This window comes from Penicillium mononematosum (assembly GCF_028829835.1).
Source record: "Penicillium mononematosum strain IBT 11891 chromosome Unknown utg000002l:1.0-8112719.0:1.0-8118358.0, whole genome shotgun sequence".
NCBI lineage: Eukaryota > Fungi > Ascomycota > Eurotiomycetes > Eurotiales > Aspergillaceae > Penicillium > Penicillium mononematosum.
This window is the reverse complement of record NW_026643272.1, coordinates 5,396,908-6,460,505: the sequence shown is the minus strand read 5'-3', so window position 1 is coordinate 6,460,505 and position 1,063,598 is coordinate 5,396,908. Positions and strand designations below refer to the sequence as shown.

The 1,063,598-nt window shown below is 49.3% G+C and overlaps 403 protein-coding genes across 403 annotated transcripts in view, besides 6 other annotated features; 187 read left to right on the top strand and 216 right to left on the bottom strand.

Moving 5' to 3' along the window:
- N7519_004239 (transcription factor domain-containing protein) overlaps positions 1–1,974 on the bottom strand; it is a gene marked incomplete at both ends in the record, with an annotated part of 2,169 nt that extends 195 nt beyond the window's left edge. The window contains 5 exons of the mRNA XM_057291015.1: positions 1–219; positions 272–617; positions 674–1,253; positions 1,305–1,888; positions 1,943–1,974. The exon at positions 1–219 is cut by the window's left edge and continues 195 nt beyond it. Of these exons, the coding sequence (XP_057152217.1) occupies positions 1–219; positions 272–617; positions 674–1,253; positions 1,305–1,888; positions 1,943–1,974 (1,761 nt within the window). The remainder of the gene's footprint in view (positions 220–271; positions 618–673; positions 1,254–1,304; positions 1,889–1,942) is intronic.
- Positions 1,975–2,337: 363 nt separating this feature from the next.
- On the bottom strand, positions 2,338–3,423 carry N7519_004238 (threonine aldolase family protein; the record flags this gene model as incomplete). Its single annotated transcript, XM_057291014.1, has 1 exon — positions 2,338–3,423. The coding sequence occupies one exon, from the start codon at positions 3,421–3,423 to the stop codon at positions 2,338–2,340; it is 1,086 nt and encodes a 361-aa protein (XP_057152216.1).
- A 1,487-nt stretch (positions 3,424–4,910) lies between these two features.
- On the bottom strand, positions 4,911–6,908 carry N7519_004237 (uncharacterized protein; the record flags this gene model as incomplete). Its single annotated transcript, XM_057291013.1, has 3 exons — positions 4,911–6,533; positions 6,599–6,763; positions 6,819–6,908. 3 exons carry the CDS (start codon positions 6,906–6,908, stop codon positions 4,911–4,913), a joined length of 1,878 nt encoding a protein of 625 aa, XP_057152215.1.
- An 836-nt stretch (positions 6,909–7,744) lies between these two features.
- On the bottom strand, positions 7,745–10,079 carry N7519_004236 (uncharacterized protein; the record flags this gene model as incomplete). Its single annotated transcript, XM_057291012.1, has 3 exons — positions 7,745–8,324; positions 8,427–8,681; positions 8,743–10,079. 3 exons carry the CDS (start codon positions 10,077–10,079, stop codon positions 7,745–7,747), a joined length of 2,172 nt encoding a protein of 723 aa, XP_057152214.1.
- A 1,767-nt stretch (positions 10,080–11,846) lies between these two features.
- On the top strand, positions 11,847–13,686 carry N7519_004235 (ankyrin repeat domain-containing protein; the record flags this gene model as incomplete). Its single annotated transcript, XM_057291011.1, has 3 exons — positions 11,847–12,349; positions 12,456–13,104; positions 13,168–13,686. 3 exons carry the CDS (start codon positions 11,847–11,849, stop codon positions 13,684–13,686), a joined length of 1,671 nt encoding a protein of 556 aa, XP_057152213.1.
- A 313-nt stretch (positions 13,687–13,999) lies between these two features.
- N7519_004234 (ATP-binding protein) lies at positions 14,000–16,004 on the bottom strand (the record flags this gene model as incomplete). Its single annotated transcript, XM_057291010.1, has 4 exons — positions 14,000–14,314; positions 14,407–15,111; positions 15,146–15,918; positions 15,977–16,004. 4 exons carry the CDS (start codon positions 16,002–16,004, stop codon positions 14,000–14,002), a joined length of 1,821 nt encoding a protein of 606 aa, XP_057152212.1.
- Positions 16,005–16,910: 906 nt separating this feature from the next.
- On the bottom strand, positions 16,911–17,609 carry N7519_004233 (carbonic anhydrase; the record flags this gene model as incomplete). Its single annotated transcript, XM_057291009.1, has 1 exon — positions 16,911–17,609. The coding sequence occupies one exon, from the start codon at positions 17,607–17,609 to the stop codon at positions 16,911–16,913; it is 699 nt and encodes a 232-aa protein (XP_057152211.1).
- A 13-nt stretch (positions 17,610–17,622) lies between these two features.
- Positions 17,623–18,091, bottom strand: N7519_004232 (uncharacterized protein; the record flags this gene model as incomplete). The annotated part of the gene is made up of 2 exons (XM_057291008.1): positions 17,623–17,837; positions 18,082–18,091. 2 exons carry the CDS (start codon positions 18,089–18,091, stop codon positions 17,623–17,625), a joined length of 225 nt encoding a protein of 74 aa, XP_057152210.1.
- A 304-nt stretch (positions 18,092–18,395) lies between these two features.
- aarA (L-aminoadipate-semialdehyde dehydrogenase) lies at positions 18,396–22,729 on the bottom strand (the record flags this gene model as incomplete). The annotated part of the gene is made up of 3 exons (XM_057291007.1): positions 18,396–18,693; positions 18,748–22,328; positions 22,379–22,729. The coding sequence occupies 3 exons, from the start codon at positions 22,727–22,729 to the stop codon at positions 18,396–18,398; spliced, it is 4,230 nt and encodes a 1,409-aa protein (XP_057152209.1).
- A 1,089-nt stretch (positions 22,730–23,818) lies between these two features.
- Positions 23,819–25,676, top strand: N7519_004230 (uncharacterized protein; the record flags this gene model as incomplete). The annotated part of the gene is made up of 3 exons (XM_057291006.1): positions 23,819–23,944; positions 23,974–25,550; positions 25,607–25,676. 3 exons carry the CDS (start codon positions 23,819–23,821, stop codon positions 25,674–25,676), a joined length of 1,773 nt encoding a protein of 590 aa, XP_057152208.1.
- Positions 25,677–26,175: 499 nt separating this feature from the next.
- Positions 26,176–30,442, top strand: N7519_004229 (putative xanthine dehydrogenase HxA; the record flags this gene model as incomplete). The annotated part of the gene is made up of 4 exons (XM_057291005.1): positions 26,176–26,406; positions 26,473–26,676; positions 26,747–28,704; positions 28,759–30,442. The coding sequence occupies 4 exons, from the start codon at positions 26,176–26,178 to the stop codon at positions 30,440–30,442; spliced, it is 4,077 nt and encodes a 1,358-aa protein (XP_057152207.1).
- Positions 30,443–31,069: 627 nt separating this feature from the next.
- On the bottom strand, positions 31,070–32,833 carry prm1 (pheromone-regulated protein PRM1; the record flags this gene model as incomplete). Its single annotated transcript, XM_057291004.1, has 1 exon — positions 31,070–32,833. One exon carries the CDS (start codon positions 32,831–32,833, stop codon positions 31,070–31,072), a length of 1,764 nt encoding a protein of 587 aa, XP_057152206.1.
- Positions 32,834–34,960: 2,127 nt separating this feature from the next.
- On the bottom strand, positions 34,961–35,657 carry N7519_004227 (uncharacterized protein; the record flags this gene model as incomplete). The annotated part of the gene is made up of 2 exons (XM_057291003.1): positions 34,961–35,224; positions 35,601–35,657. 2 exons carry the CDS (start codon positions 35,655–35,657, stop codon positions 34,961–34,963), a joined length of 321 nt encoding a protein of 106 aa, XP_057152205.1.
- Positions 35,658–36,073: 416 nt separating this feature from the next.
- On the top strand, positions 36,074–40,018 carry N7519_004226 (uncharacterized protein; the record flags this gene model as incomplete). Its single annotated transcript, XM_057291002.1, has 8 exons — positions 36,074–36,156; positions 36,343–37,228; positions 37,281–38,304; positions 38,359–38,439; positions 38,499–39,114; positions 39,161–39,393; positions 39,529–39,687; positions 39,744–40,018. The coding sequence occupies 8 exons, from the start codon at positions 36,074–36,076 to the stop codon at positions 40,016–40,018; spliced, it is 3,357 nt and encodes a 1,118-aa protein (XP_057152204.1).
- A 444-nt stretch (positions 40,019–40,462) lies between these two features.
- N7519_004225 (kynurenine--oxoglutarate transaminase) lies at positions 40,463–42,347 on the bottom strand (the record flags this gene model as incomplete). Its single annotated transcript, XM_057291001.1, has 9 exons — positions 40,463–40,753; positions 40,830–41,253; positions 41,311–41,324; positions 41,376–41,529; positions 41,587–41,659; positions 41,723–41,828; positions 41,883–41,967; positions 42,041–42,109; positions 42,163–42,347. 9 exons carry the CDS (start codon positions 42,345–42,347, stop codon positions 40,463–40,465), a joined length of 1,401 nt encoding a protein of 466 aa, XP_057152203.1.
- Positions 42,348–42,739: 392 nt separating this feature from the next.
- Positions 42,740–44,359, top strand: N7519_004224 (ssDNA-dependent ATPase MGS1; the record flags this gene model as incomplete). The annotated part of the gene is made up of 1 exon (XM_057291000.1): positions 42,740–44,359. One exon carries the CDS (start codon positions 42,740–42,742, stop codon positions 44,357–44,359), a length of 1,620 nt encoding a protein of 539 aa, XP_057152202.1.
- Positions 44,360–44,877: 518 nt separating this feature from the next.
- On the top strand, positions 44,878–46,964 carry N7519_004223 (uncharacterized protein; the record flags this gene model as incomplete). The annotated part of the gene is made up of 2 exons (XM_057290999.1): positions 44,878–44,988; positions 45,087–46,964. 2 exons carry the CDS (start codon positions 44,878–44,880, stop codon positions 46,962–46,964), a joined length of 1,989 nt encoding a protein of 662 aa, XP_057152201.1.
- Positions 46,965–47,439: 475 nt separating this feature from the next.
- On the top strand, positions 47,440–48,392 carry cdc31 (putative cell division control protein Cdc31; the record flags this gene model as incomplete). The annotated part of the gene is made up of 2 exons (XM_057290998.1): positions 47,440–47,721; positions 47,892–48,392. 2 exons carry the CDS (start codon positions 47,440–47,442, stop codon positions 48,390–48,392), a joined length of 783 nt encoding a protein of 260 aa, XP_057152200.1.
- Positions 48,393–48,949: 557 nt separating this feature from the next.
- admB (uncharacterized protein) lies at positions 48,950–54,178 on the bottom strand (the record flags this gene model as incomplete). The annotated part of the gene is made up of 5 exons (XM_057290997.1): positions 48,950–50,427; positions 50,475–50,588; positions 50,653–51,270; positions 52,136–53,981; positions 54,065–54,178. 5 exons carry the CDS (start codon positions 54,176–54,178, stop codon positions 48,950–48,952), a joined length of 4,170 nt encoding a protein of 1,389 aa, XP_057152199.1.
- An 856-nt stretch (positions 54,179–55,034) lies between these two features.
- N7519_004220 (uncharacterized protein) lies at positions 55,035–55,994 on the top strand (the record flags this gene model as incomplete). Its single annotated transcript, XM_057290996.1, has 1 exon — positions 55,035–55,994. One exon carries the CDS (start codon positions 55,035–55,037, stop codon positions 55,992–55,994), a length of 960 nt encoding a protein of 319 aa, XP_057152198.1.
- Positions 55,995–57,070: 1,076 nt separating this feature from the next.
- On the bottom strand, positions 57,071–60,721 carry N7519_004219 (SMP domain-containing protein; the record flags this gene model as incomplete). The annotated part of the gene is made up of 6 exons (XM_057290995.1): positions 57,071–58,507; positions 58,570–58,862; positions 58,940–60,056; positions 60,115–60,489; positions 60,544–60,579; positions 60,632–60,721. The coding sequence occupies 6 exons, from the start codon at positions 60,719–60,721 to the stop codon at positions 57,071–57,073; spliced, it is 3,348 nt and encodes a 1,115-aa protein (XP_057152197.1).
- Positions 60,722–60,746: 25 nt separating this feature from the next.
- Positions 60,747–61,005, bottom strand: N7519_004218 (uncharacterized protein; the record flags this gene model as incomplete). The annotated part of the gene is made up of 2 exons (XM_057290994.1): positions 60,747–60,805; positions 60,831–61,005. 2 exons carry the CDS (start codon positions 61,003–61,005, stop codon positions 60,747–60,749), a joined length of 234 nt encoding a protein of 77 aa, XP_057152196.1.
- A 2,600-nt stretch (positions 61,006–63,605) lies between these two features.
- N7519_004217 (uncharacterized protein) lies at positions 63,606–65,978 on the top strand (the record flags this gene model as incomplete). Its single annotated transcript, XM_057290993.1, has 4 exons — positions 63,606–63,994; positions 64,047–64,158; positions 64,221–64,897; positions 64,946–65,978. 4 exons carry the CDS (start codon positions 63,606–63,608, stop codon positions 65,976–65,978), a joined length of 2,211 nt encoding a protein of 736 aa, XP_057152195.1.
- Positions 65,979–67,285: 1,307 nt separating this feature from the next.
- Positions 67,286–69,497, bottom strand: N7519_004216 (transcriptional regulator family TF; the record flags this gene model as incomplete). The annotated part of the gene is made up of 2 exons (XM_057290992.1): positions 67,286–69,342; positions 69,410–69,497. The coding sequence occupies 2 exons, from the start codon at positions 69,495–69,497 to the stop codon at positions 67,286–67,288; spliced, it is 2,145 nt and encodes a 714-aa protein (XP_057152194.1).
- Positions 69,498–69,717: 220 nt separating this feature from the next.
- N7519_004215 (Alpha/beta hydrolase fold-3) lies at positions 69,718–70,887 on the bottom strand (the record flags this gene model as incomplete). Its single annotated transcript, XM_057290991.1, has 4 exons — positions 69,718–69,876; positions 69,930–70,350; positions 70,379–70,672; positions 70,772–70,887. The coding sequence occupies 4 exons, from the start codon at positions 70,885–70,887 to the stop codon at positions 69,718–69,720; spliced, it is 990 nt and encodes a 329-aa protein (XP_057152193.1).
- Positions 70,888–71,710: 823 nt separating this feature from the next.
- On the bottom strand, positions 71,711–72,559 carry N7519_004214 (uncharacterized protein; the record flags this gene model as incomplete). Its single annotated transcript, XM_057290990.1, has 1 exon — positions 71,711–72,559. One exon carries the CDS (start codon positions 72,557–72,559, stop codon positions 71,711–71,713), a length of 849 nt encoding a protein of 282 aa, XP_057152192.1.
- A 2,602-nt stretch (positions 72,560–75,161) lies between these two features.
- N7519_004213 (alkaline phosphatase) lies at positions 75,162–77,250 on the top strand (the record flags this gene model as incomplete). Its single annotated transcript, XM_057290989.1, has 3 exons — positions 75,162–75,274; positions 75,328–75,530; positions 75,584–77,250. 3 exons carry the CDS (start codon positions 75,162–75,164, stop codon positions 77,248–77,250), a joined length of 1,983 nt encoding a protein of 660 aa, XP_057152191.1.
- Positions 77,251–77,577: 327 nt separating this feature from the next.
- On the bottom strand, positions 77,578–79,336 carry N7519_004212 (uncharacterized protein; the record flags this gene model as incomplete). Its single annotated transcript, XM_057290988.1, has 8 exons — positions 77,578–77,664; positions 77,715–77,830; positions 77,889–77,916; positions 77,975–78,178; positions 78,233–78,923; positions 78,976–79,048; positions 79,105–79,118; positions 79,185–79,336. 8 exons carry the CDS (start codon positions 79,334–79,336, stop codon positions 77,578–77,580), a joined length of 1,365 nt encoding a protein of 454 aa, XP_057152190.1.
- A 2,093-nt stretch (positions 79,337–81,429) lies between these two features.
- N7519_004211 (uncharacterized protein) lies at positions 81,430–83,578 on the bottom strand (the record flags this gene model as incomplete). The annotated part of the gene is made up of 5 exons (XM_057290987.1): positions 81,430–81,975; positions 82,060–82,156; positions 82,256–82,591; positions 82,629–83,362; positions 83,405–83,578. The coding sequence occupies 5 exons, from the start codon at positions 83,576–83,578 to the stop codon at positions 81,430–81,432; spliced, it is 1,887 nt and encodes a 628-aa protein (XP_057152189.1).
- A 1,787-nt stretch (positions 83,579–85,365) lies between these two features.
- Positions 85,366–85,788, bottom strand: N7519_004210 (uncharacterized protein; the record flags this gene model as incomplete). Its single annotated transcript, XM_057290986.1, has 3 exons — positions 85,366–85,578; positions 85,637–85,694; positions 85,748–85,788. 3 exons carry the CDS (start codon positions 85,786–85,788, stop codon positions 85,366–85,368), a joined length of 312 nt encoding a protein of 103 aa, XP_057152188.1.
- A 1,127-nt stretch (positions 85,789–86,915) lies between these two features.
- Positions 86,916–87,650, top strand: N7519_004209 (uncharacterized protein; the record flags this gene model as incomplete). Its single annotated transcript, XM_057290985.1, has 1 exon — positions 86,916–87,650. One exon carries the CDS (start codon positions 86,916–86,918, stop codon positions 87,648–87,650), a length of 735 nt encoding a protein of 244 aa, XP_057152187.1.
- A 1,315-nt stretch (positions 87,651–88,965) lies between these two features.
- N7519_004208 (putative NUDIX domain) lies at positions 88,966–89,508 on the top strand (the record flags this gene model as incomplete). The annotated part of the gene is made up of 1 exon (XM_057290984.1): positions 88,966–89,508. The coding sequence occupies one exon, from the start codon at positions 88,966–88,968 to the stop codon at positions 89,506–89,508; it is 543 nt and encodes a 180-aa protein (XP_057152186.1).
- Positions 89,509–89,785: 277 nt separating this feature from the next.
- On the bottom strand, positions 89,786–91,342 carry N7519_004207 (uncharacterized protein; the record flags this gene model as incomplete). Its single annotated transcript, XM_057290983.1, has 3 exons — positions 89,786–90,628; positions 90,655–91,065; positions 91,133–91,342. The coding sequence occupies 3 exons, from the start codon at positions 91,340–91,342 to the stop codon at positions 89,786–89,788; spliced, it is 1,464 nt and encodes a 487-aa protein (XP_057152185.1).
- Positions 91,343–92,710: 1,368 nt separating this feature from the next.
- Positions 92,711–93,934, top strand: N7519_004206 (NAD/NADP octopine/nopaline dehydrogenase family protein; the record flags this gene model as incomplete). Its single annotated transcript, XM_057290982.1, has 1 exon — positions 92,711–93,934. One exon carries the CDS (start codon positions 92,711–92,713, stop codon positions 93,932–93,934), a length of 1,224 nt encoding a protein of 407 aa, XP_057152184.1.
- Positions 93,935–95,322: 1,388 nt separating this feature from the next.
- N7519_004205 (uncharacterized protein) lies at positions 95,323–97,995 on the bottom strand (the record flags this gene model as incomplete). The annotated part of the gene is made up of 3 exons (XM_057290981.1): positions 95,323–96,960; positions 97,024–97,407; positions 97,459–97,995. The coding sequence occupies 3 exons, from the start codon at positions 97,993–97,995 to the stop codon at positions 95,323–95,325; spliced, it is 2,559 nt and encodes an 852-aa protein (XP_057152183.1).
- A 325-nt stretch (positions 97,996–98,320) lies between these two features.
- N7519_004204 (NAD(P)-dependent oxidoreductase) lies at positions 98,321–99,045 on the top strand (the record flags this gene model as incomplete). The annotated part of the gene is made up of 2 exons (XM_057290980.1): positions 98,321–98,776; positions 98,827–99,045. 2 exons carry the CDS (start codon positions 98,321–98,323, stop codon positions 99,043–99,045), a joined length of 675 nt encoding a protein of 224 aa, XP_057152182.1.
- A 1,007-nt stretch (positions 99,046–100,052) lies between these two features.
- On the bottom strand, positions 100,053–101,530 carry N7519_004203 (uncharacterized protein; the record flags this gene model as incomplete). Its single annotated transcript, XM_057290979.1, has 3 exons — positions 100,053–100,543; positions 100,620–101,171; positions 101,239–101,530. The coding sequence occupies 3 exons, from the start codon at positions 101,528–101,530 to the stop codon at positions 100,053–100,055; spliced, it is 1,335 nt and encodes a 444-aa protein (XP_057152181.1).
- A 765-nt stretch (positions 101,531–102,295) lies between these two features.
- N7519_004202 (Amino acid transporter transmembrane) lies at positions 102,296–103,727 on the bottom strand (the record flags this gene model as incomplete). The annotated part of the gene is made up of 2 exons (XM_057290978.1): positions 102,296–103,502; positions 103,567–103,727. 2 exons carry the CDS (start codon positions 103,725–103,727, stop codon positions 102,296–102,298), a joined length of 1,368 nt encoding a protein of 455 aa, XP_057152180.1.
- A 1,314-nt stretch (positions 103,728–105,041) lies between these two features.
- On the top strand, positions 105,042–106,819 carry N7519_004201 (homeobox domain-containing protein; the record flags this gene model as incomplete). The annotated part of the gene is made up of 2 exons (XM_057290977.1): positions 105,042–106,111; positions 106,171–106,819. 2 exons carry the CDS (start codon positions 105,042–105,044, stop codon positions 106,817–106,819), a joined length of 1,719 nt encoding a protein of 572 aa, XP_057152179.1.
- Positions 106,820–106,927: 108 nt separating this feature from the next.
- On the bottom strand, positions 106,928–107,996 carry N7519_004200 (uncharacterized protein; the record flags this gene model as incomplete). The annotated part of the gene is made up of 2 exons (XM_057290976.1): positions 106,928–107,748; positions 107,867–107,996. The coding sequence occupies 2 exons, from the start codon at positions 107,994–107,996 to the stop codon at positions 106,928–106,930; spliced, it is 951 nt and encodes a 316-aa protein (XP_057152178.1).
- Positions 107,997–108,378: 382 nt separating this feature from the next.
- N7519_004199 (putative diaminopropionate ammonia-lyase) lies at positions 108,379–110,646 on the bottom strand (the record flags this gene model as incomplete). The annotated part of the gene is made up of 1 exon (XM_057290975.1): positions 108,379–110,646. One exon carries the CDS (start codon positions 110,644–110,646, stop codon positions 108,379–108,381), a length of 2,268 nt encoding a protein of 755 aa, XP_057152177.1.
- A 455-nt stretch (positions 110,647–111,101) lies between these two features.
- N7519_004198 (M20 family metallo-hydrolase) lies at positions 111,102–112,643 on the bottom strand (the record flags this gene model as incomplete). Its single annotated transcript, XM_057290974.1, has 5 exons — positions 111,102–111,180; positions 111,229–111,745; positions 111,834–112,054; positions 112,113–112,430; positions 112,483–112,643. 5 exons carry the CDS (start codon positions 112,641–112,643, stop codon positions 111,102–111,104), a joined length of 1,296 nt encoding a protein of 431 aa, XP_057152176.1.
- A 3,064-nt stretch (positions 112,644–115,707) lies between these two features.
- Positions 115,708–118,054, top strand: N7519_004197 (acetate--CoA ligase; the record flags this gene model as incomplete). Its single annotated transcript, XM_057290973.1, has 6 exons — positions 115,708–115,746; positions 115,837–117,081; positions 117,141–117,401; positions 117,453–117,582; positions 117,643–117,914; positions 117,992–118,054. The coding sequence occupies 6 exons, from the start codon at positions 115,708–115,710 to the stop codon at positions 118,052–118,054; spliced, it is 2,010 nt and encodes a 669-aa protein (XP_057152175.1).
- A 1,605-nt stretch (positions 118,055–119,659) lies between these two features.
- On the top strand, positions 119,660–126,535 carry N7519_004196 (nucleoporin family protein; the record flags this gene model as incomplete). Its single annotated transcript, XM_057290972.1, has 6 exons — positions 119,660–119,750; positions 120,045–120,167; positions 120,477–124,246; positions 124,400–124,636; positions 124,694–126,355; positions 126,422–126,535. 6 exons carry the CDS (start codon positions 119,660–119,662, stop codon positions 126,533–126,535), a joined length of 5,997 nt encoding a protein of 1,998 aa, XP_057152174.1.
- Positions 126,536–127,555: 1,020 nt separating this feature from the next.
- N7519_004195 (uncharacterized protein) lies at positions 127,556–127,901 on the bottom strand (the record flags this gene model as incomplete). Its single annotated transcript, XM_057290971.1, is given in 2 exon segments — positions 127,556–127,778; positions 127,792–127,901. The coding sequence occupies 2 exon segments, from the start codon at positions 127,899–127,901 to the stop codon at positions 127,556–127,558; spliced, it is 333 nt and encodes a 110-aa protein (XP_057152173.1).
- An 810-nt stretch (positions 127,902–128,711) lies between these two features.
- On the top strand, positions 128,712–130,654 carry N7519_004194 (putative MFS transporter; the record flags this gene model as incomplete). Its single annotated transcript, XM_057290970.1, has 3 exons — positions 128,712–129,105; positions 129,149–129,890; positions 129,958–130,654. The coding sequence occupies 3 exons, from the start codon at positions 128,712–128,714 to the stop codon at positions 130,652–130,654; spliced, it is 1,833 nt and encodes a 610-aa protein (XP_057152172.1).
- Positions 130,655–131,076: 422 nt separating this feature from the next.
- On the bottom strand, positions 131,077–132,694 carry N7519_004193 (NADH-quinone oxidoreductase subunit NuoF; the record flags this gene model as incomplete). The annotated part of the gene is made up of 3 exons (XM_057290969.1): positions 131,077–132,234; positions 132,307–132,378; positions 132,437–132,694. 3 exons carry the CDS (start codon positions 132,692–132,694, stop codon positions 131,077–131,079), a joined length of 1,488 nt encoding a protein of 495 aa, XP_057152171.1.
- A 434-nt stretch (positions 132,695–133,128) lies between these two features.
- On the bottom strand, positions 133,129–135,403 carry N7519_004192 (SET domain protein; the record flags this gene model as incomplete). The annotated part of the gene is made up of 4 exons (XM_057290968.1): positions 133,129–134,342; positions 134,420–134,679; positions 134,754–135,302; positions 135,387–135,403. 4 exons carry the CDS (start codon positions 135,401–135,403, stop codon positions 133,129–133,131), a joined length of 2,040 nt encoding a protein of 679 aa, XP_057152170.1.
- A 564-nt stretch (positions 135,404–135,967) lies between these two features.
- N7519_004191 (SAPS family protein) lies at positions 135,968–139,877 on the bottom strand (the record flags this gene model as incomplete). The annotated part of the gene is made up of 3 exons (XM_057290967.1): positions 135,968–136,642; positions 137,125–137,799; positions 137,850–139,877. The coding sequence occupies 3 exons, from the start codon at positions 139,875–139,877 to the stop codon at positions 135,968–135,970; spliced, it is 3,378 nt and encodes a 1,125-aa protein (XP_057152169.1).
- Positions 139,878–143,632: 3,755 nt separating this feature from the next.
- Positions 143,633–144,649, top strand: N7519_004190 (uncharacterized protein; the record flags this gene model as incomplete). The annotated part of the gene is made up of 1 exon (XM_057290966.1): positions 143,633–144,649. One exon carries the CDS (start codon positions 143,633–143,635, stop codon positions 144,647–144,649), a length of 1,017 nt encoding a protein of 338 aa, XP_057152168.1.
- Positions 144,650–146,324: 1,675 nt separating this feature from the next.
- N7519_004189 (putative SNF7 family protein (Cta1)) lies at positions 146,325–147,045 on the top strand (the record flags this gene model as incomplete). Its single annotated transcript, XM_057290965.1, has 2 exons — positions 146,325–146,390; positions 146,461–147,045. 2 exons carry the CDS (start codon positions 146,325–146,327, stop codon positions 147,043–147,045), a joined length of 651 nt encoding a protein of 216 aa, XP_057152167.1.
- A 286-nt stretch (positions 147,046–147,331) lies between these two features.
- N7519_004188 (uncharacterized protein) lies at positions 147,332–149,182 on the bottom strand (the record flags this gene model as incomplete). Its single annotated transcript, XM_057290964.1, has 4 exons — positions 147,332–148,148; positions 148,211–148,290; positions 148,343–148,483; positions 148,541–149,182. 4 exons carry the CDS (start codon positions 149,180–149,182, stop codon positions 147,332–147,334), a joined length of 1,680 nt encoding a protein of 559 aa, XP_057152166.1.
- A 1,266-nt stretch (positions 149,183–150,448) lies between these two features.
- N7519_004187 (uncharacterized protein) lies at positions 150,449–153,144 on the top strand (the record flags this gene model as incomplete). Its single annotated transcript, XM_057290963.1, has 3 exons — positions 150,449–151,495; positions 151,553–152,127; positions 152,178–153,144. 3 exons carry the CDS (start codon positions 150,449–150,451, stop codon positions 153,142–153,144), a joined length of 2,589 nt encoding a protein of 862 aa, XP_057152165.1.
- A 550-nt stretch (positions 153,145–153,694) lies between these two features.
- Positions 153,695–154,546, bottom strand: N7519_004186 (uncharacterized protein; the record flags this gene model as incomplete). Its single annotated transcript, XM_057290962.1, has 3 exons — positions 153,695–153,802; positions 153,867–153,928; positions 154,039–154,546. 3 exons carry the CDS (start codon positions 154,544–154,546, stop codon positions 153,695–153,697), a joined length of 678 nt encoding a protein of 225 aa, XP_057152164.1.
- Positions 154,547–155,042: 496 nt separating this feature from the next.
- Positions 155,043–155,310, bottom strand: N7519_004185 (uncharacterized protein; the record flags this gene model as incomplete). Its single annotated transcript, XM_057290961.1, has 2 exons — positions 155,043–155,212; positions 155,289–155,310. 2 exons carry the CDS (start codon positions 155,308–155,310, stop codon positions 155,043–155,045), a joined length of 192 nt encoding a protein of 63 aa, XP_057152163.1.
- Positions 155,311–156,637: 1,327 nt separating this feature from the next.
- N7519_004184 (YdcF family protein) lies at positions 156,638–157,441 on the bottom strand (the record flags this gene model as incomplete). The annotated part of the gene is made up of 1 exon (XM_057290960.1): positions 156,638–157,441. One exon carries the CDS (start codon positions 157,439–157,441, stop codon positions 156,638–156,640), a length of 804 nt encoding a protein of 267 aa, XP_057152162.1.
- Positions 157,442–157,949: 508 nt separating this feature from the next.
- On the top strand, positions 157,950–159,575 carry N7519_004183 (3-ketoacyl-coA thiolase peroxisomal A precursor; the record flags this gene model as incomplete). Its single annotated transcript, XM_057290959.1, is given in 4 exon segments — positions 157,950–158,151; positions 158,265–158,715; positions 158,776–158,884; positions 158,904–159,575. The coding sequence occupies 4 exon segments, from the start codon at positions 157,950–157,952 to the stop codon at positions 159,573–159,575; spliced, it is 1,434 nt and encodes a 477-aa protein (XP_057152161.1).
- Positions 159,576–159,858: 283 nt separating this feature from the next.
- N7519_004182 (RraA family protein) lies at positions 159,859–160,882 on the bottom strand (the record flags this gene model as incomplete). Its single annotated transcript, XM_057290958.1, has 5 exons — positions 159,859–160,026; positions 160,111–160,209; positions 160,275–160,624; positions 160,695–160,770; positions 160,826–160,882. The coding sequence occupies 5 exons, from the start codon at positions 160,880–160,882 to the stop codon at positions 159,859–159,861; spliced, it is 750 nt and encodes a 249-aa protein (XP_057152160.1).
- Positions 160,883–161,838: 956 nt separating this feature from the next.
- On the top strand, positions 161,839–162,902 carry N7519_004181 (arylamine N-acetyltransferase family protein; the record flags this gene model as incomplete). Its single annotated transcript, XM_057290957.1, has 3 exons — positions 161,839–162,236; positions 162,292–162,337; positions 162,396–162,902. The coding sequence occupies 3 exons, from the start codon at positions 161,839–161,841 to the stop codon at positions 162,900–162,902; spliced, it is 951 nt and encodes a 316-aa protein (XP_057152159.1).
- Positions 162,903–162,961: 59 nt separating this feature from the next.
- Positions 162,962–163,583, bottom strand: N7519_004180 (NADH dehydrogenase [ubiquinone] 1 alpha subcomplex subunit 1; the record flags this gene model as incomplete). Its single annotated transcript, XM_057290956.1, has 5 exons — positions 162,962–163,096; positions 163,140–163,234; positions 163,315–163,318; positions 163,390–163,482; positions 163,536–163,583. 5 exons carry the CDS (start codon positions 163,581–163,583, stop codon positions 162,962–162,964), a joined length of 375 nt encoding a protein of 124 aa, XP_057152158.1.
- Positions 163,584–164,253: 670 nt separating this feature from the next.
- On the top strand, positions 164,254–167,771 carry N7519_004179 (uncharacterized protein; the record flags this gene model as incomplete). Its single annotated transcript, XM_057290955.1, has 4 exons — positions 164,254–164,735; positions 164,807–164,886; positions 164,945–164,992; positions 165,079–167,771. The coding sequence occupies 4 exons, from the start codon at positions 164,254–164,256 to the stop codon at positions 167,769–167,771; spliced, it is 3,303 nt and encodes a 1,100-aa protein (XP_057152157.1).
- Positions 167,772–170,623: 2,852 nt separating this feature from the next.
- N7519_004178 (uncharacterized protein) lies at positions 170,624–171,179 on the bottom strand (the record flags this gene model as incomplete). The annotated part of the gene is made up of 2 exons (XM_057290954.1): positions 170,624–170,764; positions 170,799–171,179. The coding sequence occupies 2 exons, from the start codon at positions 171,177–171,179 to the stop codon at positions 170,624–170,626; spliced, it is 522 nt and encodes a 173-aa protein (XP_057152156.1).
- A 1,848-nt stretch (positions 171,180–173,027) lies between these two features.
- vosA lies at positions 173,028–174,973 on the top strand (the record flags this gene model as incomplete). The annotated part of the gene is made up of 10 exons (XM_057290953.1): positions 173,028–173,074; positions 173,194–173,234; positions 173,291–173,423; positions 173,475–173,620; positions 173,677–173,761; positions 173,819–173,865; positions 173,919–174,027; positions 174,080–174,422; positions 174,487–174,633; positions 174,707–174,973. The coding sequence occupies 10 exons, from the start codon at positions 173,028–173,030 to the stop codon at positions 174,971–174,973; spliced, it is 1,365 nt and encodes a 454-aa protein (XP_057152155.1).
- Positions 174,974–175,478: 505 nt separating this feature from the next.
- N7519_004176 (uncharacterized protein) lies at positions 175,479–178,009 on the top strand (the record flags this gene model as incomplete). The annotated part of the gene is made up of 2 exons (XM_057290952.1): positions 175,479–175,598; positions 175,670–178,009. 2 exons carry the CDS (start codon positions 175,479–175,481, stop codon positions 178,007–178,009), a joined length of 2,460 nt encoding a protein of 819 aa, XP_057152154.1.
- Positions 178,010–178,786: 777 nt separating this feature from the next.
- Positions 178,787–179,900, bottom strand: N7519_004175 (ribosylnicotinamide kinase; the record flags this gene model as incomplete). Its single annotated transcript, XM_057290951.1, has 2 exons — positions 178,787–179,603; positions 179,722–179,900. The coding sequence occupies 2 exons, from the start codon at positions 179,898–179,900 to the stop codon at positions 178,787–178,789; spliced, it is 996 nt and encodes a 331-aa protein (XP_057152153.1).
- Positions 179,901–180,469: 569 nt separating this feature from the next.
- Positions 180,470–184,156, bottom strand: N7519_004174 (DEAD/DEAH box helicase; the record flags this gene model as incomplete). The annotated part of the gene is made up of 2 exons (XM_057290950.1): positions 180,470–183,228; positions 183,316–184,156. 2 exons carry the CDS (start codon positions 184,154–184,156, stop codon positions 180,470–180,472), a joined length of 3,600 nt encoding a protein of 1,199 aa, XP_057152152.1.
- A 387-nt stretch (positions 184,157–184,543) lies between these two features.
- On the bottom strand, positions 184,544–186,792 carry N7519_004173 (putative HMG box transcriptional regulator; the record flags this gene model as incomplete). Its single annotated transcript, XM_057290949.1, has 3 exons — positions 184,544–186,061; positions 186,111–186,256; positions 186,381–186,792. 3 exons carry the CDS (start codon positions 186,790–186,792, stop codon positions 184,544–184,546), a joined length of 2,076 nt encoding a protein of 691 aa, XP_057152151.1.
- Positions 186,793–188,460: 1,668 nt separating this feature from the next.
- N7519_004172 (Esterase SGNH hydrolase-type) lies at positions 188,461–189,488 on the bottom strand (the record flags this gene model as incomplete). The annotated part of the gene is made up of 2 exons (XM_057290948.1): positions 188,461–189,171; positions 189,252–189,488. The coding sequence occupies 2 exons, from the start codon at positions 189,486–189,488 to the stop codon at positions 188,461–188,463; spliced, it is 948 nt and encodes a 315-aa protein (XP_057152150.1).
- Positions 189,489–191,104: 1,616 nt separating this feature from the next.
- Positions 191,105–192,573, top strand: N7519_004171 (40S ribosomal protein eS6). The gene is made up of 5 exons (XM_057290947.1): positions 191,105–191,365; positions 191,481–191,553; positions 191,653–191,673; positions 191,782–192,199; positions 192,300–192,573. Exons 1-5 carry the CDS (start codon positions 191,261–191,263, stop codon positions 192,394–192,396), a joined length of 714 nt encoding a protein of 237 aa, XP_057152149.1. The 5' UTR covers positions 191,105–191,260; the 3' UTR covers positions 192,397–192,573.
- A 978-nt stretch (positions 192,574–193,551) lies between these two features.
- Positions 193,552–194,810, bottom strand: N7519_004170 (ribose-phosphate diphosphokinase; the record flags this gene model as incomplete). The annotated part of the gene is made up of 5 exons (XM_057290946.1): positions 193,552–193,705; positions 193,799–194,071; positions 194,151–194,523; positions 194,589–194,680; positions 194,740–194,810. The coding sequence occupies 5 exons, from the start codon at positions 194,808–194,810 to the stop codon at positions 193,552–193,554; spliced, it is 963 nt and encodes a 320-aa protein (XP_057152148.1).
- Positions 194,811–195,366: 556 nt separating this feature from the next.
- Positions 195,367–207,705, bottom strand: tom1 (E3 ubiquitin-protein ligase TOM1; the record flags this gene model as incomplete). The annotated part of the gene is made up of 5 exons (XM_057290945.1): positions 195,367–195,461; positions 195,521–199,054; positions 199,111–204,477; positions 204,548–207,596; positions 207,658–207,705. The coding sequence occupies 5 exons, from the start codon at positions 207,703–207,705 to the stop codon at positions 195,367–195,369; spliced, it is 12,093 nt and encodes a 4,030-aa protein (XP_057152147.1).
- An 834-nt stretch (positions 207,706–208,539) lies between these two features.
- On the bottom strand, positions 208,540–212,118 carry N7519_004168 (peroxidase/cytochrome P450 family protein; the record flags this gene model as incomplete). Its single annotated transcript, XM_057290944.1, has 9 exons — positions 208,540–208,866; positions 208,940–209,066; positions 209,125–210,690; positions 210,752–211,304; positions 211,364–211,556; positions 211,607–211,655; positions 211,719–211,816; positions 211,869–211,957; positions 212,016–212,118. 9 exons carry the CDS (start codon positions 212,116–212,118, stop codon positions 208,540–208,542), a joined length of 3,105 nt encoding a protein of 1,034 aa, XP_057152146.1.
- Positions 212,119–213,671: 1,553 nt separating this feature from the next.
- Positions 213,672–214,797, top strand: N7519_004167 (trans-2-enoyl-CoA reductase (NADPH) TSC13; the record flags this gene model as incomplete). The annotated part of the gene is made up of 3 exons (XM_057290943.1): positions 213,672–213,711; positions 213,801–214,016; positions 214,115–214,797. The coding sequence occupies 3 exons, from the start codon at positions 213,672–213,674 to the stop codon at positions 214,795–214,797; spliced, it is 939 nt and encodes a 312-aa protein (XP_057152145.1).
- Positions 214,798–215,225: 428 nt separating this feature from the next.
- On the bottom strand, positions 215,226–216,340 carry N7519_004166 (putative alpha-1,6-mannosyltransferase subunit; the record flags this gene model as incomplete). Its single annotated transcript, XM_057290942.1, has 3 exons — positions 215,226–215,456; positions 215,538–215,971; positions 216,049–216,340. The coding sequence occupies 3 exons, from the start codon at positions 216,338–216,340 to the stop codon at positions 215,226–215,228; spliced, it is 957 nt and encodes a 318-aa protein (XP_057152144.1).
- A 558-nt stretch (positions 216,341–216,898) lies between these two features.
- N7519_004165 (carbon-nitrogen hydrolase family protein) lies at positions 216,899–218,130 on the bottom strand (the record flags this gene model as incomplete). Its single annotated transcript, XM_057290941.1, has 3 exons — positions 216,899–217,158; positions 217,225–217,540; positions 217,654–218,130. 3 exons carry the CDS (start codon positions 218,128–218,130, stop codon positions 216,899–216,901), a joined length of 1,053 nt encoding a protein of 350 aa, XP_057152143.1.
- A 1,227-nt stretch (positions 218,131–219,357) lies between these two features.
- N7519_004164 (fungal specific transcription factor domain-containing protein) lies at positions 219,358–221,097 on the top strand (the record flags this gene model as incomplete). Its single annotated transcript, XM_057290940.1, has 6 exons — positions 219,358–219,411; positions 219,467–219,529; positions 219,584–219,916; positions 219,990–220,357; positions 220,397–220,439; positions 220,495–221,097. 6 exons carry the CDS (start codon positions 219,358–219,360, stop codon positions 221,095–221,097), a joined length of 1,464 nt encoding a protein of 487 aa, XP_057152142.1.
- A 314-nt stretch (positions 221,098–221,411) lies between these two features.
- On the bottom strand, positions 221,412–222,062 carry N7519_004163 (mitochondrial 54S ribosomal protein bL28m; the record flags this gene model as incomplete). Its single annotated transcript, XM_057290939.1, has 1 exon — positions 221,412–222,062. The coding sequence occupies one exon, from the start codon at positions 222,060–222,062 to the stop codon at positions 221,412–221,414; it is 651 nt and encodes a 216-aa protein (XP_057152141.1).
- Positions 222,063–222,386: 324 nt separating this feature from the next.
- rvb1 (RuvB family ATP-dependent DNA helicase pontin) lies at positions 222,387–223,966 on the top strand (the record flags this gene model as incomplete). The annotated part of the gene is made up of 4 exons (XM_057290938.1): positions 222,387–222,530; positions 222,609–222,828; positions 222,891–223,438; positions 223,502–223,966. The coding sequence occupies 4 exons, from the start codon at positions 222,387–222,389 to the stop codon at positions 223,964–223,966; spliced, it is 1,377 nt and encodes a 458-aa protein (XP_057152140.1).
- A 523-nt stretch (positions 223,967–224,489) lies between these two features.
- Positions 224,490–225,338, top strand: N7519_004161 (v-SNARE protein VTI1; the record flags this gene model as incomplete). The annotated part of the gene is made up of 3 exons (XM_057290937.1): positions 224,490–224,669; positions 224,771–225,177; positions 225,251–225,338. 3 exons carry the CDS (start codon positions 224,490–224,492, stop codon positions 225,336–225,338), a joined length of 675 nt encoding a protein of 224 aa, XP_057152139.1.
- A 350-nt stretch (positions 225,339–225,688) lies between these two features.
- Positions 225,689–226,642, bottom strand: N7519_004160 (DSC3 family protein; the record flags this gene model as incomplete). Its single annotated transcript, XM_057290936.1, has 1 exon — positions 225,689–226,642. One exon carries the CDS (start codon positions 226,640–226,642, stop codon positions 225,689–225,691), a length of 954 nt encoding a protein of 317 aa, XP_057152138.1.
- Positions 226,643–227,293: 651 nt separating this feature from the next.
- Positions 227,294–228,068, bottom strand: isa1 (Fe-binding Fe/S cluster assembly protein ISA1; the record flags this gene model as incomplete). Its single annotated transcript, XM_057290935.1, has 2 exons — positions 227,294–227,331; positions 227,396–228,068. The coding sequence occupies 2 exons, from the start codon at positions 228,066–228,068 to the stop codon at positions 227,294–227,296; spliced, it is 711 nt and encodes a 236-aa protein (XP_057152137.1).
- Positions 228,069–228,853: 785 nt separating this feature from the next.
- On the top strand, positions 228,854–231,265 carry N7519_004158 (ARMH3 family protein; the record flags this gene model as incomplete). The annotated part of the gene is made up of 8 exons (XM_057290934.1): positions 228,854–228,937; positions 228,989–229,111; positions 229,180–229,260; positions 229,314–229,467; positions 229,536–229,648; positions 229,704–230,038; positions 230,091–230,498; positions 230,557–231,265. 8 exons carry the CDS (start codon positions 228,854–228,856, stop codon positions 231,263–231,265), a joined length of 2,007 nt encoding a protein of 668 aa, XP_057152136.1.
- A 493-nt stretch (positions 231,266–231,758) lies between these two features.
- N7519_004157 (Histone acetylase complex subunit MRG15-2) lies at positions 231,759–233,120 on the bottom strand (the record flags this gene model as incomplete). Its single annotated transcript, XM_057290933.1, has 4 exons — positions 231,759–231,916; positions 231,996–232,383; positions 232,501–232,729; positions 232,963–233,120. 4 exons carry the CDS (start codon positions 233,118–233,120, stop codon positions 231,759–231,761), a joined length of 933 nt encoding a protein of 310 aa, XP_057152135.1.
- Positions 233,121–233,819: 699 nt separating this feature from the next.
- Positions 233,820–234,410, top strand: N7519_004156 (Cnl2/NKP2 family protein; the record flags this gene model as incomplete). Its single annotated transcript, XM_057290932.1, has 1 exon — positions 233,820–234,410. One exon carries the CDS (start codon positions 233,820–233,822, stop codon positions 234,408–234,410), a length of 591 nt encoding a protein of 196 aa, XP_057152134.1.
- Positions 234,411–235,313: 903 nt separating this feature from the next.
- Positions 235,314–235,589, top strand: N7519_004155 (Ctf8 family protein; the record flags this gene model as incomplete). The annotated part of the gene is made up of 1 exon (XM_057290931.1): positions 235,314–235,589. The coding sequence occupies one exon, from the start codon at positions 235,314–235,316 to the stop codon at positions 235,587–235,589; it is 276 nt and encodes a 91-aa protein (XP_057152133.1).
- Positions 235,590–236,220: 631 nt separating this feature from the next.
- N7519_004154 (4-hydroxyphenylpyruvate dioxygenase family protein) lies at positions 236,221–237,592 on the top strand (the record flags this gene model as incomplete). Its single annotated transcript, XM_057290930.1, has 3 exons — positions 236,221–236,894; positions 236,952–237,116; positions 237,208–237,592. 3 exons carry the CDS (start codon positions 236,221–236,223, stop codon positions 237,590–237,592), a joined length of 1,224 nt encoding a protein of 407 aa, XP_057152132.1.
- A 657-nt stretch (positions 237,593–238,249) lies between these two features.
- On the top strand, positions 238,250–238,762 carry N7519_004153 (Dabb family protein; the record flags this gene model as incomplete). Its single annotated transcript, XM_057290929.1, has 2 exons — positions 238,250–238,384; positions 238,550–238,762. 2 exons carry the CDS (start codon positions 238,250–238,252, stop codon positions 238,760–238,762), a joined length of 348 nt encoding a protein of 115 aa, XP_057152131.1.
- A 497-nt stretch (positions 238,763–239,259) lies between these two features.
- Positions 239,260–242,205, bottom strand: N7519_004152 (putative GTPase activating protein (Gyp5); the record flags this gene model as incomplete). The annotated part of the gene is made up of 4 exons (XM_057290928.1): positions 239,260–240,321; positions 240,375–241,052; positions 241,111–242,088; positions 242,161–242,205. The coding sequence occupies 4 exons, from the start codon at positions 242,203–242,205 to the stop codon at positions 239,260–239,262; spliced, it is 2,763 nt and encodes a 920-aa protein (XP_057152130.1).
- Positions 242,206–242,668: 463 nt separating this feature from the next.
- Positions 242,669–243,886, bottom strand: N7519_004151 (Rab geranylgeranyltransferase BET4; the record flags this gene model as incomplete). The annotated part of the gene is made up of 4 exons (XM_057290927.1): positions 242,669–243,033; positions 243,086–243,668; positions 243,719–243,826; positions 243,878–243,886. 4 exons carry the CDS (start codon positions 243,884–243,886, stop codon positions 242,669–242,671), a joined length of 1,065 nt encoding a protein of 354 aa, XP_057152129.1.
- A 633-nt stretch (positions 243,887–244,519) lies between these two features.
- N7519_004150 (WD40 repeat domain-containing protein) lies at positions 244,520–246,973 on the top strand (the record flags this gene model as incomplete). Its single annotated transcript, XM_057290926.1, has 4 exons — positions 244,520–244,811; positions 244,855–245,145; positions 245,407–246,464; positions 246,599–246,973. The coding sequence occupies 4 exons, from the start codon at positions 244,520–244,522 to the stop codon at positions 246,971–246,973; spliced, it is 2,016 nt and encodes a 671-aa protein (XP_057152128.1).
- Positions 246,974–247,622: 649 nt separating this feature from the next.
- Positions 247,623–248,436, top strand: N7519_004149 (uncharacterized protein; the record flags this gene model as incomplete). The annotated part of the gene is made up of 3 exons (XM_057290925.1): positions 247,623–247,900; positions 248,021–248,220; positions 248,381–248,436. The coding sequence occupies 3 exons, from the start codon at positions 247,623–247,625 to the stop codon at positions 248,434–248,436; spliced, it is 534 nt and encodes a 177-aa protein (XP_057152127.1).
- A 179-nt stretch (positions 248,437–248,615) lies between these two features.
- N7519_004148 (WD40 repeat domain-containing protein) lies at positions 248,616–251,150 on the bottom strand (the record flags this gene model as incomplete). Its single annotated transcript, XM_057290924.1, has 2 exons — positions 248,616–250,527; positions 250,585–251,150. The coding sequence occupies 2 exons, from the start codon at positions 251,148–251,150 to the stop codon at positions 248,616–248,618; spliced, it is 2,478 nt and encodes an 825-aa protein (XP_057152126.1).
- A 2,110-nt stretch (positions 251,151–253,260) lies between these two features.
- Positions 253,261–255,801, top strand: N7519_004147 (putative transcription regulator BDF1; the record flags this gene model as incomplete). The annotated part of the gene is made up of 3 exons (XM_057290923.1): positions 253,261–253,364; positions 253,418–255,413; positions 255,469–255,801. The coding sequence occupies 3 exons, from the start codon at positions 253,261–253,263 to the stop codon at positions 255,799–255,801; spliced, it is 2,433 nt and encodes an 810-aa protein (XP_057152125.1).
- Positions 255,802–256,454: 653 nt separating this feature from the next.
- On the top strand, positions 256,455–257,795 carry N7519_004146 (uncharacterized protein; the record flags this gene model as incomplete). Its single annotated transcript, XM_057290922.1, has 4 exons — positions 256,455–256,598; positions 256,681–256,779; positions 256,856–257,439; positions 257,516–257,795. 4 exons carry the CDS (start codon positions 256,455–256,457, stop codon positions 257,793–257,795), a joined length of 1,107 nt encoding a protein of 368 aa, XP_057152124.1.
- A 645-nt stretch (positions 257,796–258,440) lies between these two features.
- Positions 258,441–258,776, top strand: dph3 (CSL family zinc fnger-containing protein; the record flags this gene model as incomplete). The annotated part of the gene is made up of 2 exons (XM_057290921.1): positions 258,441–258,635; positions 258,720–258,776. 2 exons carry the CDS (start codon positions 258,441–258,443, stop codon positions 258,774–258,776), a joined length of 252 nt encoding a protein of 83 aa, XP_057152123.1.
- Positions 258,777–259,592: 816 nt separating this feature from the next.
- N7519_004144 (frataxin family protein) lies at positions 259,593–260,371 on the bottom strand (the record flags this gene model as incomplete). The annotated part of the gene is made up of 2 exons (XM_057290920.1): positions 259,593–259,868; positions 260,006–260,371. The coding sequence occupies 2 exons, from the start codon at positions 260,369–260,371 to the stop codon at positions 259,593–259,595; spliced, it is 642 nt and encodes a 213-aa protein (XP_057152122.1).
- Positions 260,372–264,038: 3,667 nt separating this feature from the next.
- On the top strand, positions 264,039–264,836 carry N7519_004143 (glycoside hydrolase family 128 protein; the record flags this gene model as incomplete). Its single annotated transcript, XM_057290919.1, has 1 exon — positions 264,039–264,836. One exon carries the CDS (start codon positions 264,039–264,041, stop codon positions 264,834–264,836), a length of 798 nt encoding a protein of 265 aa, XP_057152121.1.
- A 646-nt stretch (positions 264,837–265,482) lies between these two features.
- On the top strand, positions 265,483–266,985 carry N7519_004142 (uncharacterized protein; the record flags this gene model as incomplete). The annotated part of the gene is made up of 4 exons (XM_057290918.1): positions 265,483–266,087; positions 266,111–266,210; positions 266,286–266,463; positions 266,528–266,985. 4 exons carry the CDS (start codon positions 265,483–265,485, stop codon positions 266,983–266,985), a joined length of 1,341 nt encoding a protein of 446 aa, XP_057152120.1.
- A 387-nt stretch (positions 266,986–267,372) lies between these two features.
- N7519_004141 (uncharacterized protein) lies at positions 267,373–268,762 on the bottom strand (the record flags this gene model as incomplete). Its single annotated transcript, XM_057290917.1, has 3 exons — positions 267,373–267,423; positions 267,478–267,930; positions 268,016–268,762. 3 exons carry the CDS (start codon positions 268,760–268,762, stop codon positions 267,373–267,375), a joined length of 1,251 nt encoding a protein of 416 aa, XP_057152119.1.
- Positions 268,763–271,406: 2,644 nt separating this feature from the next.
- On the top strand, positions 271,407–271,823 carry N7519_004140 (uncharacterized protein; the record flags this gene model as incomplete). Its single annotated transcript, XM_057290916.1, has 2 exons — positions 271,407–271,639; positions 271,718–271,823. The coding sequence occupies 2 exons, from the start codon at positions 271,407–271,409 to the stop codon at positions 271,821–271,823; spliced, it is 339 nt and encodes a 112-aa protein (XP_057152118.1).
- Positions 271,824–273,852: 2,029 nt separating this feature from the next.
- N7519_004139 (cytochrome P450) lies at positions 273,853–275,481 on the top strand (the record flags this gene model as incomplete). The annotated part of the gene is made up of 2 exons (XM_057290915.1): positions 273,853–274,163; positions 274,221–275,481. 2 exons carry the CDS (start codon positions 273,853–273,855, stop codon positions 275,479–275,481), a joined length of 1,572 nt encoding a protein of 523 aa, XP_057152117.1.
- Positions 275,482–275,566: 85 nt separating this feature from the next.
- On the bottom strand, positions 275,567–277,109 carry N7519_004138 (fungal specific transcription factor domain-containing protein; the record flags this gene model as incomplete). Its single annotated transcript, XM_057290914.1, has 4 exons — positions 275,567–276,138; positions 276,193–276,419; positions 276,494–276,922; positions 276,979–277,109. The coding sequence occupies 4 exons, from the start codon at positions 277,107–277,109 to the stop codon at positions 275,567–275,569; spliced, it is 1,359 nt and encodes a 452-aa protein (XP_057152116.1).
- Positions 277,110–278,485: 1,376 nt separating this feature from the next.
- N7519_004137 (uncharacterized protein) lies at positions 278,486–279,399 on the bottom strand (the record flags this gene model as incomplete). Its single annotated transcript, XM_057290913.1, has 3 exons — positions 278,486–278,671; positions 278,741–278,973; positions 279,045–279,399. 3 exons carry the CDS (start codon positions 279,397–279,399, stop codon positions 278,486–278,488), a joined length of 774 nt encoding a protein of 257 aa, XP_057152115.1.
- A 34-nt stretch (positions 279,400–279,433) lies between these two features.
- On the top strand, positions 279,434–280,540 carry N7519_004136 (uncharacterized protein; the record flags this gene model as incomplete). The annotated part of the gene is made up of 2 exons (XM_057290912.1): positions 279,434–279,448; positions 279,575–280,540. 2 exons carry the CDS (start codon positions 279,434–279,436, stop codon positions 280,538–280,540), a joined length of 981 nt encoding a protein of 326 aa, XP_057152114.1.
- A 697-nt stretch (positions 280,541–281,237) lies between these two features.
- On the bottom strand, positions 281,238–282,671 carry N7519_004135 (uncharacterized protein; the record flags this gene model as incomplete). Its single annotated transcript, XM_057290911.1, has 2 exons — positions 281,238–281,725; positions 281,789–282,671. 2 exons carry the CDS (start codon positions 282,669–282,671, stop codon positions 281,238–281,240), a joined length of 1,371 nt encoding a protein of 456 aa, XP_057152113.1.
- Positions 282,672–283,830: 1,159 nt separating this feature from the next.
- Positions 283,831–284,933, bottom strand: N7519_004134 (putative LPS glycosyltransferase; the record flags this gene model as incomplete). Its single annotated transcript, XM_057290910.1, is given in 3 exon segments — positions 283,831–283,908; positions 283,927–284,727; positions 284,778–284,933. The coding sequence occupies 3 exon segments, from the start codon at positions 284,931–284,933 to the stop codon at positions 283,831–283,833; spliced, it is 1,035 nt and encodes a 344-aa protein (XP_057152112.1).
- A 6-nt stretch (positions 284,934–284,939) lies between these two features.
- On the bottom strand, positions 284,940–285,221 carry N7519_004133 (uncharacterized protein; the record flags this gene model as incomplete). The annotated part of the gene is made up of 2 exons (XM_057290909.1): positions 284,940–285,148; positions 285,209–285,221. 2 exons carry the CDS (start codon positions 285,219–285,221, stop codon positions 284,940–284,942), a joined length of 222 nt encoding a protein of 73 aa, XP_057152111.1.
- Positions 285,222–285,638: 417 nt separating this feature from the next.
- Positions 285,639–287,067, bottom strand: N7519_004132 (FAD-dependent oxidoreductase; the record flags this gene model as incomplete). The annotated part of the gene is made up of 3 exons (XM_057290908.1): positions 285,639–286,784; positions 286,838–286,875; positions 286,947–287,067. The coding sequence occupies 3 exons, from the start codon at positions 287,065–287,067 to the stop codon at positions 285,639–285,641; spliced, it is 1,305 nt and encodes a 434-aa protein (XP_057152110.1).
- A 432-nt stretch (positions 287,068–287,499) lies between these two features.
- On the bottom strand, positions 287,500–289,337 carry N7519_004131 (uncharacterized protein; the record flags this gene model as incomplete). The annotated part of the gene is made up of 5 exons (XM_057290907.1): positions 287,500–287,727; positions 287,781–287,904; positions 287,953–288,199; positions 288,253–288,863; positions 288,919–289,337. 5 exons carry the CDS (start codon positions 289,335–289,337, stop codon positions 287,500–287,502), a joined length of 1,629 nt encoding a protein of 542 aa, XP_057152109.1.
- Positions 289,338–291,280: 1,943 nt separating this feature from the next.
- N7519_004130 (hybrid sensor histidine kinase/response regulator) lies at positions 291,281–293,232 on the top strand (the record flags this gene model as incomplete). The annotated part of the gene is made up of 3 exons (XM_057290906.1): positions 291,281–291,418; positions 291,459–292,669; positions 292,752–293,232. 3 exons carry the CDS (start codon positions 291,281–291,283, stop codon positions 293,230–293,232), a joined length of 1,830 nt encoding a protein of 609 aa, XP_057152108.1.
- A 201-nt stretch (positions 293,233–293,433) lies between these two features.
- On the bottom strand, positions 293,434–295,227 carry N7519_004129 (uncharacterized protein; the record flags this gene model as incomplete). The annotated part of the gene is made up of 4 exons (XM_057290905.1): positions 293,434–293,469; positions 293,529–294,777; positions 294,855–295,005; positions 295,053–295,227. 4 exons carry the CDS (start codon positions 295,225–295,227, stop codon positions 293,434–293,436), a joined length of 1,611 nt encoding a protein of 536 aa, XP_057152107.1.
- Positions 295,228–295,622: 395 nt separating this feature from the next.
- N7519_004128 (Zn(II)2Cys6 transcription factor) lies at positions 295,623–297,238 on the top strand (the record flags this gene model as incomplete). The annotated part of the gene is made up of 4 exons (XM_057290904.1): positions 295,623–295,911; positions 295,965–296,248; positions 296,327–296,451; positions 296,503–297,238. 4 exons carry the CDS (start codon positions 295,623–295,625, stop codon positions 297,236–297,238), a joined length of 1,434 nt encoding a protein of 477 aa, XP_057152106.1.
- Positions 297,239–297,846: 608 nt separating this feature from the next.
- N7519_004127 (uncharacterized protein) lies at positions 297,847–300,608 on the bottom strand (the record flags this gene model as incomplete). The annotated part of the gene is made up of 6 exons (XM_057290903.1): positions 297,847–298,080; positions 298,147–298,296; positions 298,359–298,612; positions 298,902–299,708; positions 299,891–300,044; positions 300,105–300,608. 6 exons carry the CDS (start codon positions 300,606–300,608, stop codon positions 297,847–297,849), a joined length of 2,103 nt encoding a protein of 700 aa, XP_057152105.1.
- Positions 300,609–304,666: 4,058 nt separating this feature from the next.
- N7519_004126 (uncharacterized protein) lies at positions 304,667–305,249 on the bottom strand (the record flags this gene model as incomplete). The annotated part of the gene is made up of 2 exons (XM_057290902.1): positions 304,667–305,123; positions 305,185–305,249. 2 exons carry the CDS (start codon positions 305,247–305,249, stop codon positions 304,667–304,669), a joined length of 522 nt encoding a protein of 173 aa, XP_057152104.1.
- Positions 305,250–305,765: 516 nt separating this feature from the next.
- On the bottom strand, positions 305,766–306,236 carry N7519_004125 (uncharacterized protein; the record flags this gene model as incomplete). Its single annotated transcript, XM_057290901.1, has 1 exon — positions 305,766–306,236. One exon carries the CDS (start codon positions 306,234–306,236, stop codon positions 305,766–305,768), a length of 471 nt encoding a protein of 156 aa, XP_057152103.1.
- Positions 306,237–307,198: 962 nt separating this feature from the next.
- N7519_004124 (uncharacterized protein) lies at positions 307,199–308,065 on the bottom strand (the record flags this gene model as incomplete). The annotated part of the gene is made up of 1 exon (XM_057290900.1): positions 307,199–308,065. One exon carries the CDS (start codon positions 308,063–308,065, stop codon positions 307,199–307,201), a length of 867 nt encoding a protein of 288 aa, XP_057152102.1.
- A 1,193-nt stretch (positions 308,066–309,258) lies between these two features.
- N7519_004123 (FAD-binding oxidoreductase) lies at positions 309,259–310,951 on the top strand (the record flags this gene model as incomplete). Its single annotated transcript, XM_057290899.1, has 5 exons — positions 309,259–309,495; positions 309,551–309,767; positions 309,824–310,206; positions 310,264–310,640; positions 310,705–310,951. 5 exons carry the CDS (start codon positions 309,259–309,261, stop codon positions 310,949–310,951), a joined length of 1,461 nt encoding a protein of 486 aa, XP_057152101.1.
- Positions 310,952–311,043: 92 nt separating this feature from the next.
- Positions 311,044–312,569, bottom strand: N7519_004122 (transcriptional regulator family TF; the record flags this gene model as incomplete). The annotated part of the gene is made up of 3 exons (XM_057290898.1): positions 311,044–312,000; positions 312,082–312,208; positions 312,235–312,569. 3 exons carry the CDS (start codon positions 312,567–312,569, stop codon positions 311,044–311,046), a joined length of 1,419 nt encoding a protein of 472 aa, XP_057152100.1.
- Positions 312,570–312,938: 369 nt separating this feature from the next.
- N7519_004121 (uncharacterized protein) lies at positions 312,939–313,988 on the bottom strand (the record flags this gene model as incomplete). Its single annotated transcript, XM_057290897.1, has 1 exon — positions 312,939–313,988. One exon carries the CDS (start codon positions 313,986–313,988, stop codon positions 312,939–312,941), a length of 1,050 nt encoding a protein of 349 aa, XP_057152099.1.
- Positions 313,989–314,920: 932 nt separating this feature from the next.
- N7519_004120 (cation:proton antiporter) lies at positions 314,921–316,812 on the top strand (the record flags this gene model as incomplete). Its single annotated transcript, XM_057290896.1, has 3 exons — positions 314,921–315,176; positions 315,237–316,054; positions 316,105–316,812. 3 exons carry the CDS (start codon positions 314,921–314,923, stop codon positions 316,810–316,812), a joined length of 1,782 nt encoding a protein of 593 aa, XP_057152098.1.
- A 510-nt stretch (positions 316,813–317,322) lies between these two features.
- On the bottom strand, positions 317,323–319,018 carry N7519_004119 (histidine phosphatase family protein; the record flags this gene model as incomplete). Its single annotated transcript, XM_057290895.1, has 3 exons — positions 317,323–318,169; positions 318,234–318,363; positions 318,424–319,018. 3 exons carry the CDS (start codon positions 319,016–319,018, stop codon positions 317,323–317,325), a joined length of 1,572 nt encoding a protein of 523 aa, XP_057152097.1.
- Positions 319,019–319,579: 561 nt separating this feature from the next.
- On the bottom strand, positions 319,580–321,191 carry N7519_004118 (glycoside hydrolase family 15 protein; the record flags this gene model as incomplete). The annotated part of the gene is made up of 3 exons (XM_057290894.1): positions 319,580–320,030; positions 320,091–320,898; positions 320,966–321,191. The coding sequence occupies 3 exons, from the start codon at positions 321,189–321,191 to the stop codon at positions 319,580–319,582; spliced, it is 1,485 nt and encodes a 494-aa protein (XP_057152096.1).
- Positions 321,192–323,585: 2,394 nt separating this feature from the next.
- N7519_004117 (uncharacterized protein) lies at positions 323,586–324,036 on the top strand (the record flags this gene model as incomplete). The annotated part of the gene is made up of 2 exons (XM_057290893.1): positions 323,586–323,916; positions 324,008–324,036. 2 exons carry the CDS (start codon positions 323,586–323,588, stop codon positions 324,034–324,036), a joined length of 360 nt encoding a protein of 119 aa, XP_057152095.1.
- A 2,267-nt stretch (positions 324,037–326,303) lies between these two features.
- On the top strand, positions 326,304–327,483 carry N7519_004116 (tellurite-resistance/dicarboxylate transporter family protein; the record flags this gene model as incomplete). The annotated part of the gene is made up of 2 exons (XM_057290892.1): positions 326,304–326,798; positions 326,902–327,483. 2 exons carry the CDS (start codon positions 326,304–326,306, stop codon positions 327,481–327,483), a joined length of 1,077 nt encoding a protein of 358 aa, XP_057152094.1.
- Positions 327,484–327,843: 360 nt separating this feature from the next.
- N7519_004115 (uncharacterized protein) lies at positions 327,844–329,004 on the bottom strand (the record flags this gene model as incomplete). Its single annotated transcript, XM_057290891.1, has 1 exon — positions 327,844–329,004. One exon carries the CDS (start codon positions 329,002–329,004, stop codon positions 327,844–327,846), a length of 1,161 nt encoding a protein of 386 aa, XP_057152093.1.
- Positions 329,005–330,180: 1,176 nt separating this feature from the next.
- On the top strand, positions 330,181–330,387 carry N7519_004114 (uncharacterized protein; the record flags this gene model as incomplete). The annotated part of the gene is made up of 1 exon (XM_057290890.1): positions 330,181–330,387. One exon carries the CDS (start codon positions 330,181–330,183, stop codon positions 330,385–330,387), a length of 207 nt encoding a protein of 68 aa, XP_057152092.1.
- A 213-nt stretch (positions 330,388–330,600) lies between these two features.
- Positions 330,601–332,699, top strand: N7519_004113 (flavin-containing monooxygenase; the record flags this gene model as incomplete). Its single annotated transcript, XM_057290889.1, has 8 exons — positions 330,601–330,876; positions 330,933–331,198; positions 331,246–331,314; positions 331,372–331,629; positions 331,692–332,137; positions 332,185–332,272; positions 332,330–332,493; positions 332,566–332,699. The coding sequence occupies 8 exons, from the start codon at positions 330,601–330,603 to the stop codon at positions 332,697–332,699; spliced, it is 1,701 nt and encodes a 566-aa protein (XP_057152091.1).
- A 1,065-nt stretch (positions 332,700–333,764) lies between these two features.
- On the bottom strand, positions 333,765–334,701 carry N7519_004112 (Aminoglycoside phosphotransferase; the record flags this gene model as incomplete). Its single annotated transcript, XM_057290888.1, has 2 exons — positions 333,765–334,604; positions 334,657–334,701. 2 exons carry the CDS (start codon positions 334,699–334,701, stop codon positions 333,765–333,767), a joined length of 885 nt encoding a protein of 294 aa, XP_057152090.1.
- A 785-nt stretch (positions 334,702–335,486) lies between these two features.
- N7519_004111 (uncharacterized protein) lies at positions 335,487–336,451 on the bottom strand (the record flags this gene model as incomplete). Its single annotated transcript, XM_057290887.1, has 3 exons — positions 335,487–335,755; positions 335,808–336,390; positions 336,440–336,451. The coding sequence occupies 3 exons, from the start codon at positions 336,449–336,451 to the stop codon at positions 335,487–335,489; spliced, it is 864 nt and encodes a 287-aa protein (XP_057152089.1).
- A 338-nt stretch (positions 336,452–336,789) lies between these two features.
- On the bottom strand, positions 336,790–338,386 carry N7519_004110 (uncharacterized protein; the record flags this gene model as incomplete). Its single annotated transcript, XM_057290886.1, has 2 exons — positions 336,790–337,406; positions 337,468–338,386. 2 exons carry the CDS (start codon positions 338,384–338,386, stop codon positions 336,790–336,792), a joined length of 1,536 nt encoding a protein of 511 aa, XP_057152088.1.
- A 389-nt stretch (positions 338,387–338,775) lies between these two features.
- N7519_004109 (Zn(II)2Cys6 transcription factor domain-containing protein) lies at positions 338,776–339,922 on the top strand (the record flags this gene model as incomplete). Its single annotated transcript, XM_057290885.1, has 2 exons — positions 338,776–338,812; positions 338,865–339,922. The coding sequence occupies 2 exons, from the start codon at positions 338,776–338,778 to the stop codon at positions 339,920–339,922; spliced, it is 1,095 nt and encodes a 364-aa protein (XP_057152087.1).
- Positions 339,923–340,134: 212 nt separating this feature from the next.
- On the bottom strand, positions 340,135–341,851 carry N7519_004108 (tetratricopeptide repeat protein; the record flags this gene model as incomplete). Its single annotated transcript, XM_057290884.1, has 2 exons — positions 340,135–341,531; positions 341,569–341,851. 2 exons carry the CDS (start codon positions 341,849–341,851, stop codon positions 340,135–340,137), a joined length of 1,680 nt encoding a protein of 559 aa, XP_057152086.1.
- A 446-nt stretch (positions 341,852–342,297) lies between these two features.
- N7519_004107 (uncharacterized protein) lies at positions 342,298–343,143 on the bottom strand (the record flags this gene model as incomplete). The annotated part of the gene is made up of 1 exon (XM_057290883.1): positions 342,298–343,143. One exon carries the CDS (start codon positions 343,141–343,143, stop codon positions 342,298–342,300), a length of 846 nt encoding a protein of 281 aa, XP_057152085.1.
- A 428-nt stretch (positions 343,144–343,571) lies between these two features.
- N7519_004106 (Oxoglutarate/iron-dependent dioxygenase) lies at positions 343,572–344,905 on the top strand (the record flags this gene model as incomplete). Its single annotated transcript, XM_057290882.1, has 4 exons — positions 343,572–343,659; positions 343,761–343,862; positions 343,923–344,083; positions 344,144–344,905. The coding sequence occupies 4 exons, from the start codon at positions 343,572–343,574 to the stop codon at positions 344,903–344,905; spliced, it is 1,113 nt and encodes a 370-aa protein (XP_057152084.1).
- Positions 344,906–345,867: 962 nt separating this feature from the next.
- Positions 345,868–346,274, top strand: N7519_004105 (uncharacterized protein; the record flags this gene model as incomplete). Its single annotated transcript, XM_057290881.1, has 2 exons — positions 345,868–345,979; positions 346,096–346,274. The coding sequence occupies 2 exons, from the start codon at positions 345,868–345,870 to the stop codon at positions 346,272–346,274; spliced, it is 291 nt and encodes a 96-aa protein (XP_057152083.1).
- A 439-nt stretch (positions 346,275–346,713) lies between these two features.
- N7519_004104 (uncharacterized protein) lies at positions 346,714–348,748 on the bottom strand (the record flags this gene model as incomplete). The annotated part of the gene is made up of 7 exons (XM_057290880.1): positions 346,714–347,246; positions 347,300–347,354; positions 347,415–347,930; positions 348,002–348,140; positions 348,192–348,311; positions 348,368–348,566; positions 348,616–348,748. The coding sequence occupies 7 exons, from the start codon at positions 348,746–348,748 to the stop codon at positions 346,714–346,716; spliced, it is 1,695 nt and encodes a 564-aa protein (XP_057152082.1).
- Positions 348,749–350,394: 1,646 nt separating this feature from the next.
- On the top strand, positions 350,395–351,144 carry N7519_004103 (uncharacterized protein; the record flags this gene model as incomplete). The annotated part of the gene is made up of 1 exon (XM_057290879.1): positions 350,395–351,144. One exon carries the CDS (start codon positions 350,395–350,397, stop codon positions 351,142–351,144), a length of 750 nt encoding a protein of 249 aa, XP_057152081.1.
- A 260-nt stretch (positions 351,145–351,404) lies between these two features.
- Positions 351,405–351,701, top strand: N7519_004102 (uncharacterized protein; the record flags this gene model as incomplete). The annotated part of the gene is made up of 1 exon (XM_057290878.1): positions 351,405–351,701. One exon carries the CDS (start codon positions 351,405–351,407, stop codon positions 351,699–351,701), a length of 297 nt encoding a protein of 98 aa, XP_057152080.1.
- Positions 351,702–352,525: 824 nt separating this feature from the next.
- Positions 352,526–352,924, bottom strand: N7519_004101 (uncharacterized protein; the record flags this gene model as incomplete). Its single annotated transcript, XM_057290877.1, has 1 exon — positions 352,526–352,924. One exon carries the CDS (start codon positions 352,922–352,924, stop codon positions 352,526–352,528), a length of 399 nt encoding a protein of 132 aa, XP_057152079.1.
- Positions 352,925–352,979: 55 nt separating this feature from the next.
- Positions 352,980–354,118, bottom strand: N7519_004100 (uncharacterized protein; the record flags this gene model as incomplete). Its single annotated transcript, XM_057290876.1, has 2 exons — positions 352,980–353,047; positions 353,860–354,118. The coding sequence occupies 2 exons, from the start codon at positions 354,116–354,118 to the stop codon at positions 352,980–352,982; spliced, it is 327 nt and encodes a 108-aa protein (XP_057152078.1).
- Positions 354,119–355,384: 1,266 nt separating this feature from the next.
- On the bottom strand, positions 355,385–357,305 carry N7519_004099 (serine hydrolase domain-containing protein; the record flags this gene model as incomplete). The annotated part of the gene is made up of 6 exons (XM_057290875.1): positions 355,385–356,165; positions 356,215–356,427; positions 356,504–356,711; positions 356,778–357,039; positions 357,098–357,176; positions 357,202–357,305. The coding sequence occupies 6 exons, from the start codon at positions 357,303–357,305 to the stop codon at positions 355,385–355,387; spliced, it is 1,647 nt and encodes a 548-aa protein (XP_057152077.1).
- A 1,407-nt stretch (positions 357,306–358,712) lies between these two features.
- On the bottom strand, positions 358,713–360,391 carry N7519_004098 (peroxidase family protein; the record flags this gene model as incomplete). The annotated part of the gene is made up of 7 exons (XM_057290874.1): positions 358,713–359,043; positions 359,103–359,277; positions 359,343–359,663; positions 359,719–359,868; positions 359,924–359,954; positions 360,006–360,124; positions 360,178–360,391. The coding sequence occupies 7 exons, from the start codon at positions 360,389–360,391 to the stop codon at positions 358,713–358,715; spliced, it is 1,341 nt and encodes a 446-aa protein (XP_057152076.1).
- A 1,686-nt stretch (positions 360,392–362,077) lies between these two features.
- N7519_004097 (CFEM domain-containing protein) lies at positions 362,078–363,754 on the top strand (the record flags this gene model as incomplete). The annotated part of the gene is made up of 8 exons (XM_057290873.1): positions 362,078–362,176; positions 362,240–362,375; positions 362,432–362,616; positions 362,675–362,711; positions 362,769–362,836; positions 362,898–363,280; positions 363,338–363,405; positions 363,468–363,754. The coding sequence occupies 8 exons, from the start codon at positions 362,078–362,080 to the stop codon at positions 363,752–363,754; spliced, it is 1,263 nt and encodes a 420-aa protein (XP_057152075.1).
- Positions 363,755–364,883: 1,129 nt separating this feature from the next.
- Positions 364,884–367,030, top strand: N7519_004096 (GMC family oxidoreductase; the record flags this gene model as incomplete). Its single annotated transcript, XM_057290872.1, has 3 exons — positions 364,884–364,939; positions 365,010–365,426; positions 365,491–367,030. The coding sequence occupies 3 exons, from the start codon at positions 364,884–364,886 to the stop codon at positions 367,028–367,030; spliced, it is 2,013 nt and encodes a 670-aa protein (XP_057152074.1).
- Positions 367,031–367,351: 321 nt separating this feature from the next.
- N7519_004095 (uncharacterized protein) lies at positions 367,352–368,932 on the bottom strand (the record flags this gene model as incomplete). Its single annotated transcript, XM_057290871.1, has 1 exon — positions 367,352–368,932. The coding sequence occupies one exon, from the start codon at positions 368,930–368,932 to the stop codon at positions 367,352–367,354; it is 1,581 nt and encodes a 526-aa protein (XP_057152073.1).
- Positions 368,933–369,713: 781 nt separating this feature from the next.
- N7519_004094 (sugar porter family MFS transporter) lies at positions 369,714–371,264 on the bottom strand (the record flags this gene model as incomplete). Its single annotated transcript, XM_057290870.1, has 1 exon — positions 369,714–371,264. The coding sequence occupies one exon, from the start codon at positions 371,262–371,264 to the stop codon at positions 369,714–369,716; it is 1,551 nt and encodes a 516-aa protein (XP_057152072.1).
- A 2,573-nt stretch (positions 371,265–373,837) lies between these two features.
- N7519_004093 (telomere length and silencing 1 family protein) lies at positions 373,838–374,932 on the top strand (the record flags this gene model as incomplete). The annotated part of the gene is made up of 3 exons (XM_057290869.1): positions 373,838–374,187; positions 374,248–374,630; positions 374,694–374,932. The coding sequence occupies 3 exons, from the start codon at positions 373,838–373,840 to the stop codon at positions 374,930–374,932; spliced, it is 972 nt and encodes a 323-aa protein (XP_057152071.1).
- A 915-nt stretch (positions 374,933–375,847) lies between these two features.
- On the top strand, positions 375,848–377,495 carry N7519_004092 (actin family protein; the record flags this gene model as incomplete). The annotated part of the gene is made up of 3 exons (XM_057290868.1): positions 375,848–375,958; positions 376,087–376,558; positions 376,619–377,495. Exons 1-3 carry the CDS (start codon positions 375,916–375,918, stop codon positions 377,493–377,495), a joined length of 1,392 nt encoding a protein of 463 aa, XP_057152070.1. The 5' UTR covers positions 375,848–375,915.
- Positions 377,496–378,266: 771 nt separating this feature from the next.
- N7519_004091 (ADP-ribosylation factor-like protein) lies at positions 378,267–379,138 on the bottom strand (the record flags this gene model as incomplete). Its single annotated transcript, XM_057290867.1, has 6 exons — positions 378,267–378,540; positions 378,612–378,683; positions 378,735–378,797; positions 378,865–378,884; positions 378,933–379,005; positions 379,089–379,138. The coding sequence occupies 6 exons, from the start codon at positions 379,136–379,138 to the stop codon at positions 378,267–378,269; spliced, it is 552 nt and encodes a 183-aa protein (XP_057152069.1).
- Positions 379,139–380,113: 975 nt separating this feature from the next.
- Positions 380,114–383,918, top strand: N7519_004090 (DNA-directed RNA polymerase I core subunit RPA135; the record flags this gene model as incomplete). Its single annotated transcript, XM_057290866.1, has 2 exons — positions 380,114–383,054; positions 383,110–383,918. 2 exons carry the CDS (start codon positions 380,114–380,116, stop codon positions 383,916–383,918), a joined length of 3,750 nt encoding a protein of 1,249 aa, XP_057152068.1.
- A 332-nt stretch (positions 383,919–384,250) lies between these two features.
- Positions 384,251–385,879, bottom strand: N7519_004089 (MFS maltose permease MalP; the record flags this gene model as incomplete). The annotated part of the gene is made up of 1 exon (XM_057290865.1): positions 384,251–385,879. One exon carries the CDS (start codon positions 385,877–385,879, stop codon positions 384,251–384,253), a length of 1,629 nt encoding a protein of 542 aa, XP_057152067.1.
- A 994-nt stretch (positions 385,880–386,873) lies between these two features.
- On the top strand, positions 386,874–388,607 carry N7519_004088 (glycoside hydrolase family 13 protein; the record flags this gene model as incomplete). Its single annotated transcript, XM_057290864.1, has 1 exon — positions 386,874–388,607. One exon carries the CDS (start codon positions 386,874–386,876, stop codon positions 388,605–388,607), a length of 1,734 nt encoding a protein of 577 aa, XP_057152066.1.
- Positions 388,608–389,077: 470 nt separating this feature from the next.
- N7519_004087 (Zn(II)2Cys6 transcription factor) lies at positions 389,078–390,511 on the top strand (the record flags this gene model as incomplete). The annotated part of the gene is made up of 1 exon (XM_057290863.1): positions 389,078–390,511. The coding sequence occupies one exon, from the start codon at positions 389,078–389,080 to the stop codon at positions 390,509–390,511; it is 1,434 nt and encodes a 477-aa protein (XP_057152065.1).
- A 196-nt stretch (positions 390,512–390,707) lies between these two features.
- pre2 (proteasome core particle subunit beta 5) lies at positions 390,708–392,069 on the bottom strand (the record flags this gene model as incomplete). Its single annotated transcript, XM_057290862.1, has 6 exons — positions 390,708–391,043; positions 391,101–391,210; positions 391,277–391,325; positions 391,405–391,560; positions 391,637–391,744; positions 391,938–392,069. The coding sequence occupies 6 exons, from the start codon at positions 392,067–392,069 to the stop codon at positions 390,708–390,710; spliced, it is 891 nt and encodes a 296-aa protein (XP_057152064.1).
- Positions 392,070–392,532: 463 nt separating this feature from the next.
- N7519_004085 (Eisosome component PIL1/LSP1 family protein) lies at positions 392,533–393,591 on the bottom strand (the record flags this gene model as incomplete). Its single annotated transcript, XM_057290861.1, has 3 exons — positions 392,533–392,955; positions 393,038–393,539; positions 393,578–393,591. The coding sequence occupies 3 exons, from the start codon at positions 393,589–393,591 to the stop codon at positions 392,533–392,535; spliced, it is 939 nt and encodes a 312-aa protein (XP_057152063.1).
- Positions 393,592–394,456: 865 nt separating this feature from the next.
- N7519_004084 (uncharacterized protein) lies at positions 394,457–396,475 on the bottom strand (the record flags this gene model as incomplete). Its single annotated transcript, XM_057290860.1, has 3 exons — positions 394,457–396,031; positions 396,100–396,360; positions 396,440–396,475. The coding sequence occupies 3 exons, from the start codon at positions 396,473–396,475 to the stop codon at positions 394,457–394,459; spliced, it is 1,872 nt and encodes a 623-aa protein (XP_057152062.1).
- An 852-nt stretch (positions 396,476–397,327) lies between these two features.
- On the top strand, positions 397,328–399,207 carry N7519_004083 (putative MFS transporter; the record flags this gene model as incomplete). The annotated part of the gene is made up of 6 exons (XM_057290859.1): positions 397,328–397,523; positions 397,589–397,622; positions 397,691–397,855; positions 397,944–398,415; positions 398,487–398,814; positions 398,900–399,207. 6 exons carry the CDS (start codon positions 397,328–397,330, stop codon positions 399,205–399,207), a joined length of 1,503 nt encoding a protein of 500 aa, XP_057152061.1.
- Positions 399,208–400,296: 1,089 nt separating this feature from the next.
- thiA (thiamine thiazole synthase) lies at positions 400,297–401,366 on the top strand (the record flags this gene model as incomplete). The annotated part of the gene is made up of 2 exons (XM_057290858.1): positions 400,297–400,642; positions 400,720–401,366. The coding sequence occupies 2 exons, from the start codon at positions 400,297–400,299 to the stop codon at positions 401,364–401,366; spliced, it is 993 nt and encodes a 330-aa protein (XP_057152060.1).
- A 369-nt stretch (positions 401,367–401,735) lies between these two features.
- Positions 401,736–403,217, bottom strand: N7519_004081 (inositol phosphosphingolipid phospholipase; the record flags this gene model as incomplete). The annotated part of the gene is made up of 1 exon (XM_057290857.1): positions 401,736–403,217. The coding sequence occupies one exon, from the start codon at positions 403,215–403,217 to the stop codon at positions 401,736–401,738; it is 1,482 nt and encodes a 493-aa protein (XP_057152059.1).
- A 311-nt stretch (positions 403,218–403,528) lies between these two features.
- N7519_004080 (WD40 repeat domain-containing protein) lies at positions 403,529–405,199 on the top strand (the record flags this gene model as incomplete). The annotated part of the gene is given in 5 exon segments (XM_057290856.1): positions 403,529–403,697; positions 403,708–404,067; positions 404,128–404,291; positions 404,350–404,889; positions 404,921–405,199. The coding sequence occupies 5 exon segments, from the start codon at positions 403,529–403,531 to the stop codon at positions 405,197–405,199; spliced, it is 1,512 nt and encodes a 503-aa protein (XP_057152058.1).
- A 1,162-nt stretch (positions 405,200–406,361) lies between these two features.
- Positions 406,362–406,943, bottom strand: N7519_004079 (helix-turn-helix domain-containing protein; the record flags this gene model as incomplete). Its single annotated transcript, XM_057290855.1, has 1 exon — positions 406,362–406,943. One exon carries the CDS (start codon positions 406,941–406,943, stop codon positions 406,362–406,364), a length of 582 nt encoding a protein of 193 aa, XP_057152057.1.
- A 2,357-nt stretch (positions 406,944–409,300) lies between these two features.
- N7519_004078 (transient receptor potential ion channel family protein) lies at positions 409,301–411,514 on the top strand (the record flags this gene model as incomplete). Its single annotated transcript, XM_057290854.1, has 2 exons — positions 409,301–411,140; positions 411,213–411,514. The coding sequence occupies 2 exons, from the start codon at positions 409,301–409,303 to the stop codon at positions 411,512–411,514; spliced, it is 2,142 nt and encodes a 713-aa protein (XP_057152056.1).
- A 1,577-nt stretch (positions 411,515–413,091) lies between these two features.
- Positions 413,092–414,772, bottom strand: N7519_004077 (uncharacterized protein; the record flags this gene model as incomplete). Its single annotated transcript, XM_057290853.1, has 4 exons — positions 413,092–413,222; positions 413,351–414,353; positions 414,419–414,582; positions 414,643–414,772. The coding sequence occupies 4 exons, from the start codon at positions 414,770–414,772 to the stop codon at positions 413,092–413,094; spliced, it is 1,428 nt and encodes a 475-aa protein (XP_057152055.1).
- A 980-nt stretch (positions 414,773–415,752) lies between these two features.
- On the bottom strand, positions 415,753–416,137 carry N7519_004076 (uncharacterized protein; the record flags this gene model as incomplete). Its single annotated transcript, XM_057290852.1, has 2 exons — positions 415,753–416,035; positions 416,097–416,137. The coding sequence occupies 2 exons, from the start codon at positions 416,135–416,137 to the stop codon at positions 415,753–415,755; spliced, it is 324 nt and encodes a 107-aa protein (XP_057152054.1).
- Positions 416,138–416,559: 422 nt separating this feature from the next.
- N7519_004075 (GTPase-activating protein GYP1) lies at positions 416,560–418,782 on the top strand (the record flags this gene model as incomplete). Its single annotated transcript, XM_057290851.1, has 8 exons — positions 416,560–416,583; positions 416,658–416,673; positions 416,748–416,757; positions 416,837–416,953; positions 417,026–417,480; positions 417,532–418,412; positions 418,469–418,561; positions 418,618–418,782. The coding sequence occupies 8 exons, from the start codon at positions 416,560–416,562 to the stop codon at positions 418,780–418,782; spliced, it is 1,761 nt and encodes a 586-aa protein (XP_057152053.1).
- Positions 418,783–418,862: 80 nt separating this feature from the next.
- Positions 418,863–420,272, bottom strand: N7519_004074 (dimethyladenosine transferase; the record flags this gene model as incomplete). Its single annotated transcript, XM_057290850.1, has 5 exons — positions 418,863–419,553; positions 419,635–419,699; positions 419,756–419,977; positions 420,034–420,071; positions 420,128–420,272. The coding sequence occupies 5 exons, from the start codon at positions 420,270–420,272 to the stop codon at positions 418,863–418,865; spliced, it is 1,161 nt and encodes a 386-aa protein (XP_057152052.1).
- Positions 420,273–420,477: 205 nt separating this feature from the next.
- On the top strand, positions 420,478–423,475 carry N7519_004073 (U4/U6-U5 snRNP complex subunit PRP6; the record flags this gene model as incomplete). Its single annotated transcript, XM_057290849.1, has 3 exons — positions 420,478–420,857; positions 420,960–423,249; positions 423,332–423,475. The coding sequence occupies 3 exons, from the start codon at positions 420,478–420,480 to the stop codon at positions 423,473–423,475; spliced, it is 2,814 nt and encodes a 937-aa protein (XP_057152051.1).
- Positions 423,476–424,023: 548 nt separating this feature from the next.
- Positions 424,024–425,574, bottom strand: N7519_004072 (TADA1 family protein; the record flags this gene model as incomplete). Its single annotated transcript, XM_057290848.1, has 4 exons — positions 424,024–424,697; positions 424,794–424,902; positions 424,966–425,240; positions 425,367–425,574. 4 exons carry the CDS (start codon positions 425,572–425,574, stop codon positions 424,024–424,026), a joined length of 1,266 nt encoding a protein of 421 aa, XP_057152050.1.
- A 337-nt stretch (positions 425,575–425,911) lies between these two features.
- Positions 425,912–429,304, bottom strand: N7519_004071 (FUSC family protein; the record flags this gene model as incomplete). Its single annotated transcript, XM_057290847.1, has 7 exons — positions 425,912–426,012; positions 426,074–426,235; positions 426,289–426,382; positions 426,436–427,385; positions 427,445–427,853; positions 427,907–429,214; positions 429,263–429,304. The coding sequence occupies 7 exons, from the start codon at positions 429,302–429,304 to the stop codon at positions 425,912–425,914; spliced, it is 3,066 nt and encodes a 1,021-aa protein (XP_057152049.1).
- A 357-nt stretch (positions 429,305–429,661) lies between these two features.
- Positions 429,662–431,609, bottom strand: N7519_004070 (WD40 repeat domain-containing protein; the record flags this gene model as incomplete). Its single annotated transcript, XM_057290846.1, has 3 exons — positions 429,662–431,392; positions 431,453–431,541; positions 431,594–431,609. The coding sequence occupies 3 exons, from the start codon at positions 431,607–431,609 to the stop codon at positions 429,662–429,664; spliced, it is 1,836 nt and encodes a 611-aa protein (XP_057152048.1).
- A 1,033-nt stretch (positions 431,610–432,642) lies between these two features.
- N7519_004069 (MDR family NADPH-dependent oxidoreductase) lies at positions 432,643–433,713 on the bottom strand (the record flags this gene model as incomplete). The annotated part of the gene is made up of 1 exon (XM_057290845.1): positions 432,643–433,713. One exon carries the CDS (start codon positions 433,711–433,713, stop codon positions 432,643–432,645), a length of 1,071 nt encoding a protein of 356 aa, XP_057152047.1.
- Positions 433,714–434,331: 618 nt separating this feature from the next.
- N7519_004068 (putative MFS drug efflux transporter) lies at positions 434,332–436,145 on the top strand (the record flags this gene model as incomplete). Its single annotated transcript, XM_057290844.1, has 4 exons — positions 434,332–434,445; positions 434,501–435,332; positions 435,388–435,612; positions 435,682–436,145. 4 exons carry the CDS (start codon positions 434,332–434,334, stop codon positions 436,143–436,145), a joined length of 1,635 nt encoding a protein of 544 aa, XP_057152046.1.
- Positions 436,146–436,918: 773 nt separating this feature from the next.
- N7519_004067 (Zn(II)2Cys6 transcription factor) lies at positions 436,919–439,294 on the bottom strand (the record flags this gene model as incomplete). Its single annotated transcript, XM_057290843.1, has 4 exons — positions 436,919–436,963; positions 437,014–437,851; positions 437,913–438,350; positions 438,405–439,294. 4 exons carry the CDS (start codon positions 439,292–439,294, stop codon positions 436,919–436,921), a joined length of 2,211 nt encoding a protein of 736 aa, XP_057152045.1.
- A 2,804-nt stretch (positions 439,295–442,098) lies between these two features.
- N7519_004066 (uncharacterized protein) lies at positions 442,099–442,798 on the bottom strand (the record flags this gene model as incomplete). The annotated part of the gene is given in 3 exon segments (XM_057290842.1): positions 442,099–442,328; positions 442,339–442,603; positions 442,673–442,798. 3 exon segments carry the CDS (start codon positions 442,796–442,798, stop codon positions 442,099–442,101), a joined length of 621 nt encoding a protein of 206 aa, XP_057152044.1.
- An 861-nt stretch (positions 442,799–443,659) lies between these two features.
- Positions 443,660–451,363, top strand: N7519_004065 (uncharacterized protein; the record flags this gene model as incomplete). Its single annotated transcript, XM_057290841.1, has 5 exons — positions 443,660–443,927; positions 443,989–444,384; positions 444,447–444,642; positions 444,690–450,055; positions 450,120–451,363. 5 exons carry the CDS (start codon positions 443,660–443,662, stop codon positions 451,361–451,363), a joined length of 7,470 nt encoding a protein of 2,489 aa, XP_057152043.1.
- An 875-nt stretch (positions 451,364–452,238) lies between these two features.
- Positions 452,239–453,017, bottom strand: N7519_004064 (mitochondrial 37S ribosomal protein bS18m; the record flags this gene model as incomplete). Its single annotated transcript, XM_057290840.1, has 3 exons — positions 452,239–452,445; positions 452,538–452,773; positions 452,879–453,017. The coding sequence occupies 3 exons, from the start codon at positions 453,015–453,017 to the stop codon at positions 452,239–452,241; spliced, it is 582 nt and encodes a 193-aa protein (XP_057152042.1).
- Positions 453,018–453,246: 229 nt separating this feature from the next.
- Positions 453,247–455,674, top strand: N7519_004063 (uncharacterized protein; the record flags this gene model as incomplete). Its single annotated transcript, XM_057290839.1, has 3 exons — positions 453,247–454,968; positions 454,991–455,454; positions 455,506–455,674. The coding sequence occupies 3 exons, from the start codon at positions 453,247–453,249 to the stop codon at positions 455,672–455,674; spliced, it is 2,355 nt and encodes a 784-aa protein (XP_057152041.1).
- Positions 455,675–456,009: 335 nt separating this feature from the next.
- Positions 456,010–457,860, bottom strand: N7519_004062 (cytochrome P450; the record flags this gene model as incomplete). The annotated part of the gene is made up of 5 exons (XM_057290838.1): positions 456,010–456,467; positions 456,563–457,135; positions 457,189–457,568; positions 457,644–457,707; positions 457,761–457,860. The coding sequence occupies 5 exons, from the start codon at positions 457,858–457,860 to the stop codon at positions 456,010–456,012; spliced, it is 1,575 nt and encodes a 524-aa protein (XP_057152040.1).
- Positions 457,861–458,491: 631 nt separating this feature from the next.
- Positions 458,492–459,884, bottom strand: N7519_004061 (amidohydrolase family protein; the record flags this gene model as incomplete). Its single annotated transcript, XM_057290837.1, has 4 exons — positions 458,492–458,721; positions 458,774–459,323; positions 459,379–459,411; positions 459,687–459,884. 4 exons carry the CDS (start codon positions 459,882–459,884, stop codon positions 458,492–458,494), a joined length of 1,011 nt encoding a protein of 336 aa, XP_057152039.1.
- A 416-nt stretch (positions 459,885–460,300) lies between these two features.
- On the bottom strand, positions 460,301–460,639 carry N7519_004060 (uncharacterized protein; the record flags this gene model as incomplete). Its single annotated transcript, XM_057290836.1, has 1 exon — positions 460,301–460,639. The coding sequence occupies one exon, from the start codon at positions 460,637–460,639 to the stop codon at positions 460,301–460,303; it is 339 nt and encodes a 112-aa protein (XP_057152038.1).
- A 21-nt stretch (positions 460,640–460,660) lies between these two features.
- N7519_004059 (uncharacterized protein) lies at positions 460,661–460,843 on the bottom strand (the record flags this gene model as incomplete). Its single annotated transcript, XM_057290835.1, has 1 exon — positions 460,661–460,843. One exon carries the CDS (start codon positions 460,841–460,843, stop codon positions 460,661–460,663), a length of 183 nt encoding a protein of 60 aa, XP_057152037.1.
- Positions 460,844–462,808: 1,965 nt separating this feature from the next.
- Positions 462,809–465,272, bottom strand: N7519_004058 (Zn(II)2Cys6 transcription factor; the record flags this gene model as incomplete). Its single annotated transcript, XM_057290834.1, has 2 exons — positions 462,809–464,960; positions 465,034–465,272. The coding sequence occupies 2 exons, from the start codon at positions 465,270–465,272 to the stop codon at positions 462,809–462,811; spliced, it is 2,391 nt and encodes a 796-aa protein (XP_057152036.1).
- Positions 465,273–466,663: 1,391 nt separating this feature from the next.
- N7519_004057 (cytochrome P450) lies at positions 466,664–468,245 on the bottom strand (the record flags this gene model as incomplete). Its single annotated transcript, XM_057290833.1, has 5 exons — positions 466,664–467,112; positions 467,196–467,347; positions 467,412–468,020; positions 468,044–468,096; positions 468,123–468,245. The coding sequence occupies 5 exons, from the start codon at positions 468,243–468,245 to the stop codon at positions 466,664–466,666; spliced, it is 1,386 nt and encodes a 461-aa protein (XP_057152035.1).
- An 18-nt stretch (positions 468,246–468,263) lies between these two features.
- N7519_004056 (uncharacterized protein) lies at positions 468,264–468,508 on the bottom strand (the record flags this gene model as incomplete). The annotated part of the gene is made up of 2 exons (XM_057290832.1): positions 468,264–468,331; positions 468,388–468,508. The coding sequence occupies 2 exons, from the start codon at positions 468,506–468,508 to the stop codon at positions 468,264–468,266; spliced, it is 189 nt and encodes a 62-aa protein (XP_057152034.1).
- A 710-nt stretch (positions 468,509–469,218) lies between these two features.
- N7519_004055 (uncharacterized protein) lies at positions 469,219–470,300 on the bottom strand (the record flags this gene model as incomplete). Its single annotated transcript, XM_057290831.1, has 3 exons — positions 469,219–469,647; positions 469,704–470,183; positions 470,205–470,300. The coding sequence occupies 3 exons, from the start codon at positions 470,298–470,300 to the stop codon at positions 469,219–469,221; spliced, it is 1,005 nt and encodes a 334-aa protein (XP_057152033.1).
- An 843-nt stretch (positions 470,301–471,143) lies between these two features.
- Positions 471,144–476,548, top strand: N7519_004054 (type I polyketide synthase; the record flags this gene model as incomplete). The annotated part of the gene is made up of 3 exons (XM_057290830.1): positions 471,144–471,230; positions 471,304–475,423; positions 475,479–476,548. The coding sequence occupies 3 exons, from the start codon at positions 471,144–471,146 to the stop codon at positions 476,546–476,548; spliced, it is 5,277 nt and encodes a 1,758-aa protein (XP_057152032.1).
- Positions 476,549–478,067: 1,519 nt separating this feature from the next.
- Positions 478,068–478,696, bottom strand: N7519_004053 (uncharacterized protein; the record flags this gene model as incomplete). The annotated part of the gene is made up of 2 exons (XM_057290829.1): positions 478,068–478,167; positions 478,188–478,696. The coding sequence occupies 2 exons, from the start codon at positions 478,694–478,696 to the stop codon at positions 478,068–478,070; spliced, it is 609 nt and encodes a 202-aa protein (XP_057152031.1).
- A 1,160-nt stretch (positions 478,697–479,856) lies between these two features.
- N7519_004052 (NACHT and TPR domain protein) lies at positions 479,857–484,110 on the bottom strand (the record flags this gene model as incomplete). Its single annotated transcript, XM_057290828.1, has 2 exons — positions 479,857–483,696; positions 483,745–484,110. The coding sequence occupies 2 exons, from the start codon at positions 484,108–484,110 to the stop codon at positions 479,857–479,859; spliced, it is 4,206 nt and encodes a 1,401-aa protein (XP_057152030.1).
- Positions 484,111–485,665: 1,555 nt separating this feature from the next.
- Positions 485,666–486,551, bottom strand: N7519_004051 (uncharacterized protein; the record flags this gene model as incomplete). Its single annotated transcript, XM_057290827.1, has 2 exons — positions 485,666–486,141; positions 486,179–486,551. The coding sequence occupies 2 exons, from the start codon at positions 486,549–486,551 to the stop codon at positions 485,666–485,668; spliced, it is 849 nt and encodes a 282-aa protein (XP_057152029.1).
- Positions 486,552–488,528: 1,977 nt separating this feature from the next.
- N7519_004050 (uncharacterized protein) lies at positions 488,529–488,936 on the bottom strand (the record flags this gene model as incomplete). Its single annotated transcript, XM_057290826.1, has 1 exon — positions 488,529–488,936. One exon carries the CDS (start codon positions 488,934–488,936, stop codon positions 488,529–488,531), a length of 408 nt encoding a protein of 135 aa, XP_057152028.1.
- Positions 488,937–489,765: 829 nt separating this feature from the next.
- N7519_004049 (putative integral membrane protein) lies at positions 489,766–490,283 on the top strand (the record flags this gene model as incomplete). Its single annotated transcript, XM_057290825.1, has 2 exons — positions 489,766–489,925; positions 489,952–490,283. The coding sequence occupies 2 exons, from the start codon at positions 489,766–489,768 to the stop codon at positions 490,281–490,283; spliced, it is 492 nt and encodes a 163-aa protein (XP_057152027.1).
- Positions 490,284–491,767: 1,484 nt separating this feature from the next.
- N7519_004048 (uncharacterized protein) lies at positions 491,768–492,519 on the top strand (the record flags this gene model as incomplete). Its single annotated transcript, XM_057290824.1, has 3 exons — positions 491,768–491,777; positions 491,872–492,236; positions 492,298–492,519. The coding sequence occupies 3 exons, from the start codon at positions 491,768–491,770 to the stop codon at positions 492,517–492,519; spliced, it is 597 nt and encodes a 198-aa protein (XP_057152026.1).
- A 1,038-nt stretch (positions 492,520–493,557) lies between these two features.
- Positions 493,558–497,219, top strand: N7519_004047 (alpha/beta hydrolase; the record flags this gene model as incomplete). The annotated part of the gene is made up of 8 exons (XM_057290823.1): positions 493,558–493,679; positions 493,730–493,967; positions 494,014–494,058; positions 494,119–494,433; positions 494,486–494,844; positions 494,983–495,102; positions 495,153–495,394; positions 495,457–497,219. The coding sequence occupies 8 exons, from the start codon at positions 493,558–493,560 to the stop codon at positions 497,217–497,219; spliced, it is 3,204 nt and encodes a 1,067-aa protein (XP_057152025.1).
- A 44-nt stretch (positions 497,220–497,263) lies between these two features.
- On the top strand, positions 497,264–497,581 carry N7519_004046 (uncharacterized protein; the record flags this gene model as incomplete). The annotated part of the gene is made up of 1 exon (XM_057290822.1): positions 497,264–497,581. The coding sequence occupies one exon, from the start codon at positions 497,264–497,266 to the stop codon at positions 497,579–497,581; it is 318 nt and encodes a 105-aa protein (XP_057152024.1).
- Positions 497,582–498,615: 1,034 nt separating this feature from the next.
- On the top strand, positions 498,616–499,646 carry N7519_004045 (uncharacterized protein; the record flags this gene model as incomplete). The annotated part of the gene is made up of 5 exons (XM_057290821.1): positions 498,616–498,651; positions 498,700–499,017; positions 499,066–499,227; positions 499,281–499,473; positions 499,528–499,646. The coding sequence occupies 5 exons, from the start codon at positions 498,616–498,618 to the stop codon at positions 499,644–499,646; spliced, it is 828 nt and encodes a 275-aa protein (XP_057152023.1).
- A 319-nt stretch (positions 499,647–499,965) lies between these two features.
- On the bottom strand, positions 499,966–502,072 carry N7519_004044 (Major facilitator superfamily domain general substrate transporter; the record flags this gene model as incomplete). The annotated part of the gene is made up of 9 exons (XM_057290820.1): positions 499,966–500,007; positions 500,062–500,119; positions 500,174–500,384; positions 500,436–500,594; positions 500,651–501,309; positions 501,365–501,622; positions 501,686–501,738; positions 501,817–501,897; positions 501,959–502,072. The coding sequence occupies 9 exons, from the start codon at positions 502,070–502,072 to the stop codon at positions 499,966–499,968; spliced, it is 1,635 nt and encodes a 544-aa protein (XP_057152022.1).
- Positions 502,073–502,943: 871 nt separating this feature from the next.
- Positions 502,944–503,906, top strand: N7519_004043 (uncharacterized protein; the record flags this gene model as incomplete). Its single annotated transcript, XM_057290819.1, has 1 exon — positions 502,944–503,906. The coding sequence occupies one exon, from the start codon at positions 502,944–502,946 to the stop codon at positions 503,904–503,906; it is 963 nt and encodes a 320-aa protein (XP_057152021.1).
- Positions 503,890–505,682, bottom strand: N7519_004042 (Major facilitator superfamily domain general substrate transporter; the record flags this gene model as incomplete). Its single annotated transcript, XM_057290818.1, has 5 exons — positions 503,890–504,159; positions 504,254–504,586; positions 504,659–504,815; positions 504,869–505,378; positions 505,441–505,682. The coding sequence occupies 5 exons, from the start codon at positions 505,680–505,682 to the stop codon at positions 503,890–503,892; spliced, it is 1,512 nt and encodes a 503-aa protein (XP_057152020.1).
- A 928-nt stretch (positions 505,683–506,610) lies between these two features.
- On the bottom strand, positions 506,611–508,479 carry N7519_004041 (amino acid adenylation domain-containing protein; the record flags this gene model as incomplete). Its single annotated transcript, XM_057290817.1, has 1 exon — positions 506,611–508,479. The coding sequence occupies one exon, from the start codon at positions 508,477–508,479 to the stop codon at positions 506,611–506,613; it is 1,869 nt and encodes a 622-aa protein (XP_057152019.1).
- Positions 508,480–509,381: 902 nt separating this feature from the next.
- N7519_004040 (putative FAD monooxygenase) lies at positions 509,382–511,481 on the bottom strand (the record flags this gene model as incomplete). The annotated part of the gene is made up of 6 exons (XM_057290816.1): positions 509,382–510,265; positions 510,321–510,608; positions 510,660–510,819; positions 510,877–511,134; positions 511,201–511,372; positions 511,429–511,481. The coding sequence occupies 6 exons, from the start codon at positions 511,479–511,481 to the stop codon at positions 509,382–509,384; spliced, it is 1,815 nt and encodes a 604-aa protein (XP_057152018.1).
- A 1,055-nt stretch (positions 511,482–512,536) lies between these two features.
- N7519_004039 (Integrase catalytic core) lies at positions 512,537–512,761 on the bottom strand (the record flags this gene model as incomplete). The annotated part of the gene is made up of 1 exon (XM_057290815.1): positions 512,537–512,761. One exon carries the CDS (start codon positions 512,759–512,761, stop codon positions 512,537–512,539), a length of 225 nt encoding a protein of 74 aa, XP_057152017.1.
- A 232-nt stretch (positions 512,762–512,993) lies between these two features.
- Positions 512,994–513,777, bottom strand: N7519_004038 (uncharacterized protein; the record flags this gene model as incomplete). The annotated part of the gene is made up of 3 exons (XM_057290814.1): positions 512,994–513,312; positions 513,366–513,408; positions 513,495–513,777. 3 exons carry the CDS (start codon positions 513,775–513,777, stop codon positions 512,994–512,996), a joined length of 645 nt encoding a protein of 214 aa, XP_057152016.1.
- Positions 513,778–514,268: 491 nt separating this feature from the next.
- Positions 514,269–516,422, bottom strand: N7519_004037 (threonine/serine exporter family protein; the record flags this gene model as incomplete). Its single annotated transcript, XM_057290813.1, has 1 exon — positions 514,269–516,422. The coding sequence occupies one exon, from the start codon at positions 516,420–516,422 to the stop codon at positions 514,269–514,271; it is 2,154 nt and encodes a 717-aa protein (XP_057152015.1).
- Positions 516,423–517,522: 1,100 nt separating this feature from the next.
- N7519_004036 (uncharacterized protein) lies at positions 517,523–518,762 on the top strand (the record flags this gene model as incomplete). Its single annotated transcript, XM_057290812.1, has 3 exons — positions 517,523–517,853; positions 518,006–518,613; positions 518,709–518,762. The coding sequence occupies 3 exons, from the start codon at positions 517,523–517,525 to the stop codon at positions 518,760–518,762; spliced, it is 993 nt and encodes a 330-aa protein (XP_057152014.1).
- Positions 518,763–519,052: 290 nt separating this feature from the next.
- N7519_004035 (glutamate dehydrogenase (NAD(+))) lies at positions 519,053–522,452 on the bottom strand (the record flags this gene model as incomplete). The annotated part of the gene is made up of 3 exons (XM_057290811.1): positions 519,053–519,199; positions 519,257–522,087; positions 522,143–522,452. The coding sequence occupies 3 exons, from the start codon at positions 522,450–522,452 to the stop codon at positions 519,065–519,067; spliced, it is 3,276 nt and encodes a 1,091-aa protein (XP_057152013.1). The 3' UTR covers positions 519,053–519,064.
- Positions 522,453–527,510: 5,058 nt separating this feature from the next.
- Positions 527,511–527,729, top strand: N7519_004034 (uncharacterized protein; the record flags this gene model as incomplete). Its single annotated transcript, XM_057290810.1, has 1 exon — positions 527,511–527,729. The coding sequence occupies one exon, from the start codon at positions 527,511–527,513 to the stop codon at positions 527,727–527,729; it is 219 nt and encodes a 72-aa protein (XP_057152012.1).
- Positions 527,730–528,011: 282 nt separating this feature from the next.
- N7519_004033 (uncharacterized protein) lies at positions 528,012–528,603 on the top strand (the record flags this gene model as incomplete). Its single annotated transcript, XM_057290809.1, has 3 exons — positions 528,012–528,041; positions 528,294–528,404; positions 528,559–528,603. Coding segments are annotated over 3 exons (186 nt in total), but the record flags the coding sequence as incomplete, so codon positions are not given.
- A 503-nt stretch (positions 528,604–529,106) lies between these two features.
- On the bottom strand, positions 529,107–530,050 carry N7519_004032 (TFIIIC subunit 6 family protein; the record flags this gene model as incomplete). The annotated part of the gene is made up of 2 exons (XM_057290808.1): positions 529,107–529,943; positions 529,994–530,050. The coding sequence occupies 2 exons, from the start codon at positions 530,048–530,050 to the stop codon at positions 529,107–529,109; spliced, it is 894 nt and encodes a 297-aa protein (XP_057152010.1).
- A 479-nt stretch (positions 530,051–530,529) lies between these two features.
- N7519_004031 (uncharacterized protein) lies at positions 530,530–532,538 on the top strand (the record flags this gene model as incomplete). Its single annotated transcript, XM_057290807.1, has 4 exons — positions 530,530–530,596; positions 530,724–531,785; positions 531,836–532,044; positions 532,101–532,538. The coding sequence occupies 4 exons, from the start codon at positions 530,530–530,532 to the stop codon at positions 532,536–532,538; spliced, it is 1,776 nt and encodes a 591-aa protein (XP_057152009.1).
- Positions 532,539–533,279: 741 nt separating this feature from the next.
- Positions 533,280–535,250, bottom strand: N7519_004030 (WD40 repeat domain-containing protein; the record flags this gene model as incomplete). Its single annotated transcript, XM_057290806.1, has 4 exons — positions 533,280–533,431; positions 533,492–533,999; positions 534,028–534,846; positions 534,915–535,250. 4 exons carry the CDS (start codon positions 535,248–535,250, stop codon positions 533,280–533,282), a joined length of 1,815 nt encoding a protein of 604 aa, XP_057152008.1.
- A 666-nt stretch (positions 535,251–535,916) lies between these two features.
- Positions 535,917–537,056, bottom strand: N7519_004029 (STIMATE family protein; the record flags this gene model as incomplete). Its single annotated transcript, XM_057290805.1, has 2 exons — positions 535,917–536,564; positions 536,628–537,056. The coding sequence occupies 2 exons, from the start codon at positions 537,054–537,056 to the stop codon at positions 535,917–535,919; spliced, it is 1,077 nt and encodes a 358-aa protein (XP_057152007.1).
- A 923-nt stretch (positions 537,057–537,979) lies between these two features.
- N7519_004028 (putative pre-mRNA branch site protein p14) lies at positions 537,980–538,886 on the bottom strand. Its single transcript, XM_057290804.1, has 5 exons — positions 538,736–538,886; positions 538,568–538,591; positions 538,401–538,457; positions 538,216–538,343; positions 537,980–538,148 (listed from the first exon to the last, which is right to left on the bottom strand). Exons 1-5 carry the CDS (start codon positions 538,765–538,767, stop codon positions 538,048–538,050), a joined length of 342 nt encoding a protein of 113 aa, XP_057152006.1. The 5' UTR covers positions 538,768–538,886; the 3' UTR covers positions 537,980–538,047.
- An 854-nt stretch (positions 538,887–539,740) lies between these two features.
- jhd1 ([Histone H3]-lysine-36 demethylase) lies at positions 539,741–544,013 on the top strand (the record flags this gene model as incomplete). Its single annotated transcript, XM_057290803.1, is given in 3 exon segments — positions 539,741–539,954; positions 539,969–543,072; positions 543,135–544,013. 3 exon segments carry the CDS (start codon positions 539,741–539,743, stop codon positions 544,011–544,013), a joined length of 4,197 nt encoding a protein of 1,398 aa, XP_057152005.1.
- An 835-nt stretch (positions 544,014–544,848) lies between these two features.
- On the top strand, positions 544,849–545,688 carry N7519_004026 (uncharacterized protein; the record flags this gene model as incomplete). The annotated part of the gene is made up of 5 exons (XM_057290802.1): positions 544,849–544,855; positions 545,032–545,039; positions 545,085–545,144; positions 545,195–545,260; positions 545,311–545,688. 5 exons carry the CDS (start codon positions 544,849–544,851, stop codon positions 545,686–545,688), a joined length of 519 nt encoding a protein of 172 aa, XP_057152004.1.
- A 173-nt stretch (positions 545,689–545,861) lies between these two features.
- N7519_004025 (uncharacterized protein) lies at positions 545,862–546,563 on the bottom strand (the record flags this gene model as incomplete). The annotated part of the gene is made up of 3 exons (XM_057290801.1): positions 545,862–546,229; positions 546,279–546,347; positions 546,413–546,563. The coding sequence occupies 3 exons, from the start codon at positions 546,561–546,563 to the stop codon at positions 545,862–545,864; spliced, it is 588 nt and encodes a 195-aa protein (XP_057152003.1).
- Positions 546,564–547,888: 1,325 nt separating this feature from the next.
- On the top strand, positions 547,889–549,792 carry N7519_004024 (uncharacterized protein; the record flags this gene model as incomplete). Its single annotated transcript, XM_057290800.1, has 3 exons — positions 547,889–548,918; positions 548,988–549,418; positions 549,499–549,792. The coding sequence occupies 3 exons, from the start codon at positions 547,889–547,891 to the stop codon at positions 549,790–549,792; spliced, it is 1,755 nt and encodes a 584-aa protein (XP_057152002.1).
- Positions 549,793–550,288: 496 nt separating this feature from the next.
- On the bottom strand, positions 550,289–551,206 carry N7519_004023 (uncharacterized protein; the record flags this gene model as incomplete). The annotated part of the gene is made up of 3 exons (XM_057290799.1): positions 550,289–550,454; positions 550,520–550,597; positions 550,647–551,206. The coding sequence occupies 3 exons, from the start codon at positions 551,204–551,206 to the stop codon at positions 550,289–550,291; spliced, it is 804 nt and encodes a 267-aa protein (XP_057152001.1).
- A 1,011-nt stretch (positions 551,207–552,217) lies between these two features.
- Positions 552,218–554,227, bottom strand: abr2 (laccase abr2; the record flags this gene model as incomplete). The annotated part of the gene is made up of 7 exons (XM_057290798.1): positions 552,218–552,889; positions 552,915–553,266; positions 553,317–553,439; positions 553,488–553,658; positions 553,708–553,878; positions 553,934–553,989; positions 554,036–554,227. 7 exons carry the CDS (start codon positions 554,225–554,227, stop codon positions 552,218–552,220), a joined length of 1,737 nt encoding a protein of 578 aa, XP_057152000.1.
- Positions 554,228–555,853: 1,626 nt separating this feature from the next.
- On the bottom strand, positions 555,854–558,160 carry N7519_004021 (galactose oxidase precursor; the record flags this gene model as incomplete). The annotated part of the gene is made up of 1 exon (XM_057290797.1): positions 555,854–558,160. One exon carries the CDS (start codon positions 558,158–558,160, stop codon positions 555,854–555,856), a length of 2,307 nt encoding a protein of 768 aa, XP_057151999.1.
- Positions 558,161–559,329: 1,169 nt separating this feature from the next.
- On the top strand, positions 559,330–561,400 carry N7519_004020 (Dyp-type peroxidase; the record flags this gene model as incomplete). Its single annotated transcript, XM_057290796.1, has 7 exons — positions 559,330–559,379; positions 559,444–560,124; positions 560,229–560,318; positions 560,371–560,481; positions 560,542–560,633; positions 560,711–561,073; positions 561,153–561,400. The coding sequence occupies 7 exons, from the start codon at positions 559,330–559,332 to the stop codon at positions 561,398–561,400; spliced, it is 1,635 nt and encodes a 544-aa protein (XP_057151998.1).
- Positions 561,401–562,071: 671 nt separating this feature from the next.
- N7519_004019 (uncharacterized protein) lies at positions 562,072–562,266 on the top strand (the record flags this gene model as incomplete). The annotated part of the gene is made up of 1 exon (XM_057290795.1): positions 562,072–562,266. The coding sequence occupies one exon, from the start codon at positions 562,072–562,074 to the stop codon at positions 562,264–562,266; it is 195 nt and encodes a 64-aa protein (XP_057151997.1).
- A 3,602-nt stretch (positions 562,267–565,868) lies between these two features.
- Positions 565,869–567,835, top strand: N7519_004018 (inorganic phosphate transporter; the record flags this gene model as incomplete). The annotated part of the gene is made up of 6 exons (XM_057290794.1): positions 565,869–565,952; positions 566,013–566,220; positions 566,312–566,571; positions 566,612–567,250; positions 567,303–567,453; positions 567,513–567,835. 6 exons carry the CDS (start codon positions 565,869–565,871, stop codon positions 567,833–567,835), a joined length of 1,665 nt encoding a protein of 554 aa, XP_057151996.1.
- An 801-nt stretch (positions 567,836–568,636) lies between these two features.
- On the bottom strand, positions 568,637–570,325 carry N7519_004017 (putative hexokinase Kxk; the record flags this gene model as incomplete). Its single annotated transcript, XM_057290793.1, has 5 exons — positions 568,637–569,512; positions 569,578–569,985; positions 570,039–570,064; positions 570,114–570,236; positions 570,286–570,325. 5 exons carry the CDS (start codon positions 570,323–570,325, stop codon positions 568,637–568,639), a joined length of 1,473 nt encoding a protein of 490 aa, XP_057151995.1.
- Positions 570,326–570,819: 494 nt separating this feature from the next.
- On the bottom strand, positions 570,820–571,955 carry N7519_004016 (SIR2 family NAD-dependent protein deacylase; the record flags this gene model as incomplete). The annotated part of the gene is made up of 3 exons (XM_057290792.1): positions 570,820–571,782; positions 571,834–571,899; positions 571,932–571,955. 3 exons carry the CDS (start codon positions 571,953–571,955, stop codon positions 570,820–570,822), a joined length of 1,053 nt encoding a protein of 350 aa, XP_057151994.1.
- Positions 571,956–572,382: 427 nt separating this feature from the next.
- Positions 572,383–574,868, top strand: N7519_004015 (Golgi transport complex subunit COG4; the record flags this gene model as incomplete). The annotated part of the gene is made up of 2 exons (XM_057290791.1): positions 572,383–573,609; positions 573,660–574,868. The coding sequence occupies 2 exons, from the start codon at positions 572,383–572,385 to the stop codon at positions 574,866–574,868; spliced, it is 2,436 nt and encodes an 811-aa protein (XP_057151993.1).
- A 753-nt stretch (positions 574,869–575,621) lies between these two features.
- Positions 575,622–577,463, bottom strand: N7519_004014 (ammonium transporter; the record flags this gene model as incomplete). The annotated part of the gene is made up of 3 exons (XM_057290790.1): positions 575,622–576,887; positions 576,960–577,291; positions 577,352–577,463. The coding sequence occupies 3 exons, from the start codon at positions 577,461–577,463 to the stop codon at positions 575,622–575,624; spliced, it is 1,710 nt and encodes a 569-aa protein (XP_057151992.1).
- A 1,855-nt stretch (positions 577,464–579,318) lies between these two features.
- On the bottom strand, positions 579,319–580,919 carry N7519_004013 (glycosyl hydrolase family 79 C-terminal domain-containing protein; the record flags this gene model as incomplete). The annotated part of the gene is made up of 2 exons (XM_057290789.1): positions 579,319–580,851; positions 580,884–580,919. 2 exons carry the CDS (start codon positions 580,917–580,919, stop codon positions 579,319–579,321), a joined length of 1,569 nt encoding a protein of 522 aa, XP_057151991.1.
- Positions 580,920–584,974: 4,055 nt separating this feature from the next.
- N7519_004012 (uncharacterized protein) lies at positions 584,975–585,393 on the top strand (the record flags this gene model as incomplete). Its single annotated transcript, XM_057290788.1, has 2 exons — positions 584,975–585,170; positions 585,230–585,393. The coding sequence occupies 2 exons, from the start codon at positions 584,975–584,977 to the stop codon at positions 585,391–585,393; spliced, it is 360 nt and encodes a 119-aa protein (XP_057151990.1).
- Positions 585,394–587,924: 2,531 nt separating this feature from the next.
- N7519_004011 (uncharacterized protein) lies at positions 587,925–588,582 on the bottom strand (the record flags this gene model as incomplete). Its single annotated transcript, XM_057290787.1, has 3 exons — positions 587,925–588,094; positions 588,162–588,411; positions 588,454–588,582. The coding sequence occupies 3 exons, from the start codon at positions 588,580–588,582 to the stop codon at positions 587,925–587,927; spliced, it is 549 nt and encodes a 182-aa protein (XP_057151989.1).
- A 1,168-nt stretch (positions 588,583–589,750) lies between these two features.
- pmr1 (Ca(2+)/Mn(2+)-transporting P-type ATPase PMR1) lies at positions 589,751–593,085 on the bottom strand (the record flags this gene model as incomplete). The annotated part of the gene is made up of 3 exons (XM_057290786.1): positions 589,751–590,328; positions 590,380–592,867; positions 592,975–593,085. 3 exons carry the CDS (start codon positions 593,083–593,085, stop codon positions 589,751–589,753), a joined length of 3,177 nt encoding a protein of 1,058 aa, XP_057151988.1.
- A 996-nt stretch (positions 593,086–594,081) lies between these two features.
- N7519_004009 (kleisin alpha) lies at positions 594,082–595,898 on the top strand (the record flags this gene model as incomplete). Its single annotated transcript, XM_057290785.1, has 2 exons — positions 594,082–594,345; positions 594,399–595,898. 2 exons carry the CDS (start codon positions 594,082–594,084, stop codon positions 595,896–595,898), a joined length of 1,764 nt encoding a protein of 587 aa, XP_057151987.1.
- Positions 595,899–596,707: 809 nt separating this feature from the next.
- On the top strand, positions 596,708–599,328 carry N7519_004008 (MFS transporter; the record flags this gene model as incomplete). Its single annotated transcript, XM_057290784.1, has 11 exons — positions 596,708–597,120; positions 597,192–597,301; positions 597,363–597,397; positions 597,455–597,699; positions 597,765–597,797; positions 597,849–597,935; positions 597,985–598,394; positions 598,463–598,574; positions 598,691–598,824; positions 599,021–599,093; positions 599,262–599,328. 11 exons carry the CDS (start codon positions 596,708–596,710, stop codon positions 599,326–599,328), a joined length of 1,719 nt encoding a protein of 572 aa, XP_057151986.1.
- Positions 599,329–601,199: 1,871 nt separating this feature from the next.
- N7519_004007 (uncharacterized protein) lies at positions 601,200–601,442 on the bottom strand (the record flags this gene model as incomplete). The annotated part of the gene is made up of 1 exon (XM_057290783.1): positions 601,200–601,442. The coding sequence occupies one exon, from the start codon at positions 601,440–601,442 to the stop codon at positions 601,200–601,202; it is 243 nt and encodes an 80-aa protein (XP_057151985.1).
- Positions 601,443–601,590: 148 nt separating this feature from the next.
- On the top strand, positions 601,591–603,803 carry N7519_004006 (Zn(II)2Cys6 transcription factor domain-containing protein; the record flags this gene model as incomplete). Its single annotated transcript, XM_057290782.1, has 4 exons — positions 601,591–601,816; positions 601,878–603,319; positions 603,405–603,719; positions 603,786–603,803. 4 exons carry the CDS (start codon positions 601,591–601,593, stop codon positions 603,801–603,803), a joined length of 2,001 nt encoding a protein of 666 aa, XP_057151984.1.
- Positions 603,804–604,779: 976 nt separating this feature from the next.
- Positions 604,780–605,609, top strand: fmn1 (riboflavin kinase; the record flags this gene model as incomplete). The annotated part of the gene is made up of 3 exons (XM_057290781.1): positions 604,780–604,896; positions 604,946–605,212; positions 605,307–605,609. 3 exons carry the CDS (start codon positions 604,780–604,782, stop codon positions 605,607–605,609), a joined length of 687 nt encoding a protein of 228 aa, XP_057151983.1.
- A 408-nt stretch (positions 605,610–606,017) lies between these two features.
- On the top strand, positions 606,018–607,623 carry N7519_004004 (dienelactone hydrolase; the record flags this gene model as incomplete). The annotated part of the gene is made up of 3 exons (XM_057290780.1): positions 606,018–606,396; positions 606,508–607,137; positions 607,271–607,623. The coding sequence occupies 3 exons, from the start codon at positions 606,018–606,020 to the stop codon at positions 607,621–607,623; spliced, it is 1,362 nt and encodes a 453-aa protein (XP_057151982.1).
- Positions 607,624–608,417: 794 nt separating this feature from the next.
- N7519_004003 (uncharacterized protein) lies at positions 608,418–608,798 on the top strand (the record flags this gene model as incomplete). The annotated part of the gene is made up of 3 exons (XM_057290779.1): positions 608,418–608,526; positions 608,579–608,677; positions 608,728–608,798. 3 exons carry the CDS (start codon positions 608,418–608,420, stop codon positions 608,796–608,798), a joined length of 279 nt encoding a protein of 92 aa, XP_057151981.1.
- Positions 608,799–611,476: 2,678 nt separating this feature from the next.
- Positions 611,477–612,613, bottom strand: N7519_004002 (uncharacterized protein; the record flags this gene model as incomplete). The annotated part of the gene is made up of 1 exon (XM_057290778.1): positions 611,477–612,613. One exon carries the CDS (start codon positions 612,611–612,613, stop codon positions 611,477–611,479), a length of 1,137 nt encoding a protein of 378 aa, XP_057151980.1.
- Positions 612,614–613,155: 542 nt separating this feature from the next.
- Positions 613,156–614,391, bottom strand: N7519_004001 (uncharacterized protein; the record flags this gene model as incomplete). The annotated part of the gene is made up of 1 exon (XM_057290777.1): positions 613,156–614,391. The coding sequence occupies one exon, from the start codon at positions 614,389–614,391 to the stop codon at positions 613,156–613,158; it is 1,236 nt and encodes a 411-aa protein (XP_057151979.1).
- Positions 614,392–614,812: 421 nt separating this feature from the next.
- N7519_004000 (pseudouridine-5'-phosphate glycosidase/carbohydrate kinase family protein) lies at positions 614,813–617,580 on the bottom strand (the record flags this gene model as incomplete). The annotated part of the gene is made up of 7 exons (XM_057290776.1): positions 614,813–616,136; positions 616,207–616,507; positions 616,562–616,792; positions 616,850–616,891; positions 616,948–617,047; positions 617,098–617,306; positions 617,391–617,580. 7 exons carry the CDS (start codon positions 617,578–617,580, stop codon positions 614,813–614,815), a joined length of 2,397 nt encoding a protein of 798 aa, XP_057151978.1.
- A 287-nt stretch (positions 617,581–617,867) lies between these two features.
- N7519_003999 (dolichyl-diphosphooligosaccharide--protein glycotransferase subunit OST1) lies at positions 617,868–619,506 on the top strand (the record flags this gene model as incomplete). The annotated part of the gene is made up of 3 exons (XM_057290775.1): positions 617,868–618,208; positions 618,285–619,326; positions 619,381–619,506. 3 exons carry the CDS (start codon positions 617,868–617,870, stop codon positions 619,504–619,506), a joined length of 1,509 nt encoding a protein of 502 aa, XP_057151977.1.
- A 402-nt stretch (positions 619,507–619,908) lies between these two features.
- N7519_003998 (uncharacterized protein) lies at positions 619,909–620,703 on the top strand (the record flags this gene model as incomplete). The annotated part of the gene is made up of 1 exon (XM_057290774.1): positions 619,909–620,703. The coding sequence occupies one exon, from the start codon at positions 619,909–619,911 to the stop codon at positions 620,701–620,703; it is 795 nt and encodes a 264-aa protein (XP_057151976.1).
- A 333-nt stretch (positions 620,704–621,036) lies between these two features.
- N7519_003997 (uncharacterized protein) lies at positions 621,037–622,021 on the top strand (the record flags this gene model as incomplete). Its single annotated transcript, XM_057290773.1, has 2 exons — positions 621,037–621,102; positions 621,155–622,021. The coding sequence occupies 2 exons, from the start codon at positions 621,037–621,039 to the stop codon at positions 622,019–622,021; spliced, it is 933 nt and encodes a 310-aa protein (XP_057151975.1).
- A 72-nt stretch (positions 622,022–622,093) lies between these two features.
- Positions 622,094–624,713, bottom strand: cef1 (putative cell division control protein (Cdc5); the record flags this gene model as incomplete). The annotated part of the gene is made up of 6 exons (XM_057290772.1): positions 624,623–624,713; positions 624,534–624,567; positions 624,120–624,460; positions 623,679–624,067; positions 623,108–623,617; positions 622,094–623,055 (listed from the first exon to the last, which is right to left on the bottom strand). The coding sequence occupies exons 1-6, from the start codon at positions 624,646–624,648 to the stop codon at positions 622,094–622,096; spliced, it is 2,262 nt and encodes a 753-aa protein (XP_057151974.1). The 5' UTR covers positions 624,649–624,713.
- Positions 624,714–624,955: 242 nt separating this feature from the next.
- N7519_003995 (ribosome biogenesis protein NOP53) lies at positions 624,956–626,384 on the top strand (the record flags this gene model as incomplete). The annotated part of the gene is made up of 3 exons (XM_057290771.1): positions 624,956–625,089; positions 625,169–626,113; positions 626,168–626,384. 3 exons carry the CDS (start codon positions 624,956–624,958, stop codon positions 626,382–626,384), a joined length of 1,296 nt encoding a protein of 431 aa, XP_057151973.1.
- Positions 626,385–626,678: 294 nt separating this feature from the next.
- Positions 626,679–627,637, top strand: rex4 (putative 3'-5' exonuclease; the record flags this gene model as incomplete). The annotated part of the gene is made up of 2 exons (XM_057290770.1): positions 626,679–626,956; positions 627,037–627,637. The coding sequence occupies 2 exons, from the start codon at positions 626,679–626,681 to the stop codon at positions 627,635–627,637; spliced, it is 879 nt and encodes a 292-aa protein (XP_057151972.1).
- Positions 627,638–628,077: 440 nt separating this feature from the next.
- Positions 628,078–628,836, top strand: N7519_003993 (ribonuclease H2 subunit C; the record flags this gene model as incomplete). Its single annotated transcript, XM_057290769.1, has 4 exons — positions 628,078–628,240; positions 628,326–628,400; positions 628,490–628,707; positions 628,783–628,836. 4 exons carry the CDS (start codon positions 628,078–628,080, stop codon positions 628,834–628,836), a joined length of 510 nt encoding a protein of 169 aa, XP_057151971.1.
- Positions 628,837–629,264: 428 nt separating this feature from the next.
- On the top strand, positions 629,265–630,410 carry N7519_003992 (putative mRNA decapping hydrolase; the record flags this gene model as incomplete). Its single annotated transcript, XM_057290768.1, has 3 exons — positions 629,265–629,346; positions 629,409–630,089; positions 630,169–630,410. 3 exons carry the CDS (start codon positions 629,265–629,267, stop codon positions 630,408–630,410), a joined length of 1,005 nt encoding a protein of 334 aa, XP_057151970.1.
- Positions 630,411–630,649: 239 nt separating this feature from the next.
- N7519_003991 (putative integral membrane protein) lies at positions 630,650–632,045 on the bottom strand (the record flags this gene model as incomplete). Its single annotated transcript, XM_057290767.1, has 4 exons — positions 630,650–631,104; positions 631,173–631,237; positions 631,298–631,800; positions 631,893–632,045. The coding sequence occupies 4 exons, from the start codon at positions 632,043–632,045 to the stop codon at positions 630,650–630,652; spliced, it is 1,176 nt and encodes a 391-aa protein (XP_057151969.1).
- A 1,302-nt stretch (positions 632,046–633,347) lies between these two features.
- On the top strand, positions 633,348–633,962 carry N7519_003990 (ubiquitin carboxyl-terminal hydrolase; the record flags this gene model as incomplete). Its single annotated transcript, XM_057290766.1, has 1 exon — positions 633,348–633,962. The coding sequence occupies one exon, from the start codon at positions 633,348–633,350 to the stop codon at positions 633,960–633,962; it is 615 nt and encodes a 204-aa protein (XP_057151968.1).
- Positions 633,963–634,412: 450 nt separating this feature from the next.
- N7519_003989 (uncharacterized protein) lies at positions 634,413–636,269 on the bottom strand (the record flags this gene model as incomplete). The annotated part of the gene is made up of 5 exons (XM_057290765.1): positions 634,413–634,784; positions 634,869–635,201; positions 635,251–635,407; positions 635,472–635,981; positions 636,154–636,269. 5 exons carry the CDS (start codon positions 636,267–636,269, stop codon positions 634,413–634,415), a joined length of 1,488 nt encoding a protein of 495 aa, XP_057151967.1.
- Positions 636,270–636,817: 548 nt separating this feature from the next.
- On the bottom strand, positions 636,818–638,305 carry N7519_003988 (MT-A70 family; the record flags this gene model as incomplete). Its single annotated transcript, XM_057290764.1, has 1 exon — positions 636,818–638,305. One exon carries the CDS (start codon positions 638,303–638,305, stop codon positions 636,818–636,820), a length of 1,488 nt encoding a protein of 495 aa, XP_057151966.1.
- Positions 638,306–638,954: 649 nt separating this feature from the next.
- Positions 638,955–642,549, bottom strand: N7519_003987 (putative RNA binding protein Jsn1; the record flags this gene model as incomplete). Its single annotated transcript, XM_057290763.1, is given in 3 exon segments — positions 638,955–639,881; positions 639,893–642,263; positions 642,329–642,549. The coding sequence occupies 3 exon segments, from the start codon at positions 642,547–642,549 to the stop codon at positions 638,955–638,957; spliced, it is 3,519 nt and encodes a 1,172-aa protein (XP_057151965.1).
- A 2,131-nt stretch (positions 642,550–644,680) lies between these two features.
- Positions 644,681–647,061, top strand: N7519_003986 (putative signal transducer; the record flags this gene model as incomplete). The annotated part of the gene is made up of 2 exons (XM_057290762.1): positions 644,681–646,634; positions 646,688–647,061. The coding sequence occupies 2 exons, from the start codon at positions 644,681–644,683 to the stop codon at positions 647,059–647,061; spliced, it is 2,328 nt and encodes a 775-aa protein (XP_057151964.1).
- Positions 647,062–648,828: 1,767 nt separating this feature from the next.
- On the top strand, positions 648,829–650,064 carry N7519_003985 (uncharacterized protein; the record flags this gene model as incomplete). The annotated part of the gene is made up of 3 exons (XM_057290761.1): positions 648,829–649,037; positions 649,168–649,234; positions 649,366–650,064. The coding sequence occupies 3 exons, from the start codon at positions 648,829–648,831 to the stop codon at positions 650,062–650,064; spliced, it is 975 nt and encodes a 324-aa protein (XP_057151963.1).
- Positions 650,065–651,351: 1,287 nt separating this feature from the next.
- On the bottom strand, positions 651,352–652,053 carry N7519_003984 (uncharacterized protein; the record flags this gene model as incomplete). The annotated part of the gene is made up of 2 exons (XM_057290760.1): positions 651,352–651,368; positions 651,552–652,053. The coding sequence occupies 2 exons, from the start codon at positions 652,051–652,053 to the stop codon at positions 651,352–651,354; spliced, it is 519 nt and encodes a 172-aa protein (XP_057151962.1).
- A 2,001-nt stretch (positions 652,054–654,054) lies between these two features.
- Positions 654,055–654,261, top strand: N7519_003983 (uncharacterized protein; the record flags this gene model as incomplete). The annotated part of the gene is made up of 1 exon (XM_057290759.1): positions 654,055–654,261. One exon carries the CDS (start codon positions 654,055–654,057, stop codon positions 654,259–654,261), a length of 207 nt encoding a protein of 68 aa, XP_057151961.1.
- Positions 654,262–657,244: 2,983 nt separating this feature from the next.
- On the top strand, positions 657,245–657,740 carry N7519_003982 (uncharacterized protein; the record flags this gene model as incomplete). The annotated part of the gene is made up of 2 exons (XM_057290758.1): positions 657,245–657,348; positions 657,521–657,740. The coding sequence occupies 2 exons, from the start codon at positions 657,245–657,247 to the stop codon at positions 657,738–657,740; spliced, it is 324 nt and encodes a 107-aa protein (XP_057151960.1).
- Positions 657,741–659,301: 1,561 nt separating this feature from the next.
- On the top strand, positions 659,302–660,017 carry N7519_003981 (uncharacterized protein; the record flags this gene model as incomplete). Its single annotated transcript, XM_057290757.1, has 2 exons — positions 659,302–659,386; positions 659,677–660,017. 2 exons carry the CDS (start codon positions 659,302–659,304, stop codon positions 660,015–660,017), a joined length of 426 nt encoding a protein of 141 aa, XP_057151959.1.
- Positions 660,018–660,523: 506 nt separating this feature from the next.
- Positions 660,524–662,333, bottom strand: N7519_003980 (asparagine--tRNA ligase DED81; the record flags this gene model as incomplete). Its single annotated transcript, XM_057290756.1, has 2 exons — positions 660,524–660,661; positions 660,727–662,333. The coding sequence occupies 2 exons, from the start codon at positions 662,331–662,333 to the stop codon at positions 660,535–660,537; spliced, it is 1,734 nt and encodes a 577-aa protein (XP_057151958.1). The 3' UTR covers positions 660,524–660,534.
- A 1,812-nt stretch (positions 662,334–664,145) lies between these two features.
- N7519_003979 (putative differentiation regulator (Nrd1)) lies at positions 664,146–666,611 on the top strand (the record flags this gene model as incomplete). Its single annotated transcript, XM_057290755.1, has 3 exons — positions 664,146–664,347; positions 664,397–664,661; positions 664,691–666,611. 3 exons carry the CDS (start codon positions 664,146–664,148, stop codon positions 666,609–666,611), a joined length of 2,388 nt encoding a protein of 795 aa, XP_057151957.1.
- A 921-nt stretch (positions 666,612–667,532) lies between these two features.
- N7519_003978 (Iwr1 domain-containing protein) lies at positions 667,533–669,259 on the top strand (the record flags this gene model as incomplete). Its single annotated transcript, XM_057290754.1, has 3 exons — positions 667,533–667,599; positions 667,738–669,036; positions 669,111–669,259. 3 exons carry the CDS (start codon positions 667,533–667,535, stop codon positions 669,257–669,259), a joined length of 1,515 nt encoding a protein of 504 aa, XP_057151956.1.
- Positions 669,260–679,504: 10,245 nt separating this feature from the next.
- On the top strand, positions 679,505–680,285 carry N7519_003977 (uncharacterized protein; the record flags this gene model as incomplete). Its single annotated transcript, XM_057290753.1, has 2 exons — positions 679,505–679,690; positions 679,785–680,285. The coding sequence occupies 2 exons, from the start codon at positions 679,505–679,507 to the stop codon at positions 680,283–680,285; spliced, it is 687 nt and encodes a 228-aa protein (XP_057151955.1).
- A 2,804-nt stretch (positions 680,286–683,089) lies between these two features.
- N7519_003976 (uncharacterized protein) lies at positions 683,090–684,667 on the bottom strand (the record flags this gene model as incomplete). Its single annotated transcript, XM_057290752.1, has 4 exons — positions 683,090–683,168; positions 683,227–683,336; positions 683,395–684,026; positions 684,088–684,667. The coding sequence occupies 4 exons, from the start codon at positions 684,665–684,667 to the stop codon at positions 683,090–683,092; spliced, it is 1,401 nt and encodes a 466-aa protein (XP_057151954.1).
- A 677-nt stretch (positions 684,668–685,344) lies between these two features.
- On the bottom strand, positions 685,345–687,111 carry N7519_003975 (cytochrome P450; the record flags this gene model as incomplete). The annotated part of the gene is made up of 5 exons (XM_057290751.1): positions 685,345–685,446; positions 685,499–686,278; positions 686,333–686,451; positions 686,511–686,751; positions 686,803–687,111. The coding sequence occupies 5 exons, from the start codon at positions 687,109–687,111 to the stop codon at positions 685,345–685,347; spliced, it is 1,551 nt and encodes a 516-aa protein (XP_057151953.1).
- Positions 687,112–687,604: 493 nt separating this feature from the next.
- Positions 687,605–689,169, bottom strand: N7519_003974 (glycosyltransferase family 69 protein; the record flags this gene model as incomplete). Its single annotated transcript, XM_057290750.1, has 2 exons — positions 687,605–688,142; positions 688,202–689,169. 2 exons carry the CDS (start codon positions 689,167–689,169, stop codon positions 687,605–687,607), a joined length of 1,506 nt encoding a protein of 501 aa, XP_057151952.1.
- Positions 689,170–689,724: 555 nt separating this feature from the next.
- N7519_003973 (uncharacterized protein) lies at positions 689,725–690,318 on the top strand (the record flags this gene model as incomplete). The annotated part of the gene is made up of 1 exon (XM_057290749.1): positions 689,725–690,318. One exon carries the CDS (start codon positions 689,725–689,727, stop codon positions 690,316–690,318), a length of 594 nt encoding a protein of 197 aa, XP_057151951.1.
- A 2,091-nt stretch (positions 690,319–692,409) lies between these two features.
- Positions 692,410–694,466, top strand: mirC (siderochrome-iron transporter MirC; the record flags this gene model as incomplete). The annotated part of the gene is made up of 6 exons (XM_057290748.1): positions 692,410–692,630; positions 692,688–692,818; positions 692,874–693,608; positions 693,660–694,179; positions 694,230–694,320; positions 694,371–694,466. 6 exons carry the CDS (start codon positions 692,410–692,412, stop codon positions 694,464–694,466), a joined length of 1,794 nt encoding a protein of 597 aa, XP_057151950.1.
- A 2,166-nt stretch (positions 694,467–696,632) lies between these two features.
- cdc42 (Rho family GTPase CDC42) lies at positions 696,633–697,450 on the top strand (the record flags this gene model as incomplete). The annotated part of the gene is made up of 4 exons (XM_057290747.1): positions 696,633–696,652; positions 696,712–696,831; positions 696,932–697,310; positions 697,388–697,450. The coding sequence occupies 4 exons, from the start codon at positions 696,633–696,635 to the stop codon at positions 697,448–697,450; spliced, it is 582 nt and encodes a 193-aa protein (XP_057151949.1).
- A 1,271-nt stretch (positions 697,451–698,721) lies between these two features.
- N7519_003970 (agmatinase) lies at positions 698,722–700,086 on the bottom strand (the record flags this gene model as incomplete). The annotated part of the gene is made up of 3 exons (XM_057290746.1): positions 698,722–699,698; positions 699,774–699,900; positions 699,958–700,086. 3 exons carry the CDS (start codon positions 700,084–700,086, stop codon positions 698,722–698,724), a joined length of 1,233 nt encoding a protein of 410 aa, XP_057151948.1.
- A 228-nt stretch (positions 700,087–700,314) lies between these two features.
- Positions 700,315–704,181, top strand: N7519_003969 (putative beta-ketoacyl synthase (Cem1); the record flags this gene model as incomplete). The annotated part of the gene is made up of 11 exons (XM_057290745.1): positions 700,315–700,366; positions 700,803–700,969; positions 701,046–701,153; positions 701,206–701,277; positions 701,335–701,688; positions 701,747–702,115; positions 702,174–702,306; positions 702,700–702,786; positions 702,902–703,015; positions 703,071–703,709; positions 703,778–704,181. The coding sequence occupies 11 exons, from the start codon at positions 700,315–700,317 to the stop codon at positions 704,179–704,181; spliced, it is 2,499 nt and encodes an 832-aa protein (XP_057151947.1).
- Positions 704,182–704,990: 809 nt separating this feature from the next.
- N7519_003968 (mRNA guanylyltransferase) lies at positions 704,991–706,238 on the top strand (the record flags this gene model as incomplete). Its single annotated transcript, XM_057290744.1, has 1 exon — positions 704,991–706,238. One exon carries the CDS (start codon positions 704,991–704,993, stop codon positions 706,236–706,238), a length of 1,248 nt encoding a protein of 415 aa, XP_057151946.1.
- Positions 706,239–706,654: 416 nt separating this feature from the next.
- On the top strand, positions 706,655–708,605 carry N7519_003967 (NuA4 histone acetyltransferase complex catalytic subunit ESA1; the record flags this gene model as incomplete). Its single annotated transcript, XM_057290743.1, has 6 exons — positions 706,655–706,737; positions 706,824–706,851; positions 706,959–707,023; positions 707,087–707,121; positions 707,184–708,367; positions 708,447–708,605. The coding sequence occupies 6 exons, from the start codon at positions 706,655–706,657 to the stop codon at positions 708,603–708,605; spliced, it is 1,554 nt and encodes a 517-aa protein (XP_057151945.1).
- Positions 708,606–710,484: 1,879 nt separating this feature from the next.
- On the bottom strand, positions 710,485–714,552 carry N7519_003966 (uncharacterized protein; the record flags this gene model as incomplete). Its single annotated transcript, XM_057290742.1, has 4 exons — positions 710,485–713,027; positions 713,107–713,712; positions 713,772–713,939; positions 713,988–714,552. The coding sequence occupies 4 exons, from the start codon at positions 714,550–714,552 to the stop codon at positions 710,485–710,487; spliced, it is 3,882 nt and encodes a 1,293-aa protein (XP_057151944.1).
- An 870-nt stretch (positions 714,553–715,422) lies between these two features.
- On the bottom strand, positions 715,423–716,079 carry N7519_003965 (F1F0 ATP synthase subunit f; the record flags this gene model as incomplete). Its single annotated transcript, XM_057290741.1, has 5 exons — positions 715,423–715,448; positions 715,528–715,593; positions 715,649–715,802; positions 715,947–715,961; positions 716,032–716,079. The coding sequence occupies 5 exons, from the start codon at positions 716,077–716,079 to the stop codon at positions 715,423–715,425; spliced, it is 309 nt and encodes a 102-aa protein (XP_057151943.1).
- Positions 716,080–716,370: 291 nt separating this feature from the next.
- On the top strand, positions 716,371–717,154 carry N7519_003964 (ETC complex I subunit; the record flags this gene model as incomplete). Its single annotated transcript, XM_057290740.1, has 3 exons — positions 716,371–716,609; positions 716,672–716,782; positions 716,845–717,154. The coding sequence occupies 3 exons, from the start codon at positions 716,371–716,373 to the stop codon at positions 717,152–717,154; spliced, it is 660 nt and encodes a 219-aa protein (XP_057151942.1).
- A 1,089-nt stretch (positions 717,155–718,243) lies between these two features.
- N7519_003963 (deoxyhypusine monooxygenase) lies at positions 718,244–719,299 on the top strand (the record flags this gene model as incomplete). The annotated part of the gene is made up of 2 exons (XM_057290739.1): positions 718,244–718,713; positions 718,825–719,299. 2 exons carry the CDS (start codon positions 718,244–718,246, stop codon positions 719,297–719,299), a joined length of 945 nt encoding a protein of 314 aa, XP_057151941.1.
- Positions 719,300–719,431: 132 nt separating this feature from the next.
- Positions 719,432–719,931, bottom strand: N7519_003962 (DNA-directed RNA polymerase I core subunit RPA12; the record flags this gene model as incomplete). The annotated part of the gene is made up of 3 exons (XM_057290738.1): positions 719,432–719,450; positions 719,516–719,747; positions 719,817–719,931. 3 exons carry the CDS (start codon positions 719,929–719,931, stop codon positions 719,432–719,434), a joined length of 366 nt encoding a protein of 121 aa, XP_057151940.1.
- Positions 719,932–720,284: 353 nt separating this feature from the next.
- N7519_003961 (putative sister chromatid cohesion protein Mis4) lies at positions 720,285–725,793 on the top strand (the record flags this gene model as incomplete). The annotated part of the gene is made up of 4 exons (XM_057290737.1): positions 720,285–720,441; positions 720,502–720,691; positions 720,744–720,880; positions 720,938–725,793. 4 exons carry the CDS (start codon positions 720,285–720,287, stop codon positions 725,791–725,793), a joined length of 5,340 nt encoding a protein of 1,779 aa, XP_057151939.1.
- A 575-nt stretch (positions 725,794–726,368) lies between these two features.
- On the top strand, positions 726,369–728,628 carry N7519_003960 (putative NADH-ubiquinone oxidoreductase 64 kDa subunit; the record flags this gene model as incomplete). Its single annotated transcript, XM_057290736.1, has 4 exons — positions 726,369–727,188; positions 727,250–727,590; positions 727,650–727,800; positions 727,862–728,628. Coding segments are annotated over 4 exons (2,079 nt in total), but the record flags the coding sequence as incomplete, so codon positions are not given.
- A 608-nt stretch (positions 728,629–729,236) lies between these two features.
- N7519_003959 (glucose-induced degradation complex GID8) lies at positions 729,237–730,486 on the bottom strand (the record flags this gene model as incomplete). The annotated part of the gene is made up of 4 exons (XM_057290735.1): positions 729,237–729,746; positions 729,960–730,155; positions 730,340–730,419; positions 730,472–730,486. The coding sequence occupies 4 exons, from the start codon at positions 730,484–730,486 to the stop codon at positions 729,237–729,239; spliced, it is 801 nt and encodes a 266-aa protein (XP_057151937.1).
- A 410-nt stretch (positions 730,487–730,896) lies between these two features.
- N7519_003958 (uridine kinase family protein) lies at positions 730,897–732,650 on the top strand (the record flags this gene model as incomplete). The annotated part of the gene is made up of 8 exons (XM_057290734.1): positions 730,897–731,067; positions 731,132–731,259; positions 731,314–731,458; positions 731,514–731,556; positions 731,606–731,719; positions 731,781–731,822; positions 731,877–732,108; positions 732,167–732,650. The coding sequence occupies 8 exons, from the start codon at positions 730,897–730,899 to the stop codon at positions 732,648–732,650; spliced, it is 1,359 nt and encodes a 452-aa protein (XP_057151936.1).
- A 392-nt stretch (positions 732,651–733,042) lies between these two features.
- On the top strand, positions 733,043–735,271 carry N7519_003957 (pre-rRNA-processing protein ESF1; the record flags this gene model as incomplete). The annotated part of the gene is made up of 3 exons (XM_057290733.1): positions 733,043–733,109; positions 733,186–735,014; positions 735,083–735,271. 3 exons carry the CDS (start codon positions 733,043–733,045, stop codon positions 735,269–735,271), a joined length of 2,085 nt encoding a protein of 694 aa, XP_057151935.1.
- Positions 735,272–736,460: 1,189 nt separating this feature from the next.
- N7519_003956 (uncharacterized protein) lies at positions 736,461–740,084 on the top strand (the record flags this gene model as incomplete). Its single annotated transcript, XM_057290732.1, has 3 exons — positions 736,461–736,779; positions 736,824–739,532; positions 739,603–740,084. The coding sequence occupies 3 exons, from the start codon at positions 736,461–736,463 to the stop codon at positions 740,082–740,084; spliced, it is 3,510 nt and encodes a 1,169-aa protein (XP_057151934.1).
- Positions 740,085–740,473: 389 nt separating this feature from the next.
- On the bottom strand, positions 740,474–743,084 carry N7519_003955 (putative sugar hydrolase; the record flags this gene model as incomplete). Its single annotated transcript, XM_057290731.1, has 6 exons — positions 740,474–741,610; positions 741,676–741,953; positions 742,016–742,671; positions 742,739–742,802; positions 742,859–742,973; positions 743,052–743,084. The coding sequence occupies 6 exons, from the start codon at positions 743,082–743,084 to the stop codon at positions 740,474–740,476; spliced, it is 2,283 nt and encodes a 760-aa protein (XP_057151933.1).
- A 696-nt stretch (positions 743,085–743,780) lies between these two features.
- N7519_003954 (class I SAM-dependent DNA methyltransferase) lies at positions 743,781–744,799 on the top strand (the record flags this gene model as incomplete). The annotated part of the gene is made up of 4 exons (XM_057290730.1): positions 743,781–744,137; positions 744,193–744,296; positions 744,369–744,546; positions 744,611–744,799. The coding sequence occupies 4 exons, from the start codon at positions 743,781–743,783 to the stop codon at positions 744,797–744,799; spliced, it is 828 nt and encodes a 275-aa protein (XP_057151932.1).
- Positions 744,800–744,954: 155 nt separating this feature from the next.
- On the bottom strand, positions 744,955–747,921 carry iml1 (GTPase-activating protein IML1; the record flags this gene model as incomplete). The annotated part of the gene is made up of 1 exon (XM_057290729.1): positions 744,955–747,921. One exon carries the CDS (start codon positions 747,919–747,921, stop codon positions 744,955–744,957), a length of 2,967 nt encoding a protein of 988 aa, XP_057151931.1.
- A 79-nt stretch (positions 747,922–748,000) lies between these two features.
- Positions 748,001–750,469, bottom strand: N7519_003952 (uncharacterized protein; the record flags this gene model as incomplete). Its single annotated transcript, XM_057290728.1, has 1 exon — positions 748,001–750,469. The coding sequence occupies one exon, from the start codon at positions 750,467–750,469 to the stop codon at positions 748,001–748,003; it is 2,469 nt and encodes an 822-aa protein (XP_057151930.1).
- Positions 750,470–751,579: 1,110 nt separating this feature from the next.
- On the top strand, positions 751,580–751,768 carry N7519_003951 (uncharacterized protein; the record flags this gene model as incomplete). The annotated part of the gene is made up of 1 exon (XM_057290727.1): positions 751,580–751,768. One exon carries the CDS (start codon positions 751,580–751,582, stop codon positions 751,766–751,768), a length of 189 nt encoding a protein of 62 aa, XP_057151929.1.
- A 737-nt stretch (positions 751,769–752,505) lies between these two features.
- Positions 752,506–752,706, top strand: N7519_003950 (uncharacterized protein; the record flags this gene model as incomplete). The annotated part of the gene is made up of 1 exon (XM_057290726.1): positions 752,506–752,706. One exon carries the CDS (start codon positions 752,506–752,508, stop codon positions 752,704–752,706), a length of 201 nt encoding a protein of 66 aa, XP_057151928.1.
- A 986-nt stretch (positions 752,707–753,692) lies between these two features.
- Positions 753,693–756,124, top strand: N7519_003949 (putative C6 transcription factor; the record flags this gene model as incomplete). The annotated part of the gene is made up of 3 exons (XM_057290725.1): positions 753,693–754,084; positions 754,141–754,968; positions 755,044–756,124. 3 exons carry the CDS (start codon positions 753,693–753,695, stop codon positions 756,122–756,124), a joined length of 2,301 nt encoding a protein of 766 aa, XP_057151927.1.
- A 407-nt stretch (positions 756,125–756,531) lies between these two features.
- On the bottom strand, positions 756,532–761,182 carry N7519_003948 (MFS transporter; the record flags this gene model as incomplete). The annotated part of the gene is made up of 8 exons (XM_057290724.1): positions 756,532–758,542; positions 758,597–758,689; positions 759,500–759,572; positions 759,625–759,756; positions 759,815–760,211; positions 760,282–760,508; positions 760,573–760,633; positions 760,685–761,182. The coding sequence occupies 8 exons, from the start codon at positions 761,180–761,182 to the stop codon at positions 756,532–756,534; spliced, it is 3,492 nt and encodes a 1,163-aa protein (XP_057151926.1).
- A 1,095-nt stretch (positions 761,183–762,277) lies between these two features.
- N7519_003947 (uncharacterized protein) lies at positions 762,278–764,020 on the top strand (the record flags this gene model as incomplete). Its single annotated transcript, XM_057290723.1, is given in 5 exon segments — positions 762,278–762,379; positions 762,441–762,587; positions 762,668–762,866; positions 762,877–763,211; positions 763,295–764,020. The coding sequence occupies 5 exon segments, from the start codon at positions 762,278–762,280 to the stop codon at positions 764,018–764,020; spliced, it is 1,509 nt and encodes a 502-aa protein (XP_057151925.1).
- Positions 764,021–765,026: 1,006 nt separating this feature from the next.
- Positions 765,027–767,356, top strand: N7519_003946 (uncharacterized protein; the record flags this gene model as incomplete). Its single annotated transcript, XM_057290722.1, has 4 exons — positions 765,027–765,162; positions 765,246–765,555; positions 765,612–766,797; positions 766,916–767,356. The coding sequence occupies 4 exons, from the start codon at positions 765,027–765,029 to the stop codon at positions 767,354–767,356; spliced, it is 2,073 nt and encodes a 690-aa protein (XP_057151924.1).
- A 285-nt stretch (positions 767,357–767,641) lies between these two features.
- N7519_003945 (terpene synthase family protein) lies at positions 767,642–768,755 on the bottom strand (the record flags this gene model as incomplete). Its single annotated transcript, XM_057290721.1, has 8 exons — positions 767,642–767,674; positions 767,809–767,970; positions 768,021–768,054; positions 768,104–768,193; positions 768,256–768,412; positions 768,463–768,472; positions 768,526–768,671; positions 768,731–768,755. The coding sequence occupies 8 exons, from the start codon at positions 768,753–768,755 to the stop codon at positions 767,642–767,644; spliced, it is 657 nt and encodes a 218-aa protein (XP_057151923.1).
- A 3,070-nt stretch (positions 768,756–771,825) lies between these two features.
- Positions 771,826–772,329, top strand: N7519_003944 (uncharacterized protein; the record flags this gene model as incomplete). Its single annotated transcript, XM_057290720.1, has 3 exons — positions 771,826–771,988; positions 772,046–772,211; positions 772,275–772,329. The coding sequence occupies 3 exons, from the start codon at positions 771,826–771,828 to the stop codon at positions 772,327–772,329; spliced, it is 384 nt and encodes a 127-aa protein (XP_057151922.1).
- A 935-nt stretch (positions 772,330–773,264) lies between these two features.
- Positions 773,265–774,928, bottom strand: N7519_003943 (uncharacterized protein; the record flags this gene model as incomplete). Its single annotated transcript, XM_057290719.1, has 2 exons — positions 773,265–774,676; positions 774,736–774,928. 2 exons carry the CDS (start codon positions 774,926–774,928, stop codon positions 773,265–773,267), a joined length of 1,605 nt encoding a protein of 534 aa, XP_057151921.1.
- Positions 774,929–778,834: 3,906 nt separating this feature from the next.
- Positions 778,835–779,545, top strand: N7519_003942 (uncharacterized protein; the record flags this gene model as incomplete). Its single annotated transcript, XM_057290718.1, has 1 exon — positions 778,835–779,545. One exon carries the CDS (start codon positions 778,835–778,837, stop codon positions 779,543–779,545), a length of 711 nt encoding a protein of 236 aa, XP_057151920.1.
- Positions 779,546–780,402: 857 nt separating this feature from the next.
- N7519_003941 (uncharacterized protein) lies at positions 780,403–781,518 on the bottom strand (the record flags this gene model as incomplete). The annotated part of the gene is made up of 4 exons (XM_057290717.1): positions 780,403–780,659; positions 780,735–780,811; positions 780,961–781,210; positions 781,473–781,518. The coding sequence occupies 4 exons, from the start codon at positions 781,516–781,518 to the stop codon at positions 780,403–780,405; spliced, it is 630 nt and encodes a 209-aa protein (XP_057151919.1).
- Positions 781,519–782,528: 1,010 nt separating this feature from the next.
- Positions 782,529–783,690, bottom strand: N7519_003940 (uncharacterized protein; the record flags this gene model as incomplete). Its single annotated transcript, XM_057290716.1, has 2 exons — positions 782,529–782,889; positions 783,686–783,690. 2 exons carry the CDS (start codon positions 783,688–783,690, stop codon positions 782,529–782,531), a joined length of 366 nt encoding a protein of 121 aa, XP_057151918.1.
- Positions 783,691–784,314: 624 nt separating this feature from the next.
- N7519_003939 (uncharacterized protein) lies at positions 784,315–785,086 on the bottom strand (the record flags this gene model as incomplete). The annotated part of the gene is made up of 4 exons (XM_057290715.1): positions 784,315–784,362; positions 784,422–784,481; positions 784,537–784,755; positions 784,808–785,086. The coding sequence occupies 4 exons, from the start codon at positions 785,084–785,086 to the stop codon at positions 784,315–784,317; spliced, it is 606 nt and encodes a 201-aa protein (XP_057151917.1).
- Positions 785,087–786,750: 1,664 nt separating this feature from the next.
- N7519_003938 (dynamin family protein) lies at positions 786,751–787,823 on the top strand (the record flags this gene model as incomplete). The annotated part of the gene is made up of 2 exons (XM_057290714.1): positions 786,751–786,808; positions 786,976–787,823. 2 exons carry the CDS (start codon positions 786,751–786,753, stop codon positions 787,821–787,823), a joined length of 906 nt encoding a protein of 301 aa, XP_057151916.1.
- Positions 787,824–789,984: 2,161 nt separating this feature from the next.
- On the bottom strand, positions 789,985–794,073 carry N7519_003937 (ABC transporter ATP-binding protein; the record flags this gene model as incomplete). Its single annotated transcript, XM_057290713.1, has 6 exons — positions 789,985–790,422; positions 790,479–790,691; positions 790,746–792,945; positions 792,999–793,655; positions 793,704–793,891; positions 793,945–794,073. The coding sequence occupies 6 exons, from the start codon at positions 794,071–794,073 to the stop codon at positions 789,985–789,987; spliced, it is 3,825 nt and encodes a 1,274-aa protein (XP_057151915.1).
- Positions 794,074–794,880: 807 nt separating this feature from the next.
- On the bottom strand, positions 794,881–795,069 carry N7519_003936 (uncharacterized protein; the record flags this gene model as incomplete). The annotated part of the gene is made up of 1 exon (XM_057290712.1): positions 794,881–795,069. The coding sequence occupies one exon, from the start codon at positions 795,067–795,069 to the stop codon at positions 794,881–794,883; it is 189 nt and encodes a 62-aa protein (XP_057151914.1).
- Positions 795,070–796,067: 998 nt separating this feature from the next.
- N7519_003935 (uncharacterized protein) lies at positions 796,068–796,311 on the bottom strand (the record flags this gene model as incomplete). Its single annotated transcript, XM_057290711.1, has 2 exons — positions 796,068–796,237; positions 796,281–796,311. The coding sequence occupies 2 exons, from the start codon at positions 796,309–796,311 to the stop codon at positions 796,068–796,070; spliced, it is 201 nt and encodes a 66-aa protein (XP_057151913.1).
- A 228-nt stretch (positions 796,312–796,539) lies between these two features.
- N7519_003934 (Zn(II)2Cys6 transcription factor) lies at positions 796,540–798,140 on the top strand (the record flags this gene model as incomplete). The annotated part of the gene is made up of 2 exons (XM_057290710.1): positions 796,540–797,241; positions 797,316–798,140. 2 exons carry the CDS (start codon positions 796,540–796,542, stop codon positions 798,138–798,140), a joined length of 1,527 nt encoding a protein of 508 aa, XP_057151912.1.
- A 942-nt stretch (positions 798,141–799,082) lies between these two features.
- N7519_003933 (uncharacterized protein) lies at positions 799,083–800,703 on the top strand (the record flags this gene model as incomplete). The annotated part of the gene is made up of 2 exons (XM_057290709.1): positions 799,083–799,362; positions 799,427–800,703. The coding sequence occupies 2 exons, from the start codon at positions 799,083–799,085 to the stop codon at positions 800,701–800,703; spliced, it is 1,557 nt and encodes a 518-aa protein (XP_057151911.1).
- A 268-nt stretch (positions 800,704–800,971) lies between these two features.
- Positions 800,972–802,915, bottom strand: N7519_003932 (flavin-containing monooxygenase; the record flags this gene model as incomplete). Its single annotated transcript, XM_057290708.1, has 1 exon — positions 800,972–802,915. The coding sequence occupies one exon, from the start codon at positions 802,913–802,915 to the stop codon at positions 800,972–800,974; it is 1,944 nt and encodes a 647-aa protein (XP_057151910.1).
- An 815-nt stretch (positions 802,916–803,730) lies between these two features.
- N7519_003931 (uncharacterized protein) lies at positions 803,731–805,667 on the bottom strand (the record flags this gene model as incomplete). The annotated part of the gene is made up of 2 exons (XM_057290707.1): positions 803,731–804,861; positions 804,921–805,667. 2 exons carry the CDS (start codon positions 805,665–805,667, stop codon positions 803,731–803,733), a joined length of 1,878 nt encoding a protein of 625 aa, XP_057151909.1.
- A 566-nt stretch (positions 805,668–806,233) lies between these two features.
- On the bottom strand, positions 806,234–807,814 carry N7519_003930 (FAD-binding oxidoreductase; the record flags this gene model as incomplete). The annotated part of the gene is made up of 4 exons (XM_057290706.1): positions 806,234–806,998; positions 807,067–807,227; positions 807,290–807,710; positions 807,776–807,814. The coding sequence occupies 4 exons, from the start codon at positions 807,812–807,814 to the stop codon at positions 806,234–806,236; spliced, it is 1,386 nt and encodes a 461-aa protein (XP_057151908.1).
- Positions 807,815–808,360: 546 nt separating this feature from the next.
- On the top strand, positions 808,361–809,982 carry N7519_003929 (FAD-binding oxidoreductase; the record flags this gene model as incomplete). Its single annotated transcript, XM_057290705.1, has 3 exons — positions 808,361–808,405; positions 808,470–808,890; positions 808,976–809,982. 3 exons carry the CDS (start codon positions 808,361–808,363, stop codon positions 809,980–809,982), a joined length of 1,473 nt encoding a protein of 490 aa, XP_057151907.1.
- Positions 809,983–810,389: 407 nt separating this feature from the next.
- On the bottom strand, positions 810,390–810,806 carry N7519_003928 (uncharacterized protein; the record flags this gene model as incomplete). Its single annotated transcript, XM_057290704.1, has 1 exon — positions 810,390–810,806. One exon carries the CDS (start codon positions 810,804–810,806, stop codon positions 810,390–810,392), a length of 417 nt encoding a protein of 138 aa, XP_057151906.1.
- A 559-nt stretch (positions 810,807–811,365) lies between these two features.
- N7519_003927 (uncharacterized protein) lies at positions 811,366–812,798 on the bottom strand (the record flags this gene model as incomplete). The annotated part of the gene is made up of 2 exons (XM_057290703.1): positions 811,366–812,468; positions 812,525–812,798. The coding sequence occupies 2 exons, from the start codon at positions 812,796–812,798 to the stop codon at positions 811,366–811,368; spliced, it is 1,377 nt and encodes a 458-aa protein (XP_057151905.1).
- A 1,629-nt stretch (positions 812,799–814,427) lies between these two features.
- On the bottom strand, positions 814,428–815,199 carry N7519_003926 (dehydrogenase with different specificitie; the record flags this gene model as incomplete). The annotated part of the gene is made up of 2 exons (XM_057290702.1): positions 814,428–814,487; positions 814,564–815,199. Coding segments are annotated over 2 exons (696 nt in total), but the record flags the coding sequence as incomplete, so codon positions are not given.
- Positions 815,200–815,722: 523 nt separating this feature from the next.
- On the top strand, positions 815,723–816,102 carry N7519_003925 (uncharacterized protein; the record flags this gene model as incomplete). Its single annotated transcript, XM_057290701.1, has 2 exons — positions 815,723–815,960; positions 816,023–816,102. 2 exons carry the CDS (start codon positions 815,723–815,725, stop codon positions 816,100–816,102), a joined length of 318 nt encoding a protein of 105 aa, XP_057151903.1.
- Positions 816,103–817,770: 1,668 nt separating this feature from the next.
- N7519_003924 (aspartate aminotransferase family protein) lies at positions 817,771–819,309 on the top strand (the record flags this gene model as incomplete). Its single annotated transcript, XM_057290700.1, has 3 exons — positions 817,771–818,241; positions 818,306–819,046; positions 819,301–819,309. The coding sequence occupies 3 exons, from the start codon at positions 817,771–817,773 to the stop codon at positions 819,307–819,309; spliced, it is 1,221 nt and encodes a 406-aa protein (XP_057151902.1).
- Positions 819,310–820,913: 1,604 nt separating this feature from the next.
- Positions 820,914–821,210: a sequence feature (Protein overlapping with rRNA (N7519_003923, KAJ6189015.1) was converted to a misc_feature.).
- Positions 821,211–821,241: 31 nt separating this feature from the next.
- Positions 821,242–821,253: a sequence feature (Protein overlapping with rRNA (N7519_003923, KAJ6189015.1) was converted to a misc_feature.).
- A 514-nt stretch (positions 821,254–821,767) lies between these two features.
- N7519_003922 (uncharacterized protein) lies at positions 821,768–822,648 on the top strand (the record flags this gene model as incomplete). The annotated part of the gene is made up of 3 exons (XM_057290698.1): positions 821,768–822,012; positions 822,059–822,326; positions 822,382–822,648. The coding sequence occupies 3 exons, from the start codon at positions 821,768–821,770 to the stop codon at positions 822,646–822,648; spliced, it is 780 nt and encodes a 259-aa protein (XP_057151900.1).
- A 716-nt stretch (positions 822,649–823,364) lies between these two features.
- Positions 823,365–823,787: a sequence feature (Protein overlapping with rRNA (N7519_003921, KAJ6189013.1) was converted to a misc_feature.).
- A 73-nt stretch (positions 823,788–823,860) lies between these two features.
- Positions 823,861–824,055: a sequence feature (Protein overlapping with rRNA (N7519_003921, KAJ6189013.1) was converted to a misc_feature.).
- A 924-nt stretch (positions 824,056–824,979) lies between these two features.
- N7519_003920 (uncharacterized protein) lies at positions 824,980–825,672 on the top strand (the record flags this gene model as incomplete). Its single annotated transcript, XM_057290696.1, has 2 exons — positions 824,980–825,175; positions 825,326–825,672. 2 exons carry the CDS (start codon positions 824,980–824,982, stop codon positions 825,670–825,672), a joined length of 543 nt encoding a protein of 180 aa, XP_057151898.1.
- Positions 825,673–827,060: 1,388 nt separating this feature from the next.
- On the bottom strand, positions 827,061–829,946 carry N7519_003919 (putative C6 transcription factor; the record flags this gene model as incomplete). Its single annotated transcript, XM_057290695.1, has 1 exon — positions 827,061–829,946. One exon carries the CDS (start codon positions 829,944–829,946, stop codon positions 827,061–827,063), a length of 2,886 nt encoding a protein of 961 aa, XP_057151897.1.
- A 3,662-nt stretch (positions 829,947–833,608) lies between these two features.
- Positions 833,609–835,945, bottom strand: N7519_003918 (hydrogen/calcium exchanger domain-containing protein; the record flags this gene model as incomplete). Its single annotated transcript, XM_057290694.1, has 12 exons — positions 833,609–833,621; positions 833,676–833,764; positions 833,822–833,875; positions 833,936–834,169; positions 834,252–834,562; positions 834,642–834,677; positions 834,737–834,984; positions 835,041–835,082; positions 835,134–835,181; positions 835,238–835,301; positions 835,368–835,883; positions 835,942–835,945. The coding sequence occupies 12 exons, from the start codon at positions 835,943–835,945 to the stop codon at positions 833,609–833,611; spliced, it is 1,659 nt and encodes a 552-aa protein (XP_057151896.1).
- Positions 835,946–835,977: 32 nt separating this feature from the next.
- Positions 835,978–836,398, top strand: N7519_003917 (uncharacterized protein; the record flags this gene model as incomplete). The annotated part of the gene is made up of 2 exons (XM_057290693.1): positions 835,978–835,985; positions 836,023–836,398. The coding sequence occupies 2 exons, from the start codon at positions 835,978–835,980 to the stop codon at positions 836,396–836,398; spliced, it is 384 nt and encodes a 127-aa protein (XP_057151895.1).
- A 3,566-nt stretch (positions 836,399–839,964) lies between these two features.
- On the top strand, positions 839,965–841,575 carry N7519_003916 (glycoside hydrolase family 72 protein; the record flags this gene model as incomplete). The annotated part of the gene is made up of 1 exon (XM_057290692.1): positions 839,965–841,575. The coding sequence occupies one exon, from the start codon at positions 839,965–839,967 to the stop codon at positions 841,573–841,575; it is 1,611 nt and encodes a 536-aa protein (XP_057151894.1).
- A 792-nt stretch (positions 841,576–842,367) lies between these two features.
- N7519_003915 (mannitol dehydrogenase family protein) lies at positions 842,368–843,925 on the bottom strand (the record flags this gene model as incomplete). The annotated part of the gene is made up of 2 exons (XM_057290691.1): positions 842,368–842,679; positions 842,717–843,925. The coding sequence occupies 2 exons, from the start codon at positions 843,923–843,925 to the stop codon at positions 842,368–842,370; spliced, it is 1,521 nt and encodes a 506-aa protein (XP_057151893.1).
- A 1,114-nt stretch (positions 843,926–845,039) lies between these two features.
- On the bottom strand, positions 845,040–845,867 carry N7519_003914 (uncharacterized protein; the record flags this gene model as incomplete). The annotated part of the gene is made up of 3 exons (XM_057290690.1): positions 845,040–845,254; positions 845,317–845,668; positions 845,865–845,867. The coding sequence occupies 3 exons, from the start codon at positions 845,865–845,867 to the stop codon at positions 845,040–845,042; spliced, it is 570 nt and encodes a 189-aa protein (XP_057151892.1).
- A 428-nt stretch (positions 845,868–846,295) lies between these two features.
- Positions 846,296–847,787, top strand: N7519_003913 (uncharacterized protein; the record flags this gene model as incomplete). The annotated part of the gene is given in 4 exon segments (XM_057290689.1): positions 846,296–846,513; positions 846,563–846,778; positions 846,789–847,435; positions 847,604–847,787. 4 exon segments carry the CDS (start codon positions 846,367–846,369, stop codon positions 847,785–847,787), a joined length of 1,194 nt encoding a protein of 397 aa, XP_057151891.1. The 5' UTR covers positions 846,296–846,366.
- Positions 847,788–848,506: 719 nt separating this feature from the next.
- N7519_003912 (GMC family oxidoreductase) lies at positions 848,507–850,371 on the bottom strand (the record flags this gene model as incomplete). The annotated part of the gene is made up of 2 exons (XM_057290688.1): positions 848,507–850,111; positions 850,165–850,371. The coding sequence occupies 2 exons, from the start codon at positions 850,369–850,371 to the stop codon at positions 848,507–848,509; spliced, it is 1,812 nt and encodes a 603-aa protein (XP_057151890.1).
- A 633-nt stretch (positions 850,372–851,004) lies between these two features.
- Positions 851,005–852,108, top strand: N7519_003911 (uncharacterized protein; the record flags this gene model as incomplete). Its single annotated transcript, XM_057290687.1, has 2 exons — positions 851,005–851,648; positions 851,715–852,108. 2 exons carry the CDS (start codon positions 851,005–851,007, stop codon positions 852,106–852,108), a joined length of 1,038 nt encoding a protein of 345 aa, XP_057151889.1.
- Positions 852,109–857,002: 4,894 nt separating this feature from the next.
- Positions 857,003–860,281, top strand: N7519_003910 (uncharacterized protein; the record flags this gene model as incomplete). Its single annotated transcript, XM_057290686.1, has 4 exons — positions 857,003–857,284; positions 857,332–857,596; positions 857,673–859,831; positions 859,892–860,281. 4 exons carry the CDS (start codon positions 857,003–857,005, stop codon positions 860,279–860,281), a joined length of 3,096 nt encoding a protein of 1,031 aa, XP_057151888.1.
- A 236-nt stretch (positions 860,282–860,517) lies between these two features.
- N7519_003909 (uncharacterized protein) lies at positions 860,518–862,005 on the bottom strand (the record flags this gene model as incomplete). The annotated part of the gene is made up of 3 exons (XM_057290685.1): positions 860,518–861,392; positions 861,448–861,772; positions 861,826–862,005. 3 exons carry the CDS (start codon positions 862,003–862,005, stop codon positions 860,518–860,520), a joined length of 1,380 nt encoding a protein of 459 aa, XP_057151887.1.
- Positions 862,006–862,633: 628 nt separating this feature from the next.
- N7519_003908 (uncharacterized protein) lies at positions 862,634–863,137 on the bottom strand (the record flags this gene model as incomplete). Its single annotated transcript, XM_057290684.1, has 1 exon — positions 862,634–863,137. One exon carries the CDS (start codon positions 863,135–863,137, stop codon positions 862,634–862,636), a length of 504 nt encoding a protein of 167 aa, XP_057151886.1.
- Positions 863,138–863,632: 495 nt separating this feature from the next.
- Positions 863,633–865,470, bottom strand: N7519_003907 (uncharacterized protein; the record flags this gene model as incomplete). Its single annotated transcript, XM_057290683.1, has 8 exons — positions 863,633–863,889; positions 863,953–863,982; positions 864,041–864,155; positions 864,211–864,298; positions 864,352–864,616; positions 864,667–865,021; positions 865,072–865,160; positions 865,212–865,470. The coding sequence occupies 8 exons, from the start codon at positions 865,468–865,470 to the stop codon at positions 863,633–863,635; spliced, it is 1,458 nt and encodes a 485-aa protein (XP_057151885.1).
- A 3,867-nt stretch (positions 865,471–869,337) lies between these two features.
- N7519_003906 (GMC family oxidoreductase) lies at positions 869,338–871,278 on the top strand (the record flags this gene model as incomplete). The annotated part of the gene is given in 3 exon segments (XM_057290682.1): positions 869,338–870,390; positions 870,410–870,729; positions 870,762–871,278. The coding sequence occupies 3 exon segments, from the start codon at positions 869,338–869,340 to the stop codon at positions 871,276–871,278; spliced, it is 1,890 nt and encodes a 629-aa protein (XP_057151884.1).
- Positions 871,279–873,704: 2,426 nt separating this feature from the next.
- Positions 873,705–874,049, bottom strand: N7519_003905 (uncharacterized protein; the record flags this gene model as incomplete). Its single annotated transcript, XM_057290681.1, has 1 exon — positions 873,705–874,049. One exon carries the CDS (start codon positions 874,047–874,049, stop codon positions 873,705–873,707), a length of 345 nt encoding a protein of 114 aa, XP_057151883.1.
- Positions 874,050–876,031: 1,982 nt separating this feature from the next.
- On the top strand, positions 876,032–877,684 carry N7519_003904 (FAD-dependent oxidoreductase; the record flags this gene model as incomplete). The annotated part of the gene is made up of 4 exons (XM_057290680.1): positions 876,032–876,170; positions 876,290–876,858; positions 876,922–877,262; positions 877,372–877,684. 4 exons carry the CDS (start codon positions 876,032–876,034, stop codon positions 877,682–877,684), a joined length of 1,362 nt encoding a protein of 453 aa, XP_057151882.1.
- Positions 877,685–878,231: 547 nt separating this feature from the next.
- On the bottom strand, positions 878,232–879,924 carry N7519_003903 (uncharacterized protein; the record flags this gene model as incomplete). Its single annotated transcript, XM_057290679.1, has 4 exons — positions 878,232–878,420; positions 878,470–878,578; positions 878,641–879,764; positions 879,820–879,924. 4 exons carry the CDS (start codon positions 879,922–879,924, stop codon positions 878,232–878,234), a joined length of 1,527 nt encoding a protein of 508 aa, XP_057151881.1.
- Positions 879,925–880,941: 1,017 nt separating this feature from the next.
- On the top strand, positions 880,942–881,238 carry N7519_003902 (uncharacterized protein; the record flags this gene model as incomplete). The annotated part of the gene is made up of 1 exon (XM_057290678.1): positions 880,942–881,238. The coding sequence occupies one exon, from the start codon at positions 880,942–880,944 to the stop codon at positions 881,236–881,238; it is 297 nt and encodes a 98-aa protein (XP_057151880.1).
- Positions 881,239–882,260: 1,022 nt separating this feature from the next.
- N7519_003901 (uncharacterized protein) lies at positions 882,261–884,022 on the bottom strand (the record flags this gene model as incomplete). Its single annotated transcript, XM_057290677.1, has 5 exons — positions 882,261–882,487; positions 882,550–882,644; positions 882,706–883,249; positions 883,309–883,708; positions 883,771–884,022. The coding sequence occupies 5 exons, from the start codon at positions 884,020–884,022 to the stop codon at positions 882,261–882,263; spliced, it is 1,518 nt and encodes a 505-aa protein (XP_057151879.1).
- Positions 884,023–886,512: 2,490 nt separating this feature from the next.
- On the top strand, positions 886,513–888,065 carry N7519_003900 (purple acid phosphatase family protein; the record flags this gene model as incomplete). Its single annotated transcript, XM_057290676.1, has 2 exons — positions 886,513–886,645; positions 886,705–888,065. 2 exons carry the CDS (start codon positions 886,513–886,515, stop codon positions 888,063–888,065), a joined length of 1,494 nt encoding a protein of 497 aa, XP_057151878.1.
- Positions 888,066–888,299: 234 nt separating this feature from the next.
- Positions 888,300–889,087, top strand: N7519_003899 (uncharacterized protein; the record flags this gene model as incomplete). The annotated part of the gene is made up of 3 exons (XM_057290675.1): positions 888,300–888,749; positions 888,801–889,010; positions 889,082–889,087. 3 exons carry the CDS (start codon positions 888,300–888,302, stop codon positions 889,085–889,087), a joined length of 666 nt encoding a protein of 221 aa, XP_057151877.1.
- Positions 889,088–889,568: 481 nt separating this feature from the next.
- N7519_003898 (uncharacterized protein) lies at positions 889,569–891,033 on the bottom strand (the record flags this gene model as incomplete). Its single annotated transcript, XM_057290674.1, has 5 exons — positions 889,569–890,063; positions 890,142–890,350; positions 890,407–890,546; positions 890,603–890,829; positions 890,899–891,033. 5 exons carry the CDS (start codon positions 891,031–891,033, stop codon positions 889,569–889,571), a joined length of 1,206 nt encoding a protein of 401 aa, XP_057151876.1.
- A 685-nt stretch (positions 891,034–891,718) lies between these two features.
- On the top strand, positions 891,719–893,530 carry N7519_003897 (GMC family oxidoreductase; the record flags this gene model as incomplete). Its single annotated transcript, XM_057290673.1, has 3 exons — positions 891,719–891,749; positions 891,810–892,523; positions 892,581–893,530. 3 exons carry the CDS (start codon positions 891,719–891,721, stop codon positions 893,528–893,530), a joined length of 1,695 nt encoding a protein of 564 aa, XP_057151875.1.
- A 2,953-nt stretch (positions 893,531–896,483) lies between these two features.
- N7519_003896 (uncharacterized protein) lies at positions 896,484–897,839 on the top strand (the record flags this gene model as incomplete). Its single annotated transcript, XM_057290672.1, has 4 exons — positions 896,484–896,667; positions 896,724–897,232; positions 897,285–897,531; positions 897,589–897,839. The coding sequence occupies 4 exons, from the start codon at positions 896,484–896,486 to the stop codon at positions 897,837–897,839; spliced, it is 1,191 nt and encodes a 396-aa protein (XP_057151874.1).
- Positions 897,840–898,632: 793 nt separating this feature from the next.
- N7519_003895 (Zn(II)2Cys6 transcription factor) lies at positions 898,633–900,993 on the top strand (the record flags this gene model as incomplete). The annotated part of the gene is made up of 6 exons (XM_057290671.1): positions 898,633–898,937; positions 899,070–899,543; positions 899,642–899,886; positions 899,938–900,072; positions 900,124–900,223; positions 900,282–900,993. The coding sequence occupies 6 exons, from the start codon at positions 898,633–898,635 to the stop codon at positions 900,991–900,993; spliced, it is 1,971 nt and encodes a 656-aa protein (XP_057151873.1).
- Positions 900,994–901,190: 197 nt separating this feature from the next.
- N7519_003894 (PhzF family phenazine biosynthesis protein) lies at positions 901,191–902,174 on the top strand (the record flags this gene model as incomplete). The annotated part of the gene is made up of 1 exon (XM_057290670.1): positions 901,191–902,174. The coding sequence occupies one exon, from the start codon at positions 901,191–901,193 to the stop codon at positions 902,172–902,174; it is 984 nt and encodes a 327-aa protein (XP_057151872.1).
- A 145-nt stretch (positions 902,175–902,319) lies between these two features.
- N7519_003893 (cytochrome P450) lies at positions 902,320–904,043 on the bottom strand (the record flags this gene model as incomplete). Its single annotated transcript, XM_057290669.1, has 2 exons — positions 902,320–903,854; positions 903,902–904,043. 2 exons carry the CDS (start codon positions 904,041–904,043, stop codon positions 902,320–902,322), a joined length of 1,677 nt encoding a protein of 558 aa, XP_057151871.1.
- A 264-nt stretch (positions 904,044–904,307) lies between these two features.
- N7519_003892 (Cytochrome b5) lies at positions 904,308–905,806 on the top strand (the record flags this gene model as incomplete). The annotated part of the gene is made up of 2 exons (XM_057290668.1): positions 904,308–904,538; positions 904,601–905,806. 2 exons carry the CDS (start codon positions 904,308–904,310, stop codon positions 905,804–905,806), a joined length of 1,437 nt encoding a protein of 478 aa, XP_057151870.1.
- Positions 905,807–906,756: 950 nt separating this feature from the next.
- On the top strand, positions 906,757–908,751 carry N7519_003891 (3-hydroxyacyl-CoA dehydrogenase family protein; the record flags this gene model as incomplete). The annotated part of the gene is made up of 3 exons (XM_057290667.1): positions 906,757–907,421; positions 907,495–907,861; positions 907,942–908,751. The coding sequence occupies 3 exons, from the start codon at positions 906,757–906,759 to the stop codon at positions 908,749–908,751; spliced, it is 1,842 nt and encodes a 613-aa protein (XP_057151869.1).
- Positions 908,752–909,290: 539 nt separating this feature from the next.
- Positions 909,291–910,621, top strand: N7519_003890 (uncharacterized protein; the record flags this gene model as incomplete). Its single annotated transcript, XM_057290666.1, has 2 exons — positions 909,291–909,679; positions 909,784–910,621. The coding sequence occupies 2 exons, from the start codon at positions 909,291–909,293 to the stop codon at positions 910,619–910,621; spliced, it is 1,227 nt and encodes a 408-aa protein (XP_057151868.1).
- A 473-nt stretch (positions 910,622–911,094) lies between these two features.
- rfeD (uncharacterized protein) lies at positions 911,095–912,914 on the bottom strand (the record flags this gene model as incomplete). Its single annotated transcript, XM_057290665.1, has 5 exons — positions 911,095–911,775; positions 911,832–912,245; positions 912,320–912,471; positions 912,530–912,698; positions 912,801–912,914. 5 exons carry the CDS (start codon positions 912,912–912,914, stop codon positions 911,095–911,097), a joined length of 1,530 nt encoding a protein of 509 aa, XP_057151867.1.
- A 2,237-nt stretch (positions 912,915–915,151) lies between these two features.
- N7519_003888 (uncharacterized protein) lies at positions 915,152–916,151 on the bottom strand (the record flags this gene model as incomplete). Its single annotated transcript, XM_057290664.1, has 2 exons — positions 915,152–915,433; positions 915,492–916,151. 2 exons carry the CDS (start codon positions 916,149–916,151, stop codon positions 915,152–915,154), a joined length of 942 nt encoding a protein of 313 aa, XP_057151866.1.
- Positions 916,152–917,373: 1,222 nt separating this feature from the next.
- N7519_003887 (TauD/TfdA family dioxygenase) lies at positions 917,374–918,776 on the top strand (the record flags this gene model as incomplete). Its single annotated transcript, XM_057290663.1, has 4 exons — positions 917,374–917,676; positions 917,740–918,005; positions 918,080–918,327; positions 918,412–918,776. 4 exons carry the CDS (start codon positions 917,374–917,376, stop codon positions 918,774–918,776), a joined length of 1,182 nt encoding a protein of 393 aa, XP_057151865.1.
- Positions 918,777–919,086: 310 nt separating this feature from the next.
- N7519_003886 (anaphase promoting complex subunit 2) lies at positions 919,087–921,898 on the bottom strand (the record flags this gene model as incomplete). The annotated part of the gene is made up of 3 exons (XM_057290662.1): positions 919,087–921,350; positions 921,399–921,409; positions 921,468–921,898. The coding sequence occupies 3 exons, from the start codon at positions 921,896–921,898 to the stop codon at positions 919,087–919,089; spliced, it is 2,706 nt and encodes a 901-aa protein (XP_057151864.1).
- A 578-nt stretch (positions 921,899–922,476) lies between these two features.
- Positions 922,477–922,974, bottom strand: N7519_003885 (V-type ATPase assembly factor PKR1; the record flags this gene model as incomplete). The annotated part of the gene is made up of 1 exon (XM_057290661.1): positions 922,477–922,974. The coding sequence occupies one exon, from the start codon at positions 922,972–922,974 to the stop codon at positions 922,477–922,479; it is 498 nt and encodes a 165-aa protein (XP_057151863.1).
- Positions 922,975–924,140: 1,166 nt separating this feature from the next.
- Positions 924,141–926,057, top strand: N7519_003884 (sugar porter family MFS transporter; the record flags this gene model as incomplete). The annotated part of the gene is made up of 5 exons (XM_057290660.1): positions 924,141–924,632; positions 924,740–925,213; positions 925,272–925,617; positions 925,673–925,749; positions 925,812–926,057. 5 exons carry the CDS (start codon positions 924,141–924,143, stop codon positions 926,055–926,057), a joined length of 1,635 nt encoding a protein of 544 aa, XP_057151862.1.
- Positions 926,058–926,645: 588 nt separating this feature from the next.
- On the bottom strand, positions 926,646–929,269 carry N7519_003883 (uncharacterized protein; the record flags this gene model as incomplete). Its single annotated transcript, XM_057290659.1, has 4 exons — positions 926,646–926,919; positions 927,084–927,130; positions 927,196–928,623; positions 928,928–929,269. 4 exons carry the CDS (start codon positions 929,267–929,269, stop codon positions 926,646–926,648), a joined length of 2,091 nt encoding a protein of 696 aa, XP_057151861.1.
- A 433-nt stretch (positions 929,270–929,702) lies between these two features.
- On the bottom strand, positions 929,703–931,870 carry N7519_003882 (glycoside hydrolase family 15 protein; the record flags this gene model as incomplete). The annotated part of the gene is made up of 3 exons (XM_057290658.1): positions 929,703–929,912; positions 929,987–930,051; positions 930,106–931,870. The coding sequence occupies 3 exons, from the start codon at positions 931,868–931,870 to the stop codon at positions 929,703–929,705; spliced, it is 2,040 nt and encodes a 679-aa protein (XP_057151860.1).
- Positions 931,871–932,881: 1,011 nt separating this feature from the next.
- On the top strand, positions 932,882–934,739 carry N7519_003881 (putative nucleotide-sugar transporter; the record flags this gene model as incomplete). Its single annotated transcript, XM_057290657.1, has 2 exons — positions 932,882–933,331; positions 933,396–934,739. 2 exons carry the CDS (start codon positions 932,882–932,884, stop codon positions 934,737–934,739), a joined length of 1,794 nt encoding a protein of 597 aa, XP_057151859.1.
- A 457-nt stretch (positions 934,740–935,196) lies between these two features.
- Positions 935,197–936,973, bottom strand: N7519_003880 (DNA-(apurinic or apyrimidinic site) lyase APN1; the record flags this gene model as incomplete). The annotated part of the gene is made up of 5 exons (XM_057290656.1): positions 935,197–936,046; positions 936,096–936,230; positions 936,287–936,406; positions 936,468–936,504; positions 936,565–936,973. The coding sequence occupies 5 exons, from the start codon at positions 936,971–936,973 to the stop codon at positions 935,197–935,199; spliced, it is 1,551 nt and encodes a 516-aa protein (XP_057151858.1).
- Positions 936,974–937,400: 427 nt separating this feature from the next.
- Positions 937,401–941,198, top strand: N7519_003879 (putative checkpoint protein kinase (SldA); the record flags this gene model as incomplete). Its single annotated transcript, XM_057290655.1, has 4 exons — positions 937,401–938,390; positions 938,498–938,927; positions 938,981–939,848; positions 939,983–941,198. 4 exons carry the CDS (start codon positions 937,401–937,403, stop codon positions 941,196–941,198), a joined length of 3,504 nt encoding a protein of 1,167 aa, XP_057151857.1.
- A 2,112-nt stretch (positions 941,199–943,310) lies between these two features.
- N7519_003878 (uncharacterized protein) lies at positions 943,311–944,971 on the bottom strand (the record flags this gene model as incomplete). Its single annotated transcript, XM_057290654.1, has 2 exons — positions 943,311–943,746; positions 943,803–944,971. 2 exons carry the CDS (start codon positions 944,969–944,971, stop codon positions 943,311–943,313), a joined length of 1,605 nt encoding a protein of 534 aa, XP_057151856.1.
- A 2,093-nt stretch (positions 944,972–947,064) lies between these two features.
- N7519_003877 (cytochrome P450) lies at positions 947,065–949,047 on the bottom strand (the record flags this gene model as incomplete). Its single annotated transcript, XM_057290653.1, has 7 exons — positions 947,065–947,501; positions 947,583–948,194; positions 948,252–948,320; positions 948,390–948,416; positions 948,541–948,661; positions 948,727–948,851; positions 948,906–949,047. The coding sequence occupies 7 exons, from the start codon at positions 949,045–949,047 to the stop codon at positions 947,065–947,067; spliced, it is 1,533 nt and encodes a 510-aa protein (XP_057151855.1).
- Positions 949,048–949,802: 755 nt separating this feature from the next.
- Positions 949,803–950,664, top strand: N7519_003876 (putative pyroglutamyl peptidase type I; the record flags this gene model as incomplete). The annotated part of the gene is made up of 2 exons (XM_057290652.1): positions 949,803–949,916; positions 949,978–950,664. 2 exons carry the CDS (start codon positions 949,803–949,805, stop codon positions 950,662–950,664), a joined length of 801 nt encoding a protein of 266 aa, XP_057151854.1.
- An 846-nt stretch (positions 950,665–951,510) lies between these two features.
- N7519_003875 (MOSC domain-containing protein) lies at positions 951,511–952,639 on the top strand (the record flags this gene model as incomplete). Its single annotated transcript, XM_057290651.1, has 2 exons — positions 951,511–952,129; positions 952,218–952,639. The coding sequence occupies 2 exons, from the start codon at positions 951,511–951,513 to the stop codon at positions 952,637–952,639; spliced, it is 1,041 nt and encodes a 346-aa protein (XP_057151853.1).
- A 394-nt stretch (positions 952,640–953,033) lies between these two features.
- Positions 953,034–956,222, bottom strand: N7519_003874 (DNA-directed DNA polymerase POL5; the record flags this gene model as incomplete). The annotated part of the gene is made up of 5 exons (XM_057290650.1): positions 953,034–953,909; positions 953,976–954,275; positions 954,333–955,141; positions 955,208–955,787; positions 955,854–956,222. The coding sequence occupies 5 exons, from the start codon at positions 956,220–956,222 to the stop codon at positions 953,034–953,036; spliced, it is 2,934 nt and encodes a 977-aa protein (XP_057151852.1).
- Positions 956,223–961,586: 5,364 nt separating this feature from the next.
- On the top strand, positions 961,587–963,439 carry nimT (putative tyrosine protein phosphatase MIH1; the record flags this gene model as incomplete). Its single annotated transcript, XM_057290649.1, has 4 exons — positions 961,587–961,837; positions 961,907–961,974; positions 962,039–962,177; positions 962,329–963,439. The coding sequence occupies 4 exons, from the start codon at positions 961,587–961,589 to the stop codon at positions 963,437–963,439; spliced, it is 1,569 nt and encodes a 522-aa protein (XP_057151851.1).
- A 1,714-nt stretch (positions 963,440–965,153) lies between these two features.
- Positions 965,154–966,647, top strand: N7519_003872 (uncharacterized protein; the record flags this gene model as incomplete). Its single annotated transcript, XM_057290648.1, has 3 exons — positions 965,154–965,263; positions 965,457–966,276; positions 966,327–966,647. The coding sequence occupies 3 exons, from the start codon at positions 965,154–965,156 to the stop codon at positions 966,645–966,647; spliced, it is 1,251 nt and encodes a 416-aa protein (XP_057151850.1).
- An 859-nt stretch (positions 966,648–967,506) lies between these two features.
- N7519_003871 (CwfJ domain protein) lies at positions 967,507–969,282 on the bottom strand (the record flags this gene model as incomplete). Its single annotated transcript, XM_057290647.1, has 2 exons — positions 967,507–969,214; positions 969,269–969,282. The coding sequence occupies 2 exons, from the start codon at positions 969,280–969,282 to the stop codon at positions 967,507–967,509; spliced, it is 1,722 nt and encodes a 573-aa protein (XP_057151849.1).
- Positions 969,283–969,663: 381 nt separating this feature from the next.
- On the top strand, positions 969,664–977,520 carry N7519_003870 (uncharacterized protein; the record flags this gene model as incomplete). The annotated part of the gene is made up of 1 exon (XM_057290646.1): positions 969,664–977,520. The coding sequence occupies one exon, from the start codon at positions 969,664–969,666 to the stop codon at positions 977,518–977,520; it is 7,857 nt and encodes a 2,618-aa protein (XP_057151848.1).
- Positions 977,521–977,903: 383 nt separating this feature from the next.
- On the bottom strand, positions 977,904–978,509 carry N7519_003869 (DNL-type zinc finger protein; the record flags this gene model as incomplete). The annotated part of the gene is made up of 1 exon (XM_057290645.1): positions 977,904–978,509. The coding sequence occupies one exon, from the start codon at positions 978,507–978,509 to the stop codon at positions 977,904–977,906; it is 606 nt and encodes a 201-aa protein (XP_057151847.1).
- A 295-nt stretch (positions 978,510–978,804) lies between these two features.
- Positions 978,805–981,453, top strand: N7519_003868 (cullin family protein; the record flags this gene model as incomplete). Its single annotated transcript, XM_057290644.1, has 4 exons — positions 978,805–978,849; positions 978,911–979,297; positions 979,352–981,222; positions 981,282–981,453. The coding sequence occupies 4 exons, from the start codon at positions 978,805–978,807 to the stop codon at positions 981,451–981,453; spliced, it is 2,475 nt and encodes an 824-aa protein (XP_057151846.1).
- A 392-nt stretch (positions 981,454–981,845) lies between these two features.
- Positions 981,846–982,736, bottom strand: sld5 (putative GINS DNA replication complex subunit Sld5; the record flags this gene model as incomplete). Its single annotated transcript, XM_057290643.1, has 2 exons — positions 981,846–982,481; positions 982,560–982,736. The coding sequence occupies 2 exons, from the start codon at positions 982,734–982,736 to the stop codon at positions 981,846–981,848; spliced, it is 813 nt and encodes a 270-aa protein (XP_057151845.1).
- A 664-nt stretch (positions 982,737–983,400) lies between these two features.
- On the bottom strand, positions 983,401–983,957 carry N7519_003866 (resistance to Congo red protein; the record flags this gene model as incomplete). The annotated part of the gene is made up of 3 exons (XM_057290642.1): positions 983,401–983,659; positions 983,770–983,880; positions 983,932–983,957. 3 exons carry the CDS (start codon positions 983,955–983,957, stop codon positions 983,401–983,403), a joined length of 396 nt encoding a protein of 131 aa, XP_057151844.1.
- Positions 983,958–984,657: 700 nt separating this feature from the next.
- On the bottom strand, positions 984,658–986,581 carry N7519_003865 (uncharacterized protein; the record flags this gene model as incomplete). Its single annotated transcript, XM_057290641.1, has 3 exons — positions 984,658–985,635; positions 985,686–986,271; positions 986,322–986,581. The coding sequence occupies 3 exons, from the start codon at positions 986,579–986,581 to the stop codon at positions 984,658–984,660; spliced, it is 1,824 nt and encodes a 607-aa protein (XP_057151843.1).
- Positions 986,582–988,679: 2,098 nt separating this feature from the next.
- On the top strand, positions 988,680–990,674 carry N7519_003864 (uncharacterized protein; the record flags this gene model as incomplete). The annotated part of the gene is made up of 6 exons (XM_057290640.1): positions 988,680–989,142; positions 989,211–989,451; positions 989,514–989,529; positions 989,589–989,756; positions 989,808–989,961; positions 990,037–990,674. 6 exons carry the CDS (start codon positions 988,680–988,682, stop codon positions 990,672–990,674), a joined length of 1,680 nt encoding a protein of 559 aa, XP_057151842.1.
- A 413-nt stretch (positions 990,675–991,087) lies between these two features.
- Positions 991,088–992,860, bottom strand: N7519_003863 (unc-93 family MFS transporter; the record flags this gene model as incomplete). The annotated part of the gene is made up of 3 exons (XM_057290639.1): positions 991,088–991,355; positions 991,444–992,147; positions 992,237–992,860. 3 exons carry the CDS (start codon positions 992,858–992,860, stop codon positions 991,088–991,090), a joined length of 1,596 nt encoding a protein of 531 aa, XP_057151841.1.
- A 781-nt stretch (positions 992,861–993,641) lies between these two features.
- N7519_003862 (N-acetylglucosamine-6-phosphate deacetylase) lies at positions 993,642–994,993 on the top strand (the record flags this gene model as incomplete). Its single annotated transcript, XM_057290638.1, has 2 exons — positions 993,642–994,010; positions 994,079–994,993. The coding sequence occupies 2 exons, from the start codon at positions 993,642–993,644 to the stop codon at positions 994,991–994,993; spliced, it is 1,284 nt and encodes a 427-aa protein (XP_057151840.1).
- Positions 994,994–995,472: 479 nt separating this feature from the next.
- On the bottom strand, positions 995,473–997,161 carry N7519_003861 (GMC family oxidoreductase; the record flags this gene model as incomplete). The annotated part of the gene is made up of 2 exons (XM_057290637.1): positions 995,473–996,854; positions 996,915–997,161. The coding sequence occupies 2 exons, from the start codon at positions 997,159–997,161 to the stop codon at positions 995,473–995,475; spliced, it is 1,629 nt and encodes a 542-aa protein (XP_057151839.1).
- Positions 997,162–998,034: 873 nt separating this feature from the next.
- On the top strand, positions 998,035–999,596 carry N7519_003860 (betaine-aldehyde dehydrogenase; the record flags this gene model as incomplete). Its single annotated transcript, XM_057290636.1, has 2 exons — positions 998,035–998,516; positions 998,582–999,596. The coding sequence occupies 2 exons, from the start codon at positions 998,035–998,037 to the stop codon at positions 999,594–999,596; spliced, it is 1,497 nt and encodes a 498-aa protein (XP_057151838.1).
- A 565-nt stretch (positions 999,597–1,000,161) lies between these two features.
- Positions 1,000,162–1,001,257, bottom strand: N7519_003859 (glucosamine-6-phosphate deaminase; the record flags this gene model as incomplete). The annotated part of the gene is made up of 2 exons (XM_057290635.1): positions 1,000,162–1,001,031; positions 1,001,084–1,001,257. The coding sequence occupies 2 exons, from the start codon at positions 1,001,255–1,001,257 to the stop codon at positions 1,000,162–1,000,164; spliced, it is 1,044 nt and encodes a 347-aa protein (XP_057151837.1).
- Positions 1,001,258–1,001,266: 9 nt separating this feature from the next.
- N7519_003858 (uncharacterized protein) lies at positions 1,001,267–1,001,555 on the bottom strand (the record flags this gene model as incomplete). The annotated part of the gene is made up of 2 exons (XM_057290634.1): positions 1,001,267–1,001,360; positions 1,001,440–1,001,555. The coding sequence occupies 2 exons, from the start codon at positions 1,001,553–1,001,555 to the stop codon at positions 1,001,267–1,001,269; spliced, it is 210 nt and encodes a 69-aa protein (XP_057151836.1).
- Positions 1,001,556–1,002,799: 1,244 nt separating this feature from the next.
- On the top strand, positions 1,002,800–1,005,647 carry N7519_003857 (putative beta-N-acetylglucosaminidase; the record flags this gene model as incomplete). Its single annotated transcript, XM_057290633.1, has 3 exons — positions 1,002,800–1,002,914; positions 1,002,975–1,005,487; positions 1,005,537–1,005,647. The coding sequence occupies 3 exons, from the start codon at positions 1,002,800–1,002,802 to the stop codon at positions 1,005,645–1,005,647; spliced, it is 2,739 nt and encodes a 912-aa protein (XP_057151835.1).
- A 3,433-nt stretch (positions 1,005,648–1,009,080) lies between these two features.
- On the top strand, positions 1,009,081–1,010,949 carry N7519_003856 (NDT80/PhoG-like DNA-binding family protein; the record flags this gene model as incomplete). Its single annotated transcript, XM_057290632.1, has 4 exons — positions 1,009,081–1,009,229; positions 1,009,314–1,009,800; positions 1,009,856–1,010,120; positions 1,010,147–1,010,949. The coding sequence occupies 4 exons, from the start codon at positions 1,009,081–1,009,083 to the stop codon at positions 1,010,947–1,010,949; spliced, it is 1,704 nt and encodes a 567-aa protein (XP_057151834.1).
- A 724-nt stretch (positions 1,010,950–1,011,673) lies between these two features.
- On the bottom strand, positions 1,011,674–1,016,251 carry N7519_003855 (cleavage/polyadenylation factor CFT1; the record flags this gene model as incomplete). Its single annotated transcript, XM_057290631.1, is given in 9 exon segments — positions 1,011,674–1,012,757; positions 1,012,812–1,012,887; positions 1,012,940–1,013,138; positions 1,013,198–1,013,560; positions 1,013,616–1,013,783; positions 1,013,837–1,014,150; positions 1,014,210–1,014,442; positions 1,014,465–1,014,883; positions 1,014,897–1,016,251. The coding sequence occupies 9 exon segments, from the start codon at positions 1,016,184–1,016,186 to the stop codon at positions 1,011,674–1,011,676; spliced, it is 4,146 nt and encodes a 1,381-aa protein (XP_057151833.1). The 5' UTR covers positions 1,016,187–1,016,251.
- A 483-nt stretch (positions 1,016,252–1,016,734) lies between these two features.
- Positions 1,016,735–1,018,438, top strand: N7519_003854 (uncharacterized protein; the record flags this gene model as incomplete). Its single annotated transcript, XM_057290630.1, has 2 exons — positions 1,016,735–1,017,284; positions 1,017,345–1,018,438. The coding sequence occupies 2 exons, from the start codon at positions 1,016,735–1,016,737 to the stop codon at positions 1,018,436–1,018,438; spliced, it is 1,644 nt and encodes a 547-aa protein (XP_057151832.1).
- A 487-nt stretch (positions 1,018,439–1,018,925) lies between these two features.
- On the bottom strand, positions 1,018,926–1,019,588 carry N7519_003853 (uncharacterized protein; the record flags this gene model as incomplete). The annotated part of the gene is made up of 4 exons (XM_057290629.1): positions 1,018,926–1,018,990; positions 1,019,048–1,019,112; positions 1,019,169–1,019,227; positions 1,019,280–1,019,588. 4 exons carry the CDS (start codon positions 1,019,586–1,019,588, stop codon positions 1,018,926–1,018,928), a joined length of 498 nt encoding a protein of 165 aa, XP_057151831.1.
- Positions 1,019,589–1,020,020: 432 nt separating this feature from the next.
- On the top strand, positions 1,020,021–1,021,659 carry N7519_003852 (Atg14 domain-containing protein; the record flags this gene model as incomplete). The annotated part of the gene is made up of 2 exons (XM_057290628.1): positions 1,020,021–1,020,669; positions 1,020,722–1,021,659. The coding sequence occupies 2 exons, from the start codon at positions 1,020,021–1,020,023 to the stop codon at positions 1,021,657–1,021,659; spliced, it is 1,587 nt and encodes a 528-aa protein (XP_057151830.1).
- Positions 1,021,660–1,022,013: 354 nt separating this feature from the next.
- Positions 1,022,014–1,023,513, top strand: N7519_003851 (putative ZIP family zinc transporter; the record flags this gene model as incomplete). The annotated part of the gene is made up of 3 exons (XM_057290627.1): positions 1,022,014–1,022,059; positions 1,022,115–1,022,294; positions 1,022,357–1,023,513. 3 exons carry the CDS (start codon positions 1,022,014–1,022,016, stop codon positions 1,023,511–1,023,513), a joined length of 1,383 nt encoding a protein of 460 aa, XP_057151829.1.
- Positions 1,023,514–1,024,938: 1,425 nt separating this feature from the next.
- On the bottom strand, positions 1,024,939–1,026,381 carry erg10B (acetyl-CoA C-acetyltransferase; the record flags this gene model as incomplete). The annotated part of the gene is made up of 5 exons (XM_057290626.1): positions 1,024,939–1,025,454; positions 1,025,522–1,026,014; positions 1,026,073–1,026,148; positions 1,026,204–1,026,253; positions 1,026,317–1,026,381. 5 exons carry the CDS (start codon positions 1,026,379–1,026,381, stop codon positions 1,024,939–1,024,941), a joined length of 1,200 nt encoding a protein of 399 aa, XP_057151828.1.
- A 263-nt stretch (positions 1,026,382–1,026,644) lies between these two features.
- Positions 1,026,645–1,029,795, top strand: N7519_003849 (U5 snRNP component Snu114, putative; the record flags this gene model as incomplete). Its single annotated transcript, XM_057290625.1, has 4 exons — positions 1,026,645–1,026,664; positions 1,026,714–1,026,853; positions 1,026,913–1,029,141; positions 1,029,233–1,029,795. 4 exons carry the CDS (start codon positions 1,026,645–1,026,647, stop codon positions 1,029,793–1,029,795), a joined length of 2,952 nt encoding a protein of 983 aa, XP_057151827.1.
- Positions 1,029,796–1,030,063: 268 nt separating this feature from the next.
- N7519_003848 (iron-sulfur cluster assembly protein CIA2) lies at positions 1,030,064–1,030,737 on the bottom strand (the record flags this gene model as incomplete). Its single annotated transcript, XM_057290624.1, has 3 exons — positions 1,030,064–1,030,437; positions 1,030,528–1,030,608; positions 1,030,641–1,030,737. 3 exons carry the CDS (start codon positions 1,030,735–1,030,737, stop codon positions 1,030,064–1,030,066), a joined length of 552 nt encoding a protein of 183 aa, XP_057151826.1.
- A 2,106-nt stretch (positions 1,030,738–1,032,843) lies between these two features.
- Positions 1,032,844–1,032,899: a sequence feature (Short protein (N7519_003847, KAJ6188939.1) was converted to a misc_feature.).
- Positions 1,032,900–1,032,965: 66 nt separating this feature from the next.
- Positions 1,032,966–1,032,981: a sequence feature (Short protein (N7519_003847, KAJ6188939.1) was converted to a misc_feature.).
- Positions 1,032,982–1,033,189: 208 nt separating this feature from the next.
- N7519_003846 (fungal specific transcription factor domain-containing protein) lies at positions 1,033,190–1,035,843 on the top strand (the record flags this gene model as incomplete). Its single annotated transcript, XM_057290623.1, has 6 exons — positions 1,033,190–1,033,580; positions 1,033,642–1,033,989; positions 1,034,040–1,034,321; positions 1,034,379–1,034,932; positions 1,034,996–1,035,447; positions 1,035,516–1,035,843. 6 exons carry the CDS (start codon positions 1,033,190–1,033,192, stop codon positions 1,035,841–1,035,843), a joined length of 2,355 nt encoding a protein of 784 aa, XP_057151825.1.
- A 1,064-nt stretch (positions 1,035,844–1,036,907) lies between these two features.
- N7519_003845 (CDC26 family anaphase-promoting complex subunit) lies at positions 1,036,908–1,037,138 on the bottom strand (the record flags this gene model as incomplete). The annotated part of the gene is made up of 1 exon (XM_057290622.1): positions 1,036,908–1,037,138. The coding sequence occupies one exon, from the start codon at positions 1,037,136–1,037,138 to the stop codon at positions 1,036,908–1,036,910; it is 231 nt and encodes a 76-aa protein (XP_057151824.1).
- A 475-nt stretch (positions 1,037,139–1,037,613) lies between these two features.
- N7519_003844 (uncharacterized protein) lies at positions 1,037,614–1,038,465 on the top strand (the record flags this gene model as incomplete). Its single annotated transcript, XM_057290621.1, has 1 exon — positions 1,037,614–1,038,465. The coding sequence occupies one exon, from the start codon at positions 1,037,614–1,037,616 to the stop codon at positions 1,038,463–1,038,465; it is 852 nt and encodes a 283-aa protein (XP_057151823.1).
- Positions 1,038,466–1,038,666: 201 nt separating this feature from the next.
- Positions 1,038,667–1,039,579, bottom strand: N7519_003843 (ribosome-recycling factor; the record flags this gene model as incomplete). The annotated part of the gene is made up of 2 exons (XM_057290620.1): positions 1,038,667–1,039,014; positions 1,039,118–1,039,579. 2 exons carry the CDS (start codon positions 1,039,577–1,039,579, stop codon positions 1,038,667–1,038,669), a joined length of 810 nt encoding a protein of 269 aa, XP_057151822.1.
- Positions 1,039,580–1,040,003: 424 nt separating this feature from the next.
- On the bottom strand, positions 1,040,004–1,042,286 carry hscA (putative Hsp70 chaperone (HscA); the record flags this gene model as incomplete). Its single annotated transcript, XM_057290619.1, has 7 exons — positions 1,040,004–1,040,272; positions 1,040,334–1,040,814; positions 1,040,882–1,041,589; positions 1,041,648–1,041,813; positions 1,041,936–1,042,062; positions 1,042,129–1,042,179; positions 1,042,241–1,042,286. The coding sequence occupies 7 exons, from the start codon at positions 1,042,284–1,042,286 to the stop codon at positions 1,040,004–1,040,006; spliced, it is 1,848 nt and encodes a 615-aa protein (XP_057151821.1).
- Positions 1,042,287–1,042,614: 328 nt separating this feature from the next.
- Positions 1,042,615–1,043,205, bottom strand: N7519_003841 (uncharacterized protein; the record flags this gene model as incomplete). The annotated part of the gene is made up of 2 exons (XM_057290618.1): positions 1,042,615–1,043,054; positions 1,043,109–1,043,205. 2 exons carry the CDS (start codon positions 1,043,203–1,043,205, stop codon positions 1,042,615–1,042,617), a joined length of 537 nt encoding a protein of 178 aa, XP_057151820.1.
- A 139-nt stretch (positions 1,043,206–1,043,344) lies between these two features.
- Positions 1,043,345–1,046,729, top strand: N7519_003840 (alanine--tRNA ligase; the record flags this gene model as incomplete). The annotated part of the gene is made up of 6 exons (XM_057290617.1): positions 1,043,345–1,043,562; positions 1,043,642–1,043,786; positions 1,043,853–1,043,879; positions 1,043,949–1,043,984; positions 1,044,043–1,046,451; positions 1,046,543–1,046,729. The coding sequence occupies 6 exons, from the start codon at positions 1,043,345–1,043,347 to the stop codon at positions 1,046,714–1,046,716; spliced, it is 3,009 nt and encodes a 1,002-aa protein (XP_057151819.1). The 3' UTR covers positions 1,046,717–1,046,729.
- Positions 1,046,730–1,046,941: 212 nt separating this feature from the next.
- cyp3 (putative peptidyl-prolyl cis-trans isomerase) lies at positions 1,046,942–1,047,664 on the bottom strand (the record flags this gene model as incomplete). Its single annotated transcript, XM_057290616.1, has 4 exons — positions 1,046,942–1,047,133; positions 1,047,201–1,047,338; positions 1,047,391–1,047,536; positions 1,047,619–1,047,664. The coding sequence occupies 4 exons, from the start codon at positions 1,047,662–1,047,664 to the stop codon at positions 1,046,942–1,046,944; spliced, it is 522 nt and encodes a 173-aa protein (XP_057151818.1).
- Positions 1,047,665–1,049,603: 1,939 nt separating this feature from the next.
- N7519_003838 (E3 ubiquitin-protein ligase RNF103) lies at positions 1,049,604–1,050,997 on the top strand (the record flags this gene model as incomplete). The annotated part of the gene is made up of 2 exons (XM_057290615.1): positions 1,049,604–1,049,746; positions 1,049,830–1,050,997. 2 exons carry the CDS (start codon positions 1,049,604–1,049,606, stop codon positions 1,050,995–1,050,997), a joined length of 1,311 nt encoding a protein of 436 aa, XP_057151817.1.
- A 639-nt stretch (positions 1,050,998–1,051,636) lies between these two features.
- Positions 1,051,637–1,053,056, bottom strand: N7519_003837 (DUF3844 domain-containing protein; the record flags this gene model as incomplete). The annotated part of the gene is made up of 4 exons (XM_057290614.1): positions 1,051,637–1,052,224; positions 1,052,287–1,052,439; positions 1,052,490–1,052,668; positions 1,052,723–1,053,056. The coding sequence occupies 4 exons, from the start codon at positions 1,053,054–1,053,056 to the stop codon at positions 1,051,637–1,051,639; spliced, it is 1,254 nt and encodes a 417-aa protein (XP_057151816.1).
- Positions 1,053,057–1,053,701: 645 nt separating this feature from the next.
- N7519_003836 (uncharacterized protein) lies at positions 1,053,702–1,054,981 on the top strand (the record flags this gene model as incomplete). Its single annotated transcript, XM_057290613.1, has 4 exons — positions 1,053,702–1,053,712; positions 1,053,804–1,054,161; positions 1,054,208–1,054,302; positions 1,054,354–1,054,981. 4 exons carry the CDS (start codon positions 1,053,702–1,053,704, stop codon positions 1,054,979–1,054,981), a joined length of 1,092 nt encoding a protein of 363 aa, XP_057151815.1.
- A 1,206-nt stretch (positions 1,054,982–1,056,187) lies between these two features.
- On the bottom strand, positions 1,056,188–1,056,686 carry N7519_003835 (cyclin-dependent protein kinase regulatory subunit CKS1; the record flags this gene model as incomplete). The annotated part of the gene is made up of 4 exons (XM_057290612.1): positions 1,056,188–1,056,224; positions 1,056,276–1,056,334; positions 1,056,387–1,056,531; positions 1,056,583–1,056,686. 4 exons carry the CDS (start codon positions 1,056,684–1,056,686, stop codon positions 1,056,188–1,056,190), a joined length of 345 nt encoding a protein of 114 aa, XP_057151814.1.
- An 840-nt stretch (positions 1,056,687–1,057,526) lies between these two features.
- N7519_003834 (bromodomain-containing protein) lies at positions 1,057,527–1,059,455 on the top strand (the record flags this gene model as incomplete). The annotated part of the gene is made up of 4 exons (XM_057290611.1): positions 1,057,527–1,057,604; positions 1,057,801–1,057,985; positions 1,058,036–1,058,859; positions 1,058,938–1,059,455. The coding sequence occupies 4 exons, from the start codon at positions 1,057,527–1,057,529 to the stop codon at positions 1,059,453–1,059,455; spliced, it is 1,605 nt and encodes a 534-aa protein (XP_057151813.1).
- Positions 1,059,456–1,063,598: the final 4,143 nt, after the last annotated feature.

Here is a 1,063,598-nt window from a genome sequence, read left to right as displayed (position 1 = left end):
TGTTCCCCCACGGGCATGAGTGCTGTGAGTATCACGAGACTCAGAGGTTCGCGCCCTAGTCGCATACGCATCCCTGCTCGGACGAGATCGGATGTCACCATATTCATCCAGGGTACCCGCGAGGGCGAACCTCCTGGGACTGTGCATACCAGACTCCGAGTGAGCTTGGTTACTCTTGACTATTTCGTAGAATCGATTTGCTTCTTGGACCGTTCGCCACTGATTATTGTTAGCTGCGATGCTTGGTTAGAGATGTTTTGAGAATCCTCACCCAGCTGCGACCAACGGGCCAGAGTTTACCTAGTCGCTCCAGGTAGACCAGGTTTCGACCCTTTTCTTCCTCGGCCCGTTTGAGGCCGCCCGGATATCGCTGTGGGGCAATTGTTCCGTACATGTTGATGTGAGCGGCGACAAAGACGCTGAAGCCGGAATATGGTGACATGACGGGCGCACCGGAGGCATCTAGTGCATTGAGGATACCGCCGATCTGCTGAGCGGCTTCGAATAGCTGTTTGATTGTATCGGGTTCGCCTTGGGCGTCATCATTTGTGTCGTGGAAAACGTCGGAATGGGGCTTGAGGTTGGATAAGAAGCGGTCTCGGTGGAGAAAAAGGATGCTGAATGAGACGGAGTTAGTATCGTTGCCTGGAATTAGCTAAATAGAAACAAATACCTCATGTAATAAACCAGATTGATGTAGGCAAATAGCTCCCCATACCCGAGTGCCACGTGCGACTGAACGCTGGTAGCTGGGAACCGGACCGTTACATCCTGAAGAGACCTCCATTCATCCAGTTCCTCCTTGAGGACCTGCCAAGTCAAGAGGAGCGGGGATATAGTCGAGTCGTTCGAAGACAAAGAAGCCAATGCTCGTCGATGTTCATTCGCAAATCTTAGGATTCGTACGAATATGTCGAATCCTCGGGTGACGATTGTGAGGCCATGCTCAATTGTAAGGCCCCTCGCTAGCAAACAGTCTTTATTCATATCAGCAGGCATCAATCTGCTGGCTGGTGTATGATTAAATGTGAAATCTCGATCACTGATAGGGAGAGGAACTGAGATCTGGGAGAATGACAGGGCAAAGTGCTGACGGGCTCCGGAGCTCAGTTCGCAGTCCTGCGCAAAGCAGCACCAGTAGGTTCGGACCAGTTGTTCGTATTGTGTTTGGGATGCATGGAACTCCTGAGGATTGTGTTCCATGCTATCATCTGCCATCTTCAGAAGGGATTGAATCATGTAGGTCGCCATGCCTGATGATTGTCAGCTAGTGATATACGATCGGTTAAGGATTCGATACATACCGCTATACATCCACGCTTGATATGGTCGCCCAGTGCCCCACTCATAAAATGAGATCATCACGAGGGACTGGGCAAGATAGAGCGAGGGGGCCTCAAGCACGCGCTGGGCAAGGTTTTTACGTGCATAATCGGCATAGATTTCCTCCTCCTCAAGCTCATTGCTGTTCATAAACCGTACGCACAAGGAAAGGACCGAGGCCACAAAGACAGAATCCACCGACTGGACGTTGGATGATATGTCGGAGATCAAAGAGGGGTAATGAAGGAAATTAGTAATTGGGAACTTTTTTCTGTAGGTTTCCACTGCACTGATGACGGTTGCCGGTGACAGTGATGCTATGGGATCCTTGGACAGGTCTTGAGCCACGGGGACATTCTCAGGGGTGCTTCTTTCTGCATCTCCAACCACTGGCGATAGGGCGGATGATGCCTTTCGTTTTCTTGGGGTCCTGGATGTGACAGTATTGCTCCGCGTCCTTTGTCTTGAGGCGCGGGGATCTGTCAAATTACATCCTTGGTTCTTGGTCTTCAGGCAACGTTGACAGGGCGGTTGCCCTTCATGAACGCATTTGACTTTTGCCTGCCTGCATAAAAGATCAGATAAGATAATACGCCTAAGCCTTCCTATATAAACTTACCGACAAGCATCACACGATATTGACAGCCTCATCGAGTGTACATACGGGTAAGAGTGGAGTGGGCCGTATTAGAAAAGGCGGCTTTCAAGTATCGTGGGGTAAGTTAAGACAAACTCAAGCCCATCGGATTAATGTAGGAGCGCAATTGGACTAATTCAACTATTTATGTTGATTAATTGAACAGTTGGAGACATTCATGGATGTCTGAGGGAGCAAGAGTTACACGGATATCTTAGTATCCGAATGTGGTTAGCATGATCAGCTGACTTGGATCTATGAAGAATTCTGATATGAATTTTGATGAATTCTGATTTCTTGTTATAATTATATTAATCTATAGTGGCAATAACCGTATAAGAAATCGCTGTAGGAAAAGTCAATGGTGGCGAATTCCTTCAAATGTTGGTTGCCACTGTCCACTGCTGCACCCACGCATTGAACTTGTCAATTTCCTGCTCATCCGTGGCCCAGGACGTCACAAGCCGAATCACGGAGTCTCCATTATCAAGCTGCTCCCAAACATAGAATCGGAACCTGTCCTGCAGGCTCCGAACCAATTGTTGAGGAAGGATAACAAACACCTGGTTTGTTTCCGTCTCCGCAGCCAATCTATAACCTAACTTCTCGAAGCTGGTTGAGATCTTCTGGGCCATCTCATTGGCATGCGTGGCCAGTGTGAAGAACAAGTCTGATCGGAAGAGCTCCATGAACTGAACCCCAAGAATACGGCCCTTGGCCAGCAAAGCGCCATGCTGTTTGAGATGGAAAACGAAACCATCGGCCAGGTCCTTCTTGACGACGATTGCTTCTCCCATCAGAGCACCGGCTTTGGTGCCACCAATCCAGAAGATATCGGTCATATCAAAGATCTCCCGTAGGGTGAGATCGTTCTTCCTTGAGCAGATGGCTGTGCCGATTCGTGCTCCGTCCATGAAGAGCAGGAGATTTGATTGTTTGCAAATAGCCGAGAGGCTGCTCAGCTCGCGTTTTGTGTAGACAGTGCCGGTCTCCGAGGCATTAGAGATATAAAGTAGCCGGGGTTTGGCCATATGAGGGTAGAATTGATTTTGCTGGAGCGCCTTTTGGAGATTGGTGGGCGTCATTTTGCCGTCGACTGCAGGCACGAGGATAAGTTTGTGGCCCGTGGCCTCGATCGCACCTGCCTCTTTGCAGGCAATATGACCCGAGTCCAGAGTAATTACAGCCTCATAGGGCCTTAGGCAGCTGGCGATTGAAATGAGGTTTGCGGAGGTTCCGCTGGGAACGAAGAAGATATCTGCCTCGTCCTCGGTGCAACCGATCTTGTTTCGGATCAATTGCCGGGCACAAATGCTGTATTCATCATTTCCATAGGTGACTTGCTGTGTGGAATTTGTTCGCAAAAGAGCTTCAAGGATTTGTGGGTGAGCTCCCTCGCTGTAGTCATCCATAAGGCTGTATGGAGGGCATGCGTCATCTTGGCGTAAGCTTGTCGATGGCATGATGGGTATCAAATTGTGAATTTGGTTGAACACAACAAACAATGATTCCCAAGGTTTGAGCTTTAAACAAGTGACGAAGAAAAAAAGGAAAGAATTATTTGGACCAGTACTACATTGTCCATAATTCCATAACGGAAAAGACTCGGGAATAATTTTCTCGGGAATGTTGCCACATTATTCCCGAGATTTGTCAGTACCGGAAATCCCGTGCGGGCATTTCCACCTGGGCAGTTATTATCAAGTAAATTTGTGGGCCGGAACATGGGGTAGCACCGCTTTACTGCGGAACACCCCAATTGATGTTAATAGGTCTCAATTGAGACATCCGAAAGATATGTTGTGTGACATCCATCAAATTAAGGCAAGATAGGCTCAAGATTAGTGTTTCCGATCGACACCCGGCTCCCGGGCTCCCGAACGGACACTCTGGAATCAAAGGACACAACCTTGGAATGGTCAATTGGGATCCCCCCTCATGGAATACCCCTCACGAGGGGTGTTGTCATGAGGGGTATTCTCTAAGTTACTCTTTGGTTCTGTATCACCCCGAGAACAGCTTCGGTGACCGACATTAGAACCGTCTGTATCACGGCTGAAAGGACTGCATAAAGTCCAAGTACACCGCTATTGCGGGCAGATGTAGCCCTTCCCAACACCCAACGCGTGTAGGGGTAGCATGGTTCATGCTTTCGAGGCATAGGCCTCACTATAAACAGCGGGATCCACTCCCCGGTGTGGGTTCTCGAATGTTAAAGAAACACCAGCTTCCATATTTGGCATTTGGCACGAGGGGAGAAATAGCCTTAGTTTGGGGTTGACGCTTGCATGGAGGTCACTGTCGGTCATGACAAAGCGAAAGGGCGAACCTTGGAATGAGAAAGATCTGAAAAATAGAAGCAAGAAGATGTCAGAATTAGATTAATGGGCAAGAAAGAAGGATACCTGGGTAGAATAATAAACGTGTCGACACTAGCGTGTGATATTCTCATATAAAGACTCGGCGAATCAGACCAACTCATGCTCGGAGGTCGCCATTGAGCGATGATCCGAGCAACTTCCACTTGTAGTATAGGTACATACATGGCTGCCGTGCAAAAGTTAACAGATTATCTCTGCGTTAATGTTTCTACCCAAAGTTAAACTCATGGGCTTACTATAACACGCCACCTATAAGCGAAGCGAGGACATGAGCCTAATGGGCTGCACCTTGTCATACGCGTTGCTATTTCGTTCAGTTCCTTTGCCAGATCGTACCATAAAGCCTTTCCACATAGACGTATCTTAACCGAATCGCGGTTGATGTTCAGTGTGAACAGGTATATCACGAAAGCCAAAAACACCCGATATGGCCGGGTAGTCGATGAAGCCAGTAGCCAGTACTATATACACATTGGACTGGAGTCCACCAAAGACCCGAAAAATAATGTACAAAAACTCCCGCAAATAATGCAAACAGTGTTCGATGCCTTTGACGAAACCAAAGAAACTTAATCCTCATGCGGCGAGGCGAGATGCGCCCGCTCGTCTGAATACCCATCTTCCGTGCGAAGACGCTGGTAGAGGCGGACCCGCCAGCCACGGATGACCATATAGCATGCCATAACGCCGAAAAACAGACAAAGAAGCAAAACGAAAGAGAAGATACCGCTAATGCTGCGGATAGCATCGTATGTATGCTTGAGGACTTGGGTGGTCTTCTGTGTTTGGGTATCAATTGCACCCGGTGGCGTTTGACCAGACTTGTCAGCCGCATTGTCTCCTTCTGCGCCATTGTTTTCTTGGTGAATGGTCGATGGGTCAACCGGAATGGGTGACTTCCCTTTGTATCCGACAGACTTCCAGTCGGGGGACTTGCTTCGGTGCATTTCGGACCTGCCTAGGACGGTGCCATTGACATCTACTGCCTCGGCAGATACCCAGTCCAGGTATCCACGGGCAATGTACATGGTTTCGAAATCGGACCGAGGGGTCTTGCCGATAAAGACGGGGTCGTGGAACTCGTTGGCTCGCGCGTAGAAATGCCACCATGCAACGTCCGTCGCGCCGTTCCAACTGACCCAGAATGTGGTCACCATGTTGGTTTCATCGGTGCCGTAGACTGACGCTACCATGTCTGGTGGTGCCGTGGGGCGACCGGTGAATTCGAATTTGTACCCGCGGTAGGATGAATAGCGTGGGGAGGTGAAGTTGGCAGTCATCAACAGTTCTCCATCGCCGGCATGTTCGGAAATATATCCCTCTTTGCTCCAGCAAGTGAACACATTGTCATTTGGAAGCAGCTGGGTATTGCCGCGGAGTCTTGAAAGTTGGTGATCGGGGCGGTTGTAGCGCCGGATAGCTTTGGCGGTCATGGGCTTCACGCTGGTATCCAACTCGACAAATAGGGATGACGACATATTTTCCTCATTGAATTCCTCGTCCGAGGCATTATTCAAAAATGAGATAATGTGGTGCGTCCCATTGGACTCCACGAATTTCGCGTCGTGCTGCTTTGAAAACGTGAAATCTTGCTCGAAATCACTATATCTTCCACCCAATCGCCACATGATATTTCCATCCATGCAGGAGATGAGGTAGATGGTGTTCGTAAACCGGCATGATATCAAATAGTCCCCAATTTCATTCTTATCAACTGAGTTGACATGCACATAATCCCAGCCAGGGTGTCCCTCTACCGGAGAATACGGGCTGTAATGGACGGTCTCCGGCAAAGGAATGCGACCATAAGAGTCCCACCACTGGATAACCTCGGCAGTGTTCAAATCGATCTCAGCATACCCGCCGGACTCAAGCCAAGTCTTCTCTGTCGGAAGACCAAATTCCTCCAGGCTAATCTCATGAGAAAGGTAGACTGTGACCAGCGCAGTCTTACCGTCGTCCAGGATGTTGAACTCGTGGATGTCAAAAGAGCCGAGGTCTTTCCGCAAAGGAAGCTTTCGTTGGACATGATAATCATTGGTCAAGATCATTCCATACCCGGTGTCTATATTTCGATCCCACGAGTTTTGCAAGACCATCGAAAGGTGTGGGTCAGGGCCTAGGCTGTTGACGACTTTGAAATCGAAGACGTTCCGGTTCTCGAATTGTTGCGAGCCAGTCCAGATGAGGCGCTATTATACCGAAATATGGTCAGTTGTCGGGATTCTGTATCGCAGGGGGTTTGGTGTAAACGCACTCCTTCACTATCGTAGATATGGGGGCCGATCTGATATTGCTCGTACAAGGTCGACGGTGGATCGGGGCCAATGTGTAGGTAGGGAGCGACGAACCAGTAACCGGGGCTAACGCGCTCGCGGTTCTCGTAGTGGACATTGAATTTCACTGCGCGGACATCGGGCAGCTGGAGAACACGGTGTTAGCGCGATCGAACAAGTTCTGGGATATGGGGCACGGACTGTAACGAATGACATGAGATCATCACTGGAATATTGCGCCAGTGCGGTTTGGCACAGCCATAACAGCAATGAAACGCTGAAAAGTAGCATTCTTCAAAGAGCGTGGTATAGGGAAGTCATGAAGAAGAGAAAAGGAAAGGGGACTATCGCTGGGGTCTAGACAAGGCAATGTACGTGCGGATCGAAGGAGACGCCAAGACCCGTGGGCGAATGGCAGGGGCGGAAGGGCCAAGCAAAGGCTGTTATAATTGGATCCTCTGGCGCCGCGAAGGGGGGTTGAAACAGAGAAATGTGGTGCTTTCTTCCCGGTCAGGCTTAATGAAGATCTTCAAGTGGACCGCAAAATCCGTAAGGCCTCGTCAGCACTTCTCGCCTGTTGGTAATGTCACCGTCTATACGGCAACAACCTTGGAAATGAAGTATCAAATTGTTAGTCTTGGAATTCAATTGTTTAGTCTCGCCATTTTAGCTACGTAAGCAAAATTCTCCGAGTCTTTCGTATGATTGTCCACATACCTGGCACTTCCATAATGGATCTGCATTTCCGAGGGGCTTACCGCCTTAGATACTGCCAGACTGACTTCTATAGATGCGACATGGTATATTAATTGAACAGTACAACGATAGTGACTGTTCTGATGTGTTGACTATTCTATACGATAATAGTGGCCCTAGAATGGGTATGAATAGAAATAGCACAAATCATATCCTTTTTTATGTACAGCAGGTCTACCCAACCCGAATATTATACAGAGGAAGGGAACCAAACTATCTTACACTAATAAACACTGGGTAGCCAGCAATGAACCGCTTCAAAATAAATCGAAAACCGAAACCACATACCCCAAAATGCATGCTATGCAAGTCGCTCCAAGGACCAAAAAGAGAAAACAAAAGACGAGCTGTCCACTATCTTCAACAGCACCTCACTCATCAGGATCACGATAATTCCAAAGCTTCTTCCGCTCCGCAACCCACCAAAGGCCAACCTTCTCAGCCTTCTGAGCCCAATCAAAAGCCTCAGGCCCATGTTTGAAATGAACCTCCGCAGCAAGCGACCCCATAGTCCAGCCCGTGACAGGCTCAAGCTCGTACGGGTCCTTGTTCAAGTCCGTGAACCGGTACTCGAAGTCATTGTTCAATGGTAGGTTGAGGCGCCAGGGCACAGCAGCGGAGCCAACACTCAGCATCGAGCCACCGGCATTAATGACGCCCATGTTCCAGGCTTCGCGGCCATTGTGCGAGGTGCGGTATGGCCGGATGAAGGACTGGCCCTCATACTCGTTCATCAGATCCAGGGCAATTTCTGTGTCGTCTGCGTTGAGGGAGTTGGTGTTCACGAGGAGATCGAGGATCGTGGGGAGGATGGAGACGGCGCTGCCGTTGACATTAAGGTGCATGCGGGGTAATAAGGGGTGGTGGAATACTAGGGGCACGCGGAAGTTGCTGATGTGTGGGTTGTGGTAGGTTCCTGTGACGGGACAGTCTTCTCCAAATGCTTGGCCGCTGTTCCGTTGGTTAGATGCCAGGTTGGTCAGGTGGGTTGGCCTTTTGGAAGTTATACGTACTGGTCTCCCACGAAGACCGTCAAGGTCTCGTTGGCAATACCTGCCTCGTCTAGCATTCCCATTAACTCCCCCCAGCCAGGCGTCCACGAAGCGGTTTGCGTTGAGGAATTCATCCATAAGTTCGTGTTGTGATTTGTGGAGATCACCGAAATATTTATCACGGTTCCAGCCTTCGGGTGTACCCCAAGGGTGGTGAGTGGTGCTGGTGAAATGCGAAAGGAGGAGTCTCTTGTTCTGACGAAGTGTTTCGTCGATCATGTCTTTGATGTAGGGGCGGGCCTCAGTTTCGGCATAACTGTGCTAAGTTAGTATCTACACACGAAGAACAGCTGCAGGAATCCTGCTTGACAACGTACCCGAAATAGTTGATCTTTTCCATATCCTCATGGAAATATTTCGCGTCCTCCACATCAATGTCTTCTGAATACAATGCCTGCTTGAAACCGAGCAGATCCATAAGCCGAGTCTGTGCCTGAAACTCCCCAGTGACAGACTGCGCATAGATGGTTTCCCACTCCCGTTCCAGGTGGCTGTTGGTGGAATTTCCAGAGCTAGAGGAATTCTTTCGCTGGCTGAACAGATCCATGATGTGCATCAGACACGGCTGGTATGGAATTATATCATTTTCATGCATAAAGTCCACCGGGAGCGGCCCAAGACCGCAGTAGTTTACAAGACGCGATTTAGCAGAGAGAGTGCTCCCCGATAATATCCCGTCGAAGCTGAGACCACCTAGCCCGGAATTCGTTGAGTCGACTGAGGAGCCAAAGCCAGATTGCTCCCCTGTAAGCATTTCTGCTACGGGGGTTATCTGAGACAGTTTGTCGTGTAGATCGGCTTCGTCCTCCTCTCCGAATAATTCATATGATTCGCGAATTTGGTTATACAAGTGGGAATCATTTTTGAGAGGGAACAGATCCTTTCTGCCACTTTCCAAGAACACAAAGACGATGTGGTTGATCGGGATGGGATGGTCCTTCAGTGCCTCTTGCAGAGGGCCAAGTGGTTCCAGATCAAGGTTGCTTATCCTCATGGGATCTTGAACGGGATTATAGAAGTAGTGTCGCGGTTCGACTGTCTTGTTCTGGCTTCCAGAATCGGATTCGTTTTCGTCTCTCTTGAACACACTCTGAACAGTCGAATTAGATGGCTCCAAGCTAATTTCGGCCGTGTTCGGATCGGGATTCACAATCCATCTCTCAAACGCAGCGGGAAGAGGGCCTCGCGCCCAGTCTGGCTTATTATTTCCATAGGCAGTGTTACCCGAATCATCCAACGTCGGTGCCCACCCCTTATAGTGCCCGTTTGCAGGCTCCCAATATGCCTCCGCCAGCAATTCAGGTAGCGGAAATGTTTCGATGGTCATCCGACGAGCCCGAGACTGCTCACCGAGCATGGTGAAGGGTAGAGCTCCTGTCATATGATTGTATGGGATTGACGGCCGGATCAGCCAGAGTCCGATCGTTATTCCAGTGCCCACAAGCGTCCACAACCGAGATCTATTCGACACCAAACTTCTCAGATCCGAGGGGCCTGTTAACATGGTGTAAGTCTTGGTGTCTCCGATATTGGCGAGGGAGCATAGCCAGCGGGTCATGAGGTTCCAGATCCCTTGAGCCATAAGCCAGGAAGCCACCGTGATGACTGTTGTAGTGGCAGCCATGGGCATCAGTCCGCTCAATATCAACTTCATTCCCTGCCGACTGGCGCCCACGGACCTGGCTGCATCCCATCGAATTTCGCTGCCGGTCTGAGAATAGAAACTAACTTGCGAGGACGTTGCTAATAAATCAATGCATCTGAGGATAGAAGTCAATATAATTGTCCGTTCCATTTACAAAAAGGTGAACCCACGCGACAATCGCTGAAATGATAACGGCAGCCACTGACCACCGACCGGATGTTGTATATAAGAGAATCCATACTGCAACGAATAGGATAACCTCCTGGATAAAGAATGTTGGAAAATAGAGGGCCAAAAGGTATAGAGGAAGAGATCGATGTTGATATATATGAAGCAACTTGGAGCAGAGACCGGAAAGCACTAGAATGGACAAAATCAAGCGCTGCGGATGATGAAAACGAGTGACAATCATAATGGCCCGACGCAAAACGCGGCCAACATGAGGAAAATCTTTTGAGGCGGACTGTTTTTCAATCCGTTTATACTCACTGTACAATATAAGGGGCAGGAAAAAGAGGGAAAAGACGAGAAAAATAGGGAGTTAAAGAGATTGACTGCTCGCGTGCTCCACAACAGCATACTATCGGAGATGTGGCATGAGAGCGCCACATCGACTGGATTGGATTATAATTGTAAAACAGCCGGATCGTGCGGGTGCACTAGCCAACACAAGGTGGACCTGAGCCAGGGGGCCTTTGCCTCAGCCTTGGAGATGATGGGTGTTTTGATGTGTAGTGTGATTGGTGATGTGTACTTTCTTTTTCTTTTCCGACAATGATCGGCGGTCCGGGGAAATGTCATTCAGCCTTAAGAGGTCACATTATTAGTATTGTCTTGACATTGCAAGTTCAACGTATTCTCGTATGGAACGGAGTGGGCCTGTGTCTGTGTATCCGAATACGACGAGCCCCGTAGCCCTATAGGCGTTCAGGGGAACGGGCCCCCCCGGGGACAGCCGGAAGTACTTGTTGGAACGTTGGAACATTGGAGGTGAAATCCATAGCCTCTAAGCGAACTGTTGTATCGACGATACTGGAGAAGTGAAAGTCTTGGCTGATGTGTTTTGGGTGTTGACTGCTTTAGCCTTGTACTCGGACCTGTTGGCGGCAAGCGGGCGGCACCAGGGTGCAACATATCCAACACACACCTTGGCACTTGTGTATCAACATATTGGAAATCACATCTAGAATGGACGAAAATGACCCCTTTGAGGCCAGAAACGGTTTTCCATCTGTAACTTCGATGTACAGTGGGACCGAAATATTGGGCTAAACTTTTGTAGATATATACCGCCCTGTATACCGCCTCCATTTAAACATGCTGTCACATGAATACGTAGTCGGCCATAGTCTTCTTAGTCTCAGGTACCTAGGTAGTCTTCTCCGATAGTCTTTTCATGTGTCTTTTCATGTCTTTTTAGTGGTCTTTTTTTAGCAGTCTCAGGTACATACCTTTTGACGGCTAACCTCTCCTGGATCACGTGGCTATACGCTACCTATAGTAGGGGTTTTAGACTGGCAGAACTGGCGGAATTTGGAAAGCGGTATATCTGGGTACGAAGGCTTAGCCCAACCTTGGACTATTTCGGAGATCCCACTGTATTCTCCACCCCTGGCCCCTGGCCCCTGGGGCCAAGAGTTAGTCATCCTCTAATACGAACATGAGCGCTCAACTTCAACGCTTTTGCTCTAAGTTTGTGGACGCAAAACTTGTGACACCTTACCTAGGGAAAGAAATTGACATCCCAAACCGGTGATATTGACTGCGTTCCCCAAAATGGCCGAGGTGATTGGTACCGTCGCGGCAGTTCTGCAATTAACCCAGGCAGCTGCGACAACAGCTCTCCAAGTGTACGAGTTCTTCTCCGTTATTCACAATGCGCCCCAAGAAATTAGCATGCTGAGTAGAGACGTGCGCGCGTTTTACACCTTATTTCATAATCTCGAAACATCATTAGGCAGCGCCAGTGTGAAAGCGGCTATTGATAGGGATGTGGAGATAGAAACCGCGCTGAAGACATTGATCGATCCTATTTCCAACTGCCGTGCTGCGCTGAGTCGAATGAAAGATAAACTCAGTCCGCATCTCAGAGCAGATATTTCTTCGCTTCAGGTTTCTAAACAAGACTCGGAAGCTGGCCATCCCATTTCAGTTGAGCGATTGCGGATGAGAAGCGCGAATGTGAGCTGGTTTTTTAAGCGGAAGGAAGTCTTTGCGTCGGCCCTTGAGTTGGAACGTACGAAAGCCACATTCGGGGATGCTATGGGGAGTATCACATTGTACGTTGCATGATGGAAGTGGCAAGCGTTACTTCACTTCATTTGCTTTGATATTCGTTCCTTGCATTTCATGTGTCTGTAAGAATATATGGCTTATATCTGGCAGGCTTTTGGCACTTAAACAGTCGACTATAAAGAGCGAAAGCAGGGTCATAGCCCGAAACCATGACTTTAACGACGACGCGGGTTCAGCGTTAAGCAATTACGCCACGTCTATTGTCGACGTCCAGCAAGATGAATCATCAGCCAAGAAACCCCTAGGACGTTCAGTTGCAAGAAAAGAAAAGCCAAAGACCGACATCCAAACCAGAATCAAACTGGCGAGAGAATTGAAGGTCGGCATCGATGGCAACTCAAAGTTTGTCGTGAAAGCAGTCCTCCAACATGTGGATGTTGACGTTCGGGGTCGAAAAGGTAGAACTGCACTTTCTCACGCTGCAGAAGCAGGAAACGTGGAAATCACAAAGTTACTACTTGAAGAAGGCGCTTCGGTATCAGCTCGTCAGTACAGTGTCAGTGGCTGGGCCGGAGGCCACAATCCTCATCACTGCAGTGGAATCACCCCTTTGCACTGGGCAGCAAGAAAGGGACATAAGCAAGTTGTCGAGCTGCTCTTGCAGTATGGCGCCAATCCAAATGCGAGGGGAACAGCCGGTCGAGCCCCAATACAAGAGGCATCGTGTGGGAATCATATCGAAATCGTCAAGCTATTGCTGTCGAAAAAGGCAGACGTGAACGCGCAGAGCTACTACGACGTGAGCTCATTACCTTCTTCTGCTGGGAAATTGTTCTACAGTTCTAATTGCATATCGTCTTAGGGCTGGACATCTTTGCACGAGGCTGTGTTTGCTAAACGCATTCAACTGGTGCAGCTTTTAATCGCCAGCGGAGCTCTCCTGAACGTTCACATAATATATCCTGACGAAAAAGCACCACTCCATTTCGCCGTGGCTTTGCAATCACTTCAGATCACGAAAATGCTACTTGAAGCCCAGGCTGATCCTAATGTACTGATGGTGGAAGATATAACACCTCTGCATTTAGCTGCTGCGGCGGGATGGATTCCTGGTATCGAATTGCTCGTGAGCTTCGGCGCCGACCTGGATGCTAGGGACACCTTCACTCACGAAACACCCCTACACAAGTCCGCACGAAACCGCCACATTCGTGCAATTGAGAAGCTCTGTGGATTGGGGGCGAACCGAGAAGCCAAGAATTGTGATGGGCAGAGTTATGCGGATATTCTGGAATGCGCAACAGAGGACCCAAAGGAGTGGGCCGTCCACAACTCTAGAGCTTCATATTTCAGGCAACAGAATGCCTCGGCGCGTCCTTGACTTCAAATTCTTATACTTGCTGTTGGATCCACTTTCATGGAAAATAAGTGGAAATCTATGAATACAACGATAAGACTCACCAAGGAATCTTCCACTTCAGTAGGTTTATTGGGCCGCTAAACCGGGAGCGGTACAACTAACTGGGAAAGGGAAGACACCGATCTGTATACGCCGTCTAGAGCTATAAGAGTGAGCCATAAATTGAACTTCTTCTTGAATTTCGAATATCAAGTCGTCTCTGGACTGCTACTAGCTAGCTACTATCTCATTATCAATACGGAGTATGAAGTACGCCCCCTTGTCTCACGCGGCATTACTTTTGCAAATCTCTCAGAGCAAGCACCATCTTCAGATCTTCAAATCGAATCTCACGCCGTTTGGACCACGCCAGAAGACCGGCTGTCTTGATCACATTCTTGATCTGGCGACCGTTCAATTGCAACTCGGCTACCTGGTCAAGTTGTTCCTCCGTGAAGGCCTCAATGTTCAATGAGCGGCTTAGGAACTGTGTCCAAACCTGACGTCTGGATTCTGCATCGAGATCCCTGTAGGCGAGGGAAAGGTGGATCCGAGATTCGAAGGCAGGATCGATATTCTGTGTACGGTTGGTGGTCAAGAAGAGAATACCCTGAAGATAAAGATGGAAGATCAGTAACATGTAATTTTGAGTATCTCTTCCACATATCTTCCGGCCTTAACGATCCAAAGGTTGGAACTTACTTTGTAGTATTCAAGCATTCTCAAGAAGATGGAGACAAGCTCATTGCGATCGAGATTGTTTGAATCACGGGCTTCCATGAAGACATCAGCCTCATCAAGCAAAAGAACAGCGCCCCACTTAGGAACCAGCTGCAGGATGCTTTTCAATTTGGTTTCGAAGCCTCTAGCGTCAACTCCAAGGTCGCCCGCACTCATGACATAAAGAGGAACTCTCATGACCTCGGCAACGCTTTCGGCAGTAAGGGTCTTTCCGACTCCTGGGGGACCGCTGAGCTGTATAATGAAACCCTGGCCTTTTCCCCGAAAGACATCGTCAAATGCATCCACTTTCTTGGATTGAGCCTTTGCAACGGCCAAGATCACCTCCTTGAGCCCTTCCTGCTCGCGCGGTAGGACTAGTGACTCAAAGGCCGTATCATCCCACTCAATGTCTCTCAAATGATCCACGTGGAAAGTACCCCATTCCTTGTCATTTAGAGAATATCCATAGAGCATTGGGGTTGCGATGAGGCATTGTGCATCATCCAATTCCCCATCAATCTCCCTTTCAACGTGGACTGATCGCATGCGCCCATTTTGCCCATTCAGGTTGTATGCCTCCATGTCAATGATGACGCGACTCTTGGAATTGCCATCCTGACTTTTGGAGTCCGTGCTGGTTGAAGGTTCATAGGATTTGAAATGGTACCCCTTGTACGCTTCCCACTTCTTGCCCGCGCGAGATCAACAACTCTTGGACAGTATCCTTTTCCGGGTGATATCTGAGTGGATAGATAGGCAACGAGGTAATTGGTGTAGTGCCCGGGAAATTGGGTATTGTAATCAATGAGGATACGTATCCGAACTTGCTTCCGTCAAAGTCAACGTATTCGACCGCGAAATAATCAGTTGCGGATGGTTCATCTTCCGAAGATGCTTGCGCGAACGAATAGGCATGTAGTGTCCCGCCACTCGAAGAAAGGACCACACCTTGAGGTTCCAGGATCGTCCAAGCCAAGTCGTGAGTGATGACCCCTTTGGCAACCAGGTCATTCTTGCGGTCAATCACATCTCTGAGCTCCTCATCCATGATGCGGTAGAACATATCCACATGAGCCTTGGTTGTCGGGTCCTGCTCTTCATCTCGCAATTTGGTGATCGCTTCCCATCGATGAACAAAAGGCCGGAAAGGCGATGTGACCTCGAACCGCTTCAAGGTCGTTGTGATACCAGGATAATCTGTCAGTGCCTTTTTCAAGAACTCTTTGAGACGCTCGCTTTGCACTACAATGGAATGAATGGACAGACTCCTGCGTCCATCGTAGCACTTCTTTTTCCTCACGAGAAGTGCGTATTGTGCCGACTCTGCATCCTCGACGGTATCAGGCAAGTCGACGGGTACTTCTTTGGTCCATGAGTTCATGCCATAATGATCGGACTTTGTCTGATAGAGGGTGCGGAAATCACAGAGGGTGCCAGCAGGCTCGTACTGGATATCCATGGCCTCGGGCACTGTGGTACTACCACCAGTAGCTTTGATTATTAGCATGAGGTGACTGATATTCTAGTGTCAGAGGTTTGATAGACTTACCAGCTCCATCTGAGATATCGATCGCCATGATGGATGTCAAGAAAGAATTGGAAGGGGAAAAAGAAGTTTCAGCGAGAAGAAGGTAGAGGGAGACTTAAGTACTCAGAGAAGGAACCAAGGTTGGAAGGAATTACCCTTAGATGTTTGCCTACGTGTATATGAGCCACGTCTTATGTTACTATTACACCTTCTTCTATACATGTGCTTGTTAGCGTGATGTAGAATATCACTGGTATTATTCTTTTATTCCATGACCATTGTTGATGAAAGGATTAGGCGATAGCTACATATGTACCTAGGTAGTTATAGACGCATCAACATTATCTTGGATCACCATTGGGATATTGCTATAAGAGAACTGGAAAGGTAAGAGAAGTGTGCGAAGACTAAGACGAGCAGGACTATGTACATACCTAGGTAGAGTAGATGTGAAGTGCAATAATCAGGCCTTATGTTGTGTCTATGTACCTTTTGTATGGAGTTGGTATATAAAAGATACCTAATCCTTACAATTTGCTACCATACAAGTTGAGCTGCTTTGGCAAGATTATAGAATTACAGAAAACATCCTTCGTATAGAGCCGTAAATGCCTTAAAAGGTCTCTGATTGGACCCAGACACGATATCAAGGTCTTTCACAGCTGGACACTGATTGGTCTTGTTCATCGTTGACCTCGTTGGCCATTGCGGATCTCTCCCTTGCTCCACACATCATGCCATACGATCTTTCAAGTCCCAGTTTCTTCCCCCAAGGAAAAGAAAAGGAATCTTTTGTCTAACATTTATGTTTCATCAATTCATCAAACATACTTCCACTCTATCTAGAAATATTCTATCTAGAGATGTTCTATGTATCACTTTACGCTACGGAGTACATTCGCAATGAATCGGCCTTCGGCCGAAAAGTTCCCAACTCCGAAAAAACCCCGCTAACTCATTCCGTGTGGAAAGCCGTCAGACGAGCCCTGATAACTTCCTCCGAATCCTCAGTGTCCAGTTCACTGAGCACACCCGATCCAACATCATAAATCAAGCCATGGAGCTGGAGTCCTCGCTCCCGAATCGCATTCAACACGACACTCTTCTGCTTGACAATGTTTAAGCCCTCTCGAACGTTCAACTCAGCCAGTTTCCCTGCCGCCTCTTCACTGGGCATGGACTGCAGAAGCTTAAGGTTGCGCTCACGCAGCTGACGAAGGGGGAACAGCCACGGGTCCAAAATACCCAGGTTCTTGTTGCCCAGGGCAGCCGCCACGCCACCACAGGATGTGTGGCCGCACACCACGACGTGGTTGACGCGGAGGTATTGAACGGCGTATTCGATAACGGCGTATTCGATAACGGCGGAGGAGCTAAGGTCGCCCGGGTGGAGGACGTTGGCGATGTTGCGGTGCACGAAGACGTCGCCGGGCTCGAGGCCTAGGAAGGTGGTTTCCGGGCAGCGAGAGTCGGAGCACCCGATCCACAGAATCTGCGGCGTTTGGCCGGAGGCAAGGGTGGGGAAAAGCTCGGGTTGGTTGCGGGCTGTCTGTGCAGCCCATTCCTTGTTCAGGCGCAGGCCTGTTGCATATCGATCTGTGGGAGTCGCACCGGCGATGTCAGTCTGGGTCTTGGGATATGTGTCCAAGCTCATGGGTGATTATGCGCTAGTGTTTTGATGACTGGCGCAGGATAGGGGTGTGGAGGTTGAGAAGGGCTTGGTGTGAGGTGCTGCCAGAGCGGTCATGCTGCGCCTCACTCGAGACAGGGTCGTGGGCAGGGAACCAGGTGAGTACCGGGAATCGCCGAGTTCCCCGCTGCACGCGCAATGTGACCGGTTTGCCCGGTGAGTCAGGTGGTATGCCCGGTGAGTCTCGCAGCACTCATGGAGGGGAAAAAGGAGATAGGTGGGTTATGACAGGGATTGGGGAAGGAAACCGCCGACTGAGGGAGTCCAGAGGACTACACAGACGATTAGGGAGATAACTAATCCCAACAACCGGTGCGTGGTCACTTCTCACAGAGCTCCGACAGTTTCGGGTTGAATGACCGATAAGAGAGAAAGCGGGAAAAACTGACGGGGAAGTTGAATTGCCAAGAACGCGCATAAACACTCACACACTTACCTTCAGGCATGATGGAATACTAATGGAGAGAGATACAGAAGAAAGAAAGACAGAGGATATGTTGGGGACTATATAAACTCTCATGAGTAAATAAAGAGTGGGGAGCCAAACGGTGAGTCCGAGTATTACAGAACGGGCAGATCCGCGAATCGGGCTTTTTCGTTAAGAGTCGAACGACTCCGAACTATCAGGGTTGTATACAAATACAAGCCACGTCTTTAATGGCTCAATTTACTATACATTTTTTGGGGAGCTTGGAATGCAATTGCTTTTATAAAATCAGAATAAGTACATGAGATCTTTTTATAAATTTCTTAAGATGTACCGCCACGGCCACCGACGCTCAACAGAGTCTTCTTCTGTTCCTCACTGATCTGAGCAGCAGGCAGAGGGCGGGCTCCAGCAACCGTCGGCGCGGGCAGGAAACCGGTTTGGACAAGGTATGAGGCATATAAGCCAACTAATTCCTCAGTCACGCCAGCACCGGCTGATGCGTCAACGCCCGACCAGGTGGCATCGGCACGCAGAGCGGTCGCTGCGTTCACATCATCCAATTCGGGGGCCTTAGTGTTGGAGGGAAGGTCTGAGGTAACGAAGTGGTAAAGGGGCATACTAAGGAAGGTTAGTATTTATCCATTAAGGGGCCGAGAAAGGTGAGGGACTTACAGAGCGTGCTGAGACTCCTTGTCATTGTGCTCGCCATCGTTGACATACTGCTCAAGGGAAGTTGACCAGGGCACGTAGTCAACTTGGGGGACATTGTAACCGTAGAGCTCGAGCGCACCGAGGAACTGGTTAAAGCGCAAACGAGGGTGTCCAGTAACATGGGCGACGTTAACGCCCGTGGCAGGTGGGTGGAAGGCAGTGGCAATGACAATACGAGCCACATGATCAACAGGCACCATGTTCACGGTGTTGAAGATATTCGGGCGAAGGCCAATTTGAATGCAGCCCTTGAGCATACGGATGAGGAAATCATCAGTGTTGGTAGTTCCGGTGACTGAGTCACCAAGAACATATCCGGAGCGAACAATGGTTCCCCTCAGGCCCCTGCGGCCGGCCTCTTTGACAAGGTATTCACCGGCCCATTTGCTTTGTCCGTAACCGGTTCCAAGGCCAACTCTGCTGCCCTCCATATCGTCATCTTCGCTGATACCATTTCCGCCGGCGGCGATGATACGTTCGGATTCTTGAACGTAGTGATCCTTATCCAGAGCACTGGTCGAACTGACAAAGGCAAACTGCTTGGCCTTTCCGCTGGCGCACAGCTTGAGGGCATCGATTGTACCCATGACATTAGCCGGTCTGAGCGTCGCATAGGGGTAGACCCAGTGGACAAGGGCTCCGTTGTGAATTACAGCATCGACGCGGTTGGTAAGGTCGTCCCATACTGACTGGGAAAGACCAAACTGCGGCTTTCCAAGATCACCACAGACAGCTTGCAGCTTGGCGGTCCATGCTTCATCCCAGAAACCATATGCGCGGCAAGTGGAGCGAAGTCGCTCGAGTGCCTGCTCCTCGGTCTTTGCCCGAACCAGAGCCACCACCTTAGTGGAAGGAGACTTACGGGTAAGTAGATCTCGGAGGATATGCGCGCCTAGGAAACCAGTGGCTCCAGTAAGGAACACTGTGGGTTCACTAGTGAGCATAGCCTCGGTACGCTGAGGGAATGTCTTAGGCAATTCATTCACAAGCTGGACGGCATCCTTGGAGTACTCGTCGTCCGGTTCATTGGCAGCCTGCACAGCTAGAGTCTTGTCATCGCTAGTTGCGAATGATTCCATTGCTAGCAGACGGTCGATCTCGCTGGCAAAGCCCTTGAGGGTCGGGCTGCGGAAGATAGCATTCATACTGATATCAATAACACGCCACTTACGGCGAAGCTCGAAGAACATTTGTTGTGCGAGGATACTGTGGCCACCGAGATCAAAGAAGGAGTCATCCGGGCCAATCATGCGAGAAGTCACATTGGGAATGAGCTTGGCCCAGACTTGAGCCAGAGTCTGCTCAGTTTCAGAGAGGGCCTGCAACGCAGATGAGGCGCGGCGGGGTGCAGCGGCGCTCAGCTCTGCAGTATCTGGGAAAGGAAGCGCGGGCTTGTCGATCTTGCCGTTCGGGTTCAGAGGCATGCGCTTGAGGGGAATGATAACGGTCGGCACTGCGTATGTAGGGAGCTTAGTCCGGAGATGCTCACGAGCATCATCACGGAGAGGACGGAAGCGTCGCAACAGACCGACCATACCCTCAGAATCAGAGTCATCATCCTTAAGGCCCTTGCTCTCCAACCATGACGCCCACTTGTTCATATCAGGTACAAAGTAGCTGACCAATGTGGGCTCCTCGTCTTTATCTCTTCGCACCAAGGTCACGTTCTCACGAACCAGAGGGTGCTGAGAAAGATGGGTGTCGATCTCTCCAAGCTCAATACGGAAACCACGAATCTTCACTTGGTCGTCGGCGCGGCCAGAACATTCAACATCTCCAGATGGCGTGTAACGGCCTAGGTCACCACTGCGATAAAGGCGATCACGCGGACCAACGTAGAATTGGCGCCAGGGCTCATTCTTGGATTCGGCTTGATCTTTTTCCGCCCAGATCTCAGGGTTAACAAACCAGTTGTTAAGGAACTTCTTCGCACTCAGTTCCGGGGAGCCAAGATAGCCCTCTGCAAGACCTCCTGCACGAACATAGATCTCGCCGACCTCTCCAATAGCACAGAGACGAGTGGGGTCATAGCGGTTGACAACCAGCATCTGCACATCCAACATTCCGCGACCAGCCATAATGACATCTTTCATATTGTTCAGGTAGCCCTCGTTGCTGGCGTAGCTAGGGATTTCGTAGTAGCTGACAGCACGCTGGGTCTCGGTTGTTCCGTACATGTTCACAATGCTGACATTGGGCGCAAGTCCCTGGAGTGAGCGGCAGTCTCGCTTAATCAGAATGTCACCCACAAAGAAGGCGTGGTGAAGAGCAGGGAACTGAGCAGAGGCACCACCGACAAGAATTTGACCCATAGCAGGTGTAAGGTGAGTAATGGTAGCACCGTACTTCTGCATCCATTCGGCAAGCTTTTCGTTTTGGATGTCCTCACGAGCGGGCACCAGGAGTTGAGCACCCAAGAACAACGGGGTGAAAATGTCTCTCTGAATAGGATCGTGAGCGATGCCACTCAGCATAGTAAACTTCTCATCTGGGGTGAGTTTGAAAGTCTCAGACATCCAAGGGAAATAATAAGCCAGAGAGAAGTGTCGGCCACGAACGCCCTTCGGCCGGCCTTCCGAGCCGGACGTGAAAGACAGGGTCGGAATAGAATCAGGACCAACGACGACACCAGTAGGCTTGGACTTCAGCGCGACGTCGTTGGCGAAGACATCCTGGCCATTGATGGATCCACCAGCGAGAGTTCCATCATCGAGCAGGGCAAGTGCAGGAATTTCAGTGCGGAGCTCAAGATTCTCGTCAATGAAAGTACGCACGATATCCGAAAGTTCACCTGCATCCTTTGTAGCCTTGGCAATGTTCACCAAGGCGCGGGGACGGGCAACATCAAGGTAGATGTTCTGACGTTCCGGAGGATAGGCAGGGTCAATAACGGAGAAAGTCGCACCGGCTTTCAAGATACCCATGACAGCAACCACCAGATCCACACCACGGTAGGCATAAACCATGACAACCTCTCCCCGCTGAATGCCAGATCGTACTAAATGATGTCCGAGAATGTTGGATGCCTCGTTGATTTGGCGATAGGTGAACTCGCGGTGAGGGGAGCTGCTTGACTGGGTTTCAACTACACACAGCTTTTCTGGGTGGCGTTCGGCATTGGCGGTAAAAATGTCGTGGATGGCACCACGGAAGTTAGACCAGTTCAAGTTGCATGTTGGGTCGGGCAAGAGTGCGCGCTGATCTTCAGTCATCAAGTCGATACGTCCGATAGCCTCATCCGGATTGGCGGCGGCATTGCTAGCAATACTGGCTAGTTGCTTCAAAATGAAAGCAATACGAGCACTCGAGAAAAGGCGCTGGTTGTAGTATGCGCCCAATTCGACCTCAGCTGAGCCCGGTGCAACGTTAACCACCAAATCAGTAGTATCGAAGGTGTTCGCAGGGTAATCTTGCGAGGAAGCAGGGGCATCATATGCGGCGAATCGGAAGAGGACTGGGGTGCGTTCGGACTTGGACTTCTCTTGGATGTACGAGCGAAGGCTGCCCAAGGGCACGATTTGGGAAGAGCCCTCCTTATATGCCTGGAAGACCATTAGCAGTCAACCCTACAGCAAGAAACATGTATAAATACCTTGTCTACTTTGGCATAAAGCTGGGCAAAAGACTCCGAGGTATCAATGGGAACCCGAATGACGAATGCACGACCATCCTCGTTGGAGTTTGTGCCCACAGCGATGTCCTCGTCACCAGTCAACCGCGCTACCAGGATAATAAAGGCAGTCAAGAAAGTGATGAAGCTGGATGATGAGCCTGTAAGCTTCGCCTTGGGGAGTTGAAGAGACTCAAAAGCTTCAATGACTCTCTTGCTGTCGGTCTTTTGTGTATCGGGATAATCGCGAGTCAGTGGAGAGACAGTCAGGTTCTTCAACCTTTGTGCCCATGTCTCCAGGCGGTCCTGCAAAGAGGCCGTTCCCACAGCCATAATTGCAGTTTGTTTGAAAGTGTTGCAGAATGAAAGACACGATGACTCAATATTAAAATTACCCCCCCCATAGTGGAAAAGTCCGATCTCGCCGCTATTTCTGCCAATGAGAGTTGAGGCGCTGATTAGCTATTTTCCCCACAGAGTATTCACCGCCTTGTACATGGTGGGGTGGCGTCGGAGTTTAGGTTTCTCCAGTCCAGAGCGGCACAGATTGGCAGAACTAGGGAGTAACATCGTTGAACGGAGTACAAGGAGGTCTGGTTATTCCTCTTCGTCTGATCTTTCCACTGAATACTATTGGCATAGAGTCTACTATACTTGCCCTAGACAGCCACTTTTGGGGTGTCGAGAATAGAAGCCCAACCACTGCACATGTCTTATATTGGTGAAGAGATCAAGGTATATATGTACAGCATATGCTGGTAGTTCCAAGCTATGTATGTATAATTTAGTGGAATATGTGAAACATGTGGAGCATCCCTGATATATATATCACCTTATAGAGTCTTTACATAGTTCCATTGATCTAGGTCAACGTCTATAGAGACATAAAGTGTTCGTAAATCACTGCTAGTACCTAGGTAGTTGCTTGTAAATGAACACAAAACCTATATAGGGAATAGAAGTGCCAATTACATTAACCATGATAATCCAAAGAGGCACCGGCATATGTTCAACGTATATCTGGTTAACCAAGAGGCTTCATACTCCAGAGCCTCTACATGTTCACGGGTCACTCTTCCGATGAGGTCATCTCGAATAGATTCGCTGAGTCATCATTTGATCTTCAATCTCAGACAAGTAAGGAATCAGCATCCCCATCCTAGCTCGAAAGACTATTATCAAGGGCTCTATTTTGTATTTGGCTCAGCATTGGAAGCTAGGCCAGCTCAGCATATTCAGATACAAGTGCGTTGAGTTGCCTTCCTTTATACCTATCGTCATTTTCTTGCCAAGACTGCATTGGCCAAATCCGGTCTCGTTCGGGGCGGAGTTTCAGGAGAAGTGTCGCGGTCTGAAGCCACACGTGTTTCTTCAACTTTTGACGGGCCTCTATACAGGTCCTTTGGATTGAATGTTGGAAAAATGATTCCTCACAGGAGTACAGCCCTCCTGTCTGTAATTGTCTTCGTCGCGCTTTTGCTTTTCATTTTCTCGTCCTCTCCGGTCCCTGATACCGGCGAGCAATCAGCCACAGGCCCGGCCAAGTTTGTGCCCACACCGAAACTACCCTCATTAAGCAACTTCCACCTGCCTCGTTCCGCCCTCCCTCGCACGAGCAGCCCGAGGAACAGAACAACAGCACACACGGCGAGTCGAAATGGTACAGCACACTCGAGTGGTTGAACCCATTCTCCTCTGCCATCACGTTGGATGAGAATCGCTCCGTCCTCCCTCCCCTTCGCGAACGTCGACCGATCTACACGTACTACGATGCGAAATATAACCCCAACAAAGCCAATGGCAAGGATCTCAAGGATTTGCAGAATGCCGATGCGGAATTGCTTCTCGCATGGCGTCGGGCATGGTTTGCTCAAGGATTCAAGCCCGTAGTATTGACCCCGGGCGATGCGATGAAAAACCCCAACTATGAAGTTGTTCAGAAGTGGAAACTCGCGCCCAAGACACAGAACGAGGTATTCGCCTGGCTTGCGTGGGGGCACATGGGCACCGGCTTGCTGGCAGACTTCCACTGCTTCCCCATGGCACGTTACGATGATCCCATGCTCTCATACCTCCGCCGTGGGAGTGTCCCAGAATCAATTACCAGGTTCGAAAACCTCAAGAATGGCCTCTACGCGGCGGACAAGTCGCGGATCGATGCGGCAGTTCAGAGCGCAGTCCTGAAACTCGATGATAAAACTCAGTCCTTTGTCGATCTGATTGCACCGGAATCGTTCAAGGTCGAGCCGCCGAACGCTTTGGCGTTTTATAAATCTGCAGCCATCACCTCCCGCTACTCTACCGTGCATGAAAAGATGACCCAGAACCCTGCGAGTGGTCAGCTGGCTCTTGTCCAACTGATTAATGCCCACCTGCACAATCACTTCCATAGCTCCTTCCCCGCCGGACTAGCCGTGCTGAAACCGTTCCCTCAGCATACTACCGCGCTGGTGGAACCTGCCCTGCGACTGGCGAAGGCTCTTATTCAGTGCCCCGAGTCACCCATCCCCGACTCTTGTCCACCCAATGAACCTGAATGCCGACCGTGCGGGTCCGGGTCTGCAAAGCAACCCATGCGTATCAGCCAACCTTCGACTTATAAAAACACCACCTTCTTGTTCACCATCGGTACCCTTCCTCACCCCTACACTCTTATCAGCCTGCAGAAGAACTCAGAGGAGATCACAACACCGCAAGTTCGCCGGGAGACCGACCGCGACGCGTGGTTGTCTGAGGTGACCAAGGAACACCTTGGGCCCGAATTGGGTTCTTCATACCGGGGAGTAATTTTCAAGCAGGTTGTCGCAGGCGAAGATGCCGTCGGGACATCTTTGTGGATGACAGTGGAATCTCTTCCTGCACAGGCAGGTCAGAGTCTCCCCTCAGAACTCCTGGACGAGTTTGAATGGCAGTTTGGTTTCAAGATTCCCCGTGGGAGTAAGATTGATCCCGCAACTGAGAACGACAAAGAATCCGCCAAGAGCGCGCAGGATCGCACGCCAAGCGAGCAAGGCGTTGGCAAAGAATATGAACTCATCCAAAAGGCCCGCGAAGTAATTAAGACCAAGGAAACGAATCGCATCGGCATCAAGGATGTTGTTGAGGCTTGGAATCTGGCGGACACAGAGGTTTGGCGTTTTGTTAAGGCCTATCGGTAAGTTACCTTGTCTCTAAGGTCTCATGGACTCTTGTTAATTCAGTTATTTTCAGGGCCCGAAGCGTCGTTGAACGACAGAAGTGGGAAGAGGACGAGAAACCTTTCGCAGGCTCGAGGCAGTGAGCGTGCATTTACGGGATTACCATCTACGAACCATTTCTTTTTTTTTATATATATATGTATTGTAGCTATTTTTTTTTCCTTCCGTTTGGTGTAATTCAGATATAGAAATTTCACCAACTGGACAAATATTTAATTATTATATGTGGAGATAAGGAGATAAGGACGTAAGTACGGAGTAGTAATTCCAGCAAAACAACTGGGCCAAGAATCCGATGGTCATCCGACTTCTCATCGGACTGTGGCGATCCCCGCAAAGAGAACGGAAAGTCCCAAGTGGGCCTGATATCGAACTCTGGGGAACTGATCTCATCGGACTTCCCCTCCTTCGAAACTAACCTCTCGAAGACTTCATTTTAGTAATATATTCATGTTGCGGACAAGCTCCCCTAACTCGCCCGCAACTCGCCCGCAACTATCTTGCTATAAAACCAAGATGCACACCTGAACTCGCCCTTGAAAGCCTACCTCTCACTATCGCCACAATCGCTACATCTCCACCATGGCACCCGGAATCCTAGAGACGGGTTCTACGGTCGCGGTTGAGAAGCCGAGCAGCCTGTCTGCCTTGACCGAGGACTGGGATGACACTATTCGGTTCTATCTCAACGGCACAAAGGTTGCGGTTGATACGATCAACCCGGAAGTGACTCTACTCGAATACCTGCGGGGTATTGGTTTGACAGGTACAAAGCTTGGATGTGCCGAGGGAGGCTGTGGTGCTTGCACTGTGGTGGGTCTCAGTCAACTATATCGGGTTATGCACCTAGTGCTAACCAGAGGGTTATCTGGTCAATAGGTCGTCTCCCATATCAATCCCACAACGAAGAAAATCTACCATGCCTCCGTGAATGCCTGTATTGCCCCGCTCGTTAGCATTGACGGTAAGCATGTTATCACAGTCGAAGGCATTGGGAATATGAAGGACCCCCACGCCATCCAGCAGCGGATTGCGGTCGGTAATGGAAGCCAATGTGGTTTCTGCACTCCTGGTATAGTCATGGTACGCCTATGTGGCCCTTTTGCTTGATTCGCTTTTTGGAGGGAATCTGAAGTTGACTGATAGCTTCAAGTCTCTTTATGCCTTGCTGCGGAACAACCCATCTCCCTCGGAGCATGATGTTGAAGAAGCTTTCGATGGAAATCTTTGCCGCTGCACGGGTTACCGACCTATCCTAGATGCTGCTCAGAGCTTCAACTCGACGAACAACTGTGGAAAGGCCTCTGCCAATGGTGGGTCAGGCTGCTGCATGGAGAAAAACGGCTCCGGTGGTTGCTGTAAAGGGTCTTCCACCAACACTGGAGAGAACGAGACAGTCGATTATAAGTTCCCTGCGCCGGACTTCAAGCCATACAGTTCAGACACAGAGTTGATCTTCCCTGCCGCCCTCCGGAAACACGAATACCGACCCTTAGCATATGGCAACAAGAAGAAGAAATGGTACCGACCAGTGACCGTCGAGCAACTGTTGCAGATTAAGAACGTCCACCCAGACGCCAAACTAATTGGTGGAAGCACGGAGACACAAATTGAGATTAAGTTCAAGGCAATGCGATACGCGGCCTCCGTCTATCTGGGAGACATCCCCGAATTGCGACAATTTACCTTGCACGACGATTATTTGGAGATCGGTGCAAATGTGTCGTTGACGGACCTCGAGCACATCTGTGACCAAGCGGTAGAGAAATACGGCGATGCCAGAGGCCAACCTTTTAAAGCAATCAAGAAGCAGTTGCTCTACTTCGCTGGGCGACAGATCCGAAATGTCGCTTCCCCAGCAGGTAACCTGGCCACTGCATCGCCCATCTCTGATCTTAACCCGGTTTTGGTAGCAACGAACACTATCCTCGTGGCGAAATCCCTCGAAGGCGAGACTGAAATTCCAATGACCGAATTCTTCCAAGGATACAGAAAGACCGCCCTCGCCCCCAACGCAATCATCGCTAGCCTGCGCATTCCAGCCGCGAAGGCACAGGGAGAGCACATGCGGGCCTACAAACAGGCCAAGCGGAAGGACGATGATATTGCCATTGTCAATTCCGCCTTACGCGTGACTCTTTCTGAGACCAACGATGTGGTCAGTGCCAATCTTGTTTTTGGTGGCATGGCAGCCATGACCGTCTCAGCGAAGAATGCCGAGGCGTTTTTGGTTGGCAAGAAGTTTACGAACCCCGCTACCCTGGAGGGAGTCATGAGTGCACTGGAGCAGGATTTCAACCTGCCGTTTGGAGTTCCTGGCGGTATGGCTAGTTACCGGAAGTCTTTGGCTCTGGGCTTCTTCTACAGATTCTACTACGATGTACTTTCAGGACTCGATGTGAAGGCTTCGGATCTAGATCCAGATGTTGTTGCTGAGATTGAGAGAGCAATTTCTACCGGATCAAAAGACCTTGAGACCTCCGTCGCCTATCAACAGAAGATTCTTGGACGAGCAACTCCGCATGTTGCGGCGTTGAAGCAGTCCACTGGCGAGGCACAATACACGGATGATATTCCCGTGCAACAGAATGAGTTATTCGCCTGCATGCTTCTGTCTACTAAGCCTCATGCCAAGATCCTCAGCGTTGACACATCCGCGGCGTTGGACATTCCGGGAGTTGTGGACTACGTGGACCACACGGATCTCCCTAACCCACAAGCAAACTGGTGGGGGCAGCCCAAGTCCGATGAGCTTTTCTTTGCCGTCGATGAAGTTACTACTGCTGGTCAACCGATTGGTTTGGTTCTGGCGACTAGTGCTAAAATTGCCGAGGAAGGTATGAGGGCTATCAAGGTCGAATATGAAGACCTCCCGAGCATCCTTACGATTGAGGAGGCCATTGAAGCGGAGTCTTACTTTGAGCACTATCGTTACATCAAGAACGGTGACACCGAGGAAGCTTTCAAACAAGCTGACCACATCTTTACTGGAGTCTCGCGAATGGGCGGCCAGGAGCACTTTTACCTGGAGACCCAAGCCTGCGTGGCAATTCCAAAGCCGGAGGATGGTGAAATGGAGATTTGGAGTGGTACACAGAATCCTACCGAAACGTGAGTAGCGATATGCTTTATTTCTCATGCGGAATATAAACTAATCCTTTACAGACAAGCCTATGTCGCTCAGGTGACAGGTGTATCTGCGAATAAAATTGTATCGCGTGTGAAGCGACTTGGTGGTGGCTTTGGCGGCAAGGAGTCGCGATCTGTCCAGCTGGCTGGTCTTTGTGCCACTGCCGCCGCAAAAACAAGACGACCTGTGCGGTGTATGCTCAACCGTGATGAAGATATATTGACTTCCGGTCAACGTCATCCGTTCCTCTGCCGATGGAAGGTTGGTGTGACCAAAGAAGGAAAACTTCTTGCGCTTGATGCAGATGTATATGCCAACGGAGGTCACACGCAAGATCTATCAGGTGCCATTGTGGAGCGAAGTTTGTCGCACATTGATGGCGTGTATAAAATACCGAATGTGAACGTGCGCGGCCGGATCTGCAAAACCAATACCGTGTCAAACACAGCTTTCCGTGGCTTTGGCGGTCCGCAAGGCCTGTTCTTCGCTGAGAGTTATATATCGGAGATTGCAGATCACCTGGATATTCCAGCCGAAGAGATCCGGGCCATCAACATGTACAAGCCAGATGATACGACGCATTTCAACCAGTCTCTCAAGGATTGGTATGTGCCGTTGATGTACAAGCAGGTGCTAGAGGAGAGCTCTTACAAAGAGCGTCGGAAGGCTGTTGAGGAGTACAATGCGCGGCACAAGTGGTCCAAACGTGGGATGGCGATCGTGCCAACCAAGTTCGGTATCTCCTTCACAGCTCTCTTTTTGAACCAAGCAGGGGCTTTAGTTCACATCTACCACGACGGCAGTGTCCTCGTAGCACACGGCGGTGTTGAAATGGGACAAGGCCTCCACACAAAGATGACCATGATCGCCGCCGAAGCGTTGCAAGTGCCGCAGGCGAGCGTCTTCATTTCCGAGACAGCGACCAATACAGTGGCCAATACCTCCGCAACCGCTGCTTCAGCCAGCTCCGATCTCAACGGCTACGCCATATTCAATGCATGTGAACAGATCAACGAACGTCTACGTCCTTTCCGTGAGAAGATGCCCAATGCCACCATGAAAGAACTTGCCCACGCGGCTTACTTCGCCCGTGTCAACCTCTCCGCACAAGGATACTACCGTACTCCGGATATCGGCTACGTATGGGGCGAGAACAGTGGCCAAATGTTCTTCTACTTCACACAAGGTGTCACGGCAGCCGAAGTCCAGATCGACACACTGACAGGTGATTGGACGCCTCTACGCGCCGACGTGAAAATGGATGTGGGTCACAGTATCAACCCCTCAGTGGACTACGGCCAGATCGAAGGCGCCTTTATACAAGGACAAGGTCTTTTCACTACAGAAGAGAGTCTCTGGCATCGTGCCTCGGGTCAGATATTCACCAGAGGCCCGGGCAACTACAAGATTCCTGGCTTCCGTGATATCCCGCAGATTTTCAATGTGAGTTTGCTGAAGGATGTGAAGTGGGAGAACCTGCGCACTATTCAACGCTCTCGTGGAGTCGGCGAGCCACCCTTGTTTATGGGTAGTGCCGTCTTCTTTGCCATTCGTGACGCCTTGAAGGCTGCACGTAAGCAGTGGAACGTGAATGACGTGCTTTCTTTAGAGTCCCCTGCTACACCTGAGCGTATTCGGATTAGCTGTGCTGATCCGATTATTGAACGGGTGAGAGTGCAGCCCAAGGAGGGGGAGAAGAGCTTCTTTGTTGCCATATAGTGGCTACGACTTCATGGCCTACGATTTGTATGAGATTATGCCCTGTCTTGGAGCTTATGTTTAGTATATTGTAAGACAATCAAATTGAAACCTGTTCTATCATGTTTATACCGATTTGGGATGTGTTATACGAGGTCTAATTCTAGGATGATGTTTCGACACGACTCGCAGATGGGAAATATTGATTTTGGAATCAAGTGGTATTCTTGATTCTATAGAAGCGCTACCTTTATTGGAAATTATTATGACAGAACACCAGCCCCATATAGAAACAAATGACCAGGGGAAGTACAATGAAATGCCGGAGATGGCAGAAAGCGAAAGGGAGAATTCAGAGCACAAGTTCGTAAGAAAAGCGAAGATCAAACGAAAGATGGAGGAAGACAAGATTATATTTCCCGTCATCGCTTCACATCATATTCAACGTAGCTACTTCCCCTTAGATCAGGACCTGAGTCCACCTGCAATGCATGTCCATAATTCCTTTGCCCTGCAAAGCCAACCTTCTCATCACCATATGATGACTGTTCATTCCGTACAGGCGCGGACGCTGCCGCCGCCGCCGTGTACTGAGGAACAATGTGTCCATCTCCAGATATATTTCTCGGAACCGCAGTAAGCGGAACTTCAGTAAAGCCATTCGGATCTTGGGACGGTGGCCCGCCATCGGGCACGGGATCCAGGACATGACCCCGACCCCCCCTCGCCGCGGTGCTTGTCGCGGCTCCAGAAAAGCATCATGGCGCGAGTGATACCAATCAAGGCGATGAACACCCAGAGAAGGAGGATGACAGTGGCAATAATGGCTTCCATTCGTACGGCTTCTTCGAGCTTGTTGATCACGGTCATGACGACCTCGGTGATTTTGTTGGCTGTTTGGTCGCCTGCATCGGCGAGGAAACTATCAGAGGGGTTGGAGCTGTCGTTGATGCTGGAGGAGGCGCCGGCGGAGAATGTGTCGTTTGGAAGGGTGGGGAGCGAGATATGTGCGTGCTCAGCTACCCAGTTCAGACCCTTTTGGAGTGCCTCTGCTTTGAGGCCGATGAGGCACTCGTATAGTTCGTAGACGGGCTCTTGTAACAGAGTACCTTTGAAGGTCTCGTTTAGTACGCTGGATGTGTTGTAGATGAAGAAGTTTAGAGTCCCGTTTATGGCTTGCGTGCTGCTGTTGACCCAGCCGAAGACGTTGTGGTTTAGGTCGGTGTCGAGATCCATGATGGCCTTGTTGGCGTCGGTAGCCCAATCTGTCGAGGCACTCTCTAGTGAGTCAACGACCTTGTCTGCGAATTCTCCCACCTCGGCACTCAATGCTGGGACTGTTTGCTTCACCGAGTGCAGGAGCAGGTATTGGCACAGACAAGAGAATAGTGCTGCCAGTGCAAGAGCCAGCACGAAAAGAGCAGGGATGGATGTTGCATAGGCAATGGCCCATCGCACGAGGATCTGTCGGCGGCTGTTACTGAAGTGACTTGCTGCCTTGATACCCGCAGCCGCGGTGTATGGCCGAGAGACAATGTACACAACATCCATTGGATCATGGGCTTCCTTGCGAACCAGCTGGGAGCGCTCTTTCATTGAGCGCCATCGGCGGATTTCCTGCCATGCGATTGGAATGCACACCAATATGGCAGCCACAACGAGGACAGCAATGAATATTTTGCGTGCCTTTAGTGCTAACTCGGTGACCCCGTTAAAGAAATCGTTGATGCCTTTGTTGTCGTTGCAGAAGGCCAACTGTTTCTTGGCAGGGACCGGGAGAGCAGACCGATCGAAGCTGTAAGCGCCCAAAGTGCCGTTGACCAAGTCCTTGACTTCTTGAAAGGGTGTTTGAAAGAGGGTCTTGGTGTAATTCTGGATTTCTTTGAAGTTGGGAAGGACGACGCTGTCCAGCTCTTCGACCGTGTGGTTGACCGACGACGGAAGAGACAGATTCTCCAGTGCACTGATCGAGCTGTTGAGATTGATTGGGCTAGGATCGTCCGAGAACACACTGGCCACTTTGTTGATTGTCTCGAGGAATGAGTTCAATTCGTCTTTATATTCATCGACCGTACTCTCAATCTCGCCACTGATTGTCTGGAGGGTTTTGTTGATCCATTCAGTAGCCTCTTTGACCAATTCGATGCCGGCCCCTACTGTGCCGCGGACGGCCATTGTAATGAGACAGGCGTAGGTGGAGTACATCATATTAATGACAAACCAGAGGATCTCCCCAACGCCCGTGATAGTCAACAACAACACGGACTTTAGGGCAGAAACAGCCTCATCAACTGAGGAAGCCACAAGCTCATTGGTCCCCTTGGATAGGTAGTACGGCATTGAAGCCATCGCACTACCCATGGATTCCACTGACGTGCATGCAGAGAGCGCCTCACGCTTGGCGGATGCCATGTTGGACTGCAAGTCGCCGACTGCAATCAATACTCGGAACAGAATAAGCAGTAAAAGTATTGTCCATCGATTGATCCATACTTGTGAAAGTCGAGCTCGCAGACCGAGATAGGGAGTGAGGCCATCCGGATGTAGAGGAATTATCCGCCCCGTGCTTGAGTCGTGAGCTCCATAAGGCGGGAGCAGTGGAAAGATGGACCGCCCAGATCGGGAGAATACCATTGTAGTGTATTTTCTTTTTCTTTTCGAATAGATAATTGCCAAATGTTTCAGAGGTGATCTCGTCCAGCGAAGACCGGGAATGCTTGGAGGCGTAATTAAGTCAAGGGAAAATATGCAAAGCCTGCATCAAAACGGAGTGTTCTTAGATGAAGATAAAGAGAGCAAAGGAAAAGAGCCGGACTAGTGAAGGGACATGGTGTATATAATTTCTTATAGATGTTGAATGAATGGGGGGGGTCAATAGATGAATAGAAGAGAACAATAGAATGAAAATGAAAGGGACAATGAATCTTCAAATATAGCAGTCAGCAAGACGTCACCTGAAAACTGTCAGACATCTTGGGCGGCAGCAGACATTGCAATAGTCCAATGTTGCTCATAAAGAAGCAGTTGAATGGACCTTGGCAACCCCGTATAGTCGAGACAGCCCCAATCAGAGCGAACCATAACGATTTCGAAACAAAGAAAGTATAAAAATAAAGACTGAAGACAAGGAGTCTGTGCAATGGTTTGTTTCATGAAGCATCAGAGCGTCTCACTGGCTACTTTGAGTGTCAAAAGCGCCGGAGTGGACAATCAGCCAAATATAGCCATGGGCGCTTAGCCGCCCACGACTGAGAGCCAATAGGCGGACAGCAAGGGCCAGTCGATCTTAACATCATGCTTGTACAGATATTTGGTCCCTTGTCATGTGGGTAGACGATACGCATGTTGTTTGACATCCCTTGGGGTTTAGTCCTTGTTCTGGCTGTTGCCGCTTAATTCGGTGATTTCGTGTGATTCGATTCACCGACTCGCTCACTCGAGTGCAGAGCAGAATTTCCACACGCACAACTTTTGGTGATAGAAAGATAAGTAATCATATTGCAATATATTCCATTATTATTATAAGTTATTTAACAAGTCCACCAAAGGTTGAGATGTGTGAAAAAAGTACTTGATGCTTATTCGAGTTGTGGTCGCCGGCGTTAAAAGGGATGTGTCACGTGATATTCACCGAGCTCGTAAGAAACGTGACAGCACGTGACAAACTCGCACCCTAACAACTTGCAACGACATGCCGTGCATTCTATGATAAGAAGCCTGCAGGATTTGGAATTCTTCTTGTGCTGCGTTAATCTATGATATTTACGAATATACAACTGCATTACTGGCTTTTTGAAGTACAATTTCCAATCTCTTATGCATGCAAAGAAGATTGATATAAGCAAAGGTGAAATTGAATTCCTGAATCTGTAGCTAAAATACATTAAAGCCAGCGCAAGAACAGGTCTGTTAACAGGGTCAGAAACGCCACCGCTGTTCATGCGGCCTCCGATCCTTTATGTCAGTTCCTCGATTTCGTCTTTGGTTAGTTGGCGTTGCAAAGACAGCTCAATAACGAGGATGTCGCGAAAATTGACACCGTCTTTAATCAGTTGGTGGTGAATGGCTGCTCGATAGCGAGGAATATCACGGAAATTGACACCCGTCTTTCAATATATAACTTCAATGGCGAATATGATATCGACATGGTGTGGTTCAGGATTTGCAAGGAGGTGACAAGCAGCTTGAAGTCGTATCGTTTTCATCTTTCAACATTGAACTGCATGGTCAGGGCGTTTGTTCAATACGGCGACCTCGTATCACGTATTTTCATGCTCTAGGGACGGAAACTCACGGAATATTCCGGCCCAGACAAGCCCCAGTATGGTTTCTTGAGATGCACAACCGTACCTCGATGAGAACCATAAATACCATCGAGGCTACTCCATACCTCGATGTTTCAATTGATTTTGACAATATCGAAGAAACAAGTGCTCAGAAAATGCAAATGTATGTATCTTCATTTCTATCACGCTCGCCCGGTCAGTCGTGACTTCCGATTGAAGAATCTCTGACAGTAGCACGTGCATAGTGTTTGTCTCATCCATCGTGTCGAATCTTGAAGCTTGTCTCTTTTGAGTTCTTCATCTTCGACTCGTCCGAATCATTTTCTTTCAATCCTCTCTCCCACGCACAACAATTGAGGTTTTCAGTGCGCTCCTTCTCATCCCCTTGATCTCCTTGAGCTTCAAGCTCTTGGTCAAAGAGACAAAACTTGCCATCGTGACGAATGACCCAAGATCCACAAGTAAGTTGTCGCACATACTCACGCGTTGGGTCGCCACCAACACTTATGGACCTTGGCTGATTCAAATAGCCCACAACACGCACACCCATTTATCTGGTTGGTGCGCTGATTCTCATCCCCTTGATCTCCTTGAGCTAAAAGCTATCGGTCAAAGAGACAAAGCTTGCTTTTATGACGGATGACCCAGGAATTCGCGAAGTAAGTTGTTGCGCATATTCACGCGTTGGGTCACCATCAACACCCATGAACATTGGCTGATGATGCATGATTTAAATAGCATCCACAACACGCACACTCATACCTGTGACTTGTGTATGTCCCTTTTCATCCCTTTGATCTCCTTGAGTCACAAAGCCCTTTGTGAAAGAGAAAAAGCTTGTTTTGTCTCATGGTGCATGCGTGAGCCAGGCTTTGCACAGTAAGTTGCCGCACATTCTCACGCGCTGGGTCACCACCGACACCCACGGACCATGACCCAGGGACCTGCATGATTGAGCAGCATCCACAATCCTTTTTGTGAGATCAAGGCTCAGTGCCTTTAAGTGTTTTAAGGACCAATCTTGGTAAGTCGCTTGTCGTGAAGTCGTGTCTCTCATCATTCTGTCGACTGATGCATGGTCGGGGTAGTGCACATACAATCAGGCGCGTCCTCGACTTCCACCAACACACATGGACCTTGGCTGATTATTGCAATAGCGTCCACAATCTTTCATTTGAGAACAAATCTCGCAACCTCTAGTTGAGGCCGATCCCGGTAAGGCATTTGCGTTGAAGCCATACCACTCAAACGGCCCCGCCGACTGACACATGGTCAAGACAGTCCATACAGTCTCTTGCATGAGACCAAAACAATCTTGGACCGAAGAGAGCCCTGTGCCGACCAAAGAGTATTTGGTAAGCTCATCATGCAGCTCCTCCATGCGCCTCAACTGACACATCAAAAACCCAGTGAGCGGCAAGATTGCTGTTGGCTTTTGCCGATTGTCAAGTGAGTCCTCTTGTTAACTGTGGTATTGGATATCGATGGACCTCAACTAATGCAGAGTCAGTTAAATTCCAATACCGGACAGAGAACATCAAATACCTTATTCTTATTTCCACTCGGTATGTCTTCCAATCCAAGGGGAATCAGAACTCGATAGAGAGTCGCTAACCGACGAGATCAATTCCACAGTTTATCATCACCATCAGATGAAATGCCTACTGTCTTCAGCAAGTTTGCCGATGTTGAGATTTCGTCCCACGATCTCCAACCTACACCTGTACAGGGACAGGACGAAAAGTCGGAATCGCACACCCAGCTGCCCAGCTCCGATGTATATCAAGTGAGCCGAGCCGAGTTGGAACAGCTCAAGGCAATTCTAGGGGAGATTGTGACAGAGAGACGCCTCATAGACTCCCAGCTCGAAGCCATAAAGCAACATCCCACAGTCGAAGGCCGTGTGCCAGAACTGCTCAATCCTCCGTCAATTAGAGCCGAGATGGGGCCTACCGAGGCAAGCAGATCCCCAAGGGCAGACATCGACATGACTCAGTCCAAGTCACGAAATTGGACGGATAAACGGGCTGGGCTCACTCTGGACAATGGGCAGCTGAGGCTGAGGATTGAGGAGTGGCGGACCCGTGCTCCGATATTCCGCGTGGAGAACAACACCAAGGGTAACCCGAAGTGCGACCTTGATGCAGCGATTGAAAGCCCTGAGCTCGTGCGTGTTGACTTTAAGATCCCCATCGATTACCCAGAGGGCATGTTGGGAATCATGAGATCGATTGAAGCGCTCTTCACGTCTCCAAAGAGGATCGCCATGAGCAACGTCGAGACCGGTTCCGCACCGGCTTGCCGAGAGGCAACGAACCCCAAGCGGCACAGCTATTACATGAAATGGACAGCCCCATGGGAATCATCCGGCTGCCGAGTAAGCTGGATGAAGGCGAAAGAAAAGTCGTCAACCCTAAGGTTCAAGTTTGTGAGTGGCAGGAATGCCAACCCCGGGGAGCAGATGATGGTCACTGTTGACGAGCGTGACCATTTCTACCGGAAGATCTCTAAAAATGACCCTGTCAGTATAAAGACTTGACGAGTAATCATGGGATCTAACTAACATATCACAGAACACTTACGGCAAATGGATGGCACTTCCGGTCCGGATTTGGCTGCGCATTCAATGTCTGGTGTCAGAGACTAGCGGCGTAGACAACGGGCTGTTTGGGAAGTTGCTTGTCGATGACGTTCCACCTTCTTCTTCCAAAAAGAAGAAGAATAAAGGAAAGAAGTCATCAAAGAAACCTGCAAAGAGAGCCCGTGAACATTCCACGGCTGAAGAAGGAAGATCTGAGGACGAAAAGCCTGATGCGTCAGTTGTGCCAAGTCCAGGGCAGTCAGTGTTAGGGGAAGAACATACCATGGAGAAAGTGGGAAGTCAAGAGTTGACCAAGGAGTTGACCGAGGAAGAGTTGCCCCAAGAAGAGTTGACCCAGCATGAGTTGACAGAGCAAGAAGAAGAGTCAACCAGAGAGGAGTCAACGAGGGAAGAGTCGACAAAGGAAGAGTCGGCCCATCATAAGTCACCCCAGGAAGAGTTGACCAAGCGGGTCTCTACACTCACGATTGATACCTGGAAGAGCAACCAAAGGTTTAAGGGCAAGGAGAAGGGAAAGCGCACACCTTCTTCATCTGGCTCCGACACAGGAAAGAGAGACGCAGACCACGTTCCTGTTCACACCACACACAACATGACAGAGCAGAATGATGGCTTACTTCCAGAAATGCATGACATCGCTCCACAGGATGTCCTGACTGAGCAGCAACTTGCGGGAGTTGCTGGCCAACAAACAGTCAATGCCTCCCGGGTCCCTATTACCCCCATTGACTCGACTACCCCATTTTCTCCATCATTCGAGACAGCCCGAACCCACATCTCCCCCCGCACTCCCCTCCCCTCATCCTCTTTCTCGTCTTTCTTCACACCTACGACCGCCTTACAGAAGATAGACGAGGATCACGGGGAAGAAGCAGTGCAAGCGGAAGGAAACGAGCCAGCAAAGGTTTCAGATGAGCTGGGCTTGACTCCGCAGGGGGCTGAGGTTGGGCTTCGGTGTCCTGTCTCGGACAACAGGGGCGAGGTGTGGTTTTCTGGTAAGTCCCTTACTCTTTATACCATTGTTGATGCAGCTGCTAACTATTATTTAGACTCTGAAGAGTACCCTGGCGGCCACGAGGCGCAGGAGCCAGTCTTGCGTCGGAGTGAGTCTTTCGACGTGGCCAATCTAGGTATGCAATCACATTTTACGCATGTTTTGCTTCGAATACATGCTAACAAAAGATCACAGGGCTTTTCGAGGGCCAGGAAACCACATCCTCGTCCCAAACGGCCGACCCTCCATCGACCTCCTGTGCCTCTTCTGTCTTGTCCACTGCAGAGTCCGCTGGGTCTGCGACTTATGATTCCAGTTCATCTTGCACTGTCTTGGCAGATGACCAAACTCCAGCCGAGTCTAGCCAACATGACAAGAAGAGAGCATACAAGAAGAAGAAGCGTGAGAGACGGAAGTGTAAGAACTTGATGAAGCGTCAGGAAGCGCGCGATGCGGACGCCGAGTTCCCCGTCTCTAATGCTTCTTCCAAGGAAGATGGAGTGGAAGGTCGTTCTCCGTCTCCACCCGAGTCGTTTGAGGATGATGAACCGACTCCCACAGCCATGCAGTTCGGCAACATCGGGCCTCCAACCCCTCAATCACAGTGGGACTTGAGCATGATCGGGATTCTCTGCCAGAAGGCAGACTGCCAAGTCGCCTGTGGTTTCGGGGATGGGGGCTCCGTTGTTTGCCCTAAGTGCGGACCGTTTTCCTTGGTCCGCTACTGCGGCAAGGACCATCTGTGGGAGGATGCCAAGATGCACTGGGGGGGATTGCGGGAAGATCCCAGTCTTGTACCAGCACGTGGCCGGTTCGATTCCGTATGACGATCTCGTGGGTCCACCAATGCTTCCCAGCCTTCACCAGTGGGACAACCCTGAGCGCCATCGTCAGGCGTTGTGGTTCAGTTCCGCCCGCGACCGAGGTGACTACTTCGTGTTCGCGGAGTGGGACGACCTGGTGAGGGCTGAGGACGCTCCAGCCAGTCACTTGGCGCTGCGATGTTCACCTCGAATCGCACACATTGTGCGATTCGAGGACGCCGAAGAGAAGGACCGGTTCCGCCGGTGCCTTGCAATTTGTCTCTTCGGTAAGTTTCATATCACTTTTAATTTCTTTACACTTTCAGCTTCATCTCACTCTCAGTTTCCCTGCGCTTTGATATCAAACAACCCTCACCAATGCCTACTTTTTAGACCATATGCTAACCTTTCTTTCCTCCCAGCGGCGGTTGAACATCCAGCCCTTGTGGACTATCTTTACCGGCTTGTCCGGGACTGGATGCGGGCCCACAACATGTGGGCCAGTGACAAGGACATGGACAGCATGCTGCGGTATCAGATGGGACTCGAGATGGGTGGCACCATCGATGCGAGCAGTCTTGGTTTGCGGCATGCTTGTGAGACGGAGTGGATCGGTGCTGACCGACGCCACTGCGAGGATCCGACCTGCGCGAGCGAGCGTCGCCCACGTTGCTCGGTAACCACCGTATGGGGTTGGGCTTCCGGAGAGTGTGCGAAGCCCTAGAATCCAACTATTGGATTCTGAGGGCGCACCGAGCCACCCATCCTTCGGTGAGCGACGTGGATGCTCGCACGCGTGGTGGAGGATTCTCGGAGGTCCTCGCGAAGGACCGGCGGACATTCCGCCGTGGCGTCGGTTGGGACGGGGCGGGAACGGGCCCCATGGAGGTGGAGATTCCGTGGTCAGGGTAGGGAGCCGTCCCCTCCCTAGCCCTCTTTGTACCGGGGTCCTGGACCTGGGGTGGCTGGTTTGGAGAGAGATATCATCAGTATTCAGTCGGTGGATGCCCCCCCAGGTCCAGGATGCCCATTTTTGTATTATGCTTTCGGTGAGGGGGAGTTGATCGCCCCCTCCTTTGTTTATAGGAACAAAGACCGTCGCGTGGTTGTGCCTCTGTCCTACTGTGCCTTTGTCCTTCTGTGCCTGATTCATTGTTCTCAGGTGCTGTACGTTATGTAGACGTAGCTGTACATGAGTAGATCTGTACTAGTAGACCAATCATATAAGAGAAGTTTCATGGGGAATTAGTTTCTGTGGCATGTTTTGCATCTTTATATCCAATTTTCTATTGGCATCATAACACTTCTATGCATCTCTCGTCACTTCTCACATATCAAATCCCTGCATGTCTTTGTTTACTGGGTGATATACTTCTTCAGGCCTCTCAAACGATCCTTGGCAGTCTCAAGAACATCATCATTCTTGCACACCGCAAAGCGGAGATAATCCTCAGCAATGTTGGCATTGGCATCAGTGTAGAATTCAGTGGGAGGGATAGCAGCGACGCCAACCTCCTGGATGAGGAACCAGCAGAGCTTGAAATCACGAGGACGGCTAGCAACATGAGGCGGGAATGGATAGTCAGCCGGCAGCTTTACAGAAGCCATGTTGGCAAGCACAAAGTATCCACCCTCAGGATCAGAGTACTGTAGAGATTGTTGTCAGCAAAGTCAATGTATGGCAGAGTAGACTTGATAGTTAAGGGTTAGAGTAATCACATACCGGGATACCAAGCTCATCAAAGACCTCGCAGAACCGCTCAATTTTACCCTTCATATCTGTTCGGCTCTCGTCCCAGAAGCCCTCTTTTTCTGCCTGCTCAAAAGCAACAGCAGCAGCTTCCTGGAGAGGGGACACACTGCTGTAACAGATACGGGTGTGTGCACCGGCCACGTACTTGATCAGGTGTTCAGGGCCGATGAGGTACCCGACACGCCAACCAGTAGCGTAGAAGGCCTTGCCGGCAGAGCCCACGGTCAAAGTGCGCTCGTACAACTCTGGAGACAGAGTAGCGATTCTAGTGTAGGGAACATAGAAGAGGCGGTCGTAAACTTCATCAGACAAAATGATAAGGTTGTACTTCACGCACAGTTCACCAATGCGCTCGAGTTCCTCGCGCGAGAAGACCTTTCCCACGGGGTTATGCCTATGAACACACAGTTAGTTGAGACTTTATTCGCCTTTGTAGATCAAGGCTGCTTACGGTGAGTTCAAGACCTGTTACAATTAGCTTGAATATTCATGAAAGTCTTGGTGTTGCATGCTTACAATCATCTTTGTCTTAGGGTTCATGGCCCTCTCGAGCTCCTCAAAGTCAATAGTCCACTCCGACGCAGGAGATGTCTTAGTCGCACCATCCTTAGGTGGGTGGAGGGGAACATAGCGGATAGTACCGCCGGGCATCTCAATGTTGCTAATATATCTATTCCAAGTGAATTAGTATGCCTTGAATTCTTCTCGCAATATCGGGGCTCCTTACTGGTCAAAGAAGGGCTCGAAGATAATGACCTCATCACCATCCTCGATGAAGCCCATGAAGGCACTAAGCATGCCTTTTTTGGATCACTTGTCAGCGCCAAATGTCCATTTATAGGTGAATTATACCGATCTCTCACCTTCATTTGCGCCGGTTGTGATCGAGACCTCGGTCTCGGGGTTTAGCTTCTTGCCAAAGAAGGGCGAGTAAGCATCCGCAATAGCCTGCTTGAGGCGAGGGCGGCCCTATATTGTATGAGAACTCGTGTAACCATGCGCAAATCCGTTGGCGATCTCTACCTTTGTCGGAGAGTATTGGTTGCATTCCACTCGGTCTAGCGCATCTTTCGCAGCGTCAAGAGCGAACTTGGGAGGGTTATAGCCACTGCGTAGAAACATTATATGTCAATTCGTATCCATTAAAGTAATTGGGGGTCCTCGAAAATGACGTGACTCACAAGAACCCTTGGCCCATGTTCACAATCGGCTGAACTGGTGAAGCTGCAGCGGCTTCGTTGACGATTGACCTTCAGTCCCCATTTAGTATGTCTTTCCAAACCTGTTTCTCGAAACTGCATACCAAACATCCTGGCGCTGTCCTGCTACCCGCTTGGCGGGGCGAAATGGATCGGGTCGTGAAGCTGTAGCCGACATCGCTCTTGCGCTGTAACCAGGTCGGGGTGATGTCGCAGGGGCGGAGAAGAGGATTCTGGACCTGCAATTCTGTGATTGAGCAAGAATATGTCGATAAGAGCGGGAAATCATGAGTGTTGAAGACAATAAGAAGAGAGAGGACAAGACATGGAGAAGTTGAATTTCCCCACCATTGCGTGCTCCGGATTCGGCTCTGACGGCCCTCGGGAGTTGTGTTTTATTTCTCTTCAGGTCATTCGGAGATTATATTGTACCTTGCATGTCCTTACATGTATGTAGTACATATCTAAAGATTCTAGTACTTACTACCTATGTACGCAGTTATGTAGGTAGGTAGTTGATCTTGTTGCCCATTTTCAGGCACCAAGGCCTGTTACTTACTAATTAACGCGTTGAACGCGTCGTACCCGCGGGTGGAGGCTATCATTTCTACGTTTATACGTTTACCTCACCTTGAAGTCTTTGAGTAACCTAGTGAATGACCCGATCATTCTCCGGTCATCATGGTATCCTGCCCAATATGCGAGCAATCTGTCTCCCAGTTAAAGATCAACGACCACATCGACTCGGGATGCCAGAGCTTCATCGAAGAAGCGTCGTCCTCTCCAGGCGAACTGGCATCTTCCCAGAAGGGACCAGTCCCAAGCATGTTTCAACCTCCGTCCGCGCGCAAAGCTTCTGCCCAGTCGAATATTCCGAAAGATTCCCCGTCCCGTCCCACAACGACCCCACGCGCCCTCAACAGCAAGCGATCATTTATTGAGGAAGCAGAATCTAGACGGGAGGGGGATGGGCCGAAGCAATTAAATGGTGACTCAAAAGAGCCCCAAGCAAAGCGCCCGAAGATCAACGCTTTCCACAAAGCAGCACCTCTAGCCGAGCGCATGCGACCTAAAACGCTCGAAGAAGTTTGCGGCCAAGAGCTTGTCGGACCTAACGGCATCCTGCGCGGACTCATCGAACAGGACAGAGTACCGAGTATGATACTGTGGGGCAGCGCAGGGACAGGGAAAACAACAATCGCTCGAGTCATTGCGTCACTGGTGGGCAGCAGATTCGTGGAAATCAACAGTACGAGCAGCGGCGTGGCAGAGTGCAAGAAGATATTTGCCGAAGCTCGTAGTGAGCTGGGACTCACTGGGAGAAAGACGATTATCTTCTGTGACGAGATTCACCGATTCTCCAAGTCACAACAGGATGTCTTCTTGGGCCCGGTGGAGAGCGGCCAGGTCACGCTCATCGGTGCCACAACGGAAAATCCATCGTTCAAAGTCCAAAATGCACTGCTCTCACGTTGCCGGACATTTACTCTTGCAAAGCTTACCGATGAGGACATCATTTCGATCCTTCATCGTGCTCTTCAGGTTGAAGGCCCGAGCTATTCGCCCTCCGAACTGGTGGACGAAGAGCTAATCCAGTATCTCGCCAGATTCGCCGATGGAGATGCTCGCACTTCGTTGAATTTGTTGGAGCTAGCCATGGATCTGTCAAAAAGGCCTGGAATGGACAAGGAGGACCTGAAACGATCCCTGACCAAGACGCTCGTGTATGACCGTGCTGGAGATCAGCATTATGATACGATCTCCGCCTTTCACAAGTCCATTCGAGGGAGCGACCCAGATGCGGCACTCTACTACCTTGCTCGCATGATCCAGTCGGGCGAAGACCCCCTGTATATCTCTCGACGGCTGATCGTTGTGGCTTCCGAAGATATTGGCCTGGCGGACAACACCATGCTGTCACTTGCTATATCCACACATTCAGCCGTGGAGAAGATTGGACTCCCGGAAGCGCGAATTAATTTGGCGCATGCTACCGTGGCGATGGCGCTATCGAAAAAGAGTACTCGCGCGTACCGTGGCTTGAATAACGTCTTTGCCGCCTTGAACGAGCCGGGAATCGCGGGCTTGCCTATTCCTGTTCATTTGAGGAATGCCCCGACGAAGCTCATGAAGGAGCTGGGCTATGGTGCGGAGTACAAGTACAATCCAAACTATGTCGACGGCAAGGTTCAACAGGATTACCTGCCAGAGCAACTCCTCGGTCGTACCTTCCTGGAGGACTTGGATCTTGGCACGCGGAGAGACCCTGGGTTGAACAGTATATCATATCAAAGAAATTGATTGTCTTCACTGTTTGATCATATCTCTCTTACTATACATCAAGTCCAGGCCCATTCTATGGGGCTATGACATCGCAGCCTTCATACTTCCGTTCTTGAACCCCGGAAATTACATACACTAGGTAAACCTTATGCCTAGCGATGCGCTATACCGGATCTGGAATCGGCCTCATGGGCCTGGTCATGCCTGGTCGTGCCTGCTTCACCTCGAGTGACGCCGTTAGGTTCTTGCTATGATGTTGAAGGTTCAGAGCTAAGCCTCAGCCAAGGTTTGGCCTGGTTATCGATGGTACTAGTCCGTTTTGAGTAACTTTAGAGATGCCCAGGTGTATCCTCTAGTTCCGTATTTACCTCACATCACCCATTCTTTACCTTCGCAAAGGATCGACAACTCGTTCAAGTACAAACATCGGTTTGTTATTAGGCTCTGCCCTGAGCCCGTCCTTTCGCTCTCGCCCTTTGCTCGACGGTCTTTCAGAACCTCGCTCAGTGCTATTCCTCTCGTTTATCCTCGAAACCATGATAGCTCAAGCTGCTACACGGCATCAGCCATCTCAATTCTCTCCTCATCCGAACCGCGGGCGTAAATACGCACCGTCGACACCGCATCCACCGGATTCCATCTATCCTGTGAGTTCGATCTCCCATCTCGCCCTCTTACGTCCCGATGGGTTTCCTTCAAACCTGCACGTCTCGTGAATTTTTGATACTGACTACAGACCTTTCAGTCTGCCATGTCTCAACTCGCATCAACCATGCCTTACTTTTCCGATTCCAATATCGAGAGTTCAATGCCACAGACGTGGCAACTGTCGTCGACGACGACCATGGTATATGAGACCCAGCCCGTGGATCCAGACATGCTCGAAATGGTCAACGAACTTGACAACGATTCGATAAGCAGCCAACCTCAGGAGATTAGTGATCAACATCAGGAGCTGGTCCTGCTTGATGACCCATTTGGTTTTGATTCAATAATGACACCTGCCACAATTGAAGACCAATTACAAAACTCCATATCTCCCGCAAGCTCGAAGTCTCGACCCTCGAGATTCTCCAGCCCCAATGATCTCGGTTCCTGCAAGTCGGCTGAATATGAGCGTGCTCGAAGGGAACACAGCGGTGGTGAAACCCAACCATTTGCTGCGCCAGTACGTCCGCCGTCTCCCCCTCTCGACAAGATGTATCCCGATGGCTTCGTCCTATGGGATCCAGCGGACCCTGGGAAGTCTGACAACATCCGCGAAAAAATCACCCGTAACCAGGCCGAACTTCAGCAACAGAGAGACGATATCGCTGCACTCAAGAAAGCTGGCGGCTCGTGTATGGCATGCTACCGGGCTAAGAAGAAGTGTGGAACAGCTACACCCTGTCCTCCATGCTCTTCTAAGGGTAATCGAATCTGCTTTCGAAGTTGGGGAGATCTATGTCTGCTTGGGCCGCCTACAGGGGACTCCCTTACGATCCTTAGCTTCCCGTCCCAAGCGGCAAAGAATAATTTGCAACGTATGAGTGATGAGGTCTTCAAAGTTATGGATGTATTCAAAGCGGTTGTCAATATCCGCGAAACATATGGCGGAGCCTGCACTGCATGGAATTGGACAGTAACGAGGGCCAGTATCACGCTATCGAGTAGAACAGAGTGTCCCGTCGAGGATTTTATTGCTGGGGTTACCAGTGCCCTCCGCCCCGTGGATTTGGTCAAAATTGGAGATATAAACACAGAGAACCCACTCGTCTGGAACGCACTCAGATTGGCAGATCTGTTTATAGCCATTCGAGCCTTGGCGCAAGCTCAAATCCGTGCCTCCTGGTATGAAATTACTACCAGGCGACTCGTTTCGTTTTATCTTTTGATTCTCTCTTTTCGGAAGCTAGCGCAAGTGTCTGAGGATTTTTGCCCTGGTTTGTACGTGGCCCTGTGTGGAAAGGACAAGCAGAACCACAAGAAAAGCCGGCCACGGAAAGAAAATGAGATTGATCCTGCTTGGGCCGCCGCAGCATTGTATTACCGAGTTATATGTGCCTTGCAAGATCTCCTAAACAACCACCTCGTTGCGAGAATATTTGGCGCCTCCAGCTGTCATCTGAGCGGTGTTCGTGAAAAACTCGAAGACATCCTGTACAATGTATCCCCCGGACACGGGGCTACGGGCAAATCCAGATCGATCCTTGAGGAAGGAATTCCCAACCTCCAGCCATCGCCAGACGTGGACATGGCTTTCTGGCTAGGAGACCCCGAGGAAATGTCGTCTGTTCTGAGGCAGCATGACAATCCTTTTTCGACGCCACCCTACCAAATGCAAGCGTTCTTGGCTGATCATTTCCCTCGGCCTTGCGGTTTGGCGAATCCTGTTGAGCAGGCCGGTGGGCTCTTGCAACCGTCAGCGGCTTCTCACGATACGGTGATTGCCCAAGCACAGAATGGCCTTGATCACATGGCCTATGCCGACCAGATTGAAAGCTTCGACTCGAGTACTCTGTTTAACTTCCCCAGCAATGAGTATGGCAATGCATTCGATCCAATGACTGCAAACTTTGTCGATACAATTCCACCCGATACAATGCCAGTCTATGGCTTCCAGCAATCTCTGTACAATTGTTGAAGCTGTCTGCAACATCAACATTCGCTCACCACTATTGTTTTGTTTGTCTATTTCACAAGTTACTCATGGGAGGAAAATACGACACTCGTTTCAGGAACAAAGTTGCTGGATAGGAAGTGAGGTTTTGTATGGGTTGGGGGAGATATGTCCAATTGTTTGTGATTAGCACCAGGTTGTGCTGTGTCTAGAAGTTCGCTCACTCGCTCATCGAATGTCTTCTAGAAGAAATAAATTTGAATCCTGAAATTTCCCGAAAAGTAATAATATTTTTCGTTGAACGCTATATCTGTAACAAAAGCAAAACAGCGAGTCATTCCGCCCGCGTCTGGCGCGTCTCCAGAATCCTCCCACCGCCAAACACCCCGTGGACCTCATCTAACCACGCATTCTCATGGGCTACAAGCCCCTCCACTTGAATTAATGCTGAAGAACTCTTGATCCAGCCATCTAATTAAACCTGAACACGCCATTCACCATGGCCTCTGGCCAACCCTTCGCGTCGCGCTCCTACGCCGGCACGAAACTCCCAGAACGCTCTGTCAACACGAACGCGATGCCCTTCAGCGCCTCATCATTCTCACGGCATCGCGGTCTGGGAAATGCCAACCAAGGCGACTTCAACGGCCCCGAAGGCCAAAAGCAAATGCAACAGTCCGCGCCCGCGCCCGCAACAAACGCACAGTCCCATGGCCCAGCGCAGGACGCGAATCCGCTAAGCAGACTCACCGAAGAGCAGAGGGAAGAGATCAACGAAGCTGTAAGGGATACTCCGAGCCATCTAGACACCACTGTTCTCCCCATACTGTATTCTCCTGCAACTCCGCTTCTCCATCTCCCTCCAAGGAGGTAAAGAAAAAGAGAAGAAACCGCAACACCAACCCACTTCAAAACCCCGTCCAAACCCACCAGCTAACCAACTTCTCAAAGTTCACCCTCTTCGACCTAGACCGCGACCGCCACCTGGACTACCACGAACTCCGCGTCGCCTTCCGCGCGCTAGGCTTCACACTCGGCAAACAAGAGCTAATCTCCCTCCTAACGACCTACGGCGTCCCCCGACCACAAGTCCAGCAACAACAAGCCGCGGCAGGCAACCAGCACGGCCAAACACAAGCGCTATCAAACAAAGGCCCGGTGTCGAACCCGCAACACCCGTCCAACCTGCTCATGCCGCTCTCGTCGTTCCAGGCCGTTACGGCGCTGAAGATCCTCGAGCGGGACCCGCGGGACGAGATCCTGCGCGCGTTCGAGCTGTTCGATGAGGGTGCTAAGGGGTTTATTGACCTGGAGGATTTGAGACGTGTTGCGAGAGAGTTGGGGGAAACGGGGCTTGAGGAGGAGGAGCTTAGGGCTATGATTGAGGAGTTTGATCTTGAGGGTGTTGGTGGTGTTACTCGGGAGGCTTTTGTTGGGATTTGTTGGCAATGAGTTGGATGAGGGGGATTCTTGGTCACCTTGTTAAGGCTTGGATATGGTTGGATGGGCTCATTCTCTAAGACCGAGACTTGACTGAGGGTTGATTGTTTGTGCATGGGGTTTTTCCTGGTGTTGGGTTTTGAGTGTGTTGCTTGTTCTCTTGTCGTTTTACTCATGTGCTTGTTTGGGAGTAAGTGCCTGCGTTCTATTTTGGGTCAAGATCGAACTTCGAATGGATATTCATTCCTGTATATGATGTCTACATCTACTCTCGACAGTTACTATGCTTGCAAGGTGAGAATGCGGTGTGATTCATAGGCCAAAGGGCTTCGACGTAATCTACTCAAGAAAATGCATACAAATTCAGGAAGGCAAGTAGCCACAAGAAAGGAAAGCCCAAAAACACCAGATCGCGGGTGTTAGCATACTATACGGGAAGATAATAACCAAACATCGCGCGATGACGCCGATACCCAAATCCCCCAGACCGCAAAACCTAGAGGCTTGAATGCAAAGAAAAGGTTCAGTAGAACCCATAAACTAGAATAAAACAAGAAGCAGAGGGGTGATCATGAGTATCGTGGCGGGGGACCAGGAGGGGGAGGCACATTCGTATATCCGCCATTCCAGTATCCATGCCACTGGTCCATAGGCTGGCGAGCAGTAGGCTGGGGTCCATTATAGCGACGATATGTACCAGGGGGGATAGCCTTGCGCGCCTTACGCAGCTGTGCACTGCGCTTGCAGCGACTATAGATACAGAAGAAGATAGCGAGCAGGATGAACGAGCCGACACCGACACAGATGCCGATAACCAGCTTCTCGTGCTGGTGGATCCAGCCCAGGGCCGAGGAGCCCTTGCACTGGCCTGCGCTGCAGCGGCCGCCAGCGTCGCAGGGTGTACCGTCGAGGTAGTTCTGGTTCATCCAGATGCACTCTTTAACACCCATCGAGTGTTGGAGTGAGGGAGCGCCGCACACGAGACTGCAAGATGGCTTATCAGTGTTATCGCAGGCCCAGGTGTCGTTGGTGTTCAGCATCGAGCCTATCACCGTGCGGCACTGGTAGTCACGGCTGGTGCATTGGCCGCTGGCGCAGCTGAGACCCTGGCCCTTGGCGCCGCAGCTGGAACCGTCGTCTTTGTATTTGTTGTCGGGACAGGAGCTCGAGGTGCCGCTGCAGGTCTCGGCGATGTCGCATTCTCCGGTGCTGGCGCGGCAGACGGTGTCGGCAGCGGCGAACTGGCATTTGTCACAGCAGCTGTCATTGGCGTCGTCGCAGACGGCACTGCCTTTGAATTTGCAGGTCTTTGCGTCACAGCAGGAGTTGTCGCTGCAGCTTTTTTCGTCGCCGCAGTCACACTCCTCGTCGCCTTCAACGATACCGTTGCCGCATTGGCTGCCGCTGATGGTGACGACGCCGCGGTTATCGGACAGACAAGTGGACTTGATGCTGTTCTTGCCAATGGCAGAGCAGATGTTACCGATTGTACACTCCGAAAACTCGGTCATGGTGTTCTTAGCATAGGGGTTCATGATGTATTTCGCACCGGCATTGCAGGTCGACGAACTCAGCGGGCAGCATTGGGACGAGGCATCTAATTTCTCTGTGCATGCTTGATCCTCACAATCGTGCACTGCTCCGAAGGTGTGACCAGTCTCGTGGGCAAACACTTGCCAGGAGGAACCGGCATTGCGCACTACGACGTTGGCACCGGTCACAGAGTTCTCTCCAGAGCTCACTAGGTCGGAAGAGCATAGACGACCCATCCATGAAACTCCAACCTCGCTCCCTGTTGGGCAGTTTGTCATTAGAGTCCAGTAGGCATTGTCATCTGAATGAGATGCGCGCCACTTGGAGAATTCGTTCAGGCGCCAGGTGACATTTCCACCGTTGCAATCCACGTTCCATGGCGTAGCGGAGGAACCCGTGGTAGGGCAGCCTGTCGCGGAGACTGTAAGATTGCGCAAACCAATGGAGATATTGAAAGATTCCTCATAGAGACTTGAAGCCGTGTTGACCATGTTGATAAGCCAGTCCTTGGCCGCTTTTTCGGGGTGGAGTTGGTAGCCATGAACGATTCGGTGAATTCACAATCCGTTGCAATTCCGATCAAGGCGACTTTCTTCGTTTTAGGACATCCACTGTTATCACCGATGGTCGTTCTCAGATTCACACCACCAGTGTTGCCCGAGACACCGCCAATATCTGACGATGACTGTCGCTTGCCCAATCCAAACATCGAGTTCAACGAGGCAACCCCCCCACTGACCATCTGTTTCGTCCATGTCATACCCGAAGATCGAGTTAGACAGATCAGCATTGTACCCAAGTTGATCTGCCCCACAGCCCTCAGATACGGGAAGCGATCGCTTGAGCTCAGAGTGCGTATAGCCAAACATGTCGGAGTCACGGTAGACGACCATAGATTCCCCATCTCTGGGTTCCACATGGGCATCGATCGGGCGCTTCTTGTCGAGGTAGGTGGACTGCAACTCAATGTGATGCTTGTTATTGTCGACACTGAAAGCACCTTCAAAGAGAGGCTCCAGGCCATCCCTTTTGATGGTGATTCTTGCCCAGCCCACGGGCGTCCATCTCCCCGTTCCGGATCCTACCAAGGCACGGCCTTGGAACACTTTGTGCTCGTCTCGCTTGATCGGTTCCGCATGTTTTATTGTGCCGTCGACGCCGACATATTGCACGTAAGCGTTGTCGGCCAAGATATCATGATTGGGCTTGAGTTCTAGCTTTATGCGCTTGCCGTCTTGGTGTAAGGAGAAGGTGATATCAAATTCGGACAGGTGGTCTATCTGATGTGAAGGAGTACGGATGATGGCATTATCGACGGGCGTCACCCGTCGAATGGCCTCTGAGGCCTGTGATCGTGCTGGACGTTGTCAGCGGCTAGGCAACCTAGGCAACGGGGGTGCTCAACGGGCTGCAAGTGGGTAGTTACCTTGTGTTTGTTGAAAGAGCGATGAAAATGCACCGATTAAGGGCAGGATAGTGGAAAACCTCATCGCAAAATATCCTACTCTCAGGGTCCTTCCCCGGTCTTTTTGAGGGAATAGAGTTTCCACCTGAGGGGGGGGGATATCAACGGGGTCCACCAGGGGTTTAAAGGGGTCCAAGGAGAAAAGGATATTAAAAGAGAGGAATCAACGAGAGACTAAGAAAATAGAATCAGAAACTCAAGAAGACCAAAAAGTGAAGAGAGGAAAGTGAGAGACATCAGATAATCCCCGGGGCCTTACGGCTACAGGGCTATGCCAAGGGCTTAGGAATCCAAACTTGGCAAAAGTGGATTGAAACATTACCATTTTGGGTAATTTTCAATATTAATATTGGTATTTTAAATATTAGTAATAATGTTTAATATAATTTAATAGAGAGGATTGGTGGAGAGGAACTATTTTTATCCAGTTATGGTGCCTATTACATGGTATAATAAGGGGATAACCTGTTGGCTATATAACTACTCCGTATCATATATGTTACATATAAAACTTGTCTCTAAAATCGAAAGTTAATAGTTAACCAATTCCTCGTAGAAACAGGGTCTTGATCTTTCTTTTCTTCATACTATATTTGTCCGTCGGACGCGTAAGTGGCTCATCGCCAAGGCGCCTCGAACCTATCAAAGGGCCTTCTTGACGGCTTGGCATTTAAGGCTGCCGAATAATGGATGTCCTATTGTTCGGAATGATATATCTGATGTGCCAACTGCGCAAAATAGGGGATTGACACCCCACATATAGGGCAGTCCACATTCCCCAAGGGTTCATCATCGTCCCAGCCATCGTCCGACTGTGACTGTATCTCAGGGGAACCGGGCAACGGCATATCAGAGGACTCAGGTTCCCGCACAGTCCAATCCTTAAGTACTGTCTCCTGTTGGCGAAACATCTTCCCAATATCACGTCCACTATTCTGCTTCTGATCTCCTGCGCTCTCCACCATATTGGTAACCGCAACGTTCAATAAACTGAGGTTCCACCCCGTCTTTTCGGGATGTAGTTTGCGAAACATAGAAAAAAGGCTTTCCCGGACCAGCCGCTCGGCCAATGCATCGATATTCTCATCCAAGTTGAAAACAAAGGGTGGTAGAGGTGCCGAGCGAGAGATGCGATTGGAATTGTATGAACGCCCACCCGAATCTGGCGGAGGTCTTGGTCGGGTCGATAATCGCACTGTGCGAGGATGAGCACGCCATCTCCCTTGGGGTGCACTTTCATCACTCGTATCAAGCAGATCGGTTCTTACGCGGCGGATGAGACTTCGCGACAACACTACGAGCTCTCGTCGTACACCCTCGAGGGTATCTAACCGGCCATAAGAATCCTCGATGCTGATCTGGGTGGGCACATCGCGACCCTCGAGCACCTCGGAATTATCTACTCCATGGAGAATGCTCCACATGCGCATCCCGATCCCTTTCACTGAGCCTGGCCCGCCAAGGATCCTGTCCAGTAAAGGTGGGCCCATGCCAGGGAACTGTCGAACATCTTTGACTGTGATCTTCTCGTCGACGCTCTCTTGCCCTGTGATATGGGATTTCAGTTTCTGGGCAATCCGAGAACCGATTCCAGGAATCTTCCGGATCTCATGCTCATCAAGGAACTGGAGCACGTTGCTAGTATTATTTTCCGTTGCCGTATATGGCGGCAGAAGAGTCGTTTGGCCGTTGGGCTTGTGAACATTACCGACCAACTTTGCCAGCAGTTTGGAGGTTGAGATCCCGCCCGTAGCCGTAAAGCCTATTTCATGTTCCAGTTTACTCCGTATATGACCCTGTAAATGAGAGGCGACGAGCAACCTCATTTCCAACGAAGTCGTATCTTTCCGAGCGATGGAGGCTGCCTCCATTGCGGGAAAGGTCGATCCCTGGAAACGAGTGGCATTATAGGAAAAGCCCACGGTCGGATCATTCCTATCAAGATGGAAATATGAATTCTCCAGGTCATTTTGATTTAGCACACCAGTGTTGTAGTCAATCATCTCCGTGACATCGAGAAAGAGCTCGTCAAAGCCTAGCTTTTCAACACGGCCGCCCCAGACAAAGGAACGAACCAGCTGATAAAGCTCCTTGGAGGCATTCCGGAACTTGGTCAAGTCTTCACCCAGGACTATTACCACATCGGGACAGATGCGCTTGGCATCTTTGATGAGCTGCAACTTATGCAGACCTCGCCGTCGGGCTTCGTAGTTGCAGGTTACCACGATTTGCTTTTGTTGAACTGCCAAGGGTAGCGACCTCAATTCAGGTTGCTCAACCTCGAAGACAGAGGCATAGAAACAGTCATAATCCTGGATATGGTTAGTCACAAGGTAGCTAGTAACCTTGGATGAGTGGGGGAAGTTACCAAGTGGAGGATGATACGACTGTCGTTCCGCACTAGTGCAGCCATGAACCCTGAGCTGATGCAGACGTGTCCATGGGGACTTGATTTTTGGGTGCCTGGCAGAGGTCCAAAGCTGAAAACAGGAACCGAAGGCAACTTTCAATGGAACCCGTATCTGTGGCTGGTGTGTGTGTGGCGTCAGTGGCTTAGCATTATTAGCCTTGTTGCCTGGCAGTTGCATACATGCAACTCTATACTGTTATAGTTAATTATATTATATTGTATTGGTTCCAAGAGATTGCTTTCAATACAAGGCAGTATATATCTCTCTTTTAAGACCATAAGCCCAAACTGAGCCCGTGCAGCCTCATGGTCGATCAAATCCTTTAAGCTGTCCTCCGCCATCGCCGTCACGAAAGTGGAAATTTTAGGTAGCAAGGTCACCAACGCCATTGGGTGGAGGCGATGTCACACTGCCACTCCCAACAATAAGATCTAACTAGTCGATCTGGTGTAGATTGATCGTATTTCCTACCAATCATAACCTGGAAGGACACCCTCTTTGATGCTTGCGGCCGTCACGTGTGATATACTAGAGTGACACGGGTTTACATCAGGGCTTTCATATTAAGTACAACATATGTACGGAGTATAGACAAAGTATACGTAGAGAAGGGAATGTTAAGACATATTTCAGAATGCAGTTTCATAGACTTCTCCATATCCACCATTTTTAGGTCTTTGCCACCAAAGTACGTACCCGTATAGATGTAGATCGGAGATCCACCCTGTTCTTTTTATAGATGGAGTGTTTTTGCTCTCTAATACGAATATTGATCCTGATAGTATTTATTTAACAATATATTTATATTAAAATACTCTATCAAGTAAATAGAAATCAGAATATGTGTGTATGTTATACTACTATTTTACTAAAATAGAAAAAAGAGCAAAGGTGGTGGCGTCGATGCGCATCTCCACATGAGTCTGGAGTCACAATGAGACCGTGGAAATCTCTGCTCTACTTTTAAAGTACGTACTTCGTATATATGGGGTATATGGACATGTGTTAAATACTCTAAATACATGGATGTACTCCCTTAATCTTAAATCTTTCTTAATCTTCTTAATCTTCTTAATTTGTGACATGCATCTTTCATCACATCCAAGCGCCAACCTCCTCTATTCTTAGTTCAACCCCGCTATCCTCTTCTTTTTTTCTCCCTTTGATCTTCGATGATACGCGCTTGATTCTTTCTATCCTTGTTATTGTTATTCTCCTTCTTCCGCTTCTTCTCTAATTTTCATCATGTCGTGTCTGTCGCCAGATGCCACAACCACAATAACCTCCCGACCAAAACTCACCCTTCAAACCACCTCTCTCCCTCGCACATTCGGCACTTCAACCACCGGCCTATCCTTCTCCTTCGCTGCCGCACCAGCTTCATCCCCCACTGTTCGAAACACCTTCAAGAATGCCTACGAAGTCGCATCCCCATCTTCAGCGACTTCCCCTTCCAAATCTACCCGCTACAACAAACCGACCTCCCCCTACATCCTCCACCCGAACAATAATATCTTCAACCACCGCAGCCCCTACCAACTCCCCATCGGAGTGCGCAGCATTTTGCGCAACTCCCCACTAGAACCTTCAACCCGCCGACGATCAGGCTCCATATCAGCAGGCGGCAACGGACCCAACGGCGCGAGCTCACGTCGCGTCTTCTTCCCAGCAAAGAAACAAGTCAGCTACCGGTACCCACTGGAGGAAGAGATCCGAACAGAATGTTACACCGCGCAACACCTCGACCTCGTAACGGAGGAGGCAGTGCAAATCGAGGCAGACACCAAAACCCCACCTGAGACACGCCCCGCCCCCTTCTCGGACCTCGAACGCGAAAAAGACGACTCAGATAACAGCCCGTCCTTATCATCAGAGACAAGTGGCTCGGGCGATGATAGTGCTGATGAAGGCGTGCGTGGGTCGCTCTCCAAGACCGAACGCAAAAAGCGCCGCACCATGCGCATAGAGCGTCAGGTTCGGGCGGTGGCTCTGCTAGATGGCTTTGAGGCTGATGGCTCGTCTACGCCGCAGACTCCACGGCAGGGTCGGGCGAAGCGGCGGAGGGAATGGAAATGGACTCTCGGGCCCGTCGATACGGCCTCGAACAATGGCCCCGAGAATGTCTCATTATTGCACGCGGCACAGGGCACCTCTGGATCTGAGTCTCTCCGAGTATCCACCGAATTTGCACCTGGTGATGAATAATGCTATATTATTCATGGTTTTATGTCTGATGTCTTTTTCTTTCTTTCATAATCTTTTTTTTCACGCCATTTTTTGTTTCTTTTCTTGCATAACAATGGCGATGCATATATTTACCCACGAATCATGTTGTATAGAGGCGCTGTTTGGGTTTATCCGGTGGCTTTGAGCGCATCTGCGCTCTTTCTCCTTTTTTTTTCATTGGCTGAGTTTCAGTATCTTATTTTCTATGCATTAAGCATCATATCCTTTCGATGTATACATACATTGTATGCACCTCTTCCAATCTGATAAGGCACCGCAAAACAAACAGCGAGTGACTGGCAAGAAAGTTGACAGATCCAACTCATGTGTACAATGGCCTTGAAAGCCCTGGAGGTTCTTCGTGTTTACAATACAGTATCTCGCTGGACGATTCCAGGCCACGACACATACTATAGCCTGCTTTTTGGCTCGCGACGAAACATATCCTGCGACGGAGAATCTTGTCCTGCACGGTTGAATGGGCTATACCTGCGACGCTAGCCCTTAAAGTGTTTCAGCCACGCTGGCATGTGGTACATCTTCTTAATGGCTATAGTATAGGCCCCGAGGTCACTACGGTCACTGCCCAGGTGACCATGTAGACTTTAGCACTGGCTTATACAACATAGGAATCCACTACTCCTCTCCTCGTATACATATCAATTCATATGACCCCCATGGACGGATATGTCATTTGTATACTTGACTCCATTTCTTCTATACCCTCTCTCGCTATATGGGGCTTGATATCGAGACCTTTAAAATAGGTTTCATCGAATATTAGCTAGAGACTGAACTCCTGACTACATTTCATATGAGCACTGTATACGGCACTTGAGCGCGACCAGGACAGATGTAGGAGATGTACATTTCATAAGGATTTCATACACAACCTTGGAAGGTACATGATGGTGGTGAATAGTAGTCATGAGCGTTCAATAACTCGTGGTTAAACAGTAAATAATGGATATTCACATTTTATACAGTCAATTCATGCCAATGCAAATACATAACATACAAAGCGCCGAAAACAAATACAAAACATTCATACATCGTCAAGTCTCCGTCTCAACATCTGGCTCGCGACCAGTGAGGCCACCCGCTCCGATCTTCTTCTTCATCTTACGGAGCGCATACTTAGCCTCATCTTTGGCAAAAGCAGCATTCCGCGCAGGCCGCCACTGCATGAGGCCACGCTGCTGCCGCTGCTCACTGTGTTTGTTCGCCCTGTTTACCTGGCTGGCACTCATATTGCTTTGAGACAAAGACGACGAAGCTCCAGCACTGCCACTGATAGTCGAGGGTCCCTTCGACAAGGGCTCAAGCTCTTCATCCGATTCCGAGCTGTCCTCGTCGTGGTGCTCTCCACTCTGGAAACTGTCTCGCTGAGAAGGTTGATCCTTGAGTGGAGGAGGGGTGTACGGGTCATGGCGAGGGAGGTCGCGGCCAGGCTCAGCGACCTTGCGTCCGATGGAATCAGTATAGGCACGCGGGTCTTGACCAAACGCACCACTCCAGTCTCGACCGTCGTGGTCAATCCACCGCTGGCGCTCAGCAGGCGAAGCTTGCTTTAAGATATCCCGTCCGTCGATCAAAGACTGCTCGTGCTTTTCCTGCACTTCCGCGGGGACTTCGATGTCCACGGTGCGGGAACGGACACCCTGTGATAAACACGCTTCCCAGGTCTCGAAGGTCTCGCGGGAGTCGTTGTCGACCACGAAACGCTCGTGCGACTCGTCAATGCCCGGCGAGAACTTGCATCGGAATTGCAGACGTCCCACCTCTGTTAAGTCTTCGAGTCCAGGTACTTGCTTGGCCTTCCAGTTTTCCTCCGTGACGTAATTTTGCGTCAAGCGAGCACCCATCTTTGTCGTCCAGATGGGAAGGTCGATGTTTGTTTCCTCGTTGTCGACAAGATGCTGCAGCCACAAAACAGAGTATGCTGCCGGACCTCGCTTGCCCTGGTTATGGAGCTCGAACACTATCGGGGAGCGGTATCGGTGCTTCACGGGCATGCGTAGCGAGTCGCGGAATGTCTGATCGGAGGTATCGAATATCGCATCGCTGCCTTGCATGTGGCACTTGTGCCGGGTGACCTTGCCAACGCTGCCACCGGTGCGCATCTTGATCTTAATGTGTCGACCAAAGTTCTTCGCGATGATACTTTGTCCAGCAAATTCAAAGGTGCCAACATCCCAGCCAAGCATCGGAGGTGGCAACTTGGTCTCCACGTGACGGAACAAAAGAGAGATACGGATGCGTCCAAACCCGATGCCACCATCGAGGGGATACCAGCGGGTCACTTGTGAGCTGGTTTGAAGAATATCGGACAGTTTGAGGGGAACCACGCCAAGGATGGGATCGTGCTCGCGATAGCGTTGGTCTCGGACGGTGATGGTCACGACGGCTGAGCGCCAGTCGCGGACAAATCGTTCAGTTCCTGCGTTGAAAATAGGCTTGGAACTCACAGCCTTCGCACGGGTGCGATAGATCTGAAACACGCTGTCAGAATCACTCTTTTAAAGTAGAGGGGTATGTATCTACAGATACTTACTAGTTGATCGTTCAACATAACCTTGCAGTAACTCGTTGGGAGATCTTCACCCTCTTCCTCTGTATTCTCGCCATATGGCTTAGCTGGCTCATACTCCTTTCCCTTGCGGTTGCCATCACTGCCCTTGATATTGGCAAGCTGAAGGTTGACGATCTGGTGCACAACAATGTGCACAATACCGCTGGGCCAGATTGGATCAGGTGGTGTATGCATAACGGCATCCTCTTCGTCGTTGTTGATAGCTCCCTTTTCATCTTCGAAAGTCGGGTTGCCTCTTAGGTTTTCAGGAAGGTCTTTCTTCATGCCATCAGTACGCAGCTCAGGGCGGAGTTTTGGCTTCCCAAGTGTCCAACTTCCCAATGCAACTGACCAGGCATTTCACTGCCCTCATTCATACCCTGAAGCTTCGATATCTGAGGGTACATCTGACTGGGATGCTGAAGCATCTCACGGATAGGTAACTCAACCTTGCCGACAATATCATCCGCGGTGTTGCGGTCAGAGTCCCAGAGCTCGATGCTCAAGTTTTCATCGGCCTTGATCAATTCCGGTGTCACAAGAAGGGCAGCAGTCTCTTCCCAGATTGGGTTGAGGTCATCCGTAATCACACGTGTACAATACATCGGCTTGCCATACTTCGAGAAGGACAGGTTTATGTATGGATCACTGCCGCCACCCTCACTCCCGCGAGTATCCTGCTTACTCAAGCCGACGGCGCGGTGAATGCGAATCCACATCACACCCAGAGCCAAAGTATCTTTGTGGATATCGTCTCCTGTCAACATCATGCCGAGATCCATGGTCATTGACTTGGGAGCTGCAAGCATGCCACATGCAGTACTAATGGCCGAGTTGACAAAGTTGGAGATCAAGGGTAAGTTCAGGACATTCACTCCCGTTCGGAACATTGGCATGCAGCCTGCCCTGACGTGGGGAATTCCAACTAAAGTGAAGGTCACATCCTTCATGAACGGTGCTTCGGGCATCATTTGGAAGCGCAAGCGGACAGTCCCGACAAGTTCGATCAGCTCCACGAACACGGGAAATGGCACACCAAACAAGCCTCGAATACCAAGATAGAAGACCAGTTGCATATGCATATTGCGTGCCTTTGACGAGGCACTCTGACCAGTTGGGCTTGCGTGATAGGCAAAGGAGGCTTCCAAGTTGTAATAACTCCCTCCTTCTTCGGCAGCAGCAGCTTCCTGTGGGTCCTTGTTCTTCTTGTTTTCCTCATGGATGTTGTCCTTCAGGCCCTGCACATGGTCGTCGGGCAGAGAGCGCATGCTCAGAATCCGGAGTGGGTTGCTGCCCTGGTCGATTTCTGCGATGCGAACATTCTCTACAACCTTGGGCGCAGAGACCTGCATGATATCTTCGATTGTGTCGGCCACAGGTGTCAGCATCTCAGGGTTAACGAGTCCCCACACAACGCTGAGGAAAGTGTTCATCCACTCGACAGATTCAGGAAGAAGGTTGGCAGTTGCCTTTTGAGCACAATCAGTACTTATATCCGTTAGCAAGGTGGTACACTAGAAAACTTACCATCTGGCCGCGAAGTTGCTCACTGCTCCACTCCATCGCCCGACCACTGCGAATGACTTCCTGCATCCATAGCCATACTCCACTAGTGATGCATGCGGCTAAGGGAATGAGGCCCCAAAGAGATCCTCCGCACATCCGGCCCAATATAATGATGGCAATAGGTATGCCAATGCATAAGGTCGTCGCACGCTTCTGCAATGGATCAAACATGGGCTGGTATGACACAGTTGGCGTTGGGTGGAACAGAACATTCGTCTTTTCTCCTCGAATGGGAACATCGGAGGTCGTGCCTTCGGCGATGGGATCAGGGGGTGCGGTGATGTCTTGTTTTTCTTTATACTCTGCAAGGTCTTGGTCGGCACTTGTTTGGATATCCTGAGATACGTGTTAGTCGTATGCCCGGTGAGAGGTATTCGCTAGACAACTCACCGTGGGTTTCCCAATATTTGCATTCGGAACCGTCAACTGCGAATGAATTAGACTTCATTCATGATTTATTCGAGATAATCTCACATACCATTGGATTCTTTACAGGTTCCATAGACTTCTCGTCGAGGTCTTCAACACCGATGTCCTTGCCCGTGGTCGGGTCTGTCACGGTACGCATTTTGGCCTGAGAGACTTCGCGTGGCTTATGAGCGACGGCATCTCCTCTTTTTGATCCCTTTGCCTAGCTTGCCCTGGTTGCTCTCTAGAGGTTGCTTGCGCCTTCTCACGTGTAGTCCTTTCTTTCTTGGCTCTGTTTTCTTCGTCTATCCTGCGATCTCGTTCCTTCTTCTCGGCATCGATATGTTCCATAAAGTGACTAATGGTTGGAATGGGATTGGCACCACTCCAATGCTCCCCAACCCGATGGCTCTGTGGAGCCTTGGATTGCTGACCGGTAGCCATCTTGGAGGCCGGTGAAAGCAAAGGAGATAAAGCGAATTTCGGTTTTGTCTTCACTTATCTGTAGGGTTGGTTTGTTCTGACTGTACAACGTTGTAGAAGATGAGTGCGCCTCCTCAGCACCACACCGAGAATAGAGGAATGATCGAAGAGAATTTAAGAATTGCAGAGGAGAAACACAGGAAATTTCAAGATCGACGGATGATGGAAGCTTTCCCCAGAGTTACGTCATCGATAGGGAAATGGGACTACCTAATGACGATGTTATAAGAATTCGACCTATCATTTATCTCACACAATCAAAACTGCCCACTGCCATCATTTCCCCACATCCAATGCCAATCTCACATGGACCTGGCCAGGGGTTGCCTGTTTATCCCATCTCAGCAGAATCCCAGTCTTGGCACACAGCTCCCACTTTTCCAAGTGGGTTGGCACACAAGCTGTGCATTGACAGTACAAAGTGGATGCACTGAGTCTGAAAACTTGAATACATTGTTTCTGTCCGCACTTGCCATTGCTACAGGGATGAATTTTAGCTGAATCTGTGTAATATATAGCATATGATGTCATCGATATTGAATAACCAATTGAGTGCGATATAGGCATCTCAGGCTATATATCCTTATCATTTTTCTTACCGACATAAAGCGCACATCACAATCAGTTATCTTGATTATACCTGTATGTCGGATTAAATGGGAATTAGGCTAGGGAATGAGGTATGCGAACACATGGAGAGGCCCCTGGTAAAATATCGAGAAAATGCGGGGTATATTGCGATGAGGTGGGTAGAGGAGTGGCCTGACTGGGTAAAAAGCACCATATGGCAAGAAGCTATGTTGTAGGCAAAGGTTCGTAGATCATAGTAATGATGGGCACAGGGGTAGCCTGTTAGAGCGAATTATAAGGCTGATAGCGGTTTGGATCTCTTAGGTCACCTGATCCTCTTAGTAATGCCACAACCCCGGGCAGGGTGCCCACCTCGGCAGGTGCCATCCATGGCTCTGGGATCTCGGGAGAAGCTAAGAACCAAAATGCCGGGATTTGACGGTTGTAATCAGTTATTCCTTCAATATGCATTATATAGAATACTCTTTTTTTTTTTAAAGAAATACGGTATTCTTTTGGAACTGACTTTCAGAAATTCCCATATGTGTCCCAGCATTATTTCATCTCTACATGTAGATATTTTGATCTACATGTTCTTGTATATTTTACATATGTATGTTATCTATACGATCCCAGGTGACCCCGGGGCAGCACACCTGCATGATTTCGTCTACCAGTAGTATCTTCAACAATAGCCATGACCCTGAGAGTCGGAGTTGCTAACAGCTATGGTATATTGGTGTTAGTATGTGCTAGTTTTCTAGGCATCAAGAGATGGATAACTTATGCCTCTTCGGCTGAGTGAACTCGGTTCAATCTCTATTTATTGTTGTCTGGGAGCAACCTTGGAAGCTACACCATTTGAGGATTCCATCAGAAAGCATCCCATCAAATATATATACCCACCTTAAACTATATATTTACACCGCTACATACGTTTAAAAAGATACACATAATTACTATCAACGGGCACAGAATTGACTAATTAGTATTTATCATTAAGTCATAACTAGCTAATGCTTATATGCAAGGGCTTGACTCAAATGCAGGTTGTCACGTGGTCATGTTAATCAGACCAAAAATGCGCCTGATACTCTGTTCATGACATTATTTATTATTTTTTATCCAAAGGGGACGCACCTAGAACGAGGAACAATTGACTATTACAGTAACATGAATACGATGTTCACTTCTGGTCAACATTGAACCGAGAAGGGGAGGTTAGCCATACTATCTCTATATTTGGGTGGACCCGTTAAAAAAATGTGAAAAAAGGGGCATGCCAGATGGTCCCTGAGTACGAACTTGTATTATACGGTGTCCACGTGAATGATGCTTATTTTCAGGACGTGAAGCAATCCATGGGTGCAATGATATAAAACTGACAATATAGAATCGTCTATTTCTATTGGAGGACTCCTGGAGACCTGGCCCACATTACCCACTATGATTGGCTGGAAATTTTAGCAGCCATTCAGCGTGAAGCATACATCATATGGGGCTCGACCTTGGGAGGTTACAATATTACCGACTAAGACTTGGTGTTGAAGATGCTTGAACTCATGGAATCCATTCTATTCGTTTTGTTTTAATCAACACTTCATATTTCAGTAATCTTGAAATATAGCCAACACATAAAAATATGTGAGCATCAAATAATTACGGCAACGTTGACACATACCATGGCTTTCCTAAATGAGCCAACAGTGGGCCGTTAGGCTCTCGGTAAACTACAGGTACCAATCGTACCAAACAATGTTCAACCGGGAGAGTGAGCCCGCCAATCACAGGTGCCATATCTCCTGTCAAAACAGACTTGTTACAAGCTATACTCCGGCCATCGATACTCCCACCATTGGCAGGGATATTTCACTGCTGAAGGGGGCTTTTCTTCCCGCTTCATCACAAGCGCGTTGGTTTGTGCGTCTCACATTTCCTATTATTGTTCGCTTAGGACTCAGCACTGACAATGAACAGCGGGCCAAGTCGTAATGAGCAGAAGGCCATCTCTTCGTCACTCTTCGCGGTTTGAGCCCCTTCCATCTGCCCCTCACAATGATAATGATCATCTCATCTACGACACAGCCGAGTTCGAGAGCAGCCAAGCCTCCCCTTTGACCCCACGCGAGTCGACAGTCTTCGGTGCATACCCTTCCTGGAGCACACCTGGAATCACCGGGGAACAGCCAATGAACGCGAAAGTGGCCATTCCCCGACTCGAGCCCCCACTTGCAAACAGTAATGGTAGAGTCAGTCGAGCATGCCACAACTGTCGCAAGCAGAAGAACAAGTGTTCTGGCCATCGGCCATCTTGCATCCGGTGTCAGGAGGCCAACGTGCTTTGCGTCTACGTCGATGGGAAACGAGAGAGAAACGCTAGGTCTGTGACTTTCCTGAATATGGTGGCCCAAAATATTTACCCAAGCACTTAGACAACTCACAGTCATAACGAGCCAACTCCAACACTACGAATCTCTCGTGCGCGATATTTATCCGAAGTTCGACACCGAGCTGGCCAAAGTCGTTGACCAAGCTCTCGGAAAAGTGAGCGAGCACCCCATGATCCCAACCAAGATCAGATCTCTAATCAATCTAACAACCCATAGATATCTAGTCTCTCCCTCTCGTCGCCGACCGTCGCCAGATTACCCGATGAGGCAGAATCGTCAAGCCGAACACTTTCCTACGTTGATCACACCCTGGAGGACTTCAATGGAGACGTCTCACTACAATCGATTGGCTTTGTAGGAGAACATTCAGCAACGGCATGGTTATACAGGCTTAAGTGCTTGGTCGGTCAGAGAAGTCCCAAACCGCACGGTCAACTGGAGGAAGCAATCCGTCCGTCGATTTCATCCTGTGCATTATTTATGGATGATGCCGGAATCCAGCCGATGAAAGACCTAGATGTCCTCGCGTATCCCTCACAAGCGGTCGCCGATGAACTCGTGGAGAGATACTTCCAGGTTGCGCACGCCTCCTTCCCCGTCATTGGAAAAGCAATTTTTCTAAGCCAGTGTCGATCATTCTATTCACACTCAACAACCCACCCTGGAAATAAGTGGATGGCGTTATTGAACATGGTGTTTGCGATCGCTGCAAGACATTTCGAGCTTTCCGGAGACCAGCCTGAGCTAGATCACAATATCCACGGGGTGTACTTTTCCCGTGCCTGGCGATTACACACTAGCGAGAGTGTGCTATTGGAGAGTCCCAACCTGCAGCAGACACAGGTGGAGGGGCTAATATCCCTTTACCTGCTTTCCGTCGGACAGGCCAACAGGTAGGTTGAATACCGCGAGCCTTTACTTAGCCACTGATTTTGGTTTAGGGCATGGAGAAAATGTGGCATTGCAATACAGTCCGCGGTCGCGATGGGAATCCATCTTCGTAGCGAATGCCCCAGCATCACGCATGTGTCCAAAGAAACCAGATACCGGCTATGGTGGGCGCTGTACCTGTTGGACATCCTGCTCTGCGTCATGACCGGACGCATGCCCAGAATGCAGCAGGAACACTGCACGACCCCTTTGCCGGTGCCTTACAAGGAAGAAGACTTCCGAGACGAGCATGTAATGAGGCTTATCATGGACATCGGATCCAGAGGCCGTCTTATGACTTCTTTACTCTCGTTCGATCCCTCCACTGAACCGAACGATCGTCTATCCCACTCTCCTTCTCCATCCATGTCCCAGCAGGCATCAACCAGCCCGCATCTCCAGGCTAACGTCTCATTGTACTTACTTTACTCCATTGACTTGGCAGCTGTGATGAGAGAAGCAATCGAGATCTTGTATTCTCCCGAAGCGGGAAGAAAATCACGAAATGACACCGAACTGGCCATGACGTCGCTCAACAGCGCCGCCGACAACTGGTTTGCTCGGCTCCCTGCGATGTATCGTTTCATGGAAACCAGAGATGACCGAGCCTTTGTCCGTCAACGCACGAGTTTGGCTTTCCAATATTATTCAACCAAACTCGTCATTTCGCATCCTGCCCTTCATTCTCAGATGTGCGGTGAAGTCTACCCCACTGGTCTTGACACTCCAATGGCGACGATCTGCCTCAATGCAGCGGGCCAAATGCTTGATCTCTTACCCAATGAACCAAACATCGCCTGGCTCCTGGGTTGCTCACCTTGGTGGTGTGCTCTCCACTATCTCACGCAGAGCACCGTGGTGCTCATAACACATTTGCTCACCCAGTCTCAAATGAGAGCTGGTGAAAGAGAAGAGTCATTGCAAAGAGTCCAAAAGGCTCTGCGATGGTTGAGTGGGTGTTCCGCCAAGGATCCCTCTTGTAAGCGGGCCTGGGGTAACTTTACAGAGCTCTTGTCATCCCAAGGATTGAACATTCTACAATAACATCTCTCGGTCACCTGATACACCCTAGATCTCCTTGGGTCCTTTTCCCTTTGTTTACCTCACGTATACAAGTATTACTGATTTCCTTCACGATCAGCGTCTCATGCCCCTATTTCAGACATATTTATGAGAGTTCAAACCAAGGTAGAGTGCGATGTCTTGTTTGTTGGACATCTGGCGCAGTACGATACCTTAACCGGATAGAAACCAGCCATTTTGGAAAAGGGACGTCGATTGATGTATTCGAGGGTACACGTCACAGGGCAGTGATCCTGGGAATTCAACAGAACGACGAACCAGGCAATATCCAAATATCGACCACTTAAATTTCCTGGATATCGACTCGGTGGGGAATACACAGCCTCAAGAATAGATCCAGGTCAAGAGTATAGATGTAATAGTTGCCACTTGGATGTTTGGTGTATGGAGTCCCCCACACATGACGTCAGCATTCATGGCCCAAACAGGCATATATAGTCAAAAAGGTCATAGGATATGAGAATTGACTATTTCTCTCTTTCTATTCTCTCTATCAAAAAATTCCATGCAAATTGTACATACCCAATAATGGCCCCGAGATATATTGTAAATCTTCTTCTCCTTTTGTTACATGAACCCTACTAACCAATAAGGTAACCTTCCAAGACTCAGCCGCGACTGAGGAGATCAACGCCTACATACACCAAATCCACGAAGATGGAGGCTTTGTCATAAATAGATTCCCGGACATGATCGCCAGGGGCTTTCAGTACGTGTCTTTTCCACAGAGATCTAATGGGATATCGTACTGATTTATGTTCTAGAGCACATATAACGGACTCAGTCCTTCATAGGCTCGAATCGGACTCTATTATCGAGAATATAACGCCCGATGCTTCTTAGCTGGTCCTCGATCATCTCATCTGTCACGCCTGTACATCTTAGCATTCTTTCAATATTCCCTCCTCATTCATGTATCTTACGCATCTAATGATATAACATTCATCTTCCAATTCGTTAGCCTTGACCAAGAATCTCCGACATAAGACGAAGTAAGCAAACAAGAAAAGGAATAGCATTGACAAGAGACGGATCAAGGCCCCATTGCTGGGAGACCAAGGTATCTACCAATGACAGGACCGCCCAAGGCACGTCGGATAACTCCAAGGATACTTCGGATAGAAACCACACAATAGTATGCCAAAATACCAAAACCAAGAGAAAAGGAGAAAAAAAAAAAAAGGCAAGGCATGTATTCGGCAGAAACACGTCCCAACTGTACACGTCGTCACAGGCCCATATCCCAATAATCCCAATTAACATCATAATCAGCCAAAAATGGAGTCTTGAAACGTGAACTGAGAGTCGAGAGCCCAAAACTCAGCAGGCGGGTCAAAGCCCAAACCGTTATCCGCCAATTGGGCGGTTTCCGGAACCTGCCCATTTGCATAACCGAGGTCCGGGATCGTGCCCATCCACGAAGATGATGGGTAATATTGTCCAGGAATGGTGCTGGGCATTGTTGGCATCGCTGGCAGCGGTGGAGTAGCAGCGGCAATATGTTTCGATGCTTGGTCAACGACGGCACGACGTTCGAGGTATATCGTGCCGAAATAAGGAATATCAAGCTTGATGCGAATAGGCTTCTCATTCTCGTATTGGTGTCCTTCTGATTCGTCAAGTGGCGGAGGTTCCGTTCCCATTCCTATCGCCTTGATAAGCTTCAAAACGCGCAACGCCCGGGTTGCAATCTTGTCCGGAGGACCGCTCTTCGATACTTGCTCTAGGACAGCCACAACCCGGTCGAGAGCGAAGTAATCTCCTTTGGTAAAATCCTGGGGGCCAAATGGTCCGAGTGCATTGACAATGATAGTCATTGCCGTAGTGAAGGCTTGGAAATCAAGAATTTTCGAGTCAAACCCCTTTTCCGTGGTGCGTCGGATATTGACATAGCAAGCGATGATGTTGCGGCAGGCCTGGAGACAGGTTTGCCGATTATAATTATAGAAGTTATCAGTACCTGATGCTAGTAGGAGAGGCAGGTGTAGCCAAACCGTGAGCTGATAGTACCATAACCGATAGTAGAGCTCAAGGAAACAAGAGGATCGCTCAGTACACTTGCCTGGCGGAACGTTGTCGGGTGACGCCAAAGGAGGGGGATTGAACGCTTGAAGTTGCAGATCGATGCTTTGTGTCATCTGCATCATGGCCGGAGTGACCTCTGTAAAGGTCTGATTGCGCTCAATGATTGATCCGGCTATCCGAGCAAGGGGGTTCAGAACAGATGCATTGTGGACAGGCAAATCTTGAGGGTCGCTTGGGTTGGATTGATACAGATCTATTGCCGTATTGGATATAGCTCCATGTACTCCAAGGATCAGAGAAAGATGCCTGTCGGTCATGAGGATGTGTCTCCAAATGAACGTAGCCCGATGTTGAAACTCGGCGCTTTCACTGGGAGCTGGTTCAGCACGGTGGAACCCGATTAGCTGAGCGATGTTTGCAGCCCGACGATTGGAAAGCCATGCACTTCGTATCTTCCCGTCATTGCTAAAGAGCAACCCTTGCAGAACCAAGCACTCTAGCCCATCGATACAACTGACAATAGAGTCATCAGAGCAGACGAGCGTGGAAACGCGGGTGATGCATTCTTCAACTAGGACCCATGGGAGGCAGGGAATATCGAGAGAGGACGAATCAAACTCCGAAGGCAGCTGTTGGAGACACAATGCAATCCACAGGATTGCCTTACCAATCACAGTTGGATGACTAGTCGAGAGCTCTCCCTCCGAGGACGAAAGCAATGATTTATCGTAGTCTTCAAGTAACTGCACGCGCATAAGCCACCAGCTACTGCTAGCCTCTGATATAATTTCAACGTCTTCTGGGTGGGTATCAAGGCTATCAGATCGCGGCGCAGTTTGCCCCAATCCCGGTTGATCGTGCCATATGGTGTAAAATCGGGTCCAATGGTCTCTGATAGTTTGAAACCTAGCTATTAACCAGTAAGCGCGAGCTAGGGGAAATTGCAGATCCCTAATATGAGTTGCGACACGAACCGACTCGTCAAAAAGAGACAAAACTGGAGCATTGTCCGAAGCTGGTGCCACGGTCGGGGGATTCGATTCGGGACTGGTTTCCGCTGTATCTATGGGCGATTTCGAGTCATGCCGTTGATGGTTCCCACCGTCAACACGTATCAGAAGTTTTTCCAACAGGTTCTCCATTCGAGCCATCCGCTCGTTCACGTATGCGCGGTCCGACTCGCGGGGATTCTCAGGCTCTGGCAATTCTTGGCTGCGACATGGAAGTCCCCGGGCGAGACATTCTTTGCAGTTCTGGTCGGTATCAGACGCAAAAATGCAGCGGACTTTCCGGTGTTTGCCTGTGTGCGCAGAAAACAACCGTTAGGGATAAATCACGAATTCGCTTATATCAAGGGGCTCTTGTACATTGCCAGCAACTGCGGGTCCCCTTTCGGATCTTCTTCCGAGGCAGATCCCCGGGCCGCGCCTGTGGATCGTGGTTCGAGTGCATCATCTTGCAGGAGAGAAAGTCTTACTATTCACCCAGAACACGGGTGGTAAGAACTCTCAATAATTCGAATTATCCCACATAGGTTGTACAGTCAAGGTCGGGGAAGAACCGGGCAACCCGTCAAACAAAGCCCCCCAAACCTGATCGAGTTGGTGCCGTCTGACCGCCTCCTCCCTTCCAATTGTGGGATGCAATACAGCAATGCGACTTACTGTCTTCATCTTCATTCCTTTTCGGAGTGAAATGCGAAAAAGGTCCGGTTCAACCATGACGCCATCACCTTGAACTGCAACCCAGGGGGTACCTTCAAAGCAAAGTCCGTGATTGGCTCGACATGGAATTCTCGAGGCACAATACTAATGCTCACGCCGGGGAGTTCAGCCTGGGAATGACAACTTGTTAGAGAAAATACGAGGCTTGTGGAAATCGCCTCACCTTCATCTTATCGGCCGTCTGCCTAATCGGATCCAACAGGACTTCGTCTCCTCCCGCGCCAATAAAGATGTTTGAAACAGGAAGGTCTCTCCACCAGCCCGCTGGCGCGTCGGCGGGGCAGTTGTACTCATCTTCCACGGTTTGACCCAGAAATATCTGTGCCCAGCTATTCAAAGTCTGAGCCGATATAACGTCTCTATCCGCGTTTTCATTGGAGCTCGGGTGATCAGTTCTGAAATCAACCCAAGGGGACAACAACATCGTTCCTCTGAGGGGTCCATCAACCGAAAATCTCGGCACGAGGTCTTGAGGATGTGGGTGAGCAAGATGTTGATAGTAGCGCAAGTGCAAGATGAGCGCCTGCCGAGTCACCCTGAAGAATAATGTCTGACGGTTGTTTTCCCAGTCTCTGAATGGCATACTGTAGGACTGTAACGGCCTGTTGCAACTGACGAGGCCATCGGGCTTTGGGGGCAAGCTCATAGGCAAGGAATAGCACACCGATGCTTTTGCCATGTTCTTTTATGTCTGTGGAGAGAGCTCCGAGATAGCTAAAGTGGCCAGGTAGCGCAGGGAGGCAGTAGCCGCCACCGGGAAAGTATATTATCAACTTTTCGGAAGCAGGATCACCAAGCCAGAATGCCATTGTACCTTCAGGAAGAACGAGTATGTTGGGTGAGGCTTTTTGTAGTTTCATATGGGCTTCGTAACTTTTCTGAGCGGAAGCGGGGGGAAGAACAAGTCTGCGAGATGTTGTTAGAATTGTTTCTTTGTCATGCTAGGGGATCTGGGTCTGAGTATTTTCCTGGGCTTTTCTATCCCGAGGCAATATTTCAACTCACTGAAGCTGCTCCATGGATGCATTTTGAAAGAGGGTGCGCGTAAAAGTCAGGCAATATGCTTGTAGAAGGTGGCGCCCCCATTCTGACCACGGAATGGAGCAATAATGGCAGTCCATATAGCAATAACAACTAAATGTAAGCTGCATCAGATGTCATGTTTGTCAACTACAGTGGTCTCTCATTGGCTACTTACGGGATTTGGTCACTGCAATCCCTAAGCCTAATGGCAAGGGAACCGTAGGGTGCGAAGATGTCTGGATTGTTTCAAAGTCGGAAAATATTGGACTCATAAGATACTGTGATTCAAGAGCCCTATTCAAGAAGAAAAGAGATTTCGTTGGGTCTTGGTGCAGGGAGCTTTGAGTATAGTGTAGCAGATCCGCCGACTCGGCGAAACAAAGCCCCAACTTTGGACCAATCAGCCGATTTGTGATCTGCAAGCAAAGAAAAGGGGGATTAAAAGGAGAATGAAAGGGGAAGTTGGACTTGGTAAATTGACGGGAGTTGAAAGTGGAAAGTTGGGAGAACGTGGAAGGGTCCAAGGCTGTCCAAGGCGCCAAATTATCTTCGGTGAATTTAAGAGTATCTATGTAGTATTATGTTACTCCGGTTATTTCTGAAATTAATATGTATTTCTCTGATCTTAACTAGAGGGGCGTCAAGATCTACGAGAAAAGCTAACGTATTCGCAGACATAACAAAGTAAACTACAGATATTGCGGTCATCGTAAACAGGTCTATCGGTATATCTAATTTGGAGACAGAAGACGTAGAACTACATGTAGCATATAAGCTAATAAGTGTATTGCAAGATGAAGAACAATATATAAGAATTTCACAAGTTAGAAAAGTAGAAAAACACTAGATACCTAAGACCCGATGAATAAAGACAAAATACGAATAAGAACATATAGCTTGGCTCAGTCACAAATGCCCAACTCACCCTTTCTTCTGAGCTTTCTTCGCTTCAGTCTCTTCTTCCTCCGCCTTGCGCTTCCTCGTCATCGACCTTGTCACGCGAGTTGATATGGTCCTAATCGGAAGCTCAACTGAGGGGACAACAGGAGTAGCATGGTCCATCTCCTCAATAGCAAACCGCAACTGCAAAATTTCGAAGGTATGAAAGCTTCTGATTTGTGAAATCCGATGGGTTCCACGTCGGAAGGCCCCCAGAACCAAATGTGCCACAGTCTTCCCAATCTTTGTCCCTAGTAGGGCCTCGAACTCCGGGGTTCCCGATTGCCAATCGTGTATCTCCTCATCTGGCCAGACGAGGCCATTAGCCTCGGTATAGAGCATGTCCCTGGCAAACGAAACAGTATCCTTATTGCAAACGTCGACCATATAGACATACTTCAATGTATCAATCGAGAAGTGGTTCTGGTAAACGGCCTGGCAGATTCCGGACATGAACAAACCGGGTGTTTTCTTTATTTCTTCAACAATCAACACCCCGGGCGCTATTTGCCCTTCCCAGATATGAAGGTCCGGGTAGTCGATATCGTCTGTAGCCTCAGGTTCACCTATAGAGATCATTTCCCATGCTCCACCTCTTGGTCCCACTATATTGAGTTGTGCAAATTCATCTTCAATCTGGGCTGGAATATAGGGATTCATTTCCATATCTATTTCGAATCGATTGGACTTCCTGAGGTCTTTGAGTTCCAGCGTAGAAGGCTGAATTGGACATGCTGCCACAGACGTGTCAGATTCTGGGCGTTCCATCCATTGCTGTAGTAATCGGCCAGCGGCTTGTCGCTCGCCGTATTTGAGAGTGGTAGAAGTCATTGGAGGGGAGCTGGAAATTTCAAAATTGGATTGGTATGTAGATTGCTGTAGAAATGGTGATATCAACCCAAGGCCTTGAAGGGACATTGCTGCTTTATATATGTCAAATTTTGTTGACCAAGGCAACCTTTATGGATATTAGTGAATCAGCGACTTGTGGATTCTGTGCTTTGAACTAGTGTTTGGCCTTTCAACCTGAGTGTCATCAACAGACAATAGACAAAGACATAGACTCGAAAGAATCGAAATCAAAGGGCTAAATTTAAACCCTGCAGTATTTGAGAAGATGTACTATCTGTTTGATTGGACTCGAGTGTGTACTTCCGGTCATAAATAGTAACATGTGCTTTCAAAGACTGAGATAATGGGTATTTCATTGCCTTTGACGTCTTGTAAGCAGTGGAAACCATGGTTCCTATCCTCGAGAATAAAGAGTCGAAATACTAAGCAATGTTAAAATCCCAAAATTAGACATGAGAACAACGAAAGCAAAGGTTCATGACCCGTCAAGACCACATCGTTGGCTGATACAATGACAATAGACTTGCAACGAACACACAATGGGATAGTTAGAACAACAATGAATATCGATATTACCAGAACATCCTCACGTCGTATGAGAGTTAATAGCACAGCTTGCAACTGAAGAGTTTATGGCAAGCACGATTAGTCTTAAAAGGCTTTTCTTTGTCCAAGAATGGCAGTTATATTGAGGGTCTGATACTAGCAGTGGGTTCTTTGTCCATTTTGGTATTGCTTTCGAATCCTGTACCACAGTTCATATTTATGTCAAAGAGCTGGGGAAAAAAAAGGGAATACGTACCTTCTCGCAGATGCTGTAGGGCTAAGCGCCATTTTCAACGTCCCCTGCTGACGCGATGTGATCATTTCTTGGGGCCGTTTTTGCCGCAAACAACTGCGAACCAAACCGGGAGGCTAATAAGGCTAATAAATTGGATGAAGCAAAGTGCCGAGGCCAAGATGGTTAGAGCTGGAAGTTGGGGCCAGTCCTTTGAACTCGTCTTCTTCAATATCCCCTCTGCCTCTCCAATTTTGTATGCACTGCCCAACCACCACAACACCACAGCAGAAGTACATCTCCCACTAACGACAACCCTCACGGCGCCCAATGCATGTCTGAAGGACGTTTCTAGATGGCCAAGCCCTCAGGCTGGGACTGGGCGAATCTAGGTCTTATTAACACTACAGAATGTCTAGCACGTGATGTGCGCCACTATCCTACTATTCGCCGGGCTTGCAACTGGATCCTGGCCGCTAACTTTATAGGCGAGAAAGAGACAACAAGAGAAATGCTGCCCTTTTGTATGTATATGGCTTCAAATTTATGGAGGTTTGGTTCCAACGCTAATATGTCATTTAGTACACGAAGTGTGGAGGCGCCGGCGTCCGCCGGCGTGCCAAGCGATATCTGTCACTAGGAGTTGCTAATAGGCCGATCCGACATCAATATCGTTGATCTGTACCTATACCATGGATAGTTCTACAGAAAAGGAAACTAAGCTCGAGGGCACCACGAGGTAATAACTGAGCGCATACGGAGTCCAGCGTAGTTGAAATAAACCGACCGAATTTTAGTTCTGCCTTCCGCTTTCATGACGCCTACGCCTACTTTTATAACCACATAGGTGTAGCAGATCTGCCTACCACGATATCAGGAAATCAAGCCACTGCAGTGGAGTTCTCGGGCATATTAACGGGCGCGATGGTAGGAAATCCATGGATAGGGACACGTGCTAGAATATGGCGTATTCTGGTTGCATTGGCACTCGGATGGCTTTGCGGCTTCCACAGAAGGAAGGTACTATGGCTTACTAGGATCCAAGGAACCAATTTAGTTTATCGCAATATAGAACCGTGAGCCAATCCTCTATTATGAAAAGGATGGTTCGCAGATGAGAAGACAACCTACTGAACTACGGTGTAGCATGGATACAATGTCCTGATATTCTTTGGCGATTTATAGATGCACTATACGAAATCATATATTGTTTATTTATTTGGTTTTCGACTGTGTCTTTTGTCTCACATTGGATTACAGCCACCTTTTCTCGACCTCGGGTTACCGTCGGAGAGGTGTGAAATTAGCTAGTATCCTGTTATGCGTCCCACTATCCTATCATGCCATGGTAGATGGTCTTGTGGGATGATTAAACTGTGTAAACGGTCTTGATGGAGTAAATGGACTATCATTCCATCCTATCTCTCATCTGTCCCACGTGCGAGAGTTCGCCAAGACTTCTAAGCTTGGCGGACGACTGGGGTTGGCTGGACTGGCTTGGCATTCCGTTCCCTTGGCTTGGCAAAGGGGTTCAAGCTTCCCAGGCAAACTCCAGGATTCCGCACGTGCAAATCTGGCCTATTTCCTATTCGCTCCCAAACAAACCATGTATCTCGCAATAATACTCCTCTCGAGGTATATGGATATTTCGGAGATTTGAATACTCTGGATTATCTTGGCGAGAGGCTCTTGGCAGGAGGCTCGCCTGAAATTAGCTCTGAAGCTCGTTGTACAACGTACTTAACAGAGGTGCTTTCTCGCTGAGTGCAAATCTCTTGGTTTCATCACGTTCGCCCCATCAAGATGCGTGCCTCTTCAATCTCCGCGTTGGCATGCTTTGCCTCATTCGCGGCAGCCCAGACCTTCCAGCGTTTGGGCGGTTGCCCTGACTTGGGATGTATCTTCCCGCCGGACCAGTACGTGATGTTTCAATTGCGCCTGGTTACTAGCTACTAATGACTATTTCCAGGGTCGACTTCCTTGCTGGTCAGTACTTCGACATCCGTCTCGAGGTGCACTCCCCCGTCAATGGCTCCGAAGCTCGTGTTGGAGAGCCCGACGAGAACTTTACCTTCACCATCGCCAAGAAGGGAAAGGAAGCTGTCACCGCACCGGAATACTTTAAGATTGATGAACCTGAGCTGGAGAGGTGGAACTTCACATGGTTTGAAGGTAATACCCTCCTACCATGCAGCCCCGGGGAACAAATAAGCTAATAGAAACAGACCGATTCGCCGAGGACGCAGAGAAGCCCTCCCTTGTCAACGTGACCTCGAAGATCTATCGCAGAATTGCCCTCTATGAGCCCGGCGAATACGAGGCTACCCTGACCTACTACGGAGAACAAAAGACAGTCGCCAACTGGTTTGTTCGCGATCTCCCTACCAAGCGACGCGCGAAGAACGTCGTGATGTTCATCGGAGATGGCATGACAACCAACATGATCACTGCAGCCCGCCTCATTGCCCACCGCAGCGTCAACGGCAAATACATGACAACGATGGCAATGGACAAGTTCCCTGTGCTGGGACACCAGATGACACACTCCATGGACTCATTCATTACTGACTCGGCCAACTCCGCCACCGCTCTTTACACCGGCCACAAGACCACCGTCAATGCTTTGGGTGTCTATGTTGACTCCTCCGAAGACACTTTCGATGACCCGAAGTTCGAGACAATCGCAGAAATCTACCGCCGCAAGAACCCGAACGGCGGTGTCGGCATTGTCTCAACCGCCTTCTTGGCAGATGCCACCCCTGCTGGTCTGGGTGCTCACACTAGCGACCGCGGCGACTACGACCACGTCATCAGCGCCTACTACGAGAGTCTGACCGACTACGAGTGGACAAACTGGAACGGCCCCGATGTGCTCCTTGGCGCTGGTGCAGAGAACTTCGTCAAGAGCGAAGAAACCCGCGATTACTACAAGCTCTTCGCCGAGAAAGGTTACAACGTGGCCTGGAACAACACTGCCCTGAACAACGCCCCCAGCGACGAGAGACTGCTGGGCGTTTTCTCGACCGACAACCTGCCCACTTGGCTCGATCGCAACGTCTACCAGTCCAACCTTTACAACCAGAGCAACTACCCCGACGGTTCGGACCGCGACGCCGACGACCTTCCCGGCCTCAAGGAGATGACCCTCAAGGCCGTCGACGTTCTCGACAAGCGCCACCGCAAGGACGGCTGGTTCCTGATGTCCGAGGCCGCCAGCATCGACAAGCAGATGCACACTCTGGACTACGACCGCTCCCTCGGCGACCTCCTCGAGCTCGACGATACCGTCCGCGCAACCATCGAGAAGCTCGAGGAGCTCGGCGAGCTTGAGGACACCCTCATCATCGTCACCGCCGACCACGGCCACGGCTTCGACGTGACCGGCTCCGTCGATACCGAGTACATGGAGGCGCAGACGGACGACCGCAGCAAGCGCAACGCGGTTGGATACTACGAGAACTCCGGCTTGTCTCAATACACCGTCGCCGGCTCCAACGCCCTCCGCTACTCCGAAGGCGTCCACTTCCCCGCCCAGTGGGACCCGAGATACACCTTCCACGCGGGTGTCGGTGCCTTCCCTGACCACCGTGAGGATTACCGCGTTCACAGCGAGGGTCCCCGCACACCTGCTGTTGAGGACGAGAAGAAGGGATACGTTGCTAACTACAAGGATGCCGTCACTGGCTTCTTGGTCAATGGAAACATGCCCCTTGATTCGGGCCAGGGTGTCCACTCGCTGACCGACGTGCCGGTCTTTGCCCGTGGCCCTTGCCAGGAGCTGTTCGGAGGTGTCTACAACTCGATCGATATCTTCTTCCACATGGCGGAATGCCTGGGATTGTCGGAGACGAAGAGAGCTGGCCAGCCTCCCCATGGTGGAAAGCATGATTAAATTAATTGGGGACCGTTATGGTGTCAAATAATTCGAGCCACATCTTACGGCTCCTGTGTACAAGAGAAGAATATGATGTAGATGTAGTATGATGTATAAGAGAAGAAAATAAGACATTATGTCAATGAGAACTCAGCTTGTAATTTATCATCCTTTAAATATCAACACCTGCGCACGCAAGATATACATGTAAAGTTGAACACCAGTCTATTTACAATGGCCCAGCCAATTGATGCCATATATCAGTCAATACTTACCAAAACAAATCTATAAAACAACCATTTCTAACGCTGGAAACATAATATATGTTCACCGTGATAACCGAGTTTAGGTGGCGTTGTTGGCACAAGTCCAGCTAGCCTTGGACGAGCTCTCGTTGATAGCCAAGCCCGAGACGTAGAGTCCCAATCCGCACTAGTCTTGTCAGCAGGAAATCCAGAATCACGCGGAGAGACAAAACATACAATAGCAAAAGCAATTCCAAGTATGATCATGTTGACAATAGTCAGGACGATCTTTCCAGTCGATGAGAACCAGTGTCCCCAGTTCATGTAGAGCCAGAAAATGGCAGGGAGGCCGTCTGTTCTCGGTTAGCAATCGATTTTGCAATAATGTCTCAGTCTCAGAAATCGACTTACAGCTGAACCAGCTTCCAAATAGGGAACTCTGCACAACAAATTAGTACGCGTTTAGTAATAAACAGCAAGAAACCTCGGGAACATACAATCAGACTCAACAACTCGTTGAACACAGGAATGGACTCGGCGATGATCCACGCGACGGTCCAGGTACTCAGACCGATAGCGACCCATGTACCCGTAGCCAAGAAAGTCTTCTGGTGCATGTGGTGCGAACGCTCGCCGCGGAAGATTCGAACATAGATATACTTGCAAGCAACGTGGCCGAAAACAACACCGGCAACAATGACCTATGAAAGATTAGACATATTCCCGAATCAACTATAAGGAGACAAATAACACACCGTTGGGATGGCAAGACCGTAGGCAACCTTCTTCATCATAGGTCCAGCGGAAGACAGAGCCGGGGACGCGACAGTCGGGCCGGCATAGCAGTAGATGACCATAGCAGTCACGACGTACATAGTAGTATCGATAACCTGCAGCATAGCGAGGGCCTTGGGGAAATCGGCGGGATCCTGCATTTCCGACATGATACCGAAGAAAGAGACGTGGGCAACGAAGGCGAAGACGATGTTGGTGACGGCCAAGAAAGCATCCTGGAAGGTCGGGGTCGTGACGATATCGTTTTGGACATTATCGGGGGCCTGGACACCGATGGCAACCATCGTGACGACGGTAGCTACCAGGATACTGATGGCGGAGATGATGGACATCCAGAAGACCTTCTCTGCTGTACGCGGGAGGGCGGCCAGACAGCTGACGACCAAACCGACAACTCCGAAGACAATAGTGCAGGTACCGTGGTTCGTGATGGTGTTGAACAACACGGAGAAGGTGAGAATGTGACTGGCCATCAAGAAGATGATGAACAGGAGCTGGCCGACGAAGAAAATCTCGCGTCCGATGGGGCCGAGAAGAAGCTCGCCGGCATCACCCATGCTGTGTACCTGCGGGAAACGCTTCTTGAACTGGCCCATGGTATATCCAGTGTACCAGGAGATGCCGGACAAAAACATAATGATGACAAATGCCCTAAAAGATGGTCAGTCTTCTTCCTGCGTCGTCGAGGCAGATATTTTCTTACGGGACAATTCCGAGAGTTGCTACCGCAGACGGAAGAGATAGAATACCAAGCGAGATGTTTTCAGCGACCATCACTAGATGAATATTAGAAAGGGGTTCCTGTTGATTAGGGTTCATGATGGGCTCTCACGGGTTCCAGCTTGCCTGTATAAAAGTCAGAACTGTGCTCCTCAACACAAGAAAAACAGCAAAGCAGAGTGAGATACTTACCACCATGGCATAATGCGATACTTCACTTCCCCAGATTCTTCATTTCCAAAGGGATCATCATTGGGCTCTACCGGGTAGGCCTTCTTCTCCATATCGGTTGAGTCATTGTATACTTGGTCCTGAACAGGATGAGGTGCTTCAGGGAGACTCATGTTGAATGGTATATGATATGAAAAAGTGAAGAAAGGAAAACGGTCCGGGGCGAGAGAAAAAGAGACAGAAAACCGTGTGTGGAGGCCCAAAAAGGAACGGTTGGCCCAGATTTTTTGCTTGGCGGAGATAAAGGCCAAGAGAAGATTCTATTACCAGATATGTAATGCTAGTCGAGCTGCTGACTGTGGGGGGAGGCCAATCGTCTAATCACGAACTCGCTTAAGCACACTCTGGGGTGTCCTCCGGGGTAGAATGCCAATGAGGTTGCAACTCTGACGACGGCGTTGAAAAATGCGTTCATGGGTTTGGCTACCGAGACCGGGACAGGATTATCTAATCATATCTTCACCGGTGCGCCGTCCACATTTGTGGGGTATTCGGCGTCGGGCGAGCCAACCCCGTACGCGGTCTGCACCCCGATTATAGACTTACCGGCCCGGCGTACCCGGCCCGGCGTTGAATATCCTAGAGGCAACTATCTCGACGATAACAAGTTTAGAAAAATTTAGTCAAAGATTTATGTACTGTCCATGGATTAGGTTTACCCCAACTTCAACCCCAGATCATACAATTTGCCTGTCAAAGGCCAGTTCTCAAGGGAAGTTTTAAAGTAATTGTACATAAAGCTTGGAAAAAGTAGAATCCAACGGTGGCGTTTAGCTTTGCTGCAAGATTGGCACTAGAATTTTCTCGAAGCAAGACTCGGCTACCTATCAGACCTCGGGGCTGGAGACTCGGTCATATCACATTGTTTCCCAAAACCCCGGGTCTTGGCGGGTTGGGCTCCAGTGCTGTTTCAGGGGAATTGGGGTCGATGAATCCCGCATGGATCCGATCCATTTTCTCAGTTAGGATGCGGGGTGTGGGCATGTTTAGCGTAGAACTTGAGCTCTTTTTATTGAATCATAACGCGAAGACTAACTAGGCAGTTTAGTGCGAAGTTCTTGATAAAGTACCTTTTGTGTGGAGCCGCCATACAAAAGGTACCGATTATCTTTAAATTTCTTCGTTCTTTGGTCCTCCATGTTGTACTTTGATATAAGAGGGATCTTCAAAGATGACAGGGTTGGCTACTTTTGCAAATCATCGAGTATACTTTGACTATGACATCAATTTGCCTTCCCATGATGCAGTCTCGTTAAGAATGCGGGTGGCAAACCTTGAATATGAGTACATTTTGTACTGCGTTCACATACAAAAGGTACTTAATCAACGACCTCGGGAATTTGGCGTCGAGCCCGTGCGGCCGCACCCCTTAACAAGAACTTGAATCTGTCACCTCGGGCATCCTCGGAAGACCTAATTGTTAAATGGGAATACCATCAATTTCCCCTCCAATTGATTGTACGTTTGTCTTCCAAATTTTCCGTCTTTTCTCCAAGTGTGTCGGTTATTCAGAGTCTATGAATCCAGTTTGGGAACCCAGCCATTGTCCTCAAGAACTGAGAAAGGCCCTTGAGGAGGTTAGTACGAGATGTAACATCAGGCTGTCTGATGAGCGCCACCGTTTTCGCCAGGCAGAAGCCTCCGACTCTTTTCCTGGTTTGTCATCCTTCCGAATCGACCTCGGGAAGCATGAGGCGAGACGAAGTTCCGCAGTATCCGGTGGCATCTTACGATACTGATGTTGTAGAATTCGCTAGCCGCGGTAATTATCTTCCAAGTCCTCTATGTCCAATAAAGAAGGGGCGGATATGCTGAAAGGTCAGGGCGCGACAGGGGTTTCGCAGTGTAGTACTCCGTACTCCGTATATAACCGCTAGTTGATTTATCTTCCCCATAACAACTCCGTCGTATTGCATAAACATTGAGTTTACATTCAGCCCCTTTTTGAACGAATGTCGAGTAGTTTAGTTCTAAACCTGAATTTGTTATGCTACGTGGCAACAGTCTGATGTCGCTTCGTGAATCAATATAGCGATACTAAGAAGCAATGTCGCGCTAGAATGATACTGTGACCCCAGGGTACTGAGGCCCCGGTGGGGATCTTGTTGTGGCGAAAGACTCTTAAAAGCCTTTCTTGACCAAGTGCAATGAAAAGCTCATGGTCAAGGGTACATTTTGCTAATAATGGGGATCACTTTGGGGTATCTTAAACGCAGCCAACCGACGTTTCCTTCGTATTTACATGCCCGTTCTTCTCCAACTCCCTGTTTTCTTCTCCGGTGCCTCCCCGTGATTGGGGAAAAAGATCGGCATTACCCAAAATAGCCGACAGGCCACGATGTCTTCCTCGCAATGCAACTGCAATTAGCAATACCTTGCTAAATGTGTGCCACGCACCACAGAACGAATAGGTTTGGCCGGGACACCCAAAACTCACACCGACGTAGCTGTATGCAGACACGGCTTCAAAAATGATCCTAAAGGTAGAAAAGGCCAAGGGATCGGCTTCGAAGTGATCCGATTCGGTAATGGTTATGAGAAGAATGGCGAGGGAGAGCCACCAAATATCGTGGCTGAATTGAGAGCGAAGTTGTTGGTAAACGAAACGGGCATGAGGAAGACCTGAGAGGCTCGAGCGACGGGATTCTTTCTGAGGTAGGTCTGTGGACTGTGTTTTTGCGATGTTGGTGCTGCTATATATGTCAGAATGGATTTGCAAGCAGTGATTGGGAGTTGCCATACCTGATAGTGGCTGAGACGGGGAAAGCAGAAATATACTACAAACCGGCATGCGTGCTTAGCTACTGATATTTGGAACAGAAGAATCAGTTCTCACCATCATGAAGACTAAAGTTCGCTTAGCAAATTGCCTATTCAATGCGGGAGTTCCATTTTTGGGGAAAGAAGCACGTACCGTATAGAATAAGCAACCCCTGCGGCAATCGATCAAATGCCACAACAGTGAATCCACCGCCACGCACAGCTTATCCTGCGTCAGCTCTAATCCGTGGTGAGTGGCCAGAATTAAATACCTAAAGCCTGGAAGAGCCCATCTCAGGACCCGGAACTTGACCGGAAGAGAGCCAATCTCCTCGTTATTGATCGCAGAAACCTCGAAAGCACCCCACATGATGGCATTGAGAATCACGACTGTGCCCAATAGAAACCAAGTATGCCAAGCAGGGTATAAATAAGCGCAGGCCTTTTGGGATTGTGTGAGGGTAAAATCGAAAGATCGTCGCCACAGCTGCCAAGTGGGTTTATTCGGCAACATCTTTCTCAAACCCCAGATGAGGAATCTTAATAAGCAAGGAAAAAGGGTGTTTCCAGCAAGGATAAGAATGCCGCAGGCAAGAAGTGGAAAGGGTCTGTGGATCGTGTCAACGAAATACCTTGACAAGTAACTTTCTGCGACAAATCACCCACTCCTTTTGATAAGCGCCCATATTAATATCAATGAGGGACATGCCGTTGTTGCAGAGCGCAGATGTAGCAAGGAAAGCTCCTGCCCAAAAAGGGGAGGCTCCATCCTCCCGTGGAATGTCTGGGCGGACGAACTTTGACCAGAGGCCGATGCTCACGATACCGAGAATGAGGAAGCCGATGAAATATAGTATGATAAGTACTGCCGTTAAGACAAGTGCTCTGTACTCTACCTCGTCTAGTTCTTTGCAGTTGGTCGATTCCCTGCAGGAGAGGGGTTTGCCTGCTCGTTGCACAATGCCCTTTAGCCAGGAACTCAGGCGTGGCATAAGTACCTTGCGATTTCCGACGTCCTTCTCGGTGACTTGCCGGCTTTGCTCGGGACGTTTCGGGTCTGTGACAACGATAAAGCCATAGTCGTCGGACGATCCTTCAGGCTCACAGGGAGACGAAACCTCTGGTCGAACTTCTCTCACTACAGTGGTGGCTTTTGCGTTGCCTATGGCTTTGGCAGAAACAACACCCTGTTTGTTACAGGCCATTTGGTTTTGTTTTCCCCTGTTTGATTTACGTCGCAGAGCAGATCGTAGCTTCCAGACACGAAATAGAGAGATGATTGCGAAGATGGGAAAAGCATGTCCGAGGATAAGAAGGCAAAACAAGGTGCCCTGCTGTAAAGGGTTTAGTGTAGACAGGTCCATCTTAGATAAAGTCAGCTATTATATCAGGATGCAAACTATCAGTAATGGAGGACGTACCACGCTCAGTCCAGTCCCTGTCATAGCGCTGAAACACATGAACAAGGCATCGGAATAGTGGAGACCATGGATATGCGACGAAGCCGTGTAGAATATGACACTGCCAATGGCAGGTGTAAGAATAAAGTAGGCATAGTGCAGTGTGAGTGGACTGAATGCCAAAAGATCAGCCATGATCGGCATACTAAGGTGCGAGCCGTAAACATTGTCTGAGTTTAGGGCTGGGATACGCCCAAACTATATAAAGGATTATCGGATTGTACGGCCCAGAAGCAGCCAAAAAATAATTCTGCTTGAGTTTTTTGGTGAAGAACTCGAATTCTCCTTTCATTACAAATGTAACGGTGTTAGTGTCTCGTCCTCGCCAGGTCGTTTGCTAATTTCGTCAGGGACTATTCATTTCTGCACTTCAGCCACAGGGCTTAGCAGCGGTTTCTAAGGTACGGCACGCTGCATTCTGCGGATGCAAGGATCACATTTGTGGAACTGGGCTATTTGGGACCTTTTTGAGTTCTGACAAAAGGAAATGGCCAGATCGTGGCCGTCATAAGATTGGAGACAACCAAACGAACGAACCAGATAGTTGTCGCATTATAGAAGGTTATCGGGGAATGTACAGCTATACATTCTACCAGGATATCATCCACTTGCGTGATCACGTGGCTGGTCAAGCTGAATCTAGGGTAAAATGTATTAATTATGAAAACTTATCCTGTTGAATATTGTATTGACACTTGAATGACTCGGTGGTCCAGTTCACCACTGCCACCATTGTCTTCTTGAACACATGTCATGACCTCAATGAGATATGTTGATATGTTCCCTTGTCAAATACCCCCAAGTCATTGTTAGCAGACCAGCACATTGTTGCACTAGGGGTAGCCAGCCTTGCTAGCTATACTTGGACTATGGAAGGACTTGGATCCAGGGCATAAAGCTCCGAGTAATGACGATGCCTGTTCATGCCAGGATGCCGAGGTACCGGCCCAAAGAACTGACCAAGTCGCTGAAGCTTTTCCAGTAGAGCTACAGACTAGCATTCTTCAATTCAGGAACTTTACACATATCCTGGAAGGTTGGGGCAAAATTACCGAATACTAGGGTGTTATCTCAGCATATTCGCTTGGCACATTCCGTAGATATATGATGGCAAATATGAAGCTCGCCATAATTGTGTTATAGAAGATTGAGGAAATGTACCCACATCTGCATAGGGCTGTTGAGCGCACCGCCCACACAAGATGCTCAGGTAGCTAGGGTTAGCACCACCAAGACGGGATAACCGTTTCCAAGGAGACAGGTTCAGCTGTGGCCGTAACCGAATCCATACTTGCAGTGCTCCTCTCCTTCGTGACGCGCTCTGGTGCCCTTTCTAGATCCGAACTAGCGCATGGCCTATTAGCCAATATATATCTAGGCGCGTAGACTGAACTCACTTGGAGATGGCACCATGCCTACCCTATAGTCTCATATACCCAGCCAGATGCAGAAGTTCTCAATATGTATAATTCTGATTGAAGGTACCAATATTCATACCATCACCTGTCTTCCCGTCGCCTCCAATTATAATTTTATTACCGGAGACCCTTCCTTCCAACATTCCTCGTGATATACAGTAGGTATTAGACCTATAATATCTTATTATACTACGCGGACTGTATAATCCTTAGTTAGCACTAGTGATCCCTAGTTCTATTTGAATACTATTTGTCATATTATTCTATCAAGGATCTATAATAGTTACTAGTAAGCAAAGCTCACCTGATAACCTGACGACCTGAGGGCCATTTTGCCAGGGCTACATTACGAGTGACTGAACACAACAACTAAAGGAATGTAGACATATAGCTTCAGCCCAAAAACACAGCATCAGCCTAAATAAATTCAGCTCGCATCTGTTTAAATACAAAGTGCAACAAGTGATATCGTTTCCTCAAACCTGGCTGCTCTCCTCAGCCCTCTCACCAAGCAACGCTGTCACCTGCACCGTTTTGCTTGCAGTAATAGTTTAGCTCGTCTCCTCCGATGTGGGATCCCTTGGACTCGCAATAGTATAGCAGGTCTTTCTCGTTCAGAAGCGTGCAATCGGGGCATGTATCCCATTGCTTGCCACCAGTGTTTCGGTTCTTATAGGCAGTGCATGCCTTTTCAGTGGCAGCTCTGTTGTAAACCTCCTAGAATGCAGTTAGAAATGCTTTCGCCCGGTGGTACCAGTTTCCAAGTTGTACTTACCACTCCGTCGCCAGGGGTATCAATGCAAACACCTTGAGTGTGGACGTCCGCAAAAGCACTACAAAGTATCAGTGCCTGTTATCAAACATGTCAGGTTGGAGAAGGTCTTACCCAACAGCAAGAGCTGCGACAATAAGTGAAATAGACTTCATGTTGGTGATAATATTATCAGAGGTGATTATCAAACTGGCTTTCGAAGATTGGGTGGTAGACGTAAATTTAAATGATGCTTGAAAAGTCAGAGAAGTACATTAAAAAGGACCTAGATAGTACTTCTGAATTGAGTTTGCCTGTCGGAACGTCAGGTCATCCAGGTCCCCTTTCTTGAAGTGAGACAACTAAGACAAAATCCCCAAACAATCTCCATTGGAACGATGATCTCTGTTGTTCATTTCCCGAATTGCATATATGGCGTTTCATTGTCACTCCTGTCAGCCTGCAAGGTCATTAGATGTGGGCTATGTCTCAGGATGATGTCGATTTTCGAGTAGATCTGCAAGAGTTTAGAGTTTAGGTAGATAATTAAGTTACGGGACATCACCACGTGTAAGCTGCATATCCATGGGTCGTTAGGTTACCTGGTACGATGATCGATCATTCCAATCTTCATTTCAAGTGAACGTATATGCGCAAGATGGATTTCAATTTTCATAATCATGTTGGCTTCATAAAGCTAGTCAACAGCGCTGCTACTTTTCCGTATGGAGCACGGAGTGCAGTTCGAAGGATGAACTGGATTTGGCCCCCAAGGCGTTTGTCTCACAACCACACGTTTATCAGAGGATCAACAGGATCAGCAATGCGCCCCATAGCCGTTACACTCCCCAGGTCTCAGTTGCCTTAGTTTTCTTCAGGACCAATGGATTTGACCAGTAGATTCACGCACAGAGGCCCATGATCTACATAAATCCTTCGGACCTCTCGGGCGAAGTTAAATTGATTAAAATGTCACAATGTCTCTCCACCTTGGGTTGACATCCTCACCGGTAGATTCCCGGCTATTTTTCGGAAGTATACGAGTGAAACAAGGCGGGTTATTGCGTGAGTATCCTGAGCATCTATGTTGTTCGGAGTATGGTTATCGCAGATCTATTGCGGGAATATGGCTCCGGATGATGGATTCGTCTAGTCTGACAAAGTACACAATTTCTTGTGGCAGTCGGGACACCCGTTGCCTTCTCTGAGCGACTCTAAATAGGGTCTCCTTTCCGTCGCCGATTTTGCGATATCACTTTTCTCAAGATCCATTCTTTTACCAACCCTCTTCTTGTTGGACATCATGAAGTTCAACCTTGTCTTCCTTGCCTCTCTCTGTGCCAACAGCGCACTCGTGTCTGCCTTGCCAACCGATACGACCGATGCGGCCATTCTTCTTCTAGACGATGGCACCACACAGACTATCAACAAGAGAGACCTAGCTACCCATCTGCCTGGAGTCTCTCTGACCCCGCCTACCGAGACTCTCCCGAAGTTCATCGAGACCGGATCCGATGATTCCACCCTCTCAAAACGTCTGAGCAAGCGCGCCGGCGCCCAGTTCATCATCCCTCTTCCTGACCAGAAGTTCCTCAACTGGGATATCCCAATGTCCACCATCGTGCATGCCAACGGAGCCGATGCCACCGCTGCTATGGCATCAGGCCAGATGGTCGCCAACAGCATCTCGGTTGCCCAGTCGTTTACCGCCACCGTGGAAAAGTTCCTACAACTCGGCACCACCGTAACCTACCAGTACACCGAAACGGCTACTCTCACCGGCACGGTTACCATGACTATCCCGAAGAACAAATGGGGTGCCATTGTTAGCAACCCCCTGGTCGAACGCAAGAGGGGTTACGTATTCAGTGGAACGCCCGGAAGTGGACAGTACGAATACTACCAGGCGGATTCTTACACCCATGATACTTACAAATACGGAGCAAACTCCTTGTCCTGGGTTAAGGGTGTTGTTACTACTTGCTTGGGAGACGCTTACCCTCTGAAGCGCTGCGTCGGAGAGGGTGTTTTGGAGTAAATCTTCAACTTTTGTGGCTTCGTTCGCATTTCCAGGTTGTGAATTGTGGATAATTGCCACAATTCCACTTCGCAATATGTTCTGTGGGGCGCAGTACGATGCTTTCATGGCAGAGGTCTTGATTTTCTGTTACTTTATGTTGTATATATCAATCGTCGATTCTCAACTGAAGTACTAGTTCGAATAAATGTCCATTTACTGGTAGATATAAAATTGAGACTAAAAGGGGCTTGCTCTCTGATTTCGAGAAGCTAGAGGTTGGATCGTGTGACCGGAGGGCGCATCAAAAACCCTCACTTTTCCTTTCCCTCTCTTTGCATTCAATACTCCTTAGATGATTGCTTCGTCATACTCCAGCGGTGCCTGAATGTAAGACCAGCCATCACCCGTGGACGGGTCCACGGGTGGACTCTACGCGATAAGTCAACGGCTTGACGGGCCCAGGGGTCCACCTGGAATTCCTTCAAGGCTCCAGGGCTACAATATACAACATAGGAAGGATCATTACTTGTACCCTAGGGCCGACCTCGGAAGTATCTTCCAAGGTGCATATGTAATCTCCACTTTCTCCACTCGACTCCCGAACCCCTGCAGTTGGTCTCACAACTGCAGTGCAGATCCCACACCCGTCCATTCCGATAGTCCATTGCCTGGAATAGGAATGATTTGCGATACTTACACCGACAGACTATCCGGCAATGCTTCCATGACCTCTGCCTACATGCAATTTCTGCAATATTTCCAGGATCTGCTGGAAGTACTTTTCCCACGTGTTTGGGGTACATGCAGTGCAAGTTAGGGGGGAATCTGCGTGAGATTGGAACTGGCCTTATCTATCTGAAACATCGTCAAGTAGTGGCGTAACTTCGGTGTTGGGGACTAACAAACCTTCCGAGCAGACTCACCCTGGGGTCTGTTTTATCATGTCTTAGTCCCTTTTAAGGGTCCTAGCTATCTTCAGCGGATAGGCCAAAGTGACGGTGATCTGCGTGCGTGCCATTGAACGCGAACCGCTATCGCACTTCCTCTTTTGTTACACGCAGGGGTGACCGGCAACGCAGCTTCACAGGCAACGGGGTCTCCCTTCGATAGTTTGGCGGAGGTGTATGGAGAGAACCTGTCCTTAGGAATGAGGGGTAAATATCGTCTTCACCTATCTTACAATCCAATCTGCCTTTTGCCAGCAAGCCTCCTGTCCAACCTGCCCTTCACACAACCCCCCGAAGCAATTTGATGAATATAGCAAGTACATCCTATTCGATGTGATATAGTTATCCCCCAATCGAGACCGACCGACCGACTACGGTATCCATCCATGGCAACTTCACCTACCACCACCACACAATACACCCCAGAACAATTCGTCGAAAGCTGTGGAGCTATCCTATTCGACCTATCCACCCAAAACAAGACCCTGTGTCTTATCCATTACCACGCGAAGAACGAATGGCTCCTCGCCAAGGGACGTCGCAACTGCAGCGAATCCCGACACGAGGCCGCACTACGCGAAGTCCGCGAAGAAACCGGCTATCAAGCCCAACTCCATCCCGTCGCGATGTACACTCGTGCGCCTCCGATAGGTGAACAGAGACATATGCCCGATAAACCGCGCTCTTACCCGGATCTCACCGAGCCCTTCATGGTAACCATGCGGCTCTTGGGTGATAGTGTTGACGACGTTAAGATTATTTGGTGGTATATTGCTGCCCTGGATGAAGGGGTTGTTGCTGGATCTGCTAGGGCAGAGGAGGAATATACTGCGAAATTCTTCCCCTTGGAGGACGCGGTAAAGAAACTCAGCTTCCAGAATGATCGGACTGTCCTTCAGAAGGCGATTTCATTAGTGGAAGACTGTTAAATCAGGTGATGGGAAGCATGCATTTATATGGCCAAATTTCGAAGTCGGTCACCTTACAAACTAGGCAAGGTAAGCGCCCATCTGGGATATTCCCGAGAACTTTACGGTTGGGCTTCATACGAAAGCTTTCGGCAGTCTGAATCTACAGGTGAGGACCAGTAATTGAGGGATTGTTATGTAGCAATCAGGGTAGTTTATTTCGAGTCTGTGAGCATTTCACCTCATCTCGTATCTTGGGTATATCTATATCGGTAATGCTCCAGCCAAGCAACATTCCTCAGCCCTCAGATCTCTCCGGAGAGTCTTTCTTTTGACGCCACATTCCACAGAGCAACAACAGGAATGGGATTGTCGCTAGCAAGATAAATGCCACCAGCGTAAATGTCCATCCCCGACCCATGGCAGTCAACATAGGATCGATGGCAGCTGAGGCCCCAGCCGAGAAGAACGACCGCACCAAGTTGTTAGCAGCGGTGGCAGCAGCCGGGTTAGAGGTGTGTAGATCAACCAGCAGGGTAGACGTGGAGATAAAACCGCCAGTCTGCCCAACGCCAACGAAGAACAGAAGCACCTCTGGAGCCGCAAGAGGCGCACCGTACTTTAAAACCCAGCCAAACGCCAGCACGGTGACACTGCCGAGAACAACAAGGGGGATGGTAATCATACTCCGGGCCTTCTCGACGGGGATTGAATCCTGGGATGTGTCTTGTTCGGGAGTTGTGGAATTGGCGGCTTTAATGGCAGCCATGCGTCGGTAGTTCCAGTCCAGAAGGCGCCCTGTCAGAACGGAGGCCACGATGGACCCTGTTCCCAATGAGATATAGCATAGACCAATCTCAAGCTCGTCCAGGCCGTACTGCGATGTGTAGATCTCTGTGATAGACGAGAGAACCGTCATGTTTCCACCCATGATGATTCCCGTTACCAAAAGAATGATGATCGAGTTTGGATGGAACACAAGTTTCAGGGGCTTCAGGGGATTGGGGAACTGGAGTTTGTGCTCAATGGTTTTCTTTGGCGAGTCGCTGCTGTCAGGTCGATCAAAGCTATCCTTGTCGGAAGGATCCTGCTTGTCGCCATGATGGCGAGAGAAAAGGTGAATCAAGGGCCGATTCCATGGCTGGGCAGGGATGACCCGTCACCAACGACGTTTCGGGCTGTCTCGGGAAGGAAGAGGAGGAGAGGCAATAGGAATACGCCGGAGGCGATGGTTAAGAACCAGAAGATCGATCGCCAACCCAGATATTGGGCTAAAAGACCTCCGATAATCGGACCAATGGCGGGACCCATGAAATTCCCAGCCATCACAAAGCCCATCATCGATCCTCGTTCCTGCTTCGTGCTGATATCAGCCACCGTAGCCGCGGATAGCGCCACGCTACTGCTGATCCCGGAACTCTGCAGACATCTCAATACAATCAGAGCGGCGTAGCTATTCTGCAAAGCCAGTCCAATATTTGACGCGATGTAAATAATAAAACAAATGATATAGGCTGGTCGACGACCTGTTCTGTCTGCAAAGTCGCCGATGAACATGGGCGCAATTCCTTGGAAGATCTATTATAGTTATCCCTATCTGTTAACATATGGGTTATGTTATTTGCGTCGAATGGGGCATCCTTACCATGTAACTTGTTACTGTCAGGTTGATCATGGATGCTGATACATTGAGGTCGTTGGCCAGTGTATTCAGAGCTGGGAAATAGATCTGGGCCGACAAGGAGGAAAACAGACCAGCCCCGGCAGCTGTAGCAACGATGTATCTTTTTTTGGCAGTGCTAAAGGTGCTGTACGGTGGAGGCAGAGCCTCTGCAAGCGTGGTTTCCGAATTCATTACTGTTCGAATGGTTGGAACATGTGTAGAAAAGTCGAAACAGACTGAAAAGGTTGCAACATTTGACAATTATGGGATTTTTCTCGTCCCCTTTTCCACTCGAATCGCCGTGAACAAGTCATCGTCGATCCAGGCAACACGAAAAAGGCCACAATGCACCGTGACGTAAATTAGGAGAAGGGTTCCACTGCGACAATCGGAGGAATTTGGATGATGTGATAGAAAGTCTCGAACAGAATGATCGACTGCTCAAAATTGATCCATCGAAGCACTAGTCGTTACTTAGTGGTAGTATTTTCGGCGACGCGTAACTTTCGGCAATAGTGAGGCGTGGCTTTCGGTTCGGGAGGCATCGGATTCATCGGGATCCCCCTACTTGGTGGATTTGATATTCGGGAAACCCCTGGGCTGAAGATCTGCAGGGTTGAGACAAGCTCACATGCCGCCGATGGGCTTTCCTGATTGGTCAGATTTTCTCCATAGAGCCACCTGGGTCCCCTTGGGACCCACGTGCTCAGAAGCTTGTTGGCCCGTTAAATTTGCCCAGTTGATTTCCTAAGATGATCACTTTTATCAGATCGTTCGAGAACTTCCAGCATTTCGGCCATTTTTATGCAATGAAATCAATTGTCCGCCTTGACGTGCATTAACATTAAACATTAAACTCAACAAGCAAGTCTGAAAGATGCCAGGAGTATTAGACTATGAAGAACAAGATCCTGCAGATAATGAAACCCTAAACGCACATCCCTGATCTTCAATCGTGATGTGCTCGCTTAGATTTCTAGACTCGAATTATGTGATGATCTGCAAACCTGAGATTTCATTGTGTAATGAATTCACCTTTGTGGCCAATTAACCCGCTGGTCTGAAGGCTTGTGTTGACTCAAACTAGACAAGATGCTCGTGAAGATCCACATTTGTCGATTCTATCAAGTTATATTCTATTTTTGCAGCGCGTGCAGCGGATGTTATAATCACACCATCGTATATCGTACTCCGTACAGTGTACATTGTACACATGGTCCTCGTTAAGCGCATAGGCCAGAACATTCACATGACGCAAGCTGAGTGTCCCCTTAGACGACCTCTGGGTGGCATGCAACGGATAGGACAGGAGCCGGGATGCAATAACATCCGATATAGGTCAATCCTGCCTTCTTGGGCGAGCCAGTACGTGCAGTACAAACATATACTTTGTGCAGATCCATTGATCACTTGAGCCGGCAATATTTAAAGGAACAAGTTCCCCCGAATCGACCAGACAATCAAACCAATTGAAAATTCCCGGATATACTCTTTAAAAGCCTTTCTTTCCTCCAAGCTCAGCACCAACAATACCCTCAGCACAGATCTCAGACCAACATCATGGCTGAAAACTTCGATTCCGTGCCAACAGTCACTATCATCGGTGCAGGGCCCTGTGGCTGTGCCTTTGCGGCTGACCTGGCCAACCGCGGAAAATCAGTCATGCTATACGCCCACCCCGATCATCGCGGCGGGACGGATATGATTGAGAAGAACGATGGCTGGTTGAATGCAGCTGGGGAGATCAGTGGAAAATTCCAGATCAAGACCACCAGCGACCTCTATATTGCCATTCGACACTCTCCTTTTATCGTGACCACCGTACCCTCATATGGCCAAGACACCATCTTGACATTGCTGAGTCAATTTGACCTACGAAACCATACCCTCATCATCAACGTGGGCAATTTCTTCTACCTCTCTGCCCGTTCGAAGATCAACGCCCATGCAATCCTCGAGACTGACATCTCCCCTTACGCCACCCGCATCCAGGGTGACACTGTCTTTGTCAAGGGGTGCAAGAAGACTCTGTCAATCTGGGCCGAGCCACCAAACACCACACAAGTGGAGCGACTTGACCCGCAGGCTGAGCTTGGCCTCCGACACAAGGTGGAGATGATCTTCTCTCAGAAGCTAGTGTGGTGCCAGAACCTGCTCGAGGTTGGGTTGAACAACGTCAACCCAGTCGTGCATTGCCCTGCGGCACTCATGAACGCAGGCTGGATCGAGGCCACCAAGGGCGATTTCTACTTCTACGCCCAGGGAATGTCGCCCGCTGTCTCTCGCGTGACTGAAAAGGTGGACAAGGAGCGTCTGGCAATTTCCCACGCCTATGGACTCGAGATCACACCCATCACGACGTACATGAACCAGAACTATAACAACGATAGGGAATACACCGACTACCACGACTTTGCCTCAGGCTCCGTAGTCCACAACAAGACCAAGAGCTCCCCAACCTCCCTGAATCATCGATACTTGTTGGAGGATGTTCTCTATGGCCTGGTCCCCTGGTATGAGCTCGGTGTGAAGTGTGGCTTGGCTTCGCCAACTATCAGAGCACTTATCGAGATGGCGGCGGTTGTTAGCGGCTTTGACTACTTTGAGCACGGGAGGACGTTGAAGTCTGCTGGACTTGGCGATGCCACTAAAGAGCAAGTGCTTCATGCCTTGGGTGGACCAGTGGACAAGACTCCTAGTTCCCATGCACCCTTGCCAGAATCCCCTATTGGCAACAAGATGGAGCTGCACGCTCCACTGCAGACCGCTCGAGTCGGGGCGTGATACCCCAACGTTGTTAGGAAATAATCTCTTTGCGTTCCAAGTTGTGTGCTTACTGGATTTTCCTTGTTTCTTTCTGTCTGCCTGGGTCAATTTTTCAATTATATGTGGCCAAAATGTTGGAGCACATCTGTGGACAAATTGGTCAAGCCTTATCTCCATTTTTGAAAATCCGCCAGCTTATTACAATATTGTTGTACTTATGTGTTAGATATCCCATCCCCCATAGATGCCTGATTTTACGGGCTTTGTTTGCTGGCAGACTGAGTGGTTGTTGTTCCAAGCCCTGGAGGTTACCTATAAAAAGGCTTGCTTTTGCTAGTTTGAATCAAGATTTCTTCCCCTCTCTCTCTCACCCTTGGTAGCAGCCTCCATTGTTATGTTATATCTAATGACCTTTCTTATATCTATTTGATCAGGTAGTTGTCTAGGAAAGTGGAGGCCAGCTCAAACGATAGGAGACGAGCTGCTGTTCTGCTACCAAATTGGCCCCATGTAGGCCAACTGCCACGTTTGGAAGCTGGTCCAATGCTGCCGTGCTGTAAGTACAAATCAGAAATCGTTTGGAATTATGCTAATGCGATATAGAATATGAGCGTATCTACAGCGTCGCCTTGCTAAATAGGCTGCTAATAAATAACTATAGCGTTCCATCCCGCCGCTACCCTCCCCCAACCTGATACTGCTGCCCCTTGTAATGATGGCACAACTTTGTCAGCAATGTCCGATCTAGCTTTGAGATAATTTTCCCCGACGGGTTGCTTGTCAAAATGTACTATGGGCTTTCCGACCGACGTGGCGGAGTTTGACGACCTGCGCATCTCGTTCACCAGACTGGACAACAGCTCCCTGCTTGAGACTAGTGGCGGTCGCGAGTTCCTGTTCAACAGGATTGCGACAAGTCTGAGATTACATTCAAGACCGTTGTTAAATGCACCGCCCGGGCAGCTATGTCCTCTCTCTATGAGATGCACGCTGGTCATGTCTACCGGAATCAAATCTTTTCCTAGGCCCTCGCTAGAACCACCCTGATCAAATTCACATATATCAGACCCTTGTCCTGATCTTTGGATGTAGATGGGATTTTCGGCAAATTCAGACAAAGTTACCCTCCTAAAAACCTCGAAGAAGGAGAAATTGTTGAGGCTATGAAACAACAGCTGCCTGGAAACCCCAAACTGCTCGATTTGGAAAGGAACGCTCAAGTCATAGTATGGGGAACTCTGTTCTGCCCGTTCACGGCCAGTTATTCAAAAATGGTATTTGAAGACACCTAAGTACTAACTGTAGTTCTATATTGTAAGGTCTACGGACAGTGTTCTTGCCTTCTTTCATAAGATACCGCAAGGATTTGGCGAGGCTCACTATCACTGGTGATATCAGGCAATAGGCTAGGGCTGTCCAGTGCTGTATGTCCCTCCGTAATACTCCATATCCTTCGCGGATGCGGCCCAATTGTACCAGTTCACCTCCTCGCCCATTCCCATGTGACTATCGGCTTGGCCTTCAGAGGTACTGGTGAAATCAGTCGCCATGCCCTCATCAGACCACAGCCAAGGTACAACGGCCGGGGTGGCGAGGTGACCGTCCGCGGCAGGATTTATGTGTCCAGATCCGATTCTCGTATTAGCCTCCATAACTGAACTGAAGTTTGTAGGTCCTATGTCTGGCAATCCATACCCAAACTGCGGTTCCTCTGCGGCAAGATACCGAGGCCCAACGGTGAAAGCTGAGGAGTGTGTTTGAGATAAATTGGGAGCAGGATGCACAATTGACTGCGCTGCAGTCGGTGGATTCGACGGAGTAGAGACCGAAAATCCGGGTGTGGGTGCTATATCTTTGTTTTTATCCCGTTGTGCCACTAGCTGGCGCCACTGGTCAAGGAAGAGATCTGCAGAATCTGAACCAGGTGGAAATGGCCCAGTGCTCGACGGCAGTGGGGCAGTGCGATAGCCCTGTTCCAGCTGTTCGGCAGCACGAGGGTCGTTTCTAAGCCGCCCAAATTCCATATCTCGATACTTCCTGGCCTTGGTCATCAGCTTTCGGAGTGGAATCCAGACGCGTAGATTCCTTTTCATGTGCGATTGGTTCGGGATTAGCCAGGGACTATGAAGGGCTACCCAGGCCCGTTCAGAAAGAGGCGACCACGGGCGTCGAGAGACCTCTAGCATAATATAGACAATGGAATACCAATGGGTATAGGTTTGGAAAGCCCAGCGCCAGTGCCTACATGCTTGCTCATTGTTCAAGGCATGATTGTACTCGGCAACCTCGATACTGGAAACCAACAGTCTTGTTCTCAGCTCCTCCGAGAAGTCTTCATTCGGGGAGGAGAACAATAGAGGCAGGTGGATAAGCAGAGTCATCTTAGCCATAAGAAGCCGAGCGACCGTAACTACCACCCAGTATATAATGTTCCCTGGGTCGGTTGAGTATTGAAGAAAATCTCGTTCAAGACCCTGGTGTATCTGTTTCAATAAGCGACTTTGCTCCTCTAGACTCGGTGCTGCTTCTTTGAACCCGTAAGCCATCATCTGCCGCGTGACCTCGCACATGCCGAAGGAGACGCGCGCAACGGACATATCAGTCAAGGCATCGTGGGCTTGAGGTGTTTGCTTTGACTCTGGGTCGAGGTCAGCGTCATTGAGGTTAAGAGGGATTTTAGTATCGAAGCTCGCTCTTGTGATTGTGTAATCAGTTCCTTGATCTTCGGATGCTCTCACATCCAACATGCACAGGGTCCACCAGACTCTTCGTCGCATTTCAATCTCATATGGACTCAGATGATTGAAATGTGTTCCATCACGATGTAGTCCCAGGGCTTGACCCATTCGGATTGCCAGTCCAGTCATCATCCACACAAAACTCGGACTGTCATGTCGGCGAGCAAGACTAAGAAATATGGCAAATGCCTGCACCAGAACAAAGTCCGGTGCGTTCAGAAAATCAGCTCTTGCAAGTGCATACTCGAGGCCTTGGCGATATTTGAGATTGAGGTCGGCTTTAGTTGCTCCGAAATTAAGCACTACCTAAATGTCCCGGGACGTGAGCCAGCGGCCCGCAAGAGTCGATTGCTCAAGAATTCGGCTTACATCTTCTTCTTCCATCGATGTGACGGCAGCGTAGTAAATGGATAACATCAAAGCCTCATTGGTCGGTGTGAGTCCCTTCATTTCACGGCCGCGCCAATCGCGAACCATGTTTTTGACAGTGGGAAGGTGAACAATTTGAAATACAATGTTCACGTTCTCGGAAAACACGTCTAGAAGGAACGGAATTTGTGAGGGGAGTGGATGGAGGTCGGTTAGGTTAGGAGAAAAAGGACTCAAGTTGTGCCCAAACAAGAATCCGTGACGTTCTGCCGGGGTCCGGTCAAGCTCATGTGTGGAAGAGGTCATCCCTAGCGAAGCCTCGTCATCCGAGGTATCGGATTCCTCTGATAGAAGACCATAAGCGTCTGCCCTCAGGCTATCAATCTACAATGAAAGTTAGCTCGCTGTACACGTAAGCAAACCAAGGCGGCGTACCTCGTCATTGACTCGAGACCAGAAGCCACTGCTAACGTACCGGCTTCGGTTGGAATCCTGAAGCACCAGTCTTCCAAACTTGTTTTGCACATTAGCAGTACTAATGGAAGATGCGTTCGACTGTCGATCATGCGCGGAGCTTCCAGGCGAGCCGACCCCGGATGACCCTTCAGCGGCAGAGTTAGTTGCTAATTTGGCCTGTTCTAGCTGAACGCGTAGCTCTTGGACAAGGCTTTCGAGGTTGTGAAGTCTCTCCATCACGTCTTCTGCTATTGGTTCAGCTTCCTGGGAGGCGTGTAGGTTGGATACCGCGCTGTTGAGGCGGTCGAGACGGCGAGCCCATCTTGGTGGACGGTCTGTTGGCGGAAGCACACACGCGATATTTGCACGGCGGCAATTAGAGCAAGGCGCTCGCTTGTCGCAGCGGACTTTTCGACTTCGGCATACAACACAGCTGCGCGGCTTCAGTGATGTTGTGTTTCTGCCTGAGGCATCAGGTCTCGCGTTTTTCTCGGCATTAAGAGGCTCTTCGGGCATCTTGGGTCCGTTATTGGCTTATTTCGGCAAGTGATCAATCATAAATGAGTCGAACAAACCTTGGATATTCCAGTCCTATTAGGGAAATGGTAAGGCCTGGAAGTCTGACTCATTAGCGTAGGCTGGAGAACCAACGAGAGAAGGAGATTTCCGCCTCGACTTTTTAGCCTCGTACCCCCTCACGCGAGAAAAGACCGAGGCCTGTTGCGTTGGGGGGTTCGGATACTTTTTGCTTTCTCGATAACGCTTTGCCAAAATGTATATTATGAAGCCCATCGTCCGATCCAAGACACTTGAAAGGAAGGCATCCACCTCACTTTAGACGATGACTCCAAACACCAAGTCCGTTGCATTCTTTGGAGCCAGCACCGGCGTTGGCCTCGCTACCCTCAAACACACACTCGCTGCCGGACACAAATGCATCGCGCTGTGCCGTGATCCCTCAAAACTCACTGGCGTCTTCCCTTCAGGGTCAACACCAAATCTGAAAGTTATCAAAGGCAATGCACACGATATCTCCGCCGTATCGCAGTGTATCCAAACCGACGATGGCCGCATCGTCGATGTTATCGTGTCCACCATCGGCGCCAGGCCACGCGGAATGACTGTCGACGATCCGGACGTCTGCAAGAAAGGCGCGGCAACTCTCCTAGATTCTCTAGCCCAGCTTCGAAGCACTGGTATTACCGGAACTCCGCACATAATCGGTTGTAGTACAACGGGCTTCTCCCGCTTCGGTCGCGATGTTCCTATCGCTATGGTGCCCATCTATTACTTGTTTGTCAGTGTCCCCGGGCAGACAAGGTAGTCATGGAAGACAGTTTCGCACAGAGCGGGGAAGCATTCACAATAATTCGTGCGAGCCATCTTGTTGATGGCGAGTCGAACAAGGCTATCCGTGTGGGCATCGAGGATCCCAAGACTGGCCCGGAGTCTAGGGCTATTGGCTATACTATCTCTAGGGAGGATGCAGGGAGGTGGCTCGCTGAGAACCTTGTCTTGAAGATGGACGCGAAATTTTTGAATAAGAATGTGACTGTTACATACTGATGCGAACGATGCGAATGATGCCGGACTCCGATGAAGTAGCCGGGGGGGCTTCTCTTGCCGGGATTGGGAGATCTGCAGCTTTCCTCGGACATATACGGAGTACAATGCTTCGCACAATGCCCATAATACATAGCGTGAAATAGGTAATACACATCTCTTTCCAAGGTTCTATATAGATAGTCGTGACACTATGTATTCCTCTACGCAGTGTAACAGGTACATGTACAACATAGTTGTTGAATCAGCTGACCAACTCAATAACCCAATCTATACGTAAGAAAAAGGGAGCTGAGCTGGGCACCGAAATAAGGACCCATTTGTCAAATGATAGGCCGAGGGTTCTTCCTTCTCTGGAATAGCACAAAGTACTCAGTGACGACCCCGTTTGCCCAATCTTTGCCCAGCAACTTACAAAGGATTATCAAATCAAGCTATTTGAATAGTTTCGAACTGGTTCCAAGCACGTACCTGTTAGAATATGAAGCGCGAACTCTGCTGACCATCTAGTTCTTTCTGTTTGCTCGATAACACCGGCTCTGCCTCTACTTCACACCCTTCGCGAAAAACGCCTTCAATAATACATTCGGATCGAGAGGGGGCCTTTCGTATTTATCAAGTTAATTTATCTGAATATACTCTAGGCTGGCTGGGGATGTTATAATATAATCGAAAAGGGGTAGCCTCCCGAGGTCTGCTACTACTACTTCTGGGCAATTGGCGAGAATCAACTACAACTTTCACATATAACATATTAGTATATATCAATATATAGATTGATTGTCTTCTGTGGGAATCGAAAGCAAGTTATTCGGTAGCATATTACGATCTTGTAGTGGGTTTCAAGGTGCTTAGGCTGTTGGTAGGCGTAATTTATGTGATACTTCATCACTCTTGTCTATCCCTTCTCCTACCTACATGATGGGGATAAAATAATGCCTGCAATCTGGCTTTGAGTCTTGCGTAAGAAAATTTGAAGGCGTCTTGTGTGTTTCTGCTGATAATATCGACTATACTTCTAGGTACCAGTGATACTTCCCGGGTCCCGATGTTCCTCCTATTGCTTCATCGTCGCCTCCTCGGAATTCATGCACTCGGGTTAGCCTGCGCCCATGACCCCCATTGTCGGAGAGAATTGGGGATGCACTCTCCAAAGAGGTTGCTGTAACTTCCACCCATGCAACCATCCAGGCCAGCGATTGGAGCACGGAGCTTCCATTGGGACTACATACGGAAGGGTGTCGGTTCCAACCAGTGTGTAAGAGCCCAATAGGTCCAGGACCCTCTTGATATCTCTTCCCGGACTTCACGCAAACTATCCCATCGTAAGAAGTCATCGAAGTCGCGGCTATTACGGCCGGGAAAGCCGCAGAAAACCCAATCATGCAATATTTCGTCACCGTAATCAGCTCGTCGTTATCTTTGATCTTGGAATAGACGAAGTGCAGTAGCTCGAGGCCGCGGCATATCGGTGTCGTGAGTGACCCATCACTGTTGTCTTCTGATAGGGGGCTAAAATTAGTATTTTTTCAAACCGAAATGTCTCCAATTTTCAGAATCGAAGGATTCCCACTCACTGTGGGTATTACCATCATTTCTCCAGGGTCGTCGATCAAATCCGGGGCTCCTTTTACGCAAATCCCGGGTAATATTGTGGTCAATCTGCCGGCACTTCTTTTCAGAGAAGTAACTGAGACAGGATACATCGTAGCGTTGAAAGTGATATAAGAAGTACTTGAGAATGCGAGCAGGAGTGGCGATCCTGATATTAAGAGCGACAGAATCGAGCGATTCGAAGCCATAGACATTGCAACAGAATTGGAATCGATAAAAAGCCCCCATCAGTTGTGTATCGTTTGTCCTGCTCAAAGACTCTTCAATTCGGCGAATCCGTGAGATGTATCCTGTCCCGCTCGAGGTCTCTCCAATCTGGAATCCTTTCGTCTCAGTGAGATTACTCGATGCTCTTGTCACAAAGCATTGCATCAAGGGTTGAACATCGAGCAGTGGAATTTGACCATAGACGTGACATCTTCCATGCTGAGCAATTTGTAGAGAGGGCAGGGTTAAGTAAAAGTTGACCCAATATTGTGTTGTAGGAATGGAGGAAATCTGCAGCTGCTTCCGGACTATGTGGCGGAGCCAATTTTGAGGAGCTGAACATCTGAACAACATAGGCATCAGCAAGTGCATTACCCAATGTCAACTCCAGGCTTTGACAGAGTATGTGCTTTCGATCTAGTCGGTATTGATGGAAGTAGATAGGAGAGGCCTGCACGAGGGCCTTGAGACTGTCGATTGCCACCCTCAAAAGAATGTGACGTCGGAGCTCAGCTGGTAGGGTTTCCAACGAAGGAACCTGAGAGGCGTTCGAAGCCCGCTCTGTCTCAGCCACTTGAGGCAGGTTAGCGTTTCCATTTGGAGAGACGGCACGTCTCGCTTTGAGAAACAGTTTCTTCAAGTTCTTCCTGAGTTTTCTGAAAGGCATGGTCGTGGACTTAAAGTGGATGCGTGAGAGAGGCAGTGGCTGTTGTAGGCGCAAACAATAGAAAGAGTCACGTTGGCGTAGAAGAGTCTTCTTACTCCATCTCAAGTTCTAGTTACGTTCGACGTCAACGTCGAAGGTTGTTGGAGGCTACAAGCTTCCCACGCACTGGTAGAGAAAGAAGGAAGAAAGTTTTATCATTCAATCCAGCAAAAGTAGGCCTTTTATAGGCCGCATGTAGCAAACAAGCGCTCAGTCTGCCAGCAAAAACAGGCTTCTACGGAAGATGAGACCATCTCAACAAAGACGTCCAAAAGTGACATACAAATCTCGCTCTAAGTTCCTAGCCACCTCAGCTATACCGAATGACTATTTGGACTGGAATGTGCCCGATGCGCCGTCGAGTAAGTGAGCATTGCTATTATGACTTGTCATATAAGATCAATGTGCGGCGCAACCTACATTCAAGGTCAATTGCTTAGAGCAGTGGCCCATGAGGACTTCCATGTCAGTAGATACGAGGTGTATACGTATACATGGACTTTTTAGGTGGCACGGTATACCTTTCTTGGTCTTAAAGAGGTATAATCTAGGTACAGTTAGGAAAGGTAAGCATGTTCAGGATAATGTATTCTATTATTTATATTCCAGAGCCAGCCAGTGCGCTCTTGGCATAGTCTATATGCAGTGTATATACAGTGTGCGTGACGTCAATAAGATGAAGCAATAAAAAGCAGTATAAATCGCGATGAAGCAAGATGGAGTCATCTAAGTATCAGTGTTGGCGCAGGTGAAGCTGTTACTGTTGGCGTTCTTGCTGATAGACGTGCCAGAAGCATACAAGCCAAGAACGCACAGCGCCAAACCGAAGCAGGCAATGCCGATGTTGAGGATGGTGAGGAAAATCTTGCGGGGAGAGGCGAACCACTCGCCGCGGTTGAGGTGGAGCCAGTAGATACCGGAGAGACCGTAGCTGAACCAGGAAGCGAAAAGAGCACTGATCAAACTGTTCAGGTCGCTGAAGACAGGAATAGCCTCCGAGATAATCCACGCAACAACCCAGCAAGCCACACCAAGACCAATCCAAAGACCGACGGAACGCTTGTTGCGCTGGTGCATCAGATCCGATTTGGCACAGAGGCGGAAGTAGATGTACTTCAAGCCGATATGGCCGTTGACAACACCGGCACCAACAATGGTGGGGATAGCAACACCGTAGGCGATCTTGCTCATCAGGGGTCCTGCAGAGGTGAGGGCAGGGGAATGCACATCCGTGCCAATGTAGAAGTAAATTACAACGGCGGCGGACAGGTAGAGGGCGATCTCAAAGCCCTGGAGCATGAACAAGGACTTCTTGAAATCCTGGGGCGTCTCCATCTCGGCAATCAAACCGAAGAAAGCGACGTGGGCGCAGTAAGCGAAAACAATGTTTGAGACAGACTGGAAAGCGGTGTACAGGTTGGTCTCGACTGTGGCTTGGATGACACGTTCGGGGTGACTTTGGACTCCCACCGAAACCATGGTGATGACAACAGCGCTCAAGATGCTGAGGAATGATGCAAACGAAATCCAAGTCATGCCCTTCATTGTACGGGGGATGGACAGGAGGAGCGAGATAACCATACCGACGACACTGAACACAATGGAGCAGGCGCCATGGTTGGTGAGGGTGTTCATCATGACGCGGAAGGTCAGGATGTGGCTGCCCATGACGAAAATACAGAAGAGGAACTGTCCAGTACCGAACAGCTCACGGCCGAACTTGCCTGGCAAGATCTCGCCGGCATCACCCAGGTTTTGAATATGAGGGTACCGTTCGCGGAAGAGGCCAATATTGTAGCCAGTGTATGTTGCGAGAATTCCGAGGCCGACAATCAGGATGACACCAGGGACAAGGCCCAGGGTAGCGACGGCTGCAGGCAGCGACAACACACCCAGTGAAACTGACTCACAGATCATGAGCAAGCCACATTGCCTGAAGACACCACTCGTTAGCACGGTTGATAAAGACTCTGTTCCCAACGATAGACGATACATACCACCACTTCAAGGTTTTATACTTGATCTCAGCGTACTCCTCGTTGCCGAAAGCATCGTGGACCTCACCAGACTTGAGCTGGCCCTCCTCGTCCAATGGCAGATCCTTCCGCTCAGCGATCTTATCCTGCTCATAAGCAGGTGGTGCTGTATTTACCTCCATGTCTTGTTGATGAAAAGCAGAGGAGAGTAGAAACCCACGAGGAAGGAACGGGGGATCAGGCCATCTTATTCCACTCTCGTGCCTTCCCTAAGTGGAACTTTTTAAGAAATTTGCCCCATGGGAGTAAATGGAAGGTTCCACAGAAATTCGATGCAACCCCGGCGGATTCACCAATGACTGTGCCGGGTTAGGCTTGCTGACTCATTCTAATTGGTGATGGAAATTGGTTGCAAAAGCTAATTCTTAACCCCAAGTCCCACCCGTGGACCTCTAGGTACGACTCCGTACATTAGCGCACATTCCAAGGTTGCCTGATTGACACATACACTTTATTATTTGTTGGAGAACGATATATACCTAGGTATGTACTCACATATGTAGATATGTTATTGAGAGGCTGTAAGTTGTGGCTTTCATTCTTATATCGATTAGCCTTTTTTCTCGGGCCTAGTTTTCTTCAGCCGGACTCGGCGCTGATTCCGATTTTTTAAAGAATTTTGCCTTCTCACCGAGTCACCGAGTGGCGACTCAAAACGCCCCACCCGACCTCCGGAGGAGAGAGCCAACTCCGGTGTTGGCCCACCATCCTACATACCCGTACATAACTTACCCCGGAAAAAATCGACTGCCGTTACTGCCATATCAACCTCTACATCTATTCCAATTCGCTTGTTTATCCCCCAGATTATTGGCTGCCGAATTGATACCCATTGTTGTAGAAATTGATTAACTGGGCCTCGTGGGAACATATAAATTGTGTGTTAGACCAGGATATTGACATTTGTTCCATCTTGGCATGGCCTATCATCTCTTCGACTTGTTCAGTTGGGGTATCAAGTAAACACCGACAAGGATGCTTTCAGCCTCGGAGCAGACCTTGGGGAACTTTGGACTACCCCAACCTCATCGTGCATAATCTGAAACGAGAATTCACGGAGAACGATGCGGAGAAATCGGCAAGGAGAGTCCGGAGAAAGTCTAGCAGGCGCAGCGAACACGAGGCCACAGCACTGACCTCGAGATTCATTGATCACCCGAGACCGGCCCACGAGGCACTGGGGGCTGTGAAAGCTTAGTCATACGATGCATTTGGCAGGTGTGTACCTGCCGTTCTTGTACTAGTGTAGTGAGGAACGTTCGTTGGCCCAATTTGGATTAGCGTATACTTTTGTCAGCAACCCCATCGCAACCTTAGTTAACGGGCATGAACGCAACGGGTCTAGCCAAGCTATTCGTGGATTTTGGACTGTAATATCGATACAAGAAAGGGCTCACTCTATACCACCCCGGCGACTCTATGCATCGCTATATGGCATGTCTCCACAGCCGCCATCCATCAACCCTTTAACGTGGCAGCCGTCACCACAGCCTCTATCAGACATGGAGGGCATGCTGGATGCAAATGAGCCAACCGGGTTCATGCAAGAAGACCCTTATCTTGATACAAATACTGACTACGAATTCCAACCATTTCTCTCCGACATTGGTGATCCGGAATGGTCGCAGTGGACAAATTATGAGTCACACCTCGTATCAGCCGCCGATACACAACCCGGGCATCTAGAGCATGAAGAACTAGAGACTTCAGAAATTGTATACGATTCTGCTCCAGCTTTTGCAGAAGAAAAAGTTGACCCATCCTTGTCGCAACCAAGCCTTACCAATGTCTCACAGTGGCCTGATGGGGCATATCGTCCTCCTGTGTCATGCGACCATTGTCGTAGGCATCGACTGCAATGCCTGATACTTCGCACCACGCCTGCCAATCCAAATCCCAGAAATGCCTGCTCAAGCTGCGTAGCCCTTTTTAGAGAATGCAGCTTAGCAAAGGGAGAGAAACGCCTCCCGTCGGGCTTTGAAACTTTCTCTCCGGTGTTGGGTCATCTCCACGGTGTGCCAGAAGATGGAAACCCGTTGCCCCGTACCACTCTAGACAATGGTGATGAACGAAAAGAACCCAAACAGTTTCTCAGAAAAGGAGCTAGAGTTCTCCGTGAGTGGTTCTATCAAAATCAAGAATATCCTTATCCAACAGATGCACAAAAGAATCAGATGGCCCATGAGACTGGTTTTTCCCAAAAGCGCATATCAACCTGGTTTGCAAACGCCCGCCGCCGCCAGAAACAAAAGATCCAGTCTGCGGGACTTTCTTCGACATCCCGTACCCGCTCGGGCTCCCCCATGGTCAGCAGTACGCTGTCTTCCCTAACTCCTATGGAGCGATGGCAGGCTTCCCCGCCAGAAGATGAACATGTTCCAGAAGCGGCAATTCAAAATGCCATTGCCTCCGGCTCGATAGAGTCGGACGACAGCATTAACCCGTTCCAGCTCGATGGGTCTGCAATGGATTTCTTCAATTTCGACGAGAGCTCGTCACATTTGGCGTCCTCGGTATCGAGCATTGGCAGCAAGGCATCTGAAACATCTGATAGTGCCTCTTCAGCATGGAGCTATCATTCCACAGTAGACACGGGCTGCCATTCCCACTACTCCCCAAACGAATCAAACCCAAACGCATTCGAGGACGGCAACGAGCAGTCGTAGACTATCATTACCAGTGCACGTTCTGTACGCAGTCTTTCAAGAAGAAACACGACTGGGCCCGACACGAGAAAAGTGTCCATCTCACTCTTGACTCCTGGGTCTGCACGCCAAATCTTAACGATGTCCAACAAGCATTCGAACTCCAGTTTTTTGAATGCCCTTTCTGCGACGTCCTCTTCCCAACTGCCGCCCATTGGGAAGAGCATGAATTCCAAGTTTGTGCCGATAAGCCTGCTCAAGAGCGAACATTCAGTCGAAAGGATTATCTATGGCAGCATCTGCGCAAGTTCCACAGTTGCACGAAAGTCCCCGTGGCTGACCTCGGAGCCTGGCGCGGAACGGGCGTGAACGTCGAAAGCCGATGTGGATTCTGTGGATGTTCACTGTCTACCTGGCCAGCTCGGGCAGAGCATCTGGCCGGTCATTTCAAGAAAGGGTCTCGTATGGATCAATGGGAAGGTGATTGGGGTCTGGATGCATCTGCGTTGAGTGTTTTACGCAATGCGGTCCCACCATCTCAGCGAGCTATCGCAAACATGTCTATTTAGCGTCGATCAAAAGTTGTATACGAATAATGAAATAATAATCACATAATATATGCCATTGAAATGCTCATACCGCGCTGATCGTTAACGAAGCTACATACTCAAGCTACTCTAGTATGCCGTAGTCCGCCATTCGCGATTGTACCAAGTCCCCATGCCCAACATAAACAGCAGAAGGCTACCATCCCTCACGACATCTTTGAACAGCTGCACTGCCATTCCCATACCACCCGACTGCCCACCAAGCAACACCTTACCGCCAGTCAACAGCAACTCTCCCGTCATAAAGATCGCAAAGGGGTTCTGTGCCGTCGCAGGCTTGGGCGGGGGACTACCGAACAACGCAACCGAAGTCCCAATAATGAACAGCAGGTAAACAGCAACCGCCAAAGCAAAGACGGTGTGCAGCGTCTTCCAAATCCGAGCGCGCTTCTGCTCCGCCTCTGTCGGCGGCGTCCTTCCACCCAGCATATTGGCGATGAAAGGCGGCACGCCGAGCATTGATGCGATAGCAGCGGGTGAGAACCCGGGCGTGGCTTGATTGCCAGGTGCGCCTGCCGGGGCATTGGGGTCACCGCCGGGCATAGCACCCATGAGAGAGTTAAGGAGTTTGATGGTGGGGTCTTCGGCGTCGTCGGGCGGCTGGCCCTGTCCTTGGTCCTGTGCGGATTGTCTCAACATTGCGCGGAATGCTTCTTGCTGTGCCTGGATGTCATTTGGCGCTTGCGGGTCGGGATGCAGGCCCTGGCCTTGTTCCGGTGCGGATTGTCGGAGCATCGAGAAGAACGCTTCCTGCTGGGCGCGGATCGCTTCTGGTGACTGCATGTCTGGTTGAGGCGAGGGTGAGGGTCGGAACTGGGGATTTTGCGGCGCTGGAGAGGGAGACGCGGACATTGCGCGCTGGGCCTGAGGGGATGGAGAGACTTCGCGGTCTGTTGTAGTTGACTTTAGTTAGCATTGTTTGTACTGGCATGGCTGATGAGATGGCATGTCTGCTTTGCTATCGGGAGCTCCTTGACTAGAGCTGGGGATGCGGTTTTCGGTTCTTACCAGCTTGCGGCGTGCGTCCACTGAGACTGGTGATTTTGTCCAGGCGTGCTGAGCCTCCTTCCTTGATCTTTGCCTCGCGGCGCTCGCGGCGCAGACGGGCGGATCGCTGTGCTGGTGATTCGTCTGCCATCGTTTCGGGTTCTTCAAGAACAGATCACAATTGCTGGGAATTGGAAGACGACGAGATGGGTGTGCTAGATATTAGCGATAATAGGTGGGATGCCGTTCGGCGAAGGTGGCCTGGATGTGGCCGATCAGCCCCGGCTGTTTAGTCCTGTGGCGATAAGAACACCAGCCACAACACTTCCTCTACAAGCTTGGAAGAATCAACAACCACACCTGGCTGTTTTCATTAAAATTATTCACTTATCAAATGATGCACTTTCTCAAGCTGTCTTCGGCTGCATGACTTTGACAATCACTTTATCGGGGTATCAGCTTAATGACTACACAACATCAAGCATGCACAAGGAATTTTGCTCCGAGCTATACTTATTTACAGGCATCTATATTCAATAACAAAAGTCCTGCACAAGTCGAGTAAACACCTTCTCAAACTGTTGAAGACTCTCAACTTCAACCCATTCCTCCTTCGCATGGAGGCCCTCTCCTGCTGGGCCATACACAATGGACGGGATACCAACAGCGCCGAGCAAGGCCGCATCAGTCCAGAACGGACCAGCCTTAACAGCAGGCTTGCTGCCCAGCACAGCAGTTGTACAAGCAGTCGCTTTCTCCACGAACGGATGATCAGCAGCCACCTTCTGTGTAGGGCGCGACATGGTAATGCGCGGCTCAGAGTACTTGAACCCAGGCTTCTGATCGGCGATTTGTTTCAGCAGTGCGCCGATGTCTCCTAGGATGGACTGTTCCGTTTGGGCTGGGACAGTGCGGAATTCGACAGTGATAGTGCACTTTCCCGGATAGGATGAAGGCTCTTCACCACCCCGAATCAAGCCACAGTGTAGCGAACCCTGACCCAAGAGATCGTCTACTGGAAGCTGTGATTGGTACTTCCCCAAAGCCTGCAAAAAGGATCCGGCATACAGGATAGCATCTTCTCCTGATGCAGGGTCGGATCCATGCGCAGCAACTCCTAGGATATCGACTTCCACCCACACGAATCCCTTGTGGGCAGTAAGGATCGCGCCTTGGGTTGGCTCGGGAAGTACAGCGGCATCAGCACGCCAGCCAGCCTCAATAATATCCTGAGTTCCCTGCGAAGCATCCTCTTCGTCTGATACCGCAGCCACAATGACATCACCCCGAGGTACGAAGCCGCTAGCTTTGGTTGCTGCAAGGGCAGCTAATCCTGCAGCCAAACCCCCCTTCATGTCGAGGCAGCCGCGGCCAAAGACGACCTCTTTGCCATTTTTGGTCCCAATACTTCCGGACAGGGGATCTGCCTCGTAGCTGGAGAGACTAACTGTGTCTGTGTGGCCGTTGAACATGAGAGACTTGCCACCTCCGCTGCCTCGCAAGACTCCCACAATGGATGGTCGTCCAGCGACCTTCTCAATCCAGTGATACTCAATGTCTCGATGGGTGAACCAGGCGGCCAGGTAGTTTGCGATTTCGGTCTCACCCACGCCGTCTGTTACAGACAAGGTTGGGTTGGAAGAGTTGATTTGAGTGAGAGTTCGGGTTAAGCCCACGACATCGTCAACGGAGACGTCTTTGGGGACTGGATACTCGCGCGCACCTTCAGTGCTTAGAAGAATGACCACAGAATCCTTGTTGAGAAGTGAGCTAGCCTCTTTCGATGTAGCCAGTCGTCGCAGCGCAGCCAACGATGCACCTCCACATGGGCCAGCAGCCACAGACTTGGAAGTCAGGTATTGCACAGCACAATGGCTCTCATATGATGAGACGGTGAGGCAGGCATCAACCAAACGCTGCAGATCGGGCCAGGCAGTAGAAGATACTGTCCCACAATCCATACCATCCATAATCGTGGAAGAAGTTCGGACAGTAACCGTCTTTCCAGCAGTCAAGCTAGAAAATAAACATGCAGCCGTGTCAGGCTCAACGGCGACCACAGACATGGGCGTGCTCTGTGACTTGCAATGCTTCGCGACCGCATGCGCTAGGCTGCCCACCCCAGCAGGGGTGATCATCATACTACCCGACAGACCAAGCCGAGAAAGTTCATTCTGGACTTCGTGCATCATAGTAGAATATCCCTCGACGATCCACGAAGGGACATCTTCATACCCCTCAAACGCCGTATCCTGAATGAGAAGTACACCCTGTCCCACACGCGTCTCATCCACGGCCTTCTGCACCGCCTGATCATAGTCGCCCTGGACAACAATCAACTGAGCCCCCTCCCCGGCGATAAGATCCCGAGTCCACTGGTTCAGAGACCGAGGAACGAAGATCCGCGCCTCGATGCCGAGAAGTCGAGCCATGAACGCAACTGCCCGTCCATGGTTCCCCATCGAGGCTGTCGTCAGGACAATCGATGCTTCTTTTGCTCGGTTTGAGAGTTCATCGAGCAAGACCGTAGAGGGCAGGCCGAGTTGCGCTGCAATGGCTCGGAAACATCCCCATGACGCGCCCAAAACTTTGAACGAGGGTAGGCCGAACCGGCTGCTCTCATCTTTCACGAGAACGGTGCCAACACCTAGCTCGGCTGCGAGCTCTGGGAGTTGGACTAGTGGAGTTGGGGCATAGTTGGGGAAGGATTGGTGGAATGCCGTTAAGCCTTCGATTTGCGGGGAGGCACTGCTCGCATTTGTGGCCGCGGGGTTGAAGTAGATTGACCGTCGTGATGACATGTTGGTATACGTTCGCATATGCTTAATTGATCTGTGCACATTGCAGAGACTTTATTTATTGCCGTGTCATTGCCTGTACCGTGAGCCTTCTAAAGACAATCGCGCCTTCTGACGACACGTCGGGTTGAGTGATGTCGGGTTGAGTGGGCACTGCGCCTTCTCACGACACTGACGCCTTCAACTTTTTTCTTTTTGATTTTTGATTTTTGATTTTTTTTTGGTGGAAATTTAATGGAAATTTTCAAGGGGCTACATTCTCTTTGTTCCATTGGGCAGGATTCTCTATATCGGAATCTGCACTAGCGCTTGTACACAGTTTGGTATAAATGTACGACGGAATATCTTGGGGTTTTCAATCTCAGTATACTTGCTTTTGTCTACATAATGATGGCAGGCTTCCCATATAACATGATTTACTTAATTCTGCTTAACGCCAATACAAATGAAAATATTGATTACTTTTGCCCTTCAGCCTCTACCCTGAATTCATCGTAGTGAACAACAGCTTCGAGAAGAGCTTGCGTACCCATAGCGCTGCGATTGTCAGATTTCGAAAAACTCCATGGGAAAAAGAAGACTTACCAATCCTGTGGACTGCAATATTCTGTCGGGTGGTGGCTCACACCATCCCGGCAGGGAACAAAGATCATCGCAGAGGGACAGTGCTTGCTAGTATAAACAGTATCGTGACCAGCGCCACTGGTCATGAGCATCGATTTCTCACGACCGACCAGGTGATCCGCCGCAGCCTGAATAGACGCCACGCAGTTATCGTCGAACTTGACAGCCGGCGAGTCCGTATCCAATGTCCAGTCAAAGGACACACCCTTGCCATCTTGCAATGCAATAGCCTCAAATGCCTTGAGGCATTCGTCCTGCACGGCGTGTACCACACTATCCTGCGGGTGTCGGATATCAAGAGTGAAAGTCACCTGGGATGAGACGGTGTTCGTAGACGCGTTTGATGGAACCCGGATAATACCAGTCGAGGCTAGCGCATCGTGTCGCTTAGCAATATCATGCGAAGCGGCAATCATCCTAGATGATGCAAGCAATGGATCCTGGCGAGCACTGAAAGGTGTTGTTCCGGTGTGGGCATCTTTCCCGTGAACGGTCATAGTCAACCATCTATATCCCTGGGCACCCGAACAACACCAATTGACTTGTTGTTCTCGGGAGAATCGGACCCTGTTCAATGTGCAGCTCGAAGTGAGCTCCTAGGGGGTATCCAGTTGCTGGATCGCTGGAACAAGCAATATCGCCCAAATATCTGTGTCTTTCAAGCTCGGAGCGTAGAGTCACACTGGGATCGTGAATATCACGCAGGTCCCAAGCTTGTTGAATTGGGATGGCACCAGCCCAGACACCCGAGGAGCACATGGATTTGGGGAATCGTGCACCTTCCTCGCTGTGGATTCGTCAGTGACAATCCCGAATGGCACGATAAAACAGATTTCCATGCTTACTTGGTCCAGTTGACCACTCCGACATCATAGTTAGTCTGGAACCCACTTTCCTTCATCGTCCGAAGGACCTCAAGAGCAGCCATGATACCGAGAATACCATCGTACCGACCACCTCGAGGCTGAGTGTCCAGATGACTTCCCATTGCGATCATTGGGGCAGCCGAGTTCAGCCGCCCTGATTGCCGCGCAAACATATTTCCCATCTGGTCCACAGAAAGAGAGCAGCCCAGCTTCTGGACTTCAGCGGCGAACCACCGACGAACGCGGGCATCATCATCATTGAGAGTCAGACGAGCCATCCCTGTATCAGTTGGCTTTCTGTTATGTTGTTAGATTGTGTTCAATGGCCGTATGGGAGATTGGTACATACTCGCCATAGCGATGCTCAGCACCCCATTCACATGTCTCGTGAAGGGTGTTCCATAAGCGCTCCGAATTAATCTTGAGGCCTGATGCTTGTAGTCGGGTGGCAGTAGAGAACCGCCGGGCATTGGAATGAAGGGCGCGTGTTACGCCTTTTGTGCCGTACATTTTGCGGACAAAGTCACACCGGTCAGACAGCCGGTTCTATTGAAAATGCCTGTCTAACTTGAAGCAGATGGCTGGAGTTGAAGAGGTTGGATGTAAAAGGGCTTTATTGAGTTAGAAATCGTCTTCTTAAGGTCGGAGGCCACTCACCAATATATGACACTGACAGCGCCTTCTCATAACAGGTGTGGATACGGTCGCAGCAATGATCAATGTTGCTAGGCTGATTTTTGGATTAGATACTGGAATGGTTTCCACTCGTGCAAGTAATGGCCGAAACCCCTAAGGCCATTGGCAAGGGGTCATCGCCCGACGCCTTCCCGCAACATCTGCGAACCCAAAATCTCTTACTGGAACTAACCATACAGGAGGTTGAAGATAAAGCGCGGCAAAAATGCTTGCTTTATCGGATATTTGTTCAAAGCAAAATTTTTAAACACATTCCAACCATACCAGTACTCCCGTAGACTCACCGCATGGCCAACCAGTGTAGCTATACGCCACTATAGACCTAGAATGATACTCAAATCAACGAGCATGAGGTTAATAAATAGCACCAGTGGGATACCTTGAGCAATAAAAAGCAATGTTTTCCAATTGGTGATGATTGGAACCCCCCTTATAGCCTGTTTTTACTGAGCATATCCTTTACTCCGGTAACAAGAGCCAGTGAGTATATAACCACGGCATGCTGCTCAGGAATTATCGCCAACCCTCCCAGGTTTCCTTGACACCGCTCCTTCCATAGTCTGAAAGAGAGATGGTCGCACCTTCTACGTCTCAAAATAAGCTATTCCCCACTATAAGTCATAGCGGGCTACAAGTAGACCGTCTTCGTTTCGCATGTCCTCGAGTCGGAACTATGCGAACATACAGCGATCTAGCTGCGTCTATTCTTCATGTTAAAATTTGGTCGCAACGGTCTCGATTAATGATACTCCTAGTCCAGGCCCGTCTAAAAGTCATGCGATCCACGCCTTAGCGCGCCGTTAGTCTAAGTACATGTCACGACAGACAAGGGCGGCCGCATGATGAATTTAGCGCTTGTGTGATTTTAAGTGGACCGGCACTGGACGGGTTTGGCGCGAAATGCAGTAACTCCGTATATCTCCCGGCCCTTCCCCCGTGGAATTGGAATTTTCTTGTACAATATATGTTTTGTTGGGGCATCGAGCAAAGCGTGGAGTTAACCCGGTTTTTTCTCGGCCTCTTTCACTATATTGTAGGGACTCGTGGGGACTCGTCCCACAATAATCTTTTGTTCAAATTATGTTGTGCTCATTGGGCAGTTTGGCCTTTCTCCCCGCTGAATTCCAACGATCGTACTATTGTAAATAGTACAAATACAGCTTGATACCCCGTCGGATCGCCCGGTGTAGGCGTGCAGGTCTTGAGTTCGGGCTGCATGACCTCCCTTTTTTTTTTTGTTGGGAAACGAGTGGGAAAGGTGGATCTTAAACAACTCTTTTTTATTTTATTAGAGCAGCGACAGCAGTGTGTTCATTTCGTATCCCACTGATCTTCATGCAGTAGCAGTTACAGAGGGGCGAAGATCCCGCCGTCAAATGTACGATGCATATTACATCGCAAAGCTAGATGCCATCTAAGCCGTGTTAAGAGATTGGAATAAACTCCTCAACTTCGGTCTGTTTCAGATCAAAAATTATTTCTATCTCAAAAGTATTTCCACCAATGCAACTTTGGGAACTGCCCAGGTGAGTAAAAAGTGCAGGGTATATATGTCCTAGTAAGCTGCAAGGTACCCCCCCCCCCCTCAATCATTTTGCTCCCCACAAATACAATCCCATAAAAACCTGCTAGTTAGGTAACATTTAAAAGTGATGAAATAAATTAAAAAGATTAAAATTGTATAGTCTAGTAACTGAACAGTGGACCTACCCATGTGGCTTTAATATTATCCCTCGACTACTACTCCATACCCATACAACATACAACATCATTATTGTACTCACACAATGCCAAAGTTTCAGACGATTAAGATCAACAGCGCCAATAGCGCACAAAAAGATGGAAAAAGGTTTAGCTTACTCATCCACCCCACATCTCCAGTCGATCCCATGAGCCTCCAAGTATGGGGGAATATTCGGTCCGAGGGTCCCCTGACATCATAACATCATATTAAGGTCAAACTGAAAAAGGGTTCTACAATATGAAAGAATACACATATGTACATACTATGTATCTATACATAATGTACGGAGTCGAAGTAAGGATGTCTCCCTAAATATACAAATGCGGCAGCGGCCTGCATTGGTGGGGCAGGAGACGCTTGTATTGAATTGAAACTGACTTGCATTCCCCTGGCCCGCGACCCCGGACCTTGGCTAAAGTGCCTAGGTAGTATGGACTCGGACAAAGGGTTCGACGAGAACAACTGGGCCGTGATCGGTTGAACTTGGCGTTTCTTCCCGGCTATAAACGCCCCAATGAGGGGGCCTGATCTTTAGTCGAAATCTTTGGAGGGGCAAGCTTACCCCGGAGCAACGGAAGGAACCTCCCAACCCCCGCATGGCCGAACCCAAACTCGTATGGGACAAGGCAATTTACTGAATTGGATCGTATTCGGAATGTATCTTATTCCTGATTTGGAAATGGGAGTGGATAATCCGAATGTCCAATGTACAATGTACTTTTCCAGGCCGTCTGCGGCTAGAGGAGACAGCCGGAGTTAGGTACTTAGGTAGTTAGAGTGGTACTGTAATTTATTGTAAGGGGCACGGACCACAGATGAAAAGGGAAGTGGCACATCCTCCCGGGACAGCTGGACTACTAATATTCTCGTGAGTCCCCCTCCTTGCGTTTCTTTTCTCTTTCTCTTCTTAATATCTTCTCTTAATTTGCTATACATACCCTGTTTGATCATTACTCTTTATAACTTATAACCCCTCGACTCTCAGAGTAAGTTCCATTACCCCACTTATCTGCATTAAGAGCTCATCCCACTTTGCTCACTTTTCCGGCAATTCCATGTTCACTAACACGATCTCACGCAGAGTACATATATAGTTCATCCCACATTTATTATTCCCATTGGACTACCGCAATCATGTCGGACGGCCCAATTCAGCCTCCCAAGCCCGCAGTGGTAAGAATCACCTACCTCCAAGACCGGGATGACCCAGACCTGTGTCGCACCGGTGACCGAAGTATTATGGGCTAACAGTTGGTGGTATAGGTGCATGAGGCACACGAGGTCGACACTTTCCACGTCCCCAAGGCGTTCCACGATAAGCACCCCTCCGGCACTCACATCAAGGACCTTGAGGAGTACAAGAAGCTTTACGAAGAATCAATCAAGAGCCCCGACACCTTCTGGGCCCGCATGGCCCGCGAGCTCCTCACATTCGACAAGGACTTTGAAACCACACACCACGGCTCGTTCGAGAACGGCGACAATGCCTGGTTCGTCGAGGGTCGGTTGAACGCATCATTCAACTGTGTCGATCGCCATGCCCTCAAGAACCCAGATAAGGTCGCCATTATTTATGAGGCCGACGAGCCCAACGAGGGCCGTAAGATCACCTACGGAGAGCTGATGCGCGAGGTGTCCCGGGTTGCCTGGACTCTGAAGGAGCGCGGTGTCAAGAAGGGCGACACGGTCGGTATCTACCTGCCCATGATTCCCGAGGCCGTGATCGCCTTCCTGGCTTGCTCGCGTATTGGTGCCGTGCACTCCGTTGTCTTCGCTGGTTTCTCTTCCGACTCCCTCCGGGACCGTGTCTTGGACGCCTCCTCCAAGGTCATCATCACCTCCGACGAGGGCAAGCGCGGTGGCAAGGTCATTGGCACTAAGAAGATTGTGGACGAGGCCATGAAGCAGTGCCCCGATGTGCACACCGTGCTGGTGTACAAGCGCACCGGTGCCGAGGTGCCCTGGACCGCTGGTCGTGACATTTGGTGGCACGAGGAGGTCGAGAAGTACCCCAACTACCTCGCCCCTGAGTCGGTCAGCTCCGAGGATCCTCTCTTCCTGTTGTACACTTCCGGTTCTACCGGCAAGCCCAAGGGTGTTATGCACACCACTGCCGGTTACCTGCTCGGTGCTGCCATGACTGGAAAGTACGTGTTTGATATCCACGACGATGATCGCTACTTCTGCGGCGGTGATGTCGGTTGGATTACTGGTCACACCTATGTCGTGTACGCCCCTCTATTGCTTGGCTGTGCCACCGTCGTGTTCGAGAGTACCCCCGCCTACCCTAACTTCTCCCGCTACTGGGATGTCATTGACAAGCACGACGTCACACAATTCTACGTTGCACCCACCGCCCTGCGCCTGCTGAAGCGCGCTGGAGATGAGCACATTCACCACAAGATGCACAGTCTGCGTATTCTTGGCTCTGTCGGAGAGCCCATTGCCGCGGAAGTCTGGAAGTGGTACTTCGAGTCTGTTGGCAAGGAGGAAGCTCACATCTGCGACGTTCGTTTTCCCCTTACCCTTGGACCTTTTGGAATGACTTCTAATTTTTGGATCTGTAGACATACTGGCAAACCGAGACCGGCTCACATGTCATCACCCCTCTCGGTGGTATCACCCCCACCAAGCCCGGCAGTGCCTCCCTGCCCTTCTTCGGTATCGAGCCTGCCATTATCGACCCCGTCTCCGGAGAGGAGATTGTTGGCAATGATGTCGAGGGTGTTTTGGCCTTCAAGCAGCCGTGGCCCAGCATGGCCCGCACCGTGTGGGGTGCCCACAAACGTTACATGGACACTTACTTGAACGTGTACAAGGGTTACTACGTAAGACGCCTCGCAGCCTGACTTGCAGGATTGATACTAACTCATATATAGTTCACCGGAGATGGTGCTGGCCGTGACCACGACGGCTACTACTGGATCCGCGGTCGTGTCGACGATGTCGTCAACGTTTCTGGACACCGTCTGTCCACCGCTGAGATCGAGGCTGCTCTTCTCGAGCACTGTAAGTCCAACCACAGTACCTGCCAAAAATCGCAACTGAGCCCAAACTAACTATGAACAGCTTCTGTTGCCGAGGCTGCTGTCGTTGGTATTGCTGACGAGCTGACCGGACAGGCTGTCAATGCATTTGTCGCTCTCAAGGAGGGCAAGCTCACAGATCAGATCAGCAAGGACCTTGCAATGCAAGTTCGCAAGTCCATTGGTCCCTTCGCCGCCCCCAAGGCCGTCTTCGTCGTGGAGGACCTCCCCAAGACCCGCAGTGGCAAGATCATGCGCCGAATCCTCCGGAAGATTCTCAGTGGCGAGGAGGACAGCCTTGGTGATACATCAACGGTAAGCACTATCTCTCAGCAAGATACTACTCGCAATCGTAATTCTCCGAACAATAGCTAACAAAATATTCTTCACAGCTCTCCGACCCCAGTGTCGTGGACAAGATCATCGAAACCGTCCACACTGCTCGCCAGAAGTAAAGTGAAAGTCTATGAATATGATGATAATGACGTCGGAGAGCAAAATTTCTGGTGAATTTTTGGAAGTAGTCTGATGGTCCTCCTCGGATCATACGCCCCCGATCTCGGTCCACTTGGTTCATGCTGGAATCGGACTTGACCATGCGGGTAGTTTTCTTTTCTTTTCTTTTTTGGCCGGTTTCAGAATCACTGCTTGTACTTGAGATTCCCTTGGCTCGCTCAGAAGCGATGTGAATAGTTTTGTTTTTGGCTTCATATAAGTTTCGTGAACGGTCTTCTGAAGTTGTTGGATGTATGTTGCCACCCGCGATGCGAAGCTTTTGTCTGGTGGGTACCTAGTTAGCTTGTATTTTGTACTCTGCGGTTAATACTCGAAAAAACCCCAGGGGAATGTAGGTTTCCGAATGGTCTCTGCCCTTCATTGAATAAAGACTGACATGGATAAAGCTCTTCAAAAACTATCTTATACCAATTGTAGAAGAGATCCTTCAGTTACACTTAAAACGTCTCGCGAGTCACGCGGATATACCGTCTATCGTGAATTCGTATCCAATGGGTGTGATTTCTTACCTACATTGCCCTGGCTCCCATTGGACGCAAGTCAGCATGGACAAATTTTACATAGTACATACGTACTAGTACATATGTATAGTCGCTGCTGTTTTGCAGTGTACCGTTGTTATGCGTATCTCAACCCGCTTAATGGGTACAAGCCACAGCACTGGCTGGCGATCTCTCAGAGAATACGAACCTCATGAGTTCCTTTTAGCTTTTTTGTGCAATTTCTCGGAGATATTGTCTTATTCCCAATTTCTTTTTGGAAGATTGACTAATAAATGGTAGTTGACTCTATACCTAGGTAGTTGCCTCCGGGGCATGGATGTCCGACGGCCTACTGTGGTCCTAAAGTGCTGCATGAGACCAGCTGATATGCGCACGTGGCTGTAGCAATCTAAGATCCAAGGTGATTGGATGTAAATTATACACTATGATACTCTCGGTTACAAGGTGCTATGTGCTAGTACATATGTAGACATATCTGGGCCTATACCTTTTTCCATTTCAAACCTTGAAGGCTCTGTAATAATAGAAATCAATCATGTATACTCTTTGGAAGTAATTTACAAAACACGACAAATATAATAGGAACAATAAAAATAATTTCTATAAAGTAGGCTCGAGGAAATGTGTACATGTATACATCACCTGTGCGAGTGTGTTTCACCTTCGGATCACCTGTGAATGACAATACTCGTTAAACAATGAAATATTTCACCTCGAGCTGCCTTGACAATCAATGAGTCATTCGTCAATAAACAGACCGAAGACAAGTCTATTGTCCGCTAAGGACAATAGCTCTGAACACCGCATTCATTGGCGAAATCCGATTTAGGCAGCTATCACGTGACAGAGCATTGCCCGGACCTTACCTAACACAGGTCTCCAGCAAACTTAACTCTTCTTTTCTGTCGCGTCTTCTCCCTCTCTTCTTCATCCCCGCGCAACTACTGCTCGCAATTCTTCTTCTATTAATCTGCACTCTCTCGAAACTGCGCGCAATCGACCTATGACTTCGTGAACACCCGACAAACTCCAACCGACATCATGTCTTTCGGATTTGGAGGGTTCGGTCAGAACAACCAAAGCAGCGGCTTTGGCACTGGCACTGGCTTTGGATCTGGCACTAGCACTGGAGGTAGGTCTTTCCCTGTTCCCCTTTTCAAATTCCCCTTGTGTTTCCAGCCCCTATTCCCTTCTCTCTCCTACTCGTGTCCTCGGATTTTCCCTATCTCGACAACCGGTGCTCCTAATTCCGACCCGCGATGGTGCCACGCGCAAGGCGAAAAATATCAGCATAGAAACCTTCGCCGTGCGATCGAAAATCACCTGCGGACCATTTGGATGCATTAGCGACACCACAACAAGATAAGGAATGCAAGGGCTTCTTCGAATCCAAGTCTCTCTGACCGCGATCCCCTCCGTCATCTAGGCTTTGGCTCGACAGCATCCCCGTTCGGAGGTGCCACGTCTGGCACTTCAGGTGGTGGCGCCTTCGGCGGTGGCGCTTCCAACACATCTACTGGCTTCGGAACCGGTTCCGGCACTGGCGGAGGTACGTGCTCGATCGTATTGAGCTTGCGCTGCTCTCTCGATTTTCCCTGGCGAGATTCCCCGTCGCAGCAAATGGACTTGCGATTCAGACGCTCCCGCACTGATCGCGCACGTGGAATTCGTCAACTTGCTCTTCGGCCCCCCTCCCTGGAGTGATCGCTCGTGGCCCTCTCCTGGAATTGCCACTACCCTGCGACTTGCCCACATCTTGGTCGACATGCGCCTGAGGACCTCTCTTTATCAATTTGCACTTGCTTGATTGCTTCATTGAAGGATTGATCGTGTTTACTAACCACTTACTTTTTATTAGGATTCGGAACCAATACTGCAACCCAACCTAATGCCCTTTTCGGCGGTCAAACTCGCCCCGGTGGATTCGGCACCACCAACACTTCTAACAGCGGATCTCTCTTCGGAGGAGGCACTCAGACTGCTGGCACCACCGGCGGCTTCGGTACTGGCGGAGGATTCGGTTCTACCGGCACCACTGGCGGCTTTGGCTCAAATGCCAGCGCAGCCCCCGCGGGTGGAAGCCTTTTCGGTGGCGCCAAACCCACGGGCTTTGGCTCTTCGACTACGGGTACTGGCGGATTCGGCACCAGTGGTGGCTTCGGATCTACTGCTGCCACAACAACCCCCAGCACAGGCTTCGGTGGCTCGGGTACTGCCTTCCAAGGAGCTCTGCCTAACTGCGAAGGTACTGGCGGCACCCCGTTCAGTCCCTGGAATGAGAAGGATACCAGCTCAGCCAACACCACGAACCACTATCAAAGCATCTGTTTTATGCAACCCTACAATAAATGGTCTTTCGAGGAGCTGCGCCTAGCGGATTACCAACAAGGTCGTCGCTTCGGCAACGGCAGTGGTCAAGCCGGTGGTTTTGGCGCTCCTGCTTTCGGAAACACTACAACTGGTGGATTCGGTCAGAATACTACAACTACTCCTGCCTTCGGCGCTAGCGCCACTCCGTTCGGAGCGGCTGCCACGAGTGCGCCAACCGGCTTCGGTTCAACCCAGACCGCAGGTGGATTCGGCTCCACTCCTGCTAACCCATTGTTCGGTGGAGCAGCCAAACCGGCAACTTCCTTATTCGGCGGTGGAACTACTCCTGCAGCCTCATCGGGATCTCTCTTTGGTGGAGGCACACAAACCGCTGGTGGCTTTGGAAGCAACACCGGTACTGGAACTGGATCAGCCTTCGGCAACACCGGCGGATCTTTGTTCGGTGGCAGCAACCAGCAACAGCAGAACAAGCCCGCATTTGGTGCCGCCGGCACAACTGGCGGTAGCGCCTTTGGTGGTTTCGGCAGTACTCAAACAACTACTGCCGCGAATCCGTTCGGAGCTTCAACCGCCACAGCTTCACCATTTGGTGGCGGTACTCAGCAGCAAACACCAAGTGCCTTCGGTGGTTTCGGTGCAAACCAACAGAACCAGGCTCAAAATCAACCCAAGTCATTGTTTGGCGGCGGTGGATTTGGTGCGGGCACCCAGCAACAGGGAACTGGCACAGGTTTGCTCGGCGGCGCTCCCAGTACTACTCCAGCTGCAGGATCTTCGCTCTTCGGTGGAGCTCAGCAGCAACCCCAGCAGCAGCAGGGTAGCTCACTCTTCGGTGGTCAAAATCAGCAAGCTGGCACCGGCAGTTCGCTATTTGGCACTACACAGAACCAGCAACAACAAAAGCCCGGTGGTCTCTTCGGGTCTGCCCCAGCTCCCGCCGCAGGTGGTTTCTCTGGCTTCGGTGCCTCACAGCCCCAGCCAGCTGCCGGCGGTGGTGGCTTGTTCGGCACACAGAACCAACAGCAGCAGAAGCCCGGTGGCCTCTTTGGTTCGACTACGGGAACCGGCGGTGGCGGCTTGTTCGGCGGTGGTCAAACCACCACTAGCCAAGGCGCCGGCTCTTCGCTCTTCGGTGGTCAACAGCAACAGCAGACCGGTGGCCTGGGTGCCAGTTCTTTCGGCGCCACAACTGCCGGACAACAGTCTCAGCCCGCTCCTGGTAGCTTCCAAGCGTCACTCCTTGATGGAAACCCCTACGGAAGCCAGTCCATTTTCTCTGGTCTTCCTGCCCCTGGTGCATCGGCTCCCGGTCCCCTTGCCACGCCACTGTCTTCTAGCATGAAACAAAAGCAGCGAACTCCGTTGCCCGTCTACAGAATTACCCCCAACGCTGCCAATCGCCTCATTACCCCTCCGAAGCGTGGATATGGTTTCTCCTACTCTACCTATGGATCGCCCTCTGGCAGCACTGGTACGCCATCTGGTCTCGGTGGTAGCTTGCTGGGTGGTGCTGCCGGCAGTAACAGTCTCCGCGGCAGCGTCAATGGCAGCATTGGTCGTACCTTCAGCAAGAGTTACTCCACTAGCAACCTCCGAAAGACCTTCGATCCAGAGGCGGACAGCATCCTTTCTCCTGGGGCCCTGCAGACCGGCAGCACACGTGGCACCAGCAACCTCAAGCGTCTCACTATCAACCGTGGTCTGAGAAATGAAATATTGTCACCCTCTACTCGCGCTTCCCCGGCCCCTCTCCTCACCAACGGAGAAGATGCTGCTCAGTCTGCCGACAAGCTGAAGAAAAAGGTCAGCTTCGACTCTAATACCTCCGGTCTCAACGGCGGAGACCTTGTTCGTGTTGAACCCAACAGTCCTGAGCCGTCTGCTGAGGAGCTTGGCTTCCTTCGCTCTGTGCGCAAGAGCGGCAGCCTCAATGGTTTCGATGCTGCGGGTACTTCCGATCGCCCCGAGGCGGAGTCTACCCGTCGTGACCTTGCTGTTGTCCCCGAAAGCGCACCAGCAACCACCAACGGTGCTACCGTTAAACGCCTTACTTTCATCCCCGGCGGTGACCCAAGGCCTGGTGAGTACTGGATGCAACCTTCCCGTGCTGAGCTTAGCCGATTGAGCCGCGACCAGCTCAAGCAAGTCGTCGACTTCACTGTTGGTCGTCAGAACTGTGGATCTGTCACTTTCAATGGCCCCGTTGATTTGACTACCGTTGATCTGGACAACCTTTTCACCAATATTGTGGATATCGGTCTTCGCAAAATTACTGTCTACCCCGAAGAATCGGTCAAGCCTGCCAGGGGCAAAGGACTGAACGTGCCGTCTACCCTGCGGATTGAGAACTCCTGGCCCCGTGGTAGAGATAAGAAGAGCAACTCGCCTGTCACCAGTGGTCCTCTGTTCGACAAGCACATTGACCGTCTGCAGAAGGTTGGCGATACCGAGTTCGTTAACTACGAGACTGAGACTGGAACCTGGGTTTTCAAGGTGCCTCATTTCACCACTTATGGCCTTGATTATGACGAAGAGGAAGGTGAGAGTCTTGACCAGAGCACCATGAGTGCCCAAGGCCCTGACCACCCTACCCCCAGGGCTCACTTCGACAACCCCGCGAGTTTCGATCAATCCACCACTTTCTCCATCGACGAGTCCTTTGTCGGTTCTATGATTGGTGTTGAAGACGATACTTTCGATTTCAAAAAACGCAAGCTTGTTCCTGGCTCTTTCGCTAATCAGGCCATGCCTGCGGAGGATGATTATTTTTCTGAGGGTGAAACCGAGTCTTTTTTAGAGGAAGGCTCCACGGGTTCGACTACTGAGAATGACGACGACGTCGTCACCGAGAGCCAACAGTCTGGCGATTCGGTAGTTGGATCAGATGAGGCAGATGAAATGGATATGGCGGGTGCCTTTCCGACTCCTCATCGTACCGTGGAGCGGGACGACTACCAGAGCACCAACGGTGATCTGGACACCACTTACCCAATGTCGAAACACTTCGGCAGCCCTGCAAAGCCTCAGCTTGATCTTAGTGGCGACTGGGCCGAGCAGTTGCAGCGCACCATCAGTCCTCGCAAGCAGAACCGTGACGCCCTGCGTGAAATGCAGGCGAACGCTTTCCTTGATCGCAACCTCGTGAACGACGAATCTCCCACAACCATTGCGACAGCCCCTCCGAAGAAAGGTTTTTCGAACAGCATTGATCTTATGAACTCTTTGTTTCAGCAGCCGCGCAAGCAAGCTGCCCCTTCTCCGCTGAAGCCTTCTAAGGCACAGCCAAAGGGCTTTGAGGTTAGAACTCCCTTCTTATGTTCACACTGATTATCATTTCCTTTGTCCCTTTCCCTTGTGTCACTTCATCATGTATCTAGGAAATTGCACATCATCCCTCAGATAGTTTAACAAATGCGATAACCTGAGCTAAAACCTTCTTGTTCCTTACAGTGGCCTTACAACAAGCAACCCAAGACCTTTGCTGGCGATACAACACAAATGAGCGAATCCGATGCTGCATTCCATGACTCTTTCAAACCTCGCTGGGGTCCCATGGACTCCCTCGTCTGCGCGAAAAGCGATATGGAGGACACAATCTTGGGGGTGAACCAGACCTGGAAAGAAAGGTTCTCCATTTTCAGCGAGGAGCGTGATATTGCAGTGATGGCTTACAATCAATCTGGCGAGGTATGTTTAAGCTGCTTTGTTGGTGTTTAGGTGGACTTTATGCTGATCATGATGCAGGCCAAGGAAATGCTCGATGTCCAGCGGCTTCAGTCCTCTATCCAGCGTATTGACGGCACTCCTTTGGTTCGTATGGCCAAGGTCGACCTGTCACAGTTCCCTCTGTCTCCGTCTACCCGTTCCCAGTCGGAGGAAGAGCGCTTGGTGTGGCAGCTTCTCAACATTCTTTTTAATGATGATATTGAGGACGACATCTCAGCAGGTGTACCGCCGCGTCTACGACAGCAATTTGCGCACCGGATCAAGAAAGACCGACTCACCCGTCTTTGGGAGGAAATCATTCGTGAAAAGCACTCGCAGGACTTGGATCTGGTTCGCTCCCCCGTGGAACGCGCCGTTCATTTGATTTGTTCGCACCGAGTGGAGGAAGCGTGTAAGACACTGATCGACAGTCAAAATCCCCATCTGGCGACTATAGTCGCACAGATTGGCCGCGATGCTACCTCACGGGCAGACATAGCCAACCAGATCGATGTATGGCGTCAAAACAATATTCTTTCGGAGATGAGTGAACCCACACGGGCCCTTTACGAGCTGGTCGCTGGAAATGCTCTCCGCAGCGAGGGTAAATCAGGCGGCGCCCTTGAAGACCGGGCCTCTAGCTTTGGCTTCACTGAGCGGTTTGATCTAGATTGGTTCCAGGCCTTTGGTCTTCGTTTGTGGTATTGCACTGCTGAAGATGAGCCAATTGAGGTGGCTGTCACCAAGTTCCTTGCGGACTTGGCCACCGGACAAGAACCCGCCTTCCCCCACCCGTCCCACCAGGCCAGTACACGTGCAGTTCTGCAGCCTGGCTCTGATACCCTTGGGCGCGAATCTCCTCTTTGGGTTCTCCTCAAGGCCTTCTCCGCGATGCAAGGCCACGGCGCCCAATCTATTGAGTTCCCGGCCTCTCTCCTCCCCGAATCCGTCTCCGGTGCCCGTCTCTCCAACCGACTCTCCTTCCAGCTACACCACGTTCTTGCTGCGACGGTCGGACAAAACCAGGCCATCAAAGTCGACCAACATCAAACCGACAAGCTCGTCTGGGATTTCGCTTCTGAACTCAGCGCAGGTGGGAAACTTGATCAAGCACTGTTTGTCCTCCTGCACCTCTCCCAAGCCAACGACCGCAAGCGCGCCGTCCAAGAAACTCTCGCCCGGTTCGCCGCTCAACTCCCCGAGCCCTTCGCTGCCGACGGCTCCTCCCACCCGGCATGGCAATATCTCATCACTGAGCTCCAGCTTCCCGAGGCCTGGATCTGGGTTGCCAAGGCCCTGCATGCTCGCGATATCGGCGATGCCGCCCGTGAAGTCGACTGTCTTATCCGCGGCAAGCACTGGAACGACGCCCACGCCACATTCTGTCGCATCGTCGGTCCAAGCACCATCATCGAGGGCGACTACCGTACCCTGGAAGCTCTGGTCTCTGGCTTCGGCGACGGGCCCGAGCGTAAAATGCGCGGCTGGTCTTCTGGCGGTGGTGTCTACGAAGATTTCCTCCGCCTGGTCAACGCCCCCAGCGGCCGACGTGATCCCATTCGCCTGAACCGCCTGGTTAACGCTCTTGTTGCAATGGGCGACCGTGTCCAGGGATCCAGTTTGGAAGGACTGGAGGAGCGTGTTGCATTCAAGGAGATGAGCCGGGCTGTCGCCGGCTGGATTACGCACGAGGATGTTCATGTTAGTTTCCTCCCTTTTCCGTTGATATATTGTTTTTGTTCATTGCTGACTTCTATCTTTCTACAGTCTGTTGAATCCTCTGCTGTTCTGGGCCTGCCCTTGACAGGTGATGCTCGCATTTTGCAGACTGCTGAAATGAGCCGTCGGTACTACGGCGTCATCATGGCGGGTGGCTACTAAGTTTCGAGTTAAGGAAATCATTCAGTTTGCATATGTTCGTTGTGAAATTAGCGGGCACTAATTAGCCCAAGCACCTTGATCTTTTCTTTTGTTCTGCTCTTTTTTTTCCCTGTTCTGTTCCCAAATGATCTCAAATGGTTCCCATGACCCGTGTACTCTACCCTATTGCTGAAAAACTACTATTTGAACCAATTCATTTTGTCTGTCCTTTCTTTTCTGTAGACATGGTAGCAGAATAAAGAATGTGATCACTTACGGCTTCGCGCCTTGGTCGCAGCCCTAAATGCGAGTAAAAACGAAGCCGTCACGAGTCTAGGTTGTGCTCCACTGTATACTTTGTAAGATACTATCGGGTGTCTTATAGTATAGACACTCGAGGCATATAAATCCGTAAAATAGAGGTCGATCACCTAGGTCTTGAGGATATGGACCTCAGTGCCCACAAGTCTGACCAGCAACTGAGTTTCAGCGCCATGCATATTGAAGAGATTAGTATAAACCGCAGCAATTCTTACGAAAAGCACAATTATGGCAAAGTATAATCAAGACGTTCATACCAACAGATCCTAAAAGATCGCTAGGAGCCAGGCCACGAGGTTCTTGAAGGCTAATAAATATTAAAGATATAATCATTTGAGCTATAACACTAAGATAGTTCACAGAGAAGTATGTACAACCGTAACCGCCCTCCCCCTATGATACCGACGATGATAATGCGTCGGATGGGCTGCATTTCTCGTCCATACCCGTCTACCTGTGATTGTCGTATGGAGAATCTGTTTCCTCGTGTGTGCTCAAAGTGTCACACATACCCATGGACAGGTCAAACTCTCCATAGATTGTGTTGTTGAGCCAGGACGAGTCGAATGTTCAGATTTGTGCTTGCTTCGTCTAGTGTTTCCATCGATACTAGAGGTAGGTAGCCTTTAGTGAGGAACAGAGTTCGTATAGACCATTGGAGGCTCCAGTTCCGATTATTGGCTTCGCGTTGAGACGTCTCCTGGTTTAGGCTTGCCGAAGCTATCGGCTGACCGTCTCTCTTGATCTATGAGCTCGAAGTCGATGAAATATGATGTCGACTGGGATGTCCATGTTCCCAACAGTGCGAGGACCGTACAGTCTGGTGCGGAAATTCTGATAATAGAGGTATGCGTCTAACTGCCAGGTCAACTTGAGATTCGAGTCGATGACTTCCTCGGCATCAGAGCCGAGGAAGAGAGCCGGAGGCTCTGGGAATGACAAACTGGGATGAAGACGAAGTCCAGGAAGGCATTGTCACCAGGCGCTCGCGATTGTACGGGGCTTTTAGCTCTCCGGCTACCTTGAGCTCCTGGTTGATATTCTTTACATTGAGCCACAAACCCATTTTGTCAAAGAGAAAAAGCTTGTTGTGCCTCATGGTGTATGCGTGAGCCAGGCTCCGCACAGTAAGTTGCCGCACATCCTCACGTGCTGGGTCACTACCAACACCCACGAACCATGGCCCAGGGGCCGTCAAGTGTAAGGCCAATTGACTAGCCCTTTAGGACATGCCCGAGGATTGAGCCAGATGACTGTTGGAAGCGTGAGAAAACACGGGTGAGTACTGAACTGTCCACTGCACACTATCCGGATTGCGTAGGAATATTGTGTCGTTGTAATTGGTAAAGGAAGCGGACTTCCAAGGTTGGACTTCTTCTTCAGTATGCACCTTGCGATCTGGCCTAGGTTTTGTTTTGATTAGTACGTCCATCAATGTTATAGATTGTCCTTGGACGCCGTACTCACCTCCATATGGACTGAGCCTTTAGTACTTGTCTCATGGAGCAAAACGACTGTTGAGGTTGACATCCAGCTTTTGCACGTCAGGCTCGTTGATTTTCACTGTTTCCTCCTGATTATCGCGTGGCTTTTGGGTAGGCTCAATAGCCTGTCGGTTCCAGACCTGAGATATAGCTTCTACAGATAGGAAGCTTGACCATTGATCTAGAACCATGCTTGTGTAGAGCACTGGATTGTATGTGGTATCTCCCTGGCAACAGAGAAGTTTTGTGCGAAGTCGAAGTGTCCGGGGTTGTACAATTTAGGGAAGGTGCCATTTCGGAAAGAGCTATACTTTGCTACTTTGCTACTTCTCTCCTCTACTTCTCCTCTCTCCATCTGCTATTTATCTTATCCTTGCTATAACTTATTCATCATGGAGCTGCAACCGATTGAAGGAACTCGTGAGGGAAACACCGTGACAGTACCTGGTCCCTTCGAGGGCACCCCGGCAGATACCAATTTAAGCAGAGTCGACAGTGGATATGGCCCTGGCTCGACTGAAGTTTCCGCCCCAGCACCAGCCACGGATGCATCCGCCAGCGATGCCAACAACGTCCATAATCAGCTCGAAGCTGCTGCTGAGGGTGCCTCAGGTGTGCTAACTACCGAACCACATATCTCGACCACAGAAACAACACCGGACGATTTCCAGCCATCGTTTTCAGCATTCAGCAAACGTGAAAAGTTATTCATCGTGGTAATGGTGACTCTTGCTTCGTTCTTCTCCCCTTTCCGGCCAAATCTACTACCCCGTCATGCCAACATTGGTACGGAACTACCACCTCACCCCGGAGCTGATCAACCTCACAGTCACAACATACATGATCTTCCAAGGCCTGGCTCCCAGCTTCATGGGCACATTCGCCGACACCGGGGGCAGGCGCCCAGCGTATATCATTGCGTTTGCAGTATACACCGCTGCAAACATCGGCCTGGCCTTGCAGAACAGTTTCGCAGCTTTGCTTGTCCTCCGCTGTCTCCAGAGCGCAGGGAGCAGCGGCACCGTGGCCTTTGGGTATGGCGTTATAGCGGACATTGCGACAACAGCAGAACGTGGGAAGTATATCGGACCCATGGCAGCAGGTGTCATGGTTGCGCCCGCGCTGGGCCCTGTTATCGGTGGTCTTTTGGCCAAATTCCTCGGCTGGCGCAGTGTTTTCTGGTTCTTGGTCATTGTTAGTGGAGGGTACTTGGTGTTCTATGTGCTTGCTATGCCAGAGACGGCACGCAAGATTGTTGGCAACGGTCATTCAGTGCCAAACGAGTGGTGGCGCAGATCGGTCATCCAATGGTGGTCGAAGAGGCAGGCACAGTCGGATGAGGAAGGGCAAACTGGTGCAGAAGGATCCCAACAACATTCCTCGCATACTAAGCGACTTAGGTTCCCGAATCCTCTCAAGTCTTTTGTCATTCTGCTGGAGTGGGATGCCTTGATCATCATCTCATACGTCGGGATCGTGATGTTCTCGAATATCGCTCTGTTGACAAGCACTCCCAGTCTCTTCGGTCCGCTGTACGGATTCAACGAGCTCCAGATTGGTCTCTGTTTCCTGTAAGTTTATATTTCCCCCTCTTTATCTTTCCAACCCAAGGTTTCATTGACTAACACAAGCTCCCAGACCCCTCGGAGTAAGCTCTTGCCTCGGCGCAGTTCTATATGGGAAAGTCATTGACTACAACTACAAGCGAACAGCCCAGAGGCTCGGATTCCCGGTGGACCGGAAGAAAGGAGACGACTTGCGCAGTTTTCCAATCGAGCGCACTCGCCTGCAAACAGTATTCCCAACAATGGCCGTTGGCGTAGCAGCATTCATCCCATATGGCTGGGTCCTGCAGCAAAAAGTACACTTAGCTGCACCGCTGGTGCTGCAGTTCATCATAGGCTTTTGCTTCGTTGCATCCCTGAACTGCCTCAACACCCTTCTTGTCGACCTATTCCCAGATAGACCAGCCACAGCTGCGTCGGCATGCAACCTTGTTCGCTGCTGTCTTGGTGCTGTTGGGGCTGCTGTCATTAGCCAGATGCTGAGTGGCATGGGCTGGGGATGGTGCTTTGTTTTTCTGGGGTTGGTTATGGCTGTTGGGATGGGATTGCTCTGGGTCGAGAATGTGTATGGGATGGGCTGGAGAGAGAAGAGGTTCCTCAAGATCGAACGGAAGAAGGCAGAGAAGGAGGCGAGAGCCGCTGGGATTCAGGTCGAGGGGAAGGCTGACCGGAGAGAACAGAAGGATACTAATGTTCGAGAATTGGCTGCCGGTGCTGATGCTAGTGTCACTGAAGGAATTGAAGGAACTGATACTCGCTCAAACCAGTGAAGCGAAAGTTATCATCGCCCTGCTATTTTGAGGCGGTAGACTTTGTTGTTACTGCATTCCATCGTTTATTATGAGGATATTATTAGTCGCGTGACGGAAATGGAGAAAATGGGAATATGCTACATAGCACGAATGAAGACATCAAATGCATCAAATTTGCTACCGACTGTACAATAAAGGGAAACCTAGGCGCGATAGATGAACACGAGGGGATCGAGCAGAGTAAAGAAAAGAGAAACACCACCCTCCCTGGCCGGACCAGACAACAAGAAACAAGAAAAGACATTACCGGCCAGGGAGAGGGAGATATAAGAGAGGTCTAGATGTAAGAATCATCCCCAACCCGTTCCTGCTTCTTTTTGAGGGGGCAACAAATGGAGAAAAAGGGTTGTAAATGGAAAAAGGAAAGGTGGGAAGTGCGTTTACATGCCAGGGGAGATCAGCTTGCCCTCGGCACGGCTGTTGGGGTGCCAGCCACCGGCGAAGGGGGCAGCGCCAAGCTCCTTCTCGTACTGGCGGATGCGGGCCTCCAGCTCGGGACGGAAGTGGCGGATCAGACCCTGGATGGGCCAGGCGAAGGCCTCACCCAGAGCGCAGATAGTGTGGCCCTCGACCTGCTTGGTGAGCTCCTGAAGCATGTCGATTTCGCGCTCGCGGGCGTTGCCGGTCTCGAGACGCTGCATCATCTGCATGGTCCACTTGCTGCCCTCACGGCAGGGAGTGCACTGGCCGCAAGACTCGTGCTTGTAGAAGGTAGACAGACGGGAGATCGCGCGGACGATATCTGTGGACTTGTCCATGACGATGACGGCAGCGGTACCCAGACCGGTCTGGGAGTCCTTGAGGGCGTCGAAGTCCATGAGCTGGTTGTCGGCCACGGTCTTGGGGATGACGGGGGTCGAGGAGCCACCGGGGATAACAGCGAGCAGGTTGTCCCAACCACCGCGGACACCTCCACAGTGCTTCTCAATCAGCTCCCGCAGCGAGATGGACATCTCCTCCTCTACTGTGACGGGGTTGTTGACGTGACCGGAGATACAGAAAAGCTTGGTACCGGCGTTACGCTCACGACCGAAGGAAGAGAACCAGCTGGCACCACGGCGCATGATGGTCGGTGTCACCGCAACGGTCTCGACGTTGGTGACTGTGCTGGGGCAACCGAACAGACCGACGGCGGCGGGGAAGGGGGGCTTGAGGCGGGGCTTGCCGGCCTTGCCCTCAATGGACTCAATGAGCGAGGTCTCCTCACCACAAATGTAGGCGCCCATTCCACGGTGAATGTACACATCGAAGTCGTATCCGGAACCGCAGGCGTTCTTGCCGATCAGGCCGGCGGCGTAGGCCTCGTTGATAGCCCGCTGGAGGACAGTAGCTTCGTGGTAGAACTCACCACGGATGTAGATGTAGGCGGCGTTGGCGTTCATAGCACGGCCCACCACCAAGCAACCCTCGATCAGCTTCTGGGGGTCTTTGCGCATGATCTTCCGGTCCTTGCAAGTACCGGGCTCACCCTCATCTGCGTTGACAACCAGGTAACGGGGGCGAGGGTCCTTGTCCCAATCCTTGAAGTTCATGAAAGACTGTTGAGTAGCGGGTCAGCCTGGTTATCCCAAAACACTCGCGTTCGTCCGAATTGCGTGTAGGCCACTTACGTATTTCAATCCTGAAGGGAAACCAGCACCACCACGACCACGGAGGCCGGATGCCTTGATTTCCGAGATGAGCTGCTCATGGCATTAGCAATTGGTAATTCCCTAGCCCGTCAATTGTGCGACAACCCACCCAATCATCACCCTTCGAAATAATATCCTTGGTCCGGTACCAGTCACCGTATTTCATTGATGACTTCAAATCAGCTCCATGGTGTCCGTAAAGGTTGGTGAAGATCCGGTCTTGGTCCTTAAGTCCGCCATAGTGCTTCACGGGAGGCGCCTCCGAGACAGATGCGAAGGAGCGGGCGGCCGCCCCCTGGGCGCGGAGGGAGCGGGTCGAGAGGTGGGAGAGGGAGGAGGTGGAGGGAGCCGCCGCTCTGGATATCATGATGACGGGCGGGGTGACAATGCGTGGTGAGGGTCAAAGGGTCGTGGAGAAGGAGGGAAGGGAGTCGTGGAGCTCACGGCAATTCCTGCGCTTGCTGAATGATCCGCCTTTGGGCTCGATATGATTGGGTGGTGACAATGCACGTGACTATGTCGCTGAGTCAGTATTCCATATTTGGTCATGACGACCTCAAGTATGCTATATCACGTGACTAGTATACATAAAGACATGGTCGCTTTAAATGGCTTCTTTCTCTAACATGGGTTCGAATCTTTTCAAGACAGATGCGGATGACTTTCTCTCTTACCATCTTTTTTTCTTGTGTTATTTCCATCATCGAGCCAGTCGGGCTAAGATGACGAACGGACACGAAGTAAGCAGGCTAAAAACAGTGGACATCTCTTTCATTTCTATGTCTACTGTTTCCTCTTCATTTACTCCTGTGGTACATAGAGGCATGCCTGCTTCAGCATAGACATAGATCCCTCCATCTTGAGTATCTCAAATGGCTCAAGAGGGATCATCACCATTTCTGAGCCTGCCACTGTCCATGCCCATTGAAGCCACTGTGACTCCAACCAACTACTACCCTCTGTGAGCCAGTTAACTCCATCGCCGGGTGCAAATGAGCTTGGCTTTTCGGCCATAACATATTCTTGGAATTGACGAAGTGTTTCACTAGGTTCATCCATGCCAATGTCAATAGATTTGGAAGTGTCAAAAGGCAGAGGGTATTGCCCAAGCAGGAAAGTAAACCATCGGTTGAGACGCGACGATAATCTTGAACGTGCCTCAGGCGAATTATATGTGGCAACCAGTAAGCAAATAACCATTGCAAACAGAGTTTGTGGATCAGTGGATATACTCGGGACGACCTGACTCGCCTCTCCGAGGGCGTGCTGGAAGCATCTCTGAGCTGGCTCCTGCATTTCAGCCGGCAGAAGGCTGAAAAGCTCGCCTAATCTGAACAGCTCACCATTTTTAGTGATGAGTGATGGACGCTCCAGGATACGCACTCGGATCCGGGACATGATCTCGTCTGAGAGAAGCCCGGCCGGGACGCGTGCCATTAGTTCATGTAAGAGGACCTTTGTATCCTCCCAACTCTCACCACGCTTGTGTTCTCTGCCGCGTGTGATGGTCCAAGTGGCAATAATCAAGGCAGCTTGATCTAATGCTATCTGTCCGTTGCGGTAGATCTGGGAGTGGATCTGGTTCAGGGTAGTTGGTTGCAAAGGCAGATGCTCCGCACTGGCTTTCAGGTTTGTGGCATGAGCCATTAGCTCAAAGCTGATCTGAGCGAGGGCAGCATAGATGCTATGGCTGTTTCCATATCCCGGGGCAATGCGAATACAGCCCTCCGTGATCTCGACCATTTTGCGCTCGCGTGTGTTTGATTCCATGACCGTCAATGCGTCGAACAATGCCGGTGAGAAGATCGAGTTCTCCATCTTTGTTTCGGGAGCCAATAGTGGGTAAAAAGGGTTGAAGATGTAATAGTGGTCCTCGGTGTTCTTGGCAACCTGAGGGAACAGTTCTAGCTGGCGAGCCTTGGCTTCGCCGAGCGGGCTGTCCGGCTTCACACCCAGATGAACAATGCGATAATCTGTTGGATTGCCGGCAATGCAGAATCCATAATTTATCAACACTATGTTAAAGTCAGTCTCTGGGGATCCAGACGTTCAAAAAGCTTGAATATCACGGCATGGCAAATGGGATAAGTACATTGCTCATTATTACGAGGGCCGTAATTGTTGGAAATTTCTTGGCCTGCGGAGTGATCTTCAAGTACAAGGAGTCCAATATCCTCATCGCCCGCTCGCCACTCGACCTTCGCCATTGGTCGATGGTTGGGAAGGTCAATGAGCGGAAGCAGTGCCGAGACTCCATCCTCTGGAAGATCATCAGGCTGGACAGCCCCAGATAGGACCTTCGACGAGAATGCTCGGGAGGTAATGATAGTTGAAGCCCAGAGATACAGCTCCCTGCATATGAATCAGCATAATGTTTCTCCGGGTTGAATAAAAGTGACAGTTAATAACGAGTATCCCATACTCACCACGTATACTGTTCACAATCTGGGAATCCAATTTCATCCAACTTAAGATATCCCAAATCATACTTCTGCTCCCATATCTTAATCCTCTCGACGGCAGCCTCAGGAATGCCAGTACACTGAATCCAATCTACATCCTCCTCACCAAAGAACAACGGGGTGGTCAACTGACCCGGCTGAGGCAGGGTACGAAGGTACGGATACCAGAATCCCTCAGGCCCCCGTAGATACTGGCCCATGAGGAAGAAGGCAAAAGTCTCCTCCGGCCCGACCTCGTCGATCCATGTCCGCGGGAGGTCAACACCGTGTTTAGGAAATGAGCCCCGCGGAGACTCATAGCCAATGGAATTGAACCAAGACATTGACACTTTGATTGGAGTGTTGATCACCCGGGTCTCTTTCGGGATGGACTCTGGCCAGTCTTCTTTCACTTGCAAGTGCACGCCGCGCGAGGCGTCTTGTGCAATGCGCACGCTCTTGTCGACCGTGCCGCCATGCTGGGTGAACCAGTTTACTAGCTCTGTGTGGGCTTTTAGCCTTGGATCAACTTCTCTGTTTTGTCCGTGTTAGATATCTTTCATATTTCTTGGTTTGCAAATAACTCTTGAGAATGACGTAGCTCGAGACCGCACTTACTCTGAGGAAGCTGCCATTCTTGAAGCAGGTAGATTCTATTTGATCTTTATTTTTCCGCACAGGTAGGTCTGTTTGCCACTGACGCTGCTATCCAAGAATGAACTGTAGTTGTATCGGTCAAGGTCCTGAGGAAAGAATTGATGCGGGATGGTGGGGGCCCGCTTTTTTCTTCGAGTGAGCTTCAACGTTCTTTTTCACACATCCAAGAACGATCTATGAAATAATACACTCTCAGTCTGGTCTACCAGGATTTGCTACCAATTGCTCAAACTAAATCAATGCGCTTCTCCAGACTTCAACTATCGTACACAGGCGAATGCCTCAAAAGCCACGGACTCGTAAGCCGATCCCAGGCAGGTAGCATGCGAATACATGCAAGGAGACAAATAAAACATCAGATCAGAAAAGCTCTCCATGCAGAACTTGAGGACCATAAATGCAAAACCCCATGGCTACTCCATCGATGGAAAGTGTATATACAAACGCCATGCCGCGACGACGACTCGCGTAGAAACCCCCCACCGTTTCTCCCGGCAGAATGTACCGTCATGACCACGCAATCAAATGCAAAGAGTCTAAGTTTAGTTTGATGTCGAGGACATGCGGCCAGGAACCACGATTTCCACCAACCCGTCATCCTCGCCATCACTGCTGTCGTTTTGCTCGTCGTCATAATGGGAGCTCACGGCTCGGGATCGGCGGAAGTTGCTGTATCGGGCGGGGCCCGAAAGGTTGGAGTAACCAAGAGATTCATTTATGATAGCCTCGTCTTCTTCATCGTCGGAGTCCATCATGCCAATGCCACTCGGTCCGACCATCTCGCCCATCTCATCGTCGTCGTCGTCCTCGACTTCGAGGGGCACACGAACCTGGCGCCTCACGGACTCTGCGTGGCCATCACCTTCATCTTCAGATGAGTTGGTCGACAGCGAGTCTGGGGGGCTGAATCCCGATTCTGGGAAGGTAGGTGAGTGTTTGGCATTGGCCGAACCAAAGTCACTGTTAGGGAACGCAGAACTGCCACCCTCGGCATCATCATCGACCCCTGCAATTACGAATGGGTTGCTCGGCCAGTCTGACTCTCGGTCCTCACTTCCTCCGGCACCTCTGCCTTCTGCATCGCCCTCTGGTGGTTGTTGCTTTTGGGCGGCGAGACGCGCGGCTAATTGGCGGCGTGCTCGGGATGGACCGAGGCTCAATGGAGCAGGTGGTGGGGGTAATATGGGAATAGGTTGACTAGCTGAACTTGTCAACACCTATTAGAAAGCCGTGTTAGCAAAGATACAATACATATGACAGCCCACGGCCTGTGAAGGGGAGAGGAAGGGATAAGTGCATAAGAAACCCAGTGCAGAACAAAAGTGACACAGGGGAGATTCTTTGGGCTGGAAGTTGCAAGGCGTCGGCAATGAACATCAGCCAACAGGCATAATACCAGTTTTGGTCAGTACCACAGAGATTACATAAAAGAGGGAGGGGAGGACAGTGGATGTAAAACACAAGGGCAGACAAAAGACTTCAAATATGCGCGGCAAGTGGAACAAGCGCTAGCGATCCAGCAACTCTACCTGGAAGTACGGCTCGTCGCGTCTCGCTATAGCTTTTGATACATGGAAGGATATTAAGATAAAAATCTGGGGAAAGAAATGGAGAAGAAAGTGGGGGAAAGATAATGGGGGATGCACGAAGTCGGTTAAGAATCGTGCACCGTTATGTCAATCGGGAAGAGGCCACCCACATTGTCAGTGTCGCCTTGATCGGCATTGCCAGAGTCTCTGTCGTCCTGATCCTCCATTTCTTCGTCCTCGTCATCGCTTGAGCTGGCAAAGCCACTCAGAAGGGAGGTGCCACCTCCACCATATGCTCCACCAGAAACACTTCCTTGGCCGAGGTCAAAGCTCTGGAAGGTTGAACCGCCGATTCCTCCATTCAACCCTGCGTCCGCCAGAGCATTGGAGTTAGAAAAGCCTTGGCCAGAGATGGTGTTGTTAAGGCTAGTCTGGCGAGACCCAACCGACATATCAGGACGAACACCGCCGAGAATGGCATTGTCCCGCTCACGAGTCTCTGACAAAGTCTGTTCGACATACTCAATCCAATCAGGATTCAACACGCTCTCCATAACTGATCGTGAAAGCAACTCTGGCGGATGACGCTCGCTGAACTTGACAACTTCCTCCGCAACAAGAGTAAGATGTCCCATATATCCGAGGCGGATTTGCTTGGTCCGCTGGGTCTCATCGCTGCGCTTTTGTCCTTCGACAATCGCGGTAGTGATCCGGCCGGTGTCAAATACATTGACTGCGAGTGCCCGATTGTAGCCACGCTCCATGGGCCCATTAAAGACTTGTTGAATCACATCGTACACAACGTTGTGAAGGAAGTTATTCCATGGGAAACGGAAGAAGAAGCCCTATCAATGGTTAGCGTAGGTGTTCAGCGTTTTTCGAAAGAAATACAAACCAGGATTGTTGGGACCACTTTGTTCTCCACAAACTGAATCTTCAAGTAATCACCGACCACGGGTCGCCCATCAGTATCGAGTTGGATGTATTGTTCGGCCGAATCCTCATCGCCTCCATCATTCAAAATGCTGGTTTCCTCGGCCTGTGCAGTAACACTAGATGCTTCTTCCGATTGATCGGCAGTGGCGGGGTTTGACTCCGATGCTTGGTCCTTTGAGAAGAGAGGAGCTGGAACAACTTGAGAGAGAGAAGACACAGGTTCCTGGCTGTCCTTTCCGGGATTTTCCTGCTTGCCTTGTGGTTGTTCATTTTCAAGGTTCATGCCGCCAATTTGGTCAGGGAGACCGATAGTAGGCGACGAGGGGTCAATGGGTGCGACAGAACTTCCAGATGGGTTTGTGGTTTCTTCAGAAGATGCTGGCTCTGCTGCTGTAATTTCCGGCGGAGAAATTTCGTTGGCCGTCTCTGTTGACTGCGAGTTCGCAGTAGTTGTTGTGTCGGCACCAGCTTTTGCACCCACTATATCACCAGATGCACCAACATCCTCAAACCCTTCTTCTTCGCCCGCGTGTGGCACTTCTGTGGTCTTGATATCCTCTGGCGATCCAGAACCGAAGGCTGAATCGTTTGCGAAATCGGCCGTGGTATCATTACAATCAACTCCGGAATGCTCGTCTTGGTGCGAATTGAAAACCCCTTCACGGATCAACCGCTCACGCTCCTCATCCCTCTGCCTAACGTACTCATCACTGCCTGGTTCATTCAGAAGGCCCATATTACTGCAATGAAGAAGTTCTGCCATCAATTCACACGTCTTGAATCGGTCGAAACCGAGCGGCTCAATTTGCCCGCCCCATGCGGAGTTCAAATTTCCTCGCTCAACAGTCTTGAGCTTATTTCCATCATGAATAGTGTGTTGGGAACTTTGAATGAGAGCCATGAACTGGGGAATATGTTTGGCAAAGAGACGCAGCAACGTTCCAAGATAGATCGGGTCGTAAGTGGTGAGCATTGTATCGGGTCCACCAAGGGACTCCGGATCATAGTCGGAATTGTTCTTGCGAATTACCTCGATGACAATACCCACACCCACGGTCAGAGGATTACCGCCCTTGAGCATAGCATCGATGAGCTGCTGTACGCACTGGTTCGAGACAAGCTGACGCGTCAGGCTGTTAGGGCCAATACATGACTGATCATTCGGGCTTGCGTTTGCAGATATAGTTATGATCGCTTTCAGGAAGTCACCTGCCGAGGTTTGAACGGATGCCGGGCGATCGGGCGACAAGAAAGACAGGAGATTGGGTATCAAATCCTGGGATTTGAGCCAGTCGACTGTACCCTGGCCACCCTCTGCCTTCTCAAGGCTGATAATTTTCAGAAGAAGATCCATGACCATCGGGTTATCAACATGCTGCAACAATGCCGGGACAATTCCATCGAGGGTCTTGAGGAACTCCAGCATCTCCTCGGTCTTTTTATCAAGCAAAGTCTCGTTTACTTTCGTGAAGTAGCTTGCCTGCAATGAATCAAGTGGTGGTGGTCGTCGCAGGAAGCCCCAGAAGTCTCGCAAGTATGAAGGGTTGGCCATCATAGATTCGAGGATGGACCAGGTCTCTGATGAGAGAACCTCGCAAGCGATGTAGGCATGCTTCAGACGATTCTTCTCGACTTTGTCCAAGTCATCCGGGTCAAGAATATCCTTCAGCGGATCCCCTTCCTTCTCCTCGTCTGTGTTCGCCTGCTCCGCGGAAGCGGTAGCATCCTTGTCCTTCTCCGAAGCATCTTTCGCGTTATCTTCATCGTTCTCTTCGTCATCATTCACCAAGCTCGGTGCAGTGACATAGTCCATAAGCCGTTTCAAGACATGATCCTCGCGCAGGTATTCAATGAGTTTCGTATTAAGCTGTTTCAGTTCTTGAATGATTTCAGGCTCGTCTAGGAGTTCTTCAAGAGTGACATCGGGTTTGTCGAGCAGGGTATCGATGGTAGAGATATTCGCATATCCCCCGAAGCGCCAAAACATGATGGAGTATATAGCCGAGGGAAATGATTCATAAAATGGATTCGTTTCGTTCGTCTCCGAGATGTCGTAACGGAGCAGTCTATGGTACAAGGGTTGGTCGAAAGATCGGGCAGGAGGTTGCGCAACAGGCCGATACACCGGCAAGCCAAGCGTGGTGTCCACACACAGAGACCAGGTCGCGCAGGTCGAGTGGGGTACGCTCGACCGTCACGGCCGATAAATGACAGGAGCTAGAGAAGTAATCGATTGGAAATTGAAGCGATCTAGCGCTGTATGAATAGAGAATATATTAGCAATCACGTCCACACGCTTACATCACCAGCAGTCCCGATGATGTGTACCCGTGAAGCAGGCCGCCTTCACCGGGTAACAGACGGAGTTAGAGGATCTAGTCAGGGGCTTTGTAGGATCAGAAGATGACCAAGCCCTTGGTAGAGCATACCTTCAATCTGAGGGAATGACGAAGAAAGAGAGAAATCCGAACCTCCCTGTGGGTTTTGAGAGGGGAAGATGAAGAAATGGGGAGTGGAGTTGGAGAGTCAAAATGAGCAGACTCGAGACGCACACACACAGATAACAGGAATGTGGGCTCAACACCTGTCCATCAAGGAAGCAGTTGAAGAGAGAAGAGAGAAAGGTTCCGCTTCGGAGGAAGCTGTGCTGATCGATTACCGATCCCTGATGGCCACGAGCCCTGTAGAAGCAGGGGCGGAAACACGTATGTAATCACCGCGGGGATAAAAGCCTCCAAGATAAGAATGAACTACAAGATCCTTAAATATATCGGACTTTGAGAAGAATTACATGCTTATTATGTTCTTTTTTTTTTTTAGTCTTATTTATTTCTGTGCTTTTAAATTTCCATCTCATCTCATCATGGGGTCAGCTGCATGGAAAGGATGGTGGGTACTAGGTACGACGGTTCCCGCCAGATTTGTGTGCTACGTGAAGTATCGAATACTTTCAATGTCCTGTCTCACGTCGTAGCCCAAGTTAACCGCCACGGGAATACAAGGATCTAGATTCCAGCGGATAGGGCATCATTTGACGATTTCGCTGCATGACTTTCGCGAAATTTCATAACAAATACCTCCCCACTAAGGTGAAACTGGGCTAAAACTACCCCGTAGGTATAAAAACCATGAGAACTGAAACTTTGAATGTACTTGAAGATCACGTGGATATTGTGGCCTCAGGCGTCACATATTGCTAGGAGTATACTCGTAGATGGTTCTGGTCTCCTTTGCAGAATCATTTATATTTTTTCAAAGAACCGCTGCACAAGTTATGACATGAACAACTGGGCGAGAAAAAGTGACATAACTGAAACAATCCACCCTTCAACGCAAATGAACGCATACGTAATGATCCATATCCAAATTCTTATACGGAGTAGGCTGCGGTGATGTCCGTTCATGCGTACATTTATGCGGCACCAAAATTCAGATATCAATTGGTCTTGTTCACTCGAGATTCTCATCGTTACCTGGGGGAAAAAAATTCCATCTGCAATTAGTCCACGAAGCCAATCGGGCGATGCTTCGTTAAGTCCGCAGGGAAAAGCTCATACCAAAGGCTCTAGCCATCGAAGTAGGCCAACGATTGGAGAAATGTTGCCATATTGGAGCAATCTATTCCAAGGCGAGCATACGATACATTCTAGGTCATATAAAGGGCGAGCTTGATATGGTAATGTAGTAACAGGGATCAATATTCCAGCATTTCTTGTCTTGTATAACGCGTTTGAAAGCCACTTCGCTAAATATATATTCTGACAGTGGCTAAAGTAAGAGGGAGACTAACAGATCGCTTCCTAGGCATTTTGCGAAAGGGTCTAATTGCAGTTCTTAGTTGGCCCTCCATATATGGTAGATATCATACTTCGTCGAATATTATATCGTTTCCATTGGGTTGATAGAATCGCGAGGACCACTTCGACATTGTAGAAAAGCTTTATGTAGAGAAAAGAACTTGGTGAACTATTGCCACAAGATAATCACACTATTACCCCTCTCATATTTTCCCTTATTTCACAGACGTCCTTGCCCGTTTTAAGACTGGCATTTTACCTTGCGTTGTGGACGGGAAGAATGTGATAAACTGTAATAGATAGGTAGCTCCTATTTATCACCTTAACAAGACTACATGAAATCAAATTGACCACAAGATGCAATAGGGTCTCTCTTACAAAAGTACATCCTTGATCTTTCCTCTGTGAAGCTTCCACGGTACACGTACACCTCGTTAGTAAAGGGAGATTCAGCCCCTAGACGGAGTCACTTTCCCACTTCCACTGAAAGTACAAGAAAAAGTCAAGCACAAGAGAAAACGTTTTCTCAGACAGCGGACATACTCTTATCAACATCGACTAAGTTGCGTTGCAACCTTCCATCAAGATGTTTCCACCCCTCGAGCCTGCTATACAGAGTCTGTCTTGCGCTGCGATGCCGACTAACTTTTGTTATATCTGACATCAACAGCAACAGTGACGTTGCCAGAAACGCCACGCGGGATTCCAGGGTCTCCATCACACGGGCACGGCGCCACCCGCGTAGCGACCGCATCGTATTGTAGTCGATCTTTTTGTCGATGTTCACTTCTTCCTTCACCGGACGACTGATTGTGCTAAAGCACCGGGCCTTTGATTGACAACACACCAGCTTCTGCCTATCTCAAATTGCGACTGATATCACCTTGCAGTGATAAATGCAAAGTCGTCACACAACTACTGAGGTCGGCCTATCAGCTTAGGTAATTTTGATTGGTTTTATTGATGGATAGGTTTATGGATGACCAGCCTCTGTTTCAGATTTCGTTCATGCCATCGTATGTTCCTGCAGATCTGCAGATCAGCCTTCGGGTAACTTTGATAGCACTGTTGGCGCAATGCTAGAGAGGACCTACTCTTCCAAGATTACAAATGCCACATGGGGCTATACCGAAGGGGTTAAAGCTAAAACTGATTGAACAATTAAACTCAATGTAACTTCTTAAACCGATAGCACTGTGGGTTGCGTTAAATTAAGATTTAAGACATCTACCGAAAGGACGCGTACATCAAATATAAAATCTTTCTCTCCAGTCCACTACTCCGTGCACTGAACTACGCTTATATACAGACTGAATTCTATCAGCATTTTATGTCAAACCCTATCAGCACATTATGATGAATCCTGTTGGCAATTGATAACGAAGGGAGTGGTATTAGAAGCCACGCAGTAAAGATATATTGGTCGATTGTCGTTGTATAAAATATGTATTTAGCTTTTAACCGTGCCGTGCCTAAACCCGAAGAGGCAACTCGGGCAAGCCCCGGGCCCCGCCTTGATTGGACCTATCTAGGTAATAATCCCCCGGTCAGCCTCAATTGTACCCATCTGAGTAATAATTCTCCGAACAATCTCCATTAGAGGTGGGCCAACATCGAGTGTACAGGACAGGGTAGGTTCGTCTGCTTGAAACACAAGGGTGGGGTGGGTTCAAAGACATCAAGAACGATATTACTTTCTAAAGGATGTTCTGTGGATAAGATTAATCAAGAAACCGGCATATGTCGTAATGGATCAAAGTACCGTTTCATCTTGATTCCAAGGGTCCAAGGGTTCCATGGGTCTAGTACATATGAAGTAGAAAGATCAGCGACATGGTAAACTTATAAGAGAGGAACATGCCTCGTGCAACATTCTCTACACTCAACTGTCATTCATTCATTCATTCATTCATTCCTTTCTTCTTTCTAGCTCTTGTGTTCCATCATGTTCACCAAACTTTCGCTCTTTTCTCTTTTTGCCTCGACGCTGGCCGCCGGGTTGTCCTACGACAACATTGACAAGGCCGCCACTCCCCGAGCCAAGGAGCTTCTCAAGTATGTCCAGTCTCAGTACGGCTCGCACTACATCTCTGGTCAGCAGGAACTGTCCAGCCTAGAATGGGTGAAGGAGAACGTTGGTTCCACTCCCGCCATCCTGGGCACCGACCTCATGTATTACTCGCCCTCTGCCGTTGCCCACGGAGGCAAGAGCCAGACCGTCGAGCAGGCCATCCAATTTGACAAGGAAGGCGGCATCAATGCTCTTGTCTGGCACTGGTACGCCCCCAACTGTCTGCTCGAGACCGAAAAAGAGCCGTGGTACAAGGGTTTCTACACCGAGGGAACCTGTTTCAATCTGGCCAATGCGCTTGGCTACCGCGGAAACTCGACAGGCCACCGCGGCAATGGAACCGACTACCGTCTATTGATCCGTGATATCGATGCTATCGCGGCCCAGCTGAAGCGTTTGGCGGATGCAGACGTTCCGGTTCTCTTCCGCCCTCTTCACGAGCCCGAGGGTGGATGGTTCTGGTGGGGAGCTCAAGGCCCTGCTCCCTTCAAGAAGCTCTGGAACATCCTCTACGACCGCATCACCCGCGTGCACAACATCCACAACATTGTCTGGGTCTGCAACACTGCCGAGTCCAAGTGGTATCCCGGAAACGACAAGTGCGATATTGCCACCGTTGACCACTATGCCGAGGCCGGCGACCATGGTGTCCTCGCGGATAAGTTCCACGCTCTGCAAAATGTCACTAAGGGTGAGAGAGTCCTTGCGCTGGCCGAGGTTGGTACCATCCCCGATGCTGAGCTCCAGGCAAAGGACAACATTCCCTGGGCCTTCTGGATGACCTGGAACGACGAGTTTATCAAGGATGGGAAGCACAACTCCCAGCAATTCCTGAAGGATACCTTCAAGAGCGAGCGCGTCGTTACCATCGAAGATAAGAAGAAGAACTGAAGCGGGCTTGGGCCTTAGCCAGGAACTATAGATCTATTATCTGTGGCCATGTTTTTTTGCTAAGCTGTACGATTAGCTGGATGTGGATTGAGGTTCTTCTCACTTGTATTGTGCAAGGATACTATCGATTTGTTTCCTTGTATGTCCATTCCTTTGCTGTGTTTACACATTTTACTTTCTGTTGCGATGCCTCATGTGAGAGATTGCGTGTGGCAGGCTTCCCACCTTGGATATTCTAGTTAGAGAGATAGTTTCTTTAATTTTAAACCTCCCATCTCTCTCTGTGTTTTCCCTACTTCCTCTCCTGGGAGGTAACTTCGGTAGATTTCATGGCCCTCCTCCTTCTAGTCATAGTGAATGTAAAAAGACGGTTGTGGTTTTCATCTTCATATAGCCTTGACGACTATTCTTTTAGCATCTATCCGTGTATCTCGCATTCACAGCATATTTCGACGTCTTTCACCACGAGCCTATCCATAAAGGTTATGAACCCTCCATAGCTCGCTTTTCGGTATCTCTACCATCCCCATTCTTATTTCCCTGCATATTTTTGGTCCTCTAGTACCTACCTTTTTATTGACTTGTATCAATTTATATCGAGCCTCCATCCATTGAGGGCCTCTTGCCTTTCCTTCCATCTTCATTACGCAGAAAGCTGGACGGCCAACTCCAGATGGTTAGAGCCAAATATGAAGAAGACAAAGGAAATGGCTCCAAAACTATATAATTGTATGGCTGCCATATATATGTAATAGGAAACGGTGTGCGTACACTATGAACTAGACGTGAAGTAGGAGACAGGGAAGCATCGGCCCGCTGTGGGGAGCGGAGCAACCCTAAAGCTTCCAAAATTCACATGATAAATGGCACCGCCATAAGTGGATGAATGGATGGGCGGGCACTTGGCCTAGCGGTTGTCGTTGGCGGCATTTGGCGCATTGCCCTTGGATCCCCGTCCATCCTCAGCTTGAGTGCCGTTTGATCTCAAGTTGCCGGATCGCCTCCGGGCGATGACTTTTTTATTTATTTTACTTTGGTACTCTCCCAATCATAATGCAATGCTTCGATAGAAGAGTGCGTACACAACACGTGCACCCCCGAAGAGCTAGAGGTGCCCTGGAGGGAGTGTCTCTTCTGTAATGGCCAAATTTGACAAGCTGGAGAATCAGAGCCTAGGCACCTCAAATGACACCAGTTCAAGTGATGCCTCATGTGGGCAACCAAGGTCCACGAGTTCTCGAGCTGTTGTACCGGGCGTCTCGGCACCTCGGGACCTCGGGACTTCCCGAGGATCGGGCACCTCCTGGCAGATCAGTAAGCTTATATAATAAATGGTCGTGCCCAGCTTTACTTGGGGAGGCAAAAGCGGCAAGACCTGAGGACCAAAACGGAAAGGGAAAGCCAAGAAATGGACGGAAATCCGGTACCTACGTACATACACGTATGCACTTGTGTATATAGGAAACAATCAAGACTCGTCCTTTATTATATTCTATAATCTACCAGCTTTCATCAGAAGTGCTCTGTCCAACTATTGGTAAATTACCATCTCGGCCCACCGATCGCAGTTTTATTGAGCACTGGCCACGCGTGGTCCGGAATCGCTCGCAAGTCCGCTGCCTATTCGCCCTCACCTTCACCTTTCAATAATAACCACTCCACCCAAACCACCATCATGAATCGACTATTTGGAACAAAGAGTACAGGCCCCAAGCCGACTCTTGAAGGTGCTATTAACAATGTACGATGCCCGCACAAGCCTGGCCCAAGACACCCCCGCCCTTCAAGATACCCCACTAACCAAACAACAGGTCGACACCCGAGTTTCCAGCATAGATGTGAAGCTAGCAGCGCTCAACTCCGAACTCTCCACATACCAAACCAAGATGGCCAAGATGCGCGACGGGCCGGGCAAGAATGCCCTCCGACAGAAAGCGCTCAAGGTCCTTCAGCGACGAAAACAATACGAGGCGCAGCGAGACCAGCTCTCCCAACAATCATGGAACATGGAGCAGGCGGGCATGATGCAGGATAATTTGAAGAATGTGATGACGACGGTGGACGCGATGAAGACCACGACCAAGGAGCTCAAGAAGCAGTATGGCAAGGTCGACGTGGATAAGATCGAGCAGATGCAGGACGAGATGGCGGATCTGATGGAGGTCGGGAATGAGATTCAAGAAAGTATCTCTCGAGCCTATGATGTCCCTGAGGATGTTGATGAGGCCGAGTTGGATGCGGAGCTTGAGGCGCTGGGCGAGGAATCCATGTTTGAGAGCAGCATGGGCGAGAGTGCTATGCCGAGCTTCTTACAGGATGAGGTCGCTCTCCCGCAGTTTATTGATGAGCCGCCGGAGGAGCATAAGGTCAAGGAGGCCGCAGGCGGACTTGGATAAGACTAATGTTAAAGCGTGCTTTTGTTTAGCGGCAACTATGTGTTCTTCTATGTCAAGGCGCAGGCAGTGGAGTTGATTGGGTTTTTGTTTTAAGTTGCAATAAGCTACGCTCATATCATTGAAGCTCTCATTTCATTCTGCGTCATATCATAGCGATTAGCATCTATATTATTAACCTCCGTAGATCTGTTTTCGCTATAATCAGGGACGTGCTTGGCGGCCTCCCGTCCCAGGTGCGTGTGTTTAAGTGTCTGTGTGTGTTATGGAAAGGATGATCACATAGGGATCAAGATGCTTTGCCCATTCCCACCAGCACCAGCAGGGCGACATTCATCACAACGATGATAATCCACACAAGGACCGCAACCACAGAAGTGAGTAAGTTATTCCGCATCGGAACTGTCACCACATGAACTTCACCCTCTTGTCCGGAAGCTTCTTCGGTCCGAACTGTCATATAGCGATTGAGACAAGTGAACCAGATAAGTGGCGCTGAGACAAATGGCAGAATAACACTCAAAGCAACCTGACTTGCAGTCAAAGTCCTGTCAATGCCCTCCTTGCCAACAGCCGCGGCAATGATGATACTGGGAATGATACTGATCGAGCGCGTGATGAGTCTTCGGAGCCATGGTCGAATGCTCCAGTTCAGCATCCCCTCGCTCACCATTTGGCCAGCAATTGTGCAGACGATTCCAGCGGAGATACCAGACAGTAACAGGGCAAGAGCGAATACTAAGCCGGCGGCTGGTGCGATCGACTTGGAGAGCAAGCTGTGAATTCCGAATAGGTCGGCATTGTCTCCGCCAGGAACATCATAGAGAGCAGCACCCGCGACAATTAGGATTGCACTGTTCACAAACAGGGCGAAGGTGAAAAGTGACAGCGACAACTCGATGATGGAGTACTTCATGCAGCCGCGGATTGCATAAATCGATGGGCGATATTTTACTTCGCCTTCGGCATTCCCTAGGGGTACAGAGGTCTCCACGTAGCCACAGTTGACGTCGAATTCCTTGAGGCGGGATTGAACCACGCCGCTACCAAGAAATAGGGAGTGTGGCATAACGGTGGCACCGAGGATTCCACAGCTTTGGTAAAGACTGAAGATGCGTTAATAGCTAAATATTTGCGGAGGCAGCCAAACGGCAGATTACAGACTTACCCTTCCGATTGAACAATGGCTGAAGATGGCAGATAACCGCGGAAGACTTCACCAACTGACTGGTCCTTTATGAGAGAGAGCTGGATGCAAAAGCACACAACCACACCCAACACCAAAGCCATGACAAAGAACTCGAACAGTCGAAGCCCCCCACATCTTCCCATTGGGTCGGTAGAAAATGAGAATGAAGAGAACATCCACCAATGTGATAGCACAACCAGCTACCAAGGGGATATTCAACAGTAAGTTCAACGCGATCGCCGATCCAACCACCTTTCAAATTTGTCAGTATTTCAATAAGAAATCTCCATACCGAAATGCGACACTCACCTCTGCAATGTCAGTTGCGATAATGGCCGCTTCGGCCATGATATAGAGGATAATCACTAGCCATCTCGGAAGATGCTCTCGGCAGTTTTCAGCCAGATTCAGACCAGTCACAGAGCCCAACTTGATGCATAGAGACTGCAAAAGAATGGCAAATAAGTTGGAAAGGAGAACAATAAACAACAAGGCGTACTTGAAGTCTGCACCCGCTGCGACATCGGTAGCGTAATTTCCGGGGTCGATATAGGCAACCGCGATAAGGAAACCAGGGCCGATGAAACGGCTGAACTTAGCCAAAGTTCGAGCGCAATGCAGAGAATAAGACGTCAAACTGGTATAAAAAGGGTGGCGAGGTGATCCGCTGCTCCTTGGGGGTGTATCACCTCCCGAGTCCGCAGCGATCACATCGCCACCTGGCACCTTTTCCTTTCCGGGGTCGCGATCTTGCTGACTGTTTGGTCTGACATCGATGGACAACGGATCATCTCCTGCTGCATTGGCAGAATTGGCATGTCTGCGATGAACTCTGGAATTGGCAAGGCCATTGAAATCATTCCTTGTAGTGGTGTCGGGGCTAAAGGGTGGTGGGCTTTGATTCCAGCTCGGGTTTTCGAGTGTGTCGTCAGTCCGCGAGGGGCAATTCATGGCTGCAGGCTTGGCTCGGATGTAGGCTTGGCTGTGCTTGGCTGTGCTTGGCTCTGGATGTCAACGAGTTCACGTTCAATTTAAGCCTTGAGTTCTTGAGAGGTAAACATTCAGGTACCTTTGGATCCTGTAAGAGTCCGAAATTGCCCGATGTTCGTTATTCCCTCTGGAACCCGCGTATAAACCCGGACTTGTCTCACATTATCCAAATCCTTCCCCGCTTGTTATCATTTTACATTCTTACTCTGTACTCCGTACGTCTTTTTATGTTTGGGTCTGAGGTCTACTCGATTGCCTTAATTCCTCCGAAAGTCGCAAACAGATCGGATTTTACTCAAACAATCAACGGTCAGATACTTATATGCACGATCTGCATAAAATATGATCAGAAGATCTTGAGTGGCTTAGGAATCGGCATAACTACATGTAATACGATGTATTTATTTTCAATTGGACCTTGCCGGCATCGGCACAGGTGAGTTAGCTCAATAATAACAAAGATGATAATTGCAAATTATATCTTATAAGATAATTGAAATGTAGATATTGCTTTTTCATATCATTTTATATTTTAAAGTAGATGTATCGTCAATCAAGGATCTATCCAATATATATACAACCAGTCGGATTCAGGAATGACAGGTATAGCAATGAATAACAATGACAATAACAATAACAATCAAACAAACAAAAAAAACCCCCATGCAAGGACTATATGCATGCTTAAAAATAACAAAATGAATAGGCAATAATATGCAATATGACATGTCTGGCTCTCATAGGCACATTTCACTAAGTACCAACGCTAATCACCAATAAACCCCCCCAAGTTCACCGCCAAGTCCACTTCGTTGCCCCTCGCAACCTCTTTACCCGCACGTTGTTTACTCCTCCACCTTCAATCCAGCCAACCCCAAGGATCGTCTCATACGCTAAGTCGAGGCAAGTGGATCAACATCTTGATCCTCGATGACGGTTGCTGTTGGCAGCAAGAAGCCGTTGATTCTTCAAATTCCCCAGCTTGCCCATCTTGGTCTTTTCTTTTCCTTCCAACCCTATCTTCTTCCCCGCTTTTTTTGTTCTTTGTTGAGATTGAAGGGATATAGTACTCGACTATCACCCTTGTTGTTTGTGACTGCGTTGTTGTTCTATTCTGCGTTTGTTTGCACAGATCCCGTGAGTTCGAACTGCAACTACCCGTTCCCCTCCACCATCTACTTCACCTGCTAACAAAATGTACTTAGTTGCTGGTCAAAGAGGATAGCGATGGCTGCGAGTACCTCTGGTCCCCAAATCTTTGACGATGCGAACCGACCCCCTACCAAACAGTCCATGTTCCGGGCCATAATGTCATCCAAAACCCATAAACGAAATCAATCCGCCGACGATGCCGTGGCCCCGCGGCCTGTGCAGAGAAGCAGGCCAACCGAGAACATCCCTTTCCCATTCAGCGAGGAGCCTGGCTCCATTGCCGGCTACCGCCCGCTCAGTGAGATTGTCCCCAATCGTGATGCGGGTGACCATGGAATGGCGCCGAAGATGGGCAGCAAGGAAAACAAAGGTGCCCTGCATAAGAAGACCAAGAGTGCCGTCTCATTGAAGTCTCTGAGAAATTATATGGAGCGAAAGGATAGTAGGTCGGAGGATACACCCGAGCAAAGTGAGGATCTGTCGCCCAAAAAGGCCAAATCATCCAACAGTCTCTCGGCCATCCTCAAAAGGTCCCAGCGGGGAAGAAAGGACGGCTCAAAGCAGAGCCGGGATAAGGAAAACCGCAGCCCTACTGACCTTATCGACCACATGCCATCCCCAATCTCATCCCCAGTCTGGTCGCAGGACTCGGCCTCGGTTCATAAAGAGCCTACTGGTCGATCGAGGCCAAACTCCACCGCCGACATGAGGCGAACTGTGGCGGACGAAGTCTCTCTCTATACACCCAAGGGCTACGGGCCAAGCCAGCAACGCAACTTCTACGACTACCACCAACCCTCCCTTGGCAAATCGAATGACCCCAAGCCTCGCCCCAAGTCAGACATCATGGCAGGAAACCGCAAAGTGAAGGATATTCTTGGGCTGCAGCGCGCATCTTCGGGAGAGAGCGACCCTGTTGGGCGATCTGGCAGTGCTTCTTCTAAGAGCAGAGGGCCACCGAGTCCACGAAAAACATCCCCACCTACCATGGCAAAGGAAGAGCCCAAGCGACTTTCCCGTGTACAGGCTGCTATCTCTGCATTCAATGCAAAGGAGCGAGATGCTGAAGTTCATCAGCATCTCAACTCCAAGGATCTGGAAAGCGAGTTCGAGAAGCTGCTCGTATGTTGACCATACATCATACAAATAATCTGAATGGCAAGGCTAACCTATCTCAAGGATGCGAGGAATATTCCTCATAATATGAGAGACAAGATGCGCTCACTCGACACTAATATCAAGGCTGATTTTATCCAGAAAGATCGGACGGAGAACATCACTCCTCTCAGCGGGGGAACCGGTGATAGTCGTCGAGGACGCGGCAAAGAATCCAAGGAAGAGACCCAACCTCAGGATCGCAAAGGATCTCGATCACGATCTAGGAGCCGCGGATTCACCTTCAAGGGCCCCTCGTCACCTGGCAAAAAGTTGCGGCGGGATAGTGAAGCATCAAGCCGTCGGCCAAAGTCTGTGGACCTTTCCCAGCCTGTTGGTGTCTACACCACCCTCTCAGCCAATGTTTCAACGGCATCACTTGCTGATGCGGCCGCTGTCGATACCGCAGCGGATCCTTCCGACTTTGTGCATTACCTGAGAGAGATCCAAAAGCCCGAGATGGTTGAGGTGGGGAAGATGCACAAACTACGTCTTCTCCTACGTAACGAAACTGTCCAATGGGTCAATGACTTTATCGCTGAAGGAGGAATGGATGAGATTGTGCAGCTTCTCTACCGCATTATGAAGATGACCTGGCGGTATGTATCCTGTCTTCTCCATTCAGACCAGTAACTAACCCCTCCTACAGCGAGGACCATGAGGACACCCTTCTGCACGAGGCATTGCTCTGTCTGAAGGCTCTTTGCACTACATCTGCCGCCCTGGCACACCTCACTGCTATCGAGCATGAGCTTTTCCCCGCTCTACTGCATATGCTCTTTGACGAGGAAAAGAAGGGCCCGAGTGAGTTCACCACTCGAGGGATCATCGCAAATCTGCTATTCACGCAGCTCTCCACTGCTCCTGCTGGTGAAGAGGCGTCCAAGCGCGCCAAGCAGATCCTTTCTTATTTGAAGGACCCCGCGCCACCAGTGGACAATCAGCCGCTGGCCTTCATTGCTAATATCTACCAATCACGACCCTATCGGGTGTGGTGTAAGGAGATCACCAACGTGACCAAGGAGGTCTTCTGGATTTTCCTTCATCACCTGAATGTGGTTCCCCTCCCCAAGTCGGAGGACCTTTTCGGTGAAAAGACACCAGTAGACACCCGTCCCTACAACGAGCGTCACTTCCCAGTCCCTCGTCCTCCTGTTCCGGCTGCCCCATACGTTGGCGGTGTTGAATGGGATGCGACCAACTACCTTGCGGCACATCTCGATCTTGTGAACGGCTTGATTGCCATGCTGCCTACCCCTGATGAGCGAAACCAACTTCGTGATGAGCTCCGTGCCTCTGGTTTTGAGAAAGTCATGGGTGGTAGTCTGCGTACTTGCAAGGAGAAGTTCTATTCTTCTGTGCATGATTGCCTGCGAACCTGGGTCGCAGCAGCAGCCGATGATGGCTGGCCTTATACCTTTGTGCGCGAAGGCCCACCCCGGGCAGGCGAACCCGGCTCGCCCACCAAATCCCCTAAGAAGTCCGCGCCAGGTAGTCCTAGAAAAGGCCTGGTCGACGAGCGGCCGCCTAGGCTGGAGCTTGCTCTAGACTTCTCGGACAACCGTCCAGCTGCTGGTCCGACTACCCCGTCGAGCGACCTGCGCAGCTGGCTTTAAGAACCGGGTGCGCAACCCCCCGGTTCGATCTAACGAATTTCCCATTCCTCTCTTGTCTTTATTTCCTATCTTCTTCTTTGGGTTTCACATTATCATGACTCGGCGTTAGGGCTGGTCCTCAGCCCCACCCCAACGTATTTTGTTGGAATTTTTTGTTTACTTGACCTTTGGAGTTTATTGGTGGCCTGTTATCTCTGACAGGCGTTGGCATTCTTGGTGTTATTGGCATGTTGACTGCATTTCATTGTCCAAGAGAAGTCCTGCGGACATGATGTAACGAAGCCAAATATTGGCACAGGCGACGGAGCAGAAAGCGAGAAAGAGACTGTTGATATTTCCTGTCTCTTTTTCCTTCTCTCCATGGTACAGCAACGCCTGTTCTTCCGACAGGATTTCTTCATGACAAATGACCTATGAACAGATATGAGAATTGAATGAATCGACAGTTGTTTTATTGAATTTTGAGATTTTCTAGTAGGCTGCAGATGCAAGTAGGGAATCTAGTTGAATATTGTACAAAATGATGATATCAGACACAAATATGACTCGACTACGAGCTCTCCTCAGACGCCGCATTGTCCTTCTGAACCCTTCTCGGACCAGGAGGCGGTGCGCTGGAGAACATAGCCCCAACACCAGCAAAGAATTTCTCCCGAATCTATTAGTTGAAATCATGTTAGCCAAGATACAAACAAGCATGATTCCCAAGAGAAAGCACTTACCACATGGAACACCGTATCCTCCGTCTCCCACTCCATAAACAGCACAGAGTAGACAATAACAACTATGCATAAAAAGTCAGCATCCATCCTCGGAATCCATGCACATTATCCACAAGTCTACACAATCCGTCCCCAGTACCAACGCAAACCCTCAATCTGAACAAAAACTCACATCCAATAATAACCCACTGTCCCAGTGTAACAGCCTTCGTAAACTTCGGCCGCGCATACTTCAGCGCCGCACGACGACGGTACTTGCGCTCAAGCCGGAACTGGTGTTTCGGTGACAACTTCGACATATCCGGTGGCCATTGGCGCTTTGGCTGGTAGGGGCTGTAATAGACATCTTCGAATGAGGGCGGTGGGGAGGAGTCGGGTTTGTTTGCGGAGAGACGGAATGGTGAGGGGTCTTTTGTTGGTGGTGAGGCTTTGAAGGCTGTGGACGGGGTCGTGGTGAAGAGGCGGGGCGTGCTGGGGTTCTGTTGGTAGAGGTTTGTTGTTAGTTTTTGCCGGGTTTTTGGCTTGGAGATCTCCAGAGGCGTTTGGATTCTGGTTTGCTTGGGTGTGCGTACAAGGTGCCATGACGGACGGGTGAGTTGTAGCTTGCAGGATGAGGCGCTTGATAGTGTGCTGGGTGATGTGCGCGCTGATGAGGCGGCGGTTAGGGCGCGTCGGATCATGGGTGTGTGTGTCTGCTTCGTTTGGTTGTTTGGTTGTTGGGAGAGCTCTGTATATATTGGCTGGTGGTTCTGCTCAGGTGGGAGGGAATATCCATGAAGACGAGATGCTTTCCTTGTTTGGTAAGTGAAGTTGCTTACAATTCCTAAACCTGCAAAATACTCCAATAATTCCTCTGATAGCTCAGCTGGAAGAGCGCAAGACTGTAATTGACTCTCTCTTCGGAGAGCTTGTTATCTTGAGGTCCCTGGTTCGATCCCGGGTCAGAGGATTTTTTTTATTTCTTTTGTCTATTTATTGACACTAACTAGTGTAGAGTAACTAGGACAGTTTTAATTTAAGAACGTTCCCTCTCTCCAATATAACTGTTTTCTATTTTTCCTACCGCTGATATATTACTTGAAGGTAACGGATTGGGCATGGATTTTTGCATATATGTGGTTGTAAGTCGTGGGGAACATATAGGTGCGGATCCACACCCCGTGCGAAATATATACATCAACGCGGCCGGCTGGCGTTCTCCAAAGCTTTCGGTGACCAATCTGACCAATGTCCAGTCCATTCTGTATCCCCAGTGGATTGGAACCCGGGGCACAGCTCGAATTCTTTGTTTCTCCCTCCGAATCCGGAAGGCCTGAACAGCTGGGTAGACTCGCACGCCAGAGATACTACCTAGGTACTTACATGTGTTATACCGTCCACAAAGCCAAAACGAGACAGGGAATAGGGATGGCATCGACTCACTAGAGCCCAATGTTAAAGACATGATAGCGGATATACCACTACATGTCAATTTGATTTTAGATTTAACGGCCACTGACATCCCACCAGACACGGCCCCATATCTAAGGTTTCAACCCGCAGAGGCCTGCTTCTTAGGTAGACTAGTGCCATTGGATACCAGCGAAGTTCATGGTCCAACCCCCAAAGAAAAGTTGTCACTCTGCTAGAGTAAGTTGGAATGCGTGGTAAAGCTCTAGGGAATATATACTCTGTCACTCTAGTTCGTAGGGTTCCACCAGGGTACGTGGACTGTGGCTGCACTGAGCCATAGGCACGCGAAGAAACAGACAGCCATCGAAACTCCATATACTTATTTCAAACTCAACAACTTCTGTCAGTGGGTTTCGTCAGACAATCCTACAAAGCCCTGGTATAGATTCCCCGGCCCGGACAGTGACACCAGAAGTACCTGAATGCAGAATCTGATTGAGCGCGCTGGTGGACACTATGTCGAAGTGGGTCGCACAATCTGCTGTACATGTTGGATGACGAAAGCTGCGCGAAACTGCTGAGACTCCAGGTAGCTCTCCGAGTCAGTACCCAGAATGGGCAAGAATAGCGTGAATGGCATGAACACCGAGGCCAATGATAAGCAGAAGCTCAGCCTTCGCAATACTGCAGCTTAAATCAACACCACATGTCGTTCTTCACTCCGAGGGGTGAGATCATTGGCTTGTGGGTGTTTATACACAGCAACACCGGTACCACTTGCGGACGTTGGCGCTTCAAATCAAGCTGCGTTAGAGGGGTGGTTTATCGCCGGATTATCTTGATACTCCCGTGTCGACCAAGTAACCAGTCCATACTGTTAAAAGGATATTATTTTTGACAAGAAATCAGTATTTCAAGGTTGTGATTCGAAGTGGACACCGCTTGGTAGGAGCTACATACACATGTACGTATGTAGGTCTGGCAGGACTGCTTCATAATACTTAAATGTGCGAAGCAACCAATCAAATCCCCTGATAGCTCAGCTGGAAGAGCGCAAGACTGTAATTGATCTTCTCTTCGGAGAACCTGTTATCTTGAGGTCCCTGGTTCGATCCCGGGTCAGGGGATCATTTTTTATTTCTTTCCCGGTTTTCTGTTTTTGTCTCCTTGAAAAGGATATTTGAAACAACCCGGAAGTCCACTCTAAAACTCGTAAGTTATGCTACATATTGCAGTGGGGTTGTATGTACCGTATTTGCATTGCAGGTGCGTACGGACGGGACCTGCATATTGATGCCTCGGTCCCCAGACTCGCAGTCGAATATGTAGCTCTCAATGACATACAAGTCTCTGTCTGCCTTCTCGGTACCTCCATATCCCTATCTAGAGCTCAGAGTCACCACTTGAAGTCGAGACCAAGCTGTCTCAACATCGCTTGGAACATCCACGTGAGCAATGAAGCCACGCCCCCGAGGACCATAGCCATCTTTATCATCCCTCAACCTCGGTATCTCGCCCATAATCAGCTCCAGAAACCGATTTTGCGACCACAACTCTGACGGTGGCGATGCGTCTGAATACTCAATGACCCCGTTACGGGACAATTGCACCTGCGGCACAAACACCGGGCAACTAATAACCGAGACCGGAGATTCGATGTCCTCGTAAGCCTTCTCAAACGATGCCCTGGTCCTGAGCATCATCGTGGGATCCTGAATGACAATGCAAGTGGCTGGTGCTCGAAACCCCGCTCCGTCGAGGACCTCGCGAGAGAATGAAGCATTCTGACCGCAATTCGTAGATCGGGGTTCAAGCAGAACCTGACATCCTTCTTTGGTGATGAGAGATCGATCGAAGAACTCATTGAGAATTCGTTCGAGAACCTTGGCTTCAGGGAGACCTTGGACCTCATGGGCGATCCGTGAGAAGACTGGATGAGATTTCACTGCATGGTAAAGGAGCTCAGTTGAGTGCCCGATGCCGCCGCACAGTACGAGAGCTTTGGTAAGAGATGGCTTTTGCTGAAGAGTCTTGAAGAGGACCTCGGCACTGTGGAGAACGGCTGAGGCGCATATGACAATGCAGTCGACTGGGGATGTGGTGGAGAGATCGGGCAGTTGATTATCGCTGAGAAATTTAGACAAGAGGTTGATATCATCGACCATATAGGAATTTGCGGTCATTGCGTTGGTTCAAAGTAGTTCGTCGGGAAGACAGACCACCACCAGACAGGTAAGTCTTTTGAAGTGACACAAAAAGTACATGAGAAAAAAAATAAAAAAATCCTCTGACCCGGGATCGAACCAGGGACCTCAAGATAACAGGTTCTCCGAAGAGAAGATCAATTACAGTCTTGCGCTCTTCCAGCTGAGCTATCAGAGGATGTGATGGTGAAATTTCCCTTTTCTTGATCCATGAACCATATCTCAGTAGTTAAAGACTAACTATTCAGCTGTTCTAATTTCACATATCGATATTATGTTGAGATAGGCTCCGACATATGATGTTTGCATATGATGTTTGTGCATATAGCACCTGAAAACATATGGAGTTATGAACACTCCCAATGCCGAGCTGATCTTCTTACATGACGTCGTAAAGACGTCTGCATGTGATATACAATTTCACATGCCCCATGATCCACCACTCGGAGATCCCGTGACTGCCCCGGGTCAACAATGATGCGGCCAAATGGACCTCGGTACTTTCTCAGAATGCGACAGCGGCCAGCTACGGCCGTCCAAAGGGGGAAATACCACCGATTCCACGGCCCTGATTTATAAACCACCGCTTCCCCGGATATTTGGCCTACTTTCTTATCCTCACTTTTGCCCTGTTCTTCATCCTCATCCCTCTCCTATACCTCCATCACACATTGACGTCATGTCTAACGGTGAGTGATGTGCATGTGACAGCCCATGGCCATGTATTCAACAGAATACTGGCTCTCTGGTGGCTTGTTGCGAGTTGATCGAAACAGAAACAGCATACTAATTCCATCTATAGCCCAGCAACGTCTTAGCCAGGTTTCCTCCCACTTCGGCCCTGGTGGCAAGAAGGGAGCCGCCGCTATCACCGAGAAGCACCCCGATGACATTGTCGTGACATGTGCCCTGCGCACAGCCCTCACCAAGGGTGGTAAGGGTGGCTTCAAGGATACCGCTGGCGCTGACCTGCTTGCCGGTGTCTTTAAGGCTGTTCTAAACAAGAGCGGTGTTGACCCCAGCACTGTCCAGGACATTGCCGTCGGCTCCGTCCTTGCCCCCGGTGGTGGTGCCACTGAGTTCCGTGCCGCCGCTCTCGTGGCTGGTTTCCCCGAGAGCACCGCTGTGAAGAGCTTGAACCGTCAATGCTCTAGTGGTCTCCAGGCTATTGCTGATATTGCCAACGCCATTCAGTCTGGCATGATCGATGTCGGCATCGGTGCCGGTGTTGAGAGCATGTCCTCTCAGTACGGGTATGTTCCAGGCCACATATTCCTTCGTTCAATAATAATATGACTAACAACTTGATACAGACCCGGTGCCGTGACCGAGTTCTCCGACCTCCTGGAGAGCCACCCTGAGTCCGCAAACTGCAAGGTTCCCATGGGTGTGCTGTCCGAGAACATGGCCAAGGACCGTGGCGTGACCCGTGCTTCCCAAGACTCCTTCGCCGCTCAATCATACCAGAAGGCTGTTGCCGCCCAGAAGGCCGGTCTCTTCAACGAGGAGATCGCCCCTCTCTGACGTGAAGTGGACCGACCCCAAGACTGGCGAGGAGAAGACCATCACCGTGAAGGCCGACGACGGCATCCGCCAGGGTATCACCGCCGAGTCGCTTGGCAAGATCAAGCCCGCCTTTGCCAAGGACGGCTCCATCCACGCCGGTAACGCCTCCCAGATCTCCGACGGTGCCGCCGCCGTCCTCCTCATGAAGCGGTCCACCGCCGAGCGTCTGGGCCAGAAAATCCTTGGCAAGTACGTCACTGCCAGCGTCGTCGGCGTGAAGCCCCTGCTCATGGGCGTCGGCCCCTGGAAGGCTATCCCCGTTGCACTCGAGAAGGCCGGCATCACCAAGGATGACGTCGACATTTACGAGATCAACGAGGCTTTCGCTTCCCAGTGTGTCTGGTGTGTTAATGAACTCGGCATCCCTGCCGAGAAGGTTAACCCCAAGGGTGGTGCTATTGCTTTCGGTCACCCTCTTGGCTGCACTGGTGCCCGCCAGGTCAGCACTTTATTCACTGAGCTCAAGCGCACAAACAAGAAGATTGGCGTCACCAGCATGTGTGTCGGTACCGGTATGGGTATGGCCGCTGTCTGGGTGTCGGAGTAAACGAAACATGTTTGGATTGTATATTTGCACAGCGATTTGGCTTTTTAGCCCCTTTTTTCTATTTCATATACACAGATTTCTCGTTATGTATTGAATACTTCGAATACCAAAAGATTAGAACTGCATATATATGTCTGTGTACATGTCTGCTCCGTATTTGATAGCAGTATCGCTGTAGACTCCGTACAGGTGATTCTCTGAGCCTGGTCCAGGTCTTCCCAGTTTCATCACCCACTATATAATTCTGTTGTATGTATATACATTTGGCTGGAAGAGTAGGCTATCAGCGGAATTTCTTAAAAGCATCAGTGACACTCATTCCCTGCGCAACAGCCTCCCTGGCCTTGTCATCCATTGCGGTCAGTTTAGGCATCAGCTCAAGAACCTGACCAAGCAGCTCACGAGGAATGGCCACTACCCCTTCCAAGGGATCACAGAAGATAATGTCTCCCTATAATGCATTGCAATGATTAGATCCTGAACTCGACCAAGAAGCAAAAAGCAATCAGCGAACAGCACAGCAGCTAGAACTCACAGGCGAAACAGTAACACCCCCAATCGAGATTGGGACATCACGAGCACCAGCCTTAGCCTCGGCATTAGTGCCAACAGTAGAAGTAGCACGAGCCCAGATCTACCATCAGCCGGAAAAGCAATCAGTAACACGAACGAACAAAACCATGAGAAACCAAGACAAACCGGAAACCCAGTAGCTTTCAATTCCTTCAAGTCCCTGACCCGACCACCCACAACCGTGGCTTTGATCCCGAGGGCTTTCATCCGGGTCGCCATGATCCCGCCCGTCACGGCACAGTGCTGGTTCTCAGGCTGCTCAATGACGACAACGGATCCCGCGCCAGAAGGATCTGACGCTTGGAATTCGCCGACGTGGTCTACCCAGTGCTTACCCGGCGGGAAACCGTGCTTCTGGGGGTTTTCTGTCGCGATTGATGGTGGGCTGGCGTCTTTGGCTAGAAATTTGAATGTTGTTGCCGGCGCCGCAATCCTGGGCATTGATTCATTTCGTCCTGTTGTGGGGGAAAATGGTACTGGTGGATGTGTGTGAGTGGGATTATTGAAGATATAGATAGAGGCTTTGGTGAGATGTTGGTGGCCTACCTAGATCTGCGAGGTAGCCTGCTCTTGCTGTGCTGCCCTCGGGCGTCTTTTGTAATTTGATGAGGGCGTCTGATACCTGGGAATTAGAATGTTAGATGTACTTAGTGGTTCGATGGCTTATGTTGGCATACATCGCAGGGTGAGAAGTTCTCAATCAATGTCGCAAGTTGCTCGTTTAGTGTAGTCATTGTTCAGATGCGGGGTTCACGAGGGGTAATATGCTGTTCAATTGTATAGATAGTTGGACTGTACAAAGTAGAATTTAGACAAGAAGTAATAGAGGAACGTGCTGAACCCAAAGATCCATTCGCTGATCAGTCGAAGCACATGTCCGTAGGTCCGGATATCGGATGAATACTACATCATCGGAGATCTATAACTCGGAGTGTTTCAAGGCACATTTCACAAGGTTATTGCTTAGTTTGAGATATTGTGACACTGGCTATAATTAGAATCTATATTTACTACATTTCATGTACAAAATTGACTATTATGCCTGGAATGTAAGACTGTTCCTCACGAGGGTCATAGCCGAGGTGATGGATAATATCTCCCGCATGCACAACTCGCACAGCTTGCAGGAAACGTGGGGTATAAAGAGATTATTAGGACGATATATTCTTAAACACCAAAGCAAAGATAGATCCAATATTGCTCGTTAGTAGTATATATACTACTACTGCAACTACCGGGACTCGTGTCTTCCATTGCCGATCTTCTACTGGACCTATTTACCCCCACCAGTTTAAAGCGGGGGCATCATTTGTGACGCATTTCCAAGGTTACTGAGTTTCATTATAGATCCAATGTAGTATGACTAGTGCTACAGATAGGGGAAAATGGGCGCCTTCTAAGCTGTAGACTATGACTATATGTATATGCATTTTCAACCAACATTCCAAGTCTCTGTCTATAACAGCTGAATTGTGTGTAGACCACAGGTATTCTCTAGTATAGCCGAGCACTATAAAGTGCCGTCGCGGAGACAACCTTGGATGTGCGGAAAAATGTGGGGAGCCCAATATTGGTCATCAGAATGACAATCACATAGAGAGAATGGAATAATTCCGATCCTCGATCGTCGTAGTGGAAGAAAGACAATTCATTCATCCAAACACAACCAAAACAACAACGAACCCTGACAATGGCGCAAAAACCCACCTATACCGATCAACAACTGGAGTTATACTTGAACCGTATCGGGTACTCCAACTCCGCTCAATCCGAGAACAATCTTCAGCATCTCCGCCAGCATATCGAGAATGACGCACTTTCTGCGCTGTCTGAACTCCAAAGGCGACATCTCACTGCCATTCCATGGGGCAACTCGGCGCTGCATTACTCGCAACATCATACTATCTCTCTGAACCCGCAGAATCTCTTTGAGAAGATGGTGGAGCGGCGGCTAGATGGGTACTGCATGGAGAACACGGGGATCTTCTTTATCGTCTTGCGGTCCCTGGGGTACCTAGTTTACGCCACTGGAGGTCGAGTCAGTCATGCTGCGTCGAAGGGAGTGGATAATGGATTATATTTGTCCTTGTAAGTGCTCCGACAGTTTAGCATTCCGAGCGGAGCTGACATTGATCTGCCAAAGTGGACATATGATTCTGATTGTGGTAATTGACGGAATGAAGTACATGGTACGGCATGAAGATCGACTGCAGCTACCGCATGAACCATACTGACGGATATGGACAGGTTGATGTCGGCTTTGGAAACAATTGTGCCACTGCTCCATTATTACTTCAAGAGGGTGCTACTGCTACGGCTATCGCGCCATCCGAGATGCGGATTGTCAGAGAAAGCATTGCCGAGTTCACAGACCCAAATCAAAAGATCTGGATCTACCAAACAAGATACAACCCCGAGAGCAAGTGGCTGGATCAGATCTGCTTTTCCGACGTGGAGTTCCTACCCCAGGATTTCGGTGTCATGAACTTCTCCGTCAGCCAGAGCCGAACCAGCTGGTTTACCCAGGTGTTTGTCTGCATCCGGATGATTTTGAACCAAAGTGGCACAGAAATCATTGGCCAGTGCGTTATGTCGGGTAAAGAAGTCAAGGAGAGATTGCGCGGGCAAACGGAGATCTTGCAAGTGCTGGAGACCGAAGAGGACCGCGTCAAGGCACTGGCCAAGTATTTCGATATGCACCTTCGTGAGTCTGAGATCCAAGGAATTCGGGGAATGACCTCGGAGATCAAGTAGACATGACGGAGCGGACTACTAAGGAAACCCGAGAGAATAATTGATATGGTACAACGTTTCTAGAGAAATTGCAGTGGATATGTATGATCACGGAGTAACGAAGGCGCAGACATTGAACGTAAAGGAAAAGAGGTTGCAATTTTTGAAACTAGTAGATCCGGTTCTCGATCTATGCCTCGGGTCAGCGTTTCTGCCTGGGGCCTGGAATCCAAGGAACACAGAATCTGTTATTCGTACCTTCCATGGGTTGCTGACATCGAATCCGGTGGGCGCTTGGTGGTTGCTGGACTGCCCTCGGAATGAGCCTGTGATGCGCTGATCTCTCTCCATCACTATGGTTGGTTGTGGTTAGTCTCATGTATAATTCTTCTCAGGCGCTTTTTGGCCCGCCAATAAGCTAGCAAGCACTCACTTTGCTGTGAAATTGTTAGCCAATGTGCCTTATGCAAGTTCCGACCGCAGCCGACAAGGATGGAAACCAACTTACTCTATCCCACAGGTCGCGGTTCCAGCGCGCCTTCTTGCCATCGTTGGCAAAGCGCTTGACGTAGTGAAGACCGTAGCCAGACACACCAAACATCTGTAGCAATTGGTGAGCTAAAGTCATCGAAGGCATTGACCAATGGCACGTACGGTGATGATAATCCCATAGGGAAGCAGGGCCTCAAAAGGGACACCCATGGCGTGCGGTTGTATGGGTATGTAGACGATCAGAAAAAGGTGTTAAAGTAGAATCAAGAGCCGTCAAGCCTCTTGCGGACTGAGGGGAGGAGATAGGTCGCGGATAGTGTGGAGGGGAGTGTCTCTTCCTACAGCGACGGGCTTGAGGTCTCCTCCACCAAAAGTGGTTTAGCGTATGATGACTCAGCGCGCTGCAACGACACTCACAGGACAGGGGCGTGAAGGCCGCTGCAGATCGCATTCGATTGTAAAAGAGACAGGCCCCGGTGTATGGACTGTCTGTCGACGCGTCTGGTACGCTTTTGAATCAAAGATTGCACTGGTTTCTCTTGGGGTGAGTTTCCTCTGTTTTGCGACGCGCTTGCGATGCCTAGCCACTCCAGCGGCGGACTGACACCTCTTGTTTGTTTAGCTCCCACTTTGCGCCTGGAGACTTTGAGCGTCAATATCGACCAATACTTGTGTTCGTAAATATCTTCGGTGCCACTCCAACTAGCCTCGAACCCGCTTTTGATCCAGATGCGCTCCCGGATCAGCGCCGACGTCAGCGGGGTGCTTCTGTAACCGGATCGGTTTAAGCTTTCTTTCACGGAAAAAGATACCTCAGTCAACCTGAGCGTGTACAACAAGCACTGCTGTGCTCAACCTGGCGGTGGCGGTAACTTTCACTATGGCGGCGACGGCGCCGCCAGCAAACGATGAATCGGGCAAACTCGACCCGCCTGTGGACCCAACGGATAGCGACCTAGATGCGGAGGGCGAAGAAGAAACCGACTTGTATGAAATGGATCAACGGCTTCAAGATGCAGTTCACCGAGCATACACTGGAGAAGTTGATGAGGATGGCCCGGAGGAAGCTGTGGATGGAAACAACCCAAGCGTCAATGGGTTGAACGGCGAAGATGATGATGACAATGACGAGGCCGAACCAGTTGGAGCTGTTAAGCTACCTGACGATGACGCGGGTTCTGAAGAAGACTATGCGGAGTCTGAGACAGCCGACGCGGATGCCGATCCCGGGTTTGAGGCAAATGCCCGTGACGCTTCAGAACCCGAATCAAGTGACCACGAGTCAGAAGCCGAAGACTGGGAAGCTGAGAGCAATGAGCGCGAGGATGTCGAGACTGATATTCGTAGTAGCTCAAATTGCTTGTAAGTGGAAGGGCTCGATGCAGCACTTGGCGCAGAATGAGGAAGTTTAGGTGCTAACAACGGACAAACAGGGTTTGCAGTCAAGACGAGGAACACGACCCAAGCGAAGATTTTGAGGAATGGCTCACTTGTGTTGTGTGTGGTGATCACTGTCCGTTTGCCTTTTACCCCGATTATGCTAGACCATCGCTGACTCGATACCCCAACAGCTCATCGGCAATGCGCTCGCGAACAAGACGCATTTGATGAAACGGAAGGTACGCAAACACATGGTCATTGACTGCTACTTTATCACTCCTCACCTCTTTAATGCATTACGCGCTCTAACATCGCAACACCCCAGGCCCATGGAGATGCCCCAGCTGTGTTCATAACAATCTAGAGCCCGACACGATAACAAATTCAGCAACAGAAACCGGACTCGGAGCCCGGGCCCTTCCCAAAGAGCTTCTACCTGCGCACGCTGGCACACACGACGAGGGATTCCATTCTATCTTTAACACAGGCGTTGACGACGAGATGCTCAATAGCTCGCGGTCGCTACGCAAGCGAAAGGCCTCGTCAATCGAGGCCGAAGAACACACACCGGTGCTTCGCAAAAGACTTCGACAAACATCTTTCCGCTCCGATCGCCCCATTTTGAATGATGCGGCCTTGGAGGGCGGGGATGTCACTGCTGATGGCGATGTCCACTCTCCTGCTCGGACACGTTCTGTCCGCGTGCGACGCACTCGCGCAGTGGACCGAGAGCACTGCCGCGTGGTAGCTAGGCAGTACGGGAAATTGATTATTGGGTTCCGGCTGGAAGAGGCAAAAATGTCTAAAATAACTGGCTCTCAAATCCGATCGCAACGCAAGAAGAAGAAAGCACCAAAGCCGCCGCCTGTGGCCCCAGAACCCCAGGCACATTTCGTTCCCCTCCCCCCCATATCCTACAACTCCATGACTTTGTTCGACCGTGAGACCGACGACGCCAAATCAAAACCATATGGAGGCATTCTGTCCGAAGTCGACCAAGATACATCCAGAACACTCCCTACACAATTCGATCGCGACCGCTTCGAACAGGCACGTCTAAAAGCCGAAGATGAATGGCAACAGAAAGTGAAGGAAGCAGAACTCAATGGCGAAACCACTGTGCATTCATCACAAAAGGTTTCTGGCCCTCCTTCAAAGATCAAATCCATCAACTTCGGTGGCTACGAGATCGAAACCTGGTATGCAGCGCCCTACCCGGAAGAATACAGCCGCAACCGTGTTCTGTACATTTGCGAGTTCTGTCTCAAGTACATGAACTCGGACTTCGTCGCCTGGCGCCATAAACTTAAGTGCCCTGCAAAGCATCCCCCCGGTGACGAGATCTACCGAGATCGATCAATCTCAATCTTCGAAGTTGATGGGCGCAAGAACCCGGTGTACTGTCAAAATCTTTGCCTTCTCGCAAAACTTTTCCTAGGCTCCAAGACTCTGTACTACGACGTTGAACCATTCTTATTCTATGTCATGACTGAGTTTGACGATCTGGGCTGTCATTTCGTTGGCTACTTCAGTAAAGAAAAACGTCCAAGCTCAGCGAACAACGTTTCCTGCATTCTTACTCTACCAATCCATCAACGCAAAGGCTACGGAAACCTCCTCATCGACTTCTCATACCTCCTTACCCGCATCGAAGGCAAGAATGGATCGCCCGAGAAGCCGCTCTCCGACATGGGTCTAGTGTCGTACCGGAACTACTGGCGATTGATTTTATCATACCAACTTCGCGATTTGAAGACACCTATCAGCATTGCGGATCTGTCTGATCGCACCGGAATGACGGCAGATGACATTGTATCTGCCCTTGAAGGACTCCGAGCTCTTGTGCGGGATCCCATCACCAAGACGTACGCCATCCGTCTCGATCACAAATATTACAACGAGGTCATCAGTGGCTGGGAAAGCAAGGGCTACGTTCAGCTCAATCCAGATGCGCTGCTCTGGACACCTTACATTATGGGTCGTAGTAACCAGTCTCATTTCGATCGTGCTCCTATACATACCGTCGCCCCTCGAGAGGACCCAGATGAAGATGAAGAGGAGACCGAGGCAAGAGCGACCAACTATGAGGGCAATGGCCGAATGCCGAATGCGTCGAATGGAGACACTCTCGCAGACTCCGCTGGACCGCCTTCCACATTGGCTCTGCGGCCTAATGGCTCCAGCCATCATACAGTGAGCAACTCTGAAACATCCGCAATCCCCAACCCTGCTGCTGGAATCCCACCCTCCCGGTTCGAACTTTGGCCTCCTGTGCCTCCCGCAGCACCCCCCAAACGCAGACCTGGTCGCCCATCTGGTAGCACCAAACTGAATAGCATGTCAACGACACCTACGGCCGCTCGTAATAACGGCCGCAACACACCTCGACGACCCTCCGGGTTGGCAACGGTCACCCCCGGAGGCAGCGTTCGTCGCGGGAGAAGATCTATCCTTACGGACTCGCCCGCAGCTGAAGCAACACCTAGCCAGGCCAATGGCGTTGAACCGGAGAAGACTGAAGTTGCTGAGGAAGAAGCCGTCGTTGATGGGGATGCCGAAAATCTGGCTCCTGATCTTAAGGAAACTGCAGATGTGAGCGAAAAAGAACCGGAGCATGTTAATGGAGATGCTGCTCCCAAGGAGCCTGTCAAGACCAATGGCATTGCTGCTGCCGATTCAGAGCCGTCCGAGGACAAGGACACGGAGGCACCCAAGACCCCCGAGAAAAAGACCAACTCCATCTCACGGTCACCTGGAACAGCGGTCTCCCGTCGATCCAACGATAACCCCAAGACACCGCGATCAGTCAGCCGGAAGGCTTTGGTCGAGAAAGTTCACGTTATGATCCCTGCTGAGCCAGGATCTGCTTCCAAGTCACCAGCCAAAGGCGAGGACCAAAAGGCTGTGGCCAATACCAATGGCACCGACGCAGATTCAGACGCGGATGCAGACGCGGATGCGGATGCCGACATTGACGCCGAGTACGAAGTGGATGGGGATGTCGTGATGCAGACATGATAATCTTGAAGCTCATGATTCGAGGAGGTTCCTTTTTGCCTGCAAAGCAAGTTACGCATGTGGACAGGGCGTTTGTTTTAACGAAATTTTCTGATTCCTTTATTTCTCCCTTCTCTTTTTTTTCACGTGTCCCCGGGAACTGCATTGTCCCACCGTTTGATTTAATATCCTTTCTCCATTTCTTTTCTCGTTCGAAGGCTACGTACGTTACGCTAAGTGGGCATGCAGGGGCGATAGGGGTGTCGTGCGACACTCGTCAATCCCCTTTCATTCATTTACTACTAGTCGCCTTTTCAGGGATTTCATCCAGCACGGAGCAGGGATGGGGGTGTCTGGAGTTTACTTTTTTGCTTGGGTGTTTCTTTTCTCTTTCTATCTAGTTGCGACGAATGAGTACAGTGTGTGATTAGCATATCTTATGTCAATGTACCAATTACTGGGTAGCTCTTTTCTCTAGTGTCCATATGGAATAGATCTGTGCCTTGCATGTGATATATCAAAGAATAAGTGTCATGTCGCGCAGGACATGCTGGTAAACGTCAAAATGGGAGAGACCTGTTAGGTAAAGTGCCGAAACTGGAGAAAGAAGATTAAATTAAAAAGTCTAGACATAATAGCCAATCATATTCGCAGCACTTCCCTGTATACGAGGAACACAACGTCCCTGGTTACATAGAAAAGTGTACCATCCACAACTTCCCGCCTTCTTCGGCCATTTAGGTACATAGCTATAAAATGAGAAAGGGGAGAGACGAAGACTATTCAACATACTAGTAAACAGACTACTCCGCACTAAATATATTAATAAAGAGACTTGGCAATGCCGCATAAGCAGCCGACTATTCTTGTAATCCTTGATCTTGATAGCTGTGGCTGATCAGCGGCTATCTGATGTGTTCGACTGGGGGGGCCATACTGCGCGAACTACTCCGTATAATCCTTGCAGTACTAGAATGACAATAGTTTTAGACGACAGAAATAGACAGAAACATCGAGCAATAGTCATGAAAATCACAATTATGCCTGAGTCTATTGAGTATCCCACAACGGGAGGATTTCAGGCCAACCCTTTTAGGAAGGTGAGATTTGCATTGGGATACTCAGCCGGGGGACGGTGGGATCAGCTTACCAATACGGAGCACAGGTGATACCAACTGTCATTTTTAAGGAACATATAGATCAGAAGGATACGAGATCATACCTCTCGTTATAACAATAATATAGTAAGCAATGTATAGTCCCGACAAAGCACCGATCGACAAAAGATCGGCATGGCGCCAACACGGACACCTGGGCAGCTGTCAGGAAACACAACCATGGAACGGGCCCCAAACCACCATGGAACCATCACAGGCCAACATTTAAGCATAAACACACGCCCACTTAGCAGCTCCTAACCACTGGTTCTTAATGGAGATGCCGCTGTCATATATGCGCCCTTGATTTTTATGGTTGTTCGAGGTACTCCGTATAATAATTCACTTCACCGGTCTGAGTCTAAAAATTTCCCTATCCCGCCCCGTCCAGTACCGTGTTCAGAACTCCATAGTGCTCCATCGCCCCCCTTCTTCCTTTTCCCTCGGCCACTTCGTGCGTTGAAGTGCCGAACACGGGTTCGTTCGACTACTTGGCCTTTTTGGGTTCTCCACGGGTCTCTTTTCAGTTTGTTTTGGTCCTCTTATTACTGTAGTCAGTAGAACATCCCCGACACTAACAAGTTCCCGGTTTTTCCAATCGGGGCCGCAGTGGATTTTGGCCAGGGTGTGCGTTGTACTTTTAAATTGGGAAAAAAATTCGCAAAATTCGCTTCCTTTTTGGCGGTCACTTTTAATTTTTCGTTTTTCGCACTCGAACTTTCTTTTCTTCTTTTCTTTCTTCTTGTCCCTACTTGTTAGCACCAGTATCACATTCACCTTCCGCCCAATTATTCCATCCTGCGTCTGGACGAGTCATGATAGTTTTCACAGCCAAATCATGACCCTCCAACAGAGGAAATGGCGGCTTTCCCCGCCATGACCAAGATCAGACTTAGGACTTCTGTCCTGGCGCCGGACCCGAATCCCGGAAGTCAAAAGAAAGTGACAGGTCGTGCTCCCAGCGCTGGGGCTTGCTTGTCGCATAATGATGTGCATCTAGGGCTTTGGAGTTTTTTTCGGGCCTATCAACTGCATTCCCAGGAACTTGTCGCTCGGGCACAATGCAATGGACAAGAACCGCAGTTCAGGCCTAGCGAGACCAAACAATGCCCACACCCTGAATATGTCTTCCCGCTTTCGAACCCCTCATTTTACTTTTTTCTCTCTCTTCCTCCTCATTCGACCTCCCATTTTTGTCAGCTTATACTTATCGCGAATCGCAGACGCTATTCTCTGGGAGCTGAGCACTGGCGTCAGGAAACCCCACAGCGGGTCCCATCTGCTCCAGGGATGGACTTGCCAATACCGATATGACTCTGGCTGCATGATCAAATATTGGGGCCGGACTTTTGTCAGGCTGATCGGCGCTTTCTGATTGAAATGATTGAAATCGATTCCTGCTGTCCTCACCCTTGCATATGATCGCTGGTATCAAAGCTCCCATGATGTGGAGATAGGTGAACTGTGACAAGAATGCTTGTCATAGCCAACTGCACCTGCAGCCCTCCGTATCACATTGGCGGGCGATGATCATCGCTGTGATGCCATCTCGACCCTGACCCCAGAATATCTGCATGCAAGTTAGGGTTTGCGATGTCTTTTTATTCTGGTTAATCCTGCCAAGAAAAGGACCTGATAAACGAAGAGGACGAGCGATCTCCCAAGCCCAGACAATGTGGGATGCAAGTTTCTCGGCAGGACACAGCAACTAATGCCTTAGGATGGATCCACCTCTGCACAGCAGATGCAGCCATACCCATCTGGAAGGTGATTGAACTGGAGGGGAAAAAAGTACACATTCTCAGCCGCAAATCGAGGGCCAACGAGTGTGGCGGAAACCAGCCCCCGTAGTCCATACTAGAAAGTACCGGTTTATCTTTTTTTTTGTTACCACAAACTCCCGATCTGCGAGCTGCAGGACTGCCCCAAACCAGTCTCCGGTATTGATGTGTTCTTTCTTTTCGTTGGCTGATGCATGACCGGCTCTATAGCTTGATCGAGGGATTTCCGGTCGGTGCAACCAACCAGCGTCCACACTGGTCCCCAACTGCAGTCGATATACAGTAGCTTGCATGCGATCTTGGGCCTGCATGTCTCTCAGGAAATGTGACGCGTCACGAGGAAAGCCCTTGGTGCAGTGGTGCGTTGTTCGTTGCATTTCCCCCTTAAACTCCTTGTCCCAGTCTCCTGCACTGCGTTGTGGGTTTTCCTCCTTGATTCTCCTCAACTCCTTCTCTCCTCTCTCGCTTCCCGTCGCATCATGACCCGGCATGTATGGTTTCGTCGTCTCGGATCGGAATAAGGTGCTCGACCAGCGCTCTCGGGCTTTACGTGCCACTGCACGCGATTGTATCTGTGGGCATCATCTTTCTCGATCATCTTGTCTGTGACTGTACCGGACCTCTTTCGAATGCGTGTTGAGTGCTTTCACCTCGAGCTCCGACATTCGCGTCTTCAAGTGGCACACGCAAGCTCAAGCCTGCGATCGAAGAATTCACGATATTCGAATACTGGATTTATCACAGGAAGAATCATTCGCAAGAAAAAGGTATTGTCACTTCAATTATTTTTTGTTTGTTTAGGGGGATTTAGGGGGAGGTGCCCAAGCGAATGTGGGAGTCCTAGGGCCTGAAGGCATTCTTTGGTTCGGGATGACATAAGGAAGTTAGCCAACCATGGTTGGAAACCTTTGACAAGCGGCAGCGATATCCGCGCTTGTTGGGAAGTCCTCTTTGAACTTCCCAAAAAAAAAAAGGGATTCCTTGCTGTTTGAACATCCAAGCTAATCATTCCAGGATTGAGATCGAGTGTGGAGACACAGGCACAATCCCCAGACATAGGCGATGCGGCTTGATCGTGCATATCCCCACTTTTGACTGGAATGCTTAGACGCCGGACCAGGGCCCGAGTCCACCTGGCGTTTAAACACCCATTACGGCACGACAAGAAAACCGGGTCTGATCACCTGCATAGCCGGCGCCAACCCTTGTGGGTTTCTTTTTTATATGATCATAAAGAAACAGACGCGGACTAACGGACTAGCGGTTCGCCGTTTCTTCCTTTCGGACCAACGAGAAAGAGAAGTGAGCCAGAAGTTTACTGCGCATCCGGATCGCCATTCGCCCCCTCAACCGTGGGTAGCTGAACCTATTCCACTTTTCTTTCCGTCTACGGTTTTAATTCCTATTTTTTTTTCCCTTTTTTTCCCTTTTTGGTCTCTTTTTCCAAGGCAAAGTCCACGGGTTACACTTGGTCTTTATCCACCTCAGCTGCTCTCGTTTTTGAAGAGATTGCTACTGTGGTAGACAATTCGAGGATCTCTTTTTTTTTCGGATCTCCCTATTTTTTTGACTGCTTTTTATTTTTTTTTTTTGATTATAATCCTGGATAATTCATTGGGTTAGTCGAAATTTTTTTTCCCCCTTCTATTTTTCTTTTTGCTTTTTCTTTTGTGGGATTCTGGACTCTGATTTGTTCATGACTGAGAGATTTGGAAGCCTGTGATCCAATTGATTTTCTGAATTTTTTTTTTCTGAATTTGAATCTTTTTTTTTTCCCTTTCCCCCCCCAGTTTATTGATAAATTCATTTAGATTCCAATCTCGGAATATCTACTATCGGGGCGCCGTTATTCAAGAGAGAGCCGCTTAAGGTTTTTGTCTGGAACCGTGCTCGGTTGGCTCTTTCCGCTTGCAAACTGACGACACCACTCCGTTTTCGTCACGTTCGACACATCCATCTCTCACTCTCTCTATCTCTACAGCTTCGTCCTTCATTTGTCCTTCTCTTTCCATGGTTCGACTTTGAGGAAACAGAAAAAAAGAAAAAGAAAAAAACTCATTACCCCACTACAGCTGCCACCCCTCACGACATCGTGACTCGTCCAGGGTTCTTTTCCCTGCCTGTCCTTATCTTCTCTGACCACTGGATTTCTTTCGGTCCAAAGACCCGTTCCTTCTTTTCATTTTCCACTTTACTTTGTAAACCACAGATCACTTGAAACTGGTCTCTTGTATTCCCGAGGATCGACTCTTCGTATCTGCTGGTTCACTACCTGTCAAAGCAACCTCAGATTTTGGGGGCTCTCTCCACCTTTCCTTGTTTGTCTGTGACTCGTCTTGATGAGTGCGACATTCTCCGACGCCTCTCTCTCGCGCGAAGCTCAGGGGTGAGTCGTTCTTCCCGTGTCTACTTTGACAGGGTCGCAACTCTTACGCGGTCGTCCAGGGAATCCCACTGACAATGTTGAACAACACCAGTTCTGACTTTGACTTGATCATTCGCCAGCAGCCCAATAGGGCCCGCGTGGCGGGGGGGCAAGGAAAAAGGTACGTGGAAGCTTCTTGCTCTCCTCTCTCTCTCTCTTTGTCTTGTTCCTAGCTAGTCCCCGTGAAGCGGGGAGGCGCGGAACTGACAGAAAAGGAACCGGATCTAATGGCGCCTACAGAGCGCAAACCTATCGATCCGCCCCCGATCGTCCAGCTCCGGGTGCGGGAGGAGGGCACCTACCTCGCACAGTAAGTGTGCATTTCACTGAGGCTTTGCGCGGGTAGCTGACTTTGGCGCAGACATTACCTGCAAAGCCCTTACTATTTCATGTGCTGCAGTCTGTACGATGCAACAGAAGAGCGTCCTGTGCCCGTCGCACCGTCAACTGCGTTAGCAGGAACCCTAGTTTCGTCCCTTCACCGGTTGAAGGACGTGGACAACAGCGGTTAGTTCTGGCTGGTCTTGGAGTCGCGGGCCTTGTTCACTGACAGGTTTTTGTAGATGGAGGATTTTTCGTCTTTGGAGATCTCTCTGTGAAGATTGAGGGCGAGTTCCGCCTGAAGTTTACCTTGTTCGAGATGCGAAAGTGAGTAGCACGGTCGGGAGCCTAGCCCAGCTTCAATAGCTAACAAAGAGTCAACAGGGACCGTGTCTCCTATTTGAAGACTGTTATCTCAGAGCGGTTCACAGGTATGAATCTGCGTGAAGAGAGCTGGCACAGTTGAGTTCTGACAAGCTTGCAGTCTCCCCTCCTAAGAGCTTCCCCGGAATGATGGAGTCAACCCACCTTTCCCGATCATTTGCGGATCAAGGTGTGAAATTGCGCATTCGAAAGGAACCTCGGACCATGTTGTAAGTGCTATGAACCCATGGGAATGTGAAGGCGTGTAGTTAACAGCCGCAGGAAACGATCGACACGACCAGACGAGTTCCATCAACCAGTCCCCACTCGATCTCCGGAACGTCAGCCGGTGCAGATCCCTCCATCATCTAGCTATGGAGGCTATCCGCCGGCGGCCCGAGATTATGGGTACTACGGTCAGCAGCCGCCGGTCAAGCGTCATCGTACTTCGATCGACTATGGCAGACAGCAAGGCCTCTATGATGTGGATGGTCGAATGGCCCGTCAAATGGATCCATATGGCCAGCCAACAGCTGCTATGTACGCTGGTCAGCCAGCAGCCTATCAAACGCCAGCCGCCATGCAGACTTATAACACAGGACAGGTGGTGCCTGATTACACGGCGGTTCGTACTCCTAACCCCCGATTTGCAGATTTTGGGAGCTCTTTGAGCTGACCTCGGTGGATAGATGTACCCTGGCATGCAAGCGTCAGCAGGCATGCAAGCATCAGCTCCCATGTCCCAGATCCCCAATCCTACCGGTCAAAGCCGATCCAGCCAGCAGCAGCAGGCCGCTGTGGGACAACTGATGGCGATGAACCAGCCTGGCACTCCTGTACGACACCCCTCTGCGAACCAGTGAGAGTGTGGAATAGAACACCTAGCTAAGGATTTTGGAACCGAGACAGACCCCGGATTCGACTGGAGCCATGATGGCTCAGGGATATGCCCGTTCCGGATACCCTCCTAGCTCAACTATACTTCCTCCTCTCCAGCGGAGCCGCGACTATCCCCAAGGAACCAATGGATCCACGAGAGCCTATTTCGACCAAACTCCTCAGGCGAATACCCCTATTCTTCCATCTCAAATGGTCAACGAAGGCGATCGATTTGGCTCCGTGACCGGCCCGACAACCTTTGATCACCCCGATTCCCCAAATGGAACGCCACAATGATTTGCTTGACGTCCTCGATGTTCTGGCTTTTATCTTTTCTTTTTCTTCTGTCTCGATAGACTGGGAGGAGTGTTTCACTATTCTTTTTTTTTATGCTTGATGCTTTAACTGGGTGGCTAAAGGGTTTCATTTTTTTTATAGGCGCTGGCGGATATAAAAGGGGGAGGTCTTTCTTTCATGGGATTGGGAGAAAAGTGAGATTATTCTTAAGTCCTTCTTGTATATACAGGCCCTTTTTTTGAAAGCAGTATCACTGGCTAATTGCAAGTGCTGCTTTTCTTCTCTTTTTCTTTTTTAATTGACGATGTATGAGGTGGAAATTCAATGGCTTAATATCTTCACGTACCTTCCTAATGTTTGCTACCTTGATTTCCCTTTCTCCAACTTCTCTTCTCTTCTCTTCTACTCTCTACTCTCTTTTTTTTTGTTTTCCATCTTCTTTCCTCTCTATCAGTTTCCCTTCTCCATTTCCTCGTTCATCTCCATTCATCTCATGGAGCCCACCATGGAACCCACCATGGAACCCACCATGAACCCTAACGACAGCCCTCTCAGCAACCTCGATTTGTGGTGCGACTGGAGCGGCATTCCAGAGGAACCGGTGTCTATCACCATTGCCATGGAGGTAACACTGAAAATCAGGCAATCCTCGAGTCTTTGCTTTATGTCTCGGTACTGACTGTCGTCTGAATTAAGCTACAAACCTGCGGTCATCCCAACCTCAATTTACCAATCCTCAATGTCCAGTCGCCGAACATCGTCAAGTGCCCGTCTTGGGTTATCCAGTTGAAGCCTGACTTTCACTATGATACCGACTCCCCACCCGAGAAAGAAGCTTGGCGACCTGGCCAAGAATATAGTGACGAGACCGAGAGATACCCTGCCAATAATGACACTGTTGCGGAGTCTGCGAGTGTTGTTGTTCACGATGGTTCGCGGGATGAAGATCCCCAGGATATCATTCCTCGTACTGTGGATATCTCGGGGATGTACACCCAGGTTGATAGCTCCCATAGCTCAACCTCTTCTGACCCTCGCAAGAGCCAGGTCGCCAGCTTGGGCAGCCCACACTCTCCAAACCCTCGTAAGAGATCTGCCAAGGCTGCTTCTCTTCCAGACTCAATCCCTCCTGACGATGAGTACCAAGGCACCCGACACAAACTTACGATGACCAAGATCGATCCGTCGGAGCCTGTGTCTCAGGACAGCACCACCACCGAGGAGATCGTCACACCCATTCACAGTCCTTCCGCCAGCCTTGATGGAACCAGCGTGATGCCTGAGAACATTCCGTTGCCTCAAGACTCGACTCCGGGTACTGTGTCAGTTTCCCCGAGCGTTACATCTACATCTGAGCACCCCGCACTCAACGGCAAGGCAGTGGCGGTTGACAATGTACCTGAACTCGACGAAACACCCCCTTTGCACATTGCAGAAACTCCTAGCAAGATTGACTTGAGCGGTACTGAACCGCTCACCGAAGCGAACTTGCTCCAGCGGAATTATGATACACTCTCGACTCGTGGGTGCAACGGAAGCTTTTCTGACACTGGAGACAGTGACAAAGAAAAGGAGGACCTGCTTCTTTCACTTGAATTCATCGGATCGCCATCATTTTCCTCGTGTCCTGGGTTTACCCCTCCGCCCCGGACGTCCGCAGAAATTGCCGAAGAGTACAAGCCCCAGCTCATCTTGCACAATGATATTCTTTACGTGCAGACCCCTCCCATTGTCTACTCCGCGACATACCAAATCGCAATTTCCCTCAAGGTCAGGTTGCAGAAAGGAAAATCGAAGGATTGGTGGGAGTTGGCTGTGAGTGGACTGCCTCGACTCGCCCAATTCGAGTCTGGTTATATCTACTTCCGAACACCCCCGGGTCAGGGTATGGAATTTGTGACTTCATCTTTCAAACGGCATACCCTTGTGGAAAGCTGCTTGATGGCCCAGTTTGGCAGTGGAAAAAACCTCGTGATTGCGTTCCGTAAGTGCAATGCAGAATACTACGGACAACTCAAGGACTACAAAGTCAACACAGTCATACGGATGGAGGTGGCTGACGATCCATCGTCCTATCTGATCAAATACAATGCTGTTTGCTCCATTGATCTCATCAACCACAACTTCTGGGCCGAGACGTGCAAATTCCGCCTTTTCGTGCATGGCGGCCCAGAGGGCGAGTTTGACGCCGTTTTCACTGCTAAAAAACCTCTGGTCAACTCTATTCGGCTGCAGTCAGATGGCATTGGAATTTCACGCATCAATATCGTCAGCATTCCGCAAGCTCTGGACATGTTCATGGTGTCGTGGGAGGTCAATCTGCCACGAAGCAAGGCTGTCACCTGGCAGCCATGGATCAAAACCACGTTGTACAGTGAGGCTGAAATTATCCTCCAAGAAGATTACGCCATTTATGGTTCCAATCATGAAATTGTACCTCCGAAGTATCTGAATGCTGATACTAGGTGCCAGTTTTCATGTGGTCAACCAGGAGGTATCTGTGTTCCGGAGCTTAATCATTTTAAACCCCAAGTCACTCGGCCTCCATATGTCCACGATGGCTTCGCCATTCACAGGCCTAATCTGACAGGGCCTTTATCAGGCAGAAGTCGAGCTTCTAAGTCTACGAGTACACAGACCCTAGTTGCCGAGACTCCAGCTCCGGTCGCTAGGCCAAAGAAGCCACGCCATGTACGCGGACTATCCGTCCTGTGGTCCCTGGCCAAGTTATTTTTCTTCCTTCTCCATGTGCTTGGTTTTGTAGTCTCTGTGCACTTGATCTACTGGTCGTACTTGCTGCACAACAGTGTGTTCTACGAAGTCCACGTCTATGGCCCAGTGGACCTCGCAGAGAATTCCACTACCAATGCTCAAGAGGCCAAGAGTGTCCTGGCGGAGTTTAGTCTTCATCCTGAGCTGATTCAACCTGAATCTCAGCAGTATGTCAACACCACACCTGCTGATATCACCCCAATGCCCCTGAGAGACCGCATCGATTACCTTCTCGGATGGCGAGGACCAATTGCGCAGGAGTAAATTCCTTGGCGATGGGCATGGACATATGATCGTTTCAAAGGTTACGGTTGTCCGCACCCGTGGTGCTATCCAGAAGCTACGGATACGACTTCATCCAGAAGCTACGGATACGGCTTCGTCCGCACCCGTGGCGGAGGATAATACCGGGATATGAATAGGAAATCGCAGGATCAAGTGCCGCCATCGCTAGACTTAGCAGATAGCAAACATGAATACAAAAAGAAAATCTATTGATCAAGCCAATGTATACGTATTATACTACCTTGTATCCCCGATTCACATACAAAATTGGTCGTACTGGTTTGCACTTTTGACCTCTTTTCTGCCCTCTGGGACCAGACTGAAAAGGGGATATCTCCGTTGACCTCTCTCTCGATATGTAGGTTAACCTGCTCTATTCTTTGAATCCTTAGTAGGTCTATTAGAGAACATCAATACCTACAGACGGATGGGTCAAAGCAGAGGTTCCCTGATCAGGTACCTAGGTAGACCTCCATTGTCCATGAGTACATATGTAGCTTAGAACCTTCCGTTAAATACATGACTTGCATCAGACCGCATCGACTGCCTTGCAGGATGTCGAGGACCAATTTTGTAGGAGTAAGTGTTTGAGGACGGAGCTGACTTAGTATCGTTACGAAGAAGACCGGGGCTTGATGAGAAATTGCAGAAGGCATAGGTCTCTCTACAGTTACTAGACAAAGTAAGAGGCAAAAACCATTAAGCCACTGGATACGCACTTGTACAATGTCATTTAGTGTACACAACTATACATACCTACGTCCGATTCAAATAATATCCCAAAATCAACTCAACAGCCCACCTCAAAACAACATCCATCCCTGCACTCCCACAGCCCGGAGCAACCTCAACCCCAACATCCCTCCTAACCCTAGTCCCATCCCCAACCCTCCGAACAAGATCCTCCTCCGCCAGAGCACCGTCCCCACCCTTCCTATCCCCATCCCCATCCTCAGCAACCAACAACCAAGCATGATCCGTCACATACCGCGGCCAAACAACATCATCCACATACCCAGGCGGATCGACCCAGAAATTCTGCGGTGGCCGATCATCCTCAGCATCAAGATCAACCTCCGTGCTTGCCTTTCCATCCCCACCATCTCCCCCATTCGCAGAGCTCTGCACTGGCGGTTCCGGCGCCGGCCCAATAGTCACATATCCACTCCTCCCCTCCCGTCTAGCCTTAACAATCTCATACGCCGCAGGCAGGAAGAGATGAAGATGTATAGCGTCGTGCACGGAACGGAGGACGTGTTCTTCTCCCCCGGATTCGGACGGAGGCGCAAATAGCAGAAATCCCTCTAGGAATGCAATAGTCGGGTTCTCGGTGCTTTTCCTTGCTCCGTTTTGCAACCGAGAACTAACAATACCCCGCAGCTCCTGCACGATCTCGTCTGACACGCCGGAATCGGCTGCGTCGTTTTGGTCTTCCTTGCTCTGTAGTCGTGGTGGGAGGGTGCCGTTTTCGCGGACGTAGTTCAGTGCTTGGGAGAGGAAGGGGATGTCGATTGCGGAGGCTGTGTCCCAGTCTTGGATTCTTTTGCCGGAGCGGGTTGTTGTGTAGGGGATTCTGGGGTTTGTTAGTGTGGGGTTTGTTTGGGGTTGGAGTTGTGGTTGTGGTTAACGTGGGATGGTTTCGCTGAGACAAGGTGGGTATATGTATGGAGCTGAAGTAGATGTATACGTACTTATCGTCTGGGAAATAGAAGTCATCTTCGTGGATTATGAACGTGTTTAGACGGGAGTCCTTGGACTTAAGATCCACCCCGTAGAATACACGCTGCAGTAACCGCGCGAGGGTCGTCTTGCCGCTGCTCGAGGGCCCGGATATCCCTATTACCACGGCTTTCTCGTGAACTGGCTTCATTGTTTTTCTGGGGTGGAGGAATTGGAGGATTGAAGCCAAGTGAGGGGTGAGATATCGTCAAAAAGGCTTATCTTCTTATCGGGGTTGACCCCGCAGATTGCTACATGTATGTATGTATGCATGCGGACATAAAAGTGGTATTTACCTTTTACACCTAAAAAGACCTCGAAAAGACATCTGGAAATGACATTCAAAGATGTAACTGCTTTATATGACCTATTATTATGACAAAAACCAGATTATCAGTCTTATACCAAGGCCGTATGAGATTATTCTTGTCTCCCTACTCCAGATCACAGGTCTAACCTAGATCGGAAAGGTTACATACGTATGTACGTAGGGCTGATACATACGCAGTTTAACAGCTGGGCAGCTAGCTAGCCCAATTTTGAGGAATCACGCGCGCCTTAACCGCTAGTCTGCTTTATCTTATGTTACCACATGTATCGTTGGTGTATGAACTAATCCTTTTTTCTCTCAACTTGAATAAGCTAGGTTTCTATATGGGTATGGTGTACGACGCAGAAAATCCGACATGTCGCTAGAACGTAAAAAAGTGTGAATATGTATCATGACCCGAACGGCCCGAACAACGAGACCCGCCTCTCAACGCCGTCCCGGGGTAAATCTGGCCCAGAGCGCATCGGCACGTATTGCGCTGGACCAACGCTATCCCCAATAACCGCCGCACGCTCCCCAAAGCCAGCCCGCGGGGGCCCAGACACAGGAGCCCCAGCACCAAAAGCCGAATTCAGCATGGGAACCGGCTGCAGCGGCACAGGAACCGCACCCACACCCATGACCTGGTCATGCTCCGCAAAGCCAATCCGAGGCCTCTTGGCCGGTGACCCCTGAACACCAGTCGAATCGGAATCGGCATCTGACTCCAAGGTCCGCGGTATGCGCGCCGGTCTGGGCCGCGATGGCCCGCGCGCAGGGACCACCTCGTTATCAGGAATCGGCAATTTATGCCGATCGAATAGACCGAGCGGATGTGTCAGCGGAGCCATTCCGGCCGAAGCCTCGTCGGGCATGGGTAGGAATGGCTCGTTCTGAATGATCTCGCTCATAGTCTTATCGTCCACCGGGTTCTTTCCTGCGTGTTTCGTTTCCTCGGCGGTCATGTTTTTACTGCGGTTGAGCATTCGATGTTCGAGGGTATCGCCTAAGACGAGGGTTTCGACGTAGACTGGTCTTTTCTGCCCGATTCTGTGGGCTCGTTTGATGGCTTGGCTTTCCACGTTACGTTCCCAGATTGGGTTGACGATGTACATCCGCGAGGCTTCGGGGATGTGGAGACCATGCGAGGCTTCTTTGACGCTCATTAGTAGAACGCGGACTTCGTTGGTTTGGCGGAAGTCGCTCAAGTTCTCGCTTTTGAGATTGGATCCCATGCTTGCGGTACTGGCGTATGTGCGGAATTTGACTGCTATTAAGTCCAGGCCTTGCTCGACCCAGGCAGCGACGTTGTCGTGTTCGTAGAAGATGATGATTTTGTCGGTTTTCTCGAACTTCAGGACTTGCTCTAACAAGTACCGAAGCTTGGCTGATGCTACTCCTTCCAGCTTCGTTTGTGTCAAGGGCGAAGTCTCCGGGAGAGAGCGGAAGATCTTCTTCTCGAAGGTTTGATTTTTCTTCTTCTTTTTCGGGGTCGATCTGTTTACTGGAAGATTCGTCGACTCGGTGGAACCGCTGTGAGCAGAAGTAGCTGTCTGGCTGTGTTTAGTTAGCTCCCGACGAACTTTGATACCCTCTCCTGCGAGACCTTCAGCGGGATCCGGCGTGCGGAGATGGTGCATCACAAATTCTTGCGCGCGACGGGCCTGGGTCATACCCATGAGCAGAGGCTCGTGATCAGCGTCTGTGGCATCAAGGGCCCACATGTTGCGAGCATGCTCTGGGAAATGCCGAACAAAGACTCCAAGCTCGTGCATCTTTTTGAATCCATTCCAGCCAGAGGAACTCATCGCCTTTCGTGCGATCTGGATTCCTTGTTTTAATTGGTTGAAATCCGCCACTGTCATCTTCTCCTGGTTTTGCTCCAGATATTCCAGGGCAATGTCCACGGTACTTTGGACATCGTCATCGCCAGCCCACCAGAATCCAGCCAGACGTAAGTTTTGTATCAACTCAGTAAGCTTCTTCTTGTTCTTCTTGTTTGTCTCATCAAACATATAGTCAGGACCTTCACGTTCAGATGTAATGGCGTTGACTGCGAGAGTGAAGAGGAATATGTTGATGTACAGCCGGTCGTAGAAGGTCGGCTCAAGGTAGACCACCTTGTTATACAGTGGTGGAAGAGTAATCTCCTTTTTGACCGTTTCGTACCGGTGTCGCACAACAAGACTCTGGAGAGTGGCACGTAGTGATGGGGATTTTCGAGGCATTCCATCTTCGCCCACCGTTCTTGTATGAGTTTTCCAACAATCGTAGGAATTATTAGACCAAGGCTTGAGATCCAAGAAATTACGGACCATGAAGCCCAATTTATCCAGGTTTCTGATTTCATGTTCGACGGCATTTCCCGCATTTTTGCGGGGTTGCAAGAAGGTATGCTCGTCCGGTGACGATTCAGTATTGTCTGTGTCCATTTCCAGTGAAGCAATGCTAAGTTCCACGCCATATAATTCTGAGAGAGGGGTTCCTGAAATCATCCAGCGACGCTCAAATTTCAGCTTTTTGAGCAAGTCGACCATTTCTGTTGTTGTGCTGGCAAGGTCGTGCCCTTCATCGACAATAACTCGCAACCAATGAAGATTGAGAATAGGAGATTCCGGCTTCTGTCCATGTTTGTCCGGTTTTGGATTCTCTCTATTGCATCGGCCTTTGGAGAAAAGCACAATATCGAAGTTCAGGAGTTCGCCCGTTGATGGTGTCTTGTCCTTATTTCGTAGTACTAGGACATTCAGATCGGTGGTGTGTATAGCGATCTCACGTTCCCAATGGTCCAGCAAGTTATCCGGCACAATAACGAGAGTACCGGAGCAGAGAAGAATTTGGTTGGCCGAGCGCGTGTACGCTGAGGCTTCTCTTTGGCGTTTGCTTTTCGCCGGTTCGATGTAGGAACCACTGTTGGCCACACAGGCCTTCCTACAATTACTATAATCTTTCCCGTCTGCCAGCATCCGGTCAAAGTGATCCTTCCAGGGCAGGGAAAAGCGACCAGCAGTAGCAGCAGCCATTTGCATTAGTGATCCAGTCTTGAACCTGACGGGGTTATTGAGTGTCTGGTACTCCACCGGGATTTTGGGGAAGTGTCCCCGTGTAGCCAATATCACAGCAAGACTGATGAGAGTTTTTCCGCATCCCATAGACTCTGCCAGAATCCCTAGTAACAATCAGTATAGTTCACCAAGATATTCATAACCCGCCCGACAATCATTGAGAAGTCAGCGCCGAATATATAGGTACCCACCTCCACAGGCCTCGGGATACAAGATCTTGTAACTCAAAATGCTCCCAGACTCCTTATCATAATAGAACTCCGACCCAGTCGGACCCCGCCAAGGCTGGAATCTCGGATCAAGCGTCAGCGCCGGCGCTGCCTCCCGCTGAACCATCACAGCAGCGGATTCGCGCTGAAACTCATAAAGTGTTGTTTTAAGACCTCGAACCGAATTGCCAAGCAGTTCCTCCATGGCGTTCCGGGAGTGCAAATCTGTTACGTGGTTCAACTTCAGAGCGGGTTCTTGCAGCGTATTGAATATGTAATAGAGGGATTCTTCTTCGCTATCGGCTTGAGTGTTTGAATGTAAACCAGCACGAGCACTAGCCAAGCCGTTCCACGCTTCAGAGGATCTGTCAATCATGGACATGACGAGTTTGAGAGCGGACCTGACAGTCTTCTCGGAATCGCCACGTTTTCTTAGAATGGGCTTCTTTTGCTGTGCCTCTGGAAGCACGAAGACCTGTACATTGTTGCCGTCGCTAAGGGAGCGTGTTCGGATCCACTCGTGCTTTTCCAGCAACGCTATCTCGGAGTTCGGGTAGAGGTGCGTGCATGAGTATTTGCGCAAAATGCCGGCTGGGACATAGTGATCAATATGGGCATCCGTTGCCTCTCGGTTATGGGTTTCAAGAGGCCTGTCTGTCACATCTGGGTTGAGAGGCTCATCCATCGCCTCTGGGGCTTCAAATTTCACATCGGGCTGAGGACTACTGGACGGCGGCACGTAAGGAAGCCCGGGAGGTAAATCATTGACCTCAACAGGTGGTCTGCTCCAGCTGCCCAGGGTCCACTGGGTTAGCTCCGACATGGTAGATAGTTGCAAGAGAGAACAAGATGCGTGGATGAAACGATATTTGGAGATATTGGCAGAATAGTGACCGCCTCTGATAAGCGGCTCCGCCCTACTCCAGACCTGCCGGGTTGGCGTGTGGATCAAGAGGGTCCGAGCCCCCACGGGTTGGTTAGGACGTCCCGGGCTTTCTTTCTTGATTACATTTTACATCGCTCAATTGGCATATTAACCTCATTACAAAGTTTCCACTATTAATATTATTATTAGAAGCACGATGAGCCATCATCAAATTACCATCTAATCTATCGCAAGCCCAACCAATGAATCCAAGAATCCTTGAACAATGCACCTAATTCCATTCTCTGTCCAGCCCCCAAAGCAGGCTTCAGCCTGAGCCTGAGCTTACTGAGTCAAAAAGTCCTCAATCTCAAAACCCATCCGCTTAAGCGCCTTCTCCTCCAAATCCCGCCCAACAACCTTCCTCAGCACAACCGTGCGCGCATCCTGCAGCCGCACCTCAACCGGATTCCCACCCATGCGATCCAGCTCCTCCTTACTGCACTCACGAATGTAAACCGTGATATCAGGACCCACGCACGCGCGCCACAGCGACGCCATCCACTGCCAGTGATCAAGCGGCGCGTAGGAGTCGCCGATGGGCGTGGAGCAGGCGAATGCGTCTGCCGTGGTGAGCTGGTAGCGTGGGACGAGCGCGATCGGCACGCCGTAGTGGCTGCCAGTTGTGATGGCGCTGGCCTCGGAGCCGTTCTCGCTCGACTGGGCCGGGGAGTGGATGCGCAGGTTTGCGGTCTTGGGGATGAGGGTGCGGGGGGAGACGTTGGGGGCTGGGGTTTCCTCGTCTGTTATGGAGCGGGCGTCGACGGAGCCGGCTCTTGAGGTGGATTTCACGAAGCTGATGACTTCGTCGGAGATCCGGTGCCAGGCGGAGATGGTGTTGAGGTAGTCGACTGTGGCGTCGCCCATCTGGCCTTCTGCGGAGGTCGGGCGGGGTGCTTTGATTTCTGGACCGTCGAAGACCCGGACGTGGTACTTTGTTTCCTTTTTTAGGAGGTTGTTGAGGTATTCGACGGCTGTTTGGACGAGGTCTGGGTCTTGGCCGTCGATGGCGATTACGGGCCCCCGGGCTGGTGGGGTGCCGTCCCGGAATGAGGGGAGGAGTGGTGGGGAGATCTTGGCGAGGACTTTGATCTTGTTGAGGAAGGGGATTGTCATGACTGTTGCTTCGACACTGGATCCTTCTTGTGGGTAGGGTGTCATGGGTGTCATCACCGGCGTTGTGGTCTGGAGTGGCGGTAGCTTCAGACTCGGGTCCGGGTGTGGCTGTCCGGGAACACTTTGATATGGCCGTTGCGGTTGAAGCATGGGGAGATGGCGTGGCGGCATATCAGGGCGAGCACTCCAAGGGGTCATCGGGTGCGGTGACTCGGGGACGCCACTGCCAGGACTGCGGTCCCGGTAGGAGGGATGTAAAGTTGGCTTGAATGAGCCATGAGATACTCGGCGGCGTTTGTTATCAGGAGACCGACCACCGGGTTCCTCCCAGTGTCTTTGGCGAGAACGGGGATCGTGATCCATCTTTGCCGACTTTGGTACTGGATTGGGGTCCTTCTCGCGACCTTGTTGGTTTCTTGGGAAGCCATTTGGGTGTGCATTTGGGTGTGGTGACGGCGCTGAGAAGTTCGATGGTGGTCGATACCCAGGCCCACTGCTGGGTGTGAACGGAGTCATGGGGGAAGCGGGTGCATTCATCAGTCGACCACCACATCTGTTACAGTGTGATGAACCAGACGGGTTGTGCCCAATACCTGAGGCTGAACTCCGGGCACTTCCATCCCGACCATACCGCCGAGGCTGGTAGCGGTAGTCAGGGTATTGTTGCTGATGCCGAGCTTTTTCCTCCTGTGATTGTTAGCGGTTGATATCACATTCCTGGAGATAGTTGTCTTACCTCTGCAAGTGCCTTCCATTTACTCTTGTCATCCTCCGAAAGAGACCGCCACTGTTCCCCGATAATCTTGGAGATCTCGGGATTGGCCAAGCCAGGGTTATGAGCGACCACCATGGCCTGATAATGCTGACGATACAGGATAAAAGCTAGATTTTGCAGAGTATTAGCCATGTCCATGTTCGAAAGATCCGATCTGGCTAATGAAGACCAAAAAAGAAACAATCGAAAAGCACTTGCCAATCTCTAACGATGCGGACAATATCGACTCACCATTACGAGGCCGGGGAATTTTCGGATCCGGTTGACAGAGGCAAAACTGCGTAGCACTCTCTTTGTGTGATTTGGTGGGACTGGTACTGCTGGCTGAAGAGGAGGATGATCGGTCTGATCTGTCTCGCAAGGGCAGTTCCTTGGTGGAGATCATGGGGCCGACAGGCTTGATAGAGCCATTGGAGGACATCTTGTGTGTCTCTTTGGGTCCGTTTAGGGAGATACGGGGATCAGAGTATCTGACTGAAGCCCCAACTGGACCGTCGACAGGGTGTCTCATGGCCATGGCAGACTTGGGCAATTCGTCGTTCATGATTTTGTGATCGAGTAAATTGCTCGGTCTAGGCAGATTGACTTGAGCAGACTCATAGTGTAGAGCAACAGGGTTGGGGAGAACTCGATCGTAAGACATTTATCTAATACTTTTTTTTCTCAATGAAAGGGCTCGAAGGCGAAGTTTGAATGAAAGAAATAGGGTCACAAGAGAAAGGTAAAAAACATTAAAAAATAAAAATAAAAATAAAAAAACACAAGTATAACCTTGTGAAAGAGAAGAAGTGAATTTTGGGGGCGACCCCAAGAAATAACAAGAAAGAAAGAGGGGCTAGAGGCGAGCAACAAAGAAAGAGAATCACCACTGGAGGGGGAAAGGGAAATAATCCCAATTATCCCAATAAGAAATTGAAAGACCGGGGAAGTCCTAGATAGGACAAAGCGAAGTCTATGGGCGTTTGGACAGAAAAATAGTTCTTTGTCTTGGTGTTCGCCCCCAGAATCCCTGTCTAGCTTTCTTTGATAGCTCAGGATAGCTCTAGATTGCCCTTGATATTCTTAAGAGAATTAAAAAAAAGAAAAAGAAAAAGAAATATAAAAAGTACGAACAGAAAAAGAAAAGAAAAGAAAAGTTAACCAGTGGCTTTTCTTTGTTATAATTCTCCTATTCCTATAGGAACCTACTACCTAGGTACATGTATGGAGACTAGACTTGAAACCCTCACTTTCCCTTATACTTCCGACGACACGGTACCGTCCAGATTGTCCCAACCTTGGAAAGGAAAAGAAAAAAAAAAGTGAAAAATGAAAAATGAGGTGTCAACTAGAGAATCAAACTAAATCCCCTAATTTCCCTAATTTCGTTTCCCTAATCTCCCTAGTTATTTTAGCCAAGGCACTAGAGTCATTGTTTTCTTTGTCTCCCGGATGCGGCGACCCGTGATCTCAGGGTCCACCTGTCACGTTGACGTTGATTGGTTTTCTCGTAAAGAACAAAGAAAGTCCATCTTGGTGTATACGGGTATACATATGTATAAGCTACATATGTAACTAAACAATTATTTTCTGTGTTTAGACTTGATTAGTTTGATTGTCTGGCATTGTCTGGACTTTTCCCTCTAGTATTATCTACCTACATAGAATATATTCACATATTAAAAAAATGTAAAGGATCTCCGCCGATCCCTCGATCCACCCCCCCCCGTTACTTCGTATAGTCACTTGCTTTGACTTCGAACAATACCACCCCCCCTTATTTTCTCTTGTCTCGGGTAATCTGGATCTTCCCGTTTTCCACTGCAAGTTCCAGTCTACTGGTTTGACATCGGTACTACCGTGTTAATTCAGTGAGATCCACTTTTGTCCTGGAACCCGCATCAAGTATAGTGCGTTTGATCGGGTACCGACATTGCTTTACATAGACACTTTGCGAGACGTCATATTTGTCACTTTTCTTTTCTTTTTCTTTTCTTTTTCTTTTGGGTTGTTTGTCTGAATAATTAGAATTCTCATTGATCTGGACAATGTCTAAGCTGCAAACCCCCGTCGGGTGTGGCGCCGAAAACTTCCCACTTCATTCGGATTCAACAGAATATCAATCCCATGGTAGATCTCCGTAGCCATGAGCCGGTGAGCTAAAGGACCCAAATGCATTTCGTCCCTGAAGATCAACAGTGTCAGTGTCAGTGTCAGTGTCACCGTGGAAAATAGCATTTTGACATGTCGATCCCTTCCCCTCACGTTTCTTATAGAAAATGGTAATGACGAACGTTGAGGGAGAAAAAAAAAAAAAAAAAAAAGGAACCCCTTACCAGAACAGATACTTATCTGGATGCTCACACTGTTCCTTCTTTGACATCATGACCCGGAACCCACTCTCAACACAAGGCTCCACGACATTCTCCCATCCATCCAAGTTCCTGCCTAAACCATTCTCCTCCTCAATACCCGCCGCATAGAGCTGCCAGTCACGGATGCGGTCCATCATAAAAGCATTACTATCAAAAAGATACACAGTACCACTCCACTCCCTAGCCACCTCACCGAGTTTCCCATTCCACTCTTCCAAGATCCGCACCGTATCCTTATCCAGACCACCGGCCTTGAACCCAGGCAGGAAAGTCACGTCGACCGTCTGCATCAGGATGACCCTCAGCCCCGTTGTACCCAATCGCTCGGACAGCGTATCAAGCTGACCCATAAGCGTTGCAATGCGTCGCTCAACCGATTTGCTCGCTGCGTCGTAGTCCTTGCCAACCAAGCTCCAGAGGTCCCAGACGCCGAACGAAACGACGAAGATCGTGCGGTCCTGTCGGGACCGGGTCGCTTCGGCGGAAAGGTCCTTCGTCGCGGCTGTCTCGGCGTCTAGCCATTGCTGGAGCTGGGACTTGAAGTCTGCTGGGTGGGTCTGAGATAGTCGGTCTAGTAGATTGAGTTCTTTATTGTCGACCACTGCGCCTATGGTCTTGTCGTTTTGTGGATTTGCTGTCTGTGCTAGGTTCTCTTGGTGGCAGGATAACTAATCGTGTTTCAGTGGATCTGTCAGATACGATGCTTGTTTTCTCTGTGTTCTATACTTTCCCCCGGTGGTTATCTTACCATTGAACAAAGCCAGTCCGTCCATATCTTGTCTTGTGACGAGTTGGATTGGTTGTCGCTCCATGAGTCCCCGAATACGACTAATCTCTGGTCGAATGTGCTGACTACTTGGAATGGGTCTGATGCCAAAGGGACGATATCAGAGAAACTCCTTGACGTCAAAAACCATGCTGTGGCGAGAATCATGCAGACTGAGACAGCAGACAGTGCGTAGAAACAGTTGAAAAGGCGCGTCATGGTGAGTGAGCGGCCAGGTTAGAATAGCCCAGTTGGGCAGTGTCGATCTCAGGTCTTCTGCTTGTTTCGGATAAGACGTAGTCGACACGAACGTATGGTAAGCTCCAAGACAACAATATTAATGCGATACAATGCAATCAGAAACCAATGTCTCTCATATTCTGCGGGGAACCAAAAGATTATCCTCCAGAGAATTAAAGATCACGACGAAATCTCCACTCGGACAAGAAGCACTGACAAGGTCGGGTGTGTGGCGGTTTCTCCAGAAACGCTGCAGGGAAAAAAAAAATAGAAGATAGAAATAGGACACAATTGTCAAAGCCATGATATAGAACTAGAATACACAAGAAGTATCACCGACAAAAATGGAAATCCCATATTAGTCGTGAATTCGTCACAGCTGTAGATTGGCCGCGTGGCTCGGAGAGAACCGAGTAGCCTAACATCCGACTGGGCAAATCAGAGTCGCCGATTTAATTCCTTTCACTTGAAATGGGCCACAATTGCTTGATCTGGTCTGTTCTTCCGTATCCGAGCCTCTTGCTGATATTTGGGTTCTGTTCTTTCATATTCTTCGATCCGAATAGTGGAGATCAGTCTAGACTGACTTGCATCTCATACAAAGCCCAGCACACAAGGCCACGTCCGGTTTCTGTTTCGCTTTGTCTCAAGGGATTTGACGTTCTTTTGGCCTTGTCGTCTGACACGAAATTGTTCTGACACCGAAATTGTTGGTACTATGGATATGCCAAGACATTGTATACTGCAGATCGCTAGAGCGGAGAAGTGTGAGACATGTCTCTATTCGGAAATAGATAAGAGAGAATGAAGTATGGGGAAAAGGTATAAGGTGGATTTGCCCAATTAATCATTTTCATCTTTCTAGCTATAATACCGAAGGGGACAGACATTCAAAACATAAAAAACACACCGTCGTGCTATCATAAATATGACCTTGGAACGTCCCTAATATTGTTTTGAGCTAAATGGATCATATTTCTTGAACCCCCCAGAGCTTATCCATCTATCCTCATAAGATGGTGGTTCTTACAAATCCAGGGTTGTCTGCTCGATAATCCATGCACCGGCGTTTGCAGTGTCTGACATGCGAATGGTCCAGGTCGGGTATAGAGTCAAACATGGTTAGTAGATGCTGTTGATTTTGTAGTTGTACAAGGCTCGTGGTGGCTGTCAATGAGTCGCTTTGTGAGACCGTACTCAGTCTTGATATATAAAAGTTGGAGTTCGGCCGGTCGAGACCACATCATGACCCGAAACATTCATCAATCATTCCGTTTGTGAGTCCCCGTCGGTTGTATTCGAAAGTCGCACTGGGAGGTCTCACGCCTGAGTAAACGAGTACTGCGTTGATTCAAGGCGGAGCAAAAGCTGGAATTGTTGGCGGTCCTGGATATGTGTTGTCTCTTGGATGCATAGTTGACGGGAGTGAGTCGCATATTCATCGTTGGGTAAAGTTGTTTCCAAATTTTCAGCCCCTCTGTAGGCACCCACACCTCAACATTCTATGAACATGACTGAGTTGATGAACGAGGAAAAGAAAATGCCAGGGTGCTGATAGTCAGTCACATGACATGCTAAATTCTCACTAAACCCCATTAGGAAACAAAAGCCCTACTTCCCACACGTGACACGTGACTTGCACCTCGCTAAGCCGGCGAACTAAAAAAATCCACAATACGGACTCCTTCGACGACAATCTCACAAATCGACAACACCCGCGCTACCGTCTTGACCGCGCCGCCTCCGTCAAGATGAAGCTCAACATCTCCTACCCGGCCAATGGGTCCCAGAAAATTATCGAGATCGACGATGAGCGCAAGCTCCGTCCCTTCATGGAGAAGCGCATGGGCTCCGAAGTCAGCACTCCCTTAACCATCATCCTTCCCCGACTGTCCGACAATCCAATCGATGAACAACGTACACACACATACGACTATAGAGAACGACTGGCTAATTGGGATTTTTGATTAGGTTGCCGGCGATGCTCTCGGTGATGAGTTCAGCGGTTACGTGTTCAAGATTACCGGTGGTAACGACAAGCAGGGTACGCATACAATCCCCCATTCCCAGCGTCGACTTGATAATGGAAAATGGAATCCAAAGCACAACGAGGATCAACAATGCTGACGATTTGAATTTACAGGTTTCCCCATGAAGCAGGGTGGTACGTACACAGCCGCACAACAACCTGGGGAATAACGAAAAAAAATTATATCCAACCCCAGGGATACAACCAACAATCGACAGCATACTCATCGAATAATTTCTACAGTTCTCCTCCCCACCCGTACCCGTCTCCTCCTTGCCGACGGCCACAGCTGCTACCGCCCCCGCCGCACCGGTGAGCGCAAGCGCAAGTCCGTCCGTGGTGCCATCACCGGTCTGGACCTTGCCGTCCTTGCTCTGTCCATCGTCAAGCAGGGCGAGGGTGAGCTCCCCGGTCTCACCGACACCGTTGTCCCCAAGCGTCTCGGCCCCAAGCGTGCCACCAAGATCCGTCGCTTCTTCGGTCTCGACAAGAAGGACGACGTCCGCAAGTTCGTCATCCGCCGCACCGTCACCAAGGAGGGCAAGCAGGACTACACCAAGGCCCCCAAGATCCAGCGTCTGGTTACCCCCCAGCGTCTCCAGCGCAAGCGCCAACGCGTTGCTATCAAGCGCCGCCGTGCTGAGACTGCCCGTGATGCTGCGTAAGACTTCTCCCTCTGCTGTTTTTCTGTGCTTGATCAATGATCTACGGGTGTATTGGTTTGATTTTTGGAAAAACATCTTAAACTAACGGGTACATAGTAACGACTACGCCAAGCTCCTTGCCGGCCGTGTCCACGAGGAGAAGGCCAAGCGTGATGAGCTCCGCAAGCGGAGGGCTTCCTCCATGCGGAAGTAAACTTCCAAACCCGCGGTTTTATGATTTCGTTCTGCGGCGATGGGGTTTAATGGAGGAGCTTCACGTCTCTGGGATGATTTGAGGGGAATTCACGAAAAAATGAATCACTCTCAGGGGCGCGGAGGATACATGTGTGATAAAAAGAAAAGGGAACAAGAAAAAGACACGGGAACAGGTTTCAAAACGTACAAAGCAGGCTGAGTGGTTGATACTCCCTTGTGTTTGGCTACGGTGATTTCGGGCCTTGGGAGTCGCAATGCATATCTGTGTTGAACCTACCTTTTTTTTGATGACCCTTTTTTTTTGAATGGAGTGCATGCAAATTTCAATACTCAGTTCTGTCAATTGCTATCTTTCCAAGGAGTAGGCGTAGTTATGGTATATTGTATCGATTTATTTCCTCTTTGTGGGCTCTTAGTGTACTCCACTTGAATGAAGTCACTTACACTAGTCGATAATGCGATTACTTTAATTTCCCCCGCTTCTGCCGATTTCCCCAAGGTATAGACATCGGTCACGTGCTATATAAAGTCTCAAAAGGGGATGGAAAGACGTTCGGAAGTATGTTGTTCAAGGGCTATGACTGCAATTCGTGGTCAACAGTACGTATTTGGAGCAAGGATATTTAGAAGGATGTCCTCTATCAGATGTATTTCCGCTTCCTCTGTTTGGCTAGTAGTGCCAAAGCCGCGTGTGTTCCTGTTATAGTCCTATATATATGTAGGACGACAGCGAAACAGCCGATTTAACAACCGTAGCAGCACTACCTCAATAGAAAAACACCATGTCTAATTGAAACTTGCAGAACAGCCCCAGGCCTTGTAATAAAATATCAAGTACTCTGCATATAAGACCACACACATGCACGATGCAACCAATCCCAGCAGAGGATAACCAACTTCCGCCAGAGAGAACTGCATAAAGCCAACATTTAAACGTCGGTCTCTCTCTCTTAAAAAGAAAAAAACATAGTAAACAATAATAAAACACCCGGGGACTAACATCCTCGTCCGGCTAATAAAAAGGGTCATAAAAATCGTATTTTTTTGTTTCCCGCTCACTCCACGGTTTTGCGCAACCACAGTAGGTAATCACTAGGACAAACCGTAGATTTGATCCTCTGTCCTCATGCAATAATTCATTCCTGCCTCAGATTTACCCCACGGTGTGCGAGAACAAGAAGCTAACTGACTCGCCGTTGTGTGTACGACGACATGCCTCGGCCAATGTAGGGCTGATATCGATCGTATGGATCTTGTCGCACCGTTCTTGCTTGTCTCCCAGTGGCACAGTGTTGCTGACGATAATGCTGCAAGAGAGTTAGTCAAAATGAAATGACACCAAAAACCAAAATCATCCAAGAGTGCAATGACTCGTTGCTGGTATTCGGTCGTGTACATACCGCTTGAGGCAGCTACCGTTGAGGTTCTCAATCGCCTTTCCGGACAGAATACCGTGCACGACGATGGCGTTGACCTCGGTGGCACCGTGCTGCATGACGGTTTCGGCAGCCTTGGCGAGCGTGCCGCATGTGTCGGCCATATCGTCGACGATGATAGCGACCTTGTCCTTGACATTACCGACAAGGACCATGCGCGAGACCTCGTTGGGGCGGGCACGTTCCTTGTGAATGAGCGCGAATTGCAAGTCCAGGCGATCGGCAATGGCAGTAGCACTAACAGCGATCTAAATTAGCCCTTGAACTACCCCAGTATACAGATACACGTGTGGTATCGAGAGAGGGCAAAACTTACCGCTTGGCGCCGCCAGCATCCGGACTGACGATGACACAGTTGGCGACATCGAGGTTCTCACGAATATACTTGAGCATGCTGGGCTCGGCGTACAGGTTGTCGACGGGGACGTTGAAGAAGCCCTGGATCTGGCTGGCGTGCAGGTCCATGGTGATGACGTGGTTGCAGCCGGCGGTCTGGAGCATGTTCGCCATCAGCTTGGCGGTGATCGGAGCACGACTCTTGTCCTTCTTATCTTGGCGGGCATAGGGGAAGTTGGGGATGACGGCGGTGATGCGGCGGGCCGAGGCGGTCTTGCAAGCGTTGATCATGATCAGGAGCTCCATGAGTCCGTCGTTGATATCGTTGGGTTTCGTCGATTGGAGAATGAAGACTGCAACAAGTCATAGATATGAGTGGGGGGTTTCTAGTATCACGATTAAGGTGGGATGCCCGTACCATCTTCGTCCCGGACGCTCTCTCCGATTGTGACACTGGTTTCTTGGTTGGAGTATTGCAGGACCATAATCTTGGTCAACTCGATGCCGAGACTGATTCACAGCTCTATAATTAGCCGGTGGCCCAGTCTTGACCTCTCGGTAGCACATACCGGTCTGCAACTAGGTTGGCGAGCTCGGGATGACTGTTGCCAGTCAAGAGCTTAATGGAGTTGGTCGACATGATGCAAGGCCTTGTGAAATAGTAAGAAGAGAGAGATTCAATTCAAAGGAGCTCAAAACACACTCTTCTCTAAGATGACCGTGTTCGGCTCAAAAAATCGATTTTCCTCCGCGGCCCCGCATGTCCTTTTTTTCGATGTAGTCCCGTGACGGGCTCACCGCCCAATGACATAAGCACATCGCCAATCCATGGATGGATCCACCATCGCCCTGGAGGATCTATAAGTCGGACCTGCATATGAAATTCTACTCATAATGACTAGTAAAGAAGTACGCAGCGGATTTGAAGAAAAAAAGGAATAAATGCAGCAATCTAAGTACATAAATAGGGCTCTGGAAAGAACACGGTTGACCTGCACTTCAACCGCATCCCTTACCAGGCGCCTCAGTTTTCATCTTCTCATAAAGAAACTTCTCCTCGCTGGCTCATGCCAGCCTTCCATACTTTTCTCATTCGTCCCCGATAAATAGAAAAATCCCGTAACGAATCGAGAGAAACGCCAGACAATGCTTTGGCTTGATAGAACCATTCCCATGCCGTAGAGTAGGACAACAGTCTAGGCAAACCCGAAGTACTCACTGCCAGTTGTCACGGCCGTGTAAAGACGTTGACGGAGATCTTCGTAACTTTCGTACTCAGGAAGATCAAGCTCTGTTAAGAATAGTTAGTAAATTGCGCTAATGCAGCCAAGAAATGCGGAGAAAACTTACGGTTGAAACAGGTATGCGAGCTAGGAAGGCGATCCTTATGGCCATAGTCGCGATGGATGTTGAACTTGCTCACACCGTTCATACCCTCAAGTTCTTTGAAACCATTGAGAGGTACTTTACTGGTTCCAGTGACGAACTGCAAAAGCTTGGCACGTTCCTCCTTGTCGAATGAGCGGACGGCACGCCAGAACCACTGGATCTGCGAGGAGGACGCGGAGTAGTTGTGATACTCGGTGTTGTTCTTCCACTCGTCCACATCGATCTCAGGAAGACCAGAAATCAAAAGTTCCAGCTCTTGCTCGTTGAAAATGGAGATCAACTCGGGAGGAATGATTTCGTGGAAACCCTTGAGGAAGTTGTCTAGTTGCTCGCGAACCGATTCGACGAGGCGATATTCGACCACGCGCTGAACATACTCCTCCTTGTTCTCCTGTGTAACGGGAATGTCGCGACCACCGGGCTTCAGGTCGATGACCTGCTTCTCGCCAAAGTCATCCGTTTCAATGGCAAATGTCTCAGTAATGATATCGGTAATGTCGTTCTCCAGCATCCACAGAAGGGATTTGTAGTAGTCCAGGTCGAGCGTTTCCATGTCCTTGATAGACACGGATCGTCCGAGGATATTCTTGTAGACTGCGCGGCTGAAGTGACAGTCAAGAACACGGCCTTCGTACAAGGCCTTGCCAATGATCCGCCCGATGAATTTGAAGAACATGAGATGCTCCGAGTTGACGCCACTAAGACGATTGGGGTGGAAGGTAGTCCGGTCTGCGGCGACAGGGATGAACAAAGCATAGTTGGGGTTGAACATTCCGCGGGCAAGAACCTGGAACCATTCTCTGGTGACACCACCAGCATCGACACCCTCCTCGCCATGGAATCGTACATTCAATTTGCCATACTTCAACTCATCTGCGCTCTTGAAGTACAAGGACTTGAAAGAGTCAAGGAAAACCTCAGATCTGCGCACAGAGAGCTGAAGAGGAGGATGAGGGTGGCGAGGCTCGGCGCCACGGGAGTGCACACGCCGAGTAAAGTAGTTGCGCTTGTTGTCGAATTCCAGGACCTTGGGGTTCTTGACCAATAGGGAGAATGTGCCGCTCATCAGGCGAGGGTTCTGGCGGACGAGCTCATTGAGAATCTTGCGATGTTCTTCGGTGAACCTGAAGAAGATGTTTTCCATGCTGAGACCAGCATCAGTTGGGGCGCTGCTGTTGACTGACAATTCGCGGCTATTGCGAGACAGCGGCTGGTCCTTTAGCGTGGTGTTCTTGCAGACGACCATCAATGCCTCAATGAGAGGGAGGAGAATAGTTGCCACGTTCAGCATATTTTCCTTCTGCCGAATGACAGTCAAGCAGTCGCTCAGCTTGTTCCAAAGCGGACCGAAAGTAGCGCTTTCATAGAGCTTTTTGAGCACATCCTCCTTGGGAGCGGATGGCTCAATATCCTTGAGCTTGTCGGCTCGTGCCTGGTCAAACAGATAATCAAGCGCGGTCAGGATACGTAGTAATTTCGCCTGGTCTGAGCTAGCTGGGGAGAACTTGGCTAGAGCAAGACCTTGCATGTCGGTACCAGTCCTGGCCTGGTGGATATGAGGGAGAAGATCCTCCAAATCACCCAGGATGGTATCGCTAAGGGCCTGCGCTTGAGCAACCAACTCATTGCCGATCACGTCTCTAGCTCCAGGGATAGCGGAAAGATTGTTGATGGTGGAAAGTGTATCGCGGAATGTCTTGCCATTGCACTCACGAGCCGCGAGGATGTGGACGACCAGTCGGAAGTTGTGATCCGGAACGACAGGAGGCTCGATGGTTCGCTTCTTGCGCTTCTCGTCCACGGCGGGCTCCTTGGAATCTTCAGGTTGCTTGGCTTCAGCTGAAGTAGCCTCTTCAACCTCTGCGGTCTCTTGGCCAGGGGCTCCAGGGGTTTCCACAGTGGGAAGCGGAGCATCGGTCATGGATGTGTCCATACTGGAATCGGCAGCCTCGGCAGCTTGATCGGCAGGCGCTTCGATTTGAGGTCTCTCCGGCTCCTTGCCCTTGCCCTCTTCCTGTCTCTCCTTCTCACGACGGAGGAGAACGGTCAATGGCTGTGTGATGCTGCTAAGGAGGCTGGACAGTTGCTCCATACAATTAGGGCTTTCCATTATCAACTTGCGGTCAAGAAGAGAAAGCAGGGCATTCAGAGCAAACTTGTTAGCTCGGTTTTCTTTGCCTTTGCCCTTGCGCAAGGACTTGAGTTTACCAGCTGAGGCAGAGTCATGCTCTGTCAGGAAGAACCAAGCAATGTGGGGGTTGAACTGCGAAAGGAAAGACAGCGCGGCGATACATTGTTGGATGACCATAATTGGGGTCACTTCGCTGCTGACGCTCGAAGCCGTTTGGAGAGCGAGTGTTCGCTTAGCCTGCGGCGTCTTCTGTATTCCTGGTGCCTTTGCACGCAGAGAAAGATGAGAAAAGCTGCGTTCAATCGCAGTGGAATCGACGCTGCCATCCTGCAAGATCGAAAGAAGAACGCTGATCACTTCACTCCGGTTCTGGCGGTTCTCGCAAACATTGTGAAGAATATCATTCAATTGATGGCGAGCGTTGCCCTGGAGAGGCATAAACATCAGGCGTAGAAGGGTTGCAACGCCAGCCTTGTCGAGCATTTGAACAATTTGGCGTCTCTGTTCTTTCTTTGGCTCTTGACCTGCAGCAGGCTCAATTCTCTGCCGGGGATCAATGGCACTCAGGTCACCGAACTGGGCCATGCGTCGGCCGCTACCGCCCATACCACGGGCCTCGGTCACGTACTCTGGACCCAAGGTTGCGAGAACATCCTCGGGCTGATCTGCCAGAACAGCCTGGCGCAAAGAGGGATCGAGAGTGGCAAGGAAGCTGACAGCATCCATTTCTTCCGCCGGTTGAGTGCTAGCTGTAGCGCCAGCACCACCAGCAGCGGCCGCCTGTCGTCGCGCGGTCTCACGTTCCCGCCGGCGTCGATCGGCAGCTTCTTGTTGCAGCAATTCTTCACGGATCTCAGCAGGCAAGGCCTCAAGGAATTCTTGGTTTATCTCAGTATCCTCCTCACCCGCGGCGGCAGCCTGTGACCGATGTTCAGCAAGCTGTTGCATGATGACTTCCTCCCGAAGTTCCTCAGGCAGAGCCTCCAGATATTCTGAATCAATCTCAAGACCTGTGATATCAACTTGACGGCCCCTGATGTTCGTGTAGACTCGACGAGCAGGTTCAGCGGGCTGCGCTTCGGGTTGAGATGGGCCAGCTGTCTCAACTGCAGTATCGGTTTCTTGGACATCTTCCATGGGCTCATCGACCCCGGCAGCTCGACGCTCGGCTTCCTGTTGTTCTTTCTCTGCCTGTAGTCGGGCATTTTCTTCCTCCTCCTTTTGCTTAAGTTCGCGCTGTTTTTCTTCGGCGGCAATGCGATCCTGGCGTTCTTTTTCAGCCCGTTCGGCTTGAAGACGTTTGCGTTCCTCTTCTGCGAGCTTCAGGCGCTGCTTCTCCTCCTCCTTGGCAGGGGAACCAAGAGCTTCAGAATGGTGTTGATGATGCGCTGAGTGCGATCAGAATACGGGCTGCTGAAACTAATGCGGGCCTCTTCTTGCCAGCGGTTTCTGGTGGTACCAAGACCAAACTTGACGGCAGTGTGAGGGTCGTCGCCGCGAGTGCGAGTTGGAGGGCCTGCTCCTCGGGGGATTCCAAGCATATCTTGGATACGACCAGGCAAGACTGCCCGTCGGTCGACATGGACATGAATACCATCAGGGCGAGTGACAACGCCGAAGCCTGGTGCCGCCTGTCCACCAATGGCTTGCATAATGGCATTCATGAAGCTGATTGGGCTATCCATGGCAACAACCCGGCCACCTGCAGGGTCCATAGTCTGGCCCCAATCGGCGAAAGGATCAGCAGCAGCCCGAGGTGGAACGGCAGGATCTGGGCGGTCAGTCCGGACAAGAAGAGGATTAATGCCATCGTCGTTGGTGCGGGATGGGATCTGGTTTCGGTGGACACGGTGGTAAGGCTGGATAGGAACAAGACCAGATGGGCGACCCGGCATGATTTCAGTGACGGTAGCCCAAGCCGGTGGTGCGCCTCCGCGGAAACGGGATTGGGGATGTCCTCGGGCCATTGGAGGTTCATCGCCTTCCCATCCCCATGGCTCAAGAAGATCATCATCTTCTAAGCGAGTCAGCAATGATGCGAGAAAATCATTGGGAGCGTTGAACTCACCTTCCATATCCCCATAAGATCCTTGTTCCTCATCGAAGTCGTCCATGTCCTCGTCAAGTTCATCCATTTCATCTTCGTCTTCGACTGGACCGGATGTCAGCAACGTTGGCTGTGGCAGCGGGATCTGCGCCAGCAGAGTAAGGAGGAACAAACCGTCTTCATCGAGGTCATCAAGGATTTCTTCGTGAATGTCACCACCTAGGCCATCTCCATGAATATTATCGACATTGGAACCACTGAGGGCACGGAATAGGTCGCCAAGATGTTGGTCTTCACCTTGGTGTCGGGTGGATTGTCTCATGTCGGCCATTTCGTCTTCGAATTGGTTCATCATCTCGACCTCCTCTTCGTCTTCGGTCATTTCTTCACTTTCCCATTCGTCCTCTTCGCCATCTCCGAGGCTTTCGTTGTCTCGGTCACCGCCGATTTCTCCGTCATACATGTCATCATGCATGTCCGAATGGTCGTGGTCTTCATCGTCATCGTCCTCGTCCTCGTCATCATCTTCGTCGAGGATGACTTCGACTGCATCTCCGGAAAGACCTTCGATTGGACCCATGCCATCGTCATCTTCGTCACTGACGACTTCACCATCATCTTCAGCGACATCCTCGTCGTAGTCCATTTCTTCGTCGTACTCATCATCGTACATCTCATCGTCCTCACCCTCCGATTCTTCGGTGCTACTCTCTTCCTCGTCATGACGAGGTTCTAGCATGCCAAGAGTAGAATGGCGGAAGAGGTCAGGTGTTTCCTCGCGTTCATCTTCCATGTCAGAAACGGAAGTTGCCGACGAGATATCATCGTCCTCGTTATCACCTTGGATAGTGATGTCCGAGTTCTCGCTGAGAAGTACGGCAGTCTGGGTAAGTTTATTCAGTGGACGAAGAATATACTTGATGACACGCCTGGAGGATGGGAAATTCAAGTCGACATCGGCGACCGACGAAGTGAGCGCGGGGATAAAATTCTTTTCAAACATGGTCTTCGCGAGCTGCCTGGTTGAAGTTGGGAAGCCCGCGTCGTTAGTGAATGAGTAGCCGCTGAGCATTTTATCGAAGAGGTCAGCAAGAGACATGAGCTTAGAATACTTGGCATCTAGGGGTTCGGTAGAGGCCATAGCATCTTTGTAGGACCGGAGAGCATGCTCCAGCACAAAACGGCGGACAAAAGCAAGCTCAGGCTCATCGTCTTCATACTTTGGCTCAGTACGACGCTTGCCAACGCCGCCAAATTCGCCAGTCTTGGTGCAAAGCGCAACAAGCACTTGCATAGTCCATGTAGAGGTGATGCTGCGCTTTTTGAACGCCAAAGACTCATCATGCTCCATGGTACCGAGCGGAACAAGCACGTTCAACATGTAGTTGAGGACACCAGAGCGCGGTTTGGAGGGCGTAGTGGCCAGAGGATCAGCCTTGCGGGAAAAGTTGATGAACTCAACCTTGGTCCGGTTGTAAGAGGAAAGAAGTTCCGTCAAGCACTGAAGGAGCAAGCAGCGGTAGATGTAAATCGGATGGTCATCTGCCTTGAATTGGGGCTTCTCTGCCTTCTTGGCACCGCGAGATGCTTGTGCTTCGGCAGTGCTCGCAATTGAAGGTGTTGGCTCGTCCACAGCCATGTCAACGTCAGTTTGAGTATCGGATTGGTCAGCTGCCTGCTCTGGGAATTCAGGACCGGCTTCTTTGTCGTCCACATCCTTGTAGGATAGAAGCTCCGAAAGCAGGTAATGAATAACACCATCCGGGTTCTCCACAATTGGGGCTTTGAGTTCGGCACCCTTGATTGGAGCCTTGCCCTTGTCCTCTTTGCTCTTGTCCGCGTCCTCGGGAGCAGATGTGTCGCCTGCTGCAGATGATTCTGACCTGTGCTCTTCGAGAAGAACACCGGGCCTGCCTCGCTTTTGCTGACGATCTTTGTCGGCCTTTAATCCAAGAACCTGTGGACGTTGGTTGTCATATCGGAGTAACCGCAGCTTTTCGTTTGTAACCTCCACAAAGATATCAGGAGCTCTCAGCTCGAGGTGCTGCATCTGTCGTACATAGCCGCTCACGTCGATCTGACGGGTAGTCTTAGACTCAAAGAAGGCAACAATTTCGCTCCTCATGATCTGCCGGATAGTAGCTTCATCCTCGACGATGTGACGAAGGATCAGCATGAAGGCGCTTTGGAGTTTCTCATTTGTAGCACTGGAAAGTTGCTTAACCATCACAAACAAGCGCTGAAGGTTTCGCTTTTCACCAAAGCGGGCGGCAATGCTACGCTCGCGAGTGAGAATGACAAGGACACGGCAAATGCAGAGTGCCAGTGTGTCATCCTTGCCCACTCGGGGTAAAATCTCGACAAGAGCTTCAAATAGCCGAGTCTTTTTCTCGAGGGCAACAAAGGGCTCTTCAAGACGGGCTGGTTCATTGCCGGTGGGGTTGGGATCATCAAGACTTGGCAGGGGCCAGGCGACCTCAGGGGGCCGACAATCATCAGACAACAGCTTCTCAAGAATAAGCAGGACATGTCCAACCCAAGGGAAGGTTTCTTGTTCGGCCTTCTCGGGTGTTGGGAGCTTGATAAATCCAAGGAAGGTCGAGAAGCAATCTTTGAGCTCTTCAAGAGTGGCGCGGTACATGTCACGATCTTGAAGGGTCAGTGCGAGAATGTGTGCATAGGCCGCAATCTTTTTGCCAGCTGTGTGGAAGTCTTCCATCTGCAGGGACACTAAGGATTGAACGAGAGTCTCTCCAATGTCGCGACGGAAGTTAACAGGCTCGCTATGCTTCTTGATAGCTGAGGTGATCAAGTCAGACAGCTCGAAAGAGACATCATGGTGTTCGTTTAGAATGTCCAGGGCGCGATCGATCAGGTTTGACCGAATGTTTTGCCTCTCTGCATCCAGATCTTCGATTGTGACCATGTGGCGACGTCTGGCCGGTTCTGCCTGGGAGGCCCCGGTAGATTCAGAGGAGCTTGTCCCGATATTACGACTCTCGGACCGATGCTGGTTCGATGACTCCCCTCGGTCATCGCTATCCATGTCATCATTGTCGTTGAGAACATTGTCTAGAGCTCTAGCCAACCCGTCGTGCATGTCGGAGTCAACATCGCCGCCGCCGAAAGGAGAACGTTGCATCCCGTCATGTCTGCTTGCTCGAGCCAGAAGCATTTGGAGTGTTGCAGCGCCGTCTAACGGATTGCCGTTATTGAAAGGTTGAACCTCTCCAAGACCATGGTCCTCGATGGAGTCGAGGCCGGAAGGGGCCTCAGGTACTCCGGTTTTGATATCGCCGGGACCCGGCGGGACCCTGGGAGGGGCTCGTAGCCACTGTTGCGCCTTACAGTATTCCTCAGCCGCCATCAAAAGATTGTTGCAACGATAAAGGGCTTCCTTGTTAAGATCAGAATCCATGAACCCTTTCTCGAGCAAGGCAGTCGCTCGTTCCGTGTGCACGACGAATGGCTTCTTGGGCACCTCTACCAACATGGGTGGCGTATCTGCTCTACGAGCAGCGCCAGTCTCATATTCCCCATCCAAGGAAGACCGCATGATATCAATCAATAGTCGAACAATTGGACTCGATGATTGGGTCGCAAAGTCCGAGTTCCACATGTCTTTGGCCATGGGCAAAATCTCCATGCGAAGTTCCACCAAGAGTTGGCCTGGCTGGAAATAATCGGGACGGTCTCGGTCCCGTTCAGGGTGGGAAGTCAAGGCTTGTGTCTGGCTAGAGTCCACGATGAATTTCCCAGCAGTGAGGTCTGCGAACAATCCAAGAATGATCTTGATTCCACCGTACCCAGATGCAAGCCGGTCAGCAAGCTCTTTGTCCTGGTCGGGAATGGACTCCGCAGATGGAAGGGACTTGATGTCGGCCAAGAAAACGTCACAGATGTCCTTTAACACTTTAAGGCCGTTGTTCTTATTGAATGAGATAAGAACTGAAGTCAAGTAGTTAGGAGTTGGACGCTCTGCCGAGACTTCATAGAGAAGGTGCGAGAAGTGAGAAAGAATGACAATGAGATATGCGAACCGGTGCTTGGTGCTGTCACTCGAATTGGCAGGTTCGAACCGCAGTTGGCGAAGAATACCTTCAGCAATGGCGTCTGAGACCAGCATAGCATTCGCTTTCTGTTTCTGAAGCGGATCTGTTCGTCTCTTGCCGATAATACCGAGTCCGAGGTTGTGCAAGAAACCGGTAATCGAGGTAGGCAGAGCGCTTAGAATATACCGAAGCGTACGCGCGTTCTTGAAAGCAGGACACTGTTCATCAACTTCGGTGTCGTCTTCTCTCGAGCCCTGGCCCGGCTGAGCCGGAGCAGTCTCTGGTGCACCAGTGCTCTCCTGTTGAGGTTCGGCGCCAGACGTTGCTGAAGGCTCGTGGGGGTTCCCAGTAACAGGAGAAGCCTTTGACTTTCCAGAGCCATGCTTTTCAGCAGAGGCCTGTGTAGCTTTCAGCCACTTCTCAGGGATGTTCTTCTCTAGCAAAATTCCTTCCCACACGCAAGAAGCAAGAAGGTTGCTCAACGAGGAGATCAGGGAACAATAGTGGTCCGTAAGGTTGGCTTGGCCAAAGATGGAGGTAGGTTGACCAGCGCGAGTTTGGTACAGTGGCGACGCGAAAACCTCACGTAGGACGTCGGTGAGGAGAAGAACGGCATTCAAGTGCCTCACGAAGAATGTACCAGATTTAGCAGCAGCCGTAGGCTCAAGAGCCGGTTTCTTGGAGTCTGCTGGTTTAATCAATTCTGTGAAAAATCCGGACCCAGTGGGTGCAGTCCAAAAGGCCGAAAGATTGTCCACTGCTGCCTGTGCGCGTCGAAGGAGACGGGAGCACAAGGTGCGGCTTCGTTTCCGCGAGCATGTGAATGAGCACGGTGATCTCTTGGTTGGCGTTGGTGCTGTGGAAATCAAATGCCAAGCTTTGGAGTGTGGCAAGATCCAACAAGAACTCTGTGCCGCCGGCGAGGATGAAGGATGTGCAGTTCGTCTGGTTCTCGAAGAAAGCGCCCAGGAACCGCAAAGCTGGGAACAGGTAGTCCGTAGCCGAGAGACCATGGGCATCCTTCTCTTTGGGCTCGAAGTCGGGGCCCGGCGAAGGAAGAACATGGTCCAGATGCCCAACGACAAGCTTAGCGCCGTTAGGAAGAGTGTCCGCGTTGAGCTGGGGAGCACCAAACGAGGCGGGGTCGTCTGTGGGTGCATCAACGGCTGTACCGATCTCTCGGAACAATGAAAAGACATCTCCTAAAAGAGTTGTTTTGCCGTCCACATCTTGAGTCCACATCTTTGTGCCCATACCTAACTCCCATGCCTTGACTCGCCCAAGAATGTTGACACGAGTAGCCATTACGAGAACGGCAGACATAATAGAGGTCTTCAATGCCGGGTGGTGTCGGACAAGCTCATCAAAGGTTGTGCCTAACGAACGAACCAGTTCTGGGTCATCCTTCAGGCATTTGACATGCTCAGGGTTCTCAAAGATCTCGAAGAAGCTGTCCAGTGCGTCGGAGGACTGGAAGAGGTCCAAACCGGAGGAGTTCAAGCAGATGGCACCAAATGCACCAGGGATACAAGCAAGAGCATCGGCTGCGGGCATTATGCCAGGTGCAAGAGGGGTGTCCTGGGGTCTGACGATAGGATATTCGCGATCTTTCTGCTTTTCCTCAGACTGGATAGCGGCTTCAGCGCTGGGCGGTTGAGTGGCGGCGAGTTCGCCCTCAGTCTCGGGCTCAGTCTCGCGGTCTTCCGGCTCGACGGCCGGCGGCTTCTCCAGCACGTGGAGTTCACGGCCCATGACGGCAGAAAGAAGGCTCTTGCTGAGGCCAGCCTCGGCAATGACAGCATAACTAGTAGGCTCGTTGTGAATGAAGCTGCTGAGAATGTTGACAGCATTGCTCCAAACATGTGAGCCGAACACTCGAGCATTCTCAAATACAAGGCGAAGAGAAGTCAACAGCTGAGGCGAATCAATCAAGTTTCGTAGAACACGATCGAAGCCTCCGCCATTGTGTTGCATGATATGGTTCACGAAACGAAACATCCAGCGCAGGGTCTGCTGTTGGAAGTAAGGAATCTGATAGTCAATCGAAGGGTTCTTGTATTGAGCAGGGAATCCATCCCCGCGATTGACCTTCTCAAACGCGGTCTTGGTCTCGTGGTCAATCAGATCAGACATGGCATCAAATCCTCTTGCCGTTGTCAGTGTAGCCAGTGCATCCCGGACCGCATGCACAAATGTGTCAAGGAACTCCATGATGCGGGAATAAACTCGGCGGGACTTTTCAGTCCGCAGATTCAAAATATCAACGAACATGGGAATCAGACCTGCTGCAACCAGGGTCTCCGGTGTACGTGTGCTCGAACTTGGGAGAGTGCGTAAGAGTGCAAGCAAAGCATCTCGCCACTCATCGTAGTAGGCATCATCCGGGTCGTTGTTCTCAGGGCCTAGTTCGTTGACCATTTTACGGGTCAGGAACATGAGAATTCCATGGTTGACATTGACGCTCAGAGCTGCGCAGACATCAACAGCACGAGTCTTGTGCTTGGCCAACGCATCCAGTGCCTGGATCGCCAAAGTTTGAACAGACCGGGAGACCTCGAGGTCGCCACTGGCACCGAGATGAACAACTTCAGCAAGCTGGTAAGCAAGTTGAAGACGCTTCGGTTGTTCGAGGTCGGATTGTAGAACCTTTGACTGGAAGGTACTCTCCGGCTGCACATGGGCCAGGTTGGTTACTGCTAGTGCCTTAATGGAAAGGATCTGTTGTCGCGTGGCACGGGATGCTGTCAACGCCTTGGCGACTCGGAGTTTTTGAAGCAACTCATATTTTGATTCAAGTGGCAGATGAGGCAAGTTGGCCGCAAGAAGATCTTCCACTTTCGCAGTTGAAACCTTTGAATAGGGAAGCTCTAGGACTTTGCCTCGCGTGGCCTCTTCCACCTTGCCACCGGGAACAGCTGGTGATTCGTCTCCATTTGAGCCCTGGGTGGAATGAGGGGTGGGGTGTGTTGCACTTCGTCGCAATGGGGTTGGTGTGGTCGGAATGTGCGAGCCCTGCTCTATTTGGCCAGCTTCAGAGGTCGTCCTGGCCTGTTCGGAGCCCGAAGGATAGTAAAGAACTCGGACATCTCCCCATTCCTCCCAGCCATCGTCATCACGCACGAGGGAAACCAGTTCATTGGCGTTAACTTTTGTCTGGGCTGTATTTTCTTTCCCTTTGGCTAAAACCGCGGGGGACGCGGCAAATGGTGTTTTACTAGCGATGACTGGACGAGGAAAAGGAGCTGCAATCTTCTGCAACTTTTCGAGGTCAAGAGCATAGTGGGACTGCAATACGGACTGTTGATGGGCGCCACGCTGGCGAGAGTGGTACCGTTGGGCTAAGCAAAGAGACAGCCGCAATGTAGATTGTAGGAGAGAGAGTGAGGTGGTATTCAATAGGTCACCCAGGCGATCGCTGCTGCTGTATAGGCTGCGGTTCCCACATTTCTCGAGCAAAAGACGGGAGAAATCAAGAACTGCTTCCACAAGCTCTCTATCTCCTTCAGGGCCGTATCCTAGGGCATTTAGTTTTGCATCGACACCCTCTGCTGGCTTTTTGCTCTCATCGGCCGAGTATGATTCCTCCAGAACACTGCGGGTGAACAGCTGCGTCTGAGGGCCAGTATTCAGGAAGTATTTCTCCACAGCAGAAGCTAGAATCTCGTCGAATCGGTCCAGGACATTGATCCAATGGTAGAGATCACCGCGTGGGAACGGCCATAGCTTAGGGAATGTGCTGAGAAGCGACGGGAGCTCTGGAACGGGAAGACTTGTGGCATGCGCTATGAATTCTTGCAAAAAAGGTGACTGTGATGAAAGGAAAATTTTTTAGTTGGGTTGCACATCAGGCCGCCGGAGAGTAACTTACGATTGTAGCCTCATGCTTTTGGCTGGCTACCTTCTTAATTCTCCCCATGATAACGATCGGTTGACCAGTCAAACATGAGGGAGTTTAGAGATTCCAGGAGGGTTGTCTCCTAGATAGGGTGGTGTGAGAAGGTCGTAAAGACCAGTGTCGCGGAGGAAGCGCGAAGATGCCTTATGACGTTTTTGGTGATGCTTTGCTCCTCAACGAAAATCGAATCAACTCAACGTGATGAACACCTGAGCAAAAGTTCCACTGTCAATAAAAAGCAAGTCAAAGAGATGCTAGATCGAATTTACCATCCAATCGTGAAGAAACTTGAGTAAGAAAGCTCAACTGAAGAGCTGAGAGAGATATCGGAAGCTGGTCAAATTAAGGGAAAACGGGTGCAGGTCGTTATCCCTCAAGATTTGACGTAGAGCTATTAAGATGGATATGTCAAAAGGAAAAGATGGCACAGGAGGGGTTGATAGAAAGAAGAGGGAAAGGACGAGCAACGTGAAGAGAAGCTGGTCTTGCCGGCAGAAGGCAGACGGGCGGAGCGGTTCTCTGACTGATTCCCCGCTGGGCCTCAGGCATCGACTGTCTTTTCCACTTACATCTTCAAAATTGTTTTTAGGCAATCTGATGCAACCTTCAATGTTGGAATTGTCGGATTTTATCTTACAGAGAACTACAGTGAAATATACTTGAATACATTCTCCCAGTTATTTTTGAAGGAATGTGGGACTTCAGAGGAAAGAGCCAGCTCCAATTTTATTGATGCGCGGTGAGCCACATGTCTAAGAACAACGCATACATGCTATACAAACAATCAGCCCTAAAACATTACAAACATCTCTCAAACAAATTTCACATCCTCTGCAATTCTCAGATATACAGTTTTTACTCCCTCCTGGCAGGCAGATCTCCGTCCCATTGGATTTTCATAGTCATGGGGAACGGAGAGAAGCTGCTGTGCTCGGCATCCATATACATGGCGATTCCTCCCAGTCCATCAAGCCTCTTCAGATGGCCTTGTGGCCCGGGGGCACGACGGACATTATCCAGTCGCCCAAGAACTTTGAGCATAGTGGAAAGCGCGAGAGGGCACATTTTCACGCCCAGGCATTCGTGGGGACCGAAGCCAAAGTGAGTGTACAGGCTCATATCGCGGTCAAGACGGACCTTGTCGGGATCGGGGAAGGCAACAGGGTCGCGGCCTGCAACAACCTATATTTTGTACGGTCTATTAATATCTGGGATACCGAGAGGGAAAAAAGAAAAAGGACACCAAACAACTTACCAAGTTGCAAATAATCTCTTGGCCAGCTTTCAGAGTGACCTTCTTACCGTTATCGTCAACCACCGCTGGCTTAGTGGCAAAGCGTGGCAACGCCACCGAGCATCGGAGTCTTGCTCCTTCCATGAAGCTGTATCCAGTTAGTATGGCGCGTTAAATCCTGACTCTTGGTATGTGAAGAAACTTACTATCGCACAAGAAGCTCATCAGCCTCAGGAGTGTCCTCCCTAGACAAGCGCTGAATCTCGGCCAGATGCTCCGCCGCTTCTTCGGAAAGGTAGTAGTCGATGCATTGGGAGAAAAGCTGGCCTTGGTTGGCAACCAATGCACCAGCTGTGGGAAGAATGTGCGACCACACAACGTCCTTAACCGGCAGCTGGCTGTCAAGTAAGCGTTGGATCATGTGGATACCATATTCACTCAAGATGTCATGGCGGTGTAGGCGGTTGACCAGGTTGGAAATAAATCCAGTCTTAGCAACTAGTTCGACGTTGGCTAGCGTCAACTCGCCCAGCTGCTGTGCAACATTGCGAGCAGTCTGGCAAAGCTGCAACGACTTGGACACGTCAACGTCGTAGAAGATAGAAGCGAAGATGACGGCCAAAATCTGGTACAGTTCCTGCTCGCTGAACACGCCTCTTGGGTTTGACTCTGTCTTGAGAGATAGGGAGAAGACGTTGGCACAGAAGTTAACTTGAGCAAGAACGGCAACATCACGAACGATGTCAACCTGATTGACGCCAGCAACCTTGAAGGAGTTTCGCTCGAGGAGCTTCAGAGTAATGTCCTCGTAGAAGGCCTTCACTTCTGATTCCCACTTATCACGGTGCAGAGCAGCACCGATCATCTTTCGAGATGCTGCGTTGGCTGGGAGATCACCCGACAAGGCGAAGTCTCGGCCATAAGGGCGGCCGCTATTCTCCATCAAAAATTGAATCTTCTCACCCCACACTACCTTGAAGCCTTCTTGGTCCTTCAAGATCTTTGTGCAAGCAGAGTGGGAGTTGATGAAGAGGGGTGGGGCTTTATAAAATGGTCGGTCAAAGCTATAGGTTTTAACCTTACCAAGGCTGGTCAGAATCTTCTTATTCTCATCGGGCACAACCAGTGGGAAGTGTGCGTAAACCGAGTCGCCGCGGAAATGATTGGGGAAGGCCTTCAGGATCAGTTTGTAGAAGACTTGACCACCGTCAACAGAGACATCATTGTTGATCTCATTGAATGCCCAGTTTGTGAGATGCTTCGGTGTGAAGTCGACAGTATAGAAGCGATCGCCACGAACCAAAGCAACCGCATCCGAGAGAATGGCCCTCGAGGTGGTGAAATTGGTGCATAGACCACTACCCGGGGTCATAGCCTGTTTGGTCTCTTCGACAACGAGGCCAGGGTACAACTCGACAAGGTCGGGATGGTCATAGAAATGCTTAAGCTGGTTCGCGATGTACGGGTCTGGATTGATCTCCTCAAAGGTTTGATGAGCAGCCAAACCAAAGTACTGACGGAATTCGTTCAAGGTAGCCAAATTCCAAGAGCGTGCCTGCTTGATGCCGAGAACCTCGATGCCTCTGAAGACATCTGGCACATTCAAAGCACCGAAAGCTCCGGCAGGGTCCTCAACGCTCTCCTCGAAGATCTTGACCAAATCATTATCGTTGAACTTTCCATCTGTTTGGCGTTGCAATTTAGCGAAAGGACGTTCCTGGGGATCTGCAGGGAGTTTTGATTCCCATTGGCGAAGACCCCCCTGTGAATTGCTGCATGCTAATCTCCTTCGGATCTTTCCCGTCAAATATTTCTTTATACATATCCTCTGACCACTTTTCGTCCCTAGACGAGACACAAGAATGCCAGCGATAAACAAGATTGAACTCGGCAGATACTTGGTTTCCGGTAGCCTGGGAAGGTGCCTCGCCAAGCAAGCCATCTTTGATATCGGCACGGGGATCCAAACTCCACAGACTGTCAGTTCGGTTGACGTTGAGGATGGTCCGGACATAGTCCTTCAGAATGATGTTAATATAAAGGCCACAAGTAACCAGTCTTGCGGTCTGGAAGAGGTCATTATCCCAGGTAGCATAAGCTTCGGCATTTGACTCATCCGGTTTCGTGAAACGACCACCTTCATTTATAGCTGCCAATTGAGTAACAACTGAGTTGTGGAAGCGGTTGAACATGATGAGAATGACACCAACGCCAGGGGGGAATCCCAAAACGCGCTTGGTTGAGAAGCAGTCAGGCTTCAACTTTCCATCCTTGAATGTTCTAACTGTATCCTGTTCTTTCTGGTTGTTACCATAAAGCGGAGACAAATCCAAGTACGAGGATGTCAATGATTTTGTTTGATCCCTGGGATCCGTCTGGAACAAGTCTGGGATATGTTAGCCTCGGTTCTTCCGCAGATATCTCAACCAACGGACAATAACCTACCGTGGATGATAATAGAGGCAAGATGGAATAGCACGCTAGAAATCTTGTTCGGGTGTTCCTTGAAATTCTTCCGGGCCAAGAGACTATCAAAAAGAGCCTCCGGCTCCGGAAGAGCAACAGGCTGCATAGTCTTCGGTCGAACAGACCGTGCGTATGGAGTGTTAGCAGCACCGATCTGGGGCCAGAAAGTGTTCTAGGGTTGTTTAGCAGAGATTCTCAACCCATAAGGGGGGGGGTTCATACGTTTCCAGATCCATCAGCTTTCCTGTATGCCGCATCACGTCCAAGATAGCTGCATCACAAGTCAGTTACTGGACATTTTCCACACATACCAACATCGCTTTGCATGACTTACGAGATAGGCGGGTGCTCCAGATCACCCCACAACTGGGTGAGGAAGGTATTGGTCAGCTCCTTGCCATTTCGAGATGTCGAAGGCAAGCCAGAAGCAAGCTGCAGAAGAGTTAGAGTGTGAAAACGGCCAATTCCTCGCGGAAACACAAACCTGAATCACGCGCTCCATGATATAATCTCTGTCATCCACAGCCTTACCAGTCACAGCAGTTTTGGCCATGTCCGCCAAAGTTTTGGCATCTTTCAAGTCAAAATTGAGCAGGTCCTTAGCAAGGCCAGTCACGGTTGGCTCTTGTACGTAGCTGCCATCGCCAGTTTGAGTGGGCAGGGGGCAAGGCAGCAGCCACAACTTGCTCGAGCTGAGCAATCTTGCCGCTGGAGTTGGAATCTTTCTCAGCCATGGCGAAATCAGTTGATATGATACAATAGAATAGTACAGAAGAGATTCGAGTGCGAACTGTGAATAATCTGTTAGCTCCAATGTCATATATACCAGCGGAGTAGTATTCTGCGGCTAAGGGGTTTGGAAAACCTTGAGCCGGGGGCTGAACAGTGCAGGTAGAGGATGAACAAGAATAATGGAACGTCTAGTCGCCTACCGGTATATGTCAAGCACAGTTAGGTAGGGTGAGGTATCGAAGCAATAAGATGGACAACCGAGGAACCCCGTATATAGGGAAGCAGCAAAAGAGCACAACAATCACAAGGTGGTTAGGAAAAGAAGAAGTGAATCATCATGCGATCATTTCGGCGGAAATGGGATAGGATATAATTATAAGCCTCCCATGGGAATAATCACGGAGTAAGCCGAGGGCCATCAGCCGAGCAAAGCGTACGGCTGAATGCACATTCTGCTAGTCCAGCCGCGCCCCCATATATTGACCATTCTCAGCGCAAGGTGGACCTGGGTGAACGGGAATGCCCCACTGGCTGCTATGAGCAATCAGATATCTCTGATTCGTGCGTGCTATACGGGGTCGCCCCTGCCAAATCAAGTCTTACAGCATTTTGGCTTACTGAGTACGGAGTAGCGACTTATCAGATGGCTAGCGGATAACCCGGAATACTACTGCCTGGGTAACCTGATAGACATGAGCTATATTAGCATACTCAATGGTTCAATTTAGTAGTTTCGCAAGATGTGGTCAAACGGCACACTATGATTGGAGAAATGACAGCGGCTGAATGGGTCCGAAGATCTGCAAAGTAATGTTTTAGAGAAATAGTAATAGTAATGCCGAGGGGCTTGAAGGGGTTTGTTTCGATTGGCGATGCTGTTCGGCCAAACTCACCATGTAAAATGGAGCTGAGACCCGGGGCGATATCATTCGATTCTGATTTGACGTTACCATTTTGACGGGTACAGTAGCTTGTTTTTTCTCAGCTCCCACAAAACCCGACACTACCCAACGACTTTTCTGCCCCGCTATCGTGCATATTTGGGCCTCGTTAGCTCCCGAGGACGGGTCGTTTCAGCTGACACCCCAGATGACTTGGGAGGCTACGGAGTAAATATATAACTTTTGTTGTCCCAGTAAATTATAGCATTCAAGTTGGTCTTCTGAGGATATACTGCAATTAACAGAATGTGCCATTGGCGGGCCAGTCCAATTTCCAGTGAAGAAGACAAACGTCATCTGGGGCAACAGGCATAGCCACCCGCTGGATCGCCAAGGCGCACAGATTGTCGTACTTCTTACAAAAAACCCCGGTTCTCAGTAAGCTGCCAAGGCAGGTTGCCTTAGAAGGCCATCTCAGGAAAGCTGGGCTCGCCAGAAATTGAAATATTAGGCGTTGGACTTTTGGCCTCAGGTGTCAACACGTGATGCCAACCGAGGCCCGACCTCAGACTGCCCTGTTTTTTTTAGCCAAGTCGCGATTTCAAGTTCTCTTAGTGGTCCTAAATAACGCCCCATCGTTTAAGCATCATACCTGCTTGAGCTAATTTAACATCATGGCGGCTGATAAAATCACGCTCGTCGTTCAGCCAAGGGGTATGCATTCATCCATGGATAGCTCTTGTTTACCTAAAGCTCTCAGCAAGGCCAGAGAGCAAACAAAAGCATTGCTAATCTAAAACCAGGCAAACCCATCCGGAAGCTCCCCAAGGAAATTGAGATCCCTCTCAATGCGTCTAGTGAAGAATTGCATACTGCACTCTCCGCAGCATCCGGTTGCTCAACCCACCGGATGAGAATCACCAAGGGTAGCGATCACAGCGTGGTCCCGAACTCGATCAACACGACTATCGAGGACACTGGCATGCGCAATTCAAGCGTGATCTACGTCAAGGATCTCGGTGCGTGTCTATACCCCATATCATGGACAATGCAACTCCAACCCCTATCAGCGCACTATTCCCAACAGAAACTAACATATACTTCTTCAACCCAACAGGACCTCAAATTGCCTGGCGTACCGTCTTCATCATCGAATACCTCGGCCCACTCCTGATCCCCGCGCTCTTCCTCTTCCCACTCCGACCCTTCCTGTACTTCACCTACGACAAGCCCCTCCCCTCCCCCTCAGACCTCCAGCTCCTAGTCTGCGCGCTGCTGAGCGTGCACTTCCTGAAGCGCGAGTTCGAGACCATCTTCGTGCACCGCTTCAGCAGCGCCACCATGCCTGCCCGCAACATCGTCAAGAACAGCGCCCACTACTGGATTCTGGCCGGTTTCAACATCGCCTACTGGGTGTTCCACCCAGACGCGACTGCCGCCTCGAGTACCCCCAATCAGACTCTTGTGTATGCCGGACTGGCGCTGTTTGTCTTCGGCGAGCTAGCCAACCTGAATGCGCACTACATTCTGCGTAATCTCCGCCGCCCTGGTACTACTGAGCGAGGCATTCCGTCCGGATTTGGTTTCAGTGTCGTTACCTGCCCCAACTACTTCTTTGAGATCCTGGCTTGGTTGGGTGTTTTCCTCGTCAGCCAGTTGAACTGGAGTGTGCTGTTGTTCATTCTTGTTGGTGGATTGCAGATGTGGAGCTGGGCCTGGAAGAAGGAGAAGCGCTACCGCAAGGAGTTTGGTGACAAGTATAAGAAGAAGCGCGCTGTCATCTTCCCTGGCCTTGCCTAAGAAGTTAGCGGAGTGTTGAAGTCTAGGCTGGTATTGGCGAACCCATATGCTATGGCAATAGGCTGAGTAATTGAGTGGGTGGAGAAGAGGAAGAAAACCGATGCCTTGATTGACGGCTCGAAAGAGGTCCCAAGCAGCTTATCGATCGATCCTAGTTGTTATGATAAACGGTATGCGCTAATTACTGATATCATGAGGCGATGTATTATATTGGTATTAGACATAATAAGAGTGAATGATTATCGTGTTCCCTTTTGCAGCTATGCATACCAATCGAAAGCAAAAATAATGCCATATGTTGATGTCTCCAGACCACACCCCGACCAACCCTAGAACATTGTATCTGTGAACAGGAGAAAAATCCCAAGCAAAACGCCGACTCCCCATAGAAACAGTGGACTCCTAGATGCAAGCCACTTCAAGAACATTTAATCGCTCTGTGTCTTCTTCTCCCATTGCTTATAGTATGGCTCTAGTTCGCGGGCACAGTCCCGGCCCTCTGCATCATCGCATCCATGGAATTGGATAACGAGATCACCATCCTTGTACGTACCATCCAAAGAAGCACCCGGCGAGTCACTGCTATATGAGCTTAGAATGCGCTGAGGGACTAAGGCGGTTCGAGCAAGCACAGTTGGGTGCCACTGCATGATGTGATCCTAGCAGAATTTCGGTCAGAATCAAGGCCCTCAGAGCTCTACCTATAAAGAGAGTGCAATATAATAAAAGACTTGTCTTACCAGTCCATGGGTCTCCGCCTTAGCAAAGTTGTAGTTGCGGTAGAGCGGGTCAAACCAGACGTCCAGGAAGAAACGGGCGAACTCTCCATTCTTCAAGATAAAGCTCCCTGGGTTCAAATCTTCGCTGTCTTGGGTGATGATAAGGTCGACGTCCGCTTCCTGTTGGTGCGCAAACGTCTTGATGATACTATCTGGCGGCACAACGGGCACATCCTTCAACATCAAGTCTTCAAGACGGCCCTTCTCCAGAATGTGAGACTTGAGGGATTTAGTAGGGTTCATGATCAGAGCATTAGAGGCGAGATAGAAGAAATAAGCTGAGTGAGGATGTGTAGCCATGGCATGACGGGTGGCCGGTGCAACAGCCCAACTCATCGGGGCATCGCCAACGGCTTCGTCGTAATCCGACACGCTTGCGAAAAAGTTGGTATAGCCTGTCCCCGTGTCAGGGTTAGATCAAGTCCATTACGAAGGAAGCTCTTCCACACTGCTTCATAGAGGGGTTAATTACCATGACGCTTGGCATAATCCTCCCGGTTTGCGACGATCTTTTTGAGATAGCTCTCGCTGTACCGTTGACGGTCTAGCAGTGTGACGATTACCACACCAGAAGTACTCGCCGGAGCAACAACGGACGTGGAAGATGAGGAGTAGAGGTAGTGGAGGAGATAAATAATGGATAATACTGCGAATGCAAGGACAGCGATCGACTTTAATTGTTTCCTGCGATAGGATGGCATTCGAGAGGAACGGGAGAGTGGTAGAGGATGCGGGCTCCGCCGCGGAGGTAACGCGAACTGCATGACGGCGTGTGATTGTCCCTATGTGTTATACAATAAGGACAGTGCTTCTGGTTCAATCAAATCATAGTAAGAAAGAGGGCAAAGTCCAAGAGTATTGAAGAAAGAGACTTGAAGATCGACGCGGGTGCGAAGATCCCGAGACATGTGGCGTCCGAATGCGGTCCACCTTCTCGCCGCATTCCAACTTCCATTCGAGGTCCCGCATCCAGTTGGGAATTTATAATTAGGACATTGCAAATAATCGGGGATAACATAGTATCTATTACTTTCCTAGATACTGATTAGCTCAAATAGATTTCATTAGGCAAGGGTTATCAAAGAAAAAGAGAAGGCTGATATATTTTATAGATCGGCCCTGTCTAGTACTATGAACACATCTGAACACAACTACCTCCTTTGGCCATTTCTTATTTTTATTTTTATTTCCTTTCAAATACTAATGCTTAGGTATGATAAATAGAAATATATGTCCTAAAGATATTACATATACTAGTATCTTGTAGACTCTTCTGTACGTATTCAAAAGACCTCTCAGCCTTATGAGGGTTAATTGGCTCCCTAGAACGGAGGAGGGTTCAAGTCCAAGCCGTCAACCGTCAACCGGAATTCATCTCTGGAATAACTTCCGGCAACATCCATATCAAGTCGACCTCGCTCGCAATCCTCCAAGTCAATCTCAGAAATCACAAGCCCACTTTCGATGCTAGAGCCATCAGGTGCATCGTCAGTGGAGACTTCCCAGATAGGTTCAGCCACAACTTCGCCCATCGGTCCGACAATGCAGGAGCCACCACGCGATATATAGCGGTCTGGAGCTTCTAAGAGGTCATGAGTCATTTGAAGATCTAAGTACAACAAACTTGGGATAACCAAACACCACGTACCTTCGGTAGTTTTACCTTGCTCGGTGATCCAGGACGGCAGTTCATTGTAGCGCACGCACTGGTTGCAGGTAAGCACGAAAGTGCGGCCTTCAAAGCCAACAGTGCGCATGAGAGGCAACCAAGTGTCGCGGCCGTCAGCTGTTGGTGCGAGGTAGATGTTCACATTCTGCGAATAAAGACTTTGACGAAGCAAAGGCATGAAGCTTTCCCAACAGATAGCGGCGGCGATAGTAAGCTTGACTCCATTGAGCTCCGTAGTGATAGCTTTCAGGGTAGAAGGAGAGCCCTGGGCCCATACAAGACGTTCAGAGCCAGTCTTTTTCAACAATTCCAGGTCAGCATCAGTCTGTATCTTCCAACCCCGCTGCATTCGACAGCAAGTCAAATCGACTACAGTTGGTAGCAAAAGATCAATGGCCATGTACTTACTGGCATAACCTTTCGTCTTTTCCCCAGAACACCCCGCAATGGATCGACATACAGCGCGGAGCAGTACAAGCTTCCCCCGGCCCTCTCAATCAAGCCAGTTGCAATAAAGACACCCGTCTCGCGGGACACCCGCTCGAGGAACTCTCTTGTCCCGTCACCACGGTGGTCTCGACCTTGAGCCACGGGCAGCTTGCGCTCCACCCAGTCATCTCCTGCTCCAGCAGGCGTATCGCCGAGGTCAACGGCAGCACGGAAGTATTCAAGAAATTGATCCCGGCCATGGGGGGCACGGGCGCCAACAGCAGTTCCAAAGTCACAAGTGCGAGGATACCCGCCTAGATAAGCTTCTGGGAAGAGCAGAAGATGGACACCCTTTGAAGCTGCATGCTGGGTGGTTTGCTTGAGAGACGCGAGGGTCAATTCAAGTGTAGACAGAGTGCGGGCTTGCGCCACAGCAACGGTGATTTTTTGGGGCATTCTAGCGTAGTATTCTCTCCTGTAGTGAAGTATTTGAAGAGCAAGGTTTGAAAAGAGTCAGAATAAATAGTTACCCCTCTCAGCTTGTGAGTCAATTCGGGACTCTTTTCGGAGGCTGTAGTGTCCGCCGGACCTTGGCATGCCGATGAGCTTGCACCGCAATTTCACCAATACTTTGAACTTAGCCTTGAATCTAATCAGTTTGCTGTTTACGTACACACTCAAATAACGCCAACGATCAAATAATCATCTTTCAGCCTTCATCCTTTTGGGAAATGTCTAGTCACGTGGATAGATGGAGCCGAAGCGGAACCGTCATCGGACTAAGATGTCCGATGAACCTACTGAGCCGCTAGATACCAAGTCCGAATGGAAAGAAACAAAGTAGCACCATCTAGAAAGAGGCAGAAAGCATTGGCTTGCCGACGGTGTCGATTACGGAAGCAAAAGGTGAGAGTACTGGATTACAGCCTTGAATCGCGGACAGACTAACCAAAGCCAGTGTACGGGAAGCAGACCGTGTGATAATTGCACAGCAGCAAATACGGGTAAGTGTATAATGACCCAAACAACAAGACAATCTCATCTGATTGTATATAGAATGTATCTTAAGTGAGCCGGCGAGCCGAAAGGCTCGTGTCAGTACCGAGTAGGTCGAGTCAACCATGCCACAGGTGTCCTACTGACTGCCCTTATAGATACACCCGAGCTCTTGAAGAAAGAATTGTAGACCTCGAGTCTCAAATTACAGATAAGAGGTCAGAGAATCTCTCTGCCAGCCAGCAAACACCTACGCAGGAATCTCCACATCAAAGGGGCAATGAAACGGACCATGTTCCTCAGGCTTCTCTTGCGTCAAGGCCACCATACCCTTGCAGTATGCCTCATGCCGGCGCATCATTGGCTTTACCTTTCCCCCATGTAGTGGAGGGCCTGCCGGATACTCATGGCCAATGTGGACATTCCAGCTTGTTGATTGGTATACTAGCTACTCTCACAGGCACTGAAGCCTCCGGATTCCTCCAAACACAGTCTGAAGGTCCAAATGCCCCCATTTTCTCTCAAATCACAGAACAAGTGTCACAGCCGGGTCGTGTCCCACGGCTTTCAAATGAGACATCTGATCGTTTGGTTCAAATATATTTGGAACGAGTTAACCCACGATATCCCTTTCTTCATCTGGCTACTTTTCTTCGCTGGTATGAATCTTGGAAGTCTCGTTCGCAGATGGACAAGGCCAGACATCAGCAATCTCTATGGAAGGACTATTTTGTAACTATGGTATGGACAAAATACTTATTAGTTCGAATTTATATTAACCTTCGATACATTGCAGGTGCATGCTGTTGCCCTACTTCTAACACCTCGTGTCTCTGTCGACGACATTGCTACTTCTCAAGTACGTGCATATCAAATACTTAAAGCTACGACCAAAGGAAATCTAACAACTTAGTCCTTGTATAACACTGCCATGCAATATCTTGTCCATGTTTTCGCACAAGCCGATTCTGTTCTACATGCACAGGCATATCTTCTCCTGACTCTGCATGCACTTCACTCCCCATCCTCACAGATGATTGTCACAATTGTCTCTGCAATGATGAGATACTGTGTCATGGCCCAACTACATTTAGCGGAGAGCGAGCCGCAGGTGCCGAATCCCGCATTTTCCTTAGAGGTCCAAACCCGCCGTCGAGTGTTTTGGTCTGCTTATGCTTTGGATCGATTTGTCAGTTGGATTTACCTCATTCCCAACAATATAAACGATGAACACATTAGCGTGGAGGTAAGTCATTTCCCAAGAACCTGACCTCAGGATCTATACCTGAAAATAATATTGAACACACTGACAATGGTAGCTTTTTTCAAACGTCGGAGACGCCGACCTTTACCACGAAGGGTCAGAGGATAGCCGCATTCGAATAGAAACACCATCGCAGAAAACACATGTCTCACCAGCTCTTCACCTATTCCGGTGCAGACGTATACAGTCCCGGATCATCAGCACCATGATGCGGTCTGATTTCAAAGAAATCGACGCCTCAGCGACATGGCGAGAACATATGTTGGGTGAATTGGACTTCTGGAGGTCTCAATTACGGCTATTGAGCGATGTCGCCTCCAAAAGCTACACGAGTGATCGATGGGTTGGCATGGCTTACAACTATACAATCCTCCTGTTATATCAGCCAACCAAAGCAAACGTCAATAATGGCTTTGGTGACCGGTCAGTCCCAGCCTGTGTTCAGATTGCTATGACATTTAGGACTTTCCAAAAAGACCGACAGACAGCACAATTATGGCCTGGGGTATGTGCTGGTAACCCTCTATTCTTTCCTTCAACTGACTCAGTCCGGTGATCAGCTCCTGAGCCAAGTCGCCGTAGGTATCACCCTTCTATACTGCTTCTGGGCGACTCCACCCCAATATCAAACCATCGCCTACCGATCACGAGAAGTCCCGGACGCATTACGCGCTTGCTCAACTGCACTGGCCATCCTGGCCGAGCGATGGGTTCAAGCTGAACCTTTGCGTGATGTTTTCGATGTTCTAGCCAAAGAAGTTCCGCTCCACGGAATGACAGAGGAAGACCCGCCACCGAGGCGCATATCGGCGGAGTCTGCTTCCTACATTCAATCCCAGATGCCTTTGCTCACGTCGATCATCATGCATCGGGGTGTCCTGCGCATGATACGCGAGATGATCACGGAGGATTTCCCTAGGAGTCTGAACGAGGAATTCCACCACCAACTGCGGGCCTCGCATGACCAAACTATGCTTGGGACTTTAGGTAGTCACATATGCTCCGAAGAGTGTCCGTTTTTCCGTGAACCAGCTCATCCTGGATCGATGGCTGGAGTGGATGCCCAGGCTTTTCCTCCACTTGAAAACGGAATTGGCAGTGCCTATGGCGTTGACGACGACACGCTCATGTTTCCGCTCCTCTTTGGCTCGGCGGAATTTTGATTTCGGTGGAGTGCTATATTCTCTTTATATATACTTGTGATAGACATGGCATAAAAAATGGTCAGATGAAACGTCTTGATAAGTGAACATGAAGTAAGATTGGAGTATAATACACAGAAGACCCAATATGCAAATTTAAAAAGAGACCGCACCCAAATTAGAAAGCCGTGACCATCATTTCCGCCAGGAGAATCGAGGTAGCGTACAAAGATGGCACAAACCCCATGGTGCCCAAAAAACCGTCCATCGCTCTTCAGGATAGTGATACAAGCGCCTGCCCATTCCTCTCAGCGCTCAAGTTCGCCCAAGTCGCTCTACCGAGCAGGCAACTTGGTGCCTCGCAGAGACTTGCGAGGCTTGGTCATTGCATCAATGTCCAGGTTTTCGATTTTGTTCCTGATTTCCAGTCTGTGGTCCCTCATCCATTTGCTCAATGACGGGGGTTCAGGGACACCGAAAGCCTCGCGCTGCTTTGCAAATTTCTCCTTGATCGCCGGAGTCTGCATAATCTGGTGTCGAAGGTTCCAGCCGAAAGGACCGAGCTCCTTGAGGCGCGTTGGCCGATCAGACAGCAAATAGTTGTCTAGGCCCTTGGCCTTGTAGATTGATCGCAAGGCGCGACGAGTGACCTTGATATACACCGACTCGCCCAAAGCTTTACTCTCGATCTTCTTTCGGCGCACGTTGGGCTTCCAGCTTCGACGTGTCTTGCCTTCGTTGCGTCCCTTGGAGATCTTGTTACCGAATCGGATCGAAGCGCCTCCGTAGAGACCGGAGTCAGCCTGCTTGTACCACTGGGATGGTCCGTAGGGGTAGACTGGAGCGGTTTCCGGTAGTTTCGGAACCGATTGCGTTGCCGGCGTCGTTGAGAAGGACCGCTTCGGTATGGCGATGGAAAGACTGCGGAAGGCCGAGGCCAAAGAGAAGGGGGCGGCCATTGCGGACCTTGCTTGTAGGCCTGCCATTGTGTTCGACAGGTATCGGACCCTCGCAGAATGTCGAGTATGCAAAGAGTCGGAAGGTCGTTAATTGACAACGGGCGGAGGAGAGGTCCAACAGGGAAGAATTTGGGGCAGCTCACCGCCCTGGGGTCGGCGTTCTCATTCGACGATCCCTTGCTCGCGAATTTCGGCCAGAAGCATATCTCACAGAGAACCATCGCGTTTCCTTTCTTTTCTATCTACGCTATTCCTTTGAAGCTTTGATTTATTTTTACTCCCTCCTTCTCAACTGATTGTCTTATCTTTCGTTAATACCTGTGGCTCTACTCGGCCACACCTATTTCAAACATGGTCCAGATCAGTGAAGTAAAGGGTAACTCGCGCGAGAACAGGACCGCAGCGCATACACACATTCGGGGTCTAGGCTTGCGCTCTGATGGGACTCCGGAGAACAATGCGGATGGATTTGTGGGACAAGGAGCTGCCCGTGAGGTGAGTGGATAGCAATGCTGAATCTACCAGGGTATCTGGTTCGCAGTGACGATAACTAACGGTTCAAACCATGGGCAGGCATGCGGTGTCGTGGTGGACTTGATTAAGTCAAAGAAGATGGCTGGACGGGCTGTGCTTCTTGCTGGTGGCCCTGGTACTGGAAAGACTGCTCTGGCTCTTGCTGTATCGCAGGAGCTGGGAACCAAGGTTCCTTTCTGCCCAATTGTTGGCAGCGAAATCTATTCCGCAGAGGTCAAGAAGACTGAAGCATTGATGGAGAACTTCCGGAGAGCTATTGGTATGCAATGCGACATTAGGAGAAGCCCAACAAGGGTGGAAATTCAAGCTAACCTGTGACAGGCCTCCGTGTTCGCGAAACAAAGGAAGTTTACGAGGGAGAGGTTACAGAGCTTACCCCCGAGGAGGCTGAGAACCCACTGGGCGGATACGGGCGCACAATTAGCCATCTGATCATCGGGTTGAAGTCCGCTAAGGGCTCCAAGAAGCTGCGCCTGGACCCCAGCATCTACGAAGCCATCCAGAAGGAGCGTGTCACAGTCGGAGATGTTATCTACATTGAAGCAAACACCGGCTCATGCAAGCGAGTCGGGCGATCCGATGCCTATGCGACCGAATTCGATCTCGAGGCTGAGGAGTATGTGCCTGTCCCCAAGGGCGAGGTTCACAAGAAGAAGGAAATTGTTCAGGATGTGACCCTTCACGACCTGGATATGGCCAATGCCCGACCCCAGGGCGGACAAGACGTGATGAGTATGATGGGTCAGCTGATGAAGCCCAAGAAGACGGAAATCACGGACAAGTTGCGCCAGGAAATCAACAAGGTTGTCAACCGATACATTGATCAGGGTGTCGCGGAGTTGGTTCCTGGTGTTCTCTTCATCGATGAGGTACGTGGAGAAGTCTAACCTCTGGATTATTGGATCATGTCTCTAACCCCGCTTCTTCTCTAGGTGCACATGCTCGACATTGAGTGCTTCACATATCTGAACCGTGCCCTTGAATCGACCATCTCCCCGATTGTCATCCTTGCCTCCAACCGCGGTCACACAGTCATCCGCGGTACTCACGAAATCAGTGCCGCACATGGTATCCCCCCGGATCTGCTTGCCCGCCTTCTTATCATCCCCACCAACCCCTACTCCCCCGAGGAGATCAAGACGATCATCCGGCTGCGCGCCAAGATTGAAGGTCTCAATATCACAGAACCTGCCTTGAACAAGGTTTCGGAGCATGGCAGCAAGGTCAGCTTGCGGTATGCCCTGCAGCTGTTGGCCCCCGCAAGCATTCTCTCGCGCGTCAATGGCCGCCCCGGCGCAATTGAGGAGGCCGATATTGCTGAGTGCGAGGATCTCTTCCTGGATGCAAAGCGCAGCGCAGTCATTGTGGATCAAGATAGCAAGAATTTCCTGTCATAAATGGCTATGAGCGAGAAAGTTCCATGATCTTGTATACCAAAGGGGTATCTTGGATGTTTATTGAAAAGGCGAATTGTTTTGTGTGGGCCTGGTGTTACGCTAATGCTATGTATTAAATTCTATTTCCAAATTATTGCAACTTCCAGAACATAAAATGGTTGTAGATCCAAAATAGAGTGTATAGATGTCATCTGCCTGTCGCAAATGCAACCCCGGCTTAGATGAATCACGTGTGTCTCACCGTCACTCGTTCCTGTTCCAACGTTTGCGAATCCTAGCACCTTTGGTTATTTCAACTGTTTTCTCTTTGTGTTCCATAGTACTTCGGGAAAGGCAGTTTACATCGATCGCAAAGTGAAGCCACCCTAACAAGACCCGTTGACCGAACCGCCACTCAGCACTATTGAACAGCGTCACCCGCCCCAGATAAAGTGGAGCCTATATCAACACATCAACCATTACAGACAGCAGATCTTCGCTTCCCCTAACGACCCTAAGCCGATACACATATCATACAATCACCATGTCAAACCCACTAGACACAGACGCCGGCTCGGAGATGTTCGCCAGCTACGAGAACGAGTTGAAGCTGGTGCAAGCCGATCTGAACCAGAAGCTGGACCAGATCGCCGAGGCAAGCGGCGAGCAACGGAAATCAGCAATCAGCCACGCAACACAAGTCCTCGAAGAAGCGACAGAACTGGTGAGTCCAGCGAACCCCTAAAGCTTTCTCATGCGCCACAATGCGAGAACAACGACCAACTGCAAGAACAAGAAAAACTAACCCAATCAATCCCCATCTAGCTCGACCAAATGCGCATGGAGAAGCAAAACATCCCCTCAGCAACCCGGTCAAAAGTCAACATCCGCTTCCGCAACTACTCAACCGATATCGACGAGGTCAAGCGCAAGCTCAAGTCCCTCTCAGATGACCGGCAAGCACTCTTCGGCGACCGGTACACTGACGAGCCGCAGGATGAGCACCTGGAACAAAGACAGCAGTTACTTTCTGGTACGGACCGGCTGGAGCGCAGCTCAGCGCGGCTGCAGCAGAGTCAGCGCATGGCGCTGGAGACGGAGGATGTTGCCCGCGGCACGCTCGGCACCCTGTATGAGCAGAGGGAGCAGATCACGAATGCTCGGAATAACTTGCAGCAGAGTGAGGGTTATGTTGATACTAGTATCAAGACTTTGAGGGGCATGGCCCGTAGGTACTGACCCCCCTTTTCGTCCGGTTATGGTCCAGATATAGACGTGGTTGCTGACCTCTCGTGTGTTATTTAGGATGGCTACCAATCGGATGATCACTATTGCTATCATTACGGTTCTGGTTCTTTTGATTTTCGCTGTCATTTACAGCAAGTTCCATTAGCGCTTGGGTCTCGCGCTGGCGTTTGTATACTCGGTCTTATCTTTCGTGTCCTTTATTATCTGCTCTTATGTCTACACTAGCAAGGCTATTGTCTCTGTCTCTCTCTCAGTGTCGCATCTTTGCCATTATGTATGATAGCATCCGGCGAGTCTTATACAGCTAGACCAAGTCTCTGGTGCAAGCAATCCCGGTCTCTAATACGACAGTTAACAGCCCAAAGTCCCAAGTCTTTACATATGTATTGTAAAGTACCAAACAGCTTCAATTGGGGGGTATCTCATAACGCCAAATAAAGAGAAAGACATATCTCAACACCCTAGTTCATAATCCTCATCGCCCCAAAAACAGCATTAACAATAACACCCACACAGACAGCAACCCCCTTCCTCCAACTCCAAACCCCCCTCCTCCCTACGCAACCACATCGCACAACCAACAGGCCAAAAGAACCCCATAACAGCCCCCCAAAGCATATCATCCATCGCCCCGCGCGATCCAGACCCAATCCCGCCCTCATCATCCCCAACCCCACCCCCACCAAGACCACCCTGAACCTGCGCCGCCGTCGACCCCTCATCCATCCAGCGGTCCTCAAGATCCCGCAGCTGGTCCCCAGTAGGCATAGTGTCCGGCGTGCGGGAAACGGACTGCATGGCTAGGAACTGGGATCGCAGAGCGGTGACCTCAGCCGCTGTGAAGCCCGCCGAAAGGAGGCGGTCGAAGCCGCGGGGTGCGGGTGTGGTGGTAGTTGGCTGGGGCTGGGTTTGGGGGTGGCTGGGTTGCGCAGGTGTTGGGAGTAGAGATGAGACATCCTTAGTGGGAGCTTTCCTATCTACATTGGCTTTCTGCTGCTTCTGTTGTAGAAGGATTGTTGTTGACACGCTTGCTTCGTTGGCTAGGTCAGACTCGGGGAGTGCGATGTCGCCGATCGAGCAGTGGATGTAGAGGCGTGGGCGGGTATCGCGCACAGCCTGCTTGCCTTTTCCATTGTCGTCTGGTGTCTCTGGTTCTTCTGCTGTTGGGCGAGGGCTCCGGCTTGGTGATGGCGGGAGCTTTAGTGAGGCTGTTAATGCGGTTGTGTCTTCGAGACCGCGGCCGGCGTAGATTAGACGTAGTCGGTGGGATGATAGGGGTTTGGGGAGTTCGGCTCGGATTAGTTGCTTTAGGCCGGCGCCTGTTGTGGTCTCGGGCTCTGGGACGTCTAGTTGGAGGTCGGGGATTGAGGCGGAGAAGCGGACGATGATGAGGAGCGGGTCGGTGTCTGTTTCGCCTGCTGCATATGGAGAAAGGAAGGGTGAGGCCATGTTTTAGGAGGTAATATTGTGCTTTTATGTGAAATGGATTGAGGCCGCTCTATACAAGCAATGAGTATGTTCGAGTTGGAGATGACGCTTACCCCATTCCGGAGCCTCGGACCATATCCCGTCAGGTGACACATTCTAGACAACGGTACGGAGTATACTATCACTTTTCTACAACACTGGAAGGGCTATAGAAAGGAAAGAAAGACGAAAAATATTGAGGAAGCAGTTTTATGGTAAATGTTTATGATTTTTTGAGGTAAGCATGTCACATGTCATCATCAGTGTTCTTCGGACTAATCTATACACAAAGATACCTAGGTATCACCCGGTTGATCTTGCATCAAAAGAATGTCTCCGCAGACCAAAAAAAAAGCAATCAACAGTTCATTGGTTGAGCCTCTAGGCTGTCTCTTGACATGGCCCGCCAACTTGGGAGTCATAGGAACCCACAGTGACCACAAGACGCAATAGAAAATGCAGAAGGAAAGTGGATAAAGGTATCAACTGGATATCAAGCGTATATACTCAAACAAAAGGGTAGTCGTGGAATCCCCAAACCCCCCTTTGAAAACGCCGTCCGATGCACCGAGAAGAAAGACGCCGAAAGGTCCCGTAAAAAAACATATCAAAAGGAATGCTTAAGCTGTGTGCTTAAACCATGAAAGACTCGCCGCAGCCACATTCTTCCTCTGTAATCATGAGTCAGTAAACCAAGTCTGAGAAGGTGCTGCAAATTTTGCAGGGGTCACTTACTGATATTAGGGTTGCGGAAAACAAATCGTCTGCTCAGCTTATCCTCTTGCCAGTCCATTTCACTGCCAATAATACTGAACAGAGCCTTGCTGTCGATCAAGACCTTCACGCCGTCCTGTTCGACTGCTTCATCGAACTTCCCCGGTTTCTCTACGTACTCCAGGTGATAGGCGAGACCCGAGCAGCCGCGGTTCTTGACACCAACTCGAATGAACTTCGGCTCCGGCTGTGCCATCAATTTGCGAAGCTGCTCGACGGCCACCGGTGACAATTTCATGGCTGCCTTTCTTGCCCGAAGCGGCCGACGGGGTTTCGGGGAAGTCTTGGAGGTGGACGGAGAAGCGAAATTCGGTTTCGACTTCTGCGCTTCGCTTTCCCGAAGGCTCACATTGGACAATGCGCCTTGTGATGTGTTTTGGTATGATTTCATGTCGGAAGGAGGGAATTCAGCTGAGATGGAAGTGTCGGCGCCGCCGGTGCTTCGGGGAGGCGGGAAGGAGGATGGGAGCGTATGAGGACGGTAGGCAGTTGCGGTTTGCATGTCCCGCTTGGAGGATAGGTGGGCATTTCCATATGACGAGAAAGTGCGTAGACATCCTGCCGAAGGCTTTGCCCATCGGAGGAGTGTGGCGGATGATGTCACAGAACGTTGCATGGTGGTAGAGAAGCTCATGGTCGAGGAGCAATCAATGTGAGATGGGAGTGAGCCTCGACGAAAATAGCTATTGGGTCATAGGATTTTGAGAGAAAGATGGTGGAATGGAAGGATTGATTAACAAAAGCAAAGAAGAATCTCTGACTGTTTTGAGGATTCCCCCGTGGCCCCGAGTTAATTACGTAAGGCAGTTGCATGACGCAAAGGCAACCAATCAGCATCAAGTAATTTCTACACACCACACGGGCAGCAACGGCAGTTGTGGCGCCATTCGAATTGGTGATTTGGTAAGTATAGACTAATCAAGTGGCTTACTCGGCGGGTCAGCTAGTTTCCTCTTTGCCTATTCAATATATCTACATATGTAGTCAAAAATGACAAGATGACCAACTCACAGAATGATCTCAATGTCATCCAATGCGTTTTTCGGAAGCTGAGTCATCACTAACCGCGGAGAATTCCGTTCCTCGGAGGGAGGTGCTCACCCCTCATGAAAATGCCACACCTCCAAACGCAGCTAAGTGGCGGGGAATAGTATCAAAATGTAGATGGGCTGCATAGATCCACCAATTTAATATACGAATACGGTGTATATTGAAAATTGTTCCATTTTTATTATCCCAACGTGTAAACATATTGCCAAGTGTAGAGGACATGTGGCTGGATCCGCTGACAAAGTGGCTGGTGTCCCTTTTCCACCTCGAAGCAATTGAATCAACTCGACTCTAAATCAACCTTACTCTTTTGGTTTCCGAGGTCCAATGCTGGCGATCTAACCGTTGCAGATCATTCTGTCTGATACCATGGACGCCTCACCCCTTACCCAGCAGAGTAGACCAGAGTCCTTCAAACCTAAGATTGTCCAGCTCTATGAGAATCTCTTCAAAGTATGAACATAAACATGGCTTTATGTGATATTGCTAACATACTCTTCATAGGCAGCAGATGATGCAGAGCCCTCGGAGGGCTTTTGGAGAGAACTCTTCTTGCTACCTCCAGACCGGAACCAACTCCATGCTATCCTGGACAATTTGAGCCCAGACGATACTATCGGTCTACAGGTAAACCATGATTCAGAAAGCGTCCCGAAAAAAAAAAGGTAAACTCAAACAGCTGATGCAATAACTAGATCCAAACTCGGCGTTTCTTTGTCCGTGCCATTCGCGAGGCAGCAGCTGGGGTCGCGCCGGCGGATTCCTATGCCCTAGATGTAAGAACCCTCATGATCAGTATCTGGAGCATATTCTCTAACCTCTTTGACAGACATTGACTGTTTTCTTGACGAGCATTCTGAGCAAGAAATACACAAACCCAAGTTCGGATGTCATCACTGTTCTTGCAGGACTCGACGAAGTGGACCATGTCATTCCTGATTTCGTGGCCGTCTTGGACAGAATTATTCGCAATGGCAGTAGCTGTAAGACTTTTATCTGTTATGCCCTTAACCGAGGCTATGGCAGTTGATCCTAACTTTTTTTTTCCTAGTTGATGTGCGACTCAAGGCTATCAAGACGGCTATTGCTATGACCAGCGGAGCATACAAGACTAGCCTGGTCTCCTATCTTACACACAGGGATCTTTTCCCATCGCTTATGAAGGTTTGATTTACTCATGTTGCTTCTATGTGTGGAAATAACTGACAGTTGCCAATAGTATGTTTCTGATTCTGATAATCCCCTGCAAGTGTTCGACCCGTTCCTCCTTCTGGGATTATTGGCAAACTACAACAAATTTGAATTCCAAAATCCCTACCAGCTTCGACTTGATGATTTTGTGAACGAGTCAAGTATTGAAAAAGTTGCCAAGGGTGTCGGGCTGGCCTGTAATCGCCTGCGAAACGGCTACATTGCTGTCCAGGATGATATTCCCGAGGGCTGGAGCTTGACCAACACATTGATTTTCTTTGGACTACGAGCGTTCGCCCCTGGCGCCAGGGACAAAGCGAACCCTCCTTCAGCGGAAGAAGCCAAGGCCATGTTCGCTGATCTGTAAGTTATGTCCGCGGAGAATCCTTTGATTTGAAACTTACAATCCTGGCAGTCCGGCACAAGAAGCCGCAATTCTAATGGCGACATACGACTTCACAAACGCCAATAAGCTCTTTGGTTATCATTTGGTTCATCTGGGACCAGAAAACGGGGAAGAACCTCCTTTCTCGAGCTTCCTCTCATTGTCCTCCTATCTTCTCCAACATGCATATCGATCCCCGCGGGTCGGGCACTATGCCGAACTAAACCTGTTTACACTTCGCATTCTGGTCGAAGACCCAACCATCTGCAAGCAAATTTGCAGCGAAGATGTCAAGCGAAAGGTCCGCATCTGTCGACAGAGACAGCCCTACCTCCCGCTAGTCAGCGGAGACCGGGTCCTCGCAACCGTCATCTTCGATATCGCCATCGATACTATTACACATAACCTTCGCCGGCGCCTCGACGTCAACATCTACAGGTATGAAGCAACCACATATTGTATTCATTAGCCATGCCATAACTAACAATCCTCCCAGCCACACAATCGCAATCACCCTCCGCCTCCTAACATATCTCTCAAAAAACAAGATCCGCCTCACGTACCACTGGTCCGAGCTCTGGCGGACACTACTCTCCCTCATGCGCTTCCTAACAACCTACGCCTCCGATCTAACCAGCAACCCCAGGATCCAAACCCTCACCACCTCCCTCGCAGACCTAATCGCATTCTGCGTCTCAGGCGGCGACACCTTCCTCCCAGACCCAGCCTCCTACGACGACCTCTTCTACAAGCTCGTCGAAACAGGCCCCATCATCTCCAAGTTCCGCGGTGCATACTCATTGTCGCGCTCCGGTAATGTAGCAGGCGCCCCAACCTCTTCCAAGGCAGCCGATGCAATCTCCCAAAGCAACGAGGTGACTTCAGCAGCTATCGACACACTCCAATCTGTGTCTACTCACTTCTACACCCTCCTCTTCCATTCCGAGGGTGTGGATACCGCTGCTGCTACTGTTGCTAGTCCTAAAGCTGATGAGCCGGCGCCGGTGGCGTTGCCGTCGATTAGGAAGAAGAATCTCTCCCCGCGTGAGGTCCATCGTATCATTAAGCAGGGCTATGATACGCTGAGTATTCAGCCGCCTGAGGGTTTGAGTGCTTGGGCTAAGTGGCGTGAGGCGGAGTGGAAGAGTGAATTGAAGCGTGCGGCGCGGTGTGCTGTTGATGATGCTAGGCAACTGGTTGCTTAGGTGTCGGGTTTGTGGTTCTTTCTTTTTCTAGTTTATGGATCTGGGATCTTGATCTGGATTCATGATGGTTGTGAGTGGCTGTGGAAAGCTAGTTCACTATGTAGTGGTGCTGTCATTGACTTTTCTATGAAGATATCCAGTTAAGAATTCATATTTCTCCTTTTTCAGAGTAAAGTCAGTATTGCCTTGCTTCAATGATAACAACCAAGTAATATCATAGAGATTTCAGAGTTCGATCTCTCAACTCCCAGTACACCGTGACTTCGCAATCCCACGAAAACCTTGAAATACTCTACGCCTTGAAGATTAAGATATAGTCAAACAACGTATTTTGTATTCCGGGCCGCCGGGCCCCCGCTTCACGAATCGAAATTTAAAAAAACTAAAAAAAGAACAGTCGCTGCTGAAGGGGTGGCCACCCCCACCCCAACGCAGGCAACAAAAGAAACAGCAGCCCCCCTCCCTCCCTCCCTCCCCACGAAGAAAAGCTTCTTCAGCACTCAGTGAGTGCTCTCCCCGGCAGGTAGCTGGTGGCGAAGTACTTCTCCGAGTTCTTGCTCAGCCACATGGAGAGCTTGGAGATCTCCTCTCGCAGGCGGTTGGTGGCCTGCATATCCATGTTAGTCTGAGCAATCAGCTCAGGCATGGTGCCTATACAAACACAGATTAGCACGATCCTCGACCCTCACAACTGAACCCGAAGTAAGGTGAAGCGGAACGGGATACATACTGAACAAGCGGATCAGGTGCTCCGCTCCGTAGACATCGATGGGGCCCTTATCGGCCAGGTCCCCGGTGGCAGCCTCGAACTTCTTGCGCAGCCCACGGTACTGGGGGCGCTCGTGGCGGTAGAGAAGAATCTTGTCCAGACACTTGTCGAAGTACTCCTGGATCCCGGCGACCACTTCCTCCAACACGTCCTCGTCGGCAGATGAGCCCGCCCGCTTGGGAAGCTCTTCCTCGTGCCAGTCTTGCAGGATTTGGCGGACTGGGTACTTCGCCGGCAAAGAGATGACGCACTGGTTCTTGGTGACCTGCTCCCAGTCATCGACAAGTAGGGACTTCAGGTTGTCTGGCATAATGATGCGGACGGAGGGGCGGAGGTTGAAGCTCTCCTCCTGTTGCAGATTGTTAGTATGTGATCATAAATGTTATAGTTCCTTTGTAATCTTTTTTTTTCTTGGTATTGGTTCTATTGAACCAATATTTAGTAGACTGAGGTGGTAATTGTATACCTTTTCGATATCACTATCACGGGCTCGCTTGGTGCCACGGCCGGGCACGGAGCCGCGCTCCTCGCTGTCCCGCACAGAGTCACGGTCGGAACCGGCACGCTTCTTAGCAGTGCTCTTGGTGTTCTTCAGACGGAAAGAAGCTTCAGCCTCGCGACGCAGATTGTTGGCCAATTCGCGGTTGTCTTCAGTGTGCTTGCGAAGACGGTCCTCCAGGACCCAGTCATCCCAACTGGTCGAATGTTAGCAAATTGTTTCATGAATCGAATAATCTTGGACATATTGATTCTCAAAAACATGTGCAGTAGAAAATAGGAAACAAGAGGCATTTTTTGCATAACATAGAGTAGGTCCAATTCTTCCGTAATGGCCCGGACAAACTTTCCAAGAGTGGAGGGGGAGCAATCTCAACATCACAGCCAGGATGTAGATGAACAGGGAAGAAATGAAACAAGCCAGACTTACGTATTCTTCCAGCCCTTGTAGTGGACCTGGTATTCAAAGGGGCTCTTCTTGTCATTGGGATCCTTGTGGCGAACATCCAGGATCTTGGCATCGTAAAGGATCTCATGGTGGAAGCAAAGGACCTTCTCATCCTTGCTATACATAGAAATAGGAGCCATTTTTGTCGGAGAAAGGTGAAAGATGTGCGTGTTGAAGTTGGTATGACAGGTTGCAAACCTTCAAGCTCAAAGGCGTAGAGATGTCAAGATGTTCCCTGTCTTGCGGGAAAAGGGTGTGATACAGGCGGTAACAGCCACGATCAGAGGAATCTTGGAAGCCTTCAGAGACTCCAATAGATTGTAAGACTGCAAATAGATCTTGCAGACTTGAGCAAGGACAAGAGAGGAAGATGCACAAATGGCAATACAAGATGTGGCTTTTTTTTTGACAGCAGATTTGATTCAGCAAAGAAGGTGCAAGAAGGGAACAAGATTAGATCAGACGAGAGACCAGCTCAAGGAATAGAAAGAATCAAGTTTAGAAGAGAGAGGTTGAGGGTGTATGTAGATGTAGATGTAGATGTAGATGAAGTCGAGTGGAAAAAGAAGGAAAACAAGCGAAGATGGGCCAAATGGGCCCCTTGGAAGAAATTAGGCGCGGCAGCTTATTGTCACCTCTTTTTTACATTGACAACTAATTCATACAATTATTCTTATTTACAATAAGAAATTGATTTCCATTCTTCTATTCATCTTTTTCCCATATTCTTTGTTCACGTGAAGAATAATTGTCAACTTCGGTTCGCGACAAACGGAGTCTCCAAGGAAAAACATACTCTACATATCTGCATACTCTGCACTACTACATCTACATTCATCATGCCTCTTTCCGAGGAGTCCATCCTAAGCAATTTCTTGCTCTCTCCAGCCCCGCTACCGACAGTCATGTCGCTGCAAAAGTTCACAGAGCTCTTCCCAAAACGCTTGAGAGCCCATCCACACATCAGGACTATGTACCGGGAGTTACAACAGATCCGAGAACAGGACATGGACCGAGTCAATGAAAGCATCGACAATGAGGTCAAGCAAGGTGAAAGGCAGAGAGCAGAGCTCCGAAAAGCTATCACAGCCACTGGAGTCGAGTCCAATTCGGAAGAGCAGCGTGAGATAGACATGGATCTTCATCTGTTCGGCCAACCATCTACTGCTGCACCGGAAGATTATCACTCAGTGGCTAGTCTCCTGGCTGAAATGGAGACGGCTAGCACTAATATCGAGCATGAAATTGCTGGTATTGATCAAGAGGCTGCGAAGATTCTGGCTCAACTTAATACGACTGTTGGGGATATGAGCGATCTCCGTTACGGCAAATTACAGGGTCCAGCTGGGACTGCTGAAGATGTGGCTGCAGAGGCTATCAAGGGCCTGCAGAACCTTGAAGATGTTTGCTATAAGAGTAGCACGTCTTGACATGGGTTTGACTCATTATGCATTGGGCATTGTGCATTGTGCATTGTGACCATTCGTTATTTGCAATTGAATAAATACCCCTGAACTATTGGTACGTGGTTTCAATGTTGCCAATTAAAAGACCCTAGCTGACATATTGACGTCCAGATACAAGGCACAATATCACGGGCGCTGTGGTATCTGAATCCTAGTCTTTTTGAGCGTTGCCTGCCAATTCACGCATGTATCCTGGTTCTATCAAAACTGAACGCTGCGTCGTCGCCACTTTCTGCCTTCAGAGCTATATTGTAGGGAATCAAGATAACTGCCCTTTGCGACACGAAAATTGTTCTCTTGGAAAGGCCATCTATTACACTCTTATGATTTGGATGCTTCTATTACGCCAAAACTATGTAGCAAATCTACATCATTGTTACCTCTACAATGCATTAACTCACTGAATTTTTGGACTTTTGGATTCTTGGATGGCTTTGGACCAAGTATTGACTATTTTCCCAAGACAGAAACACCGTGGACTATTGAGGATTTATGTATCCAATTGGCATGTACATACTATTAATCCCATCAATTCTACGAATAATAATAGTAAAATGTATGCTGCGCTAAATCCAATGCCCAAATCTCGCGATAAGGAGTGTGGGGAAAGCCAAACGCGTCCCGCGTTCGCGTTTCCCTCCTTTCAACTTCAATTGAACAGCACTTGGGACTCACTAGTTACACCATGCCCTCCATAAAGCTGCAACCACACTGTTCAAGCCCGGTAACGGCGACAGCAACCGCCTCAACACCGAACAATCCCCTTCCAACACTCCTTCAAACACCCTCGGGCCTGGCCCTTCTCGAGCTCCAGGGCACAATCAATGTCCCCTCAGGAACGAAGAGGATGATATAGACTACTCCTCTATGGACAATCCGGCCTCCACCTTCGAAACTCCGATCGGAAAACTCATGTTCCCAGACTACTCGGTCCACAACCCAGACGACACAAAATGGATGAAGCGCGCTTACATGTATATTGGCCGGTACCAGCGGATGACTGGGGAAGTTAAGAAACTGCCACGGCCGATTGCCGTGCTACGAAAACGCCAGGCATCGGAGGATGAGGAACTGGAGGTTGTGGAGATTGTGCGCTATAAAATCTTCTTCAAGAGTCGGCCAGAGCCCGTGACTAATGTTTGATTGGGCTGGGTTGGAGGTTTTACTTTCTTGCATTGGAATGGGATAAACTGGCGAGATGGGGTCTTCTGCAGATGGCATCCATTGTTTACAACGTAAACTGGAGCCGCAGGACTTGGATGAAAGGTTACATGCATGGCCAGCTCAACTGAACTTGTCCTCGCGCTTGCTACGGAGAACAGCGGCTTCTCTCTACAGCATTGACCCTCTTTGGTGCGCGAAAACATCAATTCGGCTTCTGCGGGTATACAGGCCTGAATTCGAACCTACCAAGGTTCACCAAAGAAGGACAAAGCTCTGTTTCCCCATAAGGCCAACAGCCCGCACAGACAGCAGAAGGAATTGTCATGAATGGATGACTTCAGCGTTGCCTCATACGTTTATCTTAGATAGCCATCTCTCTCTATTCCAGGGTTGATCCGGAGATGCGGGCTTGGAATGTGACACGTCTGGGCAGGGATCCCCTCACCAGCATTCTATTTTTCTCCTCAATCCCGACCCAGCTGTCTTCAAAATCACTCATAAATAACTTGACCGCAACTTATACCGGCGCCAAGGACTGCTGGAGGGATGACATGCTTCTCAGTTCACACCTACACCGATACCAGCGCAGCCACAATCAACAGCACCAACCATGACCGTCCCTGAAAATGAAGATATCTTTCCCGCTAAGATGGGCCCCGAGTATGTCGGCTTTGATCACATCCATTGGTACGTCGGCAATCCCAAACAAGCCGCTTCGTACTGGATCACTCGCATGGGCTTCCGCCCCATTGCATACCGCGGCCCGGAAACCGGCTCGCCCTATCTCGTGAGCTATGTTGTAGCCAACAGTGGCGCTACTTTCGTCCTTACGGGGCCAGTTTGTGGTCCGCCGAACGAAGGCTCAGAAGACGGTCTCTTGCGCCAGGCTTCGAGTTATGAGCGGGCGACGCTGGCTGAGATCCATCAACACTTGACCGTGCATGGCGACGGGGTGAAGGACGTCGCTTTCCGGATCGCGGGCGATATACAAGCTGTATGGAAGCGGGCTGTTGCGAACGGTGCTCGCGCCATCGCCGAGCCGCGGACGTCTGCCGTCGAGGGACATGGGTTGATCGTGTCCGCAACGGTTGGAACGTACGGGGATACCGTACATTCTCTGGTGAATCGTCAGCGGTATTCGGCGGATGCTCCATTCTTGCCTGGGTATCAATTGCTTGATAGCGAAGATCCGATCACACAGCTTCTACCGCCCATCGAGATTCTCGAAATTGATCACTGTGTAGGGAATCAGTCGTGGGGAGGTGTGGACGGCATTGTCCAATAGTGAGTAGAATCAATGTCGTCCATGTTGGAATTGCCGCTCTAACAAATGAGCTTTAGTTATGAGGAATGCCTCGACTTCCATCGCTATTGGACCGTCGACGATAAAGACATGTGCAGCGAGTACTCAGCGATGCGATCAATTGTCATCGCTTCCCCAAACGAAACCATCAAGATGCCTATGAATGAACCTGCAACAGGCAAGAAGAAGTCACAGATTGAAGAGTATGCAAGGCGCCCCGTTTTTCGCTTCCTTTCCTCCTTTTTCTCTCATCTCCTCTACTCCACCCTCATACAACCCTTCTAACTCTCACAGATTCGTCGACTACTACCATGGCGCTGGTGTCCAGCACATAGCCTTCCGCACGCACGACATTGTGGCTGCCGTAACTGGGCTCCAAGCGCGCGGTGTCCAGTTTCTCAGTGTACCAGCTACATACTATGCCGATCTGCGGAAACGGCTGACACGAGTGTCATGGACGCTTGGAGCCGATGTAGATGTGCTGGAGCGGCTGAATATCTTGGTTGATTTCGACGAGCGCGGATACCTGCTTCAGATCTTCTCCAAGCATGTTGGGGATAGGCCAACGGTGTTTATAGAGGTCATACAGCGGAATTCGTTTGATGGGTTTGGGGCTGGGAATTTCAAGAGTTTGTTCGAGGCGTTTGAGAGGGAGCAGGCTCTTCGTGGGAATCTGTGACCATCAGTGGTTCCTTTTGTGATCTTGGATCTTCCATTTGCTTTTCCTTTCCAGGCGAGGGTTCTGTACTAGGGTTCTGTACTAGGGTTCTGTACACAGAGCATGGGATGATTGAACACGCATGGGAGAGAAGAGAAGCGCCATGTCATATCCAAACTAAGGAGTCTAGTGAAGCTAATAAGTTCCGAGACTGATGTCCTGTGCTTCTAGTAGGCCACATAGTGAGCCGTATAGATATATTTTGTGTAGTCTATTCTATAGCATGATGGCAATGGTCTAAATAATATACCGAGGCACTTAAATATCCATCGCACGCCTATATAACCCCATCATCCTCGACTATTCCGCACAACAAATACCCGAGCGGAAATTGCGCGCTCTCCAACCAACACCATTCCGCCCTATTAACAACCAAAAGAAACTCCCAATTGAAGAGATCGATATAGAAGACAGACAGGATATAGAAAACAATCAATGTCAAAGCAACTAACCCTAGAAAAAAGACATGCATTAATTAACGAAATCAATGAACGGATTCTCCTCCGTCTTCACCCCACAAGCCGACGGAAACCTTGGACTCAGGAAACCAGTCATAACCTTAACCCCGCCATATAAACCCCATAGAACATATAAATATCCCCCTTTACCCCGATATCCATGTCCCGACTCACCCTCCACACCCTCAAAACAATGGCCCCAATCGAACGAATCACCCTCTTCAAGATCCCCAACGAGGCGGATCGCGACCGCGTACTGGAGCAGTACAAGGTCCTCGCGAAGACCGCTACTAAGGTGAGTGCATCTTGTCTCTTCTATACAGTCTACATATAGCCCTGTGTAGTCCATGCTGCTTGGTTAGTACAATACATGTACGATGTTGCACTAGCCCTTCGGAAGGAAAGGGAATTATCGGGATGAAACGCAATTGAACGGTTATTAACGGGTGTTTTTTTTTAGGACGGCAAGCCATACATCCTCGCTGCTGCGGTTGGCGCTTCGATCCCTGATCCTCGTAATAAGGGGTACAACGTGTCTGTCAAGACGACTTTTGCTTCGATGGAGGATATGAAGTACTATGATAACGAGTGTGAGGCGCATAAGGCTCTCAAGGCTTGTGCTGGGCCTGTCAAGGAGGATGTGTTGACGAGTTACTACGAGAATATTCTGTAATGGACCTGAGAATATAGAGTGAGAGATCGGGATTTTGTGCATGTTTGAACTTCGTATAAAGAGAGAATAGAGATAAGGTAGGGAGCTGGTACATGCGGAAGCTACATGTAGATAATAAGAGAACACAGTCCATTGATGATGTACATTGCATACGTCTAGTACGCCCTGCCCGAGGATCCGAGATAGACATACACACTAAAGCAAATATAATTCAACAGGTAGCAAAACACCGATGCCTTCCAAAATGGGCATGCTGAGAGCTTGTAGAAGAGGGTCGTAAAGGGGGTTGCAAATCATAATATTGGCTCAAAAAGGGGGAAGCAGGTACCGGGAGGAAATCAGGACAGAAGCAAATGACCCGGCCCATAAGTATGGTGCAAATGCGCATAGGACGTGATCGCAGATCCTCGCTACCACATTGGGCATTCCAAATATACAGAACCGGATATTGTTATCCGGGATTGAAGGGTGGAGGGGTAATAGAAGCAACGAGATGATCAGTCAAGGGCACGACGAAGGTCGCTCCATTTCTGGCGGAGGTTCTCGTGGTTCTCGGAAATCTGTTCGAGTTCGTCAGTCTCGGCATCCCATGCTGAATATTGAAGGAGATATCTTACCTCTGCCCACTTCATTTTCGTGGCAACCAACTCCTTCTCCATCTCAGACATTGATTCTTCCATCGCACGGTTCTCGTTTTGCACTTCAATATTCCGCTTCATAATCCGTTCCATTTCCAGGCGGAGCTTCTCCTCCACTTCGGCCGGCTGCTTATCGACCACGTTCTTGAGTTCGGTGACCTGGAGTTGCAGCGCATCATTGAGGTCGCGCAGCTCCTCATTCTCGACCTTAACGTGTACCAACTCAGAGGCCAATTGCACATGCTCTTTGTCCGATGCTTCAGCACGTTCCTCAAGAAGTCGGACACGCGCGCCCTGCGTGCTCACGGTGTGCCGCAGGTGTTCTAGTTCGACTTCACGCTCTTTCTCGGTTCGAGTCTTCTCCTCCCATTCGGCGGTGTAGGTGGCAAGCATTTCTGGTGTGAGGGGAATGGCGCAGGCGTCCTGCACCATGATGTCGGATCGGTAGATCTCCTTATCAGAGGCACCGGAGCTTCCGAAGAAGCCTGACTCCAGAATTGACGAGGTGGATGGCTGCTTGTCGATGTAGGCGTCGAACAAACGCTCTTTCAAGAAAGTAGTGAGCACACTCATGTCTTTCATTTCAAGTAGTGCGTCCGCATTGCGTCGCATGATCGCAACACCGAATTTGAGGATGGTGGTCTCTAGTCCCTCCTCGAAGATCAGGTCGTAGATGCGAAGCACCAGCTGCAGCGGGAAACGGTAAGCGAACAGAGTCAAGAACCACTGTGTGGCATACAGCTGAGGAGGAACTCCACGGCGCCGGAGATGGCAGTAGAGAGCGGGTTCCAGGTCTTCTAGAAGTCGCTCGAATTGGTAGAGGCTACGGTGAAGCCCAGGCATATCCTGAATGAACATATCTCGTAGAGAGTACTTGTTCATCAGCTTGACCATCATGGCGAAAGCATCGACTTCATCCATCTGCGAAAATCGTTAGCCAATGAGCCAGTCAGCCTGATTCAAGGTATACTCACGTTAAACAGCAATGGCATGGCAATGAAGTTCATGCCTTGCGCGTATCCTACTCCCGTATCATACAAGGCGTATGCCTTGCACAGCCCAAAGAGGCCTTCTTGGCTGCCCTGGGAAACAAAGTATTTCGCGTAGCTAGTGCGAGCACCCAAGTCTCGCCTAATGGTCTTCTCCAATTTCTGCAGCGCAACAGCGTCTGTCTTTGCTTTCTTCAGGCGCTCGGCGTCATTGGAGGCCTGTTCCTTGGACAACTTATCTGTGTCCCCTTCGTAAGATGGACTAGGGGCAGCGCTGCTAGACCGCGACCCGGAACCCGAGTGGTGGGAACGGACTGAAGAGCGCGACGACGTAGTCTCAGTGCCATTTACTGTTCGTCCATCTTTTTCTTGTGCTGTGCCACGCGCAACGAGGTCTCGATAGATGTCCTCCATTTCAGCAGTCTGGCAATCCGCCAAAATTTGCCAGATCACTCCTCGGATCGTCTGAGGAATACCTCGTTTGATAGCGGCATTCAGTTCCTCTGAGCTTGCCAAGGCTTGGGGCCCGTTATTTACAAGGTGCTGCCACATCTCCCAGTCCACGGGGGTGGAAGCATCAGCCACAGAACCTGTTCTCCCAGGAGCGACCGGCGTTGAAGGTGAGATAGCTCCTGATGCTGCCAAGATACCCTGCTCTCCTTCCTCGGGGATGATAGGGGGGGCTAGCTCCAGACTGGCTGATGGCCTGGCCCGATCGCACGCTAGTCTGATCGACTTCTTGCGCATGGCTCTCCTCGCGCATGCGCAGCATCTTGAATTGATCCTTCAGGCTATTGCGTCTCGGCTTCTTCGAACCGACACTCGAGACGTCGTCGCCATCACGAGCGATCTGGTCTAGGTTGCTGCCAAGGGTCGATACGGAGGTGGCAGTGTTGCGTCGGCTGGCAGAGGCGGGTGGGGATTTGATGTCCTTCGCAGTGTTCGAGGTCGAGCTTCGAGAGAACCACGCGAAGGGGCCACTAGACTTTCGAGGAGGGGCTGGCGGGGGGATAGGCGGATTCTTGTTCACTGGAGGAGGCGCCCATGGGACTGAGGGCAGGCCACCAGACAGACCCATCAGCCCTACGCTTGCCGGAGGGGCTGATTCGTCCTTGGGAGGCAACGGAGGCGGTTCTGTTTTGTCCCCTGGGCGTTGTGCCTTGTCTGTTGGTTCGTCTTCCTTGCTGTTCATCAGGTTCACCTCGTCGAGCGATGACGATGTTGACAAACGGTGGGACGTGAGTAGAGGCGACTTCTGCAGTGGGCTCTTATCATGATCTTCTCCGTTCTTCTCTACCTCTGTCTGCGTAACCTCGGACCCTTGCCCCGGCTTGTCACCCTGGGTGGGCTCATCGGTCGCGGTGTTCACCTCATCGTCGGTGTCATAGCTATTTTCATCGTTGGTATCCGTTCCTTCGTCCTGGTTATTCCCCTTTCGCTTGTTCTTATTCTTATTTTTCGTGTCATTCTGTCCATCCAGGCCCTGGCCATCCTTGTCCTGCCCCTCGACGGTCTCGGTCTTCTTCTCGTCCTGCGATTCAGAAGGGAACGGAGGTTTCTCCGTCGATTCCGGAGACATATGTGAGCCAATTGGAGGGCTGTCGGTCAGCGATCGGGTGGAAGTGGACTTGGGGATGGTGACGTTGAGGTTGTTGTTCTCCTGGATTTCGGCTGTTTCAAGGGCGTCATCAAAAGACTCCTATTCGAATGGCGATAAGCTCGTGTCAAGGCAAGTTTGGGTTTTGGAAAGATCTGAGTCTTAACCACTTACCCCTTCATATTCGGGACTGTGTTTAGACGTAGACATGTCGGCCATAGCTGTTTAGATGACCCCACAACAATCAGGAGATGGAACACCCCATAGGATCGCAAGAGAGCAGAGGCTCAGAAGAGCTAAAAGACAGAAAATGGCAAGGGAGTGGAATTCACGAAAAAGGGCAAAAAAAGAAAAAGATGGAATGAGGAAGGAATTGAAGGGATTTTGGCGAGTTTCAAGTGATTCGACCGGCCAGGTACGCTGATTGGCGCCCCAGGGCGGAACAGGTCGAAGACGTTGGGAATGCATTTGCATATTCTACGCAGACATGTCTTAATATGCATATTATATTTATAGATTTACTACATATGTATGCTATAAGAATGTCTTAATGTGGTATTTTTGTTTTCTTTAGGAATTCAATGTCTTATGGTGGTATACTCCAGAGTGGGTAAAGGGGTCAATAAACAAATAGTCCTCTATTCATAGCCCTGGAGGTATGTAACTATTTATTTTCACAACCTTAAAAGGTCTTCTCGAAATCAAGCCATCTTTCTCGTCGCAATGGATCCAGCTTCTTCAATTCTGATAGCCAGCTCAGAATCTGGTCCCTATCCTCAGAAGACAAACTGCCTTCAACCTTAGATGCGAGAAGAGTGCACTCAATTAATGCCTGGTAGATGTATTTGCAGTCTTCAGCTCCATCCAACATCTCCTGGATCTCTTCAATCTCATTCCTAATGTACTGCAGCCGGTCGGACGAGCTCAAATTTGGAGCCATAGTTCGTTCCGCCATCGACGGGTCAAACACACACATCAAATTTTGGTGATAGAACCAAAGTGACTGATCATAAGGATCAATAAATGCTTGATGAATGAGGGATAGTTCTGAAAACCAAGTTAGCATAAGTCAGACTCTCCTAAGACAGGTGAGACCAACCATCATCCAACATTCTTCTCCGATCGTCATCGCTGGCAGATTGCTCATCCAAAAGGGATTGTATAAGCTTTGTCCGGTAATGCCACGCGGAGAAGTTGGAAAGATTGGCTCCAATCATCTTCTTGGCATATTCAAATTCCTTTTGAGTCATGCTTCTTGCTTCTTCGGCAGTGCCAAGCTCCTTCAAGGTCTCAACCACGAAGCGTCGATAACCCCACCCGTGGAAATTCCGGCTATCGAGAGTCAACATCTTACCCACAAGGGCGAGTTCTTGCTGCCAGATTTGCCGGGCCTCGGGAAGTGGTAGTAGACGGCGAGCTTCATCCAACAGCCATAAACGATAGTTCCAGATCCAGTAGCACTTGGGGAAGCTCCGGAGAAGGGGAATCAGAAAATGCAAATCATTCATGATTAACTCCGTGATTGAATGGGCAGCAGCCTCATCATCCGAGCCTCCTGCTTGGGAGAATTGATACTGCAGTACCTGCCGGCGGTAGTTCCAGGCTGTGTAGTATTCAGGATTGCTAGACAGCAGCTCGGAGATCTTTTTCAAGGTCTCGATTGTGTACTCATGCTCAGCCACCTGTATTGTGTGAGGCTCTGTTTGTAGGTGAAATCTATAAGATGACCAACCTTTTTGGATACGGAAACCTCAAGGTCCTTGTAATTTTCTATCTTCTGCAGCTCTTGCTGTCGTGCTTCGCCGGACTTCTCAACTGGTTTGTATCGTGGCACACCATGCTATCGCAATCGTCAGCCCGGAGCGGTACAGCCATGCGGAGTTGATCTCACACTGGGCATTTTTGCTCTTTGACAATAATAAATAAGCAAAATGCGTTACCTACATATGTAGACAGGTTGCTTCGTGTTAATCAGATGCCCCAGGTCAACTTGAATTGTCTCATTGGTGCACGAGGCGGTGGGGTGGTTTACGTAAACTCCCATTTGTATAGCTTCACGTGATCAGCACTCTTTCTACTTTGGGGGACTCCAAGGTTGTCTTTTGCTTCATCGTCTTTCTCGTCTTGCCGCTATGCCTTGGAAGAGAGGCCTCCTTATACATTCCTTTTCTTAGCTCTAGACCATTACTCATATACAGCTTATCGACCTGCATCCAGCACAATGGTAGATATGCAACGTCACTCCTTCGAGGAAACCTCTACAGGCAGTCACAAACATCCATTGACTTCACACTCTCGATCCGAGTCTTCCAAGGACAGTGAACCTGTCCAATTGACTGAATTTGCAACTATCAATTTGCCATTCTTTGAAACACCAGCTTCTCAATCATCATTGTCGAAGCCCAAGGCCCAGCCTGTTCTGACAGCCGTCCCTCATTCCAAAGAAAATCAGGTTTCGTCACCCAAAAGAGGTCGCAGCAGAGTGAGAAACGCTGGACATGCAGCAGTAACAAGAAGTTCTTTCCGAAGTCCGATGTCGCCTGATAGATTTATCCCAAAGCGAGACTTCGTGGAACCAACATCAACAACATTTCGTGTGGCCAAGCATCCGCAGCGTCTTTCGCCTCAAGAGAGACTGCTTCGACGACTTCCGCCCGGTGATGATCCGTTCCTACCCTCAATCCCGCGTAGGACTTATGCTGCCAACAGACCCCAGCAGCCAACTCGGCTTCAGCAGATCCCACATCAACGGCCTCGTCTAGTCACTGATGGCAATATCACGGACGACGACGCTACACATGAATCTTTGAGACACGTCAGCTCCGGTGCAGTCTGGAACGTAGGTGGGGCTTCTGCGGTCCTTGGTAGTTCCCCCTAGTGCGGCTCCTGATAACACGCCAACCACTTCGACCAATGGATCATCAGCTGCCCCGGTTTTCGTGGCTCGGTTCTTACCCAAGAAACCAAAATACAGTGAACAAGAAATCCATGAGTCGAGACTTGCGCTTGCTTTGGGAATTGACCCGACGACTCGACAGCTAGGTACTACTTGTCTGCGGTATCTGGATGCACCCCTCAATCCAGCCTCCCCAGACTTCGAGCGCCTCTCCCCGTTTGAGTGGAAGGACAGTGCTTGGAAGAAAGTTGAAAAGGAGCGTTGTAAGTGCAACTGTAGTTTGCAACCGCCATTCCCTGGCCCTACCTTTGGAACATATTTACTATTTACAGATAAAACATATATGATATTTTAATCCAACTTTTGGAAATCGTGAGACTGGCAGTATCTACAGCCTTCTCCACGGCATCAACTGACTCGGATTGTTACCCAGGGCCCAAATCTCCTGCCAGAAAAGAGGTTGTCCCACCGAAGCCTTTTCGAATCCTTGATGCTCCCTTCCTCAAGGACGATTTTTACTGCAGCACTCTTGCATACTCAACAACATCTGGGATACTGGCTGTGGGCCTGTGCCATCAAGTATATCTCTGGTCTGAAGGCCATGGAGTGGATTATCCCCCCCTTTCCAGATCTGCACCCCTCTAATTATGTGACCTCCCTGTCGTTTTCTTCTGAGGATGGCGAGCGAAGCATTCTTGCAGTGGCCCGGCGGTCTGGCCAGTTGTCTCTATGGAGCACATTCGAGAAGCAACCCCGGTTTGAGATCAGTCATCCCAGTCCCCTTACATGCGTGGCATTTAGGCCGAGAACATCACGGCGACCTTCAGAACGGTTCATGCATGTGGAAGTCGACGCAGAAGAGATTGTTGTCGGTGACGACTTTGGAAACATCTGGTACTATTCGGTGGAATGGTCTGACCAAGAAGACCAGGCTAAGTGGAAATGGAACGGGTCCATGACGCTTCTTGCCAAGATCTGTGCACACACTCAACAAATCTGTGGACTGGTTTGGTCACCCGATGACAAGTACCTTGCCACGGGCGGTAATGATAACGCCTGCCTTCTCTTTGAGCTGGCCGAGATTGTTCCACCACAACATTTAAATTATACGGTCCCAACCATTACGCCCCCGGATTCACCTAGCAGCTTCAGCCTCGGTGTATTTCCATACCTTCCTCTGGGCACCACAAGAAGACGAACGTTTCTTAGACGACCTGTTCTCCCATCGTGGCTTGCTGCTCCCATTAAGCCCCCGGCCGCGGCCGCGCTTTTAAACCATGCAGGCACTCTAATTTCCGGTGGTGGACGAACGATTCTGGTCCCATATGGCCGTCAGAGACATCGTCTGATGCACTCCGCTGCGGTCAAAGCAATTGCATTTGCGCCATGGCAGCCGTCTCTGCTTGCGACGGGGGGAGGTACTAACGACAAGGCTATACACTTCTATCACACCCGGAGCGGAGCCTGTCTCGCAAGCATCAATGTCTTCGCGCAGGTGACGAGTCTCATATGGAGCGAAACTCGGCGTGAGGTCGCCGCTACTTTCGGTTATGCGCAGCCAAATCACCCATTCCGAATCGCGGTATTTGCCTGGCCTAGCTGCGCACAAGTGGCCGTCATTCCCTGGGGGGCCCTATGGAACCACCTGGGATGGCCCGGAAACACCAATCAGCAACTTCGACTGCGGAAGAGCACTGTGGGCAATAAGATATCCAGGGAAAGTCCCTCGTTTCTCTGGTGTATACTCTCAGTAGTCCGGACAGTCAGTCATCCTCAGCTTCGTCCTCGTCCTCGTCGACCCAGTCTCGGTCTCCAGAACAAGGAGCTCCGACCCGTGGGCGCAGGACCGGCAACCGCAAGAGCGGTGCTCGGATGGTCACTCCTAAGGAGAAAGAAGGTGGAATGTGGTGCACACGAACAAAGGAGGAAGGGTGCATTATTGTCGCGTCTAGTGATCAAACTGTGAAGTTCCATGAAGTCTGGACTGGAAGAAGGGCAAGCACTACGTCTACTTGTGGACTCTTCGGCGGAAGCGAGATTCTCGAGGGCCTAGAGGGCATTGAGAAGTCCGGTTGTGAAGTCATTCGTTAGTATTGTCTCTTGGGTCTGAGTACTGGGTACTCTCACTATCATTAAACGCTTATATTTTTATTAGTTTAGTGCTGCAAGAGAGAACTTGGGTAGGTTTATTATTCTTTGTGAGGAATTGAATTATGATGTTCTCGTTTTCTACAGTGCAATCCAGGTGGACTACGGACTACATATGTTTAACATAGTAATATCCCGAGGTCGACTTTACTATGAAATATAGAACACTTGAACAGGTCTAGGGAAATTCCTACAACACACTTTCAATGCTAGAATGGCTGGCTTCGTGTGGTACCTTCTAGTTACTATACCTTTTGCTCAGTCGAGTGGCAAAATTCAAGATATATAACACATAGATATAATTCGCGCTCTTCGGTATATACAGAACAAACCTCTCCCAATCGGTACTCCGCACTGAATCTCACATTCCAGATTAATATGCAATACATTGACCTCTGCATTAGTGTCAGCCTATTATACCTAGGTACATAGGAATTATACACTAAAGAGAGAACGCTGATCCCACTCCACCTTTCTTCAGCTCCCAAAAACAGATCTCAGCTCTAAATCTTCTTATAGAGTATGTTGAATTCTTCCTAATTTCCTCTCTTCCTCACCCTCACCCTCACACAATCCATACCAATTCCTCAAAATGCGCCTTCAAACCCTCGTCCAATTCATCCTCCCATCCACAATCCTCGCCGCCCCCGATACCTCCCTCGGCTCCACCCTCAACGTGACCGTCCTCGGCGCACGGCACAATCGCTCCACTTTAGAGTGCTGGGCTCTGCAGTCGGGATTTGAAACTTCCGATAAACCCGGACAGGTCGGGTCCGCCGCGCTGGACTTGGGGACTATCGGTGGGAACGCGTCCTTTACGGTATTGCCGGCTGGGTTTGATGGTGGTAGACATAACGCGCCTGCTTTGCAGTGAGTGATTTTCTTCTTTCCAAGGATTCTGATATATAAATCTTATTTCAAAATCATCCATCTTGAATGCGTTGTTTTTATATGTTGTATATCATGTTTGTTTTAGCTGACGCACTATAGATGGGTGGTCTTCCTCTCCGGCTTAGCGCATATCACGCTCCCGAACTCGACAACCGAGGCCTGGATTGAAGGTGGAAAGAATGGAGCCATTCTGGCCCTCGATACTGCTGATGTCAGTGCATTGGGCCACTTCACTACCTATCCCTCGCAGGACCGGACGACATCCGTGGTGATCCCCCTCGGGGAGAAAGGGGTGCCGGGTCATCGGGTCCTGCATGAGGGTCCCTGTCGGGGGAGGAGTTGCTGGTATAAATCCCCAGTTATATATGGAAACATTGGATGTCCGGTTTTGTTCATGCTTTTTTACCGTCCTCGTATATATCTATGTGCCAAGGAAACGCTAATGACTATGTACTCGAGAAGTGTGGAGTACTCTATACAAGGAGACATCAAGATACCAAGGTGGAATTCAATAGACATTGATAGAGGCGCAGAGGCGCTTGGTAGAGGCACAAGATATCGAAAGCAAAAATAAAACAATGAAATGAAATGCAGACCCGGTCGGATGCATCGAAGTAAAAAATAAAATATGTTCTTTTATAGACCGTTACCCCCTTCTCCCATCTCTAATTCGTACAACTTCAAAGAGACACGCTTATTTCCTGCCGCCCTTGCTCTTCTTGCCGACGGATGTCTTGCTCTTCTTTGATGGCGGGGCCTGCACCTCAGCGGCATCGTCAGACTCGTCGTCTTCCGTGTCGGCAATGAAATCAACCATCGAGCCATCACTATCCTCATCGTCGTCCTCATCCTCATTCTCCTCCAACGATTCCTCAGCATCGGAAGAACCGACAGACTCAGCAGCCTCGATGTCCAAAATGGGCTCTTCGTCATCATCCTCGTCGTCACTTCCATCATCCTCATCGTCTTCGGACTCATCGACGCCGTTCATCATTGACTCATCCTCATCGTACGCCTGGTCGCGTATTGACTTCCGCGGCGTCTTGGCCTCGGTCTCACTGTCCTCGAGATCATCCTGACCCTCGACGTAGATAACATTATCCTCGTCCTCGCTGTCCATGCCCTCATCGCCTCCGCGGATCGATTGTCGCAGTCCCAATTGGGCATCGAGCATGTCAAGCTTGCCCTTGAGGAGCAGGAGGGATGGCAGGCTAGCAGAGCGCTGGTCCATGACCTTGTAGAGGGAAGTCATGCGCTTCAAGAGATCGGGGTGGCCAGCCAGGGCGCCACCGTGAGCGACGCAGGTCCACTGCACCCAGACGAGAAGGTGGCCGTAGCGACCAGGCCGGGAGGCAAGGCGCTCAGCGAGTTTTTGAAGCAGAGTTGCGGCCAGCGAGGAGTCGAGACGCTGGATGGTAGTGCGGATGATGGAGGTATCACCAGTGTGGAAACAAGACTCGAGCATGCCGTTGTCGTTGGTCTTGAGCGACTGCGTGAGGACAGTAGCAAGCGAGACACCGGTGGGAATCTGTTGCACTGCGGCTTGGGGCTTGCCGGGAACCAATGCGCCCAGGAGGACGTCGTCATCAAGCTCGGCCTCGACGTCGACTTCCTGGCCTGCGTTTGCACGCAGGAGTTCTCCGAATGATGGCTCTGCGCCCTCTTCTTCTTCCTCTTCCTCCTCGGACTCGGGGGCGTTCTGCATCTCAATGTCCTCGTTCGCTGCCACTTGCTTGGCGGGCTTTGTCTTCTTCTCGTTGGACTTCTTGTTGTCCTCGTCATCGGAGTCCTCCTCGCTGCCAGAGTCGGATGCGTCCGGTCGTGAGTCCTCCATCTCTACATCATCATCGACCAGGTTTCCCTGCTCGACATTCATGCGAGACTCGTCAACACGGGTCTCGCTTGCGCTCTTAACTCCATTCGTTGTGACGGAAGCAAGTGTTGAGCCAGACTTGGTCTTCACCACAGACTTGATTCCGGTGAACGAGAGCTCATCGGTGTTCTCGTCAAGGAACTTGACACGCTCAAAGACAGGGATGACACCACCTTCGGTGTATGCAACCACGAGGGTAGGGCCCTGGAATGAGACGGCCGCGACGGGAACGCAGGCGCTCGAAGACTCGGTGTTGGTGATTTTGAGGGTTGCGTTTGCTTTCTGGGTCATCTGTTTGCGGCTGGCCTTGGCACTTGCGGAGGGCGCACTTTGGGGCTGAACAAATGGCTTGGTGAAGAGTTCGACGCTACCATCTGCGGTGACTGCAGCAAGCACTTGCTTCTCCGGGGTGGCCACGCCATCTGTTTGCAGTGTAATCGACGAGACCTCCTGGTCGGCGACAAGGTTGCGAACAAGCTTCTGGGTGGTGGCGTCAAAGACGTTGACGAAGCGGTCACCATCGGATGCAAGGAATGCACCCACACCAGCAGACTCGGAAGAGGACGAAATGACAGTGTGGATAGGGTTGCGCATGGCAGGGAATTGAACCGGCTCATCGGCCTTCTCGGTGTCTATTAAGTACGGGGTCTGGGAAGCGCAGATGAGAGGAGGGTTCGAGGGAACGGGGCGGGAGAGAGCAGTGAAGACTGAGGATGCGGGGAGGTGGATTGTCCTAGAGGTATATCGTTAGTTAGGAGCTCAGTATAGCCTAACAAATACCCAAACTTACTTAGTGCTTTGTCCGGTGCGCAAGTCCCACTGGACAAGCTTATTGTCACCACCGATACTCCAAGCCTCCTCAGCGGGCCGATCGGCCGTGAACTTAAAGTCCTTGATACCCTTTTCATGCGCGCCGGTCAGAATGCCAACCACCTTATCTTCAGATGGCGAGTACATGCGGATATCCGAGGTGTTTGTGCCGAATGCAACCACGATATCCCCCCTGGTCCAGGCCATCAACAGCTCCATTGACATCGGAGCCGCGCTTGCGCTTTTTTTCGACAGGTCACGGCCCTTGCCCGAGCCACCGTAGTATCCCCAGTCCAAAGAGGTCACCGTTTCCTTCGGCCCCAGAGCATGCTCACACTGGAGGCGTCCTGTCTGTGTGTCGTGGACGCGAATGTGCTGGCCATCGAGACCTTGGATAACGGACGCAAACAAGGCCAATTGGTACTCGGACGGGGAGAATGCAGCGCGCAGGATGGACGACTTGCTGCCCGCATATGTCATGCCCGACGCTGGCGATGCGGCGGCCGAGACGACCTTGGTGGATGGGCGAGTCGTCTTCTTTCCCATCTTGGCTGTAACTTTTTTTCTTATCTTCGTTTTTTTGTTTGTCGCTGTCGAGGGTGCGGTGGTGTGAAGATAATTATCAATATAGCACACCCAAATAAAGACAGCAAATATTCCGATAAGACTCTATTTTTTTTCCGCCCCTAAGGAAACAAATGGGGGTTTAGGCTGGTGGTCTCGCAGTTGATCCGGACAGGAAAAAAAAATGTTCTGTAGAGCCTTGACGGGCTAGTCCTAAAGGGGTTTAGGCTATAAGAGGTTCTTATCTAATCATATCATCCCGTGATGCTTCAATGTCAGTCAAGTATGAGGCCCTGGGGTAACTCTACCAACTCTTTGATTTATCTTAGTCGAGTTCTCGGGCTTGTTTGTTTTTTTTTTTCGGTCCGGGCGAGTCTTCTTTTCATCTTCAATCCCTTTACTATCACTCTTTATTTCTTCATCTAGGGCGCTTTTGATGTCAGCATCCCTTTCATGAGCGACAAATATATAACAAATTTTGCAGGCCATCTCAACCTATACTTCCTGCAGCCACCCTCAATATTCATTTTGTAGAACCAGAATAAAATTCCAACAAGTTTCAAGTTCATTATGCGACCCAAAACAAATTCAATATGTACGAGAAACAGGACGGTAGTCAAATCAGAGCCTTCACTATAACGCCTGCAGGTAAATCTGAGCCATCTAAAATGCCTAGCACTAAAAATTATGCCCAATATATACATCAAAGCATATGGACTATACTGACTCCCATTGGGCAGATCTTCGAGGCCAAAAGTACCCCCCCAGGTCCCAAGTTAGTTACATGACATGTGTATATTTGCCTAACCTGTAAGGGTGAAGGTGCAGCTGCCCATCGATTATGTAGTAAATGCAAAGTGCTGATTGGGAATTCCAGGATGCTTAGCGGGGAACCAGGTAGTAACTAGCCTACTCTATCATATATGGATGTTTCAAAACTGTATAACAATGTTCCTTGCGCCGAATGTGTACGTTTATAGAATGGTGATGTTATTTCTTATCAACATACCTTCAACCTTGGAACCTTTGAACAATGTACAATACGTGTACTCATCATGATATAGTCACGTGAAAGTTGGAGTGGTGACGTGACTCAGACCTCCCAGCACACCCGGCCTAACCCGGATTTAGCCAGAACCCTAGGGCTTTGAGTCATCCGAGATATGCGTCCACTCGACCTCGAAGGTTTTACAAAACATGTCTAGGAAAAGTTGAGAAAAGAAAGCGAAAAGTAAAAAAGAATACAGAAAACTTCCATTGTAAATTGTCTAAGACTCGAAGGGAAAGAGAAAAGATGAGAAAAGAAAAGAAAAAAAAAAAGAAGTTCCAGGGGTAAAGAACCAATCAAGGGGTAAGAAGGGAACAGAATCGGGACTAGTGTGGCTGGTGGAACTGGGTAAGAGGAGAGTGCAAGGCGGCCGTTTGTACTTAAGGATTCTGGCATCCCCTCCCGACCATTTTTCTGCTTCCGTCCTGGTTTCTCCTATTTTTATTCTCCTGACCGCCCTACCCAATAACAAACGCGTCGCGTTCCCTTTTAACCGCCTTCAAGTCTCCCTTTTTTTTTTTATTATTTTCTTTTATCCTTTTATTTTTATTTTTTTTATTTTTTATTTTCATAATTCCCTTTTATTCCTGATACTTGCCTCAGGCGATAATCGGGAACTTGTTTAGCTCCATATCTTGGTTTACCAAGTCATCTAGACCTGGCTTCAATTCTACATCACGTGAGCGATTTTTATACCGCCTTCTTGGCAGTATAAATACCTCGTCTCCGATCGCATTCTCCACTCTTCCTATCTCTCGATCATCTCTGACCTCACTCTTCCCCTCCCCGCCCGTCGCGTTTTATTCGCGCCCACGCATTTGATATCAAACCTCATCAACTATTGAGTCCGTACTACGTGCCCTTGGTTGCCGTTAGTGTTTGTTCACTCGAGGTTATTTTTACGCGACAAGATTGTTTCGCGGAGAGATCCCACGGGTGTTTTCAGTTGATCACTACCTTTAAAAACACCTTGCCATAACTCTCACATCTTCAATACTGCCACCCTTTCCTAACTTGTATTCTTGTTTATCCAACGCGACTCCAATGGCGACTCCGCCTCCCGAGGTTCCTCCTGTCACCAAGGAGGACAAGCCTCAATTGCCCCCATCCCCCACTGGCCCTTCTGCGCCTGACTACCAACCTACCAGGTAAGTGCATCAGCTTAAGTATTGGACCTGTTCTTGATCTGACCAGTGTACAGCGCGCAAAATGACACAGTGAATCTCAAGACCGATGGTTCCATGGATACCGAGACTAAATCACCTGCGCTGAACGGCCACACTCCCGTCGCGCCTTCGAACACCAATGGCACAATCGTTGCCACCTCACCGCCAAAGTCCCCCGATCATCAGACCTCCCCAGAAATTGTCCAAAACAAGACACCGTCGGCCGCAGAATCTGCTCCAGCGGAGACAAAGCCAACTGAAGAAAAGATCAGCCCTCCGCAGGGCCAGGAATCTACCACTCCTGCTCCAGCCAACAACGCGGCTGAAAGTATCCCTTCGTCCGCCTCGGAAGCTGCGGTACACGCTCCCACGGTTCCTGCATCCACAATCCCTGCATCCACAGATGGTGCTAACGACAAAACTGAGCCAATGGCCATCGACACCCCTCAAGATGCTTCCACTGCCGTGAAAACCGACCTGCCTCATCATCCTACCCCGGCCCCTGCACCACCTGCGCTCACCGCGCCGCAAGACCATGAGATGAAGGACGCACCAGAGGCCCCGCTATCTCCTTCCAAGATTTCCCGACAGCGCGACGCTGATCTCAGTGAAGAACCAGCTGCTAAGAGAACTAAAGTGGAGGGCGACGACTCGGTTGTTAACTCCCAGGCACCGGGATTCAGCTCCCCAGCTGGCGCAACACCTGGTCCAACTCGCGGCGGACCGGGGCTCACTAAAATGCAACATAAGTTCATTTCAAAGAGCCTTACAAGCCTGAAGCGCATGCACGATGCGCGTTTCTACAAGGAACCTGTCGATGCTGTCAAGTTGAACATTCCGCAATACCACACTATTATCACCCAGCCCATGGACCTAGGAACTATGGAAAGGAAGCTCAAGAACAATCAATATTCTTCCCCCCAGGAAGTCGCCGATGATTTTGCACTGATGGTCAATAATACGACCATTTTCAATGGCGCAGATCATCTGGTCACCCAAGAGGGGATCAAGCTCAAGGCGACATTCGACAAGCAGATGACTAACCTCCCGAAGCCCGAAGAGGTTGAAGAGAAGAAACCAAAGAAGCAAACGGAGAAGACGTCTGCTGCTCGCCGGGAGCCTCGGACTTCTCTGCCAAGCCAGCCCAAGGCTTCTTCTCCCCAGTCTCAGACATTTGCGCTAGGACCCGAAGGTCTGCCTGTCATTCGCCGCGATTCTTCCAACCCCGATGGTCGCCCCAAACGGTCCATTCATCCCCCGAAGCGTGACCTTCCGTATTCCACCAAGCCAAAGAAGAAGAAGTTCCAATGGGAATTGCGCTTCTGCCAGGATGTCTTGGATGAGTTGCACAAGCAAAAGCACTACAACTGGGTGATGCCTTTCTATTATCCCGTGGATCCCGTTGCTCTGAACATTCCTACATACCACAGCGTCATCAAGAAGCCGATGGATTTGTCGACCGTTCAATCCAAACTCAAGACTGGCCAGTACGAGAATGCGAAGGAGTTCGAAAACGATGTCCGTCTCATTTTCAAGAATTGCTACCGCTTCAATATCCCCGGTGACCCCACTTACGTCTGTGGCGAGCGGGCTGAGGAGATCTTCAACGGAAAGTGGGCCCAGAAGTCGGACTACCTCGAAGCGCATGAGCCACATCCCGAGCAGAACACTGATTCTTCCGATGAAGACAGTGACGAGGATGCGGAAGAGAGCGAAGAAGACGACGAGAAACTTACGCTGCTTCAGAAGCAAATTGCTGAGATGTCTCGTCAGGTCGAGGCTATTACTAATAAGAAAAAGAAGACACCCCCTTCCTCCAAGAAGGTTGGCAAGACGAAGCTTGCCAAGAAGGATTCTAAGAAACTCAGTTCTGGAAAGAGAGACAAGAAGAGCAAGATCTCTCAGCCTGGCAAAACCCGCGCCATCACCTACAACGAGAAGCAGATCATCTCGAATGGTATCAGTAGCCTTCCTGACAAGAGGATGCAACAAGCCCTCCAGATTATCCAGAACAACGTTCCTCAACTCAAGGTAAGAATCTTATACGTTCATTGCACACGAACCAATTCTAATATACGTTCCGCAGAGTACCGATGAGGCCGAGATTGAGTTGGACATCGACGAGCTTCCTAACGATGTCTTGCTGAAGCTGCTTAACTTCGTGAAGAAGCACGTACCGAATCTCATGGATGATGAGGACGAGGATGATGTCCCTGCCAGCGCTATAGCACCTCCCAAGCCCAAGAAGAACAAGCCAATGAGCAAGTTCGAGCAGGAAGCTCAGATCAACATGCTCCAGAGCAACCTTTCTCGTTTCCAGGGTGGCGCTCACTCCCCCGACCCAGTGGCCTCGGTTGAACACAATGAAAGCAGCGACGACGAGTCCGATTCGTCTGAGGAAGAGAGCGAGGAGGAGTAAAAACTCTCTTCCGATTCAATCCCGCAATTCTTTTTTTCCCATGCGGGATGGCCCTTCACCCTGACTTGCGTTCCAAGCGTCGTTTTTTTTCCCTTACTGTCCTTCTGAATAATTTCTCGCCACATCTTTCTCTTTTCAGTCGCACCGCTGGATCCTGACGGGCTGGTTGCAATGCGCTATGCAGTCCCCGCCAGCAACGTCTGTACATACTTTGCTTTTGAATACCCCTGCACCCGGCGAGGTTTCTACTGCCACTACGAACCTTACGCTCAAGATTGGCCGAACAGGATTTTATTCACTTGATCCCTTGAATTTCCCTTCCCCTACGCCTGAGTGTGCACTTTTTCTCCCGTTTCATTTCACAACTAGGATAGGTGGATGAGGTTGCTCTATTTCCTCCGACGACGTTGCGGTTGGAAGAGGTGAACCGAAGCTTTGGCTTCAACTTGTATGATTACGAAAGAAACGCGGAAATGCAAAATGAATATGTACTTGTAATAGTAAAGAGTCTGATTCCCATTAGGTATGTAGTTCGAATGTACGGAGTACCAAATATTGTATTGCGAACATCTCCCTTATTAGGTCTGTCATTGGCCGTGACGCATCGGGTCTTCTTCGGCGGTGAACTTCCCCAGTATCTTTGCAACATCAACATGATTCCTCCCTGCGACCCCTCAATTCTTGATCAGAATCCTCAATTCAAACGGCTATATGAGAATTTAACGACCTCCCTCCTCAATCCGGATGCCTCAACGCGTTCTCACAGCGCGAACCCAGGCCGCATGGCCGTGGTTGAGGTAAGTCGTCGAAACGCCATTGCGCAGCACATACCCAACGGACCCAAACATGAACAGAGCTCTGACAACACTCTATCACTAGGAGCTGAAGCAATGCCAGACTCAAAATGCCAAAAAGCGGATCAAGGAGCACATGCTCCGGCAATTGGCCTTTGCCCCAGACAGCAATCTACCAGCGGAAGTCAGTACAACCCCCGCCACAGCCCAGCAAGCCATCAAGAGGAAAACCGCATCTCTAACAACCCTACCACATCCAGTGCCACGATAACCTCGCCATAATAACACTCTACCTAGAGACCCCATCCAGCGCAATCGAGCCCACCACCTCAAAGCCAGAAACGGAACCCAAGAAACCAGACGAAGCACTCAGCCTCCTGGGACCAGACATTGAAGCCTTCTACACCAATATCCCAGCCTTCATCCTATCCTTCTCTAAAGCCCTCTCGTCCGCCATTCGAGACCTACGCGCTCTATCAACCGCAAACACAGACCCGGCCACCGCGCCCGACACAGACGCACCAGCCACACAGCACTCGAACCACAATGCACGCGTCCGAGCGCGCGACCGCCGAGTCCGGACCTCGATGGCGCCAGTTCCACCACTCTCATCACAGCTGCAGGCGCGGATACGCCTGTTGCGCAACACACAGCTCTCCGAGCTACCAGTTGCTCGGCGGAAGATGGCTGCCACGGCGGCGGAGGTTGTTGCCGTGCGTGCGCGGGTCCTGGAGCGCACTGTTGTGATTCTGGAGCGGGCGAAGCATGGGGCTCTGGCGCGTGCGACGAAAGCTAAGGCGGAGCATTTGGCTATTGTTGCGCAGGGCGTGGAGGGAAAATTAGAGTATGTTTTTGTCTTCTGGTTCTCAAGTTTTGTTGTTATTTTTCTGGGTGGAATGGTCTTTTAACGGTTTGAACAGGGTTACCAAATTGGAGATTGCGGCTACGCTCTATACGCCGGAAACACTTGCTGCTCTTGCTCGGTATAGGCAGCATTTGAGGCAGACGAAGGAGCGCTTGCAGCACCGCCAGAAGATGACGGTTCAAGAGCTGAGAGCTTATGGTGATGTTGAGGTGTCTGATCCGGTTGCTGATATCGATGCGGATGAAGGGACTTATGCGGATATTGCCCGTCGGTATGGGGTTTTGGCGAGAGAGGTTGAAGAAGTAAAGATGGAAATTGCACGATTAGAGAAATGAGCTGCAACTACATACATACATACCTGAGAAGTACATAATAGAATTAATATGCCTTCAATATACGTACGTATGGTGTTCGTTAGATATGTGAATCAGTGGTCCCCCCCTAGATGTCCCAACTTCTTTCTGTTCCTTAATATCCCCAGGGCCAATTACACAAGTCTGCATCCTACAGCAGTCATAGAGAAAACATCAAATGGCCAACCTCAATAATCCCGAACCCAATCTATTACCAACCTCGATGTTTTACCAGCTGCCTCGCCATCGCAGGAACTCATGCTGGCACATCCTACAACATCATCTACGTTTGGTAGGCATCGCAACTCGTCTTTGCAACTGCTGACCCGGTGGACTTGTAGTGGACTTTGCGGTTGCGCTGGCTGAAATCGACGGGAGCAAGCTTGGGATGATTTGAATATCCCGGAGCCTTTCCTATCAGCCATACATGGCCTTTGGGAACCATGTTGTCCAACTAAGTTGTCAAAATGAAAGCCCAAAGTTCACCAAGTCTTAAATCCGGGGATGTCTGTATCTTAACCCCGCGCATCACATGACCGCGCCAAACTTTTTCTGCCCGAAAGAGTCAACGCTACAAGATCTACTCATTCGCCACATCTTTCTCAAACATACGAAGAATTATTCAAAATGGCCGACGACGGACTGAACATCTACGACGAAATCGAGATCGAGGACATGACCTTCGACCCGAATATCCAGATCTACACATATCCCTGCCCATGTGGCGACCGCTTCGAGATCGCGATCGACGATTTGCGCGATGGCGAAGAAATCGCCGTGTGTCCGAGTTGCAGTCTGATGATCCGGGTTATCTTTGACTTGGTATGTTTCCCTATCATATTACCCAGATGCATATCGCTTTATGTGGTCAGTGGGCTAATTATACACCCTGCGGGGTATCTACAGGCCGATCTTCCTAAAGCCGATACGCAGAGTACGAGCGAGGTGGCTGTTCAGGCTTGAGCGTGAGATAAAGGAGATTATGAAAGTATCCTCGAAAGGATCGAGTCACCATGCTGTTGATTTTGGAAGTCGACTCGCAGCCATTTATGTTGTTGTGGCGGAAGTGGTTCGAGCGATTGGATACTTTGCCTTTCCACTGCCCAGCTGTGTCTGCTCGGCAGTCCTTCGAGTCTGAGTGGTTGTGATCCACCGGAACTCACTTTACACGTCGGATCGCGCAAGCGTGTGTCTATGGTCTGCTGCAGGCGCCGTCTATAGGCATATTGCCAAGTGACTCGGTGTTCCCAAGGCCTATTTGTCTCGGTGACTCGCATTGGGGTACCCGCCGTACCTCGCTCACTCAACATATTTAATGTTGACTGGGGCTCAGCGACTCCTCAGTCCTTAGCGTGAGTTTCGCCTGGGACAATATCACTTGGCCTGTCAAGACACTGTTCCATTAATCGGGTTGAGACTGTATTTTGGCTATGTACATGTCGCGTTCATTCACCCAGAAAGAACAACACTTTGATGCACCTGTTCATTTGGGGCGATGTGATGCCCCTTCCGCTCAGCACTGCGTTACCGTTACACATACACATACTGTATACTCACCTAGTGCATTTGCTTCAAATGATACCCATAACTATGTTCCTAAATTACTCCTTCCCCTTCTTCTAGTAAATTATGAGAAAGGATCAGCACGCGAAAGATTTCAATGCAACCGCATCATAGAACGAACACTAGACTACAGTATGTAACAACATCCCAAATAAAAACTGGAACGGCAAGAATCTTCTTCTTCTAGGTAATCGATAGCCCAGTAAGACGGTCCATTCACTCAATGACCTCACTGTAGATATCCTTGGGCAAACGCAAGGTCAACTCGGAGTTCAGCAACTCGGTCAGATTCGAGCCATCACGCAGGTAGATCCACTGCCCATTAACGAAAGGCCGCGAGTCCTGCTTCTCATGCATATAATCGCCCTCGACAATCCAGTCATACCGCTTCGGCCCGGAGATGGGCGAGCTGAGCCAGATCTGCTTGTTGGGTGGTTGCTTGTTGAGTACATAGGTGCCGAGCGCGGGAACGGAGATGTTCAGAACACCAGCCTGGAGGAACAGAGTGGGTTAGTAACCTTTCACATTTTGGATACCGTGCCAACAGAAGGTCTTTATATAGACCGAAAAATTTGGCAAGGAAGAAGAAGACCGGGAAAAGACGATATATAGAGAAGAAGGAAACATACACTGTACTCGGCCTCAATATCAGACCCCTCCTCCTGTGCCTTCTCCAGCTCGCTCTGCAGCACGTTGAAATAATGCTCCGAGTACTCGTAGTACTCCTCCGGAGTCAATGGCGAGGGCTCAGTGATATGGGTAGCAGCTCCGGCAACGGAACCCGATTGGGGGTTCGGAGCAGGGGGGTTTGCTGATTCTGGGTGAATGCCTTTGCGGATTGCCGGGGATGACTGGAAGGAGCGGGTGAACTTTGAGGCGGAACTTGGGCGGATGGCGCAAGCCCGAGGGAGCAGAGTTGAAGTGGTGGGTGTTGTTGTGCGGATGGATGGGCGCACGGAGGTGAGCAGAGCTCGAGGGGCTGTGCGGGAGAGCATTGTTGTACGGGAGTATTTGTATTGGGAATTGTGGAAGGGAATGGTAATTGAAGGTTGGGGGAGCTCTGCTGACGATGCGGAGAGAATGGAATAGTTTACATCATCGTTGCTCACCGCCTGCTTTATTTGGAATGAGTATGGGCAGTATCTGTGATTGGATGGAGGTATAGATGACAGTTGCTCGATGTGGTATTTTATTTATAAAAAGTGGACTATAGATCTTGTGCAAATATAATGATTTAGAATCTCAAAATTTCGAATTGATGTATAGACATTTGAGTATTGGCCAGTGAGGATACACTTGTGCAATGAGTCTGTCACCAGCAACCACTAAGACTACCGCAATTAGTGACTCCAAAAAAGTAAGGATTGTAGAATATGTTCAAATCTATTCCCTTCATGACAAATTGTGTTGGAAGAAAGGTGGTACTGGAAATGACTTTACATTTTACTCCAAAGCAACCCTGACTACTTCGGCGTGGGTTGAGGATCTACCCTTGGAATTTGTATATCAGCATTCCGTAGTCATTTGGCAATGCAGGTGATCAACGAAGCCGCCGTATAGACCTCCGTATGCCATAGACGTTTATATGGCACCTACATTTTCGAGTACTGTTTAACGGGTGGTAAACAAGACAAAGATAACAGACTGGTGAAGCAATGACGTGGTGTATGCGGCATGATACCATTGCTCACAATAACGTTGACGTGCACACGGAGGTGATGAAATGTACCCAGGCAGCCGTGGAGGCCGGAAGCCTTGCTGTTGTAGAGGTTGTAGGGTCAGAATGACCACAACCAAGAGCCTGATGCCCGCAGGGAGGAAACTCGTGTGTAATAAACTGCCGATGCAAAAGAGGCCCTCGGGTATGCATAACTGCCCGAAATCAACATATATGATGTGTCGACACTGAGACTAGCATCGTCACCGATAGCGACATGTCGTCGTTCATGATGAGACCCAGGAGACTCGCATCCTGCTCTCGTCTCAGTCCGAGAAACCGAAGGAATTCCATGGGAACACGAGGTCGACTTGTTATATCAACCACAGACATGCGTTGTCTCGTACTTCTTTAAACCAATCAATGGCATCCATTTGAACACATCTTCGTATCGGCGACTGTAGCTAAACATATCGGACTTATTCAGTATCTCCGGTATATGGCCAGTGGCCTGAGTGCCTGACGATGAAGGCCATGTGTCACAATCTGAAAATGGTCTTCGATTAGGCTGCTTGATTGTTAAGGTTAGTCGAAACAGGTTTGCTGGGACGACAGCTTAAGCGAGAGAGTGGTGACCCGCTAGAACGAGACTAGTAAGTTATGAGCAATAAACCTCCCGTATGTTTCCTATTCATTTCTTTTGAGATGTGTATGGAGTAAGCCAGCAATCCTTCTACGCAGTAGGATGACGTGGGCAGAGCGCCGGAACTTTGGAAAGTGGGAACCGAGACAAGCCACATTACTTGCCAACGCGGCCAGAACAAGTGAGATTTTCTTTTCTTTTTTCCCCTCGGAGAAAATTATGATAATAATTGTCCGGGAATCAATAGTCCGAGAAAGTATGTTGAATAGCCTTGAAAACAAATTTAGAGTCTTGGTCCACGCTGGCGGGATCACAAAGAGATCGGTGGGATTTAGTCTGTTTCAGATGAGAAGAACCGTAGTCTTGGTCATGGCAATAGAGATGCAGACATGCATATCCCTCGGAACCATGTCCGGAATATTGGCTGCAGAGGCGGGAGGTGACTGAAATCTGATCTCATGGCGCCCTTGCAATCCTCTCTAGTGCAGTGGCAACTATTGGCTCGGGGAACTACAATGAAATCAAAGAATGAATGAAAACCGTAGAGCAAGTACCACAGGGCTGGATGATATGATTAAAAATTCTGAATCTGCTTGGTATGTTAACCTATGTACCATCGCATCCTGCAGGTATACTTGAGTACTATGTTCTAACAGCCTATAGGAGAACTGGGAACAAGAGCATTGATCCCCAGTCATCATTTCAAGGGAGACAAGTACAATTAGCAAATCACTATGAGTAAGAGGTGACACAAAGAAACCAGACCCAAAACCGACGAAAAAGAAAATTACGATATACCTTTGCTGGAGAACAACCGTAGAACATCGAATGGGGCGCCAATCCAAATGCAAAGAACCGGAAGAAACACCGGCGTGTAGTCCGGCAAGGCTTGTCCTGGCCGTTTTTCGGCAAGAGATCGGCAGGGGGCTTGAAGAGGGGTTGGTTTCAGACAAGCGCCCCTCCTTTCTTTTAGCCCTAGAACCATCCAGTCGATCCAGAAGTAAGGAACGCACCGGGATATCGGTGAAAGGGAGAGACGGTCTAGATCTTATGCTTGGATGTGAAACATGGTGTCGATCGGGGTTGGTGTTACTATGAGTGGTCGATTCGACCCATACTGTTGATGTGGTGGCGCCTACACAGTCGGTGTGTCATATTAGTCAGTTTCAGTTGACGCCTGCGATTGTGTGGTGATTGTATTCTGTCTGGCTGAGAGATATTATTTTCTTTTTGAACGTTGAAGTATTCCAGAATCCCACAGTGTTACAATCCACAGACCTTGGAACCAATTTAAATTAAATGTAGTGCAATGTTTGGGGTTTTCAGTGAGTTCCTTGGGTTATGTTCAATAACGCAATGATATGATAGGTCACCCAAGGACCCAAATGACGATGTATCCAAGGTGCGCCTATCAGAACGGCTCCCCTGACCGGGAGCCAGGGAACTGCGCGTCGGACTACATGGCAAACCACTGGATGATGCAATGCCATCCATGGTACGTTCTTGCCCCCCACATCACCTCAATTTATGTCAATTTCTTGTCATTGGGCTGTGAACTCTTCGGAGGTTGTTTCTCATTGCACACCTTTGTATTCTGCCAGGGGCGCGCCAATTATTGTTAACACAAAGTTACAGGCACCAGGAACAGAGTTCCAAGGCGTGTATTCCCCATTGCATGTCAATATCGGAATTCAATGTAACAAACCCCCATTATGGTCCAGGCTATTGTGGAGTGGTCTACAGATCTTGGCTGTGGAGTTAGACCAGATGCGAACCTACGTGATCCCGAAGAATTGAAAGAATTAGTGTCAATTAGCGCCTTGGAGAATGATTTTTCATTGCACATGTAAGAAATGTAAGAAAAGACGCTCGGTTCAAGCCAATCACCATGGTTCGACTTCCTGTCAATGGCCCATGAGGTCCATTAAGGTCCCCTGGTCTTCCCCGGCGCCAATGATATTTTGCATCCAGTTGATCTGGCCAAAGGCATGAGGTCGAGCCCGCCTCCTCGGTCCGCGAACATCCAATAACCACTTCCTATCTGCACTCCACCCGTGAAGAAATGCAATATCTTCCAGCCAGCGGGTTAGGCTGGTAGGTTTGACACACTGATGTCTGGGTGATTTAAAACCTCCGCCTCCCTTGATCTTTCTTCTTCTTCCTCCTCTTCCCCAACCACCTACCTTTCCTTCATTTCATTTCTGGTCTTCTAGTCCTGTGCCGTGCACGGTCTGAGCCTCACTTTCCTTCAAGTCTACATTCCTTATCATAAGGTCGAGAACAGGTTTCTCTCTTTTCCCCTCCTTTTTTCTATTCTTACAAGTCCACTCCTTTTGTGACTTATCTTTCGACTTTATTCAAAATGGTCTCTTTCACCAAGCTTTTCACTGCTGGCCTAGTTGCCACTTCTGCTATGGCCGCCCCCATGGAGGCTAAGCGCGCCTCATCCAGCAAGCGTGGTGCTGCCTACAACGACGTCACCACTGTGTCTTCTATGGCCAGTGGTGGCTCCATCTCATGGGCCTACAACTGGGCCGGCTCCCTCTCTGGCCTGCTTCCCTCTGGTGTCGAGTTCGTCCCCATGCTCTGGGGCCCTAAGATGTTCGGTGGCTGGGTGACTGCCATCGAGAGTGCTTTGTCCAGCGGAAGCACCTACATTCTGGGATTCAACGAGCCCGACATGGCTTCGCAGTCTAGCATGAGCCCCTCGGATGCTGCCAACTACTACATGACCTACATCACCCCGTGGTCTGGCAAGGCGAAGCTGATCTCGCCCGCCGTCACCTCCTCCACCCAGGCCGGATCCGGCCTGGACTGGTTCGAGTCTTTCATCGGTAGCTGCAGCGGCTGTGGTATCACCGGTCTGGCCGTTCACTGGTACGGCGACACTGCCGACGATTTCAAGTCCTTCGTCACCAAGGCCGTCGACACTGCTTCCAAGCACAGCCTGTCCGAGGTCTGGATCACCGAGTTTGCTCTCAACGCCGATATCAGCGGCGCCATGGACACCGCTACTACTGCTGCTTTCCTTAACGATGTCCTCCCTTGGCTGGATTCGCAGCCTGGTGTCACTCGCTACTCTTACTTCATGTGTGCCAACAACTACTTGCTTTCCGACAACACTCTCAACCAGGCTGGCCAAGCTTACGTCTCTGCGTAAGCCAGTGCTTGTTTGACATGTTGAAAATGAATTAAAACAATGAATCATGAAAATAAAAGGAAGGGTATGCACATTTAGTTTTTCTTCTATGGGTTCTGCTGGCGATTGGTCGCCTTGGAGGGTCATATCTATGGATTTTCTGTTCATATTTTCTAAGGAGTTTTAACGCAAATATCCACCACGTTATCTGATTTTAATTAACACCAATCTCTGTAATCGTAAGTTATCTGTATCAAGTCTAGAAGATTGACATGATAAAATCTCGCCATCCACCTTAGAATGAGGTGGCGGGTTGGCAATGGTCACAATGGCATAACCAGGCCCGCCACAATACATCACAAGTAGGCAAGTATCCCAAATCCCAACAAAGGCAAAGGTCCCATTGTTTGTCTAATAATAATGTCGACAAGAAACCTCGCTTTGATACAGTCTATTCTTTGATCCTAATTTAGTGTGTACCAGCATATTCTCGTCTTTATCCCTTTATTATCTCTTAGAGATACTAACAATGCATATTGAATCGAGATTCAAGGCCATAAGGTATGAATAGACCATCTTCAGTCACAAAAGGACCTTTCGAGTATTAAAATGGAGAGATTCCTCTCATGATCATTTTCAAGCACCATTCAAGCACCATTCAAGTATCATGGATCCGAACACCTCGAAGATGCCTACAATCCAGCTTAAGCCGCTCAAAGATTGGCCCCGCAACTACGATTCTGGATATTGTTACGACCGTCTTGGCATATCAGGACGTCCAGAAGACCAACAGGTTACCCTCGATTTAGCACAAGAAATCTATGATATCGCAGCGGCTGAGGCTTGTAGCAGCGGCAGAGCCCTCATCCACCTTTTCATGTCAAGTTATTCACGCGATCAAATCGGATCCGAGTTGCGCAAGCGCATACCGACGTTGCCAGCGATTATTAGAAATCACATCACGGACACCGACCTTCTCGTTGGTTCGCTGTATAAATACATCGCTTGTATTCAAGACGACTTGCAAGCGGACTTTGAACGCCGGCAAAATCAACTACCGGAAGGACCGACAGAGAGACAAGAGACGACACAGCAGCCCGCACAGCAACGGAAAGAGTCAGCACGACAGCCAGCACAAGAGCAATCGGAAGAGTCAGCACTAAAGCGACCAGAACAACAGATGGAATTCGATTATTCTCGGCCCTGCATAGTACCTAATGGTGATATCCAGATCGTCCGAGCAGATCGCCCGGATATGCCAATTGCAATTAGGTGAGTGATCTCTTAACTGACAGAGAAAACCCGCAGGATATAAGCCACGATGGGGACTGGGTCAACATCGCTAACATTAAATTCGAACGATTTAAAGAAAACCTCATCCAAGAAGCTTATCTGGTAGACGGAGAAACAATCTGACTCGACCATTACTCTCTGGGCCAAATTGACCATAGGTATATTGCTGACCCACAGGCTGGAGAGATACGACTGACTTCTCTGAATTTTGCATCTACAATTTTGCGAACTATCCGTGAGCATTGGTCCAAGTTTCGAAATCCCTCCCCTGAACCCTTCCAAGGCCAAGGTAACAGGCGCTCACCATTACCCAGACCTAATATGACTATCGTTATCCGGGACGGTAATGCAAAAGGTAAGGCGTCCTTCCCCACTCCAGTTCCATTGAAAGACCACATACTAACATTTTTCCTCTATAGGTGGTGCCCTAGTTGGTGAACAGCCAGCAGTGAATCGCCCCTCTGCAAAGACGGGCGGTCGCACGCTCATTTATAACCGCCGTGCTGAACAGTTCACCCGATATGCGACCACCAGACTCGCTAAAGGGAAACGCAAGAGGGCAGAGGCGAGAGCGAGAGCAACAGCAGAAGCAGAGGCAGAGACCGAGGGTCAGACAGATGCTCCACCGGCTCAAAGGAGAAGGCTACAAGTACCACACGAAACTGTCACTACTCCCTCTGCTAGTCCTATCTCTGACCCTGCACTTGCTCTCGCTGGACAAGGACCTCAAGAGGGAGATAATGGTGACGCTGCTTTTCTCAGGCTGCTAGATCCTGCACTCTTTAACGAAGCGGGACTTGTCGGCAATGATAGCGGCAACTTACAAGAGTTCTTCGAGCAGAACGAATGGGCTACAGACCCGATGGAGGAGGATTGAAAGGAGCAATGAGAAAAAGAGGTAAGTAAAGTAAGTGAAGTAAGTGAGGTGAATATCGACTGACCTGATTATTATTGTAATCTGATATCTCTATACTACTGTTCTTCGATTCACGTAAAAACAAAACTTATACAGGTACTTTCTTCTTCTGCGTAAACCTAATCAATCAGAAAGCCCTGGATCCCGATGTGTCTTCAAACATGAACTATCTCAAAGTATCGCACTTTGGCCTATGTTCCTTTGGACGGTACCTCTCTCAAAGTGGCATTCTTCTCTGTTGACTTGACTCTAACTGTGTCTAAACGAGCCCGCTTGCAAAGAATTTTCGAGTCCGATCCTGTTGTCTCTTTCCCTCTGAGACAGGTATACGAACGTTGCTGCGATATTTCAAGCGCAGGTAAATGGCTTACTTACCGACCCTGACTGGAACTTATCAACCTACGAAACATTGTCAGTTCCCTCGCTCGGATGATGAAAGGGGAAAAGGCTCACCAGTTCGGCGATGCTAGCATAGGTACCGCATCCAAAAACAATCATACCAACCAGGAAGACCACACCATTTAGAATGGCTGGCTTTAAATTGTGCTTTTCATACCATGCACCCTCTTTCAAAAGCACGTACCACATGATTGGTGGGATATAAAAAGAGAGACCAGACACGAACAAGGAAGAGATGATAGAGAGCAATTCGGAAAAGATGGGGATAGCCTCAGCAATGATCCAGGCTAGGATGGTAACAACAGAGACAAGACCAAGCCATGTACTCCAACCCTTCGCGGTGTTGACAAAGCGAACAACAGAGTCCCGGTATATCTTTCCGTGGATATATCGACAGACAACTGTTGTATTGATAGACCCCGAAATGAAGATGACTGGAAGCGCTATGCCGAAGACAACCCTTGAGATAACGGGGCCCGCGGACAGCAAAGCAGGTGATTGCACCTCCTGCCCAACAAAGGCATAGATGATCGACCCTGTCAGGGTGTAGATAACAATTTGTATACCCCCCTAGCCACCATAATGTTTTGACATAATCCTCGGGGGTATGCATATCTTCCATGAAAGACGGCAAGCAACCAGCAAAGGAATATGCGAAAACAATATTATTGGTGGCAACGATAGCCGCGGAGAAAGTGAGACCAGGCTTCGGCCAAGCAGACCACGGCGAGAGATCCGCAGCAAAGTCACCCGAACCATTCGAGCTCTGAATACCGGTGGCAATCATCGTAATCCCAATAGCCAAGATGATCGACGCGAAGTCGATATAGCCCAGTATCGCAATCTCAGCGAACGACGGAGGAATAGCGAGCAACATCAGGATTGCAGCAGATGCAACGCTAAATATAACCGAGCATGAACTGCTTTGAGTGATATTTTGGAACGCAATCGCGCCAGTCAAGCAATGCGACCCAATAACGAAGACAAGAAGAGCAACAAAGCTGCCGACGAACAGTTTTGATCCCAAACTTCCCAGTAGAAGCCGACCGACATCTGCATAATGCCCAACTTGTGGATATCGCAGTTTGACTGCGCCGATGTTGTAGCCCGCGTAGATTGCGACGAAGCCAAGCCCAATAGTCAGGATCACGCCTGCGACCATGCCGAGTGCGGCGAATGCGGATGGTAGGCCTAGGCTTCCCAGGGCGATTGCCTCAACTATCGAAATGATAGTGAGTCGTTTCCAGCCTAAACGGCGGAATCGGGCGTTTCCTGCTAAGATTCCTTGTAACTCTGGGTCGGAAAGGTTCTGATCCTTGGGGAGACCTTCGCTGGCCATTGTGTCGAGATATCGTGGGCAGTGTATCGATGATTTGGTGAACCGTATGCCAGACTTGTGTAGATGCAAGTGCGACCTAACAAATGTAAATGTCGACGAAAAGAAGTCAAGATCAAAATGAAGAAAAAGGCGGATCAGATAAGATCAAAGAGCCAAATCGACCGATGGTCGGACCTGCAAAGTGGACCTCGGGAGTAACCCCCTCAACATCATGACATTCTGGAGTACATAGTGTGATGAAGGCTGTCTAGATGTGGAGCACAGTGGGGTTAGTCAAACCAATGTGTATCAATCATATTGATTGAGCCGTGGGGGAGACTACTGATTCGCAAGATTCCTGGCGCTAGATTCGGTTCATTTGTATTCGGCAGGTAACAAGTTGGTCGTGTCGGACCAAGCCGCAGGAACAATGAGACAATGACATCCGCTAGGCTTATACTGGATAAGCACCGGGACTTTTCAGGGCCATGAGCGAAAATTTCGAGGTGTCACCCCCAACTCCCGAAGGTTGTACGTAATTGTCTCCCATAAACCCAGTTTGTGAAGAACAACTCTTGCTTTCCAGTTCATTTGGGAGGTAGAAATTTCTTATTCAGGTGGGTTTGGCAAATATGATAGCTGCTGTTCAGTTTTCTTCTCTCCATTTTTGTTTATGGGGCCCTCTTCTCGCAATGGGCGATTGGAGACATAACCGTGCCCCAAGGTTGGCTCCTGTTCGGCATAGTGAGTTATAGGTACAGGGATGTTGTCTCGGCAATAAATGCCGAATCCGATATCTGGACGCACAAGCAGTTGAGGAGCACATGGGAAGCCCTGTAGGGCGGGACCTCGGGCGGACCCGCGTGATCACGTGATATGCTTTAAGTTCCAAGATTCCAAGGTTCAGAAACCAAGCTAGCCCAGATAGGCATAGCGGATTGTTACTCGGTTGACTATATGTCCACCTGAGGAGCACCATGTGCATAAACAAACAAATAACCTCATACCATTGAGAGTGGGATAAGGTATATGTAATACTCACAATGAGCTGTACGGCTGGTCTTGTCATACCTGAATTTAATCCCGTAGGAACTCTTCATATGTCGGAAGTTTACAGTCCTTGACAGGATCTGCAGAGAAACTGCTGAGAAGGATAAAGGGTGCTCTTTATTTAGTTCTATCAATTAGGTATTAGAGATACCGGCCGTTATCAACGACCGTGCTAGTAGTATATCTTGAATAGCCCCCTACTCCCCTTCCCCACCTAACAGAACAGATTCTCTTTTTGCTGCCCCTTCTTCCTGCACCTGATAGACAAGGCATTTTTTTTTTCTATTTATCCGGATCACTGAGTTTCTAAGCTCCGCTCCCTTCTCCCGTGTGACTCGTCACATCTTCTACGACCCCGCGACTGCAGCCCGCGTTGCCTACCTTAGCTCCGATTTTATGCATAAATGAGACAGCCTTTCCCCCGTAACCTATCTGTTACATAATTGTTTTCATATTCTTACTAGTTATCCCGACCTATATTATCAAAGCCGCCTTATAACCGACGACCTCGTTGGCTTCACTATAAGTCGATATAGAGGACAAAATAGGATAAGGAATAGGCCATATAGGCTAGAGACAGAGCAGGTGTGTACTCCTGTGCTATTTATAGCTAGACGTATGGGTGGGTTTTACTACCCTAACCCCCCATAATGTAAAGAGATATGTAGGTTATACCAACTATGTATATCCCCGTACGTATATGGGAATCAGGTTATAGCCCATTGGTGATGGATACACCAAATATACGGACGTTCGGCAGCCTCAAAGCATGAGTCTAGCTATACTGGAAGATTTTTGTGATCACCTGCTCGAAAAACCCACCCTATAACTTGATGAGATGGCTATTTTTCTGTGGAATAAATATGATGTCTAGACACCAAAGCCCAGCATTAATTGCGTGCTTGCATCCAAACGCTTGTTTTTTTTCTTTTTCTTTTTTATATATATAAAAAAGAAAAAGGCTGACCGTGTCAAGGCCAGAGAAAGTGATAGCTAACACTGCCACTGGTCGGTCCGTATCATAAATGAGTGTAAAGTGGACCACAAGCAGGTGGCTTGCTACTCCGTAGTCAACATTCGAATGCACCCTAGCCTCTATGATGTATTATAGGGTTACTTGCGTGGAATGTGATCGGTTGCCCTGATTGAGCTGGTAGGAAGACATTGTATGTCACTAGCACAACTCCATGCTGATCTAACCCTAATACGTGCTGTGCAACCTTTCCAGTCCGACGAATGACGATTCGCGATGCAGTATATAAGTGTTGGTTTGTAGGTTTTTGAGTTGCTCTATCTGTTGATGGGGCATCACGCTTTCCAAGTCCTCCGCGCAGCCATGTGATCTACTTATGCAGCCTTTAGGCGGCCATGCAGGTGATCATCATCTTTATAATCAGTGGCAAGCTGAGATGATGCACGGTGGACTGGCTGGGTTGCACAGAAAGTACACCGACACAAAGCTGGGCAGTTAAGTAGACGTATAAAGTTGTCCACCCAGGGGAACTGGCCGACTGTTAAGCTCTGCACCCCAAGACATTTCCATTCATCACACATCACATCTTGATCTCTTGCTATACTTCTCCGGCTCAACTGCAAATTCGTATTCTCTCCAACAATGCGTGTTTACAAGGGCAAATTGGATACGAACACCCACTACCCAACCGAGAATGAGGTGATCATACTCGCAACCAATGGAGGTTTCCGCCAAGGGTCAACCGCTGTTATATCTGGGCAATTCACCAAGGCTGCGAACGGCACCCCCAAGTCAAACTTCTCAATCGCCGGCACTATCACCAAGTTAGCTAATGATAAGATTGAGCTATTCGTGGGTGAAGACCAGTATTACTGGTAAGTTCTGCCCAAATCTCTGTCGAATGTCTTACATTATCTTGCAATTACTATATACTAACCAAGTTGTGAACATAGGTTCGTGGGAACTGTATCGGGGGATAAAATCACCCTGACCATGAAGAGCCCGGAACTTGACGATTACGGAAAAGCCGAGCTGTCTCTTTTTTATTCGGAGACCTGATTCTTTATACGTCCCAGTGCTTAAGAGGTACGCGGAAGAACCTGAGGTTTACCATGAACTTCTTTCTGGGCTGAGCGTTAAAGCTACAACATGCATGTTGTGCGTTTTGAAAATATTCCCACTAGTACTCTGCCTTGGTATGGGTTTTCCCTGGCTACAGCAGGTTTTCCTATACTGTGATGCGAATGCAAAGGTCTCATGTCTATATTGTTAGTTTATATGATAAGCAAACGTACGTAGTATACTTGAATTAGGTTTCCCTACATTACCTACAGCCGTAGTAGGGAAATGGGCGTCATCGCCACTCTCAACGCTTCTTGGATGCGAACCCAACAAAAAGAAGAGGAAGGCCAAGAAAGCGAAGATTGAGCAGACCTTCCAGCAGAAGTAGTCGTCGATGAAGGTGGATGCACCACCGGCGGGTCGATTATAATGGAGCCCATCCATAACTGCCTGCCGATAGGGTCCTGGTCAAGAGCGAAAATGGCACCTAACTCTCTGCTCCCTCCATTATCCTCGTTGCCCACGCTGCTACTAGGCACGAACGACACATATACGTATATGATCGACGGTGTGACAGTACACCCCTTCGTTTGCAGGGACCTCCGGACCTACTAAACCCGGTCGACCGTATGGCAGAGTGTCGGAGGAGGACAGGCAGGTAGGGATGCCCTGCCTGCTATCCTCTCTATATCGAATGCCCACAGACGGTCCATGCTTGAGTCGACATGGATCTTTCCCCCTAATTGCTTCCGTCGGCCTTGACGGCTTTCCCGGGTGTTATGCACATATCCCATGTAACTTCTCAGCCCGTCTGCGTATCTGCTCTCACTTTCTAATGCCATGGGAGCATGCCCTCTATGGACCTGTGAGAATTTCTGGCACCGGCGCCGATCAGCTTCTGCGACGGCCAGAGAGCTGCAGACCTCAAAGAATCCTTAGTCCGCGGCAAACAATCCGTTCCGAAGTCGTTTTGTAGCCTGGGCAAGAAATGGCTCAAACTTGCGAAATGATTAGCGGAATGATTTTAAAACGAATGTCAATGCATATCGTACCTCTTTAGCTATGCCCATCCATATACTCCATCGCATAACTCCAGATTTGTGAAAATCCACCGAAGATCTCCTGGCTGGGACGGGTGGCCAAATATTTCCCGACCCGTGTCGGATAGGCCATGCATAGGCTTTTGTGCCGAAGACTGTTCCAGGCTCTGGACCCGTTGCTAAAGACCCGCGATAACTGATTTTGCATTTGGTGTTCGCCTTGGTTGTTAGCCATCATTTTGACCAGGAAAAAGCGAACGATAATGTGTGTTGCTACCGGTGTTAGTGTTCCTATCGCATTGGTGCAGGGGTTCGACGGCTGGCGATGATCTCTAGTACCGGGAATCATCTCTGGACGGATGAATATGTGATGATGGTAAAGGTGCAAAGTACCTAGTGTTGAGTGTCTTGAGGTGCTTTCTCGAGACTGCAGATAGGGACTTAGGCTGATCGCTATAAAGCCTGTATGTACATTGTGTGTGGACGGAGACACGACTCGTCCAAGGGTCATTTCGGTCATACCGGATTTTACGACGGCGACACTCAATGCAAGTCCGAGCTGGCCTTCGACGTCGACGGGGTTGGGACTCTACGGAGAATTTGTTTGGAAGTGGTTCGATGGAAAGAACGTCTGTGAGACCGGAGATTGGATTGCGGTACGCGAAGATGCCGCCTTGATGGCCGCTTACCTCCGTCGATAGTCAATAATCGAGAAACGAGCTTAGAGGAAATTGACCAATGAATTTACACTTAAATTATGCTTTATTCCCTTATCAAAAGCTTGCCGGGTCAATTATCTGCGGGTTCTTTGGACCTTGTACATCGATCCTGCATATCGGTCTCGTCTCCGACGGTGTTGCTTGTACTCCGTCGGACGGATGATGAACATGTGAAATGTTGAGTGCGACTGATTTCACTTAAAAAAGTCGAAGATAATGGATTGATCTTTAGTTCGCCAATTTATTCGAATTTGATTGCTATATCAAATGGCTCTTCTATCCCTTCTGCTTTCGCCATGGGCTATGGCCCTGGCCATCCCCGTGTGGGTCGCTCTCTACTACATATACCCCTATCTAGTATCATATGGGCACTTAAGTCGAGTCCCGGGTCCTTTTGTTGCCAAATTCAGCAACATATGGGTCGGATTAAGCGCCAAACGTGGCCATAAATATGCGGCAGTCGACGCGGCGCATCGAAAATACGGCAAAGTCGTCCGTATTGGCTTCAACCATGTGTCTATCGCCGATGAACGGGCATTGAACGTTGTTTATGGGCACGGAAACGGCTTCCTCAAGGAGTAAGTCATGCTCTCTACCTGGATTGAGATCTCTTAACGCTAACGAAGGATGCCTAGTCACTATTATGAAGCCTTCGTGGCACGAACCCCGGGCATGTTCAATGTCCGCGACCGCGCCGAACACACACGAAAACGGAAGATTATATCCCACGCCTTCTCTCCCAGGTCGGTCGCCGAGTTCGAACCGCTCATGGCGGAAAACCTACACCGATGGATAAACCAGCTGGACCGGATCGCGGCGTCTCAGCCGCAACACAATGGGAAGGAATTTGCTCGATACAACGCAATGCCCTGGTTCAGCTACCTTGCCTTTGACATAATTGGAGACCTGGCATTTGGTTCGCCATTTGGAATGGTAAACAAGGGCAAAGACGAGACTGAGACGCAGCTCGTGAACGGAGGACCCATTTCATACACCCCGGCAGTCGACGTGTTGAATAGACGAGGCGAGGTCTCTTCGACATTGGGCATTCTCCCAGCACTGCGTCCATGGGCTCGGTACCTTCCTGACCCGTTCTTCACCAAGGGCATAGCGGCCGTGGAGAACCTGACGGGGATTGCTGTCGCCGCTGTCGCGTCACGGCTGGATGCCGCAGAGAAGGGAATGGTCGACTCGCGCAACGATATTCTTTCGCGCTTGTTACAAGCAAGGGATGCCAATGGAAGGCCAATGGAGCGGGATGAGCTTATAGCAGAGGCCCTAACGCAACTCATCGCTGGCTCGGACACAATATCCAATACGGCCTGCGGGATCTTTTACTGGATCCTGCACGGTGAGCGCAGTGCGCCGGGCACGATAATTCCTCGTCTGCAAAAGGAGCTAGACCAAGCAATTGGACCTGAGGCAAATATTGCATCTTATTGTCAAATCAAAGGTCTCCCATTCCTGCGAAGATGTATTGATGAAGCCATGCGACTGCATTCTACTTCAGCTATTGGTCTGCCACGTTTGGTTGCTGGCCATAGCCCGGGTGTCGATTTCGATGGCTTCCACTTCCCCCCTGGGACGGTGCTTTCGGTGCCCTCGTACACTATCCATCACATGAAGGATATTTGGGGAGACGACGTCGAAGAATTCAACCCTGACCGTTGGTTGAACCTAACTGCCCGACAGAAAACTGCTTTCAACCCATTCTCACATGGCCCGCGGGCATGTGTCGGCCAGAATGTCGCCATAATGGAGCTGCAGCTGATTATCGGAACTTTGTTTCATCGGTACGAGTTCGAATTATGCCAGCCAATCATGGAATCACATGAAGGATTCTCGAAAAAGCCCAAGGAGTGCCAAGCAGGTCTAAGATTGAGGGAATACAGTTGATGTCCCGCACTTTTGAATATATATATGATAGGAGCGGATGGGTTATATCCACAATGGGGGCATGTCAATATTTGTTTAACTCATTCTAAATCACATTACCGAAGAACATATCTTCAAGCGAAGGAAATTCCTGTTCAAATCCCCATTCATTACAAGCCCAGGACTCACCAGAATTATGAGTTGGCTGCGCCATATGGATCCCTGTGTGATCCCCTGCCATCGAAGTCACACAATCTTGCTCAACCTTATCTGCAACGTATTGCTTCACGATGTTTAGAGACCACCGGCTCACAGGCTCGGCTTTGCCTCCACGTTGAATATGAGAGACGGCCTGTTCCATGAGAACAATTATACTGCACACGTCATCCAAATGGGCCACAAACTCGGCCAGTGTCACCATGGCAAAGGAACAAAGCACGTTTTCGTAAGCAGGATGGACATAAGTGGTCAAATCTGACATGGAGACAAATAGATTCAAGAGTTGATGCGACTGGTTAATCGCGAACCGGATTAACGGGAGGGTTGGTTCCTCCGGTGTAGTTCCGGAGGTGGTAGTTTCCTCGGGTTGGGTTTCGTTCATATGTTGGAGTGTGCGACGTGCCAGAATCAGGTAGGCGCAGGAGTATGCAAACCGCAATGGTTCGGAAGAATCAAGCTCTATAATAAACAAAATTAGTGTTTATGTAAGTGCTGCGATTATAAATTGCTTACTATAAATGTTCTCCTGCGCGTTTCGCAAGTTGTCGATCTCAGGCCAAACAGCACTTCCCTTTTGTATCTCGTTTGAGCTTATCATTTCCCAGAGGAGTCGATATAACCTGACTCCAGCCAATACAAGTTCATCCCGCGCATTGTATGATGGGAAGTCGAGGACTCGGATGCATTCGTCAAAGTACTGACTAGGTATGATCGGTGGACGGCCAGAGCCTACGGAAAACCTAAGACCGGCGTTAGATTCTCTTGATTTAGACATTGGAGGAATCGAAATTGGGTCATTGCAATTGCAACGTACTGTAACTGACAGAGGCAAATCAAGTTCCACGTGCGCATTATTTCTTGTGCATGGGCTCGTTCGCGTCCATCGGCATCGCTAGTCTTTGGAAGCTGCCCAAACGGAGTAGTCATAATCACCCGCATAGCCGCGGTGCCACTGAGAAGCCATGAGGTACTATGGTCAGGGCCCAAAGTCGGTCGTAGGTCCCACATGGAGAAAATCAACATCGACTGAATTGTGTCGAGTGAAGTAGTAGAAGAAAGATGTGCCTGGCCCAGCAGCCCATGAATATGACGATATAAAGCTTGATGAGTTGGTGACCCGTGCAAGGATGGGGTAATATGGAGACCTGCCAAGATACAAGTACCAAACAGGAGCGGTGATTTGGTGCGTAGCTGAACAGGGTCTGTACTCATGAATAACCAGCGGTTGGATAATTTCGAGAATCTGCAAAGTCAACCTCGGGATATTTATCCAGAGAACATTGCTGGGAGCGTTCTTACCCTTCAAGAAGCGTGACAGCAAGTTCCTCGGAAACTATGCCGTTGGTTATAATGTCTTCAGTGCTATCATCACTGCTCGAGGGTTGTTCATATGAAGTGATGTTCTGTCGGATCTCTTGGATAACATTCATGGGTGCATCGCGTGCAGTTTGTTCGATAGTAGACGGGGTGGCCTAGAGTATCCAATTAATTATATGGCTAGTATACCACGTAGGTAACTGAAATTTACCTCTTGTCTATTCCGGTAGTCGCTAGAACTGCGGACAGACAGGAACGCTTGAACTTGGCTCAAGGCGGTTTCCACCGCACAAAGTCTTTTTTTTCTCCCATCAGTATATTGATAGGGTTTAGCAAAATCAGCCATGAGAGGGTATACCGTGCATGGTAGTCATGGCTCGTCACAGAATCCACCTCCGCCTGTCCGGGATGGTTGCGGGAAATGCCCTGGAACGAGCATCTAATCCTACAGATTGTCAGACATGAAAGCTCAGTGACCCGACACAATTTTTCCAACTCTGGGTTGCTACCGAAGAACATCACAACGATGACATCGTTCATAATTTCCCGTTTCGCATCGCGTTTTCAAGCGCCGACAAGCTTCGCAGGAGCGCGCTTTGCTCACTCTTGGCTTTCCTGAGACGTTTCTATTTCGTCTTTGCTTCCCAATACATGGCTGGTTCAAAGACATGATCAGTTGATGAAAAATGGAGTTTAGTTTGGGGGATTTGGAGTGGAGAGGAACCAAGGTGGGGGTGTATCCCTTGAAGAGGACGAAACTGTCTTATGTTTTGCCTGCAGGTTAGGCTCGAGGTTATGAACTCATCAACTATATAACTACCTAGGTACGTAATTATCCTATGTGTGTAACATCCATTAAAAGCACATGTTCTATTATGTATATTGTCCATCTGGATTGCTACATACCTGACTTCTAAGGTTGAATCTTTTATAGCAGACCCATCTCTCCTCCCTACAGCAAGACTTGACTAGACCCGAAATCAGCTTACTGGAGTCTAAGTTAATACCATTGAAACTATTGACAGAACAGAATAGATAACCCACCAACTCTCGAGCAGCGAAAATCATTGAAGCCCCCACCTTTGGCTTGCTATCACACCGATAACTTCCACTACTCCACTTCAAGTCTTCAATCCAACTTACGTTCTTTATCAGATCCAATTCATTGTGTTGTCGTATTGGGTCTAGCAGTAAGATACATCGAACTAAGCATAAAAGACTGGAGTATGTGTGGGGCCAGACTTTATATCCGTTGCTGTGGGTAATATAAGGGTCTACTCGGGTATAACGTCTAAAACTGAGATCTGCTAGGTAGTATCGATTTATAGATTTATCAACTTGTTTCATGAAAATGACTAAATACATCACTGCGTAAAATGCGGCAGCACCGCCAAACCTTAGAAGATCAACCTCACCACCGTCGATATCCGATAAAATACAACCAAACTCCAAGCCATTTGCCGACCCAAGAAAAAGAGGGAACACCGGTTTACACCGTATTCCCTGCTAGATCGCCGAGGTAATACTCAGCGAGGGTCTTGAACGTTTTGGATGTCGACATCCGGTCGGATAATCCGTACAGACCAGAAGAGCGTACGATAAGGGATTGTGATCCCTCATCAAAATAGGCCTCCAATACGCGTGCACGCTTGCCTGCCAATGAGATGAGTAAAACCTGTAGAATACTCAGTCAGCAACACCCAAACATATAATAGAATAGGGAAAGGGGATCATGAAGAATTACCGGTGCTTTATGATGGTGAAGCAAGCGAATCTTTTTTAATTGACCCAACATTAGGCGAAGGATGATCAAGAGCTCTCCACGGAAACAAGTTTCATTGTCCGCCTCCAAGTCGTTGTATATGACTGCTTTAAAATGCGGAAATTGGCCCCCAGCAATATCGGTCGTGCTAAAAGTGCCAAATGCGGGAGAATCGTACTGGTACAGGCTCCCGCAAGGGGGTATAGTCACCAGGACTATCGACTAGTGTTAGATGATGGAGCCGACAGAGATAGCTCCATGTAAGGGTGGACTTACTCCTTCGAACCCCAAGGCGCGCTATCGAGGAAATCTACATCGTGGAAGGCATAAGATTGCCAGTAGATATGAGTGACATATGCACGATTGTATGGGTCTGTAAAAGCAGGATTCTCAGGTGAACAGGCCTCATCGAGTATCTCATCGCTGGGTTGCGGGATGTCGTGTCTTGGCGCAAAGAAGTGTGGCTTGAGCTCCGAGTTTTGATCGAGAGTCACACGGCAGAGGTTGACGTTCAATTTCTTGAGTCGAGTCACGTCAAGTTTGTGCACATCAATATTCTGGATGGAAGACTCAAGATCAACCAAGAACATACGTTGCTTCAGGTGCCGACTTGTTTCCTGAGCTTGGTTCTTTGGAGACATGTTTTGTAGAAGAGGGATGTGAATCTGTACGGTGATGGATAGCTTGAAGGTGAGTGATGAATCTGGACAAGGACGACTGGATCCCGGGCTTTTAAGTCAGATCCCTAGCTAGGATGAATGAAAGAACAAACAATAAGATGGAGTGGAGAGTCAATGTGATGGAATGTGACGAGAGGAGCTGCCGAGCGACACGCCAAGACTCAAAAGTGACCTCGAGGAAAAGACGATCCACGACCAAGAGCTTCTGTCTGCTTCTAAAATTGGTTATAAGCAGTTTCTGCTCCTCCGAGTGACTTGGAAGATACACAAAGCAGACACAATCGTCAATGAACTGGCCACAAAGGACAAGGATTGGATACAGAAAGCCAAGAAAAAGCTTCTCTCTTACCAGTCGTGGGCCACGTACTGTGAAAGTGTTGAGCTCGCAGAAGAGCGCTCTTCTGAGGGCTCAGGAGAGCCCTCAAAAGCAACACCCGAGGGAAACTTTGCCATTGTTCGACACTACCAGCGCGAGGTCACAAAGTCCAAGCCCGAAGTCAACCCTCAAGCCTTCGACACGCCTATCGCAGCTCGAACTCGTGGAAAGGTAAATGATCCCCTAGATAAGGAATGGCGAGACTTAGGTTGGATCCTTTTGAAACCCCGACCAAAAAGTCCAACCAGTCTAGCAAATTCAGCCTCGAAGATGATAGCCCAAGCCGCACCCCAAGTTCAGGCCCCAGTCCCCAGCCCTGGCCCTAGTCCGCCAAATACAATCTCACGGGAACTAGACAAAATCTTGTACCCTCCGACAAAGGACGAACAAATTGTGAATACTGCGCTGATAGTATTTCTCAATGCTTTGACAACCCACTTCGACTTTTACTCGAACTGGACATTGCACAGAAAGCCATTTGTTGCTACCTTTGAAAACGCTCAGTTCGAAGCAAGGACGGACGGGTATCTTGACAGTCCTGGCGAAAAACCCAGGGTCCTTATCGAGGTCAAACCTGTTCTAAGGTTTAGCAATCTCCTGGCTATTCAGATGCAGGAGGGCGCCGCCCAAATGGTCGCTTGGATCAAAAGCGATGGCGACCTAGCTCAGCGTACCAACACCACGTATGCATTTACCCCTTCTGAACGCAACTACGAGTACTACTAATATTACAATAGGCGGTTTCATTTATCGCAAGATCGGCATGAGGTGTTCGTGACAGTTGCTAAGTACAACCAGAAATATCTCGATTACCTGAACAATAAGCTGCCTTTATCTTTGAAAGAGAATCCATCATTCTTAACTATGCACCAATACGGTCCATGGAATATCTCAAAGGAATCGTCCATAAAGGAGCTAGGGGCGATCATGTTGGCAATCACCTTGCGAGCTGAGGAGGAGATCAAAAACGAGAAAAGAGCAGGATAGTTCGCACATCATTTCGTGTACTTATCATACGTTGTTTGCGATTTTAGACAAGGCGATTGTATTTATTGTTACTGCATGTGTTGTATGTGCTTCTTTCTGTTTTGGTATTTATGCGCGTTTATCGACAGATCTCCTGGCATATTCTAGAAAGTGCAATTCAAAGCATCATGTATCTATTCCCACCAATGAAAGTTTCATACATATACTATTCATTCATTTCAACTCAATAACACCATAAATCTTGGAAAAGGATCAAGACGAATATATCTCACGTAGCTGAAGCTCCGGGCACTTGAATTTAGGATCAAGTCCCTTCTCAAGCGACAGGTCAATTGATTGTCCATGCTGAAGAAGCCGAGCGACTTTAACAGCATCCAAGGCACCACGCGAAAGGGCAAAGATCTTATCCATTTCCTCAAGACTGCGCCCGGCAGTCTCAGGAAAACAGATAATAGATGACAGGTATCATCATTGCATTGCAAGCCGCGAAAATGACAAAGTATGTCTGCCCCATGCTGTTGAACGCAATGGGTGTCACGGCCGTGAGTAAAATGCTGACTGCCCAGGATATGCTGATGCTGAAGCTGTTGATGGTCGTGCGTAGATGCAAAGGTGCAATCTCCGCAGCGTAGAGATATGGAATTGCGCCAAATCCGATGATGTAGCTGAAATGAAACAGGAAAATGAAGAAAACAGCACCCCGCATTGCGAGTGGGTTGCCTGTTTGGGTTCCGAGGCCAGCTACTAAAGCCAGACAGACTACGTTTCCGATTGCACTGCCTAGAAGCAACACACGGCGACCAAGTCCGTCGATTTTGAAAACACAGAAGGCCCCGCCAATGGGACCGACTAGCTGATAGACTGCAGCTAGAACCGTCGATGTTGAATTACCCAGCGAAAGATTGTTTTCGAAGATTGCGGTTGCTAAAAGCGCAGAATAAGTCAATGCACTGTATAGATATGGGATGGATGGTTAAGGATACGAACTGTAAAAGGTGATGACCGTAGAGCCGGTGAGTTGCAAGAACAACATGGCCAAAGCAGCAATACTAGCTCGATGGAAGGTTCTTTGCGGCCCCATGTGGAATATTTGACCAAGTGACTTTTCCTCAAACAAGTCCAGCGATGTTTGGACATCCTTGATTTTTGCTTTCACGACTTGATCATCAACACATATATCTTCAAGAGCTGCTAGAACCTCACTAGCCTCACAGAGTCGGCCTTGTCGGACAAGCCACCGGGGGGATTCTGGTAACAGGTAGATGAACACCAAGACAGCAATGGAAAGCAGCACCACAAATGCGAAAGGAAATCTCCAGGCGACGCTGCCTTGTGTGAATGACATTCCAAAGTCGAGAAAAAGGGCAAGGGCACAGCCAAAACCGCTGAATATTCCCTTCATGCCAACATGAGCACCACGCTTGTCGGCAGGCGATATCTCAGATTGCCAAAGAGGAATTGTGGCCAGTAGAACACCCGTGCCTAAACCGAGAATAACTCGAGATGTTGTGAGTTGGGCGAGAGAGCCTGCGCTAGCCATAAAAACAGCTCCAACGGCTTGGACGACCGATCCAGCCATTATTGTGCGTCGCCGGCCAAGTCTGTCACCTAGCCATATACACGAGAGAGTTCCAAAGAACCCCCCTATTGTGTAAGAGGCCACAACAAGGCCTTGAACCGTTGATGCATGTGGTTTATCATCGGCAGCAGCAATATCGATTTCGGGGAATTGTTCTTCAAAGTTCTTCAGTGTCAAGACACCCCCAAGTAGTGAGGCATTGTAGCCTATTGTGAGGATTCCGGGCATGAGCACCCCGAGGATGGCTGCTACATGGAGGCTATTGCCACGAAGGCCAAGGAATCGTGGCATGTGTATAACTGGGTGAGGATCGGGGTAATATAATTATAATGGATCGGCAGGATTGGAGTCAACGTTGATCAACGGATCGACGAAGTTTTCTGTGCAAGTCAGACTTATCAGCGGCTGCCGACTTGATGAAATTTCCGAGATTTAAAGAAATTGGGGACAGTTGAGACCCGGCTATCTCGGCTCGTTGGTGTCAGGCTCTAGGCATTCCATTATTTTGTGCATCGTCTCCTCATTTCCAGCGGGCTCAAGTAGGATGTTTAAGCCACATGACCAGAAGGGAACATGCAAGGCTATTGGACTCATTCCTCTCAGCTTGCTTTAGGATCCAGAGCTTCCAATGGCCAGGCTGGCGATATTTGGAGAAGCAAAAGAGAAAGGACAGGACAGGCCCTTGCGACAGGGCTGAAGAATGCACAGAAAGGGAGATTAACAGGAGAGAATGAAGAAGTGGTAGACGGTCTGGTAGAATTGTTGAAGAAAATCCAATGTTTGGAGTAAATGGTACTCAAGAGCCGACGCAAGGGGAAAACTGCCACATAAGGGTCTAGACATCTCCAAGTCAACGCGCTGAATACTTGATGCGCTACAACATACGGAATATGAAGGAAATGGGACAGATACTTGTATGATAATCATAAAACCGCAATACAAGTGAAAGGAAGGTAACTTTTATTATAGACCACCTATTTTGACCACTTAAAGTAAACAAATATAACATCAGGAGCATACCTACATACGCATGTAGGTATTAGTCCTCAATCATCGATAAAGCCTACCGGGCCGACCCTAAAGGACTCCATTTTCTAAGCTCTGCCCTATCAAATCGAGCATAAAAGCCCGAAACTTAATCCCAAATGCCAAGGGTTGAGGAATTCCAACTATGGAATGATACTGTACAATTGGGTTACAATTCGATTAATTCGTTTACATGGCAGTGTGGCCATTTTACAAATGCAAACTATACATGTTGTGGCAACTCCTTTCAGGAGCAAGGAGTTATGGAATAACTTCTGAAGCCGAGATCTTAGATACCAAGTGTTGACCCAACCCTCTCCCCATCCAGCTTTAACAGGGCTTTACTCGAGAAAATTAAAGAAAGGTATTATGCGGAGGTCTATATATAAATGCCACATAAAGCTAACCAGCACTTGAGGCAAGGCTAATTGAAAAGGTATCCACCGGGGTAAACAAACTCCTTGCGCTCAATCGCTCTGCTCGACCATGGCACATCTTCATCCTTTCATTGTGAGTAAACAGTTTCCTCACCAGCGACCAATTGGTGGATATTACGCCTGGTGCTGTATACCATATTCCAAGCCTGCTCTTCGTGGAAGTCAGCCGCGTTGTTGTTCTCGATATCTGAATCCCGAGAAGCCGAGCCGGCCTTTCTATATGTACCAATCAAGTTGGGAAATGGAGCCCAGCATTCAATCTTGTGACGCCCATTAGCACCCGCGCACAATTCACTCAGGGCATCGTCTACCGGCTTATCCAGATGATCGATGGAAAGAGCTGAAAGAATGCTCCGAGCGCCCCTGGTCGTAACTGCATAGCCAAACATGCAGCAGCCCATTTCCGCCCGATATATAAATCGCGTCGAGTCCTCGGCCAATTCTGGATATTGTTGTTTCCACTTTTCGGTGGGCCCACCCCAGGTGGCTCGGTGGTGGACCCTTGGAACTGTGGGGTCCATGGGGATAGCGTAGAAGCTTGTTTCGTTGGCGTTCGGGCCCGAGGCACACCCACCGATCCAGAAGAGATCCCAATCTGTTCCGTAAGGAGCTTCTTTAGATACGTGATTGGTTCCTTTCAAAGCGTGCAACCCGCGCGCAAATTCCTCCAGCTGGGATTTGAGGCTCACGTCCCAGTCTGCGTCATCTTCCAAGATCAAAGCTGTCGAATAGTCATTGCTTATCACACTGTAGTTTTCGGATGTTAAAACGTCAGCATTGCCTTTGGACACTGAGAATGGGGTGGGGCTGTGCTTGACCAATGCATTCATGTGCGCACGCCAACATGCCACAACAGTGGGCTTCACGCGTGAGGGGTCCAGACCCTAAGAAAGCATAAGGAGATTGTTTGGAATTTATTGAATGGGAAGCGTACATCAGGCATGGCCTTGGGATGTAGATCATCGGGTCGCACTCCGTCGAGCCATTCCACCTTGAACCCTGATATCGAGGCTGCTAATGTCAAGAAATCGCGCTTGTCGGTCCGTTCTTTCATACTGATCGCATATATATGCTCAAACTGAAAATCCATGTTCAGTCAGCAACCAAATCGATAAGACGGTGGGCAATTTCTAACCCCAAGAGTGCTGTTTTGGATATGTTCAAAGACACTACCGCCTAAGGTGTTCCGAGAGAGTTCGGGAATCGAGATAGACCATGTTTTATCGCCAAAGCTTCTGACGAACGCCGTGCACAGCAGATAAAGTAGTAAGGGCCGCCACAGCGGCCATTTGGAGGATTTTTCTCCTGGCGATCATAGTGAGAGGCGCTAACAGCAATGAGGATTAATGAGAAAGGTATTCACACCACATCGCCACATTGAAAGTGTTGAATTCCAAGTCAATCTTTCAAATATCACACAAGGATCATTGAGAAAGAAACTTTTTTTTTCCCCTTTACATTCCTTAAGTGCCGAGAACAGCTTGCTATGAATGCATCGCATGTCCAAATGCGGATGTGACATACACGTGATGTGGGCCCATGGGTGTTTGTTGCCTTGTTTATCAGGCCTCAAATTGCAACTTCGGGAAGGTGCAACGACAATTAACCACCTTCAAACTCTTCCTGTATTAAAATGCATATCTCACGAGGTCTCAAAAATTACGAGCTATATGAATCACAAACCAGGATTGCTTAAACATCTCAAAATACCTTTAACGAATCCATTTCATCGCCAGCTGTTCAGGCATTGGCTTGTCGGGATTTATCCATTCTTAGGCTGGGCCCTTGATCAGATTTACTTAGACTTGACTGTCATTCCGTTTTGCACCAGGGGACTTTGCATAATTTTGGACCAATTATGCATTTTTAGAGTGGTCTCCTCGCTCAAACGAACTTCCTCCCCTGTCCGCATGATCATCTCCTTCTCGTACATCTGTATAGCCTTGGCACGTTCCTCCGTGGTGAAGTCACCCTTATTCCAGAATGACTCAATTGCCTTGCATGCAGTGTAAGCGTCCTTCATAGCGTGATTGAGCCCCTGGCCACGCTGGTAAGTCATCGGATGGGCAGCATCACCCGCCAGAGTTACCCGGCCTTGTTGATTATCCCACCGATGCTCCGGGAGACTTGGGTCCCAGTTTCGAAGCTTGGAATACCAGACCTCGTTATCGGGGGACATCCACTCAAAGGCACTGCGCCAGGGGTCGACAAAACGACGGGCCAACTCCTTCTGGTGGACAGCGTGTTCTCGCATGGTTCGTGTATTGACATAGTCGCGCGGTTCTGGGAAGGAGATGTAGTGGGTAAAAATCCAGTTTTCTGGATGGTCTATATCGTCTCCGTCATGGAGGTTCATCCAGCCACAATAACCCTCAGGATGAGGACCGACCTGGTGAACCGGATGGTGGGGATGGGCACGTAGAAACAGGGCGTGCTCACGCGTATGCTGAGTGAAACATATAGTTGCGGCGTAATCAATCGGTGTTACTTTGGCGGCTTCTTCGCCGAGCAGCAGTGTACGTGTGGTCGAGTGTGGACCGTCGGTCGCAATGAGAAGACTACCAATCACCTCTGTGCCGTCCGTGAACTTCGCAGTGACATGTTCGCCGGCAGGAGATTGAGTGATATCACAGAGACGCTTCCCCCAACGTACGTCGATGCCTTGAAGCAACATTGCCCGGAATTTGTCTCGGCGCAGACGGTACACTTTGGACGACTTCAGCTCGGTGATAAGAGCTCCACTCTCACCATTGATCATGGGCAGTCTGTCATTGTGCGTGGTGGGGATGTGCGGGTCAACCTGCGCCTGCTTGAGTCCGGCCAAAATATCCGCGGGTACGAGGTATTGCAGTGGTTCGTAGCCCCAGTGCAGTCCTATACTCCAGTTTCGTTTGCGAGTCGGTGCTTCTTCTTTTTCGAAAATTAAGAAAGGGATCCCGGCCTAAAGCGTGTATTGTTAGTGTGGTAGATTGAGACACGACCGCTATCTCCCACCTTTTTCAATCCATGGGCTAGCGCGAGACCAGCCGAGCCTAGGTAGATGTCAGTTATTCGCGAGGAATTTCCGATTTTGAAATGGGTCGGGAAAAGGAGGAAGGCTTACCAGCGCCAACGATGAGGACCTTTTTACGGTCGCTGACAACAGGTTGAGATGTGTTTGGAGGGGTATGAGTCGTGCTGTTCTCTGTACCCTCGTATTTACTCCGCTCCTCGTGTGGATTCATGACGGCGATTCTTATACTTCTAGAAGAGAATGAAAATCTGTCAAGGTTGAATTTCAATAATTTATGTAACTTCCTGTCGTGGCTCGGAATTCATCGAAATATATTGTTGGGCTACGCAACCGCAACAAGCGGTGTGATGCATGTACGGTTGCGGTAGAGCCCAAAGCAAGGGGTAAAGTACGCAATGCCGAGAACCACCTGGGCATGGAACCATGTGTTATGTGCTTAGATAGGCATGTCAAGTGTGCGATCATTTTGATATTGTGAGAAAATACCGTCTAAAGATTTATCTACCTCATTTCCCCGCCATGATAACCAAGCGCTAAATCCATCATATTTAAAGATGAATGCCAAACGGAAAACAAAAAGCAAGTCTATCTATCATCCCTCTATTAAAAAAAAAAAAGCCCGAAAAGAAGTCGTAACAAGGTTTTAGATAGCAACTGGGCCGGCACCCAATCTATCTTTAGGTCCGATGCCCTTGTGCCGAACGGAAACAATACCAATTATCAGCCCAAGCCCAGCTAGGCCGACAGAGCACCAGAGACCGGTAGCGTATTGTTCCGCGAGACCGTGTCCTTGCTGGATATCGACGGCATCGGTAACAGCAGCGGAGATAGCCAATGCAACGCCGGAGCCAATTTGGAATGCAGTGTTCAGCTGGTTTATGAGGTTAGCATATAGAAGCTATGGTGCAGGAAGGCAAAACCTACCATGCCGCCAGCAAGGCTCTTGACTTCAACCGGTACACTTGTGAGTACCACAGTGCTCGTCGTCACGAAGATAAAAGACACGGATGAGATACTGATAAGGGAGGTGGGGAGAACATTGAGCCAACTGCGAGAGTTAGTATAGTGTGGTGCAAAAGGAAATGGAGATACATACAAGCCTGATTCAGGATTAGAAGTCAAAGCACTCGAGATGGGAGCGACCACAGCCAGAACCAGTCCGATAATGAGAAGGTGCTTTCCATTCATGAATTCGAGGAGTTTTCCTGTTCCAAGAGAAACAATAAAGCCGATCGCTCCCATAGGCAAGAAGCGAAGGGCCGTATCACCAGCGGAAAGCTTGTCCACTTCCTGTGCCATAAGGACGATATAGTAAATAACGTTTTGGTAGGTGCCATAGCCAGCTGTGTATAATTAGCACTGCTCGAAGCACGATATCGGGAAATAGGCAACTCACTGAAACCAATAACCCAGAGACCGGCGAAATTGCGAATCTTCCACAAAGAAAGCGGCATGATAGGGTTGCTGACGTATTTCTCAAGGATTGTGAATCCAACAAGAAGACCAACTGCCAAGATCAGCAGCACAATAATGAACGGCTGGCCCCAGCCGTAGGTTCCACCGCTGGACAGGACGAATTGGAGCAGGATCAGGCCAGCTGTCGACATCACTGCGCCAATGTAGTCCATTCTTTCGTGCTTCTTTTCGGAAGGAACATCGCTTGGGAGGACGATAAAGCCCAAGATTCCCAAAGACCCAGTGATGATAACAATCAGGTAGAAGATGTATCTCCAGCCCAACGAAGAGGTCAAGAAACCACCAAAGATGAGACCGGTACAGAATCCCAGGGTTCCCGAAGCTCCATAGATTGACAGTGCACGGGTGCGATCAACACCACTGAAGTAGGAACTGATGATGCCAATAGCAGATGGCACAGTCATCGCAGCTCCAATACCTTGAATGCCACGGAACACCGTAAGTTGAATAAACGATTGGCCAAATCCAATGGCTAGGGTCCATACAGAAAGCCAGGCAAGACCTGGACAGAGGATCTTCTTTCGTCCATATCTGTGCAGGTTAGCATTATGCCAAAGTCTTGGGACAATCGAATGAAGTGTCTTACCGATCAGACAAAGCACCGGCTAACAAAAGGAAGCCACCAAACGACAAAGTGTATGCAGAAATCATCCATTGCAAGTCGGTACTAGACACGTCGAAGTCCTGTTGAATTGACGACAAGGCAATGTTGGCACTCGTCATGAAGACATTATCTAGAAACTGAGAGCCGGAGGTGACAAGCAAAATCAAAGACCCTTTCCAAGAAGCCAGGCGACCGAATTGGTGCGGGATCTTCTCGAAAATAAGGGTATCCTCGCTGCCAGCCGGAGAAGGGAGCAGTTGTGCAGGTGTAACAGCGCCCGAGAAGTCTGGACTCGAGATTATATTAGGCTCGATTACTTTTGGGGCTTCCATGGTTGGTGTTTCACCACCACCATGTGCCTGATGGCCACGCGGTCGACTGAAATAGTCGACAATGCCCATTGTGATTGTGAAAATGAAATTAAGATGGAAACGGATGGCCAGGGTAGCATTTGGTACCTACTTTCATACTAATATACGATTTACTATCAAACTAAAAAATCAAAATCTTCAATCGATCCAGTTTAAAAAGTGGAGTGATGCCTTTCGGATTACCCTTTTGAGCAAGATCTTAGAATGGAGCATGTTCTCTCGGGTTACCTCTTTGAGATGGAAGACCCACGATAAACCCACGAGGAGTGGAGGGGAGGAATCACTGGCCCTGTCGTTTCGCACATGCGAGATGGTATATGATTATCGTGATTAAAATATGGCTCTGACAACGCAATGCATATGCATCGCGGCCCTATTGCTCACACTTTATTGAGCCAACGCATCAATGGCGTTTTGAAAATGGCTATCGGCTTTGGAATCTACAATTTTGCTAAAAAAAAAAACTTAAAAGTTATCGGGCCGAGCGCTAAGACCCACGGCATGCCGGTAGGGACTTGTTGGCCAAGTTGATGTTTTAGGGCTACTCCAAGGCTGGATTCTTCAAAACTATATGGACTTAAATAAAAGTACCTATAAGATTTAGCTAGTATTTTGAATTTGCGCAATAGAAAGTGTTTTCTATGTCAACTATTTTTGGTATCTGGTCAAAATTCGGGATTCGCCACGCTGATTTTTTACTCTCCCGCCGCGACAGCTCATCCCACGTTCATCATCCACCGGCCGTCTTCTAGACCTCTGGTTCTCCCAGAGTGGGGGACTAGTCTTTTGCGCTGTCGAAAATTTCAAAATATCCTTAATTCTCCTTTTAGCAGGTTGCATATTCCGTGCTCCATACGGAGTACGACTCTTAATGTAGGAGGAAGCGCGCGGGCTCCACTCATCCTACAACGTGGCCATTGACGAATGACCTCTATTTACTGGACTTGTCAAATTGATGAATAATGGATAAACTACGATATGTACCTAGAAAGCAATGACTCCCCTCCAACCCTCGGATCACCTTTGCCAAGCCAAACGTGGTCAATGGGAACATTTCTCTCCTGCTTTTGCCAAGCTGATCGCCAGTCAAGCAAAAGCTCTGACCAAGATGACCAGCATGACCAACCATTGATGATTGGTGATGATCTATCTGCTATATCTAAACGTCTAAAGCCTGCATGGCGGAAGAATACCATGGTATAGAATTCGTACATGTGACTCTTCGCACTATAGTGTGCTTCAGAAACATATATTTCACTTTTTGTTATACTAATTCGCCGTTACTAGGTTGCAATATTCTATATATACTTCTGCATAACTGGAAAGGCTATGCTTCGTACAAACCCGCAATTTACTCTGTCCTCTGTAGTAATTATGAGATGTCTCCCTGTCAGACTAAATATACGTAGGAATTAGGACTATGCATACTTCACCGACATTATGAGTCGCGCACAAAGTCAAATTCATTAGGATTAAGATCACCACACACGAAATTTAAAAAGTCAAAGCAGAGCTCACTATATCCGAGGCTTCTCTCGTCAGGTAGGGCTCGGCTATTTGAAGTTCAATGACGTCACGATGCAGGCCATGTGCCAAGCCTTCAGGGTCACCCCCCGTGGACATCACTTTGGTCTCTTTTGCCAATCACAACGTTTTGGAGGATATTCACCTCCACATTGGGACTGAAGGGGAATCCACAATGACGTACAATATTATATATCGTCATAGCCCTGCCTTTGACTGGGATCTCATAAAAGCCAACACATATTGGCTTACACATTGGCTTATAATCATCAATTAATTTACAGACATTCGGGAAGATCGACGATCGCGGTTCAGCCTCACCTGCCATGCGCGCCACCCGAATCTTTTGCTGGTAACACTTCATTGGGCAGTCATCAAACATTTTCTATCAGTGTCCGACGTCTCTTCCATTGATATTGGAAGAAGCGCGAATCGGCGCGAAGAAATAGATGACTTTCACTTTCAATCAAAATGTCTCGGCACAACAGCTGGCTGACCTCCTACCTAACGGCGTCGCCATCCTCAGCCACCGATATGAACTGGTCTCTGTGAATCGCCGGTTCCGTGAACTCATCCCGTGCCCCAGCGTCAACTTCTCCGAGTGTTGGTTACGCTCGGTCCATCCAGACGACTACGACCGGGTGCTCTACTGGGTATCGGGAGGTCGCGACCTCCAAACTACCGCTACGTTTCGAATACCACACGCGTGACCCGGACTCAATTTGGTGTGTCATGACATTGGATCGACTGGATGATAAAGATGTACAATGCTTTGGACTAGGCGACGGTGGCGTGTTTATCTGTACAATCGCAGATATCACCCCGGAGAAAAAGGCGGAACTTCTACAGAGGCAGGCTGCGGAGGAGGCGCAGGAACGCAAGAAGCAACAAGAGCGATTCATCGATATGATCAGTCACGAAATTCGCAATCCTCTGTCTGCGATTGTACATTGCACGGAGGATATTCAGGAGGCCATCTATAACAAGAAGCCGGATGAAATCTCAGTCACGAGCATCACCGAGGCAACCGAGACAATCAGTCTCTGCATCAGGCATCAAAAGAAAATAGTCAATGATGTTCTCACCTTTTCAAAACTTGACGCGTCGATGCTGCCGCTGTCGCCACGGAAGGTCCAGCCACAGCGACATCTCACCATTCCGATGGCGATATTCCGACCAGAGCTCCGAAAGCACAGAATCCACTTCGAATACAAGGCCGATGTTTCCTATGCCGAATGCGGCATTGATTGGGTCATGGCAGATCTAGATCGGATGGGCCAGGTTCTCGTCAACATACTCTCGAACGCTATCAAATTCACCGCCCAATCGGAGGGCCAGCGATCGATCCGAGTCTCAGTGGGTGCTTCAATCGAGCGTCCAACTTCGTACCCGCCAAACATCGTCTTCTTCGATTCAGGTGAATCAGCACTCCGCCAAGACGGGACTAATAGTTCTGAATGGGGAAATGGCGAAGTTGCGTATATCATGGTCGCCGTCAAGGACTCTGGTATTGGGGTCACCGAGCAAGCCCAGAAACGGCTCTTCGAACGGTTCAATCAGGCAACTCCCAAAACCGAAAGCATTTACGGTGGCTCTGGCCTTGGCCTCAACGTATGTAGGAAACTCTGCCACCTGCATGGGGGTGAGATTGGCGTGAGCTCCAAGAAATGCCATGGAAGCACGTTTGGGTTCTTTTTCAAAGTACGCAGGACAACCAAGGAAGCTGGTGAAGGGGATCAGGGTTTCGACGTTTCTGCCCTCGACAAACTCTGTGTTGATATCGAGTCGCTGGGAAATGAAATGCGCGGTGTCAATGAAATGACAGAAGAACCCCAGATGTCAGAAAACCCCCCCTGAAGATATCATCTTTGAGGCACAGCCAGGTGGCCCAAAGGACGCAGACACAATTCGTACCCACAGTATAGCTCGCGAGGTCGAGAATGAACAGACCCAGCGGGCGGATCAAAGTCCTTCAGATGAAGAGAAACTAACCGGCGACGGCCAGCGTATTCTCTTGGTTGAGGATAACGTCATCAACAGGCGAATAATATCTCGCAAGTTGAGTACACTGGGTTTTAACATGTCGGTAGCGAGCAACGGACAAGAGGCTGTGGATGCGAATAGAGATAACCCATTCGATTGCATTCTCATGGACCAACAAATGCCCGTGATGGATGGAAACTGTGCCGCGAACGCGATTCGTGACATTGAAAAGGAAACTGGAACACACGTGCCCATTCTGGGAGTCACCGCGAATGTCAGAGACGCACAACAAAAGGAAATGATCGATGCTGGAATGGATGATATCATCTACAAGCCTTATGGGACTCATGAGCTTGTTGAAAAGATCAATCGCTTGCTTTCTAAGGAAGGGAACACCCGGGCCATGGCAGGATTCTGAATTTTTGTAAATTTTTGTCGCATGCGAGACGTGTATTTGTTTGTACGATAGCCTGAGAGAGATGAATGTACCAATATGATAAATCAACCGTATAGATTGACAGTGCTAAAGCTCTGTTCACAAAGGATACCATTTCATTGTGAAAGAGTCTAGGGCGGAGAGACTCAATTATATCCCGATAAATGCAAAAAGAAAATGGCTCTATGAACGTTTCGTAAACACCAACGGGCATCCATCCTGTGTCAAGAGTCAGTAAACGGTACGAACGGAGCGATACCAGAAGGTAGTGTACTAACCATTGGAAACAGTGTAGCAAAAACTCGAATCTCCTCTGATCTGTCCGTGGCATGATGTTCCCAGTCAAGTTCCAGCGCCGCTTTCCCTATCATACCAGCCATAGACAACGGCACGTACTTTCTTGCGAGGCAATCGTGCGGTCCGGCACCAAATACTAGCCAATTCTTAGTCTTGGACTCGGCATCCCCGGAGATCCAACGCTCAGGATCGAAGTTATCGGGATTAGGGTAAACATTCGGATCATGCAAAGCCGGATAACAGGATGGGATGATCATAGCGCCCTTGGGGACGGTATAGTTGGGCGTGACAGGGAAGTTCTTCGTTGCGAGATATGGAACCATAATAACAGGTGGACGGTGGCGCAAGAGCTCCTTGATGACCGCGTTGGTGTATGTGAGCGACTCGAGCATCGGAAGATCGAAGGATTTGTTCTTATCACCACCTCGAGCAGCCAGGTTTTCTCGACGCAATTTATCGAGCACGTCGGGCCGCTGGGCGAGGATTTGGAATAGCCAAGTTGTGGCACTGCTCGACGCATCCTGAGAGGCAAAGAGGAAAGTGAACAATGTCTCTCCGATTTCCTCGTTCGTGAACTCGCGGATCATGTTCGTTGGCTTCTCGGCGTCGGTCTCCCCTGCTGCGATTCGTTCCTGGTAGCGCTTGGATTCCATCATGTGGAGGACCCAGTGGTCTACGATGCACGTTGGCGTCGCGCCAGTCGCCATGTTGGCCTTGCATGCAGCTGCGCATTTTGAGAACTCGGCGTGCACAGCGTCGGCGGTTCGCTTCCCGAGCCAGGGCTTCGTGAATGGAATGTACATCGACAGAGGCACGTTGACTAACTCGAGGGCGGCTGTGGCGAGGTAGAAGTCGTCTGCAATCTTCTTGACCGCGGCCTGGGAGATATAATCACCGAAGAACGTGCGACATGAAAGTGCACAGTTGATCTCGCGAAACATGGTCATGAATTCCTTTGGTTGTCCCTTATTTTCCCTGCTGGCGGCAACGAATTTGTCAAAATAATCGGACAGAACCTTCTCTTGCACCGGTAGGTATGTAGCCATGGCCCTGTTGGTAAATAGAGGAGTCAACCCCCTGCGGTACTCGGCATGATCTCTGCCCTGGAGAAAGACCCATGCTTTGTGGCCTAGGATATCCTTGGCGATCGGTACTATACATGGCTCGGCGTATGCGGGTGACTTGAACACTTTGTGCGCTATGTCTCTGTCGGAGGCTAGAACGACAAATCTATAGTAAGTTGTGTTAGTTTGAACAATTTGGTGGGATGGATAGAGTCTGATGACATGACAGGTGTTCGTGCTTACTTGTGGAAGACGGATACACAGCTAAGTGGTCCACTCGCCCATTGTGCAAGATACCCTTCGAACCTCGGGTGCAAGGCTTGTATGAATGGTCCCATGAGCGGTATCTTGAGTGGAGGTCCAGCTATAGAGCCTTTTCGTTTGATATACATCACTAGAGACTGATCAGCAAATTCCTATGGTCTTGGTGGCTCTGCTTACCTTGGTCATAGACTAATATGGCAATTACGAAAGTTACTGCATACTGCCAGACTGAAAAACTCGTCAAGGAAGTCAAGTGGCCTTGAAACTTGAGTTGGTTGGAAGGCCATATTTGCGGCAGCTCATTCTGAGCGATGGAGATGTTGGGCATCTCGAAAGCCATGTTGGAGTTCATGGTGGTAGATGATAGGGGCAAGTTAACTAACTGACCCTTCTTTAAAACAGGCAGAAAACACCTAGGTAGTCCTGGAGGGCAGGTTTCTTTGTAATGGCATGATATACTGGGATACCCACGTTACCCGATTAGGACTAGACTCCGATGCCAAGCAGGGGTAAAGCGGGGTCTAGTCCTCTTTTGATTTGGGCTCGGGACATTAACCTGAGGTCCACATATAACGGAATAATCGCCAGGGAAGTTCAATATTGACCCGACTTCTGTCGAGACTTGCGTTTGGGACCTTCCAACTCTTTGATTCGCATCGCGATCCCAAAAGCGGTGTGGGGTTCCAGCTTGGGCTATTCTTAGAGCGAAAACATTCCCCACTGGATGTCCACGAATATCCTTGCAAAATGCGTCAATCTCTCCGCCGGTCCTGTGCTGCATGTGCCAAGTCAAAGTCCAGCTGCGATCTCCGCACACCGCGCTGTTCTCGCTGCATCAAGCGGCAAGTCGAATGTGCCTATGCGAACGAACCTTCGACGGGGCCGGCAACTTCCGGGTGGCAGAATGGGACATCAACAAGCCCACTAGATGGATCCGGGACTTTAACCAACTACAGATTCGGGTCTCTTGATCCGTTTGATTCGTATCCGCAGACTAGACTTCCTCGAGAACACGTTCAACGTCTGATCTACAGCTGTGTGTTGGCCTCCAATGAAGCATTGAGGATGAAACTTAGCTTACCCATTTAGTCCTCCACAAAATCGCCTTCCAATACTACCCTCTCGACCTTAATGCGACTTCAAACCCGTTCTTGGTCTCTTGGTGGCCACTCGCACTAGGGGATCCAGCACTATTTCACGTCTCTCTTCAGACGGCATGTCTTGACGAAGAGTTGCTGGCGCAGAAAGGGTTTCAGACCTCTGAACTTCTTATGGTAGACTCGGTGGCTCTACTGCGACGCAAAGTTGAATACATGTCACTGGCTGTTCAAGATGGGACTATGAACTCAGTCATCACCTTGGCAACCATTGAGGTGAGATACTACCATAACCACCCTCTTTTCTGGCTGTTTTGTAATTTGGACCAATCCCTGATTATGTATGACTCTTAGTTCGGTAAAGGAAATATAAAAGTCGGTGAAATGCATGTCAACGGATTAAAAAGGCTGGTCGACATGAGAGGCGGCATCAACGCAGTAAGGCAGACAAGCCCACTTACCGCGAGGATGGTCAGCTGGTAAGCCAAACCCTTTGCGACCTAGAGGACTGCTATTGACATATTCGAAAGGGTATCGATGCTCATCATGGGTCATCCTCAATTCGAGACCCAGGATGACTTCGGCATTGGAGATGGCATTCCTCCCATCCCCGAATGGCAGTTTGACTCAACCACGCTCGACGATCAGTTATTTGATCTCAACACCATTGAAATGGACTATGCCGTTAAGAATGTCTTCAGTCGTCTGCGCAACATCTTCCAGCGAGCGCGCAATATACCTTTACCTGCCACACAACTTCACGACCTTACCTGTTTTGTCATACACCGACTCCTACTCTCCGCTCCAGCTACGGCAATACCACCGTCATCACCGACGACGGAATCCATTCGCTACGGAATCATACTCTACATGTTCATTGCTCAGGGACCAACATATTACTCGCATGCAGTCATACAGAATACGATTGTGGTTCGATTTATGGAGCACCTTGAGCATCTCGCATCAACGCGGGTTTATGATTCACTTGATGTCTGGTTTGCTGCGGTCGGACTGGTGGCTTCGGCTGGCACGGCTCATCACGGGTGGTTTATGAAGAGGGCACAAGATATAGCTGCCGCTCTGCAACTGGGCAACTTCGGTGACACCCTCACCCACATCAAGACCATTTTGTGGTTGGAGAAACCGCAGAGTGAAGATCTCTTTCGATCTCATTGGGATACTATCTTCGATTTCAAGGATCAATCAGTACTACCGGACCTCTCGATATCGGTGTCACCATATAGCAGTAGCGTGGAATTTATATGAAATACAGTTTCATTCAACAGTTTCTATGGGCAAAGCATGACTTGTCAAAAGCCTGATCATTGAAAAGATCTTCATACATGACATTATCATAATGAGCATCGCGACCCAAAAGGAGATGGCTACCTGTGAGACGCGATCAAACCACAGCTAATTGGTCTGCCGAGCGGGCGTTTAATCAGCCATCGGCCAAGTCAGCCTTCTGTCAGTGATATGTTTTCTTCCACGCTAGAGGTAACTGTTGCATTGCCATAAGTATGAGGTGTAACCTATTAGAAATGCCACAACTACACAACCGTCTAAGGCCTGGTTCCGACCATGCCTATCACGCCATTGTTAGCGAGCGCAGAACTACACGATCGCGATTTAATTTGAGACCGCTCATTCTGTCAGTTAGACAGTCCAGATAACATGACAAGCGTGTTTTCCTTAATGGATACTGTGTTCCCAGAAGGATCGAATTATTTATAATTGTGGCCAAGATCTACCTCCGTGGCCATATCTGCATATATGTCTCGTAGAGGCAAGGCACCGCCGATGCCTTAACCTGAAACCAAAGGTGCGTGCACAAAACAGTAAATTGTGCGTGTGCACCAAATCCAGCCCCCAAATCAGGCTGTTTCAGCGCGGGCCTTCAGATCCCTGTGGAAGATATCGAAATGGGCACGCATCTTCTTCCCGAGCAGAGAAGGACTCATAATGAACGCAAGGAGACCCTTCAGATCCTCCGACTGTGTGAAAACAGTCGAAGCCCCATCGTTGGCCGGTTCGATATGGAATTTATGCAAACCAGCAATGGTAGCTACGGGCGGGCCTTGCCAAGAAAACAAGCTCTCGGTGTTGTCCTTTTTTGGTGAGAATCTTCAGCTTAAGTTCTTTTTTTTTGTGTTAGGGGAAGATGTTATTCTCACCTTGACTTCGGCGACGAATTTGAAGTTCTCGATGTTTACTTCGATTTTGTCGCCTGGGGAAAGTTCTTGTGAGGTCTTGGTGCTGTCCTTGAGCTCGATGCTCTTGAGCCATTCCGTATGCCATTCTGGGTATGCTGAGAAGTTGAGGAGCTGGTAGGGAGAACTGGTCAGTTCGTTTCGCCAAGGATTTGGGATTCAGGGCTTATACATACAATCTCGCGCACTTTTGCGGGTGGCGCGGCTATTTCGATTGAGCTTGTGATCATGACCATTTTGTCGGTGGTGTGGTTAGGGAGGTTGGATGCACGAGAAAGGGGATATAAATCAATGGTGTTCTTATGAGGGAAGTGCGTGGATGTAGGAGAGTGCATATCCTTGCTGCATCCATCGTGGACTTCCCCACCCGACCTCAACGCTCGCTCCTTTTGTTGGTTCTTGCGTCCCATCACATGTTGATCATGCGTTCCTAAATATGAGCACAGAATGATTATTTTGAAAATTGAATCTAGGTCGTCTAATCAACTTGTAATGATATATAGATCATAATCCAACCCCAAGATTATGTAGCGGTCATGAGATGGTCAATAAGGTCATTAAAAATCCCAATCTACCCATGACGAGTCATATATACATGACAGACGTGAAAACCAATATCTATATATATGCGCAATTTTACGTGCTTCGAATAATGCACCTGCATGTACAGACCAAAGCTCAATAATGAGGCTCCTGACTGATCCTGCTGACCCGCCGACCATTGTTCTGCTCTCTGTCCGCAGCAAGCGTGGAGGCGAATTTACTTTTCGCGCGAATCTGCGGTCCCTTCCAATAGAAAATATAGATAGGAACCACGACCAGACAAGAAAGACAAGCCAGAACGGTGCTTGCATACTCGACATGCCACTTGTTGCCGATGTTTTTGTACATAGGCGACGCATACATGGCCGAGATACCAGCAAGAAGATCACGCGCGAAAGCATTACCACCAGTCGCAGAAGCAGAGTAGACACCATAGGAAGCGACCATGTAATCAACAGAGGAAAGGTAGATGGCATAGTTGGCGATACCGACACAGCCGGAGAAAATCATTGATCCGATCCAGTGGACGTTTTTCGAGTCGCCGAAGGATGTCCAGGCGAAACCGAATAGACCGATGGGTTCGAGTGGCGCGAGGAAGAGAAGCCATTTGAGACGGCGTTCGGGTGGGATGGCGGCATCGCCATATCTGAGTCGAAGCCTTTGATCGCGCCAGAACCACGGGAAGTAGCTGAAGTAGGCAATGAAGTAGGCGGCGTTGATGGGAATAACTGCCCATGCTTGAGCGAGTGTACCGAAGCCCCAGCCTTGCTTGTATACTATGGCGAAGCTCTCGAGGAAGGTGAAGATCAGAGCATCGGAGAAACCGGAAAGAAGAGAGAGACAGAGGACGATGGGCTCGCGCAGAAGCATGTAGAATGGACGCGCCCAGATCCTGCCGGCTTCCTTGAGGGAGACACGGGGTTTCTTGAGCTCGTTTGGTCCGTAGATGTTCGGGTCTTCTCCGGTTTTGCGGCGGCGCTTAGCTTCGTTGTCCATGATAATGGTGGAACGACTCTCGGCGCATGAAAAATATAATGAACTGGGTAACTGCTCCGAAGATGAGTTGAATCCAGAAGAACCATTGCCAATCAAGGACTAAATATCAAACATAGGTGTTAGAAATAGGTCGGAAACCGGTACATGGGGAAAGGAATGGTTTGCTTACATCGCGCAATTGGTCCTCCGATAACACCACCAATACTAGTACCGATAGTAGAGGACAAAACGATGAATGCGAGAGGGAATTGTTGTGTTTCGGGCTCGTAGATATCGGCAATAAGACCGAGGGTGACACTGCCACCAGCAGTAGAAAGACCACCCTAGATATTATGTTAGTTTACCGAATTATGAAGACACTAGCTTGCCGAGGAGAAACCAACCAATGCACGAGCGACAACAAGACTGCCCCAGTTGGGCGCAAGGGCTGCAGGGAGTTGCCAAATGTTGATCAGGAACATGGAGAGCTGAAGGATAGGCCAGCGACCGAATTCCTCGGACCAAGGAGCCCACAGCTCACAACCAATAGAATAAGTAACCAGGTAAGCCATCTGGCCTGTGCGAGCATGCTGTTCGCTGATGTGGAAAGCCTCGGACAGACCCTTGACAGCAGCCGGGTAGACCGAGGTGTTGAAGTTCATAGAAACCTGAACGAAGGCGACCGCAGCCAGATAGGTCCATTTCTTCCATCGTGGCCAGCAGTATCCCAGGATTTCATAGCATTCTCCTTCCTTTAGCTCGCGCTTTCCGTCGGAGCGTTCAGTCTCTTTTTTCTGAAGCGCGGCGGATAAATCGACCGGCGCGTTGGACTCGCTGTCCGTGCCATTGGCAGACGATCTACTCTCGCTGTGAACAGCTTGCGCTTCTTGTTGCTCTGGGGTAGACATCCTGGGAGGGAGCAAAGAGTAGAGAGAAAAGGTTTGTGGACCTTCTCCAGGTGTTATATGTACAAACACGGAGCATGTACAAAGTATGTGCAGACTTTTTCGTCGGCTTTCTTGGGAGTCCACGGGCTGAAACCGGATTTATAGTGGATCTACACTGCAGAGTGGTGGCGCCCGTGGCGTACAACGTAGTATAGATTAAGATATAGGCATTGTGATTTTGATATAATTGAAGGTATTAAAGATCTCAGCATTTGTATCTGTATACAGTTACATAGTCACATTATCCACCATATTTGCAATCCTCCAGTATTTCAGTGATTATCTAGAAAGAAAAGACAAGAAAAAAAAAGAAAAAAAGACGTCGATTTGGGTGATCTGCCCAAGCTCCCTTCCTTTCTTGGCATTCCCCACTTAATTTGACGTCAGAGTCCTTCTTCTATTGCCCATCTCTGCATATTCAACAGTGGATTTGTCGAATATTCCAATGTTCTGATTGCCACTTAAAGACCTGGGGAAATCAATAAAGCTACCTATGAAGTCATTACGGGTTCCAAGGGTGGAATAACGTTCAATTAGGGAACCACGAGGACCTATATAACCAATTATAACCAATCAGGGAATATCTATCCCTATCTATGTCAGCCGGGAGATCTTCGGGCATAACCCGAATTCGTTCATAACTGATACACAGACCTCATTTAAGTCTCTAGTGATCGTCGCTGATAAATCTGTGTAAGGTACAATAGCTGGATACTCTCGGTCATACTCCATACCTAGGTATTATAGACCTCGTTGGGGCCAAAATGACATCATCACTTGATTGATTCTTTGGATAATTCCAAGGACTATTTAACTTTTAAACAATAAACACTAAGCACTCGAGGCATGCACATAGGTGGTCTTCAATCAACCTAGGAAATCTTGGTTATAGCATATTCTGGATATTGATGCATTGACGCAGTAGGCTGCTTTTATGCAGTTGCATCAGACTTCACTTTGCGTCTTTGTTTCTTTATCCCAATGAAGCTATATAGAGAGTTACATGTCAGTAGGTAGCGATCATCATCAGTTGTCCTCATTATTATCATTACACACTTTGTTGAAATTTTTTTTTTGTTCCTCCTGGTGTGGACTACGTGCAGATATTCCGGAATAGCAACGAGGCATGCGAAAGGGATAGAACGAGAAGAGTCAAGATAGTCGCGACACCCAGTCATGTGATGCATGTGATTAAGATATCTACTTTCTGAACGCGACGTATGTGGACTTCACTTCCGCGACAAGTCGTACGCACGCAGGGTTTATGGCATCTCCAACCCAGGTCTCATTTACACGCTTGCAAAGTTACAGCAATTCACCAGGCATCATTTCAAGTTCTTGAGATAGCCAGTTTTCGATATCGGGTTTCGCGGCACATTGACACGTTTTCGAATATTTTCTTCCCCCGCGATCGCATGCAATCCCTGTCATACAATGCGGAATCTCCACGACTTCGATATGGATAACCCTGACGCTACACATCGGGACGATGGCGTTGGGATGAGAAGGAACAGCTTTCTCGCCGCTGTGTCGTTTAATCTGGCAGAACTCGTCACAATCGCGACTCCGGAGACAGGGTCCATATCGTGCGTCGAACTGCAGAAGCTTCCAGAGGGAATTTCAACAAGGCTTTTATTCTTTGGATGAACGATTGGAAATAATTGATTGTAAAGCTTCCGAATCCTGATGGTGGACCTCAATACTTTACGACAGCCCGTGAGGTGGCGACGATGGACTATGTGAGAGTTGCTTGGCTTCGTGTTGCTAAGCGCTATATGATCCTGTGGTCTAATCCTATTTTTTAGGTTCAAATATACTCAGTGTCCCAACCCCAATGGTTTACCCCTGGAGCCCCTTTACCGAGGAGATTGGAGTCCAGAATATATTAATATATTAATGGAGAAGAGTCGGGAATTTGAACTTACCAAGTTATGGAATGACACACCGGGTCCTGACACGTGGGCAAACTTCAGGTTCTTCAACAGCTCGCTAGGTTTGAGAAAGCACTCGTATCCACCCAGCTTTCTAAATTTGGAAGCCTATATTATACAGATAACCTGCGCAATATCTATCCAAACCAGATGATTGAGCTTGTGGATTAAAGGGACGCTGAGTTGGGAATTTGGAGTTGGTCCAGCTACAAGTTGAACTTTCTTCGGTGATGGTATAAATGCTATACATGTCCATTGAGGGCCCAAAGAAAACCAAAAGGGGCACGAGAAAGGGTTCGTGGTTTTCTACTAATGGAGGAGCCTCTTGGTTTAGTGGGCATAAATCGAGGATGGGAAGTGTTTGCTCCCACTCGTCAAATTGTAAGTCTACATCTAAGCCTAAACCTTCCGGTGGAAAGTTCACCTATCCCGTTGAGAAATGTGGCACCAAGAAAGGTGTCCAAGCACTTCACAGTGCTGAAGCCTGCTTGGATGCTTTCTGGGCCACTGTTGACAAGACTATGATTACCTACACTTGTAATCGATGGGACATGGCTGTGGGGAATCTCCTATCTCAGCGGCGCATTTTACAACGCACTCCCAACTGGGTTCAGCCCACAGAACCTTTGCCTACGGAAACCGCAAATATTAAAGGAGAAGGCAATGTTGACATCTACTTCGAACACAATCCTATTTCTGGGGTCCCGACTATTCCACCAAAACAACTTCATGCCGCACGACCCAAAACAAAAATCAAGACCCGTGGCATACCTCGATACTCCACAGCAATGACAAATGCTGAAATGCTCACACAAGCCACTCCCGCTGGCCAGGAAGTAACCCTTCATGCGCGTGCACTGAAAGTGTTTCAGGTCATATTCTTTAACCCTGTTGTCACCTCCTTGCCGGGTGAAGCCCCATGGAACGACTTCCTACATTCAATGACTTCAGCGGGGTTTACGGCCACTAGACTTTACGGTTCCCTCTGGCAGTTTCAGCCGACCAGGCTGGATGCTCAGAGGAGTATCCAATTTTCGCAAGCCCCATCCGCGGGGCAAACTGCTTTTCAGACTTGCCCGCCTATATAGGCGTATGCTCAACAGAGCGTATGGTTGGGCCGGAGAAATGTTTGCCTTGGTGATAAATTACCTTGAGCTGAGACGTGAGAGCCGACTGGGAAATGAGGGTTGAATGAGAAGTGATCCCTGATTTCACTGCTTTCCCGGCGCGACTTGGCGAAGAACGTGTTGGATCGGGGCCCTGTTTGAGGGGGTGGACCATACAAATTTGGGACCCACACTTTCCCTGACCGGATCGATCAAAAATCAACAAATCAGAATTTTCACTGGGGATTTTGCACCCCACAACAACCAATTTTCCATCCAAAAACAGCATTCAGCTCATTTTCGATTCGACCAATCATATCGTTTCATTTCATACAATTTCAAAAACACAAAAACACCGCAACCGGAGACAGTGACAGGACACAAAGATAGCGGAGGACAACGGTGAGGGTCCATTGAGGACCAATACCAATTTCAACAAACCCGCGTTTGTCGGTATCGGCGCTCCAAGTAACAAAAACTGGGATGAAGTCGAGGACACTATTCAAATAGCAGGAAATCAAGGGGACGATCTGCAGGTATTGGAAGCATCTCGGGAACGACTGATTAGCCTGCTCGATGACTGGGACTACCCTTTCAGGTCCAATCTGACAGGGCTGCCGGACGTTGCAAGAGAAGGGTGAGGAATTGCCTATTCCGGATTTTGCCCTGCCCTATCTTAGTGAAGAGAAATACTACAAGTGGCGACGCAGTGCAGCGAGAGTTCCCGCATGGAAAGCAGCTTATATCTTCCCGAGAGTATATAGTAAGAAGGGCATAAAATAGCCACTGATTCATTATCAACGCCTTCACTGCAATGTGTCTGCGAGGAATCCCGCATGTTCTGGATCAATCTCACCTTGTAATCGACTTAAAAGGTCTCAGGGTCTATAGTGGATCTTGTAGAACCTGTAATTCAATATAAACCAACCGAATCCAAAGCCCCTCGTAAACGGCTACCACACTTAATCCAAGCTATACCCTTCTATTTTGATTTGTAGTATTCCTGATCTGATCCGGCCTTGCCATCTACCTGCATTTCGTATGGGTGGCTCTGATCGTATGGAGGAGGGTTCTCTATGGCCCTTGAGCACATTGACGGCTGGTGGGTTGACTGGGAATGTGCCTGTGGTAAAGGGTCGTATGGCGGAGGATTCTCCATGGTCCTTGTAGTTGTATAGCGTATTGACGGCTGTTGGGTCGACTGGGATTGTGCTTGTGGCTTAGGCTTGTTCACATTGCTGTCATGGTTTGAGCGAAGCCCGTGTAGAGGGTACGATGGTTGGACATGAGGGTTGTTCATTTGGCTACCATCCTTATAGCCCATTCGCCGCTTGTTATTAAGATAGTACTGTTGCTGGGCAGCATGTCGGAGCCTTTGGGAAGCTGGTTGGAGATTTTCCCTCTGCTTCTGCTTCTGCTCCTCGTGTTCAGTGGCGGCCCTAATGGAGGATATATGAGTATGAGAGTGACAAGCATGGGTAGAAGACTTGAAGAACGCACTTAGATGCGGCTTTAATGAGGCTATAGCCACCACCTAAAGCAAGACCAGACTTGATAAGACCCATGTTTTAAAAGGAGAGGGAGTTTCGGTAGAAGCTTAGTAGATTATTGAAAATGTGACGATTTGGCGGGAAACCGAGGGATATTTATTATTGTCTAGCGCCGGAGGCTGTGTCGTTTGAAAACCAGAGTTGGGCCCACACGGGATTTTGTAATTAACAATTTCCAATGGCTCCGCCACGATACGGACCTTCGCCAAGATTATACAACATACAACAACCCGGGCGCCCACTGCGCGTGGGGGCCAAACCTAGCGTCCAACAATATAATCGCCCCGCAAGGTCGCCTATATCGACATTTTTGTAGAACATGCATTCGCATGTATTATACGATGAGAACCACAAATTTTCAGCGCGGGAAATCCATTAGTTATGTATGCCAAATTCTAATTTACATAACGAAGTTGTTATGTCCAAAGTAACCAAACTCGGTCGCTCATCCACTCCAATAAGGAAAATATTACCAAAATACCCAAAATCTTCCCCGAACCAAAACATCAAGCCATCCTTGGATGATGTCATTCAAATGACAGCCATAAAGGCCGAACCGAAAAGAAGGGCAGTCAGTCCGAGGCCAGACTTGGAGATTGGTTGGTTCGTAGTGGCAGCGTTTGGGGAAGTCGAGGACACAGGCGAGGCCGTGCTAGTAGTAGTGTCCGAGGACGTGGACTTAGAGCTGCTAGTGGTCGAATTTGAATAGCCAAGAGTGCAGAAACTGTAGAGTCCGTAGGCGTTCTGGTCATGGATGCAGTCCCCGAGCTTGTAGGGGTCTTGACCATTGGCGAGACAGTAGATGCCACAGCCGTCCGCATACTGGGTGACCGACGCGCCATTGCAGCACTCTTCCATCACTTTGGCCATGTTCCCGGCGGGCATGGACGCACAGGCCGGAGCTTCCACGGGAATATGCCAGAAGATACCCCGATTGCGGGTGTTGCAGGCACCCCTGGTTCTGTTTATGGCTGCCTCATTGTCTGTAGATAAAAAAGCCATTTTGAATGGAGAATTGGAGGGACAGATTCGAACAGATAAATGAAAACATGACTTTGGAAGGTCAATTTATAATCCTATCATAAATTCATCACACACATCACGTGAATTCCCCTACAGTCGAACTCTGTTGAAATCCAGGGATCCTCGCAGAGTAAATATTTCGAAAGTAAAGGGGTTTCTAGTGTCTAAAGTGGTGAGGATCTTTAGGGCTTCCAATGACGCATTTTTGGGCTATGTAATAATGTGTAGATGCGGCTCAGGCGGGGCGGGCCCCGCCGACATTTCTGTATTACGTAATATCATTGATGCCCAGGTGCGTAAAACAGGCAGAATCTCGATTAAAAAGGCGGAAGATAGGGTTGAGCTACTAATATAATTCATAAACCTCTACTACCCAGGCGGTATGTTCTATAACTCACTTTCGAGAGGAAACCCAGGGGCAGCCTTGGCGTTCTTCACTTTGACCCATCTCGGCCTGAACCGTCTTTGGAAGCGTTCCCCCGCTACTGTACCAATTGTAATCTTTAGCTCCAAACAGCTTTGACACTGCAGCCCAAATGTCTACTTCGTAGGTCCTTTACCCAGGTGCAGTAATATCATTCCATATCAACAGCTCACCACCCTTGTCACTGATTCTAAACAAGATTGTGTTCCAAGACACCCTTCAGCCAACAGCACTGAGTGATCTGAGAAGATTCGGTAATTTGGGGGGAACGAGTAATGTGGAGCTTGTCCAAAGAAGAGCAAAGAGTAGCCGAAAAGTGCGGTGATCTCTGAACTTATCACGCTTTTGGGTGATCTTTCGGACGGCAAACGATTTAGAACCAATTGATCAAATACAAGAATAACCCGCCGCGTATGCGGCCTCTGTCCTTGACGACCTATTGTAGTTCTCTATTATAATTATTAAGTCAATATACATAAGAGCTATATCTATACCTAATGGATCCCCAAAGCTTTTTTCAATGTCCGTATCGAGTATCACCACTAAGTTCTGGACGGCCACCATCCTCTAACTCAGACACTTGGTTCAGTTTTCTTGAAATTCCAGAAACCTCATTAGCGCCTGGAGAAGTATTGCCTAAAGACGTCCCTGCGGCTACCGAACTAGTTGATGCGACGTTAGACATACTTTGTCTAAGTTCAGACTTCCATTTTCGCTCGAGCATGGCCCAAATCAAAAGGAGTAGCGCTAAAACGCCGAGCGGAACGCCGACACCGGCACCAATAGCAGCGTTATGACACGTCTGGGAGCCGCCTAAACCGCTGCTTATGTCGGTAGGGGACGATGATTGGGTCTCGGACGGTGCCTGGGTCTCGGTAGGTGCTGTGGTCGAGATGTTTGAGAGGAGAGCACGTCCGTAGACGACGTTGGCACTTTCGAGCTCAAAGGTTTCGGCGCCATTATCAGAGTCATTGAAACAGCCAACTTCAGCGCCGCCATCTTCAGAGTCAACCACTTTTGGTGCACCGCAGCAGTATTGAGAGGTTGAGCCCCAGGAGTAGATGATACTAAGGAGGGCGCCTCCTTCTGGTGACGAGTATTCTAATTGCATTATTAGTCGGGGTTCGTCACCGGTCGCTGCTTCGAAGGGGATATCGGGGAGATTTAGCTTACTGCAATGCGGTGTGCACCCGGTCCATTCTTTGTTTGTGCATGCTCCTCGCCATAAACTGTATGGCTGTTGCCCTACACTTATACAGAGGCCATTGTCTAGACAGATATCTCCGGGGCGACAGCACGAGGTGTTTTCTTCGGAGCCGCATGGTACATTATCTGGGGCCTCTGTCCCTAAGGGGTAGTAGCAGGTGCGGTCGTCTGTCACCATGGTCACGACTAGGTGTGGAAAGGGCGAAACAACTGTGTGCAGAGTACGGAGTGAAGAGATCTCAGGCAAAACCAGCTCAGGAGTTCAGGTCGCATATAAGCCCGAGTTGCAGGGACCAAGCGAGAAACTCCATTATGATATTTGGGGCTGTGTAGCGTTGATCGTATCTGTACGGAGTATACTTACTTGCTGATCACAATCCCTGACCTTGGGTTCTGCGATCGTTGCTTCGTTAGAACTACCAAGAGTGCCAGTCAATTACCTTTGTGGAAATGATCGATATTTTGCTGTTCGAAGGCGGGTCTTGCAGAGTGGGGAGGTCCAATCTTCATTCTAATCAAGTTAAAGATCAGCCAGCCTTGATGCCTGTACTTTGTACAGCAAACCCTTTCTATAACGATACAATTTAGACACGGCAAAAACATCGTTATACCCAGGTAATCGTTAAGTCAAGGTGCAATATATTAAATATATATTTCTGGTTTATATACAAATTTGGCCCTAAAAAATGCTCCTTATATCTCTCTGCTTCTGCCCTCCTATTCTCTTTGCTTCAATTAACCTCTTATGTCTATATAGAGTAGTAATTAACTAGATTTCACCCTGATCCTGCTGCTCTTCATATAACTAAAGGGGTTTAAAAGCCTGAATAGCCTTATGGTATACAGCCCGGGGCTGTTCAACCACTATTTCATCCTTATCAACCTCCTCAAAAAGCTTACTAAGTACAATAGTATCCATGGATCAATATCTTCCTACCTATGTTGTAGGTAGTATCAATACTATCTTACATAAGCTCGTTAACTACCTACCTATGTGGGTTGAGAAAGTAAATATAGTGGGTTCACGACCGGGGAGGAGGAGAGATCGGTAAGGCATTTTAATTGGCCAAGGTAGCTGACTAAGCCCTCGATATAAATTTGGGGCCTTGGAACGATTTTTTGTGTGTAAGAAAGGTGAATGTGCGATATTCGTAGTAAAGAGGTTTTAACGATTTTTATGTGGCAGATTAATTCGTGCACCGGATTGCTATCGTTATAACCGGGTTATCGATTTATCCGGTATCGTTATAAATAGGTTATACTGTAGGTAGAGCGGTCAGCTCAACGACCATCCTGTGAGTTATAAAAACCAGACTGGACACGGAATAAAGAGACCGGAACAGATTTGGGACCCAACTCCTGCTGGTCGACATGCATGTGCAAGGAACCATGGCTATATCTCCCCTGCTCTTTCTCCTTGGAGTTCTCTTCTCTCGAGTAGCCGCCTCTGATATCTCTACTCTTCTCTCCACCCTTTCCTCATCCACAGAGGTTTATTATCCTAGCGATGCCAATTGGACCAACACCGTCCAGCGATGGACCGCTTGGGAGGAACCCACCTTCTCTCTGGCCATTAAGCCTGCCTCCGTTGCTGATTTGCAGGCGGTGGTACGTTTTGTCTCTCTAAATGTTGCCTCTCCCATTTGACCGTATAATATCGCAGGTCAAATATTCTTCCAATCATAATGTCCCCTTTTTGGCCAGTGGTGGAGGCCATGGATACAGTACCTCTTTCGGGGCTCTTCAAGATGGTCTCAAGATTGACCTGGGCATGTTCAATAGTGTCGCTATCGATACAAATCAGAACACTATGACCATCGGTGGCTCTGCTAAATTCTCCCAAGTGGTTGGACCTCTCTTCAAAGCAGGAAAAGAGATTCGTAAGGATTCACCCCATACGGTGTGTTTACCATCTTCTCTAATGCCATTCGAACAGAAATTGGCTCCTGCCCTTGCGTGGGGATGGTGGGTGCTACCCTTGGAGGTGGTGTTGGTAGATACCAAGGCCTTCACGGCCTCATTCTCGATGCTTTGAAATCGGTCCAGCTCGTCACCCCTACTGGCGATCTCATCACCGTCTCCGCTTCGCATAACGAAGACCTCTTCTGGGGCCTTCGTGGTGCTGGGTTCAACTATGGCATCGTCACCTCGGCCACATATGAAGTTTACGACCTGACGAACGACGGCAATGTATTCCACGCCGACTTCATGTTTCCTGCCAGCCTCAACGAAACCTTTTTCAACATTCTGGCCAGTTATATAACCTTGCCGGCCGATCTGTCCTTGTATGCTTTGGCCATGAATTACCCTTCCGTAGGAGTATGTCCTCTTTCAACCAAGGAAAACACGATTGCCCATCTGACCCATTCCATTTAGCCCGTTATCCTCTTCAATGCCGTCTACCCCGGTTCCAAGCAAGAAGGGCTCAATCTAATTGCCCCCTTTCTCGACCTGACCTATATTCAACGCAACATCTCCATGATCAACTGGGATGCAATCAACGAAGCTGCCGGGTTTGGACTCGTCACAGAATTTTGCGCCAAGGGCCAAAAGCACGATATGTGGGCCGCTGGCGTACGCTCAATTGACGCAACGACACACATCAATTTCTTCGACAAGCTCGTCCAATTTTGGAATGACTATCCCTCTGCCTCGGGAAGTGCCTGGCAGGTGGAGTTCTTTCCCATCCAGGCCGTCACTGCTATTGCAGGTGACTCCACTGCCTATCCCCATCGCCAAATCAGTGCTCATGAGTAAGCCTTCTCCCCCTATTCGTATGTCCATGTGAATCTAGGTACACATCTAACGCCTGTCTAGAATGTTTACATTTAGCTTTACCGATAGCTCCATCGGCGATAAGGTAGACGACTTTGGCCTTTCCGCGGTTAAGGCCTTCAACGCTACCAGCGGATTTGATGATCTGCACATCTACGTCAGCTATGCCCATGGCACCGAGGGACTAAATGCTATGTATGGTGCTGAAAAGCTGCCTCGGTTATTAAATCTGAAGAAGAAGTGGGATCCCAAGGGTCTGTTCAGCTATAATAATGGATTGCCTCACTAAGGTTTATTGCCCTTGATAGATAGGGCTGCGGGGGAGTACTAGGTATTTGTACCTGTCATGACTATCTAATGAACAAAATCAAAGCGCTTAAATTATATAGCATCACTCGCAAAGTGTTCCCGCTGCATCACAGAAAACACTTCCCAAATCTGGGGCGAGCAATTGCCTTTTAATCGTTGCGCGATTTTATCTATCAATTCCATGACTCGACCTTTTAGAAACCACTCTTCCCGAAGTGGCTTTAGAAGGATAGCATAGTGGGCCAACAGCAGCAAAGCGCCTGGGTTGTTATGTTTCAATAGGGCCAGATACTCGGGTGAAACGCGCATTGGCCATGAATTTAGAACATCCCATATAGTTGGCGGTGAGCCAAAACGCTCAATAAATGCAAAGGCCCGTGCCAATTTGACCGCGGAATCGCGGTATATATAGTGGTCAGTCGATTCGGATTTATATTCCGGAATGACGGAGAGTAGTGTAATTAGTAGTGGGTCGTTTGGATTAGTAGGGACGCCGAGATCATCCCGCCAAAGTGCCGTGAAAGGTGCCAATGGACTAGTGGTGAGTTCCGTCCAGAAGGGGCATAGCATGGAGCAGCCATTACGGAGGATCTCAATCCATTCCAAGGAAGGCGCATCTTCTCCTCGGCTAATATCTTTGCTCAGAAACAACGGTTGGTCGTTCGACTCGGAGCCTAGCGTGTAGACGACGAGGAAAAATGCGAAAGCTAGCACCGCCTGACTGTTATTGCTATCCACATTTATAGTTGCCCATCGGAATGCAGGAGCCGCTTGATCTGCGTGTTGTATTGACCGAATCGTATAATACGGTCGATTTTTGGGGTCGATAGAAGCAAGGTGGAGCGAGGAACAGGATAGGATGCCATGGAGTAAGAAGGGAAACTGGTGGGCTAGCTGTGGGACAATGATTTGAAACGCATCGTCTGTCTCGGGGCCGCATGAGAGGGTTTTGTAGGTGTAGTTCCGATAATGGTCTAGTAGGCCTGCGTCGCTTGTGATCAACATTTGGTAAGGGCTCGATTTTCGATTCTCGCTTGAAGCCGGGGTTGTCAAAGTCAGGAGGGATAATCAGCAAGGAACGATGATGGGTATGGCTATTGATCTACTTACCGTGTTCGTCGGTCCACCTGATTTGTCAGACGACGACGAAATCAACAACGCGGGGTTAGTAAAGTAGTGGAGAGCATTTCCCCGAAAAATGTCTGCAGCGGTACTGGGTCCCAAAAATCTCCAAGACCTGAGGCAGAGATGTGGTGTACGGACATCCAGTGCTGCTTCATGCGCTTGGCGGTGACACAAAGATGGGCGCAGCCTGCAAACGAGCACGCTAGCCCATTTTGGACAGGCAGTAAAGGCACTGGAAACTGGGTTTCATCGGGCAAGACGACATCACTGGTCTGGCTTAGTTTAAATCCCGAGGCGTAGTCAACAAAAGGTCGGCGGGATAAATGGTGAAGATGATGGATTTCTTTGAGATGGCGAGCGACTGCACCAGGCTGAATCGCGTAGTTGCAACGCAGGCAGATCAGCACCCGATACGTGGGCAGATAATGTAATAGTTGGGATGGCTCGATCGCATGGACTGAGGGTGAAGTCATGATGCTGGCGATGCTGTAATCAAGTACGTACCTAGTCAGATTTCCTCCGTGGTCGGGATATGCAGCAGGTGGTTAGGTGGGACCTAAGCAGGTTAACCAAGGCTCAATATCGGGAGGAACCTTATTGTTAGTCAGCAACCGTGGAATCCACCATGGGTCGATCCCTGAGGCCATTGTTTGGGATGTTGACCAGGTTCAATCTTTCTCATTGAAAACTACAGAAGACGACCTAGGGAAACACAACAAATATTGGAGAATGTCACAAATGTCACAACTTCAATACCAGCCTCAGCCATGGCAAAAACAGGGCAAGAACCAAGAAACAAGACACCAAAATTGAACGAGAAAAAAAATCATCCTGAGAATTAATTAAATCTCCGACAGCAGCTTGTCAATATCCACCACCGGGCCCAACTCGGACAATGTCTCCTGCCACATCTGAGTCTGTATTATTCTACCAGAATCACTGTCTCCATATCCTGCAAATGGAGCCGGCTTGTTGTCACTCAGGTACTTGCCATTGGAAGGTTCACCGGCCAGCACCGATGAGTGAACCAGTGTACGCGCACCCATAGAGACAGAGCGACCAATGGCTCTCTTCATGCCACCAAGTACCTTACCAAAGGCACCCTCAGCTGTGCGATGCAACTCAGAGCCATAGCAAAAACCGGGGTTGACCAAGTTGAGAATGGTGCCCGTGGCGCGCTTGGCACTGGACCGTCTGCCGAGCAACTCGAGGAAGAAGAGCTGATAGAGCAGCTTGGAAGTATAGTACCGATCGCCCATGTCGAAGTGACTCTTGTCGTCCAATACGTCGATGAGTGGGAATCCCTGCTTGGTAGCCACCTGGGCTTCGGGAAACTTGGCCCAGGCGGCTGTTTCACTTCCGACGATGGAAATCACCGGGCGAGTGCGATTGAGGTTATTGGCAGCTTGACGGTCGAGTTCAGGCAGCAATAGCAGAGTTAGGAGAGCTGTGCTTAGCCAATTGATTTGGATACTTGACTCGTGGGAGGTGAGTTGGTTGACGGTGAAGTTGAAGTTGGCAACACCGGCGTTGAGAAGAGCAAAGTCAATCAGGATCTCGGAGCGCTTAAGGCGGTCGACAAACTCGATAATACTGGGGTAGCTGCCCATGTCCAATTCCCAGACCTCGACCATGGAGGGTTTGCTCGAAGCGGAGAGTGAAGCGAGAAGGGATTCTCGGGCAGCTTCGCCCTTAGAGATGCTGCGGACGGCCAAAATCAGATGGGATAGTCCGAGCCCGAGAAACTGGGCTGAGGCTTGATAACCCAGTCCAGTGTTGGAGCCCGTCACGATACCCGCCTTCCCGCGAAGGGAAGTGGTGGACGGGGCCTTAGAAGGGCAGACCAGGAACTGCCGATAAAGGAAGCCCGGGTAGGTGTTATAGAAAGGCATTTTGCGGACTTGATAGTGATGAAAATGGAGTGTGGGAGGCAAGGAAATAAAAAAAGAGCGTATCAATCTAGGATATATATATTCTGTTTTTTCATTTGATGGCCTTTTGTATACTTCGTTATAGAATTCTACCTAGGCGGGAACTCGACGGTGCCGTTCTACGCTGTGATTGGCCAACTCGGACTTAGCACGATCTCCGCAGAACGAAAGGTGCCGTTCCCATCTTGCATTCACGCTGAGAGCTAAACACAGGTGCATGGCAAGGGTGTCTGGTGTCTGGCAGGTCTGACAGTCAGGCTCTCGGTGCTACGAACGGGCTTAAGGGAATGGTCGGTTTTAAGGTAAATTGCAAGAAAAACGAGGTCTACCCTCGCACCTATTTTTTGGTGATTTCAATATAACGGTTTTAGATTGCAGACAAAGATAGACCTTCGAATATTCCTCATAAGACAATGCCCCTATTACGAATCTAGAATTCGGAAGCTGTCTGAGATACAAGAGCCTGATTCCATTCTCACACCCATCGTTATCAACCATATCAAGCACAACAAAGATGCCTGTCAGCCTCCCCATCCTGCATCCAGAAAATACCGCCACCACGCATCTCTTATTTTGAAGCATGCTTGGAACGTTTTCCAGTTTAACAGACCAGGTAGCGTCGGAAAACCCCCAATGACTGCCAAGACTTACCTCCCATATCTTTCACTTCCGCTGGGCGCCGCCACCTCTGCCAAGTCTCTTAGCCCAGCGTCAGAACCCTCCCAATGACTCTGCCAAGACTTGCCTCGTTCCATCTTGTCCGCCGTCGAATTCTTTTATTTCCGCCGGTCCGCGCCCACTTTCTCAATCACACCCGCCTCTGCCTCTTCTTTATCTACCGAGGGCTTCCTAAAAATACTCCCCAAATCAAACAGTCTTCCGTTCAAGGTGCAATGGCTGGGGATGGCTCAGATGCGGCATTTGCCTATCATGAACCACCAATAGCAACCGTACTCAACCAGACTGGGTTTCTTGTGGTTTTGAATCTCGTGAATGTTTGCCTTGACAAACTTTTATACTGTGGGCTCATTGGGCAGCTCTTCATCGGTATTCTTTGGGGTACCCCTGGAGCAAAATGGCTAGATCGCGAGACAGAAACTGTTATCCAGCAATTGGGATATCTGGGACTGATTATGTTAGTATATGAGGGTAAGTAGTTTCATATTCTTTTCAAGTTCTAAATTGTGCTCCCTGCTTACGTTCGATCAGGCGGTCTATCAACATCGATCAAGTCCGTGAGAGCAAACTTGATGGTTTCTCTCTGCGTTGCGATCACTGGAATTGGAGCGCCGATGGGCTTGTCCTTCATTCTTAAGGAGTTAGTCGGAGCAACCTCATTGCAAGCTTTTGCTGCAGGTGCCGCTCTAAGCGCAACGAGCCTTGGCACTACCTTTACGATCCTATCGACAACAAATCTGATCTCTACGCGCCTGGGTACAGTTACTACTAATGCTGCAATGATAGATGATGTCGTCGGTCTCGTTATGGTCCAAATCATTTCAAATCTTGGCGGGTCGTCCTTTACTGCGGTGACAGTTATCCGACCAGTCTTCGTTTCTATTGGTCTTGCCGTGGGTCTTTACCTTCTATGCGCATGCTTCATCAGGCCGGTTTTCAAGAGAGTTATCTCTGCTAAGCCGAAAATCCCTAATTTCATGGGAAGCATGCAGTTTGCATTTTTATACCAGACAGCCTTTCTGGTGGGAATTGTTGCCGGTGCGACTTATGCAGGCACGTCAAGTCTATTTGCGGCTTACCTTGCGGGTGTTATTGTTACATGGTTTGATGGCATGATCGCAGAGTTGAAGATACTACCTGGCACTGTTCCTCCGGACACTCCTCGCAAGGACCCTAATTCTTCAAACCCCGGAGCCCAAGACAACGGCACCCCTTCCCTGAGCGGACAGTGCCAGACTTCAGATGCAGCTTCTACAAGTACACGGTGTGATGAATCACCAACAGGGGGAAAGGTTTATGAGAAATATTATAAACAGCCAGTCGTTCGAATTCTGACACCGCTGTTTTTCGTGAGTGTCTCGTCTCATATCCGTCCTCACTTCACTAACGTAAAGAATAGGCATCGATTGGGTTTGCAATTCCTATCACCGAGATGTTTAAGGGAAATGTAGTTTGGCGCGGCGTCATTTATGCCCTTCTGATGATGTTCGCAAAATTGATTACTGGTATTTGGCTCGTCCGCTTCTCCTTGCGTCCCCTCTCGAGCTTCGCAAGTGGACTGAAAAGACCATTTTCTCGCATTCCCCTCTTCTGCGTGTCTAAGAGAACCGATAAATTACAGAAAGGAAAGCAACAGACCGCAGTTGAAACCCCCATTCAATCATCCGAGGATTCCGCAGGCGTCTCGAATAGCCAATCAAACACCCAAAACCAAATGACCAAGAATCATGGGTCTTCGCCTAGTGAGAAACCAGCCAGTCAGCCTGAGTCTCAAGATGAACCTCAAGCAACAACCTCACGACGAAGTTCAGCGGTGACATTCCCTCCGAAGCCGAAGTCGTTATACCCTTCATCGATTCTCGGATTGGCCATGGTTGCAAGAGGAGAGGTTGGATATCTCATCGCTTCACTCTCACAAAGCCAAGGCCTCTTCGCAAGCGGGTCCTCTGGTGAGATATCTGAGATCTATTTGGTTATCATCTGGGCGATATCTATTTGTACGCTTATTGGGCCAATTTGTGTGGGTACCCTCGTCAAACGCGTGAAAAAGTTACAAGAGTTGCGAGGGAACTCTGGCTCGGATCCGTTAGGCGCGTGGGGAATCTGAAGGCCCATCCTTCTATGCCAGCAGCGAACTGAATATATATGCTGTCTGTCCTCTAGGGCGTTACCATTCTTCCACCACAGACTGGCCACCCAACCGTTTCCGACGCTTAGGGTATGGTGAGCCGTGGAGGTAAATACCACGGTAGGAACCGCCAAACTCATAAGCAAAAAATGAAGGAGACTCAGCCAGCGCAAGCTTAGCTTTGGGCGAATTTGGATCAGCATAAATGTTAATGAAGATAGCACTCCACCGGGTATCTATTTATTGCCTAGGGAGACTGTGTTCATGCCTGACATGAATGATTAAAGCGATTACCCTGCAAAGGGCTCGTATATGCATGTTCATCATGCAACGAAAACCCATCCGAAATACTGTATTTTCTCAAGTTATGAGCTTAACTGTGATATTTACAAGGCTTATTACTCTTATCTGGTATAGTAAATGATATATGTACAGGGCATATAAAGATGGACTTATGTGCATATGTACAGATCGCCCTCTTAGTTCGGTCTAAGATTCAGGAGCACCATCCCCGACCTGGCTTCCGGTTGTATAGTTACCAAAGCATGCCTTCTGGAACTGTGCCTTGTCCTTCAGAGTGGGCACGCCACGCAAGAACTTATCGAGCTGGCAGAAACCATTGCTGGAATCCTCACAACCGATAAGTCCATCTTGCGGGAGAGGAGAATTGTTGAGCACAAAACGAATGTACTCCGTGGTCTTGGCAGTCGACTTGATGATAGGGTTGGTGTAGAGAACAGGATCCAAGTAATCGAATGACACGTCGTGAGGGCAAGTCCAGATCTCAGACACGAATCGTGCACCAAAGGGTGTCATCTGGCTGAGAGAGAAGTTGCGCTCAGGCGCATGGTCAATGTCCACGGGCAAACCCTTAGGACCGTACCTGAAGTAGTCGAGACCAAGGGCGTTGATCACGGACAAGATGATATCATCGTGAGACATGTCCATGTAGAAGGGCTGGCCAAATGGAAACTGGGCTTCGTTATTGGTGTAGGTGTAGTTGATGCTTGTATCGCTTGAGGTGATGAGCTTTTGCTCGAGGCGAGCGGCGAGCTCTAGAACGTAGCCGATTCCCTGGGCGCGACCGCTCGGCGAGCCATAGGCGTAGTCTCCATAGTACTGCACATCAATGTTGTATTCGTAGTCCTTCCATTCTTGCTCGGTGAAAAGAGAGCAGAATGATGAGCCACCAAGGCTGGTGTACTCGTAGACACAGAGGTTCTGCATAGCAAGAACGTCCATGGCGGTCAGGTTGAAGTCGGGAGGGAAGTAGGAGGACAGACGGGTGCGAGCATCCTTTGTGTATCGAGGAATAAAGATCTTAGCAGCGTTGTCGCTGTGGCTTTTTGTTAGTACGGTTTCATGATTACACATTCTTTGTCGGAGGACTTTTCGCTCACCCTTCAGTATAATCAAACGTGCACGTTTCGTAAGAAGCGAGAGTGTTGTTGAAATCAGCCTGCTCAGGGATCACGACAAGATCATACTGGTCATAAGAGCTGTTGGCTCCACTGTTGCCAAAGAAACCGCCTAGTCAAAGAGGTTAGTTGGTTATCCAGGACTGATCGGTGACATGATAGTTCCACTCACTGAGCCACCAACGTGCGCTTTCCAGAATACGTTCCTGGGAGGTAGTGCGAAACACCGGTGTCGGGCGGTCTGTGCCGTTGGGGTAAATGTTAAGAGATGGGCTCCAAGCAGCTACATTCTCACGTCCAGCACGGTACAACAGTCTTCCGTACTTGATCCAAAAGTTGGCACCGGATGCAGCCTCAGTTGCAGCACCATTCTCCATAAGTGTGTCCTCGCCAAGAACATAGTCCCAGTTATTCAGGAACTTCAAAGGACCCACAGCCACGGTCTTGTCTGGGTTAGCTTTGCTGTAATTGGTCAGCTTGGCTGCGAAGTCGGTCATTCCCTCGCCGTCCAACGGATAATCCGTGGGGAATCGCTGCGCATGGCGGTGAAGAACATGCACCTGAGACAGTTCACACCCTTGCGGCACACCACTCGGGACGCCAAAGCTATCTGCGTCCTTATAGGGGCTGAGATTGGCCCAGCTCTTGGTCATGTCAAAACCAGATGCATAGCTCGATCCAGTTGGGACCGGTGCAGGAGCAGATGCGCTAGTCGCCGTAGCTGTAACAGCTACTGTCACCAAGATGGCTCCGATGAAGTTCTTCATGGTTGATCGGAACCTCTTTTTTGTGGGGTAGTGCATCCACGGGTCACTTCAACCTCTCGTACTCGACGTGTGGAGATACCCGATTGCAACTGATCCTTACCGCGTAGGTAAGTACAGTTACTGTACAGATGTGATGCTACTGAACTGTCAATTTGTTTATCGAATTTCAATTCTCCAATTAACTTTCGGGGATTGTTGTTCCACGTGGTTTCCGTGATTGGCCGGTCGCCAGTCTTCCGAGGTCCAACCCGCCAACCCCAATTACTGTCAAATATTGCATCGGAATACAATGTCACGCGATACTCGGCAGTCGAATACTTCATGGTTAAACTCTCAATAATATAGATTTACTGTACTTAAATCTCCAGTACTTTTATCCTTTCACATCTATGGAGTGCATCACTTCCTGAAAATATATCGGTCAGCAGCTGCACATCTATATTCTAGCCTAGTCTACATAATATCCAATTTCATCACCGATGACTTTGCATCCCTTTCAGTACCGCTCTTCCTACATCTCTTAATCTACCCTGGAAATATCAGCCCCCTCGGTATAGTAGTTTACCACGAAGAAGGCGTGGCAGCCGCATAGGTGCCCTGGACAGTGGTGGGACCGCACTTTTGGGGAAGCGCAAGTGCGGAAGAAGACCCCCAGGACGGTGGCACGGAACCGTTGCGTCTAGCAATGGCAGTCAAGAAGGAAGCGTAAGACCAGGTGAGATCGGGAGCAGATTTTTGGACGCCGGTGTCGCGCTCATATTCTTCCGACAGGCCGCCATTGGCAGGGGTGTACTCTTGCACGACTGCGATGAAACCGTCCGCGTAGGCTCTCACAGCGTCAGTGATAGACTTGTAAGCTGGAGATGACTTGGGGTAGACGCCAGTGTGGACATTGGCCACGAGGTCGCGGAAGAATGGCAGGGAGAGAGTGGTGATAGTGATGGCACCCTGTCCGTCCCACTGGTATAGGGCATCGTAAAGCTGCTCAGCGGCCGCAAGGGTGGCCAGGTACCTGTTTAATGTTAGCTAATCAAAATTCCAAATGATGGTATATCCAGGCCGTAATACGTACCAAGGGTTGCCGCCCATGAAAATGTCTTCGGTATATCTGCCCACAGCGGCTGCCTTGCCAGTGGTTCTGCCCTTGTTGATGCCGTAGATAGAACGGAATCCGTCAATGAGTTTCTTGTGGTTGGCCAAGGCACGGGCGGAGCAAGGCTGGAAGGTGAGATCGTCACATGCAGCGGCAGGGTCGAAGGTGTTGATGGAGGCGAGAACGGAGTTGACGTCAATACCGCTGCGACCGTTGGTAGGCGAGTTCGAGATCAGTGTCGTGCCGTTCCAGAAGTCCTGGAGATGACACAGGATTTGCGGTGCCACGGTGCAAGCGGTGCAGGACTTACCAAGGGCGGTCGCAAAGGCTTTACCCTCAACAAGGGCCTTGTGCTGGACGGCGGTGGTGAAGAAAGAGGTGCCATTAACCTCCTCCCACAGGTCGAAGCCCGACTGGTTCCAGTACTGGCCGACGTATGCCAGGTCGTTGCTGACAATAGGCCAGATGTTTTCCGACACCTTAGCCTGCTGGCCTTTAGCAAGCAGATGGTTGCCGTACGCGATGAGGGCCGATGCACGCAGGGCAGGGCCATCGGGCTGCGGGCGGCCCCAAGGCTCGTTGAAAGCAGTGACGTTGATATTGTATTTAGGCTCACCGAGGCCAGCGCCGTCTGACAGGTCGCCCGACAGGTTATTGACGGTCTGCATCTTAGCCGACGTGGTGACGTATTGCTGGATGAGCTCCTCGAGGGACGAGTTTCCTGCGAGGAACTCGTGGATAAGGGACATCACAGTCAAGGCGGTATCACGGGTCCAGGTGTAGATGTCTGGAATTAGGAGATATCAGTCTCCGTTACACGTTCTTTGCGTGTTGAAATACGAAGTAAAACATACAAGGAGGGTTTATCTCAGAATTTCCGGCGATAGCGACACCAGGTGCTGCCCCCCGAGAGAGGTTGCCATTGGGGCCGAAGTTGTTGAGAACTCCCTGAAGGGCAATTGATTTCTCAGTCTGGATGAAGGTCCCGAGGTCGGTCTGCCTGGGGTGCAGAGCGGGAGCCGGAGATGCCACAGCTGCGCCAGCAAGCGCATTGAGGGCAACGAATGAATTGAGATGCATGGTGACTGTAATTCCCAAGAGATTAACTCTGTTTGCGAGTGTTGATTTTGCTTTGCTGTTTTGAATTGAATTGGGGGTTATGGACCATTTATATAGTTCACGGATACTTGATATAAATTATCGTCACCCCTATTTAACCTTGAAATCCCCTTCAATGATGAAGTAAATGGACAAGTCGCCAACACGAGGGTAGATGTGATCATAGAAGTGGACAAGACACCTATTAAGGTTTATATTTCACCGAAATTAGTCGATTTCTCCTAACTACGGAGTACGGAGTACATATGTCAAAACAGGACAAGGTTTCTATATTAGTTCACCGCAATCATTGAGTTTGACGACGTTGATGATCACTGTGATCAACCTCCGATCCATATACTTTGATCGTATCCCAGAAAAGGGCCTAGGGCGAACATTGATTTCTCGAGCTAGGAAACCGTTGAGTGATAGGAACTGGCGTGAACTAATACCAACACTTTACAGACAGAAGATTTAACAGTAAAATGAGTGTGAACGTAATTTATAAAGAGCAGCAATATGCTCACCTGGGCAGCTATTTAAGCTTGGGAACCCTGCGGGATTCGAAAGCAAGTGCTAAGCATTTCACCAAGCCATGCCAAGGCGGTTGCTACATATAGAAACGGGTCATGTCCGCGGGCCCACGGGTGTATTTCCAGCAAACAAAAAAATGAAATTCATCGAGAACTCCAGGGTTAGAGACCTTGGGAATCACCCTCACAGGCTTTGGAAGCAAAGACGCCATTTTCTCGAACCTCACTCCCTACATATGCACTTTGCTCATCCCGGCCATCACCGAAGAGTTTTAATGTTATAGTATCGATACATCAGGGAAGGAAAAATAGGACATGTTAAACCTGCCGAAATTCAAGGAGCATACATAACATCAAGCGTGGACTGGACCTTTGACGATTATCTCAACAAAGTTTCGTGTCAAAAATTCAAGGGTCCAATATTTAAACCTTAGAAGCTCCACACCACGTTTGGATTAATACTCTTGGTAACTGCACGTGGCTAAACCGCAAGACAAAGCAGGTACGTCTCTCTGTATACTGTGGTCCCCTATACGAGCCCTGGAGAAGGAGGTTTGTTGACTACTAGCTTGGCATGCCCGCGGACGATGTTTAGTGGGACTGATACCTACAAGGCGGTTTTGATTGGAGAATGGGAAGTGGGGGCTCGTGAATGATGCAAGGTACGTACTTTAAAGGTTCATAGATTGGACTGAATTCATCTATGTTCTAATGAGGCCAGCCCCCGATTTAAAATGGTGGGTTTGGAAGTTAGCAGCGTATTGCTAGGCGGTATAGCATATAATCTGATACCCTATTTTGGCAATGCTTGAACTCTTGTCTGCTGTAGAGCTACCTAAATGAAACCGTAGGGAGACATCAACTTCATAGGGGAAAGAGCAAGGGGATTCATCCATCTCAAAGCCCAGCTTGGGCCAGTTTGGATCACTTGTCTCGAATAGTGGAGACGTCCCGTCGCCTCGTAATCGAAGAGCTTAGAGATGCTGCGACTGGACTTGGTGTAGGAGGTCGGTGCTCATGGTTTGGGATGGGCTTGATAGCTCACGAGCACGGGAATTTGAAACAGTGTCCGGCTAATGCACTGTTCACACCCCAGGTAGAACACCATCGAAGTAGGGCTGTCTGCCTAAGTCGGTACTAAGTAGTCAACAACGGGGATATCTTCTGCTGCGCGAGTTGACGAATAGTCTAGCCCTGTTTGCGAATATAATCGGGCATGATGTTGAAATCCACGATACCATAATACACTCACAGTCTTGGACTTTTTTGCTGATAATTGGTCTAGCCGACTTCCAAAATAAGTTCAGGTGTTGGAGGTCACGTGACCTCCCCTGCGAGATCCCTAGGTCAGCAGAAATATTGACAGCTTTGCACGGGAGATAGTACTGTATCGCGAGTTTCTATCGAATAGTCACTATTTGTTGCTCTTTAACTAAATTTAATTGGTGGGTCATATGATTACGAGCTCCGTTTACCCCGCACTGGCCTCGGGACGTGCGAGATTTCCCAAATTTTTGATTAATGACATATATATCAATATTTAATAATATTTTGAACTTTCGCTTCCAAACAAGTTACGCTGACCCGTGCTGCTTTTGGTATGGCCGACCTGATGGTTCCATGGGGATTTAGACAAACCATCTCGGCGGGGGTGATTGAAATCGTGTTCTGAATCAAGCCAAGATATTTTTCGGGTAGATCAAGGCATATACCTACCTAGGTACCTACCTAGGTAGGTACCTTCCGAGGTCGTATTGCTGATTAATAAGCTTCACTGCTCACAGGCATCGGCTTTGAGCTTGGATTCACCTTATCATTCTTTGCAATTCTTCTACCGATCACCATGGATACCACCGAAATTCATAATTGCGAGGCCAGCGCATGGAATGCACTTTGCCAGTCCGGAGTCGCTCTCATCCCATTGCTCGCAAGGGACTGCGTGATGCTCTTCCCAGGCGGGATGATGCTTGCAGACGAAACTCTCCGATCCGCTCTGTCCGGCGACGCTTTTCAACCGTGGAAAAAATACACTATAACTGATGCTCGAGTGCTTCCCGTCGACAGCAATGGAACATGTGCACTGATTGTGTACAGGGTAACTGCTGAACGAGAGGTGGGAGACGGAGAAGATAAAGCGGTGTTCAATGCTCTTTGCTCCAGCATATGGCGCCGTTGTATGAAAAAAGAAGTACCGGAAGGTTGGGAAATGGTGTCTCATCAACAGACTCCTGTGTATGTTTCTGACTCTTTGACTATGCACTATAGTACTTTATACTTATGCGTCAGGCAGGTAAAAGTACATATCCACCTTCTATAAAGCTCTAAATGTCTTGTCTTTACGCCATACAGTATTAACGGAATTCGTCGCTCTGGAAGTGCGAGGTTGAATACGGAATATGTCTTTCTCGTCCAAAGCCATTAAATATAGTTTGGCCATACAGCAGAAATTATCATTTAATCCAGCCAAATATTAAATTACGAAGGCAACTGCCCGTCCTAAGTAGGAGTAATGGTGAACCAATCATGCGTTACCTTTCTATGAAATTTCTAGTTTGTTTTGTTTGCATCTAAATAGTGTAGGGGACGACGTCTCTAAAGGCTTAGGCCATTTTCGGTTTTAGTTCTAAAATTGGGGCAGTCTTCATTGAGATCGATCTAAAAATAGTTGCGAAGAATTTAGAGCCGTTATGGTTTTAATACTTACCAGTAGTTTTGATACCTACTAGTGGTTTTAAAACCTACCAATAGTCATAGAACCTGCCAGTAGTTTTATTACTATTATGGTTTTAAAACCTATATACCAGTAGATACAACGGTTTCGTAGTCATGGGCCATCTATTAACACCATATATTTCATTCCGAAACGGGATGATCTAACCAAATATACCATACATTTCAAAACCATACCGCGTTCCTATAAGCAAAACCCAGGGACGTAAACATAAGCACTGACCATGGGAGTAAAGCGAGAGGTCAGATGGGTCCCCCTGGTATGATTTCTGTTCAAACTGACCCCTAAGCGCTATACACCTTCGCAATCAACTCCACCCCTTATGTCTTTTCGGACATTGAGAGTACCGCCTTTTTTTGGTATGTCGGAAATTCGAGTTGCGGTCCCCATAAAGTAATAAGTCCCATCCGACTGATTTGATTCTTCTCGCCTGTTCCCATCCTTATCTTCGACACGAAGTCATGCTCACTCGGTTGCGTCTCAGGCTACCGAGTCGTATCCCAGTGAACTGTCACCACACTCAAGCCACAAATTTCCGAACAAAACAAGATGCTGTTCCTCGTGATACAACTCCGAGGCCGATGTCCCGAAAACCTCAGAGACCCATTGCATCACTATTTGATTGGTTTTCACACTCTCAAAGCCGACGACCATATATTACCCAACTGTGCCTTACACCGCTGATATTCTGTCTTGGTGATTTTTCAGCACAAATGATAGGAGACGATGATTTCGACTATCATCGCTCGCTGCGGAGTGTCATCATCGGCCTTGTTATCGCAATTCCCAGTCACGAATGGTTCCTGTTCTTAGGGCGGCGGTTCAATTACAGCTCATCCTCTCTGTCTTTGGGGGCGAAGGTAGCTGCCAATCAAACCCTTTACACCCCGATATTCAATGTCTGTTTTTTTGCGTTCCATGGACTCCTCGCCGGGGAGGGGCTTTGGGGTGCAATTGAAAGAGTGAAGAATACAGCATCTATAAGTATTCCCAGAAGCTTTCTATATTGGCCTTTGGTGACGGCATTCAACTTTTCATATATCAAACCCCAGTCTCGATCGATTGTGACATCGATATTCTCTGTTTTTTGGCAATCATACTTGAGTTGGTTGAATAGTTCTGCTGGGGAGGGAAAAGGAAAGCCCACACGCAATCCTGGGTCATCTGAGTGACTGCCTTGGAAGTTTTAGATCGTCAAATGCTCATGCTCGACGACAACTAACGAAATCAACGTCTTGCAATCATATTTCTCTGGATACATCTTCATAACGTCTTGTAAGACGTCTTGTGAGAACAAATTTCGAATGTAAGATGTAGCGGCATGTATAAGTAAAGGGGCGGGTATCGTAACCGGTTATTGAACAACCTTATTGGCACAAAACCTCTCTATCGTGCCAGATTGATTCGCAAGACGATGAATGTGCACACCAGTTTCACCTTTGACGCCCTTAAAAGTTCTATATATCAAGTTACTATGTTATAGTATAGGGGGTTCTAAAATCTGAAAGAATATGGGAATAAAATAAGCCCAAATGCTTTAATATTTTTGATATGTATCCTATTCTGGCGTCCGCGTAGGAATTTGGAGTCGTGGCAGAAAACTAGGCTAATTGTGCCGGGCGCCCGCGTAGGAATTCGGGGCATCCCTGTAGTGCCACCCGCCATTAGATTCTCGCTTAGGTACGGAGTACGCTTCCCTGCATAGCTACCCCTCGCGAGCTTTTTCTACCCCCGGCCATCTGCAACGTCGCACCTCGTTTCTTTTCATTCTTCGGAAATCAGCCATTTCCGCACAGTTGAGACCCTACCTTTAGTCCCTACGGAGTCGTTATGCCAGACGAAGAGCAGCATGAAGCCTCAACGAGGAACGCCGCTCGACCTGACAATGCGGAACCCAAAGACGAAAGCGCCGCTAAGGAGGTTCGACTGCTCAATCGCTTCACATGGGCTAACTTCACCTGCACTCAGTCTACCGGTGGCGTGGCCATTCTCCTGTCCGAAACCCCCCATCAATTTCGCGGGCTGCAGACCGCCGGTGTCGTAGTCTTCATCCTCAACCTAGTTCTGTTCGTCCTCTTCACCATAGCCATTATCTGTCGGTTCGTACAGAGACCTTCCAACTTACGCAAATCCCTCACCAACCCCCCGGAAGCCTACTTCACAGGCTCTCTATGGCTCTCGATGGCGACCATCATCATATGCATGCAGCGTTTCGGTGTTCCTCACGCCGGTTCTTGGCTCATCGTCGCTGTCCGGGTCCTCTTCTGGACCTATGCTGCTATCACCCTGGCGTATAATATCGTCATCTTCGTCGTCATGTTTGTCGTTTGCCCCCCTCGAGCCTGGCACCATGAGTCCACCAATGTTTCTGATGATTTATAATGCCATGCTGACCGGCACTGTCGCGTCGTCTATCGCAGCATATCAGCCTTTCTCACAACGAATGGCCATCATCGTTGCCGGCATTGCTTTTCAGGGTCTTGGGTGGATGTTGTGCATGTTGTTTCTTCCGCTCTTCGTGGGCAACATGCTTATCAATGGTTTCGGCCCGGCAAACCAGAGACCCGGACTCTTCATATCAGTAGGTTCATCAGGATACACCATTGTGGCTCTCATTGGGTGCGCCAAGGCGATCCCCAACGAATACGGATACTTCGCGAAGCACCCTACTGCTTCAGAAACCCTGAACGTCGTGGCATTGTGGATAGGCATATTCCTTTGGCTCTTCACATTCTGGCTTTTCGCGATTGCGCTGGTCGCTCAGTTGCCCATTATGATTCCCAAATACGGCAATAGTATGTCGCAGCCACAGATGAATTTCACACTTTCTTGGTGGGCCATTATCTTCCCCAATGTTGGCTTCACAATTGCCACGATTCGCATTGGCGAGGAGCTGGAATCCAACGCCATAGCCTGGGTGGCAACAGTCATGACTATGCTTGTCTTTGCGGCATGGCTCATGGACTTATTCCTGCATCTAAAGTATATATTTCAAAGGCGCATCATGTAACAAATGTTGGCAAATAGACAATACATCTCGTGTCAGAGTATCTTCAATGCTTCATGTTCCAAATCGGGCCAAGTGATCCTATATGATTTGCTATTACAGTGGCGATCAGTGGGCGAATTTTACTCGAGGTCGCACAGGAGAGCATCTCCTAATAAACAGCCCGGGTTAGGACAATAGAATCTTGAATATGGACTCATTTCAGAATAATCGTAATGTAACATAACTAGAATATCCTAGCATTTCCCCTTGTTGAAGAGAGAGAACAGCGCAAATAGCATTTCCCTTTGTTGAAAAGAGAGAAACGGTTTAGCATCCATTCACCTGCAATCCTGCTGGCTCGTGTAGGTTGTCACCAGCCTTCTAGGACTCGAGAACCGAAGGGATATCGATACACTTGGGGAACAGCTCGATCGAGCGCTGGCTCCACCAAGGGTTCTTCGCGGCGATCGAGATCAAGTCTCTCCCCTCCACGTCGGAGTATTTCCCTAGGTAATACGCAATATAAATTGTAAAAAAGTGCGTAAAGAAGAACTTTTTGAAGAAATTGTCCTGGTTAATGTCGATATTGACAAACTCGATGTTACGGTTCTGAGGGACTTCCTTTCTACCGAACAGCCCTTCCAGGGTCTGGATCTTACTCCTCGTGTAGTCGTCGGCATTGGAGTCGCAGAAGGTGACGATGGCTTGCTTGTTGGCCGGGTCGGAATAGGCAGCCACTTCGGTGTGGGAGAATTCGTGCAGGAGGTTTCTGTGAGTCGGAACCATGGCGATTTCGTTGAAAAACATGGTTGTCTGCTTGAGGAGGGTGATGTACCAGTCCGCCGTGCTCAGCAGGACGATCCGGCTACCCCTCAGCTTCTCGGCAATGGCCTCTGCTCGCTTGAGGGTTTCCTCGTGGAACTCGGCTTTCAGGAACTTGACCGAGTCCTCAAGCTCGGATTGGTATGAGGACTTTGTGATCTTCAGCTTGTGGAAGAGATCGAGGAATATCGAGAAGAACTGCTGAACGTGATAGAGCGGGTATTCCCGGTCGGCATGTCTTAGCTTATACTGGACCAACGAGGTGCCCTGCTCCTTGCACAGAGAGGCAATCTTCCCGCCTCCAGATAGAACAATCAGGTTTCTGTTTCCTGTCATCTTTCGCATGGTCTCGAAGAACAGGCACGGCTCGACCGACCAGCCGCTATAGCAGACGATGATTGTCAGCGTGGAATCGTCTTTCAAGGTGTCTCTGTCGATAAACCAGTCGCTGTCGTAGTCGTTGACAACCTGGACGTGTATCGGGATGCGCTCCGTCAGAAAGAAGCCCTTGACAATGTCGGACACCACCGAGGAGCATCCCATCCCATAGAACACAATCCTCTTGAACTGCCCGGACTCGATCTTAACACGCAGACTGTTGTTTAGTCCACCTAGGTCGTACTCGTGGCCCCAGAGTATGCTCTCGAAGAGAGGATCACCGAGCATTTTCTCGAGACGCTCTAGGCGTGGCTGCGTTACTGCTTCTTGTTTCTGCAACATGGCTTTGAATGAGAAAAACCCAAGGTAAGGAACGGCTTCTCAGTGGTATAATAGTTTAGCCTGGGTCTGTAGTCGAAAAGATTGCACCTTGTACAGAGGATATAGCAGTATAGCGATGTAGGAGGGAGATCAGGAACTTGAATCTTAATAAGGAGTCTATCTGGGGTTCTCATACGATTATATAGGCATATTTGATCCATTGCCTTGTTCTGAATGAGCAGTCTGCCTTACTCAGAAGGTGTCCCTTCCGCGACTCCAGACTTCGCCATCGCTTGCACCCTCGACCAATCGTCTCTACTATCCCGACTGGCCTCGCTATTACGATGATCACGTACCGGGAATATCGCCGACTCCCACATCCAGGCCCTCGAGCCGTACCGCCAATACTACCTCGGTGATATCGTGAAGGGTCTTGTGATACTAACTGTCGTCAAGCCTGTACATATCACGCATATTATGATTGCTCTATATGGATTTTCCCGCATATTCACTAGCCCTAGTGCTCGCTTGACCGCGCAATAATTGCCTGTCCCTCTAGATCAAAATTCCTCATACAAGGTCATGCATATCTACCTATTTAAGGGACCAATAGAGAAATATCTCATATAAATAACGTTGCATTCTGCTATACTATGCTGCCACATCCGAACCCCGCGTATTCCCCGCCCTAAATAGCTGGCCACAGCATGCATGGATCGCCCGGCTAGCTACGGGCATATCCGCCTACCTGCATAATAGACTAATAGAAACCTATCCTTATAGCCAGATGTCATGCATATCCACCTATTTAAGGGACTAATAGATAAATATCTCGCAAAAATAACGGCGCATTCTACTATACTATGCCGCGAACCCCGCATATTCCCCGCCCTACCCTACCACGACAGCCCGGCCGAGAAGGGACGCTACTATATACATACCACCAGTAATACGTATAGTATTCTTTCGAATCCATACAACAAAATAAATATAGAAAATGCAATGAGCTGTATACTAGAATCTGATTAGTAACAATTCTTAGTATTGGTATTACCAATAAAAAAAAGGCAAGTACGTGTATGTACATTAGCGTCCCTTCTCGGCCGGACTGTCGTGGTGGGGTAAATGGCTGGCCAGAGCATGCATCGATCGCCCGGATAAATATCTCATAAAAATAACGGTGTATTTTGCTATACTATGCCACCACATCCGAACCCCGCATATTCCCCGCCCGGCACCCTTGGACGGCAACCCACTACCTTTATTCCGGACCAATCACGCGTCCAGGCCGATAACGCTAGTGGTGATATTGGCTCCATCCCGGCCCGTGCCGCCCGCGGAACAGACATCGCCGCCCCTGCCATGTATCTGTGGGGCCAGCCTATTGCCACCCAACTATATTGATCCGGTTACGCTCGGATACCCTGTTCCTTCCAGTATAAACATAGTCAGGCGTAATACCATTGCCTGTTTAACGCCAAATACGGCTACGTGAGCCATTTCCCGCCATTTTCCGCCATTTTCCGTCCCAACTCTGCATTTTACTCTTTTTTCTCTCCTACACTTTCAACTAAAGCTAACCCCAAGTCCCAGTGAAAGCTCGCCATAGAGTCTAACATGGTGCCTGAAGTTAATCAACGCTCTCTAGAGGCGTCCAAGTCGGCGTTGAATCCTTTACACGATGCGAAGAATTGGGTTCCTTTATTGCAAGAGCCCGCATACAAACCTCGACGCATACGCATTGTGTGTGTCGGGGCCGGGTACTCCGGTCTGATGACAGCATATGAGGTTAAATACAATAAGGCTCTTGAAGGCTTTATCGATTTGACCATCTATGACAAGAATGAAGACGTTGGTGGAACATGGCTGGAGAATAGATATCCTGGAGTTGCGGTGCGTTATTCGATGATATATTCAACAGCCTTATTAACTGACGTTCGAGAGCTTAGTGCGATGTTCCTGCCCATATCTACACCTTCCCTTTTGAGCCCAACCCGGACTGGTCTACATTTTACGCTTCAGGCCCCGAGATCTGGTCCTATATAAAGAGAACATCAGATAAGTATGGTCTAGCTGAACATGTCCAACTTCAATCGAAAGTAGTCCAAGCGACCTGGGACCAGCCTTCGAGTAAGTGGCGCCTCAAGATTCGACAAGATGGCGAAGAAAAAGAAGACGAATGTAACATATTGATCGACGGGTCGGGCTTCATGAAGTATGAACAAAGCAACCATTGAAGTTTCATAAGACTAATCATACTAGTAACTGGAAGTGGCCTGGTATCGAGGGTCTTCATGATTTCAAAGGGGAGCTTGTTCATACTGCAAATTGGTGTGTCTCTCTGCCTTCGTGTCGGTATACCTCATTGGTCTAACAAAAGTGGCCCAGGAACACTTCTATCGATGTGGCAGGCAAGAAAGTCGCGGTGATTGGCAACGGCGCTTCCGCTATCCAAGTGTTCCCACAGCTGCAGAAGACCGCGGCTCAGTTGACCAACTACATCCGTTCCCCTACATGGATATTTTCTAACCATGCGGCTGAGCTTACAAAAGACGGAACCAATTTTGCATTTACCGAAGAAGAAAAGAAGGGGTTCTGTGATAACCCTGCCTCGCTCATTAAGCTTCGTAAGGAGATTGAGCGCAGGTACGTCAACACTTCCGGCAGCTGCATAATGATTCTTTCCCATCGTAGTAACACAAATATAGTGAAGACAACTTCTTCAACATCTTCTTCAAGGATTCGACAGCTCAAAAAGCTGCTCTTGCGCAGGCACATGCATCGATGCGAGAGCGGCTTGGGAATGATCAAGAGCTCTGCGACAAGCTGATTCCACACTATGAGCTTGGATGCCGACGCGCAACACCCGGCGATGGGTATCTCGAGGCTCTGCGTGAGAAGAATGCGAGGGTCAATGTCAACCCAATAGTCAAAATTACAGAAACTGGGATTCAAACAACCCATGAGCACACCGAGTTCGACATCATCGTCTGCGCAACTGGATTTGATGTTAGTTACCGCCCCTCATGGACCGTGCAAGGGCGGAATGGACATCAACTCGATCTCGCATGGAGTGACTCGCCAGAAGCATATTTTGGGATCGCAGCGGCCAACACTCCAAACTATTTCATCTTCAATGGTCCCAATAGTCCCGGTAAGCGTCCCCTCGCCAGTAAAGGGAAGATTACTCACGGCCAGCAGTGGGTCATGGCTCTCTCCTAGAGAACATATTCTGCGTGGCGAAATGGATATTGAAGTGGTGTCGGAAGATGGCAACGGAAGATATCAAGTATGTTTCGGAGTCTGGTTGTGTGATCGTAAAATCTGCTGACGTTGTCATACATAGGTCAATTTGTGTGAAACAGGAAGCTCTGGATGACTATAACACGTATTCACAAGAATTTCTCAAGGGTATGGTGTGGTCTGGGTCATGCCGAAGTTGGTACAAGAATGGTAAGTCAGACGGGCGCGTTACCGCTCTGTACGCTGGAAGCCGGCTTCAGTTTAGAGGTATGGCAAGATGAACCCCTAACTGTGAAATAAGAAAACCTTATGTTTGCTAATGCAAAGAATTCACGTCAGAAATTCTCGAAAGTTTTAGGACGGAGGATTTTGACATCGAATATAGATCAGTGAATAGATTTCGCTTCATGGGCAACGGAATGACACTAAGAGAGGCAAGAGGAGAAGATTTGCCGCACCGTATGGAAAATTGAAGCCTAGGCTCTAATAATCCGGGAGTCCGAGAGTGCTGGAAACAAGATGGGAAGTTCCACCGGTTATTTAAACCTCGAGTCTTGCTGTAATAGACAAGATGCTGCTGGTGTTTTTGTGGTTCGAGTATGGATTCTTACCTGTGCAGTTAATTTGATAACAAGCCATGTCATTCCCTTCGCCCACCATTCCAGCAGAATTCTGCGTTCTCCTTCTTCTCACAATGGATCTATATGTCTGCTTGCACCCATCCTTGTCCCAGTCAACGCGGTATCATCGATGCCCAATGAGTGGAGGATCATAGTGGAATTTGAGGACTTGTGTCGAGACTATCAAATATTCCAATGGGAGTGGCAAACCCCTTCCAAATATACTCCGAGAATTTACTCATGTATCTATGGAGCTGTGAATAGTCAATCTCAATCTTTTACTTTAGCTAAATGCATTCTGTCGATATAAATGGCATAGAGAACTATCAATCAGAGGTGGCAGGAATGCGGGATGTCAGGGATTCGGCACTTTAGTGTTTTAGCCTAGAAAGCTCGCCCCGCAGAGGTTGTATGTAGAATCCTGTTCATCAGACGAGTGGCAATCGCACTAGTGATATATTGCCAAAGATGTGGCACAGGATGCTAGTGTTTTCTTCGTATTTCGTATGGAGATCTATATATCCATTGATAGGTTTTATACGCTCAGTAAAGCAGTTGATGCTCTGGTGGGAAAATAAAAGCAAGAAAAAGGAATTGGGCATTGAGAAAGTGTTCAATAATATCCACTGACGCTGTTAACTTGATCTTCCCCTTTCATTGACGGGTCGGGCACTTCCACAAAGGCAGTGCGGTGTTTCTTCCAGGATTCATGCTCTTCTAGACTTGATTGGCCGGTGAGCAAGCTCCTGATGAGCAAGTCTGTACCCCGAACCCGACCAGAACTAGTAGTCATAGCTGGTCCAAGCCATTCAAGCCAATGTCGAGGAGCATAGCTTTTCAAAGAGCAACTGTGTGATGAGACCTTCCAGTGTTCCGGGATATTGTGCTGGAAGTTAAAGGGGACAGGCAAAGGCAGTCTTAGGCCAATGCCGCAGTGGTTAATCCATATGCAATAGCGTCAAGTTGCACTTTCTCCTCGGGATAACGTGGAATAAGGGATAACACCATTTCATTGAAATCAGTGAAAGACGGCTGAGTTAACAACGCAGCCCTTTCAAAAGCGGGAGGATATGCGCCAGAGTATGCCCAGTCAATCAACCACACTTGTTTATCCTGATCTAAGATCAGGTTTCGAGGACTGATATCCTGGTGCGTAACAACAAATTTGGAAAAATGGAATGGCGGCATGTCTTCTGGAGCTTGACGGACTATCTTGCAGATATCGAGCTTGTGGTTAAACCATGCTTCCATTTCAGCCGTGTCCATAAAAGTCCCTGCGCTATAATCTGTAAAGAACCAACCCCGGCATGGCCCTCCACTAATAGGGCCGGGTTGCGGAAGCTCAATAGACTGCATCTCTTTGCTAATTTCTGCAACTTGCGTGGCGATTTCCCCTTTGGTATCGAGTGATAGGCCGTTCCAGCATTCATCTAGAGGTAGGCCTTGGATGGAATCCATCACAATATACCCAGATGTACCGAAATATTGCGTATCATCTTCCACCTGAAATGACCGATGGACTCGCGGGATTTGGATGCTAGCTCTAGAAGCAATGAGACTGAGCATTTTCGCTTCACTGGCCAGGACACTTCCACCACCCTTCATTATCAACTTCTCTGAAAGCCGAACAACAGTTGTTCCATCTAGCTGATGGATAATAGGAGCAGTTGTAATAAGAGTTGCCAGAGCCTCATCTGTGACCGAGGCCAGATCCTTTCCATCCAGTGGAAAGATTCCATCGGTGTCACGACTTTGTGGCTGGGCGTTGTTATGTCAGTATGTCACTTGAGCGCGTCATGATTAAACATACATGGGTGATTGGGCGTAGAAATGGTCCCTTTTCAGTGACAGCCATGGCAGAGAATGTGTGATTATTTCAAACGAAGGAACCCGAGAAAGAGGGTTCATTCCTATGCCTTTCGCATGCGGGGAGAAGAATTCGAGCTTTCTGCCAGACCAATTGAAAAGCGGAAGAGGAAGAGTGGAAGAAATGCCCGCCTTCCAGGGTTTCTAATAGACTGCAGTCTTTTAATTTCTTCCAAGGTTGTGTCAGACCGGAATAACTGTACAATAATATACCCCCCAGGCCAGAAACAAGAACCTTGGTTTATTCTCCAACTCTGGCCGAGTCAGATACCACTTCCCCTTGACCAGGGTGCTTATTATCAATCAGTTGATAGCGACAAGGAGGAACACTGTGTATATATTCTTATGCGACTGATGGATGGGAGACGGAAAGGGAGAGAGAAAAGGGAGGGGGGGTAGGGAGGGGGGAAGGGAGGAGAGCTAGATATCTACTGCTAGATAGCAAACAGGTGCTGTCACCGGGTGCCTGATCCCTCATGTTACGCACAAGATAGGATTGAATGCTGCCGTGATATATTAAACCTTTTCTGTTATTGTTATCATTTCCCCCTAGCGGATGAATTGAATCCGGGTACTCTCTACGCTTTTCAGAGGATGTCCTTATGGCGAGCATAACAAATCAGACTTTTCACCGCCAAATCACGAAACGCACTAGGAGGTGTTCCTTATGGATAATAGGGAGTTTGAGTGAAATGTTAATTTTCCAGAGCCCAATCTTAACCCTCTTTTCCCTGGTGCTTCTGGTCTCCGATCTTCAATGAACCGACTCTCAAGTCACGAACGACTCTGCAGGGTATCTCTAAATATGGCATAATTTCCTTCGCCCCTAGAATCTAAAACCGCAAAGGTTATTTCTTCAAACACGCCCATGAATTCTTCTTCCTCCAAGACATCACGGAAAAGCAATGCGACCTGTAATGGAGGGTTCTGAAATGCGCCACACCCCATTGCGCCAAGTACGCAATGGGTGACATTGTTCACTGCGAGGACACGTAAAGTCTGTCTCATTTTGTCCCTGACTGTACGAATGTCTTGTGGACGCGCTGTCTAGTGTCAGCAACTAGTCGTACATTGTGTGTTCGTTTGGGGTCATACCAAAATTGCGCTTATCTGGTGTCAAGAGAGGTCGCCTCATTGCTGCTAAGCTGACAACACCCACAGTGAACATTTCTGCGGGCTCGTAAATTCGGGCGTCTGTGGCCACTTCGTCTCTGAAGACAACTACATTCGGAGACCAGACTGCACCAAGCACCGGGAGAGGATAGAATCGCTTATGTAGTGTCGCAGCCAGTGTGCTTCGGAAGCATAGCGCCTCTTCCTGTGCTAATGCCCCCCGAAGCCATCCTCCTCCAGGGTGCTTCTCGCTAGCCATATTCAAGACCCCAATCTTGGCAGTGGGATTAGTGTCCAGGATGGCTCTGGCGGCCGTAAAGCTATCGCTATTCTGGACGGTGATTCTTGGCCCTCTCGCGTTTGGAATTGGATCACGCCGTGGTAGCTGCGTTGGGTAGTAAATGACCTGTGTTGATGCATCTGCAGATCTGATGATTTGCGGAGTGAGCCTACGGGTTTCCTCCGCTAACGCTTGGCGTTGCGCCTTGTTTGGAGGTGTGGATGCAGTTGAAATTGTCATTCTGTAAAATCGGGGAAATGACGAGGTAAATTCCTTGGTGCAAAGCTGTCAGTTGGGGGTAACTGGGCCATTTTATATTTCTTGCATGACTCACAGTGACGAGCATGATGGTTAAGAAATACGAACAGGTGGGCCAAGGCAGACAGCGATCTGCTCCGCCTTAGCGTGTGGCTTTGATGATGAAAAGGGGTCACAGCAATCGAGGTTCCAAACTGCATATCTCAATCTTATCTCATACTGGTAGCGATGATGGAGCTTTTCTTCGCCTTTTTGCTTCAATATTCTCAAGCTGCAGCCACCAAGATGGCTGACGTATGGAACAATGCCAAGCTTTTCCGGGGCGTCATGCGTGCTCGGTAGGTAAAGCGGGGCCGTCAGATTTCTATGGGGTGGACTGACATAATCACATATTTTACTGGCCTAATTTCACCTGTGCCTACCTAGCTAGGTATTTAAGATAGGTTCCCACGCGAGACCCCGCACAACGTGGAAACATGCAACCCCGTCGTTCGCCAATTGCGCGACAAGCCCATACTCCCAGTCAAGATACCCCTGCATATCCTTGCGAGCGTTGCTTGTGCCTTCATACGGTCTCTTATACACGTCGATTGGCTGCGACAGCCATCGTGACTCTGTCTCGAGGGGATGGCCGGCAGCTACCCAGGCCATTGTCCCTCCCACCAAATACAGCACTTCTCGCGAGATTGACTTGCGTGCCTCGTCAATATTCATCCCCGCAACGTCGCCATCAGGCGAGGTCAGCACAATAGGGCAATCACCATCGAGAACTCCCAAATCTCGTGCAAGTTCGGGACCAGAAGCAAACCATGCGCCTGGGATGTGGCCTTTTTGATAGGATGGACTACGGGCGAGATCGACCACAGTCACTCCTGTGAGATTTTGAAGATCATTGATCGTGATAGAGCGATCCTTTGAAGGATGCCATGAAGGTCCTTTAGGCAACGGAAGTGCATCAGGCACCCCAGACCGCTCTTCAAAGACATACACCTCCCAACCGAGTTGTAAGAGCCAGCTGGCTGTCATGCGCGCTCGCACGCCATCTGTGTCGTACAAAACAATGCGAGCTCCTCGAACACCGACCCACTCATCGGTTGCTTGTACTAATTGACCCCCCAGGAGCATTGGAGAAGCCGGTCGGATGTCCGAGAGCGTACTCCTTGGGGTCTCTCACGTCTAACAGGTACAGAGTCCGATCTTGAAACTCCGCGGTAAATTGGGTGAGCTGGTCGCTGTCAATCAAAGAGACGCCGACGTAATTCGCCCAGAATTCAGCGTATTTTCGTGCCTTCTGTGATGCCTCGACTGAAGGACTCGGAACCCGCTCCGTCCTTTTTGTCTCCAATACCAAACCCTCCAATGTCCACCCGATCGTCCCATTTCGGAGCGCAACCACTTTATTCGGAATTCCAGAATTGATCAGAGATTGGGTGCCAACAATACTCCGTGTTCGACCTGCACAGTTGACGACGACTGTGGTCTGTGGGGATGGTACAGCCTCAAAAAAGCGATACAAAAGCTCTCCCCCTGGACAGCTGCGGCCGTGGGGAATGCTCATGGTATTATACTCCTCGAAACGTCTGGCATCCAAGACAACCACATCATCCTCTCTCTCCAGAACATTCTTGACGTCCCGCGCAGATAAGGATGGGGTGTGGTTGATAGATTCAACGAGCTCGCCAAATGCCTTGGATGGTACATTGACATCGCGATAGATCTCGCCAACGAGGGCGTACGCAGAAAGCCCGCCTGTCAAAATGGCAACATCCCGATACCCCAGTGCTAATATCCGGGCAGTAGCCCGATCTACATAACCCTCACCATCGTCGTAGACAACAATTGGAGCCGACAATCGAGGAACTAGTGGAGGTAGCTTCTTCTCGATTTCTGAAACTGGCACACTTAGTGCGAATAAAGGATGGGCCTCGGAATAGGGACCTTCTTCGCGGACGTCGAGGAGGGCAATTTCATGGTGATTTACCCAATGCTGGCGCAACTCGCGTGCGGTTATATATTTGGTCATGTTGTACAGATGCTTGGATGACAATCTCTTGTTTATTTAAAATGGAGAAGATGTTGATGGAAATCTCAGAGAAGCGGAGTTGCACAGAATCTCGGAGGTTTTTCTCGGAGGTTTTTGGAAAAATCCGCCACGACAGCTTCGAACATTGGTATTCAGAAAGACACGCAATACTTCGGTTTTGATTCTTTTCTACGATTGGTACATCCCATCCTAATTCCCAAGGGAAAGATGCATAGAATGCCGTTGCTCAAGTGCCCCTTCTGTACCCCGCTCGGAGCTCGGTTGACGCCATCTCAGCGCAGGATGACCAATCGATTCCACCTGCCCAGGTGCACGTCAGCTTTCGACCTCGGTCATGTCCGTTTACATAAAGCTAACACACTCATAGTATGTATCCTCGACAGCGAAGTTCCTGCGAAACATGCCGTAAGCTGAGCAGTTCTTCCGTCCCGCTGAATGTGTGGCTAATGATAAATAGGGGCACGGAAGCTCAGGTGCTCAGGCGAAAAGAGCGGTTGCTCTCGCTGCCGAGGCTCAAGAGTGCCTTGTAAATTCAAAGACAAAGGAGCCCCTGGAAGGCCGAGAAAGCGTGCACGGCAAGAAGAACCAGATCTCGATTTGCCGGACGGAGACGACCAAATAGGATCCTCAAGCTCCTCACATTTATCGGCTGTCGTTTCTCACTCGGCCTTTGCTCAGAATGACGCCGGCAATACAATAGTGGGAGCCGGTGAGTTCGACTCATTACCATACGAGCTATCCGGGAACTGTGGATTCGATTCCTGTCACTGGGAGACGCTCGGGAACGGTGACATTTATCCCTTCCCAATTGAGTTATTGCAGACAGAACGACGTAACGGATTGCAAGACCCTGAGATATCTCCAATAGCCTTGGATACATACGTCTCTCCCATGTCATTCTCACAGTCTTGTAAATGCGACGAAGAGGTCTCCGATCTAGTCCGGAAATTGAGCCGCGCGAGCGTGTCACACAGTATCGTCCCGATGTTTCGCACAGGGTTGTCCCTCACGGAGAGGCTACTGATCTGTCCTATGTGCTACGATGTATCCAAACCGCCTCGAGTGACCGTTCAAAATGTGCTCCTTATTGGCCAGCTGATGTTCGAAATAACATCCGGCTATCAAACGTACATCCGCTGGCTGAATAATCACTGTGCTGAGCTCGATACCAGCAACGAGACCAAAACCATCTATATTGGCGTCCCATCTGAACTGAATTTACAAATCAGCGGTGAAAAGCTCCGAGACCTTGTCGTGCACGGCCTCCAGATGGATATCGAAAAGCTTTTGGAGTTGGGTGAACAGTTTGCGCAGCGGCAACGTGATCGCCATATGGTGGGCCATGAAGCTTGCCCCGATTCTGAAGGCCGTTGTCGGACAAAGGAGGAGGCTGTTGATCATGATCCACTCGATCTCTGCCCGCACGATCCGGTAGCGCGGAAGTTGGTACCTTGTTTTCGTATCGTTGATGAGGTCAGCGGGATGATCAAGCAAGTTGCAGATGCCGTTGTGTAATACATACCCGTGTTTATAATCTATTCTTTTTAGGAGTTGCTGAAACCCATAAAAGCCTCGCATATTTGGTGCCTAATTTGGTAGGCATGAGCCATATTTTATGCCTCTCTACATGTAATGAGCGAGAAGCCAGTAAAGCATTGTTAATTTGGCCAAACCAAAGTGTTCATTCGTCTAGCTTCTGCACGTCGGCTCCACGCTCTGGCAACCATTCACTTCAGACTTCCCACAGGACGAAGGCAATTTCCCAAGCCGACAAAAGCATGAGGATGTGATTTCAACATCTGCCTCCACAAGAGCAAGGAAAGTTGCTTGTTGATAATGTTTGCCTCCGCATGACGACCCAACAGTTGAAGGCACTCGTGAAATCCATGCAAAGCCCAAACATTATTTGGGTGCTGATGCGCACGTTTCGGTGTAGGGGAGAGCCCTAAATCCTCAGCATAAGCCTGTGCCGCCTGCTCAACTCTGCCTTGTTCCAATGAGAGCGCAGCATATGCATGCCGAGCTGGGAGCATCCACCCCCATGGCTCTGCGAAAGGCAGCTCGTCTTCTAGAGTAATCGCTTCCCGTAATCTGGAGAATGCCTCGTCATAATCGCCTTTTCTATAACCGATTTCGCCATCGAGCATCGCGGATGCTACTTTGAGAATGTCGGTGATTTTGTTAGGGAAGTCGAGACGTGTGGGAGGGACGAGCTTAGAAGCGAGCTTGAAAGATTCTCGTTCTTTGTCCGCTTCCTCAAGCTGAGACGTGGCCGCATACGCGATGGCCTTTCCATAGTGTCTCATCACGTTCGTGACACAATAGAGATTTTTATCCTCGAGCGTGTCGAGCTTCTTGAGTTCCTCCCACATTCCAAAGCGAATCAGAACATGGACTCTGACGGCCTTGAAAAATTCCATCCAGTTTGCAAGTGCAGGCGTTTCGACCCGAAGAATTTCCTCCGTGATAGTCGCTTCCATTCGATCCGTGGCTGACAATGCTGCCTTGGACTTCCCACCAAGCATCGCAGCATAGATGAGGGAGTGATAGTCATGTAGACGATAGTAGCTGTAGAATGTCAAGCCGCCATTCTGTTGAAAGTATTTGTCGTCTGCGACGGTCGCTTTCAGATTGTATTCCACAGCGCGGCGATAATCACCCACGAGAACATCGATATGGGCAGGCATGTGGAAGGTATGGCCTGTATCTGGAAACATTTCACGGATCATCTCTGCTGCCGGCAGGGCAGCCTCGGGAGTCGCCGACATTTCCATCAGGTGGATATACATGTGCGCGGGACCTGGATGCAATTCGACTTTCGGCATCTTCAACGTCCGATCAAGTAGGTCTTTCACTTCGAATACCGGCGAAGACGCTATCGGGCGCCCCGTGGAGGCGTCGTATAGCTTTCGCGGAGCACAATTCATCAATGCGTCGGCGAAGAGTGTGATAATGTCGAAATCTTGGCGTCCGAAACTCATATACACCTCTCTCATGGCATCGGCGTACGCTCGGTTACATGCGGCAAGATCCCTACTTGGGTCATCGTTGGGGTACCGTTGTGAAAGAGCGTTGATGAGCGCTTGCTCCCACTCTGATGCATTGTTTGCCCGCCTCAGCGCTTCTTGAGAAAATATATAACACTGCTTGATTGCATTCACCCGATCTCTTTTCGTCGAACAGCGCCCATGTTTTATTGTAATTAGAGCCTGAGCAGAAGGATATCCCCCAGTAGGCCATGGCGCAGTTCTCGTCGTGGGCGATTGCCTGTTTATAACAGGCGATTGCTTCGTCATGGTTAAAGCAATAAGTCCAGACAAGGGCTCTGTCGAACCATATCTGGGCTTCCTGGGAGTTGGTACTGACTTTGCGACTGAATGTTCCCAGATCAAAATAGGGGTCGCTCGAGGCTCTTGCAGGCGGTTGGGTGTCGAGGGAGCCCATTTTCTAAGCTTGATGAGCCGAGTACAAATGCTAGTAACTGTACCGCAAATAGGGAGTAATGTTGAATCTAAATAAGTGCATCAAGAAGTTCCTACCAATTTGGGGGATGTAAGGAGTCGGAGGGTTTTAGTGGCGGTCAGGTCGGTTGGTTTTGATTCGACTCTCGGACCTTTTTAGAATTTCATGATCACGACAATCGGTCTAATCGGCCTTCATCCCACCTTAGTCCTTTTCCCTAACTCGACTTATACCTAGTACCTAGGCAGTACGCAGTATACAAGAATACTTAGCTGCTTACATGCCCTTGTCATGTCTGTTTTAGTAGTCTTCTTAGTGGTCTTCTTAGTGGTCTTCTTAGTGGTCTTCTTAGTGGTCTTCTTAGTGGTCTTTTTGGTGACGCCGTTTAAACAAAACAGACACCATGAGCCAAGTTTAGTTATGCACAGTTAGAATTCCTGCTCTACCCAAACCAGCGTGCCCATTTGTTTCAGAATGTCGTCGTCAAATATTATATCCGTTTCTTTCGAGGTACTAGGCGGGCGAAGAAAGAGCTTGTCGAATCCAATAATAAGTGGCTGGCCCCTGAGGTAGAGATGATTGTTCTCCCCTTTGCCGATTATAACCACTTGTGTGCGTTTGGCACTATCATTGTCATGTTCCCACGACTCCAGGACGATCTCTGGCGTGCTCCGACCGATCATGATCGTGATAACCATTTGAACTTCCCCGCTAGATTCCGTAAGCCAGAACCGCGCATCGGACATTAACTTAGAAGGCGATTCCGACAAGTCAGATTCTACCACAAGCGAGGACCATTTATCTGTTCGAGCTTTAGGGAGTCTCCGTGGCAAATATTGGCAGTCGGGCTGTTTAGCGGAGCCGTTTTCTGCAATGCAAGTGGCGGATCCAAGGGTTCGAAGAGAGTTGTCGAGGCCCATCGGCAGAAGAGACTGGAACAAGAGTCTTTCAAATTGCCGAGCGGCGGCTTCATGCGGGTGGGAAGCTAGCACCTTGACGAGGATGAGGTTTTCAAGAGAGTCATAAGAATTCCAGCGTCGCTCCATGCTTTCCGAGTTAAGGAAATCGCGAGTGAAGGCTTGGCTATTAACCTTCGTGAAGATCACCCAGTCACTAACGTCAACATCCTCTTGCTGGCGACATTTCTCGGTCTTCAAAGTGTGTAGTAACTGTGTTACTCCCTTGTATGGGTACCTTCTAATCGGTGGTCCTAGATCACCGAGAAACCTGCCACCCGAGATCTCAGTACCAATGTCAAGTTTTGTGTCTAGCATAATGGCCGGGGTTGCACAAAGGCTCCTTCTCATGCTAGTAGGAGAATGCGGTATACCAACCTCATGTGCCTTTCCTAGAACAGAGGTAGAAAGAGGGGTTAAAAGGTGAAAGTTCCACGCGTCAAGATGTGAGATCGACGAAATGATGAGGTCAATGTGGTCAACAACATCCCCGGGGCACTAAGTCCCCGGAAGAGCTCAGGCATCCAGGCCGCCACATCCCAACAATTTGCCCGATTTGGATAGATACATACAAATGTACACACGAGAAGATCAAAAGTACAGGGTATAAAACCGAGTATATACCCCATCTGCCACATGTAATGCAATGCAATGCACACCCTTGTCTCCATAATCACACCATACTGGTACAACTTGCTGCGATTACCTCCCATTCTTGTATTTTCTTCCAATATCTTGCATAGGCCATGGCAACTTCGGCTCCAGCTCCAGTCCCAGTTCCTGCAGGATCCGATATTCCTACCTATAGCCAGGTCCCCGAGACTACTTTTGATCGTAGGTCTTACGCATTCTCCACTCATGCACTACTGCAAAATCCAGGATCTTGGTGAGGCCGAGATTTGAGACACCGTCGCTAACATGTGAGTTGCATGCAGTGGACTGGGCGGACCTCGCAACCTTGGATCTATCTCTGTTTGACGAGCCCGGTGGTAAAAAGCAGTTAGCCAAACAGCTTTTTGGGGCTATCCAAAATATAGGTTAATACTACATGATTCCAACTCCCGTTTTGCACGCTTGGAATACTTATGAAGCCTTAGGTTTCTTCTATATTATCAATTTCGGCCTATCACAAGAGGATGTCGACCGCCAATTCTCTATTGGCAAGGAGATCTTCAAGCTCCCAATCGAGGAGAAGCTCAAGTTTCGTGCGGAGACTGAGAATGGTGGTTACAATGGCTACAAGCCAATGGGTCTCCGGGTAAGTTGAACCGATAATCTGTGACCCGGGAAATCAATTATCTCTAATCCTTCAACTTAGGAAACCAGTCCGGGTGTTTATGACAAGACAGAAATCTACAACATCCCGAAATTCATCCCAGCCCTTGAGCTTCCGCAGCCGGACATTGTGAACGACAATCGTCCCATCATCGAGGGCTTCGCACGCCATATTCATGACCAGATAGCATGCAAACTTCTCACGCTCTTCGCCATCATCCTCGAGCTACCCGAGGACTACTTCCTGAAGGTCCATCGCTACGACGAGAGAAGCGACTGTCACCTACGGTACATGAAGTACCACAGGCGTACAGAGGAGGAAAACGAGAAGGCCGGCGGGATTTGGACCAAGGGCCATACCGACTTTGGCAGCATGACCTTGCTGTTCCGTCAGCCCGTTGCTGCGCTGCAGGTTCGCACACCCGAGGGCGAGTGGAAGTGGGTCAAGCCGTATCCCGAGAGCATCACAGTAAACCTTGCGGACTCACTCCATTTCCTCACTAATGGGTTCCTCAAGAGCAGCATCCATCGCGTCGTTGCACCGCCGCCGGATCAGAGGGACGTAGACCGCCTGGGTGTTTTGTACTTTGTTCGACCGGAGGATAGCCTCGAACTGCGGCCTGTGGTAAGTGAGACGTTGCGTCGTCTGGGGTATGATCAGACAACTGACAATAGTGCGCTTGGGATCACTGCTGGCGAGTGGGTGAAGGCGAGAGTGATTGAGGGAGTTGACAGAGGTGTGGTTCAAAGTGAAATCAAAGATCAGCCTATCATTGGGGGTGTGGTAGCTAAGTACTATGATTAGAGAGTACATATTTGGTGTCTCGGATGTTTGTTTCTACTTGGTTGGGTGCCTTCCTCTGTTGTCAGCCTTCTGAAGAAGGAGCCAAAGCATTCCCATGTACTCCGTACTCACTTTACTCACTTTACTCACTTCTCTCCTTCGACCTTCACAACTCCCTTGCAAAATATCATTCAAATCCCAGTAAATCCCCTGGGCTTCCTTTTGGCGATGGTAACGCCACCTCTATCCTCTCGTGCCCCTAGTGGGTGGCATAGCCCCAAGATTTGGGACTTTTTGAGTACCAACTCGAGCGAACTGGTCCATCCAGTTTCGAAATTGATTGGAAATTCTCTGTGTTCGCTTTAATCGTACGTCAAAAATATTGACAACAGAAAATGCTATGTTGCTGACCGTCAAGTGAGTGCTTTTCCCCTTGTGATACAGTCTCAGATCAAAATTTCGGCATTCTGTCTGCACTCGACGTAGGCCCCAACTCAGACTCCTCTCATCCCAACTTATCCAGGGGTTGCTTCACCAGTCTACGATACGTCTACTCCAAGCAGAGTTAGAGCAATTATATCTACAAGCAGTGATATGGCAACAGTCCACAGAGATGGTGGCGTGGATCATGCACGATGAAAAGAATGGTCAAACTGGTGACTTTCATTGGTAAGTCAGATCTGATCATTCTCTCAAGCATTCTGTTCTAACCAATTCTTATAGACGCCTGCTTATCTCGCAGGACAACCATGAAATATTTCTGACCTATCGTCATGTGTGACAATAGATATGTCAAGTGCTTGGGACAAAAGGCTGATTCAATCGATTCTCGTCGAAGTCCGCCAATTGCGTGGTAGAAAACGGCTCCGCAAAGTCGAAGCCCCTAACCTCTCCCTACGGCTATCACTTTATCTAACGGCTAGCCTCTTACTCGTCAAAATGGTGGGAGAGTGCATTCAGAAATGAAGTCCCGATCTAACAACATGACCACCTTCGCTCTAACCGCTATGGGACTGCAATTTGCATTCCAAAACTACAACGGCAACCAGGCTGTTCTTACCCAAGATAATCTCGCGAGCCGGGCCAAAATTGGCCGTCGGTTGTAGTAGAGTCTGGGCTTTCGGAATCCCCTTCAAAGTTGATGTCAGATGTCCGCTATTGGCTTACCCTGTCAAACCGGGAAATCCAAGTTGCAATCTCCATCAGAATAGGTCGGAGCAACCCAGAGATCGTTCTGGAGTCCTGGAAGCTCGACAATGACAGGTTGAAACGTCAGCAAGAGGTTAAGGTCCACAAAGGCGAGAACAAGAAGGTCTACGTCGGGCCAGCCCCTTCGTTCTCGGCTTCCCAACCCCTCCCAATGGGTGCCGAATGGTGGTTCGGAAACTAACAACAACACCGATTGGTTTTACTGTTCAAGATCCACAAGAACCCTTTTTGGGTGGATGCTCTTGTCTAAGTCCCCTGAGTCTATGGGGCTTGACCATAATCAAATCCGAGATTGGGGAATGCCAATCTCTCCGGTCCGGCCCTTGCCGTCGCCGCAGAAGTGGCAGTCTCTGAGTCAAGCTCCCACCTCTTGCTTCGTTATGGTACCACAGGGACATTGGGACACTCTGTCATCGGGCATTGTTGGGTATTCTTAGTCGGACGCTTAGGTAGACAGAAAATATCATCCTTTTTTGCTTCTCTCATAACAATCATAGCGATCCCGGCCCATGAGAAGCTTAATTCAGCATCCACGATGTCTAATAGGCTTCTGCGCTATATAGTAATATTGTGGCTACAGAGAATGACTGTTGCTGAGACCCTCGGTGTCGAATAATATCTCAAAGTTTGGCCCGCATATCTTCCCTGTCGATGATATCAAAGGATGCATCTCCCTCAATAGTCTCGCAGCCAGCAACGAACGTCTCCCATCTCTCCGCTGAAAGTATCGGGGCTGTGATATACGGTTCCATCGTACCCAGTGCATTCAAAAGCTCGCCCACCTGCGGTACAAGAGCATCGGCTGCCTTGCTCTCCATTTCGAATTGATCTGCTCGACTGAGTCCCAGATTCTCGACATACCAACTAGAGTCAGTCTTGACCACACCGGCTTCGTACAGAGCGAGCAGGTCGGGATCAACTCCCTTATCCACCGCTGCCTCATATGCCATGCGATGGCCTATTGCCAGGATCAGAGACCGACAGTGAGGGAGCATGCGACTGTTGTATGCCTCGCTTCGGTGTCCTTCTTCGATATTCCCCAGGAGCATCTTCAGTTCCGCAATGTAACCTTCCTCGTGCTTTGCAATTAACGAATTCGGCTTGATGGCACTTGGGATTTCGTATCGACCGAGGAGGATTTCAGTGGCCAGGCCTATACTGTGTTAGCTGTATAATATGTGTATTCTGGAATTGCGGGGACATTACGAATGCAAAGGACCAAAATTTCACCTTCTGCGATGCCATTACAACGATTCAGAGCCTACACAGGGCGGTCAGTACTTCTTGTGTGATCTTTTGGGTTGTTCTTGGGTCGGCTTACCTCCATCTCCACTAGCTGATTGTGGATAAACACACCCTGAGCACCACATCGCTCAACGAGATTTGCAAAGCTCTTCTGGGTGTATTGCAGAACGGCTCCCTTGAAGATAACTGCTAGCCCATGTCTAACAGAAAAGTCAAGTGAAGTATCACTAAATTTAGCTGTGATCCAGTTTGCAAACGGTTCCATAACCGCACTCTCCGCTAGGGCATGCAAGATGGGCAGCTGCTGAGTACGGAAGGAGATGATCGGCTTTGGAGATCCTTCGGGGCCATGAACTATTCGACGGAGGCTGTACTTGCCCGCTATGAGCACGGCACACTTTAGGCCGGGTATTGTGGACAAGCTTAAAGCTAGTGTTCCAAATCCTAGACGGTTGATGGCCATCAAAAATTGAGTTCGCATGTCGTCCGGCTTTCGGTGACTGCCTAGCATGGCCGTTGATGGGAGGCGGACTTGGTTGAATGAAGTGATGGAGTGGTCGAGAGTTCGTCCGCAAGCGATGGGAGGGGTAACCTAACGATGTCGTTAGTCGGAGTTCAACTATTTTCTTTTTGGATATTCCATCTCACTCACGTTGTCGTTACCCCTTTGCACATCTCCTTCCCATCCCCGAGTCCGACTATGAACGGACGAATCCCTCTATCGTCGTCTCCAATCATGAGACGTGCGAAAACGACGGCGATGCGAGGGATACCAGCTATGGGCATTGATGGTGGCATAAATCTAGAAGTGTTAGTATAATATTCCTTCTGCTATCTTGGATTTTCAGCTTACTTTGCTGCTCCAGGAGTAGGACTGTGGAGGACAAAACTGCCATCGGACTGCAAGGTCGCAGTGGTTTCCAGATTCTTTGCATCACAGCCATGGTCAACCTCATTGAGCATAAAGCAAGCGCTGTAAGATGATTAGTGAGAGGGTTCCTTAAAACGGGGTTGTTGGATGCATCGTACGAGACATCAAAGTTCAGAATTTTCTCGATCACAGGTCGTAGGTCCGGCCTCTTCAGGGCATAAGGGGCGATCGTGCCAGCAACCAAATTATATTGGATTGAAAACAGAATATGAGCCACGATATCCCGGATGATTATTGCATCCATATGGGATTTCCAGAACTTCGGGGTGAGGGAGAGGATATCGTTAATCGTGAGCCCTATGATGTTGTTAGTCCTGATTTGGTAGTTTGATATTTTTCACCTAACCATGGTGTCTGCCTATCTCTCTGGCTCGGTAATAAGAACGTTCCAGAGTTTCATAACTCGCAGCCTCATATCCCTTTGATTGAAATAGAGGAGTAGATAACAGCGGAAGGCTGGATTCTGTTGGGACTCGCATGATAGAAGAAGATGAACGAAATTAATCTAAAATAGAATAGTTAGATGTGCGATCAAACACTTTATATACTTCATATTTTATATGCAATTGACTTTTTCAGCCACAATACATTGTCCAGGCACGAACCTTCTAATACGTCACGATCTGCGATCTGCGATCTCGTGTACCTAAAGATACCTCGCTGAAGCTTGCATATCGCTAGATTTGTGTTCTGTCCACGGGTACGGAGTACTGCATAGTGGATTAGCAACCTAGCAACTCAGGTTGTTACATTTGTTCCCAGCCAGCCACTACACCTCCCTCTCTGCAATATAGCGAGGGCGGGTCATCTGGGAACTCATTTTTACGAGGTTTACTATGCGTTATTTCCTCTGAAAACTCTATCGGCCTATCGGCGATCGCATTATGCAGGGTCCACTATTTGGTGATTTAATACAAAGCAAACTACTCCGTACTCCGTAGAGGAACTAGCTTGTAATACTAAACCGATGGGAACCCTTCTCCGCCCGCGGAGGTCTCGGCATGGACATGATACCTGTTTCGTGGCTGGTGTGGGTACTTATGCAGGTATTCCCAATTGGGATAACGCATCTCAATTTAGCGCTTACTGTAAGCCTTAGCTTCGCATATCCGCTCAGCTACCTTATTAGTAACTGCTATATCCTACTGTTGCTCGAACAATATTGCTCCCAAGACCAGTTCTGCTGATATTTCTGGATTACGTATTACTAAAGACCGGTAACCACGAAAGCTCCCTTGTTAAACCGATATTACATAGTCTTGAATCTACTGACCTCACCTGGGCACTTTTATCACGGAGAACTCCGCAGTTGCATCTCAATGCTACATGATTCACATACCTAATCTACGATCATTACTTGACTGGCCCAAGGTCCCTGGATGACCCCATTTAGACAAACTCACATGTGTCAATCTCTTTTCAGCTCCCCCACATCGGTGGGTCTAACGTAGATCGTGCAGTTTATGTGTCATATCAATTCTCTTTTAGTTAGGCAGAAACAGTCTATTAGTTTCTAGTCAATGATAACTTTCTGTCCATATCTGATCTGGTTCTTCCAGGTTTAACCAAATCCACATTGACTACTTGTCGAACCCACAGGTGTACCGTATCTGCACCATTGTAAATTCAATCAGATGCATGGCGCGGTCACATCTAGGACAATGTCTAGTCGGAAAGAACGGAAATCTCACGAGAGAGGCGCAGTTGATTAACTTGAAACATCTAGCTGGATATGCAAGTGTTATTCTGCTCAGTTTGCGACATCGTTCAGCTCACCTTCACTCATCATGCATCGTACATTGTCACGTACGGAGTACTCCGCGTGCATCTAAAGATGCATGAATTACGTCTAGTATGTTGATGCGTCTTGCATGAAGGATACTCAGCGCTTCTTTTAGAGGTGGCTAGAACGTGCTTGAGTATCCGAATCCTCCGAGGGAGTCATCTATAAAAGAGCTGCTATTTCCGATACAATCCAATTCATTACTCCAGTCGATCATCATCTCTTCCCTCAAAGGATCATAAAGCAACAATAACGTCCAACTTCGTTCACATACTCAGAACTGCAAGGTGAATAGCACCCCTATCCCAAAAACGATACAAATACTCACCATCTTTCCTCCAGATGGTTTACCACGTTTACCTCAATTGGACTGGAAACCAATACAATGGCCGTGAAATTCTCGTCTTCCCTAACAGACAATATGCAGACGAATTCTACAACCGATGCGTCACGACCACAGCTCCTGGCACTGTCAATCCGCTCAGCGATGTCGTGAGATACAGCCCTCAGTTCTGGACGTTCCCCGCCGCTACGCCGGAATCTCGCCCTTTCTTCTTCATTGATTCAAATGCGAAGGACCTCATGGCGACTACCATGGCTGCCCGAATCAGCGGATACGACAACAACCATGCCACTGGCGCCATGCCGGTCATTCCCAATGACGCAACATCTAACGTGGAATATGTCTCAGGTGGTGCTTATTACATTCGCACCAAGACAACACCCCACTTGTACTGGTCCGTTAGAGATGGGAACAATGGATTCATCACTCTTGATACCAGAAAGGCAACCAAGTTCCGAATCAACCGCGATGACTCGGGAAAGCCTTCACCAACGCCGGAAAATGATCGTCGTGTCCTTGAAAGGAAAGATGATGTCCAACTACTTGCACTGAGCTCTAGTGGGTCCCACAGCATCGGTGTGATGGGTCAATCTGTGTCGGTCAATGCAACTTCCTTCCGGTTCAGTTTTGGTAGCTTTTACAATGGAGACTTCGGGGCTAATTGGGATGAGAAACCCAACTTCACTGCAGACCCAACTCTCGCTTACAAAGTCGAGTACGCCGGTGAGGAGTGGGAGCTTGTGAACTAGGGTTGCGACGAAGGAATCGCTACGTTCAATACCTTTGATTCAACATCTTGAGGTCTGTGAATAAATTGTATCTAGGCAGATATTGACATACGGAATTGTTTACGCGTTGTGTTCATAAATTGAAATTTAAGGCTACTAGCTTCAGATTTATTGAGAGGCTACAGGGCTACTGGAGGGAGACTACGTCAAGAAAAATCAAAAAAAGGGGCATCACAACGACCGTGATGTGCCCAGAGGTGCATTCACTGCCCCGAAAAATCATGCTATCTGCTAGTCATAACCCCCCCACCCAAAATCTAAAGTCCACCTCCTACCTCCAACGACCGTTAGCGAGAGAGACGGGAGGCCATAGGAAGAATCTTCTCTGGGAACCGAGCGAGCCGCTCCTCGTACTCCGCCTGGTAGGCAGTGCCCTGGATGCCCTCCTCGACAATCAGCTCCACGCTCTGGTGGAAGCTTTGGATAGCTCCATACTAGAGGTGTACGTTACCTTCCGTGTCTATGGACTTGTGCTTGGACATGGAGGATCCTGCAAACTTTTCGGGACTGCCGTCTAGATTGACTGCAACGGGGATCGGCTGGTGAGTCAGGAGCCACTGCCGGTAGTGAGCTCAGCGGGAGCCCTGATACCAAGAATTAAAGGGTTAGCAAGCAAGCAGCTAGAAGAGGGGCCATTAACACAAAGAGTCATACCGAGCAGCCATTATGAATGCCGTGTTCGGTGATGTGGTTCCTCGCCAGCAAGCGGAAGGCCGAGCAGAGGTTTGCAAGGCGGGCCCCTAGCTCGGCGAGGAAGGGGGAAGGGAGAATCCAGGTCGGAACGAAATCATCGGAGAATGGGGATGGGGGTGTTTATGGAGAGAATCAAGAAGCAGAAACTAATCCATGCACTATGGAATAGCAGGGTGTTTATATACCCTGCATAAACAAAGAGAAATGTGAAGACATCCCATCTATGTCAACAAGATTCATTGGTACTTTCAAGAGATCGCAGGATTTTGATTCGGATTTCGTGAGCTCGGGAACCTTCTCATGTACCCAGAGTATTCTCGCTATATATAGAGAGAGAGAAAGAAGTTTTGCCAGTGCCGGTGGGGCCTGTGACGAGAGAAAGAAAGTCGAACCATTCCCTTCCATCGGAGAATGCGGATCGGATTGCGTCGATCTGCCTCGGATTCCGGGATCCCCGGATTCTATTGAGAAATTGACGCGTCTGTGGATCAAGCGTCTGTGGATCAACCCGGTCGTTAGGCCGATGGAACTCGATGGCTGAATTGTCGTGAGCTAACAGCAGACCTTTCATTTTACTGTCCCGTGCAACAGCAAAATGTTCGTTTCCCCACATCGCATATCTGATCGCTCGGCGTGCTTGTCCAATGGATTAGGCGAGGCAACTAGTGCGCGTTCCGATCTCCGAAGCGGAATCCCACCTGTAAAGGTTGCGGAAAGTGACAGAGTTGGTATAACTAGAAGAGGAATGCAGGGCATCAGCAAAAGGTAGTGGGTGTGGTGACGGCAGCAACTGTACCTCAAATGCCCCAACTACTTCAAGTTGTATTCGGACCTTTGTTGAGAGTGCAGAGGGCCGTCGTCCTGTTGCTTTTGGGTAGGTGCACTCCCACCCATATTCTCTGTGGAACTCTCCAAATACACTCCGTCTCACATTGTAGTCATTGTCGTTTGATGAGAGGTTGTAGGCTGAATTCGGGCTCCAGATGACACTGATGCCATCAACGCTGCCCACATGGGCCTCGATGTGGATAGTGTTGGTAATGGCCATTTTAGAGATGAGGTTATTCACATACAGGGAGCCCGCTCGAGAGATTTCGGACAATTCAGGCGCCATCTGCGACATCTGCAACGGCCTTAGGCTCTTCCACGCCGATATTGGGAACGGTCTTGGCTGGAGAGAACCTAGCTCGTCACACGAGTTTCTCGAAAGGGACGACTAAAATAGCATTGGAAACCGCAATGCTTCCCCCACTAATACCCTTAGCGATAATGATACGATGGGTCCCTTGTGTTTGCTGGTTTCGCCCGTCCCATTCCAGCTTACTCGAGGGTTGTGGACGGGTTCCTTTCGTTCAGATTGAGTGTTAATGCTGTATTGGTGTGGCTCTAGCCAAAACTCCGTACTTCAAATCCATGACATCCATGTACTCTGCAATCTGACCTAAAACTGTGTAAGCACAAAAGTAAGGTCTATGAACACGAAGAGCTTTACCAAGAATATTCCGCAGTTCACGATCATCAGATCGAGTTTGAGCGAGATGGAGCTTGGGTATTGGACTCCGCCATCGCTTGAGGGAGAGGGTATCACAGGATACTTGCAAGAATTCATGGTTGAGGTCATGCGTTGAATTCTTGCTGGCTTGTTCTCAGTCCTCTTCCAGAAAATAGCTTTGGCTGTTTAAGCCACTGAATTTCTCCTGGTCATTTCAGGGTTGATGATCCTCTCGTAGTCGTCTTCATCCCTTGAATGGCAAGGCATATTGTGTCTGGCAAATGCTGCTGTTGCTTGTTCCAGCTAAGCTTCCGCTTATGGCACGGGTAATGGGGTGTTGGAATTGCGCCTATTCCTTAGCCACGTCAGTTGTTTCAGTTGTGGTTGAATTGTTGGGTAGTGAAACAAGTAGAATGTGAGAGTGTAGGAAGAGTGAGGTTATGCAAAATCTGCAAACTGTAAAACGATTGAATCGGCCAACATCAACTCACACTTGGTGCTGTGAAAGAAGACGACCGCTTTTGAGCTCGCCACTGCATCCACCGCGAACGCAGGCTCCCAACATCGCTGACGGGAGTGATTATAGTGCTGTACCTGGCTCGGAGTGGGCATGATACGTAGGACGTCAGCGAAAGCCACGGCCTCGCGGGGATCGGTAGTCTTGACTCGGGAGGCGAGGAGTTCAAAGTCCCCACTTGCTGGGGAGTAACGGTAGGGGTGGTAGCTGGTGTCCCCGTCTTTTTCTGGCATTTATATAGCATTTCCTTAGGTCCACAGCTGCATTCTCCGGGTATCTTTGTTGACCTTTTTTATGGGACTATCCGTATGTCCTCTTTGAATGTCATCTCGAATAATTTCTCAGAAGTCTTCTGGAATCTCTGTTTTGTGTTCTGTTTTTGGATATATATATTGGGTTTTATAATTGTTGAGGGCTGCCACTAACAACCAGGGGGGAGAGAGAAGAAGAAGAAGGAAGAAATTATTATCACTTAAACTAACAAAAGCAAAGAATTTATACACCTGCAACAAACAAAATGCTCAATCTGCAAACAGGCCTTAGGCAGCTACAGGAATACGGCATCTCTTAATAGCAATATCTCCTTTGATCTACTTTTCCTGTATTTTCCCCCTCCTTTATTGATCATCTATCTCTCTCTATCTTTATTTTTGAATGGAAGTAATATACGGTAGATATCATAAGACTTATATCAAATGACTGTATTACTTTTGTAGTCTGTCTCACGGGCCCTTTCGCAACCCTTAGATCTAAGTACCTGCTCTGCACCCTTCAACATATGTATGTCATGAGACATGTGTACCTAGGTAAGCAATATGTTGGGTATAGTGTGGTGCCTGGACTTGACCTAGAAGGACTATATTGCAAAAGAGGCAGGTAGTCCCCACCCAAAAAGGTTACTCCAAGGTTCCTGCCCGATTTCGTTTCCACTTGCCCTGTGCCAAGATTGCCAAGAGATCCACGTCGAGTGAGTCGGGGCTCTTGGCAAGGGGCCTCCCCCTTTTCGTACTCCTTTCCCCCCCCCCACCGAACGGCCGCCGTCTCTGATCTTGTGTTTTAACGCAGCCACGGCCCATATCGCGTGCGTTACTGTTCTCGTCAAATTACACGACCCGTTTGCCTGATTCTTGCTACGGTCTCAAAGCGCTTCCACCGGACGTCCTCCATCCCCAGTCATCAAACGTAACGGAGACTTTCAGGCACAGCTTGTCTCCAAGGAGGTAATCAAAATAGTCTATTTCACCGTGAAACGCAAAAAGACACGCGCGACCTCCTCTCGACGAAGGAGGCCAGAACGCGACGCGTCGATATTGGAGCATGGTGTCCTATGGAATTCTTTTCCTAGCTTGGGCTCATGGTTCTCAAAAGTCCAGCCATAATTAATCGACTTTTTAGCGCTGGTACGTAGAGTAACTATGTACAGTAAGAAAATAAAACAGCCGCCAAGTTCGATGCATCATGACGAATCAACCGCAAACGAGATCTTCTCCCCTTAAACTCTAGGGAAGAGTAACACGCAACGCCCGAGGGGATAAGCTCGTCGCATAGCCGTCATGATTCAGTGCGAACTCAAACTCTGGAAGACCGACGTTGCCATACACCAAAGAGTCGAGCAAAATCCACGAAAAGCAGGATCCAACAAGGGGCCCAGCGTCTTTTGGTGCACTAAGTGTATAGATAACAGCCAAGAAGGAGATCTTCCCTGGGGTCTCCAGGCCGCTAGGCTGTAGACGAATGCTTATCGCAGAGCGATCGGTCACTCCTTGCAAACCCATCAAAGACTCGATCATGTCGACCGAGTTGCTGATCCATGATGAGACTACCAAGCCAGCCCCGTCATCGGCGGTGATGGTAATTGAGGAATTGGAGGAGTCGCTCGTCAAAGCATATGTGCCCCCAAAGCGTTTCAGAGCTTGGTTTCTGGCGACTTCGTCAAACCCGGGAAGCATAATATCAGCAACCATCTCCCCGATTGTCGATGTCATCACATGGGAGTTACCACCAGCAACTAAAACTGTAAAACCGGCATTGTGATCTGGCGAAAGACCAATGGAACTGGAGTAAAGCCCGATGTCTCCGGCCTTGGTGTACAGGTCGACCCGACGAGGTGTCAAAAATGTATAGATCTCCCAGGGCGCGCCTACGGAATGTTGCAGGGATGACGTGTGTGTTAGCGGCTTCATCCACCGCCTTGTCACGGCAGGGTCCACAAGGGTGCTGGAGAGAACGGCGCGTCCAAATGTGGCCATGTCATTTGCGGAAGAGAACATGCCTCCAGCTCTAGCAATTTGTAAGTTAGGTATACATCAAACAATGTATTAGCACTCACGGAGCCTCTTCGCCAATCTCATATCCAAACCAACTGAAAGTCTCATTGTGGGGAATCACCGCCAAGCTAGGGTCCGGGACCTTGAGACAGGACCGAGTCAAGTTGAGCGGCCTGATAAGACGGTCCCATAATATTTCTTCGTAGTTGGCGTTTTGCGATTGACTCCAACGCGTATCCCAGAATTTGATATCCTGCGTTGGAGTATATCGGTGTCTGTGAGGTCGAAGTCAAGGGATCTAATAGACCACGTTAGGGGTATACCTAGATTCAGTGGAATCACCCTACTCACGCGTTTTTAGAATGCCACGGAAAAATTCTTGAAAATGTCCCCTCTGTCAGCCAAATAATTCGAGCGATGATGTGAGCACACGAAATCGACTTACCTTGCCTATCGCACGGGTACTCACTCCCACAAGTCAGCTGCTCGTCCTCTGGAAGCGAAGGGAAGCCCATGCTTTGAAGAAGATCCGACTTAAATCCGAGGTCACCAAATGCATCTAGAATCCAAGATCAGTGTCTTTTCGCATTGCCCACTCGGGTCATCGGGGTATGGGTCGTCATACAGTCTCTTGCAAGGCCCGCTTGGTGACTAGCCAGTTCGCCGATCGTAACATCGCTCCATTGCAAATAATTAATCTTGTCCTTTGCTTGCGCTGGGCTGTACTCTATTTGCAGCTCAGGCACGTATTTCGAAACGGGCTCGTGGAAGTACCGCGTTCCTTCCAAAGTCATGAAGAGAAACATTGTCCACAGCTTCGATATGCTGCCAATTCGGAACATGGTATCCTCGTCTACCTCTTTAACCCCCCACAGATCCAACTTTAACTGGATTATCTGTGTGGTAGAAACCGAATGCCGAATGGTCCTCTTCGCTGCTGAAGACCTGCACTGCGAATGATATACCAGGTAGACTTCCATCCTCGATAGCTTCATTGAGCTTTGAGGTCAATTCCTCAGCTTTGCTGGAAAAAAATGGGATCCTCTGACAGAGCGGTAGGGGCAGGGAATGCTGGACCTAAAAGAGGACATCCTGTTGTTTTGATGGCTTCGGCTGAGAGCGCCAGGGCGGATAATGTCCACAGGGAGCGCATTATGAAGAGGAATCAAGAAGTTGAATGGATAGACGTGTAGTCCAGATCCAAACATCGAATGCCGGGAAATGCATCCTTATATGTAGGTCCAATCGTAAAATGCCAGTTTAAAGAAAGGGCATTACTGTTTTCCTTTCTAGGGCTCAGGAATGTCTTGGGTTACACCCCCGGCAGGTACATTCGAGGAGCCTAGGATAGTGTCGAGCCAGGGCTAAACTCAAGTTAATTAAACTGATATAGATTGGTACAATCAGATACGGGCAAATGCAGAGTGACAGCCTCAATGTTGGAATCACAGGGCAGGGCGCAAAGAACCCCGCATAGCTAGTACGGACACTGCCCCGACACTAAACAATCCTTGTCATCCTACCCATTATAGCCGACCATTAATGTGTAGATGCTTCTGACCGCTGCGTCCGAGCATTCGCTTCCTTGCGAGACGCGTACGATAGTTTAGAGCTATCGCTTAGTTGCATGAGCGTGGTTTGTCGTTGGTCTGTCGTTGGTCTGTCGTTGGCCGGACCGTCCAAGTAGTTCTCTAGACGATGCGCGACTTCTGTTTAATCGGGCCTAGTGACCTTGGCAGATGAGAGTTCTTTGTTTGATTTCGAGGCGTCTGATCGGAGAATTTCCCAGATCCCAAAGGAACTGGATCGAAGAAGCCAAATCTGCTACAATGGTATTGCAAAGAAAGGAAGTGCAGAGGTTCCGGGGTCAGAGCGATGAGTTCCAACCTTGGAAGGTTATTCATATCGAAGAGATTGAGGTTGGCTCCTTCCCTAAGCAGATTTGTACCTTCCTAACACGTGGTTATCCAAGTGCCGTGGTCTTGGCAGATTCTATGTATGTACATATATGTAAGCTACATATGTACATACTTGAGACTATATGCATGAGTATCGATAACTACAACTTCAAATTAATGCAGCCGCTCCTAATAGAGGTGTATGAGATTTCGACATCAAAAAATAAAAAAACGGGGCTCAGCCGGGAATCGAACCCGGGACCTCATCTATATTGGTAATTCTGAAACCAGAGATTTCTCCCGAAAGATGAATTATCCCACTAAACCACTGAGCCGCATAGTAGATAAGATCCCAGTTCTGCTTTCATGGAACAATCTCTGAATCGACTAATTCAGACAGCCCTACTTAGGAGGAATGCAAACAAGGTCTCTACGCAGGTCCCCATGAAATGCCAGCCTGCATATCCCTGCATATTCCCGAATCTTAATCCCCAACTAGGATTTGCACGTCTCGGTTCCTTGATATCCCCGTTTCGGGCTTTCACATGAAGACAAGTCAAGTCTGTATTAACGAAATATTAACGAAATATTCTACTAAAAGATCCTAACTCAACCGTATTATTTAATAGTACAGCCAATCCATCCAAGCGAACCCATAACGTCTAAAGAGCACGATTGCTCTTCATAGCACCGGGGAAATTGTCTTGAAGGGCTTCCCATAGTGGCTTCCCTCCCATCTGAAGATCCTGGAATGCCGGACAAGTAAGGTTGAGCAAAGGCACAGCGAGGATATTAGCGACGAACTCTAACGGCTTGGCCACGGTCGAGTATATCCCTGCAAGCGCGTTGGGGCTGGCGAACTTCAGTACCTCAGTCACGAAGCACAGTAAGTTGTTATCCTCCAGCAGACCGGCCAGGTTCAAGACACCACCTGTCAAATCCCCTAGATCAACTCCCGCAAAGCTGTCTACTTCACCCAAGTTCCCTCCAATGCTAGATTCAAATAATTATTAGAAATTTATCAGCGTGGGTCACCTAGCAGGGTCTCATACCTTCCGAGTTCTGGATATTTCAATATAAAGTCAATGACATCCAAGTTAAGTGAGATGAGTCCGTAGTCCACAGGAGTCTTGTACCAGTTTTCGGGAATCCTTTCCCATCCTTCGCGGTAGGTTAGGTTGTGTTCCGGGCCGTAAATACCATAGAAACTCCGGAGGTGGCTCTTAGCTAGGATGCGGGTCAGCAAATCTCGCATATTCAGTCGGATTTCACAATCTCTTGAATCAACTTACTCAGTGTTCCCTCTGGATTTTCAGCAGAGTGATTTCGGAACAGCCGACCTGGGAAGATGTAACCGGCGTTGCGCGCAATGAGCCCCGTCACAGGTCCATAGTAGAAATCCGGGTTTGTATGAATAGTCTCGTCCATACGGATCTTTGCGCGTTTGGCCATGAGACTCATGTCGTAGGTGCCGTCGGTAGACATATTGTACCAAGCCATGAACTTGTCCATATTCAGTGTCCAGCTGTTTCCGGTAACGTAGAGGTCGTCACGAGTGTTGGAGGAGTCTGCTTCGATGAAGTTGTGCGAGCCAATCAAGCCTTGGGGTTCGCCTGCAGGTGGTGTTAGCGATCGACCCGGATTTGCAAGCAAGTGAGGTGTTCGAACCGAGGACGCCACCCAAGTTGTTCAGCAGGTTGTTAACGCCAGTATCGGGACCACCGATGGAGAAGCTGGGATCGAGGGACAGTACGTCACCGGTCCAGACGGTGCCCATGATCGCAAGGATGGTGGCGAGATCGACGCCCATGCCATACACTATACGAAAGATGTTAGGATGCGCTGCATCGACAATCTCATGATGCAATAGTACCTTTGTTGATTGCTGCAACCACGTTTGTGAACTTTTCACGCTTAGCTTAGGATTCGACGCCAGTCACGCGGGAATAACCTACCGATACCACTCCGCTCCGCGGAATATACCCATGATTTGCCAGTGCATTGAGACCTGGACAGGGGCCTCGCTGGTCACCGTTTTCAAAATCAGGGGGTTGGAATGCATGTTCGCCGGTAACTAGAGTTAATTGTTACAAATGGTGACAGCTCGGGGGAGCTTTTGTGCCATACCGTCAACAGGCGATTTCATCAAACTGAAGAGAAACCGCTTTTCATGTTCCGTCTTCGGCTTGGCTTGGTCCTGAATATTGGCATATGGGCAAGGCTTGTGCAAGCCCTGATGATGTCCTGAGTGGCCATTGTGGCCATTCATTGATCCGGGGAAAGCCGACACTAGGCTAAGGAGCGACAGTGGCCAGACCAAGAGCCCTGGAGCGATGCGCATGATGATCGAATATGTTAGTCCTCCGCTAGAAATTCCAGTTTGCCCCGGGGTTCGCAGGGATCATGTAAAGAGCGACTGAAGAACACACTTCTAGGGGAATAAAATAATGAGTTCTTTAGATATCCCGCGGCAATTCTGTGCCTAGGTAACTCTTCGGATGATACGGAGCACACATGCTGAGAAATGTTGATCCCCTGAATGGCCCCGTCCTAGCGCTCGAGTCCACGGTACGGAGTAGACTATTTGCAATTATGGCCCAGAGCATCGTAGAGACAACTGGCCAGCTGTATGGTAGCCGTATTGCACAGAATACGTTTGTATGTATATCGTAAATTAAGTCCCACTTGATGTCAAACGTCAGCTTCAACCCCCCTTCTTTCTTTCGTGAAGCATTCCGCTGTAGTACATCTCGTTCTCGTTTAGCACCCCCCGTAAAAGGCTCTGGATAGCACGGTACGGAGTACACGCCCCTGATTTCTGCATGGCCATTTGTGTGGCTATATCTCGGCTGAATTATGGATATATTGGTAAGTTGATGCTGATCAACTCTGGTTTGGGAATGTGGGAAGGCTCTTGTGGCGGAGATGAAACTTGGCGCATGCCTCCGGTGAGCCGACTTTTAGCAAAGGTCCCCTTGATAAATTCAAATCTTAGTTCAATAACTTCAATAACAGCGCCTAACAGTGCCTATCACAGCACTACAGCACTAGGCTTTTGAGCTATACAACACAAGTCTTTGGATCTGCATTGCTCACCAAATCCCATCAAATCCCGTAGGTTGCGTGTATATTGTAAATACTTTCTATCGAAGCGATCTTTCCCTCAGATAGCAGGACTCTGGGCCCACTTTAGATAATAGGTATTCGGATCGTCTCCGGGGATTCGGAGAGACAAAGGGCTACTACGGAGTAGGGTACGGAGTACAATAGTCATTGTTCCGGACCATATCCCGCCTGTGGGTCTTTCTGGAGGCAATTAGGCTCAATTAGAGGAATTGGAACGCATAAGCCCGTTCCGAGTAGGGCCGAGTACGAAAGTCCCACAGCTTGTCAGGGTCTTTGGTTTGCTCGATGGACGTCCAGCCCGGTATTTGTGCCCATTTGTGGGCCCCTAAAACGTCTAAAGTGGGCCAAGGGTTGGGGAAGGCTCGTATCTGTGTAGATCCCAATTTTCTAATTTTCTAATTCAGCCACATTCGCGGCTGGAACCTTAAAAAGAGTGTAAGACCACCTTAGGCAACTCCACGATGGGTCCCAAGAGCCGTCCAAGATTACCGGCTGAATGGTTGTATGGAAAGTTTTTGTACTTGCGTCGTCTAGTTTAGGAAATCCCAGAGATGTGGACTGCTTCCAGGCCACACTTCGATGCTTGGCAGAGAGTCAAAACAGTTCCCGCAATGTTAATACCAGATCGTCTAAACATCTAGACAACTACGGTGTACTCTGTAGAAAGGCAATTTTTCGAGGATAAACGTGGGCCACTACTTAATCTTGAAGCTTGAGTTGTTCATGCGCTAACAATCCCAACGTTGGATGTACATCAAACTAACAAACTCTTATATCCTAGTCAAGTGATCGTCATGTATCTCATAAGATTAGATTCTCCTGACTCGCCTCGTCAAATTTAGTCCAAATCCTCTCTGTCAGTTTCTTGATCACGAATGCATCCTATCCTGTAGTCTTCACAATGCGTTTGTTCGGTGCAGCAGCCCTCGTGGCCGCCTTGTTCGCAACGACTGTTATAGCAGGGATGGAACAGTTGGCGGCCGTTTTACCCTCGTGTGCGGTAGGTATTTTCAATCTTTCTATTGCTCCTTTGGCGCGAAGTTGATAACACTGACCTATGAAGCTGAAATGTATGACGACTTCGGTGCCACAATCGTCCTGCGAGCCAACCGACCAGAAATGTCTATGCACTGATGCACATTACACGGCCGTTCTGCAGAAATGCGTTCTTGTCAGTTGCACAGTTAAAGAATCTCTAAGTGAGTCAATGTTTCGTCCTTCATCCCCACTGGTCATCATGGCTAACAACTGCAAGCCACAAAAAATGTCACCTCAACAGCGTGCGGAGCCCCTATCCGGGACCGCACAAAGATTGTTTCTCATGCAGGGGTTGCAGGTGGAATTGTAGCCCTTATCGCTTTCGTTCTTCGCATGCTGGCTCGATTAAGCTGCTGTGGTGGTATTTTTGGGGCGGATGATTGGACAATGATGTTCACGATGGTATATACAATCTTCCCTTTGCTCGAAACTGAAATCTCTTCTCACTGGAAATTAACAGGCTCTTCTCATTCCACTTTCTGCACTCTCAGTCGTCTGTATGGTTCCCGTTGTAGCTCGTTAAACCACCTTCACTTGACTAACAATCCCTATAGTGGCCGATTCAGGTTTAGGAAAGGATATGTGGACCATTCCTTTCGACAACATCACCCATATTCTTTATGTGAGTACTCCACAGTGCTGGCTTTATGCACCTGCCAAGGGAAGTTGTCTAATTGCACCAGGTCTACTTTTGGGATGAATTGCTCTACCTGAGTATTCTGCCGCTGACCAAAATATCAATCTGCTTCTTCTACCTTCGTATCTTCCCTGATCAGAGGTTCCGGATGGCAACTTATGTGGCTATTGCACTGAACGTCGGCTACTGGATTGCCTTTGTCTTGATCTCGGTGTTCCAGTGTCGACCTCTACCCGGAGCGTGGCACCGCTGGTATGAAGAAGAGAATTATAAGTGCAACCATATCAATGCACAGGGCTGGGCAGCGGCAGTGCTCAACATGGTCCTTGATATAATCGTCATGGTGCTTCCACTGCGCCAGCTATACGGTCTAAACCTTTCCGTGAAACGAAAATCATATGTGATGTGCATGTTCAGTCTGGGCATCTTGTGCGTTTCCCTATTTCATCCTGCTCCACAATGTCAATAACTAACTCTTGAGCTTAGTGTCACCCTTATCAGTATCCTACGGCTGAATTCACTAATTCACTTTGCTTCTACCACGAACCTAACATGTGAGTATCTCTTTTCTTCCCCTTCCTCTTTCAATCTGGGCAATTGTATTAACATCTATAAGGGGATTACGTGACCGTCGGATATTGGAGTACTATCGAATGCGACGTTGGCGTTATCTGTGCTTGTCTGCCTGCCATTCGATCTCTACTACGTCGTATATCTCCCGGACTCTTTGGCGATACTGCCAAAGTCAAATCTTCATACGCTATGGACTCTCATTCTCGCGGGAATGGGTCTCAATTTGCAGCTGTCCCCGCCCAGAATAAGAATCCTGATCGCCAATTCTACCCGCTGGATGACATAGACACCTCAGATGAAGCCCGGCTACACCACCCACACCCGGTGTAGTTGAGGGCGAAGAGGGGAGGTTGTTTTATGTGGGGCAATTACTTTCATTCCCTTGATTTCCTTTGCATTTTGTCTTTGTATTTACTTATGTAATTATTGGATCCCACCTGGGCACCGAACTACGATGTCTCTCTTTGATGTCTATATTTTTCAGATATGTATTCAACTGACCACTAACCACTAATTATTCAGAACTCACATTGTACTTTCTCTCATATGAAGTTAACCCCATATAATGTAAGAGGATAATTCAGCAGGCTTTGGTGGAATAGGAAGAAAGCAAGATAGCATCACTATGCTGTACATCCCCAGCTCTGCACCAACAATAAGGGGCTGGAGCTTTCATGGAGTAATACTTCACACGCTTTTACCATTTAACCGAAAAGTGAGACAACTCCCGGGAAATCAAGTTGAGTTAGGTTTTGGATCTCACAATGAGAGTGGATATCACCCCAATCCACTTAGTCGTTAATGTGGCTTACCTAGGTAGGGTCCGGACGTCTACGATGTACTCCGCAACAACCCCCCTGTATCATTGTTGCAAATGAAAAACATAAACACCCAAACAAGTCTAGCTTCACCGTTAGATTGGCGTTTCCTCGAGCTGTACGATCGGCATGTCAAGCGGCAGAGAAGACGCTAGCAAGTCGGCACGGGTGGTCAGGATTTAGAATATATTGATTGGCTGGCCAGTCCCCACAAGCGAAAAGTATCAATTTCCTTGTATACATTGCCAAGTTCAATACGAGTCAGAACCATTCTTACTTCGTATGTACATGAGTTATAGGAATAGTCTGTTACTAGGGCCGCAGTGGCGTGCTGCGGGATGGCTATCCATGCATGATACAGGCTAATGCAGAAAGTGGAAGCTTATGTCGATCGCCTTCACGAGGAAATTGAAGGAATATACCCAATAACGTGGCCAAATATCGTACTAGGCATGCCCGCCGTGCTTTTGCTTTTATGGTCTTATAATAGAGTCAGGAGAAGGGCTTGGTGGTCATTAATATACCCCAAATCGGTTCTTTCGTTGTCTGTTATTGCTTGATTCCATTTTGTTTTGTTTCGTTTTGTTTTGTTTTTTTGATTGCTTTTGATTTTCGGAGAACATCTCCGTCTTTTCTCCTTTATGCGTTTCTCTGCAGTAGTTGGACTATTGTCCACCCTTTCGGTTGTCTTGGCTTCGTAGGTGCACCTCCATGCCCCGGTGCCTGCTTGGATCTTGATGACACAGAAGACTAACGCCAGAATCCAGTGACCATGGACATCATAAATTGCACAAGCGGTCTTCGGATAACGAGAATTCCGCTACTGAGTATGACTATGTCGTTGTTGGCTCTGGTGCTGGAGGTGGCCCTGTAGCAGCACGATTGGCCATTGCAGGATACAAGGTGCTTCTTCTAGAGGCAGGTGATGACCAGGGAAATGCGACCCAGCAGATTGTCCCCGCCCTGCAGCTCCAGTCCACCGAATACGAACCGATGAGATGGGATTATTTCGTGAACCACTACTCCAACTTGACTCGTCAGGAAGAAGACTCCAAGATGACTTATCGGACTCCTGCTGGCGACCTTCATGTTGGAAGCAATGCGCCCAATGGCTCCGAGCCCTTGGGAATTTTATACCCTCGAGCAGGTACTTTGGGGGGATGCTCTGCTCACAATGCCATGATGTGAGCCATATCTTCTCGGTGTCTATCCAACGTGACTATCATATGCTGACCAGTGTCTCGATAGTACCATCTACCCGTACGAGAATGACTGGGAGCAACTGGCCAGTCTCACTGGCAATGATTCATGGTCCGCCTCAAACATGCGACAATACTTTACGAGACTAGAGCGCAACCGATACCTGCCCAGCAGCTTGGTGGGCCACGGATTCGACGGATGGCTCACAACGAGTCTTACAGACTTGCGTCTCGTCATCGAAGACCAAAAGCTTCTGTCCTTAATCCTGGCCGGTGCGACCGCCGCGGGTAAAACACTGCTGGGTAAACTGATCACCACGGTCACGGGCCTCGCAGAAGTCCTGCTGCGCGATCTAAACAACCCCTCTCCCTCGCGCGACTACGAGGAGGGTCCATACCAAGTGCCTCTCGCCGTGGATGTTCCCGAGTACAAGCGGACAGGCCCTCGAGAATTCCTCATGAAGACAGTCAACGCTGTGAACTCAGATGGTTCGCGAAAATATCATCTTGATATCCAGCTGAACACCCTGGTCACCAAGCTCCGGTTCGATACCACCGGCGCTAAGCCACGGGCTACCGGTGTTGACTATCTTCGTGGACAGAGCCTCTACCGCGCAGACCCCCGGGCTTCCCAGACATCGTCGAACGGGACACCAGGTAGCGTGAGTGCTACTCGTGAAGTGATTCTGTCTGCAGGCTCGTTCAACACCCCCCAGCTGCTGAAGCTGAGTGGTATTGGACCAAAGGAGGAGTTATCCAAACATGGAATTTCAACCCTGGTGGATCTCCCCGGCGTCGGTCGTAATCTTCAGGACCGGTACGAGACAGGCACAGTGGGCAAGTCACCCACCGATTTCGTCCTCACGTCCAAGTGTACCTTTTTGTATTCTCTTCCCGACCCCTGTCTGGAACAGTACGAGAACAATCCCCTCTTCAAAGGCACCTATACCACCAATGGAATCGCCATTGCCATCATTCACAAGTCCTCTGTCGCAGAGGACGAGCCCGATCTATTGATTTCAGGAGCACCTGCCAACTTCCCCGGCTATTATCCCAACTACTCATACGAAGGTCTCAAAAATGCCCAGCACTGGACCTGGATCACGTTGAAGTCGCGCTCCCGTAATAACGCTGGCACGGTTGAGCTCCGATCTACTGACCCGCGTGATACGCCCCTTATCAACTTCCACTCGTTTGATTCCGGAGTGACCACAGATGGTGCAGATGAGAAGGATCTTCAGGCTGTGTACGAGGCAATGCAGTTCTCCCGCACGATCTTTGATGACCTTATTCCCCTCGATGGCGGGTTTGAAGAGGTCTGGCCAGGACCCAATGTCACTACCGAGAGCCAGATGAAAGACTTCATTAAGCGGGAAGCATGGGGGCACCATGCCTGCTGCACTGCTGCTATTGGAGAAGATGGGGATCCTCAGGCTGTGCTGGATTCTGACTTCCGTGTTCGTGGTGTTGACGGTCTGCGTGTTGTGGATGCTTCTGTCTTCCCCAAGATCCCGGGGTACTATATCGCCCTGCCTATTTATATGATCAGTGAGAAGGCTGCTGAGGTTATCATTGCTGATGCTGTATAATATTGGTGCTGGCATCTTGTTTGCAATTCTCATCGGTTGCTTTTCTCTTTCTGCTGTCTGTGACTGATCATCTGCCATTCTTGTATAAGTTCTTTATTGAACGTTTCTGATGAGTGCCTGGAACCTTTCTGGTCTCAAGCCTTTATGCAAAGCATACCTGTTGGTAATTGTGTTTTGCGCAGGACGTCATCTACTATAGGACACACCTAGGACATTATAATAGTAAAATGATAATTTCTATCTCTAAGGCAATGCCAAGAACTGTATAGTAACACCAAATATATGCAAATTATTATCAGCCAATTATTCAAATCATATACATCATGCAGCTGTAGCCAGAGCAATAGGCGCAGCAATAACAGGTTCAATCTCAAATCGCATCTGCGGCGCAGTTGAATCACACCAAGTGACGATACGAGTGATCTGCATCGTGCCCCTAGGGAACGAAGAAAGAACAAGACAAGCCACTGCTTTACCCAACTTTGTACCGAGTAGTTCTTGATACTCAGCACTACCATGTCTGAATACCATACAGCCAACCTCTTCTGCCTGTGACCATCTAACACCAAATCTGGGGTAGAGTTCGTGACGTATATATGGACCTGTCTCTTCATTCCCGATATCGGTAAAGATAACATGCCTCAACGTTTTCAAGTTGAAATCAAGCAAGTATTGAGCCCGAGCAACCTCATTCCAATGAGGACCATCTTCCCTGTAGATCCTCTCAGCAACAAGAACACCACGAGCAACTCGATGTTCATATTCGTTAACCTCAGGCGTATTTGGTCCCGGCTCCCTTCGGAGATATGTATAGCGGTATCGCGGACCGCCGCGAGCAATATTCATCGATTCCACATCACCACCTTCTAGCGCCACGGGCTCGACTGCGTAGTACGATTCATCGATTGTCCAAGGCATTGGCTGTGCTCTGTCGGTCATCTCTTCTATAGTCAACATTGCCGGTTGGATTCGACACCCCGGCTCTTCGGGGTCGTCAATCCATGCTTGGTATTGTGCCCCTTTATTTCTGTACCTGGTGACGTCCTTCACAGTCGGCTCGGTCCCAGTTCTCACTCGCCCACCTGCGGTGTCGGATGAGCCAGCAAGACGCCGGCGTTTGCTGCTGCTGCTGCTGCTGCCCCTAGATCCATGAAGGCCCCTGTGTTCGGCATCGGCTCGTGCTTGGCTATCCAGAGATCGCCGACGTCTCCTGTCGCTTGAATTGCTCGACCCTGATCCGCTGGAATATTGGGGTTCTTCGGGTTCTACCGAGACACCGTGCATTTCCACGTCTTCAAGGTTCAGATCGAGACTGTCGTCGTCAGCTCCGTTATAGACCTCTTCGTCGGCATTGTATTCACCTGGACCAGACGCACTCACGAAAATAGAGCTTTCTCCTGGATCGGGGAATGATTCGTATCGGGACCCAATGAGGCTAGCATCCTTCATATCAGAAGTAATGTCTGTGTGTGGATTTCTTGCTGCGGCGGAGTAAGAGTCACCACCTGATGCAACCGCGTTATTGGAATCGGTATGGCTTACCTCGTGTAGACTGTCTGTATGGAAACTGCTGGTTGAGAGGGGATATGGGTTATCGTCAGACGAAGACTCATCGTCAAGTTTTGTCATACTCATTTCGGGTGTTATCCCTGTGTGAGACTCGCTGGCGGGGGTAGCTTGGGGGTAATAGTCATCGCTACTATCCTCATCTTCACTGCCTCGGGGCTGGTTAGCTGGACCCGCGCCTTTGATCACATTCTTAGGAAGTGGTTGACGCAGGGCGCGTCTTGGTGCCTTTTCCACTGGACGGTTAGGCCGGGCTCCTGAAGGTTGACTGTAGTCGTGACAATCGCATCGGCGTCTTGGAAAACACCTTAGTGAGTGACGAATCCTCTTCAACATTGTGGTGTTTTTTTGCGTAAGTTCTTGAAGTAAGATAAAATGTGGTACTGATGTTATTGTTGGATAATGAAGTTGGAGCGAAGACCAGGAGACATGCAGAGGGGAATTATATAGGCAACGTCGAACATTTGAATGGTCTTCGTTGAAGTTATTGTTAGTTCGTCGTGATCAAACACGAAATTCACCAAAAATAAGGCCAAAGAACAAAAAGACAAAGAATGAACAATCAACAATACCCCAGGGTCGTGGACGAGGGATCCAAACATAGCCTTGGAAGACAAAGGAACTCGAAGTGGAGCGGCTTATTTTGGGAAAACAATAAGTCCGAGAATATCTCAATAACAATGACATGGTATGTTAAAGATAGTAAGCTTGAAACCGACAGAGTTGCAGGAATAAAAGACAAAGAACCCGGACTTGGCGTTGGTGAAAGAGTTGCCAATGCCACCTTCTACAGAGACTAACCAATTACATTATGTTGAATTGGATGTGTAAACTGGTATATCATACCATAGGGGAAGAGGAAACTATAAGACTTATCGGTTGTTCAGCGGTGGGGAGTCCTCAGAGGCAAGTATTTACGTCTGATACCGAACTGCATTTACCTAGTGCTTATAGGACATCTTATAGGGAAATGAATGAACCAGTAGAAACTTGAAATTTGATGGGCTCATTCTAGTGGTCTCATCTATTTGAATTGTACTTTAGTACAACCCATTCCATCATCATCATCATCATAGTATATACAGTGGGCAACGTCGCAATAAATTTAATCCATAATTTAGGCATTCTCCTTCTGATCAATCGCACCCTTCTCTTCCGTCCGCATCCACACGTCCACCTCAGCAGCCTCACCCTGAGGCAGGTGACGGGCCATGGAGACAATGTCCCATGTAGTCGGAGCATCGCGGAAGACATGGTTAAGAGCCTCCAGGTTGCGGTTCATGGTCTCGGGGTAGAAGAAGTAAACCGAGATGGGAATGCAGGCAGAGATAACAGCGTACACAATGTAGTACTTGTACCCGATGGTATCAAGCGCGACAGGAGTGATCATGACAACCACAAAGTTCCACAGCCAGTGGTTTCCAGTCGAGATGGCGGACATGGCGACACGGAGACGCATGGGGGCGACTTCGGTACAGTAGAGGAAGTTACCGCCCAGGAAACCGACAGGATAGAACGAATTGAAAAGGAAGATGAAGACGGCCGAAACAATCGACGCGTTTCTGTTGTCCTCGAAGCTGTTGGTGATGGCGAGGACTATCATGCAGACGGACATACCAGTACCACTGATCATGAAGATCTTTCGGCGACCGAGTCGGTCGATGGCAAAGAAGGCGATGAAGCTGCAGAAGAACTTCCAGGTCATGGCGCATGAAGACAGAATGCGAGCCAGGTCGCTGCTCATGTTGAGGTTTTCTTCGAAAATTGTCGACACGTATGTCGAGATCAGGTTCCCACCACACATCTGCTGGAAGAATTGCAATGCGACGCACAGGCAGAACCGGTAGATAAGGCGCTCGTCGTCGGCCTTGCTGGAGGTGAAGATTTCCATGATGGAGGCGCTGTTGACCGTACTCTCGAGGGAGGTCTCGATACCAGCGATTTCAACGCGGACGGCCTCGTCATCGTCAGACAGACCCTTGTAGGCAGCTAGACTGCTAGTAGCCTCTTCAATACGTCCAACACGCACGAGCCATCGAGGAGACTCGGGAAGCAAGAAGACTGAAAGCACGACAGTGAGGGAGAAGAAGAAGGAAACGGCCAACGGGATACGCCACTGCAGTGCGCCATCCACTTTGCTCAAGCCGAAGTCAATCCAGTTACAGAGAACATAACCCAAACAGATACAGACACCGTCGACGACAACATGTTGTCCACGATGTTTGGCTGACGTGCACTCGGACTGCCAGACAGGAACGGCAACACTCAATTGACCGACACCGACACCGAGGATGACACGGCCGACGACGAATTGTGGCAAGCCATAAGCCGCAGTCTGCAGCAGTTGGCCGATGATAGTAAGGATACCACCCAGGAAGATAGTCTTGCGGCGACCGAGTCGGTCACCCAGGAATGTACACGACAAAGCTCCCAATAGAGCACCGATTTGGAAGGAGCCGATCACGGTACCCTTGTTTGTGGAGTGTTGGGCGTGCAGGGCACCCTCTGTGTTGATTGTGTCGATCTCGGGGAACACACTGACCCAGCTCTGCAATGAAGCCAAAGGGGCCAAACCAGACTGGTTATAACCGAAGACGATGAAGGCCGGTGCTACAATGAGCAATGCCTGCGCTACGCTCAGCGCCTTTCCTCTAAATAATGTGAACATGTTGGAGTGTGTCTAGGAAAGGCCACTCTGAGGGATGAGAGAAACAAAGAGAGAAGGGGCCTCTACATGGGTTTATACCCTGCTTTCGGTCAACCCTTCTCGTGGAGACCCCGCATCACAAAATTACAATTCTCTGTGGGATGGAGAATCCCACAGTGGATAGAATATATCATAGCTACATAAAGTATATCCACCATGGTGGCACCTTTTAATCAAATTTCGAAAAATGCCCGACTGTGACTCGGTCACAGCGCCGACTCCACGGGGTAGGTTTGGTCCCGGTGTACAAGGATCCCGCGCCTTCGCCACTCCCGACTCAAAAACACTTAACTCCATGCGCTTAATACCGAAAATGAGAGGTAAGTGGCGGGATGCTATAGCATGTCCAGGGCTGATTGGAGGGAATACCGAATATCGGAGACGGGTTTCCGAATCCACGATCTCCATGCTCAATTATAACGCGGGATGGGGAAGGTCAGATGTGTTTAGGGCAATAAGAATCTTCCGAGCAATGCCGGCATAAGAACTTCGGTTTGGTTCCGATGTCGCTCATTGCCTAACTCGGGCCGGGCTCGGCTTTGGTTGGCCACAAAAAGGCTTGAGCGAGCCCCAAATGCTTGTGCACCCCCTGCCAAGTGCCAAGATATAGTAAATTTGACTTCGAATCTCACCTGGGGGTGTTGAGGGAAATGCACCCCACCATCTCGGTCACTCTCCGGATTTGTCCGCGCACGCTTTCTTACAGATCGTGGGGATTGTGTCATCGAAACGAAAAAGAAAAGGGAAGTCTCAACCTCATCAGGTGAGCCATGTTCTCGCATATGATATACGTATATTGTACATCGGAGCATTCTTCCCTGGTGGATACCTTCCCGCGTTCTCGGTCTCCGAAAGATGTCCGGGAAATATTGTTGAGAAGACGTAGGCAAGATAGCTCCACACCGTGAACGTATTTGGCTCACCCGCAGAGATTTCAACATTATTTGCGGGGTCTAGTAGGTGTCGAGGATGATAAGGTAGAAAATCTGACCAATAATCAAATGGGTGAATTGTGTAAAGGTCAGCGGTTTTTCTAATGGCCAAATTGAAAGAATATGCTCCCATCTACACCGCATATCTAGGTAGCTTCCAAGGTTGGAGCCTCAACCAGCTCTAACCTACCCGAGTTACCCGAGTAGATATTCCTGGTGTTTCTTTCTCTCTCGTGAAGCGCTTTCATTATTTGCATCTATCAAATCCGATTATTGACCAGACCAGAAATACATAGACCCATCCGGCTAATCCTCGGTCATGTTCTAGAATTTTATTCACCTACGATGGATGCATAAGTCGGAGAAAACCCTATATCGGTTAGGCACGGATTGCATTTGCCGTCTGAGACGTTCCGGTCTCGGGAATTCTGAGCCCTTCCCAGAGGATTCATAGTTATTAATAATTCGAATTAGCCCTGGAGACTAAACGCGTCATATCCATGTGTGTTTTCTGTGCGTGACCCAGTTTCCCGCCCCCTATGGAGCACGACACTGGAGGTTCGACTTTCATTTCCCTTCAATAACTCAATGTACCATCTTACCCTGTCTCGACTCATCTGCAAGACAATATCGCCTGCTATAAACTTCCCAGTCTTGGAAGATATCGTCCAAATTGCATTACCCTTGGTGGTCTCTGCCAAGGCATGCATATAAGGCTATTCGGTTAAATTAGGTACGATTTGGGGGCTAATTAAGCACAAACCTTGGCATTTTCCCGAGAGTCAAATCCCACTTGGTCGGGGATCAGGACACTCTCAAGGTTCAAACTCTAATGTTAACTCCGATACTTTATTCTCCTTGCCTACAGCATACAATATATGGAGTACAAGTCTTGTATACCTCTATTCTTTAATTCATGTAGCAAAGGCATTGTCTGAGCTTCTCTTAATGTCAGACCACTTTCTGCTCCCTTTCCCCAATCTTGAAATTGAAGTACCCTTGTGTTGTTAGAAACAAAAAAAATATAAAACGAATATAAAACGAACACTCCATCTATGATTAAAGATATTACAACATTGAAAAGTAATGAGATCGGCTACAGGATTCAATTGTGCACACGAATATAACACCTAGCAGAAGAGATACCGCATGGTATACCGTTCGAGGCTCGAGAAAGCTGACATCATAGTATTAGCAGCCTGGTCCTGCACTCCCGAGGTCCAAGGCTAGAATTACGTGTTGGTCTACCTTACCTAGCCAGCGTGGCCATGTCAATATCTACCTCACCTATGCATCTCTCTTTGAGCTGATCTAGCTCTGTTGTGGGCATAAATTTGACTAGATCATCAACTATATTTGAACAACCATATTAACTAAACGCCGGTGTATAGGGCAAGTTACCACAACCAGTTTCATGATGTAGGCCTTGACCGCCTACTATATCTCTTCCATGCGCCTTCGTAAGCCCGATAAAGTAGGCAGAATAAAAGGCGGTCGGCGATCAACGAATTATAGTTTGTCTACTGCTGAAATGACCTCAAGTTGGCAATTAATTTCTCACTCGTCTTTACCCTACCACACGAGTTCACATTGTCGCAAACCATGATGGACCCTCAAGAAGAAGTCGTACCAACCGAGCCCCTGTTTCGCCCAGCAAAAAAGCGCAAGTTCATGCGACGACGTCCCGATCCTGAGCTCGCAGACACCGAAGAGGCCGATAATCAAGATGAGAATCCCAGCGCGTCACAAGCTCCAGGGAGCAGTAATATTCGACGCCGCGCAGTTCGAAAGGGTGGCATTGGGTTTTCTACCGCATCACGACTAGGAGATGATCAGGGCCAGCAAGTGGCGCTAGTACCAGCAGCCGGAGAAACCGAGGACGAGAAGATACGAGCAATGAATGAACGTTTCACAGGATATACCGGTCAGACAGTGGATGTTGACAAGCACATGTACGAATCCTTTCCTACAACTGGTCGTCCCGTTCGTTTGATGTGGGCTAACGAGATAAGGATGGCATTCATAGATTCCGAGATGGCTAAGCGCTACCAACCTGAATCAAAGGCGGATCATTCAGGTTCCAACCAACCAACCCAAGCGGAAGTCGCCGGGGGGCTGTCAGTGTCTGGACACCAGACTCGCGAACCTGCATCGCTAGGAAAACTCCACGAAATCGACCTCGGCCAAGAAGCCACATTGCGAAATATTGCGCGGACAGAAGCTGCGACTCGGCAAATGGCCGAGAAGGGAGAATTGCCGACGTCAGCGGATCATGCTACTTCAGAGACGGGTCGCCCTGGCCCAGATGGCAAGTCATGGCGCAATCGCAAGCAGAGGACAGAAGCAGACATCGCAAGAGATCGTCTTGTGGAGGAGGTACTGCGTGAGAGCAAATGTGTGTGGAATTCAAATGGAAATCTTACATGGTGTGTGTCTTTGCTAACACTAGCTGTTATAGTGGAAATTTATGATGAACATGAGGAGGAAACCCAGATGGATGACCAACAGGCTGCCGATGACCGCGTTGCTGAGCAGTTCAGGCGAGACTTTATGGATGCGATGCAGTCTCGGCGTCGGACTCGGCCCGCAGCAAAACCGGTGGCCAATGTTGAAGGGCCTCGGGGTCCGAAGCTTGGGGGCAGTCGCAGTGCGAGAGCTGCAATGCGGGAAAAAGAAGCACAGGCGGGAAAGAAATGATTGTTATTCTCGTCTGAAACGGCAGGTTCCTTTTGATATGTACTTCTATGTACTTGGTTCTCTGAGACATGTGATGTGTTTTTACTCGATATGCATACGATACCATAATGACTTTGCGCCAATGCTATTTCTGACTATCTTTTTGAAGGGCTACCGACCAAGTCACAGGCTGGTTCTAATCGCGGGTGATCTACAGTTTGCGGCCAATTATCTTTATCCTTCTGGCTCCCATCCCCAGGAAGGAATGAAGACATTGTAGTATTATTTCAAGCACAAGGTCTGCAGATTATCCCAAACCAACTAGATATTCAATTTAGCAAGGTCCTGCGTTGGCAAAGGCAAAAGTCGACTAAACGACTGACTATTTTTCGTATATATATTTTCTGGAGACATGCTAGGTGAGTGATGCATACACCCGAATAAGCCGAATGATTTTTTTTTTGTCCAGACGTCAAATTAACATACAAGCGCATCAAGATGTGAGAATAATCTTGAAGAAAAAAGTGAAATGGAAATGATATCTTCAATGTTCAATGTTGTTGTTGGGTACATATTGTTCGGTATAGATCATCTTTGCTTCGTTGCGAATTATAGCTCATCAGCTTACACTTACTTTCTCATGTGGCCTTCCAATATGGACATTCCTTTCAAATACTCTGTATATCTCCAATATTTAATCATAAAAATGATACAGGGCCCAGGAGGTGCCATATGTGAGGTCCTAGAACTACCTTAGTCAGCACACCAGTCCACCTGAGATGACTAAGCCTGATCGTGAACTGCCCGTTTGGGTGTCAAAGCCAAAGCTACACCCGCACCAAAAAGACCCGCCCTTCTCCTGCCTCCAACCAGCCCCTCTGATTGTCCGTCCAATACGCATGGTCACGTCTTGATTTGTCTCCAGGCGACTTAATTCAAAATATTCACATGATCCTTGTGACAGCTACCGCCCTTATCCTAGATATACCTGCACAACTTTCGCGATGAACCCTTCCAACCCACCTCAAGCTGCCGAGTATGGTGGAGGTATGTAATCCCAGATATGCCATCCCAATTGCGCCTGCTATTGCAATCCCAAAGAACTCTTACACGCTATTTAATGCGCAAGATACTAATGATCGCACTGTAGATGAGGTGTCGGCTATTGTCCTGAGACCCAGGATATTCAACCACCCGCGCGGGCTTTGCTGGTGAAGATGCTCCCAAGTCACTGATCCCAACCTGCTATGGAAAATACAACGCCGACGGCCAAGAGAAGTTCGTATTTGGCGACGACGTATTCGTTACCCCACGCCCCGGTCTGTCCATCCACAACCCGATTGGCAAGGATGGAATCGTCGAGGATTGGGATATGGCAGAGAGAGTCTGGGAGCACTCATTTACGTCGCGACTCACCGGCACAAAAGCGGGCAACCCCTTCCAGAACGGATTAAACGACGTTTCCCCGGACGAGCTCCCTGCGGAAATGGAGGTGGAGTCAGAGGAGAAGCCTTTGTCGGACAGCCCATTGTTGATGACAGAGCCTGGATGGAACCCGGCGAAGGCACGCGAAAAGACTATTGAAATCGCAATGGAGAAATGGGATACCCCGGCCTTTTATCTGGCGCGCAGTGGTGTTCTTGCTGCGTACGTATACCAGGCTCACTATGAGATGTCTACCATTTGCTGACCCAATTCCATGCGCAGTTTCGCTTCCGGCAAGGCCTCCGCCCTTGTTATTGACATTGGAGCTTCCAACATCTCTGTTACCCCGATCCACGACGGCATGATCCTGAAACGGGGCGTTCAGCACTCTCCGTTGGGCGGTGAATACATCTCGTCGCAGATCAGGGCAATCTTCAAGGCCAACACCCCACAACCCATCACAATCACGCCGCATTACCTTATCAGCTCGAAGTCGGCTGTCGAAGCTGGCCAACCGGCCCAAGCTAAATACAAGACCTTCCCCGCGGACAAGGCACCCGATGCGTCGTACCGTGCTCTCCTCGAGGAGCGCACACTGTCCGAGTTCAAGGAATGTGTTGTCCAGGTTTGGCCCGGGCCTACAAGGCTCTCAGCCCCCAGCCCCACGGGCGTTTCCAACGAAGATATGGCTCGAACTACCCCCGGTCGCCCATTCGAGTTCCCGGATGGGTACAACCAAGTCTTCGGTGTCGACCGTTTCCGCGCCGTGGAATCTCTGTTCGATGCCAAGGCTGCCATTCCCGACCCCGACTCGTCTTTCCCTCCCCCGACACCCGCGCAGACTATCCCGGAACTTGTCAAGGCTTCTTTGGCCGGTGTTGATGTCGACCTCCGGCCCCACCTGCTGGCTAATGTCGTTGTGACTGGCGGATCCAGCTTGCTTTATGGCTTCACTGATCGTCTGAACCACGAACTGATGCAGATGTTCCCTGGTCCCAGGGTGCGTGTCACTGCTCCCGGTAACACCTCCGAGAGACGCTTCGGTTCCTGGATTGGAGGAAGTATCCTGGCTAGTTTGGGAACTTTCCACCAGATGTGGATCTCTAAGAAGGAGTACGAGGAGCATGGACCGAACATTGTAGAGAAACGTTGCAAGTGATCCCATTCTTCGCATTTCACTTTGTTTTTGTTTTTGATGTTACGGGCGTTACTGCGCTACCTTGGGCGCTTCAAAGGGTTTTTGAGCAACTCCGGATCTGGCCCGTCTGCAATGAAGGGCTTACAAAACTGATCTAGATATTTTGTGTACGACTAATGCCACTTGATTTGATTTGTCTGAGAATAATCAGCAAGCCATGGTGTATTCCGTACAGCAATGTAGACCAGCAACATATGGTGTAGCTATGATATTGCAATTATTTACGGAATTATTTTTTCCGGCTTTCATACAATCATCCACAATATGTGTTTAATGTGGGATGCCCATTGGCGGGGATGCTTATTCTGCATCGATGCGTTGGCAGCCAACACATCAGTGGTCCGTGTTTCATTTATTTATGTTGGCCATGCCCAGATTGGACTTTCTGTCAATTTCTTCTCCTATGAACATTGCCGAAACATTCTATTACATATCGATCCAGGAAAGAAATCAGGGGAAAAAAGACGAAGAAAAAGAACAAGGATCAAACGAAGCGCACATGACCATTAACATACATCATCATCAGGGACTCGAGAATCCATGAGCAACAAGAAAAAAGGAAACTACATCGTCAACATCGTTACATCCGAGGCTGCGGGCCAAACATGCTAGAGTCTACGGGATATGAACACAATCAAAATGCGAGACAGTTGAGGGTATGAAAAACAAAAGGGATATCGCGAGTCGAGGTCGAAGGTCAAAGCTGGCAGACACAAGGGACAGACAGCATCCTTATCGGCTAGCTCGTGCAATGAGCCAGTGCAGGACAGCGTCAAGATTGGTCTCCTCCTTGGCGCTGATACCATAACAGCTTACTTCGCGATGAGTGATAGATTTCAGATCCATCGCCTCGATGATCTCATCAACAGACAGCTTGTCTGAAAGATCGGACTTGTTCCCGAGGACCAGGAGGGGGATGCTATCCAGCGTGGGCTTTTTCATCAGGTCGTGAAGTTCTTCAGTCGCTACTGGGAGTGCAGCGCGGTCTGCTGCATCCACGATATACCTTCGCTTTGGTTAGTATGCCAACCGGAAGGGAGAGAGGACACAGGAAATGAGGAAATAAGCCAGCCTTACACGATCGCGTTGACGCCCCGACAATAGCGTTCCCACATCGGCCGAAATCGAGGTTGCCCGCCCAGATCCCAGCTGCGGGGATAGATTAGCGCCGCCGTGCTTGATCGGGAAGGATGAACATACCATTTCAAAGTCACATGGCCTTTCTGCACTCTTTTGGTGTTGAATCCGATTGTCGGGATGGAGCTATAAGGAATAGGAATTAGGACATGGTCCAGATGGGATCTCAGCTGTGAGACCATCTATAACTTACTCGACAGTGAACTCCCCACCCTGTTATGGTCAGCCAGGACCCATGAGGACATTATCAGATCGACTTACCGCCAACACACGCAGCAGAGAAGACTTGCCGGCATTCTGAAGACCGATCATGGTGACATCCATCTCACTGGCCCTGTATGGAGTCTTAGCTGGGCTTCATCTGCGGGGACGGGCCGTGGTCTCCCGAGAACTGCATCTATCAAACGGCCCACTTACCAGAACATCCTCAGAAGCCAGTCATAGATAGCACGAAATATGCCGGCCATGACGAAGAGAGGGATGAAAAAGGAGAGGGAAAGAACAAGAAAAAGAGAAAAGAGACAGTATAGTAGAATAGAACTACCAAAAAAGAAAGGCCAAAAGGATGAAGAGAAAGCCTGTGTGGAAAAAGCTCAGGATGACAAAAGCCAGAGAGTGGGGTCAACCTTGTTAACTGCGCAACTTGATATTCAGGTTGATCTCTTGATTCGAGAGATAGAAAAAAAAAGAAGTAAGAGGAAAAGGTTAAAAGAAAAAAAGAAAGAAAAAGAAAGAAAGATCGTCACACCATAACAAACCCAGAAACAACAATTTAGGCCTATTATTAGAGGGAAAGGATGAGGATGTTTTAAGGGGATAACCGCCGGCAGATGTCAACACAAAAAGGATATTGGATCTACATATGTACTATTTTCTATGGAGAATTGACCGATCTACCTACACACATGACCCGAGGGCGCTTACCCTCTGGCCTCAAAATGGAGGGGGTTTGAATGGCGTTGTGCAGCATATTCAGCCCGTGTGGCGTTTACAAAAAGTTTCCACATTCCTGTTGGTGTTGGAAATTTTAATCTAAAGTTTACTGGGATTAGGGGTTCAAGAGCACGTCAGGAACTTGCAGTTGAACTAGAGTTTTAGTAGGGACAGATGGGATGAACGGGCATGAACCTCTGAACGTTCGAACTTTTGGGAACCTCATTTGGGCGCCTCAGGCCATAATGCATATCACCACGTGATGATAAGCATCCGGCTCCACCCTCGAAAAATTTCCCCAAGCAGAACAGACCTTCTCGTCTTTTGGCAGCCTGCCATTGTCGGTTCAATTCCTGTTGTCTCGTGGCTGTATAATATTGGGCGGAGGAATCGAACCGATATTGTTGCGTTTTTATCTTTACATTGACGGTCACATTTATTGTGCCGTTTAGTCCGTCTTTTTTTTTTCCTATACATCAATCGGCTTTTGAGAGCTGCGATTTTCTATCATGGCTCCCGCAGCCACAGATACCCAGTGGTCAGTCGAATACGACACCCTGCGACGGGAGAACCTGTTCAGGAATCCTCCTACCGATCACACGGCTTATCCATCACTGGCCGAGTCGATTCGACCGCATATCGATTCCTTCAATGCTCTCTTCGAGGACAGCAAGATCCTCGAGGCAGGATTGAGGGATATCGGTACCAAGACCTTCCTCGATGGTGAATTAGAAACCTATGAGCAGAAGAAGGCCCGTCAAGCAGAAGGCATTCGCCCGCCTAAGCGGAATCGCTTGAACGTCCGCGTGCGTGAAATCTTCCTCGAAAAGCCTACCCTGCCCCCCACCAACAAGTACACCACCCGAAATCGTGAAATCTACCCTTCGGAATGTCGAGAGCGCCATGCGACGTATCGTGGTAAGCTCCGCGCTCGCCTCGAGTACCAGGTCAATAATGGAGACTGGATGGAGTCTGTCCGCGAGCTGGGTAATGTCCCCATCATGGTGCGCACCAACCGGTGTCACCTTGAAAAGGCCACCCCCGACGAGCTAGTTCGACACAAGGAAGAATCGGAGGAACTGGGTGGTTTCTACATCGTCAACGGTAACGAGAAGCTCATTCGTATGTTGATTGTCGGCAAGCGCAACTACCCCATGTCCATTATTCGTGGTTCTTTCGTCAAGCGTGGTCAGACCTACACAAAGTTCGGTGTTCAAATACGATCCGTCCGTCCCGATCAGACTTCGCAGACCAACGTGCTTCACTACCTCTCCGATGGAAACGTCACCTTCCGTTTCTCATGGCGCAAGAATGAATACCTTATCCCCGTGATGATGATCCTCAAGGCACTTGCTGAGACCAACGACCGCGAAATCTTCGAGGCCATTGTTGGTGGTGCTTCCTCCAAGGGAATGAACAACACTTTCGTCACTGACCGTGTCGAGCTTTTGTTGAGAACCTACCACGCCTACCAGAAGCACAGCCAGTACGATTGTCGATCTCACCTGGGCAAGGCTTTCCGACCTGTGCTCGGAGTGCCCGCTGACATGCCCGACGAGGAAGTTGGCACAGAGTTCCTCCGCAAGGTTGTTCTGCCCCATCTTGGCAATGAGAATGTCACCGAGTCGCAAGATTGGGACAAGTTCAAGTTGATTACCTTCATGATTCGCAAGCTTTACTCTACTGTTGCAGGAGACTGTGCTCCCGACAATCCCGATGCCGTCTCCAACCAAGAGATTCTGCTTGGTGGCTTCCTTTACGGAATGATTCTTAAGGAACGTATTGAGGAGTGGCTCCGTTCATTCGGTCCCATTGCCCGAGACTGGTCCATCCGCAACAATGGGGCAAAGTTCACCGATGAAGCATTTGAGCGAGACTTCCTTTCCAAGATCGTCAAGCGATCAAACGAGAACATTGGTAATGCGCTCGAATACTTCCTCTCCACCGGTAACTTGGTCAGTCCTACGGGTCTTGATTTGCAACAAACTTCAGGTTACACTGTCATTGCAGAGAAGATCAACTTCTACCGTTTCATCAGTCATTTCCGCATGATTCACCGTGGTAGTTTCTTCGCTCAGTTGAAGACCACCACTGTCCGCAAACTGTTACCAGAAAGTTGGGGCTTCCTTTGCCCCGTTCACACTCCTGATGGATCGCCTTGCGGTCTGCTCAACCATTTGTCGCACAAGTGTTTAATCGCCACAGACAACCTGGATGTATCTCATCTGCCTCGCACTTTGGTTCAGCTTGGTGTCCGGTCTGAGTCTTCAGTGGCTCTGGACGAGAGCGTGGTCGTTCAGTTGGATGGCCGAATCATTGGTTACTGCTCGCCCAAGCAGGCCCAGAGAATCGCCGATACCATCCGGTACTGGAAGGTCGAAGGCAAAAACAACATCCCTCGTGAATTGGAAGTTGGATATATTCCCAACTCAAGCGGCGGACAATACCCAGGTGTCTACATGTTCTCCCAATCAGCGAGAATGTACCGCCCTGTTAAGTATCTGGCGCTGGATAAGCTGGATTACGTCGGACCATTCGAGCAGCCCTTCATGGAGATTGCCTGTGTGGAGTCTGACTTGATCCCCGGTCTTTCGACCCATATCGAGTTCACGCCCACGAACATCCTCTCCATCGTCGCGAACATGACCCCCTTCTCCGACTACAACCAATCTCCACGTAACATGTACCAGTGTCAGATGAGCAAACAAACCATGGGTACGCCAGGTACCTCAATTGCTCACCGTACCGACAACAAGCTGTACCGCATCCAAACGGGTCAAACGCCAATTGTGCGGCCACCTCTCTACAACGCTTACGGTCTGGACAACTTCCCCAACGGTATGAATGCAGTTGTGGCTATTATCTCCTACACCGGATACGACATGGACGACGCTATGATTATCAACAAGTCCGCACACGAACGTGGCTTCGGTCACGGTACAGTCTACAAGACCAAGGTTGTTACTTTAGCCGAGAACGACTCCCGCCGCAACAAGTCCAAGCGTGAGGTCACTAAGCTGTTCGGATTCGCCCCCGGCGACGAGATCAAAGACCAGGTGCGCAACACTATCGACGAAGATGGAATGCCGCACCTGGGTGCTCGTGTTAAGGAAGGTGATAAGATCGCGGCCTGGCACAATGTCCGCTTTGATCCCGCCTCCGACACGTACGTCAACGTCGATGGAGTCACCCACTACATGAAATACAAGGATGCCGAGGAAGGCTACGTCGATAGCATCCGCATCATGGGTTCCGAGTCTGGCAACGAGCCTGCTCAATCGCTCAGCATCAAGTACCGCATTCCCCGAAAGCCCGTCATTGGTGACAAGTTCTCCTCTCGTCACGGTCAGAAGGGTGTTTTGTCTCAACTCTGGCCTGCAGTCGACATGCCCTTCTCCGAGAGCGGCATGCAGCCCGATCTGATCATCAACCCTCACGCTTTCCCATCCCGTAAGTTCCCCTTTCTCTTAACATCAAGTATATTCACCCATCTAACCTATCTCAGGTATGACAATCGCTCAAATGATCGAGTCCATGGCCGGCAAAGCCGGTGCCATGCACGGTCTCCCGCAAGACTCCACTCCCTTCCAATTCTCCGAAGAAAACACGGCAACCGACTACTTCGGCGAGCAGCTCCGCAAAGCCGGCTACAACTACTACGGCAACGAGCCGTTATACAGCGGTGTCACGGGCCGCGAGTTCTCCGCCGACATCTACATGGGTCTGGTCTACTACCAGCGTCTCCGTCACATGGTGAACGACAAGTTCCAAGTGCGTACGACTGGTCCTGTCAATGCGCTCACGGGCCAGCCCGTGAAGGGTCGTGCGAAGGGTGGTGGTATCCGTGTCGGAGAGATGGAGCGTGATTCGCTCATTGCTCACGGTGCGGCCTTCTTGCTGCAGGATCGTCTGATGAACTGCTCCGACGCCCAGCATACCTGGATCTGTCGCTGCTGTGGCTCCTTCCTGTCTACGCAGGTTGCTGTTTCCGGCTCATCCCGCTCCCGCACTGCTATCAACCCTGGTGCTGCGGCTGCGGCTGCCAAGGTTGCTCCTAACCAGCAGAGCGCTAATGCTCATGCTGGTGCTGCGATTGGTGCTGTGGGCGGTGTCAATGGTGTTGTGCGCTGCCGTCGTTGCGCCCGTGAGGCTACCTTCGATGACTCCCGTGCTGAGGTCTGGGAAGATGGTGATGGACACCGCTATGTGGGCGGTGACGACGTTACTATCGTTGCTGTGCCTGGTGTGCTGCGGTACTTGGATGTCGAGTTGGCGGCTATGGGTATCAGGATGAAGTTCTTGGTGAATAACTGATATATCAGTCTCTGAGGATCTAAAAATTGTTTCCTTGTTTCAATGTCATAGGTGGCGTATACCTGGTTTAATGATTATACTCATCTGCTTCTTGTCTTATTTTTTTGCAAATATTCTTTTGTGTACGAACAGCATTTCCTAGCAGAATCAGAAGTGTTTCAAGAAAATGGCCTTCGTATGGGATACTCCCAGCTATAATCTTCTCTACCAATGGTGCCACGATCTTAGGATCCAAGTCAAACAAGATAAATATTGATTTCACTAATAGGTGCCATAATACATGTCAAACTTGCCATACTTCCAGTACTTCCAGATATTATCAGATATTAACCTCAAACCGAGCCTTTCTCCCCCTCGAGCTCACTCTGCACCAAACCGGTCTTCGCAGACGGGAACTCCCTTGTGCGCACCTTGTTCTCAAACAGAACATCCAACTCAGCATAAGAGCGACCCTTGGGCTCAGGAAGTCTGAAGAATGACCAAACAAAGCAGCAAATGCACAGCGCACCCCAGAAGAAGCCAGACTTCCCCCTCCAATTCCACGCATCCACATTCAGCATATAGGGAATAATAATACCCGTCACCAGATTGAGCACGTTATACGTATTCCTCGCCAGCACAACCGTCTTAGTCCGAAGTCTCGACGACGGCATCTCCGAAACGAGCGAGAAACACACAGGTCCGATAGTCGAATCATAGATAAACGTATACACAAGCAACATAGAACCCGTCGCCCACGAGAGCGACGTAGTCGCCGGCGCAATAGACACAAACCCAATAACAAACAAGATAACCGCCAGAATCGCCAGACCACCCACATAAAGCGTGCGGCGACCAAAGTACGTCATAAACAGCCACGAGCAAAACGTCCCGACAACTCCAATCGCATACTGCGCCAGCGACATAGTAAACGACTGCGGGTCAGGCAGCCCAGCACGCTGATAGAAGACAGTCGAGTAGCCCATCAGACCGCTACCGCACAGACTCTGCACGGCCCAGACACAGCACGCGATCTCCGTGCGTCGCAGGTCCGTCCCCTTAAAGCAGTCCATATACGAAGCGCCGGTCACGGTCTGCTTCTCCATGGCATTCGTATACACGATCATGGAGACGGTTTCCTCCGCGCTGAAATTGGGGTCTGCGCGCGTGAGCCGCTTCACAGACTTAATGGCGTCTTCGCGTCTGTCCTTCCGCACAAGCCACCACGGACTCTCGGGCGCAAAGTACACTCCAATGAAGATCGGCACCGGCCACACCCACTGCACACCGAAGGGAATGCGGTACGCCCACTGATTCGTGTGCTCGACAAGACCCTTCAGCACGCCCGAGGCGATGAGCTGTCCGATGACCCAGCACAGATTGACGTAGGTGGTGAGGTAGGCGCGCAGTGCGACGGGGCATACTTCTGATGCGTATGTGACTGTCAGGGTCTGGTAGACGCCTAGGGGGATACCCATGAGGAACTCGCCGGCAACGAGGGTCTGGACGTTTGGCGCGAAGAAGAGGATGAAGATGAAGCCGACGGTTGTGGCGAGACAGGTCATTAGAGTTTTGCGGTAGCCGTAGCGTTCGGAGACGATGCCGTTTACGAAGAGGCCGATGATTTGGCCGACGCTCATTGCGTTGGTTAGGCCTGCTTGCCATGAGGCGGCGAGACCGTATTTGCCGTCGGATTGTAGCTCGCCGTATTTCATGTTGAAGGCTGGGAAGGCGAAGAATGAGCCGATCAGCACCACGTCGTAGCCTTCCATGATGATGGCGCAGGAGAGGAGGAGGGACCAGGCTACGGCTTTGGGGTAGAGCCTTAGGGCTTCCATGGCCGTCATGTTGTGTTCTTTTTGGATGGCGGCATGGGCTTCCGTGGTGGTTTGGAGGTCCGTATAGCCCATCAGGGCAGGACCTGCTGGTTCGATTGAGTCATGTTTCTCGACATGAGTGGTAGCTTGCTTTTCAGAAGCCATTGCTGGGAGGGTGCCAATGGAGGCTCTGAGGATGATTCCAGATTGTGTGGACAGAACTGGATGGAAGAGAAGTATTCCATGCGGGCGTCCGGTCTTTAAGTACAAAATTGGTGCTTAACGGTCGTCAATAGGGCATAATGAGCGAGGACTCGAGCGGGGTTCCATTGGCCCACTCGTCAAGTCTAATCCTTGCTTAATTCTTTTGACAAGCGAGGCGACTGGAGGAAAACTTTCCCCGGTTTTGGCTGTACGGGGTATTGGGTGAGTCCACTATCCCCGGATTTTCGTGGAGTCGTGATTGGTCTGATGTCGGGCCGGGCAGAGATGAAGAAACAATTTCGCCCTGCATTTCCTCCGCATGTGCTTTTCCCCGTCCCGTGTTTGGCCTTCTTCGTATTGGCCAACGAAGGACCACTTCGCCTGATGCAGTTAGAGAGAATTGGGGGATAGCAAGGGCTGATTGGTGAAATTGTCGGCCCGACATTCTCCCTTTCCCCTCCCCTCATTTTCTGCTCAAACGGACTAACGAAGGTCAGTTAGACCCGGAAAGAGAGACGAATCGGCATGGACACTCCCGACATTTCACATGGACAGTCGGCCAGTTCGGTATGCTCTCCGGATTGTGCGATTCAGTTGGGAATAAGTGGAAATAAGTGGGATCAGTGGGATCAGCGGGAATCCCCGTCGCACTGATACACCACTGATACACCCCCCCTGTTCAGCGCTAGAGAGACACCCCGCAGGGAAACGAGTGGCACCAAGATGCATGTTGCAGCCGATAATGATTGTCGGCCCGACATCGAGTCAATGAGAGCAACGGCCTCCCTCCGTGATCCCGGAGGCTGGACTCCATCGAGTCTTGGAGAGGTACCTAGTGCGATTAACTAAAATCGAATGCTTTAGGAATATATATAGCCTCCTCGCTTTATCCAATGTAGGACCTATATTTTCTCTTCTATTTCCATTTCTTGCATTCCAATCCCTTACATTCACCATGTCTCCTGCTATAGTGGGCGAAAAGTGGTGGAAAAACTCCATCATCTACCAAATCTACCCCGCTAGCTTCAAAGATTCCAATGGCGATGGCATTGGCGACATCCCAGGCATTATCTCATCCCTCGATTACATCACAAGTCTTGGTGTGGATGTGATCTGGCTGTGTCCCATGTACGACAGCCCGCAGGTTGACATGGGCTATGATGTTGCCGACTACCAAAGCGTGTATGGCCCATACGGTACTGTCGAGGACATGGAGACCCTCATTGATGCATGCCACAAGCGAGGACTGCGAATTATCCTGGACTTGGTGGTGAACCACACCTCAGACCAGCACAAATGGTTCAAAGAGTCCCGCTCCTCAAAGACAAACCCCAAACGCGACTGGTACATCTGGAAGCCAGCCAAATACGACGCCAATGGGAATCGTCAGCCGCCAAATAACTGGCGCAGCATTTTCGGAGGCAGTGCTTGGGAGTGGGACGAGACAACACAAGAGTACTATCTCCATCTGTTCTGTGTTGAACAGCCCGATGTCAATTGGGAGAATGCCGAGACTCGCCAGGCCGTCTACGAGGAGGCGATGGAATTCTGGCTGCGGAAGGGCGTGGATGGCTTCCGCGTCGATACGGTCAACATGTACAGCAAGCACCCCGAGTATCCCAATGCTCCAATCATGAATCCAAAGTCCGAGACACAACCGGCGTTCTCGCTGTTCTGCAACGGTCCTCGCATGCACGAGTACCTGCGCGAGATGAACGACGTGCTTTCCAAATACGATGCAATGACCGTCGGCGAACTGCCAAACACACATACCGTGGAGGGTGTTCTGCGCTACGTCTCAGCAGCAGAGAAGCAGCTGAGCATGGTCTTCCAATTCGATCTCGTGGAGCTCGGCCACGGCAAAGACTATAAGTTCCTGACCGATTTGCGGGGCTGGAATCTACGAGAACTGAAAACTGCCGTAAAGAGCACGCAAGATATCATTAAGGGGACCGATGGCTGGACCACAGTATTCATGGAAAACCACGACCAAGGCCGCTCTGTGAGTCGGTTCGGCTCTGACAAGACACCCGAGTTGAGGGTTCGGTCTGCAAAGATGCTTGCCATGATGCAAAGCACACTTTCCGGCACGCAGTTTATCTACCAGGGCCAGGAGATTGGAATGGTGAATGCACCCCGGGAATGGACGATTGACGAATACAAAGACATCGATAGCACCAACTACTATCGAATGGCAAGCAAAATATCTGGCGACGACCCAGCCAAGTTGAGCATAGCGATGGATTCTCTGCAGCATTTGGCGAGAGATCATTCCAGGCTGCCGATGCAGTGGAGTGATGAGGCCTATGCTGGCTTTTCACCGGCCTCATCGGCAAAGCCGTGGATGCGCCCGAATGACAACTACCCCGAGATCAATGTGAAGCTCCAGGAGAAAGACTCATCTTCTGTTCTTTCCTTCTGGAAACAGATGAATCAGCTGCGCAAGGAGTATGCCGATCTCCTCGTCTTTGGAGAGTTTGAGATCATCGACGAGCCAAATCAGAATGTCTTTACCTACACCAAGACGAATCGCAACCAGACCATTCTGGTGGTTCTCAACTTCTCGGAGACAACACAGAAGTTTGAAAAACCAGATTCTGTGAAGAGTCAGGATTGGAAATTGCTGGCTAGCAATGTAGATGGACAGGAGGACTTACAGGCGTTTGAGGGAAGAGTGTTTTTGGTTTAGGGCTGGGATATACTACTGGTTAGATAGCTCGCAATTGGTTAGAGGTCATGGCAGATTGCAATCGAATACCTTTCAATGACTCGAGTCTGATCTGTCAGATCTTTCCAATCTTCTATGCATCTATGCACATGTATGATATACCCGGTCTGAATCCACTACGCACCCCAGTTTCGCCCAGTTTCGCCCAGTTTCACCCCGGATCACCCCGGATTTCCAGTTTTTCAGTTTTGTTAAGCTTTTAATTAATGCATATGAGTACGAATTAGGCCTATCTAGGTAAGTCTCACACGTTAACCTTTTCCAATATCGACCAACCTCAGACCTCCGCACGGAGAACAACCCCGTGACGCTACGCCCAAAAAGTCCAAATTGCCAAGGCCCTCTTCAACAACGCGGGGAAGAGAAGTACATGTTTCGACTAGACATCAACCCCTGGACATTTGAAACTCTTCAAATCAAAAAGAAGAGAAATGGCTAGTGAACATACCCAGCCGCGAGTCCCAAAAGCATGCGACCCATGTAATCGCCGCAAAGTCCGCTGCAACGGCCAGCAAAGATGTCAGCAATGCGAGCACCTGGATCTCCTCTGCACATACACAGAGAACCGCCTATTGCGATCAAGGAAAAACGTACGGCGAGGAGCCGTGATCTCAAAATACAAGAGCGCCGACACCAAACCCACCACTCTGACACCACATCTCTCCACACCCGCACCTCCAGCCTTACTCCAACTACCAACCTCATACTATGAAAGTCTACTCCCAGCCTACATGTCCTATGTATACCCCTTCAGCCCAATAATCACGGAGAGCGAAGTACGCACCTCAATCAGCAAAATGAGCACAGAAAGAGAGCACGCAGCCTTCATCTACGCCTTCACCGCAGTAACCCTGGACCTAACGCGCTCATCCCAAACCACCAAATCAACCCCCCAATCCGCCTCAGCCCAGGTAACCGAATTAATGCGCCAGTCCGTGGAAACCCAACAACCACTAGTAATAGGCTTCCGACCCTCCATCCTGCGCGCAACAACAAGCATCTTCATCCAGATGTGCGCCATGAGTCTGGGCCACTACGACCTGGGCTTCTTCCACCTCCGCGAAGCAATCAGCATGATCCAGATGCTTCGCATAGGCGATAAAACCGTCAACGCAGGCCTCAGCACGGCGGAACGAGCCCGGCGCCAACGACTCTACTGGCAATGTTTCATCCACGAGCGGTTCATGTCCATTGTGAACTTCTCGCCGGTGACACTACCCCCGCACTCGCAGTACCCGGAAGAAGATACTTTCGTGGGCGCGGATATCCAGCAGGGCTGGACGCAGGTGATTAAGACGTTTTGCATGCTTGATGCGTCGTTTATTAGCCTGTGGATTGGGGACCGGACGCAGGTGACTGCGTCGTGGGTTGAGCGGAAACACCGCGAGTTGGATGATGAGTTGTGGGAAGTGGAGGTTTCGGCTTTGTCGGAGCTGCAGCAGGCGGATTTGGTTATTACGAGGCAGTGGATGCGGACGTTGTTGTGGCAGATGGCGATGTCGAATTGTTTGCTTAGTTCGCATGCGTCGTGTCCTTCGCTGGAACTGGAGATGCCGTTGAGATTGTCGAGTCAGCTCAGGCAGTTTTTGACGAAGATCTCGGAGAATACGATTCGAGTGCATGGATCGTCGATGATTAGCAAGTTGTTGGAGATTGTTAATACTATTGCTGATGTGGTGATTCATGTGCCGCAGGCGACTAGGGAGGAGACGACGAGTCGCATTGATGATATTGTTTTTATGCAGGGGGTTGTGCTTCCGTTTAATAATTTGCAGGTGATGTCGAAGGATATTCTCTTGGATAAGTTTCGTTTGATTAGGGGGAGGTTTCCGCATATTGAGGTGGCTATGCAGTTGGCTGTTTAGTTGGAAATCAGAGATATCCCATGAAGAGGCCAGGAGAAAGACAGAGCGACTACTAATGTAAGATGGAGCATGTTTAGATTGCCTTCCATCCAACTGAACAGCATATAACTTGAAACCAGCGTGACACTTAACCTAAGCATAATTCAATGACATATCGATATCAATATTACACAACAATTCATTCCTCTAGACCCGTCTACAACGCAGATGTCACGTTGGAGAACTCGCCCTTCTGGAGCTTCGTGTCCCAGAAGATAGGGTTCATGTCATCGAATCCGTGGTGCACCCATCCCTCTTCCTTGACATGGTACAGGTTAATGAAACCACCGGAGTAGGCATCACGGTGCATGGCAGCCAGAATGGCCCGGCGGCCGAGGTTCAATGCCTCCTCCTCAGTCAGCTCGTATTTGTACTCGGCGTCCAGCACACCATAAGCAAAAGTCTGACCGGATCCAACACAGAACAGGTTACCGGGCAGGCGGGTGCCGTCGGAGTCGATGTAGTACAGTGCGGGTCCTTCTTGGGGCGTCATCTAGAGATCATTGTCAGTTTTCAAATCTCACCGCTGTCAGTCATGTATGGGACATACTCCTGCTAACATAGTTCCCATGCTAAGACCGTATCCCTTGTAGGCGTAAGTGAGGTTGGCAAGAATCTTGGATGCAGCCGCGACAGTGATACGGCGCTTGTGTCGGATTTCTAGACAGAAATTCATCAGCAATGTCCTTCCACTCCCTGCGAATATCAAGATTCGAGCTGGCTTACCGTGCAGAGTGCACTGCTGACTCAAATACCGCAACCAATATTGGCAATCCTAGCAATTGACAACAACCATCAGCAACCAAGGTCCATTACACCATCACTCGTCATCATCGCTTGCGGTCCAAACTTACAGCTGCACCACCGGCCATCGTTCCCAGAAGACCTGGTGTCGGCTCGTTCGTCTTCTTGTCCTCACCCCGACTCAACCGCGATACAGGAATGACCTTCTTGACTGTCTGACTGGCAATCCAGTTGCCGGCTGTTGCTCGCGAATCGGTACACACGATCTACCCCATTATGACAATCAGCATACATGCCCAAAATTAAGAAATCCATGGTATAACGAAATGTAGGAAAACGTACGATACCGCCCTGGAATCGGAAGGCCAGGGTTGTTGTGCCGTGAGCGAGCTTGATAGGACAGCTGGGATTGGAGTGGTCATCGGTCATGGCACGCAGGAAAGCAGAGCGCTAGATAAAGCAAATCATTGTCAGTCCATTATTCCGTTTGTCTCAAGCTTAGATAGGTTCTGGCTAGCGATTCTCTTAGGCATAGCTGTGATGACGGCGCAGCTTGGGTTGACGTCAGGATAGACGTATATCCCCCGACCATACCGCCATCCAGATCAAAGAGAATATGCAACAATATCCATCGTAAACTCACGTTGTCGACAGGAGGGAGGCTGAACTTCAGCGAGAGTGGAGGGACGCTCGCAGTGAGGTCCTGCTGCTCTTGCTCTGAGTACATCTCATTCTGATGGGGAGGGCGCGAGTATTGGGCGACAAGCTTATCCATTGTGTGCTGAAGTAAGAGAAAATAAGGAGAAAATTAGAAAAAAAAAAGATGCTGGAAGGACGTGAAAGGGATTCTGGTGAGACAGGCGAGTGATGGTTGAAGCTCCGCTGGAGCTCGGGGTTTCCGCGTCACTCTGGCGCCTGCGGTCACGTGGATGCTCTACAGTACCTACAAATCACGATATTGATCTGAATTATTTTTGGAAGAAATTCGAAGAAAGAGAAAAAGAAAAGACGAATCAATGAATTAACGAATTAATAAACTAGCGAATTAAACTTTAGAATACACAATTTGAGTATTTCCTGAGTATAAAACCCCCCCATGTTCAGTGCCAACGCCTTTCCCACGAGCAACGTTTGGTGCCCAATCTGAGGAGAAGAACCGAATTTACACATAACAGCCGAAGTATGTCCGAATCGAACTAAAAAGGAGACCACTGGACCACTGCGAAGGATTGAACCGATCACGCAGGCGAAGGCTCAATCACCATCTTCGCGGGCAGGGCACCGCTTCCCACTGGCTCAGTGTAACCCTCATGAGGATTCACGGAGGCATTCTCGAGAACTTCCGACTGGCGCTCCGACACATCTTCGTGTCCATTAACACCGGCACCGTTGGCATGAACTGGAGACTCCCGGCCCGCAGCGGAGGTGATAGGCTCAACGCTGGGTTGCCATTCACGGAGATCATTCTCGGCATCCTCAAGGACCTGGCGTGCCAAGGGCTCATTGTCATACGCCTGGCGAGCATCACCAGGAACAACAGGGGAGTCATCGATGTAGTTGAGCAGGCGACGAGCATGGCGAGCCAGGATGGTCTGCTTCTCGGCACGCTCAATAACGGCCGCCAGGTGGATATCATAGGCCTCCTTGAGCTTTTGCCGGGTCTACAAAGGATATGAACGTTAGCCGGTCCAAACTAACCTCACACACCACACAAGAACAGAATGAAGTCAGAATGAAACATACGGTATTAGACAGCTGCGCCTCAGCAACCAAGTTTTGCGCCTCAGCCCGAACAAGCTCATGCTCCAGTGTGACCAGACGCGGGCTCGAGGGATCCTTGTACTTCAGCTTCGCAATCTCGTCAGTGACCTTCTGGCGCTGGTCACGAGACGGCTGAACGGAGGCCTCCATGTTGCGAATCTGCTTCAGGATGCCACGGTAGTCCTCGAGGTTCTGGGCAAAGTTGTCTTCCTGCTCGCCTATCTCGGCGAGCATGACGCCGAGCTTGTCGGAGATGTCGGAGACATTGTCGTCTTCAGTCGACTCTCCCCATTCAGACAGCTGGGCGGCGATCGAGGTGCGCTCACGACCGGCAGCTTCATGGGCACCGATGGCAGAGTTCTCGCTTTTGATCAGCTTGGTCATCTTGCGGCTGAGCTCCGGCGCTTGCATCCCACGGAGGGTGGAAATGCCGAACCGCTGCCGAGGGGGCTCTTTGCGCGATCGGAATGACAGGTTGCGGTTCCTAAGCTTTAGTTTAGTCAAAGTGAGGGCTGGGAATACAGAAATACGTACATCTTGTTTTTCTTGTATGTAGATATAGTCAATCAATACAAGTTAGGATTATTGGGGGATATGTGTTAAGATGAGAAACCGAGAAGAAAAGAATCTGGGGGGGAGGTCAAATGATAAAAGTCGGTAGCGCCTTCCTATAGATGACGATGGTGACGAACCCTATTCTTCCCCAGGGCTTCTCTTTTTGGCTTCAGAGGAAGTGTAGTCCCGACTTTTCTGACGTCATGAACGGAGAGGGGCGGAATTGGAAGTTCATGAGGTGAACATCACATTTCCGATTGCAGACATTTCAAGCTTACTTGTTGTAAAATAGTAGTGAGTGGTGATGGTCTTATAGAGTCTGAGTTATGCATGAAACATTTGAAGTATCTACGGCTGATCGTCATTCTCCACCGGCTTCTCCCGGTATCAGAGCAGTAGCCCTGCCGAATATTATTTAATTATGATATTATACCTAGGTATTTCTTATATTTTATACATTCCATACATATGTAGGTATATAATCATATAGGGACTTTTGTTTTATTTTCTGATTCTGAATATGCGACTCAACTGCTACCTTCCTAATTGGGACATATCTTATTCGATCAAACCTACAAGGGAATATAGGGTGAAAAATAGGGATTAAATTCATGAGAGATCCCACCCTCTATCCTCTCAATTCGAGGCAATAAAACAAGAAATTCGCAGGGAGGAAGCAGAAAATCCCCCCCGGCCAATCTTTATGGTACACAACCAGCTAAATCTTCCTGCATAAATCCAGACACCCAAACAAGCCCCGCAACGCCTGAAACAGACCAGAATAACTGATCCGCAGAATCATTCGTTAAAAAAACAAGGAAACACTTTAAAAGATCTCGGGGCAGATTAGGAAATGTCGTCGGTATCGGGGTTGTGCGAGTGTTCGTTGTCAGATGCATGGAATGCGTCACCAAACGCCGAGTTTTCCAGGTCTGGCAAGTCAAGCCCATCGTTCTGCTCACTATAAGCCGCCAAGGCATCCCCAGCACTATCGATGTTGGTGAAGTCGAAGTCACCACCGACCGCGGTATGGTCTTTGCTCTCATTGTTTACCATCACCCAGTCGTTGGCCTGGCCATTGGTACCAGCGTGGAGCTGATCGCCCAAATCCATGTCAACATCAGCGGACATGTCAGCGCCGTGAATTGGTTGTCCATTGACGGAAACACTGGAGACTCCGCCTACACCAACGCCCGGGCTGCCAAACTGGTTGAGTAGGTGGGAGTCATCATCCATGACCATATCGTGGGTAAATGAGTCAGGCTCATCCCTGTGTTCCGGCTCAATCTTCTCCAATAGACCGCCCTTCTCGACACAGGATACCTTGGGCTCGGCAACGATTTGCTTATTCCAGGCAGTCTCAACTTCCCGGACTATCTCATCAACCCTGTACTTGGCCTTATCTTCAATATAATCCAATTGTGGGGTTTCATCCTCTGTTGGAATGACCACTCGGCCCTCCAGTCTCCAAATCTCTGGGCCCTTTTCGGTTGGGTCAGCAGCAGACTCCCGGAGGCGCAACTCGGCATCCTTGAGCAATGAGGTTCGGTTGAAACGTTGCATCCGGCGAGCATGCTGTTTCTTCAGGTTTTCGATCTCGGCAGTCATGTCCGCCACCTTTTTAGAAACCCGCTCGGCAAACTCCTCTGCCTTAGCCGGCTCCATCTTGTTAGCCTGTGGGGCGTCGCCCGCCTCCTGACCTTCTCCGCCAGAGGTTCCAACAGGGGCATCAAAGAAGCCTGCAGTCAGGGACTCGAGCTCTCCCTTTCGGCCCAGACCCAAAGAAACTGGCGTGATTTGCGAGATACCGTATGGCGACGCGAAGATTTCCTCCATCCACTCGTGATGCTGCTGGTATCGCATCTTGCTGACATCGCGGGGGGTCAACAGATCCATAGCATCACCACTGGACACATCCTCGTCTTCAATAGCAAAATCAGCTGTTGCAGAAGTGAGGGCAGCAGACGGCGCACGGTGTCCGCGCGGCCCTTTGGCGACGGGTGCATTAGGCGGAACTGCACCTGGATGCCCCGGGGGTGCATAGAAACCAGGCCCACGAGGCGCAGCTGCCGGGTAAGCACCGGGTTGCCCAAAGTTCTGCGGAGTCATCTGCGGGAAATTGATAACTGGCCAGCTGTTACGATCATGAAGCAAAAAGTCCTTGCGGGCCAATTGTCCTTGGCTCTGAAGGAAGCGGCGCTGGGCCATCATGCCCTGGACTTGGGGTGTAACTTGGATTCGGTTTGCAGGGGCATGATCCTGAGGGGCCGCACGGGTGTAGTGCACAATCCACAGCGATGGGTCGGGCTGGGGAGCATTCGGTACTTTAGATGAAGTAATGCGGTAGCGCTTACGGCAGTGTGTTGCCACGGGCTCATTGGGAGGGTGGAAACCGCTTCGGTGAAGGTACATCTCGACGGTCTGTGTCCTCAAATATTAGAATGGAATCCATATGGAGCAAGGGAAGCTTCATGTCGCAGGATGCATACATAGCCGCGAGATTCAAAGGTGAAGGCCTGTTCCTGGTCGGCCCAGATATAGCCATCGCTAGCAAAATTATTGCCTAGATGGTTCTGTGGCTGCCATGTAAGCATGACTGTCCCATCTGGGGGACCATCGAGGAATGTCCAATGCATTGGCTGGGATTGACAGATCCGGGGTGCGCTCGTCAAATACTCCACGGCAGTCTCGGAGGGCATCATGTGCATGCTGGGGTATCGGTTGCGTGAAACCAGGTGCATGTGGGGAAGCTATCATAATTGCGACAAGATTAGTGGGGGGGGTCACAGGTCATGAGGCAATCAATAGAGGAAGTTGTTGGGGTCTTACCAGCTGCCCCGGGATGCGTGTGGCCGGGTCATCCATATTGGGCGCTTGATTGCCAAGTGCAATCAAATTTGGGAAGGTACAAGTAAATTAGGTTCAAATCAAGTGAAGCAATTGGGATGCGATGGAGGTAGACAGGTCAAGAGCAATGAAGGATGGAGGTGTCTAATGAACGCGACACTACGCGGGAGATTTTTGATACGGCCGACGGTATAGACCTGATATGCAGAACACCTGAATTTGCAGGCATAAGTATTTTCATAAACTATTTTCTCGGTTTAAGATGTTCATTCATTTATTCATGTAATTTTTTCATAAATAGGCCGTAGTTAATGAATAATTGATTGTATTCTGTTTATATAGGAAATTCCAAAGAATGGATGGCAGATAGGAAAAGGGGTACTCTATCTTGTACGCATTTAAGACAAACTAGCATTTTCCTGCATAGGACCTTTTTTTTCCTATTAAATAGGCAAATTGGTATTCCTCATTATCCTAGTCAAGAACAATAAAAGGGAACAGTCTCATCCCCTTGAAAGGAAGATGAAGTACTCCGTACATACTCCCCCAACCTCGGCCTTTTCAGCTCTCCACCTAAGCTTTTGCCAATTCCTCCGCATTCTGTTTTGTCTCCAATTCTCCACTCAAATCCCCCTTCGTCTTTCCCAGTGACCAATAGACACATCAATAGTTTCTGCAGATCAATCACTACAAAACCGAGCTGAGCTGGCCATTATTTCCTGTACTAGGTAGCACGTCTCTGCCGATCCTGGCTTGTTTTCCCTTTCAGTATGACTCCGAATCTCGGAGATCTGTCCGGTCTTTTCTCCCTTCTCTCCTTTCGCCTTCAGATCACTATCCCATTGTTAATTGTGACGTCTTCGATTTACCATGGGTTTCTCGGAAAGGCAGCAGCAGCCGGATGATGTGATCCAAACAGCCCCGAATGAGGATATTGAGAAAAATACCGTGCCCGCTCACGAGGAGAAACCGCCGACTGCAATATTGCCGGCTATTGACCCTGAGTTAGAGCGTCGAGTAGTAAGGAAATTGGACTGGCGTGTTCCAACATTATTGGGATTTTTCTGTATGCTTCGAACTGCAGACATTAAACGAACTTATACTCTAACCATGTGTGTCTGTGGTATCCAGATCTTCTCGCTTTCCTCGACCGAAGTAACATCGGGTTCGTCTGCAATACCATCGTTGGACCTGCAGGAGAAATAGCACAACCGCTGACGATGTAAACCATAGCAATGCCAAAATCGCCGGCATGGAAGAGGACCTCGGCCTCAATGGAAAAAGCTACGCCTGGCTCTTGACAATCTTCTATATTTCATATACAGTGTTTGAATTTCAAGCGCTGATGTGGAAGATTGTCAAACCGCACCAATGGGCTGCCTTCGTGGTATTCTCCTGGTATGAACCCCACATGCAATGCTGTCACTCGGCTGGAATTGCAAATATACATGGGTCTATGGATTATGAACTGACGAACGATGGGAAGGGGCTTAATGGCAACCTGCCAAGCAGCGGTCAGTAATTGGCGGGGCATGATGGCGCTCCGGTTCCTGATGGGCGTCTTCGAGGCCGGCTTCGGTCCCGGTGTGCCCTATCTGCTGTCATTCTTCTACCGCCGCCACGAGCTGGGTCTCCGATGTGGTCTGTTTCTGTCTGCCGCGCCGCTGGCAAATACATTCGCCGGTGCCTTGGCCTATGGTATTACTTCGGGGCATGCTGCGTTGGCCAATTGGCGATTGCTGTTCCTGGTTGAGGGTGTTCCGGTCTGCGCGGCTGCCTTGCTGGCTTGGTTCTATGTGCCAGACAGCCCGCTAGACGCTAAGTTCCTGACTGAGGAAGAGAAGAACGTTGCGCGTGCTCGTGCACTGCAACAATCAGGTGAGACGGATCGCAATGGCAAGATCCAATGGAAGGAATTAGCCATGACGCTTCTCGATGTTAAAGCGTGGATTACAGCAGTAAGCGGAACATCAGCATCATTGTTATGTTTTACGGACAATTTTACTGACGTTAAACCGCGTGTACCTAGTTGATGTACTTCAGCTGTAACGTCAGTTTCTCTTCTCTCCCCGTGTTCTTACCCACCATTCTCAAGGAGATGGGCTTCACAGCCATCAACGCCCAGGGGCTCACTGCACCTCCATTCTTCGCCTCATTTCTGGCGACGATCGTGACCACCTGGGTAGCGGATCGAATTCAGCAGCGTGGATTGATGATCGCAGGTTTATCACTGGTTGGTGGCGTGGGGTACATCCTTTGCGCGACTTGCACATCAGTGGGTATCCGATATTTTGGTGTGTTCTTGGCGGCCTGTGGGATCTTCCCCTCGATCGCCAATATTCTACCGTGGGTTCTGAGTGAGTCATTTCCTTTTCGGATTAGAGTTTCCTTTTTTGTAAAGGCCTTTTACTGACTGGCCGTGTTACGTTGCACATTGTACAGACAACCAGGGCTCCGATACACGCCGTGGTGGAGGTATTATCCTGCTGAACCTGATCGGCCAGTGTGGGCCTTTCCTGGGCACCAATATCTTCCCAGATGAACAAGCCCCCAGGTATGTAAAGGGCATGGCAATCTGTGCCGCTTTTATGTTCTTTACTACCCTCCTTGCTCTGTGTCTGCGTGTGCTCCTGGTATGGGAGAACCGGCGTCTGGACAAGAAGTATGGGCCTCGCATTGAAGACCCGAAAGCTGTGGATGGCCCGGTAGCAGAGGATAATTACGGTGCCAATTACCGTTATGTGCTGTGATTTTTGCATCCTTCAGAGATCACTGCACATTCTCGTCTGCTTGCGTTCTCACATATATATCCATGGATGCCCTGTGATGACTATGATGACTATGATGTCAGAAAGCCCAAGCTCTTTGAACGAAAATTGAAATCTGTATATTGTAGTCCGTACGGCGTACTATATTTCCTGTTGAATTTACAGATGTACACGCGACTCCAGGTGGATCTCGTTTCCGATAATAATTGTTCCCATTTGATGGTACTTTGGCCCTCACGTACATACATAGCAGGTAGTCAGACATCGATGTACTACAACATACACCCAAATCTGTAGCCCAAACAGCGGTGATCCTATAGTATAAGAGTTATGTGTTATATTCCCTATTCAAGAATCTACAATGTACAACATAGTTACCTTTACTCGCGGGACTTACTCCGTGGGGCAAAGTAACAAGCCCGGGGCGGAACACTCCGGGCCAGTCATGAAGCCAAAGGCCAGAAGAGCTAGAAAAGTCAGAAAAGCTAGAAACGTCACTTGAGAGCATTTCATTCGTGCAACGTACAACAGAGCTCACCGGGGAGTCCACCGGAAAACCGGATAGAGTCGGAGAATATATGACATCTCGAATGGGATGGCGGGGTATGACTGCATAAAAGGTTGGCCCCTTCTCTCTTTCGTTCTTCTTCTCTTCTCTTCATATTATTCCATTGACAAATCTTCATTACAACAGTAACTATCTACCATTTATACTTGTATATCCGCAGGGCTGACTCTCGTTTAGATCCCAAACGGACAAGTACATACTGCCCTTCCTTTGGGAGCCATGGATACTCTTTGGCTGGGCACATTATCCCTTAGGGATCAAGGTATCTCAGGTAACTTCTGGGTGATGAGCCGGTGTTCGTTCTTGCGTCGGTGGTGAATCCAATGTCTCTCGGACATCAGATTCATCCTCGGCGTGGGTTCGTTCTGAGATTATACGGCCTTTAACTTGATCTGGATAATACCAGCGAAAGGATCATGCCCTCCCCTTCCCTTCCCCCCAACTTGAGTAGTCAAACTAACCAAGGCTCAAAGTCAAATCTTCGACTTGATCTCTGAACCATTATGTCTCCTCCCGCTGCCATGTTTGAGTCTGCTACTGTTGCCCCTACCGGCATCAAGGGCAAGGTCATCGTCCCCGAGTCGGTGACTACTACCCTAACCGGCCAGGGCCAGTCAAAGCTCCTTGAGCAGTTCGGCAACAAATGGGATGAGTTCAAGTTCGCCCCTATCCGCGAGAGCCAAGTCTCGCGCGCCATGACCCGACGCTACTTCCAGGATCTGGACAACTACGCCGAGAGCGATGTTGTCATCGTCGGCGCTGGTTCCTGCGGTCTGAGTACTGCCTATGTGCTCGCCAAGGCCCGTCCAGACCTGAAGATTGCCATCGTGGAGGCCTCTGTGTCGCCCGGTTAGTCTTGTCCCTATGGGAGCAGACTCTCGTAGTCCACTCCCAAACCAATACAGCATCACTAACACACCATACAGGCGGCGGTGCCTGGCTGGGTGGTCAGCTATTCAGCGCCATGGTCCTCCGACGCCCCGCAGACGCCTTCCTGACCGAGCTCGGCGTGCCCTTCGAGGAAGAGCCCTCGAACCCCAACTTCGTGGTCGTCAAGCACGCCTCGCTGTTCACGTCGACGCTCCTGTCAAAGGTTCTCACCTTCCCGAACGTCAAGCTCTTCAACGCGACCTGCGTCGAAGACCTCATCACCCGTCCAGACGGCAACGATGTCCGCCTCGCCGGTGTCGTCGTCAACTGGACCCTCGTCACCCTCCACCACGACGACCACTCCTGCATGGACCCCAACACCATCAACGCCCCAGTTATCGTCAGCACTACTGGCCATGACGGCCCATTCGGCGCTTTCTGTGCCAAGCGTCTCGTCTCCATGAACGCTATTGAGAAGCTGGGCGGCATGCGTGGCCTTGACATGAACGCGGCTGAGGACGCTATTGTTAAGAACACCCGTGAGGTCGCTAAGGGTCTTATCATCGGTGGTATGGAGCTGTCGGAGATCGATGGCTTCAACCGTATGGGCCCTACTTTTGGCGCCATGGTTATGAGTGGTGTTAAGGCCGCTGAGGAGACTCTGCGTGTGTTTGAGACCCGTAAGCGCGAGTGTGCTGAGTAAATCCGCACTCGCCTGTGCTGGCTCGCTTTGTCGTTTCTGCTTGCTTCTTGGTGCTGGTGGACTCGGTGGAGGTTTATGTAGCTTTGATGATGACGATTTCTTAACAAATGCACTTCACACTCATTTTGTGCAAATCCTCTTCCGTTCGAACCTGTAGACAAATATTTTATCTCGAGAGTTGATCTTGCTTTCAAATTGAAATTATGAATTAGTTTTGCCAGTCGAGGATAAGACTAGCCGGGCCTATGTAATACTACACTTTTGTAACCAATATAAAACATACAGATAAGCCACGCAATCAAGCCGCATCTCCCACGTATCATGTCATGCTCTTTCCACAAATTAGCTCGTGAAAAAGAAAACAATCAATCATTGCTCTGGTCTCTCTGCTTCTTTCGAAGCTGTACCTGCACCACTCTCCGCGGCAACCACCAAGCTCCTAGCATTTCTCACCTCCCACTCAAACTCCTTCAAGGCCCGCAATTCACCAGACATGAACAGTCCACCAATCAAACCATCCAATATCCCAGCGCCGAAGTTGAGCGTGCTGACCAGGACGAGGATAAATCCGATGTACGTGCGGCTGCCAACCCACCAGACGCCGACCATGCAACCAATAGAAACCACAATAGATATCAGGAAATGCGCCAGGCGCCAACGGCGCTGAGAGCGTTCACGGTTCACGTATTTGTGAATGATTTCAATGATGTCATCGTATGTTTCTGGTGAAAGAGAAGCGTTGGGGGAGACGGGCTTTGAGCTTGTTTTATGCAGGGCGGGAGAATTGGGAGAAGCTGGGGCAGAGTCTGTGGAGTGTGAAGGAGGGTATGTCGGTACCGAACGGGTGATGACAGCCTCAACGGCGAAGTGGTCGCTCAGCGAGCAGAGAAGAGTGGGATGGCGCTGTGTCATGGATATCTGAGCTGACTGGACAGACCAGGTAGATGGCGGGAATTCAGGCGGATAGCCACCGTCACCGATGAAGATATAATCCAAACGTTTGCCGCGTGGGTCAGGCGTGTCTTTGTCAATGACAATATCCTCACCCTTATCTAAGCGTTTGCGCATCGCCTCAGTCCAGCGCCAGGTATTGAAGGACCCATCGCACGTAGCTCCATTCTCGGCGAGATTGAACTCAGCGGTGGGAATCGGCCGATTCCGTGCTTTTTCAACAGGATCAATTGCCGCCGCGAGAGACGAGTCTGGGTGCAGCTCCCGCCAGACATCGCGAACAGGGCTCTGCGCGGTGATAAGACGGTGCGCAAAAGAGGAAGGCAGCATGTTAAAGTCGCCCAATCCGATGACTAGGTGCCCGCGTTCCGCGGCGCCACGCATGAGCTTGGAGATCTCCCATGCCTGTGCGGTCCGGTGGCAGAGATAAGAGTCGTTCGGTTCGCGTTCATACGGCGCGTGTAGGTGGGTGCAGAATACCTCGGCGACGTCAGCGGTACCAGGACCGAACCGAACGCGCGCGCAGGCCACTCCTTTCCCCACGAACCAATCTCCTCGGAAGAATGCCGTTGGTCGGCCATTCAATGGGTATCCGAACATGCTGCTTTCCTCGATCGGCCATTTTGACAGAATCGCCAATCCCGCGCCAAATATGCCTCCGTAATAAAATTTCCCGTACGGCAGGATGTGTCGAGTCTGATCGCGAATGCTTTCAAAATCCTTCTGGGTCCAACATTCTTGAAGCCCGACTATCTCTGGCGGCGGGCTGGCTACTGCCAACTGCCGCCCAATCTCTGACATGCGCTCATGGCGGTACTTGGCGATGTATTTGAGACCCCAGCAGTTGAATGTGAGAATGCGGATGTCACTTGGAGCTTTGGAGGGGATGGAGCAGGCCATTTGGCCCGGTATTGACTGGAATGAGCTTTGACGGCTATGTCAAGGTTATTAAACGACCAGGAAGCTCTCAATAAGGTGCTAAATAACTTTGGAAGGTATTATTCTACCTGAAGGTCTACGAGCCCACGTGGTTTAATATGACGCACCTGAGAAGCCGCCCCCAGGCTCACCGCTCGCAAAATACCACACCGCCTTGATATTGTGCTTCGCGACGCGTCTGGCATTTTCGGGATTCGACATTGGCTTGTTGACCCCATTTCGGCGCATTCGTATCTATTTATTTGGATGCTCTTGCGCATCCCTATTCCACAATGGATCGCGTCAACCCCCAGCCTCGCCGCCGGGACCCTCGCGCCCAATCTCCCGCTGAGTCTTCCTCCGATGAACTCGCCGCCGGCGACCATGATGAAGCGGAACGCCGCCGAGCCAGCTGGACTCTGCAAAAGGGCATCACCCCACTGCGCCCACAGAAGACCGGACGTCTGTACAGCGAGTCCGAAGAGCCCTGACGAGCTAGCTGTGGATGCCGACGAGTACTGGCGTTCTTCACGCAAGCGCAACCACCGCCGATCCCCTTCTCCGATCGCCCGCCCTAGCATCCGTGACGACCTCTCTCAGGGCGGGTCGGATGATCTTGCTGGAGATGATGTGACTGGCTCAGATGAAAACCAGGCTAGCGACGCCGACAACTGGTCCGATCGTTCTGCCACGCCTCTTGCTCCTCCGCCGCCTCCGCCGCCTCCCAAGCCCGAGCATCTGAATTACAAGGAGAAGTTTGTGATGCGCGGCCACCTGCGCGGAGTGTCGGCTGTGCAATTCTCGCCCGATTGCTCTATGATTGCTAGTGCAGGTATGTATTATACTCGTGATCTAGTTACTACAAGGCTTGATAACTGACTTTGCCCAACAGGTGCCGATGCAACTGTCAGGGTCTGGGACACTGCGAGTGGTAGACTCATTCATGTCTTTGAGGGTCATCTAGCTGGTATCTCTACCCTTGCCTGGGCCCCTAGCGGTGACTGGATTGCAACTGGTTCCGATGACAAAACGATTCGTTTCTGGAATGTGAACACTGTAAGAAACCCATCTGTTGTTTTATGTTCCAGCGCCTCTTACTAATGTTTTGATACAGCTCAAGGCCCACACCAAGGTCTTTGATGGCCATCATAACTACGTGTATCAGATCGCATTCGCACCAAAGGGTAACATCCTTGTCAGCGGTTCCTACGACGAGGCCGTGTTCATGTGGGATGTCCGCCGAGCACAAGTCATGCGCTCTCTGCCAGCGCACTCCGACCCTGTTGCCGGCATTGATGTCGTGTTTGACGGAACCCTAATCGCCTCATGCGCTCTGGACGGACTTATTCGTATCTGGGACACCCACAGTGGCCAGTGTCTCCGCACCCTGGTTATGGAAGATAACCCGCCTGCAACCTGTGTCAAGTTCTCCCCCAATGGTAAATACGTCTTGGCCTGGACCCTGGATGGCTGTATTCGGATGTGGAATTACGTCGGGAGCCGCGTCCTCAAGACATTCCAAGGCCATGTCAACAATAAATACAGCTTGTCGGGATGCTTCGGTACATATGGGCCCCGAGATGCGATCTACAACCCGCCCCTGTGCTTCGCCGTCAGTGGCAGCGAGGATGGCTCTATTATCTTCTGGGATATTGTGAGCAAGCAAATCTTGCAGCGCCTTAAAGGTCACTCAAACGCTGTCCTTTGTGTTCACGGGTACATTGAACGGCAAGCGTATGGTTGTGAGCTGCGGAGCGGACAAGACTGTTCGTCTGTGGGAAGAGGTGAATGAAAATGACACCGGACTTGACGATGATGAGTTTCGCGACGCCACCCCTACACCCGGGTCTCACTCGCAAAAGAGCACCCCTGCGCATGATGCAGACGGTGATGATGCCATGACTGACGTCTCTGCTGTGCCTTCCACTGCTGCTACCCCGGCGGAAGATGTGACGATGACATGATCTTTGTCATTTATCTAACGATTTTTCTTTCTTTCTGCATAGGCGACTGCTTTTTCGGGAAAGGGAAAATACCCCGGCGTCTGGAGTTGTTCCCATATGGACGATTTGTTTTTCCCTGCTGTTTTCTCAGCTTGGGCTTTTATTATTGCCGATGATACGTCATCTGCTTGATACATGTACTTGCATTGCATTCCAACATGTGACATATCGAGCGAATGTAATTATCCAGAGGCTGATAATTCAATATTTCACTCCTAACATTTGAGCAGTAGAGCTTAATTCGTCTTTGAATCGGTAAAAAGTGACATCTTCTGGGTCACCTACTGTTCTTGCGCCAACATGGATCTATTCTCCTTGATTGATAGATGGCGGGGGCCACCTATATGATTTGGCGGGCGCTGGAAAACGATTATATCCCTATCGAAAGGGAACGTCAGCTCTATATGAATGCAACAAGGGCTGCAAGGAATATATAAACGCAGTGTTTGCATCGCTGTTATCTTTCCCCCACCTAGTGAGTGTCCAGTAACTATCTAGTCAGGTATATCTGAGAGTAGATGTAGTGAAACACAGCTCATTTGTCATTGTTTCGGGAGGGTAGGTGTGATATATGGATCCTTTCAACGTGACAACAGCTTTGTTATTTGAAAGCAAGGATCTAGCAATATTCATGTGGCAGAGTATCTACCTCAAATGGCTACGATCTACCCAGGTCTTCATTCTGATCACATAGTATATTCATTTCGTCTTAGGATCATAAATGGGTCTATTGTGCTAGCATCTTGCCTGCAATTTCCCACACTATGTTGTATATACCTAACACTAATAGCATGATACAAACAAGCTGTGCGAAAACAATGACCTAACAGACGCCCGGGACCAATGACTGCTGCAGGCTACTAGATACAGTAAATGAACAGCACTGTGAATGTTTCTACTACAATGCACGTTGGAACCAATTGTCCGCCATGTGACATGGAGGCCATACAATAGTTTGTACAAAACGTATACTGCAGTGGAGGTTCCACTCCAATGCCCTATATATCCATATAGTTTATATTTGTCATGACATGCAGAATAAATCTGGTTGGATAATGGAGCACACAGCCCCAAATGAACACTCAACGCCGAAAATCCCAGGGTATCTCTTTCAACAAGCCATCTAATTGCGGACGACTTGATTCGCTGTAGCAGATGCAGGATCTTCCGACTCGCTGGGTGCTAGACCAGACCCTAAATCACCAGCCCAGCCAGCGGGAGGTGTATCGTATGACTGAGCAGCTTGAGCCCCATCAACTTGCTTGGTATCTGTTTTCCCAGCCAAAGAGGACCGAGCAGGCGTCTGTGTCTTCCTCAACCCGTCATCATTCAAAAACCGACGAAGCGACTCCTTGCCAACTTTATTATCAACCACCACCAGTAGTTCATCGTATGTAATTTGAGGATTCGCGTGGAAAGCTTCCCGGATTCGGGCTCGATCTTCGTCCTTCAGCTTCGACGGTCGGCCAGAGCGGGCTAATGAGTGGTTATTGATTCGGTTGCTTTCTCGGAGGATGGTGGATTTGATGGTCGAGAGGGGGATATGCGGGTATTCATCGTGGATTTGTTTGTAGGTCCATTTGGCTGTGGTTCTGAGCACACAGAGCCGGGTGCGAATGAATGGATCGAGTTCGGCCCCACGTCGACGAGATCTTTTCTCGGTTTTGTCTGGGGTCTCCGGCTTCTCGAGCCCCTCGGGCCCCATGGTAGCGAGCTTGTGCCTGGAGAGAGACGTGATGAGGGGTGAAATGGGGGTCTTTGGTTGTCCGTAGTAGGCGGTATAGATATCACATTTTCTGCCGCGTGCTCTAATAGGAAGGTGGTGTAAAGTATATATATATATATACCTTTCATTTTTGTATTCATTCAGGTGTTCACCTTATACAAGTAACAGGTACGCAGGTGAGTCTGCTTGTAGGATAATCGATTATACTTGACATAGCGTATACCTAGGTATTCTGTGATTTGCGACCATTGTTGATTATTTCAACATCTAGTGATAGTAGGAAACAAGACATTAAAAAGGGTACATATATTGTTGCATTATTTTGAGCATAATTTTCTCGCGAGCCAGGATTATCTCGAGCTTGGATATTAAAATTATTAAAATCCAATGCTGTGCCCAGGTGAAGGACAGAAGCCGTACTGTGAATAAACGGCAGACTATTTTTAGATTATTTGGATAATTGGGGGGTTTAGAGGAAAAAAGCATCTACAATATACGATTTATCCTTGATCTTTACTCTAGACCTCGTATTTTAACTCTTAAGTGGGAAATCTTTTACTCCGTATGTTGTTTTCATGAATAGATTTTTGGTGGGACCCATGGACTTTTCCTGGAGGCGGGATCAGTCCCCTATTTTGGTGTTGCTCCATTATTTAATATCATCCAAGGAAGGGTTTGTTCATTTTCGTGACAATCAACCTGAAACCATGAAACAGATAAATGTTTGCAAGGCTTTTCTACGGATTACTCTGTGACTGCTCTCTAACAACAGGCTAGTCTGTACGGAAGACGGACCTCGGGAGTATACAAATTATCTATGGACAACTAGTAAGCAATGTGGAAGGCCTGGAGCTATCAGAGGCTGTCAGTGATAATCACAACAATAATTGCTGTCCATCTGCTGTCACTAGCGATAAGAATAGATCTTGGTGATTTAGGGTGGCACTCTAGCGCTTGGCCCTGTCTCACATTGATGATCGGACCATAGGGTGAACCCACATAGGTCTCAAATTTAATTGTTTTTACTCCGTACACGCTCATAGTTTCCAAGATATGTGTGCAAAACACAAAATGTGATTCCTACAACATAGTTCTGGACCCGATTGATTACATGCATCATAACAAGGATTCCAAGAACATTATGTGTCCATCTAGAAGCCTGTAAGGGGTCCACTGGTAAGTCTAGAACTGGGATTGTGCGAGGATCTTCGATCGGCGCTCCAATCCTAAGCCCTGTAGCTTTCTCTCATCCTTGTGTGTGCGACGCCTGCCCCGCGAGGGGCACACGTCATACATAATATGTACCTGAGCACTGTGATGGGGATGTGCGATTCGTGAAGATGTGGATTATGGATATAGAGCATTCAAGTTTCGGTTCTGCAGGTACCGCTATCCCCGAGTAATGTACTCCGTACCTTGCGCCAACGTAATAATACACGAATTAATTTGAATGGTCGAATCATAATTCGTAAACACGGGAGGCAATTGACATCCCGTGTTGTTGTGGCTGGTGTGGCGTTTGGAATCCCCTTGGAGGAATGTGTTCCATGGGTGGGCGACCGGGAGAATTTTTAGCGCCCACTCCTTTGGGTCATCTTAGGCAGGAACCTTGGTAACTTGAGTGGTTAACCTTGGGTTGAAATGGTCTGGTGGAAACGTTGGAAGCTTTAAATATGAGCTTCAACTGCTTATGTATGTACGGAGTACCTTGACTCCTTTTCTAACTGACACGATTAGACCATATTTTGGGAAATAATACGAGAGAAAAATAAAATTAAGATATAAATACCAAGCCTAATGGAAATAGTAACATACCAAGCGTTAGGTCTAGACTGAAACGGGGGGGACAATCAGTCCCAAATTCAGGGGCCAAGTTTTTAGACTAATCGTGTAGTAATTCTACGATCCAGCCCTGGGAGACTTCTCTTTTCCTCTTCCACTGATCATCGCATTGTGAGAGGGGGAATCTCATTCACTAATCCCCAATCGCTTCCTCTCTCCTACTACTCTCGTTCACTGTCTGTCGCTCAATTATTTACAGCACTTGGTTTACTCGAAAAACCAGTGTCTCACAATCCCACTACGTCCTTGCGACCCTTTCGACTCATTTATTATTATTTATCTTTTTATTTCTTTCCTCTAGCGGGTTGATCCTGCTTTTCCATTTGACTTTTTCCCCCTGTGCACTTACCCACAGTCGCTCCATATATCGTTACAACCCGTCCGATCATCGCGCGAGTCGATCCCTACATCCTTGATGAATACGCGCCTCCTTGGTTCAAACTGTTAGATTGAGATTGGTATAACATATTGAACATCAATTGTGCCTGGCCAACATGCAGAACTTCATCTGGGCTCTGCTAGGCCTGGCCATCGTGCCTCAAGCCCTGGCAGCCGACACCTTATCCACGAGCGGATTCAACCTATGCATGACCGACTCGGCAATCAATGTCCAAAAGATGGATGTCACCTACACTCGTTCTACTGGAGTAGTTGTCTTCGACGTGGCTGGTACCAACGCGATGAAACAGAATGTGTCGGCGGCTATCACCGTCACTGCTTATGGCAACGAACTCTACCGCAAAGAATTTGATCCCTGTGGCAATGACATCCATGTTGAAGAACTTTGCCCCGTCCCCAAGGGCACTTTCAAGGCGAGTGGATCCATGGAGGTTCCGGCCGAATATGCTAGCCAGATCCCTGGTATCGCATTCAACATGCCCGACTTGGATGGTCAGGCAAAGCTTATCCTCAAATCCAAGGAAGGAAGCCAGGCTAACGTGGCATGCATCGAATCTCAACTATCCAACGGCCACACCACCAACGTCGGGGCGGTCAAATATGTCTCGGCAGGCATTGCGGCAGGCGCTCTAGCACTGAGCGGTGTTTCTGCCGTCGGCTCGGCAGGAGCTGCTGGATCAACGACATCCAGCCCTGGATTTGGCGATGTAATGGGCTGGTTCCATTCCATGGCCACCAATGGCATGCTCAGTGTCGCCTACCCACAGGTCTATCGCAGCTTCTCCTCGAACTTCATGTGGAGTACGGGTATGATCCCTTGGCCTGGTCTGCTGCAGTCCATCGACAACTTCCGGGCGGCCACAGGTGGTAACTTGACCACGGAAAGCTATGAGTACCTGAAGAATCAATCTATGACGCATAGTGGCTCATCTTCCACCAACACAACGAAACGGAGCTGGGATTACACCATCGAATTCGGCCAGATGGTTGCTCGCTCGGTTGAGGCCTCCGCCGATGATAGTGTTTCGGAATCGGACAGCTCTTCGGACAGTGAGGAATCATCGAGCACGGTCAGCGACCTGAAGCAAGTCGCTCAAGATCTGATGGTTCCTTCTGCCGATGTTTTCATGACCGTTCTCGTGATCTTCGCCATCGTTATCGCTGTGGTTGTCGTCGGTATTCTTTTGATGAAGGTCGTCCTGGAAGTATGGGCGCTGTATGGCAACTTCCCTGAAAAGCTGTCCGACTTCCGGAAGGATTATTGGGGCTTGATGGCACGGACAATCACCAACATGATCCTTGTGCTTTACAGTATCTGGGTGCTATACTGTGTCTACCAACTACGAAAGGGTGACTCCTGGGCAGCAAAGCTGCTGGCTGCCATAACCCTCTCTCTCTTCACAGCGCTACTTCTTTTCTTTGCCATTCGCATCGTCTACATGGCTCGCAAATACAAGAAGGTCGAGGGAGATACCGACAGCCTGTACGAGGATAAGGAAACATGGAGAAAGTACAGTCTGTTCTACGACAACTACAAGAAGGACTTCTGGTGGCTCTTCATCCCCGTCATTATATACGCATTGGTCAAGGGTTGCATCATCGCCGGCGGCCAGGGCCACGGTCTGTTCCAAAGCGCCGGTCAGCTCGCCTGCGAAATCCTTCTGTTGGGACTCTTGGTGTGGAGCCGCCCATATGCCACCAAGGCATCAATGGGAATCAACATCGCCGTCCAGGTCGTACGTGTTCTGTCCATTGCATGCGTCCTGGTCTTCGTCGAAGAACTCGGTCTTTCCCAAACAACAAAGACCGTAACCGGCATTGTCCTCATTGTCGTTCAGTCTACTCTCACTGCAGTCCTCGCTATTCTCATTGCAGTCAACGCCTTCATCACTTGCTGTCGCGAGAACCCGCATGCTAAGGCGAGAAGAGAAGCTGGTAAGTCGAAGCTACCTTGTGATCTGCGTCCCATTCCAACACATGAAGATACTAACGATCCCTTTCTTATAGAAAAAGCAAACCGCGACATCGACGACCTCACTCCTCTGGACGCCCGAGACTCTCTCCTGATGGACCACCCACAGCGCAAGGAGTACGCCGAGATGAGCAACTTCAACTTCACTGGCCCATACGAGTCTTACCGAGACGAGCCCAAGCGAGCCGGATCACCTGGCAGCAACGAACGCGATGGCCTAGTCTACAATGACTACGGCGTAGCGCACGGGCGCAGCACAAGTCCCGACAGCCACCGCTCGCGAAGCTCTATCGAAGGCCGTCGTCCCACAGCCCCGGGCTACGGGATGGCATATTAAAAAAAAAGAAACAACAAAAAAGAATAAAAAACAACCAACGAAAGCGTCACAGACTCGATATGACGTTACACTTCTTTCTTCTCTCGCATCTTTCCACCTTCCTTCCTACTCGACATTCTTAGATCTGACACGCGCGCTGTGGCTTGGGAGTTACTTTTTTTGACGGTTTTTAGCGTGCTTGAAAATGGCGGCTGGGCATTTATTGATCTTCCCGCCTTTAGATGCATCTTCCTGTGTGATATCACTGCCATTCTTTTTTCATCTTGTCTCTATACATACCTCATTCATTACCATGTTTACCATCTATCCATTTATATTACAGCTTGCAATTGATGAGCATTTCTTGTATATTGATTTCTTAATCTTCCCTGTGTCTTATTGATAGTCTTGTGGCCCTGGAAATGAGTATATTGCTTCAAAAGTCCCATGGACTATGTATATTCTTAGAACTTGGCCCCAATAGCAGCCCGGGGTTGAATTCGAGTATTCCATCCCTTCTTAGCATTAAGTATTTGAACATAACCCCATAGTATTTTGAACCCTATATAACTACCTGCTAATCTTATGATTCCTACATGTAGTTGAGACAGGTCTGCAGATAGAAACGCTGGTATACATAATGGAAGCGCGATGGATGGGTAGAAAGAGCATTTCAAAGTGACGAGTCCTTTACCTGAAAAATCTTGTGAAAAACAAATTATTAACTGGTAATTCTGTTCTTAGCGTGCTGCAAGCCGGGTGGTTATATTGTGGGCAGGGTCTCACAAGCGTGCTAAAAGATCTATGGACTGGGTTGAATGATGCGCCAACTGGCCAATCTTCCCAGTCACGTGGATTGCGTGGCCCTATCTGGAAGACAGCCCATGCAATTAATTTGATCAACACCATAAAAACAAAGATTCTGAGATCAAACATGCATTGACGTCTATCTAGAAGTATCTTCAATTGCCATCCAGTAAATTGAAGTACACTGTACATAAGAGCCCTGCGTGGCTTGGTAGAGGCCTGTCGCGCTGGTTCCCGCAGACCTTGCAGCTTTATATATTGAATTTCTTTTTCCAACGAACACCAAGAACCCTACGGACTACCAACACCGAAGACCTTACGCCCTACGCCCTACGTGATCATCCACAACATAACTCTCGAACGAGCACTATCGACTTTTGATTGTGAGGCTATCTCCACAACAAAAAGTAGTGTATCGCCGAGCTTCAAACGAAGATTGAAGACAGGCCCTCACCGATTACCGAACAATTTCCCTCCCGCTTAGCGCGGATAGCCTCAGCCCAAGCACCCAAGGTTGATCCTCGAACCTCGGCCCTCACGAACAGAAACACAAAAGCACCGGACGAGATAACCTTGAAGTGAAGTCAAAGAGTATGGGAAACGCCAATACAAACAGCTCGCCGGTTGTCCACTTCGCGCTGGCTGGCGGCCACGCAATTATCAATCCATGAGGCCCAAAATCGCTGGCCTCAGGTAAAAAAAAGACTTAAAAAACACATGAAAGAAACGAAATCGTATCTGAAAACGAGAAGAGACTAGATGCGTCACTTGAAATGGCCATAATAAGCAGATTAGCGCTGGTAAGGATGGAAGGCACGGTGTCCACCTCGGCCGCCACCACGGTAGTTCGCACCAGGCTTGCCGGCGTTACGAGGTCCAGTGGGGGCATTAGCGGGCGCAGTGCTCTGGGCCTGAGTGGTTCCTGTTTGAGAGAAGTGTTAGTTAATGTGGACAAATAAAATAAGAACGGAATTGCGATGAAAGGGGCATAATATGCAAAGACTCGTAAGAATCACATACCACTACCCGAACTTCCAATGCGTCTCATACCTGCTGGTCCGGTCGGGACGTGAGGTTGAGGAACTTCATCGTACATGCCCTCCCACGAAGTTGGGCCACCCTGCTGCTGGTAAGGCGAGAAACCACGAGGGTCCATCGAACGGTTCATCTGCTGTTGTTCATACTTTTGCTGCTCGAAGGCAATCTGCTCCGTGGCATTGTATCCCGGTCCAGCCTGTCCTCTGGCTGCGTTTGGGGTTCCGTTGTTGTAGTTGGCAGCCATAGCGGCGGCGTTGGGAGCGGGGCTGGCGGAGTCGCTGCCTGGACCACCGGGGGTACTGGCTTGGTTGGGCTGCATCATGGCGGTGTTCATCATGTTGGGCATAGCCTGCTGGGAGCCAGGGCTCTGAGGGCTAGGGCTCATAGTACCTTGCTGCTGCGCACCCATTTGCTGTTGCTGTTGCTGCTGCTGGCGCATCTGCATCTGCTGCATCTGCTGCATTTGTTGCATCTGAGCCATCATAGCGGGGTTCATGTTCATAGCGCCACCCATGTTCATACCGGGCATTCCTCCCTGACCAGCAGCCATCTGATGCTGCAAAACGGTAAAGTACTGTTGCATGCGTTGCCAGTATTGGGCCATCATTTGAGGAGTCATGGTACTACCCTGTCCCTGCTGAGTGGCTTGCTGCTGACCTCCATCGTTCTGGGATTGGTCACGGTATCCTCCGGCGCGGTGGCCTCCGCGTTGATCGTTGTTATCACGCAGGTTGCCACGGGGCTGTGCCTTCTTGACCTCAATTGGCTTGCCAAGAATCTCAAGAGGACGGGAGAGAGCCTTCTCAACAGCAGCATCACCGTCAAAAGTAACGAAACCAAATCCGCGGGGACGTCCAGTGTCCTTGTCCATCATAAGAGTAGCATCCACAACACGGCCGAACTGCATAAAGAATTGCTTAAAGTCCTGCTCGGTAGCCTCCTGGCTAACACCACCAACGAAAATCTTCGAAGTCTTCTCCTGTTCATCGCGAGGAATAGCACGCTTGGGATCAATCTTCGATATTTGTCAGCAAGCAGTTCATTTTTCCTTAATTGTCCCAACTGTGAGATAGTTCTTACAATCTTTCCATCCAGATAATGCTCCTTCACCATCACAGTATTGACAGTCTTAGCGTCACGGAAAGTCAAAAATCCAAAGCCGCGAGAGCGCCCAGTGGCGCTATCCCTCATGACGGTGCACTCCTGAACCTCACCGAATTGAGAGAAGTAGTCACGGAGGGACTCTAAACACCAAGATATGTTAGCTAGATCACGCGTTTTCCGCGTAACAAAGATATATTTACCGTCTGTAGTTTCCCAGTTCAGACCACCGATGAACATCTTTCTAACCATCGAGTAGTCATCGGTTAGCAAACGTTCAGAGCAAAGACGATAAGCAGAATCCCCAGGGGAACGATATTCAACGAGCGACATGATGAAGACAATGTGATAGAATAATAATAATGAGGGTAGGAAGTAAACCAATGTGCAAAGGTGGCGGGGTATTGCTATTCATGGGCTATTCGAATGCGAAAAGCTTCGCTATTCTGAGCATAACTGCCCAAAACAGGGCACGTGCTAGGTCGGTACATGGCCCTTGTAACTCGTAGTCACTGTCAATGTATACTTGTATGGTCTTGAGAGATTTTGATGTTCATGACCGGGATTTAACGTCAAGCCCACTGGTTTACATGGGCCATGCAGAATTCATATCCTCCTCTTTCTGAATTGCTCAAGCCGGAGACAGGCGAGATGAGAAGCGTGGAGGTGCAAGTATTTCAGTCGTAAAAAGTGAATTTGTCACTGTCTGTCTGTCTGACCCGTGAAAACCTTTGCCTTGTCTAACACAGAGTCCCAAGCTAGATAGCTACTTCTGCTCTGCCCTATCAAGGTATATCGACAGGAAACTATATAGTATCCGCTGTACTATATATCGTTTGTGACAAAGGTCCGTGGGTGGCGGTTGATTTGCGCAAGCGATTGTCTTGATCAAGAGTTCCAGGCGACGTGCCTTTTGAGCCTCTGTTGGATTCCGCGTAGCAAATGCTGGAGTATCCCGATATGATGCGTAGACTTTGGTGGACGTTGGTCGTTGTGCGATGGCGTTCTTCCAACAGATATGTTGATTGGCCGCCGAGTCCGCATTTTGTTTTCCCTCCTTTCCAAGGTTGAAAACGCAGGCGCCATCAACCAACCGGTAAAATTTTCCTCAAATAGCCCATACTTCACAGCCCAGAGAGATCTTAACCCGCAGATAGGAGACTCCTTCCTGCACCCAGAATTGTAGTCGAACCCATGAATAGCAATTGGCGTCACCCAGGCTTGTACCAGCGAGGTAAAGCCCCCAACCAGACGAATACATGCAATTGGGTAGAGTTCGAATGTGGAGATGTAAAGAAATGCGATTAGTGGACTTACCCGTCTTCTTTGATTCCTGTTCCGTGAGACTCGGTTTCGATAGGAGGGGGTGCCTGGGTAGTGGCAGGGGTGCCATAAGCGTTTCCGGAGCCATTGTGATAACCCGGGTCAAACTCGGAAGGCTGAGCAGGCTGCGATTCATATGTGCTGACAGGGGCAGGGGCGAAATCCTGTCCAGCACCGTCTCCAGCAGGAGCAGGGTTGGTCGCGCCTACATCAGTAGGCTTCGGCGCCTCAGTCGCTGCAGTGGTACGATTGGTAGACTCATCGGCATCGTAACTAAAAATTGAAATTCGATTAGGAATTCGTTATTCAATGTAAAGTGAAGTAGAAAACATACAGATCAGCGAAGAGATCATCTCCATCCTCTGGGTCAGCCATGATAACACAGTGAGCAGTCAATAAAGCGATAAGACAGTTAGTCACTGGAATAAGTGTAACCCTAGTAAATCAGAGTAGAAGCAAAACAAAACTAAGAAGAAGAGCGAAAATCTTGTGAGCGAGCGGGAGAAGAGAAGAAGTCCAACCGCGGGAGTCCCCAACCGGAGTGCTTACGTAATGCGGTTGTCTTCACGACTCGGGACCAAAGCTAGGCATTCTGGATCTATACATGCTTAGAACCTACAATATTGCTTTGATTTGTCTTTTGTTTCGAGTTCATTCCTCCCAAATATGCTCTATTGATCTTCTATTTTGTTCCTACATGGCCTGGCTGCAGGATACGGCATTCATCCTATCACAGTGCCACCCCGCACGTGTATCAGACTCCCGCATGAGCACACCACTTTCGGAATCCCCATACAATGGCGAACAAAAAAGGGCAGCAGGTATGTTCATCTTCCCAGCCTTAAGGCTTTCTTGAATCCTTGTCTGCTGGCCATTGAGCTAACTCCATCTCTAGGAAATGGTCCAGCTTGGTTCGTATCTCTAGCCTCTCCTTTGCATTTTAATCGCAGCTATAGCTTACATGGCCTTTCTTTCCATTTTACAGACAAGTCGGAGTAAGTGAAAGCTTTATATGCCCTCTTCTACAGCTATAGAAGTACCTATAAGGTCTATTGAATGCTAATATCTTCGAAGACGTTCCGAATCACCATTCTGGGCTGGCCGAAGTACGCCCCTAAGCCAGGGATCATCAAAGTTCTATGGCTCCAATACTGTTGTTGGCGCATCATACTCGCATGCCAATATTGTACAGTATGTTATCAATGCATCCTACAGATCCAGCAATTGATCGGAAACAATGACTGACAAGTGTCTTTTTGGCAGACCTACCTCGGCCCCGAAAACACCGCCGAAGCCATCAGCGACAAATACTCCATCGAACTTGGCTCGCAGGACAGGAAACCTGGTTGCCTCACCTCCCCGGCAACCCTATCCCGGCATTATGACCGAAGGGGTCGACGAGTGGAGTCGTGACCCCACGGATGATGACGAAGAAGATGATGACGACGAGATTGTTTATGATGATGACGAAGATGAATTCGGGCTCCCTAGTCTTGCTAGTATGAGGAGGAAAAGATCCGCGCCTTTGAAGGCTCAGAATATTGATTTCAGTGGTGGGGCAGGCAACCCCTCAACCCTTGGGTATGGATTGGCAGCTGCCAACAGACAACGCGCGAATAGTGCAGATATCGCGGAAGAGCGTGGTGCCCCGATGTATCCAACTGCTCGCAAGGGAGAAGGGAAGATTCTGCGGCCTCAATACAAGGACATATTACAAGGTATGTACGAGTTGATCACAGAAAAAAGTAGGGCAATGCTGACAGTTATAGACCCTGCTAATGCTTTGAACCTCATCAACCACTCCCCACCTCCTATAGATGCTTCACCCAAAGACAGGGACATCCATTCGAGTCGCATTACGCGAATCAACAAGTTCAAGCGCATCCTACAAGCAAGTACGGTATCTCCTACCGAACTGCGGGATCTCGCTTGGTCAGGTGTCCCGGAAGAAGTGCGGCCAATGACTTGGCAGCTTCTCCTTGGCTATCTTCCTACAAATAGTGAACGACGTGTCTCCACTCTCGAACGGAAGCGTAAGGAGTACCTTGACGGAGTCCGGCAGGCCTTTGAACGAGGCAGCGGGGCAAGCTCTGCAAACCCCCCTTCAAACAAGGGCCGCGGGAGAGGACTTGATGAGGCAGTATGGCACCAGATTAGCATTGATGTCCCACGTACCAGCCCCCACATTCCGCTGTACGGCTATGAAGCCACCCAGCGGTCTTTGGAGCGCATCCTTTATCTCTGGGCCATTCGACACCCAGCAAGTGGTTATGTTCAGGGTATCAATGATCTAGTCACACCATTCTGGCAGGTCTTCCTGGGCGTTTACATAACCGACTTGAACGTTGAAGAAGGCATGGACCCAGGCCAATTGCCTCGAAGTGTGTTAGATGCGGTGGAAGCGGACACTTTTTGGTGCCTGACAAAGCTGCTGGATGGTATCCAGGACAATTACATTTATGCCCAGCCTGGCATTCACCGACAGGTCAGGGCACTACGAGACTTGACAGTGCGCATCGATGCAGCACTGGCAAAACACCTTGAACAAGAAGGTGTGGAATTTATGCAATTTAGTTTCCGATGGATGAACTGCTTGCTCATGCGGGAAATGAGCATCAAAAATACGATACGCATGTGGGACACGTACATGGTACGTTTCCCCCTAGGGAACTTTTTTTTTTTGCATGATACTGATCGTCATTCTAGGCTGAGGAGCAGGGCTTCTCTCGATTCCACCTCTATGTCTGCGCCGCATTCTTGGTCAAATGGACGGATCAATTGGTCAAGATGGATTTCCAGGTACGATTTCCGAAGTGAATATCGCCACTATTAAACAGGAACTAACGTTCTTCCAGGAGGTCATGATGTTCCTCCAGGCATTGCCAACGAAGGGTTGGACCGAGAAAGACATTGAGCTCTTACTGAGCGAAGCATTTATATGGCAAAGCCTGTTTCAAGACTCGCGTGCTCATCTCCGGCCTGCTGGTGATGAACCCCCTGGAAATGGTATCTTTTATTGATAGTAATCATAATTCATGACCCGAATTCCCAACTTCTGTTTTCGGATGCTTTCCCTCGGGGCAGACATGATCTGTCTCGCTCAGTTGAAATGAATGCCCTTTTGGTTGAATGCCCACAGCAGCTTCAAGAAATCATTCTCATCACACATCCTCGCGCGCTTCTCTCCGAGGCCAGTGTCATCGTCCAGGACCTGGCGAACCTTTTCACGGACTAGCTCCGCAACCTTGCCACGCTTCTTGCGCGAAGCTCCATTCTTGAGTGCTGCTTCGAGGCGGGCATTTGTGGTCTCCTTAAAGAAATCAGGAACATCGTCATCGTCCATATCCATGACCTCGTCGACCGGTTCCTCGGCAGCCTGTTCCTCTTCTTGCTCCTCGCCCATGTCCATCACCATGGCATCATCATTGGCGACTTCAACCGGGCCATCCTCCACTGGGATGTCGTTTTGCGCACACCATGTCCGATAGTTTGCCTCTAGCAATTCCATGATGCTTGACGTACCGATGAAACTAGAACGGAGAGTCTTGTTCTTCCGAACGAAAACAATTCGCAAAAGACCATCCCACTCTTCGTAGTTGATCTGTGGTCGTGGATTCTTAGGGACCATTCGAATGACGCTGGACTCGACTTGCGGCGGTGGCTTGAAGTTGTTTTTGCCAACCTTCATGATATGATCGATCTTGGCCCACATTTGCGCATTGACTGAAAGTCGACTGTAAAGTTTGTCGCCAGGCTTGGCGAATAAACGCAGAGCGAATTCACGTTGGAACCTGTATGGGTAGTTCACATGTAAGCCCTCAATTGCACAGAACATTTTCCGAGTACTTCTAGCCTCGATGACGGAGACTTACATGAGAATGCAGGAACGAGGTGCAGGAGATGTAGCTAGGAGTTTGAATGTGAGAGGAGAAGAGATCTTGACTCTGTTAGAATCGGGAAGAACATGCGCAAAAGATTTGGAGTTATACGTACCTGGTAGGGAGTATTACTGATGCAGACATCGAAGTATGGGAGCTCTGTCTTCATCACATCTCCAAGAATGACCTCAAGGCGCTTTTGGTATGGTGTGGACTGGAAGCGCTTGGTGACTTCTGCAGCCATACGAGGATCCAATTCCACGGCGATGCACTTCTTCGCCTTTTCCAAAATCTTGGCAGTCAAGTTACCTGTACCGGGACCAATTTCAAGGACGACCTGTTGATTCACACCATTAGTGTTTGTCAAGTCAACTAATGTCTTTTGTAACTCACATCACTTTGCTTGAGCTCGGCCTTTTCCACAATTGCAGCTAGATAACTCCATGTTAACTATGGAATACTTAGTGCAGTAAAAAGCAGTCCCTACCAGCGATACCAGGGTTCTTCAGAACGTGCTGGCCAATATCAGTGTTCATCTTGAAGATGCTGTGAGCAGCTTTTGTCTTGGCAGCAGCATCTGACAGGCCCTGCGAAGCGGCGCTGTTGCGCTTCGGCTTGTTGACCTTTGGCATATTGGAATAACGAGTCTCTGGAATTTGACAGATATCAAAAGAAACCAGAGAGAAAGCCTGCGGCAACAAAGCACATCGACTCCAATGTGGGCGGGAACTTTTTTTGCGATAAGATTGTCGGTCCTGGAATTACTATCTTCCGGGCCCGCCGCCTTAGCCTTCTGCGCCGTCGACGTCGAGCTCTTCGAGTTGTGTTGTGCCCAATATGGCGTCTGGAAGAAAGGATTTCCTAAGCCAGGCAGCGCCTGAGAACTATGTTGCTGGTCTAGGTCGTGGTGCGACAGGATTCACCACTCGCTCCGATCTTGGCCCGGCGCGCGAAGGACCTACGCCTGAACAGATCCAGGCTGCTCTGACCAAGAGAGCTCAGCTTCTCGGAGCTGCTGCACCCACTGCCTACGGCGCCACTACACGAGAAAAAGGTGGAAAAGAGGAAGACCAGGAGGAGGAAGATGAGCGGTTCCAGGATCCCGAGAACGAGGCCGGGCTGTTCGCATACGGACAGTTCGACCAAGAAGACGATGAGGCAGACCGCATCTATCAGGAGGTAGATGAGAAGATGGACAAGCGCCGGAGAGCTCGCAGGTTAGTAGTACCCCTCCCATAACCCCTTCAAAACCATTTGTTTATCGGGTTAGCCCCGGTTGTTTGGACAGAGTACCGACATGAATCGTTCGCCACCTACAGGGAAGCTCGAGAAAAAGCCGAACAACAAGAATACGAACGCAACAACCCGAAGATCCAACACCAATTTGCCGATCTGAAACGCACACTGGCCTCAGTATCTGAAGAAGACTGGGCCAACCTTCCAGAGGTTGGAGACTTGACGGGCAAGCATCGACGAGATAAACAGAATGCCCGACAGCGGCACTACGCCGTCCCGGATAGTGTCATTGCTGGCGCGAGAGACTCAGCGCAATACGGAACGACAATTGCCGAAGATGGCACGGAAACAAGTATCGGCGAAGGAGAAAGCGCAGACAGCGCTATGATGAACTTCGCAGATATCGGTGCGGCGCGTGATAAAGTGTTGAAGGTCCGACTTGACCAGGCTGCGCTAGGCTCATCCACTGAAACGTCCGGAACCGCTACGAATGTCGACCCCAAGGGTTACCTCACCAGCTTGACACAATCAGAAGCTAAAGCCGGTGAAGTTGAGGTGGGCGATATCAAGCGAGTTCGTACCCTGTTAGAATCCGTCACCAAGACCAATCCTAAGCATGCTCCCGGTTGGATTGCGTTAGCCCGTCTGGAGGAGCTTGCCGGCCGGATTGTGGCTGCTAGGACACTCATCGCCAAGGGCTGTGAACTTTGCCCAAAAAGCGAAGATGCATGGCTAGAAAACATTCGACTCAATGAAGGTCACAATGCAAAGGTCATTGCAGCGAATGCCATCAAGAACAATGACCGTTCCACAAGACTTTGGACTGAGGCCATGAGATTAGAAACGGATACCCGTGCCAAGAAGAACGTTCTTCGACAAGCTATTCTACACATTCCCCAATCGGTGCAGATCTGGAAGGAAGCTGTCAATCTAGAAGACGATCCCGCCGATGCGCGCTTGCTGTTGGCCAAGGCCGTTGAAATCATTCCTCTGTCGGTCGAGTTGTGGCTTGCCCTTGCTCGCCTTGAGACACCAGAAAATGCACAGAAAGTCTTGAACGCTGCTCGCAAGGCCGTTCCTACCAGTTATGAAGTCTGGATTGCTGCAGCTCGACTTCAGGAGCAGATGGGTACATTCGCGAAGGTCAATGTCATGAAGCGTGCTATTCAGTCCCTGGCTCGAGAGAATGCCATGCTGAAGAGAGAGGAATGGATCACAGAAGCCGAGAAATGTGAAGCCGAAGGCGCTGTTCTTACATGTGGTAGTATCATCCAAGAGACTCTCGGATGGGGCCTGGATGAGGATGATGACCGAAAAGATATCTGGATGGACGACGCCAAGGCCAGCATTGCCCGTGGTAACTACGAGACTGCCCGGGCAATTTACGCTTATGCCCTGCGAGTCTTTGTGAACCGCCGATCAATCTGGCTCGCGGCAGCGGACCTGGAGCGTAACCACGGCACCAAAGAAGCTCTCTGGCAGGTTCTGGAGAAGGCAGTCGAAGCGTGCCCTCAGAGCGAGGAGCTCTGGCTCCTTCTCGCCAAGGAGAAATGGCAGTCTGGCGATATTGACGATGCTCGCCGAGTCCTCGGCCGTGCTTTCAACCAAAACCCCAACAACGAAGATATCTGGCTGGCTGCTGTCAAGCTAGAGGCCGATGCCAAAAAGACCGACCAAGCCAGAGAGCTCCTGGCCACCGCCCGTCGCGAAGCCGGCACAGATCGCGTGTGGACCAAGAGTGTTGCTTTCGAGCGGCAGCTCGGCAACATCGACGACGCTCTGGATCTAGTAAACCAAGGCCTCCAGCTCTTCCCGAAGGCCGACAAGCTCTGGATGATGAAGGGCCAGATCTACGAAGCGCAGAACAAGCTCCCGCAGGCGCGCGAGGCATATGGAACAGGCACCCGAGCCTGCCCCAAGTCCGTTGCGCTGTGGTTACTTGCCTCGCGACTGGAAGAAAAAGCGGGTGCCGTCGTCCGGGCCCGATCCGTTCTCGATCGAGCCCGTTTGGCCGTTCCCAAGAATCCAGAGCTCTGGACCGAAAGTGTGCGCGTTGAACGTCGCGCTAACAACATCGCCCAGGCCAAGGTCATCATGGCGCGCGCGATCCAGGAAGTCCCAACATCGGGGCTTCTGTGGAGCGAAAGCATCTGGTATCTCGAGCCCCGTGCTCAGCGCAAGGCACGTAGTCTGGAGGCTATTAAGAAGGTCGAGAACGACCCGATTCTGTTCATCACTGTCGCGCGTATCTTCTGGGGCGAGCGTCGACTGGAGAAGGCCATGACCTGGTTTGAGAAGGCGATCGTCTTGGATAGTGATTACGGTGATGGCTGGGCTTGGTATTACAAGTTCCTTATGCAGCATGGCACTGAGGTTTGTTATCCCCCTTCCGCTTTTTCATTCATTCTTTAGGCTCTCTGTTATTATTGGAATCCAGCTGACATCTACGTTACAGGAAAAACGATCAGATGTCGTGTCGAAGTGCATCTCGATGGAACCCAAGCACGGTGAGGTCTGGCAGTCCATCGCGAAGGACCCGGTCAATGCCTACAAGACCACCGAGGAGATTTTGAAGCTCGTGGCAAGTACCATCAACTAGCTGGCATGTTCATTGGGGGTGTATTGTCTACAGGCGTTTCGGGGGCAAATCGCCCATGGAATTCAATACTTGACAGGAATCTGTCTCTGTTAGATGTCTAAAAGTCCATGTCCTAATGTGTAACTATGCAATAACTTCTCAAGATAACCAATAGAATCCATGGGTATCGAGCAAGCTTGACCTCTTGCCAACAGGGGTCATGGCCATCCAGCTTTTTAGGTCTCTTGCTTTCTCTTCATCCTCCAGATATCGACCGCTTCACCTTGTCCCTTAAGAAGTGATACTGTACATGACCAAGATAAGGAGGTGAAACATAGGGGACAAGGCAGAGGCGATCGAGAACGGATAAGACAATATCTTCAAACTCCAAATCCATATGCAAATCATGTGGCGTCACAAATAGTGACAGCCCCCCTTGGTAGTACCCAGACGCCGTGAGCCACCATCCAAACCGTGGGTAGAATAAAAAAAAAAGAGCATAAAAAGCATGTAATGTGGCATGTATGAAACGGGGGTAAAAAAAAAAAGTCAACGGGGGTATAAAATTCTCATGCGGCCATGGACAGACACTCATCGAGCAAAGAGCTCAACTGATTCCGATCACCAATTGTGCCACCTTCCCAGTCTAGGAGAGAACCGTCTTCGTCTTCGTCTTCGTCCAAGTCCATCTCGTCTTCGGGTTTGACTTCATGATGCGGCTCACCAACGCCATCCTCCAACCGTTCGTGTCTTTCGGTCTCGAGTTCGTCTTCGAGGTACCCGTTCATGATCTGGTCTACAATGAGTGGCATGTGACCGAGGACACCACCGCCCAACTCCAAAGTCAACCGTAGGTCTCTAACGCCCAATGGTTTTCGAATGTTGGCCTCTTTCGCTTCAACGGGGAGTAGGCCTGTGGCCGCATCCTTCGTGATTTCCCCACGTGTGTATGCGAGTTCTTCGACTTCCAGTTGGTGTCGGTACTGACGCATCATCATGTTATTGATTGTACCGGACGGGCCATTCGAACGGGTGCGCGAGAATACCGCGGACAAAACTTCCTTCACGAAAGTCTCCGTCGCAATTGCCATGAATTCAGCACATGGGAGTCCTGCACCGCTGGGTAGAGATTCTTCGTAGCATATGGGGACCATGCGGGCATGGATGGATTCGGCATCGGGGAATTCGCCTGTTTCTGCGGCCAGGGGCTGCGCATATCGTTTTCGGATTTCGAGTTCCCAGTCTGTAATTGAGGAGGATGGTTAGGCACTATTTCCTGACAGGGGACCACGGGAACGGAGAGGATATCTCGAGTTCGACGCGAAGGGTGTCGCCTTACTAGTTTTGTTCAGCCCACCTGCACTTGCGGGGACCTGGCTGGGTAATTTGAATTGCTTAGCTAGATGGCTTTCTTCCAGCTCTGTGGGCACCGTTTCATTGGGATCTCGCTGGTAATCATTAGCTGTGGGTTTCTGGGATGAAGGTGTTCGTCATCGTTTGCGACTACGTACCTCTGGGATTCCCTTTATGCGCCGACGGTCCCTCGGAGGCAATTTCATAACCTCCGTCTTCAACCTTTGTTCCGCAGCATCCCCAGAGACGGGTTTCGACACGGTTGATGGTTTATCGTTGGCCGATACCCAGTTTGCGACGCCATGATCGGGGAGGTCTCGCGTGAGGTTTCCGATGAGCGCGCATACGAAATTGTTATGTAGATGTTCGTTTTTAGGGTCGGCGCATAGGAAGTAGTCGACTCGTGATGAGTATTCGCTCTGATTGTAATGTCCTATCCATCAGGCAAGAGGTCAGGAGGTGATCGAACCGAGGCCAATAGATAGGAAGGGGGAAACAGTCGGCGCGAAGCTCAAGCAATCGTTCTCTGAAGAGCAATTCCATGCGCATCATGACATACCTAGTAAGAAAAGGGCTGTGGACTCTTTGTATTCAGCCCACTTGTCTCCGATGGCGGCCTTCAGGTCCGTGTAGGCATGCTCCAGCTCTAGCCGCGGTACCGATATCAGAGCTCTGGAGGTTTTCGCGGATACTGAGCCGTTGGGCACGGCGCCCTTTGGGTTTGAGACAGAGTCACTTCGACTCAGAGCCGCCGGATCAATCTGCATGGTTGCTGGACTGGGGAGAGCGCGACGGTCGACGCCGAAGGGCAGGAAATATTGGCAACTACGCCTTCATCAAGGAGGATTCTAGGGTTCAAACTAGAAATGGAGGAAGAGAGAATGTTTTCATAAGAGAACCTGATGAATTGAAGATGAAGATTGATGGAGTGAAAGAGATGGCGATGGGTTTGGGTGGAAGGGGAGGTTCCGACTTGCGGTTCCCCGCCAGTCGCCAGAAACGGATACATCGTGTGCCAAACTTAGCAGTGTTGCCCTTATATCTCTACATATATTTCTCTACACTGGAATTTCAGGTGCTTTTCAAATCGATTAGCTAGAATTTTCAAACTAGCTGCACTACGTCTTCACTTAATACCCCAAAGAGTTGTCCAATCTCCGCAATGATCTCCGTAATCTCATTCGATAATTGGCCCGTCACCAAGACTAGAAGTACAATGGGTCAGCAGATTGAATGGGATAGAACGAGAAATCAAGAAATACTCACTGTAGGCATAAAGCAAAGCACAATCCTCATCTGTAGTCTGTTGAGATGCTTCACGATCCAGGCGATAGCGATAGATGCGGGCAAGCAATCGGTCTCTGGCATGCTCAATGCTAGGTAGCACATCACTCAAAGGGTACTCGAGCTTCATTGACGAAGCAATCACTAGAATATAGTCAGCACTGAATCAAGTACACGGTAGTTGTAGGAGGGCTGACCTGATAATAGATGGCTCACGCGAGCAGATAACTGCTGCCGTTCTAATTTTGTGTATTGAAGAAGGCTGATTTCGCCTTCAGTGGCCACATCATTCTTCATCAGCTCGATGTTCATAGTATGGAGAGAATTCACCATGCTGCGTGTACGGCGAACAATGTTGGCATATGAGGCTTCGGGAATGCACTCTTCAGTTCAAATTCGGAGCCTGCTGCAGCCTGAAGAGACTCCAACCGAGACAAAAATCTTTCAATCTCAAGCTTCTCTCGAGGTGACATGTATAAAACAGACTTTTGACCTTTAGCCATGATGGATAAGGGATCGCGTTTCCAGACAAGGCTCAGGTGCAGCCAGAGAAGACTCAGGCTATCCTTGAGCTTACGTCTTGCGCTGATGGGCCAAATCATTCGAGTGATGATGATTCCCCAAATGCATCCAGACAACACAGCAACAACTCGATGGAGTGCAATTTCGGTCATGATTGGATTAGAGCCGCCTTCGTCTTCGTCGAAATTCGCCCCCTTCTGAGAAAGGGAATAGCCGTATAGCACAGACAGGTTGTAAGTGAGCATGATGAACCGGCCCATGGGACCATTCCCACGAACAATAGTGATGTATCCCGTCCAAAGCGCCATTATCCATCCCAAGAATGCAAGAGCAAATACATTTCCAGCGGTGATGTTCCATGCTAGGATAGCAGCGACTGCCCCCAGACAAGTACCGAGAAACCGGGCATACCCCGTCGTGTTCGAGGCCCCGATTGTCATTGAGCAAACCAGCATGTAGGACAACAGACCCCATTCTCCCCGCCAACGCCCATAGAACGGGCGGGTTGAAGGAAGGAAAGCAGGCAGGGCGTAAATTGCAGCTCCTGCTCCAACCTTGATCGCGTATTTCGTATCATCTCGTCGGAAAACCCCAAGGCATTTCCATAGACGGTAACCGAGTCTTTGCTTTGTTGTTTCCTTTGCCGAAGGGCCTTTTTGTGTCTGAATATTGTCAGGGAGTGTATTATGTGCAATCAAGCCGTCTGATGCATGTCTAGCATGCCCATCGAGGGCCTGCCCAGTAGCGGGTGGATTGGATCTGGAAGCTGCTTCTGTAGGGGATTAACATGATATCCGCATATCAGCGACTGGTATGTAAAGGTATACGTACCGTCATCAGAGGAAGCTATTTTAGCTGCCTCCGTATTTCTTGACCACTGCCAGACTTTGAGCCATGACCAGGTTCGCCCATTAGGCCGCTCTTCGACTTCCAACTGCAGCTCATCTAAAATGGAAAGCATCTCTCGGAGCTGCTCTCCGAATTCGAGGAGGGAAAAGCTGAAATGGCCACAGCTGGCTGAGACTTCCTCAAGATCGGCTTCAGCCTCGCGGGTCTTCAATTTCATGGTTTCCTGTTGTTGATACAAGGCCGCTAGTGTCTTCTCGCGCGATTCTTTGTAAAGATCAAGCGCCCGGTCAAGACTGATTCGCAGACGACCATTCACGGAGACTCTGTAGTTCGGTGCTGGCCCAAATGGAATCTCCTTGAAGATCTCTTTCAATGTAAATGCCAACGATCGCTGCTTCCAGTCAGTCTTGAATTGTATCAAATACTTATTGAGCTCCAGCTTACCATTGCAGGGCCCAGATGAGAGATGAATATAGTGAAGACATCTGCTGGAAGAAGTGCGGGTCTGGGTGTTGATTCAGCACTTCCAAGGTCGTCGGAACCGTCCGGTGATACTTCTTCCTCTGGTCGCTCAACGATAGGCTCTAGAAAGGACCCATCTGGGAACGACCAGGATCGCTCGAGCGGCGTGAAATAGTCCACATGAGTCGCGGTACCCTGCTGATCTTCCGTGGAGGCAGACTCACGGGCAATGGTCTCACGAATCAAACTGAACTGGAGAGAAGCTGCATTACGCAGCCCTCCCATGTTGTGGGTGATATCTTGCACCCAGCGGACGAGATTCTTTTCGAGCCTGTACTCTTTTTCGGTGCCTGCCACATAGTGCTCAAGCTTAGCTTCTCGAACGAGCCTGTCGAGCTGGCTATAGGCCTTGCGGTGCCTCGCCTCTGCGTCAACGAATTCGGCCGAGACAAGGACCTCTTCGCTGCCGCTCAAGAAACTTTCCGTGATAAGTGCCATCATTAGAGCCAATGAATCAGTGACCGTGACGAGGTTCGCGCGTAGCTTCTTACGCGCTGATATGGGGAAGACGCAAAAGGATATAATAATGACGGCCACCACACCCATCACGACCATCTTCAAGACTTGGAAGGTTTTGGCAAGAGACAAGTCGCCGCTTTGCACAGCACCCTCCTTAGTCAAGACGGTGATTGTTGACAGAGCAGTGAGTGAACAGGCAACGTTCACCAGAGGATCTCCCAGTCGTTGCTTGGTCCACCCAACAAAGCCAAGCCCACCGCCACAAAATACTATCAGAACCACCGCATGGCCAAGGGCAGGCAATTCCAATGTGTCCTGGAAAAACATTTCCACGAACATACTGGTAATGGTCAAGAAGGTAGAATAACAGAACGCCAGGAACGCGCAGATCAAGGCCTTGAACATCGCTCCCTGAGATCTGGCAGGGTGGAAGTAGACCGTGACCGTAGCCACCATGTGCTTCCCATCCTGGTGGCCCAGCAAGGCTGAGACCGCGGGGATAAATGTTGCAAGAGATCCGACCGAGTACGCAAGACTGTACTTCAAGACTCCAATGCCCGGTTCCGACCTGATGAACTGATTTATCTGCGTCCATTTTTCATGAATACGGCGCGTGAGCACGTCGAGGTAGCCCTCATAATGTTGGATTTCGTTTGTGAGGAGCCCGCGCCTTTCCTCATTTTCGTCGGAGACCGGTGTGGAATTTCGGAGGTTCACGAGGCCTTTCAGGCGCTGGCCTGTTTTTGGGAGAACAAATGTCGCCTGACGAAGCTTCACCGACGATTAGTATCCCTCGAGTCAGAAAATGCGAGCACATACCGTTGGGCGCGAGCGGCGGGAGCTGCTGGGAGTCGCGGACATCTTTCAGGTTTCACGTACTTCGCGTGGACTCAGGGCGTTGTACAAGCCGCATGGCACATTTTCAAAGACTCGCCCTTTCTCCAGGCTTTAAGACGTCAGAGGGTTGTGCGGAGGTGCAGAGAGCTATGCAGGTTAATTCGTTGGCAGCGACTCGAAGGTAATTGCGGCCACTCCCCATTTGTCATTGCCACGCACCTCTTTCTTTTGCGTTTTGCTTTCAAGGTGGTTCTACGACTGGGAGGACTTGATATAAATAGATCTGATACGGAGTATTGATTTCGAATCTGTCTGATCAATAAAGAAAAGGTCTCGGTCTTTATAATTCCGTAGTAAAATTCAGCCACAACTACTTCACATTTATTTCAAGCCTTCCACTTTCCACACCTTCACCGCTGCATCGGCACCAGCTGAGATGATCTTGGAGCCTCCTGCAACCCATCCAACACCATGGACACCCTCCTTGTGGGCATTCTGCAGCTCAAGCCAGTCGCCTGGCTTAGCCAAGCTCCAAACAAAGATGTTTGTGTCCAGCGATCCACTCACAACGTGTGAGCCACCCTCGTTCCAGGCAAGTGATGTGATCCTTGCAGTATGCGCCGTCCAGCGGTCTGTCACCAGGCTGCCATCGGCAACCTTGAAAACCAGGACACGTCCCCGCAAGTCACCTACAGCCAAGTGGGAGGCGTCTGGGGAGAAGGCAAGAGCAGAGATTGGGTTGCGAGAGGCATTGATGTCTGCCCGGGGAGAAAGCCGTGAACTGGAGATGGCGCAGATCTGAACAGATCCATTCTCGCCTCCAACGGCAGCTTGAGAACCGTGTGCGGCTATGGTGGTAGCCACAAAGTCTGTTTTGTATTCTCCGGTCTTCTTGCCATCCTGGAAAATCTCGACGGTTTCTGCTTCGCCAACAAGAACCGTCGAGTCACCAGCTGCAACGCCCTTCGGCTGTCCATTGAGTTTTGAAGCGCTGCCAGTGTATGTCTTAGCAGCGACATCGACAGAGCGGAGGGTGTCGTCCCAGCCGACACTATAAATTCTACCGCTTCCCTCTGGCGTAGTTGCAAGCCCGGCGACGTAACCGGGGTGGGCATCTCCTTCAATCTCCTCACTCTTACCTGAGGCTACATCCCAATTGCAGACTCTCCCGTCAAAGCTGCCTGTCCACAAAGTTTCCTTGTTATCCACAGTGGTCTGTGCCAAGGAGGTGATGCTCTTCTGGTGGCCCGAGACAACCTGCCGGGGCTCTGGGGCGCCCTCGACCAGGTAGTTCAAGTCTCCGCTGAGAGACAAACTGATGAGCAAGTTATCGCTTCTTCCTGGGGGCCAGACCACGCCAACTTGGTGGTCGCGAACAGCCATAGCACCCTCCTCTCCCAAGGTCCAGGTCTGTGTTGCTTTGCCAGCTTCCACATCCCAGATCTTGACGGTCCGGTCTGCACTAGCAGTCACGAATTTTCGTGAGTCCTTGGCCCAGGAAACACCAAAGATACTGCCTTTGTGTTCTCCTTCGCCAATCTGACCCTTGGTCTCACCAGTCTTGCCGTCGTAGAGCCAGATTTTCCGGTCTGCGCCAACACTGACCAAGTGCGAACCATCCGGGCTAAAGCCAACTCCGTAAATGTAGTTTGAGTGCTTGTCGGCGATTCCATTGTTGAACTTGAACGGCGCTCCATGGTAGAAGACCGTCTTCCTGTCGTCACCAGCAGTGGCGGCACGCAGAGGCCGCTGCTGCCTAATTGACACCGTGTTGAGCTGTTGCGTATGGCCGTGAATCTCTCCAACGGTGTTTCCACTATCCCAGGTAATACAGTGTCCATATCGCTGCTTGCCATCGCCGACGGCAATAATGCGCTGGGAGTCACCGTCCCAAGCCAAATCGTTGATTCGACCATTAACAATGCTGTATTCACCCTTGGTGATTCCTTCGCCGACACAATCCCACACTCTCACGATTCCAGCAGCGTCACCACTTGCAACGTAGAATCCGGAAGGGGCGAAGCGTGCGACAGTTGTGGGCGCCTTGTGTTCAGTGTATTGCCTAGCGACTGCGGGGTCGTCGATTGAACGCAGGAAGATGGATTTGTTGGACTATAAGTGCTTGTGTCAGAACAACGCAATGTCATTGTAGAGATTCTTCCAATAACATACTGCATAGGCCAATCGCTCGCCTTTAGCATCAGAAGAAAGCTGGGTGGGCTGGCCGCGGGTGGTGGAGGGGCTAGCAGCCCAAATGGACTCTTTGGATATGTCAGGCTAATAGAATATGATATGAGGACGTCGGGTGCTCACCATTCGTAAGTGACATTGCTAAGGTCGGCACACTCAAGCAGAAGAGTTGGGGGGAGGCAGAGGGAAGTCCACTAGTCCACCCGTGGACTGTTTATCGACTGACGTACCCGGGCCACAATAGCGGGGAACACAGCCACGTCTTGTCTACATCAAACAAGCACCCTAATCCACTCACTGATCATTATCTGAGCACCCTGATTTGCTCACCGAGTGCTCTCTAAGTGTAGGGATGAGCGGCCTACCTAGGTAACCTTGGAAGTAAGCTATATTAATAAATAGGTAGGAAGCCACTTATTAAGCTTAGCATTACTTTGTCAGCCCCTAATATATATTAAATAGTCGAGCACCCAGCTACTCTCCCTAATATACACTTATTTTCACTATTTAATATTTAACTACTAGAGTTATAGTGTTAGTTTACATTAGTTCGTATTATTTATCCTCGGCTACTTTATTTAATAGTTGTTGAACGTGTCGACCGAAGACAAATGATACGAACTGAGGTGAATTAACACTACAACTCCAGTGTATGGAAGATTGGATTGTGAAATGAGTGTGTACTGGAAAGAGCAGCGGTCAGCGTTGAATCCCAAAACCATGTTAATTGCTCAGAATTAACTGGGATTCTCAACAATGAAGTCCAATATTGAGTCAAGAGAACCACAGCTGAGTAGGACTATAGACACGATCGTGGTGATTCTTAAGTGTTATTCTAGGCAAATTTAGCGGTTGTTCGGGTCTCCACTTGTCAACATGAGGTCGTTAACTTGGCAATGCCAGGGCCTACATGGATAAAGAACATCAAGAGATTCTAGGACTACGATAGGTGTGTGCTTCGCCTTTCGTCCTTCCGGAAATTCGCAGGTACGGACTCAGTTATTCTCCTGTTATGAGGACTGTCTTATATAAGTTATGTACATTCTATGCTCTAGGATGCGAAAATCGGCTATACCGGCAAGCAAAATTGAAGGGCTGAAGGAAACCATGATTGGCTCGTCATTTACGGATAAGAATACAGAACAAAGAAAACAGAAAATAAAGAAAGACACTCAGAACTGCACGACGTGCTTGGTGCACCCGATGGCCGGTCCTACTTTCCCACCGGCTCTAGCTAACACTGACTGCACCTTCTTCTCGAGACTTCCACCATCCCCTTCCTCTTCCCAGTCCACACGGTTGACCGGTGGCGCAGTGAACTTCCCTTGTTCGAAGAGCTCGGTGAACCACGAAAGGAGGTCAATCTGTGCGTCCTCCGTGTACCGACTCAGCGCCTGAGACAGTCGGAAGTTCTTGAAAGTGATTTGTTTCCAGAAGATTAGCTCTTGGCTCAGGACTAATTGCCCACCTGCACCTCCCAGAGACCCGTAATTGATGAAGGTAGCCCCAGGAGCGAGCATGGCGGCGAGTCGTTGACCAGATTGTCCGAAGACCGCATCCAGTGCGAGAGTGACACGCTTCTCGGCCGCAATCGCGGCCGGGCCTTCTTTGGCAAGTTCAGACTCGGTGACGACCACACGAGCGCCCTGATTGAGAAGTGACTGTCGCGTGGCCTCGACGTCATCCCGGTCTCGAATCACACAGATACTCGGACAGCCCTTGAGTAGGGCAAACTGCACCACCATCCGCGCAATCCATCCCGTCGCGGCATTCAGAACGACCCAATCTCCCGGACGCAGGGAGGGACAGCTCTCTAACAGAAGGTAAGCTGTCGAGCAACCCGTCTTCAGTAGACTGGCGGTCGTCGGTTCCAAACTCTTCGACACTTTCAGCACCGCAGCCGCCGGGACCACGGCTTCCGTGCGCCAGGTCCCCAAGCCGTGGGACCGGGGGATTACGTGGTCTCCGGGCTTCAACACATCAACGTCCGTGCCGACGCGCTCGACGCGGGCCACGCCATCGTATCCCGGGATGGGTTCGTCGTTATAGCGATGGTGTGGCTGGACGGGATACCGGCCGGCAATCACCAAGAGATCCTGGGGATTCACGGGAGCAGCCAGGAACTTCAACAGAACTGAGTCTGCGGGAATCGGAGCGTCGCCTACAGCTTCATGACGGTAAATGCGGATGACACTGGAGGGTTCTGTCGACTGGCGCTGGAACGTGACCGTTTGGGCGGACATGATATCAGGGCAAGGTTGAGAGGCAGGAATTCAACCGGAATGAAGGCGGCTGAGAGATGCGAAATCCCAGAATTCGAGAAATTTCGGCCATCGCTCTTATAATAACATAACCAACCATTCCAAGGTTTCGATCATATCTCCTGATAGGGTAATATACCATTGACGATGCTTTTCGAGGCTGGATTTCAAAGCATTTCCGGGGACCCATAGGGAATCCGGGCGAATAGGAGCATTGACTCCCCTGACTCCACACTATTCCCGTCGGAGATCCTCAAGCTTGGCGCAGAGGCATCCCGAGATAGGGCCAACAGCTGGGGAATCCCACTTGGCCTGGTCGGGTTTCTAGGTCCGTTCCGGTCGTGGGCACTGACACGGCCGCAATCATCTCCATCTAGGGAACATGCCGGCTGAACACAGCATTGGAAAGACAAGTCGACCGGGGTATCATGATGATAAATAGTTACTGGTGCGCCTGGAAATTGGAGTTATCATTACACCCACCTTAGGCACAATCGTCAGTACAAAAGGCAAAAGTAAATCCCAAACAAAAGCTCCCAGTCTCAGCTTCACATTCCAACCAACCAACATTTCGTCGATACTTGTCACCTCACCACGGCAATGAAGACTGCAAGTGATTCTCTGCGCTCCTCATCCTCTGAGCCGCCCTCTGAGCCGCCCTCAGAGGCTACGATCGAGAAGCCACAGTCCCCAAGAGATGTCCACGGCGTTAAAGTAAGACATCGCACCGTCCATGCTTATTGATCCCTCGCTAACCCCATATTCACAGTGGGCCCTAGTAGTAATTGCACTGCTTTCGTCCTTGTTCTTGTATGCGCTCGACAATACCGTGGTGGCCAATGTTCAGCCGAAAGTTGTCGAAACCTTTGGCCATGTCAGTCTCGTTCCTTGGCTGGGCGTCTCCTTTGCTCTGGCGTCGGCTGCTACAACCTTGATATGGTCCAAGGCCTATGGCACCTTCTCCGCAAAGAAGCTTTACATAGGAAGCACGGTCGTATTCATGGGCGCATCAGCTCTCTGCGGTGGCGCTCCAGACATCAACAGCTTCATCGTCGGTCGTGCCATCGCGGGTGCCGGTGGCTGTGGAATGTACATGGGTCTCTTGACATTGATGTCGGTCACGACAGACAACATTGAACGTCCGAAATATCTCAGCCTGACTGGGTTTATTTGGGGTGTCGGCACAGTGCTGGGTCCAGTGGTTGGCGGTGCTCTCGGCGACAGCAAGGCAACCTGGCGTTGGGCATTCTACCTGAACCTTCTGGTCGGAGCGGTCGTGGCTCCGGTCTACTTCCTCCTCTTGCCCGACTTCAGGCCCCAGAAGGATGTCCCCATCCTCAAGCGGTTTGGCCAGGTTGACTACATTGGAGCACTGTTGTCCATTGGTACTCTTTTATGCGCGATTATGGGCATGAACTTTGGCGGCGTTTTGTGGAGCTGGAGCAGCTCGAACAGCATTGGTCTGTTTGTGGGTGCCGGCCTCCTGTTGGTCCTGTTTGTGGTGCAACAAACCTTCCAACTGGGAACCAACTTTCAGAACCGCATGTTCCCCATGCATTTCTGGAAAAGCCGTACCTTGATCGTTCTCTTCTTCACTATGAGTGAGTCCTCCCACGCTCACTGCACAAGCATAGCGCAAAGTCTAACTACGTACAGTGTTGGCGACATTTGGCAGCTTCATCGGCATCTACTACTTGCCCATCTACTACCAATTCGCCCGCGGAAGCACAGCCATTGAGACCTCTGTCCATCTCCTGCCATTCATTCTGCTCTTAGTCACCTTCAATCTGATCAACGGTCAGTTTATGGGCAAGACCGGCTACTACTACCCCTGGTACATTTTCGGCGCTGCTCTCGAGTTAATCGGCGGTGTCCTCCTCTGTAAGCCTTCCTTCTCACGTACTCCCATCTACCACGAAACACGCTCTAACTAGCCTCGTTACAAAACAGACACCGTGGACGAAAACACCTCCGACGCCAAAATCTACGGCTACACCATAATCCTGGGCACCGGCGTGGGCTCTTTCTGCCAGGCCGGCTTCGCAATCGCACAGATGAAGGTCAAGCCCGAGGAGATCCCCTTCTGCGTGGGCTTCATGACGGTCGGACAGATGATGGGTATCGTCTTCGGCACGGGTATCTCCGGCGCCCTGTTCGTGAACTTCGCGCAACACGCCCTGAAGCAGGTGTTTCCCCTGGCCAGTGAGGACGAGATCTCCAATGCAATCTCAGGCGTGGGGAGCCAGCTTCTCCGCTCTGCAAGTTCCGAGGAATATGCAGCCGCAATCCATGGCCTCACCGGGGCGATCCAGTTGGCCTACGTGCCCATTATCGCCGCGGGAGCCATTTGCTTGGTCTGCAGCTTGCTTATGAAGCACGAGAAGGTCTTCGTTACTGGCGCCTTCGCTGGTTAAATTCATTGCTGGAGGCGTGGATTATGATCTCTGAAAATTGTAATGACGATACCTCATGAGAGGAGGAATGGCTGGCGGAAGCGGAGAGACGAAGAATGATATTGGATACAAACGTATACATATGTATAGAGAGATGTAACTAGCTAGGTAGTCAGGCTGATTACACACCTACACATGAAGCAGGCAGGCCCTTGACTAGAGGGAAAATGATGGAATTTTGATTTTACTGGACTTTGCAACATACTCAGTGAAACAATCAATAATTCGAAAATCTATTACTAGTGTGCAACCAACCAACTGCATATGTAGTCAATTAAAGGCACTCACCTATAGAAGAATTGGACCTAATATATTGGACCCCTCGTTGTTATTACATAATTTATATAAATCAGTTCTCGGGCCCAGTAAGTTGTGGGCTTCCTTTTTGAGTACATTTAATGAGTAATATAAGCTATAATGGATTCATTGTCAGCTTCCCTACCGCCTATAAAGCAGGCAGGAAAGAAAGGAATGGAAGAAGAACGTACTGATAATACCTGGGAAAGGCTAGACCCGATAGAGATAGGACTGCATGCTCTCATTGATTCATTATCTATATTCACAAAGTAACATAGGGATAGCTTTGGTTTTCTCTACAAAGCTAAATAGTCCTCTACAAGCCTTGATAATCATGATCGGTGTAGAACAAGGTCGCTTAGCGATGCATCCCAGAAGGCCACATTAGATAACTTCACGATATCGACACGAACTCCATTACTAGACCGTAGTATGCTCTAAAACTGGAATATGGACGGTTCCTCAGAAAGATCCGTGTACGCCTAAAACAGGTCAGCTGGCTTGACACAACAAACATGATGACCAAGCTTACCCAGGAATCTAGCTGTGCCCACCAGGCCGAATTATCAGAGCTGTCCGGGAACTCAAAACTATCATATAACTTGAATGAGTCGCCCACAAGATCAGAGGCAAAAATGTCGGCGGGCAGTGCATCAAATGCCATATTGGGCTTGGGAGAGATGGTGGTGACAGGGGCGGGATGGAAGTTAGGCGGAAGAAAACTGTCTGCTTTGGAAAGGCCCTTGTTCCTATCATCTTCTGTCTCGCTTTGGGCGCCTGGTCGAAGACTGGAGACGACCTGTCGGTGGACTTCCAAACGCAACTGCTCCAGGATAATGCCGTAGCGACGGTTGGGACTGCTCCGGCAGGTGGCCTTGCCCAGATGCTGTTGGCAGGTCTCTGCGAGGCTGAACAGATATTGCACCTGACTGCTGTTTTCCACCTTCTTCGATGGATCAGCCGACGCTTGATGCTGTTTGATTATGTGGATGTACACCACGGTAATGGCGCAGAAGCACACGTAATGAGTGAACCAAAACCCATGGATGAGAGCATTCCGGCTGGCAAGTCCGTTGATGATGGTCATGACTTCCTCGGCGGCCCCGATGCACTTGTGAACATAGGTGGCGGCGCTCGATTGCGGAATATCTTTGCAGTCATTGAAGAGAAATAATCGCGTGGTGTAAATAATTGCGTGCGAGTAGGCCAGCTGCTGGATCAAAGATCGCCAGCCATCCATCAATGGGGCTGCGGCCTCCTTCCATCGTTCTAACTCGAGGGTTAATAGGATGGCCGCCTCGAAAGGGGACCCTGCCGGCGGATTGAGAGTATACAACTTCCTTGAAATGTCAGCCAGCAACCGTGAGAGCCTGCTAATTGTTAGCTGAAATTGTATTTCTCTTCGAACAATACTTCAAGTCAGATACAGACCGGTAATGCAGTACAGATGCGATCATCACATCATCGGGCACGCCAGATCGCATGCTCGGCTCATTGATCAACAAGTCTTGATCCGTCACCTCATCCGGAAGCTCTTGGTCAAAATCCTCATCGTGCAGCAACCGTGGTCGGCCGAACATCACGCTCAGATACTTGTCCAACGTGTACACGCTCCAAAAGGTTCTCTTCCGGAGCTCTTGCTCCATATATGTGCCCTTTCCCTCTTCGACCATAGTTGACGGCCATTTGCGATGTATGTCAAGAGCGGTCAAGAACTGAACGGTCGTGCCGAACGCGAACCAGCACTCACTGCCTCGGGACGACGCTAGTAGGTAGAGACTTCGGTTCAGTCTTGCTTGTACTGTCTCCAGCTGTGGTGCGCCGGACTCAATGGACGACATGTGCTTGGAGAGGGCAAACCAGCGTTCGCTACAGGTAATCAGCGAGTGGACTGAGATATCAATGCGCCATTTTCGGGCTTACCTCTGCTCGTCATAATCTACGTCGGACTCGGGAGCTCGCCTGTCATAGAGTGTACCGATCGCAAGGACGCTGTACACAATAGAGCACCGGCCCACCATCAGGTCTGTGGGCAGGTTTGTCGCTGAAATGTTGCTCTGGTAGATCTGACGAAGCCATCGCTCGACATGACCGCGATGCAAGAACCGGTAGGTGACAACAGCATATTCAAAGTACGTTGCGACCATCTCCAGTGTCTTCTCCAACGGAGGAAGGGTGAAATCAAGTTTGTAGAGGCTTGAATACGGCTTGTCCCCAAACTTAGTGACAGGTGGGCTCTTTGAGAGTTCGTCATGGAACCCGTCCGACACACTCACGGCCCCAGTGGACGGTGTCTTGTCTTGGTTGAGGCGCTGACATACCCGGTTGATAAACGAGGTTCCTGATGCCAAGTCTAGGTAGCTTCCCTGGAAGTCTGCGGTCAAGAGATCGGTACTGTGCGTAGGAGCACGATGGGCAGCCTCATGCTGAACGGGCTGTTGAATGGATGTTGGGAAGCTCCCGTCATGTTTGAAGTACTGCTCTTCGTCTGGCTGGCCGTCGAATGTCAACTCTAGCGGTGGTGGGGGCGGCGGCGGCGGCGGGCCGAGTCCCCTGGAGTAGGTCGTTTCGTATTCACAGACCAACGACAGTCGTTCGCAACGCGCACATGGACGAGTCCCGCTGCAGCGAGTCTTTTTCTCTTTGCAAATATCACACGCTCTGACTGTCTTGAGTCGCTGGCAGCTTGTTCGCTTGTCGGGTCCAGACGGCTTTCTCTTGCCTTTGATGCTGGGGGGCTCTTCATCCTCCGCGTAGCTGGGATTGACCGGAGACGTCACTTGCGACAGATTCGCGGGGGTGGATCGGCTCATCTGCACTGATTAACTCGTGGTCATATAGAGATTTTTGACGTCAATAGCGAGAGAGAAGTTGAGTATTTTCTTTCTAATGTGAGAGATCAGGAGGTGAACACGTGTCGAAGAGTTGCATTGTCCCTCATTCGAAAACATGGGGGCCGAGTATGAGGTGCATATGTTTGTACACGCCATTGCGCATGTAAGATTTTGTACGTAAGCCGATCACGAAATTAGCAGAATACGAGACATTAACAAATGGACAGATTATTGTCCACAGGCCTGAGCGTTCGCGCAAGCAACCTGACAGGTGCTTTCAACCCCACCAAGGCATCGATTTTTGACCAGATTCAGGGACTGGCCAATCCGAGCTCCGGACAAGTCCCAAGTGTGGGTTGATCCATGGATCCACTTAATCTCGGAAAGGGTCGATCTCCGCCCGGGCTACTCCGTACCCCGTTCTATGATTCCAAGGTTTAGAGCGGAGAAATGGATGTAACGGTACAAGGCAGGCTTATGCACCCTTATTGAATATTATTGGCTCCAAATCACGCGCATGTCCTCTGCCATATTCCCAACCAAGCCGAGATCGCCAGGAGAAAGGAAACCCTGCGCACCCTTAGCCCCACTTCGCGTAAGCTTACCGCCAACCTAAACCGGTCTGGCGTTACTCTGAGCGTGAAGAAAAATCGTATCCAGATCAAGGAAGCGTGAAGCTGTAGCCTTGGTGATGTAGGAGTCGGAGTATCTTGAAGTCACTAAGCTATCGCTTCAGAGAGCTGTGTACGTACGTCCATAAATGTTTCATCCCCAGCCCGAAGTAGTGGGCTCTTAGCTGCTCTGGGCCTTTGTCTTAAGATGTCCTACCCTCTATAGCTCCTTGGCATTAAACTGCAGATATCACATTAAAGGTTTCATCACTGATCGACGTGACTTACTCTATGGTATAATCAGCGTCGGCGACTTAATCACTAGTGCGATCCCACAGTATGTATTGAGCATACATAGTGTGGAGACACCTACATATATATACCACTGCAACAAGTCAGTTCTCATGGACTGACTTTGTTATGACCTTTTGGTCTAATGGGTAAATGTCAGAGCAGTGGTTGGCGTGATCTCACTAGCTTACCCATATGCTAGTCCCTAAACCGCGGTCACTGCCCCCTACGCTGTAGACCACTTTCCTAAATAGCTCACCTTTCACTCGGTACCTAGAATAGTTGAACGCTTGTCTTTTATAACCGAATGAACTGGTAGCGTCACTAATAGAGCCTCTCTTTAAGATCACTTGTTCAATAGATATATATTCATCCAAAACGCCCATTCTTTAAATGTACCGCTCTAAGCCTAATCAAATAGGGTGTGAAGGATCTGCCCGGGCGCACATCTTCCCGCTCGGCCAAAAGACCATTATGTCAGAGCTCTCGCTCTAACATGCCCGGGACCAATATATATATAGTAGCGCACATAGCTATCCGTGACATAGGGACCTCTCCTAAGAGCACCCAGTACTTAAAATAGTGCGAAGGACAATAACGGCTAAAGTTTTAATACTTGACTTTATGTGGTTGGTGTTTTATTTTGCTTTATTTATGCCTTATTTTAGACCGCTTCCTGTACCGCTCTATATAGTGTATTGGTGTATTGGAAATTGAAGCTATACAAATCACTATATTGGAGAAGGACTCTGAATTGCAAGGGTACGCTGGGTAGGAGACAAAATTGACATTGAAGGTGCAGCTGTTTGAAGATGTTTAAGGATGAAGGTGAGGTCTATTGGCGCAGGACTTTCCTTATTGGTATAGGAGTCTATACCCCCTTTAGGAAGTGTCACTCTTGGCAGTCAATCTTCAATACGAGTGCCTTTTCTATGGTACCAACTTGGTAGAAAACACAGTCCCCGAACCTCCTCAGCCATATGGTATGGCGGGGCCTCCGAAATATTGCGCCAGTTGGTAGGCTACGCAAAGCCCAACCACGATGGGCCATTATTGTATTAAATGTCAGTCTTGGCGTTTATGAAGTCGAGGAATCATCAAAATAAATGATTAGTCTAGAATTTTTAAATTTTAAAATAAACTAATTTAGTAGTAAATAAAAGAAGCTAGGCTATTTAATATATCCTTCCTAGCGAAATATACCCTAATTTATAATCTAAAGGATCGATTCTAGTTATTTAAGCCACTCCTTTATATAGAAGTCTCTATTTACTAAGCTTAATATAATACCTAGTAGGAACCCTAATTAATAGTGTTGGCGAATGTATATAAAAAAGTCACATTTTTAAACGGCACTGAGACCGTATCATCCGGTTTCTTGACAATAACCCCTACGTATGTTTGCCCAGACACATGGAGGAAACACGTGATACCATCGGTCCAGGTGATATAGAATGACCATAAAAAGGATCTCAGTGGGCTACAAACATCCAAGTCTCCCTGAACCCATGTCTACAATTTTCTTGACTTTTTCTGATGGCGGTTCGCCGTCATTTCTGGAACAAGCCACACGGAGAACGCGAGTATTGAAAGAGAACTCGCAAATACGAGATAGAACAGTGTCTATAATGGTCATCATAAATAGAAGAAAAAGGAAAAGAAGTCGTATCTTGTGCGTATTGCTTCGCTGGATGACCATATTTCGAGACGTTTGGAAGGCTTGGTCCAAACATGTCAACTTGCGATCGCGATCGTCCCACGACTACTGGGTACGGCTTTACTCATGTGATATGCAATAGTGGAAAAACACATGAAATAGTTGGAAAGGTAGTCAATCTATATACAATTCAAATATGACCCCCGGTTGTTAACCCCACAGGCCTAATCCGTATAGGCGCTTTCCTGTTCGATGGTGGTTGCGTTGTACTTCCGGAGCGTGTCCTCCAATCCTGGAATTGGTGCATCGAAGTCAATCAAGCAGCTGTTCATGGTGCGGGCGAGAAACGCGTAGATCGACTGAGTGAAGAACAGGTCCATCAAAGCCTCATCTCCAAGGATCTGTTTGGCCTTGAGCACCGTGTCCTTGTTGACACGATCGCGCAGACAAAGGTCTTCAACCACCGCGCTGATCAGTCGTTGGCGATCTGAGAAGAGCTCCGTCGAGCTCAAGTCCCCCCGAGCGGAGGCACGCCAGTTGTGCGTCGGTGTACCCGAAGACCCGGGCCACGGGCTCATTGACGTCCCACTCGTACGGAGCGTCGAGCAGGGACGCGGTGCGCAAGACGGCCAGTTGCCAGTCCTTTGAGCGCAAGCTGCGCTCGGGCGACCAGGCACAGGTCAGGAGTTTCATGAAGGTTGGGAAAAAGGTGGGCGCATTGGCAACCAGCTGGGAGTCGATTGTTAATGCCTCGCTCACTCATCGCAGAAGACCATGGGGAGAAATATGAGAATGTACCTTAAAGATGTTGCGCTCGAAGGGAAGTGTTTTCAGGGCTGCGCTGACCTCCTCCGGAGCCGTTGCGGAGTCCACGTACGGCAGGAGGTGGTTTTTGGTCATGTCGCGGTTGTCCCAGGAAGTCATGATGACAGAAGAGTGGAAGTCGATGAGATTTATTATGAAGAAGGCGGAAGCGTGTGTTTTGGCTTTCAATGTGTCGATTGTGGTGAGCGTGGTGAGTGGGATGATTGCTGCTGAGCTGGAGTTGTTGATGGGTCCGTCGGGGGCTTTTTATAACGTAGGATTTGTAGTGATGGATCTGATGGACCCGGAAGGTCAAAGATGAGCCAGCGAGCTGAAGCAATCACCTGGGTATTTCCGGTGATTCCTTCCGTCGGTGGTTGGCAATTAGGGCTTTCCGGGTCAGTGGCCCCGCAGTGTTTCCGCTGCGGCGCTCTCTCTTTCTCCTCCTCTCACTGCATGCTTGGCACGTGGAGTTGTCGATCTGAAGAGCCCGATCGTGTGTCTGCACAAACCCAATCATCTCGTGAAATTCTCCGAGATGTCAAAGGACGCGTCCGTGCACTCGTGGTGGGCCTAACACACTGATGGCAACTATACTGGATGCCACCATGACGTTTGTTAGTCATTTCCGCCTCCTGTACATGCCTGGCCGATATGGCGCAAGAGACAGGTTCCGGATCGTGCATACCACCTCGACCAAGTCAGTACGTCGATCCCGGGGCCGGGCCCTGCTACTGAGGGGAGGGGGACATAGCGCACAGCATGGCACGGAAACCTTCTGAGTTACTGGGACGGGCGATGCTTAGGATGGGTTTGACCATGATTAAGAAAAGTCTATAAAGAATGGGGCATGGAGGCACCCAGTAGTCAACCCATCAACACTTGAAACAGAAACCAGCAAAGGCATTCATCGTTTGGGAGAAACACTCGCAATCCTTCCTATCTCACACCAAGACAAAAGTTACTATCAACATCGCCATCATGAGCCTCGTACAGATGAACACCATGGACATCTTGTCCGCTGATCCTTTCAGCCATGCGGAAGTTCTGTACGACCAGCACTTGGGCGACATTGAGAGCCTGCTCCGTGGTCATGACCTGGAGGCGGAATGGCCGGCGACTCCGGCACAATGCCAAATCCTAGAATCTGACGAAATGCCCTGGTGCAAGATCACCCTGATCTTGCCACGGCAGTCTGCGCCCGATGTGAATCGAATTAAGTCGAGCTGGACTCAGATCTGCTCCCACCGTGAGTTTCCACTTTTCTTGGCTTAGCGTGAATTCCCAGAATGTCTAACACCTAAACGCAGACTGTGGCCTTCGTACGATCTTCCGGTCGGATCCCCGGTCGGGGCAGACGTATCAGCGGGTGGTGTATCGCACTCCGGATATCCAGTGGGATACTAAACCGATTGGGAGCAATGTCTCTTCCTCCAACTCATCGTTGGCGGATGTTCCAGCGGAGGATGATCTGGCACAGTTGATTGTCTGTCGCGACCCAAGCACCGGCAGCTATCGCTTGACACTCCGTGCACGGCGGGCAGCCGTCGACGGTACCTCCCTCGAGATTATCAAGCGCAACTTCGTCCTGCTGTATTGCGGTTTACCCTTGCCGGAGCACACTCCGCTGGCGACGTACCAACGTTTCCTTAAAGAAACAAAAGACACGGCCAGCAGCATTGCGTTCTGGAAGGCTCAGCTCAGTGGTGCTGTGCCAGCCGTTGCTCTCCCTGGGAGACAGGACTAACGGACCTGAGTGTGTCTCAAGACCGCCAGGCTCTTCGTCTCCATCTCGATGACAATTCCCACCCGGGGCTATCTCAGATTGAGCATGCCTCGGGCCTGCCACGCAAACTCATCTTTGAAACCCTCTGGGCCTATGTCTGCACTGCCATTCCGGTGCCAGCGATGTTCTCTTCGCGGCCGTGGAGCGCGATGCAAGCTTCCCAGATGCCGACTCGTGTGTGGGATACCTCGACCACACTTATCCCGTCCGATTGTCGGTGTCCAGCGACGAGACGTTCGTCGGCCTTTCTAACCGCCTCACCACCTTCCATCAGGCAGCATCCCCGCATGCCTACCTGGGATACAACGCCTTATCCCAGGGACTCACAAATCCCATTGAGTCGGTTGTAAGATACTCCCCGGATCCGAATGGACCGACACTGGCCGGGCAGTTGGCGCCATTCCCTCTGGCAATGTTCATCAATGGGACCAGTGTCATCACTTTGACGCTGTGCCACTCGCCCCTCACGGCGACCGCAGATGCCCAGCTTCTCCTCGACCATTTCTCCCATGCCCTTTACAGTGCGCTCAATAAATTCTACCTTCCTCACGCTCGTCTGGAGGAGATCGAACTGGGCTCGTGGGAAGAAAAGCTGGCCCAGGTGCACACGGCCAAGGCGTTGGCTCGTCCTCACCAAACATCGACCATTACCCGTCTGTTTGAAGAACAGGCCATGCACAGCCCTCAAGCCGCCGCGGTGCAGTTTGAGGAGGACGCCCCACTCAGCTATGCAGAGCTCAACGCTCGCGCGAATCGGATGGCACGCGCGCTACCTCCACTCATGGGCAAGGTCGTCCCAGTCTGTCTCGACCGCTCTACTGATTTAATAATCACTGTACTCGCCATTCTGAAGTCGGGTGGAGCATACACGGTGCTCGATCCAGAGGGACCCCTTGAAAGGAACGGTTGGATCATCGAAACTTGCTCCGCGACTATGGTCCTGACGAGCCGTCGTTACGCAGGTCTGTATCCTAGTGCTCTCGCAATCGAAGACTATATGCTTGCCCCGGGCAAGGAAGAAACTTCTGCGAACCTGGACATCGAAATCGCCAGTGAGGACCCATGCTACGTGGTGTTCACTTCCGGTTCAACTGGTATGCCAAAGGGTGCGGTTGTCACTCATGGGGCGGCCACAAATGGAATGGCTTACCATACATTGAGTGGCAAACAGCGCTGGTTGTTGTTCTATAATCCAACATTCTCTGCCGCACAGCGGACGATGCTGTCGACTCTGACCCATGGAGGCACTCTCCTCTTAGCCACCAAGCAAAGCCTGACGACTCGCCTGGCTGACACCATCCGCACCATGCAGGTGGATGCCCTCGGGATCACGCCGTCGGCACTGTCTCTCATGGAGCCCAATGATGTACCCAACTTGAAACAGGTCACGCTGGTGGGCGAGAGCATTTCCCGCGAGCTCGTTACCACCTGGGCAGATCATGTCGATTTGCGGAACACGTTCGGCCTGAGTGAATGTGCCCAACTGAACTTCGGAAAGCGCCTCTCACGCAGCAGCAACCCTGGAATCGTCGGACGCCCCACAGACACTACGCAAGCGTATGTTTTGAAACCCGGCACGACCGAGCTGACCCCGATGGGCGTCGCAGGTGAGTTGTGCCTGGTGGGACCGCAGTTAGCATTGGGCTACCTCACCTCGAGCACTGGTGCTAAGAAAGCGACCGCGGCGGCCTTCGTGGAAAGCCCCTTCGGCATGGGAAGAATGTACCGGACGGGGGATGTCGCTAGGATTCATGCAGACACTTCTATTGAGATCCTGGGCCGCATGGACTTCCAAGTCAAGCTCAACGGGCAAAAGGTCAATCCGGCGGAGGTGAACCGGGTTCTATCCCAACATGAAGCTGTCCAAAGTTGTTCAACAGTTGCCGTTGAGATGCGAGAACGACTCGTATTGGTGGCAGCGATCGTCTGCACTTCCGAAAATCAGTGGAGCAGAATGGTTTCCTCGATCCGTGACCACAGTAAGCAAAGGCTGCCGGCGTATATGGTCCCTTCCTTGTGGATGCAAATGTCGAAACTTCCGACCAATGGAAATGGAAAAGTGGATGTTCGCGCCATTGAGCGCGAAGCACTTGCGAAAGGGTGGGAAGGCCTGGTTGAAGCGGCAGCTTCAGATGCTGCTGTAGAGGCTATCACCGACCCAACCGAACAGCAGATCGCTAGTGTCTGGGCCGAAGTGCTTGGTCTGCCGCAACAGTCTATCAATCGTGACACTGCCTTCCTCTCGCTGGGAGGGACTTCAATTGAAGGTATTAAAGTCACGTCGGAGCTGCGCAAACGCGGATTTGCCATTGATCTTGGGGATGTACTCGGCAACGCCACCTTGAAGGAGACAGTATCTTACGTGACAGTCGTGGAAGATAGCTGTGAGGACCTCCAGCCATTTGCCCTCGTTCGAGACCCCGAAGCGCAGCAGGAATTCCATGCAGACCCTCACATCAGCGACGCATATCCAGCCACTCCTTTGCAAGAGAGCCTGCTCGCTAGTCTGGGTGAGGACCAAGGAATGTATACCTACCAGAGAACGTGGGATGTTAGTCGTCTTGATATCCGCAAGCTGCGAGACAGCTTCAATGCCGTTCTCGAGTCGAGCGACATCCTCCGCACATCGTTCAAGGCCCAGGGCCGCAGCCTGCTCCAGGTGGTCCGAAACGACATTGCTTTGCCTTGGGTGGAGTATACGGAAGACATTGGGGAATACCTTGCGCGAGATAAGCAGCAACCATTCTCCCTTTCCGGTCCCTTGTTTCGAGTGGCTATCGTCTCCGGGCAAGTTCTTGTTGTCACTATGCATCACGCCCTGTTTGATTACTGGTCGCATCGCTTCGTGTACCAGGACGTCGCCGACGTCTACCTGGGTCTTCAGCTCCGCCCACGGCCGCAGTTCAAACACTTCGTGTACCATAACGCGACTACATCAGCAGTCGAGCATGACCGCTTCTGGAGGGCGTATCTTACCAGCACGGAACCAAGCGTTATCAACACCGTGCCCATGACCCAAACAACAGTTGCCCAACGCAAGCTTTCCGAGGGTTCTCTTCGCCGGTCGCTTCAACTCCATGGGCTCTCACTAGGCGCCGTCCTGTATGGAGCGTGGGCTATTGTTCTCTCGAACCATACTCGCCATGCTGATGTGGTGTTTGCAACCACTCTTTCCGGTCGTGATGTTTCCGTGCTTGATGTTGACCGCCTCGATGGTCCTACTCTGACTACAGTGCCCCAGAAAGTGAATGTGGCACCCGAGACAACTCTCTTACAGCTAGCCCAGACCGTCCAGGCCAATCTGTCCAAAATATTGAAGCACTCGCAGCATGGCATGCGCAATGCCCTTGCTGCGGGACACCTTCCAGCGAGTGGTCTTGATACAATGGTGAACATTCTGGTGAAAGACCATGATGGGGATCAAGTCGACCAGGTTTTCCAGCGTTACGGGGATCGGCCCACCTGGGATTCCGAATTCACGACTTTGGAAGTTGAGAATGAAGACGAGGCACTGGTTATGAAGCTCTCATCAAAGATGGAGCCTCGCCGTGTGGAGTTCCTCCTTGAGTCATACGAAAAGGTCCTCCGGGCATTCATGCATACCCCAACGCAACGTCTCTCAACCCTGGACATCATTGGGGAGGCAGAGACCGAATTCCTGTACAACGAAATTTCAAACAGGAAGAGTCTGCATGTACCCCGTCCTTCGCTTCTGCATGCGAGCTTTGAGGATCACGCCCGAGGATTTCCTGACGCCCACGCCATCGACTGGGATGGAACAATTCAGCTATCATATGCAGAGTTGAACGCCCGCGCCAATCGCGTTGCTCATTACCTGACCAAAAAGGGAGTGCGCGTCGGAGACGCCATCCCTCTGATGTTGGAGAAATCTATCAACACCATCGTCGCGATACTCGGTGTGATGAAAGCTGGGGCCGCATATGTGCCTCTGAGCCCGGATAATCCGGTGGACCGCAACACATTCATCATCGACAATGTTAAGGCACGAACTATACTGACTGAAGCCGATTATGCCGATATGTTCTCTTTTATCTCGAATCTGGATATCGTTCGGATTGATACGCCAGAGATCGATCAGTTCCCTGCCTCCCCTACTACGGTTCACATTGTTCCTGACAATACCGCCTATATCATCTACACGTCCGGCAGCACGGGCATGCCAAAGGGTGTACAGGTGCCCCACCGTGCTGCAGCGGCGGCGGTCATCAGCATGGCGGTTGCCGAAAGCAGATATTCTGGCGAATGGAAAACGGTCCAGTTTGCCAACTACGTTTTCGATGCCTCGGTGCAGGATATCTTCAACACTCTCAGCACCGGTGGAACTCTGTGCATGGCGCCTTCGGACAAGATGCAATCGGACCTGCCAGGAGTCATCAACGCAATGTCAGCCAGACAGGCGATCCTCACTCCAACGGTCGCAAAGCTTCTTGATCCTAGCGAGGTTCCCTCTTTCGAAACATTGATCGTGGGTGGTGAGCCTCTTACGTCAGATGTCATTGCACGCTGGAGTCCGGGCCACCGTATCCTCAACGTTTACGGCCCTACGGAGACATCGATGGTAATCACGACGAAAGAGGTTGATCCTAGCGGTCGTCCGAGCAACATCGGCGCACCATTCCCAACAGTGATGGCCTTCATCCTGCACCCTGATGGTACTACCATGGTACCCTATGGTTCAGTTGGTGAGCTTTGTGTGGCTGGGCCCCAGGTAACCGACGGGTATGTCAACCGCGAGGACCTTACCAAGGCTGCGTTCATGGAGAATACATTGGGCACCGATCGCATGTACCGAACCGGAGATCTGGCGCGATGGCTCCCTGGTGGCGAGCTGGAATGCTTGGGCAGAAAGGATAACCAGGTCAAGATCCACGGCCATCGCATCGAGTTGACGGAAATCGAACAGGCGATCCTGAAGACAGGACTGGTTCAAGGAGCGGTCGTCCTGGCAGTCAACCACAATGGTAAGAAGCAACTCGTTGCCTTCTGCATCTTTGCCGTCGGTTCCTGTGAAATCCAGGAACCTGGTGACCATCAGGCTCATGTTCAAGACCTGCGAGCGGGGCTCAATACCCTATCCCACTACATGGTTCCCAAGTATATTCTCCCCGTTGGAGACTTCCCCAAGATGCCCTCTCGCAAGACCGATCGGAAACTTCTCGCCAAGTGGGTTGAGCAGTTGGACACACATACCATCAGCCAATATTCCTTTGAGGGTGACAGGAGCCAACATGAGGTTGTTCCCGTGGAGACTGAGGAAGAGTCCAGACTGCAAGACATGTGGTCTAAGGTTCTTGGTCTCCCCTCATCTGGTATTGGAAAGAAAGCCCACTTCCTATCTCTGGGTGGCGACTCCATTGCCGCTATTGGCCTGGCTAGCGTTGCCCGCAGTGCTGGATACCTCCTCAGTGTTAAGGATATACTGAAGAATCCGGTCTTGGAGAATCTCACGCCAATGATGCGCCTTGACACAAGAGGTACTCAAGTACTGAGGCCGAGCTACAAGGCGCCGGCCAGTGTGCTAGATTCCATTCACGAGCATGGTTTGACGATCGGTGGTAATGTTGAATATAGTAAGCAACGACCTGCTGTGTTTTGAGATCTCATACCTAGATGATTGTGGCTGACTATTTCAAGTTTATCCATCTCCCCCAGGACAAGCCCAGTTTCTCGAAGAGGGTGACCGCCCCGAACAGATGTGGGTGCTCATGGCTGTTCGTAAAATGCCCGAATCCGCCAGTTACCAGGACTGGATCCACAACACCAGTCGCCTGACGGAGATCAACGACATTCTGCGCACCTCTTGGCTTCGTACTTCGGAGGCCCAGTGGGTGGGTGTTGTCATGAAGCACTCGGGCTTGGACGTACCCATCATTCCTTGCGACAGCGAGGAGGAGCAGTCGAAGATCGTCGAGGAGTTCTGGAATGAGCGCTTCCAATTTGGGAAGCCTTTCATCAAATATGCCATCCTCCTGCACTCCGACAATAGCTGGGATGTGGCCATCAAAATGAACCATGCTGCATACGATGGAACCTTGCTTCGCACATTTGATGACCACTTTGCCGCTATCCGTCGAGGCACGCCAATCCCCAGCCATGGTGAGTTCAAGGACTTTGCCGATTTCATATTTCAGTCAGACAAGCACGAATCGCTGCGCTTCTGGGCCGAGACAATGAAAGACAAGCATTACAGCTGGCCCCAGGTAGAGAACCCGAAGATAACCGCTGCCGTTCGGGAGACTTTCCCCCGGAACCTGGAATCTGTGGCTCGCGCACAGGGAGTAACCATCCCGATTCTCTTTCAAGCCGCCTATCAACTCTGGCTTTGCCGCGCAAGTGGCCAGAACGACGTCAGCTTTGATTATCTTCTTAGTGGTCGCAACGTGGACATGGCCGATGTCGATCCCCAGACCATCAATGGCACCTTGGCCAACTTCCTCCCAGTCCGTGCCCAAATCGATCCTCAGAGCGCTCTCGGCGACTACCTGGAGACCGTCCAGGATATATTCTGGGGAATTACCGAGCATGGTGATGTCGGCCTGCATGAAATTTTCAATGCAAGTGGTCTATCGCGGACTACCTCAAGCAATCGTTGCCTTTTTCTCTACCAACCATTTGAACCTGCTGCGAACAGTGATGAATCCGAGTCCGATCGGTGGCTGGTCATGGCAAAATCGAACGTCCGCATGTACCAGCCGTACGCTCTGGTGGTGGAGGTCGCCAAGGCACTTAACAACTGCAACCGACTCACTGTCATGTATGACACGGATGTCTTCAACGAGGAGAGTGCACACCAGATTGCCTCTGAGATTGCAGCCCTGGTGGACCAGATTGCGGATCTCAGCGGGCAAAACGTATCCCTGCAGCAGTTCCTCCAGTGACTCAGCATCAATGACCCTTCCTGAGTTGCTGCTCCAAACAGCAAGCATAAATATAGACCTTTCTTTCTCTCGTGCCGCCCTCCTTTACTTTCTTTCTGCAGTATTGCTGTCAATGTTTCCTTTGTTGCTTTCTTTACACCTGTTTCCTGTCCTTCTTGTCTTTTCTGTCTGTTTATGTGAAAGTACATACTCCATATGTTGAATAAAAATTGCCTTGGTCAAAACCTTTGAGTAAAAGTAATGAAACCATACAAATCTGATAAGGAGCCCTGCTATTTTGTATGAGTTTGAACCTCTCTAGGCAAAGGTTAACCACCTTTCTTTCAGATATATGTAAAGTTAGGACACTTGCTAGATTAGTAGGTGGGATGTGAGATATAGTGTAGTAAAAGGTGATAGAACCATTGAAGGTCAGAAGCTGCGTTTAATAGGAAGTATCCCAAATTCTAGTAATGACTAGGTCTAAGGGACCATTTGATCTTTTCGTTCACCCCAAGGAGGGCAAAGATATACGCAGGGGCGGCCATCTGTTTACCGTTTTGACTCTGTTAGAGTCAGGGGAAGAATGATAGAAAAGGAAATTATTGCCAGTCGGTTTTTTAGGGGGTCCAGTAGAATACAGATCACGTGACACAGGACCCCCTTATGATATGGGTGCTTCGCTAACGATCAGCAATAATACACCTGGTACCTTAAAATATTTCCGCACAAAGGTGGAAGTCATAACTCCTAATAAAATCAATGCATAGCGCTAAGAGTAATAATACACGAAGTCGTGCCCCTTCCACCAGGCACCGGCCGGTACTTGTACAAGGAAATCTCCCAAAATCTGCTTAAGGTCCCAAAAACAATGACTCCAAAGTAGTATGTTCAGCTTAGAAACCCCCAGGACCCTCCATACGTGCCCGCATTTCGGATGCGAGGATTTCGGGGTGTCGGTGAACACTAGGCATAAGACCCATGCCGATGGCTCTCCGGAGTGCTTTGGCAATTTTGCGTTGGTTGACAGGTCGAAGACCGGTGACAGATCGGGGTTTGATACGGCCCATGCTGGTCATATATTCGGACATGACGGAGAAGTTCTGTAACAACAAAAGAGCGAACAGTTAGTGGCTGTCCATCATGGTATATACTCCATACAAACAATGGCTCCATCGGCTTTGGGACTCCGTACCTTGTACAAATCCATAGGATTCAGGTTCAATGCATCGAAAGCATCTGTCTGAGGGTTCTGGCGCTTTCCCCATTTCTTCATCTCGGCCGGGCTAAGGTCGTGAGGGGAGTAGATATCTCCAGCCTTGAAGTCACGGGTTTGGTATTTCTCAAGGGCTCGGCTTTCGCCTTGCGCCTTCTGGTCCTCGAGGAACTTGAGGCGACTCGGTAAACGGCGTCTTTGGACCACTTGGGAGGCTATCGCAACACGTCAGTCGCTAATTACACTCAAATGAATGTACTCCCATATCATATATCGGGACAACAAATAAATCATCTAGGTGTATCGGGTCTATCACATACTCTGTGAGCTTGTGCCGCGCTGGGAAGTGAAAGCGCTCATGGCAGCGGTTGAGCTCCAGCGACAGAGCGACAGGCCAACATTGGCTGTGGTCGCGGCATTGCGGAGCAATGACGGCGAAGAAAATAGGTTCAAAGACATCTTGACCTTTCAATTCCCGATTAGTCGTAGACGTTGGAGACGGTGATAGGGAGACCGGGCAACGCGGAGATGAGATCTTTTTTCGCCAAGACTTCTTCCGCCTCCAGATCTCTCCGCGTCGCGAACCCCCATTTTTCATGATTCCATGCAAGTCAACCTGGAACTACACACTTTTGTCCAATTCGTCTTTTCTCACCTGAGCTTATAAGCTCCACCCATATTATCCATAATGCAGTCCCATCTCACTAGACGGGTCTTCCGGGCAATCATCAACAATGAACCACTTCGGTTCTCCCAATGCCACCGAAATCGCCTATTGCACACAATCACGCCTGCCCGAGTACGACCTGCGATGCACAGCCTCCCTTATACATCGCGACGCAACATATTTGTCTTCAGCTCTGACCCCGAGCGGTCACAATCTACTTTGCCCTCTGAAAAGGGCCTGAAACCAATGGCTGACTTGATGAGGGCACTCAAAGATAGAAGCAGAACTCCTCCGAGTGATATTCTCGCAAAGGCTTTCCAAACCTTTTTCACAATGCGGCTTGAAACACCAATGCTCATCAGCCATTTCCAAGCCCGCGCGCTGATCGTCACCTTCAAACATCTAAGGGCCCAGCAGGCCGAAATGGAAGAAGAAGACTGGCAGAATGTTTTCTCGACTGAGAACCTTGAAAAAGTGTTGGACGTACTCTCGGAGTGTGATTGTGCTCCACAGGCTCGCGAGGTTGTGATGAACCTTGCCCGATACGCATATCAAGAATTAAACCTCGATCATGGATTCGGTCCGGGGAAGATCAGCCGGCCGGCCCTTGCTCTCTATATCAATATCCTGGCTATGAATGGAAACCCCGAGGATGCTAGACATACCTTATTGAAGTTTTGGGGTCAAATGAGCAAGGCTGTGCCGTCGCCCTGGCTCACAATTTTGAAAGGATTTGCCATGAAGGACGATCTGCGACAAGTGCGGAAGATTGTTGATGAGTGGGGAAACCATGGCAACAAGTTTGACCAGGCCACCCATGGAGAGATAGTTAGATTCCTCGTCGACCACGGTCAGTGGAAAGCGGCCCAAACTGTCTACGACTCTCCAATCGCCGATGGCTCGGAACCCTCTATGGCTGCGAGAGAGGCTCTCATTAAATATTATCTCTTGAATTCGCGTGCAGAATCGGCGGAGGAGATCTTCAAGTCTCTTCCCAATGAGCCCAACGAAGACACCGCTGGCATCATTTTGCTCTGGGAAGCAGCAAAGGGGAGCAATGCTTCTACTCTTGCGCAAAAGGTTCATGCATGGACTGCAAAGAACTCTCAGCTCAAGGGCTCCATCAACATTGACATTGTTAATAACCTTATCCAGTATGCAAACGCGGCGCAGAACCCGCAGCTGGCTTCGGATTTCATGACGCTCGCAGGCCAGTGGGGTCTTGTCCCAGATAGCCAGACTCACGTCTTAGAATTAGAGTCTCGCGTCCAGGCCGGCGATGTCGGCGAGACTTTGAAGATCCTCGAAGAAAAGGTTGACCCGACTTACCTCACGAGTCACAACCTGCCAATTGCAAACAAGCTCATCGCGATGCTCTGTCGATCCGAGGAAAAGGACGCCTTGTTCGACCAAATCTCCTCCCTGCTAGACCCTCTTTTCCAAGAGAATGTGCACCTAGAACCTGCGACCATTGCCGCATTGACACACATGCTCCTTTACCGCCACGACCTCGATGCTGTTTCAGAGTTGCTACGTCCACGACTAGGTAGCTACAGCGACGAACAGAAGATGCCGATACGTGACGCTCTCGCAGAGTACATCATGGACAAAAGCCAGTCTGATACAGACGTGTGGAATGCATATGAGCTTCTGAAGATTGCGTTCCCGGAAACGTGGGTCCCAGTTCGCACCAAAATCATGACCTCCTTCTTCAACCGGAAGCGCAGTGATCTCGCCGTCTTGGTATTTGGACATATGCGCCAAGCCGACGAACCCGGTCGGCGCCCTGAGGCCAGACACTTACGCCCGCTGTTTCCAGGGCCTGGCTCGCACGGCAGATGCAACCAATCTGGAGCTTGTGCACAATATGTTGAAGTTGGATCTTGAAGTGGATCTCAACACGAGAATCCTAAACGGTCTGATGATGGCGTATGCGGCGTGCGAGATGCCAGAAAAGAGCATGGAAATTTTCCGACAAATTCTGAAGTCGGAGGAAGGCCCTTGTCACAAGACTATCACGATTTTCTTCAAGGTCTGCCAGAAGCATCACAATGGTGTCCAGGAGGCCATCAAGATGATGACTAAAGTGAAGAAACTGGAGATCACTGCGAATCGCCCGCTCTATTCGGCATATATGGAGGCCTTGGCAGCGCAATGCGAGTTTGATCTGGCCGTTGAGGCTATCGATAACATGGAAGCTGAGATCGGCATCCCTCCTACAAGCAATACGTGAGTACATTCCTCTGTTCTCTGTGCTATAATCGCTAATATAGATCCTAGCATCGGGCTGTTCTACAACGCTATCCCGTACCAATACTGGAAAGATGAGGTGGAGAAATGGGCCAGTCAGAAGTATCCCGAGCATTGGGAACATCTGATGACGATAAACCGCACTGACCAAGAGCAAGGGTTGGAGTTTGACGGCATCTCAAATGAGGTGTCGGTGTAATATTTTTTGTGTCAAAGTAGCAAGCCAATGTATCATAATTCCCGTAAAGGGGGCACCGAGAAATAACTTGCTTGAAAGTCCATTCCCCTACCGGTAGTTTCTGTAGGTAATGGGCGTGTTCGCCGCGGATATACGGGCATGTTGCTCATAGTATTGAGGTAAGACAGACTCTGGAATTCGGCCCAGGCTATCGTAAAACTAGACTCAGTATAGAGAGCACTTGAGAGAAGAAATTGAAAAAGTAGAATCCTAGAAAACGAGAAACAAAAATCGACCATTCTCTTCCCTCACCATAGCTCCGTCAGTAATTTGAACGCAACTGTCTTGCCTACCAACTATCCTTCAGTAAACCGCGAAAACACATCCGCAGTCGCAGTGGCATATTCTCTTTCAATGGTAGCCCGAATGGTCTCATTGCGGACTACAGGTCGACAAGGATAATCTTTGGCACAGTAAAGGAAGCCGTTATGGTACCCAGTCACCGGATCACTATCAATGGGGCCCTCTCCCGGCTGGAAATCAAACGCCCACAGCAGCTTAGCAATGGCCAGGAACATGTTGCGCTCGGCCAGGTGGATGCCAGGGCAGATCTGGCGCCCAACACCGTACCCGTAGTGGTCGCGACGCTCCCATGTCCCCGGGACATAATCGGGAGCCAATTGAGGATGATTGGCAAAGCGCTCGGGGATGAAAGCAGCTGGGTCATCGGGTTGCGATGGATCCATGTGCATCCCCCAGGTGTTGATCACGACTATGGTATCTTTGGGGAGCAATTTGCCATCAACCCAGTCGTCTGTAAGTATTGGTATGGTTAGAAGACACTCATAACTTGGAAGAAGGGACGGCAAATAACAGAAATGAAAAGAAAGAAGAAACAGATGGCCTTACCCTCTCCTAGTGCATGGGGAAAACAGAGTGGAAGTATAGGCCTCCACCGGTGGCCTTCCTTGACGATCATGTTGATATAAGGAAGTCGCTCAAAGTCCTCCCATACAGGCGACCGATTGTGGCCGACCACGGCATCAATCTCAGCATGTGCTTTTCGCTGGACATCGGGGTTTTGGATCAACGCTTGCACAATAGCCAAAGTGAGACTGGAGCTAGTGTCTGAGCCGCCTTTCATCAGAACACCGCCGATAAAGGCTAACTGGTGCCATGGGAGATTATGTTTCTCCTGGCTATCCAGGACCTTGTCCATAAAGGTGCCCTTATTGTGGCCACCTTCTCGCCGCTTAATGACCTTGTTTAGGATGTCGACGTAGAGAGTCTCCATCTGCACGCCGATGGCCTTCGCCCGGGTGATGTAGTTATTGAATAGCCACTGTGGCAGCAGTTTCAGCCAGGGGAACATGTCTACCGGTGGTGTTGCGCCGGTCTCCATCATCTCCGACCATTCCTCCATAAGCTTGTAAAGCCGTCGCATGTTTGATCCCTTACAATTGGCTGTGCGGATTCCGAAAACTGTGATAGGACTTTAGGGAGTTCCAGGAGCGAATCTATTATGGAAGACTTACCGATCGAGTTGGTGATACTGTTACTGTATCGTTTTGGATGGGCCATATGGTGCTCCGGGTCGAGCATATAGTCGCGCACCAGCTGTATAGCCTCGGCGTTGACGATCTGGGTGTGATGGTTTTCCACCATCGTCTCCATCAGGTGTTGGTGAACCAGTCGTCGGAAGGTGCGCCACTGGCCGCCATAATGCATGACCAGTAGATGATTTCCCTTGGTGATGAGATCGTGCGAGACAAAGGAATGGGGCCGATGGCTGTAGATGCCACTCTTGCGATCGAGGACTTCTTTCACCAGTCGGCGATCGGTGATGACGGCCATGTTGCCATTACCGATCTTGAGCATGTACAGCCCGCCATATCGGGCGGCCCATTCGGTGAACCTGAAGTCCGCAAAACAGTGGCGGTGAGAATTTCTTGCGTATTTCAAAGGATAATGGGGAGGTTATCGAACATACTTGATATGGGTGTACTTCTTGGTGATCTGGTGAATGTTTCCAATGAAGGGTAGGGTAGGTGGACCTATACCAGATGAGAAACCCCTCTCTCAGTCAACTTTGGGGACGATAACTCACCATCAGGCATGGTACTTATCCGATGGCCATACATGAAGGCATATCGTACGAGCACGATAGCCGGCAACAAAACCAGGAGTAGCAGCAATAATGGCTCCATAGTTGATAGGAACGATTGATACTGAAACAGTTCCACAGGGCTTTATTTCTTCAGCATCGAGATGATAGTGAGGTATGCTGACTTATAGATTGACAGACGAGGGGGTGATGCAGGTGCATCATGCACGGGATTGGTTGCAACCAACAAAGAAACCCCAATTACCCAATGGAGGATGTATGCTGGCTAAGATTCCCCTTGGAGAAACACTCTTCCTGTGGAGTTGAGCGTCGGGTTATGGAGTCAGCTGACCATAAAAGCGAAAAAGATACGATATCCCAAGTAGGGCACCTGATCATCCCAAAACAACGAGGGCAATCTCATGGTAACCTGATAGCGAGTATCGGATGCCACGAAGAGGGAAAACGACGATCTGGATGATCTGTGCTCTCCTTGGAACATGAGGCTGTTGAGACAAGCTATGGTTGTCCTAAGTGAGACCAACAAAGCCCCAAATTTTACACATTGTCCGTCGATAGGATGGTGCGTTGGAAGCCAATCCTTTACTATTATCCATGAATATCCATATTATGTGTATAAATAGTCATTAGATCAATCGCAACGTTGTCTCATCATGCTTGACTCCAATTCTCTTCCAGTAGCTTCTTATTTAAAGCTAGCATTGAGCCTAGTTTCAGAGCCTCGCTTTATCTGGGATCTCCTTAAGCCGCGGAAATAACTCCAATGCCGCCCCGCTATATACTTGTCCCTTGGTCTCCCCCGGCAGCTCATACGCCCCGAGAAAGTCAGTGAAGCGTTGGATCGCGTCGTGCGGGGCATTGGGGAAATCACTGCCGAAGAGCACATGGCCAGGCGCAGCGAACTCGAACAGCGCCTTCAACGTGACAGGGTTTGAGGAGATCGCTGTGTCGAAATAAAAGGTCCGGGCAGCCTCCACCAGCTCTTCAGTTTAGACCGAGCGTGCGTGGCATAAAAGGCAGCATGGTAGCCGCCCGATGGATGAGATATGGCAAGGTGCCGCCTGCGTGAGAGAGGATGATCTTGCATCCCGGGTAGTCTTGCAGAATCCCACTCGTCAGAAGATCCATAGCGGCCCGGCCAGTCTCATGCGGATAGTCAAACATGGGCTGCGGTAGCCATTGGTTGACGAGCTGCGTATCGACCGGATGGGTCGGGTGGATGAACACCACAGCACCGCGGCGGCTCAGATCAGCCCATACGGGTCGAAAGGCTGCATGCCCCAGGTAATTGGGACCATCGCCATAGCGGGTAAACAACGTGACCCCATCAGCACGCAGACTGGTGCAGGCGTAGTCGATTTCTTTCAAAACGGCCGCTGTATCGAACAAGGAGGGTACCGATGCGAAGAAGCCATACTGGAGCGGCTGAGCGTTCCGAATGGCGGCGGCAGATTCGTTGCAGCTGCGCGCTAAAGCGGCGGCTTTAGCAGCATCACGCTCGATGCCTGGCCCCGGGGCAGTGATGGAGAGAATGGTAGTGGTCACCTTCATTCGTCGAGCCATGTCCTGGTCCAGCTCCAACGTCCAGGGTGGAGTGTACCAGCCCGAGGATCGCCTCCGGCACGATCAAGGGCTATCTAAGGTTAGCCAACGGAGCTCTCACTCCAATACGAGTGGGACTAACCATGGCGCATGGCCGGAGGGTAAAAATGATGATGCACATCGATTTTCGCCATGATGGTCATTTGGGGAGCACTTCTAGGTAGTGCTGATCATTTTGCAAACAAGCACTTGATGATGGGATTTCATTTCTCAAATACAGACCTCTGGCAACAATGTCATTTCCGACTGACTGACTGCCGGTCTTCCTACCTTGCATATGGCGGCCACACCTCCCTAATTAGATACCTGCAGGACCTCCGGAGGTGAGTTGACAGTGTCAAGTGAGGCTTGCAGGGATTGCGGAGCACCCCCGAAGAGCGAGCGCGCGAGCGCGAGAGAGGAGTTCCACGACGTAGAGGATGTCTGCAGGACTGCTGCGGGGTATGTTTGCGGAATCTGCACGCATATGCCTGCAGATGTGTGCTTGCCGAATGGTGGATTCATTTGTAGGCGCTTATTCTTCTCATCACATCAAACCCTGGCGTGGTGCTTCCGAAAGAGGAGATCTCTCCGAATCTCCTTAAGGATGATCGTCGTCCATGCAGAAATATTGTGTCCTTCTGCTATAATGCTGGATGTTGATCAAGCATCGGCTGTGCTTCCCTGGTATTGGGATAAAAGTCTAGAAGACTTTGGTACTGTAATATTCGCCGACTTGAAGAATGAACGTTTGTAAATGTGTCCTTCATTCACTGGAATCCAAAGATCTGGTTGGCCAAGCTCACCTGCGCCAGAGCAGCTCTGGTCGAAATATAAATGCCTTCTCAAGAATGCACGAGACGCCCAGGGCAAGACCCCATGGAGGTTGGGACTGTGGAACAGCCGCGAGACGTAGCTACAGTCATAAATGACCAGCTCCATCAAGCAGCCGAGAAAAAACCATTTCGTATCAAATATGGCGTAAGTTTTGTCCAGCAGAAGAATAAAAGCCACCGATCCCAAGGTGAAGCCCACCCGGAGCCAAGCGAGCCGATTGTACTCGTCAAAGTCACCGGCAATGGGACCCTGGATGTCTGCCACAGTGGTATTGCCCAAGCCATAGAGCAGGTTGCAGAGAAAACGGCAGTGCGGACGAGCAGGGACCGCATGCCGACAATTTCTCGGCGCGGGCCTGCATCCTTCTCGGCATCTTCGGTTTTGATGATCAGTTCATCCACTTGATCTGGGGTTTGGCATTCGAGAACGGTCTCACCTGGCATGGGGAGCGAGCCGAACTGCATTTATTCAGCGGCTTGGAGAATCTTATCAGCTCTCTGGGTACTACTGCCCAATGTGGTCGTAATAAACCGAGAATGGAAGGCAAAAATGTACGTTATCCACTGGAGCTTGCCGAAAGTACCGATGTCCATATTGATTAAGCGTACCTGGATATTCAAAATGCGAGCGGCGCTGGAAGGAGACATTTTGATGACAATGCATTATGCTTTTGGGGCACTTATCTTTGTCAGTTTGACAATTACCCATGGACAGTTCACTATTTGTCCGACCAACTCCGAATCCCCTTCCGGTCTGGGAGCGGGAGTTCCCGAGTTAACCTAATCTTAATCACCAAGTGGGTCTGGCCCTGCATACATGCACAGGTGGGATCTGCTGAGGGAAATAGTGCAATATATGAAACATTCGAAAGAATTCATTTTCCATAATCTATCCCCAATATAAATTATCGACTAGGCCTGTCAACCAAGTCGCCATTACAAATTCTCTAATATCTGTTTGTTGCCGTCCATCAACGAGACCCCAATCACCGCCAGGAAATATTCTGCAGGAGCGAATCCGTGGCTAGAAATACTGGGTTACTTTGGCACTGTGCTCCTACCGACGTAGACCAAATTCCGTCGAAAAGCAATCCAAGTAGCGTCTGTCGTGTGCCGCTTCGGATAAGGAAAAACCCATAGTCCGGCAGTTTGGCCGAGTGGTTAAGGCGCTCGCCTGCTAAGCGAGTCTCTTCGGAGGCCAGAGTTCGAATCTCTGAGCTGTCGATTCATTTTTTTTCCCCTCTTGCAGATAGGTTATATTATATAATCGGACTCGATACCTCCCGAGGTCGACATAGGTCAATACATAATGCATCAATGAGTTATGAATATTTCCGGCTGGTCAGGTTACAACTTGTCAAACTAGTCGTTGATCGGCTGGCCGCCAATCAGGCTGGCCCTGGAAGTTCCGTAATCCTATCACCGCGGTGTGTTCTTTGTGGACTGCTCTTGTAAAAGACGGTGGCCAATTGACCTGTTGGCGTTTTCAGCATTTAAATGGCTGTGTGGGTTGTGAACGTCCTCCATCGCTGACTTAAATATAGGGCCTGTGCCTCGTCAGCATGATTTGTCTAAACCGAACAGTACGGTCTGTGCTGACGTATATATATATATCGCAGTCAACCGAGCAATGCTTGCATCTGTGGTGTAGGGCAGGTGTAAAGCCCTATATAGAGGACGCATATATTAAAGAAAAGGCCCTCAGCTTGTGGAACCTTGTTATATCAAAAGAAGATCATCACTTTGGCCTAAACTCAATAATTTTCTGCACGCCGATAAGGTGGTTGTACCATTTGGTGCTCATCTGCCTCGTGGATGTGAGGATCGGATCTTTCCAGGTGGGCGAATGCGACTGTGGCGATATGATTTCCATCTGACGCCAGATCCGAAGTAGCGAGTTCTTGATCGTACGATAATTTCCTGGACTTGTTCACTACATTCAAGTAGTGGCATTCCCTTTTGGGAATCTCGCAGTTTCCACAGGAGGGCCGCAGCTCGTCACACTTGATATGCTGTTTCTTGCATACGAGGCATCCATTGCGAGATTTCCGGTGGGGTCCACGAGTTCGACGTGGATGTGTCGTGTCCAAATTAACCAGATGTCCAAGTGGAAAAGGGGGCTGATAGTTTAGCATACATCAATGGGGTGTAAATGAAATTGGTGAGGGATCATCTATTCCTAGATTACTATATGCGGCCTTTGAAGGGCAACTATCCACTCTCCACCTCCATATATACGGATACAACCGCACAACGATCAAATGGCTATACACTTCATTTCAGCTTTATCGAGTATAATTAATCCAATTTTAGCTCTCCAGTAGCCGATGCGAGAAGAGTGCCATGTCTCCCCCGAAAAACAATAAGTAGTATGCATATCACCAAGTAGTCAAAAAGCAGAGGTAAAAATATGCATGTAATTGGAATAAATACATCAGTGAGACGTCGATATGTATTATAAATCAGTTATAAACCCAGTTCGTATCCTTTCTACTTCTCTCCACCTAGCAGGGCCCGCTGCTTGGTTAGTGACTATGTATCAAGGCAACCCAAGACGGGCAAAATATAAAAACAGAAAGGCTAGAAATGAAAACAGAGAAAACACACGGCTAATCACGAGTTTGTGGTCCAAGAATCCATGATCATCGTACTAGCGTGCAGCCACTGAGCTTCAGTGCCAATGACCATGTCTGCAGACGTAGCCGGCATCGACAGAGAATCCGTCGTCCCCAAAGTCGGGGATAGCTCGGCTAGTGACCCAATAGGCATCATATCCATTAATTGCATACGCTCCTCAAAGTTGGGCATTAGCTGATGGGACTCCTCCAGGGTAGTCGGTGGCAGCGCTCGCTTAAGGGAGTTGGACCGGGCCTCCGATCGTCCGGGCTCGACGAATGAGGTCTGGTTCGACGGCCTTTGATTCTGGACTTTGGTGGACAAGGACTGGCTGGCACGCGGCGCTGGTCGCCCGGTCAGAGCTTGTTGGACGCTGTTGATGAGTCGATCCGCCTGACAACAGACTTCGCGGACGACCTGCGCCGCATTTTTGGCTGCCAAAATGTGATCGCTCACGAGTTCTAGCGTGCTAATCGCCGTCTGCAGTGATTTACGGGCAGAAGGAGTCGGGGGACAAACCGAATTGGAGAGCACAAAGCCTAAGGTACACAGGATGGCATCCCACTGGAATTGAAAGACGCACGACCAGCCGCGAAGGAGATCCGTCCCGGAGAGCACTTGGTTTAGGATACTGGTGATCGTCATGGCGTGGTTCAAACAGGAGATATTGTAACCGTCGGTCCGTGGGGTCGTGGAAGACCTTACGGGAGGGAATCGGATGAAGGGGCGCAGTGTCGAGATCACAAGATGGTGATAGTGGAGCTCCAGCAGGACGCGTTGGCGCTGCAGCCAGAGCGGACTATATGGACACAGGTTCAGAGCGTCCCGATTGGTGGAGAAGGGGGCCCCCGTCCCCTTACGAGCACTACATAGGTTCTGCGGCACATTTTGAACCCAATTATGGATGGCCGTCATCTCCTGTCCGAGAAACTCAGCCAAGGTCTCAAGGACGCGCGGGTCCTCATATAGATCCTTGGCCTTCTCCCCATTCAGCAACTGGGAACATTTTCGGTGTAATGCTGTCTGCACGCCCTGGACGAGAAATACGAGCTTGGTGCACTGCACATGGAAGCTAAGCCAGCTGATGTCCTCATGATCGGAGAGGAGGACTGTGCCAGATAGTTGGGCGTGCTCACGACCATCTCCGGGCAACCCACAGCTGACATGGGACAGATGAATGAGTGGCGGCCGACCAAGGGTCATCGAAACCTGGTTGTCGAGTCGATAGAGTGTCCACCAAATGCGACGCTGTAGCTCCTGCTGCTCGGGGGAGGTCCCGTCCAGCGGGCGCATATGCAGCCGCAGCGCTTGGGCGATTCGAACCGTGGCACCTAGATTAACATACGCAGTATTCAACAGGGAAGTGTTGTACAAGTAGACAATCGAAAAGATGTGACTCTGCACGGCCTTGATGGTTGGACTTTCGAGCTCACTCTGCAGAAGTCTCTGGGCCCTCTGGTAGTAAGTTCGACTGACTAGATTTGCGTTTTTGGCCTGCCACCCAGACTCCATATCTCCCTGCTGATTGTCCGCACTGACGAAAAACGTACTGCCGTACTGCATACAGATTGCCAATAGCGCATCGACTAAGGCGGATGGCTTCCTGGTTGACATATTATCGGCCGAGCTGGACCATAATGAGTCATAATATTGCCGAAACTCGCGTTCGTCGAGGACAGGATAGACACAATGAAAGGACTGCCAGAACAGTGCGAGAAAGTGTTCCTCTTGTAACCGTGTCAGATCCTCGACCTCTTCGTTTTCGTCCGGATGTTGATCCGTCTGGCTGGCCGGGCTTGCATCCCATCGAGAGGGTTGATGAGTCGGCGCAATATAATGAAAGCGTGCCATGCATGCCTCCAACTTCGCATCTTCCAATGGCTGGTCAAGTGCTTGAGAGAGATGGCGACTGATTCGGGATACAAAATATGAGGACGACAAGGGCCCGTAGTAAATCTGGCCCGTCTGCTGAACTCCTTGCCATCCTTCCGTAGTATTTGTGAGCTCCGCAAAATCGAATGAGGTGTGGGCAGCATCCGACAGTGGGGGCGTCGCGAAACCCGTGTCTGTTTGGATTTCCGGTCCTTCTTTGAGTTTCGCGATTTGATCCTGCAGGTCCTTGATTTTATTCCGTAACCGTTGCATCTCTCTATCCATATGGATCAGTAGGCCATTTACAACCATCACTGCGAACCTGAGGGAAGTGGATATTGGTTTCCTACCGGTTTGCAGCCGGGAGCGAGGTGGCCTCCTGTGGCTTTGTGTTGCTGCAGGTACCTCCTCGGTTCAAGCAGTTCTGACATGGTTGCTTGTCATCGCATCTAATGCGATTGAGCCGACACCAGTCACACGCCCGAGCGACCTGGCTGCGCTTGGGTCGTGGAGCTGTGATAGGCGTGGCCGATCTGTCACGGGAGGCGTCGATCGTGGTATTGAAGTTGGCGGAGAAAGTGGAGTACATGACGGAGCGGTGGAGTGGAGGACAAAACAATTCAGATATTCATTCAGACCAGGTTCATGCGACTCCAAACGGCGGTCGGAGTCTTAAAAGGAATTTCCAGATTCCTCAAGACTAGATGAGGAGGGGGTGAGGGGGTCGATCGCGCAAAAGCAAAGTAAGTTGGAGTTGGCGTTGGCGTTGGCGTTGGGTGCCTGAGGTTGCATATATTGGCCTGAGGACAAAAGTACATGCAGGAAGTCTGAGAAGATCGGCTTTCCCTGCAGAGCACGAGACATTTGCATAAGAACTAACGAAGGAATAAGAAATGCCAAAAGACCTGGATCCTACCTAGGTGCATGCAATTTCCACTAGTCTTGTCTATTATCTGCTATGAGCGCCAAGGACGCATTCGCCACTTCCCCGGGTTCTCATTGTTTGAATCTTAAGCGTGTGAGATGGTGCTATTGGTCCAAGTGAGATAGATAAGGTAATAGACCTTGAGACCCTTCGACCGTTATAACCTTCCAGGGATTCAAATCCTGCTATAGATAGTCTTAGATTGCCTATAGTACTAATGAAAAAGCTTAGCCCTATATTGGTAGGATATATATGTGGGACATCTATAGTAGAGAATACACTAGTAACTATAGATGATATATCATTCCCATTGCAGATCGAAACAGGCGAAATCGAAATTGTTTGTGCATAGGCGTGAAGAAAAAGAAGACTAGTACAAAATCAGATTAAATTAAATCCTACCATAAGTCCTTACCTAGGTACACCCCCACGTCCTATCCAAACAACTCCATAAACTCCAAAGCCTAAGGCGTGCTAGGGCCATCACCTTATCTCAAATGTTGCTTCCAATCTGTGGAATCGGAGTGAGTCTGTTGTTCCGCTGCTCCTCTGGGTGACATGCGTCACCTGCAGAAACTGACATGCCAATATTCCGTTTGCCATGCTATAATACGAAGTGCATCATCATGTACGTGCAGGGATCAGAATCCTATTTTTGGGCAAGGGTCCCAATTGCCTATTCGGGAGAGGACATCGTAGCCATACGGTAATACTAATCCGCGCAAGTCCTTGCTTTCTCGGCCCTCTGAACTAATACTCGAACGAATATCCTGTGCGATTAGAAGCAAAGTAGCCAATCGATTGAAGCACGGGAAGTAAGACAGATGTCAGACAAAAGGATGCCACACCAATCGGGAGCTACAGTTAAATTGAATGCATCCACACCGAAACATTGTGCATTGACTACACCGGTGATCGGCACAAAAAATAGGGTTTGATGCCGAGCTGACATACATAGCAGCGTAGATGCCTTCACCAGAACGGTCGCAAACAAACACGCAATCGAGAGGGGAAGGGGGTGATAATCACATTCTAGTGCATATCCTCTAATCTAGCTAATCAAATTGAGCAAAAACCTCTTGTGCCTCGGCAAATTCCCGCATAATGGTCTCCCGCTTTTCCGGTGCCCGGAGACGGATGGCGCAGCCATAGTCCTTGGGACAATGAAGAAACCATTTACTAGCACCGGAGTGGGCTGAAATGTCACTGTCGCTACCAGGTGGCTCAACGAACTCAAAGGCCCAGAGCAATTTGGCAACGCCGATAATCAAGTTGTTGCGTTCAGCCAAGTGGATGCCTGGGCAGATCCGCCGGCCCGCCCCGTAACCAAGGTGATCTCGCCGTTCGGAGGCGGCGTAGGCCGAAGCTAAGGCTGGGAAATCGGCGAAGCGTTCGGGTTGGAAATGCTCGGGTTCTTGCCATCGCTCACTGTCGTGATGCATGCCCCAGACATTGAGAACGATACTTGATCCTTGCGGGATGAGTTTCCCATCAATGTGGTCATCTTGAAGGATCGTTAGCCATTTTCCTTTTCTGGGGTTGGTTTTGCTTTTTCGCTGGCAGAGGGATCAGATGGGACAAACAGACCTTCTGCGACGGCATGGGGAACGCCCAAGGGACTGACGGGACGCCACCGGTGGGACTCTTTAATAATCATGTTGATATACGGCAGCTTGGACCAGTCAGACCAAGCCGGGGACCGGTCATGGCCGATAATGGAGTCAATTTCTGCATGGGCCCTGCAATACCACTGCATTAGTTATGTGCTTGAACACATTGGGATAAAGGACCTGATTGGCATACTTTGCCTGCACTTCCGGATACTTAGTCATGGCCTGAATGATGGTCAATATAAGCGAGGACGAGGTATCGGAGCCTCCTTCCATCAGAACTCCTCCTAGGAATCGAAGTTCATTCTCGGAGAGTGGTGTCTGCTTCAGTGTATCTAGAACCCGGTCCATAAACGAGTCTCGCTGGACACCACGTTGACGGCGCTCCTTCACCTGATCTAGAACGGTCTTGTAAAGGGACTGCATAAGATCGCCCACTTCGATCGCCCGATTCCGCCAGTTTCCCAACAGCCACTGGGGCACGTAGCGCAGCAGAGCAAACGAGTCAACAGGCGGGGTAGCGCCCAGCTCCTGCACCAAGGACCATTTGTCCATTAGATAGAAGAGCTTCTTCATGTACTCATCGTGGACGGTTTTTGTGCGAATACCGAATACAAGCGAGTTGGTGATACTGTTACTGTACCGCTTGGGATGCAGCATGTGATCCTCCGGCATGGTCAAATAATCATGCAGCATCTGTTTGGCCTCGGCCTCTTGAACTTTCCAGTGGTCGCGCTCGCACCGAGGCTCCATGAAGTATTGGTGGATGGTTTTACGCAACATGCGCCATCGGTCCCCCATACTGCATAACCAGAAGATGGTCACTCTGCGTGATCAAGTGTGATACCAGTGATGCCGGTCGGTGGGAATATATGTTGCTCTTTTTGTCAAGTAGTGTCTTGACCAGCTTCTGATCGTTGATGACGATGGTGGTGTTGTTATATCGTTTCAGTGTAAAAAAACCGCCGTATTCCTTAGCCCACCGAGAGAACCTATGCGAATTACTTAGCATATTGCCCAGATACATCGCGGTGAAACTGGGTCTCTACTGAAAATGCGCATCAGACTTCGGTACCTGCAGTTCATTTCCAAATAGTGGAACGGTTGGAGGGCCTGGGTAGACGTTAGATACAAAGCCAAAGTCTCGTGTTATCATTGCCCTTATATACCGTTCGGGAGCTCTGGGGGTCGATGACCTGCACGTAGGAGATATGTAACGAGGATCAATGCGCTAGTACTGCTAAATAGTATTGCCAGAAGGTGCGTTGGTGCGAACTGTAGGATGTCCATAGTGTTGACAGATGGCCAGAAAGTGCTCCTCAGGACAGAGCTATTGTCTATGCTTAAGGTTTTCATCAACGCGGTGAACGGGGACCATACCTATTCTGATCGCAACTCAGCTGGGTGATGGTTTTGGATTCCTAAAGGAGAATCGGAGTCTGCTCGTATAGAACTCTAACGGCTGCATATGTTGTCTATGGGTGCATCCAATTTTACCTGCATAGCTACTATCGATCAGGTCTTCGTAATGCTCTCTGAAGTACGATTGGAACATTGCCTGGTGGATAGTTTGGCGTCAAGTGTATGCTATAGCGTTGGATGATACTAAGAGGGGTCCATTGGTGCCCTATAGCCCCTGGAGCACTAGGGTCAGTCCTCCTGTCCTGTCCCTCTATGTTTGATAGTCTAGGTAGAAAGAGGAATTAGTGGGGAGCAGGACCTAAGTATATTCTTTTGTACCCATCTATGACAGGTGGCACCACGTGAGGCCCTCGCCTTTGTCGCGACGTCTCCTTTTACTGTCCACAGTGTCTTTCTGAACGTATCTTAGACTAGACGGTTAGCCAAGAGCTCGTTCCTTACTCGCCGTACACAAGAAGCAAGAAGTGAAAATAACGATTGAATTCAAACGAACTGAGGTACGCAGATTAGCAGGTGTTGCGCAGGATATATCTACTTCTCCGCATCATCAATAACTGCCTGCCGCTGCTTCCAAGAGCTCAACTGCTCAATTTGCTCTCCACGCCAGTCGAGTGACCGTTGGATCCATTCGCCGACCCAGGCTGTAAGCCGTTGATCAGCCCCTGCTGATACGCAACTGCGTCCAGGGCCAATGGAGTGGGGGACATATCCTCCGTCCACGGCTCAAACTCTGCATTTTCAGGCTTAGCCTTTGGTTCCAGCTCTTCCTGTTTTGCCCATGGCTTCTCCTCCTCAAATGCGGAATGCACTAGATGGCGCTGGAAGAAAGAACCCTTCATTTTGGCGACAGCAAAATCCCAATCGGTAGTATATTCCCGGAAGAACGGCTTATACCCCAAGAGTCCACCAATCCACCGGCCGACAATCACACAGGTCCAGTATCCGACCTGCCGGCGGAAAGGCACCCATGCGGGAGCGGGTGTGTAGGCATCCCCGCCGTCTTGAATCTACAACCGTGTCAGCCGATGACAAAGGGAAGTTTGCACCAAGAATGGATCATTACCGCGAGAAACTGGATCCAATCGATCCCTCCATCGTGCAACAACGCATCGTGCCAATAGCCGTACCAGTTTTCGAAGAAGACCCGATCGAGCTGGTAATCGTTCCCCGAGTCCGACGCACTCAGGTAGACAGTCATGCTCTCGGGAGTATCTGGATGAATGAAGAAATTATGCACACTGCCCGCCTTGACCGAGATCTCGCCATCTTCTGGAGTGATGCGGCGGACGACCCCGTCCACTGAAATACCGAGCACTCCATTCTCGACGCGGAAGTACTCGGTTTGAAATTGGTGAAAATGCGGGGGCGGACCCTTTGGTCTATCAGGGCTGTTGATGAGCTTCCGCAGGTTTTCCGGGATTGAGCCTTCAATGGTGTGGCGGTATGTCTGACGGAAGAGAAAACAACGGGAAGAGAAAACAACGGCCTGGTGGAGGTTCGAGAAATTCGGTGGTGAGGAGACCGCCAAATCTGGATGATGGGACTATGTTAGCTACCAAAGGACATCTTGTTCTATAAGCAAAAAGGCGTAGGAGCCAATTACATACTTGACAATAGTAGACTGGCCGGCTGAGTAGTGGTAGGGCACGAATGGGGCCATTGTTATGCTTGCAAAGGTTGGCCAACTGGTAGATGTCGGATTCCACAATTGAATCACGAATATTTGGTCCCTTCCTAAGTAATACATAGAAACAATCCTGTACGTCTGTTGTCGCCCTCTATATACTTGCTATGCAATTCGACTATCTTCTCGCATGCAGAGCTCCCCAAGGGTTGCCTATCGTAGCATGTTAAAACGGCCTGATAAAAAACTTGGTGTGGAGATGCACCTTCTCCTCTGGAGTATCTGCACGAAGTTCCGATAAATGCGTAAAAGGTGAGACAACTCGTCAAGCACCTGTTGAAGAAATCATTCCGGACACTCCTTTGGGCTAATAAGCATGCATCTCGTTCAGGCTTAGGGCTGACGGAGGCTTGGCCTCAGGGTGTCGAAGATCCCTGACAACACGCTGAAGATCGCCATTGCCGCTGCTTACAGACGGAAGGCTAACTCCTGGTTCCTGTCGAAACATCCCCGTTATCCGTCAGTGAGACTGATTCTTGCGAACCTTGGCCGCATAATGACGGAAGCCGGAACAACACATCCGAATGGACGAATGGAAGAATTGACTAATGGGTGGAGATAAAGATGTCCCGATTCGGAAGCTGGAGGGCAGCCTACTATCTCCGTACATACTGTTCGCTTTCCTTGTGAATGGTCTGGATCTCAGTCTCACCGGACGACAAGAAACGGCCGTAGAGGGGGATAGGGAAGGATGCCCAGATATTGTACCGGCGAACGAAACATATAAAAGAACATCAATAGCCGGCATCTGGTGGACATTTTTAGGAACAAGCTTGACGTTGCTAAGGGGACTGAGTCTCCGAACTGCTACTGAAAGACATGGATTCTGGTTCACCCTCTACATACCCTTCCGGGGGAACATCCCCAGCCCCGGTTGATACTCCTAAGACTGAGTACAGCGAATATGTGTGTCACCCCAATCTGCAAAGTTTGCGGTCGTCGTGTCCCAAAAGAGTACCTCCAGACTGACAGTGAATAGAAATTCTCCAATGACGTGGCCGTGGTGGGAATGGCCTGCCGCGTGGCGGGAGGCAACCACAACACCGAGCTTCTCTGGCAATCGCTCCTCAGTCAGAAAAGTGCAGTGAGTGAGATCCCAGAGATACGCTGGGAGCCTTACTATCGTCGTGACCCGCGCAATGCAAAAGAGCTCGAGAAGACCACCTCATATGGTTATTTCCTGGATCACCTGGAGGACTTTGACTGTCAGTTCTTTGGCATCTCCCCTAAGGAGGCCGAGCAGATGGATCCACAACAGCGAGTCTCCCTAGAGGTGGCCTCGGAAGCACTGGAGAATGCCGGTATTCCTGCCAAGAGTCTGTCTGGAAGCGACACTGCGGTCTTTTGGGGTGTGAACTCAGATGACTACTCCAAGCTAGTGATGGAGGACTTGCCAAATGTCGAGGCCTGGATGGGCATCGGCACCGCGTACTGTGGTGTGCCCAATCGCATTTCCTACCACCTCAACCTGATGGGACCCAGCACCGCCGTGGATGCGGCATGTGCGTCGTCCCTCGTCGCCATCCACCATGGAGTTCAAGCCATCCGGCTGGGCGAATCCCAGGTGGCTATTGTTGGAGGCGTCAATGCTCTCTGTGGACCAGGCCTGACCCGGGTCCTCGACAAAGCCGGGGCCATCTCGTCTGACGGATCTTGCAAGTCCTTCGATGATGACGCCCATGGGTACGCTAGAGGTGAAGGCGCCGGCGCCCTCATCCTCAAAAGCCTGCACCGTGCGTTGCTCGACCATGACAACGTGTTGGCCGTCATCAAAGGAAGTGCAGTAGCGCAGGATGGCAAGACGAACGGTATCATGGCCCCTAATGCCAAAGCGCAACAGTTAGCTGCGCACACTGCTCTCAATGTTGCGGGTGTCGACCCTCGCACCGTTCGCTATGTGGAAGCCCATGCCACATCTACGCCCCTGGGTGACCCAACTGAAATATCTGCTATTGCAGAGATCTACGGCATCAACCGCCCCGCCGACGACCCGTGCTACATCGGGTCCATCAAGCCAAACATTGGTCACCTGGAAGCTGGTGCCGGTGTCATGGGCTTCATCAAAGCAGTCCTGGCCATCCAAAAGGGCGTCCTGCCACCCCAGGCCAACTTGACAAAGCTCAATAGCCGCATCGACTGGGAAAATGCCGGCGTGAAGGTCGTCCAGGAGGCTACCCCGTGGCCCTCCTCAGACCCCATCCGTCGAGCAGGTGTGTGCTCGTATGGGTACGGAGGTACTGTTTCTCACGCAGTCATCGAGGAGTTCAGTGATATCCTGCGGGCAGACCCGCTGGATGAGGGCGCAGCCACCGGACCAAGTCTTTTGTTATTGTCGGGTCCCCAGGAGAAACGGTTAGCTCTGCAGGCTGAAGCTCTGCGCGAGTGGATGACTGGTGATGGAAAGGATCACAATCTGAGCGAAATTCTCACGAATTTGGCTACACGACGAGATCACCATGACTACCGAGCAGCGCTTGTGGTTGACGACCGTCTTGATGCTACCCAGGTCCTGCAATCACTGGCCAATGGAGTCGATCATCCGCTCACGACCCAGAGCCGAGTATTTGGCGCAGATATCAACAAGGACGTTGTCTGGGTGTTTTCCGGACATGGCGCGCAGTGGCCAGACATGGGAAAGCAATTAATTCACAACCCTGTATTCTTCCGAGCCATCCAGCCACTCGATGAGCTGATCCAAGCCGAGATTGGCCTGTCTCCCATAGAGCTGCTCCAGACGGGCGACTTTGAATCGTCTGATCGAGTCCAGATCCTGACCTATCTTATGCAAATTGGCCTAAGCGCTATGCTTCAGAGCAATGGCACCACTCCACAGGCCGTGATTGGCCACTCAGTGGGCGAAATCGCGGCCAGTGTTGTGGCTGGGGCTTTATCCCCAGAAGAGGGCGCGCTTATTGTGACCCGCAGAGCGTTGCTATACCGACAGGTCATGGGCAAGGGCGGGATGATTCTTGTCAACCTTCCTAGCGCCGAGGCCGAAGAGATCCTGGGTCCCCGGCAGGACCTGGTCGTGGCCATCGATTCGTCCCCCTCTTCCTGTGTGGTGGCTGGAGACAAGGAGATAGTGGCCGAGACAGCAGAAGTCTTCAAGGCTCGGGGTGTGAAGACATTCACCGTTAATAGCGACATTGCCTTCCATAGTCCATCACTGAATGGCCTCATGGATCCTCTGCGAGACGCCCTCGGACAGGCTCTGTCCCCAACGAGTCCCACCATCAAGCTGTATTCTACCGCGCTGGTGGACCCTCGCGGCCAGGACCTGCGCGATGTGGAATACTGGGCCGGCAACATGGTCAACCGCGTGCGTCTCACCTCGGCGGTCCAGGCGGCTGTTGAAGACGGATATCGTCTCTTCCTTGAAGTCTCGACTCACCCAGTGGTGTCTCACTCCATCAACGAGACGCTTATGGACGCAGGCATGGAGGACTTCGTGGTAATCCCAACTCTCCTTCGTCACAAGCCGACTGAGAAGTATATTTTGCACAGCATTGCCCAGCTTCACTGCCGCGGCGCGGAAGTGAACTTGACGATGCAGATGCCTGGACGATGGGCCATCGGAATGCCCACCACGACCTGGATGCATAAGCCAATCTGGCGCAAAATAGAGACAGCCCCTCTCCATACTGGCCTCACACATGATGTCGAGAAGCACACGCTACTGGGACAGCGCATCCCGGTACCGGGCACCGACACCGTCGTCTACACTACTCGGCTGGACAACGAAACGAAGCCATTCCCCGGCAGTCATCCCTTGCACGGTACAGAGATCGTTCCGGGAGCAGGTCTGATTAATACTTTCTTGAAGGGTACCGGCGGACAGATGCTCCAGAACGTGGTGCTCCGCGTTCCTGTTGCCATCAACGCGCCACGATCGGTTCAGATCGTGGTGCAGCAGGATCAGGTCAAGATTGTTTCCCGGCTGATTTCAAGTGATCCCTCGGTGGCGGATGATGAAGCGTCTTGGGTCACTCACACCGATGCATATTGGTATCGAAAGGTTCTGGGTTCCGAAGATCGGATCGACCTCGCCGCCGTCAAAGCACGACTGGACACGAAACTACCAGGCAACTTTTCAATTGACTACTTGGACAAGGTGGGTGTCTCAGCTATGGGATTCCCATGGGCGGTAACAGAGCACTACCGCAATACCAAGGAAATGCTGGCACGCGTTGATGTCAATCCCGCTGTTTCGGGGGATGCCCCCTTACCCTGGGATTCTTCCTCCTGGGCCCCGATTCTCGACGCTGCCACTTCCGTCGGCTCTACCATCTTCCAAACAGCTGCGCTGCGGATGCCGGCCCAGATCGAGCGCGTGGAGATCTTCACCTCGGAGGACCCACCCAAGGTCGGCTGGCTCTTCGTCGAGAAGACCTCCGATGCAGTTCCTACCTCTCACGTTAGCGTGCTGAGCGAGTCGGGTGAAGTCGTTGCTAAGTTTACGGCCATGCGCTTCTCCGAGATTGGAGGCACCCCCGGCGTTAGTGGCAGCATGGAGAGTCTCGTGCATCAGATCGCCTGGCCACCGGCCACCCCGGCCGAAGAACCCTTATCCATCACGACGGTGATTCTAGTCTCGCCAGATGCTACCACCCGGGCCCAGCATGCCGCGACTCTGCCGACCAAGGTTCAATCCTTCCAGTTCTCTACCACACAGGATTTATTCAGCAACGCTTCATCCCTCCCACTCCAGAAGGGAACTGTTGTGGCCTACATCCCCGGTGAGGTGGCCTCACTGGCAGAGGTTCCCGCCGCATCCGAGTCATTCACTTGGAACCTGCTCGAGCTGATCAAATTCATCGTTAACGGCTCACTGCCTATCAAAGTCTTCAGCCTCACTGCGAATGTGGGCGATGGCCAAACAGCTACCGCCCTGGCCCAATCCCCATTGTTCGGGCTGGCGCGAATCATCGCCAGTGAGCATCCCGATCTGGGATCCCTCATCGACATTGAAGAGCCCGTTATACCCTTGTCGGTGATGCGATACATCCAGGGAGCCGAGATCATCCGAATCAGCGATGGAATCGCCCGCACCTCCCGGTTCCGCAGCCTACCGCGGAATAAGCTGCGCCCTGTTAGCGACGGTCCTCGCCTGCTTCCCCGGCCTGAGGGAACATACCTGATCACCGGCGGTCTCAGGAATTCTCGGACTTGAGGTCGCTGACTTCCTGGTCGAGAAGGGGGCCAGACGTCTGCTACTCATCTCGCGGCGTGCCCTTCCACCTCGCCGAACCTGGGACCAGGCCAGCACAGCTCTCCAGCCAACCATCGCCAATATCCGCCTCCTAGAGAGTCGCGGCGCCTCGGTCCATGTCCTCTCCCTCGACACCACGAAGCCGGATGCGGTGGAGCAGCTGTCGACGGCCCTAGACCGTCTCGCCCTCCCTGCGGTCCAGGGTGTTGTCCATGCTGCCGGTGTCCTGGATAACCAACTGGTGCTGCAAACCACGCGCGATGCCTTCAACCAGGTTCTCGCGCCCAAGATTGCGGGCGCGTTGGCCCTTCACGAAGTCTTCCCCCCCAAGAGCGTTGATTTCTTTATCATGTTTTCCTCTTGCGGAAACCTAGTCGGGTTCACCGGCCAAGCCTCTTATGGCAGCGGCAACGCGTTCTTGGATACACTAGCCACGCACCGGGCGAGCCTGGGAGACACGGCCGTGTCCTTCCAATGGACGTCGTGGCGTGGCCTGGGTATGGGCGCCAGCACGGACTTCATCAACGCAGAGCTGGCATCCAAAGGAATCACAGACGTGACGCGCGATGAGGCCTTTGCTGCCTGGCAGCATCTCGCCAAGTATGATATGGACCACGGGGTTGTTTTGCGAAGTCGTGCCTTTGAGGACGGGGAGCCAGTCCCTGTGTCTATCCTTAATGATATTGCGGTTCGGCACGTGGGCGCGCTGTCCAACACCACGCAGGGGGCTACAAGTTCCAATGGTAGCGATGCGGTGCCTGCGTCAGGACCGGAGCTGAAGGCATATCTGGATGAGAAGATTCGGGGCTGTGTGGCCAAGGTCTTACAGATGACAGCTGAGGATGTGGATTCGAAGGCAGCCTTGGCTGATATGGGTGTGGATTCAGTCATGACGGTCACTTTGCGTCGCCAGCTGCAGCAGACGCTGAAGATCGCGGTACCCCCGACGTTGACGTGGAGTCATCCGACTGTCAGTCATCTGGTGGTGTGGTTTGCTGAGAAGATTGGCAAATGATCTCAGATTGAATGGGACAGGGAGTGTTGTTTCCCGAGGTGATTGGGACGGTGTACAGTGAAATTTTGTGTTGTCAACAAACGAGCTATCCGTCTCATCCCCTTTTTACTAGGAAAACATCCATGGATGGGACCGATTTTGTATGTAGCTTCTTAATTTGTCCGCACCAGATTGTCAAAACCGGACTATTGTTGTTTTTAGGGAATTAGAGAATTTTACCGTGAATTTTACTAGTACGCTTGCCATGATTTCTGTCTCCGATTATTTACAAATGGACTGACTATGCTATCCATGGTATTCACCAGCACAATACATAATATCCTTCCCAGTGACATCTTCTCGAGCATATTCAATATATAGGGTTTTTTCTAAGCCCAAAGCTTCTTAAGAACTAGTACATGTCTGGGAATTTCTGACCTACGTAGAGAAATGTATCTTGACATTAGTGTTAAAAAAAGTTATACGTTCATTGAAAATGTGATATTTTCCACTCAGCCACTTCTGACAAGGGATAGTATAAGTATAGGCTTAAATCCGAGAATGCTCCCACACTTCTGTACGCTCAGTTAAAGAGAACCTACGGGCTGCTATCTGCTATCATTTTCGGTTCATTGATCACACGCTAATGGTAAAGGTTGAGTGTAAGCTAGCTGAATCGCTACAATATATAGAGAAAAGAAAGGAAAAGGGGGAAGCCGTCGTTGATAATAAAAGTGAACTAGAGCAAATTCTCCCCACAGATGATATTGTTCAATAGAAGATAATTTTTAAAGGTTATTAAACCGCCGGTAAGAGACTCATATAGGCTAGTGCCGGACGGGCTACTGTCCGGAAGGTATCTATCTCAAGGTAGACTGTATTATTCGGAGGTTGGGTGCATCCTGGATCTGTCGAGCGGAAAGGACCGAATACTTCTTGGCGAGTCAATGCAAGTCTCTGAGGTGCGGTGGTTCTAGGAGGTGCGGGAAAGATCTGCTAAACGCCATTAGTAAATTGACCGATAAAGCTTGAGTGCCTCAACATACCTCCCTCTGTCTCTGTACTGGCATGCCTTGTCGGTCCCAAGGCATCTATGTAGGATGAGATAATCTCATCACCTCCCAAGGTACCAGCGTTATGCTCTCCCGAGAAGGCTGAGTTTCCCAGGAGGAACTCGATGTCTGTAAAAGCAGGAGGGATGTTGACGTAAGTCGATACGTCAGGTGGGCTTGGAGCTGATGCCAGTTTGCATTTGTTGATGGTATAACACCAACAACAAGGGCTGGCTGCGCGGAATAGGAATCCCCTGCCAACATTGAATGGACAAACCAGTTGCCATTTGGTTCTAAGAGTCTCTCGGAGTTTGCTGATTTCCACCAGATGGCTCCGGAGCAACCCTTGATGGGTATGTAGTAGGGCATCTCTTCCATTCAGTTCCTGCTTCAGATGCTTGAGCTTCTTAACCATTTTCTCAATGTCCTGTTCAGTGTATTTTTCCCCAGTCCCAGTGTTTGGGGCTGCTAGGTTAGGTGAGTTTGGTTCAATCACTGATTCTGAGGACCGGATTCTCCGGTTTTGACTCTGGTTTGGAGGATGGGTTCTCTCTTTGTCCTTTTTCTGACCGATTCCCAAGATATATCCTAGATAGGATTCAACAAACGTTGGATTGATTGAGTGCAGAGCCAGGGCTGGTAGTAAGAACTTCCCATCCCGGGCCAAGTAAAGTTGTGAATGGAACTTGCTTCTAAGGTATCCATCCTGTCGAAAGACCTCAGTAAAAGCTCCCCGGACGGTTGGTCCGCAGCGCAGTAAAAAATGGAGTTCGGGAGCGGTCACTAATGACTTTTCCTTGGCCTGGAGGAATGGTGGTACATCTGCTTTCGTCTTCCATCCTAGGTAGCGTGTTTTCCTGTTTGGATCGGACATCTCCTTGATGAACTCTGCCAAGGGCTTTCCCGCCTCAGTAGGTTCCAGCTCTTCCATGAGATGTTTCTCCTTACAGATCTCAGTTACCTTATACTTCAAGTCAAGAAGCCGGACGGTCTCATCCTTGAGATGGTGAAACGTAATGCAAGCTCGGCTGTTGAGTGGATAGGGAATAAAGTAGGGACATAGAAGTGGTCGCCGTTGAGAGATTTGCTTGGCTGGCTCGATGCGTTTAGGATCCATAGAGTGGCTGAGTTTTATCTTGTTGCTTGTTGAATCCCTAGTCGTCGAATTGTAGGCCCATAGGCCAGATGACGGAATCCAGTATGCATATCTGAGAGCTGGGCATAGGTAAAAGCATCTGTTCACTCCATGCTTGCCTTTGCTGCAGTAGGTGCACTTTTTTTTGGCGAACAAGAACAAGAAGCAGAGTAGAGACTGCATTGAAAGACTAACAAAGACTGGGGGAGGAGAGAGAGAAAGAGAGAGAAGCTGAGGGAAGAGGAAGGAGACAGACATCACTAGCCTGACAAACCAGGCAGGCACATCACCGAAGCTCCAACAAATTCCCACTATCACTCCTCTCTGGTTTGTGAGCCAACCACTACCTGACATAGAGACACCCTTTAGAGGCTCGTTAGTGCGTCGTTTAGGGTTTGGATTGTTGTTAGAATTAGGGTTCGAGTTCGAATTAGCAATTGATTTGCCAGATTAGTTGGTAGGTGGAATGCGCCTCTTGTTTAATACAGAGAGCGCTAGAGAGTCCACGTTGCTAGACTTGATAAAGTCTAACAGCTCCCAATATGAGATACTAAACAAAGCGAGAGATAGTACTTAACGTGAGATACCCCTTCAAAAGTGATAAACAAGTGAGAGATATAGCACTCAATACTATTCTCAAAGCAAAGTGAGAGACATAGTACTCCGTAACTAGGAGATACTATTCTTGAAAAGTAAATGATAGGGTATAGTACCTCCAGTACTATTCTAAAGTAAGGTGAGAGAGTGCTCCAACACGGGAGAGATACTCAAAAAGCAAGATCTAGCACAGCGCTATTACTGATAAAAAAGACTAGATCTAGATAGACTTTGATGAAACCTGACGAATCAATAGGTCATCGATAAAGCAAAGGGGAAAACCGAGGGCCTCGTAACCTGTTGAGGCTACGATGAAGATGCAGATGCTGGGAATACCAGAATGAAGAGACTGATATTCAGTCTATGAAATGAAGGCTGTTTATAAGCCCTGATTTAACAAAGGAATAGCAAACAAGCAAAGGCTCAGTCTGCACAAAGAGGCATCCGATCTATGCAATTTTCCAACAGATTTTATGCTTGTCTGCCCCGAATATATAGAATTGTCATCAGCGGTAGCAATATCTTAGCAGGTCTTGTGAGTTCCGCTAGAAATGCTCTCCACAGGCTAATAAAAAGTCACCAAAATCAAGTTGGCGGGCTCCGGTAGGATTTAAAGGCTCACAAGGCCCAAGAGCCCATTCCTTCTTCAACAGATTCAACCAAGTCTTAAACTCCATCTCCTCGCCGTCGACCAAGACCTTACCGCCATTGACCTTCTCCAGGCGGCGTGGAATGGTGATAAAGTACTTAGCATGCTGGGAATTGCATCTCTTCTTGGGCTTTACGCCCTCCGCCAGTTGGACGCAGTCCGGACACAGCTCCTCCAAACAAATGGGGCAAATCGAGAACCCATCCGGTACGGGTACCTTTCGCCGGCATGGGCCGCAACATGTATACCAGGGGTCGCTACTGTCCTGTTCCGACCTATGCGCAATTGCAACAGCATTCTTAAAGTCTCCCGCCCTAATAAAAATGGTGCGCAGATCAGAGATTTCCCAGTCTGTGGGATGGTCGTCGTCCAGGGCTCGAACGCTTTGTTGCAGGGAGGGTCGGAAGAGAGCACGCGCCCGCTCATCTTGCCCTCGGAGGCGGCAGTAGACGCCCAAGTAGACACCTGGTAAACAGGACCAGCTTTCTGATGGATCAGGCGTGTTTTGGTGAACGAGATTCTCAAGTTTGGCCACTGATTCTTCCGCCTCTGGAGTGCCAACTCCAACTTCGACTGCATTAGAGAGAAATGCCTTAGCCAGGTTCGAGGAGGCAAGCTGTCTGATAGTCCCAATCAATGTCCCGGAAGAGGAGGAAGAGTATGTATCAATGATCTTCTCCCAGCACCTGATTGCCTTCGAGTGGTCAAAAATCGACTGATCATAGATTCGAGCGATAGCCATATCCACCTCTGCGGCGATCAAGGTCCTCGAGTCTGCTCGAGCCACCCTGGCCGCCGTTTGCAAGCTATCCAGCACAAAGTCCAGATCACCAGTAGCCAATGCGGCATCGGCAGCAAGCCTTGACTTGCTGTCCACCCCAAATACGCTGTACAGTAAGAAACGAGTCAATTCCGAGGAATCCCCTTTAGGGGCCGGTTTGTCGGCTAACTTCTTCAGCAAGTCCATGGTTACTTCGTAAGCGCGGTTGTCGTTATGGTATCGCAGAACGACCTCGAGACAATCCCAGCAACAGGGTGCGTATTGATATGCCTCTTGAGTCACCTCGAATCGTTTCTCTCGATCTTCCTGTTCTTCATAAATCCAACCCATACGCTCCAGACATTCATGAAGATGGCCTTTCAGTGTCCCGTCCTCTGGTGACACCGCAATCATGGTCAACAAACTTAGTCGAGCCCGTTGCCAGAGCTCAATGCATTTCTGCCAATCCTCTTGCCAATCATATGTTTGTGCCAGCTCACGCAGGGTCCTCCAATTCTCCGGATCTAGCTCTAATGCCTTTCCAAAATACTGCAGCGCCTCCGATTGGCACCCCGATTCGCGCAGAGCCATCGCACATCGTTGAAACCACTGACTGGTTTTCTCAAAGCCACCAAACTCAGCGGCCTCAATCACCTCGTCTGTCGTAAGGCTTCTATCGTCATCGGGGATCTCTTCGCCCTTAGCTAGCATTTGGTAGCGCCAGACGATAGAAACCATGTGACCAGGACCAGGGAAGTCTTCCTGCAGAAACCTCTTTATGCAGAACATAGCCATTGGTCTGAATAAATGGACTGGGTTCTCCTCCGTGAGCGAGATGAATTCTTTCTCTTCCGGCGATAAACACTCGCGGACGTCTTGCTCCTGCCACCATTGTTGGACAGCTTTAATGGTAGCAGTAGAGATAGTCCACTTATCTCCCCGAAGCCAGTTCGACATTGATTCTTCCGACCTGAAGGCCATCAATAGCATCTTTGCAATTTCTCGTCTATCTTCAAACGAGCTCTTGGATGCGGAAGTGGTGAGTAGCTGGTTGCGCCAATCCCACGCAGCATGTGCAAACATCTCCCCTGAATCGTCGGCTTTCGACGCAAAGTCGGGATTTGTAATTAGCCTCAAGTAAGTCCGGAGGATGTGAGCTTTCGCTTCTTGGTAATTGACACCGACACCAATGTTATCCCCCGTAGCGGACACCTTGCCCTCCGACTCATCGCGGAGGAAGTCGCCAATGGATGCATGACAGAAGGTGACGGCAGTTGTACTCTTTTTTGAGTTGTACTCCATGAAATAGTCCTCCTCGGAATTCTCGTGTCCATCATGTTTCTCATCGTCGGCGCCCCAATCGAACGCGTCTAGATGTGCTAATCCATTATCTAGCTCAGCTGTGGTAAGCCCATCCTCTCGGTCCAGAGAGAAGAATGACGCCCACTGGCGCCGCATAGCTCCTTCGAGGTCAATCATGCCATCTCCTTCTGGTGACTTCAATCTGAGAATGGCTTCCAAATCGGCCAGTTTCCATGGTTGGTCGGCGCAGGTGACCCAAAGCAATGTTTCATTGAGGTACTCGAGCTCCTCCTCGTGGGATCTTTCAGAGAATGTGACCAAGACATGTCGGAGCATCTCCCTAAGTCCCCGGGGAGCCTGCTCCAGTGTTTTCCGCATACTGCTCTCATTTCGTTTCTTGGCTAACTCCTGCAGCATGAGGTTTACCCAAAGAAACATGCCTTCCGCCCCAGCCGAGAGTTTAGCGATCATTTCATTCCGGAGCTTTGTCGACACCCTTCGCAAAATCAGAGACTTCTTGATGCTGGCGTGAATATACTGGGTAATATCGCTGGAGTTCTTATGTTTAGTGACATGAAGGGTTGGTACCTTAACCTCCAGGCCTTCGAGCAGTTGGTCGCTGATATAAGGTCGGCCAACAATGGCTAGTCGCAAACACGACTGGTTGTCATACAACTGCTTTGCGAGGTCGATGAAGACCTCCCACTCTTCATCCAGAGTTTCGTCCACTGCATCCAGGAGGATATACACGGTACTCTCCATATCGGGCTTTTTGAGAAAGTATTCAACAAAGAGGAGACGCCATGCACTTTCAAGGGTGCTAATCTGTTCGTATTCCTCGATAGACCCGAGGTATCTTCGGTACCCTGCGTCGTTCTTACTGATTTGAAAGGCCACGTCTCGCAAAGCCTGATGAAAGGATCTTGTATGGGGGTTGTCACCCTTGAAGAAGAAGTAGCCGATCGAAATCGTCGGGCTGTCCCGAAGGCCCCTGGGGAACTGCTCAAGAAGGAAACTGATCATATTTGCCGCCAGAAATGACTTGCCTGAACCTGGATTTCCAGACACAAAAATTACCGGCGATTGCTTATTGATCCAGGACTGGAAAACATCATCCTTATGGACCCAGTCTCCCGTGCCCGGTACACGGGCCTTGTGGATCTTGTCGAACCATTCCTGCGCTGAATCAACCATCGATGGCATAAGGGCCTGCTTGACAATTGCTTGCAGGGCTTGTTCATCCTCGAAGGTATTCTGCCTTTGCCCATTTGCGGAAACCATCAGTTTCTCGACCATCTCCTGCACCTCGAGTACCTGTTCGCTCATCTGATCCACCGTAGCCTTGGTCTCCAGCACATTCGCGTTGGTGGCGTCGACGGTCACAGAAATACCATCAACTACACGACCGGCTCTCTTTGATTCGGTCAAGGTCTCAGCTCCCACTAGGTTCGCTTCGACCTGGGTGAGTTTGTCAAGCCTGACCACCGCAGCCTGGATAGCATCGTCATTGCCAAATATAATATTCCGGGTGTACTTAAGCAGTCGGCCTCGTCGGATGGTCTTAGATGACAAGGCAAAAATCTCAATAAGTGTGACAATGACATCGCTCAGCTTGTCGCTTAAAGCCTCGGAAATGGCTTCTTGTGTGTATGCTTTGAGTCGGATAGTGAAATCCTGCTTGTTTCAGAGTTTTGTTTTCATCGGCATGCAGCCAGACCATACCTGTAGCATTTGCATCAAGTCCTGAATCGCGTCATACGAGGCCGACACCCCCTTTGCAGCATCCACCAAGTGCATCACCGCCCCGAAGACGAGACAGCTGGGAGGGAATGCCATCGATACGCCCCCAGCCGCGAGGTTGGTGAAAAATTGCACGGAAATCAGGGCCGACTCGAGAACATCGAATATAGCACCTCGTTTTTCGCGGAAGTCGCGAAAGGTGTTGTTCCTCTGTTCGATTTCTTTGGTGAGATCGCTGACATTTTGAATCTTGAGGAAGTCAACCCCGAGAGTCTCCCCCGTGATCTCGTGGTACTTTCGGATCGCCTTCTCGCAAATGGCGGAGGACTGGTCCTTGTGAGCGACCATTTTTGACGAAAACCAATGTCGTTTTCATACGGGGATAGGGTTGGACTGGAGCTGTCAGGTAATTGTCCAGGGAGAGCACTGCGGGGTAATTCCAAGACTTTTACGCTACGCTACGCCTTAATAGCGCGGGGCGCGCTCATGTACAGCTGCCACTTTTGCTGTCGTGGTGTTGTTGCGTTCCTTGAGGATATAACCACAGCTCTGCTCTTCTACGAGGCCTGTGTCTTATCCCACGGCAAGCAAGCTAGACAACACATCTATCATTGAGCTTCTACGCTGACTGGAACATAATTCTGTTTTTTCCGTGGTGGATTTTGTTGAGGTTCAGTTGCTGCCCATTGTTATGCAATCGTTGATTACTCTTAGATCGCTGATCGGTGCTGTGATGCCTTAGACCTATATCAATCGCATCGAGCAACTGAACTCTAGAGTCCGGGCTGTGACTCAGATTAATCCGGATGCTCTCTTAATAGCTCATGCTAAATACGCAGAAAGAGAGAAAGCCGCTGGGAGAACTTCATGGGGTTCCTATCCTGTTGAAGGACCTCTTTTTGACGACCGACCGGCTGATGTCAACCAGTAAGACCCCCGAGCGCTGACATGGAACTGATGAGCTTCAACTGCTGAAAAGTATATTCGCAGTTGACTGCTCTGGCCTGACTTCGGCAATTCCTAAATATGAAGCAACTGTGATTCGACGACTTCGGGACGAAGGAACCTTTCTTCTAGGAAAACCAGTATCTAATGTCTGGAGAATTGGTACAGCTCCTTCTGACCTGGGTCACACATCCAGCGGACAACACAATTGCATACATACATGTATGCATGTAACTGATAGTTAGGGTTGTGTATATGTAGCCGTATTGTATTCAACCCCGTCAATAGCCATAGACTTGGAGTTATTCGGAAGCGTTACTTACTTGAAAGCCCTCCCGCCGCAAGCGCTGTTCCCTACGGACATTGGCAGACTGCAGATAGACTGCAGGTAGATCTCCACTCATGTCGGCGCTTTTACCGATACGAACGCTTCCTGCACGGAGACTGATCCCTCAAATCGGATGTGCCCAGCTGTGGTTGGAAGGTTCCACAGTTCTTTTTTTTTTTTTGGATTGAGATGCTAGGTCCTCTGCTTATGCTCCTTTTTTAAACTCCCTTAACCATACCTAGGTAGCCTTTAAGCACAGTATTATCTGATAGATTGTTTGGAGTAGGAGTGATTTCCACTCCCTGCATGGACGTATCGTAACTTGATATAACAAGCAAGCGACTACACTACTACCCTTGATTGGGGGGACATATTAAAGACGTGTTGAGGTTACAACGACTCTGGCTACACGGGGAGAATCAAGAAGGAAAATCTGCTCTATTCAGTCTAGGAATCGAAACCCCTTTTATAGAAGACCTGAAAAGCAAACAAACAAACAAATAAGCAGGCAAAAAGCCCAGTCTATCTAGGAATAAGGCATCTATCTAGGATGGGATGATCTTAACGGTGTCTTGGTTGAGATATAGATCCTGCACGAATAGACCAAAGCCATAACAAAAGAAAACAAAGCTAAAGCCAATGAGCCAAATCCGACGATGAAAAGGAATGATACTGATACCTAATGTCTGTATCTGCGGCCATGACCTGTGTGCCCATGACGAGTGTGCCCATGATCTGTGTGGTCATGGTCTGTGTGGCCATGATCCGGGATCTGTATGCCCAGCCCATGCCCTTCGTGGCCGTGAGCTGTGTGATCATGATCTGTGTGGCCATGACCTGTGTGCCTATGACGTCTATGCCTATGACCTGTATGCTCATGGCCTGCGTGGTCATGGCCTTCGTGGCCATGATCTGTGTGCCCATGATCTGTGTGACCATGACCTGCGTGTCTATGACGTCTATGCCTATGGCCTGTATGCTCATGGCCTGCGTGGTCATGGCCTGCGTGGTCATGATCTGTGTGTCCATGGTCTGCGTGTCCATGACCTGCATGCCCATGAACAGGGCATGAATCATCATCTCCCGGTCCATAATCTTCCTCACGTCTATGAGTATAACAATGCATATAATGATTGTACTGACCTTCTTTCAGCAGTCCCTTGCGCTCAAGTCTAAGAATCAAATAACAAGCCCAGAGCTGGCAGCTCTGTAGTGGAACCTTCTCAGCCTCCATCTCGACAGTGGTGCTCTCGCTGACACGAATCCGTCCGAGATAGTGTGTGGTCTCGACTTGATCACTATCGAATCGCTTGTCATGCTCAATGGACAAGGTACGATTGCCCATATAGCCGATGCTGTGCAACCGAGTGCAACGGTCAGCATCTGGATACTTCATAGCGATCATCCAATGAACGACGGTATCATGTGGCTTGCAAATCTGAACGTAGAGCTCAAGCTTGTCCGGACGATCTCGATGTCCGCCGTGCTGGGGACAGGATCCTACTGGACGTGGCATGGTTGCGATATGGAAGATGGCTGGTAATTGCTGGAAATTGCTGGAGATTGGTAATTGTAGAAAGGTGTGGATATAGAAGCTGTTTGGAGTGTGAAGATTGTTGTGATGATGGAGTTTATTTCAAGCGAGGACTCGATCATTCTTATAGACATCTCGAGTCCATTGCCTTGTGGTATGCACAATGGGTTAGTGAAAGCCCTTTATTGAGTCTAAGAACAAACCCTTTATTATGTAGACAAAGACATGGTCTTTGTTGTGGATGCCTTCACAAACACTTTCTGTAGTCTCTTTCACTAGCCTGGAATAGACGGCCATTATGTCTTCTTTGTTAAAACGTTTAGAAACCAAAAATTTCATCTGACATAGAACGAATTCAAACGTGGACAATCTATCCTATTCACCCAAATACCATGCACAGTCATGTTCTTTCACTCGTCACCTAGACTTACTCCATAGGTAGGTTGGTCTCCACATTGGAGTATCAACGTTCATAGTCTCTCAGCCCCGAGAGAAACAAACAAGGGAAGGCTTTGATGGTGCCAAATCGCATGCGCTTCTTTGTCTTCAACCACCTCCAAAGCGTATGGTGTACTAATACCTCGCTCGCTCCACAGGCATCAATGGCTGGTTTTATAGACTTCTGCTTTTGCTAGGTATCCTGTGGCACAGAAGCCGGAGAAAACCCAAGTTTTAGTAGACCACACTCCTTCCAATGGGCACGAAATATCTCGCGTAATCCTTTGAACGCGTCGCTTGAGTCGCCCAGACTTTTCCAACCCCGGCTCGAATATTTATATGTCGGGAAGTAATTCTTCGCAGTCTGAGAGCTGTTCTTTTGCCTGCAAATACATCATTTTGTCACCTTTTCTTTCTTCCTTAAAGCCGTTGAGAGTAAATCTCTAGCATTTGAAGAATCCCCTGTTATTCCCCCCGTATATATGCCGCGGTTCTCCATTGCTGATGGAACACGCCCATCCCTATATATTTACCTTCCATCATCGGAGTCATTGGAGTCGTCATTGGAGGAGTGGTGACCATCATCTGAATCGACATCGCTCGCGCAGCTTCAAGCAGGAGTTGAAGTGGTGGTATAATCCTGGCACAAGGGTCATGTTCCACTTCGTCTAAATAAAGTGCCAGTAATGCGCATCAACAGAGATACATCACATAAATAGTACAGGAGTGAACTGACGCAAAATGTGTATAAAAGCCCACATGTTGGAAGTCCAACTTCTCGCGTTAGACTGGTGGTGAAGAATTCCATCTGTGAATGAAGCCTGAAGCTGCACAAGAGCAATATCCAGAATACGGTCAGTAAATGAATTTCCAAGGCTGCAACAGCAGCTGAGCGACTCGATCAACTGGTTTGGGGAGCCCTTCTAACCCCATCCGCCACTGCGTTATTTCCGAGTACACCCAGACGAACCATCGGTGGCAGGTACATCCCCCATCTTCTCCTTGGATGGAGTTGCGGCGCGCAGGTTCTTTTCGTCGATTGTTGTGCCAGCCTTAGCATATCGGAGGCTAGGACTCGGCTGGCGCTAGTTGAGAGAGATAGGGGTTTTGTAGCAAGTAAGTGGGCAGCAACGAAAGTGATGCTGAAGTTTCTGGCTCATAAGCCTCAGCACACTTGTGGAGGACCTAGCTTCATCAGCGGGCGTTAGTTGCAAGTAGCCGAATAACGGTAATATGGGAATTCGGAAACAACCTAGGTGGTTTGAGATGCGGCTCGCACAGGAAAACCCTAGCTCCAGAGATACAGATGGGAGTCGACGATGGAACACGCTCAAGTCGTCAAATACCACGCGTAAAGCACAGTGCATGCACACCTCGCCGATCCCGAAGGCCGAAGGCGGTGGTTTGTAAGGCAGGGTTCAACAGAGCTGCTAGGAACTGCACTTGCAGGCAATCTAGTAGATAGAGGCTGTGTCCATTTGGATCTTGAGCGTATTTGGCAATATCATCCTCGACCGAAATCTATTGATAGACACATCGCTCGCTGTATGTCTGTGTCTGGATGCGGTCGCAGATTTTGCCTAAGATTGCCCAGTGGGTGATGGAGACGTAGCTCTTGAGATTGTCGCTTTGAAAATTCTTCATCCTACCCGGGGCATTTTGACGACGGAAACTGAGGTAAAGGTAGAAGTAACTGTCTGGAGAACGTCGCGCGGCTAAACAAACATTCTCTATCTCGCTTCTATCTCCCCCAACAGATATATCGTTAAATATATCGTCGAGATTGGCAGGCTGGCCTTCGTTATCCGGAGAACCATAGTGTTGGCCGTCCTTCAAGGGCTTCTCGACGTAAGGGAGGTGCACCTGGATGACAACGCTTACCACGCAAGAGTAGGAGAGACGAGACAGTAGGTGTAGTAGAGTCAGCATAACGCATAAAGACCCATCGCAAAAGTAAACGAGTCTCTTGTAAATATATTTTGGAATAGGGAGTCGGAGAATGCTGTTAGAAAACGCTAACGCTTCCTCTCGCGTGGTACAAGAGATGAAGTCAAGAAGGTTCGAAGGTCACTTCCACTAGCTCACTCCTATTGCTGGGAGGGATTAGCTAGGTCCCCTCATTTGAAATTTTATGTGGTATGCCGTGCTTTAGACTTACCTGATTAGGGTGGAGGATGAAAACCAAGCTAGGAGATTTCATTTAACTGGGTCATCGGAGTCACTCGTGGTCCCAAAAGTCGACCCTGAAGACTTGGGGAACCCTCCTCCTCTCCATCGTCTTGCTGGGACAGCCGCTGTGAGACTAAGGAACATGAGAGTTGGAAAAGCAAGGTGGTTAGTTGAGCCTCATAATTTTCATGGCTGATTCTGAAGTGAGAATGGTGGAGGATGTTGATAAGAACGGGCAGTGGAACATGATGCTGGAGATATATATAGAGCCGTAGAGATCATATATCGAAAGGTTGTTTGACTGTACATGGAAAACGAATTTGTGGTAAGAGGCCCTGCTTCAATGTTATGTTACGCAATGCACTTGGATCAATAGGCTCTACGCAGGGCTATCTATGTACCGAGTATGCATAGTCCCATCAGGTCTGGTTAACAATCCAAGACCCACAAACCACCTAAGGCCATGGGATTGGCCAAGCCATTCAGCCCCCAATATCCTAAGTCCTGGGGGCCAACTTGACAGTCAGATAATCACACTTATCCTCATCTACTCCCTACCTCTTAACTTAACCAAACTATCTCATCCAAAATGGCCTCAGGTCTAATCTTAAACCCCCACCTCCTCCTCCAAACACTTCCATTAGCAACAAGCACCGCAACCCTCGCGCACGCGCTACTAGAACTGACAACAAATACCGCCTTCCTCATCCCCTCCTGCAACCCACTTCGGATAAAGTCCTGCCGAAATGGTTCTCCCACGTCTTCAATCGCGCAGTATGGACAGTCCTCGGTCTAAACCTGGGCACGATAACCTCAGCCGCCGGGACTCTCTTCTTGAATCGCTATTACCCACAGAAGCCGCTGCAGACGACGGCATTTTACTGGGTCGGCCTGGCTGGCGCGGTCGGACATTTGGTTTTTGTGCCGTTTGTCGCCGGGCCCGTTAAGAGGATTGTGGATGATGTTGCTGTTAAAGAGGATCTTGGGGAGAGTGGGGTTGGCGCGTCAGTTGATATGCGCCGTTGGGTGGGGGTTCATCGGGTTCGAATGGTTGTTGCAGATTTTTCGGCTTGGGTTGCTTTCGTGGGGGCGGTTTTGACGCTGTGAATTTGATATTGGTATTGATATTGGAAGTAGAATTGGATTTGGTGTTGGTGATGTATGTGCGTATGTTATGCCACTGGCGAACATTTGACGACTGATTTGAACTGAGCATGGACTCTGACAAACCTGTCGTGTGGCCTTTAAGCCTTTCACGAGACGAGCTTGATCAGAGAATCCTAACATTACCGTTGTCAATCTGTATAATTTATTATTCCACTACTTGGAAAACAAAATAATGAATAAAACAAGGAAATAAAAAATAAAGGAAATAAGCAATCAGCGGACTAGCGGAACGACCAGTAAAAAGAGAACCCTCAACGCAAATAACAGCTAGTGAAGCATCTTCATCCTGATAGCAAGAATTGGGACTCGTGGGAGTAACTATAATAAGGCTTTAGCCCTTAGGAACCGCTGGAAGCTTAAGGAATATGTTGTACATGTATGCTCCTAATATAACTAACGCGCTTAAATGCCTAGAGTATCCACCATTAGCATATCCCTTATCAGGTATATGATCTTCAATTTCCTTTTTTTAAACCACAGTACTCCGTAGAAAACTCTAGTTATACTACTTCTCCTAACCGCTGAGATATGGATTCTACTACAAGAAGGGCCTTGGGATTGAAGATTTCAGCCAGAGATAGACCCGGCACGTATACCCAGCAGAGAGGAGATTTGCTAGATACTTCTAGGATTGAAAGAATCCAGCGCTTTCACCGATTTGAGGGATAGTTACTGACTCGAGTAATACACAGAGTTTTTCGCTCGCAACCTTATTGTTCCGGGCGAGTATATGTTGTATCTATGGAGTTTAGTGTGCGGTCAATGTCTTTCATTTTTTTCGCCATCACTGAAAAAGGGTGTCTGAGTGTGGTGCTAGACCTGTGAATACGAGTGCCGCTCAGTCTCGTCCTTCTAAAAGGGTTAAGTCCCTGAGACCAGGCCCAAACATGTGTTTTAGGCCAATGACACCTGTTTACCGGGTATAGAATTTACCAATTTCGCCAACCACGCAGGGAAAAAATTCAGTTCTTATTGGAAATTAGGTTAGCCCCCAGGCAGTTTTCCCGCTAAGTTCGTGTTTAGAGTGGATAGTGGGCCGGCTGTCGTATTTTGAGATTGGCCTTTGTCGATCCTTTCGATCGGAGCGTTGATCCATTAAAGATGCCAATTCTAAGTATTCCCCTTGGCAACATTTAATTTATTGAAAATAGTAGGAAATCCTTTCAAATCGTGAAAATTGGAAGTGATAGGTGCCAGGTTGGGAATTTTATAGGTGCTCTTTGCGAAGGGATCCTGACCATCATGCTTGAAGACGTTGAAATATGTATCAGGGGTTTTTTTTTATCTGAATACGAGATGGGCGGCCGAAATAGGGGGATCTGCTGCTTTTTAGCCTCAAGCGCCATCGAATGCCAACGGTAATAGGCTCACCATATTTACGCCCTATTTCTAAATTTCTATGTATCCATCACAACCGAGTCACGATGAGGCTGAGTGAGCCCAGGCGAAAATGCCTTAAGAAATACCGGACCCCGTCTGCGCTACTCTAACCAGTCATTCCTTTACTTTCACTCCTTTTGTTCATCAGAAAAATTCCTCGCTGAGGAATCCTCGCTCTCAAACATGCACTCAACTCCAGGAGCTCCACGGCCATCACGGCTCACCAAATGGTGGCCCATCGGCTTCTTCATTGGTGCCATTGTCTGCTTCATCATCGGCGGTGCTCTCGTGGGCACATGGACCTCCCACGCGTATGACGACTGCTCCTACAGCAGCTCATACGACAGCTCCAGCTCGTACTACAGCTCCTACTATTCCGACTACGACTACTCCTGCGCCACTACCAACATGGGCGAGTTCTATGGCGCTGTTGCTATGTTTGTCATCGGCGGCATCCTCAAGCTCGTCGCTTGGATCCTGCTCATCATCTTCTGCGTCAAGCGCAGCCGCAAAGTCAGCCACACCGTCACATACGTGAACTCCCCCTCCTGTCCAGGAAACACAGCCCTTGCAGACCTACGCCGCGCCTCAACCCTATGCCCCAGTGCCTCAGCCTGCCCCCTTCCCTCATTCCCCTGCCTCGATCTCTGGTCACCCTGAGGTCATGGGCTCATCTGTCCCTGGTACGCCTCCCCCCAATGAGGCCAATGCGACGGCAGGTGGTTTCAAGTACTGTACCCAGTGCGGAACCGCTGTGTCTGGCCGATTCTGCGCTCAATGTGGTACCCAGAGCTGAGGTCTGATTCAATCACTTTCATAATACACTTCGACTCTTGTCATAATGCTGCATGTTGGCGCATGGGGATGGTGGAGCAGGTTGTTGGTCAAAATTGCACCGTGGATGAGATGCCGTCTTGGAGACTTTTGGACAATGTTGGTTTTACTTTATCTTTTTATTTTTGTGATACACCGGGATGGATTACACCCTGTGTTATCCCCCATATATCTATTTTACCCTTCTTCCCCCTCCCTGCTTGGGGTTTTTAGTTTAGCACGACATTCGCTTTTATTCCTGCCAACATTTGAACACAATATACCAAAAATTCAATCATCAACCCAAGTCAAATGTTGCTGGCAGGGCTTTGCTTCTAGCTTAGTTGGGCGAGATGCTTCCACCCATTAATGAACTATAGTAACTGATCCAGCGCGACTGGAATCCATGGATATATAGTTCTACTATAATCCTTTCCCGCGAATTCAAAGAAAGGCCGTTTCCACGAGGTCTGCAATGAAGAGGAAAAATTATGCTGCATGAGCAGATGTATAAACATGTTCATTGCTATGAACTGGGCGGCTTGGCATTCGCCCCGGGCTCCTCGGGATATCAGTGCTTAAGTTGTAATAACTCGTAGGTAACCTCAGGGCCCGAGGTCTATGCATCACTTATGAAAGTTTTTATCGTCAATCGCTCTGTTCTTCAGTTCTGTGCTCCGTAGCCCTCTCACCAGCTGGCCTTGAAATCACCAAAAGGACGCGAACAGGAACTGAGACGTGGCCATAATTGAGCAGTCAAAAATAGACCACAGCGACTTCACCCCTGCAGTGCAATGCGGAGCAAGGCGAATCATACGCGACAAATAGACGCCCTTCGGGCGTGGCCCAATCGTTACAGAGGGCTCTCCCTAATCGAGCGTATCGCAATGGGTGATGGCGATACGCTGCATAAAAAAAGCGGGGCAGCAGTCAGGCGAGATATCTTCCCAGCGCGTCCTTCGGACTGGGTGTGATAAATTATAGAAGACCTGCTATAGACAGCCTTCAGTAAATAAGCAGAATGGGATATCTGTCGCGACGATTTCTACCGCGACAACAGGTTCCAGCTGGAAACCAAGATAATACCAAAGCTTTTTCATACGGCATCAAACTTCTCTACAGCCCAGATGATGGGAATATCGAGTATGTCCCTTCTCGGGTTCAAAAAAGAAGTCCCTAACATTCTCTTTTAGCATCATCTTCATCCACGGCCTTGGGGGTGACCGCGATGCGACCTGGACTGCCCGTGATGCGACCGATCCCTGGCCCAAAACACTCCTGCCACCTATAATTCCGACAGCCCGCATCTTTACATTCGGATACGCCGCAAATGTTGCCAACTGGAAAGGAGTTGTGTCGCAGAATCGTATCGCCAACCACGCCATGAATCTACTAACAGCTCTCTCGACGTATCGCGAGAACGACGGCACGGTAGGCCGGCAATTCTGCAGAAGTCGCAGCATACTGACGCCCACAGAATGAACGACCGATCATATTTGTGTGCCATGGCTTAGGAGGACTGGTCTGCGAGGATGCAAGGTTCCCCTTTTCATTGTGGGGGCTGTTCTAATACCCCACACAGGCCTTACTCGCATCGAACCAACGACCGGAGCCACACCTCCGCAAGATCCTCCATTATACCCGCGGTATTGTCTTTCTCGGTACACCGCACCATGGAGCTGGTCTCGCCCAATGGGCCGAGGCCTTGTCTCAATCCATCGGTCTCGTCAAAAGGACGAATTCCAAAATAGTCGGTGCCCTCAAACGCGATTCGGAGGTGCTTGCACGGATTCAAGACGGCTTTCACACGATGGTCAAGTCGCGAAACACACGAAGCCTGCCGCCTATTGAAATCACATGCTTCTACGAGGAGTTGCCATTACCGAGTGTTGGTTTAGTAAGTCAGACAAAGCCAAAATCTTCCCTGAATACTGACGTCGAGGCAATAGGTCGTGCCACAGGATTCAGCGATCCTGCCAGGGTATATCTCCATCGGAATCCACGGCAACCATATGGATATGACCAAGTTCGCCGGTCCGACCGACCCTGGATTCTTAGCTGTTTGTGGAGAGATGAGACGGTGGATTAAAAACGCAAATACAGGTAACAAATATCACGCGAATCAACCACCGGCCAACTCAGCTCTGAAAAGGCACCCCGGCTCTGCCAGCCAGTACGGCAGTAACCATCGGCAGTACAATAGCTTCGGGGACACGCAGAAAACCGTGGGCGGTTCTTATTATGAGATCAGCGGGGATCAGCATATCGGTACCGACCCCTGGAAAGAGTCTATGGAGGCAAACGCGGCGTATATACTCATGCCTGAGCGAAGACTAACGTGAAGAGTAGTACAATATATTTCGGGGGCCGAGAAGATTGAGAAGTGTCCGTCCTGTCTACGCCAGGGGATTCCCAGTATCTAACATTGCTCTTAAGCCTATCGCAGGATCCCCTTCCCACGAAACGATGATATTGTCGACCGCACCGCTATCGTCGCGGAGCTCAACGTCCTTTTCCAGTCCTCTAAATTCCACAGCGCTGCCCTCTGGGGCCTCGGGGGATCAGGGTAGGTCTCGCTTGTTATGCTCTCACAGATAACCTAGCTAATTGAAGAAGGAAAACGCAGGTAGCACTAGAATTCGCCTGGCTTCAAAGCGAGGACGGCAACTGCTCCGTCTTTTGGGTCCACGCCGATACCCAGGCGACATTCGTACAGGACTACAAGGCTATCGCTGGGAAGCTGGGCCTGCCAGACGACCTCACGGGCGAAAAGCTACTCACGGCAGTGCGCGACCGTATCGAGAGCCTTCCACGGTGGCTGCTGGTTCTCGATAATGCCGATGACCTAACAGTCTTTGGTGTCCGCCCGAATGGATCGGTGGGGAATGGCCAAACCTATACACATACGTACCACATGGAGGGAACGGGAAGGTGCTATGGACGAGCCGCGACAATCGGATCGTTGGTACCCTCGTCAGCGCGCGACGTGGTATCCAGGTTGGTCGTATGAGTACTGATGAGGCGTTCTGTCTCCTTGCGAAGGTGAAGAATAGTGAAGACGAGATTAGCAATGGGGAGGAGAGCGATGCAAGGAAACTGGTCGAAGAACTCCAATGGCTACCGCTAGCTATCTCGCAGGCCAGTGCATATATGAGGCAAACATCAATGCCAATACAGCAATACCTATCTCGCCTATTAACAGGACAAGAGCGATGGCGAGTCCTCAGAGCTGAACAGTTCGATCGGCACCGGCGGCCTGGTGTTCCGAACAGTGTTTTAGAGACTTGGAGCATATCCGTCGAGCGCATCCGGCAAGAGAACGAAATGGCCTATAAGATCCTCCAGGTCATTGCGTACGTCAACAACAAAAACATTCCGATTGAGATTATGGCGGCAGTGGACACCCTGGGCAATGAGTGTCAGGAGCGGAGCTCATTTGAGACCCAAGACCAGGTGATGAAAGCTATTACGCGGCTAAGGGAATTCTCATTCCTTGGCGTACGTGAGGAAAAAGGGCTAGGACAGCAGTACGAGATACATAAGCTTGTGCAAGAGGCTACGCGGTACGGACTCCGTGTGAGGAGTACAGAAGATGCAGCATACTTCTCGGATGCAGCGCTACAGATTGTGACAAAGCTCTTTCCAAAGTCCGAGCGAGAGACGTGGCGAGAATGCGAGAAGTACGTTACCCATGCGGTAGAGGTGGGCAAGTGGGCGGAGGTTTGCGAGAGGGGTAAAGAGGTATCATACCTGTTGGCCCGAGTTTCGCTCTATTTCTACCATCGTGGTAGGTGGATGGATCAGCAGCTCGTCGATGAGAGGATATACGAACTGCGGCAGCAACAGCTCGGCGAGAAACACCCCGACAGTATCCGGAGTTTAGCAAACCTCGCGGCCACCTATAGCACACAGGGCCAGTATAGTGAGGCTGAACGGATAGCGCTGAAGGCCTTGGAACTACGGCGGCAGGTGCTCGGCAAGAAACATCCCGATACGATCTTGAGTTTAGCGAACCTGGCGGCCATCTACAGCATACAGGGCCGGTTTAGTGAGGCTGAGCCGATATACTTGAAGGCTTTAGAGCTGCGGTGGCAGGTGCTCGGCAAGAAACATCCCGACACGGTCCGGAGTTTAGCAAACATAGCCGCCACCTACAGCTCACAGGGCCGGTATAGTGAGGCTGAACCGATAGCGGCGAAGGCCTTTGAGCTACTGCAGCAGGTGCTCGGCGAGAAACATCCCGATACGATCTTGAGTTTAGCAAACCTGGCGGCCATCTACAGCATACAGGGCCGATTTAGTGAGGCTGAGCCGATAGACTTGAAGGCTTTGGAGCTGCGGCGGCAGGTGCTCGGCGAGAAACATCCCGACACGGTCCGGAGTTTAGCAAACATTGCGGCCACCTACCACTCACAGTGCCGGTATAGCGAGGCTGAGCCGATAGACGTGAAAGTTTTAGAGCTGCGGCGGCAGGTGCTCGGCGAGAAACATCCCGACACGATCCAGAGTTTAGTAGACCTCGCGGCCACTTACCGGAGACTGGGCCGGCATAGGGAGGCTGAGGCGTTAGAGGTCAAGGCCTCTGAGCTACAGGAGCAGCTGGTTGATAAGAACCCCGATACAATTTGGAGTACATTTGCCACAGACCGCGTGGCATGTGATGCTCAAACGCCCGGAATTTGATGAGTTGAGGATAGACATCATCGACGAGATGGATGGACGTGGAGATGCGTGTGGTATTTCATTCTGAAAACTGGACTCCTAGCGAGTTTCAGCCAGTGGAGTCGGTCACCCCGGGCATGGAGGAGAGGGATGAAAATGCGAGTGCCAGTGAGATGATACGCAAACAAAACAACCAAATCATCAAACAGAGCACAGAGAAGTTGGGCGACAGAGGGAACACCGCTCGGGGCAGGAACACCAAGTCTATTCCATCCCCTGTTACAACCCAGGTACTGTTACGACCCAGGTACTTAAAGAAAAAGGACGCAGTTCAAATACAGAAGATGGGGAGAGAAGAGAAGCAAGATCTGGATCAGCTCTAGAGAGAGACATATGCCGATGCAAACAACAACCTCCTGGCAGCAGACAAACCTTGGAACAATCCGATCTAAGCATGTGATCTGGCATGTGCTCACTAGATCGTGACCTCCTCAACATCAGTATTGAGCTACGAAGCGACCAGAACTTCATACTATATCAACAGCGAGGAGCATGAAGTTCCATGATACGTGTGAGACCTGCATCTGTTCAGTCCCGGTTTTGGAAGCGATGTTGGCGCAAATACGTGCTGGGACTTCGGCGATGCGATAAAACTGGAGGGTATGGGTAGGGCTCGAGAATACATAGGCGACGGTGGTAAAGGAAGGTGAATTGCAAACGTTGATGCAGCAACGCAGAGAGGCAGTGGCCAAGTGCTTGCGTTGCCCACCAAGCCGAGCATTGCGAGTAATCCGGAAATAGAGGCCTTGAAATTCTCCGGGTCTTTTAAGCATTGTGACTTCGGTCTGCCTACGGTCTGCACATGTAATAACTGTGGCAATCCAACTGCAATCGGTTTTCGCCAGAACCTGTTGCACTCACCACCTGCTATCCTCCTACCTAGTGCCAATCTGATTAACTTCAAACTTAGCAAACAACAGCTTTGTTTTCTATAAAAGCGACAAACAGGATATTACAGAGATACTTCTATCACAACGTGATGGAGCGAGTGGGTAAGGTACTCAGCCAATTTGACGTAATAAGTGTCCAAATGCCGCAAGCCAGGGGACAAAACTAACATTGTACCCAGTGTGGAAATATAATACAGGTACCCAAATACCTTTCGTTCTGAGTAAATGCAACAAATCCGCCGATGTCAATTTTGTATAGTCGTTGGGCCCGGGCTCTACTATAAGTTGCGCGGGTTGGCATTTGCCCCGGGCCAGGTGCCCGGGCCAGTGCATCCGTGCATCCGTGCTTATTAACCAGTATGTAGCCCTAAGTAGCCCTGGAAGGCCCGGAGAATGTCACTTAACTCCCTTCCACCTCTCCCTCGGAATTTGCTCAGTAAACTTCGAAATATTCCTGGATTTTAACCATGGACACTCCTATAGTAGCCGTAGTTACTGGCTCCGTAAGTCTCCCCTCTACTATCGCGGGCGGCTATTGACCATGATTACAGAACCGTGGCATCGGGCGTGCCATCTGTGCTGCGCTGGTCCAGCAGTGCTCCGGCCCCTTGGTTCTATATGCAGCCTCTCGCGCCGGGACTTTTTTTGATTTTACAGGCCTGACTATTCCCCCAGCCGTGAAAATTTACCCTGCTCGGTTGTCACTCATCGACCAGACCAATATCACCGCCCTCAGCACGATGGTCAGCAAAGAGCACCAGGGCTGCGACATTCTCATCAACAATGCTGGACTCTACTATTTCCAGGAGAACATCACTGCTGCACAGCGTCAGGAAACTCTTGATGTGAACTATCGCGGCACTCTCAATGTAGATCACCGAATCCTCTTCTCCTTTCCGTCAACTAACCACCTCTAGGTCTGTCAAGCCTTCTTACCAATTATGCGAAGGAACGGCCGCATCGTGAACGTCTCCTCTCAATCTGGCCAACTCAAATACTTTGATCTTAGGTTGCAGAAGCGATTCCTGGACCCTGATCTCACCCTCACCAAGCTAGATGCTCTGGTCAACGAGTACAGCGTACGTGACTTCGACTTTCATTGCTCTCTTTGTCACTAACCACCCCACTCTAGCGCTCAGCAGATCAGCACACTGCGACCGCATCCGGCTGGCCCCCCTTGGCCTACTTTACCAGCAAGGCTGCCCTGAACGCCGCAACGCGGATTTTGGCCCGCAAAAACCCTCATCTACTGATCAATTGCTGCTGTCCTGGGTGGGTAGGCACGTCCCTTGGTGCCCAGGCGGGCCAGCCGCCCAAGTCTATTGGTAAGTGCGGGGTTTTCTCCTGAGGCCCGGAAGTATCGCTTACTCTTTCCTTAGACGAGGGGGCGAGGATCCCAGTGCGACTGGCGATTGGTGATATCGGGAATATTAGTGGGCGGTACTGGGCGAATGATTCGGTGGCTAGTACGGGCCATGGGAAGGTTCAGAATTTCTAGTATTCTCTCGTTCCCAGCAAGGCTACGCGTGGGCGATTTCAGTAAATGGGGTGGGTGCAATTATGAGCTTCAACGGTGGTTTTCTAATAAATGGGATTTGCGACAACCTTTTGGTTTCTTGGAAAGTCTTATAGAAACTATTAATTTTTTATCCTTCTAATTCTCCTTCCAAGACAGTGGACCGATTTTTTCCGATCGCAAAATTATAGATTAATCACCCTAGAAACCCTGGTGCAGCATAGTACGAGAAACAACGCATCGTACCACAAAGAAGAGAAAAAAGCCTTCCCCGAAAGAGACCCGGGGAAATGCAGATATCTCACGCACCACCCGCAGCGGCCGAGACGTTGCATTTTTTATGCTGTAAACACCAGTCAGTAAAAGGACCTGAATTCCAGCAATGGCCTCCACTTACCGACATAAAGACCGAGCATACCAAGCTTGCAGCAGCGGCGACATACACGCAGATAAAACTTTCCCCGAAAAGTCAGTATATATCATCCACTAGAAAATTACACAACACTTACATGTTGTGCCATGCGGACACGATGATGACAAGCGCCTGATCACGCAGCTTCTCAGACAGCGAGGAGAGCAGCTGGCCACTCGTTCCGGAGACAATCTGCCTGACTTGTGATTGCGGATACTCCGGGAGCAGGGCGAACAGGTCGTTCGATGCTAGGTTGACGAATATGGCGCCACTGATAGACAAGCCTAGCGTCATGCCGCTTAGTTGGGCTGCGGAGCCTGCGTTAGCTGGGCATACTGCAGAGAATTAAAGGAACAAACCGAGTAACATAAGAGTCAGCCCATTGGGTGCCTCGGCCGGGACCACGACAGCCTGGATGACGCCAAAGGCGGCCTGGGTGTAGGCGCCAGCTCCAAGCCCCAGCACAATCTCAAGTCCATAGATCACACCTGATGGGGTGTCGACATGAACAATGGTAGCTGTTAGTCGGCGGTATTAGCACTTGATCACTGGGAAAGCGCACTCCACGACTTACACATCAAAACAGCCGGGATCAGGGCAATTATACTGCCGCCCACGTACCACGGCTTGTAGTAGCCGACATGAGACATCATGACACCGCTAAGGGGAATGGTGGTAATTAGCAGGAAGATGAACGGGAGTAGACGGACGGCAGATTGGATCGCGTTGTCTCCTTGTGTGAACTGGAAATAAATAGGGACGTAGTAGACACTGACATAGGAAACAGCGCCTACCGCCGCACAAGAGATAAAAAGTAAGACTGGCTCCTTCTGGGCGAAGAGGTGGATTGGCAAAATGCGTCTATCGGTCGAGGTGGCAATGTTGAAACCCTGTTGGAGGCCGAAAATAATCCACAGAACGCCGGAAACAACGAACAGCGCGATCGTCTGCCCGCTGTTCCATGAGTAAAGAGTTCCACCGAAGTTGATGCCCATTACCAGAGTTGTAAATGCTCCAACACTGAGTACTGTGCCCGCCCAGTCGAAGGTGGCCAGTTTCTGCCATCGCGAGGTTCCAGGTAGGGGGTCGTTAGATGGGAGGACGAATAGATAGGTTGGCAGCAAGATGGCGCCGAACAGCAGGTTGATGTAGAATGCCCAGCGCCAAGTATACAGCTCAAACGCGCCGCCGACAACAGGACCCAGAACCGTCCCGAGACCCCAGACCAAGCCACTAGCAATGAACTGTCAGTGGACGATTCGTCGACTTTCGGAAAAAGTAGGCTCACCTCAAGCTTAGCCATTTTGGGCGTTCTTGGCTGGAGGTGTTCATGGAAATTAGAGCAAGCAGGCCAAAATACATTCCATTACCGCCTGCTCCAGCAAAGACTCGCCCGATGATCTCGGCGTCCATCGTGTGCGCCCCGCCACAAAGTGCAGAGGCTGCCATGAACACGATGGTGGATACAATGAACACCCACTTGGCATCAAAAAGTGTGTATATTTTACCAAATGGCAGGATCATTGCCATTCCCCCGATCATAAACCTATACAGTGGAGTTTGTCAGCCCGCGGCATCTCTCCAATGCTCACTCCTCCCATCCACGTACCCGACCGACAGCCATGGCAAATCTTCGACCGCGTTGAAATCGTTGACAATTTTCTATTGAGGCAAGACGGAAAATATTGGTAAGTATGCACCTCTCTCGTGACAGTTGAAATGGAGAGGTGGGGGGCGTACCGGAGCGATGTTGGCAACAATTGTATTGTCGAGCGAGTAGACGAAGATGGCCGTCAGGGTACTGAACAGAAATAAAAACCACTAACACAGTCATCGATCTCATTAGCCCGACCTTGGGAAGCAACCTTGGAGCCAAACTTACCTTGAAGCCGGTGATTTGCCGCTTTTCCTGTGAATCCAGCGACGAATCACCCTGGGTGAGCTTTTCTGCATCCTGAAGTGACTCAGGCCGAGAGGAGGTAGATGCTTTAGCCATCAGAATGAATTGAAGTGAGTAAATCCGTAGGAACAAACATTAATGCGATACAACCGTAAACGCTAGGTATATAACTCCGTATATGAAATCCCCGGAACATTTCAGGGGATGAATTTGTCACCCCGGGCCAATTTCTTTCCGCAATGAAGGATACATTATAGCACCTCGGCACCGTTTATCAGGCCAAGATCCAGCATTCCATCAAAAGTTGCCGACTGTACGTCGTTCCGCTTCGTGATTCGTCAATTCCCTCGTCCCTTGCCGAGGCGGAGACTTTTATAGATCTCCGGCAGATCTACACTCCGGGGACGACCCGCAGTGGAGAAACCTTGAAAAGTCTCCGCCTTTATGACTAAGAGCTCCAATTCCCGAGGCCTGAGTCTACATACTATTCAAAGCTCATAGAACTTCTTTGTCTCCACTGGTGAGCAGCAGTTTACGGCAGTGTATAGTCGCCAGTGCACCATATCGTAGTTTCCATATTAAATTTTGACCGCTTTGTACACCGCCAATTTACCATTACCTTACCATACGAATTCTACCTAGGTGCCTACCTAGGTAGGTAGGTATGGATATTAGCGGTGATTACTAAGTTTCTGTATGGCAGAAACCCTATTGTTAAATTTGGTCCATTCCGGCTGCTGTGGATTCGACTCTTCTCCCACTCGCACCTGCTGTGGACTCAACCTTTCCCTCCCTTCGCACCTGCTCCATTTCTTCCATCTCGGATCATATTGACTACCCATAATGGATGAAACTCAAGGCCCAAACGGCAGAGCACCCCAGAGTATGCACCTTGCCTCTTCGTCGTTTCTTTAACATATCCTTTCCTTCACGCTTCAACCGACTTTCCTCCTCAAGTACCGCAAGAATGACCTCTCTAAAAACTGATGGCTCTACAGGCTCGAATATCTCTCTTCCTGCGTCCGTTTCTCGTACCGTCCCTTCCTCATCCTCTCTCATGAGCAAACTTCCGGATGGATACGTTATCCACCATTTTTCCCGCCTTAAGTTGCTCCGTACCTGTGCCAAATTTCTTGTCGAGTCCCTTCAGGCATCAAAGTCAGAAAACCAGTGGCTTGTCATTCTCGGCTTGTCTAAATCAGCAATACAAAAGCTCGATGAAGACCACAGTTGCTTGGAGGGAATCGAGTACCGGTTTGCATGGGAAGGGAGTGCTGGGCTACTTAAGATAGTCCCTTCCTTCGAGCACGACTCGGTCACAGATGGGTTTACTAGGGTACTGGATCTTGCTCTTATCGCAATGGGACTTGTGTCAACAACTAGCAGGAAGTGGGTGGCTACCACGACGTATAAGCCAACGGCGAACAAAGGGAAGCAAGCTGATCAGGGATTTCTTCCGCCATCTCGCCGCCCATCTGCCCCCGGGCTCCCTCCCGGCTGGCCAACCCTCACCATTGAGACGGGGCTATCTGAATCGTTATCTCAGCTTAGGCAAGATGCTATATGGTGGCTGTCTAACTCTTCCGGCGAGGTTCGAATCGTCTTGGTCATCTCTATTTCGAAACGAAAAGATAGAGTCTTTATCGAAGTATGGCAACTGGCGCCACCGAACAGCCCGCGACCCCTCACAAGAGCATACATTCAAACCCTGTGCCAACAAAGTCCGAACGTCCCCCCACTAGTCCAACAGCCAGCAGTGTCGCAGCAAGCATACTGTGCACACGAGGTCGAGATTTCCGCTAATGGCGTGACTGGTGCCCCGCTTACACTACCATTTGTTGCAGTGTATGATAGACCACCGGCACAAGGAGAGGGAGACATTGTCCTAACAGGGCAGGATTTCCTGGATATTACTAGTGATCTGTTTTGATTGCCGGGCCACCCTGCTTCCCAATTTTCACGAACGGAATAAGAAAGACCGAAATCCCAGTCGTCACCGCGGCGAAGCGGAAGGTGAAGAGATAAGGAACTAGATCGGTGGTTGTGGCGTTCGCTTTTTCCTTGAAAGAAATGTATATTGCAGTTGAAATCCCCAGTGATAGATTCCCACATAGCCTGGTAATAGTATTGAATATCCCACCCGCAAGCGACTGCTGCTCCGGCAGCGAGTTCATAACGTACATCTGTGTAGCTGTTAACATCTCCAGATCTCATTTAATTAAAAGGCTACAGCCGCGTGGAGTAGCCACAATGCGCTGCAGACCGGTACAAACTCACATTTGTTACGTTGTACTGTATATCCATCCCAATGACCATCAATATCAGGCTTGGGAAGATGTACGCCCAGTACGGCGCCTCTTCTCTGAGAAAGCTCAGAATGAGGAAGGCTACCGTGTATGTCACAGTGCCGATTCCCATTAGAATCCGATTGCTTACTTTGTGGAGAACAAAAGCACAGACAACATTGACTGCTATGCCGCCAATGACCATGGGTAGCAGCTCAAGGGCGATCTTTATGGCGGAGTCTTTGCGGACATTCTGGAGCAATAGGGAGAGCCAAAATGTAGCGGCGGAGAACCCCATCTCCCCTAAGCATTGGACAGTGACCACCTGTGCGTAATGTGTTATGTCAGCAAATTGAGTTGACACTATTTCCCCCAGGACCAGCAATGGTGTACGCACCGCGGAAAATGTTCGGTCCTGCCATATACCGAGCGGCATTATCGGGAATTGCGCTCTTGACTCCCACCATACGAAACAAACAAGCAGCGCAGACCCAACACAAAGCAGTGCAATTACATATCCCGTACTCCAGCCATGTGGAGCACCAGCTGCCAGGCTTCAAATAGTCAGCAGCAGTACTCCGCGTGGAGTGAAACTAGTTATACTCACGACAAAGAAGCAGTCAGTGACGCAAAACCCACAATGATCAATACCGTCCCCGTGACATCGAACCGTCTCAGGGACTCGATAGACAGGGGCACATTATTACCCTCGTCCGGTGGGAAGGCCCAGGCGCCCACTATAGTGAATATAGCATAGAGAACTGCAAGGGCGCGGAACGACGTCTGCCACGTGGAAATATCTGCCGCGATGCCAGATATAACCATACCACCTACGTACCCAAGTGGATTTCCGGCACTGAAGCATGCAAAGGCGCGGTTTTTGCGGACAGAAGAACTCTCATACACAGCGCCAAGTTTGCCGATTGCAGGTGGAACCACGCTGGCGGAGAATAGCCCGATGACACCCGAGAAGACATTTAGGTAGATCGGGGAGGAGGCGAAACTGGCAGCTAAGACCGCAAAGGTGAATCCCACCATGCCAAAAAGGAACAGCTTTTTGCGGCCGCAATTGTCGGCGATTCGGCCGAACATGAGGAGGAAGGCGCCACTTGTGAGACTAGGCCATGAGCAAATATCAGTTCTGCTCCACCCTAGTAGGATAGCCTAGGTATTACTGACGAGCAGCCGGCACTTATCCAGGTGATTTCTGCAATGCTCATGTCCAGATCATGGCCAATAACGGCGGTCAGACCGACAGTGAGTCCCGTGAAAAAGGATTCCTGTGCAAATGCTATTGTTGTTGCTATCACGAATAGAAACTCTTGGGTGGTTGACTTTAGGCAAATTGGTCTGCTCCCTCTTTCGGGGTCGCCAGCAGAGGGCAGCTCGTCAAGATCATGTTGGTCTTTCTGTCTCATCATGTTGAATATATTGAGTAGGCTCATAGGCCAAACACGGTGATGCTTGCTCTTACCGAATGGGAACCCAGGAGGTTCGGCGGTGATAGAAATAGTAAAACCTTGCTGTTTCAACGGACTACGCGGATGAAAGAAGGCAAAAATGGATGCTCAAGTTGTCGCACGTAGTTTCGAATGACCTTGGCAATACAACTGTGACAGCTGTTTATATGTCGTACAGGTTTTTAACCCACAAGCAAGTCTGGAGGATATCGTGAAACTAGAGTGATCATGCGATGTGGGAACGCAGGAGACTTTCAATCGCACTCAGCAAGAGAAATAGTGAAAAGGACGGACACTCAAAAAGGTCCGGTGACAAAATGTCGATCGATCATGGACGAAAGTGTAGTTTGGGTGAATATTGACGGATAACAGCATTCTTGGCTAATTCATCAAGAATGGGGCTGAATAGGGGCATAATAAAGGCAAGGGGGTTGGGCAACGCAAGAAAAAACAGTTCTAGACCATAGTACTAGTGTTAGCGGTGAAGGCCAACTCATGGGAAGTGAAAAGGTCAACCTCCTATAAATTAAATTAAAACATTCCAATTTGGTCCAGGCATAGTATTGAGATATTGAGATATTGAGATATATCCTGTCCGGCGTCGGTCCGTCGAACCAAATTCTCCTCCGCAGCTGCCGAGATAAATACTCGACTCGTAGTACACAGCTAGTTACTAACCAGATTCCAGCTATTTAGCCGTATGCCCTATTTTTCTACAATACACACACTCTTGATCCATTGGTCTACGCTTTACGGAGTACTAGGCGTTACACTTCCCACTGCGTTCGACAACAGCCTTAGAAACCTGCATTGATAGATCTCATATTATCAAGCACAACCTTCCCCTGAAACCCCTGGATTGATTCCTTGTTTATTGCAGGTGTGTGCCTCATGTCCTCAAAATTCTGTCAATCAACCCTGCCATCGTACATAAAGTAGGACTCGCCTGTAGCTCGTGGAGGAAAACATGGGCACCAAAAACAAGCTTGATCTGCTGTAGGAGATATGCTCCCTGAAACTCACTGCGAATAAACGCAAAAAAATTATCTTCACTGGTAAACTCCATGGCTGGCATGGCTAGCACGCCAGCCCATATAGAAGCAAGCTTCTGCTCTGTTGTGTGAGCAGTATCATTGTCATTCCGCTGCATGTAGGAATCCCACGTTGCAATATATCTTCGAGAAAGAGCTTGACGATCGACTTTGAAGTGAACATTGAGGGGGAAGCGATCGATGACCTCGATGTGCGGCATAGCCTCCATGTATGGAAGATATGGTGCCAGGGCGCTCTCAATTCCATCCAAAATTTTATCCTTCGCGATATCCTCGGCAGGGATTACATACGCAACGAGTAGTTTACCCATTTCTTTGATCGGAGAGTCGATTGCCAGTGTCACAGCGTCCGCAAATCGACCGGTCCTCATGAGTGCCGCTTTCACCCCAGCTAGTTCAATGCGCATGGTAAAAACGGTAACCTGATGGTCCCGTCGGCCAAGATAGTAAACCTGTCCAGACGAAGAGTCGCGTCGAACGAAGTCTCCCGTCCGATAGAAACGAGTTGTTTCATCCAATCCTGGGAGATCTTTGATGTTGATGAATGAAGTCTTGTTCTTCTCTTCGTCGTTTATATATCCCAGTGATACTCCAGGCCCACCTATGAAAAGCTCTCCGACCTCTCCGTCGGCGACAGGCTGCAATGCGTCGTCGAGAATATAGGCAATAGTATCTCCGGTCGGTTTTCCAATGCTCATGGGCTCAGAATGGGTGTCGTTTATGGAAAGCTCGTGTGTAAGAGACCAGCAACATGTTTCAGTAGGGCCGTAGGCATTGATTAATCGAGTGGGGGCCGCGCCGCTTTCGAGCAGTCTGGCAACAGCCTTGGGACTAGCCGCATCGCCACCGAAAAGGACCATCCTCAACGTCGAAAAAGCCCCTGGCGTAGTGAAAGAGACGAGATTGAGTAAGGCAGTCACAATGATCATGACGGTGACCCCCTGCTTTCGGAGCGTTGCTTCCAGAGTACGCCCGTCAAAGGCATCAGCGTAGGGCAGAATAGCAATCTGCGCCCCCACAATCAGCGGCGCCCAGATTTCCACGAGTGTGTAGTCGAATGTCGTGGGGATATAGTGTGCCATGATATCAGAGGGCTTGAGTGGGCTGGTGGGGATGTGATGGATAATGTGGAACAGGGAGAGCGCTGATATTTGAACCCCTTTCGGTTCTCCTGTTGTGCCTGAAGTGAACAGGATGTGGGTTCGGTGGTCAAGGGCTGTAGTGACTGGGATTTGTTCTTCAAGCCCATCCATTTGCACTGAGGACAGGAGCGTACCCCGGTCACTTACCGGGATACATGTGAACATAGGCAGGCGCAACTTGTTTGGCTCGTCCACGATCAGATACTTCACCCCGACACCAGCCAGCTTGCACTGTATCTTCTCGTCGCTCTCATCTGGATAGACGGGAACTAGCGTCCCACCAGCATACATCACTGCTAACTGAATGATAACGTTCCATGATCCGGGGCTGACCAAGACTCCCGTTGGCTCTTCTAGGGCGTATGCGTTGCTGCGTAATTGGGAGGCCAGGGATAATGCGCTAATATGTAACTCTTCGTAGGTGATCACTGAGTCGATATCGGTAATAGCAGGAGACTTCGGTTGTCGACAGACATTATCAATGAATAGCTGCGCGATACTGGTGTTGGCCTTAACCCGTTGGTGGTAAACGCAGTGGGGAGAGACCTTGGTCACAACACTCATTTTCCAGATCTTTGGTTGAGATAGTTGTGTTCGCCTTGCTATCTGGTCCGATTCTATACACTATCAAGGCTAGATGAAAGCGTTATGGCCTGCCATTTTGCTCGCACTATACGTCACTTAAACCTTCTATACAGCTGCAATGATGCCCAAGGCTTACACAAAAGTTAAAAAATTATCACAGTTAGCCAAAATCGCGATAAAATTGTTTGTGTCAATATATTGCACACCGCTATTTCTCCTATGTGCTATTTGATGCAGGTCTTGCAGGATACATTCTATGGCCTACTCTAACATACCGTTGTCTTCCAATCCGGGCAGAAGTTCATGCAGAACGCTGACTTTAAATCAAGCCAAGATGCCTATCAAAACTCTATTTGTTGCTCCATTACAGGTGCTCTCGAATACTAGGGATAGATGTAAGGGTTGCACAGTAGGTGACCAAAACCGTAGTTCAAGCCACAAAGCAAGAGCTCGGTTTGTAAGACAAACATCTAATTCAATGATACAATTCACGCCAAGGACATTGATAGTAATGTGGGCAAGTAGCAACTTTTACAAATAAATAGGCCGTCTTTCTTTACAGCAAGTCGCTTTGCTGATGTGGTTAAAGAGGCTAAATCTGAACTTTGGTGGATAATAGAACTCAAATATAGACAGATAGGGTCGACAACTATTAATTTCTGTAGGAATATGTCTACCCAACATCTTGTCCCAGCTTTACGACTGTGTCGCTTATTACTGCCAGTTTTGTTTTTCGACTTGCGCTGCAGATAAGAAACCGGTATAATCATTCTGTATCCGATTTACACAATAAGCAGTATGATCAGCGCGTATGCAGGACTGTCATTTATATTTTGAGCACAGAAAATTGGTGAAAAAAGCCTCTAATTTACCCACATCTTCTAGATCTCCAACGAAAGCGACATGTTGGTCGGGCGTAGGAGTATCATGCAGCCCTCTGGGCCGATGCCATACCGCCGATGAGCATTACCAGACAGTTTGTAGCCTTGACTGTCCACAAAGACCTTTGTGTAGTCGTATCCAGTAACTGGGTTAAATGGTCTGAAGATGGCTGGGGTCTCTATCCACTCAACAGATTCTGATGCGTTGTGGACAAGGTAAACCCCGACAGTCCCAGCCAAACTCTCCTGAGCCCCTCGATTCAGGCGGTTAATTAATGACGATGGTTGGGAGAGTTTCGTGGAAAGTTGCTCCACACGAGCCATCTGGCCTTCGTTAGCAATATCGCCCCCAAAGACGACCAGATGCCATTGGCCTGTACTGAGGAGTTGCTCCTGTAGGTGCCAAGGGCGAGAATCACTTTGATTTAGCACAAGTTCACTGGGTATTCTGCGGCCAAGGATAATGTGTTGAGCAAGATAGGGTTTGCTATGAGGGGAGATATCTTGGTTTTCAAGGCAGAGTGTTCGATGAGCTGCATGGGTCCCTGCAGCGGCTACTAGGAGGCCGGGCGCATAAGTTACCCCTAGTCCAGATGCTGATGAGTTCTCTTCGGCAAGTGTTGATATCAGGTCTTTGAATTTTCCCTCCGATATATCCAGCGTGGTGATCTCAGGGATTGAGCATAGGCCCTGACACATTCGCCGATCAAAGGAAATCAATCGCTCTGCCACGGGGAGACGCTCTTCCTGGTATGTCTGTAGGACACGTGGGATTGCTCTGCCTTTCAAAACAAGAGCCAACTTCCACCCAAGATTGTACGAATCCTGAATGCTGACATTCATTCCTTGGCCGGCCTTTGGAGAATGCGTATGGAGGGAGTCGCCTGCAAGAAAGATTCTATCATGCATTGAGAAAGTACGACAAATTCCTCTTCCAACCTGAATTGGGAGTGTGAGCCCCTGAACGCATAATGACGCCGGGTGAAAGGGGAATCTGAGGACTAACATGGTAAATAGTGGACCATTCAATAAGGGACGAGGCGAAGGTATATGGGTGGAGGATCCCTCTCAGAAGGCCAACCAGCAGCGACGGGTTATGGTTTTCCTTCAACTTCGTAGCAACGGCAGCGGATAGCTGAATGTAAAAGCGAACGATCTTTCGCTCCCGAGGTATTATCATGATATTCCCTCCAAGGGATTTGATAATGCATCTCTTCCGGACATCGGCTGTGTATCGATTAGCAGGCTACTACCCAAGCAGTAGATATGAAGACAAACGAAAGTCCGTGATGGGTAAGCAGTCGATGACTCCCCAGTAGTCCTCATCTGACACCGTATCTCTTTCAAGCGCCAATCCTAGGCTTTTTCGAACCCAGCTATGAGCACCGTCGCAGCCTATCAAGTATTTTGCTCGGACCTGTGTTGAGATCGCCGACTCCTTCATTAATCAGAAACAGGCGCGTGAAAATCAGTATGTCAGTCTCGAGTCCCGTACCTCTACATCCGGCCTAGTATCTGTTTGGAGATGAACTTGGACAGGGTAAGCGCTCATATCGTCCGGCTTAACCGAGTCAACGTTCAAGGAGATTGGAGTCATGCCCCACTTGAGGTCGATGTTTCTATGACTTTGTAAAAACCCCAAAAACTGCTGTTCTACCTTCCCTTGTCCCAACGTAGCCTCTTGATATCTAGACAATCCCTGATTGTGATTGGTCGCGACGTTTATCCTGCGAATTTGGCCATCGAATTGGTCCTATGATTTGCTTGTCAGCGACAAGGCCTTGAAACGCCCTAGTGTATGCCTTACCCATATACAAACCTCAATGGTCCTATTGGCTTCCGCCCAAACAGCACCAATTCCAAAACTGTCCAATATTTCGAATGTCCTACTTTCCAGCCCGTCGGCATGCCCTACTTTGGTGTGCGAAAGCTTCTTCTCAACAACCAAGGTTTTGATTCCTGTCTGAGCCATCCAAGTGGCGGCCATCAGCCTGTCCGTACGTCAGTTAGAGCTTTATTGAACAGAATTTTATGCTTAGATAGTCACCCAGATGGGCCAGCTCCAACGATGATAACATCAAACGTCTCCGGGGAAGCCATAATAAAAGTTTGTAAGGGAGACAAGAGGTGTCCCTTTGCTGCCAGATTGATGCGGGCCTTTATAGTATTCCTTGGGGGAAACCTCTCGTCAAATTAGTAGAAATGGTTAGGCAATGTTATAAAAATACTGCATGGGTCTGCAAAGCGTCAGTTTATAGTAAGGGCCCTGGGATCACTACTAAACTTTCACAGTACATATAACTCCTGCGGCAAGAATTACCTTTAACTTCTGGTCTGTGAACGGACGTTCCAGATGAAATCAAGTCCCTTTGCAATTGGGTTAGACATGGCGATGTGCAGATGCCAAGAGACCTAGAATCCAGATGGAAGCCCAACTGAGGAAGTCAGTAGCGCGACGAGGGACTGATTTACATATGCATTGATTTACTCCGTAATCTGTGATGCTCGAACTAGTCCCGTGGGCGCTTCCTTGACTCACCGACTAGTTTCTCTCCAAATGGAAGGATAGATTTCTTGAATTCCAAGTCAGAGGTACTACTACTTTGAGAAGGCAATAAGCTTCTAATAAATAGTTTTCTATTATTTGATATTATCCATCTACATCTGGGCAATTACATTTACCTGCAGTCCAAATGTACTATCCTGCCCTGTATTCCTGGTCAGGGATGAGGATTTCGCTATATTCCGTATAGGAGGACGGTAGCCATGGGCTTTGTATTCCTCGCTCATTTAGCCAAGGAAGTTTTTGCGCTAGTGCGCGACAAACAAGGCCGTCAGGGTTTTGACAGATGCCGTCGAAAGATGGAAGGTATAGTGATCTACCGTGGCATGCGTCTGTTGAAGCAGTACATCCGTCACTGTCCCCAATGTTCACGCAATAACACGAGGAAACACCGACCATATGATTTGCTACAGCCTATCATCGGACCACCTATACCCTTCCATACCTTCCATACCGTCTGCATAGACTTCGCGGTTGCCTGCCGACTTCGAAGGCAGGTTATAATGCCATTGCCTCTATCACCTGCAAATTCACGAAGAGTAGGGCGTTAAACATAGACCGCCAGAAACCTCGGACGAATTTCGGATCCCTATCAGAGATCCATAGTGGGCAATCCCCCGTCGGCGGACTTTATATGGGCGAGGATGGCCACGGCCCAGTCTTTACTCGTCCATGTTGCTTTGCCAGGGATAGCGCCAATACGTTTCGTGAATTTGCATCCGCTCATGAACTCCTTCCCCCCCTTCTGCCTGTCTTGCAACGCATCATAAGCAGGCTCACGAACAAGGAGCCCATTTACCAGCAACACAGAAAGCATCGAGATATGCAAGTGAACCATCAGGCTTGTCCGTCCCGCACACTTTGCACCACGCCTTTCGCGTCAAAATTGAATCCATAATGGTAGAAAAGTCCAGCTATCCTCGCAGCACGGACCAAATACAAGTCAGCGTTAGAGAAATTATGAGCCTCCTCTCGAAATGTTTGCCAGAAGAGGCTCTCGAGTTCGCGGTAGCAATCATAGTAGTGCCACCCTTCTGAATCCATCCGGCCTAGGAGATTCTCAATCCCATATAGCGCAAAGCCGAATGGTAGGATCCTTGATTCGGCCCAGTCGACAATCCTGTGATATTTCCGGTTTGGGGATTGATAAGGAGATTCATCGTGTTAAGGTCACCGTGGCTAAGAACGAAAGGGAGGGCTTTTGAGAAGAGAGACGGGAGCTCCTTACGGATCCTTTCTAGGTTTGGTGTAAAACGAGATGGTAGGTCGCGAGCAAGAAGGTCAAAGTTTGATCGAAACTCTTTAAGCAAGGTCATGGTTGCATCTGAGGATAGCTGTAGATCGCTGTTCCATGACTGTGCGAAGAATCTGTTCTAAAATGTTAGTTGTCACAAATGAAGCAAAGGATTTGCTAGGCGTACCTTGCAAAGTCCTTGATAGTGTTACACTGTCTGGACATGTCGTCTGGAGGAATGCGCGCCATTATATGAGCAGCCCAGGAAGACAGTCCATCTCGTAGATATGGACTGGCCGCGAATCACCCAAGGTACCGAGATACTTGCAGCTAGCCACAAAGTCGGGATGGATAGCTTTGGCAAGGATAATGTTGTCCATGTCAATGGTATAGTTTTCATCTCGGAACTGGAAGAGCTTGGACTTGTTAGGCCCCGCTATCACGGTATAGCTGCACACTCCTTGCATCTGTAAAGCAGTGGACACACCACCAGCGCGAGAAATAGCGAATGCATCGCATTGCTGTCTTGTGACAGTAGTGCTCGAATTGAAGAATTCATCAATTGCGCTGTCAAGACTGTAAAGAACATAAGTCGTCATTGTGGTAAAGAAGTAGGACGAGGGAGGAACTGGGAGACAATGTAAAGAGAAGTGAGAACTAAGTTGATTGCTACAGCCTCGTATAAGACTCACCGCCATTTAATACTGTTATCCTACCCCCTGTTGTTGCACTACTAGACAAAGAAAGGTGGAATTACTCAATCGTCTATCAAACTGATCCCGGGTAGAGGATAATTGTAACGCTGGCATTACGTACCTCGACGTAATTATCCACTTGCGAAATTGAACTAAAGCGGTGTTATTCAGTAGTTTGACGCGTCCGGCCTGTGGTTAAATAGGTCTATTGATTTCGTGAAACGAGAAAAAGTGGGATGGATATTAAAGCTGTCATGATACAAGTATGTCGAGACATGTTGATAATAATGGAACGCTTTCTCCGCTGGGAAATCAAGACGCCAATGCAAATGATACAATATAAACAAACAACACCTGAAGATATATCGCGAGATGACACAAATACAAGCCCAACTCTACAAACTAAAGATCCCACTCCTCTTCTTCCCATGCGGGTAAACAATCAGAGCGGAGATAAACAGCCCAACCGAAATACCAATCGCTGTCTGGATCATACCATATCCCAGCGAGGTAAGCGAGCTATTAGAAGTCGCATTGGTACTAGAGACATTACCCGACGCCACAGCCTCAGCATACTCCAAGCCTGAAATGATAGACCCACTAGACGCAAGACCAGACGGAACGAGTGTAAAGATACCAGGGATAATAGCCGCAGCGGCATGGCCATGCCACAACCGACTATACAAATTAGCCAGAAGGCCGATGGTGAACGCGCCCACAGTATTAGCAACCTGATTCGAGCCGAGCTTCTTCGTGCTAAAGTAGTTCGTGACGTAGCCACAAACACCCATGAAGATAGTCACCGGCAACTGTTTCGGCTTGGACTGATTAATCAGCGCAGCGAAGAGACAGAACAGCGCGACGAAGGGGAAATGCTGGATATATTCATTTCCCCAGACCTCCGGCAGATTTGAACACGTCGATTCCCTCGTAGCATTACGGTCCATCAGTCCGTAGACCGTCGTACCGACGGTAACGCCGTAACCAAGGAAGAGCGAGTAGATAATCGTGAAGACAAGCCTGATCGAGCCGGCGTTCATCTGGTGCGACTGCAGCTCGAGACTACTGCTTAGCACGGCGAAGCCTGGTAGGATCATTGCGATGGAGGACTGCGCCATGGCCGAGAAGCAGAAGACGCGCTCGCCGTTGTGCTGGATGCTGCCGAACGCGCGCGCGATGAAGGAGGTGATGACGGCGGCGGTGACTTCCAGTACGTTTGAGTATGTTGCGGAGTTTGGCGCGACGACGTGCTGCATGAAGCCAACTAGACAGCCGAGGATGAAGATTATAGGGAGGTCGATGGGACGGGCGCTGAAGGCGTATGGGCCGACGGCGACGCTGGCGCAGCCGGTTAGGAAGATAAGGAGCCAGCGGTTGTAGCGGGGCTTGCGCTGCATGATCTCGTCTAGGTCGTGGGTTGCTTGTTCGACGCCGATGAGGTCGTGGACGACGTTTTTGTAGATGTTGTGTGTCTCTGCGAGACGGGAGAGATCCAGTCCCTGGACTACGCGGATAATCTTGACCTCGGCGGTGCGGGTTAGCGGGTCGTCGAAGGACATGAACATGCATCCCGGGATGTACATGAATTGGGCTTTGATGTCCAGGACGTTGGAGGTCATCATCATGTACTCTTCGAGGCGGTGGGTTGGGGCGCCGTATTTCATTAGAGCGCGGCACAGCTGCATGATGTACTGTTGACGCGCGAGGATGGCGGCAATGTGGACGGTGAGCTTGATGTTTTTCTTGCTCTTGCGCTTTTGCTTCTTTCGCTCTTTTGGATTTGCGGGTGGGGGACCCGTGGCTCCGGGGACCCCGATCCGGCCCAGATCCATGGATGCATTGATTAAGGAGGAAGTATAGCTGTGGGTTGGTTTGCTGGGGTGGTTGCCATTGTTGTACCATTTCAACTTCTCTTTCTTTCCACCCGGTGTCACTGTGCCGGATGCTGGAACGCTTTCTGTGTCCGGGTCTGTTTCTGAAGCCGTGGAGACGACACTCATCCGGCTCGCAGCTTGGAGGTTGTTGGCATATACACGGAGCAGTTGTGACAGAAGTCCTCCGGGTGGACCACCGGGTGTTGCCGTCCCATCTGGGGTTCCTGGGGTTGTCGAACCGGAACGTGGTTCTTCGATACGTGGACGCCGTGGCTCGCCCTGTGACCCCATTCGTTCCACCAAGAGCCGAGCTTGTGAATCATAGTCTGTTCCTGGGAGCCGGGCTTCTTCGTCGACTGCCCGGCGAGCCTCGAATCCTCGGATATCGTCTGTTGCTCCATAGTACTCTGGTAACATCGGCGCATCCAAGCCGTCGGCATCTCTTTCGTGGGGTCGTCCAAGCTTCTCGGCTATTGTGCCAGCGCGATTCCGAATCCGCCGGCTTGCTGTCCGCCATCTTTGGGAAGTAGAGATGCTAGGGTTCCGGCTGTCCTCGTCTGGATGGATGGTCTCTGTGTTGGTATCGAGATTGTGCTCCTTGTCTTCGGCTCGGTCCCCCTCGGCTATCTCCGCAGAAGGAGGGATCGACGGAAACATTTCCTGCGCGTCCGACATGGCGCGACACGGCAAAGTTGGATCCCTCGAGGAGTTGGCAAAAGTGTGTAACTTATGTCCTTTCTAGATGGGAATATTAGAGGAATCTTCTGTCGGCAAAGCTAATGCGGCAATGGTCTAGTGCCAGCCCCACAAACGGTCGCACTTTAGAAAGAAGAAAGAAAGTGAAATGAGGGGTGGGTTTCTTTTTTGTCCGAAATGAGGAGAACCTGGTTCAAGGCCCCACGTAATGCAATTGAAGTTCTGGCCATACGCGTTCAATTGGAATATCATCTGTTCCTGGCCTGACCCAATTGGGGAACAGAACATATCCGGAGATCCATATGGATATCTGATAGGCTGATCTTATTTCTGACACTTGGATGACATCTGACATCAGATATTTGACATAAAAACAAGCTTCTTAGCTACTAAGCTGCACTAATTTTGTTGATTTCTATACATTGTTCTTATATTAACATACCTAGATACATATCACACATACATAGCCGTGCTAACGATCTGAACAGATTTCTTTAAAAGTCTCAAATGTTTCCTAAAAAAAGCCGGCATTTGCCTCTGGACTGCGCCTCCATCGGCCATCGGCATTAATGTGGGCCGTGGCCCCACTTGAAGAATCGAGAATGTTCATGTTGGGATTCTAATTGGGCCTAGACATGTTGACGCTTATATTCTATTAAAAAAGACATTCTATAGTTAAGGCTAGATGGGTAACAGTCCTTGTATATACCTCGGTTGTAAATGTGGTATATCCGCTATATCCGCTATATCCGCTATATCCTTATAATGTATGTAGGTAAATAACCTTGGATTGTCTGAAATAATTACTTTAATCTTATTTGTATTCTACATAGATCAGGCATATGGAACTGACTATAAAGGGATCGTATAGTTCCTTGTTTATTCTACTGTGGCGTAGTCCTAATTGGTGACCCACAACATCCTCATCGTCATTATCATCACTATCATCATCACCACTACATGACCATCATCACCATCATCACCCTCTCTAACTCTTCCTATATCTCTACAATCTACAATCTACAATCTAGGACCAACCCCTATATAAACATTACCCACAAACCTATCATCCAAGCCTAATGCCAAATTCCAAATCCAAATCCAACCCCCTCACATCCCCCGCAACACCAATAGCCCTCCAACCCCACCACCTCCTCTCCCCACCCGCCGACCTCCTAACCAACACCGCAACAACCCTAACAATAACCCCAACCCAAGACACCAAATCCCCCTCACAAACCTTCACCATCCACCGCATCCGCGCACACGAAAACCCCCGACAGCCCAGACCGCACCGTCCCCCTCTACACCGTACACGGGAAACCATGGCCGAACACAAGTCGCGTACTCTGCGACACAGAGGGCGTCCCAGTACTCGTACTACGACGCGTCTGGTTATCGCGGAAATGGGTAGTCCGGGTTCCCGACCAACAGGGGGATTTATTAGTTGCTTCGATGCCGTGGGGTGAAGGGCCGGGGTCTATAATCGGGGTCGGGGGTGGGTTTGAGACTCGAAGTTCGGTTCGTGAATGCGCTTGCGGTCATGTCGGGGTCGGTTGTAGGAGAGGGAGCCGGGACTGTATATGGTTCTGTGGACGAGCCACCGCCTTATAGTGCTGTTTCTGGGGTTGGGGTTGGGCGTGAGGGGAATGCGGATACACATGCAGATGCAAATGCAAATGCGGGGGTGACGCAGAGAAATGAGAAAGAGGTACATTCACAACCCGCTGAATGTCTAATAACATCACCATCCGCCAGACATACGTTCCATCCTCCTTCTCCCTCCCTCCTCCCCTCTTACGACTCTGTTCGTCGAGACTCGCCGAATTCCCTGCGTGATCTGCTCGATGCCATCGAGTCGCCGCAGGAGCCGGTGCCGGCTGTCTTGTTTCGTTCGTCTACGTCTACATCTTCGTCGCAGAATGCCAGTGCTAGTACCAGTACTAGTTCCGATCCTGGAATAGGGTCGGCACATACGAATACAGAAGCCCCGCGGTCGGAGGTTGAGTTGAGAGTGATGCAGCTAGCTGCATCAGGTACGGGTGTCATGATGGGTAACCAGAAGATCATGCATATCACGCGACACAATGCGATGGATTACAGTAAATCCAAAGCGAGGTTGAGGCCGAGGTGGGAGGTTGAGGTTGCTGAGGGTGTTGATTTGCTGCTGGTAAGTTTGCTTGTTTCAATAAGGATGTAGAGGATGATACTCCGCATTTTGCAAGTGTCGGGATATTTGATATGATATACTGACATCCCGTGTAGGCAGTGAATATCGTGCTGATTATGTCCGAGTCATCTCAGAACAAATGGAGGTAAACAGTGTGAAAAGGAATTGATTGGTGTAATATAATGGAATTTGCATGAGTTATGTAGGACTAGACTGCCAGTTCCAATGGGTAAGGATTCTTGATTCTAAAGGATCATCTCGCCCTCTCTCTCTTCTCTCGCTCGCCAAGCTTTTTTTTTAAAACCATACATTCGTCAAGGGAACAGATCTTCTTTTGTTCCGTATTAAGTATTTCGTTGACCTGGGAAGTCTTTCTCGTCAAAAAAACAAAAACAATGTCAAAACAGTCAAACCGAGCATATTCGCATCAGGAATGTCTAATTCCAAAAGCTTATGACTGAAGCTTAGCCAGGCGCTTGGTCATGAAGTCAAAGAAGGAGAACTGGCTTGGCCGGTTGCCGTACTCGTACACGAAGCGGCTGGCCAGGTAGCTGCCGAAGATGGCACGGAGGTAGTTCTCAGGGACCTAAGAGTAATTAGCGAGAATTCAAAAACAATATTAGAGAGGGAAGGGTAGACATACACGTTCCAAGATGGTCTCCAGACCAATCTTGTCCAACAGACGACGGGGGAGAGCGTCGCCAAGCACAGAGCGACGGAGCGCAACATTGTCCCAGAGCTCGGTCATCTGGAGTTCCTCGTCAAGCTTGGTGATGGCCAAGCTGAGACGGTCACTGAGCACACTGCGCAGCACACCAGTCTGCTCGTGTTCGCGCCAGATGGCCTCGAACTCGAGAGCGGCGTTCGCCTGGATGACCTCCTGGACTTCACGGACGTAGGCCTTGTAGAATTCGGGGACACTGCCATCCTCGCGGATGCACATGTTCTCGACGAACTCGTCATCATTGAAAGACAGCGAGGCCAGAACTTCCAGGGAGGAGGATGTCACACCACCCTTGTTGGCGGAGGCATCCTTGTACAGGATGGCGCCGGCCTTTTCGAGGCGCAGCTTCGCATCCTGGGTGATGAACAGGTTGGCACCTTCGACGATGTAGGGAATGATGGTCTTGTTGTCCCGGAGGAGCTTGCCGACGGAGGCCAGGTCGATGGACTCGGGGCGGCCACCGCAGGGCACAAACAGATCGAACTTCTCCTGCGAGCGCAGGTGGTATGTGTTACGGAAGACCATGCCGTTGTGCACAACCTCGCCGCTGGGGAGCTTGACATTCTTCTCGTCCACCAGGACACGGTAGCCCTCGGGGGAGAGCTTGGTCAGATCAAACTGGGAGATCATCGCGCGCTTCTTGGCCAGGCGGATGAGCTCTTCGTGGTTCAGACCGTTGGGGTCGTAGATCACACCGGATCCATCAACAATGGCTCCGTACTTCTCGTTGGAGAGAAGAATCTCGTTGGATCCAAGATCACCGTCAGGACCACCAGTCTGCAGCTTGAGTAGCGTGGAGGGGTCGATGTTCAGCTTGCGCTGGATTCCGAGCACGTACTGGCGGACCGAGAGAGTGGTCATGCCGTAAGAATCGTGGGGAATACCACCCAGCTTGGGGCTCTTGCCAGTGAAGAACGACTTCCACCAGGGAGCGCCACGGCTGCGAGCGTGCTCGGTGGCCCAGTTGACAAGCTCAGCGGTGTTCTCGTCGGGACCCATGAAGAGGATCTCGTCCTTGCCGTGCAGATCAACAATCGGGTCCTTGATACCGGGGCTGACCGGGGGCAGGAGCAGGTCGAGGATACTGTCAATGTATTTCTCGAAGGCGACCCGCGCCTTGTCCTGGTGGTCCGCATCCAAGAGGATGACACCCTTGGCACCGCCTTCGGGGATATCCTTGTTCTTGCGCTGTTGCGTATTGGCCAGGTTGTAGTTTTCATCGAACAATGAACGAGCGTTGATGTTGTATGCTTCACCGTTTCGACTCTTGACGATACGGATACCGCCACGAGCGATATCACGGAACCGCAGGTGGAAGCCGCGGAACTCGGAGCTGATGATCAGGAACATGCCGTAGAGGGGCTGGGGGTATTCGTGCTCTGGCAAGAAGTCCGGCTTCAAGCGGAAGCTGAGAGCCACCTTGGTCGGGGTGAAGAAGTTGGTCTTGAGGATGGAGGAGTTGAACACGCGGAAGGAGGTCATAACCATCTCGTCGTGCTCATTGAGGGCGGTACCACGGATGAGCTGCTTCAACTTGGCGCCATCGAGGACCTCGTCGACCTGCAGACGCAGGTAACTGAGGGTGGGGAGGAAGTCATCACCGGATTCCTTGGTCTGAACGTAGTGGGTGTTGGCGAAGTCAAGGTAGAGCTTGTGGATCAGCTCGGGGTACTTGTTGATAATCTCGAAGATGTAATCAGCAGTGAAGGTCTCGGTACGCAGGCGCTTCTTGATCTTTGAGAGCAACTCTGCGTGGACACTGTTGTTGCCATCCAAAAGAGCAGCCAACGAAGTGTATTCTGAGCCCAGACGGTTAAGGAACTGCTGTACGAATACCCACGCGCAGTGAGCGTAGATTGTCTCCTGCAAGCTAAGACGACCAGAGGCGAAGTGGCCCTGGAAGCGGTTCTGAGGGATACAGTACAAAAGGGAGACCTCCTTCATGATCTGGTGGATAGCAGCCTCAATGGGAGGGAATTTGGCTGAGATCTCAGAGTTGTCAGAGGGACGCAGGTAGAGCGAAACCACAGTGATTCCGTTGGAGAAGTTTTCCAGGTACTTGCGGGAGCTGGTCAAGCGGTAGTAGTGGTACAAATCCGACAGGGCACTGAACAATCCCATGGCGGATCCCTGGCGGTAAGCAATCACCAGGCGCTTTTCCCGGCTTCCCTCGATCTCGAACATCTCAATGACGGGACCGGAGCGACCAACGGCCGTGGCGATAATTTCCTGGTAGATCGTCTTGGTGTTTGGGGTAGCCTTCTGTAAGAAGCGCTTCTCTCCAATAATCTCGATGTTGGTCTCATTCGGTGAGGGGTTGGGGTTGGCGAACTGGCACTTGTACACGAAGTAGCAGCGGAGCTGCTGGCCGTCGTCGCCGGGCAGAGCGCTAGGCGAGCGGAAAGTCTCCACACGGTAGCTGTTGGCACCCTTGGAGTGGTTGATGTACTTCTCATCGATGCGCTGTTCGTAGCGGGGACCATCGACAGAAACCATACCGGGCCTACTGGTATCGATGTAGACAGCATGGTCCTCGGCCTCTTTGTCCAGGCGAATCTCCAGCTGCTTATCATCGCGGGCATAGGCGGCGACTTTGGCAGCGTAGAGAGATAGGATCTGGGTCACGATGGCATCCACCGACTCGGTCTGGAAGTAGGTATCGTCGATGCCGAGCTTGTTGTAGAACCAGGTGGTTTCGGAAATGACAAAGTCACTGGGGAAGAAGCCCTTCTCCTCCAAAATGTCCATCACTGCTGGGAATTAGCTAATTGTAACATCTCGATATCACCAGTCAATTCCACTGACCTTGTTCCATTTGCTTCTGCTTGCCCTCGAATTTAGCCGCAATGTAGCCCGGGTCCTCCTCAGAGAGCACGCGGTGCGGGGTACCAGGAATGCCCAAGTGGGTGGGCTGCGGGGACGGTTGTCGCGTCGCACTTCCAACGGCATGGTCTAGGTGCTTGTTGTGTGGGGGAAAGCGCTGGAAACCGATGGGGGTGCCGGAGCCGGAGCTTCCATCCTGGCTCGCAAAGAGCTTAGGTTGAGGGCGATTAGGCAGGCTCGCGCCATTGCCATTGAGACTCTCCGACTGTGAGGTAGGTAGGGGAGACGACATGATGTAGTATGTAAGGTAAATCTCTTAACACGTAAGAGCGAGAAGATGAAAGAAGCTATATTAAGTCAATCAGCATGAGCATCCATGGATGAGCTGAGATGAATCATCGACTTGGCACGTGTGGGGATGAGATAAGGCAACACAAAGAATGTTCTTATCTTTTCCCGGGACAGGTCCCGAGGTGATAACAGGCAAGGAGAGACAAGAAGGAGAAGATCTTGGAAAAGTACTTACTGGCAAATACAATGATCACCGATCGTCGCCATGGACTGAAGGTGAGAAAAGGGGAAAGATGGTTTTTGGATCAGAACCAGAAAATCCGGGGAACCCTAGTCTTTTTATACAAGACTTGATTTTCGACTTTTAACAATAATATTCTCTATTAATCCCTATTTAATTCTCTATTATAATATATTAATATAGAATTGAATTTTATTTTCTATTATTATTACATACATCCACCCCCCCTTGACCAGTTATAACCGATGGTAGGCGGGAGGTTCAACCGTATAGAGGTCTCGAAGCCCATTGAGATCCGCAGTTCCACCCTGTTCCACCCCAAAACGCTCATTCTCTGTCCACTTTTGACTAAGAGCCGGCGATAAATTGTACGCTGATTGGACCTCATCGCCCCTCCTTCCGAGCTCAAGCCGATAGGAAAAATCCCGCTGCGTCATGCGGGCCGATATGAGAGGGAAAAATTGCCTCAAAGCCTGGAACGTGGCTGAGGCGGACTATTTTACAGGAACAGGGGCAAAAATATGTGAGCGGGTGACCTGAAAAAACACTGGCTGAACTGAAAAGAGAATAGTCAAGGTCACCTGAGATGTCTTACTAGAGTGCATGGACGATGTATACAGGGAAATACAGGGAATGATGCAATCTCTATCGAACATCGTGGAATGCAATGTGTCATGGAGAACCCACTCGACTGGGATAAGAAACCTCCGAACTTTTTTCAACTGATGCTAAATGCCTCATTCTCAACGTTCCAGCCTGGATGGCATACCACCAGATCGCATCGTGATCGACTGCCTTACTCATTCAGATCCACTGGTGGCTGTCTCGGTCCGGGGGATTTTCGCCATTGGGGGAGAGTTTGACGAGTTTGACGAGTTTTAGCCAAGGCCAATTGCAATTCGATGCAAGCTTTGCGAATGTCGCCGGGCCGGCTACCTAGCCGGTGACAAACAATAATATCAGATATCCCCATGTGTATGTCATATCTCCAACTGGAGGGGCTAGGGCTGGTACCTGGATGACTTGCGGGGTAAACATAGTCATCTTTCATACAACATAGTGCACACGCTCGTCAGTTTCATATTGTCATTCGTTAGAAATGGCGCATTGGGACCCTTTTACCCCAACAAATATATCGTATGCATTTCTTTTTTTACGCATCCCAAGAAATCAATGGCGGGGCCCTTACGTGATCGCGGGCTCTCGGCGGGCTTGCGATTGGAAGAGCCCGCCGGCCACCGAAGGATGAAGTAATTGCCGTCCTCTAGGGAAAATGATATTCCGTCCCCGTGACGTAAATTATACACTTCGCCTCAGGCATCAGGCATTCATCTGATTTTTCTCGTCTGGGGAGACCATTCCCGCTCGGATGGGGTTCCGACCCCCCAGGTTTTCTTCAATTCACTTGGGTTAGCCGGTTCCTCTGACACATAGAAAGGGTTCCCCATGTTTCCCAATGTTTGCGGGGGGCTGATTGGTGTGACCATCTTACACGAGCTCAGCTAGTTCACGGCTCTCTGGACATATTTCACTAGTGTTTGTAGTTAGGGAGGACCTTGTGCAGTCAAGTCCCAAGACACGATAAGGGTACCAGCAGGTCAGAAGATCATCTGAAGGATAATCAGGTCGCATCTTTGAAAGCATATTCTCTGCAAGGCTGGACGAAGTGGCGTAGAGTTCAGGGTCGCAGGTAAAGTAGGGCTCTCATTCCTGGAAGATATTGGGTACAAGCCTAAAGAATGTTATAGCAAAAATATAGATCATCGAAGACGACGTGCAAGGGCGAGAATAGAGCGTGATTCCAAATCCGAGATTCGTCAGTGCTAATCTGTAGATCGGGCTCCCATTCAAGCGGAGTGAAGAATCGATTATCTGGTCTCGATCTTTTCCGATCGAAGTATCCCCTGCGTATCGAGCACATCAGCCCTGCGTTTACCTTACTATCCTTGGCTGAAGGGATACGGGTACTTATTGTAGGTATGCCCAAGACTCTGCTTATCCTCCTACCATACAGTCTGGCACCTACAAGGATATCCCGTCCATCGATAAGGCATACGAGCTGAACTGACGTGTCGGGTAGACTAACATTGGCTTATGTATGTTCAAGTAGTCCGAATAGCTACCTATGTAGCTAGTAGTAGCCCATGATCACGTCAGCTCATAATCATGCATGGGATGTGTTGTACATATTGTACCTGACGAAATTTATCCCACAATTGGCACCACAAATATAGACGATGGTGAATCTAACAACACACTAGGCAGCCAACTCATCACTTCCCCTCTTTGACCTATCTCTACAATCTATTATTGAATGTACATAGTCAAACACATATCTAAACGAGCGGTGAAAAGGACAAGTCACCACGCCGAGAGCCTTACGTGGTCGCGGAAAGAATGCTGACTATCTACGACGCTTAACGAGGTACATGGTGCACCTCTATAGGCAAGTATACTAGACATAGCACAAATGTTGCTGGAACCACAACACGATTCCTCCGTACATTAGTGTCGCTATTATAAGCAGATACCCCGGGGAAGTCCATCCGCGATCGAAGGGGGTTCCAAAATTCCCGAGAGATACGCCCTAGATCACCGTCGGAGACCCGACACCCAGGAAATCAGGAAATCAGGAATGGACATACATTCTAGAGATTCTAGAGTAACACTCTTCATCCCTTTCCCCCAGATAACTTGCGAGTACGTATGTGATAGTGGAGTGGAGCGCATTGCATATTGAAAATAGTAGAACCACTACGCTGGCCCCTTGAATCCGGGGAGAGAAGAATTGTGGAGTCCCCTATTCAGACGTCGATCAACGGTCAAGGGGATTTATTTTGGTACTTTTGCAGCTCAACGGCTTGTGCCCCTGAATTGGTAACGGAGGTGACGATGAATCGTAGGAATTGAGAAAAGCTAACCCCGAGTCATGGACCGTATCCCTTGGGCATCTCCGTGTCCGATGTGAACACATCTCAAACAAAGGATTTGATATGCGCCCCAGACTGTTTCGGTCCCTGGCGTGGTCCACTCTTCTCCCTCGAGATTTGGGCAAAACACCAAAACTATTACAGGTTTATTTGTGGCGTCGTACAATATACTATCTCATACGGAGTACAAGTCTTATTAGTGATGGATTGGTGGAGGTATACTAAGGCGGATATACCGGTACTTGAGCCGCCCCTTTGATAAATATACAACCCAACCCAAGTACCTTCGGGCAATGTCTCAATTTTTGGAAGATCGTCCTAGTTAATGCACCTCGGGTATCGGTGAGCACGTCAAAAGAAAAAAAATCATCCTAATTTGGTAGCTTGAATAGACGGTGAAAATGGCTGTTGGGCGCCGCCTAAAAATCAGAAGATAACTTTTCCCCGGAATAGCATACCTATTGCAGATATCAAATAGAAGCTCCGATTCCTGTCGCCACCCTCAAGCCGATCTCCTACACCGCAACGGAAAATTCCCTTCCATAGCCCCGACAATCTGGTCGCTGGGCCCCAGTTTTCATTCTCGAAAGGATCGCCGTATCCGCTCTCGTGCCGAGGTCAAGAGCGAACTTTCTCCGGGTAACGCTAGAAGGCGTAGAATCTTAGAAAACAACCCTTAACTAGTCCTAATTCATTAGTTCTAAACAGAGCCTTGCCGATTCAACCGGTTTAATCGGCTTTCACTAGCTGTTCCCGCCTCCAAGCTAGTTGTTTCTATGGTAAATAATGCCAATAACACAATACATAATATCAATTGGTCGGTTCATTGATTCTCACCCCCTAGTCTTCTCCCCCACACTAACGCGTCAGGCCCCATCTCCTTTGTTTTTCTTTTCTCCCCGACAGGTTTTCGGGGTTGGGCTCCCGCTGTTCCGATGGGGAATGTCCCCATCCCTGCCTCGATAGCTGGGTTATTGGGCTGTTTAGAATGAGGCGGATAGGCTTGGCGGGCAGATCTCTAGGGGAGTAAGCATTGGGCCTGGCCAGGTATGCGTGTACTGGGTACTTTCGTGCTTCCCCAGGGATTGTACTCCTCCACACTTTTATGGGGATGACTTATTTTTTATTTTTTTTTAGTTTAATTATCTGTTTTGGGTGTCTCATCTTTTTTTTTTAGATTATTATTTATTGACAGGAAGAAAAAATATAAACGACCCATTCACCCTGAAATCGTCTGACTCTTTTTTCTAGTTCAGTTCATTCAAGTATACAATTATTTTCAATTACTACATACTCAGCACTGTCAACAGCTTTGCTATCACCCGTTCGCTCTGATCGTCTTCAAGTCTTCTACCAGAGCAATACTATCGCTGCAATAAGTTTAATTGAGCCTCCTCACAACCGTCACAACGACAATCTATCTTCTCAACAACTACAACTCACTTCTCACCTCCAACACTTGTTACTATTACATCTTCCAAATACCCGAATCCAATTCCTTTGATCCTTGTAAGTACTAACTCCCGTCACTACTTGCCACATCCCTCGCACCCTCCGATCCGATCCACCGAAACCGGGCCTCGGGCAACTTCGGAGCCACAAGCTCCATCTATACGGAGCATATGCCAAACCCAAGTACAAAGCACAAGCATCTGCACAAACAAAAAGCTGACATTCAATCTTGTGAATCCAGCTCAGCAATCCAGCCTTATACATTCCTCCCAGCCGAGGTTGCCGATCAACTGCATACTTTCCCCAAGTATAAAACCCAACAAACCAACAACTTCATTCTTCACTATATAAGCACTCCAACCTCGAGAGTCTACTTATCCTCTCGACATCTACGCCTCCAAGAAATCCAAACTACATCCACATCCACATCCAAACAATGGCCTCCGTCGCAACCAAAACCGCAACCCCCGTCATGCCTCCCTCCTTCTCAATGTCGCAGGATATCTCCCGCGCAATGACAGCTTCAACCCAAAAGACAGAGAAGACCCGCTCAGTCCTCATCGACGGCATGCCTCCCGCGCCTCCGCCATCCCCCGTTGCCTTCTCCAAGGGCAAGGCTGGCTACAATAATATCCCCAGCTTGAGCCTGGAGTGATTCAACCTCTTCTCCTCTTGGTTTCGGGTTCCGTCCTGGCGTTCTTTAATACGTTCTTCTTGGCCTTCTCAAGAAATTATTGTACCATCATCCAATATTCCCTGATAATGGTCTTTCACATGGACATATGGGACGGCAGATTTGCCTGTCCTGTCTGTTGTTCTCTTTTCTTTTTACTATTCGTCCTTGGCTTGATATCCGCGGTGCTTGTTAGCCTTATGTCTTTTTCTTTCGGTCTTTGTCTTTCTTTTTTTGCTTGTCGCCTGTTGGATTTAGCGTTGCATGGCGGCGCGGATATGTGATCTGGTTCAGGTTTGCGCAATGGGGCACTTTTAAAAGTCTGGGGGGATTGGTGTTCTTAATGGTTTTACCCTGGGCTTTTCCGAATCAGAAATTGAAATTGGATATTATATATATATATTATGCTTGTGTGACCTTAATAGTGATGGTCGACGCATTTTCTTGTTGATTATTGCCCGGTGTATATGTAAATACATATGTCGTGGCTCTGTATTGTACTACCCTCAATGGCTTTGCTGCCACAACTATCACTAACATATGTAGAATGTAGGCAACCTGGTATTTGGTGTCAACCTCCGGAAGTCGGATATACCCGTGGACGGTGTGACTGTGGCTCGCGTAATGGGTGCTAGAAGAGTATTTTCGTGCATCGGAGTGAGAAGTAGCAGATACATGCATGGTACAAGGTACACAGCTAGGAACCTGTAGTCCGACGCAAGCAGATCTGCCGATCACCGCGTCACCCGTATCGCATTGTGAAGTAGATGGGGTCGCACAACCTGTTTTGTACTCTACGCTGACGTTCTAGATGGCGAAATGGGAAGGCCAGATACAGGATACAGTTGGCTTGAACAGCAAAATCTGTGTATCATGGTTTCCATGATAAGTGATTTTCAAGATGAACAAGAATTTATGCTTGCATTGGGTTTGTGGATGACGTTACCCTCTAGATCTACCTATTTTAGCGTAGCTAGGATGGCTCCATTGATGGGCTGTTTGCTCAGTCCCGAGGTCAAATTGGGTGGGGCTTGTCATCTCTGGTGGTTGGTTGTTGGGATGTCCCGGGCTGTGATGCCATTCCTCCGATATCGTGAGAGAAAATCAGCTGTGTGTTTCCATCACAAAAGTAGCGTTTTTGCCTTCGGTAAGGGTATCGATATTTCTTCGCTGGTGCTACTCCTCGGTTCCCGGCTCCCGGCACTTCCACGTGACAGGACAGTCGGCTACGTACTACAACGTAGATCCAATGAGATGCCGACACCGGGTGGCTTGATCAGGCCCCGGAGGATCGACTCAAAGACACAGGGTCTAGACCCGAATTCTGTGTCGAGGTCAGCTCACTGTCGATCTGTACGTTCATGAAGTAAGATCATCGCTGTCAGACGTTAACTCCGAGTCGGACTCAGACTCAGCCTCTGCCTCATCAGGGTTGAGCTCTTGGTTGACCTCTTGAATCAGAAGCTCAAGAGTCGCCTTAGCCTCCAAGTCCCCTCTCGAAGCACGTTCGTTCAGCCTCTCGATCTCAGCCAGTTGCGCCTCAGTACGGGCCCAGCCTTGCTGTCTGTCCGTCATATTCACCTGCCGACGTGTACTCATGACCGTGCGAACGGTATCCTCCTCTCCCTTGCGGTTCTTGATCTGCTGCAACCTCTGGAGGAACTGCGCCTGGTGGGATGGGACTGCAGGACGACGGGGTGCTCCAAGGGGTTCGGCGCCCTGAGAAGACACGGACTCCGAGGGTCCTTCAGTAACGCCTTGAGCTGGCCCTGGCCCAGCGCTTGGGGCGAGCTGTGCCTTCCGACCAAGGATCTTCACACTGTTGGCGGCCACAAGCTCGTAGGAGGGTCCACGGTGTAGCGGTTGAGGGAAAGGGTTGTTTGGGTCAGTTTCTGTGCTTGGACTGACGAAAATAAGCTCGGTGCCAATTTGATCAGCCCAGGAGCAACTGAACATCTGGTTGTAGTATGAAATGATTGGGTTGCTGGTGTGGAGGTCGAGAATTTGGATTCGTTCGTTGGGGAGGTTGCCTGTCTCGGCGCTCTCGATCGGGGGATAAGCTTCGCCTGGAAATCCTTGGCCCATGTCTTCTGCTGGGTTCTGTGTATCATCCAGGGAACCGGCGTCCTTTGGGCGACGGCGTGGAGGGCGCACTGGGCCATGATGGGCGGTCAGGTCCAGGTTGAGATAAAAGCTCTATCAATTGATTAGCAACATTGAGAGAAGACAAGGTTAATTATTCTCACCTCAGTCTCTGTGCCATATTCATACTCATATTCTTCATCGGATTCGGAGTCAGCCATTGTATGATGAATTGTTAAGGTCTGATCTCCCTCAGGTGGAACCGGAGATAAGATCTGAGTCAGCTTTCTGCAAGTTCTGGAAGCGGTGAGCCCTGATGTTTCCCCCTCTTCCCGACCAGGACAAAATCAACAACCCTGGAAAATACGGGGGCCCTGGTGGCAAAAATGGACATAAACAGGTGCATACTTTTTTGAATGTTTCAGATGGAGGGGGATTTCCCTTGAACAATTGACTCTTTTTCCCCCTTAACACGATGAACTATTAAATATTATTTTGATGTACATCTACATCTGTATAATCCAAGGTTATATGATTTTGTCTAGAACCCAAGTAGAGTTGTGCCCAGCCCTCCTCCATCAGCCTTATGGAACATCCCACATTATCCTCACCGCAACAACTCAGACAACTTGGACAACAATGGGATCATCCCTTCGTAGGTTTCCCCGTCTCTTCCGCTCCGGCTTTGCACGGATAGGCCATGTACTCGGTATATGGCATCCGGCTTGGCTATGACTTCTATGCATTTCCGCAGGTTCCCGGTGCTAGTCCGAGATATTGGTCATCCTTGCCTGTCCCTTTTCTGATTTTTTTCCCTTTGAAAAATTCTATTCGGGCAATTCTAGCTGGACTCGGGAAATCGGGCTAACAAAGGCACTGTGTGTTCCTATATAGGTAACCCCGCGGTCCTGTTGTGCGCCCTCCTTGTCCCAACTCTCGTTATCTCTCGTCCCACCATAGTACCTGGGGAATGCCCGACCGCTGCAGCCCTACCACTTGACTCCCACTGCATTGAACCCCTAGCCTCGACTGGAATTCCCGAAATCACAGTCTATGAACATACTCCACATAGTTCTTCGGCCCTGACAGTCTATGTCGACTCACTCCAGCAGATGACCCGGAAGGCCAAGGCAACCATTGCCGTGCTCTCGACCCTGATCGCTTATGTATCCGTCAACAGCATAATCCACGTACTCCGGCCGGCTGCTTTTGTCTGGTCTGCGGAGGACCGGGAGGAGCGGGACTGGATTGCGAGCTCGCGCTCGTGGTTCGACCGCAAATCCTGCCGATGGCTCAGCATCTGTGGCGCAGCCCATTTACAGACCGTACACGGTGAATTCGGACATCGCGAGCCAGTGGAGAGGGTAAATGGGCAAGATGCCGAGCCAGAGGCTCCATGGCGGTCCTTTTGGATTAGCGGGGCTAATGAGTCCGAGTGGGATGCCGAAGAGCGGGCTCGGCGGCAGATCCCGGACTACGTTTTCCACTATGCCCCACTCGTTCACCTTTATTCTGGCGAGCAGTTCTGGCCTGGGGATATCGCAGAGCACTTGCATCATACCACTCCGACCCTGAATTACACCCCGATTCAGGCCCAATGGGACCATCCGACGCTGCGCGATCTGGATGAGTTGAACAATTGGGGGGCCAGGCACCTTTTCTTGACGAGCAATGATGATGTACAGACGCGTCCACCGTGGCTGGAGGGCGATAGGAATATCCCGCAAACAGATGGGAACAACAAAGAAGAATCCTGGGCGGATTGGGACGGTCGAGTCGATGGTGATATTCCCGGTGACACGGAGGAAGCCCGAGCCAAGTGGTATGATTTTCACCAATTGCAACAAGAGGCTGCCGCTGTACACGAAGCCAACACCGATGAACATTTTCAAGCCCAGCAAATACTCAAAGAGGAGCTTCGCAGACGTTATGGTGGGGAGGAGATCTACGACAATGGTGCCGGTGGTCGAAGCGATGCCCTGCAATCCTGGTGGTGATGGACAAAGGCAACGGAATCGTCGATGCATTCTGGTTCTACTTCTACAGCTTCAATCTCGGTAACACCGTTGTCAACGTGCGGTTTGGCAATCACGTCGGTGACTGGGAGCATTGTCTAGTGCGGTTTCACAATGGCAAACCGAAAGCGCTCTTCTTCAGCGCCCACCAAGGAGGAGAGGCTTATAGCTACGAAGCTGTTGAGAAGATCGGACAACGGGTAATGCTCCAATGGCGAAAGCAGGAAGTGTTATCTCACTAACTATACCTCACTAGCCCGTCATCTATTCCGCCGAGGGCAGCCATGCCATGTACGCCACAGCCGGGGTACACGAGTACCTTCTCCCCTGGGGACTGCTACACGACGTCACCGACCGCGGTCCACTATGGGACCCCCTTCTCAACACGAAGGCCTACACTTATGACTTCGACAACAAGCATCTGCGGGCGTCCACCTTCAGCCCCTCCGCCCCAACAGAATGGTTCCATTACAGGGGCCATTGGGGCGACAAGTTCTACCCACTAGGCGATTCTCGTCAGTATCGATTTGCAGGCCAGTACCACTTCGTGAACGGACCCCTTGGCCCGAAGTTCAAACATCTCAACCGCCACAAGGTGTGTCAGGGCCCAGACCGTTCTCCCTGTGTTATCAAGAACTATGTCGAGCAAGGGAAGCGACCTCAGCGGTGGGGCTCAAGCAGACAGGGAGAGTAGTTGATCGTGGCGATCTGTTCAATCTCTCCTATCGGTTACGGTTACGGATTATCTGCCCATGCCCCCCCTTCCCCTGTGGTCGGAGTCTTATGAAAACCCCCACATTATACCCCAGCCTAAATTTACCAAAGCACCCCGAGATGATTCTTGCTAACATATTTTCTTATTTTCTTTGCTCCATGCGCTTTTTCTTTGATGTTTGCCCCAGATACCCCCCTATGTTACTGAGAATCCTTGACCAAGGCCAACAGTATAGACCCCTCCCACGAACGAGATCATGACTCTTCATCTGATTTGACACGAATGCATGTGCTATGGCGTGTTTATGGCTTTGATTTCTACCCTACTCTTTCCCTTTGATCCGGGCGTTCTGCGTTTGTTTTCTCTTTGCTGGAAAGCTCCCAACAACCTCAAAAAAATGATTGGCCTATTACGAAGTACCATGGGTGTATATTTGGTTATACATTAGATATTATATTAGCTTCAAAGATTTCTTTTAATTTACTGCCGTAGAATGAGTTATTGGATGCCTTCCAAGGTTGGTAGATGATGCTAAGTGTCGAGCAGCCGCTGATATCAGGAACTCAGCCCCTAACTTTATACCAACAGACGACGTTGATTATAGCAGCGATACCACATTGATTTACTAGTGACTGTACAACAGAATGGAAAACATGTACCACTATATGGGTAGTAAATATATGACAAGAAAACATAAATATTTTATTCAGTATCGGACCTCTATCCCCAAATCTCCCAAAGTCGAATGGCACCTTGCTCATTACCAACAGCCAACTGCTCCGAGTTCGGTGAAATAGCCACCGAGGAAATGCGACCCAACGGTGTGTTAGAAGTAGGCCAGTTACGGTATACGGTGCAGGTAGGGAGATGAACTATAAAAGCAACACAGTTAGCAAAAAGCACACCAAGAAAAGCAAATCCAGAAAACATACCAAGACGCAAAGCATCACGCTTCCACCGACTCGCCATAACCAGCATCTGCCCATCAGGCGCAAACACCAAATGGCTAATGGGGGTAGTGAGCTGATCGAGCACACGCACAGGCTCAGGGTTACGCGGGATACCCGCCTGAGCCGGGGGATCCTTCTCAGCAGCAGAAGCATTGGCATACGCAGCCGCCCACTGGCGACGATCATAGACGTTAACAATACCACTCGAAGAACCAATCGCCACCCAACGATCACCACCAAGCTGAGTCCGGCCCGAGCGGCCTCCAAGGCTAAGAACCGTCGTGCCGACTGCACCGGCATCGACCCAGCGCGCCACAATACGGCCTACACGTCCGTCCCACTCAGAGACCTCACCGTTCTTCGACACAACTGTCATACCCTCGCCGTCAGACCACCAGGCGAAGTCTGCGACACCGCCGCGGCCGTCGACGCGCACCTGTGCGATCCACTGCGCGGTGTTCGCGTCCAGCACATTGATCAGACCGCCGCCCTTGCGGGCTGTGCCGACTGAGGCCGACGAAGCGGCCGCATGGAGAGAGCTTGAAGCGCTCCATGGACTTTTGCTCTTCCTTGCGGTCGGAGGAGCCGTTGACTTTGTCGACTTTGCCGGTGTCCATGTCCCAGATGTGGAAGTAGCGCCTGCGGCCGGAGGCGAAGATCTTGTTGCCTGTGGGTGGGGCGAAGGCGGACGTGTGGATTGGTGTGTGCTTGATGTGCAGGGAGGTGAGGAGGGGGTTGGGGGCGGGAGCGGAGGGAGAGATGTGGTGCAGGAAGAGGGTGGATGCTGGTCCGGAGGAGAGCAGGAGCGGGTAGTGCGGGTGGAAGGTCAGGGAGTCGACGGAGGAGGGTTGGGATTTGCCGATGTCCTTCAGTCTCTGGATGTCGATGACCTCCTGGCGCAGCTTGCGCTTTCCGCCGGAGCGCGCGTTGTCTTCTATGCGTGTCAGGTCGGAGGCGTTTTGGAGGAGCTTGGCTAGCGGCTGCATGGAGAGGTTCTCGTTCTCGTCGTCCGAGTCGACTTCCTCCTCTGCGTCCGAGTCCGAGTCGGTCTTGCGGCGCTTGAGCTCCGGTGTGGCCCACTCTGGTGTAGGGTGTAGGCGTGTGAACTGTCTGCGCAGTCGTCGGACGTATTCCTTGCCGCTGACTACATCTTCGGCCTCGGTGTTGCGCAGTTTGCGCAGCCTGGCTTGGCTTGCTAGCGACACTGCGAGGCGATCGTCGTCGCTATCGTACCATACTGCGGGTTCCTCCTCTTCTTCGTCCTCAGCCTCGGACGGGGTTTCCGGCGATGGGATATAATCAGTGGTGGGGGGTGCGCCGGAGTCTAGGAAGAAAAGCTAGATAAGGAAGAATTGTTAGATCGGAAGCCTGAGACCGGTGAACGCATAGGAGTGGAGTCGCATACATCTGAATCGGCTAGAGCAGCCAAATCCTGGCCCTCGCCCTCCTCTGCATCTTCGCTGACATCGCTCTCGTCATCACTGTGCAGAGTGAGAGCCATACCAGCCTCGCGGTCTTGCTGGGTCTTCAATGCGCCCATGAACCCCTCATCGTCGCCAAAAAGCATGCGCTCTAGCTTCTTCTCCGCCTCATCTTTTTCGGGCACATCGTCCTCATCCGAGCTAGTTTCGTCGTCCATCTCGACATCTGAGTCCTCCGGGCGGATGTTGGCCGTAGTGTTCTCGAACGGAGACCAGGTGGTCGTCCGCTTGGACTTTTCTTTCAGCCCTACGTTAGGCATGGTGGTTGGTGTGAGAAAATCTGCCAATCAAGCACAGCTGCTTGCAGACTTGGTCACCGAATTGATACTTGAATGCAATAATGCAATTGTAGGCTGCGAATGTTCCTCAGGCGGAGCTAGAATATTTTTCTTCTTTGATTTTTCCAGAATGGGCAGATCAGAGCGGTGTGGAAGGCGGCATATGTCATTGCCTTGGCTTTAAGGCAACAAATGAGATTCAACGCCATCCGAAAATGAGCATTAATACACTCGTCTGATATCCTTTTTTATCTTCTTGCTAGATGGAATTGGTGAGAAGAGCAATTGTTAGAGCCAAAGAGTTCTTTCTGTGCATGGAAAAGGCGGTAAGTAGGGGAAATGGAAAAGTAGACAAAATATATAACTACAACATAACTAGTTGCTTGGGAGCCCTGGAGGCATCCATGGATTAGTTGGTTGATCATAATTGTAATTGACGGTTCGATTCTGAGTTATACAACTAGTAGTTACCCAAATACAGAATATAGATGCATGCACTCCACATATGTATGTAAGTAGCAGGGAAAAGATGATAATCATACTGCATGTACTGCAAGAGCGAAATAATCATATTCACGGTAAAGACCACTATTAACACTAAAACAAAAGCCAATATGAGATTTCCGAAACCAAAACACAAAGCAATATTTAGTGATGTGTTGAAGTAGCTTTCTGGTCATGTTCGTCACCACTGCTACTCGAGCTCGGAGGCGCATAAGGAGGGACAGGATTGTGATCTTCAGGAAGTAAATGCTCGGATTCCTGGAGAGCATCTGCAGTAGCCTTTGGTTGCGAGGCGGTTGTCGGAGATTTCCCGGGTTCTTCATCATCAGAATCAGTTGCATACGACTCGTCCAGACCAGCAAGAAGAGCCTCCCGGCGGAGAGCATCATCACCTGTGACAGCATCTCCAATAGTGTCGTCCACCACGTATTGTGAGACCGGTTTCTTGATGAATATGTCGATGATATAATACTGCATCGCGTTCATGATGACTGGGAAAAGAAGCATGACAAAGAAGATTTGGACAGCAGCGTTGCCTTCTGTCCACCTTAGAGCCCAGTCCCCGACTTTGACAATGAAAGGTAAGAGCTCGATGAGGAAGAACACGCATATCTTCATGCCGAGTAATCCCATGAAATAAACAATGGACTGCTTGAGCCACCATGTTACGCGTGGAGGCTGACCATAATTTCCCGACTCTATCGATTCTGGGGGGTTTGCGAGAGGCGTGTAGGATGCGAAATAATTGAGAACGCGGAGAAGGAGGATCAGAATCGGGATACCGAGGGTAGTCTGTTCCATCAGTTAGCTAGCGGCTCCTCAAAAGAGATTAGAGCAAGATCAGCAGTGACGCACGTCGATTCCCAGGTTCAGTAAGTAGAACGAGCATGGGTTCGGCTTGTATGAGCTTCGAATCTCCAGTTGGCCCGCAGAGAACATCGACATGACCAGATTCAGCATGTGAAGCATGACAGATCCGAAGACTTGTTTTGAGACGTCAAAGGCCCAGATCTTCACCGGGCGCTGTGGTCGTTCTCTCCATCTCTTATAGACTAGAGATAATAATGCGAGGCTGCCAAGAGCAACCTGAACAAACACTGAGAATGGACCAAGCAGCTTGCATTCTCCTCCTTCATCATTTGGATCTTGCCCTGGACTTGAAGAATTTGTCCCATGATAGTATAGTGTGTGTGCCCCCGATGGGGTTGGAATGGTTCGGGCGCCGGTAGCAGCGATAAGTGTGCTTGTAGCTAACGAAGCCAACGAGCTAGTCGCGTCATCCATCGCTTCTTAGTCTGGTAAAACCAGAGACACAGTGAGAAAGCTCAGGTAGAACGCGACATATGCTGGAGACCAGATCGTAGTAACAGTGCCCAGTAAACTTCCAGGAAGGCTATCAAAGGCGGAGAGAGGGTCGAACGTCATACGTGACATCGAAACGAGTGGCAATAAACTACCTAGGTAGATGAGCGGATGAATAGGAACAAGCCTGAACCTGGAAAATGTAGTTCTTTCTGAACGGGGTTAGGAACAAATGAGGTTATAGGAAAAGAATAAGGGTGAAGTGAGTGAGTTTGCAGTGCTGCTGCGCCCCAGGCGGTGTCAGTATCCCCGCAGCGGGATCGACAAGGCCGATAGCATTTCCCTTCCAGGGTTTGGACGGCTGGCTATTTAAGGGTCTTGCGTCTTGGCATGATATTTTATTTTGCTATCTGCTTTGATCTGGATCCAAATATGTTGTGTGTACATCGTATAGGTCAATGTCAAGCTTAAAAATTTCCCTGCAGAAGAGTGGGTACTGATCGGTGATACGCCAGCGTTACGTAGATAGATAGACCCTAGTTTTAGCTTGACATTGTAGATCACGATGCCACAAAGCTCGAAAACAGGTCCAGACTCGACTAGTTGGTCACTTCGAGTAGTCTGGTACTCACAAGAACCTTCGCACCTAGTATCTAGCCATCACACAGAGAATGTTGGAGCAAAGTGGAAGGTCAATTTGACGAAGAGAGTAATAGTAGTAATGGGTAAATAGAATAAACATAAGAAGAAATAAGATCTCGCCGGCGTGCAGTTTCGCACGATCATTTCTGGGTCAATATATGACTAGAACCAGCCCTCGCCCACCATCAAGCCCTCTCAAAAAGAAACAAAAACCCAGGGAATAAAAACGCCGGAAACCCCCTCAACCAACCCGTGATTGAATAGTAGAGCCGTTGCAATACCATAGCGCAGCTAAATGCTAGCAGAGGGAAGAGAAAAAGAATTCGTCACATCATTCTATCCCGTGTTGCTGTTTGAGCCTTTCTAAATTCTCCTGCCGTTCCGTAATGTCCTCTTTCGTTCGGACCATCTTCTCTGGCTGATGATACAAGACTATAACACACAAAGTTAGTCATCTCCACATAATCCCCGATGCTCATTTGATCCATGTGATACATACCGACCAAGTATCTGTTCTGGAAGTTGAAACCATTGAGTTTATCGCATGCCTGTTTGGCGTCGTGAACGTCCTCGTAGACAACGAATGCGGTTCCTTTGGAGGTATTGGCGATACCCTGGCGAATTTGGCTGTAGATGAAATGGTATTAGATCGGGTTGTAACACGAGACCATAGGTGACTATTACCGAATGGGGCCAAATTTGCCGAACAGATCGAACAGTTGCTCTGCTGTTACGTTGTAGCTGTTGAGAAAGATGTCAGCGACCTAGTCGCGATTTCAAATGGCGAGTTGCAGGACTGATCCGCCGGGGAAGCGAGCCGGAGCAAAGCAGCGAAATGATCGAGTACATACTTAAGGTTCTTGACGAAGAGAATCCTGTGAAAGAAGAAGAAAAGAGGTTAGCGCTAGTCACTTGGAAATTTCAGGGATCTGCTAGACCCAAAGATCAAGCTGTTGATGGCAAAATGGCACTTGTGCTGAGAATCGGGGGAGGGGCATGGAAAAAGTATTCTCACGTACCGATTGGCTTCGGGGGCGAGCTTTCGGCTCATTCTCAGAGGTGAGAGAGTCCTAGAAGATGTTGAATGAAAGTGTTGACAAGAAAGATACGCAAGGTATCAGTTGCAGTGTTGGAATAGCGAAGAGGCAGAAGATCCGAGCAAGGCGCAAGGACAACCACGAGGTTTGTCTTGGCAGTGCGCTTACTTATCCGGGTTTAGTGGCAGTTGGTTCTTAAACCGTATGTGACCAGGTCATGTGATCTCTATGCGTGTAGTGATCTGCCAACCTCACCACGTGATTGTATCATCATGGTATCGGAGTGTATCATCAAGACGGACGCTCTCGGCGTCGCCAACTTCATTTGGACTACAGAGAATTAAGCACCGGGGGGAAACAACCAGGTAAACACAATCGCATGCTGTAATGAGAGCTTCTTGATCTTCATCTTTTATATATGCTATTCAGATCCCCTTTCTAGTAAAAGGGATAGCAGGACACAACGTAATATAGGAGCCCGCAGCTGTACCGTAACCTTCAGTTGCTACTACTACTCGACTCCCGCTTCCTCCTTCACCCCAACACCTCGCGCTCATCCGCTTTCCTCTCGCTTCCGGCGCTTCATCCATTCGAATAATTGTCACTTCCTATCCAGTTGGCAGGAAACGATTCCTGGCTACTGGACCTCATTCGATTCCCTTCCCTACCTGCCCGCAGGTTGCGGCGCGACTCTCGGCGCCTTTGTCCTCCCCGCCGCTCGATTCGAACCCCCTCAACTCTCCGCGAATACCGTCGACCACCTACTTCGCCCTCAATCTTTCATCAAATATCAATCAGATACTTGCGGTCCGCCGTGCGCATGCTCTTCTGCCAGGAATGACATTCCCTTCGCCTGCGCCGGCCTCTCGCTAGCCCGTGTGGTCCAGTATCCCCGCTTTGCATCCACCCACCGCAAGCGCATCTTTTCGCGCCTTCGACCCTCCATCTTAAATTTTCTTTAATATACTCTCTTATCGGGTTGCGAAAATGATGAGCGCGGCATCTTTCGCGAATCCCATCGGCGGCCGCCCGCCGCAGTACCGTACTCCGTCCCCTCCTCTACGCGCTGTCGAACCTATCACTCCATCCACAACCACCGATTTTCACACCTCTTGGGCCAGTCGCGGCCCTCCTCCTCGAGCTACCAGCCTTGATCGCGATCAGCGTCCTTCGAATCACAATCGACATGTCACCGCGGAAGGTGGTTCACACCAGCGATCGGGCCATGGCCGCTCAAGCTCGACTATCGACACACTTGCGACGATCGCCCTCGCGACAAGTCCTACCTTCGCATCGCTCCCTCCCAATCCTCCGTCCCCGGCCTTCGGTCCTCGATTCCCTTATTCCCCTCCGACTCCGCAGACTCTGAACGACCGGCGAAGCGGGCACGGTCGGCGAGGAATCCGTCACCCTACCGCCCGCGCCCAGGAATGCTGACAGAAAACCCACAGCCGGCTGCGCTTGAGAGCATGACAACCGATGCAGAGCTTTTACTCAATCTCGCGCGCCCTACTAATTTCCACCCGGGCAACCACACTAAACGAGTCAGCATCGACGAGACCTACCACCACTACGCTGGCGACGCGATTCGTCAATCTCGAGTTGGGTTTGCTGCCGTTGGACATCCGGACCAGGGCGATGTCAAGATGAATCACAATTCCGAAGATATACCTCATTCCCGCATGCGCTCTCGCTCTGACGGGTCAGCCTTCATATCCCGTCCTGCGATGCGTGGAATCCGCCCAACTACTAGCTCTGGCACTTTCCCACCAATTGTTTGGGAGGATGAACACGAAAGCAAAACCTGGCATCCACCAGCTGATATGCCTCATCATACTACTTATGGGATCCATCCTCCGGCCGATTCCCAGGAACCTCAGTTCCCGCAGAATTCCCTACCCGTTCCACCAAAAGTGGAAGAGGAAGAAGGTGACACCAATCAAGCAAGCTGTGGGGCATGTCATCTAGTTCGTATTCCAGTTGAGACCGAGGACCAGGACGAAGACACGTGGATCAGTTGCGATGGATGCAAACGATGGTTCCATATCGTTTGCGCTGGCTTCAAGAATGATCGGGAAGTTCGCACAGTTGACAAGTTTATCTGTCGGCATTGTCGATCAGTTTATGGCCAAACAACTTTTGTACGCAAGTCCTCGCGCGCCCGGACAGCCATCGACTACGCAGGCCTGAACCAAGGCCTCGTCAAGGCTGCCACTGACTCGTTGGAACATCACTACCTCGAGCCCATTCGACAAGGAAAAATCCGATTCCAACCTGAGAATTTTCCCCGAATGAAACCTGAGCTCGTCACAGCGGAATACTTCGAGCGAGGGAATGGGTGGACAGAGCCTATTGTGATACCTGCCTGCTGGAACTCGTGTGAGCCTGTCTCTTCGGAGAATCCAGACTTCGAATCTCTTGTACAGGAGGCTTCGTCTCAAGAGATGTTTGATGATCTTCTCGAGAACCACCCAGAACAAGAGACCCATATTGAAGACACAGTCGATTGTGGCCAAGACCTCTTAGGTATGGTCATCCCGCGGGGTCTCACTGTTCGTGCAGTGGCAGAGCTTTACGGACCCGAAGAAAGGGTTGAAGTGATCGATGTCAAGTCTCAGCAAGGAGAGGATAAGAGGTGGAACATGCAGAAATGGGCCGATTACTACGAAAGCAACGAGCCGGATAAGCCTGTCAGGAATGTTATCAGTTTGGAGGTATCGCAGAGCAAACTCGGCAGACTCATCCGGCGACCGAAGGTTGTGCGTGACTTGGATCTGCAAGATGCTGTGTGGCCAGAGGAACTGAAGGCAATCGGCGAATATCCCAAGGTTCAGTTCTATTGCCTGATGTCTGTCGCCGACTGCTATACCGACTTTCACATCGACTTTGGAGGATCTTCGGTGTACTATCATATCCTGAAGGGCAAGAAGACTTTCTTCTTCATTCCTCCCAAAGACAAGCACCTCAAGAAGTACGAGGAGTGGTGCAACTCTCCCGCCCAGGACTCGATTTTCCTTGGAAACCAGACGAAGGAGTGCTATCGTGTGGATCTATCCGAGGGAGACACCATGCTCATCCCGTCCGGCTGGATTCACGCAGTTTGGACTCCAGAAAATAGTTTGGTTATTGGTGGCAACTTCTTGACCAGACTGAACTACGGGATGCAAATCAAGATACTCAACATCGAAAAGGAGACCAAAGTCCCCAAGAAGTTCCGATACCCTTTCTTCCAAAAGATTCAGTGGTACACGGCTCAAAAGTATCTGGAGGATGACCCCGTCCCGCAAAATGTGATGGAGGCATTCATGCAGGATGAGAACTACCGGTTCCACCGTCAATATCCAATTTATTACGAGTTTGGAGAACGCGCCAACCAAGAACCTCCAGGTTCTCCCCACCACAATGCACGTTTCTATTCACAGGCGGAGTTGGAGGGCCTGCTCGAGTTAACCAAGTATTTGCTACGGACTGCACTCATTGCGGGTGGCTATACCGTTGATGGAGTCGTCTCCATGGACGTTCGAAACGCGGTCAGACGCTCCATTCCCAAAGGCACGGGAGATCCAGTGGACATGATCAGAAAATTCGGAATTTGGGTCGCCTGGAAGCGTGGTAACGAAAAGGCACCCCTCTGGACTCGACCTGGCGTCATCGAAAGCAATCCCAAGGTTTCTATTACAGACAAGAAGCCCGCAGGACGACCAAGCCGCCGATCCGAACGCAACGTTGATAACCAACGCACCTATGCCGAAAGACAAGCGGTCCAGTGGCCTTCAGAAGAGGCCCCTGAAACTCCGAATCCCCCAGCCAGCAGCCTTGTTTATGCGCAGTCTGACGGGAGTGCAACACCGGCGCCATTCAGTATTGCTCCGGAAACGAGCATCAAAGATATCACCACACCCAAGCCTCGGGCTGTCCAACGAACCTCAGGTCTTGGTCCGAAGCGCGTTGCATGTGATGCCTGTCGTAAGCGACGTATTCGATGCCGGCACAAAGATGAACCCGGTGATCTGGTGCTCAATGGGCAAGCTGCAGTCAGTGCCTTCACACCTGGCTCTGGGGTGAGCACGCCGTCCTCCCTGGCCCAGGATGCTGTCTCTGCTTTGAATTCTTTGGCAGCGATTGCATCACAATCTGGGTACCAAAACAATGGGCATCTTGTTGACTTGGATCGGTTCGAGAGCTCGGCGAGATTCCAATCCGCAGTCATGGGCAACTCGACAATAGCTGCCAATCGCCTCGTTGATGTCAGCCCCGATGGAGCCAATGGAGGGAAAAAGGGTCGCAGCAAGGCGTGCGATGATTGTCGGAAGAGCAAGGTTCGTAGTACCCTCCAAAGGCGCTTCTTTTGCTTGTTTTACTGTTACTGACCTGAAACCAGCGCCGTTGCATCCACGACGAGTACGGTCGGATAGATCCGATCAAGGCCCAGGAGCGCTCCAAACCTCGTGCAAATGCTTCTGCCAAACGAGCACGCCCTGCTGAGGAGGATGACATGCCTTCCACAGCCAAAAAAGCGAAGCAGGAGAGCACATCGCCCATGACACAACCTGCGGTATTTTTCGATCATGATGGCGATGAACTGATGGCGCAAGACGACGTGATGGATGCTTATGATCATGTGCCTTTCAGTCAAATTGACCCAGGTAAGCATTTGGCTGAGGCAGATCAGGCACCTCAAAAGCAAGTTCTGTACGCATCACCACCTGCACTCCAACCTGAGTCTGTGGATGCAAAAGAAATAAAAACAGTGTCTGTGTCTTCGTCGAAGCCAAACACCTCCTTGGTCTCACCGCCCACGTCGCTGGCCGACGAGATGGATGGGGTCCAAGAGGGAGATGCCGTACAGTCTGTGGAAGGGGAAGTGTCAACTGCTCTCCACACGCCCAACTCCAGTTCTCGACATTCGTCTCGCCAACCTCGACACGTCGATCGGTTCGCGCCCGATGCAACTACAGCCCGGGCCCCGAAGCAATCGGCACGAGCCACGTCTTCGACTATCGGGGCACGCAAGACCACTCCTGTTCCAGCGTCGACAAGAAAGCCTTCATCACGTCCCTCGTCTTCACACGTGAAGAAGAGCTCTCCGATGTATGAAAAGCACTTCCATCGTCACGCCCCTACATCGCTATCTCCGCGTCAGCACAAGCATAGTCAGCACGTCATTGGAGATGAAGATGCAGACGAGGAAAGTCTCCGTTTGATACGTGAGCTCCAGGAACAAGAATTTGGTCTGCGGAAACGATCAACAAGGGTTTAGTTTCGCAGAAGGCTTGGAGGCTTGGTCCGGTACAGATGAGAGATGTAGAATGGGTTCTGCTTTATGTTTTTGTTATTCGGGATATCAATTTACCAAGGGTTTGGGATGGGAGATCCGGTGTTTTCTTTTCTTCTTTTTCGAGAATCACGTTTTCATGTTATTTCTGGCGTTTTCTGGGTCTGGGAGAACTAGGGAGTTTTCTTTTCGCTTCTTGATATCAATTTTTTTTTCCCTCTCCAGTTTCTTTATTCTTTATTCTATTTCATTCCCCTGTGGATCTTTTGTTTTATGCCGGGGCCTCTTCACGACCAATACACCTTGCTTGATAATCGTCTGTTGGGCTTTCTCTCTCCCTTCGGCTGCGCACAGCAATGAGGTGTCTTCTGCAAGTCTCGTATATGTACTTCTTTCTTTCGTTCGTCTGACACAATCTGCGTGGTTTGCCCTCATGCATATATTGGCTATAGGGCTATTTAGCAGTCTCTTCAATCTACCTTCTTTCATATGTTTGACGTCTAGAAAGACTATTAGAAAGACTATTAGAAAGACTACTAGAAAGACCACCTGTTATCCTTTGTTATGTCAATTATCATCTATCATATAGTTAGTATCTAGGACCCAGAGTAGAACGTATTTTTGTTGAACACACGGCGACTTGCAATTAGGTGACTACATACGTAAATCATATATACCCACATGGGCAGGTACCTAGGTGAGTCGTCGCTACCTACCTACCTAAGTAGATCGTGAAAGTAAACATCTCCTTCCTTCCTTTCTTTCTTCTTCCTTTCCTTCTCCCGCGCAACATGTCTTCTAATTTTGCAGAAGAGCGCAAATGAAAGGTATGTCAAGATTTTCTCTATCTCTACACGATCTCTCATGATGATGTGGATCTCGACCTCGATGGATTCCATCCCATCTCATCTCGTCTCATCGCGACCCCCATCAACCCCATTCGATTCCCGTCATATCTGATCGGTCAGCTTATTTTGCTACCACCTCGATTCTTTCGAGGCAGCCTGTTCGGTAGGTTCTCATTTACGCTATCATGAGCATGCTAACTATAAGTAGGAGGAAAAACAACGGCGTCGTGATGAGGAATACCGGGCCTTTATGGCAGACTTTGGGCAGGTACGAGGTTCTTATTCCCTCCATCAAGCTGTTACTGATCAAGATGTCAGCGGGCCTATCAACCCCAACAGCGTGGTGACCAAGGCTACCTGGCCTTTATGGCCGACTTCGGGAAGGTATGAGGTTCTTGTTCCCTCAATGAAGCTGTTACTAATTAAGATTATAGCGGGCGTACGACCTGCAACGGCGCTCGGCATCTCCGGCGCGGGCCAGCCATACCCTCCCCGCGTCGGAGGTCGCCCCGTCAAGGCCCCCCCTCCCGCCGCCGCCCCCGCCATCAACAACAGGCCTGTGGACACCCGGGCAGCCCAACTCGCCGAGAGGGGCCTGCCTGCCAATACCCCATCAGGCCGGGCTGCTCAAGATGCCCCCCGGTCTCTCAAAACTCGCCCTGGGCTACACAAGATGCCCCCCCCCACCCCTGCCCTCCTCTCAAGACCTCCAACGGTCATCGGGGGATGATGACATCCCCATGCAGCCCGCTCCGGCATGGCTTGGAGTGCCCCTGCCACCATCATCTCCTCCGAAAACACCAGAAAACTGAAAAGAAAAAGAAAAAAAGACACGGCATGAGACCACGGAGTCAATTTTTTTGTTTTTATTAGTACCATTATGTATCAGGTCCTTATCAAATTCTATCATCCTTAAGAGGAGCATTACAAGTAACCTCGTTGAAATGTTCTAACACTCTTTTCTGTTCTTTTGATTCATCAAGGGCTAGTTCAACACAGATACTGTCGTCGGCTCAGCAGTCCGCAGCACTACCGGTATAGTATCCGTCATGGCCTCAGCCGAGCTACTCCAAAGCAGAGAGTACAAGCCGTCCGTAACAGTTTGCCTCGCGTAAAAGTTGGCCCCGCTCACGGTGACGAGGACATAGCCTCCGTACGTGGACCAGACGTTGCTGAGCTTGGTTGAGTTCGACTTTCCCGTAGCAGGTACGGCTGTGAATGAGACTGGATTGGAATCCGCATCACCTTGGTCCAGACACAGCATATTGGTATTAGTCGACAGGGTGGTGAAGCCCTCGTTCGAACGGGAGCTAGAACTAGGGTGGGCAACCCAAGTATTTTCAGCGGCGGTGACTGGATTCTCGTGAGTGTCATATAGTAAGTAGGGACCTTGGGTTCTTACAGTTGATTGGGGTCATTGCGGCCATTGTGGTTGTGTCTACTTTGGATGCATCCGCAACTTCGGCACTGCCTGTTGTCAAGGTGATATGGATTAGTCAATAGTGTTGTGCTGGGGGTTTGAGAGGGCTGAGATACCATTTCTGTAGAAGACGGGCAGTCCGCTGATGCCTGGGCCATAGGCATACAGCTTGAATGAATCGGTTGGCCTTGACTGTCGCTTTTCAAATGGGTGCGCAGAGCAGACTAGCCCAAAGACTAGAAGGGGAAGAATAGATAGAGATAGCATCTTGCAACGAGTAAGTCATACAATATGTTGGAAGGGGGTGTGCACTGTAGTGCGATCAGGATGAAGCAAAACTTATAGCCCTGAAACAAAAAGAGTCACGAGGATATAGTCCATGGGATACCGATCGATGTAATCAGGATCAGGCAGCGCACTAGGAGCTATCCAATGACATGTGTAGTGTTGATTAATTCTTCTCTCTATTTCCCAACATTGTGGTCCAAGCCTCCTTTTGTGATTTGGACTGACACGAGCTGACGATGACACGTAATTTGCAGCTCCATTCCCGGGATCGTGGTAAAAGAGAAACACCTCGTCGTCATCATCTGGCTGTGTTCCATATCGAAATCCAGGTCCTGGCCGTTACAACCCCAATGGTCAGATCAATGATCAACTCACCATACATGGCAGACTATCGCAACGATCAACCATCCAGGACAAAGCAGCTGATATCTCAAAAAAGTAAACATCAAAGTATGCGAGATGGCAAAATTAATTTCCGAGCCTTGCTTACTCTCGTATACACTAAGGCTGAAACGGTTACACAGAGACAGCATACCCCCAATCCAAGCCCTACACGCCAATCTGACTACGATCGAAACTAGAGAATGATGTCCCTGATGCTCAATCTCCGTCATTAGCTCTCTTTGTAAGTTTTATCTTTGTTAATTTGAGACACACGGCCCTAGTTGCATGGGATACCCCGGCTCTCCATTCATAGTACTATCACGAGAGAACGGGCTGTAGAGAACAGTCTGCGGACTCAAAACGACCAATGCGCACTTCTCTGATAGACAGCCCATTGTCCAGCTGCTGGGCAGGCCCCCAAGCTGATGATCTTCTTGCAGTTTGAATGGCAAACGGTCCTAGGCATGGATACGGGGCTCCTCGATCTTACTATTCCGCTATCCACTAACGCATAGCATCAACACCCGAGCTGGACGATGACGTTGATGCTTCGCCATAGAAATCTGTCCGCTGCGTCGTCTCGCGCATCACAAGATCATGTTTCGCGCGGCATCGCCGGTAGGGCTGCCCGGTATATCCTAGTTAGGAGGTACAAATGCAGGACACCTCCTAAAAAGAGACATGACGTTCTTGGTCCTGGTCGTACACCCTCGTGTTGTGCTGTACGATTCCGATCCATAAGATAGTGGCTTAAATAGAGGAGAATTTTCTTAGTCGTGTATCAGCAGCAAGCCTCATTCGCTTTCTTATACTCAAAGTTTTGCTTTCTCAATATTTTCTAGATGCGTTGAGAGCTCTATATAGAGCTACAAGTAGATTGAGCATTATATAAGTGCCCTGCCTGGGTAGGATTCACAGCTATGAAACTCCGATCTCTTCTCCTCCTGGCATATAGCATGAGTGCTTCTGTCGCGGCCATTTCACAAAATCCAGTCAATTCAGTGAATGTCCCATCGCAAACCCAACACCTGACAACGAAGACAAAGCACACGACAGTCGGTACCAGTGCCAAAACCAAAACCAAAACCACCACCAAGATAAAGCACACGAAAACCACCACCACGACCAACAAGCCAACAGGAAGACCCTGTGCGGGCAACACGCCCCGAACACGGTCCCAGTGGTGCCAATTTAACGCCGATACCGACTACACGAAGATAGTACCAAACACAGGCGTAACACGGGAGTACTGGCTCAACGTCGAAGAGCTAGTAGCAGCACCAGATGGTTTCAGCCGTCCAGTAATGGCCATGAACGGCACGATTCCCGGCCCAACAATCTTCGCAGACTGGGGCGACTGGGCCGTGATCCACGTCACGAACAACCTACACAACTCGCAGAATGGGACGAGCGTTCACTGGCACGGGGTCAGACAGAACCACACGAACGGCAACGACGGCGTCGTCTCCATCACGCAATGTCCCACCGCACCAGGCTCAACAATAACATACAAATGGCGCGCCGAGCAGTACGGTTCGTCGTGGTACCATTCGCACATTGGACTACAGGCATGGGAGGGTGTGTTTGGCGGGATAGTTATCAATGGCCCTGCTACGGCGAACTACGAGGTCGATAAGGGCAGTCTGTTCCTGACGGATTGGTCCCATCGCACTGCTGATCAGCTGTACTCGGAGGCTCAGACGATTGGACCCCCGACGTTGGATACGGGCTTGATTAACGGGACCAATGTCTTTGGTAATGGGACCAATTCTACCGGCCAGCGGTTCCAGATGAAGGTTGATCAGGGGTCTTCGTATCGGCTGAGGATTGTTAACTCGGCTGTTGATACGCACTGGAAGTTCATGATTGATAATCATACGCTTACTGTTATTGCGGCGGACTTTGTGCCGATCAGGCCGTATACGGCAAATTATATCGATATCGGAATGGGTATGTGATGTTTTCCTTTTGATATCAAACTCCTCCTCGAAAGCCAACAACTAACAAAAGCACCCACAGGCCAACGCTATGATGTGATCGTAACCGCAGACCAACGCCAAATCTCCGACTCATTTTGGATCCGCGCAATCCCACAAGAAGCATGCTCAGAAAACGCAAACCCAGACAACATAAGAGGGATCCTTTACTATGGAAACCGACCCGGTACACCCGCAACAAGACCGTACACCTTCCCAGACGAATGTATTGACGAATCTGCCTCCAAAATAGTCCCCCGAGTCCCAAAAACAGTCTCAGCCGCAGAATGGAATAACCTAACTGACGTGAAACTGCGCCGGAACAATGCCAACCTATTTCGCTGGTACCTCAACAGCACAACGATGCAAGTTCTTTGGGAGGATCCCACGTTACTACAGCTCTTCAACAAGGAAATTACGCCGAACTTCACAGCGTCGAGCGGAGTCATTGAGCTGCCGCGGGAGAACGAGTGGGTATCCTCATGATCAACACTAGCTTTCCAATCTCGCATCCTATCCATTTACACGGACATGATTTCTTTGTGCTGGCGCAGGGGTCGAATCCGTGGAATGGGAGTGTTGTGACTAATAACCCGCCGCGGAGGGATACGGCGATGTTGAATGGGAATGGGTTTTTGCTTATTGCGTTTGAGACGGATAATCCCGGGGCGTGGCTTATGCATTGTCATATTGGGTGGCATACGGATGAGGGCTTTGCGTTGCAGTTTTTGGAGAGGGAGAGGGAGATTGAGCCGTTGATTGATCGGAAGGCGCTTGGGGATAATTGTGCTTCTTGGAATGCTTATGATAGGGCGTTTGATATTGATCAGGAGGATTCGGGGGTTTAGGAATATGGGTTTATGATTTTAGATGGGTTTGATCTTTATATACATGTTGGCGAATTTCGTATGTTGTACATGTAGGTAGATCGGCATGGCCTCCAGACCGTCTTCCTACCATCTTGTGATGTTATATTGAGTTATACATGACTGCCCATAGATAGTTCTACCAAGTAGACCTGGCAGTGACCCACCGGGTGGTCCATGATCTTGGACTCCCCACCCGCCTCGGATGCATAAATTCATAGAGCTAAGCCCAATTAGGCTATATAAATCTGCTTATATAATCAAATATACACCTCCAGGTAGAATTATTTACATAACGTCAATTTATGTCATAAAATTTGCTTGTTTGTCTTGTTTTACGACCCTCAGGGTCACCCGCGGGTCATTGCCAGGTCTAGTGATAAGCTATTTCTGAACTAGTGGTGGACTATCATGTAACCCACCATCAACTCGAATGAAAATCCAGGAAGATGACTTAAGAGCACGAGGATTGATCTATCTACCATTCCCAGCCATTGTCGTCTCGGTACAAGTCGGTGCTCTCAATGGGGAAATACCACTTGATAGACGGATCCGCTAAAACAAGATCGTGCGAGACATAGTGAGCGTCGCTCCAAACCTTATCAAGAAAGCGGTTGGTCGCATCTTTGAAACCGGATATGTGCCTGAAATAAACAGTCAGCTATCTCATCATCATCGAGGATAACCAGAGAGAAAGAATCACACGTACATCTCTCTGGTAGACCATTCGTATATGATTTTAGTGGAACTAGGTACCCTGACTTGGTAGTCAAACGGCAAAAGCTTCCTAGTTCATGTTAGCCCTAGGTACTTTTGCAATCGCGTAGGCAACGTACTCGTAAATCTGTCGGAACTTGGCGCGAATGTTTTGCCGCTCCGAGAGAGTGCAATTCCAGAACCGGGTGAAATCCAAGGGCTCGCCAGGCACCTTCTTCCATATCACATATGTGACAAATCCGCCCGGTATGATATCTTCCTTATCCTGCTTCTCAAACTGATATCCAAGAAGCTCGGGAACAACCTTGCAGCCTTGCTGCGTGAAGTGCTTCAGGGCTTGGAGCTCTGGGGGCTCGAAAGGCCCTGTAGCCTGGGCAGCTCGGACTGAAGCTTTTCGCAATTCTGTTCCAAGCCAGGGTATCTGATGGTAGATACGCAAGAACGCGAGGGGCCCTTGCGCACCGGACGGGCGACACAAAAACTTTCCAGCAACGTATGCAGGACCCCGACCATCAATGAAATTTTGCTCGGACTGGGTCACGGTATCCTCTTCAAGCTTTTCGACTATCTCCCAGGTCTCAGGCATAAAGTTAATCGGGGGCTGGGGCGGAAAGTTCATCAGAACTTGTGTGCCTTCGAGGCCAGAGAGGACTTGACCAGAGTTAAAAGAGTTAGACATGATAGGTTAGGGATTAATGATGTTGCCAATGATGCGATTGGAGTGAACTGATAGAAAGAGAGGACTTGAGAGGGGAATGGACGCGAATGCGAGAAGTTGAGAAAGTTGCCCAGGTGAGAGAGAAAACAAAAAAGGAAGAGAGAGCTCGTCAACTATGGGTAATATGCAAACCCCGGATGTAAAACATGCATACAACCCCAACATTCCCTGACCTAACCTCGGAACCACCTTGTCATTATGTTGACCTCTTTATTTATCGACGTATGGCTTAGAGTGGATTTTTCGAATAGACCAATTTTTATTTTACACCATTGTTCATGACTATATGTGGACATGGTCATTATAATAGCACACTAGGTAATTTTGAATATATTAATCTTATCTAATAAGAATCTTCCATATATTTATATATAATCTTAGAAATATTATAGTTATATAAAGGAGAGATTTATAGACACCTGGGCATTCAGTTCCGCTTATTTATAAGCTTCCGATGATAGCTAACTTAGGCTCGAGGCCCGCTATTCACTCACCCTCCAGAGCTCTAAACGTCTGGCTTTACCGAGTCAATTATTATCCTTTTATCATATAGGTCCGTAGGATAGTGGACATATGCTTCCCTCTTGGGGCTTTCGCCCATCTCTCTCTTCCCTAGCTCTCTCTCTCACGCGTTGGCACATCCGGCTCAATAAGGGATTAAATCTCTAGTCTAGAATTGACTAGAACCATTATGGCTGCCCTCTTCCGTCTTCGTACCATCTTGTGATGTTAGATTAGTTGAGTTATACCTTACTGCCCATAGATAGTTCTACCAGCTACAGAAGTACATGTGTACTTTATTTCCTCTGCCACTTCTTGACTTTTCCTTTCCGCTTTAGTGATCAGGCCTTGTCGCTTTCTGGAGAGCCGGTTGAACGGTATCAGATGATTATATTTGACGAGCCAAATAGAAAACGAGAATCACATGTATAAAAAACAGGATAGGAAATTGTAGAATACAAGTCAACGAATCTATAGACGGTGGGTGGGAACTTCAGGCCAGGCATCGACACCGTCAAGCAAGACCATGCCCATCCCCGACATGAGATGGGTCTCCATATGGCAATGCAAGAGGAATGGCCCTGGGTTCACAACCTGGTAGCGAATAGCAATCCAGGCTTCTCCGTTCGGCGCGGTCACAAAGGTGTCGCGGTACACGGGCGTTTCAAAGAAGCTGTCTGGGCTGCTCTGTTTTGCTTCTGCGATAGAGCCCCATGTGAATTTTCCCATTGCACTACCAATCAAAAATGCCTTGTTGGAATGCTTGTGCATTGGGTGTGGTGGCTGCAGCTTGGTCGGCTCTGGGATAGCAAGCTGGAACACAATGTCGACCCAGGTGCCATTCAGTGTCTCAATCTTGAGGGCAGAATCCAGGCCGGGTGCTTTGGGGTTGAGAATAGCTGGTTCCATTTGGTTCAGGTTGGCTGGTAGGAAGGTTGTTCCATCCAGGGTCCATTCCCAGGATGAGTTGATCCGTCCAAGAGTTAGGAGATGGAAATCATCGCCATGCTCCGCAGGTAGGATGGCAGGATATGGCGGCAGGTTAGTTGTGTCCAGGTCGATCACAGAGGCTGTGGTGTTGCTACCACCATAATCGATGTATGCTGTTGATTCCCGCTTATTTTTTCTCGCCGCCCTTGTAAGCTAGAGTGGCATAGCCAGAGATAACCTGGTTGTCATGACCAGCAACACGGATGGTGTAGCTTCCAGGCTCCTTGTCCAACTTGATCATCGCAGAGTAACGCTCTCCATTGTAAATAGAGACTTTATGGGCAAGCTGGGGCTCAATGTAACGTCCATCTACCTCGTAGATGTACCATGGGTGCTCATCAATGGAGAAAATCAATGATTTGAGACTTGCTGCACTGACAAAGTTGAAACTGGCCCATCGATCGGTAGGTCTCACTTCAAAGACTGACCTCGGACCCTCACTGGGAATACATCCAGAGTTCAACCCCTCAGGAAGCTTCTCTGGGTGGTGCTCCCAGTTACCCTGAAGAACCGGCATGAATGGATGACATCTGGTGGGTGTTAGTGGCTTCCAACCCAGTGGAGCAAAGGATGGACTCACCCCTTATCCGACAAAGGCTCCGTTATGACTGCTCTGACCTTCGCCGGCTGGAGATTTGTCAGATAATCAGGGTCTTTGCAGTATACAGAGCCTGCACCATCGATGAGAATGCTATCCGAGCAACTGGTAACTGTGAGCGTCGCCCTTTAACTATCATATTTGGGCCCTTACAAGATATCATAGCCTGTGTCTCTAAGAGCATCCATATACTCATTGGCCGGCAGGTGGTCCCAGTCAGACATCATGACCAACTGGGAATCATGAGCGGCTCTGGTCATGGCCGCAATATCGGCAGGGTCATCAGAGATCATTGAGAAAGGCGATTCCCGGTCGGCAGACGGACTAGTTCTCTTATTAGAGCCGCAATAGAGACAGTGTTCTGCACACTCACCGAATACGAATGCCACCGTAGAGACCGTCCATTATTCTGTCTTTGTCGTGGGCATGGTACCAGTACGTACCATAAGTCGTGGCTTTCCACTGGTACCGATATTTGTCACCAGGCTTGATAGCCCATTGCGTTAGACCTGATACTCCGTCCGCCCATGGGGTGTTCAATTGCCTGGAGTAGTCAGTTTTGTGCAGTTCTCGGGGAGTGGTATTGTCGAAGGCCTTACTCAATGCCATGGAAATGGACCGATGTATTGAAGGGCAAATTGTTGGTCACATCTATCTATTTTTCTTAGCATGGATCGGGGGAAATGGAGGATCAGACTCACTGTGACTTCGTCTCCTTCATCCATAACCAATGGTGGGCCTGGGAAACGATCATTCACAAAAATCATCTCTCTTTCATGCCCGTTAGGTGAGCCCCTCTGCCAGGTAAGGTCGAGATCATAATGAACTTTAGCTGCCCGGCTAAGGGCAGCAGCGCTCATCAAAGTCAGGAACAGCGACTTCGCAAGTGTCATTTTCGAATTGGTGGGTGTGAACTGGGTATCGAAGCGAAAGAGTTTTCGCACCAAAGTCGCGTCTGCCACGTCCCTCCCTGTCAATCTTATAACCAGATTGCGTTAAGCTCCTGCATACCTGCCAAGCCACGCAATCCTCGCATTCCTCCCGTGTTGAAAACAGCAGGCCCTTGCATTAAGCATTGTTGCCAACCACGAGGACTTGATTTCAGTTTCAATTCCGGTGCATGACACTGGTCGTGTTCAATATAATTCCATACAAATTGTTATATGCGGGCAGTAGTAGTCGTATGACTGAAATGCGCCAGAACTTTCAGTCTTGAATGGAACAACAGTCGAAGAGGTCATGGTGATTCCTGAGGTCACTGCAAATATCTCATGGAACCAGAGGGGCCGGAATCTGCCAATGAGCATAAATCTAGCTTTTACGGAGTATTTGTTGTCTTGCTGAAAGCAACGTAGGCGTAGTAACAGGTATGTATCTGGCCAGGTCCCTGTTCGTTTCGACTGAATTCACCGATGGGCAAGGGGCATAACAATAGCAATAGCATTTTATGGTCATTCTGCATCATTCGTAGCTCTTGTTACCAAGAAATGTCAACAAATGAGAATCATCCCGTTCCCGTTTGTTTACCGGAGAAATACAACATTGTATAAGCTTTGTACCCAGATATACCGCCCTCCAAATTCTGCCAGTTCTGCCAGTCTAAAACTCCTAATATAGTTATCGTGTGGGCACGTGATTCAGCACTAACTGTTAGCAGTCAAAGGTTTGTACCGAAGGAGACTAACTAAAAAGACTACTAGAAATACACTTGAAAAAACTACCGGAGAAGACTACCTAAGGAACCGTTAAGAAGACTACGCCCGGATAAGCGGCTGACTGTATATTCCTGTGGTCCGGGTAATATGTTTGAAAGGAAGGGAGGCGGTATTCACTACAGTATATAACGGGTAGGCGGTATATATGGTGGTAATATGTAGGCAGACTATATAAAGAAGGGCTCTTAGCTCTCATCTCATTTTTAATCTCATTTTCTATTATTTGGAGCCCTTACTATCTGATTTTAAACTCATACGGAGTATGTATTTCACTATATTACTGGTGGGTAATGTATGTAGTATGTAGTGTAGATAGAAAGATGGTTATATATAAGAAAGCAGTATGATGCTGGTAAGGAGCTTGGTAAGACAAGGGTGAGAGGTGCAGACGACTTGACTTGTAAGGTAATGAAAGAAATAAGGCACACATGAATTCTTGGCAGATGTCTGGTTTTGGGGGCCCTACTGAACAGGCCCGCCTGACATGTGATCACGAACCCTGAGCGCTATACACCTTCGTACCTTAAGCCTGCTGTACGCTTCTTGCATTGCTGAGCATAGTGAATAGCGTCGGCGATTTGATCTTGATGTGCCCAAATGTCTACATTATCATAGGTCATTGTCTCGGTTGTTCTTCTACTCATTCTGGATGGTACATTATTCATGCTATCATACTATACACTGGTGGATGACGCATAAATAGTACTCAAAACATGCGTGTTCAGAACAAAATGAATATCTCGGGAGCCGGCGACGCAAAGCAGCACCACACATACGGCATGCTCAAGCCAAGATATCAGAAATTTATTGACCCTGAGCCACGAGAGTCGCCTGCGCTGGGTTCCAGAATTTGCGAGCAGCCGCAAATATCATATCAACCATTCCCTGGACCTGCTTACCATCCATATCACAGTCTTTCTTGTGTTCCACTTCCTCCTCCTCTTCGGTGAAATAGCTCAAGGGGAAGTCCAATTCGACTTTGACGGTAGCAGCCTTGCTAGGGACGCCAGCGGAGTTCATGACGAAAAGCATGTAGTATCCGGGGAGAACAACACCGGGGTCCGGATAGATCTGGGCCTTGCAGTATTTGTAACCGTCCTCGTCATCACCACACGTGTAATCAAGGGGCACGCGTCTCTGGTCGGTGTTGACAGTGTGCGAGACAGTTCCGAGACGGACAAGAGATGCACTCTTGATATCAGCGTCAGCGAAGAAACGAAGTGTTTTGCCCACGGTGACCTTGTTGCTTCTGTTCTCCACGGTGGGAGTCTTAGGCTGGGTTGCTGGCGTTCCGTCTTTGTTGTATAGGTATGGGGGCCGGAAGATCTGGGCGTCGTAGTGATTGACGGTGCAGTTACCACAGAGACCGCCACCTCCGTTGAGCACGGTAGCGTCAGGGAGGAGAATTGAGAGACTGTGGTAGACACGAACGACGTTGTTCCTCTGGAGGGGAACGAAAATGTCTCTGTCCGGGTAGTAAATTTCCGGGGTCAATTGGATATCCCTGTCTGCTTCATTGAAGGGTTGGCCCCAGATCTCGCCACCAGCGATGAAGACAGATCCATCAGGGAGAACAACAGAGGTGTGGAAGACACGCTGATAAAACATGCCGCCAGGGTTGTTCTCGCTCTTACTTCCATTCAGACCGGCCACCTCCACCTTGGCCTTCTTGTAGGGCTTATCGATGGTGATGATGTGGGCATTTCGGGTACCGAAAGATCCATCATAGCGCTCCTGGCCTCCGAAGGTGAGGATCTTACCACGAACAGCATCGAACATGACGTTATTCCCAGACATTGAGTGTTGATCGTCACGGCGATAACCGGCAGACACATAACTGCCTCCCTTCGTACGAGTGTTGAACCAGTGCATCTTGTAGCTGGGACCGGCATGGAAGACACTGCCGTTCTTCCAGCCGAACAGCCATGCGTGATTATCGGCCCGGAGCGGTCTGTCATCAGTTTCAATGATCTCACGCTGGAGGTTGTAGAGTCTCTTCCAGGTTCGCGTCCAGGGATCGTAGAGCTCGCCGTCCTTGGGGTTATTCGGCCCTCCGCTCCACGAACCACCAATAGCAAATATCCGCCCATCGGAGAGGGTCGTAGTGGAATGGTATCCACGGTGAAGCACCATGCTCTCACCGCGCTCCCAGCCAGTGCCGTTGAAGATGCTGGTCTTGTCCGAGTCGGCTCCACCAGACACGACAATTCGTCCGTCAAAGTCCATGGAGATTCCGGGACAGAACATATCGTGCTCATTGTTGGCAACACTGGCCTGGTAAACATCCTCCTTGATAGGATCCCAGGTAGTCGTGAAGGTTTCGCCACCAGGGGAAGCAAAGAATTGGTTGTCAGCCCAGGCGGACCAGAGGATGATATCGCCGTTGTCCACACGGTTAATTGCAGTATGGGCTCCTGCTACAGGCACAATGGGCAAGTCGAGTGTTGGGCCCCAGGTACCGCGGGATGGATCCCGGGGGATAATGAAGTCGACGGCGTAGATGGCGATGTCGACAATACTGGTCCATGTCTCCGAGTACTTGGTATCGGGAGATTTACTGAGAGGCGCTTCACTCTTCGCAACGAGCTGCACGTATTTGGCAACTTCCGGTTCGAAGACAGCGAGCTTCACGCTCTTGTTCCATCCCCAGAGCCCGTAGGCAACTCTTTTCCAGTCGCGTTTATCTTTGCTGAGATAAACTTCGTGCTTGGCAATCTGTCCACGAGCATCCTTGTCCATGAGAGGCAGCATGCTGAGACCGTTCACTTTTTGCTCCGAGCCAAGGTCGATAATGATGGAGTTATTCTGGGACTCAGTGCTGGATTCGCTGCGCCAGTACGTGTGGACCTGGCCGTCCAAAACATTCTCGCATTGATTTTCATAATTTTCCTGACTAGAGCACTCCACGGTGAAGTTGGTTCGGTCGAGGCGGCTGCCACCCCTAGGCTTTGCTTGCCAGCAGTATTTTTCGGGGTCAATGGCACCGTACGTAGGAACAACGACATCACTCGAATCCGTAGTAAAATGCGACGGAATATGGGAAGAGGCAGAGGCGTCAACGTAATTGACGACAGCCCCGAGAAAGAGGCCGGAGGCCCATTGGAGCTTCATCGTTGAAGATAAATGACTATTGAGGTGCGCTGGTGTCCGGAGAAGACAGACAGACAGAAAGGATTCCCGGGGTGGGCTGGAGAGGAAATATCAGAGCCAGCATGGGTGATTTCGCCGGCACGGACGATCGGCATTATGACGAGACTAGACAATTGCACAGGACAGGGCTCCATCCGAGCTGAAACTCGCATTCAGTCAGCCACCTGTTGATCTGTGCCGTTGCGCGGGTGAACTGGGCCAACGACGTCTTCGATATTTGCCCACTAACTCTATCCCATTCGATCGTCGTCAAGGGCAGAGCTGCCAAGAGAGGCCTGCGATCTATCACATGGACTTCTGTCTCCCTATATCTCCACATATTTTAGTTCGGGTGGAGATCAGAGACTCTTCACCCCGTCCGAAGGAACTCATTTGCCGATGTTTGCCGATCAGAGTTCGCAATCCCGTGTCGGTGGATCCCCTTCTTGATGTCGGTGGGACCTGCAAGCTCGAGTTGCCACTATCGTAGGCACGGCCCTTAAGGTTCCTGACAATGTCCCGGCCCGCAGGCCCGAACCACGGTACGTCTAGGGCTGATATTTCCAAGCAACCTTGGAACATCATAGACTCCCTATATCGGGTGAGCATGACAGGAGCAATGCAATTCCAAACTCTTATTGCCCGGATTGTAACATCTGTTTCGGGCCACAGGGCAACTTCCTCGCTAAGGCCCATGCAGAGCCTGCTCCACTACGGTCTCCACTTTAACTTCAGCTGTGAAGAATTCCTGCGCAGACTACTGAACATTGTATATTGATCGGCTAGGGAAAGTGGATGACACGTCTGTAGCGCTTGGGCGAACGATTGACCGGCTGACGACTTCGGAGGGTCAATTATTACGAAACCAGGACCTTGCGATGGAGATCATCAAGATCAGCACTGCCACTAAACAACTCGGAATAACAAATCTGTCATGCATGGTGATGTCATCTCGGGACTTTACTTGAACCCCTTTCAGGTATTAGCAACAGAAGTACCTGATTGGTGGTGAAGCTGGTTGTCAATCACGGCATGGTGGGTGGCATCCCTATAAGAAGCCATGCACCCTATTCAGATATCGAAAGTGCCCTTGGACAATTGGTCTTTGCAGTTTAACTAAACTCTTCTTTTCCCTGAGATTCATCGTCAAAATGGAGAAGAAATCGGAGGTTAACATTAAAAATATTCAGGGTAGCATTTGGTAAATAGATATCGAGATTATAACTTCGAATCCTAGATTCAATGCTGACAATTGGTACACTCAGGCCCCGTCTGCCAAAATACTACGAAACGTTCCTGTTCTTCAAGATTAGGGACACGGATGAATTCAAAACACATCTCAGAAGCTTTGCCGACAAGATCACCACCGGTGAGCAATGCAAGGCATATTTCGTGGAGACGAACGATCTCCCTCAAGCCACCCCGGGCAAGCCGAGGACGGACACTCCGCCAGAGCAGCGCAAACCCTTCGAGGCTGTGAACATTTCTTTCAGCTACAAGGGTATTGAGAAGGTGAGGAATCCGCTCCCATCAAAACCGTCGCAATACCTTTCCTCTTCACCCGCGGTAATATTAACTTGGAAATTGCAGTTAGTTGAACAACGCCGGGATGACAAGCTTGATGATGAATTGCACATCAGGGGAATGTACAAGGATATGGTCTATGAGGGGCCGGATGAGCCTAGCAGTTTGTCTGATGAATATAAGCCTCCTAAAGGCTCTCGTGCCGATAATGATGACTGGAGAGTCGATGGGCTGTTCATTGTCACCGCCCAAACCAAAGACAAGCTGGGAGAGAAGATAAAGGAGCTTGAAACTGGCTTCAATGTTGGCCCTTCGTCGGCCAGTGTTGAGATTGCTTTCCGGAAGGAGGGTAACCTCCGAAATGCTGATGGAAAAGCCGAGAAAGCCCAGGGTGGCACATTTAGTCTCCACGGCAAAGAACAGTCAGTATTATCCCGGTCTTTTGATTTTTTCCTTCTCTTTTTTCCGCATTTGTCCTAAAGGGACTGAAGGACGCCTCATAGCTAACTTTCGTTCACTCGCTCAGCTTTGGATTCGAGGATGAGATATCTCAGCCTCAGATCAGAGGCCTCGACCCGGAGCCCGGACCAGGTGAACAGAGGAGTATTCCCCCAGGGTAAGAAAGAACCAACTTTCTTTTAACAACGGCACTTGCTGATGTTTAAAAGTTTGATCTTCACTGGTCTTGATGGTGACAAAGCAAAACAACCAAGCTGGGCCACGGAAGGCAGTTTCCTTGTTTTCCGTGAAATCGTGGAAAAGGTCCCGGAGTTCAACAAGTATGTTATCATCCCATTGGTCTCGATAAACTAAACCACAGGGCTTATGTATCTGTCCAGGTACGTGAGAGAGAGTTCCAAGAAAATACCATCCTTTGACGATGGTACGGGTGAGAAGCTTGCAGCTTATCTGATGGGAAGATGGAAGAATGGTATGTTAAACCTATTCCTCCGTCTCTGGGTTTTTATGTATCGCCAGCGAGGGACTAACTGACCGGATTATCCGTAGGCTCCCCAGTTGAGCTCGACCCTGAGGGCAATAAGCCAGAATGTGTCTTTGCAAACAACTTTGACTTTAAAAAAGGACATACCCTGCGGAAGAACACAAAGTGTCCCTTCGCAGCTCATATTCGCAAGATGCGTCCTCGGGCAGACCTCTATGTAGGAAACGACGATTCGGATGACATGGACGCTGAGGAAGTTTCCGCCAATCACAAGGTGACAAACACCAACGTTATCCTTCGTCGTAGTATCACGTTTGGACCCGAAGTCGATGAAGATGAAGAGGCGGAAGAGACGAAAAAGAACCGCGGCATCTACTTCCTCTGTTACCAGAGTGACATTCGCAATGGGTTTAACATGCTGATTGCCCGTAAGCCTTTCCTTCCCCGCTTCGCGACCCCCAAGCAAGACAAGGTCAACTAATAATGTTCTTTTCCTTTTTATTTTAGGCTGGGCAAGCAACAGAACCTTTGCTCCCAACACTGGTATTGAAGGAGGCCCTGGTGTTGATCCTATCATTAGCCAGAGAAACCGACCAGACCATCCGGAGGGGTATGTCAATATCTACGAAAAGCCTGACGATAAAACTCCCTACAAGCTCCCACTCAAATTCGTTGCATGGACTGATCAGCGAGGCGGTGAATATTTCTTCACCCCGTCTATCGAGGCATTGAAGACCAAGCTAACGGAGGAGTAACTGTACCATTCCCCCTTTCTGTTACGGTGCAAAGTACATACCAGATACATTTGTTTTTAGGAATGATATTTTTTACATTTCTATTAGGAATTGGAAACTTGGGCTGAAAAATATTCATAAGATAACGCTAATACTGTCCTCTTATCATAAGGCTTATTCGATCACCTGGTGGCCAACAAAATATATATAGCGATTTTGAAGGTAGGTAGTATTACAAGAGGTGCTGATGAATTTCGAATTGTATACGTAGAAAGTAACAATCAGGACTGTATAATCTCTTCCTACATGGAAGGAACCCCTGCTTTATGTGCTTCTTTGTATTTCCTCCATTATGACAGATGTAAGAAACAGCGAGAACCGATGGTAAAAGGCAAGAATTACAACATCAAAGCGCTCATATAGAGTGATAACCATTTGCATACTGACAACAGCATGAATATGATCGATCTGCGTATAGCCGAGGGGCCTTCTGGGATGCCTTCGAACCAGTAGTGGACGCGGTGTCCGCATCCCTGTCCTCGACAGGAGCTGCAGACGGAGCATGTGAAGTTGAGGCATGATGGGGCACCCTTGTACCCCGGGTTCCAAACAAAGTCAACAATGCCAATACTCGACTCTCCAGTAGGCCAGGGGAAATTGCCAGTGAATTCAACGTAGTCGGCCCGTCAAATATGGATAATAGTCTCGGAGGTGAGGAATTGCTTCGTTCAGCCGATCCATACCAATATGGTCGTCTGAAAATAATGAAAGCTGAGTTTATCAAACGGGACGCAAAGGGTTCACAGCCAGCATGCTGTCTGTTTAGCGGCGCTTGGTTTATGGGAGGAGTCGAATCCGGCATCTTACAACAACGCAAGCGCAGGTGAACCGGTGATCGAACGAATCCCTGAGCAAGGGCAGTAATGTAGTCGTACACTCACTCTTTGATGCTTTTGTAAAGGTCCTGAGCGTCATGAAGGTTGTAGAAGGAGATATAGATATCAATACCAGACTTCGAAAGACAAGTTAGTAGGGACTCAAAACATAGAAATACTAGCATGCAAACTTACCTCAAGCCTACTTGATTAGAATACGCTTAAAAGCTCCTCCCACCACAGACTGGTTCAGCGGCAATGTCCAAGACGCTTTCATTATTGGTAGTCTTGAAGCCAGTTAGAAGACATGAGAGACAAACGATGCGGCAAGCTTATAGGCTGCGGTTTAGCAGGGTTTCTATTAGCTGGCCGAGGAGTGTGTGGATGGTTGAATATGTAGGATCGGATGCTTCGAATTGAATATTTTGGATTGGGTGCTTGAAAAAATAGTATTGAATCTGAGGAGCTTGCGATTGAATTGTAAGCCGATGGAACTATGAATACTCTAATCGGAGTAGTATTTGCGGTATTGGATGGTTGCGAGTGATAGGGACTTCAAATGTTGATAGTTATGGTACTGAATTTAATACTTATGATTTGATGTACTGGATAGTTGCGAGTGAAAGGGGGCTGACAGCTTTGATTGAGTTGGTTTGGTTTGGTTTGAGTGAATAGGATTGCCTTTACCATGCTCAGTTAGGCTATCCATGAAAGGCTCTGCCCGGGGCCTGTCCAGATCTGGAACCAGGGGTTGACTCAAAAATCACACTGATCTGTGAGGTTATCACGTCACGTATATTCGTGCCGAGACATCTCGGTGCCTCTAGAGGTGGAGTGTCGCGGAAAATGGGGCTGATGATGACAGAAACACGATCTACCTTTCCTTATCTTTCGTATTCAAGCTCACCAACTCCCATGCACCCTCTTGGAGACAAAGAAGTGGTCACTGGATTGATATCATGTCCACTGAAACGTGCTAGATAAGTCTGTTAATGTTGAGTATTATGATAGAACGATTTGGAAAGTGAAAGTTTAGCTTATAAGAGGACGAAGACTTTTCGACGCTCTCCAGGTGCATGAGATGCAATATAGGTCACGCTCCTTCTTTGTCCAGGTTTATCATCCGGCCTTCCTCGTTACCATATCTCTTATCCAATATACAATCCGCGCTAGCAACCAACCCGGCCAGACGACCCTCATTGGCAACCAAGAAACCCGGTTCCCGAGCCAGTCTCGCCAGAACCCGATCTGCTCTGTGTTACGACCTTCACCGGTACCACATTCCTCATCCATCACTCAATCTGCACCTCCATGTAACAACCTTCGTCGCATATCTCACAGTGATTCTAGGGCCGGTGTTGCTAGATCCCTCACCCTCCTCCGAGTCACGGCCCTTGGTTATTACAGTTGCCCACTGATTCAGCACCCATACTAGTCTCCCCGGCGCCTCTCACCCTCAACATAATGAGCCATCTACGATCATATAATACGGGGCCCTATCAGACCAGAACGAAATTGCACTGCTTCTGTTCAGAACGTCATTGGCCGAGAGAGCGCGTCCAATGCCATTCCGGCAGTTCAACAGGCATCGAGGCTATAATGCCTATCACTGCCCTCGTCACATCTAAGCTTTTAACGGTTCCGAAGAGAGTCTCCGGTCAATGGATAACCGGCGAGCCGAGTGGGGCCAGCCACTGGACCTGGAATATCAATTACCGAGGGAAGGGAAGCAATGAGGATCTCTCAATAACGGGCAATGAAGAAATAAGAGCTCAAACTTGTCGGCATGCTCATGCTTGGTTCTGTTTGTGTTGCAGGGGATGAATTTGGAGTGGTCCCATCTGAGAGCTCCTGACACGCCGTCATTGAGGGTAAAAATACCGTATAAGGAATATCCGGGATCCGAGCGGTGGTTGAGACCAAGGACAAAGAAGCAGCCCGGTTTTCGTCACAGGGCCAGCTGCGAGAATAACGGGTTTAAGGGCGGATTTCGACAAACTTGGCCCTTTTTTGACCAGCCACGTGTGGTTCCTTTCCAGAACTGGGTGAAGGCCGTTAAGACCTTACCAACCCTCAGGCTTTTCCAAGTTGCCGCGCTCCTGTCAACGCTGAAGGCTCATGTTGACACAACACTATACCACTTCAACCGTGATCTGATACCGTTGTACCCAATCAAACCTGGAGGGGCTAGGACTACGGCGGTGTAAAGCTGCTAGTGCGCCATATCATATTTCTCTCCAGGGCTATATTAAAGCCTGACTGTTATAACCGCTAGTGCGGCATATTAGATTTTGCCTGTCGTATACTTTGTAATATAAGTATTTTATGCGTCTGGATACACTAACGTTACACCAACTCTCTGTATAAGTTCAAAAGTAGAGGCAAATTCTCGCGTGTAGAACCCTTGATGATTACATTCTTAACGATATGTATACGGTCTTGATGGCGGAGCAACATGAGACTGAAAAGTATTTGTTTGCTTCCAAAGTTACTATATTAGTTACCGTAGTAATTTGGTCAGCACAGATTGTCAAATTCGGACAGTTTTCATTTTCGCTTAGAGAATTTTACTATGATTTTTACTAGTACGCTTGAGACAGAATCCAGAAACCTACTATGAACTGCCTACTACATATATGATATGGAATATTCCAGTTAGTAACTCTGGAAAGCCCTGGAGGACCAGGGGAAGTTACTAATGCTTCATGTGACCCTATGACCCGTGGACTTCCTAGCCTCGAATTAGAATAGCCACTCGAACTAGTATGGGCTGGTATGTACTCCGTACTTGCATATGTATGTAGGAAGATACATATGTGCATTGACTGTTTGTAGAAGGCTCTTTTACCAACAACCCGAATGGGATTAGAGTACCTAGGAAATATTTGTATAACCATAGATGGGTACGTTCCAAGGTTGCTCGTATGTACAATCGAGCCCTTGGAGTGATTGAGCAGCCCACGTGCTCCATCCCCTGGCATTTCTTGGCGCCATGCTTGATCAATGCCCAGGTGTCTTATGGAAGCTTGTAATAAATGGAACCATGGATTACCATGACTCGTGCGGGAATGATTGGATCACATCTATTGCAAGGTATGACTTAACCTAATTTGTCTAGCTTCGGACCAAGGGCCGAGTACATATCCACATAGGTACCTGGGTACTGATTTGTCCTTCTTCTGCGCAAGGACAGCCCTGGAGATTACGCCAAGATCATAGCTTTGCGGCCCATGCGTTTAGCTACATAGTAGACGATACTACCTAGGTATCTGACCATCAATGAGATTCAATTCTGGAAGCACTCTTGACTGGGGCTGCTCTATGATTGGGTTTCTCTTTATCGTGTATTGTGAACAGTGAAATGAGAGATGACATTAGCCTTCCCCTGGTCTGAGACATCCATGGGATGACCTGAGGTTAACCTAAGGTTAACCTACTATAGAAAAATGTCATATTGAGGTTACGCCTTCCTCGACGGATAAGATAGGTACCTAGGTAGCATATTAAAAGGACTCTCTCTCTCTCATTTTTCTTTTCCTTTTCTCCTTCTCTCCTCTGTCAGAGGCCCGACCAGGAAGCGAAGTAAACAACTGATCTTCCTTCTGGAACCCAAAATGGCTGTCTATCACGATCTCGACTGGCTCTTCGCCGTCGGTACCCTCTTCTTCATTCTCTCTGTTTGGGGAATCGGTGCCAACGTATGTTCCTTGCCTTGGGCCTCAACTGATCATGCACTCATCTAATTTTCCTTTGCACAGGATGTAGCCAACTCCTACGCGACCTCGGTCAGCTCCAGATCCCTGACCTTGATCCAAGCTGGTATCCTCGCGACTATCACCGAGTTCATCGGTGCCATCGCCCTTGGACAACAGGTTACCTCGACCATTCGCAGTGGTGTCTTCTCTGTCGACCGCTTCTTGGACTCTCCAGGAGTGCTGATCATGGCCATGGTGGTTGCTGAAGTCGGTATGTTTCTTTTTGCTTTCTCTCTTTGCCTTCTCTTTGCAACTTCCAAGCCAGAGGTCTCAATTACTCACTCATTTGTCTAATGATGCAGGCTCCTCGATCTGGCTTACCGTCTGCACGTACCTCGGATTCCCAGTGTCCACCACTCAATCCATTGTCGGTGCCCTCATCGGTGTCGCCATTGCGGCAGAGCTCCCTGTCCACTGGGGTTGGAAGTCGCAGAGCGTTTCCCAAATCGCTGCCTCTTGGGGCATTGCACCCCTCATCTCAGCCGCATTCGGGGCTATCATCTTCACCAGTATCCGGCTGCTGGTGCACTCGCGTGAGGATCCCATGAAGTGGGCGTTGCGCGTGCTTCCATTCTATTACGCCTTTACTGCTGCTATTCTAGGCATTGTTCATCGTCGTCAGCGGTGGTCACGGAATCCCAAAGCTCGAGGATTTGGGTGCAGGCAAGGCTTGTGGAATTGTCATTGGCGTCTTTGCTGGTGTCTGGGTTATCAGTGCGGTCTTCTTTGTCCCTTACTATTGGCGCAGCCTTGTGAAGGGTGACTCCCGCCTGCGCTTCTGGCACATCCCCATGGGTCCTCTTCTCTGGAAGGACAACTACACCTTGTACTTCCCCGGCAACCCGGACAAGAACATTGTGCCCAACTACTATGAGAGCGATATGAAGGGCGAGACGGACACTCTTCGCTCTGGCTCTGCCACCGAGGGACAAGAGTCCACCCTCGCCACTCCAGAAATTGAGCCCCTCAAGGGTGATCCCAGCGCTGCCGAGAACGACACTCGCAGGGCTGATGCCAGCATTGCAGAGAAACATCAAAAGGAGCTTCAGGCTTTGGACACACTGCCCTGGATTCACCCCAAGCGGATCTTTGCCACCCTCAAGCTTGTTTTCACATATGGTATTACCCGCGATGTCATTCACCACCAGTCAATGGGTCTTGATCATATTCATCAGCGTGCCCCTGTCTTTGACAACAAGGTTGAGCATCTGTGGACCACTGCCCAGGTTTGCTCTGCTATGGTACGCTCCACTCACCTCCCCCTCTGTAAAACCCAGCTAACAGTCCAACTAGATCATGTCTATCTCCCACGGCGCCAACGATGTCTCGAACGCTATTGGTCCATTCACAACCGAGTACATGACCTGGCACTCCGGCAAGACTTCCACCAAGACTGACACCCCGATCTGGATCAAGGCGGTGGGTGGTCTTGGCCTCGGCTTTGGTAAGTCTTCTTTCTCCCCCACCTCCCGTCCCGTCCATACATTTACTAATGAACGACAGGCTTCTGGACTTTCGGCTACCACATCATGCGCAGTCTCGGCAACCGCATCACCAAGCACTCACCTACTAGAGGTTTTAGTATGGAATTATCTGCTGCCTTAACGGTGTTATTGGCTTCACGGCTCGGACTTCCAGTAAGCACGACGCAATGCATCACTGGTGCCGTGCTGGGCGTTGCGTTGGTCAACATGGACCTCAGGAGTATCAACTGGAAGCAGCTCGGCAAGATTTTCTTCGGCTGGGTCCTGACTCTCCCATGTGCCGGTCTGATCAGTGGAATCATTATGGGAATGGCTCTGAACGTTCCCACATGGGGTCGTTGAATGGTTGAATAGATTGAAAGGGTTGCAAAGCAGTGGATGTTGTATGTGGTTTTCCATCTACCTCCACTTCGTGCTTGCTTTTATCCCTGTTTTAATATTCTGAATTTTGAACTGGACGCTTTGTTCTAGAACAGGGTCTCTAGTAATCTTAATTGAACTGAATTTTATTGCTAAAGAACTGACGCGTAAAGGTGTTGAGATACATATCACGTGTATCTCTGTTTGACCGCCCTGGAGGACTTTTAGTAGCTAGTGTTAGCCGGAATTACACCTGTTCCGTTCCGTCATTTATGTATAAGGTTTGCTTGAGGCCCCATGGGTTCCAGGGTTAAATAGCTGAGCAGCTTCCTGCTTTTTACAGATCACACTCATTTTACTATTCAATCTTCTACCTACAACGGTGCAGTATGAGTTCACCTCAGTTCCTATCGTTCAACAGCTAGCTTTGTCTCTCTTCTCCTTTTCTCCCATCAAGTGGGAGTTCCCAGATAAAGAATACAGTCGTATTGCTCCCTCTTCTCTTCGCCTTAGAATAATTTTGCGCTTTTGCTAGCCCTGAGTAATTGAGACTATAGTACTGGCTCCAGGACTACAGAAAATACTAGGAATAATAGCACTATGGATATTCTATTCACGAGCCTTCCAAGGCTAACATACACAGAATCGATATATCGTTAAATCTTTCATCAAACCCGCACCAGATGGCATAAACCTCAATTTCAAAATATACTCCAACCCATCGGTACATAGGGTTTGTCTTGTGAGATGATAATGATAGTCATCACCACTAGACCAATCCCACTAAAGCAGGGTCTTCATGTCGTCCATGTTACGGACACCATAGAGGTTACCAGCCTTAACACGCTTGAGCGTCAGGGCCGCAATCAGCGCAGCACCAACACCAGAACCATCCTCAGCAGCCATGATGGACACCTTGTCCTTCTCGGTAGGAGCCCAGTCGAGGATCTCGCGGAGGGCCTGGGCACCGCGCTCCTTGAAGTGGGGGTACTTAGTGAAGACGGAGCCGTCCGCACCGACGTGGCAGGAGTCGATCTTCTTCTTGGTGCAGATGGCGGCGACACCGCAGGCGGACAGACGAGCGGCACGGGTACCGATCAGCTCGGCGAGACGGCGGATCAGCTCCAGCTCTGGCTGGGTGGGGCGGATGTTCAGAGTGCGTTCGAAGAGATCGAGTGTCTCTGTCAGGTTCTCGTAGGGGTCTTCTTCGATGTTGGCGAGGAAGGAGGCGTCGAGGAGGTAGGGCTTGCGCAGCTTGGAGACGTCCTGGCCGTTGAAGATCAGACCGGCGCGGTTGTCAATCAGGTCGAGGAGGGCGAGACGGAAGATTTCGCCCAGGTAGAGTCCTGCGGTCATCTTCTCGAAGGCTTGTTGGCCAGGGCGGGGGGAGTCGCGATCGATGATGTCATCGTATTTGGTGAGGGGGAGGACCACGTGCTCGTTGTCAAAGGCACCGTATTCGCAGTTGATGGCGACGGGCATGTCGGCGGGCAGGTTCATGTGGGCGATCTTGGGTATCGACCCTGCGTTCTCCATGTATGCGGCGTTCACGCCGGTGCCGAAGATGCAGCCGATCTTCATGGCGGAGTCGGTGTAAGAGGAGGCAATGAGGGTACCGGTGGTGTCGTTAATCAGGGCTGCGACTTTAATGGGAAGACCCTGTAGACTTGTCAGTGTTTTGATCCTGTGTAGAAAGGATAGCATCATCTCAAGAAATGTCATACCCGCTTCTTCAGGATCTCCTCCAGAGGGGGGACAACATCCTGACCCTCGACACCGTCAATGTCGAAGCCCTTGGTCCAGCGCTGCAGAATACCGTGATCGATGTACTCCTGGGTGGCGGGGTAGGAGAAAGTGAAACCGAGAGGCAGCTTGGCGAGGTTTGCTTCCTCGTGGTGGGCCTCAATGAACTGCTGCAAGCAGTCGGCGATGTACTCCCACAATTCCTCGGCTGTTCCAGTCCGCAGCTCCTCGGGCATCTTATACTTGGATTGTGTGATATCGAAGGCGCCCTTCTCCTCGGTCAAGGTAATTTCGCAAACACGTAGGTTGGTGCCGCCCATGTCGAGGGCCAGGTAGGTTCCCCGTTCGTGTCCATCGGGGAAGTCCAAGACCCAGGTGACGTTCATGGGCTATTTTTCTATGGTCAGTCTAGGTTCAGTTCGGAGGAATAGGTCGTTCTCACAATGTTGCCGCCCTCAACGGAGAGGCCTATTTTTGTTAGCGGCTTGTAGAATCGGAGAGCTGCGGGATAAGTCACCTTTCTCGAGCTCCTTGACGAAGTGGTTCACAATCTCCTTGAGCTTGGAGCGATCGACTGTGAAAGCCTTCTCGAAGTCCTGAATGGGCCCCAATAGGTTCTGGGGCAGTTCGTGCATGGACCCTATGCCACATTAGTTTAATAAGGGCAGGGGTAGCTTGAAGAGCCTCACCCTTGCGGGACTGCGGGTGCTTAGGGCCAATTCCAACCATGGTGATATGTAGTGAAGAAAATAGAGGAAAAAGAAAAGGAGGGAAAGAGAAGGAAAAAGTTGGGAGGGGAAGAATGACGATATGGAAATCAACGTGGGGCAACTTGTAGATGTCTTGTTTTGGCTGTCGGAGAGAAACGAGAAAGTCAATTGGGGACTGGAGGGGCTAATGGGGGGGGGGAATCTGGTCATTTTATAGACAGTCGGACCATAAATATTCTAAATATAATTATAAATAGTCTTAGACTATCTAAATAACCTTGCCAAATTAGTTGTTTACCGAAATCAAGGGCATCAAGGGCATGTTTTTTTGACTGCAAACGTTATGATCGACCGAGATCATCTCTTGGCACGATTATCCACGTTATACTACGAAGTACTTACTTAGTACGTACTATGTTACCTACGTAGATATCTACATACATTTATAACATACTAATCAGAACAAATTTATCTCCTATTTCTGCTTAAGGACATTTCATGAAAATCATAATCTCAATGTGACAGCTTACGCGCCAAATGGGGGAAAACATGGTCCAGACCCCCAGACTGGCGGTGTGCCTCGTCGTGTGACAGCTTCTCGCGTACTTTATTCTGATACGCATCTGTCAACCCCAGAGTCCGATCGACTTCCTCCGTTAGTCGGTCCACTTCGTCCTGCAGCCGTTCATCGCGGGTCTGTAGCGGGGCATTCTCCTCCGCCCGTTTCTGCGGGTCGGGGTTGGTTTCCTCCCATAGCGCCTCCAATTCCTCTCCCCATCCCATAGCCTTTGCGAACTTGCGCACTCCAGCATCACAGTCCCCAATCAGCAACACATCATCACTCCGCGATCCAAGGCCACCGACACGCTCCATGTTGATGAGCACGCGAGGCACGCCCGGACTAACCATCGAGGGCAGACTGGCAAACGGCTGGACGGACAGACTAGTTCCCATGACAATGCAAAGGTCAGCCTCTCCTGGAAGAGAGCGGCTGTCAAAGAAGTCAGATGGTAGAGATTCGCCGAAGAAGACAATGTCCGGCTTGACCAGGCCGTTGCACTTGTGGCAGTGGGGTACATCGCCCTTGGATACCATCTGGTGCATCTCATCGTCTGGGAAGGTCTCCTTGCATTCAATGCAGCGCTGTGTCGCGAAACTGCCGTGGGCCTCGACGATCTTTTCGCCTGGCACGCCTGCCTGGCGCTCGAGGCAGTCAATGTTTTGAGTAAAGTGCTTCAGGAGCATCCCTTTGTCATAGAGCAGTTTGATAAATGAGTGCACAATGGTTGGGCGATAGCGTCCTGGGTACAGCTCGTGCGCCAGTGCATAGAAAGGCTTGGGGTTATGCCGGAAGAAGCCAATGTCAAAGACGGCCTCGGGCTCTGGTAGATCTAGACTTGCCAGGTTGGCGTAGATTCCCGTGTCAGGTGAGCGAAAGTCCGGGATGCCTGCTGAAGTGCTGATGCCCGCTCCCACCTATATGCTTGGTTAGCTTGGATACACTATTTCATGGGGATTCACGCGTACCATCACCACAATTTTCTTCACATTGTGCTGCTTAACATATTTGGCCACCGCCTCGATGTTGCGCGCCTCAAGAGTCAAGGGGATGCGAATTCATCCACCTGGGTCGATGATTCGTTGCCCATGATGCGCCGGGTTGGACGTCTGGGTTTGCGAACGTCCGATGATGGCGGTTGAGGACTTGACGGGTAAAAAGGCAAGTCTTGAGACTTCTAGAGAAAAGCAGTCAAGAGATCAACAGAGAGAAGGGAAATAGGAAAAGAAAGAAGAGAAACAGAAAAAGAGCAACTGATATGGAATCGTGAGCGTGGGAGAAAATGACGTCGAGTTGATTCACCACATTAAGACGCGCGAGGTAAAACAACAAACAAAGTCCAAGGGAAAAAACAGTTCGCACACGTCTGGCAAATTCTATTTGATTTAATTTGGAGTCTCTCAACCCCCCGTTTTGATCTTTTGACGTAGCACAGCTTTGAAGCTGTAAAACCCACTCTCACCGCCCGCAATTCACCCGTTCCCCCTACTGGCATCAACAATCAACTTGCGACGACAATGGCGCCCAGAATGGCTGTAACCGCCAATGGGCATAATGCCATGCCCCAGAGCCCTTCAAATACCAATTTCTCACCAACAGAGACATCTCCCCAGCCTGACATCTTCAACGCCAGCTCCGTCGCCGAGATCAAAGCCACGTTGTCCCACCTGCATACGCAAGAAGCGTCTGTGACCGCCCGCCTCGATGCCCTGGTAACATCCCAGAAAGACCTCTCCCGTGAGCTGGGTCGACTGGACCTGATGCGCGCCAGCATCGGTGCCCACGCCAGCACGACCCGCTCCATCAGCCACGGAATGCTCTCCGAAGCCGCCGGCACCGCCGACCGGATCTCCAGTGCAGTCCGCCGGCTGGATCTCGAGCAAGCACGGGTAAAAGCCACGCTTGAGGTTGTCGAGCAGGTTGCCGAGCTTAAGGCATGTGCGCTGGGGGTGGCGGGATCGATGGGGGCGCCCCAGGACTGGGAGAAAGCCGCCAGCTACCTGCACCGTGCAGCTCAGGTCCCGGCGACGGTCGTCAATGGCGCGTTTGCTGCGGAGATGGTCCCTACGGCTGAAGTGCCGGACCCGCCAAGTGTGACGCTGGATAATGCTGCTGAGTCGCTGTGCGGGCTGTTCCTGCGTGAGTTTGAGAAGGCTGTTAAGGAGAATGATGGGGCCAAGATTACGCGCTTCTTCAAGCTTTTCCCGCTTATTGGTCGCTCTGAGGTTGGGCTCGATGTTTATGGTCGTTATGTGTGTCAGGGTGTTGCGGCCAAGGCTCGAGCTAACCTTAACGGTGCTACCGGGGGTGCTCAGACTAAGGATGGGTTCTTCTATGCCAATGCGCTTACCAAGCTGTTTGAGCACATTGCGCAGATTATTGATGGCCATGGCGGGCTTGTTGAGCATCACTATGGCCCCCGCAAGATGGGACGGGTCATTGAACGGCTACAGGTCGAGGCTGATGTGCAAGGTGGTATCATTCTTGATACTTGGAGCGATGAGCGACATGTGGATCGCAAACTGATGGATATTAAATCTTATGCCTTCACCTTTTTGGTGCAGAGCTTCCTGCCCGCGCAGCGACCCGGCCCGCCTCGCTCACAATCTCCTGCCGTTGGGGCAAGTACTGCCACCGACGAGGAGGGGGTGGATATGAAAGAGATCGATGGTGTCTTGAATGAAATGGCTATCATGTTGGGCCGGTGGTCACTGTACTGTCGATTCCTGGCTGATACGTGTAATGTGAGTTTCAATCTCCGCCTCTTTAATACTGGCACTAACAATTTCTCTAGTCTTCGGGTGAGGATGATGCAGACGACGATAAGCGATTCGAGCTACCCAGCTTCTTGCGAGAGTCACCTCTGGCCCAGAAGATCAACGATCGCCTAGTGACCCCATTCAACACAATGACAACATTCTTCTTCCGCCGCTCTGTCGAAAAGGCTTTCCAGCTAGACGAGTCCCCGTCAGGCCTCACATTGAACCCCCAGCGTCCACTGAAAGCCGACCCACCACACATCACCTCAGCCGTCGACGACATAATGTACATCGTCAACAAAGTCATCCAGCAGTCACTCGCAACCTCCCAAGAAGCAGTCGTGACAAACGTAGTCCCGACACTATCACGCGTCCTAGGCTCCGATTTCATCGGCATGACACAGCGCAAGATGCGCGACGAGTGCTACCCACGCGCCCCAGTCCAAGGCGGACAACCCGCCGAACAAACCACAATCTCCTTCCTAGTCCAAATGAACAACCTCGACATGGGCGTCGACTACATCCGACGAATCGTGCAAAACAACACAGGCTCAAAACCAACCGACACGACCACCACCACAGAAGCAACCCCGCACCTCCTCACAATCTTCGCAAGCCCCAGCACAGCCAAGAAAGTCCACCAAACCCTCCAAACCCTCAGCACAACCTTCGAAAGCAAAGTAACCGACCTCCTAACCGACGGAATCCAAGTAATCTTCAACAACGCCATAAAGCCGCGTCTGCGCCCAATCCTAGCAGATACATTCCGGGACATTGAATACGCACCAAACCCCAACCACGAAGCCGACGCTCCAACCTTCGACAAAGAACTCGTCAAGCCGCGCTTCACTGCCTCCTGGAACGACCTCCTCACACCATTCGCGCGGATCCTGACGGCAACCGCCTTCGACCGCGTCCTCGGCGTGACGATCGCGTATCTGGCCCGTCTACTGGAGAAGAGGCTCTGGTCTTACGGGACGCGGATTAACGCGCTGGGCGCGGCGCGGCTTGAGAGGGATGTTGCGGGGCTTGTTGGGGCTGCGGTTGATGTTGGGTATGTTGCTGGTGCGCCGGGGAGATATCGGTATCGGGAATGTTTTGCGCGGTGTGTGCAGATGACGCTTGTTATGGGGATGGATGAGGATGAGTGGGATGAGGTTAGGAGGGGTGGGGTTGCGGCGGAGGTTGTTGAGAAGCTTGGGAGGGAGGATTTGATTAGGGTTCGGGGGATGGTTAGGAGGTAGGGGGGATTTTTTATAGATTGGATTGTTTGATGTGCATTTGACGGGTTTTTTGTTTTTGTTTTATATTCGGGTTTGGGATTTTGTTATATCTTGTTCTGGACAAATGCATGTAGACTCGCACAGCAAGGTACTTGCATATTTACATATCTACCATTTACAATTGTGCCAAAAAGGGTTGAGAATAACTGTAATGTAGTCTTAGATAATAGGTAAATTTGTATCAGGCTGTATCGCTCTATACTGCAGACGCAAAACCAGAAAACATAGACAGAAGCAAGGTATTCCCCTGCAATTCAATGAAGCAGCTTGTGTACACGTACAAAACCCAGTTTAATATCCCCGTTTGACCATTTCAAAGGCCATAAAAACATAGAACCATGGAGCGCCAGGCCAAATTAGACCATAATTCAAGTTGCTTTTCCCGAGGGAGTTGTAGTTTGGTTTGGGGGTGTGAGGTATGTTATTGTAGCGTGAGGGTGAGGTAAAGGTGAATAACGGAGGGTGAGATGTTGGATAGTATGTGAGGTCGGTGGTAGAGAGTTGGTGGTAGAGGTATCGAAAGTCAAAGAGTAGGTTGGAGGTATAGCAAAAGCCCCAGGCTTTAGTCGCAAGAAAAGAAGCACGCTCAAGGGATATCGAGTTAAAAGAAGCGAAAACGAGAAAATCAAAGCTTGCTGGACGGAATGGCGTATGCGAAATGTATGCCATGCAAATGTGATGCAGGGAAAATGTGTGGGGGAATGGAGAGTGTGATTAGGTCTCCGTCTTCTCTTGGACCGGTCTTAGCACCACGGGTTCGGCACCCTGTGTATCAGGAGGATGCTGTTCAGCGACCTGGCGAGGAGCAGGAGCAATCTTGACCTCGTGCATAGCGATGTCACCTTCACTAGTGCCGCGGCTGCTCTGGCTGATCTCACCGTTGGGCGCGTGGCCCTCGAGCATGACCTCGCGCGGCGGTCCACCGAGCATCATCTCGCTATGCTCCCCGATGCCGTAGCGTTGCGCGGCGGGGACCTGGTGGCCGTCTTCGAGCTGGTCGTGGTTTTGCGGGGTCCAAGCGAGGTAGTCACGACGGACCTCGACGTAGTCGTAGGCGAACTCGCCCAGCTGGTCGTCGTCCATACCGAGCAGCTCAGCTTCCTCGGAGGCGCGCAGGTTCAGACCCGGGATGGCGTTGATTGCGTAGGCGATAATGGCGGACATGACGAAGCTGTAGGAAGCGGTAGCGACGATGTAGGCGATCTGGATGTACAGCTGCTTGTAGTTGTGGATGACCCAGCCACCGACACCGGTGCCGGTGTTGACGCCGTCCAGACCAACAATGGCATCGTCACCGAACAACGCGTTGAAGATCAGGCCGACAATACCAGCGATGCCGTGCTCTGCCAACACATCCATAGAGTCGTCGATCCGGATCCAGTACTTGATCTTGGTGGAGTAGTTGCAAACGATGCCGGTCACAATGCCGAGGATGACACTGGCCCAGGGAGAGATGAATCCGGAGGCGGGTGTGGCAGCTACCAATCCCGAGATGGTACCGGAACACCAGCCGACCATCGACCACTTGCGAGCCAGACGCCAATCGAGCAAAACCCAGGTGATGGCCGCGAAGGCGGCAGTCAGGTTGGTGTTCCAGGAGGCCATGGTTGCGCGCAGGTTAGCTCCGAACGAGGAACCACCGTTGAAACCAAGCCAACCGAACCAGAGGAAAACGGTGCCGAGGAGGATGAGAGAGACGTTGTGTGGGCGGAAGTTGAGCATCATACGTTCCTGTCGGCGACCGAGGACCATCGAGTAGGCCAGAGCTGTGAAACCGGAACCGATTTCGACGGGACCACCACCGGCGTAATCCATCACACCGTACTTGAATGCCCAACCGTTGACGTTCCAGACCCAGCAGGCTAGCGGACAGTAAACGATAGTAGCCCAGAGGAAAACGAAGACCATGGCGGGAAGAAGCCGACCGCGTTCAGCGACAGCTCCCATGACGATAGCTGCAGTGACACCACAGAATTGCATCTAGGGATGAAGAAGTCAGTATTGTCCTGGGTGCAGGAAACCAGTTCAATGATTCCCAATGTTCGATCTTACCTGATAGAATGCGTAGAGCAAGTTAGGAACCAGTGGAGAACCGGGGCTCGGATCGGCCAATGTGTTCATTAAACCGAAGTTGCGCAAGTTGCCGATATAACCGTTGGTCGCAGTTGGGGAGAAAGCAAGTGAATAACCCCAGAAATACCATTGGAAGGTCACGACAGACAAGGACGCCATACAGGCCCAGATCATACTAAGGGCAGACTTTCGGCGAGCCAATCCTGAGTACAGAAAGCCGAGACCGGGGATCATGACCATGACCATGGCCGAGGCCACGATGATGTAGGCCTGGTCGCCGGATTGAAACCATTTGTTGACATTTTCAGTGCCTAAATAGGAAACCAATGTTAGATCACCATTCCCTTAACGAGACAGGGAAGACTTCATACGGGAATCGCCGCCCAAGTCTGGGTTTGTCGAGAGGTCGTAGTTGGCAGGAGCTCCGATCCAGTTGTAGGAGGCATAGTCCGGGGCGTACGGGGCTTTCCCGCTGAACGCCATTGTGATTTGAGAGGCTCCTTTGAAATTGAAAATGCGTTAAGGGTATAGCAAGGCGTTCAAATGTGAGAAAGAAAAAAAGGATGTTCCAGAAGATAAGGAAAGAAGAAATTCGCCACGAATATAAAAATAAGGAAACCCAAACTTCTTCGAACCAAAAAATTCCAGAGATAAGTCGGATCGACACCGGTGGGTCTAAGGTTGTCAAAATCAAATAGTAAGCAAAGTGATATGACAATTCAAATACAATTCTCCCCTAGATAATGGAAAAAAGCACTGAGAGATGAAAAGTTAAAAGGGAGTCATGAAACATGTACAATAAAAAGAAAAAGAAATTGACAGGCGCGGTTAGCAGGAGAAAATCGGAGATAGTTGAAAAATGCTGATTCAAAGTGGTCCAGAGATTGTGACAATAGCAATGGGATAATCCCGATAATACTATATTCCCCCAGCTCTCTCTCTCCCTCTCCATGTTTCCAATCTCCAGGTTTGGTTATATAAGGTTTTTCCATTTTGATTTCGATTCTGTATGGATAATTAACACAATTGACACACACATTGTCATCAACCTCGTCTTCCCCGGCGTAAACAGCCGCAAGATAATGTGGCAAGGGATGATAAGTATGGGTCTTCCCATGCCAATAGTCCAAGCCTTGGCCTTGCTTTGGATATGGAGATTACATGTAGATTATGATCACATGTACCATTCGACAGTGACTCGATTTCGGGAATAGTTCCTGGGGATTTGGGGAAGTAGGATTCCACTCCCTCTGTGGAGGGTCTACTTCTTATATATCTTCATCATTCTAGAATTCTTCATCTAAATAAGATAGCTAGATAGCTTATCACAGATATTCTGCAGGGACTTCCCCCCCTTCCTGTATAGAATAGAGTCGTGGAGTTATTCTGGAGAAGAGAAGCAGGAGCTTATCTTCACTCGGATATCAGTTCAAATTCTATCAAAATCCCTATCCGCCACCAGCAATTGGATGAGTGACGCTGGATTCTCGTGGATGTGATTGGCTACAGATAAAGTCCTTCTTGCCACTCGCGCCAAGTGGGGCTCCGCCGTAAGCTAAGCCTTTCCCTTTTGGGGTTAGCGTGTCGAAGTGGGAATGAGCCAACGATTGGCGACAGATAAGGTCCCGTCGGGTTTCTCTTGGCTTTCCGTTTTTTCCCGATCTCCGGGAATCTTCACTTTTATCTGTGTCGGCCGATGCCGGAGTCTGGACCCTATCTCCATACCCTATCTACATGCCCTTGGTACTTGATTTCCTCTCTTCTTGGCGTTCTCTTTCCACATTAGTGCTCAGACCTGGCCGCTTTTTGCTCACTAAGTAGATCTGAGCACACCCATTGGTACGCTTTGGTCACTACAACATATAGGTGCAATTTTGGGGGAGAAGAAATGTAAGGATGCCCCTAAAACTAGTAAGATGATACCTTATATAGGTACTCAATTAGTCAAGCATACTACTAAGTATATCAAAGCGTCGCGATGATACTGAGATTATGCACGATTTTCATTTTGACAAGAAGCGGTGGCGGGATCCGGGTCTTTGAGGGCGATTTCTGAGGTAAATCGAGGATTCGGGCCTAAACCAAGAGAGTAGGGACGAAGAAGTAGTCATTGATATATAGATGGGCGTTACAGATAAATATAACTGGGGATCGTCGCTATATATTATGGATTGTTGAACTTGGTGAAAGAGTTTGCATTAACATCTCATCGAATCACGATACAATGGAGCTTCAATCTTTTTTTTTAAAAAAAAGAAACAATGTATGAGATTCCTGAACGAAAGAGGCGGACAGGAGAGAGAAGCATCGGGAACCTGAACCCCCACAGGCGGGCTTCCTAAGCCTTCTGTATCAACATTGCCTCTGCCTGAAGAAGCTCGATCTGCACGAGACCACCATTTTGAACAATTCCTTCTTCCCTTTTTGTTTGACCTCGCAAATTACCTGTCCTGGAATCCAGGCTGACACCCGAAACGTTAACGTCGCTCTTGGCATTAGTGCCAGGGCCCTGGAGCTTCACGATTTCTATCCTTGTTCCTGGTTTCCAAGGGGTATCTATCTGCACTTTTCGCTGAGGTCGGGTACCAGAAGAGGCAAAATTAGAGTCTGTCACGGACAAAGTCGAGGGGTTATGCAACCCATGGGTGGAGTTCCATACTCCCAAATCTATAAACACGAGCTTCTCGAGATTTAATTGTTGTTCGCCTGAAAATATGGAATAGCCACTGAAATCGGAAGCATTTGCGGCTGGCAAAGCGGCTATTTCCCAAGGCCGCCCATTGTTGCCCGCTAAGATATGTGCGAGGAAAAAGTGCGAGTAAAAGTTCGCTCTGATCCCGGCGGAAAGGTCCTCACCCTTATAGTTGTAGGGCAATGGGGTGAATGCTGAATATTCACTCTGGTGACCCAGATGGAAAAACACCTGCTCGATACCGATGCTCGCTGCTGTTAGGACCAGATCTGTTCCCCACAAAGCAGCACCAAAAGTGTCGCTGATGCCACTCCTTCCACTGCATGAAGCAGAATTAGTCTCGCCGAGCACAAGTGAACTGTTAGCCGCTCGAGCGGCGGCCTCTTGTGGGATATATTGGGAAAGATTGGTCCAAACGACTTGGTGATCTGAAAGCAAATCGAGAGAGAGTCGGCTCTCACGTGCTGCGTCGCACGTCGACTGAGGGTAGAGGTGAACTGCGTAGGTTTGAATAATGCTAGGATCAACCAGTCCAGCACGAGTTACATTGATAATATCAAAATCGTCGACCTCGTCCTGCTGATCCGGGACCCATGGTGGATCTGCAAATACCGCTGCTTGAAAGTGCGGCTTCCGCTTCGCTTGCTTGTAGAACGCGGACGACAGGATTTGATCGGTGAGCTGGTACCACTGGCGAGTATATTGCTTTGTGTCCCAACCCGGTTTACGCCAGCCTTTGGAGATGTAGTGATCGATCTCATTGCCAAGCTCGAAGAAGGAGAGGGACTCGCCAAGAACGTGGACCGCTGCTTCGGCTTCTTTCATCGCAGTTGACCAAGAGCCAGTAGTGTTACGTAGGTTCAGCGTGTAAACAAAATCTGTTCTGCTTGGGAAATAATCTCTCCAGCCGGCGAACCAGTCTTTGCGAATACGGAAAACTTCCACTTTGGTGTCATTCGGCAGAGCAGATGACGGCGTTCCCAAACTGGGCTCGAATTGCGTCTGATCTGCGATATTACCTCCGACTCTGATCGGTGCCGGTTTCCCAATAATCTCGGCAATGTTCTTCAATATGTTTGAGGTCAAGTTGCTCTGGATATACGGATCAACAGAAGAGGGTTCTATGGAATAGCCATAGATATCGGGCCTAAGGATCCTTTTAGGGCTATCGAGTGGGACCTTAATAGTAGAGAAGAGGAGGCTAGAACCACTTGTAGCAAGAGAATGAATGTCAAGATGTAGGCCATCTTAACGGGGAGAAAACGTTTGCCAACAAATTGGTCATGCGGTAAAAATATGTAGATCAAGCGCCAGTTCCTGTTCATGAGCAAAGATGGGTTAAATAGATCCACGAGATAGCGGGACAACGGCAATTGAAATAACGGGAACAAAGGCCTACGAAGGTAAGAGCTGCTGGGAAGAGCCCAGCGGAACCAACGCCCCAAAACCTACGCCCCAAGCTTCCGGTGCCCGAGTTACAATGATATAATCGATCGACATGCGCCCCCGCTCAGCTCGGCGAGGGAACGCAGACGTAGCAGATGCGGAGGCAATGTGGTAGTCTTTGAAGACGTGGCTTTTCCCGGCCACTTAGCGGTTAGATAGTTTGAAGGTGAAGAATATTCCGGGTCATGGGCCATAGGTTTTCATTGCAAAGCAGTATTGTTGTCGGTCCACATTCAGTCAGGTGCGGTGTTTAATCAGTGCTATTGGTGCTTTTTGTATCCCCGGGTAGGGCCAGAGTATGATAGAAGCGTTGCAATCTTACGGAGTGGAGTGACAATCGGCGGACCCCAGTTAATATGCTCGCTACCCCGGCACCCCGCACCCCGCACCTACCTCGGTACCCTATATACCGAGACCTCCGTTGCTTAGGAGAAAGCACGTTTTTCGCGTAAGTGTGCGCCATTCATCTACATTTTCGCGTATAATCGCGCATTTTCACATTTTCGGCCTACCGGAGTACAGAGTTTTCAACGTCACACAAATTCGAAATTTCATCGAGATTTCATCGAGATTCTTTCATGCAACCGTATACGCCTATATACTCGAACGTCCGAGTACTCTTTTATAACACACATTTTTTGACCAACGAGAAGTACGCCAGTATATAGTGCATAGTGTATGGTGTACAGAGCCAGGGCTAGGGCTAGGGCCAGATACCAGATACCAGATACCAGATGCCAGATACTAGATGCTAGATACCTACACCAGTGCGACAATCGTCAATTCTAATCACCTCCGTCTCTACCTACATACGACTACCGGCTATTATACATTATAGAGGGACTTATACGTGGTGTAATAGACACCGGCCATAAGAGCAGCGTCTATGATTCCACCTTCGCTTTTGAGAAAGCGAGTGCAGTACGAGGTATGCCAAGATTGGCTGACGTGGACCAGAGGGTTCAGTGTAAGGCGCACGCTAAAGCCAAGGGGGATATAGATAGTCTCAACAACAAGCTTAGAGCTTTTTTTTTCTATATTGTATGCCGGATATCAGGGGTGAGGCAGGTTCTATGAGGGGGATGTTGGATGCCTGAGGCATCACCATATGATAGAAACCTACATAGGTTGATAGCTCTCTCTCTCCTTCCTTCTCTTCCTTCTCTCCCCGTCCGAGACAGTCAATCCACACAGCGTTTTCTCCATCTGTATCGCATCTCCATAAATATGCCTCTATAGCTTAAATACCTCACTTCATTATCCTGGAATCTACCTAGGTAGGCTCAGGCTCCTATTGTGTACTTTCTAGGTATAGACTTTTTATGGTCAATTGTAGAACCCGGTGACCTTCGAGGAAGGACATTTGTAGCGTTATACTGGCAGTGGCACTGCTTAGATATTAGATTCCAATTCTTCTGCAACTAAGCCCCACACGTACATTAGCTTGAAACTAAAACACAGCAGGCTATCGCGGCAAAAGACAAAGGCTTGGAAGAGAGCCCTGCCAAATACAGCAGCAGCAGAAGTCAGCGGAAACCACCATGCAGAATCAGGTCTCACGGAACAAGATCCTGCCAGTGTTGCATCTTACCCCCGGAGTGATCCATGGAAATTGGCCCGGTCAGGACGGCCCGACCCTGGCCCAGGATTCTCCACATCGACCTCGGGAATAATTATCCGCTTCCAAGGTTGTTGCCAGGTCACACTCACCAGGTACCGGTTCCAAGGTAGGCAGCTGCATACCTAGTGATTAGAATAATTCGTTTATAGAAGGAGCCATGGCTGCAAGATAGTGTTCGGGAGAGAGGATGTATTTGCACAAAAGATAGCTAGGTCTGTGGAATGAGGAATACCGCGAATTGGTAATGGATGGCATAATTGATCTTAGGGGATTACGAAGCTGATATATATGGAAGACATTGATAGGCCTTCTGCGGAGATTTTGTTATGGATTGATACCTGGATGCCTTAGGCACCGTATCCTCGTTTGGTAGATACTAGCTTGTATGGGAGCTTGCTCCTCTCTCTTCCCAATACAACTCTCTCCCTCTGCTTCTTTGGTCCCTACATAGTGTAGAGCCCAACATATTTCCCGCAACGCGATCTATATATTGTAGGCGGATTGATGATCCCCAGGTACCATAATGCCGGAGGTTGGGGGTATGTTAGATGATGCCGGCATCCGAAAGGATAAACTATTTGTTCCCAGTTCTCCAGCTTGAGTAAGATGGTCTCAGTACTAGTGCACACAGATGTCCTGTGACTCGACATTACACCTTCAATGTGTTATTCTGGAAACGCTAACTAGCCCTGTCTCAGACCACTTGCTGTTCATTTCAAGAAATAAAACTCTGTTCCAGGTGAGATTCAGAGTAACTATCGGTTAAGGCGATCTCAATATTGTGTTTCTTCGAACTAAATTCGTTCGATGTCAACCCTGAATGTCACGCTGATTGTCGGTAGTGACAGAGTAGGGATATGCAAGCCATTTCCTGGATAATTGAAAATTGACTGTCTAGTTTTTAAGTCCTGGCACTAAGTCGGTCTATCACGGGAGAAATGGCCACGAAAAATTGCTGGTAAAGGCTTGATCAAAGCTTTCTCGCTAGAAAAGATATTCTTCCGTTAGAGACAATTTCCTCGTTGCGGTGGAGATCACCAGTCGTCCACAGGTGCCCGGGTGCCTGTTTCTGCTCAAAAGATATGGATCCCGGCGGAGGTGCCCTGTCAAAGGCGGCCTTTCAATCACCGATCATCCTCTGATATCTCTTCCACACCTCCAGTTGACGGTCCGTGATGTTCCCAAAATGGGCTTTTATGTATATGCCAAAGAAGAGACTTGGCATCATGTTGAGGCTCGGCATGTCGAAACAAGCACCAACAATCAGGGCTAACACGGCTTCAGAGTGCGCCAAATGGGTTGAATCATTATAGTTGACGCGTTGGAGCATCCGACAGACCCCGTTTGCCCACGAAGCCCCATGTTTGCGGGTCCAGCCGCCAGTGCGCCAGATCGTCATATTAATATTTGGCCGCTTTCCACACCGCTAGCTTACCGGTAATTACCATTATTATACAAATTCTATGTTACTTTACGATATCTCACTTTCAATAGACTAGAAATTATCGAAAGTGAGTGAAATGTTCTGCTGGCAAAATCCGATATGGCGCACTGGCGGCTATACACTGCCGTAAATGAACGGTTTTTTAGTGACAAATTCCAGGATATACCGTGTGGGTACGTTAAGTCCATCGCCCCCTTTTTTTCTAGATGCTGATCATTAATAGTGAATAGGAAAAGCGGACCAGGAGAATAAACGAGGGAGACCAACGGTCTCTCCGTGTCCACCCAACCACTGGCCTGTATATCCTCTTGCCAATTCTATTAAATAATGTCTAATCGGGGTTTTGAACTATTACCTTTCGCAAAGGGCCTATGTTGTAAACTTCCGTCTTCTTATGTCTAATGAATAGCTTAATGATCCAGCGCCCAGTACGGAGTATATGTGATTGGGAACACTTACTCGATGGGTTCCCATGTGGACCTCTTATTACAAACATGTCTCATATATCCAAGATCCGCAAGGCCAGCGCCCTATTTAGACCATTCCGGGGTTACATTGAGGACTTTCATAGTTAAATATATCCAAGACATCTCTAAAACTAGTATTTGTTTCAGACGATCTCCCCTAACCAGCTGAAAAGCCATTGACCGCTGGAAAAGATCGACACTATTGTTTTCTAGATATTTTCAACGTCAGTAGTTTAAGAAGGTGTAACACCCTTTGCTAGAAGAGATATCCAACTCTCATCTTTTCCACAAATTCTTCCAACTCACTTAAACCAACTCGCCATAATGGTTCGCGTCAACTTCCTCATTGCCCTGGCTCTGGCCACTGGCTCTCTGGCTGCCTCCAACTGCCAGGCAAAGGACAACGCCTGCCGCACTGCTCCCAGCGCCAACATGGCCCAGTGTGCTGCCGATAAGGCGGCCTGCTGCTCGACTGCCTACGACGACTGCCGTGGTGCTCCTAATGCCAACATGGCCACTTGTGCTTCTGAACATGCTTCCTGCACTGGCTCTCTGTCGTCGCGCGCCGAAACTTGCCAGTCCAGTACAACTCTTGCCGTGTCGGGCCCGATGCGAACATGTCATCCTGTGTCGCTGAGCACGCCAGCTGCTGCTCGGATGCCTTCGATCTCTGCCGCGGTGCCCCCGGTGCCAACATGGCTCAGTGCGCTTCTGAGAACGCCGCCTGCAAGAACCAGAAGTGAACGACTTGATGGTTCTTTTGCTAGCTCGTTCTATTGGTTCAGCAATTTAGTCATGCAGAAGGCTTCGGTTTCTAGCTTGACATTTCAGCCAGTCAGATTATTAAGCTACTGGCCTATTTCTGATACCAGGAGGAGACCTCCCTTATTTGCCAATGTATATAATCGCTCTAGCTTCATCTGCTACTGTTGGGAGAGGGTGTACGAAATGTGAAGGGCATATATGTTGAAACCTCTCTGTCACATGAAAGTTTCTCATGTAGTCTGCACTACCCTTTCTTCCTTTCCGTAGGTCCTACAACTGTCGTCTCACGTACAACACACATTGTACAGCATTTTCATGATCTCATCTCCATTGTAGATATTAACAATTGCCTAGTAGGCGCGAAAGGAATGGATTGTTTGAGATAAGGGTTGCATTGAATGGAATAGCCTATACATCACCGAAACTACGAGATGCTTGGTGTCGAGTATCTTTGATCCTCTGGCTCGGACATGATTGTGCTGTGCAACTCTCTGAGACGCACTGTCAATGCCGTCGTAGGAAACCAGCATGGGTGACGGTCGTTCTGGCCTGATCATACATAATAAGAATGCCACTATCAACAACAAGCTGGGCAGCGTTGTGTACTAGTCTGACGAGGCTCCACCTTTAAGGTTTACCTAGTGCATCCTTGACAAACCCATTTCCGACGTTACTCCGAAACTATAATGTGACCATTCACAGATCTTCTGCAAGTGTTTCAATTTCAAATCTTGCCCAACCGAGGCATACACATGAAAATCTTGAGATAACCAAACAGATTGCCCTTCGTCCAAAAACTGTTGTAAATCTTAGAACTGGTCGAAAAAAACGTTCTTTTTGTGTGGGGCTTCCCCAAAACGTACCTAGGTAACTTACCACCCGGAAGTATTACTTATCACCAATTAGCCGAGTTGTTCTCTCACCTGGGCAAACGTCTAGCTCACGAGCTTCAAGATGCAACTATTTGGCGCCTGTCACACGTCGACTTAGCACTGATGGTGTCTTTATTCCAAATGCCGTCGAACCTCAACATGATGGCATGTGTCTTCTCTCAAGTATACATAAAAGTCCAGTTAGAAAGCCTTTGGTTAAGCATTTGCCAAGAATTTCTCGCGGCAAGGGCTTTTCGGCAGGGTTGAAGAACAAACAGCGGTTTAATCTTCACTTTTGGCCAAAAAGTAGAAATATGTGTAAATAATAGTCTAGAATATTCTGATATTATACTATTTTAATATTTCGTTCTTGGGCTACAGTAGCGACCGGGATTGCCTTCCATGTTAGGAACAGAAGATCATCTTTCAAACCCTCATCACATAACACACTAACCCATATGTAGATAGCGCGTAAATAAGACGTTTTATACCTAACCAGGTAATAAGTATCAGGAGCTTGAAATACCTGTGGAAGATACAAGAGTCTAGAACTAGACGCCTAGACTGGAACTTCTGAAAGATTCGATACAAAACGGCCAACATGGCGATCCTAGAGCAGGCAATCTGTCAAGAACAATTCTCCCCGTGGAAATCTTTCACAATGGGAGTATTTATAGCGATGCTAGTTTGAAATCCCCATACCTTTGGGAGCGGACCCTCTCTAGCTTGATTATATACAGACTATGGAGTACGGAGTAGTATATACCTATATTGCCCATCCACGGGTTGTACCTTATGGGAATTGCCTGGAATTTAGGAATATCCCGAGGTTCAAAGTACGTACAATATACATATTGCTTCAAAGACATAGGCCATGATATTCACAAATCCCAACAAACTACATCTGCATGTATACATGTATATACTCTCTACACCAAAGCAAAAGATTACAACCCGAGGTACAACTCCTATTACAATTATATTTAATAACGAATACTAAATTTGGACGATTACAAGCGCACCAATCAGATCTCAGGACTCATCCGGAGTGGGTCTCATTTTAAATTTCGCTTATTATGCACATTTGGGCCAAAAGACATATAACTAGCAGGCCGGCTGGCCCAATGGCAAGGCGCTTGACTACGAATCAAGAGATTGCAGGTTCGATCCCTGCGTCGGTCACTGAATTTTTGCTCCCGGAAGATACTTATCTTACACTGCAGAGTTTTGTTTTTGCTCCATGGTAAAGAGGATCATACCTATGTAGTTCAATTTCCCATAATACCCGTTCATAGAATAGCAGGTGTGTAGAAACGCAATCTGAGAATGACCAAGATTATCTTCTGGAACTCAAAGGTATTGCAATTGGTATCCCTTGTTAATGAGAAAGTGAGTAAGTATCTTTCCGCTAAATAGACATTCTCAAAAGGAGACATTGGTAAAATAGGCGAGAGCCTTTGATCCTCGAAACTCCGCCCCTCAAGGGTCACTGGAAAAAGATCACCCGCGTTTCTTTGTACTCCCCTAGCTTGTGATCCCTACCCTATAAGTGCAAAAGAAGTCAGCCGGAACCCCGAAACCAAACCAGGACTGGCAAAATTACCAGTGCTTCCATGAAGGCACCCACGAATAAGCTTTCATCGGCAAAAAAGCCTGGGGTGTTTTGGGTCAAATATCTGGGCAAGTTCGAAGTCGATCCAGAGTACCTGATCTGAATCACCCTGAATCAGCATGTTCCGGGGATAGGGATCAAGATGTACAGTCCCAGCCTCGTGGATTTCAGTCAGGAGTTCTTGGAGTTTGTGGGCTCTTTGCTCTGTGTAGTTAGAGAGCTCAAAACACGTTCACATTAGGAATGTATTCCATCAGGACACCATTTGGGCGAGCCTTGGGATCAAGACCCTGAGGGAAAGTTCTATCATAAAATTTCTTGAGTTCAGGCTGCCAACCCTCCGCCTCAGGGTAAATATCCACAACTACCCCATACAAGTCAGGAACAGATCCTCGTTCACAGAAGCCTCGAGCCTTCAATCCACTATATGCGCGGCTCTCATTTTTGAGAAGATCGATAGAGCGAAACCGTGGGTCAATTTCATCCCATTTATACGGATGGAACCACCAGGCCTGTTAGAGATCACAGGCACGCTGTATGACTTCGTCACTTACCACCTTGAGCACGCAGTCTTTGTCTTGCCAGCGGGCTCGGCACAGAAATGCTCTGTCTGTCTGTTTGATGATATCCACAAGTTTTACATCGGAAATGTCAATGTTGGGTGCGATATAGTCCGAAGACATGTTGCGTTCAGGTTGACGGGGTTTGAATGTAAGTTGGAGAGAGGGGAAAGGAAGGACAGAGAGCCCAACGTCTTTGTAATCAGTTCACTCTCCCAACATCCCTAGATCACATCAAGTAACTGAAGAATTTGGTTGATCTTAAATCATTACATATGTACAGATGTGGTCCGCAGGTATATGTAGACATACATAGTAGGGGTACTTGACCGTTGTTTCTGGCCCTGGCGCCTACTATGTCCCCACTTTCCTATTTTGGACTACGCTGTTATGCTTGAGTATGGAAGACTCCAAAAATGTGATCTATTGAGTTCAATATAATATTATTGGAAATTTCATACTTGAGATAACGCGAGATACTTTTAGTTGTCTTTCTAGATGTCATTCTAAATGTTAGATAGCCAGTAACTTTATGATTTTACGACACATATATATATCACTACTCGAGCATAAGAACATGATTTCGGCAGAGGAAAACAAGTGTTGTTAGGCTTTCATATCTGCCTCTAGGTCTGGCAATCATATGAAATAGCTTATATTCCACGAAGGGTTTACAGGCGAAAATTGGAAGGAGAATTAAGGGTCGATGGGGGTATATCAACTTATTGCCTGACAGAAGTCGTACGCGACCAAAAATGCTGCCTTCACAGTCGAGAAGATGGCAATGGCATTTAATCTGGCGAAGAAAAGATTATATCTTGCCATTACCGACTGGACCAGTCGCATGTATATATGGAAAGGTGGCTGTGCGCATTTTACAATCGTTTTCACCACACATTCAATATTTCCGGCTGATCCTTTTCACTCTGCTGGCTACAGCACCGAAAGAGAAGAAACATCAAAGAAAGACATACAGAAAGACACCGTAGAAGAATCTCGAAGGCCTGGAATTCCACTTGACGCTATTGAATCGGACAATTGGACTTCATCAAGGATAGAGAATGCGTAAGAGGCCGACTATTACCGGCTTGAACAGTACCTCATACCTACAAAACTGTACGGGCCTGCATATATCACTTATGAGAAACACAAATGCATGCCGACAACCGACGATTCTATTATGTATATGGGGATATCGATCCAAATGTGATAAAACTACATACGCCTATGGCATGGACAACTCTAAAATCGTAACGGGCAATCCGAACCGTACACTGGTCGCATCGGCAGATCAGACATTGACGCTATACCCGGAACCCACCCCGCGCCGACGACGGATCGCATGCAGATACTTGCGGCCTTCATCCACCCAGAACACCGAACTGGCAATGCAGACCAGCTTGAACAGGGACGCGAAGCCGAGAGCCTCGGTCTGGAAGATGCGCTGCAGGAACGGCAGGTATATCACACAGGCTTGGCCGGCTAAGGAGCCGAGAACAGCGTAATTGAACATTTTGTTTCCGAACAGCGGCATTTCACCGCGCAGGACGGACTTGCCCTCACTGCGGCAGGTCAATGCGTTGAACATGTCGAATAGAACGAAGCAGGTGAATGTCATGGTGGTGTCGTGCGCGGTGACGACGCGGGAGCGCTTCTCGACGGGGCTGCTGCTGTCGGTGAGATCACCCATTTCGTGGATGTAGATGGACAACGTGCCAATCATGATAATCATGGCTGAGGTGAGGACACGCTGGATTAGAGGCTTTGTCAGAACACGGGCTGTCTTGGGTCGTGGCGGGCGGTTCATGATAGTAGGGTCGACGGGCTCGACGCCGAGGGACTGGGCGGGTGGACCATCCATGAGAATATCTGCAATTATTGTTAGACAAACAGCAATGAATTAGACACAAGAGTACTCACTGATCCACAAGATCTGCATAGCATTCAGCGGATTCTTGAAGCCAAGAGCAGTGCTCAGCAGTACAAGACTGAGTGCCGCCACACTGGTGCTAAGCTGGAACGTAATGAAGTTCTGGATGTTATAGAAGATGCCCTTGCCCTGTTCGATTGCCCGCAAGATAGTCGAGAAATCGTCGTCCGTCAGAATCATGTCCGCTGCCTCCTTGGCAACGTCGGTGCCAAGCTTGCCCATGGAAATACCTATGTCAGCCTTCTTCAGAGCGGGTGCATCGTTGACACCATCACCGGTCATGGCAACTACATCGCCACGGGCTTGAAGTGCTTTCACAATCTTCATCTTGTGGTCTGGGCTAGTACGCGCAAAGATCGAGACCGTTGAGATCGCTTGGGCAAGTTCGGTGGCAGTCATGCGTTCGAGTTCGTCGCCTCCGATGACCGATCGTGCATGCGGGGAATCGCTAACTGGCATCCCGAGTTTCTTGGCAATGGCTACAGCTGTTGTCTCGGCGTCGCCAGTAATCATGATGATTCTGACGCCACCAGACATCAAGCGTCGAATGGATTTGTGCACATCTTTACGCGGTGGGTCATTCATACCCACCAGCCCAGCAAAGACCAAGCCGTTGTATCGCTCGTCATCATCGCCCTGGACGATCTTCGGGGACGACCGACTGCCAAAGCCTCTGCCACCTCTAGACATATCACGAACAACCCCACTGCCAAAAGCGAGGACTCTAAGACCCTCTGATGCCATATTCTCTGCTGCTTCCCGGATGATTTTGCGACGGGGCTCGTCTAGAATTACTTCCCGACCATCCTTGGTGAGATAGGTATCCGATCGCGCTAGAACCTGTTCGAGAGCGCCCTTGATATAGGCAACATGGGGACCTCCATTCGGATCGCCAATAACAACACCCATCCATTTCCGCTCGGAGCTGAACGGGGTCTCATGGACGCGAGCACTGATACGATCGCGCACATCATCTTCCCCCAGTGCATCCATTAGATCCAGGATTGCCACATCGGTGGGTTGACCCACCCATCGACTCTTGGCAGCTGCCGAATCACTGTTGATGGTTGAAGAAAGTACTGCCGCAGAAGATGCGCTAGCTGGGGAGTTTGCGTGAATCCGTGACAAACGAGAGTTGTTTGCAATATTACCAACGCGAAGAATTGTCTGCGCTGCAGGGCCAGGAGCAATCACTGAGGTCATTTCTCTTTGCACCTCGAATGGTTCTGGGCAGTCGAAATGCCACATTTTGGTAACTGTCATGTGGTTGAGAGTGAGAGTTCCAGTCTTGTCCGAGCAGACGACATTGACAGAACCAAGGGTTTCAACGCTGGGAAGTCTTCGCATGATCGCTCCCCTCTTAGCCATGCGCAGGACGCCGAGAGCGAGCGTAACAGTGACAATGATAGGCAAGCCTTCTGGGATCGCTGCAACAGCCAGCGAAACACCGATCGTGAACATTTCGAGAATCTTACGACCTTGTATAAGGCCGATAACCACGATCAATGCAATGACACCGAAAGAGATATAACTTAGTTCCTGGCCCAAACGATCCATGGATAGTTGTAAGGGTGTTCGAGGGCTCTCAATTTCTTGTAGAGAAGCTGATATACTGCCGAATTCCGTCCTCGCGCCGGTCGAGATAACGATGCCCTGACCATAGCCTGAGCGGACTAGTGTACCCATGAACGCAACGTTGTGCTGCTCGTTTAACCGAATGTCAGCACCAACAGCACCAGTGGCCGGTGCATCGTAGAACGGAGATCGAGGTGGTTCTACTCCTTTTGGCGCTGGAGTGGCCCTGCCAGATGCGCTGCGCAGAGCTTCCGCATACTTCGCTACAGGCTCGTTCTCTCCAGTCAAGTTCGACTCGTCAATGCTGAGATCTGTTGCTGCGGTGATTCGAATATCAGCGGGAATGCGATCTCCGGTAGTGAAGAGAACTAAATCTCCAGGCACAAGTTCGTTCGCGGGGACGGTTGAAGAAGCCTTGACCGCGGCAGACGCCGAGCCTGGGCTTTTGCTCCGTATTTCATCCATTTCCATGGACGAACCCAGGGGCGATGTACCACCATTATCAGTTGCAGCGGAGGAAGATGTTGGAAGATCACGAATCAAATGCGCATAATGGGGTACCAGTCGGCTCAATGCCTCCAACGATTTTTCCGACCGATACTCCTGGACAAAGCCAACGGTAACAACAATTGTTACCGCAAGAGTAATACTGATCGCATCGTCGTAATTGCCCATCACAAAAGAGATTCCAGCAGAGCCAAGAAGCAGGAGAATCAGCGTCTCCTTGAATTGTTTAAGGAACCGCAACCAGAGGGGTTCCGGCTCATCGTGGGGAAGCTCGTTCGGTCCATCTCTGGCCAAGCGTATCTCTGCCTCGGCTGGTGTTAGGCCGTGTAAAAGGGAGGTTCGTAGTCGCTCGGCAGTTTCATGAGGCTCGAGCCACGAATATGTTGAGGTGGAGGTCTGGTACAGAATAAGACCGCGTGTTAGAAACTCCATTGTCCAACGGTATTAAGAGGTAGAGGAAGTACGTGTCACATGCAGTACGTGAACTAAGTAAATATACTTACCGACGATGGAGCACTTGGCCGTCCGGTCATGGGCGTTGTGGAGGGAGGCCGAAGAAAGTCGGCGTTTGATGCATTATGCAAAGGCAATGAAGGTGTTGCGGACCTTGACATTGCTCATGCTTTGTAGGATGGATTATTAAAAACGATAAAATAGGACGTTAGATATGTCGAGAAGTGATTTTCATGCCGCTGCGATAAGAATTGAGTATGCTTCGGCAAAATCCACGTTAGATGCGATCTGGCAGCAGCTTCACACGGGGGCGGCTAACTAACTGCTGGATTTGCGGAGTTGGCGCAAGTCGGTCGACGACGAACAAGGGACCGACAGATGACTTGGGACCAAAAAACCAATTCGAAAGAGCGTTTTGCTATAATCCAAACCGCAAAATAATCCCATTCAGAGCATCGAGTCCACTTGGAAGAGGCTAATCCCATGATGATGCTTTACCCGTTGCGGCCTAGCTATTTCGGGTAGGGAGTTTATCCGGTTACTACATGTAGACTAGCGCAATGTATCACGTGTAGGGCAGAGTATACGATGTACTCCAGAAGAGCATTGATTTATGTTTTCTACTGATTTCCTCAGAATCTTTCTTGGAAGTTACGTTGATACATTTTTCTCTCTTTACCTGATTCTGTGGCTAGCTTTTTCACTCGCAAAATTCATTGTTGTGATACTTCGTACGGAGGCTCTCCTTTGTATACCATACACGTGACTCGACATTCCCAGCCCCCTCAATTACATCAGCAAAATTCCCGCCCAGGCCACGGCTGCCACCTGATATTCCCACCGACGCGCATCTTCCGTTCCTCCTTGGTTTCTCAGCCAACTCCAAGATATCCCTCGCGCGCACATACCCTCCCCATCTTCATCGTCTTCGATGTCTTGAATACAGATCGAGTGATAGACTTTTTATCCTTTTAGTCACATATCTACCTTTTCATAACAATTATTGAGTGCGAGTCATCGCACAAGTCATTGTTTTCCCGGCTTCAGCGCGTCGCCCTTCTACACCTCACCCCCGCGCCGGGTGGGTCTTTTCGCCTACTGAATTTGGTGAAAGATATTTTGCTGTTTGTGAAGTATCTCGCTGCGACAAACACACTATGTTCTATTCCGAGACCCTCCTGTCGAAAACCGGGCCGTTGGCTCGCGTTTGGTTGTCGGCTAACATCGAACGCAAACTTTCGAAGTCGCATATCCTGCAGTCGGATATCGAGAGCAGTGTCAATGCTATTGTTGATCAGGGTCAAGCCCCTATGGCTCTGCGGTTGAGTGGCCAATTGCTACTGGGTGTGGTTCGAATCTACAGCCGCAAGGCTCGCTACCTCCTCGATGATTGCAATGAAGCTCTGATGAAGATTAAAATGGTACGCACTCCTTTGGATCGATAGTGTTTTGGTTCAGTCTAATCATATATCAGGCTTTCCGTCTCACAAACAACAACGACATGACTTCGACTGTCGTCGCTCCAGGCGGCATTACTCTTCCCGATGTGCTTACTGAATCTGACCTTTTCACCAACCTTGATACCTCTCTGCTTTTCCCTCAGACCCTAGACCTGGAGCCTGCTGCCAAACGTCCTGGTGGCATGGATTTTGGAAGCCAATTCCTCCCAGACAGTAGCTTCCGCCGCTCTGTTTCTCAGGAACCTGCACGCCTTGAAGACCCTTCCCTTGTTGATCTTGACTTGGGTGAGGATGAATTGCCACTTGGAAATGACCCGACTATGGAAATTGGTCGAGATGCCCCCGCTCCTCGTCCTGTGGAGGAAGATCTTTTCAATGACGCTGGAAAATTCAACGACGACGACGATCTGGGACTAGACCTTGGCGATGATGAGGCTCTCGACAAAATGGACCTAGGTGATGATGTCCATGACAATCTGAACGACCTACTGCCAGATGGCCCCATGGACTTCAACAACGATGGCGACTTTGGTGGTGGCGAGACTCCCCGTGCTGCCGACAACCGATTCGAACGTGACTCCGAAAGCCCCCTTTCTGATGCTGGATCCGATCAAATGAATCAGCTTGAAGAGGAATTCAACCGAGATGTGTCTGCAACCCCTGATGCCGTTAGCGCCCAGCAGGGTCAGCGCGCCAAGCGCCAGAAGCTTATGGGACTAGACAAGGAAGTCGCAATCTCCAGCTCAAAGATCAAGGATCAGCAGAATGACCGTTCTGCAATTTTGAAGCCCGCATCATTCTTGCCTCGTGACCCTGTCCTGCTCACCCTCATGACCAGACAGCAGAATGGCAACTTTGTGTCTAGTGTGTTTGGCGAGGACCGTGGGCGTGGATGGGCGCCCGAGCTGCGCGGCATGCTCTCTTTGGACTCCGTCAAGAAGGCCGGTGAGCTGAAGCGCAAGCGCGACAGTGGCATTTCCGACATGGATGTCGCTGCCGTCGACGTTCCTGCCCTTGAGCTTGGTGACGAGGAAGCCATCGTCCCAATTGACGAGGGCATCGCTCTTGATACGACTATGAACCAGCGCTCTGAGATTGAATTCCCTGGAGATGACGAAGACTACGCCTTGCGCCTGAGTGATGATGAAGGTATGAACCAGCCCATGGAGGAGCTGGACGATACTATTGCGCACCCCGTGGACACAGAGCCGGTCTCAATGGGCACCAAGCACGCTGTGCACATTCTCCGCGAGAAGATTGGTAGCCCGGCCACCCAGCAGAAGAAGAGCGTGTTGTTCCAGGATCTTCTTCCCGAGCAGCGGTCCAGCAAGGCCGATGCCACTAAGATGTTCTTCGAAGTCTTGGTGCTGGCCACGAAAGATGCTGTCAAGGTTGACCAGGGCGCCAAGTCTATCGGTGGTCCCCTCAAGATCAGTGGCAAGCAGGCACTCTGGGGCTCTTGGGCCGAGGAGAACGCTTCTGGTGCCATGAGCCAGCTCAGCCAGGCTCTGTAGAGGATGTGTCCTCTTGATCAAAATTTGGGATCTATTGGCGCATCTTTCTTTTCTTGTACAGCTCGACTTTGGCGTGGTTCTGTGGATATCTCGATTTGAGATCCGGTGTTTTTTTTTGGGAATAGCGTTCAATTGGACGACTATCAGGAGTTTAGGGATGGCTCGGAGACAGGACTTTGGTTACTACTTTTTTGTTAGGTTTTTGTCTGGGAATCTGGTCCCTGCCAAGGTTGGGAGCGACATTGATGAATTGATTCTGTTCCGTAGTAGTGTTAGCTCTAGCTTAATTGAACATATCTCTATCTCTATCATTTTTTATACTTGTCAAGACTGTTTCGGAGTTTTCGTCTCGGAGACTTATGTATGTACCACATGGCATCCCACACGTGTTTAAGTTCTTGGCACCAATGCCCCAGTTAAAACACTGAAGAAAACGTCAATGCATTCGTTAGATCTAGCTAGTAGACTAGGTAAAATTATACATGTCAGAAATACAGTTCATGATGTCCAAGGCTATTATTAATTGGCTATACGGGAACCCGAGGTCGGCTTCGAGATCGCGGAATTAGGCCCCCGTAGACTGTTTATCCCCGGGATCGCCATTGATTGATCAGCTCGGACTTTTGATTTCCATTTTAGACGCTAATAGTAATTCCTTCTCTCAGGTAGTGACTCACATATTCACCAGTCCATACATATGCCTAGGTAGCTCCAAACCATTCGCTTTGTTTTCTATGACTTCATCGCTAACACAAAAACAAGCTAGATGAGCAAGCCTGATCTTTGACCATTTGGCCATCTGCTTGACTATGTCTCCGCGGTCAAGTACAGACGTTTCACACCCGGACATCAGCGAAGAAAAAGCCCACACTGGCCCCCAAAGATACTCTAGCGATAAGAGCGACAACGAATTCGACGGCACCAAATCCGACGAAGTGACTTACGCTCCGATCACCGGTACCCACGATGAAAGCGGTGCACCACTCCAGAAAGAGCGCTCGAATGCGTCTAAATCAGTCACATCCAGGTCCCTAGAACGCAGCTGGTCATTGAACGACGGCGTCAGTATTGGCGGCCATGAAGTCGACGAGGCTACGGTGGCGAGTGAGGATGAAGCGTATACTGTGGGCTGGGAGGATAACGATCCTATGAATCCACGCAATATGAGCAAAGCCCGACGGTGGCTGGTTGTGATTATTGTCTCAATGGGTTCGCTTTGCGTGTAAGTATACCGCCGGTTCGGGGGGTTTTTTTTTTCTCTGCGCCGCACAGAAGCTGATCAACCGAATATAGAACTTGTGCGTCTTCGATGTATACCACGACATATGACCAATTGATGAGTGAGTTTGGGTGTTCGCAGATAATTGCGACTCTTGGATTGTCGTTTTTTATTTGGGGTCTTGGTTCGTGCTGATCTTGTCGTCTTTCGCGGGCTGGATTCTGTGTTGACGCTTTTCAATTTAGGAATTGGTCCGCTCTTTCTGAGTCCGTTATCTGAGGTTCGTTTGAGATCCTTTGCTGCTAGATATTTAAGTTACTGATCTGGTTTTGCTCAGTTCTATGGCCGGAGAAACATTTATATCGTTTCGTTCTCGCTGTTTCTCGTGTGGCTTATTCCGTGCGCGGTGGCTAAGAATACTGAGACCATGCTTGTCTCTCGGTTCTTCAATGGATTGTCAGGCAGTGCCTTCTTGAGTGTTGCTGGAGGTACTGTTGGTGACATGTTTGATCGCCATGAACTTGCCCTTCCTATGATGCTCTACACTGCGAGCCCATTTGTGGGCCCCGAAGTCGGTCCTCTGTAGGTCTCTTTCCGGAAGACAAGACTTTCACGACATGATTTCGATGCTAATAATGAACCACTAGGGTTGGTGGCTTCATTAATGCATTCACCACATGGTATGTCCTCATTTCGAATCTGGTAACTATTGAAGCTTATACCACTCGCAGGCGTTGGACGTTTTATGTGCTCCTGATTTGGACGGGAGGGATGCTCGCCTCTATAGTATTCTTCGTTCCAGAGACCTATCACCCAGTGTATGTATTTCCAGGTCCCGGAATAACTGCGACGCTAAGAATGTTCCAGACTCTTGAGGCGCAAGGCGCAGAAGCTGCGCCAGGAGACCGGAGACGATCGATGGAAAGCTCCAATCGAAAAGCTGCAGCGCTCTGTGGCCCACACGGTCATGAATTCCATGTACCGGCCCATCTTGCTCTTGACATTGGAACCCATGTGTCTATGCCTTTGCATTTTCTCGGCCATCCTATTGGGTATTCTGTACCTCTTCTTCGGTGCTTTCCAGCTAGTTTTCTCCGAGGTGTATGGGCTCGTAATATGGCAACGCGGACTGTGTTTCCTTGGTCTCTTTGTCGGAATGGTTATAGCCATTTTGTCGGATCCAATCTGGCGCCGCAACTACGCTCGCTTGGAGCGTAACCATGAGAAAGCCACGAACAAGCTCGACGACTTCCAGCCAGAGTGGCGACTGCCCCCAGGTGCGTTTGCCAACGAATTGCTCAGGTGCCAAGGCCAGGAAAAATGATGGCTGACTTCGATGGAATAGCGATTCTGGGAGGACCCTTCGTTACTATAGGTCTTTTCATTTTTGCTTGGACAATCTACCCGAATGTCCATTGGATTGCGCCTATCATTGGCAGTGCTGTTTTTGGTGCAGGGTAAGATCAACCTTAGAACCTCACCTGACCGGGCGACCACCCGTTGGTTTCACAATCACTGTCTATCTTCTGGCTTTCTTTAGCTGTGTGATGCTAATGGATTGTGTTACTGCTAGGACAATCCTGGTCTACTCGGGAATCTTCACATTCCTTGTCGATGCGTATCCAACATTTGCCGCCAGCGCTCTGGCAGCGAACAGCTTCACTCGGTCATCCTTTGGAGGCATATTCCCACTATTCGGGATGCAAAGTAAGTTTGTCTGCACTCTCTCCGTTCTGGGACAAGAATTGGACGCCCGTGCTTTGCATGAAGCGCATCTTTCCAGTGCGGGTCGATGCGTTGCATTTTGAACAGGCCGATCTGTAGCTCTTCCTCAATGCTTGACAGCTATATTCTTGCCTGCACACAAGTTGGGACGTAACCATTATAGCTAACGGTTATGCAGTGTATAACAACCTCGGATATCACTGGGCAACTTCCTTGTTAGCGTTTCTGACCCTTGTCATGACCCCTTTTCCGTAAGTTCTGGTTTTGACATACTTGATTTCCTCTTACCCTATGGCCTCCCTATTTACTTTCCCCTGCATCTTGAACCTCGAGCAAGTCATCTCATGGAATTCTGATATACCAGATAACTCAAAACAAGCTGTTCTGTCCAGTGAACGTTGTACTGACATTCATAATAGGTATTTATTCTTTCGGTACGGTAGCTGGATCCGAAGTAAGAGCCGGTTCGCAAAATCACAGGCGTGATCAGTACTTCCGTGCACATATGATACCCCCATACATACATTAATCTCAAGCAAGTCGGTTGCTGGATAGCTCTTTTACGAGGGCAGCCACAGGTCCACCCTCGGTGTCATTGCATCTCAACAGTTTACCAAACGGTTTCACCTGGACACGGTGTGCCGGAGGCGATGAACACGGCATCCCATCACCAGATGTTGGGAAACTCCTGGGCTGAGATGTTTGGCTACTGAGGATGATAGGGTCAACCTGGCCTGCAACAATTGATCAAAACCTAAACGCCTCCAGCTGCTGTACCGCCTGCAGTTCAAAAGCCAATGCAGAAAATCATAGTCAGTAATACGCATGATCGGCAAGGATATATGCTTCACTTCCTAGCTCCACTTGATTCCACACGTAGACACCTTTGCATATTCGATATGGCCGTTCCTGGCCCCAAGCAGACCATGAAGCCTTTGATTCCACTAGCGTGCTTGGTGCACCAGGAATAATAGATCCCCACTCCAAGAATAGAAGTTGGACGAACCTGGCCCGGGCTTTAATTCTCCGACGGCAACCCCAGTCTACCAGGCCAGTTGCGAAGCATACGAGCGTCATGTGGTCTTGGAATACAGTCACAGGCAATCATCCCCAACCAAATTAACCCCGGCTGCAGGCAGACATGACAATCCTTCCTCTATAGCAATTCGTCGTAGCTGAGCGATATATTGGAAGCTCTCTAGCCTCGGCAGAGCACACTCAGCCAGCCTCGGAGCAAAACGGGATCGGAGCGCAATGCCGAGAACTGTGGAAAGTCTGGAGCGGGGTTTCTCGGGATGGATTTGGCTTTGGTAGAAGGATTAATGACTCAATTGGAGATACTTCCAAGGTTTGCATTCAATGTTTAGTAATTTAAGAGGAGAACAAGGTCTAAAGTATACAATCGACCTGGAAGTTCCCGCACGTGCGCAATTCCCCTGCGGGGTTACTAATAGTATAGGTCATCCGGTATGCGCTGAACCCGATCTGGCGGAGGATTTATAACTTGGCCAATCAGAGCTCGTAGACGCGCTTAAATTACCTGTTGTTTCCGGTAATGCTGTGAAAGCTGTAATACTTGGCATAATCAAATGCCGGCCTCCAGTGACCGTTGCCCTGAACGTCAGCATGTGAGTATGATATACATATATAGCCCTCTCATATTGAAGAAGTTGAAGAACAATACACTCCCAGGATTTTTGAGCAGAGATATTTTTATATATTAAGACATGCCCAACGTGGATTATGTTGGGTAGCAAGAAAAAGAAAAGAAAAAATAGAAAAAACCCCATTTAATTAGGTAAAATAGTGGCTTGTTTTACATACGAAGTATAGCCAGCCCTGCGCCTTTTCTTAGAGCGAAACAGAGCACTAAAATACACAAAAGAAATTGTCAAATAAATATTAAAAAATAATATTAAAAATTTCGTCAGTCATAGTCTCATTTAGTCCTTTACAAGTCCTTTACAATTGGACTGTGTTCGTGTTAAAACTGTTGCTTAGACACTAGTCACGGGAACACTCCGAGAAGCCCATTCTCAGAGTCATCCACTTCTTCTTCAAACCTTCCCCGCGAATAATATTTGCATTGCCACTCGACTTTCTTTCTTTCCCCAACTTATCGATCGGCCTTGCATCGGCACGGCTCTCGCATTTGGAGAGAATTTCATACCTTCCCCGCAACCGAACGGACTCGTCCACCTCTCCACTCTCAGTTCAGCCCCGAAACCGTTGCGGGATTTTTCTGCTGTCAGCTTTGCGCCAATTTCTCCCCATCTACAAACCACATTGGAACATTGAAATCCTTCAATGTGTCAGATCATCGTACATCCGTCGCATCTTCAGTCGATTGTCCCCCGTTACACCCGTGACTCGACTCGCCGTGATTCCGCCTCCGATTCCCCACCAACTGTAGTCGCAAACGCGCGATTATAGGAACCAAGACCTGGAGACCCCTCCGACCTTCGCGAGGCGATTTTGGGTGGATTTCGAGTCTCAACACGGACGATTAGCAATTTGCGATCGTTTCCTTTTCCCTCTATCACAAGCTGGGCTGTATCTCGCACGTGGATCCGCTCGCCCGCCGAGATCGAAGCGCGCATGGTATCATTGGTATTGTCGCCACCACGCTTTGTTTCTTTAGATAAACACAAGAAGACACGGAAAGTGGCCTACGGGGTTTGAAACACCGATTTACCTCACTTTTGTGGACGCGTCCATAGATCATCCGTCCTCGGGATACATGCCGAAATGAACATGGAGAACAACAACGGCTCCCCAGTTCCTGCGGGGGACTACAGTGGAGAACGTGACTCCGCCGATATCACAGAGCATGAACAAATGGACGTAAAGCCCAAGACTAATGGCGATAGCAAGGCGGACCGCAAAGCAGCTAATGCCAAGGATCCCTCCCGACCGCGACGGAAGAAGGCCCGGCGAGCTTGCTTTGCATGCCAACGAGCCCATTTGACTTGCGGTATGATGATAGACTAACTCTAGCCGTTATTAGGCATCTGACTAATATATATCGGGTTTAGGCGACGAACGACCGTGTCAACGTTGCATCAAACGTGGTCTGCAAGATGCTTGCCATGATGGTGTTCGCAAAAAGGCCAAGTATCTCCATGATGCCCCTGATGGGGCGTTGATGCCGGCTGTTAGCAGCAACACCAATCTATACAACAACACGCTTCGCAATAATCTGCCTATATCTAGAAATGGCACAAATTCTGTCAACTCCAACCAGCAACACACCCAACAACACCCCCAACAACCAACCAATCCCACGAATAACAACTTTTACCCTACGCCCCAGACGCAGACAGGATCTTACAATCCCTACCAAGATTCGTCCATGAGCCAAAGCCCTTTTACGACGCAATCACCCGTCTCACCTACTTTTAACATGAAGAGCAGCACCAATGGTCGAAATCCGAGTCTTTCATCGACTGTGAACCAGCAGCCTACTCCGAGTACTGCTCTCTCTGGGGATACAAGTCAGTCCCAAAATCCTTTTGCAGGGCCATTTTTTGATCCCAGTGATCCAGCGCTCTTCAACTTTGATCTATCGAGCATGAACTTCGAAAATCGATACGGTGCTCTGGAATTCGGCATGCTTGGGCATATGGCCACCGGGGCGGCCGGTGACTCTCCTACTGATTCTGCAGGACAGCGAGGGTCGATCGGCCGAAGTGGATCAGCCCAGTTCTCCACACCAGCTCCTGGATTTGGAGAAAGCCCGGGAAATCAACCTTTCATGTTCGGCGATCCTCTCCTAAATGAATGGTCGGCCGGACCGGCCTCGGGCCAGCATGTGAATGTCGGCGGTGTGTATGCCCCAAATGCCATGCTCCCTGAACACATGAAAGCAAATGCACCACATGCATTTGCCATCGAAAGTGGGCCAGCAAGCTTCACTAGTCCTGGCTCGGCCCCGAGCCCGAACATTCCAACGGCTGCATTTGACGACGGCCCATTCAACAATATACCTCCTGCTCCAAAGTCCAACAGCCTGGTACCGAATGGACAACGCCAGGTGACAGCATCGATCTTGAAACACCCAAATCTGCAGGTTGGTCCTAAACGGCGCCACCGCAATCCTTCTTCGATTTACGAAAGCGTGAAGGAGCCCTATGCTTACACAAGTGGCTTCCACAACCTCACTGCTTTTATTCAACGTCGCTTTACGCCGCAGAAGACCGTGCGAATTGCCAAGGCGCTTGCATCTATTCGACCCTCTTTCATCGCGACTACTAAGACCCTTAATCGCGATGACCTCATCTTCATGGAAAAGTGCTTCCAGCGAACGCTCTGGGAGTACGAGGACTTCATCAATGCTTGTGGAACGCCGACCATCGTCTGCCGACGCACCGGCGAGATTGCCGCAGTAGGCAAGGAGTTCAGCATCCTAACCGGATGGAAGAAAGACGTGCTTCTAGGAAAAGAGACAAATCTCAACGTCAACACTGGTGGTTCTGCCGTACCCCAGTCCGGGACAACGTCACGCGGTAGTTTCACACCGCGGGGGTCTACCTTTGGAGAATTCCGGCACTGGACGTCCCCAGCCGGTATTCTTGGCCGAGCTCCTCGACGACGACAGCGTCGTAGAGTTCTACGAGGACTTTGCGCGTCTGGCATTCGGCGATTCTCGTGGTAGTGTCATGACTCGGTGCAAGTTGCTCAAATACAAGACCAAGGAGGACATGGAGGTTGCGCAGTCCGATGATAACGGAAAATGGAACAACCACCTCCGCAAGGGTGGCATTGCTGGCGAGGCTGGCATGAACCAGCTCGGTTTCAAGGACGGAAAAGTCGATTGCGCGTACTGCTGGACAGTGAAACGCGATGTGTTTGATATCCCGATGCTCATTGTGATGAATGTAAGTCTCTAACCAGGATCACGAAAGCTTTTACGGTTGGTCTCATGCTAATTCGCCATCTTCTAGTTCTTGCCATGCATTTGATCTCTTTTGATTTTGTTTTCTGATCTTGTTTCAATTACCCTTTCATACCCTCGGCAAGGCCTAACATCAGGCCTGTTCTTTTATTCTGATTTTCTACCCGGTACATATTTCCTGGTTCTGGGATTGTATGATTCCCTTTGATGTTGATTTCCTTCGGACCACTCGCGGACGGGGTCTTTTTTTGTTATATGTTCTCGTACATATGTTATGCTGCTTGGATCCCTGGAACCAATTCCCGATTGTTGATATGTTCTTGTTTTATTTTCTTTTTGCGGCGCTCAAAAGGGACAAAAATGATATCTCTGGGACGGGATCGTTACTGTATGAGCATAATGCAATGATATTGAGTGGGTCACTTCTGACCACGTTGAGCCCTAGACCATCCATGGATCTAATTTTAAACCACGATAAGCTTAATCCAACCTTGGAACCTCACATGGAAAGCCGACCCTACCAAGTCCCGTGGCCTTATCCTGTCTCAGGTGTAACAAGCTGCCCTTATTGGTTTTTTTTTTTTTGCTTTTTCTTCACCACTCCAGTACGTACACCATTTAGCAGTGCTTTTTCTTTTCTTTATTTTTTTACCTTACCGCGCATTGCGCGGACGTAAAAGCTCAAATATATCAAAAGACCCACAGTCTAGCTAGCAGGACCACTCACAAACTACAACATACATGTGTACTTTTTGAAGTCGCTATACTTGAACGAGGCTAAGAACTAAAGAATAAGCCTGTGTCCTGTTGGAGCGTTGGTGTTGCATGTGGATTGATGCCTGGTACCTCAGGCTCCTTATGCACAATGTATCCTTATCGCGATAACCCCCACCAGGATTAATCGTATTCAGACACACTCAACGCCAGCACGCCAAACCATTGCTAAATCACAGAGGCAGTACACACAAACGAAACGATATATTAGCAGATCTGTCTGTGCTAATATCCACGCTTTACCCTACCCTCACCCGACAGAATCCGCCATGCGCTCCGACAAGCCGCGCGACCCGGTTGCCGGCCCCGACGCAGGCCCGGAGCCTCCTTATCCAGTGCGACTGTCAGGGCCAGTGATCAAGGGATTTGGCCGCGGAAGCAAAGATGTATGTCTCAGGAGTCCGGGAACCACACCCCGTTGCTATAATCGCGCAGCGCAACGCACGCAATAGACCCTCCGCTGACTTGCTCTCCCGGATCGGATGGCTGCAGCTCGGAATTCCCACCGCCAACATCCCCGCCGATGACCTTTCCGAGAAGCACCCAGAACTGACAACCGGTGTCTACTACGGCGTTGTAGCGCTCGATCCGAAAACATACCAACATGAGATATCCGAGAGTAGCGCATCTACTGCGGTGGTTTTGCCTGCCGTGTTGAGTATCGGTTATAACCCTTTCTATAAGAACACCGTGCGGTCTGTGGTACGTAATATGTGATATAAATTAGACGAATGCTGCCAAATGTTGAAACGCATGTTTTGGCGAGGTATCGGGCTGACGCGGTTGCTCACTCCAGGAAATCCATATTATGCCTGCTCTCACAGAACCATCCCCCACCGCTGCGGGTCAGGAGGGTCAGACTAAGTTCAATCGCTTGCCGGATTTCTATAAAACAAAACTCAACCTGCTGATTCTGGGTTATATCCGGCCTGAGTTTGATTATGTCTCACTGGAGGCATTGGTGGAGGATATTCGGGTGGATTGTGAGGTTGCGCGGGAAAGTCTGCTGCGTGAAGCTTACAAGTGCTATCTTGTTGACAGCGGTAAAACGTCTGGGAAAGTGAGCGAGGATCGTGAGTGGTTGTTGAGTTTTGATTAAGTGGGGTTAGATATATCATGCCATTCGGGGTTGGTGAGATGAATATCCTGCATTGCGATTATTCTTCTATAGCGCAGATCATTTCTCTCAATAGACATAGAAGAAGGATCATTTTGTTGACATGTCATCTCACATCGTACTAGATGCGTCTTCCAAGCATGCCCAGGAAAATGTGCAGCCCTACCCTATCTTATCGCGGGATTGTAACATCAACTACGTCACACACCAAGACCCTAAGCATTGGCAATCCGCTCGGCATCCATTTTCTCTCTTGACATATGTAATACCAAGAACAGCAATCCGAGTTTTCCGAACAGGAAACAGGTATCCCGGTATATAATAACAGGGGTACATGTCCTCCCGAATTCCCAATCTACAGATCATCCCATCAACTACCACATTCAGGCCATGGTCAACATATTCCAACGCCTGACTCGACGCCGAGCCCAAAGCTCCAGCGGTAGCCCGCCAGATCTAGACGCTGACACTACGGGCCCCAACTCCGCAGCATCTCATCCGCACGGAATACATCGGACAGTGAGCACGAGCTCCGGCAGACGACGCAGCTGGCGATATGAAGAGCCATCTCCTCGACATCTCATCCTGATCTCCGACACCGTGCAGTTTGATACCCATGTAGTCCACCGCTTCCAGGCGGAAGGATTCCAGGTGATCTATATCCCCTTTCTTGGCAGCGGAGATGAAGATAAGGATACAAAAGTGCTGAAGAATATCGTGCACGAGAAAGAAGACGAACTCGAGAATGGAGAGCGGTATGCGATAGTGGGTACGTCTTCTATCTATCCATTCTTCGTCTATCTATACATGCTTCACTATTCAAAGCAGACACCTCAGACCTGCAAGATATAGCAAAACCCAAGCTAACCATATACCTCAGCATATCACCGACCTGCCTACCTCCTCCTGGCCTTACACCACACAATAGCCAGCAATACAAACCCATTCCCACACCTATGTGCCCTGATAACCTACTATCCCCTTTCCTCAACAGACCAATTCACCTATAGGGGAAAAGAGGACTGCTCGCCTCCAGGCTGCTCAGACACAGGTTCGATCTTCGGCCCAGCCGCCAAGTCAACATATCTCCCAATCCAAATCCACATCCCAGGCCCACGAGTCCAGGCCTGCGCATTCTGGCCATGGATGGAACTCAGTGCCACGGAAGGCGACGTCACCTATAAGAAAAAACATCGCTGCTACGTGTACACGTACCCAGGGTCCAGAGCTGGATTTGCGGAGCGGGAAGTCGCGGAAGAGAAAGAAGGCGAGGTGGATATGGACCTAAACGCGGATGACGAGATCAGCTCGCAGCTAGCGTGGAGTCGGGCGCTGTCGTGTCTGCGGCGCTCGTTCAATGTCGGCAGTCACTGGGCTGTTCTTGATATCGAGACTGTCTGGGAAGAATACTGGGACCGCGTAACTGGCGAGCTGGAGATGCGGAAACGGAATCAGAATAGTAATGGTACCGAGTCGGCGGTTGAGATGTTGACTGGTCATAACCATTATGGTGAGATGGGGTGTCCGGCTGGTGAGGTTTTCGTGAGGTGTATTCCTACCCAGGCTGGGGGGTGAGTCTTTCCCCTTTCCCGCTTTTATTCTCTACAATCTGGATCGGGAATTTACTGATATTCATATTACAGGCTCTGATATCTCAAGCCTGAGAGATTTCTTCGCTCATGCGTATATCCCTGCTGGACCGGTTGATCAGCACATCCGCCTTTTGTCGCGCACTGTGGGTGCGGATCGCATCGTGGATGAGATGTTGTTTGCTTGTAAACATACTGCTGAGATCCCATGGTTGCTGCCTGGTGTTTCGCCGACGAATCGAGATATTAGTGTCATCGTCGTTGTGGTGGCAAGCTTCACTGCCGGTCGGATCACACGCCAAAGTCTTTATTGGGATCAGGCTGGTGTGCTTGTGCAGGTTGGATTGTTGGACCCGGGACTGGTGCCTTCGTCAAAAGGCGTCAAAGGAAAGGCTATTGAGTCTTGAGTGGTGTTTTAGTCTGTTGATCATGTTGTAGATGATTGCATGGAGGTTAATAGGGACTACGGAGACAATCTACATACGCATTATCAGCACCGTCCTTCCCCCTTATTTTGGTGCCTATTCGCCCACATTCTACACAGATTTCAAGCTTGTTTCCATGGTCTCTCTACGAGTTAGCCTTCAAATGATAGGGTCAAACCTATTTTGGTCTCGATGAGCTTGTCGATTAGTCGGTTCCATACCACATTTCAGACTATAGATCTGTATGGCTGGATTATGCTGAATGTATCTCCAGCATTATTATACATTACATCCCTAGCTAGAAAGGAATACATTTTCCCGGGGTGCGCAACGTTCTGTATACTGAAATTGGCGCCAAGAAAACAACATCCGAGACAGATCGGATAATGTGACAACTAGTTCAGAATATCAACCAATCACTACATAGCCGATTTTCATTTTCATTCTCATTCCTTGCAAGTAGGCGCAGGCCTTCTTAACTCCCTGATTTTATTTGCTGTCGGTCTTGTCAGGAACAGTTAGATCCTGCACCCTCGGAGGCCGAAGCTGGACTGCCCCAATTTAAGGAGTGAAGTTACTTACACCGCAACGTAGAATAAAAGGGTAAGGGTACCTACATGTATGTATAGTACTCTGGCTTCTATCTCTTAACTACTTTAATCCAGATTCTTTTTCTCTGCTATTTCAAATATTTACTTGAACACTGCTATATCTCATAAACCCTTACGGAGTTAAAAGCTTCTTCCTCTGGGGTCTACACCACGCTTCTCAACGCAATGAGTCTTTCTGTCGAAGCTATTATCGCAATCATCGCACTATTCGTCGCTTCAATCCAGCCGTTATGCACCGTTTGGACATTCTTATCAAGGAAGAATTCCAAGCGAGGTATGTCTATGCCCATAGGTTCTGTTCGTTGGCTTACTTTCTATTTCTATAGAGACTCTACCGACATATACCATCGGAAATAGCCCATTCCCGCATATTTCACAAGACCTAAGATGGCAGCCTTGTAATGGACGCAGTGTGACCTACTTAGGTAAGAGTTGGATGTGTCCGTAAGAGATATGGCTAACTAATACGCTCTAGATGATTCGACGGGACTATACTACAAAGCGCGGAAGTGGGAGTGGGAATACTACACAAAGCATGCCATATGACATACCATGTCTCCTTCAATTTGTATTTTTATCTTAGGCTAGCATGATGGCTATAGAACTATAGGATTTTGTTCTAATAAAGCTATGAGTGGTCGTTCTTAGAACTCCACCTTCCCCGCTTTCAACCCTTATTTCTAGATTAGCCCTATCTATTTTGAGAAAAGAGCCATCAATAGATCTAAATTACGTCTTGACGAAAAAGCGCACTCTACCATCTTTTAACTTTTAACCTTCTATACATCCATGCTGACGATTAGTCTATTCTATACTATTGCCCCTGTACTTGATTCATGCAGCAACGCAGCAGAAAGAATGTTGGACTGCCTTTTCATATCCCCAGTCAAGAAGAAATGTCTATCATGGGTAATATTCCCACTCCTCCCACCTCCGCGCTTTCCAACGTGCTCCTGTTAAATCATCTGGGAAGCATATGTCAGCCATATGTTTATAGGTGCACCCCATGCTTAAGAAGATCATACCACGTCCATTATGGGGCTGCTGTTCTATGTCTCGTTGCGTGTGCGAGTATGTGTTTTCGATGGTTTGCGTCGGCACCATCTCTATAGAAATGGAAAGTAAGCCAATGAACGGAAAACAGAAATGGCAATAAGGGACTGATTAACGAAAATAGATTAAGGACATGTAACAAAAGAAAGCTGACAGTCCAGGGACTCCGATGACTCAATTTGATGCCTGGTTCCCTAGGCACCATAATTTTCATGTATGACAACGAGCTTAGGCATACCTTGTCTGGAATTCTTTCTTGACATATATCTCCAAAGGTTGCATGAAGGCTGGATCAAAGCGACGAATAGTGCGATTATTGCGACAATAGCCTCGATAGAAAGACCCATTGCGTCGGGAAGCGTGGTGTAGAAGAACCTAGGGGAAGAAGGTTCCAATTCCAAAAAGGATTTATGGGAATATAACAGTGGTCAAGGAGTGATATTCTTTATGAAAACGAGAAGTGAACAACTCGAGGCTGACCATGCATTTATATTTTGGAATAGAACAAACACTTTTCGAGCTGGATTCCCAGATGCACTAACTAGGTACCTAGATACATGTATAATGTCTTAGAGTGCAGCTTTAGCATTCTATCTGTAGGTACCTAGTACATCCATATTACGGAGGACACAGTCAAAGCCACCAAACTACTCCGGTTTATCAGCAGGTGATCGACTATCCCATGTGGCTGTGGGGAACCAGGACGCAATTGCTTATGTACCGGGCTGGCAGAATCTTTGGAATCCATGGATGTAATATTCGGCTTGGTATTATACCAACCGAGTACTGTATTTTATAGTAGTTAACAATTTCAGGTCCATATAAATGGTATAGGCAATACGCCCCCCAAGCATAAGGCGCTGAGCCACATTGACAGAACTTCTTACGGAAGGGGGTTGATGCAGGAACGGCTAGCGCCTAGGTAGTGTCGAATCAGGACGTGAGAAAGCTGGCTTGGCAGTGACTTGTCTCCTGTCTGTCACATCTGCCCAAGTGTTAAATCGGATATTTGGTGACGATGTCCACCGTGCCGCCGCATGGTACATCTGAAGAAAGCCCAATAAGTGACGACAGGCCAGCCCAAGTCTATGCGCTAAGCTCATTGGGGGGTGCCTAAAAACCGAAAAGCGGTTGAGACACGGTTGCCATAGTGCGGAGGTTTCCAAGCCCTCCCCACCAATGAAAAAACGAAAAAAAAAAAGAAATAATCGTTTCTCTCTTTCTATCCCCTTTCCTATCTCAATGTTTTAAGATTAGGGTAGCATACACCATGCAGTATCTATAAGACCATAGAGCCATAGAGTTCTTTTCTGATAAAGGAAAATAAAGATAAGTAGCTCTCTTATTTTATTAGAGCAATAGGACTAACCGTCTTAACTATTTAATCCAATTCTGCTTACAGACTTAGCCTTAAAGGCCAAGCCCTCCAGGGCTGTTTGTGATCACATCTGACCTACCATAGTAGGTTATATGCCTGGAAGGAATGTTCTATATCATTTTAGCTATAGGCAACAACGGCACAGAAATCCCAACTCGGGGCAAACCGAAGCAATACAATCGTTGTTACTACTGGATGGTTCTCAACAGACAAATATGAGCAACAAGTGTCAAGGAGATACAGAGCTACTATGTACATTCCAGTTGCTAATAACTGAAACCAGACATATAGTAACTGACGATTTTTGCCCAAGCACCTGATATTGACAAAATTGTCCACTGTAGAGCTCTACTATGCAGACAAAATACAGACAGCCTGAGTAGCCCTGCATATGTGAAGGGCAAGAGGAAGTGTCCATTTTGGGAAGGTACGTGTGTACGTGTTGTTGTTGGGTTTGGGAAGGTACGCGTGTTGTTTGGGGTATAAAAGGACTCCTCCCACCTTTCCTCCTCTTCTCTTCTTCTTCCTTCTTCCTCTCAACCCTCTCGACCACAATGTCTCTCCGTAGCCCCCCATGAGACAGCGTAGGCGGAGGGTGCCCGGCACCTGGTGCTTATATCTACGGAGATGTCAACATTACCATTGTTGAGGTCTGCCGTATGCCGGTGCGCACCCTGATCAAACTCCAGTTCTCGTGCGAGCTCTTTAATAAAGTCATGGCTGAGCATAAGCTCCATAGCCATTGGCGGTCCCACGGAATACACCCCTCTTCTTTTCCTTTTCTTTTGTGATGTCATCGCGTTGACAAGCTAATATCACTCTTTTGGAGACATATCAAATGTCCATCCACATAGCATCCCATAATTTCCAACCTCGTGATTTGAAGCTGGTCGCCAAGCATAGTCACCAACTTCTGCCACGATCCTTCTGGTTTTGTATTAATACCAACGTTGTTTAACACAATTTCTCTCAACGTGTTTTGGTGCATGTCGAAAAGCAATACCAGGTCATCTGAAAGACAGTCAAAGCCGCCAAGACGTAAAACTCGAAGATTTGGTAGATCCAATGCGTGACTGAGCGCCTGGAATCCCGTTCGCTGTAGACGTGTATCGAAATACAGATCGAGTACCTCTAATCGAGGAAAGAGCAAGATAAAATCGACGAGAGGCTTAGACCAAACATGTGGATCTTCATCATGATCCGCACCCATCAAGAGCTGCAATGAAGTGAGTGTCCCAGCCCATGGGAGTTGTATTCGGTGAAGCTCAGGGAATCTGAGCACGCTTGGATTCATCGCTCGTCCAAGTCCAACATCCAATTCGAATGTCTCTATTAAGGCCCCGCTGGCAGTTGCAGCGGCAATGATTACATGAGTCACTTGTTGAATGTAGATCTTGCTGTATTCCTTTTCCATACTTGAGGTCGGGTAGACTCCCGTTTCTCTTTGTAGAAATGCAGCTCCCCAGGGTTGATCGTGGTCAGCCAGGGCCAGAGTTCGACAATGGACCGCATTCGCTAGTATCTCTGATAAATATGTTGTGTCCAGGCCTGATTGTCGGAAGGAATTTTGTTGTATGTAATATTCACGATAGCTCTTTTTATTAATCGGAGGGGAGACATTCCGCTCCGCTCGGCTTTGGAGATAGGGATCATCTGAAAGTCCATCCGGGGTCAAGTGGTTGGTGGTGATGACCACAGATCGTATTGAAGGACCGAAAATTGGATGATGCGATATGTCGAGTAGATTCATAAGGCTGTGTCGGCTTAGCATGTGGGTCCGCGTGCGGAAGTAGAGCTTGAGGAAGAGAGCGAAGGTGCTGTCTCTCAGGTATAGACTACTTAGGCGAAGGTTGAAGAAGTCTTTGCTTTCAATATATTGAGCAATTATTGCAATGATTTCCGGGCTAAGGTTATCAATAAGCTCTGACATTTTGGCGTGATGGAAATGTATGATGTCTCCGAGAGTCGATAATTTGAAGCTTTTTGCTTAAGGCGCATGTGCAAGGGTTTGCCACCTTGGAAGAAGACAATTATTTAGGATTCTATTTTCTTCGTATTATCTGCGCCATAACCATGGTTTATAAGTTGAAGTTCGACTTATTTGGCCTCCGCGGAGTTAGTTGCATCAGAGGTCTCATGTGACATCAATAGTTAGGGTTTTGCTATGATGCGCATCATAAAACATTAATATACGTAACAACGTACGTCCATTCGGTCTAGAATATTACTAGAAATAATAGAGAGCTATAACACTGTCTAGGCCTTGTATTTTCCTACAGTAGTAGAGCTCTTCGACTCTCAGAGCACGAATCATTCTCCATACCTTAAGTAAGAAAAATACAACCATGCCTTTCATATAACTATAATAATTCTAGAAACATTGTACATGTAAGATCACAACTTTGCATAATACAACCCAGCTTAACATCTCAACGGTGTTGTTTCTCTCCGAGTTCGTATCTCCCGGCGAACTCACAAATCCCCATGGACAATGATGAACGGAGGGGAATAAGACGGCAGGGAGTCATCCTCGGAAATGTTCTCGTGTCCTCTCTTCAAGTCAGGGTCTTGGCTCGCCATGACCTCAATAGGCAAATCTGAGAGTTTGAACTCCGCAGTTTTCCCCGCACACAAGAACACAATCGAGATGGATAACCTATACGTTCTACTTATATTGAGCGTGCGGAAAGATATATCCGTATGCCGGAATATAAAGGGTCCAATCACCGTGTCCAGGTCCACACTCCCTGATACCGGGACGTTCACAGAAGGCCTGGATATGATTTCAATGCGCTCATCCACCTCAGCAGACATCACCCCCACCAGAGACGGTGTAGCTCGGGCGGCAGTTTGACCTGTCACGACCACGTGGATAGACTGCATCAGGATCTGCGGCGGATAGCCGATAGAGGAGTTCTCGATTACAGGATCAACATTCAAAGTACACGAGAGTGGCCTTGACTGCACCACATGGGTCTGGTAGGAGAAAGCAACATTGAATGAGAAATGAGGCAATTTTCCCGGAGAAAGCCAGGACTGGAACTTCTCTTGTACGCTTAGGTTTCTACCTTCATGTCCGGGAAGAAGGTGCATGCTCCGGATATTGAACAGTTGCTCTTCTCGTCGCGACTGGGCTCGGGGAAAGCTGTCCTTCGCAAGCGGGACCATTTTGGCCGACGCAGGCATAAAGCTCAATCGGATAGGCTCAGATAGAAATGGTGAGTTCCTGCTGAGGAAGCCTCGTTGTATCTTGGATCCTTGTGCGTATATTTTGTATTCGATCACACAGTCCAATCGTCTTAGGTCGTCCTCCGCTTTCTTAGTGAATGTCGGTGGCAGTGGATGGCCTGCGCCATTATAGAAAGGGGTGGTTTTGGGCCATCGCGGCGAATTCGTCGATGGCTGGACGTGAGAAGGGAAAAGAAATTCAAATGGCCACTGAAAGAGGCCATTTGAAGGTGCTTGGCAGTCGTGGAGTGAAAGGATGCGCTCTTTTTCGAATAGAATACATTTGCTGCGATATGTTGCGGAGGGTGCTGCTGATCTCTTGGCCTTTTGTATTCGACATTTCGCTCGGCCAACGAAGACCACGCGGATGTGATCTTGAATGTCGGAAGGGGTTGGACATCGCAGGGTGACATGACCGGATATTGTCTCATTGTCTGAGTAACATGTTTTTTGATTGCCGAGGGACAGTGTGAGGGACATGGTGAATGGTATAAGGATGTAGGAGGGAGTAGAAGTAGAATTTTTAAAATTTTGAAATAACTGATGGCCATACCATCCATAGATATACAACATAGTTGGATCACTTCCGTTTTGGGAAAAGGAAATCCCAGATAGGAAATTCACTAAACGAATACGCGAGGATCGCCCAATTGAAGATCGGACTTGAGATGTCTCACTTTTCAGACCCTCCAGACCCAGTCCCAAACTTCAAAAGGACAAGATCTGCGATAGACTACTACAGTAAGACCTATTTATAGCGAACTAATCCAGGATATTCGTTATATCCGAGATCGTTATAACGGGGTTACTATAGTTGGGTTTAGTGAAGAACCTGAGTATGTTTGGATTCATTCCTCGTCCAAGCCCATCATTCAATTCGCATGTCTCCATTTGAACCCTATTACAGTCCCAATAAGCCCCGCAGCTCAACCAATTTCTTGCTCACACCACCAGCGCTAGCCAATGTTTTACGGCTTGCCTCCTGAGCAATAGGAATGACATCTTCAATGCGCACAGAAGGGTCCTTGGCCAAGCCAGCCACCACAACACCTAGCAGCGTATCACCCGCCGCATTGACACTGACAATGTCCTGGTCACCAAGAATAGTAGCAGGCGAGAACAGACGCATGTAAACACCACCGAAAAGCACGTCCGATCCAGGCGACGCGCGAGCAAGAATATACGGCGCAGACTCCGGATCCGTAAGACGGGGATCACCAGGCGGCAGAAGCTGAGTAAGGAGAGCACCCGCACCACCGAGCTTGGTAACAATACAGGGAATGAGAGGAAGCAGCTGAACAGACTGCTGCGGAAGACCCTCGTCGACGAGAGATACCGAGGTGAGTGCAATGAGACGCTCTCGCGAGCCCGTCGGAGACATATTCATAGAGTTAATGATATGCCACCATCCCGCTGACTCGAAAAGAAGTGACTCCCGCGCAGCGGTGTACATAGCCGCCAGCTCGAGGCGGTTCGGACACGCAAGACTAATAGCATTATCTGGAACTGTCTGATTAGGACTGATCGTCGCGCCGGTGCTGTTCGCATCGCTGCCGAATAGACGTCGGGATTTGGCTGTTGAAACGGGCTCGAAGGCTACGCGTGCGCCGTGTTTGCGTGCCACAGCACTCCACTTGGCTATCACGTCGGGTCGCCAGTTGGCGTCGACGACGACCCAGTTTGGCTTCGTGCGCTCGAGGAGAGGTTCCCAGAAGCCGTCGAAGTCGAGCTGGGATTCGGGGAGCTCGACGATGCCCATGTCGGCCATGGCTACTACGAGGTCTTTTTTGATGTCGTTGATTGCGATGTATTGTGCTGTGCGGGTGCTTGGTGTTGCTGGGAGGACTTGGATGCCTTCGGTGCCGAGGTCTTCTTTCTCAAGGGTTGAGAGTGCGGCACGGCCGCTGAGATCGTCTGCGACGACGCTGCAGAAGAGGACGTCGCTGCCGACGTAGTTGGCGGCAACAGCAACGTTGTGGCCAACGCCGCCTAGGCTTTGGCCGATAATTGCTGGGTTGGAGGTATGCGGTACTGGTGCAACCTGTGTGAGTTCGTCTCCGAATGGGGTGTAGTCGCAGGACAGGTCGATGGCTAGCGAACCCGCAACCACGACGTCTGCCTTTATCGTCGGTGTAATAGGTTCGGTGCTGCCTGGTTCAGGGATATCTTCAACTTGCGAGGCAACTTGATTTGGTAAAGCTACATCTGGGATTGATGGCATGTGTCTATAGGGAAGGAGATCTCCGAACTTAGCATTGATTGCATCTCGTATCTCGTATCTAGAAACAAACTCACCGAGACCCTGTTCCTAGGTCAGCCTGTTCAAGCTTGGCAAGTTCCACAGCTACTAGGGTTGCACGCTTGACATTGGACTCAATTAAGGCCCGGTTAGCGACTACGCTCTTTCCACCGCTTAGTTCCTTGATCTTAGCAAGCACAAATGGCGTGTTGTCACTGCCGTGGTAACCCTCTACATGGGAAAGGCGGATAGCTTCTTCAATCACAAGATCCATCTCGGCTTTGGGGATTGAGTGCTCCAGGGGAACGGGGTTGGCAAAGTGGATGCCGGAGGATACTGGAAGCTTTGATTGCGCATCTAAAATCCTGTCAACGAGCCTGTAGTTTTCAACGCATGGGGGGGTAAACTTACAAACTATGGCAGCAGCTTCAGCTTCATTTTGAATGACTCGGGGACTGCGGACGCCGCTCTCTCGTGTAAAGAAAGCAGGGAAGTCAACAGCGCCATCCCGGCCATCAGCGAATGTACCCACGCAGACACCTTCGGTCTCGAGGTATTCCAGCGTTCGAGGAATGTCCAAGAAGCTCTTGCATCCAGAGCTAATCACCGTCACCGGGGTACGTCCAAGTTCAGTAAGATCAGCTATAATCATTTGTCAATAATTGGTGATCCTGGGTTTGTTTCCACAGTTTTCCCTACCAGAGATATCCATTGAGCTTTCTGCTCCACGATGCACACCACCTATAGCAAGTCAGATGGACTTCATTGTTCAATTGGACTTCGATCATTGGGTTTACCTAGTCCACCGGTACCAAAGATCTTGATACCAGCTAGTTCTGATAGGATCATAGTGCCCGAGATTGTAGTACCGCCGTGCATTGGCTTACCAACCATTCCCTGATATAGATCAGTTTCAGTCCTCTGAGCCATTGTAGCTACTAACTCACCATGCCACAGATATATCCGAGGTCCCTGCGAGACACTTTTAGAGCGCTCTTGTCTTGAGCCGTCGAGGCCAGCTCGATAAGCTCTTCCGTACTCAGACCAACCTTGGCAACACCATCAAGGACTCCTATAGTTGCAGGAACTCCGCCATTGGCTCTCACAACAGACTCCAACAGTGCAGCGAGAGCAATGTTATCAGGATAAGGGAAACCTACAGCCGATCAGTCTTGGCTTCCCCGCTCTTGGGCGAAGCTCTTCCAAGGTTCAACCCCAGAATGAACACAGAAAGACTCACCGTGTGTATAAATTGTCGTCTCAAGTGATACAACTGGTTTACCTGTAGCAACTGCATCACGCACCTCTTCTGACACCTTGAAGAACTTGCTCTGGGCAAGGCCGTGGTAACGCCGAGCACACGACAGCTGGGCTCCCCTCAAACAGGACCTTAGAGCAGCTCGAGAGGCAAACATCGTGTGTGACAACATTACGGTAGCTGAAAAGAAGACTCAGCTATACCCCCAACTAAGTGAGCCTGCTAAACAAGTATGCAAGAAGTAAAGATGCGAGATGAGGAGAAAGCTCCCGAGCTAAACTAGGCCGTTATCAGCGATAAGCCGGAGTGCGCGATGTGGCCGCTTCGGCGACCCTAGTATACAATGGGGACCACGTATCATCAGCTTCGCAAGCTTTAGGTTCATCGACCGACACAATCACATCTCGGATTTTTGAGCATTTTGAACCTCGGAGAAATTGTGTCCTCCAGGTACTCAGAATGAGGTTTTTCACCGCCACGGTGCTCGGGCTGCTCGCGCCCAGCCTGTGCGCCGCAACCAACCTTACTACGCCTAATCGATTGGATCTTCCGTCCGGCTTCAAGCCCCCGCAGGTCTTCAAAAACACAAATTTGGTTCGGAATACCAATTTGGAAAAGAGCTATGTGCGGGAAACGATCAATGTTGTTGTGGAGAATGTCGACAACCAGCCCCAGAACGACTACTACATCCCCTTCTCTGCCGAGGTGTTTGACCGTGTTGGAGGCTTCGAAGTGAGGGATAAGAAGGCCCCCGAGAAGGGACGCTTTGATGTGGACTATACTGAAGCTGTATCATCTGAGTGAGTATCAATTGGGAGGCCAATGGCCACGCCAGAGGATACACCGTGACACCAATTCTAACATCCATTGAAACAGCGGCAACCAGTACTTCGTCGTTCACCTTCCCGAACCTCTGGCCCCGAAGTCGCAGATTACCCTCGGAATTTCGTACTCTGTACTTTCCTCTCTCAGCCCCCTTCCTGCGACCATTCAACAGGCGGACAAGCAATACCTCACCTACTCGTTCTCCGCTTATATGCCATCCGCCTACACGACGGATACACAGAAGACCAAGTTGAAGTTCCCCAGCGCCAATGTGCCGGATTATACAACCACTGATGGCCTCAAGTCCGGCTCGGACCCCGAGCGCAAGGGCGCCACATACACCTACGGCCCGTATGACACGGCCAAGGTGGCCCCGGGCACCGAGCACCCAATTACTGTTCGCTACGAATTCACCAAACCCGTCATCACCGTAAACCTTTTGGAGCGTGACTTGGAAGTCTCGCACTGGGGCGGCAACCTTGCAACTGAGGAACGGTACTGGCTGCGCAACAACGGCTCGCAACTGACCAACCAGTTCTCGCGTGTCGATTGGACCTACTCCAACTACCAGAAAGCGCCTACATCGGCGGTTCGCGAGCTGACCTATCCGCTTCTGCCTGGCTCTGTCGACCCTTACTTCATTGATGATATCGGCAATGTCTCGACCAGCCGCTACCGTCCGAGCGTTGGTAAGAGCGCTGGTAACTTGGAGCTGAAGCCCCGCTATCCGATCTTCGGAGGCTGGAACTACAGCTTCCGCATTGGGTGGAACAATGACCTTGCTTCGTTCTTGCGCCGTGCCGCGGGTGTCGACTCCGACTCCTATGTTCTCAAGGTCCCGCTCATTGAGGGACCTAAGATGGCCGAGGGCATCCAGTATGAGCGTGTGATTGTGCGCGTTGTTCTCCCCGAAGGCGCTCACAATGTCCGTTTCGAGATCCTCGAGGGAACCAACAGCAATGGTCTTCCTGGCGCGGAGCACATTCACGCTCAAGTGAGCTCTCTCAAGACTTACATGGATACTCTGGGCCGGACCACCTTGACCCTGGAGGTTGACAGTCTGACCGACGAAGCGCGTGACTCCAAGTTGGTGGTATGTACTAATCTGTCACTTGTTCATCTCACAGTTGTGCTAACTAGACCTTAGGTTACGTACGATCACTCTATGATCGATGCCCTGCGCAAGCCTTTCACTATCTTCGCGGGTTTGCTCACAGTCTTTGTCGCTGCCTGGGGTATTGGAAAGATCGATGTCAGCATTAAGAAGCGGTGAACCGCGTGAAATGGGTTCATAACAATATCATTTTGTCACTTTTCTATAGGCGTGTCCAAGGGATCTCACCAATTGACTTGTATGTTTACAGTATTTCAGCTTCACTTGTCATCTTACCTAGATACCTACATACCTATGTAGGTACTTCCAAGGTCCATGTGATCTTCAAGTCTGAGTTGCACCTTCCTCTGAGACGTACCTTCCCACTTGGATACGTGTATACGTGTATACACCATCAGATCGTAAACGTAAACAAACGTCCATGTCAACTCAGGTGTCGACTCGTTCTTCTCTTCTCCCTCATCTCTCACTCCTCACTCCTCCCTCATCCCTCACTCCTCCCTCCTCCCTCCTCCCTCCTAACTCCTCAATCACGCTCTACGCAATTTATCGACCTCAGCCATGCTTCAAATCAAGCAGTCGCCGGACAAACCCCGTCCTCCCCCCGTCGATGACAACACCACCCAGGACTCCCCGTCCAAGATAAACCTGTCTTCTCCCCGCAACCGCCTCGGCCCAGTGGTGGTGTTCATCGCCCGAGCCTCAAACCTGAAGGACCACAATTACCCGAACGCTGAAATCAACAGCAACCAAATGCACGAATACCTCCGCTCACTGCTGATCATCACCGTCGCCGAGCACCGCAAGCGATTCGGTCTCCTGGGTCTCCGTCCCCACAAGATGCAGACAATCATCCAGCCCGCCCACAGCCGGGTCTCACCCATCAGCCGAGTTGGCAAGTACCTGGGAATGGCTCTTGAGGAAGCCCGCGCATCCAAGACCGAGTGCATCTTCGTCCTGCACGGCTGGGATGGCTGGACAACTGACAAGATGACCATCGCTGAACTATGCCAGCAATTCTGCGACGTCCCTTTTTCCTTCCACGTTTATGCGAACCGGGGTACTCCTCATGAGTTCTACGAGGTCAACGCTCACAAGGTCAATGCGTACTTCAGACACATGGTCACTCTGAATGATCCGGCTGTTGTGGGCGATCGTTCGACTGCGCTTTACATTCGCATCCTGGAGGCTCTCCCTACTTTGCAATATGCCAAGTATTACCCTGTTCTTTCGGAGGCGGAAAAGGATGCTCTTTCCAAGTATGATAAGCGCTTTGCCGGGATCTACGAGAAGGATGAACTCGAGGGCCCAAAGCCTGAGGTTGCAAAGTCCGATGCTCCAAAGCCAGGCGTTTGATATAGCATCGGTACGTACGAATAGTAATACCAGAGTTGCATTTTTATTGATGGATCTTGACTTATATCTTTCTTGTATAGCTTGATATTTTCCGGGGGGACTAGGAAGCGTGACACTGATTCATGGAAGGGAGACTGGAGAGGCCCTGGGCCGTTGAGAAGTCGGATACTATCAATTGAGCAAGCAGCTTAATCAATATGTAATCTTTCATCAAACTGTTCATGGCAAAACATAGCTTGGATAGAATGTAGTAACATCTCTTATGTCCATATACTAAGCCCCCGCATATCCTCCCCACTTCCCTCATTTCCCCATCTCTCCAAGCTTTTTGTCATGAATGACATGGATACTTTGCCTCCCCCTCCATGGGGCAGGCTGGCTATTGAACAATATTTCATCGTATGTCATCCCTTTCGACTTTGACTTCGCATGCTAATCCTATACAATACAGATAAACTGGAATTACTCCTTGACCGAAACCCGTGATCAGCAACGAAAAAGGCTGGTCACTGACTTCCTCGACGAGGAATCCTTTCCTTATGAATGGACAGAAGATTGGAGTAGTCTCCAAGAAGGTGTCGAGCGGCCCCGTGAGCCTACAACCGAGGAAGTGGACACAATCCTCCGACCTTACCGTAACGACTTACTTCGATGGCACGCAATGACTATGTTCTATGATAAGACATGTCCCGCTTTACTACGAACGCACTATAGCGCCGACGAAGGAGAGAGAGCTAGACACGATGATCTAATGACTCACTGGATTAGCGGAGATCCCTTTGAATCAGAAGCCTGGTGGGCGGTCCTCGATAATGCGGATCTCTTTAACTTTGGCTCGGAGTGGCGGCGTGTGTACGAGATACTTCCTGAAGTCGCGGGCCCAATTAATCCCTCTGTCGATGATAGATTCAGGATTCAGCGGGCCTGTGATGGAGAACACCTTGATTGTCTCCGTTCTAGGTTCAAAACCCAACTTGCCGAAGCGAAAGTAGACACGGAAGCTTGGCGCGAGGACCGAGATGCAATTATTGATAGCTGCGCGATGGAATTGCAAAACTACGCTACGGTGACTTATCTCATTATTGCCGACGAGGAGGCTTTCCGATCTGGAAGTCTGCGGGTGCTTTATTTAGATGGTTTTCGAAACATCATTCGCGAAGGTCGTATGGATCCTGTGGATGATGATATCTTCAATGTGATTGGGATATGGATGGAAACCGACGAATTCCTTCAAAGCTCTACTGTTGGGGAGAAGTATCGAGCTAAAGCAGAGTTAGGGAGGGAACTGTATCAATTAACGGATCCCAAGGTCAACTGAGTGTTGTGATGTAATTGTACAGAAGAGCAAGATATTGTGGTCATGACGCAGAACAAGAAAAAAGCAAACTACCTAGTGCCATCCATTGACCGTACCCGTTCCAGCAAGAAGTTCATCGAGCTCATCTTTTCTGCTCTTGTACAAATCTTGAGCCTCTCGCTCACGCCGCATAACAAATGACACTGCTTCACGAAGTCTCTCAAGTCGCCGGGACAGAGCCGACTCCTCAGAGATCTGGAGTGTACGGAAAGCGTCCAGTTCATTCATAGCGGCGGGCAAAGCAGCACCAGCCTCCACGATCTTCGACCGCAACGTCTTAGCACGGTTCTGGTATCCGCCATAGTGCAAAGAGAGCTTCTTCTCGATCTTGTTTCCGCGCTCAGCGGTTTCAAATAGGGATGTTTGAACAGTGTCGAAGGCCGCAATCATGCGTTGTTCTTCTTGGAAGGGGTCCTGCTCGTCATCCTCGTAATTTTCAAGACCAGGCAGAGACTTGGCGCGAGCTGACGACCAGCCGTCGTCGAATTTCTCTTGCCATTCCGACTGCTGTGCTTCCGTGGAAGCAATCTCAGCGGCAATAGAAGCTCGCGCTGCGTCCAAGAACCGGTCGTCCAATTGACTTAACTTTGGTGCTTGACCCTTAACCTGCGCGTCCGGGACGGGGAATTTGCGAGAGTCATGTGCAATCAGGGCGGCGGCTTCGTTGGCAATCAGGCCTTCGATGGTGTCGGTGACTTGCGAGGCACGTTGCAACAAAGCGTCTAGATCGAGAACGGCGGGACGAGGCAAACCTCGTTGGTAAACTTGTGATTGACGCTTGAATTCAGCCTTGGCGGCCTTCTCCCGGGCCTCGTTGTTACGGCGATCACGCTCAGCCGCATCCTCTTCGCTGATCTCCATAGTGGTGGGTTCGGCGGACTCATCCGGAATATCAAAGTCATATTCGAATTCCTTGGGCTTAGGAAGCGAGGACAACTTGCTGCGCATCTGTTGGCGAGTGAGGTTCTCGTGCATTTTAATGTCTCTCAGGTGTGCTGCCAATGAGCTGGGCACCCTCTCCCTCCCGGTTCAGAGCTAAATGGTCACGCGGTGTGCGCAATGGCGTAGCACCAGGCCCAACACCACCATGCATAGGTGTTGCACCCATGCCATTCGCCTGGCGGAATGGCGTGGCCATGGGGTTGGGAGTGACAATCGCCTGCCGACGAGGAGCAATTCCATCAAAACCAGTTGATGAGCCGCCCTCATGGAGGGGTGTGTTATCTCCTCCAAGGAGGGAAGACTGAGTTTCAGTCAAAGCTCGAATGTTCCTGATTTCGTTGGCGATGTGATCCTCCTCCGGCGCAGCTTGCGGGGTTCTGATAGGAGTTCCCCCGACAATAGTTGAGTAATTCCCAATAAGTTCCCGAGTGACTGTATCATCGGCGCTCATTCGACTAGCTGCTCTATCCCCTGCCATTCCCATCTTGATAATATCTTCCATTTCGCTTTCACTGACCTGCGGTGCCGGCAAGTTCAAACCCCGTCGTTTGCTGCTCTGTTCGGCCTCACGAATCTTCTGCATTTGACCTGCTCGTGCAGCTGCGGCAGAGGCGGCTGTAGCACTGCTTTTATCGTTCTTGCGCTTCTTGCGCTCCCGCGTCGTCGTCTTGGTCACCCTTTCTCTTATTTGCAAGTTGCTGCTTCCGGGGATCGAATGCCTCGCGTTGGCGTTCATTCTGGTCTTTCTCTTCTATTGTATCGTAGAATCCAGGAGCAGCTGGCTTTTCGAATGGAATGTCTGCATTGTAATCCATCTGACCGGGCTTCCGCGTGACGACCTTGACGTTGATACCGGCATGTTTGAGTTCACGACGCTTCTGGAGAACGGCTAGTCGACGCGACTCTTCTAATTGGCGCTCTCGGGCCTTTCGCTTGGCCTTTTTACCCTGTGTATTGGCGAGACGAGCACGCGCTTCGCTCAGCATTTCTTTTTCATCTTCATCCAGATCGATAGTGTCGGGACGGGCGGGCTTGGACTCAGGGTCCGGATCGAGTTCACCGGGTCTAAAAGGTATCAGCAACATGGACATCATAATATTTAGTAAAATGCACGTACCGTAGACGGCGGACATCGTCCGCACTGGGGGCGGCGCTCTCCTCGCCGGGTCCTCCCAGACCGAGCTCGTCATTTTCGCGAGCTTCAGCCTCATCCAGAAGTTTTTGGTAGCGTTCCAGACATTGTGTGGCAGTGCGCCCGACGATGGGGGCAATTGTGCGCCATTGCGTGGGCATCAACTTTGCAAGGTGGAGCAGTTTCTCATCCTCTTCCCGCGACCACTCGACCTTGCGAATACCCGGGTCCAACCATTCAATCCAGCGCGCCTTGCATTGCTTTGGCGTTTTCCGTGCGAGCAGTGAGGAGACTCGAGCCCACTGGTTGAGACCATATTTGGATACCTGCGATCGAGTCAGTTTTTGCCCCATCAAAAGCTGGATCAGGAAGGTTCCCAGTAGGTCACAAATAACGTACGGCTGCCCGAAGCACTTCATCCTCAATGTTGGTCCTAAAACTATGTTAGCGACGAAAGCTCGTGGGCAGGTTCCAACAGTGGCACTTACCAGACACCTCCTTTGACGACAGGCATGGCGTGCGATCGCGCTGAGCGCAATGTCAAACCTTCGAAAAGCGATAGTAAAAGATCAAGGGTGCCACCAGGAAGATGGAATGTGACAACCCACTGGCGTATAGGGAGTTCACGCGCCGGAAGTGATGACAGCGTGAAGCGGAAGAAAAGCGAGTTCGGTGCCAAGCGCGGTAAACGTGGTAGCCGCGATCACCGCCCCCGCGCGTGCTGAGATAAGCAGATCCAGAAATTTTTTGGACCAGAAAAAAAGATAAGCCGATATTTTCATACTATCAACGTTGACTGTCTGTCTCTGTTGTTTTCCACAATGTCGACCGCCGTGGACGCCCCGAAGCAATTCAAGCAACCTTCTCGTAAGGGCAAGAAGGCGTGGCGCAAGAATGTCGATATCACCGATGTACAGGAGGGTTTGCGCGATCTGAAGGAGGCCGAGATCACAGGGTATGTCTACATCTGCTCTTTTCTTTTGGTTCCGGCTCTCTACTTGTGAATTGAAATTCTAACTATATTCTCTTTGTAGTGGTCTTGTCTCCGAGAAGCCTTCCGATCAACTTTTCGTTCTCGATACTGTCGGTAATGAAGAAGTGCGCAAGTCTATCGCCAAAAAGCAAAAGAAGCCCCTCAAGTCAGACGAGATCCTTGCCCAGCGGTCAATGATCCCGGCCCTGGATGGTCGAAAGCGTGGAAACCCCAACGTCACCGACGGAGTCATTGAGCCCAAGACGAAGAAGCCCAAGAGTGACTGGGTTAGCCGTAAGGACTATCTCCGCCTGAAGCAAGTGGCGAAGGAAGGGAACCCTCTGGGCAAGAAGAATGAAAATGAATTCTACGACCCGTGGGCGGAAGATAACGAACCCTCGCTCACGTACGACGACCCTCGCTTTGATTTCCTGCAGAAGCCCAAGCCCAAGGTTGAGCCGGTCACATTAAAACACGCCCCGATCTCACTTGCTGCCAATGGGAAGCCCATCCCCTCTGTTAAGACGCCGCACGCCGGAACCAGTTACAACCCTGTGTTCGAAGAGTGGGACAAACTATTGGAGACACATGGTGCCAAGGCGGTTGAGGCCGAGAAGCTGCGGTTGGAGGAAGAGGCTAAGGAAGCTGAGAAGCAGCGTTTGATTGAGGAGGCCAAGAATGACACCGGCGAGGTGAAATCAGATGATGAGAGTGCCTGGGAGGGCTTCGAAAGCGAGTATGAGAAGTCCGAGTGGCTGAACAAGAAGCGTCCCGAGCGGAAGACCAAGACACAGCGCAACAAGGCCAACCGACGCAAGGCAGCAGAGAGGCAAGCGAAGTGGGAGGCAGCGAGGGTAAAGAGAGATGCGCAGGCCGAGCATATTCTCAAGATCACCGAGGAAATCAAGCAACGGGAGCTCGAACGCCAGAATCAGTCGGATGCAGATGATTCTGAAGACGGTGATGATACTACCCTCCGCAGGAAGCCCTTCGGTAGCAAGAGACCGTACGTTTTTGTTCATTTTCCTATATCTGCCTTGCGACTAACAGGTTATTTTAGTGTACCCGAGCAGCCGTTGGAGCTGGTGCTTCCTGATGAGCTGCAGGATTCTCTACGACTCTTGAAGCCTGAAGGCAATCTCTTGGATGACCGATTCCGAACATTGATCGTTCAGGGTAAGCTCGAGTCCCGCGCACCAATTACGCAGGCACGCAAGGCCCGGAGACAGATTACGGAGAAGTGGACTGCGAAGGATTTCAAGACTGGGTACGAATGATTCTGCATATTCCCTCTAAAAGCGCGTGCATTTTGTTATCTGGACATATAATGTGGTCCTAAGGTTAGATAAGTTAGGATCAGGTTTCATCTCAATATTTTTCAAGCACTCAAGAAACACTCAATTGATATACATATAAATATAAATCGTAGATAGTACTGGCCATATACCTAGGTACCTAGCAATGTAGAAGTACCTGACTATCAACCCCAAAAGAAAAGTGGGTCCCGAAAATTTACTGGCTTATCGTCTTTTTTTATCTTTCCCATCTTCTCTCTCACCAACAGACACAGAATGGACAAGACGGCGCTTTCCAGTAATTGGAAGAAGTTGCAGGCGACCTTGAAGAAAGATTCTACTGTCAAGCGCAAGCCCTCCGACCGCGACTCGGGAGATGGCATTGTGAAGAAGCGAAAGTTGACAGAGAAGCAAAAGCCATATAACAAAGACGCCAAACCAACCAAGCGCAAGAGAATGTCCGATAAGAAAGAGACTGGCGATTCAGCCGATGCACCAGCTCCAAGGATCGAGACGAGTTCGCGTCACAAGGAAAATGAAGGCCGTTCATCAACGTAAGTTCTAGACCACAGATCGTACAGCCATACTATTTGGACTGTCCTTTCGCTGCCAGCTACTAACTATCAGGATCCAGCGCCGAACTAGGAAAATATGTCGCAATGGATTGTGAAATGGTGGGCGTCGGACCAAACCCGGACAGTGACTCTGCACTTGCTCGCGTCAGTATCGTGAACTTCAACGGCGACCAAGTATATGATTCGTACGTGCGCCCGAAGGAGATGGTCACAGACTGGCGCACGCACGTGAGCGGGATTGCGCCGAAACACATGGTGGAGGCAAGAAGCCTTGAACACGTCCAAAAAGAAGTTGCAGATATCATGAAGGACCGGATTCTCGTCGGTCATGCCGTCAGCAATGATTTGGATGCTCTCCTTCTCGGCCATCCCAAGCGCGACATTCGAGACACGAGCAAGCACGCGCCATATCGGAGGATTGCAGGTGGTGGATCACCACGTTTGAAGATCTTGGCTGAGGAATTCTTGGGAATCAAGATCCAGGAGGGAGCGCATTCTAGTGTGGAAGATGCCCGGGCTACAATGGCTTTGTATCGTCGCGAGAAGGATGCGTTTGAGCGGGAGCATTTGAAGAAATGGCCTGCTCGGATGATTGCCGACAACAGGGAGAAGGGTGACCAGAAAAAGAAGAAGAAGAAGAAGACTACTCGCAAGCGCTGATGTGATTGAATATTCGATATAGCTTTCGAAGAGACATGCTTAGATACTCTGTACATGTATACCCCGATCATTGCCAATTGAATTGTTTTGCATTTCGAGATTTTTAAAGGTCTGTAATTTGTTACTTAGTGACTTCAAATACATTGAAACATCTATAATATACCTGTAAAGATGGCTAAGTAAATAATCTATAGTCGTCGACCTCGAATTTCCACTTAACGCGGAGAACGGGAGAACGCGTCGCGCCGCACCTCCAATCTTTTGCAAGAATCATCGCAACCACCCAGACCACAAAACCCAGGCAATACCTCTTCAATTGCAGATTTCAACGATATAAGAACGGACCGCGAACCAATTGATCTCAGTAAATATCCTGGATTACACTGTTACTGCCCCGCGAGTCCTCAGACCAGAATATCCGTCCAAGAACAATCAACACAATGCCCGACATGTACGCCATCCAGCCCTGCTCAAAAGCGAGCTCACAATCCAAAAAGAACGACTCAACCCCGCAATGCATGCCAAATATCATTCCATGCCGGATTCACCACGATGGACCAATTGATTCATTGGATCGGTATTGGACAGTGAAAGACGAAAAAGGTATGCAAGACAGACAGCACTGGCTGGAGAAATTCTACTGGACCAATGTACAAGCAAAAACTAACATCCTCTTTTTCATATCCAGATAATACACAAACGGTGCATTTCCGCGGACGCAAACTTCGAGGTCGGCGCGTCGCCCTCCCCGATGGCTACCAAGGTACGAGAGAACGGTCCAAATGAGCTCTCAGAAATATACAAGCGGTAATTGAATCATAATTGACTGACTATATACCACTGAAAATACAGGTGTAGTCGCAACACCCACAGACCGCGTGTTACCCGCAGCTCAACGGGCAGACAGCGATGGCGCTGAGGATGCAGAGGCTGAGCCCGAGGAACCAGTGAAGATCATGGAGATGCAGGGCACCTTTGATGACTTTGTAGTATGGGGGCATGAGACTCTTCCTGCGGCGGATGATACTTTTGTCAAGGGAGTGGAGGAGTGGCTGCAGTTTGCGGACGCGGTATGTTTTATTCCCCTCTAATTATGGTCTACCTAGGTTATTTTTTACCTTGGGTCTTTTCTGACTGTCTATTAGATGCATACAACCCCGGCATCAGCGACTAATGGAAAGGAGTCTGCTGCTGCTTGAGGCATCTTAAACGGCTTGTTGGATTAGAATGGAGTTGATGGGGGACTTTTTGTGGATTTAGACTATATATCAATGCATCTGCTAGCATAATTCTCTGACATTCACTTAATATTGCTTGAAACAGATCTCCTTATAACCTTCATCAAATATGAACTATGCGTTGAAGGCTTGAGACCAATTGGTTTTGGTTCGATGCATCCAAGGGATACTTTGAGGGCTCAATGTATCAGAATATCAAAGCGACTACAGCATTATATAGATCAGACATAACAATAAAATGGATTATCAAGGCATTGCAACGGAATCCATCATCCAGCTCATAGATCTACACCAAAACGATAAGCCTGACCGCCCCACCCGATAAAGCTGGATAAATCATACAAAACATCTTGAACTTCCTACATCCCACCATTGAAGCGCTTCCAAACATGGCCGACTCCCAAGGCACCGACAAGCTCGCCCCAGAGGCACTAATCACCAAATTCCAAGTGAGCAAGCTCCTCAAACAAGGTCCGACTCAACCACCCCACCTCCCCGCAACAATCAACAGACTAAAAGAACCACCCCTCCAGACCAAAATGGCCGACGAATCGCTCTCCTAGGCACAATCGACAACACCCAAGGCATCCTAATAGCCGAGCGCGCCGCATTCGCAACCGAATCCCTAGCTGTGCTCCAAGCGTTCCACGCCGCAATCTCCCGAATCAACAACCTAGGCGACAACGACATCTACCGCTGGTACCTTGCCTCCTCAAGCGGCAACACCAACGACCCAACACCGGCAGAAGCCGCCGCGAACCGCCATCAAGACCTCAAACTCAACCTCATCTGGCCATGCACAGCACAGCACATCAAGAAGTACTCGGACCAGCAGCTGCGCATGGTAACAGAGACGGCGGAGATATACCGCACGCACGTGCGGCCGTACATGCAAGCGAAGCGCGAGGAGGGACGTCTGAACTGGGTGTTTAATATCCTCGAAGGCAGGACTGAGCAGGAAGATGTGATTATGCGGGATGAGGGACACGGGCCTGAGGATGGGTTTTTGATGTTGCCTGATTTGAATTGGGATCGGAAGAGTATGGGGTCGTTGCATTTGTTGGCTTTGGTGCAGAGGAGGGATATTTGGAGTTTGAGGGATCTTAAGAAGGGTTTTGTGCCTTGGTTGAAGTATTTGAGGGATAGGGTGCTTGAGGCTACGGTTTCTATGTATCCTGGTTTGGAGGAGGACCAGATTAAGCTTTATGTTCATTGTGAGTTGCTGTTTGGGATTGAATTGCGCTGTATTGGGTTGTGTTGGGGGTTGTATTTTGGCTGACTTGAATCTCGCAGATCAACCGACTTACTACCATTTCCATATCCATGTTGTTAATGTTATGCTCGAAGCTGGTGCAACACAGGCAACGGGTAAGGCTTTTGGACTGGAGAACTTGATCTCGCAGCTTGAGACTATGTCTGGAGATGAGGATGCTAGTCTGGCTGATGTTGATTTGACATACTACCTGGGCGAGGCTAGTGAACTGTGGACGGAGATTTTTGAGCCGTTGAAGCAGGGAAAGCAGCCTAGTCGGTAGAGGGAGTTGTTTGAGGCCATGTCAGATACATATCGAACGAAAGTTCTAATGACTGAATGAATCAATGATAACCCATTCCATTTTTTACGACTGCGAAGTTGTACATCTCACCACGACTCTCCTCCTTACTAAAGAACATTACATTATACAACCACCCCTCCAAACCAAGCAATTCATGATAATAAGATATTACTATTCAATATATACATTTTTTTGGGTCATATCTACATTTACGTCAATTATACATGTTCCCTCACATGCCTCTCCGTCAAAGTCTGCGTAACCTCAAACGTGCGATGAATCCCCAACCCGATATCACCCTGCAACTGCAACCGAGGCGAAGGCCGATCAATAGTCAACCTCTCCTCGCTGCTACTCGGGCTCGGAGCAACATATGTATCCTCAGGATCTCTCTGGCTCTGGATAGTCGTGACAGTGACAGCAAGCTTATCCGGTCTCAACCGAGCCTGCCCGCTCTCATCCAGCGAGCCTAGAGGAAAAGATCGATTTTCACCTCCGCCCAACTGGCGCGAGGCAGACCGTGAGCGCCCGGCGGGAAACCCACTAGAGTGGTATGGGTCTGAGTGAGAGCCCGTCCACTTGCGGAGGAGGGGCCGGAGAGTTGCGAGACTACCGGCTGTGATGCCTAGGCCTGCTTCGATATTGGACCAGATGGCGATTTGGTATGTTGCGTCTAGAACGCGGGGATTTGGTTAGTTTGTTCGTGTCTTAGTCTATCTTTCCGGCAGGATAGGAACGTACAGAGGAAATCGGGGTCATAGAATGTTGCGACGAAGGGGACACGGACGATAACCGCCGATGAAGCACTATAGAATCCTCTTGTCAGTGGTCTGGAACTAGTATGGAAACCCGAGAGGAAAACATACATGCAAGCCATGCTTAAGATGCCCATGACGGCGATCTTGGTCTTGCGCTTCATGTGAAGTTTGTGGACGAGGAAGATGGGCAATATGCCGACGGTAAAATCGCACAGTGCGGCAAATGCACTGTATATGTAGGTCATGATCACGATGATCTTCATATCCATGCATGTGCCCACGATATTAGGGTCGTAGGCCAGCTTAGTCCAGAAGTATTCCAGTGGCCTGCACTGGAGGAGCATGAGGAACATGAAAACCAGGCCTGCAATGACGGTCAAGACCATGACGCAGTAGAGGAGCCAGATGTGGAGGGGTTTGATAGTGATGCGCATCAGGAAAATGCAGATGGAGATCTTGCAGCCAACCGAGGCGAAGCAGTAGGCGATCTCGCAGAGCCACCAATATTTCATTGCGGTGACGCGGTTGTGGACAGTGAGGTTTTCGAGCATATAGCCTGTGCCATAAATTGTGCCTCCAATCATGGTTCCGCAGAACATGGCATAGAATAGCTGTGATAGATTGGGTTTGTCAGATCTGTAGTATAACTCCACTGAAAAGTCCCGGAATTGTCTCGGATTGAAAGATTCGAGATTGGACATACCATTGCAATTACCATAGCCCCATCATCCCATCCAAATGCCTTTACGATCCAACCGCGCACGTAGATGCGTAGCATCACCGTGATAGCGGCGATGGGCAGGAAGACCGCGGCCACGGTTTGAACCGCCGTGCTTCTTACCTTTTCATCTGTCATGGCGGCAAACGCTTGTCATGTCGGAAGGATTTAAAATTGTGGGGGAGAAGGATTCTTAATAAAGACGAGCTCCTTGACAAGACCCACGAAAAATTAGAAAATACAGGGGCAAAGAGGAACTAGAACGTTTAGCTCATTTAGCTCATTTAGCCCATTTAGCCTTGGCCCGAAATGCCTTTTCGAGTCGGAAGAAAAACAACGCTAAGCCAACGTCGATATGATCGACGACACGGCTGGACTCATGACCTTGTCGGGTATAAATTGGGTCGACTAAGAGCCGCTAGATGTCAATCCCCATCGAGCTATACGAGGATAGGATTGTGATACTATTAACTACGGTGTAATATATGCGCATGGGATTAGAAACTGCCGAGCCTGCATGTGGGAGGTAGCGTGCGGAGTGCCGGACATTTCTTCACAAGGAATTCCGCTAGGGTTTCATAGTACTCGCTTGGCTGTTTCTCGGCAGAGGTTTACGAGAGCTACCGTCTCGTTGGGTCGATATGTTTTTGTAGCTTCGTTTAACTTGTCCCGTTCCCAGTTTCCTGTCAGCCCCGAAATTGACATGGGGCCCACGGGAAGTCATTGTGCCAATCCAATCGTTACGGGTGGACAATCTCCTCGGAGGGACCGCTTTTTTAAGGAGGCAGAGTGGCGATCTTCAGGCTGACGCTAACGGTGTGCACTAGTACTAGTGCCTTGGAAACAATGGCATTCTTTGGTTTCTCCTTACCCTATTTAGCGTGTTGCTTTGTCATAGTCCTTGTACGGAGTACACCGTAACTCCTCCGTAGCTGTCATTCGGGATCTTCCAAGGTTCGGTGTCTCGGTGACTGATCAACGTTCTCCTTTTTTTAAGGGATTAAGGATAATGGATAATGGCGATCTGAATGACAGCCCTAGGAGGTTTACTCCGTCGAATCCAAATCAATTTTAACTTGGGTTGCTATTAATATTCTCCTTTCAAAAGTGACACGTGCACAACGGCTTTCGTCTGGAATTTGTGGCCTTGTCTTTCAGGCTTCAAAGCTTTGCACGGAAACTACAACCCGATACAGATACGGGCATGATATTTGTGTTCATATATATTATTAGATCTAAAATATAATACTATATTTCATAACCTATCAAAGCTTCAAAGTAAAACAATTAAAAGAACTAGGTACATAGATTAAATTGCTTAATATCGAATGCCCCCTGCATAACACGTGGGACCCCGCAATCCTTCAATCCTTCCCCCTCCCAATCTCTACCTTATCCCAAAGACATACTATCATCACCATAGTAATCAAACCACACATAATGGCACACGTCGATGTCCCACAAACTCAAAAGGCCTTTGTGCCACTAGGTCCGACTTCAACCCCCCCCCCACCTCCAAACCCCAAACTAACTCTCAACCCAGAAAACAACCCGGAAGTAATGTCCCACCTAGTGCACCAACTAGGCCTGGCCCCAACCCTAGGCTTCACAGACGTATTCTCCATCGACGAGCCCGACCTCCTAGCCTTCGTCCCGCGCCCCTCCCAAGCCCTCCTCCTCGTCTTCCCCGTCTCCCAAACCTACGAAGCCTCCCGCGAAGCCGAAGACGCCTCCAAACAAAACTACACCGGCTCCGGGCCCTCCGAACCCGTAATGTGGTTCAAGCAGACCATCCGGAACGCATGCGGGCTGATCGGGCTGCTGCACGCGGTCTCGAACGGCGAGGCCCGGAAACATGTCGTCGCCGGCTCGGATTTGGATACGTTGCTCCGTGAAGCGGAGGGACTGGAGCCTGTGCCGCGCGCGGATCTGCTGTATGATAGTAAGGCGCTGGAGAGTGCGCATGCTGATGCGGCGAAATTGGGGGATACGGCTGCGCCGGAGGCGGAGGATAGTGTTGATTTGCACTTTGTTGCTTTTGTGAGGGGGGCCTGATGGGACGCTTTGGGAGTTAGATGGGAGGAGGAAGGGGCCGTTGGCTAGGGGGGGGTTTTGAAGGAGGGGGAGGATGCGCTTAGTGAGGCGGCGCTGGAGTTGGGGGTTAGGAGGTTTTTGAAGATGGAGGCGCAGGGCGGGAATCCGGACTTGAGGTTTAGTTTGGTTAGTTTGGGGCCTTTGTTTGATTAGAGTCCAAGGGGGATTGAGGATGAGATCGCTTTTTGAGAGAGCATTTCTGGATCTGGTATCTGGATAGATAGTATGTCTTTCTTGAGCTGTGCCTTGAAAGCAGTGGTTGTTATTAGGTACATTTAATGATATGTGTCTGTGTCTGCTTTGCTGAAAGAATAGTCGGGATATACCGAGATGTAATATGTGTAAAAAAATGCCCATCGAAATCGCACACGCTTCTTCAAACCGAAATGGTCAACCCAGTAGCCCAGTAGCCTACCCTCTTTGGTGCTCTGCGATATCAGCAGCAGAAGAAACCACAGAACTGGTGTTGGCAGTAACAGCCGTTTTCTCACCAGCCTCCTCGCCAGGAATCAACTGGTCATTTTGCGGGACAGAATTGCCCTGTTTACCGATTGTCAAGAACGGCACCAAAACCAGAGATACCCCCGAAGCCGCAGCCGCAAACCAATAAACCGAGAGGTAAGGCTGAATTGCAGGCGAGGAGGCCGTCATGCGAAGAGCGACCGAGCTTTGTACCGAAGTAGCAATGCCAAGTCCCAGGGTGCTGCACAGCTTGTTGACGGTGTTGAAGATGCCGCCGGCGATGGATTGCTGGGATGGCGGGAGGGTGGACATCACGTACATCTAGATGAAGTTAGTCAATACCCTCAAAGACAGAACATATTGCAGAAAGATAAGGAATAGAAAGGAGGTAGGGGTTGAGCGTACATTTGTGACGTTGAATTGAATGTCGGCACCAACGACGACAAGAACTAGCCCTGGGAAGATAAATGCCCAGTAACTGGCTTCCTGCTTCATGAAGCTCAGAATAAGGAACGAAGCTGTATACGCCAGTGCTCCGATGCCGGTTAGTACTTTGTTGCTTACGCGGTGCAGGACCAGACCGCAGACCACGTTGACCAGCACCCCGCTGACAACCATTGGGAGTAGCTGGACGGTGACTTCAAGAGCAGACAGATGCTTCAGGTCTTGAAGGTAGAGAGCGAGGTAGAAGCTGACGGCAGAGAAACCCATGAAGCCAAGGCAGCAAGTTCCAATAAGCTGAACCGTTAGTTTCGATCTATACTTTCATGAGAAATTGGGCACATACAAGGGAGAAGTTACGATCTCGCCAGACCCAAAGAGGCATCAGAGGGTGTGTAGCAACGGATTGCCAATACAGAAACACCACGAGAAGGGAAAAGCCCACGATAAACAAAGCAAGGACGTATCCCGTTTTCCAGCCATCTGGCGCATCTGCAGCGAGACTATAAAGTAGTCAGTGTGAAGCCCAAGGTAACCAATCTACCCACGCAGAAAAAAGAAACATACGAAAGCGAACTCGAAAAGAACGCAAAGCCAACAACAACCAACACCATCCCGAGAATATCAAACTGTTTCAAAGCCTGGACACTCAAAGGCGTCCTAGCAAACCCATCAGCCGGCACCGTCCACGCGGTCAAACCGGTAAAGATAGCATAGACAACAGCGAGAGCCCAAAAGGAAGCGCGCCAGTTATACAAATGCGCCGCAACACCGGAGATAATCATGCCGCCGACAAAACCAAGCGGGTTTCCCGCGCTGAAGCAGGCAAAGGCAAGGTTCTTGCGCTTTGAGGGTTTCTCGTAAGTTGCGCCGAGGGCGCCGACGGCCGGTGGGACGACGGCGGCGGCGAATAAACCTAAAATCCCCGAGAAGACGTCCATATAAATTGCATTTGTTGCGAATCCGGCGATGAGTAGCGAGATGGTGAAACCGGCCATGCCGATTATGAAGAGAATCTTGCGTCCGAACATGTCGGCTAGCTTCCCGAAAGTGAGCAGGAAGGCGCCGCTTGTGAGACTGTTCGGGTTGAGTGCATGGTTAGTGGGTTATGTTGTTTGATATATTGTTTCAAGGTTGTATGATGTATATGGGGATAGGAAGAGATCCAAATCATAAAAAGCCGGGAGAAACTCAAATACCCAATTGCAATTTAGTTGAAAATTGTGGAAACAGAAATAGATATACGTACGAAGCACCGGCATTGATCCATGTAATTTCAGCAGAATTCATATGCAAATCCTTGCCAATCGATGCGGTTACCCCCACGATACAGCCCTGGAAGAACGTCTGCTGGCCAATGGCCATTGTGGCCGTTAGGACGAAGAGAACTTCTTGGAATGTGCTGGTGAAGCATTTTGGACGCTCCGCACTGTCATTGACTGAACCATTTTCTTGATCTTTAGCCATTTCCAAAAGATCATACCGTGTAGAAAATTTTGTTGGGGAAATCTGGCTATTCGATGAGGCTGAATTCGGCGTGTTTAGGGGTCACACAGGTTGATCTAAGCGAGAGACTTTCCTAGGCTTTTGAAAGTATATGCAGTGTGAACAAAGCCATTTTATTATTGTAATTGAGTCACTCGACGTTTATAAGTCTGATAAGAACACAATTGCATTGTATTTTGTCAGCGCGGCAGGAGTTCCGCGCTGGTTGCAGATCGTGGGATTAAGCCGGTGTGGGCCCGTAGGGCCGCCTTGATATATATGTGTGCATTGCGAATCATATACAACCTGCACCAGATACAATGACCATATACATATAAGCGCTGGTCAAAAGATAACCCCCCCCTGTTGACAGCACTGGAAGTCATCAATGTATGAAATCAGGCGAACCAAAAACCCAACTTGCATAGTCATGCACATTCAACCATGTCTGTATCCCTCTCACTCCCAAGATCGACCCAGCACTCACGGGCATTGAACCGGAGGACCTCATTACCAGCAGCCCACCAGCCAGCCGTCAAGTTGCGCGCAAACACCTCGAGGGCAGAATACTCCTGGAGATGACCAGCCTCCGTGAAAAACACATTCTCAAGAATGGATTTCAGGTTCGGTTTACGAGAATGCAAGTCCGGAACCGCAGCGATGACACGTCTCGTGGTAATGGCCTCACTCATGCGCGTCAGGTCATCCATTTGAGGCAGGGATGAGGCATTGTCGGCGGTAGCGTTGACGTCGACATTAAGGCCACTCTTGCGGCCAATAACAAGGATCTCATACGGTTTCCGCCAAAGACCATCCAGTGCTGAGATCGGTTGTCCGTCCCACGTGGTCTTGACCCAGATCCATTCCTCGCAGGTGGCAAACCCTGCGTCGCTCAAGGCCTCGTATGCTGCTCGCCGGGCCTTTTCGGCATTCGTAATCCATATAGCAGCTATAGACTCTTCGCTCTGGATCGCGAGTCCGGTATGGGTTTCGGATGGACGTGGCCCCTGCTTTGCTTTGGGGTTGTGCGAATGTACACGGAGTATATCTCGTAAGCCTTCGGTAAGCACATCCATCTCGGAATAGTGATGTGTTTGGTAGTGTCTGCTGCGCCGCACGGATTTGTTTGGCCAGGGCGGGTCCATGAGGATGAGATTAAATTTCTGGTGATGGGGAATCCCGGGGATGGGATAGTTATTGGGTGTAGATGGACGGTCGGCTTCGGCTTGAAATAGAGGCAGAGTACATAGCACAAAGCTCGACTCAGGTGGGACCATATATTCACATGGAGAATTCGTTTCATCGCGGTGCCAGCTTCCAACCCTGATGATTGCGGGCTCTGATGATGGATTCTTGACAATGGCGAGTTCTGATAAAGCCTCGAAATCATTCGGCGAGGTAGTTGATAGAATTATTGGTGGTTCATTCTTAGTCGAATCATGATCATCTGGCGCAGACTCTAAACGCCTATAATCGCTTCCCCTCCGACGCTTCCGTGGATGCTGATTTGGCTCTGTGCTACCACGAGGTACACTAGGCACAGCTCGAGACTCGCACCATGGGCGATCAAGGGGATATCCAGCCTTGATAGTCTCGAGAGAATCCCTCACGAGTGGCAGTATCAGTTCCGAGTGGAACCGCCTCTCGGAGATAGGAATGGTGTCGAGGACCTTGGCGAGAGCAGCTGGCTTTTTGGGCTCGGTAGAGGGAAAAGGCTCTTTTATAGGTGAGCATGAAAGTAGGTTCCGTATCTTTCTATGTGTGCTCTTTTCTGTTCCTGAACTTGATTCTGGTGCTGGTTGTTGTGAGATTGACCTCCGTTCTTGCGCGAGCGCAATTGAATGCGGGATGTCTAGGAGGTATATATTTTTATCCTGGAAGAGAATTGCAGTCTCCTCTTGTATAGTACCGCCCATCCTCGGCCTTGCCTTTCCCTTGTTGGGTGATGGTGAAAATGAGCGATGGATGCCGACGGGTAGTTGTGGAGGTCCCAGGTCTCGGCCTCATATAAATTCAATATTGGAGGGATCTTAATAAAGCTCGTTCTCTTAAATTCGATATTCGATATATTCACATTCATTACGATATAGTCTCTTTTCACGTCTGCATCAATTCACTATGCTCCACTAGGCAGCCAACATCTCGATCTTAAAACAATAGACAGAAAAGAAAAGGGCCTATCGTAAGATCACAAGAGATACAAGGGTCATTCAAAAACGCTGAAGATACAAAACTGGGCCTCCGCCCAGAAGAGACACAAGACTTTTTCACCACCGGTTCCCTATGCATAGCCAGTTCCTCTCCCGGGTCCGATTCTCCCCTGCCGGCGGTCCAGCGTCCGATCAGGGCGAAGAGATAGGACAATGAAATCACAACACGTAGCTAGATAAACCCGCTTGGTCTCCATGAGAAACTTCAAAAAATGAGAAAATAGAGAAGAAAATAAGATGATCAAGAAAAATTTATACATGTAGATGTGAAGGCAGATCGATTAGAAATCATACGCGAAGACGGGATCAACGCTGGGCACAAGGCATGCACGTTAGTATTGCCGTGTTACATGGTTTAGGGCCGGTCCGAGAATGAACTCACCCGTCCACGTCGGCCTCCGCCCGGCTGCCCCTGCACAGGCTGTGCCTGGGGGTAGTACTGCGGAGGGTATTGATACATCTGGGCAGGGTTGACAGCGGGGCTGAACTGTTGGTAGTTGTTCTGGGCAAGCATCGGGCTGGGACTCATCTGGCCCGGTCCGGCGGGCAGCGTGGAAGCCTGCTGCGGCTGCAGGGATCGCAGGTTATCCACAGCAGGCGAACCAGCTGGGTAGCCGTAGTTGGCGCCCGCCATGCCGGGATAACCAGTGGGAACGCCACGAGCTTGTGCGGCGAGGAAGGCTTGGTATTGCAGCTGTTGCTGGCTCAGGGATTCCTGGCTGTATCCGCCTGCACCGGCAAGACCGTTCAGGTGGTTGCCGAGGCCGTTGGTCGAGTATGGATCAAGCGGCGGGGCGTTGGTCTGGTCGGCGGAGATAGGACGGTTGTCCGGGTTCTGTCCAAACGTGTTGGGAGCAAACTGGCCATTGTACTGTCTGTCCATGGACGGCTGGGCTGGATAACCAGTGCTTCCGTGGCGGGAGGATTGGCGGTGTTGGGATTTCTCCGGGGTGGAGTGCTCACGCCCGTGGTGATGCTCCCGACCGCTACCTCGTGAGGAGAGGCCCACTTCATCCATCAGACGTTTATAGCCTTGGCTTGGGGAAGCTTTCAGCTTCGTGAGAACCTTGGACACATTCTTCACGACTTCAGTGCGCATAGACTCGTCAAAGAACGGGGTGGTCAAGACCTTGAAGATCAGAGTCGCGCCAGATGTCTGATCGCTTAGAATCTTCTCCAGGACTTCATCGCCGGGGCTGAAGAAGAGTGCCTTTAGAACAATGTCTCGAGCATCCGGCTCGTTGCGCTGGTTGATCACCTTGAGAACAGTGAGATAGGCAACCTTGTGGGTACAAAGGTGAACAAGGTGAGGCACGAGTCTCGGGGCCAGCACTGTTCGGCGGCGAGGAATGTGCACGTATCAAGGAACCAAGTGAGCAAAAGAGCTCCATTGGCATTAGTAGCCAACTGCACACTGTGGAGAGCGATAGCGGATGCGAGCATCCGCTGCTGATCCTTGGTGGCATGGTGGCTTTCGAGACAAGCCCGCATCGCTCGGGCGCCGAAACGTCCCTGGGCGATTTCCCACATTCGGCTGAGCATAGACTCAAAGATAAAGCTGTTGAACGGGCTGCCGAATCGCAGACAGCATTGCAAGACATAGTTTCCATACTGATCCAAGAAAAGAGGGACAGTATAAGGGCGAAGAGCATCAACAATCAACTTCATCTGTGCAGGAGTCTTTGCAACATCAATGATCTTCTGCGCAGCCCAAGTTCCATTCTTGTGAACACCAATTTCGGAGAGATGGGGTGCAATGTGAGTCAACATCTGCTCCTTGGTGGATTCAGAGCAGAATTCAAACAGTTTCTGAACCACGGTATTGCCCAAATAATCGGACGCTAGCTCTGCGATCTCAGGGAGCATTGCCTCGGCAGTCTCCTCAATTTCTTGGATCGAGCATGCACCATTGTCAATGCGCTTCCGGATGTCTCGGAGACGAGGGGCGTCGAACATCCGGGACTGACTCGTTTCCTGGACCGAGGGGATCTCATCCTCGAAAGCTTTGAATGCGACGGAAGCCTGGATGCTTGCCGTGATGTTCTTCAAGTCATCCTCGCTTGCGCCGAATTCTTGCACGATTTGCACCATCTCAGGCAACAGATCAGCCAGAGCGGGAATCTGAGGGATAACGTTAACGCTATCCGCTCGATCCGCCCCATCTGCCGCTGCAAGGTTTGATCTGAAGTTTTGTTCAGGAGTAGGAGATGACTGGATGCCATTTGCACCAGGCGTACCAGTGGCCGATGCACCAGGAACCTTGGCATAACCAATTCTAACGGGGCCTGCGCCTGGGAAAATCTCCTTGCCGTTGAGCAGCGACTTGGCTTGCACAGCGCTATCAAGGCGATCGAAGTTGACAAATCCGCAGTTCTTGTGAGTTAGAACACGGGTCGACTCGATCTTTCCATACATGCCAAAGATGGCCTCCAGGGATGTGACCGTAGTGGATACGGGGATGCTACCAATCCAAAGTGCCCGGGTAGGTCCATCCTGGTTGTTCTCATCCGCCATCTCACCGGCCGGTCGGCCACTCATGGCGGGAATACCGTTACCGCCAAGATGCATTAGCTGAACTGCCTCGGACAATTCGTCATATTCGCCATTCTCGGCGATCTGCAGGTCAGAAGCACTGAAGCTGTTGTCGAGGCGGGAAGGTGTGGCAAGGTAGTTGCGGATCGATGATCGCTGGGGAGGTGCCTCCAAAATTCCAGCAGTTCGCGCCCGGGGTCTGCTAACAGAGGCATGGCTAGCAAAAGCCTGAACAGCGAGGTTATGCTGGTGAATCTGGGCCTGTGTGGCGGCAAGTTGCGCGGCAGTTGCAGCGGCAGTCGGCGTCATAGTGCCCGAGGGAAGTTGGGAGTAACGGTTTTCATATTCAAGATCCTCATCATCCGCGTATTTCTCCTTAGCATTGACAGAGTATGATCGGAATCGGTTATTGTTCTTCATCATCGCCAACTCAGCCAGGAGTGGTGGCAGCGCAGAAGCTTGCTGTTGCTGCTGCTGCTGTTGCATCAAAGCTTCCATCGAGGGACGTGCAAGAGAGGACATTCCCTGTTGAGGGGTCTCGGCAAGCCCCAGGTAATCCAAGGTCTTCACATCGGTATCCGCGAGTCCATCCCTCGAGAAAGAAGAGTGGCTGGGCGAAGTCGGTCCTTCCGAAGATCGTATGCTTGTTAAAGTTGTAGCTCGCTCACGACCCGTCGACCAGTTGGTTGAAAACAGTGACGGGCCGAAGGGGCCGCCACCTCCCAAAAAGTTGCTTCGCTGCGGCATCGAGCCAGCTCGAAGGCGGGATAGCGATGCCGGGTTGGGCACACCCGTTGAACTCGCGACCTTGGAACTTGTATCTATCCCGGAAACACCTGGGGGTCTAAAAGGACTCGTTGAGGGCGTTGGTCGTGAGGTCTGCGACAGGTAAGGCTGTTGAAGATCCATCTCATTCAGCGTGCCCATTGGAGGGAAACGAGATGGAACCGTTCCAGCGCGAGCTCGGCGGCCAGGGCTGTCCATGGAGCCATTCGTGGTAGGAATCAAATCGGGAAAGCTATCTTGACTCGGCGATTCGGGAATATTCTCGCGAAGCGGGGTTGAATGGCCGCTAGTAGGAGGTCCCCAAATACTAGGAGAAATGCCTTCTTGCGCTTGAATTTCACGGGCTCTGCGAGAAGAGTCCAAGTGTCAGCCGATTGTCGCAGTTCTGTGTCCCACGGGAAGCAAACCTACCTCTTCGAGTACAGACGCGATGTCAGATCGTGAGAAGGGGAGCCAGCCCCTGGCCTCGAACTGCCAATAGACCCCGGAGAAGGTCCAAACGGCATTCTTGGGTTCCCAGACCCGGCCAGATCGCTGGGAGAGCTGCGCCCCGTCGAGGTACCGGACATGGGTTGGGTGGTTGGGATGTAATTGAAATTCATCTGACCGTCAGGCCGCGAAACCGGCAACATTATGGATTATCTCTTTATGCCTTCAGCAAGGCAGTGCCCGAATCTCTTCCACAAAGTATGACCTCCGCGCAAATAGCAAAATAGAGCAAGGTCGGAAATCAAATGTAGCTTCGTTCAAAATTGTGGGACAGATATCATGGAATAAGGATAGAGCGAAGGATCGAGGACACACTAGAAATAGAAGTCGAAATTAGTTGGTGTTCGAAATATGTGTTGTTATTGGGAGGGTCGCAAAGTGGGAGGGGTCGCCAAAGCAATTCCACAAAGTCGAGATTAATCGTGGGGATATTTCATACCGAGACCGATCCCTTCCAAGCATAAACACCACTATGCAGTGTCGAGTGTCTTTGATGATAATCTTACGGTTTGTTCCGGTTGTATGACAATCTGCGGGTGTCCCAAAGCAATCGAGTTGAGGTAAAGGGAAAAAAGAAAAAAGAACAAAAAAAAAGAGACAAGTCCTTTTCTATCGTCAAAGGCTCAAAAACACGAATTCACAAGGATGGTCTGGCACGAAGTGCGTCAAGTGAGAAATAAAAGATGGAAAGGATGATCCGGTTCCAAAGGGATCGAGGTGGCTGGAAGTGAGTGTTGCGCTCCGAGAGTCTTCAACACTAAAGTCGAATTCACCCTAAGAATGCAAGAAAGCAAAAGAAGAAGAAAAAGAGAAGTGAGGAAGAAGTCAAAGGGAGGATGAAGAAGCGGAGAGGAAAAGAAGGAGAAGAGATGTTGGGGGAGCTGGCCGGATGCCCGAGGAAGATGGCTGTGGTTGGTGGAGGGCCCTCCTTCAGCTTCACCCACAATTCGATTTGTTGATTCAGATGAATTTTTGGTTTGAAATATGAGATATAAGGGATATAATTGAATGATTGAACTTAATTGGTTTAGTTTATTCTATGACTATATGGTTGGCTTCATTTTTTATCGAGTTATGGGGATGTTCAAGGTGCATAAGTAGGTACACATATGTATGTAGACATCTATAAAGCACAATACTTCCCTGCACGTACATTCAAACATCCAAACATAACAGAAACAAATATCGGAAATCGGCGGTTCCTCCAGGTGTTTGGCAATAGCACAGCCCCATCGATGTCATTGTTTTCCACTCCATTCTGGTTCGGACATGGTGAAGTATCAACAAATCTACATATGTAAAGAGGTATACGTTTAGTACAAGTACAAGGCTTTTATAACCCCAGCATTCCCTCCCAAAGGAAAAAAAAGTCCAATTCAAGGTTTTCTCTCGGAAGAAAAGCGCTGGCATGAGCACAAAAAGAGAGACAAAGAGTGGAAACGAAAAAAAAGCCCCGCATTCCAGTGCGTCATGCCTTGACGCTTGAATCCTTAACAGATATGGTTGAAGACTCATCATGAATGCGAAGATATCCCGCGTAGTGGGATATGATGCAACCAGTCATGTAAGGAGAATGAAGGTTTTGTAATCCCAAAAGACTGTCCACGGGTGTTTTGAGTGCAAGGGATATGGGTCAGGTACGTGTCCTTGTCCTTGTTCCCAGAGGCGTCAGCCCTGGGGCCCTGGGGTTGGTCATGGTGGCTGTGTTAAGAGACGTTAGTACCTAGGTAGACTAGGCTTTATCTGTCAACTAGCTTGAAGAACCACAGGCTGCTTTCTGGATCTTCAAGGTGTTCGTGTTCGCCAAGCATCCAGAAGCATTATGGTAGAAGAACCGTGTTCGGCATGGTGGTGCATAATAAGGTCATCACTTCTAGGGTAATAGTCGAGTAGTATCAGTCACTACACAATCGAGGTATGACCAAGTAACAATCAGAGAAACCTTGTGTCGTTGCTTCAAGGTCGATGTAAACACGTTAGTTAAGACTATTGGTCAGACCGTTTTATCGCCTGAGGCATCAACTTTTCTTTCGCGCCACTCCGGAGTACCTGTTCAAGCCATCCTTGCCAACTTGCCAGCAACAGTATCTTTTCCATCACTTCAACAACTTATGTTTAATTGTGTGGAATCTACATTCTATATGCTATCATTTCCCCCCTAATTTCCGCTGATCATTGAAACGCGATTCAAGTTTAGTTTGTCGCGTGCGCGTCCCCTTCTCGCGTCCGATGCTTAATCGCCCATTCTAAGGCACCCGCCACCCCAGTAAAACCATGGCCGACATGATGGAAGAGGACCCGTCATCTGGGCTTCAATCAGAGGAAGAGGAGATGCCCGTGGAGACTTTGGTCAGAGGGCGCGCAAAACGAAGTACCGCCGGGCAGCACATGTCTGCCCTCCTTGAAGCCGCCGCCGATGATGACTTGGCGCTTCTCTTTGAGGAAGTCGAAGACGATAACGAGTTTGCGGATGAGGTAGACCCTGACGCAGAGGATGAGTTGCTGGAATCGTCGGACGAGGATGAAGACCAAGGACCGAACGCGCAGAACGACTATGAGGGCGAACAGAAACTACAAAAAGAGGAGCGGAAGAAGCGCAGAGCCCAGAATGACCTCCGGTTCCAGACCTTGCGCAAACGAGTCAAGATCGATCCGACCGCCCCATCCGCCATGCCCGCCGCTCCTCGTCCGAAGAAGAAGTCAGAGCGCATCTCCTGGATTCCCACGGTGGAGGATGGGCCTACTCGGCAATCATCGCGTCGGCAGACCATGGTCAACAAGGAGCTTACGCATGCTCGTCTCAAGGATAGCCAGGAGAAACGAGTCCGCATTATTGCTACAATGAAGGAGGCAGAGAAGCGGAAGGCCCATTTGAAACCGAAGGAGATGACCCAGGAAGATCATCTTGCGGAGGCTGCAAGAGTGGAACGTCTTAATAGCAAAAGCTTGAACCGCTGGGAGCTGTCGGAAAAAAGGAAAGCGGACGAAAGACGAGCGAGGATTGAAGCACTACAAAATCGCCGTCTTGATGGTCCGGTGATTTCCTACTGGAGTGGTGTGGCTACGTGGACAAACGGGCGTCTCACTCGAGTGGGCAAAATCGACATCAAACCAAAGGCAGATAAAGAAGAATCGAGGAAGAAAAAGAAAGAGAAGGAAGATAAAGAGAAGGCCGCAGCAGAGTCAAAGGCCTTGAGTTCTGCAACCATCGCTGGACCCGCCCCTCCCTCTACCACAGGCACATCACAACCTCCGTCAGACGTCCATGCAGCCGCTGGTCCAGCAAATCCTGCTCTACTTGCTCCCGCCTCCACCTTAGACCAAAAGACGCCTGAAAACAAGTCACCCGAAAATGCTGCAGCATCGACTGCAGAGAATACAGACACCCCCGCAGAGTCTTCTGGGGCGAACGCCAGCCAACCAGATGCAAACTCTTCGGAGAAGACAATCACCACGCCTCCTGCCGATCAAGGCAAGGAGAATGTTATGGAAAGGAAAGCTGCAGAGCTTGGCGCAAATACACCAATACCACCCTCTGAGCAGGATCAATCTATCATCGCTGAGAGACAGTCGTCGGAGTCGTCCAAACATTCGGAGAGAAAAATGTTTGCTGTGGAAATCCCAGCATCCAGTCGTGCATCAGATTCTGCGGGCAATGGCTCTCCTCAAAAATTGCCTGAGCCGTCCTCCACCAAGAACGACGATGCTATGGATATCGATCAACCTCCAGCGGCTGCAGCGGCTGCAGATTCTGCCAAGGTTAACCAAGAAATTCCAGAATCAACGGACCAGGCAAGCTTGGCCACTCCGCACGTTGCTGATGCCCAACCCACTTCGGTAGAGACTCCTGTATCACATGCTGCCGGGACGACTGTACGAGAACTAGCGCCACTGGACGAGCCTCGGCCAGTTGAATCGGCCACGGCTATCAGCCCTGGAATTGCACTGGCCCCTCAAGCCTCGCCGGCGACTGCAGCACCTAGTCAAGCCACGGTGCCCGAAAATGCCCCAGTTCCGAGTCTAAACCAACCATCCACATTACCGACCGAATCACGATTATCAAATGGCATGGTGAAGGAACCAGCGCAACCAGAGATTCCAGAACCACCTCCAGTGATTGAGCATACCGGGCGCTGTCTTACGATTTTGGAGAACTTTGATTATGCGACCGCCAACCAACGCAAATACAGCATGTACTTCAACGCCAAGAAGCCTGCTCGTTTGACAAGTACGTATCATCTCGATTTGTTAAGAATGTGTAAGGCTAACCTCGCATAATAGAAATCTCGTCATCGCTTTGCGTCATCACCTCATTGCCTTCGCGTTACCGCGATCCAGAGACTGCGCTCCCTTACGCCAATTCATACGCATATGGGCAAATCCGCCGTCTGCTATCGAAAGGGTATATTTGGAGCTCGATGCTTGGATGCTTTGTCGGACCGGCCGAGGCTGCCCGTGGCGTGCCCGAGCGATTTACAGGCAAGCCAGGTCCAGGCACAGTAAAATTGCTGGCCGACAAGGATGAGGGCCCGGCCGATTCGATTACAGGGAAGAGGGTCGACAGAATGGCTCTGAACGGCGAGGTTCCTTCGACACCCACCCCGGCCGCGACTCGAGCAGCGCCTCCAGAGCCAATGGAGATTGACAAAGCTTGAGCGATTATTTGTATATTTAGTAGATACCCAGATAGAATTGAGACCAAAGAACCCAAGTGGACGTCAACATCATCTCTTCTCCACATCGACTGATGGACTTGTTCTAAGACTCTGCAGACTTTTCAACGTCAAAGCTTCAGTGCTATGATGTATTCTATGTTGACAGATGTCACCGGCCCACCGATAAAAAAAAAATCAATCCAAGCTCGCCCCTATGATATTTATATCCCGACCTGGCCTATCCAAGGAACGATTTCGGTACCCGGCGGAAAGCAAACAGGGAAAAAGATCACAAACAAATCAAATGGGTAAGTTATCTTCTGATGTAAATAGGGAAGAAATAACTTTCGATTCTCGAAAGCCCCGGTTTTCCCCATAGACCTGAAACACGGAAGATCGACGATTAGCACTCGAGTCCGAGTCTGGAATGATAGTCCCACATCTGCTCGGAGGGCCACACTTGTCACAGGCAGACGTGTCAGTGTGGCACTTCATATACCCCACAGAGAGTCTCGATTGTTCCTATTTTCGTTGTCGCCGTAGCCGGCAGTTATTCTGTTGCTATCTTAACGTTATCTTGTACAGATGTACTCTGTAGAAACAAAGGGTTAGTATATAGTGGGCAATGATGTATTTCATACCCACCAGTTCACGCCATCTGGGTCTGTTTATATGAATCCTTGAACTCTTCGAGGCATTTATGGCGTCATTTAGAATGTTGTTTCATCTATGGTATATGGTATGTTGTACAAAATGTACAAATGTATTCAAGTATTCAAGTATTAGCTTGTATATTGTAGATACTGATTGTCAGGAATGGTGTCAATCTATCACACCAGATCCGATCCCCTCCGGAGATACGGTCCCTGCGCTACTGCATGCATACATGGATATACTTGGAAGTGCATTTCAGTCTAGGAAGTGAGAAGTACCTAATGAAGTGAATAAGTGGTACAAGACACAATGACAACAGATCCATAGAAATAGAGAAATAGATATGAACCTGGAAAATATCAAATATCAAATATCCAAATATACACAGGGCTAATTATAGTGGACAGCCCTAGAGCTCGTCACAAGTGACTCAGCTGGTCTAGATCGGGGATTGCGTGTTGGGGGTACCCTGGGAGTACCCGATAAGTACCTGGAAAGTACTGTTTAGCGTAAATTTGCCCTAAGGCTGCCAAAAGTGACTTCAGAGGTACATGGCTCCAAGGGTTCTGTCCCCAAGAGTCTAGACGTGATCGTCTCATCCTACCGCAACAGCACGTTTTCCTTTCTCTTTCTCCTCTTCAGAGCTTTCCCCTCCACTTTTGTATTTATATTTTCATTTCCCCCTCGATTTTCATTAATTCTTTCTGTGCCACTTTTATCTTCCATCTCAGGTGCTTTTGCAACTTTATAGACCTTACACTCCGTATAGAACCCCCTTTGGTATGTCACTTATCTATATTTGCCTTATCTTTCTCCACTCACAGGCTAAAGATAGCCCTGTTGCATCCCGATGTGTGTCAGATGCTAACACCTTATCAGGCATTTCTTTTCTTCATACGTTTCTCAATATACATACTCCGGTGTTTCTTCAATTTCATCAAAGCATTTGTCTTCCCAATTGCACCGACTCGGCACATTCCAGTTGGAATCAATACTTCGACCACAAATCCCTCAAGTCTGTGCTCCCCCAGGGGCCCTTGTGCTCCACACTTGCTCCAGTCTCGATAGAGTCTTCGTGATAAGATAGTGAGGCATTTGGAAGCCTTCACCGCTATGACTCAAACAGCCCCCTTCCACCGCCGCTCCCCTTCTTCTCCTCATGTATCTAAGTCCAAGTCCACTCGTCCAGCTTTGCATCGACGAGGAACATCCGGTGTCAACGTTGCAATCTCCAAATTAGGCTCAGGACAAAAGGGAGCGAGCAAACCATCTCCGTCTTCGGACGATACCGAGTTTGACATGGCCAGCTTCTTGAACTTTTGGTATGTGATCTCCCTAAAACTCTTATCTTTGAATCCTGCAGGGATTACTTTCCTCACATGCCTGTTGCCGTCATCTGTGTTCCATACACCGGTCTTTTCTTCAATGGACATAAAGCTGACCCAGTTCCAGCGCCATGTGTGAGAACCAGATCACTGTCCCCAACAACAGTTTGTTATATTGTAGCGAAAGGTATGTGGTAAACCGCCTCGGCCTATATTTAGAGCCATTGATACCCTCTCCTTCCCTCTCCCAATTCCCAACTCTTTGTTTGGGACCTGCATCATATCTTGGCACTTGAATACTTACCATTTCCTTTAATCTATATAGTTGCCGCCGCAAAGACTCCTGCAAACCACTCTCAGCATCACTACCATCCATGTCCTCAATGTCTTCCACTACACCACCCACATCCCCCCCTCTTCCCCACGCACCATCGTGGCCCCAATGACCCCAACCAGGGTGCCAAGCCACCCAATCCCTGCCATGCGGATACCCAGCCACGTGCATGATGCCAAGTCAGATCTTGACCCCACTGAATGGAAGCCCGTATTAGCCCGCAGCGGCTCATCCCTGGCCTCCTCCGAAGCATGGAACTATCTCTCCCAGTTCCACCGCGGCATCGAGCCCATGCTCCCCCGACCCGTCCAACGCAGCAGCTCCAGCCTTCCAGCCCTGGCACACAGCCAAAGTCACGTGCCCAGTCTGACGAACACCCCGTCCACCGTGGCTTCGTCCTTCAGCAGCACCGCCTCCGACTACCTGGGCATGTACGAGGCTCAGCGCCCGCTGCCACCGCGCCACAACCCGTACTTTGCCGGTACGAGCGTGCACAAGGGCGTCGAGCTGGTTGTCCCGCATATCGCTTCTGCGAATGAGGATCTTGGCCCTATTGTCTCGGACAGTGGCTCGATCTTCCCTGCTAGCAGTGCTGTGTGGGAAGATAGCTCGTGTGAGAAACGCTCTGCTCCTATCTGCATGGCGCGGGGTATTGGCGGCCGGCCCGCTGAGACTTGCGTGAAGAACTGAATTGAACAAAGAATAGATGGAACTGGTTGCTGTCTCATCAGATGAGATGAAGCTATCTTTGCTCCTCTTTTTTCTTTTGTTTCGTTTCGGTTTATTTATGCCCACTATGGTTATATTCTCTTCTTCTTTGAATTTCGGGTCCGAGCGAGATGTGGCTCTTCAGCGTGAAAATGATATGATCTGACGGATTTGCTCTATTTTATTATCTACTCTCTATACCACGAGCGAATATAGATTTATTAATGCGTACAATCGCAATTGGTGCCAAAACATTCTCTTTTACGGTTTAATTCGGTTCCCCATCCTAAGGCTAGGAAGTAATCGGAAGATAGCTCTGAGGAAATGGACCGTGTAATGATTATCATTCAACAACTGACAGTTATCTTTGCTGAGCGGATATTTTCAGTTGCACCGCAATGAGAGCCTCAAATTCCGCTTCCGGATCAAGAGGACTCAGGCCTGACGATGTCTCATAAAATGAATCCATGATCAATACTCACAGAGTGGCTCAGCTCGGTCGATCGACGTGGGGAGGGCCCTCCGAAAATGGTACCTGTCGATCCACAGAGGTGAAATAAGTGGGCCTTACAGGACTAAACAAGTAGGATTGACGCGGAGATATTTAGTGGGGATCGACGTTTGACGCTGGTTGATCGCCTTTAGCATCGCCTTAGTCTGCATTTCTTACTCGACTTATACTAGGCCCACGGGTACTATATAAGAATACGTAGTTAGCTGCATATATGGCCTTGGTATGTCCGTTTAGGTAGTCTTTCATAGTTATTCTTACACTACCCATAGCTCCTGGTTTAATAAACCAAGCAATGTTACTCCGATTCCGTTATTCAGGCTTACTTATTTGTAGATACATCTACGGACAAACCTCGCTGATATGTTGTACGGACGTACTGCGTGCATGTACAATATATGTAGATAGTTGGGTTCAGGTCGGCCAATTAGGGCTACGTCGATCTCAGTCTGCCGAAACTTTCTCCCTCGGTCTACTCAGTTAATGGATAAATAAGCATAACAAAAATAAATAAACACATTCTAAGAAAGGCGGACAATACTAAAATATTGACCAAGAACACCCAACAAAGAAGCATAACTCAGAATCGAAACAACGGTATAAACGCCCTGCAACTTTCCAGATTCATATAATTTGTCCTATGAGAAATAAAGACACCAAATGAACCCATCCCTCACAACCATCCAATAAATCCAATATGTACACCTAAACCCTAGAAATCAGAAGTAATGCAGCACATATAGCACCCCTTATTCGGCTTATAGAGAGCCATAGCCTAATAAAGCATTAGCAAGTCCCATATATCCAGAGATCTCATACAACGAAGATACATATCTCCATATCATACGCAGTAAGAAAAAACACGGGAAAGAAAAACTCACATAAGGCTTCGCACACTTCGCATCACTCTCATTCGCAAAGCACTTCCCCATACAGAAGCTATTCCCCTCGTCCTTACCATGATTCTGGTCCGGGAAGAGAGGAGGAGGCGCAACCTGTGAACCAGGTCTCATTGGGTCGATTGGAGCCACGCCACCCGATGCACCGGCCGGGATATCTTGATCGTCTGGGCCAAAGCCCTGGGACCGGCCTTGAGGTGAGGGGCTTGGGTGGTTGTACGCGTACCCAGGGGCCGGTGCCTTGGCGTGGGATGGAGCGGCGGGTGTCTGAGAAGCTTGCACTATGAATGTGCTGTGGATCATGGGAGTTGCCGATGAAGCTGGGGCTCGGATTGGGGTGTGAGGGCTCGGGGCGGCGTTTTGATGGCCGTAGTCGACCTCGTAGTTGCCGTAGTTGGCATTTCCGTTGTGGTTCTGGGCCTGGTCTTGATTCTGGTTTTGGTTTGGGCCTTCGTTGATGTTCTTGAGATATTCCAGTTCCGCGGGGCCTGGACCGAATTGGTGGTGGGCGTATTGCGCCGAAGCGAGGGAGACGCTGAGGAGGAGGACGGAAAAGTGCATGTTTAAATTGGCTTTTCGGGTTTTCTTGCTGATGCTGTTGATTTTATTTCCTTCTTCTCTGTTTTGAGGTATGTATGGCGGCTGGTCGTTGTTGGTTGTCGTTGGTTGCCGGTTGTCGAGATTGTCGGAGGTCAAGGTACGATCCGATCAGGACCGGTTATTATGTAGTAGATTATTTCACGCGTATATCAGGAATGGAGGGGTGTGTTGGGTTTCGCGCGTTGGTGGCATTTTTGGATGCCTGTGGAATGTGGGTATTCGTATACAACTGCATAGACAACATAACTCTTTCATGAAATGGTATAAATTAGTTAAGGTGAGGTTCTCGACTTGATCAATAAACACGTTTTGTCTAGCTGGTAGTCGAGCGCTAACTATTCTTTCATCTGATTCCGACCTGACGAAAAGTATGAGCTTGACTCATGATCTCTGCATAGCAACATTCGCGAAGTAAACAGGACAACTGGGGTTCCGATCTGCCTCGATTAGTCACGCGTGTGGAGCTTGATACGATATATTTATATACTGTTGAAAATATAGTCTACCTCCCTGGAGATGTTGTAAAGGACGTTGTTACTGCGATGTATCAAAGTGATATAAGACCACAGTTTAGAATTTAGAGGGTTATTGCTGTCCAAGGAACCAACAAACCTTGGGATCCTAAGCCAACCAATCACAAGCCCTGAAGACACATGTCATGTTCACGTAAGGGGATTTACATAAGGCATCCCGGTTTTTGCAGGGTCAGGACAGGATTTGATGAGTGAGGCTAGAAAGGTAACTCATGGCTATTACGAGCCACTGCCTCTATCTCATCGACGTAGCTAGCTCATGTAGCTTTTCAGTTGGATCACGTAGTGCTTTGTGAACAATAGGTCTGCTAGTCGGCTCCGGGAAATGTACATCCCCATGATCGACCCGTGGATTTTCTGGTAACAAATCGTCTACAAAAGAAAGTACCGTACATGCGCAGGGACAGTTAGACCAAGTCTGCTCAGCAGTTGCCACTTGAGTCAACGGGTGGCTAGACTAAGAACGATTTCAGCCACCAACACATGGATCCTCATCAAGGATCCACTGTATAGGTGCGGTTCTTTAGAGGTTCCATTTCATATAGCAGTAACAGGTCGCCACGCCAGTAGCAATATCAGGAACAATACCAAGAGCATTGTCCATATTTTGTTAGCTGGTTTCGCCACTGCATCGGCGGTAAATAGTGAGAACTGGACCCTTAAGAAGATCCGTCCCGGCCGATCACAGGTATTCTCTCGAGGCTTCACATCCACGAGAACTGCCAAAGAATGCTAACATCTTCACATATTGGCGGAGCGCAGTCCGGATTCCAAATTCCAAGACTTCAGCTTCAGCGTACACTGTAGAACGCAACTCTGGCGCTCATTGCGTATTTCGACGTCGGCGGCAGTGGGGGCCCCCAATAACCTCGCCAGGAACTATTTTCCCTTATTATTGGCGGATCCAATTGGACGGGTTGGGGGATAGGGCTTTCCCTTGTCTTTCTTCCTTCCCCTTAGGACAGGAAACTGCAGGCCACGGACCTTCCTTATGATAGCCGCGTGTGTCCTGCTAGGGAGAAATGACAACTGAAAAGGCTTGAGGCGTACTCTCGAGATGACGTTGCCCCCCAGGCAATGTCTGGCATCACTTGATGACAGGGGTCCTTGAAAAATTAGGTCGAAGGGGCCGAGCGTAGTCATCCTCGGCTTCAAGGTGGGTAGACATCTCACCTGCCTCTCATTCAAATCTCATGTTCACCCTGCCATGACCCATCACCATCACCGACAAAGAAGCCTCACTTGACAGGGAAATGACCACAGGAAGAAACTGCCCCAGCCATACTTTCAGCCGACAAATGGGGCAGCTTCCTTCGGCCAAGGTTACCGACCGTGCTGTGTAATGACTGACTCGGACAGGTCGATGCCCCCCACAAGCTACAGCGGATGATGACAGCGTTGCTTGTAAACACGATGAGACGTCTTCGCCATGCACAAAGCCAACGTCGATGCCCATCACGACCCCCGCCGACAGCCCGACACGAAAGCAATCATCGACATGGCCTGGATGAAACGGCCTCGAATCACCGATCGATGCTCCCCGTATCGTGCCTGCTCGGATGATCACGGTGTTCTGTGCTCTCTGACCATGAGACCTTGTGTTCAAGTCGACATCCGACCCGCCGACTGTCTTTAGACACAGACTTCTCCATGGTTTGCAAGATCAACAGACACCATGCCCTCGACCTGAACCGATTTGAAACCGACGTACACTGCATCACTGGTGCCAAAAAGACGACCCACGACAACGTCCACAGGAATAGTTTGGCCTCATACTGCACTACCAGTCACTTACTTTCGTGGATTGAATCCTATCAGAATTTTGGCCAAGTCTCTTCCATGACCACACCACTCCATCGACAGAGGCGACCTGGTTTATATGATAACGGTTGCAGGGTACGGAACTTACTAGCTGGATCGCTCGCTCATTCATCCCAACTGACTTGGCGTGGTGCACTGGTGCGGCACAGCAATGAACCCCATCGTCAGCCCACATGTGAAGGACCCCGTCGGCGGTGACATGCGTTCCGTTAGCACCGTACACGTTTGCGGACCAGCCAGATACCGGCGTGAGAACTCGGGCCAACCAACGTGTGACTCCTCTACCCTCAGTCCCCCTAGTAGGCCAGGTCCACATGAATCGCGAGTAGTCCCAACCGAACCCAGAGCGTCCGATTCAACCATATATCCTTTGATCTCCCGTCTAGCCTGTTCAACGAAGTGAAGGCAAGGCCCGGGAAACGCCGCCTAGGAATACTTCCGTTCCCTTCGTCGTTCCCGTTATCGTTCCACGAAACACCTTTGTCAAGAAACCCATATGGCTCGGAAATACCACACAAATACCCTGGAGGTGATGACGGAAACAGTTGAGATGGTCCACCGGAATCAAGACACGGGGTTCTGCCGCACCGATGATGTGTTCCGTATGGCCAATGACCGAAAAGTGCTGGTATAAAGGATAGATGCCACACTACTCGCATAGAAGCACATGGGAGACAGTGGTTGGGGTTGGGTTGGTCTTATCATACCCAAACCAACGTCAGACTCTGCATCAAATGCTGATTCTGTGGCACACCCCCGAGTTGTGGTATCCGGCCCGGTACCAAGACACTGCCAGACTGGGTAATATGATGGAGTGTTGGTGAATCATCACTCACACCCAGCTTTGTCCATAACCCCCATAACCAGACATATGCCACACCACATTGGCGCAGAAGCACATAGGAGCCAGTGATTGGGTTTGGTCACCCAAACCAACGCCAGACTCCGCGTCAAATGCTGGTTCCATGTCACACTCCTGAGTTATGGTATTTGGTTTAGTACCCAGGCACTGCGAGACTGGGTAATATGATGGAGTGTTGGGTGAATCGGTCATCCCTTCCAGTCGCGTCCATAACTCCCATAGCTGGACAGCCAGGCCATTCTAGCCCTTTTATCCCTCGTTCTGCTTTAGACGGCCAGCAATCGATGCCTTGACAGTTTCACAAGATATTCAAGGTGTGGTGCTCAAGTGTTTGAAGGCTTCGTGGGTCGCGGACCGGGAATGAAAATCTTCGGGATCAGGAAGTCGATGTCTGGTGAGAAGAGGCGACGGTGCTCAACTCGATAGATACGGTCGAGGATACGGCAATGTATACAGTGGGGATATGGAGGATTCGACTGTCAAAAGACAAGGAGGGGAAACATGTTGAATTCAGTCCGGACGTTGGAGGAACGGGTTGGGCGCTAACAAACTGTAAAAGGAAAGAGCGAGTCAGCAACGCAATTTCAAAGCTGCCCAGGTGAATCCCGTACAGACAACTTTGGAAGACAGAGGGAACAGTTACAGACCTCTTCAATGTGTTTTCCTCGCGTGAAAGAAAAACAGAACCCGGTCCCAGGGATGAGATGTCCACGAGAACCATTCGGGTTGCCGACGACCAACGTATCCGCAGATTGTCCACCAAGTATTCACAGCTTCATCTTCGAGGTATAGTGAGAGTTCCAGCGTCTGGACGAGTCATTGAGGTTGACGGTCGAATTCGATGTTCACTAAAGACACCTGTGGTCAGTTTACTTGCAGTTAGGTCGAGTCCACCCGAGAGCCCTATCCCAATTGGCTCCAGTCTCTTTGAAACAGTGGAACAGAAGTGTGCAAAACATTGCCACTACAGCTTCCACAAACAAACTACCGTGGGCAGAAGTCCAAAGTCGCCACGAGTGCAAGACTGCAAGAGGGAATGCCTTTTGCCTCTTTGGTATCTCCAATCTATCCGAAGGCAGATCTCGGCAGATCATACAGATGCGAATACCAACACAGGGACTCCAAATTCGCTTCAATTTTCCAGCAAACCACGGGCCACGACCAAAGCTCAAAGCTGAAATGCCAGGCGAAAATAATAATAATAGAAAAGCAAGAGCTTAGGTTGGTCCAAATATGAACGTTCTCTATCTCCATGGAGAACAACACGATTGGCTGGCAATTTTATCCGGGACCGATTCAAAGGTCTTAAAAACAATGAACTACAATACAATTCTTCTTGGTTTTTCTTTTTCATTCTGAACGATATTTTGAAATCTTCAAATTCCCTGAAGTGAAGGTTAGCCCAAATGCCTCGAAAGCTCGAGGGCTCTACGGCTCTACGGAAGTATAGGGACTGATGTCCAACTCGGCTTGGACGAAACAGACTGGCGGCAAACTGCCCAATCCCCTCAAATACCTTGTTCAAATATCCCGCCTTTCTCTCTTTGACTCTCGAGTCATCGTCGAATCCCATCTCCCACCCTCTCTACGAATTCTATGTATAAGGCTATCTTCTTCCCAGTCGGGTCACACTTGTCTATAAACACGTATGGCCGACCGCTCTATGCCCCAACCCCTACCTTGCCAATATTCATACTTCGCCCTCTTAAACCTTTTGCCCCATTCTTCCATAAATCTATCCGTGTCCTCCTCCCAAATACCAGTAGTCTGGTTACTGACCCCTACGAAATCGTGATAGTCTATAGGTAGACACAGGCAGATACCAGGGAACCCCCATCTGATCTGATCAGCTTCGAACACGATAGCCCAGACCATCCCCAAGCCTCTTCCCACATATGAACAGAACCCCTGACAGCACACCTGATCCAGTCCAAAGATGCCAGACCTCACCGCAGCTCACTCCACGAACGGCCAAGGAGGCCCAGCAGACCGCAACGGGGTCCGCCAGACCGACTCGGTACGCAACGAGAATGCAACAAGGTGAGTAACCATCTTTTCCGATTTACTCCCCAAATTGCGAGAGACCCTACCTCCGTCCCCTCTTACCTCTCTCCCTGTCTCACTCCCACATCTTCCTCATCCCCGTAAACCAACCCCCTTCCGGCAACGCTTAAATGATCGAAAGCTGAGATCTCGTGACCTCCCCACTCAGCCTGAACATCGAACACACCAGCGACTCACCCGAGCGCCACCAGCAGATCCGCCAGCAGGAACTCGACCTGAACTACTATCGGAAGTTCCTCGAAGATTTGGTCGCCGTCATGCGCGATGCTCATAGCGATTCTGTCGCTCAGCTCGTCTTGCTCATTCGCTCCGGGGCGTCGACCGGGGAGATCCATGCCGCCCTTCAACGCGTCCAGAATGGGAGCTGAACGTCGCACTTTTTTTGGTATTCGACCTTTCCAATGAAAACCTGCGCTATGGTTTGTGGCTTCGGCTTTCGACTTTCGATTTCGGCTTTTGTTTGCCTTCTTTTTTCTTAGTGTGTCCCAGCCCTGCAGAGAACCTTCCAAGGTTGGAATTGAGGGCTGTGGACATAATCGTGAACGCTTCATCCATGGATGCATATTGATGTCTTCTAGGAGAAAAATATTGAGAATGCCCTTCTTCTTCTTCTTCTTTTTTTTTTTGGTCTAGGTCTTGGAAAAGATATAAGACAAAATAAATGCTGCAAGTTGAGTGGTAGTCGATATAGCTCATGACGCTTCATTTTTTGTTTTTTTGTTTCTCATAACCATGTTCTTTCCTGGGGTAGTTTGTGATATGAGTTTTGAAGTCTGATGTGTTGTGTTTTGTCGCAAGTATTGTCCGGGATATGCATGAATTAGGGTTGTTGAAAAGGAAAAGGAAAATTGACTCAAAGAACAAGAAAAAGGGAAAAAGAAAACGACCGGCACCTAGTTTCGATGACAGGCGGTGCTGGGCCAACAGCATTGATCTCATTCACATGCACATGCCTTCAGATGCCCTGGATGTCGAAATACCTATACCAAACCCGGTAGGAGATGTGAAATACGACACTTAGTGACAACATGCCACTAACCCAAAGTGTATGGAACCGATGCAAGCCCAGTGACCGGTACAATCATTCCCAGCCATGGGACAGATGAAAGGAAGAACATTGAAACGGGAGGGAAATGATGCGAACATCAAGATTGACTTAACCAACATGATGGGGACGTGTTCTGATTTGGACTGTACCGAATGTGAGCTGCGTCTGTCTCCATTGGGGGCGAGAGTTGTGGTTGTTAAAAGGTAGGAAACGGGAGCATAAGTACGTTGATGCGCGCGTCTATACGATGTACCCGGTCCAAACGGACACAGTTCTATTCTCTGTTCCCTGAGACTTGTCAATGGGAATATCCACTAGAACACACACCTAGGGCTGGGCGTTTCTTGAAGGGGCCAAGTGGAATGGGAATCCCTGTGGGCTCACGGATCCTATCTCCGTGCGGTTTCGAGCAATGGAAGCACACGGTGGTGTGGATCACCCTTTTGCGCTTCTCTTTCTCTGTACACGGAGACGGTCTCCTCTTCTCTCTCACGATGCTAGAGATACCTCAAGCTCTTTGCTGGTCTGTTTTGAAAAGATACTGTACTAACCCGTGTCAGAGATGGATGAGAATCCTCCTCGCACTGTCCGCCTCTGTTCCTGTAGACGGAGAGAGACGGAGAACACTCTTCACTCTCTCTCTCTCCAAGAGACAAGAACCCCAAGTCCCTGTCCATTTCTTTTGGAAGAAAAGTCAGTACTAACCCATCTCCCATTGTTGGCCATGGGAGATGATGAGATGTTGAGAGGTGAACCAGGGACAGGTTTCCCGACCCGGACGATTACAGTAGGACACCTGGGCACACCGATTCGATCCCCCCCGTGACCATGATCAGACTTCGTCCAACTCGATCTCGATTCCGGTCTTTTTCTATACACAAATGACAAATCCAATCTCCTATCCTCGATCACAGCCATGTCGTAGCACGCCCGTTCCCTACTCATCGCGACCCGGATCCGCAGCAGGTCAGCATCAGCAGCATCGTCAGACCAAACGATCCGACCCCATCGACGGCTTTACTTGCTGTAGCTGGAAGCTAAAGCCAAAAGCAACACCAATGCCAATGATAAAAACAACGCCAACGCCAACGCCAACGAGAACGAGAACGAGAACGTAACCATAACTACAAAACGAGGACAACAGCGCTAACGGGAACGCTAACGAAAACTACAACGACGATGATAATGAGCGCGCCGATGACAACGCCAAAGCCACCGCCAACGACAATGCTAACGCTAACAACAACGCCAACGAGGACGAGAACGCGAACGCGAACGACAACGCGGCGAGAACGTTGATGAGAAAGCTAACGAGAACTACGATGAGGACACCAACGACGACACCAACGACGACACCAACGACGACACCCCCGAGGACACCCCCGAGGACACCAACGACAACAACAACGCCAACGACAATGCTAACGCCAACCCCAACCCCAACGCCAAAAGCCAACCAACTCCATATCCGAACAATCTCAAATCCAACAAAACCAAACCCACCTTCTCTTCGCCGGTCAGGGGGCAATGGAGACGCAGAACGCACGACAGATCGTGTCACGCCGCGCGCGAGCAGCCGTGTTTGGAACCTAGCTAAAATCCCATATAGACGGGACTCGGTTTGAGGCTGTGTGCGCATGCATGCTTCCGTTTTTGGTTGGTTTCATAATCCCAGGTGCCAGGGTCTCGGGCTAGGTTTCAACGGCAGCGGCAACGGTTGTGGGATTTGAGATTTGACATCTGGGATTCGAAATCTCGGGTTTGGAAACTACATTCTGAGATCCTATATGTGGAAGACTGCTTATGGGTGGACTGTGCATATTGTTCGGAGAGCCTCGGTGTTGTTTGGGGCTGTAGTGTGTGTAGTGTGTGCGTAGAGTCTCAGCTGGCATCAGTTGGCAACAGTTTAAGAATCTTGCAGGTACGGTAGGTCAGTCGATATCCGTGTTGTCAAAAAGGCAAGCCAAATCTACATAGGTACTCGGTACCCGGTGTACGTGACATAGAAACAGAATGGTTTTAATTGATCTTTGAAGGAAATCTCATTCGTCCATTGTAGCACCCATGCCACATTCCCGTACCTATCGTGATCATGCATGTAACTTTTAACATATCTAAGGAGTGCAACGGCCAGTGAACCGGGGGTACAATGAGCAGTCACGGACGGTATAACGAGCGCACAGCCAGGCCAAGAAACGCTCGAGACCGAGACCGTAACCACCATGAGGGGAGGTACCATACCTATTGTTCAAAAGTTAGTATGGAGGAAAATACTAATAGGAACAATTCGAGATATCGAAACTTACTTGCGCTGGTCAGTGTACCAGTAGTAGGGCGAGGGGTCCATGCCCTCGTGCTTGTAGGCGGCCATCAGCTCATCCCAGTCGTCCATTCTCATACTGCCTCCGACGATCTCGCCAACTCCGGGCATGAGAACGTCGACACTCTCGGTGACACGGCGGTCCTCGGGAGCCTTCTTCATGTAGAAGGCCTTGATGTTGGCAGGGAAGTGGGTCAGGAAGATGGGCTGGTTGATGATATCGGTCATGCGACGCTCAGCAGCCTCAGCAATATCGTCACCGAACTTGTGGGGCTGGCCCTCCTCGTTAGGGATTTCGTGCTCGATCAGCCACTGGATAGCATCGTCGTACTTCATGCGACGGAAGGGACGGGACGGGGGCTTGAAATCCGGGTTGAGCTGCTTGATATATCCAGCGATCTCGGGCTCAGCCAGAGTGTAGTCAATCACGCGGCAGATCACATCCTCGAGGTGGTCAAGCAGATCAGTGAAGGTGATGAAGTCCAACTCGGCTTCGATGTGCGTGTACTCCGACAAGTGGCGGCGGGTCAACGACTTCTCGGCACGGAAAGACGGGCACACACAGTACACATCACCCAGGGAGGGGAGACATGTCTCCAGGTACAGCTGGGAGGACTGGGTCAGGTAGGCGTTCTCGCCGTAGTAGTCGAATCCGAACAGAGTGCTGCCACCCTCGACCTGGGTCTGCACCATGGCGGGAGGGGTCACCTCCAGCATGCGGGTCTCCTCGAATGCCTTGCGGAAAGCCCGCAGAGTAGCGGCGCGCACCTTCATGACGGAGGAGGAGGTCTCACCGCGCAGCACCAAGTGGCGGTTGTCGTAGAGAGTCTGCGGGTCGGCGTCCGGCGCCACACGCGTGGTAATAGCCTCCTTGTCACCAGCGGCCTTGCCGATGATCTCGAAGAAGTCGGCGTGCAGCTCGCGGTCGTTGGGCGCATGCTGCTTGGGGGGCACGGCGCGCATCTCGCCGTGGATGGACATGGAGGTTTCGAGGGTGAGGGTCATGATGTCGTAGGTCTTGACCATGTCACCGGTCAGGACACACTGCAGGTACCCATAGCCGTCGGTGAGAGTGATGAAGACGACATCCTTCTGGGCGCGGGCACGGTGAACTCGGCCCAGAACGCGGACTCGAGTGCCGGCCTCATCGGACTCAGGGGTGCGCAGCTTGATGATGGCCGGGTCGGTGACGTCCAGACGAACGCGCACGGGCTTGGGCAGCGAGGTGTCCTCCTTGATCACGACCTTCTTGGCCTCCTCAAGGACCTTCTGGCGCTTGTCGGCCTCGGCCTTCTCGCGGATGGCCAATTCCTGTTCCTTGGCGGCCTTCTTCTTGCGCTGCTCCCAAAGGTTGTTGGCCTTCTTCATTGCCGACTTGGTGGCGGGCTTCCACTCCAATTTGGCTGCGGGGTCGACATCCTCCCCGGCGGCGTCGGTCTGGGACTTGCGAGTGAGGTACTGGATGCCTTCAGTGGTGGGGGGGGGTTCCACATAGGCGTGGACGAGGGTCTTGTAGGGGGCGGTCTCGGTACCGTTGGCGGGGGACTCGTCTCTACCGACGTCTTCGTCGATGTAGATGGTGGTAGACGCCATGGCGTTCAGTCTAGTCCTTGCAGCTCGAGTTGCGGCGGGAGAGTTCTGTGGGAGAAATAATTAATATTGGGTCTGATCTGTGAGTCATACACGGTAAGGCTGAGAAGAATCCAGGCAGGACAGATTAGAATGCAAGAGTAGACTCACCTGATACACAGAGAATGGAACTCTTATCTCTTCCCAATTGCAAGTTGTCCAAGGGAGGAATCGCACATTATGGTAGAGGGGTAAATTTCCGATAGATGCGGGATTCCCCACGGATGCCTGAGGCAGTCATCAAATTGTATATCTCGGATATCTTTTGGAGTATATATTTGGGGGTTATGATCCAAGGCTGATTGATTTATCCACAGGGATTAGATGATACATGTGGATTCCAATTATTTGAATCCAGTTGTCTACATAATTCTATTGGTCACTCACCACTAAGATGGACAGTATAGCTGTGCTTAGAGTATATCAAGGGATATACCTACCATTCTGAAGCAGATGAACATTTTAAACTCATCCACGAGGTGAGTCAGAACCTTACCTACATAGCGCCAGCCCTGGAGGTGTAGGCTTTCGCTTACCTAGTCCTTACTAATGACATAGCTGACATCCATGGATGTTCGGGATATTGCAGTTCCATTGTCATGGATGTATAAAGGAGGTCACGGGACCATATGCTTTCCCCGGAGAACGGAGATTAAAAGAAGAGGATTCAAAAGACGTCCCTAGGTAGTACTGTAGTACTGTAGTACTCCAAATTATATTAATCTCATGAACCTGTCAGGGGCAGATTGGGTCCTGATCCAATTCTGCAGGAGCCACGGGAACTCGAAGTTTGGGGAAACCCATTATATTTTATTCTTTTGTTCTTTATATGTTGTAGGTATTCTTTATTACAATATAGTTATTTTATGTTTATTATCTCATATGTTGTATATCCAATCGAGGCATATAACTTCCTATAAATCAGTAATATAATCTCATATATAAAAATGAAGTTAGTCCGGCCCCCTTTAACCCACTCAAAGTGCTCCTATTACCTTTCCCCCCTTTTAATGTTTTTTTTTTTCCTCTCCTCCATACTCCGTACCTTACCTGGATTCACTTCCTTGCCTTTCATTCCTTTTCTTCACGCTCTTTTTTAACCCTTTTTTTTGTGTTTCTGTTTCTCGTTTTATCGCTTCTTAATAAGGATTATTTTTCTAATTTTTTTTACTTCTTTTAAAAACTGGTGTCAACTGTAAACTCTTCCCCAATCTCCCCCAGTCTTACCCCCTTTTTTCCCCTTCAGGTCTTTTTTTCCTTTTTTCCCTTTTGGATTTCCTAACCTCTTTTAAGCTAATGACTTTTGTAGTCTTTTGACTTGAATTCTTCTTCTCTTCCTCTCTCAGGAGACTTCGTATATGTTATATACTTGTCCTGCATGGGGGATTGACATATAAGTGGCATTCTCTAAAAGAGACCCAAAAAAGGACAGGTTTGTCTCCATCCCCATTCCCCAATTTCACCCTGATTGAAACATTCCAATTGACTGTTGAACTTTCATTTAAGACACGTCTACATTTGAAAGAGCTTCTTCTTTTTTTTTTTGACATTATTCATTTTCTTCTCCACCCGAAATCCTCCCTATTTTTCCCTCTGAGATTGGCTGTGGAGACATCTCCTGAATGGTGATCTGATAATCCTCCCTTTATTTTTTTTTTTACCCTTTCTTCCCCTCAGAGCCTCGCAGTCTCGTAGTCAGGGCCTCTCATCCCCGACTAAGACTAGGTTCTTGTCTTAGGACAAGTGTTGGATTTATTCTCGCCATGCAAGCCTCGGATGTATCAAGCATCCCGAAATAATTCGCGTCTAATCCCTCCCGGGTCTAAATACGCGCTGAACGGTGATACTGGCTTTTCCCACGGAGCTTACAACAACAACCACCCCAACCCTATCCAAGGATTCTCGGATCGGAATACTCGTCGCGCCAATATCCCCGCTATAAACACTGCCGCCGGCCAACACTCCGATATGGCATCCGGTTTCGATATGAACTACACCCCCCCTTCTCCCCTCCCAGCTGCTAGTAGGCAGTCCCTTCCAACCAGGAACTCCCTCGGCTTTTGCTTCACCCCAATTTGCCAATTTCGGTGGCTTCCCACAGGCCAATGGCAACGGACACGCCCAAAACAACCAGAACCATATCCAGAGCCCAACGCAAGGAATGCAGAACCACGGTTTGTATGGAATGATGTCACCTGATGGCATGGGTGGCTCCCAAATGATGGGCCCTCAATCGCCGATTAATGGTCTCGGGGTATGGGCAATGCGGCTCTGGGGAGCCCCCAAGCTTCCGTGGCCCCGGGCATGCTGTCAGGGACCAGCCGTACCGTGTATCTTGGAAACATCCCGGCTGAAACATCTGCCGAGGAGATTTTAAACCATGTGCGTAGCGGCCAAATTGAGTCGGTGCGTCTGCTCCCTGATAAGAACTGCGCCTTCATCTCCTTTTTGGATAGCAGCTCTGCCACTCATTTCCATTCCGATGCCATCTTGAAGAAGTTGGCCATCAAGGGAAATGATATCAAGATCGGCTGGGGTAAGCCCTCACAGGTCCCCACCTCAGTCGCCCTGGCGGTTCAGCAGTCGGGTGCGTCGCGTAACGTTTACCTTGGAAATTTGCCCGAGGAGACATCCGAGGATGATCTGCGGGAGGATCTGGGCAAATTTGGGCCAATTGATACCGTCAAGATCGTTAAGGAGAAGGCGATTGGATTCGTCCATTTCCTGTCAATCAGTAATGCCATGAAAGCGGTCACCCAGCTCCCCCAGGAGCAGCAATGGCAAGCACCAAAGCGGGTGTTCTACGGCAAGGACCGTTGTGCTTATGTGTCCAAGACTCAGCAGCAAAATGCTGCGCAGTTCCTTGGAATCGCACCTGGATATGCGCACGTGCTGAACACCGCGGATCGTGATCTGATTTCTAATGCGCTTGCGCAGCAGTCTGTTGCCGCGGCCGCCGTCGCAACAACAGCGGGCGGTGTTAACAATCTCGGCAACCGCACCATTTACCTTGGAAACATCCACCCTGAAACTACTATTGAAGAAATCTGCAATGTCGTCCGCGGAGGCTTGCTGCACCATGTTCGATATATCCCCGATAAGCACATTTGCTTCGTTACATTCATCGACCCCACCTCGGCCGCCTCCTTCTACGCCCTGAGCAATCTGCAGGGGCTGATGATCCACAACCGACGTCTGAAGATTGGATGGGGCAAACACTCCGGTCCTCTCCCGCCCGCCATCGCGTTAGCAGTCAGCGGCGGTGCATCACGCAATGTCTATATTGGTAACTTGGACGAGGCCTGGACAGAAGAACGCCTTCGCCAGGACTTCTCGGAGTACGGTGAGATCGAGTTGGTGAACACACTGCGCGAGAAGAGCTGCGCCTTTGTCAACTTCACGAACATTGCCAATGCCATCAAGGCTATCGAGGGGATGCGCAATCGGGAGGACTATAGGCGATTCAAGATCAACTTTGGCAAGGACCGCTGCGGAAACCCACCGCGTCAAGCCGGAAACACCCAGAACGGACAGCAGAACCGCAACGGAGCCGGCATAGAAGGCCAGTCGCCACCATCCGTTCTCAACGGATTCCCGCAGAACCTTAGCCAGTCTGGCTCCCAGTCCAGCCCAACTCGCCCTGCCCTTTCCCCGGCGTCAGGATCCACCGGCTCCCAAAATGGACAGCACCGGCACCCCCTGCAGAATGTGTCCTCTTCCTCAGGCGCTCTGAATGTCGGCTCGAGTAATCCCCTGACAATGTACCTGAACCAGATATCTGCTCATCAGGCACAGGATCAGGAGAACCATCTCAGCGACCCTATGGCGCTCTCTAGCCTGCAGACACAGTCCCAGCCACAGCAGTCCCTGTACAACGGCGTTAGCAACGGTGACATGTCAAATGGACACATGGACCCGCCTATGCACCAGCACAAGTCCTCCAACAGCTACCTGAGTGTGGCAAACGGACCGGGACACGGTCACCACGCAAGCACCAGCAGCCTTAGCGTGCCCCGTGCTTCGCACTCCCGGGCTGTCAGCTTGCCCTCGTTCTCCCAGGAGCCCTTCGGACCTGTCTCTGGCCAACCCGGCCACTCTCGCGCAGGTGCGGCCCATCAGCCTCAGAGCAGCTTCTCCAGTTTCTCTGCCCTCGGTGGACTGAACCACTCAGGATTTGGCCTGGCTATTCAAAACGAAAACTCGCTGCCCGGCTGGGCTGAAGAGGAGATTGGAGCCAAATAATTCTCTGCACATGCTCCGAAGGATGCAACCTTGGACTCGTTGTCCTTGGTGAACCTAATGCCACATTATTCTCTGTTCTTACATATAGTCCCTTCTTGATTGTCATGTCTTTCCTCCCCCCATTTTGATCTGGTTCGTTTTTTGTATTGGTCATAATCTCTTCTTTTTTCTCACTTTGGACTCTTTGCCATTCACTTCCACCCTTGTCTTTTCTTTACTTTTGGCTTTTTTTGGATTTCCCCCTTTCTTCGTCCGGACATATTCCGTTCGCAATGATTTTCTATTCCCCTATTAATCCTTTTCATGCCATCTTCCCTTCTTTACTACCTTGTATTGCTAGCTGGCCTTGAGTCTCTTCCTTCTTTTTATCTTTGACTTTTTCTATCATTTTATTTTGTTTTGGGGCTGTGAGTACGCCGCATGTTTCACTGGATGATGACCATGGAGAGGGACGAGTCGTGGCGGCGATGATCGCATTGCATAGCGAATACTTTGGACTTTGGTCCTATTGGCTTTTTAATTGCTAGCAGAAAAAATGGCCATCTACCCACCGAACTTGAAACACTAGTTAGAAATGTAAATGATCATCTATAATAGAAATCAGCAGATTTTGAAAATCAGGAGAATGCACTAAGTGACATGTTATACGGAAAACTTGTTTTATAGGCTACTTTCTCTGCGTGGCTCTATAGTCTATGGCTAATTATTACAGAGATAACAATTCGAGTACTCTTAGTTTCGATTCAACTTTCATCTGTTCTCATGCGTCTGTTGATATCTACAACGTTCAGATCACGTGACTGCTAAACCAAATCGGGCAAAGATCGGACACATCAAATTGGATGCTTCAAGCCGCCTCACCCATTTATCTCCTCCACAACCCCAAACAAGCTGTCGCAAAATCTGCGCCAACTTTTCACCATGGCGCTTCCACCAGAGCAAATTAATATCAAGCGTCGGCGCGAGGAAGAGCCCGTCGAGACTCTATGTACGAGAACAATCCCCTTGTTTTTTTGCCCCGCGATCTAGACCCCTTTAAAAAGATACATAATACCATGAAAATGGTTGCCCCTAGAGATGAAAACTCGATCGACACATTGACAGCAGACACTAATCTACCCCGCAGTCATTCAATCCGCACTCCACCAAACCAAGCGGCGTTTCACCGACTTCGTCTTCCACAGAGTCACTCTGAAAGCCAGCGAGATCGGGAGTGCAGATGCATCACCAAGCCCACCAGCAACGCCAGCTGTGCAGCGGGTCCTGCGCAGCCCACGCTCAGTAAGCAGTCTTCATGTAAACCGGCGCGCGCCAGCATCCTCCATGGGCGTGCCCAGGGTGCGGGCCACCTCGCCGGGAGCAGAATTCCGCGAAGCGCAGCGCATTACAGCTGCACGCAAAGAGGCTGAAGAAAAGCACAAACGTGCTGTCTACGGGGGCCCTTCTCCTTTCACTGACCTGCAGCCCGGCTCCTCGGCTAGCTCTGATGTCTCCCACCAACCCGCAGTGCGCGACAGCAGCCCGGCATCAGTGGAGTCATCCTCCAGCCGCGCGCAGGCTCTGCGTCGCTTCCAGATCTCGCGCTCGAATCTCAACTCCCCAAGGAGTTCCCCTGGTGGAATCCAGAAGCGACGCGCTGGTGGTCCTGCGCCTGGTGTGGCTGTGTTGGTCGAGCAGATGCAGCGAAATGCGCACTCGCGCAAGGCATCCATGGTCTCGGATCTGGTAGCTGAGGCACGGGCTCTCTCGTTGAAGCCTAAGGAACTTGTCAAGGACAGCACGCCCCCGTCACCTGTTAAACCACGCAAGCGGCCTGTCGTTAACCAGGCCGAGAAACGGTGGCGCGAGGAGCGCAAGGGTGCTATCTCGGCTGCGAAGCAACATCTGTCTGATACCTTGGAGAAATCCGCTCAGGTACAACAAAGGAGCTGGGATCAGGAATCTGAACGGCTGGTTCATGATCTCGAGCAGGTCGCGCTGGAGCTCGAGCAAGAGGGTGACCAATACCATGGCATGGACGTCGATATCCAGGAGGCTGGAAGACCGGCTCCTCCCCCGCCTGCATCTTTACAGCATGCTTTTAGTGCAGCTCCTAAGCCGCCGTTGAAGCACCAGCCTCGGCAGCCCAAGGGACCGAGAGTCGCACCTACAGCACCGCAGTCTTCAGAGCAGATTGAACAGGCTGTGGAGGAGGATGACGAAGACGACTATGTCTACGACGTTTACGTCCGGCGCCCGCTATCAGATGCTGAGATGCTGAAGAATCCCCTTGCCGAATTTGAGTCCGACCAGCAGCAAAAGAGTATTGCCAACCCTCAGCCTGGAGTAGGTGTCATTGTCATCACGGCCGAAGATGAGGAGTACTGGGAGGATTTTGTTGAAGATGATGAGGAGGAGTGGGATAGTGAGGATGCGGACTCTAATGGTATGTGATTCTTTCCCTTCACTTGCCCTCTTCATCCCCAAACCATAGACCTCCGCTGACCTTCTTTACCACAGCTGAAAACCACCCAGCCAACGATTACCCAGACGAGGAAGTGTCGTCCGATGATGACGACTTTGACTTTGATGATTCGGCGAGCGAGGATGGCGGGACTGGGTATATGTCTCGCTACCGCGGGCATGTAGACTCGGATGAAGACTACTGATTCTGATTTGGTTGTTTATGGCTAGCATCTAGCTCGCTATGCGCCACTGCCCTTTCGTCGCCTCTCTCTTTGTTCTTTTATTAGCAGGGCTCCGTTGACCGGGCGTTTGCTTTGATTACCCTGGATACCTCACACTTCATATTTTCATGAAATCAACCTGAGCTTTGTCTGTTACCTTCTACTTTCCGAAGCTAACTGAAATGGGAAACCGGTATATCAAGTAGGAATACAGGCAAACGAGCGCTGTATCGATTCTTGACAGTATAAAACCCCTGGATTAGACATGCCGTATACCTATAGTGTATTGTATATCAGATGCCTTCTAGACCATCAATTTACCATACTCCTGACTACATCCATGTATCTGGGATAAAGAATTATCCTTAAGACAGACAAAAGCTGAAAGAAAATCCCTCCCCCCACCATCCTGCAGCGAAACTGAAACCTGAAACAAAACTATCACAACCTATACTACTATACTATACCACCCTTCTATCCGAGAATTCCCAGACGTGTAGGGACGCATACATCCAAGATAGGCCATTTACAACCAGTAACATCGAAAACAACAGCCAACGGCGTCACAAACCCTCATCCAAACCCTGTTCCCCGCCACCCTCATTCCCATTTACCAATTCCATACCGAACCCCGTACCCCGTTTCACCTGAGCCCACCCTCCCAATCCCGAAAAAGCATATCCGCAGGTAACACTGCCATACACTCGGACGAGTGTAGTCGGAAGAACTCCGTGCAAGGAAGGTGATCAGGCAATGGAAGTTTAAAAGCACAAAGGGGGTGTGTGGGCTAACGTTCAATTCTCCGATCCAGCCCGGGCGAACCAACCAGAGGAGACGGATTGTGTTGGGGGCGGCTTTCGCTTGTTTAATGTCGAGATAGGAAGGAGTTAATTATCGTGCCACGTGGTTTGGCTTTTTGCGATGCAGTCATCCTAAGATGTGATGAGATTTAGGGATGGTCCGGGGCTTGGGCGTAATGCGGGGTAGATATGCAGATGAAGTCATTTTGGGGGTTGTACGGGCGGGTAGAGGAGGCGATGCTGTTAGTGTTGGCGTTGGATGAGATTAAGAGTAGAATTATTGCTTTGGTTGTGTTGGTGATGATGATGATATTGTTGTGTCAGGTGTTCAGAGATACATGTTGGTGTTGTCGATCTTGGATCTAGGCGCTACTTCATAGCTGTCTATTGGATAGAGAATATGTTTACTGTAGTTCATTTTGTCAGTGGTTGTGGTTTATAGCTAGTTGATCTATATTGTATACATGTAATGTACATTTTACTACAGACCGGTCTTTGTGTAGTCCAGAAGCCGAGCTGTTATTCGCTGTACAAATTAGGCTGCCTGCATGTCCCGAAACGGTAAACCCTACATGCCGCAGGAGATCTATCCTATAGCGGTCACTAGTGTAGCGCTATAAGCTAGTCGCCAACCCAACATGTACGGCGAACAGCCTCTATTTGACATGAAATAGACTTCAATAAATACATTACACGTTACAATTGCACGTGCGTCCCAACGGCGCTGGATGAATGCATGGTAGCCTTTCAACGACGCAAGGCTGGATATTACTCTACTCCATACATGTGGACTAAATCAAAATATTCAAGACAAGGCTAATCCGGTACTCCGTATGGAGTACCCCACTACTCCTGCAGAAATAGCCCCATGTCTACCGGGAAACGCGGCCTAACACATGCAAAGTCCTCGAAGATCACAAAAGATAGGATTTGGCATGGAGGGCAGATCCCGTGTACGATGTCAGATATCTCGTAATCTTCACGCTTTTACCTTCCACATTTTGCCTTTTTACCTTTTAACTTTAGAAGAATGGAAGATCAACTGAAGAATACTTACACCTCCTCCGCGTTCTCCGACATTCACGTTCGGCTATCCCGAAGTGTTTCGGGTGGAAATGGAACTATATTATAGCTCAGTTTCGTTCCATGGTTGATTTTTCCTTGCAATCTAATGCTCGATGCTGGTTGGCTGGATGTAACAAGCGGTGTCTGTGTGAAGAGGTGAGGCTCTGCAAATGGAAATAAAAAATAAAAAAAATAAAAAAAGCCGTCACGCTAGAGGTAATTTACTACTCCACTGAAACAATTACAGTAAAGCAAATTACCAACATAAAATACAAGCACGGATGATTTTAACCCAATCCTTCAGCCCCTTGGCTGATTCATTGAGAGATGTACATCCTGTCCGTCTGCACGTCTCCAAACACGAAACAACCGTGCAACTTTTTGACTCGCAAAAGTATCTATGAGCAAGGCCGACGTCACCTCCGAAATGAGTCCGCTCTGAGCCTGTGCTCCTCCAATGGTCCAATGGGAACATTAACTATCAAGGCTGTTGCCAAACGGAGTCAAGATATGCGAGTTGTCGTCAGGTTCATGTGCTCAGGAGTCTCTTGAGTATCCGCTATTAGTTGGGCTCGAATATCTTGCAGTCGGAGGAACATCGGAAACAATTCGTCATTGACTAGGATACACTATCCATTTGACTTCGAAGTCCTTGAAGACCCAAACCCACTGAATACCTGAAGATCAATGCCAAGTCTGCTATACGATAGTGCCCGATTATACTTTACGGGTGCTAATAATAATATCTGAAGGTAAAGCGACCTGCCAAAGTGGGTGTACGGAGTCGAGTGGAAGTGTACTTTCTACTTTGATTATACTTCAAAGCACGGGATTATTGACTCTGATCCAGAATTCGGGGAAATTCAAAAGCCATGAAGACCATCGGAATTAACTACCTACTAATCTAGGTATAGTCCTTGCAGTGATGTCTACCAAACGAAACAACGCAAATACGACCTCAACCTCAAGTTCAGACGAATACTACCAAAAACATAGTGCCCCCACCCCCTCCTTTCGATCCACTCATCGACGACAAATCCCGAAGCGACACATCCCGTCCAATATCCAACCTCTAACAGGCTTGCGAATTCCCCATCAGCTGAAACATCAAAGTGCAGAAATAGCTCACGCCAGAAGGCCCGATCCCGGAGCTAACGACCCGGCTCTCTGGCTTCGGTGTGATGATGGCAGCATTAGTGCTTCGCCTTGTCGTCAATGCCCGGGGTCTGATTGGCGTGGCTGTATAGGAAATAATATGCACGTGCGGGCATTGACCTGATCGGTCTTTTCACCGATATTTCACAGAGGACGCCGAGAATTTGACTGTTTACTACTTTAGGTATCGTGATCTGAAAAGGTGTACAAACGTCCGGACATCAACTCGCGTGCATTTGACTCATGATCGCCGCGGTCGCTCATGATCATAAGTCAATAGCGGTGATGCAAATGCCGTTACGGGTATTGTTCGTTCTGACGAATAGGAGACGATTCTAACTGTTGGTTCTTGGACTTTTTGCTTTTTTTCCCTTCTTTTTTTATTTTCCTCTTGCGTCGAAGGATTCGCCATGTCACATCTCCCCATACGCTGCATCCACACCCCGGTCACCCCCTTGTTCTCTTAACCACATCACATTCAATTCAACCATTCCCGACCTTGCAGTGGAAATCCCTAAATTGTAGGCTGCAGTACATCGCAGATATGGCGACATCCCATTGTTGCACTGCATATCGTTCGATCGGCTGCGGTGTAACAAAGTGCTAAATTAGGCCATCAGGGCTGATAGGAATCCACTGGGAAAATTTAATATTCTGCAGGATCCGGCGTGTATTCGCAGTGGCCATGCTGACGACCCTTTGTAGTGGCTGTATGAGAGTAAACTTCCAGAGAAAAAGAGACGATAGGCTCGAAGTATCCCATTCGGGTCTGACAATGACATTGTTCTCCACATATACCTGGGCGAAGTTGCATATACGCCCTATCAAGACGGGACGGTAGTGTTTAACCGGTACGGAGTAGTGGGCCTATTTAATTTAAGGTCTTGACACTGGCCTCCGCTGAAAAAATATATATATATATATGCTCATCTGACCGTACTGCACGGACAAGAGTTGAGCTGGACAGGTCTTGTTCTCTCGAGCTGAAGAGTCTGCGGATCAGAACGGAAGAACAAATAAATCATAAGGCTTCTACATATGTTCTACAATATATTATATGCCGTGTAACCATATACTAGATCTCCGAGTAAATTATCCTACCTTGGAAACCTAGGAGGCCGGAGATAAACCCCTATACTCCGTACATCATCAGATTCCAGAACAAGCAGGATCAAGCTAACAACATAAGCCGAGAAGGAATCTGTCATCCTAAACGAGAATAAGCACAGCCTCCGTCAGTTCGTCACGAAACCCACGTGCCACTAGTGCTTATAAGTGCTCCGTCCATCTCCACAGCCAGGATCAGGCGGCTTCTTGGCTTGGGGGCGGACAATGGTGGCTATGACAACAGCATCGGGATGATAGCCCCAGAATTACAGAGTACAATATACGTCTTACTCTATCTTGATAGTAGTAATTCTAGGAAGGGAAGTCACGAGACAGACGAATAGCCTCGACACAGAAGCAGAAGCTATACCCACTTAGCCTGGCCGTGAAGAAGATCGGCAAGGGAGAAAAAAAAACATCCAATAGTGGACCGGAGATTATAGGATTTTCCTTGAAGGATGGGAAGGGATCATTTGATAGATATTATTTCTTTTGGTTATGGAATTCACTAGAGAGGGGGTTCTGTGGATATCCCGCAGCGGATTGGTGAGTTTCGACTATTTTGTATATTAATATTAATATCATGACTGATGCTATCCATGTTGAACGATGTGCAATAACTATAAGGGAGTATGAGTCCAGTCAAACAGGTTGATATTACCGTGATATCATCCAATATGGGGATCCATAGCTCTGCCATCATTATCCGGATGCGTACTAGCGCACGCGATTTGATCAGCAGTAATTAACGTAATGGAAATATTACAGCACTGTCGAAGACAACTTCGTAATAAAGAGTCTAGCGTTGTATTTTTGTAATGTCAGTCGAGGAACCTCATTCGCTGCTTCGCTTATCATTTCTTTGTGATTTGCCCGTCGATCGATTCCAGAAGTGTGGCGGAATCCGAAGTCTCGTCGTTTTGCAGGTTCTTTGAACTCAACTTTTATGGTAATTTTTGGTTTTTCAAAAAAGGAAATTCGAAAAGTCCACGTTTTCTCTTTGTTGCACTTTTTTTTTTCCTTGGACAAATATCACCCTCTTCATGAGCTGCCGAAAAGTTAGATCTCCTTCAGACAAAGGTGACAGACTCCGTACCTCGCCCTAGACTGCATCTGGGAAAAGAAGCTGGTGACACTAGTAGATACTGAGCTTGCTTGGCATGTTTTCCCCCCATTTTTGACATTCGTACCTGGTCCAATAGTACTATGTACAATATAGTAACTACTCCGTACAAGGGGGGGATGCTAGTATGATGCTAGCATGATGTTAGCATGACGGTATGTGATATCTGAGCCCCGACCGAGATAGGTATTATGTCAGAGTCGCAATCAACCTTGAGAAAGACAGGAAGATAATCATATCCAATTCCATTGCGGGTGAGCTGCACTGGATCGAACCGTGCAGGAATGGGCCCGTTTATCGTTTAGAGCAAATGCTGGCGTGGGGTCCAAAAAGCGGAGATATACGGATTTAGGTCTTGACAACATTGCACATCAACCGTCCTATGTGGTCTTGGTACTTGGTCTAGGCTACTTGTGTCTCCAGTATCCAAAAGCGGAGTCCACTGCGACACGACATGCTCTCTATGCTACATTTAGTAAAAGCACCTACATACGGGCGTATATTGTACAGCAGCTACTGCTCCTACTAATGTAGGCGTCGTGGCTAGTGCGAGAAAGTCTGCGTCCTTGGCACCATGCGGCTGAAATATACACCGAGTCTTGGAAGTCGAAGGCCAGATGGCTACAAAGGGGACTCGGAGCCGAAGCAGAAGGCCGAGAGGAGCTACGGGGGTGTCCCACCTGTCCAGGTTGGATCTAGTTGATTATTAATTATACTTTTTTTTTTCCCACAAATTATTTCCTTGATGGCATTGAAGGATCGCTAAATAATAGCCAAGAGATAGTTGGAGATTACCCGGACCCATGATCTGATGTTGCAACACTGGCGCCCGGCTTTTGCGCCTTTTGCGGGCCCAACAGCCAACAGCCAACGACAACCAGAGCCCAACACCTTTGCGGAATTACCGGGGTCTCCGGGATGGTCGCTCTTGCATGCAGGAGGTCACTGTCAGGTGTTCTCGCGCCAATGCAGGATGCTCAATGCGCTTTTTAATTCCGTTGGTAGCTTGACTAGTTGGTTCTCCGTATAGTTAGCAGTTAGCCAACATGACCTGTTGACAACGTGGTCCACTAATCCCAATCAAGCACTATTCTGCGGTTTCCAAACGCCCTCCAGTAAAAGTACTTTGTGTCATGCCATACGGAGTACATGTCTTAGATCTGACAGTTCGGCGTAGTTCGGAGGATCGCCTCCGATCCTAGGTTCACTTGCAAACCATCTGAGCCTCAAAGGCCCCGTCCATGGTTGAAGGAGGGGAACCTGTAAAAGTTTCAAAACCTCCAGGGTTATTGGGTATTATTTGGAATCTCCTCGGGATTGTTTCTCAAGATAGGTATTGTAAACCGCCTTTTTCCGGCCAGAGATTGCCTACAATATACGGAGTACCCCGTACTTACAGATGGATTTGCAGATTGGCGAAGTTTCTCTCTGGCCCGTGGTGGAGAGGAACCTATCTCTTCGTTAGGCAACGGTTCTCTAAAACTGTGGGTTCCCCTGTTGCGCAGTGACTGCGCGTCTCCGGTCTAGTGCCTATCCAAGACATGTTGGATCCTGATACCTAGGTATCCCTACCATGTAGTATCCATGGTGCATTTTTTGGAAATTTGCGCACCAAACGAGTCATTTTTGCCCCTGTCGACCGGACCTTCCCGTTCCAAATACGGAGATTTCAGGAAGTCGAGAGACGAAGAGTCCAGGTCTCAATGGAATTCTAGATCGAGGTCGGAAAGCCCCCAACTTTTAGTTAGCTTTGGCTTTGAAGGACAATGCTCATATATATACTCCGCAATAGTACCGAGTACTCCATACAGAGTATGCGTAAGCAATAATCTAGGATAACATAATGCTACCCAGTTAATTGCGTGCTTTAACCGTGGGGCAGTCGGCGGCTATCGCTAACGTCTAGCAACAGGACATAGCGTTCTTGGCTCCTGACTTGGGACGGCTGCAGAAAAAAGCCTGGAGAATAAGGATTTGGAATTCAACCCTGCATATTCTGGCTCATAATTAAGAAGATACTATAAACAAAGAAAAACTAAACAAAGAAAAAAAGTACAGAAAAAAGGGGAGATTTGGAGTTTGGAGATTTCGACACATCTCACAGAGAAAAAGAAATGAAATCGTTAAGCGATAGGAAAAGGTGATTGGATAGATACAGATGAATTTTGGACCAATCTGCCCACGTTCTGAAATTAAATAAATTAAATGGAATATCATTTCTCTTTTTTCCCCCTCTTTTTCCTTTTCTTTTTCTTTTTTCTTTCTGTTTTTTACTAGCTAATGGTTGGCCGTTAAAGAGTGGCTAGGGCCCAATATGCACAGCATGACTCGCGCAATGTGACGATAATTAAACTTGGAAAATTTACTTTATTTTTTTTTTTTTTGGGCAACCATGGATGAGCACGGCAACATGTCTATTCAGGAAGGAGTCGATCTACGTGTCGCAGCGGGGGTCAAGCGCGGTGCATATTATCTGCATCTACTCTCTTAGTGTACTCTATTGGATTGTCTAGATAAAAAAGCAATATGGAAAAGAAAAATGCAAGACACTTTAGTACTACGTATTGTAAACTAAAACATACTATAATACCACTATAATCTCACGTGATTGAAACGGGCTGCGGCTACGCGACTGACGAACGCCAAAACGATCCTGATTGGACTTGGTGGAGAGCGGCAGACAAAGAAAACAGAGTGGAGAGGGGGGGGGGGAAAGGCCGGTTTTAGCCCCGGGGGAGGGCCATGTTGATCCGATCTGCACGGAATCGGGGGCTTCAGGGACTAGGATTGCCTGTGAGGAGAGGCTTGCCAAGGGGGGTCTCGGAAGCAACGGGCCATACAGAACTGGCAGATGGTGCCCTAATTAAGTATGGATTTGGCGCTTGCGCAAGTTGACTGCGCCGCAGAGATACGATCACAACGTTTCTGCTCTTTTTTTTCTTTTTCTTTTGGCCCTGGTCCTTTTCCTGTTTCTGGACAGTTTTGAGGAGATTGCATGGATCAATGTCTCCGAGTGATTTAGAACAGGTTTCTATACCTGATACACTGGGAATACTACGTCTACCTGCATATACCTGCCTATATTGTATAACCTTTTTTCATTATCAAATTGAATGGTCCAAACGGTCAAACCTTGAAGAAAATCCAAGAAAACCGTTGGCGGCTGCAGATGACTGACGATCGGCCTGGTCAAGGCGCAGATCGAGGGAAAAATGGCGCAGAGGAAAATTATTATCACGCGAGTAACATCACAGTAAACGGGATCCGTAAAGTGGACATGTATCACTTCGATATTTTAATGCAAGTTGACTGCGCGGGAAATCCGCTGTGTCGGCTGCTGCCGAGTTCAAGTTGGATTTTCCCCAATTCCCCCCCCGCGTCCGGTGTTTGGGACAAAAAAATCTACCATGGTTCGCTATATCTCGGGTATTTGAGATATGTAGGTATGTACAGTAGTACATCTATAGATTATCGGCAGCTCCGAAAAAGGCCCTGAAGAGGATAGAGGAGACCTGTGTGCCACGGTCTTCAAGGATCTCTCTTACCTCATAATGCTTGAGATGTGTTGGCAATGCCAAATTGAGCTTGCATTAGCTCCTCACGCTCATTCGTCCTAACATCCCAGGACCATGGCGTACGTCGCAACAGATGACTTTTGCGTCTACCAATAGACGCCGCGCGTTTGTGTTGGTTTTCTCGTTTTTCCCTTAATTTCTGCACTTTCCTTCATCCATGACCTCGAAAAAAAAGAAAAAGAAAATCACACCTGACTGTATCTATTAGTCCGTTACCTATCCACTTCTCACATGAACGGGTAGCGTTGGATAGCGTTGGACAGCCCAAATGAAACACTAAAATAGAAAATGCACGCGAGTTCTTCGATTCTTCATCTCTTTATTAATTAATTATTTTTGTTATATTAACTCATATGTGTCCTCGAGGAGTCTCAAGCCTATCACTTAACCGCTCATGCAATAACAGTGCAGATATGTACAGAAACAAGAAATCGATCCTCTTTGATCTTTTAGGAAATCGTTCATCTGTTACATCTCTAATCTCCTCGGATAACTACTTTGATATTCTCCAAACTCGGGATTTGTCATTCATAAACTTCGCCTTGGCGCTAAAATTGCAAAAGGCTAAAGGTAAATTGTAATTTTGGTTACCGCGTGGCCCCCGTTTTTCGTAACTGCATATGTACAATACCAAAAGGAAAAAAAGAAAAGAAAAAAAAAAAAAAAAAAAAAAAAAAATTCGATCGGATTGTGTCATGAAGCTACAAACCAACAAACCAACGGCATAGACAAAGCCAAACTTTCCTAATAAGGATTCGAAAAAAAAAAAGTTAAGGAACGGAGTAGACCGAAGCTATTGCCACATCTTCAAAAGATATCAAATTAATTGAAAAATAAGAGGAAAAAAAAACAGTATGGTCTCTCCACTACACCGAACACGGAGCAACTGTCCGGTTCACCGGTCTGTTAATTCCTTTTTTTTTAATAAATTATTTTCCAATTTAATTTAATTTTCTGAATAGAAATATGTCTCTCTGGGGGTGGAACCGAACCTCTAGAAAAAAAAAAGGACCCCTGTTAGCCCAACGAGCCTTGTGTATCCGCGGTACACAGCTATACAGGGGGGGCCAAAAGGAACAGACCCAGGCAGTCGGTCCAGTGCATCCAACAGCGCTTTTAGTCTCTGACTTTTTCTTTTCGAATTTCTGCTCCCTCATTTAAGACCAAGTGGTGCTCCAGCTTTTCTTTTTCCTAGAGATCTATAGGCCTTGCTTACCCCCAAGGACATATTATACTTCATCTTCTATACTTCACATCGTCCATTGGCTCTCTGATATAGACCTCTCTATATCCCCACTTCTACTATCAGACCTGGTCTGAGCATTCTGGGACACTCCAAAGCTTGGCCCTCTATAAAATCCCAAAGCCAACTCTTATACAACATACGTACTGGCAATCCAAAATGGCAACCCACACAGAATCATACGCAACACTCCCATCAGCACGACAAAGCAAAATGAAAATCGACGCCTTACTGAACCCAGGCGACGGAGACATCTCGCCACGCTCCCAGCACGCCTCAATCCCATCCAACCGCCACAGCTACCACCAACCCTCACCAAGCTTCCCCCCCAAGCCCAAACTACTGGTACAACCGCAGCTACCACGACACCAGCCCAGCACTATCCACCACCACAGCAACAACCCAAAGCAGCACCAACCACGTAACGGGCCCATCCCAGATGTTCTTCAGCTACCGGCCCTCCGACAACCGCGCCAGCACAAGCAGAACTCAAAGCTCGCTGTCCGCCCCTTCCTCGCCAGACCCTTACCACTCGCGCGAGCGCTACTCAAGCGTCTCAAGCTCCTCCTCCACTAACGGCGACCGTCGCCGTCCCCCGCGGCCAAAGTACGAAGAAGAGGAAATGTACTTCATCTGGTACCACCGCGTTGATCTGTGTCAGGAGTGGAAGGAGGTCCGCGAGGCGTTCAATCGCCAGTTCCCAAATCGCCAGAGACGCGGTTTCCAGGGTATCCAGTGCAAGTTTTACCGCTTCATCAAGGAGAAGAAGTGTCCGACTCTGCGGGAGCAGAGGCGTATGCGGGATGGGGAGTTCTTGAGGGAGGGTGCTTCTGCTTCGGTGGGGGATCATGGCGGTGCGCCGAAGTTCGGTGTGAGGGAATATACTAATGTTTGGTATCCTTGGATGAGGAAGGATGGGGATGTTGCGTTGCGACGGTGATTCTTTTCTTTTTTTTTGTTTGGGAGGTCACTTGTCTGTCTTTTCGTTTTTGCGTGGGTCGGTCTTCGTCTTTATTAAGATACCTCTTTTCAGCGTGGGAGGTCTGTTGTCTTTTGGATGTTCTCTCTTTACGCCCCCCAAATCTTCCACCCGGGATCCTGTCTTTCCGTTCTACACCTTCTCTTCCTACTTCCAAGCTTGTTTCTTGGTATATAATATCTACAATATGTCGTATGGAGCAGTCCATACCGTGAGAGTCGAACCCATTCGGATTTAGATCTAGATATTACATTAAAGAGTCGATGTTGAATTCGATTAAAATCATTTCTTTCCACATTTACCCGGTATGACGAATCACACATAATCTCTGCATGTCCGTTACCCTCTCTGCATCATTGTTGAACACAAATTCCCCTTGCTTTTTTCCTTCCTGGCCTACATTTCAAATCCCGACGCACATGGTCATTCCTCGCCCTATATGTTCGGCACGGAGATTCCGCCTCGTCCAACCCAGTGCAGGAAGGATAGCCGGAAAACCGTTGGATTTGACCCGTTTCGGGCATACAAGCATATGTCCCGTACATGTATATGCAGCACTGTCAATCCACAGCCATTGTGTTCCCATACACAGATACCTAGGTGAAAGACCATTACTCAGCATAGCTGGCCAGACCGTGCTAAGAAAAGAATTTATCCACTGCCCGGTCAATCCCTCAGATCCGTCGATCATGGGTCTTAACTTTCACGCCAAGATGAACGCTATATCTCGTATTTCTGTTGAGTTCGTATAAGATCTCGGATCTCGAACTCTCTAGTGAACTATCTAGTGCGTTTTGACATTTTCGCGGCTTCGTCAGGGGCTTTCTTGTTGTTCTTTGCGACCTCCCTTGTCCCCCCCTTCTTCTCATCTATGTCTCCATTGTTCGAGCTCACTATGCAAGAATGGCGAACCAAAGTACCTGCATGTATTAATGCAGGATCTCCTAAGACAGGGACAATGGGCATGTTAGGGGCTTAGGCTGAAGGATCGCATTGTTGGCTCTGGTACTTATGTACCGTGCGTATAATATAGCTTCGGTGATCTCTCTTTATATACTCCGTATGGCAATTGTTAGTTAATAAATAGATGGATGTGTTTAGGCAAACCATAGCTACAACACAACATATATATTGTATACGACGTACATATATATACTCCGTACCCAATATTTAATATATTCTAGATGATGAGTTCCAGGCAATAACGGACATAAAGGAATTGACATGTCGCGCTCCGGCATTTGCTTTCTTTGCTTTTGTTCCCATTGTTTCCTTTTTGCTCTTATCTATTGTTAACACGAGATCGGTGAGAGTAGAAGTACGAACAAAATAGAGATCGTCAAAAGTAAAAGAAAACATAATGGAGCCTGCCAAGTCCTAGCGTGTCGGGGTTCGGGACTTCATCCCCGGGCTCCATCAGATTTTTTATTTTTTATTTTTTATTTTTGACAGAAAGATAAAATGCCGATCCGATGTCTCAGCCTCATTGTTTCTATGGGGCATTGGATTGTGTGTTCGTTTCTGTGGGGCTAGGAGTGTAATAAGGGGGTTAAGTGACTTGTGTGTTATGCTGTAGAGTCGATATAAATACAAAATATGTGAGTCTGTGAAGAATTCGATATTACCGAGGCTTTGGTATTCAGATGTGTGCACATGTGATATAGCAGGTTGTTTCCAGGGGAAATTCCAGACGTAAATGTACTTTGGCATTGTATGTTTTCAATGTTGTATAATACACCTGTATCAAGGGAATCGTTTGAATTTACAATAGTATGCATATTTTACATTCTATTAGTCTACTCGGTGTGCGATCTAACATGAAGTGTAGAACAAAATGCTGGGATTTGCAGTATAGAAATAGCACAGCTTATTGTGTCACAGTGCGAGACACCAATCTTGATTCCAAGGCCACTCTGCGACTCTGCACGGAAAGTCGAACGGAGTAATACGGCATATGGGGCGAGTTGCATGCATCCAAGGTTGGATTGGCTTGAATTGGCATTTTACTGCAGAGTTGTGTATATTGTACGTATATATTGTACTCCGTATACTCCGTACAGTGTACTCCGTGCTAATATACCAATACCATTCATCAAACTAAAATTTACTCCGGAGACAACTTAAAGCTATCCACATCGGTTTGACATCCCCGGCGCTACAGTTCGCACTAAATTGCCAAACTCCACAATAAGCTCCAATTGACCACTGTCCTTCTTCGGCGCTGTCGAATCTCATCAGCACTAATATGAAAAGGGCAGGAGGGGCAGCAACTGCCGATATAGTTCGTGACTAATTTAATTTAAATTGGCCAATTAGACAGGGCTAAATATTATGGGTTTCTCTGCAAATGTGGCGTTTTGGAGATTTTGATGTCGGGAACTTTCGAGACCGCATTGAGGTTGTGCGAGGTGAGCGTGCAGGGATCTGGGTTGTACGGCTAAGGTTGTGTGTGTGTGTCGGACATCGTCATGCATGTCTACGTCGGATTTCTCCTACTGTGGCAGCTGCTATATGCTATAGGGCTTCCAGGATCTGTGATCCTGTGTTCCCATGGGTTCTCAATTGCATAACTTATGTTTCATTTAGTGGGCTACGGTAGATAGTCATGTCCTAACAAGAGGAAGAATCAACTGAAAACCCCATCGAAACAAATAGCAAGATCTCAATTAGAGATGATCGTTCTTGATTCCCATATCTCCATTCAAATAGCCATGATGGCTATCGACTCGGCCGTGGCTGTCGAGGGATACAAAGTCCATATCGAACTATTCCCCCATGGCGAGAATTCCGGAGAACATCAGGTTGGGCTCATCCATGAAATGGAATCCCGGAGCCAGAGCGCATCTGGTGGAATAACTAGTCAGTAAACAATCGTGTGGGAAACTGTAAACCGACAACTTACGGATCAACTTCAAAGCCTGCAATGCAGTCGTACGCTCCCTCCTTGATGCTTTGCAAGAAGTCCCAACCGTCATGGAGGTCGTAGAAGGAGACGTAGACATCAACACCGGACTTGGAACGACAAGTTAGTAGGGACTCAAAACATAGAAATACTGGCATGCAAACTTACCTCAGCCTGCTTGATCAGAATGCGTTCGAAGCTCTTCCCACCCCAGACAGGGTCAGCGGCAATACCCAAGACGTTTTCATTGTCGGTAGTCTTGAAGCCAGTCGGAAGACCACAGAGAGAAACGACGCGAGAAGCACCCCCTTGCACACGCTTCCAGAGTTCGGCGTTATCCTGCAGGCCCTCCTCGGGCATGACAACAGAGATGGTGACGTCGTTATCGCCATCCTTCAGACTGATCCCCTCGGAATGGTTCCCAAAGTATTTGACGCAGACGTCCTGATCAACGAACTGCACGATGACTTCGCCGTTCTCACTCCAGGCACGTTCAATTGCACCGCCGTAGACAAGCTGCAGGACGCTGGGGATGTCCGCCCACTCCGGAAGGTTCCCGAAAACAATCCGACGAGGAGGTCCAGCAGGGACAGCCTTGGGTGCCATCTGCTTCTGCAAGTGGAGCAAACGGACCTGCTTCATGAAATCAGCAGGAGCAGTCACACCTCTGGGTCTCTTGGGAGAGGTTGCGGACTCCTCACCCCCGGTGGATCCGGCCTTCTTGGAACCAGCGGTGGAGTCGTTATCTGCGTCCTTGCTTTCGCCAGCGGCTTTGACAGGAGCGGCCTTGTGGGGGGGCACTCTTCAGAGGCGCATGAGCGACTTCATCCTTGGGTCCAGCAGGAACAAACGGCTCAGCACGCGGATCGATGCCAGAGTTCTTCAGGCAGGGGAGGCACGCGGGGCAGTGGTACGAGAAGCAGCAGCTTGCTTGTCCTATGCAAGACCAGTGTGAGACAGGAGTGACGAAGAAAGGTAAGTGTTGTCCTCGGAAGTGACGGGGATCGAAGGGACCCGTGAACGAAAATGGACACAAGAGCAGAGAACAGGAACAAGTCGAATACAGGAGCACATGCACATGTGGAGATGACGAGGTGGATGTGGGTGTGGATGGAAGAAGGGTGCGACGTACCTTTGCGAGTTTCATCGCCTTCTCGATATCCTTCGAGGCATCACAAAGCTTACGCGGCTCATCATTAACATTCACCTGGGTGAAGCGACGGCCGTTGAGGCGAGCCGACACGGTCTTCATACCAGCGAGACGATCAGCACGAGCCTTGTTACGAACAGCAGCAGGAGCATGAGCGCTCTCCTCCAGGCTAATCATGTTGCTGTTGGTGATCACGTCGTAGATCACCTCGGTCGTGATGCGAATATCTGCTTGTCTCTGAAGAGAAATTGGAGCAAGACCGTTAGGTCCGATGACTTTGGCTTTCTCCATGATGGAACAGAGTATCCGAGTGGGGAGGAGGAAAAAAGAGAAGAGGGAGAAAGCAAAAACAATTTATGTGATGGACGCGTGGAGGTCGTGTGGAGGTCGTGTTAGGATCAATTGTTCAACTTGGGAAGGCACGTCTGGTAAATTGACGGGCTCTTTCCTTTTGAGAACATAACGGGAAGGAACATACAAGTATATACCTAGGTAAGTACGTATATGTTTATAAGGTCCTTGAATATCACCTAGGTTACTTAGGTATAGATATTCTAGGATACCATTCCCATAAGGAACATATCATGTAACATGTTCACATAGAACAGGAAAGAACATCCCACTTGTTCTGGGTATGCTAAACAAAGAGATCTTCCGGTGAACAAACAGTGCTCTTTATTGCTCTCCTAGAGATTGCTTAGGCTTCTACCAATCTGTCTCATTGTGTTATAGGATATCTTGTTCATCAGCTATTACAGACACTAGCCAAATCACTGGAACGGGCTGTGATACCTTTTAAGCATGATCTTCTTGGGTCTTCTACTAGCTCCTCCAAGCTAGCAAGGGAACTTCAGCTACTCTAGTCTCAGGTAACCAGTATCTGCAATATAAAACCTTCTGGGTCTAATGTAAACAGAGTGTGGATTGCCCTTTCGAGTTAGTTTCCCCTCTTTGTCCCCTTTCGAGGCTTATGCTCTGACATTATATCTCAACCTCACATCCATATTCTTTTGCCTCACAAACCACGCATTAACAATCTCCCATTCTGCACTCGGATCATCGAGTTCAACCTAGAAAGGGCCCTAGTTAGAGTCGAACCTCATTGTGGAACCATATCCTCACCTGATATCTTAGAAACAGCGATGGAATCAGCTTATATATCTCAAGCAGACTGATATTCTTGCCAATGCAAGTCCTCGGTCCAGCCCCGAAAGTAAATGTCGCACGAAGCATCTTCTGCTTTCTATCCTGGAAATCAGTCTCAGACTCAGTATCCATCTTGAGCCACCGTTCCGGAACAAATGACTCCACATCCTCCCCGAAGACACGGTGACGATGTATTATCCACGGATTAGCACCAACTATCGTGCCCGCCGGTAGAAATGGGCCATCAGGAAGCTGGAGTCCCTCGGCGGGCACGACCCGCTCCAGCATCAATCCCACGGCCGGGTGAAGACGCAGTGCTTCTTTGATCACTGCATCGAGGTAAGGGAGTTGCTCTTGGCTTTGCTTCCACGAGACAGGTAAAGAGATCCGATTTTCTTCCAAGGCCATGGTGAGCTCCTGGTGAAGCTTCGTACTCGCTCGGCGGTCCTTGAGGGTATAATAAAGGATTGCTCGGAGGGAAATCGCCGTCGTGTCGGAGCCAGCATTCATATTGCTGATCGTATATGAGAAGACCTGGTTATCGTTTACAATAGTCGGGTGCTCCTTTTTCGCTTCCAAAAACCGATCGAGGAAGTCCTTGTGTGTTTTGGCCACTGGTGATGTGCGTTGCTGGTTCAGTCGTTCATCTAGTCGTGCGCGAGCAAAGCGAGCTACAGCTCCGGTTGATCCCCCTCCGAAAAGGCTCCTGAGTGGGTTCTTGATGAAAAGGTAGTCAAGCCATGGCATCTGCCCAATCTATCTCTCAATCTAATTAGCTTTATTAATTGCCTCATTTGTCGCCATGCCAACCTTTCCGGAATAGTCGAGCATGTGCTCCAACGCGACGATGATACCGTCGATATCATTCCCTTTCTCCAGGAACCCAAGTGGCTTACTGAATGTCAATTCTCCAATGACATCAAATGCATCTTTTCGAGTTACATTAGCTCCTGTTCTCATGTTTCACGGGGAGAAATGGAATACTTACAGTATTGTAGCCAAGCAGCAATATCGCATACTTTAGCTTCAGCTACAAACTCATCCAGTTTCCCAAATAGGGTATGGATAGTCCTATCGACAAAAGGCTCGAATTCGGTCAGAGTGCTCATCGAGTAAGCCGATGAGACAGGCCTTTTAATAGCAGCATGGAAATTTTCATCGGTTGTACTAAATAGTGTAGGCGTCGGTCTGCCTTTGGCAAGCTGCTGCTGAACAGAATAGAAATGGGTCTTGGGAATGTTAGCGAAAAGGCCCGTCAGTTTCTTGCAACTTGGAAACACCTTTTCATATCCCTTATTAATGCCATATATAGTTTTCAGGGCATCCAAATTCCGCACACTGACCACGTTAGGTCCTAGTCGAACATAGTCCCCGTGTTTCTGGTGGAGGTTGTGAAGCGTCACTTCTGCACGACCATTGGCGACATCGATGAACCTCCAAAGGTTCGTTATCTTGGCTAGTAATGGTCCGGGAATTGACGCTACTCCTGGTTTGAGATAATTGCGACTGAAGTGGAATAAGGCAAAGGTGACAAGGATGGCTGGTAGATGCGTCCAGATTGAGATCAATGCTTCTGAGGTGATGGCCATGGTGAATTCGCCAGTTATTGCCTCCTAGTGTTAGTATACCAAGTAACCATTAGGCATACTGTCCATGGATATATACCTTATCTGGGGAAATGCGGGGAAATGGGGGAATTCCGCCCTTATAGCGATCTGCGGAACGGGCCTGGTCTGTAGACTTCTATTCGGATGTCGGCACATCATGATATTTCTCTCGCCAATAGAAACGACTAACCTCTTTCTACCTCAGCCTTTTGCTCCTGTTTCCCTCACCGCCGTGACTACCTCGATGGGTATCCTAGAGGAGGGAATTCAACTCCGGTTCCAGGTGTTTGCTTTGATACAAGAGAGCGTAGTCTTAGCTAAAGTAAGAGGTATAAACATTGATGTATTATTCATTTATTTAATGCCCCTAAAGACGTCTCCAACAAAACTATCAGTACACCAAAGACACCAAAAGGTAAGCAAATCTATATGACAAGAATGGGTAGAATGGGTATCAATTCCAGAACATTAGCATCTATGACGGGACAGGGATGTTCTCGAATCCTTTCTGTCCAGGCTTACGGTCTTCAACAATAACTTGAAGGCCACGACGACCACAATAGCCATCATTGCCCGCAACCCGATCAACGACCTGGAAAGAGCCGCCACCATCCTGCGCAGCATCCGGAACCCACACAGTCTCCTGTACAATTTGACCGGGGACTTCCGCACGACGGGGATTGTGCCAGGGCAGACCGACAAGGTGATTGCCAAGGTTGTGAAGGAACGAGTACAGCCCCTCGAAGCGGCGGGTGACTCCGAGCCAAGAGAGGGTGCGGTGGTCATATGCCGTCCGCACGAACGGGTTCATGTAGATGCCCGTATCGGTGATCTCGTCGACGTTGGTTTGCGGGTCTTGGATGTCCGCGTGAATAAGACAGCATTCAGACGCCTCCCAGAAGAGATCGTGTCCGGAGCGGAAACGTGCTGGGTTGGGTGTTGTAGGCGGCGAGCCGGTTTGGAAGTATTTGGCATCAAACGCCACCATTCCGCCCAGCAGCTGCGCACTCGCACTGCGTCTTTGCCGGCTAACACATCGCTTCGGCTCTCGCCTTTGCCGGATGATGTGAACCATGGGTAGAAGGGGAGACCCATGCTGTAACCTTCAAGATCGCGGGTGGCGTATGTGTCGTAGAATTTGAAGGGGTTGTCGAAGTCTACGGCGCAGGCTGCACGGTATCGGGCAATGCCGTCTTCGTTGGCATTTGTTGAGAATAAGAGCTGGGGCACATCGGCGGGATGGAAGAGGATATCGTTCAGATAGAGTAGCTTATCGAATTTCATATCCGGGTGGTCGGTCAATGGCTGTAGTGCTCGGTTCCGAACCTGGGCCAAATATTCGATGCGCTTGATTCGCTTTGATCCACCGGGAATGGTCACAGTCGGTACAGTCTTCGGGTCCAGGTGCTTTTCAGACACAATGGATTTCTGGCACTGCACTTGTTCCTCTAACGCGCGCAATGCGCGCTCTCCCTCCTCGCCGCTGTCATTTTCGTAGATACTCAGAAACACATTGTCAGACCCAAGCAGATCAATCAATTCCAGAAGTTGTGTTCCCCATTGGCCCTGCGCAAGCTCGCCACCACTATCATACAGACTTGCTGCAATGAAGACCTTCTCCTGGCGGGGATTGCCTCGTCCGGGATATGAGCTCTCGAGTAATGATTTCCGGAGTGTAGAATAATGCGCGGGCAGGTGGGTATACGAGGGGAAGAGTATCGATGTGAAAAGCGCTAGAACAAAAACGATGCCGGCGACGACGGGGAGGTAGCAACAGCGGCGGATACAAAAACGTCGAGAACAGCTCGGTCGTGGCGTGCCTGCGAGTGCCGGTCTGGAAGTGTTGTTCAGGCGGCGATAACCCGCTGCTGCCGTCGAAAAGATTCGAGACAGCCAGGGCAGTTGACGTTCGCCAAATTTGGATGAATAAGGGACCTGTGCTTCAAAATCGGCTTCATCGAGGTTGAACGTCCCCTGTGAATCAATTGAGGATCGTGAGGCAAGCTCCCATTCATCGGGATGAAGTAGTCGTGTAGTCATGGTAGTTTGTGTCACCAAAGGGGTATACACCCTTGGGACTATCTTCAACTGCAAATTGGTCCAATAAGCTGGCACGCTGCAGCCATGATTGATGATAGTCAAAAAGTAACCCGGGGGCCTCACGGGAGAACTTACATCATCAACATGGTCACGTGGTACTGATCGAGTAGATGATGTACATCGTGGAGCTCAAATGTTTCTGGACTTCAAGGAATATGGTTGTAAATAGTGAAATAAGATATAGAACAAAAGTGTTAACTCAAGAATTTCTCCGTCCTTGGCTTTTGGGTGAATTCACTAGAAAACAATTGCGCGACATGATCTTCCGATAAATGTCCGGTATGTAGTGACGTAGCTGTAGTCGGGGCACTGCCTGTTTTGCTCGCATAGGTGAGATCATTTATCTTTCTGCTCACTATCTGAGTTCAGTTAGTCTGGAATCCTCAATCTTCCACTTCAACCACCCTCTTGTCCAAATATATGACAGACGGCGTGGTGACTGAACATACTCCATCTGTGATTCTACCACTGCTTCCCCGCATTCCACATCCCACCATGTCGCAATCGCAATTCAAATTCGCCAACTCAGATGCGAAAGTGCCAGGCAACGGTACTTTCCCTCCAGAGTTTGTCATCAAAGCACCAGCTTCCACAGATATATGGGCCAAGCCGCCCTCCACCATCCGCTTCTCAGCCCCGATCTTGTACAAGTCTGTGCCGCTGAAGTCCTTCAAGCGGATCCGCGTCGCCTTCAATGCCCTTTGGGAGAAGCAATATGATCAGGGCGGTGTGATCCTGGTTCTGAATACCGCCGATGGTGGCCAGAAGTGGGTGAAGAGCGGCATTGAACTCACCCACGGCAGACCCCACCTCAGCGTCGTCGCCAAAGATAACTGGGCGGACTGGAGCTTGATCCCAGTGCCCTCAGGCGGTGGTGCAGCAACTCTCGAGTTGGTCAAGGAAACAGACAACAGTCTGTGGATCTATCTTGTCGAGGGCTTGCAGAAGTCCCCTATCCGGGAGGTCACTTGGGTCTTTGACGAGGAGAATGTGAAGGACTTCTGGGTTGGTGTCTATGCTGCCCGGCCATCAAGTGAGGGCAAGGACTTTCCCGTCAATTTTGGTCATTTGATTATCGATCAGGAGTAGATTAGCGGGATGTTGTTGGTTATATGCCCCAGTAAGTAGATGGCGATGGCCACTGCGAAGAACAAACATTATATATTGATGGATAGGATAATTGAAATGAAGTACAGCAATACTATTTTTGGCCATAAACTATAATGGAGCACGGCAGGACGTTTATCATCTATCCATGTAGAATTAAAGATACCGGCTTGCTGCAGATATTACGGCTCCACAGAATTTCAGGTCCACCCGTGCATGTCCTAAAGATGACTGATATGGCGCAGATCAGCCGACGTGCGGATAGGTTCTAGTCAGTAGAATTAATCTATTCCCATAATCATTGTTCGATTCCTGTCATGGCGGATGATCAGCCATGTTGGCGCACTTGTGGTTATCAGGTGCATTAACGGAGCAATTAATGATAACTTGAACACACATCTACAAGTACACTGTGCATGTTGAATTCAGCGTTGTTAGGCTGGACTTGGCATTGTGTCGGATGTCTATAACATACATTGTGCTCCTGTACCTATATGCGGATTATATAGACTTTGGGTCCACCTTCTGTTCATGTTCTCTTTTCTCTTTTCATAATGCTGCCCTATATTTGTACACTGACTTAGACAGAATATCACACCTTCCCAATTGGAGTTATCTGATCCTACTATGCCTAGTGCGGTGTAATCCCGACAATCGGGTGTATGCGCTGCACAAGCCCTATTTCGGATGCTGAGGTCATACCAGTCGCGTGTTAGTATGACACAAGTGGAGAAAAGTAGAGATCCCTTCCTTTTGTTCCGTTCTTCCGTCCCCTTTTCAAGTATATTTTCCACTATATTGCATAAAGTATACCAAATATTACATTGAATGTAGGAGGGAAAATGATATATCCCCAGGTCAAGTGACCGGCTCTCCATTCCGGCAATGACATGATGTTTCCCTAGGTCAGAGTTAATTAACGGGGGTCTCAATGCATGTTGCTGCCAGATAGTGGAGACATTTCGTATATATTATGTAGTAATGAAGTTCCCTCTTTGCTAAAAAATAAAAGAACTTCACAAATAAGACAGTAACAAAGATCAAAAGGGAAATCAAACTTTCATCTTATCTGATGAGGTGAACCAGGGAAAAAGTGACTTGGCAGTACCACAGCAGTACCACAGACTCAGCCCATGCCACTAAGTGAACTGATGTATTCCGTGGGTACCCCTCCAATTGTAACATTCCCGTGCCCGGAACTCCACCTTTTTTTTAATTTTCCTCTTTGACACATCTCTCCATACCTTTGAGGAATAATACTCTGGGAAGCACCTGGGTATTTCAACATCCTAGAATGATGACTGGATTAAGACTGTGACCTCGGGACACTGTTTCTTAAACTGTCTTGGTGCAGCATCCTGGAATGCTAGAGATGAGCTGAGATCGGACCTCAGCCTCTCACCTCGTCTCTCTGCCACCACCGACCCCATCAACGTGCATAAGTGCGACCGACGATCGGGCTTGGTGTCGTTTTGCCCAGCGAACCCAAGACTTGCAAGCCTGAACTCTTCAAGACCTGTTTCCCCTTACATTTGGGCGTCTCCCCTCCGAAGCACGGCGGATCTACCCATCTGCTAATCTGCCCCATAGCTGCCTGCTCGATCCTGCTTCTGACTTACAATAGCCCTTCATGGGTCGACCCCCAAGGCAAGCGCGCTTCCACAACTTTTTACATATCGCGCCCCATATTTATTTTCTTCTTTTCCTGTCCTAATCCGGTCTCCGATTCGCTGTTGGCATCTCGTGTTGTCGTTTCTTTTTCCCTGTGGATCTGACTGGTTCGGGCTACTGGGCTGAAGAGCGGAAGTACTTACTCATTATTAGAGCAGGGGTTCTTTTTCCCTTTTATGTGATGCCCCTGCCGCTACTTCACTTCTGATGTCGCATGAACTCTTTTTTTGATGATCTGTTTCCCGCTTAATCGCCGCTTTTAAGGTCGCTGTCTTTTGTATATGGTTTCGACCAATCCCAGACCGAACTCTCTTGCCGGTTATTCTTATCTGGACGCTTTCCGTTAGAGAATACTTTTGTTGAACGTATACGATCTTGTGGTAACGGTGCATCGGTCACGAGATGCCACTTCTCGATCCACGCTCAGGGCCGTCCTACGGCACTATCGAACACGAAAACGCCAGAATGGAGGACGAAAGGGATCAACTGTTGCAGGATGACTGCGAGGTCGAGGGCCAGTCTAGTGGGCTGTCCACACCGGATGAAATACAGGAGGGAGTCCAAAAGATTGAAGCCATCAATCTGACTTGGACAACTAAGTCTTTAATGATAGCCTACGTCAGGTTCGTGTGGCTTGCAGTCCCGTGCTTTTGCTGAACCCCTACTGACTTAGCGCGAAGTATATTCCTCATGGCATTCTGCACGTCGCTGGAAGGTCAGACTGTGATGTCGCTGTCTGCATATGCGACGAGTTCATTCAGTAAACATTCATTGATCTCGACCGTCCTCGTTGTCCAAAATGTGGTCAATGGTGAGTTTATTACCCCGCAAAAATGAGCCGCTGCTAATCGTTAATCGATCTATAGCTGTCATCAAACCCCCTATGGCTAAAATCGCCGACGTATTCGGTCGCTTCGAGGCTTTCTGTTTGAGCATCCTTATATACGTCCTGGGATACATCCAAATGGCTGCCTCTACCAACGTCCAGACCTACGCTTCTGCCCAAATCTTCTACTCCGCCGGCTCGACGGGCTTGCAGATCCTCCAACAAGTCTTTATCGCCGACAGCAGTGACCTGCTCAACCGTGCCTTCCTCGCCCTCCTGCCCGAATTCCCATTCTTGGTTACGGTCTGGCTCGGGCCGACCATTGCGGGGGCGGTGCTGCGCACTTCCTCATGGCGATGGGGTTATGGAATGTGGGCTATTATCTTGCCCGCATCCTTCCTGCCACTCGCCCTCACGCTGCTATTCAATCAACGGAAAGCCCAGAGATTGAATTTGATCAAAAAGCGGACCAGAAGACGGACTGACTTGGGCAGCATCATGCGTCGGACCTGGTACGATCTGGACGTGGGTGGACTGGTCCTTTTGTCGGCTGCCGTCACATTAATTTTGGTGCCTTTGACTCTCGCGGCCAACGCAAAGAACGGGTGGAAGAATGCCAGTATTCTGGTCATGATTGCACTTGGTGTTGTTTGCCTGTGTCTGCTACCGCTCTGGGAGACTTCGCGGAAATTGGCACCCAAGCCCCTGCTCTCTCTCCACCTCCTCAAGCAGAGGACTGCTCTTGCGGGCTGTGCATTGGCGTTCTGGTATTTCAGTAAGTTAAATATTCTCTCGGCTTTAAGATGTCCTTGCTAACCTTACCTAGTGGCCTTCTACTTTTCCGTTCAGCCCTATCTGTATTCCTACCTGCAGGTTGTACAAGGGTACGACGTCGCCACTGCCGGGCGCGTCACCCAGACCTTTTCTTTCACCTCAACCATTGCTGCATTCAGCGTATCGCTGCTTATCAAGTACACTCGACGATACCGCGTCTACATTACCATCGGATGTGTTGTGTACATGAGCGGCCTAGCCCTGATGCTCTTGTACCGAGGCGAAGGAGCCTCGCATTTCCAAGTCCTCGGCACACAAATCATAGTCGGCATCGGAGGCGGTCTAATTAACGTGCCCGTCCAACTGGGCGTCCAAGCCTCCGCCAGCCACCAGGAAGTCGCAGCAGCCACTGCGATGTTCCTGACTTCAATGGAGATGGGTGGTGCAGTGGGTGCCGCTATCTCAGGAGCCGTTTGGTCCTCTGCCATTCCACACAAACTTCTCCGCTACCTCCCCGAGGAAAGCAAAGGCCAAGCTGCTGAAATCTTCGGCAAACTGACCACTGCTCTGTCGTACCCAATGGGATCTCCAACTCGCATTGCCATCAACCGTGCGTACCAAGAGACCATGGACAGGCTGTTGACACTGGCTGTCATCGCCACGCTCCCCTCATCCCGCTGAGTCTTCTCATGGTCAACTACAAACTTGACAAGGTAAGTTGCCAAACAGTGTTTTCTGATGATCTCCTCTAACTTGATTCTAGATGGGCTACGGTAGTCCCAAACGCCGGAGTGACCCGGCTCCAGTTGAGGCAGAGGCAGAGCCCAATTCGGATGATGGACACTCCAAACGAACCTAAACCCCAGCATTCCTGTGTGCATTTCACCGCACACGACGATCACGATCTTACGAATTGAACTTTTTTGTGTGGCTTATTTTATGGCTTAATTTTGCATCTCCATACAATCCAGCAAGCGGCGTTTTGAGTTTTTTGAACAAGGTGCAACACATCCTCGATGTATTCTGTTCACCCGGGCGATGAGTTAGTCCATCATTTGCATTGGCGTTGCTGTTTTTATGTGTTCATGGGTTTAAAGGTACATACTGTATCTATCTCCAAGACTGTAACAGTTCAATAGACTTGGATAGGTGTCAATCTCGAAAATTGAATACCCAAGCGGTAGCGAAAGACTTGCCCTACTACATTGCACTGCCCTGCACTACACTACACATTATGGTAGTTTGTATCGTCGGCTAAGATACATCAGTCCATGTCGACTCCGGGCCATAGCCCACAACCTGGTCAAGCACAGTCGGCACACTCCAAAGCCGTCGGTGGTTCCGATCCACACGACAGCCGACTTCCAAGACCGACACCAGGCGATTATTCCGATCCGGCCGGCTTGCCGCTCTAAGACCCTCGAGCTGTAACATGTATCTCTCATTTCCTGCAGTTACCGCCTGTTTCTCTGGAGTCAGAAATAGGGTTAATTCCCCTAGCTTCGCCCACTAGACAAGGTACTTTGCATTGGCTTATACCAGGATCGAGTATCCCGGTCTAATTCAGCCCAAACTTCACGCATCGCAGCCTTATATCCACTTCTATCCGTCACTGCGGGAAGGATGTGGATTTGGATTTGACTTTATTCCAAATGTTGGAGGCTAACTAGACTTGTGCATATTGAATTGACCCTCATCTTTTCTTTTTCTTGTCTCCCCCCAACCCATCCCACAACCCTTACTCAGCTCGTCGAGCAGGCCTCATACCACGTCTCTCCACGTATATTACCCGTGCATGTACCTGCATATATGCATGCATGCATACCAGATACCGCGACGGAAGGGCTTGAGGACCCATGAGATACGGACTTGATCAGCTTGGCACCCCTGGCATGTGCATGTGCTTACTGTAAAGGTATATTGCACCCGTGGACGGAGGTGCTCCGTATGGAGGACGCATGCTGCGATATACGGATGTCATGTCAGCTGTCAGCCAGCAATCCATTAGCTAGGTGACCTAGATAGGTAGGTACTCATCCATGTGCATACCTAGTTAGTAATGTGAGTCACCGATCTGGGCAATGACCTCAGCCAACGCAGTGAAGGCGATAGTTGTGGAGAGACTGGATCTGGATCGGGCTGCCAAGCTGTGATGGGAACAAGCCACTTACGGATGATGGAGTAAGTAAGAATTAGAGTATGCTGGATTGGGTTTGAGTGTATGAAACTATGTCTGGATTGTATTTTTTTCTTCTTCTATCTTGGATCTCTCATAAAACGGGTTTCTTGAAAAGGGGAGATTTGGGGCTGAGGGGAGACGGGAGACCGGGAACCCGTGAATGGTGAAACGGAATTGAAATTGGGGACTTTTTATTTTATTAACTTGCTTTTTTTCCCCTTTTCTTTTCTTTCGTGTCACGGGAAAAAGGTGAAAGAAAATGAGTTGACTCGAGAGGAAAAGGGGGGAAAAAACTCCGGGTCTCCTTTTGTTCGTGCTTTTAAGACCGGGCTTATCTTATGACTTACAACATAGAGTAGTATTGGGGTTATGTTTAGTACTTGGATGGAATTCTGTAATGTGATTTCGTAGAGACCTTAATTCGAGTCTGCTAGAAAATAGAGAAAATAGAGAATAATCACAGTGCTTAGCCGCCAGCGGCTGGCCGTTGATATAGAGGAGAGTCGAGGGGAGGAGGGAGATTGAGGGAGAGGGAGACTGATACCGTTTCTCTTGGCAGAAATGAATGACATTAAGAAAATTATTCTAATTTTCATAGAAATTATATATTACATATAAATTAGATATAAAATGTACATATAAAAATATAAAAAAAATATTCTAATATCTAATAAATACATAGACAGTCAAGCGAGAAAAAAAAAGCTGTACGGTGTATCGAGACTAAGGTGTCTAGACTCCATACTCTGCGGGTTGCCCCATTCAATCCAGACCACAGCTTCTTCCTCCCTTTTTGTCTCCCACACCTCTTCCTCTTTAACACTCTTACATCAATACTTCTTCAAAATGGTCGTCGCTACCATCAAGTACGCTATCCTATTTCCGCTTCCCCTTTACCTCCCAGATCTCATGGCTAACAACTCAGATGTGTCGTGGTGGGGGACGGTGCAGTAGGAAAGACCTGCCTGCTCATCTCATACACAACGAACAAGTTCCCTTCGGAATATGTCCCCACTGTCTTTGACAACTACGCCGTGACCGTGATGTAAGTCATCATCCGAAACCCCCCCTTCCCCGAGAAAAAAAAATTATACGTCCCAACCTCAAAAGGATAACACTTCTAACCGATCGCTCTCCAAATTCAGGATCGGCGATGAGCCTTACACTCTTGGACTGTTCGATACCGCCGGTCAAGAGGATTACGACCGCCTGCGCCCGCTCTCTTACCCGCAGACTGACGTGTTCTTGGTCTGCTTCTCCGTCACCTCACCTGCTTCATTCGAGAACGTCCGCGAGAAGTGGTTCCCGGAAGTCCACCACCATTGCCCCGGTGTTCCCTGCCTGATCGTCGGCACCCAGACCGATTTGCGCGATGATGCCGGTGTGCGGGACAAGCTCGCCCGCCAGAAGATGTCCCCCATCCGCAAGGAAGACGGTGACCGGATGGCTAAGGAACTTGGCGCTGTTAAATACGTCGAGTGTTCTGCCCTGACACAGTATAAGCTGAAGGATGTCTTTGACGAGGTACGCCGAATCTTGCATTTTTTTTGCTGCCCGATATCTCCACACCGCCACTAACCCGTTTTGTTTCTACTTTCTAGGCTATTGTCGCGGCACTCGAGCCCGCGCCCAAGAAGAAGTCAAGGGGCTGCCGCTTGCTGTGAACTTACCTTTCACGGACTTATCGCAACAGGTTGGTCCCGAGTGCGGATATGTTGCACTTGGGTTGATGCCTGGTTGACGCGCGCCTCGAAGCAGCTACGATGGAATGAACCTGTTTATTTCTCTTTTTCTAACTCTTTCAACGTTCTACTGGGCGGCAAATATTTCTGGCTGGACTGGTTTTCTGGGATATCCAAATTCGGCGACAAAAAAAAAAAGGGGGGGAGTGTGGTCTTGTATTATGGCTAGCGATGCTATCTGAAGCGTTCCATATCTACGCTTTCCAGTTGAAAATGGCTTCTGTGCTTTTTCTTGATCCCCTTTTCTCTTATTTTTTTTGTCTCTGTTCGCATATCCCGGTTTGAGATCTAGCCTCTCTAATTTGCTGTGTCCTTTTTTTTTTCCTGCTCTCTATCTTCGCTTCTTTTCTTCTTGCTGCGCCTGGCTGCGTCTATCTGCCGTCTTCAATGACCTGGTCTGGAGTTACCCTCTATTCTCGCCTTCACCCTCATTCTTCTCCTTTACGAACTACAGCGACAGCAATTTTGACCTTCTCCTCCCCTTTTTGTCGCGTCGGCTACACTTCCATCCTACATATTACCTTCTCCGCACCCGGCGCTTGCACCTCTTTGATCGTCTCTCTCGGCGTTGGACGTCAGGGCGTCGTGTTTTGGCTGGACGGTTTCCGTCCCGTTGTCCCATTGTCCCATATCCCCATATCCCCATATCCCCCTGTCCTTTTGCTTTTTCACGTGCTATTTATGTACCCCCGACTTTGCAACCACCGGACTATGAACTTGAGCTTGCTGTACCCTTCTCTTGCAGATCCGGCTTCTTCTCTGCGTCTTTTTTTTTGCCTCTGCGGACTCGCCGTTTATTCCAATCTGATCTAGAATCGCCCATTACTCGTCTGCACGTGATCTTGATACAAGCATCTCCGTTCATGTTGCGATCTCTTGCAGTCTTTCAAGTTGTGTCTCACTGAAGAGCAACGTTGTTTCTGGGTCTTAGAAAGTCACAGACTCCAATTCTAGTTCTATGAAGTTATTTGGTTGAAGATATACATATACATTACTCAGTAGTATGGTATGTACCTAGGTACTTTCAAAGTTGAGGTCCGAGTCTCTGAGATCATAGGCTAAATGTGCTCACCTGGGCTCTACTGCCATGACATCACTCCAGTTTACAAATATCATGGATTCAAAACATTACATGTCATTCATTCTTCAACTTCATTCCACATACATCTCGTAGATCTTAGATCTGTCCAAATTCAAAGCTCATCCTTACTCTCCTTACTCTGCTTCTTCTTCTCCTCCTGCTCCATCCACCCATACCACCCACCAAGCTCCTCATCAACACCAGACTTAACAAGACTAGTAATAATCTCAAAGGCAACCTGCGCCGCCGCAAGAGCAGTAGTCTCCCCCTTGTTATCATAAGCCGGCGAAACCTCCACAATATCCGCCCCAACAATATTCAACTTCTCCAACCCACGCAGAATCCGAATAAACTCACGCGTAGTCCAACCACCAGGCTCAGGCGTTCCCGTCCCGGGCGCCGTAGACGGATCCAAAACATCAATATCAACAGAAAGATAAACAGGCTGCTCAGGATCAATCCCAGTGCGGGCAATAATCGTCTCAACAACCCCCATAGGCCCAAGCTCATCAATATCATCCGCATGAACCCGAATAAATCCCTGCTCAGGCCCGGGATTCGTATAATCCCCGGCATCAACCCCAGTAAGCCGCGTCCGCAGTCCCGCATGCGCAGAAGTAGAATTACAAATCAGTCCCTCCCGACTCGCCTTGTGGAAAAACGACCCGTGGTTAAACTGCGTCTGCTCAGACTGCCAGTACGCGCTGTACCGCACAGGATTCCAGGTGTCCAGGTGCGCATCGAAGTGCACGACTGTTATCGGCTTCTGGTAGATCTGGTGCAGGGCGCGTAGCGCCGGCAGCGCAACGCTGTGGTCTCCGCCCAGCGTTACGAGCTTGGGGTGTGTAGCGCCGACCCCGTTCGCCTTGGGCGCTTTGTTCACGATGCTGCGCGACCCGAGCTCGAGGAATGCTTCGTACATCTGTCGCTCGGCTAGCCCGTTGTCGAACGGTGTGATCGGGATGTCGCCGCAGTCGGTGATCTTCGCCCATGATTGGTATGGGTTCAGGCCGGCACGCGTGTTGTAGCTTGTTGCGGCCATTTGGCGGGCGCTTGCGGCGCGGATTGCGCGTGGTCCGAAGCGGGCGCCTGGGGGGTTTGTTAGTTGGGGGTTCTGGGGTTGGGTTCATGCTGATACATTGGGAAGGGGCTTTGCTTTCGTACCTGGTCGGTAGCTGACGGCTGTGTCGAATGGTGCGCCAATAATGGCAATGTCGTAGTGCTCATCGGGCTCAATTAGACACTTGACTGGCTTCAGGTGGGCGAAGCTGGCAATGCCGGAGAAGGACCACTGAATTGTTACATGTTAGGAATCGATCCTCTTTTCTTGGATGTTGTAGTATCGTACCTCCTGATCCCACTTCTTTAGCAATTCCGCCCGCTCATGTTCGGGCACTACCTCGCCGTTATCGTGGTGCGCGCAGGAGGCCGCGGAGCCGGCCAAAGCCAGTGTAAGGAAGGTCTTCCAAGCAGGCATGACTGGAGTTATAGGGATGAAGGAAAAGTAAAATTGGAAATGACGATATTTATTGTTCTACATATCTCTGTCTCGTCGAGTTTCCTGAAGCAGCAGGTGTTGTAAAGGGAAAGACGAACAGATGGGGTTGTCCCGATCGTGCAGACTTTCCCTTCTTGGCTTTGGCCCGCTTTTCGTTTCTTTCTTTTGACAACTCCTCCGATAGCTTTTATACAGAGCTACGATGCAATGCGACGAGTTGTTGTAACCGGTCTTGGGGCGGTGACACCGCTAGGTGTAGGTGAGTCGCTTTGCTATTTTAGTTTGTTGTTTTGTTGGCATTGGTAGCTCCAAGGTCGTCCTTGGAGCTCACATGGGCATGTTATCGGGGACAAAGTGCATGCAACTTTGCAATTACGCAATACCGCAATTCTGTCTGTCAGCACAATCTCTGCGAGCGCGCTCCATATCCATCTTCGCTTATCCGGGAGCCCATGCATGATATCCGATATCCCCGGACTCCGGCTCTCGAGCTCTCTCTGCGTTCCCCACTTCCCCCTCCGGAAGGGGAAGGTTGTGACAGCCAATGACGGAGGGCATGCAGATTAGTGCGGGACACTTGGAGATAAGAGGCAATACCTGCCGTATACATACTGGGTTTCACTATACGCGATTGATTGGGCTTTGTGTTTGCAATATCTAAATGCTACTATGACTAACACCTTGCTTGGCTTCAGGGATTCGGCGCACGTGGAAGCGTTTGCTAGATGGCCATTGTGGCGTTGTTAATGTGAAAGATCGCGATGCACGGTATGCTGAGCAGCCCTGCCAAGTTGCTGCTGTTGTTCCACAGGGCAGTCGCGAGAATGGGGGGTGGACTGCCTCCGAATGGTTGAGTCGAGTTGTACGCTTTTCCCCTAACTATCTTCACTTTTTGATCTGTGTTTTGTTTGCAATGCTGATCTTTTGGGGCCGGATAGGAGGAGCGGAAGATGGCTCAATTTGCGCAGTATGCCATGGCGGCGACAGAAGAGGCGCTTCAAGATGCGGACTGGAAGCCTGAACCTTTTGAGCAGAGGGAGGCGACGGTATGTGTGGGAGCACGCGCCAGTTAGAAGGCTACGCTAAACACTTTGATAGGGAGTCTGTCTGGGATCAGGCATTGGAAACTTTGACGAAATCTACAACACGGTTATTGCCTACGACAAGGGGGTAAGTTTCTTCTATCGTACATGATCTAGGGAAGCCTACGACTAACTTGTTGCACAGGGCTACAAGAAGGTCAATCCACTGTTCGTGCCAAAGCTGCTGATCAACCTTGGCGCTGGGCATATTTCCATGAAGTACGGGTTCATGGGCCCGAGCCATTCCGCAACGACGGCTTGCACGACTGGTGCCCATTCGATTGGCGATGCAGCTCGCTTCATTGCCTGTGGTGATGCCGATGTGATGGTCGCGGGTGGCGCCGAGTCCTGTATCCATCCTTTGGCCATTGGTGGCTTTGCGCGCGCAAGAAGTCTAGCGACGGAATTCAACGACACTCCAGAGAAGGCCTCACGGCCATTTGATGCTGACCGTGCAGGCTTTGTGGTTGGCGAAGGTGCAGCCGTGATGATTCTTGAGGTATGTTTCCTGCCTCTTATGCGAATACTACAACCTGATACTGATGTCTGAAATATAGGAACTAGAACATGCCCTCGCAAGGGGAGCGCGGATCTATGCAGAACTCAAAGGGTACGGCTGCTCTAGCGACGCACACCATATGACCTCGCCTAAGGAAAATGGCGAAGGCGCGTTCATGGCTATGAAAAAGGCCCTTAAGCAGGCCCAGTTACGCCCTGCTGCAGTTGACTATGTCAATGCACATGCAACTTCGACCATTGTCGGCGACGCTGCCGAGAACGCTGCTATCAAAGCACTTCTGCTTGGCGCTGATGGCAAAGATAAGGCTGCTGATGTGAACGTTAGCAGCACAAAGGGTGCCCTTGGTCACCTGCTTGGCGGTGCTGGAGCTATAGAAGCTTTGATCAGTGTACTTGCAATCCATGAGGTGAGTTGCAGTTGTGCACTAGACGTACTGTGCTGGACCTTGCGCTAACCAGGAACAGAATACCATGCCACCTACTATCAACCTAGACCGCTTGGCTGATGGGTTTAATTGCAACTATGCGCCGAAAGATCCCCAGTCCCGACAGATTGATGTTGCCTTGACAAATAGCTTTGGCTTTGGCGGCACAAACAGTAGCCTTTGCTTTGCAAATTATTCATGATTCTTGTTTCTAGCATGCAATATCGTACGATATTTTTGTTTCAACTACAACTATCTGGTTTTTTAGGGCCAGAGGCTTGGCAGGAATCGCTGCCTGGGAGGAATCGCTGCCTGATTGATCTGAGCGACCAACAATGTATTATTGGAACAGATTGGTTGAAAGAAAATTGATACCCTCACTCATTGGCCATTTTCAACAATGAATGAAAATATTACGCTCAAAGCACAGTTAGATGTCTAAATGTCTAGTTATTCAGTAGATCAATAGATGGCACGTGACCGACCCTAATGCGGAGCCCCAGGCCGACCTTGACTCCGGAGACTGAACTCATTCCTTGATAACCACCTCCCACGCCATTTCAAAGGCTCTCTGAGTGACAAGAAATCGTTCTGTCTCTCGGTAATCTTTCACTTTGCGCTCACCATGGCGAACAATGGTGACCCCGGTCAAGGTACGCAATACCTGGTTCCCTGCCAGAAGCGCAAAACGCCTGAGATACTTTGACATCAAGCTCGGCGCATCTAGAGTTTTTAAATGGTCTGAGCTAATTATATGTTTGTTGACAGGACGGGGAAGTCTGGTTGATGCGTCCGGGTACACCTTCACGGACAAGGATACCAAACCCGGCAAGATCAAGGTGAAGAAGACATCCAAGGCGTCCACCAAGAAGAAGGCAGATGGTACAGTTCCCCGGACATGTTTCTACAAGCGTTTATCATACTAACAAACACATAGATGCCAAAGATGGCCCCATCGATACCTCTCCTACCGCCTCGCCCCTCCCCGTCCTCGACAGCAAAGTCGTCACCGTATTCCCGACCGGCAAGCCGCGCGAAGACGACCTCCTCGAGACCGTAATCTGCAAGCATTGCAAGCGGCCCACTCTCAAGCAAACCGCAGCGGAGCATGTCCGCGGCTGTTTGAAGGCCAAGCAGGAGAAGGCGCGCAAGAAGAAGGAGGCCCGCGACGCGGCCAATCGCCTGAAGGCCGGCGACGATAGAGACGATGACGGCCCCGACAAGGCCGACGGAGACAACCCCAACATGGGCCAGAAGAGCGCCAAGAAGAGCGCTACCAAGGGTACCGAGGACGGCAACAGGAAGGGCAAGAAGCGCAAGGCCGATGAGGACGACGGCAAGGAGTCAAAGAAGAAGAAGAAGAAGGATGAACCTAAGCAAAAGACGGCCAAGCCGAAGGGCCCTGTCGATGTCGAGAAACAGTGTGGTGTTACTCTTCCCAACGGCGCGCAATGCGCTCGTTCCTTGACCTGCAAGAGCCATTCAATGGGTGCCAAGCGCTCGGTTCCTGGCCGGACACTGCCGTATGATATGCTTCTCCAGCAGTATCAGAAGAAGAACCAGGCTCGCCAGCAGAGTAAGTTTACTATTATCTTGTTCATACTCACTATCCATCACGGGATGACTAACCCGTTCGAACTACAGAGGCTGCTATCGATGCCAACGCTCCTCTGCAGGAAGATATTGAGAACACCGGCCCTATTGACTCAGATGAAGAAAGAGATGCCGTCATGGCTGCCATTGCCCGTTCTGCGCCCCAGCCTCTTGTTCGCCACCCCATCATCACCACCAAGTCGAAGTACAGATATGTCCGCATCAAGGAGCAGATGTCGCATGCTATGGGAGTCCGAAACGGCGGTGGACTTTTCTCCAACGGCGATAGCCAGCCCCTTTTCGGTGGAATACTTTTCTCGACTGTCGCGGACGATTTGGAATCGTCTGTTGAAGATGCCAATGGGGAGCCTGATGTCTCCGCTGGTGGAATCGATGTAGGCAAAAGATCCGCTGTTCCAGGGAACCGCAAGACTCCGGTCACTGCAGCCTCTTGATTGGCGTGCCAGTCGAATTCCGCCTATCAGGCGATGATTTATGACGACTCTCTCTTCGTTTGTGGTTGGGTTTGAGCTATTACTGCCTGTACTGGATACTGGATGCTGGCGTTCATGGGTGCGGGAGGAGTACTGACCATCGTACCATTCTTCTTCAATTTCTTTGCATCTTTTGCGCTCCTCAATTTCCCTGGATAGGCCATGGGTACAGGCTGGTTCTGTCTGCTTTGAAAGGTGACGATATGATACCCCGGCTGGCGTGATGTGTACATTTGACGAAAGTAGTTGCAATTGAATACTTTCCACCTCATTGGGTTCTGACTGATATATATATGTAAGCATACGTACTATATGTATGGAGTAGTCATGTAGGACATTACGGTGAATGCACTATGCAGAATCACTAGCCCTGTAGCCTGGGCAGCCCTACCAGTGAAGCTATTCAGAGATATTCAGCTTACGTGATATATGCCTGAGGCACCAGGGCATCTCCCCGTTCTGCTCGCCGATCATCCATTGTCTTTGAAGCCTGACAGCATGAGCAAAGCGAGCCTTACTCTGACCTTTGAGTGATCTTCTTTATTAATTTGCTTCAAAGCCACCTGCAGTCGAAAAGCGTCTGGTTTATATTGTCGCGATTGCGGGCGCGCGCCCTTCGCATGTGCTATCACTCCACCAAGCTTTCCGAGTCTTATTGATCGCAGCTTGACCCCCCCTCTCAACTTTTGAGGGAACCCCGAGCCTTCCAGACCCATTCTTGCGCTTCTCGTGCCATAACACCCACCTCTCTCAATCTTCGATCCTCCACAATGGGCCACGCTGTCCCCGATCTAGACGCGATAGGCATCAAAGCCGACCATGACCTAGCTGATCAATTTCGCCGCGAAGTCGCCCAACTCCTCGGGCGCAGCAACCTCAACTTCCCTGGAGCACAACCGGTCAGCTTCTCGTCAAAGCACCTCAATGAGCTGCAACGGGAGGACTACTTTGTCTGCGAAAAGACCGACGGCATCCGCTGCCTGATGTACTTTGCGCGCGGAGATCCCGACTCTGACATGCCGGAAATTCACTACCTGATCGATCGCAAGAACGACTACCGCTACGTACCGGGCCTACACTTCCCCCTGCCGAACGACGAAAGTTTCCAGGGATACCACGTCGACACCCTGGTGGACGGCGAGCTTGTCAACGACACCTACGAGGATGGAACTACCCAGCTGAAATATCTGGTCTTCGACTGTCTGGTACTGGACGGACAAAGCTTGATGCACCGTACCCTGGACAAACGGTTGGCGTACTTCAAGGAAAAGGTGCTCAGGCCATACAATGCCATGTATCGCAAATTCCCGGAGGAGAAAGCCCACCGCCCCTTCGCCGTCGAGGACAAATCTACGCAATTCAGTTACGGCATTGAGATGATGTTCCGCGAAATTATCCCCAAGGTCAAGCGCATTCACGGTAACGACGGTCTCATCTTTACTTGTCGCAGTACTCCGTACCGCATCGGCACCGACGAACACATCCTCAAGTGGAAGCCACCCCAAGAGAACACCATTGATTTCCGTATGCGTCTTGAGTTTCCGACACTAGAGCCAGATACCGAAGATGAGGCCGAGGGTATCACCCAGCCCTACTTGGACTACGACGCTATCCCAATATGCCACCTGTTCGTCATGCTCAATGCTGGCGAGTACCGTCATTTTGGGGAGATGTTCGTTGAGCCGAAGGAATGGGAAGATCTCAAAGCCCTGCGTGTTCCACTTGATGACACTATCGTTGAGTGTGCCAAAGATGCGGAAGGACGCTGGCGCTTCTACCGTATTCGTGATGACAAGAACGATGCAAACCACATCTCCACTGTTGAAAAGGTTCTTGAAAGTATCGAGGACCGCGTCACAGAGGATGATCTCATCCGCCTCGCTCCCGTCATCAAAACAGCTTGGAAGCAGCGCCAGCACAACATGGCTATCGGGGACGAGGAGAAAAGCGGAGAGCTCAGGCTATGCCACCATCCGCGAATGCGAACGGTGTCAAGCGGAAATATGAAGGGTGATTAGAGAGACTTATATAGCCTTTTGGCTGGGATATATCATTCTTTCTCGTCTGCTCTTTGTCTCTGATTCATTGCAAGGCGCTTGGCGTTGGTTTGGACTCTGTATTTTATCTACAAGATCATGGCATGGCAACATGGAAGGGGATGAAATGGGGACGGTGTTTACGGCATTATCGTTTGTATTGGTTCAAGCAAGGAAGAAATTCATCTTGCCTCTAGTAATGTACTCTTTTAATCATCACGAAAATGTATATCAAGTTCTGTATAGACTCGCCCGATGCGGAACAGCTTACATAACAACCTCCCAGTTTGCTCCCTTTCCCGCCACCATTTCCCCATCACCAAATGACCACAGTATCTGCTCGATTCCATCATTCTCATCTCTGATATTGCTTCAGTCCCTACTGCCAGTCCAACAAGATGGGCGTCCGAGATTCCCACGGGGAGGCGACGGGGACGCCCGACCCCGTTGACAAGGGGTTCGCCACACTCAACACCATCAGGTATGTCGCTTTTTATATCTGGAATAATTGGCCTTGGGCTTTTTATGTCTACTTTTACCGGTCGCAGATACTAACTGGCCTCATAGAATCGGTGTGAAGGCCATGGTGCAGAAGGTCTGTTTTGACCCTGTGGACGCAAATTTTGGTGGTCATGTCACGTGATGATCAATCGGCGTGGTCACCCCCCCAGTCTGGGCTTTGATACTGACTATTCTGTGTAGGATGGAGAACTGCGAAAGGCTGAGATTCTGTCTATTAGACAGCGGAAGGACGGCCCTTCCTTTTAGTACGTTTACCTCTGTTCATATGGTGTCTGTGCTCTTTGAATTGGTGCTGATATAGATCCCAGCGTACACTATGTTGATTTCAACAAGCGTCTTGATGGTAAGTTCCTACTGCAGCAAGTGCATTGGCTCACGTTGGGCTTGTCCTAACTTATATTCCAGAATGGGTTGCGTCTTCTCGCATCGATCTCTCCCAAGAAGTCGAATGGCCCCAGCCAGACAAGGCTGACAAGAAGAAGACCGCCGCCGCCAGCAAAGCGGCTCCCAGCAAGAATGTGGGTGCGACTAAGCGTGCCCGGGCTGACAGCCGTGATACGTCGCAAACACCCGATATCCTGGGCGGCAAGAACGTGAACGTCGGCAAGTTGGCACGGCCCTCGAAAGCTGGAGGGAAAGAGAACCTCGGTGTCGAGACACCTGGAGACACCTCGCTGTTCCCATCTGAGGCTGCTTCAACAGTGGCCACGCCGAAGGCCACCGAGTCAGAAGACTTCGAGATGGCAGATGCTCCAGCGGAAAGCAAATCGGTAAAAGAAGACCATGTCCAAATGGCAACCGGCGAGGTAATCACTCGCGGGGAGGAAATCGAGCGACTCCGCACAGGTGGTAGTATGACACAAAACCCGACAGAGATCCATCGCGTACGAAACTTGACCCGCCTCCAGATGGGCAAGTACGACGTCGAGCCATGGTACTTCTCCCCGTACCCGGATTCCTTCTCGGACGTCGACCTGGTCTACATCGACGAGTTCTGCCTCAGCTACTTCGACAATAAGCGTGCCTTCGAGCGTCATCGCGCAAAATGCACCTTGACCCACCCACCCGGTAATGAGATCTACCGCGACGACTACATCTCCTTCTTTGAAGTCGACGGCCGTCGCCAGCGTACCTGGTGCCGGAATCTGTGTCTCCTGAGTAAGCTCTTCCTCGATCACAAGACGCTTTACTACGACGTCGACCCGTTCTTGTTCTACTGCATGACGACGCGCGACGAGACCGGCTGCCATTTCGTCGGCTACTTCTCCAAGGAGAAGGACTCGGCTGAAGGGTATAACCTGGCGTGTATTATGACTTTGCCGCAATACCAGCGCCGCGGTTTCGGCCGTCTCCTCATCTCGTTCAGCTACGAGCTCAGCAAGCGCGAAGGCAAGCTCGGCTCTCCTGAGAAGCCACTCAGTGATCTCGGTCTACTTGGTTATCGACAGTACTGGCGCGAAACACTAGTGGAGTTACTGATTGAGCCAAACCGAGAGGCTATAAGCGAGAACGAGCTCGCGGTGCTCACTTCCATGACTGAGAAAGACGTCCACGAGACTCTGGTTGTATTCAACATGCTTCGATACCACGTAAGTCTGATTCTCTACGTGTGCACTCACTGCAGCACATACATTACCGTGTGGTTTAGATTATTAACTCTCTTTGCAGAAGGGTAATTGGGTCATTGTACTCACGGACCAAGTCGTGGAAGAACACGAAAAGCGTCTCAAGAAGGAGGAGATCAAGGGCGCGCGCAAAATCGATCCTGCCCGTCTTCAGTGGAAGCCTCCTGTCTTTGCTGCTTCCAGCCGGACCTGGAACTGGTGAAGTGGTGTTTTGTGCTTACTTTTCTTTTGTTGACTTTCATGCGGACTGTTTTTAATATGCGTGGTTATCTAATGGATGTTCGGGCTTGGTTTTGGGGGCGTTATGGACGTCGTCACTGTGGTCATCTTCGGACTTGTGGTATCACAGGTGCCACCATGTCTGTGTTGATCCTTGTTTTGACATTATGGTTGATCTGGGCGGCGTATTCGAGGGACAAGGCGTTTATCTTGAGCCTTATAAGGGCTTTCGTCGGTTGATACCTATCATATGTGTAACTTATTTGACTATTTTCTGCTCATGCTTCTGAGCCTGTTTTTAATTAAAAGACTTTCATCACTCGGAATACCAAATCGTCATAGACAAGAACTTTTCTGTCCCTTCTATCGATGTGACAATGTAATCAAGTAAAGCCATCCTTCCTAGATAGTATAAAACCAACATATGCAAATTACCTACCTGAATTCCCATAAAATAAAAAGAATCTCCCTGGTCTCCATATCCATCTCAACAGCACGCCGAGTATACGATCCAAGCCATATAAAACAGCCCAATAAGAGGCCGAACACTGGCGACCAACCCCCTACAAAGAATCCCATATTTCCTCACTTAGCTCGGGCATAAAGCATGCAACACCCCATATCACTATCGAAAAATCCCCGCGATAGTCCAAGAGCAAGGCCGAGTGTCCCATTATGGCAATAGCATACATTTCCTCCTCCAACCCACAGCCCCGGTCACTTCCTGTTCCCCGTCAGGCGGCTTTTGGATGTGGCGGTGCTGTCCCATAGATATGCCCATAGCCAGCAATACTTCACAGAGGGTATAAGGATCCCCCTGCTATTGATTGTAGCCGAGCTCCAGGCTGGCCCCAAAGAGACGATGCCCGGTCTTTGGAGTTCGGTGTATTTATTTGGAGGAATCGGCGCGAGCATGATCTAGGCCAGGAGTCCGGTGATTTCGTTGGCATGGTGTTATGGAACCGGAGGGTCCCGAATGAATAGATCGGCTGGAATGCAGGGTCCGTCCGGGGTGGTTTCGGGTTATATGCTCTCGTTGAGGCCTCGAATGCGTGCTTCGTCACCTGTCACCTGTAACATACAGTTAGCTCATGGCCTAAACAAGGGATTCGTCGAGCTCTTGATCTGACCCATCACCTTCGTCTCACTAGAATAAATCCTAGTGCTCAGATCACAACACCCGGAGAGCAGGGTGGTTGGAGTTTGACAGGGGGCATTGACGGGTGAAAGTGAGGTATGGACAACGCTGTCGCTTCTGGGATGGATCTGCTTGAGATTGGGCACTCACTTTGGAGAAGTAGTGGACGAAGAATACATGCTTGGGAGATGGAGATGCACAGCAAGCCAACCCTCTTTACCTATCTTGAGAGTTGGGCTTCGTTTACACTCTACAGAGAACATGGAATTGTGTAACAATGGAATTTGAAATTCTCTTAAAAGTATCGGTGCGGATTTCGCTGAATACTCGACAACACTGGGCAACGTGATACTGCTTGGTCGGAACAAGCACGCACCACCCGGGCAATGACACAAGCAGGACGCTGGATAGGACGACGATGGTCCTCACATGAAAAGCCAAAGGGCTGCAGTCCTGAGTCGGTCGGGGGAGGGGACACAATAGGCGAGAAATTGAAAATCACAAGTACATGAGAAACGCGTATGCGTGAAGGGGTAGAGGAAGGATCCGAATCGTGGGCCCGACTCCAGAAGTAATGAAGTGGGCAATGGCAACAAGAGTCGGAAACAAATGTTGATTTAGGAATTGGCGAGAATGAACCCAAGTTCTCGCCTCCCAAGATGAATCAGCAAAAAGATGTTGAGAACGCTTTCAGATAACCATACGCTTGGAAGGCCGAAAGCTCCTAACGAGGAGTGGGCGGTGGAGTCCAGCCCGTGTGCTGACGGGGTGGCTGTCGTGGGACGGTGTTAGAGGCAGACTTCTTGTTGCCACCGGAAAATTCATTTGGCTTGTTGTTGATACCCTTGCGGGGTCTCGCATTGGTATTAGCATTGCGGCCTCGAGGCGGGCCAGCCTTGCGTTGGATAAGAACGGTCTTGGGCTCAGAGCCACCAGGAAGAAGGATCGAAGCGCGAATATTACCCTGACCATCCCGATCATTGTGGCCAACCAGGAATGGCTGAATGCTCTGCGATTGCACCTGCTTAAAGTTCTTTCCACGGGGGCGTTCCGATGGACGAGTTGCGTCCCAAGAATTCTGGGGAGCCATATTCGGCACACGAACAGCAGGCAGAGAGCCGGGTTCCCGGTCTTCAAACATCTCATCCTGTTCATTGACTTGTCGGACGGCGAAATCGCCATCACCAGCCTGTGATCCAGCCTTCGTCTGCGGGATAGAGACAGATACAGCACTAGTGTGGACAGGAAGAGGCTCCTTGGTAGCTGATGCCACAGCTAGGACACTCTTCTTCTGCGTAGGAGTGGTTTTGCCGAAGAGACCGTTAATCTTATCCTGCCACGAGATCGCGGTGGAGGAAGGAGGCACCGTGTTACGCGGTGGCGCAGCTGCCATGGAAGCAAAAGTCGGCGGGGGCGCCGGGGCACCCATGGCCTTTGGAGGCAGCTTGACAACGGGCTTGGGAGGTTTAGGGGCTGGAAGATTAACATTGGGGTGCTTCACGTCTCCATGGTAGGCAGGGTGGCTGATTTCCTCAGGAGGAGGAGGCGAAGGACTGCTGCGCTCCTTCTCGGCGACCTGGCGTTTCGACTGCTCCGATGGCGAGGGGAAGAAGCGAGAGCTCCGGGTAGAAACGTTGCCGGCTGGACGAACACCGATGTCAGCCATGTTGAGACCATCCATAGGAGTATCGAGAGTGGTAAGAGGATTGGCTTGCTGGTTCGCAGCCGCCTTGGCCCTGGCGATGTCTTCATCATTGTTGATGACTCTTTCGGTGACTCGAGTGACGACCCGTCTGCCGTCTTCAGTGGCACGGGTTTTCTTCCAAGTCTCTGTGAAAACCACAGGCGCGGGAGGCGGGGCCGGGGCTCCCTTGCGTCGCTCATCAAGTCGCTTCAGGAATTCCTTAGCGTCCTGTTGTTCTTTCTCGAAGGCGTTCTCGTGGAATTTATTCCACTCGTTAATACGAGCATTCCGTGCGCTGGGCGGTCCGATTGGGCTGGGGCGTCCAATGGGGTTGAGTGGGTCAAATGAGGGATGACGTGCCTCAGGTGACGGCAGAGAATCGGTGGGCTCATTAGGAGCAGAGAAATTGGGAGAGGTAGACATATTTGGCGAATCCAAGCCGAGTTGGCCTAGAGGGTTTTCACGCGATGCAAAAGTCCCAAGAGGTTGGTCAAAGATGCCGTTCCCAAGAGTTGGAGTGCGGTCACTGCCAAACGGTTTCCACAAATTTTTGGCAGATGTGGATGGTCCAGCAATGTTAGGATGAGACCAGGGTGAAGTAGAAGTCAAATTCCCTTGCCACTGAGTACCTTGCTCCACGAGCTTTGAATCTGATGTCTTGCTCTGGACAGGTGAATGAGGTTCAGTTTTGAAGTGAGCGGCAGATGGAGGTGCAGGATCACGATGGAGTTCTTGGTGGGGTGATGAGACACGTCGGTTGAGATGTTTGCTCTCAGATGTCCGCTCATGCGCACCAACGAGTTTCTTGACAGAGTCGGGATGATGCACTTTCATCATACCATACTGTTTTGGTTCCCGATTGGGCTCTGGCACAGGAGGTTTTGGAGGTGAAGAAATAGAATGGATGGGTTGAGAAGGAAGTTGAGAAGGGGTTTGGGGAGGATGAAGAGAGTGAGAGTGAGGTTGAGGTTGAGGTTGAAGAGAGGGGTGGTTGCGCGTTTCGGGGGCCTTTTTCTCTGGCGCAGGACCCATAGCCGCGAGACGTTGCCTAATCCTCTCCTTTTTAGCTGCTTCCTCTTTCTCTTCCTGCTCAATCCTTCGTTGCCTGGCCTCTAGGCGTTTCTCCTTCATAATACGCTCTTGCAGAGCAACGGGGTCCTCCTGAGGTTCTTGCTGAACTTGAGGAACCGCTGCCTGTGTTTCCACAGGAGACATACCTACATCAACAGCTGGACGTGCTGTACCATTTGGACCAGACGGAGCAATTTGGTCTTTGCCATGATGCTGCTCGTGACCCACTATCGCTGAATCACCCAGACCATTCACTTGAGAACCTCTGCGAGCATCATTGTATCTCGGAGGAGCATCAAATCGGCCAACTGACATCCTACGGCCAAACCCTCCGCTTCCTCCGCTCACGTTCGATGATGTGCGACGACGACCCCAACCCATGCCATCCTGATGACTGAGACCTGTGCGTCTGGAATGCAGCAGATGGCTCTGCGGGTCCACTTGGATGCTCGTTTGGCCTCTGCAAAACCGCAGGAGCACGCGAGTGTTGGTCATGGCGCCAAGATCCTCTCCTGGTTTCACCCACCGGTTCGTACTGGGAAGATCGAGGATTGAAAAGCTGCGGCAAATCTGACTGATCTTTCCATGCACGGTTGAAATCATCCGCTGCAATCTCCTTGGGCGGCATCGCCATTGGGGCATGATGGCCGTCGTCTCTCTGGGGGTATCTCGCGGGCATGCGCTGTTGGTGAGGCTGAACCGGGGCATTGACTGGAGACACTCTATCGACAGGAGGCAGAGCGGCCCAAGGAGACTTGGATGGCGGTGCTGGGCTGGTGGAGCTAGATGGAACTTTGTCATTTGTGCCGTTAGAGGAAGCGCTCGCAGTTCTTGCTTGCCGTTCAGCATTAGCTCCAACTTTGAGTACCATAGCACGGGACCCCATAGATGCAGCTGGCTTCGGCGCAGTCTTGATAGGCTCCTTCGGAACGCTTGGCTCCACAGGCGGTGACTCCTTGGTCTCCCGATGACTGGGAGCCGGCGGGGGTTCAGTGTGAGGTTGAGTGAGATTGACCTTCGTTCCATCTGTCCACTCGATCGTCTCAGGGGCCCAATCATCTTCATCGTCATCAATATCCGCCCACTTTGCTTCGGAGCTAACAGCCCCATCTTCTTGGATACGAGAAGTCATATGGATTCCGTATTGTTGTTTCAATTCTTCATCCGTCAAGTGTTTCGGAGGGGCGGGCGCAACAGCTACATGGATATCATTGTCAGTTTAAGCGATTCCGTTGCATCGCATGACAAATACATACGTCGGTTCTTATTCCACACTTGATTCGGATCTGGCCCTGATCCACCAGGCTTGCCTCCGCCTGCTCCAGCCTTCGAAAACGAATCACGCGAGCCTTGTGTAGACTTTGCAACCAAGCGCGGCCGGGAGCTTGGCTGTGGGGTACCGAGTGGTGTTGTAGACGTTGGCGCTGAACAAGTTAGAGCCAATTATGAGAGATGTCTGACAAAGAACATACCTTTCTCAGGCGCCTTAGGTGGTGTTGGAGCCCCCGGAACCTTGTTTACCGAGAACTTGGCAAATGAAACTGGCTTGAATCCTGATGGCTTTTTGACTGAACCACTGTGAGTCTGATTCCTGCTATCTGGTCGGCTCGCATCTGATTCCGAACCACCTTGTGATGCTGTATCCTCTCCACCATCCGATGCCGAGGCCAGTCCATTAAGTTCAAGAACTCGCGTCGCAACAACTCCGGCGCCTTGCTTAGAAGTATCCTGCGCCCATATTAGCAAGTGCTTTGGAGCGCATCCAGAAGCGATGCTCACCGTCGTCGAGCCTCCAGCGTCCTTGTCGCCGGCAGCTTTTTCTCCCCGTGAATCAGGAGTGTTCGTCTTCTCATGGTTTTGCTGATCATTCAAATTTGAGTTGTTCGATGTAGCGGTAGTCATTGCGATATGCTCGGTCTTCCCTGCGTCCCCTCCAGCAGATGGATTGTCGTTGGTGCTCGCAGGAACGTCGGAAGGCGAAGGCTCGCCGCCCGACAGGGTCTGATCTACCACATCGCGGTTTTTCTGCTCTGCCATAACAATACTCGATTCTGTTCCATACAATAATTGCAACGGTGTAAGCCAAGTGCCCTGACAGTGGGGAGATAGATCCGGGGACGCAATAGGCAGCTGCAGATCAGACATGCCAGACTCCCAAGACATACCTATCGTCAGATACCAAGGATCGCCACAGTTGCACTGGTTCCTTGACTGGTTGCACCCTGAATATATGGGTTATCACAACCAGGGATGGTATCGGCCAACTCTCTCGGATGTTGATGAGAAAGCCCGTGTCGGGTTGGGCTCGATGTGGAGAGTACGATCGCGGAATCGATAGGCGCGTGGCTTGGGGATATCCGCAGCCCAAGAGGTCCCAGAAGGGATTAGGGCAAAGAAGGAGGGAGTATGCGTAAGGACGGTTGATGACACAAAGATAGTGAGGATGATACGAGGTTCAAGAGTCAACTCGGGTTGAAGCTGAGGGTCGCTGTTTTCGGTTTAGCGTGGCCCGTACAAAAGTTGTGAGGTCTGCCCACACACCTGCAAGTCGGATTCCTTTCAAAAGCCCTAGTTTTGTGATGTTCTGATCAGTTTAAAAGGTCGTTTTGCTGGATGTTGTCGTTGTTTGCAAACGCTAAATTTCCGAGAATTTATTGATATCTGACGTGAAGTTGATATGTGACGAGAAACTATGGAAAGAGCCCGTCACTCAAACTTCTACGTAATATGTATACTCAAGGGCTAAATCTATTGCAACTACGAGAGAACGACAAAGGGTAGTAAATCTGAATATTGAAACACAGTGAGATTCTAAAATTCTCGCTAAAACCACAGTTCTCCCTTGCACTAGGACAGAGGATCCAGTATATACATCAATCCTCCACCTATTTGATGGAAAGGGAAAGCTTAGTGGGGGTGGTTCTTGTGGTGACCTAGTTAAGAACATCAAGTCAGTGATGCCCCAACTATAAAGAGGGTATATAAGCAGTGTAATAGCCGGGAAATACATACGCAGGTGGAAGTAGTACTCCATGCTGTAACCCAGGATCAGGATACCGCCAATAGCGTGGACAAGGGCTGCATCGAAATCAGTACTCATATCAATACAAGGGAATAATTGACAAATACGTACGAACACCGGAGGCGTTCTTGCCGCTGAAGTAGCGGGCCTGGTAGCGACCGATGAGACCGGTAGGCTTGACAGGAGCAGCGGGGCCACGGGGAAGACCAGCGTAGAAGGTCACAACACGCTCCATGCGGGCGGCATCCTGGGCGGCACCAATGGCCTTGATTGAGAATATGTCAGTTATACTGGCGAAAGAGAGACGGCATTTTAATCAAATCGCGGGCTGCACGAAAAACGGCTTCGGGGCGGAACGGGTATGGAAGGGATGCACGAAGTCGAAGATGGCAGCGCATGGGTAACTCACGTTAGGGGAGGCGACCTAAAGAGACAATTAGTATCATATGAGGAGTCGGGTGACTGCAAATAGTCATGAATGGGGGTGCTCTTACCTTGGGGGGGATCAAGGTCGAGAGACCTCGGCGGGCAATGTAGCTCATCTTGTCTAGGCTGAAGGGGGTCAGAAATTGGTCGCACTGAATAGAGCGGCTCTCAATGAGCATTTGCGGGGTGGTAGAGACGTGGACTTACGTTGATTCGCGGCGCAAGTGAACCAAAGAAAGCTGATGGAGGAGGAAGGAGGAACAAACCGAGCCCTGCGGGTGTTCGGCTTGCCAAGCCCGGCTAAACCCGATTCGGTGGTGTCGTGACCTGCCTGTAATTCGCAACCAAACCACACTTGAAGGGAGTCCTCACTGGCAACGACCATTCCCTGCACCCAAAAAGATACAATGTCACTGTTCAGAATTGGGGGTGCTGCTAGCCTTCGGGCCACCCGACTTGCTGTGCCTGTCAATTCCCGTTTCGTCTCCAGCAAAGCCCTCAAGGGCGATCCTTCCGTGAAGACCAGCACTTCGGATGCTCCCACCACGCCTCCCAAGGACAGCTCCTTGCTCACCAAGGAGACCCCCTCCGAGGCCATGGCCCGTCACCAGCCGGATTATGAGGCCACCATTGACCACGGCACCTCGTACGACATTCCCCTTCAGCTCCGTCGCAGATCCTTTCGCTAACTCTTTGACTTCAATTAAGGCAATTTTCCCCTGTGCCCAAGCGCGTCATGGATGGCAGCGAGCCCGGCGCCACTCTCCCCGCGGCAGTTCTCTCTGGAGCCCCTACCGATCTCCAGGCCCGCAATGTCCGGTACGTTACACAAATTTCGAGCCGTGTCGCCTAGCTCCCACTCTAACCAGTGACTCTTACAGTATCTACCGGCCTACCAAGCCCGCAACACAGTCCGGTACCTGGCACCAGCACCACTGGCGCATGGATTGGGATATCTTGCAGCGGGGTCACCGTTGGGAGAACCCTCTCATGGGCTGGCAGTCGTCTGCCGATGGAATGCAGGGCACCAGCCTGAAGTTCAAGTCGAAGGAAGACGCCATCGCTTTTGCGCAGAAGCAGGGCTACGAATACTTTGTCCAGGAGCCGAACGAGCGCCGTTTCGTGCCCAAGTCCTATGCCAACAACTTCGTTCACGAGCCCAAGAAGCTCAAACATATCAAGACCAAATGATTTGACTTCGCTGTATCATGTACATATTTGCCAGTTTACCACTTGAACTCAATTCCAAGCACTTCGATATATCGCGTTCTAATATAGTTCACCTTTGCATGTCATGAGTTAGGGTTAACGACTGGTAGCTCCCATTCAATTACCAGCAGCAAAAAGGAACGGAAACGATGTCAATACTGCTTCTGCATGGTGACATATTATTTCTTTGGAACAATGGCGCATGTATATTCCTCATGTGCCTTGGGTAAGATCTCATGTTCAAATCAAAGTGTTGGTCTTTGATATAACTACCCGGCATCACCACCCTTCTTTGTCAACTTAGTATGTGGCTCAATTTTTATTTAATGTTCTGACATTGGAAAAGGTTGCCCAGAAAGCCTGTCCGTCAACCAATGCTTGTAGCTCCAACTGTCCGGTATTTCTCAGAATAGCTGTGCTCGGATCCCGACGTGCTTTCTACAGTATCACCTGTATAGCCACTGAGTCCATTGCATGAGCATAGGGAACACGAGCAAAAATGACCTAGAGCCTGCAAAGTACGGGCTAGCTTTAGTTCTATAGTGCTTCGAATTGATCCATTCATGTTTCTATTCCATTAGTAACTGTATGTTTATGACCTCTAGATGTCTCACGATGTGTGTGCAGCAAATGTGAGAAGCAAATGTGAGAATCTTATTTGATTATTCGGTCAATCATTGTTTCAAAGATCAAAGGTCTCACTGCAATGTACTTATGGAAACCTTGGAAGTCTTTACAGCACGTAAAAAAAGTTACTACGTAGTTATATATTTTAAGATCAGCGCTCCCATCTACAAGTAGCCACATTCGTCAAGTCTTCACATATACCAATACATGATTATAAAACCTAAGGATATCTAATATCTAGGTAGGTAGTTAATTTAGTTCGCAATTACAGGACTATGGCCTTGGCTTACACCGGAAACATTCAAGACTTAAACGTACGAGCAAAAAACCCATGCAAAGGCTGAATGGGTCCCGCCACCCCCCACTCTAAAAATTGATAAGATCAAAAAAAGATTAACCAACTTTTCTTTTCCACTTTTATGCTCTCTGACTAAACCACTCAAAATGGCTTCCGAAACAGATAATACTGTTCCTACTCTCCGCAAGGTTCTTGTATCCGAATCTGAGCCGCTTGCTCGCCGCTTCCGCGCGCTTTTCTCCCTTAAGCACCTGGCCTGCCTACAACCTCCCACAGACCAGACCCTCCCCGCCATCGAAGCGATCGCCGCAGGTTTCGCGTCACCCTCGGCCTTGCTCAAGCATGAGCTTGCCTACTGCCTTGGTCAAACCAAGAACTTCGAATCTGTCGCATACCTGCAGCATGTGGTGAAGGATACCGAGGAAGACGCGATGTGTCGCCATGAGGCTGCCGAGGCGCTGGGCGCTCTCGGATACGCGGATAGCTTGGATGTCCTCAAGAGATTTAGGGATGATACAAAAGAATTGGATATTATTAGGGAGACCTGCGATATTGCTGTCGACCGAATCCTGTGGGAGAACTCAGAAGAGCGCAAGGCCGAGAAATTGAAACCTAGGTACGATCTGCGCGGGAGATTATATACCAAGAAATGCTGACATTGAGATCTTTGATTTACAGTGATTTCACCTCTATCGACCCTGCTCCCCCCCATGCCCCTAGAGGCCAGCGCCGAACCCTGCATCCCCGACCTGGAAAAGACACTGCTTGACACCAAGCTCCCTCTGTTCCAAAGATACCGTGCGATGTTCGGTCTGCGCGACCTCGCCTCGCCCCCAGACCTTCCCACCGCAGTCGACGCCGTCAATGCGCTGGCTAAGGGCCTCAAGGACCCCTCTGCTCTCTTCCGCCATGAAGTTGCCTTTGTGTTCGGACAACTCTGCCACCCTGCCTCAATCCCTAGTCTCACAGCCTCGCTGAGTGACCTGTCGGAAGTAGGAATGGTGCGACATGAAGCGGCGGAGGCCCTTGGCAGCCTGGGCGAGGAGGAGGGTGTTGAGGAGACCCTGAAGAAATTCTTGAATGACCCCGATCAGGTGGTCAGGGACAGTGTCATTGTTGCTCTCGACATGGCAGAATTTGAGAAAAATGGCGAAATTCAATATGCGCTTATCCCGGATAGCGCTGCACCCATTGCTGCATGATGGATATCCTGCAAAAAAAGAAATTTGTCTCGTGACGGTCGTGATTTTAATACTCTTGTCCCGCTAGTTATACAGCCTTTCTCCAAAAATAGACCTTTCCCCACATCTTTTGTACAATCCGTGTTTGCAAGATTAATTGTTCGAGGTTTCCCTGTTGAAATAATCAGTATTTGTTGGACATGTATAGATATATGCTTCCGAGGCGGGTGGGCATACTTGAATCCGCAGACACATCTGTAGAACACAGTACTTCCTTCATCGGCACTGCGCAGTTGCACCGTAGTGTAGAACATCTGCTTCCTCCCGCACTCGCTACATGTACGATCGATGATAGCCTCAGTCTTCCGGTCCTCTGCTGACAGGGTCTGGACTGCCGATCGTTTGGCTCTCAGTGATGAGGGGAATGAGGAGGGCTTGGACTCAGACACGGTTGTTTGGGGGATTGTATCTGTAAATAGAAGTTAGCAATGAACTGTCTAGCAGCATGGGAAGAACCAGAAGGATTTTGTCCACCCACCTTTATTCCGAGTGCCGCAGACATCACAGTGCAGAATCGCATCCGCATTGCCGGTAGATTCTCGAAGGAGATTACCGCAATCTGTGCAGAAAATCAAGGAACCAATGGCAGACATATTGATGAGTGTAAAATTGACTTTGCGATCTGAAATCTGCAGAAGATCAAGGGTGCAAGTAAAACAAATCGGGCCTTATGCAGCGAATAATCTATGCAACTTTTTTTTGACGCACGAGCCTCCACATAGGCGGTCACAGGCGGCAGTAGAGGTGCCGTCACCCATACGGAATTCATGAACGCATTTGATTGTAGCTCAGCTCATTTTCTTTCAGATTCTGGCTTTTTTTTCTTTTTTAAATTGCATAAATGATCTCAGGGATATCATAAGGCGCCTGCCTTCTTTGCCATGTCTCTACCAGGAGCATGTCAACTTTGTGACTCGCGCCTACTTCTTTTGACTTAACCTCGACCATGGATCAGAATGGACGACCGGCCGTCCAGGTGGTCATCAACGGCCATGATCAGATGCCATATGGCTCCAATATGCAGTTTCAGAATCAAAGACCGCTATCTGTGGATGAAGCACTGCAGTACTCATCCATGTCCAGCGCGCCTGTCTTTGGTCTCGGTTCGTTTATTCTGTTTCATCTTCAACTCTGCTCAATTTACTAACAGTTTGTACGTACAGACTGTATCCTACGCCCTGATGTTGGTCGACCTTCAAATACCACTTCTATAAACCATGTCCTCCAAGAAGGCCGCAAAACGCTGGGAGAACTTGACACGGAAATGCAATCTGGACGAGATGAGTCTGGTCGTTTAGAAACGTCTCGAGAATATATTCAACAGTTGCTGGATGGAGATCAGCTGACAGAATTGTAAGGGAACTGGAAGTCCTTGAAGCGCAGTCAACTCATTTGGATTTTATAGCAAATTCAAGTTTCCTCAAGTTCCTACTCGAAGTCAACAGTTGCGCCCAAACGATCCTGATGGTGCTACTTCCGGTCACAATAGCCTTGGTTCCTTCGCACGGTTGATGCTGAGCTCTACGGACATTGCATTCAGATGTAAGCCCTAAGATGCCACGGACGGTTGTACATAGTTAATTGACTGACCGGCCGCAGATCCCGAAGTACCCTCAAAGACAAAACCCGAAAATAAAGACATCACACCGAAGACAGCTGCTTCGTTGAACCAGCGCGCATACGTTGCGAACAAATCGAACCCGACATCTTTCTCAGCCTCTTTTGACCAGAATCATCCTCCTACATCGAGCCAACTCTCCGTCGTTATACCAACCAAACCAGTACCCCAGCACAACGATCACGCGAATGCGAAGAAGCTCCAATTGAAACCCCATGGCCAAGACGCTATGGCGGCGGTGCGACTCAAGGACCAAAAAGAGGAAGCAGATGCAGCCTTGCAAAAGCTTCAAGATCTTCTTCACGAGGTTTTTGAAGCAGAAGATCAAATAGAACCCGATACTTCGACTCCCCCAACTTCTGACACACCAAACCCCATTTTCGTGAACCCAACATCTTTAGAAGTGCATGGGTTGATACTATCGTCCGATGCTCACACCCGCCTCCAGAAAGCCCTTCGGAAAGTTGCAGGGTTTGACCGACTCCAGGATATACCGTCTGACTATCTCAACCGCATTCAAAAGTTGTGCGAAAAGTCAATCATTGCTGCACAAACCCCTGACATAGGGTTAGGCGATTCATTAAGTGAGCTTGAGTCCCAGGAATGGCTGGGTAAGATCGAGGATGTGTTGAACGCACTATTTGCAATCGGAACGCTGCTGCAGACGATGTCCGGACGTCAGACCGAGCGAGATCTTTGCCCAGAAGATCTCATTGAGGCCATTCCCACCGTTCTCAATCAAGTATTTGACCATTGCATTATTCCCGCGGTGGAATCGCGTCCTGGTGGCAAAGACGGCCAGCATTTCCACTTCTTCTCCGCCCAGAAACGGATCATTGGTGCTCTTGTTCACCAGAGCAAGAAAGTCCTCACTCTTTTTGCAGACTTCTTATCTCGCATTGATGTCTCCGAGGGGACGATCACGGCTGCGGAATTCTTTGCTGCGAAGCTAATATTTGTGGAAAATGCGCACAATGACAAAGACTCTGCCCTGGGATATCAGAAGTACGAGCCTGCGAGACGTGGTGCGATGGATGTGCTTGCAAAGGTGTTTTCCAAATACCCCGAGCAGCGTCCGTTCATCCTGGATGAGATTCTGGTCTCATTGGAGAAACTTCCCACCACACGTCAGAGTGCCCGGCAGTTCAAAGTTGCAGATGGAAAAAACATCCAATTACTCACCGCACTAGTCCTGCAGCTCGTCCAGACAACTGCGTTAGAGACACCTTCGCGATCAAAGAGCAAACGTCGAATCAAACCACAAGCTGATGACGATGACGACGAGCTTATGGGCGATGGCGAAGACCATGCCAACGGTGAGTCTGATGATGCCGAGTCCGACGAATCGTTGGAACGCCTAGCGAACAAGTCCAATCGACTCTACGACAATGCCATGCGCTCCGCACAATACATTGTGAACTTCATCGTTCAGCGTGCTATGAACTCGACGAAGACCGGTGATCAGCCATACCGGAATATTCTGGACCTTTTCACTCAGGATCTGATCAATGTACTGGGCTCGGCTGATTGGCCGGCTGCGGAACTGCTTCTCCGGATCTTGGCCTTGCGCATGATTCAAATCACTGACCAAGATAAAAGCGCGGCGACTGCGAAGAGCATGGCACTTGAGCTTCTTGGCTGGATGGGTTCTGCTATCTCAGATCTGATAGCAACCGCTCAGCACATGCTCCCGGCTCTGGAAGATTCCGACAGTGAATTGACTGATTATCTCAAACAACAATTCGAGGAATTTTCTTCTGGTGCACTGCATCACCAAGACCTCATCACTCCAACGGGTCCGTATAGGATTGCGCTTGAGCACCTTTTGCAAGACAAGAATTCCGACAATTGGCAACTGACTAGCGCGCGGGGCTACTACTTGGCTCAATGGGCCAAAACAGCCTGCGCCCTATACTACAACTCCGAGGATCAGGAAGAAATTGCACACGACGAGGTGACTGATGATTTGGTTACTCTTTTAACAAGATCCTTCTCAGACCCACGCTGGTTGGAGACCCATAAAGAATTCGACAAAATTCCAAACGTGCATGGAAAATTCGCTTATATCCTCACAGTCTTGAATTCCAACTTTGGCAAAGCATTCGATACCATTCTCAAAGTTCTTTTGGCCTCTTTCCTCGGTGACTCGGCCAAGGTTCGCAGCCGCAGCTTGAAAAGTGTCATCTACATGCTCGAGAAAGACCCGAACCTTCTTGACAGAGACCCTTCGGTTTTGCGCGTAATACACCGGTGCACGACAGATGCCTCACCCATGGTTCGTGATTCTGCGTTACAGTTGATCGGACAATGCATTGGTTTGAAGCCTAAGCTCGAAGAAGAAGGGTGCCGAAGCATCTTGGCATGTGCAGCTGATCAAACAGCTGGTGTTCGGAAACGCTGCATCGGGCTTTTGAAGGAACTTTACCACAAAACATCTCGGAAGGAATTGAAGCTGGCCATTCTCGACAGTTTCCTCCAACGCACAGGTGATCTTGAGGAGAGCGTGGCATCTTTGGCTCGCCAGACCTTCGAGGAAATATGGCTCGTTCCATTCCACGAATCCATTGATTCCCCGTCCGAAGGGCCAAAACTGAAAATAGCCCTCGGAGAACAGGTCGGCCTCATCGTTGGCCTGACGGAGCGCAGTGAAACTGCCCTGGAGTCTCTTAGCGTCTGCCTGAAAGCGGTTCTGTCGGACAAATCCAAGTCCGGGGCATTGAACTTCAAAGTTTGCAAGGCGATGGTTTCTACCATGTTTCAGAGACTGGTGGAGGATTCAGACGGATCCAGCAAGGAATTCCAGCAAGCTTTGTTACAGACCATCACTGTCTTTGCCAAGTCGAATGCGAAGCTGTTTACCCCGGATCAGCTGGAGGCCCTGCATCCTTACATTGGACATCTTTCTACCGCAGATGATCTCTTCATATTTCGATCGGTTGTGGTTATCTATCGCTGCGTCTTGCCATTTTTATCCTCGTCCCACAACACCCTTCTCAAAGAAGTGCAGAATGACCTTTTCAAGAGCGTTGCCAAGCTCGCCCGCGCGGAATTGAACGAAGTCATGGCTTGTTTGTGGACCATTAACAGTGTTCTGCAAAATACGAACAGACTGGTGAAGTTGACAGTTTCAGTGCTGAAGCCATTGCAACAATACAAGAGTGTTGATCTCTCTTCGACCACACATTCTGCAATCTTGGCCCGTGCTAAGAGTTATATTCGCATTGCGGGTTGTGTTGGACGGCATTGTGATCTTGAGAAGTATGCGTCTCATTTCAAGAGTGAATTCCCCACCTGGGCCGGTGGCTCAGTTGCGGGCCTGATGGTTGACTCCGTTATTCCCTTCACTGCATCAAATTCACCCTTTGAGCTGAGGGTCATGGCTCTCGAAAGCCTGGGATCTATATGCCAGTCTTGGCCTGGTCAGTTCGGCAGAGAACGCACACGGCAGACTTTCGCTCAGGCTTTCAAGGAAGATGCCCCAAGCCTACAAAACATCGTTCTCCGATCATTTGCAGACTTCTTTGCCATCCATGAAGGCAAATCCGAGAAGGCTGTCATGCCAACTGCGGAAGCCGCTGCCCAGGAAGACAATACCAGGTTGGGTGGTTCTTTAAAAGCTAGCGACAACGATGGAGCTGCTGCTTTGATCGCCCAACACTTCCTCTCAAACATGCTTCAGGTGGCACAATCGCGCCAGGATACTTATTCACTGACTGCCATTGAACTTATTGCGAGTATCAATAGGCAGGGCTTAGTACACCCAAAGGAATGTGCGGGTGTTCTCGTCTCTCTGGAGACTTCTACAGTCCCTGCAATTGCGAAGATTGCTTTCGACACGCACAAAATGCTCCACCAACAATACGAGTCCATGTTTGAGCGAGAATACATGCGCGCTGTGCAAGAGGCGTTCTATTATCAGCGTGATATTGTTGGCGACTCCAATGGCGCTAATGCTAGGCCTTACGTCTCGAAGCTCGCACCGTTGTTTGAGATCGTCAAAATCAGCAACAGTCGATACCAGAAAAAGTTCCTCGCGAATATTTGCTCCAAGATCAACTTCGAACCGAAGAAATTGGATGTAACCGGAAATCCCCCAGAACATCTTTTGCTAGCACGCTTCATCTCCCAAAACCTGGCCTATTTCGACTACGGTCAATTGGCTGAATTGGTGCCCACCATTGCGTGTATGGAGCGTATCGTTTCTTCGACTGGCACTATTATTGCACACGCGATTGAGACGGACATATCCCCAACCCCGATTGGTCCGCCTCAGTTAGATGCATCAAATGACAGGGTGCCAGGGTTTGCACCTGAGGTGCCTCAGTCGACGATCGTACCGCAACAAGTCAACCCTGCGACATTGAGGTTACTGGCAACTGCTGCTGCATCATTGTCAATGCTCTGGGAAGCTCGAACTCACCTTCGTCGTCTCTACGGAATCAATGCCCACAGCAAGAACAAGGAAGGGAAACCTGCAACAAAGGAGCTCAATAAAACTGCCACGAAGGTGCACGGTGTGACTGGTGACAAATTCTGGGAAGCCATTGCCAGGAATATGACAGCCCTAGATAGCGAGGAAGCGATGCACCAAAAATGCCGAGAGTTTGCAACCCTACTCTCCATCGACGAGGAGTTCAGGGTGGATGGAGACGAGGATGCGGAAGGGGATAGCCTGGACGCTGTCGGAGATATCGACGAGACGGTGGCTCCACGGCCCATGAAGCGCAAGAGCTCCGTCTCCAGCTCCAACCTCAGCAAGCGGCCCAAGGGCCGGAAGAGTTCAACCGGAAAGAAGAAGTCCAGCGCTGAGCCGGACGAGGACCTGGATTGGGACTGATTTCGCGTAGCCACATCATCATACAGGGGTTTTTATTTTTTTTATTTTTTTTTTATTTGCATGTCAAGCGAGGTCGGCGTTTATTTATTTTCCTCTGCACATGAACCATCGGAGAACGGCCTTTTTATTTTTATTTTTCGAGGCCGAAATGGGTGGTTGCTATGTTTATGCCCTTTTTCATACATGCTCTGAGAGCTCGGCCCGATATCCACTCCCCTTAGTTATGGGTATATAATAGAATTTCACGGATTCATTTTCCATTGGTACGCAAAATAGTGACTTATCTAGATATAGTTGTCGGTGAATCTACAACGGGGTTCGGAGCTGTCGTATGAGTTCAAAGTTTTGATGCCGGGTTCCCGAGTAGCTCCTGGCACGTGACGTCTCCAGGATGACGTCGCCGATGATAGTTCCGTATCCTTGTTCCAGGTTCTGTGAGGTAAACACCTTTTTTTTTCCCTTTGGGTTTCAGATTGCTTCAAGGTCGCTCGTTATTTGAGTGCATAGGGGCGGACCATGAGCTGCTTCGTCTCTTTCCATCGCTGAACATCCTCTATACAAGCTCCCCTCCTGTTATGACAATGCTGAACGCGATGCTGCGCCGGACCTGTGCGGACGGCGTCGCACTGAAGTCAATGGGATCATTACCAGGCCGGATTCATACCCCCAAGGCATTATTTACATTCCGCCAACCTCTGTCCCGCTCCTTACACACTCCTTGTCGGCGACCGGTCCCCCAATGGCGAGCCTTGGCGCCGGTGTCGATGCCGATCCGATTCAAATCAGAAACCGCAGCTAAAGCCGAATCTTGGAAACAATCCCGCACTATTACTGCTATACGCAAAGTCTTTACATTCTGCGGGTTCTTCATTATCACCACCGGCGCCGTGGTAGTCGCCTTCTTCATCTACGATGCTAGTACATACCGCGAAGGTGTCAGTGCGATGGATATCCCGGTGTCGGAATTGGCTCTCAATCCTCGACTGGGAGGCCCGAAAAACCTGCCCATTGCCGATGTGCTGGTTGGCGATCATGATTCAGAAGATATGCTTCGGCAGAAGGATAAGCCTCGTCTGGTTATCCTGGGCACAGGTTGGGGTAGCATCGCGCTCCTCAAGAACTTGAACCCTGCCGATTACCATGTTACTGTTGTCTCCCCCACTAACTATTTCCTGTTTACCCCCATGTTACCTTCTGCTACAGTTGGAACCTTGGGTCTTCGGTCACTGGTCGAGCCCGTTCGGCGCATTATTGACCAGATTAATGGTCACTTCCTCAAGGCTTCCGCGGTTGATGTTGATTTCTCTGCGAAGCTGGTGGAAGTATCCCAAGTTGGGCAAGATGGCCAGACAAAGAACTTCTATCTTCCATACGACAAGCTTGTTATCGGAGTCGGTATGTTGTGCCAAAGAACAAGCTGGTTCAAGTTCCAAATATTGACATTTCTATGTACTAGGCTGTGTAACCAACCCGCACGGAGTGAAAGGCCTTGAAAACTGTAACTTCCTGAAGACAATTGACGATGCTCGTCAAATCAAGAACAAGATTCTAGAGAATATGGAGCTAGCGTGTCTCCCCACCACCTCCGACGAAGAGCGCAGACGATTGCTGTCCTTTGTGGTATGTGGAGGTGGCCCAACCGGGGTTGAATTCGCTGCCGAGCTGTTTGATCTCCTAAATGAAGATCTGCTTCACTCTTTCCCTCGCATTGTACGAAACGAGATCTCTGTCCATATCATCCAAAGTCGAACCCACATCCTGAACACTTACGACGAGGCACTCTCTAAGTATGCTGAGGTATGTTTCCTCCATATCTGAACCCCTCTTGGCATTGATCTGATATTAACGCCTTATAGCGTCGGTTCACTCGCGATGGTGTTGAGGTGTTGACCAACGCCCGTGTCAAGGAAGTGCGTGGCGATCGGGTTCTCTTCACCCAAGTGGAAGACGGCAAAACCGTCGTAAAAGAAATCCCTACTGGATTCTGCTTGTGGTCCACTGGTGTTTGTTAGTGCACTAACCACATTACTCAACATACTGGATCTGACAACAACTGACATCTCTTTAGCTCGAGCCCCGATCTGCGAAACGCTCTCTAACAAATTGGAAGGCCAAAACAACAAACACGCCCTCGAGACCGACTCCCATCTCCGCGTGATTGGTGCACCCTTGGGCGACGTCTACGCAATCGGCGATTGCTCAACAGTCCAGAACAACATCGCAGACAACATCATCAGGTTCCTCCGCACCGTTGCCTGGGAGAAAGGCCGTGATCCCGAGAAAGTGCACCTCACTTTTTCCGAATGGACTGAATTCGCCGCTCGGGTTAAGAAACGCTTCCCGCAAGCCACGAACCATCTCCGTCGCCTGGATCGGCTCTTCGAGCAGTACGACAAGGATCACTCCGGCACTCTCGACTACGGCGAGCTGTCTGAGCTCCTGCACCAAATTGACACCAAACTCACTTCGCTGCCTGCCACTGCCCAACGCGCTAACCAGCAGGGCGTGTACCTGGGCCGTAAACTGACCAAGATTGCCGCCGCGCTTCCCGGTCTCAAGGCCAACGAGATCGACTACGGTGACCTCGACGAGGCTGTTTACAAGGCGTTTAAGTACAAGCACCTCGGAAGTTTGGCGTACATCAGCAACGCTGCTGTCTTTGACTTTGGTGGTATGAGCTTTAGCGGCGGTGTCATTGCTATGTATCTTTGGCGTAGTATCTACTTTGCTGAGAGTGTCAGCTTCCGCACGCGGTGTATGCTGGCCATGGATTGGGGCAAGAGAGCGCTCTTTGGAAGAGGTATGTCTTTTATTTTATTATTATTTCTCTATCAACGTTCGTGCTTTGCTAATACTCTCATTATCCAGATCTCATGAGCTTCTAAGGAAGCTAATGTTGGCCTTCACTCGTGTCCCGTCATTGGTCGTTGATCTAGAGACATTTGTGATGGATTTTGTTTTCGATATTCGGCAGGCAGTTAGCCCGGAGCCATTTTAGTTGCTTTAAAACTCGCCCATAGACCTTGCTTTTGTTGTTACTTTATTGGTTTTCATAGCCACACTTGATTTTATTTGCGGGTTGGACTTATTGGGTGAGTCTGCTTTCTTTTTCTGTTCTGGTTGGTGTACACATGCATTGTTTGTATCCATTCTGCCATTTCTTTTCTCAAATATGATCAAGTGAGTGTATTACGCCTACGGAAATACGATGCCGAGGACAAAGAAATATATGAGACCACAGTCCACATGGAAAGTCACTTGTATTGCAAAAGGGTCGTAACCCCCATATTGGAGCTAGCGAGATACCATCGCCCGAACACCTAGAAATGTGGATCCAAGACGCCGCGCTAGAAAAGCAAAGACGAAAAAAAAAAGAAATTCCGCTGTGACAGGACAGGGGAAAGCTGACTGACAATCAAGGCCAGCTTGAGAGGAAAGTTGTATTAAGAGATCATTGGGTCAAGGTCGCTGTTGTTCGACATCAAGGTGTCACGAATGTTAGTAGCAAGGTCATTACTGTTACTGCTGTCGTGGGAATCGCCGACCAAGCCAATGTCCAGGGTATCTGGGATGTCTTTTTTAGCCTCCCGTGCCTTTTGCTCGGCGTATGCCCGGGTCTTCACAAGATTGCGCAGCCGGGCCTCTTTACGAGCGCCCTGGTTCTGCAGAATTGCCTCGTTGACTCGGGTTGCGATTTCTTTACGGAGCGCAGGGTCTAGGAGCGACGCAAGCGAGGAATCCAGTTTATCACTGGGGAAAATAAGAAGGGCAAGGGTCCGCTCGAGGTCCGCTAGGAACTGTGGGTTTGTAGGAGCGCGTGGTGCAAGTTGTGCCGTCGCAAAATCCAGAGCAGGAGTAATATCGCTACCGGGAGTGTCCATGCAGGCGCGGATCAACTCAACTAGCTGCAGACGCAGGAGAGAGAAGTGCAATGATGGGTCTTCGTCAAGGATCTATTGAAGTCTTGTTAGCCATGGCACTTGACATGAAGTGTGTGATATGCTGGTAAGATTCAATATTTGGCAGTTGCTCATACTGAGGACTGAAGATGTTTGTTTTTCTGCAAATGTCCCGGAAGGGAGTTTAAGAGTGGTGCATGAAACTTGGTATAATCATAGCAAGTGGGGCCAGGGAATGTGAAGTAGACTAGTGGGAAAATTTCTTACCTGAGGGTTCAGCTCATTGATCTTTTCAACGGCCGACTGGATATCACCTGAGTGAATCGCAGTGCGAATTTCAACCCGCTCTTGGATGGCTTCAAGATCCGTTCTGAGCTGGATGTTGGCCTCTACTGCAAATTTCTTTGCAGCAGCGGGATAGCCATTGGTGATGAGGTAATCCATGACCAAATAGTTGATATCACTGCATTATAATTGTCAGTAACCATTGATTCAACGGATGAGTGAAATTTTTGCAGTGGTGACGTGAATCAGAAGGATAAGTCAATTTTTTGCTCCTCACATGTTTTCAGAGAGATTCCCAACTTAAGTTAAAGAACATCATGTCACGGTGGTGGGCAGGTGGGTGTGAAACAGAAGGAACTCACGTTTTGGACGGCTTGACCTCCTCGAGCTTCCGCTCGAAGTGATGCCAAGTAGGCGTCGCAGTCGAGGGAGTGCGAGACATCTGCATAGTGTTAAAAGGCCAGCAACCACGGGTGTCAAGCCGAGAAGCATACAAGATTAGCAGACATTATGAGCTAGATAGCCAGTCTTGAATCTGATCTGAAGCTATCCGAAAAGCTGAAAGGCAACCCGAGAGACGAAGGCCATGGGGAAAGGCAAATCGCTGTGTGGGATAAGACCGGGTCGGATGCGAAAGAGAAAAGGAAATGAAAAGCTCGGGGCGGAAGAAGTAGCTTAAGCGAAAGTAATACGCTAAGCCCAAATGAATGATTACTCAGGATGTGAGTAAGCAGCACGTGAGCAGTTATCTTGGAACCTTCCAGGAAATAAACCTCGACTAACCCGCTTTGGGACTAGAAGATTAGGTAATTATCGTCCCCACCCAGCTTTCAAGGCTTGTGTCGGATTCAAAAACCAGAGGGGTGGAGAGGGTCAAGATTACCTACAAAGTACAGCCTTGTATGCGGCACACGTAGACATGGAATCAGTTTCACCTTTATATTCTTTGTCTACCGAAGTGTGCTATTCTCCACCATGGCAGGACTTGAGCATTATCGGCATTGCTGGCAGCTCTGGCTCCGGTAAGAGCTCTGTGGCAATGGAGATCGTCAAGTCTTTGAACTTGCCGTGGGTGGTGATCCTTGTAATGGTACAGCTTGTGGAATCCAATGCATCTAGATTGAGACCCTCTTGTTCTAATATATTCCATACAGGACTCATTCTACAAGACCTTAACTGCTGAGCAACACCAGAAGGCCCACGCAAATGAGTATGATTTCGACTGCCCGGAATCGATTGACTTCGATATTCTGGTGGACACCCTCCGTGACCTGAAGAAAGGGTAAATTTACTGTTCGTCCTAGTCTTCTACTTGACCTGACTGGTTATCACACAGAAAGAGAGCGAACATCCCAGTTTACTCATTTGCTGAGCACCAGCGGCAGCCCAATACGACCACTCTCTATTCTCCTCGTGTGATCATTCTCGAGGGTATTTTGGCCCTCCATGATCCTAGAATCGTCGAGATGTTGGATGTGAAGGTATTATGGCTTCTTCGTTATCCTTGTGCTTATCAGTGCTAATTCAATGGCTTAGATCTTCGTTGAAGCAGATATGGATGTGTGCTTAGGTCGCAGGAGTGGGTTGCCCCGATCGTGCTACCTTAACTCCACTGACGATGTATATAGTCTTGCGTGATGTCCGTGAGCGTGGGCGTGACATTGAAGGAATCATCAAACAATGGTTCGAATTTGTGAAGCCTTCTTACACTCGATACGTGGAGCCTCAACGCCCTATCTCAGGTTGGTAGTCACATGAGTTTGCAAAGCGTTAAAAGACTTTCTGTTAACTTTGAAATCTCAGACATCATCATCCCACGTGGCATTGAGAACACGACCGCTATCGGTATGCAATCCCTTTGAGCTGCTAATTTTGAGAGCTACCCACTAATCGGTGTAGACATGGTGGTCAAACATATTCAACGCAAGCTGCAGGAGAAATCCGACAATCACACCGAAGAGCTTCGCAAACTAGGTTTGGTTGCAGCAGAAGTAGAGCTGCCTTTAAATGTGCATGTCTTGCCCTCGACACCGCAGTTTGTTGGCATGAATACTATTCTGCAGAACCCAGAAACTGAGCAAGAGGATTTCATTTTCTACTTTGACCGACTAGTTTCGATCTTGATTGAAAAGTATTGACCTCCATCTCAAAATGCGCCTTTAGTTACTCTACTAACGTCACCATCGCAGGGCCTTGGATATGACATTGTATGTATCCGCAAATGTGGAAACACCACAAGGGAACACATACCTCGGTTTACATCCCAAGGGTACCGTATCAGCCGTGGCTATCTTACGTGGTGGCTCTTGCATGGAGACCGCGCTTAAGCGATCCATTCCCGACTGTCTTACTGGTCGCGTGCTCATCCAAACGAACGAGAGCAATGAGGAGCCAGAGTTGCATTACTTGAAACTCCCTTCGCAGATTGAGGAGCATGCAACTGTCCTCCTAATCGACTCTCAAATGTCCAGTGGAGGTGCTGCACTTATGGCTGTTCGTGTCTTGATTGATCATGGGGTGGAACAACAAAGAATCGTTTTCGTAACTTGCGCAGCAGGAGAACGGGGCCTCAAGAGGCTTACTGCTGTTTATCCCAGGATCAATGTGGTTGTCGGACGCATCGAAGAAGAGGGGGAACCGCGCTGGATAGAAAAGCGATACTTCGGATGCTGAAATCTTCATTCAATTGTTGCACCCTCCCAAAGTATATATGTTGATCTGCTCACTATGACTTATTTCCGAGACCAAGCATTGGGTTACTGGGATTGACACTTAGCAAGAGCATACTTATACATACGTTGCATATTCAATCAAATCTAAGCAAATACCATTACAATTTTTCTTGTCTGAATGTCTTGACAGTAGGAAAACTAAAGAAAAAATAATAGACCTGCCGTTTTGAGAATACACGTGCCTGACCGCCCTGACTTCGGCGGGCAGAAAAATAATTTATCGGTCTCGATTATTTTCACTTGCTGAATCCGACGACCTCTATTGATATTCAAGCGTTGAAAAAAAAAATTCTTGCATGATTGTGGTGTGAAGTGATATTTTCAGCGCTCACAATGGCAGGCTCAGACAAGAAAAAGTCCAAGGCTGGCAAGCCCAAAGGCGAAGCTGGTCCAGCGATTAGTACGTACAGTCAAAACTTAAGACTTGTTTTCAGAAACCCCATGACCATGCTTACTGACTCTTTCTGTTGCTATAGCGGATCCTCGATTTGCGAACATCCAGACTGATCCTCGCTACCGTCTTCCTAGCAAACGCCAGACTCATGTCAAACTCGATAAGCGCTTTGCGCATGTGCTAAACGATAAGGATTTCTCCAGCAACGCTCCTGTTGACCGCTATGGACGAAAGCTCAGAAAAGACGACACCAAGGAAAAATTGAAGCAGTTTTACCAGGTGGATGAGGATGAGGACGAGGATGAAGATGAAGAGGAGGACGAGGACAGTGCCGCCGACGACGAAGAAGTCCAGAAAGAACTGAAACGTGTTAATGCTGCCTCATATGATCCTTCCCGTGATGGTGGCTTTGAGTCCTCGTCATCTGAAGACGAGACCTCCAGCGAAGAGGAAGACGAGGCGGAAGAGGATGTGATCGAATTCCCGGACGAGCAGCGGTCTGATGTGCCGCTCGGCGAAGTGACGAAACGGATAGCTGTCGTCAACCTCGACTGGGAAAACATTCGTGCTGAGGACTTGATGGCAGTGTTCTCCAGTTTCCTTCCGTCTGGGGGGCGGGTGTTGAACGCCACAGTCTACCCCAGCGAATTTGGAAAGGAGCGTATGGAGAGGGAGGAGATTGAAGGCCCCCCGAAGGAAATTTTCGCCTCCGGGAAGAAAAAGAACAACGACGACGACTCCGAAGAGGAGGAACTCGACTCTGATGAGGAGGAGGAGGAAATTAAGAAGTCTATGCTGAAGGCCGACGACGGTGAAGAATTCAACTCTACACAGCTACGCCGGTACCAGCTTGACCGACTGCGGTATTACTACGCCATTATCGAATTTTCATCAAAGGAAGTCGCAAAGCACGTCTACGATCTGGTGGATGGTGCCGAATACCTCTCTAGTGCCAACTTCTTCGATCTTCGTTTCGTGCCTGATGACACTGACTTCTCCGATGACAAGGCTCGGGATGAGTGTTCTCGGATTCCTGACGGTTACAAGCCTACTGAATTTGTAACGGATGCTTTGCAGCACAGCAAGGTCAAATTGACATGGGACGCGGACGACAAATCAAGAAAAGAAGCCCAGGCACGTGCCTTCCGAGGCTCACGCCAGGACATTGACGAGAACGACCTGAAAGCCTACCTTGGTAGTGATAGTTCCGAGAGCGAAGATTCAGACGACGAGGATGGAGGCGTCGAAGTTGTGGATAATACTACAGGAGAAGCTACGACCACAAAGCTATCTAAGAAAGAAGCCGAGAGACAGCGCATGCGTGCGTTGCTGGGTCTGAGCGCCGAGCCTACCCGCACGAAAGCGGAACGTCCCGTCGGCGAAATGGAGGTTACTTTCACATCGGGCTTGGCTGGCGGCCATGGCAAGGATACTATCTTCGAAAATGAACCGGAGGTCGAAGAAACCACACTTGAAAGATATGTGCGGAAGGAGCGTGAGCGCAAAAAGCGCCGAAAGGAGAAACTTAAGGCCCCTAAGGCATCTGCAGAGGAGGGTTCCGCAGCGGAAGGCGAAGACAACGAAGCTGCTCCAGCCGAGGTGCCACAGCAAGAGGAAGAAGAAATGGGATTCAATGATCCATTCTTTGACGACCCTGATGGAAAGGCTACAGCAGGTGCTCGACGCAAGGAGGAGAGACGCAAGAAGCGTGAGGAACGTGCTGCCGAGGAAGCCGCCTCAGCTGCCCAACGGGCTGAGTTGGAGCTACTGATGGTAGATGACGAAAAGGTCAACATCAAACACTTCGACATGAACGAGATTGAAAAGGCTGAGAAGCAGGCCCGGAAGAAGGGCAAGGGCAAGAAGGGCAAGAAGGTGGAACCTGCCCAGGCAGATGACTTCAAAGTCAACGTCAGCGACCCCCGTTTCGCACGTCTGTACGACACTCATGATTTCGCCATCGATCCTACCAACCCCAGTTCAAGTCGACTTCCGGCATGAAGGCCCTGTTAGACGAGGGCCGTAAGCGCCGGCGTGTCGGCGATGACGCGGAGGCTGAGGCTCCAACAGAAAGCCAGGATACCAAGAAGAAGCAGAAGAAGTCCCCCAAGGAGTCTAGTTCTGAGGAGTTGAAGCGACTGGTGGCAAAAGTCAAGCGTTCTCACTGAAAGTATAGTTCAACCGAAATGATTTGGAAGTTAATAGACACTGGAGTTCAATGAAAGGAGTTGAATTGTGAAATATGATATCTTTTACATATGTACATTGGCAATATGAGACCAGATGCATAGCAGTAACATGCGGTCTAGAATATGTAGCTGAAAGTCAATGTGACGGCTTGTGTCAACTTTCGGGAACGGAAACACGAAAAAGGACCGGCCCCAGGGTACAACCACGTGGATAGAATAGCTTAGTAGTCAACATGGAGAGGGTTCCTTTCCCCTAGGGTCGGGGTATTTACAAACGTGATTATAGGGGCCTGTCGGGAGGTGTGGTATCTGGGGTTGCAAGACTGATGCTTGTATCACACGAGGTATGAGTGACGGTGAGAGATGGCATGTGCCCATCATGAGTAATATTTGGGAGATAAATCATTTCCCTCCAATCCCAAATTCAGACCCGCCTCAGATCACACACAAATCAGCGCCCCCGAAGTAACACGATTCCTTGCAAACCCGACTATACGGTGACACGAGGACGGTAGAGAATAGCGGCATAGTGGGCAATAATAGTGATTGGTATAGGCATTATTGGATGCAGCTCCGATAATCGGAAATAGTTGATCAAGATAGGCCATTCCTGTGCTATATACTGTGTACCTCGTTATGTTTCCAAGGGGGCATTCAGAGTCAGAGAATCAGATCTATAAGGACAGACTGAAAAGGTCACTGTTCCTCACCGTAGGGAATGAGGCTGATATCATGTGACTTCCTTCACCGCCCTTTCGCATTCCCTCTCCACTGTCTCCCCAGGTGGTTTCTCTGTTCAAGGAACTGGGTCCCTTAAGAAGCTCTGGGATCATTTCATTTGACTTCCTGATTTTCTACACAATCCTGATCAGACTGTGGAGTCCTCGTGGGTGCAAAGCCAATTCCTAACCCCCCTAATTGCTGATCCCAGCCCCACTGCTGCACCTCATCCCACCTTCCACTCCCCTCATAACTCTGGATATTCTCAATTCCCTTCATCGTTGATGATGATTCTTGCTTCGTTGAATTAAGCTATGGGTGGACGCAGCCTAGATATTCCTAGCTGCCTGATACCCATCGTTACACCGTGTGAATTCGACCGGCCCGTTTTCTTTTCCCTGCATCCCCAAGTACCTGTTCTCTGCGGGTTTCCCCGTTCTCATTCACCATGCTTGGCCGACTCTTGAGTACCGCCGCGTCGACTCTGAATCCGGCGGCATACTCTGGACGAAGCAATGGAACGCCTCTCGAGTCTGTGACTGAAGAGGAACATACCTCCGGTCTTCTTTTCCCCGACGCCAGCCTCCTTCGACGTTCCAATACCCATGCCTTTCCGTTGCAGACGACTTTCAATTCCCCCAATGCCTCGACCGCTGGTGCATATGATGATCGTGGGGGAATGGAATTGGATCCAATTAAAGATTTTCGTGTGATTGTTGCACAAAATGCATTGGGCGACCGAGATGCATGTGTCCTACTTGACACTCGTGCGTCCGACTCACCCCCGCCGGTCTTGGAATCGACCCACAAGGCAACGATCAGTCCGGTCTTAGACATACTCGAGCTGTCTCAAGTCTTTCTCGTGGAACACGTCGCAACCTTCTCACTCAATCCTCCCTCATCGAATCGAGTCCACTCTCCGCAACTGCAGATGCACGCAGATCGTCACCAGCCGGCCCGGGTGCTTTTTCCCGGGCTCGAGGCCGTAGCTCTACACTGGCGCCACCGGGAACATGGCATGACCCTGGCCCATCACGACACTCCTCCGATTCCAATGATACTGGCCTTCTGAACTGCATTTTCGGCAGCAGCGCCTTCAGCTACCGGGGGTCGTCTACAAAAATGCATATAATTTCCGCTGATGAAAGCCCGGCGACTGGGGTGAGTGCATCACCTGCTGCCCGCAGCCCACTTTCCCGGGCCTACACCACAGGCAGTCCCTCAGCTCCTATAGGAGGAGCCCGAGGAGTGGACGACAAGCCACCATCCAAAGTCACAGTTCTCTTGACTCGCATGTTTAGTGTGAATCTTCCGGAAGGAGCGGAAGCATCGGCTGAGCGACATGACTATGCCAGTGCTCTTTACCAAGAGTCATTGCCCGAGATGGAGTTCCCATTCCCGGATGTTTCTAAGCGCAAGAAAATCAAGGAAAAGAAAACACCGATGTACGCGGTTGCAATTACAATTCAGATCCCGTTGCTGCCACGCAATACCGGACGTCCTGTATCAAGGTTCAGTACTCCAGGCCCAGACTCTCCTCGGCCAGGGTTTTCAAGCTCGCTGGATTCTGATCACCGCTGGCCGGGTGGGTTTTTCGATGATAGTCTATCCTCTGCCTCGCCACCGGCTAGCCTGGATGAGCGCCTGGACTTGTTAGTTGATCATTGGGACGTCATCACTCGTACACTCTCCCACCTCGAAAGACTTGTTCGTAACGAAATTCTCTTTCTTTTGAAGAAGGTGGACTCTTTATCCGGGCCACACCCGAAGCCTGCGAAGCCTCCCAATATGCAGCGGACTAACCAGACCATTGTGCATTTACCTGCCAACATTCTATCGGTCAATTCGAAGCTCAAAGAGGAAGCCATTCGCAGCTCTCGCCGGATCTGCCTTGCTCTTCAAACCCCATATGTGGTCACTGGACAAAGTCGTTGGGGCGTCTGGCGGGAGGAAGGCCGCTCAATTGTCCGTGGTCTTGGCGACAAAGAGCAGAACTTCTTCTTCTTGGTCGTCTTGACAGCATTTTTGGGGAACCATACCGAGTGGCTCAACAGCCTTGGGCCCGAGTGGTATCGTCGCCGCCATATCCAGCAGCACAAAGCTCAGCAGGATAGCGAACTCATCCTTGCAAACAGAACAGTCATTGTATGCCCAGATAAGATGACGGCTCGTCGCCTCGTGTTCTTACTAGCAGCTTTCTTGCCCTCGAAGCAACGACTGGAGCCGTTACCTTCCCCTCTGAGACCCGGCACATCGGCCTCAATGCGTGCTATCTCTCAAAGCCCACCGACTGTGCCTGTCCTCCGACAGGAGTCTCTTCGGAGAGCGATCGAACGACGAGCTCGTGCTCAACGAATGATCATGGGCGATAACGAGCATCACCAGCGATCAGTGAGCGTTTCGTCTCAGGAGACAGCCCAGCGGTCAATAGATGGAGCTGAAATAACCCCACCAGCGGAACACTCGGCCTCGGCCCGCAGAGGATCTGATGCTCGCTCCATCAAACCCCCCGGATCAAACATCCATCCGAAGGATGCTCGGGCCATGAATACGAGCGGGGCAACTACTTCTATGATCACTCAGAGCAGCACTGTTCCTGTTCCCCATTTTACTTCTCAGCCAAGCCATTCCACTCAGGCTAGAACAGAGCGCAGCGCAGCTGAAGGCAGCGATAGCCTAGCATCGGAGACTCTACTGAAGAGCCTTCAGCGAAGTGACAGCTCTGCAGTGAGCACAAACGGCAGCTTTTCTTCAGCTGGAGGCCGCTGGGGCGGTATTTTCTCCGGTCTTTGGAGCTCCCGCCAAGGCTCATCTACCGACAGTACCGAGCCATATTCCCCATCTGAAGCTCGCAAAAGGTCCGTCTCTACAATATCTGGTCCTGCTAGACGCGGGTCAACCACTTTGACTCGAATGGTGAAGGAAGTCACAGAACATGAGGATGAGCACCGGCCTGAAACAGCCCCCAGTGGAAACATTTCAATTCCAACTGCTTCTGCTGCCGCTCCTCACAATACCGAGCCCGCCTCGCCAGAACCATCATCGCTCACCAGCCAAGTTCGAGAGTCGCCTTTGAAGTTGTCAGTCCGAGCGGAGGAAGGCGTGGTGGACGTTGACCTTCCACTTCCAGGTTTCATGTCACTTTCTTCGTCCGGTGATTCGACTATTGCCTCGCCAAAGAAGACTCGAACATCCGTCACTAGTATGGATGCAGTTGCTTCTACGCACAGCAGTGGCTCCGGATTTCCCGGTACCATGAAGGATAGCGATGGACCGACTGCCCATGTGGCTGGTTGGTTGAAATTTTTCCACGAGGATTTCTCGCTCCAAGCGGTCCGGCCTTATGCTTCTCTTGAAGCAGAAATCAAACAAGCAATGCGGGCTGAACCATCCCCGTACATCCCCTCCACATCTGATGTGGACGGATCAGAGAAATGGGTAGATGTTGCGACAACTTTGATTGCAGACACCAAGGCTTCTATGGTGAAACGACTTCGTTTGCGACGCAAGATCATAGTGGGTCACAACTCTGGGGCTCCTCATACGCCTTCTCCGACTGCCAACACTAACCCCCCGTGGATCTACTGGAGCTGCCTCGGCCTCGCAATTCACCAGCTTCTTTTCTGGGCATGATAAGCCGACTCACGGCCTTGGTACTGATGAACGGGATCAGAGCTTTGTGGAAGAGCGGTTCGTCGAGGAGCCTGTGATGGACCTCGACGGAGTTCTAGTTGACGCTGTTGAGCGTGTCTTGGGACAGAGCGGTTACTCCTCAATGGCACAGTCACGTGCCCCTTCGCCTAACCGTGCTCGTAGAGCTGAAGACAAAGGCCCCTTCCCTAGAGGCGATGAAGCCCCTCCCCTTGAGGTGCCTCGTGGTGAATGCCGCAAGATGGTGCTTGGGGCCCTCGAAGAAGTCGTCCGCCTTGTTACCGCCGAACACTGCCGTGAAGATGTGGACAGCACACTCGGGCTTGCCGACCGCGAGCGGAGAAGAGCACAATCAGGTGTTGATAATACGTTGCGTGAAGGAATCCGAAAGTGGCTCCTTGACGTCGAAGAAGTTTGGTGATTCTGCTTTAATGCTTTACCAGGCTTTGATTTCTTTACGCTTGCTGATTGCATATTCATGCCTATTGCATTCATGCATTGTTTTTGTTTTCCTTTCCCCTGCCCAATAGTTTCTGATTTGGTCTTGCCTGATATGGTACCAGACCTGGGCTTCGGGTTTTTGATTCTCTTTCTGTTCTTTGCTTTCTCTTGCGTTTCTTGCTTTTGCTTGCTTTTTTTCGGCTCTGCCTCTTGCATTGCGACCTGTTTTGAATATGATACCCACCTACTTCATACTGAAGTTTAGTTCTGCTTGTGGGGGCTCTTCCCCTACGTTTTTAATATGACTCTTGACCAATTTGATGCAAATGACATAAGTTCCATGAATTTCATTCTCTATTTGATACGGATCTAGGCAACATAGACCAATTTCACACTGTGGCCACTTGCTTCAACCTTTCCATCCTCAGTAGGAGCAACTCGAACAGTCTTCAAGATCTCGTCTGACTGGGCCGAGTTGACAATTTCGACTGTAGTCTCAGCCCGCAGGCGCCCATTGACCAGCAACTCAATTCCCGACAAGGCATCATCCTCAGGGGCCTTGATCGTGGGATTGGTGACAGTAACAGAGCCGGGACGGATCAAGATGGGCATGGTATCAAAGCCATGAGTCTCCGTGTACCAACGACCAGACTCATAAGACTTGGAATGATCAAACCACGAAATCCATTTCCCAGCCTCATCATCAGAAGACTGAGGCACATAGAAAGTAACCTCACCCTCCTCGGTAAACACCGGCGCAACCAGCAAATTCGGCCCAAACATATACTGCGTATCAATCGCATACGTATTAAGATCCTCAGGGAACTCCAAGAACAGCGGCCTCATAAGCGGCGTGCCGGTTGCATGGCCCTTCAGCGCCTCCTGCAGAATATACGGCGTAAGCAAGATCTTGCGCTTAACGCACTCCCGCAGCACATCCGAGCAATCCTCCCCATAGATCCACGGCACCCGGAACGAAGACGATCCATGCAGACGCGAGTGCGTCGACAGCAGCCCAAATTGCACCCATCGCTTGTACAGCGCTGGCGGCGGCGTACCCTCGAACCCACCGATATCAGACGCCCAGAAGATATATCCCGACAGCATTAGGCTCAGTCCGCCGCGCAGTGACTCGGCCATAGCCTCGAACGTGCTCTCGCAGTCGCCGCCCCAGTGTACCGGGTACGCCTGTCCGCCTGGTGCGGTACTGCGCGCGAAGAGGAGACCCTGGTTTCGTCCAACGCCCTTGCTGAGCGTCTCGTACACGATCTTGTTGTAGAGCAGAGCGTAGTAGTTGTGCATGCGCTCGGGGTCGGCGCCGTTGTGGTATTGGACGCCCTTGACTGGGATGCGCTCGGCGAAGTCGGTCTTGAAACTGTCGACGCCCATCTCCATTAGTCGCTCCAGGTGCGTGTTGTACCACTTGCTGGCGGCGGGATTCGTGAAGTCCACGATTGCCATGCCGGCTTGCCACATATCCCATTGCCATACTGAGCCATCGGTGCGCTGTGGATTGTTAGTGGTTGTTTTCTTCATATGTCATTCTCTTGTGCCACTGTCTAGGAACATACCTTGATGAAGTATCCGTTCTTCTTACCCTCTTCAAACAGTGGCGATGCCTGCGCGATGTACGGGTTGATCCAGACACTGATGCGGAGACCGCGCTCCTTGAGACGCTTGAGATATCCCAATGCATCTGGGAACATCTCCGAGTCGAAGTCGAAGTCGCACCACTGATACGACTTCATCCAGAAGCAATCGAAATGGAAGACGCCCAGTGGGATGTCACGGTCACGGAATCCATCAAGGAACCCAGTGACGGTCTCTTCGTCATAGTTGGTCGTAAAGCCTTTATAACAATGTCAGCCTCTTCCATCCAGCTTTCCAGAGCAAATCATATCCCGAACTCACTCGTAGTAAGCCAGAGGTTATAACTCCATGACGGAACCAAGGCCGGCCTGCCAGTCAAAGCCGTATAGCGATTCAGGATATCCTTCGGCGTAGCTCCATATACAACGAAGTACTCGACCTCCTCACCAGGCACGGAGATATTGACGCGAGTCGTGCGCTCAGACTGCACCTCCAGACTAACCTTGCCAGGATGATTGACGAAAACACCATATCCCTTCGAACTGATGTAGAACGGGATATTCTTGTACGCCATCTCGGACGAGGTACCGCCATCCTCGTTCCAGATATCGACCGTCTGTCCGTTCTTGACTAGAGGCCCGAACCGCTCTCCAAGACCGTAGACCTTCTCGCCAACGCCGAGATCCAGCCCTGCGAGCATGTATCCCTGACGCTCGGCGTACATGCCATCCTCGTAGCGATGTTTCTCGGTGCGCTGGTCGCGCACGTATCCGATAGAGCGGAACGATTGACCGGTTAGTTTCTTACTGGCTGGAGACTGGAATTCTAGACCTAGTTCATTGGCGGAGGTGTTCACAGCCAGATTAACGGGACCGCTTGTGTAGTTGAGTTTCTTTTCGTCCTTGTCGTGCTCGATCTTGGTGTGTCCGGTGGTCTTGTTCAGGTGGTAGTGAGGGCCGTTGTCGTTTTGGCCCGCCCTGTGTGCTGTTAGCAGTTGCTAACACCAAGATTAACAGCTCTGGTTTGGGCCCTTGATGTACTTACCAGTGGACAAGCTTCACGCCGATGATTCCCTCTACTGGCGAGGTGACCCGCGCGGAGACAGTTGCTGTATAGATTTGTTAGCTTCTGGATTTCTATACTAAGGGAGGATTGGAAACACACGCGAATTGAGGGTATGTCCTCGGTGTGCCTGGAACTTGTTCAACAGCAGATTGACCGAGTCGTCTTCAATGGAGAATCGCTCTACGTTGCTCATCCACTCGATGCTGACGCCATCCTAGATAATCCGGGTGCACGTCAGCATTAATTCTTTTATTCTATACCCAATTCATTAGCCAGGAGCGATCGGAATTACCTGCAGACACCACATCCCCGCAGTGAACTTCATCTTGGGAGAAAATGTAGGGAATCTCAGATTCTTATCCTTGAAATCGGTTCTGCACAAGCTACCCCAGAGATACCTGGAGGCTATCGTTCAGCTTTGTATAGAATTGAAAAAGTAGAATGAAAGACGAAAGTGAATGACAAGAGGACAGTCAAGCTCTATTTGTTTTACGCCGACACAACCTTGGGGGCAGGCTAACCTGCTTCATTTGACACGGTGTATCGTCCGCCATGGCCTGATTCTGAATAGCGCGTTCGCCAGAGATCTGCGCTATTTCTGGAGCTCGGGGTAGCACATCAGGCGGGGGAAATTCCTCGGGGGTTTGACGATGCCGTTGGATCGGAATGTCTCACCAACCAGAGCGAGCGGTTAAAATTCACTGCATGGAGGATATCAGGCTAAATTGTCAGTTACATGGGTGCTAACAGGCTAAAATGCGAGATGTCTTACCTTGGAGTTGAGAGAAGCACATGTGTTTTGGATTTCTCTCAAATCGAGATGGAATTGGAAATCTGTACGAATACGTATGTTGTAGGTAGCTGGGTAGCTATACGACTTGATATCCTTTGGAATTTCCTATCCTGGCAGTTCACTGAGAGTAGTGGAGATTATTAAATGAGTCATCGGTGCCAAGGTGTTTCTCGTAAAACCATCTGCATCGTAAAAATGACACTCTTTTGCTCAAATATCTTGTTAGACATGGCTTTGAACGATCCTCTGACATCCTGGGAGTCTTTCGCCCATTCCTGGGATAAAGGAATGGGCGACGACGGAAATGACTATTTCCGCTTTCTAGAACTCCCCATTTTGGAGAAACTGGTCGGTAGAGTAGAAGGGTGTTGTGCTATAGACCTCGCAACGGGAAATGGTCTTGTAGCTCGCTGGTTAGCCCAGAAAGCTGCCTCGGTCATTGCGACCGACGGCGCAGTGTCGATGATCAATCGTGCAAAGGCACGAACGGACACTTCCCAATATGGAAATAGGATTTCCTTCCACTGCCTCGACGTCACGAAGCAGTCCTCTTGGGATACTTTCATGGTCGATACTCGTGTCATGGTCAGTTCATAAGACTTGTAGAGAGTATTGCCCACATTTTAACGCACTTGTGTAGGAGGACGGGTTCGACGTTATCACTATGAACATGGCTCTCATGGACATTCAGGATCTGGGGCCATTGGCAAGGTCTCTGAAGAAACTGCTCAAACCGAACGGTTGGTGAGTGCTAGGTTTTTTTTTGCTTTTATACACGTACCTGAATACTTGGGCAAACTAATAGCTATCTCCCAGCTTCGTTGCTACTCTGCTTCATCCGCTCTTTTTCACATCCGGTGCAGCTCGGCAGATATTAGTCCATGAGGATCCAGAGACTGGCCAGCGAATCGTCGACCGTTCCATTGTTCTAAGGAAATATTTGAACGTTCCCCCGGCGAGACAACTGGTTTTTGAAGGGGAAACCGAGTCGCCGGTATGTGACTACACGTAGAAACCTTCCCAGTCTTAGGGAATAAGAAGACTAAATAACGCGGTAGTACATGTTCCATCGGCCTTTAAATCAGCTCTTTGCACCGTTCTTCCAGGCAGGTCTCGTCGTGGATGCACTTGAAGAGACCAATTTCGACGAAAGCTTTCGTGATCCTCTACGTGAACACTCATCGAAGAATTTTACTGAATTTCCAAAAATACTCGGCTTGAGGATGAGGCGTGTATCTGAGATCTAGATGGACAGGCAGAAGGAAATCAGATACGTCAGGAATTGGTTATAATCAAGTCCGGCTCACGGCCACTTTTCATTCACAAAAACAGGAACATAGCTAACATCGCATTTCATTTGGGTACAAAATCATCAGAGCGTCAAATGGGTATCTTCGAATGGTTAGATCAACGGTCGTAAGCTGCCACTCCTAGGGCTTGCATTGTAGCTGAGACTTTCTCCTCGAGCCCGGGCACGCGAAACTTCCGGTGACATAAGTCCCTCACGCGACTCGCGGGTAATCCGGGATGGCAACCCTTGCTGCGGCGAGACAGGATGACTGACCAGGCTGGCAGGAAGCTCGAGCGACGGGATCGATGCATCCATCAAGTTTGTGGTAGTCGATTCCACCTTCGTGGATACTGGACGAGCATGTGACTCCGAGTAGAACTTTTCTAGTTGGGCTGTATCATTGCAGAACTCAGCCAGGCCGTTAAGAATGAGTTCCGGAGCGCGGTACAGGTTTCCCGAGTCAGTGTTTGCGGATCCAGGGGTAAGTGGGCTGCCGATGTTGCCGATGTCATGAACAGGCCGGGTAATTGGAGAAAGGCGGGGCGAGACACGGTCCAGTCCATCGTGATTCGCTGCACGGCCTCGGAAGTCGGACCGATTGTGGCTATCGAAACGGCCTGCGTCTCGACTTGCGGTGCTGCGGGTACTCACCAGCCGATTCGCGAGGAGGAGGAAATCGCCTTCGTCGGTAATCTGGGCCAGGAGGCTTCCAGTTCGGTGGATGTATTGCGGGTAAGTGTAATCGGGCTTCCCCCAGGAGTAGGATACTTCAACGTCTGCTGGGAACGCAGAGGAAGCTTCGAAGTCCAGTACGAAATCAAACTTCCGCAATATGGCTTTTTGGTAGTAGAGGCGATCTGGAGGACCCGGTTGCGCAAACGACGCATTGTTGAACACTGTGTGCAGTGGTCCTTTGGGTGGCGGGACTTTGAGTTTGATCCTGTAGGGTTTCCGGAATGGCTGTGTCTTGTCGATAGCACAGGCTTCGGCGATCGGCACCTGTACCAACTTCAGCCCGAATTTGTCGGCAGTCGAGGCCCAGGAAAGCACGGTATCCTCAATCAACTTGGGGGTCGTGCTCATCCAACTGAGTTCAATATGGAAGCAATTCTCGGGGTTATGCAGTCGGTCCCAGTGAAGGTCGACCACTTCCGGCCGGTTTGACCGCTTGCGCGGATCAACATCGAATTTCATCGATTTGGATAGCATAATGGCGACCTTGTTCTTCGCCTTGGAGGGAGTGTTGGGAGTCTGTGGTATGCGCTCGTCGATGCTGTCTGATCGAGCTTTGAGGCTGGCAGGAGAGTCCTTGGCAGTTCCGACAGCGGGAGTCGACGGCATGGATTTGTCTGGTCTAAGCTGAGGGAACCAGCTTCCTCGAGACTCTGGACGAGTGACACGATACTCGGGACACACTTGATAGAAATAGTTGCCGTCTCGGAAATTGTGTCTCTTCTCCACATGTTGGAACAAGCCATGCTCGATTAACTCGTTGCCGAACTTGACTGCTTGTTCACGGGTATCGATATCGCGTATGTTTTGCAATAGCCAGGTTGTGAATTCAAACCCGATGAAGCAGTTGTAGTGTAACCTCCAATGCCACCTCCGGTCCATCATCCGGACGCCCTTTTCGCCTTGGATGATTTGCGCCAATGACATAAGACTGATGCTGGATCTATCCAACAGTTCGGACTCGGGTAAGAGCTGAGCAGGGGCATTGTCGAGTCCTGGATCAGTGAGTAGTAAACGGTCCAGCTCTGCCGTAACGACTTCTGATGGATTGCGTGTCTGGTACATGATGTTCAAAGGATTCTGGTCTCGCTTGGGATTTGACGTCTCGAAAAGCTTTTCCTCTGGCGACACGTATTTGTATCGTTGCCAGATATGGGTCAGTTGGCTGATCCCCAGCAAATGAATTTCTTCCTCGTTATCCTCGTGAGAAGTCTGCAAGTTTCGCCGAGAATTGCCATGAAGTTGGAGTGGAATCAAGACGTAACGGACTCGCCAGAAGTGCAGCTGCTGTGCTGGGTTCTGGAGATAATCTCGATGACCAGCTACATAATTATCGGCGTAGTTCCAGTTGTACTCTTCGGAGGTTGGATCCAGCTTGATATTCTTCACTTCATATTCCGCGCTCAATATTGTTTTCATCGCCGGTTGATAAAGAGTAAAGGTAGGCCTCCTGGGAGAAGTGACCACCGCAGAGTTTTGATGCGTAAAGCGGGTCACTTCAACTTCTCCCCCCTGGATGCAGACAAGTCGGTGAATCGTGTTGCCCTTGGAGAGAAACATTGTAAGCCCATCGCGCTCTAGACCTCGGAGATCGAAGACGTTCAATGATCCAAGGGCGGGCTGTGAGGACACTTCGGCCACATGCTTTCCAACAACGATTTGGAAGCCATGAGAAAGCCGCAGCGAGATCATTTCTCGTAAAAGGACTCCGCGTGTCTTTGGTGCTTCAATGCCTTCGGAATCTTCATTTGGGAAGACACGATACGGTGTCTGTAGATAGTCTGAAGCAAGCACACTGGCTGTCGGAAATTCTTCCGTCGTCAATGGAAGCACCGCGGGAGACTTCAAGCTCTTCCACTTTACCACGGCCACATGTGGAGGGCGAGGATACGCATGTTGCCAACGGCCGAACCAACTGGTATCTCGCAGCACGTCTTTAGGAGTATTGCATGGGTTGACTGATCGGACCCACGGAGACAAAGCTTTGCTCGGGGAGGGTCGCGAGTGTGGCTCGTGTGGACTATGGCTGAGAGTGATCTCGATCTTGTGGTCGTTCAGATGATCTTCACCATGGCTCCGACCGACTTCATTCGCTGGCGTTTCCACCGGCAGTGATCCATGGGGGCCTGCCTCTTCTGGATGTTCGGATTCCTTTGGTGGGTTTTTGGGAGGTATTTTGATTGAAATCGGCTTAGCAGGAGTCTGGGAGGATTTGGCTGGTGTTGAAGATGTCGAAAGTGCATCGAAGACTGATGTAGTGGATGCTGTTTCTGACGGACTCAAAGAAGTGATGCTCCTGGCATCGGAAACTGACCCGGCAGGAGTTCTTTGGTTTGTCATGGGCATAGCACTGGCATGTTCCACATTGACCACCGTGCTCGCCAAGGCTCTCGGAGGAGTAGCGCTCAAGCCTCGAAGCGCAAAGCTAATCGTCCGAGAAATTCGTGATGTCATTGGCGCCGGCGTCTTTTTCAACGCTGGTTTTATGGAGAGACATGCTCTTGGCCGAGCTTGGGCTTTTTGGTGTAGTCATATTCGAGTCAATTCTTCGAGGTCCAGAGTGCAAAGAATCATTCTCGTCCGCTGGATTCGTTTCATGATGACGAAGGCGCGTGATGGAGCGGGCAGATAGCCGTTCATGCAAGCCGCCCCCAGCAGCCTGGACTTCTGATTCACTGGGTCGCTTTGCCTTGGGCGCTTTGGTAGCTTGCTGACGTTTCGGAGAGACAGCGAAAACATTTTCATCATATTGGTCCATCCAAGACATCACTTCCTTGCGTGAACTCTGCGTATCTCGAGTTTGCGATTCATCTTGGTCTGCCGCGTTTTGAACAAAGGACCCCGGGCGAAGACTATCACTAAGCTGTGCCTTGAGAGATGAGGGATTCGTGGAACGGGTTTTAGGGGGGGCGCGACTACCCGGGTTATAACCGGGCCAAGGCCCACGAGGTCTTGTTCCGCCGCGCCCTTCGGTAAGGTAGGGGATTGTGATGTTTGCTTGTTCACTCTCCATGACTCCCATCATTTGGATCTCATACATACGCACTCGTGGCGTGAAAGCCTTTGATGGCCGAGTGACGGTAAGAGAGATAGGCGCATTCGGGTCTTTTTTCAAGATTCGCCGGGCCTCTCGGTATGTTTCAGGGTTCCAATAGGAGATGTCAAGCCAATGAGGAATACCAAAGCTCCAGTCTTTGGCTTGTGGTGTTGCGCGTTCCCTCATTCTAGTTGCAGCCAGGTATGAGCTTGGGGAAAGATACGATGATCTGCTAACAACGCTTGAAAGGGAATGGTGTATCTCAGGAGACATCCGATCCCTGTTAAATTCACTGAATCTAGCCCCCTCCAAATCCCCAGAATGTCGCTCCACTGGCTCCCGGTATTTGAAGAGTGGAACAGAATGCAGAGGCATCGGACTCAAACAGACCAAGTCAATTGCTATGCCTCGGTTCGCAAGGGCTTCTGTTGTAGAAGCCAAGGACTCGTAAGAGACCTCGAAAACGCCGCTACCGGGGGTGATAACAATGATTGAGGTGCCAGTGTGGACCATGTCTCGATCGATATGATCGAAAGCCAGGTGAGCAGAGGCGAGATGAATCGCTTCTAGGATGTTTCCTCGTAGGGCTGAGCTTGGGTGCCCGGCAATGGTCGCCAGGTTTGGCTTGGAAGGGCCCTTGATACCACTGCCAGATGCAGCATCAATGTCGTCCGGTTTCAGGATTGACACATCTCGCAAAAAGGTCCTGAATTCCCTTTTCAGCTCGTCCAGAATGGTTGTCCAATGGCCGCTTGCCATATCATTTACTACCACACGGTAGAAATCTCGGGTCGGAACATTGTTTGGTCCGGATTTGCTGTTCAAGTTCCCAGCGCCGAGTTTAGGCTGGCTTAAATTGCTGGACCTGTCATATTCGACTCGAGTGAACAGCACAATGGTCACCAAATGCTTTGCGTCCGAATTAGCCCATCTCTTGAAGAGCTCCGGTAGGAAACCATTGATAACCCGACTGAAGAGGATGTCTCCAGTCCCCTCCGAGTCAAAGTTCCACATTTCTTTCGACATTTGGATGAATAGGACATATTTGGCGGACTCGCTTCGGAAAATAGGGATCGTCTTTGGCGAGAAATATCCGGACAGACATTTCTTCTCTCGGATAAAGATGTTTTTGACAGTGGCTTTGATGCTCCCCATAAACATGATCTTTTGTCCTTTGTATATGATTTTATCTAATAACTCCGACATGACTAGTCTCCACATGTCCGATCGGACCATGTATTGATCGCGAAAGGCGATGTCGACGTGAGACGCCGCACATTGGTCTCGATCCACAATGGATAATAGAACTTGCGTTCTATTCTTGAAACCAAAGATGTTGGCAATGTTGTTTGTTACTGAAATCTCTAACTGAGGATTCCGAGCCTTGGTTTCTGGTGGCAAGGCCTTCACCACGAATAGACAACGGCTCTGCAGTGGAGTCTTGAATTTCGAGGTATTATCCGCTTGAGACGCCGAGCTGAGTTCGGCATGACTCTCGCGACCAGCTTTCGAAGCTGCTTCGGGTTTTAGGGTAGAATAACCAGCATCGCCAGATCCCCGCATGGGCAGGATCTCGACAACATCCCCAACTTGCACTTCAGTTTCGCCGAAAGCCGATGGATTCAACAAAATCTCTTCACGTGAAAACGTCTCATCGTGCACCCAAAGCGCACATTGGTGCCGTGTCCAGCTTGCTGAGGACAACCTGACAGTCCGATCATCTGTGGCTTGATCGTGGTCGTGGTCGTGGTCACGGTCACGGTTCGAAGCCTCCAGTGAGTGGGTGGAGCTGCTCTCTAAACTCGCCGCGCTCACTTGCCTCAGGTGCGACCGCCGCATGGGCCCGCGCAAAGACATTTCTGTATGCCTTTATGCTTGCATTTCACTGCAATTAGATAATTCAAATATCGCAATGCGTCCATGAGTGCTTGGAAGAGATAGTCCGCGCCAAGGGGAGATACCATGGTCACGTGAACTAATATGGTCACATGATCTTAATGCCTGAGGCAACCTATAAACCTCGGATCTATGGAGCATAATAGCAGCCGTTCATTTCCAGATATCGTACAAATTGAATCAATGGAGTCAATGGACAATAGACAGCTATCCCAAGAGCCCGTGGGAAACGATAACGAAGCTGATTGAATCCTGGGGAGTCTAATTCTGACCTAAACCGCAGGTTTCTAGAGCATTCCCTGCGTGCAAAGCATGCATGGACCGACCTATTCCAGCCGGTAGACGCATATTACCTGGATAAGCAGAGACTAAGCATAGAAACACGATTTCTAGCCTGCGTTACGACAGCTAGATTGTCTCTCGGTTGGACTAGATTCATAACAATGGCCAGTTGTAGAATCAAAACAATCCCTCGAGACCAATGAAGAGATAAATTTCGCGCCTATGGCCTTTCGGAATCTTCCAACGCCCTTTTGAGATGTGACGGCTTGCAGGTGGGTGGGTGGTCGTAATCCCCTTGAGCAGGTCAAAGATGTGGCTTCCCCCAACTCCCATGTTTGCCACTGACAAGCTCGGAGCGGAAATTCAAATTACGCCTAAAATGTAAGGGCGGAAAAGCCCATGATGTTGGTCCCTTCGACACCCTGATTGGTCCGACGCCATTCGGAGTTGATTTCCGCCTTGCCCCCAAGTCATTGTCCATCACCTACACCCAATCTGAACAACACATCCTAGGTACCCTCAACACAGAGCCTGCGGATATCTTTTTCAATCCATATCTGGGATTTGCCTGGAAGAATGACACTGAACGATGACTGAATGGGTTTGTCCGTGTTCCACTAACAGAAAAAGCAGGAGCAACGGGCGCACTCCCAAATCCAATCCCTATCCTCACGTCCTGAAGCACCTCGAGGATTCCGAATTATAACTGCTGGTACCCGCTGAGAACGTGTCGAGGTTCTCTTGTACCAGATGGACGAAGTTGGTCTTTGAAGCTCATGAGACTCGACCATGCACCACACTGTCACGGGGACTGTGCGGGAGACTATGGAAGCTGAAGCCACCTCAAAATTGACTGAAATCGCCCACCTCGCGCCATTAATCGTCATTTTATTCTTGCATGCCACTCCTTCATCCTGTTTTGATGTTGCTGATCACAATGGTTTCTTGCTTAGTGCGCCTCCTTTCGGTATGATGTAACCGCGTCATCCATGGATCAACCGGCCAACCTTCTTTCGACAATACCGCAGATTCGTCCTCCCAACACACTCCGGGCTCTCATAACCTCATGGCGAAACTGCACGGCCCAGTCACACCGGTTTTGAGCACAGCTTGCTGCGAGATATGAGTACCACCACCTCATGTCACGGTTCATGTCACGGTTATATCCTGGGTCACATCAATATCACGGCACTTCTTCCAATACTTGCAGTATTGGGATCAAACCAAGACCGAGGCTTTCGTTCACGTCTGTGCCACCTGTCTCGCCTGATTTTAATGCTCACTGCAGACTTCTGGTACTCGCAAGGCCTCACAAATCGCAGGCCGTGCTAGGATTGCTGCCCATAGCGAATTACTAAAAACTCGAGCATTAGAGCCGAAAGGACCCCGGGGTCCGGAAAAGACTTTGACGCACATTTTCCAGCTATACAGAGGACCGGTCCCTTGAGTCTGTGTGGTTGGGCTCAGCCTGATCAGCACGCGCATTTGCAGTCGTCATTCCACCCCGGGAAGAACCATTCAGCAGTTTACAGCTACGCAGAGTTAATGAAGCAGCAAAGCCATCATGTTTGAGCGTCGATTCTGAGCCTGCCCCTTCTGGGCGGCTCCTTCTGTTCTCCGAATGAGCAGGTAATGCGATATCTTTGCTTGATTCATTGGCTCTTTGTAGCTGTAAGCTCCTGAATGCCTGGTTGGTCTCTTGACGAGCCGCCCTTATGCAGGAGGACGAAGGAAACCCCCGCCTAGTCGCTTACGACGGCCACAAAGCCCATGATGCGGAGCTGATCTACCCCGTACACGAGAAGAGCTTCTGGCCACCACAAATTGGCCACCAAATTAGCATGACCGTTGACGAGAGACAGGGTCAGTCTCCTCCCTTCGCAGGTTCATCGGGTGCTTGGATTGCTCTGCTGTAGTGCTGCAGACATTCAGCTGCCCCACTGCCAGCCGCAGCTGCTAGCGCAATCAGACCTGTCGACTTGTTACAAGAGACCTGGACATCTAACAAAAGCCAATCCCGTCAATGGAGTTGTGGTGGTTGTCTTGCCTGTGGGGTCCGGAGGACGCAGGCATCAGTGGGTCTTCCATTTTGACGACGGACGAGTATCGACCCACCCGGACCGAGGCAAGGCCAACAAGCCAACGTGATTGACAGAAAAGCACCCGTCGACCCAGACAGGCCCTATTATGATCTTCCGTGTTTCCCGAGTCTGAAAGCACAGGAACGATCTTGCAAAATTTCCCAAGAAGCTTGAAGGGAGAGGAACGCTTAGGTAAACCTTACCGCGAGCGGTATGTGGTTCTCTCCAAAACAAATGTCGTTTCATGAAATGGATCCATGATGCACCCTGTCGGGTCCTGGAACAAGGATGAATGCCAACCTATTAACGAGATTTGGAATGATTTCGGACCGAAAGAGGGCGACACGATTTGGAATGTCCAAACCCTCCAGAATACGAGTCATGGCCTATCAGAGATCAGGTTCCATATAACTCATATGGAAATCACGGATGGTTCAAACCCAAAGAGGACGGCAATATATACCCCATCGATACAAAACTGTCCATACTGAATGGGATCCAATGTCAAAATTACCAATGTGCAAAGCGAAGCGCTTATTGGCCTTAGCGTTGTTAGTGGCGAACCGGCAAAGACCTCCGACATACCAGAAGGCCCGATTTTGGTTGAAACCCACTTTATGACAATCCACAGTACGGTGATCGACTACTTTGTACGGAGTATTTTTTATTTTTTTATTTTATTTTTTTTAACTCTCGTGCAAGGGGGGTTTTATTCTTCCACAGTTATTGTGTGGCCTTATGAGTTGATGTTCCGCTAGCGTCTCGCATTTCGCGAAAAAAAAAACCTTCAAATCCTTTTGCAGACTATATCCTAACACGATATGGGTGAGAACTTTGCTCCGTATTCCGAATATCCGAACTATGCGAACCTGGAAAATGAATTCAATTATGACTGGGCCGTCCCTGAATACTCGCAACCTTCTCCTTTCGAGATCAATACCGAAATCCCTCGTGATAACCGTGATGACCGTGATCACCGTGGTATCCGTGATCATCCTATATCCAACACAACCGACCGCGTGAATGCTAAGGTGGCTATCCCCCGGAACGCACAATCAAGTAGTTGGACCAGCAGTGGTCGAGTCAGTCGAGCTTGTGAAAATTGCCGTGAACAAAAGGCCAAATGTAGTGGCCATCGCCCGGCCTGTCATCGATGCCTGGATTCCAATGTCCCGTGTTCGTATGGCGATCGGAAAAGAGAGAAGATGGTGAAGTAGGTCCACGGGTAATCTTTCACCGGTCTCAATACTTGTCTCTAACAAGTCATAGACAGCTGAAGGATCTAACTACACGGGTTGAAACCTTTGATGCGTTGCTCCGCGATCTTTATCCCAAGTTGGATGCCTCGTCGGCCCATCGGGTCGATGAAACACTGAAGGAGCTAAACGCACGCACTCCGCTCAGCCAAGTCCTTTCCCCTACCCCTGTCCCTGCCTTGTTCACCAACCCAAGCCATATCAATCAATCAGTGCTATCTTCCGCAGATGTTACTCCTATATCTATTCCCTCGGGGGCTGTAGACTACACCGAAGAGGACTTCGATCGTGATGAAAAAGTACAGTCAACGGGATTTGTGGGCGAACATTCGGAGATGGCATGGTTGTACAGACTCAAACGCGACCTTGACCATAGCAGCCCGAAAAGAATCGAACACACCCTTGAACGGCCTTCGATCTCTTCCTTGAACTACTTCCAAGATCACTCGGAGATTCTGGTTCCCGACGATATCGACCTCGCACGCCGGCCTCCACAACAAATCGCTAACAGGCTGGTCGACACCTACTTTCATGTCGTGCATCCTACCTTCCCGATTATTGGAAAGGCAATCTTTCTGAATCAGTATCGATCCTTCTACTCTAATTCAAATGTGCGACCCGGGAAACGATGGATTATAGTGCTAAACCTGGTGTTCGCCATTGCGACCAGACACTCCTTCCTCATCGATCAGCCTCAACCAAATTGCGATGATCATCAGACTTATTTTACACGGGCGTGGAGGCTGAATGTAAGTAACGTGGTAGATCATCCCGACTTGCAACAGGCACAGGTGGAGGGCTTGGCTGCTTTTTACCTCCTATCGGTTGGCCAAGTTAACAGGTTGGTCTTCCCCTTCCCTCCCTTCTGTATTTTTTATACGTGATCTATATCTAACTATGTGACTTGCTCATCTAGGTCATGGAGATTCATTGGAATTGCAATTCGATCCGCGGTGACTATGGGTCTAAACATTCGAAGCGAAAGCGAGAGCATCACCCATTTTTCAAAAGAACTTCGATATCGGGTTTGGTGGGCGCTGTTTATGTTGGATATGGTGCTATGTGAGACGACAGGCCGTCCGCCTGGCACGGGGGACATCTTTTGCTCCACGCCCTTTCCTGTTCCCTTTGCAGAGGAGGACTTTTGGGACACGCGTGTTATGCAAATTATTACCGACAAAAGGGCTCGAAATGCCTTTTTCACCTCCTTAATTTCCGGTACGGCTGCTTCATCAAATGAGAGTGTGACTCTTATAACGCCGGAACAGCAAGAGTCGGGCAAGGGCAAGCAAGAAGAAAGGGCTAGTCCGAGGGGGCCAGAGAATCTGACACCCAACTCCTCTCTGTACTTTCTGTACGCAGTGGACTTGGCTCATCTCCTACGCGAGGCTATTAATATCCTTTACGCCCCAAGGGCAACGCGACAGTCATGGCTCGAGATTGAAACCGCCATTCCCACACTAAACAACCATGCCGACAACTGGCTGTCTCGTCTCCCCGCAGAGTTCGATTTCACAAAACTAGACACAACCCATCAATTTCTACAGCAGCGTGCTAGCCTTGCCTTCCAATTCTATGCCACCAAGCTGATAATCCTGCAGCCCTGTATCCGCCATCTATCTCAGTCATCTGAAGCAAGCTCCCCGGGAACAGTGTGTGACCAGATGGCAGTCTTGTGCGTTCAAATGGCGGGTCAAATGCTCGACCTTCTGCCCGAGGAGCCAGACCTGTTTTGGCTGTACGGTGTCGCTCCATGGTGGTGTATCCTGCACAACATCATGCAGTCAACTACCATCCTCCTCGCCGAGCTGTTCACTCGCACTCATGTAGGCACCGCCAAGGCTGTCGATATCACTAAGAAGATCGACAAAGCGACTCGCTGGTTGAAAGAGATGTCGAAGAAAGACCTTTCTTCCCAGCGAGCCTGGCTTGTCTGCATGGACCTCCTTTCGCGGCATGGCTCGAAGTTTGGGTTCGGTGTTGACACCGAACTCTAAGCACACGCGTTCTCCAACCTGTCTCATGTAATTATGGGATTCTGATCTATATCCCTACTTGATTGTTGGGTAAAGTGACTTTAAGCGATGCATCTGCTTTTGCCTGCTGGCTTTAACGACATATACCATGAAAGTTTTATCCATTACGCGTCCCTCGTCACTTTGGAAATTCTTGTTCATCTGATACCTCAATTATGATTTCGGTTTATCTTCACCAATACTGTCTTGTCATAGGATTGTGTCTTGCATCTACTCTCAGGGGTATTTCTGTGTACGCGCGATAGAGTATCTTGACCTGAGTACCACCAAGCATTGGAGTGTGGAGTCAATTGTCAGCTCCACTCAGATTAGAAAAGTTTAGAACGTGCATATCATCATTAATATTTAATTTCCCTGGCCAATCAGGCTCAAAATTCATGACATGTATATAGATTCTCCGCCTCGTTGAAGAACGCATCGACAGGATGCAACAGCCCAAGGTCGATATCTGACTGCGCCAGGAAATCCTGCATAGTCGGCTCTAGAAACGCCATTTCAGTCGTGTACCCACTAACAGTATCCCTCAAGGGATAGACATATGCATCGATTCCATGGCTGTGGACAGGTTGAGTGGTGGCAGAAGCAAGGACATGATGTGTGGCGGGTATTGCAGGTATAGACGTCGATTGGTTCAGTGGCGCCATGTTCATGAAAGGAGTAGTAGCTGGTAAATGCGATGAAGGTCCGGACAAAGCCGGTACACCAGCGCCAGGGGGAGGGTTGCCACTAGCACTAGCATTGGTATTACTTGTAGAAGCCTCTCCTCCAGCAGTCGCATCGGTATTCCGCTCACCCCGCCTCAGTCCCCGATACGCAGCCAGACAAACCTTCACCTGCTCGAGATTATGGTAGAATTCCGCCGCAGCCAAATTGCCATTCTCGGTCATGGAGCGCAGCAGATCCAGCGCGGAGTCGAACCCTGTCATATCAGTTGGACTGCCGATCGGGACAAAGCTAGACATTGCCAATATCAACGCCGAGGAGAAGAGGTAGTGGGCGTGGAAATATCCAAAGGTTGGCATGGACCCGTTGATCCACCTTGTTAGGATCATGGAGTGGGAATGTCGCGCTGCATGGATACATGCTTCGCTTAGGGTAAGGACGGGTTGGGAAACAGATACGCCTTCGCCCTCCCTTTCGGTCTCGGCCCCACTGGTATTATTGGTATCGGGGTAGGGTTTACTTTTTTTACTTAGTGTCATCAGGAGGTGCAGTAGCGTTGGGCGCGTAGTTAGGATCACGCATTGGTTGAAGGCCATGTGGAGGGAGACGACGGGTTTCTTGCTCGACTCCAGGTCCTCCATGTTCAGTCTGAGGGATTCGGGGAGTGTTTCTACCCAGTTTTTCAGGGCTTTGAGGAGTTTCTGCACGCGCTGGAGGAAGGTCTCTTGGTACTTTCGACGGCTGTATAAACGGGTGATTGTCTCGCCGACTATGCGTGCCAGCTTGATGTTGGCGGTCATGTATTCTGAGTCGGAGAGTTCTTCTTCGTGACGCCAGCGTGGGGAGATGGTTGAGGGCATGTCGACGTGGATATCTTCATCGAGGATTTGCATTGGGAGACCCATTTTGGATCCCCACATCCGGTCGAAGATGTAGATTGTCCACCATATTTGGATGCGGTGTTGGCGCTCCACTGGGTCGATTAGCTGTGATTCTGGGATGTTGTGGTTCAGGCCGATCGTCAAACCCATCCGCATAGCGTTTCCAATGAGAATGTACGCCGAATGGCGCCGGTTGAGATAGTATGAAAAAAGAGACTTGGGATGTGGTAAGTACTCTGATGTCGAACAATAGGACATGCTGAGCCACATACCAACAATAACAGTGTTTCCAAGTGTGTAACACTGGTTCTCTTCCGGCAGGATCTGGACCAGACTCATTGATCGAGCAAAGTATGATGTGCCAGGTACTCTGGAGCCAGAATTGGGCTCAGATCGGATTGAATACGCCTGGCCGAAGGCGAACAGGGCGAAGAATTTACACTTGTTAGCCGTGCAATCAAAGTCTTGTGTCTGGTAGATCTCTTCCAGTTTGTCTAGCGTCGACTTGCGCATCATGAGGTGGTACAGATGTCCGATTTGATGGATTGCTATCCGGACCAACAACCGAGCATGGTGAAGGCTCGGCCACTGGATATCGGCTTCGTTCGCTGTGGCAATTGTCTCTTCGCGCTCATACTGTGTTCGAGGAATATGTGGCATCGCGCTATTTCCCGACAAGAAACGCCGAAACCGTGTTGCGAATGCTGAACATGCTGCCTCGCCGATGTAGATGGGTGGCGAGGATGGATCATACCGGTGGAACCAGGCTCGATCTCCAATCAATGGATTCTGAATCCCTGTTCCATCAGGGGCATCTGCTGTCTTGGAAGGCGCTCTTTTTCGCATCTCAGTATGTTGTTCATCTTTTGCAAAGTCAAGGGATATCTACCTCTGCGAGTGATCGTTGGTCTCGGCAACCTGAGCCGAGGTGATCGACCGTTCCTTGAGTCGCTGATTCTCTGCAAGGATCTGCTCCAGATAGCTGGAGACGATGGTTTTAGCTTCTTGACACGTGTGATAAGACAAGCTTTTTAAACGGCTTGGTCTAATAATAACCTGTGGCTTGCATACTTCTCACTAACTTTCACCTGGCGATCTCGAGTGGCGTAGGCACATTCATCAGCGAGTCCTACCGTGCGACATTTGCTACACGGCTGGTCTCCGGAACATTTGATTTTATGCGAGTGGCATCTTTGGCAGCTGTGATGCCGTGAGTCAGTGTTCGGTGGGTTCGGCATGAGGTATTTGGAATACGCACGCAACAAATTTCCTTCTTTGGGACTCCCTACCTGGCTGTTCTTGCTCTTCCGTAAGAGCACGTCTTTTTCGCGCCATCTGATAAAATCCCTTATCTTCAGGCTTTTCAGGTGCAGAAAAGGATGCCGTCCGGATGCGGTCGGAGATTTGAGGTTCTTTTCCGAGTCTTCGGCAATTTTGGGATTTTGCCGAGCTTCTGAGAAACTGACTAATCAATTTGCTGCCCATCTGGGCAGCAACCCGTGGATCTTTGCCTAAATGAGCATAATACATTGTATACCTAATTAGAAACGAGTAATGTGTCTTTCACTGGTTTAATAAGTTTCCTTTTGGAGGCTCTATATGGTCAAAGACTGGTATCGGATTCTATACTTATTTTATTTCACGAAATCACCATATCTGTCTATCTATAAGCCAACTCTATCATGCAGCTATTGTAAATCGCCCGGGATGCAAAGACATAAATGCAAATAGAAAAGAAAGATTATATGGTTGTGGTCAAGTCTTCGCATCGAGGCTGAACTTCCTTTCAAACCATCGCTGCATGTCAATGCCCCATTTCGTGATAGTAAGCACAATGAAGCCACTTGCTATAGCGAAGAAGACACCTAAACGGATGGTTAGATATGTCCCAATCATGATTCCATTGAGAAAGCTCACAGATTGTAAATGTCCATCCTACCCCGATAGCACCGATTACCGGCTCAACAGCCGCCGTCGCTGCGGCAGCAAAGATATATTGCACCATGTACTTTGCGCTGATTACCTCTGAACGAGCTTGCGGCATAACCTCTGAAAGACGGATAGTTAGTTTGGGAGCCTGAGAATGGTACAAAGATATAACACTCACCAGCAGAATAAGTATTCAGCCCATTAAAAGCACCCAGAAGTCCTACGCCCGCAAAGAAAGCGGCGATAATTGGCACAACCATGCCACCCACTTCTTCCTCTAAGGTCCAGCAATATATTAAGGTCGCACCTGGGAGGACCCCAAATAGGGTGGCAAGACCACTGTTCAGTCGGTCCTGAGGCAGACGCACACCGTTTCGTTTAACAATCCATTTCTTGACGGCGCGGTCGGACAGCTTGCCGCCAACGACGCTGCCGATCAAAAAACCTATTCCTGGGGAGAGGTAGAATAGGCCGCTGACGAGGGGAGACGTTAGGTTGAAACGTGGGTTGAAAATCGAGCGGGCTGAGGTGAGAAGTGCGTATTGGAATGTAGAAAGAAGGCCACATGTGAGGCACTATTGCTTGTTAGTCAGTCACCCGATAAGCTCTGGAGGTACCAATTTAGTACTGGCAGATAATGCTTACTGCAAGAAAGACATTGGGATACACAAATCGACGAAAGATGCGCATGGGATTGAACATGCTTATGACAATGCAAAGCTCCAAGGGTTTGTCGGAGTCCCGGTTCTTTTCTTGGATACTTGGGACAAAAAGAAGAGACAAGACGAGGCCGAGTAACGTCATTGCGAATTGCAACCAGTATATAATGCGCCATTGAGCAAATGTGACGATGATACCGCCGATGCAGGGTCCTAATTTTAGAATTAGCTACTGAGATCCGACAACGAGCATAGAGATAGTGATAGTATAACATACCAATTGCAGGCCCGCTGACAGATCCAACCATAAAGCAGCCAACAGCTGTTCCACGCACAGTCTATCAACTCTTGTCAGTAACCCGAAGACAACCGGAACCAAACCAACGTACCGGTTCAAAGATATCCGCAAGGATAGTCTGCCCAGCAACCATGAAGAAAGTACCCGTAAAACCTCCCAAAATGCGCATTGCGATAAACATATGCAAATTGATCGCCACGGCGGTACCGGCCGAGCATGCACAAAGCACAAGGATAGCTGCATTATAGGCATTGCGACGCCCGAATAGATTCGTGATAGGACCCCAAATAAAAGACGAAAAGCCCATAGCAATTAGCACACCTGCGTTGGTGACATTGAGAATCTCCGATGTAGTAGAAAACTCGGTAGCGATCTCCGGGGTTGCGGGCAATAATGAAGTACTAGAGAATGTGACAGCGAGGGTCATCCAGCTGACGACAAAGAGGATGAGGCATTTGCGCCATGTTGGGATGCCGTAGGCGTTTGACGGCTGGGGTTTCAGGGCCAGGTCATCTTCTGATTCCGTGTCGTGGGGAGAATCGACCTGTGGGGTTGGTTTTTGGGACTCGAGATCGGGTTTGGTTTCCATGATTTGGTGGGATTAGATGGTATATAATCGATGTAAAAGATTGATTGACAATCTGTGCATGTCTAAATCGGTGAAATGATGTACGCAGAAAATAACCTGACAGGATTCAGTCGACATTTTGTACGAAAGACCTCTCGGCGTGTTGAAGCTATCGCCGAAGCCTGGGTTTTCCTCTGGAGTAGTTTTTCCTCCGAGGTGGATCTGACAGGGCTATCGGCGTAAGCGGCCGACAGTTTCATTCGGAAGATGCGAGTCAATTCAACAGCAGTCAGGGAATAACAGCGCTAGAGGATCCCAAAGTGACTGGGAAGTTGAAGTTCATCCATGGATGTTTCTGGTGGACACCTGAAATATCAGGCCTTATTTTCCATTTCAGAACCAACTCGAAGAGTTTGACAAATTTGACAACATACAGATTTCAAGGTAGTCCGTCAAGTGCAATCTCTCATCTATTCTAGGCGCAGGAGATGTTAGGAATGAATTTTCGCGCCTACGAACCCAAACACCCCACAACTGACCCAGAGCCAAGCTGACGTGTCCCCCAAGCTTTCCCCTACTCGTACAGTGGGACCTCGGAAATATTGGGCTAAACCTTTGTACCCGGATATACCGCCTGCCCGGTATATACTGCTATATAAAGTGTCGGCCGCGTAGTCTTCCTAGTGATCTTCTCAGGTAGTCTTCTCCGATAGTCCTTTCATGTGTGTTTTCAGTGGTCTTTTTTTGTTAGGTATATACCTTTGCTACTAACCTCTCCATACCAAATCACGTGCCTACAGCCTAACTATATTAAAACGTTTAGAACCGGCAGAACCGGCGGAATTTAGAGGGCGGTATATCTTGGTACGAAGGTTTAGCCCAATATCTCCGAGGTTCAAAGAGCTCGGCAAAAGAGCTTGGCGAAATTAAAGCTTTGGATCTAGCCCGCCAAGATATATTGTGTCCCAGGGCGAGCTGAAAAAAAAAAGGGGAGACGTCAACGCAAGGGATAACAAAAGACACGGTTCCCAAGGAAGGTTCTTGGTCACTACCTAGGTATACTGGATCCGACGAGGCAATATAAGAAGCCAGCTATGGACCACAAAGAAGCACACGATGTCGAAACGACCCGTTCTTTTTCAACTCCAATGGAAAAGCAGCATACAGATCACCTTGTCCTGGTCCCCCCAACCTAGTGCTCACCCCCGGGACCCTCTGGTACGACAGAAGACCCTCGAACATCATTGTCCCTGAAAAACAACTGATTAAACCCTCCCAGAACTGGACCGTTACTCGCAAATATGTAATACTGGCTGTGCTATGCCTCGCATCCTTCTCTGGTGCTATCGCGCCCTTATCAGGACAGCTCAATCTGGCCGATCAGGAGAAACTGTACAACAAGACGAAGCTGGAGGAATCCTATGCGGTATGTTTACAACTCCCTTTACCAAAGAGTTTACACTCCGCATTACCAAATCCAATATCAGTCCATCTAACATCCCCCAGAATTCAGCCGCCCTAGCCGGCATGGCGGCGGGCCCGTTTTTCTTCGCCCCGATATCTCACATGCTCGGTCGCAGCTCCGTGATCTTCTGGTGTGTGCTATTCACACTAGTATGCCAGATCTGGGCCGCCCTTATGACCGATCCTGATGACTATATCGCATACGTAATCTCCCGGCTCTTTGCCGGCTTCTTTCGGTGCCGTGCCCACAGTGCTTGGCCCTCGCATCGTGACCGATCTGTTCTTCTTGCATCAGCGTGGTCGCGCTTTTACTGCTCTGCACATGGCGTTCTTGTTTGGAACGATTGCCGGTCCGACCTTCTCCGGTTTTGTTTCTGCGCACTCTTTCTTTCCTGTTGAGTTCTGGTGGACGGTCGGTCTGCTGGGGTTCACGCTTATCTGTTGTTTCTGTTTCCTCGAGGAAACTGGATTCGACCGTGAATGCCTTGAAAGGAACCCCAATGTTCCGGGTGGAATTTTGGCCAATAGATTCGCTACTTTCTTCTTCGGGCAGAGGGTTGTCTTGCCGACTACCTGGAAAGAAACGGTATGTACAGAAAATAGAAAACATGAGGCTCTGTGCCGTCCCATAGGAACTAAATTCGATCTAACGTTAATTTAATCGAACAGGCAAAAGTCGGAATCACCCCTTTCCTAATTGGAATGTGCCCCGTGACAATCATCATGGGAATATTCACACTAATCTCCTTTGGATTCTACGTGGGCGTCAATGCACTCACGCCGGTATGGCTCCAAAAACCCATTTCGGAAGGTGGCTACGGGTTCTCACTGGAACAAAACGCGGCATTCACATTCTGCCATTGGATTGGAATCATATTCGTCCAATTCTACGGCCACTATCTGAATGACCGTCTGCCGCTCGCACTGGCACGCCGGTACAACGGCGGTGTCTGGAAGCCCGAGTATCGACTACATGTCCTGTGGATTCCTAGTCTCGTGATCAACCCTATTGGCCTGGGGATCTTTGGCGCCGCTTTGCAGTATCATTTGCATTACATGGTACTCGCACTAGCAGTTTTTATTGTGACTGTCGGGTCGCTGGCCAGTGTTCCGGTCACGGTGAATTATGTTGTCGAGTGCTTTACGCGGTACCCGGCTGAGGCGGGTATCGTTATTGGTGCTTATCGTATTGTGTATGGATTGACGATCAGCTTCTATATCAATCCTTGGGTTGAGGCTGTTGATGTTGGCTGGGTTTATGGTATGATGGCTTTCTTTGCGGTGTTCTCCTTCATGTTTGTTATGTTGCTCATGTGGAAGGGACATGCTATTCGCAACATTCAATTTGCAAGTCTTGGTTCTAGCGAGGAGGGGGAACAGTTGGTAGGTAAATAGTTGGACTACCTGAGGGAGGTGCTACTATAAAGATGTAGGATACTCCGGAAAATGTGGTAGATGCGCGTAGATGCGTGAAGAAGAGAGAAATTACGCTCAGCAAAATAATTCTTAAGAAAGATACGTATAATAAAGGCACTAGGTGGCTAGATATTAAATACTAATTTATTAAATATACTTTAAAATCGAAACAAATCGATATCTAGCTTATTGATACTAAAGAAAACCCTATAGATACGCTAATAAAAGCATTACCGAAAGTCGATTTCGAAAGACTTCGACAGCTACTAATAAGTAGGTAAGAGAAGGCGGATTGAAGCTGTGGATACTGTGTTTTTCTCTATACTTTTTACTACGATTTTTACCATGTGAACCAGATTGATTTTTGCTTTTGATGCTCAGTCTAGGGGGGTGTGTTGACATATCTAGGATGTCTTTGGCTCTTTGTGCAGACTGAGCCTTTGCTAGTTTGCCATTTCTTTGTTAGTGCACGCTTCATATACAGCCTGCTTTCCATAGGTTTCATACCACCTCTCTTCTTTCCGATTTTCCTATGCTAGTATTCACTAGGTCTTCAGTATCGTAGCCCTTAACAGTTGGTGGCACGATTGATCAACATTTTATATATAAAATTGACTTGCAAAGATGCTGCTACAATCAAAGCCGTTGGGAGAAAGAGCATGGATGAATCTTGGGCTATCGAGAAAAGACTCGGGGGAGAGGATATAGGGGCAAACGAGTAGACCTCAAGAGTGATGCCTCTAACATAAGACTTCTCGGCGACAGGACCTCTCGGCGACAGCACTTCTCGGCGAGAAGCTGAGATCGTTTGCTCAAATACGTGAAATTTCCGTCTCTCTCACCTCTTCCTTTTTCTCTTCTTTCATCTCTTCTTTCATCTCTTCTTTCATCTCTTCTTTCATCTCTTCTTTCATCTCTTCTACCGACTACATCGAGATAGCGTGGCGACACACTCTCTACAGGACAACGTTATTGCTACCACAACATGAAAGCCATTAAAGATGCCTTTGCAGAATGCAAGGCCCAAAACCGTGCTGCTATGATCACTTACGTGACGGCTGGCTTTCCCACCATAAGCGAGACACCGGACATCATGTTGGCTATGCAAGCTGGGGGTGCAGGTATGTTATTTCAGTCCTGTCTCTTTCATGAGACATGCACATGTACCACTCTACAGTAACATTCACTAATCTTAACCCTTGAGATATCATCCAACTTGGAATTCCCTTCACAGGCCCCACGGCCGAAAGCCATGCCATCAAGCTGGCCAATCTCAGGGCCCTCGAGAACGGCGTTCAAATTTCATACATCCTGCATATGGTCCAGTCAGCCCGTAAGCGAGGCCTAGCTATTCCCGTGCTGTTCATTGGGTACTACAACCCTGTCCGCTCCTATCCCTATGGAGAGGAGAAGCTGCTTCGAGAATGCAAGGCTGCTGGTGTAGACGGGCTTACCATCGTTGATCTTCTCCCCAAGACCACGGTGGGGTTCCGTGACTTGTGCAAATCGAAAGGGTCTGTATACAATACTTCCCAGACCTACATTTGTATGGGGCTAACCAAGATGCCAGACTATCGTACATTCCTCTCATTGCCTCTTCCACCTCGGATGCTCACATGAAGTTGCTTTGCAACATCGCTGACTCTTTTGTTTGCATCGCATCTCGGATGGGAGTTAGCGGGACCCATGAGGAGCCTTATGAAACCCATGAGGAGCCTTATGAAACCCATGAGGAGCCTTATGGATGCGTGGGAGACCTGCTCCATCGTGTGCATGCTTGCACTGGAAACCCAGTCCCAGTCGCTGTCGGATTTGGTATCGAAACCCCACAACATTTCGTTGATATTGGCCGTCTTGCCGAAGGAGTCGTCATCGGCAGCCAAATCATCCAGATACTGGGAACCGCAGTTCCTGGAAATGGAGCTCGGAAGGTCAGGGAGTATTGTCTTGAAATTGCTGATCGCACTTGGGATCAAAATGTCGTAACCGCAAGAGGACAGCAAGCTACCCAACCCTTGTCTTCCACTACCATCTACCTTTCCAACGATGGAGCAAATGATGCACCCGAAGACACCGACAAAGCCACCAATCCCACAGACACAACCCAACTGAGAGCCTTCCGCGACCAATACGTCCCAACATCCCTAACAGAAGGCCTGACCGAACTAGAAAACGGATTCGAGGCGGCAAACGCAGACCCAACCTTCTGGGCCGAGATAAATTCCTACGCAACATACGCCAACAGACCCTCCACCCTCCACCTAGCCCCACGCCTAACCGCACACGCAGGCGGAGCACGCATCTGGCTGAAACGCGAAGACCTCAACCACACCGGCAGTCACAAGATCAACAACGCGCTGGGCCAAATCGTCCTCGCGCGCCGACTCGGCAAAACCTCCATAATCGCCGAAACAGGCGCTGGCCAACACGGCGTCGCAACAGCAACTCTCTGCGCGCAATTCGGCATGAACTGCACTATTTTCATGGGCTCCCAGGACTTCGAATGCAAAGATCTAGCTTTGACTATCTTGCGTATGCGCATCCTCGGCGCAGAGGTTGTCCCCGTTGATGCGCCGCGCAGCGGCGAAAAGGGTACACTCCGCGATGCAGTCAATGAGGCCTTCAGTGTCTGGGCGAGGGGTTTGAAGACGACGCATTTCATTATCGGCTCCGCGTTTGGCCCGCATCCGTATCCGACTATCGTGCGCACGTTCCAGACTGTCATTGGAACCGAGACTCGGGTTCAGTTCGGTGCGGTGAATGCGGGTGAGACTGCCTGATGCGCTTGTTTCCTGTGTGGGCGGTGGATCGAATGCTGTTGGTATGTTCTATCCTTTCCTGGGTGATGCATCTGTTGCTCTTGTCGGTGTCCAGGCGGATGGTGATGCGTCTATGGCGGGGCAGAACTCTGCTTCGCTGGATGGAGGCCCTGTTCGTGAGTCGCGGGGGTTGCAGATTTCCTTGTCTTCGGATGAGGATTGGGAGGTTGATAAGATACATTTTGTCTCTTCTGGGCTTTATTATCCTGGTGTTGGGCCTGAGTTGTTGAGTTGGAAGGAGTCTGGTCGGGTTAGGTTTGTTGCGGCAAATGATTCGGAGGCCCTGACGGCTTTTTCGTTGCTCTGCCAGCTTGAGGGGATTATGCCTGCACTTGAGAGTTCGTATGCTATTGCTGGTGGTATGCGTGTTGCGAAGGAGTTGGGACCTGAGCGGGATGTTGTTGTTTGTCTGAGTGGACAGGGGGATAAGGATGTGCAGGCTCTTGCTCAGATTATGTCTACCATGTCTACCCTTGCACTCGACGATGAGATCTAATGGTTTCCTGTTGTTTAGCTAGACCAGGAACAATGTTATGAGTTGAGAAGCTTTTTTAACGTTTACCCAACCCTAGTGGTAAATCGGCTGTTGAAAATGGCTACCTTGAACACGCTGCTTTGAGGTCCCATGGAAGATGAGAACTTCTTATGAGAACCGCAGAGATAGTAAATTTACCCTGTAACAGCCTCTCTCTGGTAACCTATATCCCCCCCAGCGAGGACAGTTTGGCTCTTCAACCATCTAATGCTGGTTGTAGTGGGATCGTGACCTCTCTAGTAGATCTCACTTTGTCATTTTGGCCATACCAGTATCGATCTGTCCGGAAACTAAAACATAGCAACCCGTCATATGGTTAGGAAACAAGTGAAGTATAAGAAACGTAGAGAGCCAAACCTCCAATTCAAATTGGCCAAAGCCACATTCTGGACCCCTGAAAGATACAACTGTACCTGACGATCAATATTCTCCTCCCAGAATGGAAGCTGGGCAAAATTGCGATACCAGTCACGATAGCGCGACTGGAGTAAATTGCCGGACTTTTCGAATGCGGCTTGGAGAGGATATCCCTTTAGCAGGTATGCAGTCACAATATTGTGCTTTTCGTCAAGGTCCTTTGGAAGTATCAGATAATTCATCCCTGAGATATTATGTATCGACCTACCTGCTCCTTAAAATAGGAGACAATGTCGTTTTGGCTGTATGGGTTAGAAAAGGCATGGATCATGGACATGGGGGGATTAATACATCCAAACAATATCGGTGATGATAACACGAAGCTCTTCTATAACAGGGTGATCGACCACTTCAACCGGCAGGTCAAGGTCAGATGCATATCTGTCGTTCCCTTATAAGCTTGCAGATCTTCTAGCTCGGAGCAACAAAGGAGTAGAGCTCACTCAATCAACGCAAAAATGGGTGTTGTGCAAATCAGTCCGCGTCTCATATCGGTTAGCTCATCGATATCTGCTATGTCGCCAGATGGTTGACGCTGGACCTGCTCCAGATTGGCCCGACAAAATTCCTTCATATATTTTGCGAACCGTTTCTGAACACCTGGATTTAATGTAGGTAGAGATCAAACATAAGGAAAATACATATCATACCTTTGGGCGCCTTTTTGTCATTAGCTGAGAGGAATTAACAAAGTTGTATAGATCAATTCTCACCTCTGATATTTGCTTCCATGTCAGTTGGAATGCCTTTAGTAGAGGTTCTTCGGGCTCTTCTAGACTCCCTTCCATAACGGAGATCAGGTCTTCAATCATTCTTTGAGCCATAACTTGATCATCTTTCAATGCACCATTATCAAATTCTATTGGTATTAGTCATTCTTTCATTGGAGATATAGTATTATAGATTAATGGTCTTTACCATCATCGAAGGGAAATATCTGCATATGGAGTCAGCACATACTGGAGTCGAATATCCAGGTTGAAAAAGGGGAAATGGTTATAGTATACCCAATTTCCCCAATCGCATAAGAGGCGCAGCTTTTTTTCATCTGCAAAAGGGATGACCACCGCGCAGAAAAATCCGAAATCTAGACTATGAAGAGTATTCGACTGGCTCGGGCCAAATCCGCACACACTTGTGCCTAGTTATTCCAATTGTCTGGAAGGCAGTGTCCCAGGGAAGCATACCTTGAGAGCCATTGCTCTGATTCTTCTCGGACTTTGTCAAAGTGAGGGTTGACTTTGACGGTAGAAGCCATAAATGACACGAACATATCAGGTATGAAGATCGACATAGTGACTTGTTAAGGAAAGGGTATAAAATATCAGCAGATTGGATCGCAGTACCAGATCGCTTAAAGGATAAGGTGAAACACGGAGTGATCCCATGTGGGAATTTGGGAATTTCCAATCTTTATAGAGTTGCCTCTAGGCACGTGGGTGGCACAATTTAACCTCATGATTGTAGATCCCTTCATAACTTTAGGCTTCTTGTACTACAAGAGATGCTCGTAATTACCCCCTAGCAGTATTCCTGGCCGGTGAGAGATTGCGCTATATAAGTTGTTCAACCATTTAGGCTAATTTCCAGGTTTCAGGTGACAATCATGTAACGTGAGTGGCTATTCGACTACTCTCCTAACCATATGCGATACTTGGTGGGTAACACATAGTGGCAAACTACTTTTATACGCGAGTTTACGTTTTATCTAGGTATATATGCTCTATATGTCATACACAACAACAAAAGCATTAGTTCTTGCGGCTGAATTATCTGGTTCGCAACTAACCATACAGATCTTAAGCTTTTGCCAGTTATCCCATGAGAACATGCTCGTTACGTGGAATACGGTAGTGTCAACCTTATTCGAGCGAATGAAGCACAAAATGCAGAAGAATCCCTATGGGATTAATGGGTGATAGTCGTACAGACACACCGCCAATTTCATGTATATCGGGGATCCTTTTTGTTGGAAAGGTATACCTATAGAACTGCGAGGTAAAATGACTTCAAGCATGACCATAAGTGCTTTGTCTTGCATTCTAACCGATCTGTCTTGATACAATGCAAGTCAGGGCATCTCCGTCTCCGGCAAATCAAAATACATGCAAGATCGTAGTCGATATTGTTTCAAAGACGAACGTAGTTATTTATAATTTGTTCCTTGCTATTTGAGAATATGCTTTCTCCTCGGTGAAATTAGGAGTATTTTGGGCACAGCTATATTCATAGCTTGTACCTATCAGGTCACGCTAGCATCGATTTTTCCGGCTATCATCTTTGTATGGCTTCAGGTCTTTCGCAAGCGCGCAACCTCACTTAAGTTCATAATTAGGTGAAGACAGGCATCTTCCAAGATGGAGGTTATAATTCTAATTATTTGAAGAGGCTACTGGAAGATTAAGTGTAAGCTTGGGGTTGGACATTGTACCCTTGAATGCGGATGTTGTCGAAAAGCTCGAGCCTTTGACGTCTCTAAAGACGACAAAACCTCGTTAAAAGAAACAAGCCGTAAAGGTATAAGCAAGCTTGCTAGGCACCGGATCACCCGGGTTTCAATGTGGGGGCTTGTCGGTGGCAGCCATGAGAGCCCGTTTGATATGATTGCTGCGTCACCAAGCTATGGACAGATTTCAAAAGAAAAGGCTTCTAAGAAGAAGAACAAGACTGGCTGATTAGAATTGATATGAATATTGCACCTGTCCAGGCGACTAAGCTCTGACATCACGTAGGCCCGTACCTTCCCTCACCTTCACTTTGTAAGTCCACAAAATAATTTCGCAGGACACAGAAGTTTACCTCCGCATGATTCAGACATACTACTACCATCCACTATGCTTTTACCACGTTCTTCTTATTCCTTTTTGACCGTATCTTTGGTAAGTTTGGACTCTTTTGACCCCTTTTTGTACTCCTTTCTGGGGTTCTTGGAACTTCTGGGGTGGTTTCTTCATGCCTTCTTTGGACCCTTTCTGACATTCTTTTCGAGCAGACATACCAAAAGCGGCCTCCAAAGGAGATGAAATCTGGGCCGGCGAGCTCATTTGCCTGGCCTCCGAGAGGTGGCCCAAAACAATGTCCCCGATAATGTTGACGGTGGTGGGAGGCCTGCTGCTTTATTGGTTTGGCCAGCAGCTCGTGCTGCTGGGTTTCTGAATGTCCCCCCGTACCTTTCATGACAGCCACGGGCCATGATCTCCTGTGGCTTATTGCCGGGTTTCTCTGAGCGATAGATAACCCATGTGATTGGCTCTGTAAGTTTGAACCCCTTTCTTGTTTTGGTCTCTTTCTGACCGTTTTCGAGCGCCCATACCAACCCTCGTGCATCGTGCTGAGGACGACTCCGTCCTCGTAGAGCTGTTCCAACTAGCCCGGGAAGCGGGGGACGTCCCCCCCCCCCGGGCGGCCCTAAACATCTTGTGGCTGGCAGTAGTCTTCACCTTGGTCTTTGAGACCACCAAGCTTGTCTTCTGGCTTGTGCGGCATCTGCTCATGCGGTATGTCTCTGGTACTCGTTTGCGAAGAGGGTCTTTGGTAATAATAGGCTGACCTACGGTGTAACGCACTACTAGTCTAAGAGGAAAAGAAGGACGTCACTTCCTCGACTTGGGCTAAACTGGGAGCCTTTGTGGGTGGTTACTTTTATAATATGATCGTTGGTGGGGAGGAAGCGTTGGCCCTCGATTGTATATAAACCAACTCGGCCACTTATGCATACAACAACGACCCGAAACTCTCGTCATCATCACAGTTACCCACCCAGTGGATGGTCAGCAGTCGGAAACGAACACCTGGAGTAGCTGGATGAAGACAACCTCCGTGGAGCGGAAGAAAAAGTGTTGGAATACCACTGGGCGACTGCGATCCTGCACGATCTCCAGGAAGGTGACTGGGGCATTCCCGTTGTGTGGATCTCCGACCGTGATAAAAGATTGTTGAAGGTTTCTGGGAAGGCCTTTTCACGGCCTTACGCACGAAGCTACTATACACCGCAGCATACCACCCGTCGGTCGATGGCCAGTCTGAGCGTTCGAACCAAACCGCCAAAATCTGGCTTCGCCATTGGCAGAACCTACATCAGGAACTTCATATCATTCTGTCAATATAAACAGACCCATCATCAAAATGTCTTTTTATACCACTTTTTCTTTTCTTTTTTGACTGGCATCTCAGCCGGTAAGTTTGATCTCTTCAGCCTCTTTGCTAGTGTGTCTTTTCTGACCCGTTTTCTAGCGCCTATACCAACCCTCGTCCTCGGAAAGCTGTTCCAACTGGCCCAGGAAGCGGGGGAGGTTCTTACCCCCTTAGCTCTGAACATCCTATGGCTGGTAGTAGTCTTCACCTTGGTCTTTGAGACCATCAAGCTTTTCTTCTGGCTTATGCGGCGCCTGATCATGTGGTATGTTTCTGGTACTCGTTTGCGAAGAGGGTCTTTGGAATAATAGGCTGACCTATGGTGTAGCGCACTACCAGTTAAGAAGGAGGAGGAGGAGGAGGACGGCACTCCAACGACTTGAGCCGGAATTGGGGGCTTTTGTGGTGGCTCTTGACAGAGATCGACTAACACGTATAACTTTACGCGGTCTCCCCACACGTTGCTGAATTGTGTAGATCCTAGCCCGCGGCGCCGTTACGATACGAAGGCCTGAAATACGCACAGTCAGAGTCAGAGCATGTCCTGCCAAACCTCAATTGTATATAAACCAACCTGGCCACTTGTACACACAGCAGTGGCCCAAAAATTTCATCATCAACATCATCATCATCACAAACACGCATCCGTAGACGTATCCATAATGTAGTCATGTAAGCTCAGCAGCTCAGCCTACATTAAGTGCTTTGGCGGTCTTCTTAACGTGTTCTCTAGAGGCATTGTCAATTTTTCCACTCTCATGGAAGGGAAGTGAGGAGATCTGGGGGGCGGACAGAACCTCCGTTTACACCATTTGACGATATGACCATAAGCAAAACGCTTTCCTCTTAGTTTCCAGCTCCGGCCTTGTGCTGGCTAGTGACATGGGACACCTTTTTGGCTCCTTTTTTTAACTCCCTATATTCAGATAAGATATGAGGATATAGATTCATTCTATCTCTACGATATAATTGTAGGATGTATATCTCGCATTCTATACGTCGAAGCTCTTAAACTAATTGATTTAGCAGCCCGCGTTAATTTCGACGAGCTAGATATACAATGTAGCATCCTTTGATAGATATAGGACTGAAGTATTTCCTGAGGCTACTGAGGCCATTGTAAAATCCCATAAGAAGTAAGAAACTGTGAATCAAATATGTACAATCTATGCTTGACAATGTATATTGCTATCGACAGAGGAGTAAGGAAAAGCAGGAAGAGAGGAACAGAAAGCTGAATACATTCCTGGCTATAAAAGATTTCCGAAATTTATTTACAATGGCCTTGGCTGCAGATAGACCGGGGAAGACATTTGTTTCAGTCTTCATACCGACCAGTATCAATGTTAGCCTCGATCGGCTTCACGAATTCTGTGCGGAAAGCAATCTTGTGGCCGAAATATAGTACCGCAAACAATATGAGACTGAGGTAGTTGATGAAAAAGTCCGTGACGCTGAATGTTGGAATGAAAGCAGTAAAGCCTTGGGTGATAATGATGAGGACGTTGAAGAACAAGCCATACCAAGAAAAGAATGGCTGCCAGGTAGCCTTGTAAGGAAGGCTGTCGCGCGGTATACCTCGCGCTTTCAACGCTCTCATAAATGCCAGGTGAATAACGTTTAGAGATGCCCAAGTGATAAAGCCAGCCAAGCCAGCAATTTGCATCAACCAGTTGAAAACGGTGGCACCCGTGTTCGACAAGTTAAGGAAGCCCAATAGGCCGAAAAGAGCTGTGAAGCCAACGCTACCATATGGTACACCGTGCTTAGTTGTTTTGGCGAAAAAGGGAGGAGCAAAACCCTCGTTAGCCAGCCCGACGAGAATTCGGCTGCCACTATAAACATTGGAATTGGCAGCAGAGAGCACGACGGTGAGCAGAACCGCATTTATAATGCTCGGTAAAGCATTAACACCAGCTCGTCGTGCGGCGATGACGAAAGGAGACGAATTTGCATCTGCACCGTTGCTTTCTCCGAGATTCTCGTCATCAGACGGTACGACAATTCCGATAAAGAAGACCGTGAATATAAAGAAGAACACAATGCGGAAGAATGTCTTGCGGATGGCGGAAGGCACATTCTTCTTCGGGTTGGCGGTTTCACCCGCGGCGATACCAACAAGCTCGGTGCCTTGGTATGAAAATCCGGCTTTGATGAGAATAGCCCAGAATCCAATGAACTTAGCCAGGGCGTCTTGGCCCTCGATCAAATAGGGAACGAAGGGACCGGGGTGAGTCCAGTATCTAAACCCTAGATAACCTTCCTGGCCCACTCCGGCATTCATGCAAATGGCGAATATCATGAATCCAACGACGGTGATAAGTTTGATACTCGAGAGCCAAAACTCAATCTCACCGTAACAATTAACAGGAAACATATTCATAATAATAATAACAACCCAGAAAACCGCGATAAAAACAGCCATCGGAACTGTATCATCCCAGAATTGAATTATGAGGCCCGTAGCCGTTAATTCAAGGGCAAATGTCGAAGCCCACGAAAACCAGTAAATCCAGCCCATTGCAAACCCCAAACTGGGATCAATAATGCGATTTGCGTATGCTGCAAAGGCTCCTGGGATAGGTAGGTAGGTAGCGACCTCACCTAGGGCCGTCATCACCGAGTAAACAATTGATCCGACAAAGGTATAAGCAAGTAGTGCACCCACTGGACCAGCAGTGGCAATGGCAGTCCCGGTACCGATGAAAAGACCTGTTCCGATAGCACCACCTGTGTAAAGATGTGTGAGAATTACCTCTAAGAGAAGAAAATGTATTTGCGGTGCTTACCCATCGCAATCATCTGCAGATGTCGGCTTTTGAGCCTCCGCTGCAACTCCGGTAGTTGATGAGATTCCCCATGGCTGTGTTTTTCTTCGGTATCAAGATCCCGATGTGCGAAGTCTTCCGGATTTGATGCGCTAATATCCTTCTTGTCTGTTCCAGAAGCGTTATATATGTCGGGGACCTCGTCGGTGGTCATTTCTGGGTAGTTCGGAAAGGTCGTGAGGCTGAGGAGCGATGGAAGTTGGAATTGGGTCAATCCCCCATCTATTTCAGGAGAATTGACACATTTGTAGGTCTCAATCGCGTTGAACTTCCCAAAACGATTTCTCCACGGGGAAGATCAGGCTGGTCAGGCTGGGGACCCCGCGTTTGGCCGGGCCGGGACACTTTTCGGGATCCACCACGAGGCCGAAGTGAGCGAATGTAAGCGATCGATTTTGCGGGTCCGTTCAAGGAATTGATAAGCTGTTGGAATTCGATTAGGTGTAATCGGACAGATTTGAAGTTCCCTTTGCTTCTTGGGTGGCCACGAGCAAACGAACCCACTAATTAAGCTAATTGTCTCCTCGCCTATAACGTAAATTGCCGATTGAGAGCGACATAAACCGGCCCGGTGCGTCCATCCCGCATTTTCCATTACCCCATGTTTACCTTAAGCCGATAATAAGATGTATAGAAATCGCACCTGCCTGCGGCCGTATCGCCCTGGTCAAGCGGGGATCAGCCAAATCCTGTTTCGGTGATACGCTTCCAGGTTTGTGCATCCCGCGTTCTGCAGGTCCAAGCTGTCGAATCATATCCGAAATTCTCTCCACCCTGTATATAGTAGGGCAAATTTAGAAGCCAGCTCATGAGAGCATAGCCTTTCCCCTTCCGAATCATGCTTTGGATGTGAAGGGGTATAAATAACAACTGGGGGCACCTTCTGGTTGTATCGTGCAATCACACATCTGTAGCGGTGCTCATTCAGATCTTACCAGTTGAATGTAAATTCGAGACGATGTGTTTGATGAGCTATACCAGGTATATCATTTCAGGGGGTTTTGCCGACAAATCTGCGAGGTGTGCAGATTCACGAGGTGGTGTTGAACTGGGTAAAGCGTGTTGAATTGGGTGAATTGGGGAGTGAATGAGGATGGAGTTATGGGATTGAAAAGTTTAAAGAGGTTGATACTGAACGGTTTCAGCTTCACATCCAGACGAGTACATAATCGGGCGTATGCTTGGCCGAAGACATCATGCGACTGAGGCTCGAAAGCTGTGTTGTTTACCATACAAAGCTATACCGTAATAAATGGCACCTGTATTGAAAAATAGCAAGGGGTACTACACCAAAGGGGTTAGACTTCTGTTAGGTGAACTCACATCGTCCGGTAGTGGCCTTCGTAATCAGGTTGCGAAATCCACGTTGGGCTCGTCAACAAAGGTCTATATATCAAATGTTCATTCACCGAACGTTTCGCTCGCTACTTGGTTATCCTTGTTCATGGAAACCTTGTATTGGTGGACTTGCACGCAGGCCATGCATACCTTTTAGGAACTTCTCTAGTGCTGACTCTGCTCCACTACCCTTTAAATACGTACCGATAGATGAGGTCGAGGATCTTGAAAACTACCAGCCTGGTGGATATCACCCTATCCTGATAGGAGATGTTCTTCAATCCCGATACCGAGTCGTCCACAAGCTAGGCTATGGAGCCTATTCAACCACGTGGCTCTGCCGGGACTACCAGTCGAGTACGTACGTGGCGGTCAAAGTTGGAACAGCGGAGTCAAACAATCGAGAGGTTGATATTCTCAATCACCTCAACGACTCTTCCCCACCTGACCACCCGGGTAGTAAAATGGCAACGATGCCCTCTATCAAGGACGGATTCGTCCTTCATGGCCCTAACGGCACCCACCCTTGTTATGTAACAACCTTAGCAAGGTGCAGTGTCTCTGGTGCGAAGGGAGGGTCATATAAACGCATCTTTCAAGCTACGACTGCTCGGTCACTTATTGTGCAACTTGTGCTAGCCATCGAGTACATCCACAGTAAAGGAGTTGTTCATGGAGGTTAGTCAACATTCTTTACAGCTTTACAACCCATTTACAACCTTATGCTTATACGATACGGATACCTATGTCAGACATTCATGGCGGGAACATTCTTGTCTCCAAGCCGATTTCGATCAGCTCTCAATTGAGGAGGTATACGAAAAATACCGTTCGCCAGCATTAGAGCCAGTTAGTCGTTTGGATGGTCAGCCCCTCGACCCTGGGGTTCCATCTAGCGTTGTCCCTCCAATCTGGCTTGGAAAAGCTTCAGAGAAATTCACTCCTTCAGAATCTAGAGTCTTACTTAGTGATTTTCGAGAGGCATACAGACCCCTTATGGAGTGCTGATATAGCTCGCAAACCCCTATATCATTTGTACCACCTGAAGCCAGATTTGAGCCAGAACGCGGCCTTTCCTTTTCAGCTGATATCTGGACACTCGCCTGTTCGATATGGATAATACTCGGCCAGCGCCCCTTGTTCGAGGATATACTTGCTACGCCGGATGATATCACCGCCGAGCAGGTTGATACTCTAGGGAAGTTACCTTCACGGTGGTGGGGGAAATGGGAGGCACGCGACGAATACTTCGATGAAAGAGGAGAACCAAATCAAGGTCGGCAGGCGAGGTCTTGGGAAGACCGCTTTGAAAAGCACATTCAAATCCCACGGCAGCAGGCTGGAATCCCGGGGTTTGATGCAGAAGAGAAAGCTGCCATTTTACATATGTTAGAGTCGATGCTGTCCTTTGAGCCGGAGAAGCGGTTAAATGCGAAGGATATTTTAAGATGTGAATGGATGGAGAGATGGGCAATACCGGACTTTGAGAAATCTCACATTGGGGAGTGCCCTCGCCGTTGACAATGTTGTTCATTTTCTGAGATGTGTTGTCTCAGCCGTGTGTCATATCTAGTGCTTTCGTCACAGTGTTAGAGGAGATGATGAAGTCAAATAACTTCAACCTAATTGGGAATAGTACCTGTATGTAAGTTATGGGTCATTATCCATAAGTGGTCGCGTGGTATTGATTACGTCGTGATTGCGCATATCTATTCTTTCAGTATCTCTCCATTTTGCTTCGCCAACTTCCTAACCATATCCAGACTTTGAATCAAGATGGCCGACACTGCTGCTAAGTGCATATGCTCAAGTGGTCTACCAAATTTTCTCGGTTCCCTAGGTATAGCTCTATGCGTTGCCGTTGGCTACAGTATTTCCGCTTTGCATGCACATCTATGCAGACATTGTGTCCAGTATGATCCAAAATCGGGCCCAAGGAGCGATCAACCTCAGAATACCGGTGCCACTCCCCACGGGATACCCACTGCCAAAATAAATCCTGAGCAGGCAAGATGAAATGCAGGTCGAGATATTGGGAACCACGGTGTATATCAAGGGCTCACGGATCCTTGACTTCGCAACACACCAAAGCCGCAAGGACCTCGGCAGTTTAGCCTGGAATAGCAATGCTACAATTGTTTTCTAGCCACTGTGTCCTCTTTTGGTTGTCTTTTGCTTCACAGAGTGCCACTTGCTCTTTTGTTTTATGTAATGCCTTGACTGTTTGTTGCTTGAACTCGCTTCAATCTTTAAAGCATTCTGTGAACCCCCTTTAGTCGTTGCAATAATAACGTATGAAAACAATTGTGTTCTATTTTCTTTGAGATTAGTTAAGCTAAGGTGTATCCACGGATGCTATGCCCATATATATTATAGAAATTGTGGAGTTGAAAACCTGTCGTCGTTTGTTTGAAAGGACTAGTATAACCATGGTCCATGTCTTTGCCAGTTTTGGAGCAATCCCCTCTCTAAAACACACCATACTTGAAAGGGGATCGGCTCTAAGAAAAGGTTATACAGAGCCTGTTAGGTTAGCGGAGCTCGAATTAGCTACCATGGCTCTGGAATCCATATTAGGCGGCGGCTGGCGGGTAATAGAAGCCAGGATACAGATATGTTTCTTCAGCTATTTAAAATCCAGGGATCCTTTTGTCTTCATTTCTATTTCCTCCCTGATACAAAAGCTTCCAACTATACAAGTCTCGTTTAATCATACCTGAAAATGTCCGAACTTTTTGAAAGCCAAGAACCAAAGACAGTCCCCTGCTGCGACGACCCCCCTCCTCAATACGACCCCTGCCAGCCAAGCCAAGATGTACTCACCTCTGTTATTGAGAACGAGCATACCCGCCGGATATTAGCCCAACGATTTATAAAATGGGGGACAGAACTCTATAACCTAGGAAAGAAAAACCCCACCGACACTGATTACCTTATGCTTGCGGAGTTATTTCAAGAGTTGGGTCAGTTATGTGCAGAGGGGGTGCAGGTTGCTACAGAGTTGGGAAATATTTATAAAGAACGCACCGTTCGGAACACCGGACTCTATACCGCTATGGAAAGACTCACTGATAGTGAGTTCAACCGGACCTATGCTTCTTTAGGGCGGGAGGATGCAAACCAGCAGATGCGACACCAGCTGGCTCGGGACCACGAGGACCACGGCGACTGCTACAGGGACTGTGGATACAATTCTCAGCGCCCTTTGGGGACCAAACAAATACAGGGAGCTGGAGATTGCACGTGCGACTCTCCGTGCTCTTCCGACCGGTTCTTCGAGCTGTCGGCAAAGGTGGATAAGATCAATGATAAACTTGGCCAAAGCCTTCAATCCAATGATACAGCCAGTGTTTCGAAGACGACTCATGATGCTGCCACAAAGCCACCCAGGAGCTTTTGGAAGAGAATTTTGAAGCATTCAGCTCAACCTTGAATGGTAAAGTGATGTCTGGAGTGATCAAATTATGACTAGACTGCCGAATATTGGTGTTTATCTTGCTTTCTACCGACTTGAACTATCCATGTGGATATGTGCTTGGTGTATGGATTGCTTCAGTGTGCTTTTAAGATTCCAATGCCATCCTTTCTTAAACTTCGCTCCCCCATGAGATAGATTTTATATCAAAATCCGTAAGTCCAATACTCAATACTCCTTCAAATACCTTTTAAATCTATCATGATGATAGATCAATGAGGATTAGTACAAGATCTAACGCTGGTGGACAAAGGGTCTACAGTGAACAGCGAAATGCAGGTCCAGGAGGAAAATCACGGTGCCCCAAGGCGCCGGCAGTATAAATTCAGGCATGGTCACCTCCGAAGAGGGCCAGTCGACCAAGAGGAAAAGACCAAAAACACCAAAAAGAATAAAGATAAAACCGAACCAAAGAACAAAAACCAAAAAAAAAAAAACAACCAAAAAACAAATCGGATCAACCCGCCCTCCCCTCCCCTTCACTCTCACCTCCGCCTCACATCATCACCCAGTTTTCTTCCTTCATCTCACCTCACTGAGGTTCTCGGAGAGAAGCAAAACCGGTCAAAAAGCCCAGAGGAACGCCACAAAAACATCGCCTCTCCGTCTCCAATATACGTGATACTTCCGTTTTCATTCAGCTCACCTCGCTAAGGTTCTCGGAGTGAAGAAAACGGTCAAAACAAGAGAGGAACGCCGTCGACTGAGGACCCCTTCATGACAGGGAGGCACCTTGCCAGCCGACCAACTCCCTGCCTCCGTGCCCGGCGTTGCGCAAGGAGGTCGTGATGGCTGCGGCGCCAGCGGGGTCTAGCCTAATGAGCCGGGGGCTGGCGGCCTCGGAGGCGCGCGAGCCGTCTGGCCGGCGGGCGGGGGTGGTCGGGGTGGCGGGGCGGGAGGGGCGGGGAGGGGCGGGCGCGGGAGGCGGGGCGGCCCGAGGCAGGGACTCCGTATCCCGGGGGGACCGGGACGAACTTGACACCCTCGTCGACAGCCAGGCTGTCGGCGGCGGGCTGGGCGACATTGGGACCTCGTGGCTCCACCAAGACGCGGAGGGGGCGACTGTTGTCGCCTTGATGATCCACAATCGTCAGCGTTTACTACTATGGCATAGGAGTAATGGTGAGGCTCTTGAGCCGTAACTTACCTGCCTGTCTCGCTCGGAGCCAGTCGGCGGTGAGCGCCGCTTGGGGACTTGGGACGTCCGGAGTCAAGTCATCCAATCTGTGCCACGGGATGTCAGCCAATATGCACAAAGACACTCCAAAAGAGCTCCCAAAAGACCTCCAAAAGACCTTCCAAAAGACCTTCCAAAAGACCTCCCAAAAGACCTCCCAAAAGGGCTTCTACGGGGATCATGGTCTTTAACTTACGGGATCTCTTCGGTCTTTGCGGGAGCCTCGGCCCCCTCCTCGCCCTTTTCCTCCTTCTTCTTCTTCTTGAAGAAGAAGAAGAAGATGCCGCCGCAGAGGAAGGTCACGACGACGAGGATTACCCCCCCAAAGGGGTGCTGGCAACTTTGCCAGGTTGTTGATGGCGGAGGGGGTGGAGGGGACAGCGGAGGGAGGAGGCGTGGGGAGCGTAGAGGACACTTGCACGAGTGTGCGAAAGGTAATGGTAGTACTACAGTCCATGATGAGAATGTTGTTGGATGAAAAAGCACCAGGGGGACTGGGGGAAAGACGATATACCTTCTACCTAGTAGGTTCGTGCCTGCCAAATGTGTACTATTTACGTCGTAACTACGTCTATAGCTTCCTATTTCACGAAGACAGTCCTATCTGGTCTCACGGTTTGATCTGCTTGATCTGGATGGCCAGAAGACCTAGCAACTTCAGTGTAGGATGGCCTTGAAAATAGTAGTAGTATGTTCTTTAGTACGCACCAAATTTGGCACTATTCTCTATAATCCTTGGGGAATTAACGATCATGAATTGAAATTGTCTTGGCCAAACCAAATATTAGATATAATATTATAACGACCGAATCATGGTGCGTTTCATATTAGCGAACGACGATATGATGTAGCGAATCAGAATCAGAATACTTTCCGCACTGGTTTTTTGCGTCTAATAAGGGCTAGGATAATAAGAACTGAATATCTGACCGTATCTGAAATTGATGTGAACGTTGCTGCTCGGAAATAAGTATACTGTTGGGATGAGAATTCTTGGGTTCTTAATGGAAATCAAATCCAGAGTAGCAGTCCTCTGACCGGGCAACTGCTCATACCAATCAACCCCCATCAACCAACACCTCCTACATAAACTCTCTAAATTCAGCCCAACGAGCAAAGAAGGAAAACAAAAACAAAAACATACAACAGTGAGGATTCGCTGGTGGTCACCCACCCAACTACTAACTCACCGGCGTGTGGCTTGAGTACGGCTGAGCGGACGGGAAGCCCTATTTTCCACACCCTATGGTCGTATGTACTTGGTTACATGTGGAAGGGAATTATAGAGTAAAGTCAGTACGTAGTCGGTCAAGTGTAAGGACCTGCAAATCCAGTTAAATGAGAAGTTTCCCCTACCTTCTGATCGTAGATCAGATTGTCCATATAGTCGCATGCTCTCCGTCTATTTTAATCCCCCATCCCTTCTTACGTCTTAACTTCCTACATATCTCTCAATAGGTCGTTTTCAACATATCCTTCGTACCCGAGGTCCCGCGGGCCTTCGGAATCACAGAGTGGGCAGTCTGTAACCCCCATGATGTGAACTGGAGACTCGGTTAAGGCATCAACAAGTTCATCATCAGATATGTTGGGATGATCGAGCTGAAAGTGACTCGTTATTCCTGCCAGGGAATTGAAATGGGCACTTTCGCAATATGGGCATTGGAATTTGGGCAAGTGATCATTTATAGAATGATCTTGCCATTCCTTTACAGTGACAAAAAGCTTGTAAGGGGTAGGTTAAGAATGATCAAAGCAAGGAAATTATGGAAGGCGTAGAGAGACTGGAGCCTTGAGTCGAGCCTTCATCGTGTCAATAAGATCTGGGACTAGTAATGCAAGTGCGACGGCCTGGAAGTTGTGTCTGTAGTCGGCGAATATGAGGCCCGCAACGGCCCCGGTCGAATCCATAACAAGTGAGCCAGAGTCACCAGACTCAAGAAAGGAACCTTGAACACCTATAATCATGAACTCCTCCATACGAAGATCTTTGCTGTCGACGGTGTTGTCATTGATATCGTATCGCGTCTTCCAGTTGCAAACAGCCGCCACACCGTTACACACATCACCTGTCACGTTGGTGGTGCGGCATTGTTTGATGTAGTATGTGTCTTTCTGTAAGGAGCTAAATTCATCCAGGCGGGTTCCAGCTGCAACTAGAGCTGGAGGTGGACCGGAGGGGCTGTAGGAGGCGATCAAAGTCGCCACGCATAGCAGCTACCCTTTGGGCGAATGGGTTAACCACAGGGTAGTTAAAAAAACATCGCTGGCATCCGTTCGAACCGGCCTACCAGCAGTCTGCGCAGTCGTTTGGTACGCCGGCCTGGTGGTTCACGATATAAACGGGAAAGACTCCATATCCTTAGAGGCAATAGTCGTACTGGACGTTAGGTTTAACGCTAGTTATAAAAATAAATAACGCTTCTACTCTCCGGATAGATTCCCCAATTGCTTGAAAGGACTCCTCTCTACCCTAGTGAATTATTTCGCGGAGGGTCGACTTATAGACTATCTCCTCCTAGCAGAGGGTTTGTAGGGTTAGGCTTAAAATCATTTGGCTCCGGCGGGTAGCGGGGTAAGGAAGGCGAAGGGCGAGCTCAACCTAATCGCCGGGGGAACCTACGGATTCCCTATGCCGGGCAACGGGGATAGTAGTCGGTGCGGCACTAGAAATGTTAGTGGAGATTCTAAGAGAGTATCTTAGGGATACTATCTTACTTTGCCATGGTTGGTACCTCGTATTGATTATTTCGTGATAAACCTGCCGAATGAGACGGAATGGAGCAGAGGGAGATGGATAGGAGGAGAAAGCAAAACGGAGATGAAGGGATTAAATAGAGATGCGAGAGATAGGAAATAAGGAAACCAGGGTAAAGTACCACCATTTTCCCCACCGCATTTAACGTCTTGTTTTGACCTACCCCATAAGCTGCTTGAACCTAACAGCAGTATTAACTTTACTCTCTACACTTTGCTCAATAGTACGTCTGTCTCCAGTCCCAGGTCACTCCCAGATCTCCCCAGGTCTTTCTTCCCCTAGATCAGACCTGATCTGTATAAAAGCTTGATCGTCTCATGGAGGAAGTGAGATTGAAACGAGAGCGGCAATTACGGAATAATAACGGTTTGTTTGATAGCGAATGTAGTAGTCCCAAGTGTCATATCTTACCCGGTTAATAGGCCTTACACCTAAAAACTATATACCTTAATAATTCTAATTCTTCTTTTTTAACTATCTAAAATATAATAGGCCCTCTAACTATATGTGGAGTAGACTTCTGTAAAGCCACTTAACTGTTCCAAAATCAAAAGAAACCCGGTTCAAATATTTTATATGTAGTTTAAAGAACGAATGGACTGCCACTTCAGACAGAAAAAGAAGAAATCACGCCTAATGCAAGGGATCCCAAATTGGAATACACATGTAGACGATACAAATCTGTTGTAACTGTTGTATAAAACTCGACGATCCTCCACACCATCAATGTTCATTTAGTGCTAGGTGTTGTCTCCAGCTCCCAAATCCGGCTCAAACCCGATTTTTGGACATTTAGTTGGACGGGTTAGGCTGGGGAGCAGCGCAGACCTTGTTGCCCTTCTATTGCAGAATATTGTTAGGTACTGCGTCCTAATATCAGCGAGAACACATCCACTTACGATAACCTGGCAAGTGTCCTGCTTGGGGCAGTCATCGTCGGTCTGGCACTGGTCATTACCCTCCAAAATAAGTCAGTACCCTTAGGTTATACTCATGCGAAAAGGTAGAACATACCTCGGAGCGCTTGTTGTTGGGAGCAATACAGACGTTCTTGTCCTGGTCACAGACATCATCCTTGGCACAGTCAGTAGTGGTGTTGCACTGCTGGAGCTGGGGAACGTTGTCACGCTTGTTGTTGGGGGCGTCACAGGTCTGCTTGACCTCGTCACAGACGAGACCCTTCACACAGTCTTTGGTGGTCTTACAGTCCTGACCTATCTGGGAGAGGATGTCCTATATAGGTTCATGAGAAAAGGATTATGGGTAATTGTCTGGTGTCACTTACACCACGCTTGTTGTGGGTGTTGAGGACATCGCAGATGTTCTTGTCCTGGTCACAGACAAGACCCTTCACACAGTCGCTAGTGAACTGGCAAGCCTGACCGACCTTGACCAGAGCAGCATCACGAGTGGTCTTGATTGGAATGCACTGTCCAACATTGTTGCACTGCTCGTTGGGCTTGCAGTCGTTGTCCACCGTGCAAGCAGGGGTAGGCTGAGGCTGGGTAGGAGAAGCCATGGCAAGGCTGGCAACCATGACGGAAACAACGAAAGTGGCCTTCATTTTTGCGGTTGGTGGTTGGAAATAGGAAAGGATGTAAGGATTGATGATAGTTTAGTTGGTAAGGAGTGCTAATTGATTGTAGATGAATAACTGAGGTTGTAGGGATCTAGTAACCCTTTATAGTTTCAAGGCCATCCATCTATAGAGCCCAAAGGTACTGAGCTTGGTGAGCTTGACTATGCTATTGTCCCATACTAGACCAACCCGCCCGGTATACGAAGCTCCTTTTCCCTTACCACGCAGTCTGAGGACGATCCTTCGTCGATATTACGCGTATACAGACAAAGCATCTCGAGTTTCTGTGTTGTAGGTTCTGACAATTCAAGCAAACACTTCTCCCACCAGCTAGCTATGCAATAGTGCGCTTTGAGGTCCGGCTGTGCCGGTGCAAGTATAGGTCATTATAGGCAGAATAAGCCGCTATACAGATGCATTGCCGTAGCTATAGATCCCCAACGCATTCCGGAACATGGGTTGAGATATGACATAGTTTTTTACAGTAAGCCCTAACTGAGCAGTTGGAATCAGAGAGTAGAGAGCTCGACAGGCCGAGCTTTCAAGGAGACCATTACTTGCGTCTACAGAGCATTCAGGAAATCAATATCTGCATATAATAATAAATTAAAGTAGCCAAGTAATCCGCAAGCCACAGTCCAATACATCACCCCCAAGGCTTGGTGAAGCTTAATTTAGAACGATCGCCCGCCAAGAACAGAACTCCACAAGTCCACGAATCCCAACGTTCATTTCACCACACAAGGTACCCGCAAGGCAGGTACGTAATCTATATTTCGTATCGCTTGGAGTGATCTGCAGTATATGTTGCAGTCCAGTTCCTGGTTGGTCTCAAATTAAGGGGCTTCATCGCGTTGCAGGAATTAGTGGTCACCGGTTACAGCAGTTAGTAGCATAAGGATTCACCCATTAGCGCAAAGCCTATGCAGTATTTGATATTGGGTCCTACTCCACGCGTAGCCGGAAAAGCCCTCTATTTTAGGAACAATATCCCGGTACGTCTTAGCACCAATTTCCGGTCCACAAGTAGACTCGCCGATCATACTGAACTAGTCACTAGCAGTCTTCAGGCACGTAGTACGGTTTTCACCAGCTTTCGCTAACAGGAAGGATGAAATTATGAGCTCCCATAATGAAAGCCACATCCACTGCTCCTTCCCTATCTGGTAAGGCTCCGTTGGATTAGGCACTAGCAATCTTTGCACACTGTGATCTTGACTCTCTTTCTATCGCATTTCTCTTTGGTGTGATGGCCGATAGCGGGTGGTTCGGTGGTTCTAGGACGACCTGGTCAGATCCAACGGGGCGTTAATGTTTTGTTCGTGTATGAGACGTCCTGACACATAGATCTATACATGCCGTGACATTATAATAATTTCTGCGCACGAAACAGCGCGTCAACTTGTAATCCAATCATATCGCGCTCCGTGTCACTTGAGGAGGTCAGTATGGGCGTCACGCTACCTAGGGTGGTTCTCACCCGCTTGTCACCCAGCTTCTCACCCCTACCTATAGCGCACTCACCTTTGTCCGGTCGCGCGAGCTCGCTCATATACTAACAGTCGATACTTGATTATCCTCTGTACATAAACCGGTACATACGACCATAGGGTGTGGAAAATAGGGACTAGGTCGCAAACACGCCTCAAATGGGTGCCGAAGCTCCTGATGGTGTCATGGAGCTTAACACTAGACTGGAAAGCAAAAGTAGCCAAAGTGATTAACCCATAAGCAAAACTAACAGGCTCTGCCATCGTGTAAACGACGTTAATGGACGTTGTAGAGATGACATAAAATAGCAAATGGTCATTAACTTGCTCATGGGCGTGATGGGCTTAATAACAGAACTGAAATTCCCCTTCAGACTTCTACAGTGGTTCTGAAAAACTTCCAAACCGATGCTCTACGTGAGCTTTGCACTGAGGATCAGCTGGACCTTCTGAATTCTATCGATACTCTCCGTTCTCAGGGGATCAGCCACTATATCACTTTGCCACAATTCATAGCCTGTGGTGATCAGTCTTCCGGCAAAAGTTCCGTTACTGAAGCTATATCTGGAGTGTCATTTCCTGTTAGGAGCAATCTGTGCACGCGATTCCCTACCGAGCTCGTCCTTCGAAAATATCCCCAAAGTGGTGTTCGTGTATCCATTGTTCCGCATCAGACGCGTAGTGATATCGAGCAACGGTCGCTTGGCGACTTTTATGAGGAGTTGGATGACTTTGAGGGCCTACCTATCTGGATTGAAAAGGCCAAAGGGGTCGTGGGAATAACAATGTACGGAAAGGCCGTCTCGAACGATCTTCTTCGGGTGGAGGTCTCCGGTCCTGACCACCCTCATTTGACTATTGTGGACCTACCTGGACTTGTCCATTCGGAAACCAAGCAACAGTCTGCGACAGATGTCCACCTTGTCCAAGATATCGTGCAGTCTTATATGAAAGAGCCTCGCAGTGTCATCCTCGCTGTTGTATCTGCAAAGAATGATTTTGCCAACCAGGTTATCCTCAAGCTGGCAAGGGATGCTGACCCATCCGGGAAGCGCACCCTCGGTGTGATTACCAAGCTTGATACCCTTGTACCAGGGTCAGAGAGCGAGACCATGGTTGTGTCACTCGCTAAAAATCAGAACGTGGAATTCCGGTTTGGATGGTATGTTTTGAAGAATATGGATATGGAGAAAGGGCAATGGACATTAGAACACCGTGAATTGGAGGAATAGGAATTTTTCTCCACAAGCGTATGGGAGAACATGCCACGGTCACTCGTTGGAATCGACAGCCTGCGTACACGACTGAGCAAACTACTTCTTTCACAGATCGCTACCAAGCTTCCAAGCTTGATCGAAGAAATCAAAGCCATGACCCACTGTTGCATGTCCCAACTCAAAAGACTTGGGGAACCACGGAGCACTATCAATGAAAAACAGTCATATCTTCTAGGTGTCAGTCAGTCTCTTCAGTGGCTCGTGAAGGCGGCCGTCGATGGTACTTAGAATCATCCCTTTTTTTGAGGACGCCCACTCGACCAACGGATATCATAAAAGAATACGAGCGGTGATGCGGAACCTGAATGAAGAATTTACTGAGCGTATGAGCCGGCGGGGCCACTACCGACGCATTTGTGAATCCAACGATGGACAGATTCCCGCTAAAAATCAGGTCGGGACCACCCGTGGGGAGTATATTAAACATATTAGCCACCTCCTCAACAGAACAAGGGGCCGAGAACTACCTGGGACATTGAAACCTATGATTGTCCGTGATCTGTTCCTGGAACAATGTTCTCCTTGGGAAAATCTCACGAGCAGTCTCACAGAAAGTATATGGACCGCTGCTAAAGATTTTCTCATTCTGGTAGTTAACTATCTGACCGATGATGCCACATCTGCCGCACTCACCGAGGAGATTATTATCCCGGCCTGCGACTTGACCAAACAGAAGATCGACCAAAAAGCAAAGGAGCTACTTATGCCACACCAAAAACGGCACCCAATTACTTATAACCACTATTTCACCGAAACCCCCCAAAAAGATCAGATCAGGCCGCCGGGAAAGCGAGCTTAGCATAACTCTTGAACAGTTTTTTGGCGTCAAGGGGTTAAAGGAGCCTTACATCTCGGAGCATTCTCCGAACCTTGATCAACTTCTCAAAGCCATTCTGCAACAATCTAACCCAAATATGGTGCGTTTCGCATCTATTGAGGCGTTAGGCTGTATGCTAGCTTTTTACAAGGTAACACATTACCTATGCTTTGGACAGTGAATCTGTGATTAATTTAATAACCAGGTCGCTGTAAAAAGATTCATTGACGATATCGCCAATGAAGTTGTCGAAGAGAAACTGATCTCCTCGCCCTCGGATATGTTGTCACCGGTAAGTGTGTTTGACATGCCAGCAGATTGTATCACACGAATCGCGGGAGAGTCAAGGGAAAGCCAAGCTCTACAATGGGCGGCCATCCTACGAGCGATATCTCCGAGGAATCTCTATGTGACGTGAGGTCATTTACTGAGTCTGAAATTTCTGCCTCACCCGTCGTTCAAGAGGATAATCCTGTGGCTATGGACGAGATTTCGGCCCCTCTTCCTGAACCGGGAACCCACGAATCCAATACTAGCCCAAAAAGGAATACAAAGAAGAAAGGAAGGATGAGCATATCACCACTGGTGGTAATCTAGTTTGGCAGTCCTAGTAATGGCATATCTACTATTCATTATCGACCATACCGTATTGAGAGTGCCTCGATATTTTTCCATGGGAAGCGTAACAACTGGTGGTCTTTTCTCGACATGAAAGAAGTGATCCTTTCACCAGCTACTATCGAGGACACACTGGATCTAACGAATGAAAGGCCCCCTAGTCTATTGCTTGACATGGAATGAGCAGTCCTCATTCCCAACAGCTAGACAGGAGGACCATGTCTTGGGCTTTCCTGAAGGGTCTGGCTAAATACATTGTTGTGCGCGCAGCATCCCCATTATCCAACCCGATATCTTCTTCGATATTAATCTATCGCGTAATCATGCAAGAATACGTAATATATGTTCTATATACGCCCCCGCTCAAAGATACCGCCCGTCTCCAATCTTACTCAATATTGTGCTATGTTTCTTGATCTGTTGAATCTCCCTAGTGTCACATGACGTTTCTTCCCATGTATGTAGTCTAGTACTACCCTTTCTTCCATCTTCATAGTTTACACATTACAATCCACATTGTACTGCCTTTTTCATGATCCCCCTTACGCTGTAGATCTTATCATGATCGACTACGAACATAGGCCAAGATTACATGCGACTACTAATCCACACCGGTAGGACATATAGAAGGAATTGATAACTTGCCCAGTTAGTACATGAAGAGAACCAGAAGGTGCAGACCTAACTCAAGGCCTGGGCCTCACACATCTTGCGGTACAATCCTCCACGCAAGAAGAGCTCATCGTGGGATCCGATTTCCGCGATTCTTCCATCCTGAAAGACGCAAATCACATCTGCATCCTTAATCGTACTTAGACGATGTGCCACGGCAACAGTTATCCTGTTGGATGTTTTTGCAGCCTCCTCGAGCGCGTTCTGAACAATCTTTTCGCTCTCAGTGTCAAGTGCACTGGTTGCCTCGTCCAGTAAAAGGATCTTCGGTTGACGGACCAGGGCGCGGGCGATGGCAATACGCTGTCTTTGGCCACCGGATAGCTGTGTTCCGCCGGAGCCAGCAGGTGTGGAGAGACCTTCCGGTAGGGACGAGACAAAGTCCCATGCGTTCGCAGCGCGTAGTGCAGACTCGATAATGTCATCTGAGACATTGTGAAGCCCTAACTTCAAGCAAGGCGCAGTCACAGGGTTTGTGTTGTCTCTGGCTACGCCAAAGCTACGTTATCGCGGATCGTGCCCTGGAAAAGGGTTGGCTCCTGCTGGACGAGAGCAACGGCATTCCGATAGAGTACAGGGTTCAAATCTGCAAGACCAAGTGTGTTGATACGGATCATGCCGACGGTTGGGTCATAAAAACGCTCGAGCATGGCGATCATTGTGGATTTGCCACAACCAGATGCACCGACAAAAGCGATGAACTGTCCTTTATCAATCTGTGTGATTGTCAGTCATTGTTAGCTGAAGGTGCATCCGGTTCTTTACCATACCTTGATGTTAACGCCTCTTAGTACTGGTGTGGCTGGTCGTAGTGGATAGGCAAAGCGGATGTTGTCGACATTGATTGGCCAGGTAAATGTCGGGTCATTGTCATGGTTGTCAGGCGTCACCTGTACAGTTGGCTCAAGCTGGTGAAGCCAGAAAATATAGTTGGCGGCGTTGACTCCCTTGGTGATGCTGGTTGAAAATTGAAATATCTGTGACGAGGCTTGACCGGAGAAGTAGACGGCCAAAAAAGCAACGAAGAAATCATACATGCTGATGTCGCCAGATGATAGTAAGCGGCATCCGTACCAGAACCCAAGGGCCATAAACCAGTATTCAATACTTTGTGTTAAAGCGAAACAGATCATCGTGGAAGCCATGGGCTTCACGGAGTTGGTTACTGCATGATCTAGTTCTGCAGTGTACTTGCGGAGAACGTTTCCCTCTATAGCAAGAGAAGAAACAGTTCGGATGGCATTTATGGCCTCCGAGGCAATTGATGAGCTGGCCGAGTACCTCTTTGAAATATTTCGGTCAAGTTTTGCATCCAGTCGAATCTTGAGGAAACCTGAGCATACCAGAGGGGGAAGGCCAGCAAATACGACCACCAGGCCAAGCTTCCAGGAGTGGACGATAGCAAGAATACTACAACTCATGAGATTTAGCATAGCAATCACGACAAGAGCGATATTGAAGCCCATCAACTCCAGGACAGATTGCGGGTATGAGTCGATCTGGCTGACCAAGGCGCCGGTCGTGTTCTCGGGACGATCGAAAAATTGGATATCTTGTCGGAGCATATCGGCAAACATAAGCCGACGGAACCAATGGCTCAAATGTTGAGCAACAGTGTTTGTTGCATAGCCAATGGTGAAGTATGCAATTAGACAGCCAGCAGCTAGGACGATGAACATAGTCGCAAAGAAATTTCCTCTGTTTTTCATTTCGTCCCCAACCAACATGAAAACGTCGACCACCTTTGCCATCAATATGGCCTGGCCTGGATACGCCGCGGCTGCTCCCAGACAGCCGAGAAAAGCAAATAGATATGCCCAGATCAGCTCTGGGCATTCCCTGACGAGATATTGTATTGATTTCAAGATTCCCACCGTTTCGTGGTGGTCATAATTGTCGCGCTCTCTGAGTGACTCTAGATTGCCTCTAACGGATGAGGTGTATCGCTCGAGGGTATTGGCAGTTATGGTGGTGGCCAATGCTGTATCATCATGCGTTCGGTTCTTCTCTTCTTCTATGTCGGCCGGGTTTGCAGCGGAGGAGACTTTGAGATTCTGCGCCTTGACCAGGCGTGCGTAAATGCCATCTTTTGCAATTAGAGCGCCATGGGTGCCCTGCTCTGAAATACAACCTTTGCTCATGACCACGATATTGTCCGCTTTCCTAATAGTTGCAAGTTTGTGAGCAATGACGATTGTCGTTCGTCCCATGGATGCCGTATCCAGGGCCTTCTGTACGATGCCTTCTGCTTGAGGATCGAGGGCGCTGGTCGCCTCGTCTAGCAGAAGCACCTTTGGTTGCGACACGATACTGCGAGCGATGGCCACCCGCTGTTTCTGTCCTCCAGACAATAAACCACCACGCTCACCGATCATTGTGTCGTAGCCTTTAGTCAGTCCACTGATAAAGTCATGTGCAAATGCCATCCGTGCGGCCACCTGGACACGTTCCAATTGTTCCTCTCTTGGAGAGTTTTCCCATGGTGTTCCAACTAGGCCATACCGGATGTTCTCAAAGACGGTCCCTTGGAAAAGCACTGGTTCTTGCTGTACAAGTCGGACGTTTTTCCGGAGCCAGTTTAGCTTCAGCTGGTCAATCGGTATTCCATCCAGTTTGATCAAACCAGAATCTGGATTATACCAACGTTCAAGTAGTCCGACTATGGTGCTTTTTCCGGAACCAGATGGACCGACCAAGGCAGTCACCTTGCCCGAAGGTACTCTCAGGCTGAAGTTCTCCAGAACGGTGACACCAGGGCGGGTGGGGTATGAGAATGTTATATCGTTGAGCTCAACCTCTCCGACAATGGCTTGCGGTTCAAGGCCTGAGTCGTTGTACGGATCAATGGCAGACTTCCTATCAATGATTTTAAATAGCTGAGACGCAGCAGAGGATGCCCTGCTAAAGTCGATCGAGTAAGGGGCTAGCGCTGTCAGGTTCATCGCTGCCATAACCACCGACAATAGGACCCTGATGACTAGCATTAGCAGCGAGCATGTATCTTGTCCACAGATCTAACGTACGTAAAAATGTCCCCGACAGACTTGATGTTTCCGTTTGCGACCATGTTAACCCCCTGCCAGAATGCAAGCCCAAACCCAAGATAGACAATTGCATACTCCGACGAGAAGAGGACTCCAAAAAGGGGTGATATCTTGTTGCCAACTTTGTGAGCTTCAGTCAAATATTCATCGAATTTGTGAACTAAACTCGGTTGCATTCCAAAAGCATTGACAGCCTTAATACCGGCGAGCACCCCCTCTGCAAAAGAATTTGCCTGAGCTTGAATTTCGAGTATTCGAGTCTCGTGTCCAGCCTCGACAGCGGCAACAAACCCTGTCACAATAATTGTCGCCGGTGCAATACAGAGGCAGATGAGTGTCAGCTTCCAGTGAACTGTGAACGCGATAATAAAGGCTGTCACGAAGGTAGCTAGTCCCTGGAACAATAGGCCGATTTTCTCGGCAACGCCCGCTTGAATCAGTTTTCCATTCGAGGTCGCTTGCGCTGCGATGGAGCCTCCAGTACCAAAATCGAAAAAGGAGATCTCTTGACTAAGGGCGGCTTTCAGATACCTGTGTCGGATATTGCGAATAACACGAAAAGCTGCGTATGTGAGGAGCGTGTTGTAGAGATAAGACAGGATGAAGCGTGCGATGCCGAGGTACACGAAGTAAAGGCTGCAAAAGTAAGAATATATCCCTTACAATGTATGTTTTGAAACATACGCTAGCTTGCTTGCATCTCCACGAAACTGTTGCGTAGTTGACTTCTGCTTCGCAAAGTCGGTGATAACAGACACAAATTCCCCGAAGATGAGGTTTTGAAGGGCTACACCAGCACCAGAGGCTATTGCAGCACAGCAAGCGATTGCTTGGAGCATCCATTCAAATTCACTGGCGTAGCTGAATATTTTCTTTTGCGTTCATGGTCAGCAGCGTCTTCTCGCCGTTGTGTACTACTACCCACCCAGTATGCAGCAATCGAGCCTCTGCTATTCTCTTCCTGTGAACTTGCGCCCTCGTGTCCCAGTGGATCTTCGAATGACCCATGCGGCCCTTCTGCGGATAGTTTCTCTCCGAGTGTCTGGGGATTCATTTTAGAAACTCCGGCCTTGCCCGTTAGAAGTACGAGGAGGAAAGGATTGGGCCCAGGTAGATTGTCGTAAGGAAGAGGTACACGGACCTGCAAATGAGAGACGTTGGTAAGAAAGGGAGGCGATCCTCGTGGTGGTGATGGTCCTTATAAAGGTCCTATGTCGATTATTTGGGATTGTAGGTAGCAATTTTGGATCATGTTGTATGTGCCAAGCTTGCCAATATTGCTAAACTGACAGTGTTTTGCCGTCCGCAGGCCGCGGGCCCCAGAGTCCGTGTGCGCCGAGCAACATTGCCAACATCCACTTGGCCTAAGTCGGAGGCCGAAAGCTCCATAACGCCGCAGTGAACCCATCGTACTTTGGAGTGTATGGTCTCTAGTAAAAATGTTATTTTATTATTTGTTCTTTCTAATGCTGCTTGCTGCCTTGCGTGCTTCCTCTGATCAGCAACGACTAGAGTGGCTGAGTGAATGCTCATGAGATTGGATGGAGCACAGGATGATTCAGCGTTATTACCTTCACTTGTCGTAGGTTTGTTATCATGGAGTTCATTCTTCGCCCCCTCACTGTGGTAGAATCCTCCCCAACTCATGCTCAGGACCTGCCTTTCAGCCATCCATCGTCGAGTTCCCTATCTCTCTCCAAATATGCATCATAAAACTCATTTCCTGCTACTGATGATGTTTTTGTGCGGATGCTGCTTTTCTATGGGAACACGGCGCAATGACGGAGAGATAGTATAAGTTAAAACTCATTCTCTTCTTCGAATTACCCTCGTCGACAACCACGATGTTCGTATCTTACTGCTACATTGGCGAGGCAATGACAGTGGCTTGATGAGTAGAGCCCACAGGCATCTTGTACGTACCAGGGATAGGCATAATGAAGAAGCTGCTAACAAAATAGTCGCTAGCATTTTCCGTTGGGTCTGCCGGGTTGGCTGTAAATAATTCAACCATCTTCCCAGCTTCAACTCCTGCCACCTTGACTACCATCATGCAATCGTCTTTGGATACCAGCTGGTCCAAGCAATTGAGCCTTCAGTACGGGATACGTATATCTTCCGGGAGTCGCTTCGCATTTTCAACACTAGATTCATTCCTCATCACTCTTGTCCTCTTTGACGAACTCGGGTATCTGATAACCTCGGCACCTAATTACCATCGCTATCGGCCGTGAGGGCGAGAAGTTAAGCATCACTCAAATCAGAGTGGATGAGGGTTTAGCGCGTATGGAACATAAGGTCTTCCAACGTCCGCCAGCCGGAACCTTTCAGATCTGCCCGGAGATGGTGTCTCTTTTCACGAATATGTGGACCTCAATGTTTTCTTCTGCAAAAAACCTGCGACAGCGAGAGATCCTACCTCAATTTGAATCGCCAATAAGGGGGACTATCGCTCGGTTGCCGCTGAGCTTATACCATAGCATATCCATTTCAGAATACAGAACCTTCATTGGTTCTGCCATTCTACCATTCTTTTCGGGCTTAATTGCGGCTGGTATTATCTACATTCTAGTGGTCATCATTAAGCAGCGTGATTTCTATAGGACATGTTAAAGATAATGAGTAACATTAGAAGGTCAGGAGGGCAAATCTGGTAAAGCTTCCAGTATATAGGATTCAAAGGTGCAGAGAGGAGAGAGAGTTGTATTGAGAGAGAAAGGAGCAAGCTCCCAACAACTATCTAAACTATAGAGGGGTAATGCCTAAGGCATCCAGGCATACATAACGAAATCGAAATCGAATGTAGCAGGGCTGTGAACTTTTGCAGATACCAGCTCATAGGCCATGCTTCTATCAAGTACCTGATGTCGCAAAGGAAGTACTTACATGTTACTGATGTGATGAGCGAAAAATCCGCACACACTCAATAGCCAAGTTAAAGTATATTATTCGGGAGAGGTTAAGTGACGACCACCACTGTAAAGCTGGTGGCCTGTGGCAAACCACTTTGAAAACACTATCATCATACAATCCATCGAATACGAACAACTACCGCAACTGTTCACAGATTAATTCATCCTGATCCATCGAGCCAATCACCTGCTGATTGAAAGAGTACCAGCTGGCACCCCAAACACCATACTGATCCAAACTATGACCAACAAAATTCATAAGCTCCAATGGCGTTGATGGGCCATACATGTAGGTGGAGCCCCGCTCTATGAGATATTGTTAGGGAGTCAGAAGGAAACTGTGCCTTACTGCGACGTTCCCGGAATCGGTCGCTCAACATATCAACGATCTCCACCCGCTTTTGAATGTCTTTTAGCGAGACTTATCGTCCTGTTCACTACTCGCGGTAACTTGCTCACTGTGTCTAGCCTCTCTAGTCCTAGGAGGAATTTATGCGGGGTAAAGGATCCACACGGAATCTCTTAACTAACAATCCTCGAACACCATACCCCTTGCCTACAACGTCCATTTCACCCTAAACATCGGTATCCTGCTCAAGTTCGAAATCATGCCACCCACCACGGGGATCCCGAATATCCACAATCAACTCCGGCCGCGCAGGTCCCGATGCAAAACAGGATGTCTGTGCTGTCGTCTTCGGAAAAAGAAATGCGACGAAAATAGACCAACATGCTCCAGCTGCAGTCGACTAGGACTAGATTGTTCATGGCTGACGTTTAAAGAGTTTGCCTGGCGGCGGCGCATGGGGCTGTCGTCCAGCGACCCTGATGGCCTGGGTACACCCGGAGGAAAGCCCCGACCGCTTGACAATTTATCTGGTCAAACCCAGCAGGACGACTCACGCGTCAACTTTGGGCATCATCCCATCCAGAGGCAAATATCAACACCACGTATCAATTTCACCGGCCTGCCTGGACAGAAGGCGTCATGGCTTTTGCAAACTTATGTCGACAGAATCGCGCCCCGTTTCCTGAGCATCCCGAAAGGCTTCCGAAACCCATTTGTGCAGGATGTTCTTCCCATGGCCTCCGCAGATACGCTTGTGATGAATGTGGTGCTGGCTGTGGGAGGATCAACGCATGATGTCGGTCGTCCAGTTGGCCGATCAGAGGAAAGAGAAGTCCTCCAACATTATGGGCAGGCAATTAGGGAGCTGGAGTTAGGTCTGACCAAATGGGTAGCTGGAACACCAGGGGAATGGGACGCCGTCCGGTTGTTTCTCACTGTCATCCTTCTAAGTCATTATGAGGTATGTTACTTGCACAGCATTACGATATATAGAAGGACTCCCGGGATCTAGGATTCTAATGCCTGTGTTCGTAGATAATCCGAGGGAACAAGAAAGGTCATCTCTTCCATCACCTCCGCGCTGCTCGAGTATTTGCGCCCACCATTTACACCTTCAAGGATGGCCAGTGGAGCGCGCTTGTCGGCGTCTTGCTCGAGAACTACGTCTACTTTGAACTCTGCTCCGGTCTGCGTTTGGTCCCTGACCAGATTGACATCCAAGCCGCAGCCCAATGCGTCGTCCCCCAGCTCGACAGCCTACGCAAATTGAACACCTGGGGAGTGATGTTTGGCAGTACGTCGGAGATCTTCGAACTCGTACCTGACATTTGTGAGCTGGCCTTGCGTCGGAAAGAGGAACTAGCTACTGGAAAGGATTTGCACTGCGAAGAGACATTCCAGAACCTCAAGACAGCCATCACCGGTTGGAGAAGGGATGCAGATGACGACGACGGCTTCTCTACAGATGAAGCATTTTCTCAGGGCAAGATCGCCGCCGGGATCGTCTCCCAGAATGCGCTATTCCTATTCCTCATGTCTTCTTATCTGCAGGACCAGGATCAGGAGTATCTTCGGCAGATCTCGGGACCCCTGGTCGACGCGATGATTGAGGTTGCACCTATCCTGCGCAAGACGACCTTTGTAAATACTAGTTTCTGGCCAGTGATCGTGACTGCATCATATGCCACTACAGCAGCACAGCATAAGAGCATTGTGGAGTATTTCCCACTGATCATGCCGGTTGTTGCGCGCGCCTTGGAGGTCTTGCAGTGGATCTGGGATGATCCAGAAGGCGTCTTTGGCTTATCAGGGATGGCAAAGGTGATTGAATCACATAAGACAAGTTACTGCTTTGGGTGAAGCCTACTTAGTGGTGTGATGAACATACTCTGTAGTACAATTCAGAGCTTGTCTTGTTGAACAATTGGAACACTTGGGAAAGATGTTGGCATGGAGACCATCGCTCTCCTCATAGGACATCCGTGCACCAAAGCGCATGATTTTTGCTTAGAAGACACACAGTACCTTGGCGTTGAAGTCAGAATTACAATGATGATCTATGTCTTTTATCAACGTACTAGAGGGTTATTTTTTCCATGTAAGACTGGCTGTCTTTCGTCACTGCATGACTGCTACACCTTTCAGCTTAAATATATATTTCCGTAATTTTGGATTGTCCTTTCCTGGTCCTGATTATTTTGTCGGACATCAGACCTCACGGTATGACTAAGGTGATTCGTCACTCCCCCCGCAATTCGTGGCACCCATTCTCAGGGGATCCGGAAACTGCCCGTGCATCCACTCCAATATACGCTACCCAAGCACCGTTGATCCTAATCTTTGTCTCGTCGTCCAATGAGAACAGAGGATGATCAAATCGGCCTAAGGCGCTTAGATAAGCCCCAGTAGACTTTCGGACAAGCCTGGTCACCCGGGATCCGAGATACATATCGCGGTCACCGGCGCTTAGATTCCAGTGGAGACAGGCACCCGACCCACCCCCGCAAAGATGATAGATAGGGCTAGAGTAAACACCGCATTGAGCTTGTTCTTCACTGGTTATTGAAGCGGGGTGGGATCTAGATAGGGCGTTGCGGAGCGTTGCGAGGAGAAATATATCCAAGTCGTGATGACTGCTGACCCCAGGGGTAGCTGTATATACTTCGCTCCCCTGCAGGTAGAAAACGTATCGATTCTGACAGAATAGTTTCCGACAACTCCGTTCTTTCTTTCGTTTTCTTCGGCCGTCTAGAAAGTACCCGAGTCAGCCCTCTTCCACTCTTATCTCTGTTTGACGTTAAAATGGATGACACCGTTCCGAGGGCCGATTCTGTTGCGCACGAAGAGAAGGCTGAGGAGAGCGGAAACTCACGGCCGCAAGTTCATTTCAGCGTCCTCAGTGCCCTGGGAGTCCAATTCTCAGTAACAGGCGCCCCGCTGACCTTAGGAACCTACCTGTCACTTACAATTGGGGTAGGAGGCTCTCCGGCATATTTCTGGGGGTTTATACTGGTGGGATTCTTCCAAGTTGTCATTGGACTGGCCGTGTCGGAACTGGCGTCGGCCATCCCTCACTCCTCCGGTTGGCCCGCTCCGCTTCATATAGCTTTGAAGACACAAACCTAATGGAACATGCTGTTAACTAGGTCCCGCTCACTGGGTTGTTGCCCTTGCTCCTCCTCAGTATCGACGCGGACTGGGATATACCATGGGCTGGCTTTTAAACTGCGCCTGGCTCTGCATAACATCCGCCTCATGCCTATACCCGGCCCAACTGACCCTCGCCTTGGTCCAAGCCAACCATCCCGACTTCATTCCGGCGTCATATCATGTCTACCTGCTATACATGTTCTTTTCTCTGGTGTTTCTCTCTGTGAACTTGCCAATCGCCCTGAAATCCCTGGGCTACATACTCAGCGCAGCTGTGTTCTTGTTCAACGGATCGGCCATCTACTGCCTCATCACCCTGCTGATCCGGGCGACACCTAAACAGTCAGCACAGGTGGTCTTCATCGAATTTGTCAATGAGACGGGCTGGGACTCAGATGGATGGGTCTTTTTTGTCGGTCTTCTGCCAGCTGCCGCGGTCCTGGGGGCCTTGGATTCGGCCACCCACCTGACCGACGAGCTGGAGAACCCCTCGAGACAGGTCCCCCTTGTGCTCCTAGGCTCGCTAGGTCTTAGTATCACTGTGGGAATTCCCATGATTCTGGTGTATCAATTTTGCAATATCGATCCCATCAGCATGCTGGAACCCGTGGGAGGCCAGCCTCTCGTACAACTCCTTCTTAACGCTACGTCTTCGCTCCCCCTCACCAACGTGGGTATATCTCTCATCATCTTCTGCTTCTGTCTCGCTGGGGCTTCCGCACTGGTTAGTTGGTCGAGGCTATACTGGTCTTTCTCTCGAGAAGGTGCTTTGCCCTTCTCCGGGACGATGAGCAAGCTAACCTCCCGACACGGAGTCCCGCTGAACGCCTTACTGTGGAATACACTGCTGTGCGTTGCCCTGGGGACAGTCAGTATCGGTTCCACAACTGCAATGAATGCACTGTTTGGTGCGTCGGGGCTGTGCAGCACAACGTCACTGATCGTAGCGATGGGGCTGGCCTTATGGAACGGTCGTGATCGTCTTGACAATCGCCGATGGTTGAATCTGGGTCGGTGGGGTAATGCTATATTTTGGGTGGCGCTGGTATGGAGCGTGCTTATGTGTGTCGCTATATCCATGCCGCTGTATCTGCCTGTTACACCGACGACGATGAACTGGGCATCGGTAGTTTTCCTGGGCTTTGTGTTCATATCTGGGGTTTATTGGGTGTGTGTCTTTTCGAGGATGAAGCATCCGCAGTCTACTAATATTGTTACTCTTGAGGATACCGGCAAGGCACGAGGTGATAGTGCCAATGCGCATTTCTACTAAGAATTTATCTTGCTGCATTTAGTTGTGTGTTACGGTTGGTGTGTAGGTGAATTATTGGCTTAGACTGGTTTTCGGTTCTTGTACACTAGTCGACCTCTACGTACGCTTAGCTTCCTGGAAGTTTGTCCCCTAGGGCGACCACTATATCTATAAAAATCGTAATTCATTTATGTATAAAACTAATGCTATAATTCAACTCTAAGGAACCTCAGTTTGTATGGGGATTTGGGGTTGCATTGAGCCGTCGCTATTCCTAACACAGGGATTCTCAAGTACTGGAAATGTGTAAATCAGATAGCCCGTTCTCTTTATGCCAAGTCTCAAGAACACCTATAAAGTCGAGTATTCCCCTGCCCCAAGAAAGTGTCTTTGCGAGTCTAAGCTTGTCTTCCGGTGTCTGGGCTTGCATGCGGGCTCCCTCGAGAGTGGCATAGCTGGGTGTACAGCCGGGAATAGCAGCGTATGCAAAGGCGTTCCCAGCAACAGCCAATGCCCAGGCCTCCTCGGCTTTCAAAGTTGGCTCGATAACCAGCTTCTCGGTCAAGCCGATTTTTTTCTGCGCGGCCGCAATAATCTTTGCTGCGTGAGAGCCCAGAACATCCATGGTGTGGACGACATTGATCGTCGAGCCCGCCTGTGTAAAGCCAGTGAGGAAGAGATTGGGAAAGCCGTTGGTGAGCGCACCATGGAGAGTCCCTGCACCATTCTTCCATTTGTCGTCTAGAGATTCCCCGCCGCGGCCTCGGACATCGATTCGGGCTCGATACGATGGCCCTCCCGCGGTGAAGGATTCAAATCCAGTGCCGAGGATCACCATATCGACGTCGTATTCCTGCCCGTTGAAGCGGACCCCCGTTGACGAAAATCCGTCGATCCCCTTGCCTACTGTATCAACGAGCTGGACGTTCGGCTGGTTGAAGGCATGTAGATAATCATCATGGAAACAAGGCCGCTTACACCAGCCCGGATACCACGGCTTTAGGCCTTCTGCTGTAGCCGGGTCCTTCACAATGGCATCAACTCGCTGCCGAATGCCTTCCTGACGCGGCATATCCAGATTGTGCAGCAGCTTGACATACTCGGCAACATTCAACTCGGTCACGTTAGCTACCGCCGGTCCACCAAGTAATGCGGAGTTGGACGGGAAATGCGTCCATCCGTCATTGACTAGGTTCTTCGTCGGCAGATCAGGAACGCGCGAAGCGAATGCGGCCATGTTCTCTCGGCGCTCCTGCTGCCATGCTTTTCTATTCTGGGTCACATTCTGACGCCATTCCTCCGGGTCAATTCTCTTCTGGCCCCGTGTGTCCACCGCTGACGGTGTGCGTTGGAAAACGTACAGCTGGCCAGCCCATTTCGCCAGCTCTGGCACAACCTGGATGCCCGTAGCTCCGGTGCCGATAAATGCGACTTTCTTCCCGCGCAACAGATTCAGTGTCGGGTCCGTCGGTGACCCACCAGTATAGTCGTAGTCCCAGCGGGAGGTATGGAAGATGTGTCCGGCGTAGATGTCTAGACCAGCGAGGCGCGGTAGCTTGGGTCGATTCAGGATGCCAGATGCGAGGATGACAAAGTCCGAGCATATCACGTATGTCTCCTCCGTTTTCGTGACGGGGTGTTTCCGGAAGACCTTCGTCGTCCATTCGGAGCGGGCCTCGTTCCAGACAGTTTCTTGAATTGTGCTACCGAAGAGCGGACGATGCTGAAAGTGAAACTGCTCGGCCACCAGTTCGGCATACTGTCTCAGCTCCGGACCGTAGGAGTACCGATGTGACGGGATAAAGCCGGTCTCGTCCAGCAAGGGCAGATAGCAAGAGCTCTCCACATCGCACATTAGACCCGGGTATCGGTTCCAGTACCATGTACCGCCAAATCCCCAGGCTGAGTCCACAAAGACAAAATCGTCGGCCTTAAAACCTGCCGTTTGGATGAGTCGGACAGCGTAAAGAAGTGCCCCGAATCCAGCGCCCGTGATCAACACCTTTGAATGACCGCCGTTGGGGACTGGAGCGGGCTGTGAGAGGTAGGGGTTCTCGCGCTGCTTCTCCTCGCCGCGCACCCAGGGGTCTTCGGCAAAGTGCTTGAATTTGTCGCTGAGGGCGATGTCAGCGTATTGTGCAACCCCATCGGCACGCAGGCGCTTCTGTGCTTCAGCGGCATATTTTTCAAGTGTAGCCGTGAAGTCGGCTTCGGAGATAGAAATTGAACCCATGGTGGGGGGATGGCTATTTGATATGTTGGGAAGAATTGTCTCTTAGCGATGACATTCGGAAATCTCGGCCTACTGTCCTATATATACTTGCTCTCCGACCAAATACGCCTTCTACTCCTCTATCTAGGCACGTTACACCCCGTGGGTAAAGCTGCATGCTATCTAGGCACTGTATACCCTGAGCCAGCGGACGATCTAAGCGCCGTGGGGTGAGAGATGGAGCCACCATCATGGCATGCTCCCACTAATCTTACTTCTTACCTAGGTTAACGTCCGAGAAGAGCCTGAACGGGTTGTCCTCGGTTGAAGGGCCCTTTTCGTCCGAGATCAATGTCCATCTGAAGATTGTCTTGACAGGAAGACCCCTCCTCACCTTATCTAAGCGCCCGTTTCGAATCTGATGCCGATAAGCGTACCTCACATTAAGCCTGTCCCTGGTGTCAACAAATGAGAGATCATCCCGTCTTTTACCGATGGAAAATCCTCGGTCCGAATCGTATTGTTTTTGCTTACAAACTTGTCCACACAAATTGTCAATCCGGACAGCTGTTCATTTTAGTTAGAGAATTCATACATTACCCTGTACGCTCGTATACCATTGATTTCTGTCACCTGGCAATGTCATGTTAGAGACTCTATGTCATGGGAATAAGGGGAATCATGCTATAGTCTATCTATTGACCCCTACCACAAGTTATTATTCATAGATCTAATAAATAGTTTCATGTCTACAGATGAAGCACTGGTAAGTTGCTACTAAGAAGAGGATCGATTGGCATTATCAGCTAGTATCCAGGGCCATTCCTTGGCAATATCTACAACTTCGCCTCACTCAAAGCTTGGATAACTTCTTTTGCTCCACGATCACCAGAACTCACGGCCCCATCCATGTATCCTTTCCATTCATACGCAGTCTCGGTGCCGACAAAGTGTACCTTGCCGTGGGTGACCCGGAGGGCATGCTCATGAAGGGTAGTAATCCCCGGCGGTGAAACCGGGACGGTACACACCCGTGACCACAGATCTTTACTCCACGTGCGTTGAACCACGGCAATAGGATCTATTATATCTGTGTACGGACCAAAGACTCGTTTGATATGCGCCAAGATGGCTTTGGTGCGCTCTGCCCTGGGATACTTACCCAGCCGGCGTCCAAAATCTCCATTGGCAAAGCAGGTCAACGAATATTGACCCTTTTGATAGTTGCTTGTGTCTCTAGTGGTTGATACAGGTCCGGTGAAAGACGTAAAAGCACCGGAAAGACCAGCCTTGCGCCACCATGTCTCTGAGTAGATTATGATGGTTTTGAAGGAACAAGACTGGACGACGTGTTTTGCGATTTCGAGCTTCGAGGGGGGCAGGGGAGGGTCGAAGGTGATGCTCTTGTAGAGGATTGTTTGCACCGAGAAAATGACTCGTTTACAGGAGAAGTCACCGCGCGCCGAAGACACCAGCGCTCCTGATGGTAACTGCGAAATCCTGAAAACGGGCGACTTGAGCACGACGGTGTTTGGCTGAAGCAAGTCCACCAGGCCGAGAGACACAGACTGAGAGCCTGTGGATGTTCTAATAAGCATACGCATAAAGGAGAGGTTGATGCTGTGACGTTCGACATCATACTCACCTGCAAGGAAACGGAGATATTGGGCTCCATGCTTGAAGTCGGACCGCATGCGAGCTGGCCCTCCTCCACTCTTCATGTAGTTTAAGAAGAACAACGCACTGATTTCCGACGCCTCAATACCCATCATGGCTCTCGTCCATAGGTTAACGACAGCTAATGCTGTCTCGGAGGACGTTTTCGTCTTCGCCCATTCAAGTAGAGTCAGTTTGTCGAGCCCTTCTCCGGTTCCAACTGGGTCACGGATATCCAGTTTATGGCAGGCATTCTCGGTCTCCTCGATAATCAACCGAATTGCCTCTACCGCACCGGGCTCAGCCAGAGACTGAAAATTCAGATTAGCTACCCAAGGTACATAAGGCGCAAAAGGGGAGGAGAGCAAACATCAGGCATGAGACCATAACCAGCTCTGCGGAGACCACCATTCAAGTCTTCGAAGATGGCGTCTCCATCCGACCTCTGGACCACAAGCTCCAAGTTCAACGTTTGAGCAAGCTTGTAGATCTCACTCTGGTTTGTGTCGTTGATCCACGCTCCTCCCAGATCTACCTTTCTCCCATCGCCCAGCGGATCAACCGAGTAGGTCTTGCCTCCGACACGGTCTCTGGCCTCAACAACCACGCAGGAGAAGCCAGCTTTTTGCACCTCCCATGCGGCCTTCAATCCACTCAGACCTGCTCCTACCACGACGACGTCGACCTCCCGCAGCGGCTCCTGTGGCACCGCGGCATACGCCTCGATTTCAAACTTCGTCTGCGGCGATGCGAGCGCCGGCACCGGTACCAGGGTCGTTGCAGGCCGATGCCCCTGCAAGAAGGCTTCAAGGTGTTTCGAATGTATTTTGTTCCTAGGATCATAATCAACCATGTAGTATACCAGCTTGTACACGTCCCTGACGGTGGCACCGGCAGCCTCCAGAGCACGGCTGAGGTTTTCCATTGCCAAGGCTATTTGCTCGTTCATGTCTTCGGGGAAGAGCTTGTTTTCATCGCATCCCACCTGCCCAGCTGTGGCAATCATACGACATGGGCCGGTAGTGGAAATAACGTGGGAGTAATATGGTGGCGGTTCGTAGAGCTCCGGGGGGTTGACATGATGCAAACTCGGGACGGACTTTGAGTAGGGCGACATGTTGAGAAGCAGCTAGTTGTTACTGTACAGCTCATATACAATCAAAAGGCACACAGCTTTATAATGACCCTATTCTCATGATATATTACCCCCATTGTCAGTAGCCCAACACTAGGGTGTTGACTTCATATCCCAGCGCTTAGATAAAGTTTCCGACTACCTCTAGCGAGGCCATATATTTCTGTTACATGCCTCGGCTTCTTTGATATGGATATTGGGTAGCTCTGCATATCCCCGCAATTTCCCGCGGTGCGATATGTCATCGGAATGGTCCAGAGCACTTTTGAGATCGCAGTGCGTAGATCCTGCCATCCTTCTGGCTGGGCGGATGTCAGGGTATGGATCAAGGCCAGAATATTGTAATCCGAAGTAACGCGATGAGGTGTTACCCAGGGTTGTGAACTGCACCGACAGAGCTATCTCTCGTCTTATTTACTCAAAATTACAGGTTAGTTGCCCTACACCTATTTGCGATTTTGCCATAACCGTCGTCGGTGCAAGGACTTGTTCTTTCATATTACTATGACCCATGAATTACCGAAATCGCTGCAGTACACGAACACCAATCAGGATGTAGATCTTGGTCCATCTAACTTGAACCCTCCCACCTGGAGTCTCTGGAACACCCCATTTGGATCATACTTGGTCGCCACTTCCTTTAAAAACGCCTTGTTCTTCTCACCAAAGCTAGCAATCACATCCTGTCTCTGGTGAGCATAATTCATATACCTGAAAGATTGAAACTTCCCATGCTCTCGCGATAAATCTTCGATTGCTGCACCCGACCTCCCTAAGACCAACGCTACTTCTTCGTCATCGGCCTCGTCTGTCCACGTACTCGTAAGAAGAATGTTGGTAAGCAGCTCGTTAGGGCCCTCCAAGCCATAAACATTCCCATAACCTTCACTAGCACCTTTATTCCTCATCGCCGGGGTGATATGATTGACATCAAAGGCGAATCGAAGTCGCTTGGCATATGGCTCCGTAATTTGCGCCCAGGCTGTGTATGCAGACTTAAGCAAATCAATATCATAAGCCATACAGACTGTCCAGTACGCATTTCTCTTCCCTCGGCTGTCTGTGACCTTTTGCATTTCCGCGGCTAGATTGCTGTAGTCGGCCAGGCGGAGGGTATTATCGACGCTCGGGATACGGCAGATCTCATCGTAGATAGGCGGGTGAGCAAGTGGTTCAGGATATCCCATGAAGTGAACAGCGATCATCACGCCGTCGCGGTGGAAAAAGTCAACGATCATATGCGCTTTCCCGTTGGCGGGGAGGCTCCGGGTGTAGTTGTCGTATGCTGTGAAGACAGCGTCGAAATGGTCTTCCTGTACGGCGTAGTAGCCCCCCCCCACATTCCCTGGTACGGGTGGAGCTTCAGGGTCAAATTGGTCACGATGCCGTAGTTGTGTGCGCCGCCTCCATGGAGGGCTCGGTTGAGGTCTGGATGGGAGTTCTTGTCGACGGTGATCTGCTGCCCGTTGGCCAGCACAATGTCGACGGCAAGAAGATGGTCGATTCCCCAGCCTTCCTGAGCGGATAGGTACGAGATACCTCCTAGGAGATGATGAGCGGTTTGTTATACTTCATGCATCCATCTGTAGTCTGCGACTTCCTACCGCCAAATATAAAGCCAGGGACCCCGACTCCATAGTCCCGTCCTCCCACTGCAATGACGCCCTGTGGCTCCAGAACCTTGAACAAATCGCCCCATCGCACCCCGGGCCCGACCCGGACGCTTAATTTGTCCTCCGCAAGTGCAATGTGGTTGAGATTGGCGAGGTCGAACTGAAATCCAGCGTTGACGGTGCAGCCGTCGGGATTTGATGAATGACCACCCCCTTTGATTGCAAACGAACAGTCTCGCTTTACAACCTCGAGGATGGCCATGGCAACCTGGTGAGCCTCTACCGGCTGAAAAAAACATTCTGGGGTCTTTTGTCTCTGAACTTGGTTCCAGAAGGACTTCTGGGCCTCTTTGAATGCAGGCGACGAGGGATCGATCAACTGTGTAGGGCAGAGTTCTGCGACTGCGTCTCGCTGGGATGTTGTTTAGTTATTTCGTTCTTATTAATCACCTAGCGGTAGAAGAATAGATGCCTTACCAACGCAGAAAGAGCATTGTGGGTGAATTCAGTCGCCATAATAGCTTTTCAAATGGCAGTGGTATTTCTAATGGTTACTGTTGTCCTACACTTCCTACGGGGCCCCCAGTCTGTAATAAAGACATCGCCCGAATATAGTCGACGCAGATAAAATGCGCGATAATGGCATCTGTCTTGGCGTTATGACCCACTCTGCCAATCCTACAGGATTGCCATCCGGTTCTGCGGGCGCTGCGTCAGACTCCTATCTAAGCGCCATCGACCCCCACCGGCAATGATGTCCGTCTCAGGCGCTGCTAGGCATGTAGGTATCTTAGCGCCACATTTTCCTTCCCCCGCAATCGATACGAGATGGGGAACATGCAACATGTGCTTTCCTGTCGTTCTTGTGGATATTTTTGTTTGGCCCAGATACAAAGAGCGTGTTATAGAAGAGATGTGAATTCCACCCTACGACAACACTTCCATCTGGTCAAAACCCAATTAGGTGAGTCGGTCACTTCGTCAACACTCAATCCCCATGTCAAAGTCAACATAATCTCAATACTCCTACTAATCTTTCCCAGCGCTGTTCCACCCTCTGCCATGACTAGCTTCGATGAACCTATCCCCAATAAAGGGAGGTCTGCAGTTCGTCCATCGGGCCCTGGCGTATGCCACCAACCAACCAAAAAATTACTAATCGCTACCACAGGTTGACCTACTGAGCGCAATTCGGCCACAATGTACCCTTCTCCGCGGCACGCCTGAATATGAAAACGCGCGCAAAGGATACTGGGCGGCCGAGCAGGCTCGCTGTACCCCATACTGCATCTTCCAACCCACCAATTCAGAGGATGTAGCGCAGGCAGTCCACGTACTCCGGGAGACTGGGTGTCCATTTGGAATCAAGAGCGGCGGACACGGCCGATGTGAGGGGGAGTCCTCGATCACTGCTGGTGTTCTCATTGACTTGAAGCCATTGGATGATATTAGGCTCTCCGACGACAAGACGTCGTGTCGGGTCGGTCCAGGAAATACCTGGGCGAATGTTTATGGGACGCTCAACCCGCAGGGACTGACGGTTATTGGGGGTCGGGCATCCACGGTAGGAGTAGGTGGGTTTTGCGTTTCTGGTGAGTCTGCGTCTCTACCGAAAGAACATCGGTGTCATGCGACGGAGCTTCTCTAACGCGTTTCTCGTATCATGACAATCCCTAGGTGGCATCTCATTCTTCTCCAATCGCCACGGCTGGGCCCTCGACAACATCCACTCATTCGAGGTCGTCCTTGCGGACAGTCGCATCGTTACCGCCAGTCCGTCATCAAATCCAGACCTCTACAAAGCCCTGCGCGGCGGCGGCGCCAACTTCGGCATCGTCACCAGCTTCGACCTGATGGTACATCCATACCAGGGCATGTGGGGTGGCGGCATTAACTGGGCCTGGGAGCATGGGGACGCCATCATCGACGCCTTTATCGAATACGGCAATGACAATCTACACAATGTCGACTCCTCTTTGCTGATAGGGGTGATCAACTACGACGGAACTTGGGTCTGGCACGCGGACATCGAGCATCTCCTGCCTACCTCGGCGCACAAAAACCCCACACTGAAACGCCTGCTCGACATTCCTGCCGTCAGCGACTTTACAGGGCCGACGAGCCAGATTCAACGCACAGACGGTATTCTCGACCACTACCCTCCCGGCTGCTACAACGGGTACTGGACCTTCTGTACGAAGGTGGACAAACGACTCATCAAGGTCTTCATTGAGACCTGGCGGGACGAGATCGATCCCATCCTCCACATCGAAGGAATCGAGAAGTCGGCGCTGGCGGATATCAACTTTGTCTCTGGGAACATCATCAATGCCATGCGGAGGAATGGCGGAAATGCGCTTGGGGTCGTCGAACAGGGTCCCTTCCTGGTCTTCCTTATGGAGCCGTTCTGGATTAAGGAAGCCGATAGTCCGACAGTGTGGAAGGCGATGGAGACCACAGCGACGAGAACGCAAAACGAGGCGAAACGCCTGGGTCTGCATCACGAGTACATTTACTTGAATTATGCGAATCCATTCCAGGATGTGTATGATGGGTATGGGGAGAAGGCGAAACGCTTCCTGATAGAAGTCAGCAGGAAGTATGACCCCGAGGGGTTCTTCCAGGCACAGCGTGGTACGGGTTGGGATCTTCGTGGGCCGTTGGTGCCGTCGTCGAGGATCTAAGGCCTACTACACGTGCAGTTTATCAATGTTCCGGACAGTCTTCGCTTAGGATATACCGGAAGGCTACATTTACCTGTTTCCTTCCGTTATGATTTGCATTTTCGCTTATTTAAACCCTCTGTTTTAAAAGTCACGTTACTATCACTACCCAAACAACATACTAGAGCCCCGACTGTGGCTTCTGACTGATCCACAACGACTTGGCCGTGGCCCGTACCTTGCCATCCCCCGTAAACAGCTTAGCATCCAGACGCCACTTCCGACCCTCTCTCTCCGGCGCAACCATGCCTTGATAATTAAAATGCAAGATGGTGGCACCGGCGCCAGATAAGAAACATCCAGCCGAGCAGTATAAAGGGCCGTTTTCGCATCAGAGAAAGCAGCTCGGCATTGCTCAGCGCAGCAGCTCAGACCCTCGTCGAATAACGAAGCAAGGACACCTCCATGAATGTATCCTCAAATCCGTTCAACCAGTCGCCAGCTTTCACAAGCTGGATAAAGGGCGGGTCGCCGCGCATCTCCTCGTCCATTTTCGCGATTTGCTCTAAGACGGTGGGATGTCGTTTTAATCCAAAGATCGCGCGGTGCACTAGCCCCATTGCGTGCTCAACGGTGTCAAGGGTGTTGATAGTGCGACTGAAGAACGAGTTTGCCGTCCTGTTGGGGGCTGGGAATTGAGCAGTGAGGGGGACCGGCTGGTAGAAGCCGGAGCTCAGGTACCGCTTGACGCACGGAGATTCGGCAAAGAAGGCCTCACTCGGCATGGGGATGGAAAATTTCATAAGAGCTTGTGTGTAGCCTTCGTCGCTGTATTGCTTGTTCATGCTGGTTGAACAAGTCGTTGGGTAACATGAAGTGCCGGTGTGCAGTCTCGGGTGTGACCTGAGATTCAACATCTGAAAGATCAAGGGCTGAATGGACTTAAGTACCTTCCCTGGTATGGGCGGAGGTGGCTTACTGCCAAGGTATCGTACACCCTCGGTTGAATTATCGCATTAATTCACGCTGCTCCAGGCATATGGCAGGTCTAGTTTTTTGCCCAGCACGGCAGAACATTCATGGTGGCCGATTATGAAAGTTCAGTCAACTTCATTTGCGAGGTTGTACTCTGTTGTTCAATTTTCTATGTATCTTTTGCGTCGTTGCATATAGAACCTTGCTCTGGGCCTCCTTCACTAACACACCACCGGACACAGGCATATTAGGCGATAAGTATAACAATGCCTTCAGGACAGTTTCCTATATACATTCTCTCTCCATATTCGATTTGAGATACTTAAACCTGCTCCGCTTGAAAGTTTTTGAACCTAATAAAGTAATAGATAGCGCTGATCACCATGATTCCAACAAAGATGACGCTTGCGTAATTCATCGACTGCGCTGTCACCGGAATGTACAAGGGAATGAAATCCAGATACACATCCAGACAATCCAAAGAATCGCAATTGCATCCACTGCCACACCATATTTACCCAGGTTCAACCATCTGTCTCTCGGAAGTGAGTCTCTACCTCGCCACAGGAGCAACGCCAGGGCAATACCGAAGGAAGACTTGCCGCATAAACTGGCACCCCCGAGTAAGGCGTTCATGGCGGTTGTGGAACCCAGCTGCACAGCGCCCAGCGCGATAATGAGGAGAAGGTTTATATATAACGCGTTGATGGGTAGATCATCCGATGAAGAGAGTTTGGCTGAAAATTGAGAAAATGGAAATCCTCTATCCCGGGAGAAGGACCAGTAGAGGCGATTCCAGCTCGTTAGAGCAGCCCAGCCCGCGATTGTAAAACACATTATAAGAAATGTGGAGGCGAGAATACTGAGAGCTTTAGAGTCGTATGCGTCGAAGAAAAGCTGGATGATGGGCTGTCCGCCGACTGGGTCAAGCAGGCCTTCCGGATTCGTGTTGCAGAAAAGATATATAATGATAGACGGAATTCCGGTAAAGAAACTCAGTAGGGCTGAGCTAATCATGACCATAGGGATTTGCTTGGAAGGACGATCTACCTCATCTGTGAGATGGAGGGCAGAATCCAGGCCACCGACACTGGCAGCACCCGGAAGGATGCTCAAGAAGAATACAACGACATCGGAATCCCACCCCGTTTTGTTGACAACATCGACAAACACGGTCCGGGCGGATTGCTTCGGGTGGGCGCGGACGAGCAACGAGATGAAGATAAACAATGCGGAGGCATTGATAATGAAGACCGACGCCGATAGGGACCAGGATATGACTTTGAACACACGAGGCAGATTGACGAGAAAGCCATTGGTAGCAAAGGCACAGTAAATCAGGTATGTATGCCAGACTTTCGGGTTATAGCTAGGCTCAGCTGCCTCAACAAGAGCCATGGTTAGCTGTGCCAGGAACAGGAATGATGCACAACTGATAAAAAACCAGCATGCATTCGTGAGCCATCCCACGACATATCCTAATGGCCGTGATAGAGCCTTCGGCCCCAAAACGACAACCCAATAAGCCGGGCCTGGGCGAGTAGCAGTGAGTATTCGTATCCTATCCTTGCTTTCAGGCATAACTTACCAGATGAGTGTGGGAGGCCAGATGCCATCTCAGCCAAAGCAACACATAATACGATCTGACCAAGCCCCGCGAAGATGAACTCATAGAGGAAAAATGGAGGACCGCCAGTCCCAATACTCAGCGAAAGATAAGTCCCAATAGCCAGCGGGGTCATGGATATCGAGAAGTTCATACCCAGACATCCCAGGAAATTGAAATGCGGTTTAGCATTGACCATATCATCGTGGGTCCCAGATGTTGTTGTTTCATGGGTGTTAGAAGCTGTGATCCCCATCTCAGTACTTTGTGCAAGAGAGGCCATATTTTGTTTTATTTTTTCGCTTTGACTAAATGAGCTGCTGCATACGGTCAGCTAGCAATTCTATATAGGCCTATCATCTTATATAGCCTTTCCATCCGGTATTAGGGGATGAATGTCATGTACGATAACTCGATGGCCGAAAAGGGTTCGATACGCCGTAACGTTGAATCAATCCATAGAGCTACAGGGGTAGCCGTGAAATCAGCACAGCCAATCCATCGATTGCGCACCGGATCTACCCCAGGTGACTGGCATCTTTGCGGGGTTCGCTATCAGCAGCACAGGTTCTCCTTGACGAGGACGATAAACTTGAGCAAACCCCATGTACTATCGTTATGCTATTGGATAATGAGAGACTATCTAAGCGCCTTAGGAGTGGCCCGGAGCAAAGGAGGTTTCGGAAACGAGCACGGATCATGATGTTGTGACTCTCCTGTAATAAGGATTGTCCACGGGATTAGTCGCCACGCTCAACAAAAATCAGATAGATACATATGAAGCCCGGGTATCCTTTTGAAAAAAAAGATGTTGACCACCTCCACTACCCCAGACGTATATCAGTGTGGGTCCTTGGAACGATCAAGTGCACAGCAAATACACTTATAGCTCAGATACAGCCTCATGCGTTGGAGAGGGTAGGACTTCTCATCCCAAAGAGGCAGTTTAGTCGATGAAAGATAGTCGCATAATGTTCCGTATAACGTATTAAGTATCATCTACCTCGTGGTGGCGCTTACTGACAACTAGGCGACAGGTGGATTGATTCGCTTGTGTCAACAAATACGAGATCATCCCGTCGTTTACCGATGGAAAATCCTCGGTCCGAATTGTATTGTTTTTGCTTACAAATCTGTCCACACAAATTCAAGGTTGTCAACCGGACAGCTGTTCATTTTAGTTAGTTAGAGAATTCATACATTGTGATTTTACGCTGTATACATTGATTTCTATCAGCTTGTAATATTGAAAATTCGATGCTCGCATGCCAAGCCGATCTCGGGGTCCTCGGGAACCGCCTCCAGGTGGCGACACTAAGTTATCAGTAGTTACCTAGGTACAGTAGACTGCCTTTATCTAAGCGCTCTTGAATCTAATCGGGTTATCCATCCAATAAGGAGGGAGGGACCGGCAAAAGCTGGCGACGGCGTAATCCTTGGACGAAACCCATGCTATCAGAAACTACCACATGCATTCTTTGCTGTCATCTCATATCGCCCCCGGTGGCCTTTAGCAGAGGAAATACGGGCGTTCGAGTGTAGGTTAGCTTTGCTCTCGGGCAAGACTCCAGTCCCTGAAGCCAACCTTGTAAGCAACCGCCACGGATATCCTGTGTAGAAATTCTCTGCACCTCTGCATTCTCACTATAATAGTTTTACTTAAATGACCGTAAGCTTGGGTCTCAAGAATAGTAAACCGTCAATATTACGACGAGTGTGCTCCATCTACATTCTTGCTGCAATGGATGAACCTCCATCGAGTGAAATCTTAGCTCCATTAACAAACGATCCGCCCCGGCTACCCAAGAACAAACATGCCCCCGCAATATCCTGTGGTGTTCCCGTTCTCTTCAAAGGAACTGACTGGGTGATTTCTGTTTCGGATTTATCGATCGTCGCCGCCATCATATTGGTGCGGAACGGCCCACACCCCACCGTATTCGACCTGTAATCTGTGTTCAGCCGAGTTCGATAGAGAGCTTGTGGCACGAAGCACAAGGAAGAGGAATTCAGACGCATACGTGATTCCGCGGGCGTCCTAGGTGGTTTGCTAAAGCCCGGCTCAGGTGGTGCAATCCTGCCTTGCTGGCGCTGTAGGCGAATGTCTCTCGGGCAGGCACCGGAAGCCCATTGATGCTTCCGATGTTTATAATGCGGGCAGGGTCACTGGCTGTGGTGGCTCGTTCGAGTAACGGTGTCAGGAGCTGGGTGATGGTGAACACGCGGTGGACATTGAGGGTCAGGAGTTTTGTCCATGCAGCGGATGGGTATTCGTCGTATGGTGCACCCCATGTCGCCCCAGAATTATTGACGAGAATATGCAGCTCTGGAAAAGCAGCTTTAAGAATGGTATTCATGGAGAGAATAGGGGACCATAAATGAAAGGACTTAGAATAATAGACAACGAGAAGGGGAAATATGCGTCTTTCTCGAGTGGATAGCTCCTCTGCTAATCTCTTGCAATCTCCCTCGTGGGAAAAGTCGGCCGCGCTGTAATAACCGGTGCCTTTCTGTAGGGAGTTGAGATCCTTTACAGCTTTGACGCAGGTGTTTGCATCTCTTCCAGAAATGTAGACTGTCGCATCATTGGTGATGAATGCCTCTGAAATCATACGACCTATTCCTTTCGCACCCACAGTGACGAGGACCACTTTCCCCTAGATGCAGCAATGCATTAATGACACCTCGGCAATTGGAGATAAGAAGTGAAGGAGGTTTTTTGCACCTTAACATCAAACAACTTCTGAGCATCCATGTTTATTTCAGGTGACTTATTTGTGAGTTTGTATGATGGAAGTAACTGGGGGAAGCCTTGATATTTCTCTGAATGCATACGCTAGAGGTAATTATCCAAACAGTGGCTCCCCGTGGCTTGGCATCAGAGCTAGATACTCCATACAGCGCCTAGATCTTACCGCGGCCGATTAATTCAGGGGAACTCCGCCCCTTCGCTATACCGACTTCTACGACAGGCTATGACTCGGCCGATATGGCTCAACCCCGCAGTCTGTTGACAGTCTGTCTCATTGATATTTCTGGGCTTATCTTCTCCCTATGGTCATATCGATATGAAACAGCAATTTCGAGGTCGCCCTACCCACAAGTGTCTGTGCATCAAATGAATTAGTGATCAAGGTGCTTAACATGGCCACCTTCACTAGTCTCTTCAACAACATCACCATGACATCTCATGAGCGAGAGCTACTGACCGAGCTTATGGGCGAACGTGAAATTTATCCCGACGACTCACTTCACCTACCAAAGGATGCGCCTATGAAAAGGAACACGTCCTGTGCCGTCCATCATCACCCATCAATAGAAATGCCGAAATCTGCACCAAAACATGTCCCTAACTGCTGGAAAGTCGAGAATTTCGACTCTCTTGCCGAATCCTTCCGCATCGTGGCGACTGATATAGGTAAGTGGTATTCAAGCACACTCACTATCAGGGCATTTTGCTTATGGTTGGCTTGTGTATAGTAGCTCAGCCTGATTCCAAGTGTATCATGGTCTCATGTGGTGCGAGTGAGGAACTAGTCGTTAAGGAACAGAAGATATAGCACATTCTTATTCTTTCCCTTCTATATGCCGTGCTCTTGAGGCCTTTCTTTTTGTATCAACTGGGATACCTTTGACCGCGAAAGTTCTCTTGTGTCATGGTAAAGATACTGCTAGCTTTCTACCTTACGATAATGACGAAAATTATTGTGTACTCTTGGACCTTACTTAAATCGATAAAAGGCATGGATTCATAATGATACGTTGGCACGAGTTAGTCCCTATTGATTATCTGTTATAAAACTTTTCTAATTCTGACAGAAGATTAGTTCAGGCTATGGTCGCCATTCAAAAAGAAGCGGAAATATATATAACAATGTGAAGGTCGGAGTGATTTCCAGTTAGTTTGAATTCTAAACCATAATAAACCCAGTGTATGAAGCCCTTATCATCTACTGTGTGCAGTCTTGATTTGAAAATGGCAAACGACGCTGTGCCATCCACATGCCGTCGTTCATCGGCTTCACTAGCATTCGTTGCTGGGATACAGGCGAATCCCTGTTCTGAGACATCAATAGAGTCTAGATGAAAGGTGGAGACCGATACGACCTATGCCTGCTTGGCGGACAAAGTTAAGCCCGTGATATCGAATTGCTGACACATATTCGTACTCTTGACGGCAATACTCCGGAGTACTCTGACCCCCGGATATGAACAGGAACCTGGGATATGGTAGGGATCGTGTATCGCAGTAGTTTTCTTATTAGATCAGATATATTCTTGGGCTGAGAGACCATTTCATTTAAGTGCCAAGTGGCTACAGTCTTGAAACTCCGCATCTGGGAAACATGTATCCTCAGTTCGGGCGCTTGGATTGCATCTTTGCGGGGCGAACCCCACCCTTCGAATTGATCCAGACACCTCCAGATATGCACCAAGGCTAATTCTTCTACCCATACGCGAAGTCAAGAGAGTGAAACCAGGCCGGCATATTCAATACGCTACCATGTACTTGGACATTATAGCTTTAATTTATCATAAGTTACGCGATGTTTTGCTACCTGACTTGTCAAACACGCGGTCTATGCCAAACAGGCAAGGCAATGAATTACCTAAATCTTGGGGAGGACTTGCAAGGTGGACTCATGGATAAACCATTGGACTTCTTTTATTGTCCCGAAAAAAAGAAATCCGCTAAAATCCCCACACTGCAGTATTCTTGTCTATCATTGACAGAAGAAATGAAGACCATGTGGCCCCTTGAGAACACAACGGCAGACTATGAGATTCTGCTTTTGTGTGATCAGGGTAGCCTGACGTAGTCCTGAGTACTATTTGAGTGCTGTGCTTCGTTGAGACCCGCCGGTAGAAATCTGTCTATATGTAAACTTGTGTGCTGGATAAATCCGAATTTGATTCGTACTTTTCAATTCTAATTGTTATCTAAGCGCTCCGTACTCTAGAAAATGGCTAGTCAGTTAAAGTGACGAGATTTTACCTAAGCGCTGTATATTCCCGAGGTCTAGAAAAGAGCTAATTAGACTTACCTGATCCCTATCTAAGCGCCGACAACAAATGTTAAATAACGTGAGAACTGAGAGTGTCTGCCGCTCCACAACAAGGGTAGATCTTATAATGAGGCAGTAAACCTGCCAGGCTTGGAATATCCTTTCGCTTACCCTTTACCTGCTGACCTCTACTGTCGTCCTTCAATTTGTACATCATTCAAGATGACCTTTTCGACCCACACAAATTCCAGCAGGGCTTCCAACCTCCTGGCAAACCTGATACAGCAATATGTTGCTGCGAACCCCAGATCTGCCAGCGAGAATGAACGTGCGTGTAGAGTCATGCCCGCGGGCAACACGCGCGCTGTCTTCGTGTACCAGCCATTTCCACTGGTAATGGTGGCTGGAAGCGGCTGCTACTTGACGTCCCTTGATGGCATTGTATACCTCGACTTTGTTTCAGAGTATTTCGCCGGTATGTTCGGTCATTCGCATCCCGCCATAAAGCATGCCCTTGAAGAAGCCACCACTATGGGGTTCAATCTCGGGGCTCCAAATAGCAAAGAGATTGAACTTGCGGAGTCTATTACGTCTCGCTTCCCCAGTATGGACATGGTGCAGTTCTGTACTTCAGGAACGGAAGCCAATACGTTGGCCATCGCAGTGGGGTTGAATTACTCAAAGCGAAAGAAGGTAAGCGTATCGCAGACGCACTTCTGGGGATGAAGAACTTGGATCAATCTGATCCGGTATCAAGGTCCTTGTGTTCGAAAACGGTTATCATGGAAATACTCTGTCCTTCAAAGCTCCCAATGCACTACGGCTCCCTCATGAGTTTGTCCTTGCCCCATACGATGATATCGCGGGAACACGGAAAATCCTCCAGCCAGACGTCGGCGTTATTATCGTGGAGCCTATGCAGGGCGCAGGAGGCATGGTGCCCGCAAGTTATGACTTCCTACTTTTCTTGCGTAAGCAAGCCACCAAGTACGGCGCGGTCCTCATTTTCGACGAAGTGGTCACGGCCCGCACACACTACCACGGTCTGCAGGGATACCACAATATAATTCCTGACATGACTACCATTGGCAAATTTTACGGCGGCGGATTGCCCTTCGGCGCATATGGAGGTCGCCGAAAGATTATGAATACCCTTGATTCGCGGTCCATCAATAGCCTACATCATTCAGGAACATGGCACAATAACATCTTCACCATGTCTGCTGGTCTTGCAGCCGTGAACTTGCTTTCTACTGAGAACATTGACAAGGCAAACCAGCTTGGCAAACAACTCCGCGAAGGCTTAGATGTGATCTTCAATGCGTCCAGTCCTGGTACGGTCATTGTCCGAGGTTTTGGGAGTCTTGTTGGGGTTCACTTTATGGGGCCCGACTCGAACACACTACGAGATGCGTTTTATTTCTTCCTGCTGACACGGAAGATATATATTGGTCATCGGGGTTTCCTGTGTTTGAGCATTGTTCATGAGGAGAAACATGTCCGTGCTGTACTGGAGGCAGCGAAGGAGTTCTGTCGGGCGGCCCTTGTCCTCAAGCCTACCCTGTAGTAGGAGATATTATACGGCACACACACACACACACTACAATACACATTTGTACTGCCTTTTCATGATCTCTCTTACGCTGTAGATCTCATCAGTTTTGTAAGGTAAGATATAGCACTTTACGATGCTATTCTTAATGAAAAACAGGCTAGGTCTTGATAGGTGTTGATGATGATGATTGTTGACAGGTCATGTGACCTTTGCTCCTACACCCTGTAGATAGTTTCTTCCTTTCTCCACGCAAACAATTTTTCCAGAGCTCTCTATTTCTCCATAGTAATAGTAGATATCTCTCAGATTATGAGCGTCTTTTGAGGCCTATACATTATTGCAAGCTTCAAATCCCCTCACTTCCTCCCTCACGCGAAGGTAAACCCCACTGGTCCCAACCCCCGCGAACCAGTGTTTTACCAATCAGTCGAGATCTTCAACCTTGACTACCACTAATTCGACCAATCCGTCGAAGTTTGGATCCCTCCTCCGCCATGAGGTAGGAACGCTCCTCTTCAATTCAAGAATTTCTATACTTTTCTCTTTCCTCTCTTTATTTTTACTGCCTTGACTGCTTCGCCCCCACCGCTTCTCACCATACCGTCTTACGAACCGTTCATTATACACCGTTTATTTATCACATTCACTCACCGGCACCATGCCATCAACCTTCGAATTCAATCTCAAACTAAGCACTGAGGAGAATCAAGACAAAATATGCTGCATTCAATCTATCAAGAGAATGCCTTTTATAGAAGGCCTGAGCAAGCAAACAAGCTAGCAAAAGGCTCAGACTGTCTATCACTAAGGTATCCATCTTTGGAGGATGGGATGATCCAGCGATACTTCAATCGGAAGACGGTGAGTCCAAGGGATTCGACGCACTGTAGTGCATTGCTAAAATTTTTGACAGCCATGGATCGCATTGGGCTCAATTCCTCGACCAAAGACCAGCCCTCCGAAACCCTAGAAAACCTAGTATATGCCGCTTACGGCGAGGCTGAACGAAAACCTGGATACTAGGCCGGAAGAGCGATCAGATGCCACTGGCCGAGAGGTTTGGCCTATTCCAAACGGCCCTAAACATTACTTTATAAGCTCCGCTAGATAGACCTTCAACGGGAGCTAACGCTACAAATGAATACTACAAACCTTAAGCGTAAGGGGGGGCGGCTTGTTATTCGATGAAGTGTCGAACCGGAGGGAGAACGTTAAGGCTCTACTAGGCTAGGCAGTTGGTAAAAAGCTCACGTATAGCCTAGCCTACAAAAACTATCTGATACTAGATAGCAAATTTACGTCTTGTGTTTGTATGCCTAGCATATAACACTGTAATAATTGCTATTTGAGGGTGAAAGGAGAGGGGGTGGTCGAGTATGGCGGGTGTAGCTTGTTGCAAATATCTAATAAGAACCCTAGCATTGTCCCAACGGACGGAAAGATGTATAAGGATGTTCGTTCGCTAGATACAGCTCTAATAGCCCTCGAGGGCAAAGTTTCCCGCACTATGGCGACTATCGTGACGGTCCGAAAGCAAAATGTTAGAGAATCCCCCCTAGATGGGATGATTCTTTATGTCATGCAGACTAAGCCTCTACTTTGTCAGTTTGCTTGTCCTTTGTCAGTGCAGGCCTTTATAAAGGCCCTACTTGACTAGTTTCTGTAGCAAGACTTCCTTCCTCCTCCATCTCCCTGGCAGCATGTAGCCTCAAGGCAAAAGAAGAAATTGGAAACCACATTGAAGGAGCAGCCAAAGATCAACTCGACTCAACCATGAGGATCTGCACTCATTACGCACAACCCTAGCAGCCTATGAACATAGGCTCGCTCGCACCCAGAAGACTATGAAAATGGTCCGAAAGCAAAGAAGGAGATGATGAAGGAAATCCAGGAGGCGGGTGTAAATTGAGATTGCAGCAATTCTCTTCTGAACATAAACCGATACATACGACCATAGGGTGTGGAAAATAGGGCTTCCCGTCCGCTCAGCCGTACTCAAGCCACACGCCGGTGAGTTAGTAGTTGGGTGGGTGACCACCAGCGAATCCTCACTGTTGTATGTTTTTGTTTTTGCATCTCTCAGCCCATTCACCTGAATGCCCCTAAACTAAATATGCTGCGCCCCAATTCGCTCTTACCCCTAAGCTCATTATGCTTGAGGATTTGAGCCTTACGAGCTCCACCTTCGAGAGGGATGGTTTCATTGCTTGGGGGCTAAATATCCCTTTTTCGTTCTGCCTCGTATACAAGTTTGGCCCCCACGATAAAGTTCGCTACTGGGTTAAGGGGCGAAAGCCTCATGTCTTTGTTTTTTCATCTCTGGCAGATCGAGCGTATGGACAAGCTCATGCCAAGCCTCTCACAGGTATGCTTAATACGAGGGGAACAGTGGACGAGTGAGATTCCAGCCTAGCGCTAATGTCGATTCTACCAAAATTTGATCGTCAATACAATTGATTGGTCCAAATGTCGATCTTTGTTGTCAACGTGGCGCAGTGGCTGATGGATGGACAAGAGATATACCGAACAAGGACGTCCCACATGGATGACCCTAAGGCCTGTTCGTCTTATTTATCGCTTCTCCTTCTTTCTCTTCTGTCTGTTGTCTACTCTCAGTCAAGATAGAACGAAAGAAGTGGTATTTCCCCAGGGCTGACTTACACAATGACCAACTCCCTCTCTGCCGCTACCTGCGCCATCTACGCAGTCCTCGCCATCCCAGTACTCTACCTTCTCGTTCGACACGGTCGCTACGGCCTTCTAGGATGGCTCTTCCTGTTCTTCTTTTGCATCCTCCGCATTATCGGTGGCGCGCTGGCAGTCAACGACACCAGCGCCGCCGCTAATATTATCTCCAGCGTCGGTCTTTCTCCTCTCCTCCTCGCAACAGCTGGCATTCTACACGAGGCGTAAGTATTCAGCCCATAAATACGAGATCTATGCTAAATCCAGCAGTCGACACTATCGCATCCAGTTCCTCGACAAGAAAATGCAATGGGTCTCCGTGCTTGCCTACCACATGCTCGTCGTCGCAGGCGTGGCCCTGACAGCTGCCGGCTCTTCGAAACTCCAGGAACACGAGCAACCCCTCAAGGCAGAGAAGATTTCCAGGGCTGGTATCTCTATTATGGTGATCGCGTGGGGTATTTTGGTGGGCTGGACTGGGTTCTCGTTTGTCGGTCCCTGGGGACGGAATTCCTCACTCACGAGGGCAGGGAATGTCGTAAGCACTTAAGCCTCGCGAGTATCAAAACGCTGTGCTAACGTTCCATACGCAGCTTCTTATGGCCGTAGCCTTCTCGCTCGTCTTCATCGGTATCCGAGTCTTCTACAGTCTTGCTGCGTTGTGCACGCAGAGGGCGTCGCTTAATCCCGTCACAGGCTTGCTGGCTATCCGTGTGGTGCTGGGATTTCTGCCTGAGGTAATTGCCGCGCTTGTGTGTATCTTTGCGGGAATAAGGACACAGGATGCGGCGCTGTTGGCTTATGCCGAGGAGGAGAAGGTAGTTTCGGTTCCGCCGAAACCGCCTCAACCTTGCATTTAGCTGGCCCAGAATGCGTGCGTTGTTTATGTTTGTCATCCGCTATACACCTAGATGATAAGAGTTTACAATGGCCCGAGTAATTATAACCGATCATGTGGACCTCTTATAGAGGGACGTCTTACTAGCTTCGCACTCAACGCCTTTTCCCTATAATTGCTTGGGTAAGATCAGAGCAGGTTATTGGTATCTCACAAACTAAACAAACGGGCTTTGATTATGAGCCCCCAAAGCCCTCACAGCTTGCGATCGAGAGTGTGGATACTGAAGATTGTTGAGCACAGTGGATAAATAATAGGTTATGAAGGCGCTGATCACGGGAAGTTTAAGATACTTGAGGATGTCCGCAATGAAATGTCGATACAAGGGCTCGAAAAATTGGAGGCTTACTTGGCCATCGCTTCGTAGTAGTTAACTAACTAGGAGAGGAAGTGAGAGATAGCGCAGCTGAAACACTAGAAAAAGACAAGGAGTGCTAATGCTAGAAGATGAAAGAATGTGAAGATGGTTGAGGATAAGAATAAGAAGATGAATGACAAAATAAAGAAGGTGGATGAGATAAGAAAACGAGTCCATTTCATTTGTATTATGCATATTTAGCTATATTTACATCATCTTGCTTCTGCTATTCGTATCACGAGTTCTTTTCCTTCCCCCCTAAGCGCCCCTAGAGTTTACAGAATGTTTTTGCGCCTGATCTCTTTATTCTTGATCATTGCCTAGAGCGATACGATATCGGTGTCTATACCCAGAATGCAAAGCTCTAAAGTTACAATGGCCTCCGAGCTGACGTTTTGAGCTAGGGGTTCCGTTAGATGGCGGCCTGGACTTGAGGGTAGGCGCGTGTTATCCGGTGCATTAGGTTCCTCCTGGTCAAGGCTTGGGACAGGCTGGTTGGGTGTGCAGGGCTTTTGGGCGCTAGCCGAAGAGTGTGGTTGTGGCGTGACGGTCTTTAGACTGCATCGTCTGCCCTGACCACCGAAGTGGCAGTTGCCGCATTCACCAGCCTTGCCAGACTCACTCGGGATCCGGACGCAGCCAGGAAAGTAAGTACCATTTCCCGCGGTACAATTGCTCCAGCTCATGTCTTTAGGGAGAGCCCTACTGACCACGTGTAAGGCCTCGGTATTGGCTTTCTTGCTCTAAATCATTGATGGAGTCTGTAAGGTGGGCCATATACTCGTCGGCAAAGAAAGTAGGCTCTCCCTGGCTTACAATAAGCTGTTCTAGTAGTCGACCTTTCTCACCTGCGTAGTAAGGCATCCCTATCCGTATTATAATTCTATTCCACACATAACCTAATACATACGACCATAGGGTGTGGAAAACAGGGCTTCCCGTCCGCTCAGCCGTACTTAAGCCACACGCCGGTGAGTTAGTAGTTGGGTGGGTGACCACCAGCGAATCCTCACTGTTGTATGTTTTTGTTTTGTTAGAGATTTTTCATCTCTCAGCGGCACTCTGCGGTGATATGTGTGAGAAGTCTGGAGACTGGGGTGATAGAATAACGGGGTGACAGTTCTCACCCTTAGGACCAACTCACACCAAAACTATGTCCGTCCTAAGAAAAATATATACATAGCCAAGCCCCGACTATGATTTCTTTGGATTTCTTTACTAATTAAACTATATTCTCTAAAAAAGAATATCCTGAAAACACTATAGAAGCGTCTTACGTGCTATAACGTATTAAGACAAGAAAAAGAGGGCAATACAATATGCTGCCCTAGCTAGCGCCTACTATGCTACACAATTCCTTGTGGGGATTGTGCTTACATGGATTTACTTTTTCTCGCCTATGATATTCTAATGAATATTGGCTCAACAAAGTAACAAAGTGGGTGGATTAGAAAGGTACAAGTACAAGTTGGAGAACCCCTCCAACGGAGGCGATCACCAGTACCCCGCCCGCTGCTTATCCAGCAGGGAAGGGAAAAAAGAAAACACCGAAGAAAAAGTAAAAAAGCTAAAAGAAACCCCTTTGGACCGAACCAAGTGCGTTGGATGGTGACGAACTGCTCCTTGATATTGTTGATCATTGTGAGGACGCGATCGAACTGGGCCTGGTGGTCATCGGCCGTGGTGGTAGGGATGAATTCTCGAGCAGGGACGACAAGCTCGGCAAAGTTAGCCGCCTGTATTGCGCTGTGGATGGCGGCATTTCGAGAATCGTGGAGGCCGACTGCGAAGGGGCTTTTTATATGTCTTTTTATATGTCTTTTCAGTGGTCTTTCCACACCCGGAGAATGGGCCAAACACGTCAAGAAGCTCAATTACACCGTGGCGAAGCAAGGGGTCGCCCTGAAGACCGAGACTCTAGTGACCCTCGACAAAATGGAGGCCAAGCGAGAGCTCCTGGTACGAAACAACAGACCGTACCTACCTAGCTCTCTTGAACACAACATTGGAGAGAGCGCCAAGAAGGTCGAATCTGCCCTCGTTTACATTATTGGGAACCTCTTAAGCTCACAATGCATGTGCTGCGAGCGCGGGATAGGCCCGTTTCCGTATTATGTGCGGGTTTTCGACTGTGAGAATTTGACGGCCTACGTGAACTGTCATTAGACAGGCTATTATATCCGCTGCGAATACTATAATCAAACCTAGCAAACCGATCCCGCCTAATATAACACCACACTTAAGGAAATTCTCAGCGACGCAGCAACCTCCCTTCTTTTAGCGGAGAAGTCTTTCCGAGAGAATCATAAGATCGCTGTCCACGCACGACACAGTCGGGATACCGTACACGCGATGAACGCGGCAGACGTCATAAAGGACACTCAACGCCTGGCTGAGGAATACGGGATTAGCAACGAGCATGCCAAATCAGTCGCCGCAAAAGTTGAAGACGGAAACCTTGACCTGTATCAACTCGTGGATCGGCTGAAGAAGGTCACTGTGGCAGTTGAAAAACTGGTAAAGGAGGAGGAGGAAGCAAGCGCCAGGCTCAACCACGTGAGCCACGGAGGGGAAGACGGTTTTGAGCCACTGCTCCTTAGATCTGTTGGCGCTGCCAGCTCTTTTTAGCTTTGTAAATGAACTTTTTATTCTCTTCATTTCCTCGGAAAGCCATGATATCGGCATCGGAATAGAAGTTTACCTAAGCACGGGACTCATCCCAAGAAGACAGAGCATATAATTTCAACAGCATAGCACCGTGATGTAAAGGACTTCACTTGCTTACAACCTAGTACAACACTGGGGGGTATCGGGCCTTCGCTTATTCGAGGTCAGCTCCGAGAAGCTCCTACAGTTCCCACGAGAAAACCTTCCATTTAGGGATATCTGAGTAAAATTTAGGTGCAGGTAGTGTTCTCTATATTTGTAGTCTGTTAAAGACTTTCAAAGCAATTTTCGAAGACATCACTGAAAGGTGTTATATATGGTAAGGGGGAGATACCCACGAGATAATTGGCCCGACACAATATCAGACACGTCACATAGAAGATGTCACTATGGAGTATATCTGTCTACCTTTTCCCTGGGGTGAACCAACATTTACCCGCAGACTACCCGAGGAACGGCATAAAGTCCGCAAAAACGCCCGCGCATACCCGGCTGGACACTACGGAGTAATATCCGTCGGCTACGGTGGCGGTTACAAAGTACTTGGCGCTACAAAAGACCCGAGTGAAGAATACCAAAACAGCCATAAAGGCAGATAAATTGACCCAAAGGAATTGCAATTTGCAAGACAAGTGCAACGCCTAGGCTATCGTAAACGCATCTCCAAAAGCATACCTCAACCTCCAAAAGGTCGGAAAACGAGGCCATAAAAAGATAAAGAACCGACAGAGGAAGAAATAAATCCAAGAAAAGCCCGGGCACGCTGCCAGGTTTCCGTGCCGTCCCAAAAATCGCTCGAAACAAATTGGCCAAAGACCAAGAGAGAAAGAAAGGAAACCCATTTGACAGTAAACGAATAATCAGCCTGGGTTTCACGCCACCTTGGCTGGAAACCACGAGGAACGCCTTGCACGCATTGAGCATAACCCAAACAAAAGAAAAACATGTAGCAAGTAAACAACAGCAAGAACAAAACAAAAAGCAAAGACGAGGTCGCGCGCACTGGGTATAGGTGATAATCAATCTTCGTGATCCCGTTTTCAACTCCCGGTCTGGGCCTGGAGATAGTGTGGCCTCAGACCAGGAGAGGAAATGTTTGGATTTGGAGTTCAATTCGCCTGCCTTCGGCAATGGGATTTTCCGCAGGCTTGAATGTCTCATTTTTTTGAGTCGCCGGCAATCATAGATAGGAAAGGAAAAAGGTGAGAGATGATCGTACAGTACGTAAGCCGTAACGGACGAGGGATGTCGTAAAGAGTAATAATACAATGGAGCAAGGCGGTTGGTGCCATTGCTTGGATGGGCGCCGGCAAAAGAGATGGGAGAGAGATAATGGTTCTCTGGGAACTTTAGCGGCTGAATGGGGACCAGACCGTACTCAGCCAACCGGCGGGAATACCAATCTCGGAAGGCGCAAGCATGGATAGCTGGCCCCAATCACACCCATCAAGGAAGGCGAGGACGTCGTCTCCGCCGAGACTTGTTGATAGCAAGCTTGAGTCTGGGTATTCGGTCGAGGTCAGAGGCGGGGAGGGAGCCAACTGAGTTACGGATCCGGGTGGAGGGAGGACAGGGATGGTGTGTGAGGCGGCTGCGTTGATGGGAGGGAGGGATTGGGAGTACGGTGGGGGAGGAGCCTGCGGGCGGGCTGGAAGCCAGGAGTTGATGGGGTTTAGGCGGTTTGTTGTTGCCGTCATGTACTGGGAGGGGGACTGCGTAGTTGCGGATAGAGAGGGGAAGCTGGGGGATGAGGTGGTGTAAATGGGGCCGTCTGGGTGGTGTTGCTGAAGGGATGGCAGAGAGTACGGGGATCCAGATGGCATTTGGCGGCTGTTGGGGAGTGGTAGACTGGGACGACGATCGCCTTCATGTCCAGGTAGCGACAGACCGGGGCTGTTGATCGGGACCCACGACTCGCGACGACCACCGGCACCATCGAGCATCTGGTCACCGGGATCGCCGGTTTCGCTCCTGACGGCGTTGCTTCCAGCGTCACTCATGTTCGTGCGCTCGTACATGGACTCGTTTGCTGCGGGCACTGCGATACCGTCGTCGTCCATCCCAGAATCTGTTAACTGGTCCTCGATGCTTCCGAAGTCGAGGAAAAGTTTTTCGAGCATCTTGAATTCCTCGAGGCCGCCACCAGCACCGCCTTCGCGGAGGAGGCGAATCCCGTTGAGGCCGTGGTCAGAGGCATCCGACATGCTATCCAGGCGGTTCCGTGAAACCCGGCGGAAATCGCGCTTAACTTTAGAGAAGTAGCTGTGAAGGCGGTTCAGGGTGCGGAACCAGCCCATGGCCATCTTCAGACGAGGCCGCATCTCTCGGATGATATCCAAGGCCTTGCGTGCTTGTGCGACACCAAGCTGGTGGCTATCGTGGCTCGCAGGAGGTGGCTTAGTTCCCATCAACCCATCCGGATCCATGTGTGGGAAATGTGTTCCATAAACACCGACAAAGGCGGCATTATAGATAGCAAATCCGACCAAAGGGTTCTCAACAAGAGCACCGCGGGCCTGGCAAGTGGCCACAAGGTCGATCATCTGCCGCGCTGCCTTGAACAGCTCACGGGCACTATCCCGCCAGAAACCATCGGGTGGCCCATTGACCTTGTCGACAGGGAACAACGGCTCATCCAAGGGGCCCGAAGGCTCATTGCAGCGGAGAGGCAGGAATGGGATGTAGGCACGGTGAAGGACAATCACCGATAGGAAGTAGACAACATGCATCACGGTATATGAAGCCAGAGTGGTCTTGTACATGATATGTGTGTCGGTATTTCGCAGGGAATATTGTAGGTTGCGGGAAAGACTATCCTGGAACTCATTCAACTGCTGGCGGAGCGAGGCGAAGCGAGATTCAGGATGCCATGGGGGATATTGCTCCGTGCGTCGACCGCCGGCGCAAGACCACTTGGCGATGCTTCCCCAAACACGAATGATCCGGATAACCCGGCTGAGCACCGATTCCTCTGCGCCAACCTCCCATCGATCAACGTCCTCTTCGCTGGAGTCCTTGCGACGAGAGATAGGTGACCAGGGCTTGTTATCGGGAGTTCCATTGGGTCCTGGGAGTTTTTCATCGCCAAAGCCTCCTATACTTTGACGGATGCTGGGGATTTGCATGCTTTGCGAACCGAAACTCTGCGGACGCCGAATGGCCGGTTCATTAAGTCGGGCCGTTCGAACCCGCTCGCCGAAAGCAAAAGCGTTGTCGCTCGGAAGCTGAATTCCGAGTTCCTTTACTCGGACCATCCGAGGCCGATACTTTCCACTGCTGAGACATCGGTCGAGGATGAAACAAGCCCAAAACGTCCGGCGCTTAGTCTCTTGCGCGATGATATCATCAGAGGTCGGCTCCCTGGGCTCTACACGTCGTGGCAGACCAAAATGATCTGCCTCGGTTCTCAAGCCGGGAGACGAGCGCGAAGGGTCTCGCGCTGGGAATTCATTTTCAAGTTCAAAAGGCAGGCCCATGGCCTGTGCAAGCCGGATGGCCATACCCACGTAGACCCAAGCACTTTTGCCTCGGCACATCCCCCACTCGTGCAAGGCTAACATCAATAGCGCCTGTACACGCGTAAGGTCCGGTTGAGCGAGGCAAGCGCCATCCAAGCCGGCCAGCCGGCTGCGAAGGGCTGCGGCATAGTATTCCGATGCGGCAAGCGGATTCGAGGAATGGCTAGGCGATGCTGGTGAATGAGCTGCAGCCAACGGAGGGTGGAATCGAGCAGTCAAGGCCAGTACACCCAGCGGAATGAGTGAGGAGGATGGGTCCATTTTATAACCGGGATTCCGGGGATCTTGTCCATCAAAGGTCGCGGGAGGAGGGGAGGAAAGCTGTCGAATCTGACCGAGAAAGGTCGCGGGATGTAGGAAGGGTAGAAGAGTGGCAAAATGCGATTGGAAGAGATCGAAGACGGCCTCCCAAACTTTTGTTGTAAGTATTGAGGAATCAAGCGCATCCACACCGAGCTTCGAACCAGCCGACGAGCCAGAGATGCCTACCACCTTGCGCGAACGATGTCGTTTCGGGCCATCCCAGTCTCCATTTCGATCCTCGCCTTCTGCCAGGGCAGCCAGATCTCGTTTGGCGCTGCTCACTCCGATTGCTGGGGTTGGGTAGACACATTCACGCCCGGATGATTCGCACGCGCGACAGGTTGTATCGATACCGGCATTGACACACTTGATTTTACTGCGCCGGCATCGAGCGCAAGCGATGCTGGACCGCATGTTGTATTGGACAGACCTGAAGTCTGCGAATATGCGACGAGTCGATTTGTGTCAATCGCAATTGTCCCATTTACCGTATCAGGGCCACACGTTGGGTATATTTTTGGGGGTGAAGAATCTCGGTAAATTATGTGGACGTTTTCTATCAATAATCAGCATTGCATATGCCAGGATCCAGCTTGGAAACCTACCAGAAGACCCTAGCGAAGAGGAAAAGAGAAAGAGGGAAGGCCCAAGGGAGAAGAAGAAGAACGGAATTGGCGGAGTGTGGGGGAAACTCAAAGAGTTCGGGGCACCGGACCGGGAGAAACACAAGTCGGAAGGGAACGGGAATTGGTCTCCGGGGAAATAGGGTCTGAGAAGAGAAAAAAAAGGTGAAAGGGAAAAAGGATAAAAAAGCGAAAAGAAAAAGAAAAAAGAAAAAGAAAAGAAAAGCCGAGAAAAATCAAGAGCCGCTGAAATTGCGGAGGATCCCAAAGTATGCAAGGACGCGCCTTTTCGTGGAGGTGGAGCCCCCCCAGTTTCTGTGCCGATTGACTGGGATTATTAGTACGGAGGTATTAGTATATTTACTATGTACAAATTTATTATATCCAATTATTAGATATAAATATTTATATATATTTATATATATTTATATATACTATATATACTATATATGCTTCACTACATGTATCTATATCCAAATACAAATACACATCTACCTCTCCATACGTAATATATACCTTGAAGTTCTCGGCACGGAAAACATCCTGCGGCCTGTGCGGCCAACATAGGAAATATACCCCATTCTTCCATTCTTACCAGGCCTCTCTGATCTCATGATCGTCATCGCATCTCAACCCGACTCGGGTTCAGCTCACGGTCCGAAAATAAGAAAAGCAAAAAAAGAAGGAAAGTGCAATCTGGCCTGTCAAGTAGGACATTTGTCTTTACTACCAGGCCAAATCCAGATCCAAAGCACCCGGACTAGCTGGAATAACAATACCCGTCCACTCCCCGGCCGATTGTCTTCCGGCCACTTTCCGGCATTTTTTCTCCAGAGAACAAGTTACAGTGTCCTAAATCTGGGGATCGGTGGATTTGGGGGACCATCGTCCGTATAATGTTGTACTCCGTACAATCCTGGTTCCATGGCCTAGAACTCTATCCAGACTAGGGTACAAAAGTACCATTGACCTTCTACGGAGTACCTAGGCAAATGACTACCCCGTGACAGCTGATGTCCGATCGGCATTTGTCTGGGCGGGAATCCATACACCGTCTCTTCCCGCGTCGGGAACACCAAAATAGGCAAGGAAGAGAATGTGTGCGCACAGATGGGGGAGAATCTCGGAGAGTACAGCGAGAAATGCAGAAGTGCGAGTCGTGTCATGGAAAAAAAAGAACGGAAAACCGACGAGACTCCACAAGATGCCCAGAAAATCCAGTGGACCGGACCATAAGGCTTTTCTTTCTTTTTCCTTCCACATGGTTTTTCCTTTTTCCAAGAGGGGTATCTCGGCCCATTTGGATCCCTCGGGTATAGGTAGGCTCTCGTCCCCAGAACATGGATATGACCTACCATCCCAGCCTATCAATCTGGGGGAAGAAGGGGAGAAAGCACCCAATCAAGAGTCTCCACCAACCCTGGTCGGGGCTCCCCGCAAAGAAGCGAGATCCTCGATCCTCACGGGAGTTACATTGACAGTTAGGTTGGAGTTGATTGGCGTCGGCTGTTACCTTGGACCTTCTCACCCCGTATTCGACGGAGGTCTCCGTGCGACGTTCCTGCAATGTTTGGTTGTGTTCCCCCCGCTTGTCACCCGTCACAGGTGGAAGAATCGGGGAAGGGATCAGGTCGCTCGGCAGAGGGTCGAATGAGCTGCCATCGCTTCGGAAGAACACGCATATTTCACGGGATGGGAAATTGGACTGAATTGCTTATTCCGTACTTCTGCTGCTACCCTTATACCATAATTCAGTTCCATGTGCAAGTGCAAACAGCCCGAGGCCGACTGCATTAGATGCTGTTTCATCCCTTACGGAGTAATCCAATGTACTCCGTATGGAGTTCCGAGGTTATACACATGCTCATGTCACACATCGGAAAAGTCTCATACACCGAGTTTTTCCCCCCGGTCACATTTCGGCCCCGTCCGATACAGCGATTGGACCGCAGCCTCCGAGGCTCCAGCGATTGGACCCCGGATAACCCCGCATTTACTTTATATTAGGTAAGAAGTTCTTGTTCGTTTTGACTTTTTTTTTAAAAATATCATACAGTATGGATATCGTATAGATGTATAGAGTGGGAGACTTATAGTATTTATATTTGTACAGTAACTTTAGAAGTCCGAGACTCAGGACCAATGGTCATGTGCCTAATATTCCCATGTCTAGTAAATCTCCGGCCTCTTGGCTTTTTTATATTATACTCCGTACTCCGTACCCCGGTGGATAATAGTGGGGAAGCTTAAAAGGGAAATTTTTTGAACAGTTTCCATGACATATACTCGATTAACATTGCATCCGTTCCATTCCTACCATTCCTCTGCTACTGCGACATTGACCTTCCACATCTTTTTGGTTCTCTACCCCACATATGGAGTAGCCTCTCAGCTGACAAAAATTAATAAAGGAAACTCCCTTGTTCATCTTTGCTAACCTTTTCCCATATTATCCGAGACATCCCGTGCCGCCGGAACACCGTTCAATTTAGAAATAGTCCAATCCAAGTGCTAGAGCAAAGCCTCCAGCGCCGTGGCTGGAAAATAATATTATGAACCAGGAAAAACACCGGTCGGGATCAAATCCTCTTTCCCCCTTTCCTGACCTTTCTCGGCGCGGAGCAGTTACCGATTCCAACTTATCCGTCGGCACGTGGTTCACACAAACCTTAGGTAGAAATATATCATGTCATCAAATTTCTTACCTGGTCTGTTATAGGCTAAACACTTCCAGGAAAGGAACCTAAGACCCGGGGACTCCGTACGGAGGAACTCCGCAGTAGAAATGAAAAGGATTCGAACAGAACAAGCCAGGAACAATCCCAGCCCCCACATCGGCTCGGTTAGAAACATCGGTGGCATACCGAGTCTCCCGAGTCCGGATTTGGATAGCCTAACCGTGCAAGATTGTTTACCCCGATAAATCCCCGGTGGCTAAAAGTATGCCCTAACAAACTGTGTTTAGCAGCATAATTGTACTCTGCTTATTCGTCCACGGGTTTATTCCCCAAGGTTGACTCTGCGAACTCTCTGAGTTCGGCGAATTCAATCCCGAAAAGCTCTGCCATTCCCCACTCGGGGCCAAGTTGCCGGGTTAGTCAGCTTGACTTTTTAGCCTGATCTATTAGGACGGTTATGTGAGCTGTTCTCCGGCTATTTATGTTGTTGTACTTTCGTTAATGGTTATTGCGGCTAACTGAAATACAATCACCAGTCAATTTTGTCTACAAAGTCGGGGAAGAAATAAAATGCGTCGGACATGGAAAGCATCGCCAGAGTGGGTATATTATGAGCGATCATAATAGAATCCAAAAACAAATCAAAGCAGATAAACATGATACGGAGAAGAAATATTAACCAAAAGAAGTTCCCAGGAATGGGATGGTAAATTAAAAGATCGATATCGTATCGTCAACGGGGACCCAGCCCGATGACTATAATGAGTGTAAAGGTCTAAATGAAGAACCTAGAGACTCAGTCAGTAAAAGGCAACTGTCAGCCATCTGTAACGACCACATACCAAGCCGCAAGAGCGATAATCAGATACATCATCATCAACAAGACACCCTCAAGCCAGTGAGACTTGCCATCACCGATGAGGTAGTTGACCTATGAAACACCAGTCAGTATAATGATATCACTTTCCGCTAAACTGAAACCACTTACCAGAAGAACAGACATGAATAGCACAATCACCTGGAATCCGTCGAAGTTGAGAGTCTAACGCAGTTAGTACCAGCCCTCAATCCACATAATCGTTTGCATAGGGCTCATCCATACCATATCCTCAACGCCGATGATCCACCCAAGAACAACAATCAGCGGCAAAACAAGCAGCGCAATCTGCATGCTAGATCCGACAGCAACACCAATCGTAAGATCCATCTTATCCTTGCATGCGACTGTCACCGCGGTAGCGTGCTCAGCCGCATTACCAACGATAGGCAGGAGGATCAAGCCGACGAACGTCTCGCGAATGTTACCCGTCTCCGTCAAGGCATCGATCGATTCAACCTGGTAGATAAATGAGCATACTTCAACACAAAAGGGGGGGAAAGATCTAGAACCGATCTCGAAGAAAAATGAATATGCATACCATGAACTCAGCACACGCAGCAACAAACGCAGTCGAGATAATCAGCGTAAGAACGGCGACAGTAATGGACAGCTGCGGCTCCTCGGGTTCATCATCGAGATCCTCCATCTGCATGTGGTCGGGATTCTGTCCGACCAACGGAGTGGCAGTCATTTTGCCGATCTGCGCAATACCCCGGCTGGCGTCGCCTTCTTCGACCTTTGCGCTTCGCCGTTCGACTTTCTGGCTGGGTCGGTTGTACATGTCGGCGTGTGACTTCAGCTGGAAGAAGAGGTAGCAGCCGTACACGATTAGAAGGAGGACGCTGGTGCCTGTGGTGTGGTGTGAGTAGGAAGATAGATAAAGAGATGGACGGGGCTGGGAAGTCCCAGCAAGTAGCGAATAACGTACCTCGAGATAGGGCGGCAGTTCCATCTACTGTTCCAACTATATTCGAAATTCTCGTTAGCTCTGTCGATTTGCGAATTGGTGTAGTCATCACTTACGATCGGACCACTTGTGGTAGGCAGTCGGAATGATCAAACTGCTAACAGCTAATGCGAGCATACTCGCGGCTGTCTGGGCAACTGTTACGTTGAAATGTTGCTCGATGCGAGGGATACCACCGAGGAAGAAAGACATGCCTAACACCAGGAGTAGGTTGGACAAAATACTTCCGATGAGCGAGGTCTGCACGATGAGGGTTTTGCGTTGGACCAGTGCGATGATTGCAACGATCAGTTCGACGGCGTTACTGTACAAGTTAGAAATAGTGCCGTGGAAGGAGACAACGGGTAGAATAAAGCATACCCAAACGAGGCATTCAGAAGACCACCGATTGTTTCACTCGTGCTAGAAGAGATATGAGTATAGGTCAAATAGAATCAGATACATCAAGCATACCGAAGGGCAATCTCTTCAGTTGCGAAACTGAGCATGGCAGCAAGAGGACTAGTGGACATCTGTTAGCGTAAGATCCTCGACAATGGTCGGTATAAATCGCTCACATGATAGCAATGAAGTTAACCACAAAGATCGCAATCGGATTGGCTCCAACGGCATATAGAACAACTGCACAGAAAGAGAATTAGCACGGCACTTCCATACATCATCAACCGCAAGAAGAGCAAGACATACTTCCAACAGGTGCAGCAATCAGAAGAACATTGATCCACGAGTTCAAGACAGTAGCCCTCAACTGCGATGCAAAAGTGAAACTCTGCTTATCCGAAAGCGACTTCTTATCCTCCAATCCATCGTCACCATGGCGATGCTTGAACTTGCCCAAGATGCCACCCTTCCGCTGACGCGCTTGCGCGGATCCAACAGTCTCAGTATCGACCCCGCGCACCGACGAGACATTGATTGGATCCTCGCTCGCCATGGACGGTTCGGGCGGGGACTTGATTGTTTCATGGTCACTGCCAGAGAACTCCGGCCCGAATGTGTTTGAGTACTCCGGGACGTTGAGGCCGTCGTGCATTTCCCTTCGGCGTTGTTGGTCTGCTGAGAGCTCGCCCAGGGTCTGGGAGTGGGCTAGTCCACCCTCGAGTTGCATAGAGTTCGATCGATGGGACCTGGTTTGGATCTTTTGGAATGGGTTGAAGGAAGGGCCGTACCATGCCGATGCGCGAGCCGCACTGCGAATTTTATCTAGTTGTATTGTTAGTATGACTGGCCAGTTGGGGTTGAGTATAAATGTTGGACCTACGCATAATGATAGATTGATGTGAGTCTCTGTGGAGAAATGGATCTGTAAGTAAGTGTGATCTTGCGAGAGATACTTAAATAGGAAAAACAAGGACAAAGCAACAGCAGTTAGGGCACAAGATGCCAACAGTGAGGTTATATTTGGTCCAATTGGTGATACAGCCACAGCGTGGCTTGGACCTGCGACGCCTGCGAGGATGCCTATGAGAAGGGCTAGGGGAACACGTACTCCTTCAAGGTTTCGAGATGTGGGTAGCTCAGCGGGTTCACAGGCTGAAGCGATTACGGTAGCTCAAGCGCTGGATGGGGATGGGCTTAAGATTCAGCCACAGGATGATAAATGGCGGATCCGCGAAGTTCAAAGGGGACTGACTCAAACAATGGCAGGCGGACAGGGGAACGGTGAGAATAATCGCGCCCAAGCAAGGGTGGGAAGTCAACAAAGACCAAACGAGTGACAATTATGAAACGAACGGAGAGAAACAGAGCAAAAGGAGTCGGAAAATGAAGGGATAGAATTTGTCTGGTAACAATTTTCTAGGTTTCTTTAGAGAACGGACTTCGAGAAGAATTGAGACACACAGCCACATTCGTCCGGGCGATCGTGGTAGTGCGTACTCCGTATTGTGGTATAGCGCGCATAGTGGAGTCAATATTATGAGCTTCGCGTCTCGAAAACAGCAAGCTCGGATTGCGAGACTGGTAGGGAAAGGTGGTCAACGTTGGTTGGTAAAGAACCAGTTAGAATAAGTATCTGTTTCAAGCCCACTTCTATGAATTCATGTTGCGCAGACTGTGTCAGATATGAACTTGAATGCGCTGGACGAAGAAACTCCGCCACTCAAAAGCTTGGAACCGAAAGCTTCGTCAGTGGAAGCTTTGTTGTCTTATGCTTGGGTGACTTGGCATAATCTTGTTTTGCGATCATCGGCAGTCTTCAAATAGCACACCGCACCTGGATTTGCTCGGGCATCCCTGCGGATGCCATAGGAATATACAACATAGTACTCCGTATGTTGTATGTTGTACTCCGTACGGGGCAATCGTGGCACAGAGGGGCACAAATATGGGTCTTTCGTTGGGAAATTTCCAACAATTGTGTAGGGGGGGTTTGACCCGCTCTTGGCAGTCTTTGGATCAATCAAGTCTCGAGTACGGAGTATGGAGTATTGATTTCTTCAGAACGCCACAAGCCCCTTTTCCTTTAGTCCAACGTATGTGTTGGTTGGTTTCCCGGTCAAGCTTGCTTGACGCATATTGAAACAGTCACGTGTTGGTTTTCAAGGTTGTTGCCCATGTACAACATAAGCACTGGACACCTCCAGGGCTGGGCAGCACCGGGACCGTTGGAAGTGCTCTGGCACGCTCTCCTAAGGAATTTCAAACCTATCATTAGACACGCTGGTGTCCATATTGACTTTTGTTATAAGCCACTCTTCGTGATGAAGCCGTGATCAATGATCAACTAGCCTGGGGCAGTTACTGCGGCCGTCGGTGGCTTACGCTCACTCTTTGTCCCTGAAAAAGTAAAAGGCTGTATCCCGAGGAAATATATGTCCATCAACGATCAGCTCATTCAGCTGCGCTGCTGACCTAGTTGGTTGTCGCCTTTTCAGTTCTGTTGTGTTGGTGTGCTGTAAGGTTTGCGGTCGGGCGGTTGGTGAAACGAAGGCAGAGTAAGGCAGAGCGAGGCAGAGCAAAATGGAAGTCAAGAGCCTCAAATTCAAAAAATTTGCAAATTCACAGAAAAGGAAAAAGGTCAGCCCTATGGCCTATAAATTTCCACATCTTAGGGGAAATAGTTGCTGCCTACCTCGCGCTAGCCACTTCGAGCCTGAATTCCTGTTCTCCAGGGCTTTGTGTCTTTCAGTAACTTCGTCTAAAATCATTTTTCTGATTCACGTTATTTAATTTGTCTTTAGAAACGGAGGACAAACCTCGCTTCTTGGGCCTCTGCTTGTTGTGGGAGTTCCCATGTCATCCGCGTGACTAGTAGTATACACATATTATTTCTGTACGACATCCTAGGCTTTGGCTTATAACGCTGAGATTGAAATGTGTATCCCGGCAGGACTGCAGGAAAATCTCGCAGGTGGTTGACGAATCAATGAAAATTGCTCCTGGATTATATATCTTGCGAATCCTAGACGTTACATACGCTAACCAGCTTTGAGCGTTGGTTATGGCTATTGCTCCCGTGTGATAGCACGAATTGGTATCCTTTACAAGACGCTTATTAAATATTTACCCACTGTCCTGGCGGGGATGTGTGTACAACAGTACAGAGTAATGCCTGGGTATTCGGGCTCTAACGACACTGAGTCGAATACGGAGTAGACATACATATTCTGGACTTCGGAAATGACGTCTATTTCGCAGCGGTCCTTTACAAGGTGGAACATGTCATCAATGTCCACGAGCAAGGCCATCCTGCGCATATTTAACTAAAATGTTCACCATGTACCCCGGTACGCAGTATAGACAGCAAAGTACTCCGTAAGCGGCACTTATCAGTCTCAGCTAGTGGATCTCACACCAATACTGGAGGGTTTTTGTCATAGCCCCAATGGCTTGGAAATACCTCATACTGATAACAAAACAAAGAATCCACAGAGACTCCATCCCGAGCAGGTTATTATTCCGCCACAAAGCTTGGTAAAGCAAAATATGCTCGGGGTACATCCCATGAAGCCCGAATGGGAGAGGATTGACTCTCTCGTAGGATATCGTATGCTAGGACCCGCTCTTGACGTGATCTATGATATTCAGGGGTGCATATACCCCTGAGCTGCACTGCCTGGTTCTGATCTCGAATGATATTGGGCTGTATGCTGGAGAATTGCAGATTGCGTTTTTTGAGAAAAAAAAAAAGTATCCTGGCTATATCATTAAGCCCATGGGAAAGAGGGCGGCAATAAAGACGGGAGGGAATATTAGTGCCTGCTGTGCCGTCTGATCGTCCAAATTAAGGATGTTACGGATATGGATGGTTTTGTCCCAAGTTAATGGAATATCTAGAATATTACTATATTGAACAGTATATGTACCCTAATAAGTTGAGCTACTATACTCTGTACAATGGTCAAATTGTAGCATTGTCGGATCCAAGAATATCATAAAATCATAGGCCTGTGAGATGTGAAACATTGGCCCGAAACGCCGCAGAAGTACCCTACACGAGCACGGTATACTCTGTACTATTTAAGGCACAGTTTCTACTCCGTACTGACCAGTCCATTATTTGGGATGGTTTATTAATTGTTATGTTTAACCTTGGAAGTGCTACTCCGTATGTTGTATAATGGACAAGCCTTAGCCAAGGATGCCCAGAGATTTTCATTCCGAACGTCACAGCATCGATCGTCCTTGGCAACGAACAAGCTTTGGATATCTTGTCTATCATACAATATTGTACGTATGTTGTACATATCTATAGATATTGTTGTACACTTAGGACCGGTGAACAAGTTCCAAGATACTCCGTACAACATTGTACTGACTTTTCCAATAGATTAGTAAAAGAGGAGTTCCACATAAACCCTCCAGTCAGGGTCCAGGGTTTTCCGAGTATCATCGAGCCGTCCACACACTAGCGCTTACACTTGTTTCAGGGGTGGCAAATAAGCAAAAGGACTCAACGGGAAAAGGCTTGACGGAAGGGGATAGTGGAGGGATAGTGGAGAGTAGTGGAGAGTAGGGGAGTATCACGGCCAATAATGGAGGATATGAACTTCTTCCACCTTGTTTCTTTCCTTATGGATTGCCAATCACATCTTTCAATTGATTTACCAAAAACAAAAACAAAAATAGAAAAAAAGAGGAATTCAAACATGGATGGATGATATGCACTTGATTTTATCCACATGAATGCGCGTACATATCCCCCCTTCCTCCTTCTTCCCGCAGGGTCTCTTTTTTACTCCGTACTCCCTTCTTGGATTTCTTCTTTCTTTCTCTTATTTACATTCGCTACCAAAGACGGGTACCTGTCAGACATTCGTTAGGATTTAATTTCCCTTACACAATGAAGGCCTCCATCATCGCTGGTCTCTCCCTTCTGGGAGCGGCTATGGCTGCCGACATTCCCTCTATTGAGATCAAGGGCAAGAAGTTCTTCTACTCCAACAACGGTACCGAGTTCTTCATCCGTGGTGTCGCCTACCAGCCTGAATATACCGGTGGCAACGGTGGTTCCACCGAGAGCAAATACACCGACCCGTTGGCCATCGACACCTGCAAGCGTGATATCCCCTACCTGACCCAATTGCGCACCAATGTTGTCCGTACCTACGCCGTCGACCCCAGCAAGGACCACGATGAGTGTATGAACGCCCTCGCCGACGCCGGTATCTATCTGATCACCGACCTGTCCTCGCCCAGCGAATCTATTGTGTCCGACGACCCTACCTGGAACTCAGATCTCTTTACTCGCTACTCCCAGGTCGTCGATGCCTTCGCCAAGTACCCCAACGTCATCGGCTTCTTCGCCGGAAACGAAGTCGCCAACGAGGTCAACAACACCAACTCCATGGCCTACGTCAAAGCCGCCGTCCGCGACATGAAGTCCTACATCAAGGAGAAGAACTACCGCAGCTCCCTGGCCGTCGGCTACGCCACCGATGACGATGCCACCGTCCGCGAAGCCGTCTCCAACTACCTCATCTGCGACGAAGCCGCCGACTCCATCGACTTCTTCGGCTACAACATCTACGAGTGGTGCGGCGACTCCTCCTTCGAGAAATCCGGCTACGCCGAGCGCACCAAGGAATTCGCAGACTACCCCGTCCCCGCCTTCTTCTCCGAGTACGGCTGCAACTCCGTCCGTCCCCGCAAGTTCACCGACGTCCCCGTCCTGTACAGCGACAAGATGACCGACGTCTGGTCCGGCGGCATCGTCTACATGTACTACGAAGAAGCCAACAAGTACGGCCTCGTCTCCGTCGACGGCGACGACGTCAAGACCCTCCCGGACTTCAGCAACCTCTCCAAGCAAATGGCCTCCGCTACCCCGACCGGCGTCGAATCCGCCAAGTACTCCGTCTCCACCACCGTCGGCCGCAGCTGTCCCACCGTCGGCTCCGACTGGAACGCCGCTAGCAAGCTGCCCCCCTCCCCCAACGCCGACCTCTGCGAGTGCATGTACAACTCCCTCGAGTGTGTCCCCAACTCCGATATCACCGACAAGCAGGTCGGTTCCACCTTCAGTTACCTCGGTGGTGAGGGTGTCATGGACGGTGTCCAGTCCAACAGTACTTCTGGTACCTACGGCGCTTACTCCATGTGCTCTGCCAAGCAGCGTCTGGCTTGGGCTATGAACGTTTACTACCAGAAGAACAAGGGCAAGGCTGGTAGCGAGGCTTGTGGCTTCAACGGTGTTGCCAAGACCAAGAAGTCTACCTCTGCCTCCGGCTCCTGCGCTACTCAGATGAGCGCTGCTGGTTCTGCTGGTACTGGTGCTGTCAGCGGTGGTCTTGCTGCTAGCACTGGTGCCGGTGCTTCTGGTACCGGTGGTGGTGCTACCTCCTCGGGTATTGCTGCTGGCACTGTTCCCCAGGCTGTGCACATTGGTGCCTGGCAGGCTGGTGCCTACGCGGTCGCTGCCGTTGCTTCTGGTGTCTTCATGATCATGCTGTAAACTTGAAACTTGTTTTGCATGATGATTTAGACTTGTCTTTTGTTTACTGGCTTACATAGCCCCTATCCCACCAGTTGGATTTGTGGGTTTGGCCTTTTTTTTGTAATATTGTTCACACATACTCCTATTTTAAACTGCTAGCGGGTGTTCTATTATCCCAGATACTTCAAAATCCACTGAAAATATTTAAATCTTCTCTTGTATTTGTTAGTTCTCGGGTACGATGGCTCGTGTCAGAATGTAAATGTGATAACTGTCGATTCCTTGATTGGCTATGAATTTCATTCTGAATAGAACCTGACTATTGGCTTAAAAATGAGATTCTGTAGAGTCCAGTGGGGTACGTCCTCACTTTCCTTTAGTACTTTAACAGTAGAAGGTGGTCCCGGGGACCAGAAGCTGTCTACTCCACATACAAGGCTTGGAAAGTTGAACCGAGGTATATCAAAATGCAATTAAGATTCGCAGTGGTCTAAACATCGTAGACCTCCATGGCTATATCCCCGCCCACAAACGATTTGCTTTGTCCAAAACATACCCAAAAAACAGCTCAATCAAAAATGTGCCCGCTTCTCCAAAACATAGAAAACAGCTCAGTCAAATCTGATAGTGTCTCTCCAACGACATCCATTCCAATATACAAGTACATAGTAGGTAAATTTTATCTACCGTCTATCTCTTATGTCGTATTTTCCCCTGGTATATTCATCCCAGGACGCATGCAAAAAACCCAAAACAACGCTCGCAGAGTGTAACTTTTTTTACGCCACCAATAGCGATTAGTTAAGGCTCTCAGGTACGGTCAGGAAAGTACTCTTCGAGTGTTTTCAAGACGCCCTTTTCAGCAATGTCTTTCATAGCCTGCTCCATCTCATCGGTGAACCGCTTACATTCGCGCAAGTCGTCACCGAAGAGGTTCTTGATTTCGAGCAGCTGGCTGGGACCGCCACGGCCGGCCTCAGCCGCAGCCTTGAGCTCGTCGATCATGGGGTCGACGACATCGAACTTATTTTTGTTGTCGTCGACACCGCTGATGTAAAGGAACCAGGAAGCCGCGACGAAACACAGACGACGGAAAGGATATTCACGTTGCTTCTTATTGCTCTCCATAATGGCCTCGGCAATGGATGGCATGATGAACTGTGGGGATCTTGCCGGAGGCATTGAGACAGATGCGGGGCAGCTGGTCCTTGATCTTTGAGTTGGAGAAGCGCTTCACGAGCGTTTTGCAGTAATCGTCAATGTTGACGCCTGGAATGTCCGGCAACAGCGGCTTCACCTCCTCCTGCATCATCTCCCACACCAACTTGCGCATGTGCGGGTTCTGCATGACTTCGTGGACGTATTCAAAGCCTGCCATTTGGCCAGGGTAGCCGATGGCCGAGTGGCTGCCATTAAGCAGACGGAGCTTGTGCATCTCGAATTCCTCGACGTCGTGGACATTCTTGACAACCTGGACACCGACCTTCTCGAACTCTGGGCGGCCGTTGGAGAACTGGTCCTCGATAACCCATTGCATGAAGGGCTCTGTGACAACGGGCCATGCGTCCTCGATTCCAAAGTCCCTCGCTAGTTCCTTTTTGTCCTCGGCTGATGTTTGGGGTGTGATGCGGTCGACCATGGCGTTGGGGAAGGCGCCCTTCTCGGCAATCCAGTTCGCGACCTCAGGGTCACGCATCAAGCGCGCAAATGACACTAGCATGTGACGTGTGATAGAGCCATTCTTCTGCATGTTATCGCATGACATAACGGTGAAGGGCTTGACCTTGTCCTTGGACTCTGCGTCGTGGTAGCGCTTTGCTAGGGCAGCGTAGAGGAAGCCGAAGGTTGTGCACGGTTTGTCTTCGTTGCCTTCTTTGGTATCGGCCTGGATATCGGGGTGATCGCTTAGGAGCTCGTGTGTGTTTTCGTTGTAGTAGTAGCCGCTTTCGGTGATGGTGAGCGACACGATACGGGTATCAGGGTGGGCCATCTTCGTAATGACAGCTTTGCGGTCGTCGGGGGCAAAGAGGTAGGAATTGATGCATCCAACAACGTGGGCAAAGCTTCCTTTGTCCGAGCGCTCCAGGACGGTGTAGAGGTGGTCCTGCTCTCTCAGGACATCACGCATGGCAGCATCGAAGGGTTGCAAACCAACGCCGCAAATTGCGTAGTTCTTCTCATTATGCTTCTCCATCAACTGGTCAACGTAGACGGCCAGATGAGCTCTGTGGAAGCCGCCCACACCAATGTGGACGATTCCCTCCTTAACAGAGTCATCGCGGAAACGATGGGTTGGGACTTGGACCTGCCCATCGCCTGCGACCTTAATTGACTGCAGGTTCTTGGTGTTGAGCTTTAGGGGAGCCATGGTCAGATTGAAAGAAAAGAGTGAGCTTGAGAGAAGAAGAAATATTTGCGGCTGAATCGACCAGCTTGCGAGGGTCACCGCTGGTTTTGACCGCTGATCCGGAGGAAGAAGATTACATCATGTGGACTCAAACCGCCACCCCTGAAGGTGTCCACCTTCCTGCGAATGCAAAGAGCCATACGGAATAATCCATTGGCATCTGATTAGTTTGCCTTTTGGGGAGTGGACCAGTCTGTTCCCAGCTTTGGGAAAGTTGTGACCGTTCTAATAATAAGAGCACCTTGCGTCAGAGCTGTCCGCTTTCCGATCTCGGGGGCCGAGAACGTTCTTCTGCCGATCCACTGGCCCCCTTCGGGAATTTTGTTATGTTTCCGGGATCCTTTCAAGGTAAAGATAAGACATGGTATGGGGTTTCCCTGTACGGAGTAGGGAATAAGTCCAATTGAATGAAAAATCAAACGGACTGAAAAGGACAGTTCATATTCTTCATACCGCAAATCTGTGAGATCATAGCTGAAATGGGAAAGCCCCACCCGAGGAAATCCGGCCTGGACTTGCCACTTTTTCATCAAAGGGATAATTTGGGATACGAGGGGAGCGTAGTAATCACTTGTGAATGACAATTGTGTCCTTCTTTCCAACGAATTGGTAAGATGGCCGAGTTGGTCCAAGGCGCCAGGTTAAGGTATACCTTAACTCCACAACTAGCAATAGTTTCCTGGTCTCGAAAGGGGCGTGGGTTCGAATCCCACTCTTATCAATATTCTTTTTGTTTCATTTTTCACATTTTTTTTTTTGTTTCGTATTACAGCACATACTGTTCAAAATGTCCCCGCTAAGCAGGTAACAACCGCACTGGACACAAATGCCTGATGTGAGATAGATGGGGTGCAAGATTCCTCTTCTCGTTGTACATTCGACGTGTGTGCATACACTTGACAGAATATTGACCCACGGCATCGGTTCCGAAGCAACCAATTGCATCACATTTCGCACGAACTATACGCAAAGACAATTGTTACATGACTCAAGCATGAAGCGAACTTTTGACAATGAACCACGTTTTCTCCCTTCGGCCCTCTCTCCTTAAACCCTTGATGCTTCCATCTGACCGTCATATAACACCTTCAGCTTTGGCGTCGGCGCGCGCATCCTCATAGCTCTTGTAATGGCCCCCTGCTGAGCAGCGGTAGCCTTCGCCTTCCTTCTTCCATACATAACGTTGGGGGCACTTCCTCTGACCCATAAATTCATCCACTTTCGTGTCATAGCTCCAAGCCACGGCGCCAATAGGTGCTTTGGGTGCCAGCTCAAATGTTCTGATTTTACCTGTGTCGTTTTTTCAGATATATGGTATCGTGACATGCCCACAATTGTTGATACTGACTTACTGTTTCGCCAGTTCTCCATGGTATTAGTGTACCGTTCCTGGAGCTTGTTCTGTTCGTCTTGGTAGTACAATCTCGTTTCAAAGTTATTGCCTCCACAGAGCGCAAACAGGCTGGTTCCTGGCTGGGCATCCTGGATTCCCGTCTCGTCCTCATGCCAGCCTTTCGCGTCAGAAATATACTTCATCTCTTTGACAGAGCCGTCAAGGTCCTGATAATAGAGCTGTATATTTGCATCATCCTCGTCGGTACGGACAGCCGTTAGCTGTGTAGCTGGCAAGGTCTGCTTTGAGGGAAAGTTCGTATCATCCTCCCATTCACCCTCGTCACCAGCCTCTGGAGTTTTGCGAACGCGCTGCTTTATGTTAGCAGTGATCCTGGATTCGAGGGAGATTCATTACCAAACGCGTTTTGCCATCTTTGTCCAGGAAATAAACGCGAGTCTTATGGTTCGACCCTTCTAACTTGAATCATTCAGGCATGAATTCTCCCTAAAAGAGGGGCCTGAACCCTGGCCCCCATACGTCTTCGTACCCTACCAGGTTACCTACCATGAGTCATCGAGTCAGCCCGACGAACAGCCCTGGAGGGGTTTCTTTGTTCCTGTCTCCCCGCTTGCCCGACTCGGGCTTATCCCGATGATCTTTTTGGCGATTCGTTTCGGCTGCTATCCTATTCCGGCAAAAAGACGAAGCCACATTTTCAGCTCCCTTCTCCTTTGTTAAATAACGATGATGGTCATATGGTGGATTTAAGCCCAATATAGCAGTCCGCTGATGGAGTTAATCCTAATTGGACGGTAATAGTACTGAATTTGGATCTGAACATATCCTTGCCCAATAAACGGTCCTAAGCAAAATCCGAAATAAAGTCCGAGGTTCGAACAGTCTTTCAGCTCTTGACCCATGTTCCAAGTCGTGCCAGTGCAAGTCACTCCATTACCACGCTCTCCCACACACCCTATATAAAAGCCCCACCAGGCATACACCTTCTCCCCAGCATCCACTTGCAAAGTCAATCTACCAGCTATCCTCCATCATCACAATCACCATAATGGCCAATCCGCTCATTAGTAATCACCATGGCAAGAACGGCAAGTACACTCAGGCCTTCTTGGAGCAGAATGGGCCTGGAGACGCTCGACCTACAGCTCTTGACATTCTCAAGGACAACGACCGGATTGATAGCATGAAGGACAGGGTGGGCATTGCTGCTGCTGAAAACCAGAACTGGAATTGACCATAACCAGGTCTTTCTTCTCACCGGGTCCTCTGGAGGAATTGGCATTGAAACTGGTCGTGCGCTCGCCGCAACTGGTGGTAAAGTGTATCTTGGCGTTCGTGATTTGGAGAAGGGAAAGCAAGCTCTGGAAGAGATACTTGAACCCGGCCGTGTGGAGCTGCTTGAGCTAGACATTGGCTCAATGGAAAGCGTCCGCACCGCGGCCAAGACCTTTCCTGTCCAAGTCAACCCAGCTCAATGTCTTGGTCAACAATGCGGGGATCATGGCATGCTCAGAGACGAAGACAGCGGATGGCTTCGAGTCGCAGCTTGCAATCAACTATCTCGGCCACTTCCTTCTCTACAAGCTACTCGAGCAGACGCTCTTGTCCAGTTCCACACCTGAGTTCCAATCCCGCGTCGTCAACGTCTCTTCCGCTGGCCATCACATGAGCTCTGTTGTGCTCGACAACATCAACCTTGAGGGTGAGTACGAGGAGTGGAAGGCATATGGCAATGCCAAGACAGCTTGTATTTGGATGACGAACGAGATCGAGCACCGATACAGTTCAAAGGGTCTGCACGGCCTCTCGTTGATGCCTGGTGGTATTGCCACAGGCCTACAGCGCCACGTCGACCCGGAAACGTTGAAGCAGTGGGGTTCAAGTGAGCCTGCGCAAAAGTATGGCAAGAGCTCGGCTCAGGGCGCCGCCACAACCATAACGGCTGCATTTGGTAAGGAATGGGAAGACAAGGGTGGTGTCTATCTGGAGGATTGCCAGGAAGCTGGCCCGGTCCCCGAGGGTGGTACACTGGCGGTCGGTGTTGCACCACACGCCTTCGATCCGGAGGGCGAGAAGAAGTTGTGGGATTTGTCTCTCAAGATGTTGGACTTGTCAGAGTAGGGTGCAGAGGGCACATCTCTTGGGGACGTTTTTAGGTTGATGGGGGTGGTAAAAGAGGTATTTACAGTGACGATCCGGGGAATTGGAAGATACATGAAGGGCAAGCCTCGGAACTCCAAGACACGTGGCGTAGTAGTCAGGGCTAGGAAAATACCGCAATGAAGGGAGCGATCCACCAATATTGGCTACGGAGGCTGCGCCCTAGGCCTACTCGCCCCGTGTGAGAAGTCTGCTTTGGTTAGGCCTTGGACAAGGCAGCTCAAATGGGGATCGGCATCCGAACGTGATATTGATTTCCGGGATTGCGATATCCTTCGGGGTGTTCGCCGTGATCAAGGGCGCCACTGAGCACTGTATTTAAGCCGGCCAATGACCGTATGGGCCAGCAAACGTCTTTTGTATTGGAATTTTGACCTGCATTTTTGAATTGGTATAAGAGAGATTGTAATACGATCGAACGCATGCGTGATACAATCTTGAGAAGAAGACGCTCTTTCAAGAGCAGGATCATTTCTCGTTTCATTCCAATGGACTCGCTGATAGAAAATGTAGAGATCCAGTGGCACGAAGGTCTTACAGGCGGTATTTGTAGACTCCTCGGTTTGTCTGGTTGCTCACATGCATCGTTTTGCACCAGCTCAGCCATGTCTGTCCGTGACAAGTGTTGAGAAACATTGCTGAGAATGTCTGCCCAAATGAGGCATGTTGGAACCACTCTGCCTCAACTAATTTCATGTTGAGCAAAAATCAAATGCAGGCTGGTAAGTCAACGAGCAACACTTTCCATGAGTACTTGCATGATTCAAGATTTATAGGTGTATATTAATGTGCATTGCACTATAGCCGTTCTGGCGTCAAAGGCTGACATTTTCGGCGTCGATTTCACAGGTCCTCATATTCTGCATGTAATACTCTAAAGCCTTCCAAGGTTCCATGTGTCACTTTTCTATACCACTTACGCTGTAAAAGCATGATTTCAATTTGACTTTATACAATGTGGAGAAATAAACCTGTCCTATCAGGGATGTCCACAACCAGAGGCCATGTCTAGAATGTCAACCCCGACTTCAGGTTCTAGCCTTGATCAAATCTGCCGCCCGCTCCGCAACCGCATAAACAGTAGCCTGAATATTGCCACTGGGCTCAAGCGGGAATACACTAGCATCAACAACCCTCAAATTCTTCGTCCCATAAACCTTCAGCTCAGAATCAACAACACCACCGATCTCCCTCGGCAACATAGCACACGAGCCCGCGGGATGAAAACATGTATACAAGCGATCCTTAACGACATCCTTCGCATGCTCCAAGTCACTCAAGTCGGCCGTATTCAGAGGCATGCGCTTCCCGGCCTTGAGGAGAGCGGAGAATGGCGCTGTCTCGGCAATGCGTTCCGCGAACTGCATCTGCCGGGCCATGATCTCTAGATCGAGCGGGTGCGACAGCAGGTTCGGGTCGTAGATGGGCTTGTCTTCACTCTTTCCCGAGGAAATGTGGACCGAGCCGCGCGAGAATGGGTGGTTGTGCAGCATCATGATGGAGATGTAGTTCTCCGGGAAGGTTTTGGCCAGCACGTCGGTGAGGGTTGTCTTGCCTGGGTTCATGTGCAGTTGGGCAGGGAGGAAGAGGTAGTGCGAGGAGGCGTCGTCGTCGCTTTGGAGGAGCATCTTACGGAGGTGGGAATACTGTGCTTGGAGGTTGGCTGGGGTGTTATCGTTGTCAAGGTACTTAGAGAGCAGGGTGTCGATTTCTTCTTTCGGCACGGCACCGCTTCCATCCATTAACGGGAGATACGCCATGCTTAGGGGCATGCCTGCCAGCGGACCCCCGCGCGTCTCCTCGTAGAGCTTGATGAGTGCCTGGACGACATCAGGTTCACGCATGATATCGCCCGAGACTTGGCCGTCGGCGATCTCAAAGTTGATGCTCGTAATGCTGTGGTCTTGGAGGTTCTCGCCCACGGCGGGATTGTCGACGATTACCGGGATGCCGTGGGTCTGGAGAAGATCTGCACGGCCGATACCCGAGAGCTCGAGCAGTTGCGGGGAGTTTAGGCTGCCTGCGCAGAGGATCACTTCTTTCTTTGCCTTGATCTCGTGTGAACCGTCTTGAGTCTTGATCTGCACGCCCGTGGCGATGACATCTCCCTCTTGTTGAGAGAAGATGATTCGCCCCACCATTGTCTCTGCAAGAAGTCGTAGGTTCGGCCGCGCTGCGACATCGGGGGAGTAGTATGCTGCCGCATACCCTCTTCTCCCTGTCTTGACATCTACGCTTAGCGGGCAAGTAAAAGCACCCAGTTTGTGGCCATCAATCGGATCGGCATCGGTTTCCCAGCCTAGTTCAGCAAATGTCTCATTCCAGGCCTTGTTAAAGGGGCCATACACGTCTGGCAGAGATACTGGGACAGGGCCATCACATCCTTGGTTATCAACTTTCATGTATCGACTTGTGCCGAGTAGCTCTGCTGTGGCCTCGCTGGGTGCGGCATACGAGTGGAATTTCCGAAGATAGGGAGCCATGTCCTCGGCGCCCCAGCCATCATTTCCAAGTGCCTTCCACGCATCAAAGTTTGATGCGGTTGGGTACATAACCGCGGAGAAATTCAATGCGGAAGAGCCGCCGACAACACGACCGCGGGGCTGACCGATTTGTCGGTTTTTTACGTGGACCTATTCATTGATAAGCTTTCGATACGAGAAGCCGATGTTTACTGCGGGCTTACCTGCGGAACACTCATGTAATCCCAGTCAAAGTCCGGGTTGCCGTACATCGTGGCCAAAAATCCAGGGGTCTCTATACGAGGATCGCCCATCCGATTGGCGCCAGCTTCAATGAGGAGGACATTGAGGGTGGGATCTTGGCTTAGACGATTTGCCAAAACGAGGCCGCCAATTCCTGCGCCGATGATGATGTAGTCGTAGTCATCCATGTTGCCATTTAACAAGCTTTGATTACTATGGAAGGGAAGTGACAATTATAGAAATATTTCAGAAGAATCAAGAGTTGGCAGCGGGACACCGGAGCACACGGCATTTACGGGGCACAGAAGTCCCATAACCTGTTAGCTTCAAGTTAGCGGTTATCTTGTTAGCTCGTATTCTGTAACTTGTTCGGAAGGTCGCTTATATCCCTCGGTGAGACTAGTGTCCACAGTCCATTCAAGGAACAAGTGAGTTGGTATGCTATTTGTTCATAGCCGAGGGAATGGAGATAATAGGGGAAATGGTCTCTGCGAGTTTGACTTGGCCCCGACTAGTTGATATTCGTTCCAATGACAGGCGATCTCTTCAGCCTTCAAGTCCACACTGGTAATTTAATTTGGTTTTAGCAAAAACGGCCCCCCACAGCGGCCCATAAATCTCCTGATGGTAGTTTTATCTGGCCAATTAATAGCCAGTGTGAAATCCTAGTGCAGACTTTGTAGTACTTTGTACAATAGATGGAGACAATGAGGTTTGTTGCCCGTAAACTGACAGCTCTTCACGGCTCTTAAAGTTCCTTCACCCTTTAAATTCCATATATGGTGTGTACAAAGGTCCAAGACCGATGAATTAATGGGAAAATGCAATTATACAATGTTTTTGCCTTCCCTGTCGTGCGTGACCAGCTCATCGCGAACACTATTCTCGTTGCAGTCGCCACCTTCCTTGTCATATTGCGTGGTGTCTCCCGACGAATTCGAAAAAGCCATTTAGGATGGGACGATGCATGCTGCGTCGCAGGGCTATTCCACACATATGGAATGCTTGCAATGCAATACCACTATGCTCGTGTCGGCATGCGACACCATATCATGACTATTCCCCCAGAGAATGCGGTATTGATCGCGAAAATGCTGATGGTTTACCAAATCGTCTACTACAATGCCATGGTCCTGGCTAAATTCTCCTACCTCGCCTTCTACCTGCGCATCTTTGTGTCCAGGGAATTCCGCATCCTGACGTGGATCTGTATGGGATGTGCTGGCGCGTACTGGACTGGGAGTATGCTCCAAATATTTCTGATTTGCACCCCCTTCGAGAAGAATTGGAACCCGACTCTGCCGGGTCATTGTGCGAGCCAGAATGTAGCTTTTTCAACAATTGGAGCATTCAACCTTCTCACCGATGTGATGATCATGGCATTGCCAATTCGCTTTGTCTGGAAATTGCAGATGTCTATGGCGACTAAGTTGGCGTTGGTTGGTATCTTTGGATTGGGCATCTTGTGGGTTCCACTCCGTTTCCTTTCCCTACTAGGCTTCCCGTCGTGAAGATTTAACGAGTATCACAGTATTTCCTCAATCACCATCATCCGTATCCGTGTGCTCACTACAGTCGATTTCACCGACCTCTCGTACTCGATGATCTGGGCTGCTTTCTGGAGTGTCACCGAGCCTGCTCTTGCCATTGCCAATTCCTGCGCACCCATGCTTCGGCCAATCCTCAAGGCCGCTTTTCCGTCCTTGTTCTCCAGTGTCCGTGCCGCATACTCGACACAGCCGTCTACGAAACCCGCCCTGAGTAAGAATAGTACGGCGAAACGGACGCATGGAATGGATGAGACGGATAGTGAATTTCCGCTCACGCAATTGGATCAAGTACCAGGATCGGCGGATGGAGGGTCGTTGAATGATCAGTCGCAGGATGGTCGCTCGCACTATACGTCTTATCAAACCCCTAGGTGAGTCGTCGGAGCACCTAAAGGGTTGTCATAGCATTTCATAATATCAATTAAATTTTCTTTTGTACATTTCCCTTCAGTCTTCTTGATAAACATCCTATTTGACATGGGCTCACCGTCTTATTCGTCAACGAGATATCAGGTCTGTCCTTTCCTGGGACTTGTTAACGTCTTCTTCTAATGATCTAGCGATCTGTACTCGTCTTCAAACTTGTTATATTTTCTGAAATTTTCATGCAGCCTTATAGCCTTTCGGTTTGATCCCCTCAGGGCTTATCCATGTGCTTAATTTACTACCGCAGGGGTCATGGATCTGCACATTTTGCTATGAACTATTGAACGATTTCTATACCCCGTACAAAAGCCTAAAAGCGAGTAACACTATACCTATCTACGTATTGTTTTTGCCCTACTTTGGCCTCTGTCTCTTTTACACCTCTTTCATGCCTGTTTCCGCCCGGGTGCCAGGGTTAACAATCTAGATTATTAAAATGCGCTGGCCTCTAGGCATCTGCACACTGCCACCCAAGGATCGACAGGGCGGTTAGTGGCTGAACTGGCTCCGTTTCACTCTTGGGCGCTATGAGTGGTCGAGGTAGTGCCCATGCATAAGCCTCAATCTTAGGGGCGCGTAAAGTAGTGCCAATACTATTTCGGGCTTTGTCCACCACCCAATAAGTACAAAGTGCCCTACCGCCAGGTAGATTCAATAGTTATATTAAGTTTCTTCTAACCCTTGATCCTAGACAGTATTGATTTTCTTAAAAGCTTGCTTTACCATGAACGACACTCTCACCCGTGAGTGGGTCCCCGAAGCCCGATGGGAGGGGGACGTGGAACATTTTATCCACTTGCATTCTCACCATCATTCTCTGCTGCTGGACATCTGTATCTCCAAATCTGCCTGCAAAATCCGACGGTGCATTTAGGAAATGGAGATACAAATTCGACCTTGCTTGTATTGCGCTACTCGGATCTGAGTTTTTATTGATGCTAGCTCTGGGCCAATGGTCATCTGCACGCCGTTCAGTGAAGGTTAGTGATACCTTACTCTTCGGTTTGATGTCAAATTTAACAGAACAGGATTTCCACGAGGCCGGATATAAGGACTGGACTATCAAGCACGCGTTCTTTGCCGATATGGGAGGCTTTTGGATCCAACCGCCGGAAATAGACGATTTACCTTCATTCCCTTTAGACGCCAAGCAGCTCTATGTCCTCGTGAAGGAAGGCTACCTTGAATATCCACATCTGAAAGAAGAGGAAATCAAAGACAAGAGTAAATCAGATGGGCTGACTAGGTGAGTGACAACCTACCTGGATTACAATTTCCTTCCTATCTACCCGTCTTGCTCACTTATGCAGATTGATCACCATAGCCCAAGCCCTCTGGTTCTCCTTAAATTGCATCTTTCGTTTTGTTCAGGGACTTTTCGTTACCACCCTCGAGCTCACCACTCTCTCCTTTATCCTAGTCTTTTTGGTCACATCATACTGCTGGTATCACAAACCTATGGACATCGACATACCAATCATTTTGGAGCCGAAGAAATCTGTGGCCATAATTCGAAGCAACCTCGATGAGATTCCCGAATCGAAGTGGTATGAAACACCGCTCGAGTTTATCTCGCGGGATGAGTGGTTCTGTTCTCGATTTTGGAAATACTACATTCAGATCCTACACTATATGCATATACCGTTATTCACTCGGCCCGAGCGACGACCATACGATCGCATTCCAAGTCATTTCATCCCAAACGTTGATACCCGGGCGGAAATAATATGTGCTCCGACAATCCTTCTTTTCAGCTCTGTCTTTCTTATCGCGTGGAATTCTCATTTTCCTTCCGCGACAGAGAAGTTAATGTGGCGTATCGCCAGTGTGAACACCCTGGCTTTTGCGTTAGTCGGAGGCCTTCTTTCGCTATACCTTCATAAACGGATGTTTCAAACGAGGTTACCAAAAGAAAGGGCACAGGCTGAATTGAAGGAACCTGAAAATGGATATATCAGCCATCTCGCTGCGAGAATTACGAATATCGATCCCCAACAAGATCCCAACTTAGCAATCCGCCTTCGAGCTTTGGTTCCAGTTTTTGTTGCTTGTGTTCTTTATTGTGTGGGCCGGGGTTTTATCTTAACGGAAGACTTGATTGGACTGAGGATTATGCCGGCGAGTGCGTATCAAACTGTTTCATGGTCAAAATATGTACCGCATTGGTAGATGGCTATGGTCGGGATTTGTTTTGATAAGTGAGATCTTACAAGTTAGACAATTATAAGGCGCTTGTAAGGCCTACTACTGGTAGATTATCTTATCCACAGATGGAGAGAGCGGTAAATCCTGCTGTTATGAACCGTTTGGGCTCAACGCTACCGGTATACTCTTCAAAAACAGGTCCTTTCCGAGACTACGAAGACTACCAAGTAGAGAACTAGACAACTGGAAAGACAACTGGAAAGACAACTGAAAAGAAAACTGAAAAGACAACTAAAAGGACAACCGAAAAGACTTGATAACTAAGGACTATTTTTGTATATTGGTTCAAAACTGTTGCCTCAGGCACCAATATCAAGACCCACTCTTTCACACTCCTCCACTCTTCCCTTTCCTTCCATTTCATCGAAACGTCAAGCTCACTTTGTAGTGTCCTCATTCTCATTGTGGCAACTCTTGATGAAAAGAACCCTTTTCTGAGTTTGAAGATGAGGAGCGAAAGCAACTACTTGCGGATATTATAAGCCAAGGTCCCTACCTAGCTGATCTTCCGCGTGCAAACGTTTCACCCTTTGGTTCTCAGATATCGAGATCCTTCGGGGATTTGCGAAGGTGCTTCAGAAAAATGGTCCTACTTCCAACTGGCAGTATCGGACACTGACCAGCATCGACTTGAACGATATTCCTGGAATCGGTAAGTGCATGGTGCATCCAAAAAATGCATGAAGAAGTGCCTGTACGATAACAAGCTAACAATTGATACACTAGGCAGTCGCATCAGGCAACCAACAAGGTCCCTCCCATGGCCAGCCTCTGTCTCTTGTTCAGCCAGAACGGCAAAAGCGAGACGACCTTGCGAAGAGAAAGGTACGCTAATCGAGAACGTAGAGACAAAATAATGCTGACTTCCTTGCCCTTCAGTGCCTGGAACGTGATAACGCCAAATGCATCCTGACTGGACGTGACCAACCCGGGCTTCAGTGTGCCCATATTGTACCCTGCAAGCTAAACGGTTCCAGCGCCCTTGATGACACCTGTAAATGGCTCGAAACCTTCTGAGGCAATCATCGGGTCACTAAATGGAAAGCTAAGCTGCTCGGCGGCCCGAATCACCGGGTTTGTTCAACACTGAACAGGTCAAGAACCTGATTACACTTGGAAGCCAAGAGCACAATTACTGGGACAACTGCATGTTCGCTTTCCGTCCTGTGAGGACATACCAGCAGAACACCAAAATGGACACTGCATTCCATTTGTTGCCTCTTCGCGAAGTTGAAAAGCGAACTGACTACATCCCCGCCATCTCCCACTCATATCCGAGTCACCCCCAAGGATATGGCACATCCCCAGGCGGAAACAGATATCTGTTTCATTGTGAGACGCTGAAGGTTATTCCCTCAAGCCCAGTGACTCATCCACTCCCATCGAAGGAGCTCTTGACAATGCAACGGAACCTGAGACGCATTGCCAGTATGCAAGGAGCCAGTGAAAGCCGAGGACAGTGACCTAGACTCCGATGGCGATGCTGTCGCCGTTACATCAGGCTCACGATACCCGATCAAAGTTCACTTGTTTAGATAGTTTCCCTCTAACTCCTGCCCCTCCCAATATCGCCAACGAATCTACATCTGTCTTCCTTCCCCAACTGTAGATCCCAACAATTTACACGCCCGGGAGATCAGGCTGGGTGTGGCTCACCAGTGATGTGGATACACCCACACAAGCTAGTAATGCTCCAATGCAAAACAAGGATTTAGCTACGCCCGAGGTATTCCGTACAGAGATGCATGATAAAAGTAGTACAGCTCAACCGCTAGACTATGGTAAAACCAAAGTCCCTGTTCCCTGTTTATGACAAGGTAAGGCTATCTTATTGTATGACAATTCTACACGTAGCACTGGCCCACCATGCTGCATGAGACTAAACTACATGCATAATTAGTGGGGCAGTTCTTCAGCTGAAGCATCCAACACATACGTGCGTAGATGGGCCTGTTCCCCGATTGTTGTCTACCCAGTAAGCCTAGCTGGACTGCCTGTGCATGCAATAGGAAAGTACCTGAATAATTAATAGGCTGTAGCTTCTAACCTTCCCAACGTCCAAGGTTATAAACTTCGAGCGGAAGTGGTCGCTCACCGCAATTTCTACGTGTTCAATAATACTAAGTTTCTCAACCCCGTCCACGCGTGGTGTATATGCATACGGCTGAAGCTATGAAACCTAATTATAGGGGTAATTGTGCCCATGTTCGTGTGACTGCATGAGCTGCGTGAGCTGAGAGGGGGCAACCTGAGAAGATCGTAACTTTGGATGTATCAGATCTGCGAGATACCTACATATATCAGCCAATAAAGATCCAGACCCTCTGCCAATCTCGATTCCATTTACGGGGTACATGGATGTACTCTCTAGATATGCATACTCCTGTACTCCATATGTGACGAAATAGGCGCAGCTGTACTCTCATCACGCATATTGTCGTGTGGCAGTCGGTAAATTTAATGCACGTCGATGTTAGCGAACTGGATCTGCAAGATACAGTCGAGTACCTCCGTCAAGCGCCCAATTCGGTGCGTTGGGCACTTGCCATAGTTATATACATGTATTGAGCGGCAGCCCTCCAGAAATCATTACTTTTTCGTAAAGCCTTGGTTTTGGTCTGCTGGAATTCTCATCAAGATGGGATCCATTGCTCCTCAACGAACTCCTTTGCGGATTTTGGATGCCGCCGCCGAGAAACACCCTGATCAGCTCTACTGTGTTCACCCAGTCTCGTCGGATATCTCTCAAGGATGGAGAGACATCACCTTTGCAGACCTAGCAAATGCCATTAATCGGATGGCTCTTTGGATCCAGGAAAATGTCGCCTCTTCTGATGCACCGCAAACTCTGGCATACATGGGAGCCAACGATATTCGGTACTCCGCATTTATGTTTGCATGCATGAGGCTCAGACACAGGGTAGGAGGATCAAGTCTTTAGGTAATTGAAAATTTGTTGACCGTGAGACAGGCGCTGCTTCTCTCCCTCGCAACTCGGAGTCAGCCTCAAGTCACCTCCTCGATGTTACTGGGTGTTCCAAGTTCGTGTATAGCCCCGAGCGGAGTAAACAGATTGAAGAGTTGAAAGGGGCGAATCCATCGTTGCAAGCATGGTTGGTACCAAGTTTGTGGGAGGTTTTCGATAGCTCAGCTTCTGCGCCCGTCGTGAAGGAGCCCGCGGAGGATCCAGAAGATCGCATTGCAGTCTACATCCACAGCTCTGGTACAACTGGTGAGTGCATGTCATTGTCCAGGTTCTTTCCTGAACTGAGATCAGAACTTCTCTAACACTCTCTTTTTTATGGCAGGCCTCCCCAAACCAATTCCAATGACCAACGGGTATTTCCTCGTCCTTGAGCGAACTGGTCTTCTGCCCCTTCCCGAGAACAGACAAAGCAGTATTGTGGCCATTGCAGAAAGAGGTAAACGGGTGTTTGTCATGAGTCCCTTCTTTCACTTTATGGGTATTCTGAGTATCATGACACCTATCGTCTTCGATACTCCTTTCGTCTTGAGCCCCGAGAAGCCCCTGACGGCAGAGCTCCTGGCCCAGATTGTCACGGAAACTCACCCGGAGACAACTCTCATTGCACCTTCTGTGCTAGAGGAGCTCAGTCAATCTGAGCTTGGTATGCAGTCTTTGTCGAAGTTTTGCTTCATTGCCTTTGGAGGAGCACCCTTAGCCCAGGAAATCGGTGATCGCATCTCCGAGATAACTCATCTCCAGTCGGTTATAGGGTCAAGCGAAAACGGGCTCTTCGGAGCGTTGAAGCACCAAGACAAACGCGACTGGCGGTATCTGGAGTGGAACCCCAATGCTGGACTCGAAATGCGTGATGCCGGGGAAGGCTTTTTCGAGCTCGTCGTCCCTGGTGGGGAGGGTCGAGCGGGCCACGCTGTCTTCCATACATACCCCGACAAGGACGAGTACAAGACCGGCGATCTCTTTGTTCCTCACCCCGAAAAGGAAGAAGTTTGGCTGTATTCCGGACGCCGCGATGACGTGATCATTTTGAGCAACGGAGAGAAGTTCAACCCTACCACTATGCAGGAGATCATCTCCAGCCACCCACTTGTTGCTCAAGCACTAGTTGTTGGTCAAGGCCGCTTTCAGTCCGGTGCCATCATCGAGCCCAATTGGTCTTTATGGAGTGGCGAGCCCAACGCATTTATTGATGAGATCTGGCCGAATATCAAGAAGGCCAATGAGTCTGCCCCGGGGCATGCCCAACTCATGAAAAATCGCATCGGGGTAGCATCTCAGGCAAAGCCACTCGAGCTTACACCGAAGGGTACTGTCAAGCGACGTGCCGTGCTTGTTGACTACGCCGACGAGATCGACGCGCTCTACGCCGATGGCGATCGGGTTGATGTTGCGCAGATAGCCAAAGACGCAACACGAGAAGACATTACTGCCTATGTCACTGTAGCCGTCTCGGAGATCTTGGACGTTCCTTCCTTTGATGAGAACACTGACATTTTCGCATCGGGTCTAGACTCCCTGCAAACCCTCAATTTGGGTCAAGTTCTTCAAGGCTCTCTAAAGTCTGCTAGACCTAACTTGGACCCGATGTTCGGTAGCCAGCAACTTTACTCCCGTCCTACCATCGCCCAACTGTCTGGATACGTTCTCGATATTCTCCAAGGAAACGACTCAGCTCCTGATGCAGCCACTTTCGAAAGCGATAGCGACCGGGAAACGAGAATCGCTGATCTGGTTGGGAAATACACCGAAGATTTCGGCAAGGGCCACGCAGTTATTCTCACTGGATCTACTGGCTCACTTGGAGCTTACCTGCTCCACGAGCTGCTGAGTGATCTCAGCGTTACCAAGATCTACTGTCTCAACAGATCGGATGATGCAGAACCCAGGCAATTGCAAAGCCTGCGCGAGAAGGGACTGCGCACCTTTAACAAGTTCCCGAGTCGAGTGGAATTCCTCCAGGCACAATTTGGTGAAGTGAAATTTGGCATCGACGACGCAAAATATGACCAGATGCTACAGGAGGTTGACACTATAATCCACAATGCCTGGAAGGTGAACTTCAACCACAGAGTTGAGGCCTTCGAAAATCCCCACATCGCAGGTGTGCGTCGGCTCGTGGAATTCAGTGTCGCCAGCGAAAAGACAGCTCACATCCACTTCATTTCGTCCATCTCTACCATTGAAGGTTACAGCTCGGAGAGAGGTCCTTCAATTCCTGAGATTATCTTTGATGAGCCCAGCTCGGCACTCCGACAGGGATATGGAGAGTCAAAGCATGTCTCTGAGAGGATCTGTGCTACCGCCTCGGCCAAGTGTGGCGTACCGACCAGTATCCATCGTGTTGGCCAGATTGGAGGCCCGACGACAGAGAAAGGCATGTGGAATAAGCAGGAGTGGGTGCCATCCTTGGTTGCGACATCCAAGACCATCAAGCAGATTCCAAATGGACTTGGATCGGTGTCTGTGCAGTGGGTTCCAGTGGTAAGTATTGTCTCTGCTGCTCATTCTTTTATCGAAATCTAATAAACCTCGGTTATTCAGGATATAACTGCAAAGGTCATCGTTGACATCGTCCGGACCCGACGTGGAACGCAAGAGGATGAGCCATGTGCAGCCTTCCACATCGTCAATCCCCGAGCCGCAGAATGGTCATCACTTATTCCAGCAGTGACCAAGTACTTTGACATGGAACCGGTCGATATCAAGACATGGATTGAGACTCTTGAAAGTTTCACAAACCCCACGGAGAGCGATCTCCAGGATAAGCCCGCTCTCAAGATTCTCGACTTTTTTAAGGCTATCTCGTTCGCCGACGAAGCTGGTCCGTGGACTGAAACTACTAAGACTCAAGCGGCCAGTAAGACCTTGCAACGACTGGGGGCAATTGATGCTCCCCTTATGGAGAACTGGATAAAGCAGTGGAAGTTCTGAAAGGATTGCTTTGCACGTAATGTCACAACTCAGGTATAATGAGGTATTTGGCTGGCTTAACTATACATAGCGTTAGAATGCTGAATAACTTGGGGGTGGACATTATTACGTTCTAACAGTTTCCGATGTTTACTATTATTGTTAACATAGATTTGCAGTATACCTAATCCAGACCGTATAGTCACCGTAGGAACCGCGAAAAGTAAAAAGGTTAACTACTACTAGCAAGGTTGAACTTATAAAATCACGATCAGCACAGCAGTACCGACCACCAAAGCACTCATCCCCATAGCCTTTTCGATGCGCATGCCAGCCGAGTTCTTCTTCGGCTCAGACGCACCGTTCTTATCCGTACCACCGGAGTCCTTCTTCGCTCCAGGCACACCATCCTTGCCCGGTGTAATCTCGACAATATCGTCCGGAATATCGTCCGGTCCGTAATCCCAGCTACGCTGTGCCAAGGAGATCTCGTCGTTCCCAAGATCAAAGACTGCATAAACCTTGCTAATGAAGTTGGAGCCCAAAACGATGCTTGCCTCAAATTGGTAGTTGGTGTTCTCACATATCGTGAAATAGCACGTCTCCTCATCAGAAGTCCAACGCTGAGACGCCGTGTGCCTTTCTCGGCTAACAAAATGGCTGAGGTATAATAGGAAATCCAATTCCCCGAATTTGAAATTAATTGTCGAGTTCTCACCCACTGCACTGCAAGAGAAGTTGACTTGTCCCCAATGATCCGGAACGGAGGTGTTGCCAATTTGGGCATTCAGAGCTTGAGCCACGGACTTGGGCACGTAGGTCATTCCAACGGCAGTGTCAAAGACAGCATCCAGCGGAAACTCCTTTGATGTCGCGGATGTTTCGTTGACTGAGATACCATCCATGTTGATCGAGATGTCATCCATGTTGATACGGAGAGCTTTTGTGAGGTCTGATCCGTTGACTATGGGGAAAGTGTAGAGAGGGCCGTCGTACTTCGCCTTGTTGACACCACCGAACAGGGCTGTCTGGTCCCAGAGACTGAAAGCCGGAGAGTTAATCGTACCAGCGTCGACTAATGCCTGGGTCAGGGAGGTGGAAGATGCATTGCCGTATCCAAGACTCAAGGTATCTGAAAAGAGCACGTTAGTAATTATAATGGGTAGGTTCAGATAGCCCAGACGTACTGGCAATGATGCTATTCTCCGTGACAATCCCCATCTTCATAGTGTCCATCGTCACACCACCAATTGTCAGAACGTCGTTGACGAAGTCTCCACCCACCATTGAACCTGAATCATCATATACGAATATCTCAACGAGCTTTTTGGCAGTGGTTGAGGTAGTCATGTTGTAGCCTCCGTATCCACCACAAAGGGACCGGTTCACGTAGAGCCCGCAATCATGGTTATCCACACTCGTAAGCCAACAGCCATTGCCCCAGGTGTGTAGGTAAGCTAGAAAATGTTGAGGCGGGGTGCCGAAAGTCACATTTGCAACATAGGATATTTTCTGGAATGCAAGGTTAGCCTACAAGTCATTCCAATCCTAAGCGCTAGACTTACACGCGCATCCTCGTTATCAAGGTCGACGCCGAGAGTCATCGATCGCCCGGAAAGCTGACGCGAAGTGTCGCGTACCATTGGCACCGCGAGAACTGCCAGACTGTCTCTCTTCTCCAGACTCGATGCATTAGTCAAGGCTAAGCCAGCCAAGCCGAGTAGGCAGGTCAACCCACTGCGCATAGTGAGGGATGCGGGATAGATGAAGATCAGATAAAAAGCATAGGGGCTGGGCTTGAAGAGGGAAAAATAGGAAAGAAAACGAGAAGGAACTTTGCGCTGGCAAGTACGGGGCTTAATGTTTTCCCAATTTCTCCCATCAGTCAGGCTAGGGGCCTGCTAAAATGGCTTAGCGAGGCTCGCTTTCTTTGGTGGAAAATGCTATATGAGGCTAAATGGGGCGTTCCATGTCCATTCGGTCGCCCCCATTTAATGTTTTCAAGCCTCAGAGTACAGTCATTTTACCCCAAAATTAAGCGTGATCAATAAGCGGAATTTTAAGATCTTCTCGAAGAACTACGTAGTTGGGACTTCGTAAAGAGAAAAAGGTGTTAGTTGTGGCCCCAGACCTATGATTCTTAGATCGTCTTGGCAGGGTCCGAAGCGAGGTGGTTTGGAAAAGGTACTGACGCTGGAAAGCTAGTCCAGAAGTAGGATGGAGAGGGAAACTGATCACACTTAGCTCGGTTTCAGCAGCACTCTGCGAGAAATGTCTCAGAATTATTAAATAACTGTCAACAAGCTAAGCGAAGTCAGACTTAATTATTTTGTGCGCTTCATATCTCGTGCGCCAAGAATTGACGGGAACTCATTAAGGAAAGCTCGTCGGTTCAGTCAGTATCATCCTTGCCCTCGAGCGTATTATATAAACGACAAAAACAGGGTACGTCTGCGTCGCTTGCATAGAGTGACCTCGCTCCTCTCTTTCGCGAATCGCATCGAGCGCTACGGGCTGAAGGACGTCTTGCACTAGCTGAGTCACCTCAACACTGCCTGTGTGCAGCTGCGCCGGGCTCGAACTTAGGGAATCATCCCGCAGCTTACGGATTCGTGCCTGAACGTCGTCGAGGAAGCTATCGGCAGTCTCACCGTCTCCAACGTGAAGTGTGACTGCGCCGATATGCTCACGTGCCTGCTCCGTGGCTCCACAGTGGCGGAAGGTGGTGGACGAAGATGGGGCTGTGAGGCTGAAGCGTTCGATGGTGCCGTTCTCGGGTAGGAGATGAACGCGGATTGTGGCACCAAAATTGCCAATAACAAGGAGCGCAGAAGGAGTGGTGGGAGGGTTGAATGAGCTTATAAGACGGGAAAGCATGATTATGTGAGTTAAAGAAGAGATATTCCAGCTTCTTGATTTACTTGTAGTTTGCCAAAAGTCAAGAAAGAAGGTTAACGCTATGGGTACATAAGAAAAACACTCTTAGCGCTTGATTTTTAATACGAGTGCCATTTTCTACATATATGTACAATATATAGTATCACATCACCTACCTTATCCATATAGTACTTCTATAATCGCCTTTATCACCTGCTCTGCCTCTACCCATATGAAGCTATTCCCAGATCGCCTCAATATGAAACCATTTGGATTAATTCCAGCACCACTAAAAGTGCGGATAATGTAATTTTATAAGCAGCATTTAAATTAATAGAAGGTAGACGGTATATAAATTACCTAGCTCCGACCGAAATTTCATCCTAGTTGTGGGTTAATTCTACGATAAAGTTAGGGTAAAAACTATAGATCTTGGGGTTGCTAACTACTTTCTCTGACCGTCCTTGCCACGTATATATCTCCAATTCATGGATATCACCTCTCACTAGGATACACAACTATGCGATCCAAATCCGCACCTTTGTGATCAAACCCATTATATAATCCCCCGACTGTAATGGTATTCTTCTTCCCCTTCTTCAGTGTCAGTTGCAGCGGAGTGGACAGTATGATTCCCTTGTGGGTATCTCGTTGGTATAGAGTTTGTATGCTCGAAGGGTCTCCATTGACCACCACGCTGCTAATCCGACGTAGCTGCCATGAACCGCCAAGTCTGTCCGGGGTACCTCCAGCTATTGAATGTATTAGAATACCAGAACCCAGGCTTTCTAGGCAGTAAATGGAGGTGTACTTACGTTGGTCGCCGAAACCCAAATCGTCAGTGTCTAATAATAATGTTAGTATTGTGCATAAGGAGATAGAAATTAGAAACTGCAAACGCACTTTGGTAGTAGAATGACACCCACTGGGGTTCGCCAGATCCCTCGATATTTTCAAACGTAACGGTGCTGTCGTTTCCATATATTCCAGTGAGAATCACCCCGTCGGTAGCAAAGTTCTTTCAGAATATCATATTAGCGATAGTCTGGCGTCTGAAGTAGGACTATACTCACAGCCTCCTGCTTATATGTATCACCGTGCGTCTTCGCCTGTCTGGCAGTGTATGTTGTTCCCTTAACGGGTTCCCACTCCCCGGTTTTCCTGAAGTCAGTTAGTATGGATGCCATGGTAAAAGTAGAAGGCAGCATCCGTACACGTCAAGATCGTAAACATCGTGCCACTCTAACTCTAGAGTCTTCTTAGACTCATCAGTCTGAACAGGCAACCAGATATAACGACTGTCCCAGACAGAATTGGAGTCCCATTGGTCTCCAATGTACAAGTGTGTCGTCTTCTTCGTCCCCTCAATTCTGAGCGTATATCCAGACTGCGAATTGAAAGTCCGCGTATTTAACGGGGCAACGATAAACGGCTGCGACCAAGGACCGCTTAGTGAGTCGGCCCGGAATGCCACCACATCTGAAACGTGAGTCAAGCGATCATACACGGTAATAAAGTGAACCTCTTACTGTTTGGCCTGTATCCTGTTTTGTGGCTCATAAGTGCCCAGTAGCTCTTCTCCGTCTGCATAATAGTAGGTGCCTCAAGATCGAATTTTGGGAATCGATACACGACCTCATCAAGCGCCGTGAGGTTATCATTCATGCTTGTGAGGTACACATCTCGTCCATCCTGACTATCTCCGTTCGAGTAGAGGGCATATGATCGGCCATCCTTATAGTCAGTGAACAAACCGAAATCTTGGGACCAGTTTCCAAGGGGCGCTGTTGCGTCAACAAAAGTGTACGGACCCTCGATCGTGGAGGAGACCGCGTGACCTTGGAGAAGGAGTCCATAGGTAGAGTTATCCGCATGCCACCACATCTGTTCAATTAGTTTTGGAATGTAAAACCCGAGGGATTTCCAATGCATACATGATAATCCTCGGTCTCGGCGCTGTAGGCCACTTTAGGTCGTTGGATCACGTTACTGGGGGCGATATATGGGTGTCCCTCGATTGGAGCTGCACATGTCAGAATATCGACCTATTTCCAACACGGTCATGGAGACTTACCTAGGGCCAGTCCCCCCGATTTCCAAGTAGCCAGGTCCTCCGAACTATAAACAGAGACGCCTCCGCCTTCCGGCTCCTCTTCTGTCTTGTGTTCGCCGAACCACCAGAAGCGGCCAGACTTCTGGTCAAAGGTGATCCCAGCACCATGTGCATTGATGAAGTTCCCGTCAGTGTCGCGCCATCTACCTCCCGGGACAATGTATTTAGTTTCCACTGAGACAGCCAAAAAAGTAGTTAGACAAGCTGATAACAGTCGCATCTTGATGGTATCGCCGATTGGTTACTTTAAGATATTCAGAAACCATACCAACTTTCAAACTGGGTTAATTTATATCATCATCTAGTCGTCGGTCTCTATTGTACCGATATTGCGGGGTAAAAGAAAGCCGATATTCTCTTCATCTTGGCATGAATACGACATATGCAGTTTGGCTTTCGAAAAATTCCCCCTTACGATTTTGCTATATCCCTTTTTGCGCCCGGCATGCATATACGTAGTACATCGTCAATCTGATCCACCCAGGTGCGCCATTAGTACGGTGTTATCCTAATGTTATGAAAGGAATCGCAGTAAAAGGCGTCCAAATGCCAAGATTTAACATAATTCCATCTCCACAATAAAGCTATAAAGTTCCAATGGTGCCGCCATTTTATTGGATGCTCCGTGGTGGCTAACGGGCGACGGAAGGTGATTCTCCGCCCGCTCACGCCGTCTACTTAGTATTGCATGAGAATACGAACGAAGGATCGGTCTACAGGTAATTGACAAATTTTGAAGCTAAGCTTCTTAAGGTGGCGGGCAGTTTCACCTACATTTTTTGAGTGGATCTTCATCATCGTAAGTAGTTAACGGCGAATCCAGTGGAAGAAGATATAATAAATCGATGATTATGAAAGAAATGGATCTATTTGCCAAGGCCTTAGGCAGGGAGTTTATCGAGAATCAACGAGGTAGAAAAGGTGTTATTATAGACATATCGGCCTTTACAAATACTTTCGTTTGAGCCAAGCTTTACGTCAACCACTTGACTAGACTATGGGTATTCATACTGTAGGAATATAGACAGCTCCCGTATCTACTCCTGGAGGCGGTCAGTCTACAAGTGGCAGGATACTGTAAGGAAGGAACAAGGAGAAGGATATGAGCTTGCGTTGGCTTCACCATAATGGCTACTAGTCAACAGCACCACGTAGAGGCCCAAGCTCGCGGCTGTTGGATCCCCTGGGACGCCCACTGCTATCCCAGGAGACCCCGGTCTTCGTGGAAGACCGGCCGAGTTACTCTCCCTGAGAGTTAACCCGGGTTGTCGTATGATAGTCACTCTTTCAACAGCCAACCATCGGTAGGTCGGGGTCGGAAACTGCAGACACTTGTCTCGCAGAAGCTGAGTTTGGGTCGGGCTCTGACACTGTAGACACTCGTCTAGCAGAAGCTGAGTTTGGGTCGGGCTCGGGCACTGTAGACACTCGTCTAGCAGAATTTGAGTTGGGTCGGGCACTGCAGACACTCGCCTAGCAGAAGCTGAGTAGGGTCGGGCACTGCAGTCACAAGTCTAGCAGTTCTCGGTTGGCGCGAGTAGGGTGGTTGGAGGAGGGAAAATCAAGAGAAGGGAGGGAGGAATGGGAGCCCATTATATGTCGCCTTTGCGGCTTTAGGATTGCTACTATGCCCCATTCAGCTATGATCGAGTCCGTTTAGCAATAAAGATAAACGGAATATCTAACTTTCTCTTTCCCGAAGCATACTAGTACATATTTATTAAGGTTAGATCAACCACTGGATTCTAGGGTTTACCATGGGAGCCGTCATCCAGAATTCCCCGTATACTTCAAAGAGTTGCTCTTCACTACTTTCATTGTTTGGGAATGTATTCACTCAAACCTTGGAAACTCTGGTCAAGGCGATCTGGTAAATACTGTAGGCGTGAAGTTAGTACGGAGTAGTCTTCCTTCCACTACCTAGGTACCATATTCATGATGTAATCTACAACAACAGAATGAGCCTCAAAGCTTCATCTTCTTCATCTTCTACAAGGTTGTCAGTTCGGGTACTTCGTGGTGTGTCTCGGCACATCAAAACCATTGTATCATCCATGGATCATCTGAATATTTAGTCATCAATATGGACAAAAGAGACTAACAATAACAAACACCCGCACGTCAGCGCCTTAGGAGCGCCATCCTGTTGGGAACTGAGATCCGATCATAAGTACCCTGGGGATGTAGAGCAGTACCGACTCTATAACCTTGCTTACTTGGAGATTAGGCGCTCTATTTTCCCTGCTTCAATAGTCATGTCTTGCAGTTTCTACCTACTTGGCCAATCAATAATCGGGGTGGATGTTTGGTTGGACTTTATTTACTTTCCCATAATGGGCTCCCGGGCTATGATCTGTATTTCACTACAAGCTTTGTTTCACGCATGTCAACCTAAAAGCTTCGGCAACCTGATACGGCGGTACCTGCAGATCACCCAAGAATCGAGATACGTGAAGCCACAGTGGGTGACGTATCTAGGCACAAAACGCACATCGCTTGAAGTCTATAGCAATTTTGGAAGCCCCCATGTTTTATTACCAACTTTGCTGAAAGACTCTTTGGTGTTTTTGTACAGACTTGGACTGTTGGCATTTGTTCAACTGCCGCGAGACAGGTTGGCTTGTTACGTGTACATTGGGTATGACCCTACATGGCAAGTACCCATCATCAGATACGGGCCCGCTCTTCCAATTTTAATTTAACAGCCTCAGAAAAGATCTTATTGAATGCCCAGATTAAGTTTGTTTATAAACTTGAAAAGGAGACTTTTACAGTTTTGGCACATCATTGACCATACCTTGAACCTTTCAAGTTTTGAAGTTGGAAGTTCTATGGGCAGGTGATTGCGTTGGGACAAAACCTCACGTAGTTGGAAGGCACCACCGTTCTCCTCGTAGACTTCTCTTCCTTTCTTCGCCCAACCAAAGTCAAAGCTCTCTTGGTGTGGGTCTTTTCATTTTTCTTCTCGTTGTCAGCGGTGGTCCCCGGTTCTGGATCTGGTGCCGGTCTCACTTCCAGCGTAGGCGGCGGATGTAGAAGCGCTGGCTACGGAAGGTAAGTCCCGTGATACCTCGTTGCCGCATCACCGTTTTCTGCATGAGGTCATATTATCTGTTTCCTCAGATGTCCTGCTGCTTTTTATGGGTGTCTCACAGACAGGGAGATTATTTCCATATCTGTCGATCATTGGCAATGTGTGTGGCACATCCCACAGTTGACGGTCGATCCTTTTTTCCCACAATGCTTGACCCTTCCGGCGTATTCGGAGCGGCACTAATATTGGATCTAGCAAGAAGCCGCCAAGGCCCACGACCACTTGACCTCTCATTCCACGCAGCGCTGGTGCAGACCAATATCAGATACCCGTTTTCTTTCTCCGTCGGTCCAACCAGTGTTCCTCTAGGGTGAGACGAGTGAACATGAAGTCTGACGTGTATGGCCTAAATAACGTGTGCCATTTCTGCTGGTTCAAGTGGAGTTGCTCCCGAGTCGGCAAGGGCCGCCCTGTCACATGTCAGGTTCCAAGGTGGGTTGCTCGCTTATGGGTTGTTTGCATGATTTGCATAATTTGCAGAAATGGGACTACCTTTACCCTTCTGGGTTATCACTCCACTTCTCTTCCTTCGCTTCCTTTTCTCAAGGATCTACGATATAAAATCTTAAGTTTACTGCACAGATCTGGCGCCTAACAGATTGACCCTCCGTATTGCAGGGATTACAATGAACCTCGTTTAGAAGAAATTATCCGCAATGTCTTGGCAAAGCAAACCGGCGGCCATGCTGTGTGCTGGAAAGGAGAAACCCCCGAAACATGTGGATCCGTTTTGAGGATCAACAGCGGTGTACGCAGTACGAATTAAACTATCGATGATCGTTCGGGAATTGTCCCTGGAAAAGTACTAGGCTGAGCTGTTGGCGCAGAGATCGCCATGAGCTAGCCGCGGCACGCCGGCCAAGTCTTCAACGGCTTTTGGTAAAAATGGAGAACAATGCGAACGATCCCCGGTGTTCAGGGGGGAAACAATGCATAAAAGCCGGGATGATCTCTCTTGGAAGGCCAACTCACTCATAGTCATTCTTTGTCAATATGATTCTCTCTTACATCTTTGGCCTGCTGGTCGCCACGTCCGGCCTGGCCAAGGCCGTTAACATCACCGGTTACGAATACGTCGTTGTCGGTTCTGGTGCTGGTGGTGGTCCTCTGGCTGCCCGTCTTGCTTTGGCGGGTCACAAGACACTGCTCCTTGAGGCTGGTGATGATCAGGGTGAAAATTACAACTACACCATCCCTGCTTACTCCGCCAGAGCCTCCGAAGACGAGAAGCTTGCGTGGAACTTTTTCGTTCGCCACTACGAAGATGACGAGCGCCAGGCTCGCGATTGGAAGGCTAGCTACGACACGCCTGACGGCGGGATATACACCGGCCTGAACCCTCCCGAGGGCTCGACCTTGAAGGGAACCCTCTACCCTCGTACAGGTACCCTTGGTGGTTGCACTGCCCACAACGCCTTGATTGCAGTCTACCCACACCAGTCCGACTTTGAATACATTGAGACCATCACCGGCGATAACTCTTGGACACCCGACAACATGCGCAAGTACTACGCTAAGCTGGAGAACAACGGTTACTCGCTTCCCGCAGTCAAGGGCCACGGTTACGACGGCTGGTTGTCGACCGAGACCGCGCCTCTTAGCATCGTCTTGAAGGATACTCAGCTGCTGAGCATGCTCACCGGTGGTGCCTTTGCGCTCGGTAACTTGACCGATCACCTTATGAACATTGGCACTCTGCTACTTGGCGATGCCAATGCTGATAAGAAGAGCCGTGACACCGAGCCCGGCTACTACCAGATTCCCATTTCCACCGATGACGCCCACCGTAACGGTCCCCGCGAGTTCATCATTGCTGTTCGCGATGCTAAGAACGACGACGGCTCTAAGAAGTACCCTCTTGATGTTCGCATGAACACCCATGTCACTAAGGTGACCTTCGACGAGACTGAAAACCCACCTCGCGCCACCGGTGTGGAGTTCCTCGAGGGCGAGCACCTCTATAAGGCTAGCCCTATGTCGAAATCTGCTCTTCCCGGAACCCCCGGTTCCGCCACCGCTTCTCGTGAAGTCATCGTTTCCGGTGGAGTATACAACTCCCCCCCAGATCCTCAAGCTGAGTGGTGTCGGACCTGCCGAGGAACTCAAGAAGTTCGGAATCAAGGTCATCAAGGATCTCCCCGGTGTCGGCACCAACCTCCAGGACCACTATGAGATCTCCGTCCAGGGCAAGATCGAGGAGGATTTCTCCTGCTTGGACAAGTGCACCTTCAGCATTCGCGGCCAGGATGACCCTTGCATCGATGATTGGGAGACTCCTATCCTTGGCGACCGTGGTATCTACTCATCCCCGGTCTTGCCGCCACTATGCTATACAAAAGTTCCACGGCCGGCGATGACTTTGACATTTTTGAATTCGGTGGCCCCGTCAACTTCCGTGGTTACTTCCCCGACTACAGCATTAACGCGACTGACGAGCACAACTGGTTCACCTGGGCTATTCTCAAGGCTCACCCCCGCAACACCGCTGGTACCGTCCTTCTTCAGTCTGCTGATCCCCTGGATATGCCTGAGATTACCTTCAACTACTTCGACACCGGTGTCGGCGACTACGATGCTGATCTCACTGCTTTGTACGAAGCCATTGAGCTCGGCCGTGACGCGTTCAAGCGCCAGCTCGTCAACATCACTGAGGTTCTCCCCGGCGCTCATGTTCAGTCCGAGGAAGACATTAAGGATTATGTCAAGGATGGCGCTTGGGGTCACCATGCCTCCTGCACTTGTCCCATTGGTGCTGATGGTGACCCAAGGGCTGTTTTGGACTCCAAATTCCGTGTCCGCGGTGTCTCTGGTCTTCGTGTCGTTGATGCTTCCGTTTACCCCAAGATCCCCGGTACTTTCACCGCTGTGTCTACTTACATGGTCGCCGAGAAGGCTGCTGATGATATTCTGACCGAGCTCAAGGCCAGTTCTTAATTGATTGGATGTGCTTATATACACGAAATTTAGAGGTTTGGTTCTTGTGGGTGGAAATGTGTTCGGTGTTATCGTTGTGAAGCCATTCATTATCATGTATTAATAAATCGTCTATGAAATAGAAAGATGTTGTATATAGTTCTGCTGGATCAGTCGCATTCTTTACTCTCTCTCTCTACTTAGTTTGCTAGGTAATTGATTCATTCAAAATTTCTATGCTGTCTAATACTGAAACTTTCGAATAGTCCTCGGTATAATGACAGGAGTGTAGCCGCCAAACTGCGTCCTATTGGGCTAAGTATGTTAATGGTGTTACGATAACATATCTACGAATAGACCCGACACAAACTTCCGAGGTTTATTCTATGGTTATCATTAATATTAGCCTTGTCATACAATGTCTAAGCTGTCGGGCTGTAATAGCGTATAAAACGACATATAGTTAAGAGGTAGCACTATTAGTCAATCAGGCTATTATTATTAGGAAAAAAATGTCATAATCGTGCCAAGCCCACCATGTGCACCACCGGATCCCGTTTTCCCACCGGATCCCAGATTTGCAAATTAAGTATCTTTTATATGGCAACTACATACAGAAGGTACTTAACTATAATATCAGCATAACTCAAGTTTTATACTAGATAAGGGAAAAATAAAAAAGGCGAAACTTAATATGGGTCTATTTAAATCAATCTATCAATTCTAACTACATTATATAGAAGTGGATAGCGCACTTTTTGAAAAAGCCACGTACAAATATCGTATAAAGAGATAGTACGTACTCTTATATTACATACTAGGAATTTTTTACTACAGTAAAATAATCAGGGCACCGTTTGTATTATACATATATCTTAGTATATACCTAAACCTTTTCAACGTTGAGAAAATTGATATTATACTTATGTTATGATTAAGTACCTTTTGTATAGCAACTCCATACAGAAGGTACCTAATATTGCAAATCTGGGATCTGGTGGGATCCGGCGTGCACACCAACACCAAGTGTGGTGGGCTTGGCACGATTAGATAGTAAGGCTAAGGCTAGTCTTGACTTTGTGGACTTCTTTCTGATACAAAATTACGAAAAATGAGCAATAAACCGGGGTTCCATAACTCAGTTGGTTAGAGTGTGGTGCTAATAACGCCAAAGTCGAGGGTTCGACCCCCTCTGGAACCACTTTGATTTTTGCCCTTTCTAGGGCCCTTTTAGGCCATTTGAACGCGTCTGTAACTTGCAAGTTTCTTTTTGTATTCCCCTTGAACATATATTTTGCAAGTAGCCTTAATGCTACGCTCCGCGTAGCGGCGCTACTTTAAGCGCTAGGATAGTATAATATTAAGGCGGCGCTCCGCGTGGCGGACTAACGTGAATAGAGAAGATAGGTGGCTTCACCTCCCACGGGGGGAAGCCTAAACAGGGGCGGCGGAAGGCGGACTTAGGGGCAAGAATAGGGTTATAGGGGGTCAACGCGGCGACGATGCAAGCTACAGAGGCTAAATTGATATAGATTACATGCAGTGCAGACACGATTGCAGGTGGGTAGCTACATTTTGGAAATTGTGTACGTATTGTGATATGCCTCTCCTAAGAACGCAGGTGGGCCTATTAGACCTTGTAACCAGTTTTCCTAATAAGTTTCAGAGGAAAAAAGCCCAAACACCAAAATCAGGTTCCATAACTCAGTTGGTTAGAGTGTGGTGCTAATAACGCCAAAGTCGAGGGTTCGACCCCCTCTGGAACCACTTCGTTTTTTTGTCCTTCCTAGGATCCTCTAGGAATATGTTTTTTAAGAATATGTTTTTTGTTTTTTTTTTTGTTTTTTTTTTGTTTTTTTTTTTTGGTCCTATTCAACTACACCACTAATAGTTTTGGTACTCTAAACATGTGTAAACTAGCAAAACCGGTGGGTTATGATACTACTAAAGAGCCGGGTCGTGAAGTGATGGTTATTTACAAGAACCCACCTCTGTTGATTGTATCATATCGATGGAGGGCCAAACAAATTGCCAAGTGGTATGGTATATCATGTACATGAGAATATTGCTGATAGTCAAGACGCTAAAGGTGCCGCCACGCATTTACCCTTCAAGCTTGTTTCAAATGGAACAAGTATAGGCCATAACAAGATTGATATCTTTTTTAAGGCTGTGGGAGGTCTTGGTCAACGCCATGTATGGATACTCCTAAATGGTGATCTATTTCGCTCCGTCTCTGTGATTAACCGGTCTGAAAGGAAGCTCCAACAGAGGCAGACCAAAAGTTAGCCAAATTCGCCGAGAATTTTATTCGAGTCAAGTCCGTATAATTATTTCTCAGACACACGAAGAACACATATTTTCTGCTCCAATAACTAAAATCCCACTAAAAGGTAGAGGAGCGCGTATTGGTTGACCAAACAATAATGAGCAGTTCTGTTACGGCGCTAGGTTAGGTTGGCAGGGTTCACAACCACTTCACGCCTCGCAATATAACTTCCACCACCCACAACGCCTGTAACTCCCGTGAAAGCAATCAAGGATCCATATCCACTCCCATATCCATACCCCGCGTCCCCCTCCGATGGCATCCCATCAATGGGGCCCTCACTAAGGGGTCCCGAAACCAAGTTTCCGACGCCTCTTCCGGCCGCAAGTGGGGCAAACACCATGCTTGATTCAGTGGAGGGCTTTTTGCGGACTACCTTGCGCATAATGCCGGGCCAGGTGCTGGTGTATGAGCCTGTGAGACCGTATACGATTGAGAAGACGAACAGAGGAGCAAGGGACATTGAAAAGCCCTAGATCAGGAAGACACTAATAGAGGATCCTACAGTTGAAACGAGGATGTAGAGCGTCACATCGAGTTTATCGATGATGGCGCCTATAAGCACGCAGCCGACCACGGAGGCCAAGTTGAATAGGATAATAGTCAGGGCTTGACAAATCCTTAACGATAATAAGCTTAGGGATAAAGAGTGAATAGAGAGGCAGCATATTCAGGTGTAGAATAGTGGTGTTTAGGGCATTCAGGTGAACGGGCTGAGGGGACTGAAAAGTATATACCTAAGGAGACTACTAAAAAAGACCACTAAAAAGACATTCAAGAAGACTGCCGGAGAAGACTATCTAAGAAACCATTAAAGATGACCACGGCCGGATAAGCGGCCGACTATATATTCTTATAGCAGTATATTTAAAAGGGAGGCGGTATATATGGCGGTAATATGTAGATACAAAAGTTTAGCCCAATATTTCGGAGGTCCCACTGTAAAGCATGCAGTCAACCCCAACATTCCCTTAAGCTCGGAACCACCTTGTCATTATGTCACCTCTTTATTTATTGACGTACGGCTTAGAGTGGATTTTTTCGAGTAGACCAATTTTTATTTTATACCATTGTTTTGGACTACATGTGGATATGGTTATAATAATAGCACACTAGGTAATTTTGAATATATTAATCTTATCTAATAAGAATCTTCTATATATTTATATATAATCTTAGAAATATTATAGTTATATAAAGGAGAGATTTATAGACATTCAGTTCCGCTCATTTATAAGCTTCCGAGGATAGCTAACTTAGGCTCGAGGCCCGCTATTCATTCACCCTCTAGAGCTCTAAACGTCTAGCTTTACCAAGTCAATTACTATCCTTTTATTAGATAGGTCCGTAGGATAGTGGTCACATACTTCCCTCTTGGGGCTTTCGTCCATCTCTCTCTTCCCTAGCTCTCTCCTTACACGCGTTGGCACATCCGGCTCAATAAGAGATTCAATCTCTAGCCCAGAATTAACTAGAACGCTCGTGGCTGTAGCCGCGAATCGGTCGATCTGCACGTGCAAATGTTTACAGCAACGACTGATATATCACATGTCGACAATATTTTTGGATAATAGCAGCATAAAGGGTGCACCCTCGAAATCTTATTTCTACCCAGATTCTTGTGCTGTGAATACTTCCAGAGGTCCCATGTACCTATGCATAAACCAGGTGCTGCACCCATTGATAATGTAGTCTTGAAGGTCGACTGTCACGGGGCGATCGATATTCTCCGCTATGAAATAAAACACGTACGTGTGGACCTTTGTACAGACCAGTATGAAAAGACAGACCGGAAGTCCTTCGTTCTACTACCTGATGAAGAAAGGGGTGCTCCGGACGGAGGAAGACATTCTGGCTATGATTTGTGCACAACTTCTGCCAAGTGAAAACTGTACTCTGGTCCCTGTTATAGCCCCGAAGGAAACCCGAGGCTTCTTTAGATGATCTTACGATCTGGGGAGTGGGGAAACGGAAGTTCCGAATGCCGCTTACTCAGATATATGCGGCCCTAATTGCCTAACTAGGTAGCTCCACCTCGGGCTGTGTTTGTACTTCTATCATTGACCACTTAATCTATACTCTACTTCCTACTATGTGCGTAGCACGACTAGATGGACGAAGCTCTACCGGCAGAAGATAAGTGGGTCTCGGGCATTCCAAAGTACGAGGTGCAAATACTAATGAATCATGACTGAAACCATTGCTTCCGAGATTATTGCGGCAACTAGCCGGGTCACCGGGAGAGCAGACGATATTCATCCGGAGCTCAGTGCCCTGGTTACTAGGTATACACCCGGGTACGGAACGGAGCTCGTCCGGCAGGTATTCATTCCGTGAAATCCGACTTCTCAATGCATATATATTTGAGTGTGACCAAAGCAATGTTTAAGTCAAACAACAATTTTTCCTTCAGAAGTTCAGTTGTCAGCACTTTCAGTATCGGGCATGGAGCGAGAACAGGACACCGGAATATCCATTCTTGTTGTTGGAGGTGGCATTGCGGGTCTGACCTTCGCTATTGAGGCTCATCGAAAGGGTCACAATGTTCGGGTAATCGAAAGACGACCCCGCGGAGAGACTTTTGGTAAGTACAGAAAGAACAAACGAGGAGCCGCCGTCAACTTTCCTTATACTGGAGACGGATTACCAAACTATAGATTGAATGTACTGGCTGACGAAGTTGCACATGGACTTTCGATATAGGCGAAATTATCGTGATCTCGACTTCAGCTCTCCGTACCCCAGAGAAATGGCCGGGCTTCTTGGAGCGCGCGAGGCGAGAGGCAATTGCTCCAACGCTGAATGTCAAGAAATACGACGGGACGCTTGTCGGGTCCTTCCTCGTTGGTGACCCGAACAACCCATCCCTGGCGATCTATCGATCAAAGCTGCATAAAGTTATCTATGAGTATGTCTCGCAGCTCGGCATACCGGTCGAATATTCTGCGACAGCTTCGGATTTCTTCGAGGAAGGGGACCATGCTGGTGTGATCCTGTCTGACGGCCGCAGGCTGACAGCAGATGTAGTGGTGGCTGCTGATGGAGTTGGCACCAAATCATGGGCATCGGTCGTCGGCAGCAAAGACACCCCCATTAGCTCTGGATTCATCATGTACCGAGTCACCTTCCCCGCGGCACTGGCGCTTGCGAACCCGGTCATCGCGAAGGAGTTTGAAGGTTTCAAGGACCGTTCATTCCTACACGCCGGTCCGGGGGCACACGTGGTTACTTGCAAGTCGGAAAATGATATTTGTTGGCTGCTCACTCGCAGGGTATATTTGCCTGCACGTCAAGTCTATGCTTCTGATTACATACTAATGTTACTTGTTACTTAGGACGACAGCGGTGATGACAAAGAAGACTGGGCCCAGGCCACGTCGACCGACAAAGCCCTTAAGGCCGTCGAGGGCTGGGAGCCGTTCATGACCGAGCTTATCAATGCGACACCAAACCGCACTGTCCTTGAATGGAAGCTACGCTGGCGTAACCCCCAACCGCAGTGGGCATCACCTGGCGGCCGCATTGTCCAGATAGGTGATGCTGCACATCCATTTCTGCCGACCTCGGCTAGCGGCGGGACTATGGCCATGGAGGATGCGTATTCCTTGGCGGCCTGTCTGCAGATCGCAGGGAAGGACAACGTGCCTGTGGCAACGAAGGTGCATAACCATTTGAGGTATGTGAGAAAGCTGCGAAGGCCACGCTTTGGTGGCCAGTCCTGGGTTGGATAGACAACGAAAAAGATTAGATGTTACAGAGGCTGATCATGCATGCGCTGATGGCAGGTTCGAACGAGTCTCTTGCGCCCAGAAGACGGGATTCAAAAACCGCGAGCTGTTCCACAACACTGACTGGGATGCTGTCGCCAAGAATCCGGAAGTTATGGGCAAGGTGGTCGGAAAGTGGCTGGTATATCATGACCCAGAGCACTACGCGCATGAGAACTACGACAAATGTGCAGAGCACCTCCTCAGTGGTGCACCATTTGAGAACACGAACGCCGTTCCTGGCTATAAGTACAAGCTGTGGACTGTCCAGGAGCTCCTGAACGCTTCAGAGAGTGGAAAGCCTGTTCAAGATGAAGGTGACTGGTCCTAAACAGGAAGTGAGTTTCTCACAGCGAGTCACTTAGATGCTATAGTCGTGTTCCGCCCGATTCTAAATATAAATTTTTTTTTTCTATAATTCTCTTCCACACATAACCTGACACATACGACCATAGGGTGTGGAAAATAGGGCTTCCCGTCCGCTCAGCCGTACTCAAGCCACACGCCGGTGAGTTAGTAGTTGGGTGGGTGACCACCAGCGAATCCTCACTGTTGTATGTTTTTGTTTTGCTTTTTTGCATTGCTCTCTCTCAGCATCGCTAGTTAAAGCACTGCCTCCATTAGGGTAATGAGCGGATGATGTGAAGAGTGGAGATCGGGCTGACAATTCTACATCTCCCCAACTACAAATGTGGGTATCTTCATGGTCTATGCGACCGAATCTTCAGTGATTAATTTAGCACATACGACTATAGGATGTCGAAAACATGATAGGATTCGCAGATCCCAGACTTTGTGGCTCGGGATGTCCACTTTGAAGTCGTGTCGACCCCGAAAGATCATCTGGCGACGAAGCCTATCCTCACGTTGTTGACCCCTCACACAATCTCCAGCTTCGATTTACCGGCCTTTTTGCTCGAAGCGAGAGCAGCCGACAACCCAAACTGAGATGCAACCCCGTTGATGCGGTGGGTTGAGTTCAAGTTCTTCACAACGAGGATCTGATAACAAGTGGCACTACCTTGGCGAGAAGCGATGACAGACCAGGCGAGGAAGAGCTCCCAAATCTGTTTGATGTTAAAACCTATCAGGCTTAGCACATAGGATGACACTCACCCTGAACCACCGTTGGCCATACTTGGCCTTGATGGTGTCTGCATTTCCAAGCCAATTGCGGTACCATCTCCAGAGAGTCCCAGAATAATGCACTCCAACGGTATCGATACTGATGTTTGTACCGAAGTCAGTCCCGTCAAAGGCAGTGTGCGAAAGTCTCTTAGAACTCACCTTTTGATCTCAAACCCAGCCCGTTCCAAGCACATCGTATAGTACCAAAGAGGAGTAGACGCATCCGCGCCACGGAAGATGTACTTGTTCAAAAACAGTCCCCAAATCAAATCCTCATACTGCCATGTTTGGCGAAGACCGGAAAGCTGCACATACATGGCACCGTCATCTTTCAGCATGTCATAACATTGGCGGAAGAAGGTGGTGAGCTTTCGAATACCGACATGCTCGCCCATTTCGAGCTGCGTGATTTTATCGTACTGGGCATGAGGGATGTCGCGGTAATCCATACACAGAATACGGCTTTGCGCTTCGGTAATTCCAGCCCTTTGGAGAGCATCGTTACCCCATGCTGTCTGGTGGCGTGCAATGGTGAGACCGGTTACCTTCGCTCCATAGTTGAGACTTGCGAATTTCGCTAGGGTCCCCCATCCACAGCCGATGTCTAACATAGTCTCGTCTTGCTTAAGGCCGAGCTTTTCACAGACAATCGCCATCTTGTTATCCTGCATTTCCTCCAGTGTTTCCTCTTTTGACGTGTCGGAGATGATACCGGAGGTGTAGATCATGCGAGGACCAAGGAACCAAGCATAGTGGTCGTTACCACGGTCGTAGTTTGGACGGATCTGCTGATCGTCTTGGTCTTTCGTGTGAAGCAACACGTCGCGAGCAAAGGTCAGGAAAATATACTTGAACAGATCCCAGGTGAAGCCGAAGTGCGCCCAATCATGGCGGTATTCCAAGATGTCGAGAGTATCTCCGTTAAAGTCGACCACACCATCGAGATACATTTCACAGAAAGTCTGCATAGGGACACGTTTCTTGCCGTGCCATTTGGCACGATCTGCCTCGTTTTTGAACTTTAAATACTGTTCTATCGGTCGCCCCGGCAATTTGCCTTTGTCGGTCATGCGAGAACTGCAGGAGGATGTCCATGTCCAGTACCCCACGAGAATTGGCACAGTCGTGATTAGACCAAGAAATATAGTGGCCTTCATACCGCCACCAAGTAGATAAGCAAGGACGGCCGGGACGCCCACCAGGAGACCGATTAGGAGGGAATTAGAGAATCCCTGGTTACCAGCACCGTCAACTGGAAGAGGCGCATTGTGGATGGCCGCCGACTGACAGAGTGAATCAGTTAGCATTCGGTCACATAGTAATAATTGGGAGACTGACATCTGTGATGGGTATTCCACAATCCTCAGGCGTTTCGAACTTTGAGGGTTTGGCTGGTGGTGTTTGAATGAAATGAATGTCGCTGTTGAGATCAGGGGACGACATAGCGGCTGTAGGCAGACTTTTCTCTGCGGACTTTTCTCTAAATGGCGAGCGAAAAGTCAAGAATGCAACATGAGGGGATGGAGACGCGACAACATTAACGGATACTCCTGCCGTGTCTCGGCTCAATATCGACGGGTCCCGCGGGCCCCGAGCTCCATTATGACGGAGGGATTTGCAAGGGGATTCCACTGAATTGGCCAATAAGATGCTAAGATGTTCCAAAATTATCCCTAGGTAAATATTGTCTAACTGGGCTACAAAAATACGCGCATGACGGATTTTATCTCGGGAGAGTAGTTCTTCAGCACAGGCGTCCATGCTCCGACCCAGTATAGCTACTATTTTTTTTTATCTCGGGTTTAAGAGTTTTATTCACACTCCGGCCCTAGTTCTGACCGCCCTCGATAGGAATATCATCTCAAGGACTCGAAGGGCGCTTTCGCGGTGATATCAAAAGTGTTTCGGCCGTATCGGCTGGTGACAAACATTCTTCATCGCCTGCTCGAACGTCACACAGATCGTTTCTCCATCGAGATCAACACCGCGGTCACTTCGATTACTATCTCTAGCGATGCCGAGACCGCATATCCCTATGTTCTCACTACACCCTGCGGGAATATGAGAGGTGCCAAAATCTTCCACTGTGTGAATGGCTTTACCGGTCACCTTCTACCCAAGCTCAAGGGACCTCTCTTCCCCATCGACTTTCCACGTCAACGCAAAAGCCCGGCCCCCAGTGGGGAAATATTCCGTGTTCTTGGCTCTTCCACCCAAAGCAATCTTAGGACCCAGATACCACCTTAATCGAGCATCTTTACTAGATGCAACAAGACGCACAGACTGGCGACCTTTCTATTGGAGGCGACCTGCAGAGGCTGGATGACTTTCTATCATCAGACGATTCAGTCATCAGTGCGGACTCCGTGGGTAATCTTACCAATTTACTCCCAAAGAATATTTTCACCGAGGGCTGGGACCAACGCAATCACCAATACTACGCTATCCTCTGCGACTGCAATGCAGAGGGTCTGGTCTGGCATTATTGGCATGACTGCTGATCAACTGCCAATTATGCGAAGTGTTCCCGGCAGTGTGAGCGACAGGAATGTTGAAAGAGGGGAGTGGGTCGCCGCAGGCTTTAACGGATATGGCATGTCCCAAGCCTGTCTGTCAGGCCAGGCTATCGCGCTCATGGCATTGGGAGAGCCGAAGCCTGACTGGCTCCCGGATGTTCACTTGAGTAGTGAGAAACACCTAACAGACAAGGCAACCATGAGTGAGGAGGCAGCGCTGGCTTCCTTCTTCTGTCGATAAAGCGACGGATATGGACCTTCAGGCATCGATGATCCTACACACTAGCTGTCAAAGAATAGTTGAGGATACAGAACCACTGTAGATTTGACAATCGTTGCGCTTCCAATGAATACCATTGGCGACGTGCACATTACACCAGCTTGCTTTGCCCCATGTGGCACAATCCATGATTGCGAGGAAGAACCCAATGCTGGCTGGCAAGCTCTGGATCCGAGTTCGGGGGTAGGTTGAGCCCTTCACCATCTGTGCACCGGCTGGGAAATACCCGCTCAATGCCGTCAGGACTAAGAGGTACTTGGACGGGGATACTCTTGTTCTCTGCATGTGCTCCGATAAAATTAATCTTGTAATCAATCGGTTAATTGGGGCTTTTTTGATGTGACAGCGGGGTTTCTGAACATTCTGGGTTGCGAAGGTGCAGAGCGGCCAGGGTCAAATGCCTGAACATTTTAGTGTTAATGTCTGAATAATGTGTGATTCTGGCACGCTTTTCACACTGGTCCAGATACGGAGGATTTGTATAGTAGGAATAGCTCCGTCTACTTACCTGCATTTCAAAGAGTACGACCACGCTCCTATAGTTGTCTTGTCTTTTCTGGTGTCTTTACTGGTGTCCTATATTCTTCCTATCTTACGTATTCATAATATAGCGGGTTGTTATACCTACTATAGTTGTTGAAGAGAGCCTAAAGTGTATAGTGGAATGTACGTATGAATGACAGTGTTGAGAGAGTTGTCGAGGAAGCTAAGTCCTAAACTAAGAAGTCTGACAACAGTAATTCAGGTATCCAATTTCTGCTAGTCTACGATCAGGCATGATTTAGACATCAACTCTTAAAACATCAGGCATTTGACCCTGCCCGCTGTGCTCTTTCGCACGCAACATTCCGGGTACTTACACGCCGATGAAACGGATCTATCGATGTATCTATCCCATGTAATCAAATTGTCCGCCTCAGCACTCGGACCTAGCCCTGCAGCCATCGTATGAAAATGCACAGTCGCACCGCGACATTCCCCCCTCAGTATACGTACTCAAAATTCGGGTTCTGTGCATCAGTCAAATCAGCGAAGGCCGTAGAATCGGCCATGAGCTCGTCCTCGCCCCCTCTCTCCCGCAATTCATCGCGCATCTTCTCCTTTCGTCGGTTCTCCCAGATAAAGGCATAGCGAAGCACGAAGAAAAGGGCGAGCTCAAGGCAGTTGGCAACCAGCAGAGAGCCAATTCCCAGGGGTATCCCGGCGCTTGCTCAGACTTGTAAAAGAAGGGGCCAGCAATGTTACCGACGCATGCTCCAAACCAGATCATACCGGATACGATCATTTTCTTGGACTGTCCACCAGTGTTGGAGGTAATAAGGGAAAGAGATATCACGAAGGAGGCTTGATATGAGCCAGTGAGATAGCTAGATTTTGGGGTGTCAATTAGTCACTGCTTAATCACAAGCACTAGTTAGAAATACTTACAAGCAGATCAGTCGGCCGACGTATGCATTGTCGGGGGCAAGTAAGAAACCGAGGGCACCCGCAATAGTCGGGACCATGAACAGTGCGCAGACCAGGGTACGGCTATTCTTCGGCATGTGTTCGTTCGCATATCCTCCAAGCACAATCCAAATAACCACGATTACTCCTTGAGGTATACCAAGCAGTGCCGTATTAAGTGCATCGAACCCGAGGCCTTGAATGACTAAAGTGGAGAAGTTGGATATTCCACCGTTTGGAATGTTGGCAAGAAAGCCCAGGATAGTAAATAACCAAGTCTTGTAATCGAGATACGCTTCTTTGACTTGATCCCATTTAATTTTCTGTCCCTCAATACCGGTCTGATTAGACCGCAGTCGCGCAATCATCATGAGCTTCTCATCGCGATTGAAGCCCCAAAAGGTTGCTGGTGAGTTAGGCAACAGTAGAGCCAGTGCAATTCCCCAGGCGGAGCAAACAGCACCAATGATGAGAAACTCGTAGCGCCAGGATTGAAGAGCACCTTTTATATTGCCGATTCCATAGCCTAAACCCGACAATAAGTGACTGCTACCCAATTTGGTAAAACTCCGAATGAAAACATACCAATAAGACCGCCGCCGGCAACACCGATGCCATTCCATAAATAGTATGCGGAGATACGCCAAGGTTGCTCGGCACGGGTATAGTATGTGGAGACGACGACCATAAACGCTGGGTCGGCAATTGCCTCAAACGCGCCAGAAAGGACTCGAAGTGCCGCAAGCGCGCTGAAGTTCTGCGATGCAGCCTGGCACATGAGAAGCACACCCCACATGAAGATGTTGAAGGCGAGATACCAAGCCATCCGGCGGCTCCGTTGCATGAGCAGGTTAGACGGGATTGCCCACACTAACCATCCAAAATAGAAGATACTTGACAGCCACGAGTATTCCGTACCGACTAGGTTGAGGTCTTCTTTGATACCGAAGATTGCTGCGTAAGAAAGTGTCGTCTTGTCGACATACTATTAGAGACAGACGGTGTTAGCTGTGGCCTAAAAGAGGGAGATTGAGATGACCAGCATACATAAAAGAAGTAGCATATTCCAAGAAGGGGAATGAGGTGTATATCAAGCTTGCGCTTCAACCTCTTTTCTGCGTCTTTATCGATGGCCTCATCGTTAGGATATCTTTGAATTGCTTCAAGATATAGTTCACTATTTTCTCCTTGGTTGATTTTGCCTGCCACCGATACCTTGAGGTTCTCCTCTATATGCTGGACGTCATATACGCTGTGCGGCTCTAGTACCTCTGGGAGGGTTTCTTTCTTGGCCTCCATGCTGAAGTGCAGAGTTTCTCACTCAAGACCAATATTCACTTGTGTGTAACCAGTGAAAGGGGGTTTGAAGAATAATTATTTAACAGTATCAATAAATAGGATAACCACCACAATATAGAGTCCCCGCGTGGGAAGGTGGTGATCAGCAGTCGAAGTCGGGCACAATCACAATTGGTGGAATAAAATTTGCGGAGAAGTTCGATCAGCGCAAGATCGGGACCAAGTCCTGGAGAGACTCTGCTTGATTGTGTAGTTTGTTTCCTGCGAAGCACTATCCCCCGCATAAAGTGATTCGACAGATTGCAGGGTTGACCAATTCCTCGTGCTTATCCTGATCATGGGCAAATAATCGTCATTATGAAAGAAAATAGGGAAGAGAAAAAATTCGGCAGGATTTCAAGCTGTCGGACAATCTCCGAGACCTGATGCCGAAAAGGTTACACTACCAGAGCCGACGATGTCATTCCTAGCTCGACCTCGTTCCCGGGTTCATCCGTGGCTTTGGGACATATTAGAATTGTGTGTCCACTGGGATATTCAAAGATATCAGAATATGAGCATGTTTTTCGATAAATAGATGTGTATCGTGTGGAGATGGGAAGAATGCATATGGTGTACCCCGTACCTGGCGTTGAAAATTCCTATCGGCGACAACTGTAAGATCTTGTTTCCACGTCTGGGGTTAGAACCCCCGCAGTTTCTGGTTATGGGTCAGCGCAGATTTGCGTGGGGGAGTTGCGTTGGAGTGTGGGGGAATTGCATTGGGAAAAAGCAACGTGGGGGGGGCGGGAATTCCCCAGGGGCCACTCCAGATTACTTCGTATGTATGGAGTACCGAGCAATGGTAATGACCGGGAATAATTGCCGAGCAATCTCTTTCTGCAGCCACAATACCCACAATGGATGTTTCCAGCAATTGGTGACAGAGATCGGCATATGAATCATCTCGGCTTTTGGTGCCGTCAATAGTCACATAAACTGGCACCGACAGTATCAAACGGTCCACCCAAAGCAACCGCAAATAGACCAGAGATCTAATAAGGTAAATGAGCCCAGCTGACCCAAAAAGGAAGTTGCCTTTCATCCTTGGCGTACGGCAGTTTTGCAAGCATAAAAATAGCTAGCCAGCCACTACCCCTGGAGCCGGGGCCCGGGGTCTTCGCCAAGGAACCCTACCCCCTTCACCCAACATCCCGGTCTGGCTTTCTTGGCGAAGACTGGACAGAGGCTGAACTCGTCCAGCCTTTCGAACTCTTGAGACGGTACTCCGTACGGAGTAACTGGATATCTGACAAAGGATGGAGGGCAGAGAATTGGGTTCGCTTTCCTTGGATCTATGGGACGTGCTTGTTCAGTTGCACAGGGAATGTCAGCTCTTGAATCGAGTATTCAGTCGGAATAGACAGCCTGATCCAGGTCCGCAAGATGCGTTCCTTTCTTCTGTGAGATCAACTCTCCAGAGTTCATTTGTTTGGGATTCCTAGGACCTCCTAGTCTGAGACTAGACCTCTCTGGCGCGTTTGGGCCACGTGACACTGTCAGTGTTGTTGCCTGACCTGTCAGGCCACATAATGCACTGCACGTGACAAACGTGTTGGGATGTGAAGTTTTTCTCTTGTCAGTCTCTTCTTGATAGACAGACCTGATAACCCAGAGAACAATCTATGATCTACGGTGGGCCTTTATTGGGGAGCACCCCAGGCAGGTATATATACGGCCGGGGATTGAGTTGAGATCCCGCATTCTATGCATCCAGCCAAGTGCCATGTGGAATAGAGTTACAAAATAGAGGTTTGACAAGCCTTAGCAATATTCAGCGACTACCTAGGTATTAGAGAGTGCACATGTATAAAAATTAGATTACTGTCGCCTTTCAGTCTAACTTCCGGTCGAATTTCGGTATATAACCACCAGTGATCATCGTCAGTTTCTTCCTCTTCTTGTTTCTTACTCTTTGCAATAGGAAACACGTGCATCTACATTGTATTTTTAATCTCAAAGAAATATGCCCAGGTACTTCCAATCATTAGAAGTTCATAAATCAGCAATCACATGCCCAAATTAAACATCTTATGGATCTTATGGGACAACTGTCTCCCCGAAAACCAACCGATCCATTCTGTTTCTACACGTGCACACTAAACCAGCTCGGCCAATATATTTCCTCCGACATCTCAACCACCCGTCGCCGAAAGTTGGTTCATCTCCGAATTTTTCGCTCTCTATTGTCTCTACACTAATCCTAAAATACGGTACTGAATCTTTATGCCAAATGACCGTCGTGGATTAAGGTAACAATGCATGAGACCGAATCTGCAGACCGAGCGACGTGCCTTGCATTTCGGGCATGATTGGCCCTGATTGCATTTCATCGTGCGGGACTATTTTATGCTTACGGTACCTGCGCCGAGAAAAGAAATTATATATAGAGGTGAATCATGGAGCCTTTGTGACATAGGAGATTCTGTGCATCAATTACATTATTTGATCATGGGGGGAATTTCGTCGCTCAAATTGCTGCCCTTTGTGGCTGGTTGTGCCTTTGCTGGTTATCAATATCCTGAGATCCCGAAGGACTTGACTACACCATTCCAGCAGCGATTGTCAGTATATGGACCTGATGGTATGAACTCTGCTAGAGATAGTGTGAATCTGAATCAGGACTAACTTGTTCGTCTCTAGCTGTGTCTGTTGGTTGGAACACCTATACGCAACTGGAACAGAGTTGCGTGCATTATGGCTTGTCAGAAAGCAACCTGAACACCAAAGCTTGCTCATCCTCGTCGACCACCTACGACCCCTCCCGGACGTGGTCCAATGTCGCCGTCCTAACAGGCCTGACCCCGGCGACAACCTACTACTATAAGATCGACTCCACCAACTCGACCGTTGGCCATTTCCTTAGCCCTCGCACACCTGGTGATAAAACTGCCTTCAGCATGGACGTGGTCATTGATCTGGGTGTCTACGGCAAGGACGGCTACACAAGCAAAAGCGCCAAAAAGGACTCCATCCCAGTCGTCGAGCCAGAACTAAACCATACCACAATCGGTCGCCTCGCGAAATCAGTAGACGACTACGAGCTTATCATCCACCCAGGTGACTTCGCTTACGCCGATGACTGGTATCTCAAATTCTCAAACCTGTTTGAGGGCAAAGAAGCCTACGAGTCCATTATCGAACAATTCTACGACCAACTCGCACCAATCGCAGGTCGCAAGCTCTACATGGCCAGCCCGGGAAACCACGAAGCAGACTGCTCCGAGATTCCGTACTTGAACAACCTCTGCCCCAAAGGTCAAAACAACTTCACGGAGTTCATGCACCGATACGAGAAAACCATGCCGCAGTCTTTTGTTTCCTCGTCGTCCAACACGAACGCCCAAGCCCTGGCCCGAAAGGCCCGCAGCCTTTCATTGCCGCCCTTTTGGTATTCCTTCGAATACGGCATGGCCCACGTCGTAATGATCGACACTGAAACAGATTTCCCTGACGCACCAAGTGGGCCCGATGGTTCTGCCAAGCTGAATGGCGGGCCATTTGGCACTGCCACCCAACAGATCGACTTCCTCAAGGCTGATCTCGCTTCCGTCGATCGGAGTGTCACCCCCTGGGTAATTGTCGCCGGACACAGACCGTGGTACTCAACTGGTAAATCGTCGAACGTCTGCGGTCCCTGCCAAGAGGCGTTTGAGGGCCTGTTTTACCAGTATGGCGTTGATCTCGGTGTCTTTGGTCATGTGCACAATTCGCAGCGGTTCTCGCCTGTTGTTAATGGTACCGCCGACCCCAACGGTATGAAGGATCCCAAGGCTCCCATGTATATTGTTGCTGGGGGTGCCGGTAATATTGAGGGTTTGAGCTCTGTTGGCAGTCAGCCCGATTATACGGAGTTTGCGTATGATGAGGACTACAGCTACAGTACCATTAGATTTTTGGACGAGCAGCATTTGCAGGTCGACTTTGTGAGGTCTTCTACTGGAGAGATCTTGGATTCTAGTACTTTGTATAAGGAACATGCGACGGATTTTGTGGAGCAGTGATGGAAGTTCGGGGATAGTACGGGCTGCTTGTGTATCAAAATAATAATTCATCACTCGATCCACTTCTAGTAAACACTAACATAATTTTGCAAGTGCTAAATGCGTGGATAATGCCTGAATGCCGCAAAGTCATGAAGTATAATGACGACATTAGATAAATATATAGACTTTTCGACGCCGCGCATGTCTTTCAAATTTTCAAGATTTCAGACCATCAAGATATCAGCAGACCACATGAGTGAGAAGATGGAAACTATTTACCTGATATTAGAGAAGGCGATTTTGTGGTCTGGTGATACTGAGTCTCTACAAGACTTTAGATCCTGGACCACCGAATTTGATGGATATCCCGCAACAGAATTGATGTCCAGCCTCTTGGAGTACGATTCAAAGCTTCGACGCATAACTCAACTTGAGGAGTATCTCCGTGAACAGGTCCAAGATTTGGCAGGAAAAGAGATTACATTGCGGGAACACGAAAGGCTACAAGTTCTCCAACCACAATTAGAAGGTCTAAGAAAAAGCTATTGTATATCCGAACATGGCCGGTTGGAACTCATGGACCGATTAAAAGGCCCTGTTCTACGAGGGTTTATGGAGTGTCGATCAAACCGAAGATGGTATCTTGGTGATACACTCCGTCGAAGTTGCGCAGAACGGGGGGGGGTTGCTGTGGCCGTGAATGTCAGTGCTGTGAAAACCGGAGCACACATATGAATTCTGCACGGAAATTAGGAGTTGGTCATTGTACCTTTGACTGTGGATGCTGCTCTAAAGCCCGAGGATTTGATTTCACATCAAAGGAGAAAGAAGAGCTCTATGCCAAGCATCGCCGCCTGGGTCGCTGTCTTGACTGCCCTCTGTGTGTTCGAATGGTATCTGCATCGTTTTGGGGGTCTGAATATGAAGAGTTTCACTTGCTTAGGAAATGGAAATGGTGGCTCAGTAAGAGAATTGCGTTCATGGGCTTTACAATATTGTTGCTTTACGACATCGGAAGATATTCTACTTAACAGATGTGAGCTAGGAGAGATGGTCCGAGAAGGGAAAAAGATCATAAAGCTTTTTCGCTTCATAATAGGAAATTGCACCTTTTGCTACTTGGGCTAGTATTTATGTGAGTAATATTTTAGGTGGGTGAATATGCGTCTGGAATATCCCGGAGGAGGGGTGGTTGCTGAATAGAGCCGCGAGCCGCCCACGCTCCCTAAACGTGAGCGCTGGGTGGCCACCACCTTAGACATCTATGGATGCTATTGTATGTTTTATGCTTTTACGGAAGTTTATACAGAGACTTGATAGTACTATAGCTGAGAAAACCTTAAGAAATAGTGTGGATACCCAGTTCTGTAGAGGGGGAAAAAAAAACAGTGTCCACCTCTACAAGAAAACTAACAAGAAAGAGAAGGAGAACCCTCCTCAAAGCCAAACTTTTCAGATACTATCCAATATCCAAGGATTCATCCCATAATTTATTTATATACTCCTTGGCCCATAAAACCCTTAGTGCTCAAAAGGTCTAACGCAACTGATTATAAAATGTATATGGCTGTCATCGTTGAGACAGCCGACTATTCCACTCCTTCGGGGCGTTGTCGAGCTACCCACCCCAGACCCTTCCTGGAATGTCCATGGCTCACTCTGCACAACGGTCTCTGAGACCACAGTAATATCCTTCGACGACGGCTCGTTCTGAGCGAGGATATGCTCATCGCTGCCCCATGCGGAAGTCTGCATATGCGTCGGCGCAGCCGCGTTCGTCTTGCTCTTCTTGGTATCTCCTTCGCCGCGATTGGTAAAGGACTTTAAACCTCGGCTGGAGAGCTGGTATGGCTGTCCTGATGTTTTCCCCGAGGAACTGAAGACGTGGGTGAGACCGATCTTCCTGAAACCTTTGCGGATAAGTGGTTGGATGATGGGCAGGTTGGAGACAACGATTGAGACAAAAGTCTCCCGACAGGCCCATTTCGAGCCAGACTCCGCACCATCGGGGCTGTTCTATATTATGTGTCAGATATACGGCACGTAATAGGCGTGTGTTTCTGTATAGGTATATTATTATTGCATGGGACATACCTTCATAATCGTGGCAGCCCGGATGATTCCCGCTATCATGACGAATGTAGCGCCGGAAAATAGAACCATGAGAGGGATCTTTCGTTTTAGGTTGAGGTTGACAGTCCAGAGTAGGGGAAGCGGGATTGAGAGAAGGTACATGTCCGTGACAATGTTGAGTACCACGGAGACGAAAACATAAATCCGGGAATGGGTAGGTTGACAGAAATCTGTACAAATATAGTAAGATAATAAGACTATTATATCTGATGATTGCATAACTTACTGCCAGGGTCAGGGTTAATCTGCCAAAACGCATGGAAGGGCTGGCATGATAGCAGGAGGGACAACGCTGTTGCGAGATAAGTCACACCTAGAATAATATATGCCAGCCGAACTCGGGTGGGGAGATGCTGTAGGCCAGTCCTGTGATATATTTAGCGCATTGGTTCATTATATCCAAGGTGGTATGTGAAGCGCACGTCAATCGAGAGTAGAAGACTGCCAAGCTGAATTTGACCAGCCAGAGAATAGCCACGTATAATGACCATCCAATGACCTGGATCTTTGATCCAGCAACACGATGGGACCATTCAGTCGAATTGGGGTCGAGAGTTGCTCGCTGCTCAGGCGTCATATAGCTGTTAGTCAGGCCCTGGAATTTGGCACCGACAAGGTACGCCGCTACTGTTTCCAGTATGAAGAAGATCTGTCAGAAGGCATCATGTTAATTATACCTTATTCCGATGGTGTTTGTAGGACAGGCGAAACAACATACTCCCGCCAATGGCATGAGATAATCATCAAGTTGAAAATTGGCCGGCCCAACGAGCTTCCATCGTACCCCAATACGCACTATAATTGTGACCAGAGCCAAGGACAACAGAGTCCACGCCTCCACGTTAGCGGGCATTCTTGCAAAATAGTCGGCAAAGTAGAGGACGAAACGACAGAAGGGCGGGAGTTAGAGGGCATTAAAAAGAAAGGCTCCAGCCAGACCGGCCCACTGGGAGCGCCTAGGACATAGAGATTTACCATGTACTCCGTAATGTTATACGGGTAGCTGACTAGTCTGTCAGGCCAATTACCTATTGCGAATCATCAGCCCCTGGAAGATCATCCATGTCAATTTGCGTCAATTCCACCCGCTCCACCCGCTCCACCACCTCCGTCCCGCCCAAGAGGGGCACATCCCTGTAATTGGTGCGGGTCCGGCGATCCGTGTGTCCGACACGGGAAGCATACCCAGACCCACGGGTCATATTTCGCAACTCGTTGGAAAACCGTTACAGGCGTGGGGATGTGGTACGAGCCAACTTACCATTGGCCAATTCATGGAGCAGCCTGTTCAGCACGTTGTACTCCGTACGGCTTCCAAAATTCCTTAAATTAGCACATTAGCACATTGGGAATAGAGACCCTCCCCCTATTGCTTTCTCCGCTGTTCTCCGGTGGAAATATTTATACTTCCTCTCCTCCCAATAACTAATTTCGGGCTCAAAATTCTTTATTTATTTATTGGTGCTCGTATTTTTGGTGGTTTTCAAGGTTCGCTCCTATCCGACATCCACACCTCTCAACAAGTCATTCCCCGCGCGATGTCAACTTTTGACTTTATCATTGTAGGGAGTGAGTGATCTTCATTCGGCCTTGGTTTCGTTGGCCCCCTACCCCTAACACATCTCGCAGGTGGGCCGTCTGGCTGCGCCCTCGCCGCCGGCCTTGCCAATTCGACCGCAAAACCCCGCGTCCTCCTCCTCGAAGCAGGCGACAACAAGGAAGATCGCAACCTTCGCGTCGACGGCCAGCGATGGCTCACCTTCCAGGACCAGTCAATGAACTGGGGATTCAAGACTACACCGCAGACGGACTGCAACAATCGTGAGATCGACTACAGTCGCGGCCGGTGCATGGGCGGGTCGAGCTCCATCAATTTCGGCGTGTACAGTGTCGGTGCCCGCGATGACTACCAGGAGTGGGCGAGAATTGTGGGCGATGAGACTTTCGCGTGGGGAGGTGTTCAGCAAAAGTTTAAGGCTCTGGAAACATTCCATGGCGAGATTCCCGAGGGCATAGATAGAAAGTACGCGGATCCCAAGATGGAGAACCATGGAAGTGAGGGACCGTTGCATGTGGGCTTTGCGCGGGAGTGGGAGCGGGATTTAACGGACCTCCTGGATGTCTTCGAGCAGGCTGGGTTTCCATCGAACCCAGATCACAATTCGGGAAATCCGATCGGAATGTCGGTTCTGATCAGCTCGGCGCATAAAGGGTTGCGTTCGACAGCCGGGGATCTGGTTAAGGAGAAGCTGGATAATTTAACTATTGTCACTGGGGCTCCTGTGCAGCGTGTCCTCCTGGAGGGGAAAAAGGCTGTGGGCGTTGAGTCGAACGGGAATAAATGTGAAGACGAGACCTATCCCTGCTGCGAGTTACCCAGACACTAACAGCGTTGAACAGACTACGCCACAAAGGAAGTCGTCCTATCCGCCGGCTCACTAAACGACCCTCGCATTCTGATGCACTCGGGCATCGGCCCTGCCGCCCAACTCCAGCAATACGAAATCCCCGTCGTCCACGATGTACCCGCAATTGGCCAGGGGCTCCGCGACCACTGCTTCGTGCCGATGGTGAACACTCGCACAGAAACCAGCACGGACCGAAAAGCCTTTTATGGTGACAAAGCTGCGATGGAAGCTGCGCAGAAGCAGTGGGAAGAAGACGGGACAGGCCCTTGGGCGAAATTTGCCTGCGAGTTGGGCATCGGCTGGTTCAAGCTGACCGAGCAGCTCACTTCCTCGCCAGAATTCAAGGCCCTCCCAGAAGACGAACAGAAGTACCTTCTGCAGGAGACCGTGCCGCACTACGAGATCCTCACCCATTTCCCCGTTCACTGGGTTATCCCGGACTTTCCGAACGAGGCGCTAAACTACTCCTGTCTCCTCGTCTTCTTGTTCAACGCGCAGACTCGCGGAGAAGTCACATTGCAATCGTCAGATCCTGACTGCCCGCTCTCTTTCAACCCCAAGTTCCTGGCCCACCCCTTTGACCGCCGACTCGCGATAGAGGCGTTGCGTGACTCGTTCCGTGTCGCAAAGCACGAATCCTACACAAAGGACAATGTGGCCGAGCTGGCAATGCCCAAGGGCGAGTCAGACGAGGATCTGCTCGAGTACTGGCGGCAGAACATCTCGTCGAGCTGGCACATGACAGGGACGGTGAAGATGGGTAGGACAGGCGACGTAGATGCGGTTGTTGATCCGGATTTCAGGTTGACAGGTATTGAGAACCTGCGTGTGGCGGATATGTCGGTTGTGCCGGTGTTAGTGAATGCCCATGTCCAGGCTGTTGCGTACGTCACCGGTGCAATTTGTGCGGAGAAGTTGGTGAAAGAGTATAGCCTTTCTTAGATAAAACACCTACGAGTGTTGGTGGATCCTAGCTAATGTATGTTCCTAATGGAAATTGTACTTACATCGCGTACGGCATCCTTCCATGAAGGTACATAGCCCTAGAGAATTAACATGGTTTTGCTCGGCCGTCTGAATAAGGAATACGTAGGAGAATACAAGCGCACATACACCCATAATATAATATGTATAACTCCGTATCGTAAGACAAGTCTTGTTATTAGTGCAGGTGCTTTGGTGTTCATGGGGAATTTACGAGACTATAAGGAGATCAGTCAGGATGTTTATCAAGAACTATATTCACAGTATGTGTCAAAACCTAATTTCATTGCCACTACTAGTCTCGGAACGTGTGAAGTTTCAAAATTTATGGGAAGACAACCTTGAAAAATGGGGTTTGTCCGTCCCGAGCTTCCAAGGTTTCCAAGGTTGTTATCAAGTGGAGATTTTCTAACGTTTCGTGTGGATAAACTTACCTAGAATTATAATTATTAACCCTATTTTCTGTAATATATAGTGGGACCGGATAAATACATACTAGAGTATACCACCTGCTAACTACATATGTACATTTGATATGTAAATATATTATTACCAATTGGGTAAGTGATAGGAAGTTTACGCGTGTACAAAAGCACCAGAAGAAGAGGGTACGAATATTTTGCTTCGATGTGTCCACACGCAGAGTGCGAGAAAGATAGTAGAGTTGCCGACAAGAAGTGTTCCACAGTGAAACTAGTCCAAAATTGTCGGTGGGACCTCGTGAAGATCGGCGTTCCAAAGCGTATATCGTACTCCGTACATATGTTGTAGTACTTTTTTGATTTACCTCGGCTAACTGTTTGCAAGTATAAATTACCTTGGTAAAAACATAAAAAACATTATTTATTACACTACTCAGGTATCTCCGTGTCTACCTAGGTACTACGGAGTAGCAGGCATGAACTACTCCGTGCTCCGTACGGAGCACTCCCTATAAATTGTACTAATAACCTTCCGGCATCCAGGAAACACTTGGTTAGTTTAGAACCCACGTTAAGCAGATCTTTCATCTCTTCGAATCTATCACTTCACGCTCCATCTCACCGCAATTAATTAATTGCTTGTTTATTTTTAACTCAGACTACTTAAGTTTCATTAGCCGTTTCTTTGGACGCGTGCGCATGAACGAGTTTCGACAAGGCTTAGTCTGACGGTGATTAGTACCTATGCACGGAGTACGCCAACCTTAATTACACGCTTCGCAAAGTTAAAGACTGTTGGGATGCGTACAAATGTAGTTTGCAAACGGAGTATATAGTTAGCTTTTACAAGTCAGTCAATCCACTTTAAAACTTAAAACTCAGCTCTCTCTCCGTGGTCTGTCGGGGATGCGTGGGATCGCTATATCTCATCTATCGTATGTTTTTTAGGGAGGAGTGGACCCTTTATGCCGAGGCTTCCCGAGGTCCCCTTGTTAAGTGATTATGTAATACCATTTTACCGGGCGCTCGGCCAAAAAGATCATAGCAACCTTGAGAACAACCGCAATGCTCGATTGGGGCTGCAGCGGTATATATATTAGGCCCTAGCCACTGCTCGGGACCACAAGTAGACTTTTTCTTGTATCTTCCCCCCCTTTCTCATCGCTCTGTAGGTTCCGCAACATCATCATATTGTGCTTTCATGCGTTATGATCTCATTTATAAACTCATAACTATATTCAAACGTTAGCTGGGTCTCGTAGGCTATGAGCCGCCCGAAGGGGCTTAGCGGTTCCCTCCTCAGGTGTCCCACCCCAGACGATTCTATTAATCCATACTCCATACCTTGGAAGAATATAGAAATGACCAAGCGGCTGGCATCGCACACTGCTCGCCTTTCTGCTCGACCCTCCCTGTTGGAGTAACCCCACGGCGGACCCGAATCCCCGGCCGTCTCCGGCCATCGACCGTACATCCGGGGTTTATTTTCATTTTTATTTTCAGCCGTATGTCGTGTGCCTGGGGTGATGCAGTGTCCACCTCAACATCACGCCCAGGAAACCCACGCCGGCACCCAAGCAGTGGGTTGAGACTAGATGCTTTCGCTCGAGGATTATGGCTATTGAGAGGGTTATAGCGCTATCACAGTAACTCAATCTCGAATAATGTACCTGGGCATAGCTTGGGATGACTCGTCGGCCGCAGCTTCCAAATAAGAGAAGGACCAAAACCAGACCGGTCTAAAAGCAATGTCAAGTTCTCTCTTGGCGGACTACAGTTCAGCAGAGAGCCAAGGTGACCCGTCAGAGGGACCTCGTCCTTTTGAATTCTAGAGTATACCGTTATCTGCAGTCCCGGGTGTCGATTTCTCCGACTCTCTGATTCCATTTGTCGGTGGTAAAAAAAAAGAAGCCAGACACTCGATACATGAACAATTCTTCGTATTTGGGAAATCCCGGATCAATCCGCAGTGATCGGAAATCAGCCAGTCGGAATAAACAGCGAAGCAACACTATATCGGACCATCTCGATACATATGCTATTCCAGGGTGGAAAAATGAATAATAGTGAACCAATTATGCTTTTATTCAAACCTTATCCGATCACGGACTACAATATCTACCGACATGGGAGGGAAAGAATCGGGACCCCGGACAGCTTAACCCAACTGCGCTAGGACTTAACTGGTCCCACTCGGCCTTAGACTGACATCAAATCTGCAGTGAAAGTGTGGGGTGATCCAGGAACTACGTCCATTTTGGGAAACCATAGCCACTGCTTCCCCAGATTGGTGGGGCCCATGTTGATCTATGACTACAACGGGGTGAGAGACTATGGGGAAGTTTGTGAATGGAATCTAAAGGTATAAAGGCTTCGGTGGGTGAAGGAGATGTTTCTTTCTATCAATTGATTCTGTTCTGCATACTGAATTGTATGCTCTCTCTGTTTTTTTAAAAAAAAATCCAGCCAGACTACCTTGTACCTCTACAATGCATTGGTCAACCTCGGTTCCGCTGCTCTGCAGCTCAATGCTTACTTTAGTCACGGGCTCACTTGCGCTAGAGCGGGCGGATAAGCACTATGCTGTCATGGACAATGATTGGTATACCGTGGGCTTCCTACCTTATTTGGTTGCTCTTGATGGCGATGTGGAAATCCTAGGCTTGGCCTCAGGTGAGTATCTATAGTATACTGCATTGGCGCAATTGTTCACTAACCGGAATTTTTAGATACCGCCAACAGCTGGCAGCCACAGGGCGCATTGCACGCAGTAGCAACCCTAGAGGCCGGAAATCTCAGCTGTATTCCAGTCTACCCGGGCGCCACATGGCCGCTGATCAACACCCCGCACCGCTTCCATGCATGGGAGATGATCCATGGCAAACTGCCCTGGCAAGGCGCTTTCGCGCCCGAGAATAAGACACTGGAGGCTGAGGGCAATGATCCCACCTCTGGCGATCCGAACCGTATCGTCAAGGAGGCTTTCAAGGAAGGCTTCCCCAAGGGCCGACCGGAAAACTCCACCTCGGCTGCTAACTTCATGGTCGAGATGGTGCACAAATATCCCGGTCAGGTATCCATTTACTCGGCTGGCGCCTTGACTAATGTTGCGCTTGCTGTGCGTATGGACCCGCAGTTTGCGTCGCTTGCCAAGGATCTTGTGATCATGGGTGGGTATGTCGATCTGAACATGCTCCAGGCCACTGGAAGTGTCATGCTGGCAAATCACGCATCGGACGTTAGTATCCTTTCAATAATCCCATGATTTGTGTTGACTCCTTACAATTTAGATCAATCTCATGATCGACCCCGAAGCTTCTAAGATCGCTCTGACCGCGGATTTTCCTAATATCACGATCGCCGGCAATGTTGCTAACCAGGTCATGCCAACCAAGGAGTTCTTGGAAGAGGTTCACTCGGTTCCAAACCCATACAGCGAGCTCTTCTATAAGTATTACGACCTGTCTTTCCCCTTCTGGGATGAGACAGCTGCCGCTTTGATGGTCGACCCTTCTATCTCTGTCAACCAGACTTCAGGTATGTCATGTGGAAGGAAGATCCAAAGTGTCATGGATTTTGGCTAACATTTTCAAGTGTATCTGGATGTGGACACATCGTATGGCAGCCCCAACTATGGAAACATTCATGTGTACCAGAAAGCACTTGCGCCTCAGGGTATCCGGGAGGTGAACTATGTGTTCGAGGTGGATGCTGAGAGGCTCATCAGCCGGATAAAGCATGCCTGCAGTATCCCAAATCGTGTGCGGATTTGGAGTAGGCTGAGTGGCCCGCCGGATTGGGCTTGCTTGTATATACTGACTGAAATAATGGGTAAACAATGTTAATAGATTTGATGTCTTTGCCCTACAGACTTCTATCAAAACGGCGCATATGGGATCCAGAAAAGGAGGCAAGACTATATATACTGAGGAAACTAGAATGGTCTATCCATTCTTCAAAACAACTTCGGGTTCTCAAATCTGAAAGAAACCCCCAGTCTCTTAAGAACATTAGGGAAGATCTCGAGAGGTAGGAAGGGGTAGGGAACAAAAAAACAAAAACATACAACAGTGAGGATTCGCTGGTGGTCACCCACCCAACTACTAACTCACCGGCGTGTGGCTTGAGTACGGCTGAGCGGACGGGAAGCCCTATTTTCCACACCCTATGGTCGTATGTACCGGAGTAAAGGTGGAAGAGAATTATAGCATGAAATTTAGAACCAATTGGTTGGGTTTAGCGTTGTGCTAGCGAGTCAGGGTAACCAGACGCCGTATGCTTGTTGGTGAGCTGTATTTTGCCGTTTGCTTCGTAGGTGACTTGCTTGGTTGTCATAAAATACAAACCGCTGTACAATTTGTATGTGAAAGTGAAGTTAAAGTAAGACAAGGTAGAATAAGGTAGAATAAGGTAAAATATGGCCAAACTATATCTGACTTCCGAATTTGGAAGGCGGGTGGGGAGCCAGATGGCGGTAAGGCCTTTCGACAAATCAGAACGAAGTAAATGTCGTGCATGTCACCCGCGACGAGTTCTCGACCAAGTCTACAACAATTGATATACATGTGTAAAACACGACTATACACAGTCTCGTTTTGAATTCTCGTCAACATTTGACGTATTTTGCAGTCTGTCCGTATGGACCCATCTAATGCCCAGGGCTCAAGCCAAAGCCCATATCCATATGACACAAACCATGTCAGTGAACTGCTTAAGCGCAAGCGCCGCATCCGCGGCATCAAGTCATGTTTTCCTTGCCGTCATAGGAAAGTCCGCTGTGACGGTAATATGCCATGCTCTAGTTGCGTGCAGCGTCACCACCCGGAGCTATGCTGCTTGCCTCCTAAACCAGGGCATCAGCCGCCTGCTCCTGATGGGAATGGTAGCCCTTTCTCTATGAATAAGGATGGGGATGAAGAAGTACAGGGAACTAGTACTCGCAGGTATGATCCAATACCTTTTGCCCGTGATTTCTGTTCTCTTCCTTGTCTTGCGTTGCGGTGTCTTCGGACGCCACGACCAAACGTTGATATATCATACCTTGAATGGCTTAGCGTAACCACTGACAACGTAAGCGACAGTATTTCTGGTGAAATTCAATCAATATCTATGCAAGGAAATAACACTTATGCCCCGGGTATTGACCTCATTCTCAGTCGACTTGACAAGATGGATAAGCAGATATCTTCCCTCAAGGAAGAGCTTCGACAGACCCGTGCAAAAGCTGGATCCAGCACAATTGCCCAAGCCACTCCAGTGCCTGGTGCAGGATCACCATTTGTGGGGAAAGGTTCCACGCTTGCCAAATCTCCTGGAAAGCACTTTGTCGAAGACGCTACCGGCGCTACCATCTTTCTGGGAAGCCATTCGGACCCACCAGTCGCTCTGGGATGTCGACAAGCCCAAGCCGGAAGCGACCCAATGCTTAATGATGCAGCGCTCTTGGATCAGCTTGTTCCGCGGACGTATCCGTTCACGAATCTGTGGAAGCAAGAACCCGGAGCTGGTGAGATCTGTGAGACTTTACCTGACGAGTCGGATATTATCCGGTATGTATCGCGACCGTCGAATGAACGATTACCATTGACAGGCTCACATAAATACTCAACGCTCACTTGAATTATGGTGCTGATTGAAATGGACTCAGATATTGGCAAGTCTACCAAACAAATGTACACCCCTTTTACCCAGCGCTGGTGACCTACGAGCAATTCAATACCTCGCTATTTGCGTTCTTAAACAGGCGCACAGTGATATTGCTCGAAAATGAGACCTCAAGATTAGATGATGTGGATTCCTCATGGCTTGCACTTCTTTTTGCTGTACTTGCGTGTGGAGTGCAGTTCTCGAATGATCCCATCAAAGAGCGTGATCTACGCTGTAAAGTATTCAGTGAGTCCAATCCGAGCCCTCTTCCTTCAGGTTTGGATCTAATTGTATCAGTATGCTCATCTTTTCAATGCCTCCGAGCCTCAAATTTTTTCAACAACACCAACATGAACCAGATCCAGGCGAAGGCGTTGATCGGGAATTGCCTGCGCAACAATCTCGACACTAACAGTGCCTGGATTTTGATGGGTCTGTACTTCATTTTAGTCAGAATCATGTGGCAGGACTAACTAGTTATAGGATCAACAATACGTCTTGCGCAGAGTATCGGACTACACGAAGAGATAGCCCCAGACAGACAAAGCTCCGCCGTAGAAAAATTCCAGCGAAAACGCCTATGGTACGTACTAAATATCCATCAATCTCGACACAATAAGCCCATTAACTCAAAACCACAGGTGGATGCTATTATGGCAAGATACCTTCCTCTCATTCACCTACGACCGCCCACCAAACATAAATAAGCTAAGCAGCAGCATACCCCACGACCCAGACGCAGGCCCAGGACGGTCCTTCGCAGAATGCGTTTGCGCCATATGCCAAGTCCTCCTCGAGCGTGCACGACAAGACAACACTGAAACCCCCAGCGAAACACTATCCTTCAAAAGCCGGATGGCAGCTATATTCGAAGACGCCTCCCCATTCCTCCGCGACAAGGCCCACTGTCGCAGCCTGCAAGATCACCTCGAGCGTCTAGCACTAAGTATCCACTTCTGCTACACAATCTGTCGTCTCTGCCGGCTGGTCCTGGAGACTGTATCCAGTGAAGAATCTAGTCCGGCTGTGGATGTCGAATCCATCAAGGTGGAATGTATCGAGTGCGCTGCTCAGGCTGTTGAGAGTTTCTTGGATATGCACCGTCTGGCGGCGACGGTGTGTCGATCATGGGCGTTTGTTCATAATGCTGTTAGTTGTGCACTCACACTTCAAAGCTTGGTCGCATCCGGTCCGCGGCATTCGCGTGCTGATGTGCTGGTTAATCGGTTGATTGTTGTTTTGGAGCGGGAGGAACAGCAGTCTGTGTGGCAGGATACGGATACTAACGTAAGGTACTTTGGTCCGTATTCTCGGGCTTTAAAGGCCTTGCGAGAGACTAGTAATAGTCTGTGAATGAGAGATCTATACGAGGTAGAATGAGCCGGGGGGGGGGGCGTTGATCCAAGGCGGAAGAATGTGACGAATACGAGGGGAAATACGAGGGACTCCTTGTTCTTTCTAATATATATAATGGAGTATCATCAGCTGAATTATTAGATGGGTCTGACTTATTTCTACATATTTTGTTTATCCTGTTTACAACTCACATAATGTCCAAACTCCGCTACTATATCATCGATGTCTTCTCATCCATTGCCTACCAGGGTAATCCCCTCGCAGTGGTAGACACCACATCCACCACCCTCACCTCGACCCAGATGAAACTACTAGCAAGACAATTCAATCTATCGGAAACAACCTTCATATGTCCCCCAGCGGACCCCAAAGCTACCTGGCGTCTGCGATCATTTCTGCCCAACGGAGTAGAGGTTTTTGGAGCTGGTCACAATTCGCTCGGTGCGTGGTGGTGGATTGCAGATTCAGGGCTTTTGGGAGACATCGCACAAGATAGAGAATCCGGTCAGACCTATTTCCAACAACTAGGCGATAATATCCTACCGGTTGAAGTGTCGCGATCAAAGCTAGGAGATCTTGTTGTCTCGATGAGGCAGGGTCAACCTCAGTTCTTGAACCAACATGCCAACCATGATTCCCTTGCTACATCTCTTGGGATCGACGCCTGTGACATTGGACTAAGGTGCTCGGATGTTATACTCGACCGGGCAATGGTGGTTAGCACTTCACCTGCTCGTCATCTTTTAATTCCGATCCGAAGCCTTGATGTCCTGAAAAATGTCAGCTTTGCCGACAAAGACGGGATCTCAAAGGAGCTCGCTAGTACCGAAAGCTATAACAGTGGGGTATACGTTTTCACCGAAAATGAGTCCGAATCAAAGACTCCGAGATTTGAGGCCCGGTTTTTCAGTCCGGGGATGTCAATGGAAGACCCCGCTACGGGTTCGGCTGCTGGGCCTTTGGCTGCTTACTTGTGGGCGAACAATGCCCTGATATCTGTGGAGAATGGAGTATCTCGGATCGAAGTCGTGCAGGGTGTACAGACTGGGAGGAGATGCCTGATGAATTTGAGCATCGAACCGAATAAAGGAGATTCAGTTAGCATCACGATCTCCGGAACTGGCGTGCTGGTTGCAGATGGAAACATTATGATTCCTAGCTCTAGGGTTTCATTTTGAGGAGCCTTCGCAACGGCACGAGATATCAAATGCTCAAAGTGTATATCCCTTTATCATAGCATTACCTGCCATATCTAATAGTCTAGTGAACAAATTTCAATCCATATCAACGCCAGACCAATCTAAATAACAGTCCTCCAACGCTCTAAACAGTGGCAGTCCTCTTCTTAGCGCGAACGTAGAAGTTCAATGGCCGAATCAACTGGAACTCAGGATCGTATTCGATAGCCTCAAGACCCTCACGAGTGAACTCATAGCGCGAGACAAGCTCCGACAGCAAGATTTTCACCTCAAGCAACGCAAAGTTGAATCCAATACAGCCACGGGGACCCGTAGCGAAAGGAATGTAAGCGCAACGATGCTTGTTCTTAGTCTCTTCGCTAATCCAGCGATTGGGATCGAAGCGGAAAGGATCGCGCCAGACTTCTGGGTTGGTGTGGATAGAGTACAGGTTGGGGACGATGACACTGTCAGGAGGCAGGCGGTATCCACCGGGTAGCACGACCTCGGTTTTCGTCGTGCGACCGGGCTGGAAGGAGGCGTTGTGCAGACGCTGAGTCTCTTTGATGAAGCAGTCGAGGAAGGTCAGGCTGTGGGCGAACTCGGGTGTCCAATCGACAGGCTTGTCGGTGTTGGCGACGCCGCGCTCACGCAGTTCCTCGTATAGACGGTCTTGGGCGCCTTCGTATGTGACCAGGCAGTAAAGGAGCCATGACATTAGGGCGGAGGTAGTTGTGAAGCCGGCGCCTGTGACGATGAGCATGTTTGCGACGATCAGGCCCTCGGGGAACTTTTGGCCGGATTCGTCCACGGTGTTGAGGAGGTAGTCTACTACGCATGAGGCTTCCACTGCGGCTTGGTTCATGGGCATGCCATCGATGCCTGAACCCTTGACTAGATCTATCTTCTCCTGGAGGAGGGTGTAGATTGTGTGCTGGACAAGCTTGAGACGGGCAGGATCGCCGAAGGGAAGGTGGCGATACCATTCACCCCGGGCGGTAATCTTCTTATTAAGAGACAGTAGACTGGCGATGTTGGTTACGATCGGGTGCAAAGGGGCATCGACATCGGTGAAGTGCTCAAAGTCGGTGCCTAGAGAGAACTTTCCGATGGTTTGCGATGCAAGCTTCACCATGTACTGGTAGGCGTTCCAGGACTCCCCGCGAGCATCAAGTTCGTCAAAGACTGTGAAGGACCCGCGTACACACTCCTGCATTAACGGGGTGTAATGGCGCACTGCCTTGGGACCCATTGCTGGTGGCAAGAATTTGTGAGCCAGGCGCCAATTCTCGGTCTCGGTATCTCCGATGAAGATTGCTGTGTTGTCCTTGACACCCCAGAGAGGGTGGTTCTCGTTGATCTTCTTGGTCATGTAGACCGACTCAGTCAGGGCCACGGCTGCCACTTCGGGACTATCTGTCAGATATGTCGTCTTGCCCATGTTGGTAGTCTTGATAACATGGCCATATTTGCGGAAGAGTCGATAGTGGTTGCCTAGATGATCCGGGAAGATCTCGTAGAAGCTGCCCACGAGTGGGAGACCCTCTGGACCTTGGGGACTCTGAACTGCTTGTCCATCGATACGGAGACCGATGGGTGTAGTTCGTGAGGAGGATGCACTCAGGATTTCCCCTGCTGAGAGCAGTTCTTGTTCGTTTTCCCCGAGGTGGAAAGTCAAACCTGATCATGTTAGCGCAAGTTCATGTATAGTGACTGGCAGCACGTACCAAGTGGTGCAGCAACGTGGAAAGCAGCTCCCACGGCGCGCTTGACGTCTTCAATCTTCCATTTGGAATCGAGAGTTATAGACTGTGCTGTTGATACTTCATCTCCAATCAAGTAGAACACAGGATCCAGTGCGACAGGCATGATGAATTTTAGTTAATATTTTGGAAGATATGCTCTATTTGACCTCCATCATCTTAAATATCTTCACTTTCTTATACCAATATCCGAATTACCGTGGAGCCTTGAATGTCCATTTGTATAGGAGCGGTAGATCCGGGCTTCGGGCGAAGTTCGCACGAGAACATCCGACATAGATATTGACATATTGACATATTTTATATTTATATAACGTTTATATAAATGTTTTAGGGGACTTCAAGTTAAGCATTTTAATTGTCTCACAAGATGTACACCCTTGAAGAAGTTCATAATCATAATAAGCCAGACGATGTCTGGATTATTCTGCACAACAAAGTCTACGATGTCACCAAATACCTCGAAGACCACCCTGGTGGCAGTGCCATCTTGATTGGGGTCGCTGGCACAGATGCTACCGAGGCATTCGAAGAGACAGGTCATTCTGACGAAGCTCGTGAGGAGTTGGAACAATATTATGTTGGCGACCTGCCGTCAGAGGTGTGTTCTTCAAACCTAACAGACCAACATATAGAGAACTCAACTAACCTGATTTGATTTAGGAACATGCCGAATCAATTCAGGTCTACCGTCCTACGTTTGAGAAAGTCGCACAAGCCGCCGTTGTATCTGTCAAGCCCTCACCTAGCCGTGTTCCCTCGCTGGTTCTCTCATTGCTCAAACTTGGCATGACTGGCGCTTTAGGGGGAGTGGCTTTTGCCGGCTACAGCAACGGATGGGGACAATTTGCCCCGATCCTCAAGAAGCTGTCGGAAAGTGTCTCAACTATTCTGTCCAACCGCCTGAACTCCGGTCAGTTCTGGTCCGGATTCGGAATCGCCAGTGTCGCCCAACTGTCCATCACCCTTGGAGTGACAATGTGGATTTCATCCAAGTTGGACGTCCAGCAAGAGTTTACTCATCACTTGCCTCACCGCACATCTCGGTCCGACAGACTTATCTTCCGCAAGAAAACATCATCAACCGTCAAGAAGGCTCCCACCAAGACCCTTTTTACAAAGCCCCTCGACCCGCGCCAGTTTAAGAGCTTCCCTCTGACCCACAAAGAAGTCGTCTCTCCCAACGTGTACCGATTCACCTTTGGCCTCCCCAACACAGACGATATCCTCGGTCTCCCAACAGGCCAGCATATTGCTCTGCGCGCCACTATCAATGGAAAGAGCGTCTCCCGTTCCTACACACCCGTCTCCAACAACATCGATCTAGGACGCATCGAGCTCCTAGTTAAGGTATACCCCCAGGGCCAGATGACCAAGCACCTCGAGCAAATGAACATCGGCGACACTATCGAGATCCGTGGCCCCAAGGGCGCAATGCAATATACCACCTCATACGCAAACCACATTGGTATGATCGCTGGTGGTACTGGTATAACCCCCATGTACCAGCTCATCCGGGCGATCTGTGACAACAAGGCCGATACTACCAAGATGAGCTTGCTGTATGCAAGTAACAGGGAGGAGGATATTTTGCTACGCAAGGAGCTGGACGACTTTGCTCGTGAGAATCCGCATAAGTTCTCTGTGCAGTATGTGCTTTCACAGGCTGGTGAGGATTGGACTGGTCATCGTGGTTTTATCTCGCAGGATCTGATTCAAAGCTACTTGCCGCCTGCCGGTGAGGACAGCAAGATGTTGCTGTGTGGCCCGCCACCTATGATTAATGCGATGAAGAAGATTCTCCCTGGAATGGGCTGGAATGATCCTAGTGCTGTGTCCAAGGCTACGGATCAGGTCTTCCTGTTCTAAGGGGATTGTGATGGTATTGAGCGTTGGATGGTGCCTAAATTGTACAACAGATTTTTGAATTTGATATACAACATAGACATAGAGATAGAATATCAGCAACTAGTCACATTTTCAGTCAATTTTCTCATAACTGTCTAGCTCTCACTTCGTTTGTATACATTTGGTGTTTTCAGGTGTCTAAGTTTCTTTGTTATGGCACGGTAGGAGACGTTTCCATATCCTAACGTGAAGATATTGCGAAGTATATCAAATCTTATGCCTCAGGTTGATGTCTTACAAATGACGTCGTCTTCTCAGCTTCCATTCTTCCGCGCTTCTAGAAGAATTACCCAAAAGGATCACTAGTAGTTGATATTGAGTGGAGCTCAACGGTCAACACCGGACTGAACGGCAACAGTTCCCGGATCTTAGCCCAACAAAATGAAGGAGTCGACAGATCTTCAAGCTTGTTTAGCATAACATTCTGCAAGTTCCTCCGAACTGTTTCCGTGAATATTCCGTGACGACTCCGTGGCAAATCCGAACAGAAAAGCGCTTCATTACCATCCGAACTCCCTCCGATGCAGAGTAGATCCCGAATCTACTTCTGGAAGCATTTTATTGGCCATGACGACACTACAGCACTACGGCCGTGATATCCGCGAGTCCTTCTTTTCTTGGAAGCTCATACTCATGATGCCGGCTTCCGGCAGCGGAGCCCTAACATGTCCAATGAGCTTGGGATGGTGTATTGCAACCGAAGTGCATAGAGAGCCTCATAAATTCCAATGCTAGATTGAGCAGAAATATATATAAGAAAGCCTATAATCAACTGTGCCTTGGTTATGTTTCCCTAGACAACAGTCCACGCTTTTTCCGCTCTCAACGTCATATCTACATACATTTTATATACCAACACCCATCTACATTGCCACCTCCCTCTCTCATACTCCTATTTACCTACATTCAATATGGGTGTTAAGCCCAGAACAGACCGCCCCGTTGCAGTCATCGGCGCCGGTGTCCTCGGCCGCCGCATCGGCTGTGTCTTCATCGCTGCTGGCTACCATGTCCACATCCGGGATCCCTCGCCGGTGGCTCTCCGCGATGCAGAGGACTACATCGATAAACACAAAGTCGAGTTCTCGTTGATGCCGCGCATTCAAAAGATGCGTGAAGAAGATCACGAGGGCGAACCTGGCGATCCCGACGATCCTAAGGGTCAGACCTCCATTTCCCAGGTTGACCTTGAGTCGTATACGTCTGCGCCCTATGGCAACTGCAAGACTTTCACCGAGCTTGAGCCCGCTGTTTCCAACGCTTGGCTGATTGTCGAGGCTGTGCCTGAGATACTGCAGTTGAAGATTGATACTTTGGCAGACTTGGATAAGTACGCTCCGGCGGATTGTTACATCGGCTCCAACAGCTCCTCTATCAAGTCAAACTTGATGCTTGTCAAGGTCTCCGACAAGCGGAAGCGCAAGCTCTTCAATATTCACTTCACCATGCCTCCTGCTATCCGCACGGTCGAGCTGATGACTTGTGGTAAGACCGATCCCGAGATCTTCCCTTACCTGGAGACTGTCTTGGGTGAATGTGGCATGTTGCCAGTGACAGCTCGCCGCGAATCGACCGGGTATGTATTATTCCGAGAGCGAAAAAGAAAACGTAGTATATCAGCACAGCAGACTGACTCAAAAGCCGTATAGATTCATTTTCAACCGCATCTGGGCAGCAGTCAAGCGGGAAATCACGCAAATCCTCTACGAAGGCGTCAGCGACCCCGGCCAAATCGACCTACTCTGGGAACACATGTTCAAGAATGGGCCCCTGCCCTGCCAGCTGATGGACCAAGTCGGCCTCGATACCGTCGCGTTCATCGAAGAAAACTACATCCACGAGAGGGGTCTCCCCTCCGCCGCAATCGACTGGCTACGGAGGGAATACCTCGACCAAGGACGTCTCGGCAAGAAGAGTGAAAAGGGCGGCCTCTACCCGCCACTCTCGAAATCCTCTTCCGCAGAAGCACATCCGGCACACCCGCACAGCGCCGCAAAAGACATCTACCTGCTGGACGTCGGGCTCGGCGGAAACGCCAGGATGTGTCGCAGGTGCACTCCAACGGCAAAATCATCCGCCTCAATCTCGCAACGCAGAAACTCACCCCCGTCGTCGTCGGCCAGAACCTGCCTGACGGTATCGACGTAGCACTGGAGACGCAGCGCATCTTCTGGACGAATATGGGCCGCAGCACGGCAAAATGTGATGGCTCCGTCTGGTCGGCTGATATGGACGGCGGCGATGTGATGTGTGTTGTCCCCGTTGGCCAGGTGCATACACCCAAGCAGATCTCGGTTATCGAGTCACGCAAGCAGATTTACTTCTGCGACCGTGAAGGACTAGGTGTGCACCGCTGTAATTTTGATGGTAGTAACCACGTTGTTCTGGTGCAGCGCCGTGCGGAGCCGGGCATGAGTCTGTTGGAGCAGATGACGCTTTGGTGTGTAGGTGTTGCTATCGATGCCGAGCGCGGTCTCTTGTACTGGACTCAGAAGGGACCTTGCAAGGCTGGTCGTGGTCAGATCTACTGCGCTGGCTTGGATATTCCTGCCGGTGAGACTGCTGAGAATCGGACTGATATCCGGTGTCTGTGGAGCAACCTCCCCGAGCCCATTGATATTGAGATAGATAGCGACACTCGGACCCTGTACTGGACGGATCGTGGTGAGCACCCTTTCGGTTGCACACTGAATCGTGCCCATGTTGGTGGTGAAGAGATAGATTTTGAGAAGGTTATTCTGGCACGTCACTTCCACGAGCCTATTGGCTTGAAGTTGGATAAGGCGAACAATATTGTGTATGTGGCTGACCTGGGTGGTAGCTTGTACTCGGTATCGTTGGAAGATGGACTCAAGACTGAGCTTGTGCGAAACGATGTTTGCTACACTGGTTTGACTCTTGTTTAGCGAGACATGTATGTTATATGTGAATATAGAATAGATACATGTATCCTTCTGATCATGTTTCAGTAACCCCCACGCAACATGGGGGTGAAACCAAGCTAAGAAAGTAAGAAATACATGAATACATACATAATGACATTATATAGTACGTTGCATTTCAAATATTTGAATATTATGCATGTATATGCATCATGTAACGGTGGTATGGTGATCTCGTAGAATTATGACGTGGGGAATAATAGGAGCAGAGTCCCCTTAACCCTAATTAATTGCATGTCTTACTACGGAGTACGGAGGAGTTAAACACGATCTCGGGAGTATATGCAACATGCACAATATGCATAGCTGAAACAGTCTAAATACAGAAAAACACAATGTCACCCTTTCTCCCCTCTTCCCCCCCTCGATCCATTCCTGCACAGCCAGGGACTGCCGATCCCCCATTTTCCCCTACTCTTCCCATTTACATCTACATCTACTACTACTCCGTACACATATACAACCATCCATCCCGTATCTTAGGTAGAAACACATCTACCAAGATGCACCTCCAAACCCTCCTCCCCATCCTCTCGGCCTTAGGCACAACAGCAGCCATTACCTCCAAACCAGCCCACCTCTGGGCAACCCACTACAATGGCAATGTCTACTCCCTAACCCTGAGGGACAATGACCTCTCCATATCGCAAACCCTCAATACCTGCGGCGACATGCCGAGCTGGTTAACCCTAGACGCGCACACCCGCACCGTCTACTGCTCCGACGAGACCGGCACTGCCGATCCTTCCACGCATGGCTCGCTGACGGCCCTGCATGTCAGGCCAGATGGCACGCTGCGCGAAGGCGCTGTCGCGAAGACTGTCGGTGGCGGCGTGAGTAGTGTTATCTATGAGACTGCTGTGGGGAAGAAATTTATTGCAATTGCGCATTAGTATGTTTCTCTGTTTTTCTTTTTCTTACCTACATTCCTAAGGTCTTGGCCTTGCCTTGCCTTGATGCTGTTGTGGATATGGGATTGTACTAACAACCTAATAGCCAAGGCTCGGCCATCTCAACCTTCGCCTTGCCCATCAAACAAAACCAACCAAGCCTGCAAGCCTTCCATTTCAACCTGACCAGACCGGGTAAAGTCGACCAGCAGGACTCGCCACACCCGCACGAGGTCTTCCTCGACCCGACCGGCTCGTTCATCGTCAGTCCGGACCTGGGCGCGGACCTGCTGCGCGTGTACGCGATCGAAGATGGCCCGTCGGGTAAGCTGTCCGAGTGTCCGAGTGTGAACATTACCTACGGCAGCGGGCCGCGACACGGCCTGTTCTGGGCAGATAACACCGACCGGTCGGCTGATAGGTCGACGAATTCGCGGCAGACAGCGGCTGTCGGCGAGACGATGTTGTACCTTCTTAATGAGATCGGGGGTACGATGATGGCGTTTGATGTTTCGTATCCGAGATCTGGGTGTTTGTCTTTTGAGAAGACGCAAACCCTGGTGCCGTACCCCGACGGTGTTATGCCCGAGGGTGCCACGCCGGCTGAGATTAGTAGGATTGGAGATCAGTTTTATGTTTCAATCCGGAGTGATCAGGGTTTCGAGCCGAGTGATTCAATGATTGTGCTTGATCGGTCGCCAGTGGACGGATCAGTGAAGTTGCGGGACTCGGCTTCTGCATTTGGGAAGGTGCCGCGGACCTTTGTGATCAATCGGGCTGGGGATCTGGTTGCTATTGGGAACCAGGCTTCTGCGACGGTTTCCATTGTGCGTCGGGATCCGAAGACCGGAGATTTGGGTGAGGAGATGGCTGCTCTACAGGTTGGTGAGCCTGGGAAGGTAGGGACTGCGGAGGGTCTCAGCAGTGTCATCTGGGATGAGTAGATTGATAGTTATATAAATCAAGAATTGGATGGTATGAGAGACAACCGTGTCTCCCACGACCACAGCTCTCTTCTATAAACTGCAGAGAATGAAATCATTGCAGTACAGGTTCGCATCACATGAAAGACTTGAAAGAGCATAAAAAAGCATATACCTCATGACCAAAAGATATGTCCACATGAACCCCAGAATGCGGAAAGAAAGAAAATGTAGACCTTTGAATGTTGAAGACCAGCTTCTTCGGGTTTTTGACTGTCGGAAACCTGCACCGAAAAGACCTGGCCTGGAAAAAGGAACTCCTGCAACGTCGTCCACATGATGGGTCCTGCCAGATCGTAGTGAAAAAGAAAAAGAAAGAAGACCAGGAAAGCCGACCGAACGATGAAGAATAAATAACAATATGAGAATGAACGTGTATCAAGCATCAGTCGTAAAATGCGTAAAACCAAATATGTAGGCGGTCTTGAAGTCGTTCACTTGATGTCGATTTGGAATGCCTTCCATTTGCCCCCAACTGTTCGACATCGTGGACATCCTTGAGGACCAGGGTAACTTGTTGGTCCTTGTGACAGGACGGTATTTAATGGCCCATTCCCCGGGGTTCGGAATGAAGTAGGCGGACTTGAAATGAACATGCCCACGCAGTCGCGGCAGACTCCACAGATGCACTCCGTACAGGCATAGCACTCATTCAGTGCCGAAGGTCGTTTGCACTGGGCGCAAAACACCTGAACCTCTTTGTTGCGGAAAGACGCTGGAGTAGGATTGGAGAACCGGTGGTGCTGGCGCTGCGAGATGGGCGGGACAAGATTCATAACTGGGCTGGAATCAGAGTTTATGGACGGCGCGACTCCCGAAACCGATGGCGCAAAATTTCTGCCGGATGCCGAAGACATGGAGTCGAGCGATGATTCAATGGATGGGAATGGTTCCAAGTCGCTCTCACGGCTGCGGTGGTTCTCGTATGGTGGCGGGGTCAATGATTTGTGCAAAGGCGAGGCGGCGTATGAATGAGGTGGGAATGGCCGATGTGAAGAGATAGGAGGCAATCCCGAGGATTGGAAAGCGGGTGGTAACGAGGACCGATTTTTCACCCCAGACGGGGCAGACGTCACGTTGGGAAGTAGTGGGGCAATCGTTGGAGACCGACCAGCCTGTATATGGCGCATCAGCACTGGAAAGGAAAGTCCAGAATTGCATTCAAACTCACCTCTGAATACGGCTCATCGTCTACTTCCGTTGCTGATGTCGCGGCTTCAATCAAATCCTCCCAGCGCTTGCCTTGCGCCCAGGCCGCGGTTTGCGGCTCTGCTGAAAGGGCTTTACGGTCACCGAGACTTGGTCGCCGCCCGAATTCCTTTGATTTGGGGCGATCCTGCCTGGGTTTCCGGGCAGATTGAGTGATGGAAGATTTGCGTGGGCGGGAAAATTTGTCTCTCCGCTGGATTGGCGGCAATGTGGATGAGCGACCGGGCGGGGAGTGATTGAGGATGGATGGAAGAAGCTCGCGAGGACGAGGCGTAAATGGCGGAAGGGATTCCTGCTTGAAGTGGTCGCGGAGTGAGGGCAGTTCAATAGCTCCGCGCATGCGAGGATGACTCAAGTCGGTATCCGAATGGGTATCCTGGGGAAATGCGGGTCAGTGCCACTGTGGAGAGACTCAGGGCTCAAAGCCCACAACAGCCCGGAGCGACAAACCATGTCTGTATCCCAGTCCGAAGCCAGCCGATGGTGATGCAGTTGTGCCAGAGCAACCGCCGCAGTGGCTGCAGCTGGGTGGGGTTCATCCAGAGCTCGAGGGGTAGCCGGGGAGCCGTCAGCGACATAGACGTCCCTTTCCGGCGCCACATCTGTGGGTAGCCGTCAGTATGTGTAAGAAATTAAGACAAAAAGAGCAGAAAGACTAACCCTGAGGTCGCCGGGGTTGAGCGGGTTCGGGGGGTGACAGCTGCACCCGTTGCTCGAGCGGGGTGTTCACCATCATCAGGAAGCTCTCCTCGGTAGCCGGGAGCTTCGGGATGTAGTGGTTCGGATGCGCACGTCGAATGTGCTCCTGCATGGAGCGATAGCGTTTTTCCTAGAGCACCAACCGGATTAGTTCGAGTTGAACTCCAGAGTTGCACGGGTCATATAGCTTTCGCAAGCCCGGTGATAGGTGGGGCTCGGGGCAAATACTCACACCTAGACATCTTTTGCGACAATTGGAACCGTCGTTATTCTTCAAGGGACAGACCACCTCATTATTGGCATCGGTTACCGAGAAAGAGCTGGTCAGTGAGCTTCGAGGAGGCATGGTTGCATATAGGTCATCCGAGATCCCGGGAGTTGAGATAAAAAAAGGAGGGGCGAATAAAGAGGTCAGCCGAGCACAGACAGGGTTTATGTGAACAATAGACAAAAATGCAGTTCAACATGCTCTTGTGTGTAGAAAGAGAAGAAAGGAAGAATTGAAAAAGGGAAAAAAAGGAAACGGATGAGAGGGCGGCTCATACATTCAGAGTACTTTCGAGGGTCTAGTGGGTGAAAGTCACTGGGGTATTACGGGTAATTACGCAGAGTTCGCCTTATTCTAATTTTTACTCCGTACTTCTTTTTTTTCTATAATTTCTTTTTATTTCTATCCTATAAATTCTAGATTTAATAATTCTACATATGTAGTCAGGAACAGCTTTATTCTGACTCTCTTATGTACGAGCTCGTATATGTGGCTATCGTCCCTATCTGAGTATCGATAACCAAAAAGAGGGCGTGCAGCTTTGAGCTTCCCTTGTAAGAAAAACCCCATTCTTGGAATGTTCCACGCTAAAAAGTGAAATTTTAAATAAAAATGGGAGAAAAAAAGAAAAAAAAGGGAAAAAAGGATGAAACCGTACGGTAAAATTTGGTATTTTAATACCGAATAGCACGGCTTTTCGGAAACCCCGGTGGAACACCGAGCTCTTAAACGATTTTCATTACATTTTTACATTCTTTTTATGTGGCATCCTAGATGCCTTTTAATGCTTTATTCGGACTATTAATAAAACATATGTATCTAACACACAGAAGATGCTTAATTTTACATCTTCGGGCGAAAGGAAAGGAAAAGAAATACTCGCGATAGGCGCTATCAGCGGCCCCTCCGAAGCTCTCCCCAGCTCCTGAGCTTCATTCCAGAAGGGAGGGAAGCTCCGGGTGGCAAAATTAGCGCCACGTTACAGTGTAATATTACGGTATTTTTCGATTCCATGGTTTTATTTTCTAATTTCTAATTTTATACTACAGATTACTATGTAGAACCATAGTACGAAGTAAATAATACTAGTAGTAGTCTACCTAGGTAAGATTGGATAAATAGGTATAATAATGCAACTGAAGAAACAAGGGAAGGTATACTCCAGGCCTCCCGAGGTCGTGTACTCATAGTGTAAGCAAGCGCGTGACTTTATATGCCCTACTTAAGTATACTTATAGGCATAATCCATTACTATAATACAAATACTCCGTACCTGTCTCAGCTCCGACCTCCTCCGTTTACCCTTAACTCTAATAAACAGCTTCAATATTTCCAGATTACTTGATTGCCTAGATACGAAAATACCAATACCTCCCTAATACCTTGTATAACCAACTGCCGATGAAGAGCATCCCAAAGCAGCCTGATTGGCCCCCAATCTCCACCGAGTCACCAATTACCTCCATTGTCATTGGCTGCAACTCGCACGCCATCCCGGTTCTGGGTGGCCGTGCAGGGGGTTGATCAACGGAAAAGTCTGAGATTTCAAGTTCGGGGGTTTCCAAGGTTGGTATGTACTGTTGTATAAGTACCTAGGTAATATCTGATAATAGTATGTACGGAGTAGCATATAATAAAAATAATATAAAGCTGTTATCAGACCTGTACACTACATGTACACTATCCATACATACACAAATGTCAAGCATGTCACGCTCCACTTAATATGACAAGGTGGGGAGCTTGCGAGTCGAGACGTTCGTTCTAGACAGCTAAGTTACTGAAATGCATCTTATCTGCATCGCTTAGAATTCATGCAAGGTGCGTCTAGCTTTCATGCAGCCTATTATTATACTCCATTGTACTACTCCGTACATCTAATTCCATCCGATCTCTCGGATCTAAGAATGACCATTGTCCCTCGTAATCCTATTTCCATTGTTTAGACCGCAATCCCTTCCTGCAGACCAACATACCAGCTGTGTGTCAGCCATGCAGGGTCCAGCATCATCATGGTAACCCCAATGTGTCGCCACTAAGGGGTGGCTGAGCTGACCAACTATAATTGTACACTCGTAACTCCTGTTCGTGTCCCATACTCAGCGTCATCTGAAACCCTTGCCGCGCGGTTTGCCTTCAAGGGATTCACCCCGAACAAACTCGCTCAAACGCAGAAATGCAGAAATGCAGAAACCAGCTTGGACATAAAGTGCCCAGTAACTGGTAAAAAAAAAACTCTGCAGCTAATACCGCTGAATATAATACATGTCCAAGCATCGTCACATCCCATCCCGACCGTAAAAGAGATCCCCCAATCAACCCAGTGGAGGCGTAATCATACCAGTACCATTACACCCCATCGAATCCCCATCCTCCCCAGCAAAGAACAGCAAAACTGCTTCAGCAGCAGCCTTGGCATCATCGTCATCCTCCAAACCAGGAACGCGTGAGCGATAAATCTGCTCCAGATACTCGTCCATAACAGCCGCAGACCAACCCCCACGACGCCCAAACTCCTGCGCAAGCTCCCCATTGGCAAAAGTATCAAACTCGAAGTGGCCCTGGTACGTCAGGACCCGGCCGGGGTTATAAAGACCCTGAATAGCGCACTGCGCACTACTCCCGATACTGAGACCACGGTGCCGGCAGTGAGACACCCTGGTCCGCAGCAGCTTCAGCCTCAGGCGTCGGTGCCACTACGTCGCCGTGGATCAGCTGGATGCGGAATGGTTTCTGAGCTGTGGCGCGCGCCAGAGGCGGGAAGCGCGCGGTGAAGGAGGGCTGGAGGGTGATGGGCTGGATGCCCATTTCGAAGCCAGCGGGGGATTGAGTGACGTGGAATGTCGATGCCGGTGCGTTGCTTGTGTTTGCCTTGGTGCTGAGGAGGGCTTGGGCGATGATCTGGTGCCCGAAACAGGAGCCGAAAAGCTTTATGTTTGGATAGTGGGTGTGCACTGTTTGGATGTAGGATTGCAGTGCATGGATCCAGGGTTGGTCTTCGTAGGCTGAGGATGCTGAGCCCGTGATTAGGATTGCGTCTATTGGACTCAATGGTCCGGCGTGAGGCTCGGCTGGGGCCTGGGGTTTGGTTCGTAGGGTTTCCAGAGGAGGTAATGACCCGCCTACGGCATCGAAGGCCGTTACATGAATGGCGAGAGGTCCGTTTTGGAGGCTTTCTGGGCTTTTGTTCAAGCGTTGGGCGGCTGCTTGCAGGAGGACGCGGAATTGAGAGCTGTATAGACCCCGCGCTTTGTATACTGAGAGGCAGGGGATGTCGGCGTCTAGCACAGCCACGTGGATTTTATGTTGGGCCATGGGCTTGGGTATCGGGACTCTATCCAAATGGATGTAATTTGTCAAAGAGAATGTGATATGTGAGTCTACAAATATAAAAAAATTGAAAAACTTTGATGTCAAAGGGCGTTCGCATCCTCACGCCCGATAAGGATTTGAGTAATCCGGTGGGGCTTCCCAAAGAGGAAGTCGAATCCTTGTCTGTAGAAGATCTGATGAAGGCATCAGGAACCATATCAAAAGAGATAAAGACATAGATTAATTAGACTGAATGAAGTTCTGGGAAAAGACTGTAAGAAAGGAAAGAAAAACATGTTAAATAGTGCACCCAAAGACCATTCATTGAGAGGTAGAAGATCAAGAAGCCCAGGAGCAAGAACAACATGCAATGGTCGAAGGTGATTATAAATAGAAAGAGAACCACTTTGAATATATCCATGGGTACGGCGTGAGTTATCAATTGCTAGTTAGAACGAGACTCAAGTGGTTAAAGACAAAGGCACGGATCTCTACCATGTGCTCCCCCAAGCCCTAAGACGAACGCATATTTGAAGTAAAGCATTAAGACAAGTCAAACCTCTCGCCCGATAGCTTAACTACATGCATGTGTTCCAAGGTTGATAGATGAGATCTGCCTAAAGCACTTCTTCTTTTGGATCTAAACAACCCGACCAGCCGGTTTCATGCACGACTGCCGATATGATCGGCTGGGGTCAGAATATATTGTGCTGGATGATGGATAATCTTAGTCTATCGGCCGAGACTGTGGATGTTAAGAGATGTGCATGTATATTAATCAAGTACTATGTGTATACCTCTATTCCCCCTAGAGGTAGATACTAGAATCCTCGGTCCCTTGCCCTTCAACGTCAACTCCTATATTGCTATTTCACGAGGAATCTAGCGTATTCCTCTCTTTTATATACTCTTTATTAATTCTCAGTCTCTTCACAAAATGTCCTAAATATCAAACCCAATTCGTGATCCCCCACTGCCATCACAACATCCAACCCCGCAAATTGCGCCATCCCGGCCTTCAACCCCCAATCAGCTTCACTTCCTTAATAGCGGTACTCATTCCGCTATATAACCCTGGAATATATATAACCTAGGTATTTCGTAAAATTATCGGATCTCGTCACGCCATATAATCCACTACATTGCTCACCATCTATGTAGAATATATAAATAAAACCAACCCTTCAGTGATCTGTACACCTGCATATTCCCATCTTTAATAACCATGGCTCCCGCTGCTACCTCCTCTCTCCCAACTGCCCCTCATGACCTGACAGGGCCCATCTCACGGGATATATTCCCAGATGGACTGAAAACCACCGGTCAACATCCACCACTATACGACCACATCATCCCCTTCGAAAAGTTCCCTAAACAAATCACCGGCCCAACAGTCTGGAAGGCCGAGGAATACCGCGAGAACCCAGAAAAATGGACGCATGTCTTCACCCAGGATCAGATCGATGAGCTGAGCTCGGCATCGGATGCTTTCCTTGCATCCAAGACCCCGTTGACCGGAATCTCAAAGGTGAGAACAATACAAGTCATACTTAGAAAACTATAAAACCGAAACTAACTATACCTTGAATAGACCAACTTCAAACTCCCCAATCTAGCCGCCTATCTGCACGAGCTGCGCGCAGACCTCATCGACGGCAAGGGCTTCATCCTCTTCAAGGGCTTCCCCGTCGAGAAATGGGGTAACCACAAGTCCGCCGTGGCATACATGGGTCTCGGCACATATCTCGGCTACTTCGTCAGTCAGAACAGCCGTGGCCATGTCCTCGGCCACGTCAAGGATCTCGGCGAGGACTCGACCCAGATTGACAAAGTGCGCATCTACCGCACCAATGCTCGGTGAGTTTGACAGTCTCAGTCACCAGTGAATGTGTAAGCAACAAAGAACGAACAAGTAACAACACCCCACCCAGCCAATACTTCCACGCCGACGACTCAGATATCGTCGGCCTCCTCTGCATCGCCAAGGCCCTTGAAGGCGGCGAATCAGATCTCGTCTCCTCCCACCACGTCTACAACACCCTCGCCACAGAACGCCCAGATGTCCTCAAGACCCTCACCGAACCAATCTGGTACTTCGACCGCAAGGGCGAGACAAGCAAGGGACAGGACGAATACATCCGCACCAGCGTAATGTACCTCGAGCGCGGCGGGAAGGGCCGTGTGTATACAAAGTAAGTCTCCTCGCATGCCCCGGGGCCTCCGTCTCCGCTCCAATAAGTCCAATGTCTAACAACAATACCAGATGGGACCCATACTACGTCCGCTCCCTCGGCCGCTTCAGCGACGCGGGAATTATCCCCCCCGCTGTCAGACGCACAGCAAGAAGCCCTGCGCGTGCTGGAAGAAACCTGCGTGCGCTTGTCGCTACACATGATCCTCGATATCGGTGATATCCAGTTCTTGTCGAATGCGCACGTCCTGCATGCCCGCACCGCATACACGGATCATGCGCCTCCTGCGCCCCGTCGCCACCTTATGCGTCTTTGGCTGGCGACACCCGAGAATGAGGGTGGCTGGAAGTTGCCGTTCTGGGATAGTAATGAGAAGAAGAGGGGTGGGATTCAGGTTGATGATCAGGCTCCTGTTGCGCTTTTGGATGCCGAGTGAGGTTTTGTTGGGTTGGTTAGGGATTTGCAGATTTGAATGATACCTCTTTTTCTTCTTTTTCATTCTCCTGATAGGGTTGTTGTATGCTTATGGGACGAGGGAGAAGAATATGAAGAAGGGAGTATGTAAAAAGGTCAGATAGACGATAAATGAGAAGATGAAGACCCTCCAGGGCTGGCTTGTAAGGATTTACCTAATTGCGCCAACTATCATTCATAAATCATATTCCTTAAAGGGTATTTTGTACATCTGTTCCAGCAACGCCAAAAGAAAAAAAAACTCATACTCGACAGACGCCCCGTAGCTGATGCTAATGCACGATCTTGTAATTACCCCCGTTAACAATCTCCAACTTGCCCTTCGAGACCATACCACCTAAGAACTCGCGCAGCTCTTCGTTGCTGAACGGGAACCCGCCGGGAACGGCTATCTTCAGCATCATGACAATACGATTCAGAGCCATAGGTCCTTGGTTCGTGAGCATTCCCACAATGAACTGCCAATACACATGCATTTTCTCCATGGCAGCCGCCTCAGCGGATTCCTTTGCTGCGGCGGCTGCGGCGGCTTCGGCTGCTGCCGCTGCGTTGGCAGTATCGCCTGCTTCGCTATCCGAGGCGTCACTGAAGTCGCCAGCTGCGTGGGCATGGTGTTCCTCGTCTTCTGTGGGTAGGATTTCCAACACGCGGAAGGTGTCGCGTTGTACCTCGGTGAGAATACGCTTGCTGACCCAGAAGAGACAGGCACTGCGTACAAGGGCAGGAGTCATTTCCAGCTCGTCGGCGAGTCCCGGAATTGTCTTCGTGGCGGGTTCGCCCGAGTCGGACTGGAAGGCATAGATTACGGTTGCTTGCCAGGTCGTCACTTCGTCTTTGAAGGTGTGGTTCTGCAACTCCAGCTCGACGGTGACCTGGCCCAAAGCATTGCGCCACATGAGCTTGCGCGAATCCTTGCGCCTTTCGAAACAGGTCGCGTACCGCTCTTGCAGTTTGGTGATTTCATCGGGGACCTTGAATTCTTGTTCTTGGAATTCCGGCCAGAAGAAGCGTGATAGAACCTTGGCGTGGAGCTTTCCGACGCCTGCTTGCTTCCGATATCCGGACAACATCTGATCGTTCCTCACGGTGAGGTCAAGACGTCGTGAGTCGGAGATATCTTTCAGCATCACCTCGCATGCCTGTAATGCCGAGTCACCGAACCGAACCTTCAGGAGCTCTAGTACTGTAATCTCTTGGTCGTAGTTCTGGCGTTTCTGGATGAGGCGGTCTGCGAGAAGAGTCTGCATTTCCTTCACGAAGGTCTCCTTCGAGTCGAATAAGCTAACCAGACTGTCAATGACATCTGCGCTCTTCGATTTTTTGTAGTCGGGAGCGGCATCAACTGGATCGGGCACCCAGTACATGTCATCATAATCTAACTCGCTCCTATTATTTTGCATGGAATGATGGTGGACCTTAGTCAGCTCCGCTGCCAGCTCTGCCAAGGTGTCGCCGGTAGCTGTCGGCCCCTCGGCTGTCGCAGGGTCCGCCAATAGACCACTAACAATCACCTTCACAGTGTCCTCGCGGTCTCTCAAGTATCGCCGGATTGGTCGAGCGATGCGATCCAGCAGTACACCCTTCGGGTCCAAGATATGGAATGCTCGAATAATCGAGATGTAAACCTGCAAGATCTCGACTGTAGAGGCACCGGGATGCAACAGCCGCTGGAGCAAGTTGAGAGAAAAGAGATTCGTCACATACAATCGCGCTCCAGACGAGTTGTTTGTGAAACGTCGCAGATCCTCCACCGCCCCGCTGCTTGCAGGCCAATCAACAATCACATCAAAGAGTTCGCTGACTCGAAGCTTTCCCAGCCGGGCAATGCCCATCACTTGCCACTTTTCCACGTCGCGAAGGCTCACTTCCATCGCCCCGGACTGGGTCCCAGCGGGGTCGGAATGGAGGATGGCTAGAACATGCACAACGAGCCGCGCGTAGACGTTTTCAATCCATTGTTCCAGGTGCTGCGGCACGGTTGAGGGCGACTCCCATTCGCCGGCGTATGCGGCACGAATGAAGTCTCCCATCATGATGTTCATCACATTTGCGAACACTTTTTGGGCCTGGTCACCGCCAAGTCCGACAAGCTGCAGTCCGTTGAGAAACGCCAAAAGTCGATCCCGTGCAATAGTCACGCGGCCATCTTCACTATCAACCATCATGTGTGCCCGGGCTTCGGGTGATTCTTGCTTCCAGTCTTTGTACGAGACTGAGTATGCCCGTTCCATTTCCGTTCCATCCAGACTCATTCTGTCCGCATCGGAATCTTCGTCCAGGGTATCAATGCCTAAAATAACCACAGCATCCTGCGTGAGCTCTCTGGCAAGAAGCGGTGAAATCTTCTTCCATGGTAAACTGTATTGAACCACCGTATGAAAGGCACGCTGTAGCTGAGCCAAGAACCCTCCTTGATGGGGAGTAGTTATCAAAGGAAGCAAATAGTGCACGACGGGAGCGAGATAAATTCGACGCGCAAGCTGTAAGCAGTCCACGATTGTCCGGAGCAGGCCTTCTTCCCCGGGGACTTTAACAACTATGAGACCGTTAGCACGGACAGACCAACCAAATTCAAACAACGCACAGCGTCCATACCTTGGATAGCCCAGTCCGAAAATTGACTAGAAAATGCCTCCGAATATCATTCCCATACCATTCAAACAACGTCCACGGAGAAGTTCGTATAAGATACTCTAGCGCCTCGGCCGTCTCCTTCGACGGAGGGCTGAGCCGGTTCCATTCTTTCAGCACTTGACTTCCATCGGTATTTCGGAAGTTGTAAAGCAACTCGAAGCCCAGGTTGGGCACGGATAGGAACTCTTTGGCCGCCTGCCGCGCCTGGTTTAACGTGTCTTCCTCTGGGGATGCAGCGTCCGTCGATCCCCCAATCGTCGCGAATGAGGTTGATTGTGAGTCTGCTTTGAAGGTTGATGATGAGTCGGATGATTGGAATGATGCGATTGGTGTCTGCTCGCGTTGGAAATCCGAGATCGACTTCGGCCGGTGAGCTTCGAGCGACGCGGGGGAGAAAACGGAGCCGCAGACGCGCCTACGTCCCACATTGAGGGGTACGGTTGAAAGCATTTTGATCAAGGGACATCGGGCATTGTGAGATGCAGCTGGTGATTTTAGTTGCTGCACGAAGCTTCGTGTTCGATGTTTCTGTTATGCTGCCAATGTTTGGATTGAAGGTCACGTGGATGTTTTGCTAAAGCTTCAGCTCCACCGGTTTTACTTCGTTTTGTGGTGAGGTGGATGGGGTGGATGGTACGGTGGATTGTTTGGAATGTTATTGCTCAATGAATATATTCGAGGAGGATATTAAGTTCCTGCCAAAATCAAAACCAAGCGCGAGCTGTAAATTTCGCCATCTACATAGTATGTGGGTATCGCTCCAAAACAAGAGGGCATTGCGTATGTACGAATCCAAGTCCAGAAAGATAAAAAAGAAAGGGGGGGCAAAGTCCAGATCCCAGCTAAGGCACACGAAAGGTCGACACAGAATTTGGTATCACCATAAACGCGTCCTACGTATTCGTTGAGAGGCCCGGGACCTGGTGAGCATGCAGTGTGCAACCATATTCCACCGAGATGAGTGTGTAGATATTTCGAAGGTGCCTTGTGTATCCTTCAGATGCGTATTCTTGAGTGCCAAGTATCCCTCAAGACTTGGTGTCATCAACCTTCTCCCACTCGCTATCAGTGCTCCCATACCCAGACCCCTCACCACCAGTGCTGGGTCGCTTCTTAGAATCGCGCGCCGTGGGCAGCAACCCGGATGGTGCACTCCCGGTCGCGACAGCAGCAGACTTATCATCTGACTTCTTGGCCACGATAGCTTCGGTCTCCGTTTCGCTGTCGGCGCTTTCTCCTACAGCGGGACTCTTCCGCGTCTTCGTGTCACCGGACTCTTGTTTTTCTTTCTCAGTCTCCTGCGCCTGCTGGGCAAGTCGCACCTCGGCGGCAAACCAGTTGATGGCCCACCATAGTCCACCGCTGATGATAGATAGGGCGACGAAGTGGAGGCTGTAGGTAGCTAGGAGGAGAGCGAAGAAGATAATCTGGAGTGCAGCGAAGGTGACGTTGGTCGCGATCAAGAGGGTCGGGGTGGGTCCTGGAGTAAAGATGCTGGACCACAGGTCTTCCATGAAGGAAGCCATGATTTTTTCAAAATGAAGTTGGGAAATCCGAAGGTTGCAGAGAGAGGGGGCCGGGAACTGAAATCCGTGTGGGGGGGGAAAATGGTTACCGGAAGAGACACCGCTCAGAGAAAGATGGAGGGAAGATGGACAATGAATTCCGATATTCAAAAAGAAGTAGATTTTGGATTCTTCCCCGTGGGGTATCTGGTCTGAATATTAACAATGTACGGAGCACAACATAAAAAATATAAAACATTCTCCAGGGCTATTCCTGTTAATACTAATTCCAGTCAGATGAAGGGGTATGTCTCTATACACCATCACGGGAGAGATCGGCTAGTCACTTGACTTTCCGAATGCATGGCCGGCCCGAGACTTCGATGTATATACCTAACCTAGGTAGACACCTCCAAGGCTTCCAAGGTTTCCAAGGTTTACTTGGCAGGTCTCGTCATGACGATTATCCCGCGTGATGATTTGAAGTAATCATTGTTCACAGCTCAGGTGATAGTGATCAAAGGCCTATATTTGGACTACATATGTAGCTACATCTCTAGGCACAGGTATATAAAGGACGACGTAAGCTTATCTCAATATCGAATAGAGCGGTAGTGACTTGTCTAGGGCTCAAAGCAATACCAGATGGATCTATATGCCGCACCAATGTTGTAGGGACCTATCTTCCATGACCTATGCCTAGTTCGTATACAAGATGCCCGGTCTGGCCAGACAACAAAGACACAAGAAAGTTGGGCCTTATCTCTCAAAGGCCGAGTATAGACCCAAAGGGCAGTTGTAACGCCCCCTGAACAATGCCGATAGCCGCCGCCAATTGACGACGTGCTATTATGTCTCTTCTCCGTGTTTTCCCCACAATCGCAATAGCGCCGATCTTCCCCAAACCCGCCGAGCCGTCTACTAGTACTCCGTCATCTACCCCGACTCTCATCCCAAGCCTTTGCCTCATTGGCTTTCCGGACCGGGGGACCCCCTCCCGACTTCCTAGAGGTCCCGATTCACGGAGGGAACAAACCTCGTATACTACCCCAGCTGGGTAGCTAGGGAAAATGGGTATAAATATCCCGGAGTGCCTCCGAGGTAGAGTTTATCAGAGCGTTTTCCCGCTTCAATCGAGAAACATAATCCTCAAGTTTCTTTAACTTGCATCCAAATCTCCATTCACTATGGCTGATGATATCCCCGCTACGAAAGAACTATCCCATGAGCCAGTGGAAGGCTTCGCTCACCATGCCGACATTGCCGCAGACCGCGAGCCCTATGGCCCACCCGGTCTGCGCGGTCTCGCAGCCAACCCATTCGTGGTCTTGTGTGCCGCCTGCTCAACGCTAGGTGGTTTGCTTTTTGGTTATGACCAAGGTGTTGTGTCGGTGATTCTGATCATGAACCAGTTCTTGGCGGAATTCCCGCGGATAGATGAGAGTAACCCGGGCTCAGGATTTGCGAAGGGATTACTGACGGCGATGATTGAGCTGGGTGCTTTGATTGGTGCTATTAACCAGGGCTGGATTGCGGATAAGATCTCGCGACGGTATTCGATTCTCGTTGCTGTTGCTATCTTCACCGTTGGCTCTGTGCTTCAAACTGCTGCCTACGGTTATCCTATGTTGACGGTAGCCCGGCTGATTGGTGGTGTTGGAATCGGAATGTTGTCGATGGTTGCACCATTGTACATCTCCGAAATCAGTATGTCTCCCTACTCGGAGGGTTCCTTTCCTTCCTCACACATGTGATGTAAATGCTTATTCCAATCCCCTCCTATTAGGTCCCCCCCGAATGCCGTGGAACCCTCTTGGTTATGGAAGAATGGTGTATCGTCCTCGGCATTGTGATTGCCTTTTGGATTACCTATGGCACGCAATACATGGCCGGTGAATGGGCCTGGCGCCTCCCTTTCCTGCTCCAATTGATCCCGGGTTTTGTTCTCGCTGCTGGTGTATACGCTCTTCCGTTCTCGCCCCGTTGGCTGGCTTCAAAAGGTCGCGACGAGGAAGCTCTTGACAGTCTTTGCAGACTCCGTTCTCTGCCAGCCTCCGACAGGCGCATTCGCCAGGAGCTTATGGACATCCAGGCCGAAGTGCGCTTCCACCAGCAAATGAACAGGGAAAATCATCCAGATTTGCAAGGTGGTGGTACAAAGAATTCCATTCTGCAGGAGCTTTCATCGTGGGCCGATTGCTTCAAGAAGGGCTGCTGGCGTCGCACTCACATCGGTATTGGCCTAGGATTCTTCCAACAGGTAAGTTCTTTATATGTGGAGATAAGAGATAATCGACACATGCTAATTATATGAATAGTTCATCGGTATCAATGCTCTTATTTACTATTCTCCAACCCTCTTTAAGACGATGGGTCTCGACAGGAGCATGCAACTTATCATGTCCGGCGTTCTCAACGTTGTGCAGTTGGTGGGTGTCACTACGAGTATCTGGACCATGGATGTTGTCGGTCGTCGCAAGTTGCTTCTAAGTGGTGCAGCCCTTATGGCCATATCCCACACTATTATTGCTGCTTTGGTCGGGATTTACTCGGACGATTGGCCGTCCCACAAAGCAGAAGGGTGGACCAGTGTGGCCTTTCTACTATTCTACATGCTTGCCTTTGGAGCTTCCTGGGGTCCTATCCCGTGGGCTATGCCTTCTGGTACGTTACCTACTCCTTTTATCGTGTTAATCTGGCATCGATCTAACATATCCAGAAATTTTCCCTTCTTCCCTTCGTGCCAAGGGTGTTGCTCTTTCAACTTGCTCCAACTGGCTCAACAACTTCATCATTGTAAGTTTCTCGTTGCCATTATTTGGTCCCTCGATATTCCAGGGTACTAATAATTTCTGCAGGGTCTCATCACCCCGCCTCTCGTCCAAGACACTGGCTACGGTGCTTACGTCTTCTTCGCTGTCTTTTGCCTACTCGCCGGAATATGGACTTTCTTCTTTGTGCCAGAAACCAAGGGCCGGACCCTCGAGCAGATGGACCACGTGTTCAAAGACAATTCTAGCGAAGAAGAAAAGGCTAAGAGACGTGTGATTGAGGCCGAACTTATTCGTGCCCAGTATGAGAATGACCATCGGGAGTTTGCATGAGCCAATCTGCGTCACCATAAATATATAAATCGAACACTAGGGCGGGCTCTCGGATGCGCATTCTTCTATCTTAGCATAAATCAGGAAATCTTACGACATTATGACTTTCATGACTGAAAAGCAAATAATTAACCCTTGCCTAGCGTGGCTGAGTTAAACTTTGTCGTCAGAACCATAAATGGTAGCATATAGTATGTCCAAGTTGATTGTTTACTCATTCCAGTGTAATCCATCCATGGATGAGTTTGACAGGCCAACTTGACGGTAGCGAGTCAGGAGGTCCTTCTGCTACCACTTCCAGAAGACACGGTCAGCATTGGTGCGGTGCCGATACAAAAGAGAAGAATCCAAGTGTGTTAGCATACACCGTGATAATCCATAATAATCACGCTACCACTGTGACCCACCTGGGCACTTAGAGTAACTAAGCACAACCTTAACTCAAAAAACGTGTTATTCCAAGGTTCAAAACAAATAACCTTAGTGCTAAGCTAAACAGCCATGGTATCTCCCGTCCTAAACGCTCTCTCCTCAAACGCCGCAAATGGTTCAGACGACTCCTGATATAGAATGCAAGCCAAGATAAAATCACAAAACACCATGACGCGCCTTGAAAATTGATACCTTTTCGTCATAAAACAGAATCTCTTGTAGCCGGTACCGAACCCGCGAAGCACCCTGTTCTTCATCAGGTTCGGTATCATAGTCCGGGTCACTGGAAAGGAGGTCTGTATCAGCCGCCCCCGAGGCATCATCGGAAGCATCGCTGTCTTCTTCAGATTCGTGGTCGGGGTTGGCCCACCCTTCATCATCATCTTCGCTGTGCGTCGGGAATGACCAATCGCGGGGTTGTCGTCGAAATCTAGTGGGTTATCGTCATGTCTTGCTTCAAGAATTTGGTAGCATTTGATATGGAGACCAATGTAGGCGATCTTCAGATCTGGACGTATGCTAACGATGTCCAAAACTTGCAGCGCAAGCTCTTTCAAGTCGCGGTGAACGGTATGGTGAATGTGTGGTAGATACAAAGCACGAAGCTGAGACATATTCGGCAATCTCTGCAGGAAGAAATGCTGCGGAGTATCGTTAGCGTAACTGGTCTGGTCGGAATATTCAATGCTGGTGATTGCTCTCTTACCCAATCGCGATAATGCATCGCCATTCCCAGCTCTTTTAATTGCGGCATCTTTCCACTTGTGACGAATGATACCATGTCGTGGTTGAACATCCACTTGTGCCATCGCGTGCCTGAATATCCGTCTCCAATTATACGGTCAGTGGCATCAATCAGCACCTTTCGCAGACTCTGCCTGTGCTTTCGCAGAATGTGCTTGTAAATAGCGTCGATATGCACGGCAGATTCATGACCTGGTGCTTCATGCAAATAAACACTCTCGAGGGTATTCGGGGCCAGCGCATCCTTGATAAACAATATAAGATAAGGTGAAACAGTGTCCGTGCGAATATGTTTCAAATTTAGAGAGTACTCAACTGAGCTGGCGCTTGCTCGACGTTCTGCATCCTGTGGACGTTTTGCCGGCATTGCAGGAGGAGCATACTTCCGACGCAAAGCCCTCCAAAGCTTTTCATGATCCTCGCATCGCATGATAGTGAGAGTAGTCAATCCCGTCCAGTCAACAGCCGGCAGCAGTGTTGGCACAGAAAGAGGTACACGTTCCAGCTCTAGTACTTTGAGGTAGAGTATCTCGTACTCAAGTTTATAAGAAGGTGGCTGTGGGCGGGTACTCCGGTTGGGCACACCAGAGTTTGGTGGGGACTTTTTGTCATTGGTAGTGCTGGGAGGCTGCTGCTCGCCATTTGGATTCAATGGAGCTGCGCTTTCGGTAGAGTTTAGTGACTTGTTTATCGAACCCTCGGATGGCATCGAGCTATCTTCAAGGGAGGTGATTATAGCATTGTCCTGGTTTTTGTCAAGGTGCCGCCGTGTCAATATACCAAGTACACCATCGGCTCTAGGCCAACCCGTTGAGCCAGTAGAGTCCTTCCCGCACTGCAGCCACGCACTCATATGGGCCTTTTCAGCGATACCAATTCGGAGTTCGGACAGACGGTGACGTGACCGCTCAATGAGAAGAGCCAGCTCCTCCACATAAGCGGGTTCATCTATGTCAAGAACGGCCACGCTCTTGAGCGGAGGCAGTACAGACAAGGAAGGATGTTCCACATGTTTGTATTTTTGGAAAAGTCTCGTTGCCGCCGCCGACGAACTGCGTAAGGCATTCTCTGAATTGTCATGCCAGCGCACCCAAATACGTTCCAGGCGACAATCGTGTCCTGGCCGATCTGCCAACGACGCAAGCGCCAGCCATATTTCACGGACCACCCCAGTCGGCATGTCCCAAACAAAGGCCTCAAGATTCACCATCCGCGCAACTGCCAAGGCAACCAGCGTCCCTAGCATTTTGCCCACTTCTTTGGTCACCGAGTATTCTTGTACCCAGCTAAGAGGGCCGTTTCCGATGGAGAACGTGCGGGTATACTGTGCATAATGATTGCCTCGTCGCGATCGGAAGCGATCTCTGTTATTGCCAGGGTCCGAGTCCGGCTGATGATGGAGGTTATCGCAACCACAGTTCACACAGCTACTTTTGACTTGGCCAGATTGAGACAGCGGCAGACGATTGAATACATCCTCTCCCATTACCAATGTGGACAACCCGTAAGACAGAGCATCCACCCCGAGTAGTCATCCGTTGACGGGTTCAGCGACTCGGGCCAGACGATGTCGAAACGGGAGTACATGTGCGGAATAGCTAGAGAATGAAGAGCAGAGCATGTAAGAGCGAGCGATGTTAGGTCAGTCGTATGGGTCACCTATTGTAGACCAGAACTGTAAGCTATGTATTCACGATCTCGGGGAAGACCTGTGTTACCTCTTTGATGATCTCTTTCAGAATATCCAACGGCAAGTCCAGCAGCTGCAGAGGGGTTTTCGCCATTTCCGGTTCTGGAGGGGTGTGATTTGGACCTTCTGTGCGGGGAGTTGTTGGAGTCGCGTCCTGTTCGGAGGATTGATTCAAGCCCTCTTGCTCTAAGCGCAACTTCCCCAAAGCCAGTGTCAGATTCTGCTTGGCGACACCTTCAAGCTCCCTTGAAGCAGTGCTTGGGCTGGAAACAAAATCCTCTTCATCCGACGACAAGGCGAGATCGGCGTTAGGCTTATCAGCCCAATCCAAGCTGGCGCCCGCCATTAGACAAGTGGGGAATACCTGTAAGGTCACGGGGGGTAATAAGGCACTATGGGTTGGCGAAGAACATCTCCAGCTGAAAGCTGAAGAGAAGCACACCCTGGCAGCTGCTTTGTTCAGATATGATTTGTTTTGCACAAAGACCGCCAAAGGTGATAATAAAGGGAATCTGGGGTAGCCAGCCTTGGAGCTCCCGGGTGATCGTCTAGCGCATTATGTAAGCAACTGTCTGCCTGCAGGTGAGGTCATCTTCCAAGGTTGGCACCAAGCTAGATGATCAGAGGAGATACTTGTAATAACTACAAATTCTAACGAAGTAACAAAAAGGAACATATTTGTATTCTGTTTTCTAACTTTTAGGCAAAAATTATAGAATTACATCAAACAATTTTTGTTTTTTTCCCCCAAACTCAACAGTATCATTGTCAGTCTATACTTAGCTGCCACCTCCAATTCTTCCCAGATTAATTGCAGCGCTGACACAAGCCAGATGGCTGAAAGCCTGTGGGGAGTTGCCCATCTGCTCACCAGAAATGGCCACTTCTTCAGAGAACATGCCCAAGTGATTCGCGTAGGACAGGATGTTATCAAAGTGCGAAAGTGCGAGTTTCCAGATGTTTGGAATGGGCACGTCATATTTGGCAGCCTGTATTTCCAATTTCAGCCCTAAGTCAGCATAGTTCAATGTATTCTTCTAGTTGGCAGTTCCAGAAAACTTACACGAGCCATGGCTTCAACAAGCCAGAAGGTTACCATGATGAAGGCACCCTCACCCCCTGCCATACCTGTGCAACGCGAGTATCAGTATTTGTTTATCCTAATAAACGATAGAAACCTACCGTCGTTGGCTTTCTCATGGTCATATCGGAACACCATCTTGGCGCTGGACAGACCCTCATGCTCGGGGCTTTGCAGAATCCTCCTGAGGGTGCTGATGAATCGCGGATCATTTGGCGCAACGAAAAACACCAAGGGCGCAATCAATATGGATGCATCCAGGACCTCTGGACTCTCATAACTCTGGCAGAAATGGCCGCGCTCTTCGTTGTACCCCTTGGTCATTATTTCGTCGTACATATCGTCCCGGACCTTGATCCATTCAAAACGATCCGGGCATGGCAGGCTAGAACGCTTCTCCGCAAGGCGAATTCCGCGATCCAGGGCCACCCACATCATGATCTTCGAATAGATGAAGTTTTGGACCTGGCCACGCGATTCCCAAATGGACATATCCTTGTGGTTTCGAACACCGAGGACGTAGTTGATCATACGCCGGATAGAGTTCCACTGGTCATAGGTGATGGGGTTTCCGTGCTTGTTGTACAGGTAGATACTGTCCAACAATTCGCCGTATATGTCCAGCTGCGTGTGGAAGACGGCAGCATTGCCGACGCGAACAGGCTTGCTGCCTTTGTACCCATCGAGGTGGTCCAGTTCCACCTCCGGAATGTCGTACTCTCCCCGGATGGTGAACATCAGCGGCAAGAAAGGTTTCTTGCTATTGGGATCAAGGTCCTGGGAAGCATGTGGGAAGATCCGCTCGAAGATGAAATTGACATACGATTCCGCTTCTTGGCTGTAGCCCATCTTGAGAAAGACATACAACGTGAAGGCTGTGTCACGCACCCAGGAGTACCGATAATCCCAGTTTCTGGCGCCTCCTACATTTTCGGGGAGCGAGAACGTGGGCGCCGCGATAATTGCACCCGTGGGCTTGTAGGTCAACAGCTTCAGAATGAGGAGACTGCGCTCGACGGTCTCGCGGTAATGACCACGGAATTGACACTTGCGTGTCCAGTCAGTCCAATAGTCAGAGGTTTCCTCCTCCATTTTCGTGAGGTAGGCTCCCATGGTGGCCGAGCTGGGGACAGACTTCTCGGGACTGTGCAAGACCAGATGGATGGTCTGCCCCTCCGACAAACGGATCCAGGCCACAAATCCGCGGCCACGGAGGCCATCTCGTTCCTCCAGTTTCAAAGACGCCGAGGGGAAACCAAGCTTATCTGGCTCTCGTGAATCGGCAAAGATCTCGAGTTGCAGCCGCTCTGTCTCACTCTCGAAGTGGACGGTCTGCAGCCGGTGCTTGGACATGTCATTGTCCAGCTTGGCACGGGTGTTGTGCGGGTCCCGAGCATAATTAAAAGCCGGGAACATCTGCACTTGCAGTTCCATTGAGCCACGGCTACACTCCAGCTTTCTGATCAGGCCCGAGTGCTGCAGACCCGACTTGAAGCGGTTGGTCCCCGGTTCGTTGCAAGGACAGTATCCTGACAACAACCGGGACTGCTGCACACCCTTTTTAGGTGTGACGGGAAAGTAGTCCAGCAATGTCGCGACGCCATCCTCGTTGGTCCACCTAGTTTCGAGCAGGTTCGAGTATGGAAGATACCGCTGCTTGCTGTGGGCATCGACCACCGTCTTGTAGGGCTTCACGGAGAAGAACCCTCCTTTCTTGTCGTCCAACAGGCGACAGAAAACGGTAGGAGAGTCAAAGACTGGCCAGCACATGTAATCCAAGCTACCAGCCTTGCTAATCAGGGCACAGGTGTGCATGTCCCCGACCAGGCCGTAGTCCTCAATGGCATTGTACTGAAGTTCAGTCATGATGACAATGCGAGAGAACTATCTCAAGTGATCCGATACAAGTTCAGAATGCCGGTGAAGCTTTTGATGAAGACCGAATGCTCTTTTGCAGCATCAACCTAAAGAAGATGGGAAGAGAAGAAGATGAAGAAAGAAAACCCCCAATGTCACTTATTATCCGCACCCTCCGACATATATTATTCCCGGAACTGGTGGGAGACACCACGACATGATGATGATAATGGTTGGATCTGAGGTCATGGCTATGCCTGGTTTAGGGCTTCTTCTCCTTCATGGGAGATAAACCTTGAGCTCGACCAGAACATATTGTCGGTTCTCAAACGGAGTCATATTTGAGGGCTAGTGAAACCTGGCCTTGTCAATCTTGTCAACAACAAGCCATGCCAATCCCACTAGCTAAATGGAATGATCAAGGGAGGTTGAGCTTCCATATACAGCTTGAAGCTGCCGGAGGTTTCAGTCCACCAATGAGAATTGCCGGGGAAGATATTCCTCAGACATCACCAACTCGAACCAATCTCGGGAAATATTCGAAATATTGGAATATCGGAAATATCAAGATATCGAAATACCGAAATGATCTTTTTTCCCCCCTTGAACCCGGATCGACCGGACTGTGACAAGATATTAAGATGGTGTCTAACCGAGAGAGGTGAAGGAGAGAAGGAAAAATGAGAGACATCCTCCAATTTCAATTTCAATTTCAATTTCAATTTCAATTCCCCCATTGCCATTCTTTAAACTCATCTCTTTCTTTATTATGTTCTCTCGTTTTCATTCCTTTTGATTTCTTTTTTTTTTTCTGTTTTGAGCTTTCGCTTTGGATTTTCCCCAACTTCTTCAGCCTTGAGATCCCTCGTTGATTCTTTGTCAGCATTATTCCCCTTGGAAACTCCCGAGGCTTTTTGCCCTCGTGCACTGTGTGACAATCTTATTCCATCCACGTTAATGGAGATAACATCTCAGTTTCGCTCTTTTACTTAATACCTCGTAACTGTCCCAGTTATCAGAATGGGGCCCTCCGCCGGCGCCCACCATCGTCGGCGAAGCTCCATGCTTACCGGGACAGGGCGAGCCTCACAACCAATTTCCACAGAGCGCAATGACACGCTCTGGTCGCATGGAGATGGAGGAAATAACAAGCGCGAAGAACAGGAACCTCTGACCGCCGCAGAAGACACCGATGTGTCCGATATCTTATCCGCTGCGGAGACTCTGGAGCTGGACCCGATGAGTTCGGATGATGACCAATATGACGAGGAAACCGGACTCACAACACATCAAAAACGTCAGCGACGTCGACGGCGAAAGCAGCGCCGCAAGTTGGACGCTCGAATCGCAGATGTCAAGAGCCACGGTTCTATTCGCGAGATTCTGTCAGACAGAAACATTGTCAAGAGGCTGCTCATCAACGGTGGGCTGATCTTGCTGTGGTATCTCTTCTCACTATCCATTTCAATAGTGAGTGCTTATTTGCAGGAATTCTTGGAAGTCGAGAAGGAACTAACAATTGGCGTGTTCGTAGTACAACAAATGGATGTTCTCCGAGAGCGATGTCGTCTTTCCTTTCCCTCTTTTCACAACGAGCTTACACATGGCTGTCCAATTCTCTCTCTCCGTTATTATACTCTGGATATTTCCATCGCTCCGTCCGCGACAACCGACAAGGTCTGCGGCCACATCTCCCCTCGATGGCCCTGAGGAACCACAACCCATCATGTCCAAATTATTCTACTTCACTCGCCTCGTTCCGTGTGGTGCAGCAACCTCGCTTGACGTTGGTCTCGGGAATATGTCCTTGAGGTTTATTTCTCTTACTTTCTTGACCATGTGCAAATCGTCTGCACTTGCCTTCGTCCTGTTATTCGCCTTCCTTTTCCGTCTCGAAAAGCCTTCCACCAAATTAATCATCATCATTGCCACAATGACAATAGGAGTCGTGATGATGGTCGCTGGAGAGACAGCTTTCAATGCGCTTGGCTTCGCACTTGTCATTGCGTCTGCATTCTTTTCGGGCTTCCGATGGGGACTGACACAAATTCTTTTGCTTCGCCACCCGGCTACTTCAAATCCATTCTCAACTCTCTTTCTCCTGACTCCTATCATGTTCCTTTCGCTCATCACTATCGCGCTATCTGTTGAGGGTCCTCATGAGATCTACCAAGGATACCTTGCGCTCGCCAGCAAACATGGGAACCTATTTGGCTCATTCCTTCTGATTTTCCCTGGAGTACTTGCGTTCTGTATGATTTCCTCTGAGTTTGCGCTTCTGAAGCGGTCCTCGGTTGTCACCCTTAGCATCTGCGGTATCTTCAAGGAAGTAGTCACAATCAGTGCCGCGGGCATTGTCTTCCATGATAAACTCACAACGGTCAATGTGACGGGTTTGGTCGTTACTATCAGCAGCATTGCAGCGTACAACTACATGAAGATTGCAGGAATGCGCAGCGAGATGCCGGAAGAGGATCCATCGAGTCGCGAGTCGAGTCCTACATCTGATACCGACGAAGCTGAGCATAGCAGTGGCGATCAGGGGGATTATCGCCGAGTTGCCCGTCAGGACTCCAGCATCATTAGCCCTGCGCCGGGTGGATACCTCAACGGTGATCCCCAATCGTCATCAGCCGGTGACCAACGCTCATTCCGAGTGCGCTCTAGTGGTGCCCGGCGCGGTCTCTCAATCTCGACTTCTATCATTCTAGAGGATGACGGCCCGTCTTCGCCCCTTAAATCAGCACCTGCGACTATCACTACAATGGCTGAGGCAGGGTTCCCTCACTTACATGTCCCTGATCGCGAAGCATCCCCGGGCGTACAATCCAGCTCGTCTGTTTCGCCCATTAGGAACCAAAATTTCACCCAGAATTAGCATCTCACTCATTCTTAACCACTCCTCTCTTATTTTCATTTACTATATTGCACATGCATGCCACGATTTTTATCCTATATTCTCTTCCATGTTGGAGGGTCTGTGACCTACTCGAAGAGAACCTAGTATGGCTCTTGGAATCGCATGTCCACTCTGACAGATATGAATCGAACTCTGGATGGACCAGAACACAATTTCTTATTTCTGCTTGCATGAAGGGGGTTGTCTGGATTTTGGCTTAACTGATACCATCAATTGAATTTCCCACTTCCAACGGCTACATATAAGGGTTACAGATTTGCTCCTTTGTATTTTGGGATCCTTCCGAGCGTTGTAATGATTTCGTTCTTCATTATTATTTAGTCCGAAGAATAACGTAGAAACAACACAGAACCCCAGCAAGTATTCTTGATCGCTTTGCTAAACCTCTGCTCTGAGCGTAAGAAAGAATACACACCTACTCCTTCGCGGCACCACCTTTCATCATGTCCATAAGGCTCTTCTGCCCCTTGGCCTTGCCTGCTTCCTTCGCTTTCTTTTTCTCATCCGCCTCGAGCTTACGGTCATACTGATCCTGATGTTTCTCGCGCTCCGCACGACCCTCCTCTGAAAGACGAGCCTCAAGAGCCCGGAACTCTGCTCCCTCAGGGTCCATACCAATCAGCGACTCAAGTAGTTTGATCTCAGCCGCCCACACACCCGGATCGGGAACAGCAGCTGCGCCCGCACCAGCAGGCCTCTTGGGTCCCTTCTTTGGCTGTTTCTTCTTCTCAGACTCGCTCTCATTGCCATCGGCTGCATCATCTCCGATAGCTACATTCTGCTCCGGAACACGGTCAATGGGTGTCTCAAGGACCATAGGTAGCCCTTCAAACCGTGGCTCATTCATGACATTGTGGAACGCGCGCAGGCCGAGGAACCCCGTGCCGATATTGGCGTGCAGATCGCGCTTGCTTCCGCGCGGTGCTTTTGAGTCATTGAGGTGCAGAGCTCGGAGAAATTGGATTCCGATTAGCTCGTCGAATTCGGCGAGGAAGGCTTTGAATCCGGCTGGTGATGTGAGATCATAGCCGGCTGCAAAACTGTGGCAGGTGTCAACGCAAATGCCGATGCGAGAGTGATGCTCTTTCGGGATTAGAGCTAGCAGGTCGCGGAATTCGGATAGTGTGCCGCCAATTGTGTTGCCGTGGCCGCACATTGTCTCCAGGACGGGAACTACGGTCGTCGTTTCAGTGATGGCCTGGACTAACATCTCTGCCAGGCGGGAAAGTGCTTCGGGTAGAGGAGTCTGATTGGTACTTCCGGGGCTTGGTGGTGTTAGCATGGGCTGATATGGTTGGTAGACGGTCGACTCACTGGAAGTTGTAAAGTGTAATTCCAAGTGCCTCGCATCGGCGTAGGTCTTCCAGGAAGGAAGTGTATGCTTGCTTGGATTTAGCTTTATCGTTTTGGGCCAAATTGACAAGGTAAGAGCCATGAGGGAGAACGTGTCTGGGTAGTAGATGTTAGTGATTGCATTCGAATCCACTCAAATGGGACATATTCACTTGGCTGCATCGTAACCCTTTTCTACGCAAAGTTTACGGAATTCATCGCGATGGTCGTCCTGGAGAGCTGGGTTGTCCCATTTGCGCTGTGACTTCAAGAACAAGGCGATTGCATTTCCTCTGATTGCAAGATTAGAACAAATTTAAAGTTTGGATGTAATGGGAAGACCCTCGAACTTACCCAATATGCTCGCTATTATGTATGGAATTGAAGACACCTGCTCGACAAGCATTGAGTTATTATCGAATCGAGTCGATGACATGTCGAGAACACTGACCTTTTGCAGCACTGACGTGAGCACCGACGAACATACGCAGACCTTTCGTCCGCAGTGCCAGAGGCATCCTCTCAACTTCTTGGTCTTTCTTAGACTTTCTCGCCTTTTTAGGTTTGACGACTTTGACGTCTTCGTTGGACTTCTTAACTGGAGCCTTCTTTTTCTTCTCCTTGGCAGTATCAACCAGACGTTGGTCGTCAACCTCTTCTTTCAAAGCAGGAGTAAATTCTTCGGGCTCCAACTTCGAGGCTTCTGGAGAAGAGAGTTCTTTCAAATTCGTAGTGGATTTCTGCCGTTTGGATCGTCTGGGTGGCGACAGTTCAGATGTTCCATTGCTGAGATTCCTTTTGTGGTTGACCTTGGATCCAGAGTCTTCGCACATGGGCGACTCAGATTCTTGGCAACACATAGCACTGAAAGTGTCTCAATGTACAAAGCCTCTCGAGCTGAGTGGGTACCCTGATCGAAGACCCGAAGAAGTTGATATTGCCAAGCCTCGCGGACCAGGATGGGACCCTACACACTCTGAAAGACTCACGATGACCGAAATATAGACTTCATTGAAGACTATGTTCATAAAACAGAATTGAGCTTGTAGAATAGTCTCAATTGAGTATTCTATCCTCCGATGCTGTCAGCAGGGTATAACGCATGGAAGTCCAGGAAGAAGTACGGGACCACGTGACTGTCTCCCGGGCAACAGTCATGTGATGTTTATCGATAACCAAAGATTCTCCTTGCAGCCCCGCCAGAGTTATTACTTGCCCAATTTGAACTTTTGGTCGAAGAGAATCTGGGATCTGTGCGATCTCAGCTCATTTGTCGTTGTCACTAACATGGCAGCCTCCGACGAATTGGTCGATTTCGATATCATCGAAGCACAAAAGGAAAACGTCCAATCACTGCCCGGTGGCCGATCAGCCAGAGAACTCGCCCGGATATTTTCAGCTGGTAGTAACGGCGACAAGATTCCCTCGCCATCGCCAAACGGCACCAGAACCATCAACGATGCTGTGCGCCAAGAATTCGAAAGTGAATTGCAGTCGATAGGAGAATCGGACGATCCGCTCGATGTTTATGACCGTTATGTCAAATGGACCCTGAACGCATATCCGTCCGCACAAGCGACCGCAGAATCCGGTCTTCTCCCCTTATTGGAGCGGGCAACGAAGTCATTCCTTTCATCCTCACACTACAGAAATGACCCTCGGTATCTACGATTATGGCTTCATTATGTTCGACTCTTCTCCGATGCCCCGCGCGAAGCTTTTGCATTCCTTGCACGTCATAAAATCGGTGAAAGTCTGGCTCTTTTCTATGAGGAATTTGCCGGGTGGCTAGAGGGTGCTGGTCGATGGTCACAGGCCGATGAGGTGTACAGGCTCGGTATCGACCGTGAGGCGCGACCCGTTGAAAGATTGGCCCGGAAGTACAGCGAGTTTCAATCCCGATACGACCAGCGTCCACAAGATACCGGGCCGTCGTCGCCTGCTTTGCCCACTGTCCGTCCCGCGCTGGCCGCCAAGATGAACCCGTTCGCGCCATCAGATGCCTCTGCTGACCCACAAGCTTCACGGCCCTCGCCTCAGACGGGCGGTGCCGCGAAAACCAAGTCTGGAAAGCCAAAGATGGCTATCTTTTCAGATGCTGACTCTGCTGCACCGGGTCCCGCAACTGGTGGATCGACAAAGGGATGGGAAAGCATTGGATCGATTCGGGACCGTAAGAAGGAGAACGAAGTGGAGGCGAAGCCATGGGCAGGAGAAACGTTGAAGGTTGCGAAGAAAGCAGCGCCAACACAAAAGATGGCTATCTTCAGGGACGAGGTGAGTTCTTATTCCAGGTTGCCCTTTTCCCTCTTCAGACCTCCACATATTTACGATCACAGGACTAATTGCTGGCTTGAACCTATGGTATTTTATTATGTATTCAGTCCAATCCAGATCTTCCTTCCAAAAAACCAATGCCACCCAAAGAAGTACCCGAACATCACGTAAGGGAAGCGATTAACCCGCGCACCGGCCGACGCGAACGTGTATTTGTCGACCTGGAATCTGTATATCCTGACCGCACTAACCCTGCACTTGAGATGAGTTTTGAAGAACTCAGGGCTATCAAGCGTGGTTGGATGGGCAAGAATTGGCGGCAACAAAAAGAGCCCTTGCAACAGATCTCCGGGAACGCAGGCAGTACCGAGTCCCTGCCAAGAAATTCCCATTCACCAGAGGAATCGCCGGAACATTTAGACCAAAATCTTGTCGCAGCTAATCATGTTCAATCCAAATATCAAGACGAGAGCCATGGAGGCAAAACTGGCAAAGCGAGTCGCACCAAGATCAAAGGGGAAACACAAACACAAACAGGTGAGTAGTATCAGTTTTTACTCTCTAGGCAGGTTGATCTGACACCTGTGCAGTCAAAATGAAGTTTGACTCCCCGTCCAATAATAAAAAGGTTCGGCGAAAGAGTACTCGGGAACCGACAATGACCATGCACACTCGTGCAGCGACGGATGAGATCTATAGCATTTTCAATCAGCCATTGAAGGCAGAGACTGAAGAAGAAGCAGATAGCTTCTGCGGTAGCGATTACGAAGATGACGACTGCGACGGAGATAGTACAGGCACAGGGCACATTTCAGCGGCCTCCAGCGACTTTGGAGACGAGGAGACTCAAACATTCCACAAATCTTACGATGATACCGACTATGCCAACACCACACGAGCTGAGAGCGTCGATGGCGATGGCAGCGATTGGACAGAGTTCAACCCAGATCGTGATATCCCGGATATTGAAAATGCGGAAGTCACCTTACAATCCGCCGTTAGTGATGGAGCGGAAGGTAGCTCCACACAAGGAACACCGGAGAGGAAAGGATTCGTACCGGAAATGCCAGAGGACTATGCTCCGCCATGGGGAACCTACCGTGACCCTGCGATCATGGCCCAGAACCGCCTTCCCTTCATGACACCTATCGTGGAGCGAACGGAATCCATTCCTTCTTTAACAACCGCTCGAAAGAGTATTTATAACACGAAAACGCCCTCGAAGCCTCGATCACCAGCCAGTAACTTTTTGCTTTCCAGTCCACTGGGGGCAAATACGCCATACGGAGATCATACTGTTGAGTCTGCAGCTGATGTACCATTCAGTCCCATGGCCTTCAAGGCCCTCGCGCCCAAGCTCCGGAGACGAGAACCGATAATTAGGGATGCGCAGTGCAATCCGACTGACAAGGGCATTCGCAACACGATTCTCAATTCCCTGGAAAAGCCACTTGCGACGTACACGGGTTATCACGGTCATGTTGAAGATAGCAACTATGCTTCGATGATCCAGAAATTCGTCAAGACTAACACCAGGCGTTCAAAGAGTGGCGGGGATGATGTATTTGACACACCTATACTCGAATTTCCAGGGCGGAACGAAGCTACATTATTAGACGTGAGCTAGGAGCCGGTGCATATGCCCCCGTCTATCTCGCCGAGAGTGTCGACAGTCTTGAATCTTATGACTCGGACTCCGATGATGGCAGAAGCCCTAACGGCAAGACTTCCCAATTGCGAAAGCCGAACGCTTATGAGACTCCCCGATTCCCCTTCGAAGCAGTCAAGGTCGAAAATGGACCATCAAGCGCGTGGGAGTTTTACATGATTCGCACAGCATATAGCCGCCTACGACAATCTACGGATCATTCTCGCGCCACCGACAGCATTGTTCGCGCACACGAATTGCATGTCCATCAACGTGAAAGTTTCCTAGTAGAGGACTATCGAGGACAAGGCACCATACTCGACCTCGTCAACATCGTCCGCAACGAAACCATCAATCCCAACCATGCTTCTGAAGGCGGCCTTGAGGAGGTCCTAGCAATGTTCTTCTCCGTCGAGCTATTCCGCACCGTCGAAGCACTCCACGCCAACGGCGTCCTGCACGGTGACATCAAAGCCGACAACTGCCTCGTCCGCCTAGACGACCACAATCCAAATGAGCCACCCTCCAAGGCCCTCTCCCTGCTCGACCTCGGTGCCGATGAAACCGCCTTCGATCCCCGCGAAAGCATCCACTACTCCCCAAGCGGCTCCTACGGCTGGCAACAAAAGGGCCTAGCCCTGATCGACTTCGGCCGCAGCATCGACATGCAAGCCTTCTCGCCAGGCGTGCAATTCATCGCCGACTGGGAAACTGGTACGCATGAGTGCAACGAGATCCGCGAGATGCGCCCCTGGACCCACCATATCGATCTGTACGGTATTGCCGGCGTGATTCATGTCCTGTTATTCGGCAAATACATCGAATCTACCGCCACCGACGGCAACAGCGGCAATCCATCATCCCGCACCTATCGCATCCGCGAATCTCTGAAACGATACTGGGACCGTGAACTCTGGGCTGGTATATTTGATCTCTTGCTGAACCCCGGCGCTGAGCGCTGGCAGCGCATCGAGCGCGAGAACGGAGTCGATGCGGGTTCGTCGTCCGCGCCTATTCTGCCCGTCTTGCATTCCATGCGGTATGTTCGTCACGGCATGGAGGAGTGGCTCCTCGCCAATGCCGAGAAGAAGGGTCTTGCTCTTCAGATTCGGAAGATTGAGGCTTTGCTTGCTGAGCGAAAGAAGAAACTGGAGAAGTGATTTCCTTTTCGTCTTGTTTTTGATCCGCTTGTTGTGTTGAATTGCTTATTGCACATATCTTTATAACTTATACCCCCCATCTTCTTCTCATGTTATGTTTGCTTGTTACTCTTGTTCTGATTTAATATTGTTTGTTTGTATGTTGGCCTGGTCTGTAGATAATATCCGATATTGACTCTTCATCGCATTAAGGCCAGCTATTCATGACTATCCAAGTATCTTGCGTTCTTCTTGCTCACTGCTAACTATGACGTCAAGTATAACAAACCGGGGGTAAAGGGACCAAAACTAGAGCTTACGTAGCTAGTGTGGATGGGACCTAAGGCTGATCAAGCCCGGTATAAAAGCGCAAGCTCCAAGCGAGGACGAGGAATATAGGGGGTCTATTGTTGCGAGTGATACCTGCAATGTACGCATTGAGAGACCCCGTGGCAAAAATGCAGTCCTTCAAGGATTAGGGGGATCTGCTCAAGAACTCAGGTACAAAGTCAGCAGACAATCGGTAACCTACAACCGAAAGAAGAGATGAAAATGGAAAAGATGGTAATTCAATTGGCGAATCAGTTCGATCAAACAAAGCCATTGCTGTAAAAGATCAACCCTCGCAGGAACAAGAATAAATCAGAAGATAGATAAAACGGCCAAACTCTCACAAGCTCCAGAGGAAGATCAGAAAGATCCAGCAAAAAAGCTCTGAAAAAAAAAAAAGACAGACATCCATACGCCATGAGACGCAGAAGAGGGCAAGAAAGAAGACCGAAGAAAAAGACACGCGATTATCCGGATGCAAACCCAATAAGGCTCGCCACAGGGGGGAATCATGGAGCGCGAGCTGAATCAAATCGAGAATCGAGGGCATGGGAAAATCGTGGATCACCAATCGAGAAGTGGAATTATCCGGGGAAATCAGCTTCAAGATTGAGATCATGAGATGCAAATTAAGAAGAAATGGGGATCGCTGGCAAAAGAAAACCAAACACCTCGCTTGCGTATCAGGGATGTCGTTGGTCAACTGCAATATTCATGCGCGTTCGTTTCGTTTCAGTTCGTCTATGTACTTGCATATGTATCGTTGCACATTCGCTTTTTGGGGGGTGCGTTGCCATCTCTGTTGACAAGGGCCAACATACAGGCAGGGAGTCGTTTCCATGTGTGACGGGTAATTCGAAAGGCGACCATTATCAAGTCGGGCCGCATCTCCAAGATGACATGGGAAAGGTATGTTGTACCATGTAGGAGATGCAGGGATAAACGACTAGACAAGATCTGAGAAAAGAAGATAAAAGGGAATATGTAAGGAGCGTGGGTCGCAAAAGATAGCGAATTGTTGCTGATTTCTGACAGCAGATATGGGTTTTCGGTTGTTTTCAACTTTTTTTGGGGTATATTTGGGTGATTGTGTTCGAGGTGAAAGCCCCGTCGAAAGAAAAGGAAATGAGGTTGTGAGTGAATGAATGATAAAACTGCATCGAGAAAAATCAATGCTGGTTTCACCGAGTAAAAGGTGCGAAACACAACAGACACACAAGGTGATTGTTGTTACGGCACAGACGAGGTCAATGTTCGTAGGCAGGTAACCAACAGCCAGATGCCGATGTACTGTGTGCGGATTTCGACCAAATGAAAAGCAGAAAGACCCATCACCTTTTTTGTCGTTTTTTTGTCGTTAGGGTTCAATGTGATTTTGAGGATTGAGCATGAGGGAAACGTTCAAACGTATCGTTACAGTCGTCGATGGTGGTGTTACTGTCATAAAAAAAAAAGGCTGGAAATGCAAGGGCCGTACCAGGGTCCTATCGGTATCTCGTTCAAGTCATAATGCAAAGGGGATAAAATCTCGCAAAGAAATCGAGGCCACGATGAAACGGATACTTGGAGATTCGACAGCAAAAGAAGGCTGCAACTTAGTTGCGTGTGAAGGGCATATTCAAGATTTGCCGGCGGATGCGCTCAGCATCAGAAAGGCCGTCCTCTGAGGCATTGTATGGCAAAGTACCTGGAGCTTTATCATGTACTCGATCCGGAGAAACTTGCATAGGAGAAGTGCTGTCATCAGGTCCAGCATATGAAGGGCCACCGCTCGAGAATGGATCAGACAGTGCAGGTGCTCGTCTAGTGGCTCGCTTCGGAGCTTCGCGACGCTTGTGTGCTCCTTCGATCCGGAAGGGTGAGCCAAGGCGTTTGATGTTTTCGCCAAGGTCCAACAATGGGTTCATAGGGGGGTTTCAGAACGGGTGTAGTCTCCTCGGGTTCAATTGGGCCTGAGTTGAGGGACGAGGGCGGAGAGAATAGCTGGTCCATATCTCTGGGATTAACAGCGCTAGTGGTAGCTCCACGATTGCGAATGCGGACCCGACCATGGCCCATGTCTTGGAACTTGTTGTGACGGACATAGTTCTCCAAGCGACGTTCAATCTCTTGATCGGAAGGATTATTCTGTTCTCTGGATATGCTCGTGAATACATCATCAGTTTTGGGCAAAGACTGGTCGAAGTAGGTGTTGCGTCGGGCACGATAACCCGGAACATGGACGGTCTCACGTCGAGCACTGGGATCATGGATCTGGCGGTTTAATCCACCGGGGCCCAAGTGCTGTACACGAACGGAGATCCCAGGCGAGGAATGCTAGGAGCAGATTCCACACGAATATGCTGACTAGGGGTCTTGGCCACTGCTGGCTCGGCATGAGCAGACACGGGGTTGTTAAACCAGTCCGTGGCCAACGGCAAGTCTTGTGTAACCTGAGAGAGTGCAGTCGGCTCGGAGACAAGAGAAACGCCGAGGTCACGAGTAGTGTAGGCCGAGCTATCAGCAAAGTCTTTGACGCGGGTATCCGTAGGAGGGCCGAACATATCGACGACAGGCTCGGGAGTGCGAGACTGCATGATGCGCTGATAGTGTGGAGAAATCGAGAATTTGCGTCGACATAGCATCTTGAGGCGTCGTCGAGTCTTGGGGTCAGACTTGGGCCAGGCAGGTTTTATCTCCTCGTGCACAGCTTTGGGTGTAGAAATTTCGATGGGATCAACAGATTTCGAGACAGATTCAACAATGCGACTGCTCTTTTGGCCCCATGTCTTCTTGGCGCGTCGCGCAACACGCGAGGTGACCCCCAGAGGGGGGATACTGCCAGGTGTCATCTTGAATGGAGTCATTGTGGGATCCTGAAGATAAATCTGATAGGTATTCCACAAGTGGGTATCCATCTCGCGAGTCCAGGACTTCTTGGACACTTTGACATTCGCCGCCTGCTTCTGAGGTCGCGAAGGCGACTCAATCTCAGGTTCTTTGGACATTTCTAAAGGGAAGTGCGAGTCAAACAGATCGCTCTCGACACTGGTGAAACTTCCTACAGATGGTCGCGATGCGAACGTTTCGATGGATTCTATTGAAGAATTTGACAGACTCGAGCAGGCCGAGTCAGGGCGCTTGATGTTGTTTGGGCCAGGCGTTTGGTCCCACGATGGCCACGGGTTTCCAGTGTCGCAGGAATCGAAAGGTGTGCCGCGGATCTGCGCAGGCGGCGTTTTAAAATCTATTCGCGCGCGAGGAGGCGCAAGATATCTCTCGTCATTGGCAAAATCGCGGAATGAAGGTGGCTCGAAATCGGTAGTCGACTGGGGCACTTCAATTGAGGGCAGAGGAACATCCGAGCCGTGGAACTGGAACATATCCATGTCCATGCGTGCGCAAACATTGGTACCAGCGCGAGCCCGAATCCTAGGCAGACGGCCACTGGAGATTGAGTGACGAGGTGGTGGAGGCACATCCATAGTGGTACGAGGACGTTCGGGAGTCTTGGGTTCATTGTCGCCGAGGGAGAAGGTAAAGTTCTTCGGCAGAGTGCGCGAAAAGTTGTCGTTGAGCCATGCTGGCGATCTTGCGGTCTTGCGAACCGCAGAGCGTGGGTCAATGCGATTTATGGGAGGAACTCGAGGACTCGGGAGTTGAAAGTAGATGAGTAACGCGGCTTCGAGTCGAAGCGCGCAGCGTCGCGTCAATGTCGTGAATCGTCAAGGGGAGTAAGAGAAAAAAAGGAAAATGCAGCGAGAGCAAGAGATGCAGAAGTAACGTGAAAATAGAAGGGGAAAAAACCGAGGTCTCGGTGTGCGTGATGTCCTTAGGAATGCGGCAACTTGAAATCGGGGATCACCAGATCACATCTGCGGCTCCATCCCGTCCGAGTAGTAGGGAATGAAGGATTTCGTCATTACCCGAAAAAAAAAAAAGCACACAAAAGAAAAGAACGTCTCCTCAAACGGAGAAGGGCTGCGAGAAGAATATCTCGCGATAATGGTGGAAAGGGTGTTGGTAGTGAGAGAGAGAGAGAGAGAGAGAGAGGAAGAAGAAGAGGATTGGGGGATTGGGCGCAGGATGAGGCGGGAGTGGTGGGGGTACTTGGTACCTGTGCTCCCCGTACTGGACTGCCTACTAGACTTGGTACCCTATACTTTTGTTGTACTTGGCCCACTGCGAAAATCCTATGCGCTGTACTAAAAACTCCTATGAAGTCTTTTCAAATGTTCAATTCAATCTCTTTCTCTTCTTTTTTTACGGAGTACAGAGTACAGAACTGTTTTTGTTTAGATTTTCTCGAGTCTTTCCTATATAGAGAGTGGACACACCCCATCTGGGCCTTGCTTAATGCATGCACTGTGGACAAATAAATTGGCATACCTTAGGAGGTAAGGACACCTTGGGCAAATAGCCACTTTTTGGTTCTAAGCTATTGAAGATACGTGCAGTGTAAGCGATCTCTGTACTATGTTGTACTCCGTATAAAGTACTCCGTACTCCGTACGTGTCGTAGCATAAATGAGGGGGCTGGTGTTTGGGATCAGGTACCATGTGCTCCGGACGGAGTACTCCGTATGGTAGATCGGTTCTTCATCTTCAAGACATCGTCTCCCTAGCTGCAAGGGCTTGTACAGAACAGAACGGAAAACGGCTAGGCGTATACAACATAGAAGTGTGATGGTCGTCTGCACTGATATTCTTCAGCTCATCTTTTTTTTAAAAAAAAAAATAAAAAAAAAACCTTCCAATCATACTTGCAGTGGCTCAGGCCTCAAAAAGTAAAAGTCCATTCATTTGTGTTTTCTCGCTTTTATAGTGAATTGGTTTGTTGCGGTCAAAGAAACCCAAAAAAAAACCCCCCCCCCATCTATGTTGTACGGGTAGGGTACCTGGGTACCTGGGTACCGCCGATCACATAATTCTCATTGTGCGGTCTGGATCTCTGGAGCAAAGAGAAAAAGACCCATATAACCCCATTGGGAGTGATGGAGGAGGCGTACTCCAGTAGTTGGAGAAGCTTCACGTTCGTTTTTCTCCGACGCGCGACGCGTCCATCACACGTGTTGAAAATTACTGTACGCTTGTTGTATACTTACCAGTCACGTGGTCTTGTGCATTTGAACCCTAGAAAGGCTAGTTACTTCCTTTATATCATTGCTACTCCGTAAAATCTTTAGAGTATGTGCGTGCCTTATGCACCGTTGAACCATTCTGCATTCTGCATTGAAATCTGTGATGAATTCTCCGATCCAGCCCTGGAGGAATCCATTCTCAACAGATTTAGTAAGATCTCATCTCGCTTATAATGGATAGCCACAGTATACCCGCAGAACTGTGGGCCACATACCAATTAACTCCACTTTCGAGGAGAGTGCTATCTACCTTGTGCCTCGAAGCCTTGGACTGGCCCTTTTTCAAATGGCTCAATTTCAAACGGAGCATTCAAAAGGATCCAGCTTGTCCCATGGCTGATAAGTAACATCATTTGGTGATTAAAACACACAAAATCTACCCCGTAGATCCAATATAGAACCAAAAGAGGGGGAAAGGCGCTGCTTAGTTCCATCCACTACTCTCCTAGGAAACCTAGGTCAACCTCCGATTCACGCGACCGGAATAGAATCTCAACTCGTGGGTCGGTGATAGACTCGACACCATTTTCAATGTTCGGGGGTCGACCGCCGCTCTGCAGTTTCCAGTCGTACTTCAGGAGCAAATGAAGGAGCATAATCTTGGTTTCGTTGGCAGCGAAAAACCGGCCAGGGCAGGCGTGGATACCATGGCCGAAGACAAAGTGCTCACTTGTCGTCGTTACAAACTGATGTCTGTGTTCGTTGCCGGGCTGCTGGCGTTTCTTGTAAAACCGATAGCCATCGTAAGTGGAAGCATTAGGGTAGATACTGTCATCTTCTAGTGTCTTCGTGGAAACAAACATGTTGGCGCCTTTTGGAATTACACTTCCATCGGAGAGCACGATTTGCTTATGAGCGAGGCGGTTCATGGAGGCTGTGGTGGAGTGTCAAAACAGGCCATTCTTTCAACGACAGGCTTGAATGAAGAACATGGAAAGAATGTGGATTAACTTACTCAATGAAAGTGGGTTAGTACGCTGCGATTCCTTCATTACACTGTCCATCAACCTCAACTTGAGCAAACTAGTCTTCTTCAGAACTCCATCCTCAGCAGCAACCGCACGAATCTCATCACGCAGCGGCTGAATGTACTCTGGGTACGCCGCGAGGTCATAAATGACGTTGGTCAACAAGTTCGACGTGGTATGAATGGCGGCCAGCGCCAATCCAACCTGAGCACAAGACTGGTCAAAGGTCAAATTATTCCGGGCTTCGGCGGTCTCGCGATACCAGTCCAGAGCGTCAGGTCCACGAGGTGGATCATCTGCAGGGAGCTTACCCGCGCGAATCAACGCCCGCCTGTCTATCTCGCGGCTGATGATGGAACGAGCCATTTTTAAGTGCTTGCGTAGCTTCTGGGTAGAGGGCAAGAACCAGTGTACGACCGGATGGAGAATGGATGGCCATTCTCGCAGATCGCGCATAGCCATAAACGCATCGATGGCATAGTTCACAGAAACATCGATCCACTCATCGTCGTGGGAGATGGTCTCTCCAACGAATATCAGAGAGGAGAGGCGGGCTACCATGTACGGAACCTTATGCGCGAAATGGCAGGGCTTCCATTCTGCCGAAGAGTGGAAGTGTCAGTGAGAAAGTTGCAAATGGAGGTGCTTGAACATACCATCGGTGGCGGGCAAGGATTCCTTCAATATCGCACCTGTCTCCTTCGAGAGCCGGAGTGAAATGGACCCTGTTTAAATAGGAAAGGTAAGGTCAATTCTATCTCTTGGGTGAGATGTATCAAGTCGTAGATGCATACCGAGAGCCTGGGTCAAACTGGTCCGCACTATCTCCACAGTAGATTTTAAAGCAGTGCCATTATGAAATGGTTCAAATCCAGGAATGCGATTCTCAAAGAATGTCTTATCGGCAAGTTAGCCATGGTCACGGATTATTTCCGGTTTCATAACCTGCCTTTTTGATGGAGTCTTCAAAACTCAGATCTGGGTTGTTCTTAATTTCATCGACAAACTTCGGGTGCAATACAACAATCGGGCTCGTAGCTCCGATGATCTGAAAGACATTGACTCCCTTTGAAGGCCTGTTAGCATATTTGAGGGCAAAGAGTACTGTCATGAATTCCCGTTAAGACTCACCTTTGCAAAGCCTTCGGCAATTAGTTCACGACATGACTGAGTAAAGCGTTGCCGGGCCTTTTTGTTGGTAAGCTCCCACCAGGTCTTCCCGACCAAAGGAATGCGTCTATAGGGAATCTCGTTGGCTATATCGGGCCAAACACTTGTTATGAACACCGCCACTAGGGCGATGCACATACTCTGTACAACATAGGGATTGTTGAGTAATTCACTGATGACTGCCATAGTCAAGGTCAAGACTGAAAATGGAGGGAGCAGGGGGACAATAGAAGCGACATCCCAGATTTCTGGAAACTGATATTCTCCGAGGACCTTCTTCATTTATAATGGTTCCCGAGCCATCAACCAGTCACGGAGACTCCATTCATTTTTTTCCCCAACCGACCTTGGACTGGATATTCTAACAAGGGGGGACCCACGTCAGTATCAAGTGCTATCAACTTGAATCGAACCGAGCCAAAGCCAAGCAACATTGAAAAGCGACAGGTCCAATAAGGTCTACGCTGACCAACTCCTTTCACCAGAACGTCAAAGCTCCGAGAAAATAATATTCTTGGCCTACATCGATGTATACCCAGCCTGGAATGCGAGAACGAGAGCCAAATTAAGCGATCCTTACCCGAACAGGCAATTCTTGACCGGGGTTTCTATTCCGTCTGGCTCCACTTGCATATGTTTATGCAGAATGGTTTACGATCTATACCGCGTGCCAATGATAGTATTCCGTAGAGGCCTGCAAATTCTGCAAGTTGAACGGTAGAATCATTTGGGGGGGGGGGAAACAGTTCTGTACTCCGTGATACAAGAATAAGAAAGTCTCGGTAACCCAGAGAAGAAGAATATTTTTGGTTGAAAACATAGCTAATAGCATACAGATTTAAGCGAAGCTGCAACATATGTATGATTTTAAAATATGAAGCCCTAATTGGTCACTTATATAGCTTAACGGAATTAGGTTAGTAGAAATCCATTTCCGCCAAGACCCCGCATTCGTCTTCGATGGCCTTCCCAAGGTTCAACTTCCCCGCTTAAAAGTCGTCTTTCTTCTCAACTTCACTTCGAGATTAACCGTAAATATGGGTGACTACGGCACTGCTGCTCCATATATAACCCCCGCTCCTGTCGGCAACAGCCCACCACAATCCTCGGCTTCGCTTAATGAGATATCCGTCCTGATAACAGGCTTTGGGGTAAGTGATCTGCGCTTCGGATGTTGCTTGTATCCGAGCCGAAACTAAATAGTGTAACCAGCCCTTCAAGACCAACCTTGTGAATGCGTCATATCTGATCGCTTCCTCTCTTCCATCATCTTTCCTTTTCCCGTCTAAAGACCAGGACTCGGACCCACGTCGAGTCTCACTCCATGTGCATCCTACTCCGATCCCAGTGGCGTATGCCACTGTTCGAGAGGCCCTTCCCTTAATTCTGGAGGAGTTTGCTGCCAATCATGGTGGTCGCAGACCTGATCTCATTATTCATATTGGCATCGCAGCTCCGCGGCAATATTACTCCGTCGAATGTTTAGCCCATCGAGATGACTATAACATTACCGATGTCAATGGTCGCCCCGGCTATGTGGATGGCGAGAAGCGATGGAAAGGGTTGGGGCTGCCGCCGATTCTGATCCCAGGTCGTGCTACAGATGATCCCTCCTCTGCTTCGCCTTACCAGCCCGACGACCAGTTCCTGGAGACGTGGCGCTCGTTTGCTCCCGAGTCGGACCTCCGGATCTCAAAGGACGCGGGTCACTACCTGTGCGACTTCATTTTCTACACCAGCATGTCTTTAGCCCAATTACAAGGCCAGGATCGTAATGTCCTGTTCCTCCATGTCCCTGGGGGGTCTGAGGATGCGAATATTGAGCAAGGCCGGGTTGTCACACTCGCCCTAATTAAGGCAACGGTCGCGTGCTGGTTCGATAAGAAGCATTCGGCATAACCAGATTGCATCATCGCAGTCAGCTTTGTCTTTAACAATATACTCCTTCGGGGGGTCTACATAGGTGCATAGTGTTGTGTGTTTTTATTTTCTTTATTTTGTCTAATTTTTTTGGCTCAACAGTTGCTTTTCCTGGACTTGTATGCATTATCAGTTTCTTTCCGTCTCGCTTGGTGCATATTTATCCGCGCACGGTGTTTACATGTGGCATCTCCCAGGTACCTTGTGCCTAATTCATACTTCTCTTGAGACCTTCTGTCATTGGACCTAAGCAGCTACCATGTACAGGATAATAGGGTAAGGCACAGTATATTAGCAGAAAACTATAACAACAAATTGAAAGTGCCCGTATCTACATGGCCTCAGCACTCAAAATAAGGCTGTAGCCTCATATAAGAGGTAACGCCTGTACGGAGTGTACATTGGAGCCTCCGAAGTATTCGGCCAAATTATGTACCCCAATATACCGCCTTACAAATTCTTCCACTTCGGCCGGTTAAATACGCGGGGATGTCCGTATAGGTATATTTTGCAACATTATGCAGCTCGCACAGCGTTGTGCTAAGTATACAGTCAAGCTCAGATCCTCATACACTCCAGCAGGTGCAGTGTAAGTTGTGTGATATAACTGGCATTCAGATAGAGTAAAGTTGGTAGAGGGAGCGTGTACGCACGAGACCTAATGGATAGAGGTTAGCAATATTTTAACAGGCAGGCGGTATATACGGCGGTACCTATAGCGGTATACGTGGGTACAAAAGTCTGGCCCAATACTTCGGAGGTTCCACTGTAAACTGCCCTATTTAGGTAAACCATCTCCCAGCAAACATGCTGCAGTCGCACAACATGGCGTCGGCACTAATATTAGGTCTTATACTCCTAATTCCAATCCTCCTGATTCCGCGCTTCACGGGATGGCCCAGATTTGTCCAATCCCCAACCAAGCTTCTCCTATGGTGCCAGCGTCCCAAACAATCCACGGAGATCATCTCGTTGCGCATATACCCTATAAAATCCTGTCGAGGCATAGAAGTCCAATCAACAGTCCTAAAACAGCATGGCCTTGACCTCGACCGCCGCTGGATGCTCATCGACGCGTCGTCAAATACCTTCCTAACAATTCGCCAAATCCCCGACATGACCCGCATCCGCACCGCCCTAAGTGCCGACGGCGACGAGTTGGTCGTGAGTATCCCGAATCCCGAATCCAATGAATCCACCCAAGACCAAGGCCAAGATCGTCAATTTCATACAATCCGCATCCCTTCCCATCCATCCCCGCAATGGCTAGCGGCAAATACGAATATGGGCCCCGTACACATCTGGGACACAGAGACAGACGGGTACAGGTACAGCGACGAAATCAATGCCCCTTTCTCCGCCTTCTTGGGTCGCGACGTTGCCCTCGTCTACAAGGGCCCGACCCCGCGCGTGCTGAAGGGTAACGGCGCCCCACACCGTTTGGGTCGCGTCCAGACGACCGGCTTTCCGGATGTGCATCCTGTGCAGATTGCGTCGGAATCTTCGCTGGCAGAGCTCAATGCTCGTCTCAGGAAAGGTGGGTATAGACCCGATTACTGTCGAGCGGTTCCGTCCGAATATTGTTGTTCGCGGCAAGGCGCCGTGGAGCGAGGATTCGTGGAAGTTGGTTCGCATTACTGGTCGGAATGCTGATGGTATTTCTGGTGATTCTGCTGGTGACGGTGGGGCTGTTACTCAGTCTCCGCTGGATCTGGATATTGTGGCTCGTTGTGCGCGCTGCCAGGTGCCTAATGTTGATCCAGATACGGCGCTCAAGAATAAGAAGCAGCCGTGGGATACGCTTGTTTCGTATCGCAGGGTTGATGAGGGGATTAAGTATAAGCCTTGTTTTGGGATGTTGAGTGCACCGCGTAATGAGGGGGCTATTGAGGTTGGGATGAAGTTGGAGGTTTTGGAGGAGACGACTGGACATCGATATGTTGCTGGGTTCTAGGGAGGTTTCTATGGTTTGTTCTGGTCTTAGGAGACAGTGTACAACTACGACATACATAGCGCAGGGCATTGTAAGCTCGAAGGTTGAAACGGCAAACATAAAATTATCGTATTTTTCACTCTGTGATATATATCTTGATATATCTTGAAATCCGGGGATACATGTGGAGGTAATTTCATAAAATTGAAATCAATCCTTCCAAGCTGATGTTTACTTGATATATATATGCGACTATAGATCCTGATATGAAAACAGGGAAGGGGGATACTAGACCAAACGTAGTAGTAATTTAGAGGTGGACTAGATGGAATCGTTGAATGAACATGATAATGGCATTGACATTGAAAACTAGCGACAGATCGTACTCGCAATCTTTATACAAGGGTTACCAACCTCACTTCAACTGCTTGCTCGCAGAGACACACCAGTTATTCCACTCGGAAAAGAACGACGGCTGCACATGGCACTTCGTGCTCATGAGCTGATCCTTGCGAGTTGCGGCGTAAACATCCACAACACCCGCAATAGCATCCTTGTCATGCGCAACAAGCACTTTAGTAACAAGCAAACTAGCTTGGCTGCAAGCAGTCGCATGGCCCATAGGTCCACTGTGACTAGCCTCCTTATGAACAGACCGGAGCAGCTCCCAGAGCGCCTCTACCTGTGCATCGTCCTCGATCTTCGGGAGTGAATTGCCCTTGCACACCTTCGTGTACTCGCGCAGCACTCCGTTGGCCTTGGTGGCGATCTGTTTCACGCTGGTCCGGCGAGATAGTCGGAGCAACGGCAGGAGGATATCTAGCGCGAGCAGGCGGGTGTGGCTCTTCTTCACGAATATCTCTAGCAGGTCCAGGACGCGGTTCTTGAAGTTCACCATGTTCTCACGTGCGTCTTTCTTGTCTTTGCGGTGGGAGGTTTCTTGACGACGGGCACGGAATACTTGCACCAGTTTGTCGTCTAGCTCGTCCATCTCGTCGTCGTTCATGTCGGCGTCAGAGTCGGACGCGTCTTCGTCTGCGCGGTGTGTGCCGAGAGCTGCGGCTAGCTTGGCTTCGAAGGCGGCGACTTCCTCTGCGTCTTCTTCGTTATCTTCTTCCCCTTCCTCCTCCTCGTCGTCGGACCCGGAGCCAGAGCCGCCGGCTTCGACAACCTCAACATCGCTGTCGAGCTCATCCTCATCGACATCCATCATATCGTCATCGTCGTCTTCTCCTTGTTCCTCGCCTTCATCGTCTTGCTCTTCGAACATTTCTTGCTGTCCAGCAAGACTCTCTTGGTCTCAAGAATCTGGGTCTAGTTAGAAAATGCATGTTTGAAAGAGGTTGAGGCCACATACCGAGGTCAAAGATTCCAACCCGTTCTCGGTGATCTGGTTAGCAAACGCGCCAAACACCTGCTCACTCATACGACGGAACAGCTGCGATTGCTTGGATGCGAAACTGAGAAGGATCTCAACCAACGCATCCGAGGCATCGCCAGCATCTTCTGTCTTGGTTTCCTTGTCGCCCAGGAACTTGGTATAACAGAACTCCAGCTCATCAAGCATGGATACCGCGTCTGCGTCTCCATTGTACACCTGCATGATAGTCATAGAGTAAAGCAGCTTGAATGCAGCCATGCCCTTCTCCTTTTTCTCCTATATTGTAGTCAGTATAAGTGGTCAAGAGGCCGATAGGGGGGGGGGAAACCATACCCTGCTGGACAACTTCTTTAGGGATTTGAAAGCAGCCTTCACAGATTCCGACAGCTTCTCATCGATAGCAATGATGAACTTGCCGAATTCGCCAGACTTGGCTGCATCGCGAATCTGCTTCACCACAGCATACGGGAGCGTAGCGGCAAACTTTTGGTTTGAGATAAGGCTGTTCAAGCAGGAGTTGATTCGATTGCGCAGGAGTTCTTGTGTCGCTGATGAGAGAGGAGGCTCAGGGGCAGTGGAACCCTTGCCGGCATGCATGAAGTACGCAAAGCGCACGAAGATAGACAGAATCTGCTCAAGACTTGCTTGGAGGTCTTCCGCATCGTCTTCACTGGCAGAAGCCTTGGAGCGCACGATTGACAAAAGGAGACCAGCGACGAATTGACGGTTGGATGAGGCGGTTTTCTCCTCGGTTGTGCCAGGATTTTGAATAAGTTTTTCGAAGAATGGGACAATCTCTTCCAATGCCTCGTGGTTGGCTTCGGCAACGATCTTCTCAACGGTCTTGGTCTTGGTAGCCTGGTCGAAGTTCAGCGTGCCGCTGGTTCCCATCAAGCCACGGATGGCCGCAGCTGCAAATTCAGGCTCCTTGGACACACGGGCCTGGATTGCCTTGGCCACTTTAACGGCCATTCGGTGCAAGTACCGGTCCTCCACGGCGAGCTGGTTCGTCAAGCATCGCATGAGATTCTTGGTGAAAATCAGAGCGGCCTGTTGCGACCCGCCATCATTGAGAATTCTGTTGAAAAGAAGGAAGCCCCAGTATTTACGCTCGTCCGAGGATGCGGCAGCGAACAATCCATCTATAAAGAGGGTTTTATTAGTTCTATGTATCTCAGGCACAATTCCGCTGTTGAATAGGTACTCACTGTCAACAACCTCAGTCCAGAAATCAGTGAAGGTCATACGAGACTTCTTCGACTTGTCCTTCGCCTCAACACTGGTCCGAGACAGAACCGCATCCCAGGCGAAGTGAAGCTTGTTATTCCAAACGCCAGAGGACTTCGCAGTGTTCACCTTGTTCTCGCCCTCGCTGGCAGCTGCACCCGATTCCTTCATGATCTTCGACATGCTGCTGCGCTCTTTCGAATCCAAGGGATCATCATGCTTCCAGATTTTGCTCGGGAAGGTAGCGTTAGGGAACATATCCTTCGCCGCCAACCAGATAGCAACACCCTCGGGCGACCGGGCGAGGTCGCGCACGCATAGCTGTTCCAGCGCAGACTGGATGTACTTGGGTTCCATCTTGCGCGCAGCCATATCGTAGACACACTGGTAGATGATCCACCCACATTCTTCGCGGATCCATGGCTTCTTCTGTGCGAGTTCGAGAACAAGATCGATAACCTGGGTCCAGTGCTCAAAGGGCACGGTGGGCTGGAACAGAACGGAAGACTTGATGATCGCTTCGGCACCGAAAAGACGGCCGAAAAGATGGTCGCGTTGCTCCTATATGAAACGAAAGGATACCCTAATTAGCGCGCGCGACATTTTAAATTATGCGTAGCCACCAACCTGTCCCGACTCGCTGCCGTAGGAACTCGACTGAGACTCCCAGAGGTTCAGAGCATCTGAGAAGCCAAAGCGTGATGTCTCTCTCGGCGATGAGAAGACCTGGCTCAAGATCTCGGTCAAGGCAATTGAGAATCCGATTCGAGCAGCTTTGCGGCTACTGCAGAGACCGCGGAAGAGTCTCGACAGCACCTTCTTGATCTGTTCATCGGCAGGGTTCTGGTCCGGAGTGAATTGCGACACTAGGGCTTGGGCAGCCTTGAGGCGAATGTCATCTTTTTCGCTAGCAAGATCCTCGTAGAGTTCCACCAGCTTCACGTCGACATTGTGAGGTTCGCGGCGGCGCTTTGAACCGGCGAAGGGAGGGCCCATTACTGAGTCTGGGGGGGTTGGGGATGGCGGATATGTGCGAGGTTCAATTAACGATCAAATTATCCGCTCTCAGGCCTTGACAACGGAGATCTGCAAACCAAAGGCACGTTCAACACTCCTTGCGGCCGTTCGAGTTGCTCAGAAAAATTCATGCTTTAGCCTATTTCGGACTAGTGTGAATTGATAAGCTGATAAGGATTCTGATGCTCCAAAGAGACCGGGAACGGGCAAACGACCTCATTAAATGTGGATATTTTTTAGAATATTGAGGAGGAGATCTGGAGCTTATAATCTATTGAATATGTTAGAAAAGCAAGTGTAGTGGTGCGAAGTTATGTGCAAAGGTTCCAAGCACATATATATATTGTGCCATCTAACCCATTCTCAGCGAGACTTGGAGCCCTGGAGACAAATACAACCTTCATTTGCCCATAGCTTCCTGGGGAAAGATTCGAAATCACTACTCCGTAAGTCAAAATGCTACATATTCAGCCTACGATACAATCAAGCAAAAATTTAGCCCCCAAAACCACAAGACCTAGACTGTCGCCAAGTAGCTGAAAGCCCCTGGGAGCCGCAGCAAAGACACCTGAAAAACCACGCAACAGATCAAGCAGGACAACATGCAAGCAGCATTTCAATAGCGAAATCATATGGTGTATTCGAAGCTGTCAGAGAAACCGGGGTAAAAAACAAAGTCCAGACTGATTCAGGGGTAATGACGAATCTCAAAAACGAGATCACCGAAGTTCCAGCTGAGCCATCAAGCTCAAACCGGTCCAGACGCAGAACTATCCTGTTGTCAAAGGCAACCGGGAAACCAGCATCCATTTATAAAATCGCATGTCGCCGAGGAAAACCCGCTAATTGCGCTGGATCCGAGCTTCAGGATCCGGGCTCCGCTTGTGCTGATTTCGCGGATGCACCGACCCGCCCCAGGCTGATCTGTATACGAGTATGCCGGGCAAAGCGACATATTCTTGATAGGGAAAAGCAGGAACCATGCATCGAACTATCAATTTGGCTGGAGGCCGTTTGACATTTGACAGAATCAATATTATATACTCAATATTATATACTCCGTAGTCGGGAGAAAATTACCTCTGTATCAGAATTGATGTGTTGGAACGGATGGGGGATCGTCTGCCGTGGATCTGCATGGTTTAAGTAGGTTTTTAGTTTTAGGTAGTCATCGTGCTGGGTAACATGTGGGAATGGATTTCGTGGGCATTGTGCAGGTGGTTTTGATGTAGGCTGATGGGTCTCGGATTGATAATATATGGAGTCGGGCGTCTTGGTGGGCCTGGGAGTCCTGGCAACCGTTGTGATAGATGTTGAGTCGGGTGTCAGATTTTGCGCGTTCAGGGGCTTCATGGGTTGCCTGATTATGCAACTGCCACAATATCATACGGTTTTGTGTGACTTGGGAGGTTGTACAGAAGTTCGGAGTGAAATTTGGAAATTTGGCTAAGTACTGGGATTGGGGAGTGTACACGGTGTTTAAGTAAAGACGGGGACGGTTATTGGTTTAGCCTAAGGTGGTCTGGATACAGTAAAAGACAAAACGAATATATTATATCAAGACAGCCTATTTTGTCCTACAAAAGAAAATCTACAACTAGACCTGTAGAAGATAGTTATAGAATATACCAGTCCAGCGGCGTCTAAGTAGGCGTCTCGATCTATCACGCTGGGTGAATTTGACAGTAGATATGGACCACAACTGGAGCTGTGTGATATGGAGAGTCACCAGCTTCCAAATAGGGAGTAGGGCGTCACTAAGAAGTGATAGCACGATTGAAAGAGAGCTGACAGGCACGAAGCTGGCGCATAAATGACTGGGGTTGCCAATAGCGGCGCAGATCGGGGGCTCCCGGGAGAAGATTAATTGACAAATATAGAAAAGGACCAGGGGAATATAATAAATAGGGTAAGAGTATTTCCAGTATTTGACAGTACTGGGATTGTATAATACCGAAATACAGATCAAATCTCCAGTTGAGAAAGGTCGGAAATCTTTGATTTTTGGAATCTCTTTGATGTCATGTGTGATCACGGGACGACGCATTAGTTTCGTGGCTTTGTTTACCTGAAGTTTCACGCGCCATCAACAATCAACAAGGTCGTGACATCACATTGGACAATAAGAGGGGAAAATCCCCTAGAGCCCGGAGGGGAAGAGGGGAAAATTCCCTATGTTGTAGAGCACGGAGGGGGAAAAGGCCTAGACAACCACCATGCAGGTGTATCTGGCAGGACACACGAGTTGAAATGTGATGAACCCCGCAGCGACCAAGGCAGTCGGCTGGAGAGCTGACATGACTGGCCCCATCGCACATGGCGCTGTGATGCAATTGACCGGTCACATCATCGGGGTCCTCTCCGACCCCACCTTAGCTGCGACTCTGCGTGGCGCAGAGAGATAGATCGGGTTGGGCTGATACAGTCAGCCCAGAGGGTTTCCATCTGCAAGCGCCTGAGAAAGCGGAATGCTTTGTGATTCGTGAAGATGTGTTCGAGTGTTGGTTATCACATCAAGACATGACACAACACGGCACAACACAGCACAACCGTCGACGCGGTCCGACCTCCCAGGGTTTCAAGATTCCAAAGTTTTCAAGACCTGACCGAGTCTTCAACTTCCAAGGTTCATTAGCATCCTACTTGGACATCATGGAAGTGCACGGAGCACTGTGATGTTCAGTAGATATGACGTAGCATCACGGGCCAATAAAATCCTCCGAACGCGTCGTGGATTTTGCACACCGCATCGTCTGCCGGGGAGAGATGTGTAACAATGCCTTTGATAAATGCAGAAGGCAACTGTAAATATTGAAAAGACCTGTTGATGCATTTCGGATTGACCGGATATTCCATGACCCAGTGAAGCTCGTTCCGGTCTTTCACGGAGAGGAGAGGGTCCAGAATAGCACACCGTGGGGTGCAGTAGTGACTTGAGAGTGTCCACCAGGGCACCATGACTGGATGACTATAGCCGACTTCTGCGACTAGTCGTTTCAAAATACTCCGGATATACTTTGTACAAAGTAAAAAAGCCGATGGTGGCGAATCTGAGATCTTGCTGGGTACTTACTCCATATATTGTAGTAAATATCGCGTCTGATAGCCTTAGGAAATGTGACCTCTACTAAATCTGTGTTAATAAACTTGTTTAAGGTGTGAACGAACCATGGTCTTCACAATTGCGTCAGTCGCATGAATCATTACCCCGGCCCGTCCTTACTGCTGTTAGTAGTAGCCCTAACTCCGGAGCGAGGTCATTTCAGTTGCAATTGCTTCGGTGAGGTTGGAAGAAGCGCATCGAATGTCATCGGACAGGAAGGTTCAATAGCCCTACCCTTGGGCAATTAATGTAGATTGAAGGTCAAACACCCTACCAAGGGGCATGGAAGGGATGCGGGACATGGAAGGTCATCGCGAGCCCTTGATCAACAAGAATGTCGGTACAAGTAAGGGCAGGACGGGTATGGATGAGCAGAATACTATAGCGTCTTCAATTTTGAGAGGAAGAATGGGATTATCTACCATTCCTTACTCGATACTACGTTGTACGTTCCGATCTTGGAGGAGCAATTGAACGGCAATTTTCTCCGGAGTCAACTACATGTAGTTGGTTCGTCCAGTATCCCACATTGTACGGAATTACTCCATACCCCGTACAACATAGACAGATTCCAATCTCTGATCGGCCCTTGATATCACCTAATAGGGCCAAGATAGTGTGAACTCTTTTTGTATTTCGGAGATGAAGAGATCTTGAAATTCCACGGTCTCTCCGATGCGGCCAATCAATACCTCGGTAAGATGATCACAGGGCTTCTTAATCGGACTAGTTGGGTCGATCGAGCACTATATTGCGCTATAATTGTGAATCCATTCTTCAAAGCGAAGGGGATTCTTAGAATTGAAGCATATCGTGACGTTGGAGACCAATAAAGAAGACGCCGTTCAATCGAATCACCCTTGCTTCCCATCACTTGCTTCCCATCACTTGCAGGAAGCTTTAAATTTTTTTTTCTCCCGAGAACAGGAAAAGTGGATATTTTGCATTAGACTCGATCTCTTTTGGGTCCCGTTTTTTTTTCAGCTCACCTGTGGTTGACACGGGAAAGAAAAAGTTTTTTGGTGGATACGATGCGTAAGAAGGAAGATGGAACAGTAAGCTCCGGAGAGGAAATTTGACATAAGCATACAGTGTATAGTGTACAGTGTATAGTGTACAGTGTATAGCGTATAGTGTATAATAGAGAGACAATCCTCCTTCCATTGAGCAGGGGAGACAAAGCTAAACCCAAGACATTATTGTACTGGAGTACTCCGTACCGATGTTGTAGGTCATAGAGAAGCTGTGATAGGCGCTGGGTTGCTGCGGCAAGGGAGCCCCGGGCAACCAAAAAGTATTTGGCCCCTAGAGAAGTGTCTATCCTTTACTCTCTATGGTTAACTACTATTTGCATATCTTGGAAATTATAATATATTTTATTCCTTTTTTATTCTTTTATTCTTTTATTTCTATATTCCTTTTTTTTTAATTGGCATTTTACCATACAGGGCTTATAAAGGAAGTTTTAACTATGTATACATACTAATTACTACCATATTACGTCTATTACCCTATTAATACATACTCTCCCCATCTTTACCTATTATTTTAATATTAAAAAGAAAATTCCCGATTACATGAAAATCGGAGCCGCAGTATTTCTCAATACTTCAATACTTCAATACTTGTACATTCGGAGATCCTCCCCACCTGCGTTGCCCATTGCAACAAGCCCATCCCTTCAGCTTCACTTCTTTGTTCCTACTTCTTCTTCTTCTTCTTCTTCTTCTTCTTCTTAATTACTTACGACATTCCTCCCGACATTGAGAGGAACAACTTTGTTAATCGGTTCTGTCGCCGACAAATCCATATCATATTGTTGGACCTTCCCCTCAGTCCTGCAGCACCCACGAGCTCCCCCCCGACCCCTCCAATCACATCCGACAGACTCACCATATTCACCATTCAACCCCCCAAAACCTCCGAAGTCTTGCCATGGACCGATAAATCCTGTGGCTTAACGAAATACAACTCTCGTCGTTGGTGGTTAGGGTCTGGGACCTAGGATTTTTTTTTTCCGGAAACTGGTTGTCACGGCGATCGTGGGGACCCATAACGTTGAAATTGCAAACGTGGAGACGTGCGTTGAGACAACTTTTTTCTCTCTTTTTGAAGCTCAGTTTGTAGGACCTAGTACTGGGTAGACACCTGTGGTCAGGGCCTGATTTGCCTTTCCATCTGTTCCGGTTGCTTTGCCAGAAAACTGTACAACGTCGGCTTTTGGTCCCAGTTGCAGCACCATGGAGCACTCTTCACCTCTCGCCGCTATGCAACCTCCGTCAGTCATGTTCGGCCATTGCTTTCGTTCAGAAGCACCGACATCTTATTCTTTGGGTTCAATGTCCGGGTTTGGTGGGAACCCGTTCAATTTCAAGGAATTGTCTATGAAGAAGTCTAGTTCGGACTACTTCAACGTCAAACCCATTCGAGGTTCTTCTCCCACAGCCAGTTTGGCTGCTGATCTTTCTCAGAACTTCCATATTGATCAAAGGTATGTGGAGATTTCCATGGGCGTTTCATGAAGTTCAAAGGGACAAAGCCCGGCTAACTCTATATTTAGTCCCCAATTAGCCACACCACGCCGGTCTTTGTTCACGGCCAGTATGCTCGGTCAAGCCAATGGACGTGGTAAGCAATGGCATAAATGGCACAGAATGGCAGGGCGGAGTAGTTACTGATACCTTATATATAGATGATGTGATGACCACCCCGCCGCTCCCATCATCTTCACCAGCACCAGCTATGGACGTTATGGAAATGTCTCCACTGCCTCACAAGCCGGCCTTCTTTGTCACTGCCGAGATCGAGGTACAGTCTCCGACACCTGGGGGGTAGTCCCATGCAATCACCAATGGTGTCTCCACTCCCGAGTCCTCTACAAGCGTCTCCGATGGAGTCTCCTCTATGTCCACCTGAGTAAGTGTGCACGTGAAAGTCAACCCACCCATATCGGTTCCGCTAACATGAATTCCTATCTGACAGGAGGAAGCGGCCCACTTTCCTGCGTCCCAGTCTGGCGAGGAGCAAGGCTCAGTCTTACCAACTTGGACTCACCCGGCCTTCGCCGGAGAGTAAAGCACCTCCCTTCCGATTTGGAACTGGAGCCAAGACATCTCTTAGCACCTCCACTTCTCTGGAGGATATGTTTGGGGACTCGCCTCCCCGTGAGCGTCCGATCTCGCGCAACAATTCTTCAACTCACCTGGCGCCGCCTCGGATGCGGCCATCACTCCACCATGCTCGTAGCAGCGGCTCGCCCGCCCACAGTTCAATCCGCAAACCGTCTCATCCTTTGATGCGTCCCCGCAAGCAATGCCGCCGGTCATTGAGCATGTTTGAGAACCCAGCAGATGTTATTGCCGATAAAGAGGCCAAGGTAGCAACAAATACACCCGTCCAGTCCATCAGTGACATTTCAAGTCCGCCCAGCATGAAGCTGCCTCACTTCATCCCTGAGGATCGCGCGGACTCTCTGCCTCGCATCGACAAAAGCACTCTTCTGGAACTCATGGATGGCAAATTCAATGACCATTTCGACAACATTCTCATCATTGACTGCCGCTTTGAGTACGAGTATGAGGGTGGTCACATCACTGGCGCATTGAACTATAACGACAAGGAACGTCTCGCCGGTGAACTCTTCAGTGCCCCTCAGGCCCGCACTGCGCTTATCCTACACTGCGAGTACTCTGCCCACCGGGCTCCCATCATGGCCAAGTACCTGCGACACCATGATCGCGCCATCAATGTTGATACTTACCCTAACCTGTCATACCCTGATATGTACATTCTGGATGGTGGATACAGCTCATTCTTTGCTGAACACCGCTCTCTCTGTTACCCTCAGAACTACGTCGAGATGAGTGCCAAGGAGCATGAATTTGCCTGCGAGCGTGGACTTGGCAAGGTCAAGCAGCGCTCCAAGCTGAATCGTGCCCAGACTTTTGCCTTTGGTGAACAATCACCCCAAATGGAAGACAGCCCAACTGGACGTTGCCGACTTGGCGACAACGAGCGTAACCGCTACTTAAGCTCTCCATTTTCTCAAAGCCCAGTCCCTGCCCGGACCCCCGGCCGCCGGATGCTTTCCTGACTAGATCGACTAGTACCGTTCCTTTTTTGGTGCTTTGCATTATCTTGCATCTTGCATCTTGTCTTTTTTTTTTCCCTTTTTTTTTTTCCCGCTGCGTCTTGTCCTTGGAGCGTGGTGTTTGGCTGATGCATTCCAATATGCTTTATGGCGGCTTTTTCTTCTCTTTTCACCCTCAAACTTCTCTCGACATTTTCAGTCCTACTGAGGTCTGATTTGTGTTGGCGTGCTGGATCACCTGCGCTATTCACCTTTTCCCTCATCTCTTTGATATCTGCTCTCAGTATCGTCCTCTCTTTGACCCACCCTGTTTAGCTGGGTTCCTGCTTCTTCCAATATTTCCTTTGCGTGGCATCTTGCCACATCTCTCTATGACCATCGCCCATGATCTTCCTGGGTAATCGACTCTCATGACCCATACGAATCTGAGTGTCCCATTTCATATGTCTATTTACGACCTCGCAACTTCGCAAAAAGTGCGCACGAAGACGTCCTCGGCCTATCATCGCCAGGTTTCCAATTTCTCATATCTCTTCCGTGGGACTTTTTTTTCCCCCGCGAAAACAATACCCCCAATGACGATTTTCATCGAACATTTCGCCGACACTTTGGCATCTCCTTTTCTCTCCGAACATTCTTTTTGACACCATTATCGCCCTTTAATCCACTATTTGGTCCTTCTTGTACAGAATTTCTACTGTGGATTAATCGTCATTCCACGCTGTACCAAATTTGCATCTCGATGCTCAACGCCAGTCTCTTTTGACTTCTTCGCCAGGAGCATTTGTATTTTCAATTGTCCGATAATATCACCCCTTTGAACTGTGTCATTGGGTAGTGCGGAGGATCTGGATGTAATATTTGCATCGAGAGTGACTTTTTTACAGCTGTACATAACGAGAATTGCCTTATTACATGCAATTTCTCTCTGGACGTGTTCTCCTGAGATTTTAATGGTCTGGAAAGGGTAATCGGAGGAGACAACCAGTTCACAAATGTTTTGATTTCCCTTTGTGAGAATGAAAAAAAAAGAAATAAAAAATATTCAAAAATTTCAAAAATAACTTCAAGTCTTTCTCTTGTAAAAGGAAAAAAGTAGAAAGGAAAAAGAAAGAGAAAATTCCAACTGATCGACAGAATGCAATTAATGAGGATTGTCGTTTCAAGTCTCTCTGCTGAATTTGATAGGCGGAAAGCCGGGGGAAACTATGGGGTTGTCCTGTCCTTGAACTCCCTCGAACTGCTTCAACTTCATTCTCTTCTCTTTCTCTCCTAGGCTCTTCTCCCATTTGGCTGTTTCAGCCGTTTTGAGATCGTTTCATTCCTTGAATCTCTCCCTATGTCGTAGGGGTTTTACTCTCTTTCTCCTTTTTTTATTCAATGTTCTATTTTGGTAACTTGCTGCCTGTTCGATCCACCATCTTGAACTAGCATCTATTTCGTACGTTACGTACACTGCCGTACATCTTCGCTGATATTGAATCTATTGTGTGACTTCGTATCCACTCCATTATCGCTATACTCGGACGTCCCCTCTCGTTAACTGCGAGGCTGGCACAAGTGTACATCTCACTCATTCGCGCTACAATTCAAACTGGACTGCGTCTAATTTCAATCAAGTTGGTTCGGAGAATCTTGCCCAAGGCTGTTTCGCAGCCATTGGCAATCGGATGATTCCCTTTCTATCGCAATTGCGCATCCACTATTCATTTCCAAGATGAGTCCAGCAAATATTACACTATGGGCTCGAGGTACAGCGAGTGATCTCGAGTCGGTTCCAGACACCTTTTCGAGCTGGGACAAATGTATGGCCAAATCGTACTGCAAGTGAGTTCTTCCTAGGGGATGTGCGCCCTTCCCTTCCCCATTTGCGCATGATCTGGCCTGATACTAATTAATTGGCGCAAAGGTGGCCCGTCATCGTCGGTATAATCGTTGGTTCGGTAGTTCTACTTGCCGTATTAGCTTGCATCATCAATTGCCTCTGTTGCGGCTATCAATGCTGCAAGTGCTGTTGTAGCTGTTGTTGTCCGTCAGGCAGGCGGAGAAACAAAACGCCTAAACACTTTGACGACTTCCACCAATCTCCACCTGCTCCCAATCCTGTCTATCAACCGCCACCAGCCCCACCCTCCTATCGTGGTGCGCAACAGAGCGCGCCCTCCTTCCGCAGCGCGCAGCAGACTGCGCATTTCGATGCGCCTAAGTCTCCGGCTCATGTCAATGAGGACGCCCTGCCTGAGATGCCTACCTGGGCTGGTGCCGTTGACAAGCATGTTGAAGACCCAAATCATCGTGACGATGTTGAAATGGAGCCATTGAATCCCCCGGACCGAAAACAGGCCGGCACACCTGGTGTCGCTTACACTGACTATTCACCCAACCCAACCATGGGCGCCGCGGCGGCGGGATACAGAGGATTTGGGCCTACCGATCCGCGTGCACGTCGGTCTCCCGGCCCAGGAGCGGCATTGAATCCCATCCAAGATCCCTATGGCCGACGTTCGCCGGGCACACCTTCCCCCAGGGGAGCCATTGATCCTTATGGGAGAAGATCCCCGGGCCCGGCGGCACTCAGTGCTGCCCAGGATCCATACGGCCGACGTTCCCCCGGCCCAGCAGCGTTGGCTGCCACTCAAGATCCGTACGGGCGCCGCTCACCTGGCATGTCACCGGCCCCAGCGGCTGGCTATGGCGCCGCAGCCCACGACCTCTATGGCTCGCGCTCTCCGGGCGTGACATCTCCTGTCGGTGCACCAGTTCACAACCCTTACGACCAGCAACAATACCAAGACTCCTACGATGACCACTCGTATGGCGCAGGCAATGGTTACCACGCCGTGGCCGCACCCTCGCCCGTGGCTGCATACAAGCCGCACACCAATTACAGCCCCGTGCCAATGGCCTTCTCTCCATCTTCGGAGATAGAGCCATTCCCGCAGCCGCGGCTCCAACGCCAGGCTTCCAGCGCCAGCCATCTTTCGGCTCTAGCCAGTATCCCCCAACCTACACCTCCCAGCCTCCATACCGCGGCTTCTCCCCCGCTCCTTCTTCCCCCCCTCCTGCCTTCTCGGCTGCTTCGCCCTCAGAGTACGCTACCTACAACCCCCACGCCAACACCATCCCCATTCCCGAGCCCGACAACACCAGACCTCCGAGTCTGTTGCAGAGCGGTAAAAAGCCTACCGTCAATGCTTCTAGCAACTTTTGAGTATGACCCTCGTCGATCGAGGCCGTTTCATGAACAGGACGTTTTCTTTTTTGTCTCTTCTTGTCGTTGTGCTTTTTTGATACCATTCTTACGCCATATTTGTCTTTCATCTTACATACTTACCATGACCCCGGGCTAAATTTGGGCTTGAAATTAAAGAGTTTTCTTTTCTTCCATATTTCCATCACTTGGACTCTTTTGTATCCTGGAGTCAGCCTTGTCTGACTCGTTCAGTACTCCTGAATGGCAGCCTTTTCGGGATAATGCGCATTTCTGTGTAGCAGGAAATGACCCACCCTTTGGTTCGCCGTAGAATTTATGATATCCAGAGCTTTGAGGGGTTTTTTTTTTCCAGATTGTTGAATTGGGATATGCTTGGTTTATACTATGGATACATACCTAGTAGATGAAAATAACAGGGTATGGCCATCTGACTGTCCTCGCGCTGTGACCTATGTATCTGGCCTTTAGTCTCGACGGGATCACGATCTGGGGATAGGACTTTTAAGGCTGCGATTGGATGCTCAACGGACAACTTGTCATTGAGAATCCGAGCATAAGCCCAACAGGTTGCCATCGCTAGGGATCTGGGGGGAGCATTGTCGGGACCTCTATTGATGTTTTCCATTTCTGACCGGAACAGCCTGCGTTTAATATGACCTATCTCTTATGTTGCCCCCATGGAAATCTGTAATTTGTGAATTTGGCTTCAAATTTGAACTCATTTGTCACATTTCATCGTATTGTACACGCACAGGTAGCTCTCCGAAGATGCTCCCCGTCGAAAGATCCCTCACCATACCACACACTTGCCATGTATGACCCCTGGAAAAGAAGAAGAAACTTGCTAATCTCAAACTCATTCCTCAATCTCCATCGCGAAATCATGTTTCTTGAAAGCCTCCTTGAAAGCCTCTGCATCCTTCATCTCCTCGTCGTCCGTCTGCACACAATCTCTCCAGTTAATACGCTCATCCAGATAGAGCACCTTACCCATAACCCGACGACCAAATTGCAAATCAAACCGGTTCTCGGGCAGGATTTTCATGATGATAACATTCTCTTCTCCGGATTCAGTCTTCCAAACGCCTGTGTGCTCAGGCGCAGACCAATGATCGCCTTTAGTTTCGGTTTCGCCGTTGGGCGTAGGCGTCCAAATGAAGACTCGGAAATAATCGATCATATGGTGGTTGTGGATTTCGTCAGGGTTTGGCACGGTCTTGAACGTCGAATATTCCAGGTTCGAGGCTTCCTTCTTGAATGCCATTTCCACAAGTCGGGAGCGGATCTTTTCCACTGGCATGGGAAGGAATTGCCAATGTGTGTGGATACCGTTTGAGCGGCTGACTTCCCAGGTGACAGCACCTAGCTTGCCTCCTGATCGCTCATTCAGCATTTGGTGCAGGGATTCGCGGTATCGTTGCATCTCGGCGAAAGTCGAGGCGCGGATGGCCGGGTCGAAGATTAGGTCGATGGTCGGGGAGTGTTCGAAGGGGATGATGAGCATATGGCCTGGGAAGCCTAGGGAAGGGTAGAAGTTGGTTGTGGGCAGAGGTCCTTTGGCGGTGGTGACGTAGCTGTCATTGCCGATTGAGGTGATGAGATGGGTGGCGATGTTGGGGTTCGAGAGGCAGAAGAAACAGTTCTCTGGGCCTGGCGGAGGGGCGCGTTGTTTATGGCGGCGTTGATGTCCCGGATCTCTATCTTGGTCAGAGGGGGCGTAGCGCTGGTATGATTCGCTTTGGCTTGGGAGCATTTTGCGCCTGCTTTGCACCGCCGACCAAGGGCAAATGGTGGAGCCTGTGGGGATACTGCTTGGGAACGGTGCCGTTGGGTCCAAGGTAAAGGCATAAATAGCATCTTTCGACGAGCCGAAAGTAGGCAATGAGATGAACCGAGTGAGCGGGTAGACATCTTCACCTCCCTCAGTTGGCATGTGAAAGAAGGGTTCACGCTCGAAGAAAGCACCATCCGACCGAGAGAAGTGATACCGGGGTTTCAGAGTCGCGCAGACATCAGCAATGCATTGTAATTCAGATGGCACGGTCTCCTTATTCCCAGAGACCTCGCAGCTAGATCCTAGACGGACATCCTTCGGCCATTGATTGGTGATAAGAATGTCGGTTTTGTGAATCCCAAACAGTGCACGAGCATCGGATTCACTGTAGGTTGGTTGGAACTTGCCACTAGCATTGCTCTCGGGTTTGGATCTAGCCTCTGTCGCTCCCATGGTGCCACCGAGGGCAACAATACGAATACCATCTGTTGTCTTCAAGGTTCCCCTCTTTCCCAGGAAGAACAAGTTGGGGCACACTTCATCAGTTGCTTCAATCTTTTCGACCACTTGAGGGGGAAGTGGTCGGTCACCAAGGGTGAAGTAGGTTGGGCATGCCACGGTGATGTTCCCCTCTAGCAAGGCGTTAATATCCTCGAGCTCATTTTCAGTCGAGCCATCACCGAAGAGGTCGCCAAGAATGATCGCAAAGGAGAAATCCTGTTTTAGCTGCAGCTTGGCTAGCTTGGTGAACACGGGCCGTATCTGACCATTCAAGCTGCCAATGACAATACTACATATGAATTGGGTTAGTGACTGGAAGACGGGCAGATCTGAACATACATACCATTTGGGAGCCATTTTTGGATCTGCCTTGATGGTAGATTGAATTGGAAGAGGAAAATTTTGAAAATTTTGATGGAAAGTTGATGAAAAGGTGGGAAAGATGGGAAATAGGAAGATGAAAGATCCCCAAAAGTATGAGATTCTTCCAAATACCCAAACTGTCTGGATGTGCCACCAGAGATCAGCTACATGCGACTAGACGCAGGATAGAACATCTTCGGGTTCTCGAGAGCAGGAGCTTGGGCCACCTTATCAGCACGTGATATATATAGATATCTGCCTCGGAATAAGGAAATTCCGCTCCGAAGAACTTTTTTGTATTCCATGCGGATCAGCCAAAAAAAAAGTTGACCAGTACCTTTCTCACGAACAGTGCTGCTCGTCAGACTCGTCAAGATGGTGGGGACAGGCTCAAAACCAAAGCCTGTAAGGCGCCTGAAAACGGGCACAGAAACCACGAAAAACCACCGATTCGAGGGCTTTTCATCACGCATCAGCAAGCTCAAAATCGACCCGATCCACCGCGTGCGCCGCGCCAGTTTCGGCGAAGATGAAGACGAGACATCTTCTTATTTCCGAGCTGCCCTCGATCACTGGTTCGAGATGAACCTTTCAGACAACTTTACACAATTCGTACGGCGTGTCAACCCTCTTTCCGAGAGCTTTGCGCAAGTTCTGTATCATGAAGAAAAGATTATGGGTCTATTGGTGGAATTCATCGAGAAGAGAGACCAGCTCTCTATGGAGCCGCTTTTGAGCTTGCTTGCGCAATTTGCTCGGGATCTTGGCGTCAAGTTCGAAAAGCATTTTGCTACGGCGGTGACACTGGTGTCATCCGTTGCAGCGACACATCCCGATATTGAGGTCGTTGAATGGAGTTTCACTTGTCTTGCATGGATCTTCAAATTCCTTTCCCGTCTGTTGGTACCGGATCTGCGACAGCTGCTGAGTATCATGACTCCATATCTCGGAAAAGAACGACAAAAGCCATTTGTGGCGAGGTTCGCCGCGGAGTCGATGTCGTTTCTTATCAGAAAGGCCGGCCTGGTTTATTACAAGAACAAAGCACCCCTCGAGACTGCCGTCTCATTCCTCTTCGACGATATCTCGAAGGCCGCCGATGACAACAAGGATACTGAGAACTACAGGGAAGGATTGATGACCATGTTCTCTGATGCTATCAGGGGAGTCAACAACGGGCTTCACTCCAATGGCATGGATATCCTAAATTGTGTTCTAAGTCAGATCCCGCCGACTAGTGAAAACCACAATGACCCCGCAGAAGTTATATTTGGTCTGGTCGTCAGTCTTGTCCACGCCACGACTCCCGACACCTTCGGACCCGTTCTCGACACGGTCAAGGCTTATATTGAAGATCGTTCAAAATCTACCCCGAATCCTAATCTCTCAGAGTGCTGCCGTATAATGTTCCTGATTGTGACAACTCGCAAGGGTGTCAGGATCCAAAACTGGAAGACTGTTCATCAAATCCAAGTGTCCCTGCTCCAGCAGGTGTCGGCATCTGATGTCTCATCAGCAACGATATCACAGATCCTTACAAGCGTCGCATACGCCCTTCAGATGTCCCCCATGGACGAGTTGCTACCTTTCCTTCGCCCTATCATGGACCTGGTGTCTACAGGCCAGCTTTCCAAATACTTCTTATTCTTCTGCGCAACATTCTCTGAGTGGGGATCAGAGCGATTCCAGAGCTTGGTTCTTTCCCCTTTCCAAAGGTTTATCAACTCATCATGGCAAAAGTCAGAGTGGGAGACTTGTTTCACCCTGCTACGCCTGCATGAAGCTGGTTGCATCACGCCCGAGACCTCGCAACCTGGCTACGTTTCCTGCCCAGATGCCTTCAAATCTCGCATCACTGATTCATTGGAGTACCCCACGAAAGATGAAGCCTTTTTGAATGCGCTAGTGAAGCTTCCAGCCGCTATCTCTTTGTTTGCGGATTCTGCTACAATGTCCAATATTGTTTCTAAGTTGCACGATAATCTCCTATCAGCATTCCAAGACGGTGCAGCTGAAGGCAATGACGCCAAGACGAAGGGCCTGGTGTTTTTCCTTGGTCAAGGGTTCAAGACCTATGTCGAACTCGCCAACAAAGTTGGAGAGCTTGATTCGGGTCTCTTGAAACCGATCATTGCCACTGCTACAAAATTCTCCCGCCTCCCAGTCTTTTTGGAGGGTGCCCTTGCTTTCATTTCCTCTCTCCCAGAGGCAGCCGAGCTTGAACATCCCACTCTGGAAGACTTTGCTCAGGATTTAATTGTGAACCTGGCAAGCCCGTCGCACAGGCTGAGGCTGGTATCTCTTCGGATTCTACGGGAGTTAATTGTTCGCATTGCCAAAGATGACCCCTCGCCCGTGGAATTGGCCATTGAAGTCGAAGAGAGTCCACTGACAATGGACTCCGTGAGAACCATCTCTATGCATATCCGCAAACTTGCGATTCTCTATCCCCAAATTGCTCACCGCAGATGGATGGCCACCTTGGTCCCTTACTTTTGCTTCGGATTGTTCTCGAAGAAGTTGGCTCCATTGTGGGATGACTCTGCTGCTGCGTTGAAGACTATTTGCGAAAATCCCGAGGGTGAGAAGATTGTGTCCGATTTGTCTATCCGGTGGCTGTCAGAGCGGGATACCGAAGCGCCCAGCGACACTCCAACAGAAGATGATGAGAGCTCTTTCGTCAAGAGCAACTTCAAGTGTTACAACGTTGCGAAGGTTGAAAAAATACTCTCCGCGAACACCAAGAGCACTGAGGATCCGTATCATGTCCTATCTCAACAATTCAAACAGGACCACACCGTCGCAGACATCCTTCCCGCTTGCCCACGAACCCATGCACTTCGTGTCTTGAACGCTGCACCGGGCGTTGCTGAGAAACGCTCGCGCCAGATTGTGCCATTGTTCTTGTCCTGGGCATTGCGTGAGGACCAAGATGACGCGCCCCCAACTGGCGAGACCAAGGTTGAAGATGCTGAGACTGGTGATGGGCAAGTACGTTGGGGATTCCGGGATCGATTGTCCATGCTTGCTTTGTTCGCGCAATTCCTCAACCCCATTGTCTTGTTTAGAGCACCCGAGGTTCATGCGGCAGTCCTGGGACTTCTGAGCCATGGTAACTCTGACCTGCAGAAACATGCTCTCAAAGTCCTTTTCACCTGGAAAGATCCGAATGTGCGCCCGTATCAGGAAAACCTGCTTAATCTCTTGGATGAGGCCAGGTTCAAGGATGAGCTTGCTGTCTTCGTACATGTTGGCGACGAAGACAGCCTAATTCAACAAGAGCACCGTGCTGTTCTCCTTCCCGTGGTCCTTCGACTGCTCTATGGTCGAATGATTTCTAAGGCTGGCTCAGCCGCCGCTGGCCAAGCCGGCAGACGAAAGACCATCCTTCGAACTATCTCGCACCTCTCAGAGCACGACTTCGGACTTTTCATGCAGCTTTCTTTTGGCCCTCTTGCAAACGTGCACGTTGTCAAAGACAACAATGAGTGCGATCCGACTGCCTTCCAAGAAGAGTTGACAAGCCCAAGAAGACAGCTGGGTCTGCTTAAGCTGATTGATACTGTCTTTGAGACCCTCCAAACCCGCATGACTGAATTTGCATCGCAGACGATGGATGTAGTTGTATACTGCTTGGTGCGAGCATGCCGGGCGATTTACAACGAGGGTAGCGATCGTCCAGATGAACGCCTCTTGCCTGTACTCCAAAATATTCGTTCGGCGTGTATTCGCTGTCTCAATTTGGTCTTCTCGATTGTCCCGAACCATGATTGGACTCCCTACGTTCGTATCATCTTCAAGGAGATGATTGACAGCAGATTGGATCAGTTCCCTATTGAGACAGCACAGGGTGTTTCAGGCCTTCTGCGATTGTTCTCCACGTGGGCCGCTGCCCCACGGTCAACGTTTTACTTGGTGCAGCACAATGACAAAGTCTTGACTAAGGTAATTGACTGTCTCGCGGTTGAGTCTGCCCGCGACGAAGTCAAGAACTTTATTTTGGACGAGGTTCTCATACCGTTGGTTGAGCAGTCTACGGGCAAAAAATTGCAGGAAACTGAAGAGATGCCTGACTTCCCAGCTGAGCAAATTAAATCCGAAGTCCTCTCTCCTTACCTGGAGCATGCTCTCTTCCATCTCGGTCGTCTTCTCAAGAGAGGCCCCTCGAAGCCCGTTCTTTACTCCGGAGTCAATGCTCTTTCCCTAATCGCCCCCTGCGTCGAATCTTCCAAAGAGACCGCCAGTCTTATCGGGATTACAACATATCTGCTTCGTCAGCCTGCGGATCGTGTCAGCCCGAGAACCAAGTCTGGTTTATTGAAGATCCTCGAACACTTTTTGCCCTTGTGGGATCCCAAAGAAGATGCCGGGCTTGCCCAACAAGTGTTTGATGCGGTGTGCTCCATGTTCGATTACTTCAAGGATGATGCGAACAGAGAAGTATTGGCCCGGGTGTTTAGTGCTTTTGCTATCCACGACGAGAACCTCAAGATTGTTGCCGAATTATGTGCAGATCTAAACTCTCGCTCAACTACAAGACTCGAACCCGATTATGCGAGACGATTGCAGGCTTTCAGAATAGTCAGCGACGAACTATCTCAGACTCTGAGCGCGAAGCAGTGGAAACCTCTTCTCTATAACATGCTTTTCCATTTGAGGGATGAAGATGAGCTTGCTATCCGATCTAGCGCCTCCTTTGGTCTAAGACGATTTATTGATAGGGCGTCCACGGAACCAGACGCAGACTTCGAGGCACTCATCAATGATGTTCTGTTTCCCTCTTTGCAATACGGCATCCGACAGAAGTCTGAACTTATTCGCTCTGAAGTTGTCGCTGTCATTGGCTACTTTGTCAAACTCAACCCCACCAGACCCTCCGTGCAGGACATGCACGTCCTTCTCGTTGGTGATGATGAGGAGGCCTCTTTCTTCACCAACATTCTCCACATCCAACAGCACCGCCGGCAACGTGCATTGCGGCGTCTGGCTGGAGACGCAGCTCAAGGCAGCATTCAGGCTACAAATCTGGGCACCATTTTCATTCCCCTCATTGAGCATTTCATTTTCGAGGATGCTGCTGATGAAAATGCCCACAACCTTATTGCCGAAGGTGTTGCGACACTTGGTGTCCTCTCAGAATGGCTGGAATGGGGCCAGTTCCGAGCAAACTTCCGGAGGTACCGCAGTTATATGACAAGCAAGCCTGAAAAGGAGAAGAACATCCTCAGACTGCTGGGCCGCATGTCTGACGCGCTGTCTAGTGCAATGAATCGAAAGAAGGGGACGGAGGACCAGACTGATGGTGAGGTCGATAAGATGGATATTGTTGAGCAGCCCATGTGCACGCTCGCCAAGACTGTTCCTTCTCTTACGAAGGTTTCAACGGAATTGACCACAAACTTCATTCCTTTCCTGACCAACTACATCCACCACAAGCAGGAGAAGGAGATGAGTATGCGTCTGCCCGCTTCGATTACCACTGTCAAGCTTCTCAAGATTCTCCCCGAAGAAGAACTGGCTATTCGTCTCCCGCCAGTCCTGCTGGATGTATGCACAACCCTCAAGAGCAAAGCACAGGACTCCCGTGACACCGCACGGAAAACACTCAATGAGCTCGCTCTTCTTTTGGGTCCTGTTTATTTCGGCTATATCCTCAAAGAACTTCGCAACGTTCTCGCCCGAGGTTATCAGCTTCACGTTCTCTCATTCACCGTTCATTCCATGCTTGTGACCACCACTGATCACTTCAAGCAAGGAGATCTGGATTACTGTTTGAAAGAACTGGTTGGGGTTGTGATGGACGATACATTTGGCACAGTCGGCCAAGAAAAGGACGCTGAAGGATACACCAGCAAAATGCAGGAGGTCAAGAGCAGCAAGAGCTATGACTCTATGGAGCTTCTTGCGAAGGTTTCAACTATCAGCCAATTGTCAAATCTGGTTAGGCCCCTGCAGGCACTCCTATGTGAAAAGCTCAATTCGAAGCTAGTCAACAAGCTTGATGAGCTCATGCGAAGAATTGCCATCGGTCTTCTGAGGAACCCTGACGCCGAAAGTCGCGATATGTTGGTCTTCTGTTACGAGGTCATCAAAGAGGCCTATCGGGACAATGCCCCAGATGCAGGCCCAGCTGCGCCCAAGACCAGGTACGAGGAGCGGTTCTTAGTTCGATTGCAAGGAGCCAAGCGGGGCGAGCACAGAGGTGCAACATCTTCTCATGTTTACAAGTTGACCCGGTTCTCGCTGGATGTGCTTCGTGCTATCCTCAACAAGTTCAATTCGTTGTTGACAGCTTCTAACTTGTCGGGCTTTATTCCCATCATTGGTGATGCGCTTGTTCAGTCTCACGAGGAAGTGAAGGTTTCTGCTCTCCGTTTGCTCTCCACGATTATCAAGCTTCCGCTGCCAGAGATTGACGAGAATTCACACGTCTATTTCACCGAAGCAGTAAAACTTGTTAAGGAGTCTCCTAGCACCAACTCCGAAGCGGCACAGGCCTCGCTGAAGTTGATTTCTTCCATGCTGCGTGAACGAAAGGACACCAAGCTCCGTGACGGACATCTTGCATACTTGCTCAAGCGTCTGGCCTCCGACATCGAGGAGCCAGATCGCCAAGGTGTGACTTTCAACTTCATCCGCGCAGTCATGTCCCGGAAACTCGTCGTTCCCGAGATGTATGAGCTTATGGACAACATCGCCACTATGATGGTGACGAACCAAACTCGCTCTGCCCGGGATCTTGCTCGCGGTACCTACATTCATTTCCTGATCGAGTACCCGCAGGCAAAGAGTCGCTGGAACAAACAGCTCGCTTTCTTTGCGAAGAATCTGGACTACAAGCATCAGTCCGGACGGCAGTCAGTTATGGAGGCGATGCACGCGCTCCTTTCAAAGACCGGCCCTGAATTAGCACAGGATATCATCAGCACCTTTTTCCTGCCTATCGTCCTTGCTATGGCGAACGACGAGTCGCCGGAATGTCGTGAGTTGGCTGGTACATTGCTAGGAGAGTTCTTCAACCGTGCGGATCGGGAGCAGATGAAGACTATCCTTACTCCCCTTCGGTCGTGGTTGGAGCAGACCAACAACATGGCTCTATGCAGTATTGGATTGCAGGCCATGCGGATTTACTTCGAGGCCGACCAGACCGAGAAGGACAAACAGGCTCGTTTCGTTATCGACATCCTCCCGGGCTTGATGCAGCCCGTTCTTGATGACCATGAGAATGGCAATTGGGAAGCTCTTTACTATGCCCTGCAACTTTTCACAAAGCTTTGCAAATCGGCTTCCACGCTTGCTCTGAGCCCGGAATGCGCTTCTATCTGGACTTCCGTCCAAGAGTGCTTGTTCTTCCCCCACGCATGGGTCAAGACCTGCGCTGCAAATCTTGTAGGCCTGTGGATGGCCGATCTGGCCAAGACAAATGCCGCTGCCGGTTACGCTTCCCTGCCTCTGACTGGAAGTTCCGGTCTCGCCATGGACAAGCCGGCCATGCTGCAACTTCTTCGTGCCAGTCTCCGCAGTCTGCGTACCCCTGGCATTGCCGAGGAACTTGCTACGCAGAGTGTACGCAACACTGTCTTCCTTGGACGTTGCTGCTCCCAAAACGGACTCGAACTTCCGAAACTGGCAGGTGAGGATGTTGAATCCGAAGACGAGGACGAGGATGAGGATGCTGGCAGTGGAGCTGAAGGAGAGGCAAAGGAGGAAGCCAAGGTGGAATACAACAGATCTGCGATTCATTACATCTTCAAGCAGGTCTCCTCCCTTTTGCGGCGGGAAACTATCTCCGGCCGAGCAAACGCCCTCGTCCCCAAGACAGCCTCCATCACACTCCTTGCCGCGCTCATCCGCCACATCGAGGTCGAACAGATCCGTCCTTCTCTGCGCGTCATCCTCATTCCCCTACAGCATCTGACGGATCCATCCATCCCGGCGCCACGCTCATCGGATGAGACCTTCCAGAACACGTACAAGTCTCTCGTCTCCAACTGCCACGAGGTCCTGGATCTTCTCCAGAAGAAACTCGGCACCACCGAATACGTGGAGCATATTTCTAGGGTCCAGGCGGCTATCAAGGAACGTCGTGAAGGACGACGGGCCAAGCGTCGCATCGACGCCGTTGCTGACCCTGAGAAGCACGGACGTGATAAGATGAAGAAGAACGAGCGGAAGAGAGACAAGCGCCGTGAGAAGGGCTTGGAGCACCGTGGAAAGAGACGGGGTTGGTAGAGGATCTGGCATCTATTCGCATGTCTCATGAAATGGTGTTATTGGCATACAAAAAATTAGGCGTTTTGGTGGGATGGATTACTTATATTATACTTGCATTGTATATACCTTCTCAGAACAATTTGATTTTTCTGTACAGACCTTATGTTTTCTCAATATGTGTACTCCGTAGACTTTCTGGGTTGTGAAATTAAGGTAGTTGACTAATTTCTAATATACAAAGTCCCGAATATATCCTTTTTTTCTCGATGCTTGGATCCTGCCATGCTGAGTAGAGAGTTTTCCATCGCCATAATATACACGCCCAAGACAAACAAAACACCTGATATGCATCAAATCCACAAAGAATCTATGTAGGAACCTCACTTTCACTTCAAATGAACTCAAGCCGACTTATCATCATTGCGTGCTCCCAGGATCTCCTTACCCTCCAGGTCATAACTCTTCACAGACCCATCCTCCCAGAATTCCAAGTTGCCATCCGTATGTCCATGGGTCAATGCCTGACCCTTCTCCTTCAAAAGATCTTCCAGGGTTGTCTTCTTTTCGAAGAAGACACCAAGGTGATCACTCATGACATGGCGCGAGTTACATGAGGGACACTGGATAAGGACAGTTCCACGGTGGTAGCCTTGCTTGGACATGCGATGCGCAGAGCGATGACCACACGGCTTGCAGGTGAATGTAATGCGGTAGGCTTCCTCGTTCTTGCGACGCTCCTGGTTCTGTGCTTCCCATTCAGCCTCTTGCTCCGCCTGGCTTTTCGGTGATTCGGTGAGAGGGCGAGGAGCGTGGGAGTTGTATCGCAGCTGGGTCTGGGCAAGGATACGCTGCAATCGAGGGAGAATAGATGATGGGCGAGCTGAGAGTAGAGATGGGGATTGTGTCGAGAGGAAGCGTGAGGATTGTATGCGTGCAATAGTAGTGTATGACTGTGCTTGCGACACAAGGGCATTCAATGGGCGGAGACCCGAGGTGAAAGAGCGCATGGTGATAGTGTGTGTGTGTGTGTGTGTGTGTGTGTGTGTGTAGAGGTATAGAGGTATTTAGAAGCTGAGAAAGAACTTCAAAAGATATAGAGATATTCACAAGGCAAAAGAGAGACTATTCGGATGGAAAAGAAAATCACTGAAATGACGATGCTCGGTCAGCGACAGACGGAACTTTAGAATTTCCGGGGTTGGCCTCCGCGGAGAGAAGAGCGCAGTTCTTCTTCGACCTCTTTTTTTCCCCCTTGAGTTCTCTATTTACTCACTTTCTCTTGGTTTTACTGTGGCCTTCAAGATGGCAGCAATGAGGGCTCGTCACAAGATTCGAGCTCCCCGAAGGGTTCGTTCAGCGCGGGGTCAATACTATGAAGCTATCCGCTAACTATACTTCTACAATATAGGGAGTCTCCCATGCCAATACCGAAGATTTCGATTCTATATGGACGGTGCTCTCATCATCATTGACTGAAATTAATACCAAAAATGCTTCGACCCTGGCATTCGAAGAGATCTACCGTCATGCCTACAAGATCGTGTTGATGATGCGGGCTTCTGATCTCTACGAACAAGTCAAGCAACTGGAGCAGGACTGGCTGAAAACCAATGTCCGAACCCTCATTATTGATTCAATTTCTTCGAGCCTCGTGCGGGCGCAAAAATCCACCGATGCGCAGGACCAGTCGAGTGAGAGGAGGGAGGCGGGGGAGAAGTTCCTCACTGTCTTGAAGGATGCTTGGGAAGATCATCAATTGGGCATGGGCATGGTTACCGATGTTCTTATGTACATGGTGAGTTCTTTTACACTCTATGGTATTTCTATAATGCTCTAACTTCCTGGGCAGGACCGTATGGTAACAAGCCGTACGCACCCACCCATCTACGTTGCCTGCATGGCTCTATTCCGAGACCATATCCTACGAGCCCCCGTCCGTGCCGGCTCTTCTTTGACTGTCATGGATGTGCTCGAATCCACCATACTGTTTATGATCCAACTGGAACGTTCTGGCCACATCATTGAGCGGCCCCTCATTCGGCATTGCATACAAATGCTGGAGGGCCTCTACGAAACTGCAACAGAGGAGGAAAGCTCAAAGCTATATCTAACCGAATTTGAACCAGCCTTTCTCGAAACGAGTAAAGAGTACTACCAAGCAGAAGGGCAACGGCTGTTGGAAATAGGAGACGCTGCCACGTTTTGCCGACTTGCGACCCAGCGGATCACTGAAGAAGAGGAGCGATGCCGCTATATGTTGTCGGTCACAACAGAGCCTAAGGTTCTTGAGTTGCTTGACGAGCAACTGATCCGGAGCAATATTGACGAAGTCGTCAATCTCGAGGGAACCGGTGTCCGACGCATGCTGGATCACGATCAGTTGGAGGGGCTACGGAATGTTTACATGCTCAATAAAAGAGTCGACAAGAAGAAGCAAGCTTTGACGAATATGGTCAACAAACGGATTGTGGAAATGGGTAAAGAAATCAATGCTTCGTCTATACTCTTACCGCAAGCCCCAGCGCCGTCAGCAGAGAAAGACGGCGAAAAAGAGAAAAAGCCCGAGAAGGGTAAAGATAAGGAAAAGCCTCAGAATCAGCAAACAGTGTCAGCAATCCGCTGGGTCGATGACATCCTTGGCCTCAAGCGGAAATTCGATAACATTTGGGAGAACGCCTTCGCCTCCGACCAGGGCATGCAGGGCTCAATCGGAGCCAGCTTTGCCAACTTCATCAACATGAATGTGCGGAACTCCGAGTATCTGTCTCTCTTCTTCGATGAAAACTTGAAGAAGGGCATTAAAGGAAAGACAGAAAGCGAGGTAGATGTGCTCCTGGACAATGGTATCACATTGTTGCGCTACATCAAGGACAAGGATCTATTTGAGACTTATTATAAGAAACATCTATCACGCCGTCTTCTTATGAAACGCTCTGTCAGCATGGATGCAGAGAGACAGATGATCTCCAAGATGAAATTGGAGGTCGGTAACCAGTTCACCCAACGCATTGAGTCTATGTTCAAGGACATGACCATTTCGGAAGATCTTACCACCAGTTACAAGGAACACATTGCGCGCAGCGGTGATCCTGACCAGAAACCCGTGGATCTGGAGATCAACGTTCTCACTAGTACCATGTGGCCGATGGAAATAATGGCAAGCAAAGAGGGAATGGTCCAATTGCCTTGCATTTTCCCACGGGAGATTGATACACTGAAGCAAAGCTTTGAGAGGTTTTACCTCGACAAGCACAGCGGCCGTAAACTGTCGTGGCAAGCTAGCATGGGCACTGGCGATCTTCGAGCCACTTTCGTACGTTCCAATGGCAAAGTCCAGCGTTATGAACTCAACGTGTCAACATATGCAATGGTCATCCTGTTATTATTCAACGACATCCCAGACGGCGAAGCCCTCACCTATGACGAAATCAAAAGCCGCACCCGGATCCAGGACCACGACCTAACCCGCAACTTGCAATCGCTCGCCGTTGCCCCAAAGACCCGAGTTTTGAAGAAAGATCCTATGAGCAAGGATGTGAAGCCCACCGACCGCTTCCTTTTCAACCATGATTTCCAGAGCCCCTTTGTGAAAGTGCGTATCGGAGTTGTCAGCGGCGGTGCGAACAAGGTCGAGAACCAAGATCAACGCAAGGTCACTGAAAAGAAGATGAATGATGAGCGCAACGGTACGATCGAAGCTGCCATCGTCCGCATTATGAAGTATGTCTCTTTCTCCATATATATCCCTATATGATCTGACAGACTAACCTTTGGCACAGACAACGCAAAACGCTTACTCATTCTCAACTAATGACTGAGACTCTTTCGCAACTCTCCGCTCGCTTTGTTCCAGATGTGAACATGATCAAGCGGCGGATTGAGAGTCTGATTGACCGCGAATACCTGGAGCGAGTCTCGGAAGAGCCACCCACCTATGGATATGTCGCATAAAGCCAGACTATCTCAGTGATCTGGACTCATTTGCTCTGGCCTGTTATGATTTTATGATCTGGGGTGTCCTCGAATCTCGGTGTCTGTGTTTTCAGGAGCTTGCGTTTCTCTGAGCTTAGCGATTGGCGTCTTTTTTTAAGGGATTGAAAGAAATGAAATATTCGTAGAAACCCATCTATTTGATATTTGGTGTTTACTGACCAACTGAAACTGCTTTGGCAAGACATGCATAGTATCTCTTCAATCTATCTACATCGTAGAAGCAAATTCCCATAGAAAATAAGAAAATATATCATAAAATAACCCAAACGCCACTCCGCTATGATGAAGTCGAATATCAAACCCCAGTCCAAAAGGAAAAAAAGGAAAAAAGAAAAAAGACTCGAAAAGAATCACAATAATTCCACCTCCCCTCTCCCCCAAGCCCCTTTAACCCCTTCCCATCTGACAACCCAAACATCTCCCATCCGCATCGTAACTCCCGTCTCATATTCCTCCTCCTGCCCACCAACAACAACCGGAACCTCCGCACCAAGACACCGAACAAAAACAACCTCCTTCAAATCCGGCCCCTGGATCATACTCGTCCCACCGGCATTATCATCCAACCGCCTCAGCTGCCGCGGGAATGCCCCCATAAACGACCCCGCGTAGTGGCCCGCCAGAAGGGTCTGGTGTGCATGCAGGAACGACGTTTCCGGCTCGGACAGCGGTGCGAGATCCGTCAGCTCTGATATATCCGGCACGGGGTCCTCGGGCTGCTGGTTGGGGTTCTGTGAGGAGGCGGTTGACTGTGTTTGCGATGCGAGGGGGTTTTTGTTGCGCGAGGCTAGCAGCACTAGGTAGTGCATGCTGTATTTTGTTATTTTGGCGAGTCGGGCTCGTAAAAGACTGCGCACTATGTATTGGCTGCGAGCGAGGTCGGTTTGGAGGATTGAGAGGCGGAGGTTGAGGTTGGGGTTGTGAGTGTTTGCGGTTGTTGGGAGGGTTGTTTCTGACGACGCGGCTAGATCTTCGATTGTTTCGATCTGTAGGTGTCGGATTGTATTAGAGATCTGGTTCTAGGGAGTATTGCTGTGTAGCTGCTGTGTAGCTGCTGTGTGTACCTGTATCCGCACGCGGTCCATTATGCGCTCCATCAGTGGCGCCGGCCACGGTAGTACCTCCGACACGGCGCGTTCGGCTACCCAGAAGCGCGTGAGCAGCTGGTGGTCCAGCGCTGCGGACTCCGGGCTGGCACCTGGGCCGCGGTCCACTGACGCGAGAATGTCGTCGATATCCATGAGGTGGTCGCATTGAGGAAAATGCAGGGCGGAGCGGGATATAGGGCGGAGATAGGGTGCCTGGGGCACTAATCAGCCCGCTATCTCAAAATATCAATCGGAATACATGTTCACGTATCTGCGAGGCCGGTTTATAAGAATTGAGCTGATTTGGCGAGTTCAACTGGTCCAATCTCAAAGTATTTGCCAATTGGACCTTTTGCTCTGAAACTAGGCGATCGGCAAAGCACACGATGCCCCAGTGAATCGATGAGGGCCAGTCTACTTTGAAAGAGCAATTCTAGTTTGGGTTATTTAATTCAAGTCCATTTGGCCGTTCAAGTGTCCAAGTATCATTAGAGAGAAATGTACGAGAAAGAACCTGGAACTTGATAACCCAAGCCCCATTTTTCAGGGATCTCAGGCAGACTAAATGCTTGAACTCAGCTGAACTTCAGTTAAATATGACATGGAAGACATGAGGAAGCATTAAGTAGGAGGGATAAAAAAAAAAAAACCATCCATCCATCCATCCACGCGGGTATGCGATGAAAAAAAAGAAGAACATATTTCGCAATTGAAAACGCCGTAAACCATTAACTTCCAGCACATTTATCGGGATACATGCAATATCGGAAGACCTTCAAAGCCATGCTCATTAAGCTTTGAAAAGATGCGTATGAGTTTAGTCCTTGCGGCCATTGGGCGGTGGGCCAGGTGGCGGCGCATATCCGTTGGTACCGTACGCATTCGGAGGCTGCTGCAACTCGATGCCTTGCTGCTGTGGTGATGCGTTTTGCGCACCAAAGTAGCCGTGGTGCTGAGGGTTCGGGCTGTATTGAGGGGGCGCATTTTGCTGGTAGTAAGGGTCGCCGTAGGGAGGTTGTTGATAGATAGGTTGGTTTGGCGGAGGAGGTCCGGGGGAGGAGCCATCCACCCGGTTCCTGTGATAGGGCGCTGGCCATGATTTCGGCGGCGACGTGCGTTGAAGCATCTGAAACAAGGCTTGTTAAAATCGTGATCGAATGGAAGACAAGAGGGGGGTAGGACTCACGCGAAACTGAAGAAAAGTAGGAAGGCTACACCGACGATCACGGCGAACGCTACCCAGCGACCCCAAGAGTCCCAGGTAGAATAGCAGTCATTACCCTGATAGTAACCAGAGCTGTGAGGGATCAGCGATATGTCTCTTGACGGGTCATCACAGTATACTCACCAGTATCGAGGGTATAGAACTGGCATGAGGGGCTAATTATTTGCGACAGAAGGGATAGAGTGGGAAAAAAAAGAAGAAGAAGAAGAAGAAGAAGAAGAACCCGATCTTCAAGGATGTGAGATGGTCGACGTCAATGGGAGGCTGGTGAGAGCGGTGGGTCCTTGGCACTTTAGGCTGCAGTTTGGGGGGGGAAGGTACTGTGACTTGTCTGGTCGCCTTATTTTGTATGTTGATGGTTGTACCAGTACTTGACACTCTTGAATCAAGTATTTTAAGAGGGGAACTAAAAAGAGTACAGCAAAGAGGAATATCATTCGAATTAAAAAGAAAAAAGAAAAAGAAAAGAAAAAGCAAAGTGAAAAAGAGGAAGACTGCGTGGCGCAGTTGGGGGGCGCAGGGCTGACGCACGTGAACACATAGTGTACCTACCTAGGTAGTATATTAATTATACTTATAGTACTTATAAATATTATTCTACCTAGGTAATATTCTAATATTCTGATATTATATCTTTCAAGGTTGCATATATTATAAATATCAAAAGAAAATAAAATAAAATACATGGCTGTGCATATTTTCATTCTCTATAATTCTATGTCTCTGTTGAGTCGAGTGATGTACTACACTGTTCATAGATACTCCCCTCAACCTTGACAGCCAATCTAGATGCCACAATGTAATCTTTATAATAAAGTCAACAATTATTAATATGCAAAGTTCCTACCATTAAACCGGGATGGATGGCAAAGCCGGTAACGCGGTGATACTCGACTGGATTTCACTTTTCAAATCCAAACTCGCCTCTCTCTCAGCCCCATTGGTGTCCTCGTGGGTCATCTGCACCGATAAAACATGGATCCGGGGCGACATGTCAGGTTTCGTTTTGAACGAGTATGTAGGTAATACCTCGAATGTCTCCTGTACCCAGGACATCTGCCTGTCCAGATCCGGCCCGGAGAGGCTTGTGTCGTTGACCTTATTTTCTAGGGTAGTAGAAGACTTGGTTCGGAATACGCTGCTGGGCCAATCTTTCGCCTTGGCAATCGGGAGTGTACAGCATGCGGTTTTGGATACGCTATCCCAGGCTTCGACGACGCGGTCCGTCTTGAGGAACTGGGATATCTGCTCCTTCATGGTCTCTCGGCCATTCGTGAGTTGGTCGTGGGCTTCCTGTCGCGCTTGTATGGGCGATTGGGCTGTGCATTGTCCAGTTCGAGGGCGTGGGGTGGTGCAGAATGCCCGGAGCTGTTCTATGGAGATGGTGCGTGAGAGTCGTGAGGGCTGTGAAGGTGCTGTTCTCGGTCGACCTTGGGCCGAGCTGATTTTCTCGCTGGCAGACCGTTTGGGTAGGAAGGGCTTGGAGAGCTTGCGTTTGAGCCTTCCGGATGTCGATGGAAGGGGAGGTGGTGCTTCGTTGCCGGCGCCTGCGCCGGCTTCTGCTATAAGAGCACTGCATGATTTGGCCCGACTCATGATCCTGCGCCGAATGCCATCGCCCAGGATGGGTGGATCCGCAGGGGTGTCGGTTTGATTTTTAACTGTGGCACTCTCAAACTGCTTGGAGACTGTTGGGGTCCTCTTTGGCTTTGATAATGGATCCCGAGGAAGAGGCTTTTCGGATGTGGGCCGTTCTTTAGCAAAGAGTCTTTGCTTGACCGACTTGTTTCGATTCACAGTCTTGCTGGTGTGTTTAATAAACGATCGCTGTGACCATTAGCGCTGGGATCGGAAAGAATCTAGGTCTGTCAACTCACCACGTCCTTCCTACTGGCTATTCCCACCCGTCGTTGCATTTCTGTAGTCGCCAAGCCAAGTTGAATCAGGGCTTTTTGAAGAGCAGTGCCCCGTCGACGAAGTTTTGAGATGGCGACAATCCAGCCCTCCATATTGTCCATCATGGCCTGGTGGAAAGCCTTGAGGCTCTCGGTCTTGAAGCAATCCTCGTCCGTGAGTTTCCGGAAGTAGAACCACAGTGCGCCCATAGCCTCCTTTGCCTTTTGTAGGTCTTTCAGGGAGTCTGTGACGGCCAGGGTGAATCTTTCAATGGCATGTTCAATCTGATCATTATAGGCGACAACTGATAGCCGGAAATTCCGGTCCTCTAGCATCTCATCGAAGACGTCAAGGTTTCCCAGCGGTAGACTGAGATACTGAATTCGCGTGCGAACGTCTAGTCGGACGATCAAGAAGTCTTCGGTGGTCCTTTCCAAGAAGCCATCCAACTCATTTACATGTTTCTGTAGAATCTTCATGACTGAGGCTTCGGATTTTGCCAGGCTCTTGGCTAAGAGGTGAACTCCGAAGGCCATTTGGGAGATCAATTTCCAAAATGGATGGTATCTGTATGGTTAGTTCGGTCCATACACACTTGATAGAGTACAAGTTCTCACTTTTCAGAGGTCCTTTGACGCCATTTTCGCCCACAAAGCCGCTCGTATTCATCGTTCTCTAATAGATCACGTCGGCGGGTTTGCGCGTCAATGTCAACGATCCAATTAGTTTTAGAACGATCGGTCGTTTCGATAATTGATTCCTCAAACGGGCCCTGGAGTTGGGCAATGGGATGGGATGGGTAAGGACTGGATTGTTTTTGAGTGTCCGGTTGCTTCTCAATATCGGACGTGTGAACCGGAGTCTCCGGCGTATCCATGATCTATCACACGTTCGCAGTTGCCCCAAGTATACGATGTAGATAGTCTCCAGAGTGGTTGCACACTTTAGATATAAAATGCCCCAAGTTGCAAATTAAACCACGAAACTTTTGAAGTTTTGGTGTAATAGCCCCTATCCATTTATAAAAAAATCACAATTGCAACCAGCCCATGGCTTTAGTCATGGTGAAGATCCTGAGGATGGCTGGTGTAATCATGCAAGGTACTACTTCTATATGGGATTAGAGAGAGAATCAATAGAAAGGTGGAAGGTGAAACTGACTTACTTTTTTGAATAGTTCAAACCAGTGAAACATATAAAACAGGGAGAAGGGTATCTTATGGGCCCCTTTCAACAAAGAGATGAAAGAGAGGAAAATATGTACTCCGTACACATCTTTAATTTCTTTAATTTCTTTGATTCCCCTAATTCCCCTAATTTTTTTTTCAATTCATTTCTTTTTTTGGTTATGGGGATTATTACGTGGTTGGGGTCCACGTCGGCACATTTCCACTTCTTCCTGCTCTTCCCACTTGACATCCTAAATCAGCCAATGATCATCCAGTAATGTATCGAAATTGAATCAAATCACAACACTTGGAAGATCGGGGAGTCTGAGACCACGGCATTTAATTTCGGAACAATGGTTTATCCGGTTTTAGTTCTTATATTCCCCTTTTACGAAAGAGACATTAGGGCTCTACGGAATATTCTGTACGGAGTAGGGCTCATCTACATGTATTAGGAAACGTGGCAAAATACGAGACTTGGCGTGATGAGGGCATGAGGTACTCAGTAGGGCAGTTTGTGATAGCCTTACACTCCATACACTCCATAGAGTAACCGAACTTCTTATTTTATTTCTAAACGACAGGAGGGAATAGGAAATGATATGCGAGATCGGCAACTCTAGAAGCAGTCCATTTCGGGACCCGATACGGAGTATGGACGGAGTACAATATAGATATATATTGTAATGCGATTGACTTCAAGTGCCTCAGGCTTCCACACATTTCTGTATAGTACAAAGAGCAACATCTTATTTATATAGTGCTACATGCACGATTACTAGGACAATCTATATATGCACTAACATGCACTAACATGCACTAACACACACTAACACGGATGTTTCCCGAAGTTGGTTACTTTGTTTGCTTGATTTGCTTGATTTGCTTGATTTATCTTGTTTGATTAGTTTGCATATACATTATCTTCCCGAGAGGTCCCGTCCACGGGTTCCCCCACTTCTTCTTTTTTTTTGTTATTCCAAGGTTGTACTGTTTATTTAAAGAACACAGAGTAATACGTCGAAGCTTTTGGTCAGTCGACTTCAAACCCCAATTTCCAAGTCAACTGGTGTTATAGACCTTCCTACTTGGGAAAGACTCTGGACACTTGGCATTGTCAGCTTGGCCGGGACTGCCGCAACCTAGTCATGGAGCCAAGCTATCAAATCGCTTATTGTGACTACAATCTACAGTCCCTCTATTCATGTCAAGTACATCTCATATTTCCCAAATAACACTCACCTAGCCCTGGAGGTCATTGATATAAGACTCTACCTACCATCATGGCTCTGGGCGTTATCGATACTACTGCTACTACAGATTGTTCTGCTAAGCATGTCTTCTTCAAATATGTATAGTATCTTCAAAAAGAATCAGACCGTACAACATAAACATATCACGTCATACTGCGTTGAAGGATCCTTGTCTTGTTGCCTAGGAAGTACAAAGTACAAGGTACAGCTCCTACAGCTCTTGGCCAATTGAGATGCCTGCTGTTTAGAGACACAGCCCACAGGGCGTACAACTGTACAGTGTCTAGCGCTGACGATCTTTTCCCTCGTTCAATTTAGTCGAATGACTGAGCCTCCAACAACCCTGAGTGGAGCTTTGACTCTTTTCCCCTCTTAAAAACGATGCCAAAGGATGCGACCTCCCCCGGAGCTCCTACGGAGATCGATGAAATCCCCGGCTTAGTACCCCCAATTGCGTGAAATTATTTCTTATCATGTTTTATTTTCCCCTCTTCTGGGACTATAAGTATCCCCAAATAACCCTGTAATCTTCACTCGTAACAAGTAACCCATTATGCGTGTCTCCCACTGGATTCCATTGCTGCCGGCTGTAGCGGCGCTCGCGGTGCCATCGGAGGATGGCTCGGAGAGCTTAGAGGCCTTCTTCCGCCGCCAGCTGCCCGAGCATCCAACAGATGTGAAGACTATCAAGACGGCTAATAATGTCACGATTCGCTATAAAGAGCCTGGCAAAGAGGGTGTTTGTGAAACCACCCCGGGTGTCAACTCTTATGCGGGTTATGTGGACCTCTCACCAACAGAGCACACTTTCTTCTGGTTCTTCGAGGCTCGCCATGACCCGGAAAATGCGCCAATTACCTTGTGGTTAAATGGTGGACCGGGTAGTGACTCTTTGATTGGGTTGTTCGAGGAGTTGGGTCCCTGTGGTGTCAACAAGCATAATGAGTCTTATATCAACAAGAACTCGTGGAGTGAGGTCTCAAATATGCTATTCATCTCTCAGCCGCTGGGTGTCGGTATGAATATCTTTCTATTCACTTTTTCTTTTTTTCTATTTCTACACATCTGACTAATATAATCGCAGGTTTCTCCTACGCCGAAAAAGCCCCCGGCACCCTTAATCCCATCACGGGTTCATATGAAGACCCTTCATTTGCAGGTATTGATGGCCGCTATCCAGTCATCAACGCCACCGCAATAGATACAACTGTACTTGCTGCCAAAGCTACCTGGGAAGTCCTGCAGGGATTCCTAGGTGGTCTCCCCAAGCTGGACTCGAAGATCAAGTCAAAGAGCTTCAATCTGTGGACTGAAAGTTATGGAGGGTGAGTTCACTCTAGTGCTTCTGAAATATCTGTTGATGTATCCATTACTGACTTATTTTTAGACATTATGGCCCTGTTGTAAGTCAACCGCCTGTCTAACTCCTATTCCATTCGCTGGAGTTGTCTAACTCTGGCAGTTCTTCGATCATTTCTATGAAGAGAACCTTAAGATTGCCAGCGGCACTCAGGACGGCATCCAACTCGACTTCAACACCTTGGGTATCATCAATGGTATCATCGATGAAGGAATTCAAGCCAAGTATTACCCTGAATTTGCGGTGAACAACACCTACGGCATCAAGGCTGTAAGTCGTCAAAGATATAATGATATACTTCCACACTGACAAAGAATATAGATCAACGATACAGTTTACAACTACATGAAATTTGCCAATGAAATGCCAAACGGTTGCCAGGACCAAATCAGAACCTGCAAGTCTACAAACCGCACCTCGGTATCCGACCTCGCACTTTGCGCTGAGGCAGCCAACATGTGTCGGGACAACGTCGGTATGTAGACTGTACCTATATACCCCGACTACATATTACATCTACCAGAACAACTAACAAGCTACCGAACCTCAGAGGGCCCTTACTACTCCTTCAGCGGCCGAGGCACGTACGACATCCGCCATCCAAGCGACGACCCAACCCCAGAAGGTTACTATACGAACTACCTCGCTAAGGATTCGGTAATGAACGCCCTGGGCGTCGACGTAAACTACACGCAATCCAACAACGAAGTCTACTTCGCCTTCCAGCAAACCGGTGACTTCGTCTGGCCCACCTTCCTCGACGACCTAGAAGACATCCTCTCCCGCCCCGTCCGCGTCGCCCTTATCTACGGTGACGCTGATTACATCTGCAACTGGTTCGGCGGCGAGGCCATCTCCCTTGCAGCAAATTACAAGCACAGCAAGGAATTCCAAAAGGCGGGCTATGCGCCCTTCCTTGTCGATGGTGTCGAGTATGGCGCGACCAGAGAGTATGGCAATTTCTCTTTCACCCGTATCTATGAAGCTGGTCATGAGGTGCCCTATTATCAGCCAGAGGCTTCGTTGCAGCTGTTTAACCGTACGCTGAATGGCTGGGAATTGCCCAAGGGAGAAAAGAAGCAGAAGCAGGATTCTGGCTCAACTGGGCCCGAGTCGGCGACTCACACCCAGTCTTCGGTGCCGTTGCCTACGGCTACCAAGGCTTCTGGGTCTGCTAAGTTGATGTGAGAGAGGCCAATGGGTGGACCTGATTAAATATTGATAATATGTTCAATAGCATTGTAGTTTGAGATGTTACATATGTACGCATTTAGATAGACTACTCCCCATAACCATAGTAGACCTAAATCACACCCCAAATGAGAGTCCCTGGCACCCAGAAAGCAGAGCCACACTAGATAATGTACAAGATCAAGAAACCGAGTTGACTGACATTGAGTATTTGTTGAATATGATCCTCACGGCCCGTGGCGCAGTTGTAGCCCGAGAGTCTCGCGAGTATAGAAAAGTCACACGCCTCGTAAATGCAGATGTTTCGTCAAACTGTAGTGAGAATGAAGAAGATGATTTAAATCAAAAATTGACCGCGTGGTGATACAGATGACCGGTAGGGATTGTTGGGTCCCTCGCCGAGCAATTCATTATTTGGTGGTAGTCTCCTCACGGGAGTCGCGGAGAGTTTCGGTAGGAGTTTGGGTTTCTGTGTGAGGCTTATTCATCTCAGACATTTCATTGGTATGACCAAGGACTTCGGCGGCAGTTTCGTCGGAGAATCGCAGATCGTCCTCGACGGCAGTGCTGTCCTTGACCTTGAAGAAAATCACAGGTGAGGCAACAAGCATACTACCGACCAGTATACCCCAGCAAGAGGCAAATTCGGCCATGTATGAGGTCTCCTGTGCATCCAGACTGAACATTTGTTAGTTAGGGGAAGAGTATAGAGAGAGAGAGAGAGAGAGAGAGAGAGAGAGAGAGAGAGAGAGCAGGGGTTGCTTACCTCCACATTCCGGCAGCGCCAGCAGACTGGATTCCCTTGTAGAAACCAGCAAAGTTGGCTAACTTGCGGCTATTGTTGGAGAGAGAACCCATGTACCAATAAGTGCAGGTCTGGAAAGCTGCATCGTAGAATCCGTAGAACATGTACAGGAACATTGGTCCAATGTAGCCGCTGTCGGTGAAATCCGTACCGAGACCCTCGGTTTCGCGGGTATAACGCTTCTGGAAGGCATATCCTCCACCCCAGATGCCCATGGTGATAGCGAGCAAAACGCCAAAGTTGAGCTTGGCGCGCCACGGACGCGAGAGGCCCTTCAAATCCAACAGCTTGCCGAAGACGAACGCGCCCACCATCTGCATCAGCCAGTACAGAAGACTGTTCAGGGCGCGAGTGCGAACATTGAAGTAGGCGAGATTGACTGAGTTGAAATGGTATGCGTAGAACCAGTTGCTGGCCAGAAACATGGGGAACATCATGATAATGTACGAATCGTGGATCAGTGTCTCCCAAAGACCTAAAAACTCGGACTTCCAGGTTGGGTTCTTGATCACAATAACGCGCGAGCCATCCTTGCGCTTGACGTGCTTGCAGTCGACAAGGCACCAGCAGAGAACGAAGCCAATGGCCATCAGAACAAGGAAGGCGATGTAGGTGCCATTGTTGACGGTGCCGGCGGTGGAGTGCATGTTTTGACCGAGAGGGACCTGTTGATATCAGTATATCGTTTTTCCTTGTGTTTTTTATATATATATATAAATATATAAAAGGGGATCCAAGGTGCAAGTGAACGTACCAAGCTACCGATGACACCACCCAAGTTGAAAATCACCCAGAAGATAGCAATGTATTTTCCCTTCTCATGCTCATGTGGATAACTCAACATGACTGCACCCTGAGCACACCACAGCAGACCAGCACAGACACCGAGCAGAGCTCCGGCGAAAATGAGGAAGGCCGCGTTTTGGTTGATATTGTACGAGAGGAGCGAGGCAACGTAGAGGAAGTACCCGAACCCACCCAGGGAGAGTGTGAGCCGCAGACCAATGCGATTGGCAATAGAGCCGGCAAAGAAACCGACTACTGCAAAGGTACTGTATAGTGCAGTGTTGGCATTGTTCACATCGTGGGCGTTAACTTGACCACCGCCACCGAGACCGCTGACAGCATTGAACATTCCAGGACATAAAAAGCAGACAAATGACACCAGATATAGTTGCATATCCGGTGAGGCAAAATAGGGAGCCTCCCATTTGCCTATTTTGAATAGTGGCTTGTACATCCATGCTGGGCCTATCACCGATTGGTCCACACCTGACTCGGGGTCCTGAGAAGAAGGCACAGGAGCAGACATGGATGCATGTTGTGCTGTCGGCAGCTCCGTGTGCTTCTCTCCTTCTTGCTTCTCCGGTTCAGTCATGGTTGTAGGATAACAAGATCTACAGGGGCAAGGGAAAAGGAAAAATAGTCAAGATCAACAAGCGAGCCAAGGGGTCCAAAGAATGTACTCCACGTGAGAAACAAGCTGAAGAATGGTGAAGAATGAAGAATGTAGATACTAATCCCTTCAAAGTATCTGAAAGAGGAATAATTTTTTTTTTAGGAAGCTAAGGCTTTTTTAGTAGACAAACTAATATAACCGAGTCTCAAACTTTCTTATCTTGGATCCATTTTTTCTCAATGCGACATACACGTAGCCATTGAGGGGAAGGTTGCGGGGGACAAGAAAAGATGGAGTCATCGAGTCTGGAGAAGTTGCAAAGGGAATTCAAAAAAAAAAAAAGAGAGTTATAATAGGAAGGTGAGGGCTATCCTTCAATGCGACAATGCGATGAGAGAGAGATGTTGCATTGGGAGGAAAAAAATTGGGAAAAGGAAAAAAGACCCGCATGCGGAGTGTAGCATGCGGGGACTAAGGTAGGTACTACGGTATTGATACGGTATTGTCAAGGCCGGTTATGATAATTTACGGGCCGAGTATTGATGTGTATTATTACAATACAGCTACTAGTAGTATACTTATGTACACATTGTATATATGGTATACCACATCGGCATGCCGAATGTCACGCAGTCTACGAGTCTACGGTTACATCATTGTGCCTGGATCTTTATGTACTTGGGATTTTCCCCTCTTCTATCGGTTCTACTTCCCAACTACCTACTTGATCTCATCTGATAAGGAATATTTCCTATAAACAATGCCGGGCAAGACTTCTACCCCGCGCATTACCAAGTTCACCAACTGTCGCCTGGTGCGCGGCTTGAACTTGATCGAGCAAGATCTCTGGATTGACTCTCTCACTGGAAAGATCCTGAAGGATCAAGAAGCTTTCTATGGGTTGCACCTGTCCCCTGACGAGATCATCGACCTCGGTGGCCGTATCATTGCCCCGGGTATGATCGATGTCCAGTTGAACGGTGCTCACGGCTTTGACTTCTCCGTACCCTGTGAGACAAAGGAGGAATATGATGAGGGTTTGCGCATGGTAAACCGTGGATTGGCCCGAACCGGTGTTACTTCCTACCTGCCGACCCTCGTGAGCTCCACCCCCGAGGTGTACTGGAAGGTAAGCAAAGAGCAAAAGTGCCGCTATAAGCATTCGAGATTCCCCATTCCTAATCTTTATTCTTTCAGGTCCTCCCCTCGCTCGGCCCAACCGCAGGGACCCATACGCCCCAAGACGGCGCCGAGTCACTAGGCGCACATGCCGAAGGCCCTTTCATCAGCCCCGGCCGCAACGGCATTCACAAGCCCGAAGTGCTGCGCGCCGCGGAAACATTCGACGACCTTCTCCACTGCTACGGCGCCGATAACCTGGGCAGCGACAGTCCAATCAAGATGATCACAGCCGCCCCCGAAGTAGGCAACATGATGGCCCACATTCCTGAAATCGCCAAACGCAACATCATCTATGCAATCGGCCACTCCGACGCAACCTTCGAACAGGGTGTTGCAGCCACGCACAAGGGTGCCCGCATGATCACCCACCTGTTTAATGCCATGCGACCCTTCTACCACCGCAACCCAGGTATCTTCGGTCTGCTGGGACAGAGTGAGCGCCGCAGGCCATTTTACGGTGTTATCGCCGACGGCATTCATTTGCATCCCACTTCCATCAAGATCGCGTACAATGCTCACCCGGATGGGTTGATCTTGGTTACCGATGCTATGCGCCTGTGTGGTCTGCCTGACGGTGTCTATGAGTGGACGAACGGAGAGCGGATTGTTAAAACCGGTGCGCGATTGACCCTTGAGGGCTCTGATAAGATTGCTGGATCATCAGCTACGCTTATCGAGTGTGTTAACAACTTCCGTCGTTGGTCGGGCGCGTCAACGGCTGCGGCTATCAATGCTGTCACTGCTGCGCCGGCACGTCTGCTTGGCTTGGAGGGTGTCAAGGGGTCGTTGGAAAGCGGTGCTGATGCGGATCTCATCGTACTGGGTGAGAATGAGGATCCCTTCACTGGGCCGGCCTTGACAGTTGACCAGGTGTGGAAGCTGGGTGCTAAGATCCACGATACTGACAAGGCTGCCGCTGTGGCGGTATGAGGTGACTCTCAAGCTTGGATGGGATATGTTTCTTTTGGGGGTTAGGGTTTCTTTATTCCAGTCATATGTTGAACAGCTCTTTCATTTCGGTCGGTTGGTTACAGGCGTTTTGAGGTTGTGGTTTTGCATTGAGCATAAAATGCAAGCGCATTGTTATCGCACCAGCTCCATTCTTCAGTTTGAATATTTGTTTAGATTTTCAATCTCAAAATCTTCAAAATCTTCAAAATCTATTCTCGGATATCAAGTCTATCCATGATAAATTGTATATGTGGCAGATAAATAAAAGGTCCAAGTCTGTGTTGCACACCGGGCAGAATCAGACTCGGCCCGCATCCACAAGGCGATCCTCCGCGCCCAACTCTCTGAGGGAGCTATGCGCCGTTCGCTCATATGCTATAATAAAACCAAAATAAGACCGAAAATGAAATAACTTTTTACATGCATATCAGATCTTTGACGCGTAAGAAGCCCCTGCTTTACAGACGGGGCTGGTTGCGAGACCAGCCGGCCTCGCCAGCAATCAGCTCGGCGGCACGCTCACCAATGGTCAGGACCGTCAGCATAGGGTTAATGCTGGGCATGTCAGGGAAGACACCGGCATCGGCAATACGGATGCCCTTCAGGCCGCGGACCTTCAGCGTGGGGTCCACAACCGCCATGGGATCGGTAGCAACGTTACCCATCTTGGTAGTACCAGCGGGGTGGTACACGGTGTGGGCAACACGACGGCCATACTCGGACAGCTCCTCGTCAGTCTGCACCTTAGGGCCGGGGGCAACCTCGCGCTTGATCCACTCCTTGAAGGGGGACTGCTTGGCAATCTCACGAGCGGCCTTGAGACCCGCCACGATGGTGGCGGCGTCGTAGCCCTCAGGGTCGGTGAAGTAGCGGAAGTCCAGCGAGGGCTTCACGGAGGGGTCGGCGGAGGTCAAGAAGAGACGACCGCGGGAGCGGGGGCGGGGAATGTTAGGGGTCATGCAGAAGGCGTTCACGGGCTCGTCGTAGCCGAGACGAGTGGTGTTCAGGGTGAACGGAATCTGGTAGCAGTGCATCATCACGTCGGCAATCTTACCGTCGAATCCGGCGGCATTGGGCAGCTCGCGGCGCAAGAAGATGCCGGCATCAGAGTCCATAGTGGTCATGTTATGATCCACGGGGCTGTTAAGCTCCCACATGATGATACTCTCAGGGTGGTCCAGCAGGTTCTCACCAACACCGGGGAGATCCTTCACAACGGGAATGCCGAGCGCGGACAGCTGCTCACGGGGACCAAGACCAGAGAGCATCATCAGGCGAGGGGTGTCGACAGCTCCGGCACACAGAATAGTCTCCTTCTTGGCACGTAGAGTGTGCTTAACACCAGACTGTAGAGTAACATCAACGCCGGTCACGGTATCACCCGCAACGTTAACCTTGTTAACCCAAGCGTTGGTGAGAATGGTCAAGTTGGGACGCTTCTCGTCACCGCGGAGAATGGGGTGGATGTAGGCAACACTGGCACTGCTGCGACGGCCATCATCGGGGTTGTAGGAGATGTTGAAGAAGCCAACACCCTCAGTCAATTCACCGGTCTTGCGGATATCATCATTGAAGTTCTCAATGACAGGAATGTTCATGGCGCTAGAGCAGGCCTGGATCCAATCCTTGCACAGCTGGTTGCGGTGGCGGGCATGGACCGGCTGGATAGTGTTACGCAGGTTATCAATGATTCGGGTGAAGGTCTCAAAGTCCCAGCCCTTGCAACCCTTGGAAACCCATTGACGGCAATCATACTCGAAGGGACGGAAGGAGATGAGAGTGTTGTGGCTGGAGCAACCACCGAGGACCTTTGCACGGGAGTGGCGGATATTACTGTTACCTATGAGGATAGTCAGCACAAGTTCGTTTGCTCACTTAGCATAGAAAAACAGTGTCATACCCATGGGTTGCTCGGTGGTACCGTAGTCGTAGTCAAGCTCGCCTCCGAGCAGACTGAGCCATTCCTTCAGATTCAGAACGCGGTCATCCATGAAATCACTGGGACCTCCCTCAATAACGAGAGTGCGCTTGTTAGGGAGGTACTCGGCCAGGCGTGCGGCGATCACACAACCGGCAGTACCGCCGCCAACAACAATGTAGTCATAGCTGTTAACATCGATGGCGGGGAACTCGTTAGTGGTGGCCATGTTGAATACCGGGGGGTGGAATAGGAGGAATAGACTGAGGGGAAGATTGGAGAAGAAGGGACCCTCTTAAAAGAGAATTTTCAAGAAGTCTATTCGGGGGGGGGGGTACGATCGGAGAAAGGCCATGGATCCAATCTTTTTGGGGGTGATTGCCCAGCTTTCCCTTCTTTTTCTTTTTTCTTTCTTTTTTTTCTTTTTCTTTTTTTCTTTTTACTTTTTCCAGTTAGACTCGGCGAATCTTTGGCCTCTGAGTGGTGGCGATCACTAAAAAGTGGAGAGAAAGTGTCGGAGATGGTTGAGATAATATGATGTCCACCGACTCTTAACGGCCGAGTATCAGCTCTTCATCGGCATAGTAGGTATATTCAATGTGTGTGTCCGTTGATATCCGTAAATTGGAGAAAAGAGGAGGTGTGTCCATGATAGGAATTCCCTTCCGATGCTAGAGCGTACGTTACTTTTTCACCTGTTCCGCTAAGAAATGCCTTTCTTAGTATGAATCTCCCGACTTTCAAGCCATAGAAGAAGTTCAAGACGAATCTGGTTAAAGATAACCCGCAAAACAATCCCCAAGGTTTTTCAGCCACCTTCAGCCGCTGACCGGATGGCGTACTTAGTACTTGACTGTTACGTACTGATTATGCTAGGCGGCCGAGTACCGAGTACACTACACCGTAATCGGACTAGCGAATTCCAAGATTGTATATATGCCCCCACTCTTTTGGCTTTTACTTCGGAGAAACTATAAGGCGGTGTAGGTTATTCCTTCCCGAGGTCTACCTATTGTAGTTAGTTATCATTTCTCTTATCTTCGTATTCTATTATATGTTGTATGACCTTCCAAGGTTCCTTATTCATATACACAAATCAATCATGTCGCTCTCCTTCCCACCTCGTCAGCTCTATTACAATGGCAAGGCCCAAGCCGCAACCTCCGGCAAGTCATTCCAGACTATCAACCCCGCCACTGCAACTCCGTTGGCCGACATCCAAATTGCCTCCAACGCGGACGTCGATGCCGCCATTACTTCTGCCGATCGCGCATTCCCTGCTTGGGCGCAGACCCCGCTGATTGCTCGCGCTCGGATTCTTCACAAGGCCGCTGCCCTGCTAAGGGAGCGGAACGATGAAATTGCACGCGTCGAGACTTTGGACTCCGGCAAGGCCTTTACTGAGACTAGCACCGTCGACGTCACGACTGGCGCCGATGTTTTGGAGTACTATGCCAACTTCATTGGTGGTGGTGGTCTCAATGGCGAGACTACTCAACTCCGCGAGGATGCCTGGGTATACACTAAGAAGTCCCCTCTGGGTGTGTGTGCCGGCATTGGTGCTTGGAACTACCCCATCCAGATGTAAGTTCTTCGATCCTGCTCTTGCAGCACCGGAGAAGAAAAGAAGCTGACTTGGATATTTTCAGTGCCCTTTGGAAATCCGCTGCCTGTTTGGCCGCCGGTAACACAATGGTCTATAAACCCAGTGAATACACCCCGCTTCATGGTCAGACCCTCGCAGAAATCTACACCGAGGCCGGCCTCCCCGATGGTGTCTTCAACGTGATCAACGGTGCCGGTGATGTCGGTGCCTACTTGACTGGCCACCCACTCATCGCCAAGGTCTCCTTCACCGGCCAAGTGGCAACCGGTATGAAGGTCGCAGGCGCTGCCTCAGGAAACATGAAATATGTGACAATGGAGCTGGGTGGCAAGAGCCCCTTGATTGTCTGCCCGGACGCTGAGCTAGAGAGCGCCGTTGATGGCGCCATGATGGCCAACTTCTACAGCACAGGTCAGGTCTGCACCAACGGCACCCGGGTCTTTGTCCCGCGTACCATGAAGGCTGCTTTCGAGAAGAGTCTGCTCGAGAAGATCCAATATGTGCGGGCTGGCCCGCTCTTTGACGAGCAGACCAACTTCGGTCCCCTCAGCTCCAAAGTTCACTACGACAGGGTTGTCGCATACATTCGCCACGGTATAGAGTCTGACCGCGCCACCTTGCTCTGTGGTGGTGTCGAGAAGCCTACGATGCCCAGGGATCTGCAAGCCGGTTTCTGGGTTCAGCCGACCGTCTTCACCGACTGCACTGACTCCATGAGAATCGTTAAAGAGGAGATCTTCGGTCCCGTTATGTCCATCCTGTACTATGACACCGTCGAGGAGGCTGTGCGACGCGCCAACACTACTGAGCTCGGTCTTGCTGCTGGTGTCTTCACTAAGGATTTGAACCTGGCTCACCGCGTCATTGACCAGCTGCAGGCTGGTATTACCTGGGTGAACACGTGGGGCGAGAGCCCTGCTGAGATGACTGTCGGTGGCTGGAAGAAGAGCGGTCTGGGCGTGGAGAATGGTCGTCGCGGTATTGAGGCTTGGCTGCAGAACAAGAGCACTCTGGTTGATATGAGCGGTGCCGTCGTCAGTGTCTTCGCCAAGCTATAATGTTAATATGTCATGCAATGTACGACACAAAAGCAAGGTGCATAAAATGTACAGAATATAGAACAATTCGAGCGCCGCAGTTAATTAGTCTAGGCTCTTTCTGTATCTTCATTCTGCTACTGAGGCATTCGTATATATTTCTGATATTTCTGTGCTGAAAGTCCACAAAGGCACCGATAAGGCATATATACTGACCTCAAACGACTTCACGCTACATACATATGTACACACGTATAAATATGGAGATTTAGATTAATTGTACACAGCTTGAATTATCCATAGCTAAAATCTTTGATATCACTTATCACTTGACCCCTAGAAAACGCGTCTATCGAGCCAGGAATAATTGAAATGACCAGCGAAACTCCTTAGAATAACACCCATGGATCCTGTAAGCCAAAGCAGTAAAAGACAGAAACCCATATTTCCGTTCTCCCCCTAAAAAAAAAAAAGAAAAGAAAAGAAAAAAAGAAATAGGAAACAAAAGAAAAGAGAAAAAAAGAAAAATTAAACCGAAAAGAAAAACCGCTGAATGAAAATGCCACAAATTCGAAGGTATTTACCATCAGAGTGTGGTCATTCTGGTGCCCATGCGATCAAAGATAAGGTCGCTCTTCAGCGCACCGTCGATACCGCCAATGGCTGAGTCGACCAGACGCGAGGACATGCTATCTGGAGTGAGCTCCTCTTCCTCCAGTGCGCGGCGTTGCAGCTCAGTGTTGATACGGAGATCCTTTGGCACCTTCTCGGGAGTGCCATCGGGAGTAGGCTGCTGGGACTTGGGCGTTCTAGCTGGTAGTGGGGCCGGGACGTAAGTCCGAGGACGATAAACGAGAGCCGGTCCCTGAGTGCGGGCATCGGTGCCGGCCTGCTCGATTGATTCGAAGTACCGTACGGTCTTGACCTTGAGCTCGAGAGTGGCGTCGCGATCGCAGACGATGAGCGGGTGTTGGTGCAGCTGCAGAGCGGAGAGGGTCCACATGTGGTTCACGCCATCCTCGAGGCCCTTCTGCACGGCAAACGCTTTGTGCGCTCCGGTGGCTACAATCACCACTTCACGGGAATCCATGATAGTCTGAATACCAACAGTCATAGCCATGCGGGGCACCTTGTCCGTATCGCCACCAAAGAAACGGGAGTTTGCCAGGATGGTGTCGTAGGCCAGTGTCTTGACGCGTGTGCGGCTGTTCAGTGAGGAGCCTGGCTCGTTGAAGGCAATATGGCCATCTGGTCCGACTCCACCCAGGAAGAGCTCGATGCCACCGTAGCGGGCGATCCGTGCTTCGAACGATGCACACTCGGCTACAGGATCAGTCGCGGTGCCGTCCAGGATGTTAATGTTCTGCGGTAGGATGTCCACGTGGGAAAAGAAGTGCTTGTACATGAAGCTGTGGTAGGACTCGGGGTGATCGCGAGGCAGACCGACATATTCATCCTGTATTGGGAGTTAGTGGGCTGTTTTACTCCGTGACTGTTGTCGCGCATACCATGTTGAAAGTCACGACATTCTTGAAGGATATCTCGCCGGCGCGATGACGCTGCACGAGGATCTTGTAAATGAGCTCAGGGCTACTACCAGTAGGCAAACCAAGCACGAACGGCTGCTCAGTGGTCGGATTGAACGACTTGATACGGCCTAAGAGGGAAGAGTTAGTCTCCATATTTGCGCATCAGCGCATCGAGGATGTGTGTTTCAGCTTACTGATAATGTAGTCTGCAATATACACAGACACCTCACGAGGATCTTCTCTGATAATGACACGCCTATATTGAGAAGCCAATAGATTAGTATGCCAGAATGCGATATATAGAAGATATAGAAGATTGTCACGCACATAATTACGTCACGAGTCTTTGGAAGTTGGAGACAGGGCCAAGAAGTATGGGAAAATAAGAAAGGGAAGAAGAAAGCTGATATCTAAAAGAAAAGAGAACATTCGATAAGGTACAAGGGACCATATGGGTTACAGTCTTGGTGGAGTGTACGACAGTGACAAAAAAAGAACGTCGTATAGATAGACACGTGCTAGATGGTTGCCTCCCCCTCTATGACTGGGGCCTTTAGGGGGTCTGTCCGGATTGACGTCTACGGGTTACTGCATCTTGGACAAAGAAGAGTCCACTGAGATAGCCATTGACTTCATTTGGGCAATTCCACGGTTTCTATCAAGGTCTCAAGGTCCACTCGGATGTATTCCATGTGGCCAAACAATTTAAGCCAAGAGTGCGATGACGGAAAAAAAAAAGGAAACAGGCATTCTGATTGGATTTATGGAGCTCCATCATACACATGGTGGTCTGAAGGTTCCATTTGAGAAGTGTAGGAGTTGCATCCGGTGATGTCGGTAAAAAGCTGGAGAACATATGGCCCAGTGCAACCCTGGACGTTGTAGCTTGTAACGTCGTAGCCGGGTATGGTATTGGTATTGATGGGGCACGTGACTGAGAATTCGATCCGGATTACAGTTACATACAGATCACGTGACAGTCCATTTTGGGTGTCCATGGATACATATATATTATGATCTTCTCAATAATCTCCGATGTAGATGTATCTTATAGAAACAGTATACATTGTGTGCGGAGATTATGTACTTATTTATTTTCTGAATTAATGATACATAACTACATAACTACATATAACTATGTACATAAAATGTAGAATATGCCAAGATCCCGTGACCCTAACAGCGGAGTCTCCTCCCCTATCTCCTTATCTCTCTAGTCCCAATTCTTCCCCGACATTTGCGGCTCTGGGGCAGAAAGACAAAGCTCCCGAGGTCCGATTTTTTGACTCCTGCAACCCTTTAACCCCCCCCCTGTCACCTGACTACGCGTGCACTGGCTTCATATTCCTTACTTGTCAGACGTTTGCGGTGTCCACACCTTAGATCTCCCGACATTTCACCCTCCGCATCCTACCTCTCTGGGCCGCTGCAGGCATTCCTCCTCGGGCGATGGCCCGGAAAGAGGATATGCTGCCCCCGGGCTGGGAGGACCTGATAGGTAGGTCAATCTCTTGTTTCGCTTGACTCATCCCCTATCGGCGTTAATCCTCGCCTCCCCCCCCCCCCAAAAATCTGCCTGTCGGGCTATCTCCCTTCACTGTGGAACCTAACTGTCAATCTGGGGATGAGGGTTATTTAGACTATTTCCATTTTAGGAAATATGACACCTCGGGTACGCTGACATGACATAGGCAGATGGGTCAGCTCTTTATGATGGGCTTTGATGGAACTTCGGTCAACCCACAGATTCGATCACTTATTGAGAATTACCACTTGGGTGCGGTGCTGCTATCTGCAAAAAATCTGAAATGTATCTTTTAAAATGGCCCTTCATCACGAGCATCTTGGACAGTCACTGACGCATTTATAGCGGCCGAGGATGCAACCAGATTGGTCTTGGAATTACAGACCATTGCGCGTGATGCAGGCCATCCCGTTCCGTTACTAATTGCCATGGACCAGGAGAATGGTGGTGTCAACAGTTTATACGATGAAATATATATTCGCCAATTTCCTAGTACCATGGGCATTGCAGCCACTGGATCCAAATCTTTAGCCCACGAGGTGGCTGTCGCGACAGCACAGGAACTCAAGGCCGTTGGGGTCAATTGGATCTTAGGGCCCGTTTTGGATGTTTTGACCAATGTGCGAAACCAACCATTAGGCGTTCGTACCGCCGGCGATGATCCCCAAGAGGCATCTCGATATGGAGTCCAGTTCATGAAGGGGTATCAAGAAGCAGGTTTAGTGACCTGTGGGAAACACTTCCCATCTTATGGTAACTTGGAATTTCTCGGTTCCCAGACGGATGTCCCAATTATTACGGAATCCCTGGAACAACTCAGTCTCAGCGCACTTGTACCCTTTCGCAACGCTATAATTCAGGGCCTAGATGCCATGATGGTGGGAGGTGTCTCATTATCATCAGCTGGCATGAACGTGATGCACGCCTGTCTGAGTGATCAGGTGGTTGATGAGCTGTTGAGAAAAGATCTCCAATTTCAAGGGGTGGTCGTTTCCGAATGCTTGGAGATGGAGGCGCTCACACATAACATTGGAGTAGGAGGTGGCACGGTAATGGCGAAGAACGCCGGCTGCGATGTCATCCTTTTATGCCGTTCATTCCCGGTCCAACAAGAAGCTATCAACGGCTTGAAACTCGGCGTGGAGAACGGTATCATCGGCCGTCAGCGAATTGAACAATCGTTGCGCCGCGTTTTGGATTTGAAGGCACGGTGTACTTCGTGGGAACAGGCACTGAACCCTCCGGGGCTTTCTTCACTTACACAGATGCAACCCTCGCATACCAACCTTTCCACCCGAGCCTACAATTCTTCCATCACAGTGATAAGAGATAAGAATAATTTACTTCCGTTGTCTAATGTCATCGAGGCAGACGAAGAACTTTTGCTTCTGACTCCGCTAGTCAAGCCACTCCCAACATCAGCAGTTTCTCTTTCGGTCGCAGAGTCTGCGCATGGGTCACTGGATCCATTATCTTCGGAACGAACCTCGTCGGTTCTGAGTGGAGAGGGTGTCTTCAAAGAACTTGGACGATCACTGTCCCGGCAGAGGAACGGGCGCGTGCTGCACACCTCCTACACTTCCAATGGTGTGCGTCCCATCCACGAAGACCTCATTCAAAGAGCGAGTGCTGTAGTCGTTGTCACGGCAGATGCAAATCGCAATCTATATCAGCAAGGGTTCTCGAAACATGTCTCCATGGTCTGTCAATCACAGTATAACTCATCTGGTGAACGCCGCGAGAGGCCATTAATTGTGGTGGCAGTTAGCTCGCCATATGATTTTGCCATGGATTCCTCAATTGGTACTTATATATGCACGTATGACTTCACCGAAACAGCCCTCCAAGCATTGGTCAAGGTCTTGTATGGCGACTTGACACCCTCAGCGGCCCTTCCCGGCTCCATTGGTCGAACGCAGAAGATCCACCAGTCTCGACAGCACTGGCTTGTCGAAAATTGGAACGAGGATCGCGACTCTTTCGCCTTGGATGCTCTGCTCGATACCGTCCGTGCCGACTGTGCACCGGGCCAGCCGTCGGAACTTCTTGGAGCTACCAGTAGCAGCTTCTTGCTACGAAAGGAGGATATCGACGAAGCCCATTTTGTTGTCCGGAACAGTGGCACACATGCCCTCTATGGGTTCTGCGCGACCTACTTCTTTCGATCAACAGGCACCGGCGTGCTTGCCTGTCTGATCGTGGACCCTTCTCGAAGGAAACTATCAATCGGACATTCACTCCACAGCCGCGCGATTCGGACTCTACTTCAGCGGAGCGGGATGAGACGCTTCCAGTTAGGATCCCGATTACCAGGGATCTACCTTGGCATCCCGACCGTCAACCCTGTTGAGCGTAAGCGGCTGCGGCAATGGTTCGCGAATATGGGGTGGAACACCGCGCTTTCCCGACCAGTGTGCAGCGTGATCCTGCGCAACCTGTCGACATGGGTGCCGCCCGAAGGTCTCACTGCGACGCTGCAGAGTGCCGAGGTCTCATACGACCTCGTGTATGGCTGGGATTTTGCGCCGGCGATCCTCGATCACATTAGAACATATGCGCGGCAAGGCGTGGCCGACATATACCGCATGGCTCTGGGCGGTGCGCCTGATTGTGGGATCATTCGGGCCAAGCGGCCCTCCGACGGGGTCATACTCGGGAGTGTCGTGATTTACAATGAGCGATCTGCCTTGGCAGAGCACATGCCCGTGCTGCGCGCCACGCAGGCTTCTGTCGGAGGCATTTCATCTCCGGTCATTTCCCCTTGCGGTGAAGATTACTCTGCGGTTATGCAGGGCCTTATCCTGCTAGCTATCAAGCAGATCCGGAAGTTAAGTGCCGATGCTGTGGTTATGGATTGTGTATGTTCGCTTGTTCCTTTTCTACAATTATTTCTCTAACCAAACATAGGTCGACGGCGACGGCAACTTCGACCATCTCTCCACGATGGGCTTCACTATGCTACACAGCTTCGAGGAAGTGAACTGTGACGCAGCTACATGGACGATGATGCATGCGTAGTAGAAGATATCAGACTTGATTCGACTCTCAGCTTTTCCATTTCCTTTCTACTATTTTCGGTTCTGGTTTCTTCGCGTCTTATGATATCCATATCGCATTGGGTTTGGCATTTATTTTATCTTTTCTCTATATATCTTTCTTTTTCTTTTTTATATATACTCAATTGGATCTGGCCCATTTTCTTTTGTTTCACGCGATCCAGTAACGGGTTGCTTCCGAGTTTCTTTTCCCACACAAGGTATTTTCTATTATTTGAGTCTTTTGAGTCTTTGGGGTAGGACAGAAAGTCCTATAAATCAATACTTTTATTGGTCGCCGGGCTCCTTACTATCAGAGATACACATATTATAGAACGCTGTTTACATGTACCTCCATACCGTGTACTGTAAATTGAAGCATAACCATCGACTTCATTCTGAAGCCTTCTGGCTGTGCAAATGCCTCCTACTGATCTTAAACTTCATAGAAGCGAATGGACGAACATGGAGATTTGGGTAGTGGGAATTGGCTCATTTCATCAAATGTGGTGGTTTCCAAATAGTGAACCTGGAAGCTTGGCTGGCGCAATGGTAAGCACCCTTTATCTAACTATCGTTTGTTTCTAAAGTAATGTTGATTAAATTGAATAACTAAATATATAGTGGTAATAGCAACGCTAGATACGCCAGATTTGCTCTAGTTGCAACATTCAGCCAATAAATAGGTCTATAGATCTATACATAGCCCAGGGTGTCAAAATACATCTACACACGTACATCGAAAAGACAAGCCCCCCGTTATGTATACTTGGTACGGAGTAATCGCAAGTTCCAAGATTAATTAAGCCTGGAGGAATTGATATTAATTCCATTCTCCGTACCTAGGTAATTCCCTTTTTAACTTCCAGAAGGCACCACAATTAAAGCCGAGATCTTACTGGACCGGAGGTCCGTTGGATCACGAAGGCTAGACTAGATTTATTACGGACAATGCACATCTTAACTTCAGGGTTTTATGGGGGAATTGTGGGAACTGTGGGAATTCCCTGTAGAACGGAGCTCCGCTCTGGCGCCGGAGGGCAAAAGCCAAGCCGCTTTTTTCGGTCGAAAAGAGAAAAATGAAAAGGGATTGTGTTATGGAGTATTTCGTCTTATTTCGGAAATGTGGAAGGAGTTAGTATATAAAGAAGACTATTCTCTCGTTTCACCGTGTTTTCTATATATGTTGTAGAATCAAAGAATCGAACCCCCAAACGGGCTTCTCGGGCCTCGGGGCCTAACTTTGACCCGGGCCAATAAGTTTATTGGTTCAGAGTTTCGAACCAATTTAGTTTTCTGTTTGCGTTAAAAATCCCTCAGTTGTACAAGCGGAGCTTCTTTTTTTATTTTTTATTTTTTTATTTTGGCAGCTAAACTGGGAGGTCTACATTCTTGATCTACGATCCCAGGAATGTTGCAGGTACATGCTGAGTGGATGTACTACCTAGAATATATACTATATACTACTCGATATATATGAAGCTTTTCGGGATCTTCCAAACCCAAAGGCTAGATCCGGCGTTGAAAGCGATGTCTCCAGGGCTGGACCTCGGGAAGCTTCCAAAGGTTCAATGTTCCCTTTGGAACCTTGAAACCTTGGAACTGGCGCCATGTCCAACCGTGGGTGGCTCCCGTGGTCAGAACCTTGGTATAATTTGTAGGCTGCATCAAGAAACGCGCCGGAAGAAGAATTTGAAAAGGGAAAAAAAAAGGAAAAAAAAAGTGAAAGAGATAATCAAATCGGGTAAATGCACAGACTCTTTTGATTCACATGCGAAAAAGAGGAAGCTTCTCTTTTACTCCCTCGCCACTCAATCTACCCGTAGACCATTCTCTTACTGTCTGACAACCCCCTGGACCAGGCTGTATCTCCTTCCACAACGGATTTTGTTTGTATTTTATGAAATCTAGAGGGATTTCCAAGGTTACGAAGAAATAAAGTGCACATGTACCGTATATAAAGAACTAACTCCAACATACTTATACTTCTACTCCGTACAAATTTATATGAATGATGAACTTTAATTTGTAGCAGATCTACGGACATCGCCGGGTCCGAGAACAACCAGCTCAACTTCAAGGCTACCGAGGTACTTATCCAAATCCTCACAAAATATTACATGCATGATAACATTGCAGATTGCAGATTATTAGTATTGCCGTTTCCAGTGGGGCGTTAATAGCGAAAGTACAGGGTCCAGCGAAGTACGGGGCAACCGCTTTCTGGTCCAATACCATATTCTGATTGGATGTGGGTTGGCCCCTCCAGCTGCATGTCAGACGGCCGACGATGATCATCCTCGAGACGAATGTGATTGCATTGTCGAGATGTGAGAACGGAATTATGTAGATGCAATTAATAGGTAAATTGCTTTAGTTGGAATATTGGAACACCTGGGCAGCTATAGATAGATAGAGATATATATATATATATATATATTCATTCAGACCTACAGAGACACAAGGTGCATTGATAACTCCTCAATACTCTTAACATTTATTAATAATAATATTATTATATTTGTGGCGTTTTCAGGAGGGTCGACCCGAAGCAGTTGTACCTTAATAGGCAGGTGGGTATGCATCGTTAAAGTGAATTTAATTTGAGATTATACAATATGTATACAGACTACTTGTAGTATCAGAGCATATACTCCGTATAGAATGCTATATTGGGAATTATCCATATAACAATATTAACTTGATCTTCAGGGCCCAGCGAGAGATGATTGCCGAGAGCCGGCGATCAAGTCTTACCCCATCGGTGCTGAGGGATTTGCATGTTAATTGTTATTGGATATGATTGTCTGAGATACTCCGTACTACTCGGGACCCCAAAAAAAAAAAAAAATTAAAAATTAAAAAGAGATCAATAAAATGTAATTTAACATTAAACGTTAAAAAATATTTTCAAAAATATTAGACATGAAAAATATAAACCAAAAACATAAAAAAAACATAAAACTTGTTTTCTATAAAAAAGAAAAGGATGACTCAGCGCTGCGTTCGTTCTCCGCAAAAACCGCGGCTCCACTATTCCCCGAATCCGTTGATCGTTTGAGTGCAGAAGGTCGAGATTCCTCTCTCTCTCTCTCTCTCCTCCTCGATGATTTGCTCTTCTTTTTATTGTTTAGGTACACTCTAATTCTCTTTACATTTAGGCCTTTCCATTTCCGTCTCAAATGTCCTCTCCGCCTTCGCTCCCGCCTTAGTCTATCTTTCCCGTTGCAGCATTCCCCAGGTCTTGTCTACTCATTGGCTTCTCTTCAACCTCTTTCTCTTACCCTTACCCTTTCTCTTTATTTTACTTCTCTCTCTCCTCTTTCTCTCCACTGTCCTTATATATATTAGGCAATTCTATAACTCTTCCTCCCATCATCCACGGGTGTGCCTCCCGTATCGCATAACCTCTTACCATGGAGGGCTTCGATACTATGGCGATGCCACCATACTTGGCCAGTCCATTGTCACTTGGGAATTTGCAGAGCACCGACTATCTCAATGCGATGTCTGGCCTGGATCTACCGGATCACCGTTCCAACTTCGATTCGGAGACCTTTGTTAGGTGATTAGATCTCCAAGCGGGACGAGAGGGGGTGGATTATCCACTCCGCTCGACTGTGAAATGGGTTTGCTAATTCCAAGTTAGTGAGGATCTCGCCAACTTTGCGCCTTCTAATCTGTCACATCAACTGAGGCGTTTCTCTTCTGCATACGATGACCCTTTCAGCGAGATGGTGGCGCCCTTTGACCCAGCGCCCCAGGAACAACCCCAGGATTCGTCGATCGACCACAACAACAAGCTGTTAAGCTTTTCGATACCGGTATATCACTTCACGCTCCTCGACTATTCCATGCGCCGAACCTCCTTATCGGTGTCGGCGCAGTTGCACGGGATGTTCTTTCTCGCCGAGTCCCCCTATACAACATCCCCTTCGGAAAATGCCCCGCCACAACAAGGTGCCGAGTTGACGTGTTATCGTCGAAATTTGTTCCAAATCACCGGTTCGGTAACATTGCCCCGCGGAATGCGCTATATCATGACCGACCAAGGCGACCGAATCCCCATCCTCGCCCAGGAACTCACCGTATCAGCCACAGAATCCGTGGAAGGAAACCCAGTGAAGATCATCTCGGTGCCGTGGAAGACCCCCCTCGGCGGCGGCAGCTAATTCTGGCCCGGCTCCCGAGGAGAACAACCCTAGCACCGGTGCTAAGATCGAGAAGGAACCTCCCCCAATTCCCTTGGACATCATGGCAGGCCAGGATCTGGACTCGGACTATGCAACTTTCCCTATCGCTTGGAAACGCTTGCAATTCCGTGTCGCGACCGCCAACAATGGGCGTCGGAAGGAGCTACAGCAACACTTTGTCGTCCGACTCAAGGTGGTCGCGACTTTATCCACAGGTGCAAAGATCCCCATCTCAGAGGTGCAGTCAGGTCCCGTCATCGTTCGTGGCCGCAGCCCACGCAACTTCCAGTCGCGCAAAGATCTCCCTCTCTCAGCGGGAGTGCTGCTGCTTCGCGAAAGAATGCCCAGGCCAACTCCTCGAATTCTGCCATGAACCGCACGCCAACAAGCGACTCCGTCCCGCGTCGTGCTAGCGTGACTCCAGCCAAGACAAAACCAGCGGCCCAGAGCAGCTCTCCTGAAACCACGTCCGTTCCCCCGCCGAGCATCATGCAGCAGACCAAAGCGACACCGGATTGGACCTCCATCCCGCAGTCCACATCAAACAATGTCATGCCTCATGCCCCAAAGTCCATGTTCCGTCATTCCAGCCCGGAGCAACTCTCCCAGGCGACGGACTCACATCGCCGGGTCAGTTCTACAACAGCGGCCGCTGCACCGATCAATTTGTCGTTGCTAGACGAGGAAGAAGGTGGTGACCCTAACCTCCACCTGGAACCAAAGATGGTGTCCCCCTTTCCTGCCGAGTTACCACATCAGCAATCGCTGGGTCTCGACCAATCTGCCCCGCCTTCTAAGATGCGCAAGCTCTCTCATGCTGTCTCTCAGACCCCCTCACGGAGCGTTGCTTCATCCATGCCATTGCTAGAGACTGCCAACTTGCCCCAGTCATTCGCATCCTCGCTCCCCTTCCCGAACGAAAGCACTGATCTTCTCTACGAGTACTTTCCTCTCGGCATGGATGACTGGCAAGCCCCCGTCGACGCTGTCTATCGACCACATGTGGTGCATCACACTAATATGCCGGAGATGAAATTCGTGGCCTCTAGAGGCCGGAGCAAACGGTACTTTGCGGCAGAAGATGTGTTCTAAACTCCCCAGTACTGGGATATTGGGCCAATGGTGCCGGGTGTTGTTTGTCTTTTCCTTCTCGTATCTGCATTATCACTCTAGGATGGGGTGTTTCTTGACTTTTTTTACCTGCTCTTTTAGACTTGACTTTGTGTTTTATGGGGAAACACAGAGCCCCAAAACATGATTGATTCCGTGCTGACATGCCGAATGTGTTACTGATATTGCTGCGTCATTTGTTTTGGAGGGGGAGCTCGGGGCGGATGGTTTTCAATCTGGTTCCTATCTGTGAATTCGAATCGTGCAAGGCGAAAATAGCGAATGCGGCGTGCTGAGGTGTTTTGATTTTATTCTCTTTTGTTTTGGGGGGTTGATTTAGGGTCTGGATTGATTTTGGATTTACTTGGATTTACTTGGATTACCCACGTTGGACTGGATTGGGATTGGCACTGGGGTCTTTTTGTTTCTCTCCCTTCATGCCCTTTTGGTTGTGGTTTAGTTATATCCCATTGTGTCATGATATCACGCTATTCACTTGATCGTGATGGGGCTTCGCTGCAGAGCCTGAGAGAACCTTCATACATGTTCTCATGCCATCAATATATTATAATCCCATCTTGGGTTGACCACTTGTCTTTCATCTTCCGGAGACGTATAATAGAATTAAATTGAAAGAGTAAGCTCACTCAATGAGTCCGCTTTTGTAATTTCATCAAACTAATGCAAAAGGCATCTGTTTCCGGCATCAGAGATATCCGAGTCCATCACCGCCAATAGTCTCCAGATCCGCCTTGATCTCCCATTCCGTCGCACCGACCCGGCCCGCAATCTCAGTCTGCCGCTGCTTGCCCATATTCAGCCATAGACGCAATAGATTGCCATCAACCATACCCCGGCCCGCAGCGCCATCACTTTCAATGGCCCGGAAAGCACGCGGGTTCAGACCGGCAGGGTGGTCGACGGTGTTGATCAGCTGAGACTGTAGTGCGGATAGCCGACGGTATGACTCCTCGGCAACCGACGTCACAAGCGCCAAAGACCCGTTTTGCGAAGCGATGAGTACCTGGTGTCTCGCGAAGGTCTCATCCAGGTCCATTCCTTCTTCGGATGATTCGGTGCGCTCCGATGAAACTGCCGTTCGAGGCAGAAGAGTTACCGATGATGCGAAGTTGCCAGTGTAGAATTTACTTCGACTGAGCAGTCGATCGCCGTTGGAGGACTTGGGGTCTTCGGGGTCGTATTGCAGGACATGCAGGTTGCAGTCGCTGTCAGCGACTATCATATACAGCTTATTCCCGTCAGGGAGGAAGTCCGCTGCCACCACCTCCAGGTATTCGGGGTCTTTGCCAAAGAGTGTCATTCTATATGGCTCCTCCGAGTAGCCGGCGAACCAGAGTCCTTTCACGGCGTCTCCCAGGATAACCATACCAGTGCCCTTGAGCTCTTTCGCGACATTGACGTAGCATTGCATGTCCATAAATGCAACGGGAAGCAGGCTCCCGTCTTCCTTGAGACCTCGGACCATGCACTTTTGTCCCTGGGCCACGATTATGAACCCTTGACCACCGATGCCAGACAGTGCCGTCACTGCACCCTTCACTGACTCCTTGCCGATTAGCTTGAGTTTGCGGCCTGTCTCTGGCTTTTCGGGGTCTGGAGCGACTTTAATCACATCAAAGACATAGATCGTCCCGCGAGCTGGCATATCTTCCCCTTTAGCAATGGCGGTCCCGACGACGATTAGATCTCTCCGCTCGTGCGTATTCTCCGAAACCTCAATGTTCACGTTTTTCACTGCTGTCACCTGTTCATCGGGATCCAGAGGATAACTATAAATATCAGTATTCGGGCTCATCATGCCTCGAGCTTTGTTGGAGTTCTACCTGTCAATGATGGTCCATGTCTTGGGACTGACGACCTTGATGCTGCTTTCGGGTATTTTCGGGCAGAATGATAGCTCTTGATATAAATTAGCACAGCACGATGGGAAACGCTTAAAGCAATCACGAACCTTCATTCCGCCACTCAGGGTGCAGGTCATCACCCTCCGGCAACTTGAAGTCTCCTTCGCGGCTTGTGCCGAGAACATATGTCTCAGAAGACGTAGAGTAGGCCAAGAAATCGACTTGCTCTTCAATTGGAACTTTACGCACCGTCCACGGGTAGTCAAATTGAGTTTGGGAAGGTAGTTGACAAGCCCGGACACAGCTCTACAAAGAGAGAATTAGTAAATGTAGATCGCGTCACAACTGTGGATGAAGAGTCTCACCTGAGAATCAACGTAAATGAAGCCATTGTCACACCCAGTATCGGCCGAGTCAAATGAACTTAGCCAACGTGTAAAGCCTCCTCTAAGACGAATGATGTGCGGCGAGCTCTTTGCTGTCCTAAAGACAAAGCTTGATGAAGCTCCCGGCATAAATATGGTGCTAAACCCTGAGATATTAGGAAGGATCCTCAGCGGCCTCAACCGCTGTTGCTTCTGTATTTGAGATGATGCCTCCCCTGAAGGACTTTTTGGTAGAACATGATTTGACTCTCGGAATAATTGCAAGCGAGACGACCCATGGCCATCATTTGCCGGGATTAGGCTTGGTTTGTAGAACACGAGATCGTCATTTTCGGTTCGAACCTAGAATGGTTGAGTTAGATACCAGAAAAGCCACGGACTGACAAAGATTTCTTACAATCAGATAAGGTGAAAGACCAGAACTATCACCAAGATTGGCAACAACGAATTCTGTCAGGGTTTCGCGAGTATTAGATCGTTTGGGCGGCTCGGTCGACAATACGGGTGGTAAGCAGTCGACGCCTTCAATGATCGCGATCAACTTCATGCCAGAAAGTCGGAAGATCTGTATTGTAAATCAGAACCAGTGCTTTGAGTATTCTTTTCGCGACAACCTACCGATAACGTATACTCCAGATTCAACAGGAATAGAAGCACCTCATCTTCTGAAGAGTCCTTCGACGATGAGCTTGCAATGCTGAATGACTGTGAATTATCGTGATAAAGGCATCCGGAGCGCCATCGTGACGAGCTAATCTCACTCGAAAGCGACACTTCATCGAGATCACCACTTTCATCTGCCTGTAGGAGCAATACTGATGAATCATCCCGAATAATCACAAGATAAGGATCTATAAAGCTTGCGCTCGCAGCCACGCGTTCATCACTGGTGTCTTCATCCCAAACGGGATAAATTTGTGACAGTCCGAGGTCTGCAGAGGTTCAACATTAGCGTATGCAATGCTTTCTAGCACGCTGGAGTAGAATGTACCTATGTCATAGCTTCTGACTTCATTCCGCAAAACCTGAACTAGACGAGTATTGCCCGCCAAAGATCCAATATCAACCGTGCAATCTTCGTTTGGGTTGAACTCCGGTGCCTTAAAAGGCTTCAAGCTTTGTTCTTCCACGACGAAGACCTCGTTCACCTCCTGCTCCGAATCCGTAGACCGAGAGATAACCACATATTGACAAGACGGGTTGTCTGTGCTGGAAGCCCCTCTCCTTTTTTGTAACGCTAGCTGACCAAACAGCATCCGCATCATCGACTTTCAGAGACATGGTAGTCAAAGGATCAATTTCGCGCTTGATGACTACCAAGCCACCGCCTCTGTCTGATCCTTGAGATGCCACCAACTCCAATTCTGCAGCAACAGTTCCTGTTGTAGCTTGGCTTTTTCGATTGGTATTCGAGAAAGCTTTGCCCAAAGTGATGTCCCTCAGTGGGCCAATGCTAGAAAGTTGGTCATTTAGCCGAAAGTTATAAAATTCGGGGGTTGAACTGTCGGTTCCCATGCGATTGTCGACTTGTATCGGCCCAGGCGCCGAGGAATAAAGGTCGTCATCCTCCATCTGGTCATCCTCATCCGAAAGATCATCAAGACCATCAGCTGTCTGTTTTGACTCAAGCCGTGCTTTTCTAGTAGAGGCGGATGAATGCGACCACTCTCAGGAGCACCGAGTCGGCGTCTTCGCTGCCGATGAAAACGTTTCCATCCCCGAGACAAGTGGAGCATGAGGCGGCCGACTTCAAGATATCTCCACCTGCATACGCTGGAAGAAAGTGAACAGTGATGCCGGAGACAGACCGACCATCAAGTTTGAATTTGATCAATGCCATGTCGCCGGATGCAAGTGCCAGGAGTAGGTCGCCGCTATCACCACCCAGTCGCTCAACCACGCAACCTTCGAGGCGGAACGCCAAGTCCGATTGGTCGGTCATTGAAAATGAAGAAACCTGCCTTGAAAATTCGTTGACTCCCACCGCATTGGTTTTACCGGCTTGGTCCACATGAACAATTTCATTTGAACCAAGAAGCAAGGCACCTCCTACTGGAAGTGGGAGTGCCACGACCTTGAACAGATCACTAGGAAGACGAGATACCGAAAGAAGGGTGGTAGAAGCTCGCTGCTCAAGGTCCAGCGTAAACACGGCGTAGAATACAACGTCCTTTCTTTCATGAAGAAGGGCAGTAGAGGTTGCGACTTGGGAATATAAAATTCCAAATGTCGGCTCCCTGTATTCATATAGGAACGCAAGACTTATTGGGTGTAGCAATGAAGGATCCAAGGCAGTCAATGGCAGGACAAAAGACGAGGAGTAGGGCGTTTGGTGCTCTGGTTCTTCTTTTCTCTTCTCGATCTGTGCTCCTCCACTAGAGTTCTGATTTGGGCGTTCTCCGTCAAGTTCCGAATCGTAGTCATCCATCACCAAATCATCACCCGCCTGATGAAAGGGCAAAATCGCAAGGTTGCGAATTCCGAAGTTGTACACCGCGCATCTACTGCTTGGGTCAACGCTCAAAATGCTCCCACACCGGCTCAGATCAGGGACCCAGGGGCTGCGAGTCAGATCATCCCGCTCATAGTAATGGATGGAAATTGTTGATATCCCACGACGCTCAGGGTCCCACTCAATCAAGCTAAGCTTGGCATTGCGGACTGCTATCAATATGGCTTCTCCGCCACTCTTCGTGTTCAAGATTTTCACGCGGCTTAAATCAGTCACGGTTCCTGACAGTGGGTATTCTTTTTCCAGTACTAATTTCGTTTCTGGCTGAGAGGATTGCGAAGAAAGAGGCTCTGGAACTTCCTTCTGTGGTTGAGAGGAGACGATCTTAACAAGAGAGAAGACCTGCAATAGAGAGGTTCTGACAACAACCAAATTGCTGGCGGTTGCTGAGATGAAAGGAACTGCCAAAGCATGGGTGACCCCCGTTGGGGGTAATAGCTCTGTGTAACACTGCATTTGAATATTTTGTCCGCCGTCAAAGCTCGTAAAAGGCTTGATACCGCTAGAAAACCGCCAATGAGCTAAATTGTGTTTTTGATATGGCCTGAGATGCGCATTGCAATTGCAAACCTAGGAGCGGAAAACCGAGAATGTGAAGCCTTGTCAGCAAAAAGAGAGATGACGCAAATAAAAGCTTTAATACAAAAACGAGAGGCGATCAAGAGCAAGATCAAGATTGATCTCTACCTTAGTGTAGTTCAAGTTTGTAGCTCCTTTGAAGCGGAAACAAAGCGGAGATGGGAGCGGGTCAGCTGACTGGTCTGGCAGAATCAAGCGGTCAACATATTCTGCCTGATAAATCTTACCGCCATTTGCTGTAAAGACCTCAAATTGGTTTAGCGTCGAATAACCAATGACGACACAGGCGATCGCCAGCTTCGGGTGGGAAATCTTGATTTGATATTATTGTACGTCTCATTCCTGGCATTCCTTCAGGATTTTGCTAAGGGTGTTGATGCAAACCTCATAACCAATGTGCAAAGTGTGAACTACTATCCTTCAATATGGCACTCCTTCAGACTTCCCTCATCTGGGCTGTGTATGGGGTGGTGGTAGCTATTCTACTGGCAGTGGCGTCAGTGTTTATCTATGTCTACCAAACCCCCCGCGACCGATCCCCTTCAGTCACCCTGGCTTGCATCATCTCTATTACTAGTCTTCTCGCAACAGTGCTCTTGCTGCCTGTCGATGTCGCTTTAGTGTCATCGACTACGTCGTCCAAATTAGGCCAGCGAAAGGACTGGGCAACGCAGGATGTGGTGGACAGAATCACTTATTCCTTGACCATCATCTACTATTTTCTCTACTCCTTGGATGCTTTACTCTGTCTTCTGGTCATTCCGTTCACATATTTCTGGTATGAGGAATATGACGAGGTCGCGACCGAGGAGGGGAACCAAACTCTGGGCCAACGGATTTGGGGTGCTCTTAAATACACGCTCTCGTTCGTTGCAGTCGTCCTGATCTTGTTCCTAGTTGGTTTCTTCGTCCCAGTGTCACGGGGAAAGAATGACATGGATCTGGATTACTTCAAGCGCTTACTGACTGAAAACCGTAAGTATTCGAGTATTCTGGCATTGGGCAGAACTGTGAAGCTGATATGACTCTGAAAAGATGGCGAGCGTGCTCTCACATTCGCTCTTGGTCTGTTGATGACAATTGGGCTCTGTCTTTATGTCGTATACACATCCGTGGGACTGGCCCTTCTGCCAATCAGCTTGATGAAGACTGCACCATCAATCTCTAGTGCTACCTTGCGAGCGAGCACTACCCAACAACTTGACATAAACCAAGAGCGGCAACGGCAGCTTGAGGGACGATGTGCCGGGGATCCCGAGCTTCTGTCCTCCAAGGACCGCCGAGAACTAGATACACTGGTGCGGGAAGAGAGGACCCTGATCCGGCGCCAACGTCTAGCCGAAGAATCCCAAGGCGGAGGCCGCAGCTGGTTGATAAGGGCATGGTACAAACTCGGGGCAGCGTTTCGTCCCTTCAAGCTCCTGGGAGGTATCTTGCTGCTATTCATTGCTTTTCTCACGTGGGTATCGATGCTCTTAACGGCAATCGACAAAGCAAAGAACTCGATTTGCAAGCACCGTTGTGGATATATCCTCGCACATGTCAACATCTTTAACCCCGTCAACTGGGCGCTTGTTAAATCCGCCAGGTTTTTCCCCATTGACTACGGTATATTTACCGCGCTTGTATTGCTGTTTTTCTGCAGTTCTGTGGTTGGAATTGCTGTGGTCGGAATCCGCTTCCTATGGATTAGGATTTTCCAAATCAGACATGGCCATACATCTCCCCAGGCTCTACTCCTAGCCACCGCCATGTTGATGCTGATCATTTTAGCACTCAATTATTCCATTTCGATGGTAGTCGCCCCCCAGTATGCCACATTCGGCCCACAGACATTCTGTGATCGTGCCCCGGGAGCTTTCACCGGAAAGCCAGATTGCTCAAACAGCAAAGAACTTATCAAGCCATGCTCGGAGTTGGCAAAGAATCCTGCTGCGCAGCAAGTTTGCACGCCCAGTGTCGTGAGCACATTCTTGAACCGAGTCACCCTGAACTACCCATTCTTTGGAGTGGTGTTCTTTTGGGCTCAGTTCTTCTTCCTAGGCAAGTCTAAACCTTTTCTCGTTCCGTTCCCACCGGAATTCTATCTTCGCATTGATCTAACACCAACACCGCAGGCTTATATCTAATTGTCTTTGTTACTTCCATTCTCCGTTCACCTCAGTTGGACGAAGCCCAACTCGATGAAGACGCGGAGGAAGCCGAGGAGGAAGGGTTATTGGCCAATACCGGCAGACGCTTCAACGCCAGCTGGCAAGACATAACAGGGAGAGCTGCCCGGAGTGAACGATCTCGAGGATAATCACCGAGGCCTTAGAAATGATGGTGACTACCAGAGAAATCAACTTGTAATCCTTTACCTGCAATGATGGTGATATTTTCAGCTGTCTCCTTTGAATGTCATGAAGGATTTCAACTGCCTTTCTCTCTACTTGTAGTACATTTAATTAATTAGTTAGTTTTTTCCCTTCTTTTTTTAAGCCATCATATAAGTGAGGAAATACATAATCGATGGCTTTTGCATATTGATTCAATTCCCTGTCTTGGAAGATTGGTCCTCAGGAGGGATAGGGTAACATAACCTCATAATTCATAAACATCGTGTCGCTCATGTGCTTAAATCTTCATTTGACCGTTTAACAGGGCGAGAGCATTTTGGAAAGCCTTTACTACTTCCACATCTTTAGATAGATGAGCGATCAGTCTTTGTGATTCTAAAAGGACAAGGGGGGACTCACAATGCTTCTTTTTGTTTTCCACATTGACTTCGGAATTTTGGACGTGCTGCATTTGGGTCTTGAACCTGTGGATAATTAATTATGTGTCCGTTATCTTAAGCCAACGCTGGATTGATCGAACCTCTTCAAAGCCCTGTTCTCGTCTTGCGAAACGGTAGTTTGAGACCATGCCATGAAAACCTACCAGTTGCTCAGACACGAAATGTAAGTAGAGCGTGTTTCTAGAACTTACCTCAAGGAGCTTGGCCGTTTCAACACGAAGATTCTCTTCTACTCGGCCATGTTCCTCCATTGCATCGGCATATTTCCCCTGGAGTTGTTCCCAGTTGCAGTCCTCGAGTCCTTTTGTCAACCCAGAGACAAGTGGGATCTCATCATGGATAGGGGCAGGTGTAGGAGCTTGGACCGGTGATTGCGGTGACCGAGGGCTTTTGTTCTCTTGGAAGCTCCCACTGCCCGAGCTTTTGCTTCCTTGACTGGCTCGGGGTGACATTGTCCCCGGTCGAGGAATCTTGCTGGGCCTGTTAGGTGTTGACTGCATACTGAATTGATTGGCTTGGTATGAAGATATGTCAGAACAAAGCCATATCAAAACGAACGATTGTTTCAGTGGAATTTGGAGTCGCTTTTTGTTTTGATTCGTGGATGTTTCAAAAGGTTCCTTATCGAAAATGGGAGATATGATTGCGATAACGGATCAGGTGACGTCGACAAGTGCATGTGCACATCATCCCGTCTTTTCTCCTCTTCCTTTCACTAAGGATTGGCTAAAGATGTCTTGAGGCCGCTCATATCCTTTATATCAGCATTTTATTTGAGTCATGTGGGATTCGCATCTCTTTGATGATCCCTTCTCACTCCGCTATATGGTTCTCGGCGACTCAAGTAGCACCCATAATTATCCTGGAACGCAACATGGAAATGCCCCTTACGCTCTCAAAAAACCGCTGAAAATAAAATCGAATTGTCTGCGATGAGCTGTTCTATATGCTCACGTGCCCCTCATTCCCGCCTTTCTTTCCACTGTCCGACATGTGCCCGCAATCAGCTATATCAACTACGAATCGACAGTACCCAAGTTCTTCTGGAGAAAGAAGTCCTTGGAAAGCAAATCGAAAGCGCTGTTACATGTGGTAGCCCTTGGGATAAGCCTTCCCCACACGCACAAGACCTGCTCGATACAGACACAGCTTGCTCTCCACGCTGGGTCCTCCAAACGATAAGCACTCGGCATGCAGTGTCTTTGGCAAAGAGAGAATTGGTTGCGCATCAGCTTGAGGCTTTGAAAATAGAGGTAGAAGCCAAAAAAGCCGAGATTGCAAAGCAAAAAGAAGCCCTAGCACGCAGACGGTCAGATGCTGAATCTGCCAAATTTCAACTAGAAGAGCGGGAAACTGCAATCTTGGCGGGCGTTCAAAATACCAGCAAACGGGTGGAACACGTTTGGCATTCCCTTCATAGCAAAACGGCAGAGTCACGTATTTATCTTTGTCGAGAAGTCGCCAATCTATATGGCCTGCGGAAGGCTACGAAGAAGGGCCAAGGTCGGGAGACATACGTACTTGGGTGTGGTTTTATCGTCGACCTGAGGGATATGAATGGCAAGTCCACACCATCCCGATGTGGCTTTCAAGCAGTTGTTCATCCCGTGGCATACTAACAGGGCGGGTACAGGTATTCCACATGAACAGATATCCACGTCTTTTTCTAACATCGCTCATCTTCTGATCATTGTCTCACACTATCTCTCCTTGAGACTTCCCGCCGAAATTACACTCCCTCACAAAAACTATCCTACGCCTACGATCTACACCCCCTCAGCATCATACCGGTCGCGCGACGGTCACGATGGAGCTGATTACCAGTCTTCGAGTCCAGCTGCATCAAGGACGGTGGACCCGCGCATCCACACACCACGCCCGCGGCCTCTCTTTATCGATAAACCTCTACCCCGGTTAGCGAAGGAGGATCCCGCAACATATGCCTTCTTTCTTGAAGGAGCCACCCTCCTGGCATGGAACGTTGCATGGTTATGTCGAACGCAAGGGATAAACCTCTCATCGGACTCTTGGGAGGAAGTCTGTGATATTGGAAAGAGCTTGTGGCAACTTCTAGTTGCTCCGCCAGCCCATCCTTCCACTCTGATGCGAGCTTTTGCCGGGAGAGACACGCAGACACAAATGAAATCTGCCAAGGACTCTCCCAAAACCACGATTCAGCGAACAACTTCCTTTCCCATGTTGGGTCACTATTCTCATGGCACGGCACATTCATTCCTGGGAGCATCGGAAGGAGTTGAATTCATGCGAATATGGAAACTCCCAACCCCAACCAAGATTGTGGATAAATTGAAGTCCAATCTTCTAGGGGAAATGGCCAGTGCTGAATGGGAATTGCTAGAAGAAAAAGAATGGGATGATACGGTCATGGATTCTCCTCAGTCATCTGTCCGGCAAAGTCGCAAGGTCATTGTCCCGTCTCAATCCGGATCGGTGGAAATAAACAGAACTTCAAAAACACGTTCTGGGAGGATTCAAGGCAATGAGGAAGCCTCTTCCCGACCTAAAGGTACCAAAGGATGGACTAAGGTAGCAGGTAGAGGACATGAATGAGTCTTAAGTATTTATTCCATGTCATGTACTCTCGTACATCACACACATCCATGGATGTCACCTTCCCTTTGTCATCAAATCCCAGGACCTGTATCGCCCACGTGGGAGATGACTAAGCTAGGAGCTCTTGGAAGGGAATCCAGACTCACGTTATCCAAGAAAGCCACCCTAAGCCTCTTTTGTTTTTTAAAAATATAATATCTCTATGTTTCCTGGAGGTCATCTTCCTGGTCTACCATCTTAGTGCAATACCTCGTCTTAAACCCCAATTGCTTGACCTAGATCCCTACGTTAGCGGAACATTCCCCTCCAACTGGGGATGTGGTTACAGCTCAACGGATTTGAGATAACAAAATGCAGAATGCCCAAGACTGGCAGACTGCAAATGTCTTACCATCAGGTTAGCTATCTTTGCAAATTTGATCGTGATCGGTTACTGACTATTCTCCGAGCAGACTTGAAGCGTGCCCTCTCCGCAATTTCAGAAATCCCCGATGCTCTCTTGCGAGCAGAACTCCTTCGGCGAGATGGAGCTTCAGATGATACACCGGCATGCGGATCCAAGCAGCGGGGTGCCTATAACACCCCGTTGCATGTCATGGCACTGTTCCTCATCCTTGGGCTGAGTACATTCGGTATGCACTGGCTTCTCTTGGATCTCTCAAGTTGGCCATTACTAATGCTGAAACTATAATAGCTTGCTCTTTTCCGGTTTTGGCGCGCCGTTTCCCTCGTCTCCCCATTCCTCGTCGGTTCCTCTTTATATCAAGACATTTTGGAACGGGCGTATTGATTGCCACGGCATTCGTCCATCTGCTCCCCACTGCATTCGTCTCTCTGACCGATCCATGTCTCCCCCGGTTTTGGAGTCAAACTTATCGCGCTATGGCAGGATTCGTTGCAATGATATCGGTCTTTGCAGTCGTTATCGTGGAAATGTTCTTCGCAATGAAAGGCGCAAAGCATGTGCACGGAAGCGAGTATGATAATCTCATTGGCGAGGTCGGGTGTGACTCAATACCTGATGGGGGAAATCCAGTCGATTACACGGGGCTAGAGGCCCCGCAGGTTTCAGACAATATCTATTTAGATAGCATGGGACATAGCTCCAAGTCGCGGGCGACGAGAGCTGGCTCGTCCCATGAATCGGACGGCCGTCACCTGGCGACCTCATCCCCGGATAAAGAGGACGATGAGGATGACCTTGATGAGCTGGATGACTACATGGATGATGACGGACTTATCAGTGGACAGACAGCCCATTCTGCGCAGTCACGGCCTGTCCACCGACATCGACCCCGTGTAAGCGAAAGCCACCGACAGCAGACTGACAGAGATGCGCCAATTCAGAATCCGCAACGTCAGCTTCTACAATGTCTCCTTTTGGAGGCAGGCATTTTGTTTCACAGCATCTTCATCGGCATGGCGCTCAGTGTTGCGACTGGCACCTCCTTCGTCGTCCTATTAATTGCAATCAGTTTTCATCAGACCTTTGAAGGTTTCGCCCTAGGGTCTCGGATTGCGTCGCTCATTCCGGATCTGTTCGCTCCGACTTCAATGAAACCATGGCTTATGTCACTGGCATACGGAACGACAACTCCCCTTGGCCAAGCTATCGGTTTGGTTCTACACAATCTCTACGACCCTGCCAGCGCAACAGGTCTGCTGATGGTCGGCATCACCAATGCCATCAGCAGCGGGCTTTTGCTCTTTGCGGGGCTGGTGGAACTCCTCGCCGAGGACTTCCTGAGTGAGTCGAGTTATGAGACCCTCAGAGGTAGACGACGTGTTGAGGCTTGTGTGTCTGTTGCCTGCGGCGCTCTCCTAATGGCATTCGTCGGGGCCTTTGCTTGAAAGCCTTAATTATTGTTCCGTGGGATTTCTTCATCATAATGCCTGATAGATTAACGAAGCGAGCGACTTTTCCTTTAAATGTATACCAGGTTAATAACACTATTATTCATCCATGGATTTCAGGCAATTGTATGTGGATATCCCGGAGGATACTCAAGAAACAAATGCAGCGCATGAAGCGCACTTGATTCATCTTCACGCCGACCTAATGACTCGAGCGGGACTACCCACTGCAACACTCGGGGCTTGTATATCCCGTTTCACCACGGAGCCAGCACCGATGGAACATCCATGGCCGATGGTGACTCCAGCCAAGATCGTCACATTAGCTCCAATCCAGCAATCATCGCCAATGACAATGGGTCCCGTAAACTTCAGTCCTTTATGGGCGTTTCGCGCTTCGATCCCCGTCTCGTGTTCTCCCATAATGATATTGACATTAGGCCCAATCATGGCGTTGTTCCCAATGGAAACTAAGCCACAGTCCAGGACAGTGAGACTGTAAGGGACTTTGGTTAGATTTGATTCTTTTTCTTTAGAAGTTCGACTCACTGAAAGTTGGCGTAGAATCCGCTACCTATACTGATATTGCAACCGTAATCCACGAATAACGGAGGTTTAATGTATACTCCATGCCCAACACGACCAAGGAGTTCTCGAAGTACGTTTTCTCGAGAGACTACTTACGATGGGGAGACCTCCAATGAAAGCGGTGCGTTGAATATCGCTATTAAACGTCTTGCTCGAGACCTGCCCTCTATGAGTTCGGGACCTAGAGGGTTGTATCTGTATATTAGTTAGAACTGTTTGGTTTTGAACTATACTAGAAGAGAGGTGTTACAGCATCCCCGATATCATTCATTCGTATTCGTCTCCCCAAAAACAATTCTGGTGGGTCTTAGCTTTCTCGATGTTCTCATTGTCTTTTTTGGTTTTAGGTATCATGGCGGAGGTCCAAAATGGTATGGAGATGTGTACAATATTAGGCACATCGAGGTTAATCTTCTTACCTGGGAAAAGTGACTGCTTTATAGGTATTCATGAATCACACTATTAAGATATAGTGATGCCGTCCGATATTCCGTGACCAACGAGTCGAGATAGAAATGGCAATATAATACGAACTGAGTGCCTTGACGTTGAAATGCTGGAAGATCGGCCCTCAAACCCGTCTCTTCTCTTCATCTGAGACCAACACGAAGCAACCAGAGGAATGCAAGGTATAAACACACAAGGATATCTCATTAACTATTCTAGATACCGAGAAAATGGTACTGATACTGCAAATGTTCATCGCTGCAGGATGGGGTATGTCTGCAGAAAATCACCGAGTATCTACCCCGTCAAAACTGGACTTGGTATTTCATATGCAAAGATTGAAGGTCGTTTCACATCCCTGTTTTTTTAATCAACAGAGTTTACTCTTTAAATGGACTCAATCACCAGGGCGCTGGCACCGCCACCACCGTTACAGATACCAACGCAGCCAAGCTTGCCCCCCTTGGCGTTCAAGACACCGAGCAGGGTAGACACAATACGGGCACCACTGGCTCCGAGAGGGTGTCCAATGGCGACCGCACCACCGTGGATGTTGACCTTGTCCTCGGAGAGACCAAGGAGCTTCAGATTGGCAAGAGCCACAACACTGAAGGCCTCGTTGATCTCAAAGGCATCGATGGAGTCCTGAGTCACACCGGCGTGCTTCAGTGCCTTCGGGATAGCTAAAGCAGGAGCAGTGGTGAACTTGCTGGGCTTTTGCTCGGCATCACCCCAACCCAGGATCTTGGCAATAGGCTTGAGGCCGAGCTCCTTCACCTTAGCCTCGGAAACCAAGACAACGGCGGCGGAACCGTCGTTCAGGGGTGAAGAGTTGGGGGCGGTCACGGTTCCAGTGCCAGGGATGAAGGCAGGCTTCATGGCGCGGAGCTTCTCAGGGTTGAGCTAAAAGCCACGAGGAATGGTTAGTCAAAAAGCCAACAATAATTTAACGCAGACAAGAGGTACACACATTCTTGGGCTCATCATCCTGGGAGACAGTCACACCAGGCTTGCCACGGAATCCGGGGATCTCAATAGGGGCAATCTCGTAGTCGAAAGCACCGGCCTTCTGGGCAGCCTGGGCCTTCTCGTAGCTGCGGATAGCGTAGTCATCCTGCTGGGCACGGTTGAAACCGTGGTCCTCAGCGCACTCCTCGGCCGCAACACCCATGAGATCCTGCTTGCCGTAGGCATCAGTCAAACCATCCTTCTGGATACCGTCAACCAGGGTCTGGCTGCCAAACTTGGTACCGCTGCGAGAGGTTTGCAGGTAGTGAGGGGTGTTCGACATGGACTCAGTTCCACCAGCGACAACAACATTGGCGTTTCCGGTCATGATAGTCTGAGCACCGAGAATAATGGCCTTCAGGCCAGAAGCGCAGACCTTGTTGACAGTGGTGCAGACGGTAGATTCGGTAAGGCCAGCACCGATGGCGCACTGTCTGGCGGGGTTCTGTCCAACACTATAACGAAAATAGGTCAGTCACAATTGCGCTAGAATATGTAGTAAAGTTATCTCACCCAGCAGACAAAACGTTACCGAAGAAAACTTCTTCGACATCAGAGGCATTAATGCCCTCAGCCCGCTCGACAGCCGCTGTAAAGTACTATTAGCATTGAAGGTAGGTAGGATATAGTTTGATATGCCGTACCCTTGATGGCATGTGCACCAAGCTGAGGAGCAGTCAAGCTAGAAAGGGAGCTACAGTAACCAATGTCAGATCAAGTCTTCAGGGGAGGGGGAGAAGAATATAGGAATGCTCACCCCAGGAAAGAGCCCACGGGGGTACGGGCAGTAGAAACAATGTAGACGGGAGGAAGAGAAGACATTTTGGAAGGGGGAAGAACGGAAGTAGAGAATATAGGAATATACAGAAGTCAAGAGAAGTGGGAAATAATCCAGATCAAAGAGGGAGGGGCATCTATAAGAGTGAAATTGTATGGTGGGGAGTGAGGAGCTGTACGGTGTAGGCACGAGTACTCCGAAAAACGCTCGGACCAAGTGAAAGTTGAGATCCTCAACTTCTCCGACACGCGTCTGGAGCTACGGTCCCTCTTTTTTTAACCTTCACACCTTTTCTCTACAATTCATTATGGATGACCTCTATGATGAGTATGTTTATTTAACTCAACGAATCTACAACCTTGCTAATTGTGTCTAGGTTTGGTAACTACATCGGTGATGCGGAATCCGACGAGGAGCATCATGAAGATGTCCAACCTCAAGCCTTCAAGTTTGATGAGGCTTTCAATGATGAAGAAGAAGAGGAGATAAATGATCAACAGTTGATGGAAGTCGATGGTATGTCAATGTGTCTTATTCACAGTCTACAATCTCGCTGATTTTGTCTTCTTTCCCAGAGGGTCCTTCGAATGCGGTCATATTGCACGAAGATAAGCAATACTACCCCAGCGCACAACAAGTTTACGGCGAGGATGTCGAAACTATGGTTCAGGAGGAAGATGCCCAACCATTATCAGAGCCCATCATTGCCCCCGTCCAGCAGAAGAAATTTGCGATTGCAGAGACTGAACTCCCACCCGTACATTTCTCTCGGGAGTTCATGTCTGATCTCTTGAACTTTCCAGCACAGACAAGAAATATCGCAATCGTTGGTCACCTGCACCATGGAAAGACTGCTTTCATGGATATGCTGGTCAAATTCACGCACGACCTAACAGAGCGACTGGAGAAGCGCACAGGACGGAAGAGGGAAGAACAACTGCGATACACTGATGTCCATTTCCTAGAGAGAGAGCGGGGCGTGTCAATCAAGTCGGCACCGATGAGTCTTGTTCTCCCAAGCACTAAAGGCAAATCTCACCTGCTCAACCTCCTTGATACCCCCGGGCACGTGAATTTTGTCGATGAGGTGGCTGCCTCTATCCGCCTAGCTGACGGTGTGGTACTGGTTGTGGATGTTGTCGAAGGTGTTCAGGCGAACACCGAGCAGATTATCAAACATGCAGTATTGGAAGATCTTCCCTTGACCTTGGTCGTCAACAAGATGGATCGACTCATTCTCGAGCTCAAGCTTCCTCCCAATGATGCCTATTTCAAGTTGAAGCATGTGATTGAAGAGGTCAATACGATTATCGAGAACGTCTTGCCAGGGCAAGGCGAGCGAAGACGACTGAGCCCCGAGAAGGGTAATGTTGCATTTGCATCAAGCTCGATGAATTGGTGCTTTACATTGCAGTCATTTGCCCGGATGTACGCAGACAATCATCCGAGCTTAGACTCGACAGAATTTGCCGCGCGACTTTGGGGTGACATCTTCTATAATCCCAAGAGCCGAAAGTTCACTCGCAAAGGAGTGGAGGAGAACGCAAAGCGGTCATTCGTCAAGTTTGTATTGGAGTCGATTTACAAGCTCTACTCACACACACTAAGCGAGAGTCCCGAGGATTTGAAAGAGACTCTGGCTAGCGTCGGCGTCCATTTGAAGCCATCTCAGCTTAAGACCGATGCCAAGGAGCTGCTCAGTCTGGTCTGCGAGAAATTCTTTGGACTGCCCACTGGCTTTGTGGACATGGTTGTCCAGCACGTTCCTTCCCCTGTGGAAGGTGCCCAGAGAGCATTGGAGCGATACTACACTGGGCCTGTGGATACCAAGGTTGGGGCCTCAATGGTCGCTTGTGATCAAGACGGTCCTTTGGTTATCCATGTCACCAAACTCTTCAGCAGTACCGATGCCGGAAGTTTCCACTCTTTTGGAAGAATTATGAGTGGTACCGCGCGACCTGGTCAGCAGGTCCGTGTCCTCGGCGAGGGCTACACACCAGAGGATGAGGAAGACATGGTAGTGGCGACCATCTCCGACACGTGGATTGCGGAAACGCGTTACAACATCCCGACCAATGGTGTCCCCGCCGGAAACTGGGTTCTTTTGGGTGGCGTCGACAACTCCATTGTCAAGACTGCGACGCTGGTGCCCCTGAAGCTCGAAGATGACGAGGAGGCGTACATCTTCCGTCCAATTCGGCACATGACCGAGTCGGTGTTTAAGGTCGCCGTTGAGCCGGTCAATCCATCAGAACTCCCCAAGATGTTGGATGGACTGCGGAAAATCAACAAGAGCTACCCCCTCATCTCAACCAAGGTTGAGGAATCTGGCGAGCATGTGGTTCTAGGAACCGGTGAGCTTTACATGGACTGTGTGCTCCATGATCTCCGGAGACTATACTCAGAGATGGAGATCAAGGTCTCCGACCCCGTTACACGCTTCTGTGAGACTGTGGTGGAAACCTCTGCCATCATGTGTTACTCCATCACCCCGAATAAGAAGAATAAAATCACCATGATTGCGGAGCCTTTAGAGGATGGGATTGCAGAGGATATTGAAAGTGGCAAAGTCAGTATCAAGGACCCTATTCGGAAGGTTGCTCGATACTTCGAGGACAATTACGATTGGGATAAGCTTGCGGCGCGAAGCATCTGGGCGTTCGGACCGGATGAAATGGGTCCCAATATTCTCCAAGATGACACTTTACCCTCTCAAGTGGATAAGAAACTCCTCGGTACTGTTAGGGACTCTATCACTCAAGGCTTCAGCTGGGGTACACGGGAAGGCCCTCTTTGTGAAGAACGTAAGTTTTGACTCCCCCCCTCCCCTCCTCATTCGCCAATGACCTTGCGGTTTCGGCGCAGATGACGAATGTGACACTAATTGAAATTTAGCAATTCGAAACACGAAGTTCAGGCTCACAGACGTGTCCCTGGCCGATCAGGCCATATACCGCGGTGGAGGCCAGATTATCCCTACAGCCCGCCGTGCTGTATACTCATCGTTCCTTATGGCATCTCCACGTCTCATGGAGCCGATCTATTCCGTCACGATGACAGGACCTGCAGACTCCGTGGCTTCGGTGTACACAGTCTTGTCCCGCCGAAGAGGTCACGTCCTGTCAGACGGTCCCATTGCGGGAACGCCTCTTTACTCCGTACGTGGTTTAATCCCAGTGATTGACTCGTTTGGATTTGAGACCGATCTCCGAATTCACACACAAGGTCAAGCTATGGTAAACCTTGCGTTCGATAAATGGAGTGTGGTCCCTGGTGACCCACTGGACCGGGATATCAAGCTCAAGCCCTTGGAGATGGCCCCGGCCATGGCTACTGCCCGTGACTTTGTCTTGAAAACACGGAGGCGCAAGGGTCTGGCTGAAGATGTTACAGTGAGTAAGTTTTTGGAGCCGGAGCTCTGGAAGGGTTTGAAGGAAAGTGGCGTGCTGGACTCATGATCTCAAAATTTTCACTACTCAAAATAGGGTTGGCTATTGGGGGGGAAGGAGTCCTTTGATCCGGTGTAAACAATCTTGTGGTGGTAGCAAAGTTCATATGTACTTCTAATACTCATTCCAATGCTTCTTCAAAATCTAGAGTCATTCATCGTAGGCGGTCGTGACACGAGAGGGCCTGGTCTATCTGCTGGTGCTATGTCGTTACCTAGGGAATCGCATCACCGGTGGATTCAGATCTCCCGTTTATAGTACAAAGTGTTCCGAAATTTCAATGACAAGTCTCCATCATTTTGGCAATGACCCCCATCAACGCACCATTCTCTAGGGCTGCGGCAACCCGCTCCTTATCAGCGAGCTGCTTGTTGACCTCGTCTCCAGTACTGTGTGTACCTTCTTTAATTCGGACATCCATTCTGAATCTTGAGGGGAGAGATTGTTCCAGACGAACGCGGACGCCAAGACCGATGACGGTTGCCAGACTGCAGTGCGTGATTGTGGGCGTGATCAGCACGGTGACAGTTTGCAGAGGCGAATCAGGGACATCAGGAAGGGTTGGTTTGATCTTGATATCTGGGAGAGAGACCACGGCTAATTCACCGAGCGAAATTGGATGTTCCGGGTCGGAGATCGACGAGATGAGATCTGATCGTTTTAGTGGACTGAGCAAGGGTACCTAGGTAATCATCTCCGGGGGGGCTTTTTGCTGAAGAGATGTGTCTGGGAGAATCTTACCATATATTTCCTGTTCATCAATAGGCTCCTCTAGTAGGTTGTCATCCTCTGAGTCAGATGACGGGGCACTCTCAAAGTCTACTGGGGCGAGGGCAGGGCCGATGTGAAGATACCACCATACTCGGACTTGCGAGTGGCGGTGGGTCGCAACCGCGTGGGGAGATCAGCGGCATTGAGGATCGTAGGGTTTGAATTTTGCATTTCCGCCATGATGAAATAGGTACAAGGACCAGTTGAGAGTGGCGAGTAAGGTGTAGTAGTAGAAGGGTAAAAACTGCGATAACGTTTATCAGTTTATCATATGTTCACGTGCGAGTCTTCGGTAATGACTCCGCACGAAGTACCGTCTGTAAAACCACCCTATTTTTTTTTTTTTTTTTTTTTTTTTATTTTTTTCAATTTTGATATATCGCGATTTAGTATATTGACTATTATAAGGAATATGGATTATGCATTATACTGTAATTATATTGGAATCATTAATGGTTCTAGTATATGTATATCCCTATATATCCCTGATAATAGGGCTATGTAAAGTTCTACTATGTACTCCGTACGAAATATGTAACCTGACAATCCTAGTGGCTCGGGGAAGATCGACAGGCTTGAAAATCACTTTTATCCGAAGTCTCCCCGGCAATTTTGGCCTAATTGTATATTTCACCAGAACGTGTCTTTTTCGTGTACTTTTTTTGGGGGAATATTTGGGTCTGTTTCGGAAAGCTTTGGAGTGTGAATCGTTTATGTGTTTATTTCCCATTCCCAGGTCATTTACTTATTTACTTTTCCCCCTATGTGACACTATTGCATCATTGCAGTTATAGTTACATACATGTAGTATACCTAGGTACATATACAACAACATATACACGTACTTCCCTCTATATAACCTCGGAAATACTCCGTGTACTCCGTACATAGGTAATAATAATAACCCATTGTAATAATAGCATAGTAGCATAAATAACTTTGTACTATTAATTCACTAAGGTAACAGTATCACTCCTAAGTGGAGACGCCCTCATCCCTTATTCACCAACTACTAATATAACTCGGTAACTCTTATATATTACCTATGTTGTATATATAGATCATGATATATGTATATGTTATACGTGGAAACCAACTGGAATAATTCCCTGTTATAGAATAAATCAAGTACAACATATAAGATCATCTACTCCGTATATAATCTAAATTAAAATCCCTCCGTATAGAAAATCAAATCCGGATCGCCCCTCCACCCTGGGAAAATCCACAGCGGCGGGCGCTATTGGATCCTCTTCCACAACTTGGCACCACCCCTCAGCTTCTGATCTTCTTCTTCTTCTCTCTCCCTCTCTCACACACAGCTTTAATTTTCCCCTTTTCTTTTTTTTCCTTTTTCTCAACAGCCCTACAGCCCATTCGCCAATGTCTCTATTTCTCCACTTGTGAACCTGGGTTGCTCTTCCTAATGCTCCGCGCTTCTTCCACATATTCCGTCCCAATTGAGCTATGCGCCAGGCTCGTTGATTCAAATGTGGAGTACCTTGTGACATTGATATTGATGGATATGCACCCAAACCCTTTCTACTTATCCGATTTGTAAGCAGTTGCCCTTGGGGAACTCTCAATGTTCTTCTGTGTTGTCTTATTTGAACTGGATTATATGTGTGGGAACCGACGCTAATTCGCCCCCGTACTTTAACAGCAATCAACTATTTATTCACCACGTGCATTCCAGCCCCGAGTCAGCCTGATTCTCTTTTTCGGTCCAGCTTCACGCACTTGATATACGTTGCACTCGGTTTGCCGAGAGCGCAAATCTCTCAAACTGCCTTGCAGAACACTTGCACGTCTTGGGACTTTCGCGACTTCTGCCGATCAATTTTCCGCGGAGCCTCGGCAAGTCAATCGCAGCCTTTGGGCAACCTGGAGTCTGTCGTTGAACACCGCCTCTGGGGCTTGTCGCAACCATAACTGTTTGTCTGCCCCGATTAATCTGCTCAGACTTCGACTACCCCAGCATCCCACGATTTCTGCCCTTGATCTTCATTTCAGCCCTATCGCCTCCTGGGCGCAGTTGGATCACTGGCGACAAATCCTTATCTGGCAGAGCGAGATTCGACCTCTGCATTCTCTCTCTCACCTACAAACCGACAACGTCCTTCAATTTCCCGAGGCGGGTCCTTGTGGATAGAACGTCCAGCACAGTCTTTTTTTTTCTTTCTTCCTTCTTGATACCCTGATAGTCCCAATACCAGCTTGAGTTCCCTCAACTGCCACAGTCTACGCCATTCTACAAACCCGACACTTGTTATCAAACGGGCAAGTATGCAAGGTTATTCGTTTGCGCCCCCAGCGGGCCCCCCCGAGAGAAGGCCAGAAAAGTATGTCCCTTAAGCACCATCTGTTCCTTGCATGTTGCATTGGCAACTAACCATTCATTGGTGTAGACTATGTATTTGTTGATGAGCATAACCGACATAAGAGATTGAAGGGTATGAAAAGCGTCCATGACGAGTCAACAAATACTGACCAGCCTGGCTTTTAGTGATGCGAGCCTGTAACGGTTGCCGAAAAAGGAAAATCAAGTGTGACGCAGCTACGACGAATACGTGGCCTTGTTCTGCATGCACTCGTCTAAAGCTGGTCTGTGTCCCTCCGACCATCGGGCAAGATGGAGACTTTCTCCCCTGATGGCCAGAGCGAGTCTACTCTCGAGACCGGCGGACCCTCTAACGCAGCCGAGGGTTCTCATACATTTCCGGTCGCGCCGATCTTCAAGGACAACAGTCAGCCAACTATGAACACTATTTCCTCGTATGATCAAATGAGCATGTATTCCCAATTCGTCCCTCCTCAGTCTCAGCCCACCATCTACAACGATCTTCAGTCACCACAGATGGCAATGTCGCACCAAACTTATCAACAGCCTCAAATGTTTCCGGGGCCGCAGACTCCGTCTATGGGGTCATCAGATCGGAACGTGTATGTTGATAACGATCAGTCAACTGCAGAAAACCTCAGCGATGTACTTGGGGAGTTGAAGATTGATGAGAGCGGGATTGGTATGGCACATTGCCTTTCTATGTATTTTCCCGTGACTGATGGCTAACACTCACCCCTTAGCTCCATACATTAGAAGGCAACGCACCGATCGAATTGAACCCGACGCCCCTATCCAGGACGACGTTGAAGAGCAACTCCCACCTCTCAGAACCGGATCGGGCGTGACGATTCGAATTCCCCCCCCGAGCTCATGCCTGCCGAAGACGACGTTATGGCTTATTTCAAGATCTACTTTGATGAGATACATCCATATGTCCCTGTCGTATCTCGTGCCCATCTGTACTATCAATGGCAACATGATCGCCATTCCATCTCTCCCCTTCTTCTCGAGGCCCTTTTTGCCTGTGCGGGCCGTTTATCTGATGAGCCCGCAGAAGGCGCTCAGTGGCTTGCCTTGGCTAATAGTAAGTCAATATTGAACATTCCTTCAGCCATCTTCAAAAACTGACATCTTATAGGACACGAGACTAGTTTTATGGATGTGCCACGTTTGAGTACTATCCAAGCATTACTTCTGCTACTAAAAGCAAGGGAATCTTTGCCAAAGAAAGGGTACTATTATCGATCGTGGCAGACTGTCAAGACTATTGTCTCAATGGCGAAAGATTTGGACATTCATGAACATTACAGTAACCACGCTGAAGGCAAGCCGTGTGGACTGGGTCCAATTGAATGCTTGGTGCACACAAGAGTGTGGCAGGCTCTCATGGTGGTTGAGGTGATGATCGGCGGGCCCCAAGGTGAGTCTATTTCCGTCCCATCCTTCATTAAAATCAACCAGTTTCTAATTAAAGTAGGCCGCTCGGATTACGGGGTCGATCCTGAGACAGTGGAAATGCGTCCGACGCTAGATATCAGAGGTCTCGATCATTACGAAATCGACCGCTCAAGACAATACGCCTACTTCGTTCGCAACGCACATCACATCCGCATAATTACAGATATCTATCACAAAGTTAAGAAGCAAAAGGACTGGGGCGCAGATGCCCGATTTGTACAAAACAACCCGCTTTTTGCAGACTGGCTTCGCAACCTTCCTCCAGACCTACAGGTCAACTATCCTGCCGATGGCTCTCCACCGTGGCTTCCATCTCATTTTGTGGGCAATATGCATTCTCATTGCCACCTCGCCATTATTTTGTTACATCGCCCTCAGCTTTTCGCTTCTCAATCTTTTGCAGCCGGTGGTGAATGGAAGATCCATATGTCATTGTGCTACTCCTCGGCAAAAAGCCTCTGTCGACTACAAGAAGCCATCTTGCAGAGGTTCGGGCTATCTGGCCTACTTTACATGCAGAGAGGCATCAATTTTGCCATATATTGTATCCTGACTTGTACGATGCTGCACCTGGTAAGCATTTAACAATTTGTGGGAGTTTTCTTTTTCGTAGCAAAGACATTCTAATACGAGTAGGTTGCAATTACCTCCCCCGACCCGGAATTCAATTCAGATGCCCGTGAATTCTTCACCCGTCATATGAGAATTCTCGAGACGTGCTCCGCCGCCTGGCCCATGCCGGAGATTCAGGCTCAGATCGATTCATTAAGACTGGCTTTCTCCGCCGATATGCAGCGTCCTTTCGAGTTGAAGCCCAGTTTCCCATACGGCAGTCCCTCGGAACCCTACCATCCCAGTCCACCTATGGATGCGCACTATCATCCGCACTTGAATCCAATCCAATCCAGAGTGCGTTACAACCCGCTCCCGGCAACACCTCCGATTTCGGCTGGTGCTGAAGATTCGAAGTCCGACACATCTTCCCAGATACAATCCCTCGGGATGGTTGCCCATCAGCCTTCAACAACTCATCCTCTAGATGCCCCTTCGGTCGATGAAAATCACTGGGACCCGACCCGAATCATCACGTACGTACATGATCCACTTCTTTCAACACTCGACTCTCGCTTGGTCTCATACTAATCATTCACTCTAGTCAATGGGACATGGCCTTCTCCGTGAACCCTTCTACCGTCAGCACAAACTCCCCACCAATGCCTATAAACAATTCAGTACCGAGTGTACAAAACGTTATGAACCCCCAATACCCCATCCAATACGAGACACCCAACAAAGTGCCCTCTGTCACATCTACCCACTCTCTCTCGCCTTCCCAGTTCCAGGCACCCCCAGTTGTATTCTCAGCACGAGACTGGCAGCAAAGTGTTGCTAGTGTGTATGATCCACAAGGGCTGAAACGGCGATGGAATTATCCAGTTGATGCTAGCTCCGACAATAACATGTCCAAGCGCCAAAGAGGATAAGACGCAAAAATACCAAACCATCTACGACCTTGTTTCTCTCCCATCCAATCCCCCGATTTCCCCTTTTTGGCCTGCTGGTTCTTGTTTCACTATCCAAGACAACCATTGCTATTGTCACTGTATATTCATATCTTTCGTCCTTTCTTTCCTGTGGAATATTTCTGTTTTCTTCTTACACTACAACCACCAGGGACATAGGCATGGCCCAATGAAGAAAGGTCCGAGGTAGAGATGCCCAAACATCATGACATCTCTAAACGGCCGGGATGATAGTTGATGCATAAATCCTGTTGTACATCAAAAGCTTGCTTTAATTGGTCTCTTTGGTAGACTGAATTTAGGAAAGAATTGATAGTCGTGGAAAAGACACTATACAGATTGGACATGTCGGTATAGAGCAGTGGTAGAATAGCACTTGTGTTTTATACTGGAGGGTTTCTCAGATTGTCCTTGCTAGTATCTTTGATGTCTATTTTTAAGCTACAGCCTCCGATCAGAAGAAATAAATCCCGAAATAAGCCAAAAGAGAGGGCTCACTTAGTGCATCAGTTCTTGTCAGGATGCTCGATAGATGTGTCCTGAACGAAGTAGTGTACATTGTTTGCTGTATTGTCAAGATCTTCCAATGTGTCATTCCTTCTCCAGTGTTGTGTCAATGTCCTAGCCAATGGGAAACCATAGGGGGAATGCAGGGATATGCTGGGATGTTGGTAGATATCAGCAAAGAGAAACCCATGCCCTATCAATGTCTGATCGTCTGGTGCTTTAGAAAACACCATGCTCTATGATTGTTCAATCACTCGCTGCCATATGCTGTCATACGAGGAAGATGGTGTGGGATGTATGGGACGCGTGTTTGTTTTCAACAAGATTCTGCCCTATTTATTCTTGTTAATGGTGAATAATGACGACCCAAAGAGAAATTATGGTAATTCAGGGGCCAAGAAATACATGCAAGCAGATCATGATTGGGTTATGTACCTCATATCCAAGTGTCGTGTTGTGGACCAAGTCATAGCAACATGAAATGGTGGTCTAGGGGCTCAAGATCGTGGTGTGGACAGTCAACCACGCCGACTAACGCCAATTCTTTCTTCACGGGTCCGGACAATCCTGGCCTTGTCACCTGGAAGTGGTTTCAATTCATCGCTGGGGTCAAGGTTGACATTGGAGGTCCCTTTTACGTGCTGTTCTGGGTGTTTGTTTTCTTCAGACAGTTTGCGAAGTCTGGCTTCTTCAAAAGCAGCAATATCCTCGGAAGTAATAGCAATAGCTGTTGGCTTTCGACGAAGCATTTTAGCAGTTAGAAAGGTATTGCAATGAAACAAAGGAAGACTTGACAATGGTGTTTACTTGGAAGCCCGGAGGAGGGCGGTGACTCACGTGACTGTAATTCTTCATTCAATCTTTCCGCGTCGAACAGTATCAAGTCTCTTCGCCAAAGCGCTCTAGGCGTACGACCTGATTCATTCAGACTACAATATGTTTCGGCCACAGCTGAGACAGATCTCACTGCATTGTGAACGGGCAAAATTCGGTCTTTCTACACCTGCTCGCCAGTTCTCCTGTACTCGTACAGTGGCCGAAGATCGAACCCAGCCATCCGGTAAGTACATACAAGGGAAGCAGGCATTGAGATAAATACAGTTGTACAACTGCCTCTCACTTATTGTGGCCATTAGGAGTTTGAATTCTGACACTCATTAGACAACCGTAAACCCAACTCCCGCCCTTCATCGGCCACACCTTCCCACCGACCTCGCAATTACAATGGCCCCCCCAGCTCGGCCCAACCAGTCTCAAACTCGTCCTCCTCGAGTGATTGATGCTAGATCTTTTGCAGCGGCACGAGCTAGCGGTGGAGAGCAACCTAAGATTATCCGCAGCCCGAGATCACGCAACGTTCGAGGCGGCAACCAACCCCCAAATCGCAAACCTAAACCATCCGCCAAAGCCGCCAAAGCCGCCAAAGGTAACCGAAACGGCCCGCGCAGAAATGCAAGATCTTCGGAGAATGACGAGGGCGAAGATGCCGAAGCGGCGGCTATCGACCAAATTCTGCAAGAGCAAATCATCAAATCCCGGCCAACCCCTATTCGCTATGAGCCCCAGGAGATCAACTACTCTACCTTGAAAGAGACCTGGCCTTCAATTCCCACAGACGTGAACTCGCGCTCGGCTGCTGTCTATGAAAAGCTTTCCAGCCTGGGCGGCCGCTTTGCCAATGGCTATATCCCGCCCTATGAGCTTGGAAGGCGCCTATGGAAGGGCCAGAGTGTTCTGTTCCACAATGAAAATGATAAGGCCGAGGCTTTGGAAGAGACCAAACGATTGGCTCAGCTTCGTGCCGATCAAATTTCACAGCGCAAGGGTGACCTTGTGGAGCCTCGGAATGTCGAGTTTAGTCCCATCGACGCAGCAAACACCAAGCCTCTCATGGAAATGTTCGTTCAGGGGAACTACCCCAAGTCTGGAGTCGGGAAAGATGGACATGCCGTATTGGGAGAGGTGTCGAAGAACCTCAGGAACAACGCGACCTACCAGACAACTGGGAAGACCTCACAGTTCATGGCCAAGATTGAATCTCTTGTCTCTGCTGGCCGCAAGACCAAGAGCGTTTAATGTATGTGAACTGAGTGCTAGAAAGTGATTTGTATTATATTTGTTTCGTTAACCCAGTTCATTTCACTATGTTCCCCTATTTTTCACAATTGTGCCTATGCCTGTACCTAGATTTACAAAGTATTATTTTACAAACGCCCATTGCCATAGGCTATAAGTATAATTTTTCATGACCCTTCCTTGGCTTGCCAATTGGGCTTTTTATGCCTGTTCCAATGTTTTCTTGGCCCCTTCAAATGCATCCTTCACCTCCTTCTGGCCCTGCTCTGTAACCTTCTCCATCTGGTCGTGGGCTTTGCGCACGTCGTCTGGACGAGCTAGTTTCTTCTTCTGCATATCCTGAAGACGTTTATGCATGGCACCCCTAGAGTCACGCACTACGCCGGCGGCCTTTTCGAATGCTTGCTTGGCAGCTTGGACGTTCTTGTCCCGGGATTCTTTTGTAGGCGGTGGGATAGGAATGTTGAGCTGGAGGGCGTTGTGAGGATCAGGCTGAGGGGTCAAGGAGAGGTTTGAGGAGACAATTGCTGAAGTAAGAGGTTTCAAGTGCTGCTCAAAGTGTATTAGTACTGGTTCCCTATTGGTACAGCAATAGCAGGCTCACGTCCCCGACAAGAAAAGAAATCAGTGCGGTCGAGTGGCATGAACTTACATCCTCTTCGGCCGCCAAAAGAGTAACCATGCGTCCTCCCTTGGGCACAACCTGCGCCAGATCCCCCAATTTGACTGAATCTTTGCTATCTTTGCTCAGCTGGACCCTCAAACTTTCTAGGACTGCGGTATTGAAACGCCCTCCTGCGCGAAGCTTGGACAGATCATCCTTTAGCCGAGCAACAGCTGTGGAAATGCCATTGTGTAATTGGGAAAGATCAAAGGGATCTTCGGAAGGAGCGCTGGAGCTTTCCTCAGGCTCGGAAGCTGAAGCAGAAGCTTTTTTGGCCTTGTCCTTTTTCTTGTATAGGGCAGGCGAATTGGTAAACTCACGCACGTTCAGAGGAACGCCGCGCTGTGTTCGGGGTAGGAGACATGAAGATCGAAACACTTGCGTCCCTTGAGGGCGCGCAACAAGACGAGGGCAAGAGGAGCGAATGGATTGGGTTATAATGCGTTGCATGGTAGAAGTGGTTGGTGTAGAAAGTTGTGAGGCGGAGGTGGACAGTTCCGAAGTTATCTCTCACGTTACCCGCCTTTCAGCCTCGCGGCCAAAAAAAAAAGAAAAAGAAAAAAAAAGAAATTCAACCCCAATATTACCATGCATGGTATAGAACTATATAAAGTGTTCCAATTATTACGAAAGGAGATCATCACAATGTCATTAAATTGCAGATGGCGAACTTCGTCTACAAAAAACAAATCAAATCATACTTTTCAAGAAAAGAAAACTGCGCCCAAGTTGCCCGGCTTCATAAACAAAGCGTGACAGAGACCAACTCTGCCCAAGGTCTACATGGTGCAGATTCCCTAAGAAGCAGAGTCCCGGGAAAAAGAGGAAAATTCGTTGGCCATAAGTCTATGTTCATGTCTTCCCATGTATGCATTTACCGTGTGGCCATGGCCTTGGTGATCAGACGCTTGAGAGCAAGCTCCTTCTTCTTAAGGTCCTCGGGGGTGGAGTCCTCAACCTCGAGCTGGGCCATGGCGTCACTGAGAGCAGACTCAATGCGCTCCTTGTTGCCGCGCTTGAGCTTCATGGACATGCCAGGGTCGGAGACAATCTCCTCGACACGGGAGATGTAAGACTCGAGCTGCTGACGAGACTCGAAGCGCTTGGTGAAAGCCTCGTCGCTGGTCTTGAACTTGGCAGCATCTACATTAAAGTCACGTTAGCATATAGTCAAAAAGAAATAGAATCAACAGAGAAAACGTACCGTCAACCATCTGGTCAATCTCGGCGCTGGAAAGCTTGCCAACAGCGTTGGAGATGGTGATGTTGGCAGTGCGGCCGGAGGTCTTCTCAGTGGCGGTGACCTTCAGGATACCGTTGACGTCAACCTCGAAGACACACTCGAGAGCGGCCTCACCGGCGCGCATGGGAGGAAGGGGAGCAAGAGTGAACTCTCCCAGGGAGGTGTTATCAGCACAGTTGGTACGCTCACCCTGGTAAACGGGGAACTGAACAGTGCTCTGGTTGTCGACAACAGTGGTGAAGGTGCGCTTCTTGATAGTGGGGACGGTCTGGCCACGGTTGACAACGGGGGCGAAGATGTTGCCCTCCATGGCAACACCAAGGGAAAGAGGAACAACGTCAAGAAGGAGCAGATCAGCGGTCTCAGCAGAGGTGGCCTTGCCGGAGAGGATACCGGCCTGAACGGCAGCACCGTAGGCAACAGCTTCATCGGGGTTGATGCTCTAAGAAAAAAAAAAGTGTAAGTAACTAGGCTTAGACGTTAGATCAAGTGGTGCTGTCCTATCTTACCTTCTCAAGCTTCTTGCCATCGAAGAAGTCGCTCAGAAGCTTCTGGATACGAGGAATACGGGTGGAGCCACCAACAAGGACGATCTCATCAACCTTGTTCTTAGGAATGCCAGAGTCCTTGAGGACCTGCTGGACGGGGTCGAGGGTGCCAGAGAAAGCCTTGGCGTTAAGGTCCTCGAAACGGGCACGAGTGATGGAGGAGTTGAGGTCCTCACCGTCGAAGAGAGAGTCAATCTCGACGGTGGTCTGGGTAGCGTTGGACAGGGTACGCTTAGCACGCTCGCAAGCAGTGCGGAGACGACGGAGAGCACGAGAATCACCGGAGAGATCCTTGCCAGTCTTGCGCTGGAACTCCTTCTTGAAGTGCTCAAGGAGGTTAGTATCGAAATCCTGACCACCAAGGTGAGTGTCACCAGCAGTGGCCTTGACAGTGAAGACACCACCCTGGATGTTCAGCAGGGAGACATCGAAGGTACCACCACCGAGATCGTAGATAAGGACGTTGCGCTCCTTCTCAGACTTGCCGGCGCCGAGACCGTAGGCGATAGCGGCAGCAGTAGGCTCGTTGATAATACGGAGAACGTTCAGGCCAGCGATGGCACCGGCATCCTTGGTGGCCTGACGCTGGTTGTCGTTGAAGTAAGCGGGCACGGTGATGACAGCCTTCTCAACCTTCTTGCCGAGCTTGATCTCGGCGACCTCTTTCATCTGTGCCAACTAGTCAGCAAACAAATCCCACAAATATGACATATTTATTTCGCCATACCTTCATGAGGACCATGGAGGAGATCTCCTGGGGAGAGAAGACCTTGGTCTCGTTAAGGTACTCAACCTGGACAACGGGGTTGCCACCCTGGTCGATGACCTTGAAGGGCCAGGACTCAACATCCTTCTTGACGATGGGGTCCTCGAAGCGGCGACCGATCAGACGCCTGTTCCATTTGAGTCAGAACGAATTCGTAATTGTGGAGAATGCGCATATCTCGAATTGATGGGCTGGGCAAGAGAGTTTTCTTTTTTTTCCTTTTTTTCTTTTTTTTTTTTTTCAACTCACTTGATATCGAAGACGGTGTTGGCAGGGTTCATGGCGGCCTGGTTCTTGGCGGCATCACCAATCAGACGCTCCTTGTCGGTGAAAGAGACGAAGGAGGGGGTAGTGTAGCTACCCTGGTCGTTGGCAACTGATCAAATAGTCAGTATTTGAGAGATTTGAGAGAAAGATCGAATTTTTGGGGGGGAAAGCGTACTGATCTCGACATTGGTGCCCTCGTAGTTGGCAACACAAGAGTAGGTAGTGCCTAAAAACGAAAAATGGCAATTAGCGGCTGTGCGATCGAATTTAGAGTAGCAAAAACGCACCAAGATCGATGCCGACAGCACCGTCGTAAACCTCAGAATCGGCCATTGTGAAATTTTAGATGTGATTTTGAGGGAGGGATGGGAAGAGGGATGGTGGGGGAGAGAGGAAATTTTTTTTATCAAAGTGCATTATTTAGTCGGAGCCACAAAAAAAAAAACCAGAAAATTTTTCAGAAGCGGTGAGTCACGTGGTTCCGGTTATTCTCACCCGTGTAAGGAGTACAACATAGTATATTACATACTACATACTAGTAGTAGCATACATGTGGACATCTATTGTCTATTATAAGGGTACATTTGCCTTAAGATGTCTAATAGGTACAAAATTATACAATTCGCTATTCTAATTATCCATGTACTCCGTATTTCACACTTCAACTATCAATATCCATCGGATCATCGTATAAATCCTCCGTAGTCTTGTTCTCTCTAGCTCGTGCTCGAGATTCAAGAATTGCCTTTCGAACATTATCTTTTTCCCGGGGAACCGTGAGGGAAGATGGTTCCGTATAAAGAACAAGTTCTTTACCTGAGGGTTTCGAGTCCGATAGAACGGATTGAGGGACTGAGAGCACTTTCTCCGCAAATGGTGAAAACACCAAACCAGGAGACTCGGCTTCCATTAATTCTTGATCCAGGTTGTAAATGTAAGTCGTATGCTTGGTGTCATCCAAGATCATTGCATCGTTTGGGGAAGAAAGCTCATGGTTATGTCGATTATGTTGGTGATCAATGTGGTCAATGTAGTCATGGTGTTGATTATGCTGGATATGCCCCTTGGGTTTGGCCCGAGCGGAGATTGGCACGCTATTATCTACAAAATATGTTAACTTGACAACTTCCACAACTTCCAACCTCAATTGCCTACCTATTCGCAGGTGTCCAAATCTCTTCGTTAACGGTTGTGCGCCATCGGGGTCAGCTTCGGCCGGACGCTTCTTCCCGTGACCTTCCTCACCCGCCATCCACACTTTTTTATCTCCTTCTCTTTCTCTCTCTCTCTCTCTCTCTTGTATTTGCAAGTGTGTGATAATAAAGCAAATGAAAAAGTGGGAAAGGTGGTTGAACTAAGTGCACAGATCTGGAGTCAGATTCCTTTGCTCGATGCGGGTTTCTGGGTTGGTGACGAACGGGGAACGGGCTTTGACTCATCTCTTTCGCAGAAATCAACCCAGAACATTCTCTTCTTGCTTTGTTCACTCCCTGGCAACCAACCCTCCCACATTCGACAGGATGGCTTCTCTCAGCTCAGAATGGACTGCTCAGCGAGTCCGAGATACCTTTTTAGATTATTTTAAACAAAATGGCCATACATTTGGTGCGTTGAGCCCATTCTTTTTTTTCCCCCTACCCCTCCACCCCCGCCAACAACATTGACTGACCTGAAATTTTTCTATGCAGTCCCTTCTTCCCCGTGGCTCCTCTATCGGATCCGACTCTGCTTTTTACCAATGCGGGAATGAACCAGTTCAAGTCCATCTTCCTGGGCACCGTTGATGCCTCGTCGGACTTTGGAAAGATGAAGCGCGCAACGAACTCGCAAAAGGTATTGGATATCTCCACTATCACTAAAATACCTTGACTTGGGACTGTTGCTAATACAATTGGATAGTGCCTCCGTGCTGGTGGGAAACATAACGTGGGTGTGCCCTGGAAAGCGCTAGAGGGGTCTTAGACGGAGTTTGGTATACTGACTAACATGACACAGGATCTGGATGATGTTGGCAAGGATAGCTACCACCATGTCAGTATTGAAACCCATTCCTATCGTCAAATAGAAGAAGTGCTGACGAAATCTCTAGACCTTCTTTGAGATGCTCGGCAACTGGAGTTTTGGCGACTACTTCAAGAAAGAAGCCATCACTTATTCGTGGACCCTGTTGACAGAAGTCTACGGGCTAGATCCCGATCGCCTCTACGTTACTTACTTCGAGGGCAATGAAGCTGGTGGATTGGAACCGGATCTGGAAGCCAAAGAACTATGGAAATCAGTGGGCGTTCCAGAATCTCACATTCTTCCTGGAGATATGAAAGATAACTTCTGGGAAATGGGTGATCAAGGACCATGTGGACCTTGTAGTGAAGTGCACTATGATCGGATCGGTGGGCGCAACGCTGCTCATCTCGTCAATGAAGACGACCCAAATGTGCTTGAAATCTGGAACAACGTCTTCATCCAATATAACCGCGAGCCGGATAGCTCCTTGAGGTCCCTTCCCAACAAACACGTCGATACCGGAATGGGCTTTGAAAGACTGGTGTCCATTCTCCAAAACAAGCCTTCCAACTACGATACCGATGTCTTCACTCCGATCTTCCAGGCTATCCAGAACACCACTGGGGCCCGGGAATACCGCGGCCAGTTTGGCGCCGATGATGCCGATGGAATTGACACAGCCTACCGTGTTGTTGCAGACCACGTGCGGACTTTGATGTTCGCTATCTCGGATGGCGTCATTCCCAACAACGAGGGCCGTGGCTATGTGATTCGCCGTGTCCTACGCCGAGGAGCTCGGTATGCCCGGAAATATTTCCAGGTCGATATTGGGAATTTCTTCGCCAAGCTTGTGCCGACTGTTGTGGATCAATTGGGTGAAATGTTCCCTGAACTCAAGCGCAAGCAGCAAGATGTTATAGAAATCTTGGACGAGGAAGAGCTGTCATTTGCCAAGACTTTGGATAGAGGTGAGCGGCAGTTCGAGCAATACGCCCAACAGGCTAAAGTCAAGGGCACCGATATGCTCCATGGTGCCGATGTGTGGAGACTGTACGACACCTTTGGCTTCCCTGTTGATCTGACTCGAATCATGGCCGAGGAACGTGGTCTCCGCATTGATGATGTCGAATTTGAAGAGGCTCGCTTGAAGGCGAAGGAAGCCAGCAAGGGTCAAAAGAAAGCTGCTGAGAACACAGTCAAGCTTGATGTCCATGACCTAGGCAAGCTGGAGAAAATGAACGACGTACAAAAAACGGATGATTCGCCTAAATTCGGCCGAGGTAACATCACCGCTCACGTCAAGGCTATCTACCACGGGAAGACGTTCCACAATAGCACTGACGATGTCCCCGAGGGAGCACAGCTTGGCATCATTCTCGACTGTACGAACTTTTATGCCGAACAGGGTGGCCAAGAAAATGATACAGGCAAGATCATCATTGACGGACAAGCGGAGCTTGAAGTTGGCGATGTACAGTCTTACGCCGGATACGTTCTACACACCGGCTTCATGAAATACGGATCATTTACTGTCGGCAACTCTGTCATTTGCGAGTACGATGAGCTCCGACGCTGGCCCATCCGGAATAACCATACCGGAACCCATATCCTGAATTTCGCTCTGAAGGAGGTCCTAGGCGATGGTGTCGAGCAGAAGGGTTCCCTAGTGGCCGCTGAGAAGCTGCGATTTGACTTCTCCCGCAAAAGCGCAATCTCTGATGCCGAGCTCGAGAAGATCGAAGCCAAGTCGACTGATTATATCCGACAGAACTGTGCGGTTTACTCCCAAGAACTTCCGCTTGCCACTGCCCAGCAAATTTCCGGCGTTAGGGCCGTATTCGGCGAGACTTACCCCGACCCTGTTCGTGTTGTCTCTGTCGGTGTGGAATTGGAGGAGATCCTGAAAAATGTGAAAGATCCCCGTTGGCAGGAAGTCAGCATCGAATTCTGCGGTGGAACTCATGTGCAGAAGACAGGCGATATCAAGGACTTGATCATCCTGGAGGAGAATGGCATTGCCAAGGGAATTCGTCGAATTATTGCCGTCACTGGAGAGGATGCGCATGAGGTGCAGAGAGTTGCCGAGGAATTCGGACAGCGTCTTGATCGGCTGGACGCATTACCTTTGGGCTCCGAAAAGGAACAGGAGGCTAAGCAAGTCCAGGTGGATCTCAACCAGCTTGTAATCTCCGCCGTCCAAAAGGCCAAGTTCCGCGAACGCTTTGCCAAGATCAATAAGGAGGTCCTCGATGGCCAAAAGGCCCAACAAAAACTGGAATCGAAGAAGGCAGTCGAGGCTATCACCTCGTATTTCGAGGCGCCCGAAAATCAAGACAAGTCGTGGCTTGTGGTCCAGCTTCCGATCTCTGCCAATGCCAAGGCTGTTAGTGAATCCCTCAACCATGTCAAATCAAAGATGCAGGGTAAGAGTGTCTATCTCTTGGCTGCCGACTCTGAACAAGGTCGGGTTTCACACGGATGTTACATCTCTCAGGTGAGTAACAGGCTACATCAGTCTTTCCCATGTTGTGCTTGGGAAAGCAAATAGTAAAATATTAGAGATTCTTATACTGATTTGGACACAGGGACTGAGTGACCAAGGTGCTTCGGCAAGCGACTGGGCAGCCGTCGTCTCTGGCGCTGTGGGAGGAAAAGCAGGAGGAAAGGGGCCTACTTCCATTGGTAACGGTACCAACACTGACAAGGTCGAGGAGGCTATCTCACTGGCTGCGGATTATCTGAATAAGTTTAAGCTCTAGACCTAAGGGCATGATTCTGTGAAGTCTTGTTCTTTTTTTTTTTGTATGTTCGGATGATCATATTTGTGCCGATCACTATGAAATATCCACAAAAAGGTCCTGGTTACTAAAGCCATATGAAATTGATATATATATATCCATAATTCAGACACTTTTAATTCTAGGAGCTATAGATTTGTAGGATGTGGCTGTTTCCCAGATATCACTCCATTTGTGTAATTATCATTACATCTCTCCACATTGCACAATCGTTACATCTTGGTTGGGCTTGTCTTTAGTAGTACGGGTCTGTTCAACCATTTTAACGAGATCCATCCCATCAATCACCTGGCCGAAGACCACATGCTTGTTGTTCAAGAATGGTGTGGCCGTGGTTGTGATAAAGAATTGGCAACCATTGGTGTTTGGGCCCGAATTCTGTTGTCGTTAATGAAAATTCCTACAACATAGAAAGGTAGACAGGTAATCTCGAGTTCAGACTTACAGCCATACTTAACAAACCGGCACGGTCATGTGTGAGAGTGAAATTTTCATCAGCAAATTTCGAGGTGCCGTAGATGGTACATGACCCAGTGCCATCGCCATTGATGAAATCTCCACCCTGGATCATGAAATCTTTGATCTGCAGCGAGCATTAATTCGGTATCGATATCCAAGGAGCTTCATCAACTTACCACTCGGTGAAATTTGCTTCCTTTGTAGCCCTGGGGCTGTCCCTTGGGGTTCTTGCTCTCGCCAGTACAAAATTGACGGAAATTCTCCGCAGTCCGTGGGGTGATATTGGCGAACAGCTCCATTTTCACTCGACCTAGAGACTCGCCTGTGGTTATATTAGCAGGGGTTCGCCATGTTAGATGACTACTCAAATGCCTAAGCCACCGCATGCAAATAATGAAACCTACCTCCAAGGGCAATATCAAAGAAAACCACTGGATTCGGTTCGGCCATAGCGAAACTGGGGTTGTGCAGATGTGATGAAGAGGGAAGTTTGCATTTGGATAGACCTAGGTGAACCAGGGGATTCGGAAGGTACGGAGTTAAATTAGTGGCCATGCAGGACTGACTTCATATTGACCACCTCTTCTGGAATATACATATATACACGTATATATTAGATATATACATTACAGTCTTCTTTCGTTTTAGAGATATGAGAAGGTAACTGGGCTTTTTTAAAGGATTACGAACCAAGAACTACCTAGATACTGTGGGACCTCCGAAATATTGGGCTAAGCCTTTATACCCAGATATACCGCCCTCCAAATTCTGCCGGTTCTGCCAGTCTAAAACTTCTAATATGGGTTAGCGTGTAGCCACGTGATCCGGCGCTAAGAGGAGCAGTCAAAAGGTCCACGGGTATGTACCCAAGGAGACTGTCAGGAAAAGACCTAAGACCACTGAAAAGACGCATGAAAGTCTATCGGAGAAGACTACCTAGGTACCTGAGAAGACAACTAAGAAGACTATGGCCGACTACTACGTATTCTTATGACAGCATGTTTAAAATGGAGGCGGTATACAGGGCGGTATATCTGGGTACAAAGGTTTAGCCCAACATTTCCGAGGTCCTACTGTACCTTTCAAGTCCCGGAGCGTACTATATCAACGTCTCATACCCAACTACAATTCAGTATGAAGTTATAAGGAATCTAAGCATATCCAGGAACTGATCATACAGATTTCATTAATCGAAATGCACTATTGTATACCTAGGTACAAATTGTTGGGGTTAATGAATAATTACCTACATGTCATATTATCCATACCTAGATATACAGTGACTCCGCATTAATCTTACCTAGAACCCTTCGCTCCACTATATTATTACATAATATTCTGCCGGTCAAATCATCCACCCAATTAGCCAGGTGGTTATAATAACATACTTGCTTTGCTAAAAATCACATTTCTGACTAGAATGTTACTTCCGAGGCATAAAATCCTTTTTTTACCAGATACTGAAGACACTTTAGGTGCCTTAAATCACTACTTGATAACCGGTCTGCTAGGCGGTAGAGCCTTGATATGGGCGGTGTGAAGGGAGGGGTGCTAAAATTAATGCGTACTGACTGTAAGTATATATGTACTATACAGTTGTACAACCTTGGAAGGTAAACGTGTTACATAATTTACAGTACCAGATAGTTGAAGCCTTGAAATGCTCTATGGTCGCTGCAGGCCATTATTATAGCCATTATTATATGTACCTCCAGGCTTGAAAGGTGGCTACATATGTAAGCAATAATATGCACACAATTTATTTCCAAATAAATAGAAGAAGGAAAAGAAAAGAAAAGAAAGGGGGTAAATAGCCCTGGTCTCATCCCCTGCTCAGAGAAAATCTACCTGGGGAGACTTTTAACAGTCCCGTGATTCCAGCCTCAGGCGTCAGTCTCTATCATTAAAGGCCTCTTTGATCCACTTTCACTCTATCTTTCTATCTTTCTATCTCTCTATCTCCTTCTCTCCTTCTCTTTCTATCCTTCTCTTTCCCTCTCTCTCTCTTTCTCTCTCTCCACGCTCAGGCTCCCTCTGCTCTTACTACTAATAATGATATGAGATCGACCCTCGGCATTCACCTCTTTGCAGGAAGTTCTGTGTGTTCTACTTGCGATCGATCGTTTGTGACAGGCCATCAAGTTTAATCTCCAACCTTTTTTTTTTCGCATGGGGGGGACATACCCTTAGATCGTTCCTATCCACCTTGTTGTCGCCTTGGACCTAATCTGCTGGAGTCTGGCCCGGAATTTACATACAGGGTTGCCCTGTACACACAACTCAAGGCATGAAGGATCGAACTTGGGGCAACTGAGACTCCAACAATAATCGAGTGACGCCGTTCCGGGTGGGATCAGCGCGGTCATTTTCATACCGAATCTTAGTCGGAATGTCTTCAACATCAGCCTCTAGCAGTGCTGCCACCACTACTGCAAGTAGCGGCGGAGAGGGTTCGGGCTCGAATAATGCTACAAGCTCACCTTTATTATTCTTCGTCGCTCTTGGCTTTGGTGTTGTATTCACAAATCTATGGTATGTCGCTTCATATTCCCTCTGTCCTGGCCACCAGGCCAGCCTTCTAGCATTTCAGAGATGGCATCTGACGGTCATCTCAGGATCATTGTTGGAGTCAAATACTGTTTTCGATACAATCAACGAAACCGTCAGCTCCGCAGCGAGGAAGTGGGAGAGCCCATAGACTTGGTCACCATGCCACGACCTCATCGCAGGAGAAGGGAGAAACGGCTAATGACGATGGACGAGGTAAACGTGCGGTTTCCACTCGTCAAGTACAAAGTGTGGAGGTCATCTCGCGCCAACCAGGGTCTTTCAACGGAAGGAGGTATCACGGCTCCGAATAGCAGACCACAGAGCCTAAAAGATGATGGTGATATCGTGACAACGGCGGTTGGGGTTCACACAGCTGCAATACCACCATCCATCAATGGCCATGGCCGGGCGGATTCCAACGACACATCACGGACTCCCACCCAAGAGCTGCAAGATGGCCCTCCAGTGCAGACTTCGGAAGAGAAGGGCCCTGCAGTATCTGGGGTGCCTTCTACTCAGCAATCCACTGGTGCAGGTACGCAGGGAGAGAAATGGCAGCAATCCTTGGCCAATGAAAACATCAACATTAATCTCGAGGGCCATGATGCTGACGGTGGTGCCTACATTCGTAATGCTGTTCCTGCTGATCTTCTGCCCAACCCTGGCGATTCTTGCGCGATTTGCCTGGACATCATCGAGGACGATGATGATATCCGGGGACTTGCATGTGGACATGCTTTCCATGCCTCATGCGTTGACCCCTGGCTGACCAGCAGAAGGGCGTGTTGCCCTCTGTGCAAGGCCGATTACTATGTACCCAAACCCCGCGCACAGACCGAAGCACAGTCTGTCACGGATCGCCGGGGTCGTCGGATAGCCTCGGACTATCCGGATGCAATTCTCAGACCTCCTCGAGTTGCTTGGAATGGTGGCAGGGCAAATGGATTCCGGGCTCAGATGGGCTTGCCTAGCCGAATATTTCAATCGACACCCGAGGAAAGAGACATATCTACCACTCGAGAACAGCATGTGCGGAATGGGCATGATCAGCCTTGGAACCCAGCCCATGCCTCTAATTCTTCAGGTCAATCCACCTGGTCTCGATTTGTTCCCACTCGACTCCGCCAGATTTCTTTCCATTTTCCCTCGTCAAGAAGATCACCTGTAGTTGGGAGTTCACCTGTGGATCCAGAGAGACGCACACCTCGTCAAGTCGAAGCTGGTACCACATGATAGATCTTGGCTGCTATCCTTTTCATACCCCTTCACGATTTGACTAACCTTTATTTTCATGCTGGAGCCACATCTGGAATGTTGGCTGGTGTTTTATTTTCCTTGTTTATGACTTGATATGTGTAATTTATCTTTTTTTGCGCGACTTTCACTGGAGCGCATGTGGCCACCAGCCGATTCACGAATTGTCTTTCTCTCTCTGTCTCTCATCCTATTCTATGCCATGGGGAGCTTTGTCCTATGGTACTACTGCAGCCACTGTTTCTCCGCCAATTCTTAGTCCATTTAGCGTGCTGAATGGTTTGTTACTAGTTGAATATCTATATATCTCTTGGTGCACAACACCAGAGTACATAACATAGTACTGTCTTGTACACGCTATACAACATATTATTCTCATATAGCTGCGTCCCCCCTAAGATACCTATGTAGTTTGTGCCACCTTACACTTATGTACTGCCGTATTGAACTGGTTCCCCTCGATGCAGTGCAGGGAAGGTGTAATCAGGAACAAAAGTAAACATTCACTTGTAGGTTAAGGGGTAAATGAGGTAAAGAACATGAAGCCCTGCTCCCCTAAAAAGATGGCAAAAGAAGAAAGGAAAAACACCCCTTAAACACCAATACAGGTCCATATGTTCACATCTGAGACTTAGGACCACCTACACCAGCGCTGATGACACTGGGTAGCTCCTGTGAGCCCATACTGAAAAGCATCCCAATCGCACTAGCGACTAGAACAATGGCAAGCAGACTCACCCCTGCAACGAGGAAGAAAGGTGAGCTAATGTCTCTTTTCTGGCAAGCTGATCCACCCCACTGAACTGTCTTGCTGGTACCATCACTATTCCGAACAATACTTTGTGTGCATTGGCATGCATAACAATTGCCTGTAGTTCCCTCAACACCCGAGCCGTATTTCAGATAGCAGGAACCATGTCCGGAGCAATCATTGGTAGATTCGGCGCACGAGGAGTTTGAAGCATGACAGATAGGCGCTAGGGTTGACTGCAGCGCAGAATTCTGCATCGACCTCCTGAAGGCATTTCTTTGGCTGACTGGTGCCAATGATTGCTTCGCACCTCGGCGGCTGAGTCCTTCTGATTTAACACCAGCAGGTAAAACCACGGTCGTGATTTCGCGGTGGCTGGTCGACGATATTTGAGCTAGGTGAAGAAGCAATGTCTCTAGGAGCTTGGTTCCAAGAGCAGAATCACCAGACATATCCTGAAATTGGGGACGTGGGATCAGACATCATTCACTAATGAGATAGGGGAGAAAGTCGATACCTTAAAGGACAACTTCAAAGCCGAATCCTTGTGATCCTTGCTTGTCCAGGATTCCACTGAATCGACTAGCGTAATGAAGTCACGGGCGAGCAGATCAGACCCATCAGCAAACATGGGGTCCCTGGATAAGCATTCCTTGGGTGTCTGGTGTAGCTGGAAGATTAGCGAGAGAACCTGGATACTATTAAAGTTGGCTTTGCTACCTGGGATGTTGATGATGAAGCCCTTCCAGCATCGTTGTAGTATGTACACATTTGTTCACGGTCCTCTTTCGCAGTAGTGCTGCTTTCGGTAAATGATTCCAGGAGATCAGGTCCGATAAATGGTGAGGAGATTTGAGGAATATGAAGATGGTCTGGTTGGGCTTGTTGCATGACTAGGGCTGCAGGGACATTAGCCAAAGTTCCCAGTCAAGTGTGAGTCCACTTCCACTTACCAACTTCCTGGTCAATCCCTTCCAAAATAAAGATGCTTTTCTTGAGAGCAATGCCCCCGGTAGCTCCCCCAAAGAGAGTGAGGTCATCCTGAGCAAAATGATTCAAGCGGTTCACAGTGTTTCCATCTACCATTCCGAGGACCGATGCTACAGAGGACTTCATGCGAAGCTCCAAGACAAGTCGAGCCTCATCTTCTGATATTGTTTGTTGGTTGGGATTAGCAGTTGGAGAGCTTGCTGTCTTGGGAGGAAACGTGAAGATTGTAGCATCCAGTGCATTTGCTTGCAATGCACCTGTTAATGCCAGGGCAAAGAAGGCGGACACCCAGCGCATATTGCTAGAATCGGGAGGGCCAGAGGTAAAGTAAGACTAATTTGGCAGACGTGGCGATGCCCACGTCAAGATTCTCTCTGGGGGTTATCTGGTGTTTTGTTGGGTAAAACAGCAGGCAGTCGAGGACAGAATACCATTTGGCTACGGACCCGTAGACGACTTGGGGACACCTGATAAGATATCACTAAAGCCATCACGTGATCTACTATATACGTCAAATATTACTGGAAAATGCAAAGTCCATGTCATCAATCTCTAGCCCAGGAGTTTGTTCTAGTAGTAATACCATTTCATTTTAAGGGCTCAGCACTAGTACATGTATGTATTGTAGTAGTGTATGTGTCTAGGTACAGTGTATATACGGTAGGCAACCTGTGGACGCCGCAATGCCGCATGTTACATAATCCACTAAACTGCCGAGCCCTTCACCTCAAACTCGCAAGCCAGATCATCGTGCATATCAGTCTTCAAGGATTCTGTCCATTCCTTTTTTGCCCCCCAAATTGAGATGATACTCTAGTGAGAATCATTGCAGGGATTGGCTTTTCCCAATGCTCCGGCTCAGGTATCTGCTTCGAAGTCCTCACGCACGCTCGTCTCTCTTCAGTCCTACACACCCTCGTTCCGACTTCTCAAAATCACAAAATGTACGACGAGTGAGGTTTAGGCGGCCTTGGATAAGGTAGGCGACCCCACTTTATAGCAAAACCAATGTCTCTTTGGTCAGACTAACGTAGAATCCCTCAGGTCGTTCATATCAAAATGTCTTCTGTACGGCACCGCATTCCACCTCTGGAGCACCTTCGTGCTGATACGATTTGATGATGACATCGACGATGCTGATATACCTCCTGTGACCAACCCGGATGGGATAGCCCCACGCCAAACCTCCTTGGAAAGCGGCAAAATAACCGGGAAAGAGGTCGAAAATGAGGGAGCGCTGTTCATACCGCTTGGCTGGTCTCGTTTGCAACAAGGCGAGCTGTACACTACATCAGATCCAGAATGGCAAGAATTTGTGAAGTTATCCAAGGATCGGAAGAAGCTTGAGAAGCTTAGGGGTGAGGAATCGATACAATCCCTGCTCAAGATCACGCGCTTACAAGTTTAGATGAACTCGCTACAATCGTTTTAGATAATGCGGGAGGCAGATGTCACAGATACTTGGAGAGCCTCTCTCCCTCACGGGATTCTGGCTTGTCCATCAGTTTCCAAACCGTGCCCCTCCGGGATATGTGCGATCGGGGTATGTACTGCTTATCTCTAAAAGTGTGGTGCTTATACTGACAGTAGACAGGGTGGAGATCAAAGACGACAGTATATCGTGGGTCGCGAAGCCGATGGACCCCGAAATAGGTGACAGGTTACAGACCTTCATGAAACCAATTCATGTTGCTCTAGCAATCAGAGATGCGTATCTGGTACTATTACTAAGGCAACTGGATCGTTTCAGGAAACCTGCAGGGGAGCCGCTGAATGCCTTTGATTTGAATGATTTTTCTGCCGCGCCCGGTGACGAAAGAGGGGACTGGATTGGCCAAAAGGATCAATCTAAGCTACAACCACCTCTGAGCGACGGGCTCAAAGAAAATATGCCGCCTAATACCGAGAACTCCAACTACCACCCATCCTCCCTCATATCTTTATTACAGCGGCTACCGTTACCAGACCTCGGCCCGGGCTCGGATCTGCACTTGGCATCACAGGCATTCAGATTACGCTTGAACCATGAACGGGCTCAAAGTCCAGGGTCTGCTCGCCGTGGAGCCTTCTTTATCACGGGTCCAGTTGGGTTGAAGGGACCTAATGGGTTTTGTCGATTTGAGGTGAAAGGCGAGTATGATCCTGCCAAACGTGAATGGCGAACAGTGGAAATGACACTCAAGGATCTGAACATGAGGAGACAGAAGGCATTAGGAGGTTGATCACATATACTCAGGACTTTTTAAGTGTTCTCATCCCAAGGCCTAAGATATTCCAGTTTCCCTTCAGGTTCACGGGTTGTATGTTGAGCTTAAGACTCATCTTGACCTCTGTATGAATATTATGTACATACATGTTTTCCGCAGTGATTTAGTGGATCAGCACAAATTCGAGACCACTTCTATATTTACCATAAGCCAGCCATGGCCCCAAGCGTTATTAATACTCGGTGCCCGTGCCTTTCCCAGATGTGGATATATAACGTACTAGGAGACGCATCTCTCAATGCAAGCAGGGACTACCAAGGTTGGGCTTGAATGACCCTTTCAAGGGGTTATTTACGATATGCATCTCAATCTATATTACTACTAAGACGTTGTAGAGTGCGTATTACTAAACACCCTGTGTTTTACTTGATCAGCTCAACTTGATCCTTACTTCCGTCACTACCTTGTGCAATACAACATGTCCTTTCGCGGTAAATTATATGCGCAACAAAACGCCATGCGACCAACTATCGAGAGTTGTAGGCAGCGTGGGAATGGAAATAAGTTACTTGATTTGCTAACCATTAGCAAAATACCCAGGTAGGCAACTAAAGCTGTGAAACCAAATGACCGACGACATTAAGTGGATGGTCCAGGTATGCATATACCTATCTGCCCACTTCTCCACTCCTTTTGCGAATACTTGGTCTGTTTGTTTCCCCTCTAGCATCAACTAGAGGAACCAAGCAGAGGAGGTACATGCCCCACCCACAACACTCTTCAACATAGGATAACTTCACTAGGATGATATCCCAAGATTCTCACATCAACTTCAGGGAGTGGAGAAGCTCAGCGTCAGTAGCAGCCTCACCGCTGTCTAGTATGGAGAATGACTGGCCAAAAGAACGCGATTTAATGATCTCGCGAGAACAGTCCAGGTGCGTGCGATAAGACAGATGTTGGTCTTCCGGATGGCATGATATAGAGAGAGAGAGAGAGAGAGAGAGAGAGATAGAGAGAGAGAGCCTGGTCTAGCGTGTCAATGAAATGGCTGGTAAGAAGAAAATGAAACTTGGTCTCATTCCAGAACTTCAATTATGAAGCTTTTGTGGACGCTAATGAGCAATATTGCGAATGCGTGTGCCTGCCATGAACGAACATAAAGCAATGTCTTCTCAACTGCTCATATTTCCAAGCACAACACCGCCAATCAATGCTGACTTATTGTTGCAGGGGGGGTTGGTAGTTAAGAGGGCGCCTAGACGACGGTCAGTGATACACCCAAGGGAGAAGTTTGCAAATAACTGACTTGAACAGTAAGATATGAGGTTCAGGTTCATGCACCTCATAATGCTCCCATCCCAAGCTCTGCGCGTAATTGTTAGAACCCATACACATCTTGAAATTATGCTCAACATACTTGTGTAATACCCAGAGCTCGCCATTCCTCCTCCCAAAGCAATTTCAGAGTCCCCTTAGAGCTGTCAAAGTAGTCCGTGGGGATTTTTTTGAGCATATTCTTTGGGAGCTGCACATGGCGGTATTCAAATTTGTCGTCGTTGTATCTATATGGAGGAGTCAATGGAGAGTCTACCACAATAGCATAAGGTCCTCACCTTGCCGAGTAGTGAATGGAGTCCACAAATTCATCAAGCTTCTCGCGCTCCGTCTCCAAAAGGAGACGGGGCTTCTTGTTGCGCCGAGCTGGGTCGATGTCCATTGGGATAGCGGAATGAGAAGAAATGACAGAACGAAGATATCTGAGGCTATACGAAGTGTCAATATCAGTCTTTCCCATCTGTTCAAGCAACAAGGCCAGTAATAAGTAGCCTGAGGATGCGGCTCACAATGTGGTTGAATGATTATCGCATGTAGCGACAATTGAAAACGTACACTCACAGGGTAGGGGCCCCAGAGATATGTAAGATGACCTTGTACTGAAGAACCAAAGATACCGAGGATGAGTGATCAGGTGAGTATAAGAGTGACGCAGAGAGAAAAGAGTGAGAGTTGTCGAAACAACAATCACCGGGCTTGTTTTGCGGGACTCGGGAAAATAGTGGGGGAGGGAAACAACAATTGGATGCCTCAGGTGTCAATCCAGTGGCTGCGGTATTAGCCACGTGATCAAAACCAAACGAAAATTACACTCTGGTAAAAGCTAGTATAGAAATTTACAGTTGCTTCAATGTTCAACATACATATGTACTGTACATAGTAGTAACGGAGTGCGAACATTTGGTCATATTTGTAATTATTGTATGTATTCTTTCGTACCGTTCTGAATTATATAATATCAGTGGACCCACCTGTGGGCTAGGCTTACCTAATGTGGGATGACTCCGTGGACGTGGACGCGTCGGCAACACGTCTAAGATGAGGAATGTCTATGCGGATATCTCCCTTTGCCATACTCTATCACTACTTGTAATTCTTTCAAACTATTTGACCCTCTGTTAAATTCTGTATTTTCAGTCCCTCCGTGGTATTTTGTCACAAATTACTATCTTCAATGTGTGACTTGACTCGCGACTCGGGACGTTATCAGAACTAATCCAAGATGACCTCAAAACGACGGGCGGCTGCCGCAGCTTCTCCAGATATGAAGTTTCGTAGAACGAAACGTCAAAAGGTTTCTGTAAGTATCAATTTGTTGCATTAAGTACATATCGATTGGCCCTTTACACTTGAATGGAGGGCAAAAGCGAAGTCGTTACTATGACAGTTCGATCTACACTGTTCAAATGCGTCTATTCACTATCCGATGTTGTTTTGCACATATAGATCGGATCGCGTATTTCAAATGCTGACTCAAGCTGTGGTGGGTGTGATAGGACGATGATCTCATGCCTCCCGAAGAGTCCAATCGTGCGTCGTCGCATCTGGACTCAGAGTCACTAGAGGAAGCGGATCGAACCCCGGGGTCGCAGGCCGAGCCCGAGGCAGATTTTGAAGGTGATACTCTTCAGAGTGCACAGGACAAGATTATGTCTGAGTTGACCCGACTCAAGGATTCTGAGTTGGTATCCCCAATCCTGAGCCTTTGCTTAAGCTGACGCCCCGAACCAGTGGCCAGGATGTTTCTTACCCGTTCATTGGGAAGCCAGACCGGAATCTATACCGGGATTATTATGAGATCATCCAACATCCAGTGTCCTTACGAAGCATTCAAAAAAGAGTTCGTGGTACCGACAGCAGGAAGAATTCATCCAGAACCACCGCATATCCTACATGGCAGTCCTTTGAAGAGGAGGTCAGCTATGTATGGCGAAACGCTAGGGAATATAACGAAGACGACAGCGATATCTCTATTCTCGCGGGAGTTTTGGAGGTAAGCGAATACCGCGACGCTCTCGCCATCTGTCCCTTTCGGCATGCTGACACTAGAGGCCCAGGATCACTTCCACGGCGGGTTGCCGAAGCTAAAAAGCTTGTTCCGAACCCCCTTGAGGTAGATGGAGCCCCTGATATGTCTTGCATCAAATTGAAAGTGGGCACTGCTGTGCCTCCAGTGGCGCAGAGGTTAACCTTGAAAATGCCTGGGCAGAGCTCCGATACACTATCCAAAATCGATGGACAACCCTCAGGTGTCACGTCCAAGAACCAATCCCCTGGCCATAGGCAGGATATTGCCGGGGCTGGATTAGCAGGTCAAGACATCAGTAGATCTCCTCGAGGATGGTCTCTTGGGGGGCACCCTGATAGTGCCAGGTCGAGCACCACAAACACACCATCTGGCTCAGAGAAACAACAGAACAGTTCAATGAGCGCCCAAGGCTTACTGAGCTCAGTGACCAAAGCAACCGCCCCAACAATTCCCACTTCGCAAAATCCACCCAACGCGTCTTTTGGTGTTTCTTCAGATGTCGCTCGGCATTCATCTTCGGCTTCAGGTACGTTACGCTTGGTAGACATATTGTTGCCGAGCGAAAGTGTTGCTCGGCTCCCGGCCTTTGCTAACTCCTTGTTAGCCCATGTGCTTCACCAGCCGCATTTTGGTTCATCGCCCATGGATTCGCTTCTGAGGCGATCAGGCCAAGGTTTGACTTCCACTGGATTTAGAGGACTTCCAGCTAACTACAAGTCAGACCCAAGGATGGCTTTGATTCGTAATGTTCGGGTTCTCACGCATGCGTCTTTGTCGTTGCAGTCAGACTTCTGCCTAGATATACCGCCTTCGTCGCTTATTTCACAACAGAATATCACGATCCACCTACCTCCGTCGCATAATATACTGACGGTCAGGCCTCATTTAGCGGCTAGTACCTCCCAGCGACAAGTGAAAATTGTTACACTCATGGGTATGCAGCGTCTTCATTCATCCGGTGATGGGACTACACTTTCATATGATCTCCATCTGCATCCTGGCATGACAAGGGTCGACTTGGAAGCTATTGCTGGGCCTGCCAGAGGAGTCCCGAAATGTGGCCCCCCTGGGTCAGAAATTGATTATGAACGTGTCACTCTATTTTTTAATCTGTTACGTTGAGTCATGTCAAGCAAACTAGTGTTCGTTTAATAAAGGGGTGGTGATATGTTGTTTCTTATACATAGGGACTATACTATAGTAGAAACTACCAACAATTACCTAAAATGCCCTCCTCGCAATAACCTAGCAATATTGTTGAAAACAACGTCCTATATGTACTACCTCCGCATTCCTATTCTGTATTCTACTTGGTATTATTAGGGAGAACGACTACCAAGGCACTACTTTTTACATCCGACGTACATCCACTATACTACTTCGTGTTACCAGCCAGATCTTCAATGAAAAGCGCGCATTTCAACTAGAATTCTAAGTACAGAGAAGGGAAGGAAAAGAAGTCTTAGCGGGGTAAAGAGACTTCTCTTTCGGTAAGGCGGTGAGTCCTCTACTACTCCCTTCCGTATATATTCTGCCCGCCCTACCTTCTAGCTAAGGCGGTATAAACCTTCTTTTAGTCGTGTGAACCTTCCCTTGGTTATTATATATATTGACATAGATGGGATGTCTTTGTCTCTTTGTGCAGACTGAGCCTTTACTAGTTTGCCATTTCTTTATCTCTTTGTTAGTATAGGCTTTATATACAGCCTACTTTCTATAGATTTCATATCACCTCTCTTCTTCCCGATTTTCCTTTCTATACTAGTGTATCTCACTAGTAGTTCTCTAGTATCGTAGCCCTTAATAGGTTATAAGGCCCTCATTTCTCCCTTTTTTTATTAAAGATCTTACTATCGATCTATTAATACCTTTAACGAGTATCTCCCTATAGTAGAGCCTTATTATCTTTATTAAGAATAGTACGAAGAGGCTATATCTTACTAGAATTTATAAATATTAAGAATAGAAAGACTATATATGAGGAGAGGTCTACGAAGACGTCGAAGTGCATGGTGCAATGTGAGATGAGATTGTTGTTAAAGCTAAGAGCTAGACTAAGAAATCCGACACTATATGTTGAACGCTAATACCGAGGAAAGATGATCTGAATTGATGTGAACTAACACTACAACTCCAGCAAGTGGTAGATTGATTGGTGAAATGAGTGTGTATTGGGGAGAGCAGCTGGGTGCTCGACTATTTGACATGTTAGGAGCTTCTAAAGCAGTGCTAAGCTTAACAAGTGGCTTCCTAGGTAATGCCTAAGGTAGCTACTATCTATATAGCGTAAATATATAAATGACGGGACAGGAAAGGTGTAATTCCGGCTAATATACCCCTAGACTGCGGCATATCCGCTCTAATGGATATCAGATCGATCCTTATATCGGTAATATAGATATCCTTAGATATCCATACTAGTATAACTCTCGCTTACTTTCTCTTTTATAGCCTATTATATAATTTTAATACAGCTTACTAATAATTCTTTACTACTAGAATAAACGTATATTTAGTCCTAATAGAACTAACCCCTTTAATCGATAGTCGGCCTTTTAAAATTTTAGGAAATAGATATATATTAAAGGTCTCTTTATATAATATTTATAGATAGTATTATAGTTTTCTTAGTCTAATAATTTATTATAAAAATAGCCTTAGATTAATAATTTTATAGTAAGTTATATATAGAAATATATATTTAATTACTATTAATTATAATTAGACTGCGGCACGATCCGCAATATCCGCGGATATCCGCAATCCATATCCGTAAACTGCGGGTATAGATATTTTTTAATATCTAAGATCTGTAGCCTTACGGATTTAGATATAGACCTTATATCTATTAGATATTTACGGATATCTAATAGATATTAAATAATATAAATATACCTAGACTTATAACCTTAAAGGGTATATATTAATTTTATATTTTCTTCTATATTTTTCGTATAATAGTATATTATATTAAATAATTAAAATCTAGATCTTTTTAAGGTTATATAAATTTAAATCTTCTTATTTATTTATATATACTATTTATAGATCTAATTAGAAGCTATCTAGTAGTCTTAGCTATTTTTAAATCTACTTTAAATAGCCTAATATAGTCCTATTAATTAATATCTTTAGAAGCTTATTATCCTTTTTAATAGTTTTATATAGTTATTTTTAAAGCTATTTTCCTTTTATCTATTTATATTATTTAGCACTATTATTATCTAAGTTATTATTACCGCTTTTAGTATATTAGATAGCTTTAAATCTAATCTTTTAATCTTTATTCTTATTATTACTAATAGGCTTTAAGACTTTAAGCTATAATAATAATCTCTAGATTTAATTTAATAAAGTAGCTTTATCTTAAGATAGATACTTTTTAATAATCTTTAGCTTTTTTTACTAAAGATTAAAGTTAGTAATAAACTAATATAGTATTAGGCTATAGATTATATTTAGTTTTAATTAACTATAATAGTAATAATAGGTATTATAAATATAGTTAAATAGTTATTTAATATTAATACTATTAATAGAGATAGATAGAATATCTCTTACTATTCTAGTTAAAATTAGGAAGCTTTTTTTATATTCCTTTTAGAAAAGTCGAGGTTTCTATTATTTAATCTTATAAATAGGATATTATATAATCTTATTATTATCTAGTTTTATAAGCTTTTCTAATAGTTAGTTCTAGGATATATAAATAGTATTAAAATTATAGTTATTATTCTTATTAATAGCTATTTTAAAAATCTTTAATACTATTAGATTATTAGTATTATAAGTATATATCTTCTTATATTAATTAAACTTTTAGTTTAAGACCTTTTAATAATAATTTATATAATTAATATCGCTTTACTAATTAGTTAAAAAAAAGTATTAGAGTTTCTTTAATAGAGAGAAGATTATCATTAAAGTATAGATATTATTATAAAGTTTATAGTTAGTAATAGTATAACCGGCCCCACAATTTTTTTACCAAAAATACGGACCCTCGCAAGCGAGGGTCCGCCACCCATGAAAGGGATCACCCAAATGACAGCTTTTTTAAAAATCTCCCATTTTCACATTCATCCCCCACCACGCTACCAACCATGCCTAAAACCAATAAAGAAATCGATATACAGGTTGAAAAAGCAATGGACTCTCTCTCTAATCAATCTAAACCCAATATTGCAAAAACTGCGCGAGAATTCGCGGTCCCCGAAGGCCGGCTCCGGAGAAGATAGAAAGGTGGAAAATCGCTTTTTTAACGATAACCCAATGGTAGGAAGCTTACTCCTATATAGGAGAGGGCTTTATATAAATATATTAAATACTTCGATACAGTCGGAGCCTCGATAAACCGCTGCTAAATTGCTATAGCAGCAAATTCAATACTCGAAGAAGACCACTAAGATAGCTATATAAACCCGCCACAAATCGGGGATCACTAGCTAAAACGTTTTCTTAAACGTTACCCTAAGTACTACGTTCGACGCCGGAAAGCTCTCGATATTAAAAGAGCTACTACTCTTAATAAATTAGTAGTATAAAGGTAGTTTAAAGACTACAAACGTGTGATTTATAAGCACGGAATTTACTAATAAGATATCTACAATTTTAACGAAACTAGCTTTTAAATCGGTGTCGGAAGAGATCAATTTATCATTACTAGGTATCCGAAAAAGAAGCTATTTAATAGCTCTATTATAAATCGAGAATCTATCACTATTTTAGAGGCTGTTTCTATAGATAGTTTTATATATCCGCCGTTTATTATACTAAGTGTAAAATAAGTATTAGCACGCTAGTTTAATACTATTTAGGAAGATAAATACCTTACTATTATAGATACCGGCTATATTAATAACACTTTAGTATACTAGTAGATTTAGCTATTTTATAAATAGACTATCGGCTATATACTAGATATAAAAAGGCTAGTATTATACAATCGTTTTAGTTTATATATAATACGTCAGTTTATCGAATTTTATAAGAAGAATAATATCATTTTATTCTTCTTACTATCGTATACTAGTTATATATTATAGCCTCTCGATATCGGAGTTTTTAGCGTATATAAATACTAGTATAGTAAGGCTATCGAAGCTATAATAATAAGTGGATACCGCAAATTTTTAAAAGATAAATTCCTATATTTAATAGGGGAAATCCGTCGAAAAACCTTTAAACTATATACTATTAAGCTTAGATTTAAATTAATAGGCCTTTAGCCTATTAATTCTAAGCTTATTATAGATAAATTAGATT

Bases quoted from the DNA above. Each gene is read 5' to 3' on its own strand.
- N7519_004171 (XM_057290947.1), top strand. From the start codon at position 191,261: ATGAAGCTCAACATCTCCTACCCGGCCAATGGGTCCCAGAAAATTATC. The intron at 191,366-191,480 runs GTCAGCACTCCC...ATTTTTGATTAG, and splicing joins AGAAGCGCATGGGCTCCGAA to GTTGCCGGCGATGCTCTCGG. The intron at 191,554-191,652 runs GTACGCATACAA...TTGAATTTACAG, and splicing joins CGGTGGTAACGACAAGCAGG to GTTTCCCCATGAAGCAGGGT.
- N7519_004028 (XM_057290804.1), bottom strand. From the start codon at position 538,767: ATGAGCCGAAAGCTCGCCCCCGAAGCCAATCG. The intron at 538,458-538,567 runs GTATGTACTCGA...CTTTCTCAACAG, and splicing joins CTCTTCGTCAAGAACCTTAA to CTACAACGTAACAGCAGAGC. The intron at 538,344-538,400 runs GTAATAGTCACC...TTTCATCTACAG, and splicing joins GGCAAATTTGGCCCCATTCG to CCAAATTCGCCAGGGTATCG.